At 36.5% G+C, this 1,153,433-nt stretch overlaps 1 protein-coding gene and 1 pseudogene across 3 annotated transcripts; both read right to left on the minus strand.

Annotated features, from left to right (window-relative positions):
- Positions 1 to 157,509: 157,509 nt before the first annotated feature.
- Positions 157,510 to 855,500, minus strand: CSMD3 (CUB and Sushi multiple domains 3). 3 transcript variants are annotated; one of them, XM_086465682.1, is made up of 71 exons: positions 855,323 to 855,500; positions 762,723 to 762,945; positions 733,191 to 733,303; positions 691,026 to 691,220; positions 656,808 to 657,015; positions 613,169 to 613,281; positions 584,771 to 585,079; positions 571,549 to 571,626; positions 566,474 to 566,561; positions 549,990 to 550,114; positions 536,810 to 536,931; positions 510,383 to 510,486; positions 505,039 to 505,151; positions 457,093 to 457,275; positions 455,628 to 455,954; positions 448,082 to 448,276; positions 437,822 to 437,960; positions 432,793 to 432,980; positions 430,155 to 430,343; positions 422,453 to 422,569; positions 416,213 to 416,428; positions 415,413 to 415,601; positions 399,892 to 400,061; positions 392,772 to 392,928; positions 388,373 to 388,564; positions 383,580 to 383,706; positions 382,550 to 382,752; positions 365,067 to 365,258; positions 356,426 to 356,564; positions 354,547 to 354,734; positions 348,244 to 348,438; positions 324,417 to 324,533; positions 295,679 to 295,792; positions 294,925 to 295,020; positions 293,854 to 294,057; positions 290,943 to 291,067; positions 286,299 to 286,395; positions 285,262 to 285,366; positions 278,734 to 278,852; positions 276,084 to 276,153; positions 274,240 to 274,356; positions 267,354 to 267,563; positions 263,320 to 263,508; positions 259,579 to 259,756; positions 255,511 to 255,656; positions 252,843 to 252,923; positions 251,585 to 251,698; positions 245,221 to 245,409; positions 244,685 to 244,831; positions 242,202 to 242,390; positions 235,078 to 235,263; positions 233,515 to 233,709; positions 231,597 to 231,770; positions 218,234 to 218,407; positions 215,822 to 215,995; positions 211,648 to 211,833; positions 206,330 to 206,503; positions 200,127 to 200,309; positions 198,252 to 198,428; positions 193,027 to 193,206; positions 189,036 to 189,209; positions 186,416 to 186,589; positions 186,088 to 186,161; positions 177,574 to 177,685; positions 176,039 to 176,218; positions 171,155 to 171,220; positions 168,857 to 169,015; positions 163,275 to 163,387; positions 161,328 to 161,415; positions 158,965 to 159,100; positions 157,510 to 157,669 (listed from the first exon to the last, which is right to left on the minus strand). In XM_086465682.1, the coding sequence occupies exons 1-71, from the start codon at positions 855,498 to 855,500 to the stop codon at positions 157,510 to 157,512; spliced, it is 11,121 nt and encodes a 3,706-aa protein (XP_086321808.1). The 3 variants fall into 3 exon arrangements, with proteins under 3 accessions (XP_086321808.1, XP_086321810.1, XP_086321811.1); XM_086465684.1 differs by lacking the exons at positions 233,515 to 233,709; positions 584,771 to 585,079; XM_086465685.1 differs by lacking the exons at positions 294,925 to 295,020; positions 295,679 to 295,792; positions 571,549 to 571,626; positions 584,771 to 585,079.
- LOC147415561 (uncharacterized) lies at positions 618,166 to 626,146 on the minus strand (annotated as a pseudogene).
- Positions 855,501 to 1,153,433: the final 297,933 nt, after the last annotated feature.

A 1,153,433-nucleotide genomic window follows, 5' to 3' on the forward strand; every position in this document is an offset into this window, starting at 1 on the left:
CATCAACGTGTTTTTTAAACGCCTCCAGGGATGGTGACTCCATCACTTCCCTGAGCAGCCTGTTCCAATGTTTGACAAACTTTTCGGTAAAGAAATTTTTCCTAATATCCAGTCTAAACTTTCGCTGGCACAACTTGAGGCCATTTCCTCTTGTCCTATCACTTGTTGCTTGGGAGAAGAGACTGACCCCCACCTCACTACAACCTCCTTCCAGGTAGTCGTAGAGAGCAATAAGGTCTCCCCTCAGCTTCCCCTTCCCCAGACTAAACAACCCCAGTTCCCTCAGCTGCTCCTCATAAAACCTGTTCTCCAGACCCTTCACCAGCTTCATTGCCTTTCTCTGGACACAGCCTGAGATAGGTGAGGCTGCTGCAGCTCTCTACGCCCAGGTCCAGCCAATAAAAAAGCTGAAAAACACACATACATAGCACGTATAGACGTATCTGTATGTGTGTATATATATATATATATATATATGGCTGGCCACACAGATCACAGCTACTCACAGGAATGCAGGCAACACCAGCAGCTTCGTCCTGCTTTCCTCACTGGACGAGTAGGATGGAGTCTCATTAGTGACAAAATATATTTTTATTAGTATTTTTATATTATTATTATTGTTATTAATGATATATAATGTATATTACGTGTACTTTCACACATGATGCTCCAAGACCACAGCCCTTCTCCAGTTACTGGAACAGACCATCTCACTCTGACATGCACACCCACAGAACTGGCCAGCCAGCAGGTCAGAGGAGCTGATTTCCCCCTCATCTGCTCCGCTCTCGTGAGATCCCACCTGCAGTACTTACTCCATCCAGCTCTGGGGCCCCCTGCACAAGACGGACATGGACCTACTCAAGCGGGTCCGGACAAGGGCTATGAAGATGATCAGGGGGCTGGAACACCTGTCCTATGTGGACAGACTGAGAGAGTTGGGGTTGTTTAGCCTAGAGAAGAGAAGGCTCCGGGGAGACTTTACAACAGCCTTCCAGTAATGGTTTGAAACTGAAAGAGGGTGGATTTAGGTTAGATATTAGGAAGAAACTCTTTACTGTGAGGGTGGTGAGACACTGGAACAAGTTGCCCAGAGAAGCTGTGGCTGCTCCCTCCCTGGCAGTGTTCAAGACCAAGTTGGATGGGGCTTTGAGCAACCTCGTCTAGTGGAAGGTGTCCCTGCCCATGGCAGGGGATTGGAACTAAATGATCTTTAAGGACCTTTCCAACCCTTCTATGATTCTATGATTCCATGATGATACCTTTCCCTAGGAATTGGCCTTATATGGCCATTGCTGGAAAGAGGATGCTAGGCTAGGTGTAAAATTATATGACAAAAAATTATCACATTGTTATATGTTATATTTTTATCCTTGTCTAAATGTTAACTGTCTGTAGACAGTCTTACCAATGCACTCTACTTAAATGATGTACTGGGAGACTACTACAGAAGTGGATCCTCAGTAATCAAGTCTCTGTGGGGCATGTCCAAGGAATATGAATGACACAACCTTTCCCCTTTTATTTTTCACTTTTGTTTTTGTCATTCTGTTATCTTTATCTATTTTTTTTTTCAATTTTGTTTTATTTATTTTTGTTTTAGTTTCAGGGATAACACATAGAGAAGCATCACATGAATCCCACAAAATGTGTCCCTGTTATTCACCAAAACATTACTATGACTAATAAGAATGACTGTCAGAGTTATTACAACTGAAAGTATCTTGAAACTGATTCAAAACTTGGAGTATTACAAGTTATTATGCACACTGCAGGATTTTTTTCCCTTTAAGAAAAAATCTTTAGAATTTATCAGGTTCAATTAACTGAATGAGTTTGAAAAATGCAAATGATTTAGCAACAAGTACTTCCCACACCCCCTTGATCACAGCACAGAATTCCATATAGATGGAAAACATATATTTACACCAGATTCTGTTTTTAATGAGTCCTACTAGAACAATTCAATGTAAGGCCTCCATAAATTTAATAGACTTTTATGAAAAACTTAATGTTTAGCCAAAAATTTGTTTTCCCATTTTATTCTATTATAGAAATTTTTGCACCTTTTACAACAGCAGTAAAGAATCCATCTTCACTTGTGTCTCTATAGAAATATTTTTAATAGTTTTCCTCTCTACTTAATCTAAATTTCTTCCAGCTTACCAGTGTCCTTCTTGTAATTTAATGCCAGACTTGCATGCCCATAGAAGTGATCTAACCCGGATCACACAGAAACCGTTATCTTGTTTGATCCAGACTATGATGCCTCTGGATATCTACTTGTATGCATCGACCAGTATCAGTTTCTCCACCTTCCAATATGTCTCAGCTTCACTTTGGGAATTGCAAAAAAAAAAAAAGGAAAAAGGATGTTTCGTTACAAAGGACAGAGACATTAAGTGCTAGACACAAAATTCTAGCAGAAGATGATAGGTCCTAAAGCCAGCATAGTATTTGGAAAAGAGAGCAAACAGACAGTAATCATCTTTGTGTTTGTAAGAAAACATACCAGTCTGCAAGATACTGAATTATTCCCTTGAGGTCAATGTAAGTTGAAGACCCTTCTTTGCAGGACTTGGTTTGTTATAAGCAGCAGCAACTATAATAGTAAAATTAACTATCACTCAGATCAAAAAAAGTCGCATAAACATCAGATAGTATACCATATCCACAGTGGATGTCTTATGAAGTTTTCATGGGCTATTATGAATAGTTCCAATATTATATGTTGCCCAGTGCATCCAAGACCCGCATCTGAGATGTCCACAGATACAGTACTGTTCTAATACTATTGCCCAGTATGGATTTGTATAAAATTAAAAACACTTGCATACACAAAGAACGGGAATTGTTTGCTATATTCTAGAAGTTATTAATATGACTGCTAGCTATTCATAGTCTACATAGTCTATGGTGCTTATTCTTAGATGTCAGATTTTACAGATCACAAGAATCAGAATGAGACCTAAAGATCCTCTTAAGACAACAATATAGGAGCATCTCCTCTCTGTATATTTTCAAAATGAGTTCATTTCCAGCAGATGCCCTTCCAACAATAATAAACTACCAGATATTAATATTATTTTTTAAAAAAGAGATAATTGTCTTATCTGTGTGTGTGTATGTATGTTTACTACTGTGAATATGTGCTATGTTTTAATGGAATGAAAGCAATTACGATATTTTTAAAGACCAACAGGAAGACATGTGCCATGTTAAGTAAGAAATATAGACCAAAGAAAAAAGTCTGTTTTAAAAATGCGATTTACAGCATAGAGTGGTTTTGGTCTTGTTTTCTCTTCTGGAAATCAGCTTCCTGATACTAATACAGTAATAACTAATGAACTTCTTGTAAATAGCATTTCCGTGTGTTACACAAATAAGCAAGGTTTTAGTTTCAAAACTGAGCTTTGAAAGCAAAAAAAATGACATTTTATAAAATCTATCTCACTGAAAAAGTAATGATTTATTTTGTTTTAATTTCTATGGTACTTTAATTGTTACATCATTTATCATAATGCAGGCTATTATAATTTGATTTACAAAAATTTTTTCAAAAAAGGAGCTATTTTGTGAAAAAAACCCCAAAAAACTGAAGAGATTGGTGGAAGCACACACATCCAGATGTATCTCTTTCAGGGATCATTAAATATAGAGAGAAAAACCTACTTAGTTATTTACATTATTTTTCAAAAAGTCCTGGACTTCACCAAACTTTACAATAAATGGAAGACCAGATTGAGTACAAGTGTTAGGCACCTAAATACATTTCAGAGAAAAATAAAAAATAAAATAAAATAAAATAAAACCAAACCAAACCAAACCAACAAAAAACCCCAATAAAGATGCAGTAAAAACAAAAAAGCAAACACATGAGAGACAAAGAGGGGATTTGTCATGTTCCTGAAGTTTTTTTATTTATATATTTTAAATACAGAAACCTTGCAGACAGAGACTATGAAAGTATTTTTTAAAATTTGAAATCTTCATGCAAACCTTTTCCAACTTCTAAATAAAATTTTAAAAAAGGCATTTCAAAATGTAAACATTCATGAAAGTTCTCAAAAACTTAAACACAATTAAACAATGATTGAAGGAATGATTCATATTCTTTAGGTTTAAGTCTCAGCACCTTTTTTGCAAAAAGTTTAGGAGGACAAGTGTATGAACAAAACCAGGCAAGTTCAGCTTGCAGAAATATAGAGCTAGGCAACAAAAAATGGGCAGCTCCAGACTGATTTGTCTAGCATTTAATTTAGTATTAAAGAAGGGTGCTTCAACACCAACTGAGAAAACAAGCCTGCAGTCCCACTTCTTAAGATAGATGCTTGTACCTCTTCCTTCCAAGTAGGAAACAGGATGTGCCAATATCCCTAATGCTTGTGGGACTGTAAGGTAAGGATGTGCAGGCTTTTGACAAGTAATTTAAGTACTGCCCCAGGGATCACATTAGTACACATTGCCAGGCTAAAGGGGGCATGTAGGACTTGATGGTACAAAGATAAATAATCTTATGCAGATCTTGAGATGTGCTACCAATGCTAATACAGGCTACTTTCAATTAACAGGGAGGAAACTCTTGAATAATAGTCTAATTGAAACACTGAACTTGATTCTCTGTGAAAGAGGCTTCTATTTACGTTTCTTTTTATATAAAACATTTTGGTATTTTGCAGGACAGCAAAGGATATTTGGGAACAAATAGAGTGAGTAAGTCTATATCCAGCAAGCATAAGAAATGTTGTAATTGAAAGGACTTTCATTTATGCCAATGTCCTGCTCTCCTCCATTGACTTGGAACCTGATTAAATATACATATGGTGGGTTGACCCTGGCCAGCAAGGAATCAACCCAGTTCCTCTCTCACTCTCACACTCAGTGGGAAGGGGGAGAGAGTCAGAAAAGCAAAAGCAAGAACGCTTGGATTGAGATAAAGACTATTTAACACGTGAAGCAAAGCTATGCATGCAAGCAAAGCAAAATAAGGAATTTTTTCACTGCTTTACATGAGCAGGCAGATATACAGCCACTTCCAGCTTAGGAGGTCCTGAGCATGTCTTCTTATCAGTTATTTAGGAAGAAAAATGCCATATCCACAAATGGTTCTCCCTTCCTCATACTTTCCCCAAGCTTTTACTGCTGAGCACAGTGTCCTATTGTGTGGAATATCCCTTTGGACAATTCCAGCCAGCTCTCCCCAATTTCTTGTGCACCTCCACTGAATTCATTGCAAGGTGCAGAATGGGAAAAAAGATAAAGTCTGTATGCTGTGCAAGGACTGCTCATTAACAGCTAGAACACCAGTGTGTTATCAACACTGCTTTAATCACAAAGCCAAAGTACAGCACCGTACAAGCTGCTGTGAGGAAAACTAACTTCAGCCCAGCCAGATCCAGTACACCACAATATTCCAGTCTCAAACTCACCTGTATGAATCTTTCTTTCAAAACAAGAGTGTAATAAAAATATGATCTATCATCAATGCAACACTTAAGAAAAAGTCTCTCCCTTTTTAGGTACAACTGATTTCGACAGTTCACTTTTTTTGTTCTTTAACTAAAGCACTTTATCAAGCCACATAGCCTTAAAGTCCAGCTGTGTTAGCTTTGTATCGACACATAGGAAAGTGCAATGAATGTCATAGGTGTCCTGCTGTCAATACAGGTGAGACAGACAGAAATAAGAAGAGTAAATTGGGTAATGTTGGTAGACAGGATCACACTGAAGATCACTTCAAGCAGAGAAGAGCTCCCAGATCTTTTGACTACTCCCACAATGATTTCATGCTATTGAAAAAAATTAGACCAAATAATTTTCTTTTAGAATAAAATGGAAACAAATGCAACAGAACTACACTAGTCTCATGACACATTAATGCTTTCTGTTGGACAGTGAAGTGGTAATTATATGTTCCCTATATATCTTTTGAGCTTATTCATTTGATGGAAGTTTTACCTGTGTAAGAGCTTCACTAGCATATCTGTAGTGCTGCATATATATAGTAGATATATGTTTAGATTTAAATGTAGTAGATAGATATATGAAGTATTTTAAAAATAACACTATTTATCATCTCTGAAAATTCTGTCTTTCATATCTAGAAGAATTTTAATATGGTTTAGCTGTAAAACTTTTTTTTAAAGAAATGCTCGTACATATATATATACATACATATAAAAATAAATTGAAAAAAGTAATCTAACAGATCTTCTTGTATAAAATTTATGGGTTAAAATATGTCAGAAGATTCAAGTAATATCTTCACTATGCAAGTAAAGAAGTAGGAAAGGTTTGGGATCTGACACTTCTCTAGTTATACTTTTTCCTTGCAAGAGAAACAAAAGTTTTATCCAAAAGGTAAGTGATAACTAAGACTTGCATTATGAATTTAAGCAAGCCTGCATTAATCCTAACATTTCCTATAAAGTAATATGTTTCAAAAACTAAGCTCCCATCTTTACTCCCACTTAAACTAGACTTCAACCACAATACAACATAAATATCCAAGACTGCCATTCCCTGTTCCTTTGTTCAAGTCAGAGAACCAAGCCATCAATTGCTCATAATTCCACACTTTTCACAGTTAGAATTTATGATGACAGATATTGTGTTACTGAGCTTAGGAATTTTTCAGACTTTTGAGGAGTAAGGCTTTGCTTTCAATGCTAATATTTGTTGTATATAACAATGATAACTATTTGCACTGGAAAAAAAGAGGAAAAAAATGGCAGACAAATTTTTCTAAATACATGAGGACAGACTAGATACAGAGATTCGAATATCTACCTTGCTCTGAACAAACAAGCAGGTAAAACTTTTAAACCCTTCATTTCATAACAGTCGTGGTATGAGGTGCCCATGTTTCTGATAGGCATATGCAACATCGGGAATGTTTCAGAGACATAATTTTTACTGCAGCTCTTTCAAAGAATAAATTGAGATTTCACTTAATATTTCTCTGGCTTGCAGCGTGGGCACTAAGTAAGCTCGCTGTAAAACAGGCATTAGTCATAGAATCATAGAAAGGTTTGGCTTGGAAGGGACCTTAAAGCTCATCTAGTTCCAGCCTCCCTGCCATGGGCAGGGACACCTTCCATAGGCAGGGACACCTCCTATCAACCTGGCCTTGAACACTGCCAGGGAGGGGGCAGCCACAGTTTCTCTGGGCAACCTGTTTCAGTGTCTCACTACCTTCACAGTAAAGAATTTCTTCCCCATAGCTTACCTAAATCTCCCCCCTTTCAGTTTGAAACTGTTATCCCTCATTCTATCACTACCCTCCCTAATCAAGAGTCCCTCCCCAACTTTCCTATAGGCCCCCTTGAAGTACTGGAAGGCCACTCTAAGGTCTCCTCAGAGCCTTCTCTTCTGCAAGCTGAACAACCCCAACTCTCTCAGCCTGTCCTCATAGGGCAGTTGTTCCAGCCCCCTTGATCATCTTCATGGCCCACCTCTGGACATTGAGCAGCTCCATGTCTTTCTGGTGCTGGGGGCCCCAAAGTTGGATGAAGTACTCCAGGTGGGAACTCACAAGAGCAGAGTAGATGAGGGGGAAATGACCTCCATTGACCTGCTGACCACACTTCTTTTGATGCAGCACAATATGCAATTGGCTTTCTGGGCTGTGAGTGCACTTTGCTGGCTCATATTCAGTTTTTCATCCACCAACACCCCCAAGTCTTTCTCTGCAGGGCCACTCTCGATTCACTCATTGCCCAGCTTGTATTTGTGTTTGGGATTGCCCCGACCCAGATGCAGGACCATGATTAATAATCATGCTAGTGTAAAATTATTGGTATAAATTAATACGATTTTTAGACTTTTTTCTATAAATCATAATAGAAGCATCGGTTAATTAATAACAATCAAAAACAACAAAGGAAACAATGCAGTCAGATTCATAATTACGCAGTAGAGGGAGATAAGAGAGCAGACGTGTTATACAGGCACAGCTCTCAAATTCTCCTACATTTCTAAGGCTGTTTTCATCTGGATTTATTTCTATTTTCTTTCATCACATGTGACTGAACCTGCTAAAAAGATGACTTGCTAAGACTAAGAAGCCAGCTTCTGTTATGCGATCAGGCTGGACTGGCAGGGCACTGGTGTATAATCAATCTGAACCCCCTGCTGTAAAAGAAAATCAGTCAGCAGAGGCCATAGAGGTCAAATTCACCTGTTAGTTGTGTACCCAGCCACTATAGAAGATATTTAAGACCTTGTGAAGGATACTGTTCCCTTCTGCCTGTGAACTCTCCCCAGGACTCATACTCTTTTCAGACCTTTGATCTCTATGACATCTGTCTTGCAGCTTTTTGACTGTATGAAGTGTTGACACAATTTATTCATCGTGCACTGCTGAGATAATCGTGTCTTTCCAATCTAACCTGTGAGCAACTGGAAGCCAAGAGGACCTCTTATATGTAAGACCAAAAAGCAGATTCCTGTCTTGTTCCATAAAGTACAGAGAAATGGACAGTTGTTTTATTCCCCGCCCCTGCACCCCCAAAGCAGCAATTCATGATTCCTCCAAACCAGCGGGTTTTAATTTTGTGGTTTTAATTTTGTGGACTGATCTTTCTCTGGTTTCAGCCAAAGATAGGTAAGAATAAGCTATCTGTAAAATTATTTAAAGAGGTTTTTATGTGTTTTTTCATCGTCTACTTTGCTTGTCAATGCTGTTCAACAAATTCCATTCCGTATCTGAGATTACCCACAGGATAGTTTTATATACATTAGATACTTGTTCCTTGCTGCTGTCCCTGAGAACATATTTGTCCATCTCCCAGGGTTGTATTCTTTTAGTAATCAGTAGCTGACCATAACTATTTATCACCCTGGATCCTCTGTTATTGTCTCATTCCAGCACTTCCAAGAAAGTTACTATCCTATTGTGCTTTTACTTTTAGGTGCCTCTATTTCACCTTCTGGTACCCTGTACCATTTCAGCAGAACTATCAATCAACCTTGAAGTGAATCACACATTTCAGTTACTATTTTGAGTATTTTAGTCTAAAAATGACTGTGACTTGAGAGAAAAGTGAAAAAAAATTAATCTCAAATTTCTGACAAAAATCATCAAATCAGGCAAAAACTGTCCAAAACTGACTGGAAGTGAAAAGGCTGGGGGGAGGGGAATGGGAGGTGAAGGAGGAGACACTGTGTGTCAAAACCAGAGTACACACTAAGTGTTATTTGGGCTAGATCAGCTAATGATATTCGTTGAGTTATAGATTTTTTGAAAAGGAAAAATGAAGGTCTTTATCATAGCTTGAACAAAGTATGCCTATTTTAAAAGACAGAAATATGGAGTTTTATGTCACTGACGTGACAGCAAAAGAGAAATTCTGTCTCTCTTCAGTTCTGAATACTGACCTGTTCAAGGAATCTTTTTGTATAAACAGTCTAACTGTTCGGCCTGAAGAACTTCACAGTCACAGAAGATCTGTTGCTATCCTCTGAAAAAGACATGATGACAGCCATGCTAAAAGAAAAAAGCTTGATCAGTCAGGTTCAGCCTTCCTTTAGTCAAGAGTATTGCAATACTGAAATATTTAAAAATATTGAAATATTGTAGTATGAAAATATTTCAAAATGTATCTTTTCCTAGAATCAAGAGCAGCTGCTGCTTTGCTTCAGAGCTAGATGAGTCCACAGACATTGCACTTTCTCACTGGATTATTCATACTTACAAAATACAAGCAAAATCAAAGCTGTTGAAATCTTTTTTGTTTTGTTTTGTCACCCCCCACCAACTTTAATACACACAGAGGAGATATTCAAATGTAGATTATGTGGTTTCCTACAACAAAATGCCATAGTCATATGGTAAAGGCATACGAGTGTATGTTCAATGATACGAACATGCTGGGCTGGTGTACACATAGCAGCTGCTGCAACGGTAAAATGACTGTCTTCTCCCAGCCAACTGGCTACTACTTTCTGAGGCTGTTAGGCTCCATTTACATGGTTCTGTGCAATCAAAGATGCAGATCACATTTTCTAATAAAACTATAAATCAGTACTGTTATGGGTTTGGGATTAAGCACCTTTTTATTTAATTAATTGTAAAAACACATTAGATTTTTTTGTATATCAGGTAGATGCAACCTACTACCGAGGTTTTTGATAATAAAGAGTGTCATATATGAAACAGCATAAGGAATTCTTCAAACACAGCTTGACTCAATAAGCAAAATTAATTTATTTAATCATAGACATTTTATTGACTATTGTTTGTTGAAATTTTCACATTTATGAAAGAGCCAGAGGACTAAGTTAAAAGGGAACAATAAACAGAAGCAAAGATATTAAAGACACAAAATTAATATGGTAAATACAACTACAACAAGCTGAGATAATTTTTGAACTCTGTTTCCTGAGTGGAACAGGAACTGAGTACACTGCCATTAGCACTGTCTCCTGCTGAAGCTGCAGAAAGAAGACATTCCAAATTCCTATTTAAATTAAGGGAAATGGGTTTTTAAAAAAGCCCCAAAATGATTACAGTATAAATTTATCTCTTCCCTCAAATGACAAACAAATGTCTAATGTTCAGGATCAGCTCAAAGTGGCAGGTCAAAGGGTGATCCCTGAAACTTGATTTGTGTCTTAAGTTCAATACGCGAAGGTGTGTTATTCCCAGCTTCATGTTTGAATTATTTTCAAATTCCTGCCTCTTTATTTCAGCCAAAGGACTATGATGAATCCTCTGTATAAAACTAAAAAGAAATATTTATAATTAAATATTAAAATTAATAATAATGTTACTTACCTTTGTAAGATAAGAATGTATTACTGGAAAAATGAGCGTAATAAAGCCCAAAGAATTATTTAATGAAAAGATTTCTTAGATTAAGGATAAGCATTATTCAAGCTGTTCTACTTGTAAAGTCTGTGGAGATCTTATTTAACATTTTCTTTTAGTGAAAGTACAAGCTAATTAACATATCAACATCCTACTGCAGACTGGGATTTTCTGTGATATTTAATACAATTCTCATACTTGAACTTTTCTAATTATTTTAATTAGCTTTGCCTTTTGTCCCACTTCATCTGACAGAGTGGAGGATGTTAAAAACAGCCTAACATCTGTACTTTATATTATGAATATAAGTCACAGTGAAAATGCTGATTTACTATTATTGCTGTTAGCAGTAGTAGTTCTGAGATTGAACTGAGAAAGTGGATGAAGAACTGTAGAACTACAGAAAGGTTTTCATAGGAATTAGTATTTGTAATGAATAAAAGTAAAAACAAGAAATGGACTGCAAGACACAAGTTCTCCAGGGTGCCAGACATAATTTAGAAAGGTAAAATGAGCTCTTACAGCATTCCACCAAATCACAGCCATTAAAGTAGTGGACTTATGAGCCAATATCCCAAGTAACGGAAACGTGCCAGAAAGCAGTCAACAAAGAAGCAGCAGATGAAATGAATGGTCTGTGGAAAGAAGATGTAAAGGCAATGAAAATCAGTGGTCCATGATGAAAATTAGGAAATGTATAAAAACAAGTGTTCTTGTAAGACTTCTGTTTGCACAGATGCTGAAACAGTCTGCTAGATAGGACAACTAACTGAGGCTGCATGAAACTACCAGTATGAAGTCTAAGCTGCCCTTTATGTAGGGAGAGTAATTTCTATATTTCTTCAAGTGAAGAGTCTCTGCAGACTCCAGAGACAGTTCTTGAGACCAGGTGCACCTTTTGACACAAAACATGAAGACTGACATAAGCAGAACTATAAAAAAAAACCTTAAAAAAATATTAAAGCATAATGTAGACAGTGTATGAAAAGAGACGCTATTTTTCCCACTTTTTTTCAGGTGCTACAGGCTTTCAGAGTTGGACATGTCTTTACAAGTATATAAGAGTTCATGCTGTAAATAGCCTCATATATTCTGAATTTTGCCTTCGGACAATACAAATCCTAGTTCAAAGGGCAATAAGAGGTTGGACTTGATGATCTAAAGGTTGGACTCAGTGATCTTGAAGGTCTCTTCCAACTGAAACTGTTCTATGTTTCTAAGATACTATGAATCTAAGAGTAAGCAACCAGATCTAGTTGAAGATGACCCTGCTCACTGCAGGGTGGTTGGACTAGGTGACCTTTAAAGGTCTCTTCCAACCAAAACTATTCTACAATTCTATGAAGGTAAACAAGAAAGGAATATGAAAGAAGGACAAGAGACTGATGAAACTTTGAACATTTTGAGAATGTATCTGTTGATCATCCTGTCTTCTTATGCACTCTCAGAGAAAATAAAAGCAAGAAGGAAGAAGGTAATAAATATTAGCCTACTCTTTTTTATCTAAGTCTTATAATAGTCCTTCTTTAACAGCATTTTGCATTTAGTGTGACTTTTCTGGCCCTTTGCACATTAAGAGATGCAAGATGCAGACATTTCTCTCTCTATTATGGAGGGCAACAAATAAGTAGAGACAAAAGGTTATGACAACCCTGTTATCATTATAAATGGTTATTCTTCATACTCCAAACTTGAACTTTAGTCTGCTCAGCCCTTCTGTGATGCCATTTATTTTACTGTAGCTCATACAATTTTGTTCATGTATAATTTTCCATAAATGTTTAGAAATCTACACAGTGTAAAAATAACCAAAAAGAGAAGAAAGGAGGGCATTCCAGGTCACCTGTTAATACTTAACATAAATGTTCAAAGGAATTTAAGTGTATGGAAAAGGCAAATGGATTTAAAATATTAAGCTATCTATCAGAAAAAAAGTTTGGGTTTGAGAATATGTTTACAAGAAAATTAGTAAAAAAGATGTTATGAAAATAACTCAATAAGAAACACATGTATATTTATGAAGGAATGTAAGAATAAACAAACAATCCAGATCCCTGAAATATGTCATATCTTTTCTTGAAAATCAGTACCACATATGGCTAGACTGTCCTTCTTTATAGTGAGAAACATCAGTTCTGAGGATGGCTATTCTGTAAGTCTAATAACTAATATTGGTTGATCTCTTTCCAATCAAGAGAGCATTTCTAAGATGGGACTTTAACCTAATTCTTTCTAAGTTGATAAATATTATATCACGTATATCTTTATGTCAAACTGTTAACTGACTGTTCGTGTTGTCTGAATAAAAGACTATTCAGTAATGATCTTTATGTGTCTTATGAGGCTCATGTTGCTAAACAAACAGCAATTTACAATATCTTTATCTGAAAAAGGAAAGTCCAGTTTCCTGCTCAGTCAGGGTCGTGTGCTACATTCATTATTTGAGTATCTTACTCTGCCCCAGAGGGTATAGCTATTTAACCAAAATTCAGTTTGGCTTTGTACAATAAGAATTCTCTACACCAGTGATGAATGACCGGAACATGCTGTTCTCTGAAATACATTTTTACAAAGCTAAAATCACTAATTAAAATATACAGATATGTGTATCTAAGTCACTGTGTTCTTAGAGAAACAAAAAATGTCAGTAGTTATCAATAATCTTGGAAAACAAATAAAAAATAGAAAATTAAGATAAATTGGATTTGTTTTACATTGCCTTAATAACATGAGTGATAGATTGAGAATAGCCACAAACAAAAAGGCTGTGGTTTGAATAATATTTCAGAACATAATATTTAGTTATATTGGGAAATTTTTTGGTCTGTCATTTACACTTTTTTCCCGTTTAATGAATGGAGACAGAGGCTTAGGAGACTCGTTAGGACATTCATAATAACAAAAAGCTGTCAAGGTATGTATAGCTGTAAATAGGTCAAGAGGAGGTCCTTTGCAAATTTTACATATCTTCTGGGATAATCCTTAGCTTTAATCCTGCTGTTGAATCTTCACAGAAAAACACATACACACAACTGAGAGGAATTCTGATTGGATATAAGATCCTCACAGCTGATTTAATTGCAGGATTGGTGTTTAAATGAGGTCACATTAAGGTGACATGATGAGACCACAGTATGACCATTAGTTCAGTAAGCTCAGAAGTCCCAATGATGTTTCCCTAATGATTTCTCTAAATATAATCCTATCGTCTTATCCATGTGCAAAATTTTTCTTACTAATCAATGGGAATGCTGAATTTCTGTTTTGTTTAGCAAGGTATTCCTTTGCTATGGTTTTCAAAGAAAAGTTACTGAAGTCTAAATTCATTCAATGTTATTTGTATTAAACTTTGGTAAAGGGCGGGCTCTTTGATTTTTATTTTATTATTTTGCAAGATATGTTCTTGTCACGGTTTGAGGCTGGGCCAGCCACTAACGAATGACAGACGCTCTCTACTAACCCCTCTCCCCTCCCAAAAGGGTAAAGGAGAGAGAACAAGGGAGAGAGACTTTACGGTTTGGAAAAGAAAACTAAAACAGCTTTAATGGAACAATAACATAAAAGAAAAGATAAATAATAGGAAAAAATGAAATATATACGATATGTACAAATATATACAAAACTAATACCGAACCCAACTCCCCCCACCCTGATGACAATACGTCACCACCACACTGCAGGACTGGCACTGGGGCAGTCCCAGGCTGGACTCGGCAGCAGACAGGGGTGGGATACGGGAGCTGGACTCAGGCACTGGATTCAGGGATGCACGGATCAGTCCTCCTCAGATGTCAGCCATCGAAGAAGAGAGGAAGAGACGAAGAGAGCGAGACCCTCGTGATCTCTCAGCTTTATACTGAATATGACATCTATGGGATGGAATACTCTGTTGGTCAGGTTTGGGTCACCTGTCCAGTTCGCTCCTCTCTGTAGGTGCGACCCTTTTCACTTCTGTCACCCCAACATGGAGTACAAGATTTAGCAGTGACCTTGGTTGCCATAAGAACAAGCATAAGCAAGGGCCTCTCTGCATCCCATTCCTTGGTACGGACTATAAACATCAGGCCTTATCACTGCTAGAAGCAGTCACTGTCTGGAAAAACAGGCTGCTGTTTCAGAAAGTGCCGTTAGTTAGAGGGGACTTAACTGAAAAGTTAAAGCACTAAAACAGAATTAGTTCTGATTTAGCCCAAACCAGGACAGTTCTATTTTACTTTGTTGCAACAATGGCCTTCCCTGAGAACTTTAGTTAAAAAATAAACAAGTTTTGACATATGCTGAGGTGAAAATTAAGACTTATTGACCGATGAGGTAAATACTGTCCAAGATTTACCTCTTAGTGAATAGCTTTTTCAGGGATGTGTTTCTTCAGACTTATGAATATTTTGTGTGTGCATATTTCTGAATACCTATAGATGTTGAATCTGTTTTATTTTTGCTATTTTAAAAAAGTGCAAAAATAAAATATGATACTTTTTTGAATAAATAGAAAAAATATTTTTTCTATCTGAATTAATTTTAATAGTCTTCATTAATCTTGACATTTTTTTCCCTTTTGAATCTCACTCGTCTCTTATAATGTTAAGAAGGACTGCCATTGTATTTCTATTATTGTATTTGGCTTAACAAAATAGAATCGTTGAATCATAGAATTGTTTTTGTTGGAAAAGACCTTTAAGATCATCAAGTCCAGCCATTAACGTAGCATAAATAAGTATAACAAGGAAACACTTGTTAATCTGCATGCTCCTATTATTATATACCTTTATATAATTCAGTGCTAAAGAGTGGCACATCTAATCACAGAGTTTTCACCTGTTGAAGAACCAGTATGTTTCTCACATATAACAAGCACTGATAGAAAAGCAACAACAGAAATTCAACTTCTGGTCAGCTATATACACCTACCAGAGATCTTTTATGTATCACTTAAAGTAGGAGGTTGCATTGCTTATTTTGCTAATATGGAAGTGATAATCAAGACTTGATTTTCCTTACTGATGCAAGTATATTTTTGGCACTGTATTTTGTGCACATTCTGTCAGAATATATAAAAAATAATCTTATGTATTCTGGAGAATGTTGAAGATGATGATACAAATTATTTGGGCCCAAATTAAACTTGTGGGGTTTTTCAGTGTTTTTATTTAACCTATATAGCTTCAAAGGCCTGAAGTGTCCAGAGGCTCTTACATTCTCACTCAGGTGGCAAAACGGCATTTCTAGAAACTGGAAAAGTTCTATAAAGCTTAATTTAACCTTAAATTATGGTGATAAACTTAAGGTTTCTAACTAAGGGATGGGGACAAATATCTAGAATTCACCCATGCCAGATGAGTGGCAGCTCAATCTTAAGAGTGTCCTGTATTGATGAATCACACTTACGTGATCACATTTCATTCTAGACACTGCACAAACAAGATGAGGGAGCATTTTATTGTTCTACAGGGTGAAAGTAAGTTGAAATGGATTTTCTGTATTTATCTTTTCCATGTAAAGTTAAGACTTCAAAATTCTAAACAAAAGGTAACCCAAAAAGAGATGAGTAAGGGTCCAGACAAATGACATGTATTCACCACAATTAGAGAATAATTTTGCCTTTATAAAATATTAGCTTTTTTTTTTCTGTTATATCTTGGCTACAAAAGCATTTTGGGATGAAGAGTACTGTGGGAGACTAATTGCTATGGAGAATACAAATACAGAAGGACGATTTTGTTAGTTCCGTGATGCCTGCTTTCCAAACCATTAATGTGGGTGGGAGCTACTGTGGAGAACTGAGAAGTTACAGATAGGAGAATAATAAGCTCAGAAAATAATAAGTGATAGAAAAGGCCAGCAAAAAAGAATGTTCCTTTCAATTTTAGTACAGAGTCTTCTGTATAAATTTTCTGTAAATCAGAGTTTGGTTTAATAGAAACTTATAAGCATTTATTAGATTGAAAAACCAAGGGGCTGAAGCTGTCTGCTCGTGCATAAAAGAGAAAAAAAGAGAGAAGATGGAAATAACAAGTTTTATTCGAAGTATTTTAATGCTGTTTTCTCATAAACAACTAATATATAGTGTTTCCCCTGTATATTTACAATTTTTGTTATTTTTAGCAATACTGAATAAAGGAAAGAACATAGCTATATACAGATCTCATTTTAAGGATGTCAAGCTTCAACAGAGTAAGAAACACAGCATAGCTGAAGTCACAAAGCTGCTGCTTCACAGACATTCTAGATCCACTTTAAACCTCAATGGTTTTTGGAGGCAAAGCAGAATCTCCAAAGCAAGGCAGACCTGGCATTACCGCTCTTCCAACCTCAATTTTTTCCAGCAGCTAAAAAGATGGAAACTCTGGTAAGAAAAATAAAACAACGCAGCTGAAAAAATGTTTCTTTTCATATTTAATAATTTTGGGTTTTGTTGTTTTGTATAATTTACCTGACGTCTTGTTTTAAGGGTCTTGATACTGACACAGCTGCAGACAGCCCTGCTGATACACTCAGTGTGCAGCTACAGCAGCTTCCAGCACATCATGCTAACAAGCATCTCAGCTACAGACATCTCATTGCAAGAAGACTTAGAGAAAATGGGGACTAACTTTGCTCTCCTTGATGGTTGGTTGGTCAGGCTAATCAAAACTTGCCACACTTGAGAAAAGCCCAGGAAACTTCTCAGACTCCTGCACTTCTCTGCTAAGCATCCAACCATGGAAGGAAAGTAGTTATGATATAGACTAAAAGGAAAGGACAGTGTCATAAATTTCTTCACTCATTCCTCCTGACAATACCCATATCATTTTCCTAACAATATTCAAATCATGAGTCCACTTTTTTTTTCTCCAGGCATGACTTACTTTAGCTACCAAAGAGAGTTTTAAAAGCGTGCTGAGGAATGCTATGAATATTCTTTGAGTTCACTGGATTCTCCTCAATTTATATCCCAGAAGATTTTGTTTAAATTAGCCATAAATAAAACATCATCTGTTTTTTCTGTGTCTGCTGCCCAGTTCTATGCTAATGCCATGCACAATAAGTTATAGTGTGACAAAAAGGACCATAAGAGCCTTCTGAGAAACTAAGGATTGTAGAAGTTTGTGCTTAGGTCCTTCATGCTCTCAGCTAAGTGCCTGGAGATAGTTGCTGGAGACTTGAGGAGTTGGACAAGCAGACAGAAAGAGAAAAAGACCTAGTTCTGACAGAAAGCTGCACAAAATGAAAGTAGAGCATGTGGCCAAAATTTCTTTAGTTTTAGCAAATCAGAACATTATGATGAAAGTAATACAAGAAAATACTGGACAGCAATAAATAATACTGCAAATTTTCTACCCAGGTCCTAGGAATTTTTATCCATCTCTCTTGCTCCTTCCTCTTACTGTTATCCAAAACTTCTCTGAAGGTCTCCAATAAATCAAAATTGATTTCAGCTTCCAAAACTACCAGTTCACTTAGGAGACAATACATTCAAAGTTAATAGATATGCAAATATGCAACACTGCATCAAATTAGTAAAGTTCAGAGCAATACCTTACAACTCCACTCCTGAGTGAAGGAAGCATGGGGATGAACACAGCATCTTTCTACACACAAGCAAATAAGTATCTTAATCCTGATATTTTTTATGAACATCTGACCTCTCAATTTTTGCTAAAAGGGGAGATGAAAGATAGGATGCAAAAACTGAAGAACTTTTCTGATAGAAATATGGATAATTAAGTCCTATTAGCCAATTCAGCAGAAAAAAAGATGATGCAAATCAAGTCAATACAGGCAGGTCTTTGAGTGGAGAATCAGACCTCTTGGTCCTTTTGTACCCAGAGCAAAACAGAATGTTGATGTCTCCTCTGCATCAAAGTAAAATATAGCATGGTTATAAACACATTTTCTCCCTTGATGTGTCTTTCACTTCAATGTTTCTCTGGAACATTATTTTTTACCAAAAACAGATGGCAAATTACGAGACCCACAAGCTGCATAAATTAAACATGCCTGGACCATCCTCTAGCACTGAAATGCGTGGCACAAAATTGTCCATACTCATACTGTGTAACTCTTTCACCTTCCAACACATTGGCCACACTCAAACTGCTACTGGAAATATTTTCTTCCCTGTGATAACTCTCAAACATTAGCACGGTCCAAATCTGTGCCATAGACCAGTCTGACCAATGTAATCATTTTAATAATACATATGACTGAATTTCTTTTTAATAATACAGATGACTGAATTCCTTAAAGAACTCATATTGAAGAGCTGTTAATGAAATTTGAATATGTAGAAGTTTTGATACTTACTATACATCTTTAGCTTGACATCATATTTTTAAAACAGATACTTTAAAGAGAAGACATTTTGTTAAGCAACATATTAAGGGAAAGTCAAGAATATGAAACATAATGAAGTTATTTACTGAGCAATAAACGTATTCAAAGGACTACAAAGCCAGAGAGAAAATTATTGTCAATCTAAGCACCTGTGCATTCTACCTCCAAGCTACCGAGAGTATTGGTTCTAGCTCCTGTGATCCACATAAATAAATTAAGCTAATGGGCATAAACTGAAACAAGAGACGTTCAGACTGAATATAAGGAGAAACTGTTTCACCATGAGGACAGTCAAGCATTAGAACAAGTTGTCCAGAGACATTGTGCAGTCTCCATCCATGGAGGTGATTAAGACTCAAATGGCAAACCTCATACCTGATTCTGCCTTGAGCAGATGGTTTGACTAGAAACTTCCTGAGGTCCCTTCCAACCTGAGTTGTCATGTGAGCCTATGATTTTAATAGTGGATAAGACTGTTTAAGTTTTAGAACATAACACTGAAGCAATACAGTTTTTATCTATTTATTTTAAGTGATTTCACTCGCTCATACTCTCATACCTCAATACTCATAAGCACCAAGAAACCTCTGCCTAAGCCAAGGGATCTCTCTGGCCTTCAGGCACTGTGATATATGTGCTTGGGTGGTCAGCGCAGATATCATTGCAATGAAATGAAGGACAGATGATGGCATCAATCAAGTTTTCATTGCATCTCCTTGTTTCTTCTTAAATTGATGATAATGTGCTGGTTTTCGATATATCTTTTTTGTAATCTTCAGCACATGGCAGTGTTCAGTCTTTCCATCCTGCCCCAGCAACTGCGGTCCTTTGTTTCCCAGCTTGTGTGTCCTGAGAAGCTGTCCATAGTTGCATTGTAATCTTGTTGACATTAGTCTATTCGGCATTGATACATGCTATTACTATGGGCTTCTGTCATTTGTTCTGGTGCTTCTACATCCAGATATTCACATTCATTCTCCATTCATAGAATTTTAAGGTCTATTACAATTCCCTACAAAATAATTCAAAACAACATTATATAAACAGTATTTGTTACTTTTGAGATTCGTCAGGTGTACCAGTATTTAATCAGATCTAGCATTGAGAATTGCCGAACTAGATAGGAGTGAAAGAACAGATCGAGAACAGTTTTTAAAAAAAGACTTAATAAAGTATTCAGAAAAGAAAGAGTAGTAGAACTCAGAAAATGAAAGTCAGTTTGAAAGGACCAGATGGAAGAATGATACCTCCATAATCCAAGCCATTTTCACAGCAATGTAAATTTACTTAATCATAGTATGACAAAATGTATCAGAATGATGGATAGAGCTGAGAATGTCCCTAATCTGGAACTAGAATTTGAAGAAAAAGCAAGTTTTGGTTTGTTCTGTATTCTTCTACCACACAATCTCAGTAATAACAACAAAAGAAGGGAATGTACACAAAAATAAAGTTTTCTGAAAGGAAAATTAACCTGTGATTAATGAAAATGAAATTCATTCAAAGCAGAAAGCCTAGTCAAATGATGCACTGAATAGAAGGATGCTAATATATATATTAATACATATATATAAAACTTATGTAGTATTTATAAATATATATATATATAACGTATATATAAGTATATATTATAACAAATATAAAAGTATACAAACTATGCAAGGTAACTACTGAGAACAAAAAAAACCTTTTTCAAGCAATTATAACAGGTTTCCTTAAAATGTATTGCAAAAGATAGTGGAAGTCTATAATATCTTTTACTAATGAACTCACTTGAGGTCAGTGAAAGACTGTGGCTATTTGGATTAGGTAAATTCTGCTGAAATGTTTTTAGATTTAATAGCTAGCAGAAGTGACAGAATGATTCCCCAACTTAAAGACTTAGGTTATGCTTCTTTTTAAAATTCTGCTAAACTAAGGGTTTCATTTAAGCAACGAAGTACAATGAAAATATGAAATACAACAAAAAAAGTTTGCCATTATATCTATGATGAAAATACAGATCTACAAACTAACTTCATCTGAAGTTCAGTCACATTCAGAGAGACTTTTTTTGGTCTGCATTTAGGAAACTTGCTGATGATCTACAATGACCTCTGAAATTTCAAAATTTTGATGTCTTGGCTTTCTATTTCCCTGTGTGGTCAGTTTCTGAATTATGATGAAATAAATTTTATATCCATGTATAGCTAAGTAGTTCAAATAACAAGGGAGAAATTTGGGGGTTTTGTTGTTTTTTTTTTCTTTTACCTGCATATACTATGCAGGTTCTGTGGGACCTTCACACCATATAGATAAAGTGACCAGTAGCAAGAAGGGAATTAGCATTTTATTCTTCATATATGTTTGAGCACTAGAGCCTGGGGAAATGTCAGTAATTTTCTGCTATGAAAGACAGCTGCAAAATATTCTGCTTCCAATTACACTGTAGAAAAGACTGAAGCAATTTTTTCCCTTTGGGCTACAACTTCGTCACCCTCTGCTTAGATGAAAACTTACCCTATAATATCACTTAGTAACTGATTTTATTTTGAAACAACCTTCAAACAATGGCAAATTCAAATAGCTGACACCATTTGTCTCAAATAGACGCCATTTTTAAATTATAAAATCTTTAATAAAATTATTAGCTTTATCTTTCTATCTCTTTTAGAAAACATGAATTATAGTGGTACATCTGTTCATGCAAGACAAGTTTGTGGTTAATAGGTTTGTTAGAAAAGACCAAATGGATTCTTTCACTTGCTTAAAATGCACAATGACCACAGTCAGAGGAACCATAATTTCTTGCCTGTAGAGAAGAAATGTTTCAGTAAAAATGTAGTTAGATGAGAGCCCTCTTTGAAGTACACTTCATCATCATCGTTGAATATTGAGCCAGCTACTGAACTTACTTTTCATTCATTACTGAAAACGTTATAGGATTTGGGGAGGGGGTACTTTGTGGGAGTGGTAGCAAAATTACTGTTGTTCTCAGTTTCTCTTTCTTTTTTTTTTTTTTTCTTATAAGAGATAAGCTTGTCTAACAGTCTGTCCTAAATCACTTAAATATATGTAACACGTATTTACGTATTCAACTTTATATACTGAATTCAGTGGGATTTAAACGTTGTAGTACTTTGTTAAATTCAGGGAGTTTTGTGGGGGTTTTTTATGCTTGGTGCATTTTTTTTTTACAATACCTATAAGAAACAAAGCCTATTCAAGCAAGCAATTGAATGGAATTATTAATCGCTACATAACTGTCATACCAATGAAAAAAAATCTTATTTTCTGTCAAAAGTATACCTTTTTACAACCCATTTCTTTAGTATACAAACATCATGCAGCACAATGGTGAAGTTTAGATTTCAAAAGTCATTGTTTATTTTGCACTTCAGCGTACTATTTCCTGTGAATCACTGTTTTAAGGTATGAAAAATATAACACAGTGTTGTTATAATGAAATCCCAGGGTCAAAACTTTTGATGGAGGAATTCCATTTTACAGCAAGCTACATAAGCTGGGCATTTGTTCTCAGAAAACTTGGTAATATGAATGAATGGTATGTGGAGCTAGTATGTTCAAATTAGTGGTACAGGTAAGGGCTGTGTTATCACACTGTCTGCTTGCCTTGCTCCCTGTTTCTCTCTATGGCCCTGATCCCTTAATCATCCCTGTGTGTACATGCCCATTCGCCCTTGGATCCCCCCTGGAGTGAGCCAGCTATTACCTTCCAAAACAAAATCATGTCAGATTTGACAGAATAGCTCCACAGTCTGTCCCAAACACATAGTATGAATGTCATGCATGACTTCTTCCACCTGGCATAGTCGTCTACTGCTATTTGAATGGGACTTGCACCTTCAAATATGTCAACATGCCTTCATGCTGTGCCCCAAGGCAACACATGCTGCTAGTGCCCTCTGATCAAAGTCATCACCCTTTCATTGTGCTAGGTGCTTTGAACTGTAAAAAAAAAAAAAACACATGAAAAGCATATCTCAGGAAAACTTGATTCAAATGCCACTGACTCTATACTAGCCACCAGTCCACTCCTGACAGCGCTAGAAGGGAAATGTAAGCTAACATCTGCAGCTGGCTGCCCAGCCAGCCTCTTCTCTCAGAATGATTTTCCTGTGTTGGAAAATAGCCACAGGCATCCAACCATATACTTATGTTTAAAATCTTCCTAACACAAACTTTTGGAACTGTCCCTTCCTCCAAAACAGAAGTTGTGACTTTGTTGTTTCTAAAAACAAAGAGAGAAAAGGGGGTTATCTTTAACATCTTAACCTAGTTGTGAAGGACTCTGCTTTGCATTAAATTCTCTCTTCTGTCTGAGAATATTCTAATGAATCTCTTTCACCTTCCAGGAGAGGACCCTACTAGTCAAAATATATGTATATGTATTAGTCTAGTCATTCTTTACTGTCCATGTTGACCCTACACTGCAGCCCAGACAAAAGCACCTATTCTGAAAAATACTAACTTTATGTAATATCTCATAGCTTGTATGTCATTATGACATATATTTTAAAAGGGAGGGTGGTCATAAACACTTACTTCAGATTTGCATCTGATCAAAATCAGTGTCATGCATATATATATAGTTAAAACTAAAAAATAAAAATCTTTTTGTATACTCATTTTAAAATCCAATGCTGACTGTTCGTTTTCCCTGTCAATGTTTTCCAAGCAAATTATGTACAGGATTCTAGCGGTAAGTAGAAAAATCTCCAAAAAAATATATTTTTTTAATAGTTTAATATTTATTTTCTATGCAGGAGAGATGTGAGCACAATGTGGATATGTGAGAGGAAAAAGGGGAAAAATGTCTGCTGAATAGTGAGAGCTTTTTTTCCCGAGCCTTGTTAGTGCATGTCCTGGTTTGGCTGGGGCAGAATCACACCCCAGCCATGCTAGGCAGGCCATTACCAGTTTTAAGTCAGCCAGTGCAGCCGACCTGAGTTAACTACAGGTGTAGCCCACACCATAATGTCATGGGCATTATAAAGGAGGAAGGTTTGCTGAGGAGAGAGAGCTTCTGTGGGGTTCCTGCTGAGGTTCCTCTGGCTCCTCCTAAGGACTGCTCTGTTTGATTGTGGTGACTGGGTATTCATTTGGCTAAGTATAACTCTGTATATCTCTGTTGGTATTGGTGATGTTTCATTAAATCTGTTTCACTTCTACCCATGGGTCTGCTCTCCTTTTCCTGATTCCCCTCCCTGACTGGTGAGGGGTCATTAGGTGATAGAGCGACTGCACTAGTTTAGTGCTGGGTACTAATTGGAAACAATACATTAGACAGAAAATAGGGGCTGTCACTTCCAGGCCTCCTAGTAACTCTCTGCCTTAAAAAGATAGATGTGAAAACTCCTGAAGAGGTTTTTATCACAAGAGATGCTGCTGCTGCAAGCTCTTCCATACCGCTTCTATAGTATGACTGCTTTTTATACATAGCAGCAGACAATTAAGATATCTGATACCCAGCAGGTTGTTCTGAGATGTGGGTGTAAGAGAACATTCATGTACAAAGGTTAAACTACTCACTCTGTCACTGATGCTGCTGCGGTTACAAATTTTCATGCCTGGTCTGAAGATGAACATCATAGCAAGGTTATAATTGGATGCAGTCTATCTTTTCCAAAAGACAATCATATACAAGCAGCACTGTAACCACTGCATTTTATATCAGCTCTTTCATGCTGAACAAACATGTTTAAAGGCACCTGCAGGCTCACTGCTGGTTTTCTTCCCTGTGACAATACACCACACAACAGACTAATTTATGCAGGACTTTGAGTCATTGTACACCTAGCACAAACTGCATGTAATTCCATAAAACCCAGTAATAAAACAGATGAATCAGTACAGTTGAGGAAGTCTTTGTACATCTCTCATTCAGTGTGTGCTTTTAAAATACTGTCAGGTTTCTCCATAGTTTTTTAACTTAATGTAAAGAACCTACCACTACAGGATTTTCTGTAAAGATACTTATTTTAACCACCTGAAGGAAATATGACTAAACTGCTGAGAGCAGTTTCCTCCCAATGCTAGAAAAATCTTATTCAAAAAAAAAAAGAGACCCTCACAAATTTGAAGTTTTGAAAAAATATTTCCAAATGTTCCACATGAACAAAATGTTGTCTAGAAGGAACAAAGTCCAAAACATACTTGCAGCTTGAATGCTTATAGAAACTGATGTTTAACTGTGTCTAAAAATTCTAATAAATATGTCTAACAAATATGAAATAAGGCAAAAATATCAGGAGGCCTGTGTGGCTGAACAAGCAGCTCCTCACCAAACTCAAACAGAAAAGGAAGCATTACAGGGATAAGAAGCAAACAGAGAGTGGTAATCTGGGAGAATACAGAAACATTGTCTGAGCATCCAGGGATGGAGTTAGGAAAGCTAAAGCCCAAATGGAACTGAATTGGGCCAGAGATGTCAAAGAAAATAGGAAAGACTTCTCTAAGTACATAGACGGCAAAAGAAAGACTAGGGAAAACGTGGGCCTGCTGCTCAACAAGACTAGGGACCTGGAAAAAGTTGAGGTACTAAATGCCTTTTTTTCCTCAGTCTTTACTAGCAAGACTAGCCTTCAGGAAACCCAAGTCCCAGAGGCCAGGGGGAAAGGCTGGAGCAAGGAAGATATACTCTTGGTGGAAGAGCATCAGGACAGGGAATACTTAAGCAAAATGGATATACATAAGTCCATGGGCCCTGATGGGATGCACCCGTAAGTGCTGAGGGAGCTGGTAGATGTAATAGCGAGGCCACTCTCAATAATCTTTGATCGATCATGGTGACTGGGAGAAGCGCTAGAAAATGGAAGGAACGCGAATGTCATGCCGATCTTCAAGAAGGGTGAGGAGGACTCAAGGAACTACAAGCCGGTCAGTTTCACCTCAGTCCCTGGGAAGGTGATGGAGCAGCCAATCCTGGAAAGCATTTCCAGGCCCATTAAGGATGAAAAAATAATCAAGAGTAGTTAGCATGGCTTCACCAAGCAGAAATCTGCTTGACTAACTTCATAAACTTCTGTGACGAACTGACTGGCCTGGCGGATGAGAGGAGAGCAGTAGATGCTGTATACTTGGACTTCAGTAAGCCCTTTGACACTGCCTCCCATAAGATCTTTACAGAGAATGTGTTGATGTATGGGCTGGATGAGCAGACACTGAGGTGAATTGAAAACTGGTGGAATGGTTGAGCCTAGATCATGGTGATCAGTGGTGCAAGGTCTAACTGGAAGCCAGTAGCTAGTGATGTACCCCAAGGATGACTACTGGGTTCAGATCTGTTTACCATCTTAATTAATGATCGGGATGATAGGGCAGAGTGTACGCTCAGCAAGCTTGCAGACAACACCGAACTGTGAGGAGTGGCTCATATGCCAAAAGGTTCTGCCATCATCCAGAAGGACCTCGACAGGTTGGAAAATTTGGCTTATAGGAACCTCAGGAAATTCAACAAGGGGAAGTGCAAAGTCCTCAGGTGGGGAGGAATAACCCCAATCCTGGTGGACACCCAGTCGAACATGAGCCAGCAATATGCCCTTGCTGCAAAGAAGGTTGAAGCATCCTGGGCTGCATTATGAGGAGTGTTACCAGCAGGTCAGTGGTCTTTCCCCTCTATTGAGCACTGGTGAGGCCACACCTGTAGTAATGTGTCCAGTTCTGGGCTCCTTAGTACAAAAGAGATGTAAGCATACTGGAGAGAGTCCGATGAAGCGCGGTGAAAATGTTTAAGGGACTGGAGCAGCTCTCATATGAGAAAAGGCTGAAAGAGATGGGATTGTTCAGCCCTGAGAAGAGAAGGCTCAAGGGGAAATCTTATCACTGTGTATAAGTACCTGAAAGGAAGCAGCAAAGGAGACAAAGCCAGACTCTTTTCAGTTGTGCCCAGTGACGGACAAACTGAAAGACAAGAGGTTCTGTCTGAACACCAGGAAACACTGTTTACTGTGAGGGTGACCAAGCACTGGCACAGGTTGCTCAGGGAGATTGTGAAGTCTCCCCCTTGAAGATATTCAAAAGCTGTCTGGACATGGTCCTGCTTGAGCAGCACGCTCGGACTGGATGACCTATGGAGGTTCCTTCCAGCCTCAACCATCCTGTGATTCTGCAATGGTTTATGATATCTAATAGTTCAGGCCTGTGGATCTTCATGTATCTTCAACTTCTGTATGGTCTCACTGTTATTCATACAACAAGTTACAAATGTATAAGTGAACAAATCCCACCCTCAAATTTACATTTTAAATGAAAGAAAACTGGATATCAATCTTTACTGATAGTTTTATTCATAAATCATTATGTTGATTATCATGTCATAATGGGTAAAAATTGAACAGATCAGGTTGTTCTAGGGAGGCCTTTTGCATTTTATATACTCTCCGAATTGGCCAAGACAATAGTATGGAAGAAAGCAATAATTCAAAATGTGGAGATCAAATGGTCTAAAGATGTCCAAGGCTGCATATCTTGTAGGTATTTTCAGAAGAAAATAAATAAAATAATTTGAGTTTAACGAAGTACTACAACAGTTAAATCCCACTGAATTCAGTGTGTATGGTTGAATATGTAAATATATGTTAAATATATTTAGATGATTTGTGACAGACTGTGAGCCAATCTTATATAAGATATATGAGAGTTGCTGTGAGAGATTGCTCATATATTCATGCAGGTCTATGATCTGTATGCGGGGAAAAATAAACCACCCAAAATCTGCTGAAGTACTCAGGCTTTGTAAAAACATTACTGGATTTCTTCCTAGCTATGTAATATGAAGCTGAGTGACCTACTAGATCTTCCCAAACTACTTTTCTGTTTGATAAGGAAAATATATAACCTAAGAATGGAATTTGCACTTAGCAAATCTTGCATTAGCATCCTCTGTTGATCCGTTAGACTGCACTAACAGTATAGCTGCAGGAAATATAATCACAGTGTGAAAAAGGTTAACATTTTAAATGTTGGGCTATCTATTTATTAGTATCAATCATATAAAACAAAAGCATCACTATTTCTAGATGTTTGTGAAAGACAAACACTCCAATGCAAATAACTTTCCACCTAAGAACTAAATACCGTGTGCAATTACAACCCTTTCATGTTGTATTTGCACTGGATGTAAAGTGTAAAATGTCATCCTAACCGTATAGAGCTAGAATCTTATACAAATATGGCTTATTTCAAGATTCTAAGCAGATGAATGAAAATCACAGCAATTCTAATTAGGACACCGTGGAATTAACTCTACCGTTCGGAGACCTGGACAGGCTAGAGAGTTGGGTGGAAGGAATCTAATGAAGTTCAAAAAGGGTAAGTATAGGGTGCTGCACCTAGGGAGGAATAACCCCATGCACCAGTACAGGTTAGTAATTAACCTCCTGGAAGGCAGCTTTGTGGAGAAGAACACGGGAGTCCTGGTGGACAACAAGTTGACCACGAGCCGCAATGTGTCCTTGGGGTCAAGAAGGCCAATTGTTTCCTGGGGTGCATTAAGAAGAGTGTGGCCAGCAGGTCGAGGGAGGTCATCCTCCCCCTCTACTCTGCCCTGATGAGGCCACATCTGGAGTACTGTGTCCAGTTTTGGGCTCCCCAATTCAAGAAAGACAAGGAACTACTGGAGAGAGTCCAGCAGAGGGCTACTAAAATGATTAGAGGACTGGAGTGTCTCTCTTATGAGGAAAGGCTGAGAGACATGGGGCTCTTTAGCCTGGAGAAGAGAAGACTGAGAGGGGATCTTACCAATGCTTATAAATATCTAAAGGGTGGGTGTCAAGAGGATGGAGCCAGACTCTTTTTCAGTGGTGCCCAGTGATAAGCCAAGGTGTAATGGGCACAAATTAGACAACAGGAAGTTCCATCTGATCATGAGCAAAAACTTCTTTCCTTTGAGGGTGGCAAAGAACTGGAAAAGACTGCCCAGAGAGGTTGTGTAGTCTTCTGCTCTGGAGGTATTCAAAACCTGCCCAGATGTGGTCCTGTGCAACGTTCTTTAAATGAACCTGCTTCAGCAGGGGTTTGGATTAGATGATTTCCAGAGGTTCTTTCCAACCCCAACCATTCTGTGATTCTGTGAAAAGCACAGGATAGGGCCCAAGACATAGCCTTTTATTCTAAATGACTGTCCCCTTTTTCCCATTTGCACACAGGAAGTTTTCATCCTCTGTGAGAGAGGAGCCAAAAGAAAGGATAAATTCCCCATGTTACTCTGGGTTTCCCAAAAATTCTGTTTTTCCTGGAATAATTAATAATTGGTCTTTGAATCTACAATATTGCCTTTTTATTGTACACAGATGCTCTAAAACTTAGAGACCATTTTGCCCAGCTCTACAAGAAACATTTAATATCTTTGCTCAAGATTTTTGCTTAGTGACTCAGTCATTTTGACTTTTGTCTTAGGACTGCAGGGTTTATTTTGGAATTAATACCTTTATAGGTCAAATTTCTCTTGCCTCTTAGTCTGAAGTTTGGGTATATTTAGTTTCACTTCAGAATAACAACTGATTTCCTCACTGGGCTTATTATTGGCTTCATACTTTTCCTTATTTGTGCTTACTTTTCTACCTTCAGGAAAATCAGTGTAACTCTATAAAGCATTATCCAAAGTCTCTGTTATTCCTTTATTTAAAGAGACTAATTCTAACAGATACTGAACTACCTGTGCTAGTGGTCTTCATTATAGAGTTGATATTTTCAGCTTTTCTGCATGCTTTTGTTGGCAGGAAAGTTATTAAGCTTGAATCTCAGGTGATATTTGTATTTCATTAGAAACTGCCAAAGGACAGCTGGGTTGTTCCCTGACCTTCCTGTCATTTGAGCTGCTAAACATCTACAGACGTATCATCAAAATAGACACAAAACCTGTCTGCTACATTAATGATTAGCCACTATAGAAGACAGATTGCATAGCCAGATAATGAGTTGTTCAGGTTACTTGTCATCATTCAAAGCTGGTTGATAGAGCAATTGAACTGCATAGATACATGTCAGATGCAAATTGACTGGCTGTGCAAGCAGAACATTTTTGAACCATAGCTAGTCTTAACATAAAACCACAAATATTGCATGTTACAAAAAGAGAATAGAAAGGTAAAACTTACTGCTTTATAAATGTGACAAGCAACCCAATGGTGTCAGCAAAGGTGTGGACCTCCTTTTATTTTTTTTTTTTTCACAGCAGTATAAGGGGAATACAAGAAAATGGATTTTTACGAGGTCAAAAGTGTAAGAACTCCCTTTCTTTATCAGACTTTCTTTTCTCGACACTGAGTGCTGGATGGGTGAAACCTTAATACATTCCTCTTTTTTTACTCCTTTTTTTCTGCTGGAGATTTCTCTTGGTGCTCACGTCACAACATTTTAGAAATCTTGATTCTCAGGAAAAAATCTGAAAAAATACATTAGTGTTGCTACCTCAGTTGTGAAGTTGAAATATAAATTCTTTTGAATGTTTATAATATGTAACTACCCAATAAAATCATTATCGAATAACAATACATTTTTAATATTTTTTGATTTCTGAGAATTATTTTTACCTTAAAAGTATCCATGTACAAAGGATGAAATGATGAGCCCATGATCTTTACAGCTCAGGTATTTAAAAGGGTGGAATCTCTTGCTTCCACTAGACCATAGAAAATTCACTGTGTACATTCTGTTGGATAAAATTTATTTTTTTTTAAGAATAGTTATAGTTATTCAGAACATTTGGATGCTTACCTTCTTCAGTGACCTCCCAAACTTAAAATTGCAAATCTTAAAACTTTTTTTCAGCTACCACTTAACCTGGAGGTGCCTAAACCAGCCAGAAAGCTTTCATCAATATTTTCCTAAGTCCCGAACTGGTCTGGCTTCATTCCCAGACAGTTTGAATTTTCTCAAATTATCAGAAAAGGAGAGAGTTTTATGTTTTTGGTCTCATGGAATACATTTATAGACCAAAAAAATGAAATCGTAACTGCCATTTTCTCTTAAAACATCTGCATAAGTGATCCACTCCATTTTTAAAAAGGCCAGTGATTAAAAATCTCCCCAAACCTGAAACTGTGGTTAAAACATTAACTTTTCCCACTCTTCCAAGGCCAATTAATCCCAAATAGTTTATAGCACATCATAGCAGGTGTGGCTAAGTATTGTCCCCACGTTCTAGCCAACACATCCTATGGGCAGGCGCTTACTCTGTATTACAACAAAACCCATGAAGTTGAGTCGTTGTAGGTAAAAAAGAAATTCATTACGTGTCTTTTATTTCTTGAACAAATATTTCTAGTCCTTAATTATCCTGGAAAACAAACAAAGATTGCCATCATTATGTGAAATTGAAGCACCTCCTATTTGTCATTGTGAAGAATAGAGTAGAAGCTTTGACTGCCAGAATGGTTGTTTCTGACTGCAGATCCCATGTAAATAGTCTTTCTTGCAGTTTGTCATTCACAGGGAAAAAAGCAATTTCAATCAAATTTTTTCATAAGCATTTTCTATTTGTTAGGTGTCAGCACTTGACTGTTCAGCTTAATGTCTCTTTTGGATGCTATTCCAAGATTCTTATTTCTTGTCACACACCAGAATTTACGCTGGGGTGTCTCATTTTGGGCTTCAAGGGTCTGTCACCAAGGCAAATCACTGCAGCAACTGAATGAGCAGTAAGAGGAAATGTGACGATATGCAGCACGTGACTGGATAGAAAGCAGTATCACTAAAATTCTGAGAACTTCCAAGATGACCTTGGAATTTAAGCCACTTCTCTTTGGGCTTCAGGGCAAATGTAAAATACCATGTTGTTTTGGATCAGATGTTCCCGAAGTATTAGGCCTCTGATGAGTGCTCTAATTTTGCATGAAAGGGATAGATCTGGTAATAAGACAGACTGTCTGAATTCTAATTTTTAAGGATATAAGAGGAGAGTATAGCATTGAAGTTGCAGATGAATGGTTAGAAAAAAAGAGTGGGTGGCTTTGTAATAGAAGGGTGAGGGAAGATGACCCAAGTCATGAATTTTTACTGTTGCCATCACATATGGCTGCAACTGTCTTTGACAGTGGTAGCTACGACCTCAATTTCTTCTGCCATTGATGGTGATGACTTTATCAGCCCTTGTCTGATTTTCTCCTTTCTTGTCATTATACCTTGCAATGCTGCTTCCATCTTTCTAAGTTCTTTAAAATGATACCTGATCTGTGGCAGCATAAAAATTGGCTTTTTTTTTTCTTCTCCACTCTCTCCGTGACCTTTGTGGCCAACTAGCTTTCTCTATTTTAACACAGCTCTGCTTCATACTACCCCAGGGCTTGTTCATCCACAGCAGTGAGTAACATCATATTTCACTCCCTGTTATACATCCCCATCCCCTTTAGCTTGAGTATTCAGCAAAAGAGAGGGAGATACCTGTTCACTTTAGCTGAGATGATTAAAAAAGTCTCTGCATAGTTCCCAAATGGCACAGCAGCTTATGTACAGCAAACATGGAACCATTTTTCAGGCGAGGCCAACAATTTGGTATCGAACTGCTACTAACATTGCATTGTCTTTTTCAAGTGTTTTTTTTAATCTCTAGCTATATGCTACTTCTGCCATCTTTGAAGTTGTTTGCTCTTTGTTCTGTTGTGTATGTAAAGGGTGACAGCTTTGTGGAAAATCTGATTTTGAGCTGGAATGGACCTCACGTTTCACCTGAGACCTGCTAGGACTTTGGGAATTGAACTGCTAGCAGTATCTTTTGAGTTTCCATCAGAAAGAACTGATTAGAAGAAAAACTTTTCTTAAACCCACCTTCTAGATGGCTCCTAGTTTGTGATGATATTGATGCTGAAATACATTAACATTTTATTTATCTGCTTTAGGGAGTGAAATTCCATGGGAGTCTGAGATTTGTGCTGAATGGGCTGGCTTCCCTCCAGATCAGGGGCATTTTGGAAATACCATAATTCAGAAGTGAAAGATTTTCTAGCTAGATTGACTGCTATGTGAGATACTGATATCAGCGAGAAAATGCTTACACATTGATCTCTCTAATGAAAAGCTGTAGGTCTTATATGGCTGTATTAAACTTCTTTTCAAGTTCAATTATGTGAAAACTAAAGGCTTGGTTTTTGCCTTTTCTCCCAGTTATTTTTTTATATGAATGTGAGCATCTATGTGATTAAATGGGTAAAAATTACATAAGTATCCTCTAAGATAAGAGATATAATAGACAAAGAAGGGTAAAATATAATTTCATCTTCATGCTTAGTCAGACTACAATGAGCACAGTTTCCCTTTAACATGAAGATGAAGTAAATTTTCTGTAAAAGAAAATGCCTGTAACTGTTTCCAAATACCTAGGGAAAAAATAAAATCCCTGCGTTAATATTTTTGAAGTATGTTTTTGCTAGCATGGGAAAGAAAGTTCACAATGTGCCAACAGCTAACTATATTTCTTTTGCACCTGCTCTTTTTTAATACCTATTTTTCACCATCTTTCTAAGCAAACTTATTTGTTTGCATATGTTAGGTATGTTATAGCCACTTGAGACATTTACATGACTCCTCTAGAGTGATATGTATGTTTGATTATTTCCTGTAATGGAAAGAGGCAGTGCAGACCTTTTTTAATTAGTAGAGTACAAGTATCAGGATTATTAACCTGCAAGTCTGCAAGAGGTCATGGAAGTAGCATAAACTATTTGACAGTAAGAGATTAGAGTGAGCTTCTGCACTTTCTGCCTGTGTGCTGCTAATGACTGTGAGGTCTTGTCTGTAAGATTAGATTTACACATAGCTTCACCTCCTGCTGACACCTAAAATATGACAGATAAGGGCTGAGCTGACCTCTAAAAAACATCTTTTTCTTTTCATTTTAGACAACGCATAAGGGGATATAAATGCCAATTTAACTGAGGTTGATTTGAAAGGAAATGAAGACTTCATTATAATTTTGTTCCTTCTTGGAATGGCTGTTTCAAGTTTACTGATAAAGGTTTCATATTCTAGTTACTTGTTCTGATCAGATCCTGACAAAGGAAGGATCCCAATATCCCTTTTATTGCAACTTCATTAATTACATCACAATATTATCTTTTTCTCTGTACTTTCATATGATAATTAAATATCTTCATTTCATGTCCCTAAACTAGTCTACTTTCTTGTCGGAATGCTTAGAACAGACACTAAATTCCAAGCCAATGTTGGTTATATCTCAACAGGTGAAAAGAGTAATCCCTTGATTTGAACAAGGTAGTAAATAAATTATCACAGCATATTTAGAAGAAAACTTGTAAGCAGCTTAAACTGCAAATACAAGATTACTGTTAACATAATTAACAGGACACTGACTATTAATAATTGGAATTACAACAGAAAGAGTGAAACAGCATTTTCATTGTCGTTGATATTACCAATATTCTAATTATTTTAAGTAGGATGGTAGAGAATATTTTGTACTTGCAAGCACTGGTTCAGACTATCAACTCAAAGGCACTAAATACCCTGAAGGTGAGATACTGCAGTTCTTGATTTATTGCCCAACATGCTGCACTTCATGGAAAGCAATGCTTTTCTGTTGACTTTATTCATGAAAAAAAGCAACAAGCAAAACTATAAAAAAATTGTGTCTGCCTTAATCTCCAAACTATTAGAAGTAAAAGGAAAAATCTATTTTTTTTAAAAGGAACAAACTAAAAGGGTGTCAATACCAAATACAAATTCTACAAATGTAATGTTAAAGAAAAAAAGGGGAATCTTCTAAAAATTTCCGGGTTTCTTTTTTTCTCATATTACTTTAAAATAAAATTACATTCATTTTGCTAAGAACAGCATTCAGAAACTTAAGGAGGAGGATAGAGAGGCATACATTAGTAAGAGAAATATAAAACATTAGCATATTTTTCTTGAGTATGTAGGACAGCAAAATCTCTGCTTTTTGCAGGTTTTTTTCTTTTAAGTATCTCAAGATGGCAGTGTTTCAGAATATTTCAAATTTCTCTGTTCTACATATTCTTAAAACTTGTTTGATTAGTGTATTCATCATAATGACCGCATCTCAGGGTTTGAACTAGGTTTGGGCAAAATGTCAGGTACTGGAGAGATCAACACCTCCTATAACGTTACAGAAAGTCCATTATAGCAAAGGTATGTAAAATATGGATCTTGCTTTCAAAGGCCACTAGTATGCCCTTTCTTACACCGAGTCTATAAATTTTTTGTGGAAAACAATTTTTACTTGTAACAACTGAATCATACTTAAATTTGTTAAGCAGAGCTTCCAGCTTGCACCCAAGTAATTCACTGACTCACAGAGATGCTGGCTGAAGAAGAAATTTGGATCTGAAGCTGCGAGGGTTAAATAGTAGGATTGGTCCACACATGCCTAAAGATGAGTTGGACAGGAGCTATTAGCAATAAAGAGAGTAAATGGGCTTAATTAGCAGTCAATCTCAAATGCTTTTGGATAAATTGGACGCTCTCCTATGCCAGTTCAAGGATTGCAATATCTGTAATGGACATGTGATGGGTATGCACGAGCAAGTAGTTCTCTGTCCAGGCATGTTAAGACAGTTTCCTTAGGTGGACAACTCCCAGTACATAGAGAGAACTAGGAAGGGCTGTTAGCTCTTGAGAGCTGCTAACTTCTGATAATCCTGATCTGGATGGAATTGCCAAAGTAGTCGTTGTCTGGAACCTCTTTTTTATTCCCAGGAGATGAAGCCATCTACCACTCCCTTGATTCAGTGCAGGATTAACAGAAATTTTTAATGTTCTGTTGGTAGCACTCCAAAAAGGCCTTCTAAATTTAGAGCACCTTTTGGATAACACATGTGAATCTAAAACTACTCCATAAGAATTGATGGAAGTTTTTCACATAAGTATGGGACTGGCATATAAAAAATAGGGGGCAGAGGGGAGCAAGAGAGAGAGAGGGAGAGAAAGGGGGAGAAAGCTTCCACAGTCCTTGATGCCCATTCTCCAGTCACATGACATTTGTTGACTTTTCCATGAACTTAAGTATCACCATCTGTCAGTTCCTTCACCTGTCATTCCTGTACTTTATTCACATGAAGACTTCTATTTATTTTCCCTGTCATATCCTTCTATCTGCAAGGTTAACTATTCCTTACCATTTTCATTCTTCTTTGATCTAGTTCCATCACCTCAGCTTTTTCCTCAACTCTTTTAATGCCTTCATTTTTTTCTTCCTCAGAAAGCAAGCTCTAGATGCTCTCTCCTAGGCTTTTCTTTTCTCTGCAGGTAGCTCTCTATCTTGATATTTTCTTTCACTTCCAGCTTACTGAAATGTCGATGGTTTAAGTGAGTGCCATGGCATGTTATTAGCATGTGTGCAGTTTCCATTTCCTTTAGGCTTTCAGGAAGTCTACTGTATCACCAAGAGATAAAACCAGCAGGATATAAATAAATTATATTTCTAGTGAGAGTCTACTTTAGATGGCAGTGTAATTATAGATGTAAATATACACAAAAAGAAAGAGGAATTAAGTAACAATCACAACTGATATTCTTCTAAGTAATTATCAGCTTGATCCTGGGCAAAGTTCTGTATTTTCTGTGCTATGCATAGTTCTTTCATTAGCAAAAAACCAGAACTTTTGCTAGTAGTCATTGTTGCTGTCTACACTTAGCCTGTATCCAGTTCTACACTATAACAGTTGCTCTATCACCCAGCAATCTGTCACCAGCCAGGAAGGGGCAGTTGGGAAAAGGAGAGCAGACCAATGGGTTGAAGTGAAAACAGATTTAATGAAACAGCACTAATACTAACAAAGGTATACAAAGTTGTACTCAGCCAAATGAATATACAGCAGTTACAATCAACAGGGGAGCAGTCCTCAGGAGCAGGGAGAAGCCAGAGGAGGGACAAGAAGAACCCTGGCAGGAACCTCACAGGAGCTCTTTCTCCACAGAGATGTTATGGTATGGGCTACACCTGTTGCTAACTCAGGTCAGCTGCCCTGGCTGACTCCAAGCTGCTAACAGCCTGCCCAGCATGGCTGGGCTGTAATTCTATTCCAGCCAAACCAGGACAGTTATACTCATAATCTTGTTAACAGGCTAAGGGAAAAAGCCGTGTACACGGTAAGCCAGGAATTTATTGTTAGACTAATTAAAATCTTAAGAGTTGAATCATAACACAAGAAACAGCTCTTCTTAGTCTAATTACAGTAATGCTAACACTTAGAGTTCAAATTAATATAAAAAGACTAATTAATAATAATAACCTCAAAATTCTTATAGAAAAAAATGCTTCCTAATAGCTACACTTTTCATCCAGTATTTATGCTCATCCTTCCAATGTTTCTCTGGATTTCGTGGTCAATGGCAACAGTCTTTCACAAGCAGAGAGGTGATGGGGTCTCAGAGGGAGTCTTCCGTGTCCTGTGTTCTTCACTTGGTAGAAGGGATTCTTCTGATGGGGGTCCCTTGCTCCTCAGTGTCAGAATCTGCTTGGAGCTCTTGTTATGGCCTTTCTTGTCACAGCCTGCTTTCTTTTCATTCGTCCTGAGTTACAGTTTGACTGTACAGTTTGTTGCACAATAGCCTCTACCAACTCCAATTAACATAAAAGTCTGTTACTTATTATGAAGTAACTATCTGGTTAGTCAGAACTTCATCATATTTGATAGTCAGAGAGAGTAACCTCTGATAAGCCAATCAAGAGTCACTTGGCCATTACGAAGTTTCTAAAAGAAGGAAAAAACATCTCTGGCCCAGGCAAGCCCAGACAGGCCCCGAGTCCCTGCACTGAAGGGTCAATTCAACACATGTGGTTTTCTACTAGTAATGTCAAAATCATATTTAGTGAACTACACTAATAAGTCTATTTTTACATCATTTAAAATGCTAATTTGGTCTGCTTATAAAAAGGGCCATCCATCGTTTGTCTCTGCAGAACCGCTCTATATGACATGTCCATTGAATAAATAAAAGGTATAGTCTGCAATTACGATGCAAACAGAACAAGATAGGATCCAGTGGTGCAAATGCAAATGACTGTGTGTGCTGATTATAGGGGTAATTTTAGATTTGAGTAAAGATGTGATGAGTCAATAATTAATGACTGCACTATTCACTTTATAACGGGTCATCATCTTTACATGGGGGCAGAATTTCAACTTATACTTTCACAGCGGCTCTCAGAAAAGCCACGTGAGTCACTGATACCTCCATTTTTACAAACCAGGCTATTAACCTAGGTTGTAAACTTTCCAGTTAAGAAGTTGATTTTACACCCCTCAGCTTGAAGATTTCCCTGGTTACCCAATGTCATCATCTCATACCTTTGCTCTTGATTCTTCATTCTAAAAGGCAAGATTGCCATACCTTCTTTGAAAAGGACAGATTTTACAACAAAGGTACTAACAATAGAATAGCTGAAAATTATTGTTAAATAACAAAGAAAATTAATAGCTTAATTTAATGAAAAGTTCTAGATATAACTATTTAAGTACTGGAATGTTTTAAGAAGAGATAGAAGTTTCTTTGCAACTTAGCCTGGCACAATGTTGATTGCTACCTTAAGCTTTGTCTTTTATATCTACAGAAAACAGTGAGGCTGGCATGCGTTCTTTTTTAAAGGAAAGTATTGTAGATGCAGGCAGGAAAAAAAATTAGCAGACTTAAATTACTGTGACACAAGACTTGAAATAAAATGGAAACTTATGAAAAAGAATGAAAAGGATGAATGTCATTGATCTAATTAAACTCTGTGGGTGAAAAAAAGACAAACAAACAAAGAGAAAACAAACCAAAAAAAGACAACACACAAAACAAAACAAGATAAAAGAATATAGAAGAATTGTGATATTGTAGAAGTAACAAATATTAGGAAAACTGTTATTCATATAGAAAATTGGAAAAAAACCCCAGTGATTCTAAGCTGATGGGCATATTCATTGTCAATGTAGAGAAAATAAAAATACACAGAATAGAAAGAAATGAAGGATTCCTGTATGATTACCATTCACAAGACATCTTAGTTAGTTTCTTCTCTCTACAGAATTCATGCGTGTTCTTTTGCAAGAAAGTTTCCTAGTTTTTATATAAGTTTATCTTCTACTTTCATATTTCCAATTAAATGATATGAATTTTTCTTTGTATCTACACCATGCTCAGACTTTTCAGTGCTACAGTCTTTGTAGGATACAGCTGTCATGTTAAAAATGTGTTAGGTCAGTTTTTAAAAGCTTGCTGTTCACTTGCATTACAGCCCAAAAAGCTTAGAGCTAATTGGAAAGGAACTATTTAGAACATAGTGAAGCAATTACACTGAGGATTGGGGGGGTTTTGTAATGTTTTCATTTTTTGTTATTTAAACAAGGTCAGACAAAACTGATCAATCAGAGTTAAAGTTTTCCTGTAATATGTTCTGCTGCAAGTCTTTGAGGTCAAAAAAAGGTATTAATGAGCCTTTGTTTCTTTCAGATGGCTGTACTGAGAAGTTAGTTTTGCCAAATATTTGGTGAAAAAACATAAGCATGGTTGATGGGAAAAACGAAAATCAGGAGAGAAGTATAAGAGGTCAAGAATCTCAACAGAGGCTCAAGTTTGCATTTTTTGATAAATGGCATGATTTTTAAAGCATGGTGTAACTATGTAGTTTAAGACCTGTTGTTGTCTGTGATATACACAGCAACTGACTACACTGTGTAGAAAGAATTGTCTATGATCCTAGAATAATAGAATCATAGAATCATTTAGGTTGGAAAAATAAGGTCATCAAGTCAAACCATTAATCTAACATTACCAAGTCCACCACTAAACCATGTCTCTAAGCACCCCACCTACACGTCTTTTAAATACCTTCAGGGATAGTAAGTCCATCACTTCCCTGGGCAGCCTGTTCCAGTGCTTACTAAACCTTTTGGCAAAGAGGTTTTTCCTAATGTCCAATCTAAACCTCTCCTGGTATAATTTGAGGTCGTTTCCTCCCATCCTGTCATTTGTTACTTGGGAAAAGAGACAGACACCCACCTCGCTACAACCTCCTTTTGGGTAGGTTTAGAGAGAGATAATGTCTCCCCTCAGCCTCAACAACCCCAGCTCCCTCAGCCACTCCTCATAAGACCTGTTCTGTAGACCCTTCACCAGCTTCGTTGCCCTTCTCTGGACACACTCCAGCACCTCAGTGTCTTTCTTGTAGTGAAGGGCCCAAAACTGTGCACAGTGTTTGAGATGTGGCCTCACCAATGCTGAGTACAGGAGCATGATCACCTCCCTACTCCTGCTGGCCACACTGTTTCTGATACAAGCCAGGATGGTGTTTGCCTTCTTGGCCACCTGGGCGCACTCCTGGCTCATGTTCAGCTGGCTGTCAACCAGCACCCCCAGGTCCGCCGGGCAGCTTTCCAGCCACTCTTCCCCAAGTCTGCAGTGTTGCATGCTGGTATTGTTATCGAAGTGCAGGACCCAGCACGTGGCCTTGTTGATGCTCACACAGTTGGCCTCAGAGCATCAATCCAGCCTGTCCAGATCCCTCTGCAGAGCCTTCCTACCCTCAAGCATATCAACACTCCCACCCAACTTGATGTCATCTGCAAATTTACTGAGGGTGCACTCAATCCCCTTGTCCAAATCATTGACAGATATATTAAACAGAACTGTCCCCAGTACTGAGCCCTGGGGAACACTCCTTGTGATTGGGTGCCAACTGGATTTAAGTTCTGTTCACTACAGGCAACATTGGTCTATTTCTGAGCACCTGAATGACTGCCAGAATCTTCTGGCTTTTAATATGTTGGGAGCCATGGAAAATTCTGGTGGTTAACTTGTAAAATTTAACAGTTCTTCTACTCCTCCTAATTTTTGCAACACCAACACTGGCATTGTTGTTAATCATCTAGTCATTGAAAGCCTATAATCAGGCAAATATATATTGAACATTTCATTCCAGTATTTTTTTAGACTTTTTTTTTAGTCGAAGAACATAAAATCTAATACCTTATGTTATGTGACATTGATATTAGAAAGTATACATTTGATTTTTCAATGAAATCCAGTCTTACAAATCCAATACTTTAGATGTTTTCTTCTGTATATCTTTAAAAACAGATATAAGGGCCTTTATGTTGGTATAGGAAAAAGGACAACAAGGCTTAACAGAAACTGTAGGAAGAACATGAGACACTGACAGTTTTAAAAGTTTTACAGTCTCAGCTTAGTAAAAGAGATCTCTTTTTAAACCCGGATTCCAAACACACAGACATAACAATAAACTGATCTGTTGCAACTACTCATAATTAATTCAGACTTCAGCAACTTTATGTTTAGGCATTTTTTTTGAAATTAATAATCTGATGGAAGTATCTGATTTTAAAATAGTTGGCCTAATCACTGTTGCATGCATGGCCTGAAAGTAGAATTGCATGCCCTTGGTGTTGATAGCTCTATTAAGCATAAAAATAGTGTACTTCAAATATTTACTCCTGTTCTAATAAACAATTTAAGAATTGCTCAGGCTTAGCCCTAGAAATGTACATCACAAGAATACAGGGGAGAACAATCCTCTATCTGCTTTGAGCAGGTGCTCGTTTTTAAATTATCAGTCTATTTCCCTGATTTAAGTATAACTTTTTGTCATGTTAGTGGACCTATTGTCACCATTTTGTGCTTTAACCATCACTTGACTTTTATTGCACCCATAGGACAGGGGAAGGATCTTGCTCATATTTCACAGTACTTTTATTAGGACCAGAACAACAACAACAACAAAAATAATGCTCACAGAATCACAGAATGAATGAGGTACCTGTGGATCAATCTAGTGAACTACAGTAATGCTTAGGGCTGTGTCCAGTGCGGTTTTGAATATGTCCAAAGCTGAACACTCCACATCCTCTCTGGGCAACCTGTTTGAGAGTTTGACCACCCACACAGTAAAAAACAAATGAACAAGCCAACAAAAACTTTCTTACGTTTAAGTGGAATTTCCTGTATTTTCTTTTGAGCCAATAGCCTCTTGTCTTGGGTGCCACTGACGAGTGTCTGGCACCATCCTCTTTACTCCCTTCCATCAGCTGTTTACACACAAGATTTCCCTGAGCCTTCTCTTCTCCAGGCTGAAGAGTTCCAGCCTTCTCAGTCCTCCAGAGTAACACTATTAACCGACATCCAACAGGACTTCGTGTTACTGATCATGATGCCTTCAGCCTGGCAGTTCAGCCGGTTTTCAATTCACCTCACTGTCCACTTGTCTATCAGAATATTGTGGGGCACAAAGTTAAAAGCCTTGCTAAAGTCAAGATAAACAACATCCACTGTTTTCCTCTCAGCATCAAGCTAGTCATCTCATTGCAGAAGGCTATCAGGTTGGTCAGGCAAGATTTCCGCTCTGTAAATCCATACTATCTACTGTCAGTTATCTTCTTGTCCTTAACATCCTTGGAAATGGTATCAAGGAGGATTTGCTCCATCACCTTTGCAGGGACTGAGGTAACGCTTACTAGCCTGTAGTTCCTCAGATCCTCCTGCTTGGTTTTTTTTGTAGATAGGAGTGATGTTTGCTTTCTTCCAGTGTGAGTTGTCACCTCCCTCCCACATCATTTGTAGTTTAAAGGTCTCCTTTCCAGGTTGGATGGCCTATCGGTAAAGGACGTTTTACCTCACTTTATCAGGTGGATTTGATCTCTTCCTATCAGTCCTCAGTGCTCAGAGCCTGTCCCATGGTTGTAAAGGCCAAATCCCTCTGTTAGAGGTGGTATGGGATCTGCTGAGTCCAATGCACTCCAGGGACAGAGCATTCTCCTTCCTGGCTGCTGAAGCCCAGACAGGTGCAGTCTGGGTCCCTAGGGTTCTTTCTATTCCAATCCCATGGATGTGTCTGACATTGTTCCTGCTTGCAGGTTCAGTCAGCAGCAAGGCTGAGGCTCTATCCCAGAGAAGCACATACACCCATACCTATATACGCATATGTGCACAGATGATGCTAACATATCTGGCCACACAGACTTCCACAGAGCACTGTTTTTAGCAGTATCCACATATAATAATATAGAAATCATATAAAACTTAAGTACAGATAGCAAATCCTCTTCCTCTCACTGATCAGGAATGAAGTTCACAAGTGAAAAGTCACATGTCCTCTCCTTCCAGTTTCACTACACGCTCACCTTCAAAGTTCCCTCAAATAACATCACAGCCTCTAATTTAATCTAATACCCATGCCCGGACCTTGGGCTTCCTTACCCAAGTCTTCTGCTTTCTGGATAGTCCAGCTTGATGCATGATGCATGCAGTAGCACACTCATCTCAGAAGCACCTCCATAATCACATATTAATACAGGCTTTCAGTCTGCCTACTATCCACTCCCAGAGTCTGAGCTCACCCAGCCACTGGCTCAGACATTGCATCTTTCCAGATATAGGTCTCTCCCACTCTTCAGTAGTCCACTTTGAAGTTTGGTAGTGAATGAAACATACACTGACATGCACACAGGATTAAATTCACTGGGGAAATGTAAAGACTTCCAGGTAATCCTAGTTGTGGGCATTTAGACCTCTCACACTTGCACATACATCATGGCCTCTCCAGTGATGACATACAAGCCTATGAGTGCTGTGGCCTGTGGTGTCCCCATTTGCTGTCACTTGTATCTTTCAACGCACATGTATATTGACATCCCAGTCCCTCCAGTTGCTGGCACTGAGTCTGTTTTGCGTTGTGGAAGTGCTAGTTCTTTCTGGATGCCAATAAGAAAGGCACAAAAACATGCAAGGCAGATAACTATTTATTAATAGCCCAGAAAAGGTGAGAGCTGGTTATAAAATCTTACATCCCTTCCGATGCTGGGAACCCTAAGATGATAAAGCTTTGAGTGTACCTCTGATCAGGACACAGCATGTTGCACAGATTCCATCTGTGGGGTGATTTGCCCGTCTCTAAGTTCACTAGTGTTTTGGTAGGTTCTTGCTCACAATACAGATTCGTCAGTCAAAGACAGCAATCAAATCTGGAATGTGGGCACAACTTTGAAGAGTTCCTTAGACAATACACTCTAACATTTTTTTCTCATTAAAAAGTTTGAGGTCATGAGCAGGTGCTTATAATAATTCAAGTGGACAACACAATACAATATACATATATTTATGATTAAATACACATTGTATGTACATTGACTAATTATGCATCAACTATACATACATCAATTAATTATACTCTTGATTAAATATACCTTGATCAAGTAGTGGTCAGATAGTATCCATCATACAGAGATATGAACCTGGATTAGCCTTTATGTGGATCACTAGCTGCTCATACAGTAGTCTTCTGAGTCTATCTGAGCTGGATACTACAAGATCTGCAGGACATGTAATGCGAGGCATCTCTTCCAGTTCCTGCTGCTCACACACCTTGCAGCTCTCACACATAAGGTAGAGTGAGATTACACAGAAAAAAAATAGTTAAGAAATAGTTAATAATTGTTCATAAGATAGGATAGACTGCTTCCATCAGGTGTAGGGCTCAATCAGTCATGTTTGTTGACTGGCTGCTGGCTTACAAATGACTAGTCCCTTTAAACCCCTTGTCCCCCTTTTCTCATGCTTGTTCTTCCTCATTCCCCCTGGGTTCCCTCCTTTCCCCATCTTTGACCCTTCACCTGAATACCTCACAAATCCACTCAAATTTTTACACAATATCCCATGATACTTGTCAGTCTTGTTTCCACCTTTGTATCAGCGACAAATTCAGGCCAACACTTTTCACGGCAGTGCCTGAGCTTCTTCTCTATGGCCCTTCCCTCAGTGGCTGATGGGTTCTGGTCTTCTCTGTTATCTCCATTGCTACACAATGCTTAATGTTTGTGGGTCTGTGTGCTTAATTAATGTTTCTTTCTTATTTATTGTTTCTATTGTACTGAATAGTCCTTAACCAGATAACTTAATGAAACAAATACTCTGACATTTCTCGTACCATTATGATCTCTAATCAACACTAGCTGTGCAAACAAGTGTTGACCTGAAGGATCCAGTCGCATCTCAAGCCTTTTCCCCTCATGGACATGATCAAGGAAAGAAACACCTGGGTATCTATGCCCTTCGCTCTCACCTCCAGAAACTTTCCCATGGCAGTGTCAGCACCCACATGGAAGAGGAGCAGTGAGTAATAGTCTGATGGCCGGACAAGAATTAGCAGTTTAGGTCATCAGTCTGAGCCCTGGAAAGCAGCAAACCTCCTGAACAGCCTCATTTAATTGCTTCTCTAGTAAGGGCTGCTTCAAGAGTCTTGCAGGATGACTGCAGAAGCTGCTTAAACAGTGGTCACCACTGTCAGCAGCAGATAGGTGGAAGGCAGGAGAAATCATCCTCATTTTTCATTTTTCCCAACCAGGGCATCAGGAATCACAGTAAATTATATAGTGCTTCACAAAGAGAAGTAAATTGTCTATATTAACCTCAATGAATTCACCTCAGTGAATGTCACTGTTAATTTCATGTTTCTTTTTGTTTCATAAAAGGTGATACAGTATCACCTAGTCCCATCCCCTGATTCCTCAGCACTTTCTGAAATTTCATCTTTCTGTCTCTTTCTTTTACATTTTTACATTAGTTTCCATGTTTTCTTTTCTTTTTTCTTTTTTCTTTTTTTTTTTTTCTGTTTTGAACATTTAAATCACCTCTGCATAGGCAGGATCTGCCTGCTAAACTTCAGATAAAGTACCCGAAATGTAGATCTTAGCATTAGTCATGACTAGTGAAAAAATGGAAGAGAGGAAAGACATGTTATTTATTCTAGGACAATAAAAATTTTAAGACTGTATATTACAAAAGTGTATAGGGTCAGACCACCTGCTTCCTCTTCAGTCTCCAGTGAGCGTTTTCTTTTCTTTCAGTCGCTGTAATTCCCAAAATGCTATCCAGAAATTAAAATTTTATATCATGATTGAATAAAACAGAATTAAACAAAATACTGCATTCTCACTGCAAAATGCCCACCTTGAATACTCTATTTTCTTATCATCTCACATTATAGTTCACTACTTTGTCTCTGACTCCAAGTGCTGTTTTCAGAGTAATTTCCGTAAGGATTATGCAAGGCAACAGAAACAATATCATGCCAGTAAAGTGACAAATATTGCAGTCCAAATAAAATTATGTGAAATCTCAGTTCTCTAACTAAAGCCATCAAAAACATTTTTTCCGTACTCCATTTGCTAAAATTTGTATAGGCTAAATAGTCACTTCAAAACTGGTACAGATGATTAAACAGGCAAATCCCAAAACCTTTGCTTATGCTTAATGAACATAAAATGCATGGATGCTATAAATAATTAATTCTAAGTGTTCTATTAAGTGCTAGTAAAAAATTTGGAACTTGGCTAAAAAAGCATTAGACAAGCTTCCAATAAAATCAAAGACAAAGAGATAGAGAGAAGTCGAACCATTTATTTTTTTTTAAATGTATTGTTATCTAGTGCCAGTTGGAAGTTATTACCAAGGTGTCAATATTCTGAAAGATTATTCAAAAGCCAAAAATTGTCTTTAGCATATGACGAGCCAAAGGAAAATATTCATTGTTATACATAGTTCATTATAAATGCTTCTAGTCATCTTATATTGCCGATCTATCACAGGAAAATACTATTATCTACTTAATTATTTCAAGCTCAGAGAAGTGACAGCACATCAAAATTTAGAACTGAGTGAAGGTAGCAAGTGAAATTTTGATGAGAAGTCCAGATCATGAATACTGCCTGACAGAACTAAAGATATATTCTTAATCATGTCCACAGCAGAAAGAAAATAAGAAAATAAATATTCAAGGAAAAATGTCCAGGCAAACACATCTGACCTTGATAAAAAAAAAAAAAAAGAACAGAGAGGGCCAAATCCAGCATTCCTTCTTAAGTTGTTAATTCTGCTGCAGTTAATTTGCCTCCCATGTTTTGTTTTGGTTTTTTGTTTGTTTGTTTGGGTTTTTTTGTGTTTTTTTTTTTTTCTTGATATACCCATTTAACTACTGGGTAAGAATATTTCTTACAAAGGTCAAAAAATCTTAGCTCCCTTTGAACATTCAGATAACAGTGTCTTCTGCAAGTAAAGAGAACAATATTGAGTTATTTCATTAATGGCTTATGGCTAAGGTTTACCTTTTAACATCTAAAATACTTTTATTAAGGATCCTAGCCTCTGTTCACCTGAAGTCAGTATAAACCATCTTGCTTCACATCAATCATGTATAGAAAGAAAAAGTTATATCTCCTAAAATTCCAGATAAAGCATACACTGTCTATTTAACTTGTTCAAGAAGGAATCACAAATTCAAATAAGAAATCATGAAGACAAATATTCATGCTTTACATTACTGATTCTCTTGCTAGCATACTTCCTTACATGTTTTTGTCTTTCGTCATATCATATGAATTACAATTTATATATATGTATATTTCATGTGTGCAGCTGCTATGAATTACTATAATATAAATAAGTAATGATAGCAGCAATAAAAAATACATATAAATGAGAGGCAATATTTTGTATGGGGGCTCTGACATTAATACCTGCTTAAGAAATCACTAAATCACTACACTCAGCTGCTTTTTCAAACCCTGTGAACGATTGCTCATGAGCTAGATTAACAAATGACATCAGTATATATGCATGTGTATATACATATACGTGCAAATAAAACCTGGGGGGAAAAAAGTTTGACTTGTGGGGTTTTTTTCATATTAAAACAATATAGGCAAAGCAGAACAGTGTCAATCTGTGTTACAGGGGCAAGAAAGAGCAACAGGGGCAGGAGAAGAAAAGGAATTTCCTAAATTAATATTGCTATAAGTTCAGAAATCTAATTATTCAGAAAGGACAAAGTTCCAATGTAGTTTTTCATGCTTTCATCTAACTGAAGATTCAGACATTTGGGGTTTTATTGAGGGATGTTTTATACTCAGTTTATGTGTATTTAGCCAAGATTCCTGGAAAAGCAGGATATACAGCTCAGTATCTCTCTGAGTCCAAATATTCTCCTGCCACTTTCCCCAGTAATATTTTAATTAGTTGAAATTTCCAGCCAACTGATAAGAAGTTTTGAAGACTTTCTGCAACTTTCATAAGAAATACGTGACTCAGAACCGCACAGATTTGGATTCCAATATTTTCTAGTTTATGTCTGACATCTTTGATCCTATCAATCCATTTCTTAATGCAGTAGCTTCCACATTGCTGCCAAATATGGTCATACTACCGGATGCAACTCACACTTAAATTAGTGTCACGGTTTAACCCTAGCCAGCAACTAAGCACCACGTAGCCACTCACTCACTCCTCCTCTCTCCCAGTGAGGTGGGAAGGAGAATTGAAAAAAAAGTAAAACTCATGGGTTGAGATAAGAACAGTTGAACGACTGAAATGAAATAAAATACAATAATAACAATAAAATAATAAAATATTATAATAATAATGATAACAACAACAATAATAATAACAAAAACATAAATAATTTTATTGAAGAGGAATATAACGAAAAGAGAGAAATAAAACCCAAGAAAAGACAAGTGCTGCATAATGCAGTTCCTCACCACCCACTGACCAGTGCCTGAGCAGCGATCCACCCCTCCCGGCCAGCTCCTCCCATTCTATGTACTGACCATGATGTCCCTTGTTATGGAATATCTCTTTGATTAGTTCAGATCAGCTGTCCTGTGCACCTGCTGGCTGGCATAGCAGGAGAAACTGAGACTTAGGATAAGCACTACTTAGCAACAACTAAAACATCCGTGTGTTACCAGCATTATGCTCACACTAAATCCAAAACAAAGCACCGTAACATCTACTAGGAAGAAAATTACCTCTGTCTCAGATGAAACCAGGACAATAAGTAATCCAGAAAATCAAATGCTAAGCAGTTAATCTTTAGACTGTAGTAAATTATAAGAGAACCATATATGTACCCTGACCATCAAATGACAGTGATGAATCTCCAGAGACACAAAGAACTACCTGAGGCCAAAAATATTAGCCTTTGGGCAGAAGTCAGATGATAACAATCACTGTGGTAATATTTGTGGTTCTTCCTTCTGTCCTAGCAGGGTTGCCACTGCACATGACTAAGTCATAGGATTAAATCGCAAGGAAAGAAATGCAAGATGATCAGAACAGGTATTGATAAAGGCTGTTGAACAGAATTCATGAGAAGGTAAATTAACTTGAGTATGCCATTGATGAAGAGAATGATGAACCTGTAATAGTCAGAGAGTTTAGAACTTGAAGTGACATCCCAAATCCTTGGCCATCAGTACTCCTGTTTTCAGCAAGTATTTGTAAACAAACAGGCAAAATTAACCTATTGATATAGCTCCACTTGAAGAGGAAAATTGTTTACTCTATTAAACCAAATGTCAGTGTACCAAAATCTTTCAAAATTTCAGCTGAGATACTCATTGAGACATAAATATAATAAAACCAATAGAACTTTTTACTTTTCAAATTGACTCAAAAACCTATCAGTTGTAGTCCCGTGTAATTTGCTACTAGAAGGCCACGGATTTTATATTGACGTGACAGCACGGGGCATGAGGTCTTGTCTAGGATTGTCATGGCCTGAGCTGACCTGAACTTCTTTAAGCTGTGATAATAATTGTGTGGCAGTCAGGAAGCTTCTGTCTTCATTTTTTTCAGTTTGGTTTAGTCTATAAGTATAGTAGTTATTCACTGTGGAATGAACTATCTGTGACAGCAGAACAAAAATGTGTCATGGATGAGCAGAGAAATGAGGTGATAACACAGGTCTTAGATGATTCCACATATCACTGTGATCAATTTCTGATCTCTGTAGCAGTGCAATTTTGAAAATCAGGTAAAACCAGTTTTATTGATAACAAACAGAAAAACTCAGTATTTAGGAAGCAAAGAAAGCCAACATGAACACACAGCATTAAGAAGCATAAAAATAGACCCAAGTGGCTCAAGACTGATGAGGAAGAAAGCCCCACCGTGAGCATCATACAATTCCTGTTTCAGGACTCATTACTTTGATGACTTTGAACTTTTAACGTGTATCGAAGAAAAGTATTTACTGTAAGAATTGACATTACTTTTTTGTGGTGAAATATGTAGTGAAGTAGGAATGAGGAATTACAAGCAAAAAAACCAGTCTCATAATTAAGCCAGTCAAAGGGGACAAGGAAGCCTAACCTTTATCAAAGGGATTTTATCACCTGCTGAAACACAAAAGCTACTTAAAAAGGCTTCAGTGGACAACCAGGCTTCAGGTTCTGTGTTTCTGTGATTACGTCCCTGAAGAACTGGATTAAATCCCTTCCTTGGAATTCCTAGCTGAATGCTGTGTAAGCCTTCTAAACTTTGAAGAGAAGGCTTCGAGGAGACCTTATTGTGGCCTTTCAGTACTTAAAGGGGGCCTATAAGAAAGATGGGGACATCTTTTTAGCAGGGCCTGTTGCAATAGGACGAGGAGTAATGGTTTTAAACTAAACCAGGGCAAAATTAACTAGATATAAGGAAGAAATTATTTACAATGAGGGTGGTGAAACACTGGAACAGGTTGCCCAGAGAGGTGGTAGAAGCCCCATCCCTGGAAACATTCAAGGTCAGATTGGACAGGGCTCTGGGCAACCTGTTCTAGTTGAAGATGTTCCTGGTTATTGTAGGGGGGTTGGACTAGATGACCTTTAAAGGTCTTTAAAACCGAAACCATTCTGTGATTCTTTGGTTCTATAAACTGACATTTCGAAATGATACTACAGTCAAGCATAAAAAAAACACACGTATATATGTAAGAAAACACTGACACATCAAACTTTTAGGAGGGTTTTGGAATACAGTAGCTAGACTGCAAAGTGGTATTGCTGGATAATTAGTAATAGAAATGATAGAGAAATTTCAGTAAGATGGACTGAAAATTTACAATATTTTTTATATTTCTGATGTCTGGGATTTTATTTTTTTTTAAAGATGACATTCTTTAAAAGAAAATAAAATATATTTTCAGTTCTTCAAATTTCCATTTCAACATAATCGATAAGAAAATAATCAAGATTAAATTCATATTCCTGGGCGTTCTCTTTTTCCTGAGGAACTTAATTTTGGTCAATCATCTCTATTTATTTAACCTGCAGGAAGAGATTTCTCGCATTTCAAGTTTAAATCACATACTTGATGTAGGGACTTCAGTTGTTTGTTTGCATTTACTATGTACAAATATTGTAGGCAAGTTAAAGATACCAATGACATATAGCATAGCTTAGAAATCCTTACTCTGCTCTGCTTTGTGCTAAAAATCAGATGAACTTCAGCTTTTTTTCAAAGCAGCAAAAGTACCAGAATGTATAATATTAAAATATTCTGATATATCTTATGCCATTGCTGATAGAATCATGCTGCTGGCATATTTAAAATGAGACATCAATCACACATAGAGGCAATAACAAGCCCTTTGCAGACAGTTTTCTGACCCAGATAACCTTAAAATGAAATACTAGAATACAGAGTGGGAAAAAAATAACATGATCTCATCTTTATATGCATTACCATGAAACCTTAGATATTGGCTAATGTGTGACAATAATAAATGTATGAACATGTTTTTATTCTTTGTATAAATAGTGAAATATTTGTGGCTTGAGGTTTTGTTTCTTCGCTTGCTTTTTCTCAAAAATATTTATTTAATTTTACCTATTTCTTATGGGTTTAGACTTCTTTTTGAGATATATTGTCAGAGATGGCCTAACTGTCAGAGATTAAATGTTGTGCTTAAACGGATATTGATTATTGTATTCCTCTTGTTCCTATGTTAGGGTGGGTACAAAAGCTATCTATTATCTGTTAAAGTCTTGGAACATTATTTTTTTTCCTCCTTGAATGGAGGAAAGTAATGTGTTCATCATAGAATTTAACATCTTCCACTTCAAATGTCGGAGTACCACACATAGAACATAACATTTCTGTGTTCTGCAGCCTAATGAAAAGGAAGTCTTTTTCATATTCATGTCCATAGAAAGCATACAGGAGTCCTTCGATATGTATGCAACAAAGACGAACCAAGGAAACAGACATAGCAGTGTCAGTTTGAGCTTGACAAAAAATTTCTCTGTGAGTTGTAAATCCGGGTCAGTTTCTTTACTTATCCAAATGAAAGATTTCATACTTTATCAAATCATGTAGGAAATGAGACTATGATTTAAAAGATTCATAAAGTCTTTCAAAATAGATATTACAAAGATTTAATTAAATCAAGAGAAGTAAGATTCTTCAAACCTTAAAAGTATTGAAATGTATGCCATTGTGCTGCGGAGAGAGCCTTGAGATTGCAGATAATCTAGGTATTATTTAAAAACTCCGTAAATTATTTATTTCAGATATCAACAAAAATTATAATTTTGAACACAGAGCAAAAGTAGAACGGCTAATGGAAATGAGAGTATGCTTATGGACTTAGTTCAGAGAGTGTAGCTTAATCTCCTTCCCATAACAATAAAATAAATATATTGCAAAACTACCGAGACTTTTAGCCAGAGATCATAATAGATCTATTGATTTAAGTATGGTATTATCACACTGGAGAATGAACAATGTGGTCAATTCCTAAAGAATCTGTCTTGGGAATGATCATATTAATATTAAAATTTTTGTTAGCCTTCTTGATGCAAGAAGTGTGGTAATGTGCTTAATTTGTAATATGAAACTAGAAGGCATGAGCAAGACATGAGAGAATTAGAGTATTATTCATAAAGGGATGGATAATCTTTAGGGATGGTAAAGGAAGAATGAAATTCAGTGGAACAATGCCTAGTCATTTACTTGATGTTAATAAGAAATGGGGACTGATTGGATAGAAGCAGAAGAGAAATAAGACCAGGATATATTAGCTGATAATATAAGGTGATTGTAAACTACCAATCCGATGAAGATATGAAAATCAACAGATGTAATGTCAAGATATAGCAAACACAGTATAGACATAAGGTAATATTACTGTCAATGTACAAAGCACTGATTGCAATCCATCTGTGTAGTATGGACGGTTGCTTAACCAGTATTTAAGAAACATGCTTTTGAGCCAGAGTAAATGGAGAAAATCCTGATAAAAAGAGCAGGATAAAGAAAAGTTTTCTTAGAAGAAGAAAAACGAAGCCTGGGACTTATTTCTTCTGTGAAAGAAAGGACTATAGTTTGTTTGGGTTGTGGTTTTTTTTTTTTCCTATGATTAAATTAGGGATGCAAATAGAAAAAAGAAGGAAATTTTTAAGTTAAAGGAAAATGAAGACAACAAAATAATATAAACTGAGAGTGGATAAAGACAATGAAACAGAGTAGTAGTGTTTAACATGGATTCTATGGAGCTGTCACTGAAGATGACCAAGTCAAATGCCATTGGCAGATACATCAAAGAACATTTCTATCCATACCTTGGTTGTGAAGTTTTGTACAGTAAGAGTTTTACCATTGTCTCTGTACACAATAAAATTTCCACATTTGGTATTTTGCCACTATGAAAAAATTTTAAATAATTTCTAAAAGATTCTCACCCATCTTTTGCATAAAAAAATATGTATTTCTACTTTCAACAAGATCCTTTCACATTCTTTGGAAATGAAGTTATCTTGTAAAAGGAAACAAAAAGATCTGTTGAGAGGAGACTTTGGTAATGAATTTTCAAGCAAAAACAGGATCCAAAGCACAGCCACATTCTGCTCCACGTTCAAACTCTGGAGATGGAGGTAGAACAAGATCTTCAAATTATGGCTTCAGAAACCGTCTTAATGCACTCTTTCCTGAAAAGCAACTGTTAATCCACAAACTAGAAAATTTCACTATAGTTTAATTTACTGCATGATCCTAGAAAAAGAGAGGCACACAAAGGTGGTTTATTTTTCTCCTTACTTTGAATCACTCAGACACAGCCAATAAAAATTATCTACAATAAAATCATTAATGAAAATGTAAGAATTTCCAAGTAGAGCTTTTCATTCACTAAACATATTTTATTCCTCACATCTAATTTGAGGTCTTGACAAAGAAGGGTCACTTTAGATAGAGCGTTTTAATTAAACTCTTTAGTTAGTGCTGGATGTATGCCATATTTGATAAATGAAGGGGGAACTGCAGACTATAGAGTGGTTACTGAAGTATAACAAGTTTAAATGAAAGGGTACATGACGGAACCCAAGAGTTGCATTGATTTACCTACATTGTATTATTTATGAGCAAGCTGATAAAGACAGCTGCATATTCCTTGTCTGCGTTGCTGGTTTTTTAATTCATTATGTCTGTTGATGCACTTTAACATTAAGCACCTCCATAAAAGCTTGAAAATACTTCGAAAGGGATTCATTTTGACACCTTACTTTTAGGTGGACTAATTAGGTGAAAATAATTTTTCCTCTCCTCCTACCTCCAAAGCATGTTGCTTGTGTGTCATTGTAAATTAAATTTGAATTCAACTGGGAACTGCTAGATTCTGTTTGTATTCCTTCGTTGTGTGTCATTTAGCATCTTTCAAGTACAAGGAAAAAAGAGTAATGACATTTTCACAGTTATAAGGTTCTTTGTTTGCTTGCTTTCCTAAATGAATTATTATTATATGAATAAAGACAATGTGTAGTTTAATGTAGTGAATTTTCATGTGACACACAAAGGAAACAGTTTTCAGCAGTATTTAGAATGGAGGTCTGCTAGAAAATTCTATGAGATTTGAATTTTAGAAAACTTCCAAAAAGAGTCTTAAGATGAGGCAGAATGCAAAAAAAAAAACCCACACCCACCCCAAAATCAAGCCTGACAATAATAAGTATTTCTCTTTTGAATTGTTTTCAATTATTGCTACAATTCTCTAGGTAATCCATTCTTCCTCAGGAATTCTCATCTGGAATAACTCTTTCTAGCTAATATGTGCTAATGTGTCGAGGTTTTCTGCTGTTCTAAGGATAGATAAGTACTTGTTCAAAGTACATGAGTAGAGTGCTCAGTGAAGAACAATCTTCTTTCCTGTCTTTGGCCCCAGGAAAATCTATGAACCACAGTATGATGATGTGAAATCACACTAGCTGGAGAGTAAATTTGATGTTTGATAAATACTCCTAAGCCCAGACGGCCATTGCATGTGTTTAGCTGAAACACTCTGACAAAAATCTGATTATTTAAGTCAATCAGTATATTATACTGTAAAATGAAATGTCTAAAGAAAGGACAAGTGGAAAGAAAGCTAATTATCTATAGAAAAAGTTCAGGACATTCCCCATTCCAACCAAATTGTTTATTTTCTTTAGTCAGAGAAGAATTGTGGTAACACCTTCTGCCATTTTTGGTCAGACCAAGCCATTTAATGTAAAAGAAGAAGGTTTCACTGCTCTTTTCCAAGTACAGTCCCAGAAGAGAAGAACTCACATAGCACTATCAGGAAGCAGGATTTGTGAACATGAAAAAAACACAGTATAAAATTTGAAAATGCTATAGCACATGACTTCTGTAGAAGAATAAAGTAGAAAAATGTTCTAGATATGAAAAAAAAAAAGGATTCATCTCTTTCGCATTTCTTTCTAATAGATTGAAAAAAGGTGTCTATGCTTGTAACAATAAAAAGAGAAATCTGCTTAGAGACAAGATTTAAACCCTCATACAGCCTAAGAAACACAAATTTATGTCTCCCCTGTTAGAAGAGACTATTCCTTACCTGGCAAAGTATGGACTTTTGGTAGAAGAACATAAATTACGTATTTATGACTGCAATGGCCAAGTCTACTTATAAGCATTATAAAGATCTCTGAAGTACTCTGGAATTGGACAATCCTACGTTCAAGGAAAGCAGCTGAGACTAATATTTTCACATGGGGAGATGTCTCAACATGAAAGTTTTGTAGTAGATTAGTGTATGTGCACATGTGTTTGTGTGTGTATGTATATGTGCATGTGTGCAAGTATTCTGGGCTGCATTAGGAGGAGTGTTGCCAAGAAGTCAAGGAAGGTGATCCTACCCCTCTACTCAGCAGTGGTGAGGCCACATTTGATGTAGTGTGCTCAGTTCTGGGCCCTCCAATACAAAAGAGACATGAACGTACTGGAGAGAGTCTAATGAAAGGCCATGAAGATGATTAAGAGACTGGAACACCTTTCGTAGGAGGAAAGGCTGAGAGAGTTGAGACAGTTCAGTCTGGAGAAGAGATGGCTCAGGGGGGATCTTATCAGTGTATATAAATATCTGAGGGAAGGATGCAAAGAGGACAGAAATAAGTTCCTTTGTGCTGTCAGGACCAGAGGCAATGGGCACAAACTAAAACACAGGAGGTTCCATCTGAACATCAGGAAACACTTTTTTACTGTGAGGGTGACTGAGCTGTGACACAGGTTGTCAAGGGAGGCATGGAGTATCCCTCCTTGGAGATATTCAAAAGCTGTCTAGACATGTTGCTCAGTGCCTGGCTCTAGATAGCTCTGCTTGAGCAAGGGGGTTGGACCAGATGACCTCCAGAGGCCCCTTCCAGCTTCAGCCATCCTATGATTCAATGATTTTATGTATAACACTCCAGCAGTTCATGAGAGCAATATGGTATGAAACAAAGCTAGTACAGGATGACAGTTATCAAGGTAATGCTAACAAGACATCAATATTTAGTTATTATTTGTTAGAAAAAGTAATAAAGGCTATTATGTAAATGACCTTGTAACCTTCATCTGTACATCTCATTCAACACAACCTGAGTTGCCCCATGTTTCTGTCTGAACTTGGGGATGGATAACCAGAAAAATCCTCATGAAGGGCTATTGCACAGGCACATGAATATACAAAAACTCTCTATTTGCATTTGCTAACCTTGCTTTTGTAAACAGAATGTAATTTACTTGATTCAGCCTCATTGTAAAAGCGAGGGTTGAAGACACAGTTATACAGTACTTCTCATCACTCATCTCATGAATCGAATCCTGAGCAATAACATGTCCATCTTTGTGACTTTGGGTATAGCCATGGAAATCTCCGCTGAGAGCTAATGTGCATGAGTAGTGTGCTTCCTATTCTCTTCCACTCTGTACTTCCTGTTCCTGTGTATTGTCTTGTTACGTGTCTTGCTAGCATGTATTACCTTCATGCTTTGTGCAAAAGGGAACTAAAACTCAGAAGTTTTACCAAGTGTTATAAAGTTCTAGTAGGGATGGTTCTCACTATCTACAGAGGTACCTCTAACTCAAGATATTGGAATGCTTAGAAAAAAATTAGGGCCGTGGGTCCAGTGTGAAGTTTAGAGCATTATAAACTTAATGCACAAATTTTCTCTTCAGGCAGTGAAAGATCTAAAGAATCCATGAAAACTGATTGAGTGATTGTACTTGATGAGTGGAGCTACCAAGCACTAGCCAAGAACTGTAGACAAGAAGGGCAAGTGCAACCTCCACCTCTATGTACAGTTAAAACACTGGACTCCAGACTTCCTGTACGATGCTGTCCTCCCTGAGTCTTTACACATCTATTGCAAGTAGATACCTTACAAGTAGGGTGTATGCCACTGAAGAAGAAAGTGGAGGAGGTTTTGGTGGTCATTTGTTGCAGGGTTGTTTGAACATCTTTACATCATTGCATGAAATAAATACATGGAGACAAATTGAAAGAGGTCTCTCTTCAGGGGTGCTTTGAATATGCCTGGTGGATGAGACACAGCTCAGAAATAAGACCAAAAAAAAAGGGAGTAAACATATCTAAAACTTAGTACAGGTAAGGAAGCATATCAAGAATTCTGTATCTGTACTTTTAGGCATTTCTGCAGACTTGCTTACATTGGAGTGCTTAGAAAACTCTTAAATTAAGTAAGAAAAACGTAAGTGTGTCTTTTACTAGTGAAAATTTCCCTTTCTGTTCTTTCTGGTTAAGCTTCTTAGAGAACACATTAGATCTAAATTTCAGACATTTGGATGAAAAAATTGTTTTGAAACCTAAGTAAATGTAGCATCAGTTAATTTCTTTAGGTGACTTTTTGAATCTGTCCTACAGCAAGACCCAGAATCTTTTCTCAAACCCTCAAGTGTGCTACCATGATGACCTTTAGGCCATGTTTGTAATAAAAATATATGTCCCACAGAGTTCAACAGATCTACTTTACCATCAAGGATTTTAGCAACTTTGGATCTTTCGCCAAGGAACAGTCTACCTGAAGTCAGAATGTTCTTATATGCAATATGTTATCTTGTCAAAATGACTTTTTATAGGTAAAGGCTATCCTCCTCTGGCTCTTACTAGGTCAAATACATTCTTTTTTTTCAGGTTTCAAAATATTTGCAAGAACTTTCTCAACCTTCTACATCACTGACTATTTCTAAGCCTGGAGAGCCTAGTGTCTGTAACCTAAACTGTTTCCCTTGATGTCTGGCATCTGAAAGCTCTGAGAATTCATGTTCTATTTGGAGTTCGGCTCATCCCTAAATCCCTGAGGAAAACTCGTCTGGAGCTATCACTGCCAAAATTACTAAGCCTTTCGCTGCAGATCAAACTCTCTGACTTTTTTTAAATTCACAGAATCAGACATAAATATGGGGACTGCCTATAAAGCTAAATGAAAATAATGTTCTCATCAGATCCACTAGTCCTTTTAGCAGCAACAACATTGACAAGAAGGTCAATTTTACTAAGCAGCTACTGGGAAGCTTCCTGTTCACAGAATTGTTTTTTAATGAATTTGATAAACTTTTGATCAAAGGCATATTGTGAAAAATGAAATTTTCCATAAAATTAATATCTTCCCTTATGTCTCTCAACAATCCTAAATGCTGAAGCCCTTGTGACATGATCTTTAGCTCCTGACATGGAAATTTCTGCCGTGCTCATCCCTTACAAACCACACACAAACACATATATATGTACACACACACTTTTGATGAAAATAAGCTTGATAAAAAGTTTCCAGTCATCTGTTTAGCACCACGTTTAATATAATGCAAAAATAATAAAATAGAGCACAGCAGCTCATTAAACAGAGACACCTGCACACACTGAAACAGATGGGTAAGATGAATTTAATATAACCATTTTGTCTCTTTAGCCAGAGAGATGCCATGTCCTTCACTCTGTCTTCATCAGCTTTCAATGTCTTTTTTAAATCACATGGAAAGTCCCAGGGAAACTCTTCTGTTCTTCTAAAGCTAAGCTGTGGATATGCCATTCACCACATGATCTTCCTCTCCCTATGTTGTTCTTTCAAACTGCTTAACTCTCTTACATTAACTATGCTTAGACAATAAGCTGTTTTGGGACAGGCATTGTCATTAGCTGACTTTTGTCATTTAGTTAGTGCTTAAGTCTTCAATGTGAATAAGGCAATTACAGATATAAAATGTTTCTCAACTTTTATGAACCTCACTGTAATATATCTGAGAAGGAGCTGTTACTCCATGGCAATACGTGTCACATTTTTGTACTGTCTGGCAGCAGCTTGCCATGATCTTCTTTTTCCAAATGAGTCCTGCTTCTTTGTGTCAGAAATGATAAAATAATACCTCTTGAGAAATACAAGTTATTGAAGAAAACCCTGTGAATAAATCCTTTTTCTTAAAGTGATGTAAATTAGGAGTAGCTCTACTGCAATGCTGTTACTTGAATAGGAAATTGTCACACCTTTATGTTCCTTTTACAGTTAGCAGAAGCAGGCAGGCTTTAGAGGCACCTAAGTTAGACTTCTGTTCCGAATTACCCTTTGACTGAACCTTTCCGTGGGCTATATGCTAACTTCATCTAAATTAAATGTCCAGGGAACATGGCTTGACTGAATGCTGCAGCTCTTTCCAAGGATTTGATAAAAAACGCTTCATTTAAACCTTTCCTATTGACTTTGTCAATAGAGCGTGTTTACCAGAAAGACAACCAAAATATGGCCAGGCAAGCAAATGACTACTTGAGCCATGAGGCACAACAAGGTAAAGTCTATTAAATGACAACTTTACACCACAGCATACAACCATGACTCAGAAATAAACACATATTGACAGAGTCAGAAATACTGTATGTAACACTGGTGGCAATTTTTCATTTGGAGGTTTTCAAATGTATTCAGGAGCTTGATTAGAGATAGTGTATTGTCCTTCATAAAGGCAATATCCTGAGGGCAAACAGTGAAGGCCTGGGAAGATTCTCCTACCTTTAGCAAGTCTATAGCACATTTATATTTCATCTTTTGTCTACACTCCTGTCCATCTTTCCAGTGGCATTCTGTCTGTAACAGATTTTTTTTTTTCATTTCAGTGCAAGATATCTGCACAGACAATGTGCATTTAGGTGGTTAGTGTGCAATTTAGTTGAAAACCTTCCCCCTCGTTCTGCAGAAGCTTCCTCCTTTGAGACTTCATTGCTTCATATTTCAAGTGCATCTCTTCTGGACAATAATTGATTTGCATGAGCCAAAAAGAAAAAACTTGAATAGAAGAGAGGCAAAAAGATGGATTTTACATATACATGTGGCTGCCAGTAAGGCAGAATGAATTCCATTGGGCACATGGGAAACCCATTAAGAACAGTTGTGATGTCAAAATACATGCAGCTCAAGAGTGTAGTCAAACATTTCACCTTAGGTTTGCAACTGGCAAACAGCAATATCAATAAAAATTGCCATATCAGGAGCCAGAACACACATATACGTGCACACACCAAATAGAATTATTAACGTACACCTAACCTTCAAATATACATTCATTTTAAGTCACGTCGATATGACACTTCATCCTAAAGCATTATTATGTTTACACTTTGGTTAATTATCTCTCTCTGGAAACAATATCGTCAATGAGCTTGATGCAGAATGATTTTCAGATCCCATTTTGATAATTTAACATAACTGTGGACTGATCAAATCCTATTCTAAGCACATTTTCTTTTGCTTTTATGTAACAACTATGCAACTGTTGTCAGTTTATCCATAACAGATTATCCACAGGCTTCTATTAGTTTCATTTCCAAATGTATATGACTTGCATTGATCTCAGTCTAGGTCAAATTCAAATAATAACTCTATGAGAAACCAAGCTGATATAAAAATAATCAGAATCATGTGTTTAATTGTAAAAGTATATTTTCTTATAACAAGGCCTATCCTTTAATCGCTGAACTGGTCAGTCAGGAAAAACTGCCTTAAGTGATAACTTCTGTATCTAAGAATGAGGAGGAAGAGTAAATTTTCCATTCTATTATGCAAGCAGAAATTTCCAGCAGCTACTATTTAAAGTGAAGAGGTGGAAAGATTTTTGTGAATCACATTTCACCTTCCATTGAAAAATTGTGTAGTCTTCATAATCAAAGTCATAGAACTCACTTTTTACTGATTATGTGCTCAGTTACTTAGTAGACTCAGAGCTTAGCTTTCCCTAATTCCTAGGGAATTCTGCCGATTTTAAGGGTGGAGGTGAAAAAAAAAAAAGTTATGCACATCTACATCATCTTAAAATATAACAAGCAGGAAAAAGGAATGTTGTGTTGGATTTTTTTAATATGAAAAAAATGTATAGATAGTACAACCATTTTGCAATGGTAGGGGCATAAGAGGTTTACAATTAATTCCCAGAATATTAAAAGTTAATTATAGAATTTTGATGCAGCTAAAATACCAGAATTTGAAAGGTCATCGTTGTTTGTCATAGGTCCACTTTTTCTATAGAACTAGGCATCTTATTTTGAAGGTAACTCTTGTTTCTCCTAATATTCCCTGTGCAGTCCTTAGAAAAACAGTTAAAACAAGAACTTGACTCAAGGTCATTTACTGCCTATTTCTATTAATAAAAAAACATGGTATTAACATTATTACATGTAGACTGTAACAACTGAACTGCTCTAGATGGTTTCATCAGCGACTGTGGTCAGTCAGTTTTTGGCAAGAGGACTGGATGTAGTGGTTTTGAGTGGTCTTGCACAGGATGTGAAGTCAGTTGCTATGAAGTTATTTTTAACATCTGAATATGCTAGCAAAATTTCTTGGAGGAGATTAGGAAATCAGCCCTGGGGAAAAAACATAAGCATGTTTTATATGTTTTAAAATATAAACTTTGTATTGAAGTTCTGTATTATGATATGCATCAGAAGAGTCATAGAATCATAGAATCATGCAATGGTTTGGGTTGGAAGGGACATGAAATATCATCTAGTTCCAACCTCCCTGCCATGGCAGGGACACCTCCCACTAGACCAGGTTGCTCAAGTCTCCATCCAACCTGGTCTTGAACACTTCCACGGATGGAGCATCCAGAACTTCCTTAGGCAACCTGTTCCAGTGGAAGGCTGGGTATTGTATAAAAGGAGTACTAAGAGACTTACTATTAATTAATTTCTACTTTAAAAGTTATCCACATTATTCTGTATGATACAAAACATCTTAAAAAGTACTAAAATATTTTCTATGTAGGTTATTTCTTTTTTTTCTTGACTGGGAAATTATACTTTGAAAGGCAGCAGGGAACTATTGTTGCATGCTTATAATTGCCCTGAGGTTTGATTCCTTTTTAATACATTCTGAAAAGTCAGAACTCTGATCTGTGCTTCAGTAAACTGATCTCATCCACATATAAATCTTGTCAAGGGAACAAAGTGGCTTCTTTTGCTGTATTCAATCTTCAGATCACACAGAGTATGCAAACTTTAGATTTCTTCATTCATAAAGGCTGACTGCACAGAAGCCATAAGCAGACTAATACCTATTTGAAAAGTACCATAAATAATATTCCAAAGAATGGCTGCAATGATGACCATTGAGGAATGTAATTTCTCTCACCATCTCAAATGTATAAACAAGGACCTCTTGTTGACAACATAATTCTGGGGATTTCTGTGCGCTGGGAAACTAGAGTCAGAACAGATCTTTTTTATCAATGATAATATTAACTACTCCTTACAATCATGTGTTGGTGCCATATTACCAAATAGAGATGCTGTCATAGAGGAATGGCTCACACCATTCCTCTCTACGGTTGAAGGTAGATGGATACTGCTTGCATGTGTTGAGAAGGGCTAAGGAGAAGTACCAATATTTTGCAAGTGAAGAGCAGATGGCAAATGCAGTCATTCAAAGGATTCATGTAGTATCACCCCATGCTGCTATAGCTAACTTGCTAAGAAGATAATTATGTGTCCTGATTTTGGCATCTGTTTTCCTCAGCTTTTTCTGTTAGGTCACTGTAATCCAGGTCACAGCATGACCCGGTGTGCACCATGCCTCAAGCATTAAAAGAAACATTTAGTACTTGTTCAGCAAAGCCTTCTGAAAATGTAAGACACTTGTCACTAGTTTGGTTGCAGTAGGTGGAAGGCATTGCCTTCCACAGTATATATCCTGTTAGAGTCCTGGGCATGGTGCCTCGGCCTGGGGCTTTGGCTGCTGGGCTCAGGATAAAGCATTTGGTCAGCTGGTAAGGGCTGCTGTGAAGAAAGAGCCAGAAGAGACCTCAATGAGGGCCTGTTCCTCCTTCCCACAGGAGCTGCTTTTAAGCCGAGGCTCTACTGTTTGTTCCCCCTGAGCTACAGCTCCTGCCACGTTGCAGCCTGGCGCTGCCCAGCCATGGGACTGCCTGGTCCTGATCCCCACCCACATGCTGACATCGTGGCCTGGTTTCAGCCCATCCCCGCAGCTCTGCCTGGTGATCTCAAGGCCATGTTTGACCCTCACACCTTTTATCAAGTCTGATCGGGACCCCAGAAGGCTGATGTCCAGGACTGGCCTTGGCTTGCCCTGTCTTGCCCCTAGGGATATGCCTGATGCCCGGGGCTAGGGCTGCCTCTGGCTGCCCCCAAGACTACCCTGCTCCCTGGCTAGAATGGTGGGCCTGGCTGTGATGCCCTGTCCTGCTGATACCTGTGGGGACTCCTGAGCATTTATACTGCTCAGTCGATTTTCAAATATTTTTTTCATTCCAAGAATCTATCTTTGTAATAGCTGAGGAGCAAACTTTGAAAGGCACAAACTATTTATCAAATCACCCTTGCTGTTAACACAGCTTAACAACTGTAGTTCTGCTTTGTGACTTGACTAGGGCATAAGGTATAATTCTGTTACCTCTATACTGAATCCCACAATAAAAGATTAATGAAAATGTTTTCCTGATGAAAGAATGTTTAAGAATGCATTTGTCTGTCTGCTAGTTTGTTATAATGACTAATAGCCTCTTGCATTGAAAATACATTCTTTATTTCTCACTTAAATTTGACTGGTTTAGTTTAGCTCTCCAGTCTATTTCAGTTACTTCTCAGACACACATTGGTGCGTGTGTAACTATGGCATTTGGCATCCATTTGATGTCTCTTATGGCCGGCGGCTGGTCACCATTTAAATAAAGCAAAATTGCATGTGGCCAATGTGTTTCTCACATGAAGCAGTTCAAGAGCATTTTACTACTTCACATTAGTGAAGAACAAATATTTTTGTCACAAGTTGCTTTGTGGAGAACCAAGAAGGAGAAGATAGCTATTTATGGATCAGGAAGAAAATAAAAGAGGAAGACACAGCCAAGCTGAGTCCAGGGTGGTGCAAAACCTCACATATCCAAAGACACTGCAGACTTTCATGAGGCCTATTGAGATTATGCTTCACCACTGAGCTAGGAAAAATCTACAGATGTTGGATCATGGGCAAAACAAAATCTGGTAATCAGAAAAGCAAGATATGGAACTTATCCTTGGTTCTTTTAAAAAAATGCACCTCTTATGCTATGAACTGTTCTGTTCAAATTAGTCTTGCTTCCAACATATGAATTCATGTATACCTTTTGTATGAGTAATGAAGAACATGTTTCTCAAAATAAGGATGCAAAATTTCCCCTGCTCTACTTCTGAAAATCTAATTTATTATAACATACTAAGTTTTTGTGTTAATAAATATGGTATGAAGGATTATGTAGATTTACACATATAATACCAGAGAATTCCAGGCAAAACTTAGTGAATTTTCTAATTTTAATATTTACGCCTAAGAAAAGCTAAAAACAAAATCAGAATTTAGCCTTTAATATTTTCCTTTATTTTTCAGGACAAACAAGACACAAAATGTAGCACTGTTTAAAGACAGACTAGGCTAAGAGGACGTAGGTTACAGCGTGTGAGAAGTCAATTTTCAGAAAGCAGTAATTCTACGGTGTTTTTCTTTCAGACATTTTATCTCTTGTGCCCAGAGACGACATCATGTTACAATTGTGTGTTATATCTGTTTTTTATGCGGAGTATGAGAAAGTAAACAAAACACCACATCAATAATCTAAGGTTTAGAACATGCAGTAATGCTTAGAAATGCAGAAGTATCATATGCATGAAGTAAGTTCTTTTATACAATTCTTTATTTTATAGAAATTATTTTTTTAAGGTTTTAAGGGGCTCCAATTTCCTCAGACATAATTGCTGGATATTTTTGGCCTTTTCAATGTAAGTAATAGGGAAAGTTTCCTGTCCCCAAAAGATGTTGACTAAAAAGCTCCACAAAACAAATAAAAAACCCTCAAAATTCCAAACAAAAGAACCCAAACCCCATAAACAGAAAACCAAACCAAACCAAACCAAATCAGAAATAAACTTCTAAATGATACAATGTGACAATGAAATTACATGTCTGAGGCCTATGAACCCTATGGTTACATCTGAGCACCTCCTGGGTAATAAAGTGTGTTCTCAATTTCTAATTTAAATAACATGTGACATCTTTACACTTTGCCGAAGATGACCATGCACTCATTTCTCATTGAAACACACACACATCTTTGGAGGTGCCTTACAGGGCTGATTATTTCCCGTGTAGGAAGAAACCAAGAGCTCTTTCAGATATATTTTTATGCGCCACTTAATTCTGAGCTATATATCTGTAGTTGGATGATTCCTCTTTTAGTCACAGTGAAATTGCTGCACCAGACACTGACAAAGAAAGAGAGTCTACCTTGTTCATTACAGCACAGAGGCATGAACTGAAATTTTTAGAACATCTGACTGAGCCTCTTGTTCTGGAGGCCAAAGACAGATGATGTTCAACCAAATTGAAGTCTGTTAGACTCCTTTGTAAAGCAGCAAATGAAAAGGATTTGGCGTAGATCTGGCAAACTGACACTTGAGAAAATAATTTAAATTACCAATATTTCAATAAGAATGCTAAGAATATGCATGATTCTTAAGTTAAACATAACATACACAAAAGTGGGTCAGGGTAAAGAATGCATTAAAATAGTGAAAAAGAATGGCAACTAACTGTGTTAGTAGGAACTCTTTTGGTTTGAAATGTAGCCCAGGCAGTACAGAATATAATTCTAAATAATCATCAGGGGAAAGGTTGCTTGCACTGTGGCAGTGAGTAACTGCTAGAATTTATAAAATATGAGAAATGAAAAATTCTTCAGAAAAAGAAATCTCTAATAGCATAATCAATGAAACATTTTGTAATATTTAAGTCTTAGCAGGAAATGTTACTCACACATAACTGAAAAGCAGTATTATTTGTAATGTTTACGTTGTCAAAGTCTCAACTTCATTAGAGCAGATTTACTGAGCTTTTTTGGAGAACCAAGAACCAGTCTGAGCTCAAGCCTCTGCCTCTTGATATTTTAGTGATGCCAACTGTGTTATGGTTAAACAGCCTGATGCTGATTATTGATTATGACGTAAAGGGCGTTCACAATTTGGGGCCAAATAAGACTGTTTATGTTGATATTGACTATTGATGACATTGCACTCTTTAAATGCAGGGGGACAGTTACTGCATTGAATTTGTGTTAAATATGTCCATGCGGTTACATTTTTCATTCAATAATTCAGGGCAGTCTGCTTTTGCACTGTATTTTAACTACAGGTTTTGGATTTTTGAGCCTCCTTCATGTCATATAGCTCCATTTTCACTTTTCAGGTGTTGGGCGTACCATTTACCAAAACCATTAATTTCTTTAGAATATTCACAGATCACTTGTAACCTTTTAATAACTCAATGTTTTTCAGGACATTGTGTTTGTTTGAGATCTCACGGCCTTCTCAGAGATATTTCTTTCTCTCTATCTACCTTTCTGTTCTTTGGTATGAACCAAATACAAGCAAATACTTGAAACTAGCTACCGCTGTAGTTCACTAGCTGGGTGAAAATTTGAATTTAAAATGTATATATGAGACTTTCTTTAAGAGTGCCTAGACTTTTAAAAGGTACATGGGTGTTTTTAAACAAATACAAGTTTATTTCAGGCACAAAAATCCTTCAGGCCGAGTGAAGGAGACATGTCACAATTAGCTTTTGTTTCTGTGCTGCTGCTGTTATCCGAATCACATTGAGGTGACTGGATTTTGAGCTTTACTCTTTCAAAATGTTTTCAACTTTGTCAAATGGCTTTGTCTCTAGCAGCAAGACATGCTTTCTTTTTTGGTCAGAGGGAAGGCACACACACATTTGTGGAGTCCATTCACAGTGTCAATGTAGGGTTTTTTGTTTTGATTTCATTTTTGCATACAGAACTGAACAACCAGGATCTTATTCTGCTTTTTCTGTCTTTGTTTTTCTTCCCCTCATGCATTCTTCATGCGTATACAAAACACATTAAAGAAGGCATTACTCATTATCTTGTTTCTCTTTAATGACTGCTCTTCTACTTGCTCAGTAAATTTGACTGTCTTCCAGAGACTGCAGTTAGAATCAAAGGATAATCATTCTAGAAATGTAGAAAAATCCTCAAATAAATGAGTGGAGAATGAATTTTAACATGGAAATTTGGACCTCCAGGAATATAAACTCAGAAGTACTTTCTAGATTAATTTGCAGTTTAACCTGTGCTCCATAAAACCTGATCAAAGCCAAAAAGTTATATACCTAAGATAATCAGACTTTATCCAGTGGTAAAAAAAAATTCAGATTAGTCTGCATCTTTTTTTTTTTTCCTTTTTTTTTTTTTTTTCTTAAAGTTTTAGTTTTAAATACCTTGGAAAAAACTTCTACTTGAACTTCAAGACCTTGTCTTCATTTTATGCTTATTGAAATTATAATAGCAGTAAGACTAATGTGCTGACTCTTGAGATCTCACATCATAAGATTTTAATGGCAGCTTGGTGTATAAATCCTGCTGCCAAACATAATAAATCATAGTTATATCCTAATCAGCCGTGGTGAAGGACAGTTCTTGTCCATGGTTAATTCAGATTTCTTCTTCCAATATTTTCAAACTGAGACTCATTATGTTATAACTGAGTGTTATGCTTATACTGTTTCAGGTAAAAACACATGAGCAAAGTATCTCAACTATCCAATGAGCTCTGTCAGTGAGAAGTAAAAAAAAAAAAAGAAGAACTGGAAAGGAAGGCAAGCAGAGTCCACCATGGAAGATGCTGTAGCCTTTTCATTATGACGATAAGAAAAGTTCTGTTCTTGACAATACAGAGCATTCGTCATACAATTTTTAGACAGAGTGAAAGCACATGCCACTGAGAGAAAGAAAAACTGTTAAAGTCATCTTACGTTTTCTGTTTTACCCTATTGGTCAATACAGTACTCTTAAAGGAGCTTCAGACTAATATCTGTGCTAGTGCTCCACAACTGCTTGGACCTGCTTTATCCAAACACTCTTTAGCAGAGTTTTGTTTAGTTTGGTATTGACAGTTCTCCAAATGATGCTCACTTCGATTATTTTAATCTCTTGGTTTTTATATCTCCCCAAAACCAAAAGTCAGTTCATAGCTTGTGATCTGATTTCAAAGGAATTTACCAGACATGAAACAGTTCTACTATGTGTACAAATTTTGGAACCTTCCATGGTCGTCTCTATGGTATTCTATTTTCTTCTATCCTTCAGGTCTTGAAGATCTGGCAATACCTTCCTGTACCTGAAAGACTGGAGTTCATTAGAGAAGTTGATGGAATGGAAAATGGAGGCAGGGAGAGCAAGTGGGCCTGTCAGCAAATCCAAGATCAGGAGAACTTATATTTTCCAGCATCATTTGTTTCATCTGTCTACTCTAAGTGAAGTCTGGAAATTGAAAATTCCATTTTACACAATGGAAAATCAAAGCCAGTGAAATTCTGAGAAATTGCTTGAATCTTGTTTTCTTAATTTTTCCACCATTGTATGAATCCAATTTGTGACTCCTCAGTGTCATTGAGTATCTTAGCTTACTGTTTCCAAAGTGAAACAGTTTTTTAGTTCGTTTTTTTTGGGGGCAGTGGAGAGGTTGTTGATTTTTCTTTTGTTTGGTTAGCTTTGGTTTTGCTTTGTTTTTTTTTGTCCCTGTACACCCCTATACACACACCCAAAGGGACATACTGCTTTTTTTCTATCCCGATTTTCAACCTTGCTGATGCTCTCTCTATTGACTCTTTTATTCTGTGAGATAATCAATGATTTTCAATAACTGTTTATTTACTTCCTCCTTCTAGATCATTGTGCTGTAAATTGCAACAGTAGCTATTATTTACCATAGTATTCTAACTTGTTGCTTCCTTTCCATTTCTTAGCGTTTGATTCTTTACCATACCAATAATCATTTGTTTGCATTATTCAGAGGGGTTTTTTCCACTCCAATAACTTCCAGTTTTCTCACAAATATTATTAAAATTTAAATATATTACCTGTATGCTATCTCTTACCTGCTTCTTTTAAAAGCTGTGGAAAAAAGAGTTGATTTTTTTTTTTTTTAAATATTTTCTGTAAATTTATGCTGCATGTTCCTGTTGCCTTTAACATTCAAACATTATTTTCTCTCTTAATACTTTGTTTTACTAGAGTTAGAATGTACATAATAATGTGCAGACCACTGAGCCCTTTATGAGTTCCTGACACAAGTTTGGTTTTTTATTGTATTGAAAGATAAGTAGCATATTTGCTTATCTTATGCCAAGATTTTTCTTAAGATTTTCAGTGTTCTCTTATGAACATAATTTGTTACTTAATTGGCTATTTCTAGCTAGACATGTTATTCATGTAAACTGAGCTGTGTTTGGCAACTTTTATTCTAGTGGTTTTTATAGGATTTATAGATAAATTATCATTCTTATTTCTGTTTCTTTTTAATTTTCAGTATTATTGAGAGATATTAAAAATGCATTTTAGAAAGATCAGTAAGTATACATATAGTAGGATATCTATATAAAAGTTTTATAGAATTATAGGACATCTCAAGTTCAAAGGGATCCGTAAGGACCATCGGGTCCACTCCCTGGTCCTCTCAGGAAAATAATAATTTTCAAAGTAAGTTATTACATATATTTTCCCCCACCTTTGATATTAAATGTTTCCTGTGTATTTCCCCTGAACCATTTTCATTAATATGGTTCGATATTTTCTTTTAATCTTTTTTGTTCTTTTCTGTTTATGACTTTAACAAGCAATGTGTGGCAAATTTGACATTCTGCATAATGGTATTTTCATAAAGATTTGTGTCCCTTGTAAACCCACTATAATTTCTTCTTTTCCTTTGTGTTTTCCTTTTTATATTCGCTTTCCAATGTCAGTCTTGTTCTACTGTATTCGTTGTGCCTCTGGCACCTTAGTTTAATGTGTCTTTTCACCTGTCGCCTTCCATTGATGCATGTTAATAATGTCTTCTATCATACATTCTTTAGTAGATGCCTGTGGTTCTTACTCAGGCAGAATTCCTGGTGTTAGTGTCATGATTCTCAACTTGCATTCAAATGTTCCTGAAATCACATATTTGCTTCCAGAATTATGACATGAACTGAATCTTTTTGTCAATGGCTCATAAGAGAAGGCTGAGGGGTGCTCTCATCATAGTCTACAGGTTCCTCAAGGGGGGCAGTGGAGGGGGAGGTGCTGTTCTCTTCTCTCTGGTGACCAGTGATAGGCCATGAAGAAATGGAATGAAGCTGCATCAGGGGAAGTTCAGACTGGACATTAGGAAAAGGTTCTTCACTGAGAGGATGGTCAGTCACGGGAACAGGCTCCCCAGAGAAGTGGCCAGGGTACTAAGAATGTCAGAGTTCAAGGAGCATTTGGACGATGATCTCAGTCATATGGTTTAGTTGCAGGTAGTCCTGCGAGGTGCAGGGAGTTGAACCTCATGACCATTATGGGTCCCTTCAAACTTGAGATAATCTATGATTCTATGATTCTATAACAGTCTGAAATCCTTCCTACATCAGAGAGAGCATTAAAGGAGATGTGCACACACAAAACTGTGAGTTACATTTGTCTTAGTAATGACCAAACATTAAAATCCTCTATATCTTCATTTCCTTAAATCTAATATCTACTACTAAGTTAACAAGAAAATATGTTTGAAAAACAAAAGATTACCTCTTTACATCTTCTCTTTTTTTAATCTTCTTTTATTTTCTCTTTCCTTGCTTAAATTTTAAACATGTTGGAACTTCAGAATTTACTGATAACTGCATGGGCTCTGTCACCACTGTGTAACTCTTAATTTTATGCCAGCATAACGCCATCAGTATACACTGATGTAGAGTACTACTGTGGTAGTCTGGCTAGCCAGAAACATGAACACCATGAAAGTGATCTAGGTGTAGAACTTGACTGTTAGCACTCAAAAAATCTGAAGTATCTAATTTTTAAAAGGCCATTGTAGTGGGTTTGACTTTGGCTGGATGTCAGGTGCCCACCAAGCTTCTCTATCATACCCCCTCCTGAGCTGGACAGGGGGAGAGAAAATATAACAGAAGGCTTGTGGGTCAAGATAAGGACAGGGAGAGATCAGCAATTACCAGCATAAGCAGTACAGACTTGACTTGAGGAAATTAATTTAATTTATTACCAATCAAATCAGAGTAGGGTAATGAGAAATAAAAACTACATCTTAAAACATCTCCCCCCACCAACCATCCATTCTTCCTAGGCTCAACTTCTCTCCCCATTTTATTTACCTTCTCCTTAGGGGCCCAGCGGGATGGGGAATGGGGGTTGTGGTCAGTTCATCATACATTGTCTCTGCCGCTCCTTCCTTCTCAGGGGGAGGACTCCTCACAGTCTTCCCCTGCGCCAGTGTGGGGTCCCTTAAAAATGAGACAGTTGTCCATGACCTTCTCCAATGTGAGTCCTTCCCATGGGCTGCAGTTCTTCATGAACTGCTCCAGCATGGGTCCCTTCCATACAGTGCAGTCCTTCACGAACAGACTGCTCCAGCTTGGGTCCCCCACGGGGTCACAAGTCCTGTCATCAAACCTGCTCCAGCATGGGCTCCTCCTTCCACAGGTTTAGAGGTCCTGCCAGGACCCTGCTCCAGCACAGGCTTCCCACTTCCCAGGGGTCACAGCCTCCTTTGGTGTCTGGCATGGGGTCTTCCACGAGCTGCAGTTGGGTATCTGCTCCACCATTAATCTCCATAGGCTGCACGGGAGCAACCTGCCTCACCATGGTCTCCACCATGGACTGCAGGGAAATCTCTGCTCTGGCACCTGGAACACCTCCTTCTCCTCTTTCTTTGCTAACCTTGGTGTCTGCAGAGTTGTTTCTTTCACATATTCTCACTCCTCTTTATGGCTGCTGTTGTTATGCCACAGTTTTGTTGTTTTGGGTTTTTTCCCCCTTCTTACATATGTTATTACATAGAGGCACTACCACCATCGCTGATTGGCTCAGCCTGGAACAGCAGCTCTATCAAACATAGGAGAAGCTTCTAGCAGCTTCTCACGGAGACCACCCCTGAGACTGTCCCAGTACCAAAACCTTACCACACAAGCCCAATACAGCTCTATACACAGAATAGGCTGTTTTTCATCACATTGAGAGGTATTAAATTCAGATTTTTCCCTATTCTTGCTGGGCTGAAATGACTGCTTGCCCTTGCTTTATTCTGCTTACCTAATGAGGGAAAGACAGAAACATGAGAATCCCATGCAAAAATCTAACAAATATAAAGTAGGATGAAACCCAGAGTAAAAGGCTGATCAGTGTTTCATAGATATAACAAGGAATAATGACAGAAACACAAGAAGGAAAAATGCCATGCCTGGAAACACTACTTAACTATAGTCAATGTAAATATATTTAGCAAGCAGAATGCTGGATAACCAGTTACTGAATCATTTAAAATTGAACTGGTCAAAATGCTTGAAAATATAGACCATCTGACAATTCTTCACTGGTAAGGGAGTAAATGACCTACCAGAATTTGATGGGGTTTTCCTCATCACTGATTTATACTGAAGAGTGATCTTTTACTGAAGCTGTTACCAGTATCACTAACAGAATGAATTTTGTAACCAAATGTGTGTGCTAGACAAAAAAAAAACCCAACAACTTAGTTGAGTTGCAGTCAACAGCTTGATGTCTGATAGGAGACCAGTAATCAATAACATTCCTCAGGGGTTGCTACTGAGACCAGTGCTGTTTAACAGCTATGTCAGTGAAATAGACAGTGGGGTTGAGTGCACCCTCAGCAAGTTTGCTGATGACACCAAGATGTGTGGTATGGTCAACGCGCTGGAGGGAAGGGACCTTAATAAGTTTCAGAGGTGCGGCCATGTGAATTTCATTAAATTCAATGAGGACAAGTGCAAGGTCCTGCACCTGGGTCAGAGTGATCCCAAGCACAGATACGGGCTGCATGTTGAGTGGGTTGAGAGTAGCCCTGCAGAAAAGGACTTGGAGGTGCTGGTGGATGAAAAACTGAATATGAGCCAGCAATGGACTCTCACAGCCTAGAAAGCCAATCACATCCTGGGCTGCATCAAAAGAAGTGTGGCCAGCAGGTCGAGGGGAGTGATTCTTCCCCTCTACTCTGCTTTGGTGAGACCCCATCTGCAGTGCTGCATCCAGCTCTGGGGCCCCCAGCACAAGAAAGACATGGACCTGCTTGAGCGGGTGCAGAGGACATCTATAAAGATGATCAGGGGGGTGGAGCACCTCCCCTATGAGGACAGACTGAGAGAGTATGGGTTGTTCAGCCTGGAGAAGAGAAGGCTCTGGGGAGACCTTACAACAACCCCCCTTAAAGGGAACTTACAGGAAAGTCAGGGAGTGTAGTGATAGGATGAGGGGTAATGGTTTCAGACTGAAAGAGGGTAGATTTAGATAAGATATTAGGGAGAAATTCTTTTCTGTGAGGGCGGTGAAACACTGGAAGAGGTTGCCCAGAGAAGCTATGGATGCCCCCTCCCTGGAAGTGTTCATGGCAAGGCTGGATGAGGCTTTGAGCAACCTGGTCTAGTGGAAGGTGTCCATGGCAGGGGGTTGGAACTAGATTATCTTTATGGTCCCTTCCAACCCAAACCATTCTGTGATTCTATGATTCACATTAAAGAATTCAGATAATACTACATATAAACAAATCAATCCTATGTTTTGTGTAATAATATTTTCTGGATGAGAAAGCTATTAATAAAAAAAACATTAGGTTTTAAACATAAGATTACATTATAGAATATTTCTCTGTCAAAATATGATTTCATTTCTCACTTTCAGTGAAAGTCAAATACATAAAAGAGTTACAAGGCATAATCAAATCTCTTCTATATTTTAGAGAAAGACAAATTGTTCAACCTAAAGTCCATATATAACCATTCTATTTTTTTTTGTAAAAGAAGGTTGTATTTTTTACTTCTTTTGAGACTCAGTGAAATAAATACATCAAATAAACAGAGAGTAAACTAAGATGCACACAGGCTTCCCTACGCCTGAGGAACTTTCTATCTACAGGGAAGGGAAGAAAAGGAAAACCAAAATTGGCTAGCTGGGCTAATCCAACAAGGCAATAAGAGAGTTTAGAGGATCAGAGAAGTGAATATTAAATATTTTTTCAGTTACCTCCTGTTCAAGGGTATTCCCAGATTAAAGCTTGATTAGCAGACATTAAAACCTGGGAAAGAACTTATTTCTATCAGAAGCATTTTTTGACAGACGATCTGTTACACTATAATTTTCTATTTCATTGATTGAAACCCTTTGAATTCAGCCTTCCCTTTGAGTCTAGCTGAGAAAACTCTTGTTCTTTTTTCTCTGTTAGTTGGCCAAAAACCACGAGAATATTGCTTAGAAGGAAATTACAGAGGATCAGAAATAAAAAGATACTTACTGCAATCCTTTGCTCTCATTTCTGATGTCTGTCCAGCTACCATACGGCATGTAGTTGGGAAAGAAGTAGTAAGTTGCCATGATACTACAGCGGTGTTATTGCTTGAACCTTTTTGTAGAAAGAGGCATCATTGTGCACTTGGGTCTACAAATACATCTATTTCTATGAAGACGAATTTTTTTAAAAAGGCAAAAAAATGTACTATATTAACCAATGGATAAAGGTAATGTCATCCACCTACATGGCATTGACAACAGCAATACTTGAAATGTGGATCCGGTTAAGCATTCAAAAGCGTAAGGGGCTACTAAGGTAACTGAGTTCAGAAGTTTACAATTCAACCTGTTGTCTAACTGAAATTTAGTCTTGGAGAGAAGATAAAATATCACAGTTTGCATACATTCACACAATATAAAATATAAAATATTCCCCAGCAATTTATCACAATGCTAAGATATTTTTTACTTGAGACACAAATACTGTAAAGTGCTAGAGAGAGGGAGCAGGAGACATCAAAGGCAACCTTATAAGAGGGATAAGAAAACTTTTTAAAGTATCAGAAAATTGTCTCTAGAGTATTTTGTGGTATGATTAACACACTTCCTAATAAGAAATGTAAGGAAATCATTATATAGCTTGTTGAAAAGAAGATTAAGAAGCAACTTGATCACAACCCCATGAGATCCTATTCTATAATTGACTTATTTAATTTAATAGACAAAAGCATAGCAAGATCCAATTACTAGGAATCAGAAAATTCTGACTTGAAATGAGCTTCATATTTTTAACATTGTATTAATCATGAACAGCTAGAAACAAAAATAAGTCTCCTAAAAGAAAAAAAGCCCAAAACCTTTATGTAATCCACATTTCAGCACATTGTTAAAGTTACAAACAAAACCACAGGACAGTTAATATAACAGCTCAACAAGATCAGTATGATTCTTCTGACCTTAAAATGCCAGAGGTAACCACAATGCTTGTGTGCAGAGCACATTGACCTAATCACTTCTAATCACTAATGGCTAATCACTTCTCTCCAAATCTACCACTGTCCCTACTAGACTTCCAACCCATCTCATATTCTGATTTGCAAATATAATTCTCTCAGTCTGAAATTGTAGCTTTAACAGGTCTGCCAGATGTTGAGTTAATTCAAGAGATTAAGTTACATAACTAAGGACCTTCATGAGTCTAGTATCAACAAATTGATCTTTACCCATTGACCGGGCATATATATAAACAACATTTTCTTACCAAAAAATAGGCTATGAAGTAATGAGAGCTTTAGAGAACAGAGGACATAAAACAGCTCTGTAGAGAAAAAACATTTTCATCAATTGCATATATGATAAGGAAATAACCATTTAAATTTCATTCCTCTTTTCCTTTTAACTGAATACGGCATTCACTTTTAACCGCTAAGGAAGGTGCAGCACACAAAACCCACGTTCTTTTCATATCAGTGCAAAGCACACTTAGTGTGGTATCTCAGGATGGGAAGAGGTGATTCTAGGATGAAACTATACCTATAATACATTACTATTGTCTGCCAGATTCCCAAAAATAGTGAGATTTATTAACTTGCTAAATTACTGTATATGAAGGCAGCTATTTTAGAATGTTTTAACAGCTTAAGAGTAACTACTGAGATAAAATATACTTTCAATAAAAACACACAACTAGCTAGCCCATGAACTGCACGACTGATATGGCTGATTCATCTAAATCAGGCATAGTCATAACTACTTGGTCATGCAGCTCAGCTGAGCTCAGCCTGGCTGAGTTCTATGTTGGCAAAATATGAACTAGCTTTGATCCAAATGCCGTACAGCCTTGTGAGCATGCTGTTGTCTCTAGGTCAATGTTCTCTTTTGAGAACGCCATTCTAGGTTCCCATAAACTGTGTTGAAAATGACTGACCTGACAATTGGAATATGCTCTAAAAAATACATCTGTGACATCTCAGTTATTTTCTAACTACTGGTTTTGTTATCTCTCTGTTTACCATCTTCTCTTCTCTTTCTTAAACCCTTTTCTTTCCAGGATGTCCAAAATATAAATGTTATACTTTTTTGACCAAAAAAGACCAAAAGTTTACAGTGATCATGTTGAAGATACTACCCTTTCTTAACCAAAGCATTCCCAAAAGCAGTTCTTTAATTGTTAGTTTTAAAGGCATAGTATTATGAGTCACTATTATATGAGTGAAAAAAAAAAAGTTTGCTTGGAGTTTCATTCTCTTTGAATTGTTTCTTGAAAGATACAGTGTATAGTACCTCAACTGTTATCAATGGAAGAGCAGCACCTAAACAATATATTACCCAGAGCCTATTCAAAATATGCCAGATATTTGTGTGCTATTTTTAAAACAAAAGCAGAACTTAAGCGATGTAACTCAGTTCAGTCTTTATGAAGATATATGCAATGTCTTACAAAACTGTTGTCCCGATGACTGTTTTTAAATAAAAACTTCTAATAACTGAAGACTCTCACAGGAAGTGAAAAAATCAAAGCAAAGACCTGTTGGAAGATACATGTGGTTTTAATATAAGCAGATTACCATGGTCTGCTATGAATGTATCTGGACATATACTTCAATGGCAGACCAGCAGAGATAAGCTAGCCTCATGTTGTAATCCTAGCTCACTATTGGACGATGGGTGGAACTGTTATCCATGCTGAGTCAAAGGAAAATGAACTGTGAACATAAGAGCTCAGCAGAGCTGTTCAAGATGAAAAGCAGAGACTACAAGGATAACAGAGGAATAAAATGAAATAATTTGGAGTAGAGGAATAGACCAGAATAGCGATTAAAAACAGAATGGAGACACACTGAGTCTTTGTTGTGAATAGTGAGGGAGGAGAGTGATTACCAGAGGGCAGAATAGACAGTACTGGATGGCAGAATATCTTTTACAGTATATTCAGGAGAACAGCACTGTTGGCAGGGCAGAAAAATAACACAATGGATTCCCACTGATTTTGGACAGAGTCACCTCATAGCCCAGATGAACTGTGGCTAAAGAACAGTAGGAATGGGGATAGCCATCAACCCTCAAAAGATATTTAAGGAGAAAATAACCTTAAGTTTCAGACTGGTAGAGAACTGTGTAAGACTTCAAAAGTTAATATCTCGAAGGAAGTTAAAACAACGGATTACAAAGAAAGACCATGATCTTTGGCTTTGTCAAATTTCAAATATTTCAGATGTCCTACTAAAATACATCAGCAGCCTGTGAATTGGTCCTTGAGGATCTCAATGAAAGTTCTGTGTCTGCAAAAATCAAATTCCCAGTTAAGTTATTTATTCCAGAAGAAGAAATAAATCACGTTTCTCAGAACTTTTTGTCTTTTTTTTTTTCTTCTTCCTTTTCACTTGTACTTTACTTCACAAAAGCTGAATCTTACTACTTAGTGAGGAAAAATATATTAAATGAGGTTTGAAGTGATTTTACATCATGTTATTGATGTGTGCTGGTCATGTCCATTTTCATTTTCCTTCTTTTACATGACTTCTAAATGCTAAGAAAAAAATCCTAACTTTAGCCTTATATTTCTGGTTTTTTGGTTTTTGTTTTTGGTTTTTTTTTAAAGAAAAAAGGATTAATTAGATGGCATTTTCTGGCCACTGCAGTCATTCTACAAGTGTTTATAAATGATCCTTACAGAAATAACTAATTTGTTACTATTTAAGTATTCATGGGTCCCTCTTTTCCTAGCTGTCACAATATGTCTATAACTTTCCATTGAGGGCCACATCAAATTCTATTGGGCGATTAGAGTATTTTTTCCCACTGTTTCTGAACAATTTTCTGAATAATTTTCTGTTGTTCCAGTTCTTGAAAAACTAAAAGATACGGTTTTATCAATTAATATATAGCTCAACACTTAGGAATTTAAATACTTACATTAATTGTCAAAATATTTAAACTGAAGCACACACATTTAAATAATTTATTCATCCTCTTAGTATTATCATTTTTTTAAAAGTGAGAAATATATTCACTGAAAAAAAAAAAGAGAAAAATGGAATTGTTTAAAATGAACATGAACCGAAAGCACTGGAAGGACTATGATAGGAATATTATTATTTCATTCTGCTGTTTACAAGGTCTCTGTTCTTCCATAATATTGTGGGTTTTTCTACAGGAATAAATATATCGCTACAGAAAAGTGGGGAAAATGTTCAGAACTCTGAACATCCTTGCACTATTACCAGCAAAAAGAGCTAATTTATATTTTGATTCCATCACTTCGTTCTGTTAAGTCTGACTTGAAACAGATTATGTGTCTTTACTTACTCTATGTTACTGAAGTATTATGATTACAGACTGGCCTAAAATTTTGTAGAATACCTATTCACCAAAAATGCAGTTTTATGTAATGTGATACTATTTACATATTCAGGAACAGATGTAATGAAATTTTGCCCTCCCCCCAAAATAAGAAGAGAGAAATTAAAATGCTATAATGGTTTATCTCCATCCTTTAAAAATTTTACAGATTTTCAAGATAAATTCACAACAGTAATTTAATTATTACTCACAAAATACAGAAACTGTAGGACTGTCAATCTTCATTACACTGTTTGTACTTAGGACATTGATATGGAATAGGAGATACAGTATCAAATCTCCTGGTTTACAAGGCTAACTTGAAATTTCATTTTCTATTTCTCTAATGATTACCCTAATCACTGCAAAGTAAGTTATATTAAGCATTTATCTTCTTTTTATATTTTTTTCCTGTTCTCCAAATAAACTTTGATTGTTTATCCAAATCAATATAGTTCAAGTAAGAGAAAAAGAAAGTAGCACACACCAGTGTATATTTTATACCTTCTGGTACCTGAATATGGGTTAATTTCTTTCACACAAGAAAATTGGCAGTATATTTTTGACCTCCTGAATAAGTGCTATGACACTTTGTCTTTGGAGTAACAATGTCCATGGCCTTGTAGGATTGTGGAGCTCTCGTTACTTATTCCAAGAAGATGCTTCTTTTTGAAGTTCAGAGTGAGGCAGGCACTGCAATAACAGATGTTGATTAGGTATAGTACCCTTTTCCTTGGTTGTTTCTTCTTGACTAGTTTAAGCAATGCTCAGTTTACTGGCTGGATTTTATGGATCCATTCTCAGCATATGCTATATAAAATGTCTATTGCTATACTAATAAATTAGACAGGGATGCATGTTTTAAACACCATTGCAAAATAGTTAATGTTATTTAATCGCTAGCGTGCTTACAGAAATGATTTTGTCCTTTATCAACTAGTGCTCTTCCAGATGATGTTCAGGCACTTTGGTGGACTTTTTTTTCCAGGGCTTGATCCTCCCAGGCAGCATGGATGACAGATCCCTCTTTGCAGCAGGGTGAGAATTTAGCTAAATGACTACAAGCCGTGCTGCAGCTCCTGCCCTCAGGTTCAGAGAATTATCCAAAGCCCATTTTATTTTCTAGCAGCAACCGTAGTATCTGTCTAAGGATTTTGGATTCTAGCATGCTATATGCCTGAGCACCATATTCTTTGCCTTTTTCCAGAGCTGTTCCTTAGTGAATTACAAGATGTTGTGAATATTTTTCAGGCCAAATACCCTCTAAAGAATTCTGGGCTAGAGTCCAGGAACAGTACAGAAGAGAAAGAAAGACATCCTCTTGTGTCCTCAGACTTCATATCAACACTTGAAATTTTACAGTCCTCAAATTCACCTGATTACATAGTCCTCTAATAATCAACAATGGATAATAAACAATTCCCTCCTGCCCAAATAGAGAAAATTGAAATAAAGAGATGAGTGATGAAATAATTAAAACTTAGAGAAAAGAAACAGATGTTTCTCTTTATGGGACAATTCAGAAAGACAATAATATACTTAATATTAAGCATGTATTTCAGTTTCACCAGAGTCAATTGGATTTATGCGTATGTTAAAATTGGATGAATGAAGATGGATCTGTAGACTGATTCAGACCCTGTGAATTCAAGTATTATAATTCCAGGTGACACTAAACAGATGCATCATATTAATGGCATCCTCAAGAAAAAACTTCTGGGTATTTAGTAAAAGTGTTACATATTTTGTTCCCAGGAAAATAAAAAAAATATGTATTTCCTTGGGAGACAAAATAAAGAAAAATAAGTAACCTATCTAGTTAGTGTAGCAGATATCTAAACTAGTATTTCATAGATTAATATTTCTAGAGTGAACTATCTAACTTTCAATGTATTCATGCAATTTTTTTTAATAAAGTACAATGTCACATTTTTTTTCTTCTCAGTATTATCTTGGGTATACTCTATTTTGAATAAATAACCTGTTTATATTTTTAGACTTTCAAAATAAATTATAAATATTTTTAAAATGTCTAAATACACTAGTTGTACTTTTTTTTTTAGTTTTGAAAATATGACCTATTTTTACCCTGACACATAGAAACCAAGAGATAATATATAATCAATAAAATAAACAAGAAAATAACAAAAAATCCCATGCTTTAAAAATAATGAAAAGTTGTCTCACATTCAGTTAGCTTCAAATCTCAAGATTTTGATGAGCAGAGTTCATTAACTCAACATTTTTAGCCCTTCAGAATAACAATTGCAGTGTTTTTCTTAAAATTACAGTTATCACTGTAAAATTACTGTTTAATACATTAAAACCAGAAGATTTAGAGAAAGTTTTTGCTATGATTGAGAGAAAAATTAACATTAAATACAGATAGAAATTACATATTTATAAAGCATAGCTTTGTTTTTTAACTGTTAAACTGCATAATCTAGCTGTTGAATCTGCCCTTTAAATTATACCAGCAAAGAAGTGACACTGTAGAAGAGACCAGTTGCAGAAGCAGGGTTAGAAATGAATTCTCTTCTTTCCCAGTTCAGCATCTTGCTGAACCATAGGACCATAAGGCTTTCCTTAAGGCCAAATTATGATACTGTTTATGTTGTAATCTGTTCAATCACTCTTGAGTGATTCTGGTGGCACTAGAGGGGGAGTTTGACTCTAAGGTTTTAATAAAATTCTAATTAACTTTAGGTCAAAGAACATATGCCTTTCGTTCATTTTATAAAAAAACAACAAACACCCACATTTGGCGTACTGGTATGCACATTATGTTATGTCAGGGTACTCAGTATTGGTCTATTTATACTGCCAAAGTATTCATTTTAATAGAAGGTCTGTCTTGGTGCTGCATTATTTTATTAGTCAGAGTGCAGATTAGCACCAGATGGTGTTTTGCTACTCCTATCAAGCTGGGGAAAAAAGAAAAAGGAAAAAAAACCCACCAAACAACAACAACAACAAAATAATCAACCTAAAGCCACAGTGTATTTTGTGGGCAGGTGTGAATATGTGTGTGCTTTCCCATTTGAAAGGTAAAGCAGCAAATGATGATACTGACATAATACACAGTGGCATAACAGTACAGCTATGATTATCTGAAGATTGTGAGAGACCTGAAACCTTTGGGTAATCAGAGGAAATGTGCTGCAGCTTCACTCATGCACTGCTATGACCTCCTCTTCCAAATACTTCACTTACACATTTAACTCTTCTCATTAGGTTGACACTGAAGATGACAAATCCTTGAGGATGTATCTGATCACTTGCAAATTATAGAGCTTCATTTTTGAAACTTTATATGTCACGGTAGGGACCAGCACCGACAAAAATATGTGTAAGAAGGCAGACTTTATTAAGTTACAAAAGCCAAGATGGCCGAGATGGCGCAGCAGAAAAAGCATACCCTTTTATAACCTTTCTTATCTATCCACTGATTCATGCACTAAGGCTGCTAAAATGATTCGCTCAATAGCTCTGTTGATTCACCTCTGTTCACATACTGATTGGCTGGAGCTCCTACTGTATTTCCCACTTCATCTACTGTTCTCTTGCCAAATTCCTGCTCTGTGGTATTCACTTGTTTAGTCTCTTCTTGCTCAGTCTCTTATCACTTCCTCAAACCTGTTTACAACATTCTTCATCCACTTCTTTCATCTTCTCATGGGTATACTGGGATGTTGTTGAGGCCAATTTCATCCTCCTCAGTCAGTCTATCCCTGACAATTATACACTTAAAACCTGCAGTCATTAGTATTTTGAATATACACAAAAGCAGACAATAAGTTCAAAAACATTAAAATAGATTGAAACAGAATAATATTGTGATAAAAGTTTTGTGAAGTAGTTAAGATAAACAGTGTCCAACAAGGAAGCACAAAATTCCACAACACAGTGTGTCAAATACTTTGGGCAGATGAAATCAGCCCATGTAGCTAATAGGAACACTTTTCTCTGATATGATCTGTTTAAAAGATTATTACATATTTTACTGTATTCTTTTGCCTAGAGGTAGATGATATATAGCTTAGTAAGGGTAGGAAATCATATTATTTAATTTCTAGTTGGTTCTCATAAATAGAAACAAATATGCCCTCAGCACTTGTCTCATTATCCTATTTTTTTATTTCATAGAATTATGTCATAACGCAGTAATTCATATCAGCATAATTATTTTTTTTAAAAATTAGTATTTTAAAGATGTATTTCTAAAGCTTTGGCAGTTCAGTAGAACCCATTAACTGGCTTCAGAAATTGTGCATAGTTCACATAATTGTTCTCCAGGACATTCTACCCATCAAAAAAAAAAAAAAAAAAGCCATTTGAAGAGGTAAGTAGTGAGATGCTTGAAGACAGAAAATCTGAACTTAAGCTATCACAGTATGTAAAACCTAAATATAAGCTGAAGAAATTTGGCTTTATCTCGTAAGAAACTCACACTATTTTTCAAAAATGTCTCATTTTACCCTTCAAACGACATGAAATTGGAGATGCTGAGTTTCACATCCAAAAGAAACAGTCTCTGTTTTTATTTTTCTTCATCTGATGCTCACATCGGTAGACCCTTTCTCCTACAGTCTGTGTAATGACAGTGTATTTTCACCCTCTGTGTCTTCATTTACCTCACAAACACACTTCATCTGAAAATGATATTCACTAGGACTGGGTACAGTTGCATGTCAAGTGTATACAGTTACATCAGAGTAAAATCTTTGTAAATTTCAGGCCCAGCCAATCAACTTATTAAGGCTATTTCTACACTACTAAATTAAATAGTGCCAGAAAACACTCTATGGAACCATTCAGTTTACAGATATAGTCTTATCCTAAATTTTACCCCAGGCATCATGTTGCGCTCCTCAAATAACCATTGCATTTGATTTTCTCAGAAATACTTGAGTCTTCAAAGCTGGTTATCATCAACATTGTAGACAACCTTCTTTTTACTGAGACATAGCGAAAGCTTCTGCATACATGAGCACTTAAACTGCTAGCTGAACTGCTCTTGCATTTCCCTGTCCCTCCAGTCATGGAGTGATCTTCACCCTAAAATGGAAACAGAGTCATAAGCCTGATTCTAGCAACATTTAATCCTTTTAGGAACTTCACAACATTATAAGAACCCAAACAACAGATGTAGAAGATTATACACAGTTACCAAAAATGACATGCATAATGGCATCATCATGTAGATGAAATAAATGCTTAGTTGCTAAGATAGTTGACCTATGAAAGTATTTAGTTTGTAAATGTGATTGATTATAAACCATATGAGATGATTCCTTAACAGGAAGTCAAAGAAGAAATCCAAGGGTGATCAAAAGAGCCTTCAGGGCCCTGAGACAACTGGTAAGGAATCAGGCATGCAGCAGTGTTTTCCTCTATCCTTCTAATTGCAAGGGATGATGAGAGAAGAAACAAGAAGGCACAGCTGAACAATGCCTGGCTCTGCGACTGGTGTCACTGGCAAAATTTTGGTTTTTTTGATCATGGGTCGGTCTACGTGACATCAGGCTTGTGGGCGACAGATAATGTACACCTTTCTCAAAGGAGGAAAAGGACTTTTGCACAAGAGTTAATGGGCTCATTGAAAGAGTTTTAAACTTGATTTGAAGGGAAAAGTGGAGAAGGTTATTCTGGGAGTTATTGAAAAACGCTTGAGAGGCAATGCAGCCATTGTCCATAGCCAGCAGAGGTTCATGAGGTTCCTTTTTTGACAAGCTCACCCATCTAGTTGACCAGAGGAAGCCAGTGAATGTGGGCTTTTTGATTTTACCTTTTGACATTGTCTATCTCAGTATCCTTCTGGATAAAATGTTAAGCATACAACTAGACAAGTCATAATATGTTGGGTGAATAATTGGCTGACAGGTTGGGCTTAAAGAGTTATAGTAAATGGAGTTATATCAGGCTGGTGGCCAGTCACCAGTGGGGTTCCCCAAGGCTCAACTTTAGGGCCAGTACTCTTTAAGGTTTTCATAAATTATCTGGACTCAGGAACTGAACGTACATTAAGTTTGCTGATCATATTAAACTACAAGGAGCTGTGGATTCCTTCAAGGGTAGAGAGGCCTTATAGAGAGATCTGGACAGACTAGGGAGCTGGGCAATCATGTCATATGAAATTTAGCAAGACCAAGTGGCGGATACAAACTGGGAGATGAGAGGCTGGAGGACAGCCCTGTGGAAAGAGATCTGGGGGTTTGGGTTGATGGCAAGTTGCATATGAGTCAACATTGTGCCCTGGCAGCCAAAAGGGGCAACTGTGTCCTGGGGTGCATCAAGCACAGCATAGTTAGATGGCCAAGGGAGGTGATTGTCCCATCTACATTGCACTGATGTGACCCCACCTTGAGTACTGTGTGCAGTTTTGGGCACCTCAATATAAGAAGGACATCAGGCTATTAGAGTGTGTCCGGAGGAGGGTGATCAAGATTATGAAAAGCCTCAAGGACAGGAATTACGAGGAGTGTCTGAGGTCACTGGGTTTGTCCAACTTGGAGAAGAGGAGGATGAGAGATGATCTCATCACAGCCTACAGCTTCCTCAAGGGGCGCAGCAGAGGGGGAGGTGCTGATCTCTTCTTTCTGGTGACCAGTGATAGGACACGAGGAAATGGAATGAAGCTGGATGAAGGGAAGTTCAGACTAGGCCTTAGGAAAAACATTCTTCACTGAGAGGGTGGTCAGTCACTTGGAACAGGCTACCCAGGAAAGTGGTCAGGGTACCAAGACTGTCAGAGTTCAAGGAAAATCAGGATGACACTCTCAGTCATATGGTTTAGTTTTAGGTAGTCTTGTGAGGAGCAGGGAGTTGGACTCGATGATTCTTATGGGTCCCTTCCACCTTGAGATATTCTATGATTCTAGCATTAGTTAATTCTTAGCAGCTCTACAATTGCATGGAATACATATATATATTAAAACAAACAAACAAACAAAGTTCAGCAGATTAAAATGAGTCCAGAAGTGAAGTATTCTTATACCAAAATCAGGAAGGAGCTATGCATTCATTTCCAAGAAGAATGATTTTGGGTGTAAGGATGCTGGTTATGATCAGGAAAGTAGAAAGCAAACAACCTCTGGGAATACTGGAATCTTTAATGTTAAATCAAATAATGATCCAGTCTCCCCAATAGAGACCATGTTTTATCCCTTGCAAAATATAGGAAAATACCTTTCCTAAAGATAGGCAGAAGCTGTTGTCAGTGGCCACGTGGAATACGCTGCAGTTTACATTAGAAGGTAAAAATCCTTTTAACAATACAGACCAGATATTCTAGACAATTCAAAGAGGTCAAGAAAAGACCTTGATACGGGTAACACCATGATCAAAATTGTTAAATCGCTCAGACACACACACCTTATTCCATTGGAAGAATAAACTCCATCTCATATCATGTTTCTTTTTATCGTCTCAACTTCAATGGGTTCATATTCCCTGCAGAAAACTTGGCAACATGTGAGCACAGAGCTGAAATCAGGAGGATTTAGGTGACAGTCATCATTTCAGGCTGCAGATAGGACATTCACCACCTATTCAATATTTGTTAAGAGAGTATACAGCAATATGAGCTTCATGAAGGAGCACCAGCTTCCTAAACATTAACAAGTAATAAGGACATAGAAATCCTCCCGGCTCACAATGACACACAAAGATGGGGTGATTGTGAATAAAGGAACTCTGATTGCATGACTACCAAATACAAACAACAGTATAGGAACAGCTCAGGGTAAGGATTATGAAACTCGATGTGATAACAAAAAACAGATTGTCTTGTACTTCAAGAACAGGACATTCTGTTAGAACACAGATAAACATAAAAATTTTATGTTTCCACAGAATGATCTGTAGTCTGATTTTGAAAATGTGTGTTGACAACTAAAACATTGAGAATTTCCAGAAAAGACAGATCATTTATTTGGTATATGTGGACGAAAATTTTAACCGAGTCAATGTCCAAATTCTATTCTAAGAAATTTAACACAGGAAAAGAAGGATCTGCTTTTTTGGATGTGACAACTCTCTCTATTATGAACAGAGAGCAGTAACACCAGGAAAAAACCTTTTAAAAAAAGTGGAGCATGTCAGATTTCTGCAGTTCAAAGGAAAACTTCATTGATGAATCTGAAAGACAGAGAAAATAGAATTTCTAAGATATTAAAACAAAACAAAAATAGAATAGGTAGAATTTTAAACCATGGTTCATTCTGAGGTCATTGGAGCCCAACATGTTGGCTGTCTTGATGATAAGCGATTCAGCATGACAGATAATTTTAGTAAGGCCCGTTGTGACGAGACAAAGGGTAATGGTTTTAAACTAAAAGAAGGTGGATGCAGACTAGATATAAGAAAGAAATTTTTACGATGGTAAAACATTGGAACAGGTTGCCCAGAAAGGTTGTAGATGCCCCATCCCTGGAAACATTCAAGGTTAGTTTTGACAGGGCTCTGAGCAACCTGCTCTAGTTGAAGATGTCCCTGATCATTGCAGGGGGGTTAGACTAGATGACTGTCCTGGTTTGGGCTAAATCAGAACTAATTCTGTTTTAGTGCTTTAACTTTTCAGTTAAGTCTCCTCTAACTACCAGCACTTTCTGAAACAGCAGCCTGTTTTTCCAGACAGTGACTGCTCCTAGCAGTGATAAGGCCTGATGTTTATAGTTCGTACCAAGGAACGGGATGCAGAGAGGCCCTTGCTTATACTTGTTCTTATGGCGACCAAGGTCACTGCTAAATCTTGTACTCCTTGTTGGGGTGCCGGGAGTGAAAAGGGTCGCACCTACAGGGAGGAGCGAACTGGACAGGTCACCCAAACCTGACCAACAGAGTATTCCATCCCATAGACGTCATATTCAGTATAAAGCTGAGAGATCACGAGGGTCTCGCCCCTTCGCTCTTCTTCGATGGCCGACATCTGAGGAGGACTGATCTGTGCATCCCTGAATCCAGTGCCTGATTCCAGCTCCTGCATCCCGTCCCTGTCTGCTGCCGAGTCCAGCCTGGGACTGCCCCAGTGCCAGCCCTGCGGTGTGGTGGTGACGTATTGTCATCAGGGTGGGGGGGAGTTGGGTTCGGTATTGGTTTTGTATATATTTGTACATACTGTATATATTTCATTTTTTTCCTTATTCTTATTATTATCTTTTCTTTTATTGTTATTGTTTCATTAAAGCTGTTTTAGTTTTCTTTTCCAAACCGTAAAGTCTCTCTCCCTTGTTCTCTCTCCTTTTCCCTTTTGGGAGGGGAGAGGGGTTAGTAGAGAGCGTCTGTCATTCGTTAGTGGCTGGCCCAGCCTCAAATCGTGACAATGACCTTTAAAGGTCCCTTCTGAGCCAAACTATTCTGTGAATCTGTGATTCTGTAATCAGTCACAGAGATAAACAAAAAGATTGAAAGATGGCAGAGAAGTGCCAAATATTTTAATTATATGAGAAGATATATTTTCAAATTTCCTAAGCATTTTTTCTGAAATTTTCGGTCAGTCTTTTCAACTTTCTAAGATGACAACTTTTAACAGTGGTAATATTACCCATTCAATATACTGTTGTATTTAAAACAGCTTAATCATGTGTAATAGGCAAAAAAATGTTTAACTTGCAATTGAGTAACTCGATTTTTTTCCAATGTTTTAATACATTTTAATTTCAAATGGCGGATGACATTTTTAGATCTGTGGAAGAAATTAAGTGGGTTTTTTTCAGAATATTTGTTGTATGAATTTCTAAAAAAGAATTTAAAAATACATATACATTGTAAACATAAAGAAGATACAGATTTACATTATATTTACTGAACTTCCACTCTGCATTACATTAAAACTGTATCTATCTTTACCTCATGAATTAACATTTGCCAGCAGACCAGCTGAAGAGCTTATTCCATTTCATATACTTTAAACAAAATAGGATAAATATTTAAGTAAGATAATCTAAATTAACACGCATAGTGGAGGAGAGATGCTGAGGATGAAACGTTATGTATCATTCTAATGGTCTGGCTTTAAGCCCTATTGTTTATGGGTTTTTTAATGAAAACAGTGGGGAAAAGGTTAGAAGTCATGGTTTTTTACTACATCTTTTTGCCTCTTACTCAGTTGTTCACTGCAGCAGACTGCTGGAAGCCAGAGATTTCTTGCCACATAAAAGAGAATATCTCAGTCATGGAAAAGAGGACACTGACTTCATGTCAGTTAATACACATCAAAAAGGAAAATTGCTGAGCAAGTAATGGACAACTGGAAGGTGATATTGGAAAAAGCAGAAGAAACTGGCTGATGTTTCACAATACTGCTTTTAACTTACACAGCAGTTAAAGATAGGATAAGTAAGATAATTCTGCTGGAAGTGACCTCAGGAGGTCTCTAGTCCAGCAAGGTCAGCTGTGAGATCAGTACAGGTTGATCAGGGCTTTACCCAGTTGGCTTATCCAGGTCTGGAAAAACTCCAGGGATGCGGACTACACAGCCTCTCTGGGCAGCCTCTTCTAATGGTGGGGAAAAAATTCAACTTATGTTCATTGCTCATCCATCCACCAGACACTGTTCTTATCAGATCCTGTCCTCAGCCAGTCTACCACCGCCTCAAAGCTCTCCCGTTCTGCAGACTGATCAAGCCTGTCAGCCTCTGCTCACAAGGCAGATGCTCCAGCCCCAGCCAGCTTGGTGGCCCTTCACTGAACTCACTCCAGTTTCTTCATGTCTTTTCATCTTTTCTACATTGGGAGCCCAAAACTGGATGTAGTGTTCTAGATGTGGTCTAATATGTGCTCAGTAATGGGGGATAATCACTTTCTCCCATCTATGAGCTGTGCTTCAAATTCTAATTCTCTGTGAACCCTGGCCATGTGCTGATACCAACCTTTTTGCTTCCAGTGTTTTAGCAGCTAATGTATACGGGAGATGTACAACTTAATATTTAAAAAAAAAAAAAAAAAAATCTTGAATTTTCACCCTGAAAATATATAGAGTTCACTATTGTTTCTTCCTTTTTCGTTATAACAATGCATTAGGTTTTACAACACATTACTGATTTGCTGTAACACTTTAAATTGCTCTGAACCTTCAGCTTTTATTTTATTTTTCTATTCCTTTCTTTTCCCCCCTCTGGGAATTTCCTGTTGCTGTTCCCTTTTTTTACACCATATCTTTACTTTTATTTATCCCCAGATGGTGATTTTCTTGGAATATGAATATTTCCCTCCTGAATATTTGGAAAGAACCTAGCACACACATTGAAATGAATATTTAATGCGGTATTTATCAGCATTTATTACCTTTTTATGGGAACGCGCAGAGGTGCAGAAACAAATACTAATTAAAAAAAAACAACCAAAACAAAACCCACAAAACCCCAAAACCCAACCAAAGCAGAAATAAGCAAGAATTTAATTTTGTTTAAATGAGAGTGGATACTTGCAGCCTTTCGGATGCTAACCTGCGTTGGCTGAGTTTTGAATCCAGTGCTGTCAGGGGGAGCTCTTCTGAAACAGCTGTACAGGTGGAGCTGCTTCCAAACCTGACTTTCCCACCATCTGAGAGCAGATGGATCTTTCAGGAAAAGAGCACTTCAGACATGTTACATTTTTTTACTTCTGAACCATCTTAATTGATTGGCCAGAGGGTGCTTGCTTTCAGTGTTGCCAGCTACCAGTATGGAATTGTCTGTTTTTCAGATATTTTGAATTTTTTGGTTTTCCCCAAATGGCCTAGCTTGTGGAAATAAGTGATTACAAAAGAGAGAAGGACTTCATGTTTATATTTCCAAGGGTTTTGTTGTTGTTGTTGTTGTTGTTGTTTTCAAAAAATCAGTTGAAAAAAACAGCCACTCATTCCTGTAAGTAAAAAGGCATGTCAAATGTGTGGATGAAAAAAGGTCATAACTAATATTCGTGTTGTAACACGAATTTAACTTAGTAATTTTTGAAATTTCAACAGAAATATTTTTAAAAAGTCATTTGGAGGGGGGGTATTTGATTATAAATAAAGAGATTAAAAGTCTTCTGCAAAATAGTTGAGCCTTTTAATTAAGAAAAACACAGGAGAGGGAGAAAAAAACAAGTAGATTTTTTCTCATTGATATAACAGTGCTCCATATTTATCAAATGAAAGGATGCAAGAGGATCAGTAGACCCCTGACATAACCATTTTATATCATCCTTATGTCCTTATTCAGCTAGGCATAACACTTTATGTTAGTGTTATTAGGCTTAAAATATGTGATTATCCTAAATGTATCACTACAGGTGCTCAAATACTGACAATAAAATTGAGACAGATTTCCTCAGCTAGTGCGCCAAAAGCAAGCAAACAGACACTGTGACGCTAATACATGAAATAAACCATGCTAGCAAAAGTAGATCATTCTCCCAAAATGGCTATAAGTTACTTGGAATACGAATAGCAGAAATGAAACTGAGTTGTATGTTCTGATTGCACAGGTGGATAATGCTAAAATGAATGCACACTTCTTTGTTTATATAAAATCATATTCATTTGAAGCCAGATTGAAAATATGAGAAAACTGATTTAGGAGGAACAAGGTCTTCTAAATTTCTGTGCCATCTATAGATATTCTGCAGCAATTCAAACACAAAAAAAAAGGCAAAACTTTCTACGTCTTCCATAATTATCCATTTTCTTCAGAAGAAACAGCAACCAAATTACTTAACATGAAAGTTCAATAAATTTTCAGGCATAGGTCCAGAATGAAAACTACTAGTTTGCATGTTTAGACACAAAGAATAAAACCTTTAAAACAAGGAGTCAGCTGTACAAAAAATATATCAAATTATTAAAAGCAAAGGTTTCCCTTTCTTGTTTAGGAGTAGATAATTACAAATTACGAAACTATTTCAACAGCATCTAAAATATCTTAATCAACACTGCAGTCAGAAACGGGGTTTGCACCTATCTGAAAAGACAGAAATCACTAGCTAAAGCGTGAGTTGCAAAGCCAACTATAAAATGACCTTTTGAATTTCAAGTGCGTTGTAAATTGCAATCCATCCCCCTGACTAGATATAAAGGCACAACTACTTTTAACATATGTATAGAAGCACCTGAATCGTCCTATGTGCTTTAGGCTCTCTGTATTCAATGCGTAAAACTGATGCTTACAAAGGCTTACAGAGGAAATTCAACTGTCCTAACTTATCTTTCTCCGATGTCTGTTTAAGGAATACAGAAATTTACTTACGTTGACTATTTCACTATTGTAAAATTTAACCACAAGTTTAGTAGAAACCCATCCTACTTGATTAAAATGTACACACATATATCTCAAAAAATGACAGAATCTATCTCCAATTTAGCATTGCAGAGTTTCTCAAATGGCTAGTACATTCATTCCTTCCTGCACCATAGAAAACAGACACCATTTAACATTACATAATTAACATTAAAAAGGTCATATCATCTTTTGAAGCATTTGGACAATTAAAAAGCCAGCCTAACTTGTCTGCAATTGGTGCTCCTGATCATTTCTGAAATGTTCAGATTATTTTTTCCTGTTTTCTGATATGTTTGCATACTCGTATTATTATTATACTTGTATTTGCAGTGTATGTGTGTCCTGGTTTTGGCTGGGACAGGGTTGATTTTCTTTCTAGTAGCTGGTACAGTGCTGAGTTTTGGATTTAGTGTGAGAATGATGTTGCTAACACACTGATGATGTTAACTAGCACTTATACTAAGTCAAGGATTTCTCAGTTTCCCCTGCTCTGCCAGCCAGCAGGTGCACAAGAAGCTGGGAGGGAGCACGGCCAGGACAGCTGACCCAAACTAACCAAAGGGATATTCCATACCATCGGACATCATGGTCAGTACATAAATTGAGGAGAGCTGGCCAGGAGGGGTGGATCACTGCTCAGCATTCATCAGCAGGTAGTGAGGAATTGCATTGTGCATCACATTTCTTGGGTTTATTTCTCTCTCCTTTTCTTATATTCTTTTTCATTACATTATTATTATTATTATTATTATTATTGTTGTTGTTGTTGTTGTTGTTGTTGTTGTTGTTGTTGTTGTTGTTGTTGCTGCTGCTGCTGTTGTTGTTGTTGTTGTTGTTATTAATTTCAATTATTAAACTGCTGTTATCTTAACCCATGAATTTTACTGCTTTTCAGGTCTCCTCTCCAGCCAGCCAGGGGCAGGGGAGAGGTCAGAGAGTGTCTGTGTGGTGCTTAGTTGCTGATTTGTTTAAATTTCAGATTAGTGGACATACTAAAGCTAGTTACTCAGCAGGTAGATTGGAAGATGAAAATGCAATTACAATTTTTTATCGAAATTAAATTTGTTGTCTAAATTCTAACCATCTTTTATATATGTGCATTACTTTTTAATTTCTGATATCACTAAAATTTCATTTCTTTTCCTCCCCATCTAAAAGAGTCTATAGTAATTTTAAGAGTTGGAAATAACATAAGCCTTTTAGATTCACACTACATATGACAACATTATAATAGTCAGACAAAGTAAAAAGTATGTATTATCAATCAGACAGGCTTGAGAGGTGTCAGATGATCAATTTGACAGTCTTGACAGGCTTAAAAGGTGGGCCTATGTGAAAATCATGAAGTTCAACAAGGCCAAGTGCAAGGTCCTAACCATGGGTCAAGGTAACCCCAAGAACAAACACAGACTGGGTGATGAGTGGATCGAGAGCAGTCCTGCCGAGAAGACTTGGGGGTGTCGGTGGATGGAAAACCGAATATGAGCCAGCAATGTACACTCACAGCCCAGAAAGCCAATTGCATCCCAGGCTGTATCAAGAGAAGCGTGGCCAGCAGGTCGAGGGAGGTGATTCTCCCCCTCTACTCTGCTTTGGTGAGACCCTACCTGGAGTACTGTGTCCAGTTCTGGGGCCTCCAGCATAAGAAGGACATGGCGCTGCTTGAGCAGGTCCAGAGTTGTGCCATGAAGATGATCAGGCAGCTGGAGCACCTCCTCCAGGTTGAGAGAGTTGGGGTTGTTCAGCCTGGAGAAGAGAAGGCTCCAGGGAGACCTTATAGCAGCCTTCCAGTACTTAAAAGAGGCCTAAAGGAAAGGTGGATAGGGACTCTTTATCAGGGAGGGTAGTGATAGGATGAGGGGTGGTGTTTTCAAACTGAAAGAGTGTAGATTTAGATTAGATATTAGGAAGAAGTTCTTCACTGTGAGGATGGTGAGACACTGGAGCAGGTTGCCCAGAGAAGCTGTGGCTGGCCCTCCCTGGCAGTGCTCAAGGCCAGGTTGGATGGGGCTTTGAGTAAGACACTAATGAAATCCCTTCCTGAAACCAATTATCTGTTTTGTTGTTTCATTTTTTAAAAATAAAATATAATTCTTCCATTACTTTACTAAGATACCAAGAAAGGAGTAGTATATCTACTTTCATTTGATTCCAAGACCCTAAATAATATGACAAGTGATAAATGTCACAATCTGCATTTATTTTGGGCACCAGGCTGACATGCACAATAGATTATTATACCTTGGAGAGATAGTTTCTGTGTGCTAACTATATTTCAATTTCTTTGATGTAGGAATGGCTCTAAGTTGCACTCCAGAACATGTCTCTTGAGACTCATTTTGAATTTTGAACTGCTTTGCCATCAATATGTGAAAAATGAGGACAAGATTCAAGCTCTTATGTTACGTTATTTTTGGACTTGTCCTACTCTGGAGCTATTCTTGGCACAAAACACATGCATGTATCTTCCAAAAATATTTAGTGTTCATAGCTTTTGGAGACCTCATATTTCTGCTTGGAGGTATGGCATAATTACATTTTTTCTGCCACACAGGCATAAGGTAATTTTGTTATCCTTTATACCTATTTTACTATTGATGTATTCTTAGTAAAGGAAGAGGCAAAGCCAAATTATCTCAGTTGATTGCTATGCATAGAAAATTGCTATGCAAATAAATTACACTACTTCTGGTTTTACCCAGTTGGGTCCTACATTAGCTACTGGTTCCCAAATGCCCCATACTGTGTATTCTACAGTTTCAGAAGCTGCTCATAGTTACCAGGGAGTTCCTTCCCTATTTTCAGTTCTTTCATACTAGGTAATTTGAATATTGCTGCCCTCAAGATGCTGTAGCAATATAGTAGCAAAGTATGAAAGTGGGACAATGTAGCATAGTAGAAGATTTGGGTTTGCTGTTCCCACTGCCACTATAGGATAGGCAGAGTGACAGACAAATAATGTCACCTTTCCATGATATCAGTGACATGAGCATGTAGGGGAATTTTTATTGTACCCCTTGAGGTGAATTAAACACGTTTGTTCTTAAATTTATGTTAAAAATTGAACAGTGCATTGGACAGTGTCCTGCCACCATAAGCAGTTCTACGAGTTCTGCTGATTTCTTATATACACTTGCACCAGCACCAATCCTGTGAATCTTGACATGGGGCACCCCAGCCCCAGCTTTGAGTTCAAACCCCAGCCCAGCTCTCTGCTCAAATGTGGCCCCTGAGTGCTCACATTCCAGGATGGCTACAAGACAGGTTAATGCTGGCTGTTTCTTGGAAAAAGTCAAGGGAAACTTGACTCCCTTAAAGGGAGTCCTTGTGTCTGTGGCATTCCTGATTCCAGCAATTTAAACCCTTCTGCAGGTGAGCCTTCTTGCCCTCTATGCCAGATCATTCCTTGGTCACAAATTGCCACTGCTGAGCAGTTAAAATTTTAATTTCCCCTTCAAGCAATAAGCAATCAGCACATTTGTTGTCACGGGGTGTCCTATTGCCAATTTTGTCTATGCCTAGAGACAAAATTGTCAGCTGATTTAAAGTACAAACTTTGCTGTATTAAAAAAAAAAAAAAAATAAGCTGCTGTTTGTGACATCTTCATTCCAAGTTACCTAGGTAGTTACACCACCACGCTCAGGCTTAGATGATGACAGGAGGTCAGAAAATTAACAGCAGACACACAATGCATATGCCACTTCTGATTAAATGTAGAGTATTAAGAGCAGATTTCCTGACTCCATAATTCAGGCATGGACCAGAAAGGGAGAAGTGACAAACTCACACACACTAGGGGTGCCACTGAGTAAGAAGGCAGAAATCTTCATCCTGACTCCTGGAACTCCAGTTCTGAGACAGATTTTGCTCTGTTATGATCCTTTTAAGACAAATTTAAGGTCCAGATCTCAGTCCCATGATTATTAAAAAAGCTTATGACAAAAAAAGAAATATAATTATGAAATTCTTTATGTCAGCAAAATAGTCTGGATTTTTTCCTCGGAAGATGGAAGAGGTAGTACAAGCTCTTGCCCTGAGATTCAGCCCTGGCCAAGAGATATCTTTAGTCTTGATTTTGATTTGATATTCCCTTGGCTTTTTACAGTTGCTCGCTATTCTTTCTGGCTGTTCTCTATTCAGGCTGATGCACACCATGCCATTCCCAACTCTGCTACACTGCTTTCCAAGGTCTAGCCTTGAGTCTCATTCCCTGGTAGCTCACCCAGACTGCGGGTCTTCAAAATTAGAAGGGATTCTTGATGAAAATAGAAGAGGAACTGTCACATTAAGCACAACATCACCATGCCATTGTCAGTACATAACAATATAACATATAAATGGTAGGCACATAAAATCTCAGTAATATTTTAGTATTTATTTCTGGTAAAAGAAGGCTATTTCTTCACATTTTTGCCACTGAAAATGAGTAAATTATCTTTGTGGCAGCGACAAGTATATTTTTCTGAATTTTCAGGAACTTTTTCTTCCATTCCTCTAGGAGCAAGTTCTTGAATTCCACACTGTAATTCTTTATGTCAGTTTCCCATCATGCTTATCATCACATAACTCAGTGGAATAGTGTACTTTCTTCTAAAATACAAAGCAAGCAAAAATATTACACTACAGAAACATTTTTTCAGCTTATTTAGTGAATTGAATCCAAAAAGTCAATATGTAATGTATAAAGTCCCAGACTCTTAAGTTTTTCTTCCTCTGCTAGCTAAGAATGTCTGAGTTTAACAATTACCTGTCAAAAATGCTAATTAGATTTAAAAGTACAGCTTAAAGGTGCTGAATTAATCAAAAACTTTCTGGAAAATTATGTGAAACAGTCAATGAAAAACATATTTAATTCTGATGACTGTGAAAAGACTCCGTGAAGTTAGCTTTCCACTCCAGATCTCAGGGAGATTTTTGTTTTTCAGAGGTAATTGCTGTTATCACACAGAACTTATTGCCAAGACAGACCAGGTGCTGTATGCTGGGTGGGGGGTGGGGGGGAAGACAAAACAGTCTCTCTGGTGAAGGCTTGCTGGATCATAAGTCAATGATCACAAATAAAGACCTAACTGACATTTTGTACTCCTCCAAATGTCTGGAGTGACAGACACTCTGTGTAAGTTTATCACTATTCACTGGCAAGAAAATCTAAAAGGTGATAGCACCATTCCGTTCGGTAAACTCAGCTCATTCGTGTCTGAAGTGCTGGAGAAGCATACGTGAAAAGATTTTAGTGCTTTCTCATGTAAGGATGAGCTGATTCTTGAAGGCTCTGTTATGTGCCGTGTCAAATGTGTCGTATGTGTACAAAAATCCGTAATTATGCTTGTATGCAAATGTCAGCACATTTCTACATGTAGCTGTCCAAGTTGAGCTTACAGGTTCAATGACTGACAAACTGTGGCATTTGAACAGTTCTCCTGATAGGTTTTCTGATCTGATTTTAATAGGAAGGAATCCAGAAAAATTATTCTTCTCATCTTTTCTTCATATTTTATTCTAGTATCTGGAAATATTGCTGAAGACAGAAGGTAAACTTGCAAACTCTAGGAAGTGACACCACTTTCCCAGCTGCTGCCTTCTGCTTTAAGCTTCCAATATAACTGGACTTGAATAATTTCTTCTTTTGGTATTCATCTGTTATGTGACTTTTTCTATATGTCTTAAAGTATTATTTCCAAATACAAATGCAGTTAAAGCTGTATTAGTATTCATGGCTATCACTTGATCTTTAGGTTGTTAAATATTGTTAGAAATCCACTACTGAGAGCAAAAAGCCTGCAGTGTCTTGGAAGATTGTATCCTAAACATATACTAATAACCCAAATTCAGTTGTAATAACCATCCTTCTCATGAGGCTAGATTTTCCTATGTCATTTATATAGGAAAGCCAAGGGTAGAAGAAAGAAGCATACAAACAGTTCTGTTCTCCTTTGGCAGAGTTTTAAGAAGCATCAAGCATCTTTCCCTATATTCTAGAAAGTGCAAAGGATGGTTCTTTCTTACTTTGTGTGTTTGTCGAGGGAAACTCAACACAGTTAGCCATCTAGGAAAATGCATACAAGGGCTTCACAAGGGCATATCTCTCATCTGAAGAAGGACTGTGTCTGGTCACACAACAGTTGTAGGACACCCTGTGGCCAACACCACACCACAAAGTGTGCATGCCAGGTAATAACAGGGTCTGTCAGAAAGCAAAATTCCATGAATAAATATAATCTCAGCAGCAGCACAATACTTCTAGCACATAATCCCACACTCCAATTACTGAAGCAGAACAAAAAAACCTGCAAATGCAGGCATCATTAAGGCACAGGAAATGGGAGCTGAGCAAGTCACATGCACAGAGCTGAAGACTGATCAAGTCCATAAAGAACTGCAATCCAAAGTGTGCCAGAAATCAAACTAAAGCTTAATGTTGTTTCCTCAGGAACTTTTGGCAATTCTTTTAGCTTTCCTGAAGCTTAACATTGCACACTCAGTGTCTCAAAATACGTGCATGTTATCGTACTCATACCTGTTCGTACAGGCTAATTTAGATATAGTAAATGTTTTATTTCAGGGTCAGGCTGACCAGTAACGAGGTCAAAGGTAGTCTAAAATGTTGCACATATGTAGTAAGACTATAAAATATCAATGGCTTTCCCAGGAATGTGGAAACATGGGGAAAAAAAATCCCATGGAAAGTCTGAGAACATATGCAGCACACTGTGGCATTGGTTACTGTACCTGCCACCGCTGCAGCTGGTGTTTTGGCCTTGAATTGTATAGTACCTCTCCGCCTTTCATTCTATGTAGTTTTTGGATTGAATTAATGATGATGGTGTGTGAGTGTCACATCATTTCCATAGTGTGTAACCTGCAAGTATTATGGAAAGCTAGAGCCAGACTATTGAGAGTAAGTCAACACTTTCAGATTCTCCTTGCAGCTTCTGGCTGCCAGGCTCACCTCCCCAGTGCTCCAACTCTGACCATGTAATTATAGTGTAGCACAACTGATGATTAAGCTTGCACCAGGCCAAATTATTGAAACAAAGTCTGAGATGACAAAACCTTCTATCCCAACCTTTAAAGGAAGCTAGCAAACAGGAAAGGCACATGTTTTGTTCTTAAAAGCAACCTCACTGAAGTAATGAAATACCTATCTCATTAGCAAGTTGCAATCCCATGATGAATCAGCTTTTTCAGGCCACTCATAGAAGAAGGAGTACTGACAAATGTAGTGCAAGTGCAGGAAAAGTTTGTGAACAGGAGACAATAAGATTAATTCAGTTTAGGGACTTAATCTTTCAAAAGGATTCAAGGCTGAGAACTGTAACTGGGAAAGCAGTCACCCTCCATCCCATCATTACATGTTGTCTGAGTTTATCCACGGGATGAGGCCCAAATTCTGAGATTCATCCACTTACCCCTAGAGTCCTCCTTTGGAGCATTTAGTGGTTTGACTTGAGTCAATGTTGATCTTTCTAATAGCTTCTGCTTTAGAACAGTATCAGAACTGAAACAGGATATCATGTGTTGTCAAATGTAAAAGTACAGAATTATGCTTAAGAACACAGAGCCTGGGAGCTATATTCTTAAAAATATGTAAGATCATAAAATCTAAACCTACATTTTACTAGTAGAATTTCAGTATCAGACTAAGAGTCACTCAGTCCAGGCACTCTACGCAGTACATTAGAAACTAAGAATATATCTGAAATAGTATAAGCGCTTTTTACAGCTCTGAGACTAATTTAAACAGAATGGTTCATGTCTGTATTTCTAAGTTCTCTTTCCCTCTGACATAAGTTAAGGAAGGACAAACTGTATTCCTGTAGCCTAGTAACGCTGTATTGCCATTGCTAGTAAAAGGCCACAGGCTTTGTAGTGAGTTTGTCCAGTCTCAGAACTGAAGCATGTCAGGCTTGCTCTGCCTGAACTTTCCTTGACCTGTGTGCAGCTTGTTTTTATTTGCTTACCCATAGCAGCATTTATTCTTCCAACTAAGTTGCTATGGCTAACTTGTTTTTACTTTAATTGTCTTTGTGTTTTACCACCATAGATTTATATTGATAGTATTAACAAGTATTTTTCTGTGTAGAAAAAAAAAAAAAGTTTATGAATCTAAGAATGAATGAAGAGATAGGATGTTGAGAAATACAGGCCTGGTATGACAATAAAGGTCTTGAGAATTGGGGACACAGGATGTGATGTTGAGCAGTACAGGCATAAGATGATAGCAGATGGGACAGAGGCTTGGCACTGGAGACCTCTTGTCTATAAAAAACTCATTCATGGTCAGTTAAAGAAATGAAGACATGGAGTTCTCATTTTTGAGAGAACAAGGAGAATAATAAAGTAGTATCCAACATACATAAAAGCCACCATATGTGGCTCAGCATCCGTGTGGAAACCAATAACAAGTGGTATCCCTCAAGTGTCCATATTGGGACAAATGCTGTTTAATGACATTTTCATCAGTGACATAGACAATGGTATTAAGTGCACCTTCAGCAATTTTGCATGTGACGCCAAGTTGAGTGGTGCAGTTGATACACTAGAAGGAACGGATGCCATCCAGAGGGACTTTGACAGCTTGAGGAGTGGGCCCATGTGAACTTCATGAAGTTCAACAAGGCCAAGTACAAGGTGTTGCACCCTGGTCAGGACATCCCCAGTATCAAGAGAAACTGGAGGATGAATGGATTGAGAGAAGTCCTGAGGAGAAGGACTTGGGGATATTGGTAGATGAAAAATTTGATATGAGATGACAATGCGTGCTTACAGCCCAGAAAGCCAGTTGTATCTTGGGCTGCATTAAAACAATCATGGCCAGCAGGTCAAGGGAGGCGATTCTCTCCCTCTACTCTTCTCTCATGAGACCCCACCTGGAGCACTGTGTCCAGTTCTGGGGTTCACAGCACAAGAAATACATGGACCTGTTAGACTGTGTCCAGAGGAGGGCCACAGAAATGATCAGAGGGCTAGAGAACCTCTCCAATGAAGAAAGGCTGAGAGAGTTGAGGTTGTTCAGCCTGCAGAAGGGAAGGCTCTGAGGAGACCTCATTGCAGCATTAGAATACTTAAAGAAGACTTATAAGAAAGAGGGAGACTTTTGACCAAGGCCTGTAGTGATAGAACAAGGGGCAATGGTCTTAAATCGAAAGACTACAGCAAATCAAGGAAGGTGTAAAAGTAAGCTGTAAAAACATGTTACCAAACAGAAAAACAACCTCAAGTGGATCCTAAAATGAAGAAGAGGAAACCATGATAGAACAAAGGGCAACGAGTGCAAGCTGGAGCATAGAAGGTTCCACATTAACATAAGGAAAAACTTTCCACTAAGAGGGTGACAGAGCACTGGAACAGGCTGTCCAGAGAGGTTGTGGAGTCTCCTTCCCTGGAGATATTCAAAACCCACCTGGATGCGTTCCTGTGTGATCTACTCTGGGTGGTCCTGCTCTGACGAGAGGGTTGGACTACATTATCTTTTGATGTCCCTTCCAACCCCTGACATTCTGTGATTCTGTGATTCTGTGATAAACATCATATTGCTCCTGAAAGGACTTGTGATACTGATGACTCACCATAATACTGTCAGGTCTAGTTTGATCCTTAGGACCCAGAGGAGCCATGGAAGTGTGGCCATAGTATTAGGCAAAGGAACAGAAAAAAGGAAGTGAGTGCATACAAATTTTATTTGCATTATTATTATTGAGACTTTATAGATAGATAGATAGATAGATAGATAGATAGATAGATATAGATATTAATTCCTTGATTTTATTTTATTTTTCTGATATTTATACCTGGACTAATAATGATTCTTTGATTAAGCTGCTATGATTTTAATTATAGTAACAATGAATTCGTGGGTTCAAGTATAAAGTGTTCCCTTTTTCTTCCATAACAAAATTTTGAGTGTAACGAAACTGCTTTTTGATAATGGATCCTGGACAAACTGTATCTGGGAAATTACTGCTGACAAGGCCGAGGATGATGGTTGTCCTCTACTCAAAAGCTGTCATTACATAGCTTTTGGATTCCTATCTGCCATATCTTTCAAAGAACAGAGCCTACTCTTTACTCCAGAATACCCACTACTTTCAGATAACATCCTTCCAATTGGATATGAAAGACCAAGATTCAAAACCTTTTTGCAAAAAATATGAACAATTTCTTTCATCCCTAAATTTCCTTAGTCCTTCGATTATTACGCAGAATGTGTCTGCCAGAGGCATACACTGAGGTATCTCAGAACAGGCAGAAGCCTGATAGTCACCCTTGATATTTGTGTTTGGCTTCAGCTCACACAGACCTGTGTATTTTTAATATCTCCTCAAACAGCCAAAGGACACACTAGATAGCTTCAGATGAAAGGGTCTTTAGCACCTGGGGAGGTCTTATCTTGAGATTTTCTTTCCAGAGAGGTCTCAGCTGAAATTTCTGTCATCTTGTTACCTTAAGTATCTTGGTACACATTCTCCAAACAGGCAGGTACCTATTGAGTTAGTGATAATTAACACATATTTTGAAAGTTGTCACAGGTGCTGGAGTCGTGGACTTAGGCACCTAATGAAGTGCAAAGACTAATTATCTTGCATGATCTGGGATGAAGGGACAAGGTTAATGCTGCTGTCTTTTAATGTCTGTCTGAAATATCAGTTGGTCAGCTACAGTACATTATTAAGTAACACAAATCACATAGCACTAAGTCACTATTTTTACATTTGCAAGCCTGGGGTGACAGGATTAAGTAAATACTATATATTTTCTAGGACATTTTTTCTCATATAAATGATTACATTACTGTAATGTTTATTCATGCTCTGGGGCCATTGTGCTTGCTTGCCAGGGCTATAAACATCTCCCTTGCTCTGTTTTGTTTTTTTTTCCTTCTCCCCCCCCATTGTGTAGCAAACAATCCCAGAGTAGATACCTATTTAATCAGAGTGTATTGACCCTATTGGGCCACTACTGATCACAATTAAATGTTTTCTCCCCACAAAGAAAATCTTGATTTAGTAATTTCCCCTAATTTTGCAAATAGCAGACACCATGAATTAGGAATCAAATAACAAAACAGTAATATAAAGAATTTTCTAGTCACAATGCAAATATTTTCCTTGTGATTTATATCTAAGTGATAAACATGTTTTTTAAAGAAATGAAATTCAATTTATATCTGAACAATGTGACTCGTCATCTGTGCTTTGAACCAAATCAAAACACCCGAGCTTAAGTAAATAAAATTCATTAATAAATTTCAGTCTGATAAATACTAGCTTGGAAAAAAATAGGCTAAGAATGCTCTCTGGTTGAACTTTTACCTTTCTGATTCTCTCCCACCAGGGAGGAGCAAGTGAGTGGCTCCATGGTGCTTAGTTGTCCACCTGGGTTAAAACACAACACTCGTTTTGTTGGTTTTTTTTTTTTTTAATTTCCATAGGTCTTATGAATCTAAGATTTCATTACTTTGTATTACAATGAAATTTTTATTCAGAATAATTAAGGTCTTATGAATCTAAGATTTCATTACTTTGTATTACAATGAAATTTTTATTCAGAATAATTATTATTTGATAGGCAATGTTTTTAGAAAAGAGATCCATAGTTCTAATTCTGTTGTTTTCTTTACAGATAATCTGCTAAATTTTACTTAAAGAGCTACAGACACCTGAACGGTGGCTTTAAAAACATCCTTGGATATGAATTAGTCATGGAAAATGGCCTGATACACGTGTTGTAAAATACTAGTGCACCTAATGAAAGTATTATCCAAGCCAATTTTTTTTTGTAAGAACCTTTTCCTGTAAGTTTTTTTTCTAGCAGCTGAGTTTGAAAATATATCTGCATTCTTGCCTTACAGCTAATGAAAGAATCAAAGACCAAAAAGTTCCTATAAACAGAATCCCCAACTAACCTTTCTGCTCTCCATCCCATCAACATAGTCAGTAGTTGCAAATTTGCTTTGAGCTTTGTCATGTTGTAGAGAATGTGGCAAAGTACAGCTGGGGAAGTGGAAAAAAGACAACCTAGTGGAGCTAATAGCACAGAAACTCACATATGGCAATTTTTACCAGTGACTCTAGTCACTGGCCTGGTAAAGATTTTCATTTGCTGTTGCATTACATTCTTGGCTAGAGAGAGCAGCCAGGAGTCCTGCTTCTATCCTCTCATTTGTCTGGAACAGCATTTCCTCTTGCTCATGAGACAGAAAGGTGGCCACACACCTCCATCCACACCACTGCTTCATTCAGACTTCATTCATTTGTACAGTGCCTAGAACAGTGATGCTTCCTTCTCATTTGTACTTCAATCACATGGGAATAAATAAATAAATAAATGTGGTCATATTCTTACATATGTATTTATCTACCTCAAGTAATTCTAACAATTGAATATAATTTTAGAATTATTATTTATTGTTTGTGTTATTGCAGCAGCAAAAAGTATCCCTCATGCAGTATGAGATGATTAGCACTCTGCAAATAACATGCAATGCTGGACTTGAGAAACTTTTTGGAGGATTCAGAATAAGTGGAAGAAAGATACATAAAGCAATAGAACAATGAGGTTATACAGTGGAAAAAATATTGTTATTGGTGACAAATTATGTCTTGTTAGGTATAGAAGCCGTTGTTAGAATGAGTGCCTATGGAGATTTTAAGCTTGTGCCCTGGATTTGCAGAAAGCAAATTTGAAATGGTATATTTTGATTATAATAATCAGATTTCCCATTGAGTTCATTAGTTACAAAGTTAGCTCCTCAGAGAACAGAAAAAATACATAGAAATACACAGAGCATGCATTTCAAAGTTTAAATAACAACAACTTTTTGTCAGAAATAATCCCCCCAAATTCTAGAAATTTCACCACTTTCTATTAAACAAAAACTGGTTACTTTTGATCAATAATTTTCTCATTTTCATTTATTTTTTCAAGCGATTAATGAATACAATTGAAAAGGTAAGGCTGAATTTGATTTTGCCGTATCAGATATTCTGTGGGGTTCATTTGCAGATTCATTCTCCCTTAAAAAACAACACATCAATTTATTACTTAGTTTAACTTTTCAATTATTCCCTGTGGAACTGAAAGAGACAGTTGTGCCTGTTGCAGAGCAGCCTCCATACAAATTGATAATGTACTATTCATTCAACCATTTATTTACTTGCATCTGTTTGGCATCCCCACCATCTTCCAATTTTGTGATCTAATTAATTTGTATGACTTTAATTTTCTCTGATTATGCATTTCCATTTCATGCAAACAAGGACATTTATCATTATTAATTTTAATGAATGTGATTTATATTTCATTTAGAATAATGTAAACATTAATCTGAATTTAAAAAAAAAAAAGTTTCTAAACAGAATTCTTAAAGCAGATTCTAGCGGCAAATCAGTGGAGTGCTGATGCAAACTAGCGGGAAGACACTGAACTGTATTTCCGGAAATACTGCATGGACAATTTGTTATTATTCTGAAATTATTTACAAGTTAAAGTGTTTCTGGCTTCCTGTTACTTCAAGTAGTCTACTCTGGAAATCTCTGGTGTGGTTTTCACTAAGACACTAAAGCAGTAGGATGTTCTAATGGGACTGATTCACATACAAATGTGAACTTTATTTTTAAAATGTAGAATCCTTGTCAGTTGGGAAATTCTCAATGAACACATAATTTGTCAGGCATTGAATATGACTAACAAATTTCTCTCCAAGTCACTATACTCACAAGAGAGTCCTTTAAGTGTAACACTGCCCTCATCACACTACAAAAATACAAGTTCAATGAAATTATTTTAACTTTATTAATTTATGACAGATAGATGAGCTGAGATTGACCTATTTTATCCTTGAAGTCTCCTGGTACCTGTAGTAACAGTTATGCTATATAGCCATTTAACTTGTCGGAAAATGTCATAAAACAAGCATTGTCAATATTTGTGACTATTTTAAAATACATAATTTATTATATTACAGTAGAGATGGGAACAAGGTTTCCAATATGCAGACAATCAGAATTTTCACTTATGACAAACATGTTTTGCAAGAATGGCTAAATACTGTAGAACACTGAAATAATTTATTTTTTCATTTAGAAATTGGAATAATGGGTGGGATAGCCTTGAAAATATTTCATCTCTGATGAATACAAAAAATCATTCTCCAAATATGAATTATTTATTTTAACTTTTATTTTTTTATTATTTTCTGCCCCAGCTATTGCTATTTATCTGTGGAAGGACACACAAATGCAAGCCAAACAGTCATAAAACACTACAAGACAATATTAGTTTCCTTGAAACATTCATCGGCTGCTATATTTTGTCTTTTTTGAGAAATTTCAACATAAAATCCTATCTTTACAAAGGAATTTGAGATCCTCATAAGAAAGCACTGTACCAGGACATGATTTACAGTCCCAGAGCCTTAGAAGTGCTATCTGTTCCACAGGTGGTTTCTTGTTAACAGAGTGAACTCTAGCAAATAATATTAGAATATGTCACCACACAAACTTTTAAGTAGAAGTCTCCACTGGAGTCAACTTCTGATACAAAAAATAGTGTATTATTTGAGCCATTAAATTCTCACTAAGCCAAATGAAATTTTCTAGGACTTTAAAGAGCAGATCCAGATCCTGATGTAATTATCGAGTGGAGGTCAGGCTGGATATATAGGCTAACAGGGTTAGTAGCAATCTTTTGTCAAACAGTGCGGTTCAAATGACTTCAATAGACTTGTGCTAATCTGCTACAGCTGGTCATCATTTGGAGAGGACAAGGGGCAATGAGTGCAAGTAGCCCAGGAAGAAGTTTGATCTTGATGAAAGAAAGAAATTTTTTACAGTGAGAACAATCAATCACTGGAAAAACTTCCCCAGGGATGTGGTACAGTCTCCATCGCTGGAGGTTTCCAAGATGTGATTGGACAGGGTGCTAATCTCATCAAGGCTCCATTCCCCATGAAAGGCTGGACCAGATGGTCTTTTGAGGGCTATTCTATAATTTTATGATCCTGTGCCCTCGTGCCAGGGTAGCTGTACGTCTCACCTGCTGTATATTATCCTGGAAGGTAGGATTTTTATTATATTTAGTATTAGCACTGATTTGTTGTGAAAGCAAAAAATTGTTTGCAAAGTAAAATTGTTGTATGTATGTTTTCAAAATGGAAAGAAAATGTTGTGTGACGTTTGCCTTAATGAATTTAGATTCACCCTTCCATGCTAGTGGGTTTCATTTTCTCCTATAGCCATTGTTGAAACACAGAAAAACCCTAAAAACACTGGAAGATCATCTAAATAATGGGTGGTCCCAGGGCAGCTCAGGCTGCCATGTCTCTTGCTGTCTTCTCTGTTTCTATATTTAACAAAAATGGGCAGGCTGGGAGAAGCACCATTAGGCCAAGGTATTGGCAATGCCCATTGATGAAATTGTTTATTTCAATTCCAGACTCTCTGTTGTTAAACAGACTACTCTAGCTTTACTAGCACTCCGCAGAAACTCAGTGTTGGGGAAATACAAAAAGGTAACCTCCTTTACGCTGAAACAGACAGACAAGCACACACATAGAGATGATGCACTCCAACTAAGGATGCAAGGCATTATTTCAAACAAACAAGCAAGCAAACAAACAAAACCCAAAAGAAACCCATGGTCAATTCTGCACTATGCAATTAATTTCTTAAACTTTCTTAGCTATGTAAGAACAATGGCATTTTTAAAAATTGACTGTATACTGTGCATTCACTTGTCACACTTAATCCAGCAGGAAAACCACTCTATCTGTTGCCTTTTTCACTTGCAATTTATCACTGGATCTTTTTTCAGTGAAAGAGCACAAAATATCAACTTAAATTTATCTGTACCAAGATTAAAAAGAAATAAATCTTATAGCAATTTAATATATCTCTAAACCACATTTTTGGCCATTTTGCATTCTTAATCCCTTGCTAATTCGTGAAGGCTCTGCTGAAGTCCAAAGAATTCCAGACCTGTCATATAGTCAGAAACAAAGCACTACCTGGATCATTGGTAATTCTGTTTTGAGGGTCTTTCAGTGGGAGAAAAGTTGAAAGGTGAAGTCTGATTGCTTCACACATTGTAAGAACGGGATTGGGATTCTCTGTCTGTATTTTTATGTATATCTGTCTGTATAGATTTATATGATCTGTCTATATACAGAGAGATACAAAAAATCTGTGAAGTATCCTTTCAGAATTATTCAACTACGAAAAAATGCTCTGAATAACAATGTCATTGACACCAGTTTAACTTCGTCTTTGTCCTGTATCAATTATTATTCTCATACAGTCTGAAAAAGTATGCATTGAAATGCTAAAAGTAAAAGGAGACTGCAGTTCTTTCCATGGATAAAATAGAAAACATTTTTCATTTGTGTTACCATTTATCTATCAGAGAATCAAATACTTTTCTTCTGATTGCTTAGACGAGGTACTTCTGTCACAAGTGAAATATGAAATCTAAAATCCACATACAAAATAGATTTCCAAAGACACTTAATAAAGATAACTGTACAGTGATGTAATAGTGCTATTTACTTCACCACATTATAATCACGAGTCGTTTTCTCCTTCAGATGACAAACACTACCCAGATGCCAGCTGAGAAATATATTTTCCCTAGAGCAGCATCTGGTTCATTGGCAGACTCTTCAGGCAATTGCACTGGCACCTTCTGCACTGCCTGTAGGTCTCTCATTTCATTATGTTGATCGTTTGTCTGGGCTCCTGCGCCCTTCTGTTTAAGCCTTCTTTTTGTCTGTTTTGTTCTAAATATTTTTTTTCAATATATCAATTTATTAATTAGCTAATTTTGTACACAAAAGACCATCTTTGTAATCACTCGCTAAAAATTAGTGATTACACATTTCGGCAGGGTTTCCAGTTTGCTTCTTGTGTGAACCAGCACTAGAATTACTTAAGTCTCAATAAATTCTTTAACAGGAGTGAGTTTTAAAAGAAGTTTAAAAACCACCTTTTCTGCTTTGTGTACTACTTAAAAAAATAGTTTTGACTGAAAGCTGCAACCACAAATCTGATCAATTCAAGTTTGTTACTATCAAACAATAATGCTTTTTCATCTTTAAAAAATAACTCAAATGTAACTACATGTCATGGGAAAACTATCTCCTTAAATTCATTACACTTTAAGGAAAAGATTACACCAAAAATATAATTATCACCAAGGCAATTGTGATTACAACACTGAACTACTATAGTACTGCCAGTAACCAGGAAGTAAAAACAAATAAAACCAAAAAAGACTAGTGTGAAGCAGAAATAAGTAAGAATATCAGAGCAAACTTATAGAGCTAGATAAAAGATCTATCATTCTTTTTATCCTGTCTCTAGAAGCAGCAAAATGTAGATGCCTGCAGTAGAGTATAAGAACAGCAGAAGGATATGTATTTCCCCCAAATACTTCCTAAGTTGCTCAGGAATTTCTAAAATTTAAAAATATTTCTAAGTGTTTAAGAATTCTCAACGAATTTCTTCTTCACAATTTTTTCTAATTTTCTCTGAAAAGGTGTCATCTTTTTCATCTGAATTACCCTGTGAGGAAGCCTCCACATTACTTCGTGCTTATGAATCCTATATAACATCCTAGGTATGCCTTCTGCATCACTCTGTTCAAATTGTCCCAAACATGACAGTTACTTCACTAGCTCTTAAGTGGAATGAAAGAACATGTTTTTCTTCTCAACTTTTTGATCATAGTCTGTCCATTTCCTCAGTTGCTCTATTGCTGATCAAAAAATGTTCTTGTGGCACTGCTACCAACAATTGCCTGTTTTCCTTAGCAAAGAAGTCTCAGTTTCCTTGAATTCTATTGAAGTGACCAGATTTCCTTTGGATTGGTCACCAATTTGCACAGTATAAACCACTATTATCTTCAGAAGACAAGGAAAGGTGTTTTAGAAAATCTAGATCAAGTTGCAGAAGTTATTTCCTTTCTTTCTATAATCATTAGCTGTATACAGTCTATCTAGGTCTCCGATATTTGCCTATTCTTTTTGACTGGCAAATAATTATTACTTCCACTTGCTTTCTTATGAAGAATACAACAGAAAGAATTAAAACAGAGGTGTGATCAAATATTCTACTATCTCTGCTACACAATCAATATGGTAGCCTCATATGAAAAGTAGCCACACAGCCTAATGAAGACAAAGAAATCAAATATACAAATTAACCAAGGGTTCTCTCTGCCCCTCACCAAGTACAAGGCTTTGTAGATAGTTGACTACACCAGTTACGACAACCTGCAGTGGGTAATAGATCATTGATTACTGGTCCTGTCTAGATGATTTAGAGGTTGCTTTAAAAAAGAATAAATATGCAAAACTTACTCTCTTACCCATTCAACACATGAAACATGAAACCAAGAAAATGAATCTATCCTTGTGCCCTCTGACAACCTCAAGATATTGAGAAATTAAAATACAATTAATTGACACAACACAATGGTCTCATATGTTCCTTATGACAGAAGACGTACCTGTACCTATTTGAAAAATTTTTATATACAAAGATTAAGATTATGAGGTTCGTCCTTCTCATCTGAAACTTACCTTGTGTGTGCAGTGTGATTTTAGTAAGACATTGACTTTTCTCAAGAAACATAACATTATCAATTTTTAACTTATGAAGAAGCTGGTAAAAGAAGAGTTTTGTGGTGCTGAATACTATCTCACTTTACGTTATGCACATTATGCACAACAGAAGGAAATGTTTGATAAATGGTATCCTAAATGCAGCTGAAAGCTTGTAGCTTCTATTAGATAGGAGGTCTATCCTTTCCCTACACTTTACATGTGTAGTACACTTTTCTTACGATACTCTTCAGTTGCTCTTGATCAAATAAAGTATGACCTAATATGAATATTATTGTACACCAAACCAAATATATTCCCTGCATGGAGCATTTTTATACAATGTTTGTTACCTTATATAAGTTCTGTGTGTGCATGATAGTTTCACAATTTCTTGAGGAATATTGCAGTGCAAGAGGACAAGTTCTACATTTTCTGTACAGTGACTAGCCCCACTGTTAGCTTTCCTCTCCAGTTTAAGTTTCTGGTTCATTCAGTCTCTCGTATGTTCCAAACCCCTAAGTACATCTTGGTGACCTACATTCTTTCATCTGTATTGATATTTCTTTTTAAACAGGGAGATCTAAAACTAGACACAAAATGCCAGATGCAGCTTCATGACGGCCAAGTATAGCAGAATAACTGCTTCCCTCAGTCACTGAGTATGCTCTTGCCAATGTAGCCCAATATGCCTAATCTGTGTTATCTGTGATTTTGCTAGAGGTGGTTTCTATCCCGTCATCTAGGTTGTTGGTAAGGATGTTAAAAACACAATTGCACCTGGTATAACCCCCTTAAAATACCACTCAGAACCAGTAACCAGTTTCACTTTGAACTACTACCTTATAATCCAGGAGTTCCAACTAGATTTTCAGTTTCCATGCAGTACACCTATCCACTCCATATCTCTCCAGTTTGACTACCAGATTGTGTAAAAGACCATGCTCCAGTCTTCAGGGACCTCCCTTGATCATCAGGACTTTTCAAACATGGTAGAGACTAGTCTCACAATTATATCTTGGAGATCTGTCAGCACTCTGAAATGCATCCAACCTGGTCCCATGAACTTGAAAATGACCAGGTCACCTGAGAAGTCCCAACTCATGTTCCTCTACTCCTCTCTCTCCCAAACCTTGGCACTGGGCACAGAGACCTGGAAAACCTGGGAGCCAAACTTGTTAACAAAAACTTAGGAAAAGGTATAAATACTTCAGTCTTTCTTGTAGTCTCTCACGAAAAGACTTGTGTCACTCAGTGGTAAGCCCATGATAGTCTAGAGACAATTCCATAATTTAGTCTAGAGACAGTTAAGTCCATAAATTCCTTCCTGAAGATTTTCAGGATCTGAAAGAATGTAATCAGTCCATGCATACCCCTTCTATATGGATAGAGTATAACGTTGCATATATACTTTGTTTCTTCTTCCAGCAATGCCCCTAATTCACTCTACAACTGTGGGAAAATGCTTTATTTTTTAGTAATAAAATTTAGTATGCAAAAATACAGATATTTTGTACATGGATTCTAAATTAATGAAGGTGTTAGTAACCAACAGTGGCGGTAACAATACAGTAAAATTTCTTTTCAAGGATTTTTTGAGATTTACAAAAAAAATTATATGTATAAATGCCATATGTTGTTTGTCTTCTAATATTTTTATAAAACCTTTGTCATTGCAGTTACCCATTTGGATTTCCCTGTTATGCACTTGTGTATTTGGAGATATTTGTAAGAATATATACAAAACGATCTAAATGATGAACTGAGAAACCACAGGACATTCAAGAACAAGATCCATATCAGGCAGACAAAGAAACAGTTGGTCCTTTTCTGTTTGACCACATTGCCTGATGTGGATGGACAAGTGGTCCACATTCCATAATGTGGTGTGCATTGTGGTCATGACTGTATAAGAAGGCAAAATTTGCTCATCTGTCCATTTTAATGTTATCTAATGAATTTGCAGTGCAGAAACCTTCAAAAGCACAGATGGGATCTTTTATCCACTTCTACTTGATAAAGAATAAAACAAAGCTCATAAATACTAGAGGCTCTCACATGAAGTATTATGAGTTCGTGAATTTCCTGGAACACTTACCTGGAAACGAAACTTTACATTATGTTTTTCTTTAATTTAGGAAGAGTAAATGTCAAGAGGAAAAGAAGAGAAAGAAAAAAAAAAAAAAGAGAAAAGGAAAAATCTAAGCGAGAATACAAACAGATAAAAAAGACTGTATTCAGTTATGTTCCTTCTCTTCTACATCGTTTTGACTCTTCCATAAAATATCCACTACAACAAAATGCAATACTTAATTTTGAATAAATTTGAGCAAAGAGAGGTGACAAAGAAATAATTTTTGCATAATTCTTGTGACCAAACATAATTTTTTCTGACAAATATCCATATAGAGTTCTTCATGAAGTTTGTATAAAACATCACAATTCGACAGACCTCTGCCAGCGTAACTCCAGTTGTGAAACAGGATCCATGTTTCCACATTTTGCTGAAGTGTTAAAAATATCCCATCTGTGAGGGTACTAGCCTAATCTCGGTGAAAGACTAGTACGAAAAAAAAAATCCACAAAGTAACTCAAACAAACACATTCACAAAAAAACCCCAGAGCAAGTAAGTATTTCAGGAGCAATTCGATACAGATAGAAATGAACATTATGCATTTCTTGCATTAATTAAAATATAGGAGGAAATTTAATCTTTAATAAGCAAAACCTTTCAGTACAATGTTATTCCACAACTTCATGACTTTAATCTTTCAGATACAGTGCAAGAATACGGAGTTCTGCACAGGAAAAAAAAAAAAAAAAAAAAAAAAAAAAAAAAGAAAGAAAAAAAAGGAGGGGATATTAGTGGTAGAAAACAGTTTTCTTGTTGATATGCAAATTCTCAGTCACTTGGTCTCTAATGACTGTGAGCTATGAGCATTATTAACCTTGTGTCAAGTACTGGGCCTCACATTAAGCTGGCTTTTCCTGCTAGAACCAAGGACAGAGAGCCATTGCTGGCAGAAAGTGTTCCTAGATAGGAGAACACAGTGACAGATAACTTTTAACTCAATGAGCATCAATGGTTTGCAAATAGGATACGTTTCACAACGTTTATAGCAGCTACTGCAAAGACTGTATAACACATTTTCTGAATATCACTCACAACAGTCATTGGCAATTCTACCTTTTAGATGATACAAGAAAATTTTGTATTAACACACTAAATAAGTTAATGTATTTGATGTTCATAAATGGACCACTAAGTTTAAGAAACCAAATTAAAAAAAAAAAAAAAATAAAATTACTCAGTATTTTATGGTTTCTGTCTTAAAGTTTAAATACAGATAGCAAAGTACAAAAACAAGCATAAGAAGTATAAAGTATAAAAGCAGGTATAAAAAAAGGCATATTCAGCATCTTCTATACACCTGTAAGGTATGTAGACCTATACCAGTATATGGATCATCTTTGTGTAAGTAAAAAGGAAGTCCAAACTGCTAGATCTGTAGCTTTTTATCCCCTTTTCTAAAATTCTATCTGTTCTACTGCGTGAATGTGATGGTCTGCATATTAAGGCTTTCATTTAAGTTCTTGCAGTCTCTTTCCTTGTATTTTACCTCTGATATAACCTCAACCGTCCTACAAGAATATTTCCTGAGAACTTCACTGTCTTAAAACTGTGACAAACTTAGATGGCATTATCTATGTTCTACCTTCTGGTGCTATGATGTAGGCAGATACCTTAAAAGGCTTTGGAGATTTTTGTTCTTGTCAAGAAGAATTTTCATGGCATTCTTTAGTTATGTTTTCAATATTTTTTTTTGTGGGGACAGGATAAAAATATAACTTTGTCTCAAACTGCTATGTGAGGTAGCTGCCAGTGACTCGGAGGAAACTGGAGACACTTGGAGGCAATCTTCAACTGCCCTGAATCCAGAATAAATTCCTACCAGTCTTTGGATGATGTCACTGTCTTAGTAAACTTAACCTCAAAAAGTTGTCTGCCTCTAGAATTGGGGCCCTGAACAATTAGTTTATGTAAGCAGGCAGAGTTCAAAGCAGGTTGTGGAGAGGAAAATGTGAAGTTATTCTAAGTAGATTGAACATAATTCTCTATCTAATCTATTACCTTTTACGTAGTAAAACTTGACAATCAATTTTCCATTTTTTTAATTTTGACAGCTGGTGATTTCATTTGTTTTATCTTAGCATGGCCTGTCATGTAGGTAACTTTAATATTGGGTGTTTTAGTGTAAATGAGGATGATGTTGTGGTCTGACAATAAGGAGTGTACATGATTAAAATTAGAATAGAATCATAGAATAGTTTGGGTTTGAAGGGGCCTTTAAAGATCATCTAGCCCAACCCCCTTGCAGTAAGCAGGGACACCTTCAACTAAGTGAGGTTGCTCAGAGCCCCGTGCAACCTGATCTTGAATGTTACCAGGGATGGGGCTTCTACGACCTCTCTGGGCAACCAGTGTTTCACCACCCTCACCATAAAAAAATTTCTTCTTTGTATCTGATCTAAATCTGCCCTCTTTTAATTTAAAACCTTTACTCCCTGTCCTATTGCAAGAGGCCCTGCTAAAAAGATTGCCCCCATCTTCCTTATAGGCCCCCTTTAAGTACTGGAAGGCCACAATGAGGTCTCCTTGGAACCTTCTCTTCTCCAGGCTGAACAACCCCAACTCTCTCTGCCGTTCTTCATAGGAGAGGCGCTCCAGGTCCCTAAACATTTTTGTGGCCCTCCTCTGGACTCACTCCAACAGGTCCACGTCTTTCTTTTACTGAAGACTAATACCAGACTACCTTTTCAGTAACTGCTACCACAATACATTTTGTTCAGTTTGTCCTACAGATAACAGAGAGTTTTACTGTATCTTCACAAGCAAGTCTGAAACCTGCTCTTTAGAGGGAAGTTATATCAGTATTTTCTGATTGGCAGAATTAATTAATAAAAGTCTTGGATATTCACTGGAGTTCACTGGAATATACTTGTATCTCAGCTGGATGGAAAATATTCATTCTTCATAACTATTTTTATTGAGGTACATGAAGAGAAAAAAAGAGGCAATAAGAGATTCTCAAATGTGTGGGCAGTTGTTAGAGATGGAATAAAAATAACTTGCAGTCTAACCGTAGCAATACAATAATATACTACAAAGATCATCATAATTTAAGTCCAAAAAACCACCATGACTACACTTATTTTAATACTTGGTATTTTTTTCCTATCTAGTTAAAAATATGTCAAAGTTGAGTAAAATCATAATTATTTCTGAAATATGCAGTTTATACTGCTATGAATTGAACTAATTGGAACAGATAATAAGCAAATTTAGCAAAGGTCATTTACAGTAAAATCATAAAAATCTTTTGTTCTTCTCTCCTGTTATTTGTCACAGTTCAGTTGGTTCTTTCTTCACAAACTTCCCTTAACCACCAACCTAACAACAGATTTTTTGTCAGTCCTGCCATCTTTCCTACACCTTTCATTTCTAAAGTTTCTTCATAAATTATTTCAACCCAGACTAAAACTGATCTTGTACATCAATTAAGCTGTAAATTACTACTTCTGTGTGTTGTAAACAGTAAGTATCAGTCACTACTAGTATACTAAAATCTGATTTTTCTACTATTCCTGATCATATTCTATTTCATAAATTTAGAAAGCAGCACATGAATTTCTAATCCCTAAGAATGCAAAATTCCCATAAAAGATAATAGCTGTTATGAACAACTACGATTTTCAAGACTGGGCCCACAATGTGTATATATATTACATTCAGTGTAATATACTACCACTTTTCCTCACTATTTTCACACAATATCTAGCATTATTCCCTATTAGAGTTAATATATAAAACTCTTCCTTTATTTGCTCTCTGTTCAGTGCCCTCTGGCTAATACGGAGAACATCACGCAGAGACTGATATTTGGATTCTAGTAGCAGTAGCACTGTGCTGCTGAATTGGTCCGGTTTAGAGGCAATTACAGGAGTGTTAGCAATGGTTGCTTTTTTAGAAAATGGTACAGTAGGCACATAGATAGTCTATAATTGCATTTTAGGAAAAATACTTTTTGCAATTTTATAAAATGAGACTAGTATTACCTGATGTTATAAGAGAATAAATGGAAAGATTTCTATTTAAAGGTAACATTTTGCTGTTTTTTAAGAACTTGTTCTATCCTCACTTTACTTATTCACATTGCTTTCTTCTGGAAAACTTTATACCGGCTGCAAAGAATCAAATGCAAAATTCTCCACTTGAACTTTATCTATATGCTGCTTGCTTTATTCCAGCTACTACTATTACTACTATTTGTTGTTATCTCTTTGCCTGAGTATATATCAGCTAATAATTTTCCCAATGAGTTCTTCAAACTGATGGTAAGTCCCTACTAGCTGCTTATGTATCTGTTTTCTAAGTTTCTTTTCCAAACTGTTGTTCAAAGGTGTTCTAACTCAACAACATCTGGATCCAAATTAGCTGTGTGGTTTAGGTGAACTTTTAAGTCTAGTATTCTTTCAGATAACTGGGGAAGACGCAGACCTTTCATGATCTACCTACTGTGAACCCTGTCTTACAAAGTGATACCCTGTCGTTTGTTTGTGTTAATGTTATAGAAGGACAACAGAATTTAAATTTCTCACTAGCAATTTCAGGAGAGGCTTCTTAATTAAGAAATGACACAACAGATGGATTAAGCAAATATATGAAGATGAATGATATTGAAAGGATGAGATAAAATTATGAGCATGGATTTTTCTTTTGGAAGTGTTTTAAGTATACTCTGCAGCAGCAAGCTACACTTTCACTATAATTGGGTGGGGAGGTATTGATAGTAGACTAAATAAACTTTTAATAAAGTAGGCTGTCTTTGCCCTTGTAGCATGATTATACAGTGGAAAAAGGAATTAAGGGCATGAAGGTACTATGTTTATAGCTTTGATGCATTGTTCTTGAAGTTATAAAAGACTAACACACAAAAATCTTCTATTCTTCTATGACCTTTTATTCAAGAAGTTATATTAAAATGAGTATTTTTCCAGCTTTGACAGCACACTGAAATCGTAAGGTTTTCTTGTAAGGATTTTTTGAAGCACATGTTAGAAAACAAAATATTTGATCCTCATTTCTTTCCTCCTGAGACATCATATTAACAAAGCATCAAATATACTTCAAGTAGCACTGAATTCAATTTACTACTGCTAGCTATGATACATATTGACATTTCATTAACTAGATCAATTGGTTTTTTTCTAAGGAAAGAAATAATGGAGAGAGGCAGTATTGAAGAATATTTTGGTAGAAGCATAAAGAATTACCCACTGACTTGTAATTTGCATAAACACAATAAAGGGCTACATGCATTTTATTTCCATATGATCCAAAGCTATTGAGTTACTATGTCTTAATGAATTATCACGCATCAGCTGGGTCCTGATAGCCCAAATTACACCACTTCAATTCTGAAGTAATTTTCTTTATCTTAAAGCGGTATTGTGTTCAGTCAATGAGCAATAGTTCGCTAGGATGTGTTAAAGAAATCACCTTTCGTCATATGACCAAATAGTTAATAATTTGCAACTGGCACAAGAAATCATTCTCTAGTCTTAATTTACATAAGACAGATGTGAAAAATTCTGTGTTCCTAACCATTTAGTAAATCTATAGACAAAGATTTGTAGTTGATTATATTTACAAAATAGCAGGACAGAAATTTGCTGAGAGAAAAATTTTGCGCACATCCAGTCATAAACTTTCTGTGCAAATAAAAATGTTTTTAAATTTAACAGAACTGAAAAAGTGAAAACTGATCAGTGTGGAGATGGCCCTATTAAATCAAGACATGCATTATAATTTTTCTACCAAGAGCAGTAATAATTAACAAATTTCTACAGTAGAATATCTTGGTCTAATTATCATGAAATAGGTCCATTGCTTTCTGTATTCTTTAAGAGGCACTTTCTTTAAAAATAGTTACTATTTCCAACCTCTATGCTTTCCTCTCCCTATCAAAGAAAAAATTACAATTGTATGATGTGTACCCATTACGCCCTCATTTCACATGGGTAGAAAATCTTTCTACTAGGCAACTATTTATTAAATGTAGGATTTCCAAAAACACAATGACATTTTACCTCAAGTATAATTTAAGAACACCAACACTTTTTGGAAAACTTCCTGAGTTCCATAGTTTATACTTTTTAATAATATCTGCACGATGCCACAATTTTTAAAAATGAGTGTTCCAGTAAGCTAATACAGAAAACTTTGAGTAAATATTTTCACTTTAAAATTATATAAAAAAATATATTTTAATAAATTTGGTAAAGTGTTTAGTAGTTATATTTGCTGAAAACTCAGTGTCAAAAGCAGCATTTTGTGGACTGTATGGGAAGAATAAACTAAAATGGAGACAGATAAGATGGAGGTGCTGAACACGTTCTTCCTCTCAGCAAAGGGAGGCAAAGGAAAATCTTCTGCCTACAAGGTGCCCCTGGCCCTTGTGCTAAAAGGCAGGATTCAGAGAAGAGACCTACCAGCAGTGAATGAATGGTGAGTCAAGGATCACTACAGAGAACTTGAGACATGTAAGTCCCTGGGATGGACAGCTTATATCCAAAGGTGCTGAGAGCTGGCCAGTGTCCTTGCAAGGCAACTCTATCATTTTGAAAAGTTATATACATAAGGGTAAATCTCCAGTTACTGGAGGAATGCAAATGTTGTACTCATCTTCTAAAAAGCTTCCAAAGACAATTTAGAGAACAAAAGCTTCACCCTAGTCCCTGGGAAAATAATGGAATGAGTCTTTTTGGAAGTAATTTCTGGGCACTTGGAAGAGAAAAAGCTGATTTAGAATAGCCAGCAGAGTTTATCAAGAACAAATCATTCCTGAAAAACTTGATGGCTTTCTGTGGTATGCCTGGATTTCTGGATAGAAGGAAAATCATAAAATCATAGAATGGTTTGGGTTGGAAGGGACCTTAAAGATCATCTAGTTCCAACCCCCCTGCCATGGGCAGGGGCACCTTCCACTAGACCAGGTTGCTCAAAGCCCCCTCCAACTTGGCCTTGAACTTTGCCAGGGAGGGGGCAGCCACAGCTTCGCTGGGTAACCTGTGCCAGTGTCTCGTCACCCCCACACAAAGAAATTTCTTCCTAATATCTGATCTAAATCTACACTCTTTCAGTTTGAAAACATCACCCCTCATCCTATCACTACCGTCCTTGATCAAGAGTCCCTACCCACCTTTCAAGCAGGCCCCTTTTAAGCACTGGAAGGCCTCTATAAGGTCTCCCTGGAGCGTTCTCTTCTCCAGGCTGAACAACCCCAGCTCTCTCAGCCTGTCCTCATAGGGGAGGTACTCCAGGACCCTGATCATCTTCATGACCCTCCTCCAGACCTCTTCAAGCAGCTCTATGTCTTCCTTGTGCTGGGGGCCCCAGAGCTGAACACAGTACTCCAGGCGGGGTCTCACAAGAGCAGAGGGGGAAAATCACCTTCCTCAACCTGCTGCCCACGCTTCCTTGATGCAGCCCAGGATGTGATTTGCTTTCTGCGATGCGAATGCACATTTCTGCCTCATATTCAGTTTTCCATCTACCAGCCGCCCCCAGTCCTCCGCGAGGCTGCTCTCAATCCACTCATCACCCAGCCTGTATTCGTGCTTGGGATTGCCCCTACCTATGTGTAGGACCTTGCACTTGGCCTTGTTGAACTTCATGAAGTTTGCACGGGCCCATCTCTCAAGGCTGTCAAGGTCCCTCTGGATGTCCTCCCTTCCCTCCAGCATGTCAACTGCACCACACAGCTTGGTGTCATCAGCAAATTTGCTGAGGGTACACTCGATATCACTGTCCATGTCGCCAACAAAGAAGTTAAATAGCACCAGTCCCAATACTGACCCTTGAAGAATGACACTTGTCACTGGTCTCCACTTGGACACTGAGCCATTGTCCGTGACTCTTTGAGTGCAACCATCTAGCCAATTCCTGATCCACCAAGCGGTCCATCCATCAAATCCATGTCTCTTTAGTTTAGATACAAGGATGTCACATGAGACAGTGTTGAATGCTTTGCATAAGTCCAGGTACATGACATCAGTTACTCTTCCCTTATCCACCAATGATGTAACCCCATTGTAGAAGGCTACTAAACTTGTCAGGCATGATTTGCCTTTAGTGAAGCAATGTTGGCTGTCACCAATCACCTCCTTATTTTCTGTGTGCCCTAGCATAGTTTCCAGAAGGATCTACTCCAAGATCTTGCCAAGCACAGAGGTGAGATTGACTGCTCTGCAATTCCCTAGGTCTTCCTTTTTTTCCCTTTTTAAATATGGAAGTTATATTTCCTCTTTTCCAGTCAGTAGGAACTTTGCCAGACTGCCACACCTAGATGTGAAGAACAACTCCATGACTGGAGCACTTCTTAGTCTTTAGGAAGGCTATTTACACTCTTTCCCAACAGCATTATTTGGTCCAGGTTGGTACGTTGTGGTTTGGATGCATGGGCAACCAGAGAGGAAAAAAATAATAATAAAAAAATTTGGACTACTAGACTCAGGGGCCAGTGGTTAATGGCTCACCTTCTACATAGATGCTGGTAACAAGCAGAGTGCCACAGAGGTCTGTCCTAGGACCAGTCCCATTTAACATCTTTACAAAAGACTGCCAGTACAAGTTTGCAGATGACACCAAGCTGAGAGGTGGAACAGTCACTGTGGTCAAGGACAAGGCTGCTGTTGAGGAGGATGTGGACAGGCTGGACAAATGGTTGAACAGGAGCCATGGAAGGTCCTCAGTGGGAGGTCCTGTGCCTGGCAAGAAAGAATCCCTGGCAGCAATACAGGGTAGGGTCTGATAGCCTGCGGAGAAGCTCTGCTTGAAAGGCCCTGGGGATCTTGCCAGACAGCAAGCTGATCATGATCCAACAGCATTCCCTGGTGGCAAAGACAGCCTAGAACTTCCTCTGCTGTATTAGCAGAAACACAGCAAATACATCAAAGGAAATTATTCTTTTTCTTTAGTCAGCTCACATTGGATTACATGTAGAATACTTTTTCTAACTTTTGGTCCCAAACGGAAAGTAATCTAGGGAGAGTATAGTGGAAAGCCACTATGCTGCTCAGGGCACTTACCAGTGAGGAGAAACTGGTTCAGCCTGGAGAAGGGATGACTATGGGTAAACCTCATATACACCAGTAAACACGTATGGAGAGGTCATCAAGATGGGATCAGGATCTTTGCAGGAGTTCCTGGTGCAACAGAGACAATAAGCGTAAGTTAACAAAAAAAACCAAAACAACAAAAAAAGAAAGGTTCAGACTGGATATGAAGGCGAGAAAACTCAATGACAACTAAGTGTCATTAAGTAGGTATTCTTTATTGCGGCACTGGGCAGCACAGGGGATAGCTCCTTCCATACGTACACGCTCAAGCGTTAGGATTCTTGCCTTATATTTACAACTTTTTTGTTTATTCATTACATTTCTAAGAAAAGGTTGGGTTATTCTAATTATTTCCAAGAATTCATTAACATAAGTTCCTCCCATAGTCCCGCCTCAGTCCGCCCAAGTTACGCACCCTGTTGGGGGTCCTTGGTGGTCGTTGGGGATGAAGATCTGAGCCTTCCTCATAGTTGAACTTTTGAACTTGTCTCGTGGTGCATGCCCTGTACCATTCTGGGTCCTTTCCAAACTGCAGAACCAGCTCTTGCTAGCTGCCCTCCCTATCTCTCCTGCTTAGTCTTCTTTGTTCATTGAGCCCCACAGTCTGATTGGAGGATTCCACCTGGTGTCCTTCACTTGGCGGATTCTGCTTCATTCTTATCTTTAAAGTGTTTGTTAGTTAGTCCTCAATGGATATATGCATAACGGTTAGTACAAATTGGCCTCCCTCCCTATCTCTAAAGGATGGTCAGGAGCACTTTTCTAAAAGCCAGTTTTCTAAAAACTAGTTAGCCATTCTTTATTATAGATATAAAAACTAAGTAATGAACTCAGTCAAGCATTAGTACAGCTTGCCCAGAGAGGCTACATAGTCTCCAGCCCTGGGCAACTCTGTCTGACTTCATGGCTGACTTGCTTTGAGCAAGAGGTAGGACTAACAGCTTCCTGTGATCCATCTCACCCCAAATTACTTTATGATTCCATAAATTTCCATAGAAAATGTTATAGAAAAATGCTATAAGTAATGCTCCATTTATTGTCGGGAATGAAAAACTGTTCTTCACTTGTAGTACTACATAAAAGTACACTTAGGTCTGGGAGTGCACCAACAGGCCTTAACTGTTCTGAACAGCCTCACATAGGACTCTCTCTGTAAGCACAGACATGAGCCTTCAGTCCTGCCTCATTTTTTTGTAGGTGAAATGTACAGATGCCTTATATATTGCCTTTTAACGTGAATTCCATGGGCTATGAAACAGCAGTACCTAACTATAATTTCAAATTCTCTTACAGTGATTACTACCTTCTTCAGTGGCTATGATGATCTCTCCTTTCAAATTCAGAGTAGCTTCATAAGTAGTGCAGAACAGAGATAAGGCTTAGCTTAATTTAAATACCTTATGTGTTATACAGATAGGTACATTCACTTTTCTTCTCATAATTACCTGTGTTACACTGTCAATCAGGTATACAAAGACAATGGCAGAATTAATGAGATTGCTCTTTGGCATATTAAAAAATCATCTGTCAAATGTGCATTATACTTGTCTAATGACTCAATTAAAAATTTAGTTTTTAAGCTGTACTGTCTTTCTTGATTTATCATACTCAACAGGTAACATTTTGATAGATGTCCGATGAAGTTGAAGCATATTATATTCTGATTATAAAACAGCTTGTATATCAGTTAGAAGACAACCAAGGGACAGTAACTGATACAAATAACTTGAAATTCTATGGCAGTAAAGAAGCCAGTCTACAGTACTCATGTGGGTGTCCAAATAGTGAGTAGAATGTGAGAAAAAAATACAGTATAATAAGTCTCTGCATAGGCTTGTTTGTACTGTGCTTGTGACAGCATGGTTCTTCTCTACATCTGCCACACTCAGATGTATCAAAAATAGTAATTTGAGGTTGGCTTTGAGTACACTGTCTTCAAAGAATCAAACTTTCAATGAGAATTCATTTGAAGATTCTACCTAGAGTCCAGCAGTGTAGGTGAGGATAACAAATTTAGAATTCGTTCACCCGTTTACACAGATTTTTCTAAAGCACTCAAGTTTTGCTGTTTAGCTATTCATGAGGTTTGTAATGGAACAGATGAATACCACGAGTTTTCAGGAAAATAGATCTTTCATTTACTGGTGTAATAAAGGAATCGCTGAGCACTCTGGTGGTCAACCTGGTACATATGTTAAGAGAAGCAAATGTTGATGATTGCATTTATTAGCTTAATCTATCATCATTGTGGTTTTGCCCTGTTCAACAAAAGAATGGCAAAAACAAAGGAGAAAAAAACCCAGGAATTTTAATGATTATATTCTAATATCTGAGATGTTAAAATATTTAAAATCCTTTTAAACCTGAGCAACAGTGTCCTCACACTTATACTGGTCCAGTAATTGTTCCTGTACACACTGAAAAGAAAAAGCAATGAAATTAGGCTTCAGAGCTGTGGTGAAATGTTTAATTCTCTTAGCCAACAACGTTACTACCCAGAAAGGTCTCAAATAAGAACACGCTCAAAGTCTCAGTAGAGAGGTTAGTGGACGTTTTTGGAAGCAGTGTAGAGAGTACTCTGACTAGATAATATTCTTTTCCTGAAAATTCATACAATGTCACTCTGGACTCTTTGATACTTTTGTTGAGAGTATGCCTGTTGGATGAGCCTGAAAAAAATAAATTATTATTGTCTGTTAGTGACACAGTTGGTAGGGGGAAATTAAAAAGCTATATAGAACATATTTCCCAATTGTATTATGTGCATTTAAAAAAAAACCACTTAAAATTATTAGTATTGTAGTTCTCATCTGAGAATAAAGGCTGCCAAATGTAATGCATGTGATGTACAGAACAGTAACTTCTAGCTGACAAAAGCTAAGTAAATTTCCTACTGTGATTAAAGCCAGCAAGGCACTCTTTTAGCTGGCTTTGTAGTGTTTCTGCCTGGGGAGAACTGGCATCCAGTTCAAGGATAGACAGCATATTCACTCCTTGACCCCAAACGCAGAGATATTTCAGCCTGGTCAGCAGGCAACATTATAATCATCTGATTGCTATTGTACCTGTTTCCAAGTTAGCATCACAGGTGCTTTCTTTTAAAATCAACAATTAGTTTTTCCAAGTGGCACAGCTCAGGAAAACACTTTTTCCCCTTTCTTTTTTCTACTTTGCATACAAATCTTCTTTACATACAGGTCACATAGTACCTTAAAGAAGGGCTGATCCTGACTCTTAACTACACTTCTACTGATTTTTTGGCTACTTATATCTTTGTCTTAAGGAAATAAAGTTTTAAAGTTGCTAGAAAGAAAAAAAAAAAATTTCTTAAATTATCTTTTTTCATTATTATAGTTTACTGTGTTTGAATTTCCAGACTCCTCCTACATCCTGTACCTTACCCTGTGTGACTGACTAGGCAAGGCTTCAGAATAAACTGCACAGCAGAGAAAGACAAGACATTCTTGCTTGACAGGTGTTGCAATGATAGACTCCCTCTACTCCTTCAAAATGGAGAAACTTAAAAGGATATTTTAAGCCAAACCGGCATTTTTTCTTGCAGTAGGTTAAGTTCTTGTGTATTCTTTTCTTCTGGCAGAACCAAAAATTGGGGAGCTTCCAGTATACAGCAGTAGCCAAGCAGCTAGAAAAGCTAAGTCTTGTCTTTGATCACTCCAACTGGAACCATGAGATACAAAGCCTAAATAAGTTACATAGGAATTAAGTTACTGTTAACACAAGGTAGAGGTGCTATATAACATTCTAACTGCCCAGCCATTTTCCAAGGTGGATAAGACCTTAGTCAGTGTCTCAACAAAGACTGTTAACCTGAATTCCCAGAATAGGAATATTATCAAATAAAGATTTATTACCAGTAAATGGTACTGGCAACTAGAAATCAACTCTAGGTACACAAAAAAAAACCCATTTGCTATTAGTAACAGACAAAAAAACTAAGGTGTAGAGAGCAATGAAATTGGCTAAGTTAAGAATAATGGGATATACACAGTGTTAGGAATTTTGAAGAGATGGTTATGTGGGAATGGAGAGAAAAAAAGTCTTTTGTACTCTTGCTGTATATTCAGTGTGTATTATTTTTCTTTAGGATATTTTATCCAGATATCATTTGAGATTGTCAGGGACTGCTGAATCCAGCAGACCAATGGAGGTGAGGCTGTGTCAACTCCATATCCCCAGGTCCAGCAAGGAACAAAGCAGAGAATGTAATATCAACAGACATACACAACCTGTCTACATTTAGCCTATACCCAGGGCTAAACTATAATGGTTGCTCTATCACCCAACAGCCCTTCACCAGCCAGGGAGGGGAATTGGGAAAAGAAGAGCAGACCCATGAAGTAAAAACAGGTTTAATGAAACAGCACTGAGACCAACAAAGGCATACAAAGTTATACTCAGCCAAATGAATATACATAGTCATAATCAACAGGAGAGCAGTCCTGGGAAACAGGAAGGAGCAGGAAGAATCCCACAGGAGCTCCACTTCTTCAGCAAACCTTCCCCCTTTAGAATGACCATGACATTATGGTATAGGCTGCAGCTGTAGCTAACTGAGGTCAGCTGCCCTGGCTGACTCAGAACTGCCAACAGCCCGCCTAGTATGGCTGTGCTGTGATCCTGTCCCAGCCAAACCAGGACACAACCATGCTGTGGAGAAATGTTGGTCTTGTAAGGTCATTATGCCCTGGACAGAGCAAGGACGAGAGCTGAGCAACTTGTTCATCTGGCAAAAACCAGCAAAAGGATAAGAGTGCTGGTATCTGCTTTTCCCTTCTAGAAACCTTGTGAGGGGAGATAACAGCTGAAAGAGGGAGCCTTGCGGAGGCAAGACAGCTCTGTTTCAGCTAAAGAGTGCAGAAAAACTGTTTCAGCACAAAATTCTGATGGCTACGCTGCCCTGGAGTCAAATTTTTGCTTAATTATCTAGGAAATGAATGTTACAGTTAACACCCCTGCTTAATTCTATACGTATATGACTATATCACTGAACTCTGCCTAAATCATGCTATACATAACCTGTGGGAGGGGAAACGAGAATTAGAGAACAAAAATAGGAGAATAAGGGGTAAAAATTGGGAGAAAGGGACTGAAGATCTAGAAGAGATGGTCGATGGGCTGTGCTTCTCTTCCTCCACCCAAGATAGGGACTCTTTCTTGGTAAGAATTGTGCCTTTGCCCCTGGCAAAGAATACTGGGAAAACTTGGCCAACGTTATTATAGTACATTAGTGCTATTGCAGTAAGTGCATTTATTAATGGCAATTCCACACCTGTTATATCTGTTGCTTTAGTAAATTATCTGTATTTGCAACTTTATGAAACTGCTTCAGTGAAAGTCCTCAAGAGGATCTGAGAGGCAAATGTCACATCCTTACTCTTAATGCGATACAAACATATACACTGTACAATACACATATATGGTATATGTGTGGCTGTTCACAAAGGTCAACATCAAAAAACCCACTATCACTCTTGCAAACAAAATCTGCATTGATGGTCTCATGCTGTTTCCCTTCTTAAATGAAAGTCTGTGAGTGGGAAATACATACACATGTACATACACATACGTGATATGGATCCCTCCAGTAGCTGGCCTTAGACAGTCAGTCCAGTAGCAGGTTCCAGGAAAGTTTCATCTCTAGTTGCCTCGTGCACAGAAACATGCATGTAAAAGGGTCGCTTAGTTGATGCCTAGTCCTCGTGGTGTCCCCAGCCAGACCAGAGATAGCCAGCTTACAAAGGCACACCCCTGTTCATCCCAGACTTCTTGCTACTTCAATACCTGTCTCCCAAGTCTCATATGTTTCTTGTGGGCTAATTTGGCTAGCTAGTGATCACATACTGGCATACATACCCACACAATAAGCATATACTCTGGTTTCTCCCATTGTTGCACCATGGACACATGGGCCATGATCTGACTGCAGTTTAGGCACTCAGACCCCAAACACACACATATGCACACAGAATAGAGAGTCCTTCATCCAGTAAAACAGTTACAAATGGAGTTTAATGAGAAGACAGGACAGACTGCACTGACCTGGCATAGAGTATAGTCAGGTAGATATACATGCTCATCATCAGCAAACTCTTTACAGGTTGACTGGTCTCCTTTTATCCCCTGCTTTCTCCATTTTCCCATGTTTATTCCTCTCCAAACCACCTGGATCTCTCCCTTTCCTTACCTTTTGTTGCTCCCTTAAGCCTCCCATAAGAAGTCTTGCACAGTCTCTACACGCTCTTCTCCCGCATCCCATAAAGAGTTCCATCCCACGGGGCAAGAACCCCACACCTGCCCCAGTCTGTGTGGTGTCTCAGACAGCGACTCCCTAGGGACTCATGGTACTGGATCTCAACCAGCCCGTGGTGCTGATGCTCTCCAGGACAGCCCTGGTGGGCTGGGGCAGGGGCTTGTGTCTCTGGGGCTCCTTTGCTGACCTCTGCCTCTGCGCTCTTCTGTGTGCGTGTGGATAAGTCTTTAGCACATACCATAACAAATACTACAATTACACATGGTACATTAAAAATGGTGTATATTCATGTTAATTTAGGCCCTTTTCATTTATAACTTGTTGTAAATATACAGTAGATGTATAGTAGAGAATAAGCATAGGATACTGCTTATCCACAGCTTTTCACAGTTTCTCTATGCAGAATTGTAAAAATAACCAGGACCAGTATTTTGGCAACCTCAGAACTGCCTATTCTTCAGATACAACAGTTATTAGTTTTTTAATAACACTTCGTTGACACAAATATACATTATAAAAATAACATTAGAGATCTAGTATTTGTCTCTAATTAAAACAGGTAAATATAAAGCCCTAATTTATCCTTCTCTGCATCAGAAGTTGTTACTTATATTTTCTTACAAGGAAGTTTTTAGTTAAATATATTGAGGGAAAGAACCATTTTTTTTCCTGTCTTTGTAGCTGTTGTCTGCCTGATAAAGAGCGAAATAACAACTTCCTTCTTCTTTTCAAGGCTTTCCAATTCGAAAGACATTCAACTCATCTGTGCTTTCCTAGAAATAGGGTTGCACAAATACACTTCCTCTGTACATAAGACATGCATAGATGTGCTCAGTTCGGCTTCCCAGTGGGTTTGCTTATGAAAATAAAAGAAAGAGGGTGGAAACTATTGCACATCGAAAGGATAATGGGTCCTAATAATCTCTTTGTTACAATAACGGTTTTCAACTTGATTCCAGTTGAAAACCTGATGGTGTGTGAAAACTACAGGGCTGTGAAAGGTGAAGAAGAGAAATAGGACCTTTCATGCCACTTGCAGTTTATATTTGTAAAAATTCTGCACTTTCTCTCAGTCTTCCAAGTGGCTTTCATGTGAGAAACGAGGAACAATTTAGCTATATTGTTCATACAGGCCTAAAGCTGAAATGTACTAAATATTAGTTTAAAATATTTAAAATATTGCAGTAGGACAGCATGATTATTGTAGATGTCTTACAACTGAACTATTCTATTCTATTCTGTTCTATTCTGTTCTATTCTTCATGAAGTCCTAAATATTTATCCTACCTGGAAATGAGTAATTTGAAAGTCATTGTGTTCCATTTTCCTATGGTAGGAGTAAACTGTCTATGATTTAACGACTGTTTGCCTCACAGAAATACTGGATGGCTATAGAATTTATTCTCAAATATGCTACAATATTTTACGTTCATCACATCTGCCTTCCACCTTCTTTCACACCTTTAAAGCATACTGTCAAAGCATCATTGAAGAAGTTCCTGAAGATTTTTCTGGTTAATGTTATTCTTGAATCTTTTAATGTTATGTTTCACAGAAAACTAAGCATATGCTATCCCCCCACTAAATAACTCTATTGAATCTAAATTATACTGAAGACAGAATCAGTATCACCTAATATAGAACAGGATAAACTAGAGGAAAATATATTTGAAATAGTTTCTATGAGGTGTTATTACTAGCTTGTAACAAAGTGCTTTTCTTCCACATCCACATATTAAAGAATGAGGCCATCTGAGAAATATTTGCTACAACCCACCCCCCATCCCCCGTCTGTCTAATTTTGACACTTTCAGGTCAATTACATTACATTTGGCTAGTATTGGATTCAACATACTGTGTAACTTTTCAGTCATACTTGCGGGGTGAGTAACTTCTAATAACAAAAATTAAGATGTTATTGTGTTTCCATCATTCAAATGAAGCCCCTATGTTGTAATAAACATTCTTGATGTATTTTCATTATGATGACTAGGTTTGCCTCCTTGCGAAAATAAAAGGCTATACAACAATTATCACACTGCCATTGAAATTTCTGGGATTAAGCTTAATTTAGTTGCCAGACTAAATAGATCCAAACCTGGATCTGTTCCTTAAATGTCAGACTCAGATCACTGTGAACATAGCCCATTGATTCCCCCGAGAACTGGACCTTACTCTAGTTTGTGTTCTTGTAGCAGGAAGTCTTGAAGTGCACTTAACCAAAAAATTTGATGCAGTCTGTTGCTTCTCTCTAAGTAGAAAAAAAACCCAATGAACATTGACTAGTACTAGAAGGACAGTTTATCTATATAGCTATTTTTCCCATCGATGTGTTATTATCACTCTGCAATATATACAGCCACATCAACATGTTACTGGACAGTTTTCCGATCACTAAGAACATTTACTGATAAAGTTTCCTGGAAGGTTTGAAAATACTAAACTGGAAATAATCCAAAGTTGTTCTTTTTTGAAGCTGTTATTTTTTAATTATTTTGTGAATATACATGCCTGATGTTACAGAACATATAGTAACCTTGCTCTCTAGACCCCATTGCTTTAAAAGATGGTCACAAGGACTTTTTCCCGCTGTTCTTTTATGAGTCTACTAGAAAACATAATTAAAATTAACAGAGGTGCATCAAATAAAAATAGAACTATGCATACTTTTCTGAGGAAAATTTTCTACCTTGATGTTATTGTTGAACAGGTTTTAGGCTTGTTTTCATTTTATTTTCCAAGTAAGGTTACTTGGGTATTTTATTGGATTACTATGCAGATCAGTGAGATAACAGAGATAGTATTTATAAAATATACTATTCAAGAACATTTAATTAGGAAGATAAAAATAAGAAGTGCTTACTCAAGCATGTGGGAAATTCCAGAAGATCACCGACATATACCTCTATGATATATATTTAAGTATGTTTCTTAGAAGAAATTCCTGCTATAACTTTAAAGAACATTTTATCATATTTTAAAATATAAAATAGAGCATTAAATGAAATATTTGTTCTTATCATTGTCCCAGAATACTTGATGTTAGTGCTTGAAAGTTGCATGCAAACTCTACAGAATTTGGCCAATTGAAGATACTCCTTTCTGTGAAAGTAAATCTTCCAGACTTCAGTTTGGAAAGTAATTTACATTATTTTAACCTTCACTTTAATGGAATAGCTTCAATATTTTCTCCAGGTAATTCTTTTGCAAGAGTCATTTGAAAAGCTGCTTAGTGAAATAAGTGCTTTTTTTCCACTGGGAAACAGATGTGCATCTTTTAAATTTCCGGTAGGAAATTAGTACGTAATTTTTCTGAAATAAGTAATTATATTGGGATTTGACACACCATGAAATACCACCTAGTAAAAATGTAAAAAGATACAGACATGATTTCCAATGGAAAAATTAAAATCATTGTTAGTTGAATGCAGCAATGTTCTGACAGAAGTGTACATTTGAAATGGCTGCTAACTGCTAGCATATAATCCCCCTTTGTGTGGATATCAAATGCAAATACATATAGTGACAGGTCAGCCCACCTTTCCTTGCTCCTGCTTTTTCTTTTTTATGATTCCCCTTTCAGTCATATATGTAGTAGAGCAACATTTCATAAGAGGAAATATACTCAAAGTAGTATAATTTTCTTACTATCAATTTTATTATAAAAATCAATACACTCATCAAAATTTACAGGAAAAAAAAAAAGAATAACAAACTATTATAGTAATGAAAACAGAAAGAAAGTAATTTTCTCTTTAGTGACTCAAGTAGAGAAACACTTCCATTATGTTTTCTTCACTGCCTTGCCTTCATCATGCCATAATCTCCTAACATATTTCATATTCTCCATTTTCTCTTCTCCAGCCTGAAGATCGTTCTGCTGATCAAACTTAGCAAGTATACTGCCTCTTTGCTTTTACACCCTCACCCCACAGTGACCCACACTAAATGCCCTGCAACAGAAGAAAGCTCAGCAACAAGCTAAGGCACTTAATAACAGCAATTAACAGCATTTATGTAGTCCAGTCTAAATGTAGTTAGATTGTGTAACTAGGTGTAGGACATCACGGGATGAGAGACAGAACGTGCAGTATTTTGAAGTTACAATGTGAAAAGTACTGCAGCCTTACAGCCACCACTAAAGCGTGCGTACAGGTTAGATTTCACTGAAAGGTATAATTTTCATTTCCTAAAGATTTTCATCCTTACCTTCCACCAAAAAAGACATGGCATATAACTGAATAATTATGTTCTATAGTTTCATACAGAACATCCATATAGGATTTAAGTATCCAATCCACCTATTGCTTCAGAGGAAATATGCTGTAACAAGGATAATTCAATACTTTTTCAAATAAATAAGAGTCTCAATACTTGTCACAAAAGACTTTAAATCAGGAATTATAGGAGAGTTATGAAGAAATATAATAAAAGCATAGATTCTCAGAGGTGTCTAATTTTTTTTTGTTGTGTGTGTAACTGATTTTTACAATTTCCTTTAAAGTTTGTATTTTTGAGATAAATAAAAAGTAGCAAATACCATATTTTAGCAGATTTGCAATCAATGCAGAAAAATTACAATAATTTTATCAGATAATTAACTTATTTTAAGAGATAACATGGAAGAAAAATATTGAACATCTACATCAATTTGTTCCATATATATTTTAAGAGATATCCTGAGTAGAGTTACAGAATAAAAAGGATGGAGAATGTAAAAGTAACCTAAACAATCTTGTTCACTGTTAATACTATCACTCAAAAACTTGAATCTTCTAGTCTGAACAACACTTATTTCAGTGTTTTACTACTGAGTTTGTTATGTCCTTTTTGGAATTATTTAAGAAAAGTTTATCCTACAAAAAGATTCTTCTGAAGACTCTTCTGAATCATGATCTTTACTTCTTAAAGAACTAAATTTATTGATTTTTTTTTACTCTTACAAGAAATTTATTTTCTTCCTAAATCATAGAATCAACCTTAAAGGTTTTTCTGTTCTCTTTTATAGATTTTTAGATCTTTGTTGAAGATCCAGGCATCAGAACTGATTGTACTGTTCCAGCAATAGTCTAATTAATTGTTTGTGTAGAAAATATCTGCTGTTTCTGCTTTGCAGTCATCTGCTAAAAACTTACACATTATGCTGATTCATAGAGCCACACCATTACAATAAAAAGGAACTTATGTTCATGTGGTTTTATATAGCAAGATCCAAAGTTATTTTTAGAATTACAAGATGTAGCTTCCCATCACTGTAGAACATTTACTCTACAATGGACATTATTGGTAGCAATATAAAATTTAATGTAATAGATATGATTCCAGGTTACAATCTTTTCCAAAGTATTTGCTATTTGTTTAATGTATGTGCATCGACAAGATTGTACTAGCACTGATTATACATTTTTTTCTGGAAAATTTGTAAGACTTACTGAACACCATTGGCTGACAACGGATTGCTACTGGACCACATTAAAAATTTTGTGTAGTGTCTAAGAGGCCTCATAACATAACTGTAGATGTGAAGGTATGAATGAAACATTTTTAATCCATCTGGCAAGAGTCACATTGATTTTGTGTCACAGCTGTTTTTCTAAACAGACTGCCATTTAAATGTTATATAGAAGCTTAGGTATGTCAAATTAGTTATTTTCACCAAGGTTTCATAAAACCAATGTCGACATCTAGTCATAAGACAATCTTTTTGGTAAATTTTTACTGACTACTATTATTATTATATTGTTATTAAATAGCTTTCTCATTGTTAACCTATGATCAGTGATGACCTACTCACCATACAGTTACCAAGTTCATTTGCTCAGCTCCTTTTGAATATCACCTTCTTCATTTTTCAATTTTCTGGTACTTTCCCAGAATTCCATACTTTTTAAAAAAGCACTTCCAATGATTAAAGAATATTGCCAGAAAGTTCATAAAATCCCGCATACAGCTTGTCTAACTTTTCAGATTTTAAATGTTTCTTCTGTATTCATGAAACATACTCTTTACTCACTGAAACTAGAAAAGTCTCTCTGAGCCATGTAAACATTATCCTGCTTCACTCTGAATATAGAACAGAAATAGTTAATGAACATTTCTGTCTTTCAGCAACCTTAATCAAACTTGGCTAGAATCAGATATACTGGAAGTTGGCAGCTTACTCATATCCTCATCTTTATCCATCATAACAGTCTTATACAGTACTGTGATATGACTACAATTATAAATTATCCTTAAATAAATTATCTCACAGCACTGAAACAGCTTAGTGCATCCCTTTAAAGACAGACATTTTCAAATGACAGTTACATGGAGGAAGCCCAGGAAGGACTGACTGAAGTCAAGTAAAACAATAATTGTTGCTTGTGACAACAAAAGCTAGATAGGTCTGCCCCATGGAAGAAATGAGACTTCCACTGCACAACAAGCATTTTAAAAAAAAAAAAAAAAAGCATCTACCAGTGGATTATTTAAACACAAATAATACATAGCTGAAATTCTGCTTTGGAAAATGAGGAGAAATCCTTCAAGCTACAAAGTCAGTGTCAAAATCTGAGAAACAGTAACTGAGAGATTCAGCACACAGCAAGTGAGAGTGATAAAATTGCTGATAAGTATTACTATCAGAATCCTTAACTCTTCAGTGTTAAATGACAGACAGTTTGTTTCTTAAATGCAATAGTATACTTTAACCACTTTTAATTCTTGGTATTTGAGATGAGTTTTTAATGATCACACCATCTAGTGATAGCTAATACAAAAAGGATTAACTATCCTTCCATGAACCACTTTCTCTTATAGAGCTACCCTCCTCTTATTCACATACACAGAAGTAAATTCAGGCCCTCTTAATCATACACAAATTTGAACTTGGTCACGCACCATCTACTTTACTCTTCAAAAAGCCCCATGAAATAAAAAACCACAATGAATCTGTGAAACATGTTGAAAGATTTATTAACATAAAATCCACCTCAATTTTGAGCAGGTCCCACCACTCAGATTCCCAGTCTATGAGAATATTTCTATTGACATCATGAGGGGCTGACTGCTGCCCTGAAACTGTGAAGGTAATTACTTTAAAAAGCCTTTGACCTCAGGACTCTAGTCATGAACAGATAGTTTGCATTCCCTCTTCTTTCCTGCTTCCACATATTTTCTCCGCAGAGAGCAGCCTATTTACATAGAAATTGCAAAAATAACCTTTTATGAATGTAGCACTTACTGCGTGTTTTATTTGTACCATTCTCCCTCTCAGGTCTTGTGAAGGATGAACATTACAATTATGCATACATATTCATAGAGCAATATTGTAGGCTAATTCTCACAAGGCTGTTATTATTCACAGCTTGTAAATTAATTATTGATAGGCTCTCAAATCTATAAATAATCATCACACAGTAGGCTTTGTTGGTCAGATTACATCATTTAACTGCAATACAATGAAGAATATGAAGAATTTGATATCAAGTGTACTTCCTTTTAACACAGAACTGAAAAAAAATATAACATCAGCCATACTTGATGTGGAACCATCTATCAGTATCTCACACATTAAATTTTGTCCACAAACTTGCTTCTTAGTACCACATTACGATGGGCATCTATATTGCTACAGAGCAGTCAAGTCTTCAGCTGACCAAACCCAGAAATCAAGCTTAAAACTACCATAATCACCAGAGTTAGTGTCCATTATGACCTCAGTAAGAAAGGCATTCAGACTTCTTATTCATTTAAATACCATTTATAGGAGGAAACACTATAAAGAAAAAGAGGACAGATAATCTTACATGTCTTCAGGTGCTGGGAATCCCGAGCTGTGCCACACTGAATGGACCTCCAGCCATGTCATGGCATGCTGCAAGGTCACCAGCATTATGGTCTTTAGATATCTTACAAGGTTTTCTTAGATGTGAACAATTGTATTCATCATTTCTATTGTCAAGTGAAAGGATATTTGCATAAGAACATGATTTGCTTTTGGATAGGAAAAAGGACTCATCAGTAAGGCAATTACTGGTGCCAAGGGGGAGCTGTCTATGTGCTGCTCTGTTACAATTAGCCAGCTAAGTTTATCATGTGGCCAAGATAGGACCACTATAGCTTTACATAGTGATTCTTTTTATTATGAATTTGATGTCTAAAATAGGTCAGATTAATTTCTCCTCAGAAATACTTAATTCTTTAATTACAAAGGGAGTCTGGAAGAAAAAAATCAGTGTAGATATTTACACTACAGATTCCTTAAATTGCTGAGGTAGTTAAATAATTTCTGGTTTATGTATGCATTACTAGAGGTGAGCTTCTGTAACTGATCCCAACGCTTCTAACTCACTTACTTCCATCAATCTGAGTAGAGTCGGTAAGTTTGTTAGACTGTAATTACTATGTAATTATGTAATTAAGGGAAAACTATATCTTTCGCTTTTCATCCAAAAAATGGTTTCTAGAGCTCATGGTTAAATAATTGAAAGTGTAAGGGCAAAACATGAAAAAAAAAATTAAAATAATCTAGTTATTATCATCAATACATTATGATTTTGGATTGGCAGGATCAAGCTCATTTTTAGGGCTACATCTGTATCAGTAAACTAAGAGGTATTGTGACCTATTCACAAGTTAAACTCTTCCCAATCAAGCTCATTTTTAGGGCTACAGCTGTATCAGTAAACTAAGAGGTATTGTGACCTATTCACAAGTTAAACACCTCCCAAGCAAATCAAGGCAATCTTTTCCATAATATATTTTAGCAATTCCTGACCAGTTTATCCCCTAAACAAGTCCTGGAATTTAGGAGAGTGCTTGCTGACCTGGGATGAAACTGTACAAGAGATTAAGCAATTAAAGAGTAAGCCTGATGGTACATTTGCTTCTTGATTCCATGAAACTTTATAATTCATACATAGCCTTGAATCCTTGTCATTATCATTGTCTCGGACAATGGGAGGGACATACATGTGCAAAATAAGGAAATATCTACTAAATTATTTTAAAGTATGATAAATCAATTCTGAACAGTATTTTGGTGTGTGTTTGTTCATATGTTATTAATGAGAATTTTGGGAAGATATTGTGCTCTCTGGAAGCTCATAAATAAAACTACACATCTGTGGAAGCTTTTCTGGTTAACAAAATGCGTAAGTATAGCCTACACAGTTTTTATCATCTACTGATTGAAAATGTATTGCCAACACAGAGCTAAAAGTGCCTTGAAACTGTGCAAAATTCCAGCCAGCTGCCTCACTTGTACATACTCATCATAACCATATGTACTTTTCCTTGAATTTACAGTCAAATCTTTATCAGCACTTTTAACTGCCCTAGAAAATTTTAAGCTGTATGTAATGTAACCTGTGGGAGTTTCAGTAGACTGTCAAGAGAGTCAGAGGCAAACTGTAAGATTTCCACTCCTTTGGGTGGCTTTGTGTACATGTCTATCCTGTGGTTTAAATAAAGAGTCAAACAAAAGGCTTCTAAGATGATGTAGGGACTGGAGCATCTCTCATATGATGAAAGTCTGAAAGAGCTGTAACTGTTCAGCCTGGAGAAGAGAAAGCTCAGGGAGGGTGTTATGAATGAGTATAAATACCTGAAGGAAGGATACAAAGAAGACAGAGCCAGGCTTTTTTCAGTGGTGTCCAGTGACAGGACAAGAGGCAGTGGGCACAAACTGAAGCACAGGAGATTCCCTCTGAACTTCAGGAAACACTTTTTTACTGTCAGAGTGACCGAGCCGTGGCATAGATTACCCAGGGAGGTTGTGGAATCTCCCTCCTTGGAAATATTCAAAACCTGTTTGGATGTGGTCCTGGGCAGCCTGCTCTTGGTGGCCCTGATTGAGCAGAGAGGTTGGATGTGATTCTGTGAAAAAGAGGTATTATAGCTCCACTGCACACCTCTTGTCAAAAAATGTGGGATCCTGCCCTACTCTCTTTCATGCCAGAGGAAAACCTTCACCTCAATGAGAAACAGGCTACATTTTCTGATTCCTACATCTGTCTTTGCAGATTGGCCTGAGGTACAAGTTTATTTCGGTTTACGAGCTCAGTGACCGGATTTGTGACTCTACTTTTGTAATATTGTTGAGATCACTTTAAATGCTTAGGAAGTCTTCAAATAAAAATAAGCCGCATTCTGGAAAAATAGTGTGTTATGTTTTCTCTTACAGAACTAGAAACAAACACTCCTGTCCCTGCCACACTGTCCCCTTTCAAATGAAGGAAACTTCAAATAAGACTAAAATATGTATCTTATCTTGTATCTTGTTCAGATTTTCTCCAAACATCTGTAAGCTGTGGTAGGTGATGGTCAGCAAAGAGTATCTCAGTTTATGTGCAAAGATTATCTCAGTTTATGTATCATCTTCAATGACAGACCCTGTCATGCATCACCCTTATCATCTGAAATCAATCTGCAAAATACTTCCTTTAAATTAGCTTTCCTCTCACTAATCAGTTGGAGAAAATAAATTGTATTAGCTGCTTTGACTGGCTGGTCTTCAGGATGTAAGTAAAACACAGCTCAAGCTTGTGTAGGGTTGGAATTATACAGTTAATTTAACTACATTGGTTTCCTGTCTAGGAAAAATATTGTAGTTGCTTACATATTATTTTTTAAAACTATGACTTGTACTTTTCTTTTTTCACAGCTCCTAATACCACATGTAATCTGAAACACAAGAAAGACCACACACAAGACAATAATAATTGGAATGGGACTAATTTGGACAGAGCTTATCCTTCATTTTTTCAAGATTTTCAAGATTTGGACTTTTATGAGAAATACGAAGTGACTAAAGAAGGCAAGCAGTGGAGGTATTTATTAATGAATTCTGGAGCTCTTAATGTTTAAAGCCAAATAAGTTTTGTGTTCTATATTTTTGTTCCTTATATCTCATATGTGGGTCCTGCAAAGAGAGCAATCTAGTTTATGGACTGAGGGCAATTTAGTTTAGGACTGAGGTTCAGAAAATTCTTTAAAATTTTCAGTGTTTAAACAACCCATCTATTATTTCAGTCTTTAATGTCACAGTTAACAATTACACTTTCCTCTGCTCAGTTTTGTAGGCAAGAAAAGCTTGATGACAGTTAATTTTGTAGTGGGTGCAATAACAGCTACAAAGAACTGACCTGGGCATGTCTGTTCCAAAACTTTTGTTGTTGCTGCAACAAACGGCATAATTTTTATGTATCACATGGAACGGTAGACCAGGTTCTGTCAACAGTTGAAAGCCATTGTTATGCAAATCTGACAACAGGAGACACAACTGCAAAAGTCTAAGACAAACTTGGCAAGCAATTATTACTGTTGCAGCACTCAGCATAAAGAAGGCTGAAGAGAATGGGGAAAAGAGGACCATATCCTAGGAGATGGGCATAATGATTATTAGAGGTGGTTGGTTGTCTCCTTAAATCATGTACATTATATGAAATTCACCAGAGGGCCAAGGCAAGGATCCAGCCAGGTCATATGCCCCCTAAAAGACACGATCACATTTAAGTCATCACAGTGTACAAAACTACCAAGTGTAGCAATGGGCAGGACTTTTTTGAAAGATTAATGTTAGGAGGAAAATGTGTATTGAAATTAGAGCCAAAGTTAGTCCTGAACCAGAAACTTTGAAAAAGGACTTTTTAAAATAGTTTTGGGTCTTTTTTTTTTTTTTTTTTTTTTTTTTTAAGGAGTACATACTAGTCAAAAAAATTATTAAAAGTAATACGACAGCAACACTTGGATTTGTCCCGAAAGATTTGCCCTCTGGCAAATTGTAGCATCAAAGAACGGGTGAATATCTCTGAAGTGCTGAGAGACTGTGGAGAAAGAGCAGGAAGGCAGACAGGACAGGTGAAAAAAACCTATATTCTCAAAGAAAATATCTAGTGTTGTTGTCATGCTGAAGTACATTATTAGAAAATGGAAATCCAACTTTATTGAATCCAATAGAAAACATCAAAAACCTTAGAGGAGAAAATGGATATTGGAAATTAGAAAACTGAAATGGACATTTGAAGTGCAAAGATGCTAACAGTAGAAGTAAGTGTCATGGGATACTCAATTTAAGAACTAGGAAAATTTGGTGAATATTGATTTAGCACTGTGACTCAATGCAATGAAATGCATTCCTGACCAACTCTCCCTGAGAATACCTTTATAGAGATAAGTTATAACTCTGATTAAGAACAGGAACATGACAAGAAACTAAATTATTTTTACAAAGACACAATCTGTCTTACCCTTCTTTTTAGGGGATTATCCGCAACTGAAGCATAAAAAAAAAAGAAGAGACTGAAATCCATATGAAGATTAAATGTGCCAACAAAAGTCATATAAACATGTAAGGGCGGGACGTACGAGATGGCTAAAATACTACCATAAACTCTTATGAACATATTTTTATTGTAAAGGACATGAGAGATACTGTATTTGATTTGAACTAGATAAAAGGAAGAAGACTAATAGAAATTGTTGCTGTAACTGCACTACTGCAGTGCTTATAACGGTGGATCCTGAGTAGAATTGATGTTAGAAATATTTTACATGTAAATACATTTAGTAAAATTTGGGAAGATGGTGAAGAGCTTTGCAGAACTTAATAAAGCTCTTCTGGCACAGGCAGTAGAATAGTAGATAAAATTCCCTGTTGAAAATGGCAAGGCCATTCACAAACTGTGCTAGAACAAAACTTTTAAAAACAAAGCAGTGTCTGGACAAAATCTGTTTGTAGTATAGTAATAATTGATTGTGGTTTTGGTTTTTTTTTAATTAGAAAAATGAAGGGATTATTGAGAAATTATTCCAAGAAAAAATTCCATTGTCCAGAAATGAATGGAATGGAAATGAAATTAAAGCCACATTGAATTAGTGGGAATGCCAATTATTACAGCCTTAGTTTTTCTTCTACCTTACTCTGAAAATAAATAGTGTTGGATACTGTTAAGTAAAGGAGGCTTAACCAGACATACCATTGATCTGAATCACAGTGACTCTCCATTCCCATATTTCTATGGTAACCTTTTCCCTAACTTGCACCAATGCTATGCCTCCCTAATCAACCTTCGTTGTCTCCTGTTTCTTTCTTCATTGCAAGTCTAGTAAATTAGAAAAAGAAAAATAATTGATAAATAAACTTTAAAAAAAATATGATTACGTAATACATCTTTTGCTAGTGCTCTTGCCATTCCAATTACTGCAGCTGACATTAATTCAAGGGAATAAAACAAAACCAAATACAAGCACTTCCTTCTACCAGTTTTGCAGGATAGTTGTGGTATGCATCTGTGAGTCCATATTTCTTTTTTATTGGTTACATGCTATGAACTCAAGGACATTGAAAAACCTGTAAATGTGTTTGAAAAAATGGTTATACAATACATACAGACAAAATGGCAGGTGTCACCCAAGTCATAGCTAATAGCTGTAAAACTACACAGTATATAAAAATGGCACTCAGTACAGGTAAACATGAATTATGTTGAAAACAAAACCATGAAATGTCACTGCAAAACAAGTATTTTGTACTTTTAAGTTTACTTAATAGTTAAGGTTACTTCCTAGGGAGAAACAGGTTGCACTAATACAATGAACAAAAGTACTATTACTAACCTTGTGAAAGGCATTTATCATTTTCAACCATCTGTAAAACGTTTTGCCATCTGCCTCTCCAGGGTCATGGATTTCCAAAATGGAAACATAGTAATGTAAACATTTAATGAAGTTTAATATCTTGAGGAAAAAATAGGCGTTACACATAGAGTGTATGCTAGTTTTAGTTCATTTTGGGTTTGTTTGTTTGTTTGTTTGTTTGGGTTTTTGTTTGTTTGTTTGTTTTTTTAAAAAAGAGAGCATTTCTAGAAGACACACAGTATAACTCCTGGAAAAACACTGTTAGACCTGACCCTGCTACAACAGAAGCAGTGCCTCAGGCTCTGCCTATGCTTAGGGTTAGGGTTTGGGTTGAGGGGAAAGCAGCACTACATGTGCTGTAGAACTGGCAAGGTACTACAAAAGAGAAGAGCAGGCTGAAAAGAGCCCTGGCCTGTGTGAGAGTCTTCCCTGGGGCCATGGCTGAGGGCCTTGTCTAAGGAGCAAGGGAAGTATTTGGCTTAGACTTAGGGTTGAAAGAAAGAGAAAACCTCTCCGTTTCCTGTTGCAAGTTCTCTTGGGTAACTTGGTGGCTTGTCCTTATTAATGCTAGTGGTGTACTATCTTCAGTTCTGTGACCTTTCATTTTACTTATTTCGGTAGTATTTTCCAGTATGGCAACATTTTTGCTTTTGAGTGCTCATGCTATTTGTCTCAGGTTGCTTTTTCTCATTCTCATACGCTTGTATACTTAGATTTTGTTGTTTTGAATTGTTTGCATGGGAAGTACACATCAGCAGTCTCAGTCACTTCTCTTCTCCCCCTTCTTTTCCGTGTCTTGTTTGTGAATTTTGGCTTATATTAAAGAAACTAAAGCATAATTCTTAACTGAGTGGGTAATAGTCATCTGAACACCTGACAAACATTATCTAATAATATTGTGAACAGAAACTTAACAGCCAATCCGTGTGCAAATTTACTCCTCATTAACATATTTCAATCAGTGCTAATACCATAAATAGTCACATCCAAAACAGAGTTTATGCTTCTCCTTATGGAAAGTCTGTAGAACTAGAGGTAAAACACAACAATAACAACAAAATTTCATCATCTTCATCATCTTTGTTACTGCCATCTGCTGCACTGGGGAGAGCTCCCAGTGGTGAATGCTCATCTGGGATCATGTTGCTCCTCTTCCAGGCAGGCTACCTGAGGACCTGAGAAGAGTTTTCCCTTTTCGGTTTCCTCTGTCTCCCTGCCTCTCTCTCTCTCCCCCTCTCTTTGTCAGACTTTTTTTCTTTTTTTTTTTTTTTTTTTTGGAGTAGCTTTCATCATTGAGTTGATGTATGCTGTCGGCTAGACTCTCCACTGACAGAGCTCTCTGCGTGCAAGCAGGCCTGTTGCAGTTTTCTTTGTGCAGCAGAAGCGAACTGGGCTGCGAGAACATTTTCCTCTAGGCAATAGTTGGGTATTTTCTAAAGGTCAGCATAAAAGTTAGAGTTAGGTTTGAGAGAAAGAGCGACAACAGAGTGAGCTGGAGTAGGGGTAAAATGGTGTTTTCAAAGGAAAGACTTTGTCCTAAAGCTTTTAGTATTATTTTCTCATGTATACAGACTTTTGCCCTTATTTTTTTTTCCATACTTTCAGCCAGCTTAAGGACTTATTTTTTTTTCCCGAGTTTTGTAGCATTCTTCATGCTCTTTAGATAACTGCTTTTTATACTCAGTGTCTCGTGTCTGGGAAACAAATACTATTAATTTTCTACAGTGGTTCCTTGAACCTATTTTCAGGTATTGTTATTTACTGTCTTCAACGTGAAATGCATATGGAAGAATAGAAATAGAATATTATTAATCTGAATTAAAGAAATTCTATCACAAGTACTGAAATAATCTAAGATATTATTAAGGTCAGCCTGCCTAAGTATATGCTAAGGCAAATACCAGAAAAAAAAATCTTACATGGTCTCTGTTGAGCAGAAGTGCAAACATACTGTCTTGCACAAACCCCTACCTCTTGGCTACTGTAAGGACTTTCTTTATACCAAACAGTTTGATCTTCTCATCTATTTTCAGAATAATCACAGTTTCCTGACTTACAATGCAATTTTCCTTTTATCTTTCTCTTTTATGGGAGTTTCGTCCGCCCATATTTGAGATTTTGTGGTTTTTTTCTTCTGAATAGAAGGCAAGAAACCCTATTGCAAAGTATAAAAACATGTGCCTGCGTCCCAGAGCTGTGTGCATACACACACACAGAGGATGCTAAGACAGCTAGCCACACAGATTACCACAGGCAGGGCACTGCCTTTACCAGAAGCCCCATGAACACCACTCATAAAGAAGCACAGTCCTGCTCCTCCTTTCCGGCTGGTCAGGACTGAAGTGAAAACTCACACACACCCTCACTCTGTACAGATTCACAAACACATATGCAGTCATGGATCGCTCAAATATCCACATGGCCTCTCAGTACATCTAATGCCCATGGCTAGACCCTGGGCCCCTTACCCAGTGTGCAGGTCTCTTCCTGCTTGCTAACTAGTCCAGTTTGATGTTCACTAGCAGATGCCTGCATTTACACGGTTATCTCACATAGATGTTGCACCCACAGAGTCACAGATCCTGAACCACCAGCACAAAACCCAAATCCACCTAAAATCCTTGCCCAGCCCCTGGCTCAGACCTTGTGCCTTTCCAGATGCTGGTCTCCTACTTGATGGCTAGCAACCAAATTAACTCAGGAAAGATAAATACAACCAGATCTCCCCAGTTGCTGGAACACAGAGCTATATGCCCTGTGACTCCCAGCTTCTGTTCGATTTGCTGACACTCACATATAGCAGCACCCACTTAGGATATTGAAGTTACATAGAAAAAAAATAATTAAGGATTTAATAAGAGAACAGGCTAAACTGCATGGATCTTATGCAGGATGCAGTCAGGCAAGAACAGTGACCCGCTCACATATGATGGGTCCCTTTTACCCACATCTCTGTTTTTGCATCCTTCTTCCTCCCTGATCCACCTGCTTCTTTCTTTTCCCTGACTTTGGCCCTTCTCCTGAACATACCATAGTAAGTTTTGCACAGTCCCACAAGCTCCCTCAAATATCCTAAAATACTTGTGTCAGTCTCATTTCCCCCTTTATATCAGGGACAAATTCAGGCCAAACCTCTCCAAGGCAGTGCCTGAGCTGCTCCTCTAAGAGCCCAGACCTCAGTGGCTGGCGGCTCCTGGTCTTCTCTGCTGTCTCCATTGCCGTTCAGTCCATAATGTCTGTGTGTGCTTAATTATTCAGCTTCCTTCGTATTTGTTAGTCTTTTCATACTGAATAGCCCTTGACCAGATAACTTAATGAAACAGATGCTCTTTTATTCCACATAACCTTGCAGCTTTGCTACAAGTTCTACTGAAAATAAATGCATCTGTGTGTACCACAAATGAAAAAAAGATTAAAATCTGAATTTAAAGCTAGTTTTATTTTTAACATCATGTATGCACTTGTGTTAAAACATTTAACTTACTTGGAGTTAATCACATTTCCATAAAGTGAGTTAAGAGGAAATGTTAAATTACTTTTCTTATAGGCTTCATCTTTCTGATCTATGATGGCCTGATCAACTGTCTATTGAAAATCATTCGAAATACTGTGTTGATTTGACAAGTGCATCTGTAATTTTCTACACAAACTTAATATCTTGGCCACACAACAGGAAGCCTGTATTAAAACGCCACCTTATAATTTTTTTTTTCATGTTGACAGAAATACAGGGTATACTGATTGCAATAGTCGTCACTAGTTCTATTTTCTTGTTTCTTTTTCTCTTGTAGGTTTGCAATTACAGTGTACTTCCTTAAACACCTTAGTAAATACTAACATGACATGTTTGTAGAATTTCCATGATGTATTCTCATTATGAAAAGATTTAATTGTGTTTATGTTCAGACCTTTGAATACTGTGGATCTGAAATCTTTTATTGCTATCATCATGGACAGACTGTTTTAGCTTTTTCTGTCTGTAACAGTAACGTTACAGGAGTTCTCTAAAGTGAAACAAACAGTAAATCAAAGATCATAATAATGTTCTTAATAGAAACTTTTAACATCCTGCACTTTTCTGTTTATATCAACAATGACTCAAGCTGTCTGATTATTTTTAGTGACAAGGTGACCTCTTTCACACAGCAGTATAGATCCCCACTGAAATAATTTAACTGAAGTCAGGACAATCACACCTATTTTAATCAAGAGGTATTTATAATCAGACTTAGGTTCTCCTGCATATAAAATAAAGATTAAGTAATGGAAAGTCAGTTTGGCAGCATGTAGGAGAAGAGTGACACCCTGAGAAATTTTTCAGACCTTTATCATAAATTTTTCAGAGCCTTCAGACCTTTGAATGACAAAATAGAGCCCAGGGTGAAAAATCTTCGTTCTGCAAACACTCTATAGAAATGTTTCATCAAAAGGTGATTTGGGTTGTACAAATGTATAAATGCCAAGTCTCAATGAAGAATTTTCAGGGTTTTTTGAATGCAAGTTTTGAATTCAGCTGCATTACAGTTCTTGTGGTTGCAATATATCATAATATAACCTATACAGGCTTTAAGTTAATTCCTCATTAACCCTTTCCAAAAGCTGATGAGAATCTTGCGCTTAAAAAAGCTCTAATTCATTTCACCTGTGTAAGAGTATAAGTACTTTCCAGAACTACTGTGTTCCTATTTCTTAGAAAAATAAGACGACTTTTAGCTTTTATTGTAATAATTTACAATTTACCTAAATGTTTTTGAGATTGACACCATCTGGGTTATTTTTGTGGTCATTTTTCCCCATTTTACTTATTTGGATCATCATTTTATTCTAAATTTAGTTAGCTATTTTGCTAAATGCTAGATTCTTTTAGAATTAATTTGTTTTATTTAGTTGCTAATATATTGTTTGGCTTACGTGTGTTTCAAGTTAGGTCTTTAGTAAGTAATAGAGCTATTATTAGTTGATTCATTCATTATGTGTGAGTAGAGAATAATGTTTCCAAGACCATTGCACATGAGTCCACAAAGTAAGATGCGGATAATTACTGGCCATTTTGCTGCAAGGTAAAGTATTTTCCTTTTAATTTACTTTTTAAAACACTCAAGGTATGTTTTCTAATAAAACATGCACTAGTTGGTGTACCTAAAAGAAGTACACTAATCTGCTTTCAAAAAATGTAGAATCATTTTGTTATGGTAGAGAAATTTAGTTTAGCAATGTGATGACTTTTCTGATGTACTGTTTTGGTGCTCTTAGTCATACAGATCAATTCAGTGAACAGCTCATACTGAGATTATTTATAGAGAGCAATCCTATTTAAAAGAGTATATGACTTTCTCATATAATAAGGTTTTGTGAGCTTTACAGTTTTTGCTCTCATTAAGTCTATCGTTTAAACAAGACAGTAGCTTGTATACAACATAAAATTACTTTTGCTTGTTCAGTCTTAAGTCACTAGGAAACTGCTTACTTTTTCTGTGATGATTCCAACTCACCGCTGTGCAGAATAAGATTTTCCGCTTTCTAGAGATGACCTACTTTTTTTCCCAAACCAGTTCTTCTTATTAGACTAGCTAAAACCTCATTTTGTTGGATTGATAGATTTGTAATAAGTAAGATCTGTATCACTCTGTTGGCAACCTGTCCACATTATTTATTACCCAAACCATCTGTGTTTTTTTGTTTGGATCCTTTATAATTCTTTACTTTCCCAGATTATTTCAGAAAAGAGCATAATTCTATGGATAAAGCCTAGAAATGACAGAGAATTTGTCCCTAGTATTAGGATATTCTGTATGAAGAAAGAAACTGAATTTACATGAAATTATTATCCACGTTGTATAATATAAAATTGTTCCTTCAGATTATTAACAACAAGGGTTCCTCTCCTTCACAATTCACTAGTAAAGAGTAAAACTAACAGAATTTAACTCAAAGAAGCATTTGTTTTAAAATGATCAGTGATTTTATAGTTTAAGGAAGGCCAGAAAAAAAGATAAATTATTATAATAAGAAGTAATGATAAAAATAATAAAAATAAACAAAAGCTACTCTTTCAAGACATTTTCTTCCTGAAACTTGTAAGTAATGCATGTGTAAACAGCAGATATCTCGGCATTGTTGTGTTTTGATAGTTATTCTGTACGAATTTCTGTGCTTTGCTCTAGGTATAAGCCACTCATCTAATCCTCAACATTCATTTACATAAAACTGGCTAATAACTTCCACATCTGTTTAAGAAAATGCAGTGATAATAATAGTAGTAAAAATAATAGTAATAATAATGATATAAAGCTGAAGGGATTTATCATTGTAACTGAACATTCTGAAATCTCCAAACAAAATATTCAAAACAGTCTATAATCCATTTCTTTTACTTTAGCACTCTAAGCATGCCTGATTATAGTCAGTCATTTCGGTATGAAAGATGGAAAAAATAAGGAACACTGACATTCTCTCTTTATTTTTCTTGATCAGCTGTTCAAATTTTCAGGGAATGGGAGAAGGATGAAGGAGAATTTGCAAAGATTTATTTGTGGTGGAAAAATTTATTTAGTGTGTCATCATTAGTGTTGCAATATGTATGGAACAGAAACAATCAAAATTTCAAATTTCCCTGAAGAAACAGGCAGTTGAGTCCTTTTGATACAGAAAGAATGCTTAGAACCATGCTACTTTCTGATCAACATAATTGATAAAGAATTAGTGAAGAAATATTTGTTATTTCAATGTAAATCTTTAATGCTGTATTTTACGAGCTCCTGTTTAATATACTCCCTTGTTTCACATATGTTCAAAATGATTTACAGTAAAAATTCTAATTATTTTATCCTCTTTCAATGTTTTCAGTCAAGAGCATGCAGTTGATCTGCAATAATATGTTTCTTTTTAACAGTCACAGTAAGCAAAGGTCTTCCTGATGATCTCTTAAACTATGAAATTGTTCAGATACCTCTCTGCACAGGGGGGGTCAAAAAATATGATCAGCAAAGCCACCAGCTACTTGTGTGTAATCAATTTTTTCCCTGATATATCTCCAGAACAATGTGGAACTGACTGCTTTGAATGTATATATTTGTTGAAATAAAAGTTATTTTGTGGTATCTTCAGTACAAATTAATGCTCTATATGCTATTTTATTAATTGTTTTGTAAAGTAACTTTTTTTTATATGAGGACATGAATCAAGTTACAAAGTTTAATGTTTCAGAGATAGAAACAATTTACATCCGTAGCCTTGCCAGTACAGAGCTTTTTCTTATGGTACTTTTTAGTGTAATTGTTTCGAAACATTGCAAATAATAATGTTTCCTAGTCATTAAACGAATCTCACTCTTGGACAGAGTTTAGTGGATGTTTAATTTTCAGCAATTTGAACTCTTATAACTTAGAGATATAACTCTTTATCACACTAATTATTCCTCTGTTTCAAAATAGAAACACTTGCAACAGCTATACATTTGTCAACCCATAACTACTTAATTTTTCTCCCTCAAGTTCTTTCCCTCTGCACTTAATCACATCCTTTGTTTTTCCCTCTGTCTTCTCCAGATTTCTAGTGTTTCAGGTGCAAGCCAGAAACAAACGCAGAATGTGCCAAAACAACATGAACAATTACAGTTCTGTTAACCAGGGCAGGACACTTGTTCATGCAACCAGAACTTTTTTTCTTCATGATTTTCTGCAACAGAAGTTTAATTTGTTTATCTTCTTTCTTTGTACAGGGAAAAAAAATGCATCTGTCTATGCTCTCTAAACTTTGTAGTTTTCCCACTAATCTTATAAAATACTCTGGGTGGTCAGCACTATTCTTTCAGTTCCCACTAAGGAAGAAGTCAAGAGGAGCTGAGATAGTGTCATGAAAGTTCAGAGCCTGCAGGGTGACACCTACATGAAGGAAAACAAAAGATCTGAGTTCCCAGAAAAGACTACTCAGTGAGGGAAGATTAAAAATAAAATAAAATAAAAAAAGCAAACCTAAAAAACTCACAAGAACTACACAGCCAAACTTCCTGTCATGTTTTTTGGACTTCTGACTCAGAATTTGCCACGGATCTTTTCCTTTTTTTCTATGCAAAAGCAATGCATATAATCTTTCTTTTTTATTATTTTTTTTTCTTTTCTAGAAGCAGAGTTTGTTGATTTCAAAATGTTGCAATTCTCCCTGCATTAAATGAAAAATTTAAGATAGAATATTGGACAAAACACAATGTAATTTTTGACCTGTGTTTTGTCTGGTCATTTCACTACTTAGAGATGACCAGCAAATCAATGCAGAATGCACACTTCCAAAATTCTGCATACCATATCTGCATTTGGTGCACACATACAGGGCCTTTCCAGTAAAGCCTTTGTCACCGTGCCTACTGCCCAGTGGGCCACGAGATTTGACTGCAAGGACTGATGAATGTGTTCCATACATATTGTAAGGTATGTGTGGGCTTTCCCCACTGAGGAATATCAGGGACTCATGGTTTCTACCTGCCGACTCTTCAGCTGTTTTTTCAGTGGCGAGATCTACCGAGAGGTGTGTTTGGCTCGGCATACAATCAAGCCATCTAAACCCAGCCTATATGTTTTCTAAACTGGTGTGTATGTAGACTGCTAGTCAAAGAGCAATTAGCGAAATGTCAGCTTTTTGTCAGGGACACAAGGAACTCAACTGTAAGATAACCTAAATAGAAAACAGGAAAAAGCAACATCTCTAGTAAATAATATGTGGGGTTTTTAATCTTTTAGACCTGTAAATGAGTACTTTGTGAGACAGTTTAATTGCATCTATTTTGTTTCTAATTTAACTTGGTGTAACTACTTCTGGTAAAAATCATACAGTTTAAATGTATTTCCTCAACACTCTTTCCTAATTTATATGCTCTAAAAAGCAGTAAAGTGAAAACTAAAGTTGCTGTATTATTCTTATGGTTGATTTATGTTCCTGATGACAACAGCAACCAAATCTGTTTAGTCTGCACTGACATCAAAGATGTACAATACTGTGTCATATCATCCTGATATTACTCATTTGGTTTCAGAACCAGTGATCAAATATAACACCATTTCACTTGTGAACATAGGACATCAATCTATTTATTCCTTTATGCTTTCCAGACTCCTTGTTTGGGTTTCTTTTTATCGACCTTTAGGGTTTTCTGACCACTTTTCTAGCATCAACCTATTTTGGAATGCACACGAGTGAAAATAAAATTAACCGTAGGGACTCATTACTCAAATTACACTACTGGGCATTCTCTTGGTGGGTTAACCAGAAATGTCATGATTCTCCATGGATTTGCAAATTCTTCAGTTGATATATAGGAGTAGAATCTTTCTGTATTATGTTTCATTTAGAGAAGAATCTATCCTTCACATTTTAAAGAGGTTGTTTAGTACCAGAAATTGTTGTACCAGAATTCTAGCACTTCACTGACTAAACTCTTATCACTGCAGAACGTGATAAAACACCAAGAAGAACGTCTCACAAGAATCACCAAAGAAGACTTAAGAGTGTTCAGATATAATGTCCTGTTATTTAAGCATCAGAAAAGAAATTGACTATATAATTAATTTGCCCCTACATAACACCTTTCATCTTTGGAATATAAATTATTTTATCAGTACCAGGTAATTGGGATCAAAGTTCACTCTGATAAACATTATGCATATTCTTAGAAATGTTGACATGCAGCTAGAGCATAAAATTCTGGACACTAGTTAATGTGGTTTAAGATGTTACCTTAACCTGGATGTGCACCTCTTTTGACAGAAGTTAGCTTCTCTTCAGTCCATTTGCTAGCTAGGGCACTTTCTACAAGTGTGCTCTCAATACATGTCAAGGAAAAAAGTATTTTGACCTAATCAGCCTAATCTGGCCTATTTGGCATGATTTTGTACGCAGCAAAATGTGGAGCACTGGCAGATATTCACTGGATACTTGACTAATTGCTAGAGAACGATATATGTCTTCAGCATTCATAATTCTTCGCAAAGTGATAGGACCTACTTTTCAGGAGTACTACTACACTTACCTCTGCTTGAGCAAATCAGGATATTACGCTGCCATATTTTCAGCATCAAAAAGACAATAAATGGGGAACACAGACACTTAACTGGAATATTTTTTACGTAATCAAATGTTAATTTAATATTGGTCCTGCTTGCTCTTTGACACTACAAAATCTTATTAAAAATTATTTACCTAAGCTATTACTCACTGTACTTATTTTACTACATAAGGAAGCCAAATTATGAATAATTTTTCATTGTCCTAGCTGTCACTTAGGACAGCAAGCATAAAGAGAATGAACAAAATGATCAAACAGTGGGAGACTTAGTCTGAAACTAAAGAGAAAAACAACTTAATGCAGAAATGACAGGCTTTCGTTTGTTTGAAAAACACCCTCTGGGATCACACAAAGGTTTTGGAAAATAAATAGATATACAGTGTGGAAATCTTAAACTCAAATGCATTCCTAAACATTATATCATGCTCCCCTCATGTGAATATTCTCTTCTGTAAGAATTAACTTTTTTGTAAAAGGAAGTAAAGAATAACATGTTTAATTGCTAAGCAGTAATACAAATTTTATTAACTTCTAGCTTTACCGGAAAACCAGCCAACCCTGTGCACCTTTCTCCATCATGTGGAGATGACCAAATCAAAATGGAATCACAGAAAGTAAAAAAAAATAAATAATAAAAAATTGGGGGGGTTGAGAGAGGCTAAGTAGATTTTCTGTAGTACTATGTAAGACTACGAACAAAACACGTATGAGAGGAGCTCTGGAACTTGGCTGCTCAGTTTACCATTGCTTGGGTCATCCTGCTGAAGTCACAGATACTTCATGTATCTATATCAATCCCTAATGACAATCTGAAATTGGAAAATATTTTCACAAATTAACAAAGATTGTGGGGTTTTAATATAACTAATTATGTGAGCCACACTTTCCTCCAACCCTGATCATCCTATAAAGAAGTATGTTTGAACACATACTGACTTTCTCATTGTGGAACAGATCATCTTTTATAGAAAGATTACAGGCAGAAGCATACACAGTAAAAAAATGGTATATTCCTGCACAAGAGATCTATGTTTTACTGAGATGTTGCAGTATCTAGGTAGTAGATATGTTATTACAAAATTAGACTTAGAACTGAATCTACACACTGGGATATAGATAGGCTGACATCTTTGTGCAGTGATATCCAAAATTTTTAATTCCCTACATTTAATTAATGTTAGAAAAAAAATGATTAATACTTCATAAGACTTCAGCCAACTGTACTAGTGGGTTGAGAAATAAGCTTTTAAGGCCTTGAAGAGAAAAGCTGTCTTTTACTTAGAGTAATAGTTTAATAACTTAGCTACAGACTCCCTTTACTTCCCATTAGGTCTCTATAAGAAGCTATAAGATTTGTAGTTATTAAATGATTTCCTTGACAAGAACAGCTTCTTTTATTGCGTCAAGGAATTCCTCCAGCATAAGATGCCTCATAATAATGCCAGCTCTGTTTCACAAAAAAAAGGAAAATCAGCTACCTCCATTTTAGAATGGTCTAGTTATTCTGCATAGTTCTATTAGAACTGCTGCTTTGGTCTGTTTAGGCGATACGGTGAGGTTTCTGGATTCCAGTAGTGAACCAGATTGCAGTATAACTTTAATGAGATGTATTGGACCAGATGGCTCTTGACATGCAGATAATGTAGAATTAAAAGAGCTTAATTCATCTAAGAGACGGCTAGTCTTAACGCCTTCAGAATTATCCAGTTTAGTGGCTACTGGTTTTAGAAACTTAAATGACATTTTAAATCTCAGTCTGTAGTATTGCAGAAGCTGCCTTAATCTTGTATTCTGACATTTTCTCTATGTAGTGTGTTTGCTTGAATAATGTAGCCGAAGTGCTTGGAGGTCAAAAGTCTAATTAATTTTAGCTATGTTCCTGAGAAAAACAAGAAACAGTGAGTAGACTGTGCTAACCAAGTTCAATCAAGCAAATGAAACTTGAAATTCCATATGCCATAGTGAAAATTAACCACTCTGCTACTACAAAATTGAACAGTTCACACACAAACAAATTATGATTCAAACAGCTCAGGAACTACAGTAAAAACAAACAAACAAACTGCAAAAAACCCTCCAAAACAAAATTAAAAAAACCCCAAACAAATCCAACCCAACAAAAAAAAAATCCATTATGAATAGTTCATGCTCCATTACAATGAAGTCGGTATAATCATTGAAAAGCACAAGGTGGATACTAACTTAAACATTAAGAGAGCTGTTGAACAAGTTCAATGTAAGTTTTATTTACTTTTATATGTTGAAACATATAATGTATAAACGAAAAATTGAATAGCTCAACTTCAGATTCTAGGTTGCATATGAAAGTTTGGCCACTGTGAAATAGGATTTTTTTTTCTTTTCAGAATTAACTAATTTGCTCTAGAACCCTCCAGAGAATCACTAGTGCATGATCCTCACAGTATCATTTTTACAGTGACTCCTTGCTTCTCTTTCCAATGTATTTAACAACTCAATCTTTAGTGATTTCAGTATGGGCCTGAATGGGCCTTTTCCTTTTATATACAGCATCAAATTCACAAAAGAATGTTAGATTTTTTTTCCTCCAGTTATCCTATGAATAGCATTTCAGATCAGGATTTGGCATTCACTTTTCATGCTTGCAAGAAAAAAGGGGTAGTTAAAAGACAGTTTTAATATTATAGTAAAATAATTAAGATCCCCTCTTCCAGTTCAATGCTATTAAAAGACAATACTGAATTTTTTAATGTCAGAAAATACTGTATGCAGTGGTACTACCTGTTAATATGTATGTCCTGTACATTTCTGCAGAAAGGTAGCAAAATTAATATGCAAAGCAGGCTGACTACAACCTTGAGGAATACTAAAGTTTTCTTAATTTTTTTTTCTTTTAAAGTAAAAAAGAAGATCTCTTTCTGTGCTTTTGGCAAGTATAGGCCTTTTTTTTGTTTTTTAAATCTGCTTTTTCCAAGTCAAACAGAAAATTCATTTTAGTAAACAGATAATTTTACACATTGTGCTCATGGGTTATTTGTGAACGTAATCTATATCTTGCTGCTTCTCCTAAAATTCCCAAGAAGATGCAGAAAAAATAACACGATTTTATAACTCACACAAATACCAAATTTGAATTATTAATTCGGTTATTTTCTCATCTTCACAACTGAAATGAGTTTAAAGCTCATCTTCCAAAGAAGAAACATAGTTAAAAAAGCAATTGTCCATTTTTATTTTGTTTACATTGCACTGAAAATTTACATCATACTTTTACAAATCCTTTTTCATAAAAATATACTTCTTTACAAAAGTGTATGCATTAATATAAGAGGAGTAGCCAGTTGCAGAAGAAACATTTTAAACGATCTCAAATGTATTAACCTTAACATTAATGAATGAATCATAGTTATTGCAGTCATTTGAATAAACAAGAATAAATAACAACCAATGGTATAAAGTATAAAACAGCATCCTTTTAGTAGAATACAGTTTGACAGAGTTGTATGAACATTCAAAACAAAGTGTTGTAAAATGGTTTATAAGAAATTCGTCAAACATTATAGAAATCCAAGCAGCAATCCTGGGTACAATGATTTTTGGTAGGCACTCTCTATTACGGTAATAAAAATTTTAGATTTTCACAGAATTATTAATGTCTGAAAGGGACAATAACAGATAATTCACACTGGCTTAACACACAGCATTTTTGAGTCATGCTATGAATGGAAGACAATGACCTACATCAAATAAATTACTGAGGTGCCACTGAATAATTCTGATATGAAATACCTGTAAAACTAAAAATTACATGTCCTTTGATGTGATTCTGGAATGTCTAAACCTCGTATCTGAGGGCTGTGGAATCTCAACTGTCCCCAAAATGAATGGATTGTCCCTAATAAAATCATGGCTTTATATATATATATATATTTAATTTTTTTTTTCCCTTGCACTATGGTAATATATTCAATTTTAAATCATTAGCCATAAGGATTTGTTTCCATAAAGTATGGAATATATATATAAAATAGATATGAAAGCACAGTATTTCCAAATTATAACTTCCTCTTGACTTGCAGGTCTAATCCAAAGTTCATTGAAGTCTGCTGGAACGCATCAACTTCAATGGGATTTCGCCAAGCTTTGTGCATGCATTTTGACAAAATGCTGAAGGAATAAACTGATGTGATATGGTCTAGATTTAACTAGCATAGATTGAAAAATGGAGTCTTAAATTTTTGATATATGGATTTGATTACTAATGTTACTGTAAACTGCACTTTTTAATTGGAAACATCATTAAATTATGTTTTCACATTTGAAAAAATTGTAAGATGGTGACTTTTTTGAACGGTCTTCAACACTAAGGAACATAGCCACATGACAAAGTTCAATTCATACTAGCTTCAGTTGCAAAATATGTCTAGTTTTATGATTGACAAAAGAAAAGTAGAAACATTACCATTTGTGGGTATTGTTAATGGAAACAGAGAAAAGGAGCTTGACATAGAACATGAAAGGGAAAGAAGATGCGACGCAGGGAAGGAAATTCTTTAAATAAGAACATGCCAATTTTTCTTCTGTGACATGAAAAGAGTAAGTTGTACTTGCCAATTTCTGAATACTACATCTGGGACTTAAAAAATAAACTGTTCTGAGAAAAATAAAATAGAAAACAGGCTGAATAAATGAAAAAAGTTACAAACTCATGAGAAAAATGTAGCATATGACTGTTAAAGAGAAGTCAGTGTCCTATCTTCTCCTGTAAGTATAGCTCTTATTTTCTACCTATATCTTTTTTTTTTTTTTTTTTAACCCAGTCCCTCTATTATAGTTTTTATAAAGCACAGGAATACTGATAGTGGATGCTCCTCCAATATATGCAAATATGTTTTATGTTTTAGAATAACCTCCTTTTTTAAAAAAGCAAATAAACTGTGAGTAGCACTCATGGAGTGCAGCAAATTTTTTTAACACTCTCCGTGGTATACACAAAGAAGAATTCTGATCCAGTTTATGAAAAACAAAATCAAAACAAAATAACCACAATCCATTCTTGTCTATCATCCTCAGGAAAAGGTGACCCACTATATCCTGAAAAGTGTGCTTTAATTTATTTTTTTTTAATTTCTTTTTTTTTTTTTTTTTTAATCAGTGAACTGTGTGTGCACCGTGTTGTGTGTCAATTTCCAGGCTTTGAAGACATATCATTACCACATTATACCATTGTGCAAACAGTGTTCAAGTTGGGGTCAAATCGTACCGCTTTCCCTTCCACAGACTTCGCATTTGTGTCATACATGGGGTTTTCAAAAGCAGCTTGTCCGTTATTATTTTCATGTACAGAGCATCCTGTATACTGTGTTTTAGGTGCAGTCCTGTAGAAGAAAGACAGAGTATTTGTAACTGCAATTTTCCTCACTGACTTGATGTGGTTTAAGAATCTGAACAGAATTTAGCTTCCAATTCCAACTATGGGAGCTAATATAACATCTCAATATTTTTACAGTATCTCTGCTAAGAATTAGAACTCTCTTTATGAAAGTTTAAGGGATTTATGATTCATTTAAAATGGTGTTCACTTAAAAACTTAGTAAACAACCTGAAAAGAAGTAGGTATTTCCACTTGGACAATCAGGTGATAAATAGCTAACACTACAACAAAATCTTGCAAAGATGCAGTAATTCTCCAGCCAGATGACTGAAATTTTCTTTTCCCCTCTGGAAACTCAGTAAGTTTATCAAGAATGAATTTATAGCTGAAACATTTTCTTTTTCAATAAATAGTAATAATATAAAATGTAAAGACAAGTGCTTACAGCATATAATTAAAAGCAAATGTATAAAAAAACCTACATGAGCATTTTTTCATCTTCTGAAGGATTCAAAAACAAGTGGTACCATTTAAAAATGATGGTATGTGTTTTAAACTAATGATATCCTTCAGGGTATATCACAATTAGGCTACCAGATGTAAATCACCATTTTGACATTTAGTAGGCAAATAATTGTCTTGTCATTAAAGTGTTTAAATTTTCTTTAGTCATCTCATGTTTTAAAGCTATAGGGAAAGATCACTTGACACTAAATCCAAAGAACTAATACTGGTCTCGATAACACAATCAAAACTGTTGAACTTAAGAGTAATGAAATTGTGAAGACTGGTGGCTATGTAACATAATTGCATATGAACTAATAATTTCAGATGCAGAAACAATTCCATAATGAAACCTCCCAATGACATAATACTTGCACATATTTGCAAGCCAATAAACAGAACAGGCATTAAAATAAATTACACAAGATATGACTCATAATTCTGTCACGTGTAAAAAAAAAAAAAAAAAGTCAATGTATATAAGTGCACATAAAGTCCACTAATTATATTGTTCCCATATCCCCATATGCCAATAATTTATAGCATCCATTTTGTATCATAAAAGAGAGAAATTTATAACATTTTAAATAAGTAGGAATGAAAGCATAGCATGGTACATTAAACTGATCTCTCAGTCATTATGCCAGACCTTGACGGACGCAGGAAGAACTGACTACGTGCATATTTTGCAACCATTTTGTGGTTTCACAGAAAACTTTATTTAAACTAATGAAGACTGAAGGCAATATAAACATGAAGTCACACAGGATTTCTATATATGTAATTTGTACTTACCTTTGTTTATAAAGATAAAAGCCAAAACCAGCAAATATAAGGGCAAAGAAAGGCACAAGGATAGCAATGGCCACTGAACTACTATTTGTACCATGTGGTTGATTAGAAGAATTTGAACCCTCAGACATGTTAAGACCTAAAAAGAATAATAAGAAAAAACAAGTAATATAATATATGTGTCTGTTACCCCTGGTACATATTACACCATACATTTCAGAATTCCATAGCACCTTGTGATTTGGTCATCATAATGTGTTCAGCTGTATGCATACAGCTGTATGCTGAGACCACCTGGAAAGTAAACTTACCGTGGTATACCATATTCTGATTAATATGTGAATGCAAAATGTTGGGGAAGCAATACATATACACTGGTACAGTAAATATCCTACTGCATAATTCTGTATAGGATTCAAGTTTTGGATACTACTAATACATGTTAATGCACTGTGTTACAAAAAGTCAAACTTATAAAACATATGTTAGACTGATTATATTAGTATTTTTCAGAAATTAACAAATACTGTATGTATAAAACGCAAACATGATTTCAAGGAAAGAGTAAATCATCTGAAAAGGCAAACTGAAAATTCATCATGTTGATTTCATTAGGCACTGCTAATTGATACATAGAGTGAAAGAGGTAAGAATAGTGAAGATCTAAAGCTAGATATTGATGAAAAAATAAGAATATGATCTGCTGCATGGTTGAGAAACATATTATCTAGATTATGTGCATAGACAAGATATACATCTTTTTCATGTGAGAAAAGGAATACCAATGCAGCTTCAAAGTTAATTTTTCAGCTTTGAACTGAACCTATTAAGAATTGCTTAGGTCATAATGTTTTCTGTCCTTCCTGATCTTACAAGGCAATATATAGAAATTAAAAAAAAAAAAACCAACAATACTAAAAACCCAACAATAACCAGATAATCAATATACTAAAATAAGAAAAATAAATTAAATGGTGAGAGCTGTGGTTTGGCTGGGACAGAATCCCAGCCCAGCCATGCTGGGCAGGCTGTTAGCAGTTCAGAGTCAGCCAGGGCAGCTGACCTCAGCTAGCTACAGGTGTAGCCCATACCATAATGTTTTGTTCATTATAAAGGAAGAAGGTTTGCTAAAGGAGGGGAGCTACTGTGGGATTCCTGCTCCTTCTCTGTTTTCTCCCTGTTCCTGAGAACTGCCCTGCTGTTGGTTGTGGCTGCTGCATGTTCATTTGGCTGACTATAACTTTGTATACCTTTTTTAGTATTAGTGCTGTTTCATTAAACGTGTTTTCACTTCAAGCTATGGGTCTCTTCTTTTCCTCTTTTCACCTTCCTGGCTGATGAGGGGTTGTTGGGTGATAGAGCAACTGTTAAAGTTTAGCCCTGGATATGGGCTAAATGTAGACAAGAGGAAAATTGCAGGGAAACAGCAATCAAAATATTTTCTTCTAGAGAATTCTTGTGTTTGTGTGCATGAAATAATGAAGGGTAAACATGCTAAACAAAATCTGTTCAATGAATGTAAATCTCTCCATAACTGTATTATTTGCTATATTAACTATAATTTCTGTATAAAACTTAAACATGAGTGAACCATTCTGTCCTAGAAGATTAAAACCACTAAAAAGTACTTTCAATACATTACAGAAAAGCATCTCGCAACTAAAAAAAAAGTAAAATCCTTCTGAAAATCAAACTAAGAAATACAATTTTCATAAGAATCTATCAAATGCTTTGCCAAAGAGGTATTGCATTTTAACTTTTGTTAGATGACTTTCAAATATTTCAACGCTAACAAAGGGAAACTGGTTACCAGAGCCATCTTCTCCAAGAAAGGATAAGAAAAGACTACTAGTTTGGTGTAGAACAGAATGTATAGAACCAAGAAGTCAGTTCTTGGGAAATAAATGCTTATCAAGTAATTAAGAATTTGTTCTTAAGAGTAACAAAGAATTACATGCAAATAATTAGCAGTTTTACTCTTCTAGCAAGCGTTTAGGTGAAATGTTGTTTCAGAACCATGAGCAAACGATCAGTTTATCAGAGCATTCTATAACATGGGCTTTCTAAATAGTTATTAAGATGTGAACCTAAATGCATTTTAAACATATTAATAGAAAAACATTGCTCAAAATATACAAATGTATAGCTATACTAAGCAGTACTTTGCAAGGCATCTATAACTCCTTACAACTTCTGACAAAACACTCTTTGTAAGTGCTACTTAAATAAGATTTTAAAGATATGAGTATCAATATTCTATAAGAAGCCAATACTGATAACATGCTGCAGATTCCCCTATACTACTTGACATTATAAAACAGAATATGGAACAATGAACTGGCAAAAACTTATAATTTGTTAAATACCTAATCTTTGAAGTCCAAATTGTCCATAATCTTTACCCTGGATGAATCCTTGAAAAACATACGTTGCTCCATCAGGTTCAGCAGAAACCTGTAAACAAAAAGCACTCTGAATTAAATGGGGAAAGTTTGTTACAAGTATCTATTTGGAAGAGAGATATCCTAATATGCTTGACTTGTAGCTGTTATTCCCCATTAAGAACACCCTATTTTTTTCTAGGAAATCGATAAAGTTCAAAAGAAAAGACAGAACTCTTTAGGCACAACTTAGGTAGCTTAGAGTCACATATACTACCTTATACTAAGTTGAACTGTACTATTTTTTAAAACCAACAAAACTTAAAGTTTCTGGCAATTCAAGATGACATTATTTCTGAGCATCTTACGTACTTCATAATTACCTCATTTGTTTAAGAAGCAGATGGCTAAAGTTACATTGTAGATAATCCTAAGGATGCAAGCATTGAGGTTTTAATAATTACTTAAAAAGTAACTAAAAAAGACCTCGCATTCAGTTGACAGATAGTTCCTTTGCTCTTTATCAGTGCTTACCCCAATTATTACTTAATTATACAGCTATAGACCAGAAAAATATTGAATGAGGCCTTGGTACAAAAGAGCACAATATGCTAGTATAAACTAAAAGACCTGTGGGAGAAAGGAAAGTGTTGTAATCCTATGAATATCTCCCTTATTGTGGTAAGTAAATTCTAAACTAACACATTGTATTCAAATTTACAGATACTTGCTTCCCAGGACAGTTATTAGGTTGAAATTCATAGTCCTGAGGCAACTTCCTCCAAGACTTTCCCTTAAGCTTCCCTTTCTCAAGGCAACAGTATGTCTTCAGCAATGTCATGAAGCTATGTTTTCGCTGAAGAAAGGGTGAATTTCTCAGGTGAATTTCTTACTTTAGGGTAAAACAAGCTGTTTAAGCTATTCCAAGGTTTACAAAAAAAAAAAAAAAAAAAAAAGTCAAATAAGAACAGTATGTGTATAGCATATGAATGTAGCGACTGTACTGTGTACTTCTGTACATTTAGAAGTCTCAAAGTAAATTTCTTGCTTGTACCATAATTTTTTCACCACAGGAGCATGCTCGTTAAGCCTAGAATTTGTACAAACCAAGGGAGTTAAGCCCTTTTATCAGTATTTTTATTAAGTGGCTTAGATTTTTTTGCTTTGGTTTTGCACCTTTTAAAAAATTATTATTGAAGTAGTGCCACAAATTATACAATATAAATTTACGTGTAATTCAATGTACACCACTTCTCTTCTTTTGGCATGTGCATCCATATTGGTGTCCCTGGAGTCCTTTATCAGTAGGTGAAACATAGGAAAACACAGATTCCTTGAAAAATGAGATGGTATAATATGGATGTATGACTGTTCATCCTCATCCAAATTATTTTTGGCCCTTTCTTTTCTGAAAAATCTACTTTCTTCTCTGGCAAATAAAGTGTCTCAGCACGCAAGACACTCAGCTTTTTCCAGCTTTAGCATTATCTTGGACAATGTTTGTTTTTCCTGTCTGTTCTCAGAAAGAATTTCCTTTTTATGGTTTAGACACATCCTAGCTACTGGGGCTGTTGCTTTTTCTTTTTATCCCTCTCCTTCACCTCTCCTCCTCACAGTTACGCGCTCTCTTCTTCTTTTTAAAGAATGCTCCATTATATATCATGATTATAAAATTTCTCAATATATTGGAATAAAACTCAAGAAGTAAGAGAAAGGCTTCTGTGTTAGCATGCTTTATAATTGTGACTACACAGTAGAACTACTCCCATATTTTCCCTCAGATTGGTCTCCTATATATTACATTAAAATTTTTATTTAATGAATCAACATTTTTTGATATATCTCAGGATTTTTTGGGTGTAGAAAACCAGCATAATTAAAAAAAAAAAATTAAATCTTTCTCCCTCTTTTTTGTAGTAGAAATATACTTACAAAACCATCCATAGCCCATTTTTCCTCTTTCAACTTGCTCACAGATGTATGGGAGGGTGCTTTAATGAGATATATGTGGAGCATTAGCCGAGCTTCCTGGCTTTTATACACTCCTGTAGAACATAGTTTTAAAAATTTATGTCTGTGTTGAGAAATAATTTCATCTTTAAGAATAAGCATATAGTGTCTGGTCTTGAAAAGGGAAAACAGGAAGAATAGGTAGCATTGTTACCAACATTTTAGTTAAGCAAGATGCATTCCTTTGTGGAACTATTTCAATTATCATAGGATTTCAATAGAAACTGGTTTTAGCTCAGCCTGTAGACAGGACAGAAGGGAAAACCTATACGCACAGCTGTTAATTAGTAGTTCTGGTAACAAGGTTTAGACGGAACAAAACTTGACAGTAATCTGATTTGAGATGGAAAATACTGTTCTGAATGAGGCAAAGTATATTTGAACCTCGCATCCCCACTTTCAATATCTGTAATTTAGTCATCAGGTAAAGAAGGTGATAATAATAATATCCACAACTAAACTCTTTGCCAAAAGGTGGTGCTAAATTAAAAATTTCTAAATTTGAAAATATCTCAAAAAATTGATTTGTTCTTCATCAGTCAATATTATGACATAGTTTGTTCCAGACAATAAGACTTGTATATAACCTTACTTACTTCGTAGGAATAATTATTTGACTCATTTTCATTCCTGGAGAAGTAATGTTTAGAATTCAAATAACCTTATTGATTAGTTTGGAGAATGAAAATAGTACTATATGCTTAGTGTTTTAATCTTTCATTACAAAGACAATGGTGAATAATGAAATTACAGACAAGATTTCTTTCCCCCACATTTTTAACCATTGTTATCAAATACTGGTTTTAAACTTCAGATTTTTAAATAGAAGACCTCTCTATTAAGATCACATCCTTCTGGCAGAGCACTGAAATTACTATTCATTTTATATAAAGTCTTCTATTTGTAGAATCACACAAGTTTATATTGCACTTTACATGAACAAAAGCTCATGATGGCTAAATTTAGACAGTAACAAAACTAAAACCCAAATCAAGAACAAACAAAAATCTACTTAAGCAATTATACTTCCACCTCCAGAAAATTCTACCAAACTGAACTTAAAATTCACTGATTTATTGACTCAATCACAGAACAGACTTCATACTGTAAATGAATTAGACTTAGACACTGGCTTTCATGCCTCGGGTTTTTTGGGTTTTTTTTTTGTTTTTTTTAATTTTACTGACTAACAAATGTGGATGATTTCAGAATAGATTTAGTTGGTATGTGCTAGCTACACATGAACTAAACTAGACCTCTCTTAATTAACTAAAGACTCCAGTAACATAGCAGTACCCTTAATTTCGATCATTTCCCATTTTTATGGGAATTTTCATCCAAATTCTGTGATATGAACAAGAACTGAAGACAGCACTGAGACATAGAAGATACTGGCTTTCTGTACTGGGTTTGCATAGCAAGGTTTTGGTAGCAGAGGGACTGCAGGGGTGGCTTCTGTGAGAAGCTGCTGGAAGCTTCCCCTGTGTCCAATAGAGCCAGTGCTGGCTGGTTCCAAGACAGACCCACTGCTGGGCAAAATTGACCCAATCAGTGACGGTGGTAGAGCCTCTGTGACAACATATTTAAGAAGGGTGAAAAAAACCAACCCTGCACAACAGCAGCAGAAGTCAGAATAGAGGAGTGAGAATATGTGAGAGAAACCAAGGTCAGTGAAGAAGGAGGGGGAGGAGGTGCTGCAAGCACGGGAGCAGAGCTACCCCTGCAGTCTGGGGTAAAGACCATGGTGAGGCAGGCTGTTCCCCTAGAGTCTCATGGAAGTTAATGGTGGAGCAGATACCCACCTGCAGACATTGATGGACCCCACATCAGAGCAGGTGGGTGCCTGAAGGAGGGTGTGACCTCACAGGAAGCCCACACTCGAGTAGGCTCCTAGCAGGTCCTGTGAATCCATAGGGAGAAAGGAGCCCATGCTGGAGCAGGTTTGCTGGCAGAACTTGTGACCCCATGGGGGACCCGTGCTAGAGCAATCTGTTCTGGAAGGACTGCATGCCGTGGAAAGAACACATGCAGTTCATGAGGAACTGCAGCCGGTGGGAAGGACCCACTTTGCAGAAGTTTGTGGAAGACTCTCTCATGTGGGTGGGACCCCATGCTGCAGCAGGGGAAGAGAGTGAGGAGGAAGGAGTGGCAGAGATGACATGTGATGAACTGTCTGCAACCCCCACTCCCCTGGGCTGCTTGGAGCAGAGGAGGTAGAGAATTCAGGAGTGAAGTTGAGCCTGGAAATGTGGGGGAGGTGCAGGGGGGACGTGTTTTAAGATTTGGTTTTATTTCTTATCACCCTATTCTCTTTTGACTGGCAATAAATTAAATGAATTTCCACAAGTTGAGTCTTTTGCCTGGACAGCAATTGGTGAGTGATCTCTCCCTGTCCTGAACTTGACCCATGAGCCTTTTATCATATTTTTCCTCCCTCGTCGAGCTGAGGAGAGGGAGTGGCAGAGCAGCTTTCGTGGGCATCTGGTGTCCAGCCAAGGTCAGCCCACCACACTCTCCAGTGAAAAAAAAATAAGGAAGGATGGAAGGAAGGATGGAAGGATGGAAGGACAGAAGAAAGGAAGGAAATACTCAGGTACTTAATGCTCTTTGCACCTTAAGTTAGAAAAGGAAGAAACGGTGGCACAACTAAATAGCTTAGTATTAGACTGCAGTGCCACAAAGACCTGAGAGGCAGCAGAGTTTTTTGGACTAATAGTGTTCTGTTATACATGATCAGAATAAAATTGCGGGTGATGTTATTGTGTTAAAACAAATTTCAGAGAAGAAAAAGCATGGTCACATCTGTCTTGCTGGCTGCCAATCTGAGAAAAACAAAACTTATAAATGGAAACAGAACACATGCACAGGTAGATCCTAGCTAAGTAAAGACTTTTTACTTTGTCCTCTCCATTAGTTTATTCACTCCAGGCTCTCACTACAGCAAGATGGGTATTCTCAAAAGTTCCATTCAGGTTAAAATGCAAACTTCCTAGACCTCTTCAGAAGCTGCAGGAAGAGACAGGGCAATGAGATTCCTAATTCAGGTTTCTCATTTACATGCCTAAATGCACAGAACAAAAGCCTTCTCCACATTAAGGATAGGTGATTGCCCTATAGGAGGTATCATTATATATAATTAATCTTTGAGCTAACAAGCAGACTTACTGTCATCTTAATGCTGCACTGAGTTCAAACGAACGTGCCTTGGTAAGACAGGGTTTATTCTCTTCTCTTTAGGACTCCATTAACATTATCACGCAGAATTTCATCACTTCAAGAGCTTGGACAGTGTGTCTAGAAATCATTTGGAACTTGGGAAAAAAAATCAATCATGTCTGCCATGAATGTCTTATAAATGTACATTAGGAAATACTTGCATGAGGCTGAGGGCTGTGGTGTGTGTACATGGCAATGAACGTTATGTACGCACACTCAAACAAGAGCATAGAGAAAAAAATATCTTGCAGACCAAGGCACCACTGTTCTCTGCTAATTTGCAATGGTGGATTTGCAAGCATTTCTTGGTGAAAGGCCGACATGCTTCTTCGGAGCTGGCAGCTGGTTTCCCAGTGTACAACAGAGTGTTTAATCTGAGCCAAATAAACAAGTAAAGGCTGTACCTTTCTCTTCTCTTAATCTCTATAATAGCATTGCTATTTTCATTCATGCTAACCTGATCAAAAGAACCTGCCCATTTCTAACCTGTGACAGACATATAGTATAATTACAGCAAGCACAGCTGTCAAAATAAAAAGAAGTTAAAAAAGATGCGGCAAATGATGGAATGCAAAACAGCAGGTGCTGCATGGGCAGAGAACTACTTTTCGTTTCAGAAACCTACAACTCGAGTATAGGAGAAATCAGCTTCCTGGCATCTAAATGTCTTTTTTGATCCATCCCTACTTCCCTGGCCCTAAGACACTCTTTCAACATACAGAATCTTAGTTTTCTATCTTCAAAATAGGGAAAGAAAATAATATTAATTACCTGATGACGTGTGTAATGCCTGTATGTTGAGCAAAAATAGGCATTTGTAATCACTTTTCTGTCCAATTGAGGGAACCTTTTTATTTGGAGGAGGAGGTAGTTTGGGTGAGAAAACACAGCTTGTACTTTTACTAATCCTAAAAATAAATACTATATCCACTGCACTTAATACCCTCATAGAAATTACATGACTGAAACTAAACAGACATCATATGATAGACTAATTACACACAGACAGTCAAGACAAATAGTTACCAGTCAGAAAATATTTTATGAAACAGTCCATCTATGGCCTTTCAAGTCTGACTTTTCAAAGGACACCTATAAAATACCTTCAACAGACAAACCTAGTGACAAAAATTCACCACACCACTAGATACAAGAAACTAAGAGCTCAACAGAAACGTAGATTCTTTGGCCAATTACATTCTTCCTGTAGACCACACCACTCAGTAACTTCCCTCCTTTTTTTTTTCCAACAGGGTAATGTTCTGACACTTCTGTCCTTGCTAACACCTCTGGGATAAAGAGTGATGTTAAACTACTTTGAGAAAAAGGGTCCCTAAGTGACAAACAAGATCAAAACAGCAGTGTCCAGCCTATACATAACTGTGATTTTTAGGATTCTTCAGTCCTTGCAAAAAGTGTTGTAGACAGAGGGTGAAGTTTCAAGAAACTAACTTTTGAGTAATAATGGTTTCAGGTGTTTCTTTTATGGTTATTCACACCCCTGTGCTATAGCCTGCCACTCCTGTGGCGTGACAGGCCCATTGTCTCTGCGGCTGAGATGTCTCAACCAAGGGAATGACGAGAGTTTGAAAAACAAACTTATAAACCCAAACATTTTTTACAGTACTTTTGTGTGCTTGCTTGTCAAGCTGTATCTGTAGCTTCTGCTGAGAGTTCACAGCACAGAGAATTGTGCATATTGTGCCAACATAACCATGGCAACAGTGCTCTGTGTGGCAGGGACTGTGGAATATCACAAACCAAGACTGCAATCAAGGGCTGCTTTTGAAACAACAACATGAAGGGTAGCTACTTTTTTTGACTATATCATCTAGTCTAAGAATTGTAATCTCTCCATGCTTTCCAAGTTCATGAAGTATACCTGCCTTGCTAGGTCAACACATATCAATCTAATTATATTGCTTATTAGTCATTAATAGGCTATTGTATGGAAATTGTATGATTAAGAATTAAGAAAATTTCAGGAACAGTAATTAAGTTTATTTACAATAGTTAAGGAAGAAGCACGAGCATTATGATGATTCTTTCACTCCTTATTGATATTAACTCCAAATATAACAAACCCCTGTGAAATTATAAAAGAGAGAAGGAAAAGGTGGAAAAATCCTCATGTTTGAAAAAGAACTGAACTAGAACGATATTATTTTTTTTAAAGCTAAGAAAGTTTCCAGATGTTAAAAGCTTAAATGTTATGGATAAAGTTACAGGGAACCAATGTATATAAGGCAGAAAAAATAAAATGGAAATGAATTTTTCTTATCCCATACCTGATAGCAGCAATTCCATATTGCTGTTTGTAAGTGTTGCATTTACTCTTCCTGAAGTTGCATTGAAACTGGTGACTGTCAAAGTCATGGGCTGTTTCTTGCTTTTGTAATTGTAAGATCCTTTCCATATATAATTTTGGGCAAATACATCATCAGGAACTATAGAGACATCAAACATGTTTCAATACGTTTTGCAATGCTTAATATTTATGAAGTCAAGCCTCCAACAAAATACATGAGAAACATTAACATTTTCTCTGCTTTACCCTCTCTATTTATGAGTCTGTTAGGCATAATCTTCACATATAAAGCATAGAAACCTGGAATGAACATTTATGAAAGAAATATATTTGTCTGAAGAACAGAACCACAACTGTACCTTCATTTGCTCCTTTCCTCAAACACGGACATGTCCTAAAATTAAACCAACTCCACAAAATCTAATTTAACAGCTGTAACAAAAAGACCAGATTTCTCTCACTGCAGAATCTTTTCTATGAAGCACAGATAAGCAGGAACATACAGCTAGGATTAAATTTTGCAGAACTTACTATTGATTTAGATATCAAGATTTTTATAAGCATATTGAAATTATATTAAAATATTATAAGCATTTCTTTATTACCTAGTAATTTTTTTCTGATGAAAAATGTATAAAGGAAGTTTTGTCTTGTCTTCAAATGCTTAAAAACATCATGAGCTTCACCAGGAAGAAAAAAACATCTCCTAATTTAAAATTAAAAAGGGATCATAGACTGCAGGGAGAATGAATATGCTAGATCTATATCTTTGTACTTAGTATTTATCATTATGCAACCGTAAAATGATTAATTTAAGTAATGCTATTCCAGCAATAGTATGGTTAAAAACCAGTAATGTTACCTATCTAACAAAAACAGGTACAGGTAAGTCTTTAAAATCTTAACATGAGATGCTATTTAAACAAATAAATTTAAGGTGACTTAGGATGGGTTTACTACACTTTCCAAAGGAAATGTATCCAACTTGGCCCTGTAACAAATAATTACTATTCAAGATCAGCACTTTCACATTATTTGGAGTCACTCACACTGAACTTAAAGCCTTGGGTTTGTGTGTGCACTGGCATCTAATTCCAGATAAATACAGTAGAATACTTGCCCCTTTCTATTTCAAGATATCCCAAAATTCAAGACTGGGGTACACTGGAATACCTGACAGTCTTCCTTCATCATTTATTGTATGGGTCACAGAGACAGGCTGTCTTCCCCATGGAGGGTAAAAGACCATTCCTAGTTTTTTTATTTGTGTATGTGTATGTATGTATGCATATATTTTTTGACAAGTAAACACATAGAAACAAAACACCTAGACACTGGGCTTGCAAACTGCAAGCAGGAAAACTGTATGGTGCAGACAGTCTGATGATGTTCATTTGTGATCTACCTGAAATTTATTTCCCTACTTTCAGGAGAACTGATCTTTACGTACTTTATTTGCAATTAATTAGGATTGTATAAAAAGCTTCTGAATGAAAAAAACTGATAATACTACTACCATGCATCATAGACAAACGCAGTTTTGTAATGTACAACCTGTTAAAAAACAAAAAAAAACCCACCAACAACAAAAAAGCCCTACAACCCCCCCAAAACCTCCTGACGCTAAGGAATTACTTTTAAATCTGTATTAATTTTTAGTACACATTTAACAGGGTTATAGTCAAAGGCTAATTTTAGTTAAGACGACTCCTCTCTTCAACAGACAGAGAAAGATTTCTTTTGGATCTAACCAGGACATCCAAAGATAGTCTTCTCTAGCAACTCAGGTAAAACTGGAATTGACTTTAACCAGAGTTAGCGATGACCTTCTCTAGGCTAAAACTGCTTTTTTGAAGGCTAAGTTGAAGGCTAATATAGAATTATTTAGGTAAAGCAATTTAAAAATTAACAATATGTAAAAGAAGTGCAAGACACTGAAAAAAATCTGTGAAACATGTCTTTAGATTATTTCTGGGTGAGTAATATAGTTCCTTAATAAGTAAATTGCATAAGATCTTACACAGAACACAGTGATTTCAGTGAAACCAGTAAAACTCTCATCACATAACAGTTACAAATTGTATGTGGATATAAATAATACCATATAGTCTAGACTTAAACACTGGAGAATAATTTAATTAATGATGGTTTTCTTCTATTAATGTAATGCCTAATCTAATACCCGTTATTCATTCTAAGCCATTTAGCGCAGTCTCATTAAATAGATTTTCTCTTCTACAGAAATTGTTTAAAACTATATATACCTCAAAGTACTTACCACTTAGTTTGGGACTTGGTGTTCCCAAAGCTGGTCTAGGATCCTTAACTAATATTTTGGAACCAGCTGTTAGAAAGAACGAACAACAAAAAGACAAATCAGTAGCAAATATGTTAATTGGAAGCTAAGAAAATAATGTTCATAATGGAATTTATTTGTTATAAAGGATGTAAGATGATGCTTCAAACTTAAACATGAACGAGATTTTCAAGCCTTAGAATCTCAGAGGCAAATGCTCGCTGATTTCTTCCATTGCCACATTTTCTCCTGTCAATCACCTGGATGTTACCAAGTCATTTGCAATACCCAAACAGTGTAGGTGTTCACTTCATAATCCACATTTCAGAATTCACAGTCCTGGACTATGCACCTAACATGTGAGATGTTTTCTAATATGTCATCTAAAGCAAGTTATGTCATTTAAGTTGGGATCCACACGAAACAGCACACAAAATGTGAATAATGCTTTGACTGGAAGCAATGTAGCACCAAACAGTGAAGAGACACAGAACAAGAGCTTTTTAAATCACGTTTCTTTCCAGGACTTAATTAGCTTCAACAATACTGAGTGAGACATCTTGTGTTCAAGACTGAAAACCCAAAGATGCATGATTAATGTCTTATACAATGGAGAAGGTCACTGTTTATTTAATGAATAGTAACAGAAATAAAGAAACAAATGAGACTGTCCACAGTATCTCCAACTGCTCAGGTGATTTGAGCACTGGAAGTTGGAGAACTACATTTCTTCTCTGTTAGAGCAGGAACTCTCCCACCACTGAAGATAACGAACTATATGCAATGGGACGGTGTCATTTCCTGCAGCTGAAGCTATTTTATCTTGCGAAACTCATTTGTATTCACTGGGCTATAGAGAAAACACATAATTCTGCCTCCTAATGTAGTACTAGGCTCTATTCCTTGCTCCGATGTTTATTTCAATATTTTGCATTTTGGATCTTGGCTTTGGTTCCAAGCCTTTTCTTTCTGATCAATACTCCAAAAAAAAAAAAAAAAAAAAAAAAAAAGACAAGAAAGGCAACATCTTTCTCCCTGATTGGAGTATTTTCTGCGTAAAAAGGAAACATTAGCAAGAAGCACTGAGAATATTTTTGTTGAGAAAAACTTTTAGCTTATTATAAAAGGCTTATTCTTCATATCTAGATTAACACTGGTAAGAAACAAGGGCAGAGGTTGGAATAAAACCTAAAGTTCTCATGTCCTGTTACTACTGATTCAGTAATCTCTATTGCCTCCCTGTTTTGAAAAAAACTTACTGAACTTCACTGAACGCGGTTGATGTGGAGGGCATGCTTCAACAGTATATGCTTTTTGACTACATCAACCTCAGGTTAGAAATATCTGTATCATACATTCCAAAGGGCATTAGTATAAAAAGCTGCTGAGTCAATCAGTCTTGTCAAAGTGAGTACATTTCTAGCCAAGTTCAGCTCTGAAATTTTAAATACAAAATAAAATTTAAATAAAAATTTTATATATAAACCCCAAACTAAAACAAGTTATCTATGGAGTTGAAGTTCTAGGTCCAGATACTTGCTCAGTAGGGCTTTCAAGATTGCAATTTTGTATTTAAAGGACCAAATTCTGGTTTAATTCCCCTACAGATCCTTTTAGAGCTCTCAACTCCAAATGTTTTATTCCTTTTCATTCATTTTGAAGTTATTTTTGTGAAGTGCACAATCACAAGAAAACAACCTGATCTGGTCCTCTTCTCCCTTCCATAGGAGAGAGATGTTTCACCCCTCTCTAACAGGTAAAATTGAAAATATTTAAGAGATATTTTATCTAATTAGAGTTAATACTTTACAATATGTTGCTCATTCTCAGCTTTTTCCACTACTAAAATGCAAGAAGCAAGACTTGTGATCCTAAAAACTTGCATTTCTGTAACATTTTTTCAGGATATTGGGAAACTGTTATATGACAACTTAGATAAACTCATAGTTACCACTTAATATTTAAAAAAAAAAAATCTTACAAAGATTCTTTACTATCAAATTAGACAGCTAATACTACTTGTTTCAACATCATTAGCAGAAAATTCTTGGATCAAAATACAACTGATGAATCACATTTGGCCTGCCATAACACTTCGTGAGTACTGAACAAGTCATAAGCTTCCTGGCAGCTTACTTTCTAACACTTTCCCAAAGCTCTGCTCCATTTTCCCCCAGCACTTGCCTGGCATGTAATGCTAAGACACCTGTTTTTTAGTGATACAAAATATTCATTTCCTATTTTTCTTCCAAGTAGCAGAGTTTGGCTACATAGCCTTTGAATGCCTCTGTAAGGGCCTTGGGGATAACCACATCTGAAACATTAGATATCAGCAATCTGAAAGGTGCTTTAATTATTCAGGAAACGGAATTCAAAAAAGCTGTTATACTTGATGATGTTTCTTATCTCTCATGAAAAACACCATTCTCACTATGACTTTGCTACGAGGTTTTTCATGCCCTGCCATGACAAAATATGTAGTAAAAAATAAGAAATACAATAAAATGTTGGGACACCAAGGGCAAAGTAGATACATTTTCTTTGCAAGTAGTATAGTGTCACTTACATACAAATATAAAACAATATTAAACTCTACGCATTAATTCCATGAAGTGACTCAGACATCTGCTTGGACTATAGGCACCCTTCTCCAATATCAGAATAGAAATTATAGAATCATTTAGGTTGGAAAAGACTCATAAGATCATCGAGTACAACCATTAACCTAACACTACCAAGTCCACCACTAAACCATTTCCCTACGAACCATATCTACACATCTTCTAAATGCCTCCAGGGATGGTGACTCAATCACTTCCCTGGGCAGGCTGTTCCAATGCTTGAAAACCCTTTTGGTGAATAAGTTTTTCTTAATGTCGAATCTAAACCTCTCCTGGTGCATTTTGAGGCCACTTCCTCTTGTCCTATCGCTTATTACTTGGGAGAAAAGATCGACACTCACCATGCCACAACATCCTTTCAGGTAGTTCTAGAGAGTGATAAGGTCTCCCCTCAGCCTCCTTTTCTCCAGACTGTTCTCCAAACAACCCCAGTTCCCTCAGCCACTCCTTGTAAGACTTGTGCTCTAGACCCTTCATCAGCTTCATTGCTCTTCTTTGGACATGCTCCAGCACCTCAATGTCTTTCTTGTAATGAGGGGCCCAAAACTGCACCCAGTACTTGAGGGGCAGCCTCACCAGTGCCGAGTATTGGGGACAATCACTCCCCTACTCCTGCTGGCCACACTGTTTCTGATACAAGCCAGGATACTGTTTGGCCTTCTTGGCCACCTGGGCACTGCTGCCTCATGTTCAGCCAGCTGTCAACCAACACTCCCAGACCCTTTTCCACCGGGCAGCTTTCCAGCCACTCTATCCCATCCATCCAGCCTGTCCCAGTCCCTCTGTAGAGTCATTCTACCCTCAAGCAGATCAACACTCCCACCCAACTTGGTGTTGTTTGCAAACTTACTGAGGCAGCACTCAAACTCCTCATCCAGATCATCAATAAAGATACTAAACAGACCTGGCCTCAATATTGAGCCCTGGGGAACATCACTTGAGACTGGCCACCAACTGAATTGAACTACATTCACCACCACTCTTTGGGCCTGGCCAGCCAGTCAGTTTCTTTACCCAGTGAAGAGTATGCCCGTCCAAGCCGTAAGAAGCCAGTTTCTCCAGGGAATGCTGTGGGAGACAGTGTCAAAGGCTTTACTGAAGTCCAGGTGAACAATATTCACAGCCTTTCCCTCGTCCGCTAAGTGGGTCACCTTGTCATAGAAGGACATCTGGTCAGTCAAGTAGGACCTGCCTCTCATAAACCCATGTTGACTGGGTCTGATCACCTGGTTGTCCTGTAGGTGACGTGTGATGGCACTCAAGATGATCTGCTCCATGACCTTCCCTTCCTCAGAGGTCAGGCTGACAGGCCTGTAGTCACTCTGTCAACCAGTCTCCTAAACAGGCCAAAGTCTTGAATTCCCTCTGTTCACAAACAACAGGTCCAGCAGGGCATCTTCCCCAGTTGGCTCACTCATTGACTGTGTCAGGAAGTTATCTTTCACAGACTCCAGGAACCTCCTAGACTGTTTCCACTGTATTGTATTTCCAGCAGATATCTGGTAAGTTGAAGGCCCACAGGAAAACAAGGGCTAGTGATTGTGAGACTTCTCCCAGCTGCTTATAGAATATTTGTCTGCTTCTTCTTCATCTTGGTTGGGTTGACTCCGATCATGGTATCTACAATTGTTGGCCCTTCTCCTGATTCTTACCCATAAACACTCAAACCTATCATCACCATCATCAAGCTCTAGACTGTCAAAACACTCCCTAACAAACAGTGCTACCCCACTGCTTCTCCTTCCTTTACTATTCCTTCTGAAGAGTTTATAGGCATCCATTGCAGCAGTACAGTTGTGCAAGTCATCCCACCATGTTTCCATGATAACTATATCATAGTAGCATTGCAATTGTGATAGCTACCTTGCAACTGATACAATCTCTGTAAATAGATTTATCCTCATCTAAGTTTAGTAAGTATGTGCAAAACATCAAGATTCTTACTCCACTGAGCTTATGAGAATGTAATTCACATCTGACAGTCAGAAATCTAAAAGCAGGTGTTACCCAATTATTTGGCCTCTAGAATTATATCTGGAATTGACACCTCTGAGCATGTAAATGAAAGACAAGTACCTGAAACCATATGTCCCACAAAACAGCTGGCAAAGGATGAGAGTTACTCTCTTAGATGGTATCCCTCTTAGTTCTCCTTGGCATTCTGCCTTATCTTATTAGACTGCAAGTAAATAAAATCGCTGAAATATGATAGGTGAGAGACGTGGTAGATAACAGAAGAGCCTACCTTCACAAACTGGAACTTTCCCAGACCATGTGCCATCAGACCTACAGGCTCTATGCTCTGATCCTCCCGCCAGGAAGAAGCCTGGCTGACAAGTATAAATCAATGTATAACCAAGTGAGGGAAGGTCCATTCCTGCAACATTAGCATGAGTTGGTGTTTCTGGTTGTTTACAGCTGTGAGCTACAGAGAAAAGACAAAATATCCTTCAGTCAAAATGGTGAAAATATTTCTGAAAAAATAATCTATACCTATTCTGACAGATAACTAACAAAGAAAAAAGCATCAATAAAAACAACATATTATTATATTTTTAATTCACATTAAAAATTACTACATAGTCTATAAATTACTGTCCTGTGTCTGTAAATATACTCTTGGAAATGGACCTTTTTAATTTCAAGGGACCAAGAACCAACTTAAACGCACCTGCTCAACCAAAATTAATTGTATCCATGTGCAATCGTAAACAAGACACATCTTACAATAGTTATAAGGAATCATAGCTTGTGACTTATATGACTTATGATATCTGTGTAGCATTAAATAACAGCAAATAAATGGGTCATTTGGAAAACACTATGAAAGGTCAAGGAGAAATTGTAGGTGAGGCAAGTTTTAAACATGAGACAGAAAAATTAATTACCATTCTTAATTACAGGCAAAGTGTGTTATATCTTTAACAACACCAGAATCTGAGAGTCTTGTGTTATCTCAAAAACAGCATACCTCTAAGAGCAGTGCTCATGTGAGCTACTGATTTGCTGTTTGCTTAGGGGGAATGCTAGTGCCAGATGAAACACTAATGCCATTCTCTTATGTGGATATGCTCTCCATACACTGAAGTTATTCCATAAGGTCAGACTTTATAAGTGAGACTATTACCAGAAAAATACAGCTGACTAGTTGAAAAAATAGAAAGATTAACCATGTTGTTATACTGTTATACAGTTATAAATTATAACTATTTACTGAAGTGTAAAAGATATAAGTAACAGAATGATATTTCCTGTACCCAGGTAAGAAGATTCTCTCCTTTCCAAATTCAAAAATTTCCAATGACAAACATTTTTTTCCCCCTTCTTAAAATACCCTGAGGTATTTTAGAATATAGCTGGGAAACAAACAGCTCAAACTCTTTACTAGAGCTGATTGTAACTATTTGCTCCAGTACAAGTTTGGGTTGTGCAGGGCTTTCCTATATTTCCTGTTCTCGACGCTTCCTCTATTCATTGGAAGGGTTACATCCTTTTAGATAAAAACTTAGTGTTTTCAGCATCTTTCTGGATCAATAGATGTCTGTTATTATTTTGTCTTGGTTTTGTTTTGGTTTTTTGGTTCTTGTTTTTTTTTTTTAATTCTATAGGTTGTTGTAGAAAAATTCACTCATAAAATCACATTTCTAGCTGCTGTAAGCTAGTAATGCAAATTTGTATTAGGTTAATAAAACTAAATAAATTAATTTAGCTTTATAAAAATGTTCTGTAACTAAAAAGCCTAGGTAAAATTTGATAGATCAAAATCTATAATTTACTTACGTATACATTCTGGTTGGATTCCACTCCATGTAAGATCAGGAAGGCAAGTTCTTGTTGTTGAACCATGGAGAAGGTGTCCCTTTTTACACTGAAATTGAACAACATTTCCCACCTTGAAAAGTAGAAAACACAATAATATTGTTATGAGGAAATAATCAGCTGGGTTTTTTTTTTTCCAAATTAGATAGCATACTCCTTCACATAACACAGACTTGATAAATTGTGATGCTTTTTCTGTAGAAAGTAAATTAATTTCACAGAGCATTTTGATATGAAATAAAAAAAATTGGTTCGTTCTTGTTAAAATTATTTTTCCCTCAAACTGAAATCCTCCATGGAAGAGAATTGAAACCTCATCTTCTGTGGTCTCTCTGGTATGATGCTTTGGGCCTGGAACAGTTGAGGCACTGTGAGTTTGGAAACCACGCTTACTGTGGCTTCCTAGCTCTGGACCAAGGAGAAGTCAGTTCGGCAATCTTTCAGCAAACCAGAGAAGCTGCAGAGCTGAACAGGTAGTAGATTCTGCTGCACCCTTGCTGAACTAGACCCCTCTTTGTGGAATGCTGGATGAATTCAGAAATTATAATGAGAAATATTTCATTAGAACATGCAAGGCCTGGTCAAGAGCACTGTCTTATGCTTCAGAAATTAAAATGTTCCTATATTATTTTAATTTTGTTTTTTGGTGACAAGAGGTAAAAACGAATCATTCTTTATACAATGCGGATAATAGAAACTGGAACACAAGTACATTACAATTTACAATAGCAATTCATTGAGATTAGTTTTTAACTATTATTCTTATTATGGGTATGTATTGCATAAAAAGGAAAACAGAATTCTTTAGTCAATAATAGTTTCTGCACAAACGTAACATAGAATAACTTGTTCAGCATGTCCAGTCATGGAGACATTGATGAAAGTGCAAATAATTCTCCATTTCCATCAAAAGTGGGGAAATTAAATTACAAGTATATCATTCAGAGAGTAGTTTATTACATGCTGTGAGTGGTTAACTCAAATATTAAGGTGCAAAGATCACGTCTACTGTTCTGCAGTGACCTGTATTAATATAGTTATGAACTTATGTTTAAAAGAAGAAGTTGAAAACTTTGAACTGTACGTGACAGCGTATTTATGGTTCTTTTTTGTTGGGTTGGTTTGGTTTTTTTTAGTTTCATAATTTTGTTTAAATGTAGAACACTTGATTGAAATTGATGTTCAAAGGTAAAATGTGGACTCTTTCACAATAATTCAGTCCTGGAAACAGCATTTCATTGCTACACATATTCATTTGAAACTTTATAGTACTATTCCATTTCAACTCAAGCTTCTCATTAGAATGAAATTTAATAATAATACATGAACTACAGATAGCAGCTCATCAACACCATATGTGATTTAAAACTCATCTCCCCTTTTTTTTTGCTCTTTATTGTGCTCACTGGACTATGTAATTACTTTTAAAAGATTTTGAAGAAAATATACTAAATCACTTTCACGATTAAGCATAAAGTGGGAAAACACTAAAAGTTTTAGAAATTATAGAAATAGAAGTACTTTTTTGTGTGATAAAGAACTTAGTTAAAACTACCACAATCAATATATTACAAGTATTAGTCATACAAAAGATTTGTTCATCTCTGTAATCTGCCTCTATCGAAGTCATCTCCATTCACAACTATGGAAAGAACATCTGCCCTATTTAATCTTTAGCTACCAGGAAGAAAATGTTCCACATTGTCTTCAAAACCAGGACCCTTTCACCATTCTTCACAGGAAAAAAAAAAAATCCAACCAAAACCAAACCTCAGTTAACTGTTAAATGTAGTTTTTTAATATGCATCTGAATAGGAAACTAATTTTATTTTCACTTCATTCTTTCAAAGTTGACTGTATGATCTTTCTGAAAAAAAGTATTTTAGAAATAATACAATTGTTTTGTAAGGTGGAGTAGCTGGACATCATGGAAGTCAATGAGGTAATGAGGTTAATTGGCTACTTATGCTCAGATATCTAATTCTAAACTGTAACTAAGTAAAATTCAGTATATTGTAATTCTACTCATTAAGAATGTCCTGAACGGAAAGGCCATACTTTGTGAGCTGAAAGGGCTGGAGAATCATGTTCATGAAGTCTTTAGACCTACAGGACTCAATGGATAACAATGAAAAAAGTGAAGCAGGTGTGTTTTTTCAATTTTCTGTAACTTCTCTCTCTTCTTTAGCTGCGTATTCATTAGTTCGGGTCAGTTTTCTATGAACTGAGTCTTCTGCTAGACAGATAGATTGAAGGAAAATTGTTCACCTGAAGAGCAGGAAATGCATAGAAATTTTTTCCACTGGCATGATCTTCACTGCAGCTCTGCCTACCTTATGGCTTCACTGAAGCATGTCTGCCTAAACATCTAACAAGTTCTTCAGTATTAGAAATGTATCAGTGAGATAAGGAGCAGGCTCAAGTCACCAAGTGAGTAGAAAGGTTGAGCTGCTAACATTCCACAACTTAAGAATAAATAAATAAATAAATAAATCCCACAGCAAACAGAAAAATCTCAAACCAAACCATTGTAGATATTGCAATGAGTTGTTGCAATGCCAACTTATCCTATCTAAAACAACAACTAGTACTGAAATGGCTTTCCTTATTTCCTAAAAAAAAAAATAAAAAAAAAAAATGTTGCCTGTATTATCATTGCTAGGGAAACACAACCTTTATACATATAAGCCCCAAAAGTAGCATAAAAAACACAACAGTGTTCCAAGTGATGAAGATGTTTTTAGAAGTGCTGCCATGCTGCTCAAGGTAATGAATACAGGAATGAGGCTCCCCGCTCCTAAAAAACCAACCAACCAACCAAAAACCACCTGACAAGCAATAAGTAATTGTTAAAAACAAGAAAACGAAAAGTGATTTAGAAGCGACTGGCGGGAGGTGTGCTGTGCGGTGCTGCCAGGCCAGGGGCAGCAGGTGGCGCTACGACACCGCCCGCCGCGGGCTCGGCCCCCCGCGGCAGCGGCGCCGGTCGGGAGGGCGGGCGGTGGAACGGCCGGGACCGCCGCGCCGGCGGGGAGGGCTGGGCGGGCTGGGCGACGGCCCCAGCACCGCTGATCGCCGTGAGCTCTGGTTTTAGGGAGGAACTGTTCTATGTGCAACGGTGTTTGCATCCAGTCCTGAAAAAGAAAGATTTCCTTGTATACCACTCGATCATCTCTGTTCCACAGCTGCTTTTGCCACACTGGCAGTCATGGTTTGGATGTTCCTAAAATCAACATCACTAACTTTCCCTTTTGCTAAGAACCAAAGACCTTATATTTACTATTCTCTAACATGAGAAATAGCAATTTCAGAAGAAAAGGCATAAATATCAACCAACATCTGTTTATAATGAATAGGATAGACTCTAGACACGTTTTTTTCACCAAAATAATGTATAATAATTATGAAAATAATAATAAATTATTATCCTTATTATTTCTTATATTCGTTGTAAGAACAGAAGATACTTCTAACTTTCATGAGTTCCTCTACAATAAATTTTTTTCAGACTTCAGTTTACCAAAGAATATGAAGATACTCTAACAAGCTTCTCCATACCCACCAATTCATGCCAAAGGACTGAGAGGCTAAGGGAACGTTGGCTATTTCTCTTTGCTATCTTTTAGCATCATATTTTAAGTGAATGAAAACACAACTCATTAAGTCTTTTCTGTATCTGTAGTTTGGCAGACCAGTAATACAGTATTGCCACTACTAGTAACAGGCTATTGAGTTTGCAAGACCTCTCGCTACACAGAAGCTTGCCAGGTTTCCTTTGTCCAAAACTGTCTCGAGGTGCCCAGAGGGGGGATTTTTTGTGTGGTGTTTTTTTTTGTTTGTTGTCTTGGTTGCTTCTTTTTAAACTTGGTTTAACTGTAACACCAAATTTTCTTGTGATCAGGTGGCTATGACTAATTTTTATGCCTGCCTTTATCTTTGTACAATCACAGCTTTATATCTATAGAAGTAACAAGAAGCTATTATGTGCAGAATGAGCTATTTAACACTAATGTGATGTGGTATAGAGAAATACAGACCTGGTACTGGAAAGACAGCAAAGGCCTTGAGAAATAGAGACACAGGATACCATGAACAAGACTACAGGTGTGGTATAACAAATGTGACACAGGCTTGGCACTGGAAACCCCGTTGCTGCGAACAGCTCACTCATTGTCACATAAATAAATGTAGACCTGGACAGAATCAGGTTTCAGGGGTAAAAAAGAACAACATGTGAAGTGCATCTTGTAAATTGATGTGTAATGTGGAGCTGCAGCGTGTGGTGTAAAAGTGGGTTAGAAACCTTATAAATAACCCCAGCTGAATCAAGAATGACAAAGACTAATAAAAAGAAGGAAAAAAAAAAAAAGTCAAAATCACATCCCTGCCAGTTAAGCACTCCAGATTCTGATATCCCCCACTGACACCATGCTGAAGTCACAGACCTCAGAATCCTGAGAAGCAGAAGGAACCAGGAAAATTATGTAGTATCTGATAAGGCTTAAATTATATTTTCACTGATGCCATGACGATGCTAACGGAGTCAGCTATACTGTGGTAGTACAACATTTCTCTTGGAATTTCATCCTACAATTCAATCAACACTAAAGTTTTTATAAGCATTACACTCACAGAAGGAGATTACATGCAAGGTTGCTCCGCATCTGCAGATCAAGTTTCATATGGCATTTCATAAAATAGAATCCAAGAGCTAACACAGGGCTACTACTACTGTAATGTGGCTATTTTCCATTCTAAATTCTGCCTGGCTCCCTTCAGGCTTTAATGTAGGGGAAAATAGCTGAATTTCTACAAAAATATATGTTGGAAAAGTATGAGAAGTAATAAATCTTATGTGTATGACTTATCGGTCTAAGCAATTCTAAACTGTTTCTTCAATTCGGTAGTATCTTGTGTTACAACAGCTTATGGCAAAAGTGCTATAAGCAATTTTCTATGTTACTAGCAATATATCTGAAGACATATTTCAAAACTACAGTTTCTTTCCGAAGAGCAATTTATTTTCCACATTACAGATGAAGTCAGCATTCACTAAGTTCTAAAGATATTTTGTCTTCATTGTAACACACTGCTAAGGTAGATCTGACAAATCAAAAATACTCAGGTGAAAGGTAAACATCCTAGAAGTACATATCCATAACAATCAAAGCAGGTCATGCTTCTCATTTACATGCCATGCCTGATATCCAAGTAGCACTAACTTGTATTTTGACATTATCTGAAAGCACAAGAATTGATCTGCTTCTGCCTGCTGAATTCAACACTGAACAATAAAATCCATGCAAAATTCTGTTACCTCGTTGTTACAAAGCTCCTATATAACAGTTGAAACACCATTCAAATATGAGGTGGTGATATTTGTGCTTTTGTTAGCGTAGGTTCCAGGAGGTCAGGTTTTGATATGCCTTTCAGTCAAGCCTGGAATTATGTTGTATATGCCTGAACTTTCAATACAGTCAATGAGACAGGAAAACAGATAATCAAGAGTAGGGGATACAAGAAGAACAAAAAACCAGTGCTGTGGAAGCCCATGACTCAACATTTGTGTTGTGAAAAGCAGGTAACAGTCAGTGATATAGTCAAGTAAAAGAGGAGGTACTGTCATTTGTTGAAAAGCACTTAAAACAGGACTCCACATATGAAGACTTGAATACTACTGTCAGCCTACAGCTTGTTTTTTTAATGAGAGACACATAAATTTAAAACTTAACAACTAAGTCACTTAAGTGACCCTATTAATATTAGTTTAAATGCGATATATTTAAGAGAGTTAAAAAAAAAAAAAAAAAAAAAAAACCAACACAAAAAAAACCCACAACAAAGAAACAAAACCCCCAAACCCCCTAATGAGAAAAAAAAAAACAACCTATTCTGGGTTAGAGTCAGAAAAATATCTTCAGCAGTAACAACTCCTTGTTATATGTTTGCCAACTGCAAAACATTTTGCTTAATTTTGCATAAGCTCTTTTGGTCTGTTGTTTAAAATGGTAGCCAACAGATTCACCAGACAAAAGAAAATCAAAGCCATCTCATCTTTAGTATTTTGGTATAACTGAGAATTATTTTTTACCTTTCTGCTATGGATGGAAGCAAATGTCATTATTATTCATTCATACACAAAGTTAATTATAGCATCATATAAATTTGTTTATAGTATATTTGTGGTTTAAAAGAGTCATAACATTATTGAATATACAGTAATGTAATACTTTTTTCCAGGATTAGCAGACAGTAACTTCTCTAGAGCAAATCATTTTGACTGTGGTTTCCACACAATAAGGAGCTAAACTCATCTTCATCTGTACAAGTGGTATTCCCAGCCTGTTCTGTATTAACTAAGCAATCATATTTAGAGTAACCAGAAAATATATGCAGATATTTAATTACTGTATAAAACCAAATTCACTATGTGAGTGTGAGGGTAAGTTGCTGCCTAGGTAAGGAGACTATAACTCGTGCAGTTTAAATCTGCTATGCACTGACCTTACAACTGTGGGAACAAGGTTGTAAATTCTCCCAGCAGCTACACATCTTTTAGAAATTATTTATCAGTTGACATTTTGCCTGTTATTTTGACAGTTTCATGCTAGCTGTGAGTGATGCTTTCATTCACAACTACAACTACTACACCACAAATGAGAAAGTCTGCATTAGCTTCTTCAGTGATAGAAAGCTCATTAATATGCCAGAGAAACTGTGACAATAAAATCGTAGATTCATTTCTTACACAGCTGAATAAAGAGTTGCTCTCTAGGATTACATTGTACTCAAAGGAAGTTAGCCCAAGGACTACCCCTGCATGTTTGATACTGTCACAAAACAGCACTCCGTTCCCTGGAGAAAACTGAGACAATTACATTACCACTCACAGATGATCATGATCTAACACAATCTGAAAACCCAAAGATTGCTAAAACAATCACTAAGCAGAAGGAATACTGTGTAAAGGCCACCAAAATGACAAACCAAAGAAACTTTTTGTCATGAAACTTTAAAAAGTATTTAGCTACATTTGCTTTTAAAAACTAATTTAATATTGTAAATCTGTTCAAATTTCAATCTGCCCTTTCTTGCATTTCTGGCAATCTTCAGGTTTTTATTTAACTCCTGCTACTAGACAGGCACCGCATCCAACTGGGGAGCTGCTAGCTTACTTTTCCGCCTAGTCCTCTTCACACGTCTGGAGCTTTCAGCCCTGACACCAAACACAGATGCAGCATGATAGTTTAGACTCTGTTGGCAGCTGCCTTATCAGATTCAAAGCAAATTGTAGCATATATTTTTGCATCTGTACACCATTCACCCATGAAAACGTCTCACTGACATCACTGTTTCGTGTGATTCAGAAAATCAGAGATTCAGAAGCATTTTCAATTTCACAATTCTGTTTCTAACAAACATATGCAAACACCATTTGCCACAACACACCCTTGTAAAAAAGGCGGCCAACAGCCTCCTGGTCTTATCAGGCAGAGCGTTGCCAGCAGGTTGAGGAAGGTGATTCTTCCCTTTTGCTCAGCACTGGTGAGACACAAGTGGGTGCTGGGTCCAGTGCTGGGCTCACCAGTGCAAGAGAGACAGGGACATACTGCATTGAGTCCAGTGATGGCCACAAAGGTGATTAAGAGACTAGAGCATCTGGAATACAAGTAGTGGCTGAAAGCTGGGCTTGTTCAGCCTGCAAAAGAAAAAGCTTAACAGGAATCTTGTCAGTACATATCAAAACTTACTGGGGCCAGGAAAGGCAGTAGAAACAGACTTTTTTTCAGTGGTGCCCAGTGACAGGACAAGAGGAAATAGGCACAAATGGAAACTTAGCAAACTGTTTAAAAATAAGAAAAAGCATTTTCACTGTAAGGATGATCAACTTGGAACAGGTTGCCCAGAGAGGCTGTGGAGTTTCCGTATCTGAAAATATTCAAAACCACGTGGACGTATACCTGATCAACCTGCTCTAGTTGATCGTCCTTTGAGAATGGTGGTTGGACTAGAAGCTCTCCACAGGTGCCTGCCAGCCTCCATAACTCTGTGATTAATTTGTGGTGAGATCATTTCCAAATGTAGTAAAAGAATTGCTCTCAGGAAAAAAAAAAAAATCCACTGGTTTTTACAGTGTGTCTACACTAGCAGTTTGGCACACAGTATACACACTTTCAAGGAGAAAAAGCTTACTTGATAAACAATAGAGAACACTTAAATATTGGCGGGGAGATACTGAACTCCTTCAAGGTGAAACCAAACAAACTCGATCACCAGTGTTTCACATAGCGCATTGCTAATAGGACACAAGTTCAATGTAATCCAACAGCTAGAAATAAGGAAACACAGCAACACTCCACCAACCAGCTCTTACAATGCGTGAGCGTTTTCCAGACCTCTACTCAGAAGTTTCTAGACATCGAGGTAGTATAAATATTTTTAATATGCCAGTTAGTAAAAAATAATATACTCCACCTGATAGCCAAATGTGTTGTTTTGTGATCCGTGCCTTGGGACTCCTGGATTTTCACATGCTGTGCGAGTAGGTTCTTAAAAAAAAATTGCAATAAATTAAAACCAAAACAAATTACAGTATTTTAATGAAATACACGAATGTATCACAAAATTGAGTTCAACAACATGAAATAGGCCAATGAGAGAAACAAAAATTAAGTGACTTTATTCTTAGTACAGAATAACACCAGGATAATTCAAAATAGCTGAAAACTCCCAGATTGACTTAGCAGGAAAAGGAGAATAATAAACATTTCAAGAAATTTCAATAATATGAGTGTAACCTTACCTATACATCGAGGAGATCCACCACTCCACGTGCCATCTGCCTGGCAAATCCTGGTGCTGGATCCAACCAAAATAAAAGGAGGATTGCAGCTGAAAGAGACTTCTGACTGATAAATGAAGCTTTTGCCTTCTCTTTTCCCTTGAGCAGGTACTCCAGGGTCACCACAAAACTTTGCTGTGAGAAAAGACATGATAGAAATGGAATGTGTTTTTTATTAAAATGCACAAAAATGACACTTACTTGAACTCAGGCAAGCAGTTACTCAGAATTTTATATTTATTTTATTAAACAGAGGTCGAAAAATACAGAAACATATAATAGGAATTCAGAGGCTAGATATCCCATCTTTATTCTGCTTCAGTTTTGCTAGCTGTTCAAAATCCTTACATAGTGGTCTTCATCAGTAGCTTGAAGTTGACACTCAAAGTTACACAACATACTTCATTAAGGCCCAAATTTCCACAATTCACCTCTGCCCCAAAACCACATCAACCTGCAAATCCTCCTATAGAGAGCAATCAAGAGAGTGTACCAAACCTTCATATCAATCTCCCGTCCTCTCCTGCTTTCTGCCACCTACTCAGTGCTCAACATTTTTGTATGATTAAATGATTTATCAGACAGGTTTTAGGAACTGTCAGTTCTTACTTCCTCATCTTTCACTTAAAGATAAGATTTACTATGTATGGAAGCACAACAGTTGAAAGTTAGTAAAGCTAACAAAAAAACATAGCAGCAATCTAAAAGTCAAACACTAATGAGCTTTTATTAGGCAGGATAAATTTGAATTCTAAGAACATATTCTTAAATTAATCTTTTGACTTTATACCTACTACCTAAAGATTCCTTGTCTCTAGCACCACATACCTAAGAAAATATACTGCTAGCAAATTTACTGGCCTTCTGCAGTATAAAGTACTGATTATTGTCAGAAGCTGGATTTTGAATAGTTGATTCAGGAAATGCAATCAGATATGGTAAACCCTGTGCCATCAGACTATATTATTCCCTGTCACACCATGAATTCAAATATAGTAGAGTCTAATTTCATATCAAACAGAAAATGCTGTAATACACACAAAAAAAATAAAACACTAACCCAGACATGTGCAATGACATATTTCTAAAAAAGCATGTTGTACAGACAGCGGAATTTTCTGCTCCTTTTTTTCTCTTCTACAAAAAAAATTTAAATTACATCTCTTAAACAACCACCTTCAAAACACACTTCTAATATCTCTTTGTCACCTATTCCTTAAGCTTTCCAAAGGACCTGATCAAATGAAATGCTTCTGCCCTCTACCTCTTACTGATGACTCTGTACGGGAAATCCATGCACACACACATCGCTGAAGAAAAAGGGCTTAAGTTGTAACATACCATAAATTTATACAATTTCACAGTTTTAAGTGGAATTGGACCGTCTGCAGAATTACAGGCTAAATTCTGAAAAGATTTATGAATTGTAGATAGTGCCACACAGTGAACCTCATTGTGTGATTGACAGATCATTATTGTGATTTATATTTTAATTAGAAAATTTTTGCAGAAGACTTAATTTGAAAATACATGAAACACTTGCAGATTTTTAACACAGACGTTTGATATCGTCTCCTGAACGTACCAACAAAGTAGCAATCACTGTCAAGGAAAAAAAACGGGGGGTTGGTAAATTTATTTCTTTTGTTACAAAACTAAGTAAACTCCACCACTTAGTTGTCAGTCAACTTTACCCAATCATTGAATAGCTACTGAACACCTGCCTTCCATACAGATTACCATGTAAACCAGCCACCATAGTAAAACCTGGCAGTTTTGCTCTGATACCGGAACAGGGGACTACAGAATAAACTAAAGTTGCAGTAAACTGGAAGCTCTGTGAGTGCTCCCACTCCCAATGGAAATATTTTCCTAAGGACTCCGAGAGCCTTTACCAGAGACAGGGCTGTGGCACTGAGACTGTGAGGCTAGTCCCATTCTTCAAAGAAATTTAATTGATTAACAGCAAGTTATATCTGTAGTTAGGAGTTTTCAGGCATAGGCCTATATAATTTTTTGCCATCTATTGCCAAGCTTATAAAAACAGCAGTCCTTTACTCAAATTACTATGTGAATAATTAAGCAGAAAAATGTAAGCAGTTCTTGACATCAGAAATTTAGTTCCCAGCATGGTTCCACCAAGCTGTACACAAGGTAAATTTATAACATTGAATAATTATTCAGAATGGAATATGGTCATGTGTTTGGTTGAGTATTAGTCATCTATGACCTAGACCCCTTTTATATATGGAGCGAGCTGGATCTGAAAACAAGAGCATCTGTTAATCTTATATTGCCTTGTATCATTTGGTACACATTGTCTGTAATATTTGTTTTGTGTTTGTGTTTAAGGCTTCCTATATGCTCACAAAGGGTTTACAGAGATTCCTATGTCTTTCTTAATCTAAAAATTATGTTACCATTTTGGAAAATATAGAAGGATTGTATTTGTCCCAGGTTTGAAATGAAGTCAGCCACTGTCGGGAGGGGAAGAAAAAAAAAAGAGCCAGTGAAAATTTTAAAGAGGAAAAGAACACTACATTTGAATAAAGAAATACAGGACTATAAAGTAAATACATACGCAAGCACTGAGGTACTTCACCACTCCATGTTCCATTCCCAACGCAAGTCAAAACAGCAGGAAAAGAAAGTTCATAACCTGGAGAGCAGACATAGCTAATGCTAAATCCCCAGTCCAAGTTTGTTCCTTCCAACCTTCCATTAGAGATCTGTGGAGGCGTTGGGCAGGTAACAGCTGCAATAATATTCAAAATAATTAGGCCCAGCTGCTGTAAATATCCCCAGTGTACATAATTACTAGAAGAACCATATGTGCTAATTTCACCTTTTTTAGAGGACAATACAGTTAGGACATGCTATCTTCCTCACTGTATTCTTGCCACATTTCCTGAAGTTAGTACTTCTGGTTTCCTCCATTTAGGAGACAGTGGCTGATTGATGGTGTCTTAAATAAAACAGGATGCTGCATCAAACTAAACAGGAAGACTACCAAAAAAATCAGTATGGAGACTATGAAGTGTACAACATTTAAGATATGTCTGGTAGTACACTACAAAATTTTTTTTGTTTGTTTGGTCAACATAAAGCACAATTATCTTTAGTTACTGTGGTGACAGTCAAATACTTTCTTCCTGTTAACCAGCTTAGACAGTTGCTAGATATCAATGCCCAGGGATGAAATTCCAGGATGATTGTTCCAAACTATGACTTGAAAGCATGTTTCTAAGTTCTAGTTTGGTTACTTTTTACTATATTAATAGTTCCACACCAAAAAGGATCTAGCTTCCAGCCAGAGGGAAAAAAATTAAGGATTTGCAATCTTGAAACTGTCAGTGTTGCTACCTCTAAGGTGGCCAACAGGAAGTATTTCAGCATAGTTCCTCATTTCCAGGACTCCCATGAAAAAAAAACAAAAACATCTTCTACGCAGTTGTAGGAAGGAGGACTGAAAAACACCACAGGAGGACAGTAGAAACAAACAGACATAACTGTAGTGATGAAGATAAAATTGTTATTCATTGGATAATGGGGTAGTAACAGACAATTGCTAAGAGCAATTGCTAAGAGCTGAAGGAAAAGGGTATAAAAGAAGATAAATGAAAAAAAAATCTGAATCAGAAAAAGAAAGGAGGAAATTTAGGACAAAGTTACTAGAATGAATGAGAAAGAGAGATAGGATAAAAAAAAGAGATAAAAAGAGTTGGGAGAAACTACTAGCAAAATAGAAAGAAAGCAAATGAAACTAGTGTGATTTAATGTAGTGGAGACAGTTGGGGTAAATAAGAAGAGGTGAAGACTAAAAAATATGAGAACACAAAGGTCACAAGAATGGAGGAAGTAAAATGCTGCACTAACAAACTTTAAACTTATGTTTAGACAGCTGTCATCTTGCAGGCTCAAAAGAAGTCAGAAGCACTAGCTCAGGAGTACTGCATATTTGGATGTGATCTGCAGAAGGTTCACCATATACTATTTCTCCATTCTTATTACACTCTTCAGTAAGAGAATCTCAACTATGTATACTGCAAAGATGCTCTGCAGCATTTTTCATAGCTGTTTGAGAATGATGGATTAAAGTAGTACTATTATCAAATAATCCTTTGCCAATCAGTAAACCAAATTAAATTTTAAGGCCCTATTTTTTATACTTTCTATTTCTATTGCTGTGGTTCGTAGTTTAAAACACCACAGCAAACAATCAATCCAGGAAAGGACATGATAGCTTTTGCCACACTTTCATGATGCTTTAATAAAAGTAAGGCACAATAAGCACTCCAATCAGCAAAAGTCTGTCCGCATTCTCCGAGAACTTCATGACTAGTCCTTTTAAAAAGACCTGTACGTTTTAACTGCTGAGCTGAATAATAAAGGAAGAAATACTGGTCAATAATTAGGAAAGGAGACAGAAAAAGTAGCATGAAAATAGGTGTAATATCAGAATTCTGGGGTGAAAAAAGCAAAACAAAACAACACCCAGCAACAAGGCAGAATGTGTCGCTAAATATTTTGGTCAGAGATTTAGCCATAAATATGAACAGCAACATTTCTCAGTTTAAGAGCCGAAAGGATATTACAAATGCAAGTCTGCAGAAAAGACAATGCTTGAATATTTAGTTGCAGATGAACATGCGTCCTTTTTCAACTAGGCAAAGCCAGAGAATTATTTATAACTTCTTTTTCCATGGCACAGCGATAATTACACATCCACTTTCTGCCCAGTTTATTTTCTAATTGTTTTAACTAAATGGTACCAGAGGACCCTGGCACTTCATCCTGACAGTAAGAACTAATTGTTACACATTTCAAACACACTACTGCATATTATATATTACTTTTAATTACACAGTCAAAGAAATTTGAGTTATTAACTTACCTAGTGTACTCACACAAACCTGTGTGGAGTAGAATGAAATTCAGAGAACACTAGAGATTCTGCATACGATTATTATTTACTGTTTATACAAGCCATAAACATGTATGACCTAAAATGAGAAAATCTCAAAAACTCAAAGCCAAAATTGACAGTCTAACTGTTACTTTCTATGGTTCTGTTTGAATCAAATCAGAGTTATATCTCTTGCTCCCAGTTAGGTGCCCTGCAGATCATAACAATTTGAGGCTGGGAGACCATGCCATAAATACTTGTTCTGTCTTATAATCTTCACGTACAGCCACTCTTGCAGACAGACAGAATCTTGGTCAATAGGAGCAGTATGGCCATTCTTCTGCTCTTAAAATCAGTTTTGTAACTGAAGCTGAGACTGACTAAGAGCAGAATACAAATAGGAAAAAAAAACCCAAAAATGTGAGTTGTTAAGAGGATCTAAAAGTCTGACATCCTCAGAATGTGTTGGGAAAATAAATTACTGAAATTTGCTTTATCAAAGGTGAATTAGAATTAAACTGGACTTCTTAAGATACTGAGATAATTGTTTACTATAGCAAGGAAAGTAATTGCAAATTGCAAATGGGTGGAGATTTGAAATTTATTTAATCTATTTTGATGAACAAATTTAGGGGAGGAAAATGGGAACTGCTGAGTAGGTATGTAACCGTACTTCCTGAAAACAAAACAGAAGGAAGATGGATGAGAAAAAAGTACAAACCCAGACGACTAAGTTCTAAAAGAATAGAGATCAGATACACTTAGTGTGAACCCAGAAAGAAAAGACCAAAACGGTAATGCTGCTTCTCTACAGCTGCGGTATCAGGCAAAGTAAGAAAAATTACTGTAGAGAGAAGGGTTTAGCAAGCGAGTTTCTCAGAGAAAATTGTTCTGATGACACAGATAAGGGGATCTTTCAGTAACATTCAGGTTTTTTGCTGTTTAAATTTCAACAGAGAGCATTAAAAATAATTCCAATAAAACAGAAAAATCAGGAATGCAATTACTAAAACAGATAAAAGGAAGATCTTGAGATTAATTCTTTCAGTTTTAACAGTAGAGAATATAACATAAAGCAGAAAAATGTTTATTACAAATTTGCTAGAGGGATTAAGTCTTTTTGCTGAGTATGTCAATACAGCACCGTGATGCTCAAAGGTGCACATTTAATGAAGGAGGGATCAGAGAAAAATCTTAATATTATGGGTAGGGTAATTCAAAACGATTTGCCTTTGACAAGTTTCAGTTGTATATATGCAGAACTATTACAAAGGTGTCCCATCACATGCTTGAGTGAGTGGTCTTTTTGTAAAGACAGGGACATGAATAAGGTCATTTTTGGTATGATATGCTAATCTTAACAAACAAACAAAGAAACAAATCTAAACCATCATTTCATATTGGCTAATTTGGTTTAGCAGCAAAGTAATAAAATGTTCTATAAAGCTACAAAAAAACAGTTCAACATACTGTGCTGGTATGAAACACAAAAAGGAAAAGAAGCAAAGGATTAAGTCGCTGCTCCTGCAGCCAAAATATTAATTCAGTGTATTCATACTAACAGTAAATTTTGATTTCTGGGGAAATATTTGGCTGACTCATTACAATAAACAGTGGATGTAAATGCCACAGAAGAAATAGCTGACAACCAAAATAAATGTTGTACCTTTGCATGTTGGGATTACTCCACTCCATGTGCCATTGCTAGTACAAGTGCGAATTAAGGAGCTATTTGATTCCATTGTATAACCAGGTTGGCACATATAAGTAACATTTTGTCCAACAACGTAATCGTCACCATATCTCATGCCATTGGCTGGGACTCCTGGATCTCCACAACTGATAACTGCAAGTAAATGGTTGAGGAACAGATTTAAAAACCTGAATGTGATTTATTAACATGTGAGGGTAAAAACAGAGCAAAAGTATGAATTTATTTGGGAAAAAAGAACGAAAAATTATCATAAATCTTATCTCCATCAAGATAAGTTAAACATATATGTCATCTGAATTAGCGGCCAAACATAACATGTGGAGCTGTGTAACAGTTGTATTTGGAGAACATCAATACATCTGTTCAACAGTAGAAGTTATGGACTGTACAATTATGATGAGTAAATTTTCAAGATTATAAAATGAGAAAAAAATCACAATAAATAATCCATATGTTACTCCACCCTTTGATACTTTCAGATTTTCCTATCAGTTTAGAGTTTCATTATTAAAGAAGTAGATATCTATTGCTTAGTTTACTTTTCTATGGGTAGATCTTGAAAGGAAACACAGTCTGGAAAATTTAAGATATATGTCTGCAAAAAGCTCCCACTCTGTAAATGCTCATGTGGTTACTATATATATAAACAGATGAGAATGTTCAGGCAATCCCCAAACATGGGCCATGGCTTATGCCTAAATTAGGCCTATAGTACTTCAATGAATGAGAGCGCTTTAAAACCTCTTGTGACTTCTAGTGTCAGGAGATAATTTAATCTCCTAATGAGATTAAGTATTCATAAGGAGTTAATAGAGTTATATTATCATAACCTGAGAATGATGTTAAAATAGGTAAGTTTCTCTCGGATCTAGTAAATTTGATCTATTAATTTCTAGAACACTTTTCAGAGTAAGAAATCTTGAGAACCCTAGTGGCAATGATAAATAGCTGTTGTTTTCAGGAAAAAAAACAAACACTGGGAAAAAAAAACTAGCTCATACAAAATACAGGACCCATGTGCTTTACACTTTATGTTATAGTAAACTTGACAATCCACCTACAGCATTGTTATTACTTCTGGAAAATTGTGGGAGGCAGTCGCCTGGCCAGAAAGCACATCCTGGCCATTTCTAACTCAACGCCAAAGCATGACCAGCGTGAATGGCACCCTTTCTGTATCCTGGTTTCCAAAATGAAAAAAACCACGATTATAAGTTTGTAGTGTATTCTGGCCAGGTCCCTCGATCTAAATAACTGTGGCACAGAGAACTTGAGAATCCAAAGTATATAGTATCATATGGTATAATACGTTACATATTATGTACAGTTTGTCACAGTATGAGTGAGCAGATACTGATTAAGCTGCATGTATCAGATCTTGAAAAAAAAAAAGAATTGTCCCACACAATCACTGCCTATGAATACATCAGAGACTATAAAACACACAACAGGGTTCTTCGGGTTAGTCTAAAGGTAGCTGGTGCAGTGATAAATAAAAGTGGATATCAGTCTTAAAAAGTTACATATTTTTCTTTATCATTCTTCAAAAAAATAGATCTGTGAAAGACCTGCAGTGTGCTGCGCAGATCCCTTGGCAGGGCACAACCTCAGTCAACTCATTGCAACAGAGGAGCAAGCAGCTCCCACTCACTACCAGCAATTACACCAGCTGCATGTCCTTGTGTTTTATCTAGCAGTGCAGCAAGAACTTCTCATGAGAACACTGTTTCTCTTTGACTGTAGAAATAACAGAGTTGTTTCCATGTAAGAAAATCCTGTAACAGCTTGAACAACTGAAAGGGGAGAATCTTTGCTGTGAACAAGGTCTAAATAGCATGCTGCATGTGTGTCAGAGTCTTGTTTGATGCTACACTGCCCAGGGCTCCCAGCATGAGAAGGGGTGTAAGATTATCTATGCTATTCTCTTCTCATAGTGTTAGCTCTAAAAAATAGCATTTTCAATGATACGCAAGAACCAGATCATTACTTGGTAGCTGTAATAGGTATGGTCTGGCGTAAATTTTAATAACACCTGGGCTAAACAAAAGTGGCATATCCTGAATCTTCCTATTAATAGAGACATGAGACAGAACAACCAATTAGGATACTACTGATACGTGTTATGTGTCTGCTTAGAGTGGTGTTGGAGGTCCGGAAAGAAGGTGAGGATCCTGTCTGGAGAGAAGATCCTGGAATTGGGGAAGATTCTAGAAAAGGAGATGTATGGAGACAAATGTAAGGGGATGATGCTGACTGATAACACCTGAGTTTCATACAAGCAGCAGCACAGCATGAACCAACGGGACTTTGAACCCAGGACAGTAGAGAACTCCCCAAATGTAACCCTGAGGGCGAGTGAGAAAGTGTGAGATCATCAGGCAGGTAAAAGCTCTAAACTGCATGTTTCTTAAACAGACACGACATCCACTCTGGGTCGCTGTTTACTTTGTGTCACCCGCGAAGCCACTCGGGAGAAGTGCTAGGCTAAGCTGTTCTGGAAATCTGCAATAGTTCCACGACTTGAACAGGCAATAAACGAAATGTGGGAAAAATCTTGTCATAGTGAAAAACGGAGAGCAGGTGTACTGGTTTTGGCTGGGATAGTTAATTTCTTCATAGTAGCTCACATGGTGTGGATTTGTGTTGAAAACAGTGATGATAACATAGGGATGTTTCAGTTATTGCCAAACAATGCTTGCACAGCACCAGGGCCTTCTCTGTTTCTCACACTGTCCTGCCAGTGAGGAGGCTGGGGGTGCTCAAGAGGTTGGGAGGGGACACAGTTGGGACAGCTGAACCCAACTGACAAAAGGGATATTCCATGCTATATAACCTCATGCTCAACAATAAAAGCTGCAGAAGTGGGGGGACATTTGGTGTTTATCTTCCCAAGAAACCACTACACGTGATGGAGCCCTGCTTTACTGGAGATCACTAAATATCTGCCTGCCGATGAGAAGTAGTGGATGAATCCCTTATTCCTTTGCTTGCATGCACAGCTTTCACTTCACGTATCAGATTCTCTTTAACTCAACTCACAAGAGGGGAGTGAGCGAGAGAGTGGCTGTGTGGTGCTTAGCTGCTTACTGGGGTTCAACCACAACAGCATGGTAGGAACAGTTAGGAAAACAGTTAAATAAAACCTGTCCTGTCAACAAATCTGTTGGCCCTGTCAATTCTACTGCTCTGGATACACTTCAAAATCATTATTAGTAAATTGTTGCCTTACAATAGATAATCTTCTTCAGGGTTATTTTATAGACTTGGAGATAAAGCTGGCAGGAGAAAGAGAGGGGATTGTTAACTCATGATTGTTAACCAGCTATTTAGCTAATATTGTCCATTAACTTTTGTCCATTAGTGATTTAAAATTGATACATTGACGTAAGAGAGAACATAGCAATCTAAGTATGACTAAGTTTAATATTTTTTTTTTTTTATTTTATATTTAGATGTGCTAGGGAACTGCAAAATTAAATGTTTGTAGAAAGAGACACAGGACATATCTCTGAGCAATCTGCTCTAGCTGATCCTGCCACAAGCAGAGGGGTTGGACTAGACAGTCTCCAAAGGTGACTACAAACCTCAGCCATTCTGCAGTGCTGTAAAATACCCCTCCATTTCTGGGTATTTTAGAGCTGCTGCTAATACCTGTATCAGTTTAGACACAAGTTTTATCACCTATAGTGCTTCTGCCCCCGTTTAGGAATTATTTAGCAGTCAGCAATGATCAAAAAAGCAGAAATGAGTCAGGCTGAGATTCCCAGACTCACCTTTACTGGTGAGTTTTTCATTCAATCACTCTTTTCATATTCTGACGACTCCAGGGGTTATGCATCAAACTAAAAATGCCTAAATAACATTATCACTGGAATAAACATATAAGGGGATATACTTTTCCAAAGTGTAATCATAACAGAGAACTGTGTGTTAGCAATGTCAATAGATTTATGGTATAACAAAGTTTAAATATTTATATATTAATTAAATCAAGAATATTTTTTCTATTACATATAATCTTCACAATGCCTCTCTGTTTTATTAGGATACTTCATCTATAAAGACCTTTTTCTATGTTTTAAGCAAAAATCCCAAGTTTCTACCTGAGTAGTATTTTTTGAGAAGACTGTTCTAGCATATACTTTATCTAAATATTCTAAAATACAGGAAAAAAATATAGATGCAGTTACCATCACAAAATACCTTTATGTTTGGTACAATTAATCTGATTCTCATTATAACTTGCAAAATAAACAAACAAAAACATTGGGCCATCTTCTAAGTTTGCTGACTGCAAAAGCAGCTGTTCACATGCTTACCGTTAAAGATAGATTTAAAAACAACACAAGGAGAAGTTTTCTTTCTCATCTTACTTTCCACCTCTGAGTTGCTGTAAGTGTGTAAAATAGCCAGCTCTTCGAAAACTAGTGTACTAGCTCAAAATTTAAGCAACAGTTTGCTATACCTCTGATAAGGATGCTTCCTCCAACCGATAGGCAGTCTCATGTGTCACATAACCGTAAAATTTTTGTAATTGTTACTGAAAGATGAACTAGCACATGTAATAAAGCAGGAACAGATGGGCTTGGAAGGAAACTGTTGCAGAATGCTTATTATGAATGTGGGAGAAGCAGAAATAGCTTCTGTTAGCTGAGTAACCAAAGCAAGTGTAAGGTTAATGAAGAGGCCAAACAGAAGTTGTTATGTGAGAGCAGGACAATAGTTTTAACCTCAGAGGCAATAAAAAAGAATTCTCAAGTGTGAATTTTAAGGGTTTTATTTTCTGCCCTCTGGAAGACCAGAATATTACACCGGCAAGTTTTCATGATGAAGAAAAGCGATTAAATGAATAATGTCTGAATATGGCATATCATAAAACATAAACAAGATTAAAAATATATTCTAGGAAACAATTAAAGTAAGTAGATCATGTAGCCACACAATTCCTTTAAACTGTAACAGCAGTTTATATATTTTACTATACTGTGTCTTTAAAAACCCCATATTCTTCATCTTCTCATAGCACTAAATTTTTAAAAAATATTTCATATACAAAATTATGTATGAAATGGTGCAAGAAAATGCTGAAGACTTAACTTATTTACATCCAAATTCTATATTTTATTGTCTTTCAGAAGAGAGAAAACCAAAGGATATTTATCAGAGATGCATCTTACTTGTGCAGTTTGGCAAGGATCCAGACCATGTTCCATTGGCAGTGCATTGTCTTACAGATGATCCAGAAAGTACATATCCTTCCATGCATGAATAAATTACTGAATTAGAGAACGTAGTTCCATCAATACGAAATACTTTTCCATTAGCAGTTGTTCCTGGATTACCACACTGCACAGCTATAAAGCAAAATGTTAAATATTTTTAAAATGTAGTAAAGATGATTTTTGAAATAATAATGTCTAACAGTCCTGCTGCCAGCAGTGTTATGTGGCAGAAATCCATGCTGTTGTCCTGAAAAATGTTTCACTACCTACTGATAAGGCATGTTCTACGGTAAATAGCAGTTTGCATGAATTATTTGTTTTTACCCTTTTGTATGCAAGAAAACACAGCCTATGAATTCAACTTTAAAATCTGCATTAAAGGAAAGCTAGTTTAGCTGCAAAGGCAAACTCCAATTTTAAGAAAATGCCCAATCTACAATTATCATTGTAGATCTAATTTGAATCTATGTGTATGTATATATAGCATCACCAAAGTACCTTTCCTAGGTAATTCAAAGCACAGGATAGAGTCAAACTACGATTTCACAGGCAAGTGTCAGCCTCATGTTTCCCAGTTCTTCAGCAACCACCTGTGGAATCTCAATGTGTCTTTCTTATGTGATTACATACATCTAATCTACATGACACTAGAACAATACACCTGTGTGTGCATTACATTCCCCCCGCCCACATACCTCCCGCCCCGCGAACCGCACACCCCCCACCCCCCCCTCCCCCCCGGCCTCTCTTTCAAGCACATTCACCATTTCAAGAGATGTTTAGGGGGAAGAAAACCACAAAAACTGTCTTAAAAGGTACAAGGGGTAATTCATTTCTGTAATAGATAAGATCAAAGAAGAACAGCAAAAAGTTCAGTTGGGCTAAACATGTCCCTTGAGATTCCAACATACACACACACATATATATATATTTACATTGTGTCCAGATGTCAATCATTCAGCAGAAAGGATATTACAAGACCACCTTGTGAAATAAGTTTTTGACATGAGATGACTATTTCATACAGATAACACAGTCAGCAGTAATAAAGTGGAAAATAAAAGTACATGCTCTCAAATTATTTTCTGCTTTTCAGGAAGCTTTTCTTTGAAGAAGGGTCTGTTGGGAATTATTTCTTATTTTTGAATCAAGTTAATTAAGGTAATAAATGATTTTCCATAAATATCCTGTAAAAGCTTTCTTTTATAATAACACGTGTCTTGAAATTTCTAGAATTATTTTTTCCAAATAAAGTTGTTTCAGCATTTCATTTTCTATTGAAAAATAATAATAATGTCAACAGTGTTAGCAAATAAAATTTTTAAGCCAATTATTTATGTCAAAGATGTATCAAATGGAATCCTGACATTGATATTTTCCTAAAACTCGGCTCTTTTCTCTGAAATTCATATGTATAATGGTTGTAGTTAAAGATCAGGTAATGGTGAGGGTTTTAAGAGAAAAAAAATTTTCAGCAAAAATTTAGTTTTAAAAGCCCTATCTGTGTCCTTTTCTGTTTAGTCTTTTATACAGGATAACACATATAGTTGACGCTGACACAAGATTGAGAAGAAATAAGCGGTTCAGTATACTTCTTTTTTTTCCTCAAAACTTTGAAAACATGCAGTTTCATGGATGCCAGGAACCGATTTCAAATTTGTCACCTGGTGCCAAGCTATGGCTAAGATATAATTACTTACTCAAAAAAATGTAATGGCCAGTCCAAAATCAGCTGTATACCATTCAAAAAACTGGCAATGTAAAATCTGTTTTCTGATTAGCATTTTTAACAAGAAAGTTTAAAAATACAGCGGATCTCCTGTGATTTACCTTTGCACTCAGGTTGTCTTCCTGTCCAACTTCCATTTGCCATACATGTCCTTTCTTCTGAGCCATGGAGGATATATCCAATATCACAGCTGAAATGTACCGTGCTTTTAATTTTAAAATTGTTTTCTTCTCTAGACCCATGACCTGGGATACCTGGATCACCACAAGAACCAGCTGTATCACCTAGAATTTAGAGTGAAAAGATTAGAATAAATACAAAATATTATTATGATACTGCATTTAAAATATGTATTTCTATGTATTTCTAATTTTTTTTTTTAAAGTAAAAACCTTATATCTAAGTGGGTACAAGTCCCTGTAATTACAAAAGTACTTGACTGTCAAATAATTTATTTTTACTTATTTTATATAAGTACAGAACAGAAATTATAAATAACTCAAGATTCGACTTAGACCATGCTGAACTTTTAGTAACAGAATCATCAAATAAGAACAGGGAAACAAAAATAAAGCCTTAAACCCTTGGTCATTTTTCATTTAAAATAAAGAATTCTGAGGAAAACAAAAGTCCTGATCATAAAGACAATTTTCTTGTTTGCCTATAACAAGTGCTCATAAAATGCTTCCTAGTTTTATGATGTCATTAGAGTTATAACAGTTTTACCATTGAATGAAAGCTTTAGTCAACAATTTTATGTACATCTGATATGAAGCATTTCCCCTATTTATAGAAATGTTGAAAATTCAATTCAAGACCACCTGATAACTAAAGTCTCTCTCAGCTAGAAATGTTTAAACAAATTCTAAGATAGAAGATTAATGTTTTCTACTATCTGTTGTATATCAACATTAATATAATCAACATAGTAATACCAATAATAATAACAACAACAACAATATCTAAGATTATACCTCTAAGGATTATACTTCTATGGCGAGAACTTTAGGTAACACTATTTGCACAGCAGGTCTGTTGCTTAAATCTTTTAATAAGTACTTAGGATCTGCTGTTTTATCTTTTTAAATCTCTTTAAGCTAGTTTTCCGTATAATAAGAAAGGAAGGTATTGTATTACTGAGTTTCAACACAAAAGAATTGAATTCTAGAATTATTCAAGCTGCACTGTTCAGGTTTTCATCTATAGATATTTAGCTTGTGATTTTCTGTGACAACTTGCAAATAAACTGAACTGTCTTCTATGCAAAAAATAATTCAAACATCATAATATTTTTGAAAGCGTATCTGCATTATTTTGTACTTAGTTACACTAACATAAATAAGGAAGAAATATTTTAAGAATCATCTAGAAAGCTTTAAATCAACTACTGAACAATGTCATATTATAGCTTCACATTAGAGCTAATCATATTAAAAAAATTGCACAAATTATGTAAAGAATGCATTCTGTAGAATAGTCATACTTTTCTGGTATTTATCTAAGCTTAAACAGCAGTAATAAGAGAGGTTCTTACACAGCAGTAATAAGAGTTCTTAAACAGAAGTAGTAAAACGAAGTTGTCTGCTCCAAGTACCCAGATAGACCAAAACTGACAAACTCACTATCTCGGGTTCTCTGGAAGTTAGGACCCCGGAGTTGTAGGTGCAGAATAAAACAGAGCTTTCCTTGCCTTGGCTGTCACTGTGTGTAAACTATATTGTTGGAGTGACTGGTTGGACACATTTCTCTATTAACAAAAGCATGTACAGAACTACATGATAGTGAAACGAAGAAGAGCAGAACTAGCTTGCTTTGAGAATTATGGTGTATGAGCAAATATTTGGTTTAGTCCAATACATCCAAGAAGCTGACTATATTTTTGTTACTTATGAAGGCAGTTCATGTTCCAACCCGCAGTTTTATAAGTCACGCTTACTACTTTTTATTTCCTTTCATAGAGGCCATTCTTTCTTCCTTCCACAGAAACTCACTGAAAAACAACACAACTAAGGACCTCCCAGGAGCTGATCTGCACAACTCCTATAGGTTTGTGGGAAAAGAGAATGCAGCTATGGAGCCTCAGTCTGAAGGCACATCTCAACAGTCAAAGAAAAGGGCAAAACTTTGCTTGGAAATGCAAAAGACAACAAAACTGGCAGCTCATACTACTTATCCAACCCCTTGCTGAAGCAGCTAATAAAGTAGGCTAATTGTGAACTACTCTCACTAATTTAGGAGCAAATTTTATCATTGCTTAACTTAACCAAGCTTAAACTGACACCTTTTATTTGAGAATAATCAAACAAACTAATGTAGTCATGCCTATTACATTGTGAACTTTTATAGCATGTTATGTGCAAAAAGTACATGGTCTTATATATTTTAATGATTTCAGAAATAACAAAATAACTCAAGTAAATATGAGAGTTAGGTGACAGGTTCAAAATCACAGACTCAAAAGTTTAGTCTTCTCTGTTTATCCATTTCATTACGTGACAGACATCAGTAAAGCAGCCTGCCAGCTCTGTTTAAAAAGAAATTGCAAACAGTTCCAAATTATAGTACATAAAAGCACTCTATAAGCTTTCAAAATACTTCATATTCAAGCTACTTAGGTGACTTAAGAACCCTCTACTTTGGAAATAGTCTGTTAGAAATTCTTATAATAATTTAAATATACCCTAGATCAAGATATTTTTGTTGTTGTTGTTGTTATTTTGGCAATCCAGATCTTATATTTTCCAGTATTATTTATTTAGACTATGAAGAATTTGGGACAAGGCCTATTAATCATTCTATACTTGTAAAGTCTCTACAATAACAGCTCAGTTTTCAGCAAGTTACTTGGCATTACGCTTAAAATAATTTTATGATGGAAAAATGAAAATAGACTTTTTTCTATGCCGAGTGTAAATTACATATTCTTCCTGTAAGTGAAATCATATGTTCTTCCCTAATGCCTAATTATTATTGTGAATTATTACTCTTTTAATGTTAGGGAGGTTAACCACCAGCTCTTTTGATTGAAAGTTACAGAAATAATTTTTCTAAATGACTAATCACATCAGGAAGTGACAATGATATCATCAATGATATCATGACAGAACATATTTTTATTACCTCATACAGTGATTCAACTAAGTGATTTTCATAATCAGTTACGAGCCATCCTTCACCCACATGTGTAGCATTCTCAGCTGACATGTAATCTTGATGAAAAGGAGGGTATTTAGACCACTTCAGTAAGTACACAACCATCGTTGCACTTATGAGGAATTCTAAGTTGCTGTGAATTTCTGACTCCAGCTGATAGGCATGTGATGACTGAAAACAGTATTTGTGAATGTCAACAGATGTCAACGTGACATGACAATTCCTTCTAGCTCTAGGATGGGAAACAAAGTGTCATGTGACAAAAAGGAAACTGTCTTAGGGATGACAAAATTTGGTTACCTTACATTTGCTGACCTAGCATTTTCTGTTTAAATTCTTCTCCATATATGAAAAGGACAGGTATGCTCTATCTTTTGTCAGTTGAACATTCTATGTTGTCTATTATTAAGATCATCAACAAAAAATACAAAGTTTAAGGTTTTAATATGTATTAAAAATGAAGACATCAAGTTATCAAGACTAATAATGAAAGCTAATGATTTTGCATATTTTTAGATATAAAATAAATTATTTTAAAATGAGAAAGTATTTAAGACATACACTTTAAAAACAAAGTTTCAAAGTTGTCCTAAACTAGAATTACAGTTTGGTAGAGTACATCTAAAAAAATAACAGTTTGTATTCTGTCACAATTTGATTTGCTATGTATAACTTTTGAATCTGTGTCAAAGAAATGTTTCTTCATGTATTGAGAAACATTCATTAGATCTGATTAGAATTGCCTATCTGTGGGTACAAAAATGGACATTAGAAAAAAAGGATTTTCATCTACCTCACTTACGAATGCTTATCCCAAGATATCTGAACGCTTATTTAACAGGAGGATGATTATACAATAGCCTTATTTTCAGTAAAGTCTCTTTGATTTTTTCATGTACATTTTCAGTCTTCCTATTTGTATTCCTTGATATTTTTGTCTACAAAAAATAGCCTCATATTTTATCTCAAGAAGATTTTTTCCCCCCGAAAAAATATGTATTAATACTAGCTGTAAAAACATATTTGCTTAACCTAGTTTGAATTTGCAATTCACATAAATATATCATCATCTTTAAGTAATATTTTTTTACATTAAGCTTTGATTTCCCGTGCATAGCTCTAAACATCACAGGTTATAAGAACTTGATTGTTGTTCCCATTGTGGCAAATTTTCCTCTGACTTTACTGATAGAAAGTTAAGGGATTAAATTAGATGATTACATTTTCTAGTTTCTGCCACATTTTAGGTTTTAATGGTACATTATTGAAAGAAAAGGGACTCATAGAGCAAGATAATAACATTTAGATTGCCCTTATCTGCAGCCACTTCCTAAAATTTTGCAGCGGAAGGTTCAGATACTGAAAAATTCTTCCAGCCCTTTGGAAGTTAGTGCAAGATTCTAACCAAGAAGCACTATTTTAGTATTTGTTACTAATTTTTAAACATTTCTGTGCTGTGACACATAAAAAAATGCATATACTGAAACTGTAGCTGACATAATCAGTTTATACCTGAAAACACTGAAGAGATGAAGGTAGAAAGAAAGAAAAAGGATTGGAATATGTGAGACTCCACCTGGAGTACTGTATCCAGTAGTGGGTTCCCCAGTACAGGACAGACATGGACCTTTGATCAGAGGGTTGGAACACCTCTCCTATGTAAAAAGGCTGAGAGAGTGGGCCTTGTTCAGCCCGGAGAAAGGAAGGCTCCAGGGAGACCTGATTGCAGCCTTTCAATATACAAAATATGTAAGAAAGATGAAGAGAAACTTTTTAACAAGGCCTGTAGGATAATGGCGTTAAACTGAAAGAGGGTAGGTTTGGATTAGATATTAATAAGAAGTTCTTCACTGTGAGGATGGTGAGACACTGAACAGGTTGCCCAGAGAAGTTGTGGATGCCCCTGGAAGTTTTCAAGGTTAGGATGACCAGCGCTTTGAGCAACCTGGTCTTAGTGGAAGATGTCCCTGCTCACTGCAACATGGTTGCAATAGAAAAATTTTGGAGGTCCCTTCCAACCCAAAACATTCTATGATTCTGTGATACTAGTGGAAGGTGTCCCTGCGCATGGCTGGGAGGTTGCACTAGAGGATTTTTAAATGTCCTCTCTGACCCAAATCATTCTATGATTCTATGATTTACTAATGCTGTAAAGAAACTTGGATTTTAATATGAAACTGATATACCAGTACTGTCAGATTTGCATAGTTATTTTTCACTTCTTGTTTTGGTATAGCTGTAACCCAAGAAAAGAATGTGTCACTTGTTTTCCTCCTATTTTCTGCCTTTGAAGACATCTAAGTACTCTGAATTACACAGGTCTGAATAAGGTCCAATACCCCACTCATTTCTTTAAACTAGATAATGGAAACATGAGGATGACAAGAAAGAACCTTCCCCCAGTTGAAAATTAAATGAGAATTAAAACCAATAACATGGCTAATCTCTATCGCAATCTGGTTTTTCATACTCCAAAATAAGAAATGGCCAATAAGAAATTTAGCCATTTCCCAAATTAGTGTGTGACTTGGATTCCTGTTTTTCACTTGATCACTGCTGTTAAAGTAAATCAAACTGAAGTTGTGAAACAGAACATTCCTAAGCATTAAGTTGTTCAGAAAACATATCTTGACTTCAGTGAGGGCTAACCTATTGCAAGGATTAGATGGTGTTGTCTCAAAACCAAGCATCCTATCTTGAAATTATGTGGAGCGCACCTGGCCTTATTATAAAGATCCATGTATTATGCCATTCAGATATACCTGAGGTGTCATCAAGTCAGTAGACATTTTGCAAGCTAAGAAAAAAAAATTAACTGACCATCTTGAAGAGATAATGATGCAAGTTTTCCCTGTGGAAATTAATACTCTTTCCAGAAGTCTCATAGAAAATATTTTCAAAACAAACTGGTTCTTGTAACAGTCTGTTGAATATGCAATTTCCTATTCATATTAAATGTCACTGAGAAGCCTACTTCTCCCAAATTATTTTTTTGCTAATAGTTGATACTTATTTTGGTTTTAGTTTTTTTACTTATACTGAGATAGTACTTCAGTTTTACACATGATTTTCCAGATTTTAAAATGGACTGATAAGCTCAAAATAAATTCAAAACAGGTTCAGGACACACTCAGTAATTCAAAAATATTACCTGAGCAATGAGGAAGAGATCCACTCCAGTGTCCATTTAACTGACATGTACGAGATGACTGCCCTAATAGTGATCGTCTGCCTGTGCAGGTGTAATGAACAGTAGATCCAAACGTATATTTATCTCCAGACAGTACTGCGTTAGGAGGAACGCCAGGATGGCCACAGTCAATCACTACAATGCATAATTATTGGAGATAAAAAAAGGTTATTATCACTGATCAAACAGTTTGTAGTTATCATTTTTATAACTCCACACATAAACTTTGTGAAAAGGATGACCTTTTTAGGGTTTGGGTGGTTTAGGGTTTGTAATTAGAAATGCAAAATATGTGACAGACCAAAAGCTGCGAAACAAATGTTTGGAGATGTCAAAAAGATATTTTAGATCTAGATAATTAATATCCAAAGACACTCATTCACTAAGTTGATTTTTATGGCACGAACACATACACACAAACATACACTCATGCATGTACTTTTCAGAGAAAAAAATACAGAAAGGCAGTATCTGTGAAAGTCACTGCTGATGCAGAGAATATGCAGACCTTCATCTGTCATCCACTGGTTCCAAGTCATTGGTCATGAAGTCTATTTGGTTTATAAAGATAATTTTTGCTAGATTTTGCCATGAATGTTAATGTTAATATACTGATTTCATATTCATGACCTTGGTTAATTAAAATATTTTACTGCACTACTTAAAATATTTTATTGCATAAATAAAATATTTTTATATATATTTTTAAAGTATTCCTAGGCATCATCCATTGATGTCAATTGCACAGAGACTAGAGGTAATTTCTGTAGGATCTCAATCTTAGAAATGGTCATGGATAAAATCCCTATCAGTTGTTTACTGAATACATTTTGATCAATAATTTCTAGTTATTTCCATACTGTGATTAATTTTCAGTACTCTTAATCTTGACATTTCTGTGATTTCCACTTACAGATAGCACATAAGGGCATCCAACAGTTAGCTTATACACACATGATTTTGCTGACTGGCTCAAATGTCATGAAGTACATAAACTCGGGAAAGAAAATGGGAAAATTTAGCATGATATCTTTTGTCCATTATTTGTCTCTTATACAGAAAATCAAGATAAGTGGCTCTTGTTATAAATGATCAAAAGCAGTATATTTTTAGGGATTAAAAAAACAGACTAAATGTCAGAAACCTGATCTAAAAATCAGGATAACACCACTGAAATAATTTCAGCAGCCTCCTGTCTACTGGAAAGTTGTATCAAGTAATAATGAAGCTACCTTGGCTTGATGAAGAGAAATCTAGCTACTCCATAAGACCAAAGTAAAATGTCAAAGGTCTTATGCATCGTTACGGAAAATATTATCTACATGGACAATGTATGTAATGGAAACAAAATTGTTTATTGAAAATAAATAGCAAGTCTGACTTTTTAAGATTAAGAGCACATATCAAAAATTTACAAAAGAATCCCCTCACATGAAAATAATATAGAGAAACCTTTTAAGAATTCAGAGCAAGGAGTTAATTTAAAAGCAAGCTAAACATATCAAGTTCAGGAAATGCACAGTCAAAATTCATAAACCACTTCTTCTGATACAGCCCAGGATGCAGTTGGCTTTCTGGGCTGTGAATGTACACTACTGGCTCATATTCAGTTTTTCAACCGCCAACACCCCCAAGTCCTTCTCCACAGGACTGCTCTCAATTCACTCATTGCACAGCCTGTATCTGTGCTTGAGATTGCCCCGACCCAGATGCAGGACCTTGCACTTGGCCTTGCTGAACTTCATGAGGTTTGCACGGGCCCACCTCTAAAGCTCATCAAGGTTCCTCTGGACGGCCTCCCTTCCCTCCAGCTTGTCAACTGCACCTCACAGCTTGGTGTCGTTGGCAAACTTGCTGAGCATGTACTCAATCCCACTGTCTATGTCATTGATGAAAATATTAAACAGCACTGGTCCCAGTATGGACCCCTGAGGGACACCCATTGTCACCGATCTCCACCTGGATGTGGAGCCATCGACCACTGTCCTCTGGATCTGACCATCCAACCAGTTCCTCATCCACTGAACAGTCCACCCACCGAACCTATATCTCTCCAACTTAGAGAGAAGAATGTTGTGGGGGACAGTGTCAAAGGCCTTACAGAAGTCCAGATAGATGACATCTGTAGCTCTTCCCTTGTCCACTGTTGCAGTCATGCCATCATAGAAGGCCACTAGGTTGGTCAGGCAGGACTGGCCTCTGGTGAAGCCATGTTGGCTGTCTCGAATCACTTCCCTGTCCTCCATGTGCCTTAGCATAGCTTCTGGGAGGATCTGTTCCATGATCTTCCCAGGCACAGAGGTGACCTACCAGGTTGATAGTTCCCAGGATCCTTCTTTCTACCATTTTTAAAAATGGGTGCAATGTTTCCATTTTTCCAGTCAGCAGGTTCTTCACCTGACTGCCATGACTTTTCAAATATCATGGAGAGTGTACTGGCAGCTGCATCAGCCAGTTCCCTCAGGACTCTGGGATTCATCTCATCAGGTAGCATAGACTTATGTAAGTTCAGGTTCCTCAGGTGGTCACGAACTTGATCTTCTTTTACAACGGGAAGGACTTTGCTTCCCCCGTTCCTGTCTTGTGGTCCATCCACTTAAGAAGTGTGGGAAGAGAGGCTGCCAGTGAAGACTGAGGCAAAAATGCTGTTGAATACCTCAGCCTTCTTCCTGTCCATTGTTACCACTTTCACAGTGGTGCTCATCATTGGAGGGTACACTTTCTTTGACCTTCCATTTCTGGCTGACATACCTACAGAAGCCCTTTTTATTATTATTTGTGTCCTTTGCCAAGTACAGCTCCTTCCATGCCTTGGCCTTCCTGACCCCATCCTTACACAATTGGACAGCATCCCTATACTCTTCCCAGGATACCTGTCCCTGCTTCTGCTGCCTGTACATTTCCTTCTTGCCCTTCAGTTTCACCAGCAGGTCTCGACTTATCCGTGCCAGTCCCTTGCCTTCCTTTCCTGGATTTTTTACATCTGCTGATCGAGAGCTTTTGCGGTCTATGAAAAGCATCCTTAAAGATCTGCCAGCTGATCTAGTCCTGTTCCATCACATACCTGCACAGTACCTTTTTATCGCTGCATAAATTTAATTTTTTATTAAGTTTGATTCAGATTTAAAGACAAATAATAAAGGAAGAGAAAAAAATTAAAAGATAATAACATTATTGAGCTTCTTCAAAGTATGTAAAAACATCAGGTCAAATTATATAACATTCTGTAAAAACAGAAAAAAGTATAAATTCACATCCTTTCCCGGTCAAATGTGACGACATATCAGTAAAATTGCAGCATTATTAGTTTAAAGCCTGATGAAATTTACAAATGTTCAATTGCATTTACAAATGTTATACTGAATTCTTGGGTACTGAATTAAAAAGTACACTTGAAGTTTCTTTAACCTGTATAGTTGTCAACAGTTCCTTAAAAGTCTTTAATTCAAAGGGAGAGTGAAAGGGATTCATGATCCCAGCCAATGCTGAACTCTGTTTCTTACAGGATTTATAGTAGCTAGAAGTACTCTAGCTAAAACACATTTCACAGGAATTAAGTCACTTTACAGGTGAACAACTTTTCCTTTGTTACCATGTCTCTTCTCCATTACTCTAGCAATATCTCAAAAAAAGCTATGTTCTTTGAGATATTGTTAGAGAGACACTGAAATCCAGCTAGGTCAAAAAAAATAATCCAGGCTGGGACAAACGAAAACATTCAGCAAGCTTTCCACTTCTTTTCCATTGCTCTTATAACGGAAAAATATGCAGACTACTAAATGGCTGCCCTGCATATGTCCAAAAGGGAAACAATTTGCAAAATGCTCCAGAAGCTGAAAGGTTCTTATAAAAATTATTCAGGAGCTGCATCAGAACAAATTTTGGTAAGCTTTATGATTACAGACTGTCATGGATAGTGCCTAGGCCAGAATTCATTGACTACTCTATACAAATGACAAAAATAAAGCTAAGGATCCCCTTTCAATTGTGTATATAACACTCTTACTCCCCAAGGTCTGCTTAAAAAAAAACCAGTAAAATCTACATTATTAAATTACTTTTGACAATTCTGAAAGAAGACTGAGAAATAACTATACAAAAGTAGAAAGAAGAAATCTTTGCACCTTTACCTCTAGAATTTCTTTCTCTTTGGAGATGTGTTACTATTAAGTAACATTTCTTTCTGAAATGGTAATGTTACCTTAAAATTTAACGTGAAACTGTTAGACACTTTGTTATAAGCTTAACTGTGACTTGCAATCAAACTACTTGTCCCATCAAAGAAAGGGACAACTTCCAGAACTAAAGGTTTTAACAGTAATAAGAAATAAAGTTTCAGAATTTTTATTTATTTTTATTTTTAGAAAGAGAATAGCAGAACTGGAGAACCCTCAATTAAAGAAGACTAATAAAGGTAAAACCGAGAACTAATATGTACAATATTACAAATATTGGTCCATTATTCTTGAATAAAGAACATTTAGGATGAAAGCTTTATTTTCTAGAGATTAAAAGGCAAACAGGCTTTCTTAGACAAATTTTGATCCTAAACCAAAAAACAAAAAAACTTTTTCATAGACTTATAGAGAAGTGAGTACACCAGCTGTCCCAGCCAATTAAAAACCTTTGAAATATCTGTGGCTACTTCTACATCATAATTAGAAAGTTGTTCATGACAAGCCAGAACAAAAATAACCTCCTTGTATTGATCCACTTGCCTTAGTGGACAGTTTGCATATGACTATGATGTTCAGACACATCTCATAGTGTGGGAAGCTCAGGACATGATCCAGAGGACGCTTTTGGTGCTCTACAGTGTCATTACTATTTGCTTACTTCTTCATAGATAGTCTGACCTTGCTGTTGTCCCAAGAGAAGTCCAGAAAGTACTACAGTGACATAAGTCAATAATGGAGTACTATAATTAAGTTTCGGTGTGATTACAGCTTTGTAGCCAATGGAGATCATATATTGGCAAATCCAAAGGATATGTTTTGAACTTCTAGCCCTGCTATCAGGGATCATTGTGCTGAAGCATTCAGAGGTGTTTGTTTCAGTTATTGCATCTCCCAAGGTTTCTATGTTATTTGCTAAACACAATAACAATATTACTGCACCACTTCAGCTGCTACTGAGACCTTCTGTCATTACTGCACATGCACAAATGCATATAAATATGATTATTCTAACTGCTGTCATGAGACTGATGGAAATGTTGTGTAAAGTAATACCTACTCCAGTCCACACACTTTGCAGAAGAATACACATTATCTACTTACTAATGCATTCAGGTAAAGGTTTGTCCCAGTGGCCATTTGGTTGACAAATTAAAACTGAAGAGCCAAATAAAAAATATCCAGGATTACAGTCATAAAATACCACAGTGCCGTATGTGAAATTTCCATGTTCGATTTTACTTTCTCTTATAGAATTTGCAGGAATTCCAGGATCAGAACAATTGACCACTAAAAAGAAAAAGAGCACAGACTTGAGTGTCATACAAATACAGTCTACTAAAATGGTCTTTTAACTGTCTCCTATCCTTTGTATAAGAAACTTGCAATGTGTTGCTACCCTGATTTTATATAACCTGATTTTATGTATAATGATATTGTATTAGGAACATGATATGAAACCAGATGATGCTAAAATCAGGAGACGCCAAACTCAGAACAAATAAAAGGAAATGTTTCATCATAGGGTGTGATAATGTTGTAAAACTTTGCCACTAAAAGTGACTGGACATACAAATATATTCAGTTTATACTCTTGCCTTGATATAAACTTTTACCCACAGCTGGAAACAGGTTATGGGGCTAGATGTGCCTTTGGTCTAACCCACACAGCCATGCAAATATACTTATGTTCCTATACGAATATTTTGATAATGAAGCACCTTTGAGGCAGATGTTTTGAGCTAAAGGGCACATGGTCAGTTAGGTAAGACTGTGGTGATTCTACTAGAACAGGGAAATATCCCAACAAATGGGTATATGCTTTTAACAATAGGGGCATACTTTGATGATTAAGAATACTGATGGATTTTTTGAGTCCTCAACTACTTTAGGATTTGTATGTTGGAAAATCACTGAGGATTGGTTTTGTTTTTTTTTTTTTCTTTTTTTGTAACTTACAGCTGTCTGGTGAGGGGAGTATAATATTTATTTGAGGGAGGTCATGGAGATTTTTTTAACAGTTTCCATAGAATAGATTCTCCTGGTCAAATAAACACATCATCACCTACTCAAAGTTACTTGAGTAAACTATAGTTCATGTAAAAATTACTACCCCTATATCCTTATAACCAATTGCACGTTTATATGCATACACATGTATGTATCTGTGCAAATATATATCTCTGCATGTGAATGTGCATAGATGTATATATAAAAGTATCAAAATATGCTAAAAAGCTCTGTAATTTAAAAAGAAAAAAAAAATTGCCAGATAAAATTTCAGAGCATTTTTCCTACTTACATTACTCAATGTAGTTATTTTATGGCTCACCTACTTCTCTCTAGTCACTATCTTTATAATGGATTTGCTTGGCAAGGTTTTGGTAGCAGGGGGGTTACAGGGGTAGCTTCTGTGAGAAGCTGCTAAAAGCTTCCCCTATGTCCAATACAGCCAACGGCAGCCAGCTCCAAGACAGACCTGCCACTGGCCAAGGCCAAGCCAAATGGCAACAGTGGTAGCGTCTCTGTAACAATGTGTTTAAGAAAGGGAAAAAAAAGCTGTTGTGCAGCAGCAACTGCAGCCAGAGAGAGAAGTGAGAATACACGAGAGAAACAATTTCGCAGACACCAAGGTCAGTGAAGAAGGAGGAGGTGCTCCAGGTGCCAGAGCAGAGATTTCCCTGCAGCCCATGGTGAAGACCATGGTGAGGCAGGCTCTGCCCCTGCAGCCCATGGGCAGTGGAGCAGATATCTGCCTACACTCCATAGAGGACCCCACACCGGAGTGGGTGGATGTTTGAAGGAGGTTGTGACTCCATGGGAAGCCTGCACCAGAGCAGGCTGCTGGCAGGACCTGAGGACACATGGGCAGAGAGAAGCCCACACTGGAGCAGGTTTGCTGGCAGGACTTGTGATCCCATGGAGGACCCACACTGGAGCAGTCAGTTCCTGAAGGACTGCATCCCACGGAGGAGACCCACGCTGAAGCAGTTCATGAAGAACTGCAGCCCATGGGAAGGACTCATGCTGGAGAAGTTCTGGAGGACTGTCTCCTGTGAAAGGGACCCCATGTTGAAGCAGGGGAAGATTGGGAGGAGTCCTCCCCCTGAGGAGGATGGAGAGGCAGAAAACAACCTGTGATGAACTGACCATAACCCCCGCTCCCTGTTCCCCTGTGCTGCTCAAGGGAGGAGGAGGTAGATAAATTGGGAATAAAGTTGAGCCCAGGAAGAAGGAATGGGTAGGGGGAAGGTGTTTTAAGATTTGGTTTTATTTCGCATTACTCCTCTCTGAGTTGATTGGTAATAAATTACATTTTTCCCCAAGTTAAGTTTGTTCTGCCCATGACAGTAATTGCTGAGCGATCACCCTGTCATTATCTCAACCCATAAGCCTTTCATTATATTTTCTCCCACCATCCAGCTGAGGAGGGAGGAGTGATAGAGCAGCTTTGGCGGGCACCTGGCATTCAGCAAGGGTCAACGCACCATAATCCTAAATGCTGGAGTCTGCTTGTGTGCTTCTTCTAGCAGTTCTCAAATATTGGTCCCACAAAACTAGAATACAAAGATTTTTCAAGGACAGAGATAACTTTATGGTTGGATTTGTCTTTTTTAACATTAAATGATAGATCAATTTTTTAGTTCAATTAATGAACACTGTTAAAAATGTGTTGGTTTTGTTTTCCTGGAGGAAAATTTTAACTGTATCTCTATCCATTTTCATTGTTGTAGACAAGCATTTTATAACAATTGTGTATTCATCTTCATGTTATTAAATATTTTTAATTAAAGTACATACTTATTAATAAATCTGGCATAGTGAACACTCGAAAGAAAATACAAGGAGCTTTTACCATTTCAATAGATTTTCAGTATTATTATAGTTGTCTAGGAAATTAGCTATTTAGCAAAGTTGTAGACAATATAACAGCAAATGCACTGCTGAATTTATATGACGACTGCAAATTCAACCTTCACAAAGGAGTGCATCTTTATCTACAATATTGCACTTTAGGCAGTTTACAAATATGGAAGGTAACATCTTTTTTTTTAAATTTGACTTCAATGCAAATAGAACAAAATCATATTAATTAGAATTGATTTCACTGAACATTACAGACACCACTAGTATAGTTCTACACAAAGTTGGTTCTTTTTATTCTTAAAGTCTGTTCTAAAACCAATAGAAGATTTCATGACTGTGTAAAATTTCAAAGAATAACCTGATCAACTTGTTTACTGATCCCTACAGGCCAATAACATATCAGACAGTTTGGCACATTAATCTGCAATACCAGAACATTGAGGTGATTTATAGTAACTGGACTGAAAATTAGATTAATTTGGTATCCTTAATACACAGTACATGTTTAGTATTGTAATTTAAAAAATAATAACGTCTCATCAACAAAAAGGTCCTTGGAAATTTTATTTCTGTAAACTATTTGTCAGTATCACTTAAGGCAAAGTGATCAAAGGAAAGTGAAGAACACCTATTGGAAGGAAAAAACAGTAAATAAAATTACTATAAACACCTAACATGACTTAGGCTGAATACAGATGAAAGTCCATAGAAGCTGCTGGGAAGATGCTGAAAAACAATCGATACAATTTCTGCATATGTGCAAGCAGGTTACAGCAAAAAGTACATTTTTCTAAATGAGAACAATTAAAACATTGGAAAAATACATAACAGACTTAAAAAGGACAATGGTGCTAAAACCTTTCTAAGAGTACATATGGAAACTCAAATAGAACTAATTTAATGATTTTTTTTTTTTTCAGTGAAAGCAATTTAAATATAGTATCCAGAAGTGTTGAGAACAAATCAAATGGATTATACTAACAAATTAGGAAAAAAAAAAAAAAAGTCAAGATAAGCAGTCAGGTCAATGGAAATGTAAAAGGAAAATAAAAGTATGTTTTCTTATGCACCTATTGAACTATGTTGGCTAAAAATGCAGAGAACATTATAATTTTAAGCTCCTAATTAAGTCTGCATAATTTTGCTAAGGAACTTGTAGAAACCATTTTTAAAAAATCCATACAAACTACCGACACATAAAAATGTTTCTCTGCAACAGTTATCCTGGCAACCTGAATGTAGAACAGATCTAACTGAAAAACCAGAATCATGAAACATCATCTTCAATAATTTGGTGCCTGTTAGTAAAATAGGCATCATTTTGTCTTGACAGCGTCCCCTTACCTTCAGTTTATTTTTCAACCTTAATTTTCCAACTAAGTTTGAAATCTGTAAATGCTTGCATTCTTACCTTTGCATATTGGAGGTGGGTGGCTCCACTGCCTATTAGCCTGACACTGTGCCTTGGTTGGTCCTTGCATAACATAGCCAGTATTACACGAGAATGTCACAACATCATTGAAGTTGAAACCGTTTCCACTTGTTCTTCCATAAATAGGACTTCCAGGGTGACCACAGCTAACAGCTAGCATAGCAGAAAGCAAAGAAACAAAAACCAAAGAGAGCATACTGTTGCCACTTTTCATGATTTATGTCAAAATAGATAATGATTATATAATAGTATTTGTAAGTTTTGATATTATAAGATACTGAGTACTTTCCATGAAAGATTCACATTTCTCTGAACAGAATAAGAACTAAGAACTGAATAAGAACTAAGACATAATTTAGTAAATGTTCAAGCACATATTTAAATATTTTTAAAAAACTGAATAGAGTTTGCCATGCACCAATCAAAGCAAATGTAAAAAACTTTTCTGAAGAATCAGGAAAAAAGCAAATGCTTGATTTTCATTACATATAGCCTGAAATTGAAAGGAAATATTTCAGTGCCTTAGTTCCTCAGGTATTATTTCTTACAAATATGTCTTAGTATTGACCCACTCTGGTTTATCTTTGAGGCCTAAGTACTTCATGAAACTGTAAATTTATGACTGGATATATGACACATTGTGGACATTGTGAAACTTTTCTGGTTTTTATACAAAAACTGATTACAGAAGGTAAAGTTCCTTTTCTGCACCCATAAAGACCATGTGCAAACATAGTAAGGAAAACAAAACACAAATTAATTTTCCCAAAATAAGTAAAAAAATGTATAATTATGTTTTCCTAAGCTTTATCAAACTCCAGTTGTTGGCAAGACAAATAAAATGTTCACCATTAATTTAAAAGGAAAAAAAGCCATAGAATAAATTATTTAATTAATTTTTATCACTTTATAAATGTCACTGTTTTTCTAAACTTGTTTGTTAGGTCTAACAAATACCCATCCATATAATCTAAATAAAGCTTTTAACAACATCAAAAAAGTGAAAATGGTCCTTAAGAACTAGTATAGCATACAGACAAGTCACAGTATATGCTATGAATAAAAGTTAAAATAAACTCTGTGTGTTCTACTAACATCACTATGTTAGTTATTTTAATCAAATATATTATCTTTATGTTATCTGAAATTTTTATATAAGGAATTGAATTTTTTCCCAAAAAGAGTAACTGGAATCATACACTAAACTGTTAACATTTGTAAAATTGTCAGGCAAAGATAGGCATTCGGCTCACAAAGATATTTTTCAAATGTACGTATAAGAACAATAAAAATTATTCTTGTGAAAACAGAAGTATGATATTTGCATAAAATTTAGAATAATACCCACGCATATACAGTAGCAATACACAACAGCTGTAACAAGTCTGCTCACTGTATACACAGGAATGGTGAATTCAAACGTGAAAAGCTCAGAATAACTAAACATATTATCTCAAAAATTCAATTAAAACAACTGAAACTGAATAAATAAAGGTATATGGGACTATTTTTCCAGACTTAATTTGAACCTCTGACCTGAAGTGGAGCTGTTCCTAAATATCTATCACAAAGTTAGAGGCAGCTGCTGTTTATAGCAGCCTTTTGCAAGTCTAAGCTTTTTCACAAGTCTTGTGTCCTTTTCTGGCACGCTTTATTGCACATCCTCCTGTATTCAAATAAACAGCTTCCATTTGATTAAAGAAGAAAATACGTCTATATTCTTTGCTGTTAGCACATCCAAAACAACTTTTGTTTTCAGTTCTAACACTGATATTAACATTTAAATTTAGAAATTCTTGATTAATGGTGCCTAATTTTATTGCCTTAACAGTTACCTATAAAGAAGTGTGTTGGTCTGAAATGTAATATAAATTAATGATCTATTACTATATTACAAAGCAGAAACAAAATTATTATAGTAGTGTTATATCTATAAAGTAAAACAAAAGAGTGAGCAGTAAGAATTATGAATTAACATAGTGTATTATGATTCATCATTCAGATAATTCCTGCTACAAAAATGTAGCTACAAAAATAGAAAATTTGAAGTGGATTAATACATTTTCAATACACTGATATTACTGAACCTGAATTATTGAAACATATTGTAATTTGATTGAGAATCTTCAAGAACTCTCAAATTTTCCTAAATGGAATACAGCTTAGACTGTTATTACTTAATGGTATTTCATGTGATATGTTGACACACTTACCACACAAAAGGAGCCTCATTAACAAAATACAAAATTCATGCTAAAAAAGCCAAAACCCAAACCAGAAAGCAAAGTAACAGTATCTCTGATCTCTGTGAGGAGACGGAAAAAACTCAAAAGCATGAGTTTATTTGTCATTCCTGTAACATTAATCAGTATGTGTTCCATGCTTACTTACGCACACAGGATGGAAGCTGACCAGACCAGTTGTGATCCTGTTGACAGATTCGTACAGAAGAACCAATCAACCGAAAACCAGGACTGCACTGGTATACAACTGTGTCTCTATATCCGTAATTTTCTCCAATTACTTGACCATTGACTATAAGATCTGGAACACCACAGTGACCAGCTAGATTTTTCAAAGTAAATTAAAAAAAATAAAGAAAAAATGATCAGTAACTATGCCAGAGAAATTTTAAATATACATCCTTAAAACAAAGAAATGCTGAACATCTTTCAATTTTTTTTACTTCATTCAAAGGTCTTTTTTTATTAACAAGGAAAATTGCAGTATTGCGTTTGTGTAGGTAGAACTGTACACAAAAAAGACAACTGTATTACAAAAAGACAGCGTAGCAAAGAGATTAAATCTCATACATGTTATCAAATTTATTTTAAAAAACATGAGTAACTCCTTTTTATTAAAAAACCTGTAAATTTCTATGTTATTTCTCTTAGTTTTAATTTGGTTAAGAATAAACTGAATAAAGTTAACATTACACCATTATAGATTTCAATAAATAAATATTAAAAATACATCTAAATACAAATAAAAATATAATAAATATCGATCAATGTGGATATTATAAATATAACCTTCTTAAAATTGAAACAAATTAACTTGGACAGTTTGTTGCTGAAATATGATGCTCTGGATTGTCTTCCATTCTTTCTCTCCTATCAATCCCAGAAGAATCCCAAAGAGATAAACATGTTTGGGTTAAAGATAGTCAGTGCAAATGCATCCAGATATCCTGCAACCAAAAACCTTTTTATGTCTTGGACTAATATGCTACCCTGTATTCTCAAAATCTAAGAAATATTTTATTTACACTATGGAAGTCACAAACAGACATTTAATCTAGACAGAAGCTGGGAAAAAGAATGAACCATGTGTCATTTGTTACTATTTGTCTTAATGAACTCTGGAAAATGGGCACTGCGACTCAGCAAATAATGTGGTAACAGAAAATCCTCTGAGAATGGTTGGCCTCATGGAGGCTGTGCCATATGGTAGAGAACTCACTGCAAAAACAAGTAAGGCAAGCAAGAAAAATGAGTAGTGTTTCAACTAGTACTTTATTGGAAAAAAAAAATAATATTATCAGCCACCCAAATTCCTCTGCTCTCCGTTTCTCTGGCAGTTCTCCTCCAAAAAAAAACTCCCACAAACAAACCCCCAAAACATGGGGCTGCTAATAAGCAAGGACATTTACAATCAATATAGTTTGGATTATTTTATCCTTTGAACTTTTAAGTGTTTATAATATTCTGACATAATTTTCAGCATTTTGCCTCACTCTTTCAGGGCTAGAAACTCCCTACAAAAAAAAAAAAAAAAAAAAAAAAAAAAATCTATAGTTTCTTATAACTTGCATCTGGCAACTTAAGCCTCATAAAATATTTTGTCATACGAATCATGATAAAACTATCAGAGTTTATAATATAGGCATTATGTAAACCTTCACACAGATTAAATTGTAAGTGCAATTCAACTTCTGTATAAGGAACAGGAGTCCAAATCTGGTACTGTTCAAGAGTATATTCCCCCCCTGTTTGTCCCCTCCCCATTTCCCTCAGTGTTACTTAAGGACCAGGTGTCTACATTTGGTCTGTACCCAGGGCTAAACTGTAACAGTCACTCTGTTGCCCAAAGACCCCTCACCAACCAGGGTGGGGAATCAGGAAAAGCAGAGAAGGCCCATGAGTAGAAGTGAAAGAGAATTAATGAAACACCACCAATACCAACAGAGATATATAGAGTTATCCTTTGCTAAACTAATATCCAGTCATCACAATCAACAGGACAGTAGTCCTTAGGAGAAGCCAGAGAACAGACAGAAGGAATCCCATGAGAAATCCCACAGGATCTCCCTCTCCATAGCAAACCTTCTCCCTTTATAATGACCATGATGTTACAGCATGGGCTGCCCCTGTAGCTCACTCAGGTCAGCTGCCCTGGCTGACTTGAAACTGCTGATGGCCTGCCTAGCATGGCTAGGCTGTGATTGCGTTCCAGCCAAATCAGGCCCCCAAGCGCACTTGAAATTTGTTTTATGTTTTCTGGGATAAGATGGCATAATACATGCTTACAAAATTTTTGTCAGAGTACTTCTCCAGGAAAGTCATAATCTGTTCAGCATGTAGTAGACTTTTTGTACGTACCACAAAGGGCCCAATTTCTCTATCCTATCATGTTTGTGATGATAAACAGGACTAACTGAATGAGGAGTAAAAACTGAGCTGGAAAAGATCAGTTTCTAGAAGAACTGCAGCCAGACAGTTTGCAGTGATTCAGACCATGTTCAAGGAAATAATTTTCTAATCATATTTAATTACAGTATTTGGCCAGGTTCTTAATTAAGATTTTAGTGTTGCTTTATGACAGTAGAGTGGAGGCAGAACACACCACCAGAAAGGTCAAGCTCTGTTTCCTGTGCAGAGGGAATAAAACTGAATTAATTCAACACATCAGGTGATTAAGATCACACTGCAGTTTCTGCAACTGTGCATGGAAATTACAAAAAAACACACAACTACAACAGGTGAAAAATTCATTGTAAATCACCTGTAAGTCTTGCATTAATGTCTCTGTCTAGCTTGAGAAAATTTAAAATTACTTAAAATTCTCATCCTCTTAGTCTACTTCCTCTCATTGTCATAAATTTCTCAGACCCTAGTTTTGACAACTTCTTTTGACTTTTGAGTTTCTTTTTTTTCTTTCTTCTTTTCTTTTGACTTTCTTTGACATCTTCTGTTGACAAGGGGAGAGCAGTGGATGTTGTTTACCTGGACCTCAGTAAAGCACTTAACACTGTTTTACACAGCCTTCTCCTGGACAAACTGGCAAGGTACAGATTGGGTGGGTGATCTGTGAGATGAGTAGGGAATTGTTGAACAGGCCACACTCAGTGGGTAGTGATCACTGGTTTTTACTCAGGCTAGCAGCCTGTCACAAGTGGGGTCACCCAGGGATCGATACTGGGCCTGACACTGTTCAACATCTTCATATACATGTTTATTATACATTAAGGATATGTTTATATTCGTTATTGCACATCACAGTAGCTTTTATGAACAATTCTGCTGTTATTTGGTTTTCCATTTAAACTTCCATTTGAACTCTCATGTTAAGGGATTTGTGACAAATAAAGATATGTATTTCCCCTTATTAACATTCTGAAATGAATTTTCGAAGTGCTGTTCAATAGCCTTTGATGCTTTTTATGTGTATTATGTGTTTACATCTACATATACAGGTGTATATATTTATAATAGTGAGTTTTGAGATTTTAAGGATTTTTTTTTTGTGGACGGTTTTCAAAGCTTTCACTTTACTACTGATTCTTTGATAGTCTGAGAAAAACAAATTCTACACATGTATAGTTTCTGAGAAACTGCCTTTGTTTCTGAATGAGACATACTTATTGTGCAATGGCATCAAAGATCAACTCTATTCCTTCATTTTATCTCACAGCTGTATCCCTAAAAGCTTTTTCCACTCACTTGCCAGTATTATACATATATATCATCTACTATATAATTGATGTCAGTTTTGTCACACTGTTATAAACAAGGAGTAACATATGATTTCACTGCAACAAAAAATAGTGCAAAGCCATAAAGCGACACAAATTTAAACCTGTTCTCATTTGAGAAATATGTCATACATACCTCAGTTGAATCATTATGGAAGAGGAACATTTTAGTTGTGAAATTAGTTATAATGAAAATTAATCAAAGGATAAAACTGAATGTTGTAATAACTAGCCTGCACTTAATATAACCATAAGGTGTGGCTAACGGTCTTTTGCAATGAGATAGCTTAATTATTCCTCCTAAATGCAATCCAGATACAAAACTGCTCAGGAGCTAAACTCTGCAGGTGGAGTGTTTTCATGGGGGACTGAATGCAAACACTGCAAACTGGGTATTATATTGTAAAAGTTCTCTGTAAATATGAACAAGACCTGCCAGAAAAACTATGGCAGAAAACTGAAAACAGGTGCAAAAAGATAAGGAAGTAGAAAGCAAAGGACTGCTGAGAAAAAAACTAAGAGTACTCTTGGGAAAACAAAGGTCCAAATAATGAGCAGCAATGTTGTCTCCTGATTTTTTTGTATTTTTCTTGTTTGCCAGTAAATTTATTTTGCAAATAAATGAGAAAACATTTAAGAAACACCAATTCTATTATCAATTTACGCTCTTGTTTAAACAATCATTACGTCATTGAATATTTACTTATCATGTACAAAATACTTAATAGTACTGTTATTATCTAACGGAATATCACTTCTGGGCAACCTGATCTAGCTAAAGAAGTCCCTGCTCACTGCAGGGGGGTTGGACAAGATGACCTTTGGGGGTCCCTTCCAGCCCAATGCGTTCTATGATTCTATGATAATATTCTGATTCTAAGACCAATTACAAGCAAATATAAAACTGTTGAAGTCACTCTAGAAGGCTATTGAAAACAAAAAAAAATAGAAAACAATCATATAAAATTTGTGGGAAATATGGGACAGAGGATGTGGTTCAAGCAGTAAGATCAACATTGTACTTCTGATATGCATTTATCAGAATGAATGAGGGAGGAAAAAAACACTCTTGCATGGTACATTGCAAAATACAAACACAGAACAAATAGAACATTTACTGCACTGCATTAATAACTGGGTTATGAACAGAAGAAAAGCTGAAATAAAATTAGCAAATGTTAAGCAAAATCTCCATTCAACAGTTTACAACAATTAGATTATCATAATTACTATTACTGGGGGGAAGAAAGTATTCTAAAACCCCAATAGTAAATAGCTGACTTCACACTAGGTTAGGATTCTAATTTTAGACTAGGCTATTATAGTCTTGTTTTCAGGATAGTCTTATTCATTGTCAATGTCTTTATTCTAGTGCTGTATCATAAGCCTGGGTGTAGTTCCATCTTTTCTGTGATCTGGATATAAAAGACCTATACAGCAGTTCTATGAATCCAGTTGAGACCCTTAGGTCTTAATGTAACCCATAATTTATAATACTGAATCAAAAAGTGTCACTTTTGTAAAGGCAATGAGTGAATGCTATAAAGAAGAGATTGAATGTGAAGTTTCTACTGAGAAGCAGATTTGAGGGGTGAAATAAAAAATTTTATAACATTCTCAATTTCCAGTCTAGCAAAGCTTGAGAAGAATAACTACATGAAACATTATTAAGAAACAAAATTAGTCAAAATGTAGGAATGAAGCACATTAATAACGTGTGAACACCAAATAAATTAATGGCACGAAATCCAACTCTAGGAACAAAGAATGAGCATATTAACTTAGTGTCAGAACCTTTGAAACCTCAGCTGCAAATGAGGTTTCTTTCCTGCTGGTCAATCTCTGAGATGCAAGACTAGGAATAAATGAATGCAAAATCTTTACATTAAATGGCAGAAACGTGCTTATGCTTATTTTAGCTGTCAGTAATGTCAAACATGAGCACAGTAGTGCAAGAAATCTACATATCACTATATTATTGAAAAAAGAGATTTAGGTTATTATTCAACAAAGTTAATTAACCTGTCAAGTAAGCTCAGCTGAAGAGGGAAGAATTATTTGCTGGAATTTCTTTCTTCTCTACAGGGCTTGCATTTCTTATAAGGATATATTTTCTTACATCCCTCTGTTCACAGACAAGATCTTCTATGGGAAATCACAGTATTGAAACAACACTGGCGCAGCCCTGGACAAAACAGGGTGTGGGGTCTTTCTCCAGCTAGTTTCAAAAGATCCTCACCTTGCCAGCTGTTCAAGTTGTACTAAAACTGTTCAGGATAAATGGTAAAGTTCTTTTAAATCTTTTTTAACCCATGGCCCACAGAGGGAGGTTCTCTGTCAAATTCCTTGAAACGTTGAATTTGTGAAAATTTAAAGATGAAACATCACATACTCCATTTGAAAGACTGGTTATTATTATGCAGTTGTATTGAAGAACAAAGATGTTCAAAAACAGTGAAGAGGAAGTCAGTTGCATGTATGTTTTTCCAAAAGTTTTAAGGATGAAAAATAGTGGCAGAAAGGCTACACTTCAGAGGATACAAAACCACAGAACCATTTCAGTGACTGAAAGCTGATTGGGAAAATGTAAATACTATGGTTCCTTTGTCCTAACCTGATAAAAATTTAAAGTTACACTCACTCCTGAGTATGCATACCTTCCTCTTAAATAAAAGAATTGAAAGATAACTTTCCAGCTCTACTGCTCTAACTTGCTCTTCCAAATACATAAATTGCATATAACATAAATACACATATATTTCAGTTCCTGATTTAATTTATATAAATCTAATATATTTTCATACCGTCTAATTTGATTATCTAACGTCCCCACTGGTGCTTTCATTCAGTAATGTACACACCTTATAAACTGGTCATATGAAAAGAAATTTTCATCGCTTATCACGTTACCTTTCAGTTATGAATTGACTGGAGCTGCTAAATGGCAGATCTTTACCTGTTCCTCACACCTCTCCACAGCACTGATTGATTCATGCACTGCATATTCTTGGCTGTCAGCTTACACGGTTGCTCTGCCTCAGCTGGTATGTCTGCTACTCTTTTTACCCCATTGGCAGCATTGCTCTGTACAGAACCTTTCAATAACTGTTTTCTCATGTGTCATCATGTTTTCTTTATGAGTAGCAGGCTGTTACCAATGACTTGTTAGTGTTTGGAATTGGTATTTTTGCATGAAAAAAGGAAGAGAGAGTTGAGTAAAACTGGGGTAAAAATTCCTCAGCTAAAAAGTCGCAGGTTGTGTCTACATTAGCATTTTGGTTCAGATCCTCCTAACTCTTAAGTGTGCTGAGTGGTTTTGCTATGAACAAATTAGCTTCCTTTCAGAGGAAGCACATAGAGAAGCTCAATTCTAGGTGCGCAAATCAAGGGTTCTATCTCCTTTTGGAGACAAAGGGGTCAAAATTATTTGACAGCTTAGAACCACATGAGTAATGACAACGTTTAGTCCTGAGGACTATACCAGCTACTGCCCAAGGAAAATATCTGAACCATATGTGATCTCAGAGGTTTATTCCAACCTAATGATTCTATGATTCTATAGAGAATTCAGAACAAATTATTTGTCTTACGATCTGTTCCTTCCTGCTGGACTATGTACTAAGGCAGACAAATACACAGTATGTGAGGTTTACTATTTCTCTTAAGTGAAGAGATGATAGATATTCCTGATTCTATTATATGGTGAATAAGAACTAATGCCAATATTTACCGCTTATTCTAACCCTATTAGCTTTTTCTGCTACTTTTCTGTCTTTATTGAATACTCCACTAATACTGGAAACACAGCTCCCTGTGCCTTATTGATCAAGTAAACTCAATTATTCCTTTTTGCATTTTAACTCATAAGGTTACTTAGCATTTTATAAAGGTGTATTTAGTTCTCCGAGCAAGCTAAATACAATATCATTTAATAATGTTGACATTAACAACAAAATATGAGATCTTATAGACCTTTATAAAATTTAATTTCATTGTTTATCTTGATTTCAGGTTTAATACTAGCTTGCAGAACTGAACACACCTATCATTCCAGCAGTTGCCAACTCTTCTTGGGACATATGTGGGAAATGACAGCAATGAATTTTGGTAAATAAGGGAGAGAATATCAACAGATCTGTTTTATCAATATGTTCAGGTGTTAGGAGGAATTGATAAAGAAGAAGGAATTAAGAAGCGAGGGTTAAGTGTAGTTCAGCTGATTTGAAGAGCATGTGAAAAGCTGGATTAAGCTCACCAATCAACAAAAAATAAGTTTGCATAAGGTATCTTTCCTCTAATGAGCTTGACAAGTGGTTGAAAATAAATCTTTTTTCTTAGTTTTTATATGGTTTTCATTGATGTGATGTCTAAGCATCTTCTAAAAGTACTTTCATTCATGTAACTAATACAACTGAGACTCAATAAAATTAGATACCCTCCAAAGAGAAGTATGAAACTTTGTACATCACATTAAAACTGAGCAAGGTCCTAGAAAGAATTCTTTGGAATAATATAAGAAAACAGCTGCTGCTTTTAAGTGTAAGAAGATTTGTATCCAACAGAAAGGCTTTCCAAAGCATGCTGGTTTTTTCTTTCTTAGCTTTACTTCGTTGGGTTTTGTTAGCTAAGTTTTCTGAAACGATAACCAAAATAATACATGAAAAATTTTAAAAAGACAACCAATACAAACCTCAAAAAAATGCATTTCAGCACATAACTGATCACCACATCAACTTCTATCCACAGTTCACTTCAAAAATTGTGCTGCTTTCCGGAAATGCCTATGTATTTCCTCCTGCCAAGCTACATTATCCTTGACCCACCCCTCCAAAACAGTCCTGACCCTTAAATCATGACATTGTAAAAATAATGATCTTCTGATAATGCTTCTCCTTTGAGTTAATAAAAAGTCTGAAAATAGTGCTAATGAAGAAAGGGAAGAAAATCTCAGTGTTAACAGAAACCTTAGGAAATGTTGGGAAGTTTTATTCATCATTCATATATTAATTAAAAAATATGAAAGTACTATGGAGTTAACGAAGTACACTCTATTTATTTCTCCTCTGGGAAATGCTCAGTTTAATAAACGGCTGATTACAGAAACTAAAATAAATAAATAAAAATATCTCAAAATTTTTTTATCAGTATGAAAATGTTTTACTGATCATTGCTACTCATGTCAGTAAATTAAAGCAAATAAAATTAATGTCATAAATAAATAAAATAATGCAAATATGCTAAGTTTTCATATAAACAGAGACAGAAAAATTAACTTCTTCATCAAATATTTAAATATTTTTCCCTGAGGAAAGTGTATAGCAAAATACACAGCTTTGTCAGTTTCTTTTTATGAACAGGATATTCAAAAGAAATCTGTTCTATGTTTCTGAATGTTTCTCCAGAATTTATTACATAGACTTTCCCATAGAAACTGATTTAATGTTTTCAGTATAGAAAAAGATCAAGCAGAATAGAATGTGACAGGCAGTCTGTAACTATGGAGACACAACAGTCATGTTTTTTTTCTTTGATTGTTACTTTATTTTAAAGGACTTTTTTTTTTTTCATAGTGTTTAACCACAAAGTCTTGTGAAGCACGTATTTGTTTTTAAGACTTGCACAACAGAATTACTTGACGAGCTCTCTGTTGATTCATTTATTTTTTCAAATTGAAAATTGTTTCTTGTCACCAGCTATGGAGAACAAGAATACTGATCCAGAAGTCAATTTCCCACTACATTAATTGAAAGATCAAACCAAGATTTTTACATTGATATTGTTACTCACACAGAACTACATTGTTATTTAGTGTTACTGTGAGAGTGGTGAGACACTGGAAGAGGTTGCCCAGGGAAGCTGTGGCTGCCCCCTCCCTGGCAGTGTTCAAGGTCAGGTTGGATGGGGTTTTGAGCAACATGTTTTCGTGGAAGGTGTCCCTGCCCATGGCAGAGGGGTTGGAACTAGGTGATCTTTGAGGTCCCTTCCAACCCAAACCATTCTATGATTCTATTCTGAAAAAAAAAAAAAAAAAAAAAAAAAAAAAAAGTGTTCAGCAAGGAGGGCAGTTGTGTTAAACGTTCTAATTCTCTTTGCCATCTACTGTCTCCTAATTCAATAGCCATAAAGTACTATCCTTCTTGTAATAAAAGAAGCAGGAACAGAAAGATAACAATGGGCTGTGAAAACTATCTACATATTCTGAGACTACTTTGTCATTAAAATCAGGCACTACTGTCCAAAATGTCGTGGAATTTTATTTGTGATGTAACAATTTTTATTTTAGTCAATATTTTTGGTGATTTACAGCTTACCTATGTTCTAGTTCTTTTCTCTATCTAATTAGGTTCGACACTAACTAGTTTTAGGTTCTATTGCTGATACCTATATTCTTAACTATTACACCTTTCATAAATTTTTCAAATTACACAGAACTGGAATGAAACTTAGGTTGTCTAACACAATGACTAAATGAAACAATTTGAGTAGCACTTTCAAAAAAATTGTAAACCAAATACTTGTAAAAGGATATTATTTTATCCTGTAGGGTTTCATTAATGTCATCTAAGTGTACTCGTAAGGGCCTCTTCAATGCTTAAAATAGAAACACACTGGAAGTCACTAGAGTCCAAGCATAATTACATTTTTCAGCAAGTAAAAGTGGGAAGGCTCTAAAACAAATGGTGAAAAAAGCCTATGGTTATGAGCAGGTAAGCTTTTGTCCTAGGTTACAGTGTAAGATGTGCCCCCCAAAAAAGTATTCTATTACCATCTTCATGAGCTGTTGAGACCAGGTGGGCGGTGCTCCCTGCCTTCCCCTTCTGGACTATCTTCTGTTAATGGGCACAACAATGCCTTATCGCATGACCCATCGATAACTCGCTCCTGGACTATCCCCTGTTAATGGCCCATCAAGGAACTGCCTCACGACTCCCCATCCCATTGTGAGATGCTCCGTCCGGGGGGAAGGAGCCAAGCAGTCCATGCTAAATAAAAACTGAGATCTCGAACACCCTAGCAGCCTTCTTCCACTGGATTCCCAGAGGAGTTTTTTCCCCCACTGGATTTCCAGAGGACAAGAGCTACCTACCTACCACTTCGGAGGAAGACCAGACCCTTTTACAAGATCTCTGCTTCAACAGAACTACATCCATCACTTCAGGAGGACTGCAGCCACCATCTTATCGGACTGCTACTGCCACCCTAACAGGGTGTCAGGTTGTATTTCTGACTCTGTCAGTGTAAACCAGTGGATTTTTTTTTTCCTTTCTGCCTTGTGTTATATATATATATATATATATATATATATATATATAAGTAAAGAACTGTTATTCCTATTCCCCATATCTTTGCCTGAAGGCTCGTTAATTTCAAAATTATAATAATTTGGAGGGAAGGGAGTTGCATTTTCCATTTCAAGGGAGGCTCCTGCCTTCCTCAGCAGACACCCGTCTTTCAAACCAAGACACCTTTAAAAGCAGAAAGTGAAAATTAAATTTTTTTCTTACTATTTTTCAGTGATTGAAAACAAACAACAGAATTGATTCATACTTGCACAAAAAATTATTTCTCAGATCATTACAATACCCGCTCTGTAGATCTTCCTGCTGTATATTCTCTCCTTTCTCCCACATTCTACCATTTATTTAATTTCCTCCATTTCCTCAACCTTCTGACAATTTTTTTTTCTCAGCCTTCTTAAACAAATTTCTGACTTCTGATTTGTTTAGCTGAACCCATCTCTCTATCTTAAGTCTCAAAATACTTGTTGAGGAAACAAGAATCAAACTGAGTTAGTCTGAGTCTTTCCAGAAGTTCATTCCTGCACAGTGATGTAGCGCAGCAGACAGTGTTGCTGCAAGAGCAGTTACGGTTCCCATTATCTCTCCCTTTTATAAATTTGCTCTGTCAGTAGCTCTTCTTTCTACACATGTTTTTTTTGTGTTTTTTTTTTTTTTTTATGCTATATATGATGTATACTACATTCTATTTCTGTAAGTAAAACTTTTATTCATGCTTTCTTAAGATTTACTATAGTCCTGTTAGTCTGATAAAAAAGATATCTTTTAGATTACTGTTTTCCCCTCTAGTCATATAGTCATTTTAACACATTTTCCTAAGTCTTTATTTTTATGGGACATGATAGTATATGAACTTGATAATAACAAACATGTTTTGAGAAGTTAAAAAAAAATAATAATCTGTTTAATCTGAAAACTGATTACTTCAGAGTCTTCTTTTAAGTTTCAAGTAAAGATTATGCAACCCCTATTACTATTATTAAGCTTATACTAAATTTTTATTTCTACAGGTAAATGTAGGAGAAATTAAATTCATTCTGTGTTGACCTTTACTTGGAATAAAGTTATTTTGGCAAAATTCTTAAATTCAAATATTTTTCCAAGGTCCTATAACAAATAGCAGATAATTTGGCTGGTTTTAGACGAATATTTCTTAGATGAAAATTTTTACATTTCCCCAAACTTCAATAGCTGTAACCTTTGAAGACAAACCAGTAAAAATGAAACAAAACAAAACAAAACATCCGAATATTTTCATTACACACATACTACGGTGCCCCAAAACTTTTAGATTTAAATCAGTCTGTTTTACCATTTCTGACAATTTAGAAAAAAAAAAAAAATCAAATATGAAGACCTTTTCTTTTTTCTTCCTCTACTAAATGGTTTTCATTGTAAAAGTGAAACATAAACAAAGGCAGTATGTTCCCCTCAGCTATACATCAGGAAACACTTCATCTTCAGACTTGTAGCTTGATAAGCAACACTTCTCCTCATTCATGAGTCATTCAGATTAAGCTTAAGTGAAGATTGGCACCAAATACTGCTGTATTATAGAGGGAAATTTATTTGGGGTGGAGAGTAGTCTAAAAAGATAAACAACAATCTTCATAAAGAGATATTCCCTATATTTAATGTAGATACTGGTTATAATTCTTCTGAAGGTCTCAGTTTATGGGTATTCTTTTATGTTCTCATGCCCCCACAAATTACATAGTACAATATGAATTTCATAGCGCATTCTAAAATCAGAACACTATCGTAGCTTTGATTTCAACTGAAACTAAAATATTAACTGCATATAGAGTTAAAATCAATGTCTCTAAGCCAGATCAAGGTACACATGATAATAACAAATCAAAAAGAAGTCCTGAAATTGTTTAATTGAGATCACATGTTCATTTTATTCATAAACAATTCAGGGACTCGTGTCTGAGTATTTTAACAAGTGAAGATGCCTAAACACATAAAACTAAAAGGAATCAAATTCTATAAAAAGTGTCCGAATAGCGATTTTCTCTCAGAAAGAAGGCTGCAATGCTTCTGTCAAAGTTTCAACAAACATCACAAGTTCACTTTTTTTTTTTTTTTTCTGTATCTTTCACAACTGTACAGATTAATTCTATAACATAACCTCTGAGTTCAGGCCTGCTATGCAGATATTTTACTGAGGACACGTACTAAAGCTGACACACCTAGAATCAATCAGTCTCGCTGTTTTATTTATAGGTCTACTTTAGAGACATATACAGCAATCCAGTGACACCAGTTTTGCATGTTGGTAAGATACTGAAAAAGGGATTCAATCTGTGGAGAGGTAACCACAGTAATAATTTGATAAGAAAAACAACCTAGCCACCCACATTTTTACAATGAAGAACTCTCTTCAATGTCTGTGCTAACAGGAAGAGACAAGTTGATTTACTGGGCTTAGTTTTGTCTCCTAGGCAAAATAGGCAAGCCATGACAGTAGTATCCATACCTAAACATCTGGTCTCAATTCCACTCCAGAGTCCAGAAGACAGACATTCCCTCACTGCAGAGCCAACCAGCATGTATCCTGAGTCACAAGTAAATATAGCTGTAGATCCGTATGTGATTTGTGTTCCAATCTTATTCCCATTTGGAGGTGTAGGAAGCTCTCCGCAAGAAATAACTTTATGGCAAACCCAAAACAAAACAGAAATGTACATCTGAATATCACTAACACACATACAATAATACTTATCAACCAGCAATACTTATCAACCAGTCAAGCAGATAAATAAAATTCACAGCTTGAAGTATTTTGCTCCATAGAAGAAGTATATGCAAAATCCACATACAAAGACTGTTACTTCCCCAGAAATAACACTTAAGAAAGAGGTGGGACACACCAATTAAAACTGTCTCTGTAAAGTTAAAAGAAACACCATTCAGAACAATATTGCTATTTAATTACCTTTGTCTTTTTTTTTTTAATTACCAATTAGTTTTTCTTAATATTAGAATATCAAAATTGTTGCCATTTTAAAATTGTCTTTATGTTTCTTTGGGGAGACGTCATTTTTATCTTCTAGTTCATGATGAAATGTTTGCCTTAGCATTCACAGAATATGTTGGTATGAGTGAACAACATGCATGGAATTCCTTGCTATTTATTTAGAATTCAAAGCAGTTTTTCATTCAAAATCATATATTTTCTTTTAAGAATTAGTAAAAAGAACTTTACTATTAGTAAACAAGATGGTAGATTATCAAAGGGTGAAAGCGGCTAGTGAACTTTATGCTAAAAATGTGTAAGTGGTAATACTGCAAACAAAACTTCCGAAAATACAGTGAAAAATGTTTGTCTTTAAAGAAGAAAGGGTTACAAATACATATATAGTATGCAAAATATATACATAGAGAGATATACAGACATATACACAAGATTTTTAACACTAGCAGAGGTGATATATTGCAATTAACTTTTTAAAATCCACTAAATTTTAAATTATATTTCCAGTAGGTTGTAAAGAACTCAAAATTAAGGTTAATTCAAATATAATTAATCTGGTTTTGGAATTCCAAATTTTTCAGCCTCTTCTTTTATTAGTTTCAAATATGTTTTCAATAAATTCTAAATATATTCCAACCCACAGTTATCTGGCTTATCTACACATCTTTTTTTTCTGCTTTTTAGATATGTGTGTATTAATACAAATACATGCAGATACATACAGTTTAGACACTTCCACCAAAACCACAGTCATATCCCATTCTATCAGAGCGTATGTCATGTGGTGTTTCACAAAGAGCGAATTGAAAGAAAAAGTAGAGAATTTGGGGGCTTCAATGTACCCCAAACCCCACATTTCTGAAAAAGAGATACCTAAATTTAAATACATAAACCCCCTGATTTTCATGGGGGGTGAGAGGAGCATAACTGTAGCCATATATTTATCTCATTTAAAGTATCTGAATACTCACTACTTTTTTTGAAAAGTAGCTATTGCAGGTTATCAGGATACCACCTAATGATAAGAATAATGTGGACTTGCACACTATATGGTAACCAGCTGAGTGGAGAGATTTTTTTATCAAGTATGCAGACAGGCTAAAGGTTTTCCATTTTTCTAGACTATACATCATTCCTGACTTAGAAAAATATATAGGAAAATGCTCTGTGTTACTTTTTTGTACTTTTATAGATTTAGGGACAGTTAAAAACCCGAAGTCTGCTTGCAGATAGTTCCTTGTCACTAAACCTAATGGATTGTATCTAAAAATAACAGCCTGTAGGATACTCAGGAATCTCAGCCAGGAAGCATTTTCTAATTAACTGATTCCAATATTTAATTAGTTAATTTCTAATTCAGCCAAGTAAAATATTTTTATTTGAAGTCTGTACAGCAGATTCAGATACAACATGTACTCACTTTGGCAGTAAGGCCGCTCATTTCTCCAACTCCAGGTGCCATTAGCAAGACACTCTATAGATGCTGGTCCCAAACCATAATATCCTGGATCACAGCTGAAAACTACTTTTGTTTTATACTCATAATGTGAACCATTCACTATTCTCCATCTTCCATGTTCCAATGCAAAAGAATTGATGCTGGGACATGTAACAACTTCCAAAATAAGAAAAACACATAGTTATTTGTGGCTCAGTATAGGAAAATTACGAAAATCTGTAGCACTATTAATTCAGAAATATATTTTAAATACAGTGACGTATCTGAAGAGTAAGGCTGTATTTGAAATTGCCTGTCATTAGCAGGTACAAGTTCTCTCATTTAACTAATAATGACCAATAACCCAGATAGAGAAGTGCCTCTATATGCAAAGCTATACAATTGGTGTAGATAGAATCTATACCACGGTTGAATTCACTGTAGAGTGATAGTCATGGAACTCCTCTGACATTTTATATCAGGCATCAGAATCTTTACTAAAATGTTAGCTATATTTCAATTTAGGAATTCATTTTCTACCCAGGTAAATTCTATGAGATCTTAAAGACCCATTTGGAGAGGCTGCACATTGGTGACAGATAAAATAATATTCATATCCAAGATGTTTTTTTCACATTTTATTTCATATCTTAATTCTATGTGTTCTTCCTGCAGAAGCCAAACAAAAACATTCTACAACCCTAATCTAATAGAAAAAGGTTAACAAGCATGACAATTTTTTCCATAATCAAAAGGCACAGAGGAAAATCTTTGCTGGATACTACTTTATTTCTCTCCATTTATACTGGTTCTTTAGACAGCGGAAAGGGCATGAGGGAATGCATTTTATAAGAGCAAGAAAAAGAAAAAAAAGGGAAAAAGGGAAAATCCTTAAAAAACATTCTAGGGTATGTTTTCTTTCTTTTCTAAAATTAATTTAGTGAGATAATCCAAATCTTAATGTGCATCAGACAGCCTGACATTTCTGTATCAGTTTTATGATCACCTGGGTTTTCATATCCTATTTATAACTGTTGCTATCCACTTCTCTTTGGGACTGAGCATGCATTTTCTCTTCAGTGATGTATCCCCAAGTTTAGATGGTGTAGCATTATAACGATGGGCTGAATATAAATAATAAGCAGCAGTTTCAAACAAGTATCATAGAGTATCAGAGACTTTGCAATTCTGGATACTAAATAGGGTTTGTTAACAATATATGAACTGTGCAACTCACTGAAGAGATGGCCTTTGCATAAACCTCTGCAGCCATTAACTTTAATTTAGCTGGAAATTAATTATCAGATTGAATGCATTCTATAAACTCTAGTGTATTTCTTCCTCTGTCACAGAATGCTTCTATATATATCTCAGATATATACATTTCAAGCGTGTATTTCACAATAATTTAATATCAGCAACTATTCATAGATTAAAGTAACCTGAAGATGAAATTTTAAGTAATGTGAAGATTTGTACCTTGGATAAATAAACAAAATGTACAGCCAGGCTCTTACTCACTGAAAAGTGTTATATGTTACTTACCTACACAGCGAGGGGTTTTATTGTGATTGCTCCAGGTACCATCCGGCTGGCAGACTGCGGTAGTAAGTTCTTTTGCTGATAGTCTATAGCCATCATTGCAAAAATAAGTAACGCGAGTGCCAACTAAATAATCTGTAGTTAATATCCCACCATTTAACGGAGATTTAGGAATTCCACAAGATATTGCTGAGTGAAGAGAAAGATATAGTTATTTTATATCTTCTTCACTACAAGTTTCCACTCATCTCAAACATTTACGTATTGTAACATCAACAATCTTAAATTCATTAAAATTACTTTTTAACTCATTAATGTGCGTTTTAAGCCTACAAATAAATTCCCTTAACTTTTTAGGGAATTAAATCTCAGGAAGCTTTTGTCTTTTGATGGAGGACATTAAAAATAAGAACACTGGTTCAGAACTGCAGCTATCCATTCAAAATGCAGAAGAATGTCAAAGAAAAGGGAATAGAGAAAAAGCATAGTTGAATGAGAAAGCACCAGCCTAAGACATTAGGAATCTAGCTTGTACTTCAGGTTTCTTCCATCAGATGTATTGTGTGACCTCTGGAAAAGCACTAAAATTAACTTTCGACATTCTATTTTTCTTCCTGCAAAGCAGAAAGAAAATACTCTTTTGAAAATATCGGCAAATGAAAGTGTAAGCCTTTTTTTTTCTAAATTATTCAGTAGAAAGAAAGTATCAAGTGAACATCTGACTCTAAATAATGCTCTGTCTGTTTGGGGAATAAAAACAAAACCAGGGCTTCTCCACATTTTAACACCATACATCTAATGCAGATCAGATCCACAAAAGAAAAAGGGCTTAGGCACTTAACTCTTTAGTACTTTACTTTGAAGTGGAATCTTGAACACTAAGAAAAGACCTATCCTGCCTACACAGAGATATGAAACATTAAGCTTCTCAGACTATGCATAAATACTTGATAAAAACGAGTAATCAATTTTTGCCCCTATTGTGAGCTGATCTGATGTAAGACAGATCTGCTTCATGAGCAATATAACGACAGTGTGGCACTGTACCAAAGCTAACAATCACAGCTGAGACACAAGTTAAGCACTAATGCTATGACAACTTGCAGAACAGAGATCAGATTACCAATGTTAAAACATGCTTGAATTGTCATAAAAAGAAACTGCATATGACATGGAATTTTTTTTTAAAAAGGACATGCTGCCCTGAAATGATCACACAAAACTATCATTAATTTGCTCATCACATGGTCTGGGCAACCATAAAAACATATATCTTATGGCTATCACAATATCCACTGGCAACTAGAGACAAACGCACGTTTAGAAGAAAATAAGAAAACAGTGCTCAGGAGATAGTGAAGGCCCCAAGCATGTCATTGAATTCCATCTTCCAGAGACTATGAGGACATGATTCCAGAAGGATAAAAAGTAACAAGTTGACAAAAACAAGAATGCTCATCTTCTACTTCTCACTAAACATCTAGCAAAGCTTTACTATTTCATCCGATACCGCTGAAGAAAGAAACTAAGCCTCCATGACACTAAAATGAAAACATATGACCAAGTTGTTTATTATATCTCAAATTCCTCATGTTCTGGTTTAGCCGGGACAGAATCACAAGCCAGCCATGCTAGGCAGGCTGTTAGCAGTTCTGAGTCAGCTAGGGCAGGTATAGTACATGCACATTATAAAGGAGGAAGGTTTGCTGAGGAAGGGGACCTTTTGTGTTATTCCTGTTCCTGAGGACTGCTCTCCTGTTGACTGTCACTGCTGTGTATTCATTTGCCTGAGTATGACTTTGTATGCCTTTGTGGATATTGGTGCCATTTCATTAAATCTGTTTTCACTTCAAGCCATGGGCCTCCTCTCTTTTTTCTGACTCCCATTCCTGGCTGGTGAGGGATCGCTGGATAATAGAGCAACTGTTACAGTTTACCCCTGGATACAGACTAAACATAGACATCTCAATAGCTTGGATTGCATTAGCAAACTTTAGGTAGACCTATCCATGCAGAGAGGAGGGTAACCAAGAGCTGGTATAACCAAGGTATTGTTCACATACTGCAAATTCTGTCTCTCTTAGAAATCAGCAAAAATATATATTAGATATTTTGTAGATACAGTCTGAGATGTTTTGTACCAACCATTAAGACTAATTATTCCTTCAGTATTCAAGAATCTCCATTAGTGACCTGATAAATTTTGAGTCATACTATCCATGTTAACAGAATCAATCTTGTGGCACAAGAAGAACATATCCTTCCCTTAACCTCAAATTTTTAAGACACAAGTTTTATCCCAGCACACCAAATGCTTAATAACAGCCTTTTATATAAAACAGAGCTCCCAAGGAATCATTCAATGACATTTTTAGTTTACAGCAGTTACGGTCTGAATTTTATGTATGCAGAAATTTGCACAGAAATTAAGTTTTCATTTAAAGAAAAAATGTTAAACATCAAGTTATTGACAAATCTGACAACTCGACAGCAAAAAAAGACAAATATGGAACATCCAAAGTGCCCAAAAACCAGGTCTATCACAGAAATGTTTGGTTCTTATATGTTGGCTTCAGTAGTATTGCAAATCAACATAATAATTAAAATCTATTCTTTGTTCATAAACTTCAGAACACAATTCCAATTCTGAATATGTATACATACAGTCCTTGGAAGACCTTAACTGTAGCAGATCTCAAAGACCACCAGCAAGTTCTAAAGACTTATCTGAAATTTCAGAAATCCGAAGAATCACAGAATGTTAGAGGTTGGAAGGGACCTCGAAAGATCATCTAGTCCAACCCCCCTGCCAGAGCAGGACCACCTAGAGTAGGTCACACAGGAACATATCCAGGTGGGTTTTAAATGTGTCCAGAGAAGGAGACTCCCCAGCCTCTCTGAGCAGCCTGTTCCAAGGCTCTGCCACCCTTAGAGTGAAAAAGTTTTTCCTTATGTTTATGTGGAAACTGAATTATTCTTAGACCAGGATGAAGTTCTTAAATACCTTTCATTAGTTGTTACAGCACTACGAAAAGTTTCTGTGATGACAATTTCCCAAACAGAAATCAGACTATTCACCGCATAAAGGACCTCTGATCCTCTGATTTGCTCTGCCTCACTTAAGAACAACACTTAGAAGATGTAGCTACCTTTCACATCTCAGAGACATGAGAAAAAAATTGAGTATCAATGCAGACATCAGTCTAGAACTGATAACATTGACCAGGAGCATTTCAGACATAAGTGAGACTACTGAAACTATTCAGTGACATACTTCTCTGAACTTAACTACTTGGACATTTAACTTAAGAAGAATTAAGAAATTTTGTGAAAACTAAATTACCTGTACATTGCCTTAGAAATCACTTTAAAGGCTGATGACTATTTCTTTGGCATTTAACAAGTTACTGAGTTTTCACACCTGTCCCAATACAGCTGTGCATTTGGAAATAAACAGAAATCTATTTTGAATAAATACAAGACTTATTTATCTTACACATAGCTATATTAATTGTTCTAGTGTATATGAATAAGACTATCTCAAATGTATAGCCACATCTAAAAAAATGTAAAGGTAGAAGGTATTATGCTCTACACATCAGATGTTTGTTCCAGACCACTACAAATGTACTTTAGCTTAATTTTTGAGAAAATCAATGAAAAAAACCCACTTTTTTTTCATGCTTTAGTATAATTTGCACAACAATTATCAGTTATGCAACACTTATATCTGCTGTTACAGACAATTTAGAGTACTGAGCTAGAGAATTCTTTTGGATATAGTGTTCTGTTCTAAACTTTATTCAACATTTCTACCTAGAATTCCTCTAAAAGCATTTGCCTGTTATCCATATATGATATTATAAAATATTAATACTGATTTCTGATGAGTCCTGTGTGATACAACAGTTATTTGCAAGAGAAATATTTCATAATTAAAACCAAGAATCATGTAATTCTAGGATAAAAAAATAAAAATGTAAAAAATAACTAGGAGAAAACCAAAAGTTTTAAAACACTTTGAATCTTCTGAAATCTATCAGTTCTAAATATTCAACAATTTATATTAATTCATGTTAATTCTTGCATTCAGATAGATCACTGCAAACCTATTCATTCTTTCAAAGTTTATCATAATCAGACCTCATAATTTATTTAACCAAGTGAATAACTTATTGATTTGTGATCAGAGGCTTAATATCATTAAAACCGAGATGGATACATGGATGACAACATTCACATTATGATTAATTTAATGCATGCCTTTATAAACAGAATAGTTAATATCTGAAAGTTAGAACAGTAAAAGTTTGTAATGAATTTGTATTATTGTTCCCATTATACTAATACAGTATTAGATTTTGAAGCAGTTTCCTTTACTACTTTTCATGATAGAGGAAGGGTGCTTTTGTATTAACTTTGAAACAGGTTTCAGGTAATTGCTGAAGTCTGGCATTTCTTTTTGATTCCTTACTACTGCATTGGAGTGTCTTTTACTAAGATATCTTTAGTTCTATGAATAATGTAAAAAATCTTTCATCCAAGGTTAAGTGTGTATCTGAATTTCTCAGGTTCTGTTAATCCAGTAGTGCAAGTGATTTTAAGAATGGCTGGTATTATCTATTTAGAGGTTCAGAGATTAAGATTTCTATTCATATAGGTATAAGAATGAGAACATTCAAAATTCTCAAACATTACTTGTGAATTTGGGAAAAAAAGCTGTCGTAGAAAAGTCTACTGGCATTCATTAGTTACAGGAAAGGATTCAGAAGTGATAATAATGGTATAGATACAAAATGAAAAATGTAAAGAGAAAGCATTAGTTTAAATATTCACGAAATATTATGCAGGCAGTAAAAAATGTTTGCCAAGAAATGGAGTTACGATTGCTAAAAAAACCCAAACAAACAAACCATCACAATCCACTAGCTGTGCTGATTGTAGAGGTATCATTAGATAATTCATAAATTTTGAGGCCTTAGATTTCTTATTTCCTACAGGATGATGCCTGTAACTACTACTGTGATTTGACTGTCAATCTTCACTTAGGAGACAGAAAACAAACAGATTAAAATGAGATGCATTGTTTTTAAAGAAATTGCAAATATTCTTTTTTAACTTGCATTGCTATGTAGAAAAAAAAAAAGCCTAATATATTTTTTTCTCTGTTAAATGGTCATCTGTGGCAATCTTACATTCAGATCTGTGAAGGAATAGGTTAAAATGGCTTTGCTAGTTATGCTATAAATGATAGAGAATGTGAAATAGAAGGTAAGACTGTGATATTTTCATCTGATACCACCAGGCAAAATAGTTAGTAAATTTTGACTGACAATTATAGTAGTTGTTAAAACAGCTCTTACCCTGTGCATCATGAAGTTCTAAAAAAACACTAGCCCATGCTTAAAAGGGTTAGAGCTACTTTGTGGTGAAGCTGTACTGCTCAGTAGTATGGGAAATGGCAAAGCCCTTGTATCTTGTAAATATCCTCTGTGAAAAGAACATGAGGGATATTTACTGATGGTGTTCTTAACCTTTTGATACAAGAGATTGTATCATAAATCATCTGTATTACCCAGGGATGGGGGATAATTTTCACCTCAGCAAAACAATGGGAAGCTTAGATGTATGACTCATGTACAGAAGCAACTTATTCCTGAGGGTTTTTGCAGTAATAATATGTGTTTAGGTTGAACCCGAGGAGTTTGCTATTGTGAGTTGTAGCTACATATCATGGCCACAAACCACTTTCCGTGCACAAGGCCTTACTGGAAGAATTGCATAAAGTTCATAGAATCTATCAAAGCTAGGGCTCATTAAATGCATAATTATAATTAACTGTTATTCAATTAATACATACATTAAATAATTTTCAATATGCTAACAGTTGGTACCAAGAGTCTTTGTACTTGATCAGACACAATAAGGTTACTAAGCACTTAACTTTACTTGTTCCTAAAGTGTTAGCTGAGTATTGCAACTATTTCCACTACTGAATTCTACTCAGTATATTGAGAATAATCATCTGCTATTTGAATTTGGTAAGTTGGTGTTGTCTGCGTTTTTTCATTCTACACTGTTTGCTACAACTAATTAACAGTCTGATTAAGTTCTAGAAATAACTCTTGAAAGCAGTCATTACATAACTTATGAGGAGAAAAAGCCAAAGAATTATATGTAGCAAATGCACTGCTTGCACTTTTTTTTTGTTTAGGACTTATTTTTAAAAAAAATATAGAACACTTTTTATGCAATAATAGAAATTTATCAAAAAGCTTTGAAACTGAGATTGTTTCACCTTTGACAAAGGTTAGGTAGTTTTGTTATAGAAACATACAGTTCAAAGACTTTTTGTCAAAAAATTTCATGGGAAATTAACATGGAACATTCCTGTAGCATTTACCACCACTGGTCAACAGGAAAAAAAATGTACATGTTTTGAATAAACACATCTTCAAATTTTTGTGAAAAAAAAAAAAAAAATAGTTCTAATAGTTCACTGAAGAATGATACATGTAACTTACCAGAACAATAGTACTCTTTTCAAGAAAGGAAGAATTAGAATATAAATATGATGAGTATTAAATAACCATTTCCTTTTCCTTGTTAAGTAGAATATGTTTTGCTTTTTATAAGGCAGAAGAAACTAAATATACAGTTCACCCAATGAATTCTCTTCTAAATTTCAATTAAAACCATGAAAGATTAGAATGGTATCATAGACAACACTTTTTTGGTCCAGTTTTCTGTTCTTGGAAAAGTAGCAAGTTTCAGGTCTTTCTGTTTGTTATGTAGTTCCTGGATCACAATAAATGAGCTTTACTAAATATTCAGTTTTAAATGAACTTTTTGAATAATTTCATATTTTAAATTTTGGGTATTTATTCCCTCACAATAATGTCAATTATTTTTAGTATCTGCGAGTCTTAGCAAATTCTGTTGATATACTGGTTCTTAAAAATACATTTGTTTTTGTAAGTTTGAATAGCTAGAAAAAATTTGGTACAGAGGCATGACTATTAGATGTTTACCTGCTATTCATTTTAAGTCAGAAAACTGATGGCTTACATTAGAAAAGGAAAAAGAAAATTTCTTAGAGTGTATTATTTTATAATGAAAGAATTTACCTTGGCAAGCTGGGACTGGAACATCCCATGAGTAATAACCATACGGAGACTTCTTGCATACAGCAGTACTTTTCCCAATGAGCCGAAAACCTCGATCGCAAGCCCAGCGAACCATACTGTTGAGCTGTCCACCTGTCTGACTGACAATGAAACCATGTGGAGGGGACTCTGGAGTACTACAGTAGAGAGCTTTAAACACAAATATTGAATAAATAAAAGATGCATTTAGAATCCAGATGACAATCCTTGACAAACTGTTGTTGAATTTAGTGGGCATCTGATAACAAGCTGAGAAAACATCAATGAAAGCTGTATTTTGTATCCTGATCGTGCATCCATCAAGCAATTTCACTAGGTATAGAGATGGTAGAACAGAATTTTATAAGGGCTTCAGGTTTTAGTAGCTTCAGAGGAAATATAGTGATAGCTCACCTCTCTAACTGCTGGGTTTTTTTCACCATCTTCTTTCTTAAACCATGTAAGCTACAGAATTTTAGTTCATGATTAAATTCATTGCAATCGTATAAATTTCAGTAGTACACAATTTGTTTTTAAGAAGGAAACATCAAGGCTATTCTGCACTTAAATATTTTCAAATAATTTTTTCCTTCTTGTCCTAAATAAGTTATTTCTTTCAACTTCTGTGACATAATGAGATGAACTAGCAAATCTAAAATAGATTTTAATCATGTTTATGTGTATCAGCACAAATCCATGGTAAAAACACTGAATCTGCTTATTGCTACCTTGCCAAAAGAGTTGATCAGAAAGGACTTAAAACCTTGTAGACATTTTAAGATAAATGTTGTTTGTTTAAGAGTTTAACTTGGTCTCTGACTGTTTTGGTTCAAGGACAAGCAAAGACTGGTTAGCAAAGATAGCCATTTTCCCATTTTGTAAGAAAGAAAATTAAGTTGGAAGTTTGTTTCCAAGTTCTTCCTTCATGCTTTGAAGAAATGTCAGTAACTATGGGTATCTATTTTCTTAGGCAAATAGAAAAGTGCTGCTTCACTTGCTCTTTAAACCTTTCCATGTCCTATGACTTACTTCAGGTCAATGGTTTTCTCAAGCAAAGGCTTCCTTGGATCAGGATGTTGTCATGTGGCTGTTTATTTAGTCTTTATTAAAGCAAGCAGCAGAATGAGAAGCACTGCCCTGTCTCTCAGAGTACATACTATGACAATACTTTCTTCCTTATATTAAATTGCTCCTGCCTTATGCTCTTGGAATAACCAGAGATACAGACACCTCTACTTCTTTAGTGTATAGAAAATATACTGGTATTTTCTGAGTGGTATAGATCACTAGTAAATATTTCCTGTCTACCTCTCAATAGTTCTTTTGCTGCCAGTAGGGAAAGAGTTTTAAGAACTTTCTCTTCTTTCTCTTTTACTAGATTTAACAGGTACTACAAGCAATGATAATAGGTATCATATAATATTTTGTGTCTAGCCAACAGTGAATTTTATCTAGCTATACAACAAACATTTTACCTCTGAGAAAACTGTCTTCTCCTAAAGGGAAAGATGACACTGATACTGTTTTACAGACTGTTGTGAGCCTAATTATTTTTCTGCGATAGTGAAGTAGCCAAAAATTGAGAAAGGAAAAACAAAAAAATCACAGCAGAAAGAAGAATTTTTTATTTATTCTCTACTGCTTTCTCCACTTCATAAAGTGAAATTATTTTATGCCAATAACTTCTCTAGTATCTATAGACACTATCCCCAGTACCTTTCTTTCTGTGTATTTCATGGTTTTGTTCATGATAAAATCAAATATAGATTTTGTCTAATTGCTATAAATTGCAACTGATCTACTTAAGCTTGATTAATTAATATTATTATCCTGTAAAAATGGATATTATATAATAACTCTATAATATCAATTATATAAAAATCAATCTTTGTTAAGTATCATCTTCACGCACTATTCATAACTAAGTTCATTTGAATTATAACACACACGGTGTTGGCTTATTTGACACACTAATTGATCTCATCTAATACGGTTTGCTGCTTCTGTTGAACCTTAAATTAAAAAAAGAGTTCAATCCTTCAGGGTCTCACATTTTTCCACCTTATGGCTGCTCACTCTTGTCTTGTTCCCACTTCTTTCTTCGTCCCACTAAAACTGTTAACGATGAATTGCATAAAGATCCAGTATGAAGAACAGAGCGCAAATAAATGATGGGAGGGAGAAGCAGAAAGCTGCTTCTTTCACCTTTAGTACTGGCTTATGCCATTTTAAAGTCGCATGAAACTTTTGTTTAAATCTCTTCAGAGCATGTGTTTCATATATCTTAGGATGTATAGGGGTTTTTTCCTCACAAGATCAGTATCATCAGGTTCATTTATAAAACAGACTGGGTTTCCCTTCAGTCTGGGCAAAGGAAAGGAAAACGTAATGTTTACGTTACCCTTTTCACATAAATAAATATGTTCCATATTGACATTTTATACACATTAAAGAAAGTCACATACCTATATATCTTATCCTGAAACCTTTCTTATTGGTGCCATGATCTGCTGACCACCGGAGAAATACTTCATGGCCATTGCTGGTTATGTTTAGAGAAGACGAATAGTCCCCACTGAGAGAAATGAGCAATGGGCTATGACTATTTGGTCCTTGATAAAAGGAAGAAAAAAAAGGAGTTACAAAATTAAAAACCCCCAATTCATTATATGCATACAATTAATATACATATAAAATATCTTCCAAGCAAATGGTAAATTAATCTGAATTAAAAATGGAAGTTGACATTGCATGTTATACACTAGAGAGTACGTATTTGTTCAGAAACAAAATTATTTCTAAACATAACTAATGCAGTACAATTTTGAAACACAGTAATGCAACAGGGTTTTTTAGCACAACAAATCCAAATAATTGCGTATTTAAGATTTTTTATGCTGACAAATTATGATATGCATAAACAATACTGACTACACAGATGCAAAGTAAAATACGAGTATAGAGAAAAAGTATCATCTGAAGTTGTGCATCCTATAGTTACCATCAAACACTTCAAGTATATCAAATTCCTTTTCTGTCTGGAAGAATTCGAAGAACATGCTGATATTATAACCCTTTTCCACAGTAATGGTCCATGCACACATCTGGAGATTTGGGTAGCTGTCAGGATATCCAGGGCTCAGTATCACTCCTGTTGAATCCAGACGCATTTCATTGGCTGGACAGAGCACTGTGATAAAGAAAGATTGGTAAAATATCTAAAGCCCACTGTTTCTGACATATGCGATTGGCAAGATTTTCCTGAGTTTAAAAGAAAGTCTGACATCATTTTAGAAACAAAGTCAGTTAGTAGAAAACAAATCTAAAGTAATATTTATCTTGAAAATAAGCCCTGCAACCCTCAGAAGTTATCAATTCATAACACTTTTCTTCTTTCATTCTCTAGAAGATAACCTATTCTTGTAGGCTGTCCTTAAGCACTAAAATGTTGCATTGTTCAAAAAGAGAACCATAGACTTTTTTTCCTCCCTCACATTACTAGCACTGTGAGCAATAATCACAGCATCACAGAATCACAGAATGTTAGGGGTTGGAAGGGACCTCGAAAGATCATCTAGTCCAACCCCGCTGCGAGCAGGACCACCAAGAGCAGATCACACAGGAATGCATCCAGGCAGGTTTTGAATGTCTCCAAAGAAGGAGACTCCACACCCCTCTGGGCAGCCTGTTCCAGTGCTCTGTCACCCTCACACTGAAAAAGTTTTTCCTTATGTTAATGTGGAACCTCCTATGCTCCAGCTTGGACCCATTGCCCCTTGTCCTATCATTGGACAACACAGAGAAGAGCCCGGCTCCATCCTCCTGACACTCTCCCTTTATGTATTTATAAACATTAATGAGGTCACCCCTCAGTCTCCTCCAAGCTAAAGAGACCCAGCTCCCTCAGCCTTTCATCATGAGGAAGATGTTCCACCCCCTTCATCATCTTTGTGGCTCTGCGCTGGACTCTTTCAAGCAATTCCAGGTAAAGTCTTGCACTGAAAGGAAAACTTGAAGACACTGTGATTTTTGATTGTCAGATTCTAAATAGAGAATAGTCAATCTCTCCCACAAACTGTGTGAAGCACCATCTAAATTTCGTGATCCCCAGTCAAGTTCCAAGAACATTGATGTACCTACAGACAATGTAAGCACTATTCAGACATGATGCCTTTGGTCTATAAATGACACACTTCAGGCTGACAGTTTGTTGCTCAATGAGACTAATTAGACAAGAAAATTACTCGTGCTTGTCCAACTACCCAGTTTTTAGATCCACAGAAACCTCAGAAAATTATAGGCTATTGCCTTTATATGCAACAAAAAACACTCAAAATTCTATTTTTTCCTTCACCACTCCTAATGCAGTCCTATTTATTTCCTATCTCTTACATAAAGAAGCAGCAAAGCAGAGTTCTTAAAATCAAAGCCTATGACTAGTAGTCAAGACGTTGGGTTATAATCCTGAATGAGCTAGAGAATCTCAGGGTGACTTTGGACAATTCATCTAATTGCTCCTCCTTTTAAAAACAGGTACAACAGTTCACCACATGACAAATATGTTCTGAGGAAATAAAGATCAAAATAGGAGGAAAAAATAGGCAATTTCTGCCCCACTTGAAAGTAAAAATCCAAACATCACCCTGAGAGAGGTATATATGTATATATATTTATTTTAATTCCATATTCCTCATCATCCTTCAGTACTTTGCTAAGCATAATGGACATGTAACTATGTCCTATATGTTATGTGCATATTGAATCTATATCTACAAACCACTTCCTTTTAATTAAATATGTTTATGAGAGATTTTTGGTTATACGTTCACATTTTTAATGAACTTTCAAGTTCAGACAACTGGATATTTTCCTCCTTCTAGTGTAGAGACAGACTATTTCATCGATGAGTAGATGTAAGCCAGTTGAAGAAGAAATAATAAAAATCTGAAGTTCTTAATTCCTGACAGTCTTTTTCCCAAATTTAACTCTAGGAAATAAGGAAAGGAACATGCTTTACCCTTTTCTCTAAAACATTGCTGGGTGAGGCTAGACCCCACAACATGAGAGGGTTTCCTGCAAGGATAAAAGATGACCCCTGCTCCATCCCTGCTGATTTCTTCAGCAGGTATTGCACACCATACATTCACTTTATTCTCAAGAATTATTTTTTCTTATACTCCACCTCATATTCTGAAGTTATTAGTCTTCCACTTACAGCTGTGCTGGAAAATACATAGCAGCTTTGGATATTCTTAATTGTTATAGTTTCAGGAGGGATAGAGGATGCTATCAGGATAAATGTTACTTTGTAAATAAGTTATCACCACTATTTAAAGCAGCTGCTGAAATTGAGCAGAATAGTGTTTGAAAGTATGATGAAGAGGATTGATTTTGAATTTATCTGGATTCAGTAGGTCTACACAGAATAACAATCTCATTAATTAAAAATATTTTATATTATTACATTATTGGAACTTTTTTCAAGAACTGGTTTTACTTCATGATATATGAAAATCTGCCTATAGTTTATTCAGAACTGAACATTTCTAAACAGGAGCCTTAAAATCTGTTTTTTTTATGTTCACAACTAACACTTACATAAAAATGAGTTAATACTGAGCCATTACAAGTCACCCAAGAACATAATAGCATCTTAGATTTCTCAAGTATGCTGAAAATAATGTTGGCTTATTAAATACAAAAATCAGATTTTTATGGGGAAAAAGTCATTGGACTATGAAGAGAGATAGAGAACACAGAAAAGCAAAGAAAGAGAGAGGAAAAGAATAATCATGTTCATAAACAAAAATCATAAGAATCATAGAATGCTTTGGGTTGGAAGGCATCTTTGAAGATTATCTAGTCCAACCACCTGCCAAGGGCAGGGACATCTTTCACTAGATCAGGTTGCTCAAAGCTCGATCCAACCAGACCTTGAAAAACAGAAAGGAATCTGTACATATATTTTAAAATATTCATCTCTCACTTTCAAAATTAATATCTAATTGCTAAATTTAAAGAGCTGTTTCCCATGATCTGTGTTTTTCTCAATTAATCAAGAAGAGATTGAATGTAACACCTCCACTCCACATGAGAAAACTCATACGGTTAGAATCTGGCCGCCAAACTAAAGTGCTGGGACAGTGCTTTATCTCAAGCAAGTGAAAGAACTGATCCTCTCAAGCTTTTTACGTATATACTTATATTTAAACACATAGAGAGGTGCAGCAGGAAGGCGGGAAGAGCATCATAGTAATTTGGCTGAACTAGTTTATTTATAGCTAGTTTTGCTGTCTCCATATGATTCTGCTTTGCAAACTGTCCTCAGTTTCAGGATCTCCAGGTAAACATCCCTCAGGAATCTTATAGAGAGCTTAAAGAATTATTTCTATATAATGTATTCTCTTGGGAATCGGGTAGCTAAGTTTGTTATGAATCTGAGCTAAAGTAGCTGAGATAAAGCTGAGAATCAGCATTAAAGAATTTTCCCAGCGTCCTCTAATTATGATGCAAAATATGGTTTTAATCTTCTTACTCTGAAGCTTTCATTTTATCCTGAAGGTAGAAGCTAATTTCAAGGAAAATTAAGGGCAAAGTTATATGCTGAATACGGAAAACACTCTATTTTAACAAAAGAAGATGATAGGCATTGGCATAAGCTTGTGGAAGTTAGCAATTATTTTCTCATCTACAGAAGGAAATCTTCCAGGATTTTAATAAACGCTTATCCAGCTGATACACATCAGAGAAAAATAGAAAAAAAGGCAACATAGTTTTGAATAGTACTAAATGTGGTGTAAACTAACCTGTAAAAATCAAAATCACCAAATAAAATCTTAAATAGATTTTGCTTCAATATTTTCTCCTAGGGATACCTCATTATCAACTACTATATCTTTGTCCCAATACATTAAATTACAAACTAAAACACTGTGGTTTAAGTTCTGTTCAGCAGCACTCTTCAGATACAATAAATAAACGAATGTTGAATAAATGGAATTAATAAATTAATGGGTATTAATTTATTTCAAGTTAAAAACTGAAGCAAAATTCAATCAAAACTCACTTAACACCAGCTAAAATGTGTAATGTATGCACAAAGTTAAGGCAACAGAAGTCAGCACTATGAAGTCTAACAATAAACATATGCTCTTCCTGAAAAGAATTAGTAAATTAATACAAGTATGAACCAACAGAAGAGTTGAGTTTTTTCCTTGGGAGTGACTCTTATGTAATGTGTTATAGACTGCACAGTTAATGTATGGTAGCTTTTACATAAACCAGTGTAGTATACTAAACCCACGAAAGATATAAATTTTAGGTATATACACTTGCTGCCTCCAGTTTATTCTAGGTGGCCAGTTTGAATGGTAATTTAAACGTGGTTTAAGTAATTTATTTGATTTTTTTTTTTTTAAGTTTGAGTCTACTAACTCTAAAGATTATGTTAATTTCCTTCAGCTTTAGACTGAACGATAAGAGTACTGATTTAATATTTAGTATTTGATCCAATATTTAGCATTTATATGGGACAGAGGAAAGATTAACTGTGGTAACTGAAGTCATCATTCCTGACGTTTTGTCTTGGCTCTTGCAATGAATATAAATATGCCTTCAGCAACATGTGCTGAGAGAGTGCCTCAGGATCAGCATGTATGTCTCTGTTTGTCCTATCTATTATCACATTATTTTAACATTTAAAGCAGTGCCTGGAGGTTACTAGGGTTTTCCATCCAGTAAATGCTATGAGCTTGCTAAGTTAGGATTTTAATTTAAACTGGGGTGTTTGAAGCTATTCCTAGACACAACTGTACCTAAAATAAATGCATGGATTTTCAGAAATTATCAGTGTTAAAGTTCTTATAAAACTCACAACTCAAGATCACTTTGCGTTTTTAGGAACTCGACTGCCACAAATTATTTTAACTTTTGTATAATTTTGTGCATAAAACCAGGGGAAAATATTTTATTCAGCAGTAGTAGTTGACCCTTCCAGTTTTCAGGAAAAGGGTATATTTATAAGACAGCAATTTTTCAACTCTCAGCTGAAAACTGAGTTGAACATTGTAATCATAATTAAGTTTTAAAAATTAGTATACTAATGTTTAAATTTGTAACAACTAAATTGTGCACCAGTTTGAAACTTCAGAAATTACTAAGAAACAGTCAAATATTAAAGCTTTACTTGTAAAAGTAGTAGATTTATTTGCAGTTACTTTACTGCTTCCAAATAAATCTTTCATCATGAGTGTTTTATAGCTACACTGATTAATTAAAATTACTGGGCAAAAAAAACAACCCACCAACATGTGATTGGTAGAAAACCCAGATGACAGTATATTTAATTTAATGCAAATGTAAATCAACGGCTTTTACTATGACTGTTTTGGGAAAGTATTTAAATCTCGCAGTAGATGTTAGAATATTAAACTCTAGAGTAGACAGATGATGAAGGAATAGCACAACTACTAGCAGGATTCAAAATGTCTTTTGTTTACGTAATTTGTACTTTTATAAGGCTGTGGTTTTCTCCTCAAAATGTCTTATCATACATGTTTATAACTGTATGTCTTTATTGATCTTTCTTGAAATAAATGGAAGAATTGGTTAAGAAACCATAAACATGTGCCCACTACTGAAACTTTAAGAGACTATATTTTTAAAAATAAGTCATGTGCAAGGTTTATCACCATTAGCTCCCTAATTGATTCAGTATGAAAGAAAATTCTCGCATTTTCTTCAAAAATGATGGAAAAAGTCTATTCTAGCATAACACATCAAATGTCAGCTTAATAAAGACTGGTTTAAACTGTAACGTTAATGTTTGGCAGGATTGTAATCTTGTTTCAACCTTAACAATGAGGTAGTGTGTATCTCTCTATTCACAGTGTTCAATAGAAGGAGGAAAACATGAACACACAGAGGTGCACACACACACACATACAGAAAACCTATTCTTTAGAATACACTGAATAAAAATGGAAGCACTTGTAGTGATATTGTTCACCGAAATTCGTGCTATGTTAATTTACCATTTTTAACAATTTCCATATAAATTCTCATCCTATTATGTTCTAGAAAAAATGAAATAATCTCATTATTTATTAAATTTAGAATCCCTCAAAAAAAAAAAGGTAAAATTATTTTCATGAAGTGCAACAGCAGTCCTTTAAACTCACCAACTTCATTAAAACATTACTAACTGTTTTGCATTAGTATTTGACACATTCACCAACAGTGATACTGGGAACAGCATAAAAAAGTCTGAAATATTTTCAGTGTGTCATCTTAAGAGCTGGTGGAGGTTATTTAAGGAACCAACATTCAGCTAGTCTGGCAGGAGGGAAAGAAAAAGGAGAAAAAACCTTGACAGGTAGGGGGTGCTCCATCCATCTGAAGCCTTTCACCTAGTCGGCATGTCAGAATCTCATTACCAACCAATGTAAAGCCTGGTTGACACTGGTATCTTATTATGTCTCCTGTTTGGAAAAATAAACAAGACAAAACACAAATACATAAAAGAAACATTAATCAGCAATTACCTGGGACTTTTAGCTTTGAAAACATTATTGATTAATGAAGTTTCTGGCCACCATATATAATGGGCTAAATGACCTTTGTCATAAACAACTTTGATTAGTCTAAGAAATGTGGAAATGAGCATTGTGTTGCACACTATACTGCATCTATCAATGTTTTCCACCACATTATTATTTGGATAGTTTGCTGAGTTGTCTGGGTTTGACTGATGCTGTGTGAACCATATGTCCGCAAAGCTTTAAGCAATATAATTTATTGGATAACCATTATGAAACTAAATACAGAGTTAAGATCAAGTCAGTAAATCATACAATCCTGAGGGGAAAAGAAATAAATAGGAATTGGATTTAGTTGATGATATCTAAATTTGGCATGGTGTGAATAACAAAATGTCATTTTTAATTAAGAAATTAAAAATTAATATAATTTTGTGTACCAATAAATGTAAAATTTTTACATCCCAGCATTTCTCATTGGTTCAGATTACAAAGCAGAAAAGAAAACAACAACAAAAAAATTCTCTTTCTTACCAATGTAGCTAATAAAATATTAGTATGTATTAAAAACAAATTTAAATTTTCTTTGTCATGGTATGAGCAAAACTAGCTTGTCAGACATCTGACATCTGATCATGTAAGTCATATTTTATTGAATGCTGCATAGCTGAGTAATATTATTAACATGTCTTAGAAGGTCTGAATGTCATCCTCTTCTCGGATCCTCCTCATTTTTACAAGTTTGATTTTACTCTTCAGGTCACAAAACTTTAATTCTAATATACCATTGTCTACACGTTTTTTTTGTGGGTTTTGTTTGTTTCAGTAGAATACAATGTTTTACATTAAACATTATGAAAAATGTATTTTAAAATTAAGTCAGTTAGAAAGCAGTTACTGTGTTACCTGTATGTGATCTCTGAAACACAGATGGATTCAGCAAGTACGGGGAAGAGGAGTAACTTAAAAAATTTATTTTCAAACAAAAATCTAACAGGCATGATTTTCATCCTGAAAAGCAAGAAATTTCCCTGCATAGCAGTCCTTTTTTTGAAAAAAATGTTGCTTTTATTTTCTCTTATATTACCTATTTCGAATTCATCATCCTCAGTTAGAATTTCAGCATTTGGTATATTTGTCGGAGGCTGGCAGACCCGGAGCTGGTATGCTATAAACAGGAAAAAAGCACAGCTGACATTTGTATACTTAGACAGCTAACACTACCATGCAAACATAACTGAGTTAATACCCATGTTAACAGGGTAAAAATAAACAGCTATTCATTTACTTGGAAATTTTCAAGAGAATCAAAGGAAAGGAAGCACATAAATATCAGAATTAATAAAAAATTGGAAGTTGCATCCGTGTTCTTATTTATTTAATTTCAGTGACAAAACCCTCTTCAACCTAAGAAGCTTTAGGTGGGTGCAAATTTTCTCACTTAAGTGATCTTATCTGAAAAACAAAGATTTTTTTGTATTGTCCAAATGTTTTGTTTGGTTTAGTTTTTTTACAATACATTATTACTGCTGAAACTCTTCCACTTTTGAAACTTTGCAATAAAAAAAAGTTTTAGAATCCAAAAGATTCTACAGAGATGCAGCACAACTGATGGACAGAAACATGTTTGAATGTGAAATTTCCTAGGAAATAAATAGTTGTGGAGCACATCTCACCTGCAGATAAGGTCAGAGAATAACTTTCAAACTTCTCATTTGAAGTCTCGCATGAAATAATTTTCTGAGTTTTAACACTTGTATGCAACAGCCATGCAAAATAATTAAGTGAAACAAATGATAGGAAAGACAAGTAGGAAGAGTATGTAGAAGCTATATAGCTTTATTTTTTTACAGAGAACCTATGAGAATAGGCCTGTGTTTGGGTACAGAAGAAATTCCCTTCAATCTGAATGCAATTAGGATGGAAATCTAACCAAAGAAATCACACTGAAGTATTTAAACTGACAGCGTAGTCTTCCATGTTTTAAGATGTACACTCAGGTCGACCAATGGGTCAGGTATTCCTGGCTTTCACTGCTATTACATTTTCATATAGCATTGGTTTATAGCATCACTTATTAACATGGAAACATCATCTACTTAAGGCAGATGAAGATTTAGCTTAAGTGGCACATATCTTTTTACTTCCTGATCCACTAGTAATCAAATTGGCAAACTTTTGTCAATCACAAAATTTATGATTTTATCCAGGTAAGATCTTTTGTTGCTGCTGTCATCCATATCTGGCATCTTCCTATTCCACTCCTTTCTGTTGATCATATAATGAAGAGCAAATTAAATCAGTGAGTCAGAAAGCTAACATCATGCCTTAAAATAAAATTATTTAAAATAAAACATACCAAACAAACATGGAAGAGCTGTGTTATTTGCATTTTTTTTAAAAGAAACAACAATACAAAATCACCAACATAGTTAAAAATTTGATTCATTAAAAAAATCATATCATTTATCTCAAGTCTCTCATTTAGAGGTATCATTCATTTTAATCCACAAATTATCTATTTTAAATAAATTTGACTACTCTTACTGCCTTGACTTTACTGCTATAAATTTTATGTAGCTGATGTGAAGGATCACAGATCTAAGGATACTGAGAGATCTATTTATCTTGACAACATCAATCCAAAAACTGGTTTAAGTTTCTTCATGAATAATCCTTTGTGCTGTTCAGTTTGCATCTTTATTACACATTAGAGCCCACACTTGTGGAATGACAATTTCCACAATAGCAAAAGTAACAAGTACAAGGAGATTACGTTATTCAGAGACAATTTATGACTAGGTATGAGCATTTATACATGTGTTTGGTCATATACTGATATATTCATATATGAAAATACATATCAATTCATATATTGATGAGCACAAAGGGTCAGTTTGTCCTTCACAAACTGCTACATGCAATTTAGATGTCTGGATTTGGAATGAAAATTCTGACTCCTCTTTGCCTAATCCTACTGGAGTCTATACTCCATAATCAATTCCAGTGCTGTTCCTGCTGTTTCTCTCATTGTGGAATTTAGGTCTTTTGTTTGTTTGTTTTGCTTTAAAGTTCCTTTAATCTCCCCACTTCTGTCTATCTCTATTCACCTTGGTCTTTACTAAATCAAAAAGAATGTTTTCTAGTCCCAAAATCTGACCAGGATCCAGAAAACAGACTGTAGTCTCCCCTTGTTTCCAGGAATAGTCAGTCCAACAGACATTCACAGAGCACCTAAAAACACCCTTGCTTCAGAATCCATTTCCTTGTAATGACAGGAAGGTAAGAGAATACTTAGCCACAGAAGGTTTGAATGACTACAAAAAGAGGTAGAATTTGGTGCATTAATACTTATACATTTACATTCAGTCAGTATTTCATTCAAGGAAGGTTAATGTAAATGACATAATATAGTTCACTATCGCTGAAATCTGTAGAACAAAATATTCAAGTATCTATGAGAAATTTAGTAACACCACCACCTTGAACTGTAGCTTCATGACGTTACCTTCTTTGCTCATGTCTCTACAGTGCATTGTTTTATTGCTTGACTACCAGTAAATTTAATATCTGGCCAAGAAAATTGCTTGTTTTCATCATTCATATTAGACTTTCATATGTTTGCATTACCCTAGTGATGGTCACTCGTACAAATAGCAACTTTTAGTAGAAAAAGTAATTGCAGTAATTTTTATGAGTTTTCTTCCTGCAGTAATCAGTACAGAGAGTGATAAAGTGCAATTGATCACACTTACCATGGTAACTAAGTACAAAGAAGCCACTGGTAGTAAAGTCACTGTGGAACTTGATCAGAATCTGATTGGAAGTGCTATATACTGATTCTAATGCAGTGTTGCCACTAAATTGTCCAATTTGAGGAGAAGTTTGGTCCGGTCCATCCCTAAGAAAAACAGATCAGAAATTTGGTTTTGCCCAAGCAAATAATTTAATTTCTCCAAATTTTAATATAATGTAGTAAAACTTCTCTAGATTACTCTAAAAGGCATGAGTCATCTAAAAATCAGATAAAACAGACATTAAGGGCTGAAAGCCTTTTGAAATTCTGTATGTGGACTGAAGTATAGCAGGTAGTAGCTTAGAGGACCATCAAAATTTATCAGAAAGCAAGATAATCCATTCAACCACCTTCTGGAAATAATATCCTTATTTTTAAACAAAAATTGCAGCAAGATCAAGATGATAGAATTTTGGTCGTACTTCATCTTCCTGCTACAAACTCTGCTCGTGTTTACTTACCTATGCTTTCAAATGTGGCATCAGAAAATAAATAAATCTAATACTGTTAATCTCCCCAGTCTTTTGAATTTGGTCATTTCTAGGAAATTAAGAGATGAATACTATTTAATGTTTAAAAGACAATGAGTCAATATTGGTTTCACTAAAAATAAAAGCAAAATGCTTATACTCTACTGAATACAAGATTCTACTTGAAATCTGCATGTGGGCATTTATAACTGTGGATTTTATTTATAATTATTATTTTAAGCATGCTACTTTTAGAAATTCTCTAATGTCAGAATTTTTTAACCTAGCTTCCCCCTGCCCCAAATTAAATGTTATAATACTATAATTTATAGTACATATGGACACATAAGAATTAATTTAAAGTTTGTCTTTATGACTAGTTTAGAGTTTTCTGAATCAGTTTCTTGCTGAGAGAGATGTGCCATGCATTTTGTATATACGGTTGTGTCTCTTTGGCTCAGGTAAACATTCATTAAAATGTTGGTAGTTTTAATCAAAACTAAGTATGACATCCAGTTGACTAATTTCTTAAATCTTTGTTCATGTACACTGATCAATATTATTTTATATTATTTATTATGATTTTGATAATACATGTACTGCTTGTAAGATCACTGCTACCTTACGGAAGAATGAAATACTCATTTCAATAGAAAAATTAAATCAAAGTTTATACTAAATAATAGTGGAACTGTACAGAGGACAAAATCATGATGCAAGGGCATTAAATTTTTGTACTCCCTTCCAGAACAGAACCGATGAACATCAAAAGTTTAAATTTCCTAATTTTTACCAGCATGAGATATTTTAACTGAAATTAATTTCAAAATAAAATTATAGATTTTTTTGTTTTAAAATTTTTCAGTAATACATTTGTCCAAATTCTTGTACATTGCCCCTTCCCCTTCTGTTTTATCAGGGAAATAGTATGATTTGAAGAAGGATTTGAATTGTCAAAAAAATGTACTTTTTCCATTGCAAATGGCTATCAAAATTTCTGATCAGTTCTGTAAATAAATATTATCCCAGAAAGGGCATAATCTATTTAATTATATAGCCATCATGTATATAATACAGCTTATACACATATATAAAACATATGTAAGTAACAACATGCATGTTACATACATGAATGGCCTAATAGATGCTTTAATTTCAGAACATTCTCCTAAAAGTGTTGTTAATCTATATAGGATACAAACCATCTAAAATAATCTGCAAAGAACATGTGATGAAATAAAACTGAACCTTGTAATGGTATATACAATTACTTTTACGCAAGGAGTACAACTGAAAGCACATTAAATCACTTGGTAGAAAGGAAGAACCCAATGGAAGAAGCACTAGAAATGGACAGTAGTGTTCTAGTTTGTGTGGGTTGAAATAGCAAAAAGATATCTGTATGCACAGAAAAGCATAATTTAATTCAGGAAAGATTCTGAAGTTCAGCCTAAATTTGGTACACAAAACAAGTGGTGAAGAGTTAAAGGGATTCAAAATTTTATGAGTTTTGTCAGGGCAGTAGTCTGCACACATATTCTGATCAAATTTTGGTTAGACTTTAAGGCAAAGCAATTGAATATGTGGCATTCAGGACAAGACAGTTTGTAGAACACGAGATAAAAAAAAAAAAACAAAAAACCACGAACTGCAGAAATTATCACAAAAGTGTTTAAAGAACTGTTTAATATTTAGGGAAGTAGGAATGAATTCCTAAGTTATTGTGGTGGGTTTGTGTCTGGTGGGGTTTTGGTAGCAGGGGAGGGTGCTGCAGAGGTGGCTCCTATAAGAGGCTTAGAGAAGCTCTCCTGGGTCAATTTTGGACCTGCCTCTGGCCAAGGCCAGACAAATCGATGCCTCTGAGAATAATTCTATTTAAGAGTGGGGAAACCTGTTATGGAGGTTCATTGGTTTTGAGTTTTTGTGTCTGCTTGAGAGCTGAAGAGAGTAGGATATGAGAGAGCCAGCCCTGCGGACACCCGGGTCAGTGAGGCAGGAGAGGGGGAGCTGTGCCGGGGCAGAGGTTCCCCTGCGGCCCGCGGTGGGGTGGCGGCTGAGCCCCTGCAGCCCCTGGAGCCCAGCGGTGGCCCAGAGGTCGCCCTGCAGCCCGCGGAGGAGCCCAGGCCGGAGGAGCAGGGACCGGGCCCGGAGCAGCCGCGACTGCGGCCGCGCTGGAGCCGCCCGTGGGTGGGAGGGCGGCAGCCCCGGGAGGGACCCGCGCTGGGGGGTTCTGGGGAGCTGCGGCCCCGCGGGAAGGACTCGCGTTGGGGCCGTTCCTGGAGGGCTGTCTGCCGGGAGAGGGACCCCGCGGTGGGGCAGGGGAGGGCTGCGAGGGCCTCTCTCCCTGAGGGGGAAGGAGCAGCGGAGACATCTTGTGCCGGACGGACTGTGACCCCCATTCCCTGCCCCCCTTACCCTGCCACGGGATAAGAGGTAGCAGAGCTGAGCCCGGGGGGACCGGAGGGGTGGGAGGAAGATGCTGGTATCCCCAAGTTGAGTCTGTCTTTTGCTCGTGACCATAACTGGTGTGTGAGCACTCCGTGTCCTGAGTCTCAACCCTTGACCCTTTTGGTTGTATTTTTCCCATCTCCACCCCACCGAGGATGGGGTAGGGGTGAGTGAGCGGCTGTGTGGTGCTACATTGCTGGCCAGGTGGGCTTAAACTACAACAATTGTATGAATTTACGTGAATCCAAATTAGATTTCTGTGCAACAGAAACATAAAATGACTAATTAATATTCCAAACTGCCTCTTATTATTTTAGACTACTCAGACTACAAGACTACTCTCTCAATTTGTGGATTTTCAATCTGCAGATTCAATAATCAGTGGATTATTGTTTTAGGCAAGCTTCCTTAAGGTCTTAGCCACTGTTGAAATGTCTAGGAGACTCACTGGTAACAGTTAAAGATCACTATTGGAACTGTTACACATAGTTACAGCCTCCTACCTTTACCAAATTTGCAAATAAGAAAAATTGGGGCTTCATTATCTGAAAAGATCCATGATAGATATGGATTCAGGTATATAGAGAATATAATTTGTTTACAGCTATCGTTACCACAATGGTTTTTGTCATAGCTGAATACAAGCAGAGTCTCTCCTGTTACATCCTCTTTAACAGTTTGAAAGAAGCCAACTTTTAAGAAAGGAAGAAAATGTTACTTTAGTTTCTTGTATTAACACTCTAAAACATTGTAATACACAGAGCTGCAACTGCTTATTATCACTATTTTCTCAAGTATTACTTCTCTTCGTTGTTGATAAGCTGTCATAGCATACTTCTGAATGCTTTTCTTCATTGAGAAACTGAGGGACACTATTATTGTCTTTGAATTCTTAAGACAAGGATTATCAAGCTTCATCTCCAGTGCTATCTGGAGAGAATGGTACTTTGGAAAACATCAATTAGTGCAAATCACTCATTTCCTTTAGACAACATTTCCTTTTGACACTCCAGTGACAAGGGAGAAATCACAAATACACTCTTTTTAATTCATACTTTGATGCATTGTGTCACATGAAGATTAAATAAATGCCAAAATTGGTTTCTTACCAGACAGTTATGAAATCATATATTGGCTCTGTTTGAAGAACTGTGAAATTGATGTAGATTCCATTCCCAGGTGGCACTCTTACAAGCCAGAAGCAGTCTTGAAAGTTTGGATATTCATCAGGGTATCCTGGAGAGTATATGGTGCCATTCATTGCAGTTATATTTCCTCCACAGAGGGCTGTAAAAAAGACATTGTTTTTAAAAAATGTTAGACGCTTCTTGCATTCTTCTTAGATCACATAAAATACATACTTTTAAACACAGTTGATATACTATAACTACATTTTGTAAAACCATTACTGTGCATAGAAAACAGATTTTATTGAGCTTTTTGCAGAGTCAGAAGTCTCTTTTGGCATTACTGGTCAAATCTCAAAGAAAAAAAAGTAATTCTGATGTCATAAATACTATCAGAACTGGAATTAAAGTAAATTTAGTTATTGGGTTAAAGTGTGTCCTGCACAATTGAAAACCACTTTGTTATGGCTTTGTGTAAATGCCAGCTACAAAGTAGCAGAAAAACACATTAATTGCCTTAATTTATTACACCTACAAGAAGGTAGCCAAACAAAATTATCAGGTGAGAGAAAAGATATGCTAACTTGATGGAGGATAGGTGGGGAACAATTAGAGGGGAATCTGAAAAAATGAAAATATTGTGTGCAACAGTATGAATGGCAATTTTGTATTTCCTGAGATAAATTCTGGTAGACAAAAAGTCCTTTCTGTAATTCTGGTTGAAGTGCATTAATTTTAGACATTATGCAGTGCAAGACTGACTATACAGCTTTTGGACTTTCATAACTATGCATTTGAGGAAAACGATTAGTCCAAACTATGTGATTTTCTACATAAATGTTGTAGATGCGTGTTGAATACAACACAACCCTCTTATTAAAGAAGAGAAATTGTGTTATGGAAGCCTAGTTCTGGAAAAGTGAGCAAAGCCTAAATTTTGCTTTATTTTGCATACATTCCTCCCCATTCTACCCCAAATGGGCATGGAATGGCAAACCAGATTTGCTAAAATATGCTTAAGAACCTCTAACCAGAGAACAGGTTGTTGGAAATATAGGTTTGACATACAGGAATTATGCATTGTTTGTATTTAGGTAAAGCACATGTCATGGTTTATGTAAATACTTTGATACTGAACTGCAGGATAAGGTGACTTTCATAGTCACACCTCATCCATTCAGACTGAACAGATAGTATACTGCTTTTCTTCAGCTTTAGCTTCAAAGTCTCAAGGGTTTTTGAGCAGTGCAGACAGAATTGGTTTCGCAGCAGCATCTCAGGGGAGTGTAGATATGTGATTTCTTGGAAAAGGAGAGGGAACAGATTCCAAAAGGATGAAAGTTAGGGAGATGAGTTAAGAAGGATTAGAGTGTTAGGTGGTGCTGAGCACAGGTTAGAGGGATTTTAGGTGCATGAGGATGCAAGGAGAAGAGAATGGAACTGTTTAAACAGGAACCATGTTTAGTGATATTTGATTCAGATTGCTACAAGAAGTCTGAGGCATTAAACAAGCCTTAGTATATGCTGCCTTCCAGTAAAGATATTAGAGAAAATACAAATTTAAAACACACTGTACATTTCTGGCACTAGCATATACAGAAAAGCCCACTTCATTTTAATGCTTTTGAACATAAGGCTTTTATCTCAAAACAAACCAAGTACAACTAGAAGATACCTAATTATCTTTTTCCTTCAACAATAAAGAAAAAAAACAAACAACCAAAACCTCAAAATATCAGTAGCATATGAAAATGTCAAAAACTTCACCAAAAATACCACAGTAAATACTTGCACAAAACCCCACGTAATTTAAGAAATTTCTCTGGGAGCTGGGTAATTTTCACCGTGTGTAATCATGCCGCACATCACATGTTTTAGTTCTCCATTATCAATTAGGTTGATTGGGTTTTTTTTTAATCTGCTTCTTTTCATATCACATTAAGCAGAAACAAAGAAATTCCAACAACTGTTCAGGAACTTCATCAAAATTGAAACTCAGAACAGCAACATTATTTGGGCATCTTAGAATTTACTAATTAATTTTTTGGTTCCAGTAAGGTAATTCAAAGAAATAGAATCACTTCACTCAGTAAATTATTTGTCTTGATTCTGAGGCATAGAAAATGTGGCTAGAACTAAGTAACAGGGAAAGCTAAGCTGTTTTGCAGTTGGAAACTGTTACTGTTCCCTCAGAATCCAGAAAGCGGGGGTTGAAACTTAAGTGTGATGAATTAACTTCTTCCCCTTTGAAAAGACAGACACTGTAGATGTCACCTCTCTTTAATATAAGGCTTCTCTGTCTGAATTCAATATCTGATATGTCTTAATTTAGTTGCCACACCCCCAGAAATACCTGTGGCTCACTGACTCCAGAAGGAATTTTGAGTCGTGAGGCATCTAATTTAAGTATTTAAAATTAGGTAGATGATTCAGAATACAATGCAAAAATCCAGAAAAAAAGGCAGGGTTTTTTTGTTTTGTTTTGTTTTGTTTTTTTCACCCAGGCAATCCTCTTCATCTTGCTCAGTATTAAGGATTCCAGTCTTAATGCTGAGCTTTTAACATTCAATATAGACAGAAGTTAGGCCATTAACTCAGGTCCTGAATACCTATCCTGAAACTATGGAGGGTCTACATGGCATATGAAGGTGGGCACTCAACAACTTGTACAGGTCCCATCTTTCTGGAAACCTACTTTTAGGCATATAGAGAACTTTAGAAATAATAATTTAATTGCTAAATGTGTTTGGATCTTGTGGCCCCAGGAGTGCAGGATTTTGGGATGACAGTTTTGAATATGAAGTATCTTCACTGTGTCTATGTTTTTCCAGGAACCTAACACTGGTCTCTGACTCTTGCCACAATTGTGACAAACCTGGAGGTCCCAGAATAATTATTTTATATGGAAGAAAATTCAGTCCTCAGTTCCACAAATAGATTTTGTGTTGCACAGCTGTTTCTCAAAGAGATTTCTGTGTTACCAAAACATCCATCCTTGTCTGTTTCAGAGCCTGGTGACTTTGAACGACTGACCTTTGGCCTGCTGCTTAGGTACAGGTTACTTTCAGCATAGCTAGGGATAAGATAAACACCTCTACAGAATCGTCATATACATTCATTCTATCTCCTTCAAATTTCAGCTATGTGAAAGCCACAGTTCCTTGAATCTGCTTACCTGCTGTAAGCATATTGATGTGAAAAAGCGCAAAATGTTAAAAAATATAATTTTTTAAAAATTGCCATTCACAAAAAATACATGGAGAAAGGACTTCAAGAAAGCTTCCTTAGAAAGGAAAGCATTGACTGGACGACAATTACATTTTATGCCACCTTTGACATTCTGACTGATAAGGCAGAACATAAGTGGCCAGAGTTGGGAAATTCAATATTTGAATCCTTTTTCCTCGGTTCAGTGTAGAGCTTTTACTCTGTAGCACCATCTAGATTAAAAAGCAGCACAGATGTCCACACTCCAGACCTTAAGCCTGATCTTCCAAAACCAAACTTGTTATCTCAGATAAGTTTTCAGAGACTTCGTATTTCCATAATACATATCAACTTCTCTGCAAAAATCTTCATGTGCCAAATTGAATATTTAGTCAGTAAAGACTACAACATAAAAAATACAGGTCTCTATAAAATGAAAATATGAAATTATTTCAGTTAACAGTCCTTAGGAAGACTTACAAATAATTAAGTGTTCATAGAGCACCCAGAACATACCTTCACATCTGGGGAGAGGATGATTCCAGTTACGGCTGATGCCATGAAGACAAGTCAGAGCTGAATTTCCAATTAATGTGTAGCCAGGAAAACACTCAAATGAAATAGTTTGTCCCACAGTAAAGTCATTCCCAACAACAAAACCATTACGAAATGGTCGAGGGTCAGGACAGCTTTGTAGCTGGTATGCTGAAATAATAATAATAATGAGTAAAAATAAGTAAAATACTAATTCTTATTACTCAAAAAATAAAAGCTTTTCATTAGAATAAAATTAAAAAATCATGGACATCCCATACATCTTAAGTTCCACCATGACGACAACCAAAATCATTGGTCCTACACCAGGAGAAACATAGTGAAACATTCCCACAGCAATTCTGGAAATATGCATCAAAATTAATTTCCAATTCCACATAATACTACAACAAAAGTTTAAGTGATTTTATGTTCTTTACACTTTCATAATGTGTGTGTGTGTGTGTGTGTGTGTGTGTGTGTGTGTGTGAACGAACAAACAAATTCCAAACACCCAACCCTAAAGGTTTTTGGAACAGAGTCCATGGAGGTAAATATGAGACTAGCCTCTTAACTTTATCTTTTAATTTTAGTAAGTAAAGGAGTATTACACTAGGGAAGAAAAGAGTAGAAAGGAATTTAAACTTCATGTTTTCCCCACTCAGATCTTCAAAAAGACAGGCCACTGACTGGCTCTTTAAGACTACAGATTACTTCCAAGTGCACCCTTAAGTACACTCTACTCAAAATTGATCCAAGCTGCTGACAATGAAAATTAAAAAGGCTGTAGAAGAGCATCTAAACTAGAAGCATGGGGGAAAACTAACAGGTTTAGAAGACTGATATAATGTCATAACAGGGAGGAGGCTAACAACCAACATAGCTCTAAAAAAAGTGCAGGAGAATGACAAACAGCAGAATTACAATAAATAGGAAAAGCAAATCAGGTAGCCTCCACTGCATGTTGAGTGATGTGGTGCTCTTAAGGAACAGAGCAAAGCCAGACTAAGAAGGCCTTTCACACCAATATAGGAGCCTAAACCACAGGAGGTGGGATCTAGAATGCTTGAACCAACCAAGAGCCCTGATATGAAAGGCATGGTATAGAGCAGCAGGATGCAGAGTTGCCAGGCAACCACCTTTCCAAGGCTGAAAGGGCAGACTTCTAGGTGGGAAAGCAGCACTGTTGTTCAGAAATTATGTGAAGTGCCACAGAAGTAAAATAGTACCAGAAAAAAAGAAGCACTATGGAATATTCACAGGTGGAAATTAAAACTCCAGAAATATAAGTGTAGTATTAAGCTGCATCTACAAATGTCTAAACAGGAATATGATACTGTACAGGAAATGTTATGTAAAATTAGGGAAGCTGAAAAAATACAACAGGTAGTAGTAATGGAGTACCCAAATATCCACCTCACCAGGATGACTTGACTAAATAAAATTTTGAATGGAGGAATCAATTGTTCCTTAGAACAAGCAGTTTAAGAGCCTAAACCAAAAGATGTTACTTTAGATTTGGACCATGTTGGCACTCAAGCCTTAGTTCAAGAAGTATTCATGGGAGAGCTGCTCCATAAAAGCAGTCATAATGAGGTTTGATTTTACTGGGAGGGAGCAAGTCAAACAAACCCAGCACAGGAATATTCAATTTTCTGGAAAGGAAATGATACAAAAAAAGAGGTAATGCAGATTGGAATCTGCTAATCGACACTACTTTAAAAGACCAGGTAAAACATGTTCTATAATTCAGAATAAAAACACACTAAAATGGTTCAGAAAAAAATTCCTGGGTGACACCATAGGAAAGTTAAAGAAGATACAACAGGGAAAAGTTTGGCATTTAAATAATGAAAGTCTGCCTTTCCAAAAAGTCATAAAACATAACAGGACAAATTTAAATAGAAAGTAAAGAGAACAAAAATAATTTGAAAAATGTCTTGCGGAATATGTCTCAGCTGATCATAAAAAAATTATTTGACAACATCAGAAGCAAGAAGTCAGCTAGGGAACTGGTGCGACAATTCATTATAAATGAGAAAATGGGGACTTTTATGGATTAGGATGCCATAGGGAGAAAAACTCAATAAATCCTTTGTATCCCTCTTCACTGCTGAAGATGGTGTCGAGATTTCCAAACAAGATACGATGTTTGTATTACATGGGTCTAAGGCACTAGATCAATTTGAAGTAAATACAAACGTACTAAACTAAATAGGTAAATCAAAGGACCAGGAGCAGGTGGCTTTCACCCAGAAGAGCTGTTGAACCAAGACACGTATCATATCATTTCAAGATCTAATCTAGAGGAGTGGTGATTTCCCAATCTAAATCACATCTGTCTTTCGAGCAGATCCTTGAAACTGCAGTTCAGTGACTTCTATACCTGGTAATACGATACAGCCTATAATAATGAATAGCATTACAAATCACATAGTTTCTTGGGAAAGAGGTTGGGGGTGATATGCCTGAAATTCACAAAAATCATGAACACAGTGGAAAGGCTGAAAACAAAAATGCCATCAAATCCCACAGTAATAGAATTAAGAGTCTGACAACTGTGGATGCCGTGAGAGTACAAAAGAAACTAGTTAGGTTTCCGTGCTGCTAAGTAGAATTTCTTTTTGCTGTTTGGAAATACCATACTGAGTTAGATGGAGCTTTTTTCTGATCCAATAGGGGTTTTCTGGGTTTACATTCTTTACATTACATAAACATTTTACATGTTCAAAGAAGAGTAGAAATAAACCTATCTATAATTTACTTATTTTTCTCAGAAGAATTAAAAGGCTCTATAATGAACTATGAATATCAAAGATTTCATAGCAAGCAAGTAAGATTTGAATAGCAAGCAAGTAAGATTTGAAAATAAGCCTCTCACATCTTCGTGATCTTTTCCAAGAAGATTTGAAACATTGACTTTCTAACACAGAACTGAGAACAAACACGCTACGCAGAATCTGCAAAATCAAAAGATCAGAGATTGTATGTGTTTGAAAAGAAACAGTTCTCTCTTGTGTGGTTAAAAACAAGAGACAGGAACCTTTTTTTCTAGTTATTTGACTAATAACAGCATCTCCAAAATGATTACTGGCTGTTACTATCAATAGCAGTAATACTATACACTCTTAAGTCTTTCACTGCCTTCTTAGCAGTAGAGTTTAAAGTTCCCTTATTCTTACAAATTGTATCACATTCAAAACAAGAAGTGAATAAAATCTTGCCAGGAAATTTAAGTCATAAATTGACTTTTTGTTTAAAAGTTAACACTTTTTACAGTCACTTGCCTCTAGAATGTTACATAGAGTTCAAGTCAATTTGGACTTTAGTGTTGAAAGAGCAATAGGAGATTGCTCTAAAGTAAAAACTCTTTAAATCATCCTTTGATGTTATTCATATCATGAAAACAGGTACAGTTCAAAATACACTTTTGACCTTTTTTTTGTGAACAGTGGTGATCTAATTCCTTTTAAATGAATCTGCAATTAAATAAATAGAATTATGATCTTGCAGTTTTCCCAGCTCAGCATGAGCTATTTGGGTACAACAGTACAAGAACCTTCCAATGATATTGCCAACTGGGAAATAAAATGGATTTGCAGATTTCTGAGCTGGTGTTATTCTGTACTAGCCTACAAGGATCCAGTACTCTAAAACAATATTTAGATCTTCCCCTTCCAGAACTCAAGACACAAAATTAAGATACCCATATGCTTATAAAGATTGAATAATAAAGGTGCATACTTTGTAAAGCCATGCAACGTAAATATGCCAACCAAATTTAGATATGGGAAATTACCTGTTTGCCTACATTTGAACTGCTTTTTAAAGGAATATGCAATTACTTTTCCTTTTTCATCTTCATTTTCTTCATTCTTTTGTTTGATCTCGATACGTAACACTTTGGTTTGAAGCACACAAAATCTTTTATTTCATGTTTATCTTTTAGGAATGCCGAAAAAAGAAATAAGATTCAACAGCCACCTTGTTCTCACATAAGAATGTCAAAATCTCACCTTGATATACAATATGAAACCCTTGTTTGTTCTGTGAGTAATCGCTGTGAAAGTATAGGCTGGTTTCATGAGTTGTGCTGAACAGTGAAGCTGGTAGCTGAGGGCCACTTAGTCTCCCAATAACAGTGCTAGTTTCTGTAGATCCACTCCTAACTTCTAAGTAATCATGTATGGTCTCCGTTGAGAAATTCACAAATTGCAAATGGACACCTGAAAAACATCATCAGTAAACAAAAGCCACCAGTATCAATACCAGGAGGGAAAATAAAGTATGTACATTTTACACTGATAATATCAGAAAACAATGTAACCAGTGGAAGTGCATGTGTTACACTCCCAGATGCAGTCCATGAAACTCAGTTTGAAGCATTCTTTCTCCTCATGCATTACTAATCTGGTAAAAAGTGCTAACCCTGAAATACTAATATGATCTAAGGTATTGAACTGTAGGCTACTTACATGCCACTTTTTGGCAAAGTTTGTTGTTTGTGCATTAGGGCAAATTTCAGTTCTGAACATTGAATACATTCAATTTAGTTAAATCTTTCCTGTTTTCAATTGCATAAAATAGTCTCTAGTTCCACTAAGAGAAAAAATGCTTTGTATTGCACACCTGGCAAAAAAGTGTCAGAATTTTACCCCAGAGATAGTTGCATTTCAGTTGTAAAGAAACTGATCTTTCTCGGCTTATATAGAGTTTATATATATATATATATATAAATGAAGCACAGTAAAAATTATGCATATTACATATATTATGTATATTGTAAAGGTATGTGTAAGGAGGGTGTCTGGTCCTTTAAGGGAATCTAGTCAAGGACATTTTTGAATGAAGCAAGGGAAAATAAGAAAAGGAGGAAGCCATAAGCAAGAGCACACAGGGACATAAACCCGAGGGAGGCAGCGATGAGAACCAAACCTGGTCAATCACACTAGTTGATGAAGTAGAGTGAAAGTGTGAGAATGTTTTTTCCAAAGAGGTTATCTGATCAGGGACTTTATCAATTGAGAAACCAACAGAAAAGGGGGAAAAAGGAATCAAAATACAGAAAGACACAGACCTGACAAAGCAAACATGGAGTCAATGACAAGAAACAAACCTTGACAGTCACACAAATTGACTGGTTGTCAAGAAACTACAGGCACAAATTCCAGGAAGATCAACCTGGACTTTGCAACTGATAAGACTGTATAAAAGGGGGACCCCATACTGGGAGGTGTGCAGAAATTGATAGACCTATACAAACCCCTGAGGGAACATGCAGGGGAATGGAGAGCAGTGAGGAAAGAAGATGTAGACACAAAAGGGGCTGATTGCATGTAGAATGGGGCGGATCAGTACACTTGGCTGAGCCCTGCACCTGATCACCAGTCTGTCCTATCATCTCATATTTTCTTATTAAATCTTTTCTTAACTATCTCTCTGTGTAATCTCACTCACTATCCCGTGTGTATGCATGCTGCAAGGACTAAGTGCCAGCTCCTGGAGACCCGTGTCTGTGAGCGGAATTTGTTGCCAGCTGCTGGAGTCAGACCAGGGGTGTGGGTACCCCTGGCTTGTGATGCTAGCTACTGGAGCTACTATGTGGGGTCTTGGTGGCAGTTACTGATGAGACCGGGGGGGGGGGGGGGGGGGGGGGCAGAAAGTTAGTGCGTGCTACTGGAGTCAGACAAGGGGTGTGGGCACCCAGCAGTCTGTGGTGTTAGGTGCTGGAGCGACTGAGTGGCCGTAGCACTCTGGGTCAAGGAAGGATCCTACAGGAGTTCTGAGCAACATGATCTGTTTAAAGATGTCCCTGCTTGTTGCAGGGTGGTTGGACTAGATAACTTTTAAAGGTCCATTCCAACCCAAAGTATTCTATGATGGTACGGATCTCGTGACCAGAATGCCAGCTAATGAGAGGACCAGTGCAAGTGGACTGGGTGCCAGCTACTGGAGTCAGAACAAGGGTCAAAGGGTCTTTACCTTTCAACCACAGGGGCAGCAAGGGTGTGCATTCTCAAAACCAAATACTAGGGAGACCAGCGTGAATAAGTTGAGTAATGAGCTCAGCGATTGTAGCTGGAGCTTGACCATGGGTCACAGCCTGTGTGCCTGGTGCTGGCTGCTAGGAGGGCAAGTGTCTGTATCTTCCCCAATCCCGGTGTGTGTGTGGGGTGTGCATGTGTCAAACTGGACTCCCCAGTGAGCAGGAAGACTTTCAGTCCAGGCCAGGATATCAGGCAAGAAGAAAGTCCATGCTGATACATCCAGTGGGACTTGTGAATGTGGAGTGCCTGAGGAACAAGTGTGAACACTGTGTTTGCAGTGGACCAGCCAGCAAATAGGAGACCTGTGAAGCAGGTAAGAGGGACTGAGATCCAGACAGGGGTGCCAGGCAGACCCTCAAGGGATCCACAAATGTGTGTGTGCTTGTGAACCTGGAAAATGGTGTGTGTGTGTGTGTCTGCCTGCACTAGTGACCTTCTGTCTCTGCTAGCCCAGGAAGAGGAGAGGACTTGGCTGCCTGTGCTTGTGTTTTATGTGAGGCCTCTACGTCAGTGTTGTTTGAAGGCAGCACCTTCTCTGTGGCAGTCTGTGTGGCCAGCTGTGTCAGTGTCCTCTGTGTGCCTGTGTCTGTGCTCAGCTTTGTTACTGTTTGAATCTGCAAATGGGAAAGTGGCAGCCATGTCCCTCAGCCTGGGCAGAGACCCTGCATCCTTGGGCACCAGACTGGGCTCCAGTGGCTGAGCAGCAGGGTCCTGGGCTGGAGTGGTTGGAGGAAGTGGCCACACTCCTTACACCACTTAATACATACATTATTTTTGAGTCACAAAAAAAGTAAATGCTATTATCAAACCATCATTCATCAGTACCTCTCCCACTAAACATGCAGTTCAATTATTTAATTATTATACACACACTGTGCCACGTGATGATCTTGCCCACAGAAATTTCTGACTATGTGATTCCAATTTGATTCAGTAAGGAACAGGAAGGTAACTTACTATCCATTAGCAAGTCATCTCTCCTAATCAGGTGATGTATTACAACGATTATGTGGCAGGACAAGAAGAAAATGCTCAGCAGCTGAGTAGTTACAGGGCTCTTTAAACATATTTCTGTATAAGTTACAACCAAGTATAATTTATAATTTGTCTGGTGTTAGTGCAATTATGGAATGATAGCAGAGTACTTTCATTAAGAAGATGATTGAGTCCCACTTTCTGGCAAAGCAAATCAACATGACTTCATATAAAGTTGAAAGGAAAAGATGTAATGTCAGATTAATTATTCAAAAGTCTTGAATAATTTTGTAACTCCTAAACTGTAATAGCTAAATAGTGTTTGTCACTGTATTTTAGAGCTTTCTCCCCAGACACCATGTAAAGTTTATGAATGGTTTTCTGAAGCATGTAACATTTTATATGCTACAGGAAAAAAGGTTGGTGCATAATTAAATTACTGTTACCTTGATCATTTCTGTCTCTCTTTATCTGAAGATAGTCTATATGTGACAAGAAAGCTTCTGCTTTAAGTGTCATTCTTTGACTTTGCCAGCCTTCCAAATATTTCCTACACAGAGAATTCAGTTATATCCAAACTTTACACTTTCTGTCTTGATAATATTTGTAAGCTTGGCCTTTTATTTGATCCTGTGAACCAAATACTTGTTCAAAGTTTAAGCTATCATTAATAACTGCCAACTCATGCTACCTTACTGTCATTTTTTTCTCATTCAATCAATTTGTTCAATACGAAAATGGCTCTAATATATATTTTTGCCCATCATTCTGCTCTCTGTCTCTACTGTCTTTCACTACAAGTTCCTGAACCATATCAGTCTTCCAAAGTTTTATTCCTTCGCTCAGCCTGTAGCACTGCCTCTACTTGTCTCAGGCTTCTGCTTGTCAGACCACTTTTTTCTTTGGCTTTTTGCCACCGAAAAGTTCGGACATCCCTCTTGAATGTGTATTTCATATATTTATATATAAAATCTAATTATAAATCTCAGAAAGAATAGCAAAAAATTTTATAAAGTAACCTTGTAAGTTGATTGAAATCAACAGAGTGTCATTGGTTTAGATTATAGCATTAGGTAACATAAAGTGGAAAACCTTATGATCCATAACTTCTAACTGGGAAAAAATCTTCTTAGATTAAACAAGTGGAAGCCTATAGGAAGTTTACATGATGATGTCTTTGAGTTTTCCTATTTACTGCTTTGAAGAGTTAGATATGTATGCCTCCACTGGACTAGAACCACAGCATCACTAAAACCAGTTTTAGCCATCACTTTTTCAAATGTCTTTTTTTTTTCATTTTTACAATGAAATTTTACTTTAATTTTCAATTCAGTTTTAATCATACCCTGTTTAGAAATGGTCAAAAATGTCAAGCACATTTCAATCTGTGCAGTTTTAGTTTTATTCTAGAAAAAGTTGCATTTAGTTTTCCTATACATGAACTGGAAAACTAGCAGGGATCTCCATAGGATTTGTAGACTCTAGACAGCATTATGACTCATGATGAAACACTAGAAGCTGTCACATCAAGCTGTCTAAAATTCAGGTAACTGCAGAATTAAAGTATTAATGCTATTTCTACAAAATGCTAATACAAAAAATCAATTACTAACTTGAATATTTGGAATTTTGAACTAAATGCAAACATAACAATTAGGTTCTGTATGGAAATCTATATCATTACATAATGTATTTCCACGGATAGATTTCTGTTAAAGTCAATGTTACTCAATGTTTAACATTATTCAGTTTAAACAAACCATGCACAATTGGCTTACATTTAAATGATAAATGAACCAGGCTTACAGAACTTATAATCAAAAAGATCACAGAAGTGATTTTAAAAAGAGGAGAGAAAGAATCTGAGCAGATGCAGAAAGGGAAAACTATTTGGAATGTCACATTCATTTACTGTGGAAGATCTAGAAATTCTGTATCATCAGGTGAAGATGATGACAGAAGATGGCAAGTATAAAACGGAAAACAATGAGGCATGTCTGAAAAAACAGCATGCCATTCAACTAGCATATAAAGAAAAAATCCAAGTGCACATGCTTCCACAAAAGTGCCATAAAAAATTAGATTGGACAACTGTATTGGCTAACTTTGAATAAAGATTTTACAATGATAGACATACAGGATCCCTCCAAAGTTGCTTAAGGGGTTAGGCAATGCAACCGAAATGCTGATATTACTTGTGCAAAATCATGGTGAATGAGAGAAATTCTGGTGACCAGAAAAAGTCTGAAGATATATCCACCTTTAAGACAAGAAAGAGGACCTGGGCAATGCCAACTGCAGGTTCACTGCAGTCCACGGAAAGATTATGAAACCTGTCTAACTGGAGGCAATTTCTAAATGCATAAAAGACAAAAAGGGACTCAGTAGCAGTCAACATGTATTTACTAATGGAAAATCACAGTTGATAAACCATTATTTCCTTCTATGATTAAACTGGCAAAGGGAGTACAGTGGATATAATATACTCTCACTCCGCAGTGACTTTTGACTCAGCCTTCTATAGCATTCTCATTTGGAAGCTGAACATACTCAAATTTGATGAATGGAGAGGAAGTAGGTTAAAAATGAATGGAACTTGAAGACTCCAGGGGTGGTAATCGGTCATTCAACATCCAGTTGGTAGCCAGTAACAAGTACAATATTCTATGGGTTACACTGGTTTACAATACTCAATGTCTTCATGAGACCCCTGGATAATGAGAATGCATCCTCAACAAATTTGCGGAGGATACTAAACTAGGGGACGCGGATGATATACCAAATGGCACAGCTTCTGTCCAGAGAAACACTGAAAAACTTGAGGGCTGAGTAAACAAATCCTTCTTAAAGTTTTGCACAATAAGTGCAAAGTTCTGCATCTGGACCACAACATACTTATCAGTTGCTACAAGCTGGGAATTAGTGAGGTGAGTAGCAGCCCTGCTGAGAAAGATCTGCCAGTCATAGTGGACTAGATCTAGTGTTACTGACAATCTCACTTTGAGTGGGAAGTTTGACAATTTTGAGTGCGAGGCTTCTAGAGGACCCTTCCAAGAACATTTCTATGCTGTTGCAATATTCATCTAGGATATGCAAAGAAGCTTAATGATACAATAATGAACTCAAATGTAGCTTTAACTTCTTCTAAACTGATACTGTGAAATATTCAGAATCACAGAATCACAGCATGGTAGGAGTTGGAAGGGAACTCTAGAGATCATCTGGTCCATTTGGGCCCCATAGTTCAAGAAGGACAAGGAGCTACGGAGAGAGTGCAGTGGAGGGCTACAAAGTTGATTAGGGGGTTGGAGCATCTCTGCTACAAGGAAAGGCTGAGAGACCTGGAGCTCTTTAGCCTGGACAAGAAAAGACTGACAGGGGATCTTATCAACACTTATAAATATGTAAAGCGTGGGTGTCAAGAGGTTGGAGCCAGGCTCTTCTCAGTGGTGCCCAGTGACAGGACAAGGGGCAATGGGCACAAGCTGGAACACAAGAATCTCCACTTGAACATGAGGAAGAACTTCTTCACTCTGAGGGTGGCAGAGCACTGGAACAGGCTGCCCAGGGAGGTTGTGGAGACTCCTTCTCTGGAGATAACTCACGATATCTATTTATTTTTGTAGGGTTCATTACCTCACAAAGAGAAATCAAGTCTTTTAGGTTAAAAGATTTTTTTAATTGTGAAAATTTTAGTATATGTTAAATGAAAAATAAATAACTTTGTAAATTTTCTATTCTACAGCTTTCTTTGAAGGCTTTGATAACTGAGTTATAATTATTCTTTTATCCAGGGTAAATATTCACAGTATTTTAAAATATGTTCAGTGTTTGAAACCATAAAAATCCTCTCAAATCTAATCCATGAAAGAACACATACCAAAACCAATAGGCAGCTTTATTGTCCATGTGCAATCCAAACTGCTAGGATAGTTGCCAGGAAACCCAGGGCTGAGGATCACTCCGCTGAAGTCTGACATGCCACCACCACATTGTGCTGCAAAAAAAAGCAAGGATATTTTTCAGAGGAAGAGAATGAGATAAAAATTAATCCAAAACATTGAAGATCCTTCCAACATTAGAAATGCAATAATAACTAGGTTTATATTTTTAAAAATAGACAAACATTCATTTACCACTAAATATCTGTAACAAAGTAATTTACAAATAGGTGCTTTAAACATATATATCTACTCTGAATTGACTAGGTTTTAATTTGGGGCACATATGCACCTGAAAAGGGTATAGATGTTTACTCTGCACTCTGTCTGTGTGAACCACCCTTGTGATCAAGGAAGCAGCACACATCAGTTCAGAGCAAGACTGACGCAATTCCACATTAGTTTGTAAAGCAGCACCTGAATAATATAATATGATAATGTATTTTTAAAGCATTCTATACTCAAAGCATTTCAAGAGGATGTTTAAAAACTGCATTTGTATCCTGTTGTGCTAAAAACGAGATAAAATAAACAGACCTAGAAAATGTACACATACACACACATATTTCCAGAAATTGTACTAAATCTGTATTTGAAATTAATTAATTTTAATTTTTTTCAGGCATGACATCAATGAGTAAAGTAACTTATACTTGAATATTAGATTTGACGATATTAATCATGGTAAATAAAATGTTAACTGTTTTGTCCAATTACCAGTTGCTACAACCTTTGAAACACAATTAGAAATCATCACTTGCAAAAAAAAATGGAAAAAAAAAAAAGGAAAATGAACCCCCCCTAACATTTCAGCAGAGCATCTTTGTCTTCAGAATTTGCCATGAGGCAGCACAATTATTGTATCAGACTTCCTAGACGTATGTTAATGCATAATGACAGAAACTGAAGACTAAATCCTGAAAAAAATCCTACAAATATCTGAATCTTGTTTAATATTTATAAATTCTAAGCTGAGGGACCTCAGTACCTCACAGGAGATTTTTAACACCTCACAGGATTAAGAACAGATCATGTGAAGCAGCTCAAGGGAATACATAATCTGTCTTGAAGAAAAGCAAAGTATAAAATCTTTAATGAGATCTGCAGCATCCTACTTTCCATACATTCAAGATTACAAGTACAGACAATTTTTACTGTTAGGGAACCCAAATAAAAAGGCATTTCTATTCAGTGAAAGAGAATGTAAAAGGAAAGAGTTTTATATTCCTCACATTTATTCACCGTATAAAAAGAATATATTTAAATGCACTTCAGATGTTTCATTTGGGCTTCTGTCAGGATTCCAGTGTTCTTCCAATATTAGTAAGATGGTCATGTATATAGTTGAATTTGAAAAATAACGTATCTTTTTACACTGGGCAGACACGCCTTATGTTGAACTTAGTCGACATGAAAATGTAATGTTATTTTTATCTTAGTATTTTCCATAATAGTCATCATTCTGCTGTGGAAATGATTCATAAATAAATTTACTATGTTTGCAAGTGTCTCTGGAGGTCTCATCACTGATACTGAATTGATAATAGATTCTGACTTTAACATATTTCATTCTTTCTTCTTCTGATTGGACGTTTCAGAAAAGCTTTGCCAAAATAAGTGTGAAGTATACTTTGAAAATCATCATCTTAATTTGATCATTTTCACTTTTAATTAAGTTCTTCCACATCTCCCTATTCTTTCCCCTATACGTATCTCTTATTTTTGAGTTCTCTGGATTTCTCATTCTGGCATATATAAGAAAGTTTATGTATGTTGAGCATACCTAAACATATTGGAATCGGGTAATTCCACCTTCTTACTGGTCCAGGCATACAGGTGATATGTGAATGTCCCTAAAATGACACAATATTTGCTAATTCATATAATAAAAAATATACAATGTATGGCATATCATTAGTATCTCAACAAAAAACATTACCATTTAAAACATCATCAAAATATACAAAACCAGTAAGGTATAACATTTATATTGTACACTGTGGATTGTATCATACCTTCAACATAACAGAGAAGACTTCAATCTTAACCATGTGTCTGTTAGCTCACTAAAGAATTGTGTCTATGCCCTTAGTGTTATCTATAACAGTATAGCAGTATCTAGCTGAATCCTATAATACCAGCTTTACTGTAAATCAAGGGTCTAGAAACTAAAGGTCTAATTGAATCAACATCTACATGGTATTGATTTGCTTCGTTTCTGGAACATGATTAAAAATTACAAACTATATAGATTATACAGTACTGACTTTACATCTTACATTCATAATACCTGTTCTAAATGCCACCCTTACCATCACCGCTGAAAGAGTTGGCTTAAGTTACCAAACGCTGAGATATTTAAGGAATCTCTACAACATCTGTCCCTTTACAACAGATGAGGTGCTATTATTTCAAGGCAATCTGTTACAGATAAATTCCAAGACCCACCAGAGTCACCCTCTGTGTGGTTCATCAGCCTCCTGTAATTGTAATTGTCTTCCAGAGACAGCAAAAGAAAATGAAAAATCTTAAGAGAAAACTGTACTTGGGATAACTTGGAAAACGATATAGTACACACTTTAAAGTGACCTAATAGAAAAAATTCAGTAGGTTGTAGCCTGTTTGTTCAACCTTCATACTAAGAGAAAAGTTAGCTTTCCATGTTAAATCTCCTTATCAATTCAGAGCCTGTAGTATTTGAGGGAAACAAGTATCTCTAAAGCATCTAGGGTAACTGTGAATAGTTTATTCAGCAATCTGCAACCCATTCTTTTTCTTTCCTAGTAGAAAAATAAACACACTTTCTCCATAGTGTAAGCAGGCATATCCGTTCACTGTTAGAAATTAAAAAAAAAGGAAGTGGCAAAGTCATACTGTGTTAGCCAGAAAAACTATATGGAAGGAAGGTGTTTTACATGTGTGTTTGCACAATGTTCTTTATATTTTCTTTATTTCAGCCATTTGTTGTGCCTTGTCTGCTCACACATTTGTTTTTAAGTATGAAAACAAAATAAATACCAAAAAAATGATTGACAGGTGTTCCCAAGAATGACCAGCTAAAATCAGGTAACAAATGAAGTAAACTTCAACAGTCATTGTCAGAGCTGTAATCACAGCAAATTTCAATTAATTCTTGAAATGCTAGAAAGCTGCAGACATGACTAGAAGGGAAAACTAGGATACAGTTCCCAAATCCAAATGGCATTTGAGATCTGGAAGCAGACAAATTTATTTAGTTTCTATCACAATACATAAACTGCAGCTTTTTCAGAAGTATCTTTTAGTCCAAAGAAGTAATTCAGTTTCTATTTTTGATGCAGTACATACAACCCCAGTATTCAGTCTTCACAGAATTATATAAAATAAATGCTTGAAATTATTAGCATTTTTAAAACGTCACTTCAGTTAGTAGGTCTGACACTTGTCGACATGTGTTACAGGCCATACTACTGTTAATGAAGAAAGAAAGGCAGATAAGTTATCCTTTTGCTGTTTTACTACAAAGATATCAATAACTCTATTAGCAGTTAATCATGTGCTGTTATATACAAACATTTTCTCCCTTTAAGACTTGTCTTTTTACTATGGCTAGGTAACGTGATTATTTTCTCCTTTTTCACTCTTTCAAAGAGTTAGATAAAATGGAGATTGTAGAGTTTGCAGAGTCACAAATAAGAAGAACCACAGATGTTGAAAACAGCAAGCTATCAGTTGTAACCGCAGTCCTTTCGGGGACTGTCTCAAGTGGAAATAATACTCAATTTTGTATTTGGTTCTGCAGTGTAACTGTACAAATTTTTGAAAATATTTTCAAGATCTTTCCTGTAGGCAGAGAGATTCCTACTGGTTATATATGCTAAGTAACTCAAAGAAGCAAATTACTCACTGTTTACAATCACTGAATTGCCCCTAGTTATACCTTTTGCTAACGCAAGAGCATAGGAAATTCGCTTGGCAAAAATATACTCATATTTGAAAACCTTTTTGGATAAAAAGCCTCAAGAAATTACTGAAAGAAAATAACTGACGCAATCTGATTTACTGAAAAACAATTATTTCCTTTCCTTTTGTTTGTTCTTATTCCACCTCTTCTTTTTCCTCTTGTACGTAAAGAACCATTGATAATTGCTCATCAAGTGATTTAATTTAATTTGCCAATACTGCATAGCTCAGCTATGAATACCAAAGATAGCATCAATAATAGATAACAATCAATAAACACTAATGCAGAGGAAGCACAGAGACATACACTTATGATGGAATATTTGTATAGTTGCTAATTTAATATTTGGCAGAAAAGCCTACCAGTCCTGCAAGCTTATTGCACGTTCACAACTCCTGAAGAGTTCAGTGTCTCTTTCATACTGATAGACTCAGACATAACCATGTTGAAGAATTAAAAGGCACCATCTGAAATTGGAAACTTTGCTCACCTGAAGAGAATAACCCTGATCACACTGGAAAGACACCACATCTCCAACCATGTATCTGTCTCCAATTTTGATCCCATTGCTGGGTGTCTGTGGTTCAGGACAAGAGTCCAAACCTATAGCTGTGAAAAAATGAGAAGTTTGGACATTCTAAGGAACATAAAATCTGGTTTTAGATTCACATAAAACCTCTGTATACACTGTGCATAGATACACCGTATTGATATGTTTTAGGAAGCTCTTGGGTACCAGCAGCTTGCCTGTAGACAAGCAGGCAGCGTATTACTTTGGAACAACTATTATATAAGGAGGAAAACCTTCTTTCCTTAGTAAAGAAAAAGGAAATAAATAATCACTGTGGCAGCAAACACTTCCCAGCAATCTGCAGTCTCAAGTCAGTCTCCTCTAAATTTCCACTGTCTCCAGGCTCAGACTCATTCATTTCCACCTCCAGTCTCACGCCCAACTATAGCCTACCTAATTCAAACTGGTAGCACCCCCACTTTCATTTCCCAGCATCTGTTCCGCGGGATGCTGACCAACACCACACCACGTGCTAAACACAGGAAAACCAATGCAAGGTGTAACTACTCACCTGCATTCAGTCCTTCACAGGTCTGACTCTACTATTCCATTTATGTGCACACACACACACACACACAGAGTAAATATATACATCAAATTTCACCTAATCTACTGTTTTTAATGAAGTATTTTAGAATTGTAAGACTAATATTTCGAATTTCTGATTGCAATAAAAATAGTTTGTCAAGAGACCTTTTTCAAGGTTTACCAGGCTTTTTTCATAGTCATCAAAAAGAGAAATAAACTCTTCTTCATTGCATCTACCCAGAAAGATCCAGGAATATAAGAATATGTGTAACATTAAGCATAAGCAGCTTAGTTACTCTCTTTGCCTACTGTAGGAAATACATCCTAACTAGTTGTGAAGCCAGGACCGTTAAGCAACTAAACATCAGCACACAGGGCACTAGGGAAATGTGGGATTCAATAATGGCACTTCTTCGATATATTATCAACCTCTGTATGTTTAAAAACTTATTAATGTAACTGATCACTTCATGTAAGAACTTTAATAAATAAAAATTACTATTTGAAGACTTACAATGGTGTATTTTTACACTATATGAAAGCTGAAAGCTAACACAAGTTCTAAGGAATTTATAAAGCATACATTTTATTTTTTCTCTATAAGGTATGTTTTGTAAATCAATAATAGTTTTCACTATCATAATTTTACAATAACACTGTATTGAAAAAATGAAAAAAAAATGTCTGGCTTTTAGAAAGTAGATATTAAACTGATAAACTAGTTTGTAATTCCTGTTCTTAGAAAAGTATTGGGCACATGAAATTTTATACAGAATTTTTTAATTTTATATTTTGGTGTGAAGGACCATACACAATTTAGCAACAAGATGTTTTCCATTATATTCAATACTGGTTTGCATCACTTTATGTGGAAAGGAATGTTGCTACTTTGAAAAATTTAGTATTTATTTCAGGGCTTTCCTCTGCAGGTTCACAGAAGAAGATGTAATGTTCCTTTCCTGTGACAATAATACTTTTGTATGTATTGATCCCATACATACTGATCCCTTAATGATCCCATTACAATGATTTGCCATGTAGATGCAAGCAAGTATTTTGTAAGTTTTTTCTACATAACAGATGATTTTTATCTTTCAAATTCTTATTTTATTTTCTCAAACTACAAACCAAAAGAACATCAAAGAATCTATTTTGAAAATGGCTGATGGGCTTAGATCTACTTTTTACATTTCAGAGATCTAGACCATGATCCAGCTCATGCACAAAATACAAACGCAAAAGAACAGCAGTACTTGTCTTACACAGAAGAGTGCTTATAATCTATTTTGAACAGTTAAAGAAAGAGTTTTCAGTTTCCAGCTACTGAAACTTCAGCTGAAATGTATAACCTAACTATGTGAATACTCTGGCCATGCAAAGTTAAATGAGTTCACTTAAATCCCTGTCTCAGAGTAGATACTTTAACAGTTCAAATCAGATCACAGGTATTCATCCTATTGTGCTCTCACTCAAACTAATAAAATACTGCTTGCAAAAAAATACAGGTTGAATGTCTACAATGTCTTTCAACAGACTGAAATATAAAAGGGTTTGCTGCCTTCCCAGCTGAGGGCTAGTTCAAAACTTGTGTCTCTAGAGTGTCATCTTAGTTATTTAGGTGAAATCATAAATGTTTTCATAAACCACACTCTGTTCATTATTGACTCATTTGTGGTGCATGACTAGTTCTTAAAACACATTGTACTACTATCTCAGTATAATGTGTTAGATTTTCAAACTTTCATATCCAATGGCATAAGAATGAAAAGGGATTTTAACAGGGGCATACATTGAAAACATAATTTCAGTATCTTCTAGTTTTTAGATAAGAAGAATTGTATATAAAGAAAAAGAAGCTATTCAATGCTGTCTTACCCTTTTCTAACGGCTCCTATGGCTCTAAATACAAAAACCTACCAATGAAATTTTGGATATTGCACTCTGGGACTACACAAGTCTTAATTTAATAGCCCTTTTAAAGTCCTTTTAAAAAGTTATTACTGTAATTTTATGGAAATGTTTTGGTATTTGTGATATTAGAATTATACATTATACAGTTTAAATACATAGATTTCTAGGGATTCTATTTTAGAATTAAAATTACTGTGTCATATTTTTCACTAATTTTAAATAGATAGAGTGTTACAGAAGTGATGTATGAGGCAATCTGACAAATTCAACTAATGTCAAAGAATATTACCTCTGCTTATACAGCATAATCAATTACTTAATAAGAAAAATTTTAGTTAGAGAAAATGAGGACTTAAGATTTATAGTGGCATAAACCATACAAACATTACATAAGTGTTCAACAAACCATTGGTGGTGCTCTTTGTTGACATATTTCAGTTGATGCAATATATTTTCAATGCAATATATCCTCATATTTAAGGTATCAATTAGAATACATAAACTGCATGTTATGAATATAATAAGAATTTAAGTATTCAACAAAAAAGTAAAAATCTGCTAGAAAAAAGATCATTGACCACCATTAAGTTTCATAATATGAATACTTAAGGATGCACTTCCCCTCAGACTTGTTTCTCCTAGAATACATAAAACAGACTTGGAAGAAGCACTACATATTGAACAAAAAATGTTTATGGCTAACTCAAAAATTGATTAATGTAAATATTTAGCTCTGATGTGATTTTCAATGAGAACTGTGCACTGATACTTCAAAGACTATGACTTTATTTCAGATGACTCCTCGTGATGACCTCTGTCAGTATAGGCTCCAGTGAAATGCAATAAGTACATGAAACATTGACATTAAAATGTGGCCATTACTTTCTATTTACTAACTATCTCTAAAAGCATAATCAACAACTTTTAGAGCAGGAAGTGTCTGGGAGTCAGAGATGACCGGGACAACTGAGGAGAGTGAACTCTGTTCTGGTCAATGCATTTCTGGAGACATTTCAGTAGAAATACAGCAGTATTGTGAGTTCTGGAATCCTGACAAAAATTCCTGCCTCTCTGTTGCAGAAACCTGCAAGAGACAAAAATCCAGAAGATACACAAGATACAGCTTCTGTTGTCTTCCTTCCTAGCAGTAATGAGACAGTATTGTCTCCTAGCTTAATCTCCTGTATCAAATCCATGATTCAGCCCAATGCAGAATTTTTCACAGTTTCTTCTTGAAAATGAATTAAGCTATAGATGAAAAAAAAAAAAAAAACAACCCAACAAACTTTCCCCCAGTCCACAGGTAGTAGAGACTATGTCTTTCTTAGTGAGTACTGGAGGGTAACATTCATGGATCTATGGACTAAAAGAGCTGGTGCCTAGGGCTCAAGATTCACGCTAAGTGCTAAACTAGAGGATCTTATTATTATTAGCTTTAGTTAGTCTGGTCCTATAGGCTGATTGTGCATTAGTGGTTGAAGGCATTAGCTGAGATGTTGAAGTACACACTCCTACTTAGTTTTGCATGACAGGAATCCCGACTGCATGCTCTGAAACCATATCTTAGTTCTGTGGTGTGTGCCAGAGAGTGGTAAACAAACAGCTATGCCTAATGCTTTATATTTTTCTGCATTTGTTCTACAAAAGCATGTCATTATTTTGCAATTTGCAGTATACAAATTTAGTTTACAATATAGCTCTATTTTAAACTTCAAAATAATCTTGCCAATATTTTCTATTTTATTTTTCATATTAACAATGTATAGATTGTGTATTCCACAGGTTTCATGGAGTTATTTTGGTCACTTAATCCTATTCTGTACTTTGAATACCACAGACTTTACTTCTATGATTCCCACTCATGCACAATAATTTATGTTTCTTTTAGAGCATATCTTTATAAAATATATCACATACCACAGAAAATCTTAATTCAGAAGTCAACATATTTTACTCTCCAACTGCAATTCTATCCTCACCACAAAATTTTTGCCCTTAAAGTTCACATTTGTTTCCAACAAAGATTACAGGTTTAAACATTGTTTTGCAATTTCCTCACTCCATCCCAAAGTCTATATGATGTTTTAATTACATATCTCTATCACCTGCAGATGAAAAGTTAATCATTAATCTTGTAAAATAGTGTATTTCATTGAGCTACTGGTTAATTGACTATCTACTGAGGGAAATCAATATTATTTCCTGAATCATAAATTTTCAGCATATACACTCACACAGAAAACATATTACATTCGTACAGATTCACATCTACACCCTTGTGTAAATCCATACACACATATACAGCTATTGTTTTTGGCATGGACAAATACTTTAAACAATATACTGTGAATTATTTCCTTATTTAGAGGTGCAAGTTGTATACTGGCAGCACACTAAACATTTAAGTTACTTAGACATGTAGAAATACCCAGATGCATTTTCACTTTTACTGGACTCAGTCTCATTTGACTTTGTTTTCATAACTACACGCAGTTTCTCACCTTTGAATTTGTAAACAGCTGAGAGAGAATCTGCGCTTCAAAGAAATGGCAGCGTAATTCTAACCTATAATTGATGTTCAGTTATAGACAAGCCATCAGGCAGCAATTTTACAACGCCGTGTTCTCCGATTGGCTAATCAGACAACCAGGGCATGGGATTTGCATACCATAAAACTGACAAGAAATAACCATGACACAGTTATGCAGATCAGACACCATAACCAGTATGAGAAGAGGGAACTGCACAGCTGGGAAGAAAAAAAATACTGCAATCAGCAACAAAATGTTAGTGATTGCCAGAATTCCTGTCAGTGAGGTAAGGCAATCTCATTCAGGCAGCAGGTATGTTTATAATTATGGCGTTTTCCTCTGGTGAGATACTCAGCAATAAAAAAAATTGCTTGAAATAATTCTGCTGTGCTCTCACCAACCTGTGAGCATTTGTCAGTTAGTTAAGAAGCACAGTTGCTATTTTCAGTTTATTCATTCTCTCATTTTCACTGAGAGTGACTAATTTTTGTATCCTACACATATACATAATATACATACTATATACTACACATATTGTATTGGGCATAATTTGCAGATTTTGGCAGGGGGTGGTAGGATGTGGGGCTGCAGGGGTGGTATCCATGGGAAGGGAGCAAGGGCTGTGCTGGACACAGCTGGTGCCAGCCAGCAGCAATGGCCCCACTGCAGGGCACAGCCGCACCTGCCAGAGGAGTCTGTGGTGCCCCCGAACCAATCTGATGTGCCTCTGTGAAAACATATTTAAGAAAAGGCAGTGAGCACCAAGCAACGGCACAGCAAGGCCGGGGCAAGAAGAGAGAGGACAGCGAGAAGGACACGGCTGAGCAGGGGCTGGGGCCTGAGTGTCCACCCCAGCAGGTGCTGACAGGTGAGACCCTAAAGGGTCCATGTGAACGGCAGGACACTGCCCCAACCTGCTGCACTGCCGTTGCCTCACCAAAGGGACAGAGGGTGGTGTTTGGCGAGAACAAAAAAGCGTGGCGGAGGAGGAGGGAGAAGGTCTCCAGAGGGAAGCAAGGGGAGTTTTTCCTAAGGGTTTGTTTGTTATTACTTTTCTTCAAGACTAGAATCAATAATTTGTTAATTGGCAAAGAAGTTAAATTGAAATCCCCCAAACCAGTGTGCTAGTTTTGACTGCAGCAATTATATAACTATGTTATATCTTGGGATTAACACTGTCACACTAGCACATCTGAATTTACTCTTGGCTGCTGTATGCTCAGAAAAGCTTTTCCAAAAGTAAAACAAATTAAAGGTGAAAGCAAGACAAGCTAAACTTCCCACTCCTTACAGTACAGGTTTCAGGCCTGATCTCGCTCACTTGGAATTAAATGAGGATTTCATCAATGACTTTGAAGTAATGGTACGTAGCTTGTTATGTGCAATAGGACTGAGTATTCCTTTTTCATACAGTTTACGTACACCTAATGTCTGGAATCAGCAAATGCTCTTAATCAATTGAACATTTCTGCTTTACCTGTATACTCAAGATGAAAACCAGCAGCTGAAACACTGATATCAGACTGAAAATTTAGGTACAGATTATTTGATGTGCTGTTGAGAAGAGGAGGTATGGTTGTTCCTGAAAAGAGAAATCAAAATATTATTGAAATGCACAGAAACTGAACTAAATACAGACATAAATCTGTCTGTGTGTTTGTATAAATAGAGAGAAGGAGAAAAAGAGAAAGGTGGAAGAGGAGAGAGAATGGGAGGGGGAGAGAGGCAGGTCGCATAACCAATTCCACCATATTTTGTCATCATGGATGCTATCAAATATCTGTCCCTATAAAAGTTTTATTACCTTTTCAGTGCACCACAATATCAGAGACACGAACTGCAGGCATTCAGGGAAGCAAGCTTTAATATAAATTTATACTACACATTTTTATCCACAGAAGGAGAAATATTCACTAGGGTTTTCATAAAAGCAAGAGCAAATCCTGTAACTGGAATAATTCCATACGTAATAGTCAAATATATCAAACAGCTCTGAATGTATTTTGTTGGGCTATTCTTAGAAATGTGATTGATAACTTATTTGTGTTTCAGCACAAGACAAGACAAGAATCTTATTGCCTGTGATCTCATTCTATACACATGAATGAAGTAGAATAAAGGAAAACGAAACAAACAAAAAAAAAAAAAGGTAAGGCAAACAGAACTGTTTTGTTTGTCTAAAATAAGGATAAAGAATGCATCCTGTAGGCATGTACAATTTCAAAAGGCATCTTTCTTAGAGGTCTGTGTTTCTGGACTGTGCTATAAGAGTGGGCAAAAAATTACATTAATAGATACCTAGTTTGGGAGCCTCTGAATGTTACTTAATTTCTAACTTTTTCAGTTATTCAGCTTTATGAAAGTTTGCTAACAGATGACTGATTAAAACAGGAAAAAATGCTACCGATTGTTAAATACAGGAGAAATATACTAACACGCACAAGAGAACTAGAAAGAGCTATGTGTTTACAACAAAGAGTTGAACCTGTGAAATACTTGAAAAGTCTCAGTTACCTGAATAACTTCCAAGCCTTGGAGCATTGTTGTCAGCACCATCATAAAAGTCTAAGGAATCCCAGTTGTGTTCTGTGGCAAAACTTACCACTTGCACCTATGAAGAAAAATGTGAGGTAAAGAACAGAAATATCTTCCTCTCTCTATTCAAGCACAAAAACTACTGTAAATTGTAGCCTCTGTTGCCTTCAATCATGAAAAGTTTTGTCTTGTTGTAATTGTCAAAGTGAATGAAAAATCATCATTAAGTGAATAAAATTGCATTGAAACTTTTTTTTAATTGCCAAAACAGACTTCTAAATCCTGTCACCTTTAGTGATGACCACATATTACCTTTGACAAGAGTAACACAACCGTGGAAATCATCTGGGTGTAGAATATGATTCCCTTGTTAGCAGGACATTAAGGGAAACACAAAACACGGTATCATCAATTACTGCAGTTTCTTTGTGAATCTCTCTAGTTTATCCAAGGCTAAAAACAGTCCCACAGTGATGTATGCTGCTTCATCTATCTTGCCATGTTCAATTCTGCCTCCAGGTAAGAGCAACCTCTTGTGTTTGATTACCTTCATCATTGACTCATGTCCTGAGGAGCAGCAGTTACTAGCATGCTACAAGCAAAAAGCAGAACATTCCCTTCACTCCTACCACTCATAAGGAGATGCAAAGTGGTAAGTAGATACACTGCAAGAGGGATGATTTATCTGTTCTCATATAGTGAAAACACTCCCCACAAAGTAGAGAAATGCCAGTTCCTTTTCCTGTTTTGGAGGGGAGAGAGCCTGGCATTTTTTTGTCTTAGTGAAATATCTGTTTAATGAAAAGCATTTAAACAGCAACAGAAGCACAGAAGAAACCCCAACCACCCTCACAAAGGGGTAGCTTACCCACTAAGTTAAAGAATTATGCTTCTTTTACTGTTCTTCTGCCTCAATTATTCTTCCTTTTTTTTTTTTTTTTTTTTTTTTCCAAAATGGAATAGCTTCAACAGAAGAAATAAGCACCGGTTCTAGTACACCTAGGTAATGAAGTTATTTTTCTAGGTGAAAATTATGACTTGGACCTTCTTCAAGGCAAAAGAAATTTTCCGTTTGGCTATCTGTTTCTTGGATGAGGGCCTTAAACACTGTACTTTTTTGTACGAATTGGTCAGATACTACAGCCAAAGAATGATTTTTTTTTTTTTTTTTTTTATAAAATGAAGCAATGGAGAGGCTCTGACTTAGCATGTTTTAGATACCTGGAGGAGGCCCACCGGATCTGGTCTTTCAGAAAACTTTAAGATTTGGCTTTTTATTTTTTGTTTAACATAGGATTTAGGTGAAACTTATGGGCATTACCTCTGTCAGGAATATTTCTGAAGACATATAGAATTGGAAGTGCAGACGTCTAGGAGACCTTCAGAACAAATTTCAAAATATCTAATGTCTTTTATGTGTTTTCAGGGCCAGACTGCTGCTGACTATAGTTTTTTTTATATATTCATCATAAAACATCTAATTTAAAACATCTATTTTAGTGCAACCAATGCTAGTTGCCCTAACCTCACCATGTAGTCAGTAAATACACAGATATAGCTCCAGGCAGTGATTCAGAGTCAGAGACTATACTAGATGTTTTGAATTATCTACCCAAGGTGCCTTTCTGCCCCAACTTTATAAGGAACTGTGGTAGATTGATTTCCTGATATAAGGTATTTAAGTTAGGTTCCTGAAGAAAGGCTTGTGGTGCGCATTTTGTATTTACCTAAATCTACTTTTAAATGTCTTTCAGTTTGATAGGAGACAGCTCAACATTTACCTCTGATCACACTGCTTCAACAAATTCAAATGTGTAATCATACACAGAGATAGCTATTATACCTAAATAGTTTAAAATTCCATCTCCACATTTCACAGAGAAATATGCATTGGTGATATGATTGGAAATATGATTGGTTTTCATCTCCCTTAAACCTGGGAAAGTGTCTTTGTAGCTTTCAGGGAATAAATATTGTTCAGGAAAAATGTCCAGATATTTTATGCATTTACATAAATACAGAAGCATTAGCTATCACAGTGTCTTGAATATGTGTACTTGCATGTGTTCTCAGGTTGGACAAAATCAGTCACCCAAGTTTTCAAATGTTGCCTCAAGTAGCTGATTTTCACAGTAATAATTACATTTTTATGTATGTATATTCAGTGTTTTTCTTTCCTATGAAGTGAAAAACCAAAACCAAAACAGTTCTGATGCCATTTTTTACGTCATTAGTCGATATAAATCTAAGCTCAGGTGTGAAAAATAACACAGTAAAAATGATAAGATGACATCTGATGTATACTCTGTCTTACTGATCCTGTATCAGCTGTATTCAGTTCACTATATCGAGACTTTATCTTCCTCAGACCTAGCCCTGAAATTCAGAGAGGATTCAAAGGATCAAGCATGAATATCACACTTCATGACTGTCCTGCTTCAGTGGCAATATTAAATGTTCTGCAGACCTAATTACAATCATACAAGTATGCCTATGAAACTGCCCTGTTGTCATTACATTTATACAGGTATAAATTAATAATTTATTCAGTAACTGATAACAGAAAGGAAGGATAGTATTCACTAGCTCAGAACAAAAACTCAGGAGAACTACAAAAAAGCAAACAGTAAATATGTCTTTTTTCTTATGACCCTGGAGTAATAGAATATAATGTGGCCATCAGGTCAAAGATAATTCTCCCCATCTGCTCCATTCTTGTGAGACCCCACCTGCAGTGCTGCATCCAGCTCTGGGGCCCCCAGCACAAGACAGACATGGACCTGCTTGAGTGAGTCCAGAGGAGGGTCACAAAGATGATCAGGGGGATGGAGCACCTCACCTATGACGACAGGCTGAGAGAGTTGGGGTTGTTCAGCCTGGAGAAGAGAAGGCTCTGGGGAGACCTTATAGTGGCCTTCCAGTACTTAAAGGGGGCCTACAGGAAAGGTGGGGAGGGACTCCTGATCAGGGAGGGTAGTGATAGGATGAGGGGTAATGGTTTCAAAGTGAAAGAGGGTAGATTTAGATTAGATACTAGGAAGAAGTTCTTCACTGTGAGGGTGATGAGACGCTGGCACAGGTTGCCCAGCGAAGCTGTGGCTGTCCCCTCCCTGGCAGTGGTCAAGGCCAGGTTGGATGGGGCTTTGAGCAACCTGGTCTAGTGGAAGGTGTCCCCGCCCATGGCAGGGAAGGGTTGGAACTAGATTATTTTTGAGGTCACTTACGACTCAAACCTTTCTATGAATATCATGCAGATTAGACACCTACTTGAAATCAAATTTGATCACCTAATGTGGTCTGTGATATGAGATAAACACTTCCAAAAAGCGACAGTGACTGCCTAAGTCAGGATGCTAATTAATGCCTAATTTAAATCCTCTGAACTATCCTCCTAGTGTTTAACTTCCGTTTCTGATTGTATAAGAAGTACACAGAACAAAGTATCCCAATGTAGTCAACCATTTAAATCAAGTAGTGTTCCTAAAAACAATTTCAAAACTGATTTAGGTTACTAAATACTGTTGCTAATGGACATTGGTAGCTTTGAAAATTGAACTCATAAATGTTATCATGTATGCACTTAGGTTGTATTTGTGATGATTTCTATGTTCTTCCATAAAGTTTTTACATTTTTCTGAAGTACTCTTAGTTATTTAAAACAAAAAATATATTTTTCTGAATACTGACAAAGCAGCAAAACATAAACTCATACTATTTTTAAATCTTTTATTGACACAGTAGAATACGATAAAAGCTCTGTGGTATAATTTTTTAAAAAGCTTTAATAAATTGTTCACAATGGTTTTCCTGTTTTTAATTATTGACTCTTTACCTACAGAAACTGGGCTCTTTATTTATTAATTTTCTATGTAGTTATATTTTGAAGCCAGGGTAGACATAGAAAACTTGCTACCATCATTTCTGGATATGCATTTTGCTAGGAATTTGAACGATATGGTGCTTAAAAGTCCTAATTTATTAGACTCAGCTGCCTTTCCAATCACCAGATTTCTGTTAGTTTCTTTACTGAACTCTAAAGAGTGAGATATACATGACTTAGCTTAATGGATAATTTTCTGCTATGTGTTCCATGAAGTTCTTAATCTAAATTTTAGTAAATGAGAATTCTGACAATATTTTAAATGACTGATTTCCATCTCATGTTGAAACATACTGAAGCATCTTTATATCACAATGAACTTTCATATCTCTAGAGTAAATAACAGAGTTTCTAGGAAAAAATATATAACTCGTTTATGGAAGCAACCTGCTTAATTTCACTCTGTTAGAGGAGAGGTATCCTTTTTGGGAAAAGAAAAAAAAAAATCACAGGAAAGCCTCTCTGTTTCCTCTGGCTTACAAGGAGTCACTCTCCTATTGAAATAACACATTTAATTATTGGGGATTTTCTTTTAAGTAAAAAGTTACAAGTGTATCTCTTAAGATTTTTGTAAGTCATATAACTTTTAACAACTGCATGAATAAAACGATATGCAATAAATTCCATTGTGAGAATCATTAGCGAGACAGAAAAATGTATGGGCAAATGATCTTTTCATGCTCTTTCATCAGGAAAAACAGTTTTAAACATGATGATAACAAGCAAATAGCAAGTATAGTTACTTGAATCCCAGCTCCCTCTGGTACTGTGATCTTCCACACACAATTCAGATTGTTGTCATAAGGCTCAGGGTAACCAGGAGACAGAATGGTCCCTTTGCGCTTTGTTAAAATTCCACCACAGGGCACTGAAAAAAAATATATAAGGCGAGAAAAGAAGTATGATGTTTCAGAAGTGAGAAAAGTTATAAAAGCTTACACAATGTTCAGCATACCATGTCTGAAAAGTTTTGTAAATTCATGCTACATTAAAAAATTTATATTTGCCTCAGAAAAATGAAACCCTGTATCTAAAAACCTTCTTTTAAATGCAAAAAAAAAAAAAAAGAAGAAAAAAGGAAAATTAGAATTATGTCAGTTAATTATGTCATTACCTGACAGAATCATGCTCATATTCCCCTTATTTATTTGACCTTTAACAAAGTGAAAGCCATTCTATTGTCTCCCAGTAATCATACAAAAACAAAGCATTATTTTTAGGTGTTAAGAATGAAGTTTGAACAGTTATGTATTGTTTTAGTATAAAAGATAAAAATGTAAAGATACATTCTTTCTTAATAGCACTACTTTGTTGTTGTCTAAATACTTAATAGCACCTGTCTCAACTCCTTCACTGCTCTCTGCTTGAGTGAGTTAACCCATTACAGACTATGGGTATATCACATTAGTATAGAAATCACTAAATGCTTGCAAGACTGGACTCATCATATCCAGGCCCACCGATTAATAAAAGTGTTATACATGAAATAGGACAGAGGCATGGAGAACCATCAAGTTTCTCTTCTGAATGTTCAACTTGAATGTATCTTGTCTAGATCATTAGATGCTCTAATAGGGACAAAGACTATTACAGCTTAATACAGATACAGGTATTTTGTTGGTATTTAAGAAGTTGAAGGAAAATATTGATGAGATGGTTTATCAAAACCATTAGAAGTTAACGTATCACTCCTACGCAACTCTACTAAGTTCTGAAAGGATTTCACTAGGTACACACATAAGGATTTAGAAAATAGATAGGAGAATGCAACTTATCTTAATAATGAATACTTAGCTACATTTTGTGTGGCGTATAATTGATAGAATCTGTTGGGAACTACACGTATAAACTAAAGATCAGTGTCACTTAAAGTGTTTAATCACTCATAAAAGGATGAAGAGACAGAACGATTGATGCCTACTATCTGTAAGGAAATAGTCAAGCGTTCACTAGAGTTAAGGCAATTTAATACGTTCATGTCTACCACTTCAATTATTAAACTGATTTATTCCAATGCAATTTTCACCGCATATATATTTTATCACCTTTATTGGCACAGTGATTTTCACACACAAAGTGGCCTGTAACCCCTTCTCAGTTCAACTTGCCTAGAGACAGACAGCTTTCTCTTCCACAGACTAAATTGTATATTAAAATATTAATAATATATAGTGATTAATGGCCAAAATAATTATTTCAACACTTTGTTGAGTTGTTATATCTGAAAAACAAAAGGAATACATTTCAAAGTGGTAAACAGTACAATTGTACTAATTAAAATATAATCACTGAGAACAAATGAGATACATTTATATAATTCACCTTCTTACTGATCTATAAATCGCGGTTATATTCTTATGCCTGAAACAGTCTAAATAAACATTATTTGTGTATAATAGCAGGTTAATTATATTTTATTAATGTCACCCCAGTGGTACTTAGTATTGATCTCTATCAATATTTTAGTATTTCGGAGAGAATCTTTTATTTTACTGAAAACCACTCAGACTCTACCATGTACCATCAGCTGATTAGCACAGAAGATTCAAAATCAACCTAATGAAAATATGTTCTTTGTTTTCTTTTCCTCCACTCATATAAAGCTCTGCTTATGTACATCTTAATGCTGGAGTCAACATCATAATGCAGTTTTTGCAATGGGTTAGAATAATCTTTATAAAAAACCTGTTCTCTGTCAAGAAAAGTAAAGTAACTTTAATCCATACATATATTTAATGTTTTGGTTGGGAATGGAGTTCTTCAGATGTCTTCATCCTCCAAATGAATAGTTTTCAATGTATTCAATTTGCATAAAATTAATATACAATGCAGTCAGTACTGCAACAGATGTTATAGGTGGAAAAGTTTGATGGCATTGCAAAAAACATCTGTGCAAATGATAACCGATTTTAATTCCTTTATAAACAATAAATGAATTTTTTCCATATAAAAAAATTAAGCCAAACTCTAACAAAACCTAATACGTAAACTTGTCATATTTGTTTTTGATATAAACCTATTGAAAAAGGCACCATTAGAATTTTATCTTATTACTGCGGGGCTTTTCAGCGCCATCACCAGACTTCTAGCTAGTGCAAATCACCTTTATAAATGCCGAGGGATGCATATTAATTTAAAAATTTAATTTTGATAATTTAATCTCATATGACTAGAAACAGACAAAGTATATTTTCTGATCTGAAAAAATACTGCTTTTTTCTGATGAGTAATAAAATAGTAGCATAACTATTTACAAATCTTTAACACAGCGGTGTTCTTTCTCATAATAGCTTGCAATATTTTGTTAGAGATCTGCAAGGTAAGAGCATCTTAGTCTTGCAAGCAGTCAGAGCACAAACTGGTATTTCTGAGTCTTGACTAAGGGACAGCCATGAACTGTCACTGATGTTAATGTAAAAGAAGTTAACATATAATTTATAGCAGCAGAGTAGGTTCATAAAACTCACAAAACGTCACAGAAAGGTTAGAATACAAAGGGGAATAAAATCTTAACCTTGAACGAAGAAGAAAGTGAATAAGAGTAAGCAAGAATAAAATATTGCACAGATGACAAAGAAGGAACACATTCAGCTAGAGAGAATGGTCTACACTTTAGGCAGTAATTAGTTTTATTAAAAAGCCTTAAGAACTCACCAACACATGTAGGGAGTGAATCATTCCACTGTGCCAATGCATTTGGTACTGTATCACATCTAATTGCTGTTGACCCATGGAGGATATAGCCTGGATTGCACTCAAAAAGAACCAATGACCCAACTGCAAATTCATTTCCAATCCTTTTTCCAAATCTCGGTTCAGGCACAGAGCTACACTGTGTTGCACTTGTTCTTGGAACAGCTGCAAATGTACAAACAATTGTGTATTCTTAATTTTAGATTTGGTGGAGGAATACAGATTTTGAACCACAAATATTCAAAGTGACTGGGAGAAACGTTATTTGCCAGTTAAGAACATTTTCATAATCCCTAAATGAATCTTCACACTATAGATTGCATACTTTTGATGCCCAAGTTACTGACTGGAAGAGCATAGCACTGATATCCTTGCCAAGATTAAACACAATGCTTAAAATCCACACTGAAACCTTTTCAAAACAGCACTGAAAAGAAATACTACTATGAAATATTCAGCTAATACATGATTTCAAACTAACATTTCTATGTCAGATAGATATTTACATTTATTCCTAAAGATTTCTAAATGTGTATTCTGATGGTCAGATCAGGATTTAAATGCAATGAAAGAATGAATTGCAGTTGCAAGTCCTGATGTATAACCATTTCTCCATTTGACCCATAAAAAGGCAAATAATGTAAACCAAGAGAAGTATCTTAATAACAGTAAGATCACTGATTCACTGACAGGTAATAACATTTATTCATATTTAAATTGAGAGATAAACCAATTTGAGCAGCCAGATGGATCTAACATTAGTCAACCAGATTAGCAAACAGTAACAGCTGCTTTGTATAACTGTCTTTTTAAATACGGAATCTCTCTTATGCTTCTTAAATATTTGATTTAAGCTTTAAAATACAGATAAAAGAATGGTCCTAAATATTTTTCAAACACGCAGACATAGCGAAATTTGCTATATTGTTAACAGGCTATTACTTTCCTCTACATTCTCAGTCTGTTCCTCTCTGACAATTCGCAATTTGTGATTAAAAGAAAAAATGCACACATTTTCCTGGTTTGTCTCACCTTGATAAACAAAATGAAATCCTTTAGCTGTTATTGGTCCAACTGAAGTAAATCTAACCGTAATCTGGTTACCTGAGCTCAATGGAAGGGATTCACCTACTCAAACAAAGCAAATACAAAGCTATCATAACCACTTTTTAGTAAAGAAGCATTCAAAATACCTGTCAACATCTTTGCAGATAGAAATAACCCTCCCAAAACTCTGTCTGCTTCATTAAACTTTGCAAGATATATGTCATTTCAATGTCTTATGTTGTCAGTATTATATTGTTCTAGAAAAGGGGGACTAAAACTCATCTCAGTACTTGGGAATACTTGTAGGTTTTTTCCTTTACAAAAAAAACACAACAAAAACCCACAAAACCCCATACCCCTTGTAATGAAGTCAACATGCACTTATCTATACAATCTACTCAATTTTACTTTGCTAGAAATATATGCTGCTTTCTCTTTAAAATATGTAATACATATTTCCAATTGCTTGCTAGATAAAATTTGTAAAGGTACAAAGTAAAAAGCCGAAAACTCTTGCTATAATAGCTAAATATCAGAAGAAAAAAAAAATATTTCATTTTATTTATTAATGCAAAGAGTTTTCAGTGATTAGGCTTTTATTTCAGAATCCCAATTCCGTGTATCTGCCTGAACTGAATCTATGAAGACATGACAATAATTTTTTTTTTCCTGACTACGCTGTCTTTTTAGGTTCATAAAAAATAAATAATAGTTTAATGACAGTTCTATTAAAGGATACCTGAATGAGATCCTGAGAGAGAGGATAACAAAGATGACTGCAGAGTCGGGCCATCGTATACTTCAACTACATCATGGAGTGATGTCTGGAAAAAAACAAACTGGCCAAAAACCACTAACCAAACAGGAAGGAGAAAAAGCAAGAGGCAACAATGGCCAAAAAAAGAGGGACAGAATGAGAAAGGAAAAACAAATAAACAAACAAAACCAACAAACAAACAATACATACATTAATACATTGTTTTAAAAATATTTAAATAAAAATTTACATTTACTATTTGCTTTCTTTGATCACTTAATTAGCTGTCCTGGTATTTAAAGTTAGTTATTTTTCACACCATTACAGCAGTAAATTGATAAAAATGTCATTCTGTATATATAAAAGAGACAACAAATGTACACAAACCATACATAAACTTGTTAAAAGAGTCTAGTAACAAGGAAACAAAACCATTTTTCTGCTGTTGTATATACTTTCAAATTCTCTGCTTTCCCCCACCCAACACAAATCTATATTCTCAGTACAATGTCCTCCTTTACAATTCTAGGTACAGTGCCATATATTGTGTTTTATTAACTAATTTTGTTGACAAGCCTCTGTAAGTTTTACTTACCTTGGAATCTTTTATTTTTCTTAAGAATGCTAACATTCAGTGCATCTTTACCTTTGTGAAATAAATTAGCAACTGATTTGAAGCAACAATACTTTTGGAATACATACACTGAATCACAAAAATTGTTATTTTTTAAAATCATGCTGGAGAACAACTCAATGCAAGAAATCTTTGCACTTAAGTTCAAAGGTCTGTGCAGCACATTCACATCACAGTTTGTACTTTCAATATAAGTAAACAGTGAAAAGAAAAAATAATTGTTTGGGTTAATTCTGGCCCTAGTACCTACAAACCATTTGCATTCTAATTTTATCACCACTACTAGCAATGGAGGGGAAAAGGTTATTGGATATTATACTCATAAAAAGTTCAAAGAAAAGTAATTTTACAAATGTCTATGAGACACTTCTGAAGATTTTTGTCCATTTTTAGGAAGAACCATGAGATGCCAAATTTTTCCTCCAATCTCCAGAAAATCAAACATTTATGTTTTTGCTACCTCAGCTTATTTTTAAAATAATATTTAGCTGTATTCAAGTCTTCTCTTTTCTGTTGCTAAAGTTAACTAACAAATTTAATCCAGCTAATTCTTTCTATCACATTTGTACTTTTATCAAATCTTATTTTCATACTCATTGAATGTCATTTTGCCATTGAGCCAAGTAAAGATCCTTGTGACTTCCACTGCTATTTCCCGTTTCAAATTAAGTTGCAAACTATGTCTGGAAAATTCAGGCAAGTGCTGAGGCATAACTTAACAAGCACACACATAGCTATTATCAAGAACTGTATCCTTGGAAAACTGCAAAAATAAAATTGATAAGCTATATTTGTGTTGTAATGGGTTATTATAAAACACTTACACAGCAATTATACCATAGAGTGAGCCAAAATCAAAGGTCTGTTTCTATAGTTCATAAGTATTTCAAGATTGTTGTTGCCTACAGCTTTGTCTTAAACACCTTCCTGTCTAAGAGTGTAACACTGAAGAAAGTGGACAAATATGTGACTTAAAGTTGATGATTCTGGAAAGAGAAAGGTCCACATATCATTCATGTTAACTGTTTTTTCACTATCAGTCGTGTATTTCTTAATAAAATACAGGTAAAATCTGAGAAGGTAACCAAAAGTTATCATTGCCTTAAAATCAAATATATTATGAAGAGATTTAAGGTGATTAGTATGGCTGAGACATTACAAATCACTGGCAAATAGGTCCTACTGGCAGAAAGTGGTTAATATGAAACAGCAGCAAGCTCAAGTACAGTTCATTATTCCTGTCATTGTCTATCCCATTTGGCATGTGATTATTCTGTCTATTTTCTTAAAAACAAACCATAGAAAACATAATTTGAAGACAATGACAAAAATATCTGCTTCAAAATTAACAACAAAAAAAGATAAAATACAAAATTAGTATCCAATATAATCTGCCTTTGGGAAACTCATCAAGAATTATTACCAAACAAAGATCAGATCACTTTAACTGAAGACTTTGGGGGCTGATATATGTTCTTTAAAATGACGGATGAATAAGTATTCTCTAAAGAATGACTCAACACTCAATCATTTGTTATCCCTTGTCAACCATCATGGAAGACTGAAAGTCACTTGCCCAAACTTAACGTCTAAAGTTGGGCTGCAAATTATTCCTGAATTTATGTTCATCTTGGCCTTCACTGCTTAGTGGCAATGCTATTTAAAAATAAATATCCTTTTACCCTGTATTTTGTGGCTTAACATTTTGTTTAGATATTTATGTGTCTTTTATTTTACAAGATCAACAATGCTAGGCTATCCAAAGAAGCTTTTCTCTTGGAATTTTCCTAGTTACAATGCTAATTTATGTATTTCCTCAAAAATAAACAGAATACATTTTTATGCTTTTTATACTTCTCTATTTGTGTGATTTATTTTTCTTCCCTCTCAAAATTCCAGGCAAACTGTAGTATTAATACTGTCATTAATTCAGGAAATTCAGCAAATCCATTAATTCAAAATACATCAGTACAAACAAGCTCCCTTTTAACCAGGCAAGAGCTAGACGGGAGAACATTCTGTGACTGTAAATGTCCAGGTGTTACTATAGCCTTCATCACTATAACATCTGGATAATTTTAATGAGTTTGGAAAGCATCTAACAACAGATGGAATTAACACAATATGGTTGACTGGTTAAAAATTTCATCAAAGAATTTTTGGTTTCATTTTTCAAGTGAGAAATAAACATGTATGGAGCTTACTTCAGTCTTTTAGTTGGTCTGTTTAAAAAATAAGTAAAAATACTAGTATAATTTAAATAGTATTAGATTAATGAACAATATAGTCTGTATGATTATGATTATAAAACCAAAGAATAGCTGAGACTAGAAGCCTCCAGAGATCATCTAGTCTAGCCTTCTTGCTCAGAGAACAATCATTTAGAGCAGATTGCTCAGGCCCGTGTCCAGTCAGATTTTGAATATCTCCAGAGATGGAGGCTCCACAGCCTTTCTGAGCAACATATTCCAGTGTCTCATCTCCCTTATAGCAATAGTTCTTCTCTTTAAAGGGAATTTCCTGTGTTTCATTTTATGCCCATTGCCCCTCATTCTGTCACTGGGCACCACTGAGAAGTCTGGCTCTACCTCCTTTGCTTCCTAGGTATTTATACACATTCATGAGATCCCCCTGTGCTTTCTCCAGGCTGAACAGTTCCAGCTATCTCAGCCTCTCCTTATACATCTGATGCTTCAGTCCCTTAATCATCTGCATTGCCCTTCACTGTATTCCAGTATGCCCACGTCTTTCTTGTGCTGGGGAGACCAGCACTGGGTACGCTACCCCAAATGCATCTCACCAGTGCTGAATAGGGGAGAAGGTTCACATCCTTGAAACTGCTGTCAGTGCTTTGCTGAATACGTCCCCAGGAGGTTGGTGGCACTCTTTGCCACAAGAGCTCATGTTCAGCTTGTCATTGATCAGGACCCTCAGAACCTTTTCTGCAAACCTGCTATTAGCTAGCTGGCCCCCAGTCTGTACTGGTGCACAGATTTATTCCTCAGCTGTTTATTTCCTTTTGTTGAACTTCATGAGCTTCCTGTCTCCCCATTTCTCTTAGCCTTTGAGGTCCCTCTGAATGGCAGCACAATCATATGGTGTATCAGACACCCTTCCAGTTTTGTATCATCTACAGACTTGCTGAGAGTGCACTCTGTCCCATCGTGTAGGTAATTTATGAAGATATTAAACAGTACTGGCTGCAGTATTTATCCCTGGGGTACACCATTACCGACTAACTGCCAGCTACCCTTCATGCTGCTGATTATAACCCTCCAAGCTTGCAAGTTCAACCAGTTTTCAATTCACTTTGCTTATCTAGTTGGTACTTCATCAGTTTGTCAACGAGGATGTTATACAAGGTTGTGCTGAAAAGCTTGCTAAAGTCAAGTTAGACAACATCCAGTGCTCTCCACTCAACCACCAAGCTAGTCATCTTATAGTAGAAGGTTATCAGGTCTGTCAGGACTGATTTACCTTTTGTAAATCCACAGTGACTGTTTTCAATCATCTTCCTGTCATTAATATGTTTGGAGAAGGTGACCAGGACTATTTGCTCTATCACCTTTCCAGGTATAGGGGCGAGGCCAACTGCCCTGTAGTTCCCTCAGTCCTTCTCCTTGCCCTTCTTGAAGATAGGAGTGACAGCTGTCTTCCTGCAGACCTTGGGAACCTCCCTCAACTGTCATGACCTTTTAAAGGTAGCACCACCCTCAGCACCCACATCTGTATCCCATCAGGTCCCATGAGTCTGTGTATGTCCAGTTTGTTTAAGTGGTCCCTCATCTGGTCCCCCTCCAAGCCATCCTTGCTCTAGACTTTTCGCCTGGTCTTAAGGGTCTGTGATTGCTCAAGGCTGATTTTCTGGTAAAGACTGAAGCAAAGAAAGCATTTAGTAATTCAGTCTTCTCTGCATTCTTTTCCACCAATGACCCCTCCCCATTCAAGAATGGACCCACATCTTTCCTACTCTTCCTTTTGTTGTTGATATATCTGTAGAAGTCTTTCATGTCCCTTTCCAGATTCAACACTAGATGGGCTTTGGCTTTCCTAACCCCATCTTTGCAGTGGGTTTGAAGTGCCTATTCCTTCCAGGACATCTGACCCTCCTTCAACCTCTTGTACACTTCTTTTTTTATATTAAAGTTTTATCAGTAGCTCCTTGTTCATCCATGCAGGCCTTTTGCCACCTTTCTTGATATCCTGATCACTGGGATTGACTATTGGAGGAGGCGATCCCTGAAAATTAACTGCATGTTCTGGATTTATCTCTCCAGGGTCATGAACCATCAGATTCTTCTGAACAGATCCCTGAATTGCTCTAATTTCTGTCCCAGTAAAGAATTAAACTCAACTCAAAAGTCAAACCTTTACAGACAGTATATAATTGCCATTAACACTGTAGTGATCAAGTTCTATCTACCTGGGCAAAATATGTGCTTATGCCAGGTATCAGAGCTAAAGAAATACTTTGAATAACTTACATGGATATCAGCAGAATAAGATGAGCTGTCTTCCCTCACTCTAGGTTTCCTATTCGTACCAACGGGATGTCTTATGTGTGCAATGATTTATTGAACAAAGAAAGCTCTAATGTAAGGTCAAGTCCATTACTGATGTAAGTCCCTTGTCTTTAAGATATTACCAAAGGGACTGACATGGTTTAAGCATTGTTAATACATAAACTGAAATGCATATTTCATATAAGCCTTCCTGATGAAGCTCATATGTTTGCATCAAGACTGAATCAGCATTTATAATGATAGGTCTTAGTAACTGACAAAGGAAAAGGAAAATTGACACTATTCACTAAATTAGGGCCCAATTACCTCTGCAATTCTTAATATCTGTACATGTCTCCAGTCAGGAACTATTTCAGAATAGGTGTAAAAAAATCTCTTTCAGTCTGGCAAAGATATACATGGGCTATATCACGGTTGTTATTTTCTACAGTAACATCACTGTTTCTCTTGTACCAAATTGGTTTTGAAGAACTGAAAAAAAAAGCTCAACAAACCAAAACCCAGATAAAGCAATCCATTTGTTATGAATTATAATTTTAAATTGTGCTTGAGCATGGTGTTTTAAATAAATCTTTTCTACCATGTTTAAAATAGGTTTCCTCTGATTGTGCATGAAATGTTAAGGTGTTCACATATCTAATAGTTATGGTACGTCTTATTACAGAGCTAGAGGACTTCCTCAGAATTTGAAGTTACTCTGCAGAAGCTAACTTCTCATAGTTTCAAACAGAATTTCTGACATCAGACTAAACAATCATTCCAAAAGAGAGTTTTGCTCACAACAGCACAGAAATTTTATTTCACAGTGAAAAAAGAACCTTCCACTGATGACATCATCTCTTTGCTTATGATTTAGCTGTGATGTTTTTCCTATCATGTCTTATAAAGGAATTATAATATCCTATTTAATTTTTTTTAATAGGAAAAAAAAGCGCACAACATTGTTTAGAAGCTACAACCTTCTTTAAAAGATGGAAAGAGAAATCTCTCACTAGAGAAATGGTCTCTATGGTGATCAAAGATAACAAGTACTCACTAAGAAACAAGAAACGCTAACTTCTCATGCATCTTAACTCACAATTCTGGAGACCCCATTCACTGTGCTAAGTGGTGGATCATGGTCAGTCAGCTAAATGATAAACAACAATGGAGAAAAGTCATGCTTTAAATAAGCAGGGTTCGATAGTAGCAGAGATGTAATTTTTTTGAATGTTTCTCCTCTTACATTTCCAAACATTTGGTTGTCTGATGGTTACTGTTAATACATTCAGTCTACTCTGTGTCTGCAGCAGTAATCTTTAGTGATATCTATTAGATTTCTCTGTAATGGTTGACACTTTTCAGCATATGCTATAACAGGAAAAATATTAATTGTTTCTAAACACAAAGTAGAGTCCCTACTAGTAGTAGCCTGTTGGGTACATCTCAATTAATTTCAAAGCAAATGCCAGAATAAAACAGCTGTCTAGTGCTCCTGAACTTGCAAGCAGTAAAAATTAATTCCAACATTATAAGCCTGCTGGGTGCATTGCAGACTAGACGTCGAAATAAGGCTAGTGATGGGTTTATGTGTAAACCACTAGAAGACAAATTCTTACTGAGATGAGTAAGGGTAGGGAATGCTTATTCACAACAGATAATTATTAATAAGAGTGACTGAGCAAATGAAACTGAATGGAGTTGATATAACAATGATACAAAAAAATTAGGTCTATAAATAAAGTGAAAACAAGAAATAACTAAAAATTAAAAAGATGTTAAAGCTGCCAAAATGTTAAAGAAATGCATATATATACAGAATACACATAAATGTATCATCATATATGTTTTCTATAGCTACTGAAGTTATAGATTGCCCTTACACAAGTTTCTCAATGTATAAAGATATGACTATACAACACAAACCTACAGAAGTCCTCAAATATAACGGAATTGTATTTCAATACCATTATATGTATAGCACAAGTTTACTGTTATTAGCAAATTAAATATACTTGAATAAGGTTACATTTAATATCAATGGTCAACATAAAAGTCGTGGAGATTTTCCAAACCACACACAGATGTGTCAGCTAACTATACATTAGGCAAATTGCCTACATTGTAGGATAGGCAAATTAATGTGAATTTATATTAGCTCTTCACAATGTGTGTGACATGCACTACCGCCTAGTTCTTAATCTCGGTCTGTGGAAAAAAGTCTTTGATGAACTATCTGCCTTTCACCATGAGCTATCTGTGTTCCATGGGTAGTCTCAGCTGTTGTTCTCTCAGGTGGAGTCCTCCCTTTCCTGGCAGGACATCCAGAAGATAGGGAGGAAAAAAAAGAATAAAGGATCCTCTCTGCAAACAATTAACGGGTAAGGAAGGACAGAAAGAGTTCTGCTTCTGAAAGGTCTCACGTGCTGATTTCCTCCCCTGCATGAAGGCAAAGAAAATACCTGTTCCATTCTATCATCTCAGAGACACAAAAAGCAGGAGTGCACAGATCTAGATCTGAGCTGTAAGCCATACTCTGTTGTTCTTCCTTTGTTTTCCTTTTGTGAAGAAAATTTGACTGAAAACATGCTGGCCTGTCCTCTTTCCTGTTACTCTGTTCCTGCATTCCCAGATTAGGAGAGGAAGAAGGACACTGGAAGTGCCACATCTCATGTTTGAGAAAAGAAATTGTTTATCTGAATGCATGAAAAGACAATTAGAATGTGTTTGGGGACAGGAGATGGCACAGTTAGAAATACTAGAAGCTCAGAATGAGGAAGTTAAGTGAAATTACACAGAAAAAGCTACATGCATATTTCCCCACAAAAGGGCATAATTCCACATAAACTGGGAGAAAAGTGAAACTCAGGCCTTCTCCTGGAGCTAGAACAGGAGTGAACTCACCTAATTAACACTTCTCTTGCTTGCTTCCTAAATCAGAGAAGTTGATTACATTACATAAATTATCGTTCTCCGGCTTCAAACCCCAGTCTCCCTCTCTGCTTCTCCCTTTCTGCAGCTCACATCCCTCTCTCCTAGCCTGACTCATTATGCATACATGCAAAACCCTTTCTGGATCTGCAACAGCACAATAATAGAGGAAAAGAAGTCAAAATGGTACATTTTTTTAAAAATTACTATAATATGTTATGTTTATTATATAGTCTATTCTATTCTATTCTATACTGTTTGCAATAATAATAAATAATACTAGTATGTGGAATCTGCTATGTAATACAGAACACTGAAAGAAACACCACACCATATCATGTTCTTTTCTCTATATTGGTTTGTTTCAATTTGATTAAACTGAAATACAAGCATCTATTATTATAGATGTAATTGGTTTATTTATTCCTACAAAGAAAACCCACACCTGACCACTTTGACTACCTTTAAAGCTCTTAAGATTGATTGTATATCTAAAATGTTGAATTTATCTCATTTTGCCTAAGCTACCTAAAAGTTAGATAGTTCTCTGGGGTTTATTTCTTGAAATTTTTCCTGATGCGGAATGAATCATGCCCTGGAGGGGCCTATCTTTCTTCATTAACAAGAGTGGGAACCTGGACAACTAGTGTAACTTAGATACTCAATTTTTAGGTGGCTGAAGAAAGCTGAGATGAACCTCATCCATAATGTTTTGACCTTACAGACACAATTTATTTTTATTCTTGTCTTACAAAACAGCCTTTTAAAAACTTGGCTGTAAACTGAAGACCTGAAATTATATCCCACTAATTAAAAAATAAATATGTGTTAAATAAACAAATGTGTTTTTACACAAGCACAAACTGACATGTTATAACACGTCACGTGTCCAGCAATAGAAAATATTTGTTTCCTCCAGACTATGCTGTTTTGTTCTTTTTTTTAAAAGAAGAAAACAAGGACATATGTTGTGAAAAGGACAAGGGCAGCGTTCTAGAAGAGAATATGTTGCTTTTTCATCCAACATCAATATCAAATTATTCAATTGTATACTGACAGAGAATTTGTCTTTGATATGCACCATATTTTCTTGTATGTAATCACTTTTGAAAGTGGAAGAATAAGACTTCTCCAAAATTTACTTTAAAATATATAAAATCAGTGAGCCATTCAAATACTAATTATCTACTTCAATTAATAAGATTCAAGAACTATAACGAACAGTAAGTATTCAAGACAAAATAAATTGGCACAACCAGTAAGACAAGAAGCGTTAGACTACGACAAGGTACTGGTACTACAAGCTTTTAGTGCATTAACTGGCATGGAGCAGGGGCACCTCTAGCCATCAAAGAACTTCCCAAATGGTTTGCTAATGCTTGCTTTGTTGTGTCTTATTGGTGTATGTTCTTATCACGTACAGATCACATTCAGCTGCTGCTTTAAGGACAAGATGTTGGATATGATTTCATTCAATCTTATAACGTACAATGTGTAAACCATTAATCATTATTGAAAATACACTTCACAAATATTGCCTATTTTGGTATTCTGTTCAATATGGAGAATATTGTCTATACTTCCAGTCAAAAATCTGACTGAATATCAAAAACACTGATACATCACAGATTAGGCTGTTCAATGCCAACGTGTATGTTCTGCCACTTAGTTTTATTTAGTTCCTATAAAATAAGGGTACCAGAAGAACACTTAGAAAACCAGAGAGAGTAATAATAGGGCCAAAAGAGGGAAAACAAAGTACTTGTGAAAGTTAGCAAAAAGTACAGAAGAAAAATAGGTGTACAGAAGAAAAATAAATTATGAACCAAGACACAAGCATATACGCTAAACAGAAAAAAAGTAACACGACTACATATATGATGAAGATGACATTTTTTCTAGTACCTGTGGCATGCTGGCAAGATTTTGAATTCTTTATGGCTTATATTTTTTCCAATTAGATTATAACACCACAGTTAAAAAGAAAAAGGTCTCTGTTCTTGTGACATTTGCTTAAGACTTACTATTTTTTTCTTATTTTATTTTTTGGCAGAATGTCAGTCTCAAATTTTGAGTGAAAAATATACCTTTTCCTCTCAAATATTGCCAATGGTATTTCTAAACCAGGGAAAGGAGGTTGAAAGAGAGAGGAGCCCCAGGAGAACAGTTTGTCAAAAAATAGAGACTGATGGTTATAAGCAATAACCATATTTTATTTAATAGACTGAGAGTGAGTGAACAGACCTAGACCACTGACTAGAGTGAAAATAAGAAATTTCGATAAGTTGGTACTATATCACTTGATGTAAAAGTACACCTTAATTTCAAAATACCCTGTTGAAACACTTTTATCATTAGATATGCAGACATTTTCCTATATTATTTCCATCCTACATGTAGTCTTTCTTAACAACTAAGGTAGGTCTTTAGTCACTAGTAAAGGGTTTTAATTGGGTATTTTTTCTGGTATCTAACACAACATATCTTAAATCTATGATAATGCCTCCCAGATCAATTAGTGATTAATGTTATAATCCTAACTAAAACCAGAATAATGACCAGAATTGTGTTTCTTATCTACTTTACACATGCTGTGTTTTCTGAGGTTGTTTTTCCAAGCCAATAGGTAAAGCTTGAGAACTTAAATGTCTATGACACAGGATAAATTATTGCTAGTCATACTAAGTGATCCTGCAAGATGACTAGTCAGGTCCTTCTCTAGCACAGGTTTAACTTTGGAACTATATTGGCCAAAATCACTACGATACGTTATCAATTAGAAAGCTTTTATCCCCTGTTGCCATGGAGTTACATTACACGACATTTCTATGCAATCATTTAGGACACAAGTTAGATTTTTTTATCTTAAGGAAATGCTGCATATGGTAACTATAAAAAGAATTTCATTTCACAATTTCCAGAAAGCACTCAACAAATTAATTCAGCAAGTGCTGTTTAAAAGAAAAATTTTACATGGTTTAGGAAATTTAGGAGAACAACAGTAGACATAAATTGTTTTCTTCATATGCAGAGCTGTGTGGGGATGTGTGTCAGGAATTACGATTTTCAATATGTTCTTAAATTATTTGAAAAAAATGCAAATAATAGTTACAAAATATGTTGATGTCATTGAGTTATCAAATAAGTAAAAGCAAGAACTAGATGAACAGTTACAAAAAGACATGGTAATGAATGACTAGTGATAAAATATCAAATGAAATTCATTGTAAAGTATTGCACATGAGGAAAAAACTAAACCTACTGTATATTCACAGTGATGGTCTTTGAATTAGCTGTTAACCACCTGGGACTGAAATCTTGAGGTTATAACAGTAATTCTTGTGAAACATCAGTTTAGTGCACAGTAGTGACAGAAAGGGAATAAAATATTAGCTGTTATCAAGAAAAGAGCAGAGAACATCAAGCAATTATAACACAAATCTGAAAATCCAGAGTACAGGAGATAGACATTTTGGTCTGCCCTCCGCAAAAAAAAGCAAGTGAAATTGGAAAATATACGGAGGATTAACAGGATAATAGCAATTATGTAATGGTCTTTTTTACATCATGAATAGATTTGAATTCTTCATTCTGAAAAGGAGATTATTAAGGGGCAAATATCATAAGAATCTATAACATCACGAGATGTATGGATAAATTGGACAGCAAATTATTTTTACAGTCCTTTCAAGTATAAGAATTGGAAAGAAAGCAAAAAAAAAACAATAGCACATTTAAAACTGGGAATGTTTCTTCACACAATAAACACTTAAGGAGTGGAAATGCTTGCTACAGGATGTCATAAATGCTAAACCTAAATGGACTAAAAAAGCAGTTTTCTAAATTAATGGAAGAAGAACTCTTGAGGGTCTACTAAGAACAAACGTACTGTGTATAAATCAACAGCTCCTTCAGTCACAGGTTAATGAAGACTGAGAAAGTACTTCTGAAAACCACCAGTAAGCATTGTGCTAAGATTATATTTTACCTGGATTGCCACATTTATTGCTGCTAAAATGATGCTGTGTTGGGCAGACCCTTTGATCTGGTATTATGATGACTTTTATGGTCCAGGTCTATGGCTTCAGAATTTGTAGCTATTAAGACTGGAAAATCTTGATTAAATACTTTAAGTGGTGGAACTGCAACACGTATTTAGTCAAATTATTCCATTGCCCAGTACTTTTATTGGTTTAATTTTTTTCCCCTCTGTGTATTCCTGATTTATTTAGGTCTAAATTTTAATCTGACTTCATCTGGGATAATACTTCTATTTCTACTTCTGATTTCTAATGTAGATAAGTATAAGCATATTTTTAAAAGAAATGTTATTTTATAAAGGTATCAAGTTTCAAAATCTGAAGTTATTTCAGTTCTATTATACATACCTTCTTTAAGCAGATAGGAGCATGTACTCAATCAAAAAAGAACAGCACCAAAGATGTTTATACTCCACTCCATAGTAATCATTATATATGCACATTACAATCACATATGTTGCAGGCACCATAAAATCACTCCATATTTGACTACACTATTAACAGCTGTAATTTTCTCAAATGGTATTAAAAAATCCAGAAGGCTTTTTAGTAACTGGCAATTTACAAACATTAAAGATGGAGACTTGATCGAATACATTAAAATATATTACATAGAATACATATAATTACACTTTGAACTCTCTTCTCAACCAGAAGGTTGAATCTCCTTCAACCATTTTTCTCTCAGCAAGAAATTAACCTTCACTGCTGAAAGATCGGATGATTATATATGTTTCAGAACTATTAGCTGAAAGTTTATTTGAACTGTGAAACTTTACAAAGAAGTAAAAAATGTTACTAGATGGTCATTGTAATTTAACTGTTTTCTTTCTCTGTCCCAGAGAAAATATCGCTATTTTTATAAGACAGTTTTCAGCTTTTTTCCCTCAGTTCTTACAGCATCTCTATTTAAACTTCTAGCTTCAAATCTACTCTGAGGGGAACAGCAAGGGAGAGAAAACATGTTCACTTCTCTGAAAATCCATCAGTGAGCAAGCTAAATGTAGTAGGTGAGAAAAAAATTTTGAAAAGTATTATTAATACAATTTTTTATTACTCAAATTAACCGTAAGATTTCAAAGAGCAAAACAATTTTTCTGTCTTAGTAAATTACATTAAGATTTACCAAATAATAGAGAAGTGCACCTACTGTCCATCTCTATATACTTGTTATTACTGAAATATTCATTTCAATATTCATACTAGCCTGCAAACCCAGTATCACATTGTGATACACCAGAGCTAACAACTCAGTGGTACATCAGTACTCTGCTATTCTCTTTTAAAAAACAGTTTTCAAAACAATAGCCTGGGCTCTGCCTAACTCATTATCTGTGTAACTATCTATGTTTGACCTCTTTACCTAGAAAAGGATATTTTGTTAATTTCTTCAACCCTTGGGCATACATTCACATTGCAAGGTGTGACTACATATCCACATTGCAGTTATTTATACTTTATCCTCCTATATCCTCCTTTATCAATTAAAGAGAGGCGGTGGGGTAGCCCTGTATGTTAGGGTGTGTTTTGATTGTCTAGAGCTTAATGGCAGTGATGACAGGGTGGAGTATGAATAGGAATCAAGGGGAAGGCCAACAAGGCAGGTATCATGGTAGGAGTCTGTTATAGACCACCCAACCAAAATTAAGAGGTAGACGAAATAGTCTATAAGCAGCTGGGAGAAGTCTCACAATCACTAGCCAATGTTCTTGTGGGGGACTTCAACCTACCAGCTGTTTGCTGGAAATAAAATACAGCAGAGAGGAAAGAGTCCAGGAGGTTCCTGGAGTGTGTGGAAGATAATGTCCTGACACAGCTGGTGAGTGAGTCAACTAGGGAAGATACCCCGCTGGACCTGTTATTTGTGAACAGAGAAGGACTTGTGGGAGATGTGATGGTTAGAGGCCGTCTTTGGCATAGCGATCACAGAATGATAGAGTTTCCAATTCTTGGAGAACTAAGGAGACGGGTCAGCAGAACTGCCACCTTGGACTTCCAGAGGGCAGACTTTGGCCTGTTTAGGAGCCTGATTGACAGAGTCCCTTGGTAGGCAGTCCCAAAGGGCAAAGGAGTTCAGGAAGACTGGACATACTTCAAGAAGGAAACTTTAAAGGCACAGAGGCAGGCCATCCCCATCTGTGGAAAGATGAGCTGGCACAGAGGAAGACCGGCCTGGCTGAACAGAGAGCTTTGACTGGAACTCAGTTAAAAAATGAGAGTTTATGACCTTTGGAAGAAGGAGGACTACAAGGATGTCATGAGGTTATGCAGCGAGAAAATCAGAAGAGAAAATCTCTTAGGCCCTGGAATTGTAGCCTACAGTTGATGTGGGTTTTTGCAGTCTTCTGCAGTGGGTGTGTGAACAGGATGGAGGAAAAAAGATCCAAGACTGGACAGCTAACGACTGATCTTTATTTTATGCTGAAAACACTACTACTCAAATAATAATATTCTGCAACCAGTTGTGTACATTGCGTGCTCTGTGGTCGCTTCTTTTGTTTATTTTATGAACAAAAATGAGTGGAAGAAATTAGAAGACACACAGCATAGGAGACAATTGCTCTGCTACTACAAAAGTGTTCTGAACTGTCTTGGAAATGTGACGATCTTGCTAATCTTGAGTACAGGAACGATTTTCTAGTCCTGCTACATTGCCTTCTTACAAAATTGCATATTTGTTTTTATAAAACAAATCTGAATCACTCTTTTATAGCATCTGACTGTCTAAGCAAGTTTTTACGGAAAGAAAGAGGAGTATAATGGTAAAAGTAAAACGTGAATTACATGAAAGATCAAGAACAAATATTTTAATTGATAGTTCTTGTGACTGTAATCACAAAACCATTCATAAGACTATTATCTCCAAAGACACAAACTTAGTTGCATTCTACAAATCTCTTCGCTATAGTTCTGTCAAGAACAGATTTTTTGAAAGAAAATTGTACAGAAAATATAGCAAGGGAACATGAAATTGGCTAGTGAGGTATTTAAACAAGGTGCCTAAATTTTAAGGCGGTCTCCCCTTAATAAATTTGTGGTTAAGTCTCTCTCTAATGCTTATGTAGGGACCACAGGGACACTAAACTCTTAAGTAATACACATAATGAAAGGAATGAACAATTTTAACTCTGGAATAATAATAATAATAATAATAATAATAATAATGATGACGATGACGATGATGTCACTTTGAGGCACAATTAAGAAAAAAATCTTATTAAGATACCAGGTTTAATTCAACCATCTTATTAAGTAATGAGGGTTCTAGATTTAATTGAAAAGTCACTTTGAAAAAACTGGTTCCTCAATCACCTCTCAGCTAATTTAGAGCTACTAATTACAAGTACAACAGCTTTCTGACTACAATAATTATCTTTTATTATCCTACTAGTAAATGTTACTGTTTAGATCAGATGATTCATCAGTTCATTCATCTGAAACAAACTATCACTTCAGTTTACTGAATCGTGTGGATGAAATTAATGCTTCAATAATTATCTTTTCATTAGTAGGCAAAACTAAAACAACTCCCAGTGGAAAACAAGAAAATAAAATTAGAAAACATTGAAAAATTCCTTCATGTCAATTATCAAAAGGTATATAAAGAAAATCTGTGAAAGAATAAAATGAAAATATTCCAGATGTTTGATAGCTGTAAATAGGAGAAACAGGGTTTCATCAATATGATCCGTAAATAAAGTAGATGTAATCATTTATCAGAGCTTCCACTCTGGCAACAGATGTGTTGCCAGTCTGCTTGAGTCTGTAACTGAAAGGTGAACTCAAAACTTAGGGAATGTTTCAAAGTGAAATATTTCAAGAGGTAATGAAAAATGGTTTTGTTTGTGGAGAAAGTAAATCTTGCACAACTATAAGCTTGTAATTTTATTGTTAGCAGAACATCAGCACAGAAGTGATAAAAAACGCATCCTAAATATGATGAGAATGTTATTATTGAGTTTTTTATTTTCTTATTGAAATTACCATATTTTTGTTATTTTAATTAATAAACATTATACTAAATAATTATAATAATAATCTATAAAGTTGTAGAAATTCATGACTCTCTTTTAATTCATGTTAGTTGCTCTGCATTTGTCAAGGTGGTATGAATGGAACTGCTTTATAATCCTGAGTGACTAGTCAAAATTCTCTTCATCTACAGTCAGCATATTAGAATGCATTGTCTTTCCTTTCAGCTAAGGATTTTACCACACATTTCATTACATATACCAATTAAAATGAATTTAAAATTAAATATTTAATTGGACATGGCATACAAAATGAAGACATGGCATTTTTCTTAAAATACTGTTTCTTGTAAATTACCAGGCATTGGTCAACAATACTTATACCAAATAACAACCAAAGTCTTATTATTACAAGTTAGCCTCTCTACACAACACAATACGAAGCCTCAACATTTTTAATAATTCTTAATAGTATATGCTAATATTTTGTGGATTTTTACTACCCTCTTGCCGCCACCACTGAAAGTATAGACAAGATGTGGCCGGAACAGTTTGCTTATGGATCCACAGTCCTTTATAAAGACTGGGAAAGGGAAAAAGGACGAAGAAAGCATGAGGAAGAAGTAATAGTTTTTTGACTTGGTGACTCAATCATGAAAAGAAACCTCACAAAACCCAGGTTTTTTAGAAAACTATTTCTGATTGACTAGATAACTTCTAATAGTGTGAGGGGATGTTCATCATTACATACACATTTAAAAATGACAGGTTTATGCAAGCATCAAGTATCAAAGCAAAAAGCAGAGTGTCCATCCAATGTTACACTGAAATTGGGGTGCAATAGGAGCAAGAGAACCACACCACTCAATAACATATAACCCCAAATATATTTACAAAGCAGGGTGGCTAATGTAGTGTATAGAAGTAGGCGGCGATAGTCTAAGATTTCTGTTCTATGACACATATATAAATTCACACTTGCACTGCTCAAGATACCAGCTCCTCTGGTCAAGCTGTGACCACTACCATACACGCAGGGAAACAGAATACTTGCAGTAAATGCTTAACATCTCTCAGTGTGGCCTGGCATCCTGATGCCTATACATACTATTTCCACCATAGGGTAACTCTTTTACAAGGTTCATCTGTGGGGATTTTTTCTTCTTTTCTGTACATAGTGGAACAATTTTATCTGTTAGATCTAGACAGATGTGGTACAGGAGTCTTTCATCCAAGAAGCATTCTTGGGTAGTCTTACCCCATGACAATAACAGTTTGTGTTTGTCTTTTTCTTCCCAGTGCATGTGACACCCGTATAATCAGTTAGAGCAAGGCAAGTCTCATTAGCTGACTGTTGTTTTCAGGGGGACATAACCCTTCAAAACCACACATGTATACATATATGTATATGTACATATGTATACACACTACTTTTCCCTTTCATCTTATTACTTCTGCTATTAATCTCTTGTAGTTATTTAATTATATGGTCTTCTTCCATTCTCCTGCCTAATTGAAATACCCCAGGAACCTATCAGAAACAACAGGACTATCATCCTTCACTCACTTTGCACACCTGCCCCCAAAACAGGAATTCAACATCTCCGAGTAGCAACTCAAAGCAATTTCCTCTCAGCAAACAGCTATATTTCAACTTTTAATGTCTTCTCAAAATAAATTTCAAATTCTAAACTCATAAAAAGGGTGGATTTTTTGCCACAAAATCTGTGCAAGAGCTGGCTTCCAAGTTTGGTTTGGTTATTTTTCTTTGCAGGATTTAATCACATTTTCATGAAATTTACTGATGTTAACAGAGTAGATGCAATTCAGCTCTATCCCAAGTTTAACTAGAATATTTCTTTTTAAATTACATTAAATAAATAACTGGATACAAACAGCAAGCAGCTAAAAACTTCAACCTTTCTTCACTAAAATAGAGTACTCAGAGCCTCTGTTTTAAGAGTGAGAAATAAACACCCACTTCTGCAGTCGGGACTGCAATTCAAAGAAACACAAAGCGAAGTTTAGCGAGGATTGCAAACATTTTTTATTTGTTTTCTAAACAAAGGTAATTACAGGAAGATCACTGAGAGAAATCATGAATCTTTGAAGATTGCATTGTGTTCACAGTAGTGAACACAAACATCTGAGTCAATACAGATAAGCTTGCTTGAGAGAGGAATGGTTTGTATTCATAAGAATATAACGAAGAGGAAAGATGAGAAGTATGGATTATAACTACATAAGCAGGGCCTAATACTGAAAAGTTTTTTAAGTAGAAGACTTTTGGAAAAGGATTTTTGCCCAGTTCCTTCATCTTAGCCTGACCCTAACAAACTCCTTCCCTGAAATATAGCAGAATACTTGAAGATAGAAACTTGGCAACAGTCACAATGACTCCTCACGGAATCCCTGGCCAGGTGTCTCTGTCTCTTACTTCCAACCAGTGAAACTTTTGTATCAGGGAGTAGGCACTTGGAGATTCCTCATTTGTTGTGTTAGGATGACTTTCTTATTGGTTTTTGCAGCTACATAGGTGGGAAAATGCAGGAGAAAAAAAAAAAAAAGCAAAACAAACAAACTAAATAATAAACAGAAAGAAGAGAAAGAAAGGCCTGGTCCAATGGCCTGTATCTACTGATTACTGAAAATACATTTAACTTCAAAAATTTACAGGTGATTTGAATGAAAGCTAATGATATTTATGAACAGCTAAGTAATGATGACTATTCGTTCCTTTTATGAAGGCAGGAAGAGTTATTTCCAGAACTTAGTATCTGAGTTGCAAGGCCAAACTACCCCCTAGTAGAACACCATTTGCTTAAATGAAGTCTAGACTGGTTTGTGAGGTTAGTGTGATTTGCATTGTTCATAGTTTTGTACAGCCCACTAGTTAAAGAACTGGCTGAGCAGGTAAATAAGAGTTTTAGACTTACTTTAGCTTGAGAAAAATTGAAACCTCATTCATTTCTATCATCTGAGAAGTGTACCCTATAAGCCAAACTGTATTTTGTTCTAAATAGAAGCACTGTTAACCCTGACAGTTGTCTGGGATTTTATTAGTCATATATGCAAAGCTAATGTTTCTAGAAGAATCACAAGGTGTAAGAGGTCTTTTTTCCATCAGGAAAGACTGATGTAACTGCATTCCCTTGATTGTTTTGTTATCTGTCATTCCTAGGAATGAAGAGCAGAATTATAAATTTCTACAGCATAGCTAATTTTTGGAGTCAAACTTTCCAGTGAAAGCTTATGTTTTCTCTTCCTAGCTTCATATGCAGCTACGTGAATGCTAAGGTGGACTGCGGCCTTGCTCCAGCGGGAGGACCGAGGATGGCCCCCATCTAGTGCAGATGTTTGCTGGTGGGGTGGGACCGGGGGCACGGGCCAGGATGCTACTGAATCTCAGAAGTCTGCTGGTCAGATGTAAGCAATGTTGCACCAGCTTATCAACCCCATGCCAGCCAGGCTTGAAGAGTGAGAAAGCAGTTTTTATCACTCATAGGGAGATTAAGAGTAAAATTAACAACTTCATTATTAATATGACTTTACATTAAAAGGATCTAATCAATGGTGATGCAAGCTTTTGTTATTGTGCTGCTGACATACTTCAATCCTGTCCTAAGAAGAGAACCTAACAAAAAACCAGAATTGCTTAGAAAATCACCACTCAGTCTTCTCCTCAGGATAGTAACGTGTATTGGAAAGCATGTAAGCAACAAATGCAATGTAGTCTGTCCTCTGTCATTTGGAATCAGGAACCCAGACTAATTTCAGCTATTTTAAAAACAGCCTTTTCTGTGAACAAGGTTTTATAAATATTTGGAGCAGCTGGAGTCACACTGCTCAGAAAAAAAGAAAAAATCTTTAGATATCTTTCATCAATTCATCAACACTATAGTCAAATTATTTTACGTATTGTGAAGCCATTAGTTTCTTTGAAGACCACAGATGCAATCTTATCATCATTCCACTTTGTTATTAGGCTATTAAAGAGACAGCTATACTGTTGCCATATCTTTATAGTAAAACTCAACAGCTTAAGCTATTTAGTAGTCTGTATTAAATTGGTCATTATTATATTCAAAAACATCATTAATATGAGCCAAAACTAATCATTTTTATTGAAAAAATCTAAAAGCAACATTGAAAAAAGTTACTTCAAGTCATATTAAGCAACTAAAATAGTAAATGTAATCAATTTTTCTTTCAAAAATACATTGAATAGTTTGATCTCCTTTAAAAGTCACCCTATGGTGACATTTTTATTGGCATCTGCTCACTTGGCAAGCACGGTAAGCACTGAACCAATGAATGAAATACTCCCCAGCTGTGAGTTTGCGTATATAAAACTGGCCAGTCCTTCCTCTCATAAACCTAGGAAATTCAGAGATAAGTGGAAAGTGATGTGAAACGACCTTTTGGTACTTCTTTAAATTATATAGCCAGCATCTAAATGACACAAACTTGGCCTTGAATTAGAAAAGCAAACCAGAAGTTAATAGCTATGCAACTAATGCTCACCTTTATTCTCCCAAAATCAGACCGCAGATATTTCATAGAGAGCAGATAGCACAGTAATTCATATGTACTTAACAGTATGATAAAAAATATATTCACTATCTACCAGATATCCTCAATATGAAATATATTGCTGCTAGCCTGTTAATATCTGAACTACACCATTAGTATTATTGCTCTGTGTTTGAAATATAATGAAAAATGAAAAACTTTGGCATGACCTTGTTTAAACTTGCAAAATAGTCTTCAAAGAAAGAAATTTTGACATCAATGGGAAAATAATTTCCTAGTTTGCATATGTATCCTAAATTCTTGCATTATAATTCATTTTATACCAAACTCGGAATATATTTATATTTTAAGTAGCACATTAAAGTACACTTATTACATATTGTGAAGAATTTACTTAATATTTGCTTAAAGAAAAATCTAAACCACAACAAAAATATTTCCAGTATTTAACTAATCCTGCCTTTCATTTTCTTTTTCCAGATGGCAACATAAAACCATTATGTATTCATTGTGCAGGCAGGCTATAGGCTACAGCTTCCTGTTCCTGTAGGATATCTCACACAATGCAGTCCATCACTTGAAATTCTTCTTGAGCGTGTGATCTAACAACATTTAAATGAGCAGGAATGTTATTGTCCAATACACAATAATAAGACACGGATTTTGTTCATCTCCAGTGTCAGATTTAAAACATTTGAGGATAAGGAATCACTAAACCATGCTTAAATTTGAATCATCCAAGCTTAAGCTCCTAAATGGCTGGTAACTGAAATGTATCTGAAATTGCCATCCTTACCAGATACTCACAAGATAAAATCATGAAGATACATGTGTGCAATTGGCCACTGGATGGATGTGGGTTACACTAGCAACACTCTCTAATTCATTTAATCCACAGTAGCTGCCAGAAGAAATATGACAAAATCAGGCTGTGCTGTTTCTTTTACATTTCAAAGAATTTGTCTCCTTCCAAAGCCTGCAGGTAGATGTTTTAGACATGATGAATCATGCCATGGGAATATGTACCTCTGTTGATTAAAACAAGCATCTGAATGACTTAGGTTAGATGTCTAACTTCCACAATTATGTACCTAACTAAAACTAGAGAAAATATATTCCACCAAAGGGTTAAAGTACATGTATACACACCGATCTGCTTTGAATCAAGCCTAAACCAGATATGCACAAAAGTCAGCATTGTTTAAGGGCAGCATTTCAGGACAAGATACATTCACAGATTCAGATCATTCCCACTTGGATTACACAGATTAAAACACGAATCATATCATTGCCTCTGACTCCAAAGGGCCAGATCTTACACTTATTGATGAAGATTTTTTTTCTGTTACGATTTTTATGTCCATTTATTATGTGGAAGATAGACTATTAAGTTTTCTTATGTTTCTGGCTCACCACATGTACATTCTTTTCTTGCTAAAATGCACACGATACAATGAGGCAGATTCTCCCCATTTTTATTGTATTTATTATATAGCTATATAATTTTCTTACTTTAAGGAAGAAAAGAACTGTGCCTTAAAAATGCATTGTACATTTAAAACAAACAGTTTACTTTTTTATATCTAATCAAAATAATAGTGGGAAATAAATTCATTTTTAGTCATTAAATGTGCATTGAATGCGTATTGAGAATATTCAATTTCCATTGCGGTGGGAAGGTGTATTATTTGTTTCTAGCACAATGTATACAACCTACATATTTTTTTGGCTTTAGGCAACTTGATTCCACTCTTACCCCACCTTCAGTGTTCTTTATTAATTATCAAAATTAACTTGACAAAAGTGTCAAATGATAAGACATGTACTTGTCACAGTTAAGTCCACTCAGAGAATTTTGAAATCAAAATAATATTCTGGCAATGAGCTAAATTAACATAAAGCAGCTTTTACACCAATGTTGCAAATGTTTCCTTTCCATATTGATAATACATCATAAAAAAAAAGAAAGAATACTCTGCCAATTATGTTTGATTATATATTACCTTAATTAAGTTTATCGTCCCTGGGATGAAAACCACTTCTGTGTCAGCCCAACTCCCTTTGCACACTGATGTCTTGCTTCTGGCCAGAGTTTCCAAATTCTAACAAAGATAATTCTGCTTTTTATGTACTTTTGAATGAAGCTTAGTTAGCTGACTGGAGAAAATTGCAGAAAAGGACTTCCTCACACTTTTTAACGCTGAGCTCTCAAAGCTCAGTTTTAAGAAATTATTAAACATCGTTCTAAAGGTTTTGGATGCTAGTACAAGATGCTTTGAAAATCTTGCATTAACAGTATGGTGTTAAAAAGAAACGATGACAGGGCAAGAGAGCTGAAAGAACGCCAAGAAAAAAGGAAGATAGCCATGAACTTTCTATCATCTATTGGTTTTACTCGTATAGCAAATACTTTTTCCTATTGTTAATAATAAATATTTGTATGTACATCCTCAATATTACGTGGTGTTCACTCTATACTTCAGAAAAGTGAGAAAATAAATCAGAAAAATGAAGTACCATATTACACATCTAACAAGTTGTTATGCCTAACTAAATTGAATTTCATTAAATTTCTGGATTAAGTGATTAAACTTTTAAAAATAGTTTTAGTTTTTATATGAAGTGTCCTGAGATACAGTCAGCTTTTCTGTCTTTATGCCAAATTCTTGTAAACACATACACAAAAAAGTAGAAGATTTTGTCTTTAAAAATACACTTTTATGATAACCTGGAAAAAAAGATTCAAAATGTACAAATAAATAATAATCACTTTTCTTGGAAATCATGTGGTTTTGAAGGCATTCTGTTCTTTGGAAGGAAAGGTGGGCTGACTTGTTTTTTTTTTTAAATACATGGTACAATCTGGATCCTTGTCCATTTCTCCTGCAATTAGCATTTTGAGTCTTTATACAGTTGGGCATACAAGCATTTGGAGCAGTCTTTGTCGTTTCCATCCATTTTCCTGACAAATAATCATTGTTTAGACAATGCAGTCCAACTGACTTTGAAGAGGTTGCTTGCGTGAAAAGAGGGTAGGAAATAGAGTAAGATTCCTGCCTATGGTAGCATTTTAATATTTCAGATCATCCTCCATCATCTCTACCTTCCATTCAGCGAAGTATTGTATAATTCAATAATTCTTTTGTTCATGGTTAAAAATATTAAAACTAGATATTCAGCCAGACATTTCCATCCATTTTAATTTAATTTAAGGAGAGTTAAATCCTCCACATTTAAAAAATGTTAGTCCATACATGTCTGCCGCATTTCTTAAATGAAAGAAAGATGTACACAGCAGTGATGATGGATTCAAGCAATTAAAAACAAATGTTTTACTTTAACAGAGCTATGTATTATCATAAATACCATTTGATTCTTATCCACTCTTGATGCAAGGTTGTCATTTGGGACATTCTGCTACTTATCATCTGTCCTTGCCTATCTCTTTTTCTTTCCAAATATAAAACGAGTTTGAAATCAAATCAAACAGTACTGAAATAACTCTAGTGTGACATGGCTTTTAAGCTGTCTAACAATTCTAGATGCAGTGATCTGTCTAATAGAAAACACATGTTGACAACACTGTTTGCTTAATGCGCGTCTTCACCAGCAAAATAAAAGTTGTATGTGTACCTCCCAGTATTTGAAAAATTACTCTTTGGAGGATCTAATTAATAATAATAATAATAATAATAACAACAACAAAACCAACAGCAATACCAAACCCCTGCTGTCTGGCTCTATTTGTTTCTTCTCTCTGTTGCTTACCTAGGTAATTCAGGGCTATCTCATAATATATAAATTCAAGAAAAGACAAAAGGAAAAGCTGAAAATGGTATAACTGAATGATAGAAATGTCAATGTGTCTGTGAATGCAAGCCAGTTATTCAGGAATTGAAGAGAATAGTGGATTTTAACTTCCCTGTTTCTAGTAAGCAAACTGGGTCTGCCTTCGTTGCCAAAATTCTAAAAAATCTTGTCCCAAGGTGTCATGTTATCAATAACGTGCTTGTCATTTTTTTAATATTATATCTTGCTGTAAATGTAAAGCAAATGTACAGTCTCCATGGAAACTAGACATTTTCTCAATTATATACATGTTTTTTAGCTTCTTTATAGGAAAAAAGATCTCTGATTTAAATTCCACATTTTTTGATTGCCACTCAGAATAGATACTTGATTTTCTGATAGCATAACTCATAAACCACACATACCTTACTGTGTATATTCAATTTATCTTTTTGCTCTACAGGAAGGGAAGCCATCTGCTGAGGTAAGTTGATATAAAATATAAAATTCATTTTACTGTTAAAAGTATTGATTTAAATAGAATTTAAAACATCACTCTTATGCAGAGCAGAGCATACAAATTAATTCCTGTGCATCAGGAAAACAAAACAAAAAATCTGAAACATCTGCATTTTAATTGTAACCAGTGCTGGATTTCAGTGTTGAACAATTAACAATCATTACACCATTTTAAAATATCAGTGGGAGAGTGTCAAAGAAGATGAGTCTTCCATGTTTACAAAAGATTTTGCCTGTGGCATACTGTGTGCTTTTGTGAATCATTTATCTTCTAGCTTAAACCTGTCATGGTATGAAATATTGCAACTCTGATTCTGCATGACAGAATAATGAAACACTGAAAACACTGAAAAAAGTCCACACTGCAATGACTTTTCCACAGAATTTTGGGCTTGAGAACCTGAAAAACTGCACATGAAATAGCTTTTCTTTTCACTCCATCAAAAACTAATCCAGGACAATGAGTTCCCTTATACTGAATATGTAATTCCATTGTTTGTTATTTTTTTTCTATATTGACCTGGGTTTAGCTTTTTCTTTTTTTTTTTTTAACTGTGCTCTATTATAAAATCTCATATACTGTATTGGTTGCCAAAATAGTTCCTGAAGAGGTTCAATTTAGCAAGTATTTGAATGCTGTATTTCACATTGAAAGTTGGAGATATAAAGAAGATTACGGAAGAGTTTTCTTTAGGAAAACTACTTTAAACTACCTTGTATCAGCAGCTTTGCTGGAGTATCAGTTCATTCTCCAAAAAGTTTGTTTTGACTCTTCATTGTTGTGACTAATCTCTGACAAATTTGCATGTCATGATGCACATTATGAGTGAATTAAAGATGAGATCCGGTGTCTTTATCCACAAAGCATTTTTGGGGACCATCTTGTCAGTGAGTGATCTCTACACAATCCAGATCAAGCACTGCAAGCAAAGACTCTTTTCTTAATGCAACATCTTCTATCAGGACTGAAAATAATAGAGTTACTGGTAATAATTTCCTAAAACTGATCTTAATGAGCCCAGCATTAAAAATCTATGGGTAACCTTCTCTGCAACTGTACTTGGATATATTGTTATGACACAGAGATAAAAGCTATTAGATAAAACGTATTCATTACGCAAATCTTTTAAGATTTCACACCAAGACAACTAATTATCTCAAGTGTAGAAAACTTAGGTTAAATCAATTATCACAGCATCACAGAATCACAGAATGTTAGGGATTGGAAGGGACCTCAAAAGATCATCTAGTCCAACCCCCCTGCCAGAGCAGGACCACCTACAGCAGGTCACACAGAAACGCGTCCAGGCAGGTTTTGAATGTCTCCATCTGTGGAGGAGACTCCACAACTCCCCTGGCTCTGCGCTGGACTCTTTCCAGCAGTTGCCTGTCCTTCCTGAACTGAGAGGCCAGAACTGGACATTGATGTGGTCCAGATGTGGTCTCACCAGAGCAGAATAAAGGGGGAAGAGAACCTCTCTCAGCCTACTGACCACACCCCTTCCAATACACCCTGGCATTCCATTGGCCTTCTTGGCCACAAGGGCACATTGCTGGCTCATGGTCATCCTGCTGTTCACCAGGACCCCCAGGTCCCTTTCCCCTACGCTACTGTCTAACAGCTCTGTCCCCAACCTGTACTGGTGCATGGGATTGTTCTTTCCCAGATGCAAGACTCCACACTTGCCCTTGTTGTATTTCATTAAATTTCTCTCCGCCCAACTCTCCAGCCTGTCCAGGTCTCCCTGAATGGCAGCACAGCCTTCTGGTGTGTCAGCCACTCCTCCCAGTTGTGTGTCATCAGCAAACTTGCTGACAGTGCATTCTGTTCCCTCATCTAGGTCATTGATGAGTATATTAAATAGTACTCATTCCAAAATTATGAAAATTACTTTGACTTTCTTAATGGTTATATTTATTTAAAATTTGAGCTTTTGGGTGCAAGGAATTCTGCTTCCTATTACAGAATAAGCATCACTGGAAAAAAAAAAAAAAAAGCAGCTAAAATGGAAATGTCTTTTTGGCCTATGAAATGTGTCATCCTCATTTTTGAATGACTACTGCCAGATATGTTTTTTAACTTTCAACACACAAGCATTCACGTTTTCCACCAAAAGTGGATTAAATACTTCCATGACATATTCTACAGGTTCCTGGCGTAAAGACTGAAGGTCAGTCACAAGGTAGGACAGCCAAAGAGCTTGAGAGATACGACACATACTCTATCATAATCATATCCACAATATGTCACCGAATCCTTGTATGGGTTATTCATATCTAAACCATGATTTTCCTTCTTCGTATCAACACTTTTGTTTTTTGATATAAGTACTGTGAAAGAGTCAAACACAATTCCTTAATACTGTTCTTAACATGCTTAAAGTGTAAAGAAGGTGTTTGTCAATTTATTCCAAGTAACTATGCAGAACAGTGGGATTTTTCCCAATTTCCATGTCTTGTTTTGGGAATCATCTTTTTTTTTCTAGAAATTACAAAATTACTTTTCCATTCAGAATGTCAAAGAGATGAAGCACAGAGCATTAAAATTTTAAACCCTTTATTGTAGTGATTTTAAATCTTTACATGTTGACATCTGTGTCATAAACTAAGATATATCAGATTTGATGGAAATGTGAGGACATCATCTTTCCATTAGCTAGATCAAAAGGATATGCTTCTAACAGCTGGAAATAAAGAATTGTGCAAATGTGTTATTTTTTTTCTGAGTATTCTAGAGGAATAAGTAGAGATTCCCATAGCTTAGGAGATAATACTTCTAAAACCCTGTTTATTTTGTAGTAGTCTATGCACTTCTATGCTACATATAAAAAAAAATCAATTGGATATTAAGAGAGTTAAGTCATCGTGAGTACGGCAGATGGATACACAGCAGTTCAAGCATTGTCTTCAATTTGTTTAAATGTTTGCAGAAGCAACATGAAGGCAGATTAATGAATCCCCGTCCCCAGACACCTGTTACTTGGTGAACCAAAATATGAACAGTGGGTCAGAATAAAGTCCTACTTATTCAAGTAGAAATCTGAAGCATGGATATTTAAAGAATAAATTATACTCAGTATGTGGCATACTGTTTTCCAAGGAGTCAAAGTGCACAACAAACTATCAGCTGTCATCATAAGCATTATTTAATAATAAAGTGAGATCAAATAATTCACAAATTCAGTGCTGTAAAAGCCCTGTCTTTTTGTGGGACAGAAGACATCTTCAAAAGATTCAGCTAGTCACCAGAAAAAATGTTAGGATGGGAGTGAAGTTTTGATGGAGGATCTGGGAATCTATAAAAACTAGACAGATACATGCTGCTCTAATTTCATTCCTCAGGAAAGACTATGACATAATTTATGATGCAGAGAAGCCAAGGATTATGAGAGCAGTATTACCAAACATTTAAGAAAAATGTTGCGTCCCCTGCTTATGTGGACTTACTGGAGCTGTGCTACACTTTCTAGATCCTTGGCTCCTGATCCTGGGTAAAAAGAAACCTCAGCTAGTACCACTAATCTATTTGACTAGCATCCCAGCAATATTCTAAGTTATATGTTGCTTGTCACAATGAGACAAAAATAAACGAACAACAGTAATTTCAAAAGATAATGGCAAATATAAGCATTTTGAGAAAATAGTGTACTATAAAAATCATAAAATGTATAAACAAAGTATCAGTTTAAAACAGCTTTTTCACGTTAATATGTTTAATATAAAAGCAATCATACAAATAATTCAGAATTGTTGAAAGCACCCAGGCAACAAAAAGCTATCAATGAGACCTGATCTACTTACCAAATTCCTTAGGAACGGTGATAGAGTAAACACAGTTGTGACCAACGCTATAATTCTTAGGGTAGTTTGGTGATAATACAGTGCCTTCAGAGCCTGTTGACCGGCTTCCACAGGGTGCTAGAAAGTGAAGATAATCACTTTTGAATAATATAGTATTAGAAAAAATCAGTTTAAAGTGATTTGTTATATGTCGGTATATGCTATTACAGTAAATTTTATTACACTTCTACACCAGATTAAATTTGTTTGTCCTGTGAAGTACTGAGTATGTGAAACTTTCCCATACATCAAAAGAGAACTGATGGCACTCTGCAACTTTCCAAATCCATTAATGTTTTTCTTTACCATTTATCAACCATCTTAATAAAATAATGATGTGCTTTATACACAGTATGCTATTATTAACAGCATAGAAAACTATCATTCATTTGTATGATGCTCTAGTCATATAAAAGCACAGATTATGCAGCCCTTCTGCACACCAGTAAATTCTTACTCACGCCAATAGACTCATAATTCAAAATAATGTGTTGAACTACTGAAATAAGAAAGTCAGGATTCCTTAACTGAACAAGATGTACCACTTATTTATATCTCAATTATTTATAACATTATATATATAAAGTTACAAGCAAACACTTTATCACACAAACACCATGTTATTCTACCATTAATAGCTATAATACTTGATAAATTGGCAGCTAAATAACAATGCTATTTAGTACAACAATGTATTTTTCTAAGGTTAACAACAGAAGTGAGCATTTGGCATTATCCAACACTGTCAAGCAAGAAACCGTGCTTTTTCTTCTTTTTCTTCAGATATTCAGGTGCCTTTATATGAAACAGTTTCAACTGTTGGTATTTTCCAGTCTCTATTACCTGCTTCTCTTACACACTTTGTAATTTAGTAGTTTAACCTATTGTCAAGATTATGACATATCTTTAGAACATTTCTTCTAACTTCAGCCTACAAAATATTTTTAATGTATTTCATGTTAACATATCTATTTGTTTCCTCTGTTACGATGTTAAGTGACTTTCTAAAATAAGTACTACTCAATGTTTCATTTGCTAAACAAAAAAATCCGGGTTTTGTGGTATGCTTTCAAAATATTAATATATTCTGAGTTATATTAAACAAGAAAAAATATTTTCTTGCTATTATTTGAGAAGACTCTACCTCATTGCATGTCATACTAAATACAAACTATTCATTAGTGTAGTTACAAATTATGTGTTTTAAGACTACTTTTAGGTAATTCACACAGAATATGTGGTACAGTAATCCATGAAAAGACCACGGCTTCTAATGCTAGCAACATAAAGCCCCATTGCTTTGAGCATGGATTTCTGCAATTTGCATTAACATGGGTTCCTTTTGGTATGGCCTAGCTGCAGAGTTTGACAGACTGTGTACCTGATACAGGAGCAGATGGTACCTATTGCTCCAATCTGCATACACAATTTGTAAATGATTTAATGGGCTAGTGTGAAAGTCATGGTATTTGAAATAGGTCAACAGAAGGATCTTGACTTTTGCTTGTGCATGTGCATGTGGTAGATGTGGCACATATATCAGAGATTAGCAAACCAGTCAGGACCAGAAGAGGACATAGTGTTGACGATGCTCAGTGCAGCTTTACTGTTAGGCACCCACTCTGAGGTGTGTATACCACGCATACACAGAATATTGTTCTTTATGGCTAAAAGATTAATCTCAGTGTCTTCCCTCAATCCATCATGTGAAATACAAGAAATTCATGCTTTCTTGTGAAAACATATTTAAACAGAATTATTGGTACTTTTTTCCAAAAAGCAATAGAGTCTTGCCTGAGCCTCACATCCAGGCGCTTACTTGCCTTGAATTATTTGAAAAACACAAACTAGAAAACCTTCACTAGCTGAATGTGGTCAATATTTTTGATGAAAACAGATCTGCTTACCAGCTTTTAAGTACTTCAGGTTTTCTATTCCAGATTTTGGATGAAACAGAAAAGAATATGGAAGAATGTAAGTAACAAAAGCACTAAAACTAGAGAAATAAGATTGCCAAATATCTTATTACTTCTCCCTAACCCCATTTCCCTCTTTACTATTTGTGAGTTGAATAAATGTGTTACTGCATCAAAGACCAATAATACTGTCCCACTTCAGCACTCATATCATTATCATACTTCCCTAATCAGAAGATAAACAATAATGTGCAAATTCAGGGCAAAATTATGATTCCACTGGCTTAAATGCCATTAAAAACCAAAAAGGGCAAAACTTCACCCTTTATTTTTAATAAAACTTGAAGCAATAGCACACAGCAGCAATACTTTATGTTAATAGCTACATATTTAGTACTCAGCATATAGTGGACCATTACCTACAAAGTCTAGATTTTTCATACCTATTCTTTTTTACTCCTGCAAGCTATGTTGTTAAGCAAGGTATTTGTGATTTTTATGAAACTACTAGTATGCTTAAAACAGAATAAAGCAAAAAATCCGCAATGGTTTATTTTAAATAAACATACATTTTTCCATATATTCATTTAACTTAACATGCATAATTTTTCAAACAAACAAAAATCAAATTTACTGCAAATTTTACAAGTTTTTATTCACTTTAGTGCAACATCTCACACTAGAAATTATTTATATTAATAGTTGTGTATCTAAAATCAACAGTGACTTTTGAGTTACACCTTTATTAAATATGTAACACTGTTGAGGTTATGTTGATTTTATAAGACTGTATATTATTGATAACATACTGTAATATCAAAGTGATGTCACGACATTTTTTTAAAGCTAGGAAAATAAAGAAACCAATTACGTTTGCATCATACACAAGACTTTAAGAAAGATAATACACTTCCAAAGCGTTCTTGATTCTCTGAGGTAAAATTATTATTTAACTATGCATACATCTAACCAAAATATTTCACAATATTTGAAAGGTAATATTGTCACAGCTGGTAGAAAAATAATCACACAAAATATTTTCATTTCAAATGCAGATGGATTGCTAAAAGTGATTAAACCCAGCAATTTTTGCAAATTAAAAAACAAAACAAAATTTAGTCTCTTAAAAAATCTGAGTGTTCTCATTAATATTAGAGCTTGATTAAAACAACTTCAATGTCTCTAAAAGGTGAAGATAATGCCATTTTCTTTCTATAACTAATATTCATTATAATGTTTATATAACACATTATCTGAAACATCTAAATGTTTCTCCCACACACTGAATCCCATGAAAACAACATACAACTGCACTGGTTGTACGGTGAGTACAAATCTGGTCACATAAGGGGACAAGTGAGACACTACAAGGCTGAAAGCCAGTTTTCCAGCAGGGATCCTTTGGGTGCAAAGTCTGTCGACAGAGTTACCTGCAGCCTATGCTACAACATGCTCAGTACAGATTGGGCTTAGAGGTGAACTATTTGTCACTGGCATATGGGAAGTTAAATTTGCAGCAATAACAAACTACTTGCATTGAGTATTTCACGGTAATTTCTTTCACTTGGTGTTCTCATTCCGGGCTTTTTCTCCCTTTCTGAGTTTACCTTTTCCATTACTGGTCTCTCCCATTGTTTTCCAACTGCTGCTATAATGACTTTATCCTCACAGGAATTCACATTCCTCAGTCTCAAAAACAAATAGTATAAAGGAAAGTTGAATCAAGATGCAAGCACACAGTGGACTCATAAATGATTAGCTGGTAATCATTTAGTTCTTGTAGCAGCAAGACTGTCCTCCAAGACCCTTCTGAATGGATCAGGAAGGAGAAAGAGGTTTATCTTATATTTTGGTAAAGCCATTGAATTCACTCGCTGTATTTCCTTCCTGACCTTTTGGGATAATGAAATACAACCAGGTCTTAAATACACACCTTCCCCCACGCCCCCTCCGATCCCCCCGGGCTCAGCTCTGCTCCCTCTTCCCCCCACCAGCGCAGGGGGGCAGGGAAAGGGGGTCACAGTCCGTCCGGCACAAGGTGTCCCCGCTGCTCCTTCCCCCTCAGGGAGAGAGGCCCTCGCAGCCCTCCCCTGCCCCACCGCGGGGTCTCTCTCACGGCAGACCCCCAGAGGCGGGTCTGAAATTGGAGCCGAGGGAGCTTCTCGAAGCCTCTTACAAGAGCCACTGCTGTAGGCCCCTCCCCCCCCCCCCCCCCCCCAAAAAAAAATCCCACCAGACACCAAATCACCACAAGGTCTACCTACAGTAAAAATTTTAACAGACCCATCACAACTACAGATGTAAACTATGTTATTTAACACAAAAAAGCAACAAATGTTAAGCACCATTTCCCTTGGAATAAAAAAAAATCCTGCAGAATAAAACAAACCAACAAATCAACCACCAGAAAAAAAGTCCAAAAGGCAAATGATACTGTCAAATGTAATTCTCCAATAGTATTCCAGTATTTTTAATAATATTTGATTAGACTCCGAAATTCTGTATTTATTTCTGCTTTAGTTTATTCTCTGACATACAGAAACTCTACTCTGTATGCTGTCCTTCTGGTTTCCAGGATCAGCAATGGAGCACTGATTGAAGAGAAAGAGACTAGATTGTGGTAAGAATGTGACATTAATCAGTATGGTGATGGATTGCTCACTGTTTCCTTGAACCATTATTAAGCATTAATGGCAGAAAGTTCCTTTTCTGTGTATGCTGAATTTACTGTAATGGTACCTTGTCTTATGCAATAGCACTCCCTGCAGCTTTTGAAAAAGCCCTATTGTAACAGCAACAAAGTGTGACTCATCCTGTATCTTAAATTGGTAAGCTTTTTTATCTGGAAGCTTACCCACCTTGATCATGAGTATTCATGCACCTTTATCAAAGAACTAAATTCTACCTCTTTATGGCAATGCATTAGTAAATAGAGAATACAATATAAAATGCATTAACATGAGCAGTGATACTTTTTCTCACATTTCAGCATACACTTCTAAAAGAAGTGTAGATGATCACTGCAGAGAGGCAAAATCACACAGCATAGCCACAGATCCCTGTAATCTACGCCTAACTACTGCTATAAAGTAAATTTTTCTATAGCTCGAGCAAAACATTACAGGGTTAAAAGCCCTTGCCATGTGCTTATTGCTCATATGTTTTTCTATCATGCCCTCACAGTTTAAACGAAAGAAAAAAACTTCAGTAAAAGGACTGTGAAGAATGGACTATATAAGTATGAGAATCAATCTCAAATCTCCTCATCTTTTGAAGAAATTAATATTTTTTCTGCCGTATATTTTAACTACATCTTGAAGCTTTTAATTCCTGCTACTGCTTTCATATTACATACGTTCTACTTACCTAAGTTCTAACATAATTTAATTGTAATTGCAGATTTGAATGCCATATTGCACCATCCATTTTTAAGCAGCATTTGTCAGTGGAATCAATGGGGAATACTGCTTAAAAGTGAATGGCACAATATGGCTTAATGTCATGCAGATAAGTGTGATTACATAGCTACAAATACAATAAAAAATAAGAAAAACTCTGCTAAAGAAGGAAAAATATGCCTTGAAGAAGGCTCTGCTATGATCTAGCAGGAAGTTTTGAAATAATTCGTTTTGTTAGTCTCAAAAAGAGAATAATGAGACATGGACAGACTGGACACTTTTTGAAGATGTGGTAGATTGAGACAGATTAGAGAAATCCTTTTTTCTCATTATCCATAAATGATAGGACAAGTAATAACTGTCAACAGTTTTAGTAAAATCAATTAATTTTAGATATTCTTATGACTGCTTTTGGGAAATTATTGAATTTTTTGGTGATTCCTGGAAGAACAAGACATATAAGTATATTTATAATAAAGTATTTCCAAGCAGGAAGAGACAGTACTTCACCTTTTTATAATTGGTTATGTATCTATCCATATTAATTTATTGTAACATGATAAATGGGTGCATTCTGTTTTCTGGTGCTGGTAAGGCTAAAACCACAAACTGAACTGTTACAGTGTGATGGGCTGTTTTGTTTTTTCTAGAAGAGGAACAACAGTGTTTCATGTTGAAAGGTAAAAATCATAAAGAAAAAAAGGTTATGTATAGAGAAGTACAAAATGGGAGAAATCCTAAAAGGCAATTTTTCCAAAATTAAAAAACTATCATAAACTTGAATAATCAAAAATTTGGAAGTTTTCTGACAGATGTATAATCAATAAAATATACCTGATAAGGAGAGAATCAAGGAAATCAAAATCTATGTAGTTTAGCAGAGAAAGATAATTTGATACAATTTAAGGATGATATTTCAAGAGGATAGTACCTCTTTCTTTTCAATTAAAAAAAAACCCCAAAATATAGCAGAAGCTAAAGCTGACTTTCAGTGTGTGCTTTTTTGTTATTTTATATATAAAATATATAAAAAGCAATTAATCACACAATCAGATTATTTCTATGTAGATTTATTTAACAGTTCATTAACTTTTACTTCTAAAAACAATAAAACCAAAACCAAATCCAAATAACTATTTGTCTCCAGTTTCCATTCCTTGAAATCTTTAAAACAAAACTGAATGTGTTTCTGCAGATTTTATACAGCTGAATATGACATATGCTTTTGCATTCAGGGAAAAAAAAAAATAAGGGAGAATTTTTTAGCCTAACTTTAGAAACAATTTTTGCTCTAAACTTAATGATTAATGACTAATAAATTTCAGTTATATTCCTTTTTTCTTTATGAATTGTGGTGCACACAATTAAAAAAAGTTCAATATCGTTTTCTTAGGTACTGAAATCATGTGTTTCTTAAAATTAGATTACTAAATTTATTCATTTTAGCCAAATGTATGGAAAGCCCGAAATGAATTTTCTGACACGAAGTGAGATGTGGCAGGATTAATATTTGATTACTAAGTAAGAATTGAAAGTTGTTGATATGATGGTGGGTTTTATGGTATTTAAAAAAAAAAAATAAAAAAAGAAGAAATTACAACAAAGGAAGGTTACCTCAAAGATCCCATACATATTTGTATTTGTAACTGTGCCATCCAATACAACTACTCACAAAACTGAAGTTACAAACTTCACAGATACCACAAAATTATATTTTGTAACCAAATCTGGAGCCAAATGCACAAAGATTAATCCTCAATATTGTGTGAATAGGGCATAAAATATGCATTGATTTCACTTTTGTTAAGCGCAGGATAAATGCTCATAGAAGAAATAACCCTAAGTACAGGCATGTGATGATAATTAGCTTTTAGTAGTCAAGTAAATTATCTTGAAAACATTGTGACTAGTCCTTTGCAGATTAGTAACATTCTAGCAGGATTATATTTAAAGGGTTGTTGGGGTTTTTTCCTCATAGAGTATCCTAGACCATGAGATATAACTCTGATGAGTCAGTGTTAACACTAGAACAAATAAATATTACATGAAAGTAGTGTGTACTTCCTGTCTTCAAATACAGGAGAGTTTATTTCTTGCAGGTCAGAGTTCAAGGAAAAATAAAATTTAAATTCTCAAATGTAACCTTTACTACAATGAAATAAAGCAGTCTTAGATTGCTGAGAAATGCAATTAAGAATACTTTTAAACAGCTGAATCAAAGTCCCTCGTATCTGACTTTCTGATGCTGAGAAAGAGATCTGTACCTTATTCCTTCTTCAATTCAGTGACTTGAAATGCAGCAAATAATGTTGTCTGGTTGTCTGATCACTAGAGAATCCCAGCGATTCAAGTGAAGAACATGTGAAGATCTTCCAGACACACAAAAATCATCATCCTTGCTTTATTATTTTTTATGGCATCCCTAGGGATTGAGATCTTCCTCAATTAACATGATGTGAAGACCATTAAAAATCTCAGCAATAAAATAGCTGCTATGATTCTTCTTCAGTGAGTAGATAATTGGTTTTTGTGTATCAATTCAATACTTGGTTTTAACAGAATTATCAAAGATACTTGTAATTAAATATTTATTTCTGGGCAGTTTAACTTCCATAGACTGGGCATGTTCAGAAGTGAAGGCTCTTAGCTAAAGATATGCACAAACTATTAAGAAGCTGTGTAATCAATAGAATATACCTGATAAGGAGAAAACCAACGAACTCAAAGTCTATGTAGTTTAGCAGAGAAAGATAATATGATACATTTTAAGGATGATATTTCAAGAGGATAGTACCTCTTTTCAATATTTTCTAATATGAATGTGATAGCACTTATGTATTGTGTACGGTTTTGGTTTTTTTCCTCTTTTTTTTTCTCTCATGTGTGCCTTTTTTAGTCTGATACTTCAACATCTAGCTGAGAAACAGAGTTCTCCAGATTGAGAATAATAGAACATGTTTTTCCCTCTGCTGGTCATAGAGCATGCCTGGATGACTAGACATCTGTATATTTGAAACCTAAAATTAAGAAACATGAATTTTTGACCTCATCTACAATAAACTTAAAAGACATTTCCCTCGCCATTTCAGAGAGACAGGCACTCGTACATTTCTATCCCGAATAGTACAGGGTGAGAAGAATCATCCTCTAGGGAAATCTATTTCTTTTTAACTTTCTTCCTTTACACATTTGTACCTAAAAGCAGCAATGCTTTGCTGCTGTTGTTTGCTTGGATTATTTGTGTTTCAGTATATTTCTTTTTCTTCTCAGTTGTATTATTGAATTGTCATATTTAATTTGCTACTACTTTGAGAATGACCTATGTAAACCTTGAATTTACTCAGGTATTTAAGCAGTTGAATTGAGATAGCTATTCTTACTGTTTGTGTTTTAATATATTTTTCCCTTTTAACCACAGAACTGTCTTTATTAGAGTTACTATTGGTTTGGGTGTACCATGGCATTTTATTTTCTAAGAAACCTAATAGTTCGACTTTATTCTCTTAAGAACAGTTTATTACAGCCAACTGATACTTACTTTCTAGGTATCAATCCACTAGAAAATTTAATTACTCACAAGTCCAGTTGAAAATTGAAAGGGGGATAATTTAAGGAAGAGAGTTTGAAAACTGGGGACTTCTATCTTCTTAAAATTAGTTTAGTCTGTGTTCCAAACATAAACAGCAATGATGGCAAAGAAAGCTGATTATTTTAACTTTTGTCCTCACATTTTCTAGGTTTCTTCTGTGTAATGAAAAGATGTTTTAAGTATCTCCTTCTCTACTAAGTTTATGAAACAAAAAAATATTCTCAATGAGACCTCAACTACATTATCTATCAAATGACATAAAAACAGTCATCACACTCCTCCTAACATAATAAGAATGATTGTTTCTTAAATCAAATAAGTACTGAAATATAATTTGTATATAGATAGTGCACAGATGAATAGGCAAATAACACAGAAGCTATATGGCCTCCAAAAGGAAAAAAAATTTCCATTTCTGATTGGATGGGATGATTATTTCTTTTAGAGAGATCTGTAACTCTTTATATATCATTCATTCATACTTTTTCATGAGTCAATGTCTCAATTCTGCTATTGTAGGTAAAAATGTATTAAGCTTTGTTTTACTTCTGTGCATCTGTCATGTGATGCTGTTTTTCTCTTGATAACTAAATAGACTTGAAAGACTCTGAAACAGTCTCCCCCAGAAGGCTCTATTACTGTAAATTTTCTTTTCTCTTATTTTTCATTAATTCATTATGTTGATAGGTAAATTGTTTTAAAATGATTGCTTGTTTTTGTCCAGAAGTTCCTTAAATATGTTGTCAAAGCTTTACTGCAGATGGTTGACTTGAAAAGCATTCTAAAATTTTTGTTTAGTTACTGTTTTTCAGCTGTGGAATGTCTAACTCTGGTTTGCTCTTTCAAAGAAATGAACTGTGCTGAGGCACAGGCTGACCGCGAAGACCTATTCCACCTCCATTTGTTGTGAGCAGAGACTGTTTCACTGCAAAAACTTTTATTTTAGCACAAAATACGTTAGACAACAATTTTTCTTATTGGATGGCTCCATTCGCAGAGTTTGCTACATTAACTACATTTTATTGGCAAAGACAAAGTAAAACATTACTTAAATGACAGAAGCATAACCTTATTCAGTGAGTATTTCTGAAGTGAGACAGACTCCTGGAAATGTATCACACAGAATTCTAGAGCATTTATCAACTGGAGCCAGAGATATCTGGTGCAGCGAAAAACATGAAGGAGTGAAGGCACCTCACCGTCCTCCAGCTTGCCTGGGAACACTAAACCAGAGAGACCTCAGATCCCATTTCTTGTTCCAGAGGCAAGCAACATTAAAAAATATCTTTGCCTATTGCAGAAAGCAATGTGATCACTCAGTGAGACCTTCATGAGTCACATACACCTCCAACAAAAATAAAGAAGAAAAAATGAGTGCACTAGACATTACTTAAGAGTCCAGAAGGAAATTACCACGTCAGAAATCAATTTATACCACTGTAACTGTTGAATTAATTTTCTTGCAGAAAGCTATCTATTGCCCTATTAGTAGAAAAATGAAGAATTAAGATTAATAATTATCTGCAATTTAGTGATTTTAGATTCTAAATTTGCTAGTGCATCTGTTAAACAGGGATTTAACAAGACACTTAATTTCAGCCTAATTTCAATCAAGTTATTTTTTTAGTTTTATCAATAAATTATTAATCTGATTATACTTAATTACAGAATCACAGAATGGTAGGGGTTGGAAGGGACCTCTGGAGATCGTCTAGTCCAACTCCCCTGCTAAAGCAGGTTCAGCTACAGCAGGTCACACCAAGACTGCATCCAGACATCTTTTGAATATCTCCAGAGAAGGAGACTCCACAACCTCTCTGGGCAGCCTGTTCCAGTGCTCTGCCACCCTCAAAGGAAAGGAGCTTTTCCTCATGATCAGATGGAAATTCCTGTGCTCCAGTTTGTGCCCATTGCCCCTTGTCCTCTCTCTGGGTACCGCTGAAAAGAATCTGGCCCCATCCTCTTGACACCCACCCTTTAGATATTTATAAGCATCGACAAGATCTCCTCTCAGCCTTCTCTTCTCCAGGCTAAAAGGTCTTTCAGCCTTTCCCGATAAAAGAGATGCTCCAGCCTCCTAATCATCTTTGTAGCCCTCCATTGGACTCTCTCCAGTAGCTCCCTGTCCCCCTTGAACTGAGGAGCCCAGAACTGGACACAGCACTCCAGATGTGGCCTCACCAGTGCTGAGTAGAGGGGTAGGAGAACCTCCCTCGACCTGCTGGCAATGCTCTTCTTAATGCACCCCAGGATACCATTGGCCTTCTTGGCCATGAGGGCACATTGCTGGCTCATGGTTAACTTGATGTCCACCAGGTCCTTCTCTGCAGAGCTGCTTTCCAGAAGGTCAGTCCCTAACCTGTACTGGTGCATGGGGTTTTTCCTCCCCAGGTGCAGGACACCCTACACATGCCCTTATTGAACCTCATTAGGTTCCTCTCCACCCAGGTCTCCAGCTTGTCCAGGTCTTGCTGAATGGCAGCACAGCCTTCCAGTGTATCAGCCACAACTCCCAGTTTTGTATCATCAGTTACTTAAGTACTTAACTACATAACTACTAGATATTTTGACATATACATGCCACAACTTTGATAATAAATAATTCCTGATGTGTAGCTCTACCCTGACATTTAGAAATGGAAACATTCTATAGAATAACATTTTGGGTTATAAAAAGTTTGACTCTCACATTTCAAATTTTCTCCCTAGTACTTTGACAATGTAAATAGAGCACAAGATTTTGTTTGCGTGCTTCTGCACTCTACTGCCTATCTAAAATCGACATGGATTAAGCCAGCCTGGACAGAAAGAGAAATATGTCTGGTTTCCAGCTAGTTGAAGTTGTTCAGAAAAATATAGGAAAAAAAATAAGAAAGAAAGAGTTTTGCAAATAGATGATATTTTGGCTATTTGGATAATAGCCAATATTATGAAGAAACCATAAGCTGTGATCACATTCTACAGCAGAATCAATCATGTGGTATCAACTGTTGTTAATTTCATTCATATGCTTGTTGAGCTCTCAGACTTCCAATTAAGCTTCACATTCCTCTTAAAAAGTTTTATTCTTTTTTCTTCAACATGTTTAACCATGCATCTCCTAGTTCTGTTCTTTTTTATAATTTCTAGCAATTTTCTAACTGTGGAAATTGGCCAGTTGCTCATCATGGAAGATTTTTGACATGTTCATCATCTTGCACTACTTCGATAGAAAGGCAAACTTAACCTTAAAGTCAGCATTTGTACTTCAAACACTTCATATCTAGGCTCTTTCAGAACTACGCATTTTCTTTCTTTAACATCTCTTCTATAACTGCTTCCATTTTGACAGTTCCTTAGAGCCAAAGCTATGGTTTTAAGCAGGACCTCACTGGTTACCTCAGTAATGTAATTAACATAGCATAGCATAGCATAGCATAGCATAACATAACATAACATAGCATAACGTAACGTAACGTAATGTAACGTACATATAATTTACTTAGCTTTTCTACTATAACATTGTCCTTGAATGTATTTTTGGCCTTGAACTTCTGGTGACAGTTTAACACGTTTCCTACTTTTCTCATAATTGAAAAAGTGTATTACTGGTTAGATCAGGTTCATGTGTTTTAAAGTAATTTCTCAAAACCCTGTTGGCCACACTTTCTACTGCCCTCTTCTGAACATAATTTCCCTTTCCTGGAATACATATTTTAATTCCTATTAGATTACTTGAGTGTTGTATGACAGGCTATTTTGGTGATCCTTGTAGGTTTTGCTTCTGATTGGTGAGACTCTAAAATTATATTTCTACATGATTTCCAGGTCACCAGTAAACACCTTTTTGCTGTTGTCTTCAAATTAATTTCAATGAGCTTCCTCAGTTTGATATAGCTCCCCATAGAAAACTAAAATTACTTTTAGTTTTTTCCTCTTCCCTTCCTCCCAGGGTGTCCAATTTGAGTGCATTGTATTGTTGCATTTACTCTCTTTGAGAATATCTGCTCTGCGTTAGGCCAGCTGTTTCACTATTCGTTTGATACTTTTATCATAATGCTGAAAAAAAAAAGATGTTAACTGCATCACTAATATTTGAACTGAGGATAATTAAAATATCACTGTAATGTTCTCTGAACTTCAGTTACTGATATGTGCTCTCATCTGTAACTCTAAATATAGCTTAATGTCTGAATATGTCTTTTATTAAAAATTCACTCATGAACCAGTCCAGTGTATTTCCTGGCATGCTACGTAAATAAAGCTTTACACTACCAACTTAGTCAGTAACTGATTATCAAAACAATAGAAAAATATAAAATGAAGTTCAGTACAACAGGGAAGGAAATGTAACCTTTTAAATTCATAACAACAAAACAACTTCTGCAGTAGTTGGAGTACAGAAATGTGTTTTAGATGGAGTTGTGATTCATTATATTAACTTCTGTTAACAGACAGCTACACTTTAGGATAGAAAAAAAAAAGAAATATATAATAAAAACGTTCCAGTGAATACCTAAAAAACAGAAGTAAAGCTTTGTGTGGGAAATAATGTTCCTTCAAGAGAGTGTGAGATCAAAAAAAAATTGTTATGCATGCAGCTTCATCAGGAAACATGGTATCTTAAAAGAAGCATCCTTTTTAAGCTGGACGATGATCTTGCTTACCATTCCTATAGTAGGTTGATTAAATGCTATATGTAGTCCAGTCAAGAAGGAAAAGAAAACTGAATTCAATTTTTAAAATGCAGGTTATTAATTGTGCATTTTTTTATTCCACAGAACCCTCCCCTAGTCCCTGCTGTGGCAGTCAACGTGAAGATGACAAAACTTGTGCGAAGAATGAAATATGAGTCTTATACATGCAACCACCAACATCATATCCCATCTAATAAATCTTCCTCCAGTTGAGTGGGTTACTGAAGTCTTACTAGAAAAGAGTGAGGACCTTCAGACTGCTGCCCAAGGTAAAGTTAGAAACATGCATATTTATCAGGTATAGCCAGTGCAGATGACGGGATTAGTTTCCTTAATTCCAGTTATTAATTAATTGACTTAACCTTGATTACTGACTGATACTACAAAATCCTATCCTACTTAAGTGTCTTACAGTCTTTGGAAAACAAATATTTGTTTATCTGTGTGAATATTTTTCCTTCTAGGAACAGAATACCCTGCAGCCACCTTGTCTGTTCTAAAAAATTTTCAAAGAAAAATATGTACCTATGAAGATACCTAATACAGAAACAAGCACATATTTACTTAAACTAGTGCTAAAAGGTGTTTTTCTCTCCACCTCAAAATACATGATGGAATAACCTTTTTTTTTTTTTTAAGGAATAACAATGTTTTTCAGTCTTGTATTGGAAAATTTACATATTCAAAGCAAGCAAATAAACGCCAGGGTTTAGTATTCTAAATCATAACGTCACATACTTTATTCTATATTTCATCTGTGCTTTCTGTATTTTTATTGCCAAATAAATTAGAAACTTTATGTCCGTTAATTTACATATTTTATCATTTACATGCCATTCCCAATAATACTAAAGCTCCCTGCTACATTTTCCTTGCTTATTCATGATGTTTATTCAATCTAACCATTGCATCTAAGCAGACCTATTTAAAATTATGGCTTGGAAATACATGTTTGATTTCAGATACATTTTTATAGTAAAGAATATAAAAAAATAAGGGTAAAAAAATCAAATTTTACGTAGCTTAAACTATTTCTCCTTTCTAGCATTTCCTTCATTAAACTATGCTTCTAAAAATTGGCAGCAGATTTAGTTCAACAGAAGATGAAGTACCCGATTTTATGGTACAAGCCATTTAACTAATCCCTTAAATACCTTGGAAATTAGTTCTCTGGCAGGTGATTTTAATGAGATCATTGTAATTAACTACTATTCCTTATTTCCTATGCTTTATTTACCATTATGTTACATTAGTACTTCTTAAATGAAAGCTTGGGATAATTACACACAGCATTTACTATTCAATGGACACAGTAAAGCCATATTGTGAATTCCAAATGTGTATGCAAAAGGTCAGGCACCCAAAGTAATGCTGGGTGTGTGTATATGTATATGTCTGTATTTATTTTCAATTGTTTTCTGAGCTTTCAGGAATTATTAACCTTCCTAGTTCATTCCAGTAACATTTTCAAACTTTCTCTGATATGAAGAGAAGAACAGCTTTAAGAAAAGCTGAAATTTTAACTTAATCACATTTTCCAAAAACTGTGGCATTTCTGGCAAATTGCCAGCTATCTGCATAGCCATATAGGAAGATCTTTTTTTTGTTCCCTGTTCCCCAAATCTTTTGTGAATTTACAGTAAACAGACAGTGGCTTCTCATAGGAAAAATGAGCCCACTATCTCTAAGAAGTCTATACGGATAAACAAATCTTTACTTAGTTTCTGCCAAATCCACTAGGTGGAAGATAGCTTTTCTCTTTTTGGCTTTTTGACTTGATAGTTCTTGGTGTATAGTGGTGTCCTTTCCATGGAGGACGAGTGATAAGTGTGTTCATACAGAAAAGTATCTGTAGTGTGAGGTTTATAGGTTAAAGTATACTCAGACCTAGATGCCTAGTCTTTTACTTTCTCAGGAATCTTCTAAGTGCTAAGTTTTTATGCACACACACAGAAAGTAACCCTACAATCCCTCTGACATAGTGTTTGTTGTATGTTTTAATCTCAAGCAGTACTGCTTCCATACAGTGTATTCAGATATTTCACTATATCTGGTATTTCCTATGTTGCTGCTCTACGTCATGCCCTGCAGAGCATGCAAGCACAATAAATCCTGTTTATGCAGTCCAGAGACAAAGGGGAAAATACACCTTCCTAACAAGCTCTGTGAATCCCCTTTGATGACCTTTTAACAAACCTGTCTTTCTCCACCGGCTGTACTGGGAGGAAAGCTTGGAATGGTAAAGCAATGGCCATGTATTTGTAAAAAAAGGGCAGTGGAAGCTTGGGAAGAATAATTTAGTATTCAGAAGATATTTCAGTCACAATAAAATAAATTCTTTTATGTTACCTTCAAAAGTCCTTCAACTGCCTTTTCAAGTCTATTAAAGACTAAGTTTTCAGAGTTAAAGTTAACTTTCAACTTTTGGGTAGCATTCTACATATTCAAAACACAATCCTGTTTGGTTTCAATTGTACTTCTAAGTACTCAGATCATGGTCTGTGTGATTCTATAAAACAGGCGTGTTATTCTGGGCAAAAAGAAAATGAGAAATGCTTTGTAAGCAGCAAACATATGACAATTTTAAGTAAAGCATGCTGCTTAAGTGGTTAAACTGAACATTACTTTGGGACTATAAAACACAGACAAGCACAGAGTCTCATTCACAGGAACATTCAGCTTCATTAGCTGTGAGAATACTCTGTGCCTTCTGCAATTGCCTGAGTCATTCTTTACACACTTTCAAACTCTGAAATAGATTGCATAGTGGCCCTTCATATGGTGACTTCAAACATAAGCAACTCTTTGTTATCACTGGATCAGAACAAAACAACTGATGCCTTATTTCAACCACAGCAGTATACAAGATCACTGTTGAAGATGTTCCCTCAGCTGTATGACAGTTTTAACTCTGTCAGTGACTAACTTCTTAATGTTAGGTTTTTCAACCTTAAATTATATACCACATCAGGTTATTACTTATAATGGTATAATACTTTTATACACATAAAATAATTATTAATAATGGTGTAGTAGTTTTATATACATGTATGCAATACTACGCTCTCTAATAACAAATAGGATTTTTATTCTTATAAAGGACAGATTTTCCCTCGCTACAAATTCATCTTGCCTTTCCTCATATTTCATTTAATTCTCCACAATATAAACACAAAGTTATGCAGAGTTAGCAGAGTAATTGGTGACATTACACTGTATCATAAATACAGACATTCCAAGGGGCTATGGCTAAGGGGCTATGGCTTTCCCCCCACTCCCACCCCATTACTAGTTTTACAGATTTTATTTATAAATATTTAAGGAAACTATTAAGTAGTTTTAAAATAAAAGCATCAGTCTTGTCTTCTTGTTTTATGGTGTAAATGTCATGGAGTTGAATTCTTTACCTACTCAAAGATGTTGTGCAAGCATGACAGTGAACGGTAAAAGTGCACAATATGAGAAAAATAACAGTTATACCTTGTATGGATGCTCATTTAAGAAAGGTTTCTGAAGTAGATAGTGAAGAAATCTAGTCAGAATGGCCCCTCGGTATTGAAAATCCAAGAGGAGGTAACACAACTTGTTCACATGCCTACAGCAATTAAAGAATTTCACTCTGCAATATCATTTAGCTAGTAATAATTCAAATACGAAATTAGTAGGGATAAATTTCTTTCAAATGAAAGTGTCATGCTTCAAGAGGAGGTAAATGGATGACTACAATTGCAGCATCACCTATGCCACCTCTTCCACGTGTTTTAGTACTTTTACTACCTTAACAGAATCCTAAGGTTGGTCTTTGCACTCCAGTGCATAGTAACTCTCTCAATGCCTTCGTTCCACTCTTTATACAATAAATACCAACCATTTAAACTCATGTCATTCTCAGAGTTTCTGTCCAAGGCCCTTTCCCAACATGAGAAAGACTTCCAAGAATCTCAGATTTTGCAAGAATTCTTCTTTAGTGATTATAAGCAACCCTGGCTTTGTACCCCCACTATGTTTCTACTTCCCTTCTACTATCTCATCCTCTACAACCTCCCAAGTGTGAAGACATTCTGTTCACTGCATATTTACTCCTCTGCCACAGATACATTATTTTAAAGCAAATTAATCACATTGAGGAACAAGTATCTTGCAGAGAACTGCAAAACCAAACATCACCCTGGCACCCTAAATTTATGAAATAATTAAAAGGACTGAAATATAAGTGTTTTTAGCAAAAAATAATTAATGAGCAGCAACTGTAGCCGACACAAAATACAGTTGTTACTATCCATCTACAATATCCCTGTAATAACATCTGATACTGATCTCAGTTACATGTTAGATATGCAATTGATCTGTTCTTTCTATTAATAATAACAAGCAGTTTTGCCTAGAAATATATTTTGTTTGGTTGCTTTTTTAATAGAGATGAAAATGTTAAATACCAGAGATCGAAGTTAATGAATGTTAGGCATCTAACAACAGTTTTGTGCCTTTCAAAATCTTCTTTTTAATTGCTTATATAAGATAGTTAAGGATTTGGGAATATAATCAAGCATTCTACATTTGTACATCAAAAATGCAGAATGAGACAAAAATGTTAATGAAAGTTCCAAATGCTTTGATCAAATCTTTACATCCAAAACATGATAAACACACAAAAAAAGCCTTGGTTCTTACATCTATAAAATAGACCATCACATGCCAGTTCTATCTAATTGTTCTCTTAACATACTTGAGCACTTTTAGGAAGTGTAAATTAGATTACATAGAAATTCAAGCTTGTCTTTAGCTACCTTTCCTAAACAAAAATCACCCAAGAAGATATTTTAGACTCATGTGCCTTAGTAGTTTATTTTCTTCTAGAGTTATATGTTTGCCTATGACAAGAACATTCTCAATTCTTTATAGTATTGTCAATAATAGTGAAAATGATGATTTTCATTTTCTTTTATTGCAATTTGTAATAGTAGCTGGTGTGACTATGATTTATCATGTAAAAAAAATGGCTGACTAAAGTCACGGTTTCAAAAGACCATACCAGTATGAAATAACCACATTAGAATCATAGCTTTACTATGTAAAAAGTGCATTAAAATGTGACCTACAAAGCCTCTAATTAAGTAATCAATATGGAATGATTGATTAAAAAGCTGTCAAAATTTAATATATTACAAAATAACAAATAGTAAGATTAAGCTTTTCTGTGCAGTCTTCCATCCTAAAAATTTTCAGATATAAACCTGATCTGAGCTACCTCAAGTAACTTTGACAAGGTAATACAGATAGAGAGAAACAAAAAAAATCATACAGAAAAGTATGACTTGCACCAAATTAAATGAAAAGCTACTGTCAAAGCCAAAACAAAGAACAGGTACATCTAACATTTCAGTTTTCAGGAAAATATTTCTTTGGGAGAAGATGAGGCTGCAGGCACCCCTTTTCCCAGCTTCTAATAATGTGAATTATTCCTCAGGTCATATGACAGAAGTAGACATGTAGTTCAAGGTCCTTTCTCCTTCCTCATAATGTATATGCATCTGGTTTTTAGCACAGTCTTTGATCACTAAGCCACCACAGCTATACTATGTAATTGTGTACATAAGATTGGGAATTAAAATTTCTTGTTCAATCATAATTAAGAACGTTTCTGCTGCTTCTAAATGTCATGGTATGGAATTGCTCTGTGACCAATCCCAGGTTTGGTAGGAACAATCACCTAGCATAGCTTCCAGGAGGATCATTAAAAGGGGTAATGGTTACAAACAGAAAGAAGGTATATTTAGATTATATATTAGGAAGAAATTCCTTCCTGAGAGGGTGGTGAGACACTGGAAGAGGTTGCCCAGAGAATTTGTGGCTGCCCCCTCCCTGGCAGTGTTCAAGGCCAGGTTGGATGGGGCTTTGAGCAACCTGGTCTTGTGGGAGATGTCCCCCTCCCCATGGCACGGCTGTTGGAACTAGATGATTTGCAAGGTCCCTTCCAACCCAAATCATTCTACAGTTCCATGATTCTATGACTTTTTTGGTTTTCTTTTAAACAAAAGACAAAGAATACATATGAATATCCAGAATACTGATGTTTTGTTACCAAAAAAAAACCCCAAATAAATCATATGCAGTTCATGACAATATTTGAGATTGATAGATACATCTTTGAGGTGGAGATATTTTGAAGCCTGGATTCAAATATTTCCAAGGATTAAACAACAGACTATAATGAAATGTAGCAATACTTTTCTGTGATCAACAGAAGATTTCTTCTGGTAGTAACAAAGTTTTTACACTCAGTCGTAAATGTGATTTCCCACTACAGGGCTTTTTGTTATTCTGTAAACAATTGTTTGCTACCAAAAATTTTAAATTGACTACAGTTGGTGAAACTAAGAGAAATCATTGATCATCTTCTCTGTCATAGTAATATGTCGTCTCCATACGTTAATTGCATCCTGTTCTTAACATCCACCGTGAAATGTCAAATAGCTTACCATATTAGCCTGGATAATCTTTGCATGTGTTCATAATAGAATGAAGCCAATGATTTGGTTCACTTCCCACTCTTATTAAAGGGGCTCAAGGTCATTTTAAATCCATTTAAACCAAATGCAAGTCATGCCTAATGCACATAGGACTAAAATTTGGTGCATAAAGGTAAAATTGCAAAAACATCAGCTTTATGCACTGAGTAACTTTTGGAAAACTAGTCCTTTATGATCCTGAAAGCTTCTGGTCAACTTATATCGAACTCTAAAATCATCAGTTATTGACTTTAAGGGTCTGTAGTCTGTAGACACCCATATTTTCTAGTTTTGCACATTCCCAGGAAAGCAAATTTTGACAGACTGAGCAATTCATCGACCATTTCATGCTGAAGCCTGACCACATCCAGAACATCAGTGTTGCTTAACAAAGCTTTCCATGGGGCTTGATGTACCAGACATTTTCAGAGAATGTTTCAAGCCATCACAAATGGTTGCCCTTTCAATATAATAGAGCCATGGTCTTAATTTTCTTTCTAATTCTAAATGAGGAATATATTTTTGCCCATATTTTATCTAAAAGGCTAGACTTTAGAACAAGTAAGACCCATAACTCCTTTCTCTATGTGGGCCATTCAAACTCATCTACCATCTCTCAGGAGTTTGTCTTAAGTTATGTCAAGTTACTCAGAATGGGTATAGAGATGGTAGTCTATCCTCCTCTATTGAGAGTCTACTATTCAGTTAAAATATCCGTACTAATTGCAACAAGAAGAGTTTTTACTTAATAGGGTCTGACTTTGGATCACTCTATAAGTTTCACCCTCATGCTATCCATGTTATTTATCTGATAATTTTCTTCATGGAAATGATCAAATATTACTGACACAAATTCTCTTAGAAGAGAAAAAGCTTTTCTATGTGCTTTGAATTATACTCTTTACAAGACCAATTCTATACATTGTAAAGCGTGTCCCTTGAGTCCAGAGAGCACTCAGGAGTTTTGAAAGTTCTCTCTTCCTCTCCTCTGAACTACTTAGCTCCAAACATGAGCAAAATGAGAATACTCATTTGTAATATCACTATTTTCCATATTCTGAGATGCCTCACTCCCCCTATAAGTTATATGGCTAAATATGATTCAAAGGAATTTAACAGAAGAACCTGGATTCTAAATTGAGATTAAAAATGTAAAAGTTTAGAGACAATGACAGTTAACTTTTAAAAAGCCTTTTTCTACTTCATACCTAAAACATTAGATCAAAATATTACAGATATGAAGGAGACTCAGGTTATCAATTTTTTTCTTAAAAATAAATAAGAAAATGTAAAAATACATATGTACTGGGGTGTATAGTAAACCACTTTTCATTATAACAGTTTCAGTGGAGTTTCAAAAATACAACGGGCAGAATGGAGGAATCTCATTTCTCTACTAAGCAAATTTTTTACATAGGTAAGACTGGTGGTCAGGAGGTAAAATTCAGCTCTCAAACTGTTTTTGCCAGCTCCCTGTAACTGACAGCTAATCAACTGATACTGTCTTTCTCACAAATGTATAAATCGTAGAATCATAGAATGGTTTGGGTTGGAAGATACCTAAAAGCTCATCTAGTTCCAACCCCACTGCCATGGACACGGACACCTTTCACTAAATTTTCCTTTTTTCTTGAGTTAAATCCCACAAATGTGGAAAGTATTGATTACATGGTGAAAATATACTATAACACAGCAACATATCTACATATCATCATCGACTCTGAACTGGAGGAAAAAGCAATATAAGAAAAACATGGAAATTGCAAATCTAAGGTATTTTTATGGAGCCTACTCTATAACATTGTATCCTAAAGAAGTGTGGGGTTTGCCATCTTTGAAATACAGCCTTGTTCATACAGGAAAGAAAATGGTCCAGTTAGGATCAGTGACAGATATCCACTACCCCTTTACTGTAAGATTTTTTTTTTTCTTTCATTAAAATGACAGTCCTTCCAAGGAAAACACTCTCCCTTTAGTGAATGTTAAAATAGATAGCACTGGAAGATTGCTGTGTGGTTTCTAAGTGGCATGAACAGACACAATTATTGCATCATTGATGAAGAAATTCTTTTTCTTTCATTACCCATGAAAAAGACCTTCCAAAAGAAGGAAAGCTTTCTCCTCTTACACACAACAATCTTCTTCACCAACTCCTCTCTAGAACACAACATTGATATCTCATTTAAAAAAAAAAAAAAGAAAGAAACTCGAATTCCATTGCACACAGTGTACAAGTTTGGACACATTTCCAAAAATTTGCTGGGGACAGTTCTGCAATTTGATGACATTGAAGTTTGGTGTTCAGCCCTATGTGGTTTTGGTGGATAATGAAAATATTAATGTTCTTCAAATGCTTATAATATTGATTATTCTTTATAGCTGACAAATTTTTTTTTCTTCTGGTTTGCTGGTAGTCCATGATCCACTTTGCAACAGAAATTTAAGTGCACAAGAAAGAAAACCCATATTCTATTTAAAATAAATATATTCAAATTAGAAATGAATTGGAAGCTTTCTTGTCTTCAAATTAGGAAAATAAATTGAAATTATCATGAAAATTATGAGATTTTATTTTAAGTTATAAAGCAAATATTAATTTTATAATTTGGCATTTTTGTGTTGTAAATTAGAATTATAGAATCATTAGGTTGGAATAGACATCTGAGATCATCAAGTCCAACCCTTGACCTAATACTACCATGCCCACTAAACAATGTCTACAAGCGCTACATCAACGTGTTTTTTGAACACCTCCAGGGATGGTGACTCCACCACTTCCCTGGGCAGCCTGTTCCAATGTTTGACCACTCTTTCAGTAAAGAAATTTTTCCCAATATCCAATCTAAACCTTCCCTGGCACAACTTGAGGCCATTTCCTCTTGTCCTATTGCTTGTTAATTGGGAGAAGAGACCGACCTACACCTCACTACAAACTCCTTTCAGGTAGATTAATCAATATGTGGATGCACAGGAGAGGTTTTGTGTTTAACCTTACAGAATGCGTGAGAAGAATATTGGTTTTTTTCCTGAAGTGGCTATCAATTGCTGGTAAGAATTATCACCAAATCAGTAAAATAAAAATGAAATCTTTTCTTAGACTTTAAATCTCAAAATGCATACACTTAAGATAGACTGTGGTAATATAATTAAAGTCAGGAGATTCCTGAAATTAGTGGAGTTCTTCACATCCATACAAGTTTGAATGACTGGATCTTAGGTGCATTTCAAGGTTGCATTTTTCTAGAGACCAAAGGTCCAACAGGCTAATTTATGTAACATTGTATGTAGAAAATATTTCATCTACATTTGAAAACCAGTGATAACAAAAAGAAACAAACCTGTATTGTGACACCCAGAGTATACTTAATGCTCTATTTAAATACATATGTATGATATATATCTCTATATTCTCCCATAAATTTGCTAATTCAAAAATACAGGTCAGCATAGAGATATTACTATTAAACTCTATTCACAGTAATAACTTGTAGCACTATTTATCCAGTATTATTAAAAACCTGAAACAATATTTATCTTGAGTTATTAAATGTTATTTTTATTAAATATATATTGAATAGGGCTTTCTCCTAAAAGTGAAGTTTATTAAAATTGCTGCTTCTAATTTTGTAGCTGTTTCTTCCATATGACAAAGCAAGAATAATAACAACAGCAACTACAATAAATGAAAAACTACTCTTACCATGACAACTAGGCAGCGCTCTGTTCCATCCAGGTCTTCCATCATCTCCCATGATACATGTTAGTGTAGAATATCCTTGAAGAACATAACCTGCATCGCAGTAATATGTGACAGTTGACCCCAGTTTATAGTCCATTCCAAGTCTTGTTCCATTCATTATATTTCCAGGATCAAAGCAAGACTCACGAAGCTTTGCTGTAGAGAAAACAAAGGCAAACATAATTTTGAATATAATCTAAAACACTCCAAATATTTTCTGTAGTTCTTTCAAGGTCTTCTTTGAGCATCCCATGTACCCTTTTTTTTTTTTTTTAAGAATCCTTCCATTCTACATCTAATGTTCTCTCTCCTTCAATTTAAAGACTGTACAAATTACTGTATAATGACCAAAACCATGTCTCCTGTAACTTTCCTAGATAATTCCTGTAGAGCTCCATTACAAGATTTGTTTTGCCAGAATACACTGTGATCAATGATGTAGTTAGGTAGTTAGATGAAGTTAGATCTATGGACTCTGTTTCAGTAGATAAGACACATCCTAGTTTTAAAATGTGTGATCTGAAAACTGGTAAGTGGAGGAAACCAATATAAGTAGTTTGTTACAAAATAAAAAGTATGCAAACAAGAATTTCTTGAAAATGAATAAACCCCAAATGAGTATCTATATCTGTGCATATGATATAATGACATATTTCCTTACAGCTTTTTTTCTCGCTGGAGGACAAAACATGAAAATATTCCTTAAATTTATATCCAAGGCATAACAAACAGGACAAAAATAGACTCTCAGCACTTCTAATTAAAAACATTGCTATGCAGAAGGGGAGAAAAGGTAAACGTTTTTGAAAAATTGCCAATGTTTTTCCATTAAAGAAAAAACTGTAGAGTATTGGAAAATGGTAGGAGCTGGAATGAATCAGATGATTTTGTACTATGCAGGATGGAGTTTGGAGTAAATTATTTTATCAAGAAGAAGATAGACATTTCGGATTTTCTTCTTTACCATTTAAGAGTGTTGTGAAGATCAATAGGGAACACCTATTCATTTTCTGCAACATCAGTGACAACTTTCTAATACTTCAAAAGAGGTGTTTTTTTACCAGGCATATTTGCACTGTGGAACTTTCTGCTACAGGTAGGTACAGTTGCCAATAGTCTATATGAGCTTTAAAATTCCTGGAAGGCAATTTAGGAGCTTTAAATACAAAGGCACTTTATTTGATTCCGGCAGAACCTAAGCTGAAGTTTCCAAGAACTTATCGATAATAGGGAGAAATTACTGTATATTTGACTTTTATATAGTTTATCTACATATCAGGTACTGGTTGCTACTAGAGACAAGCTAATGAACTAAATAGACTGTTGGCTTGATCTCCTAAGGCCATTTTTATGTTGCAGTATTTCTGAGAGGAGAAAAACAATTACCTTGCAAAACCATAAAAGAACATTTACATTCGAAGATGGAAACACAGAATTCTCCTGAAATTTCAACTTCACATCTTCCAAAAATGATGATATCTTAATGTGGCTAACAGTTCATTAAAATTTGCAAATCTAATCTACAGAGCATGATTCTGAATTAAAAACCAGTACAATAACAAGTAATAGTTACATCACATAGTTAATTATTAAAACCAGTTATTTGATATCCATATTGTTTCATTTAGGTAGTTGTAGTGTGGTGTCTGTAACATCTGTCCCCTTTTCTGAATGGTGAGGCTTCAAAATACAGCATCACATTATAAAAAGAAAGCCTATGACTTTTGTAACACTCGTATTCAAAAATTTGGTTGGACAACCAAAAATTGAAATATACAATTTACTAGAAAATCTGTAAGATATCACATAGATATTAATAATTATTATGACCACACTGTCACTTGAGAAGTCTGTCAGACCTTAGGGCAAACTGAAAATTATTTTAAGTCCAAATTTTCAAATTAAAAAAGAAAAAAACCCAAACAATCATTTACTTTATGACTATAACTAATATTTTGACACTAGCAGGAAAACATTATTTTTTTCTTCTTACTGAACTGATAATGATATATTTGTATTGATACACAACCGATATTGTGAGATCACCATTCCTGACTTTATGATAAGAAATCCATATTTCATAATTCTATCAGATCCTTGGATAAAACAGAGATTAGTACTACATGAGAAATCAAAGAGAGAAGAAAATAAATTAATCTATTATGTCTGGTGCATAAATCAGAAACTGAGGAAAGACATGATTTGTCACAGCACAAATTTTCTCTAGGGAAAATTACAGCCCTGTAATTTTCTTTTCCTCGAAGCTGCAGTTGTGACAGACTCCTGAAGCTGCTGACTAAACAGTAACAATGTCACTATGGAAATACAGTTGCTTAAAAACTATTCTGAAAAATAAAGCCTGAGATTCTTAGGACCTTCAAACTGCTTCTGCAAATCAGAAGCAACTGCTAAGTAAACTTGTAAAGAAAGTCAATATACTATGCTACAATATATGAAGAATGAAGTCAAATATGTCAAAAGGATTCATCAGGTCTAGCTGAGAAACAGTGGAAAAAAAAAGAGCAAATAAGAAGACTCTTAGCAAATTTATAAAAATAAAATAGAAGTGCTCCCAGGAGACAGGAGGAAGGTCCTTCACCATCAGTGTCATATTGCTCCAGTTGAAGAACTCAAGACGTTGATGACCCCTATCTCCCTTTGCCTTTCTTTCCCAAGAATACTAGTATCACTAAGCTGAAAACACAAAAGTGCGGTGGCAGGTTTAGCAGAACATCAGAGAAAATGCTGGAGAGTATGTGTGGTACAAGTTTAGCTGTATTATTATGAAGACATTTTTCTGCATTAATATATTTTAAATTATTTTCTATAATAATTAGGTATGGACTAAGAATAATTGTTTTGTTAGACAGTTAAGATTTGAATTACAGTAACATTATATTCTTGGCTGTGCATACTAGGTGTAAATTTTTTTTGCCTGTAACAAAATTTCGCAACAAGCTTCAAGAAAAACAGCAATTACTTCTCTGATAATGTTGGCATACCATTTGTTCAATTAAGGCTTCTGAAATACAGGCTGAAGGCAGGTACTGATACGTTCTGCTACAATCTCAAGTTCAACAAGGAAGTCACTGTTGGCTAACATATGGTAATGAAAACCCTCTAGAAAACTAGTAACTCAGTGCATGGAAAACAACGTTGAAAGCCAAGAGAAGCAGGTGCTTTGTCCAGAACTTGATAACTTCCTATATCCCTAAGTCTCAAAGAGAACAAAGCCACAATAAGCTTCTTAGAGAGAATATTGCAGACACACCTAATTATAGCAAACATTCCATAATTACCCTCCAGAGCACTTATTAGAACTAATAAGCTGCTCCTCTGTTATAAAATAGAAATGAAGACAGGGAGGAAGGGAAGAACAAAACCCAACCAGAAACATGGTTACAGACCAGACCTGAGATGTGGTTCAAGTCTGGGATTTGTATCTGGCCTGTCAATGAGTACAACGTAAGTACAACTGCCACATAAAATAGAATTAGTGTACATGCAGGACACAATTGCAGCTGCTACAATTTGTGAAAAAGTTAAGTTACTGAATCAGAACAGTTTAGGTTGGAAGAGATGTAGCACAGCCCGCATGCAAAGCAGGGTCAATTCCATTAGGTTGCTCAGGCCTTTGTCCAGTCCACTTATGATTTCAAAGGATTTAGATGACATGATAAGCAGTTCCAATGTTTGACTACCCTCAGAGTGATTTTTTTTTCCTTAATATCTAACTGAAATTTCTCTTGTTGCAACCTGTGCCCATTATCTCCCATCTTATAACTATGTGACCGTGAGAAGAGTCTGTCTCTGTCTTTTCTATACACTCTCATTAAGTAGTGGAAGCAAACTCAGTTCCCTCAGCCTCTCTTTGATTCCTACATGCTCCACCCTCCTAATCATCTTTGTGACTCTCCATGGGACTGGACTTTTTTCTATGTGTCAAGATAATTTCGACACTGGTGAGCCCTTAAATGTACTCCAGGTGTGATCTCAGAAGATCCAGAGGGAAGAATCACTTGCCTGTATCTACTGATTCCACTCTTACTTCCATTCTTCTGCTCTCAGCCCAGGAGGCTGTTTGCCTTTTTTACCACAGGGACATACTGCTGGGTTATGGACAATTCACACACAAGGCCCTCCAGATCTTTTTCTGCAGAGCTTTACCCTATCCGGTCAGCGACCAGCCTTTACTGCTGCACGGGGTTATTCCATTGAACATGCAGGACTTTGCATCCTGGTTTTGGCTGAGATAATTTTCTTCCTAGTAGCTTATATATTGTTGTGTTTTGGATCAATGATGAGAATAATGTTGATAACACACTGATGTTTTAGTTGTTGCTGAGCAGTACTTAACTAAGTCAAGGACTTTTCAGCTTCTCATGCTGCCCTGCCAGCGAGGAGGCTGGTAGGCCCAAGAAGCTGGGAGGGGACACAGCTGACCAAAAGTGGCCAAAGGGATATTCCACACCATATGATGTCATGCACAGCACACAAACTAGGTGGAAAACTGGCTTGGGGGGCTGCTGCTCAGAAACAGGCTGGACCTCAGTCGGTTGCTGGCGAGCAATTTTTTTTCATCATCTGTTTTCTTGGGTTTTATTTATCTCCCTTTTTCCAATTTTCCTTTTCATTAAAATTTATTATTATTACTGTTGTTATTATTACTAGTACTATTTTAGTTTAGTTTAGTTTATTTCAATTATTAAACTATTCTTACCTCAACCCATGAGTTTTCTTACTTTCACCCTTCTGATTCTCTCCCCTGTCCCATCAGTGGGGAGTGAGTGAGCAGCTGCATGGTGCTTAGTTGGGGGCTGGGGTTAAACTGCACCAGTCGTTTTCGGCACCCAACATGGGGCTCAAAGGGATAATAACATATCTGACCAGAGCATGTTAAAACAAATTTGTTGTAAACATTCATTATATTAGTTTAATAGTCACTGGTCACAATGTTGATATATTTGCTCTCAGAGTTGTTGTGTTTGTTCTCAGTGTTACGTTATGTAACACTTTACTTGCTGTACCTGCTCCCTGTTGTGATGTTTATCACCTCTTGGGGATGGATTAAGATTATCATTTTGATGTACTGTATAACACTTGCTTATGGTATGGTAAAATTCGTGGTCATTAAACTAATCTGGTACTTGTACACATTATTGCTGTTATCTCTGTACTTCAGGAACCATCTCTCAGAAACAAGAAACAACTTTCTTGTTCTTTAGAAGTTCTACATCCCTGAACTCCTTCCATCTGCATTTATCACTCTTCAATTTAATTGAGAAGTAAGAATAAATATTTTTAAGCGATGTGGAACAGAACATACATCTGTGCTCACCATCAACATATTTGTGACCTACTTTTAACTTCTTAGGAGTCGCTCATGCTGTGGAGACAACTTCCTTTATATCTGTAGAATCAAATGACTTTAGGAAAGTAAAAGGCGACTTTATGGGTTTGCCACAGCAGCAAATGCATCAGTCTTTCCGTTGTATAACTTTCCATTTACTAATTGCTTTCAGAATAAATGGAGAAGAAAATAAGTCCAAGAAGGTTAGTATGTATTGCCTCTATACCAGCAACATCCATATTTTCCCTTTGGTTGCCTTTACAGAGTATTGGATATTTTTGTATTCATTTAGTATCAACTATTTCTGCTTCTTGAGCCACACAGAAGCAGTTATGAAAGCTGATACTGATAATGAATTTTAAAAGCCTGTATTCTTGCTTAATGTGTTATGATCTTGGACAGATCTGCTTGAGACAGGTAGACAGATCTACCATGGCCTATCACACTAGCCAAAATGTTTTTTCATTTTCAATATTGGTCTTCTAGATTCTAGCACGTTGTTTCATCTCACAGGATCTTAAATGCACATATGCTGACATGCCCTACTATGTAAAGGAAAAATAAAAATAAATTACATTCTGGAAAAAAACATGTATATACGCTGTTAAGTTTTGTCACTACATCATTATTTTTGAAACGTATAAACTACTGTCTGATTTTTTTTTTCTTTGGAATCACAAATTTAACATTATCATGTACCATCATGTACCAGATAAATGAAATCATACTAGAAGTTTATCTTAAATTAGTACCATTATAACATTATATTTTGTATATATAGATAATACACATTTTCATACTCTTAGGCAAAATCAAAACATTACCAAGCAGAAAATGATGAGAAATTAAAACAGATTAAATTTGCACTCATGCATTGAACATTTTTAATAGAAAAGCAAACTAATTTTATTTACCTTTGTACTCTAGATGGAATCCAGTAAAACTAACAGATCCATCACTCCGAAAAGCCAGATGCATGGTATTTGAACTGCTTTCTATCCTCTCTGGCAGCTTGCTATCTTGAAAGCTTCCAATCAGTGGGCTATTACCATCTGGCCCATCATAGATATAAAGAAAATCATAATTTGGTTCTATACTGAAACTGTAGAAGAAAAAAGAGAAATATTAGATAGAATATTTGTTGCCTAAAATTTTCACTCTTATTAGCCTACAAAAAAGTTTACTGTCACTATTCTCCTAAAAGTAAAAAAAAACCCTCCACTGTCAGAATAATGGTTTGTAGAAGTTTTTTATTAGAAAACAACAGAAATACTATATTTATTGGTCCTCTGCTTAGAAACAGTATTTTGCTGATGGCCAGGGAAAAAAAAAAAAAAGTAAACTTTTTTAAATAGAAATAATTAATAACAATATTTCTAAAGCTTTAGAAAAATAAACAATGTAGCTCTACTGGAAATCTTGGCAGAAATGCTTTGTGATATAATGCAGTCAGCTGCAGAATAGAGCACACAGCTTCCAGTCAGACTGAACACTTTCACACAGCCTGGGGATGATCTTCAAGTAACCTTAAGAGCAAGAAACATTTTGCCTATTATCAATTTAAATTAAAAGGTGTAGTATTGGAACCTCATCTTTCTTTTTAACTTAATTTTATTTAATTTAAAAAATTTATTTAATTAATTATGCAACTATAGTTAATTAACAAATTATTTAAATTTGAACTGAATTTTAGTTAAGGGCAGAGAGTTAATCAAATTTACTTATAAGATTATCCTTACACAAAACGATTTTAAAAGAAATTGTTAGTAGAACAATGAAAATCCAACCACTAGAATTATTTTGTCTCTGCTTGACACTAGCTCCTGATTAAAATAAATTTAGGCATTGAACACTTGATACAGCTCCTTCAGAAAAAAATATTTCTTAACTTTTGGATTATTTCAAAAATATTTCTTTACAAAAGAAACGCAAAAGTCAACTGTCTGTCAACAGCTTCGATTTTTAAAGTACCATACTTTATCTTGAGTTTAAAAGGGTTAGCTGGATTATGTCCCACTCAAAAATGTATTTAACAGTACTCAGTGCAGTATCCAGAGTTTGGTTATACAGGAAGGTTTTTTTTTTTCTCACTCTGGAACAGTCTATGTGTTTAAGAGGTAAATGTCAGTAAGTATGCAAGACTAAGTCTTGTCAGCTTCTATCAAGAATCACAGCAATCGTCCAGATTTTAAGAACAACTTGGCAATATTTGGGATCTATAAACTGGTCCCATACTATTGTGAGTCACACTGCAAAATATTGTTTTTTTTCTAAGATGGAGGGTCTTATATCTAAATGTACAATATAAAGAGCAGAACATTCTTAAATATTTTAGGTTCATGATATTTCATCAAACAACAAAAAAAAAGTGCTACTGCACAGTAGAAAGTTTTTTAGAAACTTACAGCATTTTGAAATCACCAACAAAATAGTTAAATTGTTAATTATGTAAATATGTATATATAATTGAGTGATTAATTTGCTTGTAAGGAATTCTTTAGAACACATAGTGTATCACTGAGCACCAACGATAGACAACTATATGACCTACATCACTAAACAAGTCATCATATCATCACCAATCAGAAAAATAAAGCCACTCTTATAGAACATCCAGCATAAGAAGAACTTAAATTTGATGCAACATCATGAGTACAATTTTTATCTTTTCTGTGGCATCATCATATGCCCCAGCTGGGATGCACATTTCTCACACATGATCTGTATATTCATAACTGCCAGTTATAAAGTTACAAACATAACTTCAAAAATCATGAGCAAGTAGCAGTTTACCTGATAAATGCTAATGATATAACATAATCATTATTAACAGTGATAGTCCAGTCACAATCTCTGCTGTGGGGATAAGGATGAGGGAAGTTTGGCGAAAGTATAAAACCTGATGAGCCAGTCAAGTTTCCTCCACAGGGAGCTGTGAATAAAAATAAATTGGAATTGAGGAGAGAAGGTAAGAGAAAAAGAAGTACCAGCAATCTGTTCACTGACATTTAATGTGCTCCAAAAGTTAAACAAGAAACAAGTGAAGTATTTACAAAGCATTAACAGCAACAAAAAATGTATTCACATTTCTCCTTAGACAAATACTAATAATATTAAGTGAAGCACTTGTTTTTGAACTCTGTATCCCTTTATTTGCTTGCATAACATTACATCAACGCTTTTCTGAAAATACTGTGAACTTAAAAAAACTTGACTGGATAAGCTTTCCACTTTCTACTTCATGTTAAAGACATTCTAAAAGAATCTTCCTAGGTTATGAAATATGGTCTACTGATAATGCAACTACCTGCATTTTCACCAGAGAGCACTGATTAGTAATTCAGATCAAGACTGAAAAAATATAAATGAAATTCAATGAAAAAATTCTAGTAATTGCAGTTTTCAAACTCAAGGATAAAGAAAATACCTTCCAAGTAAACACAGAATAGAACAAACACATTTCTTTTTGTGATTTTATGGTTCCTAAATGTTGTGTATTTGTGGTCCAGAAATGTAAATATGTTAAAAAAAGAACGAAAAAATCACTACCCTCATGAAGGTTTGTATTTCAGCATTCTTTAACTGAGATTTCTTCTTAACTGAGAATAAGGACATTTTCTAAAGATATTTTTTGAAAGAACTTCTTAAATTCGATTCAAAAGGTTCTAGATAAGATTTATAAAGATTTATAATTTTGCAAAATTAAATTCTACAAAGTGATTTTCTGCAGTACCAGGGAAAGGAGTTGATCGCTCAGGTCTTCTGTAACAGAGATTATATAAGCTCAAAGATTACTTAAATCACTTACAGAATCATAGATTCATTTAGGTTGGAAAAGACTCATAAAATCATTGAGTCCAACCATTAACCTAACACTACCAAGTCCACCACTAAACCATGTCCCTAAGCGCCACATCTACATGTCTTTTAAATACCTCCAGGGATGGTGACTCCATCACTGCCCTGGGCAGCCTGTTCCAATGCTGCATAACCCCTTCTGGTGAAGAAATTTTTCCTAATATCTAATCTAAACCTCCCCTGGGTATCTTGAGGCCATTTCCTCTTGTCCTATCACTTGTTACTTGGGAGAAGAGACTGACCCCCACCTTGCTACAACCTCCTTTCAGGTAGTTGTAGAGAACGTTAAGGTCTCCCCTCAGTCTCCTCTTCTCCAGGCTAAAATCCCCAGTTCCCTCAGCAGGTCCTCATAAGATTTGTGCTCTAGACCCTTCACCAGCTTCGTTGCCCTTCTCTGGACACGCTCCAGCACCTCAATGTCTTTCTTGTAGTGAGGGGCCCAAAACTGCACACAGTATTTGAGGCGTGGTCTCACCAGTACCAAGTACAGGGACACGATCACCTCCCTACTCCTGCTGGCCACACTATTTCTGATACAGGCCAGGATGCTGTTGGCCTTCTTGGCCACCTGGACACAGTGCTGGCTCATGTTCAGCTGGCTGTCAACCAGCACTCCCAGGTCCTTTTCTGTCGAGCAGCTTTCTAGCCACTATAAGGCCAAGCCTATAATGTAGCAAACGTACTGACAGTGCACTCAATCCCCTTGTCCAGATCATTGATAAAGATATTAAATAGAACTGGCCCCAGTACTGAGCCCTGGGGGACACCAGTTGTGACTGACCGCCAATTGGATTTAATTGCATTCGCCACCACTTTTTGGGCTTGGCCATCCAGATAGTTATTTGATCCAACAAAGAGTACACCTATCCAAGCCATGAGCAGCCAGTTTCTCCAGCAGAATGCTGTGGGAAACAGTGTCAAAGGGTTTAATAAAGTCCAGGTAAACAATATCCACAGCTTTTCCTTCATCCACTAAGTAGGTCACCTTGTCATAGGAGGAGATCAGGTTAGTCAAGCAGGACCTGCCTTTCATAAACCCATGCTGACTTGGCCTCGTCACCCGCTTGTTCTGTACATGCCATGAAATGGCACTCAAGATGATCTGCACAGATCAAGATACGTATGGATGTAAATCAACTGAGTGGGAGATACACAAAATATTTTCTAATGTCACGAGAAATAACCACAAGTCATTTAAGAATTCATGTTGTGAAAGTAGAAAACTTAAGTAGATTAACATATACACAGTTACAACAGATATGAGTATGGTCTTTCTACATTTTACATATTTTTCTTATATTAAAAGGGAGCAATGGATAGCTTAATTATCTCGAAAACAAAAATAAATTTAGAATCTTCCATTGTATTTTGGTACTATAATCACAGAATCTCAGAATGGTAGGGTTCAGAAGGGACCTCTGGAGATCATGTAGTCCAACCCCCCTGCCAAAGCAGTTTCACCTAGAGCAGGTTGCCCAGGGTTGCATCCAGGCAGGTTTTGTATATCTCCACGGAAGGAGACTCCACAACCTCTATGGGTAGCCTATTCCAGTTCTCTGTCACCTATCACTGGGCACTGCTGAAAAGAGGCTGGCCTCACCCTCTTGTCATCCACCCTTTAGTTATTTATAAGTGTTGATAAGGTCAACTCTCAGTCTTCTCTTAAGTGGTGATGAATTCCAAAATCACCATTTTGCGTAAAAGCAGTTAGAAGTTGAAACCACCTTGTTCTAGGAACACATAAATAGTATAAATCAATGGTACTAGCAAATGCATATAATAATTTTTCCAAACCTAGCACAATTTTTTGGCTTCTTTTAACAATAACCAAATACAAATTTTATCATGATAGTATTTTCTTAGAGGTTTTCAGTTGCTAGAGGAAGTTCCATTGCCTATAAAGGAACAGGCTGGAGCAGTTTCATTAAGTACAAAACATTTACTTAAGTTTACAATGAGGGTAATAATGGCAATTTCTCTATCTTCACGAGATTAAAATTGGTATTGTTTCTAAACAGAGGCATCTTTTGTTTAATATTCTTTTGTTACAATTCTGAAACAAAATAGAATCACATTATTACAGAAATATATGCTTCCTTTAACTGTAAAAGAGGTCACTGTAACCTTCTATCTTGCTGAACTAAAAGTTTGTGCAAAATGGGAACTCTGAGGTTGTATGTAATGTAAAGCCTGGTCACTACCTGGAACTAGTGTTCTTCAGTATAACCCTGTACAATCATTCTCCTGAAGTACTTTAATGGTTCAGGCTGCGCTATCTGCGTATCTCTAGAATGTAAAGAGTACCAAAGAGGACATTAAGGTTATTCACTGTAACTAAATTTCACTGGAGTGTCCACTAAACTGTCTCAGTCTGGACAGCAAGTTAACCATGAGCCAGCAATGTGCCCTTGTAGTCAAGAAGGCCAATGGTGTCCTGGGGTGCATTAAGAAGAGTGTGGCCATCAGGTCGAGGGAGATTCTCCTCTCCCTCTACTCTGCCCCGGTGAGGCCACATCTGCAGTACTGTGTTCAGTTCTGGGCTCCACAGTTCAAGGCAAGGAACTACTGGAGAGAGTCCAGTGGAAGACTATGAGGATGATTAGGGGACTGCAGCATCTCTGTCCTGAGGAAGGGCTGAGAGACCTGGATCTGTTTAGCCTGGAGAAGAGAAGACTGAGAGGCGACCTTATCAACCAACACTTATAAATATCTAAAGGGTGAGTGTAAAGAAGATGGGGCCAGGCTCTTTTCAGTGGTGCTCAGTGACAGAACAGGAGGCAACAGGCACAAGCTGGAGCACAGGAAGTTCCTTCTGAACACGAGCAAAAACTTCTTTACATTAAGGGTGACAGAGCACTGGAACAGGCTGCCCAGGGAGGCTGTGGAGCCTCCTTCTCTGGAGGTATTCAAAACCTGCCTGGACGTGATCCTGTGCAACCTGGTGTAGGTGAACCTGCTTAAGCAGAGGGGTTGGACTAGATGATCTCCAGAGGTCCCTTCCCACCCCTACCATGCTGTGATTATGAGATGATATTTTCTGAGGTACCCTGAACTTAGATATGATGATACAAAGATGTTAACTCAAACTGTTATGTCCTTGTTCCGGACTACTTTCTGCCAATGTCTGCATTCATGATACTTTCCTGATGTGGTCTTGATGTAGTTTATTTCTCTGATAAGTTCACTGAGAGAATATTTGCATATTAGTAGCTTCTTTCTTATCTACTTAATCTTTCATTTACACACATTAGCAGTTACTTTTTATGTTTACAGTGGGACTGGTTCTTTCATTTAATCCTACCCACGGTCTATTTAAACCTTCCCAAAAAGACTCTCTAGGGAATAAATGGAAAGTACATGAAGTTGGACAGTCAAAAGGTATTTTATTTCAAGCTATACCATTAACAGCAATATAAAAAAAAAACCTAAAACATTAACCTTCAACTTCACAAAATATCTCCCAGGCAATATTTTCAGATTATATAATTTTTAATTCATTAGATAGTAAGTTGAGAAAGTCAACATCATCTAATGAAAAATGACATTAGATGATGTTGCCTTTTACATTTTGCTGTCTTCTCTAAAGTTGTTTAAAGACTTTCTTTCTCTGTGCGCTTGAATTAAATTCTTGTGTGTTTTGGAATCTATAATTTTCTGAATTTAATGTTTCCAACTTTATTATTAAGTGTCATAACTTTGTTTTTAACTGAGGGCAGATCAGCTCTGGAAACAATGTTTAAAGGACACCTGTCTTTTATAGTATTAGATTCAAGAACTAAGAATGAACAAATATAATAGCCCATCTAAATGAAAGGCAAATGTCAATACACTATGAAAAATGTATTTTTAATGTATTACACATTGAAAGCTAGGTGTAGGTTATGTCAACCTGTCTTTATAAACTTTTGTAGACACAGTGGTAAGCAAGCACTGTGCCAGACAGTCTATCTGTATGATGATCTTAGCATTCATTGTTTCTATGAGAGGAAGTACTTTATCTAAAACTTATTTAATTTTTCTAGAAGTCAACAAAGTACTATTCCAGAACTTCCTGGGTTTTTTTTTTATTATATATTTATTCACTGAACTACATCTTAACAAAAGAAAGAGAAGGTACGGTTTCATTAGTGGCTGTTTTTAAAATAAGAGATATTAAATAATCATAGAATCATAGAATCATTTGGCTTGGAATGGACCTTTAAAGATCATCTAGTCCAACCCCCCCCTGCAGGGAGCAGGACCATCAGCGACATCAGGTTGCTCATTGCCCTGTTCAATCTGACGTTGAATGTTTCCAGTGATGGGACATCTACAACTTCTCTGGGCAACCTGTTCCCGTGCTTCACTCCCCTCATTATAAAAAATTTCCTCCTTATATCTAGTTTGAAGATATATTTCAATAACCACAATTAAATATTAAATAACTGCTGAAATTTTCCTTTGCATTAGTATCGTATAGATCCCATTTTAAGGAAAGCACCACTGGAATTCACCATTTAGAAAATGTTTTCCATAGATACAAAAATGGAAACCAAGACCTTGCTTACAGCAAAACAATAAGAAAAAACCCAAACAAGCTGTAATTTAAAAAAAAAAATAAAAATTGAACTATGAATTTCTGAAGAAAGTCTGAAACTTCTGGGAGACAGTCCTTACTTCACCTAAATGTACAGTAAAACTGAATCTTAAAATGACATTTTGCATGCCAGTGATTTTTTTGTTATTTCTGAGCAAACTAAGCAAATACAATCATTTAAGATTTTGGTATTTAAATCAGAATGCATCTTGGAAGTCTTTGGAACAAAAACCACATAGCTATTTTGGGCACCACAGCCATAAGCCAAAGGACTCTCTTTTGGCAGAGATATATTCAAATTTATAATTTGTCAGAATGTCTTCAGTATAGAAGAATGTCTAATTTTCATCATGAATTCAAATAGTTGAATCAATATTTAGCTCTTTGTAATTTTCCTATTGCTATTACCTTTGAAATTAAGATGTTCTTAAAATTGTGTTACAGTAGAGACTGAAGGAATCTAAACAACCAAAGCAGTCCCACAGGTAAGAACAATTGACAACTACATAGTTTTGAGCATTAATAATCAGGGGATTCAAGAAAGTTTGGAGTGTGAAGAACTAATAAACCAAATCTAGAACATGCTATAACAATACACCCCTGGAATTATCCCTACCTTTTGTTCATCCATCAAAACTATATTTATTTTTATAAGACTTTGATAAACCATGATGATGTTGGAGTCATATGTAGAGTAAGCCTTGTACAGTTTTGATTTACAGGCACAGAAACAACATAAGTGAATATATTACAAGTTTGGAAAAAAAATAATGAAATTCAGAGTCTACTGAACTACAACAGACAATTTTGAAATCTTTGGACTCCAAGTCAAGGTTTGCACACTCTACTTTAGTCTATTAGCAGCTCATATTCCCCAAAAAATTATCATTATTGAAAATCAATACAAAATAAGTTCATGCCTGATACTTGGCCAATAAATAATTATAATAAGCAGTCTTGCTACTCTATGTACAGCAGGTGTTTGTTCATTAAGGGTGGAAATTTTAAGTATTAAGTAAATGGATGCAGGCAGTTAAGAAAACAAGTGCACGCATATTTACACATGTACTAAGGACAGAATGACAGGTGAGCACCTACATCTAATCTGTTCAATAATATCATTAACTCAGTATTGAGAATGATTAAAACTGCTAGCACTGCTTTATAATAAAGTAATTATTTTTCAGTTGAAAAAAATATTTTTAAACCATCAATATTAAATAAGGTCAGTATGATACAATATATTCACTATAAGGCCTATTCCTAGAGCTCTATCATTTCTTTTACTTTTTTCCTTAAAAAGGAAACACCTACAGATGTTCGATTACAATTATTATCAAATACACATTTAGACATATAAGAATCACAAGAGATGAGCAATAAAGCATTTCTTTTCTGTGGTCTTCCAGCAAATAGTGTAGACAGTTCTTGTCCTCAAGATCATGCACTCAAACAACACAGGAAGGCATAGTAAGGAGTAAGAAGAGAGAAAATAACAGTGATGTGGTAAGTAGAATAGCCACAGACACCAGGTCAGCACTGTAATGTGTTTTCAAATACCTGTCTGCAGACATGCTGGGGTGGGTGTGATGGTGGTGTATGCACGCATGTATATGAAAATAGGTTGCAGATTTTATTTCATAACAGCTAAGGTCAAGTTAAGTTGATTAAAGGCAAGACAGTATCTGAAAGATATACAAGTGCTTCTAGGAGTTGCAGTCTCTGGCTAGTTCATCCCTGCAACGTTTGCCCAAGACAAGACTACCACAGATAGCAAAGCAGGAAGAATGCCTTTGTGGAGCTGATGTTCTTACAGTTGCAGTGGCCACTCTACACCACTCTGGTCTCAAGAGCTCTTGTCTGATTATTTTAGGATACCTTGTTTTACCCCCCTCTCCTTTCAGACACTCCCTTCAGGCAGTTCTGCTTTGGAGAGAAACACAGTATCTCCTAATGATGTGACTCAGTGTAATACTACTCCAACTGGCCTATTCAATATTCTTCTGCTTGCACTTCCTTGGAGTGGTCCATTTTCCTGCTTTTCTGCACCATCAAACTTGAAGACCCTATTTAACAGGTTACCTACCACAACCATTAGTGAATTTCATGTCAGCAGCTGCTGTCCTCTGAGACAAAATCTTCCATGATTCTGCATTATCATATCACATTTGACTGCATTAAAGAACATCCTGGAAATAAGCATCATTACAGTATTTACTAAACTAGCCAGATGAGAAGCCCCATGATTATTTATAACTCTACCTCTACATCAGGTTTTAGAAGTGGTATTTTAGATATTTTCTAGATCAATAATAATAATTATTAGAGTTGCCCTAGAAAAGATAACTGGAAGGCTACTATCTACTAGAGACTTTTGTAATTTCTTATTACTTTTCATCATGATGCAGTTAACCAAGTTAAATGCTTTCAAAATCCATTTAATATGAGCTATTTTAAACAGAATAGCATTAGAGACAGTATTTCCAAAAAGAAATGGTATGTTATAATCTTTACTAATGAAAATTTTTTTCTAAAATAATGAAGACTGCCAAAGAAATTAGTCTACAAGCTTCTTACTCTTTCTTGTTGCACCCTACTTTAGCGATTGCATAATTTTACCTGATCTATAAATTTACTAGGTCATCTGCCTGATGTTTTGTACGAATGGGCATATGAACTTCAACCAAATCCTCCAAACTTACCAATTTTCAAATTTTATGGCAAAGCTAATAGTGTCATTTACATTGATTTTCTTGCTTTTTCTGTCGTGGATCATCAAATTGTAACTTATATGTCCTTGAGAGGAAAAGGATGAGAAGTATTATACTAACAACTACAGAGGTAAGATTTTGGTAATGTCCGTCGGAGCTTTATAAAGAATAATTTGGCAGATGTGCAGTACTTGTATGCATTTGATCTTCAAAGAAAGTTCCTAGAGCAGTGTGATTCTTTACATCAGAATTTCAACATTTAGGAAAACATTTGATTTTTTGTGCATACCTATACAGACTGGTGGATTGGGCTGCCAGAAGTACCGATTTTCTACCTGAATGCAAGTTATTCTCTCATCTCCTTGCAGTTCATAGCCAGGGTCACACTGAAAAATGACAGTGTCTCCAGGCTCTCTTCCATCCCCATTTCTAGTTCCATTCATGGGGACACCAGGATCACGGCAGGCGGTAGCTACAGAACCTAACAGAGAAGGGAAAAAATAAAATAATTGTTTTTAAAAGTCAGCTTTTCCATACATTTTTGCCCCATTACATTTTTCTAATCAGGAAGCTCTGCAAATCCAAAATTTCCTACTCACTTCTAAAATTTTGAGAAATAATTCAAAATTCTGCCGCTGTTATACCATTAATTTTTGCCACCTACTTTAATTATTGAAAGTGTTTAATTTGTCATTTGATCTTTTCTTGGGAAAAAAAATCTGTGGAGCATTGTGGTATGTAAAAAGGAAAGTAGGAGATTTCCTAGTACCCTGGACACTCAGCACTTCTAACATAGAGATATTTTTAATATGAATAACGGAAAGAATGGATTAAGAACCTCTGGTTGTCCAATAAGCTATGCTTGTACACATCTTCAGTTCTCCAAAATTCTATGGTTCTTAAACATATCTACGGTTTAACATTTAGTAATGAATTTGGAAGTGAATTTCATTAATCACTCATATCTATATCCTTGCACATGACATATCTACTATGCTAGGCTTTTGCAATAATATTAAAGAAATCATCTACACGGAAAATACACATGGACTTAGTATGAGAGAATATACATCTACACATAAAGCATAAGCACAGATTATTACTAAGACCGCACATCCAATCACAATGACTACAAGAGAAGTAGGAGACTAATAGATATTTTCCCCAGATTTGACATATTGAGATCAACATATTATTTAACATATTATGTACGAAAAAATGTAAGCTTATGTGAAAAGTGAGCACATCAGTGTTTATATAAGTAAATAGTACTTCCTACTTACATTATAGAACTGCAACATGTTATATGTATTACAAATAAATAAAGAATGTCAGAGTTGCCTGTGGAACTAGTCCCACTGACCTCAGCAATCTGTGTAACATAAACACAAAGTGGCAGTACTAAGATTTAATTCAGATGCCCTTTTACTGGGCAGCTAACACCAGCAGACACCAATGTATTCATCTGAAATATGCATGGTTTATATATTTACTATGTTTTTGAAGAAGAAAGCTTGGTCTAGATAGGTTATTTCCCTGAAAAAAAAAAAACAAGTATCTTGCTTTCTAAGACATACTTAAAAAAAAAATAAAAGAATTAGCTCCATAAAATAAGAGGCTTTTTGTGGGGTTGTTTTTCCACATAAGAAATCCTGAGCACAGGGGAAAAAAACACCCAACCCCCTCCCCCACCCCACCAAAAAAAATCAGGTATGACCAGAAGTTAGGGAAATTTTTCCTCCTTATTCCTCAAAGATCTAATAAATATTTCTTTAAAATATCAACTACTGCATAATAAACGTTTTAGACATAATGATCAGGACTCCTGTTTATATCTTTAAATAAGCTGCTCATTCTTAATTTAGAAAAAAACCCTACTAAATATGGAATTACTAAATTTCACTGTACTATACTAACAGATTTTGCAAATGCTGTGTGCAAGAGAATAAGATACTGGAGCTAGATCACACAGGAGTGAAATTTCATCAAATATGAAAAATTGATGCTGATCAGAAGTAAGAAAGAAATCCTTAAGGTAAACTTAGACTGAAGCAAGTAGTAAAACCAGTCATATATTAATCTCCATTCCTCCCTGCTGAAAACACAGAACGCACTGTATCTTTTGATTAGTGTTGGCCAGTCAGAGGATTCTGTATTGGAGAGAAACTGTTCTGCTCACCTAAATACTACCTGCCTCAAATCTTGCCATAAACAAGAGTAACACTCCTGTGCCTTATTTAAAGCATGCTGAAATCAGTTCTAGAAGAATGGGGGCTGATACTTACACAGAATTTGTAATCAGTCTTGAAGTGCTCAAGACAGAAATTTGTTGCTATAAAATTTATTAGCTGTACATCATATCGTTCTTATTAGATTGTATCGTTCTGCAAAAGAATTGCGTATGTCTGAAAAAGAAGGTAATGGGCCACCCAGATCTATTTGGAATTCCTGATACAAACTGTTTGGATTTTTTTAATCACTTAAGAATAATTATGCAAATTAATTTTATGATTTGAGATATATATGCCAAACCAATAATCTTTTCCTTATTTGCCATGTATGCCTTCTTGCATACTTGCGTGTTTGTTCAAACTTCTTGCTCTTTTGGCTCTGTAGCCAAATTGATGAAAAATGGATTAGATAAGTGGACTATGAAATGGATGGAAAACAGGCTGGTCTGCCAAGCTGAAAGACTGCCTGTGATCCAAAACCCAAGTGGCAGCTGATTATCAGCAGTGTCCCTCAGGGGTGGATGTCGACTTCAATATTGTTCAACACCTTCATTCAACATGAGACTGAGTAAACTCTTGGCAAGCTTACAGACACTGGAGGATCAGCTGAAATTCTCTAGTGCAGTGATGCTATTTAGGGAAATCTCAGTAGGCTGGAGAAAAGGCCTGAAAAAACTTTAGGAATTTCAAGAAAGTAAACGTAAAATCCTGCATCTGGGAGAAATCAATCTCAACAAACAACCTGTTAGAATGCAGCTTTGCAGAAAAGGAATAGAGAAGACCAAAACTCTTATTGGAAGTGTGCAGCAAAAGTACAAACACAGCATTTAGAAGTTGCAACAAGCAAAACTCCAACTGTATAAAAGAAAAAAAATTATTCACTACAAGGGTGTTGAAACACCAGAATTTTTTTTATGTTGTGTTATGTCCAACCTCAGAGGTATTCAATGCCCTAAGCAGCCTGATATGTTTGACTCTTTTGTGACCAGGGAATTGGACTAGAGGTCTCCAGAGGTTCTTCCCTACCTAAACTATTCTATGACCGTTTTTTAACCTTGTAAATTCATATTAAATACACACAGACTTCATATAAAAATAAAAAGACTGGTTTAAGACTGAGTTTTATGTTACAGTGCTAGAATGGAAGAGACAGGTTCTCTGCTCCCACAGTGGAAGTAGGTAAATCTGGACTATTAAATTTGGATTTTTTGCTTTTAAGTACCTAATCTCTAAAGGTTTAATCCTTATTTTTCAGAGTTTGTTCGGCAATTTGCAAGGCCTTACTAAGAGTATCAAATCTAATTGAAGGATTTATGAAACAGACTGACAGAAAATTCTACTATTTTAGAACCAACTATGAATGTCATATAGAAATTCTCAATAGGTTGATAAAAAAATAAATAATGTATTCTTCATGAATAAAATGTAAGAAAGGGAAAGAACCTAGCATGCTATTAAAAGCACTAGGATTCATGAAATGATATATTTATTTTTACTTTCTCATAATTAAATAATAATTTTTTTTTAATGTGTCTAAAATCTGTGGGAGAATTTTCTTCTAAATAAGTTCTCTGTTAAGGAGACATTTTAAGACAGAGAGAAAAAAACCTTCCATAGTATTGCTACTACATGATATGCAATTTATTTATTCACATAGTTGTGTGGCTTTATCTTTAATATCATCATCAGGATAACAAACCATTGATGATTTCTTAGTGCAAGTACACTTCGGAGCTACAAAGCTGCTATCTTAGAATAGTTACTATAATTTGTCCTACAGTCTTTGGGAATGTGATTGGTAAAAAATAGGTAAAAACCTTGGATAGGTATGCATACTGGACAAGTCAAACAGAGATAAGAGAACAGAGATTTTGACATCTTAGATCTCTTTCTCTAATTTTTTTAATTTATATCTATATAAAAATCTCCAATATTTTGTTGTTATTGTTGAGAGTGGGCACTCCAATCAGTTTTGTATCTCTCACCTTTTTTTTCAAAATATTCATATACCTCTAAAAAGCATTTTGACAAATGTAACTAACAGATTGAGATACAAAATTTCAGCTGTTATTTTAATTCAATTGTCATTCTAAGTGGTGTTAGAGGCTTAGATATATGAATGGTGGTAGAGGTTTAGATATTTATTTATTTACTTAATTAGTGACTTATTTATTTTTCACACCTGTTCCCATATTTTGTTGCGGAAATAACTGAACATTACAGAATTTAAAAAAAACCCCACCATTTTTATCTTCATTTTCTTCCTTCTAATTTATTTTATAAAAGAATACACTAGAAGAATGTATCAAAACACAGTTCCATACTTATAGTGAGTTTAAAACATAAATAAATTATTCTTTTACACTATTTCTGAAAAACACGTATGTTCCTTTGTAAGCATGTGTCTAAATTCAACTTGCTTAATTAGAAATGGGATTCATCTAACTTAATTTTGGCCATGTGAAAGTTAGGTGTCTTATTAATAGTTTTGTTTCCCAGATAGAGTCAATATCATAAGTGAGAAACATTTGCTTCTGTCTCAGACAATTAACATTCTCATGTTAGAATTGCCAAAGGATCCACAAGTGAGACTTAGTATCTCAGATGCCCATTCAACCTATTCTCTAATGTAGACTTTGAATATGAGACCACCAATTCTCCAGAAAACCTGTGCCAATGCACAGGCACAAGTAATACTTACTCTTGAGAGTTACTTATCTTATCCCATTCCTGCTATGTGACTTGAAGGAAGTAGGGCAGAATCTTGGCTTAGAGTTTAGGCAGCTAAGTCATGTAAAAAATTCCAGACACACACACACACACATGTTTGGATTTGTCCTAAGAGCACTCATATGAACAGATTTATATGTTCTGAGCAATTAAGATGAAAGGAGGGAGTATCTTAAACCATCACTTGACTAGCTGTAGGTGACTGCACAAATGCTCCTACAGACCTGCAGAAGCCGTTAAACCAGCATTCAACGACATCCAGAAAGAGTTTAAATACAGATCTGTCTACAAATGTCCTTGATGTGGGGTACAAAAAATTTTGATACATCTTTTTAATCATAAGGCATTGAAATACATTTAAACAGTAAATCAGATAATTAAATTATTGTAAATTGATCGTTCCTGCCTTAAAAATAGTAACTGACTGCCAGAGTCGAAGGTTTCTGATGGTTCGTAAGCCCAGGCAAATTGATATGTGGCTGTAATGTCCTAAGATGACAGCTCCATTTTCATGCAGGAAAGATACTCTGAAACATGGCATTAAAAGTGTGACAGGGCAGTAATTGACTCCACTGATGCTGAGATCAGTATAATAAATGTCTTGGGATTTCTTGCTGTTAACAGCGATTTCTAAATTTAGTTTTCTAATGCATGCCAAGTCTAATATCAGCACAGAGTCTGAATCCCAACCCTGAGACAAAATTACTTCTTCATTTTGATTAATTTGTGCATGTCTTCCAGACAGAAAAGAAAGGAGAATTTTATTTGTTTATTTAAGAATTAGGGGGGGGGGGGGGAAATAATTTCTTTTTTCCTTTTTTTTTCCCCCCAGAGCACAAAATCAGGCAGAAGCTCTAAATTTTCCAAATTTCAAGCTCTTCATAACACACATCATGTCAAAAAAAAATTATTCTTAATTTATTTAAATCAACATGTTGTTCTAAACTCCTATCACTTTAAATAAAGGCTTTCTATAGTTGTTGGTCATTCAAACTTGCATCAGCCTGAAACAATCCTGATAGACTGCACCTTCAAAATTCAAGCTGTCCCAGACTCCATGTAGCACCTTTACCCATATGGACACTGCAGTCTCCCTGCATCTCTAATACTGTCTGTTTGAGAATCAAGTCAGCCTGATATTTGCTATCTCAAATGCAACCTTCTATACAACTTTTTCAGAAAAAGAAAGAATAAAATAACCACAGTGTTTTTAATCAGTCTTCTACCAACAGAAGCACTGCTGAGATAATTGGTTTTTGTTGTCTATTTTTAATTTCAGTTTCTACTGTAGATCTAACAGAGATTGAGGAGCATAGCCATTAAATTTCTTAAGTAAATTCTAAACATAGACTCAGTTTGTTGATTTTGCATGACTTTCTAGATTCCATCTAAGTTTGTCAGTTATTGTTTGAAGATTAAAATGGGAAAATATTAAGAATAAAGCACAGAATCAGAATTTCAGCTGGGACAATGCACCCCTTCAACAAAAAGTTTAATATTTTGCACAATCAGGGTTTTCTAGGTTGTCTAGGCAAGTTCTCTGTTTACCTAACTCTTAGCTCATCATCTTAGGCACTTAACTTTGGGTTTCATTCCCCTCAGATTCTGCAACAGTAAATAAGTTATGTCGGGGTTGTTTTGCATGGGCAAAAAAACATCCAACCAATGAAACAATGCCCAAACACAGAAATCAGAGAACTGGGGCAGACCACAGTTCAAGTCTCTCCTGTCTAATTTGAAGCAGAAGATAGAATAAGTATTGATGTGACTTCTCACATAGACCTTCCTGAATAGTTCAAGAGTCAATAGCTCTGAATTCACAGGGACTGCAATGTGGGCAGAACACAAAAAGGGGTGTGTAACACAAAGTTTGAAAGTCCTGACAGCCCAGCTGTCCTGTGTACTCTTTGCATGCATGTAATTGTCAAACATAGGTTGTGTACACTGTACCGGTGCTGGTACTGCTGCACGCGTCATGCAGAAGGGGAAGAGGAGCCACGGCAGCAAGGACTGCTGGCTCCCTATGTTCCTGGTTGCCCAGGGCTGAGGAGAATGCAGGGAGGTGCAATTCCATGCCTGTAAGCCCCTCAATTTAGAAAATAACACAACACTACAACACTGCCCCCCCCTGCCCCCCCTCCAAAAAAAAAAAAAGGGGGAAAAATACCCAAGTCAAGGCTAACAAAATGGCAGGCTCTCCTGCCAGGCATTGCTCAGGCGGCCAGCTTCCCCTGCGCACCCAGAGCTGCTGTCCCCCTGGTTCCTATGCCTTCCCTGCTGCTCTCCCACCTGCCTGTGTGCCTCCTCCCCATCATGTAATGCATACTACAGGCACAGAAAGAATGAGCTCAAGGGACCTCCCATGAGAGACTGCTCGCTGCCAGGAGCTTCGGGCACCCTGCAGCACTGTGCAGAGCCCCACCAGTGTTCACAGGCTTTGTGGAGCTTGCCGGGTGGCAGGAGGACCAGCAGAATCTGCCATCCCACGCAGAGTTGTCCCCACACAGAGTTGTCCTAGACCCCTTCTGGGCAGAGGGTAAGTGCGTTCCCAGATGAGGCTGCTCAGGGCCAGTAGGGCCTGTTTAGTGCACTCAGGACCCTGACATAGGGAAAGATTGTTTTCTTTAAGAAACTTTGAAAGAAAACACAAGCAGATTAAGGGTTAAACCGCTGGAAAAAGATGAGTTTTAAAAACTGAATTTACTGCATTTGCTGCTCATAGAAAGACTTAAATAATTACTTAAATTTCTGTGCATGGAGTTGTCTTCAAAGATTTTACTCTTAGCTATCAAAACACTTTAATAATTTCATTTGATATGTAGGACAGGTATTAGTCATTTTAGGTGAAAAACCCAAAACAAAACAGTAAATTTGGTGAAGCCCTTGAAAAAAAAAAGAAAAAAATATCTATCTGGTTTGTGTTTGCATCTTTCTCCTGCCACATATTCATGGTTTTTTGGTTAAACTCTTGTATGTATTTGGTGTATATTTGACCTCACTAAGATATTCACTCCATACATAGTTTAATCAGTGTAGATTCACCTGTGAGATTTTCCAAGTAGGTTGAACAATAGAGGTAGTTCTGAAAGACATCACAAATTCTTGGTTACCATAGATGCCAAGTGCCATGTTATTAAAAATTCATCATTTTGGTTTTGCTTTGTATTGCACACGATTCTTTATGAAATCTGGAGATTTATCTGTGTTTCCAACAGTAACAGTTTATACGACCAATAATGATAAGTTTTAGAATGTTTATCTGATAACTCAAGATGGAAAACACAGACTACTTGGCCAACTGCATACTTAAATACTATGTCATTACATTATTGTACTAAATATTATTTCATTGTACAAGTCAGACAATTTGGATTATTTTATGAATTTACTGATTATCAATCAAAATTATTTAGTAGCAATTGTTAACTGAACATCTTTTTAAAGTGTTTACATTGTAACCTGGTGTAGTCTCACATCTTTGTTTTGTGCGGGGAACAGTGGAGATCAAGTTCTTTCCTAAAGAACTTTATTTGATTTTACTGTCAGATACATTTTAGTTCTTAGGGAGATAACAGACACACGTTTAATGAGACAACGTAATATTTTTTTTAATTATTGCTTTTGTTGTTGTCAAGGTACATTGGTTGTTAAAATGCATTTTGTTAAAATCATCTGAAGTACTGCACTGCTCTTACCATGTTTTATTGAACAATCATATGAGTTATTTTTTCCCAGGTCATAAGTAGACCTCTTTTTACAAACTCTTCTGTTCTGAACATCTCCTATCCCTTAAGCATTTGCTCATAGCTTTGTCACTAAGTACAAAACCCGGCCCCAAATAAATTAATTGACATATGGTTTCAGATAATTGCTGAAACTCAGCATAAAAAGGATACTGTGACAATATGTAATCATGCTGGCAATGCATTCCAGCTGGGGAGAAGTGTTTTGAAAAATCTTAATTTCATTTAGATTGCATGATTTGGGGTTTGGGCTTTTTTGGAACTATAGGGATTTTTAAGCTTTTTGTACCAAATCTATCCCTATTTTAGATGGCATATTTCTTTATGTGTGCATATGAATTTAAGAAGATAGAAATAGATTCTCAGAAAGAAGCAATCACAAGGATCTTGGACCACACACAAGGGCTACTCACTGAAAAATCTTACCAATGATCACCCATTTTTTAATACCATTTCTACTGAAAAGATCATTAAGATGATCTGAGTGAAAATACATCTGTTTAATTTGATTCTTTATAAAATAGTGTGCAACATGTTCTGTTGCAGCTCTTGAGGACACAGTGCAAGAGAGAACAGCACTGCTGGTTCGCCCTTGATTTTGCACTCTGGATGAACTGAAATCCTCTGAAGAGAGGAGGAGATTGCTCCTACCTTAAAAGTTAAATTTTCTGTTTTGTCTTTTAGTATCACAAATTGTATATATGCATTATAACCTTCAGTTTCAAAACCCTATTAATATTATGGGAGTTCTTAAAGATAGGGCCAAATTTGAGGCTCCTGACACCTGGTAAAGTAAAAAGGTGTTTAATCAGTCTGAAGTATTCAGCTTTTGTTGACTTTCCGCTTTAATTTTTTTGGTATTATAATTGAAGAGTTTGGCATTGATACAGAATTGGGCTCATTATTTGGTAACATTCTGTCCATATACTTGAAAGTTATTACTCTGATCTTTGTTAAGATAACTAAAATTTTTGATTTAGGAAAGCATTATACTATGGGCACTTGCAAAAAGTTACAGAACACTGTCAGAAACCTTCTGTTTTCTTTACTGATTATACCTTCCCAAACCAACAATGGGAATGTAAAGAATAAAGATCCGATTCTTATTTTCATCTTCTTGCAAGGTTTTAAAATTCCGCTATGTAAATTAATTATATCTCAGACTGCATGTCTGAATACACATCCAGCCAGTAACTGAAGCTACCAGTCCATAAATAATGTTTTCCACAGTCATATACAGAAGACTGAAAGATAAGCATTCCTTCAGTCAAATATCCTTGCTAGATCTGCCCTTTATGAAATCAGGCAGCCTACTGGAATGCTCTTAAGAAAAAAGCAATGTTTCTATGATAATAAAATAGCAGGAAAAATCTCCCTTTAATTTAACTGTGTTACGAAACACCCAACCCTAGCCAGGAATGGAGTAACACAGAAAGTAGGAACAGACAACGAGCTGACAAACTTGAAGAAACCTCCATGTTAAGAACTCTTCTCAAAACTGAAGTAAGATGTACATGGGATGCAAAAATCCATATATAGAATTTGAAAGAATTATGGCTTGAGAAAGGTGCTCTGGATTCCACTAGTGAAAGTTTCTCAAAAAGCAGCAAGATTAGTTATAGAATATGAAAAAGTTTCACTGATCAAGTGTAAATCTAGTCTGATATGACTCCAAGGAATTTTGCTTGTATATTTTGGCCATTGTCTCAAAAATATTATTTCTCTCTAAATACATTTTTCTAATACATTCATTACATTACCTTTCTTCCTTAAGGTATGGATTACATACAATAGAAAACACACTTCAATTACACTCATTGACTAGAAATGAATGATGCATAAGTGAGAGGAGGATAAGATCTTGGAGAAATAGAAGATAAATCTCAAAATATCTGTTCCTCCTGTACATTTATGCATTCTACTGTAATCTGAGTGTAGAAAAAGGATAACAGTCCTGAAGATGTATCTGTATGTGCAGGAAAGAGCCCCTTGTGTATGTGTGTGTGTGGGCACGCACTCATGCATGTGTGTGCCTGTATATATCTACAAGGGATGGCACATGAATCACAAATAAAGGAAACTACTGATGCTGAAAATGCTGAACAGAAAATCCATCTTCAAATTAGCATTAATACAATTTCAGAATTTGTCAATGAAAACAGAGAGCAGAATAACTGTGGCTTCTCATTTATTTACCATTGGAAAAAGGTTTCCCCAGTCATATCATTGAATGTCAATTCCATGCTGTTTTCTTCTGTGTTTTGTACCATATACTTGACAAGATACGGGTTTTTTTTGGAGAACACTGCAAAACCAGCTCAATACTACTCTCCTACATGCAAACCATGTTGTAAGAAGATATTTCAATGAGGTAGGGTAAACTTCACTTACATTTAAAGATGCAAAATGTTACCTTTCAGTGATTTCATCAAAATAATTCCTGTAATCCTCAGCTGATGAGTTTGCCAGTGACATTGTAGTTTGCCTATAGTTCTATGTAAGATTTTGCAAAAAAGGACTATTGAATAACCCATGTAGGATACAAATGCAGATGCTAATTTTCACAGTGAAATCTCCACAAGAGAAGGGGTTTGGCAGATGCTTCTTTATACACAGAAGACAAAAATTAGCAAGCCCTGGTCATGCGGCTTTGCTCACTTCTTGGTAGTAATGGAAATGCAAGGAAGGTAAAGCTTCATTGAGATTATACTCCTTATCCAGTAAATCCAGGCATATAATTTTGGTCCCAAAGGAGCCTAAAGAAGCAAACTGTATTATTAAGTATAGACTACTATTTGATGATCAGGCTTCCATATCCCTTCATTCTCTGATTGCTACTGTGACTAAAATCACAAAATTGCCTATATGGATACAGATCAAATCGTAATGCCCTTCTATTGATGCCACAGCTATCTGTTAGGAAGACAACTGTTATGCAAAACAGTGTAACCCATACACTTTTGACTATATTTTTAATTGACTAATACAAAATGGAAGATAACATACAAGATACTAGTTAAATCTTTGAATTATCTTAGCTGGAATAATTTCAAAGATTTCTACAAACTTACTACTATAGAAACACTTGACTGTCTTGTGCACTAATGTGATCCATAGTTAACTAAAGAATTTAATGAAAGAGATTGGATTAACTAAAGAGAAAAAACTTATGAGGAAGTTAAAGAGAAACTTCTCTGAAATTAAAAAGTAGTTTCATTTATAACATTACGATATCACATAAAGATATTTTTTGCACTTCCAAGTTTATTTTGTTTTTTAGACAGTTATAAAGATCTGCAATGGATTTTGTTTCAAGTAAAAATGACAGATCAGAATTACAAATTTTATCTGAGAAACCTAAAGTACAATGTTCAATTGTGTATTACTTTAACAGAAAACATACCAGCAGATTTCTAAGATTCAAAAAATAGATTTCATACATATGGAATTGAGATATGAACTTAAAACATTAATGGGACAAACACGACATTCCCCATTTGGAACAAAATCAGCTTGAACTCTCTGAAATGCCATGTCACAAGTCAGACAAAGTCTATTTTAAACTCTATATCTGTAAATTTAGGGCAAGTGAGTAGGCTTTACATTGATGTAAGTTACAAGGGTTTGGCCAAACCATGTTGCATGTGGTTTAAATGAAGGAAATTAAATCTTCAATATAATTAAAATAAGGGTTTTTTTATGATGACATGACCAAGAGGACTATTTATTTGTTTATCGTTTTGAAAGTACTTACAAATTAACCTGTTTCTTTCAATGCTTCCTTTACGTTTTCAGCTATTCATACCACAACTCCAGGTCTCTCTAACTACAAGTCATTACCAGGGCATTTTACATAGAAGCATTAACTCATAGTGTTTGCATGCATAAAATACACATATTCTATATGCTACTGAACTAAGAGATAATAGCTTATGAGCAGCTAATGCCATTTACAAACCTGTGACAGGTATGACATTTTTGCCATCGACAGATCCATAAACAGTTATTCTTTTTACTGATATCTGCTACTTAGAAGAAAGGCAACAGCTGATAGAAGGAAACAAATGTATTCAATGGCATCTTTCTTTTAAGCCTCTCGATGCTAAAAACAAAACAAAAACCCCACAAAAAAACCCACAGGAAAACAAACAAACAAACAAACAAAAACCAACAAGAAAACACATTCCAACACCACCCCCAGCAAAATTAAAACAAACAATCTGCTCTGAGTTTAGAAGTGTGAACATTCACAGTTATTTCTCATAGGAAAATGGTCATCCCGAAATCTCTAAATCCAAAGGACTCCTTTCAAAGTTGAAAGAAATGAGGAAATCAGAGTATGAGAACATTTAAGATGAACGTTAGTTCTGCTATGGAATAGACACAAGGAAGAATAAATCCTATCTTACTGATTTCACAAAAGTGATGAAGTTATGATAGGGACTGATCTCTATATAAGCAGTTCTGGTAAACAGCAGTGTGAGAAAGAAATCAGTTAAGTTCCCTAAATCCATTCTCAAATCACCTTCAGGTTACATATGTCAGCAGTAGAGATCCCTGTTACTAGAAAACGAGAAAAGAAAAAAATCAACGTGTTCAGTGTCAAAAAAATCTTCCTAAACGAGACTGTGGTGAATATGTCTTTGAACAAAAAAAATAACACAAAAAATCCCAAACCAAAGAACAACAAAAAAACCAGAAAAAAACCCCAACAACAAAAACAGCCAAACAAACAAAAAAAGCAAACACAGGGTGTTTAGAAGACAATGTGTCTATAAATCAGCACTAAACAACAACAACAAAAAGTTGACTTGTAAGCATTTAATAATTAAATTTAATCAGCGTAAGCAATATCATACATTATAATTCAGACTGGAAATTAACATTGTCAAACTTAGCCATCCAGGTAGATATCTGACACAACTTTTCTAGGCTTTTTCTGTAGTCTACAGAGACACATAACTCTGAAGGGCTGTTCATCCAATATTAAAATAAGGAGGGACAGCTGTAGTTTAATGGTAGAGTAAATCCAAGCATTTTATGGCATATCCTGTTATATAAGAAATTGCTGTCACATGATCACATGATACTGCTGGAGTATCTATTACAAAAAGCTCCTAAGTACTCAAAACATGCTTACAGGTTAGTTCTGCACTGGCTGCCTTATAATGCTCCATATTGTGGGCTGTTTAATTAGCCAGAAATGTAACTGCACACTTAAGCCTGAGCAGAATGCAGTCTGTGATGCTGAGTGACTCAGTAGCACAGCTATTAAAGGTGAAATAGTGGCCTATGAGAGATGAATGCAGATCCTTCCTTTCTGCATAAATGATAAATGGTATCTGAATTGTTAAAGCTAGCAGAGAGGAAACTTCCCTGTAATACCAGGCTCAAAAGCCCTTGAAATCTATGGAAATAATCTCATCAACTTCAGTAGGATCTGATCTGATATTACAGACTTTATGCATAATAAAGAACAGAAAAAGATTATTTTAAGTACACACGATTATTATCACCCAATTTTTTGCACTTTAATGTTCACACTCAACTTTTTTCAGCTGTCTGTCTCCATCTTTTCCACTTTCAGATACTACTTTCAGCTTGATCACCTGAAGCAATGTCAGCTGAAGAAAATGTTTCATTATGCTTAATACTTCTGTCTGACCCTGAGATATACAGCTCGTGTCTCTGGCAAATACATACTTGTTCCCTTCTCTTTCTCCTTCAGTTTTCTTGAAGGTCTAATTTTCTATTTTGTGCAGAATTTACTGACTAAATGAAGTCATTGTTGCTTTCACTGGTGTTTTTCCACTATGTTTTGGGATCTTTATGATTTGTCTCTGCAATTCAGAGAAAATATGCTTAACAGGTAATTCCTGCTTACACATTGCTTAAGGACTGTTGTAAACCTTTCACTCTTCTCCTAATTTAAGGGAAGAATACTGGCACCTGTTCTCTACCTACATTATTCAATCTGTTCATCCCATTTAGACTGTTCCAAAATCTTCATATTGCAATCCTACTGGTGAATCCCCAGAGGGTCTTGTTTTTCTTTTACAGGTGTATACTACTTTTTAAAATATTCTGCTTTATTACACATCTTTTTGTACTTTGTTTTTCAGGCTTTGTGTCCTCTGCTTTCTGTTGTGTGCCTTCACTGTCATCTCAAAGGAGACTGCAGAAACTGAGAAATTTTAAAGTTTATAGGAAAAGACTCAATAGTCATGGTTTGCAGATGTCCAACAAGAAAATTATATGCTACACATCAAAGGCAATATTAGACCAATGGTCTGCTCTGCCTAGTGGTGAGATGTGAAGTCATGAGCAGTGGCATTTATTTCTTTGCCTACATTAGATGTATAAAACAATCTGTATTTTCAGTAGTCCTAAATACATGATTGTAGTGGAAAGTACAGAAGCATGAGCAGGCTAAGCTCTCTTATTTCATCCCAAACCCATCATTTTCTCTTCTCCCTCTCAGAGTAATACACAACTGTACTAAATTAGAAAATTTATCCTTGTCAACCATAAAAATGTCTGCAGTATTCCTTACAAGTTCAGCATAAAATAAATAGTTTCCTTCATTTTACTTACTTATGGAAAGAGATTATGAATGTTAAAATAATGGAAATAGTTCTTCTATTTCAGATAATAAAACGCCATTTTTATTTTTTTTACTCCAAAAGGCAAACAAACAAACAAACAAAAAACCCACAAAGAAAACAGACTAATTGAGGCAATGGGCAAGAAAATATCATCCTGACCCTCTTCTTCTTCCAAACCCCTAAATATTACAAAATTATTAACAACTTTGATGCCGTGTAAAGGCTGTGTTGGGCAGCCCTAGGGAGAGACCATTCTAATAGTACCAGCTGTAATACATAACACTAATTAAATTGCAATTTTCTTTCTACTATTTATATAGTACTTCAACTTCTCTAGGTTTCCACTCCCACACCCCCCGGCCTTTAACTTGGTGAAGAATGCTATCTCACCAGTAATTTATATGACCAGATATAAATTAATTTTCTGTATATATCGGATGGTTTGGTAAAGAGTCAAATTGAAATTGTACCACATTATCAATGGTGAACATTTTTACTCATTAAATAAATGACATGCAGAATTGTGTATGAGCAGTTGATGAAAGATCAAAAACTTTAAGGAAGTGATAAGAATTTTAATCCACTTTTTAAAAACAGATTTTTAGTTTAAAGATTAAGAAAATAAAGAACAAAAAATAAAGCGTTCACAGTCTTAAAATATTTGAACATAATATATGTGTTGTCACTGAATAACATTCCTCTTGAGGTAAAAGGGCCAATAATCCAGTTAAATACTCATACTCAATTTCATGAAATGGCAAGAGGAAAGTAAAAGCAGATACCTCCCCTGTGTGAGCTTTCTGTTTGTTAATTACACTGTAGGTAAAGCACGCAGACACCATCTGTTTCACTCAGACAACATTATATGCTCAAAGAAAGTCTATGAAAGTTTGAAACAAAGTTGCACAGAATTATCTTTCTCTTTCTTCCATCTCCTCAAGTACATTTCTTTCCTCGTTAGTAATAATATGCCCATACAGTAACAGTGTAACTCAGGTTGTGTAACTATTTATACATTATTTTTTAAATCTTAGGGAAAAAAAAAATCTCTGAGATTCTAATAAGGAATATATATCCACACTGTGCAAAATCAAGTATTTGAGAGGATCACTGTGATTTTCTGAACCTGGACTGAAGAGTAAGAGAAATGCCGAGGCAGTAACACTTCATGGATCCTTTAAACTGTCATCATTAGATCTGAACAGACTGCAAGAGCATGGAGTATTAAATAAAAAAACCCCTCTCTTTTCAGCTGAAACTCTAAAACCTCTTTGCAGATAAAGCGTTGGAAGTACATCAGTAGCTGCTTTATGGCTTTACTCCCATGTCCCATCCATTTTTCCTTGCAACTCCATTCTCAGTCTACATCAATCTCTTTCCACTCACTAAATGACTACCTGAATAAGTTCAGTGCATAATGTTCTCCCCATCCCCCTTTTGGCCTCAACACTAAAGAAAGAAGCAGATATGTGAGATTCTCCCAAAGGCTGGAAGGGGGTAAGGTGGTAAATGGTAAAGATATCTTGGATATCTTCGAGATAAGGTATCTTGGAGCTAAGAAACTGAAAACTCTATTCATGGCTTCAAAAACCAGCAGATGGAGCAGAGGCACTCTTTCACTACACATTAAATATGTTTTACTTTGTCCTTTCATTTATGTACTTCATTCTTCCTTCAAATTACTGTGTGGGAACACATGTATTTGTCATACACACAGAAAGAATGAGGGTAGGGGAAAACAAGGGCTAATACAACTATCAAGCACACAAAGCATGAGTTAAATAATGTAATCATTAAGAATGTCTGTGTCAACCCATGTTGGAAACATTGCTACTGCTAAATAAAATGATGACGTTAGAACAGATCTTGCTAATCTTGAAAAGAATACATAAATTTCACTGACCGGAAAAAAAGGTCAAAATGGACCTCACCCAATGACTTCTTCTGTGTCAGCACTAAAAACGTCTAAAGGGATTTAACAGCAGTTAAATAACTGTTTAGATTTGTCACCATGTTGCCTGTAATAAGATGAAATAGTGCTAGGAGGCAAAAGGGAGAAGAATACTGCTGTTCCTGTAGTGCTATTTCCCGTTTCATCCTATACAAGCGCAGCAGGAATGAAAACTCTGCACAGATGTCTCTGAAAGCAGAAACTCTTATTGATTAGAAAAGGATGGAGCTTTTAACATTCCTACATCACCTCCTTTGTGAAAAATACTAGTCATAATTATGAGCATTCTGGCACTGCCAGAGCTGTCCTTGAGACAAAGCCAAATTAGCAAAGGACAAGATTTTTATTTATTTTTTTTTAAGATACAAAACCAACTTTACAACAAATTGTAAGTCTGGGCCAATTCTTTCCCTAACAAAATCAGAAGTGTTTTCACTGCTTTCAATTGTTTCCAGCACTACGATTATCTGTGAATGAACTACCTTATTAAAAAAATAAATTCATCAACTTACTTGAAAACTGTATGGCAAATCCAGATTTGCTGATATAAAAATCTGTGTCAAACTGGATAGTTACTATGTTGAGTGTACTGTGAATGCCTTCAGGAACAAGGGATCCACTAATTTCTTTGAGTAACATCTCATTCTCAGGTGGACCATCCCAAACTCGTAGAATGTCATGGGATGCCTCAGTATCAAAAGCAAGAAACTGGAGGCTGTAAGAATACCATGATTTTATTGTCAGCTTTCATATTACTCAACAATATATCTTTAGCAACAAAACTAAACCAAAAAAGCACATAAACCTTGATTTCCAAGGGTGATTTTCCATAATGTTTCATACCCTTCCCTTCAGATGCATAAAAGTCCAATACAGAAATGTATTTGAAAGGAGAAAAACCCTAATAATATCTGAATTTGTCTTTCACAAAATAATAGATTACTTCAGCCATTCAAATAATCTATAAGTATCCACAGAATCATTAAAAAAAATAGTTTTGCTTTTCTTAAGACAATATTATGTATTACCTTGTCATCAAAACAAATTGAACTCTAAACATTCTAAACATAGTGTGAATAAAGGTCTAATTAAAATAACTACTGAAATGCAGGATTTTTAAAAAAATGTAGAGTCTTCCACTAAATGGTTCTGCTGACACCAGCATTTTTTACTTTGTACATATTGAATCTTATAACTTTGGCATTAAATAATATTTATATTAGATATTTAAAAATCAGATTTCCAGTTAACTATTCTAGTCTGTATATATGTCTCTATATATAAAGTTATGAATTTTTTAAAAATTCATCAGCATTTCACAAAAATATAGCAAATTTTAGAGCTTGATCTTCATCAGATAATACTCATTGAAAAACAGACAGTTTCAACACAAACCTACATATTCAAGAGTGCCAAAAATATAGGCCTTGAGCTGCGTCTTAAATTTTCAAGCCTAAATTCCTTTTTTTTTTCTCCACTGTACAAGTAAGGTTTAGTTATCAAATAAGCAAAAAGATTTGTTGTAAATTTTATTTCCAGTACCTGACAATATTTCCTGGGTCTACTTCAATCACCCACATGCAACGCAGATTGTTGTCATAGGGAAAAGGGTAGCCAGGAGACAAGATTCTTCCTGATGATTCTCCTTTAAAACGACCTCCACATTCAGCTAATAAAAAACAGCATTACATAATGTGTTACTTTTAATTCATTACATATGGTCTTCCAGATAATCATCTGAGCAATCGATTTATACATCTACTATCTTGCTGAATAAGTAACACAACTAAACTGAATATGCCCCAAGTTGTAGGACAATGCACAAGGACTTGAAGTGCCATGGGAAAGGAACCTGTAAATGTGGTTTTATTTGAATATGTTTGTATTTTCTGTTGGCGCCTATGTTTTTCTAATAATTCTGAACACAGCAAAATAATTAGAAAACATACCATTATATAATGAAAGAAAAATGGATTGTTATTTAAAAAAAACAAAAAACAAACCAAGGACACTGTGTCACCCTAAAGCAGTTGAATTAAATTAAGAAATCTAGATAAATGAGTAAATACAAAATAAAATCTATATTTTTTTAAAAAAAAAAAAAAAGAGATGAACATACTAAATAAAGTCAGGTTATTCAGAGAGAAACTCAGCCTTTCAGCCTAGGAAAAAAAGTTGCAAAACTTCTTACGCAAAACTTGTCCTCATATTGAAGCTATAGTACTTCTAGAGGATAACAGATAGTAAGTAGCTCCCTCTTAGATGACCTCGGCCCGTTTTTAGGCAAAACTGAGTATTTCATAATCTTAATACTTAATCTTTGAGAAAACCTGACTTTTAAATTTAGGTCACTGAGGCCTTCAAAGACTTCCTATTTCACTTTTTTTCCTTTCTCTCTTGTGAAGTGCAAAGCCAAATAATACTTTGATTAGATCTCTTGATATACTTAAAATGCAGTTTTATTTTGATTTAACATCACCTAAAATATTTAGTTGAGAGATTTATTACCTGATGATCTGTGTGTTCTATGATAAAATATAATTGAAAAGCTACTCTTGATGGATTTTCTGACATAATAAAAGCAAACTTGCAGATACAGGTGGCCTTGCATATCTTTTCTAAGTACTTTGCCAATCTGTTAATTCCTAAATACTCTTTAAAATTTTTTTTTCAGAATTATTCAACTCAGAGGCTAGCATAATCTATTATTCTTCCAGCAGAGTAAGGATATAAATAGAGTACTCTATAAAGAAAAAATTACTCAGTGACAAACTGAATGAAATTTAAAATTAATTACATTTAATCCAGGACCAATGAACAACTACAAGTTTATAATTTCTAATTTTCAAGGATGATAACCAGTTTGCTTTTTTATTATGATATTTGAAGTCTCCTTCTCTCTTCCCAGTGGCTTATTTCTGCCTCTCCAGCAAGATTCCAGCTCCGTAGTTTTGCTGGTTGCCGAATCAGCTGTACAAGTGGTGACTTCTCAGAAAACAGTATCCTCTCAGGTTGCATTCAGGAGTAACAGAGCAAAACCCTTTTTATCTTACATCTCCATATTGCTTACTACGAAGACAATCCTAGTTAAGAATCATTATTTTGACTCTCAGTGTCAATGCTAAGGAATCTTCTAAGTATGTCAAGTTAAAGGAAATATTCTATATTTCTCTCTGCAAATTGCATGGATAGTATGTTTTATTGTAATATTTACTACACATTTAAGACTTACGATTACTACAACTGCTTGAAAACACTTTTGCTATTGTCTTGTCAATGTCACATTCTTCCATGAAATAATACTAAAACAACAGTAGCATTTTTAAGATCATTTCTGATTGTAGTAGCAAATTAGTGTCTGTTGACTTACGTTGCTCATAAACATCCAGGGAAATAATTTTATTTGTACATGCCAATGTAAAATGTTTCATGCAAATCATCACTGTTTTCACAGATTCTCGAGGTTTGCCTGAACAATTTGTAGACCCTAAAAGATTTTGTGGTGGGCTGAGACCAATTTCTTGTAAGGACGAAGCTTGAGTGCATATACCTACGTGATTCATAAACAAGTAATCTGGAAATAAAGGGCACCAGTGTTGCAAAAACAATCTTTTTTTTCAATTTCCTTTCATAGCAAAAAAGTTTAGTTTCAATCTGATTCTAACTAAAATAAATGTTGAAAGGAGGATTCTTATAAACCAAAAATGTTAGATCAGTTTTGCTGCTGATTCATCTTCACCTATTACTACTTAATCCACTACTGAATTTGAAGTCTCAATAACTAACTGGATCACGAATGAGTAAGAGATGTTCAGACTCAGACTTCTGTTTGGATTTATTAAAGAGGTCCCTGTAAGAGGTCTCAGTCCTGTACAAAAACCATTGTGATGCAATTTGTTGTTTTCTTTGAGGAATATTTCTAATCTAAGCATGCTTTTTTTTACTGATCTTCTTGTGCATTTCTTAACTGCCCTTCATCTTCCCAGTTCTCTTCTAGCCAATTTCCTCATGTTGTATCATTAATAAGACATTATTAATCTTTTACTATATATTTTTCAGCCCAAGAAGACATTTTATAGGATTCATACTGCATCCCTTCATGTGTATTTTAAAGCAGCTGTAGTGATCCTTAGTTAACATGAAAAACCAGAAGGTATGTGGAATTCAAGATCATTATTTACAATTGGCATTTAAAACCTTTTTGATTTCTTAAGCTTGTCTATTCAAAAAATTCTCTTGTTTTAATTAAAATTCTTCTAAAATCTATTTAGCCAAACCTATGCAATCCTCAGGTTTGGACAGATACTATTAATGATACAAACAACAGATTTACAGCTGTTTAACTCTTCTCAGGATGCAAATAACATGTTTTACTACTTGGCTATGGAGAAATACCTAATTGATATGAACAAAATAAATCATTTCCAAGCTCATTTAAATGACACCGTCTATGTACTTTTGTTTGCTTAATGGAGAGCAATACATACAAATAAGTTGTATCCTGAAACCTCCCTGTGAATAGCAGACTAATAGGTATGTTTTGAATAAGATTAATTTAAAACGCAGAAATTTTACCCAACAAATTAATTGACATCTTAAATTGATTCACCTATACAGAACATTTTGGAATAATTATAATGTAGCTTTCACAAAGAATCTGGTGGCAGTGCAAAACCTAGGTGCTTAATTCGTTGAATTTTTTGGAAGACAGGGATTTGAATTTACCAGTATTGAAACAAAAAAAGAATATAAAACCCTGAGTATATGCTGCATATCATCACTTTTAACAGAGGTCCAGATTCAGCTCTGGATTTAAGTTTGTCGAAATTTATTGCTAGTTTGTATCAGGTCTGAATCTGGCTCACTTCCTAATCCAAAAGTGGCCAACCTGTACTTTTTCATCTATGTCCATCTATTTTGGAGACAAACTGCTGAATGTTTAAATCCAGGGACCTTCCTCCAAACAGTTTCAGTCATGTAGGGGACACACGCCAGCTGTATTCAACTCCCATCTGTGAGCTGTTCTAGTGAACCCCTTCCAACAGACCTAGATTTGAACTATATGAGGTTTTGAATAGGACAAAGCTGAAGATCCCACAGGTAGTGTAAATAGCACACAATACATAATCTATATCATTAATAAAAAAAATGAAGGAATAATTTAGACATATTTGACTTGGTCTGTTTTAAAACTAGGCAAGAACCCACTCAGATATATATACCATATATATCTGATATTATAAAAATCATAGCATGCATCACTACGGTGATGCATGCTGTGATTTTTAACGCTCATAATGAAATCGAAAATGTAATTTATTGTTCAAACTTTTAATTTCAACTTTCTGTCACCTTCACATTTTATTTGATCTTGTTTCAAATTCCATCATATGTTCTTTGTACACCTCTTACTTGCTACTTGGATGTTCCAATGCCATGCTTTCCCCCTAATTCTTTCGTTTCATATATCCTAAATGATGTAGAAACTACTTAAGGCTTATCACAAATTTGAGATTTAGGCATTTATTCCCTAATTATTACTCTAAAGGAGCTGTTCAGTTGTCACTTGTTGCATATTTTTCCTAAATGGACTTTATGTCTTGGTGCTGATATGCCAAAGTACATACCTAAATCTAGGCATAAAGTGCATTTCACCCCTCGCTTCCACTACTCACTCAATCCAAATTTCCTCTAAGAGGAGATGAAAAAGGAAGGAAATTACGAGAATATATAAGTCTTGTCTTCTTTTTGCTCAGGAATTGAACCTGTAGATACTTGCAAAACTTACAAAGTTACAGTAATATTGTAATAAAGTGTATAATATTGTGTTACGCATCACAGCGACATAACAGAAACCAAGTGACAAAAATACAATATACAAGTCTATATATCTTTGTATCTTTAAGTTTTTCTTTTCTTCTGTAGTATTTATGAGTAAATATATGAAAAGTTTTCTAGCTTAATGTTATTTACATAAATTTAGAAAAAAACCTTAGTTTTACAACCCCTCATACAACATATATGATCCTGGCTTTCTGATTGAGCTGTCTTTTTATGTTGAATATTTTCTGACTATAACTAGATTTTCGTGTATTAGGAATTTCAGTGTACATGAATGTTTAATAATTACTATGGGTTTTTTTAACCTAAAAAAGCAACACCACTTACACAGACTTAGATGAGATCTGTGCAGACAGATCTGTAAATGTATGTGTAAATAGATCTTTATACATATAGATCAGATTTCACAAAGATCTAATAATCTTTACAATTTTTTTTTCCTTCTTATATTCAGGTAATAGTTTAAGTAAATAAAAAATAAAAGTATCTACTACCAATACATGATGGCAGAGGATAGTCCCATGCCCTTCTTTCTCCAGTCATACACTTTAGAAGGCTACTTCCATGGAGTGTGTAACCTGGATTGCATCCATAAATTATAGTGCTTCCAGCAAAATGGCCTTGGTCACTGATTTTATATCCAAACTGTGGCACACCAGGGTCCTCACAATGCGAAAGCTCAAAACCTGTGGTAGGAACAAAATGTAGTTGCAAAATCAGGCAGGTGCATACATTAATGAAATTAAGATCTTGTTTTCTAATGGAATAGGAAACATTTTCTGACTTCATGTAACAACATATTTAAGGTTTCTTCTCTGTTTTGAAACAGTCTAAGTAGGAAAACTGTCTATACTCTTCACTTAGAGCATGCAAACCAAACTCTGTCAAAACATTTTTCTTAAGACTCCAATTAAATACTGAGAAGGAAATTCATTATCATTATCAATCAGTTCTAAAATGGTATGATAAATTATAAAATGGCAGTTGAAGTGACTGACTGCCTGTTTACTTTGATGACAATCTAGTTTGTGAATAGGTATTTAAAGGCTCATAAACAAAGTTTGACAGCAGATTTGTTTGTTGTTACTGAGCGCAGTAAAACCAATGACAGAATAGCACCTATAGCACCAAAGAAATACGGTTATGTTCATGTTTCCCTACCGTAATCCTGGATTCAGTAGTTTGTCAATTTAAAAAGTACATGCAGGAAGCAATGATAATGATGATACAGAGAATTCAAGCCAAATAATTTGGATATTTTGGAGAACTAAGAGGTGTGGAGCAAGAAGGAAACAAAACGACTTCTGCATTATACAGAAACAGGAAAGCATATTAACATTCGGGGAAACAAACTGTAATTTGGTGGAAAGATTTTCTATTCCAAATAAGGTTTTCTGTTATTAACTGAGAAGCAGCTCGAAACCTCACTTTGTTCAAAACCAAACTTATTTTATCAATATCATGCAGTTTAAACTGTTTATAGGTAAAAAAGGCACTTTGTGTCAGATTGATTTTCCTATATGTAGGTGACATGGGAGCAAATGAAGGGGTTTTATGCCTACATTGTTCAATGAAGTCATTTACACAGTATTTGTCCATCTGGTCAACAATTGGTAGCCTTTCACAATCTCTCCTCAGGTACTGAATCATTACTATTGATTGATTGAAAAAATCAATATTATTTTATGGGTTTTATATTATTTTACAGACAAAATGCTTCAGGTTGGAAAAGGATGTTTGCTCACATAAGGAAAAAAAAAAAATAGGTTAAATGCTGTATCTTCCCAATTCTTTCTTCAGCTCATCTCACTGAAATGGCTCACCTCAAGAGCCTTCACAACATCTAAACTGAACTTTTCTTATTCCTAGCAAAGCTATTGTTTCCTGGCACAGACTGCACTGCAGAAGCTCTAAAAGAAGCTAAAGTGAGTCCCAAATGAAGCACGTTTTTTTGATATTGCCAGTCTGGTTACTTATTGGCCAATTAGAATTTCCTGTCGTCTAAGAAAATTGTTGATCATACTGTGTGAAAAGAAGTTAAAATGTGCCTTGATCCCTGAAATGTCCTTATCTCTGGATGGCCTGCTTATAGATCACTTCCCCCTTGAGGGTGAATGTGTAATTAAGTCTAGGTACTAGCAGCATCTTTGCCGCCCTAAGTGTATTTCAGCTATCCACAGAGTGCTGGCAGTTCTGACCACAGGACCGAAGGGAAAATTATATCGTTCTGGAGAAGCGCTGATAGCTAGGGACATAGTGAAGGGGATCTAGAATGGCGATAGTTGGGTATTTTAGGCGACTGAAAGAACATGAATCCTCACAATGTGTCCCTGAGGACACAGAATGTTTCATTATTTCTTGTGGGGATTTTGTTTACTGTTTAAAACATCACGCTAAGCCTATTGGAAAGTTTCATGGTCTACATCTATGCAAAACAAATATTAACTGTCTTTCCCAAAAAGGGAAATGGCCATTGGGTGATAATCAGTGGCACAAAGTCTAGTTGGAGACCAGTAACTAGCAGTGTGCCCTAGAGATTAATACTGGGTACAATCCTGTTTAACATCATCATTAATGATCTGGATGAAGGGTCAGGGTGTACCCTCAGCAAGTTGATAACACCAAACTGGGACAAGTGGCTGGTATGCTAGAGGATCATGCTGCCATCCAGAGCAACCTTGATAGGCTGGAGAAATGAGCTTACAACCTCAGGAAGTTCAACAAGAAGAAGTGCAAAGTACTGCACTGGGGGAGGAACAACCCCAGGCACCAGAATATGCTGGGGGCCACCCAGATGGAAAGCAGCTTTGTAGAAGTGTACTTGGGCGTCCTGGTGGATGCCAAGCTGAATGTGAGCCAGCAATGTTCCCCTGTAGCAAAGGTGACTAATCCTGGGATGCATTAGGAGGCGTGTTGCCAGCAGGTCAACAGAAATAATGCTTTCTCTCTACCCTAAGCACTATTGAGGCCACATCTGGAGTATTGTTTCCAGTTCTGGGCTCCCCAGTACAAGACATATGGAGCTAAAGAAGAAAGTCCAGCAAAAGGCCTCTAAGATGATTAAGGGATGAGAGCATCTTTCCTAGGGGAAAAGACTGAAAGAGCTGGGTCTGTTCATCCTGGAGAAGAGAAGGTTCAGGTGGGATCTCATCCATGCATACAAACCTGAAGGGAGAGTGTAATGGAGATCAGCTACACTCAGTCTGGCTGGGATGGAGTTAGCTTCTTAGCAGTCCACATGGTGTTGTTTTTTTAGATTGAATAAACCACTGCTGATAACACACCAGCGATTCTGCTGTTGTTGAGCAATACATGCACAGCATCAAGTCCTTCTGTTTCTCACTCTGCCTCCTAAAGCAAGTAGGCTGGGGGTGAGTAAGAGGCTGGAAGGGGACACTGCTGGGACAGCTGACCCCAACTGACTAAAGAGATATTCCATGCCACATGATGTCATGCTGAGCAACAAAACTGGGGAATAGTCTTTCCAAAGGGGCCATTACTCAGAGACTGTCTGGGCATTGGTCTGCTTGTGGAGGAGATAAGTGACTACCTTTGCATCACTTGGTTTTTCTTTTTCTCTTTCCTCCCTATCTTTATTTTGACCCATGAGTTTTTCCTCATTTTTTCTCTTCCAATTCTACAAATACCTACAAAAGAAGATTCAGCACAGTTCAGGCTAATAACTATTCAGGCTGGGAAATTGTATTCTACAAGAACGTCTGTCTCAAAAGACAGGAAATGTTAGTGATAAGGTTCAAGTCCTGGGATGGACGTACATATATAAATAAGAAAAATTAAATAGCTTGACACTTACATAGTAATACCACACTGGAAGGCCTAGCTTTTATCATAGGATATAGTCCTATGCTATCACAGTCTATTACATGGTATAATTATGCAACTTCCACCTGCAAAATAATTACATACTTTTGTAGTATCTTGGAATATTTTCCTTTCGTTCTGGTAGACTTACACTATTTTTATTAGAACTAATTTTAAAAATATGACAGAGAGTTTTTGAAACGTAAGAACATTTTTTGAACAAGTGAAAACAAATGATTTAAGCACAGGGAGAAAAAAAGGATGTAGATAGCTGCATTGCAGAATTACCTTATAATACTTTTCTGCTTGTTAAAAATTCAATTTTATGTAATAATTCAGTGATGATGAAATAATTCTACACTAAAGAAGTCGTATACACTACCTACCAGTAGACACACGTAACAATCACATACATTTTCAGAAGTTGGCACTTGATAAAACAGATATTTATCTCGGTTTCCTATATACACTCTAAGCCAGAGATCTGAAAAGATTTTTCTTCTTCTAATCTTTTTAGTATAATTTTGTCAGTCTACATATAGGTAAGAAGTTTTTGTTAGGAACCTTTCTCTATCATTTTGGTTCCAAATTGGATTATTCTAAACAATAATCCAAACTCAGAAACTGCTAGTTTAATGCAAAGTTAGTATGGGCCACACATCTTGAGATGGAGAATGTCTTTTACTTATGAGTTATCTTTATGAAGCAATGGGTTTGGTTGCACATTTTAAACTACTCACATGCTTAGATATTGTAATGTGCTAATACAATTAACTGAAAATTTTTTCTTATCCTTTCCAAGACTGAAAAAATCTCCAAAATAACCCTCTAGAAAAAAGTAGTTTAAGTATCAAACTACATAATTTATTGTCAAAGCAAGGTTTCAGTATGTTACATGTTTTGGTTTTTTTGAGGTACCATTATGAAACAATATTATTTTGATGAGCGATGAGAGATTTGCTGTTGATTTTATCATTATTTGTCTTTTGACTGCATTTTCACCGTATGAGCAAAGAATTTTCATTCCTTTAAAATCATAAATCTATTACTACTGTTTTCTCAAATACTTACTTGTATACACAAGCTGAAAACCTTCATCAGTGCCCTCCATGTCTGAGTTAAATTCTAACCACAAGTGATTTGAAGTACTGCTTAGCGTCAGGCCTCTTAGAGATGCCCCAGTATACGCACCCAGCAGGTGAGCAGTGTTGTCTTTGCCATCATAGATCTGTAAAACAAATGTGAGTTTTACAGTTATGAAGAAAAAAAATGGGATATATGATTTACAAAATAATTCTGTACATCTCCATTAAGAGGGTGGACAGCTCTGCCAAGGGAGATCTATTGTCAGTCAGCCCAAAGTACTGCTTGGATATGCTTTTTTGCCTCTCTTGAGTTGTTGACTTAATTGTGGTGATTTTTCAAATGCACAATTTAAAATACGTCAGTTCCTTTTTTGCAGAAAAACAGAAGTGGGCAGAAGTGCCATATCAGTTCAGTGTTTGTAAACCTCTGTGTTTTCGTTTTACTGCCAGTACTGTAATGCTGGTCACAACCTATCAGCAAACACTTATTTTCTGTAGCTGTGTCTGACTTAAGTCACTGAGGTGGCATAATAGAAAAGCTCACATTTCCCCAACTTTGGCTTGTTAAATAACCTTGTGATTTTTTTTTCTATGTAAAAAGAGGTTGAAATTAGCTATAAAGTAAAAGGATACTAGGAAATAAAATAAATAGAACAACTGCTTTTGTAAGTTGAAAGAGTAATGTAATCTATATGTAAATTGGAGTACAGCACTTTTATAATTTATTTTTCTTCAAGAGTTGTTCTTTTCCATATTTGAAACAGAAATTTCTATCAGACTACTAAATATTTAAAACAATCTTTTAATAATTCTTAGCAAATTTCCTTACAAGCTAGTTGCCGTAAAACATCACAGGTTGTTACATTCTTATCTTTCCTAAAAATAGTTAAACTATAACTTAACAATAATTAGTAACCCAACCACTATGTCCTGTAGGATTTATTTAGTGACTTCTATAATAACTAAAACTTTGATAAATGAGTTTTAAGAAAAATTTCACTTACAAATCAATAAATTGACCCCTGGATAATATCAAATTGCAATATAGGGAAATTCTAAAGTTTTAGTAAAAGAACAGGTAATTTTCTTGAGTTTTAAATAAGATATAATTGCATTATTTTGAAATGTAATTAAAGCTTCATTTGTGAACAGGACTCTAAACCACAATGAATTCAAAAGAAATACACCAGCAATAGTAGTAGGGCAACAAAGTGAATGTGAAATACTATGCCTGTTCCTCATCTGTGCATAGTACGTAAATCCTGTTTTGCAGAAATCCTTGTGTCTGTAGTAATAACAAAGACTTTACATTTAATGATATGCTGAAATAAAACAAATAAGCTATTTCTAGCCATCTCTAATGCATAAATAATTGTACAGTAGTTTAAGAAGCACAGTAAAATGACTTGGCTTCATTCCTTGTTTTTTACTGAAACAAGCAAATCGGCTTCAAGCAAACTTCACAGTTAAATGACAATGTCCTTAAATGGAGTAAAACTAAGAAAGTAAAGCGAAAAAAAAAAAGCTGCAATTAATGTTTATAAACTGAAAAGTAATTTCAAATACGTATGATAATATTAAAACTGATTTCTTAATTTTATTTAAAACTTCTTTAAAACTATACTGAGATCAGTAATCAAGCCAGAAAAAAACCCCAAACACCACCACCACCAAAAAAAGAAAAGAAACAACAGAAAATTAGTTCTCAAATGGACTTAGTTTTGTTTTGGTAACTGAAAGGAAAATGTCCATTCCAGGAGAATTACTGCTATCGTACAGAGATATTTACATCATGAAACACTTAAAGAAATCCCAGTTTAAATTTGATGCTCTTTCTCCTAATCTCTCCAAGCTACTTATGACTAATAACATGCAAGGATTCAGGATTTATTTTATTTTTAAACACTACATAACAGTAATCCATTTCTTGCTGTGTGTATATCACTAATAATTAACCAAAGGAAGCTATTAATAAATTATACCAACTATTCTCAATGTCTCACCAGAACTTTCCATAAGCTACTTCATGACATAAATTTTCTTCATGTTAGAATTTCCCCACAGACACTTTAGTGCCAATTTTGTTAACTATCCTACCATATTAAACCTTTCACATTGGCACACTGACATCTTTCCAGATTTGACACTAATTCTACTTCATTGGCTAACTTGCTGTCCCACTGTATAATACTTCTAAGCCTATATCATTTCTGTGAAGGAAGAAAATTTAAAGGACCCTAATGCTTCTGAAATTCTATCATTTTTTGAGTAGGAGAACTGCATTTGGATGAGGGAGGGATGTGATTTGTCTGAACATGAAATTGAAATTATGTTTTTCATTTGGTTGCTGACTTTCAAATATTCAAAGTATCGTACACCCTCTTCTTGAGACAGTGGGGGTCTCCCTTAGGACAATAAATGGATGTATATTTTGTAGTATAATTCTCAATGTAAGTTACATTGCCTTTTTTGTGCTTCATTCAAGTTAATAGGCACTAAATAGAAGTTTCTAGACGTAATTTAAATGATACAGTTTAAGTTGCAACAAAAGTGGTAACAGCCTACATTCTCTTGTGAGAGTTGCAGAACCAGCATTTTCTTTCTAATCTTCCTCAAGTATGTGGGAGTTTTGCTAAAGATTTGAATGAGTTAGTAATTCAGCTTCAGAAGTTGATCCAGAAGACAAGATCGCATGTGAATTAAGGTAGCACCATTACTTTATTTTTAGTATAGGAATATTATTTCTTATAGGCCTTGCCAGTACATCTGGACTTACATCACTTGGGTGCTAAATGTATGGCCAAGAGTAATCATTATGAAAATATTATTTTGCTGTATGCATTTTCCTTAAAGTGATCCTGTAGCATTAATACAAAGATAATTGATTCATAACTGTATAATGCCTGAATATGCCAGTGCCAAGCTATTGGGAAAACAGAGGTTCATCTTTATCAGTTATTTAAAGGCCTGATCTGTTACATGATTAATTCATAAAGAGGAGCAAAGGCACAGAAAATTGCGTTAATGTTCTTCATATCACAATGATATTTTGAAATGTTATAGGGAAGGATGCTAATATTGAATACTGCTTACATAATGATTTGAACTGAAAAATGTAAAGTTTGATTTGGGGAGAAGGGGTTATGTTTGCATTTACAGTTAGAGGATAAATAAAACTTCCTAAGATTTCAACGGGCTCCATAATCAATAAATTTTAAATGGAAATTAATGGTCTTTTACCTGCTAACTTATTTAACTTCATAAAATTTTAGCAAGGGAATAGCATAAAAAGAGTGTATTAAATTTCTGCATTTTAATCAAACTATTTTTGAGATTTGCCATTGAAACATAAAAGGCATATGGATATGAAGATCTGTGCCTTTATAAAAAGAAGAAATAACATAAAATCAGCAGTTCAGAGCTGAGGCTGTCAACACCCTGTCAAATGTATCATTTATATCACATGCAAGTAGAAGCACTAATATAAAGACAGAAAAGGGCCCATATGTTTGGGGTTTTTTTTTTGTTCCCTACGTTTCTTACCTATTTCTCACTCATGTTTTCAGGATGATATCCCTAAAAGGATTATGATAGCAAGTACGGAAACTCTTCAGAGAATTTAGCAAGAAGCTCCAAACATGATCTCCCTTCGAAGTCTTTGCACAATACCCTTAAAAACTGGATTATGTGCACGCATTTCAAAGCTGGCCCACAGATGAGATAGCAAACAAATGCAGTAAAACTGAATCCTCCATCTTTTGCAAGAGCACAGAGTGCCAAGCCAAGCAGAGGGGAAGGGGATACTTAATGCCTGTTCTCGTATTCGTTTTACTGACACACCGTTACCTGCCTGTTACTGCATTGAGTGTTTCAGTAGAAGGAAAAAGAAAGATTGCTTCAGTACAGTATCAAAAATAATTCTTAAAGCCATTTTTTTCCACATAGGTGCAATCTCATCTGGCACATCAGCTCTCACTCTGTATACTGCCAAGCATGTTCACCCCTAACAATGGACTATTCTGTCAAGGAGAAAAATGACAGCTGTTTTTTTTTTTTCCATGTGAATCTAAAGGGTTTGCTTACAGCTATCAGAGACTACAGAGTTTACAAACAGAACTGGTGGATAGAAAATAAAAGCAGGGAAAAAAAGCAGGTAGAAATGATCCCACACTTCAGAAACCATGTATTCTTTTTCCCTGCCTCCCACATAGGCAGTTTACTCTATAAATTTTGAAGTCTGAAAACAGTGCATAAACTCAGTTATCAGTACAATTACAAAAAGGAAACAATTGTTATACAGTTTCTGAGGTTAATATTAAATAGGTTGGCATATAGCGACTATACAGATCTTAAATTCTTCATAGGCCTTCATGAAGCTTTCAGGAATATTAAAACAAGATGTGGCAGTATCAAGAGCAGGGAGCCTTGATATCCCTACACACACAATAAATAAATTAAAAAAAAAAAAAAAAAAGTAAAGACACATATTTTTTATAATTTCCAACAAAAAGCAATTAGCCAAACAAAAAAAAAGCCACCCACAACACTAATGTAAGTAGCCAGAGCACTTACATGAAAAAGAGAAAAAAGAGAACTGCATACTAAATGAAGCAAATTATATGTTCTGAAACCTCTGTTCTATAGCAGTTCAGAATTGATAAATGGGAATTCCTCTCTGCCTGGGGAGTAAAAGTAAGGCAGTGATATATTTGTGTTAAATATGTTGTTTTCCTCTAATGTTTTATTCCTAGTCCAGCTGTTTCATTGTTGCAATCACAGTACTTGTCAGATATAAATTTGATCCACTGTCATTTAATTCATGTGGTAAACAGCAGACCCCATGACTTGATTAAACAATGTACAAAAAATTTAGTAGAATATTCAGTCTAATCAGACTTTGAGTGGAATTTTATCTGCATAGCTCTTAAAATCTAAAATATTAGCTGATAGAAAAAGTAACACAAAGTATATGATTAACTCCTTTGCAAGTATTTTTACCTGTTCTGAAAAACAGAGATGCATTATCCATTTCTTAATCAAAGTCTGTCAAAAAACTGATTTTAACTATGAAATATTATGGGGTTGCTTCAATTATGTTTGGGGAAAGGAAGCCCTGTCTGGAAGCTGTTAAGTATCTTGGTTTCCAAATGGTGAATTCCTTACCCTCCTTTGTTCATAGTTAAAAGGGAACTGTGTACTCATTGTAAGTCACTCGGCTGTTTGCTGTAAGGCTGGATGACAATTTTTTTCCTTTAACTTCCTTCCACTGCTATTTTTCATTCCAGAGGACTTCATTATTCTTTACTTACTACAGAGATTTTTTAGAGTTTGATCAAGGCATAAATGTTTATACACATTTACAAAGTAGTTATATATATTATACAGTTTTACAGGATTTGTTAACTATTATTAACTTAAAGCTAAAATATAACTCTGATGTCCTACTCCTGTAGCCAAAAGTGTATTTCTCACAGTCAGAAAAATGGGCAAATTAGACAGTATTTTCCCTTTTTTATTATAGTTACCAGTTCTGCAAAAATAAAATAAAGTTCCTGCAAGCTTATTTTCAAAGATGTTTTACTAGGATTAACATAAATCAGTCTAAGAGAATACAGGAAAAAAATGTGGATAATCAAGACTACTTTCCTGATCTGGAAAATATTAATGATAAATACTAGGCATATTCCCAAGCCAGTCACACACCAAATCTTCCACTGATTCTTTTTTTTGTTTGTTTTAATGGTAACTTGACTAACTGGGGGGTTTTGGTTGGTTGGTTTTTTTTCCATGCTATTTATATATTAATAAATACTAAACATCTTTCAAATTAAATCTTTCGGTATTAAATAATGTAAAATTAAAAGGTATTGACTTGGTTCTGAAGTAAGCAGTGAGGCCAAAATAAAACAAACGTACCTGTGCATGCTGGGTATCTAGTAGGCTTTGGTTTTTGCTTGTGTTTTTTTTTAAGAAGAACAAAGTATTTATTCATATTTTTATTTTTTTCTTCTTCTTGCTGCCTAATTTCATCTTACTTTTGTTGTTTAGGTTTGCTTGTGCCTCAAGTATAATTAACCCCGTGTTTTGAAGAGCTTATGTCTGACAACTAGTGACAGAAAACTGACTTAATGCTCAGATCGCTAAAGTTAGATAAGATATAATCCAGTCATAACCGTAGTTGTTTCTTAGAAATATATCTTTCTTTAATCCTTCTTATTTCAATAACTGCATGGGAGAAGATGTCAGAAAAAACTTTTTTTTTGAATCAAATATTATTTTCCTGGTACCGCTTGTTCCTTTGATTTCTGAAAGGCAAGTTTAATTGAGTATTCTGAAAAATTAGACAATTATTTAATCCCTTATACGGATATCATATTGCATTTAGATGGTATGTCCTAAAAGAGATTCACCCTGATCAGTATCAGCTTTAAATATGTAGTTGGCTAACCAAAAGATGCATCTGGAAATGTATATTTTGGGGACTATGGTAATAAAATCTAAGAAAAATCAAAGTAAATGCTACTGAATTTATAGGGCAAAATTGCTCTATAAAACTCTGGAAGGTTCTAGTATCCTGGTTGTCCCTTTATTGTTTCTCTGTTTAATGCAAAAATTCTCTTCACATGTAATTGCTGTGCAGGAGATGTTACATACCACACAAGAGTAGAATCATTTAAAGCATAAACCTCACGTACAAAATGTAGTATGTAGAGAATGTATTAAATTCAGTTTCTGGGCGTAATGTTTATTATGTTTAGATCACAGCTCAAGTTATGAAGATACTGAGGAAGAAAACGGAATTTACAAAAGATGTAACTGATTAATATTTAACACTAAGAATAGGATATAAGTACATATTAAGGCAACATTTGGTTTATAGTTCCAATCTCTCTTTAGTTATATGTGGTCAGAAAAATATATGTTTTAAGAGATGCATTATGGAAACACATCAGGTTGCTTAATTTTTAACTTGTTAGAAATGGAACAGGTTTCTAAGAGATGCTTAATATAAACTTACCTGATACTGTACTATTACAGACAGATAAACTTTACTGATACAGGAACTACAAGTCTAGAAATAACAAATAAGTTACATGGTTACATACCTTAAGAACATCTCCTTGGGCTAAGTGAAATGTTCTGGCAGAAATATTGATTCCTTTCCCTGCTTGTACCTGAATGCTATAAATACATTCATGGTTGTTTTCATAATTAAGAGGATAATTGGGGGACAATAAGATTCCTTCATTATTTGTCGTAGAGGCTCCACATTCAGCTGTAATGAAAAGAAAATGTCAAGGTATATTTTAATAGAAAACATAAATATTTTTAGTAATAGTGATAATGGGAATGTTAATGTAACCTAGTTCATCATTATTAATATTTATCAATATTGAAAATCTTGTTCTAAATATATATTTATGACAGTGATCAAAGGTTACAAGAATATTTCTAAATTTTAATACTTTAATAAAAGTTTGTTAAATAGTATGGAGAGTTATAATTATATTAAAGGCATTCCATAATTGTAATTTTTTAAAGGATCTTTCTTTAATTTTTTTTTGGAGGAAATATGCTTGTTTTTACTTCTTCAACATAGAAATTCATAAAGACTTGCAAATTAAACGAAAGTAAAAGTACTCTAGAAGTTTATGTGTGTATATATATATATATGTACATGCAGTTGTATAAATATGCATACATGGAGATACACACATTTTCACACACATTAATGAAAAAAGATAATTTTTCTCTAATATTAATTTACTAAAATATACAACATAATCAATGGTATAAATTACAGTAGAAAAAGAGTTATGCTATATCTACTAGGTAAACAATAGAAAAAAATAATTTCATTAATAGACAAGTAAAAAAGTAATAATTCCCAGTTGGGGGGGGGGGGGGGGGAAGGAAAGAAAAATAGAAAAATAAATGAAATGGGTTTAAGATTAAGAGTTAAAAATAAAAACAAGAAAGTGTTTCCGCTTAATACCATTATTATTCCACAAAAGAAAACTTATAATTGAGGACTTTGATAATTATGTTTAATCACAGAAAAAAACTTCAAAACATAAAAACTTGTGGCAATGTTAAATTAGGTATTAATAACTAACATTCATTTACTATCATATTTTCAAATACTTGCACAAACTTAATTAAGAAATTTTTAGCATTGAAGCAGCAAGTATTTTAAATTAACACTGACAAACTATTACCATTTTTACCCTCCCATTTTGTTTAGTCTTGATATGTGGTTATTATAGTGCAAGGACAAGAGTATTTCCTCTCTTTTTAACAGATTTAGGTTGATTTTATATTTAAATGTAACACTAAATTTTATGGGTTTATGTTTGTTTTCAGGATCACGTCAAAATTCTTGCCATTTATTTTACCTAGTCTCATGAGAATGCACCCCAATTATTTTTGCCTGGAAAAATAATTGATTTACAATTTCACAGGATAAGAAATTGTATTGTGTAAAACTATGTGGTAGTTTTAATGGCTTGAAAACATATTTAAACAATCTATAGTATCTATTTGAAGAGCTATTATTGTTTATTAGAGTTATTATAATTCCCTCACCAGACTTTTTTGAGTGAAATCCAGGACACTGAGATAGATATTTCATATATGAAATTTGTACAAAATGACAAAAAACCCTTTATTAAGCATTATTTCTGTACGCAGCTAAAACAAACTTTGTGCAGAAAGCCACATTAAGCACAGATCAAAGCAGAAGAAATGCTTGATGACTATGTTTAATTCAATAGTGCTACAGAACAACTACTCAAATAATTCAGGTGTCATCACTTTGTCTTAGAACAGTTGGATATGTATAACCTAGGCAGAAGAGGAAAACACTCTAGTCCACATGATCATGTCAATCCTTTTATTTCATTTTCAAATAAATGGTTATTTGTTACTCTGAAGATGCACAGGTCAGTTTGAATTACAACACATAGCAGTAAGATGATTGTAATTTCAAGTTTATTGGATATCCTTTCCCATTCCAAAGAGACAGAAAAGTCAAAAGGCACAAAGTAATTATGGTATTAAGTTGATCCAACAATTCCGGTTTTGTCAGAACTGTAATTCAAAGCAATTTTCAAAAATCTGAACGCAGCAGTAAGCCAACTGTTAGGACATTTTAAACTAATATTTGAGAACCATGCTACGTTTCCTGTTAAAAATAAGGAAATATTTCATGTCATAATATTTATCAACCTGACTGTGCTTTTCTTAATTTAGAGGAGGAACATTGTGTTCCAAGCTGTGGATGTCCTACCATTGGAAGTGTTCAAGGCCAGGTTGGATGGGGCTTTGAGCAACCAAGTCTAGTGGAAGGTGTCCTTGCTTATGGAAGGGGGGGTTGACCTAGATGATGTTTCAAGTCCCTTCCAACCCAAAATGTTCTGCGATTCTATGTATGATCTCAGCCCTTTTGTTAGCAGACAACAAATCCAGTTTAGTAACAGTAGTCTTGGAAAACACAGTATAAAAGAATTTCACCCATAGCATTCCGTTTTATCATTACATTTCCATGGAAAGCACACACTGCAGTCTACAGCAGTAGCTTCTTTTGTACACTTCTCAGAGGGATTCTTACAAAATCAAGTTTGTTCCTGGCTTCATTACTTGCCTCCTGCCAGTGCAAATTATGACTTAAAAAACCCAAACCCAACAAAAATCCGCAAAACACCAAACACACACACAAACCCTAGCAGTATAGTTCTGAATAAGTTCTGAATCAAAGAGCGAAGATATATGATCAATATCGTAAGACTTTCCAAAAAATATCATAGATAGTTCTGTCTGCCGATCTTCACTTCTATCTGTAAACATGAACAGACAGCTATGTTGCTTAAAATTACATGGGACTTCAGGTACCCTATGGTTGCCTCCTATTTCTTGACATTATTACTACAGCAAAAATAAAAATTACTATAATATTTCTATGTGCAGTTAAGCGCTGAGTAAAAAAAATGTCAAGGAAAAAAATGTTAACTGATTTCTTAACTTTAAAATAAATTCAAATATTAAACATATGTAATTTGATTAAAGAGTTTGGAAAAGAGTTTCAACAGGCATTACAGTGAGTGTTAGCAAAAAGCAACTGAAGAGGCAAACCAGGATAAAATTAAAGGAAAATGTGTAAAAAGGGAAATACAGAAGAGAGACAAGAAGGGACAAAACACTATTTCAGAAGTAAAGGAAAAAAATCACAGAGGAATAGAAAGCCTATGGTCATCCTTTAAAAACAAACTTAGAGATGCTATCAGAAATTACAAACATTTCTGCACTGCCTTAATGTTTCATTTTAGTAACATTCCCTGTTCAACAAAGATGAAATTCAGGTTGGTTTTTTTTTAAAAAATACATTTATTTCAGTTGAAAACTTAGAACCTACCCTACACAATTTACTTGTAGGAAAAAAAAAGAAATTGGGAAAAAATTTCAACATCCATCAATGTTTCCACAAAGACATTAATTCAGCCTTATATAAAGTACAAGGATGTAATACTAAGACTGAAGTAAATCAATGTCTCTGGACTTTAGCAGAAACATAGAATTGTTTCTGTATTAGTAAGGAAAATAAAAAAAATCCCTCAAAGAAAAATAGTGACAGGAAAATACTGATATAATAAACTATTTATATGAAATTACTGTTATGCTTTTGGTTATGAATGTGTGTTCATTGCACATTTCCATAACAAAAGAGTTGAGTTTAAACTACTGTTTATTAGTGTATTTAAATTTAAATGTAAAAGGCCATTGTTATTGTAACCAAGGGATGAAATGCATCTATTTGGGTAATTTAACCATTTGAAAACAATTCTTCAACAAATAGCTTTTTCTAAAAAGTATGGTCTATTAGGAGAATTTTGCAAGCTTTCTCACAATTAAGCTGCTGAAATTCTCATCATAAATAGTTATCAAATGAAAAAATGTGACTTGCTGCTACAGATTTAAATTCAGCCATTGCTTTCTTCAAGACAATCCCTTGGAATCAAAAGATAAAAGCTAGAAAGAGCAGTTTGCAGTTCTTTGTTTTTGAAAAGATTTTACTTCTTGGTTAGGAAACTAAGAGGATTGCAACAGCTTGACTGGGGAAGTAAGTGGAAGCACTCTAAAAAGGATTTTGTCATTAACCAACAGTGGTAGTAGACTGTAAATCAACAGTTATTTCTGAAAGTATATCTAAATTCAGTCCTCAACAAACTGTTTCACGTAAAACTGTTAATCTTCAGAAGTCCTGCCTCTTCAACTGATGGCAGACATAAGCATGAAAATAGACTCTTATCAAAACAAGACAACAAACCGGAGGATAACAAGACAATCCTGGAAGGATTAAGTTGTGACTGAAGCATTCTTTCCCTGAGTAACATGACTTATGAGGTCATCAAAAGTTTTCCAGGTGGTTTTGGTATCCTGACAGAGTTAAGTACAGGTAGTCCTATGCTGATAAAGAAAATGAAAGGAACATTGCCTTATTCAATCAGTAATAGTGTTTTTTACTTTTATTTTATATTGTTCCAAAAGACCAGTTTCCTTTCATAGAGACAAAAATGAATAACTGCAATTTCTTATTATGTTTCTGCAATACAGGCATCTACATCAGATTTGATCTGAACATCGAAAGATTCATGTGACTGTCTGTGTATTACATTTACTTTCAATATACTTTGCACATACTTTTGGCTGTTTTCTGGTTTCATTTGACTGCCTGGTTTCATTATGTTATAATAAAAGACACTATTGTCAGTTTTGGGAAGGTACTGTGTTTAAGACCTACACTTACTTTTACAGAGCTGACATTTCTACTAAAATGGCCAAATATGAAAGAAAACATTGTTAGAAACAATTATTTACATTGTTACTATTATTTTTCATAATTGATAGCTCCAGCTGACAAGAATGGGGAGGAGTTTCGTGTACTTTAAACAGTATGCTCCTGCACTGCAATTGACCAAAGAAGGGTGGAGAAATAGCATGACAAATGAGCTTCTGCGTTAGTATTAAAAAGGTAAAATGTATTAACAAATACATATTCTATATCAGGAGAATTTTAACAACCAATGTGCACAATTTGCCTTTACCTATAAAATTCTCATAGAAAAACAAACAAAACAACCCCAAAACACACATACAAAAAAACCCCAAAAAACACATAATACAAAGTAACTTGAGAACTGTTGGAACTTAGTGAAAATTTCCACACAGTGACCAGGAACACTGAAAACTTTACGTAAAATATTAAAATATATAAGAAATGTTAAGAAAGTGCTTATCACATTCTAATGCTATTATACTAACAGATGGTGAGCCCTCAATGGCTTATTTTGCTTTCTTCAAGATATCCTATCTCTGAAGAAAATAACAGAAATACAACAAATTCAGAAATTACAGGAGAAACATTTAGAGGAATGAATTTACTTTTGACAAACAAAAGAAAGATTAGCATTAATTTGTTCTGAGAGGAATCGATGACACGTTTACAAGTGAATATCACAGTCCTTAAACTGAGAAGTCATGCTGCCAAAACATTCCACATATTAAAAGATAACTCAAATAATACTAGGAAAAGGACATTTTTTTTCAAACTCAAAATACTAAAACCAACCTTTGCCTTAAATTTTGTGTATGCACAGAACTGTATAAATCTATGCAGCAAGACTCTAATGACGATATGGAATAAGATGTGCAGAGGGTAGCTAATGGCTTTCCTCCTAATTAAGGGACTTTGCAATTACTGCAAGTGTCTCTGTGGTAGAACCTACAATTCATTGGTTACGTAACTGTGCTTCAGTTCAACACTGAACTGACTTTTTCTCTCATACAATATAACCTTTCAGTCATTTCTATTTTTCACTCCCCAGGTATTCCCTGAAAAGCACCTTAACTCAAGCTTGGCAAAGAAGCTACATCGGTCAATAGGAAAAAAATTATCACCTTAGCAAAAATCTTTACCAGCAAAGATCCTTTTACAATATTATCTGAAAAGTATGCAATAAACATGACATAAATGAATTGATTTGTCTGTAGATTTTTATGTTTGTTTGTCTGTTTTTCATAATTGTAACGAGTAGAGTTCCTTGGAAATCTGTATGACCAGAACATCAGAGACTCTGTTTAGGACACTGTTCAGACACATTGACAGAAAGCATATGTCCTAGGTTACAGTGTAAATGTGCCAAAAGGAAAAAAAAAAAAAAAAAAAAAAAAAAGTATGCTATTACCATCTTCAGGAGCTGTTGAGACCAGGTGGGGCGGTGCTCCCTGCCTCCCCCCTCTGGACTATCTTCTGTTAATGGGCACAACAATGCCTTATCGCCTGACCCATCGATAACTCGCTCCTGGACTATCTCCTGTTAATGGCCCATCAAGGAACTGCCTCACGACTCCCCATCCCATTGTGAGATGCTCCGCCCGGGGGGAAGGAGCCAAGCAGTCCATGCTAAATAAAAACTGAGATCTCGAACACCCTAGCAGCCTTCTTCCACTGGATTCCCAGAGGAGCTTTTCCCGCCACTAGAGTTCCAGAGGACAAGAGCTACCTACCTACCACCGGACCTTCGGAGGAAGACCAGACTCTTTTACCTGATAGCTACTTCAACAGAACTACACCCATCGCTTCAGGAGGACTGCAGCCATCATCTTATCAGACTGCTACTGCCACCCTAACAGAGTGTCAGGTTGTATTTCTGACTCTGTCAGTGTAAACCAGTGGGTTGTTTGTTTTTTTTTCCCTGCCTTGTGTTATATATATATATATATATATATATATATATATTAGTAAGGACTGTTATTCCTATTCCCCATGTCTTTTCCTGAAGGCCCGTTAATTTCAAAATTATAATAATTTGGAGGGAAGGGGGTTGCACTTTCCATTTCAAGGGAGGCTCCTGCCTTCCTCCGCAGACACCTGTCTTTCAAACCAAGACAGCATAACAAGGAGAAATATGTAAGTGGAAGTAGCACAGGAGCACAAGCTTTTAAAGTCAGTGTCTTCCAGCTAAGGTTTAGCAGGGTGGATAGAGCTTGTATGGCCCTGAGAAAGCCAAAGGAAAAGACCCTACACCGTTGGGAAGCTATAAAAAGACTAGATTATTACATAGACACAGAAACAATTATGAGGTATAAATTCTGACATAACAGTTACAGTGAAAGGTAATACAATTTGGCTATTGGGCAGCCTTATAAGGGAAGCAAGAAAAAAAGAGAAGGAAAGCAAAAAGAAAAGGGAAGAGGTCAGGGGAGAGAAAAACAACATGAAATTCTCATGTAAAAGACATGACCTTCTACATTTCACTGTAAATAAAGGTAATTCCAAGTAAGCAGTGGATGTGCTGAATATGAACACTGCATTTGGTCATTAGTTTAATAAAGCATGAAATGAACGAATAACAGTATTCTTACAGATCTTTAATCATCTTCATTCCGTTGTTGACTATCAGAAAATTTTATCTATTTCTTTATTTTCCCTTTAAAGTAACAACAATTCCTCTTCTTTGTTCTTGTCTGTAACAGAGTTACAGGAAATTCAAACTGGTTTCTTGTAAGCTAATTATGGCATTGAAAATAAAGAGCACTAGGCAGAGACATCTGAACTCTGCATACATCAGAACTAGTTCAGAGGCACTACAATCCTATGAAAACAGCTGAACTACATATTCACAAACTGAAGATGATACCTGTGCTCTGCATCAGAAGCTGGAGACATACCCCTGATATATTGTTGAAAACATTGATTACTTGGGACTATCCAGAGCTTAGATTATACTTCTAGAAAAAGCTAAAAGTGAACAAGTATTCATACTTAAAGTATTTTTTAAAGAATCTATTACTCAGAGTCAAAAAAAAAAAAAAAAAGATTTTTTTTCACTGAACTTCAAAGCAAGCAATTTAAAGATTCTTGGCTTTTTAAAAATCATTAGTTACATCCATTTATTAACAGATTTTACTGGCTTCGGCTGGGATGGCGTTAATTCATAGTAGCCCATATAGTCTGTATTTCAGATTTGCAACTAAAGCAGTGCTGATAACACACATGTTTTAGCTACTGCTGAACAGTGCTTGCCCAGCATCAAGGCCGCCTTATTTTCTCACACCGTCCTCTTAGTGAGCAGGCAAAAGGCTTGAGGGGGACACAGCTGTGACAGCTGACCTGAATTGACCAAAGAGATACTTCATGCCATAGAGGGTCATGCTTAGAAATAAAGTTGGGGGATATTTTTCAAAGTAATCATTGCTTGGGGATCGACTGGGCATTAGTCTTCTGGTGGTGACTGCCTGCCTTTGCATCACTTTTTTCTTTTTTTGTTTCCCTTTTTTTTCCATCACTTATTAAAATGCCTTTATTTTGACCATCCTATCCTCTCCCTCATTCCACGGCAGGGACTGAGCAAGTATCTGCGTTGGGTACTCATCTGCCAGCTGGGGTCAACCAGTCACATAGATTAAGATCCTATAACATTCAGACTATTTCATAGTAAATTCATAGACTATTCAGACTGTTAAAAAATTGCATCACTAAATAAAGCAGTCTCAAAACAACTGTCTAGTGCAACGTTTCCTGCTACTATTTTTCGTTTCTTTGTTTTGATTTCACCTATAACATGCCCTTCTGAATGTACCCAAAAAAAAAATGTGGAATTTGCCTGAATAAGCAGAAAGAAACCTTAATAAAATAAAAGTTTTATAATTAGTAATTAGCTGTACAGAAAGATGTAAGGACTAACAGTAGATTAAAAACATTGAATAGCTCACCAGTGTGGCTGGTTTCCTTGAGGGGTGACCTCATCAATGTTTATAAATACATAAAGGGCAAGTGTCAGAAGGATGGAGCTGGGCTCTTCTTGGTGATGTCCAATGATAGGACAAGGGGCAACAGGTGCAAGCTGGAGCATAGAAGGTTCCACATTAACATAAGGAAAAACTTTTTCACTGTGAGGGTGACAGAGCACTGGAACAGGCTGCCCAGGGAGGTTGTGGAGTCTCCTTCTTTGGAGACATTCAAAACCCGCCTGGATGCGTTCCTGTGTGATCTACTCTAGGTGGTCCTGCTCTGGCAGGGGGGTTGGACTAGATGGTCTTTCAAGGTCCCTTTCAACCCCTAACATTCTGTGGTTCTGTGATTCTGTGATAATACCATGAGATTAAGATATATAAATGTGAGTACTGTCTGTATCTCTTCTATTTGATAGTGGTAAAGACTCAAATTTGAATAATGTATTGAGCTTTAGGAAGTTCATTTCAAAGGATAGGTAAGTAGATAAGTATAGAAATTCCAAAGGCAACAGGCAAGAATGACCATAAATCTGTAAAGACTAACAATAGGTATGTTTTGATAAAAAACAAGGCATCAGTCTTCAACTTGTGGAAGCAGCTCAAGAGAAGTGGAAAAACTTACCATATTAAATATACTTGATTTCAACAGCTACCTCTTTTCCCAAGAATAAAAGCTCGCCCCTCCCAATTTTTAGTTATTTGCTTAAAGAAGCATTAACTTTCACAGGATAAAGTATTTTATGTTACTTGCTAACCATGAGAGCATATATATAAATAAATATAAATGTTTTCAGAATTGAATTATGATGTGACTAATTTCTCAATTATTGTTAAGATTTTTTATAGTATTATTCATTATATGTCTCTAGATGTACTGAAGAATATTAGTTTAGATTCCAAAAAAAAAAAAAAAAAGCCAACAAAAGCTAAACCAAATCAAAACAAAACAAAACAATGACAGTAAGTTAACATTGTTTGTTAGTTAACCAAAATTAGCATACATACGCTGGAATCACAATTGATACAATTCATGAGTGACTACAGACATCTGCCCCGAAATGAGCTGAATCATATCATGGACTTTTTAAACTATATTGAGAATACACACTTTTATTATAAAGGTAACTTTAGGATATTAAGAATGCTGTACAGATACATAAACAAGGCATACACATGTATTTGTGTGAGTCTCTACCAAACATGTAATTAGTGAATGTGATTATTTGTAATTACCATGTTCAGCAGAATTTACAAATACGATTTTAAATTTGCAAATTAATTCTGTAAGAGTTTATCAATTTTAAAGCTATTAATCATTTAACAGAATCAGCTAAATAAAACAGAAAAATGGAAAATATTTCTACATTTGTAGAAAAGACTTGTTATAAAAATTGTTCAAGCACAACATCAAGCCTTATGGAATTCAGATAATGCCATCATTTGAGCAGTTCAGCTTTAAAAATTCAGTAGCAAAGAATATCTTAATAAATTTTTAAAAAAAATAATAATTAATGTATATAATTTATTTATACGACTTCTGAATAAGAAGAGGAAAGACAGCTTTCTGATTCACTGGCAAATTATTTGGTTTAACATTTATAATGATTGGCTACTCTGTTTCAGTATTCAGCACACTGGCCTTCTTTGTATCCAGAAAGGGGTGCTTGATAAATGTTCTTGCAAGAATTCAGAAAAATCTTGTTACCCACGTATATCTACAATTGCTTTTTTAATTTCTTTATGTCATTGACCAGAACTATTTCCATAATTTAATTAACATTGAAGAGAAAAATATTTATATCTATCAGTTTTACATTTTTAAAGTATTATTTTCATCTTAATGTTCGTCTTTTTCTTGCATTAATAGAAAGAAAACTGAATTTCATGAGCTAGTTTGGATTTGCCATTTATTATAGGAAAACATTTCCATCATCTCTCTTTTTATATTAAAATGTGCGCATTTCTTCCTAGCCGTTTTCTGAACTCCTATCAGCTCTACAGTATTTTTATGGAGATAGTTTTGGAAATATTTCAGGTGAAACTACAAGTTACTCCAAGCAGACTCTGTCCCCAGTCTTTTTATTTTGTTTTCAGTGATTCTTAAATCAATTTGTTAAGTTAATGCCATTAATTTAGAATTCCTGATAAGTATAACTGCAATGAGTCTTCTCCCCCCGCCCCCGGCATTTATTAACCTTACATTTATTTTATCATACAGTTTATCCGTTCATTCATTTAGCTTACTATCTCTCGGGTTCGTCAAAGTTTTCATCTAGTTGTATCTTTTCTAATCAACTGCTAGCATAGAGTTCACTTTCACATCAGTAATGAACATGTTAAAGCAAGATAGAACAAAAGCAAAATTGAAACACTAATTTAATTATATGATCAATTTTTAGCATGCATGTTCACTTTCCTGACAAACTTTTTCTTCTTACGGATTTTTTTAAACTAATAACAAATTCAAGAATTGCACATGAAAATGTCTAAAGTTTTACTGAAAAAAGTTAGCAAGCTTTTCTTTATCCATTAATTCTCTGTAATTTTCACAAAAAATCTAAATTATTTCTCTGTACGGGGCCTAGAGCACTGGATGAATGCTGACATGAAATTCTGATCCATAAAGATGACTGTTTTAACTGTTGTGTTAACACTTTGCCTGGGGTAGAAGAGAGAGATAAGAAAAGTGATAATTTACCTAGAGATTTGACTAGTTGAATGTCTCAGTGATGTACATGTGCTGTTTTCCTAACATGTAGATGAATGTACAGGAGAGCACAATCTGTTATTTCATCAGGTTGCAAAGGAAATAAAGCCGTACTGAGAATAAGTCAGAGAGTAACAATACAAACTGAGAATTTTCAAATGTTGACAGTATGGTTAGTAGTTTTGACCTTTAGTTGACCATTATTATATGCATGGCACAATGACGAAATAGGTGTAAAAGCTAGATTAGATTCAGAAATGTAGACAGTATTTTTTGGTTTTGTCAATACTGGATATTACAGAGAAAAAATTACTAATTCTTAAACATTCTCAGTCTACTGAAAATCCACTGTAGGAATACATTTCCAAGAATCTCTGTACCATGTCAAGCAGATCTATTTCATATCTGGTGAATGTGCTTTCTGTTGCTAGTCTTGTTCTTTTGATTCAGTATGTGGCTCCAGAAATACAGCAAAGGCAGTAGAAGATCGTCCTGGGATGGCTTACTGAGACTCTGAAATTGCTAGTTCATGGATTAGGTATATTGACATAGCTACCATATTATTGTTTATTTTCTGTCTGTAAATTAAAGGTTGCAACACATTTAAGTCACCTTTGCATTAAGCTTCTGGTAAAATCTGTTAAATTTAATTCTAAGAGAAATCAATGAGCTATGAATCTCGTCAAATTCTCAGGAAAACAAAATAACAGATAAGTGTAACTAAAATAAAGAACAAATACATAAACCTATAAACATGTATTAACAAAATGAGGATTATTTTATTTAACTGCATGGCAAATTTCAAGCAACCTAAGCAATCTGATAACCCAAATTACACTGAATTTTAAGCGTTGGAAAAAAAAATAATACTGTTAATCTATTTAATTCAGTCTCTTCCTGTTTAAGGAATTTCCACAAGATATTTATGATTCATTGACTTTTCAAATTTTGAATTTAGTCATGTTCAGGATTACTAGCAGACCAATAAACTGTAAAGTCTATTTACAGCTAATTAATGACACATGACCACCACCAGAAAAATTCATTCTTATTGGTCCTAACCTCTGTGCTTCTTAGAGTCTTAAACATCACTAGCATGTGAACTAGAAACCAGTTGTAGATATCTTGTTCTGACACCTTATTTATTCCCATATGCTTTCTGAAGGATGAAAATGCTAACACCCATCACATGACTGGAAGAATTGTGATCATCCCGTGAACAAAAACACTTTCATCATATGCCAAGTCAGCGTCCATCACTTTGGTCAAATTGTCTCTGTCTACACTGCTAAATGCACCCATTCCTGGAAGAGATCTGTTTCGCAGGCTAAATGGTGAAGTATGGTATCCACCTACCTTGCTCAGAGCTGGCTGTCTAGAGAAACGTGAGCATTTCTATAACAACTACATGGTTTTGGATGTCTATGTGGTGCCCTGTGGTCCAAAAGCATAACTATAACTTTTTCTGTGTCCAAAATATCCAAAATTATTTAAGAACAGTGCTACATCCAGAATACTATCTGTTTTTTGTTGCAGGAAGTTACACAAATGTGCATTTATGAAATGAAGATTAGCGTGATGGTATGACAGTGATTCAGGGTACAAAACAGGCTTTGATTATACATTTCAATAAATGTGCTGTTAGGAAGTCTCTATTGGCAAACGGGACCAAGACTAATGCTGTCTTACCCCTATCGCCTTCTGGAAAAGTATTCTGTACTAAATCATTTTTATATCAAAGAGGTTTTGTTTTAAATAAAACAAAATGGTTCACGTATGAAGAGACCACAGAACGAGTTAAAAATCATGAAACTTGTACTATCAAAGGACAAAGGCACAGGTGAAAGAAAAGAGCTAAGATATGTAACAATGCCCAGGTGTTCGTTATGAACAGTTGTTGAGACAACAGAAGACATATCATGACTCACAGGACTCAATTATGCCTATCAAGAGAATATATGATCAAGAACAGAGACAAATTCAAGTTGGAAGTGATCCTAGGAGGTGTCTAGTCCAGCCTCCTGCTCAATCCTGATGTCAGACCAGCTTGCTCAGGGCTTTAATCAGTTGGATCTTGAAAACCCCCAAGGATGGAGACTGCACATCCTCTTTGGGCAATATGTTTCACTATTCAACATTTTCTTTGCGAAAAGGTTTCACTTATTTCCAGTCTGAAACTCACATATTTCAATTTATGCCTTTTCCTTCCATTTTTCTATTGTAAACCACTGTGAAGAACCTTGTTCCATCCTCTTAATGATCTCACAGTTATTCAAAACTGCTATCAGGTTCTCATGAAGCTGTCTTTTCTTCAGGCCGGAAAGACATGTTTCTCTCACTTTGCACCACTGGATTAGTGCTCCAGCTTCCAACCATCTTGGTGGCCTGCCACCAAACTTCTTCCAGTTTATCTGTCTGTCTTGTATTGTATTCTTGTATTGACAAGCTGAACACAAATACTATGAACAATGGTTGGTTCCCAGTTGAGGTGGTATGTGAAAGTGTATGTGATATCAGAAGCATTAAGGCTTATGGATCAGTTTGGCAGAAAATGCCAAACATGAGCAACAGTAACAGCATGTATAATTTTGAATCCAACAGAAGTGGTCCACAGGAATTTCTACTCTCTGTTTTTTTGAATTTCATAATTATAGCACCTAAATTAAGCAGAAAATTGTCAAAGGCTCAATATTTATGGTGGGGAAATGGCTGATTAAGTAATTCTAGTAGAGACTATCTTTCATTTTCAAGGACAAGAAGAAAGTATGTTGACTGGAAAATAATTTACTCCTTGTGTTCCAGCTTTTCTCTCTCCCCCGCCCCAAACACATGAATGTAAACATTATTTTCTATGTCATGAAAATAAAATAGCAATTTTTTTCATTTATGCTCTGCACATGTTCTTCTTTACTGATAATTTACCAATTCATTGTCGGTATACTTACAGTTCCAGAAATTCATTAGTAAAATTTAACCTATCTTCACAACTGTGCATGCGTTCATTATTATTCTTATGGTTAAAATTTCATCAACTCCAACACAAAAATAACCTTTACTCGTGCATTGTACTGACTCAGCTTGTAAACCCTCTCTTCTGTAGATACATACATAAATGTCACCTATGCATATGCCAAATTCAGATTTTTTGTTATACTAAGGTAAACATAGGAATAGTATGTACATGAAAATTATGATACCGTAACCCACACTGGATAAGGGCAAGCACATAGTCAATCATTAGTTATTATACAATCGGATTCTGAAAGAAACTTATGTTTCACTATTGTACAATTTAGCATAAAAACATAAAATATTTCAAATGCACACTGATACAGATATTTTCATGTATAAACCTTTCTATATAGCTTATACTCTCAAATAAATTTAAAAAAATACAGACACTTAAGTAACTGTCCTACTTTTCGGAGATTTTGTGGTTGCTTTAACAGTTCTCAATAGAATTGAAAATCAAGACATTTAGGAAGAATTCAGCTCAGACAATATTAGCCACTAAAAGTTAAGTTTGTGGTCAAAGCTACCTATGTAGGCTACCTCTACAGTGAGTGGAGAGTGTTAGGAACCACCAGGAAGTATTTCCTCTCAGTCATCTTACCTACCATTTTACAATCAGAACAACTGTTCTGAGGATATTCTGAGGATATGGTTCTCTACTCTTAACTTACACAGGAAGCCCAGGTTGACTGCATTCCTATACACGGACCTAGCTTTATGAAATATCTCTGATCTAAGCGCTATAACCACATTTACACAATTTTGTAATACAGATATCACTTGGAAGCTTGCATTTACAAAAAAAGTGTCAATTATTAGGCATCTGAACTGGCAAACGCGGATTTAAATTTATACCCAGTTTTCCTAACTTATTAATGAAAATAAGAGGAGTAAGCATTGTGCCCTCAATTTGAAATGCTTTCAAGTATAGCCTATGGAGTTCTAATGCTAAATATATTAAGAAAAGATTAAATAAATTTGACTAAGGAGATATGGAGAATATGAAAGTACGTTAGAAAATACGAGGTGTATTACCATGCTTTTCCATGCTGTAAATCTGCAAATCCATGGACAATGACTACACATACAAGCAAATGAAAGCAGCTGACCACGTACCCACACACCTTGGCAGAGGTGCACTCCATACTCGTCGGCCACCACCAAGACAAATAATCTCTGAAGCTCCTTCTAAACGATATCCAGATGAACAGGAGAATGTCAGAATATCTCCCACTCCAAAACTAAATCCTATTCTGTTACCAAATTGTGGGATTCCGGGATCTTCACAAGGTTCAAGATTATACTCTGAGAACAAGAGAGCAAGTCAGATTGTATGAGTGAGAACAACAAGTTTTCTATCATTCATATTTGTAATCTTGATATCTAGTAATTTCTGTATATATCCACCTGATTATCAATACAGATTTCAGATTTAACAACAAAATGAATGCGTGAATGTTAAATTGGCAATTATACTACATTAAAAAAAAATAAGACTAATGAATACATTAACAATGTCATAACACAACATGCTTTATCACTCTTGTAAGAGCCATAAATGTCCCAGGTACATAAGACAAATGAAAACAATGGCACAGCATAAAAGACAGAATAATTGACATTTGAGCTTATCTGGAATTTCACTAACTGAAATTAAACCACTTCTGTTTCTTCCCCTCACTTGTAATGTGTCTTACAGTTTACGGCCATCTTATTTATCATGTAGCAGAAATGTCTCTACAGAGGCACAGAGGTTTGCTTGTTTTGAAATTGTTGTGCTTAGGAAAACACTTATATATATGATTCAGTATATGTATTCCTCAAAATCACTTAAATTGTAAACTTTTTTTTTCCTTTTTATATAAAATACTGAAAAAATCTTTTTCAGGAGCCAGGTATCACATATATTTCCTTACCAGAGAAAGAAATATTAAATCCTTCATACGATATTGAAAAATCTGAAATAAAGCGCAACTGAGCCCTGAAATTTCCATAGAGACCAGCATTGATTGGTGAAGGAAGCTCTGAGCCAGTTAGACGTGCTAATGGCTGTGTGAAACTGCCATTCTCTGTTATTAGTAAGTAGTCATGATGATCCTCCAAATGAAAGGTGTAGAAGGTGAACTGCACTCCTATTAGAAAAAGTAGAATTAGATTTACATATCACACTGTTAACATCGATGTAATTAAGCCAAGAATTAAATTCATGCATTTCATTATGAATCATGGTTCAGAAAATGAAGATATCCACTTTTTTCTAAAAATTAGTATCTTTCCTGATTTTAGTATTAATATATTGTTGCAGCAGGTTTTTTTGTTTGGACACTACCTTCCAGTTTTGCCTTTAGCTGCAAAATATGAATGCTTGATTTATTGAATTCAAAAGACATATGCTTTCATTTTTATGTAAAATCCAATGATGCACTATATATGTTCAAAATTACAAACTTTTTATGGCAGAATGGCAAAGGTAAACCTTATTTCTTAGAGTCACCAATGTCCTTGTATAGCAGCAGTGAAAGGAAAGGTCATAAAATACATGACATTATATTCTAATAGCATACATATTAACAGCAACACTTCCTCCCCAAAAAAAGGGAGGTCTCTTAATAAGATCCAGCATATGTCAATGGTGTGGTTTTTTGCAAACCATCAGATATAAATCACACATCTAGAAAGGAAGATATAACTTGGAACACAATAGCAATAAAAAGACTTAAAGGTCAAGACAGACAATTAAATTACTTTTTCTGCACTTCTATAACAAGATTTAGACTATGATCTTTGGGTAGAATGCACAGAAAAGCCAAGAAAAAGAAACAGAAGATGACATTAGCCAGCTTAAGTGATTATTGAGACCTGTAGTGTAATAGCATTTTCGGTTTTATCATGTAAGTTATAAACCAATGACTCAAGTTCTGTAAAATATATCTAATGATGTAATGCTTAGAGACATACATTCATGTGATTGAAGATTAAGGTAGTGTATGAAGATTAATGATCTTTGGGTTCTCTCATGGACAACAGATTTTTAATAGTAGACATAATTTAATCAAAAAGCAAACAAATACTTCCCCTTCCTACTTCCTCCTCCCCTCCCCCCTAGAACTTGCCAATCAGGGTAACAAAATCCAAGACTGAAGCTGGATATACTGTGCTTGACTCAGCTGTCTAAACATAGGAAGGAACCTCATTCCTCTTTAGGTGTTGGACCTTTTCTAGACTGCACATGCACCTTTAGAAGTTCTCGGTACAATTCTCACTCAGTGCTTTTACAATGTATTGGATCCCTGAGGTTGTCTTAAATTACATTAGACATTTATGTTAATGCAATTCAATCACACTTAGTAAATACAGCTGTAAGGCTATCAGGAATGTAAGGACACTTGGTTTCCGAGGTCATAGTCAAGCACATTTCACTATAGAAAGCAAAGACAAAAAATGAGGGAAGCAATAAATTATATACACACATACACAAGCTTTAATGAGTAGGATCTGGTATCTATTCTGGATTTTAAAAATTCTACACTTAATAATTACATGAGCAAAACCATTCATCTGCTTTGAGCATCGTATTTATTCTCCTAGAATTTGTGACAATAAATTGGAAAAAATCACAAACTGAATTTTGAAATCGAGGTTAAGTTACACATATTTTGAGTTAATGTATATAAATTTAGCTTTGGGATTTATAAACTCTTAAATGGTTTAACGTTTTATCATATTTTTACATAGGAGACTGTGGATCTGACATGAAAAGAGCTCTTAAGAGAAAAAAGTGATATAAGCAGAATGAGGCTGAAATTCAGGCTCTATTTATTGCATTTACTGTACTACCAATTAATTTTGACCCTTTTAATGCATGCATATAAACCTCAACAACAAAATCAGAAATGCCAAAGAAAATTTTATGGTGGTAACCCAAAATAATGGAATTCCTGTGAATCATAGCTGAGCTTCAGAGTATTGTTCAAACACCAAACTCAAGGTTTAACTCAAGGGAATGTTTCAATCAAATTTCCAGATTGCCATGACATTTCTAAGCAAAACCCCAAGGTATATCCCAGCAGTAACTGTACAATTTCATTTTTTTTCAGAAAATATTCTAATCATATTAATATATGCTGTGTGACAGATTGTGTCTTCTCCAGAGAAGAGTTTAAAAAGATATGTTCAGGTAAAATTTTTGTCATTCTGACTCACATGTCCCTTTCTTTATAAATGGAATATTTAAAATCTGAAATGAAGACAGGAAAACATAACACTTTAATGTCGCTTCTCAATATTACAATGCAGACTGTTGGGGGATGGGTAAATTAACTGTTCTATTAGTAAATGTCTTAAAATATACCATTGATATTCCACAAATTTCACTTCACTATATACTGAATTGCATGCTAACCACAGACAAAATATAATGATTATTGTCATAACAGATGCTTCCTTTCCTTTTCATAAACAAAACCAATTACTAGACATATTAAGTATATTTAAAGTGCAGGTTTCATTCTTTAGTTAACAAATTAAAAAAAAAAATAATACCAAGTTTTAATGGACATTTAAGAATCATAATGCTGGTCCACATGAACAGAAATGAAAAATCATTCCAGAGTTCTAGAAGTTTAGATACACTGGAACAATATTTTTTTATTTTTATATATATATATATATATATATATATATATATATATATATATATATATATTTATATTGAAGATTATAGAATCACAGAATCATTAATGTTGGAAAAGACCTCTAAGATCAAGTCCAGCCATCAACCCAACACCACCATGCCCACTAAACCATGTCTCAAAATGGTTCCTAGACTAGAAACGGTTCCTAGAAACAGTTCCTAAGACAGTATATGTGAACACAGAAACTGTTTTTCTCAGTAATACAACATATCCAGATGTAAAATACAAATCTTAACCAAACATATCCATTTAATCGCCTGGTATTATGTAATAGCAGTATGAAGTTGCAACATAAAGATATGTATTTAAAAAAAATACTCCACAGCATTCTGGAGCTACAAGTTATAGACATTTTCTTGGCAGTCTGATATTAACCTACCAAATTTTGACAAGGAAAAATAGGCTAAGAAAAATTTAATTATTTTTTTAAAATCATGTCACTAGTTAATGGCTAGTAGAAGATACTCTTTGAGATTCTGAAGTTGAAATTATATTAGACATGAAGCAGAACAGAAAATGAGATTTCTAGAACAAAGTTTTTCTCCCTCACTTTAAAATAACCCAAGTATGTGTATGGGATTAATTAACTACCTAAAACTTAGTCACTCAGTCTCCCCATGGACAATTCACCTGGGAACTCTATAAACGCCTTGGACATTAGATGATAGAGACAAATAGGCACTTTCAGAAAATGGTTCATTCCATCTTCTTTAGATACTTTTTCAGGGTGAGATGACTCATATCCTGAAGATATATATATTTGTTAATTAAATACAGAAGTGGTCTAATGAACTTGCTTACTTAGACATAAAACTTTACTGTTTTAAGTTTAAAGTTAAATTAGGTAAGCCTGTGATTTACTGTCATCAAAGGAGAGCTATCTTCCTCATGCAGTACTACAGGAAGAGCTTAAAGTATTAATAGCTTTGTGTCAACAAGAACAAAATATGAGAAGTTCATACAGTATTTTCTATTTCCTACTCACAGCAAATCCTCAGTCTTAATTGTTTCCAGAAGATCTTTGAGCAGCGTGAATCAAAATGCCCAAGTCAAATTACAACATTGCATTCATATTTGATGTTTTCCCATAATAACATTTCCATAAGATAATAGAAAACTTATTGACACAAAAAAGAATGTTCTTGTACCAATATATGTATGTGTGTATATATAAGCATCAGTGTATATGGTTTATAAATCTGTATGTTTATGCTATTACTTTCTTTCCCAGTATATTTTATTTCTTTTTTTTTTTTTTTTCCTCGGGAGTCTCATTATATGTGGTGTTTTTTTTCCCAATAGCCTCACATAAAATGTAATCACATTGAGAATATCAGCTTTTATTTATCCCAACTTGTAAGTAATTCTTTAGCTGAGGTTTCAAGAAAAAAGATAAATCACAAAAATTCTATTTAATTTTCTAAAAATAAAATAAATATTTTGCAAGTACTTTCTTCCAGAATTACATTTTTAATTTAAGAAAAATGAGTGTTAATAAAATGTCTTTCAAGAATCCTGAAAAATATAGCTTAATCCTGTTTACTGTAGAATTTACATAATTTTCAGTCACATATTACTGCACAAAGCTAAACTCTTATCCATCTCTGCTACTTCTCTTCAACACCCAGTTTATAAAGCTTGGGCTGGTTATCCAATGGCTTTTCGGATAGGGTGCAAACTAAATGACTAAAAGGCTAACAGTTTTCTTATACTTTCTATCTGTCTTTGTCACTTATCCAGAGGAACAGTTATATTCTTCCCACATCCTTTCTCCTTTGCAAAGGATCCACAGTACCTTATATTCCTGCAACTCTAAAAGCCATGTATCATACCTAGAGGTAACAAGGGCAAGTGTAGCATCAGAGGTAGGCTCAGTAGTTTCAGAATGCCTTTTCACTCTACATACAAGCAAATTATATTGACACAATGGCATCATTTAGTAGTAAAAAGTGACTATGAAATAGCTGGAGCAATAATTTTGAGAGATACACTGCCATTTTAACACTTTAAGGAGTTTTAAATGGGACATGCACTCAGAGTGATTTAAAATCTAGATAAGGAGCTATTGTACTATTTGAACAAAATAGAACAAGGGAATCACAGATCAGACAATTCTCTGTGAGGGAAGTCTTATTTTTATGTTATCATTAACTCTTTCTTAGAGGAATACATCATCAATGTACTTTGTCACATTTTTCATGCTCACAGAGAAAATTGATGAAATTCAGAATTGAACTTGCCTTCCTTCTCTCATTCTTTTTCTGTATTCTTTCTAGTGTTACAGATGCAATTCTCCTTTTTGTGTTCTTAACACAAAATAATATTCACTTTATATTCAATTTCTCTTACGACACCCATCTCTATTTCTCTCCTTCCCTTAACATTAAAATGTTATGCTTTTCTAGCTCTTCCCACTCATAATGCAAGTGTACTATGCAGTCACTCCCATATTTAAAATAAAATACCAACAAAATCTAGAAGTTTTACCCATCTCTTCTCATTCAGTCCCAAAACTTTTCACCTGAAAGTGACTAGGACAAACTATTTCAAGGAAATTTTGCTACCTGGAAATCCAAACTTCCATTTGTGTCCTAAGCATTTTCTAACTTCTCCTGCATGTCTTGTATTTCTTGGAAACAACTCCTACTAAGATACTTTCTCAGATAAAAGTTAAAACCAGTATTACAACTTTATCCTGAAATCTGCATTCAACAAATAACTTTTTCCTTAAAAGTCTCCGGTTTCTCAGCTACTGTGATCAATCATTATATAATATATATTATATAACATATTCTTTCTTATAATTTATTCTTTCTTACCTCTCTAAATGTTCTCTTATTGGGATCCATTATTTATTCTTTTTCCCTCTACATTTATTTCTAAACCATATTGTTTTTCTAATCCACAAATGTGTATTAAACTGCTACTTATATGCTGCCACCCTGAAAATGTGTCTTGGTAAGGTGAAAAAGTTTCTTTTCTTCAAAATAATAGGACTTTTCTTTCTGACATTTCCTTGTTGACAGCTAGTCATAATGTAAAATCTAGTATAATAAGCAATCTTTTAAACAACTTCCTTCTCATTAATTTAATTCCCTTTTCATGCCATATTATGAATAAGATCTTCACCTAAGTCTTCAGATTTTTCTGTTCATGTCAAGTCTAAATATCAATGACTACTTCCAGCTAATATCTCTCTCTAAGATACAGAAAAAGCATTCATCCTCTTTCACTTGTCAAATTAATGTTCACACATCCAACTATCTGTTACTTGGACTAACTTTTAGGGACTTTCTGTTCTGTGGAAAGCATTAGGGCCTAGTCCACTTCTGGAATTCTAGGAATTACTACAGTGAAAAAAAAAAAAAAATCAGCAGTCCAATTCATAGTTCATTGCTGCGAACCTAGATCTACATGTGTAGCACAGAATACTGGACTTATATATCAAAAGGATTTATTTACCTTTTCCATGGGTAACATCCACAGTCCATGTACAATTCAGTGAATTTGGATACAGATCAGGATAACCAGGGGATAAAATTGTTCCACTAGGTCCTCTAACATCTCCACCACATAATGCTAGAAATAACAAAGAAAATAATTAATATAAAGAGAGGAAATATAAGACAATTTAAAAAAAATATATACAAAAAACCAACAACCAACTTCTGGTTTAAAAACAACTTAAAAATATTTGGTGAAATGATTTAGCAATTCCATATATAACTACAGCCTATTTTGACACAATATACAACCAATGAAGAATTAACACGTGTTTTAATAGGTACTAAGAAAATTAAAAGCGAGTTTCCTTAGTTGTTTTTTCACATTGTCTTGAGACTCTGTGAAAGTCATAAGTTCAGCAGGAAGATGAAGGCAGAAGAAGATATGGAGACAAACAATATCGCTTTAGCCAGAAGCTAAGTCTGGAATGTTAAAATGGCATGGAGTGAATCTTGCTGTTGAAGGATTACTGACTGAAAATATTATTGCAGGGAAGCATGACATGCTTTCTTGTGTCTAATTATTGGACATGCATCTATAGCTGTAATGCAAGTGATAATGACAATTGCCAATATAAGTATCAATAGTGATTTTGTAAAACTAATCAGTAATGAAGTAATATAAAAATTAAATAACAGCTTGAATTAATACAAAATACAAAAATCAAATCATTACAACTCTGGGCATAAATATCTTCACAACTCACCATTACATTTTAATTGTGAATTTTCCATTCCAGAGCTTTTGAAATACTAAACTAATTGAGTAATTTTTACTAAAGAAGAGGCTCTTATACCTTAGAATTATCTTTTATCAATGACAGTGATTAAAACTCAGTAGCAAGTAAAGTTACTACATCATAGTTCTCTGAATATAGATTATCGCAGAAGACATGCATTATAAACCAAGTAAGTATGTCTACTGTTTTTTTTTTTTTCTTCAAGATTAAACACATTTATCCTTTTTATTTTTCTTACCTTAACTATATGCATTATCAGAATCATTTTGTAGAAATCTTCCAGGGTATAAAAAAAAACCCAACCCAGTAAACTGTTACTGTCACCAGATTTAAGTCAAATACAGACTGTTTTAGGACAGTTGATTTCAGTTCTTCATATGAGCAGCTCTTCCAAAGTAATTAACACAAACTCTCCCTTTTCAGCCTTAACTAGTCAAACTTTCAACCAGTGTCCTTTCAGAGTTCTTATTAGTGTCAACCATAGTTTCTTTGAGCCTGCACCGTAACCTAAGCCAGTATTCAGCACCTCGATTTTTAATATTAAGGTTTTCTCTTTAGCAGATGCTAAAGCTGTTGAAAGGCAGTTTGGGAGACAGGTAAATGGCAGTTTCTTGTCTGCAATTCCAGTTGATACAACTACCAATGCCTCTTCCTCTTGTTGTATAAGCTGTTGCTCACCTATTGCTCATGTCTGTGCTTCCCAGCCAGCTGCCACACCAGCAAGGGTGAGTTCTACTCTTTCTGTAGCATAGCACTTAACAGTATGGATTGTAAAGGTGGTACAAGTTTGGCCTTTCAGTATATGAACAGTGCTCAAACAATAGCTTCCTAATTCTTCAGGAGAATGGTGTGAGTAAATTGTTACATGTTGCCATTTATTCTACCATATCTTGATATTTATTCTACTTTTGACAATTTCTGCTAAACATTGATAGGGTAAATCAAGAATGTTATACCTGTCTTTGCTTTTGCTATTAATGCTGTATTTGAGAATGAGTATGTTGACCAGTCCTGATTTTCTGCTTATAGAAGTACATTCAAAACTCATTTGAGGACAAGTCATACAGAGAATTGAGGGCATATCCAGAATGTATCTTCTGTCTTACCCTGTACCTAAGCAGACTCAAGGAAATGCATGTATTTTTTTCAGACATTTCAGTAGCACTGTGAAATGTTTTCATAAAGATCAATAACTTCATGATTAGGTTTCTGCATTGCATGCCATCACTGTCTTTAGGGCACTGAATAAAAAAGTATACATTTAATTACAGTTCTCTTATAAAGCAGAAATGGAATTTCATCCTATATCCTAGGATGAAGATCATGCTATTTTGCTTAGCTAAATTTGTTTGATTGTTCTAACTAATCACCTTTCTGTTTTAAGTGTCTATATTTGTCCGGATAGTCTCATGATTTATTTGTGCGTGCAATTGCTCCTGCCAACTTTCTAGCCTTTTTTGGCTTAGTTGTAAGCTGGAAATTTGCAGATACATAGGCTGAAATAGGACATTCTAGGACCACAACTGCCCAATCTCATAATTGCTGCCACAGAGGAATAACCTCTCAGCATAATAATTTTCCTCCTCACTTCTCTGATGAAGAGACAACGAAGGTAGCCACTGTCCACTTATCAACTGAACTTGTTATATTTAGACATTAGTAAAACAGAATCAGGGCTACAACAGCATGTTATTGGAGCTTCTGGTGGTAACTAGCTACTTTGTCCATACCTTAGGACAGGCCTATTAAATAAGAAAATGCAATCAGTTTTTATAATCACGGGAAACAGCTCAAACAAATAACGTATTTTACAGTGGGTGTTTGTAAAACCTTTCAGGAATGCAAATAGTGTGAAAACATCTATGGCATGCCATCAGGCACTCAGTGTAACTCTGTGAAGGCTAGCAGATGGCAAAAAAAGGCATCAAGGGACCAACATTTTACAAAACAAAGCCAAGTTGACAGATCTGAAATATAAAATGTGCACTGGTCCTGATAAGATGGCAAACAGCCCAAGCATATAATATCACTACTAGTATCTGACATTTTTTCAGAGTGCGAAGGAAAACAGAAATACATGAAAATAAAACCAGCAAAAGATAAACTCCACACATTTTTCTAGATTCTACAAAGAACCTTTCTTTCACTTCATCTGATTGTACAAAGATGGAGGCTATGAGAGACAAAAAGTAGAATGAATACGTAAGCAAATAACTGAAACACTATCTGGGTGTTCTAATGTGGAAAATAGAATATTGTGTTGTTAACACATTAATTAATAATTTCTTTGTTATGCTAGCAGAGAAGCTGAGTCAAAACACGCCTAATATTTTCCTCCCCTCCATTACTATGTTTTCACAATAATGAGAAACAAAATAAAGAGAATGAAAAAATAGAGAACAGAAAATAAAGAGAACAAATTATAGAAGTGACTGTATGAAATACAGATAGGTACCTGGATGCATAGTATAAAGTACCTCTACAGCGCTGTGGTGATCAGAAATGATGTGACAATTTAAAAAGCAAGTTTTGGATAACTGTGAATGAAGATTAAAATTCAATAGTGGAGTACAGTAGGGAAGCCAGTTGTTTAAGACAAATTCTTACAGTGTTGGGTTGATTACTTACAGTCTTTTGTTTAAATGATCGAAACTGCATTTGTTTTGCTCAGTAACATGATCAGTCACAAGCAAGAGTGACAACAAGCAAACCTACCTTTGAAAATCGCCCTATATAGTTTGAAAATAATTTTTGGCCCAAACAGTTTTAGAAACTTTTTCCAGACTACTCATAAATATCTCAGTGAGAGACATATAGGCCATGCTTCATCCCTGAAATACATGAATGCTTATAACGAAGGCACTTGACGTGTGTCATTCATATAATTATCAAGTTCCATTTCAGGCCATATTTCAGGCTACTGTAAAACTGTTATAGAAAATCAGTCTTCCAATACTGGAAATAATCTCATCATTTCTAGCCTAAATTTATTCATGGACCATTTTTACTCCTTTGTTCTTCTATTAAACTGCCATTATGCTCTTTTCCCTCTTGGGGACTCACTTTGGAAGGCTGGTAACGCACATTAGTATCTCTGACTTTTTTTTTTTTTTTCTTTTTTTTTCCTTGTTGCTTATTAATTTTCTTAAGTAAATGAAGATCAAGTGGAATGACAATATTTATTTTTAATCCAAATAATGAATAAGATTATGTGTTAGCATTCAATTTCATGTTACGATGAAGAGAATAAAAAGCACTTTACATTCTTAATTATGTATCTAACTTTTACATTATTTTTCCTTTATTTTTATTTGGATTAATAAATACTTCATATATTGTGTAGAATAGGTTTTCTCATATATAATCAAAGCTTAAAAGCAAAATTCTATCATAATATTCATATGAAAAGGACATGATAAGACAATTTTTTTTCTTATTTGTTAAGCACTGGGAGATTACAGTTGTGAAATTCAGGGCTGTACAGATGGATAGGTAAGCAGTGAATCATATGTAGATGTTAGATAGAGAATGGCATAAATGTAATACAAGCAATATTTTCTAAGCAAAGCTCAAGCCCATCTATCTCTCTAAGTATGGCTGTATTCTGAAGGTGTGTACATACTCTCGTTTGAAAAGAATTGTTGTTATTTATTTGTATGACTATTTTCCTACGTAACGTGTCCCATGTTTATAGTATATAGACCAAACTACATCTTCAGATGAACTATTATTTCAAAATAACTAAATATACACAGTAATATCAATTGTTTTTCTCTTGTCTGCATAGATAAAAAAGCTGTTCGCCCATGAACCAAAGAAGGAAAAAAAAAATGGCATATGTCTAGGCCTTGATCAGTGCCACCTCTTTTGAAAGGAAATAAAAAAGTATTTTGCCAAGACAGCTATACAGAAATTGGTCATACTCAACAACACTACAATATTTCTAACAGTATCTTCAAATCAGTCTACAGACTAATTCATGTCTTGAAAAGAAACTGATGGTTTGATGAAGATCGTAGGTTTTACTCCTCATTCTTGGAAGAAGTCTTAATTTTATGGTTGTATAACTTATTTTAACATAGTGGAATTGCTGTCTTGAAAACTGTAAAGCAATTCAGGTACTGTATAAATTCAAGTAGCTTTCACCACAGTGAAAGGATGAGAGGTAATGGATGTAACCAGAAGATGTGAAATTCTCAGCAGATGTTAAGGTCATCTATTGTGTGGTCAAACAGTGGTACAGGTTTTTCAGAGAAGAAACGGAATCTCCCTTCTTGGAAATAAAACTCAGTTTTGTAGGATCCTGAGCAATCTGATCTAACATCCAGGTTGGACCCACTTTTAGGGGTACGGGTCTGGACTTAGCAACATTCTCAGGTTCCTTTCAACTATAACTGTTTTATGATTCTGGAAAAAAAAAAATCCTTAAATATTTATCTTTAGAGAGCAGAAATAAATTCTACTGTCCTCAAAGGTCAGAGAGCTCTGGTTTTTTTTTTTAAATGCTTTGCTGTACTTCTGTGTATATAAAACTGTGTTTGCATGTGTATGTATACACACACAGAACTGAGGAACAGTGTGCATGCCTTAGCTATATAGACACACATTAAAGTCAAAACTAAGCAAATCACCTATGACATCCTTCATGCATATCAATTATTCAAATATGAATGAATTATATAGCCTGTCATAATCACCTCCTCAGGACAGTCTTTAGGAAAGGAAACAATTTGCTTGTTCATTTTTAAACCATCGTTCTCAGTATTGTCTAAATGTTCCTGTAGATAATGAAGTGTGACTTTCCTGATAAGCTTTTTGTGTTGCTTATCTATTTAATATCCAAACACCTCATGAAAAAATTAGTTCATGCTCCTTCAAAGAATATAATTGCAGCCAACAGAATCTTCTACTTGGAGGAAGATCTGGTTCTAAGTCTCAATTTTTTCCTTTTCTACACATTTCTCCTCCTCCAAAACACACTCGTAACTTGTCATGATCTGTCTGCACAATTATCATGGTCTTTCTGCTACATATCATTACACGATGTAATTATCAAAAAGAGATGCAATTATAAAAAAAATAATCAAGAAAGAACTCAGCTTCTCAGAAAATGTCAGAGTAATATATTGAATGATCAGGAACAGTGACCAATGTGTTTATTAGTGGCACAATTAATACAAACACATACTCGCAGTTTATGCAAAGAACAGCCCATTTAGCAAACGCCCTTTTTCCCTGGGGGTGCAAGGATTCTGGATCCAATTTAAAAACATTCCACCAGAGAAGAAATTCAGCAATGAAATTAAAATGAGTTCAACCATGAATTGATTAAATTTACTAGAATAAATGTACTCAATCCTGCCTTTAGAGCATATTTATTCAATGGACAATTGCCATTTAGCAATGTGCTCTGGAAAAAACCCACCTCATTCACTTAATGAATTGCATGCTAGTTCAGCATCTTGAGGAAGAAATTTATCACAACCTGTAAGTTTATTTCTCAGCAGAGCACAGTATTCAAAAGGAGTGCGTTAATGCTGTTTGTTTGAGATGGTTACCGTCTAGTATCACTGTAAGAAAACACACCTTATGTTTATGGCCTATTCAGCAAAATATAGTCCCCTTGACTGTATGCTGTGGGAACCCTGCATTTCTTCATTCCAAGAATCTGACTGAGAAGTGAATCTTTTAGAAAACAGGCTTGCTGAACTACAGAGTGCCATTTTCAGGAAAGTGATTATTCACACCACTTTCTACCACCACAAATTCTGAGTATCATCATATACTGACATGTTCACACAGTGAAATATAAAAACCAAAGCATTTGCTAACTACATAAGCTGAAGGCCAAGAAAACCTCTACTATTTTTTAAAGAAATAAATACAGTGAAAATAAATATATTTCCATATGGCAAATCACATAGGATTTGGCGAGCTTTACGTTAATCTTCATTCAAATTCAGGTTTTTCTTTCTAACTGAGTGTCCTGAGACACTAAGAACTGTTTTAGAGAAATATGCTATCATGTGCATCATGTAGCTCATAAAAGTTTAGGGGTTTTTGTCAAATACTACTCTAGAATTAAGTGGGTACCTTATTCCTGATAACGTTTTTATAATCAGAAAAGTGTGTACCATGCTCAAAGGAAAAAAATATTTTCAGAGGGAAACGTCTCAAATACACATCTTAATAAAATCACAATATACATTCTTAATATTAAATATAGTTGATATCACTCTAACTGGGAAACGGAATTAAATGTATAATTGAGATAAAAAGACATGAGTGAAACTATTAGAAAATTTTTCAAGCAGACTTTTTACTGATATGGTTGAAACTCCAAAATGTATGACATGTTACTTGATACCATTTTTGTCTGGTTTAACAAACATATGCTTAAATCATCAAGTGTAATGTGGCCCTAATCAATTCCTACAGTGACTGAAGGTTGTCAAGTTCTGTTAATAAGCTAGCAACGCTGTGATCAACATGAAAGGAGGGAAAATGCAGGTTTTGTCAGGTATAAATAAACCGCATCTCATGTTTCATGTGTCAACGCACCTGCACCCCTAGATGGATACCCAGAGACAAATATTTGTAGCTTGTAATAAGTGCTTTACAAGCAGATATACATTCAGATTGCATGACTTGAGCTAATTGGCAGTTGGCTCACAGTAACATATATTCACATAGACATGTCTTCAACAATTTGCTGTTTTAAAGATTTATATACTATTCTTTACTTTTATGACTAAATATCTCATCGCACGGTGGTACATAACATTTATTTCATCTAACTATCTTTTTTTTCCCCCTAAAACCAGAGGTTTTACAAGCTCCAATTTTAAACCATTTTGACTAATAATAGTTCAGAAAACTGTATATTTTAAGGTACTCTGTATTTTATCCATTCATTCTTACCATCACAAGTTGGGAGGGGGTGACTCCACCAGTGATTTTTTTCACATAGCAAAGGCTCCTCGTGACTCAGCCTATAACCTGGATCACAACTGAATGAGACAGTGGACCCTATAGAGAAGTCATGTCCATAACGACGTCCATGCACTGGTATGCCAGGATCCAAGCAAGAGTAAGTATTAACAGTTACACCTAGATTAAAAAAAAAAAAAAAAAAAAAAAAAAAAAGAAAGGAAAGAATTGAATAAACAATCTATAGGTCTTTTTAAAAGTAATTTAATTAATTCACTGTGTTGTAATTGGGGGCGAAGGCTTCATTATCACACATTTTCAGTGAATTATACTTGCACTATGTTTCTTCCTCTTACTGTTATAAGATGTTATGGATAATGAATTGCGTGCTGCCACTGTTGCAGAGAAAAACATCATATAATTTACAGGATATTTAGTTTGGATATATCTCAGTAACAATGAGTGATTTTTATTCCTGCTGCTGATGTTTAAAAATCTTTGATGACCACTCAGAATTCTGATTTCCAACCTTTATTTTACTAATCAAACTTTGTTATCGTAGATAAAATGCTTTTTATTTAATTTTATATTTGTATCTGAAATATATACATAGATCAATTATTTACATAAACAATTCTCATACCTAATGTTATTTGTTATGTAAGATATTAAGAAGATAAAGAATAGAAGAAAAAGGAATAAAGAGAAGTTAGCTTGATAAAGAGAATTTTAATGTGTGATAAAAAAATAAATATTTTAGATTATTTCCCAGTGAGAAGTTTAACTTCATTATAAAAGAATCAGGGAAAAACAAAGGAAGAAACAAAAAATTCTGGGAATATGACTGAAGTTAGCAATTTAGAAGTATTAAGTGTGAGATCTTTTTATGAGTGTTGTTCCTTAAAATATCCTTCCTTACAATGAAATTCAGTGTGGAAAGAAATAATTAGCATAGAAACTAAGAACATATAAAAGATATCAGCTTTCAATATGATATTTGAAGAAAGAAATGCTGAATAGAGGACCATTAATCATTATTATTATCCAGAAAAGAGAAATGAGAATTGAGTTGTACTGGATAATACAAGACAATGAATCAGTAAAAATTAAACAAAAATAAAATTAATACTTGATGTCTGTATATAAACAGAGAATGTTAATCAGAAAAACAACTACTGAAAATGGTTTATTTTGTGTGAAAATAGTAAAGACATATATTTTCAATTTTCTTTGATAGCATAAATTTAACTTTCGTTCTTCACTAGTGTAAAGAGAACTGAGGGGTGGGAATCAATTTTAGAAAAAAGGGATTTTTGTAATGTTTTTGCAATGAAATCGAAGAATTAATTTATAATGAAATTTGAGATTTCCTTTTTAACTGTATTTAATTGAAACAGTTTGATATAAGGATAATTGTGATAAGCACAGCTTTCCTCTTCTTCTTGTTCACATTCCCAAAGTGTAATTTACACCACTTAACATTTAGCCAATCATTTTAAGAATTTAGTGGTCTCTGCTGACAATATTAATCTAGTTTTCCTAATGTGTAAGGACAGGCATACTTCAGGCTTCAGAATGGGTGAGAACTTAACAAAATCATCACTTCTTCACAATGCAGAAGATGATACAAAAGGAAGAATGTGAGTGAAGGCTAGGACAGTAAAGAATTTTGGAATAATAATAACACATTTTTTACGATAAACAGCCAGAACTTGACATTCACTGGAGTTCAAATCAGTCCAAATTTTATCTGGCAAAGTCACCTCCACATGTATTGCATTTAATACCCTTATCATTAGTGGTCAATAATAGTGAAAATGGCCAAAAATTTTAGAACATCTGAAAATTGCTTAGTGGTAGTTCCAACAAGTAGGAATGTGAAACAGAAATGGATATATAACAATGTGCTCATGACCTGTACTAAGCAAATTAGACAGTAATTAAAGAAAAATACTATTTCACATGAAAATATGACTTATTACTACAAAATATATTTAGAAACACAAGTAAATGACATGATAATATATCAGTTTATATTAATTTTAAGAATTCATAACATATGAAATCTTAGATACCTTTTGTAGTGTTGTTTATATGACTATAACAAGGGAAAAAGAATACTTCTATAAGTAAGAACTAGCAACATATGTAGGTTTTTAAATCCTTAAAAACCCATAATTAAGCATTTCCATAGCTTGATTTTCAGCTCATTAATGTAAACTGCATTTACCATTATCTTCAGTTAGAGCTGCAGGTACACCAATCAGGACAGTAACTCAGATATTTGCTTTGATTTTCATAATCTTCCTGATCTCATACAGTTTTATACACACAAAAAATGCATTGAAGAAAAGATAAGAATAACAAGACATAAAAGCAACATGCAGAATAAAGACATTAGCTTCCCATTCCTATCTTCTGATTCTTAAAGCATAAAGCAATACAGCAATTACAGTAAATTGTAAGTGAAATTACTGGTCATATCTTCTGCAGTTTAACATCACTAAGTCATTCTCAGTTTGAGAAATAACAGGAATTTACTAAAGATGACACCTGTGCACCTTTATATACTTATGACTACAATAAGCATTGATGGGGAAATCAAGTAACACAATTCAGAATGACTTACTTTCATAGTGAATCTTGAACCCATTGTTAGAACGACTGTTGTCAGTTGTAAAGAGAAGATAAATGAAATTGCTACTGCTAAACAGGAACTGTGGGACCTGTGTACCATTGTAAGATCCCAGAAGCGGAGATAATAAATTTGGTCCATCATGAACTTCCAAAACATCATAATTGAGTTCTGTCTGAAACCTGGAATTGAGGAAACACACAGAGGCACAAATATAAGAAAAATAAAAACAAAATCAATAAACCCATATAAAGTAAGCCATATTTTTTAAACTATGCTCCTTCCCTGATCATATTCTTATATTTTTTTCTCCACATATCTATTTTACAATATCAATATAATAGTATTAATTATACCATATAATTAATACAATGATCAAATTTCAGGTTAGTGGCTTGGAAAGATGAGAAATAAGTTTAAACTCCTTGGGCTGGTTTCTATTGCAGGAAACAAAAGCCAGAAATACATAGTTTGTTAGCAAAGATTAATATTGTTTGCATATACTATTTTATAGCACAAAATTACTTTTCTTTTTGGAAAAATTAAGCAAATTATATAAAGGACATGTTGATGCATTCTTTTGTTACGTCCATTTAATTTGGCACAAATATCATTAAGGTACTTTATATTATCAAAGAATCATACTTTGAGTGTCTATCCTTAAATCATCTATAAGCAGGGATAGAATTACTTAAGTCTGCTCTGAGGCTCCAGTGGCTTTGTGCCAGTTGAGGGTCAGTACGAAGTAGTGGCAGAAGTTATGGTAAAAAAATGTACAAATCCTATTCAGAAAGCACTATAAAGCAAAATGGCTGTTTAGAGACAGCATATGTGCTGTCTCTGTCAAGGAAAAGCCAAGTGTGATAGCGCCGCTAGGTATCTCCTTGTTTGTCTTGTTTTAGATGATTTCAGCAATCCCAAAAAGCTGTTTGGTATCTTGACAGTGGTTTCTCTCTTTCTTGCTATGACAGACCTTACATCAATCACACTGCTTTAATGGACTCTCTGATGGATATTGAAAAAGCCTTTCAGAATTAAAAAGAAACAATCAACAGCAGGATCCTACAAGGACCCTTCAGATATTCCTAATTCTCTCTCTGATTCGCTTAGATGCCTAATTCAGCTTTGTGAAATCCATTCAAGGAACTGCATGACTAATGCCAATGTACTGAGGAACTCTATATTTCAGTATTCATGCCCCATGAGTTTGAGCCTAAAGATCTGAAGAAGTCTGGTAAAAGACAAGAAGTGAAATTAAACCTCCAAAATGTGTTTTCTTTTATCCATGTCCTACTTCTATGAAATAACATAGAAAAGAGCACATTTAGTCTTGCTCTGCTTTCTTAGTTCCTTTATGAAAAGCATACTTGAGATAGAAAGTGTAAAAAGGCACTGACCCCGTAAATGCAAAGCCACTATCAGGCCAGTCAAGATACAGTGAAACTGAGCCTCCAAAGATGTAACAGAAATCCTCTCATAAGTACTTGTTTCTCAAAAACTGCATACAACACCATAAACAGCAAAACCATAAGAAGATAAAAAAAAAAATGAGTAAGCACTCAGGAAGAAAAGTGAGGACAGGTTTTTTAGTTAAATGAACCGAAAGAAATTTGAAGGGGGGATTATGTACAATGCCTTTGCTTGGTCGTTTGGTTCAGAAAAGTGATCAACTAAATTTAAACTTATAAGGGTGATGATTATTTTTGCCTTAAATACCTTTCCTCTTGGTGCTCAACATATCTGATACATTTACATATCACCTGGTTAGTCCCTGATGTGAGAAAACAGTAGAAATTTACAGGAAAATGAATATAAAATACTTTGTGCTCGTGTAAGACCACTCCAATGTTCTTTCCTACTTAACTACTCACTATTCTTAAATTAACCTGGATGTCTTTGTTGCTATGTGAGGTCTGTTCTTATGGAGGACTCACAAAAATTCATTCAAACAGACAGGAGTGAAACAAGCTGTAACACAGGCAGTGACACACACTTTTTTATCTTATTTGAACAGATAAAGCTGCTTTAATATTTACAACATGATCATTGTTCGTAAGGGACACCCTATCAACAAAATGCAGTGTCAGGATCTGAGTAGAGGATCCTGCTGCACAGTGTATACTCATTAGCCACATGTGACTAGTAGTCCAATCAGTAGTTTGCTGACTAACATTCCTATCATTTAAATAATAATTAAGGGTCATGATAAACACTTCATTACATTGAAGAATAGCACTTAACTTTCTCACTTCTATCATTTCAATTCAGCCTAAAAAGCTACTGATTTATTAAAAAATAACCAATAGATTATCTATCATAGCTATGCCTGTACAACAGGAGCAAACACTTTAAAGTGTACATGCATGATCATAGGACAAAATATGAAAAAAGTTGTTATGAAACCTCTGAAAGCACAAAAATTAACAGTTGTTATTATTTGTTTGTCTGTAGGTCTGTTTCATTTTTCACATTTGCCTCTGGCTCCATGGCACAGGAACACTTTAAGCATACAGTCATAGAATGCAGTACCTTGCACACATGCAATGTCATAAGAAAGAAGCCATAGGAAGATAGGAAGATGGGAGATTAAAAGGAAATAAACTACTGTGCAAGCAATAAACTGACCTAATCTTAAAGTGTCACTCTGCAGGAAATGTAAGTAAGTAAGAACTGTTCCCTTCCTTTTAGGAAATCTAAAAAGAAAGGATGTAAACATTCTAGACATGTACCACAAATTTTTCACTCTGAATGAGAAATTAAAATTATCTTTCAAATAACTACACTTATTGTGGAATTCTTAGTATTTGCACCAAGGAAGGCTAGAATAAGTATTTATCTTTGTTTTTCAGGACAAAGGTGAAATGTAAAGAACTGAGCAAAATAGGAGTTTATTTTTTTAATCATATAGGAAAGCCATTCAGCTATAGTTTTAAAAGTGTGTATTTCAACAAAATCAATTTTCTGTCTTAAAAAAGTCCCTCTGAAGATTTGCAAGCAGGAAGAGCAGAACAAGGACAGTCAGACTTGAATGAGTCTTTAAAAAGAAGCTAATACATGAATGCCTCAGAATATAAATTCAAATTATGTGAAAAGTAATAAAGTCTAAGTAAAAAACCTAAAAATAGTAGTTTACAAAATGTTTTCTTTCAGTACACTATAAAGATTTATTTCATTATTTGGTTTATTTAATAACTTTTTCTTTACATCACGACATGTAACTATATATCTAAACGTATTTCTGTGAACATATATAGATGCATTTTTACATGTAGTCCTCCACAAACACACAAGTGCACACACATCTTTATGTAAGTACGGCCTCTCTGGACTGCTGTATCTGAGCAATATGCATATCAGTCCAATTTATGGCAAGTGACAAGAGTGTCAAAAATGAACAGAAATGGCAAAAGAAGTGATATAATGAGATAAGGTTATAAAAATTGTAGGAGAGCTCTCTGTGATTTGAAGAGACCACATCTTGTTCTTATTGTTCTTACCTACAAGAGTAATAGAGGTTGTGCAATTTTATGACAAGCCATTAATGCATTACAAACAAAAAGCGTACACAAGAGACTGTGAGATTTAATGAGACTCAGGTGCAAGGGAAGAAAATCCAAATGGCATAGAATTTTGCATATAAAAAGGCAAATGAATGTCCACTCCAAATGTGTAGTTGAAACAAAATGCAAAATTAAAAATAAATTATTTGAAATTATATTTTCCAAAACTTGAGTAAATGAAGGTCCTACAATTTTTGTCATTTTGATTTATAAGATTATAAAGAAAGTTAATAATTTTCTTTTAATCTTGAACTAATAAGAGTTTGATTAATTTCTTCAAGACGGAGTTATTCACTTCTCTTTCACATTTTAATTAGCAAAAATTTGGTAAAACTTCATTTTAAGGTGATGCACAGCACTAGCGGTTTTGAAAACTACCTTTCATTTGATGTTAAGGGTAGGGAATACTTTGAAGTGTCTATATTACCTGTCCTCTGATTGTATATAATGTCATGTGAACACTTTATTATAGTGTAAGCTATAGTGACAAAAAAAAAAATAAATTAACCTTATCACAAGAAATTTTACTAAGAGAAGATGGTAATTTTCACACCCTACTAAAAACAACTTTTGAACTGTGTTAAAATGAAGCAGTATCTCTGAAGAGATTGTGACCAAGAGTAGTCAAAATATGCTGCATAAATAGCAACTGAAAAGTACCTGCATGATATCTGTGCACTATAACTTTTTTCCTGGCCCTTTTTTCCTGGATCATAATATAACTTTATTAATATTTGCAATTAAAAAGAATCTAAAACATCCTTGAAAATATGTAGAACAGGTAGCATTTTTTATTACATTTTTGGTTTTGTTTTGTCATAGTTAAATGAAATCCCCACGTTTTGCTACCCTTAGAAATTTAAGGTCCTAAACATGTCAGTCTTTGGAATCAGGAAGTGACCTAAGTAACAAGCAGTAATTTAGGAAAAGTGGAATGCTCCAGTAATCTGGGGAAACTGGAATTCCATCCTGAAAGCACACAGTCCTTTCACAAAAAAAAAGATCAGCTGATTTAATAATTAAATATTCATTTCTAAAAATACGAATGCATTTAATTCAGTTTTCACAGTTGATTCAGATTTTCAGAGATAAAGATTTCACGTGTTTCAGAGAAAAAAAGATACTTCATAAGTATAATTCATCATAGCAACATGGTTATGAGCAAATGAAACATGCTAATGTTTTTAAAGATTAAACAGACAAAAAATTTAACTGGGCCAGACAGGCTTAAATATATGCAAGAGGGTAGGAATTTGAAAAGCTTTTCAGTGCATCGAAGTAGAAATTACACTGAAGATAAAAGTTATGTTCTGAAGGCACTATGGAGTTTTGGAAAATCCTATCTGATAATACAATTGCTTGATTTTAGAGATAGTGTAAATTAATGTTATCACAGAGCTAATAAACTCCTGCTTCTGGGTAAAAACTGAAAAATATTAAATAAGAAAAACATTAGCCAAGACCTTTCAAACGTAATTTTGATAGAGTGTCCTGGTTCAGCTTCTATCACCCACTCACAATTCAAGGAATCTTTATAATACCCAGGCCAGCCTGGAGAGAGGATTACTCCACTGGGAGATGAAAAATGTCCACCACATGGAGCTAAAAATGAAACAAAGAGAAAGTATGATAACACAGACTTATTACATGCAATTCACAATTATCACTTTCAATATAGGACATCTATAATGAACAAATTAAAAAAATCCAGTTGCAGAACAATGCAGCAAGGCTTTGAAGTTGACAGACCTATGGGGTTCAGAATTAGGTGGAGACAACTGAATTAAAACCTTAAAAAGATAAAATAAAGTGTTCAATAAGTTCTGACAGCTTTTTATACTGTATTCCGACAGGTACAATCTATTTTCATGTAATAAAGGACATAAAAGAAAATTTAGTGGTTTTAAATCTGTGAGCAGGAAGATTTGAAATATTTGCAAAAGTTTCAATTGAGTGTCACGCTAGAAACTAGTGAATTGTTATCTAAACTTTGACATGAATCCACTGTCATAGCACACACATTTTGCTTCTCATGTTGGCAGTTCAAATTCCTCATTCATGAAACAGACATACTTACCATACTTACAAGATTAGTCGATATTTTTGAAGAATTTGGCAAATATATATTAAACACTTCTATATATACATATGCAAGCAAAATTATTAGAAATAACTTGTAGTTTTTCTCTCAGAGTATGTGAGTAAACATAATTGAAACCAAAGTTGTTGGAAATCATCTTTGAAGTCTTTCAATGGTTTAATGACACATAAATTAAAGGAATAATCTCCACAGCTGTAAATATTACAAAGATGAAGAGCATTTCTTTGATAACAATTCTTCTTAAATAGTTGAGGAGAATCTGTTACAGAATGAGGGAAGTTTCCATTAGCTGATCAGTGCTAAGGTGGTTAGTTATAGGGCAGAAGAGAGATTCTCAGAAGCAACAATCATGTTTGACTGATGCTGATTTTGGCTATGGAAAGTGCTAATCTATCCAAAGTTGGTATGATCTCACAGATGGGAAGAGCAAGAACTGTAAGACCAATAAAGGACTGATCTTTCAGGTTTGTGTTGCAAAGATCTGCAAAGGTTTTTAATTTCATGCATGAATGCAAATCCTTTACATCTGATGTATCTACATTTGTAGGTAAAGTCAAGCGCATGTGTCATCAGTCTTTCATGAGATCATGTTTTCCTCAGAGGTATGGATGGGCGAGGAAGACTATGGGAGTGCTTGGCATGTTTTTCTTTATTTGTTTTCGGTAGAAGACTGCTATTCCCTAAATAAAGAAAATAATTCACAGAATTATCTTAAACTCTAGACATATAAGAAATGCAGTAATTCTATCACTAGAAGTATGAAGATTTTTAAAATAGGTAACAAATCATAATGTTTTTATTGCAATTTAAAATATATAGGACATTTTATGAATTTAATGTATATTCAGTATGGTACATTGAACATACACTGTTCAGCACAAGTGTAAACATCATCAAAAGACAGTATCTGTATGTCTCTGTAAGTGTATTATGCACATATATGAATATACTAAACATACCTATACAGATAAACATACGAAACAAGTGTCTCCTTGATCTATAGGAGACAAGACATGAAAGTAACCGATCTCTGAATATAATTTCCTCTAGAAGAAGATTTATTTTCCTTGAGTCACGATGTTATATATCAAATAACTAATTTCAATTACTTATTCCTGGGAAAAAAATAATTTGTAAAATACTTGACTCTAAAATAAACATTTCACTTACAGAAGTGCTTGCAAATTGCTGTCTTTTAGTGAATCCAGCTACTTCAGTAAAAACTCTTGCAAGCAGGGACATTTAGTAAGCTGATTTTAAAAAATTATTATTATTATATTTATTATTTTAACTAAAATGGATTACGTAGAATCTTAAGTATAGAAGAGGGAGTTAGGAGTAATACTATGAAAAAAGCTTATTCACAGTTGCTCTGACTTGTGTAAGCTAGCATTTCTTTTGACCTTATGAAAAGATGTAATCAAGCTTTCCTAGATGAAAATACGAGGTGATAAGGACCTGATAAGGTGTTAAGCTCTATCTTAAGGAAAAAGAAAGTTAAGAAAGAAAAATATAACATTATGAGAGTTGATTTTCACTAGACTACCATAACAGCATAAACATGTAAAGCCTTATTTAGCATACTGGATTAAAATTTAGAACCTGTGAAATACGAGCTATATTTTATGTATTTTCTGCAACAGGTATGTTTCCATGATGGCCAACAGCATTTAAAAGAGGAAAACATTACATAGAGAATGCTTTTAAGCTGGTGACCACAGTCACAAATAATGAGCACTCTACAATTTCTGTATTTTCAGGAATTGCTGACTGTTTTATGGAAAATTAAATCTGCAGAATGGATTAGATATTCAATTCAAACTTTACATTAAAATTCATTTTTCTATCACAAAATCTTTTTGATCAGACCTATTTATATGTCCTCTATGTGAGGCAAAGAAGAAAACAAGCAGTATACATTTCAATGCCTTACACAAGCAGGCAGAATTAAAATTCATTGCTTCCCCAAAATGTCAGCCATAAAGAAGTAGGTAGCACCTTTTGCGGACATTCAAAAATCATTCAAAGCAGGCATTAAAACTGAACTATTTACATCATTCTCTTTTCCATTACCATCTGTTGTGTAGTACAGATGTGCATTGATGCAACCTGGATGAGAACAAAGATTTATTTGTCCAAGAGTTCTCAACAGCACAGCATCAAATACTGGATATCCCTTGTTCCAGAAAAGCTGTAATAAAACTAACTACTTTTCCTGTGTTATGTAAGTAAGAATTGTACTAACTGGATAAGTGGATTCTCCACATTCAGCTTAAGAAAGTTATCAAGCAATAGTGTTATAATTCTTTTTATCTCCTCATTGAGGAAGAAATGGTTTTCAAGGGACTCAAAACAAATATTTACTCTTTTATAGCTATATTTCCACAAAATATTCTGGCCATACCAATTCCACTCCTGGAGTGAAGGCACTGTGTGCTGCAGAGAAGAACTTTTTAACACTACTGAGATGTAAAAGGGATCAACAAGCAGATTTCAAACTGCAAACTGCAGTAGAAAGTGTTAGGATTGGGTGCCTTGGAGTTCAGTAAAGAGATACGAAGATTAAACTAAGAATCTTTGCCACCTAGACCTTCTCTTTTGCATATGACATGGATCTGTGCTGAGAGTGGGCTTTGTTCTTCTGTACAAATAATTAAAGAACATGAGCTTCAGTGAGTGTGTATATATACTTATAAAAATATATAAACTTTATTATACATAATAATCAAGTAGGCCACATGGTAACTTCTAGACACTAGGAAAAGACAATTTCTGCATTTAGAAGTACGCTTAAATACTTTTTTGATTCTGATGAATACTGGTAAAAATACATTAACCTATAGATTTTGTAATTATCTGAATGCAACAATTACTTGTCATCTATTTCTAAACATAAGCAAAAAGTTTTGGCCTGTTATTGAAACACTTAAATATTCACTTCCAAAGCAAATGAGATCTGTGAGGAGACCTTCTGAAGACAATGAGAGATGAACAGATTGAAAGCAGCCCTGCAGAGAAGGACTCGGGTGTATTGGTGGATGAAAAATTGGACATGAGCTGGCAAAGTGTTCTTGCAGCCCAGAAAGCCAACCATATTCTGGACTGTGCAAAAACAAGTATGGTCAGCAGTTCAAGGGAGGTGATTTTTCCCCTCTGTTCTGCTCTTGTGGGAGCCCATCTGAAGTACTGAATCCAGCTACAGGATCTCCAGCACAAGAAGGACACGGACGTGTTAGAGCAGGTAAGGAGGGCTGCAAAAATAATCAGAGGGATGAAACACTTTTCCTATGAAGAAAGGCTGAGAGAGCTGGGATTGTTCAGCCTGGAGAAAAGCAAGTTCCAGGGAAACCTTATTATGTCCTTTCAATATTTAAAGTGGGCTTACAAGACAGACAGAAAGACACTTTTCATCAAGGCCTGTAGGACAGGGACAAGGGACAACAGTTTTAAACTGAAAGAGCGTAGATTTACCTTAGATATAAGGAAGACATTCTTTACAATGAGGGTGGGGAGGCACTGGAAGAGGTTGCCCAGAGAAGTTGTGGCTGCCCCCTCCCTGGCAGTGTTCAAGGCCAGGTTGGGTGAGGCTTTGAGCAACTTGGTCTGGTGGAAGGTGTCCCTGCCGTGGCTGGGGGTTGGAACTAGATGACTTTTAAAGGTCCCTTCCAACACAAACCATTCTATGATTCTATGAGGATATAATGTTATTGCTCCAAAGATGGAGTCATGTAAATTACTGCTGCATGTAGATTTAACACAGACTTGATACAGTTTCCAGTGAAGACAAGGGATAGCCTTAAACTGATTTCATAATGAATTTGTCAGAGACTTTGGTTACTGGAGGGAAGAAAAAAAAAGAGGATAGGAAGTTAATTCTGCTCCAGTAGTAATTTATTTATGCATTTACCCAAACGAGCACATGATCTGGGCCGTGACCACATAGTTTTTGAACATCTCCAAGGAAGAACACTCCACAACCTCCCTGGGCAACCTGCACCAGTGCTTGATCACCCTCACAGTAAAAAAGCATTTCCTGATGTTGAGATGGAACCTCCTGTGTTTCAGTTTGTTCCCATTGCTTCTGGTCCTGTCACTGGGCACCACTGAAAAGAACCTGGCTCTGTCATCTTTGCACCCTCCCTTCACGTATTAATATGCATTTATAAGATCCCTCCCTGACCCTTCTTTCCTCCAAGCTAAGCATTCCCAGCTCTCTTAGCCTTTCCTCATAGAAGAGACGCTCCAATTCCTTAACCATTTTTGCGGCCCTTTGTTAGACCCTCCTCTGTATGTCCATGCCTCTCTTGTACTGAGGAGCCCAGGGCAGGACAGACACTCCAGGTGTGGCTTCACCAGTACTCAGGGTAGAGGAGAAGCATCACCTCCTCAATCTGCTGGCAATATTTTGCCTTATGGATCCCAGGATACCATTAGCTGCCTTTTCTGCAAAGCTGCTTTCCAGCTGGGTGGCTGGCTTATATCAGTGCATGGCCTTGCTTTTCCCCAGGCGCAGGACTTTACACTGCCCTTTGTTAAATCTTATGAGGTTCCTATAAGCCTATTTCTCCAGCTCGTTGAGGTGGAGACTGGATGGCAGCACAACCCTCTGGCGTGTCAGCCACTCCTCCTGGTTTGGTGTTGTGGGAAACTTACTGAGAGTACACTCTGCCTCATCACAGATACAACTATTTATGTATTCAGTTATCAGAATAAATTTTTCATTACTAGTATCATGTAAGTATCCATTTAGATAGAGAGCAGAAGCATCTTACTTTGCAGAAATAGAAAGCTGCACCATGAAGTTTCATAATACCACTGCTCCAGTGGCTATTATGCATACAAGGCTACATAATGAAAATAAATGAACTACATTGTCTATTACAAAGAAGTTGGAAAGGTCTTACTGTACTGTTGACAGGCATGTGTCTCTACTAAAAATAGTGTGAAATACACAGCATTTTTCTCCAAACACACGGATATTTCTTAAATTTCTGTATTTTTTTTTCACCTAATACAGTCTGCAAAGCATGATTGCTCATTTTGACAAAGCAGCCGAGTACATACATTTTTCTATATTATTCTGGGCCTCTCCATTACAAACATACTTTTTTTTTTTTTTCTCTTTTTGACACACCTTAAAAGTGAAGATCATGAATTATCATACATTTGTCTGATCTTCATTTTTCTCAGGAGATTATCAAGCTCCTATGTTAAAATAATGATCTGTTGTAAGGAGGTATTTTGGATTTTTAAGGACATGTTTCTCTCACTGTGCAGGAAAAAAAAGTTTCTGAAAGCTGTATGAAGTTCATAATTCAATACATTGCAAATATTTCTAAATATGCAGAATTAGACTTTTTTTTTTTTTCCCTCACTGATGGTTTTAAAATAGTGTTTCTCACCATTTACCTTAAAGTCCTTTTGTCATACTACCTTCAGCAAACAGTATCAGTCAGGCAAAAAGGTATTTAAACTCATATTCACCTCAGTAACCAGGAGGTTAACTCTCCAGCATTTTATTCTATATAACCACTTATACATATTCATAATACATATGGAGCCTATAAACTACAAAATATATCAACGAGAATAGAAGAATACCAGATGGATGCCTCCTGAGCCAGTGTACAGTATTGTTAAACTTGTACAAAACTCCATTTTCTCACAAAATTTACATGAGACTGCTAAAGATTATCTTTGGAATACAAAAAAATAACCGTCTTACAAAAATACTCCATTAAAAATAATTCCCATTATAAGATTGCCTAGATTTGAAGTAATTTCTCTTTGTATTTGGGGTCTGACAATAATAGAGTGTTTTGCTGGTTTGGGTTTGTTTGTTGTTTGTTTTTTTTAAGAAAATTTTTCTTACCTTTCCCCTGATTATGGTTCTTCCTGATGCCTTGTACTGCAGTGCAAGATTCAAGAGAATTTTTTATCTGACTTTCACCATCACATCTGATTTCCTAGACCCAGGAGTCCCTCCCTTCAGAATAGCTGGGTGACTGGGCTTACTTAAAGAGCACTGTTTTTTAGAAAATAAAACTCTCCAGTCATCTTGTCAAAGGATTGTTTCCCTGACCTTTTTTACATTGATTTTCAGCCCCTGTTCTTCCAGTTCTATTTGATGGTTGCCTGGCAGATTCATACCCACTGTCAGTGTGTTAAATACAAAAGACTAAAAATATAACATAACTAGAGGCTGTCATCAACCAGAATCTCTTTAACACAAGTCTATGCCAAATACCGAAGCCAAGCTTAGCCTGATCTAAGAATTCTCACAAAGTCATTTCTATTTATTTCTTTATACAGTAAGGTGCAGGGGTTGAGACAGGAAATTTCCATACGTGAGTATGGAGAAAGCTATGAGGATGACAGGCTAACCCTGAACATCTTGTAGGTTCATAGTTTTAGACCTTTTTTTTTCAATAGCTTATCATCCATGCTACAAAACAGCAGGATATTAAGCATTACAGCAGTTATGCAGGAAGACCAAGGTTAGAGCTGCAGCACAGGTACAATAGCATAATGTTACAAGAGATTATGGGAAAATCCTTCATATAACCCTCACACAGGAAGGATGAAAGGCACAAGGACAGGAATCTCAAATTCCAAAACATCAGGGAACAACAAAAGTAGGACTGCTTCCCTAGAGAAGAGACGCCAGGAGTCAAGGATGATCACATACAGAGAAGCAGAGTTAGTGCCTTCACAGACAGACCATCATTCAATTCCACCTGAGCAAGGTGAACAGGACTGGATTTGTGACAGGCAAAGGGTCTAGTGGCAGCCAGGTGACCACCAGATCAGTGCAATATGATGAGTTAGGTCTGAGGTCAAACCAGGAAGCCCCATGAGCATATTGAGATCAGCAGAGAATAGGGCTGGAGACTAGCACTCTTTGTGGCATTGCTGGGGCAGGGACAGACAGACTCAAGCTAAGCTGAAATGGGATCCTGAGCCATGGGCAGGGCTGGGAGGAAGCCCTAGCAGAGGCTGGTCAAGATTGCCCTGAAAAATGAGTATACTGACTCTATGCATCTGCATGACTATTATTATTAAATGGTTCTTTCCTATATATTGTAATAGCTGACATTTTTGCAGTGGAAGGAAAACTGCACAGCAGTCACATGTAGTGTCTCCTAGTCAGTATGTGGACTTCATGACTTTGACTTTATATATATGACAACGAAATTATGAGGTCTGTGTAGGACAAATCTCACCTTAGAAGAAATGTGTATGTGCTACAGGCAAATCCATAAACAGTCAACAAAAATTCTGAACATCCCAACAGACCAAATTATATTATTAGCTTAAACATGTTTTCATTTGTCTTCAAAATTTATCTTAAATTTAAAAAAAAAAAAATCTAATTCTACAATTAATAAATACATCTAATTCAAATATACCAGTGTCCTGACTTCTAGGATTCCAATGTATGTTCCACTTAGTGTCTCAGACTACCTATGGATCAGATTATCTTGTGCATGGATGCACATTTAAAAATTTTCCCATTAATTTAAGTTTTTAATGTAACATTGAAAATGCATTTGATTAGCAGTGTTGTACAGCTCTGTAAGCCTTATAATAATGCAAAGACATTATAGCCTATACTAATCTGGTTTAGGGAAACTGACTCTTGTTATTATCTGTGAAACAATAATAATTTATCTCAGAAAATAAACTGGATGCAGTGTATTATAAGCAGTTCCATTCATGTATTAAGAATTAGCAAATTTTGTTAGGAAGGCAGTTACATACTGAAAATAAGAGTTAAGCTTTTGTTTAAAATAAAAACTAACAAACTATAAAACAGATACATCATTCTTGATTAAATCATATATTAAAAAAAAAAATTGTTCCAAGCAACTGAATTAGTTTTTTTCCCTTTAGGTGAAGAGATCTTAAAATACAGACAATTAATGAAGTAAAGATTATATTTTTATGTCTATTAGTATAAACGAGTCCAAGGAAATATGTATATATGATATATAATATGATGTATGGATGTATTTAATTTCTATAAATAGGAAGATCAATTTCTTAGAGAAACTTCCCCAGCCAGGTGTCACTGTATATAGAAGAAATATAAGCACTGCAACAGACAGTTAAAATCTCTCAAATGGTTTTAATTACCATAGCTGAAGACCTGAAAAGAGATCAACATCTTCATTCAGGAACAGGCTGCCCAGGGTAGTGGTGGAGTCACCATCCCTGGAGGTGTTCAAAAAACGTGTAGATGTGGCACTTCGGGACATGGTTTAGTGGGCATGGTGGTGTCAGGTCAACGGTTGGATCTGATGATCTCAGAGGTCTGTTCCAACCTAATGATTCTATGATTCTAATCTCGTATTGTATCAGCAAATGTCACTGAGCACTCAAATGATTTTAAATTGCTCATCTGTCTGAAATAGGAAGTCAACAGCTGTATTTTGAAGAAAAATTTCTATATGAAACTGGTAAAAATAAACTTTAAAAGACAAAAAAAAACCAAACCAAAAAAGGCCCCAGACTTCCTGACTGAGAACCTTGAGTGACTAGTTGAACAAGAGATTTAAATATCAAAGTTGAGAAACAGCAGCCTTCAATATACTAAAATAATGTGCAGTGAAAACATGAGTATTTTCTTATTTTCTTCTTCCCTGCTACTTCTTTCTCCTAGGTATTAATGAGGCAAATCATGATACTGATTGGACTGCAGTTAAAAAATGCAGAAGTGAATCTCCCTTATGATGAAAAGCTGAGGGAGCTGGGTCTCTTTAGCTTGGAGGAGACTGAGGGGTGACCTCATCAGTGTTTATAAATATGTAAAGGGTGAGTGTCAGGAGGATGGAGCTGGGCTCTTCTTGGTGATGTCCAATGATACGATAAGGGGCAATGGGTACAAGCTGGAGCATAGGAGGTTCCACATTAACATAAGGAAAAGCTTTTTCACTGTGAGAGTGACAAAGCACTGGAACAGGCTGCCCAGAGAGGTTGTGGAGTTTCCTTCTCTGGAGACATTCAAAACCTGCCTGGACGTGTTCCTATGTGGCCTACTCTAGATGGTCCTGCTCTGGCAGAGGGGCTGGACTAGATGATTTTTTGAGGTCCCTTCCAACCCCTAACATTCTGTGATTCTGTGAATATTTTTGTTGTGTTGCTAGCACTGAAGCTCTAAACAGTTTCTCAATTGGACAAATATATGCTTTAAAAAGAAGGAAAAAAAGGCAGGAGTGATCCTTTCAAGTATAAAATGTCTTTGAGAAACTGTAGTTTCACCAGTGCCTAGTGAAAGCTATCTGAAAGTATGAACAGTGTAAACTATTTCCGTTCCAGTCATAATAAGTTTCTTAGGTGAACGTTCATTGTTACAGAGATTATACAGCAGTGCTCACATCAGTGATGTTTATGCCAATTTTTTCCCTGCTTTTCTACTGTCCTTATAACAGTTACGAGAAAAATTCACTCCTGCAGACAGGTTTATGATAAAAGCTCATGCCTCACTAGACTCCTATATTAAGGACTGGGTTTTACAGGAGCAATGTTCTACCCATTTGCAAAAAAAATGAACTTTATTTAGTGACAACTTAAAAGACGTTACATCAAGTTCTCCTGAAACAGAAAGAAATATTATACATACCTCCACACTTAGGAATAGGTCCACTCCACATTACTTTTCCATCCATTAGCATGCAAGTAATTGTTTCAGTTCCTTGTGTTTTAATAAATCCTTCCTCACATATAACAGAAATTGAGCTCCCCAGCTGAAAGTTGTCGCCAAAACGCCGAGCATTGATTGGCACTCCAGGATCAGGGCATTCGTTATGTCCAAATGCTTTTCAAAAGAAAAAAGAAAAGGGAGAGGGAAACAGTCTGCTAACTCTTGGCAGTAAAATGACATTTTTAGGGTTTTATTCTGCTAGTAAGAACAAACGATCTAAATTAGGAAACAACAAGAAACAAATGCTTGACCAACAGCAGAAAATGTATACTAGTACAAAAAAATGCTTAAAATATAATATCAGCAAGATTATTAGTTTGGACAGCTAGGTGCTGGCAGATTTCAGTGATGGCTAAGTTATCCTTTCCAACAGTCCATCCTATCCAACATTACAATGGGCCAGAAGCATCCATCAGAAAGGCAGGGCAACCATCTATGATATAACAACTTCAGTCATTTGTATTTTCAATCCACCATCACAACCATACAACAAAGATCATCTATGTCTTTTACTACAGAATACACCTTACACTAGGAGAACAAACAAGCTCATTTTCCTACCAGAAATGAGCAGTCATATTTATAGCAATATAAGTAAAGGTTATGCATTAGTTATTGTATTTTGATGTTTTATTTAAGAATACTGCACACAAACCTTAACTTAAAAAAAATGTTGACGCTTCAGTGAGAATAAATATCACAAGCACAATATCCACTTTCCTCACATGTGACGACTGCAAATTATATCTTCGTAAATATGCCCATATATGGAGACATTAGAAAGGACTATGTCCTAAAAAGATAATATTCACAATTTTTTCAATAGTTTTACTAATGTGTTTGCACATTAGTGAAAAATCATATCCAAGCTACCCCATGAAATTTTTAATAAAGCAATATTTTATTAACTTAGCAGAAAGATTTCTCAGATGTTGCATTACTGAAGTAGTAAGAATCATAAAAACAGACAAGAGAATGCATTCATCTATTTACATTTTGAATCCAGATATGGTATTTATATTGGAAATGAAAATAGTGCTTTCATTGGATAGTTACCTACCGCTTGAGGATGGCATTAAAAATGATGCAATTCCATACTTTTTCACAGTGGTTACAAATATTTTTCAACACTTTGTGCACAGTCGTCACTGTTAGTGAAGGGACTGATTGTCTGTTTTTCTTACGAGCAGACAACACAGAAATAGATTTTCAATATTATTATCTGTAAATGTAGATAAATGTTGACTCCAGGTATAGTGTGCTTGTGTATGACACCAGTTTATTAAGGCTGCAAAATCAGTTCATTGCTCTATATTTCAGCTCAGAAGCTGAGTTGTGGCTGCTACTGCTGCTCCTATGGAAGTGATTGTACTGTATAGGATGGTTATGGGAGGCAAGAGAGTGAAAGACAACCCTTCCCAACAACAGCAGTCACTCTCTTAGCCTAGCCTGGCTGCAGTTATGCTACTTGATGAGTAAAATTTGGTCTGCTTATACTTCTGAAAAGCTTCATGGTGGAGCTCTAATATTTTATATAAGTCTTAAACTGAAAACAAAAATGATACAGGGGTATATCCTTAATGTTAGTATTTTACCCATCAACAATAAATCAAGAAACCATAGAAAAGTTCCTCACACAATATTACATGTAAAGAGGAGATCAAGTTTTCCTGGCATTTACACTCATCAACTATCATGATTGCACTGATATTTTAAGTAGTACCTGGAAAAACGCCAGGCAGCCTAATCATAGCACAGGGTGATGATGAAGCACTTTCAGTTCTGATATTGACGGAGAAGGACATTAAAAAACTGCATTTTGCATTAAAAAAAAAAAGTGAAGGGGAGGCACTGCAGAGATCTCAAGAGATAAGACGGCAGGAATTAAGCTAACCATAAGTCATCTGGTCTGCTCTGAAAGGTCCTTGGAAATAGAGCCAGAAAGGAGTGGTCCACTGGGGCAATTAATTGCTTTGGTAGATTGCCTACAAAGAATTTTAGCTGATGTCTAGCAATGGCTTTGGAATAAATGTAACGCTTTCAGATGAAAATATCAAAGAAACAGAAGTTAGGAGAATATCAAATAACAAAGAGATACTTCATAAAAAGCAATTGTGAAAGGATGTTAAAAGTTATGCAAACAACTAGTAAGTTATCCGGTACCATTACACGTAAACTCATATTTCTGCACAGCACATAACAGTTAGAATTCTATCTTGGGAAGTACCAAGACTGAAAAAGTCTAGCAGGAGGGAGTGCCAGCAAAAACGTGCCATAGTGGACATACCCTACCACAGAAAATAAATAGACTAAAGCAGTCTTTGGATATAAAGCAGCATCTGGGATTGTTAGTGTCTTGGCCTACTGAGCTGAAATCATTTGAGTAATTAGGCTGATATCAGAGGTCCACTGTTTGACCTTTGGCGTGTTGCTCTGTAGTTCATAGGGTTGTAACTTTTGCTAGATAAAGCACAACTAAGCAGTTGCAATGAAAACAGCAACCAAAAAAATCTGCGTAACTGGCAGAAATGGCAAATCTAAACTCATACAAAAATATTTGCCCAGCACCTCCTACATCCCAATTGGTGAGCAACAGCTCAAAACAGTCCACCAACTAGCAAAAATCAAAAAATCTGGAAGATGCTCTCCACCTCAAAAAACTCATCCACCTCAGCCTGAAGGGAGGTTGGCATGACTCAGGCTTCTGGAATGCCTGCCCCTAGAGGACCTCCAGGGACACCTGGGAACAAACTCTCACAGCTGAAGCTGACACACTTCCTCCGAACTACAAACTCCTGCTTCTACCAGTGAGGAAAGGGGAGATAGAGATAATCGCTTGCGACTCTGTAGTCTTTGTGTTAATTCCTTTGTCACAGACAATAAATACCCATTCTCCTTCACATGGGTCCAATTGTTGCATAGTAATTAATGTGTGCATTTTGACTGTCCTGACCTAAACTAGGAAATCCAGACTCAAGTAGATAGAGTTCATTGCTTGTAATTTCTGTGGCTGTATTCAGAGGCTGTGTCTAGTTCTGAACTCCATAATTGAACAAAGATGTATATAAAGTGTGCAACATTCGTAAAGGAGTCACTAATAAGATAAAAGGCTCAGATTTTCCCTTGAATTGAGGACTTCAATATATCTTATTAGAAGGAAGATTAAGGGATGACTGAGATTATAAATACCTTCAGAGACCAGAAATATCACTAAGGGCTCCTGGGTTTGGGATATAAACTGAAAGCAAGGAGCAGGTGTGAACATGCAGCTCTGTAGCAACTTAAACCAGTGTAATTTCAGGTTGCTGTGTTCCTGTGTTCTGCTGTACCCAGCAAAATCACTCTTCTGCATCAATCTCCCTTTTGCACCAACAATAGTGCATAGACAGATAGAAGTAAACCAGTACAAGAATCTGACCAAGCTGAAAATCACAGCCTTTTGGGTTCGTATTCCTTTTATTATTGGAGCATTGTCTGCGTTGTCCATTTTCAAGTTATACATTTCTGTGGGGTTGTCCCAAAATTTAGCTCATTAGAAATCTTTGTCAGACTTCCTGAAGTAACTCAAAGACAAAAGACATTTGAAATATAATTTTTGCTTACTTCCAACAGTAGTTGGATTTATGTCAGTTTTACTAGAATGAGAATAATTATCTGAGACCACACATGTTGCTGTAGTAAAAATAAAGATGGACGAAAATAGTTTCTGAGAAATGCTATTTAAAAATCACATTATGTCCTAGTTAATTCAGTTTTATTCTTCTCCATCCTATATGTAAAAAACATTAATGAAGTTATTTACTTTATTCGCCTACATTCTTTTTAGAAAAGATTGATCATGTTGTACCTTTTCTGTGATATACTGTTTCTACTCTTGAAGGGGGAAAAAAAAGACTGATAGCTTTGAAATATTTAAGCAGGAGTGTCAGCAGAAAATTGATATTTTTAATTAACTTTGGGTTTACGAATGCCAAGACAGAGTGAAAATGGTATTAATTCCTTTTTTATCCTCTCTCTTGGCCTTAAACTATTTATTATGGAAAGATTACTTCTATAATTTATCAGATTGCAGCTGTCTTATTGAATAAAGATTAGACACATTTTCTGGAGTTATCTGCTTTTGTAAGTAGATTTTAACTAGAGTTTAACAAAAAAATCCCACACCTCCATTCTAGCATAAACACACCCATAAAAAGAAATAAAAATATATATGTGTTAAACTGCTCAAATACAGAAAGCACTTCTTTAAAATAATTATTTTCGGAGTGAGTGGGTTTCATTATACAGCTGGTAAAAGTTAATATTGCATTGTTACTTCTTTATAAAAAATTAAATTGTACCATTTGGTACTATCAGTGAGTACTTTAAGTGACTATTAATTGAGAGATATCATAATCAGACTACCACATGCCCAAGGAAGTCCGCAAATTTTTTAAAAGGCTAGAATTTATTCTGATAAGTATATTTATATGGCACTGAAATATTAAACCTGAAGTCTTTATAGTGTTTGATGAATTGATGTTATCTCCAAATAAAAACTATTAAGGATTATTCCATGGTGATCATCTGCATCTTTCATTTTTACTGTAAATCCTACTTTAACTGACCTATATTTAGTTCTAGTTCTGCAAAATGGGATGACTTGAGTATATCCATTTATACACAGACCTAATTTTTATCCAAGAAGACTGCCTTAGACTCTCCAATAATTTTTGTTTCTCATCATTATATTTAGGTTTGACACCCTTGAGCACACCACAGTGAAACCTTGAAGAAGTAAGCAGAAATCTTATAAATGTTAAAAGGACATGCAACAGAAGAAAACATAAAGCAAATGTTATAAATTCTGTTAAGAAACATGGATTCAATATCTCATTTTCATTATAACTATAATTCAGTAGTACTGAATAACCCCAGACTTTCCAATATTTAGTTAAGATACTAAGATACCTAACTACAACTCACAGATTAGTTCACTATGAAGACTTGTAGCTACAGAAACCTATAAGAAGACACCACATTTTCTTCATGCTTACATTCTACACTTATGAGAAATGACACAGGGATGAAGCAGCTAAGACAGAGGGCTGGGAGCTGAAATAAAAGACAATATCAGAAAATGAGTGTTTACACAGTAATCTGATGTCAGTTTATCTCTTTCCTATTCAGACAGCAATGTTCAAGGTGAGTCTTAAGAACTACTTCTCTGAAAGACTGACAACCTAAACCAAAACAAAACAAAAGAGAGAGAGGAAAAAAAGATGGAGAGGTGAAATATGGTGCAAGAAAAGAAGAGAGCCACAGGGGAATTCAGTCCTTGCAATACTATGAAAATAATATTAATTATTAACATTCCTTGGAGAAAAATGTGGAGTCTGGGTCTCTGAATTACCAAGCTCATTTAATCTCATTTACTCTTTGGTTTAATGGATCCTTTTTGTTTTATTCAGAGAAAAACATCTTCAACAATGAAGATTTTTTTTTTTTTTTCATATAGCCAAGCATGTAACACATTCTTCTGGGAAGGGGAAATCTGGGTATACAGGTCTCCTTCAAATCATGCAGTTGAAGATTCTCTTACATTCCAGGTAAGCCTCTGGAATTAGGGAGAAATACAGGAATGGTGTCAGTTGCTCATGACATCAGACTTTGGAGAATATCAAATCATCTTTTACCTATTTTGTCTACCTGTTGGCATGGAGAATGACCCTGCTACCTCTACTGTCAAAAAAACCTCCAACAACAAACCACCAAATGTGTGAGGTGGGGCAGCTCTGGGTGGTGGATATGATGATCCTCCAAACAGACAATCTGTTATCTCTGCCACCCTCTACACATAGTAGCAAGTCTGGTACTTCCGGCATTTCCTCGCCTTGCAATTTCCTTCCAACTCCCCAAAAGGAACAAGTTGACTAAACCCAGTCCTTCACTGCTGGGGTGGCAAACTTTAATTTTGCATATGCTCTCAGGAAGGCCTCGGGCTATATTTTACAGCGTTATTCATGCTGTGGACTTACATATTGCATCATCATGTCTGCCCTAGCTGGGAATATATCCTGTCTGGAATTTGGTGTGGGATAAATGCCAAATTATTTGATAGCAATACAACATAGACAGTTCTTCATATGTCCTTTAGAAAAAAATGTAATGATGAGCAAAAAGTAAGGTGAATAAATGCTAATTGTATCTAGTACTGGAGAAGATATTTAATGTCACCTTCAAATATTATACTATCAGAAAATGTAGTGCTAAGTAGTAAATGTGGAGCTATTTATGTTTTTGGTTAGTTTCAACCTTTTCACCTCCCTCAGGACAGAAGCAAGTGAAATATACAGAACCCCATTTTAATGGGAAACAATAGATAAACTAAATACAATAGGTGACAGAAGATGCTAGATTTCCTTCCAAAAGCTACAAATAGGCAGGGAAAATACAGAATGCTCAAGACAAAAGCCTAACTACTATATACTTCAGTTACTCTAGAAAGTTCTCTCCCTGTGGCTATTAAAGGTGTAAATTAAAAGTGCATTAATCATGATATAATTAATATGAACTTACCTCAAGCCTATATACAAGCACATCAAACCAGAGTAACTAACAACAGAATGTAAGTACTCTTGGTGTAGCCCGGCACAACACACAAGCTTTTTATATAAGCATGTGAGGAATTTGATCACCAAAAGGGCAAAGACAAGAGTAGTTGCACATAAAAGGCATACAAGTAAAAAAGAATTGCTAAACAAAAGACAAGATAAGCACAAAGGACTTTAAATAGGCCATACATCCTCCTGAATACACAAGGATGACTGTCAAGACAAAAAAGAAAAGGTAAGTAAGTAGTACCAGGAGGAGAGGAGTCCTCCCTTTCTGGGAGTGGGAAAAATGGCTTAAAATCGTCAGCCGTAAGGAAGGTAAAACAGAGAAAAAGAAGACAAGCTTCTTGTGGTTTGACTTCTGCTATCAAAGAGATCCTACGGCTGCCCACGTTGACCACAGTGACTAGGAGCTAGCATGGGTTGAAGCCATCAGCTCCAGGATATTATATACATTCACAGCTAAACTAGCATATGAGTGTTCAAGAGTACCAGTTTCGTCTTTGCAGCGATGGTGATTACATTACATAGGTTTTAACCAGCAGCACAAAGTGTGCTGCTAACAAACTTAATAAAGTTCTGTTTTGCAATTTGAAACTGGCCTGATTTGTCAGTCTTCTAAACACTCCCATCACAATGATCCCTAATGTTGTAAATGATAAATATACACATATTTTCAGCCCTAACACTGAATTTGAAAGACAATTTAAATACCTAAATTAGATATCTGTAGGTATACAGGATATGTTTGAAGGTGTATTACCATAACATTATTTTTATCCACTTATACATATCTCCTAAACTGTTTGTTGAAAAAAAACCCACACACATACAGAAAAAAACAAACAAACAAACAAAAACATGTTACTCACTGTTATAAGTGATGTTAAATCCACGTCCTGACATTGAATGGTCAGCTTGAAATTCCAGGCGCAAAATATGACCATTACTGGTAAGATGAGAAGGAACTTCAGCACCAGTAAATGTTCCTATTATAGGGGAATCTGGAGAGTCACCATCTTTAACTGCAAGGAAGTCAAACTGAGATTCCAAGTCAAAGTCATTAAAAGAGAGATGGATTCGGCTCCCAGGGTCTGAAATTATTGTCCAGATACAGTTTAAATTATTCCCATATCCCTCTGGATAATCAGGTGAAAGAACTGTTCCCATTGGTGCAGTAAAATTGGAAAGGCAAGGAACTGCCAAAAAAAGAAAGAAATAAATTAGATAACAGAATAAAACATTTCAATAAGGATTTATTTTATTACTAGTTTTTGGAAGAGATCCTTAAAAATGCTGATTACCTCAACTGAATAATTCAGTATTTGTTATGATGTGTGAAGCCAGAAAGAATGTTCTTTCTTTTTTATCTTCTTAGTCCCTTCCTCTCAATAAAACTACCCTCCAAGCAGAGCCCCCAGGTAATAAAGAACACCCTGTTGCACTGGAAGCCCACAGCTTCCTTACAATTCACCCATGTTCAATAATCCTTGATCACTTGGCACTACTTGTTTTCTCCTTTAGGGAACTGTTTAGATGAGCAGACCTCTCACTGAGCACATTAAAGAGGCAGAAAGTCAACAGCCCCCTTATCATTTGCTGTTCACACGGAAGCACAAGAAATTAATTAGTCTCAAAAAGACAACAGATTTGTTTTGTTGTTATCAGGGTAATATTTTATATTCAATCATTTCAGTTATGCCATATTAAATTGAGTTGCAACAATGAAAGCAACTGATTGCACTATGAATATATCTGAACTGTGTTATTTTAGTGGAAAAGTTAAGAAAGGTGTTGCCACAAGTGCGTATCACAACACTGGTTTTACTTATATTGTATAATGTAACTGGAAGAGAGTTATAAATGTCTATGATCATTTAACTTCTAAAAGATATTAATATATAATACATGGGGAAAAAATGTAAATAATTTAAACCCTTGATTACAATTCAGCAACTTCTAATCTAAGGAAATATATTAACTTATAAGAATAGATATATAAATATATATAGATATATAAGATATTAGAAGTGTATCATACATATAAAACCTACAGGATTCTATGAAAAAGCCAATAACAAATCATTATATCAAATCACACAAAGACAGCTGCTTTAATAGTTGCTAGTAAAATAAAAAAATATTTTAGCAGTTCTAGAACCTGCCTTGGGCATAATCATTAGACAAACCCACCACTGAACAAAAGTAAATTCATCCTGCCAGCAGAATTAGTTGTGTTGTGCTAACTCTGCAATCACACAAATTATTACATATAAGGAAAAACTTATTACAATGATATGTATTAAAAATAAAAATAGAAAAAGATTTGGTACATACAAATACAGATTGGTATGTTTGCAGACCACTGGTTGTTTTCTTGGCAAATGATAGATTTCTCTCCAATTAATTCAAATCCAAACTGACACTCAAACCTTAAAACATCACGGTTAGAAAATCCATCCCCTTCTCTGATACCATACAACGGTGTTCCAGGATCCCCACAGCTTTCCTTTTCAATTTCTGTTGAAATAAATAAACAATTTATTTCTAGAAGAATAAAACAAACTCCCTGTGGGTATATGTGCACATCTAGAAAATAACTATACATTATTATAGGCAAATAAAAATGATCTACATAACAACAGTTGCTGAAATGCACCACTGAATGATTCTATAATCCAGCTTTTAAGGAGGAAATTCTGTATGAGGCTCTTACAAAAATCAGAGCTCTTTGTGTTAATAGAGTACTTGAAATTAAAAGGATATGAGGAAAACTATTGCTACTTTATTTTATTTTGTAAAATTTTAGGCAAAAATAGTATTAAGTAAAATATCAATTGTAGTAGTTGAGTGCTTAAAACTAACAACAGAGATCAGCATAACATTGTGTAAACACAGTCCATTTTCCAATACAGCTTAAATTGATGAACTAATGACATGACAAAAAAAAAGGGAGTAGTGTCACAAAAAGAATTGCCCGAAGTCAAAAGGAGGTTATACATAAATATATAAATACATATATATGTATATACACACATTTATATACACATGCAAAAATAATCTCTATACACAAATAACATTTTATCTCAATAGACATAACTGCAAGGTATCTGAATGATTCTCTTTTATTTTTATAATTGTTACAGCTACGATATTCTCTCAAACTACCCACTGTCCTGAACTTTCACTGGTAGTTACAAGCATGGAGGGATCTTCTAGAAAGCATTTCTCACCCGTATGCATTTCACAAGCTTATAGGGCAATTTGAACTGGAATCATAAAATGGTTTGGGTTGGAAGGGACTTACAGATCACCTAGTTCCAGCCCCCCTGCCATGGGCAGGGACACCTTCCACTAGACCATGTTACTCAAAGCCCCATCCATCCTAGCCTGGAACACTTCCAGGGAGGGGACAGACACAGCTTCTCCGGGCAACTTTTTTCAGTGTCTTACTACCCTCACAGGAAACAATTTCTTCCTAATATCTAATTAATTCTACCTTCTTTGAGTTCAAACCCATTACCCCTCATCTTATCACTAGAATCCCTGGTAAAGAGTACCTCTCAACTTTTCTGCAGGCCCTCTTTAAGTATTGGAAAGCTACTAGAAGGTCTCCCTGGAGCCTTCTCTTCTCCAGACTGAAAAATTCCAACTCTCTCAGCCTGTCCTCATAGGTGAGGTGCTCCAGCCCTCTGATCATCTTTGTGGGCCTCCTCTAGACCTGCTTGAGTGAGTCCATGTCTGTTTAGTGCTGGGGGCCCCAGAGCTGAACACAGTACTGCAGGTGGGGTCTCAGCAAAGCAGAGGGGGAGAATTACAGTTACCTCCCTTGATCTGCTTGGCACACTTTTGATGCAGCACAGGATGTGTTTTGCTATCTTGGCTGCAAGCGCACATTGCTGGCTCATATTCAGTTTTTCATCCACCAGCACCCCCAGTCTTTCTCCGCACAGCTGCTTTTGATCCACTCATCGCCCAGCCTGTATTTGTGCTTTGGATTGCCCCGACCCAAGTCCAGGACCTTGCACTTGGCCTTGTTGAACCTCATGATGTTTGCATGGGCCCACTTCTCAAGCCTGTCAAGGTCCCCCTGGATGGCACCCCTTCCCACAAGAGTATCAGTCACACTACTCAACTTGGTGTCATCCATGGACCTCTGAGGGATGCCACTTGTCACTGGTCTCCATCTGGACATTAAGCTGTTAAAGGTAACTCTTTGAGCGTGACCATGTAGCTAATTCTTTATCCACTGAGTGGTCAAATCCATGTCTCTCCAATTTAGAGACAAAGATTTTGTGTATGACAGTATCAAATGCTTCACACAAGTCCAGGTAGATGACATCAGTTGCTCTTCTCTTATCCACCGATGATGTAACCCCATCATTGAAGGCCACTGAATTTGTCAGGCATGATTCGCCCTTAGTGAAGCCATGCTGGCTGTCACCAATCACCTCTGTTTTCCATGTGCCTTATAATCTTTCCATGTGCTCTATGATCTTGCTGGGTACAGAGGTGAGACTGACTGGCCTGTAGTTCCCTATATCTTCTTTTTTTCCCCTTTTTAAAAATGGGGGTTATGTTTCCCTTTTTCCAGTCGCTGGGAACTTCACAGGACTGCAACGACTTTTCAAATATAATGGATAGTAGCTTAGCCACTTCATCAGCCAGTTTCCTCAGGACCCACGTGTGTATCTCATTGGGTCCCATGGACTTGTGCATTTTCAGATTCTTTAGATGGTCTTGAACCTGCCTAATCTTCTCTTATGGTAGATAGTACTTCATTTTCCCAGTCTCTGCCTTTGGATTCTGTGAATTGGGCAATTTGGCTAGAGCACTTGCTGGTTAAGATCGAAGCAAAAACGTTGTTGAGTACCTCAGCCTTCTCCATGTCAGTTGTAGCCAGGTATCCCGTTTCGCTCATCAGGGAGGTTATAGTTTCTTTCATATTCTTTTATTGTCCTAGGTACCTGAAGAAACCCTTCATGTTATTTCTCACATCACTAGTCAAGTTCAGCTCCAGCTGTGACTTGGCTTTCATGATCCCCTCCCTGAGTTCCCCTGGAAAGGATCTCAGGTGGTCTCTAGGACAGGCTCCAGCTCAAAGCAGGCTCAGCTCTGAGGTCAGATCAGGTTTCTCAGGGCTTTATCCAGTTGGCTGTTGAAAACCTCCCAGGATGAAGACTGTTCTGGGCAATCTGTTACACTGTTTGACTGTCAGCGTGGAAAAAGGTTTTTCCTTATATCCAGTGTGAAGTTCTTTTGTTCTAACTTGCGCCTATCATCTCCCTATCCTCCTGTCATGTATCAGTGTAAAGAACCTGCCTCTATCTTCTCAATAACTTCCTCATAGCTACTGGTGGGCTTATATTAGACCCTACTTCTACAGGCTGAACAAGCCCAGCTCCCTCAGGCTTCCCTCACAGGATAAGTGCTCCAGTCCCTGATCATCTTGGCAGCCCTCCACTGAACTCGCTTCAGGTAATCAATCTCTCAAAACTGGATGAACTGTTCTAGGTGGAGTCTAAGGTGGGCCAAGTGAAGGAGAATAATCACTTCCATCAATTTTTGTTCCTGTTAATCCAGCCCAACATGCTTTTACCTTCTCCACTGACAAGGCATGCTGTTGGTTTACACTCAGCTTGCTGTCTGACAGGGCATCAAGGACTTTTCTGGAGAGCCACTCCCCAGCCTTTACTGTGTGCAGGAGTTACTCATTGCCAGGTGCAGGACCTAGCATTTGCCCTTGTTGTATTTCATAGAGTTTCTGTAGCCCCATTCTTCTGGCCTGTGTAGGTTCTTCTGGATAGAATCACTGTTCTTGAGCATATTCACCTCTTTCTTCCAATTTGATGTCATCTGCAAAAGTGATGAGGGTGCACTTCATAGCCTTTTCATAGTCGATGACAAAATGGAATATCCCAGTAGTACTCTTCTTTCTTCTGGCCTCCAATACCATATTAGCCATTAACCACTACTCCTCTATCCTATTATCCAATCTGGGTTTTATGTGGGTTTTTTATTTTTTGGTTGGTTGATTTGGTCAGGTTTTTGTTGTTGTTTTTCTTCTTTTCACCCATCCAGTTATCTCCTACAATATTCTTGCATCCAAGTCGAGACATTACATTCAATATTGAACACTGGATGAGTGGACAGAGTGAAAATCCTTGATAAGGGTGAGGTAGGCAACATCCACTCTTCTCCCCTTGTCCAGAGACCTAGTGGTTTATTATAAAAGAGCAATCAGCTTGGTCAGGTGTGATTTAACCTTGATAAATTCATGCTAGCTGTTCCAAATCACTTTCTTCATGTGCCAGGAAATAGCTTCCAAGAGGACTTGATCCATCATTTCCCCAGGAATTGAAATAAAGTTCAGCTTACAGTTGCACAGGTCAAGCTTTGGCTTTTGTTGAACTTCATACAACTTTTTTCCAGTCTTTGGGGATCTCTCCTAAGCTCAATAAACTGTCTAAGATGATAGAAAGTGGCCTTGCAAAGAGATTCACCAGCTCTCTCAGCACCCTTGGATGCAGTCTTAGAAACCTAGTCTGTTATGTCTTAGAAACTTGTAAAGAAGATGTGCTCAAGACACAAAACTTAGGAATGCATTCATCATCTACAAATACAGGAAATATGGTACATAGGTAATGGAACATCAGAACATTTTTTTTTTTCCCCTGTCTATCCCAACCATCACAATCTTCTTTCATGAGAGATTCTACTTATAAAAATGTTAGAAATCTTAAAATAAAAATAATTAGCAATAAATATCCCTAACTATAGTTTTAAAATTTCTCTTTAAGGGTCTCGCTGCCACTTTTTTATGTTTCCATATGTTTGGTAGTTTGACTATCAGGAAAAAAATCAAGCAAACAGCAAGTATTTTGTTTTTAACTCAGTTTTTCTAGGGTCATATTGTCAGCAGCATACCCCTAATTTCTCAAAGCTTTCAGCTATTAATGCTCAGAATACAACTGAAATGTGACAAAAAGCAATTAAAAAACATTTTGTTTCCACAAGGAAATGAAAAAAGAGAGTTGAAGATTATTTAAAAAAAAAAAAAAAAAAAAAAAAAGACTTCACAGAGATTTTAAAGGCTTTATTATTCTGTTTGATTAAAGAAAAATCGAAACCAACAAAAAAAAAATCTAAAAAAAGCACAATAAACATCAACATTTCTTATTGCTTTATTGTATTTGTTCAAACAGTTCTAGGAAAAGAAGAAAATAGTTAATAATTTAAAAAAGATAAAATACAGGTTGAAACTATCCGCAGAACACAGACCTCCAATAAAAGCTAAATCTGTCCTGAATAATGTGAGATATCTCAAAGAAGAGAAAAACTCACTCCTCCTGTCTTCAGTGATGATGAGACTGTTAGTGCCAGACCTACAGAACTACTCATTTTTTGACTGCTGGAGAAATACCAAGATCTCCTAGTCTGTGCTGGTAGATTAATAAGCCTAAGGCACTTCACATTGCATTTGGGAAAACAAATATATTCTATAAACTACTTGTCCAACAGGTGATTACATCAAGCAACTTAATGTAGTTTTCTTATAGAATACATGTTAGACAGTAAATGTATTCATACCTACTTATATATGTTCTCTTTGGGGATACTGTTCTGATGTAGCTGGTGGACCAATGGCTTTCTCTAATTAGTATTTTATCCTAAGTAGCAATAGTTTCCACGCTTTTTGTCAAATTTAAAAAGATACATAGCTGAGCAGATACAGTGAGCTTGCTCATCTTGTCTTCTATCAGATATCCGTATTATGAAGGATTAAAGGAACTGATTCTGCATTCAAAAAATTCTTAGGCAGGGTATAATTATTTAGAAAAGTTAGTTGGAAAAAAACCCACAAAACTATTTTCCTTTATGCTATGTGATTGCTGTATTTGAGATATTACATCCATAGACTTATATTTCACTTGCTTTCTTAAACAGAATTAAGTTTAACAAGTTGTTACTTGAATGACAGTTTTAAATTAAATAAACCGTCCCTACACCCCATTCATATCCATTTACATTTACAGTAAATCTTTCCTTTAGTACTTTAATCTTTCTTGCACATCTTGCTTACACCACTTTTATACTCTGAAAATTTCAAGTTAGGATCCGTTCATTTCTGAATTACAAACAGAACGTTTATTGTCATTACCTAGTTATCCTTAGAAGCAGAAATTATAGTTGAGTTGGTTTTTTATGTTTGTTTGTTTGTTTGTTTTTATTAAAGTGCAAATCGTTTTCAGATTTGTTTAGGAATGTCAACAAACTTCCTTTCACACAGACAAAAAAAAAAAAAAGTACCACTTACTGGGCTTTTGTCAGATAATCACATTTTAAATAACACAATTTTAGGAAAGATCACTATTTCATCTTTGAAATCACTAAGGGGGCAAATGATATTCATATTGATATTTTTTACTGCTAGCTCTAACACTCTTGTTCCTGCTTCCCTGCAACGCATATTTGTTTCAACAACACCTAAGAAGTTAGGTTCAGAGCCTGACAAAGTCTAATTTCTTGATAAAATTGCACTAGTCCCTCATTGTAAATAATTAATTTATAATAAATAGAAATTATTTTATGGTTGCTTAAGATTAGCAGAACAAACAGTAAATTTTCAAAGAGTTCAATTAGTAATGCCATAATTAAAACTGAAAAAAAAAAAAAAAAAAGAATTGGAAGCTTCAGTATGAGTCACCAAGTAACGAAGATAGCTTCAATTCCTCTCAACAAAGCTGCATGTAAGAGTCCACTAATCTGTTTTAGTTTGATTGATAATGTTACTAATTATAATACATTCTTTCCCCTAAGGCGCATGTACAACAAAGTTGCGATTCACAGCAGAAGTTGTTACAGAGTACATTTTAGTGGAAACACTATTTCTATAGGATATTGCATAGTATAAACATTTGTAAGAAGTTTGTTATATATAACGACTACCTTTGAAAAGTGAGATGTAATCTTATTGCTTAAGCACATTTTTGTATTTTATTTTATATTTTGGTTACTTTGTGTTTTTACATTTTGATTTATGTTATCTTTCATAATCTATTATTCTTGAGATTTGCATTTTGTGTTGGCTACAGCAAGAGAAGGCTAGGATGGATTTTTCTTTTCCTGTGGTCACTACCACTGACTTAGAAATTTGTGATCCAAAGGACAAGAATTGCAATTTTTGCCCAAGAGAAAAAAGCACTTCTGCTAATATTATTTCTGTTACACAGTCCTTTCTTTCTTTGTAATCTTATAAAAAAAGAGAAGCACCTGTAAGCACAAATAGTTTGTTGAATGCATTAATAACTAATGAGGCATGATCTTTTGAGGTTTAAGGCTTTTGAGAGGGAAAAAAATCTGTCTTTGTTTTCAGAAATGATTTCACAGAGAATGACATTAACAGTAAAAGGAGGCATGATTTCTAGTGATGTTAGAGATCTAACTTTTTTTAAAGACTGATTTCTTTTGAGATTGTTTAGGATACCGATTATTTTGAAAACAGAATTTAAAAGTTTGTGGTCACAGTGCACTGAACAGAGCTTTTAATTTCCAACATATTTTCTAACAAGAAATATCTAGAAAACATATCAAATAAAGGTAAAATTAAAGTAAAAATAGAAAGAAATTAAGGTAAGCATTAATTTTGTTTAAAATTATCTATTTTTTATTTTTGTGTATCTCACTGAAGGGTTCTGTATATTTCCAATCAGTGATGCACTGAAGGTAGAACCTGAAGCCACAGCATAGGGATGCCAAGATAGGAATATTCTTTTTCTCTTGTCCTCTGTCTTTGTGAAGGACAGGCACATTCTGACATGGGCCTTGGGGACAGGAAGTGGTCATTTAGTACAGAAATGCATTTTGACAGAGTGGCACTGGAGTTTTGGCTTGAAGAGGTAACTTGCCTATATATTCCCTCCTGTAACTCAAGGGAAAATAAAAGATAAGAGCGTGATTCTTGTAAGGCAAAACAATTTTGAAAGAAAAGAGATCACTGGTGCACAGTGGAAAAGTACAACACTGAAGACTTGCCTTCACTTCAGCAGAGATTAAAAATCTATAGTACTTCAGGGAAATACAAGGCAAAGACCAATCAGTCTTTACTTTAGCAGCATTTTAGAGTAATGCCCATTTTTTGTTTCACTGACCGTATCAATAGAAATATGACAGATAAGTAAATTTGTTTTGTCATTAGTAAAATTGCATTTGAGTTCATTACATCCTATGTCCTGCAACAAAGCATACTGTATCAACTAAATACTAGTATGTGTAAAGAAACAGAGTTTCAGTATGTAATTCAAAAAGAATGAAGCTGGCTCTTTGATATTTGAATTTGCTGTGTCAAAAGATACAAATATTCACTATCATGTATTGACACACTGATGTTTTGCAAGATTATAGGGAAAAATCTATATAATCCCACTTCAAAATATGAGGGTATGTACAATTTATATGTATACATCACTGAATACATGTTAACATATTTAATTGCCATGACAGTGTTTCCACTGCAGGACTTGCTTATTTAAAGAGCTAGGAAAAGATACTATTACATATTTGTTCAACTTTTGTTTGCAAAGCACAAGGAACCAGCAATAGTATAATCATCTATCTTACCTTGAACACTTTAACTTAAATCATAAGGAGAAAAAGTACTCAGAAAGCAGCAAGCAAGAAAATAAAAATGAATAACTTATGAAACAAGAACAAACATTTCTTAGTGTCAATTAGGACGATAAATACTACAAGCAATTGGTAAACTATGCCATATGTCTTCAGGTTATGTATATTCAAGAAAAAGAATCTTAAAGATACATAGCAGAAAAACACTTATGGACCAATTTGACTACACTTATCAGCTTGCATGGGAAAAGATTGGAGGTTTAGTCACATTTATATGTAATAAGGTTTAGGTATTGCTATGATCAGTAAACAAAACAGAAAACAATTTGAATGACCTAACAGATTATTCCTTCTTCTAAATATTACTGTATTTATAAGGATTTTCAAAATACAGACATTGCTTTGTCAATTAACTGTTACTGTTACAGCAAAAGTATTTTCATAAACAAAGCATGGAAGTTCATTTCCAAAAGAACAGAGTTCCCAGTGTAATGTGATTTTCAGTTATATTTTAAAGGTTACCAAAACCCTTTCTTCATTCTAGATATCGGATTTTAATCTACAGATTCCACATCTTGGGAAATACCAGTATATAAAAGAATTTCCAGCTTAACCACTATTCTTACCCAGAATCACAGAATGTTAGGGGTTGGAAGGGACCTTGAAAGATCATCTAGTCCAACTCCCCTGCCAGAGCAGGAACACCTAGAGTAGATCACACAGGAATGCATCCAGGTGGGTTTTGAATGTCTCCAGAGAAGGAGACTCCACAACCTCTCTGGGAAGCCTATTCCAGTGCTCTGCCACCCTCATAGTGAAAAAATTTTTCCTTATGTTAATGTGGAACCTCCTATGCTCCAGCTTGCACCTGTTGCCCCTTGTCCTGTTGTTGGATATCACCGAGAAGAGCCCGGCTCCATCCTCCTGACACTCGCCCTTTATGTATTTATAAACATTGATGAGGTCACCCCTCAGTCTCCTTTTCTCCAAGCTAAAGAGACCCAGCTCCCTCTGCCTTTCATCAGAAGGGAGATGTTCCACCCCCTTCATCATCTTTGTGGCTCTGCGCTGGACTCTTTCCAGCAGTTCCCTGTCCTTCTTGAACTAAGGGGCCCAGAACTGATCACACTATTCCAGATGTGGTCTCAGCAGGGCAGAGTAGAGGGGGAGGAGAACCTGTCTCAGCCTACTGACCACACTCCTAATACACCTCGGCATTCCATTGACCTTCTTGGCCACAAGAGCACATTGCTGGCTCCTGGTCATCCTGCTGTCCACCAGGACCCCCAGGTCCCTTTCCCCTATGATACTCTCTAACAGCTCAGTCCCCGACCTGTACTGGTACAAGGAGTTGTTCTTTCCCAGATGCAAGACCCTACACTTGCCCTTGTTGTATTTCATTAAATTTCTCCCCACCCAACTCTCCAGCCTGTCTAGGTCTCCCTGAATGGCAGCACAGCCTTCTGGTGTGTCAGCCACTCCTCCCAGTTGTGTGTCATTAGCAAACTTGCTGACAGTGCACTCTGTTCCTTCATCCAGATCATTGATGAATATGTTGAATAGTACTGGTCCCAGTACCGGCCCCTGAGGGACTCGACTAGATACAGGCCTGCAACTAGACTCTGTCCCATTGACCACAACTCTCTGACTTCTTTTCTTCAGCCAAATCACAATCCACCTCACTACCCGATCATCCAGACCACACTTCCTCAGTTTAGCTGCGAGGATGCTGTGGGAGATGGTGTCAAACGCTTTACTGAAATCAAGATAAACCACATTTACTGCAGTACCATCATCTCTCCACCTGGTTATGTCTTCATAAAAGGCTATCAGATTGGTCAAACATGACTTCCCCTTGGTGAAGCCATGTTGACTGCTCCTAGTGACCCTCTTATCCTTGATATGCCTAGAGATAGCACCAGGAAAGAAAGACTTGCCCTTACATGTGGTGTAGCTATTCTTCTTGCAAATAGCAAGTGTGAGACTAGGGAATGAATCTTGCATTGGGTTCAAATACAAACAGGCTGGAACAATGTCTGTATCAAAACTATGAGAAGGTTCATTCCACAGGATCTGAGGCTGTACCTGACTGCCCCAGGTGAGACCCATCAGAGTTTGTTGCAGCACATTCTTTGTGCTCCTGGGTTCCCTTACAGAAGAAACAGGTATGCAAAGTCAGGAAAGAAGGGGAGGAGGAGGATTTATGCAGACAGTCAGGTCTTGTCCCTGTATGAATTCACAAGACATTTAGTGTATAATGTGTTATACAGAACATCTGTCCAAGGGTATAGAGTCAGTCAGTGAAATTCTGTGGGGGGGGGGGAAAAAGAAATCTGTAAAAGAATCAGCTGTTCTTTCCCTGCTATGTAGGCAGTGTTAACCTTCCGTGCCCTTGTTGAATTGTGCCAGTTGTCAAGGTACTTTTCGTTTCCTGATCCCATAAAGTGATAGGCCAGAATGTGAGCATTTCACAAAGGAAAAATGCATAATTAATTGAGGGAGGGTAACGAGGCTGTGGTCACTTATGAGAAATTCAGATGAGGTTCCTCTGAGAATGCAGTGGGAAAACCCTGGCAGCCAGCATAGAAAGTGATATTTGATATATGTCGCAAGTGCTTGACATTTCTAGTACAAGGAAAAACTAGTTACAGCCATTCTCCATGACAACAGATTTTTTCAGAGGGACAACAGTTACATCTGCATGATTTTTATTGTATAATTTATCTAATGTTTTTTACTATAAGCATAAAATATTTCATGATTATGTTCTGTTGTATTTTGTGGGTACTTATAGACTTTATGGTTATACATACTATTTTCTTTTCCTATTCAGTGCTATGTTCTGTCTTTTAAAGTTGAGTTATTTACTAGTCAGACAGCAATAAGCTGGCCTAGCTAACAAATGAGCCCTGTGGGACTTTACATAATAACACCTCCAATAAAATAAGTTACTTTCTTAATTTAGGTTTAGAAAATGAACTGTTCTGTAGAACTCTATCCACACGAACAGTTTAATACCACCATGGGACTCAACATTCATATAAATGTTCACAAAAGCTGGGGTTCAAGTACATATATTTTGGAAAAAAAAAGAAAATGGTTGTACATACAAACTGAAATAGTGCAGCACTGGTTCAAAAAATAAATGAAAATGCTCAAATACCCTCAACTATAAGTTGGATCTTTCTTCTCTTTATGGAACTGTCTTTAGCATTTAATTCAGGATGAAATTTTTTTCACAACACTTTAAAAAACATATTAAATTTTACAGTCACTAGTCTTCAGGATAATTTAAAAATTCTGGTAGCACAATACTATGTGCTAAGTTTTAAATGTCTTTTCTATAACATTCTACCAGGTATTATGCTGCTGACATCTCTCATAATTCACTTTGGTTAAAAGCTATTTAGAATGTTCAAAAGTCCACTGATTTAAACAGCTGGGGCTTTAAGTCTAATCGCAGCCAAAAGCAGAAGTAGAAATATTTAAATTCTAAGAGAAAGACATGCTTAACACGTATTTAGAACCCACAGAAAAATACCTTGTTAACAATTTTGAGTCCTATTTTATAGGATCATGTAAGAACGCTTTGAGTACATGCTTTGGGACTGAAGTAAATTTCAAGTACCATCCATAATAAAAACACTTCTGATCTGGTGCCTGAACTAACAAGAAAATATAGTTTACTATGCAGAAAACCCTCAAGATGACTCATATCTACTTTATTTATTACCTTACACAATAGTCTGTCAAACATAGTTTAGCTAATCAACACTTAATACTTTCAAGCCCTTTGTATAAAATACAACCTTCTTTACTGCCTCAAAAAACAAAGCATGAAGAAGTCCTTAGTAGCTCCAGAAGAATGTTCATTTAGTAGAATATTTGATTTCATTAAAACACTTTAGTTTTAAAGCGTTGTGTAAGTTATGTAAACATACAGTAAACGTAAAATTTTATGTCTTATTTGGATTATTGACTTTGTTTATGCATTTTACAGATCACGATGCTTTCCACATTTCAAAAAAATTAATAAGCGTGTGGATTCAATTCAACAAATACTCCAGATACCTCACTCTGTCTTTATGTCCAAACCTTCCTCTGAAGATGAACATATTCATTTTTCTCAGGAGAGCATAGATTCCTACAATTTTTTTTTTTTTTACTTGTTTGCTTTTTTTCCTTATATTAGCCATTTTGTCCCATTCTTCATGTATTTGATCAGATAGTAGTGAACTCCACTGACAATATGCTAATAGCAGAAAAAAAAAAAGCATAATAAATTAAAATTGGGGCCAATTGTTGTCTGGGCCAAACTGGTGATGAAATTAGAGTAGCACAAGATGAATGAAACATCTATCCACTTCATTCCTGGGTCCTAGCTGACTTCTAAAAAAAAATCTAGTAATAAATAAATATCAGGAAGGTATTGGATAGGGGGGAGGGGAGAAGAGAAAATTATATGTCAGCTCCGTATCCAAATCCTCAAACAGTAACTCCTTTAAGAGATCTCTCCAACTTTGCACAGGGAGGAAAAAAAAAAAAAAGAAAAAAAAAAGTATTTTAGAGAATGCAAGAGATATAATACTCAAAGGCAATTAAAAGGGCTGTAAACGACCTTAAAGGCCAGACACTTTATATAAAGCTTATCAGAGGCTCAAATCTGACTAGCTAAAACATTTGTGATATCACAAATGCCATACAGAGGAGTAGACCATAAATTTCAGCAAGAAATTCTTAAAAAGTAGAGGGCAGCTGGAACATATAAACAAAGACATTTCAACGTATGATGCTTCTAAAGAAGAACATAAAGAACATTTTGCAGACTTAATACTTTAATCCTTTGAAGCCAATGACAAAATCATCATTGCCGTGGTAAGTTTTGAATTTCACTTCTTGATTTTATGTTACAAATAATTAATAGCATAACGGACGTTACAGAATGTAGTCATTCAAGTAAAAAATACAAGTATGTAGCCATTAAAATATGAACAGATATGAGTATTAAAATGAACACTAGTAATAGTATAAAATAGTATATTATATTTTTCATACTACACTAGAGGCATAAAAGAGATTCCCTGAATTATCTAAAAGCTAATTTCCATACCACAACTTTTTATGAAGTACTTTAATTTCTGTCAAACTTAACATCAAATTTATGTTTTGCTTTGACTTCAGATTCATTTAACATCAAATCTGAATTTTCTGAATTCTGAGTATGATGCTGACAGTATTCTGACTAATTTCAGGTAATTGCACTGAATAAATGAATCATTAAGCATGCCTTTATTGGTACGTGTTCGGTCACCAACATTTTAGCCTCTGGGTGGTTTGTTGTTTGTTTGTTTTGGGTTTGTGGTTTTTTGTTTTTCTTTCCCCCCCCCCCCCCCAAATACTTAAATAAAAAAATAAACATATACAAACCCTAAATATAAGTATAAATATTTTTAATCCAGTGATTATTCTGCCCTGTGAGTGTTACAGTGACTGAAGGAGAGCGGAATAGCCTGAAGCGATTAACCCAGTAACCATGTCCCAATATTAGAGTATTTATGCATATCAAAGCAGTTAGAGAAATGCGTAATCCCATTTTTCCTCTTTCAAATTCCACCTGTTTCTAGCATTTCCTGGATTTCTGTGGAAATATTGCTAAACCCCAGGATCTTGTTAATTCCAGATTTGCTTGCAAAAAACAGCTGGTATTTTATCATTTGATAAAATGTCACTTAATGTTGTGAGAATCAGCAGAAACGTTTGTCTTCCATCTATGTTGCGCTCAAGAGATTTCTGCTTCCTGCATAAATGTATTCCTCAAAACCCTATCAGTATGGCCGTCCTCCTTCAGCCTTATCACAGTAATACCTGGTTTGTTTCAGTATGACTTTGATGTGTAGAGAAGATGGATGTCAGGGAATGCACGTTTTTATCCTCCCACTATGCTTTTCTGAAGCTGCACTGTGTATCTACATCTTTATATTCCTGTTTGCCTATTCAATCCTCTTAGCTCCACAGGCACTACAGCTTTGAAACAACCACACCTTTCCTCTTCAACTAATTTCCCTCTATCAAGAATCTAGAGAATGGGCAGAAGGGAGGTATATCACATTTGCTCACATTAACACAGATACTTGAAGCCTGGAGGAACTGTATTTGGGCATAGCTAACTAATTCCTGGCAGCTTTTCCTGAATGTACCTGAATTTAGCTGAACTAAAGATGGATCACTGGATAATTTGAAGAAAGTTTCATGCAACTACCAACAATATTTTTATTTTAAAAATTGAAATAGAATACCACATTCTGGGGTGCTATATCACATAGTTACACCTCAAAAAAAATAAAGTAGTTTTGCTAAAGAGAGAAAACTTCTATCAATTTCAGCAGGTCTGCCTTAATATAACTTTTAATAGCAGACAACTACACTGTCAGCTTTCTTCATGGAACTAGAGAAACTAGGCACTAGCAAGAAAGACTAAATGGAAAAATAATACCAAGGAATCTTATCTAAGTCTGCAATCCTTTACATGAACAGTTCCAATGAGAATGCACAGAATCTTAGACAACCGGTTACTGCTTGGCCTGTCAAAAGGAAATAACAATGTGAATGGATAGTCACTATATGCATAAACAGCTGAAATAATTTTTAAGGTAGCATTAAGCCTAAGATCCATTTATTAGCAGTTACATAAATTCTGTAATTTCTGTGTCTGAATCCTCTTTATTTAAGTGGATGGTGTTTTTCTCATATTAGAGTAAGAACGGTTTTCTTCCACAGAATAAATTGTTTGATTTCAATGAGAAAAATGTAAGCATGTTGTTAACAACCATGAAGAGATTGAAGCGGTGGAGAATGTGGTCCTTTAATGTTTACAAAATACTCTTAAGTTATGGTAGAAACATGCAGTATACTGTTTTACTAATATGAGCAGCAGCAGGAAACTCATTTGTGTCATTGCTGATTTGACTAAGGCATTTCACTCTTATTTTTAGAAAATCTTCAGGTAAATACAATGTTTCAATAGATTCAGTAGCTTCATCTCCATCTGGCAGTATGCTTTTGAAGTTCATATAAATGAAAATGAACTATTTCAGAGGATTTTTTCTGGCACTATGGGAGTCAAGCAGACTTGTACATACATTGTTGACCCTTCTGTTCTGAATAGTGCTGTCCTCTTTCTTCTTATATGGTAAATGTGTGCAGATAGAAGTCCAAACACAAGACTATTGAAGCTATCATCTAGAATTTAACTCTTGACACATACAGAGTTTATCTGTTGACAACTGTGAATTTGTTTGTATCCAGTATATCATCAGTAGAGCCTTTCAAATCTGTTGATGTTACTCTTACTGACAATATCAAGGCAGACAGTGTTTTCAACCTGCACCAGCTCTTCAGCTCTATGTCAATCCATAACTCTTATCCTCCATAGCCTTGAATGATTCCATGATGGTTATCTGTGTCATATTCTGAAAGACATGTGTGACTATACCACCAAGGTTTTAATTTGGTAGTAACTTTGTAATCACTAAAAATTTCCAATTTTCTGAGCTAAACATGTAGTCAGGATGTAAGACTATTAGTTCCAGCTTGCTTTTGCCTTTGTTGAAGGTCACAGAACACAGCAAAAAAGAAAGTCTGAAAATAAACAGTTACCAATTCCTATTTAAAAGAAAAAACAAACAAAACATGCTGTTGATCCACTCACACAGGAGTAATAACATGAATGGTAAAAATAAATACTTATACAGCATTGAAAAAAACCCAATAGTTATGTGAAATGATGGAACACTCTGAACTCAGCTAGAATTAGACAATCTGAATTATGCAGCAAGAGACTGACAATTATCATTTATAGTGATATTTGTTCCTCAATATCCACTTTCATTTTAGCTGCATCTGTCTATTGTCTGTGACATTTTCTTAGAGAGTAAGCACACTACTGCAAAATATCTGTCTATTGGGGGCTCTATACCAGCAAATTCTTCCTGTATGTGATTTATGTTACTTACTGTAGCCACTATTACACTATGTTATGACAAATGCTATCATAATGTAGGGTATTACTATTACTACCCATGTCAAAATTATTTATTCATCACATATTCTTTATACAGGGTTTAACTTACGTATCTCACTTATCTAAGTGTTAAAACTCTTCCATTTCACCGCCGTTTCAGAGAGGTCTCTCTATTTCTACACAGAGCTTTGGCTTCAGATGGCTTTAAACTGTCTATGTGGCTTGCTTTCTTGTCCAGGGTTCTGGTCCCATGATCCTTCATCCTGCTACTTTCTCATTTGGTTAGTTATTCCCTTCTGGCACAAGGCAATAATATCTTTCCAGAAGGAAACTAGGACAGACTGAAAAGAAAACCAAAACCAGAAAAAAAAAAAAAAAAAAAAAAAACCCAAAACCTCAGAACAAATACCATCCTCCCGCAAACAAATGCAATAAAAAAGGCAATTCCCAGATTCACTCTAAAAAGACAAAGCAGGGTTTGCTTCTATAAAAATCATATATTGAATTTGTGTTAGGTTTAGATGGCAAGGTTATGGTAGCCAGAGGTCTGCAGAGCTGACCTGTGTGAAAAGAGGCTGCCCCCATGTTGGACACAGCCAGCTCCAAGAAGGGCCTCCTGCTGTCCAAAGCTGAGCCCATCAGCAATGCTGGTTGTGCCTCTGTGATAATATATTTAAGAAAGGGTAAAAAAATGCAGCAAAGCAGCTGTGAGAAAGGAGTGATAAAAATGTGAGAGAAACAGCCCTACAGACACAAAGGTCATAGAAGGAGTAGGAGGAGGTGTTCCAGGCACCAGAGCAGAGATTTTTCTGCAGCCCAGAGAGAAGACCATGGGGAAGCAGGTTGCTGCCCTGCAGCCCGTGGAGGTCTATGCTGGAGCAGATATCCACACTGCAGCCCATGGAGTACCCTACACAGCAGCAAGTGGATATGCCCTGAAAGAAGATTCAGCCTGTGGAGAGCCGACGCAGGAGCAGGCTCCTGGCAGAAACTGTGGACCTGTGAAAAGGAGCCCATGATGGAGCAGGCTTTCTCTCAGGATCTGTGTTCCGTAGGGCATCCATGCTGGAGCAGTCCATTCCTGAAGGACTGCACCCCATGGAATGGACCATGTTCTTGAAGAACAGTAGACTGTAGGAAGGACTCCACACTGGAGCAGGAGAAGAGCATCAGGAGGAAAGAGCATCAGAGACGAAGTGTTACAAACTGACCACAATCCCCATTCCCCATCCACCTGCGCTGCTTAAGGGAAGGAGAAGTTAGAAGAGTTGGGAATGAAGGAGTGAAGTTGAGCTTGGGAAAATCTGGAGGTGGAGGGGCATTTTTAGTTTTGTTTTTGTTTCTCACCATCCTACTTTATTTTTAATTGGCAATAAATCAAATTAATCTTCCCCTCGTTGAGTCTCTTTTGCCTGTGACAGTAACTGGTGAGTGATCTTCCTGTCCTTATCTCAACCCATGAGTTTTTTCATCTTATTTTCTTCCCCTGTCCTGCTGAGGAGGGGGAGTGAGAGCAGCTTGGTGGACTTATGGCAGCCAGCCAAGGTTATCCACTACAGAGTTGCAGCCAGATTTCATCTAAAAGTGGTTGTTGAATGTAGATTTTTTTCAAGTTGGAAATGGAGTGTTCTCACCCTCCCACCCTACCCCCCAATAAAAAGAAGAGAAAGAAGTACTGCTAGAAGCTGTGATTAGACTACAGCTTGGACTAAGCTCTCAGGGATCTTAGTTTCTATAACCTAAATCCTCTTAAAACAAGTGAGTAAGCCCCTGAAAACTGGAATTTTACAAATGGAATCTGGTTAGATATTCATCCCCTTGCCATATTTCAGGTCACTGATCCAATGTGCAAGAATGTTAGAACTCATCAAAAAGGTTGCCAGAGTATTTTTAATGGCTACAAAAGAATGTATTTTCCTGAAGCCATGTTCTTCAAAGCTGCTGCAGTGTTTTCCTTGAATTTGCCCTTAAGCACTTTAAGTGTGACAGCCATTTCAGACCCAACAGTCAAAGCTCAGAGTTTCTAAATGGTAAAAAAAAATGAATAATTAAACTAGGTCTTGGCTTACTTGGGAAATGGTGATTCGACCTCAAAGTAATGCATCAGCTTCACCAATAATATGCTGTATTTTTCACTCTCTATTATGGTTAAAATATACAAATTAAAGATTTGTTAGAGAAAATATTATTTGCATATGGATGGGAGAAGATTAAGTAAAATTAAAAATGATATTTCCCCACCATGTAAAATACCTTCAAGATCACTACTATGACTGTGTACCCAAGCTATTTGAAGGAATATTTAAATATTGGAGAGATGTCAATGTAAAGATGACAATAGTAAATTTTCCAATCCATATACTGAAGTAAATCTCAGCCTATGAAATGCGTAAGTGATCTGGAACAAAAAGCGTGGCTTCTAAATTATAAAGATATTTAGCCAATAATTGAATGCCTTTTTAAACTATATGTTCTAGACTTAACTGCTGAACATAACCATCTAATAAAGTATAGAAGCACATCAGTTATTCTTCCTGTCATTTTCCCCATCTCATGTTCTGTCTTACCCGCTCGCTGTACTGAACTTTACTGACAGCTTGTACAACTTATAAATTATAAGACGATCATTCAAAAATTACCAAAAAGTGTTACAAGAGATTTCAGTTTTGTTCTTATAAAATTCACTAACAAAAAACATGTCTACAAAAATAAAAATGCAATTTACTGTGATACTTATGAGACTGTTGCTGCACCATTTAACTTTACAGCTGTCATGTACCTTTAAAAAGCATTAGAGAACGCATTATTAAAACCCTTGAATCTTCTTAGAGCTGATCTCATCAATATCACAGACAAAGCTGGAGAACAGGAGTATTCACCTTTGTATGGAATCAGGTAAATCACTGACTGTATATAAGATTATTCCATAAATAATCTTATATACTGTATGGTTATTTACAGATGTAGTCTAGTTGTAGTACCATGGTTTAACCACGCAGATGCCTTGTGCCATGGAACTGCAGATCTGTCCTGATCAGATGAGTTATGTGTTATTTTTGAACCAGTGTAAAGTATTGATCCCGAATCAAACATTTACATTGTTAGATCCTGTATTACTATGGTGTGGATACTGCTAGCTCTGATTATGTGCCTGGACCAGTTCTTTATTGAATCCACAGTAACAAAACTGAGAAAAGCTGGCATATAGGGGAATTGAAGATGCAATACCTTTTATTCAAATTGGTCATACATTGCATGATGGCCCAGCTAAAAGGATTCAAGCAAATGACAACATGGATAGCCTGGTGGCCAGAAAAATTACTTTAATCTGGCTATTATAATTTACATTTACCTATGATATGAAATACAGATGATGAAGTGAAAAAATGAAGCCGAACACTATTTGGAAATCTGTGATCTTTCTCAGAAGCTCAGATGATGTAGAAGTACTGATAAAGATCATCAGTAGTTTCAGGAGAGCAACTATAGCTGCTTGCTTACTCTTTCTGATTAAAGAGAAATGGCATGACTTCCTGACTAGATGGCCTAACAATCTCAAACACCTTACCCCACTTCTGCTAGAACACTGAGAGTACAGCATGAGTTTTCCCAACGAAGTAGCTGGAGGTAATTATGGATTTATTATTCCAAGTAATATACCAGTAAACACAATACACCTGGGCCATGACAAATCAACAAACTCTTAGAACAAAACAGCAATTATGCAGCAATTACCTACATTGTCAGAGCTAGATGTTGAACCTGAAGCTGATAAAAATTGCTGTTTACTTTCCAGTCTCGTGCAAGACCTAGTGACTGCATTGCCTTTACAATCAGCTCCTTTACCTTATCTATAGGGAAAGATTTTAATCGGCATTGTAGCCACTTTGATTATGCAACACTTGATCATTGCCTTGCTATAAATGGTCAGAAGTAGTATTTCTGTCACTATCTTATCTGCTACTGTATAGTTCCACTCTTCCAAGGTTTGTTTTCAAATGATCCCATTATTAGATAGTTAAAAATGATTGAAAGGTCACCTACTTAGAACTGGAAAGTCTTCTGAAAAAGAGAGCTGTTCCAGCAGAATGTCACTATGCTACACTCAAGCTAATGCAGAAACTGAAAAATTCACAAGAAATTTGAAAGAAAGCTTACAAAACAAAGCTCAAGGGAACAGCTTGAAAGATGTTCACTACAAATTTTCTTTGGTGTTCTACATTGTCAGAGGCTTCTTGTTAAATTAAACCTAGGAATTTCTTCTGCCACTAGGAAAAATTGATAAGTCAAGAAATATTTCTAATTTAGCAGAGATCATTTCTAAAATGTACTAAATGATTAATAAAGATGAATAATATCTCTTTCCAACCTTAAAACTTAGTCACAATGGAGTTAGGCTGCTGAAGGCCAAGCATATCTATCTTCGGTAAAGTAGTAAAAGAATGCTAACACCAAGGTAAGATTAAAGATGTGCATGTCAGGATAAAATTTTTATGCAGCTACCTGCAGCACAATGTAAAATAAAAATAGCCAAATATTGTTCTAAAGTAATACAAAGGTTGTCAAGTAAGTTTTAGGATGTGCTTCTGTGATGTTCACTAAGTGGTACAAGACTGTAAAGGACATTTTAAAATCCTTTACTTTAAAAAAAAAAAAAAGAGTTATGTGATTTCACCTTCAGTGATTAATAACCAGCAGCAGTACACTTCATTTTTTTCTTCTGTAAGACAGGTATCAGAAAATTATTTTCTTCCCCCCTGAGTTTGCGTTTTTCAGAGTGATGAAAATTTTGCCTGTACACCTCTCTTCCCGGAAAAAAAATAAATCCTTTCTTCACTAGCACTTTGATGCACATACTCCAAAGAGAATTGGTTAAGAATGTAACTTGGGGACAACTCCTACTTTCTAGTGCAATCAAATAAACTACTCCCAGTTTTGAAATGGAAAAAACTCAGGAGAAAACAGTGCAACTCTGCAGAAACAAAAGGCAATGTAGTCAAGTGTATTGAGTCCATCTGGGATGGATTATTAAGATGTCTCTCTTCCAAAGCAACCACTGTGTGTACTGAAGCCCTACTTCCAAGGAAGTGGCTGGACATCACCTGCTGATGGGAAATAGAGAATAATTTTGTTTCTTTTGTTTCCATGTCTGGCCTTTGCTTTTCTTTATTAAACTGCCTTTATCTCAAGCCACAAGTTTTCATCTTATTTCCTCCCTGTCCTGCTCAGGAGGGGAGTGATAGAACAGCTTGGTGTGCACCTGGCATCCAGCCAAGGTCAAACTACCACATCAAGGAAAATGAAGACAGAGATAGTTAGCTAAGTAAAAAGAAGAGTAAAACTAATAAGAAAGAAAAATGAGTGAAAATGTGGAAAAAAGAGTGAAATATTTTATATTTGTCTTTTCCACTACCTCATATATCAGCCCATCTTCTTTATGTCATCTGTTATATTGTAGGTTATTTTTCCCTTATATAGCACCATATCTGTGTTGAACAGATTGCTTCCTCGATATTTTGATATGGGGAAAAAGTGTATCTTATTCTTATAATGTAAAAGGGAAGAAAAATATGTCTAGACGTTCATGTAATTCTTCCCACACCTTTCCTTAAGTATGCCTGTTCACCACAAGGACATGGACCCCATTATTTCCTCTCAAATCTGCTGCTTCTAAATCTGTATACTCTTAGGAGAAATTATCACTTTGTTGTCACATTTGGTTTTGCTCTTTTCTTTGTCTTTACCTCTCTTGTTCACCCCTTTGCAGGTCGACAAAAGATTTGCCATACTCTTTTTTCTTTTGCTAGCTATCCCTTTCTCTGACTGTCACCTGTCCATCTCTCAGCTCTGCAAAATAACAGAAAAGAAAAAACAGTTTAGGACTACTAAAAAACCAAACTTATAAACTGTCAACCTCTGAAAGAGTTTGTATTATGTCCTGTACTACACGTACTACAATTCTGTATTATTCATCTGGAGCAATCTAAATGAAGTGGGTTTTTATCCCATTGGCAACAAAGGAGCTATGAGATTATTCCAGCTAGTCTCAGTCCAACGAAAAAGAAATAATGGATTCAGTTAGAACTGGATTGGGGAGGGGTGGCTGGATAGCCGCCAGGCAGCGAGAGATCTGGGAGTACTGACTGACAGCTGGCTAAACATGAGCCAGCACTGTGCTCAGGTGACCAAGAAGGCCAATGGCATCCTGGCCTGTATCAGGAATAACATTGTCAGCAGGAGTAGGGAGGTGATCATGCCCCTGTACTCAGCACTGGCGGGGTCACATCTCGAGTACTGTGTTCAGTTTTGGGCCCCTCTCTACAAGAAGGACATTGAGGCGCTGGAGAGGGTACAGAGGTGGGCTACCAAGCTACTGAAGGATTTGGAGCATGTCTCGTATGAGGAACGGCTGAGGGATCTGGGGCTGTTTAGCCTGGAGAAGAGAAGGCTGAGGGGAGACCTTATCGCTCTCTACAACTACCTGAAAGGAGGTTGTAGCAAGGTGGCGGTCGGTCTGTTGTCCCTAGTAACAAACGACAGAATAAGGGGAAATGGCCTTAAGCTGCACCAGGGGAGGTTTGGGCTGGATATTAGGAAGAATTTCTTCACTGAAAGGGTTGTCAGGCATTAGAACAGGCTGCCCAGGGAGTTGGTGGAGTCACTATCCCTGGAGGTGTTTAAGAGACGGGTAGATGTTGTACTTAGGGACATGGTTTAGTGGTGTTGGTAGAGCTAGGACAAAAGTTGGACTCGATGATCTTGAAGGTCTCTTCCAGCCGAAACTGTTCTATGATTCTATGGATATCAAAAATACTATTAACTTACAACTCTTCTGATCTCCTCATAATTTTTTCTCAAAGGTGCAATAAGCAGTTAAAGCTAGTTTCCCCCAAAACTGAAGAACTACTTGAGTTTTAGAAGGAGCAAAGGAAAAAAAAAAAGAAAAAAAAAAAAAGAAAAAAGAAAATTGTATGTCTTATTATTTAAGTGAAAAGAACACAGGTATTCCCATACATATAAGAATTTATGAAGAAAATTAACGTCATTACACCAACCCCAAATATCCAACCAAAATCAAACACCGAAAGCATGCTGAAGCACATGGATAGAACTCGATTAACCCTTGTTTTGATGTTTCTGAACATTTTTTTTTTGTGGGTTTACTACAGTAGAAAGAGGAAGCAAAACTAAACATAAAATTGCATCAAAAGACTACTTCTTAAAGCAATTGTTCTGGCTTTCAAAACTTTGTTGGCTTCATAAAACAGCACAGCTAGTAAAAGATAAAGGCATAAAATATTAACGTCTTTTTTAAAATACAACCTTTTTATATTGTTTCATCCAATGTTTATTTCCTTTGATATTATAAAGTCTGTTCACAACTTTTTCATTAAATGATATTCCAATGATTTTTTTTTTTAACGTGTACATCATATCTACCTGAATTAACAAAATCACAGTAGCCTTTCAAGTATCTTATCAGAACCCCAAGTGATAGAACAGTCCAACTCACAAATGTCTTATCAATGCACCCCCATAACCAATGTAAAAATATTCCCATAGCCACATGGAAGCTTATGCTATTCCAAAAACTAATACATCATGTTAGAGCATCTTATCTACTGGTATAAATATGACTTAACAACAAAAAAATCTCATAAAAAATAAAAAAAAAAAGCAATCATCACCCAGAAATCTCCTGGTATGCAACTCTGAGATCTAGCAAATGGCTCAGAGATCTGCATTATTGTATCATATATATTATTGTATTGAAAATTTTCCCCAACAAAGAGTCGGGCAGAAGAGTATGGGTCAGTAAAATAAGCAGTAAGACAAAACTTTGTGGATATAAAGCTCATTAATGTGCTTAGGGATTTAAAACAACTAATAGAATTCTGTGTGTTTACAATGTACTGAGGAGAAGAGAATTTAATGTGCGTTTTCCATGTGAAATATCTGGGAGGGAAGGGCTTTTAATCTATAAAAAAAAATCATTTTTAGGGGTAAGGCAGATAACAGTGCCTTACCTGTGGTCTGGATGATAAGGTATTGAGGTGGATTGTGATTTGGCTGAAGGAAAGAAGTCAGAGAGTTGTGGTCAATGGGACAGAGTCTAGTTGCAGGCCTGTATCTAGTCGAGTCCCTCAGGGGCCGGTACTGGGACCAGTACTATTCAATATATTCATCAATGATCTGGATGAAGGAACAGAGTGCACTGTCAGCAAGTTTGCTAATGACACACAACTGGGAGGAGTGGCTGACACACCAGAAGGCTGTGCTGCCATTCAGGGAGACCTAGACAGGCTGGAGAGTTGGGTGGGGAGAAATTTAATGAAATACAACAAGGGCAAGTGTAGGGTCTTGCATCTGGGAAAGAACAACTCCTTGTACCAGTACAGGTCGGGGACTGAGCTGTTAGAGAGTATCATAGGGGAAAGGGACCTGGGGGTCCTGGTGGACAGCAGGATGACCAGGAGCCAGCAATGTGCTCTTGTGGCCAAGAAGGTCAATGGAATGCTGAGGTGTATTAGGAGTGTGGTCAGTAGGCTGAGACAGGTTCTCCTTCCCCTCTACTCTGCTCTGCTGAGACCACATCTGGAATAGTGTGATCAGTTCTGGGCCCCTCAGTTCAAGAAGGACAGGGAACTGCTGGAAAGAGTCCAGCGCAGAGCCACAAAGATGATGAAGGGGGTGGAACATCTCCCTTCTGATGAAAGGCAGAGGGAGCTGGGTCTCTTTAGCTTGGAGGAGACTGAGAGGTGATCTCATTAATGTTTATAAATATGTAAAGGGTGAGTGTCAGGAGGATGGAGCCGGGCTCTTCTCAGTGATGTCCAATGATAGGACAAGGGGCAGCGGGTACAAGCTGGAGCATAGGAGGTTCCACATTAACATAAGGAAAAACTTTTTCACTGTGAGGGTGGCAGAGCACTGGAACAGGCTGCTCAGAGAGGTTGTGGAGTCTCCTTCTCTGGAGACATTCAAAACCCACCTGGATGCGTTCCTGTGTGATCTACTCTAGGTGATCCTGCTCTGGCAGGGGGGTTGGACTAGATGGTCTTTCGAGGTCCCTTCCAACCCCTAACATTCTGTGATTCTGTGTGTGTAACAGCCTTGGGCAACTACTTTAGAATCAGTGATTTTTAAGAAGAAAGAAGTGTTAAATAATTATGCTATCCCATGAAGCACAGGGAAGTAAAAAAAGTTTTAAAATAACACTGAATAATGAGATTTCCTTAAGACTGCAGGTTGTAGTAATAGAACACTACATAATAAAATTATTCTTAACTTGAACAAGTTTTGAATAAGTTCAGGGTCTGCTGGGTGTTTGTCACCCCCTCACCCCGCCACCCCCAGTCACAGTCATCCAGCACACGACTCTGAGGGAGTCCCACAGCTCATCGCTGTTAAAGACAGAGGCAAAAAAGGCATTCAATGTCTCTGCTTTGTTGTCCCAAGTTGTGAGGTGACTGTCATGATATGACCTCATGAAGTAATGGACTAATGTTATCTCTGATCCTCCTTTTGTTGTTAACATATTTAAAAATTTTTTTTCTTTTTGTCCTTCACGGTGCTACCTGACTTGAACTCTAATCAAGCTTTGGCTGCACGAATTTTCTCCCTGCAGTGAAAAACAACATCTCTGTAGTCCTCCTGTGTCACCTGTTTTCCTTTTCCACCTAAGTTCTAGAAGATCACTGCTTGGCCAAGCCAGCCTTCTGCCACGCTTGCTTGGCTTCCGACACTTTGGAATTGCCTGTTCCTGTGCTTTTAAAAGATGGCTCTTAAAAATGAGCAGCTATCATAAAACTAGGTCTACAGTGGTCAGTAATCTCAGATAGTGCAAGAGATTTCCTTTTTCCAATGAGGACTAAGACATTAGATACATAAGGTGACAGTTAAAGAAGGAGTTGACATACGGTTGTTCACAGTCACAGCAAAACCTAACAGATAAGGAGGCCACTAAGAAAAAAGCAGACTTAAGGCCTTAATCAACCTTATTGTAATGGCACTGTATTATGATAGTCTAAGGCCATAGGCAAGGTAGGTTAGGAAAAGCAGCTGAAAGTTTCGGGAAAAATAAACAAAAAGAATAATCTTCAACAGTGGTCCAACTAGAAGGTTTATTAACCCTGAGATGGTATAATAATGGTAATGAAATATATATGGGCATTTCTTACTCTGAAGAGATGAACTTATTTACTTCAACCACACAGAGCTTAGAGAAGACCTAGATTTTAATGACAATATGCAGTCTAATATGCTGAGCAAGATTTTCTTCATGAAGGCTTTTTGTTTTCTTGATAAAATTGATTGAATACTAAATGCATTTTTCCCCTATTCTGTTTCCCCCCCAATCTGACATGTGGCCAATCAGCATGTTTTTAAGTGTATGGAAATAAGGTTAGGACAATGTGTTATTCCTTTCTTGTGTAGCCATAAGCCCAGTCTGAGAAATAATTATACAGATAAATTAACAGATACCTGTAATAAACATAAATGCAGAAAGTAGAATTGCTTTAGCCCTAAGGGATACTGCTAGGCAGGGAGACCAGTATATTGACAATTAGGTCTTAAATCTGTTAAAACAAAGAAGTCAGAAAGGGAAAAAAGTTGATGGAATAAATTTATTAACAGCCGTTGCTCAAATACTGGTTTTATGGGTGAACATAGTTTCATTTATGTCAGTTACTCTAGTATAAAAAGTTGGACTATGTTTATAAATCAGCTTGAGATGTCAATTTTTGAGATATTGTCAAAATATAAGAGAAAGTAACATGAATAAAATGTCAGCTGAGCTACCTGAAAATAAGAGCATGCTGTTGCAGTTAAAAATATGATAAGAAGAATCTAACAAGTTGCAGTTTGTCACTTGTTATATTTACTAGCCTCATTAGATGGAGTGTGGCCAGTAGATCGACAAAGGTGATTCTCCCTCTCTACCCCACTCTTGTGAGACCCCACATGCAGTACTATGTTCAGCTCTGGAGCCTCCAGCACAAGACAGACATGGAGCTGCTTGAGCTGGCCCAGAGGAGGGTCATGAAGATGATCAAGGGCTGGAGCACCTGCCTTATGAGGACAGGCTAAGACAGTTGGGGTTGTTCAGCTGGAGAAGAGAAGGCTCTGGGGAGACCTTATAGTAACCTTCCAGTACTTCAAGGGGGCCTACAGGAAAGGTGGGGAGGGTAATGATACGATGAGGGGTAATGGTTTCAAACCAAAAGAGGGTAGATTTAGATTAGATATAAGGAAGAACTTTTTTCCTGTGAGGGTGGTGAGACACCAGAACAGGTTGCCCAGAGAAGCTGTGGCTGCCCCCTCCCTGTCAGTGTTCAAGGCCAGGTTGGATGGGGCTTTGAGGAACATGGTCTTCTAGAAGGTGTCCCTGCCCATGGCAGGGGGGGTTAGAACTAGATGATCTTTAAGGTCCCTTCCAACCCAAACCATTCTGTGACTCTATGATAACAATTAATGTACATGCCTGGAGAGAATGAAAACCCACAATTTTAATATCTGGCCACTTCCCATACAAGTTTCGCTTCTGGAGTGTCTAGGTTGAGATACTGGTACCTGATAAGTAAAGAATGTGAGCAATCAGAGATATCAGGAAAGTAAATGAGAGACGCAACACATCAGCTCAACAATCACCTAAAATCACAGTCTGGTTAGCAGCAGTAAAGCCTGAGCTGTGTATCATGAAGTTAGAAGTTCCAACAGTAGTTTTGCCACTAATTCGTGAATAGGTTTTGATTTATCCTTATCCTTATCCTGTTTTGTCCACATAGAACACTAGGAAGATAGTGATTTTCTTTGGTTTTAACTTGAAGTGGTGAAAAAAGCACTACAATGTCTGTGATGATTAGAAAATAAGATCATGTATAGGCTAAAACCAAGATAGAAACATTGTGTATTTATTGCAAGTTTTAAAGAGTGTGTAGTAAATAAGGCAAAGGCCAACACTTGAATGATGATGTTAAAAATATTAAACAGCTGCTACATTTCCCAGGCACCATTCATCCAGTGCAATGAACGAGGCAGGGAGCCTAAGGGAAATACTGGGTGACTGCATGATTAAAGACTGTATGATAATGAACGTGTGCACAGAAGCTGAATTATGCTTTTACAGGTATCTTACATTTTGACACTTCCTAATTTTTGACCAATTGACTTTGCAAAAAGACTACACTCAAAAAAGAAAAAAAAAAACCACCCCATTGTTCTTGAATTCAATCCACTCCATACCTAGCTTAGGCAAAATGCAAAAATGAAACATTATTTAGATAAACTTTTCACCTCCATCATACTATGTTTCATTAATAGTTTTTGAAAAAGAACTACTGCAGCACAGACTGAACCACAGATCTAATGTGAAATAGCTTCGGGAGAAATCCTAATTCCAGGACAGTGGAAAAGGACCACTGGAATCTGTGCTAGTGCTTCTCTCAAACACCGTCCATCCAGGTGCCAAAATAAGATACAAGTCTGCAGAGACTAAACAGGTTTCTGATTCATGCTTTCCTTTCTACATAAACAACTCTGAGTTTTAAAATATTATTGCATGTATGTGAGTTAGCTCTTCACTAAAATGAAGAGGTCACTTCAAACACCTCAAAGCTGTAATTATGGACTCAGACAGAATTTAAAGTATTAATTACATTTGAGCTAAATTTTCTAGACAGAAATATTTTTTAAAAATCAGGAGAGAGGCACTCACTTTTCTTTTAGCTTTTAAGAGAATGAGCACACAGCCAAGCCCACTTACCTTTAAAAGTAGATGTCTTCTTTATGACAGTTATTTAATGAAGAAATTGTCTTGCTCTCAAAACATTATTATTCAGTTAAGTTTGTGTATACTCATGTTAGCATAACAGGTATTAGACAGTTATCTAATAAGAACTGCAAAGGAATGACTTTCAGATAAAATCAATATTTGGGGGTTTTATACAGTTTTTTACAGTCCAAACATATCCGTTTTTTTTTTTTTTTTCCAAAACTAACAATTAAAAATTATAAAGATCTGAGAGAAAGCTAAGTAGTTATCAAATAAGGTCCACTTAGATTTCATGTTAGAATTTTGTCATGTGGCAGCCTGTTAACAATGAAGACATTACTCTTTTTAATGGTTTATGGAGAGAAAGTAGGTATGAAAGCTACCGTCAGAATATTTTTTGCAACTTTAACTTGTGCTGTTGAGATTTTTTTAAATTAATGTGCTTTTTATTGATATGCATGATGTGGTAAATGCAGTCTCTTCAAACATGTACAAAAAGTTTGCTATGACAGGACAGAATCTCCCTTCATGGAGTACCTTTTGAATGCAGATTTATTAAAAATAAAGTAACTGTTGCTTTTTCAATGATAAGCAGAATTCAGTTATTCATTCTATTCAAAGCACCCCAATTTTGTAAAAAAAGGTAGACAGGCAAGCCTATCACCATGCCTAATGCCTATCAAAGAGCCACTACATTCTTTAATTTCTCCTTGTTTCCATGGAAGCTAAGTAGATTAACTGATCACTTTTTAAGAAGGACATGTGAAGTACTTCAAAGTTATGCAGCCTGCAAATCTTCTTCATTGTTAGAACTGCACAATCATGGATCATGCATTTTTCAAAACAAAACCTAAATCAAATTCATGTGCCTTATTTTTGAAAGACGAGACACCATATAACAGAAAAATCAGTCAGAACTATAGTGGGGATAATCAAAAAAAGAAAAAGATGCATAATTAGCTCTACATTATTCCTTCAATTTCAAGGTTGGACCATCAACATTAACCACAGTCATGGCAAAGAAAATAAAAGCAGAGAACTGCCTGAATGACAAAGTAGGGAAAAGCATATAAAACAACTACTTCCAAGAAATAGCATGTCTTCCTCTCCACCTTTCAAACAAAACTACTCCCCTTATGACCACCAAGAAAGACATTTAAACTCAGATAAGTTAGACTCCCTTGCATTCCTTGGAACTGTTTAAAATGCATTTACAGTTTCTAATGGATGCAAACACATGCACAGCACGACTATAAACCAAAATAACAGAATTAATACCAGATAGAAAATGTGAAAGTGATAAATACGAGCATTGCACTTAAGTTATGCTTTATAACTTTCTGTTATAATGAGTTTTATCTAGTGACAACTCCCTGCAGCTTCTAGGTATACAAGTTAAACTGGGATTCTTAAGTTTCATCGAATCAAATTCACTGATTCAAGAAACTGAATTCAAATTATTCTCGCTATGGGTTGGGAGACTAAAAAGATACCATGTATACATCCACTGTCATCTAAAGGAAGCCTGAAAATGAGCTAAAGAAATGTGAAATGGAAGAGTGATGGGAGGAAAGACATAATGTTATCATAAGTTGGGCCTCAATGTAACTCACAAATTGGGCGAAGATGTAATTCCACTCCCTATGTGAAGACAAAAAGAAAGAAGCGTGCCTAACGAGACTTGTATCTTAACAAAGTTGGCAAAAGAAATGCCCTTTGTTCAAGGGAACATCTGTAGATAATGAGGGATTGAAGTTGGGATTCTTTGAGTTCTACAGCTGGAAACTGTTTTGACTATTTAAAGTCTGATAGGTATTAGAGTAGATATTAGAGAAAACGTAAAAAATCAGATAAATTTTAGCAGATGCCAGTTACTCAAAAGCATGTTCAACAGACCTTGCTGATAAATGTTCCTACATCCTTATTTAAATTCATAAACGTAAGCGTTAAATGCAAACTCATGATGGCAGTATGGAAAAGGGTAAACTTTCACCTTAAAGATCTGATGAATGCAAATGACAACGGAATCTTCAACAAGATTTGTAACTACTTAGCAAGAAAAATAAACTCTCACTTCATCTATAATCAACTTACTACCCCTACTGAAAGTAATGGTGTAACTGGTGCTTAAAAGTAGGAAAGTAATAAAAATGAGATAATAGTAGAAAGCACGAAAAATGAGAAGTCTAAAGAATGACATTCATTCTTGGATCATTTCAGATGAGATCTCATGGGACATTACCCACACTTAATTTATTTCACTAAAAGCACTCAGTAAATTATTTCAGTTCTGCAAGGTAGCTGGACACGAAGCACTTCTCTGTGCAATGTGCTTTGTGATATGCCTTTCAATGATAATTCACTTTGTGTCTAATATTTTCCATTCCATGTCCACAATATGTTTTGGAGAGGCTGTTCTTTATCATGCAGTACCACCCATGCTTCTGAAAATGACAGTCCTATGAAACTGCTCAGTATCTAAATTTGGTTATTCACACCAATTCCACTACTTTAGGAGGAGTTTGACTTCCTTTTACATTGCCCCTCACTTGCCATCAATCATTTTAATGAAATTACAGTAACTTGAAATTAGATCTTAAGTCAAATGGTCATAATTTCTAGAAAATTTAATATCTGCCACTAGATATTTCCTTTCACGGAAAAATTCTTTAGACAAATAAGTTGCCATAAAAAGCTGAAAAGAAGCTAAAAAAAGAACAAGCCAGTTACCTGATTTTCTCCTTTAGTCAAGTGGCTGAAACTGTAAGGACTTATCCCTTACTGAAACTGTACGTATACGTATATTTCACTTAACAAAATAAATGGATACAAAGCAAAATTCTACTTGAAATACACTAAGCAATCTGCTCATTAAAAGCAGTTTCTGTAGCAAGAAAACCTATCACTTCTGAAACAATTTCTTAAGTACATCAAGTATATTACTAGTAGTTCACTAACGGTGGCAAAGGGACTGGAGTAACATGAAATTGCAGTTGCACTGGGCCCAGATCACCCTATGCTTGTATGGTTCATCCTGACTTTCAGGTTGGGTCACAGCACAGTACCAAAACCCCTTTAATCTTCTTTAGCTCCCCACAGTGAATCAGTCTAGAGTTCAACTCTACCACACACCAGAATTATGACAATTTTTTAAAAGGAGGAGTATTTCAGTCTTGCAATGATCCTTACTTGAAATGTTCCAGAAAAATAAATTAATAAATCAGAACTACTAAATGCATCAGCAACCACCATCAAACCTTCCATATTTACAATAAACAAGGCTTTTCAGAGGTATCATAACTATTAAGAGATTGGAAAAATGAACACTTCTTTGTAACCAGATGATCTGATTCACATCATAAATGATAATATGTAAATTCCTTGTCACAGAAGTAGTAGATCTAAATGCATTTATCTTGGCTGCATTAAAGATTGAAAACCAGGGATAGCAATGCTGACTATGTTATCATCCATGGTTATAAATCATCCGTGGGTATAAATCCAACCAGAATTAAACTGACACAGTATTTTCCTGGGTAACATTAAGTCATATCTCTCCATAGATCTTAGGAATAAATAGCCCAATTTGTGTTAAAAATAAGTTGTGGTTTTTTAAAGATGAAGTTGACAAATTTGGGACTTTTTTTCCCACTTGCTGAATTAAAAAATTATCTAAACTACCATATTATAAAATAAAGATGTCAATTTAAAACATTTTTCTTAACATGTTTAAACGTAGAAATCTCTGGATTTTTAGAACACCTCTGACTCCCTTGTGGGGAAAAGAATGAAAAATATTTATGAGGGGCGGAAGGACAAAAAAAAGACAAAATGCTTTTGTGATATTTCTGCTTCATTTCTACTGATTTTGAAGAAAATACAAAGTGAGAAGGTGTGGTGAGATGATAAGTTTCTTCAGTAGTATTGGGCTCACTGAAAATAGAAGGCTTACAGTCACTGAGGAAGACTATGGAATGATTCTTTTGCTCAGTTAGCTCTGGCTTGTTAACCACAAAGACAAAAAGAGTTATCTAGCCTTGTGTTGGCTCTCCATAGACCACCTGCAGACAGCATCACACTAACGGAATGCAATTCTTTGCACCTTTTCAGATTTTTAGTCTTATTAGGATAGTATTTTAAATGAAAATATTTACTCTAGAATTTACCTAACAGAGTGTTCTGCTTTAGCAGAAATACCTAACAAAAAAGTTCAGAAAAATTAACAAGAAGTCATCTGCAGGAAGAAAATGCTCTCCTGGCACAGAAGGTAATAACTAGGCACCACTTAGAGAACAGAGACAACAAAACTCTCAAAAATTTAGAACATGACACAAATTTACTGACTCAAATTATGGTTCACAAGTCCAGCTGGGTGTCCTAAATATAGCCATTGTTAGATTATTGCAATAGACCCTTAAAAGAACTAAAAAAACTGTAGACATCACGGAAAAAAACACTTCCAGGCACCAGTTAGCTGAGTAATACAGCCATGTAAAAGCCAATTAATTTTATAACCCTTAATAACTTGTTGAAGAGATCAAAACTGGCACACTTCCAATCTTTACTACACATCTTTATATGATTATTTCTAATCTACAACTACATTTTGGATAAGTAAAAAGAGAATAAATATATACATGTAGAAAACCCCCACAAAACAAACTCTAAACTCCACAGTTTTAAATACTCCTAAAAATAAGGGATGGGGAAGTGGGGGGAAGAAAAGTAAGCAGTTTGAAAAAGACTTTTTTAAACTCCCCACTGGGTAATATGAACATAACACCAATAGATGTGGGGTCTAAAAACGTTGAAAGTGAATAAAATTTGAACCACCATCTGTTTTTCTCAAAAGCAGACAATTAGTGATTTAATTGACTTGGCACGCTATATATTACAGTACACATTGCAAACTAGATAAAATTATTTGGTTTCTACAAAGTTGTAGAAAAGATGCCTTGAAGCTTTCAGGTTATTCTTCTTTCTTTGTGGTTGTATTTTAAAGAAATTTTTTATTTTGACAAAAATGATGCCCAGGGCTTAAATTCTCCCATGTGCAGCTTTTAGTGGTTTTAGATGCAGTGCTAGAGTAGGAAATAATGCACCATACCACTATGTCAAATGTTATTTATTATTTATTACTCTGTGTCCATGCTTTTATTTTACGAAGCCTGCAGCTGGACCGTCAGATTTCAGGTGTCCTTTAAGCTGATATAAAAAGTTAAGAGTAGAGATGGCCATGTTAACAGAATACACAATAACTTTTTGCCATCTGACTATGAGTCATTATCCCAGCTTATAGATTCACTAACACAGTGTACATTTTCAGCATTATTTTCCATTTAATTTTTCTGTTTTTTCCTACACATGGGGATTTAGAGTGTGGGTGAAAAATAAGCAATTTGAAGCAAAAATAATATTAGCACAGTAAGTTTTAACAAACAAGTTGCAACACAGTATCTTTAGATAGCCTTAGGGCTCAATGGTTTTTATCATGATATATGAAGGTATTTTGTGACTTAAATACAAATGTCATATAGAAAGCAACCATAACACTTATACTATAGTTTTTTTTTCTTACTTTTTATAGGTCAGCTTATTATAAGATTTATTATTGCAGCTATGTGTATAACCTATAGCTATTATTTTTATACCTGTTTTATGTAACTGCAAGGTAACTGTCTAAAAATAATGCATGGTTGTAGGAAATAAATAATAAATTGATGATAGCCCCTGGGACTTACCAACATGGAAGGATTGCATTATGCACTCCACTTTTGCAACTGTCAATGAAAGCCATCACTCGTTATTTTTCCTGAATTCAGCCAAAATTTTAAACTGAATTTCCTAAGCTGCCTTTTAACTTTTTTATTTCATTGCTGCTGACAACGCTATGACCAAAAAAGTCTTTTTATATAACACACTATTTTTTAGATACTCAAGCACAATTTTTCCCCTTTTGAGATTCCTTATCGTTAATGCTTCCATTTTCTGTATCATTTACTGTAAACTTAGTCTGTAAAAGTAGTAGTTTCTTTCTTCAATTATAGTGATGTTTACAACTTGTGTGGCTGTTCTCTTATTCCTAAACTCATGATATGTGAAACATTGACTTTTTTTAAACCCCCCTGAGAGTGAAGAAAGAATGGATTTAACATCATTTGTTTTTCACAGAACTAATACCGACACTTAGACATTATACAGCTTTTAATATATGAATATTACAAAAAAAAAAAAAAAAATAGATGGTCTAGTTATTAGCATCAACTAGGTAATAGCCTGGACAGAACTCTGGATTCTGGATCCAAAGTCTATGAAAATATTTGAAGTCTTGTTTTAGGCAATTTACGTAACATATGATTTCTAGCCCACTAATATTAAATGACCACAGGCATTGCACTGACCTGCCATGACAGGACTCTGTGTTTGGCTGGGTTTGCCTTGGTCAGAGCTGCTTTTAGCTGGTTTGAATAAAACCAGCAATTGTTTGGTAATGGAGTGACTGTTACTTACCCTGTCTGAACTTAAGTTCTGTGACAATCATATGTAGTGAATCTCTAACACAGGTAAACACAATGTAACATTCAATTGCCCTTGGTGTCCATGGGAATGAGGGAAGCTATTGTGCAAACTCAAAACAGTAACTGGGAATAAACAACAACAACAAACACCACCTGGCTCTTTGAACAACTGTGTAAGAATAATTGCCTAAGATGACCCAAAGGAGAAGGAAACACCACTTTGAACATCATATTCCTCAAAGGACTGGGTGCTCAGGTGCCAATAAATTGTAATACGTTCCTTCCCACTTCCCTCTGCATGAGGAAAGCAGATGTTAATGTTAGGACACAGAGACACTGGAAAGGTGAACATAACTCCAGGGAAAAGGAGCAGATACCAGGAAGCTTATGTACCACTTTATCTGTATTGTTAATAAGGTTTCTCTGTGTTAATTAGATAATCTGAACATTAGACTTAAAAAGTGGATTGGACAAAGAAGAAATTCTTAGTTCTTATTATATTTTGTTCCCTTTTGCTCGTAACTAGACTGAACATAAGATTTGTTCCACTGAAGTATGAGTTACACTTATATCACCTCCTTTGGTTAAGTCTGGATGGCCCAGAAATCATCCTCCTAGTTTCTTCAGATCATGTATCTGAAATGCCTTCTCAAGGAGGAAGAATTTCAAACCCCACTTTTTGGATTTGAAAAAGATTTTATGGATCAGGTGTTGAAAATTTCTCCAAGAACAAATTATCAAAGTTCTTACTTTAAATTTGGAACAAGCTCAGTTTGTATCCCTATTTCCAAGAATTCAGTTCAGTTTTAAGTAATGTCACCATCAGATCTTCTACTAATTTCTCTTTATTATTAAATGCCTACTAAAGTTCTTTTTAGAGTTTATTCTATTTGGCTTGTGAATGCATTTGTTTAATGACATCTAATTAATTCCATCAGGTTAACTTCTGTATTTGCTTGGTAATTTCCATTAATACTCAGAGAAAATTGTCATAATCTCTCTTTAATTATCATTTAATAAGATATTGCTATGGTACCTATTTAGTAAGTTCATTTTCTTCTCAAACTGGTCTCTGAAACAATCTGAACGTGTCAAGTGAAAATTCTGAAGTGACTATCAAAAGCAATAATCAAGATTAGTTAGTTTGCAGGCACATGCTTACATCTCTGTATTTTCCCAAGTCACTTAAAATGCAGACTAAATTGATATTCTACCCTGTGTTTTTGTAAGAAAATATTTTTCCATTTCTGTTAATCATTTAAAAAACCCAAAACCTGCTATCTAATGTCTCTCCAGTTCCATTTAAAAAGCAAAAAATTATAATTTGCAGAAATTAAAACAACAACCTTTCTGTAACACTGATGTTTCTTGAAACAATTTTAAAGTTCCAAGACACAGCAATCTCAAATGCTTCTTTCCTAAGTCTCAGTCTTAAAGTTAAAACAGTTTCTCCAGATTCAGCTTAGCTGAGAAGGCAGCTGTGGCCTTCTTTCACTAACTGTCTCCACCACCTGTCAATCATCATTATAAAGCATTCACCATAGAATAAGCAACTTCATGCAGTTGTACCTTCATGCAGGTACACTTCCAGGAACTGGCTTCCAAGCGCTCACTCTATCTACAAGCTCGTCAAAACATCATGTTTTTCAATCTGCCAAATAAGTGAAGCTGAGACATTTAATTGAGAATGTATATACATGTAATTCTTTCAGACTATTCAGCTGAAAAGTGTATGCATTTATTTATTTATTTATTAATATTGAAAGGTGTTCCAACTCGAGGGAGTCTAGTCTCTTATTCGACAGTAAAAGAAAAATATAATACTACAGTTCTTACAAACCATAAAGGAACAAGTAGTTTTATGATATTTCTCAATTTGTCAAAACTAAACCACAGAAAATTGTCTCCAAGGGATGCTGGATTGATATAAAAAGTTTTCGTTGCCAGTCATATGACAAGCAAGTTAGAATCAGAAGAGATATAAAATAATTTACAGAGGAATGACATAGACAAAAGAATAAGTGCGAATTTCCAGTTCAAAGTTCTCAAAAAAAAACCCATTTGTTTGCCATATAATTTTCAGAATGATATAATTTATAAATCTTGATAATTCTAGAGAAACTTTAGATGTTTTGTGAAACTTAAAGTTAGAGACAAAATAAAGCCAGAAATTTTTCATGGAAAGCATAGAGAGAGTTATTTACTCTCCCGTTATTTTTTTTCCTCACATTTAAAAGCAAGAAAGATATCTCTTGCTTTTCTTTTTCTCCCCCCTCCTCCCCCAGCATAGAAGCATAGATTCATAGAACTATTCTGGTTGGAAGGGACCTCTGGAGATCTTCTAGTCCAATCTTCCTGCTCAAACAGGGTCACCTACAGTGGGTTGCCCAGGACCATGTCTGGTCCAGCTTTGAATGATCTCCAAGGATGGGTACTCTGCAACTGTCTGGGCAACCTGTTTCAGTGTTTGACCTTCCTCACAGTATAACAGTACTTTCTTATATCCAAATGGAATTTCATATATTTTAATGTGTGGTAATTGCTACTTCTGGGTACTACTGAGAAGAGTCTGGCTCCCTCTTCTTCATTCATTCCTGTCAGGTATTTATACACACAGATAAGATCCCCCTTCTCCTCTCTTAGCTGAACAGCTCCAGTGATCTCATCCTCTTCTCATATGAAAGCTGCTCCAGCCCTTTATCCTTTTTGACCTTGCGACTTGCTCCAGTAAGCACATATTTCTCGTACTGGGTAGCCTAGAGCTGGACACAGTATTCCAGATGCAAGGAATATGGAGGTACAGAATTCCTTCCTATGGCAAATGTAAAAGTTCAAAAACCATACCATATTTCACAAGATTTGGATGGGCAGAGAAAGCTTCGACTGCTTCTGCATATATAAGTCAATAGAGATATATTATTCATATGGGTATACTTGATTAATTATTTTCATCAGAGGATAATGATTTTTTGGCTTATTTTTAATTATTAGAAAAAGTGATAATACATTAATTTGTCCTCTAATTCTCACAAGTGGCCTGTCTATTTAAAGCATGTGTCATAATTAACATGACAATACTTTAATTATTCTGTCAAGTGACGTCAAACTCTGACTTTATCATTGTCTCAATCTATTAATGTCAGTTTCTAAATCCACAAGTGTAGAAGTTTGCACTTTAACTGTAGAGATTTGAACAACAAAAAAAATAATTCTGAATAATCATTGTGTTTTTAGAGTGAATGTGACCAAAGACTGAAACAAAAGCGCTAAATTCCACAGCACGTTTTCTGGCAAATCATTAAGTTCACTCAGTCATATCAACTTGGACCTTCCCAGGGTTTCTTTGACACCCATTTTCTCAGTTATTCAATCAGATTTCATAAACGTTCCTGAAGCTAAAAGGAATTTTAGATCATCTACTCTCATTTTGTGTTACTTCAGCTGACCAGAAGTTCACTCTACAAGATCTGCAAGAGTTTTGATGTGTATAATATTTCAACCTAGAGGTAGGGAGGAGGAAAAAAGAGAGAGGAGAGAGAGGAGAGAGAGGAGAGAGAGGAGAGAGAGGAGCGAAAGAAGAGAAAGAAGAGAAAGAAGAGAAAGAAGAGAAAGAAGAGAAAGAAGAGACAGAGGGGGAGAGCAGAGGAGAATGCCCCTGGCAAACAGAGATTTTCATATAAATGGAAGGACTTTTCTATACCATCTGGAGAATCTATTAATTGCAAATAGAGAAGATATGACTAGATATGACCGGATATTAACACATAGAAAATTAAATAAATTTGGCAAGTATTTTGAGCTATTGCTTAGAGAAAATAAAGGAAAGACTCAGTGACTGAACACCTTAGCACCACCTTGGAGCCTTGGTCAGTCCACACAGTATTTTGTTTTCTGATAAAATTAAATCTTTTAGTGTTTTACACATGCTGCAAGTGGTTAAATAAACAAAAACCTGAAAGCTAAAGCCAAAGACAGATGTCATCCTCTCCCCATCCATACACAACAGAAAAAAGAAACTATAATACACCTCAGGTGAAACATTCCTTTCCATCAGCATCAACTGATGAGATGACATGTACATACAATACATAACTGCCTTGACTGTTGAAGAGCTGTAAATCAGTCTGTTTGGAATCCTTTCTTAATTTGCAGAATACATATAAAAAAAACAACTTAGATTTAGAATTCAAGGAGTGAAGATGATTGTCTATTTTTTGATGTGACAACACAGAGACAAAGGCACTGTCTGTCAAGATATCAGAGACTGGATTTTTCCCAAAGTTTTAAGGAATTCAAACTCACGTTATACATCTCACAAATACTTTAATAGCAAATTTACGTCTTTATGGGAATATTTGATTTGTCATTCTGGCACTTTTCATATATCATTAAATATTTTATGCACAGAAATACACCATGCAGGTGTGAAACAGAGAGGAAAGAAAAAAAGAAAGAATCCGTAACTTTGTGTCAGTCTTTCTGAGGGAGAGTGCAATGGCTAAATCAAAAGTATAAGCCATTATTTGAACATAACATGATTTTGGATATTAACTGAAGGATACAAGTTTTTATTTGCATTCCATGTGCATCCCTAATAGTTGTACTAAACCCCATGTATTCAGTGATTTATTTCATATGTATGATTTCTATAAGAATATGACAGCATGGTAAACAAAAATTCTTATTTTAGATATAATGATGAAAATTAATGTTCATTATATAATTCAGACATCCAGCATGATTCATCAGCATATATAAGCTTAAAGAGGTGTTGTAAGTTAAAAATTAAAACTTTCTAAAGATTTCCTATAAAAGCCAAAAAAAAAGGCACACCAAGCAGAAATTCATATAATGTTCCCTGTGCCATAGAAATTAGCTTTTAACATACTGTTACTTCAGCACCAGCAAAATACAACAAAGATTCAATCATACCAAAAAGTTGGCAACACCACCAATTAAAATGAAAGTATGGACTCAACAGTTCATTAAATGTGTTTAATGTAAGGGAATTTAATGTTTAATGCACTATCTGTGCACCATCTTTGGAAGTAAACATCATCATTTAGTGAGCTGGTGTACTAGTTTTGCCTGGGATAGGGTTAATTTTCTTCATAGTAGCTAGTATGGGGCTATGTTTTGGATTTGTGATGATAATAGTTTTGATAACACACCAATGTTTTACTTGTTGCTGAACAGTGCCTACACAGCATCAAGGCCTTTTCTACTTCTCACACTATGCCACCAGTAAGTACGCTGGGGCTGCACAAGAACTTGTGAGGGGACACAGCTGGGACATCTGACCCTGACTGACCAAAGGGATACCTGGTATCATATGATGTCATGCTCAGAACTAAAAGCTGGGGGAAGGAGGAGGGAGACAGAGACTTTCAGAGCTGTGGAGTTTTTCTTCCCAAGTCACCATTACACATGATGGAGTCCAGCTTTCCTGGAAATAGCTAAACATCTGCCTGCCAATAAGAAGTAGTGAATGAATTCCTTGGTTTGCTTTGCTTGCACGTGCAGCTTTTCCTCTACCTATTAAAATGTCTTTACATTTTTACCCTTTTGATTCTCTCCCCCATCCTGTTGCAGGGGGTGTGAGCACGCAGGTGTGTGGGGCTTAGCTGCTTGCTAGGTGTTAACCCACTGCAGCTGGGCAAATCTAAAGTCTTATAGCTCATAGGCATTTTCTCTGGAAATACGTTACAGAAAGTGCCAACCAACAGCAAACTGAAACAAAAAGCCATCAATAAATGTAAGATACAGTCTATTCTAATATAACATAATCAATTAATAGATGTCTCACGGAACACGAAAATACATGATAAAAGACTGCTGATGTAGTTGTTTACTAGCATAATAGCACTTACAGAAATTAATTATTGACTTGGGGAGAAAAGGAAAAAAATAAAGAACATGGCATAATGCTTGACTACAAAAACTCAGAAGTCCAAGTAAGAGAAGTGCAAAACCTCAACTGGTTCTGCTGATTCTTCTGAATATTTTCGCTGGAAACTTTTTGAAAAACATACATACATACACACATTTTAAATTTGAGTTCTGACTGTATTTTAAATACAGTGCCTATCTGCTTGTAGCTATCCGAAGTACACAAACCCAAACAAGTAGCTTCACTCTTCATCCAAACAAGTAAACTAAATTTCTAACCCTCTGTTCCAAGAAAATTTTCACTTAACTCCTGCAACTGGACTGCACAGCAGGCGACTCTCCCATTGAGCACAGACATCTCTCAAGGTTTGAGATCTCTTACCTGAGACTAAGGGATTCTTCCTTACCAAGGTGGAAAGACCGCTTACTTACAACAGATTCTCAGTAAGCGACTGGTAGTATGCTGAATTAATAGTAATGAAATCCACATAGCTAATTCCATTAGACATAAACTGTTGCCCAAGTCTGGGACTAAGTCTGGATCCAGCCACACCTAGACTCCTCTCTGAGAAGGAGTTTAGAAATTGTGACTCAACCGGATGATCTCCCTCAACCTTTTTCATCTCCAGTCTCTGTGTGAATCGTTCTAGTTAGATTTTGACTTTATTTTCCTTTTTACGTTTTTTCCATGTGGCAATCAGTAGAGTGAACTTTGCCACCAAACTTTGTTAAGTCGCACTTTTAAAAATTCACATTAAAATCACTTTTTACCAATGCTTTTGACAGTGATTCTTTAAGCGATCTAAATCACTCATCCATGACAATGTTTCATAGATAAGCTACTCTCACAACTTGTTGAGGTGAGACCTCCGTGAAGCTTGTATTATATGAAAATTTACAGTCCTGGTTTGGCTGGGACATAATCACAGCCCAGCCATGGTGGCAAGCCATCAGCAGTTTCAAGTCAGCCAGGGCAGCTGACCTAAGTGAGCTACAGGTGTAGCCCATGCTGTAACATCACGGTCATTATAAAGGGGGAAGGTGTACTGAGGAAGGGGAGCTCCTGTGGATTTCCTGCTGGGGTTCCTTCTACTCCCAAGGACTGCTCTACTGTTGATTGTGACTGCTGCGTATTTGTTTGAATGAGTATAACTTTGTATACCTGTGTTGGTGTTAGTGCTGTTTCATTAAATCTGTTTTCACTTCAATCCATGGGTTTGCTCTCCTTTTCCCAATTCCCCTCTCCTTTTCCCAATTCCCCTCTCCTTTTCCCAATTCCCCTCTCCTTTTCCCAATTCCCCTCCTTCGCTGGTGAGGGGTTGTTGGGTGATAGAGCAACTGTTGTAGTTTAGCCCTGCATATGGGCTAAACATAGACAATGGCAAACATATCTAACTTTGCACATACTTCCAAAATACATGTTTGCAGACATAGATGACTAACAGTGTATTAAACTGTCTACAGAATTTAGATCACTTGATGTTCTCTCACCAACAGACAAGCAAATGCTATTGAGCAATTAGTCATGGAAAAACATCTCTATGCTATCTGTGACAAAAAAAACCTCAAATGTGTCTGTAACACAGTGCTTACTGCTAGGAAAATTGGATGAAATGTGGATCACAAACTCCAGAAGGCTACCCGAGGCTGCAACAGTACCCCAAGCACTTGGGAACACAAGTTGCACTGGTTGAAGCCAGATGAAAGTTATGCTTTAAGCAAAAAGAAATCTTTTGAAATACTGAGTGTCAGAGTGTAAATCTCATATCCTAAAATTAGATCATTTTTGCAGAAAATTGAAGAAGCAATTCACTTTTTACATACACTCCTACCTAGCTTGGCATCTTAGACAAGCCTCTTCCAAAACTTATCATTGCACTCCAGTCAAAGTAACCTTTGTCAACTTTATTTTCTTATGAAATTAAAATTAAAGTATGTCTGATGTATTATTATAGTTAATGATAAAATCAAAGAGATTTTATCCTAATAGGAGGCAGAGCTATCAGGAGAACCTACAAATTTAAGAGGTTTTATTAGTGTGTAACCAGTTGGAGAAAAATAAAACAGACGCATTAAAAGAAAAAAATCCCTTAGATCTGGCCACTGCTCACAAACTGAGGGTGTAATATCAGGACCTGACAAACGAGATTGCCCTGAGGATAGTTTCCTCTCTTTCAGAGGACTCAAATCTGACCTAAACAGAAGTTCAGCTTGCCCATACTATGATAATACAGGATGGTTTTGTACTATGCGTTTACATTACTGATTTAATTCCTTAAAGTAATTTTTCCTATGAATTTACACCATGACTATTTACTTTACTCTTTAATCCCATGAATTCTGTGATAAAAAGTTTGTTTTAAAAGTGTTTAAGGCATATTTTTTATTTAATTTATTCTTTTCATATGTCCAAAGTTACAAAAAGAAGCTACTGTATATGAAAGATATTGCAGTTAGAGTTCTCATATATAATTTTCCAAGAACTGTAATATTCCATTGCTAGATTCTCAATCAGTTTTTGCAAAATGAAATAAAATCACAATTCTTCAATCTCTTATTTTACAAAAATGGGTTTCTAGTCTTTGAAGGCTATGCCAGTTTTATCAGTTTGTCTTGTATTTTGTGAAGCGTTTTGTTTTTTTTAGTTGTAGATGAAGGCCATTCCATTGCAGTGTATAAATATATTGGAGATTGTTTCTTCACAAGTGTTTAGCTAGACTCTTCTTTCCCCTTCACCATAGCTTTGGGAATAAATGTGCTACTGTGACAATACGGCACCATTTCCTGAAATACCGAATGATACAAAATATTCATGCAACTTGTCACCAGTAATAACTATTAATTTGTAGTTTCCTTTCATAGCACTGATGTGGGAAGCCTAAAAATAATCCATTATTTATTTTTTTTGTATTTGGTAATTAAATGAGCACCACAGTCTGATCTCATATCTAAAGGAAAAACTACATTTTTCAAATAATCCCTCAAATTATGACTTGGAAATAGTACATTTAAAATTTCAGATTGCTAAACATTCCATGTTTTCACATTAAAAAAACATACATATACATTTGAAGGATGAAAAGAAAGCAGCGTACATAACAATGAGATAACAGGCAAAATATCTGAGACTGTGCTTGTATTTCAGTCCTGTCCATTCCTGATATTTACTATTCTACCTTCCTAAGTAGTTTTATTGTACAGGATACTGGAAAAGGAATTTCAAAACAATAACAAAAACTTATTTACTTTAAAATATTCTTTCTACGTTAATGTTTAAATATCTATATTTAAATAATTATAACGGGATCTAGCTATTAAAACCATAAAAGAACTCTACATGCAACATCTTTAATCTAGAAAAAAATGAAAATATATTTTTTATTTCACAGAAACTTACTAGATTCTCTCAAATGGCAGATACATAAAGAGAATAAACTGTTAGTTTCTGTAGTAATATAAATTTAAAAGAATTCTTCAGCTGAAATCCTACTAATGCAGAGGTATTTAAAAATTCATTTGTCTATTTCTATCATTACAAATGATATGGCATATTCAATTCTATCCCAGTCAGAAAGGATATGACCTTCTAACTTGAGCAAGTATATCATTTTGGAGAACAATGGGTAAAGGCACTGGGTAATGATATCCCACAACCTACTGTTCCTCCCATCACATTCCGTGTAAGACTTTGAACAAACTATATTCCTGAAAACGCCTGGCAGACTCAGACCTAAACATCAACTAGACTGAATAATGTCTTTATGAATTTTCATGGGACCTCTGTAGATAGTTGAGTCTCAGGATGTACAGAAGCAGATATTTAGACATCAAACATTTTAGTGGGAAATTGTTTTAGCTATTAGCAATTACTGTTAACAAGTACATTATCAAGTAATTAACTCTGACATAAACAAGTCTATGATACAGTATCCATACTATCTATATGAAATTCATTGTATTTTGGTAGTTTTACTTTGGACAAGTTTTATCAGGTTCTGCTAAATGCACATTAGAAGCTGAAGCACATGAGGAATGTTATTCCCAATGCTATTCAAGTGCACCTTATGAATTACCTCAAAGGAATATAATTTGCGCCTTTCAAGATTGCTCCATGATGAAAACTAAAGCAAGGGGAGTGGGAATGATCAGAAGATTCAGTTCAGTAATCACTGCTGAATCAAATCTAAAATGCTAATGTAGTTGCACCTTTTTTGTAAGAAGAAACTTACAAGATCTAAATATATAACATACATAAATAGGTACAGCATTAGCCATAGTTAGGTGTCTAAGTAGATAGTGGAAATTGAGGTGGAAAGGGACAAAGTTATAGGATTACAATTTGATCTAGTCCCTTGAAGAGAAATATAAGCAAGTTGGGCATACATTCTTAGTAATTCCTTTAGTCGCTTAAACTGAAATGTCCTATGACCCTGATTCCCCAAAATCACAATTCTCTTAAGTTATTCTGGATATTTTTGAGAGAAAATTCTTTGCAATTTTTTGATTCTAGTAAAAAAGTCAGTGATATGTCATAGCCCTGAATGCACAGTTCTAACTTGCTCAGTTTGCCCCACTGGATTTTCTCTCAACTTCTAATTCATTAGCTCCAAAAGTTTAAGTGCAAAACAGATGCTTATCCAAAATACTACCTGTTTAGATGCCTCTTTTCAGAAACTACCATTGTTAACACAAGAGACTTAAACACAAACCAACACAAAAAATAGCAACCTCCCCAAACCTGCCTCACCCACTGCTTCCCATGTTATTTAAGGGAACATTGCCTGGTTTCTTGCATCTCTAATGAATACATCCTTTCAGGGATCCAAGCAAAGGCAACTTACATAAAAAAAATTATCCCATACTCTAGATTTGGAGAAAAAAAAAAAACAACCTTCCACACACTGCCTATCCTGATATGCATTCAAATATTATTTAGTGAGATAGTGTAGCTCAGTGTAGGGCAAGAGAGTAATACAGACTTATATCTAGGTGTGCAGTCATAAAGTTGATTATATGGAGATGAGACTGTGAAAGTTTACCCTTTCCGTCCCCTTCTACCTATTCATATTCAATTAATTTTATTCTTGCAGAAATATAGCTTCTAAGAATAAATGTAACTCATGCATAAAACAAGATATAGAGGTACATTGTAAGACACTAGACAATATTCCTTTGTCTTCTACAAACTAAAATTGTTGCAAGCAAAATTAATTTTACTTTAAAAGAATCCTACAAATAAAGGAAAAACTACTGGAGTTATGCGAATTATTTTGAGTTCAGATCTAAAAATCTTCCTTTTCCATACAGCTATGGTTCAAGTTTTCCTATATTAACACGTTCTTAAACTTGTTTATACTAACCACTTCTCTTCTCTTCCCTTTTTAAAGCTGGAATGTGAAAATCCTGGGTTTTAATAACTACCATACAACAAAGTAGTAAGATGTTTCTATCTTAGTCCACTAGATCTGAATATTAAGAATGCACAAGCACACTCATGCCATAATATTATAGAGCTTAATATACACGAACAGCTGAAGGAAAGATGGACAGAAAAAACCATCAAGTCACATTGTGCAGCTTTACTCTCAATGTGCTTATTCACTCCATCTGCCCATCCTCAACAACATCAGCTCCATTTCTAATACATACGCTTGTTGGTTTAGCTTTTGCCTTTCCCTTCTCCCCTTTGAATGAATAATTTTGATGAAGAATCATACTTTCTATGATCTGGTTTTAGTGGTAGGCAGGTACCATGCAATTTAAAAATTTGTCACAAGAAATGCATGCAGCTATGTTAAATCTAATATAAAAATAGTAAATGTAACTCATTCTGTTATAATACAGAAGTGCCTATGTGCATATATATGTTATTCTTAAGTTTTTGGTTGATTTTACTGTTCATGCTATATGTTCTCCCAGAAGCATCAAATAGCAACAGTTGTTTTGTATTATGCATTATAGATGCCTCCCATTTTAAGACCATAAAGAACAACATCATTAGGCAAGTTTTTCTTTCTCTTGGCCCAAAACTCATCCGTAGTTCAAATTCTTCACATGTGGTATTTTTTTTCTGTTGTAGTAGGCATGATTAATTTTCAAATAAATGTAGGAAGTATTAATTTCCTTTATGCGTTTAGCTTTAAATAATCACAGAATTATTTCATTTTAATCTTTTTCAACATGAAATAACAGAAAATAAATGTAAATTTATATGTCAAAAATCAATGGCTGTAAGAATGCACAAAATAAAAAGAGCGCAGTTTCATGTGACATAAGACCTTTAAGGAGAACAAATTTATTTTTTGTATTTTTTTAACTCAGCTTGCATTTTCTTGTTTTTAAGACTGACAGAACTAAAAATAGAATGCATACCCTAATATGAAAGAAAAACATTTCATAATATTAGCTTAAGTTTTGGTACACCATTACATTAGCTTCCAATAATGTATTGTTACCTTTGTAGTTAACCTTGAAACCGATTGAGCCCACACTTTCATCCGTTTGAAGGTGCAACCACATCTGATTGCTCATGCTCACAATTAAGTCTGGTACAAAGCTCCCAGTTAACCTATAGATAGAAATAAATAAATTGTAAAGCCATTAAGTAACTAGACTTTTTTTTTTTTTTTTTAAGGAATCTACATTAAGGAATCTACAAAGTATTTTTTATTTTTGTTTTGTTTTGTTTTATTTTTAAATTCTTTATATTCTGCCCACACCAAATTAGTTATTTACTGTCTGGTTAACCAATACAACTCTCAAGGTTCCAATGACTGCAGACTTGATCGCAGTCTATAAATACAAACAACTACTGCTTGTGTTGTACTGAAATAAATTATCTCACTTTTGGTTGCTGGTCCAGAAAGACATGCATCTCCCCTAACCCGGAACCTTGTCTAGCAGTCCTGTGTGCATGACTCAGATACGTGCAGGCATGACAAATGGCACTAGAAGCCCATAATGAAGCACTACATTTATTCTTCAAAAAAAGTACTAGTACACAGAATACCCGCTTTGGAATACACACATTGACATTAAAGAGGAATTTGTTATCCTTAAATAGCAATACTGTCGTGAAGGCCCATGCATTCCCTGCACTCTCTCACCTCCCCTCATCACTTCTACCACATCAATGGAAGGGCATGCCTGGCACTCAGCTGACATTCATTCTTTCATTAACAAATATACAAGATGTCACAATTTTAAAACCTCTTAGTGTTACAGAATGTTGATTAATTAGAAAGAACTAAGCTTGGTATTTCTCTTTTTTCTTTTTTTTTTTTTTCACTTTTCATATTGTTTGCAAAAATTTGCAAGTCAAAGCAATCCTAAATGTTCATTCTGTTTGCTGAATGAAATAGTGTGATAGCAAAAAGGAAATGTTGTGAAAGCTGCAGTTTTATGTTATATGGCATATTTTTCCCCAAAACTTTGTCTCAAATTTGGAAAGAGTTTATCAGCTAAAACAGAATGGTGGAAAGTGCCAAAACATTTTCCGTTCTTGTTAAATGGATCACAAGCACAAGCCTGTATGAGTGTGAAAACTGTTAGTTTTTTTTTCTTTTTCAGTTCTAACCATTCTTTAAAGCTAGCTTCAAATGGACTGTTTTAAATATATTTTGCAGTTAATTTTAGTTCTCCCCTCTGGTCTTTTTAGCTTATTTCTGTATGAAATACTCTGCTGTGGGAGAAATTCATGCCTATTTTCCACATCTGTGTTCACAGATGGAGCTACTACAAAGACTTGCCAGAATTGAACAAGTAAATGCCTGGCCAAAATAATGTACTAACTGCTCATTTCTGCACTAAGAGAAAGTCTCTTCAGTGAGTTCAGTCTTTGCCAAATTAATAGATTAACAGGATGTTCCTCAGAAACAACACTGATGTAATGGTTAACAGAGTTTTGTAATTGTCGCTGGTGACTGACAGTACATTTTGGGAATATTAAGGCCATTGGGAATATTAATCTCTTTATGGTGTCAGAAAGAATAATTCCTATGAGAAAGATCCATTAAAATTTTTATCACTTCTGTTTTCTGAAGTCAATTATAAATATATTTTTTATTGGATACAGTTTTCAGAAACAATATTTTTCAATTAAATAGTATATGGGGAAAATATAATTTGAAAATGCATTTTTGAAAATAAGAATCAATCAACAGAACGCAGAAATCACTCGTTGATCTTTTTTAAGTGCTTAGAGTATACTATTTGGGAAAAGTTTGGGGGCCACAGAGCAATAAGATCCAGAGAAAACAGGATTATGTGAAGGAAGCTATTTAAGATAATAACGAAATTCTGCAGTTATGAATTATCCTTTCTTTCCTCCTGGGGTTTATGTGACTTTCTCTACCCTGGATTCATTACTAAGGTTCCTCTGCTGGAAGCAGGTTCTTACACCTTCTCTGTCAAAAGGGAAACAGTGAACACTGTTAGCAGTAGAAATGGGAAGATGTGATTATGATGCCTCCTTTTTTATTAAACAGTTTAACAGTTACGACATTCAGCAGGTTGTTTTCCACCTCTTCCTCTAAGACTCCAGAACTACCCCTCCCACATTCTAGTGACATACAGTCCCCCTGAGAGAGTACACTGAAGACTAGGTTAGAGGATATTCAGAGAATTGCAACACTCTCCATTTGCTGCAGATCTGTAATATGAGAGATTAGATACATGCACACTCAACACAGCGAGCACACTGAAAGAGTAAGAATGAGTTTCATGCCTTGTGCACTGGATTTTCCAAATGTGTATTACAGGAATCGGTGCCCAGATGTGTATTACATTAAGGCTCACCTGCAGCAAGTGTAAGCCCAACCTGCTGAAAGGTTTCCAAACATCCTGAAAAAGTGCTGTGACTGATGTATGAAGGCGGACCTGCCATGTCTTTTCCTTCTTCCCTTCTATCCCCTGATAATAACACTGCTTCACCTTCTAAATATCTTAGTTCCATAAGAAAGGACTAAGAATGCCTTCATATTAGTCATCTTGTCCAACACACGAAAAATGTGTTCCATTCAGATTTAAGTTCACTTAGGTGCTAGGCTCACTAGGCTGGAGCAGTCTGGCATGTTGCTGGGTGCACAAGTATAGGCACAGGATTATATGCATCCAAGGAAACTTAATAGCAAGTACTGAAATGGCTTTGGAGTTTAGCTACTTCTGTGATTAGCACCAGCAGAGTAGGAATTATCAGGACTGCAATTCCCAGTTTAGGAAGCATAATTCTACCTAAATGCAACTTAAAATCAGTTGTTGATTCTGACCCTTCCTATCTACCAGTGCCCAGTAAAACTAGTGCATTAAACACTTGGATAGGCTTCCTGATTAACTTTGATAAATTGGAAGATAAATGTTTTCACATCATTTACATGTAAATCAGACATTCAAACCAATGTTCTTCAGCAATTTGCTGGAAGATAATTATTTTAAAATTTTAAATCCAAAAATTAAATTATACAATAGCCGATTCATTTGCTATGAATCCTATCTCAGATAAAGTGTGCATGGCTCACAGGAGACAAGATTGACAAGTTTTTTACAGTAGTCAATTATGTTCCACCTTCCATGCAATTTTTTAATACATTTTAATCCTAGTAACTTTGACATTGATACTTCTGATCACAGAATAGTCAGCCATCATTCCACTGGTAAACAAAAATAGTATGTGTGACTAATTATACAATGTTATTTAATATTAAAACCCCACAAACCAATTGGGTTTTGTTTTTGCCAGGATGTCCATAGTAATAATTCTTTAAAATAATTTACCTAGTTATTTACAGAACAGATTCTCTTATCATATGTTAACACTTGTCAATTCTAAGTAGCTCTTTTATTAAAGAAAATGACTCAGAATTCCTTTATATTCATGACAAGTTTAATCCTGTAATTTCATAATTTCTCCCATTCATAAGTCTTATCATCAGATATACTTTTATAAAATCCTAACATCTTTAATAAAATAAAATCTGGACAGAGTGCCACTCTACATTACTCATAATTTTAAATATCATTGTACTGTGCCTCAAAGTGTTACTCTAATTCATGTACCAATGAAAACCATACTTTAGTTAAATATTAATGAGACATGGTGAATCGGTACTTAGTAAACGCTCTTTCTACATGAGAGGATATTCATTATTGTTTAGGAATCTAAGAATATCTGAAATTTAATTCCACCATTATCAGCAATATATTTTGAAGGCTTGGTACTGTTTATAAAATAGAAATTACAGTACCTCAATCCTTCTCAAAATTATTATTAGTAACATTTAACACATCTACAATCCACTGAAGATCTTTGCATTATCCATTATCCTACATTTGAAACACCTGGCCAATTCCTAGTCTTCTCATTGATAAGAAAGGATAGAATGATTACAAAAACAATTAAAACCAGAAGGTCAGATAGTCTGTCCCCTGAAGGACAAATCTAAGGGAGAATTCATGATGAAAATCTTCAAATCCTGAAACAACTGTATTTTCTGCTCAAAGTTTTGCAATTAACAATATTAATGAGATGAAATTAGGAAAGAAAAGAAGGTAAACATTGGGTTTAGGGTACTCAAACCAAACAAATTCTTGATCTCATTCTCACAGTGAATAATGCAAAGTTAGAATATATAAAAATAGCATTAATATATTTCCATTAAATATACGGCAGGTAATATCATTCTAAGGAATACTAATTTTGCTATTCTTTTGGGTTTTTTGATTAAATATATATCAAACTAAAATTTTCACTTCTGCTTCTGTTCTGATCTGTGTTTTAAATTTTAAACTAATTTGAACTAATGATAACATAAGGTACTTACTGAGAGACCAATTATCTAAAAACAACAGATAAATATTATTTGTCCTTTTCCAAAAATCTTTCCTAAATATCAGACAAGCCCTTATGGGTAAAATATGGCTTCTAAGCAGTAAACAACATTTTGTCAATTTTTTCATAAAATTGAGTCAGATTTTTAAAAAAATAAATACAGTGTATTTTAAAGAGCATTCATTTCTCTTACAAAACATTGAATTATTTGCTCAGAATGGAATTGGAGCTACATAAAATGACAGACTACAAGTAATACTTAATTCTGCATATTTTCAAATGACTGGGAATGAACAGAATGACTGTATTATATATACTGCTGTCTTCAAAATTTTACAAATTAAGTAATAAGATTATGAATTTGTCTTCTTGATGCTGTTTTCATTATTGTAAGACCAGTTGTCATCACAAGTTAAGTATTTGAGAAACATGGACTGTGAGGTCAATCAATGGTTGCTGAGTATATATATATCCCTATATATCCAAGCTCACACATTCTAGAGGAATGCTAATGGATGATAAAAATCTTATCTAATACTCAGTATTGTCTGATTTCTAATCATATGTAATTTAGGTAATATCCTACTCAGATTATCTCTGTAGTAATTTTCTTCTCTATACTAACTCATTTTCTGAGTTATTTACAATAGTCAACAAGCACTTAAAGGTCAAGATCCCATAGTACATCTTTTGCCATACTAAGCTTGCTAGGAGATTGTAAAAGTTTATGTATAAGTCATCCATTTCTCTATTTTCAATTATGTTCTTATACACTTTTAATTTGAGAACACACTTATAAAGGGAGCACAATAACCCCTAAAAATTAACATGTCTACACACAAATGTACAGACTATGTCTTTTAAAAGGCCTGATTTTAGTTTTTCTTTTCTGATTCTAATCACTATCTACTCTCATCAAAAACAAATTAATAATATCCTGTAACGCATACAAATTGTAAATGTAAAAAACTTACACTTGAAGCACAGTTTTAGGATCACCCACTTCTCCTCCATCACCAATTGTCAGTGTGTCATAGCCAATCTCCAGATCAAATTCTTCAAAATTTATCTGAATAACCTAGGAAATAAAATAAGCAAATATATTTTAGAAATAAAGGAATATATCTGAGAGTTGAGTCTGTAAATAAGCTTTTCAGCAGTGAAAATAAAAGACACTTTCCAATTAATAATTACATGTAACTTTAGCATATTTTACAATAAAGTATTGCAGTTAATCCAACAGGTTTGGCTCATGAAATATGAATTATGATAACTTTAAGGTATCATCACTCTGCTGACCTCCTCAAAGCACCATCATTTCACTTATTTATGTAGTTGTTACATGTTTAATACAGTTCTGGATAATTGCATTACATTTCGATTAAGATACACTCAAAGGGCAATATAACTAATTGCAGTTCGTGCAATACAACTGTCTTCAAGTAACAACTGAATAACTGTACTTCACTGAGTAAATGCAGTGAAGGTGAAGAACATGATTTACTACTGACATCCATAATCTGACTCAAGTAAGATAAAGCTGGATCAAAGGTAAAAGTCATTTTCTTATTTCATGATTCTGAGTAAAACGCAACTATCAGAAGCATGTGCATTTTTTATATCCTGTAATTTAAACCACAGTATGCATATTTAATGCTGAAGGATAAAAATTTCAGCTCCATTTTAAGAACACAACGAATTTTTCACTTAGAGTAAAATTCAATTCTTTTATTAGAAAGGAAAATAAAGCATATTGTTTACACCCATGTATTAACCATGCTAACTCTGCCTTTGTGAAAGTAACAGAAGTTCCTCAAATTTTCATATAGATAAAAATGACAGAATACTTAGTGCAGGAATTTTTGTCTGTAATAAATGGTCTTTAATTATTGTTATAATTGAGAACTTAGACTGTGTTGAAAGCTTTGGATGTCATTCTGATGGATTAATATCATGTCCTTGAATGCTCATATTACTTTGCTACACTGCAGTTCTGGTAATTGTTTGAAGGACACACTTCTATGAACAAAAGTCAGTACAGGCAAGTTGGAGAAACTGATGTATGTTCTGAGGATTGTAATTTGTTCCAGAGGGATAAGAAACAATTTTCTTTAAAGGTGTAAGTGGGAACATAAGTACACTGAAGAACAGCCAGTTCGGCATAATCACATATACAAATGCGTGTGTGTGCGTGTGTGTGAATGTATGTGTGTGTCATACTCCAGAGAATAGTCAAGTACAGAGAGTTAAGAGGGCCCAGATGGAGAGGACCAGAAAAATTGTGTAGGCAAGTAGCTGATTGGCTCAATTTCTGTGAGTAAAGCAGACAAAACGACACATTAATCATCTTAGTGTAAAAAAAAAATAATAAAAATTCTGGATATTCTGTGTTGTTCTACATAAAATTTGTAAGCCTAGATATAAGAATTTAAATTGAAACCCTTAACTAGATTTAAGGCTGAGATATATTTCATATAATATTTAAAAAAAAAAAAAAGAGAATAAAAAAAAAAGAGTCTCCAGTTTTCATCCACATTTAAATTATGTGCAATTAGATGTGCAGTTACATCAGAACAGGACAAAGGTTCCACAATAAAACATAGGAGTTTCTGTGCAAATAGTATTAGTATTGAATTCAGGTTGAAAGTGTATTTCACTTATTAACAGTAAAATACATTTTGCAATAATATCAATACTTAAGTGCTAGAGCACAGAAAAGTAAAATTTATATTCATAATAACAAGGAATCAAAAAAATTTAAGAAAAACTGCATAATTAGTTCATCCACCTAAATTCTAATCCTGTTTTCCATAAAACACAAAAAGAAGTATCGTTCTCATATATTTCTTGGTAAGTGCAATGGTAATAATTTTTTTAAATTAATATCCTTCCAGATATTTTATATTCATTGAGTACCACCAAATTGGTACAAAGTGTTATCTTTCTGTAGTTGAAGTACTTGTCTTTATAAGCAGTGTCAGAAAGCTAAACCAACTTATTTTTAGCACAATCAACAATATTCCATGCTATGTGTATTTCATTGGAGGGAAGAATAGAGGTTAAGGAAAATATAAGTTCCTTTACAAGTGTTTCAAGATACATTTTTTTTAATTAGGGCTGACCAGAAAAAAAACCCACTTCACTCACATGATTAAGGTTCAAAATATTTTCTTCATTTCACCACAGAAATGTAAGATCTTATTGATTATTTTTTAACGATGCTCACAATTAAATAAGTAAGATAACTCTATGAAAAATATCTGATTCATTGAGGAATACTGCAGAACATGAAAAAATAACTAAATTTGATTTTTTTGTTCAAATCAGGCTCTGGCTAGAATCTTTCCACTAGTCTCTGTGGAATCCACAAATTATTGATAATTCTGTTGAGATCCAGCAGGTTATTGGCTGCTCTGATTATTCCCTCACTCTTCTTCAATCAGAAATCATTTTCTGAGATGTACATAAAAAAAAAAAAAAAAAAAAAAATTACTTGGGTTTGCTGCATTAACATTTTTCAGAGAAGCATATTTTATTAAAAGATTTCTGGCCCACTCTCTAAGTCACCTAAAACTTTGATAATGGGATAGGTATGACTTCGAAAAGTGTACTTGTATAAAGCCACACAAGCGTAATTAGTCTAGTTCTGTCTTGTGAAAGTTACATTTTTAAGACAATAAGTAGCAATGAATTAATTAATAACTTTCAAAATTTAAGAATATACATTTTAAAAATTATATTATAGTAACTAGCTATAAAAATCATAGAATCTTACAATGGTTTGGGTTGGAAGGGACCTTAAAGATCATCTGGTTCAAACCCCTCTGCCATGGGCAGGGACACCTTCCACCAGACCAGGTTGCTCAAAGCCCCATCCAACCTGGCCTTGAACACTGCCAAGGAGGGGCCAGCCACAGCCTCTCTGGGCAACCTTTTCCAGTGCCTCACCACCATCACAGGAAAGAACTTCTTCCTAATATCTAATCTAAATCTTCCCTCTTTTAGCTTGAAACCATTACCCTTCATCCTATCACTACACTCCCTGGTAAAGAGTCCCTCCCCACCTTTTCTGTAGGCCCTGTTGAAGTACTGGGAGGCTGCTAGAAGGTCTCCCCAGAGCCTTCTCTTCTCCAAGCTGAACAAGCCCAGCTCTCTCAGCCTGTCCTCATAGGGGAGTTGCTCCAGCCCCCTGATCATCTTCATGGCCCTCCTCTGGACCTGCTCGAGCAGCTTCATGTCTTTCTTGTGCTGGGGGCCCCAGAGCTGGATGCAGCACTGCAGGTTTGGTCTCATCAGAGTGGAGTCGAGGGGGAAAATCACCTGCCTTGACTGCTGGCCACGCTTCCCTTGATACAGCCCAGGATGTGATTGGTTTTCTGGGTTGTGAGCACACTTTGCTGGCTCATATTCAGTTTTTCACCCATCGATACCCCCAAGTCCTTCTCCACAGGGCTGCTTTCGATCTATTCATTGCCCAGCCTGTGTTTGTTCTGGGATTGCCCCAATTGAGGTGCAGGACCTTGCACTTGGCCTTGTTGAACTTCATGATGTTCAGACAGGGTCACCTCTCCAGCCTGTCAAAGTCCCCCTGGATGACATCATTTCCCTCCAGAGTGTCAACACCACACAGCTTGGTGTGAGTAAATTTGCTGAGGGTGCACTCAATCCCATTATGCATGTTGTCAACAAAGATGTTAAACAACTCTGGTCAAAATTTGAAATGTTAACATGTGATAATCTTATTCTTGCAGTTGTATCACTGTGATTTCATCTTAAATGTTTCAGGACTGCAACTTTGTACAAAACTGCTAGTAGTAAAAACCAAAACAAAACAGAACAACCCCCCAAACAAAACAAAAAGCAGAAATGGTAACCTTCTAATAGGATCAAGTTTCACATATAAGAAAAAAGTGAAATATTACTGCTTGAGCCAGCAAAACATTTTGTGTACCATGGATATCTCTGCTGAAAAAGGATTAGAAACAGCTACCAGTAACTACTCCAGACACATTATAGTACAAATTAAATATTTCATAACTCCAGATCATTAAAGGGTAAGCAAGCAACCATATGTAACTTACTAATAAACAACCCATTTCAACTCAGGTTCAACATACCAAACATGAGCTGATTTACAGTAGAAACTTTGGATTTGGCACAGTAAACTTGCCATTTATTTGGCAAATATTCTTGTTGATTGACAATTGAAGACATTTAATTTTAAGGAAATTTGCACAAATGGAGCAAGAGCAACAGCAGAGCTGTCAATATGCAACATGCAAGTGGCGGTAAACTAATTTAGCACAAATGTAATGCACAAGCATTTGTGTGTTGTAACTGAAAAACAACTGTGTATATTTTTTGGAAATTCATCCTCTGCCATTTATCTTTGACATGTGAAGTACCCAACGTACATTACAAACTGTACTTGAAATCATTGCAAATATGCCTGAACGGCAAGAAAATAAGTACTCTTAGTGATAAGATATATTTTCAGAGTCCTTGTTTTACAATGTCAGATATAATTTGATCAGAACCAAAGGCTGGATTTACCAATACTCATTTTATTGATTATTCCTTTTAGAATACTGAAAAAAGTGTTTTGATGATACCAGCATTTAAACTTGAGCCTGATGGAACCTTTAAAAATAAAAACTGAGATTTAGGTAAGGTGAGTAAATAACTGAAAAGTTTTTAATAAACCTGTCAAAACCTCTGCTTTTACCAGTCATCTAGAGTTTTCTTTTTTTTTTTTTTTGTTTTTCTGAAAAAGCTGTAAATGGCAGACCAAAGGTAGGTGGCATCCTTGAATCAGTTTAACACTAGAGCAAAACCTCAAGGTAATTCTACATTTTAGTCTGCTATTGTTTGTAAGAATAAACACTTTAGGGAAAACTGTGCTGGTTTATTACTTTTTACAGTTTTTAAACCAGATTAGCATTACTAAATTGTACTATTGCTCTGGTTAGTAGATGCACAGTAATCAGAAGCACAGGGACAGGCATTTTTCTTGCTCTATAAATTCAAGCAGTCTTTTTTACAGTTTCCCAGAGCAAGATATATGCATCATTAACATAAATGAGATACGATCCATTGTTTCTACTGATCCATGTAAACAGTGATCATGTATAAAATGTATTTATGTATTTACTGTATTTATGCCCTGCCCCACAATCTCATTTAAAACAGGAAAAAAAAAACGCAGAGGGACCACAAAATATTTTTAAACAGTCAGGTATACATTCAGGGAACAGTACTATGAACGAAAATATTTCACTAATGATTTGCCTGAACTACAAGACTCTGAATAAGAGGATGATACTACAAAAGTAGGTTCTGGAAGGCAGGCACGAGAGGGAAATTTCAAAGATGCAGAATTCCATCTGGGACAGTTTACTGCCATAGTCATTATCTGTAATTTCACACATTACAAGTCAACTAATGATAGCAGAAACATATCTATATGGCTTCAGAACTGAGAAGAACATGTTTACTTGAAATTAAGCAACACTATTATTATTATTCTCTTCTTTTTCAGAAAGAGCTATGCAGTAGTCCCTGAAATTTGTACCTTTATAGTAGCTTTTGTGATGTGTCCAGCAGGTAGCAGACTACTATAATTATCCTAATACAAACTAATCATATTTTGAATTTTGTTTCAGAGGATATTATTAAACATGTCCTTAGACACTACTATCAGGAAAAAGGAATCTTTACTTTTCCTCCATATACACATATACATAAACAATAAATTTATTTAAAATAAAATGTACTGAGCTGTGCACTCATTATTCAGTAAAATAAAAATGAAAGTAGCTAAATGGAAGACAGTAGTCTTTCTATGTCCTTGTCTGCTTTTGCTGCTTATAAACCCAGAAGCAATAAAAAAAAATATAATTGCAAAATTGTATTAAATTTATAAACCCAGAAGCAAATAAACCAAAAAAGATGGTAATATTAAGGATTAATGTCCAAGCTATATTAAAAAAAAAAATGTCCTATTTGAAAAATAACTTTCTGAAAATTATGATGGTGTACTTTGGTTTCTAATAATTTTGCAGGGACCTTTCCAAAGGAAGAAATGGGACCAGAGATCTAATTTCTAAAAGAATTGCTGTTGATGTAGCTCCTTTCTGTGCCTTGGAATATATCCTTTGGAATCCTCTACTTGAGCAAAACTAAGGCTGTTACCCAGCTCAGAAGTAATGGGAGAAGACTCTATTGAATAGTTAATGGCTAACTTAAGATCTTTGTACAACTCTTCAATGACAGAACATGCTTAGGAGGATGTGTTCCAGACAGCAACCTTTCCAGACAATTGCTTGATACGACTGTGTGTCCAGTTCTTGATGGAACTAGATCCCCAAAGATTTTTCAAGGAAAGTAGTGTTCCAGGTGAAATACTCAACTTTTTAAAATTTCAAAACATACCGTGCAGCATGGTGTGTAACAGAAGCAAGTATATGTGCTTCAGAACTATTTCTGAAGGGGAAGTGTAAAGATTTAAAGCTGTACGTATTTCCATATGTGCATCTGTTATCCTAAAGCTAAAAATATTTTCAGATGTATAGTAATGTTTTCACTCTAGAAAATTTGACATTTTACAAGTAAAATAACGATGAAGTTACTAAAGAGGTTATGAATCTTTGCTCCTCAGAAGTGTACTTAAAAATTAAGTATTAAAATAGGTTAAACAAGTTATATCTTATATAATATTAAGAAACAAATTTGAATTAAAACATCCTGCCAAGAATGCAGCAATATTACATACTATTTGGCTGCACATCGCATATAATTCAATAACTCCAAATACCCAAGAACTGCTGTGTAGCATAACAACTGTTTAATTGGCTCTTTGGTAGTCACCTATTACATGAAGAAAATGCAACCCAAAGTGAAACAGCCTAAATATTAAGCATTTCTGTCCTTTCAAATTTAATTTAATATTTGAGTATCAGAGGGGATGAGAAAATGGGGGGAGTGTGAAGAAAAGGAGAAAGGAAACTTGGAGATTTCTAGAACATTACAGGAAAAAAAGGTGACACAAAACTAAGACAATTCCAGGAGACAAATACTCTCTAGCTGAACAGGAAAGTTCCTTTCATATTGTTGAGTCCACTTGTTGGCAATAGAATTCATCATACTTAACTGTGGACTTCTACAGTACACACATTTTGATGTAGGCTTTTTCATGACCAGTGAAAAAAAACATGTCTAGAGTGTAATCTATTTCATCAAAAGGTAGATAACAAACATTACTAGATCAACCACAGCTTAGAAGTACCTATTTCTCTTCCTCGACTATAAAGTGAGACTAGGCATCTATAGATGGATTTCTACACTGTGGACGTCTAAAAATATTCACTCACATAAATATATTTAAATAGTACCACCTGAGATGCTGTAAAGCAATCAAAAGATCCACATAATCCTGGCAGTTACAGGATCTTCAGGAGAACTGTGCTCTTTTGGGAAGGCAACTGAAGACCAGGAAGGGTTATCTTGGAATATTATACGTCAATGGTTGCCAGTAATCTTAATCCTACAGACAGCAGATGAATTCTGCCTTGCAGAGTCATTGGTAAACACATCATGTAATTTCTTCCATACATTTCTTTAAAAGAGTTTTTTTGTTTTGTTCTGGTTTGGATTTTTTTAACTCCAGTACTAATGCTAAATATCACTTAATTTTCCATAGAGGCTAATCCTGTGATCAACTATTTACAAAGGTCATTTAGAATTATTTACTTTGGGGCCACAATAATTGAAAATAAAGGTATAGTCCTTCCCTATCCTGAAAACAAATACTACTGGAAAGTCTTAAAATGGAAGGATAGTACATTAAAATAACAACATGAAGAGATCGTATTTTTCTTTTTCATGTTGCAGTTTCCTGCTTACATAGAAGTATGATCTGTACTGTGTTGAACTGCATTCACAAGAAGAGTTTCTGAGATTGATTAAGCAGAGGAATGTAGTCTTTGTTTTATCAACCTCTGCAGTCCCAATAAAAAGAAATATTCTACAAAAAAAGGAAATTGTCTTGTAAATAAGGCCTTCTACAAAGAAACAAAAAGAAATAATAATTATACAATTTCATTCATCAATATAGCATTCACAGAAGTAAATAAAGGAGTGCAAAATAAATCATGAAACAAACACAGTGGGTTTTACTTAAGGCACTGTGTTTACCATGTTCCCAACAATACAAATAACTATATAACTTTTATCTTGTGAAACTGAATATTGTGTTGTGGCTTAAGGGCTTTTTTTACCTCTAAGTAATTATTTCAGATTGGATTTTGCCATATTTTCTCACATCAAATATCTTAAGCTTTGCAAATACTGGCTCATTATGTTTCTAAAAATTACTAATGGTTGTACATAAAATTAATTTCACTCATTACCAGAAAAGAAGATAAAATTTTTGATCTAGACGCTGAAGAAAATTACTAGTTCATAATTAACATGATGCAAGAATGACTTTTGTACCTAGAAGACAGCGAGAGAAGGAAAGGTTGGACCCTGAAATTCTGGTCACCTCTCTATTGACAGAATATCTATTACTGATCTACAAAGAAATGTATTTCTGCAAGCATTATTTTCAAAAAACCACACTATGAATGATCCAAACATACTAGCAACATCAAGAAATTCACCTCACTGAAAAATATCCACAAGATATCTACTTTCATCAGTTTTCAGTATTAACTCTAGAAAAAAAACACCCATAGACTGCTAATAATGTCATGCCCACCCTTTGCTCATCAATCAAAAGGAATTCTTTGGTTGCCTTCTTCACTGGTAGAAATGAAACCAGGCAAGAAAAAGAAAACATATTCTGTTTATATCTGTGTGTACTCATATGCCCTCAGGATGGTTAACTGCTTTTGTGATGAGGATATCTGACTACCTCCCAATAAGTAAATGATATGCACTTTATCTGATGGTATAAGCTAATGAAATGCTGCTGTCTGATTGATAGGCTTTACCTCCATAATCTTCCGTAGAATCACAGGTCCCTCTATCAAAATAATTGTGTTATTATATATTCAATTATAGAAGAATAGTTTCAGTAGAAAAGTATATTGAATCCATCATTTATTAGAAGACAAGTATAATTTTATTTTAATTATTTATACTGAGGTATAATTTTATTTAACATTAATACTACCATGGAGCAGCTAGTCCTGGAAACCATTTCCAGGAACACTAAGGACAAGAAAATCATCAGGAGTAGGCAGCACGCCTTTACTAAGGGGAAGTCCTGCTTGACCAACTTTAATAAAATTCTATGATGAAATGACTAGCCTGGTAGATGACAACAATGGATATTGTCCACCTGGACTTCATGTAGGCCTTTGACTTTGTCTCCCATAAGATATTCATAGACGAGCTGTTGATGTATGAGCTGAGTGAACAGGCAGTGAGGTAGACCGAAAACTGGATGAAAGTATGGACCCAGAGGGTGGTGATCAGCAGCTCAAAGTCTAGTTGAAGGCAAATAAAGGGTGGTGTATCCCAGCAGTCAATACTGGGACAAGTCCTGTTTAACATCTTCATGGGTGATCCAGATGATGGGGCAGAGCGTACCCTCAGCAAGTTTGCCACAACACCAAACTGGGAGCAGTGGCTAGTATGCCAGATGGTTATGCTTCCATCCAGAGCGACCAGGTGGACAGCAGATTGAACATGAGCTAGTGATGCGCCCTTGCTGCAAAGGCAGCAATTAGTATCCTCAGCTACATTAGAAAAAGTATTGCCATCAGATCGAGGGAGGTGATCCTTACCCTCTGCTCAGCTGTGGTGAGAGACATCTGGATGTGGTGTCCAGTACTCCCCGGTACAAGAGATACTTGGACATACTGGAGAAAATCGAATGAAGGGCTACAGAAATGATTAAGAGATTAAAGCATCTCTCCTATGAGGAAAGATTGAATGATCTGGGACTGTTCAGCCTAGAGAAGAGAAGGCTCACAGAGGATCTTATTAATTTATATAAATACCTGAAGGGACAATGCAAAGAGGACAGAGACAGGCTCTTTTCACTAACAGGGCAGAGGCAATGGGCACAAACTGAAACACAAGAAGCTCTGTCTGAACATCAGGAAACAGGTTTTTTACTGTGACAGTGACCGAGCAAATGGCACAGGTTGCCCAGAGCAGTTGTGGAGTCTCCTTCCTTGGAGATATCAAAAAGCCATCTGGAGACGGTCCTGGGCAACTGTCTCTAAGTGGCCCTTCTTGAGCAAGGGTGTAGGACAAGAGGTCCCTTCCAACCTCAACTATTCTGTGATTTTCTGAAAACTGAATCAATTAAAATTTAGGCATTTATTCAAAAATGGTCACTTACTACCCTCACAGCTAGTGCTTTTCTACAGATAAGCTATTTGGAGAGAAATTAATCTAATGTCCTATTTTGGACATTCCTCTTAGGATAGATAATTAATCAGTACATTAGGATTTGTACCTCTAGCGAATCTAATATCTCTTCGTTAACTGGAGAGAAAGTTTAAAATAAAAAGTCTACCACCTATGGCAATTAACCTTTTGTTGGCTAAAGGTAGATAACACTGATTGCATGAAGTTTCTCTCTTCCATATGTGCTAATTATTTCCTATTACCTCTAGCTGAACACAAATCCCTGCCTGGAAAGCATTTGATATAGTAGCACAAGGAATGAGTGAAAGGAATGGTAGACTTTAGAGAAAGGTGAGAGAAGATGCAATTGATTACAGCTTATGAGCTATAGAAACACACGGCTATGTGGTTAAAAAGAAATGTATATCCATATTAGGAAGCTGGACATAGCTAACCTAGGATCACATTTGTTTTCTTAGGCTGCCAAAATTCAGAATGGTAACAAGGCCAGCTGTAAACAAACAGGAGAAAACAGTTTTGAAGTACCTCTAAACATTAATATTCAACGAAAAGTTGTATACCAGAGCTCAAAATGCTAATAAATTAAAGTTTACAAAAGCCAGTAAAGCATGTTTGGTTTGTGATTTTTTTTTAAAGTCATGCATAAATACTAAATTAAGCATAAAATCTTTAAATATATATACACAAGCACTTTATAAATGTAAGTACTAATCATAGATTGGTTTGCATTGAAAGGAACTTCTAAAGATCATCTAGTCCAACCCTTCCTGCATGTGTAGGGACATCTTTCACTAGATCAGGTTTTCAAAGCCCTATCCAACCTGAACACTTCCAGGGATGGGGCATCCACAACTTCTCTGGGCAACCTGTCCTTATCACTCTCATAGTCAAAAATGTCTTCCTTATATCCAATCTAAATCTACCCTCTTTCAGTTTAAACCTGTTATCCTTTGTCCTCTCACTACATGCCCTGGCAAAAGGTCTTCCTCAATCTTTCTTGTAATCTCCCTTTATGTGATGAAAGGTCACAATAAGGTCTCCCTGGAGCCTTCTCCAGGCTGAACAATCTCAGCTCTCAGCCTTTCTTCATAGGAAAGGTATTCCAGCCCTCTGATCATTTTTGTGGCCCTTCTCTGGACCAATTCCAACAGGTCAATTGACATCTGTGGGTTTCCTCACAAAAACATATAAATCACTGATGAGGTTTAAGACTAGGTCCAAAACACAACATAAATGGATTTCTCAAATTTGAAGATGTGATCCATAAAATCATAGGTAGACATGACTTAATCACTAAGGCATTTAAACTCACAACATAGGTCTGTTTTTGACCTGTTCACCAGATGTACCAAGGCTACAACAGTGTTTGGAATTCTTTTTCTCAGTAACATCATTTTTACAGTGGCAATGCACAGTACTTGCCCATTCACCTGATCAGATAACTGTTAATATTCCAGAATCCCAACTCTGGTTCCTCCTGCCTAATCTAGTCTTTTGCATATGTTTCATAAGTCTTAGAAAAACATTCTCCAATGTTACTTTGAGAAAATTGTGGATGAATGGCACTCCCAGATAAATATAAGTGTGAAAAACAACAAGAGTTAGTAATGTTCTAGGCCATTTTTTTCTCCTAATAGAGGGATTTGTACTTTCTAGGAAGGTTTTCTTCAAGATTTATTGTATTTGGAATTCATTTCCTCACTGATTTTTAGTGGCATTTGAGCATTAATGCTATGTATCTTTGAAAACATAGATCTTAAGCTTAAAAGGTTTTATAGCAATTTAGTTAAGCTTCTGATGTTATGAAGGAGGTGAAATATATTTCATTAATAACGTCATCTCTGTAAATAACAAATAAAAAAAGCTGAGACTAAAAGATCATACAGCAGAGTTAGTAGCAAAAGCATATTAGAGTAAGGCTCAAATCTAAGAATATTTCTAAAGAAAACAAAAGTAATCTTAAACCATTGTATTTAAATTAACTTTAAATACATAATGTTCTATGAGTTCCATTTTCTACTTTTTGAAAGGCTATTTTTGTAGAAAAAAAAATCAGTCCATTTTATTACTTTCCAAGAAGATGTGTTAGGAAAACCTTGAAACTTTGTGTGCCCTTTTGCTCTAAAGACTTTTTTTTTTACTTCCTCAGACAGGGAGAAAACAGTGCTTCAAATAGCCTAAAAAAGTATGACTTGCCAAGACCATTATAAACAGATAATGATAGTTATAAGCAGAAAAAATCAACAAATACAGAAAACAAATAATGAAAAAATAATATTCATCCTTCCCTCATAAAACTAAGCTCTCTATCAGAGTTGAAAAAAAAAAAAAAAATCATTGTGCTTCAATAGCAAGATGACTGCAATCATAGGAAGTGGCTGAGGATTTCTAATTAACTTGCCCCTGCTTCTGTTCTTCCATTCAGCAGTTAGCCAAAAAGGATATCCTTTCATGCAGCATGGAAGTTTGCCCTTTTTCATCCCACTGAGGGTAGGTAGTCTGTTCCAGAGAAAACAGAAAGGTCACTAACTGATGTCAGCCTAACTTGACAAGCAGCTACACATCCTGAAGAAACACAGTAGCGATATTAGCAACTGAAGTCTCAGTGGATGTTCCTGCAATCACTACCTTGATTTTGCATTGTCAATGTGTATTAAGTTTACACGGCAAGGTTTTGGTAGCGGGGAGGGACTGCAGGGATGGTTTCTATGAGAACTGATCAGGAGCTGCCCCCAAGTCAGACATGGCCAGTTCCAGGTGGCTCAAAGACAGACCTGTCACAGGCCAAAGCTGAGCAAACCAGCAATGTTGGTAGTGCCTCTGTGACAAAATATTTAAGAAAGGGTAACAAATTCTGCACAACAGCAGCTGAAGGAGAGGAGAGAAGTGAGAAAACATGAGAGAAACAGCCCTGCAGACATCAAGGTTAGTAAAGAAGGAGAAGGAGGAGGTGCTCCAAGCACCAGAGCTAAGGTTATCCTGCACCCTGTGGAGAAGACCATGGTGATGCAGTTTGACCCCTGTAGCCCATGCAGGTCCATGCTGGAGCAGATATCCACCTTGTGGCCCATGGAAGACCCCATGCCAGAGCAGGTGGATATGCCCAGAAAGAAACTGACCCCATGAAGAGCCCACACTGGAGCAGGTTTGCTAGCAGGACATGTGACCCTGTGGGGGACCCACGCTGGAGCAGTCTGCTCCTGAAGGACTGCACCCCATGGAAGGGACCCATGCTGGAGCAGTTCATGAAGAACTGCAGCCCGTGGGAGGGACCCAATGCTGGAGCAGGGGAAGAGCATGAAGAGGAAAGAGTAGCAGAGACAAAGCATTATGGACTGACTGCAACCCCTATTCTCTGTCCTCCCTGCACTGCTCGGGGGGGGGAGGTATAGAAGTCAGGAGTGAAGTTGAGCCTGGGAAGAAGGGCGTGGTGGGGGTAAGTTGTTACTTTAAACTTGTTCTTATTTCTCATTATCCTACTCTAATTTGATTGGCAATAAAGTAGATTAATTTTCCCAAGTGGAGCCTGTTTTGCAAACAACGTTAACTAGGAGTGATCTCCCTGCCCTTATCTCGACCCATGAGATTTTTCATTGTATTTTCATTGTATATTCACTGAGGAGAGGGAGTGATAGAGCAGCCCTGCGGGCACCTGGAAGCCAGCCAAGGTTAACCTACCACAGAAAGGCACCATGAACCTTTAAAGGAGGCATTTCATAGAAAACAAACAAACAAACAAACTACCAGCAGCTCCATTTCTCAGTCAAACATGAGAAAAACGTATATATTGAGCAGAACAATTTACTATAAAGATCACTCACAAGAGCAACCAAGTGAACTCAGCTGTGGAAGAAACAGACAAGTCTCTGTGCTAAAAATGCATCAAACAAAAAAAGACTGAAACATATCAATTTCTCACAGTGCAAGCACTGGAAACTGCCTATAAAAGTCTCTGGGTCGTATGCATATATGTCTTTTAAAAGTTCTAGCTTAGGTGTGGATATTCATCATAACTACAAATAAGAAATTATGTTTGCATTTAAAGCATACGGGAGACAGACCAATTTTAGGAACTTACAGAAAGTCAAAACAGAACTAAAACTCAGATTTGGCCTTTAATTCTACCTAAGGTTTTAATCAAAGGTGGAGTTAATACCTGAAATTCCATGTAGGGCTGGAATCTAAAATTGCTGATGGCTGAAATAGAAGTAATTACTTCTGTTGTGGTTATTGCAACAGGCACGATCTCTCACCCATTCCCTATGGGTAGGTCATATTTTCAGTGTGTAAAGCATCACTCCTATAGTCACTGAAATAGCAGGAAAATATTTAGTGAGATAAAATTTACCATAATTAAGAAAATGGACCTGTCCTCCTTTCATAATGAAAGTGGAATTATAGTAAAATGACAGGATGGGAGGACAATTCATTTATCCCTCTGCGATTAAATTACTTTTTTTTTCTCCACATCTCTTTTATTATACCATTTTTCTCCAACACTTAACCTAAAGCACATGCACATACCTCCTTACTCCAAATTCTCTCATTTAACAATTACTTCAATTCCCTCACTGCTGAACCTCCTGACCTCCTATCTTAGAAACAGTTGGATTCCCTTCTATGCTCTCACTCTGCTGAGACAATCTCCTCTTCTTCCATATATATTTCTAAGAATTTTTTTTTAAACTGCAGTATATACGCTACTCAGACTTTTTTTTAACTTGATCAAAATGTTCATGAACAATATGAAAGAATAATGTAGCTAAGACTTACTAATGTTTCTACAAGGAGATTGAATGTGTTCTGAACAGAACTGAAATATTTTAAACTTTCTAGTTTCGTATAGAATAAAAGCACATTATCTCCTGTTGATAAATAAAGTACCAGCTTTTTTAATCTGCATGGATGAAAAACAGGATTACGGTTAAAATATATAGTTAAGAATGAGCTTAAGTATGCTTATATTTTCTAATCATTTCACTGACTGTAACACCTGCAGTACATCTTCACACTAGGCTTAGGAAAAGCCAACTTTGAGACATTTTCTTTTAAAAGCAGCTGCAGTGGTTTTTTTCCAACAGGCCTGACCAAAACAGGCTTCAGGAAATGAGTGCTCGAGTTTGTGCTAAAGCACCCAGCCTGATTGAGATTTATACTGTTAACATGAATAAATATGGATGGCAACTGGGTTTAGGCTTGACAGCAAACTTAAGAAATGTTCCACTGACAGTTTTGACATGGTCAACAAAATAACACTGTTGTGGTAAATTGAATATAAACACTCAGTTCTTTGCTGAATTTTTTGTTTTGCTTATTTTTGTCCTGGACTAAAAATCACAAAAACTCAGAAATGAAAAGATGAAATTTTTGCAGGAGGAAAATAGCGACAACATGACATAAGGAAAAAGAAAGGGAAGAATGTAATGTAAGACTATAAAAATGAATTAAGAATATCTTAATATGGTGTGATTAAATAAGAACCATATTTAATATTAATTCAGTAATAATTGCAAGTTATTCTCTCAGTAAACTTTTTCAGACTTGCAGAAAATACCATGTGAGGTGTTTCCCAGATACTTGAAATTATTTAAAGAGTTTCATAGAAAGTAAAGGATTACAGCAGTTGGAAACAGAGATCATATTTTCAGTAGGCTTTGCCATTATGATAAAATTTTGACAATGTATTTCCTAATAAATGACATCCACAAAAAACCCTAGCAAAAATAATAATTAAAACCCCCACAAATCTAAAACCAAAACTCAACTATCTCCCAACTCTCAGGCATAAATCATTATTGATTTCAAAATTATTTCAAAATACAATAGATAAAAAGATAATATTGTGGACATTAGCAAATTTTTGAAACCTATATTCTAAAGAATACATTTATGCAAGTAATAGGAATACTTTTATGCTTGAAATAGACTGAATTTAAAATTTAGAATATGATGGTGACAAACAAAAAATAGCGTGTAATCATGTAAAGTTTCTTTTTAAAAATTCCTGCTATGTAAAGTTAACAGAACAAGGACCTAATTTTCTGATCCATCTAGATATAACAATGACCTTGTATATTTAATTTCTTCTTCAATTTTGGAAAGTAGCTTGATCTTTTTTCTTTAAAGGAATCCTTTTGCTTATTTTTCTCCTTCTTAATGCATGGTGGTGAATGCTATCTAGTGTGAATATGGCTGAGATCTGTCAGAAAAGCTGTCATTCTAGCACTGATGTTTTCCACAGTGCTTCTGTCACTGGATTAGAAAAAAATCAGCAAGTGTAACTCGTAAGACTTGAACTCTGGTTAACTTTAGCCCTAATTCAGATTTCACTGATATTTTAGCCTGTTGTTAAATTTAAACAGATCATTTTGTAGCCCATCCTTTTGAAGGTCAAAATGAAGAGTCACAATTGCAATTTTTTAACCCACATGCTATTTAAGCAAACAACATGAACTAGGTTTTAATGCAGCCCAGGAGACAGCATTTATGCCATTACTAATAAAATCCCCACAGGATTTGTACTGAACCGACAATGGACACCTCAGCACTATTTGGTTTTCTCTTGGCCTACACTGATTTTTGCATGCTTATGCTATGACAGTTACCTAGCCTTCACTGCCTAATGGATCTGGTTTAGCTCTGTGAGTACTATATACAGAAAAAAAACCCTAACAAACCAGGGCATTCACTGTCTAACAAACAATAGGCCTTTATGTTAAGTGAAACTGAGAAAATTGTGCAAATTCCAAAATTTACCTAGAAATGAATGAAAAGGAAGCAGATGAAGATACAAAAAAAAATAATATTGTGTTTTGGTAGCATGCTGGAAACAGTCTTCCTACTTCATTAACAAAGAGGCTAATTCATTTTATTAAGCTAAAACGGAAAGATACAGCAAACTGACGTTATTGTATACGCTACAGAAAATTTGTATTTTTGTCGGTATTAGGTAAGAGCAAAAGAATTAAATCCACCATTCTTATATTGGCAAAATATCTAGAGCATTTGAAGCACTGTAATTTAAGAATGCCTATAATGAAGAACTGCCATAAGATTTCACTCAATCCTGTCAAACAGGTAATTTGCAGATTTATAATCTACAAATGTACATATGTCTTTTATTTCATTTGTTGTTTTTGTCTACGATATGCATATTAATAACGGATAACAGCTTTCTTTCCTCACTGTCTGCAATTTTATCATGTGTATCATTCATTCTGTGTTTTAAAATTGACAAAGATTTTCTGAAAAAGGTAAAGGAACAGCTGCAGAATTTGTGTCACTACAAGCGGTGGTAGGTATTTGAGTTATGGAAGCAATAAAACATACAAAACTAGGTTTTGTCTTTCTGAAAACACAATACAGAAAATCTTGCAATGTTTATAACAATATGAAAATGCTTTCAGGATGATAATTGTTTAAGTTCAAGAAATGACACTTAATGTTTTAGAACATCAAATTGTGATGGCTGCCAGCTTTAGCAAAAAATTCTAAATCAATCCACCCAGTGTTTACTGTCATAAAATGAGACATTGTAGGTATTTAGTGCAGGGAAATTTAAAGACACCTCCATTTTTTTTTTTAAAAAAAAGTAGATAAAGTTATCTTGGTTTGTGTTTAAGCAGCTTTCACAGAAAAATATTTTCTCTATTTTCTCTCTAGTTAATGTAACTGAATCAGTCTTCCAGTGTGAAAAAAAAAACCCACACTTTTTTCTGATGCTTAAAAAAAAACCCAAAACCATAAAAATTTCTGTTTTGGTTAAGCCCATCAGAAATCATCAGTTTTTTCTACCTATGGTTTTCCTACAGAAATTTCTAAATAAAATAACTCTTCTGCTCTGGGCTTCTCTTTCCCATCTCAGAGGTTGCAAACTGCATTCTCCCTTTAAGAACGGCTGTTAGTCTATGGATAAACCAACTCTATGTTACTAGTCCTATGAAGAATAGGTCATAACAGGACCTGAGAAAAAGACTGGTCTAGAGCAAGATGTAAGTAACTCAAATTCAGCCTGCAACCTGCTTTGTGTGCATACAGCTCATATCTGAGAAAGAATAATACAAATGTGATACCATAAACAGTTCTAAAAAATATTTTCAGCTGTTTATTGGTAAGAAATATTGCTCAAGCATCAGATCTGTTATAGAAATTATGAAAGGAAAACAGGTTTTAAATTTTTAGGAGAAAAGCAGTAGAAAAACACTGCTTCTGAGGAAGAGAATTAAGCCATGAAAATACAAAATTTTTTTTAGTATAATCAAAATGCAAACATAAAATTACAAGATCACATTACCTAATGTCAGAATAAATTACCAGAAGTTCATAGCATGGTCCAAAACCTAACTGATGAATTTGTACAACATCCCACAAAATATTCAAGTATCATTTCCTTTACTAGATGCAAGAGATGTAGTAAAGTAGAGTTCAAACTGAGAAATCCTTATTCTCATTTCTGTGTGGTTATTCACAAGACTGTTTCTTATGGATTTACAGGGTTAATAATATCAAAATCACAGTTCAGGCCAAAGCAAAGAACTTTAAATTCTGTTGCACCTTTAGAGTACCACAGAGAGGCACAATATTCTTGAATGTTCTTTCAGGCAGATCCCTGGAACTACAGTTTTTCTACTTTTTATCAACTAAGCTTTAGTTGATTCCAACGTAGCCATGGATAAAACAGTTGCAAAAAAACCCACTTGCCTGATATATGTAAAAAAATAGGTGGAAACCATGTAAATGCAGTGTAGAAGTGGGAGAATCGTCTATGAGTTTCCTCCATCATATACTGTTAGAGGAGCCTCACATACACAGGTAGTGATCCTCACAGGGAATTTCAACCACCTCAATATATCCTAGGAGGGCATCAAAGCAGGGCACATGCCATCAAGAAAGTTTAGGGAGTGTATTGATGACAACTTCCTAACACAGGTCATTGAGAGTATAAAAGAAGACATAAGACATATTCTGCTCAACCTCGTGCTTATAAGCAAGGAAGAGTTGGTCAAGAATGTAAAGTCTGGGGCAGCCTGGGCTTCAGTGACTATGGATTGATGGAGTACATGAGGGAGGCAAGGCAAAAGGCCAGAACACAACCCTAACAGGAGAACAGATTATATTCAGGGTTCTGTTTTGAAGAATCGCACACAGATGGTTCTGGAGAGAAGAACAGCCCAGAGACCTGATTGACTTTCAAGTATTGCTGTCTCCAAGCTCAATAATGGTTCATCCCAATGAACAGAAAAATAAGCAAAGGTACTAACAGGCCTGCATGAATGAGCTAGGAGCTCCTGAACAAACTCAAACGTAAAATGGAAGTGTAAGAGAAATGGAATCAGGGTCAGGACATGCAGGAGTATAGAGACACTCCTCTGAGCATGCAGAGAAATTTTTAGGAAAGCCAAAGTCCATCTGGGGTTAAGTCTGGCAAGGGACATGAATGGAACAAGGAGGGCTTCTACAGGTATGTCAGCAGCAAAAGACAGAAAACAAGGGCTGTCCACTGAATGGGGCAGGTTGCATGGTGACAAAGGACACTGTGTGTGACCAACGTAATAAATACCTTCTTCACTTCTGTGTTCACTGATAAGACCATTGAGATGAGAGGGAAAGTCTGGAGTAAGGAAGACTTATTCTTGCTAGAGGAGGAGCAGGTTAGGGAACATTTAAACAAATCGGATCTAGACAAGTCTGTGGGGCCTGAAGAGTTGTACAGATGGGTACAGCTGAGGGAGCTGACCAATGTCATTGTGAGGCCACTCTAGATCATATTTGAAAAATCAGAGAACTACAGACCAGTCAGCCTCACCTTGATTTGTGGTAAGGTGATGGAGAAAATCCTCCTAGACACCATTCCCAAACATATTAAGGACAGGAGGATGTCAGAAAGTAACAAGCATGGATTTATGAAAGGGAAATCATGCCTGATCAAACTTCTACAATGAGATGACTGGTTTGGTGGATAAGTGCAGAGCAACAGATGCTGATCTCGAACTTCAGTAAAGTTTTCAACACTTTCTTCCGTAACATTCTTATAGACAAAATGATGAAGTATGGGTAAATGAACGTACAGTGGGGTAAGAAACCTAGCTGGAAGACAGGCACAGGGGTTAATGCTATTCTCATTAATGACCTTGTTGATGGTACTGAGTGCATTCTCAGCAAGTTTTAAGATGGTACAGAACCATGAGGAATGGCTGATATATCAGAGGCTTGTGTGGCCATTCAGATGAACCTTGACAGGCTGGAGAAATGGGCCGAACAGGAACGTCACAAAGTTCTGCAAGTGGAAAAGGAAGTTTCTGCTTCTGGGGAGAAACAATCTCATGCATCAGTACACACTCAGGGCCAACTGGCTGAAAGGAGCTTTGCAGAAAAGGCTGCAGGCCTCCCCATAGGCAGCAAGTTGAACATAAGCCAGCAGCGTACTGTACAGGTTAGACTAAGTCATGGTTTGCTCCTTGATTTTCCACAACCACAGTAAAAGAAGTGTTAGCATTACTTCATTATTTACATTGTTGGAGGTTTTTTTAATATTTGGGTAAAGCATTCCCACAAAGTTAACTTTTTATAAATTGATTGCAAATGTCCTATATGAAAGTTGTTCAATCATTCTGAAGTATTTCAGATTTAAGCAGAATGTAGGAGTACGTCTTTCAATAAGCAGCAGTTAAAAAAGTTCAAAAGACTTTGCTTTTACAAAACAATACAAGCATTTTTATCTGGGTATGATACCATACAGGCAACCATAGATACTTCATTGTTACTAAGTTATGTACAAATTGCCCATATTTCTTTTTCCACTGGATCACTATTCAGAGCTTTGGCACATCATAGATTTATTTTTAACAATAGTTTCAATTATTTTCTCTCGAACAGATCAACACCACAGAGGAGCATCCTGATAAGAATGAGCACGCAAAAAATGTGCACAAGAACTATAAAAATATGTGAATCTCACTGATACCAGATGCATTGGTACACCTTCATCAACGAGTTTTATTATTGACTCCCATCCACATGACCTTCCTTTCATAACTGATTTTTATTTAATGTCTCTGCTTTTTGATAGTAAACTCACTTTCTCCTCTGGCTGTGTTTGAGGTATTTAGTCATGCTCCACTGCCAACAAGGCTTGGGGATGAACAGCATGTCCGGTTAACTGTGTGAGCCAAGAGACCAATCGTAATGCAGTACAAAGCTAAGGAGGCAGATGACTGCCTGGGACAATATTTCTTTCATCTATATTGAACTGATATCCAGTTCTGAAACCAGTCAGGGAAGAAAATGAGCCAGATTCAATCCTGAATAGGCATGTAGACATTGGAGGAACATCCATTTACACCACAGTTAAAGTGCATTCTCTCTTAGAAGATTCTTAATTTCTGAGCTACTTTGTTGCAAATGATGCAACAGAAGCTCTGAAATACCTGATCAATAAGTCCTGAAATACCAGGATCAATAAGTCCTTACGGTTCTCATGGCTGTGGTACAAAATATTGTAAATATTGCCATGTTATAATGAACACCATGAAATTATTTGTTGTAGTCATTATAAATAACTCTTAATGGCTAATCTTCATGATACATCAATGACGTTTTTGACTTCAGGGTAAACATCAAAAGTTATGCCTTTTAGCAGTCATGCAAGGCAAGCGCTCTGTTGAGAACAATAAGGCAATGTTAGCATGATCGAAACTGAACTATTAAACCACTGATTATGTAAGCAAAATCTTTATATGTAAAAATTCCTCAATATATGCTAAAAAGAAGTTGATCTAACTTGTAAAACAATCTCATTCTCTTTTAACCTCAACAAGTTTAGGTTCTTCTAATCAGTGCTAGACAATTTTTCTATTTATACTGAAAACTATAAACATACCTGAATGTTGTTTCGGTTAGCATTGCAAACCTTTTACCTACCTGCTACTTTAGAAACCCCATAATTATCTGTGAGTCTGCATTCCATTGCAATATCAAAGAGGTATAATTATGTCCAACCAATAACATGCAAAGAACAGTATTTTCTGGGTAATGTCGAAGCTATTATAAACATATCTATAATAAGCAGGATAACTCCTTGCGCTACAATCTGCCCATGGTGAATCTTAACACTTTTCAGTGTCTAGTAATTTCAGTGGTACATCACAGAAGTGCAGGAACAGTATTCCAACATTCATGTTTTGGAATAAAATATCTTGCTTAATCTAACATTACTTCTTTCCATTCTTATTACTAACATAACACTCTGATGTACCATCCACTAACAGGTATTCTTGATTATGGCCTTATTTAAAAGTTCATAATTTTAAATAAATGACCTCTTCTTAACTATAGTTTTCACTCTATTATATCCTCAACACTTTCACAGTATTTAAATACATGAGGAGACAGATAAATATGTAAGTTGTGGTCATTTAACCTTGTCTGGCTGTCAGGTGCCCATCAAGCCACTCTTATCACTCCCCCTCAGCAGGATAGAATGAGAAAATGGAATGAAAGTGCTTGTGGGTCAAGATAAGGACAGGGAGATCACTCATTAGTTACCGTCATGGGCAAGAGACTCAACATGGGGAAGATTGATTTAATTTATCGACAATTAAAAATAGAGTAGGAAAGTAAGAAATAAGAACTAAACTAAAACCACCTTCCCCCTACCCCTTTTCTTCCCAGGCTCCACTTCTTTGTTCCTGACTCTTCTGCCTCCTCCTCTCCCCCAAGCAGTGCAGGGGGACAGGGAATGCACATTGCAGCCAGTTTGTAACACTTGTCTCTGCTGCTCCTTCCTCCTCATGATCTTTCCCTGCTCCACCGTTGGGTCTCTGCCATAGGAGACAGTCCTTCATGACCTTTGCCAACACGGGACCTCTCACAGGCTGCAATTCTTTAGGAACTGCTCCCATGTGGGTCCTGCGTGGATAGTAAGACTAGAGGGAGAAATGCACCAATGTACTAAACGGCTTCTGAAATGTAATCAGGTTTTCACTGAGTCCTCTGATAAACTAAGGTGTAAAGAAGTAGGCCTTCTAGGCCTCTCTGATCAATTAATGGAGTGTAATGCAGATGGGAATGTAAGACAGAAATTGGGAGGTAGATTATACCCCTGTACCAGCAAACACAGATGTTGGTAATCCTTTATAAAACATTCCCGAGCTGTACAGATATTTTTTTGTTTTATTACATCTAAACATGTCCATTACACTCAGTTCAGATAAAATGATACATCTGGAAAGAGAATATAACCATTTCTGTCAGATGCCTATCTCTCGAATTTAAAGACAACTGATGTCAACTTCGCTTTACTGCTCTACTTTGACTTATCTGACATTATCAGAACTCCTAGTACTTTCGGTTTAAAGTGTAGGAATAAAGTACATGAGATTTTAATACAGCGGTTCAGACAATGAAATAAATAACACAGCTTTAGAACAGTACTTCACAAAGTGAAAGCAAATTCATGAACTTCAGTGATTTCTCACATAGTCTAAGGCCAAACACGATATAAACACTTACACACAAAACAGCTATACTGATGATAACATAATATTAGAGGACCCATGACATTGTTTCATACCAGTGGGTAGTTTCTTCTGAGAATTCGTTTAGAGAATCACATAAAAACATGATAGCATCCACTTGGCATACAAAAAGCAGAGCTCAGAGTGTTGTGATCAGTAGTGTTGAGTCCAGCTGAAGGCCTATAACTAGCAGTGTTCCCTAGGGGTCAGTATTAGAGCCTGTCCTATTTTAACGGGTTTGCATGGCAAGGTTTTGGTAGCGGGGGTGATTACAGGGGTGGCTTCTGTGAGAAGCTGCTAGAAGTTATCCTTATGTCAGATATAGCCAATGCCAACCGGCTTTAAGACAGACCCGCCGCTGGCCAAGGCCGAGCCAATCAGCAATGGTGATTGTGCCTCTGTGATAACGTATTTAAGAGAGGAACAAAAAAAAAAAGTTATTGCGCAGCATAATTGCAGCGAGTGAGAGGAATGAGAATGTGTGAGAGAAACATTCTGCAGACACCAAGGTCAGTGAAGGAGGAGGGGGAGGAGATGCTCCAGGCACCTGAGCAGTGATTCCCCTGCGGCCTGTGGTGAAGACCATGGTGAGGCAGGCTGTCCCCCTGCAGTCCATGGATGGTGGAGCAGATGACTGCCTACACCCCGTGGAGGACCTCACCTCAGAGCAGGTGGATGCCTGAAGGAAGCTGTGACCCCGTGGGAAGCCTGCACTGGAGCAGGCTCCTGGCAGGACCTGTGGCCCGTGGAGAGAGAGAAGCCCACATTGGAGCAGGTTTGCTGCTAGTGACGCCATGGGTGTGGCCCACACTGGACCGGTTTGTTCCTGAAGGACTGCACCCCATGAAGGAGACCCATACTGGAGCAGTTTGTGAAGAACTGTAGCCCATGGAAAGACTCACACTGGAGAAGTCACAGAGAACTCTCTGATGAGAGGGACCCCACATTGGAGCAGGGGAAGTGTGTGAGGAGTCCTCCCCATGAGGAGGAAAGAGCGGCAGGAACAACAGAGTAATGACCTGACCCCAACCCCCATTCCCTCTGTGTCTCCCCCCCCCCCCCCAAACCGCTCGAGGGGGAGGAGGGAGAGAAATTGGGAAAAAAAGTTAAGCCCGGGAAAGAAGGGAGGGGTGGGGGGAAGGTGTTTTATTTCTCATTATTCCTCTCTCAGTTAATTGGTAATAAATTACATTTTTCTGAAGTCAAGTCTGTTTTGCCCATGACGGTAAATGAGTGATCTACCTGTCCTTATCTCAACCCCACAAGCCTGTTGTTTTTTGTTTTTTTTTTTTTTTTTTCTCTCCCCTGTCCAGTTGAGGAGGTGGAGTGACAGAGTGACTTTGGTGGGCACCTGGCCAGGGTAAAACCTCCTCACCTATGCAATATATTCATCAACGACCTAGATAAAGGGACAGAGTATATCCTGAGAAAATTTGCTGACAATATGAAGCTGGGAGGAGTGGCAGATACAGTGGAAAGCTGTGCTGCCATTCAGCAAGATCTGGACAGATTGGAGAGCTGGCTGGAGCTGAAGAAAATGAAGTTTAACTGGGGCAAGAGTAGGGTCCTGCACCTGGGGAGGAATAATCCCATTCACCAGTACAGGTTGGGGGCCAACGTGCTGGAGAGTAGCTCTGCAGAGAAGGTTCTGGGAGTTTTGGTGGATAACAGGATGACTATGAGCCAGCAATGTGCCCTTGTGGCCAAGAAGGCCAAGGGCATCCTGGGGTGCATCAAGAAGAGTGTGGCCAGCAAGTCGAGGGAGGTCATCCTCCCTCTCTATTCTGCCCTGATGAGGCCACATCTGGAATACTGTGCCTAGTTCTTGGTCCCCCAGTTCAAGAGGGATAGGGAACTACTGGAGAGAGTCCAGCAGAGGGCTATGAAGATAATTAAGGGGCTGGAGCATCTCATATGAAGAAACGCTGAGAGACTGGGCCTGGAGAAGAGAAGACTGAGAGTGGACCCTATCAACACCTATAAATATCTAAAGGGTGAGTGTCAAGAGGATGGGGCAAGGCTTTTCTCAGTGGTGCCCAGTAACAGGACAAGGGGCAATGGGCACAAGCTGGAGCACAGGAAGTTCCTCTTGAACATTAGGAAGAACTTTACTTCAAGGGTGGCAGATCACTGGAACAGGCTGCCCAGGGAGGTTGTGGAGTCTCCCCTGGAAATATTCAGAACCCATCTGGACATGTTCCTGGGTGACCTGCTCTAGGCTAACCTGCTTTGGCAGAGGAGTTGGACTAGATGATCTCCAGAGGTGCCTTCCAACTCCTACCATTCTGTGATTCTGTGAAAAAACAAAACACTCCCAGGGGTAACAACAGTTTTTAACATCTGTCCATACCCATCTAATATCAGCCATTTCTTAGAAATGTCTTCAATGCACCAAGTAACAGAAGCTGGGCTTCAGGGATGATCATATTAGTGAAAAATGTCATAGTCTACATATGCTTTTGGTTCGTTTTCTTTTATTAAATAAATCCAGAATTTTAAACTTACCTTATTAGTATTGATAGCTGTGATGACCCACACACATTGAGCATTGCTGTCATACTGGAATGGAAAATTGGGTGATGTGAAAGTGCCTCCAGGTCCCTGAAGACTGGATCCACAAGTCTTGACTGCAATAAGATAGTTCACCTTTTAATTCACATACAAAATACATACAACAGATTCGTAAACCGAATTCTGACTTAGATTAATCTAGATGTGAAGGATTAAAACACCATTGATCAAAACCAGAACCACCTCATACAAGATAATAGAATACTCATGTTTAGTTATTCTGACAAAATAAAATAGACTTGCTCTTATCTATAAACTTAAAAAAAATTTGGAGAAACTAGAACAAATAATAAACAGGACTGAAGTAAGTAATGATGAAATCTGGATCTTCACATAGAGTGTACATACAGGTAAAACTTAACATACATTACTAGGCATGTAAAGGTAAACAAACACTAGAAAAAAAACTATTTTGTTACATTTACAAGCCCAACTGAGCAATGAGGAATATATTATATTGCCTTTACAAAGAATTACAGCCAATGCATATTCTAGATATTACTAATTTATAATATGACACAAAACTTTAATACATTTGAGTAAAAAATGTTTTCACATAGAATCGTAAAACAGTTTCAGTTGGAAGAGATCTTTGAGATCAGCGAGCCCAACCTTTGTCCCAACTCTACCAACACAACTCAACCATGTCCCTAAGTACAACATCTACCCATCTCTTAAACACCTCCAGGGATGGCGACTCCACCACCTCCCTGAGCAGGCTGTTCCAATGTCTGACATCTACCAAGACTTCTACTTAAAGATATAAAAATAACTTATAAAGACTAATTATTTCAGCTTCATAATACCTCTCTCTGAGGTGGAAAGGCATGTAACTTTTGCAGAAAGAACATCCCCACTTAAAAAAATTATTGACTGTTTACACATAATCTAAATTTTGGTTGAGTTCCCTTATCCGTTTTTGCTCTTTACAGCATATGTCTATAAGCCTAGCACTAGACAACAGAAAACGCCAGGATAGGTGCACTTTAAGACAACTGATAATGGCCCCAGGTCACACAATAATTCAATAGGCCCAGAATTCCTCATTTCAGGCTCTTGCTTTAATTGTCAGCTCACCCATCTTTTGGCACTGCTTGGGGATACCATATTTCCCAGGAAGATCTCTATTTAAAGCATCTTCATGTCTCTTTTTAAATAATCTCTAGATTTATGAAAATTATACACTAAATATCAAGTACCTATCCTAACCATTATCCAAATCCAGATTACTTCCTACAGTACATAACTTGTATTTTGGCTAGACTACTTTAAGTCTTTAAAGTTAATTATTTTAGCTTTTCTTCAAGGAGAAAGTATCCTCCTCCCACATACACAACTTTGCCATACCCAGGCATATCATACAATGGGATGTAGTTCCTGGAATAACTTGTTAAAATACTTTGAAGAACATCAACAAACAATCAATGACTAGCAGGGGGAAAAACAATACTGCCATTTAACATGCCAAATATTAAATTTTCATTTAATTTTTTCACTGGATTATACAGAGATGATAACATCTCACGTAAAGGAAATTTCCCAGCAAAGAGGAATGCATTAATTCCACTTTATGGGAAATCCAAACTCCTAATTTCAGATTTTTAAATTCTACCCTGTTTGTTATTTTCTTCAGCCTTATTTTTTTTTCACTTATAAACTTTTTTCTGAAAAAAAATTCAGTAAGAGACCAATTACACCACTTGAATGTGTCACTGTGTGCGTACATGTGGAACAAACCTGCTTAAAACAGTCATATGTCCATCTCAGAACCAGAATATTTTCTAACTTTGGAACAACCTTCCAGTATCTCCATTTATTCTCTGACACATTTGCTTATACCTTAAATGGTGATGATAACAATTTCTTGTTGCTTGATAAAAGTACAAAAATTTCTTGACTTTGTTAGCCATGCATGAGTTCTAAGAATAGATTACATTTGGCTAAAACGATGTTATTTTTTTCCAGTCAGTATTGACTATTGAATAGTAAAACATTTATGCGGGCATTACATAATAATATAATATATAGCCATAGCCTCTGACTCATAGTGGCAATTTGAGGTTTCCTGTAATATTCTGTCATTAACTATCTAGCTCTGTGTTAAAAACTAGTTCTTACATGGCACTTTTCAGATCTTACAGGCATTTGTAAAGAATTTTAACAACTCAATTCTCATTTTTTGTCATTGCCCAGATACACAAGGGGAAGTTGGGCATGAAAACCAGGCCTCCTAGATAACAAGTACTCTAACAGTCCATATTGTTTAGTAAAACCCTTGTTCCAATCTGGCTGCAGAAGTTATTAAACTTCATTGGACATATTTTTAACTTTGTACAACCACATATATATAGGACATATATTCTCACTGACTCATGGGGTTTTACTTCGATACCTATATCTTTACTAAAGTATTACAAAACCGTTTAAGTTATATTTTATATGTTCCCATTTATATATTTCCCATTTAAAATAGATTCCTCAAGTGATATTACAACACCAGATTGATTCACTCTTTAGCTTTGGGACATCATTTATGTGTTTCACCTCCTTGAGGTTTGCCGAACGTTAGGCTGAGATATGGCATTTACGTCAATATGCAGGAAGCAGCAGATACAGATTTTTTTACAGACAGCTTTCTCCAGTCATGTTTAAGTTAGTCACTCACAATTTACAAATCATAAAATACTATTAATGATTTTTTTGGTGACCATTGCTTTAAAGTGAATTCAAAATATGGAGGTTTCGAGAAATCTTCCCAAATTTTCCCTGTATGTAGCTACTACATCTATTCATAATTACTTATAATTTCAGTTAAAAGAGGGAATATTTTTCATGTTGAACCCTGTTAGTTAAGATATTGGATGATATTTAAGCTACTTGAATGTGAACCTTTCTTCAAAGTTCTTTTGCAGTATATAGTAGATTTCTTTAACTTCAGAAATCTGCAATGCATAACAGTAGAAATATCCAAGGGCAATTTTAAATAAAACTATCTTCTTATGCTTGAAGAGTCCAATTTCTCTGCCAATATAAACAGTAATATGTTTAGCTTGCTAATGGTGTTTCAGTTATGTTAGTTCTGCATTAGTAAGACTTTCACCACATAGTATGCAATGTAGTTTCAATTATTGACATGATCTCTAAACAAACTTAAAATCATAAATAACCAGGAAGTATAGACTTTTATTATTTAAGATGTAATCATGCTTTTTATTCTTCACTCTTTTTTTTGAGAAAAATACAACTCTTCTGTACTTCTGTATTGCAATACAGCTTATTCAATTTTGGTTTTCTTTCTGAAAAAGAATGTATGACTGCATGTCCTAATGTTTGTTTCATGTGAACTATACCTATGACTTTAATGTGCAAGTAGAAGAAACAGTAAAAAAAAAAAAAGAAAAAAGGAGAAATGCTTAAAGGAGGACAACACTGTGAAGAAACTGTCTAAGCAACTTGTCATGGCCAGTAATACGAAAATAAACTGTGGTGAAAACTTAGTATAGAATTGATAAATTTGGAGCCATTAAATAGATAGAAAATATCCAATACAGTCAATACTGTCTTGGCACTTTATGAGGCTTAGAGGGAAATGGTAAAGCCTTGGAGTACTAACTAGGGTGGGGGGTGGAAATCATGTCTCATTTTTTATGCAGATCTTTACTGAGGATGGAAGATGCTATAGCAGAGTTTCCCCGATGTTAACCATCTTTTAGTAATGGTAAGAGGATCAGCTAATATCAGAGAATTTACCAGTCTTCCAGTTCCTTTGTAATTCTTCCGCCAGATAACCAGTCTTACAGTATTGTAAACAAAACAATATATGGGTCCATAATGGAATTTTTTCCCCTTTAGCAAATGGCAAAATGTTGCCTTTCAGCCTCTCTTCATCTTTTGTTATAAGTTTTTCTCATGTTACTTTGGAGAATTAATAAACGCAAATGAATAGGGTAAAATAAAAATGCCAGTTAGTTGTGCCTGTGAACTGAGGACTGAATGATGAGATGGAGAGATGGGATGGAGCACCTATGAAGTCAAATGACTGTCACTGAGTCTAGACCATGAAGCAATACATCTCTTCACTAGATCTAATGGGTCTTCATTAGTTTAAAGAGATTTTTCTTCTTCTCACTCCACGTCAAATTTTAAAAAGTTAGAAAACAGTTCTTCACAAATAACCTAACACACACAAAAAATGAAATTATTCTACACCTATAATTCTTCTTCAGATTTTCCTTAGCCATCTTAATATGATTCACTGATAATTACCTGTACTTGGGAAGTAGTAGGCATCCTACATGTGCAAAAGTAAATTAATATTGAATAAATAATGAAATAATACTAAAGTTACATTTAATTTGTTAAAATGACAATAGCAGCTGCATATTTTATATCAATAAGCACTATCAAATTGTTTAACAACTTAAGTGGTGAATGTCAGATAATGTGATGAATATCTAATACCAAGCTATACAAAGGAATAGACTCCCTAAGACGGTGGCCAGATTTCACACCATAATCAAAGTTTCATAATGATATATTTTCTTTCCATTTTACACAACTAACAGAAAACATCACAACATATTTGATTCAGCTTTGAAAGCACTTACAATAGTCTGTAACATCAATACAACCTAAAATTTGCTGTCTGCTATTGGGACCCTGCATATTCCTTCTTTCTGCACTCCTAGGGGCTCAGCTGACTTTGTTTAAAGGAAGCTTTGATGTGGTACAGCTGTAAACTTGGATCAGCCTGCTGGAAAGTGTGTGTGACAAAGAGCTATAGTAAACCCTGTTAGTCCTCACTCCACTCAGGAGCTGCATTTGACAGCTCAGACACTTGGTCCTTCCCTGAGCTGCTTTGTAGTGTGCCAATGCATGCAGCCTGAGAAACAAGCAAGACCAGGACCGCATACTTAGTCAAAGAGCTAGGATCTCATTGGAATTATAGAAATGTGTGATAGCTCACATGACTGGAATACCCCAATGGATGGTTACAAGCTATCCAGGAAATGCAGAAAGGGTAGAAGAGTGGTTGGCCTCTACATAAAAGAAAGGGTTGAATGCATGGACTTTAACAAGACAATAGTTCCCTAGAGAGCCTTTGTTTCAAAACTGGCAAGCTCTCCATCAGAGAAGATCTCACGGTAGGTGTCTGCTACAGACCACCTGATCAGGACCAAGCCTTCCCCAAATAACTCACAGAAGCCTTGAGTCTGCAGGCCATAGTTCTCCTAAGGGACTTCAACTACCCTGACATTTGCTGTGAAAGCAACAAAGTGGTGCAAAAGCAATCTGAGAGATTTCTGTAAACTTTGGACAACTTCCTAACACATTTGCAGAATGCGCCAAACAGAACTGCTGCCTTTTAAGAACTGCTGTTCAAAAATAAGAAAGATTTGGATTCATGATCTTCGAAGTTGGCCTTTGCTGCAATGACCATAGCAGCATAGACTTTAAGACCCTAAAGGACATAAGAAAGAATAGTATAATAGAGACTGGGCTTCAGAAGTCCAGTCCAACTAGATCAACGTGGTTGCCTTCTATGATGAAAAAACAAACCCAGTGAATGAGAGGAGAGCTTGAGTTATAATTTACCTTGAATTTAGGAAGATGTGTGATAGCGTCCTTCAACACCTTCACAAACTCATAAAGCACGTTAGGGACAGACAGACCCATAAGATGTTTGAAAAACCAGCTATACTGCAGAGTTCAAAGACTCAAACTGGCAGACAGTTGTGACTGGAGTTCCTCATGGGTCAGTAATGGGTCTGATAGTATTCAATACCTTTAAAACTGACTTGAATGATGGGATTGAATGCACACTCACCGAGTCTGCAGAGGGAGAAGAGGTAGTTTCACCAGAAGAGCGAGCCACTATAGAGAGACCTCAGTGGGCTCAAAGGCTGGGCCAACAAGAATTACATGAGTTTTAGCAAGGATAAATGTAAAGTCCTACATATGGGATAAAATAAGCCCCAGAAACAGTGTAGATGAGGGCTGACTGTCTGGGGAGCAGTTCTGCTTAAAGACATCTGAAGCCTTGGATGACAGGAAGCTGAACAAAACTCAGCAATGTGGCTTGGTAGCAAAACAGACAAACTGTCCTGGGCTGTACCAGTAAGAATAGAGGCAGCAGATGAAGGGGTGTGATTATTCAGCCCTATACAGTATTTTTTATGCCACATATGGAATAATGTTCATTTGTGGTTCCTCCAGCTTAAGAAAGATATCAAGAAATTAGAAAGGGTCCAGTGGAAGACCACCAAGAAGACAGGGGAACTTGACAGATGAAGAAAGATTTAACTAGGTTTGATCGACCTAGAGATCAGAACCCTCAAGGAAGAATCTAATCACAATCTTCCACGATCTAAAAGGTAGTTATAGAAAACAGAGATAGTATCTTCACAGGGATGCATGGAAACAGAATAAAAGGTAACAGACACAAGTTTCTTCAGGAGGAATTCCATCTGGATAAGAAAAAAAAATCTCCCTCATAAGAAATATTAAACACTGGAATATGTTGCTGAAAGAAGCAGTCGAATCTCCCTCACTGGAATTAGTCAAGACTTGGCTTGAGACAGCCATGGATTACTTAATGTAAGGCCCTGCTTGCAACAGGAAATTAGGTGACTTCCCAATGTCCTTTCCAGCCTGGACTTCTCTGATTCTTGATCGGCATCTCAGTGTCAAAAGCAAAGCATAAATGAATGGGATTTCACAGAGGTTTGTCCTGGGTCAAGCTCATTCAGTATTTTCATTAACACCGTGGACAGCAGAATGAAGTACATACTTATTAAATCTGCATTTAACAAAGAGGTGGGAAGGACTGTGAATATATTAGCAAACATAATCAGAACTAAAAATGAGAAACTGAAGAAATGACATTAAAATAGGATGCAATTCAGTAAAGACAAGTATAGGACAAAGCACAAAAGCAGGAATAATCAATTTGCAAATACAGTATAAGGAGCAAGTCATTTGGCAGTAAGTCTTCAGGGGTTACAGCAGCTCAGAAACATAACCTGAATAAAAAGTACCCTGTTATGGAAAGACAATCAAACTGGAAGATATGCACATAGTTACAGGTAGAAAAATGTGGGAAAACACAAGAAATAATTCCTCCTCTCCACCGAGCATTGGGAAAGGCCCTTCTAAAATACTAAGCCCATTTTTAGACACATATTTAAGAAAGACATGGACCCATTGGGAAAATTATGAAAAGGGCTGGAGGTGTATGAATATGGCCTGTGACTGAACTAGTGTTAGTTTAAAGAATAGCAGGTATTCCTGAAGTATACAATAAGCCATTGAAAAAATTAATTAAATAACCTGTTCTTTATATAGAAGCACCTATTGAAATAAGTTATTTAAGTATAGTAACAAGGGTTCACATTTGAATTTGAAAAATTCTTCTACTTGCAAGGCTAATGGAGTGCTTGAGTACAATCTAAGAGCTCTTTCCTTGGAAATAAATAATGTTAGACAAACATCTGGGAATAAATACATCTGGAATAAGGAAGTAGTGCTGACCTATTAGGACCAATTTCAGCCCTATTTATCTACGATGTGTTACCTGCATATATGGGTGTTCGTATACATATACACACATTGTTAGTCAGCAACACATTTAAGAGGTCCAGATACATGTCTGCATTTCAGACAGAAGTGAGGCAAAGCTGGATTTTTCAAAAATATGCTATAGGTAAAGATGTTTACAAAGGCAAGATCCAAAATTCATAATGTATATTCTGCTTGCATATCCGTGTTAATTAAACTGATGTTCACAATCTATCAAATGAAAGAAAGTCCATGAATTTATTGTTCTTTTTTAAATCATTTTAGTCAGTGAAATGAACTGCCCAAAACAGCAATAAGAAGCAAAAGTGTTCTAAATTTGTCAGAACCCAATTCAAATACATAGTACTGTTTGTTCTTTTTTCTACTAATAATCCCAACTATTAATTGGATGATCATTATTTAAACCACAAATCATGTCTATCCTTTAGTTTTCTTTGATAAAAAGAATTATTTCAAAAACACTTTCTTTCTACAGATTAGATGAGCTTTTCCAAAATAGTGCACTTGTTGCAGAACTTGTTGCTGACTTGCCAGCACACTTATAAAAGGCAGCATTCATAAATGTTTCACAGGGTCTGAGAAACAAGCAAGCAGAAAACAGGAGCGGTAGGCTTGAAAATAAAAAGACTAATCGACCAACTGTGAATAGATCTATCTGGTTCATTTCCTGAAACGTAAATGAGAGGAAGAGATTTATCAACTGGCAAATAGTTTCATAAAGAAGATAATTGTCTCTGCTTAAGCAAGTTGGCTTTTTAATAATGGCATTGCCCTGTAGGGGAATACTGACTCCCATGACAGATAAATAAGGGTCTCAATCCTGAAGTGTTTAAACTTTCTCTCTTGAATGAAGTCACAGAGAAGTGGATGTAAGCAGTCATGTTATTACAGCGACATGTATTAAGCATTTCTTGGGATACAAAATAACTAACAACTGCAGAAATTCTCATCTTTCAAGTAGCAGACTTCAACTGTAACTCAATGTGCAAGGAATTGGAAAAAAATTCACATGTCATTTTTGGACCACTTTATTTTTTTTTTCCTTCTTTCTCAGGAAGGATGGGAAGGCATTGTTTGTTCTGCTATACTGTAACAATGGTATGCTACAAGATTTACATGAAGCCAATTAAAGTGGAAAAAAATTTAAAATTTCCAGCAGAATTTTAGGTTTGTATGATGCATTGTTCTTTAAAAATTCCAGCTAAAAAACCCAAATGTCTAAAGAATGAATCCACTTTCAAATTTCTATAAGATGCAGAAAGTGATCAGTTAATTTTCAGCTGCTGCTTTTCTTAATTTATCTTCTTGCCTACAACATAAAGCCATACTTTCCTCATAGCTCCAAATTCTAGCTTCTTTTCAATATACCTTGTCCATAAATCACAATGGGGCATATGTCTTGATTTTCTGCCATATTTCTTCAACAGATCCATCTACCAGAGAGTAACTGCTATTTTGCTAGGGTGACTAGTGACAGAAATTCTAAAATATATTTAAAAAATTAAGCAAAATATGAAAAAGAAAGGATAATTGTTAGCAAACTACAAGATAATCCAACTACAATTAAATCTAGTCAGGATATTTGCTATAGCTTTATGATTTTCTCATAGTCTCTGCTAGAAGTCAAAAGGTTCAGAAATCAGCCAAACCTCCAGAGCAGCATTTTCCTCGAAACTAGTCTTAGGGTCTAAAAGACACTGCTAATCTATAATATTTGCTTATATTTTGCAAGTTGATGTATCACTTTTCCTTCTGAAAGTCCTATGACATTTCCCCTTTACAACTTCTTTAGACTTATTACAGATTCACTTTCATGAATATGATCTTATGCAAGTGCTAGCTGGCGTTACATGATACTCCTAAAGAGAGTTAGTATTTCATTTTTGGCAGACAGTTATACTCAGCCACTCATGTGCTTTATGAGAACAAGTCCTGAGGATTTATGATGTCAAATCAAATGCATCTAACAGAATTGGAAAGTTCCTGTTTAAAACTCTGCCCAATGGCAGTATATGAATGCAACTGATTGTTGCTATTCACATGCCATTTTTAAAAAATGGATCATTATTGTGGGATTTTTAGTGTGTGCACTATATAATTTATGTAAGTGAATGAAAAAAATTGCAAGATGTACTGTTCAAATAGGAAACACCATGTGATAAAAAGCAGCACTTTAACTGACATTTTAAAGAGTAATAGGTATCTCTCTATAATATACCACCTGTGCCTGTTATCTGCAAAGCTGCATCAGTTCAAAAGAAAATATTAATTTCTTGCATAAAATAACATTTATGCATGATTTCCTAATTTGTTTGCCCAAATGGTTTGTATACAAAGTTAAACAAGCAGATGCACACGTATTTTTGCAGATACTTTCTTCATGTTACTACATGATATTTATGCTACTTATGCAAAATTCTTTCAAAATGTTTGTTGTATATTCTGTGCATAAAACTTAGAGAAGACATAATTAACATTCTAGAAGAAATGTTTATATTCCAGCTTTAGTATATCTAAGAGTCTAAATGAAACATCTTGTTAATCAAGAGAGTCAAAATTAGAGCACACCAAAGGTACTTAAATTAGTAATTTTAATGCAACTAATGACACTCTAAAGCATTTCATATGTGACAAACTATAACATCTACACCATCCCTCTGCCTTTTCATCATATGACATTGTATCTATTCTTAATATTGGCACTCTTAAAAAACCAGGTAGAATTAGCTAGTTCCATGAAGCTGGTGAGTGTAAACAAGTGAATCACTGTCCTTTTGATTGTGAATTAGATGTTCTACTTATGAATAATGGTAGTTTTGGATATTTACCTAACGCACATTCTGCAGTTTCACGTTTAGACAGAAGTTTATCAGAACTGCTAGCTTCCAATGGATTTATTGCTTTATTTTTCTTTCTAGTTCAGTATTAATGCTTACTTTATCATTACACACATGTTTACAAATGTGATTTGTAAATCATTATGCAATGTTCAAAATATAATCATACTGGGAAAAATAAAAAATGGACTGAAGAATGTGGTTACCCTTTTATACTTAAATACTTTGATACCTGCTGCTATTCAGAATTCAAAACTTACTCAAAAGTGAAAGCCAATATGTTTAATTACTATTTATGCTTGAAGGCCATAGTCCTCAAAAGCTACTGAGCTGTGCTTTTAAACTTACAAATAGCTATGCATACATCTCAGTCTTACCACAGTACTGATGATAATACTTTATTGTCTGTTAGGAGAGATACTTTTAAAAAAACCTGACAGTGTGATATTGATTTAAAAAAAAATGTTAATCGCACTATGCTTTCCTTTTAGAGCGTCTTTTCAATGACAGATTACTAAATCGTATTGTCAAATACATAATATGAAAAGGATAGCAAGATTTGTGGTACAGTTACCATTTCTGTGGGATATGAAAGCCAAGAATTTTTAGAATGTCATTTTATTGTGGTTATCATACAAGAAATATATAAATCCTGTTATGCAGCCACACTTACCTGTGGTCCTAATCATGATTATTTTTTTTCATTATTTAGTTTTGAAATATGGGTGTTCTTTAACTTATAAAACACAGAAAACAGGGATTGGAAGAACTTCGAAAAGATATTTAGTCCATTACCCCAGCTCAAGATGAGACTACTAGATTACATGTATTTAAACTCTCCTGGATATATGTATATCTCACATGATGTTGAAAACTTCTACTCACAAACCAAAATATTTTTTACTTCAGAAAGTTTTGCTAACCATAAACCTCCCTTTGCACAATTGTAGCCCATTGTATTTTATGTTTTCTTTCACTGAATTCTTCATTCTCTAGATCAAAGCAGCCCAGTTCTTTCCCACTTGTTCATATTTAGTTATATTTCAGAGAATTTTAATAGGTTTTAGTATTTTCTTCTGCCCTATTTTCACTGATCCACACCTTTCTTGAAACTTAATTTCCACAGCAGAGAAAATCAGTGGTACGCACATTGCAAAGCTTTAGACATCTAAGATGGGGGATGGGATCCTTGATTTAATCAGCCATGTCTGACAACCTCCTCCAGCAAGGGATCCACAGAAAAGACTAAAAGATCCTGTCACACTGTTTAACAGTTGGTATTAATACCCTTATACAACACCCCATTGGTTACATTGGAAGATTAGGAGACTACTATCCTAAAATAGGTATCTAATTTAGGGTATGTGAATATGCTGAAAAGCTCTAGTAGATAAAGCCTTGCTGTTTTACTGTGAATAAAGGTTTCATTTATGTGCATTACATTATTAATTCTGCTATGCATGCATGTTTGTGTGTTTCTCTTTAGCAATTATACAAACATATAGTAGACAGTAGCAGGATATAAAACATTAATATTATGTATATTTATACACATACAACTACACTTCTTACTTGCTTATGTGATATTCTATTATTGAAGCATATACTGTAATGATCCATTTTAAACCTATTTCTGCAGCTGTAACACCTATTATGTTTTTCTTCATCTCAGATTTAGATAGGTGATTATTCCAACTTAATCCAGCACTTCATTTTTATCCATAGTGAGTCCCATTTAGACTGTCCTGGTATTTTATTAGCCAAAAAAAAAAGCCACCCACGTAATTTTCCAGCTTTTTGTGGATTACTACTATACACAATCTGGATACCACCCTCAGATATTTTTGCCCTCTTCCACTGTTCAGAAATATCTCACAGTTCTCTCTGGATATTAGTATAAGTATCCATAGCCTTGAATTACAAGATAAATGTTCCTCCGGTTTCCTACACCCAAACATTCTTTGTGAACAAACTGTACTCTTCAGTATTAGGCTCTGCTGTTATGCAAATTTACATGTATATGTACACATTAATATTTTAATTATATATACTAATATATGTATATATATATATATCTCCAGTAACTTTCACTTTTAGTAGCAAAAGGCTGCAAGCTATGTACTAGCCTTTATATATATATAAAAGTATATATACACTAATGATTTCATTCCTTGATTCAGGTATTTACCATTCTACTCGCCATAGTATTTAGACACCAAATATATTCAGTAGAACAACTTTCTACTTTTCTTCTCTTACATTTTTCTGTATTTTTTGCCCTTCATCCACTTGATCGGGGTCAAAACCAAGTATAGACTTACTTCTCCAGTTCTTACCAATACTAAATTCAAGTCCTTCTCATCTGCTTGTGAGATGCTTCATGAACTGATTGCATATAGAATCACTACAATTTTGAAATCCATCTTGGTGAGTCTTAATATTGAGCATGTGATAGATTTTCATTAGTTCATTATCACGTGAACTTCATAATGTAAGCTCCCAAGTAAAATAAGCATACTGAAATACAAAGTTCTTATCAAACAAAACAGTATCGGTAGGACCTTTTTCACTGAGAAAGTGGGGACACTAGGATTAAAACTTCAAGTGCTCATAAAATAGTAATTTAATAAGATTGGCTATCAAATGATAGCTAGATGTGAAATTAACAAATCACTATAAGAGTAAGAATTCCTCTTTACCTTTACACACAGGTCTATGATCACTCCATGCAGCAAAAACTTCAGCTATCCTCTGACAGGTGATACTTTTTGAACCTTGTAGCACATAATCTTCATCACAAGAGAACTGTACTGTTGCTCCCAAGCTAAAATCAACGACATAAAAAAAAGAAGCCATTTTTTACAAATAGATTTCAGTCAATTTTTCCATTCTTTTAGGTATGATGGTCCTGACAAAAAATTCAAATATGTAATCCAGTAACTTTCACTTTTAGTAGCAAAAGGCTGCAAGCTATGTACTAGCCTGACAGTGCACAGCATTCAGACCTCTCTGGGCTCACTTTGTCCAGAGCTGGTTTACCTCTTATCTGGAGGTCAACTGACTATTTTCTGACCTAATTTCTGACTTCCATATAGTAAAGGTTTGACAAATCTGAGCACTGTGTAACAAACAGTAGCTATTTATGTTAATCGAAGCTAGGAAACAATGAGAAAGAGATATGAGGAAATCATGTAAAAGAGCCAAAAGATCAGCCACCAGACTGAGGAGGAAATCCCCACTATAAACACTATGTTCCTGCCAGTGAAGAACTCACAATATAGAAGGCTTGCTGTAAATGTCCCCTGCTCCTGATTCTTTTTCAGGAAGTCTGGTGCTTTTGACTGCACAACCAGAGTGGCTTTGGAAAGGAAAGCACACCATGCCAAAGAAAAGGGTTAAATATTAGTAAAGTTTCTTGTATAAAAAAAAGAAAAAAGTTGTTGTATTAATAAGACTTCCTTGTATTAATTTGGACTAGGAATGCATTTTTGTAAATAGACCAGTAATAGGTGGTTTTTATGTTTTGATTAGTAGGTTAAGATTTTAATCAGGCTAGCAGTGAAGTCTTGACTCTGTGTAAGTGGTGTTTTAGATCTTGCCAGTAACAAGATTTTGAGTGTAACAACTACCAAACAATGAAAGTTACTAGGTGAATATGAACACGTGCTCCTTTAACTGGCATATATTTTCAAATTAACAGAAGAAAATGAAAGAATTCTAAACACATCTTTCTAGGTATACAGCTGTGATTATTTATGAAGTGATAATGCTTGCTTCAAAAGATTTTGAACTTTTCCATATGGAACTGACATTTGATGTTACTAACTTGGTATAGAACAAAACAGTAAACAAGTTTTTATGGGCTTATTTCATGTTGTGTCTTTGAGGGAAGAACTTTGGGGGTATTTTCAGTTTGGGAAAGTTCAAAAACTCAATACATAAGTATGTATTATTGAGATAATTCTTATCTTCCTTTAATATCATTATTGTTTCAAGTCATGACTACAATTGAAAACAGTCAATATATCAGGCCTTTCTCTGACATCAGTATCTTATACTCCATAATTTGTATCCTCGACTCTAAAATCCTAGGGGTCAGCCTCAGATCTCCTCCAGTGCTTTGTGCCACAAACTCCAGGCAGGACCATTATCCCCAGCTTCAGTATAAAGTATATTTTTAATGTCCTGGCTTGTTTGAACTGGACCAAGGGATACTGCATGTGCAATCTCTTGTCCAATTTGTTTAAAGGCCTGTTGTTGTCAGAGTCCAAATCAAAACTGCTTCTCTTTCAGGTCACTTCATAGAGATATTTCACAATCTGACTGTAACCAGGAATATGCATTCACCAGAAACCCACAATGCCTAAGAAAATTTGTGCCTCCTTGTTCTTTGGTAAAGACGTGCCTGTTATTTTGTTAATCACATTCATTGGGACCTGGTGATGCCCATCCTGCCACTTGATTCCCAGAAACTGGATTTGCCTTACTGGTCCCTTGACCTTGCCTCTTTTGATGGCACAACTGGCTTCCAGAGGAATATGAATTATTTTCATCCCGCCCATACAATGTCATCATCAATACATTGCAAGTATTTAGGAGCTCCACTGTTTTCCAGTGCAGACTGTATTAGTTCATGGAAAATCATGGGACTGTGTTTCCACCCCTGGGGTAACTGATTCCAGGCGTACTGGACACCCCTCCAGGTGAAAGCAAACTGCAGCCTGCACTCCACCGCCAAAGGAATACAGAAAAACACATTAGCAACGGCAATAGTGTCGTACCACTTTGCTGTCTTCAACTCCAGTTCATACCGAAGTTCTAACATGTCTGTCAGGGCAGCACTCAGTGGTTGTGTTATTTCATTCAGGCCACAGTAGTCCACTGTCAGTCTCCACTCACCATTGGACTTCTGCACTGGCTATATGTGACTGTTAAAGGGTGAGCATGCCTTGCTGATCACCCCTTGGTTCTCCAGTTGACAGATCAGCTGGTGAACAGGGATCAGGGAGTCTCTATTCAAATTATACTGTTGTTAGTGCACTGTTGTAGTAGTGGTATACAACATCATCTCTAAAGGGACACTTGTTCCTTACACTTAACAGGAGTTGCCTCCAGATAGAGTGAGGATGTACCTTCCGTCCAAGACCTCTGTCAATGCCAGTTTCTCTTGCCAATGGTCCCAGCTGTTTGGCTTCTCTGATGCTAAATCCACACTATTGGCTTCATTTTCCCAGCATTGGAGTAGCCAGGTAACAAGTGGCTCTCCTTCATGCCAGCCATAATCCTTACTGGTATCTCGCCATTCGCCCAGGGTTACAGATCACGTTGTCACCTCTTCGCCTGCCTGAGATCTTCCTGCAGGACCTGCTGTTTTCTTGTATTTTGTCTTCTCTACCAGGGCAACTGGCACTGATTGAATCCCTAGGTCCACTACATCACCTGTCACTGGGGTCTGAGTAGTTGCAACACTTTCCGCAGGGCCTAACCTCAGTGTTTCCCACTGGGGCTGAGGTAGCTGCACAACACTCTCCTTTATAGTGTTACTTTTCTCTAAGCAGAAAGATACTCAAAAGGACTGATAACATAAGCATGGTGGCAGAAATATTCCATGGGTATTTCTGCTTGTCTTTACCCATTACCTTTCCATAGAAATCAGAAATTGTTGTAACTACAGAAGAATTTATACTATAACCAACAGCCAGAGTACCCAGCAAAGCAGCACCTCTACCCCTACACCCAAAAGTGATCAGCCTCAGAAAACCAATGACAAACAGCGGTAAAGCTGCTCATAGGTGAAAAGCAACTCTAAGATCCAATAGCCAAAAATTTCACCAAGTGCGAACATCATCATAGTGAACAACTCCATCCTAACCTGTTGAAACTTCAGCCCCTGGAGACTGTTAAATTAAAGGTCTACAACTCTCTCAGGTGAGCTATTCAAGTTGGGTCCCAAACAAGCACTAGCACCAAATAGACTGTCTACATTTAGACTGCACCCAGGGCTAAATTAGAACAGTTACTCTATCACCCAACAATCCCTCAGCAGCCAGGGAGGAGAATCAGGAAAAAGGAGAGGAGACTCATGGATAGAAGTGAGAACAGATTTTAATGAGACAACACCAACAGAGATAAACAGAGTTATACTCAGCCAAATGAACATCTAGTTCTCAGGAAGAGAAAGGAGTCAAAGAAGGAGCAGGAGAACCTCAGCAGGAATCCCACCAGAGCTCCCCTTCCTCAGTAAATCTTCCCCCTTTATAATGACCATGACATTATGGTGTGGGCTACCCCTGTAGCTAACTCAGGCCAGCTGCCCTGGCCGACTTGAAACTGCTAATGGCCTGCCTAGCATGGCTGGACTGTGATTCTGTCCTAGCCAAACCAGCACAGCAGTCCTTATTCATGGCGAAATAAGGGAAGTGCTGCCATAAAAGCAAACCGTATGGTGAAGTAAATTATTTTTAAATGACATTTGGCATTGTACTTTTGTTGTTATTTCCCAATGATTTTGTGTACATATATATCTGTATATGAGGCTTCTAAAAATCAATTTATAAATCCGAATAACTCAAAACTATGTAAGGTTTGATTTTCTCTACTAATTCTTCTATAACTGAACAGAAGAAAATACCGTCTTTAATTAATTACCTGTGCAGAAAAGGAATTAACTGAGGTTGTTTTTTATTTTGGTACAATTCCTTGAAATATCTTCCCTCTTAATTTGGTCATTGTGAAATTAGTATACCATCAATACTGAATAATAGCAGGGCATTTTATTGTAATTCAAATATATCACAGAATAGTTTGGGTTGGAAGTGACCTTAAAGACCATCTAGTTCCACCCCCCCTGCCATGGGTAGGGACACCTTCCACTAGACCAGGTTGCTTAAGGCCCCATCCAACCTGGTCTTGAACACTGTCAGGGAGAAGGCAGCCACAGCTTCTCTGGGAAACCTCTTCCAGTGTCTCAGCACCCTCACAAGAACATCTTCCTTACATCTAATCTAAATCTCCCCTCTTTCAGCTTGAAACCATTACCCCTTGTCCTATCGCTATCCTCCCTGATAAAGAGTCCCTCCCCATCTTTCCTGTAGGCCCCCTTTAAGTACTAGAAGGCTGCTATAAGGTCTACCCAGAGCCTTCACTCCTCCAGGCTGAACAACCCCTCTTTCAGCAAAATATCAGATCACAGACTTATTGATTTCTGCCTAATTTACACTTCCATTTAATCAGGACCTGAATTAACTCTTTTTCTGGTATAATGCTCAGTAAGTGCTTTTCAGTTCTATTCTAGTCAAAATACAAGGTGACTTTTGTTTCAAAACACACCTTTAGTATAGAGTATTACCTATTAGATCTTAGTATCAGGTCTTTACTTAAACTTTTTCTTAATGTATGACCCCTCAAAGGGGTTCCTAACTGCATTTACCTTCAAAAGCTTACAAGACTGGTCATACTGTGCATGCAGTTCTCTGGGTATTTTAAGACCAAACATGAAGTAACTCCCCAAAAGTCTATGTTATAGCAGCTTTTCTGTGTGACCATGTAAGTCATGGAACTATCTGACTCTCCTCAGATAGACGCCATAGATCTCTATCCCATTTTCCAGCCTTTTTTATGTTACCTGTTTTTTAAAAGTTTGGTTTGTAAACCTCTGTAAGCAAAGCCTCTGTGCTGGCATAGCTCTTCAATCATCTAAATAAATGATTTAATGCACCTTTATAACTCTAAAACTGGTACTTTTGCAAAGAGGTTGGAAGACGTCTGAGGAGATCACTATTGATTTGGCTATTGATCTGCCTTTGATCCCACAAAGTATACATTCCTTTTTGCTGGAACACATATTAAAACTCATTTTTCTCTGCAGGGTCTGGCTTGTACAGAATCAACCCTGTTTTTCTTTCCTTATAGATGGGGAATTTAGTGCTGTAATAATAATTTTGGCTTCAGTTCAATTTACAAAGGTAGACAAAAAATATTAGAAAGACTGAGCACTCATTCCAGAGACTAAATTTTGTTACATAGTCAATTCAAATACACATATGATGAAAATAGCTACTGAAGAAGATTGATACTAAACAGAACAAGAATAAATTTAAGAGAGTTAGAAATGTCAGGTATTTGAAAAGGAATGGATATCACAATGTAGCTGATGATTTGGGGAGTACATGGACTTTACAGAAAGGTAGGTAGTAAGTAATGAGGACATGAAAGATGATACAGTCACCTGAACCGACATCTCAGAAAAGGAGGATTTGATAGTGGATAACAGCTCTACAAACTATTCCAAAACCCGTTCCTGTTTGTATGAGAAATAAGACTGTTTGTGAAAGAAGGGAATAAAGAACAGCTGCAGAGTCCATTAAAAAGAAAAAAAAAAAAAAAAAAAAAAAAGGAAGCTATAAAACTGAAAAACTGAGAAAAATTAAAAAAATAAACATAACGTAAAGGCCCTTGCAAAGTATGGATGAATGTCTTCTATACAAGACTAAGAAAAAACGAGCCACAAGGCAAATCCCAGAGTTGGAAAAAATTTCAAAATTATTAAATAGAAAGATGATCTATCATCAATGTCAAAAAGTATACTCTGCTACTCCAGGGATTATATGGTTAGGAAGATTCAAAAGGTAGCAATAGGGAAGACAAGAACTACTTTCTCAAGATTAGATTTTCACAAGAATCTATCTGCTTTAATAAGTCATGTTGAGAAAATCTGAACCTTTTTGATTATTCAAGAAAAAAAAAAGGAGCACCTGAAAAAAAAAAAACTAACATGGAAGTATATTTTCTTTAACTAACCATGGAATAATTTAAAGAGGAAACATTCAGCAGGAAGTGCAACATTTACTAAAATAATTGAACTGATGATATCAAAACTGTAACTGGCAAAAATTCCAGAGGGTTGAGATTATTATGAAGACTTTACAACTCTGATAATTATTTTTATCATGTCCAAAATAATAAACAACACTCATATTACCTAGTCCACTTTACACGTCCAAATCACTTTTGTTATTAAAGTGGTATTTGATAGTATGTGATTGTAGGCATACTGGACTCATAAACACAGTGACATTGGAAAATTTACTGCCCTGGTTTGGCTGGGACAGAATCTAGGCATGAGTTTTAGCACAGCATTCAATCTGCCTGCTAGGCAGGCCATTAGCGGTTTTGAGACAGCCAGGGCAGGTGACCTGAGTTAGCTACAGGTGTAGCCCATACCATAATGTCATGGTCCTTATAAAGGGGGAAGGTTTACTAAGGATGTGGAATTTTTACTAGAGTTCTTGTGGATTCCCTGCTGGAGTTGTGGCTGAAGTTCCTCCTGCTCTTGGGGACTGTAAGGGCCAGACCATCTAGGCTGAGCATAACTTTGTATACTTTATTTGTTTTGCTATTTCATTAAATTTGTCCTTGCTTCAACCTTTAGATCTCCTCTCCTTTTCCTGATTTTTACTCTCAACTGGGAAGGCATTATTGGATGATAGAATCACTGATATAGTTTACCTCCAGGTATAGGCTAAATGTAGACACTTACAAAATCTGTAATGTGTGTAATGTGAATGAGACCTAATAAGGGCAGTTAGATAAGCAGATGATAAAACAACAGTCTAAGAAAGAAAATGGAAGAAACAAAGATCAATTCTGATAGCAGATCAACTCAAAAAGATAATACCAAAAATCAAACAAGCACTTAAAAAAAAAAAATTCCTGCAGGAAATCTGTATAATCCTTCTAGATTTGCAGTGTAAGAATGGCACTCATAAAGGGCACTATATTGACTCTCATGAATGTGTTAAGAAAATAGGTCTCTCAGGAACATAAGAGCCTAATGAAGATTAACATTTTTTAATGTTTTCCTGACATCATCCACCTATATACTCTTTCAAAAATAGAAAAGCATTAATTCTTTATAATTGTCCAATAGGAGAGGTCCTTCTTGTTATTTCTGATGATGATATCTTTTCTCCAATGCCTTTTATCTATGACATAAAAGAATTCCATTCAAAATCCATCTTTCTCTAAGAAAAGTTTGGTAACTGAGTACAGGAGGGTAAAGTGTCACTTCCCAAGTATAGTACATGAGATGAATAGGATGAAGAGTGAAAACAGCATTCCGATTACCAGGAAATAATCAGCTCCAAGCCAAAATGAAAAAAGATAGGCTTACGTCTGCACTCCTTAGCTTTCTCTAGAGCACTTGGCCATGGGTTTGTGGATGTGGGGTGCTGACATAGCAGGAATTTCAGTAGAGCCTTTTCTTTTTATTTTTTTAGTTGATAGAATCACAAATTATTTGTGAATAAAGGCCAAAGAGGGATTCCTAATAGGATGAAACTGATATCTATGATGGATGATGTCCAGAGGTACTGCATGAGGTCATGTGGGAGATCTGATCAAAGCCTATTGGCATGTTAGAACACTACAAATTGTGGAAAGAGAAAAATCAGATCATGGCAGCTGGTTTTGGGGGAACTCTTCCCTGGAGTAGTCTAACTCTGAAATGGGGCAGGTATTTTAGAGAAAGCTGGCAGAGTAGTCCAAAACAGAGTGTGCGAAAAAATAGCTAAAAATTGTGTGGACAATTAAGGCAGTTTGATTCCCTGACTTATATTTGATTGAAACTGCTTAACAGATGAAACCCCTTAGAAGTGTCTGTAGACTATACCAGTTTTGTAAATCTCAAGAGAACTGAAACATAATCACAGAATCTTGAAATTGTTCATTGTTGTATACAACATAGATGTGCATCATCACAAAAGGAAAATCTAAAGGACAGCTGGAAAATCTCCAACAAGTTCCAAAAGCAGAATATTTAGCAAAAAAAGTTCTGTCTGTGGATGTAGCCAAGGGCCAGGCTGTGTTCATTTAACCCAGCCTCAGCTAACACTGAGAGCGATAAAAAGCGAATGCTTAGAGAATAACTTTAGAACAAGGCTAACATCTATAGTTCATCTTTTTGATCGTTACCATATTTCAATCATTTATGGTTAAGGAACATTCTGAACTGGAGCTACTAATTTAGTAGCCCCTGGGTGACTAAATTAGACTCCCTGGGCCAGGCCCCAGCTAGAGCTAAGACTGGTAAAGCACCCTAGTAAGAAAAAGCTTCTGTGCGTTTATTAATCACAAAAGGAAGTTCACATACAATGTGAGTCCATTAATGGGTGATGCAACTTTGTGGTGCTGGAATACAACATGGAAAAGGCAGAAGTACTCAATGCCTTTTCTGCATCAATTTCTACAGCATGTCTGCTCCTAGATCTCTGCATGTACCAACATGATGTGGGAGGAAGAGGGACAGCCAATACTGGAGAGCAGTAGGTAAAAGAAGATGGCAGTATTCAAAGGCAGGGGGGCAGCTAGCTTTCACCAAAGGGGCTGAAAAATCTGGCTGATTCTTATGCACGGCTAGTATCATCTATGAAAAATTCTGGTAATAAGAAGTTCCTACTGACTTTAGAAAGGCTAACATTACATGAATTTTCAAGAAAGGCAGGAAGAAGCTAGGAACCTCACATGAATCCCTGAAAAGAATATGTCATCTAGGAAAGCACAAACAGAAAATCAGGATCACTTACACAGATTTACCAAAGGTGAATCATACATGATTAACAGTGTCTGGCTACACAGACCCGTGGTAGATGTAATTGTGCAATGTAACAGTGCTCAACATCAGCAAGATTTTTGACACTGTCTTCTGCAGCAATGTCCTTTGGGAGCTGACGAAAATATGCACTGATAGATTCAAAATTGGCCTGACAACTGTGCTCAAAGGGTAGGAATTAATGGCTTCATATTTAGCTGGTGGCCAGTAACAAGCTGAGCACTAGGAAGTCAATATTGAGTCTTATGCTGTTTAATATTTTCATCTTCACCGTTGATGGTGAGACAGAATGAACTGACACACCGAATAGCAGAGCTTCAATCCAGACACTTGACAAAGTTAAGCACTGGGCCAACAGAAACCTCACGAAACTCAACAAGTAGAGGTACAAAGTTCTGCACTGTTGATCAGTAATGTGTTCTCATCCCGAATAAAACAAACTATATACACAACTACTTATTAGAAGTGATGGCAGCAGATCAAGTGAAATTATTACTCAGCTGGTGAGGCTGATATTAAATGCAATATTAAACCCAGTGTTTTGTGTCCCACTTCAAGAAAGACAGTGATAAAAACTAAAGGGTTTGGAGGTTAGTTGTAGGCTTAGCACACATGACCTACAGTAAAAAGTTGAGGCAACTAGCCTTCATTAGTCTGACAAAGAGGAAGCTCAGGTACTATCTAATAGCAGATCATAACTACTTCAGGAACTGTTACAAAGATAATGAAGCCACTTTTTTCTTACTGTGGAAGACAATAAATAAGGGGCAGTTTAGGAAATTTGAGATTTACCTTACAAGAAACTTCTTCCAAGAAAGGCAGGGCAGAACTGGAACAGCATACCCAGACTGTTGTGAAATATCCATTCCTGGGAGTTTTCAGGATTGGCTAAACAAAGCCACAGCTGATCTGATTTAGTGTTAGCATTAGTCCTGGTTTGGTAGGAGGTTGGAGTAGATGCCTTCTCAAGGATATTCCAAATCAATATTTCTATGATTCACTCAAGCTCTTCAATTTACTTTGAACTTATATAAAGCTTTTGCATCTAAAACTCACTGTGCTAAAGCAGTTCATATCTTCAAAAATGCATGCGTGACCTGGGTCTCTCAGTAACTTTATCTGCCAGTTCTGTTTCTAATAGGACAAAAGATAATTGCCATTAGGTTTGCATTGTAGGAAAAAAATCCCTAAATTTTTTATAGATTTTCATATGGAGTATGAAAATTAATAAATCTTAGTGAGTAAATATTAAATAAGACACTTATACCAATTTGAGAAAATACTTTAATCTCATGTCTATTTTTGAAGTCTCCATCATCTGCTCCAAATTTAGGATCCCTCTTTAAAGAACACAAACTAAAAGCGGAAAGAAGTCATCCAAAATGAAGCTATATTTTGCATATATAAACAATGTGAAAAAGCAGTTTAAAATTTTGAACTTCTTATGTAGTTTATATTGAATAGTATTCTTTTAACAGTTGGCCTGTATAGTAAACTAACTTATTTTAGACTCTTTTCCTCCCTTATTTGATATATTCTTTAAATTACTATTGAACAAGAATTAATTATGCAAGGAATCAAAATCTCAAACTCAGCCGTAACAATAAGTTATATTATTCTGCATTTTGAACTTGCACTACTCTTGTAAATTTTGCGGTGGATAGGTGGGACAGACTAGAAGGAGATAACGTAGTTTGTATTTTTGCACTGATGCGCCAGGAATATATCTGAATATGTACATTGCTAGTACCATTCTCTTTCTGTGGAATCAACTGAAAAGTCATATATAAATTAAAGCATAGACAAAAGCATTCTCTGAGATTCATACCTTTCTGCCATATTAACCTATTCTGTCCACACCTGAGGCTAAACAAGTTTCAGTACACCATTTTTTGCCATAGATAAAAAAAACAAAACAACAACCAAAAATGCCTGAACATCAGCTCTTTGTCCATCCCTATCAAATAATTCACTTAATATTATAATACATTTTAATGATAATGTAAATAAATAAATAATCAGTATTGCAGCACATGTATTTTCTCCATCTGCAGCAAAAGAAGCTAAAGCTATATGTAACCTTTCAAGACTATGCACAGTGAATCAAATTTTCCTAACCTAGCAACTTTTTACATATCACTGATCCATAACTATTTATGTGCAAGCTACAGATAGAATCTACTGTAGTCTCTTTGAGCCATAGTAGGGGAATCGAGCTAAGCCACAGCATCTCTCCCAAGTTAAGAGCATGCACAGGAGTATTTTTGTAGATCAGTTGATACAGTACCCGGAAATATTACTGCAAAATGTTAGGATTCCAAGACACAGTGTTAGAATATCTAAATCTTCGAAGCTTCTGGTCAAGAAAAATCCTTACCATGTGCTGAATAAATTAAAGTGATGACTAAATTTCAGTTGCAGAGGATTTCCCAAAGCTCTGGAGATCACTGGTAATTCTGCTTAAACAGTTCTTATGGTGTCACCTTTTCCCACAAAGCTTATACTGTCAGAGGCTTCTGCTTGACAAAGGAACCAATTAACTGCTGGCAAATGAAACATACACTATTCCCCTTTAAACTAGCCTCACATCTCTTGCTACAAATCACCTGAGTTTTGTTCAGTTTGCAGGCTGTTTGGCTTAAATTTTCAGAGCCTAGAAGCTCACCTGCATATCTGCAGAGAAGGGTATGTGATTCAGAGAAGGCTTAAGGAAAATTAAGTGTGAAACTTGCAGTCAATCAATGTGGTTACACTTCAAAGTCATTCTTCCAAAGAAAATAACTATAAGTTAATTTATAATCTAAAATTAGTTCTACTGTAATTCAACTTATTGATATGATTAATTGAGTTTAATATAAACTTGATATGCGTCTTTCAACAGAATCTGTATTTTTAAGACCATATTAGCATCTTGATGGCTGTCAAATAGCATTTACTGCTTTGTTGTGATCCAAGTTTGAGCTGAATCTCATCTTTAGCTATCTAGTTGGACTACACTTCAGAGAGAGAGAGACAGAGATAGGGTCATTTATTTCATGAAGTCAGAACTTTGGGATGGTGGTGCAGGAACATGTTTGTTTTATAATAAAATACTTGTCCAAGTATAATTCAGTTTAGATATCACAGAATGGTAGGGGTTGGATGGTACCTCTGGAGATCATCTAGTCCAAGCACCCTGGTAGAGCAGATTAACCTAGAGCAGGTCGCACAGGATCGCGTCCAGGGGGGCGTTGAACATCTCCAGAGAAGGAGACTCCACAACTTCCCTGGGCAGCCTGTTCCAGTGCTTGGTCACCCTCAAAGTAAAGAAGTTTTTCCTCATGTTCAGGTGGATATGTTTATTCCACTGTAAAAAAAAGAAAAAAGCCTCCAAACCCCAACAGTTAAAAAAAAAAAGGAAAAAACACAACAAGACCCCAAGAAAATTCTTTCTCTCTTTCTATTACAGATTTCTTATATTTTCCATAGTGGCATTGATTCTAAAATTGGACACGCATGGAAAAGATGTGCATGTTACTGTATGATAGGTAATGTAAAATAAGCTGCTGGAAATTCCAGCAGAACAAACACAAGTACACCTAAAATTTTAAGAAGCTGCGAGAGAAGGGAATTTTTTTTTCTGAAGTAAAATATCTTTTTCAATATACAAAAAGCTGGCAGTTATTTGTAAGTCGTCTTGATTTTATTTCAGCCTGCAAAAGCCTGTTATGATCAAATAGGCATCTAGCATCAGAAACAAAGCCTTTAAAACTTCAAAATATAGCCATGGGGAATTTTCACATTAGAAAAAAATATCCAAAAGGGTGAACAAGCAGTGTCTGGTCCCAAAGAATGTCATTAAATGCTGAAGCTTCTCTTAGAGCTTGCATTACAGATTTTCTAAGCCTGTGTAAGAACATATGAATGTGCTGAGAAAGCAGGTAGCGTGTATAATCAGAACAGGAATAAAATCACAATAAAATGCTTCCAAACCTATACATTCACATTTGAAGAAAGCTAATGAGAAGTGACAAGAGCATGTTTTTCTCTAAAATAGATTAAATTGTACTGAAATTACATTTTGATTGATCTTGACAAAGATAGATCTAAACGCTTCTTCAAAATACTGTATTTTAAAATTAAGGTATTGTAATTGGGATTTTCAATTCCTTATGAGAAGTTTGGGAGGGGGGGGTGGTTGGGGCAGGAAAGGCAAGCTCAAAGTAAAGCTATTTCCTATGTTAGAGAGAGTGACTTCAGGAAGAGAAAAGGAAAAGTGTGTTATTTTTCTCTCTGTCATGTATAAGACAACCTGGAAAAGATTTTTTTAACTAAATGTAAGCATTTTCTTTCAATGGTTTTTTTTTAAAGAATTAGTAACGTTCTTACTTTTGAAGCTTATGAAGCAATTGAGCAACAATTATAATAATGGCAAGAATTGAAACCAGTTTAATTTAAAAAGGAACTTTATTCAGTCTGCTAACTTAGTTTGCTTTTGTTCTTGTAAGACCTCTTTTCAATGTATCAAGTGTTCAACTTGAAATAAAGTACATATGTATTACTAACATTCACCAGTCTTGTTCTTTACAAGTATAAATCTCACCATTCACATTCGTAAGACCTTTAACAAGCCTTAGATAGGAAACCACCTTATTTATTCCTAGTATGTGCAAGATTAATGCAACTAAAAGAGTAATTGTTGCCTTTATCAAGGCCTGTCAATAAATTGGCTAGAAATTGTGCACATGTGTGTGTATATATGTCCACCCACTATTTCCAAATACAATGTCTTTGTATTATAAAGAGAAGCTACCACAAAATAGTGGGAAGTATCTTTTGAAACGAAACTAGTCTTTTCTGGGTTGTTTGAGAGCTATGCTCAGAATAGACCTGCTTATTAAGAAGATGTTGTGCTAGATGGGATTTATTTGGAGAAGATTATCCAGGCCAAATTGTTTTTATCTTGAAAGAAACTGAACCATGAAAATTCAAATATTTAGTTGAAAGGAATTAGTTTGAAGACAGATTTTGAACTTAAATTTGAGGTGGTAGTGAAGCCATTGAGAAGCCTGTGCTTTTAGAAACTTACTGCTCTGCAGTCTAACCTGTTAGAGAAACCAGGAAGCAAGTAGGCTACCCTTAAGATCAGCAGGATTTTAGACTGTTCCTAGCATCTGCCTTCAACAGAAAGAGGATTTGTTAAGTGCTAGTTTGTTGGGATTTTGTGGGGTTTTTAAAAATTTTTCATGATTTGTAAAAAGTTTGGTTCCATACTAATGTCAAGAAGTGATCAAAACAAGGATCAATACAAAAAATTGAGTTCAGTTTGATCTGAAAACACGTTCTTTGGTGGAAGGTGAAAAATATTTCTTCACCAAAATAAACATCCCCGCCCCTAAAATTACGACCCATAAGACCAAAAGCATAATAATGTATCTGTTACATCTTCTGTCTATTTTGCTTTGAATAAAAACTTATTTACCTCTTTTGTTCTCCAAAAATGTCATTAAACTGAACATATCTTTTCACTTTCACTTTTTTTTACTTGCAGTGGGTACTCTATGTACAAGCCATATTCTTTCACATACATACATTTGAAGCGTCCTACTTATTTATTCCACTATGATGGGATTAGATTTGTCATTATGTTATAAGCATTAAATAGCACATTCATGGGAGTTGATAGAAAAGCTGTTCTTCCCTCAGATAATTTGGGCATCTTTTTTTCAGAAAGAAAAAAAAGATATTCACTGAGTTTAGTGAGAAATTGGGGGGGGGGGGAACACTTTAAAAGAAAACATATTACTTTTGATATCTTGTACATGCTGTATTCTGTTCAGTAATTTGAATGACTTATTTCATTTTCTCATAAATTTATTTGAAATAGGAAATCTTGATAGTCACATCATCACAGTGTATAGTAAAAAACAAAGTTAAATTGTATTCTAATAATTTGGCCTAAAAGAAAGATGAGGGCTTCATCATACCTCCTTCAAGGTAATGCCCCTGACATAAGTTTAACTAGAATGATCTTGCAGGTAGATCTTTCATTGGTCACTTGCAGAGACAACATTAGAAAAGGACTTGCAGATTCTGTCAAAGTCTGTTGCTACCAAGCCATATTTCTGAGGTTAAAATACAAAACACTGGCCTAAGCAGTGGTTCTAGAAAGCATGACAGTTAAGAAATAAAATTAATCTATTTTTAGTTCTCTGAAAATATCTAGAAATCATTTCTTTGCCAGGTAATGTCAGAAATGACATTCTATATAAAATTTGTTATAAAGCTTTCTCTGATGCACATTGAACATTTTCCCTCAAAATTAGAGAAACATAGAGACTATAATAGATAACTAACTGCCAGCTAGCACATTTACTTGGGATATCATTGTCAATTCTATGTTCTGCATGATTACAGGGAGAAAAGACAAAACAAAACAACAAAAAGTACAAGAAGTTATGTAAAAGAATGAAGTAACGTAATTTCATAAAATCTTTGCTCATCCCCCAGGTTACTCTAACATTATTTTCAAATGTTAGGAAGTGTGCTGTGTGATATGTAAAATACAAAATATATGAAAAACAAAACAATGTAATAAAACAAATTAATTTTAAAATTATCAATCTCCCTCCTACTTATGTCTTCCTTTTCTGTTTCCTCACTGAGGTGTTTTGAAGGGAGTTGTAAACATGATAATGTGAAATCAGCATATGATGTAAAGCAAAGAACATAGCTTTAGATTTATTAATAGTCTAAAATTTGTCTGTATATTCAAATACATAATAATATATTTGTTTAATCCTTACTAATATGTGATGAAATGAAAGTGGGCTAAAATTTGAGTTCCAGTTAAATAAAAAAAATGGTGGAATAGATCATTGGCACTGTATAATTCTTTGGTGTCTGCCTAGAAACATTCAAAAAAGCCAGCAAGTAATGAAATGTGAGCATAGAAACAAAGTACAGCTTTTTAGTTCTGGTTTTTTTTTTTTTTTTTTTTTTTTAATACAGTAATACTATACAGTATTATTTGGTATGTATCAAAATAAAGAAAAAAATAGTCTGCATTAAGAGTGCTAAACCAGTCTAAGGACTACTAGGGAAGTACATCTGCACATATCAAACTTCTGGATTCCTGAAAAACATACTGTACAAAATGACATATTCTCTATTAGATTCCAATTAATATATGTATAATAATATTTGGGACCTATTCTTTGAGGTTTTATTGTTCTTATTGTTCTTTTCAATTTTACTTTGTCCTTCACAAAAAACTCCAGTGCCACATGTATGCTTAGTATTTGTAAATCCAATACAGTCTTCAAATGAAAATTATTTTAACTTACCTTCAATCCAATTTATCCAATGCCAGATTATCAGAGATACATGCTTTCTTCCAAGTAGGTATTTTACCTTCTTTGCATACTAATTACAGGCTATATTGCACTACATAATTTTATACAGAATTCCATTTTGCTTTTTACTGAGAAGTTCAGTTTTGAAAGAGTAGCTCAATAACAGCAATACATTTTTAACATAGACATTTTTCAAGTTCAGTATTAGAGAAATGATACAATGGTAGGGTTTATATTTTACCTAAAATCTGAGCCTATCCGTTTTCCATTTTCTGGTTCTCCAGGATCTGGACACAAATTGGATGCCTGTTTAATACCTCCCTCATTTACTGCAAAAAAAAAAGAAACAAAAACAAAAATAAAATAAAACAAAATAATAATAAAAAAAAGATAAAATAATACAGTTTTTAGGAAATACAGATTTAAGCAATTAACAAATATGAAAAAGTACATTATCTGCATTTTAGGTCCTTTGAAACAAATTTTCTACAGAGTATGTTCACCCATATAATCTCTAGTTTCGACATGTAAGTTTCTCCTCTCTACAGTAAGCAAAGTATGTATTTTCTGGATTGGTTTTGTTTTGTTTTGAAAAAAAACCCCACAAGTTTTTATAAGTTGTACTAATCAGCTATTTTGTTTGCTTGTAATATTATTGAACCCTTATGGAAATGTTATTACTCTTCCTTTAAAAACATTAACATTTAAATAAGCGTTCATCAAGTTTAGGTTTGTAAGATTTTACTCTGAACATAATCCAATAAATGTCATCTCCACTAAGAGCTGACCTTTTCTCCTTGAATTATAATAAAACCTGAATGCATAGGCTCGTGCCGAGAGAACTGTCCTTAATCACAATTGAAAATGCAGATATCTCCAAAATATGGTGATCTGAAAGTAAACTCAAAATGCCAGTTTGATTTGCATACATTTATCTTGCAATAAACTTAAATGGATCTTCAGAATCTTCAGAGAGAAACTTCCTGTGAGCCTTTTCAGTGTGTTTTCCCAGAAATGTGCATGTAGGCACTTAGCCCTCAGCATATTCAGCTACTTCTTCACCCAGGTTTTTTTTTCAATGCATTATATACTTTATTGTAATTTTACAGCTTGCAAAAGTATATCTTATGAAAATAATTTTAGGCCAAAATAATTCTGTTAAGTTTATGTTTAGATTTTGAAGCTCATTGAACCAGAAGGTAGCAGTTCCCCCAAAAAACATTAGTAAAGAATTTTGGTCTGCTGTTACTTGGTAAACTCACAGCCCAATAGAAGAATATTTTTTTCATCAACAGAAGTTGACATAAAACTAAAACATTTACACTAAGCAGAAGAGATTTTCACATTTATTCATTTTTATTTCTGAGGAACTAGACCAATGGATTTGCAGTATTAGATTTTAACTTTCCTTTAAATAAAGTTTACATATAATTAGGCTAATCACATTGCACTGTAAATTGAATGTGCCCAAATAAAAAAATGTCGTTTCTCACTCTACTTCTAAACAGTGTTTATTAAATTTCAGCTTTTAATGAAGGACAATAACATTCAGAATACTTCAGGGTTTTCCCTTACTCGATATTTGTCTTACACACGAAGAAAGGGAAGAATTGGTTTGGTATCCCTGAGGAAGCCAAATGAAAATCTTGCAGAGTGTTAACAGGAAAGCATCTCAGCTTAGCACACTGCTTAAAAAAAACTATCAAGTGAACCCCGTGTCAACTGGAACCACAGCATTTACCCTCCTCTGCCCCAAAAGCACTGTACCATGTCCAAGGTTGTTCTAACAGTAAACCCAAGGCAATCTCCGTTCATCTGCACCTCTGTGCTTGGGGGAGTTTTAGGCTAGGATGGCTCTTCCTTAGGACTCATCCATATTACTGTGTTGCAGTCTCCTCCTCCCCCGATACTTGTAGGTGTGATGAAAGCATACTAGAAACCCAAGTTCCTGTTAGTGTTGAAATCCATATATCTCTGACAATTACAATTCCATAAACTGCATTACACAAGGCCATGTAGCAGGAACTTGTTGGATAAGCATTTAGAATTAACTCTCTCTTTGAAATATCTGGGTACTTCTCTATAGTTCCAAAGCCTGTATCAAAACAGTAGCCTGTATATACAGAAAAGACCTTAAAACTTTGGGTAGATAGTTAGGATTCACTGACCAGTGCAGGAAGGGAAAGGAAGTATACTTGAGAACAAGCAGGGTAAAAGACACCTCAACTTTGTGACAGTCTGCTAAATTTTCTGACATTAAACATAAGTTAAAATTATAGTTAGGAAATTATTCATGATGCCTGATAACAATATTAAAGAAATAACAATATTATGACTCTATTTTGGGGCTGTATCATATATCTACACACAGAGAATACATTATTTACTATAAAAAATAAAAATAATATTTAAACAGAACTATTTCTATTTATTGTAATTCATGGTTTAATATGTCAAATAATTATTTTATTTGTTATACACTGTATTTCCCCATACGCAGGCAAGAGAATGAATATTCATATTAAAAAAAAATTATTCTACTGGTTTTCAAAGCACAAGAACTACTGTATACATTAATTTTTACCAAAAATAAAAGCTTGAAAATCTTATTGTTGTCTGGCATCTTCTGTATAAAGTTCCATTCTTAAAAATACTCTATGAAATGGATTTTAAAACTATAAATTATGGATTTATTAATATTCATAAATAAAACCATAAAGAATTATGTAAAAGAAGATCAATAAAATTATTACAGTGACAGAATTAAAATAAGACATATACCACAGTAAAAATTCAGAAATAGTTATAAGTAGAAGTCATTAAACTGATTTCTGATTTGATCCCAAATCAGAAATGCATTTAAGCGCAAACTTAAGTCCATTCTGATTTCTTTTAAGTACTTAGCAAAAAATAAATGTACATTTTATTATTTGTGTATTGATGTTATTTTTCCAGACATAATGCTTGATTTTTCAGTCTACTGAAATACAGGTCTGTCATTCCCCAGATATCTGTCTATATATATTGTTTGTTTTACACCCCAGATAATCATATGACAATAAGTAATGAAAAGGTTTCCTATAGTAAATTAAAGGCTTCTTTAGGGAAAGCATTCATTTATGGTCTGGTCATGAAACCGGGAGCAAGAAATTCCAGAGTTCTAATCCAGATTGAATTAGGTCCCTAAATGATTTATTTTTTTTTGTTAATCACAACACTTGCGAAATGAAGTTGATGCATACTTCTTTCAAAGTGTATCATCATATCAAATATTACCACTCTGGCTTTAGTATGTGCAAATCACCTATGCATTAGTATTGAATGTTACATACCTGATATATTAAAAAAAAAAAAAAAAAAAATAAGGAAAAGACATACACATGATAAACATTAGATGATAATTTCTGGAGATATTGTTAATACAAGGCATAATGGAAAATAGATATTCACTTATCCTTATCTCATTTCCACTAACAGTGACACTAACAGGTCACTTTTTTTAAAAAGAACCCTATCTGTCATTTTAATGCAAGTACAGATCCAGCTGAGGCCACGCTGGGAATTTTACCTAAAGTCAACACCTAAATACATAGGCTTTTCATTAAATACTGCCTCTTCAATTTCCTCAGCTACCAAAATGACTAGCTAACAAATGCTAGATTACAATATGAAATCTTAGTTATCTACTTATGACAAGATTATGGTCACTAAAGGTACAAATCATCAAGGTTTTCATCTTCACTTATTATTGACTTATATAGGTAATTACTCTGCATAACCAATAAAACAAGATACAGAAGTTTTCAGCTTTACATAGAGTATCATAACATATTAAACTACATAAAGACTTTCAAAAATATACTGATAAATTTCATCACTAATTTCATAACAATCACCCTTGGATATTATGAGTGTCTGGTACTTCACTATCAATATGCAATTCCTATTAATGTTTATATAGTGGAATATTTAACAATTTGTGCAAAATAAATTTATGGAGAAACAATCCATTTTATCAGCCATTGTACTGTTCTCACTTGTAATTATAAAAGGACAGATGGAACATCAGACAGACTTCAGTAATAAATAACCTTACTGTTATTTCTTGTTGTATAATCACTATACTTTCAAGTCATCCAATATGCGTATAGAGAATACCTTTTTAAAAAAAATTTCTTGATACAAAGTTTTCAGATAAACCAGCAATGTTTTATGGAACTATCTAGGTGATGCAGTTTTCAGAAAAGTTGAATATGGCGATACGCTACACTATAAAACTGAACAGAAGTGTGTTTCGCTTTATTTTTCTGACTTGGCAAATGTTCAAGTCTTGCTGCTTGAAGACATCTTTTTATAAAAAATAAAAATTACATCTAATACGCTGAGAGTTTAAATTCTAAAACTGAAAAATGGCATAAAATTTATGTCAATGTGCCCTGCTAAATTCTGGAAACTGAATCCATCACTGACATGTTAAACAAAAATTAGTGCAAGTGTGTCCAACCTAAGGAGCTTCCTTTCGCTCCTATAAAGAATAATGAAATGTAGTATAAGCAGACATAGGCTAAGTATTTAGTCCATCTTTATTTTAACAAATTACTTCTAAATATTTAAAATGCGGTTCTAATCCAAAAAGGAACTCTATAAAAATGGCACCTTCTTTTGCAAAAGATATCCTCTTTAATGTATTTAGAGTCGTACCTGTTTAATTTATGTTAGAAAGTTGCCTGACTGCTCCTTATGAGTTAATCAGGGCTTGGTCCTCTAAGATGCTGAGCATTTTTGGTTTCTATTTTCTGTAATTAAAATTGAAGGCATTAAGCTTCTCCAGAATTTTTAAAATTACAATTAGTTAATCAGTTTAAAATGTCAACGTTAATGAAGAAAAAAATTTTCAGAAAGTGACCTCATGTGTGTCGCTGGAAAAAAATATGTGGTTGCACACTTATAAATGAGGATAGGCTTTGATTTGTACAGCCTTTTGCTGCTAGTACTAATTTTTAATTAACGGATTGCCTGCTCACAGCTGAGATCTCAGCTGACACCTGGGAGGCTGAATATTTCTCTGCAAATATTGCAAATTTAGTGTGAAGTCACTGACAAAATAACACGCCTTTCTAGAATGCCAGATTTATAGAAAGCCTGCCTTTAGAGTAGAACCATTTTTAAAAATTCACCATGCAGACTGAAGAAACAGATTTAAGTCAGTTATATTGTTGGAAATACATAAACAATTTTAAAAACACACAAACAACACAGACAGCACAAACTTCACTCTTGCACTAGAAAAAAGTAACAAAAAAGGAGTACACTCACAGATAGAAAACTTGTTGCTGTTGTCTTTCCCTGGAAACAATTTAAATCCTCTAGATTTAAAATCTATGGCCTTTTTCACTAGTTAAAAAAACAAACAAAAACACATATCAGGCAATACAGTCTAAAATATTTCATTTCATTTGACAATTTTTATCACGGAAGTATATACAAATTAGAGTACCAGCTACCTAACAAGCTCATATTGTGTACCTTTGGTGGAAAACAATTTACAAAAACAAGTGTTGAGACCAATTTGTACACCTGACAAAGGAAAAAAGTAACATTTGTAACAATTTTTCTCCAGCATAACCAAGGAAAAAAACTATGGCCAAAAGTATTTATTTCCGTGCACCATATAGTTGTGTAAAATATTGCCACACATTTATGGAACCTGGAAAATAAAACAAATTACATATGTTTGCTCTAAAACTGTTGAACTGTTGAATCTTATCTGGTGTTTCTTCTGTGTTAAGAAAGAGCAGTACTTATACCCCGCTCCATCCATTAAAAAAAAAAAAGAAAAAAAAAAAGAAAAAAAAAAAAAGAAAAAAACCTGCAGAATGCTATCATATCTGCCTACTGAAAATTCAGTAGCCTTTTAAAAAAAAGGTACTATGACATTTTTTTAAACAGCCGTTTTTTTGTGAAATTTTAATTCAATTATTCTTTCCAGTGATTATGAATTTCAAAGGAAAAAATAACTGTCCATGTTACTTAAAGCACACTGAAATCCAGTATCTATGCTCAGATCTGAATTCCATAAACATCCAAGAAATACTGGACATATATTAATCCACATATACTCTGACAAGGTTTATTCAGCAATAGAAAAGCCAGCATATTTTTTGTCAATATGTTTTGCCTGTTACTTCAGATTTTAAAATTTACATTAAAAGTCAGTATTACATTCGTGAAAAAGACAAAACAGGGGCAACACCTAAAAAAGTACAATGTTTTAGTAGAGAAAAAGCCCTTCTAAAAGTAAAACACTGGAATACATTCTTAAGATCTATAGGCACCTAGATTACCTCCTCATTCTGAAAGTATCTCCACTAGTTGTTTTCAAAATCTGCTTTAGCTATGTTCCTAGCTTTAGTACGGAAGAATCATTTTTATTCAGGAAATACTGAAATTTTATTATCTGTGTTTAGATTATGGCGTCAACATATTTTTGAGACAAAATAACTAATAAGAAGAGAGTAAAACCAAAATTTAACAGATACCAAAAGGCAAAAGAATAAAGAAAAAAAAGCACAAGAAACTTCTTTTGGTCGTTAAACTAAGTGCCTCGTTTCTCCAATACACTCTGCCAACAAGCAATGAACCATACATAAAATGAACCTTCTAAAAAAATTTAAGTGTAGGTTATTTTTAGGCACATTATACTCAAGTGACTTTATAGATTAGATATATTTTAAAACTGTATAGAAGAAGATGTTTTATGTTGGCTACAATCAAATACTGCTGATGAAGACAGCAGAGATTAAAGGAATTACATCTAAGAGAAGCTAATACGAGAAAATAGACAGTAAATCATCGAAGAATTTTTCAGCACCCATTAACTTCTTATATGAAATCAATGAATAGTCAAAGAAACCCTTACACAAGGCATAAATACTAAAGTAGCAAAATACTATTTATGGGGGTTTTTATAAATGAAAGTAATCATTACCATGCACAAGAAAAGAACAAGACTCAGGAGAAAATAGCATACTACTAAGAGGCAATTTATAGGATAGATATAGGACACGACGATAAAAATTTTTACACTTCTGACAGAAGAGACCATGCTTTTTTCTAAATACATAGAGGCTTTTATCTCAAGAGGCAAAAGGCAAATTTCCTTCTGTATCATCATAATGTAACCTATTAACGTTGCTAATGGTTCTGAGAAATATGTTATTTGCAGGATCACAATGGATCTTTTGCCACAAAATACTACATTTTTATTTTTTTAAAAAAACTTTTAATTCCAGAAGCCTTTCCCTTGCCCCAAAATAACTGAAGTCCATAAGCAATTATACCCTCAGTGGAAGTCATGGACTCAAGAACTGTACCTTCACATAGTAGAGCCATACTGGAATAACAGTAATGCTCTCTCATCATTGTGTGAGATTTCTAAGATCCTATTTCTATGTAAATACAAACGTAGGATATAGCTGCAAACTTCTTTCGGGTTTCTCTGAGTACCACTGTAAAATAACTCCTCATGAATCAGAAGATAGGCCTAGCTATTCTTCCAACACCTAAGTAAAATGGGAGTGGGCTTGAATACATAATCTCAGGTGCTCGGATGAGTTTAACGACTCACATTAGGGAGATATTTGTCCTTTTATAATGGGTCTGCCTCAGATGCAGCCCTCATGGTGCTGTGCAGTGGCAGCCTGATAACACACCAGTGTTTTGACTGCTGCTGAGCAGGGCTCACACAGCATCAAGGCTGTTTCCCCAACATTTCCCCAGTAGGCTGGGGGTGGGTAGAAACTTGGGAGGGGTTATAGCCAGGACAGCTGACCCAGACTGACCAAAGGGATATTCCATACCGCATGACGTCTGCTCAGCGATATAAGCTGGGGAAAACAGGAAGAAGGGGGGGACATTTGTTTTGTGTTTGTTGTCCAGAGCAACCGCTACGCGTACCGGAGCCCTGCTTCCCAGAAAGTGGCTGGACATCGCCTGCTGATGGGGAGTAGAGAATAAGATCTTTTGTTTTGCCTTTGCTTCCATGCGCAGCTATTTGCTTCATTAAACTGTCTTTATCTGACCCACGTGCCTGTTGTTATATTTTCTCTCCCCTGTCCAGCTGAGGGGGTGAGAGTGATAGAGTGGCTTTGGTGGGCACCTGGCATCCGGCCAAGGCCAAACCACCACACCTTTATTTTCAGAAATTATCATAAGACCACATTAAAGAAGGGAGACTGGTTTGGGATTTTTGTTTGTTTCTACTCAAACACCTGAAAGGTATATCCATAGTTCATATACACAAGAAACAGTTCACAGGATCTATGGTGGGACTGAAAATAGATACAAGAGTGTCTCGGTGAACACATTTAAAACAATCAAGAGATTTTTATAACTATTCGCATCACTTGGCCAAGGCTATTAAATACCACTAGGAAAGCAAGCAACTCAAGATCTTTGAAGCATCTTTACACTATAGGAGAAGAATTTTACTTTTAACTGGGTTTTGTATGTTGGTTTATTGAACAATAGTTTCTGAATATACTGTGAAGGAGTAGTTATAGAAATGTCTTTGGTCCAAACATGCCATCACTAAACTATGTGTCACACTGCATATGCATGTACATACAACCGCATCATCACCCAAACACAACAAATATATTCTTTAATACTTAGTAAACCAGACATTATTTTGCATATGTCAGTGTGGAAATCAGTGAGGAAAATAGCAACTGTTCAAAACCAGTTTTACCATACATGACAGTAAGTAGTGAAACTAGATTCCACTTTTCAGAAGTCTCAGGGGATGAATTCATGTCAGCAAACAACACAATTGTACACATCTAAGCTAGTCACAAAGAGAAGCAGACACTTTAAGGGCTCAATTAATCTGGCCTTAGATACCTACTTTCTTACAAGATGAGTTTAAACTTTGATATGCCCATTTCTCTCAAGACAAATAGTTCCAATGTGATAATACTACAAACAGCTAAATATGGTCATAGTATGTTCTCATATTTCTGAACAGCCAAGAACCAGGGAAATGAGCAACCTGGACTAGTGGGAGGTGTCCCTGCCATAGCAGCGGGGTTGAAATTATACGATCTTTGAGGTCCCTTGCAACCCAAACCATTCTATGAAAAAAGTAGGATACCCCTGAGAATGTATACTGGTATAGGTGGAAGCTAGTGATAATATTCTCCAATGCTTTGGAGAAAAATATTGCATAAATTCAACCAGATGTGAACCCAAAACTTCCTTTATGCCCTGTACTTCAATGCATTTCAGAATCAATTCAAAAATATAACTGAAAAGTTAGGTCAAGGAAATGAAACTGTTCAGAGACAAAACTTAATAAATTATATCTACAATAGTTTAAATCTTCGTTATCACTTTCATGGCGTTAATTATATAATTGCAAAACTATAAAAGTCTATTTTAAAGATAATCTGACATAACCACCTGTCCAGTGCTGTAATGCAAGGAGAGGCTAAAAATTTTCTTTAATACTACTTTAAATACATATGGCTTGTAGATTGGTTTGTTTATTTGTTTTAAATTTATAGATTTAAAAGTCAGCAAGTTTGTTTGGATTTTTTATTTTTTGGGGGGCAGGAATGCTGGCGCACCCCTATCAAAATAAGTCTCTAACAATCCTGAATGTATCGTGTTACATCAAATTAGAGATTGTCTCAAAACCCCCTGAAAACGTGAAAACAATATAGGCATCCATCTTGGAGTTTACGATCGACACTGCTCATGCTTTTTTTCCTGTTCAAATTGATTTCATATAGAATAGAAGATTATAATCGAAAGCTAGGAGGCCATTTCTGCAAATATGAAAGATAGAACTGAACACTTTATTGAGGGGGAAAGGATATGAACAGTCTTGGTAATGGAAGTAGTCCAGGTGAGAAGTTTTGCATGTCAGGTGGGTGCATTAATATTCAGCCAATAGACAGACCAGACACAGGTACATTTTAAGTTGTAAATTTATATGTGAACTGAAATATGTTCAGAATAATTTTGTTGACATTTTGGACCACAAGTGTCTGTCATATAAGGTAAGGAAGGATGAAACACCTACAGGCAAAGTTTTAGACAGACAGAAAAAATTAAAATATTGTCTTAATTATTTTTTATAAAAAGGTTGTGTAATTTGTGTATTTATGCATACTCATATTCATACAGCCCACATACAAACTTGTGAAAGAGGACTAATCTAGACAATTACTGCATTTTACTCTTCAGATTAGGTACTGCATTAAAAAAGGATCTCAGGTAAAAAAGAATGTAAGTACATATGTTTTAAACATTTATATTATAAAAGCAACACTTAGATGTATAATTTCCCTATCAACCTTGAATATAACAAGCTGTCAGACACTAGAAATGAAATTAATTTTGAATGAAGAAAAGATTGTTCAGTTGACACAACTCTGGCTTTATTGAAAAATATACCCTGAGAGCTACAGGAGAAATTTCCAAGATGCAAAATTTGCTTTTACAATATGGAAGCATCAAGGTATATAGGCATGTGAAGGTTATCTATTTAAAACACTGACAACCCACAAATAAATGTCTTTATTTTAGTTATGCAACAGCATTTATGTAAAGAAACAGTCCAGCTTGTCTTGTCTACATTTTGTAAACCTTTAAACCAAGTATGCGGTACACTTAAAATGCTGACAACTAAAACAACACCATTCTACACAAAACAGGTGCTGAGGCTGCATTACTACAAGTAACTATACAGAGTACTAACCATGGAAACTTGGGCCTCTTCTGATCTTACATACTTCTTTCCTTGGGTGTAGCTCAAAGTAGTTCCAGCACTGAAACAGACCCTCCCCTCTCCTGAACCTTCTTCACATTATATTCACTACCATTCAGCTACTGGAGATGGAGAACAATATCATAGTATCAAAGCTATTATTTCAAGATTGCACGTACAGCTCTTCTTAAGTGAGATCTACAGAAAAATAATACCATGTGAAGAAAGGCAGTAGATTGTTTATTCGACTATACCTAAATGTTTGTATTACATATACATAAATGCTCACATAATATGTTTTAGAAAATACGTAATATCTCTGGAAATAAAGGGAAGGTTTTGTGCCCCCTCACAATCCCTATATTCTTCTGTTTCTCATCTTCAACATTTAAAGTCAACTGCAAAGGATTCTCTTTGATTGTGTCTCGAACAAAAATAACTGTTAAAAGAAACTCTGGGGTGAAAGTCTTTGAGACTACATTGTCTCAGGATTATTTTTTTTTTCCTTTTTTTCTCACAAGACAGAAAAGTTAATCATTCCTTTGAATTTGAATTCCCAAAATTCCTTAGAAAACTGAAATTGATACTGTTTGTTTACTTTGCATTTGGGACCAGATGTTAGGGAACGTAAGCTGACACTAAAAAGACTTGTAGATTCAGAGTTACACAATCTTCTAAATAAGTATGTTTGCTTGATTTATGTTACCCTAGAAACAATGAGTAATTAACTAATAAGTGCTTTCTGAAGAGACAGAAGAAATTTGTTTAGAATACAGTCTAGAATTGATTCCGACTGGTGCAGAACCAGTAATTCACTGATTGTTCAAGAACTTCTATACCCAACAATGGCAGATTTTACTTGCAGAAGCTGATGTTTCTAGTGATAGAAACAGGAGTTTGATGTTCTCTGGACTTCCGCCATTTGGGGATCATGTGCAGATATGACAAATAAATCACGCATGATACTTCAAATTTATCTTAGGCATGTATCTAATTCATTGTATTTCCTCTAGAAGTTGAGCTACATGCACCACACATCCACAGCCTGAATGCATTGAATTTACTACTCATGTACAGGTCAGTTCCATTTTTTTTTTATGCATTCACTTCATGTTTGCTACGCATGTGATGCAATTAGTTATCCAGAATTTCCAAACTCTGACAACACAAGTGCTAGATGTCCAGATATCTTAGGGATCCCCACTTCAAGGGATGGCACAAATCGGGGGGGGTGGGGTGGTGGTGGTGTGTGTGGAAGGTATAGCAACCTGTTTAGATACTTAGTGATTACCCAAATACACTTCACTGTGACCCCAAATACACTGACTAATGTAGCACTATCTTCTACAGATTTTCCGCACCTCAAAAGCTGGTATTAGAGGACATGACTTTTCATTAGTTTTTGTAGTACAGAATCAACTCTGTTGGTTAATGATTTCTTAAATAAGAACCACCATTCAGAAGATGAACAATCAGACTATAAAGCAGTGAATCATCTACTTTTCATACTATTTAATATTTTTGCTTTTTACATGAGCTGATCTTAGTTTCTCTTTTACTATTCACCCCCACCCCTGCCCCTTTCAACCCGAAAGTGCCCTGGCCGAAGCAGATTTTATAGAAGATTTATACTTCAAATTACTACAGCATTACTGTATTACTGCACTAACATTCTGCATTAGTAAAATACCTAATAAATATTTGTTTCTTGACCTTACAAAATTTTAAACATGATTTGGTGGTGGATAATAAATAGAATGACTGAAATAGCAAAAACGACTTTGTCCCTCCTTGCTAAAAGTACGGATTTTTAAACAAAGTTACTCATTACGATCTATTAAACAGATAAAAATTGACTTTTTAGTTCCTTTTGGGCATCTCAGTTTTTCTGGCAAGAGGCTCTATTTTAGTCTTACCTCACAGTCAAAAAATTTTATTCAGAATGCAAGAAAATGCAAATGAGAATGAATGTAAAATTCTGTCCATAAAATTAAATGCTCTAATAATTTAATTAACATAATTGTATACTTTAATGAAACATGCCATAGGCATATGATTCTAACCTAATGTGTGCATTTCACTTTCATATTTAAATTTAATGTATTTTGATTTTATTTTAATATGATGAATTTCCATTTTAATTGTGCAGCTTCTCGGGTTCATTTTTTATCCATAGATGAAAACCTACGACAAGTTTCAGAAAACAGTATCATATATAGGCTATGTATGATTTAATATGCATTTGAAAATTTCTCCTTGGGTTCTTATCTCAGTTAAAAGCACACTGATGAGCCACATAATGGAAGAAACTCTCTTCTCTCAACTGAAAAGTATAACTAGCATGGAGCAAAACTAGAAGTTTAAGTGTTACTGTCTTACATCATCAAAATTGCATGTGGAACCCACCCACTTTACAGTATTTTCACTAAAATATATTAAAATATTTTACTTCCTCAGGTAAGTCCCAAATAATATAAAGAACAACTTTGTATAATAAAGTACTGCAATAAGATGACGAACTATAAAATCAGCCAGAAAAAGTACTGCTAAAATTATTTTTATACAAGCTACAGGTATGTATACATAGGTTATTCCATATATCAGTATTGAATTAAGAAGGATGAGGAAATATAGTTTACTCAGACGGTCTTCAAAGTGGACAAAAATTCAGTTTTTCTATTCTATTCTACATTATATGTATGTCAAATTTTTCTTTTAAATAATTCTTCCAAATTAGAGAACAACCATTGTTAATATATGTATTTTTCAAGTAATGTATAATTGCACTAATAATAAATTTGTTTTTATATTCTAACTACAATGTTAGAATAGGATGGCTAATATAAATTGTTTATACTGAGTTTCTCTCATGTGGCAATAGTTAGTTCTTATTTATTTCTGGGGTCAAAGTCCAGGTTCATTACATTGAAGAGCAAAACTCCAGTAACTTGATTTGAGATATTCCATTTTCAGTCCACTTCGTACTCCTTCAGTAGAATTAGGGAGTCTCTAAAAATATTTATTTTTTTTTTACTCTCACTTGTAAAATTATTTAAACTATCTTTCTGGTCCTTTTAAACCTCCCAGACATGTAATATGTCAGCAAAAGTGAGTATCAGACTTTATTACGTTTGGCACCAGTAGATCAAGGATTCTTCTCAAATATATAAGGGAATAGATACCTCTGCTATATCAACAGCATCAGCTTTCATGTTAAGATTTATTTCAAAATCCTTGTACTCCTTGTTCTCTATTACCACTGAAACCAGAAGTAAGGTTCCCATTATTCTCAAGGGTATTTACTCGGGATGCATGTGTACTTCCATATTAAAATGAACATGAATAAAATAGAACAGTTCAGTTGGAAGGGACCTGCAATGATCATCTAGTCCAACTGCCCGACCAATTCAGGGCTGACCAAAAGTTAAAGCACGTTAAGGGCATTGTCCAAATGCCACTTAACACATCTTTAGACAGTAAAAGCATGTTATAAAAATGCTCACAAGAAAAAAAGTTCTAAAATCTCTCATGTTTGCATATACTGAAATAAAAATTCTACAGCCTTAAGAACAGATGCAGCTGATATGAATTACAAAACAATTGAACAGCACTAACAGCATTACTAAAGTCTGAATCCTTAGTGTGTGAAACACAGATAGTAGAAAAGACCAAAATGTCAGATTATCCTCTACTAATGTAGTTATGATCAAAGTATCAGTACTTAAATACTTAAACATAAAATAAATAGGGGAAGAAAACCACATTTAATTTCCTTCCTCATTTCACACCTAAAGACAGAGTATACTAGAAACTGTGACTGTAGTATCCACATGAATTGCTACGGAATGCTTGGCATTTGAATCTTCTAGATTTAACTGAATGAAAGTGGTTAGGGATCTCTTTTTTTTTTTTCTTCCCCTACTTCTGAATAGAAGAAGAGATACACTTTCCTGCGTTTGAGCAATTGGTTTCATTATAACTCATGACCCAAAAGATGCTACGTTTACTCTTCCAGCTATCATATCTAAATATATTTTTCATTAGCCTATCAAGCTGCATCTTGAAAGTAAGTTTTTCACGCTTCATCTACTCCCTGCTCCTACCAGAAGGCTTCATCTTTCCAACAACAAGAACTCTTCTCACTCCGCTCCCCAATGTATCTATTTATATATTATATACTCATTTGTCCTTAAGTTCTCCACATACTGGCATTAACTTCCTGAAACATTTATCTTTTCATCCTATCTTACATTTTGATTTGCAAGGTGGGATGATCAGAACAATGTAACACCATTATAATTCTTTTATTCATCTGATTCAGTCTGAAATCTTTTTGATGAAGGAACTATAACCATGTACAGTAGTCCCCATTGGATCTCATTACTCAGTTTTAAAATGATACTTGTACTCCCTACCTCTAAGGGAAATATTTCAACAAATGTGTCTACAGTTCCTTTTCCTCTCCTAAATAGTCAGAACACAATGTCTTCTCTTCTGGGATTTCCACCTGATAAGCTTAGAAAAGTTCTTCAGCCAGCCTTTGACACAACCTACTATTATTTTTGAAATCCAGATAGCAAGCGTGGTAGACTAATTTACATCTAGCAGTTTAATTTATATAGACACCTTTAGTTCTCTCTATACAACTCTTTCATACATATACTTTGTAAAATCAGTTGTAAAAAAAACCCCCCAAAAAAACCCAAACTAAAAACACCCGGAGAATGTGCTGGCTTTGGCAGGGGAAGAGTATTGATACTGTTTACTCATTCTGAAAGATCTTATTCACAGAACAATCCTATAGAAGCCAACAGTATGATTCTTATTCTGTAGTTAATATTTCGCATCAATGCCAGTGTATCATAAACCAGCACTATTCTGATCTCACTAGCAACACTCTCAAAGCCTACAATGAAGACTATATGTACAGTATATTTTTACCATTTTAAATATACACATATGCAATATAGTAAGGTCTAGTAAAACTTTGTATTTTTTTTTCAAGTATTAATTTGTGTATATTTGGGGGCATAATTCTTAAATAAGCACAAGAAAAAAATATATTTCCAAAGTAAAAAGCAATTATTAATAACTATTAATTAGAGAAAGAATTAAAAAAGGAGTTTACATAAACTTCTTAAGTAGCTCTTGCGTATCGTTCCATACTAATTTAATATACAGGGCAAGACAAGCAGTTTTTATACTTTTGTACATATTTCATTGTCAAAGAGAGGTTAAAATACTTCAACAGAAACCTACAGGAAACTCCATAAAAACACCTGTGGAATCTCCCCATAATAGAAATTTCTTCAAGTCAGTCAATAATAGCCTCACATTCACAAGCATTCCTTCAAAATATGTCCATGTCTTTGTAATGAGGAATATTTTATGGAACACCATTACAGGTTTTTAAATAAGGGTCAGTTGATATGTTCTTATGGCTATTATACTATCAAATATTGGTGTTTGCCAAGAAAAATGGTAATTTTTTTACTCAAGATATGAATACGTACTTTAATAGCATACACACATATACTGTTCTGTGGGTATGATACAGTAAAAAATACTTAAGATTTTGTATAAAGAACGCTAGAAAAAATCAAGATTTTAAATGTGTCATAAGGGAATAAACTGCACACATAACTAGGTATGGACTTTCTTCTATGGCTACGGAGATGATCAGGTGGCTGGAGCACATCCCCTGTGAAGACAGGCTGAGAGAGTTGGGGTTGTTCAGCCTGGAGAAGAGAAAGCTCCATGAAGACCTCATTGCAGTATTTCAGTACTTAAAGGGGGGCTATAAGAAAGATGGGGCAATGTTTTTAGCAGGGCCTGTTGCACTAGGACAAGAAGTAACCATTTTAAACTAAAAGAGGATGGATTTAGACTAGATACAAGGAAGAAAATTTTACTGTGAGGGTGGTGAGACACTGGAACAGGTTGCTCAGAGCAATTGTGGCTGCCCCATTCCTGGAAACATTCCAGGCCAAGTTGGACCAGGCTCTGAGCAAGGTCCTTTTGAGCTCAAACTGTTCTGTGATTTTATGCTTCTCCAGTAAGGTCTACACAAGACTGGCTTCATCTGTATGTGGGCTTTTACTGTCTGTGGTACTACTTTAACATGTGACAAATAAGTACCATAAGATTATATTAGCAGTATCTTCTCCTCTAATTTTTTTTTTCATAATGTAAGGTTTAGCATTTCAATATGACAAAGTAATTCAGATGTGCCTTACCTATATCTTATATTAAAGGAGAAGTCACAGAAGAAAAGGTCAGTGAGAAAACAGTGGAGAGGACATTGCAGTATAATGATTATAAACAGTAGATATACAATTACAGCCAAATTTGTACACTCTCACATCTTTAAATTGGAAGAGACTACAACAGGCCCTCAGATACTCCCTGATAACTGAAAATAAGCCTGGTTTTTTAACATGACCAAAGATGAAGTGAATGCATAGCCACACAACCAGTACAAACCAAATTCTATTAGTTCATTTATACCAGTTGATAACCATGAAAATACTTCAGATTTGTACTGAAATTAATACAAATTAAACAAATAGCTGTTTAATGATTTGTTTCATATTCAAACCAAATAAAATGTTTGTTTTTCAGTTATCCTACTCAAATTACATGTTTTAAAATTCTGTAGAACTGCAGCCCTGCTGTTTCAATAGGTGTTTAGCAAATGAAGCTGCAATAACTTTGACTAGGTTACTCTCTGATCCAGCAGGACAATAGATTCCAATCTAAACCAGTCTTTACACAATATCAACCATATAATGAGACTTCTATAAATTATTTGTGTTACAAAAATGTTCCTCCTCCATTTATTTTTCTTTATAAATTCTTCATGCACAATAGATTAACATGTAACAACAGATTAGCATACAATAAAAATTAAAAATATGTAATAAATAGTTTTTAACAGAAGTAACCTGTAAAATTAAGCTATTCCTTCCCTGAACTTGTAAAAACATACCACATGCAATTTGTTTCTGAATGTCTGTGCTGGTTGAATTAAGGTATTCCAGCATCACTGCTTCTCAGCCTCATGTTTCAGATACTGACATTTACCTTTTAACACAACAAATAATGCTTTGTTTATACTCCAAGTGTTGTTCATCATTAGTACTTTAACATGTGGGTTAAACCTTCTGAATATAGGAACATAAACCTTTAGCTTTACTACTTTAATACTTTCAACCTAGTGTTCTAATCTTTGCTTCATTCATTGATTTCATGTTTGATAGAATAAAAATGTACAGATGTTTTAAAAAGCCAAAATTTTTCTGATGATTTAAGCATAAGGGAGACAATTATAACGGCATCATTGATTAGTTTAGAACAAAGCAGCTATTTATAAAGTACATTTTTAATGCTATAGTTGATTATGTCTAAGCACATATGCAGAATAGATTAATATTTTAGTCTCAGTTCTCTAAACCTTCATCAAATCTCACACTAGGCTTGATAGTGAAATATAATGATATAAGCTATAAAGTGGCATCAAAAGAAAATTCCTTCTTTCCCTTTTGCTTTTTTTTATAAATCAAATTGATTTAAATTACTATGTTGATATTATTATTATTTTAATTTTTCCATCTGGCTGCCACATTAGAACTCAATTTTAAGCATATTTAATCCCTTTCCCATTTGGTTCAGTTACATTTCCTGACTGGATACCTGACTTTTCACTTTTAATTTATACAAAATATTTGTCCATAACTACATGGGCACAAGTAAAATAATATCCAATACCTCTATGAGTAACAACTGCAAGTTCTTTAGCTCTTTCTATCTGCTCAGCATTTCTTGGTCGTCGTCTCGTGCTTTGTAAGTTTCCTTGATGAAAGGAGAGTGCTTCCTTGGAAGTGGCCGACTCCAGAATTGATTTTCTTATATTCATAGCTTGCACTTGCTGCTCTTCAGAAGGTTGTGTATAGGTGGTCACTGCACTGGATACAGCAACATCAGCAGATGTGCTAGCAACAGTAATAGCACCAGTAGTGGCCGCAATACGCTCCTCTAACTCACCAGTGGAGGCAGTTTTGATCAAAGTGGAAGAACCTGTGGGACACACAGTAGCACTGGATGCTAACTTTTTCTTTTGAATTGTGTTTTCCTGATCAACCTAACAGATTAAATTTCTCTCTGTTTAACATAGTAAAGACAACTGACATGAAAAGAGGAAAGTCAATATGCTTTATTTAAAAATTTGAAGTAATTGGAACATTTTAATGTTGGTGAACATTTTGTAATTATAGTGATATTACATGCTTAGTCTTAAATGTCCTCAAAAGCTTATAATATCAACTTTTGCATCATTCAGAATGACAGCACATAATTTCCACCCCTGCAAACTCAGTCCTGAAATCAGCACGGCTAGAGCAAAATATACAGCTATGTCATTAAAAGGGACCCCACATGTAGAAAAGTGATAACTGCCCTATCCAGAAGTGAAACAGCAGCATTATTTAGTAACCTAGGTAAGTAGGCGAAGCTTCCATACTACAATTGCTAATAAGGCTGTCAAATATGTTCATACATTTGATTATTTTCAAAGCTTAACAGGGTTATAAAAGTTCATTTAGACTTGATACAAGTCCAAGGGTAGATGGATAGTAAAAAGGTATACGTTTAAACAAAACATCTAAGCATAGTTATCTATAGTTGATATTGGACAATGGCTGCATCTGTAATTCTTTTTGCTCTCCAATTCCAGACTATTTTACTCAAAAATTCACCCATAAAATGTTTGATGAGTTAAAAAATTGTCCATGCACTGCTTGTGAAAATATCAAGTTAACACTTCTAACTTGCCTAGTAGCTAAAAATATATAAACCACACAGGAATTTTTAATATTTTATTAACCTTTGCATCCTTCCCCATTCCCCAGATTTGACTGCAAATGTTTGGAAGCTAAGTCTCTCACCTGTGAACATTTAGAATATCTAACACAGTAGCAACTCCATCTTGACTAGAACAAAAAAATGACTGGGCAATGCATAATAAAATTCATATTAACAAATTAGCATAAACAAAGTTGATGTATCATGAACTGTACTATGTTATGCTAGTAACTTTAAAATCTAGGGGGTTTATTCCATAATAACGATTAAGGGGTTCTTGAACAGTTATTCATACAATAATATTCCACACTTCTCTTTTTACTTCCAAGCTGTCCTCTGACACAGACTTTTGACACTTGTTCTTTAAGTGAAGTGGGTCATGACAGGATGGAAACAAACCAGAGTTTTTGCATTGTTAGAATAGTGTATACACTAGAAAATGGAAATAAGACTCCCAGAGGATCTGAGCAGTATATAGCACCTTTCATAAACAACATATATCAAATCTCTTGATAGAATTATCAAATGTAGTATATAAATAAATGGAACAGATCCTAATGTCAAAAATACTTCATCTTGACAATAACATCCCTTGTTTACTAAGGAAATTTTAGGCTGAAAATGTTTTATTTTGAGCTACTGTTAAAGAAAACTACTGCCATAATAGAATACTGAAGCATTATACATACAACTAATAAGGCTGCTGTGGGTACATATTTTTGCTATCTTACATTTAACGTCTTAATATCTGTCCTGCAGTACAGCACTTTGGCATCATACAGCGGTGGTTCCCCCTGCAAAACTAAACAACCTTAAAAGCACCAGGTAAGATCCCAGGTTTACATTTCAGACTGAACCAAAAACTACTTACTGTCCTATGATGACAGTGTAAGTAACTAAAATACATCTTGACATATTTTATTCTTTATTTCAGAAAAAGGAGAAAATTTCATAACAATGAATAATATCAAAAGACTAGACTAGTTATGATTCAGGATACAGTAAGTTTTGACAGACTGGTATCAAGATTAAAACACAGAAAATACAAATGCATGGTCAAGAGCTATTTTGGAACAGTGTAATGATTACAACAAAGAAAACTTGCATGTAACTTAACCGCTACTACTAAAGGAAAATCTATGTGGACGCACCTTTATTATGCAAGTAAATGCACAAGAACAGGCAGTTGCCTGCTCCCAGTATCAAGCTCAAAGTAAAATTATATTCAAAGTCTCAGTCAAATGGCATGCTATGTCCTAGTGCTATAAAGAGGCATGCCACTTTAAATGAAAACAAGTTAAGAGAAAGTTCACCTCAAAAGAAAAAAGCAAAATTATGCTTACTTAGAGCGTCAAAGCTTACACATTGAAAATATGGTACTACTTTGATACAGAGGCAACTTTTAAGCAAAATTCCTAACTTGTTAGGCTTCCACATCCACTTACACTGCAAAAAAAGAAGTCAGGCAGACGATCACTAAATGGTAAACAGCGTGGTGGATTTACACAGAAGATAACACATAATATTAATTTTGTCTTAAACAATCTGGTAAGTATCAGCTACTGCACAGAATAGACAGATTTATTTCTGCTTAAATATAATTTGTAATCTGTAGAGCATGAACTTTGGTGTCTTAGTATTCTATGAAAACAGGTTTAGACCAATTAAAACACCTATGTTGTATGGGCCATGCAACACTCTCCACTTCAGTCAATCTGACATTTCAATTTGTCAAAGAAACTATTTTAAACATTATAATTTCCTACATGATCCAAAAAAATACACCCCCATATTATTTTCCCTTGATATTCTGATTAAAAAAATAATTAAAAAACAACAACTTGCAATGAAAAACGGTACAAGAAGGAAGAAAGGAAGACCGATTTCTGCTTTTTCAATAACATTTAAACCACCAATTCTCAGTCAGCTGAAGTCAACTCAAAGGTCATCACTTCAAATTCACAATCAGCAACAAAGAAAATTTGAGGCTTGAGGAACTGCCAGGCCACACCTTGGGAGGAAGAAATATGGATGCGGAGACAGAAAAGAGTTGCTTGTGGCATGGGTTCACAAAGAAAGAGAAACTGACCAGCCCAGAATAAAGCAGTGTGAGACCTACTAGACTGGAGAACCATTCCTGTAAGTGAGTCTCTGGGGATGGAGAAAAATCTAAATCACTAACACTGAGGACCTTTCACTTGTCAAATGAGGCTGCTTAGGTGGGGAAAGACTTGAAGCAGTATTTACACAAAAATTCTCAACTATATAGAAGTGGAAGGAGATCAAGCTTATGATCTACAGAGCAATTCAGCTGAGAAAACTAGTCTGAATGATGACTACTCAAAAGTGTTGTAACTGCTAAAACTTGGGATAACGCAAACATATGGAAGACCCATAAGCCTTTCTATTTATATAGGAGTGGAGGTTGCTCCTGATTCCAGCATCATTTTTAGCAAAGGGAAGAGGCAAGAGCCTTTGACATTTGCCTGAGACAAAGCTCCAAAAATAGATTATGAAACTGTGCTAGATGCAAACACTTTGCATACGCAATATGCTACGAGTATACACAGGGTTCCTGTTGTAAACATAATAGCAAAGGATCTAATCTAAAGCATTAACTGTTTACAAGCAATCCCTGAGGGAATAAAATAATCTAGGGAGATAATGAATACTTTTGCTCACTCTGCAAATGCATCCACCAGCAAAAAATTTAAGGCAGAAAACTATGTAAGACAGTGAAAATGCTTTTTATTGATTTTTTTTTTTTCCCCTTTTCGAAGGCTAACTTGGGAAAGCTTTCCTTTAAAATGGGAAATACTAGAACAATGTATCTTCCCTCTCCAATCAGTACAGATATTTAAAATGTATTCATGTAAGTAGTGTACCAATACTAAATTAAAATTTAACAACTTTTAGAAACTCTAGGCACAAAAAAACTTGTCACAGTAGTTAGCATATGTGGAAAAGCAGAATCAGACAAATGCAATTCTTGTTATAGATCTTAATTTGAATCTCTCTCACCTTAGAAAAAAAGTTGTTTTCTTAACCAAAATCAATTAGTTTCAGACGAGACAACCTGAGGTTTATGCTGATTTTAGAAGCTGGAGCTCTGTGCTATGTTAACATGTTGTGCTCGATACCAGATTATAATGTAGATTTCAGCTGTGGCTGTTGTCTCCTACTGAACCAGAATTGTTTTTCTTTTCCAGCAACACAAGCTTTCACAAGGTAAAGTAACAGTGATTAGTCAACATGCACTAATGCATGATTTAAGATTGGGGCCTTTTTCCCCTTATAAACTTTATATAATTAACCACTAATATTTAATTACCATTCTATCTTACAAGATACAACTGAGAATTATGTTTTAGCAGGATTCAAACATAGGATTTTAAGGAAAAATCAACTAATTTACTAAATTAAAGTGTCTGTGAAATTACAAAATTACCATGCTTTCAGATATTAACCATCAACTGGACTGAAAGAAACTATTTCTGGCACAATGCCATTTTTAAATAAAGCTTTGACATGAAATATGTTACTGTAACTTCTGTTATTACAAGCCAAATATTTTAACTCCACAGATTGAAAGCACAGCAAATAAAACTTGACTAAATTGAAAGCCCACTATTAAACATCTGAAATGCAACTAAAGAAGTTGATTCATAAAGAAGTATTTCACAAAAGCTTAAGATTTTTCTAAATTTGCTTTTGTTTCAGAGACAACTAATGAACATTGTAATAAAGAATGGCTAACTAGCTTTTAGAAAACTGGCTTTTAGAAAAAACTGCTGACCAGCCTTTAGAGATAGGGAGTGAGGCCGATTTGTACTTGTGGTGGGTTGACCCTGGACAAAATGCCAGGTGCCCACCAAAGCCACTCTATCACTCCCCCTCCTTAACTGGACAGGAGAGAGGAGAGAAAAAAAAATAACAACAGGCTTGTGGGGGTTGAGATAAGGACAGGGAGATCACTCAGCATTTACCGTCACGAGCAAAACAGACTCAACTGAAAGGAAATGTAATTTATTACCAATTAACTCAGAGAGGAGTAATGAGAAATAAAAACAAATCTTAAAACACCTTCCCCCCACCCCTCCCTCCTTTCCCGGGCATAACTTTGATCCCGATTTTCCTCCCTTCTCCCGCCAGTGGCACAGGGGGAAAACAGGGAATGGGGGTTGGGGTCAGTTCATCACACTGTTGTTTTCTGCCGCTTCTTCCTCCTCAGGGGGAGGATTCCTCACACACTTCCCCTGCTCCAGTGTGGGGTCCCTCTCACAGACAGTCCTCCATGACTTTTCCAGTGTGAGTCCCTCCCACGGGCTACAGTTCTTCATGAACTGCTCCAGCGTGGGTCTCCTTCATGGGGTGCAGTCCTTCAGGAACCAACTGCTCCAGCTTGAGCCCCCCTCATGGGGTCTCTGGCAGCAAACCTGCTCCAGCGTGAGCTTCTCTCTCTCCACGGGCCACAGGTCCTGCCAGGAGCCTGCTCCAGTGCAGGCTTCCCATGGGGTCATAGCTTCTTCAGGTATCCACCTACTCCGGCTTGGGGGCCCTCCACGGGATGTAGGCAGTCATCTGCTCCACCGCCCATGGGCTGCAGGGAGACAGCCTGCCTCACCATGGTCTTCACCACAGGCCGCAGGGGAATTGCTGCTCCGGCGCTTGGAGCATCTCCTCCCTCTCCTTCTTCACTGACCTTGGTGTCTGCAGGATGTTTCTCTCACATATTCTCACTCCTCTCACTCGCTGCAATTACTGCTGCGCAAAAACTTTTTCACTCTCTTAAACACGTTATCACAGAGGCGAAAAACGCTGTCGCTGATGGGCTCGGCCTTGGCCAGCGGCGGGTCCATCTTAAAGCCGGCTGGCATTGGCTATATCTGACATAGGGGAAACTTCTAGCAGCTTCGTACAGAAGCCACACCTGTAACCCCCCCACTACCAAAACCTTGCCACACAGACCCGTTACAGTACTAACTGTTATGCATATATCCATAGCGGACTAACTAACTAACACTTTAAAGATAAGAATGAAGCAGAATCCACCAAGTGAAGGACACCAGGTGGAATCCTCCAATCAGACTGTGGAGTTCAGGGAACACAGAAGACTAAGCAGGAGAGACAGGGAGGGCAGCTAGCAAGAGCTGTTCCTGTAGTTTGGAAAAGACCCAGGATGGTACAGGGCATGCGCCACAGGACAAGTTCAAAAGTTTAACCATGAAGAAGACTCGGACCTTCATCTCCAACGACTACCAAGGACCCCCAACGGGGGGGTGTAACTTGGGCGGACTGAGGCAGGACTATGGGAGGAACTTATGTTAATGAATTTCTGGAAATAATTAGAATTACCAAACCTTTTCTTAGAAATGTAATGAATAAACACGAAAGCTGTAAATACAAGGCAAGAATCCTAATGCTTGGGCATGCACGTATGGAAGGAGCTATCCCCTGTGTTGCCCAGCGCCGCAATAAGGAATACCTGCTTAATAACACTTAGTTGTTATTGAGTTTTCTCGGCTTCAACAAGAAAATGTTCTATTTATTTTCCCAGTGGTTCATAATACCATGCCGATTAGGTGATCAGTCTAACTGATCAAAAAAGAGTGAACAGTCTGTATTGTGAGTTTGGTTTGTATAAAATTGGGATTAAACCAATTCTGATCCACAGGATCACAGAATAACTCAGGGTGAAATGGACCTCAGGAGGTCTCTTGCTGTCGCAACAACCTAATGCAGAATCAGCCATGAGGTCAGACCAGCCGTTCAGGACTTTATCCAGTTGTGTCTGGAGAAAATCTCCTAGGACAGAGACTGCACAATCTCCCCAAGCAGTTTGCTCAAATGTTTGACTTCCCTTACAGAAGAAAAGTTTCTCTTTGTATCTGTCCCAAAGATCTTGTTTAAACTTTATTCACTTGTCTCTCACCCTCACATCATGCTCCACCATGAAAATCTTGGCTCTGTCTTTTCAATAACCTCCTTGCAGGCATTTGGAAGTTGCTATCAGCTTTCCATTCTTCTCCAGGCTGAAAAAGCCCAACTCCTTCAGCCTATCCTCATAGGGTAAGTGCTCCAGCCCCCGACCACCTTGGTGGCCCTCCGCTGAACTTGCTCCAGTGAAGAACTCATCTTCCCTGTCATGGGGCCTAAAACTTGATGCACTATTCAAGCCGTGGTCACAAAAGTGTTGAGTAATAGACAATAACCCTTCCCTTTGATCTACTGGCTACATTTCTGTTCATATAACTCATTATGTTATTAACCCTCTTTGCTGCCAGGGCACACTTCTGGGTCACATTCAGCTTGCTGTCTGCCACAACCCACACAGCCTTTTGAGCAGAGCTCCTTACTATCAGTTAGTCCTATTGCCAAGGATTCTTCCTTCCCAGGTGCAGGGCTTCACATTTGCCCTTGCTGAGTTTCATAAGATTCCTGTTGGTCCATTCCTCCAGCTTGTCTGTGTCCCTATGGATGGCAACCCTGTCCTCAACTATATCGACTGTTGACTGACATTTTGGTGAGATTACACTCCTTCACTGATTCAAACATGTTAAACAGAACTTGCACGAGGACAGACCTCGTCAGTACTCCACTTGATACTGAAATCTAAGTAGAGTATGGCCCGCTTATGACTATCCTCTAAATTTACATTTTTAACGTGCACAATGGAAGAACAGCTGAAAAGTGGCAAATTGTTCAGAAGACAAATAAAAGGGAAATAAAGCTACTGTTTAGCAGCTATTTTAATCCATTAATTCCTAAGAAAAAGATTGAGTTCAAAATATGAGAGCAAATAGGGTTATTCACTACTTGTTTATTCAGGATTAATTCAAGATGCAGGACTTTATTAGTCCTTGTGATAAATGTGACCCAACCACAGACTTACCAAACAAAGCCAAAGGTCCTTAATACAGACAACTGTAAGTGGGACTCACTATACTAAATGGCTAATGAGGTCAGCCTGGGATTTTTTTCCTGTGGATCTTAATAGCAAGAAGTAAGCTAGTCTACCCTCTTGCAACAGGTAATTGAGGAAGAAGTGTTGGCAGTCTTAAGCAAAAATAAAATGCATATTTCATTAGAGAAAAAGAGGTGGTTACCATTATATACAGAATTTCAATAAAGAGTAATCACTGTATTCCATCTTCATTTTTCTTTCAGATGTTCAAGGACTTTCAGCCAAGACTTACTTAGTTACCTTACGTAAAACCTTCCCATAGTTATGTAATTTTACAGTGACCAGTGTATCCCATTAAGGCAGCAGGTTTTTTTACTAATAAAATATCTTAATTAACTGTTCTCTTTGATGTTCTCTGTCATCAAATATCTGCTGCCTGCAAGACATTCCAATAATGCTATAAACCTAATTAGAAGAATGTATTCTGGATCTGTTAATGGAATTTTCAAGTTACTGTAGATATAACAGCTTATTTGACTTCAGATTTTTTTAGATGTCATTCCAGCCTTATTTTCACAAATCTTTTTATTCATAAATTTCTAGTATTTTTCATCTGCTTTTAAGTTCAAATTACAGTTCTGTTTCTGTTGATTTACGACTAAATAATAGAAAAGAAAGGAATCCAAAATACAAATATACATTTGAGAATATAAAATCAGTTTAAATGGCTGACATAAAACCTTTTTCTGACCAAACTAATTTTCATTTCCCAGCTATTCAGGAAGAAAATAGAACTGTTGATTTAAAGAAATATATGACTGAAAAAACACAGTTAAAAACAAGTTTCTAGCCTTTAGTACAAACAGGCAATGATACCTGGATTTATTCAAATAGCAAAGACTCCAAAAGCTGTCTAGACAGAAGTTTAATATGTGTACTTTTTGCTTCCTTTTCTTTTTGTGTTGTCCACAATTTGTGTGAATCCATTCCGAATTTAATCTCTATTTCTTTTTGATACCAGAAGGCACTTCTTCGCATTACTGAATTCTCCTGTGATTTTTTTTTTTACTTGCATTTTTTTCCTCTTTTTTTCAAACTCTCTATTGTTATTTTTTTTCTTCTCTTTTGGTTAATCTTTAATATTAATTTTAAATGTTAATCAACTGCTGCAGTAAGACCTATACCAGAACAGTCTGAAAGTAACAATTCAGCATCAATAAGAAATTTTCAGGGATGCAGGATATAAAGGTATCTGTGATCCTTCAGTACATATAAATGCCTGTCTCTATGACTTTCTAGATGCTTCTCTCAGTGAAATTACAATAATTTGAAATTTTTTTTAAGTAGGTACTGAAAATACAGTAAACTTATTTTATCAAACATTATATCAGAAAATCTGAATTTCTATCCAGACAGAATCAACCTTCTACTTTTTGATAATACAGAAATGACAAAAACCTTAACAAGTGTCCCACCACTAAACTCTCGACGTACAGAGAACTACCCCTTTTTTTCTTTTACATATATCTATCAAAATTATAGACTTTATTCCAGTAAGATATGTTTGTTTAATACAAAAACAATATGAAAATGACCATAGGCACACATATAGATATTGTTCTCTCAGATGGTTTAACTTCAGTGAGAAAATATTTTTGAAAGGCCTCTTACTTTTAAGAAAAATAAAAAACAAACCCAAACTTTAACACAAATGAACGTGTGTAAATGAGAAAGCAGTAATTTGAAATACAAAATAGTTATTCTGATATGATCATTTGTTGCATAGATATAGTCGTATTTTGCTTTCTTCTCAAGAGGAGGTGCGGATCAATGCAAGATAAGTCCGTGGAATCCACCATAATTCTACAAGAAACTCTATAAATTCACTGAATCACAGAATGTTAGCGGTTAGAAGGGACCTTGAAAGATCATCTAGTCCAACACACCTGCCAGAGCAGGAACACCTAGAGTAGATCACACAAGAACGCATCCAGGAGGGTTTTGAATGTCTCCAGAGAAGGAGACTCCACAACCTCTCTGGGCAGCCTGTTCCAGTGCTCTGCCACCCTCACAGTGAAAAAGCTTTTCCTTATGCTAATGTGGAATCTCCTATGCTCCAGTTTGCACCCGTTGCCCCTTGTGCTATCATTGGCCACCACCGAGAAGAGCCTGGCTCCATCTTTCTGACACTCGCCCTTTACGTATTTATAAAAATTAATTAGGTCACCCCTCAGTCTCCTCTTCTCCAAGCTAAAGGGACTCATCTCCCTCAGCCTTTCATCATAAGGAAGATGTTCCACCTCCCTCAATCATCCTTGTGGCTCTCAGCTGGACTCTTTCCAGCAGTTCCCTGTCCTTCTTGAACTGAGGGGCCCAGAACTGGACACACTATTCCAGAGGCAGTCTCACTGGGGCAGGGGAACCTCTCTCGACCTACTGACCACACCCCTTCTAATACACCCCAGGATGCCATTGGCCTTCTTGGCCACAAGGGCACACTGCTGGCTCATGGTCACCCTGCTGTCCACCAGGTCTTCAGGACTCTTTCAACTATATCACAGGAATCTATGAAATGAATGATAAAATGCTGGGATGAGAACGTACTCACATCTATTGACCTTATTTACTAGTACTCATCTTACAAAACAGTAAGTTTACTGTACTTGTCAGATAAAAAGCCTTGCCAAAATTCTCTTATATACTTTTTTTTTTTTTTTCAGTTTGCTCTTGTGAATTATAGTGCAACAGAAAGATTCAGATCCCTTTTTAAGGATAGCATAACATCAAACAGGCAAATCTCCAAGACTTACTATATAGACTATGTACATCACAATGTATATAGCAAACGTAACAAAAATGTAAGCTTCTTTTGTCCCAGGAACTACTTAGGGCAAAAGGACACTGAATGCATTTTATACATGCTGCAGTGCAAAATATAACCCACTGTGCTTAGCTTGGACCCTAGACCAGAACAGAACCTGCTGCTCCACTCCTTCGTGAATGGGATTTTAATGACTGGATTTTTGACAGTTTTGGAAAGCACCTTGTTCTGAGATTTTTAAGCAGAAGAATCAAGAAATAATAGGGAAAATATTACAACTTTAATTAATTGCTGTTGTGTGTGCTATAACTTGCTTTAAAACCAAAACAAGTTTAAAGCAAGTTAAAAACTATCATAAAATTGTGCATGCACCTTTTAAAAAAATACTTTGATGTGAACATGTATCATGCGCATTTAATCAGAGGTTTCCATAAGTTTAAAACTTAAAGGTTCTGATTTCTAATTCTGTTTGTGTCACTATGGACATGTCTTTATATTGTAGAGGTCTCATTTTTTATCAACAAAATTCACATTTGCCTTTTACTGACAGAGGGATATTAGTATTAGTTGCCTAATATCCATTCAGTGCTATAAGCAAGTAAACTAGCATGCATAAAACAGAGTTCTTGATAGAACAATATTTGCTGAAGCTGGAATTACATATTGATATGAGTTTCACACTCCTACTTTTTCTATGAAGCTCAGATGCATGGAAAAATAATGAATGATAAAACCAGTAATAATAGTCTTCCATTTACTCTTAATATCAGAAAAAGCTTTGTATCATTGCTCTCAAGGATCTAGGTCAGGTATCTAATCTTTGCTCTAAGCAGGCTAAATGCCCCAATTTTCTATTCTAAATCCAGCATTAGGCATCAAGGAGCTATTTGACACAAATTTATTAAAGACTACTAAAGTAATTTTAGACTCCAAAAAAAATTATCCAATGTATTAATCTTCACTACAGGGAAGATATTTTAAGAGCTAACAATTTTTTTCTTTGTTTTGAAACAGATTAGTACTTGTTAGAAATAATGTGAGGTTTCTTGGAGATGCTGTTCATTTATTAGGCCAACGGCGAAGACAAGCTTGCAGAAACGGTATCTTGCTGGTTTACCTTAATATCAGTCTGTACATGTTCATTGCACAGGAAAGAATACAAATCTAAATACTAAAGCACATCTTTTGCATTGTTTACTCTACCTGTGTCTAGCAAAATTAACAGAGAATGATACAGAAATACTGAACACTGTAGCCGAATAAATATAATTTTGCCATTGGTAATACAAGGCCACAGAATTTGTGTTGACCCCATGCAGTCTTGTCTTGGCCTGAGGTTAGTTTCAGTATTTGTAGTGGTCAAGTGAATATTTCCCGACCTGTTTGTATTTTGTAAACATTGTGCTCTCAGAATACTGCAAACAGTGAAGCTCTGATAAAGTTACATATTCACTGCGTAACAAGCAACAACTTTTAGTAAAGAACAATGTGAAAGAAGCCTGTGTTAAGAAAACATGTTTTATATACGTATAGCAACTGTCCAACACCTAAAGGGGGCCTACAGGAAAGGTGGGGAGGGACTTTTTAAAAGGCCATTTAGTGATAGGACAAGGTATAATGGCTTCAAAGTGAAATAAAAGATGTAAGGAAGAAATTCTTTCCTGTGAGGGTGGTGAGACACTGGCACAGGTTGCCTGGAGAAGCTGTGGCTGCCCCCTCCCTGGCAGTGTTCAAGGCCAGGTTGGATGGGGCTTTGAGCAACCTGGTCTAATGGAAAGTGTCCTTGACCGTGGCAGGGGGGTTGGAACTAGATGGTCTAGAACTCACGGAATAGACCAGCTCCAGTGCAGGGAAGTCCGCACTGGGGAAGGGAAAATTGGAAAAAAAAAAAAAAAAAAAAAAAAAGGCCGACAAAGAGCTCTTTTGGAGGCTTTTTGAAGCCTGTGCTGGGGTTCGGCAGCTTGTGGGTGGGCTGCTGACAAGGTGCGGGTGGAACCAGCACCACCGGCGGCAGATTTAAAGGAGGCGTACGCACGCCATTCACTCGCCAAGACCACACCCCCTCATCAAAGAGGCCCTGAGGGAGCACAGCGACCAGGTCGCTGAGCACCGAGCAAACAAGCCATGAGGGGGTGCATCTGGGGCGTCACCCAGGGCATTGCAGTTTGCGCGGCAAGTCGCTAAGTGCAATAGTTAAGTTCAGTAGGTTTGGTTGGTGGTAACTGGTCCTTCGCTTCTGGCTTGAAAGACCCTGTTAGTGGTTGTCATCCTCTTGGGAAGATCTACCATGCCAGTTTGCTCAGGAACCTTAGGAAGTTCAACAGGGACAAGTGTAAGGTCTTGCACCTGGGAATACATAACCCAGGAGTGCAGCTCAGACTCTGATCCACCTGGCTGGAGAGCAGCCCTGTGGAAAGGGACCTGGGAGTCTTGGTGGATGACAAGCTCAGTGTTAGTGAACAGTGTGCTGCAGTGGCAAAGAAAGCCAACAGGATGCTGGGCTGCATTAACAAGGGCATCACCAGCAGAGATAAATAAGTCATTATCCCACTCTACTCAGCAGTGGTCAGACCACACTTTGAGTACTGTGTTCAGTTTTTGTCCTTGCTATACAAAAAAAGATGTGGACAAACCAGAACAGGTCCAAAAAAGGGCTATGAAGATGATCAGAGGACTGGAAGACCTGCCATATGAAGAAAGGCTGAGAAAACTGGGTTTGTTCAGCCTTGAGAAGAGAAGGCTTAGGGGAGACCTTATAACCACATACCAGTACATAAAAAGGGTGGCTACCAAGAAGATGGAGACTCCATTTTCATGAGGAGTCACATGGAAAAGACAACAGGTAATGGATGCAAGTTACTCCTGGGGAGATTCCAATTGGACTCCAGAAGAAACTTTTTCACCATGAGGACAATTAGACATCGGAATAATCTCCCAAGGGAAGTGGTGGATTCCCCTACATTGGACAGTTTTAAGACTCAGCTTGGCAGGGTGCTGGGCCATATCATTTATACCATAATTTTACTTTGAAAGGTTGGACTAGATGATGCTTGAGGTCCCTTCCAACCTGGTATTGTATCATTCTATGATCTTTAAGGTACCTTCCAACCCAAACCACTCTATGATTCCATGAAAAAGAAACAATTGAGCTACAAGACTGAAGAGTAAACCCACCCATACCCCATCACCACCATGAGTGTCAAACTCACCCCAGCATAGACCTTTGGATTCTGACAATTCATTGTAATCCCCACCCCAGGGCCACAGTGAAAAGGGGGAAAATAAGACAAGAGAAAAATAGTGGAGAGTCAGAGGGCAGTTCTTAACTTTTATAACTGTATTATTATTACTGAGGCTTTTCTATATTAGATAGTTTAGACTACCAGACCATTAAAACTTTAATTAGAATGACAATAAATTAACTCCATATAAATTGCATTCCCTTTGGCCATAAGAAGATTGTGTGTCTAACAGCAGACTATACAAGTACATTTTAATCCAACTAACTTTAGATTTGAAGTTTTGTATACCAAACACAATTTATGTTTCTATATATCTTATATCACTGAAGTACTTTTCAACGACTGTCAGGACCCTAATGGGCCTAAACAGCACTACCCAGCCTCCCCTGGGCATTCCCCTACCCAGGACCCCTAGCCTGGAGCAACCAGTCCCTGCTTCAGTGATGCTGCAGCAGTGCTGGCCCTCAGCTCCCCACAGCCCTGCCCTGCCTCGCCGTGGCCTGTACCTGTTCCCATGGAGGTGGCTGATGCCCAGGGCTGGGTCTGCCTCTGGCTGCCCCCCAGCTTGCTGTGCTCCCTGGCAGGGGGAAATGGGACCAGCAGTGGCTGCAATGCCCTGCACTGCCAGCCTCCACACAGATTCCCTGTGGTCCCCGGCTCACCAGCTCTCAGGGAGCCATCAGCCCTTGCTACACCTGGACAATTACTGTCTCAACCACTGTGAAAAATATAATGCCCATGAACAAAGCAAAGTATTACATTTAACAATAACAATTTACATTTAACAATTATTCTGCTCTTATTTCTCACTCAGAATAAATAAATGAAGCTAATCTCTAAACAGAGTAAATGTCAATTATAAAGTAATGTTAAGGTGAACCATTTGTAAATGAAATTGTACCATCTTTTATTTTTTGGTTTTGTCTCAGAGGTCAGGACAGGCTAAAAAATAATACCTTTTAAGAAAGTTAAGTCCTAAGTGAGGTGAAAACTATTCTCTGGGAAGGAAGTTCCTTCAGTATAGAAACTGAATCAAAATCAACTTAGACTTTACAGAGATAAAGCTATTCCTGCAGAATATTACATGCTGTCAGCATCAAGCAGGCAGTAAATGAACTTTTAAGCTATGAAGTGGACATCCAGCACAAAACAAAGAGCTCTGCCTCAAGAAAAGCTTCCCTGTAAGATGTCCCCTGTGATCCATTAGCCAACAATCTCAAGATGTCCTAAGATAAATGTTTACACATTAAAATAAATTTCAAAATATTCTTAAATGTGTTACATACCTATTGCCTTAATGAGCATTTCAGGCAATTTTGCACCACAAAAAAATGATAGTAACAAAAGAATTCTCTTCCAATAGCCAAAATGGTTATTAATATCCAAAATACCTACCTCAGTTACTGCAAGTATCTTTCCCCAGCAGTGTATTATGTTGTACAGAGAAATGCTTACAAAGAGACGTCTTCTACAGGAGAAAGATATATTGGCATGTCTAAAAACATGGCAATTTGATTTTCAGAAGTGGCAGCTGGTTTTGGACATTTGTTACTGTCCTGGGTTACAGTGTAAAATGTGCCAAAAGGAAAAAAAATATTCTATTACCACCTTCAGGAGCTGTTGAGACCAGGTGGGGCGGTGCTCCCTGCCTCCCCCCTCTGGACTACCTTCTGTTATTGGGCACAACAATGCCTTATCGCCTGACCCATCGGTAACTCGCTCCTGGGCTATCTCCTGTTAATGGCCCATCAAGGAACTGCCTCAGGACTCCCCATCCCACTGTGAGATGCTCCGCCCGGGGAAGGGGGGGAAGGAGCCAAGCAGTCCATGCCACATAAAAACGGAGATTTTGAACACCCTAGCAGCCTTTCTTCCACTGGATTCCCAGAGGAGCTTTTCCCCCCACTGGAGTTCCAGAGGACAAGAGCTATCTACCTACCACTGGACCTTCGGAGGAAGACCAGACTCTTTTCCCTGATAGCTACTTCAACAGAACTACACCCATCGCTTCAGGAGGACTGCAGCCACCATCTTATCGGACTGCTACTGCCACCCTAACAGGGTGTCAGGTTGTATTCCTGACTCTGTCAGTGTAAACCAGTGGGTTGTTTGTTTTTCCCTGCCTTGTGTTATATATATATATATATATTAGTAAAGAACTGTTATTCCTATTCCCCATATTTTTGCCTGAAGGCCCGTTAATTTCAAAATTATAATAATTTGGAGGGAAGGGGGTTGCACTTTCCATTTCAAGGGAGGCTCCTGCCTTCCTCCACAGACACCTGTCTTTTCAAACCAAGACAGTTACATTCCTTGCAAGACAGAACCTAAGGAGGTCAAATTTTGCGATGACTGTTGCTCAGCTTATCTGAACACTTCAGACTTTCACAGAATGGTTGAGGTTGGAAGACACCTCTGGAGATTGTCTAGGCCACCCCCACCTGATAAAAGCTGGGTCAACTAAAGCAAATTACTCAGAATAATGTCCAGTTTGTCCTACTACCTTCCTGGGAAACTTGTTCCCTTTTTCAATCACATTTACTGTAAAAGAGTTTCTTCTATTTAAATGGAATTTCCCATCTTTCAGTATGTGCCCATTACCATTTATCCTTTCATTGGACATTACTGATAATAGTATGGCTCCATCTTCATTACTCCCTCTCATCAGATGTTTATACATATATGCACTAACATCCCTACTGATTTTTAAAAATATTGATCTGTTGAATTGTCTTAAAAACTGATACTCTTTAAATTGGAATCACATTTTTGGAAGTGTGTATTTGAACTAGAAATTTAGAATAATACACATTCTATACATTCTTTCCACTGTTTTCCTTTTCTTAAAATACCCTACTCTCAAATCTAACCATCTCATGTGACAATCATTCTTGGATATATGTTCTGCAGGTCAGAAAATCAATTTTCCAGAAAAACTCAAAGCTGGAAAAAAAACCCCTAAGATCATTAATCATTTTCAGTCTAAGCTCTCAAAAAGAACAATTAAATTTGTATGAACTTATCAATATTTGTTAAGTTTGTTGAGACAGTGAAATATCTTTTCAAGCTGTTAAGCTTCTTTTCATAATCTAAAATCTCTCCTTTACCCAAATCAAGCACATACAGATTCCTGGACTCAATCACAAAGTCTATTCTATGCAAAAATGGAAATTCAGTATTTTTCACAGAATTTTCTGATTTTCTAGAGTCATGACAGAAAGCACAACTTTCTAGCTCCTTGCTTTGTGGGAGCCTGCTTTCAGCAATTTCTTTACCTCTATAATAAAAGCTGATTACATTAGAAGGCACATTCATATCATTTGACAGTGAAGACAACGAAAATGGTCCTGGTAAGCAGAACTAGAATTCAGGTTTTAAACAACAAAAGGAACAAAATCCAGAAATTAGGATAGGTTCTTGGAGAAAAGCACAAATAGCACCTCATAGATTCAGGGGGCTGAAATGCAGAAACTAGTGCAAGCTGTCTACTTCAGCATTGACCTTAATGTGTCATAACATATTATGGGATGCTTTCCATATAACAGATACTTCAAACAGTGAGTAGAAAAAGGCTTAAAGATTCGTTCACATATTTCCATTATTCTAGAAAGCTACAAATTAAAGGCTGAAACTGCACTGAATTTAGGCTGCTTCTGAATTTCACTTTTTTCTTTAAAGAGGAAGTTTATGCAAGAAAACTGCACATACAGAATAGATCATTTTTTTAATTCATGCTACCAGAGTAATGATACTTTTCAAATGAAGATACATCAAAACAATAATGAATGTTCTAGTATTTCCAATGTATTGATACTAATGCCAGGATTAGAGACTCAACAAGATGGTACTGTAGAGAATATGACATAGTTCCATGTGCTTTTTTTTCTGAATCCAAACGAGACTGAGATAGGAAAAAAGACTAAGAAAATACCTGAAGTATTCTAAGGTCCACCACTGACATAATATGTAAGAAAAGATAGAAAGCAGGAGGCACTATACAGAATTTAGATGCTCTTTGCACCGTCACGAATACTAGAATATGAATATTCTATAAACCTCTTGTGTGAAATGTAGCAATTCCCAATTTCACATCAATGGGTTATGCAATAATTCATGGGTTTCTGGGGTACAGAATTTTATTGGGGAGCTATGTTTGTCACTAACCTGATTCTTCTTCTGTTTGTATTTTGATTTATTTCCATCAGTTTATTTTTGTACCTTTTAAACGAGTAATATTCCACTCTCTCTGCACACACCATCTTATACTTTTCATGGCTTGTCCTGGCTACCTGTTCAAGTCAATTTTTCACAACTAGCAGACTGGATTCCAATCAGGCTATTCATTATACGAGAAGTTTTGTTATCCAGTATGTCATAATTATTCAACAGATCCCCTTCAGGATGAGTCTCATTACTGCTGGTTTTCTCACCTAAATCTTCTCCGCACAATCCCTCGCTCTCCACTCTAATCACTTGGATCTCTATCTTTCTCCTACATATTCCTTTCCATTAAGGACTCTCAGTTCACTTTTTGGGGGTTTCTGATTTCTCTTTATTTGTTTTCTCTCCTAATCCCAGTTCTCAACCTCCATACCTCAGTTAACATGTAAATTTCTTCTCACCACTCATGGACAAAGCTTTGTAAATTAGCTAAAAATAGACGACATTCAGAAAAAGTCATGGGTCATGTTAATAACCCAAACACATCAACTTTCTGAAAAAGTAACACTGGCTTTAAGAATGCATGAAACTATGTGATTTGGGCTAATTTTATTTTCTGAAAAGGTAAAACATTAATACTAATACAGGATTCAGACATAAAAAAAAATCAGTTGATATCTTTAAAGTGACACAAGTAAAGAAATGAAAAAAACCAACCAACCAAACAAGTCACTCTTAGGAGAGGCTACAAATACTTTAGTATGTGCACTGCTATTCTACTGTTCCAGCAATTTCAAACAGGCTTAGAAAAGGTATGACCAACATGGTTCTGAGGGCTTTTACCAAGTTTTCTTTTAAATATGAACGGTACTGAAATTTGACATAATGAAGATCTAAAGAAATTACATAACTGAGAATCCCTTTGGTACTAGTTAGTGATTTTACAGACTAACAAATTCTTTATAATCATAATCACTAGGATGTAAGGTGTATTGCCTCACTGCATTTAAGTGAAGACTTTGTTAAAAGGAGGTATATGTTTAATTTCCAGGTGCTTGAGAATGGGGAAAAAATTAAATTCTTTCAGCTTTCTGGTACCACTACTGATATAGTACACAAATAAAGCAGTCCATATCTTAAAGCAGAAAAAAATCCATTGACTGGAATGAAGGTGGAGAAAGTGTAGCTGGAAACCGAAAAGTAGTTCAGAAAATTATTTTACTTCTTACTTGGAGCAGAATTCATTAAAATATTAACTTTTCATTAAATAGATTTGACTCCTTATTTACTAAGGAGTTTGAGGGATACTTTGCAAAAGGTACTCTTAATTCTGGAGTTAGATAATCTTAGAGCTCGTTATGAAAAGTAAAGCCAAGTGTCCTCAACCTTACCTATACTGGGAATGAGTAAAAACCGTAGAATCTTATTTAATACTAAGAAATAACTTCTGACCTAACATATCACACGGGTCACATTGATATTCCAGAGCTGAATTTTGTATCTAATTTTTCTATTGGAAAAAGAAAAACTTTCCTATCTTTTGGCAGGAGACTATTAAGCATATTACTTAGTCTTCATGCATACAGTGTGATTAGAGTCTTCACAAATAATAAATGAGGGAGAGACATTTCAAGGAGTGCAACAGCTATATTTCACATACTTTATGCCTTTAACACACAACTATGCAGTTCATACAATTAAATTTAAATAACTACCTTTATTCTCAGGAACATGAGGGTATGATTTCTCTCAAAAGTGTGAGTGCTTTCAAGCAACTAAACAACAAATGACTCTGTCTTTAGGCCAAAGAGAAGAAACAGAGACAGAGAGGAGATAATTCTGCATAATAATTTTTGCAGTCTGATCAGAAAGTACATGGGAAACTCAAGCGAGACGCAAGACACAAAATAATCCTACAGTTACTCCATTATCTAGTTTTCTACATCTGGCTCTTATTTTCTTATCAAAACAATCTGTTATGTGTGTGTACCCTAACGGTACAATGCCCACCCCCCCACCCCACCCCCCACCCCCCCCACCCCCAATGAAAGATAACTTCCTAGAATTAAAAAAAAGTTGAAAATGATGGGTGGAGGAGGAGGGAGGGAAGGAAATGGGAGTAAATCATCAAGCAGAAATAATTCTAATACATCTGGTGCCACTAACAATATTCATTTTAACATATAAAATTTGTTTTCCAAAGTTACACCATTTCAGGTTTGTTTCCTTTGGTGTCCAGTAAACTTCATAATGGTCAAAGCTATTAAAAAACTAACTGGAATGGGTTATCACTTTCAATCATGGTGAAATAAGTCTCACTGCAGAAAAAATAAGTCACTCAATGAAAAAGCCCAAGCATATTATGGGAGCATTTGAATGTCAACATTCTCAAGAGGAAACAAAATGTTCCAACACTATCTCAATACCACTAAATATTTTGAATATAAACAAGTGTTTTATCCCAGGTTTTTCTCTCAGTTGTTTTATCTCAACATGAAAAGATCATCAGTGCAATATATTATGCTTTTTGGTGGCCACAAAGCATACAGATACACAGGTTAATGTATTAACATTTTGACCTTATCAAGATGAAATATTTTGAAGGTCCTATAAAATCTACAGTTTATGTACTATTATTACAAATGTTCCGCTGCCAGAAATATTAACTATTTCTAACTATTTTAGTTGACTTCATTAGAGGATTATATCTATCTATCTATCTATCTATCTGTAAAATTTATATATATATACACATTACATATAGCTAAATGTATTTAAAATATTTATGTATATATTAATAGGATCAGTAAAACCACATTGACTTTTAAATACTTTTTTTCCTTTCCATAAACCAATACTGTTCATATTACCTGTGGATTTTATAGTTTTAATATCCCATTTTTCTGGGTTTTTTATTGTTTGAAATGTTTTTCATTTCAATTTATAAATTCCTGAACCTCCAACAAGACCGACCTAAGTAAGGAAAATACTTGCTTTCTAAGTACTGCCTAAATTGAAATAAAGAGTAATTCAGGACTTTTTTCCTTCTCTTCTACAGAGGAGATGGAACTACTTACAGTCAGTGGTACATAAAACACTGTCATTTGCTCTTTTGTAAACAAACAGTGGTGCGTAAAATAACAAACGAGCCAGAAATATATTAAAAAGTTCAAATGCACCATTATAAGTTTTTCTATAGGGTAAGTATGAAATTAAGACACATCTGTTAAGCGATTAAAAAATGGAAGTGACTCTTTACTGCATCACTTAACATTTAGTTCAAAAGTAAATTACAATTCAACAATTTAAACATTAGCACCGACTGACATGTTTTCATGTTGAACAGTAGTTCTATTGACTTCTTTAATGAATTATGTTCTTATTTCAAGTAGAAAAAAGTGAATTAAAGTTTTAGAAACAGATCTTTCTGAATCTGTATTTAGTATCAGTACTAACTTAACTAACCACAAACAGTAGTTACTGAATTCTAAAAATAAGTACTTTAAAATGGAGGAGGGTCATCAAAATGCAGCAATTTTTCTCCTGACTTGACTACAGCAAAATCAATGTCATTCTGCACACTGTCTGTGTGGGTGTATAGTTGTGAATAAAAGACATCTCAGGAGTGCAAAGGTGAAAAATCATCTGTTCAGAAAGTATAACTCAGTATAAGATGAAGCAGAGCTAAAAGACCCACGAGTATGAATGTCTACTGAAAACATTTACTTGTGTGACATTGTATGCAATTTAAGTTCTTCTTATGCCCGGAGGAAAAAAAACAACCAAAAAACAACAACAAAAAAAAAAAAAAAAAAAAAAAAAAAACCACAAAAAAACAACAGCTGAGAATCTCTGGTAATTTCCTTTTGTTCTACGAAGAGAGGGTTCCTTTTTCCTCTGTCCATTGCAAAATCAGGTAGCCATCTGGGCTGTTTTGACAATAAGAGTTCAGGGACTGAAAAAGTCACATATTTACAACTCTGAGAACTACATATCTGTGTAAAAAATTTGCCATCTGTGCAACAATTTATCAACACAACCAGCAAGTTATTTACATTGCCCTAAGCAGAAGCAAGCACAGACCTTATTTAAGTAGCAGACTTCTACAGATGTGACCCAAGTGATGAAGCACTTCAATTTCTCCCAGGAAATCTCAAGCCCACAAGTGTGCTGGTAGTAAAAAGCCATTTCAGTAAGTGAGTAGTCACATTATGTGAAATTCAACCTGAGATTAAGACACCTACATCTGTATGTCTATACTTGCACTAGGTATATAAACTATTACAATAAATGGAAATATAGTCAGTGTATTCAGTATAATGTGCTATCTAAATTTATCTTAAAGTACACAACTTGGACAGAACACAACAGCTGTCTATATACTGTTTGTTAATTTAGTTTTTTTTCCCTGTCTTCTAGTTTCTGTGCCAGAAGGGCATGGTCCTCTGTAAATTCCCACTTGCCCTTACCATGGAGATGTGTCATTTACTTTAAAGCGTCTCTACCCAACCCCTACCATGCAGTCAGCTGAATCACTCCTGCAACCTGGACTGACAGGATTAGCTAGGTATGAGGGAGATTCAGTTGCCCATACGTAGTTTGGGTTGGTGCACTTTTGTTACTTCATAACATTCCGCTTTGCAACACCTTGATTTGTCTGCCAGAAGATCCTCTGCACTTCTGCCACTGCCATAAAAAATCTTGGATACCGAGACTATTTCATACATCAGTGCACATATATTCATGTACAGCTGAACTAGGCCCCACAGCTCCCCAATTTTAATGGGTATTTAGATACATAGAGGAGTCTAAACCTATAGATTACAATACAGGGACATCTACATTTTGTTGTCTTCGAGCTGACTCTCACCTGAGACTTCATTATGACTGCTGAGTTTTCCAACAGTAGTACTGTGTACTGTTTCTTGCAACAGCTTTTGAGATGAGGAATGAATGACAAATTCTGTTTCAGTTGTTAGATGTTCTGAAAAAAGTGATAAAGTCAGTTTTCCCCTTCAGGCAACTCTAGCCATGGCGTTCTGAGGCAGCTTACTACTACTTACTTTTGTTCTTCACCTGGTTGCCAGTTGCTTCAAATCCTCTCAAAGCAAGACAAAAAAACATAATCTAAGTCTAACTCCATAAATCATTTCTGAATGAAGACATATTTCTATTCACATACAAAATAACAGAAAGAAAAAGCACAAAGGAAAATCAGGAAAGAGAACACTTTTCAACATCTGTTTTCTCCATATTGCACCACATATTGAAATTTCTGGCATTTATCCAACTTCAGCTCTACCTAGTTGGCTGTCAAGTATTAAGCATAGTAACCATTTGCAGGCTTTTCAACATGAGCAGGACAGCTAAATTTTACTCTGTTCTGAAGAGCAATCAAACATTGGAACAGGCTGCCCAGGGAAGCAGTGGAGTCACCATCCCTGAGGTTTTCAAAAAACGTTGCATCGTTTAGTGGGCTCTGTGGTATTAGGTCAATGGTTGGACTTGATGATCTTAGAGGTCTATTCCAACCTAATGATTCTATGATATATTTAATCTCTTAATCTGCACTTTAAGCAAAAATTCTTAGTGAAAGGCAGATCAACATATTTGATACTGTCTTGTTCATAGCAGAAGCATTAGTTTGTACATGGCTTCAACAGAGGTAGAGGAAAGGTGGAAGGAAGAAAAAGCAGTTAAAAAATCGATTTCACAAGTGAAATAAATAGCAAGTATGGGGCTATTACCTAAATCTTCCAGAGCTTTAAAGGAGGAGAGAGGGAGAGAGAAAGGATAGCAAATATAGCAAAGCTATAGATTCTTAAAGTAATGTTTAACTATCAGAAAATGCAGATTTTTTTCCAAAAGCCCTTTCAGAATCTGGATGAGCTTCACAAAGAATATTGAAGTTGTGTATGCCAGCCTGTAAGACTGGAAGCTGTGAAGCTAACTTAATCCCTTCTGTCCACTTAGATAGTAATACGGATTCATACACAAGTGATGGAGTGCAAAGAGTGGCTAACAAAGCAGCAAGCAAAAGGAACATTTACAGGAACTGCAAGGGGATGGAGTAAAAAGGCACGACTAATTTTAGAAACAGCAAAAGAGGATTACCAAGAAACATTGAAGCAGCAGCTTCAGGAAGATCCAAAGAAGCTTTGGTTCTACTTCAGCCAACAGTTTCTAATTCAAAAGGAGTTTTAACAAAGCAATAAGGGCAGAAAACATCAAGACAAAAAACCCTCAGTGAACAGAAAGAAGTGCTGAAACATGGGTGATCAAAGAAGCAAGAATAAGCATGTCTTAGTTATGACACCATAACTTGGGTAGGGAAACATTTTGATTCTCTTCTAATTGACATATATAATTTTGATTATAGTTTCTCAACATCTTTTAAATATTATATAATTCAATATATTTTGTGAATCAAAATGCCTACTAAAAAAAAATAATACATATAGCTTGTATGAAAACATACTCATAAAGCTGAGAGTTTCCCATAGTTTCATGTACCTCAGTAAATTTCATTTGCTCTGTACAAGACAATTTAAACATCTTCATAGGTGCTTGCAAGGCCTCAAACAGAAAATTAGGCAAATTACGATAATTAATGAAATTAAGAGGATGTTTACAAAAGAGTATGTAATACCCTAGGTTTTCTGGTTTGTCTGGTTTTTTTCATACGCAGCTGGATTTTAAGACTTTGCATTGCAGCATTTTTAGTCTTCTTTTCAAATGTCTAGGCCACAGTAGCTTTAGATATTATACTGCAGCTAGGCCATGTGAGGCTGCCTTGTGAAAGAGACTCTTAAAAAAGCAATTTCCATAAATTCACGTATTTTTAAGAGAACAGAAGTGAATAAGATTATGTTATTTCATATCCTACCTAAAAAGTGACTATAAAACTTTTTTGCTTTCTTTTGAGTAAAACCACCAACTTTTTTTTTTTTTTTTTTTTTTTTTTTCCAGATTGTAGTTGGTATAAGTGACAGGGGTTTGGTAGCAGGGAGTTGTGGGGGAAGGGTGAGCTGCACATGTGACCTCTGTGACCAGAAGTCACAGGCTGCCCCATGCTCATCACAGCTGGTTCTGCTGTGGACCCACCACAAGACACAACTGAGACCACCAGCAGAATTTCTGGAATCTCTGAAAATGTATTTAAGATAAGGCAGTAAACAGAGAGAAAGGAACAAGGCCAGAGCAGGAGTGCTTCATTCCAGAGCTAGCAACATCCTCAAAAGGACTGGAGCCTATGGATAACCCACACTGTAGCAGGTTCTTCCCCTACGAGACTGTGACCCATGGTCAATGCACACCAGGGCAGAGGAAATGAATAAGGAGGAAGGGATGGCAGAAGAAATGAATGGGAAACAAGGAGTAGCCGAAAAACCTCCTACACCTTGACCGGAACCTCCTTCACTGTCCATCACATCACCAAAGTGACAAAGTATAATCTGTGGTGGAGCTGATAGAAGGAAAAAGAGGTGTCTGGAATGAAGGTAAGACTACAAAAGGGGAGGGGAAAAGTGTGTTCCCCAATTTTTAAACTATCCGTCTTGTTTCCCCAACACGCAGATCAGTGATTAAATGTTTTATAGTAAGACTGTTTTGCCCAGGACAGTAGCTGAGTGATTTTCCCCATCTCCATTTCAACCTAGAAGTTCTCAGTCTTGTTCTTTTTGTTTTCTGTCCTATTCCACCATGAGGTCAGAGTGAGCCCATAGCTGTGGCGGTGCTTTGCTGCTACTCAGGGTCAAACCACCACTCAAATGTAGTAGCACAAAACGTGCAGTTGTGCAAACAAAACCAGCATGCCAAGGGAGTGATTAGGTGAAAAGAGTACTGAAGCACCAAGCAGTAATGGACAAGAATTATACAGTGTTCTAAAGTTCAGAATTTGGATTCTGGCTCCTTTAAAAGATGTAACAATAGAATAAAGTTAAAAGTAGATGAAGCAGTAAAAAATTACTAATTCTAGTTACAGTGGTATTACATAGGAAAGATTAAGTTTCAAGGAGGGAAGTCTGAAAGAAGTTAGTCATATCCATATTAATTAAGCAAAGAAAAGAGCAAGTTTTTATAACGGTTATTACTGTCTAGTAGAACGATAACACAGGCTATTGAAAGATTAACAGACACCCTCCAAAAAGTGACGGAGAAAAACTCCTGAAAAGAAAAAATCACATGTATCTGTACTACATGGCTCTTTGGAATATTTTTTTTAAGTTTTTCAGTTATCTGCTTTTGTGACAACTTATGTCAGCACACCGGTGAAATTACTGTTTGAAAAGGGTCTTTAAAAAAAGGGTCTTTACAAAAAGGGTCTTTACAAAAAGGCTTAAAGTTATCCCTAAGTTAAAAAAATAAAGGTTTCAGTTCTTCATCTGAAATATTTTGTGGTGTACATTATTTGTTTTCTAATGTATGAAAGATTTTTAATATATTTAATTTCTTCACACTCTCTCCTTTAGCTTACCATTGACCCAGAAACTACTCCCTATTACCGGACAATGCATTTCCATTTTCTGCTATTAAGGTTAATTTTAATGATCATAGCTGCTTGAATATGCACATTTAATGCTTTTACATGCTGAAGTTATTTACTGCCTATGTTGTTGTGTTTTTTTTTTTTTCCCTCTCCAAAGAGTTTTAAAGGTATTTTCTTCATTTGAAGTATAGTGGACTACAGCAGCATTTCACAACATAGTATAGAGTATACTTTAACATACGTTCAGCAATACACCATTAAAGATTAGATGTGCAAACCAAAGTACTAGTAAAAAAACCCAAAAATATAATTCCTACAAACTTAGGTAGTAAAGAGAAATAGAAGATACACAGGATATTCAAATCTCCAACACCTACCAATTCACATTTTATGCAACTTGCAGAAGAACAAATTTTGAACCTAAACAAAAAGACTACTCTCATTATCTATTACCTCACACTTTGAGTAGGAATACAAGCATGCATGTCATCTGAGACATAGTTTGTTATCCTTTTCTTAGTAGTTCAAAACTAGCCCTCAACAATCCAAATTACTTCACACAAACCACCAAAATAGTTATCACATGTTTCTCAATTGTGGGGTAGGCTCCAATAGAGAAATTTCCTACTCTATATATTTTAGCAGTCCCGTAAGCCAGTGATTTCCCAGTGAAGAGTGTTGTTTATTATATTTAGTATGAAGGATACCATGCAAAATACAAGTCAGTGCTTTTCATAAACAGTTATAGCAGCCCTGGCGGTAAAGTAGGAAGGCTCCTTTTACCTAAATTCACTCAGAATATACATCACAGAATATCTATGAACTCAGGAAGTCCAAACAATATTTGCTGAAATAGTAATCAAATTTGTTCTGTTTTTGTATAGAAGACATTATCTGAGGACATCACACCTACTTGTAAAAAGTTTACTATTATAAAAGCTCGATTACATACAAAAATTAGTCCTAGTCTTTTGCTAGTTTAATTTTTTGCATTATTTGATTAATTTTATCAGATTCTGCAAAAATTTATGTAGCTAATGTCTGCCTATGACAAATATCCTATAAAGAAGTCTAAAAGAAATTCCTGAACTAATCTCATTGGAATGCTGTGATTTGGTTTTTTCCATCAGATAAATGGAAAAGCACAAAAGCAAAGAGGGTAACTGTTCCCTGAAGATCCATTGATACACTATAGATATTGAACAATACAATTTACAGCAGTGCCTGTGAAAAAGCAGATAGTATTACCATAGACTAATGAAGCTCAGTTTTGGTTAGTGCTTCATCATTAGAATGATCTTGACGATATTCCCAAGTTAATGCTTCAGATGATTTCACTCTTACTCAAAACAATGCGTGTTCATAAAAACAGTGGATAAGAATCTTACAGGTTAATTAAACCCTTAATAGCACAATGCATTCAGAAACAGGTAGTAAGAGATAATAGTGATTAAACGCTACATTAGTAAATAGAAACTTACTCACTGTTTTACAAGTGTGACCTACAAAACCATAGAGGTAAACATATGTTTTCATGATAAAAACATTATTTCTCTATCTTTATGAATTTTACCTTTATGAAGACTTTTTTAAATGGCCCTTCCCATTTCCTCTACAGCTTCAGGCACTTTTCTTTAAAAAACGAAAAACCACATAACCACAACAAAAAATTGTATTTCTTTAAATGTACCTTGGTAGTGAGCACTAAATCCACGGTATCGGTGATTGCTGTCTGTTACAAAATGTAGTCTGAGCCAGTTTTTGTTGCTGATAATTGGAGGAGGTATATTCATTCCAGAGAGCCTGAATCAAAACAAACAAATACAAATTACTATTAAAAGATTAAAAAGTTATCAGGTCTGAAGATCAGTAGATTTTCATAAAGTTTTCCATACAAGACCTTTATCAAACATTCTGTCTACATTTAGCCTGCTTCCAGGCTAAACTAGAACAGTCACTTATCACCTGACAACCCCTCACCATCCGGGGAGGGGAATCAGGAAAAGGAGAGCAGACCCATAGGTAGAAGAGAAACAGATTTAATGAAACACCACCAATACCAACAGAGATATACAGAGTTATATTTAGCCAAATGAAAGCCTAGTCACCCCAACTGACTGGCAAGCAGCCCCTGGGAGAAGCCAGAGGTGTACACCCTCTGTGGGATTTGTTATTTATCAATTAATAATATGTTATGACAAGTATGAACAGACAAGATTGTCCACTATGCATGACCAAGTGATGGGATAAAAATCAGTGCTAATCCAGAAATGACACAGTTACATTATTGCTTAGGCATAGCACTGTCATGATGCAAGTACCTGACACTTAGGCTAGAAAAAGTTTTTGTCTATCCAAGTCAGTTAACATGTTAGGTAGAACACTGGGCGCCAGGAAAAAGATTGTATCCTGTGACTTTCATGTTCAAGATATGGAACAAAAGAGCTTAGGCTATGCAGCCCACCAAGTAAAACTATAAAAATGACAGCTATTTTTCAAGAGTAAGTATTTTTCTAAATTCAGCGTGCAAAGAAATAAGAAATATTCCATCACTTCAATGAATCTGAAAATTAGTTATTAAAAGTACAAGAGTAGAGAATTGTGGTGGATTGATCCCAGCTAGCAGCTAAGCAGCACACAGCTGCTTATTCACTCCTATCCTGGCCCTGGCCAGCTGGACAGGGGAAAGAAAATACAACAACAGGCACGTGGGTCAGATAAAAAACAGTTTAATGAAGCAAAAGCCACGTGCAGAAGCAAAAGCAAAAGATCTTAGTCTCTACTTCTCATCAGCAGGCGATGTCCAGCCACTTCCTGGGAAGCAGGGCTCCAGTACGCGTAACGGTTGCTCCAGATGACAAACGTGAAACCAATGCCCTCCCCTCTTCCTGTTTTCCCCAGCTTATATCGCTGAGCAGACGTCATGCACTATGGAATATCCCTTTGGTCAGTATGGGTCAGCTGTCCTGGCTATATCCCCTCCCAAGTTTTTACCCACCCCCAGCCTACTGGGAAAATGTTGGGGAAACAGCCTTGATGCTGTGTGAGCCCTGCTCAGCAGCAGTCAAAACACTGGTGTGTTATCAGGCTGCCACTGCACAGCACCATGAGGGCTGCACCTCAGGCAGACCCATTACAATATCCACCCCTTATACCATACCATTAGTGGCATGCTCAGGTACCACATAATTTAATGCACATCCTTCTTACCAATACTTACAACTGAAGCTACATACTTAAACCATCTTTATCCCCAACATAGAGATTTATACATTCTCATTAACTACTATCCCTCATCCTTTAGCAGACAGATAGTCTTTTTTTCCCCAGGTCTACAACTTGGGTCACATCTGTCAACATGAGCATCCAGGACAGGAGAAGCAGTATGTTTGATTGTTGGGCATCAGCGCCAGCTTGGTTTTGGTCATCACTGCACTCTTCTGGTTCCTTGCAAAACTCTCTCTTTGTCACTCCAGGTCACTCCTGCTACATTATTACTTTCCTATAACATACAAATTACTTTCCGGCAAAGGTTAAGTCTACTTGGGGCACGCATTGGGTCTCCCCATCCTTCCGCATTATCCACCAAGTACACCCAGGGCCCTGAGCAATGACCACAAATGTGTTTGCCTTTTCCCATGGGAAGAGCAACCCACACTGCCTTTCCCAGCCACTTTCTTGTATGCACTACAGGGACCTTATCTCCTCCCACAGTATGCAGAGGTTTTGTTTGGGCAGAACCAGGACAGTTAGCAGATCCTCAGGTGTTAACTAGCCAAGCGGCTTCTGCTAAATTTGTGTCCCAGTGCTTCCATGCCCCATGGCCCAATGCTTTCAACATAGTCTTTAACAGTCCATTATATTGTTTAATCTTTCCAGAAGCTTATGGGTGATAGAGGATGTGATACACCCACTCAATGCCGCGTTTCTTTGCCCAGGAGTTTATTGGGTTATTTCGGAAATGTGTCCTGTTGTCTGATTCAATTCTTTCTGGGGTGCCGTGTCACCACAAAATTTGCCTTTCGAGGCCTAAGATGGTGTTTCAGGCAGTGGCATGGTTTACAGGGTATGTTTCTAGCCAACCAATAGTTGCTTCCACCATGATGAGTATGTAGCACTTGCATTGATGTGTTCATAGCAGTGGTCCAATATAGTCAATTTGCCAGGCCTCACCATATCGAAAACCCAGCCACCACCCTCTGTTCCAGGGAGATTTTGCTCGTGTGGCTCGCTTGATTGCAGCACATGTTTCATATTCATGAGTAACCTGCGTAATGACCTCCATGGTCAGGTCCACCCCTCAATCATGAGCCCATCTGTATGTTGCATCTCTTCCTAGATGTCCGGATGTTTCATGTGCCCATAGAGCTACAAATAGCTCACCCTTACACTCCTCACCCAGGTCCACCTGAGCTACTTCAATTTTGACAGCCTTGTCTACCTGTTCATAGTTTTGAAGTTCTTCTGTGGCACGGCTTTTGGGCATGTGAGCATCTACATGACCTACCTTTAGAGTCATGTTTTCTACCTGGGCAGCAATATCCTGCCACAGTGCAGCAGCCCAGACTACTTCACCCCTGTGCTGCCAATTAGTCTTCTTCCACTGCTGTAGCCAACCCCATAGGGCATTAGCCACCATCCAGGAATCAGTATAGAGATAGAGTGCTGGCCACTTTTCTCTCTCCGCAATCTCCAGGGCTAGTTGGATAGCTTTTACTTTTGTAAACTGACCTGACTCACCTTCTCCTTTAGCAGCCTCAATGACTTGTCGTGTGGGATTCCACACAGCAGCTTTCCACTTCCGATGGTTTCCTACCACACGACAGGATCCATCCGTAAATGAAGCATAACGCCTTTCATCTTCTGATAACTCATTATATGGTGGTGCCTCTTGAGCACAAGCCATCTCCTCAGGCAATGCTCAAAAATGTCTGCCTTCTGGCCAGTCCATGATTTCTTCCAGGATTCCTGGACAGTTGGGTTTTCCCAGTTGAGCTTGTTGGGTGACCAATGCTACCCACTTACTCCATGTAGCGCTGGTTGCATGATGCGTAGAAGGCATGTCTCCTTTGAACATCCAGTGTAACACAGGCAATCATGGTGCCAAGAGGAGAGATGCTTCTGTACCAACTTCTGAAGCAGCTCGAACCCCCTCATATGCTGCTAGTATCTCCTTTTCAATCTGGGTGTAGTGGGCTTCTGATCCTTGATATCCTTGGCTCCAAAACCCTAATGGTTGACCTCATGTTTCTCCTGATGTTTTCTGCCAGAGGCTCCAGGTGAGACCATGCTCCCCAGCTGCAGTGTAGAGTACATTTTGCACAGTTGGTCCTGTCCGGACAGGCCCAAGAGCTACTGCACGAGCTATTTCCTGTTTGATATGCTCAAAGGCTTGCTGTTGCTCAAAGCCCCACTCAAAACACTTCTTCTTTTTTGTTACTCGATAGAGAGGACTCACAAGCTGACTATAACCTGGAATATGCATTCCCCAGAACCCCACAATGCCTAGGAAAGCTTGTGTTTCCTTTTTGTTAGCTGGTGGAGACATAGTTGTTATCTTGTTGACCACATCCATAGGCACATGATGGCGTCCATCCTGCCATTTTATTCCTAAGAAATGAATCTCCTGTGCAGGTCCCTTAACTTTGTTTTTCTTTATGGAGAAGCTAGCTTTCAGAAGAATTTGAATTACTTTTTTTCCGTTCTCAAACACTTCTCCTGCCTTATTGACTCACACGATGATGTCATCAATGTATTGTAAATGTTCAGGGGCTTCACTCTTTTCCAGTGCAGTTTGTATTAGTCCATGGCAAATGGTAGGGCTGTGCTTCCACCCCTGGGGCAGTCGATTCAGGTATATTGGATACCCCTCCATGTGAAAGTAAACTGTGGCCTGCACTCTGCTGCCAAAGGAATTGAGAAAAATGCATTGACAATATCAGTCGTAGCATACCACTTTGCTGCCTTCAACTCCCGTTCATATTGGAGCTCTAGCATATCTGGTACAGCAGCATTCAATGGTGGTGTCACTTTGTTCAGGCCACGATAGTCTACTGTTAACCTCTACCCTCCGTCAGACTTTTGCACTGGCCATATGGGGCTACTAAAAGGCGAATGAGTCTTGCTGATGACTCCTTGTCTCTCCAGTTGATGAATCAACCCACGGATGGGAGCCAAGGAGTCTCAGTTGGTGTAATATTGCTGTCAGTGCAGCGTCCTGGTAGCAATTGACACCTGCTGTTCTTCAACTTGCAGCAATCCCACAATGAATGGATCCTCCGAGAGGCCAGGCCGGGTAGATAGATGTTTGATCTTCTCTGTGTTCACAGCGGCTACACCAAAAGCCCATCAATATCCCTTTGGGTCCTTGAAACACCCTCTCTTGAGGTAGTCTATGCCAAGGATACAAGGAGCCTCTGGGCCAGACACAATGGGGTGTTTTTCCCATTTGTCCCCTGTTAGGCTCACCTCAGCCTCCAATACAGATAATTCTTGGCATCGCCCTGTCACTCCTGAGATCCAGATGGATTCTGTGCCCCTGTACCCTGATGGCACCAGCGTACACTGTGCAGCAGTATCTACAAAAGCTTTATACTTCTGTGGGTCTGATGTGCCAGGCTGTTGGACCCACACAGTCCAATATACTCAGTCATCCCTTTCCTTCTCCTGGCCGAAGGCAGGGACCCTCTATTCCTGTTCCCCATCAGAATATTCGCTGTCTGACCTTTGCAGTGCCAGACCAGAAGTTCCCTCATCACCTCATCAGAATCAAGGGAGGTGATCTCAGTTCTTTTATGTCTGGGAGATCATTGCTTGCCTTCTTGTGTCTTTGCAGAAAATACACTGACAGCCTTCTTGGTGGACCCCTTCTTAACAACTGTCTTCCCTCTCAGCTCACGTACATGGGCTTCCAGCTTGGAGGTGGGTTCACCATCCCACTTCCTCATGTCCTCCCCCTGGTCACACAGGAAAAAATAGAGTTCACTACGTGGCATACGTCTGGGGCTTCCTTTCCCTCTGACTGGCGCAGGAGAGGACTGTCTTCTTGGGGCACCCCTGACAGCTAAGGTACTGTCCCATAAGAATGAGGTACACAGATTTTCTTCAAAGTTTCAGAGCCAAGCAGATACTCTTTCCACAGTTAGTGTATCCATATCTGGGTAATACATTGAAGCCAAGTTGCTAGAATATGACACAGGGACACTTTGAACCACCTTACTCCACATGGCCCATGTGCACAGGACATACTCTGGATCTTTGGGGACCTCATCTTTGTTCAGATCGCTGTAGATGATTTCCAGCACTGCTAGTTCTCTGAGGTACTGGATGCCTTCATCTGCAGTAGTCCACTTTCCTGGTGAGTTTGCAAGATCTTCCTTGAATGGATATCTTGCCTTTACACCTGAGAGCAGCCGTCTCCAGAGACTGCAAATTGCTGTGTCTTTTCCAATTCCTCTCTCAATTCCCCGGTCTCTAGCAAGGGATCCCAGCTGTTGGGCTTCCCTACTTTCCAGCTGCTGACTGTCGACCCTGTTGTCCCAGTGTCGGAGCATCCAGGCAGCAATACACTCACCCGGCTGGTGGCTGTAATCTTTCTGCTTGTCTCGAAGTTCTGATGAGGTTAAGGACCGAGTAGTTTCTGCTTGCTGTTTGATTTCTCTTACTTCTTCCTCCAGTTTCTTTGTTGAATGACCGGCTTCTTGGTCAGATACTTATTCCTCCCTTGTTAATCGAGGATATGGACCCGTTGATTTTCTTATCCACTGTTTCTTCTTCACTACTGGGGCAATTACTGTAATTGTTGTTGTTTGGGTTCCTGTCTCAGCCATGGTGAACTCAGATGCAGTTTGGATCCCTGCCTCAGCCACAGTCCTCTGAAAGTATTGAACTGTGACTCCATAGGCACAGGCCAGGCCCCAGTACAGAGCTAGAAGCTGCTGGTTTTCATTGGGGTAGGTAAGGCATCTTTCTATCAGGTGGTGCGTTAGTTTGCCAGGATCGCTCGCCTGTTCAGGTGTGAAGTCCCAGGTTATGGGAGGTGATAACCATTCTAAGAAACTGCCCAAATCCTTCCACACACCCTGCCACCCAGGGACTGGCTGCCTCAGGGCACTTTTCAGTGTTGCCTGACTCAAAAGCTGTCATCTCTTACACCAGGATGATGCCAGATTCCACAAAACCCATACCATGCCAAAAGTATTAATGACTAGCATAAAACAACTCACATAAGGGTGAACGAGGACCTTGGGAGCCTGTATAACAAAATCGTCCACATCAGTTTCAGGTAGGGAGAGGGAGATGGATTCTCTCATCTTCTCCTCAACACAACAAGGCCATCAATACCAGGGCAGAGCACATACCTACTGTTTGTGCTAGCATGTTCCCAAGCTCCTTCATCCTCCCCACAAAATAGCTTCCCCAGCACAATAAAGCCATCAATGTCAGACCAAACCACATAGCTACTGTTTGTACTAGCATGTTCCCAAGTAGAGCAAAATAAAGAGATAAGCAGTTCAGCTAACAAACTCCGTGACCTATACAGGAGTTTGCCACTTAATAGCTACTACAGCTACAGCACACTTAATACAAAAACTGCCATTATCGTGCCCCACATTGGATGCCAAAAAGACTGTGGTGGTTTGGCCATGGCCAGATGCCAGGTGCCCACCAAAGCCACTCTATCACTCTCAACCATTCAGCTGGACAGGGGAGAGAAAATATAGCAACAGGCACGTGGGTCAGATAAAGACAGTTTAATGAAGCAAATAGCCGCGCACGGAAGCAAAAGCAAAACAAAAGATCTTATTCTCTACTTCCCATCAGCAGGCGATGTCCAGCCACTTTCTGGGAAGTAGAGCTCTGGTATGCATAGCGGTTGCTCCAGATGACAAACGTGAAACCAATGCCCTCCCCTCTTCCTGTTTTCCCCAGCTTACATCGCTGAGCAGACGTCATGTGGTGTGGAATATCCCTTTGGTCAGTATGGGTCAGCTGTCCTGGCTATAGCCCCTCCCAAATTTTTACCCACCCCCAGCCTACTGAGGAAATGTTGGGGAAACAGCCTTGATGCTGTGTGAGCCCTGCTCAGCAGCAGTCAAAACACTGGTTTGTTATCTAGCTGCCACTGCACAGCACAATGAGGGCTGCATCTCATCTCTTATTAAAAAGAAGGTGAATAAGCTTTAGATAAACAATCCTTCCATCAAGCCAATAATCCAAGATATATTTCTCACCAAAACCAGAAAGTCACATCTTCAGGATATCAACATAATTATCTATATGTCCTTTCATTTATTTTTAAACAGAGCTCTTCCTGTACTTAGAATAAAACACTAGCCAATAAGTATACTATTTTCTGTTCAGACTTTGCGGATTCCTCTTCTATTTTGGAAAAATATAAAAAAATTAAAAAAAATAAAAGAAAAAGAAAAGAAAGAAAGTCTGTAATGAAACAGGTCTTAAAGCTATTGAGGTACTCCACAAATGAGAGAATGAACCGATTATGTTCTAGAAATTCCTTGCTTTTACAAAGGACTTTCCACCTAACCTTTGAAGTGGCTTTGCAAAATGCTATAATGTCATCATCAATATTGTTATCTCCATTTTACAGCCAGAGAAACTCACGCACAGAGAGGGAAAACAACTTCAATCACCTAGCAGTGCATCAGCTAAAAGAAAATTGTAAGAAAAAACCTGCAAGTTCAGAGCTCTGACTTTTACATCTAAAATCAGATCAGCATTGCCTGCCAAATGGCTGCACACAGCCTTTTGGAATGCACAGTTTATTCAATTAGAAACTTTTGCTTTGAGTTTTCTTTAAAAAGACATATTTTTCTTGTTTCAAGTAGAAAAAAATTTGACAATTTGAAATTCCTTATAAAATAAGTAGTCTGGAGCATTTTATATGGTGCTCTGTGCTGAAATAGTACTTCATTATATTTTTTTTAGTGTTAAGTGGTTTTTTTCCAGCTGTCCTATGAAACTCTGTGTAGTAGTTAGATGAATATGATAATTTTAACAAATACAAGTGATACATTCAGAACTAATAAAATTAAATAAACCCAAAATATTTCACCTTCTAAATAAAATATTTTTACTCTGTTCCACTTCAAGTTGTGTCAACATATTCTCATTAGACATATCAGTTTCTTTAACACTATTTCTGAAAACAAACTTATTACATTAAGTGTTTGGACTATCACCAGTAATAGAGTGAATGTACTTACAATCTTTCTAAACTTCTGTTCTTTGCATCCCTGTCAGTGTATATGCTTGTCCACAACAGCATTTGCCCATCTGAAGTTCAAACCACTTCTCAAGTGTTATTTTGTGGCTTAGTGTTTTTTTCAAGATTTGGAATAGTATTGTGGTAGCAGTTTGCAAGAACACAGCTAGCTAAAGTAGTAATGCAAATTAACAATAAATTCAAGAAAGTAATGGCAAGTCACTGGAGACCAAATTTTTGTTCTTTTTTTCTTTGTCTTTATACATTGCCTAGACCCAAATTTGAGCTCAGTCCTGTCTTGGAGCTAATAAGCTGGTCAGCTTAGTCAGTGAAAAGTACTGGGTTTTTAGATGCAGAAGCCTAGATTTAATTTCTGCTTATGACAATCAACCCAGGGAAACCACACGTTTCATTTGATAGCAATCCCTCCTCTAACATATATTTATGTTATTTTAATTTAAAGCATGTTTCCCTTTAAAACGCAATAGTGCCTTACTCACTGAATGCATTCTTAGCTCCCTCAAAGGGAAAGATCTCTCTTTCATTTTGTGACTCGAGGTAAACTGAGGAGTTAAGCTTCTGTACAACCCCCCCCTTCCCCAATTTCTCTAACACTTGCATTTGAGGGCTGGGGAGGTAGGGTTGGGGAGGGAGTGCAGTTGCAGACAGTGAAAGGTGTTGATCAGCTTAGTCTAAACTCAATTAATTCATTCCTTCAAAGGTAAAACTCGGGATATCTTATTCGGACTTTTTTAACTCCTGTGCAGCACTGACCAAAATATCAATCTTAGGGTAATATTTCTGTTGGGCTCAACAACCATTCTTAAAATACTGTGGCAAACAGAATAGCATTTTCTGTCTGTGCTTTAGATTACAGATGAGAAGGAAGCCTAAAGCTTAAAAACTCAACATGGAAAACATTAATCAGTGCTAAATGTCAGGGGTTCTTTTGCCTACTTAAAGGCTTGGAAGGCAGTTTTTTCCAGTTCATCCTGTACTCAGTACTCATTTTTCTCATTATTTCATTAGTGTGTAGACTATTCCTAAATCAGGAAGTACTTCTGATTTCCATGCATTCTTATAGCCTTACCTCAAAATTGTGCTACAGGTGGATGGGCAAGTGACCTTCATAACAATGAAAAAAATTGCTTCCATTCTCAGGGTAAACCAAATTTCTTCTGAGGGTCAGCCCTAAGGAATGTGCCTAGCTCCATCATTAATAATTTCCATATTTTCAGTTGATTCAGTGTTGTTAGAGACAATGATCGAGGTGAATTTAGAGTCAACTGTATTCACAATAAGGCAAGTAATTTAGAAATTATTTTTTAAGTGAAAAAACCTTAACTCCTTAAATAAATGACTAATAAGCTCACGTAGGTATTATTTTGTGAGGAAGACTTTTGAAAAAAATAACAGTTTAGTTATTCTATTAAAGTCGCGTTCTTTCCATATTTTCCCAACTGTGCTAGATAAAAACAGAATATGTTTAAGAACCCCTTCCAAATTTCTGAAACTGTGCTAGTACCCTTTCTCCCTCAGGGACTAATATAAATGACAAAACGTTTGACTGGCACCACAGGCTATTAAAGCTCCTTTAAATATTTGCTTTAGAATGTTTTTATATTGCAGAAACACACTAGCTGATCTTACTAATTTCAGTTGGAGAACATATAAAATCTAACTTCTTTAACCTTAAGAAATTTACTCAAAATCCTAGATCAAAGGAATTTGGATGATCATGTTGAAAAAAAAAAATAAGATCAGTGCTATGAGGTTGCAAAAGGATACAGTGAATGAATAAGGAAGTTCTTCTATTAGTATTAGTTAGTAATTTATTATAGAATCAGAGAATCATAGAACAGCTTCAGTTGGAAACGACCTTCAAGATCACCAAGTCCAACCTTTGTCCTAGCTCTACCAATACCACTAAACCATGTCCCTAAGTACAACATCTACTCATCTCTTAAACACCTCCAGGGATGGTGACTCCACCATCGCCCTGGGCAGGTCCAATGTCTGACACCACTTTCAGTAAAGAAATGCTTCCTAATATCCAGCCTGAACCTCCCCTGGTGCAGCTTAAGGCCATTTCCCCTTGTTCTATCGGTTGTTACTAGGGAGAACAGACTAAACCCCACCTCTCTACAACCTCCTTTCAAGTAGTTGTAGAGAGTAATAAGGTCTCCCATCAGCCTTCTCTTCTCCATTAGTTAGTATTAGTTTTAGGTTTTGTATTAATACCTCTTTTTTTGGTGTCCTGCCCTCACCTCTGCCCCACAGAATTGCCAGTCATTTCTGCATGAGCCTGTAAATGTGCCACTCCAATGAACAATGGTTTCATAGTAGTTGGTATGTAAAATTGAAGTATTCTGTGTAGTCCTCTGACAGGTTCAAGCCAGTAATACTATCCCTAATACAAAGTATGCAAAACATAATCAGAAACACTACTTATGATGTCTCTTGATTTTTTCTTTTCATTTTTTTTTAAATATGTATTGTCAATTAAGAAATTATAGCACTTATTCAGGAAATGGACCATATCAGTGTAATGCTTGTTCCAGACAAAGGGGTGGGAAATCCAAAAATGTCACTTCAGTTCATCATCCTCAACACAAGATGACATATACAGAGAGGCAGTTTCAATACAAATATGCATCTCTATGTATGTGCACTTTCTATCATTCATATTAGTAATGTGCCATTCTGTGAAAGGATCAAAGTATTCATCAAGCCAGAAGGAAAACGAAAAGTGCTCTGGCCTGCAAAGGTTAGAGTGTAGGCAGGAGATTCAAAAATCAAACCTCAGCTTTCCAACTCTCTTCCAAGATCATTTATGCTTTTTTGACACCCAAGTTCCCCCATGAATCTGGATTTTAGTGCTACACACAGACTCTTGCAGTTCTGAAGATCCATGCTAATCATTTGTCCAAGCAGAGCATCCTTCTTGGTTTGTGTTAATAGGGGAAAGACTCATTTTTATACCAATGAATTGTTCTCATTTATTTATCATTTGATGACCAAATAATTCCAATATCAAATTGGTATTTGTGATGTGAAATTCTGACAGTCAGTAAGATCTGTAGAAATTTTGATACCGGTGAAACCTTTAATTGAATCCAAAGAAGCAGCCTGCTTGTATCGCTTATTGGCCAGTCAGCTGCTTAGCTGTTTTTCCAGCTTCTTAGCCTCGTGCTGCTTTGCTGGATGGGCCACCTAACTGCCTGGATATTCAGCTGTTGGGCTTGGTGGGCCTTTTAGCTCTCTTTTTCTGATTTTCCACCCAGTCAGTATCAAAATATTTTCTTCCAAACCATGGGCAATTTCATAAAGTTATATACAATACTGACATCAAGAATTTAATGCAAAAAATCCCCCAAAACAGATTAATCTTCTTTTCTGGTTAGCTTTACTATATGCTGCATTGTTCTATCTAGCTATTAAATTGCATTTGCATATTGCTCTGTACTGATTAAAGTGAGAACTGCACTATAACATGTATTCAGCATAAGAGGCAGAAGCCTACACTTTTGACTAGAAAACATGAAATTGTTATGCATTATCACTACGAATTTCAGCATGAAACACACTTTCTAACAGCCATAAAGTGACTTAAGTTGTTACAAATATCTTGTAACAAATGTAAGAAGTATACTTTAGTTTGATGGTGGTTTTTGGAAGGTAGAGGTTTAATTAGCTACCCTTTTTCGTAGAGCTATTTCTCTGTATAATACATTTTTCTTAATGATGCAAGACAAAGTAGCTCTTTTATTTAAATTCTCACCCTGTGACTGTTTAGCAATATAGAAGGAACAACCTTTCACTGCTTACATATTTGAGAATAAACTTATTACTGCAAGGGGTCTACTGAACAATTGAAAAAAAAGTAAGGCTGTAACATTTCCTAGCATCTATTTTAACCGGTATATATTCTACCTATAATAGGGCTTCTTTTTAATAATCACAAAAAGATGTGAAAAAGAAACTGCAAGTTTATTGTCTAAGGCATCAGAAAACTTCACCCTAGCCATTTAAATATGCTTACGGTGAAAGATTACTTTTATTTTTAAAATAGCTAATATCTAGCTAAGTTTACCTATCAAATTAATTATTCCTTAGCACATCTATCCTTGACAGCTATAGGTTACACTTAAGATGATTCTAACTAAACACATGCTGATATCATCTGAGTTCTAACTAAATACATAGTTTCTGAAATCTGATCTTTACAGTTCCTGATTTCTACAGGATTGTTCTGAGAAAGCAGATTTGCAAGATGACAGAATTTATAATGGCAACTGGCAGAAAATGATTGCTTATTCTGCTCATATAACTCCCCCTTTTCTCACATCAATTTATCTTTTCAGCACATTATAAAGCTGTTCACCATTACCATAATGCACTGGCAGCCCAACCTACTTCTGTGCCAGCTACTATTCCAACCATAGCTACGCTGCATCATCTACAATATTTTCCTAAAATTCAAAGAGAAAAACCATATCTACCATAAAAGAAATTCATCTGTCTCATCTTTCTCTAGAATTTAAAAGATGTAGCTCCCCCGCAAACTGCACAGAATCCTGCATAGCAAATTTAAGCCAACAGAGAGTAGGCTTCCCTTCTGCAGTTGTCTTTCATAAGCTCTTAGAAATGTTCATGGAGAATCTTCAGATCATTGGTTGTGAACCAGAGACTTAAAGTATCTTACTCCTATGTGTAGTCAACAACATTTAATTAGATAGTCTGTTATCTAACGTCAAATGTATTAAAAAAAAAAAAAAAAGTGCTTACTGAAATAATGCACCTTTGTGGCTAATCAAGGAATTGGTAAAAGTGTAAGGCTATGCATACAGATGTGTCAGTGAAGTTCCTGTCTTCGCAATTTATTTGGTTTGAGACTGTGGGTAAATCACAGTTTACACAAGAAATAAAGCAGTAACATTTTTGGAAATCAAAATTTTACTTTTCTGGCACTTCATTACAACATAGTGCTTCCATCTCCTTTTTTTCTGCACTATTCAGGAGATAATTTTCAAAAATTACTCCGCTTTAGGCTAATTCTGGTCCAGTGAAGTCAATTACTATTTTATTCTCCCTCAAAAATCTAACACATAATTCCCACCTTATGTTACACAGTGGTTGGTTTGTTTGGGTTTTTTAATTGCATAGTGCAAGTCTTCCATTTCTGCCAGAGACAAACTGACATATAAAACACTATACGCTTACTTTAGCATTTGAAATGCACACTGCCAGCTAGCTATAATCTTGATAAGTAGTTTAAAAATCTCTGTCTTGTTCATGTACCAAACTAGCATTATTTACTAAAATCTTCTAAAACTATATTTCTTACAATAAGAAATTAGAACAGGAAGAACTGTCTTTTTCTTTAAAGCCAGGTGACAAATAAATGAGGATGAGTAGAAGACACAAACAATGACATAAAAATCCTTGATTTTGTATGAATTTCACAGATATGGTATTCCTAATTTTTACAGAAATGGTGGCCAAACTATTTAACAACTACTTTCATTCACACTGCTGCTTTCTTTTTCATCCGTTGCTTATGTACAATGATTATCTTTGTCATCTTGTTAAGTGGCTCAGAAGCTTGTTCTGAATTAGTCAGATAAAATACAATGTACAATATACAAACAACAGAAGTAATTTAGATATGATAAAAGAGTATGAAGAGAGACAAAAAAATGTCTGGATTGCAAAAGTCCAGTCAAAGCTCAAAATCAGATCAGCGAACAAATGTGTAAATACTTCAAGAAAGGATATAGACAGAACAAAATACACATATAAGGGGTAGGAGGTAAAAAAAAAGAGTGAAATAGGCACTCCTCACTCCATTTAAGTGCAGAATTCTATTTTATTACTTTTGAATCTGTATGGAATGGTAGCAGAACTTAAACTTTGTGTGTTATTTGTTTGCAGCAGAAATCAGTGACACAGAATTAGATACTCTTTTGGTAAAAGTGATTTATTTGCAAAACATGCATTTTAATTTTGAAGAAAGATTATTATCAAGTAACAAGCATGCATGCCCCGCTAATACAAGCCTTAGTTCAGGTATTAAATGTGTCCAAAAATATTCCAAATAAAGAAACTTTTTCATGAAGCATATAGTTCCTACATTTCCTCACAAGCCAGGAGATTCACAGAAATGTAATTGATCAGAAAAGGAATTTGAGGTCAATACTCCATCTATAAGCACTGCTGAAACACATTCTAATACTTCCAAACCCTTAGACTAACACAGACTTACATCTTGGCATGACTAGGTGCATATGTAGATCTCATTACGCTTATGTATGCACTGCGAAATCTTAAGTGTTTGTTTTGGTCCTAACTGCAGCTGTGTGAAATCTTACTCACTGGTGGCATTTGCTTGTTGAAATAAAACTGATACATAAAAAGCTTTGATTAAAAAAACCGGCCAAGTATCACATATTTTCATAAAGCTTATTGTGCATTATCCATGTACATGTACATGCTAGTGGGACTTAATACTTACATAGCACAATACAAACATTACAAAAGACAGTAGTCTTCTGCCCCCTTGAAAGGAGAGGAAAGACCTACCCAAAAGAACAGCACCTGACCAGTGACTTATCTGGTTTGGCTAAATTTTGGTTAAATCAGGGAGCAGGTGTACTAAACACAAATGTGAAGTATCAACCACTTACAGCTTATTGTGTCTCCTATACTCATATACAGCATATAATAATTAGGAAAGATTTCTAACATCCTTTCCTTTGGTCTCCACGATTGCCTTGATCCCATAAAACAACAATTCTTGTAACAAGCTTCATAATTAACATCTTTTGTAAAAAGATCGACCCCACAATTTAGATTTAAGGACACTTACTTGTGGATACAAGACTAAAAGTGAAGTCTCTGCTTTAATAAATCCAGATCTGTTTAGAAAGAATGATATTATCACTAAAGAAGTAAAGCTGAAACTAACTGAATATTTAACACATCGCTTGATTTGAAGAATCCCGAAGGATTTAATGATGAAGTTAACATATCCCTCTTGTTCCATCAACCCAGTTAGTAAGATGTTTACATCGAGGTTTAGACACTAACCTAACCATTAGCCTTTTGGTCAAGCTCTAAATAAGTTTTTTGTATGAATAGACCTATCAATACCTTTTATATCTCCAACTCCGGTGATGAGTTTAATGGGTCTTAATGGCAGTCATTATAAATGTGAATGTCAATTGCATGACAACTTTGAGTACTGCCCTTTTTTTTCCTGGAAAAGTTATATCCAAATTATATTAAATCATTTCAGAGCAAGGACACTATGACATATATTGTCAAACAGCCAAAAAAAAATAATCTTATATCTCTTACAAAATCTATTTCTGTCTAAACAGAGAACTCAAGATTTTAATTTTGAGGAAGGCATTAAATAAATATTATAAGCTAATAGATATTTTCAGTTATCTTTGGATAACAAGATAGGTCAACAAGATCGCCTGTAAGTTGTTCTTTTATGGAAGTATTTCCAACAAAAATATTCAAGTAACATAAAAAGTAAGTATGCTTAGAGCTGTGGATTTCCTAGCATTTTAGTTGCAGCTTGCATTTATGCAGCTTTAACATATATAATATTGGTATAAAAATATATAATATCGGTATATCTGTACTACAGAAAAAGACTTAATGAGATGTCTCTGTGACAGAAGCTATAGAACTTTTATGTAAATGGAACTTTTTGTTTAATTGTATGTGTGGTGTAGGTGGGTATCAAGGCTGCTCTTGCATGTGCATCCAGCACACTTGAGTCATAAATTCCCTGGATGATGCAGGAATTGACCATCTAGTGAGATAACAGACTGGCTTGAGAAAATAGAATAATTTGAAAGGTAATTACAGTATCAAAATATGCAAAGTTTCCCAGTTGAGTCTTCAAATGACGAAAACAAGAAACAACACAGTAAAAGAAAGATTAACTTGGAAATATAGCAAGCATATATTAAAGAAAAAGAAGAAGGAATTGAATTAATTTTCCGCGTTGCCATAATTCAATGTCCAGTCATAAGGAATGACAGAATACACCTTTCAGAGGAGAAAGCAAACAGTACTCATTCACTCTTGAAGGAGGAAAGAAGACAAAGACTTCTCTCCCTAAAGCCAGCTCTTTCTCAAAGTTAAATATGCAGCAGAAAAGTAAAGGAAAAGTGTTCAAAAGAAAAATGTCTAAAATACAACATTCTATTAGAAGATTGAGGGTAATATATCACTCAAGTTTTAAGTGGTTACGAAGGCACAAGTCAGTGAAAGACTTAGTTCCTAAGGTCAGTTCCTGTAAAATTGTCTGTAGTAGGACTAAGCATTTTATTTAACTGAGAAGCATGATATTGACAAGCTTGAAACTAAGCCTCGATTATTTTTTCTATATCTCGGAACTGCAGCCAAATGACTGTCAAAATGCTATTTTTATATTTTTAGAACACTAAATTACCACTCTTCAAATTTAACCTAATGAGCTATTTAGAACTAACCTAAGGTAGATAGAAACTCCACTGCAATCACTTATTTCTGATTTATAAAGCAAATAAATGAAAACTGAAGTAAGCCAATGTTTGGGAAAAAGGGGAAAAAAAGTTCTAGATTGTCACCTTGAAAAAAATACTTGTTCTGTAAAGTACTTTAACAATCTATTGATTAATTTTAGAATTATTCAGCAGAGGGATAAAAATAATTCACCCTATGACTCTTTTTGTCAAGTTCATTATGATTTCTTGAGGATTGAAAAAAAAAGTCTTTGTTTTAAAAATGTCAATGTTGAAATATATGAAAGCCCTGTCATGCCAATGTTGGAAAAAGTTCAATTTGAAGTAAAGTTACTGTCATATAAAGCAAGCCTACGAGAAACCACTGTATGATCATTAAGGACTGAATAAAGGTCCAACAGATGATTAATGAAAATCTGTAGTACTGTGGATATGAAATGTTGAAAAGTGCCAAGATTAAGAAATAATTTTTAACTTCAGAAATAGATAGCAGCTTATAAAGCCAGATGTTCATATGTCAAAGATATTCTGATTAATCTGTTGACTTGACAGAATAATAAAGTGTGATGAAAGGTAAAAGGGGACTTCCAAACACACATACTCTGAAATGTTAATCTATGATACAAGTAATGTGCTGTTTGTGACACAAGTAATAAACATAACACTGATGGACAGTGTTGCTGTCCCAATTGCCTGAAGGGCTAGTATCATAAGCTGCTGATTTTCAAATAGATGTCAGGGACTTGGAAGGTGTCATCATTTATAAATGTGATGCAAATACCTCATATACAAAAGTGACCTCACACTTACAACTCAATTTTCCTGAACAGATCATAGAATATAAACATAAATATAAAAATATATTAACTTTACCTGGGCTGCCCATGATGGTTAACATACAGCTCTTCCTATCACACAAACTGCGACAAGTTGCATAGCTCCTTGGTGTAACTGATGAGATCAAGCCATGGTCAGGGCAGTCAGCAGGTAGCAGAGGAAGACGAGTTTGAATGTACAACTAAGACGACACAGCCCTAGTTTCAGCAGGCTGTGCAGGTGAGGCCTCCCTCAAAGAGACTCATCCTGGTGGCCCAGAAGCTATGATAAGGTGGACACCAAGAGCTGCCACAGGATTAGTTTTCCTGCACATGATAAAGCAAACCTGTGGGACACTGTCTCTTTCAAGAACCTCAAATCTCTTAGGGCCCTGACAGGTAGAAGGATGAATGTGATTATCTGAGTGTTTTCCTTGGAATTCTGCACATTTCTTCCCTCTACTTTCACAACTACTCTAAATGAAACTGAATTGAATATAACTTGTACTTGACCAATTACTTCTTTGGTTAACAGTCAAATTGAATACCTGGGACCGTTATCTGAGAGAGGCTTACATAATTAATCTGAGAGAGGCTTACACAGTTTACCTCTCTTAAAATGTTGCCAACATCTTACTATTTCATAACCGGCTATTTTCTCAATTTTCTTTTTTTTTTTTTTAATTTTATATAGCAAATTATTATACTTACAAGTCTACTGCCTGAATAGGGGAAGGAAGCTTGTTCTTGAGCCTTTCTGATAAGTGTTAATAGATGAACCAAACAAAAAAACATTGCCCGTGGTGCTACAACTTGATGGTCAATGGACCATATATGAAATAGTATTGTACAGCTTGTTACACACGAAATCTTGTTGGGACAGAAGAGAACATCCTATATATGGAGCCAAAATATACTGTTAGTCCAATTAATGCTTTAACCAACTAATATTCTAAATATCAAAAACTCTCAATAATACTAATAACTTCTTAAATTAAGGAAGTCTTTCTAATATCTGTCCCTTTTCTCTGGTGTTATGCTTACTCTTTCAGTGTCCCTCTGTGTCCTGAGATAAACATTCTTTCCCACATAGAAGGGGAAAATGTTTATTGTGAGTCATCAGTATCCTGAGGTCATCCCTGGCAAGATGTTAATGATAAAATTCCCCTTTCTCAATCTTGAATCATCTTTGGCCTATTTAATGTTTTCTTAACAGAGCCTGCTTTTTTTCTCACTGGTTCCCAGCCTACCCCAGCTTCAATTAACATAGATGGCCAACATGTATTACGTAGCAACTGCCTAGTGTTGTCAGAGCTTTACTAAATGTGATAGTCACATAGGCATTTGACCAGTAGTCAGTTGTCAGAGTTCAAACAAACCAGCTCAGGTCAAGAGACCTCAGAAGAGTCCTAAGACAAACCCACTGTCAGATCAATACAAAGTCTGGCCACTACCCTGTAATAAGGCAAAAGCCATAATTACTGAGCTACCAGTTGATATTAGTATTGCCAGATTCACACTAAAGAAATTTGGAGTCATCAGAAATAGGAAGGAAAGAGAACCTCTCCCTGCAGCTAATTCTCATTTAACTTCTTTCCCTAATCCTTAGGACTTCGTGTAACTACAGTAGTTAAAATGAAAAGCACATATAGGTATGCAATATTCAAACTGGTAAAAGACTCTAATTATATTTTCTGTACAGCAAAAAGGGAAATTGGCATGCAACTCTGACTGGAGATAAAGTTTAAAATATAAGTCAAATTACTCCCACTCTGCAGCAAAATTAGGGACCCCATGGGTCTTATTAGAAAAAGTACTTTTAGAATCTGAAAGTTTTCCTGAGTATCTGCCACTCTAGTTACTCATAGTTAGATATTAAATCCAAATGCAAATCTATCTTAAAAGAGCTGTTCTTAACATTTGAATAAAAATTCAAAATGCTGTCATGTTAGGCCTGAGCCAGTTATGTTATTTCATCTTTTTTAAGGGTGATAATAAGACAGTGCAAGTCCTGAAATGCCTTTAAAGAATAACTTATCAATACAAAGTAAGGATAAAAATTAAGCAGCTCAATTCAAACTACAGATGATCTTTTTGTGAGAGTTCACTCCTTCCTGTTTCCTATTTTCTGCCTCTGAAAATGTATCAAGGTAGATACTGAAATCTGTCAGAAAAGGCTACTCTTATTGCACAATTTAAATATAAATGTTGTCAAGGAATCCATGCAGAGTACTCACAGAGTCATTCACCTCAGTTGGTTTTCACTTTATTTTTTGTAAAATAATGTTTTGCTGGTTACATTTTTGCGCAACAACTTTCTTCTATATCTCAATCAGCTGGTCTCCTAGTTCTACTGAATATATCACATAAGACATTTACATTTTTAAGTTGCTTCTATTTATCTCATGTTCATATTATCGGCTCCCAGTTGTCCCCAACTTACTCCTGCTACTCCCAGACAGAATCTCCCAATTAAACTGCTCTAATCATTAAAACTGAACTATTTTTCTGTTTAATTTTCTATCTCATTTAAACAACACTATGAATTTGCTGTTATTCTGTGTACTCGGTCGTACTTTTCTTTCTTACCCCATTTGTAACATTCATATTCAAATATTCTCTCACTGCAGTTAGGGAAACCTTTCTTGTATCTTTTGTATGGAGGTTTTTTTAAGATTTTATGATAAAATTAAGATGTGGATATCTTACATCTCCATCATTGTTACTCCATAGAGATATAAACAACAGAAAGTCTTCAAAACTAAGGACCAAATCTTTGAAATTATCCATGAGTAATAAGGGATAGGACAGCTCCCATTTAGCCTTATTACAGTTAAAAAGGGAGAAGGTAATTGAACAAGTAGTATCAGTACTCATGCAAAATGCCTCATTTTGAAATAAATTATTCTGACATTTTACAAGATGATTTTAGACTTTAATTCCCAGTTTGATGGTTCATAATATAAAAACCTCCAAAGCTAAAAGTTAAGAAAACACCACGTGTTTGTGTATATATGACTAGGTGATATTTAATAATCTAAATTGTGTTTCGTTGCCAGTGGTGGGGGTGTGGCTGTTTGGGTTTTTTCTTATTTTCCTAGCTTGGCAGCTCCTAAGAAAAAATTCTTAAAATATTTTATTTCTTTCCCACACAGGACTGCAGGAGTGGCTTCTGCAAGAAGAGACATGGGGCTGCCCTGTGCCAGACACAGCTGGTTCCAGTCTCAGATCCACAGTGAACCCACTACAGGATACAGCTGAGCCCATCAGCCAAGCTGGTGTCACCTTTGTGAAAATGTATTTAAGAAAGGTCAAAATGCTGCAGAGGCAGTAAGGAGTAAGGGGGGAAAAAAAAAAAAAAAAGTGAGAAACAATCCTGTGAATACCAAAGCCACAGAAGTAGGAGATGTTCCAGCTATTCCTCTGCAGCCCATGGAGAGGACCATGTCAAAGCAGGCTCTCCTGACAGGAACTGTGGCCCATGGAGGACTGTACTAGGTTTGTGCAGCAATGGTTTGGTAGCAGGGGGCTACAGAGGTGGCTTCTATGAGAAGCTGCTAGAGGCTTCCCCTATGTCCGATAGAGCCAATGCCAGCTGGCTCAAGACAGACCTGCTGCTAGCCAAGGTGAGCCAATCAGTGATGGTGGTAGCACCTCTGTGATAACATATTTAAGAAGAGGAAAAAAACCTGCACAATAACAATAGCAGCAGAGAGAAAGGAGAGAATATGTGAGAGCAAAATTTCTGCAGACGCCAAGGTCAGTGATGAAGGAGGGGGAGGAGGTGCTCTAGGTGCTACAGCCCATGGTGAAGACCACGGTGAGGCAGGCTGTCCCCCTGCAGCCCATGGAGGTTAACAGTTGAGCAGATATCCACCTGCAGCCACTGGAGAACCCACACTGGAACAGGCTCCTGGCAGGACCTGTGACCTCATGGAGAGAGGAGCCAATGCTGCAGTTGGTTTTCTGGCAGGACATGTGACCCTGTGGGGGACCCACGTTGGAGCAGTCTGTTCCTGAAGGATTGCACCCTGTGGAAAGGACTCATGCTTGAGCAGTTTGTGACGAACTGCAACCCGTGGGAAGGACCCATGTTGGAGAAGTTCATGGAGAACTGTCTCTTTTGGAAGGGACAGCGTGGCAGGGGAAGAGTGTGAGGAGGGAGGAGCAGCAGAGACAACATGTGATGAACTAACCTCAACCCCCACTCCCCATCCCCCTGTGCTGCTGGCATAGAGGAGGTAGAGAAAATTAGGAGTGAAGTTGAGCCCAGGAAGAAGGGAGGGGTGGGGGGAAGGTGTTTTAAGATTTATTTTTATTTCTCATTATCCCTAGCTTGTTTAATATCTTTATCAACTACCTGGATGAGAGGATCGAGTGCACCCTCAGAAAGTTTGCAGATGATGCAAAATTAAGTGGGAGTGTCTATCTGCTTGAGGGTAGAGAGGCTCTGCAAAGGGATCTGGACAGGCTGGATCGATGGGCTGAGGTCAATTGTATGAAGTTTAACAAGTCCAAGTGCCGGGTCCTGCAGTGCTACAGATTTGGGGATGGGTGGCTGGAAAGCTGCCCAGCAGAAAAGGACCTGGGGGTGCTGGTTGACAGCCAGCTGAACACGAGCCAGCAGTGTGCCCAGGTGGCCAAGAAGGCCAAAAGCATCCTGGCCTGTATCAGAAATAGTGTGGCCAGCAGGAGTAGGGAAGTGATCACGCCCCTGTACTCCGTAATGGTGAGACCACACCTTGAGTACTGTGTGCAGTTTTGGGCACCACAGTATAGGAAAGACATTGAGGTCATGGAGTGGGTCCAAAGAAGGCAATGAAACTGGTGAGGGGTCTGGAAAGCATTTCTTATGAGGAGCGCCTGAGGGAACTGGGATTGTTTAGCCTAGTGAAGAGGAGGCTGAGAGGAGATCTTGTTCTCTACAACGACCTAAAAGGAAGTTGTAGTGAGGCCGGTGTTGGTCTCTTCTCCCAAGTAACTAATGAGGGGACAAGAGAAAATGGCCTTAAGCTGCACCAGGGGAGGTTTAGGTTGAATATTAGGAAAAAATTTCTTTACTGAAAGTGCGGTTAGGCATTGCAACAGGCTGCCCAGAGAGGTAGTGAAGTCACCATCCCTTGAGGTGTTCAAATGACGTACAGATGTGGCGCTTAGGGACATGGTTTAGTGGTGGGCTTGGTAGTGTTAGTATAATGGTTGGACCTGATGATCTTAAAGGTCAGTTCCAACTAAAATGATTCTATGATTGTATGATTCTACGATTCTACTCTGATTCAACTGACAGTAAATTAAATTAATTTCCCTGAGTTAAGTCTGTTTTGCCCATGACAGTAATTGGTGAGTGATCTCTCCCTGTCCTCATCCTGAACCATGAGCCTTTTGTCATATTTTTCTCTCTCCTGTTCAGAAGAGGAGGGGGAGTGATAGGGTGGCTTGGTGGCATCCATCCAAGGCAACCCACCACACTCATGGACTGACAATAAGGTAATGGAAAGAATATGGCCATCATACCAGGTGACCTAAGCGACTTTCTTAGCTAGGCACTTTTCTTCTTTAAGATAGCTAAATGATGCAGCATAAAAGACTAAAGCAAACCTTAAACACTTAACCAAGGAAGACCTACATGGAAATACAGATATAAGTTTAGTTGTGGTTATGGTAGGCATGCAGTAATTAGTGGAATATTCAGCCTTCCTTTGTTGACCATTTTTTTTACAATATAAGAAATTACTGAAAACTTAAAAGGAATGTTGGTTTATGTCTTCAAAAAATGTCTCACTCAAAAATTGATGTACCAACTTCTCTTAGTGTTTCAAATTTTAAAAAAAGGAATGTAAAAACCGCTGAAGATCTCTTTCTCTAACCCAGAAAAAACATGAGAAAAGATAGCAGATGAAGTCAATGACAAACACATTCAAAGTGTGATTTTTTTTTCCTATTTTTGCAAATGATGGTGAGTAACTATTAGAACAAATTATAAAAAGAAAATATAGTTGTTTTTTTATCACTTAAGTGAAGACTGTAGAAGATTAGCTAGTTTTTTTAAATTAGGACAGAAAAACAAATGAAATACAGAAGTCTGTCATTTTCAGGAGGGGGCACCAAATTGTCCACTAGTTCTTTCTGGCACTAAACCTTGTATCTATAAAAAGAATATTGAATCTTAAAAAATTACAGGAGTTTCTTTTCTCATCCAAAACATTGTCTTTATTACTGCCCCCAGAGACTATTTCTTAAAAGTTCCTGAAATTATCTCTTCTGTTCTTTACTGAGAATCAATGACCTCTTCAGTTCTGTGTAGATTCTGTAGATAACTGTCATATCTAGACATTCAAGGGCAATATCTCTGAGATACTCAATTTAGCGCCAAGCACTTCATTAGATCTGAGTTCTGAACATCACACCTCTGCTTGTACACTCTGAACCACTGGAGAACACACAATGTGGATATCAGATACTGAATGAAAGAGGCTTGCACCGCAGAGCACAACAGTCCTTCCCCTTTGTGCCACATAAGTGGCTGGAGCTAACACACTCCTGTGTTTCAAAGTGAAACAACATACAGAGATATTCATGCACATGGAAGTAAGAATAATTGCCCTGAGCAAGGATTCCCATTGATGTAGCTGTACTGCTTCCAGTTCTAGACTTAGGTTGGTATGATTCTGAGCCTAACCTTGTAGATATACATGAAGTGATGTGTGTGTAAAGCAAGAGTCTGGGCCAAACCCTACTGACTTTCGAGGTAGCATGTTAAAATGGATGCACCAAAATATACTATTGATATACTATTAATTATTGAGTTTATATATGCTAAGATATCCAGAATAACACAGTTAAGTATTTTTTCAGTGTATTTTGTATTTTTTTTAGAAAAATAAATATTATAAAACCAATTTTAAAATGCAACATTTGTGGCAAATCTTACACGAAATGTGACAAGATGGATTTTTGTTTCTTAATTTGAAGTATGTATACAAGTAAAAATTATATTGATGTGAATTCTTCATACACGTGTGTGTAAAATCACAATTTATATAATTATTTTCTTTAAAAAAATAAATGCTGCTCTCGGAGATGAGCATACACTTCAGGGATACCACTGCATGGGTCTGGCTGCTAGCCACTTGTTTCCAGTAAATCAGACTGTGAAACAGTGATCCATGTCTCAGCATTTTAACCTCTCCATGTCTTGGAACCACTGCTCTGAGTTGAACATTTGTAGTTTAATTTGTCCAGTAGAAAACATCACACTTCCTGTTAACAGAGGCCATACTGAAGATTTAAAGAGCAATAAATGTCTAAAACCCACCACAATAGATTATGAACTAAGAAGAATGTATAAGATTCTTCTGAGTACTATAAAATCTCACAGTATATTTTTAATTGTGGACAAGGTGATTAGTAATTGGGAATATTTCAAATTGATTTTACTAGATTAATCTATGTTATTTATCCCTGTCTTCAAAAGTCTTCAATTTCCAGCTGTTAAAAACATACATATCTGAAAAGAATGTTTTTGTCTTAAAATGTAAATGTAACATCTTCATCGTGATATAAGCAAATGTAATTTGTCCTTAATTCTCACATCTTTGCCTTCTCCTCTCCCCAAAAAACTGTGAGCAAAGTAGGCCTGCTAAAGAATGCTGGTTTCTATACAGGACACAAAGAAAATATTTATTAAAACATTCCTTTATAATAAAATTCATGTAAACGTTTAATATATTGACTAATATGTATAAGGGCTTTGATAGAGAGCAAAACCAAAGTTTAGAAGATTTACTGGTATTCTGTGTTGTTAGAATGAAATATCTTACACTCTGGGAAAATCTTGTGCCTCATTTAAAAGGCCAGCTCATTATGTAGGTTTTCCAGAGCAAATTGTAAGTAAACACTCCTTAGAGTAATAATTTTGATTTACTTTACCATACAAATCAATCATTACTGCCAAAATTTCAGTTCCATTTCTCCAAAATAATTTTACCTTTGTGCATGACCTGATATAATGTAAATCATGCAGTAAAAAGCTAACTACATTAGCATTAAAATGTGTTCTATCAGAGTTTAGTATCTATTAACTTCTTATATGATGCCTTTTACTGATATTAGTGGCAATGATGATGAAGTTTTCTGAGCAGACTGAGAGCCTTCATTAGTCTGATACATCTGAATTGGAAAGTTTGCAAATATTCAGACATAATAACTGATAAATATAATTGGTCACTAATTCACTTGTTATAAATTAAGAAGAACCTTCAATATATTGCACTTCCAAGAATGTAATGACTAGGAAGACAACTGGAGGAGACTACACATAAGCATGGGCAAGTGAAAGAAAGCTTAGGTTCCACATCTGTGTCAGTGTACTTTAGTTCTAATCCTCACTAGCCATCCTAGCATGACACAGAGAACAAATTTTAGGCTTACCAAGCTATAGCACCAGCTAATGATATAAGACTGTTTCAATTATTTTTTAAATTATTTTTAGCAATATATACTGGGAAATACCTGATTAGGAAACATGAAAAGATTTGTCTAACTGCTAATGCAGTTTTAAAGGCTGTATAAAAATCAAATATAATTTCCATTTGCAAATTACTTCAATTTACAATTTTTTCAGCTATTTAAGAATACAACACTTTTCAGCGTCTTCATTCACCCTACTGCAACTTATGAAGGTTGTGCACCTGCATAAACGCAGAGGAAATTCTATAATAAGAATTTACTTTTGCACACAGAAAAGCATGTGCATGCACGTGCACACACACAATTATATGAGCAGTGCACACGAGGACATTCTGTTCACTAATGTTTGTTATGACTATTGACTTTTTATGTTTTCCAAATGTACATACCAGGTATTATTCCTCTGTCTGGGTATTTACTCTTAATTTTATATTTACATCTTTGTCTTCTTCACTTACACTACAGCATTTTTTACTTGCCTGAAGTAAATTTCACATTGATGATATATGAATGTTCACTTTAATTTATCAGCATAATTTTGAACTTCTATCCTCTAAAGAGCCTGCAAGTCCTCACAGCTCAGTGTCATTAATGATATTTATGCATAATTCTTGTTCTACTTACCAAGATATAGGAAAAATATTGAACATTACTAGGCCTAGAACTGAGCCATCTGAGATGCAACACAAAATGACTTACAGGGAGTAACTGGTAACTATTCTTTGTATACATTTTGCCAACTAAGTACACTACATATTTAAAGACAACACTGAGTATTTTTCCCACTAGTTTGTATAATAAAACAAAAAATGTAAGTATATGGAATTAGATTTTGTATTTAGAAAATTTTCATCAATTACTCCATTACCTCTTTCCAGGGTTCAGAGCTGACTGGCTTTCTTACAAAAAAGAGGTCTCCCTTCCTTTTTCCCTCTGTTATTCGCTTTGCACTGTTTCTTTGTTTTCTCTTTAATTCTAATGTATTTATAAAGTCCTTCCACGATCGTCTCTTATATCCTTTGGTAGTTGTAATTCAGCAACTGTGATGGTATTTCTTATTATATCCTCACAGCTTCCTATTACTTTATGGCTTTATTCATTAGTCATGTGGTTCTCTTCTCACCTTTTGCAGAATTTATTTCTGATCTGTATATCCTTATGACTGCACTAGGAGCTTTAATGGTCTCTTACTATGATTTATAGCTTTCTTTTGCATTAGGATAGTCTGTTATTACATACTTAATATATTTACTTCCACTTACTGCCAGATCTCCTGTGGATTATCTTAACCTTTTTTCGAAGTTTGTTTTGGTGGGGTTTTTAAGGTCTGTTGTCCTTGTATGTACACTTAAATTGCCTTAATCCCTCAGATTCTTAGACAGATTCTGTTTCTTGTAACTAAGGCTAAAGTAACTACCATTCTAATAATTTCTGCAACGAAAAACTGACCAAGCTTGTTTCTAAAAACTTAGTTGGCCCATATCCCACCACTCTGCTCCTTCAATAGATTTCCGACTAAATGAAAACCTGCTTTTCATCAAATAAAGTCCTTTACATATTTCTGATTCTTTTTCAGAATAGAAAGAATACCTTGCTCTTCTAATTTAACATTCCATAATGGCAGCACTACACTTTTATTTGCTTTTTTTCTGAATACCAGATACATATTAAAATATAATACCAACTGATGTATCATAAGAAATCCATCTTTTTTATTTCTTGATTGTCTTAATGTAAATAAATAAATTTACCAGATATTTGATACAGTACCTCTACCTCCTTTTTTTGTTTATTTGGTGCAATACCTTAAAAAATACAAATTTTTTAGCTGGCTGCCATATTATTCTCTCCATTGGCAGATACCAATAGCATCCTAATCCTAACTCTGATTTCTTTTAGGGTTAGTCGCAGACTTCAGTTGAGAGTGTATGCTCCTAGATCTTTTTTAATGGAAACTACATATACATATTCTCTTGAATAACCCAGTTTGTCTTCATTAACAGGTTTTCAGTCTGAACACCATTTCACATACTCCTGTCATGAATTACGAGCCACTAACATTTAAATTTATGTATGTATGTCTCATGTTTCAGGATGCAACTAAAGGAAAATTAGGGAGCAGAAATACAGGATATGTTGTAAACTACTATGGTCACCACTGTGTAAACTGCAATCACCAGTCCATTCTTACCTTTTTCCTGCATCAGTAACAAACTTTGCAAAAGGTAAGAGGAATAGTCATTCTAAATAGATCAAGCTTTAATTTAATTCAAGTTGCATTAGTTTTTAAACAGCAAGACACTGAAATCACAAGTTTGGGGTTTTAAGCTTTATTTCTGTGTATCGTTTTGTGTAGAAACTTTCTAGAACAGAATAGTACAGTGTGCTGCTGTGCTTCACAGCTAAAGGACCCTGGGGGTACTGGCTGACAGCTTGTTGAACACGAGCTGGCAGTGTGCCCAGGTGGCCAAGAAGGCCAACAGCATCCTGGCCTGTATCAGAAACAGTGTGGCCAGCGGGAGTAGGGAGGTGATCGTGACCCTGTATTCAGCACTGGTGAGGCCACACCTTGGATACTGTGTGCAGTGTTGGGCCCCTCACTGCAAGAAAGACATTGAGGTGCTGGAGCGTGTCCAGAGAAGGGCAATGAAGCTGGTGAAGGGTCTAGAGAAAAAGTCTCACGAGGAGTGGCTGAGGGAACTGAGGTTGTTTAGCCTGGAGAAGAGGAGGCTGAGGGGAGACCTTATCGCTCTCTATAACTACCTGAAAGGAGGTTGTAGTGAGGTGGAGGTTGGTCTCTTCTCCCGAGTAACTAGTGATAGGACAAGAGGAAATGGCTTCAAGTTGCCTAGAGGAAGTTTAGACTGGACATTGTGGAAAATTTCTTTACTGAAAGAGTGGTCAAACATTGGAACAGGTTGCCTAAGGAAATGGTAGAGTCACCATCCCTGGAGGTGTTCAAAAAACATGTAGATGTGGCACTTCGGGACGTGGTTTAGTGGGTATGGTGGTATTAGGTCAAAGGTTGGACTTGATGATCTCAGAGGTGTATTTCAACCTAATGATTCTATGATTCTATGATTTACAGTTTTGGGGATTCTGTGTCTAAAGTCACCAAAGCAAATGGAATGGCAGCATTCCAATGTAAGGTTACAAATGCCTAATGCACAGGCTACGGTAATAAAAGCCATTTCAAGAACATTTAGCAAAGCTATAGTTTCATGTTTAGCAAAATTTTCAGTATAAACATAACTTTCAGCTAGCTAGTTTAAATCCATTAACAGGTTTGTGGAAGGTCTTGCTAGCAGATTCATTTGTAATTCAAAACTGGATGAAAAATAATACTCTAAAGACTGTTAGTCTTTGCTGCTGTCATAATCATCTCTCATTTCTCTCCCACAGGAGCTGAACTCTGCTTTTAATTGCACTCAACACTGTAGCACTTCCTTAATTCCATCTTTTTAAGGAAATTCCCCTTTATTATAATTAACTCTCTGGAAAAAAAAAACAACTAAAACACACCCCACAAAAAAAAAAACAAAAAAAAAACCAAAACACAAAAGAGCAGATGCCTGTATTTTGGGATTGAATCTCAAATTCTGTAAGTTATATAGAACTGGAAATTTTTGTTAAGTTGTTAAGAAGTTGGAAGCTTCAGTTCAAGGTTGGTTGGGGTTTTTTTGAAAGACGTGGTGTCAAGACTAAACAGAAATTAAGCCTCAGTGCAACAGCCCTTCACTTACCCTTAACTTCACTTAGGACATGCAGACCAGTATGTTCTTGCTTAGCAAACAAACATAATGGAACAAGTTTATCCTCTGACACAAAAAACAATGGAGAAAAGAAGTTGTGTGGCAGCGCAATATATCCACATGAAAGATGTCAGAATCTGTATTATATGCTTCAAGGATGAGAGAATACATACTATGTGGTAGGCAGTTTTTCTGCTGATTCAAATATACCAGTCTAATGCTGCAAGTTTGGGTACAGAAAAGGCTGACCAACAGCTGTGAAGGTTCTAGCAACTTCCTTGCTGGATCTTACACAGAAAGTCTACTTAGTCAAGAAAGAAGACTAGGAGTTTGCTTAATAAAGATAGATAAATAACTTCATTAATAAGGATACTAGAGGGAATAATACTAGAGGGAAGAGAAGTCCAATAAGCATTCCTAATTGACTGGAAAAAGAAACCAGAAAAAAAATTACATTAAAAGTGTTGCATATATTTTAACACTGGTTATGATTAAACATTAGATAATGCCAAGTGAAATATTAGATTCCGTATTTGCTGAAGCCTGAAATAATGATTTGGCAGCTTTAGGTTTTCTTATCACAAGCCTTAAATGAAGGCAGAATACTTTTATAACATAAACCAAAAAGTTCTGAACTTCTCCCTGTCCTCTCTCCACTCAACCAAATGTGGTGATTTGGAGGATTTGGGGCAAAGGCAAAAAGTTCCTGCCCAGCGCAACAGGTGTAACAAGTGTGTCTGCCTAGTGACTACCCCCGCTTCCTAGATGCCCTTGCTTAATAGGTATGATCTTCTGCAAGTGGAACCAAATAATAAGAAAGAGGATAGTTCACCCAGCTTGGAGATGTCATCAAGGCTAAGACGAAGGTGAGGTGGGGGAGTTGCTCTTTATGTGAGAGAGCACCTGGAGTGTACTGAGCTCTGCCTAGGGGAGATGATGAGAGAGTTGAGAGCTTATGGATAAGAATTATGGGGCAGGCTAATATGGGAGACATTGTTGTGGGCGTTTACTATAGGCCACCGAATCAGGATGAGGAAGTAGATGAAGCCTTCTACAGACAGCTGGAAGCAGCCTCACAATCATAGGCCCTGGTCCTCATGGGTGACTTCATCCACCCTGATATTTGCTAGAAAAGTAACCACAGTCCAAGAGGTTCCTGAAAAACATTGATGATAACTTTTTGACTCAGATGGCGGAGGAACCAATTAGGAGAGGTGCGCTGCTGGACCTCATACTAACAAAGAAGGACTATTTGGGGATGTGAAGGTTGGGGGCAGCCTTGGCTGGAGTGACTGCAAGATGGTGGAGTTCAGGAAGAAGCAGGGCAATCAGTAGGATTGCAACCCTGGACTTCAAGAGAGCTAACTTTAGCAACTTCAAAGACTGGAGAACAGCCCTGCAGAGAAGGACCTGGGAGTTGTAGTAGACAAGTTGACTGTGAGCCATCAATGTGCCCTTGTGGCCAAGAAGGCCAATGGTATCCTGGGGTGCATTAAGAAGAGTGTGGCCAGCAGGTCGAGTGAGGTTATTTCTCCTCCTCTACTCTGCCCTGATGAGGCCACATCTGGAGTACTCTGTCAAATTCTGGGCCCTCCAGTTCAAAAGGGACAGGGAACTACTGGAGGGAGTCCAGTGGAGGGCTACGAAGATGATGAGGGACTGGAGCATATGTCTTATGAGGAAAGGCTGAGAGACCTGGGCTTCTCTAGCCTGGAGAAGAGAAGACTGAGAGGGGACCTTATCAACCAACTCTTATGAATATCTAAAGGGTAGGTGTGAAAAGGATGGGGCAAGATTGTTTTCAGTGGTCCCCAGAGACAATACAAGGGGCAATGGGAACAAACTGAAGCACAGGAAGTTCTGCCTCAACAGAAGCAAAAACTTCTTTACATTAAGGGTGACAGAGCACTGGAACAGGCTGCCCAGGGAGGTTGTGGAGACTCCTTCCCTGGAGATATTCAAAACCTGCCTGCATGCAGTCCCGTGTAACCTGCTGTAGGTGAACCTGCTTTAGCAGGGGGGTTGAACTAGATGATCTCCAGAGGTCCCTTCCCACCCCTACCATTCTGTGATTCTGCAATTCAGCCCCCAAAATGTTTTACAGATGCAAAACTATTACTCTTGATACATTTCAGTTATGATCATTTCTTCAGTTTATGCAAATCATGCAAAAATCTCTTCCTGGCATGACTGGAATTATAATACCCTGTATAGTACCCATCATATCCTTGATCGTATCTAAGAATGTATGTACTGATGTGTCAGATCAGAAATACACTGAGCCTAATATTTTGTTTCTGACAATGAACAGTAACAGATAATTCACCAGGAGTGTCAGAAACTGTGATTGTACAGAATGAGATTCATCGCTTCATACATCATCACAATTTCCAGCAATTGTGGACTGCAGGCTTCTTGAATGGAGCCCTTCAAGCAGGCCTTTATGTTTAACATACTTTCATAAATTTTCCTTTTATGAATTTCTGATGCAGTTGTCAATCTATTTATAATTGTTCTGTCTATAATATCACATGCCAATGTTTTCCACAACTTAATTATGTGTTCCACAGAAAATTTCTACCTTTTGTTTTAAATCTTCTGCCTGATAAATCAAGTGTCCCTATTTATTTTACTGTCAGAACTGAATGTTCCTTATATACCTGATATATAATACTCATTATTTTATGAATCCTTCATATCCTTTCTCACGTATTTCTTTTCAAGATTTAAAAGCTTTATCCTATTTTATTCTTCTCCTTATAGATGCTTTTCCATATGTGCTTCCACCCTTTTTCCCTTTTCTGTACTGTTTCTCACATTATTATACCTATCTTGACATAGGGTATCAGAATACTAATGTGCTTCAGGAATTAGGTCATAGAGAAATTGCGTTTAACTGTCAAATGTTTAAATTATATAAATATACTTAGATTAATTTACCCTTAGGTTTTCAAAATAATGAAAATTCATTGTATTTCATTTGGAAACACCTAAATAACTTTAAAAAGTTTAAAAGTTTATGGGATAAAAATATTCATTGAGATTGACACAATTCTTTGAATAGGCTTTTTAAAGTTCAGGGTGGGGAGGTAAGAAAAAGTAATTTCTTCAAGGTTCGTTTTCAAAGCTCTAGATTGCTGCATTTTGGTGGGTTTTTTCAGTTGCATGACCTACTGTATACAGAAGAAATAAACACACGGTAAGTATACAAGAATGGCTGCTTTTCTTTTTACTGACATGTCATGACCAGGAAGCTGTGCATTGGGACTGGTCACCTGTATATTGGATGGCATGTAATTATCAAAAATTGCTCTGACACCAGTTTGACATTGTGTCAATCTTTAATCTAAAGAAATTGCTTTAGCACGTTCATAGGATGGTTTGGTTTAGTTACTGGTTCATTTTGCAAGTGAATTTGTACCCTGAATCACCTGAAGTGATTTTCACAGGCAAAACAGATGGACAATGACAAAAAAACGGAGCAGCATCTGAAGTTCTGAGTAATCTGTAGTCCCTGTATAAGCTTTTTGTCTTGTTGTCAAGATTTAGTCATGAATGCAAAGAGTGTCATTTATGTATCCAAAATACACTTTTGGCTGTAATGGCCTGAGACATAAAAAATGGAACTATGAATGTATATAGTTTACACAATGTACAATACATACTAATGAATTTCATCCAGAATCTAGAAACAAGAGCGATTTGGGATTCTTTCTGCAGGAATTGCTGTTCTCCCACAGCCCGTCATTTACTTTGCTGAATAAAGTAAACAGAGACCATGGCAGAACATCTGACATGGAAGTGTGAAGTTTAATTACTTTGGAATGACAAATGCAACAATCACATGTTTTGGGTTTAGGTTGTTTTTGGATTTGTGGGTTGGTTGTGGAGGTTTTTCCGTGCCTTATTTTGAGATTTATGTTATCCTCTGCTTTACGTGTAATATCCTTTCCCCCACCATACAACTCATGCAGCACAAAATACAGCTGTTTCAGCCTTACTTGCAAGATTTGCCAGTTCAGTCAAGATAAGAGCAATCGGTCTCCCTCACTACTCCAGAAATTGCCATCCTGAGACAATAGTAAATGACCACATCCAAACAATACTGCATGTATTCTGCTGGAGTAAGCACAGTGAAAGTGTTCCCTGTTAAATTATGAAGTCATCTTCCTATCTGTACTTTTTCCAGACAGTGCTGAGTCAGAGACTCCAAATTTTTTTGCATTTGTTTGTTTTTATTACTGATCATGCTTTGTAAGTATTCATTAGTAAAATGCCCTAGGTCTAAACTATTATTTATCTGGTTTCTACAAAACAGAATTACAAATAAGCAAGATTTGTAAGCACTCTGGGCTGCTCAGTCCAAAGAGGATTAAAGGGAGCCATGGAAGCACAAACACAGTAGTCAGTAAATCTTTGCCCAAGGGGGATGGTGGAAAAACCTGAGTACTCTTCTAAAATATAAGGCTTCATGAGAAATATTTTTCAATTTGTTTCTGAATGTCGGTAAGACTTTGGGAAATAACATAATATAATCCTATCTCTGTTGAGAAGAAGGTATGTAAAAGCCCATCCAAATGTAAAACAGCTCATTCGAAAAGTGCTCATGGGTATCTGTTTGACTCCAGATGAGAATGACTTCATACATATTAAAAAGTATCATCAGAATAATGAAAACATGTATCTTCAGATACAGCTTACAAATTTTCACTTTTGCAGTACTCATGAGCATAGGAAAGGTAAGAAATTAGGAACAGCCTCAGAAATGTTTCTTCAAGAGAAGAGCACTTAACCACCAGAATATACTATTTTTTTGCAATAACAACAAAAATGAAATACTGTCTTCCTAACATTGTGCACCTTAATCAGAATAAAATCTTTTATACCATCACAGGAATACAATAAACTAAGGAGACAGTACAAAACTATAAAGGAAATCAACTAACTCTGTGAAATCCCTGTACATAAGATTAAAAAAATAAAATAAATCCTTGCATTGCATAGATGCTATCATTCAGTCTACAGTACCTGAGAGGAAAACAGTTCAGGATGCATTTTTACAATAAAATGGTCTTACTCCTTCAAGAACGAGTCTTCTACTCCCTATGTTCCCCACTGTTCTCTTCAACTCTTGTGTTACCTACTGACTAACACAGGAAGAAAAAAAGTTATTTTTTATTGTTATCACTTCCTGGTGCAGTTCTTTCGTGACTATGTAAAGGCCTGAGCTAACACGAGGTAGGGGATGAGCTGTAAATAAGAGTTGAAACATATTTCTTCAAAATCAGTATGACTTTGTGGCCATGTAAAATGTTCATTTGTATCATAATGAGCCAAGGTGATCCTGTGACTACATCGGACGCTATGCCTGATGCAAGCACACACTGCAACTTAACAAAGAGTTGTTTCACCTAGGCTTGACTCTATTATATGGCAATAAATCACAGGTACTAGATGAGCTTTAGCTTATTGTACTCTAGAGAAAGACAGGGTGATTCATAACTTTGGTCATGCACATACCCTATAAGATGAGTGGGACAACATGAGCCAGGGGATTGAAGGACTCCCAACATGTGTCTTCAACTCATTAGCTAGGACTGGCTAGATCAGCCAACTCATCCAGAGGACAGGTCATACCACTGCCTATCCATGAAGAAGAGACCACAAGAGATGTTTGGACCTCAAAGAGATGTTCGGAGATAATAAATTCTTGTGGGTTGATTCTGAATGTAAACAATGATTTCCAAATAAGGAAAAAAAAAATGGAAAAGCTTTTTCCCCCACGAGGACATTCAGGCATTGAAGAAGTTTGCCCCCACAAGTTGTGCACTCTGCATCTTTGGACGTTTCCAAGACCAGCTTGGATAAAGCCCTGAGCAACCTTGTCTAACCTCAGAGCTGAGCCCACTTTGAGCAGCAGGTTGGACTAGAGAGCTCCTGAGCTCCCTTCTACACTGAATTATCCTGATTATAAGGTTCTATCATTCTGTCTTGCTTTCCCTTACAACCTAGTTATGCAGACGCACACATAACATACTAATTCCAGGATTAAAGTCTTGATTTACAACTTTGGTTAATTTGTATTTCCATGGATGTGACAGTTTCTTAAAGTCAGATTCACCCTTTACTAAGGACCGAGTCTATTTATTGTAAATGTCACAAATTAACTAAATATGTCTTTTTAAAAAAAGCATAACTTCAGCCTATTGTTAAGTGACAGAATTAAGATTTTTGTCATGTAACTCATGCCTACGTGTGCCTGTTCTGCCTGGTTTGAAACATGTTTGTACACTACACTTCAAAGTACAAGCTGAGAAATGAATACAGAAAAAAATCACTAGAACAGGGTACCATGGAAAGGCTTTCTATTTCTTCAGAAATACATAAGAACAAATAGTACAAAATAAGACTGTAGAGAAGTAGTAGAAGAAGTAGTAGAAGTAGTAGTAGAGAAGCCTCCATCTCTACTGTTGAACATGTGATTTGATATTTTTTCCCTGTCTTAAATTCAGGTCTTTTTCATGTTTCAGTTTTTCATGTTTCCTTCAGAAAAAGAGGATGAAAATACAAAGCACAAAGCATGGATTATCAAAGACTCAAACCAGACAATATTTTTATCATTAGTATTCCTCCTATTCCTGACTTTCTGCTTACTCTGTTCTATAGGTAAGCATTATCCCTTCTACAGGGAAGCATTATCTTCTGTTCTCTGTTTTAGATGGGGAGCACTCCAAAACTTCGCTGCTTTTGCAGTTACATCAAATTTTTTTTTGCAGTTAAATCAAATAAAAAATTAATTCTGTCTACTATCAGTAAACAAATACTCTGCTAATCACTTTTCAGTAGGTTTTTATGACTGCACTTTGTTTGCCATACTAATCGAATAATTTTTTCAATCTATTTGGCTACAACCACAACATTTTTCTAAAGGCATTTTTCCTGTGTTAAGCAGTATCTTCTGTTCTTTAAGTTTGAACTCATCTGTGTCAGATTACAAACCATCTATCATCCAGAGCATTTAACATCCTTGTTAGGATCATATTACTCACAAACACTTTTTTCTGAGTCCTTCCTCTGAGCAGTAAGTACAGATTTTAAAACTTTGTATAATAACTAGTGAGAAAATCAGTGATGATATGAAAGGCAGTGTCAACAGCCTTCATTAATAAAAAAAACCCCAATTATTATACTTGTCAGTTTCTAATTTGAAGTGATTTTTTGAGAAAAAATTGCCGGGCGTGAGGAGGTTGGGTTTTTTTCCCCCATTTTAATCTCTGCTTACGAGCACCTCTGTTTCTTGTCTGTTTTGATTTTCCTCCAACACATTATTATTTTCATTGGTATCTGTACTACTGAGGTGTGATTATCTATCCCTGCGCTGCCACATTTATGTCAGGTAAAGGTTTTCCTCTGTAGCCTTACATATGAGCATCATTTGATCAAGTACGTTGACTGAAAATAAATCTAACCTATTCAGACACTGGATGGCTGCATAAATCAAGTCACTGCTTTGTTATAAAGATATGATTGAGAGCCTGTCATTTTAATGCATGTGTCTGTTGTAGGTTAATCATCAACAACTGTATACTTAATTTTTAAATGCCTCCCGAAGGCTGATTTCTACTGTAACTGAGCCGGCAATTAAAAAATACCATGTTGAAGTCTAACATGAATTTACTGCATCTTCCCCCCCAAAAAAGAAAATCCCTTTTCCGTAATAACTATCATCTGTCTGCTCATCCTCGCTTTGCTTTTAGTTAGCACTAGTTGATATGTTCTTCACTAATATAGCTTACAAGTTCTGCAAAGCACTGAATGTTTATAATTTTGTTCTTTCATATCACTGGTGAAATGGATTAAGAGTCAGGAAATACTAATTTTCACCATTATTAAATTGCAAATGACAGCAAAGACATGGAAAATGGCACATAAGGTGCCACGTTTATTTTAGAAAAATTATCGTTGAGGAATAAGAGAGTGACAGGCTTTGTATTCTAGATATTACAGGAGGCGTATAGTGCTAAAACCAGTCCCAGGGAATGATCCCCAGGCATCAGGCCATGAATGCAGAGTACACTACCTAAGGTTCCTCTAGAGTGAATGGGCAACATTCAGGTTGGGTAACACATGGACAAAATTTCCTCAGGGCCCTTCTTCACTGTTCTAAGATATATTTTTTTTCTGTTCTTACTGCTCAAAATCTTTGAGGAAATGCGTCATTGTCACGCGTATTGTAAACCTCCAGGGTGACGTTTTTACAATAAAATGCATAATGCCATCCTGGAATAGTGATCGAAGCCTACATTATGAATAACTGGAACAGGCTGCCCAGGGAAGTGGTGGAGTCACCATCCTTGGAGGTGTTCAAAAAAACATGTAGATGTGACACTTCAGAATATGGTTTAGTGGGCATGGTGGTGTTGGGTTGACAGTTGGACTTGATCTTAGAGGTCTTTTCCAACCTAATGATTCTATAATTCTATGAATAATGAAGACAAGCCAAACATATTCTTGTTCATACTGTCAACTGAGGTGGAACGTAGGACATATCGATCCCACAACTGTATCTCACTCAGTCTCAGGAAGAGAGGAAACCTGAGGAAAACAGATCCTTGCACAAAATTGATGACCAGGTGTCCGGGACTTGGCAGAAAAATTAGGTGCTAAGTTATTTCAAAGTGAAAAGAAAGCCACAGGCCAATACACTTCATTTATTCTCTATGAATGTTTATTTAAGCATATTGTTTCTCTATAAAACACTCTATATTATTTGTCTAACCACTATTTAAACATACTCCTAATATTTTAAAACTTCGTTAACAGAGTTTGTAAGCTTGGATTCAGAAAAAAGCCAGCAAGTGCAATATTATTTTTGAAGTTAAAATGTAAATATCGTCTTACAAAATCCACTCTGAAATTCAAGAATGCTGTGTTTAAAGCAACTGGTACACTGATATTATTTATCTAGGACTATATGTTTTTTCATATTTTTATTTGAGCTTCCAGCCTTCATAAATCATTTATTTATTTTTTTTTTAAATTAGAAATGGCTTCACAAAACTCTTACAGGGAAATTATGATTGCTGTAAATTTGTAACGAATAAAGTGTGCTCATTAAATTGTCCTTAGCTGTGCTATAAAGGAAAGTAAACAAGTTCACAATACAAAAAAAAAATTGATGGAAACATGTCATACCCACTGAAGTTTATCAGGAATGTTCCCAGGTCAAGGATAGACTCAAATTGATAAGAAACAAGTAACTAGTTATTAGGAATAAATTCTGATTTGGCAACCCAAACAAAGACCTACATTTTTGTGTTCTTATTCTTTCTCATCCACCCAGTCCATAAAGGAGTCTTAAGCTAACACGCTTTCTTGAAGAAGTTAATTATAAGGATCAAAAGAGTTTTAAGTATCTCAGACAGAATCTTTTAAAACTGTACTTTTTTTGTTGCAACTAAGCTAAGGGAAAGATTTTTTTCATGAAATGTAATTTTGTTCTCCAAAGACTATATAAAACAAATGCAAAGGGAGTGTTTCTGTTGGGAAAAAAAAACCCGCAAAATCACTGTTGCAAGGGAGAAATTAATTTTGTTAGCCATTGTTCTCTAATAGCTGTCTATTTTAATGAAATTGATATGATGCACAAAATATGCAGTATCAAACAATGAAATATTTCAATTTATTTCACAACAGAAATAAATTGCCTATGATTTCACCAACATAAATTTCATTCAGTATGTATAATGTTACATTGCATCTAGATTTATACCATAAAAATTATAATTTGGCTAAAATTAGAAACAGAGTGATGGTCTAGACAACACAATACTTCAATTTACTGTGGAAAATTCTAAGCCTCCTTTATGTTTTAGGAAAATTAAATAGGAAACATTCTGAAATAGCCAAGAATACACTATCAGTAAGAGAGAAGTGAAATGAATGATTTTGTTTTAAAAGGAGTAATTACATCATATTTTAAATTTTTCTTTGATTACAGAGTATCTAGGTGTCCCACTATTTTGTATGAACATGCCAGTGGTAGGTCAAATTTTAGAATGCTAGACAATGATTTTCTTAGGAGTACACTTTTACCCAGAGAGAACAGAGCTGAAAACTTTGGATTTTTTCTTTGTCATGGTAGAAGTAAAGTACTTTTTCCTTACAACATTTCACTGCTACATGATCAAACACTTCACATTAATGCACACCTTCATGCTAAAAAATAATAAAAAATTTGCATAATTATGAGTTCTTTGAAAAGAAATTGTGATCTTTATTCAGACTGCAGCAGTAGTTCTCTGAACTGAGAGCTCTGAGCACATGCTTTATGACAACCACTATTTTCTGCCACTTTCCAGTTCTATCCACCAAAAAGGTATTGGTTAATTCAAAACTAATCATCATTTCAAGTTCAATTAGTCCAATACCTTTGCTGGGTTGGTTTTTTTTGTTTGTTTGTTTGCTTTTGTAATAACTAAACACTCCAAACATGTAGCAGGAGAAATTGTCAACTCTTTTTCAACAATAGCTAAATTAAGCTGCTAATCAGGAATAGAAGATAGAGATTTAATGTCTTTGCCTAGGACAGTGGCAAATATATACTTTCCATCCTCACCCACTCTCATCAGGAGACTACTGTAAGGTCATCTTTCATAGAATTTTCTGGGAAGGAAGTTCTATCACTTTTTCCATACAATTTAAGTAAAGTCTTTGTCTTAATTCAGGCTAGAGTACCTGCCAGAATCCAGGACACCCATGTCAAAGCAGCCTAGAGAATCATTCCAGTTTTCTGCTGGGTGATCATTAAATATTCCATTAAAAGTGACCAACAGCAAAATGAGAGACTGAAACATGGCAACCAAAGTATCCTAGAGGCAAGCATTGTAACACTTACGTGTTCAGCTACTCTCAGAATATTTAACTCGTAACTTCCAAACACTGGATAAATTATTCCATAATGACATTGCTACTTCTTTCACCAATGAATGTCTCAAACCCTATCTTTTAACTCAGGCAAAAGGAAACATTTCACTAGAGCTCATTTATTTTCAGTTGTTTGTTTTGTTGAGAAAAAATGGGGAAAATAGTTTCCCCAAACTAATCATTTTCTCTCAGTTTCACTTCCAAAATGAAAACACCATCTTCATTCAATTCTAGTTATCAAACATCACAATCAGCCCTTGACATCAGACAACAAAAGCCAATTCTTTCCCACTACTTAAATGAAAATGGCCTATCAAGATTTTCTTAAAGAAAAGACTTGGCGTAACTGAAATATCATAATGACTGAAGGGAAGGCTATGGAAAGTTAGCACTTCATGAAGAATTCCAAGTCTCGTCTCATGGATAACCCCAGACTATCTACTTGTATATTCTAGCTCACTGTTTTACTCAGAACCAAAAGATAGGGGTATTTTGTTACACAGCAGATGTGCAGAAGAAAAGATTCATTTTTTTTCTAAATCAATTGCTGTAATAGTCACGTAAAGCAACAAAATGTCTAAGAAACAATTTTATACTACTACTTACTATTCAGATCAACCAGTATGTTTTTTTGTAATTTTACAACTTATGTACTATTTGTTTTCCAGAATGAAATATCAAGAGCCTGGTTTTAGTTTTAGAAATATACTTCTATGTAGACTTTGTAAGCTAAAATATCTTGAACTAAACATCAAGCTATAGTCTAAGGGGATATAAAGTATTACCACTGTAAATCTAATTAACAAATTGTCATTAATTAAGCCTTCCAAATCTATTTTTCCTAACATATGGGGGGATACTTTTACATAATTGAATAAATGAATCTAATTTAGGGAATATAAATGACAAGCTAAAAAAAGAATATGCTCTCAATCTGCTTCTCTACATGAGCAGTTATTAAATTAGCATTGTAATTTTTTATGTTTTGTAAACAGATGAGAATTTCCATATATAAAGTAATCTTATTAAATCATTTAAATATAGCCAAAGCCTTTTGCAGAAAAAAAATTAAATTATTGTTTGAAGCTCATGACTGAATACATAAAACACACTCAAGAGTAACACAATGTACATTTAGCTATTCAAGTGATTCATATTGTCTGTATGTCATTGGTGTTACCTCACCAATAATTATTATAAATTATTGTTTAAAAATTATTTTAGCTGACAGATAGTTCAAAAGATTTCAGTTTAACAGCTTGAAAAACTCAATGGCAATTAAGTAATATTCTAATACAGGTAATTAACTACGTAGGTGGCAGTATGAATTAACTCAAATTATGAAATACTACTTGCTGAAGCTGAGACTTATTTTATAGGCTTCTACCATACCCTGAAGTAGTAAGGAATGTTACCTATAGGCATCACTTGTAGAAACTGAGACTGATGTTTCCTAAACAATGTAATTATTTAATTAGGGATATTTTCTTATTATAAAATTAAAACCAATTTAGTTTATTTGGTCTATGCTATGTTTGGGGTTTTTTTGTATTGATAATAAGAAAACAAGGCTCTACTGACTTTAACATGGCTAACCAACCACCTGTTGTATCACCTCTTGTTCAAATGCCTCTGTTGTGCAGAACCCTCATAATGATTTATGAACCAGTTAAGAGCTTAAGGTCTGACTGGAGAACATCACTGTTATTTATGGGTTTATATACATCCGCTTTTTGTGAACCAATAGTATATTTAAACCAATATGACAAACAAGGATTTGTCATATTCACATGGTTCCTGAGTAGTGTGATGCTATGTTATCACAAAACTACCAGGCCAGAAAACCACAGAATGTATCATTTATTTTTTCTACTTATCTGAAACTGATCTTGAAAGAGGTTGTTTTTAATGTTTTTTTCTTCTAGTTGTTTTACACAATGCAACTACACTGAGACCAAGAACTGCAGATGCCAGCCTAATAAAAATATTGTTACTACTGCTAAGGCAACAAACAAATAAACAAATAGAAATCCTCTTTAAAGATAGCATATTTGGAATAAAATCCAAACCAAAAACTGCTGTAGCTACTCAGCTCACAGTATTGCATCTCACAGATCTGGATGGAAATTTCCAGATGAGTGTAACAGTAGCCATACTCCCAGCACATTATATAGTGAGACCACACATAGGGTTCTCTGTACAGAAAATCCTCCAGAGAGAATCTGTGACCAACAGGTGTCACCAATGCTACGTTCCCCATCTCTGTGTTGAACGGACTCCATGCCATTCACTTTATGACATTATGGAACTCCCTGAATGTTTCACCAAACCTTACCAGTACAACAGTCCATTCCATTCTGTTTCTAAATTTCTACATTTTTAATACAATAATGGTTAAAATGGTTAGACCTACAGACAATGAGGTGAATGAGCCTACAGTGTCATTTAGAAATTATTTTACAGCTGTAATTAGAATATCAACATTTATGCCATAGTAATAATCATGTTGTTGTTTTAAGCAAGACTATCTGTTGACAAAAGGAAAAGGAACAAAAGTTATCCTTCCACATCTCATCTTTTTTTTTTTACCACATTAAAATTGCAATAGTTGACTTACCATATTGTAGGTGGTTCAGAACCTTCTACTTCCAAATAATCATATTTTTCTTCCATTTGGAAGTCTGTAAATATGAGAGAGATAGTATCCCCAGGCTCTGCCACAACTGTCCAGGTGCAATCTGCATTATTATGATATTCATTGGGAAAGTTAGGGCTTGAGATGATACCACTGGATCCTCTCATAGTTCCTCCACATGCATCCTCCGCTGTTAAAAAAAAAAAAATATAGATGCCATTAAAATCATGCCTTAGAAATGCATACTTTCTTGCTGAGAAGTTTATTAACTTTTAGGTGAACAAGTGCTTAAGGTTTTTTAACACGAAGTTATGGTGTTAACAAATTGCTTCAGATTTCAATTATTTAAAAATTACTATACTAGTGTCTGTACATATTTTTATAATCTTCTATTTATTATTTTGATTAGTATGGTTTCACTCGCTTTACATGCAAAAATTTCATTATTTCCTCTTTTGCTTTAACCAAAAATGTTTTCATAAAGCAAGCCAAGTTTAATCCCTCTTACATGCAGTCTGACACATGATGTGCAGCAGAACATTACACTGAGAAAAGAAGCATGAGAATACTACCCATTTTATGCTAACTGTATTTTCATATTTTATTTTAGTGAACATCTAGTGATATTTAAGTTTGTTCTCCGAGAATCTTTTTCCAATTTTAAAACACCTGATTAGTTTTCAAACCAAAGCCATTCATGGGTGATTTCCCAAATGTCAGATGAAAGACACTTTTACAATTAAGATGTTTAAATCAGCATAATTTTAATGGGTATAAGTTTTAATAGATCAAGTATTTCAAATATGACCATAGGAATACATTTTTCATGATATGTGAATAACTGTGAAATTATTTGACCAATTATTACAAGCAATTATTTATTGGTTGTGAATACACCAAGAAAACTAAAATGGAAGAAGGCTCAGAGAAGATGGGCGAGGATGATGTGCCCATAAAGATCAGGGAATAATGCAGGGTGTGACTAAGCCCAGCTGTTGCAAAGAATCTGACTTCTATCTCAATACAAAGAGAACCAGACAATGGCCTTTGTATTGGATAAACAGCTATCAATCATTGAGTGGACTAACTGATGAAATGTTTCTCCTCAGTTCATTAAAAGTGTGAACATCTTCCCGAGTTAGCTGGACCAGCATATGGTGAGTGAATATGTGGCTCAGCCCAGTATAGAGTATAAAAACTAGACAACTAACAACTTCCAAGAGCAGTGGGCTTGAGCTGGCTTCAACCCATGTATTTCTTCCAGCAACTGGGGATGCACAGTGTTGTGATGGTGAGCATATTGTAGATATCTGTAACGGGAATCACATTGGTATTGTGATAAAACTGTATATTGAAATTACTATGTATTTTGCTAAGTGTAACCTACGTTTGCATTGTTATGCAATGTATTTTGTATCACTCTTCTAAATTAGAAGCTCTGTCTAACATCAGTTGTCTTTAAATAAGTAAATTTGTTATTAAACATGACATTCTCCACATGTGGCATATCTAAAAGCATCTGGTTAGAGAGTATTTGACACAAAAATGCTCTTTTTTTCTAACATACAATTTTATGCTGAATAAACTAGGTAAATATTGGAGATTTACAAAAGCAGTCCTAACACCAACAGAACTAATTCTATGAGAAAACAATTCTTAAATAGTGAATCACAGATTTCATTCAGTAAGGTAAGAGAACATGACTGATGTTGTGTATCTTCTATCTTAATGGTGCATATATGCCTAAAAACTTAAAAATTGGTTTTGAGGCTCTCATGTCTAAATTTTTTCTGTGAGCTAATAAAATTGGTTGTGAATGTAGTGTTATTACTTTCATTAATGGAAATATTATTCAAAAAATTTACACAGAAATACTATGTTACTAGATGGAAATACTCTATCACATTACTTAGTCAGTTTATTATCCAAATGTTTGAAGCATACCTGAAAAGCAATTCTTGTTTCTGATTAATTAGAGTACTAACATGAATAAAACTTGCCTTACAGCCTGAAAAAACAGTCAATATTGCTGAAAAACTGACAAGGATGAAGAAAAAAAATGTAAGCAGTATAGCATCACAGAAAAAAAAGCTTTAAAGAATTCTGACACACATAATGACTCACTTCTAATGGAAAGAAAAAAATTAATGACTGTAAGAAACCTCTCAATTATAGTACTTTAGAAATTTAAAATACTAGGTTTTGTCTTTTAAAAATTCTGTTAAATTATTATATGAGCAGATAGAAAAACTAAAGAAAAAATGTATCTTGGATTTAATCTTGCAAATTAGCCAGTGCATTTAGCATCCACTAAATACAACAAAGCAGAGGAACCTCATCCTCATTCGGATCCTTTACTGTGAAAGGTATAAAAAAATATAAAAAAGGAAAAGGTAATAATGAAGTTTTGTCTTCATGCATTAAGGACAATCAGGAGAATAATTTTTAATTGTTAGTTCACAGAAGTATCATACCCATTAAAACAATGGGTTTTAACTGAAACATACTGGTTCAATGATTTTGAAGGATCTGTATATTGATTTTTAAATATTGATTGATATATGTTTTATCAAGTACTGATTTGAAAAAGTTCTTATAGGTAAACTTTCATAGGTAAATTACCAAAGCCTATGCAAACTGTGGAAAGACAAATAGTAGAATGTGAAATAGCTTTTCAGCTCATGTAACAAGTTAAAAGCGGAAAACTAGGAGTATCATGCAAGGCTACAGACTTCAGAAAATCTTTCTCTGACTCAAAAATAAAAGTGCTTAGAAAAATACTGTACTACAGAACTCTTGTTTTTGCTATCCTAGTTCCTAGCAATATAAAAAGCTGTTCACTAAAATTGTTGCTATACTCTACAAATACTTTAAAGAATAGAGTCACTGCATTTAAAAAAACAAGCTGTGTCACTAAGCATGTTTGCTATTTCTAAGCCACATCTGTTTAGAGATTTTTGCCAAAATATAATTTTGCTACTATCAGCAAAATGGCCCAGACACATCATCATGTATTTTGTTTTGATTCGTGTAGCAAATTTGCTACAAGTAAAATTAATACTACTTTTAAGTACTGTAAATATATCCAAGAGCACACCAGATATCGTCTTAGCCTGTGTAATGCAAGCATTAGCTAAATAAATAATAGAATTACTGTGTTGTGTTCCTCTATTCCTCCACCTACAATATTATTCACTTGTGATTTATTTGGTTCTACTCTTGCAGTCAGATCCTCATAGGTAAAAGCTCACATCTGGGAGAAGGCTAACAAACATTAATCCCCATGAAAATGTTTGGTGCCTTAAGTTGTGATGCGACTGGAAAAGAAATTGGTCTTCAAGTGAATTGACAAACACTGGAGTTGACAGCAGTTCTACCACTGACTTCACAGTGCATAAGACCCTGACAAATAAAAGAAAATGTAATAATTGTTTCTTCTGTGCAATCCACTTTTAGCACCTGCATTTCTATCACATTGAAACAGCACAAATGCTTAGATGACAGCTATGAAACATTACAAACAAAAGAATAACTGGTAAGAGAACGTTTGTGAAAACTAACAGTGGCCCATCTTCATCAGTGCACAACAAGCCAAATAACAAGGAAGAAAAAGAAGATAACCTTTGCAGTGATTTCTGTACAGAGCCCTGAAAATCTCTCTTCCACTGCCTTTCCACAACTTTCTGAAATACCTCTGTCAATCTACCAAGATAGGAGTCTTCCAAGATACTTAAGCGCCTAACACTACAATCACTGCAATCAAAACGTAATACCTAAACAGCAGTTAAGCACCTAAATGCCTTGAAAGAATTGTGTATTGTCCCTGTTCTTTTAATTTCCAATTACCAAATATGGAAAAAAGCATTCACAGGAATGGTGAGAAGACAATACTTTGGTTAAGACTTGATAGAATCTGACATTATGCAGTTACAAATGCACAGCTAACATTGATGATACTAAAAAAAAAAATCTACTTTTAAATTTCCTACCCCATATTTTCAAATTGAATTTATTTTGTCATGTACTGGGAAAATTCATCTAACCTACAAACTTGCAAATGTGATACGAAGGCATAAATGCAGAAAATACGCATACTGTCAAGATGACTTTTTTTCCAAACGTCCTTCTCTGCTTCTCTGATCTTAACCATATGCTGAAAGGGAAAGATTTTTCAAAGTGATAAGCAAGTGAGGACTTGGCTTAAAAAAGCTTTTCAAGGTATTATGAATTCAAATTAAGATCTATATCTGAATATGCATAAGGGTTCTTATGCAGAGAGAGTATCACTGATATTATGATGTGAGTGATGATTATGAGAGTACAAAAGTTTTGAGGGTTTGGGTTCTTTTTGTAGGCATAGACTAGTTTTTATTTATACATATTGATACATGTAGCTTTTTACTTTTTTTTTTTTTTTTTTTTAATTACGGCTACATGCCCATTAAAAAAATCAGTGTGAAATAAGTATATATTTAAATAATTTCTGGTGAAAATTAATTTCATAAAATTTTATATTTTATTTTCTAACCATCTTCCTGGTTTGCTATTCACTGTTACTTTTTCATAATACATTTTGAAAGTATAGTTCTCTAGTTAGTCTTACTTAAATCTAATTTTCTGCTTATTCTTGTATATTTCAGTGATATTCACAATAACATTACATAAATATTGAACTGTAATTTTCAAGAAGATAGATGATCAAAGACAGGGAATCTTATCAGTGATTTATAGACCGTGTAAATTCATGGATTTCAATGAGAATTCAATGAGATTGTATGGTAGATCAAGCTTTAATTTGGCACACAATGTATCATCTCATCTTATCTATCTAGATATTTATAGTGTACCGAAAAGTTAATCTTAAGTGCATATCTCAACTCATCACAGAGTAACAGACATCTGTTATCTTTTCTTGAAAATAATGTGAGAAAAAAAAAAAACCAACAGTATAGCAACTTTCCAAGTTTAAACAATGATTTTTACTGTAGCAAATAAAAGTTCTGAGCAAGTTGAGACACTTTTGAAGAAATCCATCAAGAAAAATGGAGAGGACCTGCAGTAATACCTCTATACCTTGATTTCAGCTACACAGACTTTATGAAATTCATGGCATACTTTTCACAGCGTAGTTCAGGTACAACCCCAGACATACTGCTGTCTGCTCTTTCAAATTTTAGACAGTCTTATTTCAGACAAATTAGCTGAGCAGCCTAAAGGACTCAGCACCCTATCACCCCCTTTTAAAGCATTGTACAGTCATATTAATTATTGCTTTTAAATATACACATTAATAACTACCTTTCATCTGAAAATCATGAAAGATGTTTACATTAGAAATCAATCAACTCTTTCAGAAACTCCAGTGCTCTTCAAAAGTATTTAGTATAGGCAAACACATAACACTAACTACTGAATCCATTAGTGTGGTGCAAAACTACTTTACCTGTTTCTGCATAGCAAATACACACACATGCATGTATCTACACAAACTCTAATGATCTACAGAATTTTATTTGAGGCTCAACTGCTATGTTAAATATTGGTATCTAACTGTTAAGATTTCTGATGGGCAACTGAAGAAAACAGGGACCCTGAAAAATGTAGTTCTCTATCACCCTATATTTATCATACATTTAAAATAAATTAACCACTTATGCTTAATATAATTACGTGGAAAGTAAAGCATAATTCTAAGTATTTTCAGATGTTTCTGAATGAAAAGTATTTCTTTTCCATCCTTCTGAAACAGCTCATGATTATTTGATGCAATAAAGTAGAATGGAAATGGAAATTAATTATGCAAATAATACTTCTGATATTTTTCCAAAACCACAACTCTGGCTGTAATCTTGATTCTGATAGAAAAAAAAAAAAAAAGTTTTGTTATAAAATTCTTCCAGTGTTTTCTAAATAAAATTTTTAATCAATTACCTTCACATTCAAAGTAAAGGGTAAAGAAAATGAGATTATCTTCTCCAGGCAGTAACTTGGCATGAGAAAGCAAACAAAAAAGGTAGCACACTATCTTAGCTATAACCGAAGTTATACAAAGATTTCTGAACCAGAAGGTAGTTTCTTTCTCAAGGACCTTGTCTCCTTTTTTAATGACTTCTGGAAGTTAGAGGTTAGCTCTAAATAAAACATAAATAAATAAAAAAATCACCTAGATAGCAGCCCCACTGATCACTGTTTAGCAAGGTTTTTGTACGTTTTCAGTATGTCTATAAAGATTATATATAATTATTTACTGATTTTTTTGGATGAAGCTCAGAATTGACTTGAATATTGCTACTACACAAGTATCTTATGCTTAGTATTTTCCCCTTTATAGGTCAGTATGTTTATGCACTCAGATTGTTTTTACAGAGCACAGCATTAAGAAGCAGCTTCATAACACATTTTGAGCTTAATTTTCCACAAGTCTGAATTTGCTGATTTGTCCATCAGCAACTTTCACAAATTTCCAATGTCACACTTGGCCAGTGTTTAATCCAATGCTCTTATATACACTCCAGCTTCGCAATTTTCTGCACATCCTATACTGCTTTCATAAAAAAAATAATTTAGATTGTGTTTTTATTAAGTTTCTTCATTGGCTGTGTCACAGACAAGCACCAGAAATGGAACTATATAGGCTGCAATGGTAAGTCTTTTAAAAATTTAGGCTCAGTTTTAAAGTTCGTAGTATAATAATCTGACTATGAAATATGCAAATGAACACAGTGATACATTACATAGACAGTCACAAAAATATCTTTAAGAAGCTCCATAGGCAATGCCATTTTCTAGCAGAGTTCTTTCTGCTCCCTCTTTTGCACAAATTACACTTACTCCTTTTGTTCCCTACCCACCTTTCTTGGAGAGTCTGTATACATATAGCAGGACTGCAGTGGTGCCAGCTCTTCTGCTATGGCTCTGTGATTTTAATAATGTCATTGATCTGCGATTGCAAATGAGTATAGCACTTGAGATGTATCTCTGGTCACCCCACTTCCTCAAAAAGAGTGCAAGAATATCCCTCATCACCCTGCGCCATGCGTGCTTCCCCCCCCCAACCCCTGTTTCCCGACAAACCGGCAAGCTTTGGTCACCAATCCCAATAAATGTAGTTTAAAGACCTCCTCACTAGGATAGCAAGCCTTTTGGCAATTGTGCTCTTGCCCCACCAAATAAAAACTAGTTATCCAACTAGCCTAACCTAGTCTTGATAATCTAATACTCAGAGAATAAATGAATGGGTCTTTAAAGTATAGGGAACACCATATGCAATATAATGCATATTACATTTGTTTTCAATTAATATTCTGATATGTTCTAAAAAGTCCAAATATAATGAAAGATGTATATATATATGATTTCTGAGAAACATTTATATGTTGGCTTTTTCTACAAACCTGCAATAATTGAAAATGTCAGCCTTTCCTCATAATTTATCCACAGAATATCCTTATAGCTCTCAGAATTTTAAATGAAATGATTGCAAAACATTCATCAACTGAAAATCTTTAAGGATAGCCTTGCAGATTTGTCATTAATGACTTACATAAAATTCATCCAACTTTTGAGGAGGGGGACACAAAACATTTCTTGAGGATACATGGAAGTCTTATTTTCTGTGGCTTTGTGTTGTGATTTGTGACCTATGTGACCTACTGTAGGTAGTCCTGCTCTGGCAGGCGGGTTGGACTAGATGATATTTTGAGGTCCCTTCCAACCCCTGCCATTCTGTGATTCTGTGATTCTGCAAAACTCACAGATTTTAAATTCCAAATAAACCCAAGGATGATTATAAATGGACATGATTCACATCCACAGATCCTTCCCTTTGCACCTGTATGCTCAGTATAGCTGTAAAATTTATACGGATTTGACAGCCAGGAAACAAATCAAATAATAGCATGTGTAGCTAAAAAGGTAAGGAAGCTTGGGAGCTTAAATGGTGCTCTAGCAGAAGTTAAATGGAATAAATTGCCTCCTAACCTGCTTCTTTTGAGATAAACCCCAAAAAATTAGCTATGCCATGGGGGAACAGTACTGACACCCAAACAGCTTATGCCTACCTGGAGCCCTCTACTGGGCAAAACTGGCCGAGGATCTGCATGGGTGGCCTGTGTGGGAAGAGGCCGTGTGTTCCCCGCGCCGGCCACAGCCGGTTCCAGCTGGCTCTGCTACCAACGGCCTAGCCCAGCGCCTGGTGAATGGCAGGCACTGAGGGGCCGCCGGCGGGGGCGGGAGGTGGCATGGGGGAGGACGGAGGGGAACGCAGGAGGAAATGAGAAGGTGTTCATGGGGACTCACCGAGGAATGTACAAAAGGGAGGTCCGGGAGGGAGTGTGGCCTGGGAGGAGCCCATGCCAGAATGAAGGATGACAGCAGGAGGCTAGAATGAGGGGAAAGAGGAAGGCAGTAGGCCCTGTCACCTCGCACAGCTCCCCCACCGTGCCTGGCCCGCGGGGCTGGGCGTGAGGTGAGGCAGGAGCAAGGGGAAGAGGAGGAGAGGTCTGGAGTGAAGCTGAAGCAGGTGAAGGGGGAGCAAAGGTCTTTTCCCAAAGTTTTTGCTTTCTTTTGTTTCACAAATTGTGAATCAGTAATTAAATGTTTGTGTTAACTGGCAATAAATTAAAGTTCATCGATATTCTCAGAGTTGGCTGTTTCTCCCCCACGGAAGCATCATATTGTGGCTCTGATTTAGGTGAGCTGGGCTCTTTTGAAGGGTTACTGATACAAAAAGTAACTACTTTATAGTGAACACTGGACAGTGATCTCATTTATTATTCCGTCTATAAAGAAGGAAGGAAAAATGTTAATGTTGGAAAAATCTTGGCACATAAGGCCAATAGTTTGCGGGGTTTTTTACAAAAACACATGAAAAGTGTGCAGTCTGCTGAATTCTACGTGTATATTTGGAAAACATCAGAAGCTGCTTGGTTAAAAATGTACATAGGTGGTTCCTTTTCTTCACTTTTCTGTTTTTCTAGACTAAAACTTGAAATTTGATGGATTAACTCACAAGCGCGTTTAATAAAGTAAGATAACCCTCCAGTCTGTACATCAGCCACCTGTTCCTTTATTGCTGTTTGCCAGCAAGAGAATGAAATACATCATTTTCCCACATAAAAATGAACGTTGGGGAGGGATTAGTGCTTTTACTGCTTACAAACAGAAGAAGCAAATTTAAATGAAAATATTTGGAGAGGCCTTACTTGTATAAGTACAACAGAAGAAACTAGAAAGGAAAGATTTCTTGCTGATCAAACTATTTACAATTGCTTTGTGAAACAGTAAAACTTAGCAGTTCTCCAGTGTTAAATTGAGATATTAATTCAGATTTCATAGTTCTCAAGCCTTATATTTACTGTTTGAGTTGCTAAGCAGCAGAGGGTTTAAGAGTAAATTAATTAAAAATGGAATACAGAGGAAAACAGAAATTACTTTAGTTAATTTTTCAGGCAAAGAAAAGGGAAAAAAGACCTAAAAGTAAATATTTCAATTAATTTGAAATTAAATTCTTTTTCTTTCTAATTGTTTTTAATAACTGCAAACAATTTTTTTACTGTGGTTTTGGAATGTAATTTTGTCTTTAATATTTGTCTTGTCTTTAAACCAAACATGCCAAATATGAGATATAATCAAGAACATACTGTTTGAGATTTTAGAAATTATTAGAGATCTCCACCTATTTTGTCTTTCCCCCCCCCTCCAGTAAAGAAACTACATTAAAGTATGAGTTTAGCAGTGGCTGATTTTTACACCTGGTTCGGCAGTTTTGCTTCTGAGCCACAAAGAAATTATTCACGCACCTGTAATTGAGACACTGCTCTATCAAAAAGAGGATGATGCTAATGCGTAAAATAAGAATGTGACAAGTACCTAAGCATTTCAAGTCATTCTTGTTTTATTTATCTGTTGGTAGGTTACTGTATAAAACAAGTGTGATTCTGTTCTGTGAAAACAATGTGGTGGGGCAGTCAGGAGGAAGGTTGAGTGGCATATCCGAGCCATAGCACCCAGTGTCATCTGCCATTGCCTGCAGAGAGGAAGAGTTGGCACTTCCTTTGGGACCAGCTTGCAGCCCGTAGCTGGAAGGACCTTCTCAAATGAAGAGTGCAGCAGGTACAATGTGAAAAAGCCACCAAGAGAGAAGACTGCTCAAATGAAGATTGTATTGTATTTATGTGGCAAGGTTTTGGTAGCATGGGGGCTGCAGGGGTGGCCTCTATGAGAAGAGATCAGGGCTACACTCAAGTTGGATGGACCCAGTTCCAGACGGTTCCAAGACAGCCCCACCACTGACCAATGCCGGTGGCGCCTCTGTGATAACATTTTTAAGAAAGGGTAAAAAACTCTATGTAGCAGCTGAGAGAGAAAGGAGTGAGGAAAATGTGAGAGAAGCAACCCTGCAGTCACCAAGATCAGTGAAGAAGAAGGTGGAGGAGGTGCTACAGGCACTGAAGCAGAGGTTTCTCTGCAGCCTGTGAAGAACACCATGGTGATGCAAGTTGTTCCCCTGGAGCCCATGGTGGACCATGGCGGAGTAGATACCCACATTGCAACCTGTGCAGGACCCCACATGCCATAGAAGGTGGGTAAGACCTGAAGGAAGCTGCAACCTGTGGAGAGTCCACGCTGGAGCAAGTTCTCCAAACAGGAACCATAGCCCATAGAGAACAGCCCACACACGAGCAGCCTGTTCCTGAAGGACTGTACCCTATGGAAAGAACCCACACTGGAGCAGTTCTTGAAGACCTGCAGCCTGTGGGAAGGATCCATATTGAAGCAGTTCTTGAAGGACTGGGGTGGATCCCATGCTGGAGCAGGCAAAAAGTGTGAGAGGAGAGAGGGGGCAGAGAAGTGTTATGGACTGACCAAAACCCCTGTTCCTTGTCCCCCGGTGTCACTGCAGGGGGAGAAGGTAGAAGCGTCAGGATTGAAGGAGTGAAGTTGAGCCTGGGAAGAAGAGGGGGTGGGGGAAAGGTGTTTTAATTTTGTCTCTGTTTCTCACTATCATACCTTAATTTTAATTGACAGTAAGTTAAATTAATCTTCCCCAAGTTGAGTCTGTTTTGTCCGTTATGGTAATTGGTGAGTGATCTCCTTGTACTTATTTTGACCCATGAGCTTTTCCATCTATACTCTCTTGCTGTCCTGTTGAGGTGGGGGCTGAGAGGGGGCTTGGTGGGCACATGGCAGCCAGCCCAGGTCAACCCGCCACACAGGTGGAGATAATATAGGAATGCACAGCATAGAGATATACCAGAGGTGGAAAATAAAAACTTGTCTGAGTTCTGAAGAGTTTGTTTCAATCCAAGAAACTGCTAAAAGTTTCTGAAGTGGGAGCAGGCTGAAGAGAAGGATGCGGGTTTCAGAGTCATCTTGGAAGGGGGAGATTTATTTTCAAATTCTGTCTTAAATCCCATCATGGTTTTGGTTTTGATAGATTCTAGAATTCAGCACACAATTTTGCACAACCTTGTGTGTGTCCCCCACCCCCCCCAAAAAAAAAAGACAGGTAAGACATGGATAAACTGAAGTGAATCCAGCAAAGGCTTGGGACTGGAGTGCTGAGGAGACTGAGGGAACAGGGGTGGTTCAGTCCAGAGATGAGGCAGCTTCAGGGGGCCTAACAGCAGTTCCCAGTGCCTAGGGGAGGCTACTGAAGTGCCAGAGGCAAGTTATTTGCAGTGCTGCATGGAAAACAAGAGGCATTGGACCTGAAGAGAGATTCACAGTGGATATAAGGAGAAAGTTTTTCATGGTAAGAACAATCAAGAAGTGGAGCAGATTGCCCAGAGAGGTCTGTAAACAATTGATTTCAGAGATTTGAATGTCGCTCAAACTCCCTCTTTGAATTTCTTTACTATAAATCACTTCTGCTTTTAAAGACTGCTTCAAAATGTGTTATTGCATCATCCCCAGTTGAAGTTCCTCCTTGCCATCTCAAAAGCTATGCTTCTGAAAAGAACCCATGTATTTCAATAAATATTTAAGTATTTTGATTTCTGAATTCCATTTTGACAAATATTACCGAATTAGCTAGATTAGGAAAAAATCAGCCTTTTTTCATGAAACCAAACAAACCATGGATATTTTTGTTAGTGTTTTAATGAAACAGTAACATGAAATCAAAATTGAAATCGATATTTAAAGTTGTATTTTTTCTCAGAACAAGTGCATCGACTAAGTTTTATACCATCCAATGGAAAAAAGATTGTCATGCATACACCTTTGATCATTTTTTTCATTACTATAAAAACTGTGGAATGAGACCACCTGAATCTCTTTTTATGTAAACTACCATGCAATCAACTCTTACTAATTTTCAACATTACATTCAGTAGAGGACCTTAGTGAGATAAGAGTCTGTCATAATTTTCATTGTCTAGTCCTTTGAACTGTCTGGCCTCATCACAACTGGATTACAAAGGAGCATGCAGCTTAAAATAATTTACGTTTATGAACTGAAGAAAAATGCAAATGTTCATCAGAATATCTTTCTAAAATGTACAATTCCATATGCTCAGGTTTATAAAAGAGCTAAACAACAGCGTGTATTCTTACTGAGCACTGTGCAAAGCATTGAGCACAATTTCTGTGGCACATTTGTGATCTCTTTACTCCTGTAATGTTATGTATCTAGAAGAATTTGCCTTTTATCCCAGCACAAAATGCCTAAGGATGACAAAATGTTTTCATGATTTCAGAGTCAAGATTTCTGTAGTTGCTTAATTATGCTAAGACCTTAAAATTCAGCACTCCTGAATGTGATCTGTGACTAGTGCTTCACCAGAAGAGAGGAACAGGACTTAACCTGTTCTGAAGACATTTTCTCAGCCAATTTACAATGGCTGCTTTGGCAGCTCTGTTATCTTTTTTTGCCAAAATTTATCAAACTTAAATTAAGTCTGCTTGCATTTGAAAAGCTCACACATGTGTTAGATTTGGAAAACTAAAATCAGAACTTGATGGAAAAGATTTTTACACCACAGAAGCATTTAGAAATTAGAATTTCAGAGTTCTACTTGAGGGATGCACAAAGAAGTTTTTCAAGTAGAAGTTGAATATATCTCCTACCCTTATCCAAATGCCCCTGCCACTCATACCTCTTCCTACCACTGGATGGTTTTATTGTTACACTCAAAATCTTATGGGAGAAAAGGAATGCACAATGTATATGCAGAGAAGAAATTAATTTACATATGATTACTGATTTAATGGTAGATAATAGTCCAAATCATCTAATGAATGCAGAGAATCACAGAATCATAGAAACCTTATTAACTTTGCTGCTACCATTACCTTTTTAGTACCACAGGAAATGGAGACTCCATGATGATGAAGGGTGGAAGCTTGTGACTTCTGATACCTGGAAGATAGCTCCCACTCCTCCTGCATCTCTGCAGCTACAGAGTATCTCAGTGCCCTGGTAGCAGATGAGGGGCTGGGAACTGTGTCCAACAAAGCCCTCAAGCCAACTGAGCCTGAGCTCTGCAGCAGAATCAGGAGGAAGTAGCAAATGACAGTAGTAGGAGACTCCCTGTTGTGGGGGATGGAGACCTCCACCTGCTGACCTGTTATCTAGGGAGGTTTAGTGCTTGTCAGGGGCTCAGATCCCAGACACTGCTGAGACTTCTCTGGCCTGCCGACTGCAAGGGGAGACTTGGAAAATATCAAGCACAGCTACACAACGCTGGGGTGAGAGTCAAGGGCTGAGTGGGGGTTCAGGTGGGGTTTTTTTTCCCCCAGTCCTGCCAGTAAGGGGAAGGTGTGTGAGGGGGAGTGAACAGATCCTGTTGGTCTACAAGTGGTTGCACAGCAGATGCGGACAATGAGCATTCAGCTTTTATGGCAATGGGACCACCTCTGAGGACTGAGAATTGCTTGGAAGAGATGGGATCCAAGAGGTGAGGCAAAAGTATCTTTGCCAACAGGCTGGCCAGGCTGGTGAGGACAGCTTTAAAGTGGGAATGACAGAGGGGAGATGATGGGGGAAGAAGTAGATGAGGCCTTCTTCAACCAACTGGAAGAAGCCTCACATATGCAGGGCCTGGTCCACATAGGGACTTGCACCACCCTGACATGAGCTGGAGGGACAACACAGAGTTCACAAGCAATCCACAAGTTTGATGCAGTACACTAATGATAAATACCAAAAACAGGCGTGTTATGCTTTCTATAGGTCTATCAGCAGCAAAAGGAGGACTACAGAAAATGTGAGCCTTCTGCTAATGGAGCAGGGGGTCTTTGTGACAAAGGGCATGGAAAAGGCCCAAGTGCCTTTTTTGGCTCAGTAAGACTTGCTTTCAGGAATTCCAGACCAGTGAGAAAGTCTGGAGCAAGCAAGAATTCACCTCAGTGGTGGAGGATCAGTCTAGTGAACACTTAAACAAACTGGGCATATGTAAGTCCACAGGATCTGGTGGATGCCAATGCCACTGCGACACCACTGTCAATTATCACTGAAAGGTTGTGGTGACTGTAGGGAGCTTCCTGAGGACTGGAAGAAAGTGTAAGTCACTCCTATCTTCAAGAAGGTCAAGAGGGGGGATTCAGGGAGCTACAGGCTGTTTGGCCTCGCCTTCATCACTGGGAAGGAACCAACATTTCTGGAGACCATTTTGAAACATATGAAGAACAAAAAGGTGATTGGAAGTAGTCAGCCTTGATTTGCTAAGCTAAGGAGAAATAAGGAGCCAATGAGATAGCCATCTACAATGATTTTATTGACATGGTAGACGAGGGAAGAGCCATGGGTATTATCTTCACTTTAGCAAAGCTTTTAACAATGTCTCCCATAACAACCTCATAGATAAACTGATAAAGTATGGGGTAGATAAAGAGTCAGTGAGGTGTACTGAAAACTGAGTGAATAGCGGGGCTCAAAGTGTAGTGAAGTACATGAAGCAGCATAAAGTCCAGCTAGAGGCCAGTTACCTCGCACGGTGTCCAGTGCTGGGCTCCCCAGTGTAAGACGTATTGATAAACTGGAGATAGTCCATCAAAGAGCCACAAATATGATTAAGAGACTGGAGTGCCTGACATATGGGAAGAATCTGAGAGAGCTGGGACTGTTCATCCTGGGGTAGAGAAAGTTCAAGGGAGGGGGATCTTAATGTGCATAAATACTTCACGGCGGAGTAAAGAAGATAGAGACAAGCTTTTCTCAATGGTATCAAGTAAAAGGACAATAGAAAATTTGGCACAAGCTGAAATAGAAGAAATACAGTTTAAACATAAGAAATTATTTTTATTCTGACTATAAGGTTGATTGAACACTTGAGTATATGGAATCTCTATCCTTACAGATACTCAAAATGCACCTGGACATGTTCCTGAGCACCCCACTCCAGGTGGCCTTGCTTTGTGCAGAGGACTTGTACTAGATTATATCCAGAGGTACATTCCAGCCTCAGCCACTGTCTGTTTCTGTGAGTCTGTGACATGGGAATATTATGTCCTCACCTAGGTCAAGAGCTGAGTACAGTGCAGACTGTGGTGAGCTATGGCAAACAGGATAGCATAAAAAAGAATTGAGTGTAACAAGCCATGGTACTGGCCACAGATCAACAACTGTCAGGAGACCAACACCAGAAAACAGTGGAAAAGTGTATAGTGTGGGTCACTGTGGACTGATCTTATTCACTACAAAGACCCTTGTCTGTAGAGATCTAATGGAAACATTTGAACACAGCCGTACGAAGTCACATAGAAGGAAAGAACTCACAGTGGAGCTGTTCTGTGTCGAAGCTAAACCACTGCACACGAGCACCAGCACTGACATGGGCTGGAGCCAGCATTGCCTTCTCTGGGCTTAATGGACATCTCTCTGGAGCGGTGATCACAGTGTATATCAGTGTGAGTAAGATAAAAGCTACCCTGACCCATCTATCCCTCTGTTGCTCTGCTTGTAAGATTGAGTTCTGGCAAGTTATATTTTTTGGTGTTTCTTTCCCCCCATGACAAATTGCACAGCGAATACACACATACATACACACATGTCCTTTGTTATCTGCATGGATGTGCCTTCATCATAATCAAACAAGTTACACATAACAGTTCTTTTTAAGAGCCATTCCTTTAGAGTCATTAAGGCCTACAATATACATCCATCTTATTTCACATGTCATTTGCTCAACAGGTAGTAACAGCACCTTCAGAGCCCTTCTGGTTTATGATAGGAATCCAAAGCATTAGAGATAGGTGCCCAAAATCATTATAGATTTTTTCCTGGAAAATCAGAGTGCATATGTAATAGTCAACCTAAAATCCCAGCTTGGTGTCCATTTTACTACTTCAGACTTAGAAAGTGATTGGATCATGGTCCAAGTGTTTATCTTTTATTTTCAGTAGCATGTTATAAGTTACTAAAAATTACATCATTTCAATTACGAGGACTTAAATATATGCAAAAACATGGAATAATGAACTTGTGAAAAAAGCAATGATAGCAGAACTGAGCTAATCATAGACAAAAAATAACACATCTTTCCAATTCTGTTTTCAAATAAGGATATCATAATACTTTTATTGATATTGAGTGTCACAGCAGTCTGTATCTAATTGTATGACTACGGTTACAGGCACTTCCCAGACTGAAACAGAGCTGAGTTGAAGAGCAAATATCCAGAAAGGTATCAACCTCAGAATTAAAACTCTGAAGTCCCTGATGACAGACCTTATAGTAAAGCACCTTCCTGAAAGAACACAGAAAGGAATTCTTATTTCTGAAAAAACTTGTCTTTATTGCCATATTCATCCTTTATTCCCCTATTCATCCTCAAACAGGGTATGTGCTACACGTGCTGCTGATACATGTTCTGGCATTGATGCCTACATACATCTCAGACTTTATTTTGCATCTATTAAGTAAAAATGAACTGTACAGATTACTTCAACGAAAACATCAGATTCCAAACTTTCAATGCCCTAACCAGGTGCGGTGGGTTTACCCCAGCTGGCAGGTCAGCCTCACCCAGTCATCTGCTCACTGGCCCCCAGTGGGATAGGGGAGAGGACTGGAAGGGCAGGAGTGATAAAGCTTGTAAGTCGAAAGACAGTTTTAGTAAGTGCAGGTGGCAGGAGGAAAGGGAAGGAAAAAACCCCAACAAACAAACAAAAAACACGTGATGCAACTCATCGTCCAGTGCCAAGTCAGTCCTTGAGCAGTGGATACTTTGAAAAAACTTCACCATCTCCCCACAGTTTTATTGCTCAGCATGACATTATGTGGTATGGAATAGCACTTTGGTCAGCTGGGGTCAGCTGTCCCAGCTCTGTCTCCTCCCAGTCTCTCGTCCACTGAGTGAGGTAGGGGCAGTGAGAAACAGAGAAGGAGGCCTTGATGCTGTGTAAGCACTGTTCAGCAATAGCTAAAACATTGCTGTATTATCCACACGGATTTGGTCACAAATCTAAAACAGCCACCATACGGGCAGCTGTGAGGAGAATTAACTCCATGCCAGCTAAACACAGTACAGCAGGTAAGAAGTTTTATACCTTCAGCTCACATTGGTTTTCATTTGAACTGCAGAGATCCTATTGAAAGGATACAACTTTTCAAAATACAAGACACTAAACTATTCCATTTTATAAATCCTTGTGAAGTATCCTCTGTCTTAAGTTTAAAACCTTTTCAAGGTGTTCAAAAAGTTGAATACCTGTTGTTGCTACCAAAGTGCTCTCCTGATAAAAGTAATTAAAATCGGGTTTTACAGTATCCTGCTATCATATGCGATAATCCATCACTATTTATTGGTAGCATGTTGAAAATGGAATATCAGAATACAATGGAATCATGCTATTGAAGTGTCTGGGTGAAATAAATATCAAAGGGAATGAATATGGACATCTTAACTCAGTATCACCAACTTCATACCAGATGGGAAGTCAGTGGGAGAGCTAGAATTCCTTTTTTTTCCCCTCCAACTCCTGTAGTTAGAGCAGCGATCTAGGATATGTATAAATCAAAAGTGCATTAATTATTATAGTTATATTATAATAATAATTAGTATCTGCTTACCTTGAGCCCCAATATAAGTGCACTGAAACAGTGTAACTAATGTAACAGCATAACCAGCAGTCTATAAGCATTTTTGTGATGTTGTGTTGCCATAGAAAGGCACAACACACAAGCATTTTTGAGAAGTATGTGAGCAATGTGATCACCAAAGGGGCAAAGGTGTTTGTAGCTGCACATAGGAGGCATCCAAGTAAAAATGTGGACATATTTAAATATTCAGTTGCAATACTTCTCATCCAATATTTGCTAGATCATATTGCTTATGAAGATGATGGCATGCTATATGTGCTGATGGACAGATTTTGCAATTCCATCTGGACCAAAGGCATTACACAGGATTTATTAAACCAAGATTTTTGCTCGGTAAAGGTATTTAGAGGTACACGAGGAAAAAAAACTCCCAAAACCAGGTCAATATGCTACATTTCATACCAAAAGATTTTTAAAAGATTAGATCTAAAATAAATCTGTTTTTAATATCAATGCTGACACAATGTGAGTTCCAGTTATGTGTCTGAGCATCTTCAGCAGAGAAACAGCACAGAAAATTAACAATAAAAAACAAATTGTCTGAGTAAAGTCGTACAGTTCATTTGCTGCCAGAATATTTGCATTAAGTGACAATTTGCAACACACACAATGTAATAATATAGTAATAAAATGCATAACATGCTATTTTCATCATGATGTCAGTGTAACAGTTAGAATCAAAGAAAAACACATCCCTTACAATGCAGACTACCTGAAAGTTAAATAATTCAACAATGGCATAAATTATTGTCATATAAATTAAACATTATACTTAGGAGAACATACTGCATATGATTACTTGTATAGCAAAATGCAAGAGAAACCCAGGACGGCATTGTTGAAACTTGATGCTGAATTGGTTATACAAACACTAAGAATTTCAGCTTGCCTTCTTCCCACTCCAGCAGCTTTTGAATCTATAGACTAACTTCAATCAAATTTTGCAGTAAAGACACATTTTGAAAAACATTGCTAAGATTTTCATGAAAATAGGCAGCTTGTTAGATATAAATCACTGCTTCCATTGCAGAAAATACTGGAGTGTGAATACAATCATGCTATTAGGCACTGAAAACCCACAGAAGGGAAAGCACCAGAGAGACAAAATTTGTAAGTTCTAGTATTCAATATTTTTATTACTTTTTTGTGCAATGGTGAACCACTACCACAGAAATTAAAGATTTTTACCTTGTATTTATTTGCTTGCTTTTGAAGGACTAGAGCTGTGGCTGAATAGAACTAATAGTTTTATACTTTATATTTTAAATGTTGAAAAATCCTTGATACTTACAGCTCCATTCATTACTTTTTTCTCATTTTCTAAACCTAAGTTGTTTTTATAAGTGCTTGTATTTCTCTCAGTCTACAATAACCTCAGGTAGATGGGGATGACTACTGTTTTGGAACCATGTCCTACTTTCTTCCTACCCCATTCTCTGATGCAGGAATTTAATATACTTCTGCAGAAATAATTAAAAATTAAGATTAAAAGTTACACTTTTAAAATATTAGAACTTGTGAAAAATCAAAAGTGCAGTTCTCAGCCTGTGTAATACCACTTCAAAAATATGAGTGAACTGAATTACCTCAAAAAAACATATCACGAGATCACAGATACATATAGAAAGTAACTCCATTCTAATTTTTATATAAATATATATTTATGTATTTTATAAGTAAATATTATCTGTATTTAAATAATATTATACATATACTCAGCACTTTTATCTTTATGAATATTATTTGAAGAACACAGATGAAAAGTGTATAAGACTTGTTAGACTTTTCTAGCAAATATATAATACTTCATTAAAAATACAGCAGATTCATGAAGTTTATCTTGCTGTATTTTTTTACTTTCTTTTTATAAACATACTATGCTGTAATCAACAAATCTTTACAAGCCTCTCTGATGCAATTAGATTGCTTGCCATTCAGTCTGTTAGTTTGTGAACAAGATAATTTTCATGTTTTTCTTCTTGCCACACTGAAAATCTTTAACTGAATTCAGCAAACAGGAATGTACAATTTTTGGCAGAACACACTACAATGGTTATAGCAAATGAAAAGAAGCAGCCTCCCAATATAATCATATGTTGTCTGACAGGGAAAAAAGAGAAAAGAAAATGCAGACTTACACAGTTCATATTCAAAAGTTTGGGTTTTTTTCAAAATGGATTCATATACATGCAAGGAAACATAAAAGTAGCTGTTGCTCTGGAAAAATTTAAGATTGTTTCCAGTTGTATATATTTATATCCTTTTGTACACCTTCTCCATTCCCTCATTAGTGCCTCAGCTTCCACCTTCTCTTTTGTTCCTTTTATCAATACTCTGTGATTACTGTATTTTCTTACATATTATTTTATCTTCTGTCCCATCTTTGAGTTGTGCATTTTTTCCCATTAACAGTGTCAAAACTGTCTGTTCCATTTTTCAGAATCTTCTTGCCTACTATCTCTTGTCGTCTCTCATGCTTCTCCTTATTCATAGTCTGGTACTTTCAGATAGATTTTTCCAGCAGTTTCTTTCTCTTTCCATTTGTAGAATCCACTTAACACACGGAACTGGACATCTCCCCTAACTTTTGATATACATACATAGTAGACTTCTATATTTGAGCTAGTCACCTTAGCCTCTTTTCATAATCATTTATGAGAAACAGGCACTTTTAAGGTGCACCACATCTGATATAAAACACCAGTATGGGTGTATCTGGTTTGCATGGCAAGGTTTTGGTAGCAGGGGGGCTACAGAGGTGGCTTCTATGAGAAGCTGCTAGAAGCTTCCCCTATGTCCAACAGAGCCAATGCCAGCTGGCTCCCAGACAGACCTGCCGCTGGCCAAGACCAAGCCAATCAGCACTGGTGGTAGCGCCTGTGATGCTAACGTATTTAAGAAGGGGAAAAAAAATGTGTAATGGCGACTGCAACTGCAGCGACAGGAGAGAGAATAAGTGAGAGAAACAACTCTGCAGACACCAAGGTCAGTGAAGGAGGAGGGGGAGGAGGTGCTCCAGGTGCCAGAGGAGAGATTCTCTTGCAGCCCATGTGAAGACCGTAATGAGACAGGCTGTCCCCCTGCAGCCCATGGAGGTTAACGGTGAAGCAGATATCCACCTGCAGCCCCTGGAGGACCCCACACTGGAGCAGGTGGATGCCTGAAGGAGGCTGGGACCCCATGGAAAACCTGCACTGAAGCAGGCTCCTGGCAGGAACTGTGAACCCATGGAAAGAGGCGCTCACGCTGGAGCAGTCTGTTCCTGAAGGACTGAATCCTGTGGAAAGGACCCACGCTGGAGCAGTTCGTGAAAGAACTGCAGCCTGTGGAAAGGACTCACATTGAAGAAGTTCATGGAGAACTGTCTCCATGGAGAACTGTGGGAGGGACCCCATGCTGGAGCACAGGAATAGTGTGAGGAGTCCTCCCCCTGAGGAGGAAGGAGCGGCAGAGACAACGTGTGATGAACTGACCTCATCCCCTATTCCCTGTCCACCTGTGCCACTGGCAAGGAGGAGGCAGAGCAATTTTGGAGCGAATTTAAGCCCAGGAAGAAGGAAGGTGGGAGGAAGGTGTTTTTAAGATTTGGTTTTATTTTTCATTATCCTACTCTGATTTGATTGGTAATAAATCAAATAATTTCCCCAAGTTGAGTCTGTTTTGCCCATGACAGTAACTGGTAATTGGTAATTTATGAGTGATCACCCTGTCCTATTCTTCAGCCACGAACCTTTCCTTATATTTTCAGTCCCCTGTCCAGCTCAGAAGGGGGAGTGATAGAACAGCTTTGGTGGGAACCTGTCCAGCCAGGATCAACTCACAACAACAGGAAAGACATAGGCATACTGGACTGAGTGAAGTAGAGGACTGCCAAGGTGATTTGAGGTCTGGAGCATATGACATGAGGAGAAGCTGAAAGAACTGGGTCTGTTCAGGTTGGAGAAGAGAAGATTTGGGAGAGATCTTACTGTTGTCCTCAACTACATAATGGCAAAGTATAGAGACTATGAAGACAATTTCTTCTAAACGGTGCACGGTGAAAGGACAAGAGAGAATGAACGCAAGCTGGAATGTGGGAAATTCTGATTCAATATGAGGAAAAACAAATTTTCCATGAGTAAGGTCAGACTCTGGAACAGTCTGGAGTCTCCAACCTTAGAGATATTCAAAACTCAACTAGACACGGCCCTGAGCAACTTCTTGTAGTTGACCTTGCTCTGAGCAAAAGGTTGGACTAGAGGCCTCCAGAGGCATCTTCCAATCTATGTGATGTCATGATTCTATGATCTATTTTAACAGTGAACATTGGACAGACCATAAGTGCTTTATTCCCCCTTGTGGCCTTAAATGTAGTCCAGACAACTAATCAACATGTAGACTTCTATATCAAAAATGGTTGAAGGAATCCTTAACCTATCTGCCTATTCCAAATCCAGCTAAACACCACTCCAATTTGTAGCTTCACTTAAGTTGATCTTGCAGGAAGCTTTTTAACTCTTTGGTCATTAAACAGCCTTCCTAACATCTAAACATTTTGAGAACTATCATAAAATAAATTAAAAATATTAAGTTGTTGTTACGTGAATTAGTCACATAATATGAAAATGAATTATCATGAGAAGAAAGGCACATTTGAGAAATGCAAAAAGCCATGCAAAAAAACCAGCAGACTTCCTTAAACTTATTTTTCATAAATCCCATAGCAGAATATGATGCTTCGGTTACTAAGATAACACAGCTTCATTTCCATTACAAAGATAGATTTCACAATGTATTTACTGCTATCCTGTTGAATGAATCTTTCATTAAAATGTTTCCTCAGCTAAACAATCTTTTTTTGCAGGTACTATTTGTCTGCAGTTGCCATCAAACACCTTAATAATAACCCACATAGTTCAGAGCCCAGCAGAAATGTCTACATGCAAACATTTCAGTCCAAGGAAAAAACCCACACTCCGAGTGTTAGTACTCTTCAAGAACTACGGAAATTGAGAGATAGAGTAAATAAGTTAGTAAGCTGATGTAAGTCACAGGTCATAGAAGTAAACTTGATTTTTTAAATTTTTTTTTTTTAAAGTCACTAGAAAAATTATAACAGAAAAATAGCAGTCTTGGTCATTTTTCCTCCTTCACCCTCAGTAAATGAATAGCCATATTCCCCCTAATCAAAACTACCTAAAATTAGGACAGCAGCAGAAGGACAGAACATTTGGTCCACAGAATTTCAGAGCTTATTATGGAAAGCAATATATTCCATGTAATGAGGGGATGAAATTCTTCCATTTGTTGAACCATTTGAAATGACACACTTATGCACAACACAAAATAGCTACAACAGAGGTAGGGGGGAGAAGCTGGAGAAAGACAGGAATTCTTGGAGGCTTTAATAGGGTTGTTGTTTCCATGGAAACCGTGCCAGTGTGATGGGTAGAATCCTCTAGGGAGCTGGTAATCAAATAATGCAAGACTTCCTAATTGTCTAGCAACAACTTGTTTTATGCTTTTAAGTACAGCTCTTCACTTAATACCACACTTATATTGACAGAGAAGTACACAGGATACATTTCATACAGAAAAGGAAAACAATACAACAGAAGGACAAACTAATGTTTTAGGTTGTCTTCCACCTATTCTACAGTTGCACAAAAATTAAATATATAAATATATATATAAAAATATATAAAATATGTAAATAATAAATTAAATAATATAGACAGGAAGCAATCCAAATTTTAAGAAGCAATATAGTACACAATATTCCAAGTGACTCTCTAAAAACCCTCCTAAATCTACTCCAGCTGAATTGAACCCAGCCATCTAACACATTTGGTGTCAAGACAAGTCTACACAAGCAACGCAGCATTTCTTTTTGTATAGAAGCTCAGTGAGAATACTCTCTATTTTTATGCATTTATCTGCATATTTAGTAGAAGAAATAAACTGCATATACACATATGCATGTACAATATGTTAGGCTTGCTTCATGTATGAAAAACACCCCATCATACACAGTGAACCTAGAATTGCTGTCAGTGGAGTTGAGTCCTGAAACACAGCACATATCAGCTCTTCAGGCACTTGTAAATAGTTGCCTGATGCCTATGCCTTCAGACAGGACTGTCTTGAGTACCTTGCTTTCTTTGGGGTAGCCTATACTTCAGTCTTATTCTTAGATGGACTTTCACACTCAACCTCATTAGCCAGTTCTGCAAAACAGTTTTTATGCGCTCCTGATTTCCAGATTCTACAAAGGCTTCGGTTTGCGCAGTTCTGCTTTGCTTGTCAAATATTTATTCACATTAACTATTGTTGATTGTTTTCTGAATTTTTAATCTATAGTGTTACAAAATAAATTGCACCAAGATTTGCAGACCCTGGGGGGGCTGATACGAGACCTTGAAAATATGTGTTGACTGTTTACCTACCTGCTAGAAGTGTCTGTGACTTAATCAGTTCATTTATCTTCATTTGCTATTTTGGTTTGCTTTAGATCTTCATGTGAAGCTGAAATTGTAGTTTAACAACATGAAATCTTTGGAGGTAGCTATGACAAATGTTACACTTAGACATGAATAGTTTGTCTTCAGAACTCCCTAAATAAATAGATGATGGGGGGGGAATGCAACTCAAAAGAAAAATGTATTTTTGCTCCAGAATTCCAATTTCTTTCCTCAGTTTACACGTTATATGACAGGAATCATTAACCTAAGTAAGTTTGTTTGTTAATTTTTAATGCTTATATTTATACCTTCACTTTTTACATATTTTTCTACAAATGTCTGTAATATTGATCCACTAACTGAAAGCTCTTATCTAACAGGTACCTGAACACTGTCCAAAAATACACTTGTTCTGTTAACATTCCAGGAGCTGCTGATAAGTCTCAGGCTGTTGTTCATAATGTATCTAAATATTGATGGCAAAGCCCTTTACTAGCAGCTTCTTGATGTGGGGCATCAATCTTTAAGACTGTTATGCAAATGATGGTACAACGAAGAAGAAAGATTGGAAGAGTGAAATACTGGGGATGACAGAAAAGGGAGCTTTTAGTGTAATTATTTGTGCACATTTAGAAAATCTCTCAATTGGACTTTCTGTGTGCTACCCTAGCCAGGAAACAGCTGAAGTGCAACAGAGTCTACCAAGCCTGCCAACTCCTGAGCTGACAATGTGCAGATTATACATTAATTTATTCTGGGACTAGAGGGCTACAGAATCACTAATGTCTGTAAACCATCTCCATGGTGCTGGCACAAAGCAGATAATATGCAGTGTTGCAATTTATGTCTGAGAGAAAATTATTTGGCTAATAACAAGATCATTAGAGCATCCTTGTTCAAAATGGCAGGTAGTCTTGCAAATAGCAGGGTAGACATGAGACAAAAACAAATTTAATCCAAAGATAACTGAAATTAGGATGGTTGTAAATCTATATGCAATAGCATAAAACAAACAGAATTAACATACAGTGTAATGCTTAGCACTTCAGGATACATGACCCTTTTTGTCTGGCTCTTCTATGCACATATGAACCTTAGGCCAAGCAATATAGCTAAGATGCTAGTTGGTGAGTAGAAGGTAGTATTCATAATGGAGAAACAAGCCATGTAAACACCAATGTTTATCAGAGACTGAAGATGATACTGCAAAAACAGATTAACCTGCAGTTTTTCCAGTAAACAGAGCTTGGAAAAACTGTAAAATAATTTAACTTGCTGACCAAAATCAGAAATGGCATCTGGAATCTAAGAATTAGCTGCACTGTTGAAGAAATACTGTAATGTAAAGCAACATTAGCTTATGATACTTAAAGCAAAGGTTTTTTCTTGTGGATACCTCCAGAGTTAGGAGAGGCAGAAAATTTGATAGAACAAATGCCTGAAAACTACAGTTCTGAAAGACAGATTTATGTACAGATGCATATCATCCTGGATTTACATATGCTTTTCCAGAGTCATTTTAGGAGTTCTGTAAAAGGTAGGATGGGAAAAAGGGACTATGGATCCTATATACAAAATTAATTCAGATTTATACTTAAAGGGAAGTCAGATAGTGGGCTTCCTAGATAAAGTCTTCCCTTTCCAAAATTCTTACATTCTTATAAAATATTTTCCTTCTTATAGTATAGTATCTCTGTTGCAGCATCATCCTTCAAATCCTTAGTCTCGCCTGCTTCCCTATTATTTTCTTTTTTGACTGTTGCCATCACTATTAAGTTAATTGGAAGAATTCTCATTTAGCAATGCATATTATTTTTCAACATCCAAGTTCCCTGTCTTTTTTACTTCGTATAGCCTTTGCAGTTTTATAAGTATTGCCACCAGTTACCTGTATTTTAAATTAATCTCTTTCCTTTTTATCTAGCACTATTAAATTGTTTCATCCACATCTCTCTGTTCCCTCTCCTTATTCTTGAATATGGTTTCTGTACAGCCTTTCAGAAGGCATTACTGTGCCAGACAGGCCATCATATAGCTTCCATGGCTCTGTATTTGGTCCGTGACAAATTCCGATTCAAATCAACACATTTGCTCAATAGAAGTTGACTTCCTCCCCACTCAGCTACCCAGTATCTACAGCTGAATTTGACTTACCTGGAAGACAACCTGAGGTAACAACTGGGCATAGACAGCAAGGCTTTACACTACCTATGTACTAGCAGAAAAAGCTTCTTGCAGAATAAATCAGAAGGATAAATCTTTGCTCCAAATACTGTGTCAATTCACTGAGGCAAAGAAAAAGAAGTTCTCCTGAGTTATCTCTCCTTCCCATCTCAACACATCTGTTTATATGGTCATTTCACCTTAAGCTGTTTTTAAGTGGTGTAGATGCTGCAGGTTTTTACATTTTGATAAAGTCCTAGTAGCTTATGTATTATTTAAAATGTTTGATTAAAAAAAAAAAAAAAAAAAAAGTTTAGTTCTGAACAAAACTCAGTAGGCCATCATACAAGACAAATAAATTAAGAAAGCAGACCTGTGACCTACATGTTCATTACAGTTAGTCTGTAAGAGATTCAGTCTGTGCTATTGGGCCTTTCTTGGCCACCTTAAATACAACGGAATGTTTCATACACATGTAGTAAACCTCTGCTACAGCTTCTTAAATATTAGATTTAAAAGCCCTTTCAGTGTCAACACAGTTGTGATGGATTTGTTTCTGGCAGGGTTTTGGTAGCAGGGAAGGGGGCCACAGAGGTGGCTCCTGTAAGAGGCTTCGAGAAGCTCTCCTGGCTCAAATTTGGACCTGCCTCTGGTCAAGGCCAGACCAATTGGTGCCCGTGTGAGTAACTGTTTAAAAGTGGAAAAAAACTATGGGGGAAGGTTTTTTGTGTGTCTTTTTGTTTATAAGCAGAGGAGAGGAGGGGGATGGGAGAGACACAGCCCTGCGGACACCCGGGTCAGTGAGGAAGGAGAGGGGGAGCTGTGCCAGGGCAAGGAGAGGGGGAGCTGTGCCGGGGCAGAGGTTCCCCTGCGGCCCGCGGTGGGGTGGCGGCTGAGCCCCTGCAGCCCAGCGGTGGCCCAGAGGTCGCCCTGCAGCCCGCGGAGGAGCCCAGGCCGGAGGAGCAGGGCCCGGGCCCGGAGCAGCCGCGACTGCGGCCGCGCTGGAGCCGCCCGTGGGTGGGAGGGCGGCAGCCCCGGGAGGGACCCGCGCTGGGGGGTTCTGGGGAGCTGCGGCCCCGCGGGAAGGACTCGCGTTGGGGCCGTTCCTGGAGGGCTGTCTGCCGGGAGAGGGACCCCGCGGTGGGGCAGGGGAGGGCTGCGAGGGCCTCTGTCCCTGAGGGGGAAGGAGCAGCGGAGACATCTTGTGCCGGACGGACCGTGACCCCCATTCCCTGCCCCCTGCGCTGGTGGGGGGGAAGAGGGAGCAGAGCTGAGCCCGGGAAGAAGGGATCGGAGGGGGGGGGGGGGGGGGGGGAGGGGAGGCGTGTTGTTTTCAAGACCTGGTTGTATTTCTCATTATCCTTGGTGGTGGTGGTTGTTTAAATTAAATTAATGTTGTTTTCCCCAAGTTGAGTCTCACTTTTCCCGTGACCGTGACTGGTGAGTGAGTCCCCCCTGAGGAGGGCTCCTCCTGTATTTTCTCCTCCCCTTCCCACCGAGAAGTGGGTATAGGTGAGCGAGCGGCTGCGTGGTGCTTTGTTGCCAGCTGGGTGGGCTTAAATCACGGCAACAATTTATAGCAGTTTGTTTCTAACCTCTGAATTTGCAGAGCTGAATAAGAAGATGACTAAATTTTGTGAAATTCTAAATTTACTTTTGTAACACAGCTGAACCATCTTCGGATGACTTCATCAGTGGACAATTTTAAGTATTATCTACAGTTAAAAAGCAGACTACAGATTTGCAATCTATCTCACAAGACAGAGACAATGCTGTCTTAATAGACAGCAACACTCCTGCCAACGATGAGAACAAGATTAATTAATGCTGAAGACCAAGATTCATGTACCATAGGTGAATCAATAATCAGTCTTCAAAAATGCTAAAATGTCATGATGAAATCTTTTGCCTGCAAAAACACTACTGGCAATCAGTTGTTCTCTTGGAGTAATATTTGATAGGCTTTAAAGACTTCTCAGAAAAGTAGTTTGTTATGACTTCTGCCTTCCAGATGTAATTACAACTGAGTTATAAATCAGGGATTGCAAGCTGTTACTTAGATACTGAAAAATATTTTCAAAATTTCCATTTATACCCAGGTAGATTCTAATTTTAGGCAGAAATTGAGAGTTACAGAAAGTTTTATCAAGCCATAATTTCAATAATCTGAAGAAAATATACTAGTCTATTTAAAAGCACAGGGCAGCAAAAGCTTTTTGTATTAAGCAGTTTAGTAATTGATTTAATGAACCTGGGATTTATCAGTAATTCCTTTCAAAGTATCTCATATTATTCTACAAATATTATTTATGCTAATTGATCACTAGAAAGGATTTATCCAGGAATGCCACATAGAAAATTAACCTAAGAAGAATGTAAGATGTTATAGGGAAACAATTACCTAGCATAAGAATTTACTAGCCAAAACTGGACTTTAGTTAGAGTTGTACATTTAACATCTCTCCTCTTAAAATAGTCTTTAGGGGTTTCTAAGAAATAAACTTGATTAGAAATTAGTTTTAAATCACATGTGAAAGACTGGTGCTTTGCTGGAATTAACACCTCTAGTATTGTGCCTTGATGACTGCACTGTACATATTACCAAAACAAGCTATTAAAATTGTTGTCAATTATCAGCCTAAACCAGCATTTTACTTTTCCAAGTTCCTCCTTCCCATTTGCTTATCTTGATCCTTCAGAGTAATCTCACCTTTCAAGTGCGGGTATAATTCTCACTGTTATGTTGTCCTTAATGACGATTTTGCAATATAATTTCAGTAGTATATATGAATATGGGCAATACATCATTTAATTCTGTGTCCTTTGCCCTTGCTTAAGAAAATTCTTAAGAAAACAGGAGATATATACAGTGTTTCAAGCTTTTCATTAACAACTCCCACTAACTTCCACCTACTTGTAAGAAGTCCTAATTCCCAGCCTTGAACACAACTTTAGGCTCAAACATTTTGGGGTTCAAGAAGTTTTATTTTGTTCAGTACTGGATTAGTTTTCTTGAATTTAAAATCTGGTCTTTCTCTATTCCTCTTCATTGCCTGTATCAATTGTTATAACAATCTTTTGCTATCTTTTGATCTTATTGGTACTTTTTCCAAGAAAAATAGCAAGATAGTGCATTGTTATGTCTTGTCTTTTCCTTCCTTTTGTGTGAACTACAACGGTCTGCAAACGTTCCCTGTCTGGAATAATTACATATACTTTCTTTCTTCTTCTAAACATAATTTCATTTATTTATAAACAGTTCAGTTCTGTTGCTTTCCCCAGTCCTCTATACAGTCTTGGGAGATGTAATTTAAGAGGCCTGTTTTCCAAATTAAACAGTTACTGCGCTGATGAATGCTAATTACTTTGTAAACCAAATGAAAGTGTGATTCTGATGCTCTGATGAATATTCTGATCTGGATATATACATTTCTAATGAAAGGATAAGCAAGAAACACATTTTAAGATATTTTGTATTGCTTCATAAGCCCTTAACTATATCTTGATCTTTTGTATAATTTTGAACATTTAAAGACTGATTACAAAAAAAAAAAAAAACCCTAATAAAACTGAATTATCATTTGTCAAAAAAGTTTCCATACTAAGCTCGTTTTCTAAAAATTAGTAATTTTTTTTTTTTAAATTTACTACATTTACTACAGTAGCACTTCATTGCATATTGTAAGTTTTCACAGTTGAGCACCATGGGTACTTCCAGTTCTCCACTTGTTCATAAGAACTTAGTTATGCAGCCGTCATTACCATAAATAAACAAACGCAGGTTTTGGACATGAATCTAATGTATTAAAGCCTTTCAAACTCTCATGGAGAGTGGTGTTTGGTTAAGGAATGAGTATTATGTTAGATCATTATGATTGCTGGTATATTTTCAGTGTGTTCCACTTGACAGACACTATATATTTAGTAATGCTAATCTTATATACAAATACATAATTCTACAAAATATAGTTGTTGGTTTTATTTTCAACTTTGTTTAAATAATCCAACATGGTTTTTATCCAGTCTCTCACAGCTATACTGGGGCTTTTCCCAAGAAAAAGCAGTAACAACTGTTTGTATATAAGAACTAGCTTGAGAAAAAACCTGCTTGTTCCCCATGAGATACAATTTATTTTTGCTTTTCAGTTAGTGCACTTTATTTTCCTCTGTGTATATTGTCAGTTACACAAGTTAATGCACTGCATGGCATCAAGTGCAGTTCTCCGGCTTTGTTCTCTCCACAGCCTACAAAGCCCAGCTTACAACAAAGACACAAAGGCAGAGTCAGCTTCCTTGCTGTTTATGTTACTAGGTTCTATTTATTTGCCACAATGTCATAAAATCATTTTCCTACAAGCAACCAAATTTATCTGTCTGTGAAATGGCTACATTGTTATATGAATACTTCTTGGTGGTTATTTGAAGTTTGTTTTTTTTTTTTTTCAAAATTCTCTAGTATATAGGCCGTATATAAACAGATGTACCTTTTCATGAAAGTGTACAAGACTCTTGGGTATAATTTTATTTCATTTGAAGATGCCCTCTGTTTTATCTGACCTAAAACTTACCTCATGTAGTGGAAATTTGTATAGTCATATATCTATGTAGTCACAGAATTATACTAGTGACTTGCAATTAAATTGTCCTCTCCAATGGGTTCTGCACACAGGAAATAGCAAAATACTTCAATAGTGAGCTGAGTATTGTTTAATTTTGACACCTCTTAGATCACTTTTTAAAATATGAGTTTATAAATATCTTGATCCAGTTTATTTTGAATAAATCCACTGAGGAAGAAGAAATTAAGAATAGATCTATAAAGATGGGTAGGAATAAACATATCTTTATATGTACATATATATGTGTTGCAGGGGAATTACGGAATTCCCAGACTTGGAATTTAATGACAATCTCTTTAGTCTTTTACCTGTCATGACAAAATATGAAAAAGATAACTCAATGTCCTCCCAGATAAATAATCAAAAAACCAGAAATGCATTTTGTCAATGTAAAAAAAGTACGTACAGTCTTGTTCTGACCAAAATACATATCAATTCAAATGAGTGGAAAAACAAAGCATCTTGTTAAAAATATGAACAGAAGTTTTATAGTCACAAATATTATGTGGCTGTATGTACAGGAAATAGTGAAAATATTTTAATAGAACTTCTAGGAATACAAATAAAACTATATTCTGGTTTTGAAATTTCTAAAAATTTCTAAAAAAACCCCACAGTTTTAGAGCTAAGATTCTTACAACATCTATTTTACCCTGGAATAGGAAAAACTTTAAAAATACAAAAATCAGAATACTTCCTTGATTATGAAAGTGTCTAATTATTATAACCTTTATAGAATGACAATATTATATATAAATGTAATCTTATTTATTAGCCTCGGTAAATTATTCTTAGCTTAGTGCATTATGGAGAAACTGTGAGCTGAAACATTACCTCAGAAACAGATGATATGATAACGCTGCTGTCATGTTTCACAGTTGAAAACAACCTTATCAAAATTAATTTGTTAGGGAAGAAGACTTTATTTAAAAACTGGTCATGGGTTGTGCACAGTATAATTGACCACAATACAATAAATCCAATTTAGTTTTCTTTTAATTAAGTTATTTTTGCACTTCTAGTGAATCAAATGAAAATTACAGTATTTTAATGAATGTCAGAACATGCAAATGACAGGGGAAAACTTTGTGCATTTGAACTATGTTCACTGAGAAACAGGATGTGAAATAAAGCAATTGTTAGGTATGTGTGCTGATTTTGCGATACAATCCTATGGAGACTAGTAAAGAAAAAGGAAGCCATTTGAGGAATAATGCTTTTCTTAAAGAATAAAATTTGGCCCAAAAATATGTTTCTTAAAAAAATACAAATATCAGTGTTGATATCTGTTGTATCAGCAAATATGCACCAAATTTAAACCATGAGCATGTAAAAGGGTCTCATATATGGATGTTTCTGGCAACAAGAAGTACCATTCATTCCAATGCAATTCCCCTCATTGAGACATCAATCCATAAGAATTACATTGCTAAAACACAAGCATGACCTTCTGATTTCTTCATTCAAAGTGAAGCCAAAGTAAAAGGAATGATCCAAAAAAAAATATTGCTCCCCAAATTACTTGTTCTGAATTACAAAAGGCAGATGACAATGACTTTACACACAGATGATCTAAAGACATTTATGAGCTTAACTTTGCTGACATCTAAATATGCTGTAAGTTCAGAGCTTTGTTCAATTTCCCATAGGTAAAAACAGACAGACAAAAAAACCCCGAAGTAACATTCAATAAAGTATACTTTTGTGCTATTCCTGAGGGTTTTTTCCTAAGAAATCAGACTATGACATTTCCTATGTCATGGCACTGAAATACTCTGTATTTCCCCAATCCAACCAATTATACCAAAATGAACAACTAGTATATGCATGTCTGGAGGAGACCTGACCATCTACCAAAAACCAGTATTCCAGTTGTTTAGTGTTGGGAAAAAAAAAAAATCTTACAAATATCCTCTCAAAATTATATACTATTTTACTCGTTTGTCTCAGGATTCTCTGTTTTAGATGTAATGATCATTGGTAGGGAACAATAAGACATTTATCAAAGGAACTCTTTAAAGATGAGTGTTTAATCAGAAAGTCTCCATGGCAAACAGAGAGAAAGAGATAAGAAGCTCATTAGTGCGTAATCACCTTTAGCAACCTTCTGCAGAATTCTGTGTTGAGTAATTGCATTAGACAAAATTAGGACAAATTCATTAGAATAGAACCACAAAGGTCTCTGTATTAAATATAAAGTTAGATGTTTCTGATGTCAAACATAGACTTATAGCAGGAACTATTGAAAATAAATAGTTTTTATCGTCATAGACCAAAAATACTTTAACAGTAATTTGGTGCATCAAGCCTTTAAGCCATTATGCCTGGTGTTAAAACTTAAATCAAGAATCTGTCACATTCCTAGGATATGTTTCAGCATAACCCCCACTATTAAAATGCCAATTCATTTCAAAATTGGAAGGTCAAGAATTTGAACAATGGTCTGTTAGCCTTCTACTTTGTTAGAAATGTAACTTTTGTGCAGGTTAACATATTCTCATCAAATCTTTTTTATTATCATCTCCATTAACAAAATTTGGATTTATGCCTTGGTTGTGTATCTTCATTATTAGCTAGCTTTTTTCTGGGAACAGAACAGAAGATTTGGGAGTTATAAATAATTTTAATAGAAAACATTATTATTAGTAATAACTTTGTATTTTCTTCAAGATCATGGATATCATACTTATTACTAGGTTTCTAGGTCTTGTTATATATATTTTAAAATAAAAGAAATATAATTTTAATAGGATATTGACTTAAAAAGTTAGTAGGTATATATCATATATATGAGCAAGAGATCAAAATATTCAAAAGGCTTTTCTTTCTTTAATCACAGTCTAAAAGTTAATAGTTAAAACAGATTGAAAGTTGTTCATACTAATAAACACAATGTATATATTCAAGAGCTTTACTGCAGCATTTCTCTTACCTCTACAGATAGGAACAGGGAAGTCCCACGACGCCGTATTCACAGAGTTAGCTATGCAAGTAAGCTGAGGGTGGCCATCCAAAATATATCCAGTTACACAGCTGTATCGGATTTTGTCACCAACATCAAATCTTGTACCATACAAGATAGCCTTTGGTGGAACTCCTGGATTGCCACAGGAACTACTCTGTAATTCTGGAAAAGACATATTTTTATTACTTATAATATTTTTATAAATCAATACTGCATTTTGCTGAAGAATATAGAACACAAAAATTATGGCAACTTTGAGCAGATAGTGTGTTTTCATTAATATTATACAACTTTTAACACTGAAAAGCTGTTACTGACTTAGTCTATTAAGTATCTGCTACCACATATCCAAAGGTAGAATGCTATACAAAAATGAGCATAAGGTTTTCCTTAAGGTCCAGCTATAGACACATTCATACATTTTTCTTAATTGCTAGCAAAGAACTCATTACATAGGAAGAGGAAACAAAGGCACTTGGTATATCTCTGGCTCTTAAGTTACACAGATGCAAAACAATAAACAAAACTGTAATACAGACATGAAAGAACATCAGATTTGAATCAATCAAAATTTGGAAGAATAAATAAAAGTACTCAAGACAGAATACTAGGAGAAGGTTTTAACAAACATAAGCCTGAGCATGATCAGGAAGTTATCAGATTATTTAATAGATTTTAGATAATGAGGCAAAAGTGCTGAGATACTGTGAGTAACTGATTTCTGAGTGAAGGATTGGTTAATTTAAACAGGAAATACCAGAGATCTGGGTGACTTCTCCTCTAATGCAGAACTTTAAACCATTGAGAAGCCAAAATGGATTGTGGCTCTGCTGTTAGATTGATCTCTGAGGACATTAATTAGAGTTCAGTTTTACTAGGTGGTACTCACACTCCAACTGTGTACCCTTTTGAATAATGTTTCATCATCATAAATAGCTTGATTACACCACTTCCCATCATTTACTGCTGAAGTCCTTTAGTTAATGGACATAAAAAGGTAGATTTTATACAAGTGTGAGCAAAAGAGTTTTAATAATCTGATCCTGAGCTCTTCAAGGCTTGTACCAAGTATACTTATCAGCCTAATGCTAAGGGAAGAGGCGAATCAGATAAACCTGATTCATAGTAAATTTCCCTAATCTACAAGGTAAGGAAACGAGATGGAAGAACAGAAAAGTTATATATGGTTTGTCTTAATTTGTTTTCCTTACTTCTATGTAATTAAATTATTCTTCTGCATCCATGATGTGCTTAAGAGTGTGTGCACACAGGAACACACACACATATATATATAAAAATATATTTAAATACAGTATGGAAAAAAGAATTCAAACTGTTATATTAGGTTTCAATTAAAGAAAAAAAGGTATAAATGGTTATCAAAACAAGCAGTATGGCTCATGAGATACGTTACATGTCCAAACTTTCATGTCAAGAACTACGATATATTATTAGATTTCTGATACCAGCCATAAACCAAAATATGAAACAGTTATTAAAAGGAAGAATACAGTATAGTCATATATAAAGATATGCACTATATATGCTATACATGTCTATGCATATATATGCTATATATAAAATATATGCTAACGATTTGTTCATCTGCAAGACTTGCTATACCATGTTTTGATGTGAGCATGTTAAATACACAGATTAGTTGTTGATGTCATCATTGCTATTGCTTTCTTACACTTACATAAACTCTGTGGATCTGGATTTGACTTTCATGGCCTTGCACAAAGACACAACAGAGAAGTAAGGAGATAGCCTGTCTCATCTTGGCCGCTTCAAAGCTCACCTAAATGGTTGATATTCTTACTGCCGCTTTGTCAAGCTAAGCGTTCTGTCCTCCAACAAATCTCCCCTGTCCTCAGATCTGCTTGCAAGCTTTACAAAGAAGGCAACACTGCAGTTAACTCCTGCGTGTTTGTTCAAAGGAATTTCTCTTAAATCCTTTAAAGGCTTTCAAGGGCACTCCAGTTATTATTTATCATCATACATGTCAAAATAAAGGTAAGAATATCATACTGTGGATTTTGGTTATCTTAGGAGTCATGTTATGTTAACTTGAAAATTCTGCCTGTAAAGTGTTTTTATTTTTGGCTTCTCCAAGAAGATGAAATCTTTCAGAGACCTGTATTTCTTCGGGATTTGTAAAAAGGTCACAAAAAGATTCCCTGTCTTTGGATGAAGAATATAAAGATTAGCGATGCCTTTAACAGTCAATGCCCAAAATTGCTTGCTTTACTCTTACTGCCGCCTCATCAAGAATTACCCACATAAGGCAATATATTCTTATGAAATTATTTATACTTTAAAGCACTAATTAAAAATCACCCTCCTTCTAAAATAAAACTCATTTTCCACTTGCAATACTATATGACTTATCTAAAAGAATACTTGACATTTTCCATTAACTTTTTAATATTATGAAAGTGGCTTGTGAATATGTTAGTACTTCTAACCCTCTAAGTCATTTTGTTCCTGAGTTTAGATAACAAAGTAGAAAATAAATTGTAATATTTAAAATGTTATTTTCTTCTGTAAGTATTTTCATTGAACATATACAAGTGCATTATTTTGAGGGGGAGTGTGTAACTCACCAGATAACTGAATTAGTCTTCTTTGATAGGCAGTATCTATTTTCAAACTGAATGTGACACTCTAATGCCAACTCCCTGCCATTTAAAGCTGCCTTGAGATTGTCATCTATCAGGGAACACAGGAATTGCTAAACCAGATTGTAATTTCTGTTCAGCTCTGCACAGATTCTTGACTTCAGTGACATTCCGATATTCAGTAGTGATATTCATATCATTATGTGTGGAAAAGTAGTTCATTTTAAATTAGCCACATTTTAATTTGTAGTCTGGAAATAAGCATAACTGATTTTTTTACATCAGCATACTTTTTTACATTTTTATTGAGTATTGCTGCTCATCTCCTTTTCAAAGCAAGCTGTCCCAATTGTTTCAGTCTTTGAGTAAGAATTTTCTTTGTGCTAGATTTAATTGTCAGTTATCTCTGAAATCATGTGCATTGTTTGCTTGCACAAACCAAAATGCTTTTTAAAACCAAGGTTCCATCTGTAAGCAAGGTATGTATGAACTTAATTGTCCTCTTTTTTTTTACATGATGATAAAACACCAAGATCAAAATACCTTTCAATGCTTTTCATTGTTTCTATTTCATTAATTCTTATTAATGTCAATGGAAATTCTGTTCAAAGGCTGTGGGTAAAATATGCCTCAAAGAATTTGTCTTAGCAGCAATGGACATACTCCTTTGGAGAGTTTAATTAGCAGAAATTCATCCACTTATAAATACTAACTAATAAGCTATTCAAATTTAATCACATTAAATATAATTTGTTTGTGACAATACTTTCAAAAATAAGGCTGGCAAAAGTTCAGCCTCTCTTTTTCTCATCATCGACTCAATGAGAAACAAGTCATAACCAGATATGGAAATTTCAAATTTACTTTCTTTTTATTCAGATTTTTAGTCAGAGTTTTTTTTCTTTTATGCTATTTACAAAATCAAGAGCAGCACCTGTCCTCTATAAACTATTTGAGCATGAAATTTATAATATGATGTGCAAATATCCAGAACAAATATTTGCAAACATCCCAGTAAAAAATACATTAGTCCTATCATTGCATTGCATTCAGCTCAGTGGAAACTCTTTGTATTTTCTCTACTGAAGATTAATGTTCTCACACTAAATCTGATATTAGAAATTTAGGAACATAAAGAATTTTGTCTTTTTTTAAAGGGTTGATTCATATCTTTATCACAGTTGTTCACAGCTATTACAATTCATAATGATCCAGTTTTCCCCAGCCTACAGTGAGAAACATTGTCGATACCAAGTGTATATCTTCATAAGCTGAAAAACCCATGAAATATCCCAATGGAGGCTAATACTAGTTTCACTTATTACTTTTGAAATTGCATACTTCTGGTATCCCTATGTCAGTTTGGATACCTCCCTGTATTGCTGCATGGCTCTAGTCCTAGAATGCTTGTTCACTTGTGTCTGCTGTTCCAAACAGTAGTTCCTCTGCCAGACAAACCTGAGTAGGGTCCAGGGAACACACCATTCTAGGGACCACTCCAGCTGTCTCGTGGGACAGGACTTGGAGTAACTGGAAATACTAGAACACTGTTGTACACAGATATCCCTTGGACAAGGATGCATATGCAGTTTGTCTTATTGATAAGCAAGAATGCTTTGGTATTGAAGACTCAAGACTGATTTTAGAAGTGCTGCCTGTAGTATATGTGTGAATATAATGAGTGCTGTACATTCCAAGGGTCCCAAATACCAGGAAAGATGATATATTTTCAACGATATTAAGTAGCTTGAAATTCAGTTGTCCAAAGTTGACCTATATCAAATCTTGTAATGGTTTATTTTAGTTGCACACAGTTTTCCAAAGGTTTTGTAAACTAAAAAAATAAATTAGATGCATAGTTTCTATGTCATAATATTTTGCCTTCTTTCTCAAAATGTATGTTTTGCTTACTTTCTTTTCTATTCTGTCCTCATTCACTTTACTATGTAGACAGTTGAGGAGTGGTCTAGATTTAGATCTAAAAGGGACTAGAAAAATTAACTGATGAGTATAGAAATACCATTGTCTTCCTATATGCATATTGAAATATACATAGCTGTCTCACTTCAATTTACAGAGTGAGGGATACCACAAGAAAAAAATAGAGTAGGCAATATCAATGCAGTGAAGGAAAAAATTAAAATCTTAATATCTAAGTGGCAATGTAACTGCACAAGTATGTATGGCGCAGAAAGCAAAGAAAGAAACACTCTAAATAAATGCTTTGAAAGATCTACTATGAGCAATGCAGATTTATTAAAAGAGAGATTAAATGAAAAAATCCCCTCTCCTGAAATCCAGGTCTCTTCTTTGTAGTAATTCAACAAGAAAAGTGCTTATTCCTTGATTCCAACAGATCTCTCACCTCAAGATACAAGTGCAGAATGATGAGTCACTATACTGAAATACACATTTGTTTACAGCAGCAAAAGAAATATCAGTTTGTCTAACAACCAAAACTTCTCTGAAGTTTTTCTTTTGCTTTCTGCATTTTATGTGGGTCAATTGGAAGAGACTGACATATTCTTGTATCTATCTGTGAATAAGTGGGCAAGAGGGAGTGTGTGAAAGATTTACTTTTTTCCTAAAGAGAAAGAGGTAAAATGTTTTTTCTTTTCCTGTTCTCAGTTGCTCTTTCTTGATAGACAATATCTTTGTAATAGTAACCTCACTGAGGGTCTCTACTGTTCATTAAAGATAATACAGCTAATTACCTTGCATAGTTTCTTACCTATTTTTTTATATATGACATAATTTTGCTTTTTTCTTCCCTTTGAAGTTATTTTATGCCAAAAAAACCATCACAGAATCATAGAGTGATAGAATGCATTGAGCTGGAAGGGACCCCCAAAGGTCATCTAGTCCAACCCCCCTGCAGTGAGCTTGATTACCTGAAGTAAACCCCCTGATTTAGCCACCTGAAGTAAATCCACACAAGGGTGTCTTCTAAAACTGTGTCCTGAGGGAACATTAAATGTAGATTTTTATAATGAGTTTGATTTTGGTTCTAAGTACATTGAAACGGTCGCTGCACTGGCCACCTTTGCAAGTAACACAAGGATATTTCTATTTATAGCATTAAAGTCATACTCTTTTTTATAGGAACAAACCCATTTCAACATTAAGTAAATTAGAAGTGCATTAATAGAGTTCTTCTACAAGCAAGAGAGCAACAGCAACAAGGCATACAGCAAAAAACCCTCCAGGATAAGTGAAGGAAACAAGTGATAATTGTAGTACTGTAGTAATGTCGATACAGTGAGCATGACAAATGTAATACAAGAAAAGGTCCAGGATTTGCAATACATTCCCTTCACTTGCAATAGATTGTTCAGAATATGTTTAAATCAGATGAAGACACAGAACAGCACTAGAGAGCTGAAAGACCATGCAAAAAGACAAGGGTAGTCACCAATTTTATCATATGACAGCATAATCCAACACCAAGTGAAATCAACAGAAAGATGACCATAAACATCAGTAGATATGGCTATATCTGACACGTCCCCATCAGACACAATTCTAAAGTGTCACCTGAAGGGAATGAGAAACAGCTAAAGACCAAACAGTTAGCTAGGAGAGCTGTACAGTTAACAGCACCAGCCACGCTTATTTGCCTTTACCAAACCCCACTTGACTTTGATAAATTAAAGCTTTAGCTGCAATAAATTCCTGTACAGATGCTGAGGGCACCAGTTAAACACCAAGTATGGCTGGCAGGTAGATCCACATAGTGTATGGACTAAGAAAGAGCATTGGAGACTACAAGAATGTGTTTTAAAGGGTGTAAGTTGCTGGTGAAAAGACTATGTCACAGAGATTGCTCCATCCACACTGTTCTGAAAGTATGCAACCCTACCAGTACAGTCCAAAGCCTGAGGTACCATATCTGCCACATGTGGTAGTCCTTCAGCTTCCCAGGTGGATGAAGCCCAGACAGATGCACCCTGCCTGCCATGCAATAGCTGTGTAGATATGTCCATATATGAATCATAACAGGATTGTTCCATTTAGACTGCAGTGATTCTGAGCACTTTTTTGGCATAGCTGTGTTCTGTAGGCAGCTAGTAAGAGGCTGTTGTAATTACAGAGCAAAGATTACTTCAGAGACCAGGACAGTTTAAAATAAAAAATAATCCTAAACCCTAAAACTGTAGCACTGTTCCTTCTGCAATATGTATTTCTTACTATGCTTTTTAGAGTCACACAAAAGACTATCATCTTCAATTTCTGAATTGTTATGGTAAGAAATATCTCATAGTATTATCTATTTTCATTCCACTGTTGCCTCAATGCCTCACCTTATTTTGCCTTATGCTGCATTGTTCCTCACTGCTGTCTTTACCTGGAGAATTTACAGTAACCAAAGATATAAAAGCTAACTGAATTTAGGAAAAAGCAGTTTACCTACCAAAGGAGGATGTCAGAGCACACACGAGTTGTGTGGTATCATATAGACAGTGTCTCCATACAAATTTCACAGACAAGTGTAGATAAATATGTCAAATAAATGTCATTAATCCTATATATTTGATGTACTGTCATATCTAGATTCCTACTGAAATTAGGGTTCCATTTGGCAAGACACAACACAAATATTAGGAAGATGTATAGTTTTTATATTCAAGATGATAGGAATACTGAAAGCAGAGAACAGAATGAAATAAAACACATTTTGTGGAACAATACTGGGACTTTTAAGGAAACTTAAGAAGAAATGTTAGAGTTGACACTTGAGGACAGATAGGCATTGCTAATAAGTGAATTGACTCTTAAACTGTTATAAAGATTAACCTGAAAGATCTATGGTTTAAATGATTATGAACTAGACACTGGCTAGTCTTAAAAAGAAAGTACGCAACATAGCTTCCTGTTGGCAAAGGTCATCTGAACTGACCGGTATATAGTCTGAGGATACATACACATGCCCATGGCTAATCAGTCATGCCTTATGTCTGACTTATTAACCAAGGTTTCCCCGCCACGGTTCTTCACAAATTGTGTCTTAACATTGAAGGCAGAGAACTTCTGGTACGTTTTCAACTTGTTTTTTAAAAAAAAATGAGAAAAAATATTTCTACTACAGTGGATCACTCGGGGTTTAAAACTGGAATTTGAAGTGTAAGATGTGGATATGGGAGGTGTCATGGATATATCATTAGATAGCGGCATAAAAGGGCAAAAAAAAAGTTAGTTTTCTTCTCATGAAAGGGATTTCGACACATGAGAACTGCACTAGGTGGCACCTGAAACATTCAGAGCTGTTGTAGAATGACAAACATTTCCTTCCATATATAAACATAAAATTCCAATTTTTTGATATATATTATATATGTCTGGTATATGTATGTGTTGATATATATATGTATGTTTATATAAAGAATTACTATTAGGAGACACTGTAGTGCCCTGTTAGAATACAAATGTTTGATGCCATTGGATCACTTCATTAACTACTTGCTTCTTTTTCTCAAGGAATATGCTGTCTCTTGCAGTGAAATACCAGTCTGGTTTCCACCATTATTGCTGGTATGAAGGATTCCTTAACAACATCATTTACAGAAAACATATTTACAAAGTTAGAGCTGTATCCCTGTACTTATTTTCTAAATGTTTGGTTTACTGATTTTGGCAAAGGAAAGGTGGGCCTTAATTCTTGAATTTAGTTTTCATGTGGAAAGTTTCATGGTTTAGAATTTTCCTTTAGAAGATTGAGTCATTATTCCCTCAAAAATGTGTATCACAGTTGTCTTTCTGGCACCACCATTTCTTGACAGAATTAATGTTCTTACTGTATTTGATGGCAAAGGGTCATAATTAGCCTTCTGAGAATGTCATGAGGACACTACCAAACTCTTTAGATGTCGTGACTTTTTTTTATATTTCATAGTGAATCTCAACTGGCAGGTTGAGACTACTGCTCAATAGGTATGATATGTACTGGTTAGGCAATGTCTTTTTTTAGTCAAGAATAGATTTCTGTAATTACTTTCATCAATATTCTTATCCTTTCAACAGAACCTCTTTAGAAAACACAAACTATACATTTATGTGTCTCAAGGTCTCAGCACAACAGGTGAAATTTAAAATCCTTAATCCAAGCTTCCTTTTAAAGAATTTTCATTAGTGCTTCATGGTGTACCAGCACACCTTTCAGACTATGTATGGATATGATACAGCTTATTCAGTTAGCCATCTTTTATTATATTGCATATTGTCATTAATATGTATTCATACTCTGAAGAGTGTAAATTTGTGGTAATGTATAAATAAATGTAAAGTTAAAATATTACATTCTCAAATACAACATGTCTTATTGTAAATAAAAACATTTTAATCAAAATGCTAAAATAATCAGGATCAAACTGTACATCAAACTGTACTCCAAGATCCTGCATTCAGAATATAGCTGAAAACAGTGCTGATATATTAAGCAAGAGAAAGTTTATAATTAAAAGTGTGCAACTAATAGTATTAAAACTCTTTTGTTTTACTCATTTTTTCTCAGTGTTTATATGACTCAGAAATACATCAAAAATGCAGATCTTGCATAATAAAATGTTACTCCCAGAGTCATTTTTCTAACCACAATCACACTTTTAAGGTCTGAAGCAGATGGCTATGTAATAATGTCCTTTTTATTAGAAAAGGTCTCTTTGGTAGATGTTCATGTCAGGTATAATATGAATTTTTCATTAAAAGTGTTCAGACACGCGAACATTTAAAAATACTGGGTCAAGGATATATGCATGATTCTGCTTTTAATGGTACTTACCCTGATAATTTCACAGTGCTGAATCACATTATGGCCTAATGACTCTACTGCATAAGGTGAAATAATACAACATTACTGATCTTGTCCAAATTACTTACATGATGAGTCATTAACTAGGAAAGACATCAAATTAATGGATAATAATGTGAATAAATAAACATCTGCAACAGGCCCTTCATCAAGATGAATGCACAAAACCTTTGAATAACTTACATTCCACAAAACTTTGTCTTATAACTCAGCTCTGAGCTGTGCACCCACAATATTGTACCTTCCAAAACAGTCAGTTTTCCACATGGAAGGAAAACCATGTTCTACTCCACATACAAAAGCATTAAGTCTGCTTTTACCATCTACTCCGGTTTTCCTTTTCACTTTTAGTAAGAATTCCCAGATGTCCTTCACTTGGGAAGCAGATATCTGTAATTGTTATTTTATTCCAGCATTATGCTATCATTTTCCTTTTGCAAGAATTAATGTTAGTGTTGGTATGCAGCATTCTGTTATCACCTTCATTGCATGGGCTTGTGCATTTCTTACAGAACATCTCTCAAGCCTCAAAATGTGTCTGCTTTTCCTTATGCTGGAGGCAAGTTCAAGCTGAATATGTACCAACGTTATTCTATAAGCAAGTATCACTTGGCATAGGGGGAACTGCTTTATATAAGGTATCCTTTGTGGGGCTTGGTGAAAAGTGCTTAATAATTTTTTTTTTCTTTCTTTCTAATAGTGGAAAAGTAAGTAATATAGTAACACTCATGATTCAGTATGTTATTACCTCTAGGCTATGAAATATCATGAGCAACTTTTTTTTTCACAAGTTTTAGAATCAGTAAATGGCTATTTGTAATCTCTAGTCTGAGTCCTGCAAGAACAGAGATCAAACAGTTTCCTTTGCTAATCCTGCATCAAAATAATTGACTTTGAGACAGGAGCAGTAAAAGGCATTTGATCTTATAGATACAGTGATGGAGAGCATCTGCAAAGTAATTCATGTGACAGACATATTAACTTTCTTCCTTCAAAGTCCTTATTTTTTAAGCAATATAAGCTTGAACTCATATAGTTAGCCTTCCCTCAGACCATGTTAGCAGCCAGAATATCAGCTACTTTTATCCCCCATCCCCTCAGGCTGTCTGCTGTGGGTCATTCCTCTCTTGACTGATTTGTTATTGGAATGAGTAGAAATGGTCATAATTTGAGGGGAGAGAAAGATTTGTCATTAAAATAACTCAAGATTTGAATTAACTTCTCATTAAACATCTGTGTAGGCCACTGTTTCTCTGGCTATATCTACATGACAGGTTAATACTGAAACAGCAGTGCCAGCCATGTCTCAGAACTTACTGGTATTTCTATATTGAGAAACTGCTTGAACACACCCCACCTGGCTTCTAGTTTTAAATACTTTCAATATTCTCTTATTGAGAAAAAGAAAAATGTTGTAGGAAAAGATAAGTTTAATAGCCTGCTGCAGTCCTGCACAAATCACTGTTTGACAGAGCTTGTGAAGTGTTTGTTGCTGTGCTAACTCACTGAAAGATCATATATCTTACAGAGATCTTTGCAAAACTTCTTTAAAGAGTGACAGATTGATATGTTAGAAGAGCTAAACAGTGTCAAAGAAATATATGTTATACAAGTAGGCTGTTAGCACAGTGTGAAATGGTAAGGAATACTCAGAAATGCATCCTCAGGTCTATATCTGACATGTTCGATCATGTGATATACACTTTAATGTATAAGGAGAAAAAAAATTGTAAATGTTAACTGACAGACAAAAAATGTTTTCAGCATTAATTTCCCGTTTTTCAGCATTACAGTCCTCTGGCTCATAGCTGGAACTTGAATTCTGTGTATCAGCAGTGTCCAGAAATGCCAGTTGTTGTTTATAACTACAACTATTTCAAATTTGTACATGTCGGAGTACCAAATAACACTGAAGTGGTCTGTTTCACCTCAGAGTTGGACTAAAGGGCAAGTCTTTATCAAAGGGTTAGAAATGGATGTCAAGGCAACCTCAAATATGTAGCAAACCACAAGTGAAGTTCAAGAAATCAAACTACATCACTTCAATTCCAAGTAAAATCCTTTCCTGAATGCCACTCACTCCTGATTGATGGTGGATCCGTTCTATGAATTTTAGTCCTGGCTAATACTGAGTGTGTTTGAAAGACCTGTTGATAATTACATCATCTTCACATGTCAATGTAATTAGTATCTTTTTTGTGTGTGTATTTCTATAACCTGTAATTCTTCAATCCATAGGATCCTGTTTGCTCCCAGTTTATGAAAGAATGTTTTCATTTAAACATCTCCCTACCTTTAACATGGTGTTAACCCTGGAACATGCATACCCTTAACCCTGGAATATGCATACCCTTAACCCTGGAATATGCATACCCTTAACCCTGGAATATGCATATATAATATGTGGAGTATATAACGAACATGCTTCACAACACAAGCTTTCCTTTTGAACATTAACCAGCTGGAACTTTTTTCCAACAAGATATCATCTGTAAAAAGAATAATAAAAAAAGATCTAATTTATGAAACAAATCCATACCTTAATATGTTCATATCAGTTCTTTCTCATATTCTTCATTTTGTTTATCTATATTTCTGCTGTGAAAACCACACTAACTTCAGGTCATTTTAGATTATTTAAAATTATCTGAGTAAAAAGTCTCCAAGATACACAGTAGAGGATGGTGACACAATTACTAGCCTGTCTGGAGTGCTCGCAAAGTGGATTTTTTTCTAAAAGACCTTTGTTATCGTAATTTCTCAAGGAGGATGCTACTTATTTAATGGCTGTTTAAGATCTGTAGTGCTAATTGTACAGTGAGTAGATGACAAGCAGTATCTACTTGCCTTTGAAACTATGGCAGATATTTTAGTGTGTAATGATTTTATAGGTGGTAACTAAAATTACTGAGGGGAAAATAAAATTTTTATTCAGTTATAAATTTTACACATTAGGCATGAATTTCATAATTTTCAAGAAAATTAAAAACAGAATTATGAAAGGATATTCTTTTTAAGCTGCATGAAGCACAAAGATGTTATTATTAGCAGGGAAAAATTTAATTCTCAAAAAAATAATATCAAAAAAAGCTTATTCCATTCCTTCACATTTTACCAGTCATCTTCCAGCTTTTGCAAGAGACAAGAATATGTTTCTGTAACTGCATCCTCCTTTACTCCAGAATAGGTATAGTCCTTGCACTGTATTATGGCTACTCTGGAAAAATGTGTCCTTCCCTTGATGTCAGCAGCAGAATCCCTGGGACCAGAGGAGAGACAGGTCCCCTCATCTCAGTTCCAGCGCCTGGTCTAATTCAGCTCGGGGAAGCGGTGAGAAGCCTTTATCATAAAAGCACAGAAGTTTCACTCCAATAGTTTGAAAAATCACAGTCCTTGTCTGGTAACAGTAGGGGATCTCCATGGGCCTTTTCATAACCACAGTCTCTGTGAGGTTAAAGCATTTCCCTGTTTCCTAGATGGTGTCCCTAAGCCTGAGCTATTTAGTTTTTCAGTATGATAGCCATAGTTAGAAAAAGTAATAAAAGGACAAATATTACCTTGTCAAATCTTCAAGATCATCTCTGAAAGTGTATAAAGTGCATAAAAAATGTCATAGCTTTCAGATAGGAAGAAAAACATTTCTTATAAAAATCAAGAAAAAATGGAGACTGGAAAAAATTCAGTTTAAACTTACTTAAAGTTTAACATTATAAACAATGGAAAATGTCAGGCACCTTTATTAAATACACCTAAATAATGATAAGTAATCCACTATTCAATCTTTTTAAGGAAAGCTATTCCTCAAGTTAAATATTAAATACAAATACTACAAATAACCTGAACAATTTTTTTTTTAACAATCACCTGCAAAGGTACTTCTGAAGAAGCAATCCATGAAGTGAAAAGTGATGATGTAATCATGGCACACCATGGCAAGTAGATTCAATTAATTGTTTAAATATATCATATGCATGAAATGTATTCAGATAAGAGTGTGTATCATTAATTAAATTTATCAATATATGCTTCATGCACTGATATATGATTGTCTCAAACCTTTTCATTACATAAAACATTTATCTGTGATAGCCCATTTCTGAAAGAGATTATTATTTTGATTAAAATCAAACTATTTTAAGTTGATTTTCATTTAAAGAATGTTTACCTGGTAAAATTAATTAGCTTTTAATTTCTTAAAGGTGCTTTGGTATTTGTATTGATAATTATATCTTCCTAGAATTCAGAGTTACTTTTTACTCAATACAGAGTTTACTTGGGGTTTAGCTTCACTCTGCATTTAGGCTTTCAATAGTCTTGCTCTCAAAAACATTTATTTTGGTCAAAAACTATTGCTTTGTCACTCTAGAAATATCATTTAATTGTTCCTTTGAAAAAGAACTTTATACTGCGTGGTGCACTACTTACATACTCTTTCAGATTTAGTAATTAACTAAATGATTTTTTACGAAGCTGATATATCCCATTTTTTCCAGGTTTGTCTGTTTCCAACATGTTTTATAACCCACAGCAATGTCCTGAAATCACTAATAAAACATAGTATTTAAAATGAAGTAATCTTAGGTTAGGAAATCAATATCTTTTATTCCAAAATTAGTCAGCAGAATGAATCATTCATTCTGTAATTGGCCAGGATATTGGATTTAATATTGTTATTGGCATGAAGGTGTCATAAAATTTTTAAAGGTTTCTTTGGAATCTGTTTTCTACTTCTGTTTTTCTTATAAAAGTTTGTCATTTCTATATTATAACAATAATTTAGCAATATCATAATTCAGTGCTATTTCTAAGAAAAGAATACTACTAAGGAGAATTACATCAAATGTCTTCCAGCAGCAACTGGGAGACTATAGAGATTCTAAATATAAATCGAGACATAGAAGGCCTGACGGTAGCTGTCTCCCTATCATCAGGCCACTTCATTCACTGCAACTTGCTCTCCATCCTGTTGCCACAGACATGAAGGCTTCTACAGGCAACAGCAAGAGATTGTGAGGGCAGAGCGTACTCTTCTTGATGTAGGGACTCTTTCTACTATTGCATGCAAATACCTACATGTTCTAAGCATGTTTAATAGGATATAAAATAGCATCACAGCAGAACAGGGCCTGGTTGCAGGAGCAGCAGAACTGAATCTCTTTAGTATACTACTATAGTCCGTCTGTCTTTCCATCTTTTTCTTTGATGTCATTTAGTGTTAGTCCTTGTTTTTAATTAGCAGTTATTTCCACTAGGCAGAAAGTTCCTAAATTACTCTGAGATGCAGAAAAGGGGCAGCCAGGGTCTACTTTCTCTAAATGCAGGAGTGAAAGAATTGACAATGTCCTTTTTCCTGAAAGAAGCAGAGGAAGGATAAGTTGGTTACATTTGTCAGTATTTTCTGATGTTTTCATAATGAAAAGTAATTTTGGTGATGGGAGAAATAATGGTACCATGGTGTCCTAATGTGCAAAACTTCTCTTTCTTTAATTTTTTCCTTTATTTTCTGCAATGCCAGATATTTGCGATATTAGTGATCACTCATATCTTTATATACTTCAAGACACTGATTGCTGTGTGCTGCATAATATTCATATTATTCATAATGTTAAGCAATAAAGCAAAGAGCTCATCAATGCTGCAGTAAATTTGAAATAATGTAGATCTATTGATTTCAAATTGGGGCAATTGCTCCTGGGCATAGGTTAAATTAATATCAACAGCATCACTGACTCATGGAATATTTTTCATTTATATCAATTTCCAATTAAGCCAGATTTTGCCTGATATATTTCATAGATTAAAAGACAGTAGTAACTTAATATAATATTGTTATTTCTCTGCAGTTAGCATCTAATTTGCCCTCCTCCCATTCATTTGCCTCTCTGTTCTTACTTTGCTTCTTTTTATATGTCTGCCAGAACAGTCATATCTTGAATGAGTTGAGAAATCAGAGTCTAAGGTTAGAAGTGACATGTCACGAAAATCCTAAAACTTGTGTCTTTTAAACCTCGGATCAACAGAGTCAGATGTATTTTAAGATGCCATCTGGTAGCTTTATACATAACACCACAAATTTAAAATTAAAGAGATTAATTATTAAACAATTATGGTTATCTCAAAGCATTATTCATTCACTAGTAGCAGCATTTTGCATGAAATGAAGATCATTAAGCAGCTTTTGTGACACTACACCAGCAATTGTTTGTTCTTTTGTGCTTAATGGATATCATGTGAAACTTAACAGACAAAGCAGAGCTTTCTAATGACCTAGAAACATGTTAATTAACTTAAACTATGAATCAGAAAGTGCTTTAAAACTGCCATATGCTTAAAAATCTTTTTTTTAAAGGGCTTTTTTCTCAGCTGGACATGTATCCGCTTCTTTTTTCCAGGATAAATATGCACCTTTCCTAACTGCTTAAGGACTGTTCCTGAATCATTAAACTAATTCTTAAAATCCCTTCATCTTAAGATAAATGATACTTTATCTCCTGTCCAAGCCTCTGTGCCTTGAAATTATTTTTTTTTATAACACCACCAAATCATTGTAAAAGTGATTTGTCCTTTTTTCCTGCCATCATTTTGAACTTGTTAACTGGTTGTTTTCAGAATGGTTTTGAGGATAAAGCCAATGATGATCTAAGAGTTGAAAAGTTGCCAAATCCTGTGTAGCCTTACCTAAATTTTAAACACCTGTCTTCCAAGGTAAAATCCAAAAATCTACATTCCGTGTCTTAGCTCCACATATTATACAATGGAAAAGCTAAGTGTCAAAGAAAGACAGTTCATATATATGGATCTTCAGTGTGGGAACATACAGAACTAGCTAACTGGTAAAACTATGCACAAGATCTGCTTTTTATACATATGTCACCTGGGGGGTTGAGGCTACATATATGTTAGCAAAGAAATAGGTCAGCAACCATTCTCTACCCCTGAGAGCCAGTGGCAAGGCATGGCTAAAATGCTTATGTCCTGATATTTTTCACAAACCATGATGGCCTCATCCATGCATGCAATACCCCACATCATGCCTGGGAATCGTGTCAAGGCACTGATAGAAGCAGAAAACATGCCAGGTAATAAATATTCTAACAATTAAATGGCAGAAATTATCATCTGCTAGGGTCTGCACCCGTTCTATAGATGTATTTGGTTTACAAGTATATACAGAACTGAAGTTATTCAGTCAGTGCTGCATAAATGCCTTTTCATCTGCTCTAATCAGGATCCTTGTTAATTAAAAATCCTGGAACTATTCTCACAAAGCTCAAGCTGGGATCACTGTTTTATCTTTCATTTTGGTGCCCTTGCAAGAGGAAGATTTGATGTGGATGGAGGAAAGGCATTCTCTGAGAGAGGACTCCATGTAGGAGACTCTAGGAATCACTGTTAACAGCAATATAAGCAGAAGGCAGGCCTCTGCTTATTGTAATTGTAAACATTTGAAATTGAATTTCCAGAAAAATGGAAAATTTTTTGAGAAGCACTCGATGTGGAGGGAAGAGATACTTGTGTTTATTTGTATTGACACCATTTGGATAGAATGTAAAATCTGTGTGGCAGCAAGGCTGCTGATGGGGCTGATGAAAGATGCTGGGATAGGACTTTTCCTTCCTAATGTAAATAACTAACAGATGCCAGATAAATTGCATTCTTAAGGCATTCTTCTTTCCTCTACAACTAAAAAAGAAAGCTTACAATGTCTAGGTCACATAATAGATATATATACACTGTAGATGCCTAAAGTTAGCTGACATCAGTTCCAGATGATATACGATATAGATATGCTTATACTATTAGACATTTATCTGTTTTGGTAGTTTCTAACCAAACTAAGTTTCTACATTACTTTACAGACAACCAAAACAGAAAAAATTTGGGACTGGGAATTTTCTTTCTCACCTTAAGTAAACATTGTATTTTCTCACTTAGCATTTGGGGTTTTTTTTAATGTGAATTAAAATAGATTACTATTTTCCAACTATTTATTCAACAGATTACCATCTTCCAGTCACTTCCCTGAATTTTAATTTGCTAAATTACATTAACACTGATATCCATGCCCTCTATTTAGTAAAAAAATTATTTTAAAAGTGTTACAAAAAACCAGTTGTACCAATCAAAACTATAAGACTAAAATTTATTTTAATCTTATACCCATTCACATATAAATTCAGAACTTTAAAACCTGAGAGTATCCAGAATGCTTTGAGAACCAGCTTCCTGTGGACCAAGAAATAAAAATAACAGGGCTGTTAAGCAAGGTTTCCCATGACCAGTTTCACAAACAGCGACTAATCTAAAATTCATGAAGCTGTTGGTTTTGGTTTTTTTTTTCTCCAAGTACCATACTACGCACCCTTTGAAGTCTCACAAATTATCAGAGAGGAAAAACACTAAAGAATACACTGAGTTTGGAAAAAAGCACGATGTAGTAGACACTAATACACAGTACATACAATTTGCTGGACAAGTTTAACCCCTTTATAATGATTATCAACTGTGCTGGTAAACCAAAATGAACTTCCCTAGTTTAAAAGTTCAGGAACTCTTAGGTGAAATCTCTGCTAACAATTTTTATTTCTTTCATTGTGAAAATATTGGCCATCACCTGAAGAATGTTACTAGCCCCAAAGAACGCATTAGAAAGTTTGGCAAATATAATCCTTTTCTCATAGCCAAAGATCAACATGTCACAATAGTTCCTTTTAAGTAAAAATTGTTTCCCAGACCATGATTAATAAAGCTGATATAGTGCTGCTCAACAGACAGACACAGTAGCTGAAATTACTACCCCTACTCCACAGAAGTAGGTCATATGCTTCAGTCACTGTTTTGCTAGATCAATTAAATATTGCCTGCGTGCAAATGCAAAACAATATATATCACACAAAATACAGTACCAGGAAGCAAAAAACAGACTTTCCAGGTGATTATGATAAAAGCAGATATCTATAGTGTAGATATCTATGAACTGTTCATCTGCATTCCATTTATAATTAGTTGAAAGTAGTATTTAAAGAATAATTAATCAGCTTAATGAATTATATCAGCTTTAGAATCAGGCCATATAAACAAAGTTGGGTGGCTCATGGTTTATTTCCCTGCACCTACAGTAAAAGAAAAGGAATCAGCTCACCTTCAGACATCAATATTGTAAACAACTGTGATTAGAGATGAATCCAACCCATAATCAATTCTTTAATAATAGTTCTTAATATCATTTACCTAAACTAAAATACAAGAAGTCTTGCCCATGTTATTTTGTCTTTTATTTACACAAGACTTTTTTCTTACCACTTATTTTTCTGCATATAATGCAGGTTTTAAATTGTTCAAAGGTGAAATTGAAGAAACTGCTCTAGCTACAAACACAGTAGAATAGATTAGAAATCTTCCTCTTACAATAATGTCATCTATGAGAATAACTACTACAGATACTGCAGATACGATTTTCTATTTAATCTGCATTAAATTGAAAGTGGCTGTACTGTGTCCTATATAGTTAGAGATACAGTCTCAGTCTTCATCAGATATGCCTGTTGGAAGTTGATTTTATTACTTTGCCATGTATCAAAATTCATTTTAACCTCTATAATTTTTAACAGAGGGGTGAAGGCTGGACATCTAGAAATAAGAACGTGTTTAATGAATTTATAAACACCACAAGACATATGCACAAACATGACATGAGTAGGGACTTCAGAGGCCAAAATAAATGCAGTTCCTTGGGATAACTGACCTTTAATAAAGCTGGAACAGAACTTTCCGTTTCAGTGCATGAGCACTGAATTTTTAACATATATGTAAGAAATTATTTGTTCACTGTGTAAAAAATAATAAAGTAACAAAACAATGAAAAAATAAAACTAATAATGATAATATTAATGGAAAGATACAAAATGCAATAGACAATATTATAGTATTCTCCCATATCCACTATCTTAAAAAAAAAAAAAATTGAAGCTGAAGTCAGTAAAAAGCAAGAAATGTGACCTAAGTGTTTTTAGTCCCCTTTCCTGTAAAGAGCTGAATTACATGCAAACAATTGTTTCCACTTTACGTATACATTTATTATTATCAACATACATCTAACTTACTGTATTGTAGGTGTAGTTTCTGTGCAGGAGAAGTTATACACAGTGCAAATGTGAGGATAATTAGGCTATAATTATGCCTTCAATTCACCCATACAGTTCACATTAATGTAATTGGAAGATGTACAAATGAACCAATGGCAAGAAGTTACTTTAAGTCCTGTGGCACTCTGGAACACTATGAAGCTGCCAGTTTTCACTAGGGGATATTTCCTTGCTTTTGATATTCTGTGAAAGGACTAATAATTTGAGGTACAAAAGCAGAGCTTTGTTTCCATGCTATTGACTGCTGAATTTTCTGACATGCTTTTTCTGTCCAAAGGAAAGGTATCATTTGGTTATCCTAACTTGTGGTCAGTCATTTCAAATTAAAGGGTAGATTTACCCTTGCCCTCAGTTGAACTATGCAGGCAACTTACAGGCAGAATCTGAATGGTGTCTAGATACAGCAAAAAAAAAGAAAGATCCTGTAATCCAGAAGCAGTACAAACAGAAAATAGAACACATGCAGCATATCAGTTTATTTACTCTTAATTTTGTTTCCTTTTGTTTCAGCTTTATCTGGCAGATATTTCTACTAAAATATCAAATACCATTCCCCCGGTTTGCTTAAGGTTCCTTGTACTAATACCATTCTATCAAAGTGTCCATCATTGCCATTAAATAAGTCAAATTCTTCCCCATTCATCTATATAAAGAGGCTATTCCAGCCATGCATATCCTAAATAAACCACTTATCCTGGGTAGGAGATTGCTTTGCACACAGACTATATCTATATTTCTACCTTGCTACTGTATTAGAAAGCTTTATTTGATGTAACTCCATTACTACCCCAAGTTCTCCATGCAATCTAAACCACACTGTGCTAGTGGAAATGACAGGAAGGGCATACCAGCTCAAAGCCTGCTTTCCACAGAATTAGAGGTTGGGCAGAGGCAATCTTCTTATGAACAAACTGCTAAAAGTTGTGAGCATCATCATTAACTATCCATGTCGGTATTGGTATATTCATTTTTGTAGGTATGTCCAAATACAGGCTGGAGATAAAATGGTAAAGGAAAATGGTAATTAAAAAAGAAGTTGGAAGGTAAGATGAAGAAGATTTTAAAGTCTACTACTAGCTTACTATCCTATCTCTTTTACAAGTCTACTTCTATTGGAGCAAATGCTCCCAGATACCACATCTCCTCTGCCGTCCACATAAGCAGATTATAGAAAAGAAAATACAAGGTTCCAGTCTGCCCTGGAGCCAAAGGCCTGGGACTCTTGGCACTTGAAAACTGAAAGTTCCTCCTACACAATTTAAAAAGTGTCTTATCAGTTTTGCTGCTGTTATTTTGTTGTAGGCAGCAGAAATGCTGACAAGAAGCATTTTTAATTCAAAGCATCTGTTCCAAAGTTCACAGCAGAGAAGTGACCTAGAATCCTCTAGATTTTCTATGGCAGCCAAGCTGGCACTTACAGACCCTGTACAGACTATTTAAAAAATAGCACTGTTTCTGAAATGAAATACTACAGAGTCCTGGGTCCCACCTGGTCTATGCAGTCTTGGGATGAGGCTGTCTGCGTAGACATGGAGTCCTTTCATTCTAGTCTTGCCAACTTTTTAGCCTCAATAGTGAGTTTCTCATGAAGGCTTTAATGACTACTGCATTTTGTCATTTTTAACTTTTCATCTATCAGTATAGCCAAATGCTATTTGTCACTTTTGCTTTTCCTATTTATTCACTGAATTCCAGGAGAGGAAAATTAGACTAAAATAGACCTACTTTAAAGAGAACATATGAAGGGTTAATACAATTCAGTGAGAATTTAGTGAATGTAGTAAACATTTTTTTTGGAAAAAAAAGGTACTTTCTTAAAGTTTGCTTTCATTAGCTGATAAGAAAATAACTTCAACATTCTCAAGGCTTAATTAAATACTGACAAAGACAATAAAAATCTATCACCATGGTGAAATTCTCTAGCTAAAAATGATTGCTTTATTTAAAATAAAAGATATCTGAATATGGGTCTATTAATTAATATATTAGAATGTTATGCTACTTATTAAAATGCTTAAACACTGCATTGATAGCAGAATTAAAATGCAACTTTTTTATATTCTTAAAATAACTTAACATGGTATAAGTAGCATTTAGGAGAATTTTTTCCCAGTTTGCTGGCTCAAGACACCACACCAATGTTATGTTTGTGACAAAGTAGAGAAGGAAGTTACATTGCATTGGGTAAGAGCGCTGGCAGTTGTCACCATGCCTGTAACAGTTTATTACTCTCAGAGGAAAGTCAAATACTGAACAGTGAAAAGTGCTGATCTAATCCATGTCAAGCTGCTATTGAATTGCAACCTCCATTAACATATGGGTCTATGAGACCCTGGACTGGGCTGTGGAAGATTGACTAAGGTTGTTCTAGTTTAGCATTGCTTCCAAAATGCAACAAGTATCTTATGATGGCTAATTGGACTATGCCTTTTCTTTTTCTCTTTTACTTTCTGATAAAATTATATGAAGATTCTTTATCTGAATGAGTCATTCAGGAAAAAAAAACTCAGGTGCAGGTAGTATTCCCTAAGAGTTCTTCCTCAGCAAGGTGATGCTAGAGTTCTGGAGACAAGAATAACCTGCAAGTTCATTACTGGTTTGCTGCTGTTTAATAGAACACAAACAAGATTTAATGAAAACCACCACCAGCTCTCCTCAAAAACCATACCACCAATGCTGTATGGGAAATAAAACCCAGTGTAGTACTCTGATCTTTTTTTTTTTATAAGGCCTGGGACTCCACATAAACTCTGAATCTTGCCTTTGCTCCTGTTATGAGAAGCCAGGGTATTTCAGGTGGTATTGGTTTCTTTGGATGAAGGAAAAATACATGAGCATAAATATATACTAGTATGAAACTTGTATTTCAGTAGAGTAAACCATACAGGAAGGAACTGTAATCTATAGATCATAATAGTATGCAACAGAACAAAATTCTAAATGAAAGTATTTAATTATATTACTTTATCTTAATCTCTCTCTTACTATGATTCATCATCCTGTGCTTTCTATTTCTGTTTTCCTTTGTTGATCTGATCCCCAGTAGGTCCACATTGTTAAATATTGCTGTTTTAAAGAATTAAATTTAAGATGGGTGAAAAGATTTGTTTACAATGTAGTAGTATTTTTTACTGCTTTGAAAAAAAAAAAAGTTTTTTGTGTAACACAGTATATTTTTTTAAAAGATGATCTAAATATTGAAAGATAGAATTGATTTAATTCTCCAATTGTAACATTACTCAGATCCTATGGATTAATGCTTTTCTGTCATAGACTTTTAACTGCATATTTTAAAAATGCCTAGACTTCATTACAACAAACTCAGAGAAACAGACTCAAAAAACATGTTGCTGCAAAAAATAATATTCCTAATACCAAATTTGTGCATGAGAAACTAATTTTCTGCATTTTAAAGTAAAGCTGAAAAAAAGATGTGAAGAATAATACCTAACTGGCTGGTAAAAATTTGCTGAGAAAGGAAGTGAACTTCATAGCTTCTTTGAAGTAACGATTGAAATCCCTGATGAAATAAATACCTAATTGTCCATACAAGTGGAACAGCTGCAACAATCTAGACTGAGAGACACCCACTACAGAGTATCTGCGAGCAAGTTAATTAACAGGTTCACATAGTCCAGACCTTGAATAAGTGCCCAGTTTGAATTTAGGTAAATATGCAAGCAGGGTGGCAATTTAACTTTAGGTCTTTTCTTTATGAAGGAGTTTTCTAATCAATACAAGAAAGTCCCAACCTGCTGACAGGTATCCTTTGCAGATTGCAAAGCTATTCAGCTACTGCATCTAGTTCTTCTACATGAGAAATTATTTTTACATTTCCATACATTACTGTAAGATTGAGACTCATTTGGAATATGTTACACATCTAAGATTTAAATTCCCCTTTTCTATTTTAAAATTTAAACAAATCAACTGACGAGTTCTTTTTTTTTTCTACAATGTGTAGACTTCTTCCATTCCTCTTATCTTTTCAGGACTCTTTCAAGTTCACAATAATCCAATTATCTTTCTTGAACTGCATGAAGTTTCAGTTCAATGACAAATCTCTCACTAGTTGAAGTTCTTTGATAAGACTAGATATTGTTTCCTTTTGTCACCTTTCAGTCTTTCTGACAACCTTTTTACTTTCCTGGTTCAGATTGTGAAGCCATGCTCTCACAAATTAGATCTCTCCAATATTACAGTAGATTTTCCAGTGACAGTCCTATGAGCTTCAAAGACTTTCTCACTTGAAATATATCAGTAACAACATAAGTTTGACCATTACTAGATGAAAAAAAAAAAGAAAAAAAAAAGAAAAAGAAAAAGTTAAGATTAAAAACCAAATCCAATCTTTAAATTGAGGGATTGAGGGTTACTTTATATTATATGCTAGAATTGTTTTTTTTTTCTTTTTTTTTCACTTCTGTTTACCAAACAACAAGTTGCAGACAAGTAAGTTCTGCTAATAAGCTCCCAAATATTTATTGGAGTAAGTAGATGAACACTTACCAGAAAAGTTAAAAGAATGTGCCATCTATTTAAGGAGGTAACATGCCACAGGGTAAAGATAATAGTGTTTAAACAGAATAAGGCACAAGTCCTTTATTGATAGTAATAACCACTTAGTCACATTTATGTTTTTCAGAGTTGGTAGTTGGCCGTAAAATTTAGCAGAAAATATGCAAATAGCTCTCTGTATTGAGTTTATGCTGCTTTAACTAATGGAATTTAATTAATGTAATTGCTAATGCTGTTCCAGGAGGAATGAACATTCAAGAAGGTATTCTGTAGTGGCAATGCAATTTAGGTATTTAATCTGGGTTTATAAACTTGAAATAGAAATATACTCTCTTAGCCCTTTGTTTGTGCATGGTCTGTAACACATTCAACTTGCAAACCTTTCAGGAGCAGGAAATGTTTTACACACCTTTGAAAAACTACATGTAATTTGATGACATTTTTAAAACACCTGAAAAATAATTCACTTAATTTCACTTCACCAGTTGACAAAGTTGTACAATTACATTTTTAAAAAGAATATGAAAGTCGCTATCAATATCAATGATGAGTTTTGCTTGTGCTCGGTATCTATTGCATCAAATTTAGAAGGTACTTTAGCAATGAGAAATTTACCATAATGCAATTTTCATGGAATCATAGAATAGTTTGGGTTGGAAGGGACCTTAAAGCTCATCTAGTTCCACCCGCCCTGCCATGGGCAGGGACACCTTCCACTAGACCAGGTTGCTCAAAGCCCCATCCAACCTGGCCTTGAACACTGCCAGGAAGGGGGCAGCCACAGCTTCTCTGGGCAGCCTCTTCCAGTGCCTCACCACCCCCACAGGAAAGAATTTCTTCCCAGTGTCTAATCTAAATCTTCCCTATATTCTAATTGAAGTAAATGCTGCACAGCATCTATATATACTTTTCCCTGCTTAAGATTATGCCATGCATAAACTTTTAAGTCTCAGAGCTGAGCATGTGCAGACAAAGGTCTTTTTTGAATGATTTTCTGAAGACGACTCTGACAGTAAAGATATGCACTGAACTCTTTTGACAAATTTTCTACTAAAATGGAAACATGATCACGGTGTGCATAGTCAGGTTCCTATGTGGTTCTCAAAGTCAAGAGACAATGTTTTCCATAAAATCAACAGAAAAATATAGTTCCTTTTCAGAGGACAATTTAGAGTCCAATTTAAATGCTCTAAGACAAACTAAATGCCTTAATCTAGTGGTGTAAACACTCTTTCATCATGCTTTACAAGGTATTTTGAAGGTAGAGGTCACCTGGTTACAAATGTTAAAATTATATTCCTGTGGAACTCCACATGAAGGTATTTCTGACCTGTCAGTTCAGAAATACAAAGAATGAATCATGTAGTAAAGATTAACAGGGCACATCTGCTTGCTTAGATTTCATGAACAAGACACATAGTGAAAATACAGGGTCTGCACATTATCGCAGCTATCACAGTTCAAAAAAGGACTTAACATATGTACACAAAGTACAAATAACTTTCAATAACCTGAGACAGAATAAGTATCAAGGCCTTGAGAGCAGTAACAGTCTTTGACCATCCTCACCTGGGCCCCTCATCCCTGCCCATGGGCCCAGGAGTCCTGTTTCAGCTCAGCCCAGGGACATCAGTCCCCTGCTGCAGCAACTCCATAGGAGTGCCGGTCTTCAGCCAGTCTCCAGATGTCTGCTGAATGGACACCTTGGCCCTGCACTGTAGGGAGCTTAGCTCCTGCAAGGAATCTCAGCCCTATGCTGGCATGTTGCCTCCAGCCTTGCCCTGGCCCCATTTCTTTTTTTCTCCCTGGATGCACCCTGGCTGTGGTCCAGTTTGCCGTGTTGCCATGGGTATCAATGGACCCTGTTACCAGCCCCCGGCTCTGCCCTGCATATTCAGCCCCTGTGGGACTGTGACCCATTGAAGAGGGCACAGCCTGTGCAGAGTGACCCTCAGTTTCTTGTTCCTTGCCTTCCAGACCTCACTGCTCTCTGACAATAAAATTATGTTTAACTGAATGTACTTCAGGCCAACTCCAAAACGTGTCTGCATTTACAGGGAAATAAATCCTTCAGGAACAAACGTTGAATTTTCACATCAAACTAGGAAATTAAAATTATTGCTTTTGGTTACTTCTTATGGGTTACTTAGTATAGAATCATACAGTAATTCCGATTGGAGGGACCTCAGGAGGGCTGCAGTCCAACCTCCTGCTCAAAGCAGGATCAACTAGGAGACCAGAGCTCAGAGGGGAAATTCCACAACCACTCTGGGCAATCCCTTTGTTTTGGTTAGGATGTCTGTCTTGCTATTTGCCTCGATGGAAACCCTTCTTACTAGAGTCCTTACAGATATTTGAAGAATGCTCTGACACCTCCCTGCCCACAGCTATCTCTTCTCTAGGTTGAAGAAGCACACCTCCCTCAGCCTCTCCTCAGAGGGCAAGTACTCCATGGCGGCCGTTCCCTGAACTTCCTGCAACATATCAGCTTCTTTCTTCTACTGTGGATCCAATATTGGATGTCATATTCCAGATGTAAGAGCTGAGGAAAGGGAAATAATTGCTACCCTCAATTTACTGAGTACGTTTCTGTTGATGCAGCCCAGTATGCTATTAGCTACCATTGCTTCCAAGGTGCACTGTGGACTCTTTAACAAGTAGTTGAGGCTTTTGCCTTTATTCTATCACAAGAACAGAATATTTTATTCCATTAAAGACTAGTGTTTTCCCAAAATAACCCACTAAGAGAGAAGATGATTTTAGGGCCAAAGGAGTGACATGAAATGAAAAAGAGTTCCTGATACATCCATTTTCTTTTAAAAGACAGCATAGCATATCTATGAGAGTTTAAAAAAAGAAAAACTTTCAAGGGAGTCTGACTGGAATCATAGAAAAGCTATTGGTTTATATTTCCCCGATGACTTTCTCTGTGATGTGAAAAACAACGCTAGATGTATCTTACAATATTTAATGGAAAGACCAGAAGGGTCTGCAGCTCAGGCCTTGAAATAAAATCTTTGATTTGTTTCAAAACTCTAATGGTATTGCCCTTTAACAAACCTACTGTTTGAAGATCTGGATTTAGCAGCAAATGCCAAACAAACAGATTGAATTGTTACTGCAGAACAAAAACCAAGTGACTTTGAGTACATGACCAGTCTGTTGTAGCTAATTAGTTACTTTAGATTGCTCCTAAATGTAACATTTCTCCTGTGCTGAATTTCCTTTTTTTCTGAGAAAAAGAAGGAATGAAACCTATTCTATTGTCTAATTTGGGAGTAAAATCAATTGATAACCATCCTTAGAATTCTGTGTAATTTGTGTGGGAAATGCGAACTAATGTTTATGTTCTCCTGTGCTACACTTACACAGATTAAAACAGGAAGGAAACACATGTTAATCTTATTTTTTTATTCTTAAAATGGTGTGAACCTAATTAGCAATATTGATTACAAAAAAAATGAAGTAAATTGAGAAGTCACTTTGGCTTTGCACTTTACACCATGGAAAGAGATCTGGGGGTTTATGTTGATGGCAATTTGAATATGAGTCAACATTGTGTCCTGGCAGCAAAAAGGGCCAACTGTGTCCTGGGGTGCATCAAGCACAACATGGCTAGATGGCCAAGGGAGGTGTAGGTAGTCCCATCTACACTGCACTGGTGCAACCCCACCTTGAGTACTGTGTGCAGTTTTGGGCACCTCAATATAAGAAGGACATCAAATTATTAGTGTGTCCAGAGGAGGGTGACCAAGATGGTGAAAAGCCTCAAGGGCAAGACTTAGGAGGAGCAGTTGAGGTCACTTGGTTTGTTCAACTTGGAGAAGAGAAGGCTGAGGGGTGACCCCTTTACAGTCTACGGTTTCCTCAAGAGGGGCAGCAGAGGGAGAGGTGCTGAATACCTCTCTCTGGTGACCAGTGATAGGACACAACAAAATGAAATGAAGCTGCATTAGGGGAAGTTCAGATTGGAAAAAATTCTTCACTGAGAGCATGGTCAGTCACTGGAACGGGCTCCCCAGGTCATGGCACCAAACCTGTCAGAGTTCAAGGATGATGCTCTTAGTCATATGGTTTACTTTTAGTTAGTGCTGCAAGGAGCAGGGAGTTAGACCAAATGATCCTTATGGGTTTCTTCCAACTTGACTTATTCTATGATCTTATGACTCTTAAATACTATGGGAAAAAATTAATCACCAACTTACTGAATTTGTCATTTTTTTCTGCTTGCGAAAAAGCTATGAATGAAACAAATTTATATAATTTTTAATTAATTTAGTTATTCTCCAAGTAAAAAAAGAGGCAAGGGATCAGATGAACTGTAGTGAAGTCCTAATTTTGATCAGGAATGGAAACATACATACTCAGGTCAGATCTGTAGGACATATCATTAAATCTAAAACAAAACCAAGCAACTTCTGTGAATAATAAATTTCCTAGCTTCAGACTTTCAAACAAGTGGACAAATTCAAAAATATGCTAAAATCTAGTCTTGCTTTTGTTGCAAACAGGCTAAAATGTCCAAGCAAGTAACATGTGAAATGGGGTCAGACAAACTGTTTGTAGGTAGCAGTATGGAAGAGTCTGACTCAATCTAGCGCTCTGATGAGGAAAAGGTGAATACAATCAAAATACTGCTGTGGCCTTTCAGCAGTCCCACCAGTTTAAAGTCCCAGGTGCCCTATGGAGTCAATGTGATGTTCATCTGCTTGTAAGACAACAGATGTGACCTGAAGGCAGGAACAGCAATAATGCTACAAGTACTTATGTAATTCCACATCACCTGCACTTATGTGACAATAGGGGCCTTTAAACTGATGAAAATTCCTGGGGGACTGGGAGAAAAATGCTAATATTGTAATTTCTGTAGTAGTATGTCATATATTCTGTCAAAAAAGGGGGGAAAAAACAACTGTGTGTTAAAATTGTTGCTAGGTACAGCTTATCTATATGCCTACATGCAGTAGTAATTTATGCTTACTTTATAGTCAGTAGTGGGAAAAGAAATGGGATGGCACTCTGGAATTGTTTATCTCTCCCCTTTACTATACAGGAAGTCTGCAATGACAACACATGGTATTGACATCAGCACTGTAACGTGTATTGGAAGTCTTGTGAGGTGAATCCTGACCACTTAATCCCTCACATGTCATAGGGTTTATAAAGTGATGTAGCAGTCTTTAAAAATGTTACCTACAAGACAGTGCACATGGCTTAAAGGAATAAGCTAAGGAAAAAATGCAACAGAAATTAAAATGAAAATTAAAAAATCTCCCAAGAAAGAAAACCAATCCCAGAAAATAGGGCAGGGTCCCTTTACTTTCATTTGCAGTTATGCCACAGGTAGTACTGGAGGTGAAGACTAATGCATATCATGATCATCATAAATTCAGGAAATGCTGTCTATCAAATAAATGAACTGGAATGGAGTTCTAAAATATAGCGACAGAAGAAAAGAACTCCATCCCTTAGAAGGGAGCAGAGCAGTGAAAATATAGTCTGAAATACCTCACATGGGAAAGCCAACCTTAGAACTGAAGAGGTCCTGGGGCAGACATTGGAAAAAGGAGACCTAAATCTCAGCAGAAATTGAAGCAGCCCAGGAAAAAATTTAGTGCTATGTGTATGTTAAGATTGCAGCTCCTTAAATTTTCTCTTTTGTAACTATTTCCAGTCTGTAATACGTATTTAATCTTTAGGATTTTTTTTTTTCTTTTTTCAATCATCATTTCAAGTCTGTATAATGATCAAACTGGATTCAAGTAAACATAACAGACGCACTGTATAATACTTTCAAGAAAGAACCAAATGCAAACATGACAAACCTGGTCCTTGGAGTGGTGGTTTGGTGTCTGTCGGGGTTTTGGTAGCCGGGGAGATGGGCTACAGAGTTGGCTCCTGTAAGAGGTTTCGAGAAGCTCCCCCGGCTCAAATTTGGACCTGCCTCTGGTCAAGGCCAGACCAATTGGTGCCCGTGTGAATAACTATTTAAGAGTGAAAGAAGCGGTTGATTGCCCTCTTTGTTGTGTTTGTGCTGGTGAGCGAAGGGGGGTGGGAGAGAGCCAGCCCTGCGGACACCCCGGTCAGTGAGGCAGGAGAGGGGGAGCTGTGCCGGGGCAGAGGTTCCCCTGCGGCCCGCGGTGGGGTGGCGGCTGAGCCCCTGCAGCCCCTGGAGCCCAGCGGTGGCCCAGAGGTCGCCCTGCAGCCCGCGGAGGAGCCCAGGCCGGAGGAGCAGGGACCGGGCCCGGAGCAGCCGCGACTGCGGCCGCGCTGGAGCCGCCCGTGGGTGGGAGGGCGGCAGCCCCGGGAGGGACCCGCGCTGGGGGGTTCTGGGGAGCTGCGGCCCCGCGGGAAGGACTCGCGTTGGGGCCGTTCCTGGAGGGCTGTCTGCCGGGAGAGGGACCCCGCGGTGGGGCAGGGGAGGGCTGCGAGGGCCTCTCTCCCTGAGGGGGAAGGAGCAGCGGAGACATCTTGTGCCGGACGGACCGTGACCCCCATTCCCTGCCCCCTGCGCTGGTGGGGGGGAAGAGGGAGCAGAGCTGAGCCCGGGAGGATCGGGCGTGGAATATGTGTTGTTTTCAAGACCTAGTTGTATCTTATTCTCCTGAATCGTGGTGGTTGTTTTGTATTAAATGTATGTTGTTATCCCCAAGTTGAGTCTGTCTTTCGCCCGTGACCATGACTGGTGAGTGAGCCCTCCCTGTCCTCTGTCTCGACCCTCAAGCCCTTTTGGTTGCATTTTCTCCTCCCCATCCCTCAGGGGACAGGGTAGGGGTGAGCGGGCAACTGGGTGGTGCTTTTGGAGCCAGCTGGTTAGGCTCAAACCACGCCACAACCCAAAACAATCTTGGGAATCCAAGACATTGTGACACATTTTCTTCTAAGCAGCAAGAGTCAGGTTTGTGTACTTAATAAATCTGGTAGCAGGCTTAAGCAATAGAAATGCAGTCAAGTGTTGAGAAAATTTACAACTGTAAGACTGTTATAGTTGGCTACTGTTATTCTGCATTACATGTTTCATCAAGATGAAGTTTGATAAGTGTTTTAAATTAAGGTAAATGAGCTGTTGTCAAAGGAGTAATGTTTTTTCACACCATCAGCTGCATGTATCTCATTCAGGCCTTGGGTTGCTGTTAGCATTTGTGAACCATGCAGCAGGCTGGACCAGAGAAAAGGATGAGGGAATAATACAGAGGCAACAAAATGATGTTTTAACCCATACTAATTCCCTGATCTGGCTCCTTATATAGCCTTGTGAGTGCTGCAGCACGCAAACGGGGAGGAAGAAAGGAATATGAGCCTGGGGACAAGAATAAGTCCGTAGCATGTCAAAAGCAATAATGACATTTAGTACTAAAATTCAAGTAATATTCTCTCCACTACTGTTTCAATTCCTTTGCCTACTCTCTAGTTCTGGCTTGATTTCCACAAGTTGATGGTTACCCCTCTGAAAGCTTCTCTTATTTGTCTTGGTCCATTGGTCAAAATTGTGTTGCCCACCAACACCAATGTGAGAAACTCCTGTGCCATAAAAGTCTTTTTGCAGTTATAACCAAATCTGTTTTATCATTGCTTAATTCTGTCTCCTATTATTTTCCAAGAATTTTTTCTTTTGATTTATTTTGGCCAATTAACTCCTTGGCTTTCAGCAACTTTTCCTGGGTTTATTAAATATTATTTTATACTGTACTTTAGAATGTATTCTATGAATAATAAATAAATAAATGTATTTAACTCATAAAGAAGGCTTTAGGAAAAGACCCTTTCAAGTGACTGCAGACCCTTGGAAAAGGTTGAGGTATAAGGAGTCTGAATTTCATTATGCCTCAATAGGTGAAGTTGGAATGTATTTTAGATGTGACAGTAGCAGAATTGTGGATGGAAGTAGAAAATTTTTCGATATGGAGATGCTTCATGCCCAGAATAACACATTCTTATTGCTTTCAGTAAAAGCTCATGACAAGTACAGAATTGAGCAATTCTGCGCTGTAATTAAAGGTGACATAGCATGTTGTTATTGTACAACACTACTTGTCTATAAACATCTTGCACTTGTCAGCTGTCTACTTACTAATAACTAGTCAACTAGAGAGACAAGGTGCTGAAAGGAGTAAGAGAACAGCACAGGCTTTCATTTCTACGACACCAATTCAGACCCGGACACAAACACTCATGTTCAGAAGCCATAGGTTAGTAGCATTTTCTTAGCTTGTGGTTTCAAATAATTTCCCAAATGATGCATATCTTTATCACAAAATCAGCTCTACAACTGCCACTAAGTGCATCACAGTTGTTTATCTCTTTAGGGAGACTGGGAATTGAAAGCTACAAGTGGCAACGATATCTGGTCCTAACAGAACTAAGAACACATTCCTTAGAGGCCCACTGACAGAACAGTAAAGGAAAAGCAAATGCTAAATTCAATTAAAAAAAATAATTAAATCTTTGTGATCCTAATGCTTTAATTTCTTCTTTAATCATACAATAAATATGTAAAGAAGCCTCCTAGTCTTCTTTTTTTTAACATGGAAGCAGTAGGATTGCTTTCTAATATGACGTCTGTTCACTTCAGATGCAGTTTTTAGCAGGGAAACTGCAGAATGTGACATGAAAAAGCAAAGGAAGTAGGAGAATTCTGCACCAAAACTTGAGCTCATATTTTAATGAACTTTTTAATTATTACATTGCCATTATTTTCAGATTTTTTTTTAATCCTAAATGTAATGAACTGATGGTTTTGAAGTATGTAAACTTTTCAGTGTTTAGATCAAAAATTTATCAAGAATTTGTTATGATTTTTCCCTAGGATAAACTGCTTTGTTTAAAAGAAACAGGTTAGCTTTGGAGTTTTAAAGAATTTCTAAGGTAGAACTGCATTTAAAAAAGAAGCTTCAAAATTGTTTCAATATTTTGGGACAACTTTTCTAATAACATCTATAGTGTGAATCTTAGATAAATACCTTAACTAATTAATTTTTATCTGTAACACTCAACTTCTGGTCCATGGGATTTTAATGGCCTGCTGCCAACTATCTAACAAAGGAATGACTTTTTTTTTTTTTTCCCTTTATGTTGTTCAGGTAGGGATTCATCAACAGAAAAGCAGAATTACCAAAGGAGAATGGCTGCTCCAGCTAGAAGACTAATATTTTCTTGTAGATACAATTGCTTTCAATTATTTTTTCCCCGCAAATTGTAAGGCATTTATTTGACTAACCATCTAGTTTATGGCATTATTACCTACTCATTCTCAAAGCTGTCTAAATTTACACTGAGGTTTGCCTGGACGACCTCATTGGCTAATAAGCAATTGTCTGCTAAGGACTGCTCAAAAAAGCAAATATCCTCCAAAATAAGCTTCTAACAAATTTTATTTTTTTTTTTTAAAGGCAGAGAATTCCAGTGCTGGGTAAGCAATTATTCCACTCTTCCTGTCAAAATAAAATTGTCATTATCATCACAATTAAATGGTTATACGGGTATTCTTCTGGATAATGTCAGTAACTGACTGACTGACATAACTGGATGCTTAATTTACAATTCTAAAAAAAAGTTCACCTATTCCCAGGCATTTTACATATCACATAATTTGTCTGGAGCTTAGTAGGATGCTTAGTAAGTGTAAGTAACTTATTATGGATCTAAGTGTCCAAATATAAACTAAATTTATCTTGTGAAAAACTGGCAAACATTGAAAATTTGTTAAGATGACAAAATGAGTTTGTTCTTAGGATCACAGAATCGTAGAATGGTTTGGGTTGGAAGGGACTTTAAAGCTCATCTCGTTCCAGCCCCTCTGCCATGGGCAGGGACACCTTCCACTAGACCAGGTTGCTCAAAGCCCCATCCAACCTGGCCTTGAACACTGCCAAGGAGGGGGCAGCCACAGCCTCTCTGGGCAACTTCTTCCAGTGTCTCACCACCCTCACAGGAAAGAATTTCTTCCTCACATTCAATCTAAATCTTCCCTCTTTCAGTTTGAAGCCATTACCCCTCATCCTATCACTACACTCCCTAATCAGGAGTCCCTCCCCACCTCTCCTGTAGGCCCCCTTTAAGCACTGGGAGGCAGCTATAAGGTTTCCCCGGAGACTCCTCTTCTCCAGGCTGAACAACCCCACCTCTCTCAGCCTGTCCTCACAGGGGAGGTGCTCTAGCCCCTGATCATCTTCTTGGGTTACAGTTCTGTGTTACTGAGATGCATGTTCTCATCATGAATAAAATTCTCCACCTGTAGAGTTTCCTATTGACTTTTGAAGAGTTTTTAAGACTGGACATACTGAGCCTGTTTTTGCAGATCTGTGTATTTTGATATTATTGATACAGCAGTTCTATCAAAGCTAACACAAATCAAAGATTAAATTCTATCAAATACCATATGTGGGTTGAAGGATTCAGCCATGTGGTTCTAGAGGTCTACGTGCCACATATCAGTAGCTCCATTTTTATGAACTTCATGGGTATTTCAAGGTTTGCTATTGTGTATTACTACTTCAAAATTTTGTTGAGCTGTAACTTATAAAAACATGAAAGAAACAACTGCTTATAAACATGGAGCTGCATTTAATTTGTTACTTTAATGAGCAGTGTATTAGTTCCTATGGAATACTGTTTCAACTATACTGGATTACAGTTATCACTGCTTGTCTAGACATGGGATCAAAATGTGAATCTTAAATTAGATTGCCTTAAGATTTGCTTTTGTCAGGGTATTGTACTTATCTTAATAATATGACAGTCCAGTAGCTGCAGAATGTAAGTTCACAAAGAAAACCTCAGTCTCTTGGGAAATATCTTTCGAGACTTGTAGTGTATATTAAATTTTTTTCATTAAAAATTACATTGAAAAAATAATAAAAATACCAAAGTAAGGCTGACATGTAATTAAGATCTTAAATTAATCACTGTCTTAGTTAAACTTCAATATGAGACGTATCAAAATAACAAATTACAGTACCATAGGTTGACAAATATGGCTTATTTAACATTATTCTGAAAGAAATAAATTAATCAGGACATTGAAATAGTACAGGGATTTCTTCCAAACTAATGGAGAGACATTTTTTCTTCCAATAATTAAATATTTCTTAAGCCTGGAGAAATTATGTAACTCATTGGTTTTTAACTTTCAAAGAATGACTCTTTTGCAGATGTTAAAACAAATGAATATATTTTCATTCATTTTGCCTGGAACAAAATGCATGGTTCTGTGGCTCTCTAATCAATAAACTTTATTTATTTATTTATTTATTAAGATTTATGAAAGAAAATTTAGCACCCACAGACAACAACTAAAGTCCAACTGGCAGTTATGATAAAACAGTAGGTCTATAATCAAGCACATGTGCATGAGCTTTTTTCCTACAAATGATACATTATTTTACAAATGAAAGAACAAGGAAAAGGAGTCTATCTAAATGAATTTATCATTTATCGTTATATTCTCTGTAAAATAGGATGGCAAATTCTTTGCAGAAGGAACAGTCTTTAACTCTCTTTTTGCGTACTGTTGTGTATAGTGACACAGCCATCCATATTGAGACTTTGAGAGGTACTAGTGGTTAGATACGCCCTTATGGTACAGTCCCCTGCCTGCAAGCCAGACCTATAGTCTTGGAGAATGTGCTTTTACCTGGAGCCCAGGCCCAGGCTTATCATTTCACAGAGCAATTGCTGTTCATTCAGCTTTACAACTGCTACCTCATGCTGTTCACCCATGTGAGTGGTAATAACATGGCCAAAGGAAACCCTAAGCAGATCGAAGGTTGGTATGGGATTCTGAGGGCTTCAAGTAGGTTCCGCCCAGTAGCTGTTTTTTGGGGCACACACTGTTCCTACCCCAGTGAGTGGCAGCTGAGACCCTCACCCACTCCAGTAGCTGGCACCGAGATCCCACTTGCTCCAGTAGCTGACACCACAGGCCAGGGGCATGCACCCCCAGTCTGACTCCAGTAGCCGGCACTCAAGCCTTTGAAGCCCTCACATACACAGAGGATAGAGAGTGAATTTGCATTGAGAGTTAAATAAGGATTTAATAAGAAGTTAGAACAGATTGTGGCGACCAGGTGCAGGGCTCAGCCAGACGAGTGTACTGACCACACCTGTTATTCACACATACATCACAACACTCACAAAATGATGAAAATGCAGGACAGCGCAAAATAATTTGTGATTTGGAACAAAATACGTTAAGACTTCAAAAGTTCATATTAAAGAGACAGAATACTCTGAAGTCTGTGATTTTATTATAGTACTTAAGAACCTAGCATAAGAGCTAACAGATGCTAATACTAGGGGCTCTGTAATTTAGCAGATAAAAGCAGAACAAAAGCCACTGACTGAAAGTTTAAAAATCAGAGTTAAATGTCTTATTTCTAAGTGAGGCAGAGTGATCAGTGGAATCAAAGAAAGTCATGGTTTTCTTTAAATCTTGATGTCTTCAAGAGCTGAATTTGTTTCCAGAGTTTATTCTTTAGCCAAATCAAAATTAATAATTGCAGTATCAAGAAAATAGTGTGAAATGCAATAAAAATAATCAGATTAAGTCCACAGGCCTATTTTTCTTTACTCTCTGAATCTGTAGAGGAATGGTGGGTACAATACAACATATATGTAAAATATTTAAAATTAAATGAGCACCAAGGCAACCTGGTATTGATTTCATAAAGACTAATTCCCTTCTGTGCTAAAGCATTACAAGTACTCCTGGCATTAGGATTAGCATGGTAGTCCTGAGGCAATGACATATTGTGACACACAGGCTACACTGATCAACCAGAAAAAAAAAAAAAAAAAAAAAAAAAATCCCAGTCAATACTTATTGTATTTAGTGACAATGTTAAGTATTAACTGACAGAGTGTGTTTTGGAAATTAGGATTTTAAAAAACATTGGCTAGGAAGATGTCATGTGGCTGTGCAACTCTGTATGATACGTGAGGAAGAATATTGATTTATAGTTTTATCAGGTAAAATATCTGAGGCATTTTGAAACTTTTAATAAGGTGGACTTCTTGTTTTGTTTTTTTTGTTGTCTAGATTGACACTGAAGTATCAATAATATGATCAAAAGCAAGATAATATTCTGCTGCTGTTAGTCACAGAACAAAATTTGTGCAACTTCACTGCTTTTAATGGAGTTACACTACAAATACAGCAACATAAAACATGTCTTTGCAACATGACCTAGCACCATATTTTATAGCTTAGATATTTATTTATTCTTTATCTAAACTTTCCTTATGATTTGATAGCTCCCCTTCATTTACTAACTTAATTTTAAAATATTGCAAATTGTAACTTTCCCTTTGCCTTCCCTATACCAAGGGAGTTCAGAACTACCTACCACGTTCATGACTATCTTGAAGTCATTAAAGTACAATAAATTTGAAGCCTGATAAGCATCTTTCATGTTTTCTATTTATACAGCCATTTTATTTTTGCATGACATGCTGTGTATAGTAGACACAGATCTATGAATAGGCATTGCTGAGATGTTTTCTGTCCACAGTTAGTATTCCAAGACCAGAAGGATAGGCTAGATAATTTTATGTGACTTACTAGACAATGTGGGAGATACTCATACATTCAGCAATCAGTAAACTTATGACAGAGACAAAAAAAAAAAAAAAAAAAAAAAAAGCCTGTAGTATCTGTCAGGTAGTAAGCAGTAAGCCTGGTGACAATTTTACAACTTAAATTCTGTGGCTGTTACAGCTCCAGTCTGGTAAACACTTTTTGAGTGGACCTTTCGTAGGACGTTTCTCTCAAAATTAAATAATGCTTTAGTACTCCTTTAAATATTTATATGAAGTTAGTAGTGATATTATTAGCTCAATACAGCTACTACTTCATGAATCTTACCTAAATCCAAGATTTAGATTATGTGTAGCAGATTTCTGAATTCTGATATGCAGGAGAACTAAAACCAGATTATCCTATTTGTTCACGTTCTCTAGCTCTATACCAACTGCCAAAATTATTTTTAGCATCCACATCCAGGCACATTTAAATCCTACTAGTATTTCTGATCTACATGCTTCAATAATCCTGTACATCAGCTACCAATTTTTCTTAATATTGCTGAAAGAAATTCATGATATGTCCCTAGAAGTCACTAGATGAAAATCCTCTTCTGTTAATAAACACCATCTGCTCCCTTCTTTCCAGCCCCCCTCCCATTACCCGTAATGATGAGATGAGTCTTGAAATTTTAACGTTGCTTTCAAACCCCTCTCAAAAGCATTTCAGCAGAATTGCTATATTTCTATAGCACTAGTCCAATACAAACATGAGGACCATTTCATTATTTATACAGCGTCTAATAATTCAGTTTTATAATTCAGCTTTGAAAAGATGTGTAGCAGTACAAAACAGATAAAAATATATTTTGTAACACTATTATAAATAATTGTGATTCATCTGCAGGACTTTCAGAGCTCCTGCTATAAGAGTAATCTCTATTTCAAGTTTTTTTCTTTCCCATCATCAACAGTACTGCACGAATATGTCTATCATATTTACCTCGAATAAATATTGCCAGAAATTCTAGCACTAAATTTGTTAATGAAGTCAATGATTTTAACAATGTTTGCTACCTGTTTAATAGCTGTAAATTAACCCAGTGAGAATAAAAGGAAGCACTGTTCAAAGCAGGACTAGGTTCACCGAAGCCCCTTGCTGTGTGGGCCAAGCTGCTATGTTCCTTTCTTTCTTGGCAGCTGTATTTCCCCTCCCATCCTCTCAATGAATAAAGCTGCTTATGTATCTCAGGACAACAGGAAATGGAAAACTGCATTACATTCTTCTATTCTGAAACCAAAATAATCTTATGAGAAATAAAGTAAAAGGACACAGCTACACTGTGACTTGGCCTAAATAATCAAATAAGAGATTAAGTATACCATTTCTCCTCCAAACTTTAATACCCATACATGTTACACAGACCCTGAAAGCTACTAAAAAAAGGAAAAGCTGCCAGAAACCTCTCCAGAAAAAAAACAGGCACAGAATCAGCAGACTTGTATCGTCCTTGTTGCTCACTCTGTCCAGGAAAGCTGTGTCACTAGGCAGTGATGAAATGACAAATTGCTGCTGGTAATACTGTAGCTCAAGGTTTTTTCTTAAAATTCCTCCTTAATTTTCAATGCATCTCAACATTTTTTGTTGTCACTGTAAGTGGAGTATTTTTCTTTCGAGTAATCTGTTTCAGTTTTCTCTCATGAAACCTTTTTTCTCCAGGGGTATTGTGTTATATAGAGAGGTGTATATGTCTCTTGGATATGTTTTTTCCCAAATAATAGAGAAACTGAACATAAAGGAGTATGTGAACAACAGTACTAAAGCTAACCCAAATATGCCACTTGACATTGAGGAAACAAAGAAGGTGAGAAGGAGAGAAAGAGAGAGAGAACGAAAGAAGGAGAGAAGGATGGAAGCATACAGACTGAGGCTTATGCTATTAATGGTAGGAGGCCAGAGTGGGCATTTCTGTGGTCTATTGCGTACTTAGTTTGACTGCATGCAATTGCAAGGGCTCACATATGATGGTCCAGCACAGTAGTTCTATTGATGATATAATTTTATATCTTTTCATAGACATTTTTATTCTCAGGAGACCAGAAAATTACTATGTTCCCCTGTGTTATGATCAAGAAAATCCACAGTATATTCATAGTTCCCACAGATTCTGTCAGGTATTCTGGAGTTTCTTGTCAACTTTCAGCTCAACTGCGAAGATGTCAAGAAGGATGGGATGTCAAAGAAAGAGATCATAGAGTCATAGAATCATAGAATCACAGAAGGGTTTGGGTTGGAAGGCACCTTAAAGATCGACTAGTTCCAACCTCCCTGCCATGGGCAAGGACACCTTCCACTAGAGCAGGTTATGTTGGTGGGCTTTGCTTATTTGGGGTGGGGGTGGGGCTGAGTTTTTTAAAGATAGTGAACAGTAATGCATAACTGTCTGTCTATGTCCTCTATTTCCAAACATTTCAAAGGAAATATATTTTAAATTATCACTGATTATAAAAGGTATGTTCCTTCTTTTTCAAATCACACCTGAATGTAATTCTTTCAGATATGTGTCTCTACTGCTTATCCTGCCCTCTCGTGCTGTCTCTGTCTATTATTTTTCTTCATTGCAATGATAGGTTTCTAATCATTTCTATCTTAGCTTTCAAATTACAAATCCATAATGAAGCACTTAAGTATGTGGTCTGATATTTAGGGTATTAAGTATGCAGATGTTTCATCAGGAAGCTAAAAAGGAGTTACTGGGCAATCAAAATTTTTGAAAATTGGATACTGGGTAGAATCCGATCTGAAAATGTTGATTGCAGGGTTATACACATTCACAAAGAATACATGAACAGAAATGGAGATTGCCCTGAGGTGATTATCATTCAAACATATTTATTCTCTCACATCAAGGAATGGTGCATGAAATGAATGTAACATAATGAGTTTTCATTTCTTTGCTAGCTGGGTATAAAGACAGGTGTCTTCATAGGAAAAGAGAAAAACAGGAATTGAAAGAAAAATTTCCTCACTGAATAAAGCAACCTTCATGCAGCTCTTAAAAAAGTAGATCTGGCTGTGGGAAGGGAGACTCCAGTGAACTAAAACTCTGGGGTCTAGCCTAACTTCTTTCAATATTCCTGTTTTCACAAAATAAAGCCTCAGATTCAAAAAAAGGTGAGTATCAAATTCAGGGTAACAAGTTTATGTTTTGTTCTAAAATGCTGATTTCTGTGGTTGAAGGTGAAATTTCCCCACATTTGTCAGTGATTCAGGAGCCTGAGTTCTATTAATCGGCATGTTAGTTTAGCCTAGAAAGGAGCTATGTGAGGAGTCAGTCATATGTGCAAACTGAACACTATTAGTGATCTTCCACTTTAGGTGTAATCATTCTCTATCATAACTGAAATGCATAGTACACCATCTGTTACCATTAGTAGTGCAAAACCTTTTGGCATTGTATAAGAACTGTAGCTGATACCATAAATAGCGAATTTAAATTTCCCTAGTTATGGCACAAAATCTATGATTAAAAATGCTACATATTTTTCCTAATACGCATAAGAGAAGTATATACTATATTTCACAGAGTTAAAGATCCTTGGGAATTTCTATATAACATTTTTGTAATAAGGCTGTTGCTAAACAAAGCTACTGAACACTTGAAAAAACAACAGACTACAGAGTAGCTATAATCTAGCCAAAACCAATTGTCATACTTAGTTTAAATTAACGGGCTACAAAGTAGCTATAATCCTGCCAAAACCAGTTACACATAGCTTAAATTCCTATTTTGTAAATTACCTCTTGCTTGTGTGCAAGCCAGAAAAAAGAGTGTGAGTCATTGCCTCATTTATTTTCTGTAGTAAAGCAAGGGACAAGAAAGGCCTGAAAATTCTTTTATGTTTTTCATTTCGTATCATTACATAAGTACATATAGGAGGTAATTTCTGTATGAAGTAGCATTTCTGTTGCACCATACCTGAAGATAAACTATGTCAATGGCTGAATACATTTTAGTACAGAGTGATTCTGGGCTGTATTTCTATGGCAGCCCTTCATTGCATTACCAGTTTTTGGATATTTTCCTAGCTATCAAAAGTGTTACTCAGCTAGTTAGCTTCTCAGAGATTAGTTTCTTTTGCAGATGGGACTGAGCACGGTACAACAATGGCCTCAGAGCTTCTCCAGGCAGTTTACTATAGCTCCTGGCTTGCCGACAGAGACACGTAATGGAAGCAGAAAGATCAAGTGTCTTTCCATCCAGAAAGATTATGATTATCTTTTTCAGAATTTAAAGAATTTGGCATTATTAAAAGGTCATAAAACATTCATGTATGGATGGGACTATAGATGGTAGAGCTTTAAATATTTTGGTTTCAGATATAGGTCTATGAAAAAACAAACATTGTAACTTGGATACAGTTGTAACTGTGTATTTGTATACATTTTTGTGGGACAGTTAGTTTTATTATGTATAGAGATCAGAGAAAAAATATCCATAATCTTTTGTTAAGAATGTCTTACCTTCATAGTACACTTTAAACCCATGAGCACTAACTGCAAAGTCACTTGTCAAGCGCAGTGAAAATACAGATTTTGTACTTGTCACAGGTGGAGGAAGATGAAATCCTGTTAACCTAAGAAACAAAAAAGCACAACTTGTGGTTAATTGTCTGAAAAATAAAACTTTGTGTAACAGGCTGCTGTTCCAAACAATATTTCATCATGGAAATGGCGACTGACTTAAAAGTATATAGTTTATATTACTTGAGAAAATGACTTTTATACAATAGTTCAAGGAATCAATATAAAATTTTAGTGGCTTTCATGGACACTGAACCAGGTAAGGTACATCGATTTGAGAAAACTGTACTTAGTAGAGATGATAGTAAAATCTAGAAACTGGACTTTAAAAATGGTCCAGATTATCAGTAGATGAAAAAAAAAACCCCACAAACCACCAGCCTATTCACACTCTTTATATTCAAATGTCTATTGTGTTATATATTTTACACAGACTTCTGTTAAAATTTGTAATGGATGAATTTCCTGCAGTAATATGAAGAAAGAAAGGGGACTGCGATTCACTTTAATGAGGGAATTTAAGATTATTTAAACTAAACAGAGAGCGATGAGAAGCCCAGAATTGAAAAGGTCAGGAAATTATTTCCTGAAAAAATCTTGTAATTGCAATATTAGCATTTATTTTAATGTTTTATTTATTTTTAATGTTAATAACTTTAGACGAGTTCTATATAGTGTACTGGTAATTTACCATGAGACTCATTTCCTGTGGGGATCAGAAAAAGTTTTACGTTGGTCTTGTATTAATGGGTGTTATATTGTTTTTTCTTAAGCAATCTTTGGGGAAAAAAAAAAACAAACCAAACCAAAACAAAAAAAAAAACCAACCAAAAATCCACACAATAGCCTGTCTCTTTTTTTCTAGGGAATATTGATTCATTACCCTATGCCTTTACTGAAACCATTGTTAAAGACATTGCAGTAGCCAATGTATGCTGTTGGTTGCAATCATGACAGGTATGTAAGCCGAATAATAAGATAATACTACTCACAGCATAATAACCAGAAAATTGAAAATACATGAACAAAAGTAGCAATGACACTTAAAGAGGTCTGTATACAGATATATATATGCAGCAAATCATCAGTGTGTGTATCCAGAAACCTATTCTTTGTATGTACGTAGATCTGATTGTCAGTTATTCAGACCAGTCACAAGTAAATGGCTAGCTTAAGGAGAGTACCCCGGTAAAAGAAAAACTTTAGGTGGAGCCCTTGTGGAAAACAAGCAGTTATCTCCTTAAGCTGGTATCATCTGCATATTAAACACATTTAAAATTCAATTTTCCTGTAGTAGTTGAGGTGTTTTTTTAATCTACAGCGATTTTCTGTCTTACATTCTGTTTGCATATTTCATTCCATTTGCATAATTTTTTTTTCAAATTATAATACCTAATGGAGTGATTCAGAGGTGTCTCTACTGCTATTTTAGACTGTGTAGTATTCAAGACATCAGCACAGAGCTGGTAGATATGACACCAGACCAACATGAGACCCATGGTCTTCTGGAGACCAAGCAGGATTCCTTAGGGATTCTAAATGTGCCTGCCTGTTACATTAGGCACTTCAATCACCCCTTTATAGCCTACCACTTCGGCAGAAGAAATTTATACTAGGATAGGTTGACTTTTGCTTTTTTTGTTTTCGAGGCGGGTGTGTGTTTGTGTGTATTTTCATTCATCCAGTCCTTTTGCTGTTACATTTTTTGGTTTTGGGTTTGGCTCATTTAGTGTCCCCTGAAATACATCAAAGAGGTCCTATAAACAACTGATACTGGATCCAGTGATGAGAAACCATGAGAACCAAAAGACAATATCTACAAAAATCTGAGACTGAAATACACTTCTTTCTGTCTCAACTCTTCAAAAGGAGGAATTTTGAATTGTAATGTTCTCCTGGAGTATTTGATTGAGACACTGCATTTCAGCTGCAGAGTGCTATCCAACATATAACAGTGATACAAATTCGTAAATTAGTACAGTGCATATTAATGCATATGTTTGGTCTGTTCTTGCTGGTGTCTTAGCAAGCTTGTCAGGTACCTTACACCCGGAGGAAATGGACACATTATGTGTTCACCTAGTAGACTTTGAAGTTGTAACATGAATCTGGAAATGTTTTCATAATCACTTCACTTTATAAGAATGGAGAACAGAAACACTTGGTAAGTGGGAGCCAGAGAAAAGGGCATACGAGATATGATTAAAGATATGTTTATAAATAACCCCAAGTAGACCCAAGACTGATGAGAAGAAAATCTCCATCATCACTGTCATACCCTTTGGCAAAGAATTCATCCTGTTGGTCGTTTGCTGTAACTACCCCCCTGGTGCCATCTCCATCCTCCTCAGGAAAAACAAAGCTGTTGAGGATCCAGAGGGACATCAGAAGTTTGAGAACACAACCAGAGAAAAGACATGTATTCTAAGAAGTTGCTAAAAGTACAATTTTAAATATATTATCAACAAGATTTTTCTGTCATAATTAGTTACTTGGAGTATGAGTGTTAGCAATATTGTAAGTGGATTAGTAATAACAACTGGTGTATTCACTGTTACATTTTTATTTGTTAAGACTTCTTGGCAAAGTAAGACAGATTTTATCTGAGTCCTCAGATGTCTCTAAGTACTTAGGATGCAAATGCAGAAAATTTCCTGATGTACAAATGAAGTACAAATAAAGGATGTCTGTTTCCAACTGAGAGATTTGTTTTAAAGAAAATTGTGTCATATGTAGGGAAGCTCTCTGACTCCATCCTTATACGATTTTTGTCTTATGTCTGCAGGAATTTCTAAATACTCTGTCACCATTAATTAAAATATAGTAGATAAATTCTAAGAAATGTTGATTATGTTTGAATTGATATGAAAATATGTAGTAATATTTTTTGGTTTATAAGTGATCGAAAATCACATAAGTATTTTCTTTCAAACGTGCCATTTACAGTGTGTCCCTGTGTCTTTTCTTCCTATGAGTTACTATATTTCAGCACATGCTGTAGATTCACAAAAAAAAATGTGCATACAACAGTAAGCAGTTGAATCTGTCTTTTTTTTTTTTTTAATGGATTTTCAAAGACTCCAAGAGTAATTATAATATCTCTCACTCTTTTTTTTTTTTAATCAACTGTATCGTCATCTTAAAATGACGAATCATCTTAGATTTATGGTTTCCAAGCTTTTAAGCATTCTGACTGGCAATTTCTGAAGTTTTTATCAATCATTTGTTTTCTGCTTTTACTGTGATCCTTGGGATAAACCTTTAATCATATATCAAGAGAACTTTTAGCTTCATGCTGGACTTTAAACTCACAAGCCTTAAGGAGAGGCAAGCTCCCAACTGCAGGATCAAATTAGAGCAATCTTTTCATAATTACAAAGTTAAAGTGATGGAAAGAAGTTTTGATTAGTCATACAAAAATGCTTTGGGATAGATTGTTTACTTGAGATTGTAGTCTGATAAATAAGATTACAGAATTTCCTCATTGTCTATGTATTTTAGATAATTGCTGTTTGACAAAGCAATGGTTAGACTTTTAAGTACGTCATTTAAATTTTTTTTTTTTTTTTTTTTTTTTCCCCCAGGTTCACAAAATTCTAGCTTTTCTACGGTCTCTTACTGTTTTCCAAAGAAAATACAGTTCCTCCAGAATATTTCAGTTTGGGTTAGATAGTATGCAAGTACATTCACCAAAAGATCTTTTAAGTTAATAGTAGTCTTTCATTTGATCTAAATAAAATCTTGTTTGGCTCATAGGAGTTTTACAACAGGAAAAGTTCTAGGCTAATCTGAAAGGTGCAAGAAATGTTTTTCCCTAATTTATATAAAATAATGAAGAAATGTAAAACATGTCAACTTATAACTTTGACTGTAAAATTAGAAAGAGTGTCAAAGTCCATCTATTCTCACTTTCAGTTTGACCTCCAAAGAACTGTTTACTCTTAGTGTCAAATGGACAAGGTGGATTCTGAAAAAGAATAGGCAAAATAAGCAAAAGGCCAAGTATAAAAGTAAGTAAAATGAACTTTTTTATATCTTTGCTGAGACTCTTCCCCACAGATAAAGCCAAACTTTCTGCAAATGGTAGAAATGTTATTCCATATTTAGCTTTTTTCAGGAAATTGAAATAGATGATATATTCAAAGCACAGAAAAATATATCTAATTATAGCTTTTACTTTTATAATATTATAATATTAATGTAATTTGGGGGGGGGGTTTCCTATGAAATTCTGGTCTCAGTAATACATATGCAACGTGATAATCTTCAGAGAATATTATCCTTCAAATCTATGGTACATAAACAGATGAAGCTGCATAATCAGTGGATTTCTCCCATAAAACTAAATACAATCTTCCTATCAATTGTGTGATTTGCTGCTATGTCTGATAACATTACATATTATTTATGCAGACTTATTAATTTAACACTTACCAAATAAATAAATAAAACTTAATTTCAGTAAGATACTGCTGGGTCTTGGTCTTGTTGGACTACATGCTGATGAACTCATTATTAGCTGTTGGGTCCTGTCTGTATGTTTGTGTATTCAAATACACTTCTATTCATTTTCTAAGTAGCAGATGATTAGATTTAACATCTGACTAGCCTGATGTTGCACTGATTCAATTTCAAATTTAATGAAATCAGATCTTTTACCTGCCAAATTCTTCTTTAACATTTTCTCACTAGCTCTGATTATGGAAAAAAAAAAAAAAAACAAAAAAAAACCCACAAAACCACCAAAAAAACACAAAACACAACAACAATAAAAAAAACCCAAACCCAAACCATAGATGCCCTCAGCAGATAATTATTTGCAGTTTCTGAGATAAAAGCATGCTCTTCTCACCCAATTTGCTACTGCATTTGTTGTGATCAGCATCTGGTTGAGTGACATAAAGGGTTTCTTGACTATTTTTACTAGGCATAGTTATATTTTTGTCTTCTAATACTCATCAAATATTTGTTTCTGAGGACTTTATTCCTTTACTTGTACATGTCATGCATTTTCTTATTTTGACTACCTAGATATTGAAAAGAAGATATGATTACTTAATAAAGTACAAATTTTAAATGTTCAGTGTATCCAATTTGCCATCCGAGATTCTAAGTGTCGTATTAAAATTACATATTTCCCTATTGGCATTCTTCTGCTTGCCCTCTTTCATGACAGTGCAAAATCTAGGATCTGTTTCCCTTTCAGTCTTTTTTGTGGTCTTTTTTTCTTGTGTCTCTTCCATAATAATTCATCAGACGTGAACATCTCTGATGTCTGAACAGCAAACTAAGCATCTACCAGTAGACTGTTCCAAAAGCACTAAAACCCAGTTAAGAAGCAATAGCAATCAGTCATAAAAGGCAGTCAACAGAAAAGCTAGGGAAGGCAATACACATTTCACTACCAAGATCTTTGATGACATCTGTGATATTAAGTACACTCTTTAAACATCAGTGATGCTTTTATGTTTATGAAGGAATTAAGAAATTAAATTACTTAAAAAAATAAAGTTACCTACAACTGTTATCTACATATATCTTTGCTTTTGAATAAGACCATGCACCTTTAAAGTAGCCCAGAATACATTAACCCAATGCTTCTTCTCCTTCCCTGAAACTGAATAGTCCATATTCCACACACAAAGTCATACAGGTCATTCAGTCTGAAGTATATCTCATGCTATTGGATTACTGTATCAAATTCCATAGCCTAATGCTTGAGATTCAGCTCTAATTGTTTTATCATCTTTTACTCTCTGTCGACTGCAAACTAGGGTGAATGCCACAAGAGAAAGAAGGAGATTGTTTTTTCACTCTTATTTTGGCTTACCCATGCAGTTTGCCGAAAATTACATTAATCTTCCCAAAGAAATAAATACAAAACTTGTCTGATTTAAAATATGAAAAATGCACAGGAAAAATACTGTAAAATGATTGCCTGGATATCCCAAAATGTTCATTCCACAGCACAAGATAAGAGAATAATTCAGGTTGGAAGAGACCTCAGGAGATCTCTTTTGCAGCCTCTTGCTCAAAGCAGGGTCAAGTCTGAGGTCAGACGAGGTTGCTCAGGGCTTTATACAAGTAAGTCTTGAAAATCTACAAGGCTGGAGATGGCCCAGCCTCTCTGGGCAGTCAGATCCAATCCTTAATTGTCCATGAGACGTACTATGTCAGATGCAAATTATTCTGCATGTTAATAGTCTCTTTCACCTCTTCTGGTAACATACCTAAGTGATCACAAATACCACAGGCGAGAGAACCTTAAAATTCTAATAAGTTTATTCCACAACACACACTGAAGTCAGAAAGTGCTGTTCTCTGAGTGAAGGAACAGGTTCAAAGAACAAGAGACAGGATTCAGACTTGTTTTAAAAGCCCTAATCTCTGTAGAGAGAGAGTTCTTTCTCACAGTCAATTTAAATAAAATCATAGAAGCATAGAATGGTTTGGGTTGGAAGAGACCTTTAAAGGTCCTCTAGTCCAAACCTCCTGCAGTGAGCAGGGACCTCTTTCAATAGATCAGGTTGCTCAGAGCCCCTTCCAGCCTGACCTTGAATGTTTCCAGGGGGTGGGGCTTCCACCACCTCTCTGGGCAACATGTTCCAGTGTTTCACCACCCTCATTGTAAAAAGTTTCTTTGTTATATCTAATCTAAATCTACTTTCTTTTGGTTTAAAACCATTATCCATTTTCCTATTGCTACAGGCCCTACTAAAAAGTCTGTCCCCATCTTTCTTATAAGCCCCTTTCAGTATTGAAAGGCTGCAATAAGGTATCCCCAGAGCCTCTAGCTGAGGGGAAGAGGAACAAAACAAAGATCAGAGGACAATACTAATGAAGTGTAGACGTTGCTAAAGTTGAGAAACAAAATATCTAATGTGTCAACCTACAAAACTGTCTGATGGTGAAAGATAAATTTCACTGGAGAAGTCCTAGAACAAATGAATGAATTTTATGCTTTACCATTACTCCAGGAAAAAAAACCTGATTCCCGCGTAAAACAGCTATAAACCTTCGTTAGTGCATATTACTATTTGTTTCTTGTACAGAGCTTACAGGGGTATTTCTGCATTTGCACAAAGACACCCTATTAGTTTCCAATATCCATTTGGAGTGCGTTTTCAGAGTTATTTTTTTAAATTTTTATTTCTTGTTTAGATAGAAGAATGATAAAAATTAAGTTTCACACACACACACACAAAAGTGAATATTTTAAAATGAACACACCAGAATATTTCTGAGAATAAAAACCTACTATTTACATTGTACATGTGAATTTAAATTTTTGAAGATCTGAGGGTGCTCTATCTAATCTGATGGATCACATCAACAATATTTCCATGATTATATATTTCTGACTGCTCTAGCAGCTCTTTTCCTTTAACTCTTCAATGTTGTGGCCTTTCCTCACATCCATATTCTATGCACCCGCTTATGCATCCATGCCTTTCTGACTTTTGAGTAGAACAGGCCGTGTCCGAACAGCAAGTTCCAAGAACACCAAAAGCTAAAAAGCCAAGAAGCAATAGTAGCTAATCCAAGACAGGATCAAATATGCTCCAAAAGAATTCTGATAAATTGGATTGCACAATCACTCATGATAGCTATCAAGTCACTACTCACACTTATTAATGAACTTTGGAGGGAGAAATAATGACTTACACTTTGCATTTCTGTCTTTTTGCAGACATGTTCTAACTGTTTTTTCCAGAAAGTAAAATAGTCCAGAATAATTTAAATTGTAATAGATTCCTTTTCAGCCCTTCCTACTTCAAAATTTTTCCATTGACTGAGTATATATTTTCCTATAGTACTTGAATAATCAAGCATCGTGCTCCTTTTGCTAGTGTTCTGCTTTATTAGAAAATTAACTATTTTAATTTAAAGAAAAGCTATTAATTCTTTCATAAGAACAGAAAGAATTCTATGAAATTTAGAAGTGGCAAATTAAAACTGATAAAATGAAGTTCAGTTACCTTGCTGAACTAGTTCTTTTATTAATCCAAGAGTTTAGAAGAATTTGGAAAGGGATTAGATATATAACTAATAAGTAATTTCAGATTTTAGCAGTATATCACCGAAAGAATTGCTAGAATTTTATAAGGGATATGAAAAACTCACAATTCAAGAAATCAATCAATTTCTAGGCAGTGAGTTAAACTGAGGCTCTGTAATGTGTACATTTCATGTGTGCATTGGGTGCAGGTGTCAAGGTGTTGGTCGTGCGGGAGGAGCTGTGAAGAGAGGACAGGGGCTGCCCTGTGATGGACAGAGCTGGTTCCAGCCAGCTTCACGAAAGACCCACTGCAGGACAGAGCTGAGCCCACCAGCACAGCTGGTGGTGACTCTGTGAAAACGTATTTAACAAGGTGCAAAATGCTGCACAAGCAGTGAGGAGTGAGGAAAAATGTGTGAAAAACAGACGTGTGCACATCAAGGTGTAATGGGTCTCCCTGAGATGCAGCCCTCACCGTGCTGTGCAGCGGCAGCTAGATAACACACCAGTGTTTTGACTGCTGCTGAGCAGGGCTCACACAGCATCAAGGCTGTTTCCCCAACATTTCCCCAGTAGGCTGGGGGTGGGTAAAAACTTGGGAGGAGATATAGCCAGGACAGCTGACCCAAACTGTCCAAAGGGATATTCTGTACTGCATGACGTCTGCTCAGCAATATAAGCTGGGGAAAACAGGAAGAACGGGGGGACATTCGTTTCACGTTTGTCATCCGGAGCAACCACTATGCGTACCGGAGCCCTGCTTCCCAGAAAGTGGCTGGACATCGCCTGCTGATGGGAAGTAGAGAATAAGATCTTTTGTTTTGCTTTTGCTTCCGTGCGTGGCTTTTGCTTTATTAAACTGTTTTTATCTGACCACGTGCCTGTTGTTACATTTTCTCTCCCCTGTCCAGCTGAGGGGGTGAGAGTGATAGAGTGGCTTTGGTGGGTACCCGGCATTTGGCCAGGGTCAAATCACCACACAAGGTCAGAGAAGGAGGAGGAGCAGTTGCTCCAGGTAATGTAATACAGATTGCCCTGCAGCCCACAAAGGACCATGCTAGAGCACTGTACGTGTGGAGGACCCCACACAAGAGCCGACGGATATTCCCTGCAGTAATTGCAGCCTATGGAGAGGACCCAGGCTGGAGTAAGGAAAAGTGTGAGGAGAAAGGAGCATCAGAGAACTGTTATGGACCAACCACAACCCCACATTCCCCATCTCCCCTGTGCTTCTCAGGGAGGGGGAAGGTAGAGGAGGTAATGGAGTGAAGTTGAGCCTAGGAAGATAAGGGTGGAGATGGGGGGGAAGGTGTTTTAGTTTTTGACTTTGTTTCTCACTGTCCAACTCTCGTTTTAATTGGCAATTAATTAAATTAGTTTACCCCAAGTTGAGTCTGTTTTGCCTGTGACAGTAATTGGTAAGTGAACTCCCAGTCTTTATCTTGACCCAGGAGTATTTTCATCGTATTTTGTCTTGCTGTCCTGTTGTTGAGGGGGAGTGATGGAGTGGCTGGGTGGGCATCCGGCAGCCAGCCAGGGTCAACCCACCACAATCTCTAATGTTCTTTCATACACACCAGTTCAGAACAAACATTTTTGAAATCTCAAAAATGTATTGAAAGGGGAAACACTTCCCTGATGAGTAATAAACAAGTAAGTCTGAATCTAATTAGTGTTTAAGTTTTTGGATGTGCATGTGTGCATGCACTTGTACGTGTTGAGAAGTTCTTAAAGGTGCTGAATTGCAGCTGAGGGTTTGCAAGGCTGATCTGCAGCATCCTTGTAAAATTCAATTGATGTTTGGTCTTCCAGTTTTCCTTCCAAGGAAGCAGTTACTTACCCATTAAATTAGGAAGAAAGTACTGAATGTAAAGGCTTCTTTAAAAGAATTCCTATTCAAATATGAATAGGAGTAACTCCTACATTTTTTATATGTCTACTCAATCAGTTTAAAATAAGTAAATAGCATTTGTCTTAATAGCCTATAAAGCAAAGCAAACAAGATTGAGCACAAGTGGCTGACTGGGCTCAAGTTTTACTCTAACTGAAAATGATAATAAAAATATCTTATATTTTATTCAACAATTCATTAACAAATCGACATATGATTTATGAACTAATTTATTTTTGTCAAATGATAATTTTTCCCTGGCAAAATGCAAAACTGCTCATGCAATCTATTATTCTAAAATAATGATCATAGGTCAAGGCTGAACATTTTTAATTGAACAGCTGCTTTGAACTAAATAATAAATTACTCATCAGGTTCTGGCATGATCATTATATTCTTTACAAAGCATGTTTCTAAAAACTGCCACCATCTATTATCAGTGTAAAACTTTTATTATACAACTCTCCACTTCTTTTTAACATCAGAAATGAAACAGACTTTATAAATAATTATCTTTCCTATAACAGTCACTTTATTTTAATACATAAAAAATAGCAAGAGCTTCAAACAGTAAGTAGGAAGAACCAGATATCTCCCTACCATACAAATAGTCTTTAAAAATCTCTAGGATGAGGATTTACCTGCTTCTTGAGTAGAAAAACTGATCAGAGCAAAATTACTTTTAAAGCACTCAAAAATTCTAGTTCCTTAAATTAACAAGAATTAAAAAATTATGAAGTAAGTACGTATTTTAGCCTCTAGCAGCTAGAACATTATAATGACATCGTTTATTTTCCTCATTTTCTTAAAGCAGGGTAAAGATGTACACTAGATTTTAGCACATCTTGGAGCTTTCTAAACACCAAAGAAGGGAGCCTGCCCCTTCCCTTTTTCCCATGGTTCTGACACTGATTTCACACTGGTTCAAGTGATTTGCACACTCCTCTGTGAATTGGTTCGTTTAACCACCCTGATGAAGAACTAATCCCTCAAAAATAAACCCAAGTCAATTCAGTTCGCAAAGGGAAGCGGGTTCACAAAGGAATATGGCTGGTGAGTGCCAGAGCCAATGAAAGTGAAGGGAAGGATCACACAGTCAAAGTCAGAAGAATAAGGAGCTGGATTTGTTCTAAGTGACAACAAGCTTTTAGATAAGCTCAACTATCTTTTGTGACTTTGCCTTAACGTGTGAGAATGGCACAATATGGAAAGAAGAGGTGCCATATTTTGCTTATCACCGTTGTAGGTGCCAGAAACTTCCAGAACAGCTTCAACTTATACTAAATATTCTGTGGAGTTTTGGAATTCATCCATGAGCAAAATGCTTATGACATTATCACCATACATGTTATTTCTGTTCTGGTACAGAGACAAAGTAGTAGTAGCAGGGCATGTGAAGGAGAAAGAGCTATCTGAATATACTTCAGAATCTATGCTTTTAATACTAAGAACTCGCTGTCTTAGAACATAAAGTCATCACTAAGTAACAGCAACACACAGAATAAATCCTGTAAATTGATCAGGTAAACAGACCGCAATAGCTCAGAAAAAAAAAAAAAAAAAATCCATGGTCTTTATTGGGTTCTTTTTCTTCCAGAAAACTTGCACTCTGAGTCAAATGCAATCTACTTTTCTCACAGGCCCCTGTTCCCTTTAAAGGAGAAAATAAGCAGAGTATGCAGCAGAGAGCAAGAGAGGGAAGCCCAGAGGATGCTAGAGGAAGGTGTCCCTTCTCCAACATTGGGTGTTGCTGTCTTGTTACAGAGAGGCCTGGAGCATCTGGTGCTTTAAGGCAGAGCCTGAATCCAATGCAGTGGAGAAAGAAATATGTATAAAGATTTGATTTTTGACCACTGCAGTGAGAAATTAAGCTCTCCATTTCCCATATCCATTCTGGAATACCCTTGTGGGGGCAGGAGAAGAACAGCAAAACTTTATAATTGCATGGGAGGGCAAGCGGTTCAGGAAAAAATTGGAAAAACATAGGGCAACAGAGACAACTAAATAAAACACGAAGTGGAGAAGAAGAAACAAGTATATAATGGAAAAGATTTTTCATTTGCAGATCTAAAATTCTGAGACAGACAGATCTGGGAAAAAAGCTGTGTCACTCGAAATACTATTTAACACATCAAGCCATAAATGAGACCATATAATGATATTTACAAAACCAGAAAAATGTTGTAAATTAATGTATCTGTTACATAAACACAACGTATATACTGCATAAGCATAAAGAATATAAAAAAGTCATTTATCAGTATCATAGCAGGTAGTATTTAATTTCATATTGATTATTATGTCTAAAATGCCATAGCAAAATTTCTACCAGGAAAATGAAAAACATTTTTAAGAAAGTCATATTTGAGTTTAAAATAGAAATTAAAAATTTGGACCTAGATAATGCAGATTTTCCTTTTTAATTTTTCTTCTTCCCCTATAGGCAATCAATGCTTGTGGAGTATTTTCCCTTTCCACACCCACAAAACAAAAAGGAGAAGACTTTCTAGGAAGCAAAAAACCTCTCCATATTATAATTTAAGTTTCAGTTTTGTTAAAAAAATTTCAATAATTAAGTATAATTTTTCAAATTAATTGGCTGCCCTCTTCAAACATCTCCTATGATATGAAACGAAAAGAATAACAATTATGAGAGGAATTGTTTGTTACGTGAAAGATAGCGAAACATTTTAAATCCAGTGTAAGATAACAAAAGGGTGTCAGCTGCTTTATTCTAACCTCTTTAAGGGAAATCTTCCCATAACTGTTCTAACAAAGGAGAAATCTTTCCAAAATTAACAAAGATGTAAAATTAATTAAAAAATAAGTGTATCATTCCCATCACCACTTTTTATACACATTTATCACCCCTACACTAGGGATTCTTAGTGCCCATTGGGCAGTGGATTTAATATGAAGCCCATTGTAACCAATCAGCATCTTCCCACCAATCTGAATCACACCTTCAGTTCCTCTACAAGCCAGAATATTCCTATTAAAATAAACAGGTTCTACATTTGTCCAGTAATTGAAAACTAAGTTTTTACTTGGTTTTTCACACACGGACCACAAAAAGGACCACTGACAAAGACTAGTTAGCATGCGAAGGTACAGAGCTCTTCAGTTTCAAGGGTACCTTTTTCCCCTAATAGTTATAATAAACATAGATAAGCATTCCAAAGCTCATCAGGGTATGAACAGAAGGCAGCCTACAGATGACAACAATAAATGCACAACTAGAATATTCTTCTCTTTTTTCTGTATGCCTTGACAATGTAGTTTGCTGCACGTCATTCTGCTACACATGAAAGCATGTAGTATTGTACTATTTGTAAAAAAATTATAATGTTTTTCTAATATTTTTAAATATTAAGGAATAATTAGAACTATTATTGCAGCAAGGACCAAATAATTACATTTACAGTTTTAAGAACACACTGCTGTGTATCTGTACTGCTCCGCTTTTGAGACAGTGATTTCAAAATATATTACTTTTCCTTACAAAGTAACAATTTTACTAAACATTACTAAGAAAAGTCCAAAATTACAAGGTCTTTTTGATTATGTACTGAGAATCCACTATTTTAGCAAACAGATAAACTTATCTTAATGCTTGTACTACGACCATTGTTTCGGGAAAGACATTTTCAAAACTTCTGTTACTTTTGCTGAAAACAGGTAAGAAAATGCAGCTGTTTGTATTTGTGACAGAATAATAGCTATGCATGTATAAAGTGCACATCTGTAAATAGTTACAGGTCTGCCAGGTCTACATCTAGCATGTACCTTTTGATAAATAGAGTTACCTTTAAATAAAAATAAATGTATAATAGAAATATGAGTCCATTTACCTAATCTGTTTTGTAAGATCAAAGAATAGGTTAGGTTGTGCTATCTTAATTCCGTATACAAGTAATTTTGATTGACAAACAGTAACAGAATCAGATAGTGGAGTAAACAAGAGTGTAAAGGGAAATAATCATTACTGCAAACAGGATATCTCACAGTGAGCTACCCACATTTCATACCAACATAAGCCGTTACAGTTGCTACTTTTTACTGCTCTAACTGATAAAGACAGTCAAACAAAAAGACTATGCAGGAACCTTCAAACATATTTCATTGTCCCTGCATTGTTTAGGTATATGTTTTATAAAAATCTAAATATAACTTTTTCAAACCACTAAGACACATACTGCAAAGTGTGAAATCAATACAACATTTTTCTTAGGAAACAATCCATTTAACGGCATACACAGCAAACATTGAAGGTTGGTTCTACTCTTTATTTTTCTTGAAATTTTACCCTTGAATTCAGTACCAGGAATAACTGACTACTACTCTAAATACTGATCTGAAAAAGTACTTTGTTTAAGTAAACACATTTTTTACTAAAAAAAACCAAACAAACCAACACACAAAAAGCACAATAAAAAAAATTGTTTGTGTTGAGGGTTGTAATTATTTTGAAAAAACAGTAACTCCTCTGTTTTTGAAATGTCTGCTTCGTGGCTTAATATCAATTAAAAAACTCCTTTACAGCTGCACCGCATAAATCAGTGTTAAGAACCACTGCCATATAAGTCTGGATCATATTAGCATAATAATGAAACCTGGTATTACAGCATGTAGATCAACAACCTAAAGTGGTTCTAAACAAGAAAACGGTGTCCAATAATACTCTGAGAAAAAAGCAGATTTAATTACCCTAGACAACCATCAAGAAAGATTAAACTGACTTCACCCAAAACAGGGATGGAGAAGTTTTTAAATCCTCCACATAAAACTGAACAGTCATGTCAAAAGTAACTCCAAGGCTCAATATAGCCAAAGCTGAAAACAGGTGCAAATGCTACAAACAAAGAAACTCATCCAGATTTTTTAGTTAAGGGCTTTTTGTAATTTTAGTTAAGGCCACTGTAAGATCTTAAAAAAAAAGATCTTCAAAAGTGGTAATTTCACAGATAGTAACTACAAATAGGAAATGATAAAGTCAAAAAATAAAAATTATGAGAGGATTAATTAATTGAGTGGGTTTAGAAAGGTAGGACAGAGACAGATAAAACAATTGTACTAAGGAATGTGGAATGGAATGGGATGGAATAAGAGATAAATTATAAACAATAGATTGATAGTGAAAATTATTGTGAAAAGAGGAAGGTAAAATGAGCTTATTTTTCATCTGAAAACCTAGTAAAATCCATTGTTTTCCACTTTAAAAAAGAGAGATATCTCAGTTTTAATTTTTTGTCCTACCTGTAACCATAATTACAGAATTTATAATACACCCGCTGAGACACGTACGTAATATTTATATGTGGAAATATAGTACCTTTTTATAACACTTTTTATAGCATTTAATTTGGAAAATAACTTACTTGAACTTGTTTACATAATGAATAGTATTAGTTTTCATACCTCTGATTTCTGTATTTGGCCAGGGGTTTATATGGTTTTTCTATTTTTTTGCTTGACGTAGAAGACTTTGTGATGATCGTAAATTTTTAACATTTTTTTAAATTCTGTATTTAAATATACTTTCGCTTCCTGTAATCACTTGAAATGATGGAGGAAATAAAAATTTAATAGAAACTATGACACCCATCATTCATTTTCACTTGGTCTGCTATAACATGTTTACAATGGCACTGGGACTAGGGAAAGAATATTTTTGCAATTATTAATAAACAAATGGCTATGAGAGGTAATTAACTAGATTAGTATCTTACTGTGATGCGGGAGCTGCGTGAGGACACTGACACGATCAATGTGATCTAACAAGTGAACCTTTATTTCCGTGTTTCCAGTGTAATTTATAACCCTCGACCACACCCAATAAATACTGATTGGCTTCATCGCAAATAACAGCCCATAGTCCAACCCGATTGGCCACATTGCGAGTCATGTTCAAGTCACCCATCTTCTTCAGGAATTAAAACTGCGTCATTAATGGCGGCTGTCTCTTCTCCTGCGTCTGTCTCTTCTCCTGCACCTGCAAGATGTCCATGCCCCCTGCACCGGAAGTTGTTTATGCTTTCAGCAGTTCCGGTACGGCCCAGCTCAGATTCTCTGGAGAGGCTGGATTGTTCACATGTCCCTTATTTCATAAATGTCCTCCCACACTGTGACTTTTTCATCCAAGTTTTATTTACAGAGTTGGATTGTCAAGTACCATACTACATACTTCTTATGAAGGCAGTAACCTAAGAAATGATTTTGTTTCAAATTTAAAAAAAAATATACTTTGACTTAATTCCAGATTTTACCATGCAAGAAAACTTGTGTCAGTGGTTACAATTTGAAAAATGTGTCCTTTAATGTTGCCTTCAAACTGTACAAATTATTTTGCAATTTACCAACAGCTACTTTCTAAATTAAACTTAAATACTACTAGTATATGCACATTTGCAGTACAGAAATACTCTAGAAATACAGCTGTTTTCACTCAGGACTTTGCCACTTTTGTGAACATAGAGTTCCATTTGGCAATATCCTGGTTTGGCTGGGACAGAATCACAGCCCAGCCATGCTAGGCAGGCTGTTAGCAGTTTTGAGTCAGCCAGGGCAGCTGATAGGTATTATCAAGCTAAGTTTCCTATACACCTTGAAAAGTACATGTGTAGTATATGTGTTTTACAGTACAAAACTGGAAGCACATTAGAGTCATGTAATTTGGTCAAGACCATATAAGAAAATTGTATAAATTCATGACTCAATTTGTAAATTCTAATGAAAAAGACATTTTTGCATAACTATCTGTGTTGCTACATTTAGGTCCTGAAGACCTGCACTAACTGCAGAAGAACTCATAGCAGATTTGGAGATAACTTTTTTGATATTACTAACACTTAGAAAGAATCTTTGGGGGTTTTTTGTTGGATTTGGTTTTTTTGCGAAAAGCTCTCTTCCATGTCAGCAGATTCAGGAATTTCTAGTATACTGTTGACATTAACTTATACTTAGGTAAAATAAAATATATGTTTTATATTTACATAAATAATTTGGATGATAAAATATTCACTTCAAACTGTGAGATGCAATGTAATCTATAAGATCCCCTTTTCAGTAATAAGCTGTCACATTCACAATTTAAGACAAATATTAGAGGATAGAGAGAAAAGTTTTCCAGCTCAAGCCTTATGCCTAAACATTATTAGAATGGTGTAAGTGTATATGTAAACACACACACATACATGTATATTTGTACAAACATTCATGTTTCTTTTGGCTTTCTGCAGACATATCAGTTAAAATAGAATGATCGTGCCTTTCTTCAAAACCAATAGAAATAGTCTATTCATGTAGGAACTAAACATTCAGTGCCTAGTTTAGTGGTAATATGTGGTTGGTCTAGATAACTTCAGTTATCAACTTTATGAGGTATGTTTATTGATATTGTCAACTGCAACAATACAAGGTGAATTTAACAACCAGTTTGAGTTACCTTTCTGCCATGTAAGCATGTAACTGTTAAGACACCTCTGCAACAAAACGAGTCTTTCCCATCGACTATAACTTTCAGGGACAGGATTATTATTGTGAACTATCATTCTTCCCCCTTTTATATCTGAAACATTGGTAGAAGAGTAATGGCCACAGAAAGTGTGTGCTGGCATGCTGTGATATGATGTCGTATATGTGTGTCATATATAAGTAGTGTCCACAACAAAAATCAAATTTACTTCCTAGACTGTTTCAAATCCCATAAAACAATTTAGCAATGCAAAGAAAAATTAATAACTAATATTTAGCATAGCTGGTGAGATGACAACACTCATGTCCCCATAAAACTGGTTTATGCACTCTTTATCTGTATAACACTAGTTACCAGCTTTTCCAAAGAAGGTAACACTTCTCAGAGGCTGTAAAAGAGGGGTTTTTTTGTATCACATGGGAAATCAGGTAAACAAGCTAGTTCAACATCCATCAGCTACTTCAAAGTAGCCAAACTGGCCACCCCAGTTATTTCAGAGAAAGATCTCCCATCGAAGGCTGACAATGGGAAAGTCTCTTCCTAAGGTCCATTAGCAGGAAGTTACCCTCACCTTCAAATAATGACCAAATTTTTCTGTTTGGATGATTTGGTTTTTGTTTATATCCTTACCATTTAATTTCAGACTACCTTGCCGACTAAATGAATGTCTAATCTTTTTTTCCTAACCTGCTAAAATCTTGGCTTTTTCACAATAATGTGCGCATAAGTGCAAAAGACCAGTCACACCTTGCCTGAGCAAGCACTTTCTTTTATTAATTTTAATTTTCTACCTTTCATTCTCAATAGGTATCTAGAAATTTAACATCATATCAAAAATTCCCAAGAATATAGAACAATTGATGTGAGCTACTGTTCTTTCAGCTTTGCATGTATAATCACAATGCTAAGCATTTTATTGTTTCATTGTATTTTCTTCATAAATCAAACTTTTCAGATTGAAAAAAGGAAATGGGCTTTTAAATGTCTTGCCTGCTCAGAACCCATAGCTCAGTATCTATTTATCGTTACATTCTGCTACATTTTTTTTCACTTATCTTTGCTTCTCTTGTCTAGAAGCTTTGCTGTATTTATTGCTGTGTTTACCTACCCATGTTTGGTCATTTTCAACATTCTGTGTATCTTTTGTTTACACCTTTGACAGATTTAGTTTTTTGTTCACGCAGTGGAAATTTTCTTGTTTAGATTCATTCAATTCTGTTATCTGTCTCATCATTTTCTGCTTTGATTGCTGGTTCATTGTGCCTTTATTTTTATTTTTTTTTTTTAATTGCCATTGTTCTCTCCTTCAGTCTGCATTGGTCTTTGTTCTTTTTTCCTTCTGTTTCTTTATCTCTTCATTGGTTTTTGACTAGCACTTATACCTTTTTATTTTCACTTTCTTTTAAGGGGAGAGTGTCATTCCATTTAGCTTTGTTCACTGGTCCCTTAACTCTCCAGTGAAATTCCTTCCTTTTCTTTCCTTGCAAATAGTGGAGAAAGCTAGAGAACTGTGCATCAGCTGAAAGAAAAATCAATGGCTTGGTGATCAGCGGTTTGAAGGTGTTTCCAAAGTGCTGAATCCTTAATTTGATTGTAATCAGCTCACAGTTTCAGCTATGGCTGCCAGTTTGGACAGAAAGTGAACAGCCAGTGACAAGAGAAGAAAAGCACATGTGCTTAAGGCATAATAAACAGTCTGAGTGGAAAAAACTTAAAGAGCTATGGTCGCCCCCAGTGGCGATGGAAACTTTTTGAGGTTCATTAAATGGTCCATTGCCTTCCTATCAACAATTCTTAGTCTACATCGTTGTCCAAAAAGAATTAAACAAGAGAGTAAAAAAGGAAGCTTTGTGTGTTTCCAGTTGTCAAAGTTAGTTGGGAATGAAGACCTGAATGACTGCAAATATTGCACTCTGACATATCTTAAAGGTTTAATAACCAAATAGTCAAAGAGATTTTGTCTCTGTCAGATTTAATCTAGAACCTCACAGAGTTACCAGGTTTTTTACTGTATTTTATTAGTACTGAGACTGCTAACTTTAGCAACTGTTATGATAGTAGATGGAAGATACAGAACTAACTTGGAAGATAACTCTTAATCCTCTTAACAGGATTTGAAATGGCAATAATATGAGCCAAATGGTAACAATACTCAGAAAGGACCTTCGTGTGGTTTAAGTAAAAGAGACATTGTACATATAGGAAAGAACTTACAAAGAAGAAAAGCATACGCATACATGAAGTAAAATTGAGCTACATAAAAACAAAGCTTGGATTCAGAAAGAATCAACACACCATCGTGGCATTTTGCCCAGATAAGACATTGACACTAGTTCTGGGAAACCTGTCTATGTCTTCTAGCATTGCAGATCACCTAAAGAAAAAGGAAATGGGAAAAGAAAGAGCAAGTAAAACAAGTCTTAAAGTCGGGAAATTCTGTAAGTGGAAACCCTGACATAGCAGAAGTGGAGGAAGAAGGAGGCAAAAGCAAGGAAAAAATATGGGTCTTTTTTTGTCTTCTAGTTTCGATGAGAGTTAATGTGAGAAATATTGGAGCACTTGCTACCAAATAATAGCGTAATAGATTCCTGAGAAAAGTAAAGTAATGAGTTTGCCTGGGATATAGCGAAGGATATAAGGTAGATATAAATCTCCACAAAGAATTAAGGTTGAAGTTCTAAGGACCAGAAGAAGGAAAGAGACAAAGTCAGAAGAAAAAAATTACTGTAGCTACTAGGGTGGCATTAGATGACATGTAACAAGCTGGAGGTTGCATAACGTTAGCAACATAGCCTAACTGCTACCCGTTTGACCCAGACTTCTATTTGTCAAAAGGAGAAACACATATTCGTCATAGTTAGAATAAGAAATGGAAAAACAAACAGAGGGATTAAATGAGGGCACTAGAAGTTTCTGCTATTTCCAACATTCATTCTTTTGCTAGCCTTCCTTCTTCTAAAATTTATGTAAGATAATTTTGCCAATTTAGCACAAGGAGGATGTAAATTATAATTCTTCCACTTTAAAACCAGAAAGTTTTATGGGCAAAGTCTTGTCTTCCAGAAATATGTTTTTTTCCCCTTTTAAAACTGGAATTGTTAGTATTTTACTTAGTGTTATTTATTTTTTAAGTAAGAAAATAAAATTAGTAAAGTATCCTTGATTTTACTATGGGGTCTTTTTATTGTTTGTTTTGCTTTGTTTTATTTATCCCATATCCTGAACATTTTTCAATAAAATTTTAGGTGTAGAAAAGAAGATGGATGATGCTACCATTTCAACACTGTAAAATCAAAAGAATGCAAATAGTTCAGAGAAAACATACCTTAAATTTGTGACTTGTTTTGAGTGAAAACACAATGTTTGATTATGTTGTTGGTGATACCTGGCGTATTTATGACGGAGAGACAGGTATCTGACAATGCTATTGACCAGGGGTAACAGCAACTCATCCGTGTGGTTGTTCCTTTACCAGCTGGGGAAAGCACTCATCCTGCTCCTACTGTGGTCCTCCAGACCACTGAATCAGCTTCAACATGGTCAGAGCAGCCAGTTTGGCTTCTTATCCTGGCATGTCTGGTAGTTTTCCATGCCGTTTTCAGTTAGCATCACCTCAGCCCAAGGCCAAGTAAGCAGCCAATTCACCTACCTGCAACTCTAACAATTTTTAACATGAATTAATATTAAGGATTCATTGTAATTTTTCATATTTCTACTCCCAGGTTTTTTCTCTGCTCTTAGTTAGTTGGACCAAAGAAATTAATTGTAATTTTATAGTCAGTAGCACTCATTTTATGTGGGGCAATATCATAACATATGGAATATGCTATGGAATTAAAAACCTATTTTATTTTTATTTAAGTTTGGTTTTGAGCTTATTCTTCTATTATGTGATAATGATTTCTTTTTTGAGTATTTTTCAGTAGCATTATCAAAGTATGAGTCTGTCTGTTTAGTATCAAATTCAAACCTTTGGAAGTTCTAGGGTGAAGAGGGCATACCCAGTGACATTTAACAATAGGAGCATGCTGGAATTTTAAAGATCTATTTATTAATCTTCTGAAAACTTTTTTCTTTTCAAGTGATTGAGGAGTAAACATTAAAAATGTAGGCCTACTCAGGGAGTCAGATATTTTAGGAAAAAGCAATTAATTGATAGAGAAAAGTCAGTGGATATCTCCAGTAATTTCAGTGAATTTCTCCTATGCACCTCAGAAGCATTGATTGTGTAACCTGTGCATTTGATTCTTGTTTGCCTCAGCAGGGAATGTAGATGAAAGGAGGATTTATCTTGCTTAAAAACAAGAAATTAGAAAAGACGAGGTTTAGCCCACCTTTTAAACACTGGAAATGTTAAAGCTTCCTTCCATTCAAAATTCCTAAGGGGAAATTAACCATGAGCAAGCAGAGAAAAGTTTTTAACTCGTCCAATTAAATCTTTGGACACAGTGATCATATAGACATTTAAAAATATCTTTACAGATACATGCTGGTCTTGCAGGCTCTCAAACACAAGCAAAATATATATTTATTAAGCATTCAAAAATTCCAGTTTGTCACACCTCCACTTCTCATGATTTTTAGGTAAACATATCCATACTTCTTTTCACTGATGCAAACAAATGAATAGCTGTCACAAAATGATTATACCTTTTTGATAACAGTGGAGCTTTCCAGACTCCCATACCATGTCTGTCCTTTTGAAGACCACACAGTGAAATTTTCTGATTTTTTTTACCTGAACATTCTGGTAGACTTGTCATTTTCTAAATAATTTTATTTTTAACTTTAGAAAATATGTAATTTTGGCTACTTTGCTTTCTGAACATAAATGTGTGAAAGATTCTTTTAGTTAACACGATAAGACAGAAATATACTGAATCGAATTATTCAGTTTATCCCAGTACAATTGCAGCAGGTATGCATATTTTTTTCTCTGTTTAAAATAGATCTGAATTTGTTTCGTTGATTTCAATGTAATGTTAATTTTATGATGAATATTTAAATGTCAAATCGATTAACTGGTTAGGTACTTGTAATTTTGGAAAATATATTCCCTTGGAACTGTAAACAGAGTTTGGGTATATCATCAAAAGTTACTATTCAATTATTTAAAGCTATGTCTTATATCACACTGCAAGTTGGGGTACCTAGAGAAAAAAAATTAGAAGATTATTGAGTATATCTCTCTTTAAAGTAGTGTTCAATGCTAGGCACCTTACTCCTTAAAATAAAAAAGACAAACACTTTTTGGTATTTACTGATAGTATATTACATGTTATGCTCAGAGATTTCTTAAAGAAAAAAAAGAAGAAAACAAATATTATCAAAGTTGCAAAGTAAAATACTTACAAGGAAATGTCAGAACTGAGGTTGCCATTGTCTCTTCTGACTAGGTATGCACCGTATCACTCCCATAAATAGCACGATTTAAAGTTAAGTGTAGTTTCCAAACAACTGTATCCCTGTCCCTGCCTCCTCTATGAGCCCCTGAGCCCTGCTCTGTGGGGAGCTTAGCTCTATCCCTGGCCCCGTTACTTTTTGCTCTCATTTGGACTCCGTGGAGGGACCCTGGGCCTGGTTCATTGCTTGGCACGAAGGGTGCTGTCAACGGACCCTGTTACCAGTTCCCTGCTCTGCCCATGTTCAGCCCCTGCAGGATTGTGCCCAGTTGGTGGGAGCACCTGAGCCGGGTCACCCTTGGCTCCTGGCTTGTGCCCCTTGTAGTGCAGCCCTGCTCTGCCACACACTAATATATGTAGTAGATACTACAGTGAATTATTTACAAGTTACACTAAAAAATAGTTTCATAACACCCAAGAGGTATCATCAGATGACTCAAACTGGCTTTTGCAAAGCATTTGATTTCTGTGATGTTTTATCAGTTCAAATCCTACCTTCTGTTAAATTCATTTAAAAGTGGGATTTCTTATCACTAGTGCAAACAAAACTGTTGTTTCTCAAGCTAGGTGCTCAGAAAATTGAAAACATTTTATAGATATGCATCTTTTAAAAGCTTGGCTGAAATAATTCATCTAGTAACACACAAAAATTATGTGAAAGGCAGAAATTTTGAAAAGATGGAACAGGAGTTCTATGCAATACTTTCACTCAGAATAGCAGTCAGAAGTATCAGCTACTTTCAAAATAAGGTGAATACAGAGTTGCAATTTAAAAGTAATCACATGAAACAAAATCCTGATTATTTTTTTACTTTTTTTTTTCTTTAATTTTAATTTTAGGAGGGTGCTAGATGTATAAATGTGAAGGAAAGTGTACACAAAAGTCACAAAGATGCACATGGAGGGCAACAAGAAAGCCCTAAAAATAGATAGTGTCTATGACATGACACAGAAAGACTCCAAAGTATGAAATCTTGCTGAAAGCTTAGTTCAAATACAGCAAGTAATACTATATTTCTGCAAACAGATTTTTTTTTTTTAAGTGATTACAAATATGATTTATGGAAAAATACTATTTTTTTTTACATTTGGTTGAGAGCTTTAAACTATTCTTTTTTCTCTATTGATAGTTTGAGGCAGAGATTTGGCATATTAAATATGCTAAGTCAAGCATATACAGTAACACTAAGATGAAAGTGTAATATTGTCTGTACACTTTCTGTAATGGCCATATCTGATGTGTTTCTCTTCCATTTATTACTGTTTAGCTGTCATTTAAGTGCCATCTAAACCAGTCAAGGCTGTTAGGCGTTCACTGAAGACAGTCAATGACTGCAAATTTCAACAAGATTCAACTCTGAGAACAATTAAACAAAATACAAAACTGCATGAGGATGAAGTCAGAGGTCATGAGCTTCACAAATAGCCTAACTGCATAATCTTTTTGTCATACAGAACTTCTTTGTATCAAAATATTGAAGTAGGAAAAGAAATAGTGGTGTTGTCTATCTGAGACAATACTTTAGCAGTTCAGTTAAATATATCTTTGTAGTCATAGAGTCATAGAATAGTTTGGGTTGGAAGGGACCTTTAAAGCTCGTGTAGTCCAATCCCCCTGCAGTGAGCAGGGACATCTTTAGCTAGATCAGGTTGCTCAGAGCCCTGACCAGCCTGACCTTGAATGTTTCCAGGGATGGGGCTTCTACCACCTCTCTGGGCAACCTGTTGCAGTGTCTCACCACTCTCCATTGTAAAAAATTTCTTCCTTACATCTAGCCTAAATCTGCCCTCTTTCAGTTTAAAACCATTACTTCTTGTCCTATCACAGCAGGCTCTGCTAAAAAGATTGCCTCCATCTTTCTTACAGGCCCCCTTTTAGTACTGAAAGGCCCTTGAAAACAGTTTTGTCTGTTACAAAATTAAGCGGAGGGTTATTAGTGTAATCTTTATACACTTCCATTAATGTCACTAAATGAAAGGATAAAATCCACTGTCATGCTAGAAAGAAAGATTCTACAAGAAACTATACCTCAGTAAAACTTTACTTGTTTAAGTAAAAACCTTTTGTGAAAAGAAAACTCTAGGAAGCATCACCCTGCTACTTCCTACAGCAACCTGAGAAAATAAACGTCACCATGAAAAACTTAGTAAAGTTTGCATAATTTCATTATCACACTTTCTTAATTTAAAATCCAATCCTCCACTCACACAAATGTGTGCTATTTTTCTACTGCACCCACACACTTGGAAGATTTTGTAAAAGTCTTGCAAAAGTAGTCTATTTCAAGACCTATATAAAAGCTTAATTGTCTTTTCCTCTTCAAGTGCTGACTTATTCTATTCTCTTCTACATCTCGCCTTATCCTGTTCTTCACTATAGTGTCATCCTAAATACACAATATGAAAACTTTTGAGCATGCCAGGCTTCCTTGAGTTTCTTCTCAATATAGTAATATTTAAAAAAAAATGTATCCCAAAGCTCCAGCTTTGAAGGTTTAGTTTAATATAAAAATAATCCTGCGCACATTCATATATATACATAGATAGGTACCTAGATATTTATGTGTACAGATTGATATACATAGATATGAACATACATGGTCACACAAGTAATTATAAACCTTCTTGGCAGCTTTAACAAAACATACAAAGAAAAAATTTCTGCCTTTCCAAGATATTATTTTCCACTTCCTGCCATCCTCCTAGCTTCCTTGACCTGTTTTTTCTGGATCTCATTAAAAGTGTAACTCAATAAAGACCATAAGCTCATAATAGTAATGATGGCTTTATTCTTTTGTACTTGTGCAGGATGTTGTTCACATACTCTTTGAGATTACGATTTAGAGTGGATTCACCAATAGAAGTGTTTGACAGTGAGGGCCTTCTTGTGCTCCTATATGTCATCAAATCTCCATGTAAATTTTATCTTTTGATGAGTGGACAGAAAGGAAGAAATATACATGTACTTGGTTTTTCTTGTGGAAGACAACCTTAAAATCTTTTAGTTATGGGTTTCCTCTTTCCTGAAGCTGGTATCAGAATTGCATACAAACACTCATAGAACGGGAAATACAAATGGAAACAGAGACATACAAAGAAATAAAATTGTGGCCCTCCTTTGGACCCTCTCTAACAGGTCCATGTCTTTCTTGTGCTGGAGACCCCAGACCTGGATGCAGTACTCCAGGTGGAGTCTCACCAGAGCAGAGTAGAGGGGAAGAATCAGCTGCCTCAACCTACTGGCTGTGTTTCTTTTGATGCAGCCCAGGATATGGTTGGCTTTCTGGGCTGCAAGTGCATATTGCTGGCTCATGTCCAATTTTTCATCTACCAATATCCCCAAGTCCTTCTACACAAAACTGCTCTCAGTCCATTCATCTCCCAGTCTGTGCTGCTACTGAGGATTGCCCCAACCCAGCTGCATGATGTTGGACTTGACCTCATTGAACTTTACAGGGTTCTCACAGGCCCTCTCCTTGAGCCTGCCAACGTCCTTCTGGATGGCATCCCTTCCCTCAAGCGAAGCAACTGTAGCACTCAAATTGGTGTCATCCACATACTTGTTGAGGGCGCACTGAATCCCACTATCCATGTCGTTAACAAAGATACTGAATAGTATTGGTACCGATACTGACCCCTGAGGGACACCACTTGTCACTGATCTCCATATGGACATTAAGTTGTTGACTGCAACTCTCACAGAATCGCAGAATGTTAGGGGTTGGAAGGGACCTCGAAAGATCATCTAGTCCAACCCCCCTTCCAAAGCAGGACCACCTAGAGTAGGTCACACAGGAATGCGTCCAGGCGGGTTTTGAATGTCTCCAGAGAAGGAGACTCCACAACCTCTCTGGGCAGCCTGTTCCAGTGCTCTGCCACCCTCACAGTGAAAAAGTTTTTCCTTATGTTGATGTGGAACCTCCTATGCTCCAGCTTGCACCTGTTGCGCCCTGTCCTATCATTTGCGATCACCAAGAAGAGCCCGGCTCCATCCTCCTGACACTCGCCCTTTACGTATTTATAAACATTAATGAGGTCACACCCCAGTCTCCTCTTCTCCAAGCTAAAGAGACCCAGCTCCCTCAGCCTTTCATCATAAGGAAGATGTTCCACCTCCCTCAATCATCCTTGTGGCTCTCAGCTGGACTCTTTCCAGCAGTTCCCTGTCCTTCTTGAGCTGAGGGGCCCAGAACTGATCACACTATTCCAGCTGTCTCAGCAGAGCAGAGTAGAGGGGGAGGAGAACCTCTCTCGACCTACTGACCACACTCCTTCTAATACACCCCAGGCTGCCATTGGCCTTCTTGGCCACAAGGACACATTGCTGGCTCATGGTCATCCTGCTGTCCACCAGGACCCCCAGGTTCCTTTCCCCTACACTGCTCTCTAACAGCTCAGTTTCCAGCCTGTTCTGGTGCATGGGATTATTCTTTCCCAGAGGCAAGATTCTACATTTGCCCTTGTTGTATTTCATTAAATTTCTCCCCACCCAGTTCTCCAGCCTGTCCAGGTCTTGCTGAATGGCAGCACAGCCTCCTGGTGTGTCAGGCACTCCTCCCAGTTTTGTGTCATCAGCAAACTTGTTGACAGTGCACTGTATTCCCTCATCCATGACATTGATGAATATATTGAATAGTATTGGTCCCAGTACCAACCCCTGAGGGACTCGACTAGATACAGGCCTCCAGCTAGACTCTGTCCCATTGGCCACAACTCTCTGACTTTTTTCCTTCAACCAATTCACAATCCACCTCACTACCCGATCATCCAGAACGCACTTCCTCAGTTTAGCTGTGAGGATGCTGTGGTAGATGGTGTCAAATGCTTTACTGAAATCAAGATAAACCACATTCACTGCAGTACCATCATCTCTCCACCTGGTTATGTCTTCATAAAAGGCTATCATGTTGGTCAAACAAGACTTCCCCTTGGTGAAGCCATGTCGACTGCTCCTAGTGACCCTCTTATCCTTGATATGCCTAGAAACAGCACTGAGGATAAGTTGTTACATTACTTTTCCAGGGATGGAGGTGAGGCTGACTGGTCTGTAGTTACCCAGGTCCTCTTTCTTGCCCTTTTTGAAGACCGCAGTGATATTTGCTTTCCTCCAGTCCTCAGGCTCCTCACCTGTTCCCCGCAACTTACCAAAGACGATGGAGAGTGGTCTAGCAATGACTTCTGCCAGTTTCCTCAGCACCCACGGGTGCATCCCATCAGGGCCCATGGATTTATGTATGTCTAGCTTGCTTAATTGATCCCTAACCTAATCCTCATCAACCAAGTCAAACTCCTCCTTTATCATGACTTCCTCTGGGGCCTCAGGGGTCTGGAACTCCTGAGGATAGTCTCCAGCAGTATAGACAGAGGCAAAGAAGGTATTCAGTAATTCTGCCTTCATTCTAACCTCTGTCACCAGGGCACCTGCCTCATTCAACAGTGGGCCTCCATTGCCTATAGTGTTGGTTTTCTCTGCAATGTATTTGAAGAAGCCCTTTCTGTTGTACTTGACCTCCCTTGCAAGGCTTAACTCCAAGAAGGCCTTAGCTTTCCTAGTTGCCTCCCTGCATCCTCTGACAACAGACTTATACTCCTCCCATGTGGCCATCTCCTCCTTCCAAGATCTATAGACTCTCTTCTTCCACTTGGATTTCCCAGTAGTTCCCTGTTTAACCATGGAGGTCTCTTGGCTCCCCTTCTTGATTTCCTACCCTCTGGGATGCTCTGATCTTGAGCTTGGAAAAAGTGGTCCTTGAATATAAACCAACTATCTTGGGCCCCTTTACGTTCCAGTGCCCTGTCCCATGGGATTTCCCCTAGCAATTGCTTGAAAAGGCCAAAGTTGGCCCTGCTGAAGTCCAGGGTTGTGATCCTGCTTGATATTCTATTCCTACCACACAAGATCCTGAGCTCCACTTTTTGGATGTGGTCATCCAGCCAACGCCTTATCCATTGAATAGTCCATCCATCAAATCCATGTCTCTTCAATTTAGCAAGAAGGATGTTGTATGGGACCGTGTCAAAGGCCTTACAGAAGTCTAGGTAGATGACAACTTGACTTACAGAAGTCAAGATAGATGATAATATGGATAATTAGCAAATGTGTGGATAATATATCTGTTGCTATTGCAGAATTATTATGTATCCCTCAAGCAACAGCCTTCCAGAAGTGGACATCTGGGCCATGACTCCGAAGTAGACACTGATAAAAAATGTTCTGTGACTCATCACATTCTTGATTTTTCAAAGTGTTTTTTTCACTCTTGTAATCCGTTTGTGTTAGAAGATACTCAAACACAATTGCAAAAAAATTACCTGTTTTTTTCTACCTTAAATACGTTATCTTTTTCTGATCTGTCTCAAAAGCTTCCTGTTGCAAAGAACACAAAAATTCCATAGCTATCAGATCACACAAACTGAGAACTCCACAATCTCATATTCACTTTACATTCATTTATCCATGTTTATATGCTTCTTAATTAATTATGTTTTGCTGAGACAAATTTTATGAGGGATAGATTATTTTTAACATTTTAACTAGAATTAAAGCACATCATATAGATTTTAAAACATCTATGATTAATTAGGAAAAGTGCACCTTAAAGTCTAAATAAAGATTTCATCATTTTAAAATATTAGCTTTAACTTTTTTCTCAGATATTTTTAAGATATGAATACAAATTCTGTTTCAATAATGTTTATTCTTTACCTTGTCCTGAAGTTTGCAGGATGAGGATGCCCATCATATAATGACAAATAATCATACTCTTCTTCTAGAGCAAAAGACTGAAAGACGATCTGTATTCTGTTTCTTTCTTCTGCTATTATAACCCATGTACAGTTTGCACCATTTGGATATCCATATGGGAAGCCAGGGCTTTCTATAGTGCCATTAAGTCCTTTTAAAGTTCCACCACAGGTATAAATAAATCCTAAAAAACCCAAGGAAATAAAAGTTAGCAATCCATTTTTATATCAACCTTCAATAAAATATGTCATTGGAATTAATGGTTTCAAAAAAATTATCAAAATACTTCTTTGCAAGTAGTGCATTTAGAAAGGTAAAGCCTATGTTTTAATACAAATCCTGGCCCCTTGATGCAGAACAACCCCACCCACCTAACAAATGTGTTTTCCATACTGTTTATGTAAAGACATATGGTAGCATCTTTGCAAATAAATACATATAAACAACATCTATGACTAAATTTGGTTGCCTATGAGGCAAAGTATTTGCATCAATTCCCTTCTTTTGTAAAAAGGAAGAGAAACAGACAAAGATAAGTAAATGAGTCTTTTTTGGTGCAGGTCTGATACAGATTAGATCTATTAAACTCCTGCTACTCCTTCCCAGATTTTAGGACTGGAAGAGGCTGAAAAGCTATTTGTTATGAACAAGATTTTTTCAACCAATAATTCTGATTTATGGAAGTGGTGTTCTTAAAGACTCAATGTGAAATAGCCATCTGTTCTTCATTATATTACCTCATGTAAATAACTGCATTGTATATTTGCAACCAGAAAGAATTTAGTAAGCTTTTCTATATCTAAATAAACTATTAAAATGAACACACTAAGTGGGTGTTGTTGTTTAACCCCAATAAGCAGCTAAGCACCACACGGCTGCTTGCTCCCTTCCCCCGGTGGGATGGGGGAGAGAATAGGAAAGGTCAAAAGTTGGAAAATTTGTGGGTTGAGAAAAAGACAGTTTAACAGGTAGAGCAAAAGCTGTGCACATAAAAGCAAAGAATAAGGAATTCATTTGCTACTTTGGCAGGCAGGTGTTTAGCCATTTCCAGGAAAGCTGGACTCCATCACACCTACCAGTTACATAGGAAGACAAATGCCATAACCCTGGACATCCTCCCTTACTACTTCTTTCCCTCAGCTTTTATCACTGAGGGTGACATCATATGGTATGGAATATCCCTTTGATCAGTTGGGGTCAGCTGTCCCAGCTGTGTCCCCTTCCAACTTCTTGATCACCCACAGCCTATTTGCTGGTAGGGGCAGCATGAGAAACAGAGAAGGCCTTGATGCTGTGTAGCACTGTTCAGCAATAATGAAAACATCCTTTTGTTTTCAACACTGTTTTTGTTACAAATACAAAACATAACACCGTAAGATCTGCTATGAAGAAAATTAACTCTATCCCAGCCAAGATCAGTAGAGTGGGTCAAAGCTGCAAAGTGGATCAGCCAATAGATCCTTTGTAACATGAATATCCCCAAATGTCAGAAATGGCCCCTACATTCAAAAGCCAAATTTTCTTGAAATATAAGCAATTTTCTTTTTATACAGAAAATCCACTTTCTGAGAAAAAATAGAAAACAAGAATAATTATAAAAAGATCTCCCTCAAGTGACTGTGGCCTGGCGTGGCGTGTCCTTTTCTATACTGTTGCTGTCAGTTCTAATGCTCAGTTACAGTGGTTCCTAACTCCTCTTTGTCCTTAGGATATTTTTTTCTCTCCACTAGCTTTGCAGTCTGGCTGTAGGTCTACATCTCCTTTCCAGGCTTTCTGCTCTCTTATCCAATCAATATTACATCAGTTTTCCTGCTTTGCACCCCCAAAGGTTCTCTTCCCCAAATGTGCTCAGAACAAGTTCCCTCTGCTAGCAGGAGGGATTTCATCAACAGAGAAACACAAAGCACTCAGCTACTCAGCATGCTCTTTCAGAGAAAGATGGTATACATTTCATAACAAGCTACAAACAAACAAAGCAGATGCCGTCTCCTTAATTAAATACACGTATATATTTGAGCTCATTAAATCATCTTCTTTATGGCATATTCACAAGCTTGTCTTCATGTTGAGCATTTAAATGTGCAGAGACCCCTTTCTCTGAAGTACTAAGCAGAAATCTCTTAATATTTTACACTTTGTATTGCTACACTGTAAAGTAACCTTTCTTGACAACAGAAAAGGGACACATCTAATATTTTTATCTTTGCTTTTTCATGTTTATCTCCAATGGTGAGAAAAGATGCCTCTTACAAAGTGTTATTACTCTTTTACTACAAATATCAGTAGATCATAGACATATAGGACAGAGAGGGAATGGAAGATATTCAGAAAGTAATTAGGGCTTTGTTTGCCTCATCTGGCATGTATAGCAAATTTTACCTTCTACTGCAAATTAGCTTAGAGAATTCATTCTCGTATCTGTGCCTACACACTTTCATTTGTTAGTAACCTTCATTGCTAGGAGCTGTTTTATTTATGTCTTTCTGCATCTCCCTCATATACTCAAACTATTTTTAAATCTCCTTTATGTGTTATTATTTATTATTTAAGCTCAGCTGTTTTATTTAGCACGTTAAAAATTTTTTTGAATACAGTTTGTGTGCAAGCCACTTTACAAAACTAAACTATTTACTCATCATAAGATCTTCGTCATAGAAATCTAGCACCTCCCACCAAATATAGTCACTGGAATAAAATAAGACTTTTTAAATAGCTAAATGCATATATATTTATCAATTTAGTTTTTCCTAGAAAACTCTTGCTGGGGCCTACTTCAGAGAGAAAAAAAATACAGGGAGAGACTTGAAAATTAAATAGTTCGCACTGTTAATTTCTGTGCATCTCTCCAGACCAAGTGTGGAAAATATGGTATGAACTTTGACTCAACGTCAAAATACAGCTCCATAATCAAGACCCTGTGTCACTGTTAATGTATCTAAGTCAGGGTAGCTATCAACTACATATGCACTATTCTGTTAATTCAATGCAAGCTATAAAGAAAAACTCAAATAATAGGTCTTCTATGACCAAAATAAAATTATGTTTTCCAAAAAAGGAACAGAGACAAAACAATGAGAAAGTGCTTCTGAGATAACGGACTACTTATTAAGGAATGCAATGCTTCATATTGGAACCAGTAATTGTTCCTATCCATACATATATATGAAATGTAAACTTCCATGATATATAAAAGTTCCACTTACTCCTTTTACTCAATATCCAAACTGTAACAAAAGAGAATTATTTGTAGCCTGCAAGATGATATAATTTGGATATTTTTCAATGATTCCTAGCAAAATGTAACACAGCTATGCACATGTCAGAAGATACATTCTTAATTCCAAGAATGGAAAAAACAAACAATGAAGTCTGATTTTGACAGGTCTATTCTTTTAGAATGTAAAATAAAAAATCGTGCCAATAGAATCTGCAAAACATGCACTTTAATCTCTACTTTCATATCTTAATCCATTCTCTAATCCATTCTTCACCTTGGCAGACCAACTTGGTTACATTCAAAATAAATAATATGCATTAACTGACTGATCTGATCAAATGTTGAAAACATGGCATTTATTTTCACAAGGCAAAATTCATGCTGAAATATCTGGTAACACATACTGTGATCTTTTTCCTCTAGATTTCAGAAGTAGCATTCAAAACAGAGTTTACTTGCAAACTGTTTTCCATTAAAGAGAAGGTTTGATTCAAAGCATGAGATAAAGAATTTTGAAAAGCTTGAAAATAGTCTAGAAAAGAAAAATATTTGTTGAAGAATTGTGAAGATGAACAACACCACTGATGATACTCTCTTAATAGCTAGTATGATTCGAAGTTTCTGTTGAATTGTTTTCTGCCAGATTTTAAAATTCAGATGTTTAATTCTCCTCCTTTTACATGGATAGATAGTTCTTGAAATCAGAAAATGCTTCCACCCTTCGTGATTTCAGTCATCCTTTGATTCATAGTGGGATTACAGTAAGCATCAGTAACATGTTATTAATCTATGTATTCAACTTTCATAGCCTTCTAAGAAAGAAATACTGAGACCATAACCATACCCCTTTCCCTTGGATGTCCCATAACTATACTCACTTAGTACACTATAAGATTGTATTTTGCTTTTTGTTTTCCTCCTGACCATCCAATTGTATTGTTTAATGAATATTTACACACCACTCACCTTCCAAGTACTGCACATCATCTGTTATTCTCCTTTGTTTAAATGTAATCTTTAATAGTAACCATCACCATAAAATAATTATACTGTCTGCATTGATTAACACACACATTTCTAAGTTGCTTGTGTATTTCCTTTTAAAGAGGTATTTGATACTCGCTGTCATTTACTTTAAAAGCAAACTGAGAAAATGGAAGATGAGTTGTTCACATGCTGCTTTACATGCTGTATCTTTTCTGATGTCCCAATCTTCTTTCATCTCTTTCACTTGCACCCACATTAAAGCACAGTCAATCATATTTTAAAGTGTTCTTTTGCCATGTCACCCATGTTCATCTCACTTTTCTTATGCAATCTAACTATTTGCAAAATTGTTCTTTTGCCCCTGTATGGTGGTCCTCCTCCATTCAGAATCCATCGACTTTACTGATCTCTCCTGATGTTTGCATTTTTCTGCAACAACTTTTTCTATTTGTGATCTTTGACCACCTGGCTTTTGGCAGCAAAGAGAAGTTAATTTTCATGATGACCATAAATCAGGAAGGACTGTAGTCCTAATTCTCTTCTGTTATGCTAGATTCTCTTTCTGTTGACTTGCATTATCATCACATTAGGTTTTATGGTGCCTGTGTGTTCATTCTTCTTGTTCCCTTACTCTCACTTATAGTCCTGATTGTGAAACCTTTTGCTTTGTAGTTTCATTTTATACTCTTACATGTGTTTCTTAGCACATCAGAGAACCTATTGGAATGCTACAGCAACAGATTGCACAGTGGTGTGAACCCTTCCCTATTTCATGAACACTTTTTTACCTCCTATCAATCCTTCCTGGTTTTGGAAAATATACACACAATCTCTCTTTCTAAACCATCTCAGCTTCTCTGTCATTTTAATTGGTCTGACATGCCTTACACCAAGATCTTTGAGCCCATTTACAAAATGGAGAAGAGGAAGATCACATCAGATGTAATAACTGTATTTTACTTTGGACTAGGTTTGAAATCTGAAATTTACCTTTTTATATCTTCTGCTCATGTCTTAGTTCTCTTTAATTTATTCTTTTCCATTTCCCAATAAGCCTATTTTCTGCATAAAACAAGCCTCCTTTCTCTAACCTTAACTTCCAAAACAAAAGTTTTATTGACTTTTTTCACTTCAGTGCAAAAATGCAAGATAATTGCTTCCTTTAATGTATGGGATTTGGTTCCTTCCTGTTCTTCACTTTTTTCTCTGCCTTCAAATATCCAGCAGCTTGCATGCTTATTTCTTTCTCCACTGTGCTTTCATAACAGGTGTTACGAACTGGTGACTTTTATGCTAAGGACGGTCACTGGTCTCCATTCCTACCAGAACAGTCTAATCCCCTTGTTTTTTTCCTAAGTCTTATTTTCCTCCTGTGCTAGGCATGGAAAGTGCATAGACCAGCAGCAACGATGCACCACAGCACAGCAGAACAAAAGTACACTGCACCTGTGTAGTAATTTGCAGTGGGGTATGTATCCATACCAGCTACAAGGCACTAGAGCTGCTGCTGTTTCAGAAATATCTATCTTGTATTCATATAGATGCCTGTTTAACCCAATACACTGTACTTCAAAGATTCTTTCTCACTTCTATTTCAGCTCCAATAGCAGCTTTTACATTAATCTTTCTACCAGCTGAGCAAAGTCTACATTTAATATTTCACCTGACCATTAAAAAAAAAATAATCACCCCACAGATTAATTATGTGATTTTCTCCTTTTTATTTTAAGTTCCCAGAGTAATAATAACTACTTCTGTTGTGGTTATGTCCATCTCTGTGGATTGGGTTTTTTTTTCTTTCTATTTTTGTCAGTCGTTCTTTTTTTACATATCGTGCTTATTTCCTTGATTTACACTGTGTTCTTTAGTCTAGAGAAATTCCAGATGTGCCTAATAAAGCCTCATAAAACCCACAAAAATCTTGTGTCTGTGAAGTGCACAATGTAAGAACACCATTGTAGCGCCTCTATGAAAATCAGCTCATGAGTTCCAAGCAATTCAGGATTTTTTAACTAAATTGACATTTCATTTCAGTTTGCTCTTAAAAGCATTTACTTCCACAAACAAGATAGTTGAATGCGTATTCTCTGCACAACTTACTGGAAATTGTGCCAATTATAAAGTGTTCAAAATAAGCTTGTTTTAAGGCTCGCTCTTTATCTATGATTTGCATCATTTTAAAGTTATTAGAAAAGACAGTTATACTTCTTTGCAAATAATTGTGTAAAATAGATTGTCTTGCCGTTGCATAAGCTATAACAAGGTGCCAGAATGACTTCTCCAATCATTTGGTAGGGTTGGCTAGAAACCCTGTAACAAGCTCACTGGAACTGGTATAGAATACCAGCCAAAAAGAGGCTATCACTGTAAAATTAATTATCACTGCATTTGAAGAATGTTATGGAAGTATTCTTTTTCCTACAAAAAGTAATTTCTTATCTGTGTTTCAGCCACCTTTTCTGAAAGAGCTTCAGAAATGTTTTAGTGTTGTCTTCCACTTGTTTTATCTGTGAAACCTGGAAGACGGACAGAAGATTCTGCACTCTAATGTCCACATTGAGCATGTTTCTTCTTTTAAGAAACATAAAATCTAAAAACCAGCAGGACTGCTCATGTCCACATGGAATCCATCCTGAGGAGCAGAAAGTTTAAAATGTCAAGGTCACAAAATAAACAACTGTGTCTCATTTAACAAAAGCATCCGTAACTTTTTTGTTACATACATTGAAATAAATATTTATTGTCAAAGTGTGTATTTCTTGTTCTACAACAGAAAACTGATTATAACTGAAAACAAAAAGGCTGTAACTTCAATAGTGTCACCAGTCTTTGAGGAACTTTCTAAAGAAGATGTAACATAAAACTATCACCCTGTAAGTCATTCAGAAGATCAGCAGTTTCACAGGAAAATACAGGGTTTTTTCCCTTCCCCTTAGACACTTAATTACTTTGGATTTTACATAACTCTTTGATAGGGAATAGACTTCTGCTTCTATTTTAAAAGCATTGCTACCATGGACACATTTGAAAGTCTGGTTTCAATAAAGTCAGCTGAAATACACTTAAGTTTTTAACCCCAGTATGTAATTAAATTTCCTTCTAAGGATTTTTCTCTCCTGTTCCTCGTGTAATATCTCAAATGCCTTATAGACAAGGGACCATCTGCTCCAAAATAACTGCCTCCTTGCTCATGCAGCCAGAAAAGAGTAATCTCTCAGATGTGACAAACATCTGGGCAATTGAACTAGGCATAAAAACAATAGAGGACATTTAGAATTTCATCACAGAACAAATTAAAAATCTTCTCTGGCATTGAAAGCCTGCCCTATTTAATAACCTCACACATGCTAACACTGCCAAACTTGCAGGGGAATCAGATTTCTTATGTTTCAGGAGATTGTAGATCGATACTAAAGATGTTTGGATTGTTCTAAGAGAATTTGGATTTCAAATAATAGAATTTCTGGTCTCAGTGTCATTTGGTCACCCTGCTACCCTCTACTATGTTTAAGAATAAACATTTTGAGCTATGACTTCCTCATTTTAGGAGAACTAATTGTGAAAAGTGCTTTCATTAGTACTCTAACCTTGCGTTCTTTTTTGTTCTTCTACCTACTCTTCCTGCAGTTCTTCCACTTGAAAAGTGGAAAGTAACCAGCATACAACCAGAAATTCATTCAGGAACCTTCCCAGCAGCCTTAAAGAGACACCATATCAAAAGCATGGCTGAAAATGAATTCATGCAGATTTCACGTTTGATTATATGGGAAATTTACTCTGGGGAAAAGATATGAACAGAGATTTTCCACTGTAAAGACCAGTTGTTGAAAAAGTTATATTTATTTTACATTTCCTTTTCACTGTTCCCTTTTCTGCAAAACTAACCACATGTCCAAAGGTTTTGTACAGTGTTTCAATTGTCTTTTTTTTAATGTGTGATCTGAGAAAGTGTTAACTTCATAATTAAATAGGGATATTTTCAAATTTAGCTTAGAACCACCACTTAACAAGTCAAAATGAGAAAGAAGACCATTCCTAGAATACTATGAACTGCCAATAGCATTTTGAAGCTTTTCTGTTCTTTCAGAAATAGCAAGGCTTAATTTGCACAGACTTCCTAACTGATTTTCAAATAACATACCTTAGAAAAAAATTCTTTGTTCATTAAAATGTGTTTGTAAGTAGTTAGCCATTTCCATGTGAACTACATGAAAGACAGTGGCGAGATACACACACTGCAGTAGCAGGTCAAACTGAAACTTCTGAAGTAGTTTATCATTTAGCTGAATCTGTGCAATATGTTGCTTCTAAACTTTCATTACTGTTGTGTTTATTTCTTACTATAGTTTAAATGTTGACAGAGAAAAGATTTTGCTGCAAATCACAAGTCTTTGGGTCTGTAGGATATCAGTAGATAACAAGGCTTGAAAAAGTTGAATTTGGATAAAAATGAAGAATAAATTAAGTTGTCCACAGCAAAATAATTAATTAACAATATAATGTGAAATTGGTGAATATCAGAATCCTTAAATAAGGGAAACAGTCACACAATAAGATGTTTCAAGAGTCTTCACTCTTGACACCACTAATGGAATATAAGCAAATATCTTCTTTAAAAAAGAAAGGTTAAGACAAAAGTAACTTTTGAAGAAACTAAGATACATTTAGTACTACGATTTTAAAGTTCAAATGTCCAAAAACCTTAATTACCGTTTTCACACTCGTTGTCATGTAGCAGCAGAACAGTCAATATAATATGGACTTGAATTCCTTAAATTTAAAGCCCATTGGCAGTAAACCTCTATCCTTACATAGCTAGTTCATTAGAATCTAGCATCTGGGATATGGACCTCTCTAATGATATTTACACCAAGGCTTAATCTGGTGAAGAAAAGAAAAAAAAGTAAAGAAAACCACAATTGCAGTATGCTACATGTGGTACTTTTAAATCTTGCAGCAATTTCAGGTAAGTGACAGTGAACAGTTTATTGCAAATCTAAGTAATCTGTTGAAATTAGCATATAGCTTTAGAGAAAGAAAAAACTAGTTTCTGTAATCCTTCTAAAACATCATAGATCTAGTGAAACTAGAAAGGGGAGGGAGGAGAAGGAGGAAGAATACTCAGAATGATGAAAAAAAGTTCCAGTAAGCATTCAAATTGGAAATAAACATTATCAAATAAATATGATGCTGGTTTGAAGTGACTTCAACAAGATTAGAAAAGACTTTGAAGACTCAGTGCTTGGAAAATCAGGACAAAATGAAGGCTGTGTTTTAAGTTTCTGCCAATAGAAATTGAACATAGAAATAGCTCAGCATTTACTATACACTACTGCAGACGGTCTTCCTATATTGTTTCCTTCTTTCAAAAAATAACAGACAACCTTCTATGGCAGCGTAAATTGCTTCAGATATAAGCAACTTAGAAAGCCTTTTCATTCACTCACAGGGTTTATTTTCAGAAAAGATGTATTTTTTTTAAAAAAAAAAGCAAGCAAAAACCTTCTTTCTTTAGACCACATAGAAATTCAGACTTTTGAAACTGCTGTAAACTTGGGAAGAAAAAAATGAATGTTCTAACTGATGTTTCACTTCAGCAACATTACCTTTCTCAGTGAAATATCAGCTTTCTCAGTTAAACGTCTGTAAGAACTTTGTGTCAATAGCTACCCTGTGATGCCATTACTATGGGGTTTGGACCGTTGTACTGAATGCACTCCATGCACTCTACAACAGCCTAAACTATATAAGGGCAGCAAAATTAAAGATGTGTTCAAAATTAAAGGAAGCAGCAGTCAGAAAAAACAACCATAGCCTTCGATGTACTCCAGTGACAAAATTATTCAGTTAAATAGGAGACAGATTTGAATTAAATAAGCAGGATCTCAACCTCTTTAGTGAAGGTATTATCAAATAAAGCTTTTCTAAACACGGGCAAGCAAAACAGGAATTAAAAAGAGAAAATACAGTGAAGATCACTATAAAGAAAAAAATGTCCTTCCATAAGTAGACACATAGACAAACACAAAGTTGTGATGATACGTCACACTGGGGTGTGTTTTCTGTTTTTCATTTTCTACATCATATAAGATTGAAAAAATGCCACCACTTCAAAAATCAAAGAGCCACAAACTATAAAGGTCAAGTGAACACAGTGAGGTCAGATCTTATGAAGGATTTGACACTGTGGAACAGTTTCTGACACAGTTCTTAAAGATGAAGGGAAAACAAATCAAACATCTTGGAAATAAATGATTTCCAATAGTAGATATTCAAGCATTTATATATTTTTCTGTTTGAAGTCCAATTTTATGAGTTAGAAATCTCATATCAAGCTATAGAGTTTAAACAAATTTTATTTTTGCATCACTTTCTTTATTTTTTGAACTTTTAACAGGTATTACCACAGTGTTTGTGGTAAATCTGTTTGTCATTTAATGATGAATTATTAAACTGAAGTGTCTGTACTGAGGTATCCAGGGTGTTTCTAAAATAAATCACAGCAAAACCTCCAGACATAAAGAACACTAGACCAACCAGAAAGTTCCATCAGTAAAAGTATTTGAAGAACAATGTTTTATGTCCACTTCTTAAAATAATGTATATTGTAATAGCATTTCCTCAAGAAATAACTCAAATCTTTTTTAAAAACAAAAATGAATTGTCTTCATTTACTCATAAACTTTCTAAAAAAAGTAATAATTTTTGATTGAAGAAGACTTTTACTATACAAAAAAAAAGTCCTTCTCATCTATAAATCTACAGACTTATGATTTTTTCAATGCTTTCATGTGTCTGAGAGCAAAGGTAGTTTTTCAGTCATTTGAGGCAGTGTAGGCTGAGACAAGATCAAAAATAAGTTAAAAAGAAGAGCATCTTTAGTCACTGAGATATCTTAGTTTGTAAGTTTTTTTAATGAGACCTCATTTATTGATATCACTAAACCATAAAACTTTAGTATTATCAATATTTTTTGTATTACGTTCATTCCCAATAATTATTTCCATATAAAAAGCAAACAATACCACTGGAAGTTTTGACTCTAAAATATGTAGTATTTAACAAATAAAATAATTGGTTAGAAAGAAAAACAGATAAGATTTACTTCTCTGTACACTTGAAAACACTGCAAAGTCATGACAAATTTTCTAGAAAAGGTGATAAAACTGCTGATAATACTACTCTACAACAGGAGAAGTATAAATGTTCAAGTCTCTGGCATTGATAGCTTCTTGAATTGGCCTCCTTTTTTAGAATATTTAATAGAAATAACAAAGCTAAAAAGTTACAGAGCCAAGCAGCATAATCAAGTGTTATTTTAGACTTTATTTCAGTTCCAGTGGTCCCAGGACCATTGGAGTTGTTGCTATTACTCTATGTATTTATTCTTATTTATTCTAGTCCTTTCCAGAGACAAACTGCTTCATTGTAGAGGGAGCCAGATAAACTGCATACCCCAAGCTATCAAGGAGGACCCCAGCATATTATAGTAAAATGTTGGGAGCGTATGTGAATAACTGGGTTTTAAATTTCAGGTGATGAGCAGTTTCCCTGGGCAGCTGTCCTTACTATGACAGTGAATTACAGAGAGAGGGGCAAGAGGGGGTACATTAACTGATTCTTCCACCCCAGCTGATTTTACCAGTCTACCAAGTGAGATAAAAATCCCAATGTAGACTCATCACTATCAAGAAAAGCCAAGTTTTCTCTCTGCCTGGCTAGTTAAATCCCAGAGCAACACTGTGACCATCTGCAAAAGGGGAAAGAGAAATAAATATTTAATGGTATCACTGGTGTCTTCCCTCCTTGAAAATAAAAAATAGAGAAACAAACAAAACCCAACCACTCCATTCCAGTGTCAAAGAAAATACCATTTGTTCTCCAGAACTGACCAGTTACCCTTTCCCATATTCATAGAATCATAGAATCATTAAGGTTGGAAAAGACCTTTAAGATCATTGAGTCCAACTGTCAATCCAACACCACTTTGCCCACTAAACCCATGTCCCAAAGTGCCACATCTACATGTTTTTTGAACACCTTCAGGGATGGTCATTCTACCATTTCCCTGGGCAGCCCTTCCAATGCTTGGCCACTCTTTCAGTAAACAAATTTTTCCTAATGTCCAATCTAAACCTCCCCTGGTGCAACTTGAGGCCATTTCCTCTCGTCCTATCACTTGTTACTTGGGAGAACAGACCGACACCCACCTCACTGCAGCCTCCTTTCAGGTAGTTGTGGAGAGCGATAAGGACTCCCCTCAGCCTCCTCTTCTCCAGACTAAACAATCCCAGTTGCCTCAGCAGCTCTTCGGAAGACTTGTTCTCCAGACCCTTCACCAGCTTCGTTGCCCTTCTCTGGACACACTCCAGCACTTTCTTGTAGTGAGGGGCCCAAAACTGCACACAGTACTCAAGGTGTGGTCTCACCAGTGCTGAGTACAGGGGCACAATCAGCTGCCTACTCCTGCTTGTTACAGTATTTCTGACACAAGCCAGTATGCTGTTGGCCTTCTTGACCACCTGGGCACAATGTCCTTTTCCACCAGGCAGATTTCCAGCCCCTCATCCCCAAGCCTGTAGCACTGCGTGGTGTTGTTGTGACCCAAGTTCAGGACCCGGCACTTGGCCTTGTTGAATCTCATACAATTAACCTTGGCCCACTGATCCAGCCTGAAGAGCCTTCCTACCCTTGAGCAGATCAATACTCCCACCCAATTTGATGTTGTCTTGCTAACAACGTCTTCTAACCAAAAATGCTGGATAACCCAAACTTGGGGTGCAGAACAAAGTTAGATGAAAAGGTTATGTGAAAAGCCAGAACTGGAGAATTTCTATGGAAAAGGAATATGTAAAAATGTTTAATGCAGAAAGAAAGCTGATAAAGGCTAACAGTGCAGCACTGAAATAAAAAAACACAGGAAGCAAAAATATTTAGGTAAATAGTTCTGACTTGGATGATGTAGTTTAACTTGGCACGTAAAACTGTTTGAGAGAACAGTTATATCATTGTATTTTAGTAGATTATTCTTGTAAATACCGAGATTTTATTGTTGGTTAGACGTCTTCATGTTCATTTGAATGGGACAAAAGTATTTGGTATATTACTTACTTTTTGCAGTATCTACTGATTGTAATTTGGACCGATGTTAGCTAATGTGCTAGATATTAAGCATTCACAAATGCCTCTTACATACTATTACACTATTACTAGTTCCGTGCAAACACTTTATGTGTGGGAAAAATGTAGATGTCTGGTCTGAGTCTTCCTGGGTTTCATCTTATATCAGCACCAAAAAATTGATGCTAATTATTTCCTGAGACTCAATGATGGTTTGTTATATAATAGACCAAGGCACAGCCTTGGACGTTCAATTCCTCCCTCCTAGCCAATAATACTCAGCAAGGCCTGTGTCTTTTATTATCAGGCAAGCAAAACACGTAATTTTCTATTAAATTATGTGACTTTGTATCTTTAATTGATGTGCTCCATGGTTTTAGCTTATTTCACCTTTTGACAACTGTTACTCCAACTGTCTCATCCATACTGCAGTACTGGTGTCTGCTTTCGATAAGTAATATTTCTGAAATTAATCAGTATCCCCTATTCCTAAAAAATTGCTGGTAATAGTGCCACTGGCTTGTCATGAATAATCATCCCCTCTGACAGGACAAACTAGCTCTAACAGGAAAGCTATTACTTTGAAACAAATTCTACTGCATTGAAACATTCTCAGTATTACAGAATCTCAGTAGAGTATTAAAGATTATTTAATTCCAAACAAGGAGAAGAGACACTTCTTTGTCTTTCTGAGGCCGATTCAGTCATATACTCTTTATTAAATATTAGATAATAGCAGTGTCTTACCTAACAAAATTTTCAGGTGGCAGGTGGGGTTTTTTTGATAAGTCTTTAAAAGCTCTGTACTTTGACTTTTATTTTAACATTAAAAAAATAAGCATTTGATCCTCTTGGCACCTTAGTAAATATTAAGGAGCTCATTTTTTTATTTTTTTTTTTTCCTAAACCAAAGACATATTATTTTGTTGTTCGTTACTGATTCCCTGCTTCTTTGGAGTAATCAAAAATGTTTGAAAGATTTAAATTTCTACAATTCTTCAATTGAAAGAGCAAAGACTAATAGAGAGACAGCCTTTTTCATGGGAAACATTATGAAAACAGTTGATTTCGGTATACATGCATGTGTATGAATGCCTCAAGACAGAAAGACTGTTCAATAGATACTAAGGCAGGTAAAGCACATACCTATAATACTTCTCTAGGGAACTAGAATATTATTTCTAATACTCCATACTGATCACTGTGATAAGGAAATGCTCAGTCTCTCCCGCATAAGGTGTAGGATTTGTTCATAAGAAGGAAGACTCTTCTACTAGTTTAGGATGTCAGAGAGTGGCTTTGCATTGTTTTGTATCAAGATTAATATATTTACTTCTTGCAGAAAGTGCACTTCAGGGAATCCAAAAAAAAGACTGCATTAAAAGTCCTTCCACAAGAACCTGGAGACACATACTTCAAAGACTGTGAATATTTTCTCACAGCAGTTTTGAGAAAGATCTGGGTATGTTAAGCACACCAGCCACAATATCAGTAGAAAACTTAGGGACACATGGAGCAACTTTGTTCGCTACCATGGGATTATATTTTAGGATCTGTGTTTAGTCCCTAGATTACAACAGAAACAGCATTGTTTGATCCCTCTAGCTGACAAGCAGAATCATCCTACAATGCATAGTATATTGTTTCATCATGCTCAGTCTGAGGCAAAAACATGGAATTTGGATTGAGTTTTGGTGAAAAAAAAACACCAGAAGAGTGGGGCATGGTAGAAGACTGAACCACAGCCAAAAAGCTTTGACTGTATTGAAGAACCTGTCTTAGAGGAGGTGTGACTACCATGTGTGGCACTGTCTGTTCAGTGATGGTTGGTGAAGTTGGAAGCAGAATTGATTGGAATGTTTGGACATAACTTTCCATTTTTGTTTTTACTGTATAATAAAAATGTGTTAAATCAAATCTTCTTTGAATATATATCTAAACACATTTTTATTGTTTCTTAGTGCCAACATGAACTTCTAGTCTAACTAAAAGTGACATCCCAGGTAATAGCTAGCTGTTCACAATAATTACTAGGGTATACAAAACTTGGTTTCAAGTCCTCGTTCTCTGTGTTCTCCCAGTTTATGTGTCCTGCAGAGTACTGGACATAGCTTCTTGCAAGTCAGCTTCCTGCTCATATCTTCTAGGGTGTCTTAGTTCAACTTTTAAGTTATTGCTTAGGATCAAAGCCAAATTAAAAAACCTTTATATTTTGTTTCTGTAAAAGCACATTTTTCTTCCAGTCTTAATTGTATGTCCAGTGATGCCTCTGCCAGCATATCCAGAATCCTCGAACTGCTGAATGCAGTCCAGGGGCTTAAGTCATCTTTATGTTCCAGCACTGACATTTATTCGTCTTTCATCTGCTTACAAATGAGGTACAAAAAGAAGAATTTGATTAAATGTGGGTGGTTACAATGTCCTAATAGCATGGCTCCTGTTATTATCAGTGGAGTGCTGGACAATAGATTTAGTGGTTCTTTGTCATGTACATCAGACTGCAATCAAATAAAGTGACTCCATATAGTCTCTGTTGCTATAACAAAGATTTAAATACCTAGATCCACTTAGACACCTGCTCTGCAGGTGCCTAATGTCAAGTGAAGGAATCCTGCCTAAGGTACATCTGCAGTTTAGTCCTTTCCAGTGAGTGTATTAATGTCTTTTTTCTTCCCAAGCAAGACAAGGACAGGAGTAAAATCAGGCAAAAGTGGGCAATTGCTTAGAATCCTCAGCATTTACTTGTAATTATACCTGTAAGATTCACAGTACTTTCTTTTCCTCTACCTTTCCTGAAGGTACCTGAGCAGAGCATACTCACTTAACATTTCCTACTTGCACATTGCAACACAGAGTTGCCACCGTTGCTGCCATCACTGTAGTATGCACAGAAGAATGCAAGATGGCCAGCGTTGCAAGGAGAAATATGTCAGCATTTTCCATCAGTACTAACTGAAGCCATCACATCTCGTCGGGAGCATCAAGCTGATTTTTTCACCTGCCTCTCCCTGTAACAGGCTACTCCCAGATCCAAGGGATGTAGAAGGTAAGTAGGTTGCTCAGCTGCTCTCCCTCTGTAGGAGAGGGAGATACAGGCAGTGAAGAGGGAGAGAACAGTGTGCAACAGCAATACTGCTTAACCAGCTCTTTGAGAAACACATTGAAAATTGTATCAGATCTGGAGCTGGTGCAAATGAATGCTCTGCACTGGGTTTCTTTTTAGAGTGCCCCAGTTCACATTACACCAGTGAGCAACAGCTTTAAGGAAAAAACTGTAAACATTGGAGCAAGGGCTAGAGAGTGCTTGCTGAAAAACATCTTAACAGTAACCCTCTGTCTTCCTTCTGCCCACACAAAATATCTTATCTTTTGTTTTTTTTGTTACAAAACTTCTGTATCTATGCAAAATGTGATGCAATAAAGAATTTTGATTGATGCTCAGTGTGCCAACAGAAGTTTCTACAGGAGTGAGGAGTGGTATATTCTGTCTTATTTACTGTCCCTGTAATTAGGACTGTGATTATGCTATCAGTTCAGTGAAATGAAAGTGGAATCCACACCTAGTATGAATAATTTACCCAGTCTGCATGGAAATTACAGAATTTTCAAACAAAAAGTAATTATATTTTTTTTGTTTCTCTTAATTACATTGAGGGATGTGACCAAGTTATTAATGCAGTGTAATAAGCTGAAATCAATGCACAGTGAACCTAACAACTTCTAAAAAATAGCACTTACTTCTTGGATATAAAGGATATGTTGACTTTGTTGAATTACTGCGGCAAACTGTGTATGATTTATATTGCAGGGAGGGAATATAACTGCTGCTCAGTGTAATCAAAAATCCAGATTGCTAGGCTATAATTGTGTGCTACTAAGACAGTGTAATTGTTAATATTGGAAAGGCTCTTTGAATATGTAATATGAAGTGGTATATCAATGCTAAACATTGTTATTATAATTTGGGTTAATTAACACAGTAACTCTCTGAACTCACCAACTCACCAGAAAGCTTAAAGATAGCAGATCTTCATTTTAAAAAGCTGAATACCTCTATGCCTGGATTCTGTGACTACTTTCAAAGCTTAAAAGTTCATTACAGTTCTCTGAAAGTTCAGCATATGTGCAATAAGAAAATTCAGAGAGGACTTCTCTGTACTTCAAAGACAAAACAAATCATGGGGACCACTCCAAGAGGTTACGTTCTAAAAGAATCATGCTAAAGTACACTGTATTTGTACCTGTCTGAAAAATGTTTATAAGAACTTAAAAGAGGAAATAAGAATTAATTTTGTGATTTTTTTTTGTGACACTCAACTTAATGTATTAAACACCAAATGAAACCCATCCATTAGCCATATTTTGAAATATGACATTAGATACGCAAGGATGTGTCCTAATATTCGGAAATGCTGAGTATAAGGCAGCTCCCAATAAGAATCAGACTGTTGATTTATGTTAATAATCAATATAGTTTTAAATTTCATTTAGAAAATGTGTGACACTTTCTCCAGGTCTTATATGTTTTTTTCCCTTTAGGATTCTTTTTACAAAACAACTTCACAAAAATTGTTCTATTATTCACAAAAAGACCCTGTGATAGTCCAACAGAAATTATAAAATAATGAAAAAATACCCAACCCCATCCATCTAATGAAATGTATAATTTAATAAAATTGAGATATATTTCAAAATTATATTCAGAATGGAGAAAATCACATTTAACTTTCTTCCTTTCTTTTTACTTTATTCTCTTATCAACACTTCATAAAAATCTGTATGTTTTTCTTCTTGACAATGTTTTGTCAAAGAAGACCAGTCGTGGGTAACATCTTCCTAGATGATCCTATTCAGAAAAGCAATTAAACACATGTTTAACATGGGACATTCTGTTCAGCTTTGTGTCTAGATTTGATTAATATTTTGCTTATGTAAATCTGTAATCCTAAATGTTTGTAGGGTTAATGACCCCATGTGGAGTAATAAACAGCAAGAATAATTGAAATAATCTATTTAAAGTGTTGTTCATGCCTCTATGAAATTATGAATTGATTTTTTTTTCTGTAAGCAGTAGTAAATCAAGACAACTTGTTTCCTGCAATTCACAAGCAATTAAAGCTTCTGTTTTTATAAAGATGACTTTTCATTTAAAAACTATAAACACTGAAGGCCCCAATATTATATTAAACCCATACTTTGGAAAAAAGTATCCGGTAACTCCAGCCTGCTTAACAGATTTCCTTCTGAGTTTTCAGCACTGTACTTAAAACTAAATATATCTCAGTTTTTGAAATAACACAGCACCCAATTTAAGCCATCATTAAAATATGTTCATTTTACAAGTATTTTTGCACAAATATTCTCTTTGAATAATCTTAATGTACTATGTAACAATACGAAAAATTAAAATAAAATTATATTACTTATTGAAAGCTTCTATATAGCCTTACCTTTGATAATTAATTTTATTTAAAACACCAAATACTAAAATTCCTATGTAAGGGGAAAGTTGTAAACATTATTATATTTGTATCATTGTATGATGGATGATATTTTAATACCTTGGTAAGCTTATCTGTTTTCCTTTTTTGCTACTTTATTTTGTTTCATTAGATATTTGGTTCATTCACTGACTCAGTTTTTTTCACTTTTTCAGTATTTGTCTCTAGGTTCTACATGCATTCTTTTCTTACTTAAGTCTTCATTGCAATAAATTATATACTGCTTTTTTCTGCTTCAAGTTTTTTTCCACATTTTTTGACAATTTGTTTAAATACTACTTCTCTAATCTTCAGATTACTGTGTAAAATGAAAAAAAGTGGATATAAGTAGTTTTAGGAATAAGATAAAAGCAAATATTAATTGTCAACAGTAATTGCTTTTAAAACGTATCATCGGAGGAAACGTCTCTTGATCTGTCTTCTAAACTTCACGTTATGGGAATTTATTGCCTACTTAAGCTAGTAACCTTTCTGTGGCTTGTGTCACCTGCTACAGGGGAAGATGACATTGAGATATCGTAAAGAAACACGCTAGAATATTCCATCTGGCTGAGTTGCAAAATTTGCAAAATGCCTAAGGAATAATGCAGAAACATTAGCTACAGTTACCCTTCTCATCAGTCCCTAGATGTCAAAAAAAATTAAGTCTTAACAACAGGTAAATATAATCATATCCCTGTGAGTTTTACACTTCAATGAATGACCCAGAATCAAGAAGAGTATTACAGCTAATGAGCTCAAGAAAGATGAAAGAACACTTACGGATTTACACTGAGCTGTTACTGGGCTCACAAATTATGACATTCCTGGCCACTTTTCTCTTTAATTTTCTTTAACTTAATGTTTCTTGGGATTCATTATGCAAAACAATTATATATAAAGTTAGAGAAAGGAGTTCATACATGAAATCATTAATTCATGAGGATCAGACCTAAATGATTACAGAATGACATAGCTACATTGACTTTCAGCTAAGATAAACATAGCACCTGAAGATCTAGACTTGGGAAAAAAAGAGAAGGAAAGCCACTACAGCTCTACACAATGGTATCTATAAAATGCATTGCCCTTCAAACATCTGTAAATGTCTCGTTAAAAATATATATATAATAATTACCCAAGGTAAAGGACAGGAAGGTGCTAACTCCAAGATCAGCAGAAAACTTCTGAACAAAATGTATTCTCCTTTTCTGCCAGCAGTATTTTTTCTCCTTTATTACAGTACAAAATGCACTGTAAAATATTTGTTTCTTTATTGTAAATAATATATATTTAGAATGAGACAGAACATGGAGGGGACCGTGTCTCGCAGTTTTTACAGGTTCTGGATGTAACCACTTTAAAAGTAATTAGAACACTTACATTAGATTTGGAAGACCTCCTTTCAAAACAGGCTCACTGGGTAACTTCCATGCCCCTCACCCCACCCTCCCCACCTTCAGAAAAAGATAGCAACAAAAATAGTCATATATCCAGTTTATTTGTTTTGCAGGTAGATTGGTATACAATTGTCTGTTAATTTCAAATTTCAAATGAAATTTACAGATAAGATGCAATGAGTTAGATACTGTTATAACTTCAGCAAGACTACTAAGGAAAATCAGTAACTAAAGGGCTACTCATAATTCAGTTTTTGGAAAACTGATGAAATTATTAAAGTCACGTCACTCAGAAGAGCACAGCCCAGACAGTGTCAATGGAGCAAGTTAACACAACCTGGACTATAAGAAAAACAAGGGAAAATTGTGTCAGAAGAATACAGATTCATCAAAATAGCATCACAAAGCAAAACCAGTAGATATGACTTATCTGAATGTCTAAAAGTCTTTGGATAAAGTCCTTCACAGAAATATTTTAAAAACAGTAAATTGAGAAGCAAATCAGGGTGAAAGATAGCATATTGGTACAGATGGTAGTAAGGAGGTGAGTAAAAGACATTATTAATCATGTTTATTATGGCAACATCTAGAATCATAGCATCATGGAATCATTTAGGTTGGAAAAGATGCTTGAAATCATTGGGATCAACCATTAACCTAGCACTGCCAAGTCCACCACTAAACCATGTCACTAAGTGCCACATCTACATGTCTTTTAAATACCTCCAGGGATTGTGGCTCAACCACTTCCCTGGGCAGCCTGTTCCAATGCTTGACAACCCTGTCAGTAAAGAAATTTTTCCTAATATCCAATCTAAACCTCCCCTGGAACAACCTGAAACCATTTTCTCTTGTTACTTAGGAGAAGAGACCGACACCCACCTCACTACAACCTCCTCTCAGGTAGTTGCAGAGAGCGATAAGGTCTCTCCTCAGCCTCCTTTTCTTCAGGCTAAACAACCCCAGTTCCCTCAGCCACTCTTCATAAGACGTGTTCTCCAGATCCTTCATCAGTTCATTGCCGTCCTCTGGACACGCTCCAGCACCTCAATGTCTTCCTTGTAGTGAGGGGCCCAAAACTGAACACAGCATTTGAGGTGCGGCCTCACCAGTACTGCGTACAAGGGCACGATCACCTCTCTACTCCTGCTGGCCACACTATTTCTGATACAGGCCAGGATGCTGTTGGCCTTCTTGGCCACCTGGGCACACTGCTTGCTCAGGTTCAGCCAGCTGTCGACCAGCACATTCAGTTCCTTTTCTGCCACGCAGATTTCCAGCCACTCTTCCCCGAGCTTGTAGTGTTGCATGGGGTTGTTGTGACCCAAGTTCAGGACCCTGCACTTGGCCTTGTTAAACCTCGTGCAATTTGCCTTGTCCAATCAATCTAGCCTATCCAGATCTCTCAGTAGGGCCTTCCTACCCTCAAGCAGATCACCACTCCCACCCAACTTGGTGTCATCTGCAAACTTACTGAGGGAGCACTTGATCCTTTCATCCAGATGAGTGACATTCTCCAGGGGTCAGTATTGGGAGCGGTGCTGTTTAACATCTTTGTTGGTGACATGGACAGTGGGATTAAGTGCACCCTCAGGATGTTTGACAACACCACCAAGTTATGTGGTGTGGTTTACACACTGGAGGGAAGGGATGCCATCTAGAGGGACCTTGAGAGGCATAAGAGATGGACCCACACAAACCTCATGAAGTTTAACAAGACCAAGTGCAAGACCCTGCACATGGGTCAGGGCAATCACAAGCACAAATACTGGCTGGGCGATGAGTGGGTAGAAATCAGCCCTGCGGAGAAGGACTTGGGGTTGTTGGTGGATGAAAAACATAATATGAGCCAGCAACGTGCACTCACAGACCAGAAAACCAGTCGCATCCTTGGCTGCATCAAAAGAAGCATGGGTAGCAGGTCAAGGGAGGTGATTCTTCCCCTCTGCTCTGCTCTGGTGAGACCCCACCTGGAGTACTGTGTTCAGCTCTGGGGCCCCCAGAGTGAAAAAGACGTGGAGCTGCTCAAGCAGGTCCAGAGGAGGCCATAAAGATGATCAGGGGGCTAGAGCACCTTCCCTATGAGGACAGGCTGAGAGAGTTGGGGTTGTTCAGCCTGCAGAAGAGAAGTCTCTGAGGAGACCTTATAGAGGCCTTCCAGTACTTAAAGAGGGCCTGCAGGAAAGATGGGGAGGGACTCTTTAATCAGGGAATGTAAAGGGAGGACGAGGGTTAACAGTTTCAAACTGAAAGAAGGTAGATTTAGATTAGATATTAGGAAGTAATCAGATATTAGGTAGAGAGTGGTGAGACACTGGAACAGGTTGCCCATAGAAGTGTTCAGGGCCAGGCTGGATGGGGCTTTGAGCAACCTTGTCTAGTGGAAGGTGTCCCTGCCCACAGCAGGGGTGTTAGAACTAAATGATCTTTAAGGTCCCCTCCAACCCAAACCGTTCTGTGATTCTATGATTCTATAATCATCCATAAAGATATTAAACAAAACTGGACCCAATATTGAGCCCTAGGGAACACCATCTGTGACTGGCCTACAACTGGATAGAATTCCATTCACCACCATTCTTTGGGCCTGCCATCCAGACAGTTTTTTACCCAGCAAAGAGTATGCCCCTACAAGCCATGAGCAGCTAGGTTCTCTAGGAGAATCCTGTGGGAAATGGAGTCAAAGGCTTTACTAAAGTCCAGGTAAACAACATCCATAGCCTTTCCCTGAGTGGATCACCTGGTTATAAGGAGATCATGTTAGTCAAGCAGGACCTGCCTTTCATAAACCCATGGTAACTGGGCCTTATCACCTGGTTGTCCTGTACATGCCACGTGATGGCACTCAAGATGATCTGCTCCAAATCCTTCCCCAGCACCAAGGTCAGACTGACTGGCCTGCAGTTCCCCTGGTCCTCCTTCCGGCCCTTCCTGTAGATGGGCATCACATTTGCTAACTTCCAGTCAACTGGAACATCCCTGATTAGCCACGCCTGCTGGTAAATGGTGGAAAGTGGCTTGGTGAGCACTTCCACCAGCTTCCTTAGTACCCTTGGGTGGGTCCCATCCAGCCTCATAGACCTGTGTGTGTCTAAGGGGTGTAACAGGTCTCTAACCATTTCCCCTTGGATTATGGGGGCTTCATTCTCCTCCCCAACCCTGTCTTCCAGCTCAGGGGGCTGGGTACCCCAAGAATAACTGGTCTTACTATTAAAGACTGAGGCAAAGAAGGCATTAAGTACCTCATCTTTTTACTCATCCTTTTTCACTATGTTTTCCTCCACATCCAATAAAGGATGGTGTCCTAGGTTACAGTGTAAGTTGTGCCCAAAAAAAAGTATTCTATTACCATCTTCAGGAGCTGTTGAGACCAGGTGGGGCGGTGCTCCCTGCCTTCCCCCTCTGGACTATCTCCTGTTAATGGCCCATCAAAGAACTGCCTCACAACTCCCCATCCCATTGTGAGATGCTCCGCCCAGGGGGAAGGAGCCAAGCAGTCCATGCTAAATAAAAACTGAGATTTCGAACACCCTAGCAGCCTTCTTCCACTGGATTCCCAGAGGAGTTTTTTCCCTCACTGGAGTTCCAGAGGACAAGAGCTACCTACCTACCACTAGACCTTTGGAGGAAGACCAGACCCTTTTACAAGATCGCTGCTTCAACAGAACTATATCCATCACTTCAGGAGGACTGCAGCCACCATCTTATCGGACTGCTACTGCCACTCTAACAGGCTGTCAGGTTGTATTTCTGACTCTGTCCGTCTAAACCAGTGGGTTGTTTGGTTTTTTTCCTGCCTTATATTATAAATATATATATATATATATTAGTAAAGAACTGTTATTCCTATTCCCCATATCTTTACCTGAAGGCCCCTTAATTTCAAAATTATAATAATTTGGAGGGAAGGGGGTTGCATTTTCCATTTCAAGGGAGGCTCTTGCCTTCCTCCGCAGACACCTGTCTTTCAAACCAAGACAGATGGAGATTCTGCTTAGGCCTCCTTTTGTTGCTAATGTATTTATAGAAACATTTTTTTATTGTCTTTTAGGGCAGTAGCCAGATTAAGTTCTAGTTGGGCTTTGGCCCTTCTGATTTTCTCTGTGCATAACCTCACGACATCCTTATAGTCCTCCTGAGTGGCCAGCCCCTTCTTCCAAAGGTCATAAACTCCTTTTTTTCCTGAGTTCCAGCCAAAGCTCTCTGTTCAGCCAGGCTGGTCTTCTTCCCCACTGACTCTTTCAGCACACAGGGACAGTCTACTCCTGTGCCTTTAAGAATTCCTTCTTGAAGCGTGTCCAGCCTTCCTGGACTCCTTTGCCCTTGGGACTGCCTCCCAAGGGACTCTGTCAACCAGGCTTTTAAACAGGCCAAAGTCTTCCCTCTGGAAGTTCAAGGTGGCAGTTATGCTAACCCATCTCCTTACTTCTCAAGAACTGGAAACTATCGTGATCGCTATGCCCAAGATGGCCTCTAACCATCATATCTCCCGCAAGTCCTTCTCTCTTCACAAACAACAGGTCCAGCTGGGCATCTTCCCTAGTTGGCTCATGCATCAGCCATGTCAGGATGTTATCTTCCACACACTCCAGGAACCTCCTCTCTGCTGTATTGTATTTCCAGCAGACATCTATTAAGTTGAAGTCCTCCACAAGAACAAGGGCTAGTGATTCTCTCAGCTGCTTATAGAATACTTTTTCTGTCTCTTAATCTTGGTTGGGTGGTTTATAAGAGATTCTCTCCGTGATATTTGACTTGTTTGCCTTCCCTCTGATTCTGACCCATAAACACGCCACCCTATCATCACTGTCATTAAGCTCTAGATAGTCGAAACACACCCTAATATTCAGGGCTACCCCATCACCTCTCCCTCCTTGCCTGTCCCTTCTGAAGAGTTTATAGCCATCTATGAACAAAACAAAAATTGAATTTCATTGTTCTAACTTCCTATGAACACAGAATACCTTAGTAAATTTACCTGCTTGTATTAGACTGCAAGCTGTGTGGAGTGAAGAATGGAGAGACAGAACTGTACTGCAAATCTTTTATTTTATTTTATTTTATTTTATTTTATTTTATTTTATTTTATTTTATTTTATGTTTATTCAAAGGACTGATGATTTTAGAAAAGGGTGAAAGAATAGATACCAGAATTTTACAGTGATGAAATCATTTAAGAGACTCAAAGATGAAAAAAGACAGGAGGATATTCATAAGGACCATAAAAAAACATTTGAGAAAACAACAGCAGGTGAAACAGAACATGGCTCGATTTGATGTAACACACTTCTAAATGAAAATTAGCTAGTTTAAAATTAATGGAAAAAAAAAATAGAAGGCAACCTGGATATCTCTTTGTTTATCTGAATAAAATCTCAACTATACTGAAGCAATGATCTAAAATTTAAAAAAAAAAAAAAAAAGAAAAAAAAAGAGTGATCTCACAAGATTAATGTAATGCTGGTATTTTGAGTCAATATACCTGAAATTTCTTCCCTTGAAGCACTAAATCACATCCTCCTCTGGCATGCATTAGAATAAATCCAATGGGGAAAAGCAAGTTACAATGGTATAAGACAGCTAATATCTCTTCAACTGTATTCATAAACAGAAAGAATACAGCAACAACCAGAAAAAAAAAATGCATAGAGAGAATGTGAGACTGAATGAAAGGAGGCAATTGAGAAAAGTGAGAATGGGATACATAAAATGATGGAGTGATTAAATGATAGGTCAGACAGTTCAGATAAGATGCCCTGGCATGATTATTTTGCCGAATGCTTGAATATTAAAAGAGAACTATACATGTGGAGTTCCAAAAGCACGTTCATTTTAACCAGTGTATTCTGTAGAAGTTGTTCACACAAGAAAATACTTAACACATGAATTTTCTAAAAATGCAAGATAAGTTATCTCAATGGAAAGAAAATAATTCCCACAATTACAATACGTAGGTATACAAGCAGTCGTGTTCTAGATGCCGATACCTATAACTACATTATGCAATTATGAAATTACAGCCACTGCATTTTCTCCACTGGTATAATTTCTCTAGTTCTATTATTAAAATAGACACCAAACCCCTTTCTTCATAAATCTCTTCCTTTCTTAAACCTACAGCATCCTACAAAAACCTTTTGGATGAACTACTAACTGAAACAGCTGTTGAACAGGCAAAATTTACCTCCATCACAAAGTCCTTTAGAGACAACTTTTCCATGTTTTATTCTTTCCTTTCCCAACAACACAATGATAAGGAGTATGAAATTATACAATCCAAATAATAAATGGAACATACATATTGTGACTACGTCAAACTCTCTGAATCTCTGTATGTTTTCTTGTAACTCAACTTAGAGAAAAATGATGGAATAAACTACTGGTTTATGTACCTTTCTCCTGTATTTCTCCTATATTTCTTTGCTATGTTAGAGCAACACCACATCACTATGCCAGATTGCAGACTCACTTTGGTGACTGTCACTGTCATTTTGAGATCTGCAGCATTTATTTCTCTCAGATTTAATTTTTCTTAGTAAATATTGTATTGGGTCTTGGGGTTGTGCTTTCTTTTTTATTAACCAAATACGTTGATCTATATTTTTCTAGATGACTTTTCTGTATACACACAGAGGCACCTTCTCTTTTCCTTACTGTTGCATACAGTGCCTCCCAACCAAACAGTACATACTCCCGCTGATGGCCTCTCATGCAAGGAAGGAAATAGAGAATAGGGGAAAGAACTTCTGGTATTTGCTGAAATAATAGGAAAACTTGTACCTCTGATTGCATCCAGATTCTCATGAACACATGTGCGAAAATAAAATGTAATGCTATCACATTTGCCCTTCCTATAAAATCTTAATACACTTTTTTTCAAAACACATATTTTCAAAAATGGGTAAGATTTGACCTTTTCAGTATGAATAACTTTGAACTTGATTGTCAACTTGCTATCAGTATTATCTCTCTACAATTCCTTCTCCTGTTTGAAACAGAGAGAGAAAAACAATTTTTTTGAAGCTACTGTACAAAAGGAATATTTCTGTTTTGCTTTTTCTCCAGGTAATAATTTCACCAATGAACCATGATAAAGACATCCAGCTCAGATCTTCTCACACAAAACCAATAAACATCAACATTGTTATTCATCATATTTTTTTGTGTGCTATTACTGTTTAGATTTATTTTTACTCAAGAGGAAATGCAGCATTTTAATCCAAAACTGACTGTGAAAATCTTTTCAGAGAACTTAATGGTGTTAAGCTGGACATGTTGCTTACATTAATTTGTTATCACTGCTAGTTTTCAAAATAGTTATTGAGATGAAACAGCACAGTTTTGGTTTTATGAATTAAAATTTTGAATGCAGCAAATACAGTAAATTATACAAAAAACGTCAGTAGCAAAATATTTACTAGAGAAATAAAAATATCTGACATGTTAGAAATTGTATTGCAAACCTATCTCTGCTCAGCATTGCAGGCAAGATTTATTCACGGAAATATTACTCCAGATAAAATTAGTGTTACTTAGGTAAGGAAAATAGCATATTAACGTAATTCTTTCTGTCAGTACAAACTTCAAGATTGGTAGGGGCTTTTTGCCTTTATAGACTGACTTCTCTAAAAAAATTTAGTCTTTATTTGTTTGGAAAGGATTTTTTTTTGTGGAGTGGTGAGGGGTTAATGTCATCAAGCACTTGCATTTTTTCTGCTAAGTTCAAATGTCTAAACAGTCCTAGCAGCTCAAAAAGAAAGCGCTATGTTTCTAATTTGGAAGAATATTTTCCTCTCAAATAAAAATCACACTCACACACCCCAACAACACCAACAAAAACCCCACTCCTTTAGGATAGGTTTTCAACCTTTCTTTCAATTTTAAGGTAGATGGTAGCCTTTGCGTTCCTACAATATTTAATAGTAGTTATTCTTCAGAAAAATTCACGCACATATCAAGATAAAGTAACATCAGAACTTTATTTTTATATGAGTCTATGACCTGCAAGTTAGAGATGTAAATCCCCTACACAGGAAGTTTTATTTTGTAAGAAGCACAATGAACAGAAAACTGAGGGGTTTTTAATATTAACCAAATATCTCTTTTTAAAGTCAATCTTTCTCCCCATTCCACACCATTTAGTTTGGCATTAGCAGTCTCACCTAAATAATATAAAAGGATTTTTAATTAAAGTATCAATTCCTTGATGCTGTTACACTTTTTTTTTTTCCTAAATCAGCAAATTATTAAAACATTTCAATTATGATGATGTTCCTCAAAGAAAATGGTAGGGTCATCTTTGAACATCTAGAATTCATTGATGTCATCCCAAAAATGTTTTTTCCTTGTGTTGATAGTGCTTTATCAATTATAAGTCAAAGGAATTGTGGAAATAACCTAGATTTCAATTTTAACTGTTCATGGAAGAGATATATTAAGTAGCTAAAGGAAATAATCCTATATTTTCAAATTTCAAGAATAATTTACATGTTATAATATACAAAGTCTTGAAAAATTTCTGCTAGTTCTGAGAAACTTCTTTCTTCAATGGTTCTAAAAATGTTAACTTACACAAGTTTGCAAGAGTGACTTCAGTCTGGGCAAGACTCCTTTTTAACTATATATTCATAAAGAAAATTTCCGCTCATACTATGTTTCTTTAAAAACTCCACTCCATGTTTCTTTCCAATCTAGCAGTAGTTCATTACACTGAATGTCTGCTTTGGAAACACAGAGCTACCTCATGTGGCTCTGTTGGTTTCCCATGTAGCTTCTCTGCTATTGTTTCTTCTGAACTTTATAAAGCATTTTATGGGATGTTTAGAGCTTTTGCTCTTATACCAAATTTTACTGAAAAATCTAGCAGAAATGCAAAATTAAAATGTTAGTCCTGTGATTTTGGTTATTTCTCTTTCCATCCAACTCCATTCTTATTTTGAACACCCTCCAGAAACAACTAAATATGCCTTTAAGATGTGCCCCACTCCTAATAGGGAAGTAATTTCTGAGTTACGGCTAATATGATTTCATTGGTTATTTATCAGTCTTTCTAGACTTTCTTACTTTAACCTGTGAAAAGTTCTCAATGTTCCACTTAAGAACAAAATGTCATTTCAAAATTTTGCACCTTTTTTTGGGAAAAAAAAAAAAAAAGTGTTTCGTGAATAGATTTGCTTACTTCTGAGCTGATTTTCTAAGCATAGTGTTAGCTCATATGATAACTGCCTTGTCTCCACACACACAAAAGAGCAGAAACCCCACTACCCCAGTCAGAGACTTGAGTCTGCATTCCCCTAGGAAAACATTCTGGAATTGTGCAAGACTTGTTATTGGATGTTTAGGAGAGGAATCAAAGGTGTGGAAAGGATGGATCAAGGTCATTTGGGGAGGAACAAATGTGTAAAACTGGAGAGATAAGAAGATAAAGGGGACCAGTCACCTGTCAGCAGTTTGCTGGTCAGTATGGTGGTCTGGCCATGCCCTGTGCCTGGTCAGTGTGGTCTGCTCCATCTTCTCATTAAAGTCTGCCTCTAACTCTTTCCTGGATGAGAATTTCTCTATAACCCTTGCATGTGTGTGTTTGGGGTCTGAGTGCAGCAACTGGGATGGGACTAGGGATGAGACATCCATGTGTCCGCGGTGACAGTGACTGGACAGACTAGAGTGCGTGTATAGTGTGTGGGAACATCAGCGTGTGGTGGGCAGTGACCAAGGACTAAGTGCTGAGTAGGGTAAGAGGTTGGGATCCAGGTGTGGAAGCTGGATCCAGGACAGACTAGAGGGTCTGTAGGCTGGCTACTGGAGGGGCCAGGATGTCCCATCCTGTTCCTGTGCAGTGAGAGATCAGAGTGGGAAGCGGAAATGGGGGTGGGGACAAGGGGTTGTTGGGGCTTCTAGGACCAGCTCCAGATGTCTGAGTGTCTAAGATTAATTACTGGAGGGATCCATAGTGTGATGCATTTTTTATGTAGAAACTATTTTTTAAATGCAGGTGGGACAAATAGAAGGATAAAGATTAAATTTTGCTCATTGTACTGTTTTACTGTATTTCTATATTTTACTATATGCTATACTTTAAGGTAAAGCACATTGTACTCTCCAGAAATTAAATAAATCATAATTTCCATTGACACATGGAAGATCTTTCCTAAAATAATCAAGTGTACAAAAGGCTATGAACAGAGCACACTGAATATGATGTAAGTTGAAAAAATTCATATGACAAACAAAAAGATGATAGTCCATTACAGAAAGGATGCAGTAGAATTGAAAGGAAACATATTTGCAGGGACGAGATTGTCCGCATCATATTTACATAAATCAGCTTAAATCTTGGGAATGTGTAGAAAGTATACTTGATAGAGAACGGCATTCAGAGTTAATAGTAATAATGTAGAAATAATGTTCGTAAAAGTAAAATAGTTTGCATCACAGCTGCTTTGCATCTCAAAGCTTTTAAGCATTTGGTTGCCTGAAAGGCAAAGCGTAACTGCTGTGATGCAAGGGTTAGTTATCAGCTGTTCTCAAGAAATTTGGAGTAACTGTATTCATCATCGTAACTGAAACACTCCATCTGCTGGCTTTCAGATGAATTGCAAAAATGCAGTGCCGTATTAATTCTCGTTGGAGTGTTCTCAGATTTCCCTCAGCCAGCATAAACTAAGCAATAGCATCAGTAATATTTTTCACAGCTCACAGACACACTGTCTGAGATGACATCAATAACGTATCATCCACATGATCACGTACTAGCCAAATAATTTGTAATTAACCATTCATAATCGGATAATCTGTAAGCATCGTGGAAATTAAAATATTATGGAATTCTGGGTGTCACAGGTCTTGCTCAGTCATATGAAAAAGTTAGCAGGGTCCAAAATACCAGAATTAGTTTTAGTGTCCCTTCTGTCCTGCTCCTATCACAGGATCTTTCCTGATCAGGACTTAATAAATTCTCCCAGCTTTAAAACTACAACAACCCCCACTGTGTAATACATAGTGTTTGAGAACAGATCTGTTCCTTAGAGCCTTCTACCAATGACAGCCATCATCTTATTCCTTCTCTGTTATATCTGCTAAGAAAAATAAATGTTATTGAATGACCTTGTACACAGTTCTGGAAAAAATCATTTTGGTAGCAATAAGGAGCTGCATTTGTCAGCCAAGCAACAGTCTGCATCATAACATCAAAGGTCAGGATACCTCCAGACATGTGTAGATTCTGCTTTCAAGGTCTAGGCAAGTGCAGAGGACAAACTCTCATGTCATGTAGCAAGGGACAAGAGGAAAAGAGCACTTCAGAGATAAGAAGAAGTTAAGTACCAAAGAAGGATGTTGTTGCTGCAGACTTGCAAGTATCATTATCTATACTGCACTCTTGCCTTAATTTAAAGGAAAGATTCTGAGGAAGATGCCTGTGTAATTTCAACTAAAATCCTATAATGAGTTTAAATTTCAGTAGTTTATAATAGGAAACAAATTAGTGTTTTTCTTCTAATTTTCCTTTGCAGACAAAGTGTCATGAACTTAATTCCAAAGCTTATTGAAAAACAGTATATGAAAATTACGCGCAGCTATCCTGTGCTACATATGATTTCCTCTATTACATTTTTTAAACCAAAAAACAAACCAAAATTGATCTGGAAATGCATATAGATGTTTAGAAATTGTTCTGGTACTATAGGTTCTTTAACTTACAGATTTAGATATATTGAAATCATATAAACTAAGCCATCATACTTATTTATCTGTATACATCAAGTGCTAGAAGATAATAAACAAGGACTGTATGAAAAGGAATTTCTGTAAGGACCTCAGATTCTTCTATTCCTAACCATATTGAGTAGTCCCATTGAAAAAAAATTGCAGATTTGGTTTTACATGGACAGACTGTAAAGATTTCAAGGCTTTTTAAGACAATTCATATTTTTTACACATGTTTGAGATATAAAATAACACGAAAAATCAAAAGGAAAACAAAAAGTGTAATTTACTCCTTCATTTTACCTAAAATATTAATGATGGCTGGCCAAAAATACTGTATTATTTTTACAGTTATTCTGGTTGTTAAAGTGCTAAGAAATGTGAGTAGTAAATCACACACTACATGCTATATGTATACTCCTCACATGCCAAGTACATACTTTCCTCTATGTGTGTGCAGTAATAGAATTGTCAGCAATTACAGAAGTGGAAACCAAGGACAACAAATATGAAAACAAGTTAAGAAAGAATAAGTAAGTGCTATGACTTGAAGCAAGGGTTAGAAAAATAGAGCACTAAGTATAGAAGAAAATATTTATGAATGGAAAATTTAGTAATACAGGAATCACAAAGAATTCTTTAAGGTTTACTTTCAGTTCTTATTCCATCACTTTTTATGCAATGTTATGATCTCAATTAAATTTTTGTGACTCTATCACATCTATTTTACAGAAATAGAATAATAATAATTTTTCTTTCCTTCAGGCTTACATATTCAAATTGTTAGTTCCACAAAGCACAAACTAAGTATTTTTTCTTGTCTTTCATTTCTTGCCACTATTTGGAAAAAAGATACCACTGACAAATTTTAAAGGTCACTGCTGCTAAACTATGTGATGCTAGAAAAGGTAATACTGGAAACTTTTAAAAACCTGCATCCATAAACTTGTATGTAACTTAATTTCTATGGATAAATTTTTGTGGGCTCAACTTTCATATTGAAAATTCAACAGGTTTCAAGACTGACATTAAAATTTTAAGAAATCTTGTCTTTTATTTAGTGGCAAGAAAGGCGTGAATTTATTTACCACCAGATACATACTGTGAGAGGTCTTTTTTTTTAAGTCTGAAGAGGTTCCTGTCATTAGGCATTAGCAAAGCTAATATACATCATGTCTTTTAGGACAATCTGTTGTCACATACGGGAAGTTCCTTGCTATAGAAGTTAATTTTATTCTTCTTTTATATTTTATGTGATGTGGTAAAACATTGGCAATAAAAATGTTTCAACAAAGATCAATTGTTCAGCTTTAGCAAACATTTTTGTATTTAAAATAGTATAGCTACTTTTATATTCAATGCAATAGGTGAATATGAGCTGCGTTTTAAAATTTTCAAACAGACAAAATTCAAGTTATTTTGGTTTATTCAATGGATTTTATGAAAACTGGAGATTCCAAATTTGTACTCCTTTCCAAAACGGAAGTGCGTTATGAAATCGCAGTATTTACTCTAAAACAATTTTTGAATGGCAATGCTAATGTGTTTGGCAGAACGACCCTCCCTTAATTAGCTTTTTATGTATGCTATTTAATATAGTTCTTTAAAAACATATAACAAAATTTTATGGGAAAGAATGTTAGTAATGTATTACACTCCTTCTATTTAGCAGACTACTTTCATACAGTTAATATAATTCATCCTGGGCTTTGTTTACCTGTCTAAGCATGCCTTGGAGTCTTTGCACCTTGGGGTACTTCTAGCGCTTGGCACTATTTTTTCTTACAGGCATGGAAATTAATTTTCTCATCTTGGAATACAAGGATCCTAATTGTGTCTGCTCAGAAGCAGCTCAAAACCAGTCTTTTCCAACCACTGAGATATCATTCCCAGTTGAGTCAGCTTTTGTTTTACAGGAATTGCCCACCTCTTGAATTACATGTTATTCTTCTTAAGCAAAGATCAGACATGGACATTCAGAATTACTATTTTATTTTATACTACTGTAAAACAACACAAAAGTAACAAAAACAAAGCCTGTATATGAAATGGCAGAGACAATTTCACCATTGAAATAAAGTGTATGTGCCTCAGATAGACTAACTCCTCTGCAAGTATACAATTACCAAAAATCTAAACTTGGTTTCACCAAAAAATATCCATGTTAGATTAGGCAGTATAGTTTACAAGAGAGGAATTGAAGCACATAGTCTTCAAATCCAAAAGTCATTACAAAGTTTGCATTTAGAGTCATCTAATTTTTCAAACTACTTAGCACTATGTAACCTTTTGTGAGTTCGTACAAGTTCAAAAGCAGGGTACTGCTGGCCTCCGCTGGAACTGTAAATCTTAATACTCTTGAAAACTCAGCCTCTGGGACCTTGGACTGTTTACTGACAAATGTAGAACTATCGACCAACTTAAAAGTTTGTTTTAAGCCACTTATGTAGCATCATTAAAGACTCTGGATCACAGAGACTGTATGTGGATTTTAGGCACCTAAATCCAGACTTCTGATCCTGAAAATCCTTGCTTAGCTTAAAGCAGGTGTCTGAATTTCATGGACAAATTAATTTATCACTTCAAGCTCTTTAGAGCCTTAAAAAGGCAATCTTATTCCATGATAATCTCCAATCTAAATAGTGTGCCAGTTTGTCCTAATTACTTCTCTGTGGAGCCATACTTGGTTTTTGTTTATGTCTGGGAATAACTTGTCCCAAAGCTCTGTTGCTTAGTGTTGTTAAAGGGCTTTATAATCTTCTAAAGGAACAGCTATAGAAATGTGAAATGTTATTGGAATTCACATGTTTTCTTTGTAAAGAAATAAACATCCTTTGTAAAGTCCCACTTCTATTTTGTAATGTATGAAAATCCTGAAATTAAAATGTTAGAAATTTTAACAATGGGAAGTGCTGCCCACTTAGTGTCTGGTGTTATCTAGCCCAACTGCAACTTTGTTCGCTGTCACCTTTAACTGCCAATCCTACTGACTTCCGATCCTTTCTTTATTCCCTATGTATCATGCATCTCTTACTGCCCTCATTGCACAACAAAGGATCCACTGATGCAGAAAAATACAGCAAATGGTGTTGGTCTATCATTGACAAAAATAATTGTAGCACAATGTTGTAAATGGACAGTATAATATGATATTTTCTATTCATATTTTTGTCCTATACTTAGCTTTATTCTCTGACAGTGCAAGGAATAAGAAAAAGTTTTTAATATAACGTTGTATTAATATCCCTGTTCAACTCTCCTTGTCTTGGTGGCACCTCAGAAGACATGTATGCTTATCCAGTGCTGTTTAAAAATAATTTTTTCTTTTAAACAGAAAAGGTTAAAGACTCTAAAAGATTTGGAGTTGCAACCCCCGAAATACTTCTTCTGCTGTCCTGGGAGTCTGACAGTCAGCAGAGATGAGATGCTTCTTGCATCCGTTGCTACGCAACCTCTGTGGCATCCCACAAGCTCAAATGTCTCAGTCCTATACTTCATGCACAAAATGGGGAGAGGAGCTGTCAGCCTTGGGGGGGTTCTATCAGTATTTTCTGCTTACTGTTTAGTCAAGAGAAGTTGTATAGAAAGATCAAGAATATCTGAAAATAAAGATTGAAAGAAAATTTAACAGTGGGCAGGCATTATGATATTAAAAATTGTCTATATCAATAACTTACTTGAATAACTAAATAATATTTTGTTCTGAGTACTCCTGAATCCTTAGTGCTTTTTTTCTTGACTTGTTACAAGACCTGGCCAGGAATTGTTTTTTCTGAAAGTCTTGTAAAATCTACATTTCCAACAATATTGCCATTTGGAAGAGAATAAGCTTGAGCTGAAAACAGGAACACAAGAACAAGAACAAGACAAAGAAAAGGAAAACAGGAACTTTTATTTGGATCACCTGCACCCTGATCTGCATTTCATTGACTGTTCCATTCCTAATTAAAGTGGAAATGAAACACACCTTTTCTGTTTAAAAAAATGCAGAATTATGAACTGAAAGCTTTTTTCTTTCTATTATGCCTGGGCTAGTCTGCTTGCAGTGCTAACATTTATTCCAGCTTCTTTTGGTGTTTTTATAGACAATTTTACAAGCAGCTTAACATTTTAGTAGTATATGCAGCTTAAGTTCCTTCAGTTCACCTGCATTCGTAACGATGAAAGAAGTGCTTCAGTGTAATATAACCTACTTGGCAACAAACTATTTTGTAGGAAATTATATGACATCATCTAATGTTATCAAGAACTGGCACCCAAGATAGTAACTCCATGTGTAGTTAAACCTGAGCATTTTGTGGCATCATAACTCAGACGATAGTGGAGAAATTTGGTTTTATTATGCCCTAATTAAATGCATAAAACTTATTGAAAAAAAAATCAAAAATTAACTTCAGATATATTACACTGGTATGCAGAGAAAAAAAAAAAAGCCATTTAACTTTGTGTTTCCCTACTTATGACAACATAGTAGATTAAACCTCAAACCTAGCAGCCTGTATAATCATTAACTTTGTGATACCTGCCAACACACTTTGCTTTGGTTTCCTCCTCCATTAAAAAAGGTTTCATACTGTTTCGAATGTTTCACTGAAAGACTGTGCACTGAGTCCAGTCAGAAGCAGGTTTTGGTTCATTAAAGTCCATAAGATTCTTAAAACAAGGACTGCAGAAACAACAGCTGTGCTAATAGAGGAGTAAAACAGACATGGATTTCACATGGTAAATAACAAAGGAAATGGAAGCTGAAGGAAAGACATTCATCATCCCTAAATGGAATTACAGGTATCATCTTTATAAGGTATTTATTCCCAAATGACTGGTCTGATTTCCTCTGTACGTAGTTAATTTACAAAGTAAGAAACATTAGACAGCTCCTACTGAATTTTTAAAAATGTATAGAGAAAAATTAGACACTTTTCGAAGCTTGTCTGCAAGTTTATCTGCAAATTCGGTGTGAAGCTCTGAGTGTTCCCAAATAGGAAAATTAAGTCATATATTCAGATTTTAACCAGGTATTTGTAAGACAGTCTTATTTAGATCTTATTCACGTTTCCAAAACTTGATCATCTGAAATTGAGTTCTAGAAAGATATTTCTCCTACATTCCCGTTAAATTAAATAAAACAAAGAATGACCTATGAGATATAGTTTTACTGGGCTAATCTTTTTGCAGATACTGTATCTTTCTGAATACTCATTTTGCTGTGTTTTATAATAGATTAGTGAATTAACCTGACATTCAGGTTAATACATTCTAGTCTTTCCCATATATCTTTCCTCTTTCAGTTTGTGTGGTGAGTTACAGCATTTTAAAGGAGGTTTTTCTGAGTTGGGGTTCTTTTACATTTATTTTCCTCCCAATTCAGTGTCATCTAGAAATTTGGTGAGAATGCACCCCACAGCCTTCTCTCAGCCATTGATAAAGATATTAAATAAGACAGACCCAGGACCCTCCACTCGTTACCAGCCTCCAGACAGAGTCCAGCCAATTAACCTCTGTTCTCTGAGCCAAATCATCCAGTTTTTACCCATCTGTTTTTCCACACATCCAGATCATGAAGTTTAATTGTGAGCAATAGTGTCACAAGTCTTGCTGAAGTCAAGGTAAATGACATTCACTGCTCTCTCCTCATCTACAGACCCATCATCTTATCATAGAAGACAATCACCTTGGTCAGGTGTGATTTACCTCTGGTAATCATAGCTCAGACTCTCTGCTGAGATGCACATTGGTTTTTGCCTCTTTGAAATTACCTTGGGTTGACTTCTAGCAGTCCTGACATCTTCCTTTTTCCAACTTCCCCTCAAATGTTTCCCAGACCATTTAAAGTCAAAATTTGGTATATAGTTGCTGAATTTACTTTAATCTCATAGAAAAAAAATAAATTATTTAATGTTACATTCCTTGCTTTCAAAACTATATCTGCACCTTAGGCTATGGCTATATCCACGTATATTTAAAAATAAGTTTCATACATTTTCCACAGCAAGAAAAGACTCCTTATTGCAGATTTTGGTGTAAACAAAATAAAAACAAAATTAGGAACCAATTACAATTTCTCTAACATAGTGTAAATCCTGGTATAACAATGCTCAGTTCACTTAATTGCAAGGTAGATTTGCAACGTGGTTTTTTTTTACAATCTTCATGAAAAAAAAATCACATTTAATTAGCTTCATTATTTAGAAAGTGATATGACAACAAAAAAAAAAAGAAATAGACTTTCAAAGACAAAGTCAGCATTTGGGAGGAGCTTTGTGCTACACAGATGAGATTTAGAATATTCTGACTTGATATTGAAGTATAGTTTATAAGTTTACAAGTGTACAAATTTAAATAATTTTCCACACATATACACAGACATACTATTCACAATAGAGTTGGAGTTCCATTTTTAGCATTGCAATTCGTTTTTCTTCAAGTGCTTTAATATTATTTCACATTTTGAAAGCTTTAGAATATGTATTCTGACAGCTGTTACAGCTCCAGCTCCTGTGCTTTCAGGACTGTAAAGACAATGTGCATGTAACAGATATGTCAGAATTACAGACCAATGTATTTAAATGCAAATAAGAGAATCCATAACTTATCCAACTGTACAGGTAAACTGTTCTTAAACAAAATTATTATAATTTTAGGTTATTTGAAAGGGATTCCAGCAGTTCTGGTCAAAACCCTTGTATAAGAAATATGCAAGCCAGGGACAAGGCATTAAATGACCCTGACCAGATTACTTCACCACTTCAATTCTACTAAAACAGAGCCTTGCTATGACATAATTTATAACAAGAGGGAAGTGTTTTGGTTCCTCCAGAAAGAATAAGGTACAGGTTGTCTAACCAAAACATCTTCATATCCTAAAATCACCAAGTGAGTGATACCTTCTAGGCAGTAAAGTATCTGTTTTCCTTTGTATAGCCACTGCCTTAATAAAAAGATATAGTTCCCTTAGTAAGTCACTGGAGGAAATGGAGGAATGGAGAAAGAAGAGTTAGGTTTCAGATGTTTTTGTCACAAGTGGTCACAGCTGAAAACATGCTTTTCTTAACCACAATTCTCATTTCCCTACCTTTAATTTTAGTCAAATTTTTAATGTTTAGATTTAAACATTTTTGAGAATCAAGACTGGAGTTCCAGAAGAGTTAATTTAAAAAATAAAGTTTTAATTGTTTGTGCAGATCAAATGCTTATAACGAGCAATCTCAAAAGACTAGTAAATGTGTATAATGCAAAGAAAAAATATGTGAATTCTCACCCTTATGCTTAGTGGAATATCCAAAGGGACAATTAACACCACACTCAGAATCAGATTTTTCAAGGGAACAATTTCACAATTTCCTTTTAAATATGTATATATGTATCACACCTTCACTTTCTTCAAAACCATTATTTAGAACTTTCCACAGAGCAGTACTGTTTCACAAGTTTAGAATGTCAGTGTTTGAGAAATTATTGTTCAAACAAATAAATTAAATGACACATGTCAAGAATGTCAGGTATTACTTGTAACACTATTTATGTTTACACATATTTGATGTTACTCTAGGCAATTACAAAGTCTGAAAACTTTCTAAAGAATCAATATCATATTAATAATAAATTAAAAAATTATTATAAAAAAATTGTGAAATCAAAGAGATACAAATTTTAGGAAAGTAGGAAAAAATAATGAAGTCTTTAAACAGATCACAATAAAACATATAAGAAAGTATATATTTAAATATATATATCTCCAATCCTAAATGTGCAAATTTGCACTTCTACGTATTCCTGTAACCTGCTTCCCCAAACTGCTCAGTTTCCTTCTCTGCTGTCTAATTAGACCGTCAAGTGTTACGTACTTAGTCCTACTCTTCCTCTTTATTAGAATTATACTTACCAAATGCAAACCCTGCAGATTTAGGTAGATCAAATTCAATTTTCACACAGTTCCCTACATGTTTTAATATATAAAATGGGAGGTGATTCTCCTCCTCTACTTTGCTCTCATAAGACCCCACCTGCAGTGCTGTGTCCAGCTCTGGGGCCCCCAGCACAAGAAAGACATGGAGCTGCTTGAGTGGGTCCAGAGAAGGGCCACGAAGATGATCAGGGGGCTGGAGCATCTCCCCTACGAGTACAGGCTGAGAGAGTTGGAATAGTTCAGCCTGCAGAAGAGAAGGCTCCAGGAAGACCTTATAGTGGCCTTCCAGTGCATAAAGAGGGCCTACAGGAAAGGTGGGGAGTGGGGAGGGACTCCTGACCAGGGCGTGTAGTGATAGGATGAGGGGTAAAAAAGGGAGATTTAGATTAGATATAAGGAATAAATTCTTTCCTGTGAGGGTGGTGAGACACTGGAAGAGGTTGCCCAGAGAAGCTGTGGCTGCCCCCTCCCTGGCAGTGTTTAAGTCCAGGTTTGATGGGGCTTGGAGCAACCCGGTCTAGTGGAAGGTGTCCCTGCCCATGACAGAGGGATTTGAACTAGATGATCTCTAAGGTGCCTTCCAACCCATACCATTCTATAATTACACTTACACATACATTCCTTACCCATACTTTGAGGCTTAGCCATCTCTGAGTTGCTACTATTGCTATCATTCGGAACACACAGGATACAGAGTTGCTTACATGAGAATCCTTTCTCTTCATTCTCATCACACTTTCTGCCTTAGGAGATAGAATGTGTAGTTTCCTGGGCCTTCAGTACACAAAAAATTAGTGACCAAAAATCCATTTTCCTTCTTTCATCTGGAGACTGAGCTTCAGGAATTTCTTCAGAGAAATAATCCTGAAGAATGGCTGCCTGAGAAACTGTCTGCTGCTTCCTCTCTACATGCTGCCCCAGCCACTGCTTATTCTCTGCCCTGCTCTGGTTTAGTCAGGCTTCAAGGAAACTCTCACAGACAAACACTTTTGTAAAGAAGTATTCAGATCTAGACTGTAATTTGATCTTTTCAAATAGATTCACAAATGTTGTACTCACAGACTTTAACACATATTACATTTAATCACTTTGCAAAAACTGACAACCTCATGCAGAAGGCCAGGAGCACATTCTCCATTATCTTGAAGTTTGAGAGAATAACATTTCTGAACATCGAGTAAGTTCTGAGAATAACTCAAAACAAATGCACGACTACATAGAAGGACACGAAAACACAACATCATTATTAATAGTTATATAGATATGTAGAGCATTGTCGTTGTATAGCCCTCAAGCAGGAATATTACCAAACATATTATTAAAATAACCACCTGAACTTGGAGCCACATGTAGGTACAAACTGCATCTGATATAAGGTACCTGATATGTGTTATTACTTACTGATATGTGGTAACAGTAGTTCTGAATTTTTCTACTACTCTTCCTTTAATCACTTATGTTACTCATTTTCTGAAACTGAATTATGATCAAGATTTTGCATGAGTAGAGAAATTATAATGACAAATAATGAAGGAAAATTAAAGCTGTCTTGACTGAACTGAAGAAAGAAAAAAAGAGAGTAATGTTTTAAGAGGATCCTTAATAAGTGACAAAAACAAACAATCAGAGACTGCAGGGCATACTCGAATCTTTTGCTTTCTCAAAGTAGGAATGAATGTCTATCTGGAAGATATGCTTAAGACAAACACCGCATTGTCCTTATGTGCAAAGATAATGAAATAATTTTATTATGATCCTATTATAAAAGAAAACAAACTACATTATTTAATTGTAGCTTTGGCCTTCAAAGCAGCGTAATTCTAACAGTGTTGCATTATAATTCCTAAATTAAATAGTAGTACAGACACTGAAAATAGTAAGTCAACATTTTCTCTTTCACATAATTTTTAAAAATAAATTTTTCACATACAGATCTCAAATCAGTAATTTGAGTCAGATTTGTAGCTGTCATAAATCTTAACAATATTCTAAATTTAAGAACATCTTATTAGGACCTAAAAAAATTAAAAAAAAAAAAAAGAAGAAACTGCAGAAAGCTCACATCCTTACTGCCAAATTCTGAAACGTGCTGTGATATTTAAAGCTTCTAGTTCTTTAGAGAAAAGAGATGAGAGTTCAGTAAACATATTCTACCATCTGCTTGGGATTCCATAAATTAAAGATGTCTGGGTATTTTTAACTGCATTCATACAGACTTGGATATCTTTTCTCTGTTTTGCATCTGTCGTGTTTAGCTTCTTGGTATAAAACTAACAGAGTCTAAAAGATATGGAACATGCTCTTCTGGATTGTGATAAAGTGTAAAAAGATACTTACAACTCTGTTGAAGATGTTAATATTTACTACAAGATTTTTACTATCTTTCTATTAAACCATAAAATTCCTTTATGATCTATTATCTTTCTATTTGTTGATAAATTCTAGGAACATTTGTGGGAAATATAAATGTACAAAGAAATAAAAAGCAATCTGGAAAACATTTCCCTTAAAAAACAAGATGCCATTAACTGACTATGTTACTGGTTTTAGAAAAATAAATGATCACTAACATTTTTCATCTTGTGGTAATAGATTATTTTTTGTCATTTCACTACATTGAAAAATATTTTTTTATTTTCTAAATGCTTTCCTGAAAAACTGTGGAAATTAGATAATTTTTAGTACAGTTATCAAGAATTTTCAAGAAGAAACTAGTAAAAGAAAGAGCACATCTGGAAATGAATGGCATGGGGAAAGTTCCTATTATAGTTCTTAAACAGGCCTCCATTAGAGATAAAGGAAAGGTTCAGATTTGTTCTATTTTATAGTTGATGGGTGGTAGCAGCAATAACTATTTATTTTGGTAATTAATGATAGAATAAGAGGGAAGAGATTCAAGCTGCAGCAGGGTAGGTTTAGGCTTGACATTAGGAAAATTTTTTCACTGAAAGTGTTGTCAGATATTGGAATAGGCTGCCCAGGGAGGTGGTTGAGTCACCATCCCTTAATGTGTTTAAAGGTTGTTTAGATGTGGTGCTTGGTGACATGGTTTCAGGGTGTACTTGGTAGAGTAGGGTTGATGGTTGGACTCGATGATCTCAAAGCTCTTTCCCAATCTGAATGATTCTATGATTCTATTTTCTTCTTTATGCAATATAGAAAGAATTACAAGGTAGCGACTGTATTTTCTACAGTACAGTCTTCCCACTGCAGGGTACTCCTGAAACACTTGTCTCCCATACAATCCTCATAGAGAACATGATGAAGTATGGGATAGATGAGCAGACAGTGAGGTAAACTGAAAACTGGCTGAACAGCTGGGCCCAGAGGGTGGTGACCTGTGGCATGAAGTTGGAGGCCAGTAAATAGTGATGCACTCCAGTGGTCAATACTGGGTCCAATCCTCTTTAACATCTTCATTAATGATCTAGATGATGGCACAGAATATACTCTCAGCGTATTTGCAGATGGCACAAAATTGGGTGGAGCAGCTGACATATCAGAGAGTCATACTGCCATCCTGACGGACCTTGACAGGCTGAAGAAATAAGCCAACAGGAATCTCATAAAATTCAACAAAAGGAACTGCAAAGCCCAGTCTCTGCGAAAAAAACTCCACCCGCCAGTACATGCTAGGGGTGACCCAGGTGGAATACATAGTGGCAGAAAAGGCCCTGAGGTCCTGGTGAACACAAAGCTGAATATGAGCCAACAATCTGCCCTTCCTGCAAAGGCTAATGGTGTCCTGGGAAGCATTAGGAGCATAGCCAGCAAATTGAGGCAGGTGATCCTTCCCCTCTACTCGGCCTTGGTGAGGACACACCTGAAGTACTCTGTCCAATTCTGGACTTCCAAGTGCAAGAGAGAGATTGACACAGTAGAGAGAGCCCAACGAAGGGCCACAAAGATGACTAAGGGACTTGAGCATCTCTCCTATGAGGAAAGGTTGAAAGAGCTTGGACTGTTTAGGCTGGAGATGAGGAGGCTCAGCTGGGACCTTATCAGTGTATATAAATACCTGAAAGGAGGGTGCAAAGAGGATGGAGCCAGGCTCTTTTCAGTGGTGTCCAGTGACAGGACAAGACACAATGGGCACAAACTAAAATGCAGGAGGTTTTGTCTGAACATCAGGAAGCATTTTGTTTAATTTAAGGATGGCCAAGCAGTGGCACAGGTTGCCCAGGGAGGTTGTAGATTCTTTATCCTTGGAGACATTCAAAAGCTCTCTGGAGCAAGGAGGTTGTAGTAGATGCGTTCCAGAGGTCCTCTCCAAATTCAACTGTTCTGTAATTTGGTATTTCCGTGAAATACAATACAGTATGAACTATAAAACTTCTGCCAACTAAGGCATCATTTAAATTACCTACTTTGCTAAAATTTTCTATGGATTGAGGTGACTGAAATAGAATTTTTTTGGTTTTGTTTTTGTACATGAACTACTACTGTATGATCATAGATTTGTAATCACATATTACATTTCATGGATGACTTGGCGAGCTTTAAGATTGTAAAGGGTTGAAAAGGCATGAAAACGAGAAATAATGTATTAACAAAGTGTGAATTACAGCACTGAAACAGAAGTGCAAAAAGGTTTTAGAATATCATCAAGGCATTTTTTCCCATATAATTATCAAAGTATCAAATTAGAAATTTCAAGGAAAGCACTGAAATGGCTTCTAGAAGTCAGAGAAGACTATTGATGGTGTATCTTGGAAAACAGAAAGTGAAAGAAGTGAATAAGTTTTTTTCTTATTTTGTTTTAATACTAGCTATGGACATAAGCAGTAAATTGTACTTTAATATATTCACGAAGTTTTTCCTGCTATATTTGCAAATGCAGCTGGATTAATCCAGTATTGTCTTCCATTTTGTGTGATAGATATGTATCCAATTCTGCATTTACACTTTATTTTTCCCAGAATATAATAAATAATAATATTAATATGGCAATCCTTCCCATAATGATATAGTATCATGATTAACTAAAAATTATATTTACATATTCAAATACATGTAACCCATTCTTGAGCAACTCTTAATTAGAAACTATAAAAATGTCCATATTTGTCCAGGTGACACAAGTGTCCTTGTCCTATTCTCAAAAATGAAGAAAGCATTAGCAGCTTATAAGAAAATGTTTGGCTTATATTTTTCATCTTTAGGTTAATTCTCGAAAATCTAAATTAACAGTAGCATTTGATAGCTCTATGAGCTGGTCAGATGTGAACACTATCTCACATGGCTTTAAAATACACTGCCATCCTGACTTTACTGGGACATATGTTCAAATATAAATGCACAATGTACTAGCATCAGACTGACATCCAAAATCTTAAGGATCAGATGGCCTCTACAGAGAGTCACACAGTGGAGATAGAGATAATATCTATCATTTCCCTTATGCAAGCAACCACAACATGATAATACAATACACTCTCTTCAGTATTTTGAAGTCCTAAAGGAAACAAAACATTCAGATAATTGGAGTCTCATGTAACCAAAGGAATTCTCGGTTTAATCATGACAAACTTTTTAGAAAAGAGAGTTTTTATGTAACTGAAAATATGTGATCGCATGAGGAAGAGGCTTGTGGGAAGTAGTCATATTTTTGTGGCAGTGGCGAATGTACATTTATAAATGTATGTTATTTTCCCAGATGGACACGTTCTTTTGGGCCATAAACCTGAAGTTAGCGTATTAGAATCCACTGCCTTCATCAATATTGTTTATGGTTGCATATCACTCAAGTAAGGCAAACAGGTATCCAGCCAAAAGTCCTTTCACCTGCTGAAACCTATATTGAACCAGATGCTTGCCATAATGGTTCCAGAAGCAAGTATTAACATCATCAGATAGGCTGAGCTTCTGCACCATAAATTAAAATGATACCTCGGGTCATAAAGTCTTACATCTCTAGGAAGTCTGGATCTGACTCTTTCCTCCCAGAGTAAGAAGACATACCTCCACTCAATGGGAAAATAATTACAAGCTACAGTGAAATTTAAAACTAGACAGTAATGATTCAGGCACATCACATAATACATATACTATACTGTATTTGCTACCACTTCCTTTGAGATCACGTTTTGCTGACACTACTGAGGTTTTTAAAAACTATAGTTTTGTCATTCGTTTTTTGGGTTTGTTTTATTTTACTTTTGGGTTGTTTTTTAGTGACGCCTGTGATAATTAGGTTCAATAATCTATCTGAATGCACCCTTACTGTCCTGCTTTTCAGACAGGGCAGTATGACCACGTGTTTGAGCCCAATAACATTTCAATCCATTCTAGGAGAAGAAATAATTGAGAACAGTCCCCTATCCTGAAATACCACACTGTGACTAGACATACCTCCTTTTCCTGTTTAATAATTGTTAACCTTCTTCATGCATTTAGGGTTTAGAAAACACAGTTGCTTTATCAAATGCTGACAAAAGCTTTGCTAGGTCTAGGTCTTTGTAAGCTTTATTTGTTAAGCAGTGTAGACATTATAGAAAATCTTACAAAGCTGTCATTAAGACATCAAATTATTTTGATACTGCTTCACTAGGCACTTGAGAATTAAATTCAGATATACAGGCCCAGAACAGATTTTAAGTGCAAGTGAGTTTATTATCTGGGAAACTTTGCTTTTCATGGAAAACATATTTCTTTGCCTCTCTGTGTGCTAAAACACACTAAAGATCCCATTATGATCAGGTTTTTCAGGACAGTAGCCAAAACGCCTGGAGATGGGGGCTTTCTGGACATTGGAAACTTTGTTACCTTGCCTTCTCCTGCTGGAACCAACTTAATTACGAATGACCACAGGCCAGATTCGACTTGGGTATAAATGGGGTCCCACCCGAGAGCTGATTTGAGTCAATCCTCCTCGGAGCAGCAGGTCTGCAGTCAGGGACTCTCCCCTCGGGTCGAGAGAGACGCCACCTGAGGAAACTCCCCGGGGTTGAGTGCCCTCACTCCCCATCTTGGGTGAGTGATTTCTGCTGGATATATCCTTGAGTGAGCCCTTGCCCTTTTGGGTGAGTGATTATAGCCTCTGGGTACCACATCCTTGAGTGAGAGATTTTCCCCCTTTTGTGGGTGAACAAGTGCACATTTTCCACTCTTTTCCTAACAGGCCTGTTTGAAAAACTTGGAAATTCTTGAGACAGCTGTGTAGTAATATATTCCCGACTGACATCCAAACCTTACTTTTGTTTTTTGGAGTGCTATCTAACTTTAGTTGGAATAAATCTCCATTTTTGGAGTCGTCGCTCTGTCTGTTTTGTGAGTGCCTCGGCCTGGCATCCACACTTGCAGTTTGCTCAGGGCTGTAGGAGTGTTCTAAGTGACTGCTCTGCTTGTTGTCTGAGTGCCTCTATAACACTCTGTCCAACTAACTATTTGTGAGACAAAAGCTTACATTTTGTACCACTTTGTTTCTCTAAAGATATTGGAAGGACAAAATCTATTCTAAGAGGGGTGGAAGTGTGATTAGCTTGTGATATACAATGTCACTTCTTTTTTCATTGGTGATACATTATCTAGAAATATGCTTTATCAATATTGATTTTCAACATTCCATAAATGTTTTGCTGTTGTTCTGTTTTGTTTTTCCTAAATTTAACGTTTCCCAAAGCTACATGAAGTCAGAATATGCTAGGAAAAGTTTAGTAGCTTATCATCTGATATAAAATAAATAGTTTTCTTAACCTGCATTCACGATAAGGAAAGCTCCAACTGGCTTCTCTGTTGAGTGTGAATCATTTCCACGGATTTCAGTGAAAATTTTAAGCAGTTTTGAAAAAAGTCAACACCATTTTTTTTTTTTTTCCAGTTAAAATTATTGAATTATTGTAGTAATGTCCCTGGTCTTCCTACCAAGGTAGCTCTAGTGATGACTCAATAGTGTATTAAAGTACTTAATTCATAGCTGATATACAATTGTACTGTGAAAAAGATATAATCAAGTTATATAATCAGCTTTCCTCTTTTTTTAAAAAAAGAAATATATCACATACTCTGTATGAAAGCTCTTACATCTGCGCTGTTGCCCATTAACCATGATAAAAAATATACTTCTAAATTCAGACAGGAGTTGTTTTAAATTAATACATTACTCAGAATCTCACTGCTGCATAAACAGCATAGGCCACTATTTTATACGTATTAATGTTTTGGAAACTTTTCATTTTGACATCTTACACAAGGAACCTTCTTATCTATATATCAGGTCCCTATAGTTCATTTCAATGAGTTTTCCATAATCATTAGACGGACTGAAGACTTCCATGATAAATAAAACCTGTTCTTCCAAAAGCATTTTAAACAGAGACCTTTATTCCATTTTTTTTTTCTTCCATAAAAGTTTTTGCATACCATGAAAGTAGTGGATTTTCTCCAAACTTAAATAACTACAGAAGCTATGGGGCATGATCAAGCAGTAGTTGGGCAGTGGTAGTGAACTGTAGCAGATGAAGAAAATATAAAGAGGATAAACATAGAAACCAGAAACCAGTCCAGCAAGGAAGCTTTATTCCTTGAGGAGAAAAACCAAATGAAACTGCTGAACTACAGATCCCACAGTGCAGTGCGATGGTATTTTTAAGACCAGTTTTCTCCATACTACAAAATCCAAAGACATTCTGAGATCTGTGGAATTTAAACAAAAGCGAACATAGATTTTAATGTTTCTAGGGGACAGGGGGAAGGAAGAGTAATTTCCAGCAAAACAGCTGCCTTCATACTAATTCCTCTATCTCCCTGCTGAGACTTACATGACAGGTCATAGCAGTCATTTAACTATATGTAGGTTCATATGCATTCTATCATATGTATTTTACAAAGTGGTCTAACAGTTAATCTTATTTGACTCACAGGCCATTGAATAGCCAAAAATTAAAACCGATCTGATCTGAAACTTAAGTTTGTGTCCTAAATGTTGAAGTCCTTTTGTCTCATCACCAACTTCAACCTATTTGATGTTTTAAATTCAGTGCTCTGTAAGACCTGTTTTCTTACGAGGAGATTTTTTTCGTATTTGTTTATATTTTAAAAAGGAAAAAACCCAACAACTCAGAAAGGATCAGAAATTTCTACTGCGAAAAATTAAACTAAGTACCAGCATGTGTTTTCTACTCATTATGTTGGATGACACTTTTCTGACCTGATTTAGGCATCTAAAAGTTCTGCTTCTAAGCCTGAGCTAGTCATTCTATGTTTCCTTTAAACACAAAAGGGCACCTCGTAAGTATTTCTTTGTCTCGTCTTCAGATTAGGAGGACCATGTGAACTGTCCTCTACTACTATTTGTTTCTATATGAATATCAAAAGATCTTTGGCTGACTGGTTAAGGTTTAGACACAACTTTTAAGCATCTAAACTAGATCTAATGACTTACTATGGTTTTTCACCTTAAATTACAATTTTATTACACTTCTAGTTGGGAATTGTTTTGTACATGGTAATTCAGCTTCAGCCTTCTTCTGCCCACACTGAGTTGATGTCCAATCCTTATCTTAGGATAAATAGGATCCTGCACTTGGGCCACAACAAGCCCATGGAGCACTACAGCCTTGGGCAAGAGTGGCTGGAAAGCTGCCCTGCAGAAAAGGACCTGGTGACAAGCAGCTGAATATGAGTCAACAGTGTGGCCACCCAGGAATATTAGGAATAGCATGGCCAGCAGGAGTATGGAGGTGATTGTCCCCCTGTGCTCGGCACTGATGAGGCCACACCTCGAGTAGTTCAGTTTTGGGCACCTCAATACAAGAAAGACTTTGAGGTGCTGGAGAGAGTGCAGAGAAGGACAACAAGAAGGTGAAAGGCCTAGAGAATAAGTGTTATGAAGAGAGGCTGAGGGAACTGGGGCTATTTTTCTCTTAAGAAAAGGAGGCTGAGGGGAGACCTTATTGCTCTCTACAACTACCTGAGAGGACATTGTAGAGAGGTAGGTGCTGGTCTCTTCTCACAGGTAGTTAGTGATAGAACAAGAGCGAACAGATTCAAGCTGCACCAGAGTAGGTTTAGGCTAGATATTAGGAAGAAATTTTTTCACTGCAAGGGTTGTCAGACATTGGAATAGGCTGCCCGGGGCGGTGGTTGTGTCACATCCCTTAATGTATTTAAATGTCGTTTAGATGTGGTGCTTGGTGATATGGTTTAGCGGTGTACTTAGTAGAGTAGGGTTGATGGTTGGACTCTATGATCTCAAAGGTCTTTCCCAACCTGAATAATTCTATGAATCTATGAAATATGTGTAAAACATTACATAGCCTAAACTTTCCAGAGAACTTTATGCATTTCCTTATGCTTTTTAGAATTATAAAAAACAGTTGATTTTGCTAATAGCTTATGTTAGGAAAGAAGTTACGTATCTCCACAAGCGTTGCTTGAAATCTTTATTGTATCTCAATGTTTTAAAAGAGAGAAAATCCACTTTCACAGATTTCTGACTTATGCTTTAATTCCTACCATTACACCATCTCATAAAACACAAAGACACAAAACAAAGAAAAAAGCCTTTCGAAAATTATTTATCAGTATGTAAGCTCAAACCAAACTCAACATAAAAGTGAAGAACTAGAGAGCAGTGTGTATATCTCAGCAGATATAGAAATATATTTTTTTCTCTTTTTTTGTTCATGCTACTAGCAGTGTTACTTGTTATCTTCCTTCCTGTGTAACTCACCAAAACTGTGAACAGGAAAGTGTAAGAACAAATGGGTACCTTACTAACAAAATAAAGAATATGAAGGAAACAACACTGTGTACATAGTATTTCCAATGGCATCCTAATGCAAAGACCATGATAAGCTGCAAATGGGTTTAAAAAGCCCCACCACATGCAGAGCTGTTGAATGAAACTATTTGTCTTCATTAGCTCTGTCAAGTTATAGTACCAAAGAACACAAAAGAAGTGTCTGCACATCAGCTCACATATATTCACCTCTTCTCATAAAGAAACATAAGAAAACACACACACTTTTATTTTATCGATATGTTTGTACATCAGAATCTTTACTGAAGAACAGAAGGAAAAGAAGGACTAAAAGCAGTAATATCAGGCTCTCACCAATTTCAGCACAGAAAACAAAATGGCTACCAACTAACCTTCCTAGATTTATGAATCCTCTGGAGCTAGCGATTTAATAACAACACATTGTTCAAAAGCAAATGTTTTGCATAACAAGTTCATATAAATGTATTCATCCTCTCAGGTGTACATTGGGCAAACATGAGTTAGTTCCTTTAATGGTCTTGCATGAATTCCTTTACAACAATTTTTATGTTTTTACAGTAATTATTTTCTTAGGAAGTGGTAATTTATGGTCTCACCTCATTTTTATTTTTTATCATGCAAAAATAATGCAGGTTTTCTTACCACCATAAATATTGTTCAGGGCATGAATTGCATTACACCTATGGTTTTTGCTGCTTGGAAATCATACACATTTGTTAAGAAGTGTTATTTTCCTCATATTGCTATTACAGCCCTAATAATGAAGCATAGTAAAAGTTAGACTGGTCTACCTCCTGCATGCTATGTTATTAAACTAAATTCCTGGAGAAGAATATGGAACAAGGTAATCATGCCGTAAACCTTCCTTGTTATACTCTGCAGTCAAATTTCTTGGAAATTTATGAAGTTAAGACAAAACCCTTTCTGTTCAATAGTTCTGCTTAATATCTTCATAAGAGGTCTGGATGATGGAATTGAGTGTACCCTGGTGAATTTTGCTGATGATACCAAACTGAGCGGGGAAGTGAACACTTCGGAAGGGAGAGCCACCCTGCAGGAAGACCTGGATAGGCTGGAAGAGCGGGACAACAAGAACTTTGTGAAGATCAACAAGTATAAGGTCTTGCATCTCAGAAAACAATCCAGGAGTGCAGCACAGGCTGGGATCTACCTGGCTGGAGAGCAGCTCTCTGGAGAGGGACCTGGGGGTTCTGGTGGACTGCAAGCTCGATATGAGTGAACAGGGTGCTGCTGCAGCAACAAAAGCCAACAGGATGTTGGGTTGCATCAACAGGAGCACCACCAGCAGAGACAAAGAAGTCATTATCCCACTCTGCTCAGCTCTAGTTAGGCCACACCTGGAATACTGTGTTCAGTTTTGGTCCCCGCTGTACAAAAAAGACATGGACAGGCTGGAGAGGGTCCAGAGAAGTGCCACAAAGATGATTAAAGAACTGAGAAGCCTGCCGTATGAAGAAGTGCTGAGAGAATTGGGTTTGTTCAGTCTTGGGGAGAAGAAAGCTTAGGGGAGACCTTGTCACCATGTTCCAGTGGTTAAAAGATGGCTACAAAGAAGATGGAGGCTCCCTTTTTACAAGGAGTCACATGAAAAAGACAAGGGGTGAAGGGTACAAGTTACTGCTGGCGAGATTCCGATTGGACACAAGAGGACAATTTTTCACAATGAGAATGATCAGCCATCAGAATAATCTCCCCAGGGAAGTGGTGGATTCCCCAACATTGAAACTTTTAAGATTCAGCTGGACAGGGTGCTGGGCCATCTTGTCTAGACCATGCTTTTGCCAAGAAAGGTTGGATCAAATGATCCTTGAGGTCCCTTCCAACTTGATAGTCTATGATTCCATGATTCGCAGTGGGTTTTATTTCCCATTATGCTGGGATGGGGGGCAGGGAAGGCCGGATTTAAGCCTAAGACAAACATTCGGTAACGATGCAATATATATGAACTTGCTGGCTTTAACATTATGAAAAGCTAGTTTTAAAAATCTCTTAAGAGAAAAGAACCTCTGTTGGTTGGAAAAAAAAAAGTATTAAACAACGTCTTAAAGGTATAGGAACAAAATACATTACGTATAATAGTAATAGCTCGCTGTATGTGTAAACCATTTTTTTTGCAAAATGTTTCAGTTCTTTTCGTGGATCACCATGATCACTGTCCCTAATAACCACTTCTGTTGCTAGTTACCACTGAATTGATAAGATTTCTTTTAAGTATACCTGTGATAAACCGAAATGATTAAAAGTGCAAATTTGCTCCTACTTTTCTATGTTCATTCTGATTTTCTGTCTTCGATAGTCCAAATTATTTTGGGTGAGATTATTGCTTTATGTTGAAAACATCTATTTCATTGCAACCAATCAAGAAGAAATACAAAAAAATGTAATTTTGTCCAGGTCAAGGAAGAAATTCTAAAAGACCAAGGGGGCTTATTGATACATGAACTACACAGATATTTTCCCCTTCATTTCATTAATAAATGATGATATGATATTGTATTTTTCTTACCTAATTTTGCTTTGAAAAGATTCACATAATTTACAGTTAAAGCTGGTGGCAGTAAGCATACAGTAGTTTTTTTAATTCTTCATCTAACTAAGATTAATTTTCCTTGCCTATACCAAACATACGCTGTCAGGACACTGAAGTTTAAGCAGTGGAACCTCTGTATCCCACAGTTCCTGACTACATACGTTAGAGATGCACTATTTTCCATAGTTTATAATCCAGTTCTTCCTTCCATGTAATTACAGTAAGTACTTGATGAGTGTGGACATTAAAATCGGTCAGGGAAATATCTCAGCAGTGGCATGTTGTTCTGAGGTCTTATCACACTGAGCCATAAATTGTCACAGCAGCTGAAAAATTTAACTGACAAATTCTATGGTTATGAAAGAGAAGTAAAGGTGTCTTGCAGGGCAGTTCTTTTGAACATCATATTCCTTCTCCACTGACATCTTTCTATTTTAACTCTCTAGTTATTAAATGCCTAAGTTGTAGATTGATTCAAGACTTTGTGTGCAATAGATCTATCCCACATATATTTAGTAGATACCCATGGGAAAATTCTTTATAATGGTATCTGCAGATTGAGCAGTAGTGTGAAGGCTACTTATCTCTGATCATTGTCCTTGTGGATGAATAATGAAACAGTTGCTTAGTTTATAACCTTGCTGTGCAACACTGAAGAGAAATCTTTTCCACCGTACCAGTACGTGCCTCCAGGATTGTTCTCAGGTTTCCTCTCAGGGTTTTGTTACTTCACAGGTTCAATAGTGGTACAAAAGTCTGCTCTGTTCTAATATGTTGATTTTTCATGTCCCGTTAAAATTCAGTTAGTTTTGAGGACTAGTGAGCACATCCAGAATTAATTTTCTTGCTGATTTGCATTGGAACCCGTGACTGACATTGGAGTTCTGATATTGTGTTAGTTCACGTAGAGGAATGCATTATAAGACAGTCCTGTATTTCATCCCCAAGTTTGTCTGGTATAACTTACAAAGTAAATTATTGTGAAGTTAATACATATATGTATATGGTACCAGCTAATTGTTATCAACATATCACCTATAAACTAGAACTAGAAAAGTAATTAAGTCTTCTGATTATCTTCATTCAGCCCTAAAAACAACATCCTACTAGTAGGATTATCCATATAAGAAAGAAACCTAGTTTTCTCTGAAGCCCTGTACCAATTTTTTGTTCTGAATCTTCCTGATTCAAGAAGCCATGCAAAAAATTAGGAATTCTGTTGACTGTATCTTGATCACCACAGGCATACAGAGGTGGTAAAATCTGAGGGAGGCAATTACCTTAAGCTTCTAAGGGACTGGATAAATATAAAAGCACAAATTTCATTGATCTTAATTTGACATCCTTTTATAAGATCAAAATTCACAACATAAGGATATACAGAATGTATTTCTTCAAAATTAAGTACATGGCTTTAAAACTGGAAACACTTCAGTGTCCGTGTTACAGGGACTGTAACACTAATACGAGTGAAAATGCTTATCAGAACCACATGAAGAGCATCAAAAGAGCTCAATGATTTTGACAGCATGATGCCTGAATTAAAAAAAAAAAAAAAAAAAAGACATTCAGCCTGAAACTAAGAATTAAATGTGAGTTTTCTACTTGTTTCTTATGTACTACATAAAATTTAGAGACCATTGAATTGAGGGCTAGGTATCTACTGATGTAGATATAGCTGTAACTGAATTATTTATGCACTGTTGAAATGATTACTAGACACACACTCGTATCTTTTGACACCTCTCAATCTTTAAAAATTTACACTGTTTTTACTTTAAAGAGGATTATTACTAAGCTAAATACCTTAGTGGTTGAAATAATCAATCAGTCATAGGCTTATATTAGGAAGAGGTTATTCCTCTGTGCATGAGGGAGAAGCAAAAGAGAATCCAAATCTGTCCAGCACAAGCTCATATTTCCTGATCAGAAGGATGTATGTGCATGTAAGTGTGGTCTCAATGTCAGAGAAGGAAATAACTTTCCATGCTGAGGTTTTCATCATGAATATGACAGTTGCAATACTTGCTTTTGCAAAATGTATTTACTGTACAAAAATATTTTTATTCTGGGACATAGTTTCAGCACGGTGTCTGGTTTTAAAGATTAAAGATGCCCATCCTTAGGAAACCCTGGAGGAACAAGTCTCTGCAGAGAAAAGGAACCAATTCTCTTTTAAGTTTTCTTTTATCTATTTCTATACAATTTAATTGTGATGACCTAGATAGGTACTTCATGCTATCATTTTTTCTTATTTTCTGGACAGGGAATACAGTTTAATGGCAACTACAGAAAATAGGAAAATATTTACCACCCATAGGAAATTTTTACAAACATCATTATATCCATATCACAAGGAGCTGTTATTTATGGAAGAGAGAATAAAATGTGTCTTTCAAGCAAGAGGCATAAAAATAATTTCTATAGAGAATGTTGTAGACTTTAAAATAAACTTTCAGTTTTAGGTATCGGAAACAGTCAAGGTTGAGACTCAAGGAACACCCAATATCATTATTTATAGAGTACCGTGAAATACATGGTTCTTTGCAGGCATAAGCAAAGATGTGGATTTTTTTCCTGGAAAAAGCCTAATATTTTATAAGACTAGTTATTGCAGTCTCATTAGATAGAAAAAACTGATAAAGATTTATTTTCATTCCACATAACTGGGTAAAACACAGCATCAGTTGAGTTTCCCACACTATACATCACATATAACCCTGAAGCTGCATTTTAACCATCTCTTCATAATCCCATTTTTCTAGATATTATTTAAGGCTTATATTAACCACTGTTCACTGTAAATACCAAACCCACATGTTACGAGTAACTGCTTTCTGGCTTAGATGAACTTTCAGTCCCTCCTAAGAGACTAGAGGTCTGACTCTTCTGTTTTCATGGAATCAAGTAGCAGAAACTGGACTCACAAATCCATAATTTAGAATAGTTCTTCACTGAGACAAAATTTAGGGTAATCCATATTGCACCACAGTCACCCAAAAGGGTGAATGTAAATACAGCTACTTCTGGTAAGAGATGAGGAAAGTGAAAGCAGAAGATTTTGGGGGGGGGGGCGGCAGGGAAGAGGAAATTTTGATTTCTCTGATGGAAAATGTCCACTCAGACATTTTTTCTAACTTTTACTGTTTCAGCATGTCACTGTTCTCCACTTACCAATATGATCTTTGAATTGCCTAACCACTTCATTCAAGTAAATAAACACTGCACATGTATGTGTCAAGGTTAAATTTAGATGTACAGGGAAAATTACTTTCTCAGTTTCATCTCACTGTAAATACTGAGTAATTGAAATCAATGGACCTACTCCTGATTTATATCAGTGTCACTAAAGGCAGAATTCGATGTCTCTGAGTTCAATACCAAGGGTCTTGTACACAAACAGTTACTTTAACTTATATCAGCTCTGCAGCTATGTCAAGGATACTGCTATGTGTAAAGCTGCAACATTTTATTCAGACTGAGAATTAATTGAATCCATAACAAAGTCCTCTTAATGGCATTAATGAATTTCCATAATGGAGGTGAAATAAGTTGCAGCAGTAGTAACGTATATTCCAAAATATATATCCTGGTCACTTTCATGCTGATATAGTATACATTGGCAATCAGAAACATAAACACCACCTGCATGAATATGAAGCCATTCCCACACAGAAAGGAACCATTGTTTCCCTTTAATGACTTCAAAATTTTAGGAAGTTTCAAGGAAAAAAATCATCATGAATCAGTAACCAAAAAGACTGTAAAGATTAGACACAACTGGTTATTTTTAGTTTATATTCAAAACCTTATTGTCAAGTAAATATTACTTAAAATTATTATATGTACAAGTAAATTTTATAGATGTAATGATTTGCCATCGGTTTTAAAAATTGAATTTTAGTGTTTAATATGTTACTCAGTTAAGCCATTGAAATTTTTCTCTTAAAAGTAATTACATGGGCAATATTTTGAAATGGAACAGATGAAAAAAACAAGTGCTTGAATAAGTGCCTAATTTTCAGAAACACTTAGATTGTTTTTGATTTTTAAGCATAAATGAGATGAGTGCTGGAAACAATTATACAGTTCTATACTGCAAACAAGAATATTTCAAAACTAAACAAAATTTAACCAGTGAAAAATTAAATAAGATCTAACAATTCCATGAGCAGCATATTTATAAAGACTGGTCCGTGAAGACTGTTTTGTAGTTACATTATTTGGCAAATTCTAAGGCCTGATTGCATTTATTTTTTTTCTCCAAAATCAATTTATTCACTCATCTGGGTGAGTTTTCTATTGTCTGGTAGTCTAGCTGATTCTTCTTGAAACTTACTGCTGGCATAGGATGGAAACCCACTATTTAGGTTTTCTTCTCCTTACTTATTTTCACAAGGCCCATAGAGATGAAAACCTCTGTCATATCCAACCATATGTCGAAGTTAGTTAAAATGGTGCAAGAAGTGCAAAACTGATTAGAGTGGGACAGAGGAAAGAAATGCAACTGTTCAGAGCTCATTTTCAGAGAAAACCAGCTTCAAATGTAAGTCTCTGCTGTTTGAATAAGAGTGCAGGGAATCTGGCACACGTCCCTGCTGGTGCTTTCATATAGCTGGCAAGCAAATCAAGGCATAGACTATCTTCCATCTCAACTCTTATTAAGGAATGTGAACCCTACTGGAGGCATGGTAGAGCATCGTCCTTTACCACTCTTTGGCAGATCCCATTTATTGAGAACAACTAAGGTTTGAAATTGTAGTTATGTGTAGGTAGCAAAACCTACCTAAAAAAAGCTGGTATAGAAGGCATTCAGCTATGGAGAAGCCCTAATACATAGCCTTGAACAATTAAATTCAGCCTAGTAGATGGATTTCATCTTCCTATAGCATACTTGATTACACCCTGAAGGCTTAGGTTGAAGCAAGTGTATTGAAAGCCATCTTAAGCACAGCAATTTTGTTCAGCTATACTCCCTTTGATTTAAACTTCAGTCTTAGCTACCTTTGTCTGGAAATAAAATACTAATCAAGCAAACCAAAAATAAAATCTATATTTAAAATAAAGAAATAGGCCACTGAAGTTGTGCTTCATGTGTCTTGAATAGCCCTGGGACAATTCCTATCTTTACTTACTGAAACATCTCACCCAACTTTGTTACCAGAGGCAGAGAGAGCAAAATGGCACATACAGCTTTTAGCAGATTATTTGTCTTCTTTCTCTTGCTATAGTTTGTATAATCTATCATCAGTGTTTGCATAGGAGTAGAATCCAACTTGTACTTAATTAAGCTGGTCACTGATGGGTTCCCTAAGTAAGAAGAAATCAGCAATGTCATTGACCTTAGCAAGTAATTTGTGTGTTGCTTGCAGCACCGCTGCATACATGACAAACTAGTAGGACAAACATCTGGCTCATAAAGCAGAGCTGGGGGATTATTGGAATGTGAAGAACCTTTTTATGCCCCAGACAGAAAGATTAATAACCAGTTCCATCAGGGAAAAGCATGAATTTAACGCAGGTGCCACTGTATTTGATTTCTTCCTTCTTGCTTCTTCTTTCCTTGTTGTCACACCATAACTGGCCCAGATTTTACCTATCTTTTTGGTTTCGATTTGTCTAATAAAAATTCTACAAATTATTTTCAAAGAATCACAAAAAGAAGAGGAACAAGATTCTCCTAGTTTTTCGTTCTTGTTACCTAGACTTCCCACTTGATAGTGGTAACCAGAATAATTTTTTTTATATTGTTCTACCCAAATGACATTTATGAGTGTATTCTCTTCTTTTTTATTTAATTTTCAAATAAGAATAAATAAATAAATAACAGAGCTAAATTAGAAGAGGTAACGATTTCTCACGTAGAGCAAATCTGAAAGCTCCATTTTAAGCAATGCCAAGATTTCTCTCCTCATTTCCTGCAGCTTTCCCTTTCTTCCCTTGACAGTTTGCCCTGGCATACACACAACCAACTCTGCTTGGAGTTGCTCCGCAGCAGTCTTTGGCAGGGTCATTTTTACAACATAGATTTAAGCCAAAGCTAAGTATCTTCACCTTTGAAAGTCTGTATAAACACTCTGAAATAAATTAGCCTGCTGTGGATGGAACTTGTCTAAGAAAGGTGAGAAAAACACTCACTACCTTTTGGGAAAAGGGGATAAGGAGAAGCACAAAGAGAAAGCATCAAAAAAAAAGGAGAGAAATAAAGAAAACCAGGAATATTTAAAAAGTGAATGCTACAGTTTTAAAGAGATTGACTTTTCTGGAACCTACATGCTTCTCTTTTTCTGCACAAAAGCAGCAATTCAAACTTCTCCACCCTATCCACATTAGCGTGACCTGGAGCAGCCATTTCCCAAGCCCATCCCTCCTCATGCCGGACCTCTCAGCAGTAGCAATATGGGCTCTGTTAATGCATTTAGTGCAGTGGATACTCTCAAAGTTTTAGCATATCAAAAATAAGACACAAATGGTAAAAATCTTAAACACGATAGGTATTAACTACTAAGAAGCGTAAGAACAAAAGATAAGCTGGAATTAATTCTAAAAGGGCCTTTTCCATAAAGAATCCTGCTTACAATACTCAGGAACAGTGAAAATGTAGCAGAACCACACACAGGCAGTTCACCATCATTACTTCCTCTCTGTGTTCGCTGTCATGCTCAGTATTCCCTGACCACTTGAACTCTCAAGACTTACTTTCAGGCTCTCTGGAGTTCATTATTTTAAAATGTTTCAAAACACTGAAATGGGTACAGAAAATTAATCTAAAGCTCCCACACACTCAAATTTCTGTAATAATTCAAATGATCTTTTTATGAAAGACCAAGTTACCTGTCATTTATGTAGTTCAAGTAGTTTCACTGAAAAGAGGAAGAGGGAAGTAAATCTGCTTGACAGGCCAGTGGAGAGTGGTATGAAATTTAAGTTAGAGAGATAAATCCAGGCACTCTCTAATTAGCATGGTAGCTATATTTTTATCCAGTTAAAGGTTTTTCAGATTGAAATTGCATAACATACTTTTTTTATGAACTCATTCAAAATGCAGATTTTAGGACACAACACAAGAATACATCAGGGAAATGTGGTGGCCTAGGTCTGATTAAGCGATTTAAAAGTTTTATACCTTTTACTTAATTTACTGAAATTATGTCATAAAAGGTTTACTTAAAAAACAAAATTTATCTGCAGAAGTTACTGTTTATAAAAACAGTGATCAGAATAAACTTGTATTTATGACAATCAAGCATCTTTTCTCTTTGTCCTTCTCAAAGCCATGTTAACTTATTCATCCTCATTCGGTATAGGCAATTTCAATTTAAATGGATATGCATCACTTTGGGGACTATAAGGGTTTCTCTGAAGCTGCAGTTTCTTATGTCATGCACTGTTGGCACTAATGAAATGCTTAACATTGGTACTCGGAAGTCAGGTCTTTTTCCCTCAAGTTGTTTGTATGAGACTGTATTCATAAAACAATATGAGACTTTATATTCATAAAACAATACAAGGTGATAAGTACTACTAAACAGGTTGGATAGGCTTTTCGACAGCACTCAGCCCTGACAGAAATCCCTTCTTTTGCAGTCACTAGAAGTATCTGAAATGAGAACAAGATTAGGTCAGTACTAAGGGCTTTCAAAATCTCACTCATTCATTTTGCCAAGTGAAAATACATACACCTTAAAAAGGCAGCACACTATCTACATATTCATTTTGCATCCTTTATTAAGCAAATACAACTTTTTTAAAAAAAAGAAAACCCCCTAATCTGTAGTCTATAAACTAGCTTGCTCCCATAAGCAAGTAGACTGCTTTTTGAAGTCATGCTTTTTGGCTCAGTTTTAAGTGAAATGAATGGTTAGGTTTTGCTCTGATTACTCAGTTTGATTTCCAGCAATGGAAGACACTGAGAGGCTATGAAAGCCAAAGGCATATTTAAATAAAGTATGAGTCACACAGGAGCCAGTCATGAGCAAAAGAGAGAAAAAATCTAATACACTAGGCTTGAAAATGCACTCTGATTTTCAAAATAACTTGGAAGGGTCAATTCTGAGTAATGATAAACAGTTTTGGAGAATTAATGAATTCATTATGGCCTATAGAATGGCAGCGTACAACTAAAAGGTAATGGACCTTCTCGGAAACAAGTGGAGCTTTGAGAGGTTGTAGAAAATGCTGGCAATCCTGATGCATTAATCACAAATTTACTAATAAAAAATAACAGGTTGGATATTTAAAATGATTGCAATGAAACCAGGGTGGGAAAACCTTGTCACTGACAGATCCCAAATCACACAAAGAAGGCTTGCAAAAGCACACTAATTTTCCAGCAATGTAGGAAAAAAAAAATGCAAACAAACAAACAAACAAAAAAACCCACACAATCCACACACTTTAGTTTCAAACCATTCAAAAGTTTCTTTGCTTCAGATTAAAAAAGATAATACAGGAAAGATCTTTTGCCTGGTAGTTCAATCAGAAAGTGAGTGTCTGTTGTAAAGATTCATTTCACGTTAGTTATCATCCAAATCCCGACTATAGTAAAAATTTTCAATTTCTTTGACTGTTTTTCTATCATGTGAGTAAAAAAAAAGCAGTAACAGCTACCTTTTGCCCAGGGCTGTTTCACATGATAATATCTGAGAAAATTCTGGAAAAACAAGAAATAAATACCTGTAATTCAAGGAAGTACTTTAATTACTTGATTTTAATTATGTGCAGAACAATCGTTTATTTTAACGTAACTTCAGCTTTATGTATAATGCTATTGAAGACACTTCCTGCCACCAAATGGGAGCAAGGTTATATATATATTAACCCTATAAAGTGTTAATATTTGTTTGCTCTCTATTCACTTCTTTGTACTTTCAAGTGTTTTTATATCTCCAATTTACCTAACAAGCTTGGAAAATAATCTAAAAAAACAACAAGAAGATAAATTGGATTTATTTTTTTTTTTTAGTTGGAATTGGTTTTGCTCTAAAATATTCTGGGAAATGGTTTCTGGAAATATGCTACAGCATGTAACATTGAAGTGTTCTGTGGTATAATTATTACAACATCAATTCAAATGTATAATTGCATAATTGATGGATATACAAAAAAATTCTAAATCAATGTTTATTACATGAGCACTTCTGCTTATTATATCAGTTAATTTCTCAAGGCAAAAACAATCCTTCTATACATATGTATTCATCACATGCACATTTTCCCTGCTTTTTATAAGTGCTTTGTAAAAATGGATGTGCAGGCTGCAAGTTACTCTCTGTGAAATCTATAAAATCTGGCTGAAATGACTTCAGAGTTGCTGAAAAAATAAATGCGCTGGAGGCAATCTAAGCTTTTACTTAAGTTAAACACAGAGACAGGAGTAGAACAGCTCTACCTTAGCTTACAACATGCTTATTTTAGATGGCCTCTAGAAAGGAGAGAGTAAAGCCAACAGTACTAAGGGAGCAAGTAAATGCTGTTTGTTCTGTGATACCCATATAAATGAATCTAGCCACACAATTAACTTTACATATTAAGAAATTTGTCTTGTTCTTCAAGTCCTATGGGAGTTTTGCCTTTCAGTTCAACAGGAAAAGAACAGGAAAGAGTTAACAGGATTATTTCACTGTAAATGAAATTGAACTTGTGTGTACAGGATCAGATATAGAAGTAAGAACATACAGATAGGTATTATGCAGCATGAAGTATAGATCTTTCATAATTTTCCCTAGTATTTCAGCTCAGAATGATAGAATCCTTTGCAAAAATTAATTCATCCCTATTATACGTCTTTAGGGAACAAAAAGGAATCTTGTCTGCCTAAAAAATATTTTTTTTTTCAGTAAAGATGAGTCTGTAGCAATAAATTCTTGGGTTTTACATGAATTGTTAAGCATTTATTTTACAATATACTATGCATTACAAGTATTACACAAGCAGAAAAATCTACGTGTAGCTTGTGAAAAGAATATTTTGTACATGATGAAATTGATGCAATTCAGAATTCACATGCTGTATTCAGCTCATACAGTTTAGATCCACAAACATTTTTAGAGTTGTCAACTTTATGAGAATGAATTAGTAAATGTAGGATAAATAATGTCTGAAGTCTGCCAGGAGTAGCAGATTAAAGAGGTGAGAGACTGACTTTCCATTATCAAAATGCACTAACAATAAAGAAAGTAACTATATCCACTACTTCTTGAATACTGAAATATTATTTCAGTATTGTGAGCATTTCTTCTTAAAAAAACCCAAAACAAATCAAAAAACAAACACCAAACCAAGGTCCAGCTGGTTTAGTTTCAGCAGTCATGTACAGTAAATGAAAGCAGCTCTCTTCCCAGCAATATAGATGATCCATGTGCATGCCAAGTTTTTCTGCAGACGTTGTAGCACAAAATAGAGAAGGTTTAATCCCTAATAGCACAAAGAGTAGCATTGGCTTGAACTCAGCTACAAGAAACAAAGCAGTTACTGTTTTTCATGCGTAGCCGTTTCAAGCACAGCCAGTGAATTACTTCTGATGCATCCATATTTTTGGAATTTACAAAACCAGGGGGAAGGAAGGAGTAGACACCCATAAGAAAATAAAATCCACATGCTTCTTTAAATACCCATCCAGTGAATTACGTCATAAGCAAATGTAATTCCTGGAACACATCAAGTATTATCCAGCAATAGCTGTGTAATTCTGTTTTTCAAACAATTCCCAATGTAAGAAATTTAAGCCAAAGTATTTTAATTCAAGTATTTTTCATAATTATTAAGATGTATCTTTAGTACATGCTCTTTTGACTTAGGAAAAAACACAAATAAAACTTTTTCTAGTTCTCCAACCTGCAGATTACCCCAAATATACAATGATGGATCATAAACATATGTAACAAATCACATGTCCATGATGTGTTCTGTCTATTGGATAATTGTTGATGTTATCCATCTATTCCTTTCACCTACAGTTGTTTTTGGAAAGTATTGGGCAGTATGGAAGTGTTACACTAAGTTGGAGATTAAATAAATTACTTGTAAAGCCACTGAAGCAACTGGAATTGGAGTCAAAGTACCTCTGAAGATTTGAGCATCTTAAATGTGAAACTTCCTAAGTCTGGTAGGCCACCATAAAAAACAAACAAACAAACAAAAAAACCCCACATTGTCTGAAACAACCTTAAAAGCCTGAGTTCCCTTAGCCAAAAAGAATAAAGACTAAACATTGAGAAGAAGATTTTTATAGAGCTCCAAAACAAATTAACATTTGGCATGAATCAACATCAGTCATGACACTGCTCTGTGCTTGGTTTTGTTATTCCTGCTTATCACTTTTGAAGTTGCCAGATGAAGTTATTTATGTAAATCAGAACAAGTCATATAAATAACACTCTGCAAGATAGGACAGTATTAGGAAGAGATGGATTGAGCATCTGAGCTACCCATTCACACTAAATTGTGTGGATTTATGTTATACAATATTGCCTTATCTTCCAGTGTATTCCTCACTGCTGGGTAAAGTGGGATTTGGGTACCTAAATTTTATCTCTATGAAAATTATGATCCAGAAATCTTCTCTTCCACTGGTATCTTATTTAGGGAAGAAAATACACTTAAAATCACTCAGTGTCTTATGTAAAAATCCCTTGGATGCCTAAAATCCACTCTGAACATGCCTTGCTGTGCTTCAATATGGATGGATTGATACACTAAGCAGCTATCTGATACTTAGACTGGACTTGACTCAGACAGGATCAAGGCCATCCCTTTGCTCACAACTTCAGAACTAGTAGACATTCTGAAAATATACCTAATACATTAGGTCTCATAAAATGGTATGAGGGTCACAACTTTACGCTAAATACACCAAGTGCACATAACACTCTGTTCCTCTTTCTGTCCTTAAAAACCTCCCAGAGACCAAAAAACAAGCAGAAACACTACAATGAAGCTTATAATTAATAGTATTCTTCCTGGTTCAGAAATTCTCTATTTTGCCTGAGGGAATAATAAGTTGTCTTCTAGATTTCCCTAAACACCACACTACGGTTCTTGGACATTCTCCAGTCCTCCATTTGTAGTCATTCCATTGCTGTCTAGCAAAAAGAAGAGAAAAAAAGAAGAAAAAGAAATATTTAATGGGACAGAAGGGAAAATCAAGAATACAAGCCATACAGTGGCCTTGATTCAGGCACTAACAAATACTTAAATAATTTTTCTTTCTGTGTCTCTTGAGTTATACATCAAAACAAAAGATGGCTGTAGAGTTGTAAATAGAATTCCTTGCCTTGAGTATTGTGATAGCTGTTGGCCAATACACCTATAGCAAACATGGACAAAACTTCCAAACCTCAGAAAAAAGGTAATTTAAAGTTTATGTTGGTTTGAAATTGTGATGGGTATAGAAAAAAATCCTTCAAGAAAACACCAAACTTTTCTTCATTACAGATTGATAATTGAACAAAATATGAGGAAATTCCAGTTAAAGTACGAAGTTGTTTGTGACATTCAAGAGAAATATTTTCCACTTTGGAAATATTTCAATATAAAGAAAACCAAGAAAAACCCAAACAACTTTGAAGTTAATTAGGTAGGTTATTGTTGCATGCATTTTGATTAATCATTAGCCAGTTTACTGAAACATGCTTAAGAGATTAAAAACTTTTGAAGACCAGTTTGTTTCCAGGCCAAGAACTCCACAGAGATGATGTTTGATTCTTCATCTCTGTCAATCTCCTTTTGTCAGGAATGTCTTTGAAAAATGGACATAAATTGCTATGGCCATTCAAAATGCAAAATTATGATTTGTTATCATTTATAGCAAGTGTGCTTTACAAAAGCACCAAGCAGTAGATAATTAGACCCACTGAACTAACTACATGCCTAGCTTCAACCATTATTATGTGACAGTACTCCTGAAATATTGACATATACAAGGTGTGTGTTGTGGTACACGCTGCATAGAGACAGGAAAGGCACAGATTTTTATTTGAAAAGACTGCAGGCTACACAAAAAACAGGATAACACAGGTGCATGCAGACTAGGGAGCACAAGGAAATAATGAGATAGTGCTAATCACCATAATGTGCTGCGGTCTCAGCTCACCAGCTGCCTGACAGGTATCAGGTTTGGAGAAATTGTAGCAAAGAAGCATCTAAAGAAGGGATCATTCATAGGCCATGTTTAAAAAGCAATAGGAATTCCTTTTTTTACTAGACTCATTTCTCAGATCTTGCACATATGTTATGGAAGTACAGTTATTTCTGTATTTTAGACAATACTAATGATTCTTCTTAGTATTCTGACGACGTATTCATTGCATCCTTTTCCAATGGTTTTGACTGCATGTACATGTATGTCACTGGCAACTAGCTTCATTCAATGCTTAACATAGTAAAGGAGATGATTTAAAAGTTCGTCAGAAAAAGTAACACGCAAAAATTAGAGGTTTGTGTCACTTCCATTTTAAGAATTACTGCAGTATTCTGATTATTTTAGATGGTTGGCAGATCAGTACTGAAAAGTGGTATGCAACCTAATATCAGAAAAAAAAATAGTAATTTACAATAATATAAAAATCCTCTTGGAGATTCTTTCCTTGTACATAATAAGACAGGTAAGGTAACATGGTTAGTATTTCACTTTTACTTATATAAAATGAGAGGTTTTGTCGTGGATCCAATGTTAACCTCCAATTCTAGGTGTCCTGCAATCAGGAGACATGGCTTCGGCTTTCTGCTTGACCAAAGACTTCTGTAACTTTGGGAAGTCACTCGGGATGTTTCAAAAATTCTTTAGGATTTTTAAAAGGTATTTAAGGTCTGGAAATCCGGATAGGCCACAGCAGTATTTTAAAAAATATGGTACCTAATACCTATTGAAATAATGAGACTTGGGTGTTTAAGCTTCTGTCAGTTCTGCTAGGAACTTTCCTGGGTCATTAGGTAACTAAGTACCCTTAAAAAATCTGGCTCATAACTGACTTGCAGAAAAACTTTCTATCTGCAAGCAAGGTGATAGGTAATAGTATTCCCTCATGACATTGGTATAAGGAAACACGCAATAAAGATTCTAGCACTGCTAAATACTAAAGCATCGGGTGGTATATCAATATGTAAGATATATCATTAAGAAATACCATTACATAATATTAATGGCAGTTGTATCTAGAAACCTGCTTACAGTAGTGCCCAGCTTGTACCAGAGATGACACTGCACACTTCAAGGTGGTTTAAAGACTGCAACAAAAAGGACTAAGTGTATTGGAAAAAAGGTTTAAACATAGGTTGAAAGGAGTTGAAAGAATCCCAAAGACTGGAAAAAAAAAATAGAGAAACCAATCTTGTCAACAAGACCTTATATTAAATGAACTGGTCTGCTCACTGTACTAGGTCCCTGGTACTTTTAATCAATTCATATGCATTCACACATTAGATTAACACGTCTTAGCTCTAGATAAGCTCCTTTCTTTCTGATGCATTATTATTATACTTACTATTTTGTAAGTAACAAAGGTATTTTATATTAAAAAGTCGATATCTGTACGTGTTTAATTTCTACAAAGCAATGTATAGCTTTGTCTCTGCTTTTTTTTTTTTTTTTTGGTCCTGAATTGGCTACCCTCTTTTCTCTCTACCAACTGAGCACATCAAAGCAACACTTTGCATGCCCAAAAAATAGTAAAAAACGTATTATACCTGTTCATAGAAGTAGGAAGTATCTTAAGTATGATACTGATGAACAGCAGGTTACAGCTTGATAAGCAGAATATCCATCATGTAACCAAACATTAGCTGACTTTATCCAAAACACCTAGGACTGGCAGGCCAAAAGGTATATATAAGTGACGTTGAAAGACGTGTGAATTTAATGTGTGGTGCTGCTAATGACCGAAGATTTTGCATGAACATAATATACTGATGAAATAACAACTGTTAAAAAATGTAATGATGAAAGGTAGTCCAAAGTGCAACACATGATAGAATGAAAAAATTGTAAGTAGTCAGAATCACATAATCACAGACTATATCGAATCAATCTGTTCGGGATCAGCTGCCTCTAGAATTTGTTCTGGGAACATTTTTCCTCTCCTTTTTTCTTCCTACCAGTTCTGCTTCGCATATACTACATTTGTATTTTACTATCACTTCGTATTCTCCTAGTGGACTTTTGGACCAGGAGTTTCTACAACAGCATCTTTGTATCATTGCTGCATTGTCTGTACTTGAAAGTAAGGCTGTTATCCCAAAATAGAGAAAACCACATTTGACATGTAAGTGAAACAATTCAGTTAGAAATGGGTAAAGTAAGGCAGCTGTTATTAGGAAAGAGAGTGAATCTAACAAATAATCCCAGTTTCTAATATATCACTTTGAAACAGAGAATATGACGAAGAGAAACCACTGAGAAAACTGGGCCTGAGTCTTAATTACTACAAAACGTTTTATATCCCACTAATATTATAAATGTATGTGAAAGCTAACATACAGACAGAGGCTGAAAAGTCAAGACCAATTAAAATCCTCATAGTCAGCATGAAAGCTAATAGTTCTAATAATAAACATAATTCAACATCCACTAACTAGAAAGGACTACCACATTGTCTAAGCAGCATTACGGAAATCCTTTAAGAAAAATTTAGCTATGACACAGATTATTAGAAAACTAGTATTCTGTGAAAGATGCTATTTCTTCACTAACACCTCAAAACAGTGCCAGTTTTTACTAGCTGACATCGCATGAAGTGCAACTTTTAAACATGCTGCTCCTGATTAGTGGTAGAGAGAGCTGAATGGCATTTTTAAATAAAAACAAACCATATCACTGGGCAGATCAGCAGCCTGGGTGTCACCTTCTTTCCTACACACCTATCTATTTCCCTTTTTCCCTTTCCACTAGTTCAAACATAGAACATTTGTGGCTTATATTGAATGTCAAATCATGATTATATGTTCATATATAGTAATTTCTTTCTAGCAACGAAAAGGAAATATTTCTATGTATTACTATTCTAAACGATTAGTGCTGGATTTACCTGTGTTTCACTACCCATATCTTTGAAGTCTGTTTTGCATGTTTTTAGCTGCTGCTGTGGACCTGAAGCCCTGTGAAGTCTACAATGGGCCCAATGAACTTGGATTCGTATTTAGCACAAAGCTGAATTATAGTGCTGTTTGTTTCAGCATTTGACAGTGCAAGGAACGGCATGCAATCCAGAAACAGTGTGGTATGTATGCTAATATTTGTGATTAACCTTACTGCCAAAATATCTTTTATTTCATTAACTATTTTCTTCTCTGTTTCCTCCCTATTGAAATGGATGAGCAAACGGTAACTAAAGGTGATTGTTATACTAATGTCTTTAATGACTCATGTTAGACTACTTACCTCATGTAGGATGTGTGAGGCAAATAACACTTTAATTAAAAACTATTTCATTTTTTTCCTGCATAAATTTTAGGCCCTTGCTAATCTGACACGTATAGGTATGAAACAATAGACAAAAGAGTCTGCTTCAAAGAGTGTTTTAACTTTTTCTCACTGATAACAGTAAGATTCTGACACTTTCCGTTATAAATACTATTATCACCGGCTACTGGGGATATTTTTGAGGTAGTAAACTCAATAATATAAGTTAAGAAATGTCATAATTACATATTTCCCAATTTTCAAAAGCTGCAGTCAAAGTGTCCTTCAGGAAATACATTAGCATTTTCTCTATCTGAGGTATAAAGTCAGTGTTATATACTGCATGAAATCTGGCTCACTGCCTAAAGAAGGTTGGTCAAGATAAGGAAGAACTTAGGTAGAATGGAAATCTATTTATTCTGCTGTAAACTACCTTATAAAGTCTTTTTACAGCTGAAAAGAAGTTAAAATAGACCTCCTTCTGGTTTAACTTCGCTGGGTTGAATGATTTTGCATTGAGATCTACAGATGGCTCCCTGAAGCTGCGATTCCCCATTACGTCTCAGCATGTCTGCAGTTCAGATATTGTCAATAATGAAGGCACTTGTAACTGTACATAGTTTAGCTTTCTTTCATGATGTTCCTCTTAGAAAAATCACCTCCCATTCCCTTATCATTCACATGTCCCTCAAAGTACAAGTGATTTCATACAACACAAGTACAATATAGTAATGGGCATAAGCCAAAAACATACTAGAGTAAGGAATCTGGCTGCTAGGGAAACTGGCCTTCATCATGACTGCATTTTCTTGTTCTTCTCTAGTGGAGGGGAAAGCATAGGGGCTGTTGCCAAAGACATTATAAGCCTGAGAAATTTGCTATAAATTTTAGGCAAAGTGACAATGATAGGAATATTGAAGCCATCCACAAACATTTTCTATGCAGTAAGAAAGTGAAGAGTGGCACTTTTGCTGAAAGTTGGTCTTAACTTTTCTGACTAGCTTGGTATAAATTGGTTAAACTTAATAGTAAAGTCTTTCTGATGTTCCTACCATTGTGTAATTTAGCTCTTATACTCAGCGAGAGAATAAAAGTAGAAAAAAAAAAATCTGTTTTGTTATGCAACAAAACATTAATAGGAGAATACATGTAGAATGGGCAAACTTCATACAGGCTGAAGAAAACATCCTAGGAAAATGAGAAGCATAAAGAGGATAATTTGAAAATAATATTATGTTTGTATGCAAATAAGATGCTGATGATCTTCTTTTTCTTACAGTATATTCCACTAATTTGCCACAAGGCAATGTAAAAAGCAATAACAATGAGCTAGTATAGTAGGAAACCTTTGAATGTTCAAAGGGGACATTCAATCATTTAAGGCTCACAATATAATGTAGTGTGAAATTGTTATAATATGGTGGGAAATGGCCTACTTAGCACAGAGGATGCTCCACTCTGCATAACTGCTTTGTTGCTCTGTGGAGGAGCATCCTGCATTCCCTGCAGGTCTGCTTGCTCTGTAAGGGTGAGCGGCTAGGCTGGCTCACCAACAGATAAACTTCACAGCTGAGGGGAGAAAACAACAGGAGGATACATAAAAGAATTGTATAGCTTGCTATTGAAGCAATGTTTGCATGGAAGTAGCAACTTTTAACCCAAAGGATCACAAAGTGTATTGTGAACTGAAATTCAAAGTGTCCTTTATCTGTCTCTACAGAGCAGCATCTCTGGAGTAAGGCCAGAACATGTTGCCCTAAATGCACACACAAGGATCATTTGGCTCTTTTTTCCTCCTTTCTCACTCGCAACAGAGAAAGTCATCCATTGCTTGTGAGAGCTCAGAATTATGCTGAGGTATAAAGAATCCTCAAACCTCTTCTCGAATACGAACAAAAAAACCAATCAAGCAAAACCTACCACAAGGATTATAACGGAAACAGTAACACAAATTTATTTTGGTGAGGTTGCATATGCAGTTTCAATATGCAGGTGTTTAAATTGCATTGGGGAGAAGTAATATTTCAAAGGCAAAACTAAGATCCTTAATTTAGTTACAGTTAACTAGTAACCTATAGTACATTTTTCTTGAAGTGCAGAAACAAGTAACAGTTACTTTTCTTACTATTTTTGCAAATATAGAACTTATTTTCTCAAATTTGTATCTGAGTCTTTTAAATTTGTAGAATGAGAGGCACTTGGGTAATCCTCCCTTTTTTCCTTCCATTTTCTGAAACAGAAACTTTTTCTAGGAATTGGCATAAATAAGAAAAAAGGAAAAATACACTATTACAAAGGACTGAGTTCATAGCCAAGAGTAAGTGAAAGAGGAAACACACATGCTCATGTGTTTATTTTGTAGTTACACAACAGCAATTTAGGAACCTTTTGCCTCTCAGCTGAAATGTGCTGATAGATTGCAGGAAGTAAATTATTTCACCATTTGTAACTGTGTAAGTTTGGTCATATTGTCATATTCCATGAATTGCGTGGAATTCACAGAGAAAGTTTCAGAAGCTAACATAGATGGTCAGCAAGCTTAGAAGGATGAGACACTGAGCAGAAACATAGGTCTAATGGCAATGTGGATACAGTTGTTTCAGTTATGGTTTTAATTTTCTGTATATTTCAGCATTTTTAATAAGATTATTCACTCCACTAGACAGCAGGGAAATATTTAGTTTCAGATGCAAGATATGATATATTAATGAGCTAAAACTCAGAAATAACCCATATATAAATGCAAAATAGGAAGTAATACAATTGTGAAAATCAGATAATTCTCAGAAAATTTATCTCTTCCAGGAATGAAAAAACTCTTATTCTGGTAATTTTGAAAATATTGGACAGTCATATTCCCAAACTGTGCAGGAACAGGTTTATAGCCCAAATACTGAAAAATCAGTAAAATGTACACTTAAATCTCATTGAAGCTGGTAGAAATCAAGCCTTACCTGAGAGTTTATTTGCTGAGAGTTATTTTTTTTTTCCTAGTGAAAAATCTAATTCCCAGAAACTTAGTCACTCCTCTTAATAGCATGTATTAGTGAAACACTATGATAAAAATGAAGAAATAGTTGGAAGTTTGGGAATAAATCCTTCAATACAGTTTGATCTTAAACATTAAACTTTTTTATGCTGTCTGCACTTGATTTGGACCCATCCAGCTTCTCAGAACAGTTATAAAACAAACCACTGATGTTTTTTAATGTGCAGATATGAGATCATATTACTTGCTGATTTTTACTTTGCTATTCATGTAACTGAAAGAAATCTTGCAATAATAACCCCTAGAAAGGGCATATAAATAGGTTTTCATGAACAATTATTCATGATTTCCATCTGTTTAAAATAGTTGAAGCAGGCGATATTTGACCCACTAACTTCAAGATTTTATTTTTGGTTTTTTTTCTAGCAAAGGACAGTACCAATTCCATTGAAGCTAGTTTCTTATACAACTGTAAAGACCTGAAGACTTCAAACTGCATTTTGAACTACAAGGTATATCCTGATTTTTTTTTTTTTTGCAATCTAGAGGTAAACTGCAAACCAAAGCACCTGAGGTTTTACTAACTCACACAAAATAAAGCTGTTTAACAGAGAAATTAACTTATTATTTTTCTCCTCATCACTACTTGCAAGAATTCAGTTATTTGGCTTGGAACTGTGCATATTGTATTGCAGTCATATTCATTTTGTATCCAAATAAGAAACTAAGCTAATGAAAATTCTCTGTGGAGGAAACTCCAAAATAGCAGTTAATGCAGTTTTTGGCAACGGTAAACCATAATGATAGCCAGTCCAAAAAGGTCTCTGTGCTTCTGTAATGTCAGAAAAATATAAAAACCCTCAAGCTTTGAGTTCACAACCAAGACGAACATCTGCTCTGTAACAACACTGTTTTCTTAAATCAGATTTAAATGATTTCTCAAAGGGCTATAAACAAAAACTCTGTTCCCATTCAATCCAGACATGCATCAACCTTATGAATACCTAATTTACACATAACATTATGTAAAATGCTCTTGGTATCATGCTTTTTTAAGCAGATAGGACTGAGCTTAGATGCAGTTTAAGACATGAGTGAGTATGTGAATATTATTATGATGTTTTTGTCTTGAACTGAAATAATGCCAAACAGTACGAGCAGCCATAGAATTGTTACAAGCTTGCATTAAGTATGTTGAATTGTACTGTGTGAAACCCACAGAAACAGTTTTCCTGTGAGCCTTACAGAGTCTGCAAAATACATGGTAGAACAATCATGAGCAAAAATGTCAACACTGCTGTCCTTTCTTCATGGAGGGCAAAAATCTTCTGGCTTGATAGAGGGCATTCTGTAGGAAGTATATAAGATTGGAAGAAATTATATGGGAGAAGGTTTCTTCTAGTTAAATACATCTGTGTCAACAGGTACAGAGAAAAGATGGAGATACTGAACGTTAGAGCATCTTTTGAGACAGGACACTTGTGTGGATAGACGCTTCTTTGCTTCGTATCTCTTTCTTACTTGGGTGAATGTTGCTACTTACCATGGAGCAGAGAGGGAGGAGCAAACATGAGTTTTTGAGGGAGTGATGCACTGAAGCTCAACAAATTATCCTTAAACTAGTCCAATAATTAGGTATGCTCAAAACCACTTTGAACAATAGTGTGGTTAATATTGAACCTGAACCCTTCCCTTCCCTTTTCCTTTTCCTTTTCCCTTCCCTCTCCTTCCCTCTCCTTCCCTCTCCTCTCTCCTTTTTTCCTTTTCACATTGAAACAAAGGACTGAATTGTATGTGCTTAGCAAAATATCCTGTATCTGAAATGTTTTGTTTGCATCCATTTATTGCAAAACTGACTCTTGGCTTAATGACTGGTCCAACTGACCAATTTTGCCCCGTGATTTTTTTCATATCTATCTGAGACAAGTTCACAGTTTTGCACAGCTTCACACTTTTCTACGTTCTTCTGTGTACTACAGTTTTGTGTATTTATCCCTTATCTTGCATAAGAAATCTTTGGTTAGACCTTCAAAATCCTGTAACTTTTCCAAAACTTTATATGTAGATTTATTTCTCCAGGCTCATATTCGTCTTCTTGTATAGAACATATTGTATTGTTTGGCTAAAATGTTTCCACCACCTCTAAACTAAATGGCAACTGTCTTGATAAGGAGGTAATTTCCTTTTGGTTTTGTACAGTGCTAAGGAACTTTTCCTACATGGCAAGCACCACCAATGCCACTGTGTAATTTATCACTGAGCACTGAGTAGTAAACACCTTCTAAAACAGTCACCTTCCCCTACTATTTAGAAACAGTTGTCTTTTAGATTAGGCAGAACTATTATTTAATAGATCACAGAAATGCCCCTCAGAAGATTAGGAAGGCAAGTATAGAAGGTTATTTGACACATTCTGCTTGGAGAATTTAGATAGCAAACTGTAATTATCTAAATTGGAATTTAGCCAGAAGATGAAGGCTAATAACGATATTCTGTGAACAATACCATGCAATCTTTCAGGACCAGACATGGTAGAAACATCTCATCTGAAACATGGCAACTGCAATAGCTCAGTGTCTCTAAGACTTTGCTTGGAATAGCAGTTCAGTTCAAATTCCAGAAAGAAAAGTCCAACAGAAACAGCACATTTCCTGCAACTCCAGAATTAAGTTTTTTGAGTCTCCTGTTAAAACACTAAACAATCTCATTGTACCTCAGAAGTACCATGAAGAGCATTCTGATTCAGCCCACGAAACATTTATGGCTCTTCTGCGTAATTCAGAAGGCAACATATACAGGCAACCCTCTTCTCCGGTAGTTTTTGGTGCTTGACCTAGTGAGTTTGGGTGCTTATAAGTCAGATGTTGCAGAGCTGAGATGGATCCTCACCCTTCTTTCAATGGCTGAACCATGAGATAAGAGGTCCAAGGCCGCAGTTCAGAAATGTAGGTTAGGTCTTATCTTCCACATACTTCATGTTTGAGAAAATTTAACTGCACTAGCATTAACAGCAGCCAGTGTGCTAAAGGCTGGGATTTCTGTGGGCTGCCGGTAGGGAGCTCTCAAGAAAAAGGCACACTGGAAACTCTGTTCGTAGGCTTGCACTGTTTTAGGCACCTCTGTGAAACTGTGACTACAAGCCTGAGTCTTTATATTGGGCTGTCATGCTTGGGCCTTCAACAGCTCTCCCAAACACTTTAAGTAGTTGAACTAGTCTTTTCCATATTGCATAGTGGCTACAGCTCTTGTCCACTGTCTTCTTCTGGATCTGTAGTTTTGTATTCAAGCTTATGAAAGTAGGTGTGAAACAGGCAGAATATTACTCCCACTGAATGTCTTTGGTTAAGGTTGTCATCCAGGAAAGGGAAATTCTGGGTACAGATCCATTAGTCAGGATAGCTAATATTTTTAAATTCTGTCCCTGTCAACATACAAGAACCTTTTGACAAGGCTACCCACCAAAGGTTATTAAAGAAAACAAGTTATGACAGGATAGGTGAAAAGATCCTTTTATGATCTTAAGCTGGTTAAAGTATAAGAAGCAGAGTAAAGCTTAACGATAACTTGCTTGGATAAGGAACAAACAAAAAAGGATCAGTGACAGGATCAGTGTTCCTCCACATCTCCATCCTCAATGGATGCAGTGAAATTTGCAAGACTGGACAAGATGTTAAGATCCTTTGGGTAACCAAATGGTGCACCAGAATGTCCTCACAAAATTAATGGATGTGCAAATGCATAAGTAGATGAGTTTTTTAATCATAGAATCATAAACAATTTAGATTGGAAAAGACCTTTAAGATCATTGAGTCCAACTGTAAACCTAACACTGTGAAGTCCATCACTAAACCATGTCTCTAATCACCACATCTACACATCTTTTAAATACCTCAGGAGTTGATGATTCAAACACTTCCCTGGGCAGCCTGTTCCAGTGCTTGACAACCCTGTCAGTGAAGAAATTTTTCCTAATGTCTGATCTAAACCTCCCCTGATACAACTTGAGGCCATTTCCTTTTGTCCTATCACTTGTTAGTTGGGAGAAGAGACCAATCCCCACCTCACTACAGCCTCCTTTCAGGTAGCTGTAGAGAGCCATAAGGTCTCCCCTCAGCCTCCTCTTCTCCAGGCTGAACAACCCCAGTTCCCTCAGCTGCTCCTCATCAGACCTGATAGTTCTCCAGATCGTTCACCAGCTTCATTGCCCTTCTCTGCCATGCACCAGCACCTCAATGTCCTTGTAGTGAGGGGCCCAAAACTGCACACAGTATTTGAAGTGCGGCCTCACTAGTGTTGATACAAAGAGACAACCACTTCAGGTATTTCTAATACAAGCCAGGATGCTGTTGGCCTTCTTGGCCACCTGAGCACAGTGCTAGATCATATTCAGCTGGCTGTCGACCACCATCCACAGGTCCTTTTCTACTGAGCAGCTTTCCAGCCATTCATCCACGAGCCTGTAATGTGGCATGGGGTTGTTGTGACCCGAGTGCAGGACCTGGCACGTGGCCTTGTGAATCTCATACAATTGGCCTTAGCCCACCAATCCAGCCTGTCCAGATCCCTCTGTCGAGCCTTCCTACCCTCAAACAGATCAACACTCCTGCCCAACTTGGTGTTATCTGCAAACTTACTGAGGGTGCACTTGATCCCCTCATCCAGATCATTGCTGAAGATACTAAACAGAGATTAATATGCATCTAGGAAAATATATCTAGATTATTCCTGCATCATGCTGAACTTGGAACCTAAAGTTTCTATCTCGGAATTGTCACTGATATTTCTCTGAAATCATCAGCTTCATGTTCCATGGCAATTAGGATCCCCTTTCCAAATGTCAGGCGTGATCAGGAAGAGTACTAAGAGTATGACAAAGTGTAACCTATCCCCTCTACAGAAAACCCTGATGTACTCATATCTTGAACACTGCCTGGAGTCTTAATCTCCACATCTCAAGGAGGGCAGAGTGATGTTAAAGAAGATACAGATATGTGTCAATAGCTGATCTTGGAACCGAAGCAGTTGCTTTGTGAGCAGAAATTAGAAGCCCAGGACTCCTTCTGGAGAAGGTGATAGTTTGGAAAGAAGGTATCAGAGGTATGTTCTTCTGTTTTCCCTCAGGATATCTTATTTGAGCTTTGTCAGTCCTTGCTGTGGGAGCCTTGGAGAAACAGATTTCATCTTCACAGCAAACCAGAGGCCAAAAATGCTACAGGATGTTATATTTCAATGAAGGGCTACTGTGATGTGCGACAGGTGTTCTGCAGGGACAGATGTGTGCCCTGGCTGGCACACAGACACCGTGTGTAGACTGAGTAAGGCTTGTATGTCTGAATCATCCATCCTGAGCAGTCTCTGCATGCAAATGATGTGTAGTTTTTGAGGTGGTTATAACCTGGAGAAACTGAGGAAGATTTTCATGGGGAGGAATGAAAAAGTCACTGAGAAAAAGCTCTTCCAAAGAAACTTCAAGACTCGACTCTAAAGTTGGCAGATAATGGAGTTTCTAAATTAGGGATTTTCTAAATTACAAAGTCCAGAAAACTACCTGTCTCTCATTGTTATTATTATTATTCCACTTCATTTTCTGCAGGAGTTTTCTAAGCATATCATCCTCTATTTTCTTCTCCCCCCAGTGCAGAAGATTTTAGCACAGACAGCTAGTATTAGAGCAGTGAAATGTTAATTTCTGTATTTGTTTTTGGTTGGAATATTTTTGCCATGTCAAGACAATGACAAATTTCTTCTATGATAATTCCTCATTGCCATAATAAACACGGTTGATTGGATCTGTTTACTCATACCTTAACAGAAAGCTGACTCAAAAAGATTGAAAAATGAAGGTTAAGTTAAACTTTTAAGCATCACTGGCTGCTTTTACAGTTTCACAGAAAATGCTACATCTTTTTTAAAATAATTTTCTTGTCACTGCTACATCCATAAGTAGATGTCTGGAAGAAAACATAGCATTGCTACAGTTTAGCATTTCCAACATAAAGTTCCTTTTTTTCCTCCTTTCAAGAATTTATATATTTAACTCCATTGTGAAAGATTAGACAGATAAAGAAGCTTTCAACAGAATCACAATACAGGTAATTATGGGTCTGTCAGCATTTCCATTATGAACTCCATTTAGCATTAAGGGCTTAGCATTTTTCCATCATTTCAGAAAATGTCAAACCGAAAGATGGCATGCAGATTAGCAGCCTGGATGCAAATTTGTTTACACAAAATATTTAAATCTGCTCAGCTGTTTTTGATTTAGAGATCAGCCAGAAACTTTAAACTCTCAGGATTTCTTATGTGTTTCTGCCAACTTCTAGACCAAATCACAACTAAAAAAATGTGATTGCTTAATAAACTGTTGACTCATTGTCTTCTAAAGTTTTGAAATTATTTACTTCAGGCTTTAAAATGGATTTTAGAATTTCTGCTCATCTTGCAACTCTAGCCTTTCTCCTGCCATTTTTATAAATGAATGATAGGTTAGAATAAGATTTGAAAACTATCCTAAAACCTGATATTAATCTTAAAGTCTGATACATTTTTTAGGACTCACTTAACTACCATCATAAGACAGTGGATCAGAAATGCACCAAAGCCTGTAAGGTTTTTGAGAGTATCAATTACTTAACCCACTAGCTCTAGTATCTTTTTAGGATATTGGCCAAAAAAAATCTGACGGAGTTCAACTGTTAAGAGTTTTTCAGCTTCATCAGTTTAGTCCCATGCATAGTATCATCCTAAATAAACTCCTCTGTGTTGAAAGGAAGTATTTTGTTTGATATAACAGTCTGCTCTGTTCTGCTAAAAGTCAATGACAAATCTGCTTTTCATTTCAGTGGGGACAAGCCTTAAAATAATCTACTTGTAAATATTTCAGTAAGGTTATAGTTGAATGGGTGGTCACTCTTGTTCAAAAATACACTTCTCACTCAAGAAGTAAGAAGCTTTGAATGGAATGACTTACAGCCACCAAGCAACATGCAATAGAAACAGTTAGAAACATTAATTGAGCCATCAGTAGAAATGACATAGAAAAACAGTATTCATTCAGAAATAAAAAAAAAAAAAGACACTGAGATTGTAAAATATAGATATTCAAGTAGATAATTGGCATATTTAAAATCCTGATAAGAGATAGGCGAACAGGAAAAATCAATGATAAATCTCAAAAAAGCACAGCCATCTAAGTTTGCCAGACAAAGAATAGGAACCTAGGCCCAAGCAGTCTGTGACTTAAAAACATGAAAAAGTATGGTACAAAAGAGATGGTGCAAATAAACTTTGTGCAAATAAACATGGAGGAAGAAGATGAGGAGAAAATACTGATCAACTAAACATATCCAAATCAGCTTGGCCAGAGGACACTGTGCACTGGCTTAATAATGAAAAAAAGCCAAACTTTCAAGAACGAAGAAAATTTTCTTCATAAAAAGTCTCAAATAGCATTAAAGTACAGCTATATCTTCAGAAGTATTTTCAAATTACATAATAATGATTCAATGCTCATTGAATTGTGTACTACATTTTTTAATAAATGACCCATTTTCCTTATAGTTACCTCAGACTTACTCTAAATTCTAGCAGGCAATTAATTCATGACTTCTTAATAATTATAGAGACTGCTGAGCAGATTCTCTCCTTAGCTGATATCTGTGGCGTGCTCTGACTCTTTAGATCAGACATTTGTGTTAGCTCAGCTGTCAATGGATTTCAAAGAGGTGACCATTACAAGAAGCCCCAAAGGGAGCAATTTGGAACAGTAGCTTTCACAAGTCAGATACATAGCAAACTCTCCTGATTTCACTGAAATGCTCAAAGTCAATCTTGGAACAAGCGAGTAACAGAATCCCTACAAATCTATCCCTGTTTTACCCTATGTGGAGGGTTTTTTGCCTTTTCTATTTCTCTTTTTTTTCTTTTTTTTTTTAAATTAATCTTTGTTCTGGTCATCCTAGAATGATGACATCAGTAAAGGATACAGCAGTAATACTAGATCTGTAAAATTTCTCGTACCATACCAAATGGACAGTTTCATTGCATACATTGGAGTTTGAAAAACAGAGAAGATACGTCTTGGATTTCCAAAATATACCAAGTATCCAAATTTTAACCATCTGATTCTATAGTGTTTGTTTGTATGCAACTAAGGATTTTATCTTTAAGTCACTATTAAGTTTTGACCTTTTTTAATTATGTGTTTTGAAGTTTCTTTGTTTGGGGCAAAGGAATTTTATTTTGCTTACCAAAAAATAATCAGGTAGACAGGCATAATAGACTGAAAAATGAAAACGACTATATCTGAAACTTCACTCTTACAATCTTGCTTCTTGCAGATGATTTAAAATCTAAAGAATATTGTGGAAAAGTTCGTAGGTCTAATCTATGACTGCAAGGCTGGGAGGATATTTGATTTCCTAAAAGATTACCCTTACATGGTTATTATTTTAGGCCACAAAAAGACTTTACAAATGACATAGAAACTGAAGGGAACTTTCTATATTTTACAGCAGGCTTTATGTTTTTGGGACTTCTCCAGTGGTACTTGTAGAGTGGGAAGAGAGTTTGGGAAGGGAGCCCAGAAGTGCCGAGGAGGCTGGATAAACTGGGAAAAATTACAGGAGCTAGCTGATAAGCTAGAATTTGAGTGTAGTAAAAATATATAGATAGAACTTAGGAGAGTGGGTTTTTTTACAGGTAGCTTAATTTAAGACTAACTGAAATTAGTGTAGAAACTCATACAAATCTCAATGACCTGTGATTGTGGTGCTAGTAAGATTTAAGAATTTTGGAAGCATATCCTTAGGAAAGTTACAAGGGCAGGCATGCAGAAGTCACCAAGGCTGTTGAACTCATTTCTATATTAAACAGTGACTCTGTTGCTCATTTCTCTTTCAGATAAATAGCTTTGAGAAGCATAAGTTTGTTAGGATGTTTTTTTTTTTAAAAAAAAAACAGTCTTATACGGTTGATGGGTGCAACTTTCCAGTGCTGACAACGAAAACGCCGATAAAATCTGTCTCACCTATTTGTCAGGGGAAACTTGTTATCCTTGCATAAGAAGACATGGGAGTTTCTGTTGGCATTGTATCATCTATGAAAAATGCAGAAATGCTATTACTAGTATAATATCTATATTATTTTTCTTTCCACATAAGGGGATTGAAAATTAAACTTTCTCAAGAATGCTAAAGTACTTGAGTAGAAAACTGAAACACTGAAGAAGTATAATAACATTCACATTCTTACAAGATGTCTATAATTGCTATAAGGAGAATATGGTTGAATTTATGATATACGAAAGTTCATTAAATAGAATCTATAAAAAAATATAAAGAAATGTTCTCCCAAATGTCGCAGGTATTTTATTTTCCCAGGAAGGAGTTGTCAAGATTGAAATAAAGGGTAAAGAGGTGATAGTAGTGAAATCTGTGAAGCTAATAATTATGTGAGTTGTGTAAAGGAAATGATTGGCCTCTTTCAAAAGAGCTCACCGAAAGGAGCTGTTATTGAAAAAAAGAATTCTGAATGAAGGTGGAAGATATGCTGAATAGCAATGTGGAAAGGAGCAGGTAATGATATTCCTATTTGGTTTTAAGTTGAAAATCACACCAAGAAACTGAGGACTGAGCAGTGAGTTCCCCTCTTTCGGTTGTTAGTGGACATTTTTGAAGCCCATCAAATGTAAAATATTTTTTCTTTTTTTCTCAGTTCTGAGTCCTTTTATTGGAGGGTCTGGTTGAAGAGGAAATCATTTAGCACTTTCATATGAAAGGATTTTATATTCGGTAAATAATGTGAATGCTGTAAAAATATTAGCCCTTTAGTAATAGTCCTAAGAGGGAAGTATTGTTGTCATGAGCGTTGCTAAAAATGTCACTTGATAAAGTACAATTTGTATCATGTTACTTCAATACATCAGACTGATGAAAATTTTCTGATCAGATAAGCACTTTTGTGGGCACTATATTGATGTAAGGATTTTGGAGAAAACGTCTTGCCCTTTCAGTTGTACGTTATGAATTATATGTATTTCTTCTCCTGTGATCGTTAAAACTGCCATGTCCTGCAACAAGCATTGCTAAAGTCAGTCATATGATTAAAGCAGTAGTCATGTGATTAAAGTATAAATGTCAGTTACTATATATTCAAGGGAAAATACTCAAGATTAGTATAGTCATGAACTAAGCACAGGTTCTTCTTGACAGAGCACACAGCTATAGATGCCTGCTACCAGAGGTGCTGGTGTGCACACACACACTTGCATGTGCATCTGTGCATGTCTATGTTCCCACGTGCACCTGGAGATGCATAAAAAAAGCATCTTTTACTGCAGAGCTGATTGACTTCACTGTATGAAGTGGCCAAAGACCTATTCTCCACCTTTGGTTAGAGAGGAAGGCTTTCCAACAGTCAAGATTTGGGCCCTTGTTTTCCAGTATATTTTAGTTCTTGTGATTTTGGCTCAGTATATTACATGCTTTAGACTCTGAGATGGTGGCAAGTACAAAGAACATGCAAGCAGAAAATACATTTTAAAATTTATTGTGGAAACTTCTATATTTTTGTGCTTTGCTTTTGCTAGCTAATTCAGCATTTTCAAATGTAACTACATATCTGGAATATATGATAATCCAATAAAAGTAAAACCAAATTGTGTTAATAATAAAATCTGAAAGCATTCTAAACTGAAATCTATTTTCTCAGTTCCTCCCAGTTCCTCTGCAGCTATTAGCAGCTTTCCATAAATTCCAAAATGTTTTACTGAGGAACAAAAATTTAATAAGGAATGTTGGAACCAGGTTGTAAATTTGCTGTAATTCAGCATAAATCCTGACAAAGCATGATACTCTGTGGTTTTAAGGACTACAGCTGACATTGTGTTAGCATACTACCATTACATTGAAACTAGTGGCCTGATCCCCAGAAGTGCTGACATGATCATCAATAAAATGTAGAAAGACAGAGCATTTTCTGACTGTATCCAAATACATAATTTATTTTGCTTAAACAGAATCATAAAAAATTTACTTTTGTAATTTTTTTAGGTTTATAATGCAATGTGAATTTTCCAAAGAGTACTTCTATTGAAAATTTCTAGTGTATCATGTAATGTATGGCTTCTGTTATAACTTGTACTTCTGAGTCAGATTAAATGTACATACAGAAAACTGTAATTCAAAAATCAATATGAAAATAAGCAGAGGAAAATCTACTCTCAAAGGTCCTATTCTGGACTCTCCTGTTGCTTTCAGTGGGCTTAATAACAGACTGTATAGAAGCTCATTTCATATTCTGTTTTACAATTTCCATTCACTTTTGAATCAAAGCTGATACACAGAAGCAAATATTCAAATTTTAGTATAGACTTTTAAAAGATTAGTTTTAATTAGGCTAAGCTTCAATTCCCAAAGAATATTACACAGCAATCAAGAAAGCTAACTATAGTAGAATGTGAAGGTTTTCTTCTGGGTCAGATTAAATGGTGGAGGAAAGTTTTTGTAATTCAAGTAGTTCCATCTCAACACTATGTTGAAACAAGAATATCCATACTCTGCATTTTAGCTGAGGACTCCAAAATACACTTGCAGATATCCGCTTGCTGGGTCTGAAAACAGTTCTATAAGAAGATAACGATAGCAGAGGGACCATTTTAACTGCCACTGAAATACAGCCACTGCTGAGATGTGATATGTCAGCCTCTTTAAATGATACCACCAGTATTAAAATAAACCAGTAAAATAGCACAGAAATATTTTTTTTCTGTATTTGAAAGGTGACTAGAGGTTTTCATCTACTAAAACCAGTTTTATAGAACAGTATTTGGTAAAAATTCCCTAAACCAGTGGGAATAAATAATTATGTCAGTTAATTCTTAATGTGCTAGAATCAGTTTTTATTAGTGTTTTAGTAACTGGGTTTTTTTTCTTTTCTTCAAGCAAGAAAGCATTTGCTAGCTAACACTACTGGTACTCTTGTTTTGTTAGTGAAATCAGTTATGTGCTATAGAACTTCCTTCTGAGACTGGGAACAGACAATAAATTAAGATGTAATGGATATCTTCGGATGCACATACATCTCAAGTTGTTACCTGAGCCTTTGTAAGATAACAATGCAGTCTGATGAGTTTCTTTATAACATAACCACATATATGAATATAACTGCTATATGTGCATATTACGTATGTATGTGTACACATATGTGCATACACAATTCCATGAGAATGAAGTAAAACAAGTTACAATGCATAAAGTTATAAAGCTAGTAAGATACATAAATATGGGAAACAGACAAAACAGAATCCAAAGTCAGAAGTAGTGATTCATCATCTGTATAATCCAAGTAACTATTCTGTCATTTCTGCCTCAAGCCTCCAGATTCCTTTAGTCCTATTGCAAAGACGATCTGTGTTACTTACGGGCCTCGGGAAGTGAGAATTCATCACCCTGTAAGTCCTTCTGTGGTTAAGTTACTTACTGCTATTCACCTTATTTCCATGATACTGTGTGAATATGATACACAACGCTATGATGCACAGAATCTAGGGGAAAACAGGCAGTCTGTCTCTCTGTACCTGTGCTAGTTGCATCCCATCTTGTTCTTTGACGATACAGTTCTATGAGAGGATCAGTCCTGGTGGAATCCCTTGTACGCCATTCGTTCCCCAATACTTTGCGGCTTGCTCTCTGTGAGTAAGTGTTCCTAAATCTATAAACATATCCATCTAACATTTCAGATGCTGGGAAGCAAATGATGAATTTCCACCATTTCCTCCTTTGACACTTATAATAGTATTCAGCACTTGTAATGGCGGAATTATGAAGCCATAGTAAATCTTACATGATCCGTAAGAACAAGGCAGTGAGACCATGAATGCAAATCTACCCAGGAAAAGTAAATAACTAAATGTGAACATAGACAAAACCCTGGCATATCTCTGTGTGTGTGCATGTTTATTTTAAAAAATCTTCCTCATAGTCTGATATCCTTGTCCATTACATTTCCCAGAAGAAAAGCTGGTTGTTGGGAAGCAGATATTCAACATTTCCTGATACTACCAGGCTTTTCATTTAAGAGGTATGTGACACGCTGTACATTACATACCATGCATCCTTCTATTTAGGTCCAAGATAACTGCCAAATATTGTCCCTTGAACTTTTTATAAATGCAAAGATTCCCTCCTTTTTGTGGAGAAATTGCACAATTTCATTGAGCAGGAAACGTTCTTCCGTGAAGTTGTTTGAAAGGCACGCGTTTAAAGTTCATAGGAGTTCCGGAATTTTGCAATAAACCTTAGCATGAAAATTGTTCAATCAAAATGGTGGGGTAAGTTTTACAGCCTTGTAATAACTACTTTTATCATATGACTCTCTGATTTGTTACTTAAATATTGCTTCTTCAAGTGTCTCCTGTAGTAAGAACTGCCTTAAAATTAGACCAAATAATCTGTTCTCTGACTGTTCTTTCCTGGGAGATTACTTTGGAGTAACTGGTAAACTAATTTCCCACAAAGGCTTTGTTCTATTGTTTCAACCTTAACCATTCTCTCTGGAAATACGAGCCAGATGACACTGAGCGAGAAGCTGAGTCTGAGATGTCACAACACTGTTGAATTAGAACTGAAGTTTTCTATTAGTGGAGAAGGAATAAAACAATTTTTGCAGCAGATCGTAAAGCCTTTCCTAGTCCTACCAGTTCCAATTTATCAGATTCTGTAGAATTAACATTTTACATATAATTGTAAGTTATTTTACAGATGTTTTCCTTTGACTTGGGGTGTCTCTCTCTGTCCCAGCATTACAGCAATGGACTCACTTGGCCTTGCTTCAGAGATGCTAACTAGTTCCTCAGGCTCTTACTGGAGCCAGCTAAAATCAGAAATGCTCAATACCTCTGAAAATCAGATAGTATCCAAGACACTTGTTTTTGAAAAAGGAGGCATACAAGGCTACATTATTCTTTATAATTTTTTCTCTGAAAGGGTGTTACAAAAAATGCAAATTGATCCATTCCCACAGGATGTTTCAAAATTTGTCTAAACAATTCTGTGTTTTTCTTTCTCTTTACTAGATCCATGCGCCTTCTGTAGTTACAAATCTCAAATTTTGGAGGTTGGCCTATGTAGCACATCAACAATACTGAGTACGATAAAGTCAATTTTATTACAAGATTTCATATTATTCAGTGCTTTCAGGCAGATGCAGGGTGTAAAGGATGGATGATGTATATGAATGCAGGTGTACGGAAGAAGGAAGGGAAGGGAAGGGAAGGGAAGGGAAGGGAAGGGAAGGGAAGGGAAGGGAAGGGAAGGGAAGGGAAGGGAAGGGAAGGGAAGGGAAGGGAAGGGAAGGGAAGGGAAGGGAAGGGAAGGGAAGGGAAGGGAAGGGAAGGGAAGGGAAGGGAAGGGAAGGGAAGGGAAGGGAAGGGAAGGGAAGGGAAGGGAAGGGAAGGGAAGGGAAGGGAAGGGAAGGGAAGGGAAGGGAAGGGAAGGGAAGGGAAGGGAAGGGAAGGGAAGGGAAGGGAAGGGAAGGGAAGGGAAGGGAAGGGAAGGGAAGGGAAGGGAAGGGAAGGGAAGGGAAGGGAAGGGAAGGGAAGGGAAGGGAAGGGAAGGGAAGGGAAGGGAAGGGAAGGGAAGGGAAGGGAAGGGAAGGGCAGCAGAAGGAGAGATAATAGACAAATGAGTGGAGCACAGGTTAGTCCCTATGTCTTAAAATATGATGTTCCAAAAGCATCCTCTACGTCGAGAGACCCAAACCCGCTGGCTGCTGAAATCCAGGAAAATGTGCTAGTCACTCTGTACTTGCTGTGTTTCTCATGTCTTTCCCTAGACTGATGCTAATATTCACCGTTGGAGATAAAGGGCACTAAGCTAGACGGGCAAATGATCCTACCCGACTTGTTCCTCAAAATCAGACAAAAAATCCCACAAACAAACAAGCAAAAAAACAGGTAGACTACAAGTTTCTGCTATGTTTATTGCACAGGAGTTTTGGAAAAGGAGGGGTTTGAGAGCACATCCACGGAATTCCTTAGGTCTCGTGGACTGGTGCTTGCAAGTCGAGATGTTGATAACGGAGTTGAAGATACCACCTCTCCCTCTTCAGCCTGGGTGGTTGCCTGGAGCAGCCAGCCCGCTCCCGGGAGGAACAGGTTCCAGGCGCTCGGGGAGCTAGGGGCTATTTTTGTACGTTAAACGGCGAAACCCATCAATCACCCTAACGCTGTCTCGGACTTGCAAACAAAAGACTTGCAGGAGCCGCCTAGCTAAAGACAGCAAAGCCAAAGGACGGAAGGGGACTCCCTGGAGGTGCGGCCGCCTCGGGCGGCTGCGGAGGCCGGCGCCGGTACGCTGCCGGTACGCTGCCGGTACCGCTGCCGGTGCCGGGCGCAGGTGGAGCCTGTCAACGGGTTGCCGCCGCTCCGGGTCGGCTCCGCCTTGCGATCGCTGCAAGAAAAAAGCGGAGACTGCAGGCGACGTTCGTCTGTGCCCTTTGCGGGTCCCTAATGCCACCGGGCAGGGGAGGAAGAGTCGGTCCCTAGTGATGCTACTAAGGGGGCTGCGTGTTTCTTCACTCCCGCCCTGCAGAAGAGGAGGAGGAGGAGCCGTGCGCTAGGCGGAAGGCATAGCGGAGCCTTGTGTTAGCCCTGCACTGAGGGAGAAGGGCGGCGGTGAGAGAGGGTAACTTTGTCTGCAACCCTGCAGAACTGGGTAGCTTGAGAAAATCGCCTAGTGCTGTGCGCAGGCCACGGAGCGGGAGCCCTGTGTGATCTGCGGGAGCGGGTGGGAAAGAGGCGCCGTAGCGGAGCTGAGCGTGGGCGGAGGAGTTGAAAAGAAAGGGCGACGTGGTTCCTTCTCTAGTCAGTGTGTCCCTGCACCCCTGCGGGGATACGCACACACAAACGCACACATGCACAAACACACGCGCACACAAACAGCCGCGCACACACAAAGATGCAGCAGCGACAGTGACCGTCTGGAAATGAGGAAACCTGAACCTACTGTTACTCGCCCGACCGATTCCGCTTCGGGGACAGGGCAAGCACCTCGCTGCGCACACCCGCGCCCCACCGAGGAAAGCCATCCGCCAGTAACCCCCTAAGTCAAGTGACTGGGAAGGAAGAGGTGGGGAGGGGCTGGCGGAGCCTGAAAGGAGCGGGGTTGAGGTGGGAATGGGGAAGAAGGGAGACTGCAGAGGTGGCTGAAAGAAGCAGAGCACGCTTTGTCCGTGCGAAATTTTCCCACATGCAGGGTGTCCATCACTGGAAATGGAAATCCTTTCCATTTTCTCATCACTTCTGTCAATGAGCTGTTTAAAATCTCACTGCTTCATCTCTCTTTTATTTTGAAAGCTGCCCTTGTTCCGCTTGTCACAACTACAACAGGGGAACAGAGGAACAGCAGCAGAGGCAAAGCTTCATTTTAGCCAGGCAGACAAAAGAGCAGACCTTGATGCTCTCTGTTCTCTGACTTGGAGCAACAGCTAAACAGAAGAGATGGAGGAGTCCTGTGGTCTCTGGTCATTTCGCCTGATTTCCTCTCTGGTTTGCTCCCACAAAGAGATCACAGGCATCTTCTTTTTTTTCTTTTTTTTTTTTTCTTTTTTTTTTTTTTTTTTTTTTTGGGTGGAGGGAGGTGCCAAACCGAAGGGGTGCAGATAGCAGTGCTTTCTCTCCTAAAACCCAGGAGGCAAAGCTCACTGATGCCGCTTCATTCTTACTTCCCCCCCCCTTTCCTCCGCTTTCTGTAAGGGAGTTGGACAGTGGTTTCAACTCCCTGCTCGTGCCACCTTGGTTTCTATCTCCCATGCCTAAATGGTGTTTCTCATTTCTCCCATGGAGGGGGAGAGGCAGAAGGTGAAGGAGCTTTCCTAGATGTCCTGCATATCTAAAGGTAAACACACAGGATCCATCATCCCCTGCAGCTGGCCAGGAATCACCCTGCTTGCCATTTTATAAGTTGAGTTGTTTGTTGTTTGCCTGCTGTTTTTTTGTTTTAACATTTTCTGTGCCTTCTCTCACTTTTAAATGGTGCCATTTCTTTGCTTTTTTACTCCATGTCTACCCAAGGAAGATTTGGTGGAGATTGATCCATGGTGTAATGGGATATTCTGTAAGCAGGTAAAGATTTTAATTGAAGAAAGTACAAGTCCTCTTTAGTTCAGCTCTTCCTATCATCCCTTCCCCAGCAGTTCTGACAATTTCCTTCTTCCCATTTTCTCCTTCTTTCTTCTCCCTTTTCTAAACCCCTCCCAAGTATTGTTGCAAGGTTCCAAAGATGCAAGAATTTATAGATAAATGTGAAGAATTTTCTTGTCTGTATGAATATATACAAGGAGCGCATAATTAATCAGATATGAACATGAATCCCTAAGCACCCTGGGATAGTTTGATGCCTGTAACAGTGGGATAGCTGCGGATCTAGACTGCAGAAATGGCGACTGGACGATGGCAAAAATAGGAAAGGCCTAGGAGGCAGGTATCAAGCAAAGCTGTGGAAGTGGTCTAGGTGACATGAACCTCAGCAACAGTTTGGGTGTTATGATGTGGTGCTGGACTATTCAGTACAGGTGATTAAGCAAGGGAGGGTATGGGTTAGAGCTTGCAGAGGTGGGGTGTGGTGAAAAGGCCTTCCCAAGCAATGAATGGTAGAGCAGATGCAGGATCTGGCGAGTCACCTTGCTCTCAACATCTGGAATGTTTTTAATTGGGCGGGTATTCATCCATTGTTTGCCTCTGCCACGGTTTCTGGGAGCAAAAGTGTGTGCTGACACAATGGGCATGTAAATCAAGGTAAAATGTATTCATTCACGTGAGTGGGGAGAGAACTAAATATACAGGCCCAGAATAGATGCAGTGCTGCAGTGAGTCTAAGCCAGCTCTATGGAGCTTGGCTGCCTAAGAGTCTGCATCCAGGATGTAAAATCTGACCTATGGGATTTGCAGTTGCTGGGAGGACCCCCCAGTCCAAGGGAAGTCTATGAATATGGCCAGTGTCAGCATCTGGGAAGCTCAGGCCCTGACAAGAGAGAGGAAACCACTTCACAGCATCTCTCTGGGACTGTACGTGGGCAGGGAGAGAAAGGGACGTTCTTGCAATGCCCATTCCCTCCCCCCCCCCCCCCCCTTTTTTCTTGGGCTGTTTTAGGAGCTTCATCCCAGCTTTTGCACTCAGTAGCCAGTGTTTCCCGCGCCCCCCAAGAGCAAGCGAAGCAGCTTCTCAACAGGTGCTGTGGGAACTTGCTCTACTCCCACCGCCGTCGCGACGCGGGGATAACCGCCCGGCTCCTTCATTTTGTAGGATGCTGCCGCCCCGCGACTCGGTCTCACAAAGCAGCTACTTCGGCGGCAGCTCCGGAGCCACCCATCAGCCCAGCGCCTCCGCACCGCACCGCACCGCGCCGCGCCCGCCGTGCGACGCGGGGCGGGCAGCGAGCCCATGACTTGCAAACGATCGCACCCGGCACAGAGAAGGCGTTAATGACAGGGGGCCGAACCGGGGAAAAGAAATGTCCCCAAAGCCCCGGCTTGGTCTCAGTCACAGCCCTGCTCCAGAGCGGGGCAAAGCGCAGGGAGCAGCCCGCTTCGAAAGACGCAAACGGAGAGGAGCCGCCTGCAATTAAAATGTGCGTTAACATCATAGGCAAGCACCTTCCCCGCGGATCCCCCGTGTCAGGATAACGTGGGGTGAGGTAAAAGCCCTCGACACTCCCTCCGTGCAACACGACTTATCTATTTCACACGATGCAAATGGGGGGACAAGCAGCTGCAAAGCTCTACAATAAACTGTTTCATCCAAGGCAGAGCCAGTTTGGGAAGGCACGCCTTTGCATGCGCCCCCCCCCAACACACCTCCTTCCCACCCGTGCAGGCAACCTCTGTAGGCGATAATCAAGTCTAAAAACTCGGAGAGGATCGATAATGTCTACTAAATATTCTGGGAGTGTGTGAGTGTGGCGAGGAGGAGGGATGAGGATGAGGAGGGGATAAAAGGGTGATTAATCAGATATTAATCACTAGCCACAAACAAGGGGAGATTATTTCGGGTAGGCAGCCAACTGTGGGGAGTTGCAGAATAGATCCTTTTACTGAAGGCACGCGTGATGGGATCGGCACTTCACCTTTCAGCGTTGCCTGTGTGATTATGAAGGTGCACATTATTCAAGCCACATATTTCTTTTCTCTGCGTGTAGCATATTCCCTTAACTGTCTGCAAGCACAGGCTCAGTGGAGATATTTATGCCGCTAACTAGAGGTTTCCTTTTTGCTCCCCTTTCATGAACACAGAAGCAGGAAGAAAGCAAAATAGCCCCTGCCCCGGAAAAAAAAAAAAAAAAAAAAAAAGACAATAAAACCCCAACCTACACCCCCACCCCCACCCCCCACCACCCCCCCATGCATCAGGGAAAAGGGATCAAAGGAAGGAAGAGTAAAAGGTGTCGATCTTTGCACCCAGCTGCAGACCATGCCTTGAAGGCTGAATTGCTAACGTACCTTTCGAGAGCCGGGGAGCCCTGCATGCACACAAACAGCTGAGTGCGAAGCGCATTTTGGGCTGTGAGACGGCTACGCACACGCTGGGCTCCTCCGTAACTTTCCCCACGCAACGGGTTAAACTAATAAGTGCATCGATACAGGCAATTCCGCAAAACCCCTTGCTCGACCGAAAATCAGCAATGTAGGTAACCCCCCACACGCTACCACCACCATCATCATCACCTTAAAAAAGTCACCCGGTAGGATTTGCTTGAACATACACTAGTTAGAGGCTATAGGAACCAACTCACGTCTCCGTTTGAGCATACTGCAAGAATATTTATTGAGCCCCGGCTCAGTCACTGCATTGAACGCCAAGCCTGGCAAGCAAATACGTTTCCTATTTCCGAAGAGAGCTCTGAATCAACTCCTTCTCTCTTCTCCGCTTTAGCGATCATTTATATCTTTCCATTGCAAAGTACCCAGGGTAAAAATATACAATAAGAGAGAAATACATTTTTAAATACGCCTTGGTGTAAGGCGAGAGCTTGCAACGCCCTGAACCGAAAGCAAACGGACCCCTAAAAATATACCCCTCGAATACTACCCTACCTTTCACACACGAAACCATCAATAAAAAGACGAGGTTCCAAAATGTAAATCCACTTTTAATCTCCATTTTCTTCACCAGGATGAAGTCCAGCCGGCCACATTTAGTACATCCCCTTTCCCAAAAGTCTGCTAATTTCGATTCCTTTGCACGGATTTCCCCTCTGCAGATCCCTTTCATATTATTCTTGAGAGCTCCTAATTCCTATTCCTTGGCCAGGCGCAGCGGAGTTGTTGCTGTTGATGGTGCGCGGTCACAGCTCGGAGTGAATGGTGTTTCTGGGATACCACAGCAACCTTGACGAGGACTCAACCATCTCTCCAACGGGGGCACAAAGTCTCAGCTACTCTCGATCGTGTCTTTTCCTTCCCCCCACCCCCCCGCTACCCCAACTCCCTGCACAGCCGAAACCCACCACAATCCTGGCTCGTTAGAGCACCCACCAGGAGCCACGGAAGAGCATCTTAAAGCTCAGACACTCTCTCCAATAAACTCCAAACAGTGTTAGCAACTGAGATTCTCCCCCCTCCCCTCCCCTTCCCCCCCCCCCCATCCCCCGGTCCCCCAAGAGGATCAATTCTGCCTGGGAAAACGGCTCGGGAAATAACACCATGGCAGGGTCCCCGCAGCTCCCCGGAGGAGCCTGGGGCAGCCCAGCGGCGGGGCTCGCCCATCCCGCCGCCACTCGCCCGAGCCGCCGCTGCCGCGGTGTTCACGGTTCACGTGCGGTGCCGGGGGGCTGCCGTCGCCACCACCGGGACACACACACACGCCGACCTTCGGGCACACACCTCGCGCGGCAGCACGCGCGTCTCCGGGAGATTTGCGAGCTAATTGCTAATTACAGGCCGGTCTCTGCGGGCGCGGGGAGGCGGCGGGCAGGAGCGCGGCGGGCACAGCCCCGCTCCCCGAAGAGCGCCGGCACGGCCGTGCTCGCAGCTGGGGGGGCTCCTTGCCGCGGCGGGCGGGGGGAGGCGGCCCCGAGCAGCGGGCGGGCTGGCAGCTCCCGCCGGGCCGGGCCGGGCCGGGCCGGGCCGAGCCGAGCCGAGCCGAGCCGGGCCGGGCCGGGCCGAGCCGAGCCGAACCGAGCGGGGCTGGGGGGGAGGGTTGGGGGGGCGGGGCGGCCGCGGCTCCGCCAGGAAGAGCGCTGGCGCCACCTAGCGGCCATACTGCCGCGCCACCGGGGCGCCCTGCACTGCTCCGCGGGGGCGGGTTTGGCAGCGCGATGCTGTGCGGGGGGACCCCCGGCTGTAGGGGAAGGGGGCTACCGGCCGGGGCTGCGGGAAGCGGCACCGACTCCGCCTTGCGGGGCTCGGGACCCGCACCTTCGGTTTCCCTCCCCTGCTCGGCGGAACTACCGCGCAAGGTGCGCGGAGCAGCTGTTCCCTCCACTATGGGCAGCGTGCGGAGGGGAGCGGGGGCAAGCAACGCCTGCGGTGCGGGGGCGTGCGTGTGAGTGGGTGTGCGGAGGTGTTTGTTCCAGGTGCGTGGGAGGCGGTGGCGCATTTCTGTGCGTAAAGGCGGTGGGGCGGCAGTGTGTGTACGTGTGTGTGTGCGTGCGTGAAACGGCCCCGTGGTGCGAGGGCGTCGGGGGGGCCGCTCGTGTTCGTGTGCGCTTGTGTGTCTCTTGTGTCGGTGAGTGTCTGCGTGGGTGCTTGTGGCTGTGAGCGTTTGCACATGTGCCTGTGTGTGTATATGTGTCTGTGTGTGCATGTGCTGTTGAGTGTGGGTGCACGTGTGTGTGCATGTCTGCACATGTATGGAGTGTGTGTGTGAGCATGTGCATGTGTATTTGTGTGTGTGGGTGCATGCGTTTGTGTGTGTGTGTCTTGTGTGATTCTGAGCATGTGAGTACACGTGTGTGTGGGCATGTGTATTTTGTGTTTGTGTGCTTACATCTGTTTGTGTGAGTGTGTGTGGGTCCGTTTCTGAGCGTTTGTGTGTACGTGTATTTTGTGTGTGTGCGCATCTGTGTGCATGTGTTCTTACACATGTCAACGTGCATGCCTCTGTGCATGCTTTTGCCTTGCACATGTGTGTGTATGTGTTTCTCCATACAGGTTTGCACATGTATGTTTTTACTTGGATGTGCATGTGGTGCCCATGCACATGTGTGAGTGTGTGGGTATAACCCGAAATGAAGTGCCAATGTACGCAAGTGCATGAGCTGGGCCGTTCTGGCAGGTGGTCAAGACATGCGGATCTTTGCATGTGTGTCTGCACAGGGGTTTTCATTTCCCCTCCTTGAAGGTGTGTGTGGTCTTTGGATGTGCATGGAGTGTGCTTGTGGAAAGGTGTGTCCTGGTTAGGAGCTGTTCTCAGCAGGGGTGTGGACGAGATGTGAGGCTTTATACATATGTGTTGGTGCATATGTGAATTTGTATGAACATGTATTTTTCATATATGAACTATATATGCGCAATAGTGCCACAATATCATAGAAAATAGTGTTGAAGAAATCTGGAGAGATGATGATTCATCCGTTACTACCAAAGCACAAAGCAAAGGAGGAAGCGTGCATGGCCGAGGATCAGCTCCCGTGGGGGTGCAGGGGTGAGCGGTGTGCGCCTGCCTCTCGCCCTTACCGACACCTCCTGCCGTTACCGACAGCCGTGCCCTGTTTGAGTGAGGCCAACAGCATTTAGCAGAGTCTGGCCCTGCCTGTGGCTGGCTGAACTCATCTCCGTTGCTGTAAGACTGCTTGTAGCTGGTGTGAGGAAAGAATAGCTGCGAGTGCTGACACTAACCGGCCCCATCGGATTCATACAGGTTTGTTTACTGGGGAGAAGCAAAGCTATATATTTCACGGCCTCATGTACTGTCTACAGCCCTCTCTTGCAGACTCGTAAGTCTTGGAATGTGACTGTTGTAATTGAAACTTGGTGGGCTCATTTGCTTCCTCTGCAGGAGCTCAGGAATGCGATCTCATAAGGGATATGAGCCCTGTGCTGGTGCGAAGGGCAGTGCCACTTTAGGATCAACTATTTGACAAAATTTCAGTGGTCCCTCTCTTAGGTAATGTGGAATGGCTGAAAATCACTGTTCAGAACCTGTCTACTGTATTCATTAAAAGAATTCCAATCTATTTTTCTTTACTATGTACGTGTATTTACATTTATACATGTATGTACGCATGTAACTGGAATCCATTTTTGAAGAGCGATTCAAAACTGAAGGCAGGCTTGTGCTTTATAGAATAGTGCAGATGGCCTCACTTCTAGTATTCAGCTTTTTTATGTGCTTGGAATAAAGTTCTGCCCTTATTCCCCCAAGAACACTTTCCAGCTCTGGAACTCAAATCTCCTTGGAGTAAATACTTTATCACTTATAGAGGATAAGAAATAGATAATGAAGACCTGAACTTATTTGTAATTCATGCATTGCATTGCTCAGTACTTCAATACCTAACTTATTTAGGAGGCTTATTTTAATGCTGTTAGAAGTCACGTCTGTTTGACATCGGTAAGATTTACGCTGTGACTTATCTGTATTATTTCTGAAAATTTTGGCTCATCAGTTAGACGTTAAACGTGAATGAAGAAATGCTTACAGTTAAAAACGGGATGCCCAAGAAATTTTTGCAGCCAAATTACTACTAGTTTTCAAAGACCCTTAGGGTTCCAAGTAATTTAGGTGCATTTTAAAAATAGCACTTCAGCTACTAAGGCAAGCTTTAGGCACATTTGATAGTATTAATGCTAGGGATTGATTTGAATTCCTTTAGGGAACACCCCCTACCCCAACCCTCAAACATTGTGATATTGCATTTTTATTGTGGTTGTTTTCCTGTTAAATACTAGCATCCATAACTTTTTGAGTGATTCTGGGTTCAAGCTGTAGGTAATGCTGTCTGTTTCATATTCATACAGTGTCGTCCTCCTCCCTCTCAATTTTTCCTCCTTCCCTCCCCTCCTTCTCTCTTTCCCCTTCTTCCCTTCTTTCTCTCTTCTCCTCCTTCCCTTCCCTTCTTTCTCTCTTTCCTTCTCGTGCTCTCTCTGTTTTTTCTCCTTCCCTTTGTGTTTTCTTTCTCTCTCTCTTTTTTCTCTTTCTTGCCCTCTTTTTTTCTCTTTCTTGCCCTCTTTTTTTCTCTTTCTTGCCCTCTTTTTTTCTCTTTCTCTCTCTCTTTTTCTCTTTCTCTCTCTCTTTTTCTCTTTCTCTCTCTCTTTTTTTCTCTCTCTCTTTTTTTCTCTCTCTCTTTTTTTTCTCTTTCTCTCTCTTTTTTTTCTCTTTCTCTCTCTTTTTTTTTTCTCTTTCTCTCTCTTTTTTTTTCTCTTTCTCTCTCTTTTTTTTTCTCTTTCTCTCTCTTTTTTTTTCTCTTTCTCTCTCTTTTTTTTCTCTTTCTCTTTTTTTTCTCTTTCTCTTTTTTTTTCTCTTTCTCTCTCTTTTTTTTCTCTTTCTCTCTCCTTTTTTTCTCTTTCTCTCTCTTTTTTTTTTCTCTTTCTCTCTCTTTTTTTTTCTCTTTCTCTCTCTTTTTTTTTTTTTCTCTTTCTCTCTCTTTTTTTTTTTTCTCTTTCTCTCTCTTTTTTTTTTCTCTTTCTCTCTCTTTTTTTTTTCTCTTTCTCTCTCTCTTTTTTTTTTCTCTTTCTCTCTCTCTTTTTTTCTCTTTCTTGCCCTCTTTTTTTCTCTTTCTCCTCTCTCTTCTGTCTTTCCCCCCCCTCTTTTGGCATGGTCAAGATTATTGATCATTTGGGTACCAGTCAAGGATGAAAGTGACTTGGCAAGGACCATTAAGTCGATCACTATGATTAAATACTCCCAAGAATTTTAAAATGTGCTGAAATTAGAAATGGGCAGATACTTAAATGTCTGACCTGTCAGGCACGCGAATATCAGCATTGCTAGTGAAAAACATGTTTCAGAGACCTGACAGTGATGGTACTCCTTCATGGTATTATCGTTGGATGCTTCATAAGGTAAACTGCACTGTGATGCCTTAGTTATAGTATCTGTAAGCAGGCACTCCTGCCTCAGAATTGCCAAGAAATAAATACACCAAAATAGTTCTAAGGAATAATGTATTACTATTGGTATTCACATTCCACCCTTTCACAGTTCCCTGTTCACTTTGCCAAGGCAGATCAAATTTAAGTTTTGATAATTGCATTACAGATTCCTCCTACATTTTCAACTGCATTTGTTATTCTTCATTCGCTGTCATATACTTTTGTGTAAGGTAGCTGTATTTTGTTAAATAACTCCTACATTTCACCCACGGGTAACTTCACTCTAATTGTAGATAGACTGATTGCTTTGCTTTAAAAAAATGCAGTGGGGTCTTCCGTGCAAATAACGCTGTGAATAATATGATACACAATGCTTGCAAGCGCAGACAGCGTATGTAGGCATGTGTAAAGCATACAGGCAGTGATATTTAAAAATTTGTATTTGACTTAGGATACAAATCTCATTCGCTCATATCACATAATTATGTTGAACATCCTGACCTAACGTAGAATGCAGAATTTTCTGAATTCCCATAACTTAGTCCATCTGGTTACAAATCCAAGTATGAGTGTTAGAGCTAACTATGACCCTGAACTGCCTGCTCATCTGTCACTGAGCCTTAATATACTTCTCTTATCTTGAAAACAGTAGGAAAGCATTACAAATATACTCCCAAACTTCCATTTTCTCACTTACACTTTTCAACATGTGTTGGAGCCCTTCAGGGGAGGTCACAAAGAGGAAGACACTGTTGCGCCATCCCCAGGTAGGTGGCACTTCACTTCTTACCTCTGTTTACTTGGAGGAAAATAATTTTGATGGTGTGAAACAGGTAATGAAGTTTGGATGGGAAAGAGTGAGGTGGGGATTTGTTCCAGAAATGTTGGGGTGCTGCCATGTGCTGATGTTACTGCCACATATTCACACTACGGGATACAGCCATAGTATGAAGATCAAGGATAATACAACCCAAACATAGATGCAATAATGTAAGTAGATGGATGGAAATAGCTGAAGGGGAACGGTACCATACTACTTGCGTTCTCTTGACTACTTTTTAACTGAAGTTTGCATATCAGGTTCTAAGCTGCCTCTAGCACAAAATATCTGTGTTCAGGAAAACTGGATAGCAGCCATATTCAAGAGTACCCACTTACATCCTGAATAAAGAAGCAAAGGAGTAATTCTTTCAGATGCACTCTTCATAGGAAGACAGAGATCATATGTTTCATTATCACAATTAGCTATGATTTTGTTATCTCGCTATTAAATGTTCCTTACATTCTGCTAGATGCTACATCTGAAATCTGTTTGGAAACAAGAGAGAGAATGCAATTCTATTTTATGCAACATTTCCTGATTTAGATACTGTAATATAAATACTTAGTTTTCAAGTGGAATTCAAGGAAACAGTTTTGGTCTACTGCTACCAGATTTTGCATATCTTACTGGCTAAATTTATTTTTATTGTATCAGTCATGATAAGTTAGGATGATCTTGGTGTGTAGTTGTGTTAGTCTGTGATTTCGACAACTGACATTCACAGCAAAAGCTGTTGCCCCTGTAATGTTCCCCTTGGTCCACAGAGTTTGATGATGCTATTTAACATCTTTGTCAGCAACATGGACAGTAGGATTGAGTGCACCCTCAGCAAGTTTGCCGACGACACCGAGCTCTGTGGTGCAGTCAACGCACTGGAGGGAAGGGATGACATCCAGAGGGACCTCGACAGGCTGGAGAGGTGGGCCTAGGCCAACCTCATGAAGTTCAACAAGGCCAAGTGCAAGGTCCTGCACATGGGTCAGGGCAATCCCAAGCACAGACACAGGATGGACAATGAGTGGGTAGAGAGCAGCCCTGCGGACAAGGACTTGGTGAATGAAAAACTGAATATGAGCCAGTCACATCCTGGCCTTCATCGAAAGCATGGCCAGCAGGTTGAGGGAGGTGATTCTCCCCCTCTGCTCTGGTAGGGCCCCACCTGCAGTGCTGTGTCCAGCTCTGGGGCCTCCAGCACAAGAAAGATATGGAGCTGCTCGAGCAGGTCCAGAGGAGGGCCATGAAGATGATCAGGGGACTGGAGCACCTTCCCTATGAGGACAGGCTGAGAGAGTTGGGGTTGTTCAGCCTGGAGAAGGCTCCAGGGAGACCTTATAGTGGCCTTCCAGTGCTTAAAGGGGGCCTACAGGAAAGGTGGGGAGGGACTCTTGATCAGGGAGGGTAGTGATAGGACAAGGGGTAACAGTTTCAAACCAAAAGGGTAGATTTAGGTTCGACATAAGGAAGAAGTCCTTTCCTGTGAGGGTGGTGACACTGGCACAGGTTGCCCAGAGAAGCTGTGGCTGCCCCCTCCCTGGTAGCATTCAAGGCCAGGTTGGATGGGGCTTGGAGCAACCTGGTCTAGTGGAAGGTGTATGTGCCCATGGCAGGGGGGTTGGAACTACATGAGCTTTAAGGTTCCTTCCAACCCAAACTATTCTGTGATTCTATGATTTGGAAATCCTATAGGATGTGTGAAAGTTAGAAGTGTCTGACTTCTTTACGCAGGCAGAATGACTTTTTACAGGGTAAGTGCAGTGAGGCCAGGCTCACTAAGCTGTGCTATGCAGTCAGCTTGGGCAGAATTTATATTTTGATTCCCCTGTCCTTGGTAATTGAGTGGCATATGTTCAAATAGGTATTTGAATACTAGCTGTATTACCCCTTAGATCTGGCAGTTTAAGACCTTTGATCCATGACCAAAGATGTCATTGTTTATTTTGCTCAATGCACTGCTATGTTGAGATACGTAAGTAGCTCCCAAGAAGCTCATGGATGTGATACAGTACAACATTGTGCAGTGAAAGCTTGCCAAAGGGATGCTTGCTGGTGAAAGTTTAGAAAACATGTTTAATGTAATCCTTGCACCAAATACAATGATTTAATATACACTTAAAATTACCATCTAGAGTTCTGGATACCATGGACATAAAAAAGTGAAATTCCATAATGGATTCATGTAGTGCAGTAGAACAAAAGCGAAGAAGAAGGAAATATTGGTGGGGGGGGAGCGTGGTAGGAAATTGCTATGCTTTATCACTGAAGTAATAAACAAAAGAGAATTGTCCAGAATTGTATCAAATGTTATCCTTCTGTCATAATCATATTACTGCAGTTGTAAAGAAATCAGGAAAGGGTCATGAGCTGCTGAAATAGAAGGAAAAAAGGTTTGTTTGTTTGGTTTTTTTTTAGTGGATTGTGCAGGTAGGAAAGTGGGTGAGCTGGGGTGGGGGGAGATTGAAACATCCTTCCAAATTCCACTTTCCTGTTTGCATTAGATTGAGACATAATGAAGGTATATTTAATGTGTTGGCTATTTAACTGTCACTCGGTGATAACCGGATGCAGTGTATATACGATCATTCTTCATTGAACAAATCTGAAATGCGTTCTCACTGGTGACTGTAGATTTTCCTGGTAAAACTTCTATTTGTTAGCCAGGGGGGAAAGAATACTTCATAGAAAAAAGGTTTCTACTGCATCTCAGATTTTGTTTTAATTATTTATGTGGCTGTTTTTTATCCATATTATCTGTTGCATTGTTTAATGTTTAATGTTTTTAATGTCTTTCTGTGGTTCTTGGAATGTTAGGGAAGATAAGCACTGTAGATATAAAATTAATAATTAATTATTCTTGATGATACAGGAGTTACATATATAAATCCTCTGGCATTTGCAGGAGAACAAATCTAGAAGGCCTCTGTTTTGCTCTTATTCTGCATGAAGAATTCTCCTTGTCTTGAACAGGAATTCTGTGCATGGAGGTGTAGAAAAACTAAGCCTGTAAAATATTGGTAATCATTACTCTAATTTCAAATTGAAAATTATATAATGAACATTTATAAGTAATTTACACCTAGAAAGAAGACTGGCTTTCCATCTGCCTCCTGTATATTCTTTAATAAACGCTTAAGACTGTAGAGACTGTTGACATTGCAGACTACATTGATAACCTGATTTAGAGACATATTTCTGAATACACAACTGTAGTGTACTGACAGCTTTTAGATGCCATATGCTGAAGTTCTAAAGGCACAAATAGGTTAGGAAATTTTGGTGGCAAGTGTCTGCAATGCTTAATCTTGAAGAAAAGTCATGCAAAAATGGAACTTAAATGTATCTGATGAACACAGATATCACAGCTGAGACATTTAATTTCGATTTGTGACTGCATTATTAATTTGTCTCAGAGTGTTCAAGGTAGCCTAGTAAAATATTTCAGACTTTTAATGTTAGACATTGATCAGAAGCTGGGGGGTGGTTAAAGAAAGTGGGTGGAAAAGATTATTGGACTAGTTCCAGGCTATTTTGTTTCAGCTAGATATTTGGTATGCATGAACATAGCTAGACCCTTTTGCTATCTATTTCGCTCTGTACTCCACTCTCAAATGATTTATAATGTTTGAATTCCTTCACCTGTTGAGCCCAGTGAGGTATTACAGCAAAGAGTATATCGGTGCTGATTTTGAATAGCATTTCACAACCAGCTCTGTCACTTTTTTCTTTTTCTATATGGGTAATGTGTGTCACGTGGATAATGATGAGCTAAAAGTAGTGAGTGGAGATGTGGTGATGCTATAATTTTGTGTGCAGCTTGAAATTCAGATCTGAGTTGACCTGTGTTAGTGTATGTGATTAAAAAGCTCACCCACTCACCCACTCACCCATGGAGGAGCATGGAGATATGAGCCCCTGCCCCGACCACCCCAGGGCTGTCCCAGGAGAGCATCAGCCCCATAGGCCATGGGATACCTAGTGCTATGGGTCCCGGGGGGCAGTTCTCTAGGGCACCACACAGACTTGGGGGGGGAGGGTGTCCCTGCCCTGGTGGACAGCGTTTGTTATGGGATGCAGGAGAAGAGCATTCTGGAATTGCGAGAGACTTATCATGAGATGTTTAGGGGAGGAACAAAAGGTAGGGAAATGAAAGGATCAGGGTGGTTTGGGGATGAACAAATGTGCAAAAATGGAGAGATAAGATAAAGAGGACCAATCACCTGTTGACTGTTAGCTGGTTGCTATCCTTGTCTGCATTTCAGAAGGTGAACTACATTTTTCAGCACTATACATCTATAGTTTACTTAGATGTATGCTCTTGAATGTGTGGCTTCTTACCTATTGTTGTTTTGATGGGTAGCAAAATTTGTTGGCATGGTATGTACACTACTTTTGATTCTAGAACTGTTCCGTGATTATTTTTTTTTTACATGAAAATATAGAATGTATAACATCACCCATTCTCATGAATGGACTAGATGAATTATTCTTTTAAGTCCTCCAATTTAATTTATTAAGAATAAAGAACTTCAATAAATAGAAAGTATATTATTAATATCCAGAGGCACTAAGTTGTTATTTTTCATAGTGTGCCAATTTATCACATATAAACAATTTCTATCATCAAGTTCCTCTGATTTTTTTTTCTTCTGATGCATTTTTACTGCTTTAGGATTTCAAGTTTCCTGTGAAGGTGTTAGCTACCTTTCTGAAACAGTAATCAGTTGCATTTTTTATTTCAGTCGTACTGTCTGTCCATATATGTGTCTGTCATGATAGAAACAAAGAAAAATGGACTGTAGTGTGTTGTCTTACTGAATGTATGACTCTATGCATCTTAGTCTATTTGTCTTTTTAAGAAAATTGTTCCATTTATAAGCGAGCAGTTTCTTGTCTGAAATCCTAATAGCCTCTGGCAAAAGTATTTTAGATACAATAAGTAGCATCAAAATATTTTATACTAACTAAGAAATAAGATTTGCACTAGAAACATTGAAGGGATACAAGTAAAGAAAATAATGAGATCCTTAAATATTGAATATGTTGAAAAATTGACCATGAACTCAAGTGTGAAAGAATCTTTAGTAGCTCTGCAATCATTAAATGGAGCAACTTCAATTTAATTGTAGATATTTCAGAGATATTTAAAAAAAAATGTTGGAAATAATGTAAAATATTTGAAAAGCTACTCAAAATAATTAATTTGGTTTCATCACAGTAGAATGTTGGAATATATCTAGAATAAGATGGAAAATAAATAACAAAATACAGTATATTCTATATAACTATAATTTTCAATATAATTAATGCATAATATAATAAAGCAAGCAGGTGAAGACCACCAGCTTGGCTGAACAGGGAACTCCTCTTGAAGCTCAAGAGGAAGAGGAAATTGTATGATCTCTGGAAGCAAGGTCAGGCTTTGCAGGAAGATTACAGAGCTGTGGTTCACATATGCAGGGAGAAAACACAAAATGCCAAAGCTCAATTAGAGTTGAAATTGTCCAGTGTTGTCAGACAACAAGAAAGGCTTTTTAAAGAATGCTAATTGCAAGAGGAGGTCTAAAGAGAATGAATATTGATGGTTACCTAACAAATAGGAATGAAGAAAAGGCAGAGGCATTAATTAATTAATTTATTAATTTTGCCTCAGTCTTTAATAATACTGATAGACCTTAGGCTGCCGGATCCTCTGAGTTGGTGGACAACAACTGCAGGAACAGCGACTTTCTGTTGGTGGACACTGAAATTGTAAGGGACGAGCTGTATCATCTGAATGTCCCTAGGTCCATGGGGCCTGATGGGGTTCATCCCAAAGTTCTGAAGAAGCTAGCAGATGTTCCAGCAGCACCCCTCTCAATTACCTACCAAAGCTCTTGTGAGTCGGGGGAGGTCCCTGCGGACTGGAAGCTAACCAATGTTATTCCAATTTATAACAAAGGTATGAAGGAAGACCCAGCAAACTACAGACCTGTTAGTCTGACCTCATCTTCTCGAAAAATTATGAAGATTATACTTGGTGCTATTGAAAGGCATTTAGAGAGCAATGCAATCATCAGGCAGGGTCTATTTGGGTTCATGAAGGGAAAGTACTGTCTAATTAAATGTCGTCTACGATAAGGTCACTTACGTAGTAGATAAAGGGAAGGCTGTGGATCTAATTTTTTCTGGATTTTAGTAAGGTTTTTGATACTCTCCATCACAGCATCCTTCTGGACAAGTTGTCCAGCTGTGAGATGAGCAGGTTCGTGGTGTGTGGGGTGAAGAACTGGCTGAAAGGCAGGTCTTGAAGGGTTGTAGTGAATGGGGCTGTCTGGCTGGCAACTGGTCACCAGCAGCGTTCAGGGTTCAGTTCTAGGGCCATTTCTGTTCAATATGTTTATCAGTGATCTGAATGCAGGAGTTGAATGAATGCACCGTTAGTAATTTTGCTGATGATACTAAACTGGGAGGTGCTATTGACTCGCTTAAGGGACGAGAGGCCTTGCAGAGGGATCAGGATAGGGAGTATTGGGCGATCACCAGTGGCATGAAGTTTAACAATAACAAATGGTGTATTCTGTACCTGGGATGGAGTAATGCTGGGCACAAGCACCAACGGGGAGAGCTGGAGAGCTGTCCTGGCTGGAGAGCAGCCCTGCAGAAAGGGATCTGGGGGTGCTGGTTGACATCAGGCTCAGTATGAGTCAGCAGTGTGCCCTGGCAGCCAAGAAGGCAAACTGCATCCTGGGGTGCCTCAAACACAGCATAACCAGCCGGTCAAAAGACGTGATTATCCTGCTGTATTCGGTGTTGGTGCAGCCTCACCTTGAGTACTGTGTGCAAGGGCCCTGCAATTTAAGAAGGATGTGAATGTCCTCAAATGCATCTAGAGGAGGGCAAAAAAGCCGGTGAAAGGGCTGGAAGGCATGTCCTATAAGGAGTGGCTGAGGGCTTTGGGCTTGTCTAGTTTGGAGAGAAGGAGGCTGAAGGGTGACCTAATTGCTCTCTACAGCTTCTTGAGGAGGGAAAGAGGGAAGGGAGATGCTGATGTCTTCTCCCTGGTATCCAGTGACAGGATGAGTGGGAATGGTTCAAAGCTGTGTCAGAGGAGGTTCAGACTTGACATTAAGAAGCATTTCTTTACCAAGAGGGTGGTCAAACAGGGGAATGGGCTTCCTAGAGAGGTGATGTATGCACTATGGCTGTCACTGTTTAAGAAGCACTTGGACAATACACTTAATGATATACTTTAACTTTTGGTTAGCCCTGAAGTGGTCAGGTAATTAGACTAGATGATCTTTGTAGGTCCCTTCCAGCTGAACTGTTCTGTTCTATTCTATTCTATTCCATTCTATTCTAAATATTTACTTAGCATGAAAATATCATCAAAATTGATTACATATGGAGGAAAATACACTTTAAAAAAAATTTTCCTCAGGTGCTGTATATTGTTTAAATGACATAAGTAAAATGATGCCATTTCACAATAACAGTTTATAATGGCACTTACACTCATCTCTTCTCACATCATTACATGTAGAATTTAGAGGAAACATGGTGAATACAGACTGGAAGAAGTATTTGAGATGAGAAAACACTTCTGAATAAAACAAAGTTGGAACTTACTGAATTTTACTTTCTGTTATGGCTATTTAGTAAGGATTTTATGTCATACTTACTAGGAACAGACACATGTTTCTATTCTCTTAAGAGAATGTATTAATCATTGAATGCTTATTCATGAGCCTTTCTCAAGGGGATGAAGCATCTTTTTCTCCTTTGATCAGTGTCCATACTTTCCAGATAGTATGTCTCCTGTACTAAGCATCCAGTCTGACTCCCAAATCCTGGCAAGCTGTCTGCTCCTGAGATTTTTGCTAAGCACAGTTCCTTCTGGGCATGCTTTGGAATAAATGACTCAGCTGTGTTTCTTAAAGATATTATTTAAGAACCAAGGTCCAGGAGAGAATTTTAGGCTGATAATCCTCATATAATAAAATAATTTCCCTTTAGCTGAGATTCAGGTATGTGAACTCCTGACACATTTCTTTCTCATTCTTTGTTTGCTAATTTAGGAAACTGTACTCAAAGGACTGGCTGTTTTCCATCTGATTACTGAATGCCCAAATCTTTTTATGCATTTTGCCTAGAGCTAAGACTGAACTCAGGGCTTAAATAACTTCTCTTGGTGCCATATACCTTGTAGCCAAAGCAGAGGCCTATGCCAACTAGAAAATACAAGTGCCCTAATCAGTATTAAGGGCATATATATAAGGGTACTATATATAGTACCCCATATATAAGGGTACTAAAATAAGGTACCCAGCATCAATACTGACCTGTATCTTAATGCTATGATGGCAGAACTAGACACAATGCATAAACACTTCACGAAGTATGTGATGAACGGGATCATCAAAGGGATAAAGGTGTATGTAAACTGCATGCAGGGCAATTTGGGGAACACACAAGAAGCATGACTTTCAAGACAAGAAAAAAAAGCTTCCTTTTGGGAGGACAGCATAATAACTAAATAGTATAATAGCATAAAAACATCAAACATAGAAATACAAAGAAGAAAGAAGACAAAACCCCCTTCAGTTCTAAATTATCTCATAAAAATATCTTGGGCTTGATCACCTTAACCTCAGCAACTGAGAACCACCAAGGACCATATCCAGTGGTGTCGTCATGAGCTCTGGGGTGTTGTATACTTGTAATCAATGTAGCATATTAGTGTTACTGACTGACAGTTTTGTACATGTAGTGATGATGATCAGTAACATGTAAGAACTAATTATTAGCACAAAATGTGGTGTTAATGAATAAATTTAGTGAAGTTTGGTTTTAAAGCTTACGACTGGCGTGATTTGTCAATCTTCTAAACACTTTATCACAGCACTTTCTTAATTAACTGATACATACATACATGTATGTATATAGACGCATACATATTCAATTGCAATAACCTAAAAGTTGAATGTTAAAGCACTGACTGGGAAGGAGCACTATATTTTGTCCCTTCAGCCACATCATCTTCTGCACATACTGCTTCCATCTCTGGATCATTTCAGGTCTGAGGGTATCCCCTTCTCTTGCTTTCTCTTCCAGACTAGCAGACTCCTCATTGCTGCAATCACCTCTTCCCCATTCTGTCAGCAAGGACCTGGAAACTCTCTTTTTCGCTGGCAACCGTCATTGAAGCAGCAGCTGTTCAACTTGTGGATGCTTACTTACTCAGAAGGACACTCTTCTTGTCCCATGCTTGATGCTGAGTTCTCCTCACCAGTCCTCAGAGAATCCTAGATCCATAATTTAATAATTTCTAAAATGAGGATTTTGTTAACAGGACCATTCAACATGACAACTTTCATAGCATCTCACTGAAACACCTAGCATTGCACAAAGTGTTTGAAAATTAGATTAAATGGATCTCTGATCTTGTACATCAGATGCTGTATTCCTGTGAAAAAGCTATGAGCCAAACAGCTGAAAATAATGTTGGGTTGTGTTTTTAATGGATATGTGCAAAAGCTGTTCAAAGCAAATAAAATCAAAATTAACATACCTGATTCAGAGGTAGTAAAAGTTAAAATGTTGAGGAAATTATGAGTTGCTGAAGCCTGTGGATTCCAGGACCAGGGTTTCTTGCAGCTACTGATGCCCAGCCAGGTGCAGCCTGGGAAGCTAGGGGTCTCTCCAGCCTACTCCCATGGATGCCACTGCTGCTTTTCCTGCTTTTAGGTTTGGCGGATAGTGAGGCTGTCTGTGTCCCAGAGAGGTCACCACCCACCCCCAACTCTGACATGGCTGGCAATACAGCCTACAACAGACAGAGCGCTGTCTTTAGCAGCAGCCCCATGAACACCAACAGAACTCCCATAAAGCAGCCCTCCTCTCTGGTTGTTCAGGACTGAGGTAGAAACACCCACATGGTCACACTGTAGATTCACAAAACACCCACACGGTCACAGGTCCCCCAAATATCAGTGTGGCCTCTCAGTCCATCTAATACCTGTGGCTGGACCCTGGGCTCCTTATCCAGTGTGCACGTCTACTACTCACCAGTTAGTCCAGCTTGATGTTCGCTAGCAAGCAGATGCATGAACTTGCACACTTATCTCACACTGGTGTTGCACCCACACAGTGACATACCCCTTATATATTAGCACAAGCCCTAAGTTTACCTAATATCTGTTCTTGAATGGTGGAGCCTTCACACACCCCCTGGCTCAGACCTTGTGCCTTTCCATGCAGGACTCCTGCTTGGTGGCTAGTCCAGTTTGAAGTTTGCTAAGGAATAACACATGCACACACATTCAGGATTAGATTCACTAGGGAAAGTTAAACACTGCCAGTTGTTCTCTCCAGTTGCTGGGACACATGCCTATAGGCATTCTGACCCATAGCCTCTTCTCCAGTTGCTGCCACTCACTTGGTGTGCAGCACTCACACACTTGATAGAGAATCAGAGAACACAAACAAAATAGATAAGAAAAGGATAATAAATTAATGTGGTGAAAATAAGAGAACCGAATCAAAGAAAAATTAAAATAACTTTTTACAGTCCTCACTGAAGAATACATATGCTTCTGGCTACCTACTATTTTCCAGAAGAGGCTGAAGGTGAGATTTAATTCCAGAGGAGGGGTTTGGTTTGTTAATGGATTATCAATTTGATTTGATCCTTATTTGCCTCTGAGCAGCGAATTAACTCTTGCTGTGATTATGGGGACAGCATTGAAGAGGTTATGTTAGCGATGCAGTTTATGGTATATCGATCCTCTGTTTCAACTTTAGGGCAACAGCTAGTAATCATGGACTGGCTCTGTATCACTCTGTAGAATTAAGAATGATTGTTTCACTCCTCTTGTATCTTTCCACAATGGTTTCTGGCCCTCCAATTTGGAACTGGAACACCTTTTTGCTCTTTAAGGAATCCATATAAAGCCTTTTGTGTCTGATTGTGATGCTCAATGAAAAGTAAAAAGACTGCAGCAAGAAAATTGCAGAGTTTGCTCTTCTGGGTTAGGATGGGAAAGAAGAACCAAAGAAATATATTTTCATGAAGTTTTGGATTGGTTGCAGATATCGTCAGTCTTTCTGAAGGTTCTACTGGTGTGAATATAGCAAGTATGATGATTGGTTTAGCAAAAAATTGAAAGGAAATGTCAAATTCAAAGGGACCATAAATTTCTCAGTGGATTTGAAGTAGAAGCCGTTAAATGCATAAGTGGTAGGACCTGTGGAGTCTAATTAATGAGGGATCTTTTTACTTCCATACTTGGGAAAAAAGCAAGAAGAAAAGGGAAACTTTAAATGAGCATCATTTAAGTCATTAGACACTGACATATGAAATGAGTTAATTGGGTTAATTCATTGCTTTAAAATTTACATTCTTTTTAGTGTCTTTGTGTACTTGCTCTAAGCACAGAAGAAGCTTACTTTCCATGACTATCACAATGCATCTTTTCATCAGTGCTAAACTCTTTTCAAATGGTTTAAAGCAAAAGAAGAAAAAAAAGAAGAGCTTCCACAAGGGACATAAGAAAAAAATCTTCTGCTTTAAATGCCTGAATCCAACATTGTAAAGCTTAGAGTTATAGGTCTTTTGTCCCTGAGTGTGAGATTGATGCTCATTAGGGAGAGCTTTCTAAAATAGCAAAATAATAAAAACATTTATATGTAATAAAAAAAAAAATCAAATTATCCAGTACTTGCAGTTCCTGAATGTAGATTTTAATAAGAGATGGTTATTACTGAATAATTTACCAGAGCATATGTGTAAGAAATAAAAGCCACAGAAACAATTATTTCCATGACAGTAGTGTTCACTCAAATATATTATAAACACAGACTCAGAATTCAGCTAGCATTTCTGGATCGAGTCATGATATTAAGGGTCTTAAAACACAGGTGAAAATTTCATACATTTTTGTGTACCATAACTCAGTTATGGCTAAAAAGGAAAGGAAAATGACCTTTTTGTGAAAAATTTTTGAAATGAAAATGTATTACACATCTGAAAATAATTCAACAGGGCAAAATGTGTACAGAAAGTAAAAAAAAAGCATCCTAAGGACTAGTAAGTTATGCTCAAACCTTCTTTGATATCATAGAATTTCTATGGTATGGGTTGCATAGATAAGTATTTTTTATATAAAGAATTCACTTGCTATTTGCAAGTGTGATTTCACTGGTCAGTCCTTCAATACAAAGTTATTCTTCAATAACTAATAGAAAGTGCTAGTACCCTGTGGTTTTTTATTCTCTTTCGTAATTGACAATCTGAGATGACACTCGTAAGATCTCTTTTACCATAAGTACATATGTTTGTCCTGTAGTATCCTCATATTGAGTATATAAAAAACTAGATTCTCAGTATTCAACTGTTAGTTACTACTTACTGCAAGGTTTCAAAACAAACAAAGAAATGTACATCCTTAAACTGAGATGGTATCATACTAATTTAGTTAAGATACTTAACTTTACTAGGTAACAAGTGTAAATCAGTATGCTCCCAGCAGAGTCAAAGAAGCTAGACCCTAACTATCTGGTCTTTTCCATATTATATGTAATCATGTTTTTTTTTAAAAAAAAAAGTTGAAAAAGTGTTTTCTATATTTTAAAGGACTTTTAAAATGATTCATACTCTGTCGTTCTAACTGATGATAGTATTAATGTAATACATAAAACATAAATAAATTGAAAATATATTGTATGTGCTAAATGAATTAATCCTGATGTACAAGCACAAAATTAATTTCTCGTGTTATACACATTCTTGCATAAAGCAATAGTGAAGCATGTGCTAATATACTTGCATACTAATATATAAATGCTAGTTAGAGGCCTAACTACTGCATTTAAGTTAAGCAGAATGTATACTGTTATGGCTAAATACACATCTAATGAAAAATGTAGCAGGACTCTGCCAACCTTACTGCTATAATCTTAGTCTGAACAATGTTTATAAACTCATTGAACCTTTTAATGTGTTATTCTGTTTACCAAAGAAAACATCCATCATAAACTCATTTTGCCAGAGGGGGTACAATGATTTGCAGCTCTTGAAGATGTTGTATCTAACACATCAGAAAGATGAACACTTCATTGAAACTCTTCTGTTTCTCGTGTTACACTGATACAACTTGATCATGGAAATCCATTTTCTTAATTGCTTTCTGCAATGATTTTTTAGACGTATATATTAAAGAAGTAGTTGTACGTCCATATTAGATAACAAACTTACTTATCTGTAATGAAGGTCATTTAATTCTCACTTTAAATTGAAGAAGAACAAATGAGACTGATTTTCAGCAGAAAATGATGGTAAACAGTAGCTAAAGTTTTATGTGTAATGTTCAGCTTTCAACAAAAATTTGTTTGGGAATGAATTCATAAATAGTTCTAACGAATATCAGAGGAAAAAAAAAAAGTCCAATGGTGAATAATTGTTTTGCTAACTTTCTGAGAGAAGATGTGAGGTTTGAGTGTTTGCTGTCTTTCACGCTGGGCTGGCTTTTGAACCTGTGTATCCCACCAGCTTCTTAATCACCGAACTACTGGATGCCACAGAGTTCATTTCATACTGTAGTTTTTCATTGCCACAGACAATTTTGAACGATGAGAGTTTTGTTTCACTGTGGAGTGTGAATTTTTAGAAAATCTCCTGTCTAACACCTCTGTTCAGTACAAAGACAGCATGTGCCAAAAAAGAGCAACTGTTGCTGAATCATTAAGTTTTCTATATATTGAGCTCCAAAGGGGACAGTGAATGTGTATTTTTCCTTCCCCAACAACACAAAGGCAGAACTAAAATTCAAGTAAAATGGTGGAAAAGTGTGTTTTCACCCTCTGCTTCTCTGACTTGATGATAGGTCTGTTTCTCACCGGTTTTTGTCCTCAGAGATTGCCACAGACAACAGAATTTCAGCATGATTTATAATGGCTTGACAAAACACTGAAAAATTGATGAAGGAAGACACAAATACAAATACAATTTGTGTCTCAAATAAAGTTCTCACTATAAATACTGTTAATGCTAGCAGAAATAGAATTCATTAGAGAAAGTATTTGGAACACTTTCAGTACAACATGAAAGTAATATTAAGTTGTATTTTCAAGGGAATATTATTAACAAGCAGCCATTTCATTCCCCATTGTGCTGGTTTTGTCTGGAATAGAGTTAATTTTCTTTGTAGTAGCTTGTATGAGGCTATGTTTTGGATTTGTGGTGAAAACATGTTGATAATACAGAGATGTTTCCGTCTCTGCCTAAGCTATGTTGTAGGTGTGCCTGTCTCTGACCCTGTCTCCTGGATGGGGCTGATACCTGCACTGCAGATAGCTGCTCACCTCAATGGACCCCTCCGACCTAAGTCATAGCTTGTTATGCATAACTATAGGCATATCTCTCCTCTCCTCTCCTCTCCTCTCCTCTCCTCTCCTCTCCTCTCCTCTCCTCTCCTCTCCTCTCCTCTCCTCTCCTCTCCTCTCCTCTCCTCTCCTCTCCTCTCCTCTCCTCTCCTCTCCTCTCCTCTCCTCTCCTCTCCTCTCCTCTCCTCTCCTCTCCTCTCCCCTGCACTCACCATGAGTTGAATAACAATGAAACTGTTATTTGCCTGAAATGCCAGGGGGTTTTCAGCTCCAAAAACAATTTCAAGGACACATATCACAAAGGTTACAAGTGGAAACTTGTATTTATTTTATTTTATTTTATTTTAATTTAATTTTATTTTATTTTTGTGATTCTGTTTCAGAGACAATGCTCATAGGCATTAACATAATGCATATGTGTAGCCAGGAGCAGGTTGATGCGTTCTTCAGTTTAGCTTGAAAAAATATCACTTGCAAAGGCGAGTCACAAGCTACAGAAAGCAGCAGCGGCAATACAGGCCAAGGAGTCCCTGTTTCCTGAAAAGTGAGAACTTGAAGAATGAAGATCAAGACCGACCACACATGAAAGAACAAGTGTGTAGTACCGTGGGATATTTTTGAAAATATGACACATATTGATGACAACCATATTTTTTGCCTTCAGAAACTTGCTCCATTGTGCTTCTTGGCCAGTGATGCATAAGAAATGCTCTCTTGCCTGCCCTGTGTTTGTCCTGCATGCAGAGAGAGCTGAAAAGTGGCAGCTCCTGATGGTACAGCAAGCCTGGACCCTGTCCAAGCACAGGCTGTTTTGCACAGGCAAGAACACCTGGGGAAATGGAGCCATGGGAAGACCAGAGCGCTCTCCCACTACAAACTTGCAACGGGAAAGAACGAGAGAGCCAGAGCATGAGTGGTGCTTTAGTAGTGCAAGAACAGCAGGTGAGGATCTAGCCAAAATGGGCCAGAGGAGCCCTGACAAGCGTCTGTGCTCAATGATGTAGAGGAAGGCAAAAAAACCCCAGAGATCTGTACCAGTCTAACTCAGGGGGGAAATTCCTTCCTGACCCCAAACCTGACAATCAGCTATTCCCTGAGCACATGAGCAAGACCTGCTTCCTTGTCCCACAGGACAAGGCTGGTCATGCCTTCCAGAAGATGCCTAACCCCTATTCTCCATCAACCTGGAGACATCTCAGGAACTTCCAAGAGTGGCCAAATGAGCCCCCTAGCCTGATCGACCTTGGGGACAAGAATCCTTCCTGCTCCTGACAGGACACCAGTGGGTGCTCTAAAGCACTGGGACCCTTGCAACATCTCTGCATCCCACTTCTTGTGGCTGCTGCCCTGGCTCCACAGGGGATGATGGCAAGCTCTGCAGTGCTCCTCAAATGCTCTTCAAGAAGGTATTCCCTTGATCTTGCCACTGCTGTCCAGCTGGAAAGGCCTGATAGCCTCAGGCATTTCCAGGTGTTGGTGGTTCTTCTAATCTCCTGAGGAGCTAGCACCTGTTCCCCAAAGGCTAAGGCAAGATTTCAGTCAATCAGATGAGCTTTGAATGTGGCCCCTGCAGGAGCTGGCCTTGCAGTGGAGAGCCTCCAGCAGCCCTGTCCTGCCTCCAGTCTTCCTCCCACAGCCCCTCCCTAGTAATTCCACTGGCTCCTCGAGGCATTCCTCTTCCTCTCAGATGTCTTTGGGCTGCCCTGGGGCCAGCTCTCTCCCAACAGCAAAGCCAGGCAGGCTGGCAGTGGGACAAGAGGGGATGCTCCGTTTGTCCTGCCCTGGGGCCTTGTGAGTGCTGTATTGCTGGGTGGTGGCACTGTGTGTGACATGGGGGTGATGGGATCCCCTGCAGCCCCTCCCACTGCAGCCTGGCCCACTACTTTTCTGCCCAGCATCCTTCAGAGCAAAACCCTTGGGATGCTGGCCTTGAGGCAGTCGCTGTTCCCAGAACACCCAAGGACCTGTCCCTGCCCTTCGTGGCCATGCACTAGTCACAGCTTCTGGGTGTCCCTGCCACATCCTCTGCCACTTGGCTCCCAAGAACAAATATAGTGCTGTTATTTTTCTCTCAGGCCATGGCAGAAACCAACATCCTCTGTCTGTGCCACAGCTAACATCTATGAGGCCACATAGTGAGGAGGACCAGGTACTTGATTTGTCTGGACACAAACCCTTTTCCAGGGAAGTGAGTGGGAAGTGGGAGGTGGCTGCAGCCTGGAAGGAAGCCAAAGTGTAACCAAAGCCATAGGCTGGGATGGACAGTGGCAATAGACTGCCGTGGAAATAACTCAGGCTTTGAAAAACAAGTGAGCGACTGATGTGGTGGAAAGGTTGGTCATTTTCAAACCTTGAACATTTGGATCCATGCCCAAAGCACAGCAAGGCAAATGATGACTCCTCCAAACTATAAAAATAGCCCATTGCTGCTATCACTGTCACATCCCCTTTTCCCACTGAAACCAAGCTGCACAGCTCCTCTATTAAACACACCAATTGGTTGTGTTTATGCGTGATACAGATGTGTTTCAGCCACGGGGTAAAACTTTCACAGCTCATTTGTGACTAACCTTTCTGAGAGTTACTAAGAAAGAGAAGAGAAGAGAAGAGAAGAAAGAGAAGAGAAGAGAAGAGAAGAGAAGAGAAGAGAAGAGAAGAGAAGAGAAGAGAAGAGAAGAGAAGAGAAGAGAAGAGAAGAGAAGAGAGAAGAGTTTGAGTTTAGTTGGAAGGGACCTACAATTATCATCTGGTCCACTTCAGGGCTGACCAAAAGTTGAAGCATGGTATTAAGGAATGCTTCCTAAACACTGACAGGCACAGGGCACTGACCACCTCTAATCTTCCTGTGAAGCCTGACATATCTTCCAGAGATCATACAATTTCTTTTTCCTGAGTTCCAAGAAGAGTTCCCTGTTCAGCCAAGCTGGTCTTCTGCCCTGCTTGCTTGACTTAGGGCATAATGGGATTGCCTGCTCCTGTGCTTTTAAAAACTGACCAGCATTCATGTACCCCTAAGTCCTCAAAAGCAGATTCCAGGGGGCACTGCTAAGTAGCTCCCTGATTATCTTAAAGTTTGCTTTCAGGAAATCCAGGGTAGCAACTCTTTCTAGTACATTTCTATTTCTTGAATCGAAATTGCTTGATATGTTACTTTTACAGAAGTAATGACTGAGAATTCAGACAAATTTACTAGTTTCCAAAGTGCATAGCAGATTGTGGTTCCTATTGATTCGTAATTAAAAATAAACATAATATTGTATGAGGTAATGAATGTCAGCTGAGTGTGAGCTTTTGCAGAAATTAGAAAACAATAGCTAAATTACAGAAGATGCTTGAATCCACTGATCATAAGAATTGTGTAATTATCTTTTTAAGATTAAACTAGGGAACAATGTAACACTAACAGAATAAAGGCATATTAGTTGCTGAGACCTAACTGAGGAGCGATTAAGAAATGTTACAGGGGTGAAAGGTAAAATATTACTGAGCTAAAGGTGAAATATTTGTTCTTTGCAATAGCTGAGATTTTTAGTGGGATTGCAGTTATAGCAATAATCTAATGAAATGTGTGAATTTCTATGCAGAAATGGAACAACGTTGAAAAACTCTCAGAACATCCCAGAGAACCACATAAGTAAATTAACACTTTTTGTTCTTTTTATCTAAGTGGGATGGATTCTACCTGCTGATGCTACAGTGATAACTAGGCATTTTAGAACTCTTTTCATCAGTAATACCCTGAGGGAAGCCCCATCCTCACTCCTTTCCTAAAAATAGCACTCACTAAACAGACCAGTGTTGCTAGAATGTAACCAGAATTCTATTCCGAAGCCTTCAGAATACCAGTGTGGCCTTTTAAGTAAGATTTAACAGCTAATTACCTAAATGCATTGAAATATGCCTACAGAACTTTACAGTCTGGAATATCAAGAATGCTGCTACCACGAGTGTGTAGGTATAGGTTGACCTATTAATGTTTCTGTGTATGTACACACATAAATACCTAGCTGTAAATACACATATACTTGAGAGAAGTCATTTATTCAGGATCCATTCAATCATTCATAATAAATTACTGTTTGAGTTCAAGAGTTCTATTTTTTTTATTATTTATACCTACTTCATTTAAGCACAGTGCAGCAAGAATGCAAGACATCTATTTATTTTTTTAGAATACATGGTACACCATACCATAGCATGCCATCTAAAATCCAGAGCAATAACTCTTTTATCATCAGCTCTTCTTTTGACTGAAGTAGTTTACTTTGCCATCATCTCATTCATGTAAGTAAATGAGTTGTCTTTGTCTTGCAGAATACAGTATAAATTTCCCTTCACAAAATATATGAAGCTCATAAACTGAAAGCAGAGGAAAATGCATAAAGATTATTTAATGTCTTATTCTTAATATCTTTCTGTTATTGTGAATTATATTATTTATCATCTCATGATTGTACCTAAAGGCCTCATCAAAATCATACAAATGTTCTTTGTCATAAAACAGATGGGGAAAAAACCTGTTTCTCTTTAAAAATTTACTGTGCAATTGGAGAAGATAAACCAAAGAAATGGGTGCAGGAAACTCAAAAAGTAATCAAGGTGTAGTCTGATAAATACTTAGTTTAACTTTTTAATGTTCAGTGAGGAGGTGGAGATGTCATAGAACTCTTCAGGGTTAATTAATAGGATCAAAATATAATGAAGACTAAGGACAGTGAAATTGGATAATGAAAACTCAGAAAAGACCACCCAAAAGGCAGAAAATGGAAAGATAAGAAACAATGCTTAGTAAAAAACAATATTCACTTTCCTTTTTAGGATGGATTTACCCCATGTTACGCATGTGAAGTGAATTAATTTCGGGTCCTTATGCTGGTAAGTACATTGTCAGTTCTGAGCTAATAAGCAACATTATCATGTTCAGTTATACTTACAGTTTTTCAGGTTTTATTTGAAGACTCAAGAATTGTATTTCTCTTGTAAAACATCTGTATCTTCCTTAACACTCTGTGGCTTGCCAAATGCAGGAGATTTATAAGATTTTTTTTGTGCAGCCAACATATTTTCTTTGATTTGATAAATTTCTCACATGAAATTTTTTTTTCACATAAGTAGGTGCTGAAAAGCCCCTACTTTCATCTTTGGAAACTATTTAAAAAGGAGAACATCTAAGTTCCCAAGTTCTTTAACTGCAAAATATTTCTTCAATGAGAAATTTCAGCTAGGAACTCAAAGACTTCCTGTTGCAAAGATGATGGATTTTTGTTGCTCAGCTTAAAATTATGAATCACTCATCAAAAATCTGGAATATAAAACGGTCCTTTTAAATGGTTTGATGATGCCTTTTGAATAATTCTGTCATCCACTTGGTTTATTTTTCTGACTCAGATCAAATGCTAACCGACCTTTTTTCCTTACCTGGAGAATACCAACACAGAGGTTCACAAAGTTAAAAGAAAGAGAATATTAATTAGCATACTGAATATGTCCAGATCAGTCAACTATGTGTTTTCCAGGAGCAAATCTTTGATGGATCAATATGTTTTATATGAAAATAATTCTAGATGGGTAACTAATAATGTTAAACTGTGGGCTATAATATTGTTAGCTAAAGCATAACAGAATAATTCTAAGGAAAACACAGATTCTATTCTTTAATGTTATCAGACATAAATCATAGAACTACTCATATGATGACTTTTTATCAAATTGATGTTTCTTTTTATTAAGGTTTGTTTAAATGAAGAAGTTTACCTTATACCTTGTGTTTTTTTCAAATATTAGTGAATATGATACAAATTTCAAAATAAATATTTTCAGTCTTTAGATGAAACTGAGATACATGTGATTTCCTTGCAGACATTACATGTGTGAAACTAACTGATTGATTGCTTATTTTTCTTGCATCTGTATTTCATATAGGTGAAGTATTGTTTGATATCAGATACTCTAAATTATACACAAGTATATGCCTACATGCACTCTAGCAAAAAGAGACAACCACTTCATAAAAAGTCAAGAGGAAGATTAACTTTTCTTTCTTGAGAACCAAGAAACTCCTTGAATGGGGATCTCTGTTCAACCATTACTTGATCTACTTCTTTACTGCTGGAAAACGTTTAATTCAACATCTTTCTTAAAGGCTCTGTGGAATCATGCCTCCTTCCTCCTTTCCTGAAGTCTTGCTTAGCCAGGTCTTAGAAACTAGTTCATGAAATCAATAGACCAACTTGCTTAAAAAAGGGTATAATAAATTATTATTTGTTTAAAGGACTTTCAAACTAGCCGGTAAGTTTTAAATTAAAAGGAGGCCTTTTACTGCATGAGGAAATGATCCATACAGCTAATAAGTCTGGTGCAAAACAGTATAGTTATACGGACAACCTTTAAATAAAACTTTCTGCTTTTCCAGAAATCCAGGCAGAAGTACTGTTATTAAAGGTCACAGCTTGTAACTTCCAGTAGCTCTAAGGACTTTAAAAATATAAGCATGGAACCAGCTACCTTTGGAGTGTCTGTTTGCTAGCAGCATGTTCTGAGAACTGAATCAATATACAGTCTCTGCATAAAGACTTTTCAGTATGTTTATTATTTTCTCTTTTAGTTCTGTTAAAAAAGTTTGTAAGTAAAAGAGGATGAATTTTTAATTGCAGAGAAAAATGTGTCCTGTAATCCGTGTTTGTGGGTTGTTTGCTTAAATAGCCTGATGTCTGAACAGCTCAGATGAACAAACTGATACTTCATATACCCGTTGATGAACTATACCTTGCTCATTTTTATTACTTCATCCCTGGGTAGTTTGGCTAATTAGTTTGTTATGTGTGTAAGGACTGTGAGAATGGCTGACTGAAACTTTTAAGAAAAGTTATTAATTCATACAAATAATAAATAATATAGTGTACAGTTCTTATGCAAAAGAACCAAATACCACTTTCTTATGGCCATTCGTATCAGGAAGTTGTTTTTTCTTTACTAGGACCCACTTAACTGATAAAATCTTGAAGTACTAAAAAATGACAGGACCTCTAAATACACAGAAATTTATAAAATATTTGAGACGGCTCTTTTTGCTTTTTTTAGCAAATATTGTCTTTGATGTTTCATTTTATTTTTTATTTCTGAGCAATTTCTTCCAAACATAAAACTTGATATTGTTGCAGGGTTTATTGTGCTATTGATTCTACTTTGCTTACATTTAATGATCTTTTTTCAGAGGCATGTTTCTTTTGCAGAAACCTAGAGCAAGATCTCTTATGTAACTTGCATAAGATATTCCTCAAAGTATCCGTAAATTGTTTTCAGTTAACATGACTGTCAATGCTCCAATATTATAGTTATCCTCTGTGTTACAAAAAGACGAATTCTGTGATGTGCTGAGTATCATTTGTGTTTCAGTGATTAGTCTTGTTCAACTCAATCGGACACTTGAGTATGTGCTTAGCTTTCAGCTGAAACGGGTGAGTGTCATGAATGTAATTTGATTTGAATGGCATTAGGGACAGACCATTCACTACTTTCCAAGCTCAATTTCATTAATGATTTTAACCCACAACTCTCAATTTCTGAAAAACAAAACAAACAAACAAAAAAGAAATCTCTATAATATCATACAGCTCATGCCTACTTGTAAGTCATCAGTCTCTCTGTGGAATCTTTAGAGGTCTGTTATCTTAGTATTTCATACAAAGGTGTGTGATGACATATTTAGGTATCCAGGTGTTTTGTATAATCACACAATTATGTATTTTCTCACAGTTCTTGAGAATACCACAGGATTTTGTAAGGGGGAGAGATAACATTGATTTTTTTGTTTGATTTATTCTGTGTGATGCCTGAATTTTTTTTTTTTTTTTTTTTTTAAATGATGATTTACTAGATTCTTTCTCTAGTGACACTTATTTTTATGTAAGTCTCTTGACCCTAGAAGGCAAGGCTGTTTTCAAAAATGTCGATATGTTTTCAAAACTCTAGATACTCTGCTAAATAATTTACTTTGTTTATTATAAAGCAATTCACGTATACATCAAGTATCTAAAGTATAAAATAATCTACATTTTAAATATTCAGTAGAGCTCTGAAAGCTCGTAAGTCAATAAAATGTCACTCTGATGCTACAGTTTTATTCATTGGTCATTGTCCGGTGTGTTCAGCAATGAAAAAATGTAAGTCATAATTAGTGAAATAGTGAAGATATCTTGAAGCAATTGATGTTAGAATTCATTGTATCTCAGAAGAGCAAGAAAAGGTTGTTATCTACATGATGCACACTTGTTCTTTTGCTGTAGGAACAGGTCTCGTCTCATAGCATGCTTTTTCTTAGGTATGTGCCAGAGTACACTTTTATTAAGTATGTGTATATTTATTGAGCTTAATGTAAGTATACATGGTACAGTGGAAGAAAAGTAACATGGCGTTTATGCATACACGGTCCATTGCTGTCATCCTGAGAGGAGGCACGGTCACGATAAACACAGGAGATTAAGCAAGGATTAACAAGACTTTTAACTGCCTGGAAGAGCCGGCTGTAGGAGAGAAAAGCAGTTATTCTTTGGTTACAGTCCTCAGACAGACAGTCTGAACTCACACATAATTCAGTTATAATTAGAACCATATTTGTATGTGCTATGTGCATTCTTACCGTCTTCAATTTACAGTAGAAACTTGTATTTTAGGCAGTGGAGTATCACAAAGAAATTAAGCTTGTCTTGTTCAATTTGGAAGGAATTTCATGGTACTTCATCCAGGAAGAATGCAATATTGCTTACAAGTCCATATTCTGATTCCTTTTTCTGTATTAGTAATTTACCAATAAAATTCTGCTTATTCTGATTAATTGTAAGATCCTGGCCTGAGAATAAGAGTAGGCTAGAAAATTATAATATTTTAAGAGAAATCTGACAAGGTGAAAAATCTTAAGTTATTTAGTGATTATATATCTGCTGATATTTGTATTATTATGCAATCTGAAAGCTCATATTGCGTGTAGCAGGTGTAACAGGTAAAAGTAACAGAAGATATAGTTTTAGCACTAGCTGTGTTCATAATCTGCTTTGAAGCAGCATATAACAAGATCCAGTTAATTCCAAAAGCAGGAAAACAGCAAAAGTGAGGCCACAAAGAAAAGGGAATTTTGTGTCAGGGAATTGTGTGTCTATGTTCCTTATTTGTTGAAAAGCTTGAAAGTTACAAATATGTTGTAAAAACAATTCATCGATGTCTGTCTTCACTGTTGTACTGCGAAGATGTGTTTAGAATGATATTACAGCAGGTTGATGTTTATAGCCAGTATTTCGTAACCTATCAAAAAAAACTTGATGAAGAGAGCTAAAGATTTATATCACAAACACAGATGTGAAGGATGAATTAAAAAACATTTCAGATGATAGTTATTTCCTTCACTGAGGCTGATACTATTGTAGATATTACAAGTTTCACAAGGCAGTCTTCAAAGAAACTAAAAATGATGTGTAAGTGTCTTAATGTACACAAAATTCCAGTGAGTTACTGTGATTTTTATCTGATAAAGAAAGGTATAAGAAGAATCATAGCTAGAAATTATAAAATCCAGTGAAATTAGAAAGAAAAGGCACATTTTTGATAAAGGAAGAATACAATTAAATCAATGAAATGAGCAGAAAATGATAAAGCTTCCTCTTGCTGACTCTTTGAATAACGACTGGATATTTTTTGAAATATATGATTTATCATTTTTAGTCACTGAGATCAATAAAAATTACCTTTTACAGAATTCAAACCTGATAGTCTAAGAGCTTTATCTGGATCGATCCAGACTGAGTTACAGCCTTCCAACAAGACAGCAGGCAGCTGCTGTATCACTGCAGTGGGCTACATGTTACTTTAGCCTTGCCAAAAGGTAAGGTAAAATTTACACACCCATGAAATTGGTTTAAACTAATGCATTTTACCTCACAAGTTAGGGTGAGCTAAATGTGTGCATATGGTCTGTTGTAACTCACTTGATGAATAGTGACTTGTAAAGCTGCCATAAATTGATTGCTTTTGATTGTTTGCCCATATGCTTCTATGAACAGGAAATATTCCATACATTAGGCTTTTACAGTTTGGCCCTCCATGGATAGTAGCACTTTTATGAACATGGCGGATTTGTAATTCTGATGTGAATAAGTACTTTTTTAAATTGGAGTACAAATGAACAAGTACAAATGAATGTAGGTCCTTATTTAATTAGTTACAGTATCTGTTCTTGTGAAATCATTATACGATTCATAGATGATAATAATGCTAGGCTTTTGATGCAGTATAATATACTTTGAGATCTTTGCTAACATAAGTAATTTAAATCCACTGTCCTACTCCTTGGGAGCTTCTGGAAATATCTTTGTCTTACAAGATGACCTGAAGGATAAAAAAAATTAATCAGAAAGTTTGATCGAAAAGGGTTCAAGAGCTCAGAATCTAAGTACTGCAGTGAAAGTATCTTTCAATAGTACAAAATACATGTTAGTTCAAAACTGCAAGCTATAGCAACAATTTATATTACCACAGACAGATGATTACAAATTCAGGCTGAACAGATGAGCTGTTAAAAAATAAGGATACCATTTACATCTAAGGTATTTGATAACAGTGTGTGAAGGAAGATGAAAAGGTTTTTTAAAAAAGAAATCAAATAAAATGTTTATATTGTTTATAAACAAAGCATTCTGTAAAGAGTGCTGAGATGCGTCTGTACATTTAGTACTAAAGAGTACTAAGATTGCTGTTCTACAGCAAATTAAAATATCTAAATAAAAGTGTTTTGATATATCTCTCCCAATAAATTATATTAGCTTTTCTTTTCTCAAGCTATACAATGATTCATCAAGTGTTTTTCAGAAGAAAATTGTCCTACAATAACTAGCCTCTCTGTCACCCTTTCTTGGTGAACAAAGAAAATCAACAACCTTCTCACTCTTTCTCAGATGTGTTTCTTCCAAAGCAAGGCTGACACACCTACCAGTGTGTCTGTGTGTGAATAGCAAAGAGCAATGACACTTGCTCTGCAGATAAACATCAGTCTTTAGCGCTCTCAATGCAGTATCTATTGGTGCTGTGCAGTTTTATATAACCCATTTTCTTATTTTCCATATGGCCAAGAAACCTGAATAAAATCAGGATCTTAATGGCTCATCATCTCTACTTGAATTAATAATCTTCTGTTTGTGATATCACAAATTATTGCTATGAAAATGATTATGATTTCACAGAAGGCTGTGGTAAAAAATAAGCTGTAAATGCTTCTAATCAAAGATACTCTTTTCATGCAAATGAAAATCTAATTAGAAGAGGAAACAATCTGTTTCTACAGACCACCATGAAAAGAGCTGCTCTGCATTAAATATAGTCTGATAAAGACATTAGCTTGAAAAAAGCTACTGGAGTAAGTAAAAGTTATTGAATATTTAATCTGGCTTTTATGACATAATCCCAAAATATTCAATCTATGGAACTTGTGCTGAAATCAGAGTAATTTTTGCTGTTGGAGTCTTTGCAAATGTAACCCTTTCAATTTCTTCAAAAGTGTTGAAATCTGCTTCAACAGGAATGGGGAATTCATGTTAGATAGATTATCAGAGTTTAGTCTATTTGCACACAGAATTCTATCATATAGTCTAATAAGACTGTCTTGAAGTGCTGAAGGCTTACACCAAGTTCCAAGAATAACTGTCACATTCTATATAAAACAGTATTTTAGATTTGGTTTTAATTTTAATTTTTTTTTTTGTTTTCCTTTAGAAGTCTCTTCTGTTGTCTGAACAATTGTGGTGGGTTGACCCTGGCTGGATGCCAGGTGCCCACCAAAGCTGCTCTATCACTCCCCCTCCTCCTCAGCTGGACAGAGAGAAAAATATAACAAGCTCGTGGGTTGAAATAAGGACAGGGAGATCACTCAGCAATTATCATCATGGGAAAACAGACTCAACTTGGGAAAACCCATAATTTAATACCAATCAACTGAAAGAGGAGTAATGAGAATTAAAACTAAATCTTAGAACACCTCCCCTCCACCCCTCCCTTCTTCCTGGGCTTAACTTCACTTCTGAATTTCTCTACCTCCTCCCCTTCCTGAGAAGTGCATGAGGACAGGGAATGAGGGTTGCAGTCTGTTTATCACACATTGTCTCTGCCGCTCCTTCCTCCTCAGGGGGAGGACTCCTCACACACTTCAGCTGCTCCAATGTGGGGTCCCTCTCACAGGAAACAGTCCTCCATGAACTCTCCATTGTGAGTCCTTCCCACGGGCTAAAGCTCTTCACGAACTACTCCAGCGTGGGTCCCCAATGAGGTCACAAGTCCTGCCATCAAACCTGCTCTGATGTGGGCTCCTCTGTCTTCATGGGTCCACAGGTCCTGCCAGGAGCCTGCTCCGGTGCAGGCTTTCCACAGGATCAGAGCCTCCTTCAGGCATCTACCTACTCCAGCGTGGGGTCCTCCATGGGGTGTAGGCAGATATCTGCTCCACCGTTAACTTCCATGGGCTGGAGGGGGACAGCCTGCCTCACCATGGTCCTCACAACATGTTGCAGGGGAATCACTGCTCCGGTGCCTGCAGCACTTCCTCCTCCTCCTTCTTCACTGATCTTGGTGTCTGCAGAGTTGTTTCTCTCATATATTCTCACTCCTCTGGCTGCAACTGCTGCTGTGCAGTAAGTTTTTCCCTTTATTAAATAGTTATCACAGAGGCACTACCACTGTCGGTGATTGGCTCAGCCTTGGCCAGTGGTGGGTCTGTCTTAGAGCTGGCTGGCTTTGGCTGTATTGGACATAGGGGACACTTCCTGCAGCTTCTCACAGAGGCCACCACTGTAAACACCTGCTATCAAAACCTTGCCATGCAAACCCATTACAACAGTTAATATTTTACAGTAGAGACTCTTTATTGATGTTTTTAACACTAAAAGGTGGTTATTTCTTTCAGCTCTTCCTTCAGGACTCTGCTCCCTGATCGGCAATCAGTCACAAGTGGGGTCACCCAGGGATCAATATTGGGCCCAATGCTGTTTAATATCTTCATAAGCGACTTGGATGTCGGCATCAGAAGCACCCTGATTAAGTTTGCAGATGACACCAAAATGGGTGGGGTAGTTGACACTCCAGAAGGGAGAGCCATCCTCCAGGAAGACCTGGACAGGCTGGAGGAGTGGGTTAGCAGAAACCTTAAGATGTTCAATGGAGACAAATGTAAGGTCTTGCACCTGGGAATACATGTCCCAGGAATGCAGCTCAGACTGCGAAAGGGACCTGGTGGACAACAAGCTCAACATGAGTGAACAGTGTGCTGCAGTGGCACAGAAAGCCAACAGGATGCTGGATTTTATTAACAAGGGCATCACTAGCAAAGATAAATAAGTCATTATCCCACTCTGCTCAGCAGTGGTCAGACCACACCTTGAGTACTGTGTTCAGTTTTTGTCCCTGCTATACAAAAAAGATGCGGACAAGCTGGAAAGGGTCCAGAGGAGGGCCAGGAAGACGATCAGAGGACTGGAAGACCTGCCATATGAAGAAAGGCTGAGAAAACTGAGTTTGTTCAGCCTTGAGAAGAGAAGGCTTAGGGGAGACCTTATAACCACGTGCCAGTACTTAAAAAGGTTGGCTACCAACAAGATGGAGACTCCATTTTTACGAGGAGTCACATGGAAAAGACGACAGGTAATGGATACAAGTTACTCCTGGGGAGATTCCGATTGGACTCCAGAAGAAACTTTTTCACCATGAGGACAATTAGACATTGGAATAATCTCCCAAGGGAAGTGGTGGATTCCCCTACATTGGAAAGTTTTAAGACTCAACTTGACAGGGTGCTGGGCCATATCTTTTATACCATATTTTTACCTTGAAAGGTTGGACTAGATGATGCTTGAGGTCCCTTCCAACCTGGTATTTTATCATTCTATGATCATCCTAATAAAGAAGATGTGTCAAGCAGAAGCTTGCAGAAGCTTGCAGGCATGCATTTAGAATTAGAGTTAGTAGACATAAGTATCATAAGCAGACACTAATATAATAAGGAAATGTATTTTGATAGAAAATACAAGTTTGTCAAGATAAAAGCTCTACAGAAAAGCAGACTGATTTTGAGTAAAATGTAATTAAGAGAAATTTTTAATTTCAGAATGAAAAATTTCAAGCTCATGAAACAGTGAAGCTGAAGAAAAACTTGGAATGAGGTTCTGAATGATTTCTTTGCCTCAGTCTTAACCAGTGAGGTCTCTAGCCACACTGTCTAAGTTGCAGAAGCTGAAGGCGGGAACTGGGAGAAGGAAGATCCACTCACTGTAAGTGAAAATCAGGTTCATGACTATCTAAAGAATCTGAAGGTGTACAAGTCCATGGGACCTGATGAGATCCATCCACAGGTCCTGAGAGAACTAGCAGACCAAGTTGCTAAGCCACTTTCAATCAAATTTGAGAAGTAATGGCAGCCTGGTAAAGTGCCCACTGACTGTAAAGAGGGACACATCACCCCCATTTTCAAAGAGGGGAAAAAAGGAAGACCTGGGCAACTGCAAGCCAGTCAGTCTCACCTCTGTGCCTGGCAAGATCACGGAGCAGATCCTCCTGAAGGCTCTGCTATGGCACATGGAAAATGTGCCGGTGATTGGTGGCAACGAGCATAGCTTCACCAAGTGAAAATCCTCCCTGATGATATCTACTGATGGTCTTTTATGATGGAGTTACAGCATCAATTGACAAGGAAGGAGCAACTGATGTCATCTATCTGGATTTGTGCAAAGCCTTCAACACTGTCCCGCATGACATCCTGGTCTTCAAATTGGAAAGACATGGATTTGACAGATGGACCACTCAGTGGATAAGAAATTGGCTAGAAGGTTGCACTCAAAAAGTTGCAATCAATGGCTCAGTGTCTGAGTGGAGACCAGTGACAAGTGGTGTTCCTCAGGGATTGGTACTGGGACTGGTGCTGTTTAACACCTTTGTTGATGACATAGACAGTGGCATCGAGTGCACCCTCAGCAAGTTTGCCCATGACACCAAGTTGAGTGGTGAGGTTGACACACTCGAGGGAAGGGATGCCATCCAGAGGGATCTTGACAGGCTGGAGAGGTAGGCCCAGGCCAACCGCATGACGTTTAACAAGACCAAGTGTAAGGTGCCTTCCAAACCCTAACATTCTGTGATTCCATGATTCTGTGTGCTGCACCTGGGTCGAGGCAATCCCAAGCACAGATAAAGGCTGGGCAATGAGTGGATTGAGACCAGTCCTGGGGAGGAGGACTCGGGCGTGCTGGTGGATGATAGGATGAACATGAGCCAACAGTGTACGCTTGCAGCCCAAGAAGCCAACTGTTTCCTGGGCTGCATCAAAAGATGTGAAACTTGTGAATTTAGGATAAATTCAATGAACAGCATCAGCTGGAAAAAAAATCCTGGAATGGGCTACTCTTAATTTGCTATTGATTGTGCTATTCTTTTTTTTAATTATTATATCTAGGATTTAATATTTACATGCAAGTAGTTATTTAACTGATTAAGACCAGAAAACTTGATTTTGCGCTTCCTAAATGCCTCAGTGAGCTGCAGTGTCACTTAACAAGTTGGGTGAGGAGATGGGAGGGACTGCAAGTCGGAACTCTACGTCAGACTATATATGCATTTTACATTTAAAGGTAATTGGATAAAATGTATGATTGCCATTGGGAATGTTGACCAGAAATGAAGGATCTTAAATCTCAGCAGAGACCTTGTTATACAGCAATTTGACTTATTTTTGCTTATTTCATGTATGACTTCTGTAATGCTGCAGTTGGTTACTAAAAAAGTATCCCCTTTTCATCAGGAAGGCTATGAGCTCAGCCCATGCTACTCTACAGTTTGGAAGTTCAGACGCTTTCCCAGAAGGAAGAGCTATGGGTTTAAGTCTTCTCAGGATGGGCAAAACTTTAGGTCTCAATTCTGATACTTTAAGTACTTAATACACTATTACTTAATAGTGAAAGAATTCACTAGTTAGTTCACGAAAGAATTTTACATTTGCTCCACTGGTCCTGTCTGCTCAGAAAAGTACTTGGCATCTATTCCTCATAAAATATTTTGATGTGACTCATGTTTTCTGTTGCCTAGTTCTGTTAGTTGATACATCATTCGGAAATGCAGGTGGAGATGTGCGTCACCAGAGAAAAGTAACTTCTCCAAAAGGTCTTGTTGATCAGCCCTGGAAGGAGTGAGGCTGCCTCACTTAGGAGATCCTGCTGGAGCTAGGAGACTACTTTTACGTGTTGTTCATGTTGTTCTATCTCAGATAATATAGGTAGGCTGAATCTGGCCTGGTATTGTTCTACAGTTCGTAGTCAGACTCAGCTGATAAAAAGCTGACGTAAGACTCAATGATGTCAGGCCTGAGCCTTTAATATTCATTGGTAACACCTTGAATCCTTTTAGTGGTATCTTGTCTTCATTAACTTTGTCTTCTGATGGCACATCAATTTCAGTGTTTGGACCTACATTTGACTCTTCATATTGATTTTTCAGATTAAGTTAGAAAAGGTTGTGAAGTTCTTCCGAGTAGATATGAAATGATTTCTCACTACAAAGAAATCTATGTCTCTTCAGTGGAATAATAAAGAAGAGCTCAGCTCCTACTGTTAGCTAGGAGCTCTTCTATATATTGAGCTACACTTAAAAAGCACAGGAAATGTAGCATTTATTTAGGTAGATTTTAACTATAGAAAAGAATGAAGCAGGATAGAATAGAATAGAATAGGATAGGATAGAATAGAATAGAATAGAATAGAATAGAATAGAATAGAATAGAATAGTTCAGCTGGAAGGGACATGAAATGATCATTTGCTCCACCTACCTGGCCAAGTCAGGGCTGATCAAAAATTAAAGCATATTACTAAGAGCATTTTCAGAATGCTTCTTAAACACTGACAGGCATTCACCACCTCTCTAGGAAGCCTGTCCCAGTGTTTGACCACCCTCTCTGTAAAGAAATATTTCTTAATGTCCAGTCTAAAACTCCCCTGATACAGCTTTAAGCCATTCCCATCTGTCCTCTCACTGAATCCCAGGGAGAACAGTACCTCCCTCTCCACTTCCCATCCTTAGGAAGCTGTAGAGAGCAATGAGGTCGCCCCTCCACCTCCTTCCCTCCAAACTAGACAAGCCCAAAATCCTTAGCCATTACTCACAGGACATTCCTTCTGGTCCTTTCACCAGCTTTGTTGGCCTTCTCTAGATGCATTTGAGGACCTTCACATCTATCCCAGTTTGAGCTGAAACTGAACTAATTCTGTTCACTGATTTTCAGTTAAATCTCTTCTAAGTAACTGTAGTCTCTGAAATCAACATCATGTTTTTCCAGGCAGTGTCTGCTTCTAGTAGTGGTAGTGCTTGACTGCCAAGGAATGGTATGCAGAAAAGCTCTTGCTTATACTTGCTTCTGTAGCAACCAAGGTCACTGCTAAATCTTGTACTTAATGTTGGGGTCCCAGAAGTGAAAACGGTTGCAAGTAGGTAAAAAGGTCACAGCTGCAGGGAGGAGCAAACCACACAGGTGACCCAAAACTGACCAACAGAGTATTCCAATCCACATACGTCATATTCGGTATAAAGCTGAGGGATCACAAGGGTTAAGCTCTCTTCTTCAGTGGCCAACATCCAAGGAGGACTCCATCTGTTCCTCTGTCTTCAATCCTGAGCTGTGCATTCCTTAATTCAGTTCCTGAATCCAGCCTCCTCTATCCTGTTCCTGTTTGCTGAGGATTCCTTTCTGGGACATCCCCCATTCCAGCTCTGCAGCATCAGTGGTGACGTATCGTCATCAGGAGGTTGGGTTCAGAATTGGATTTCTGTATATTTGTATATATTTTGTAATTTTCTTGTTAGTATTATTATATTTTCTTTTTATTGTTATTGTTTTATTAAAGCTGCTTCAGTTTTCCTCTCCAAACTCATAAGTCTCTCTCCCTTATCCTCTCTCCCTTCCCCTTCTGGGAGGAGAGAGGAGTTAATAGAGAGTATCTGTCATCTGTTAGAGGCCAGTCCAGCCTCAACCCTTGACAATATCCTTCTTAAATTGCAGGGCCCAGAACTGCACACAGTACTCAAGGTGAGGCTGCACCAACACCGAATACAGCAGGATAATCACGTCTTTTGACCGGCTGGTTATGCTGTGTTTGAGGCACCCCAGGATGCAGTTTGCCTTCTTGGCTGCCAGGGCACACTGCTGACTCATACTGAGCCTGATGTCAACCAGCACCCCCAGATCCCTTTCTGCAGGGCTGCTCTCCAGCCAAGACAGCTCTCCAGCTTTCCCCATTTATACCTGTGGCCAGCATTACTCCATCCCACGTGCAGAATCCATCATTTGTTATTATTAAACTTCATGCCACTGGTGATTACCCAATGGTCCCTAACCTAATCCCTCTGCAAGGCCTCTCGTCCCTTGAGTGAGTCACATCCCAGTTTAGTATCAACAGCAAAAGTACTAAGGATACATTCAACTCCTGCATCCAGTTCACTGATAAACATATTGAACAGAACGGGCCCTAGAACTGAACTCTGAACACCGCTGGTGACCAGTCACCAGCCAGATGTAGCCCCATTCAGTATAAGACTTTGAGCCCTGCCGTTCAGCCAGTTCTTCATCCAGCACACCAGGAACCCACTCATCTCACAGCTGGACAACTTGTCCAGAGGGATGCTGTGAAAAGTGCGAATATGATGCGAATATGGTGCATATATGATGAAAATTTGCTTTTAACACATAGATTGGAATAAATCTACACATTTTTCATAGCCTTTGGCGAATCAGTGTGCTTCATATGGCTAAGAATTAATCAGTCACCTTGCCATTTAATTATTGCAGTTTGCTTACCTTGAATTCCTTCTTCTTTGGAGAGATGCAAGGAAATCAGCTGAACCAAAACCTCAGTCCAAGATACCTTACACATTGTGAGGATAAAATAATTAAACTCCCACTCTCACTTCAGTTGTGACTAGCTCATATTTCAAGAAATACACCTTTTATATAAAACAATGGTAAGTAGGCTAGTAAATGGTAAGTTTTCCTAAAGTGGCAAAGGCGACAGTTATGAAGACAGCAACTTGGTGACACCTTCACTTGAAGACTGCAAGTTCAGAAAGAAAATGGTACCTTCTTCTTCAGCGACTTCTCTGATAGTGTTTTGAACTAATGGTGGGGTTTAGTGCACTAAACCCAGTCTTTCCTGTATCATAGCTACTTCCAGGCCTTGTCACTGTTTCTTCTTCTCACTGTCACAGTACATCTATCCCTCACACCCTTCATCCCTGCTCTCCCATTTCTCCTTATCAATTACTTTTACTAATCCAACTCTCCTTCTGAGCCTTTTTCACTTTATCCAACCATCTTCTGTAGCCTGGTAATTATGATTGTTGCCATTACAAGTAGAGGGTCCCGTGTTTAGTAGACTCGGGACTTGTTTGTACTTGTCTTGACCTGAGTTATTTTATCTTGTTTTAAATATGTTAGCAGTTATATAATAATCCGGTAACTTTTAGAAATTTTGCTTTAGATGATAGTGATAACAAGTAGTTATTCTGTGCAGATTAAATTGTTTCTGAATAAAAAGTGGTATGGATGAGTGGACACAGAATGATACCAGAGGCTATTCCTTAGTAAATCTTATTATAGGCAGACACTTTATATACGCAGCCAAAAATTTATTGTTCATACAGTCAAAATCTCAAGTCTAATCATGAATTTTTATTAGTCCAGACTTAGTTATTACAGAAAAAGAAAACAATATGTACTACCATTATGGAAGAGAGATCTCTGTTATAATAGTTTAAATTGTTATGCACATATCTTAGTACCTAGCACTTTTTCTGAGTTATTTCCTTCTTTCCACTGGTCCTCTCTATCTTGAGGTAAATGGCTTCACTCTGGAGTGGGATATGGCAAGTCATCAGCATCCTAAGTCTGTCATCTGGAGGAGTATGGTGTAAATGACGGTGGTTTCTTCCTCCTCCTCTCTCCAGGATTTACCTAGGGATATTTTTATGTCTTTGTTAAACCTACTTTGCAGCTTGATTTTTCTTCATTGATCTGCAAACATATTATACATATGGTGTGGTTTATGTATATTCTTTTGCTTTTCCTTGTTCTCCTTATGGACAAACCCTAAAATCAGCTCTCATGTCTGCATTTCTCTGAGTTGTTTATAGCCCTGAGGTCTGGAGCTTGTGTTCTATTTTTTATCATCCCATGCTTGCTCTCCTGTCTATGTAAAAACTACAGGTATACTATACCAAAGTAAGTAAAAGTGAAAGAAATTTGCCATAGCCCCAGTCATTGGAAATGTTGCTGTTACAGACAAATCAAATAAAAGAAAGTTCCAGGCAGGTTGAAGGAAATTCAGACAAAGTAAACTTTGCAAGCCTCAGTCTTGAGGCACCACAAAGTCAGTATATGGCCTGTTACTAACAATGGCAATCATGTATTTACTGGGCTACAGGGCTAAAAAGTCCTAGGCTGCAAACAGAAATGACAAACCGCAAAACACACCTGGAAGTGTTCAAGGTAAAACCGGTTTTAAAGTTAATAAAGGGGATAGAAAACCTGAATAAATGGGAATCGCAGAACAAAAGAACATATAGACTACCCTAGAGGATCACCACTGACAAAGTCAAGCTGCTGGCAGACAGGTTTGGACTCTGATGACTTGTTGTGATGCTCTGCTGTATTGTTATAACTGTTGTATTTTGCTTAGACTGTTAGAATTATTTTAATTGACTAAGAAATTCTTGACTTCTCAAATACAATGTGTTCTTTTCTGCCCATAACAAGATTTTGAATGCAACATATATTTTTTTCAAACAAGAAAAATAAAATATTGACCAATTATTTGACTAGAACTTTTAAGTGATTATTCTGTTTTTTTCAATGCTTAACACATCAAAAAGCTTTATCAGTGTCTTTCTAAAATCTACAGTAATAAGGAAGATTTAGTCTTAATTTACTACTTCCCAATGAAGAAATTAGCATTCATCCGCTATTGGGACCTAGTTTTTGATACTTTGAATTCAAACATCTAGAGATGTCCAAATTCTGCTCTGGATTCGTGTTCTGCCTTATTCTGAAGTAAAGCTGAATTGTCTTATTTCTATTGTACTGTAAGTTCTGAAAGTCATAAATGTCATCTTTTTAAGGCATTCTTATCAGTTGGTTTTGTCATATTTTCCTTCATAAGAAGAAACGTCATCAGAAAATTAGGTGGGAAGAGCCCCAACTAATACTAAAAGATCTTATAAGTTCCCTCCCAAAAGTTGGGGGAGGAAAAACTAGCTCCTCAGCTGAGAGCTTGTGGTTGGATAATGTGGATAAAACAAGCAAAACAGACGCAAAATTTTCAGAGCAGCACAAACCTGAAAATCTGGATAATTTTTTTTTTTTTTTTTCTGTGTGTGTTTGGTGTCTGTCTTTTAGCCTGTCCTTGATATATGAATTCACTTTCTGAACTCTTTGAAGCCTGGATTGTCTGCCTGTCGATATTTATGTATCTCCTAGTTTGATTGTTCTAATCTGTAGGGACTATTGTAAGCAATATGGTTAATGCAATTTACACTGTGTGGTATAGCTTAAACGACTACTAAGTAATTAATTACATGTCCAGTTAAGGCATTTAAGTAAGATGTAAATCCCAGCATCTCAAGATCCATTTCTTTTATGGATGAAGAAGGAAGTAATTACTCCAGTAAGAAAATCAGAGCTCCCTAAGGAGTAGGACTAAAATATGGCATCTCTGAAGACTCCAAAACTTCAGAAATCAGAAAAAAAGTTCAACGTCATGCTGAGACAAAGCTATAAAAATTTATGTAACCAGGGAGCTCTACTAGGAACAGGATAAATAATGTTGTTATGGCTGCACAGGATTTTATTTTCTGAATCGTTGTGTGTGTGGGGGGGGAGTTGTTGTTTGTTGTGTGTTCTTTTTTTAGTGATCTTTTTTCTCAGTTCAGCTATCATGCTGAGTGCCAGATAGACAGCTCTCATATACCATGTTTACTTATCTACAAAGAGGTTACAGAATGTACAACAGTCTGAATGCTGATTAAGGTAGGTCTGTCTGCATATCTGAGTTTATCTATGCCCTGTCTATAATGGTCTAGCATTCCAAACTTGGACTTTGAAATATTATGATCTATAAAGGAAAAAAGAGAAAGGGAAGTGAGATTCAAAACTTGAACTGGACTAAGTCTTGTTGATATAACTATCTACAGCTATTGTTGATGTGTTTTATAAGCCATGTTGTAGTGTAACACATACAAACTTTCTCTCTTTCATTTTGGAAATACTCCTTTTTTTCTTTGACCCTTGCTCCTGGAATGGTTTTGTATATTCTGCAGTGTTTCATTGTTATCAAAACCTCCGGACTGCCTTATCTCTCATTTCTATCTCTTGACACTTTTATATTTCTTTTCTTTCTATCTGCAGGGCTGTAATAGTTCTTGATGATGGTATTACAACAGGTTATTTGATGTTTAGCAAGTAGCTTGTATTTCAGATTGTATTTTCACATTCACATTTCAATGGTTATTCAATGCTAAATGAAACCGAATAAAACTCAGTTTGTATCTTACAGTAATTTTCATGATGGCAAATTCCACCAAGTGAAATCCTTTTAAAACATCCACATTCTCATCTCTATATTTGTTGAAGTGTCATCTTCTTTTTGATAGGTGATATCTTGGCTGTTTTGTAACTTAAAAAATTTATCTCTTCTTTAGTTTGCTTTACTCCATGTAGCAGTGTTTATTTTTCTTTTTTGTTTTCTTAGTGTAGTTTCAATTCTTATTTGCCAGTTTCAAACAAACAGATTTTTATGTCTTTCTCAAAGCATGAAAAATTGAGGAAGTTTTACAGTCATATTCCTCAAGCAACCTGTGAAAACTCTTCAATTGGTAATGAAAAAATATTAAAAATATTTATATTTTAAAAGTATAAAGGAAGAACTAGAAATAGTTCTTCCTTTAAATTTAAAATACTGGTCTTGATACATTTACTTCATAGGTCAATAAGCAAATTAAACTCTGGTATAATTTCCATGTTTCTGAGCATACCATTGAATTGAAAAGACATTCTCATTTTAGACAGAATCACAGAACCACAGAATAGTGGGGGCTGGAAGGGACCTCTAGAGACCATCTATTCCAACTTGCCTGCCAAAACAGGTTCATGTACAGCAGGTTGCACAGGATCGTGTCCAGGCAGGTTTTGAATATCTCCAGAGAAGGAGACTGCACAGCCTCTGTGGGAAGCCTGCTCCAATGCTCTGTCACCCTTAATGTAAAGAAGATTTTCCTCACGTTCAGGTGGAACTTTCTGTGCTCCAGTTTGTGCCCGTTGCTTCTTGTCCTGTCACTGAGCACCACTGAAAAAAGCCTGACCCCATCTTCTTGACTCCCACCCTTTATATATTTATAAGCATTGATAAAATCTCCTCTCAGTCTTCTCTTTGCTTTCAATTTATAACATCTTACCTAATAGAAGTGTAGCCTTTAGGACACCAAATTTCAAAATCTTACTTGTTGCAGACCTCTTTTCTGACTTTCAATTAATCATTTATCTCTTTATCTCTTTGTCTGCAGACAGAATATAATGATATTGACCACTATATCGTACCGCTGTGATGATACACGGAATATTGTGAAAGCTGAAAGACCCTGTTAGTGAGTTGCATCTAAAGGAAGTGAAGTATGTAGAATTATGTATTTGGAGATGAAAAAGGGTGTGGAGATGATTGGAATTTTCTATGTAATGGATTTTCACTTAATTTACCTGATTACAGTCTCTTCTCGTTGGTGGATCTTGAATGAAGGTATTTTTGTTTTTAAGACTTTAATAACTTTCTAAAACACAGTGCTAGCATGTTACACAATCATTGAAGAGTTTTAGGATGCAAACACTGCTGTTGGTGCCATGTAATTAATTACTTCAAACATACACCAGTAGCAAAATAAAAACTTTAAGCCCTATATTGTATATTTCTTGTTTGCATATGATCAAGAAGATCAAGATTAATATTGAACCAAAATCCATCTTACTCATTTACTCAGTTGATCCACTTAAAAATCTAATTAAGTATTTTTCCTAATTTTGAATGTCTGAAAGTCTTTGCACAGAAATAAACTTAATTCATTAAAAAAGAAATTAAGAAAAAGACACAAGTGTATAGTCAGTGTAGAGGAACTAACACAGGTGATAAAACTCTGATCAGAAATACAGTGTTTAGATTTTCAGGTTTAAACAATGGATTTGTATAGTGGCAGCAATAACTGCAAGCAGTTTTAATCAACAAAGGATACTAAGTAAATAACTAAGTAAATAATCTTAGCACTGCAGGTAAATTGTGTTCACTTTATAAAAGTACAACCAATCACTATATAGTAGCCCACCAGAAACTTCATATCTTCTGTTCCCATCAAGGTTTGATTTTCTGGTGTTAAGCACCAAGAAAATCTATACTGAAAATGGCATTGCTTCTTAACTGATTCATATGGTCTTTAATATGAAATTTAAGTATATTAATAATAATAAATATATCAATAAATTCTAACAGATGTTCCATCTTAAACAGTAAAACAAAAATGGTGTGAAGTGATGAGTTATTTGGATAAACCAACTCATTTTATCGGTTCCATAATTTTATTGTAGTATATTCAAACAGAGAACTCTTTAAAGATCAGAAAGGATGTCTGTCTCACCACACTTGTCTTTTTCAGTTACACAGTAATCATAGTTTTCTATTTTATTACTTGTTGCCCATAAGCACAGTAAAATATCTCGTGAAGTCCCTTTGATTCTTTATTTTAACCTCTTTCTAAGGAAATTTATTTATGACTGTTAGAAACATATTGTTTCCATTTCTGAAGCCTTGTCTTGATTTACCTGGTGACCACTGATAATTTACTTAATTTCAGCTGTCAGTTTTTGTCCATGGTGCTTTAGAGAAAGAAAGGTCTCCTGTATTGATTGTCATTGTTTTTTGATTTATGTCTCTCCTCAATTCAGCTAAGAGTTAATTTCTGAAGAGCTGAAAGTCACCCAGATCCTAACCTTATTTCTGAATATAACAAGTTTTGCTCTGACAAACATTTCACTGTTTTTAGTAGTGTTCATCTGGAATAAAACCAAAACCTGTAGGTAAGAAGGAGCTGCACTGAATTTTGAGTATTGGTCTCCTCAGCACTGTAGCAAACTCCCAGAGAAGTGAGGAGACTGCAAGTGAAAAAGGGAAATAAATTAATTATAGATGACTATACTTTGCATCCTGTGATGAAGAACAGATAGAGACTGCATCTTAGTGAAGAATTAAGTAGGAGCACTGCTGAGAGGGCTTCATGAGGCACTACTGGCAATACAGCACATGCTAAGAAGGAGCAGCAAAATACCCTCCCCTCTGCCTGTCCTGGAGGTTTCCTGTGCTGGAGTCTCAGGTTGCTCCGGCTCAAATGCAAGGCTTCAGTGAAATCTTAGCACTTCGTTAATTAACTAATGCCTCTGTGATCCAGCCGTGTTTTGTTTTTCTGCTTCCCTCATACCTGTTTTTCATCTCTGCAGTTTAGCTCGCTTCCCATGCTATTCTGTAACAGTGCACTTGTCCTCAGAAGAAGATGGATCAGACTCAGGTTAGAGGATGAGCCTGGTTGTTATGTCCCAGAATAAATAGAAACTGTGAGTAGGCTCTTAAGAAACTCAACTGTTCCTGGCATCTGGTGTTTAGAAAAAGAAAGCAAAAGAAATTGTATTATTTTCCTAATGGATTGAATGCAGCAGTTGAATCTGTTCTGTTGGTGATACTTTTATGAGACGGATGTAACTTACACGTATATCAGAAGGAGCCAGAGACTTTTCTCACCATCCTCAAAAAAAAAAAAAGAGAGAAAAAAAAATTTAAATTTCATTTTAAAAGCAAAATTGTTCTAAATTGAAGTGAAAGAAATGGGTTCTATGGAAATGAGCAACAAACATTAAGAGTTGCATCCTTGCCCTCAAACTCATGAACACATGTTTTAAACAGCAAGTACACTTGATCTCTTACATGTACGGGCTTTGCAAGTAATGTAAACATCCATGCTATTTAAAAACATTACAGGAGTATTATGCATCCTCTGATGACCGAAAAAGAAAATGATAAAAGCTTATTCCAAATGCGACAGAAAATCTAACATTTTTCAAAATATTATTAAAAAACATATAAAATTCAGTATAATTTTCCTTCCTATTCTTTTGGAACTGTATTGATTCCCATAATTATTTAGATCGTATTTAAAGGAATATATTCTCCTCAATGACAACTTGAACTGTAATTTAGCCTTTTTTTGTGTCATTGAAGTTGCATTAAAGTAGCTAAAGAAGTGACAATGTTCTCTTTCATTTAATCTAATAGTTTTCATGTTTGTGCAGATACAGAAGGTCTGGTGCAATGAGATTACTTGCCTAATCACACACATAAACCAGTTTCAAAGCTGGTCATAGGACCTTTGTTTTTCTGATAATATGTTGTTCCATGTTCCCTTTCTTCTGTACTCATCACATCGGAGCATTTAACTGTGAAATATCTCCTGCTTCTTGAGTCATCTGCTGTGATAGATAACCCAGTCATACAAGTTATCTTGTGAACAAATTGAAGTTTATAATTAAAGTAACTTTTGCATCTGCTTCCTTCCTTCCTTCCTTCCCAGTTAAATCTTTCCACCACGTCATTGTCATGGAGATATTGCTAGAATATTTTCACTACTCTTTAATTTCTAGGCTAAATAATAAGCTTAATAATAGCTCTATTAAAAATATTAATTTATGTGATGATAGTCAGTTTCTAATAATATTTTTCTTTTACCAACATTGCCCTTTTATTCCTAGTTTTTGTTTCTCATTATTGCATCCCTTTATCTTCTTTCTTTTTTTGCCCTTTTATGCTTGCCAAAATTTGTTTCCTGCCCTTCCCCTCCTCCTCTCCTAGTGTCTCTAATGTATACCAGGTTCATTTTCCAGGATTACATTAATCTGATTAATAACTGATCAGGTCTTCAGGAAGCACAATTCAGATTAAATCAACAGGGATCTACATCTAATAATGGTCCCTTCACTATAAATTTTCAACAATATCCAGCATAAGTAAGTCTGAATGGGCCAGCTCTAAGGATGTGGCCAGTATATTTTTTTTTTTTTTAACCTGTAAGAACAACATAGAATCCTTGAAAAAATGTTCTCCTTGTTAACCTTTATGGGATAAAATAAGATAGAGTGAAAAAGTGAATCAATTCTATGAGGCTGTGGAGTAAAGCTAAGCTATTGGCTATGGAAAATGTTTTGAAATCTTCCACCAAGCCCTATTAAATAACCAGCAACTGCAAGAGGTAAGCATTCAGCATCCCAGTGTTAGGTCAATAAAATTAGTCATCTGTTTAAATTCGTCTGTCCTGTGGTCATGGAGGCAAAATAATCTAAAACACTATGAAAATTTGAAAAGTTTCCTTATTTTATGATAAAAACCTTTGAATTCATTAAGATTCTACCATCCATATCTTAAAAAGTCTTATTCTTAAAAGGTCTTATTCAGAGTAAACCTTACTTTGTCTCTTTTCTTGTGTGATTCTGGAGGAGCCCTTCTCAAGCATTCCCCTGCACTCTAATGATGATGCATTATTTAAACTAAGTAGATAGATGTCTTATACTACTTGATGGTTTCTAGTGCTATTGCCTTTTAATACTAATGTTTATTATTTCTGGTGCTGCTGGCTGGGTAAGGTGAATGACTCACTGTCTTTTTCACATTTGGTTTTGTTTGTCTTACATGTGTTCTACTCCAATGTGTTTAGTAAATGAAAATAAATCAAAATCCTGAGATTCAGAGGCATTTATATGCCAGAAATGTCAGCTGAGTGAGCAGCTTATGAACAAATGGAAGAGTCCAGTGCCATAATACTTAACACACCCATGTGGTGTTTACTGATGTAAATATTCTTACTGACTTCAATGGCACTTCAGTATGAAAGCTTGAGTTAATAACTACGACTTAGCCCAAGAAAAGGTTATAGTATAGAGTCCTCTGTTAGAAGAATGAAATATCAAGAGAAATAAGCAATCAATTGGCTTCCAGCAAGGGCTGAGTCTTTTACAGTCAGGTATAAGTATTCCCCCTATAAGAAAGCCTGGACATACAATCTCTGACTGTAACAAGAAAAAGATGAAAAAAAGAGAAACAAATCTGAGGATATTATCAGTATATATCACATTTTGGAAGTTTGTAAGCCATCACATATATCAATTATATTTGATGCAATTACTCTTTAAAAACTGGAATCCCAGAATTCCGTGTTTATTGTGTACCTTTGTCAAGCAAGTTTGTTTTGCAAAACAGAAGCTGTTAAGTTACATTTCAACCTGACAGAAAGAATAGTAAACTTAATGAAATAGATACTCTGTGATTAGAGTACATTCATATCTATATTGTACGTGACAAGATTCTGAATTCATAATGTGCTAAAAGTTTTTAAAGTTACATTGTAAATGTTAAAGTACCCTAAATATAATTGGAGATAAATCAAACAGTGTTTTATGCAATAAACAATCCTTCATTTAAGTGCTAGTCTATTAAATGTCAAGAGACAGCTTGCTTCAGAATTGTAGTCAGCTGGAAAATAAAATACTTCCATCACCCAGTTGCTTCTTATTATTTGATCATTCAATAAGGAGGTATTCACAAAATACGTGTCTGGAAGAAGTGTAGCTTAAAAATAAATCTAAAATACTTGGGTTATGAAGTGTCTAATAAGAAAACAGCAAGATCTTAAACTTTTATAAGTAACCATGCACAGATACTAGAATCAGATATTACGTAAATGGATTTTGACTCAACCTAAAGTTTGTTACAGAATCTTTTTATCGAGTCATGAGAATACAGTAGTACTACCAGCATTATATGTTGAAGCCTTTTAACATCGATGTCCATCTGCCACTCTTATTTTCAATGTTGTCCAGGACTTCCCCCAGTTAACTAACTTCATCCTCAAATTGAAAATCTAATTACTGTGAGAGAAAGTAATTATGGAGGAAATATTGCAAACTTAAATTCAAAATACAAGAGTCAGTTTAAGTCAAATACACAGAACTGTAGTTATTTTCTTCAAAACAAAAAAGGCTGGGGGTCGACCTGCTGGACAGCAGCTCTGTGGAGAAGGACCTGGGAGCTGTGGTAGATGGCAAGTTGACCTTGTGGCCAAGAAGGCCAATGGTATCCTGGGCTGAATTAAGAAAAGTGTGGCCAGCAGGTCGAGGGAGGTTATTCTCCCCCTCTGCCCTGGTGAGGTCATATCTGGAGGGCTGTGTCCAGTTCTGGGCACCCCGGTTCAAGAGGGACAGGGAACTACTGGAGAGAGTCCAGCAGAGGGCTACTAAAATGTTTAGGGGCTGGAGCATCTGTCCCACGAGGAAAGGCTGGGAGACGTGGGGCTCTTTAACCTGGAGAAGAGAAGACTGAGAGGGGACCTTATCAACACTTATAAATATCTAGAGGGTGGGTGTCAGGAGGATGGGACCAGGCTCTTTTCAGTGGTGCCCAGCAACAGGACAAGGGGCAATGGACACAAACTGGAGCACAGGAAGTTCCGCCTCAACATGAGGAAAAAATTCTTTACACTAAGGTTGATAGAGCACTGGAACAGGCTGCCCAGGGGATAGATGATCTCCAGAGGTCCCTTCCAACCCCTACCATCTGTGATTCTATGATTTTGTGATTCAGATAAAAAAGTTTTCAACAGCAAAAAATCCATGATTTGATAGTACAGTAAGTCTAGTACAAAGTCTTACTAAGAATTTTGAAATAGAGAAATGAAGAAAACACATTGTACATCCACACAGGAGACACCAATTCCCAAGTTTACCTCTGATAAGCTTACGTGTTGGGTTTGCTTGGCAAGGTTTTGGTAGCAGGGGGAATTACAGGGGTGGCTTCTGTGGGAAGTTGCTGGAAACTTCCCCTGTGTCCGATAGACCCAATGCCAGCCAGCTCCAGGACAGACCCACTGCTGGCCAATGTCAAGCCAATCAGTGATGGTGGTAATGCCTCTAGGATAATGTATTTAAGAAGAGGAAAAAAAAAAAAATCTTCGCAATAGCAACAGCAGTCAGAAGAGAGGAATGAAAATATGTGAGAGAAACAGACACCAAAATTAGTGAAGAAGGAGGGGGAGGAGGTGCTCCAAGCATCAAAGAAGTGATTCCCCTGCAGCCTGTGGTGAAGACCATGGTAAGGCAGGCTGTCCCCCTGCAGTCCATGAAGGTTAATGATGGAGCAGATATCCACCTGCAGTCATTGGAGGACACGACGCTGGAGCAGGTGGATGCCTGAAGGAGGCTGTAACCCTGTGGAGAGCCCATGCCGGAGCAGGCTCCTGGCAGGATCCATGGAATCATGGAGAGAGAGTACCCTACCCTGGAGCAGGTTTGTTTGAAAGACTTGTGACCCCATGGGGGACCTACACTGGAGCAGTCTCTTCCTGAAGGACTGCACCCCGTGGGAGGGACCCAAGTTGGAGCAGTTCGTGAAGAACTACAGCTCATGGGAAGGACAGACTCACACTGGAGAAGTTTGTGGAGGGCTGTCTCCTGTGGGATGGACCCCACGCTGGAACAGGGGAAGAGTGTGAGGAGTCCTCCTGCTGAGGATGAAGGAGTGACAGAGACAACAAATGATGAACTGACCACAACCCCCATTCCCTGTCCCCATGTGCTTCTCAGGGAGGGGAGGAGGTAGAGAAATTTAGAAGTGAAGTTGAGCCCAGGAAGAAGAGAGGGATGGGGGGAAGGTGTTTTAAGATTTAATTTTTATTTTCTTATTATCCTGCTCTGATTCAACTGATAGTAAATTAAACTCATTTCACCAAGTCTGTTTTGCTTATGGTGTTAATTAGTGAATGATCTCTCCCTGTCCTTATCCTGACCCATGATCCTTTTGCTACATTTTCTCTCACCCTGTCTTGCTGAGGAGGAGGAGCAATAGAACAGCTTTGGTAGACACCTGGCATCCAGCCAAAGTCTACTCACCACAGCTCACTTTTTTTATGTATCTCACACAGGTGAGGTACGTATCTAGTTTCCATTATGGCAACGAAAATCTAGTCAAGGCAGTCAAAAGATCTTACAGAGCAATTTGGTTGAGCAAATATAGGTGTCTAATCTAAGGTGAGTATTTCTGTAGTTTCTGTTGGTAGCTCTGTATTGAGTCTCATGGGAGTCCGGACATATAATCTACATTTAGATAGCAAAATATAATTTGGAACTGAATTTCACGTAATCTGCCATAGAATAATGATATCAGTAAAACACTCATGGGAGAAATGTACCAACATATATATATATGACATTGAAAAGTACAGTAAAATTAATTTTTCTAAAAGAAAAATCTGTGTCTTGAAAAAAAAAGTAATCAGTATAACCACATAAACCTGTCTACAGCATTACAACCTCAGATATTATCTTGTACCCACACTTTCAAGGCCTCTGACTTGTACTTTTCTACATTGCATTTTTATTCCAGGGTTGTAAAAAACCTACTTGCTATTAAGATCTATTAGTTACAGAAATTTATCAAAATTATTATAACAATAAGTGTAATAGTTGCAGAAAATTCAGTTAGAGCTAGATTGAGTTGGGTAGTATTCAACTGATGGTTAGACAGTTGTTACAGTGAAACAAGCTAACCCAAAGCTCTAGGTGGGCCAAGATCAGTCTGGACAATTTTTAATGAGGCCCTGAAGAGTTAACTTAGACTCTGTGTCCAGCAATACTATATTTACAAGGTTACATTAGTTCTATGTCAAATGGTTTACAATCCATCTACATGTGCAGATAACAAGTATTTTATGAGGGAGAATTTAAGACAATCTGGGAAACAAATCAAGACTTCCTGATTATTACTCAAGATTACTCTATGTGTTTGGAGCCCAATCAAATTACACTGAATCCAACAATAGCCCTTATTGAATGTATCTACTTTATTGACAGATGTAATGCAAAGAAGGAAGGACAAACATTTGATTTAATGTAACTTGTTATGGTTCCATGTCTGTATATCCTGTTCCATCATGTAACTACTAGCAATGGAGTTTACATGAGATCCTGGTCCTAACACAAGCTATGTACATATAGAACAAGCTGCTGGAGAACCTTGCATCCACATGGCAAGTGTGGTTCTTTAAATTACTCCCCACTCTATGACTTGAGTGCTGGTTGCACCAGGAGGGAAATTGTTCTGAATATACCAGTGGTGCACTCAGGTGCATGCTGCAGTACTCCAAGCACGGATACAAGCAAATTCTCACCAAGTAAACCCCTCCGACACACTAAATGTATAATGTAGATGTACTTATTTATGGCCCTGGATTTTGTGTTGGGCCATTACTCTATCAGAATAAAATAATTTTTATTTCTTTTTTCCTCATGCTGCGAAAGCTCCAAAATTTTCAGAACAGCTCTTCCCCCATAAATACCGGGTCCAGTACTATTCAAAATGTATTGTAAATGATCTGAACGACAGGGCTGAATGCCTTCTCATCAAGCCTGAAGACAACATCAGGTTGGGAGGAGATGTAGATACACTGGAAAGAAGAGCCACTATATGGAGACACCTCAATAGGCTTGAAGATCAGGCTAGCAAGAATTTTATGAGGTTTAACAAAGTGGAAAGTACTGCACAGGGGATGGAATAATCCCCAGTGGCAGTACAGGCTGAGGTATCATTCTGCTGAAATTCTTCTTGGGGTCGTGGTGGACAGGACGGTGAACATCAGTTAGTAGTGTGGTAGGGCAACAAGGAAGGCAAATCATGTCCTGGGCTGCATCTGTAAGAGCAAATCCAACAGAGAATGTGTGTGATCGGTTCACTCTACTCAGAATCTCATAGGCCACACCTGGAATAATGTGTCCAGCTGCGGTTCCCCCAGTTAAAGTAAGGGGAAAAAAATGAAAAATTGGAAAGAGCCCAGTGGAGGACTACCACTCTGATAATTAGAAGACTGGAGAAATGAAAGTATTGAAGAAACTGATTTCATCCATGTTAGAGAGGAGACGGCTGGGGGAGCATGTGAGTCTAATCACAGTCTTCCAGCACCTAAAATGTCATTACTACAAAGATGGAGATACTTCCTTTGCAAGAATGCATGGTGGCAGGATAATACACACAAGTCTCTTCAGGGGAAATTTGGATATAAGAAACATAATCTCTCCTGTGGAATAATGAAATCTTGCAATGAGTTGTACAGAGGAGTGGTAAAATATCCTTCACTGGAAATATTCAAGACTGTTTTGACAGAGCCATGGATAACCTAATTTAATGCCTTCTTTCAACAGAAAGGTGAATATGTGATCCCAGAGTTCGCTTCTAACCTAGACTTTTCTGTGATTTTTTCTATAAAATTCCTTGTTTATGTATTTCAAGTATATGCAGGTGATTTGAAATATATGGTCAAAGGAAACACTGGCACTAGAGATGTATGACTGCAAGGAGCTTTAAAGATTCAAAAAAAGAAATATGGTGGAAGACATAAAAAAAACACTCCTTCAAAGAAGCCATCTAGAATCACTACGTCCAAAGTCTACAGAAGTTAATAAGAGTCTTTCAGTGACTACAAACACTTTAGTTGTTCCTTTAAGTGTTCTGGATTATTTTAAGGTTTTTCTTCCTTCTCTTTTTTCCTCCTTTTTTTTTTTTTTTTTTTTTTTTTTCTTCTTAATGTTGTGGAGATCTTGTCTAAGAATGTCTAGTATTGTCCATAGTCTGTCTGCACACTGGATTGGGATTTTTTCATTTCATACATCATTTGCAACTTGCTGTTGTGATTCCAGGAAAAAAGTTATTAATCTTTATGGCTCTGAAAAAAAGAAAAAAAAGACATACATTGTTACAGAATTGAGATACATTAACTATGTGTTTTAATAATGGAAAATATATTGTATAAAATAAGAGGTTTATTCTAATTCTGATGATTAAGCATATAGATTTGTAATGGGTCTGCCTGAGATGCAGCCCTCACCTTGCTGTGCAGCGGCAGCTAGATAACACCCCAGCGTTTTGACTGCTGCTGAGCAGGGCTCACACAGCACCAAGGCTGTTTCCCCAACATTTCCCCAGTAGGCTGGGGGTGGGTAAAAACTTGGGAGGGGGATATAGCCAGGACAGCTGACCCAGACTGACCAAAGAGATATTCCATACAACATGACGTCTGCTCAGCAATATAAGCCGGGGAAAACAGGAAGAAGGGGAGGACATTTGTTTTGCGTTTGTTGTCCAGAGCAACCGCTACACGTACCGGAGCCCTAGTTCCCAGGCAGTGGCTGGACATCGCCTGCTGATGGGGAGTAAAGAATAAGATCTTTTGTTTTGCTTTTGCTTCCGCGCACGGCTTTTGCTTCGTTAAACTGTCTTTATCTGACCCGTGTGCCCGTTGTTATATTTTCTCTCCCCTGTCCAACTGAGGGGGTGAGAGTGATAAAGTGGCTTTGGTGGGTACCTGGCATCTGGCCAGGGCCGAACCACCACAAGATTTTAACATAATTTTGAAATTATATCTGGAAAAAACACAGAACATGTCAATACAACTATTCAGGATAATATATTAGCAATGTGATCAGTTCTAATTTAATAGGCACTAATACAAATGCCACAAGCCAAGAGCTTTGAATTTGTAAGGAGCTTTATGTTAAAAGAAATGGAAAGAGGGAAGGAAAATTCTTTTAAAACATTCTGCTTTAAAACCAGAAGACCAGGAAAAGATTCTTCCTGTTCAGTGGAGCTGTCTGTGAATGTAAGGATAGCTTGAACCTCTGTCTAGCATGTCAATCAAGGACCTCCTTAGAAATAAGAAGGTACTTTTTTAGCACAAACAGCAGATCACCCATTCTATAATCCAGTGCTATCATCGATGTACAATTTACTAAGGATATCCAAAATTTGGATGCATGTTTAGGGGATCTGGATTTGTAATTTCTAAATATGGTGAAGACCTTAGAATGGACAGATTTGGATTCACTTAACACATTTTTACTTGTCACGAATCTGGCAACATATACCTATCTAGGCTTCATCAGTATTTAGGGGTGAGAGAAAAGCACCTCTAATCATTCTGCGATACATATCCCAGACAAATGTCTTAATTGACTGCAGAGGCATCCTAAATACCTAACACTTTTAAAGGCTAATGCTACCTGAAATCAATCATGTTTTGAAGTTAAACTGGCTGTGCAAAATGGGAGAAAAAAAGAAATGGTAGAAATAAATGGTTTTGAGCCTGATCCAAAGTCCTTAAAGAAAATGAGAGTCCTTTCGTTGACTTCAAGTTATTTCAGTGTATCTATTAAAGATACAGCAAGGTGATGGTTCAGTGCTACTAGAGTGTAGAATATTTTATTTTAAAATGTACCTCCGATAACTGGAGAGTAGGATGTTAGGTTCCCATTCTGCAGACTGCTGTGGGAAAAATATTCATCTTTTGGTATGAAAATTATTGTCATTTTTATTTCCTCAAACTATAAAATAAAAAAAAAAAAAATGTTGCTGACATTGGACAGTTTTCCATAAGACTGATTTGCTTAGTAAAAGCTCTGTAGTTTTTGTAGTTAACATAGAATTGGCCTTTAGTGTAGAGGATATACAAGTATTTGAATAAAGATGCAAAAAAGTTTATCATACACACAGAAAATCAAGTAAAAAATGTGCAAATTTGGACATTTGGTGGTTTTCTTTAAGACATCACATAAATACTGGAATTATCAAACATTACATTTAAATACAACTATCTATATTACATCTGAATGATAGTTGTTGAAAAACCTAAAAATCCATATGTTCTTTATATTCTGTTTTCATAAAATAAAAATGTAAAAAGACATCTGATATCAACTTAATTTTCTGTTTAAGAATAATAATTTGCAACAAGGTAACATTGAGGAATCTCTCTGTATTCTAAAAGACACTACACGGAACAAGAATAACTTTATTCTTCTATTGTTTCCCTCTGCAATATGCGGAGAAGAGATCGAGAATGACTGTAAAATTTGAAGAACAGAATTACAGTCTAGCCTGTTTCCTATTAAATTTATGCCTGATGCCTATTACATGATCATGTAACTCCTACAAAATAGAAAGGAGAACAGTTATATAATTGTTGGGGTTTTTTACAGGATACACCAGTGTAAAAAAGAAAACAAAAAAATTTGATGATTAATATTACATTGACAGGTGGATCCCTCCATAGTCCACCAGTTCAGTATGCTAAGTCCAGAAGACTGCATTTCATTACTTGATGTTATTGTTGATAGCGTACTAATGTCTGGAACTCACTGGACCAGCTCCCAGACATGGGTCATTTCAACTAGTGATAGATTGCAATACACAAACGAACAACTGTGTTGAATTTAAAATATTTTTCTATGCAATATTTGCTGTATATTCTATTGCAGCCATGCCATGTTGGAAACGACATTTGCCATTTTTTACTTCAGCTGGATGGGATCATCTTTCTTCTGAATATTTATACATACTTATTTGCACTTTTCCAAGTGGTTTGTGATAGTGTTTTGGTTTTGCCAAAATGTCTTTAAACTTTCTTTACCCTCTTTTTTTTTTTCCTCTCACTGAGTTTCAAAAAACTTTACATCTGTACATTAGAAACTTCCTGCTAATATGATCTGTTATTGCAAGGATTTGATTACTTTTCAGTCAGTTTTCAGATGTTCTTGAAGTATCCATATAAAAACCCCAATGCATAATATTTTATCTTAATTTCTATAACAATTACTGTTTTGCAAATTTTGGCTTTGGCAAAGGAGTGGTTTGTAATCCCAAAAGAACACTGACTCTGTTTTCCAGCTGAGATATAGCTCAGCTATTTGCAGCATTATTCCTTTTCTCATTTTTCTTTGCAATAGGGGAACCTTTCTGGAGAACTATTTGACCTCTGAATTTGTCAGACTTCCAGTTATAAGGTGCTATTAATGTTCACTGGGATTGAGAACAGATGGGGCATCTATGTAGCATTAAATGTTGTAAAATTATATATGAGTGTAAAGACAAATCTATAAGCATCTTTGTGAATTAGATAGATGAAGCAGTTGTGCAGTCTCCTCAAGGTGGACTTGTGTTGGTTCATGATAGTCTTTGACTTTAAAAAATAATAGTAAATGAAAATGTAAAGAGGGCAGCAGCAATACCTCCTAACCAAATGAACTTATCTTTAAACATCTAGAGGTCCCAGCTGTGTACGATTTCACCCTCAGATTTTCTGAATTCAGAAAACATTTATTAATCATGCCTTAAAGAGCTGCACCAGTAGCCTTCTTGGATTAGCATAGTTAGCATTGCAGATCACATCCTAAAGGGAATAGTGAATTCTTCTGGCTTGAAGCAGGGGTAATTAAACAATATGCAGAAGAGAATCCTTACATTTTCTTCCATTCAGTCTTCCATATTTTATTCTGAAGGGATTTTTTAATATAAAATATTTCTGTCAGGAATAAAAAACTCTCACAGTTACTGTGTTTCTATGTTCGGTGTTCTGAGGATGATTTCTGCTGGTTTTTTTTAAAGCAATGATACGACCAAGCCACAAAGACAGGTCCTGAATTTAGAGGCTGTTCAGATTTATGTTTGCAGTTTAGTTGTGAAAACTGAATCAGGATCCTGCTCCAACTTCAAGCAGAGTAAATTAAGTCCAAATGAACAGGTTTAGAACTAGTGAAAATCTACACCTCAAATTTAATCTGTTATTATTTTGTACATACATACACAAAACTTTCATGTAGAACACAGCTTAAAAATATCCATATCAGACCCTATCAAAACTAAATGTCTTTACCTTGTGCGGAATTTGGTAATTTATTTCAATTTTTTGGAGAAATTAATCCTTTTTCCTTTGTTCAGTGCTAGTAAGTGCAGTGTGATTTTCTCAAGCCTGTCTGAAAAAACATGGTTTTTATCTTCATAGAATTATTGCAAACAGGGCTTTATAAATACATTGTGTTTCAGACTCAGATTCTGTGAATTGGATATGACTAATTGTAGAAGTGTCATGTCATTATAGCTATTTATTGATTTGACTATTTCTGGTATGGGTATTTGAGTGTATGTGTTTGTGAATTAACCAAATTATATTCTCCAGTTTTCTCAGAAGAAAGACTATTCCCATCTGTGCATCCACTGGAATAATGGCCGAGGTGGTTTTGTTTGTCTAATTAATTTAGCGAAGAACAGAGATGGACAGAGATTCAGAGAGAGAGAAACTCCTGTCCTCTGTTTATGTGAGAGGAACACAAATTAGGACTATCAAGCAAGTTTCATTTGTGCAAGTTTTTGACCAGGAATTCCTCTCATTTTCCAAAGCACTATTGCTTTTTGCAAACTCAGATTTTTTCAATGTAGGCAGCCTGATGGGAAAAAAATATGGAGTGTAAAGGGCTGGTAGAGATAACCTTGATAACAATGATACAGCTAATGTATCGCAGAAATTTGGGATCTTAGACAGTGAAATTAAGCAACCTCTCATTATACCTTTTCTTTCAAGCATTACATGAAATTGAAATTGTAACACATTGAAGACAGAGAATGATGACGGCACTAGGTAACATTTCCAAAAGACCTGAGACAGGTTGGCTGAATACACTCCTCATTTGGAAATTTCGCACCAAACTGTGATATGAGAACAATTTTCTGGATGGGAGAGAGGTAAATGGTCTGGTACTAGCCTGTTTATCTAATAGATATTCACGCCAGCTGAAACCAAGGTAACGGTTTCCTAATCTTCTCCCTCTCTAAGATACTACAACTGTTCTGTTTAATATGGATCCATATGCAATAATGATGTGTTTTATTTTCTAATAATGAAGTTTTCTTTGTTTCATATACAGAATCAGAATTTATCTTATCTGGCTTTAACAACAAAGTTAAGAATCTAACAAAATATTCCCAAAGGCTAGCTGTAGCCTAGTGGTTTTAATCTTCCTCCACTTCCTCTGTAATTGATGGAGACAATTAAGCATTCATCCCCAGGGAAAGAGGTGGGGAGGGTTAACTACAAAGGGTACCAAGAGAATGTAGCTTGTGATTTGAAAAATTCTGGCTGGAGATTCAAGTCAATAATGTTAGTTCTAAGAGGAAAATATACCTATTTGAAGTTAGTTCTTGATTGCACCGACCATCTGGCAAAACTGTGGAGTAATATTGCAGGATAATGGACTTAGAAAGAATACAAAACAATCAATTTATCAAATAAAAATTGATGAAAGTGTTTTGGTTTGGTTTGGTTTTCTCCTGTAGCCACAGTTTAGAATATTTTTATTTTTAAATAAGAACTAATAAACAGACAACCTTTACTGGAAACAGATCATCCAAAGAACCAAAGAATTTCATTCAGGGTGTGTTTATTGTATTGCTCTCTCATTTTGTCATGGTTTCTGTAGTCAATTTTACATTGTTTTTACTGCTTTTTTTTTTCTTTTGTTTCTTGTTCCTTCTCTTCCTCTGTATGAAGGGAAATGGAATATAGGAAAACACGGTTTTGGAGCACATTTTTGGGGGTCATTTTGAAATCATATGCATTTAGTTAGTACTCTTACTTTCGTTACTTCCCAGCAAATGTCACTTGTCATTTTAAGATTTGCTTCCAGAAGAAATCACAGGGTATTTACTTATAAAAACAAAAATATATTGACAAATGACTGGTGGAAACACTAAGGAGTACTCTTAGCAAACGAACTAATAAATAAAAATGATCTATGGGTTCATCATAATATGAATATTATTTGTCACAATAAGAGACATAATGGGTGAGATTTTATGAGAATATAAAAGGGGTAATGTTGGATTACTGCCATTATAAACCTACTCTGGTATTCTGCTTCCATAAGCTGCTGTGTATACTTGATGCTTCAAATAACAGCAAAAGCCACCATAAAGTACCTGTCTATTGTTTAATGTAATGATAAGAGAAGAAAAGTTCTTACCTGACTCTCACAGATTATCATTTTACGCCCTGAAGCATACGATTTTATTGTAATTATGTTAGCTTCATAGTTGTAACTGTTATTAATGATCATAAAGTTGTAGCTTTGCCATATATTGGAGAAAGAAATAGGACAATGTGAAATGTAACTAACCTTGACTTCAGTAGGAGCTGTAGTAGCCCAGCAACCAGGTCATTTACTGAGGTGTTGAAAATACAGTTTTGGTACTAAGAAATATGTACCTAGTGTGAGGAGGAGGAGAAAGGAGTCCACATTCTTGAGTCATTATAGTTTCATGGATTGTGAGTAAGTCATCTAAAAGTTTGCACAAAAAATGTGCAATGGCTGATGTAATTTCAGATTGCAGAAGGTTTAGAGGATGGCAATCTAAATAAAGAGGGATATTTTAGCTGGGAAAAAAAAGGTCTTCAAGCTGATTTTGGTTTTGGTTTTGGGTTTTGGTTTTGTGTGTGGTGTTGTTGGGGTTCTTTTGTTTTGTTTTCTTCTTTCTAGCATTTTGTTTACTTTAGTTGTAGTTTTGGATCAAGAGGCAAGAAACAGTACTCTGTGGCCTCTAAAGATAATTCTGGAAGAAAAATGGGTAGTGATATGCAGAAAAATTTAGAAATTAAAAGCCGAAAATTATATTGGAACATTGAGAGACTGGGAAAAGGGCTAAATGGAAATGCCTGTCCAAAAGTGCCAACAAAATGCAATCAGAGGGTGAATGGAGGCTTAGCATTATAAATTTTTGAGACTAATCGAGACATGTCTAAATGCCTACTGAAATCTATGTAGCTAAAAAGGTTGTCACCAGCAAAAGATTTTATCTGCAAGCTACATCCTGAAGGGATTAAAAGAATAAAGGAGTTTGAACATTTTTTCTCCTTATTTTTTATATTCAGATTTGCCAGCATGGTTTGTTATTCTTGTTTTCCATCTATTTCAATATGCAAATGTGCCATGTTGCAAAGACTAAGCATATTATATAATTTAGGAATTAAAGATTTTGCATTTAACATTGTGGGAAAAAACCCAGCAACTGCTGATCCTTAATAGGTGGAAATGTGTGATGCTCTATGTTTTTTCCATTCTAAGTTATGTTAGCACAGTTACAATTTTGCTGCAGTATAATTGTGACTAAGTGAATAAAATGTCAGTTGGGATAATGAAATAAATGTAGCAAGATGATGCCTAAAACTAATTGCAGAACTATTGACTGCATTAGCATATTTATGTTTGCTTCAGTCTTTGACTTTAACAGGTTTGAAAAATACCAAAGAAAAGCACTCCCTAAATTTTGTTCCCGGGTAGACCATTCAGAAGTTGTCTACCAGTGCCTGCTTGGAGTAGGCATTTATGATCAAGGTAACAAGTTTCTGAATATATGTAATTTCAAGAAGATCAGACATTTTGCCTGGGAAGCTATCCTCTAGTCAATCAAGAACAAGCATGTTTTTGTACCAAGGAAACAGAATCATCTTGTTTGTTCTCTGAGGATGCTTACCTCACTGCTCAAGACTATCAGTAAACAAATAATGCAAAATTATTTTCCACTGCGTCTCCATTAACTGAATATATGACACTATAGCCACATAAAGTGTGCTTTTCTTTTAAAACCAGTGGCTGTTACTACCACTAAGTCTTCATGGAATAGGGATTTGTTTTTGCAAAATATTTGCAACACTTACACTTGGAAAACAACTAAGTTGTAACTCGTATCAATACATGGTTATAAATTATATAGATATCAATATCACAGTTACAAAATTGCTATACATATATTGTACTATAGTACTATATTATAGTGCTATACTATATATTTGGTATACATACATATGTACACACAGATGTTTCTGAGCTCTGTTGTGCAGAGAAAATTATCAATAAATTTGGAAAAAAAATGTATGTAATCGAATTATCACAGGACTGTAGTGGTCACATATGACCTTGCTTGGACTTCTCCCATGCCAAAAGTATTAGCAGAGAGGATGAAAGTTCAGGAGGCTCTAAGGCTGTTCTTGCAAATGAGTTTTTACTGATACAGAGTTGTGTTGCACCCTAATGAAGGAATCTATACACAACAGTATAGGCAGAGTTGTCTGTAAATTCCGTAGAAGACTAAAAGAAACTACAACAGAAAATAGACTGGTGATTCGCAACATACTTGAGAAACTCGTATGCAGATTGATCACTCATGTCTCATACTGTACTCCTGCCTGTGTAAGCACTGCCATTAAATGGAACTGTAGCTTAGCATTTGCTCTACAGTTTTGTTGACTGTGTTTATCTAGCCAGGCTATTTGCCTCTAAAGACTGGTTGTTAAATAAGAATGCAAACACTGACCACAGCTTTGTAACAGGTTTACTTCTGCCCATGCCTTTGCAGCAGAAAGTGTCAAAGATAAGACAAATGAGGGAGGGAAGGAAGAGATGTTTATGTCATCTTCCATTACTATCACTCTGTTCACATTCATTCTACTCAGCACCCTTGTTTTGTGGTTCTCCAAGAAGAGAAATGTTACTTTTTCATTTGTTCCAGTTTTTCCTGCTCTCCCACTGGAAATGTAATGCCATAACAGATACTACATTTTCCTAAGGAAGATCAAAAAACAAGAGGGTCTTTTTGGTGATCTCTGATAACTTCCTTCTCCAAGTGATAGAGGAACCGAGGAGAGGTGTTATGCTGGACCTTGTTCTCACCAACAAGGAGGGCCTGTTGGAGAATGTGAAGCTCAAGGGCAGCCTTGGTTGCAGTGACCATGAAACAGTGGAGTTCAAGATCCTTAGGGCAGCAAGCAGGGCGTACAGCAAGCTTGCTACCCTGGACTTCAGGAGAGCAGGCTTTGGCCTCTTCAGAGATCTGCTTGGTAGAGTACCACGGGATGAAGCCCTGGAGGGAAGAGGCCCAAGAAAGCTGATTAATATTCAAGGATCACGTCCTCCAAGCTCAGGAGCAATGCATTCCAACAAAGATGAAGTCAGGCAAAAACAGCAGAAGGGCTGTGTAGAAGAACAAGGAGCTCCTGAACAAACTTGAACACAAAAAAGAAAGCCTATAGAGGGTAGAAGCAAGGACAGGTAGCCTGGGAGGAATACAAATAATCTTTCCAAGCAGCCAGGGATCAGGTTAGGAAAGCCAAAGCCCTTACAGAATTAAATCTGGCCAGGGACATCAAGGGCAGCAAGAAAAGCTTCTATAGATATGTCAGTGAAAAAAGGAAGATTAGGGAAAATAAGACCCCTCTCCAGAAGGAAACAGAAGACATGGTTACTCAGGATATGGAGAAGGCTGAGACACTGAATGGCTTTTTTGCCTCGGTCTTCACTGGCAAATGCTCCAGCCACACCGCCCACATCACAAGAGGCAGCGACTGTCAGAATGAAGAACCACCCACTGTGGAGGAAGATAAGGTTCAAGACAATCTGAGGAACCTGAAGGTGCACAAGTCCATGGGACCTGATGAGATGCATCCACGGGTCTTAAGGGAACTGGTGGATGAAATTGCTAAGCCACTATCCATCATATTTGAGAAGTCATGACAGGCCAGTGAAGTTCCCACTGACTGGAAAAGTGGAAACATAACCACCATTTTCAATAAGGGTTAAAAAAGAAGACGAGGAGAACTACAGGCCAATCAGTCTCACCTCTGGGCCCAGCGAGATCATGGAGCAGATCCTCCTGGAAACTGTACTAGGGTACATGAAAAATAAGGTGATTGGTGACAGCCAGCATGACTTCACTAAGGGCAAATTGTGCCTGTCAGATTTGGTGGCCTTCTATGATGGGGTTACAGCATTAGTAGATAAGGGAAGAGATACTGATGTCATCTACCTGGACTTACGTAAGGCATTTGACACTGTCCTGCATTACATCCTTGTCTCTAAATTGGAGAGACATGGATTTGATGGATACGCCACTCAGTGGATAAGGAATTGGCTGGATGGTCTCACTCAAAGAGTTGTGGTCAATGGCTCGATATTCAAGTGGAGACCTGCGGGAGCTAAATGAGGACACTGACACAATCAATGTGATCTAACAAGTGAACCTTTATTTCCGTGTTTCCAGTGCAATTTATAACCCTCGACCACACCCAATAAATACTGATTGGCTTCATCGCAACTAACGACCCATAGTCCAACATGATTGGCCACATTGAGAGTCATGTTCAAGTCATGTTCACAAATGTTCATACCCATCTTCTTCAAGAAATTAAAACTGCGTCATTAATGGCGGCTGTCTCTTGTCCTGCACCTGAAAGATGTTCATGCCCCCTGCACCGGAAGTTGTTTATGCTTTCAGCAGTTCAGGTATGTCCCAGCTCAGGTTCTCTGGAAAGGCTGGATTGTTCACATGTCCCTTATTTCATAGATACCCTTCCACACAGACCAGTAATGAGTGGTGTTCCTCAGCAGTTGGTATTGGGATTGGCGCTATTTAACATCTTTGTCGGCAACATGGACAGTGGGATTGAGTGCACTGTCAGCAAGTTTGCCGATGACAACAAGCTGTGTCGTGTGGTCAACGCCCTGGAGGGATGCCATCCAGAGGGATCTTGACAGGCTGGGGAGGTGGGCCTGTGTGAACCTTATGAAGTTCAAGACCAAGTGCAAGGTCCTGCACATGGGTCCAGGAAATCTGAAGAATAGATACAGGCTGAGTAATGATTGAGAGCAACCAGGCAGAAAAGGACTTGGGGGTGTTGGTGAATGAAAAGCTGAATATGAGCCAGCAATGTGCGCTCACAGCCACAGCCCAGAAAACCAATTGCACCCTGGCCTGCATCAAAAGAAATACGGTCAGCAGGTCAAGGGAGGCAATTCTCCCCATCTACTCTGCTCTGGTGAGACCCCACCTGCAGTACTGCATCCAGCTCTCGGGCCCCCAGAACAAGAAAGACATGGAGGTGCTTGAGCAGGTCCAGAGGAGGGCCACGAAAATGATCAGGGGGCTGGACAACCTCCCCTGGGAGGACAGGTTGAGAGAATTGGGGTTGTTCAGCCTGGAGAAGAGAAGGCTCTAGGGAGACCATATAGTGGCCTTCCAGTACTTAAAGGGGGCCTACAGGAAAGGTGGGGAGGGACTCTTGATGAGGGAGGGTAGTGATAGAACAAGGGATAACAGTTTCAAACTGAAAGAGGGTAGATTTAGGTTAGGTACAAGAAAGGAATTATTTTTTTAAGGGTGGTGAGACACTGGAACAGGTTGCCAAGAGAAGTTATGGATGTCCCCTCCCTGGAATTGCTCAAGTTCAGGTTGGATGGAGCTTTGAGCAACCTGGTCTAGTGGAAGGTGTCTGTGCCCATGGCAGGGGCTTGGAACTAGATGAGCTTTAATGTCCCTTCCAACCCAAACCGTTCTATGATTATATGACCATTATTTCCTTCATTCTAAGTTACCAGGGTGAATTAGAGATTTTAAGCATTAGAAAATGTGAATGTCTAGGTAATTTTGCAGTAGAAATTGAATCTTTTTATACCCTTTGCTTTTTGTGTGTAGAGAACTGTTCTACACACTAGAGAGGAGAAGATTTATCAAAAGAATTTAATAAACAGTGACATTTGCAATGCATCAAGACGCTTAGCTACTTTGACTCGCATGATACGCTTGTACTGGGGAGATGTTAAAATAATGCAAAAATGTTATCAAATTATATGAAAAATCTCATCTCTTATCAGAAAGAATAATCTGTTGTAAAAATTGAAACATTTTTGTGTAAGGTCCTTGTATAAAAGTTCTTGTATAAGTTTCTTGTATAAACATATTAAACACATGTGCAATGATCATTTTAGGTTGAAATGTGAGGAATTTTTCAGCAGTTGTCTCTTGAGCCCTATTAGGTTTACACTACTAGCAGATGTCCCAAACAGTTTGTTAAAAGATATTTGGAAATGAGTCATGAACATTTATCTCCCTGTAGAAATCCAACACAGTATACCAAACACAATAGAGAGAAATGTATATATTCATGTATTTGACACTGACTGAAGCAATGTATACAATGAAGATTTTCATTGGGAATTGTTAGCAACAGAACATTTCAAAAGGAAATGCTGCGTCTGCAAATGCTTTTTGAAGTTATATTTTAAAGACAGTTCAGGATAGAACAAAAATATGAGTTTTTTGTTATTTTACAGAATTTTGAACTCTGTGTCTAATTACTTTCCAGATGCGTCATCACAGTTATTTAATCTTACTTTAGTCTTTTATTTCATTTATTTAACTCTAGTATGAATGTGAGTGGAAGAAATTCTTTGTGTAAATTTGGGTTGACTGGAAAAGGACAAGATCTATGGTTAGCACTCACCCGTGCCAGTGCAAACATTATTTATGCTAGTTAGAATTCATGGATTTTAGGTACAGAACATATAAAATTATCTGTGCAATTTGAATAAAGAGAAATGTGGTACTTAATGTACCATGAATAATGAATTCATTAGAAGCAAACCTTCAGCCATGCACTCTTTGGTACTTGAATGCATATGAAAGAAAGTATATGCGCTAGTGGAAGGAATTTAGAACACTTACTTTCTTGGGACAGCAGACTAATTTGTACCAAGACTTTTCATAGGGACTCCATTTGTACCTTTTTTTTTAGTGGAATAAAGGAATTAATACTTTGACTTCATTATCCAAATTAGGTATTATAGAAGCTCTTCACCAAAGTCACAAGCAAGAGAAATAGGTACAAATAAATCTTAAAAAAACCCTGTTTTTCCAAGCAGCTTTAAGAATAAAACAAGTAAGATTTTGTGCAGACACTGAAAAATTACTTAAAATATTGGTTTTGTAAGAAATAAAAAAATAAAGCTTTTTTTTTCACAGCTTCAATTTTCTGTAGCAAATTTTCTGTTACGTATCTATGACAACTAACCACTGACAATCATTTTACGACACTAACCATTTAGTAACAATTTACTAATCATGAATGAGAAGTATCAGAGGGCAAACAGTAGGGGAGAATAAAATGTGGAAGGGATACTTGTTTAGAAAACATTTATAGTATCAGTGGAGAATTCAAGGTAAAAAACACCAAGATGCTGTAGAGTATTTGCTTACTATTCCTTTCAATATATAGTTGAGTTAACATTGTTATTGGGGTTGGGGTTGGGTGTTGGTTTCTTTTATTAATTATAGTAATAAAAAAAAGAATACTTTCCTTCCTTCCTTCCTTCCTTCCTTCCTTCCTTCCTTCCTTCCTTCCTTCCTTCCTTCCTTCCTTCCTTCCTTCCTTCCTTCCTTCCTTCCTTCCTTCCTTCCTTCCTTCCTTCCTTCCTTCCTTCCTTCCTTCCTTCCTTCCTTCCTTCCTTCCTTCCTTCCTTCCTTCCTTCCTTCCTTCCTTCCTTCCTTCCTTCCTTCCTTCCTTCCTTCCTGCCTGCCTTCCTTCCTTCCTGCCTTCCTGCCTTCCTTCCTTCCTTCCTTCCTGCCTTCCTGCCTTCCTGCCTTCCTGCCTTCCTGCCTTCCTGCCTTCCTGCCTTCCTGCCTGCCTTCCTTCCTGCCTTCCTTCCTGCCTTCCTGCCTTCCTTCCTGCCTTCCTTCCTTCCTGCCTTCCTTCCTGCCTTCCTTCCTGCCTTCCTTCCCGCCTTCCTTCCCGCCTTCCTCCCTCCCTTCCTTCCCACCTTCGTCCCTTCCTTCTTTCCTGCCTTCCTTCCTGCCTGCCTGCCTGCCCGCCTGCCTTCCTGCCTGCCTTCCGTCCGTCTGTCCGTCCGTCCTTCCTCACCAATGAAGCCAGGGAGTCTTAGATTCAGTTGTGATTGCTGTTAGGAACAATTAATCTATGAAGACCTAGATTACTTCTCAAAGCCCACATTCTCTTTGAGAATGTTTTTACACTTTGCTTGTATTTGATTTATTCAGATAAAATTTAATAGTAGCGTGCTGTATGTAAATCATTTCATAAATTGCTTTTGAATTGTTTGAGGTTTTGGTTTTTGTGTTTGTTTGGGGAGTTGGGTTTTGCTTTTTTTTAAGAATAAGACTGTCATGCTTCCTGAGTATTATTTGTGTTTTTAATTCATGCACATTTTGTGGGAATATAATTTAGAGACAAGAGATTGGAATATTGTCAGACTTGAATATTTCATAACTGGAATAGTCATGGCATTCACTTAACAATCATGAGGTGAAGGTTTTTCTGTTTGCCTCTTCTTTTGAGTGTTTAGATTTCATCATCTCAATTTTTTTCTGTGCATTCATCAATAATATTTTACTATTAATTTAAATGCATACTGAGATTTTATAATCATATTTTTCCCCAAGCTGGATTTTAAAGATAAAAACCAAACAAGCAACCACAAGACATCATAAATCTCATGCTTAAAAAAGAAGGTCTGGCAATCTGTATGTCAGAGGTGACAAACCAAATTAGAACCAGGAATAACACAACTAATATTCTATGGTGTCAGTACTGAAACCAAGTAGAAATAGTCAAACCTGCAAAGCAGGGAGGTATTTGCATTCAAGTTCATCTCTGTCCCAGTCTAAGTTATCTTTGTTTTTCCTTCTAATATAGCAGAGAATATGTATGGTGTGCTGTGATTGCAAGGTGGAAGAACATCTTTTTTTCTTACAGAAGTTATGTAGGAAAAGAATATAAAAGATGGCAAAACCCTTTAGAGGATAGTGATGACTTACATATAATCAATTGACACCACACACTTCAGAGACATTTGGAATGACAAAGAACTAGAAAATAACACTCAAGAGTAGGACATTTGGAAATCTTCTATTACTTTTTAACATATTAATTTGCATAGAAGAAAGCCAAATAAATTAATTTTTCTGCGTACTTCATAAGGAAACTCAAATGAGATGAAGCTGATATATTGAACAGTAAATTAAAACTGCTATATTTTAAAATGTTAACATTTCTTTGAGGAACTATGGTTTCTGGATTTCTACCTTCGTAACGTCATGCAAATACTATGGCTTTGAAGCAATGTCATTCATGGATGTCCTGTTCAATGATTTTCCATTCTGAGATTCTTTTTGTCAGGCTGAAAAATGATCAGTATGGGGTGTTTTATCCCTTCAAGATTTCTCTACAAAAAGTAATCTAAGAGTAAGAATGATGAGGCAGCTGGGTAGTTTGACTCTGGACATGACAGGATAGCTATATTTTGTAGCCCCCTGCAGGACTGGGACCATCTGTGCAAGTCAGAATGAGTATAGATCATTAATATGTATTTCATTTTTAAACAGGAATGTCACAGACTGGTTAAAATAATTCACCTGACTGGGATACAAATATAATTTGGTATAGTTTGTAAGAAAAGAAAGGTAACAGAAGAGAGACTAGCTCAGCCATCTAATGTAAAGAACAAGTTCTGACACTGAAACTGTAAATGGAGCTTTCTGAAAGGGTCTGGGTAATGATTCAAGGGTGAAAGGAATAGGATTGTTAGTGTTATAGGAGTCCATATAGACCAGTAAACCTGGAGGATCATATGAATCATGCTTTTTATAGGCAGCCTCACATAACTACAGATACACACAATAGAGACTGTTGCATGTGAGCTGGTAATTCTAAGCTCTCTCCCTAGGTGTAGAAGAAAACTGGTACTCATTCAGGATGTGCTGAATTATATTGTAGGAGTATCTCTTTCACTGCATTAACTGTATAGCAAAGTATGGTCATACTAGACATTTGGTGGTCAAATGAATTAAACTCTACCAAAATATATTGACGGATCACTGGGCTGACTTTTAACTGATCATAAAAAAAAAGAAGGCATACAGAGAGCAAAAAAGTTGGTTTGCTAATAATGGGTCCACTATTATCAGAGTGGGAAACCATAGGCAGATGATGCTAAGAAGGTGAACATGCTTAGTAATTTTTTTTTATATAATTCTTGACTAAAACAGCAGTGGCAACCTAGAAGCAAATACAGTTAAAACCAACAGTAAAATAAGATTTCAGCCTTAAATAAATCAAGAATAGGCTAAAGGCTACTTAGATAAGTTAGGTGTTTTCGTATTGTAAGACTGATGTTTTTCATTCTATATAGTTAAAGAATTGACTGGTGAAATCAGAACACAAATAATAGTTATTTTGAGAATTTATAGATCAAAGATGAAAAAGGTAATTGTTGTGCCACACTTCAAAAAAATGTGGAAAAGGAGGAGCCATGGAATTATGTATCCATCAGCTTTACTTTAATTTCTAAATAGCGACTGGAACAAATAATCTAGCAAACCTGGATCACCTGAAAATGAAAAAGAGGAGAGTAATAGCCAAAATTAATTTATCAAAACAACATAATTTACTTCTGAAATAGGATAATAAGTCTTGTAGGCAGAATAGAAGTAGTAAAGTCATACAACTTGACTTTTCCCGTCTTTTGACATTGTGCCTCACGATTGTACTAAGAAAGCTGAGGGAAAATGTTAGAATGAAAAAGCTTAAAGGTGGAATTCCAGCAAATCTGGCAAGGAAATTGTGCCTGTGTTGTAGTTCTGAATTTACTGCCAAAATAATGGGGTTTTGCAGCAAGCAGTAAGTACAACAAAGCACTAAAAATCCTGCTTAGGAATGAGTTGGATTCTTCTCACAGGATCTTCAAGAGTGGATAAAAAAGTGTGTCACAAGTTCTAAATCTGTGTAGTCTATATACAATAGAATAGAATGTACAGTTGAAGGGTGGTTAAAAGTCTGGATAGTCTCATGAAATTCCTGTCAGATCTGTGATTCTTTGTTTCTTTGCACATGTAAATTTGTGGGACAATATGTGGTCATATTTGACTTCCAGGTTTTATTTGTCTATTCATTTATGTAGTTAATAGTTTTAGCATCAGTGGGATTTGCAGTTAAGTACATCCAGAATTACATTGCTGGAATTTTGGTAAATATATCTAATTGTTGGTGAAAGACAATGTGTCATTAAGTACTTGCAGGCAACTCCTATGTCAAAAGCAAAAGTAGATACTTAGTTATATGGTTAGTTAATCACTCAGATGTAAATTAAGAAGCAGCAGTCTACTGTTTCACAAACAATGTTATTTATAGAGATCAGAAAGAGATGGACTTTTTAATGGATAATTTGAAGCTTTAATGCTGGATTGCATTGTGAAGAGCTTTTAGGATTGCATGTATGTTATATAGCATTTACTAAATTCAAAGGTTAGGTTTTAATTTTAACACTACAAAGAGTTTGAAGTCTAATTCTAGGGAAGGTTCAAATGGTTCTCTGTGCCTCTAACTGCACCATATGGTCTAAATGCTGAGTATTTTATAAACATGCCTGAGACAGCTCTAAATTAGGTCATGGCTAAAACAGCAAAATCAAAGTCAAATTTGGGTCAACAGGACCTGTTTGTCCTTTCTGTGTTACACAGAAATAATTCAATGCAGTAAATAATGTACATCTGCATAGATGTCTAATTTGTGAATCATGTTTTTGTCATTAAAATTTCATATGTTCAGTAAAGCCATAGTGTTCCATTAGTATAAAGTTATGCTTTACACAGAAAAAAAAAATGTCCTACTTAGAAAAATACATTATGTAGGCATAAGTATTAAATCCATAGTTAATAGGTACTTAAGGTTTTTTGAGATCTTTCAGCTGAAGCTGGATTAAAATTCCCATGTTCTGCAGTTCAGTGACTAAATTCATTCTCTGCATCTGTTGTTACTTCTCACTGGGTACTAGAGTTTTCTGCAATATTGTATATTAATTCAGAATAGTCATATATTACATTATACATATGCAACAGCTGTCAGCATTGTAAAACATGTTAATTTCTTTCCTCAGAGCCTCATCTTTTGATGAATATCATGAGTATGATACAATATTGGTGGGTCTCTGCAGACCCAGAAGCTGGGGACAGTCAACTGCAGAGGACTCCTAACATCTCAAGAGTATATCTGTATAAAGCTTAGATTCTTAAGAAAGCTTGTCTTAACATGTTTTGGATTGGCTTTGCTTAAAGATGGTGTTCAGCTCCCCTAAAAGTTACATTACATACAAGTTACATATCTAATTAAACATATGCCTACGATTGATGGAAGGAGAGAGATGCCATGGGGGAGATAAGCTTTTGTTCCTGAAATGTATATCTAAAACTGAGTCAACACAGAGCAGCGCACTATCCAGTATGCCTAGCTGTGTTGGTTCCCTAACACTTCTCTTGGGCCATATACTGCCTCCTTTACTGTCCACATACCCAGATACGCAGTTTTACATTTTCAGGGGAAGGGCAACCCAGACTGACCATGATATGACCAGGGAGCTCTGAGGTGCTAACTAAACACTGTTCAAGAAAACTGAGGCATACTTGGATAGCTATATGAAGCTGGTCTCTGTAGGTTCCCAGCTCTTTCCAGTGCCTGTAGATCTAGGCTTAAACTGTACAGCTAATCATAGAAGAAATACTTTTCGTTATTGAATGCTTTGTATTTTTTTCCACATCCTAAATATATTTCCCAATCTGTTCATATCCTAACAATTCATTGGGCTAAAACATTGAGGAAAATAAGTGTATCAGGATATCAAGCACTTAGTTCAGTTTTAGTTTTAATTTCACTGACAGTTCTTTATAAGGAAGGGAAAACATTGTATTTGTGATTTGCCCCAATTTTTATTAGCAGCAAATGAAGCCTTTGATGGCTTGGAATGGTGATCGGGAAGATTCCCATGCTTTTGCTGTACATTAATGTTAAGTCGCTTTTGTTAGTTCTCGGAAAGTTGTTTCATAAAGCCATGGCTCATGAATATTGAGTGCACTCAGTGATTTCAGTAAGAAGTTGATACAGTATTTATTTCACATTTATACCAAAATACAGTGCCACTCAAACTGGTTAAAGGAGTATATTTGAATCTGTAAGCAACTCTTCATAAATCTACAGTAGTTTTAATACATAGCATTTTTTTCTGCTATGAGTAAACTAAACTCAGAATGATAATTAAAAAAATTAAAATGTAATCTGACGTGATGCAATATATGCTAATGAATAAATGTAATTAAAATACAGATATGATGAAAAAGAATGTAAAACAAATATAATACAAGTATTTTTTAAAATATGTTTTCACAGAAAAATATTAACATTGCAAACTTTCTTACACATTTCACTATTGCTTTTCAAGGCATTCTTAATGAAATTTTTGAGAAAATTATCTGACATTCCTGTATTAAAATTTTTTATTACGTAATTTTTAGCAAATAACAATTCAGTAAAATACTTTTCAGAAATAAATTAACGGTTGTGGAGAACAATAGAACAAACTTTATATAGCTTTCAAAAATAAAATGTAGTCTTCAAATATTATGAATATTTTTGCTACTTTCATTAAATTCTTACCAAAACTATTTAATCATACTTGTAGACATTGGATCAAAATCCAATATTCTTTCTTGCTCCAATATTATGCCTTATTGCTGATGTAGTGGGGTGTGCAATGCATGCATTATATTCTAGAACTGATGTTCCTGAAATTTTAAACTTAAATTTCTGTGAATAAAGAGAGCAAAGTACACAAATCTTGACTAAAGCTGATTCAGATCATCAGCAGATCTGTCCCACAGTAGAGGCAGGAATATGTGAGAGAGGCTAACCACTGGATTATGTGGGCAGATATATATTTTTTAAAAAACTAAGACAATAAGGTTTTGATAGTTTATGTCAAACATTAATATACATGGTGATCTGTGCACAGTATAATTGTACTAAGACTGAATCTTTGTTTTGCCAAAAAAAATCACAGTATAATTTTGAGTTTGGATGAGCCCAAACAAATTTCTTTTCATATAAATAATAAAAAAAAATCAACCCTTATATATATAAACTTCTAATTTTAATATACTAAATTATTTTAGCAGAAATCAAAGTTTTACCAATGAATTCAACATCATAGAATCATAGAACAGACCAGGTTGGAATGGACCTCGAAAGATCACCTGGTCCAAACTTCTGTGGGAAAGGGAGCCTGGATGAGATTATCTATTATCCTTCCCAGCTGTGTTTTGAAAACCTCCAGTGATGGGGACTCAATTATGCCCCTGGCGAGGTTGCTTTACTCATTGATTGTTCTCACTGTAAAAATATTCTTCTGTATATCAAGGATTTATAAACCTCTCCAGGTGCAACTTGTACCCATTGCCTCTGGTCTTCTTCTTGCGGCTTCTTGTGAAGAGAGAGACTCGTCTTTGTAATCTTTACATAGTATTATGAGGTTGCCCCTTAGCCTTCTCTTCTCCAGGGAGAAAAGATGTAACATCTTGAGTGGTTCCTCATATGGCAGGTTCTCTAGCCCTTTGATCATCTTCATGACCTTCCTTAGGACTTTCCCCAATCTGTCCACATCTTTTTTGAATTGTGGGGACCAGAAATGGACACAATACTTCAGGTACAGCCTGGCAAGTTCTGAGTAAAGTGGGATGATCACATCTTTGTGTCTCCTAGTAATGCTGTTGCAGATGCAGCCAAAGATCCATTTTGCCTTCATTGTTCAGCTTGTTGTTCACCAGGACCCCCAGGTCCCTTTCAACAAGGCTGCTTCACAGCCACACAGATCCTAGCCTGTACTGAGCTCTTTGGTTTTTCCTTCCCAGGTACAGGACCTTGCACTCGTCTTTGTTAAACTTTGCACAGTTCTTGCTAGTCCACACTTCCAGCCTGTCCAGGTGTCTCTGTAAGATGCCTCTCTCTTGTGACATGTCTACCTCATCACTTAGTTTAGTGTCAGTAAATGTGGTGGAGGTGCTTTCAATCCCATCATCCAGATCATTTATGAAGATGTTGAACAGCGTCAGACCCCATATCGATCCTTGGAGAACCCCACCTGTGACAAGCTGCCAGCCTGAGTAAAAACCATTGAACACCACCCTCTGAGTGTGACCTGTTATACAATTCCCCACCCATCTTCCAGATCACCCATCCAAGCTATATCTTGCCAGTTTCTCCAAGAGGAAGCTGTGGGAAATGGTGTCAAATGCTTTACTGAAGTCCAGGTGAACAACATCCACTACTCTCCTCATGTTGACGTGATGGATTCTGTCCAGATCCACAGATGTATAGGGGTTGAGATCTTGCAAGAGGCTGCAGACCCACTACTGGTGGGTCAACAATTGCATTGTCTTGGCTACTGGGTCCTGTGATCTGGGGTCCAGATATGTCAGTAAAGAGGCAAAGAAGGTAATGAGATCATCTGTCCTTTCAGCATTATTAGTAACTAGTTTCCCTGCCATGTTTAGCAATGGTCCCATGTCTTCTCTGTGTGTCTGCTTACTGCTCACTTATCTGATGAACCATTTCTTGTTTTCCTGACATCTTTGGAAAATTTCAGTTCTAGATGAGCCTTTGCCTTCCTGACTGCAACTCTGCATGCCCCAGCCAGCGGGCTTCTTGTTTGCCTCAGTGTATTTGGCTGCCTTTCTGTAGCCAGAATGATTTTTTTTTTCCTTTTAAGTACACTAAAAAGTTCATTGCTAAGCTAAGATGGTCTCTTGTTCTACCTTCTCCCTTTTCCTTCATAGGGGATGGACTGGTTTTGTGCTTTCAGGAGGTTGTTCTTGAATAACTCCCAGTATCAAAAGTTCCTTTTTCCTCCTTGGATGCTTCTTATAGAAGCCCTCATGGTTGGGCTCTAAGAGTACTGAAGCTGGCTCTTCTAAAAGCCAGGTTCTTTGTCCTGTTACTGGTCTTCAGTGTACTCAGCAGGATCTTAAAATCCACAATGTTATGATTGCTGTATCCAAGGCTACCATTAGTAGCTATGTTGTCAACTAAGTCTTCTCAGTTTGTGAGCAGTAAATCTAGCAATACACTGTTCCTAGTCAGTGTGTCCAGCATGTGCAGCAGGATGCAGTCCTCAATGCATTCTAGGAACCTGATGGACAACCTGTGCACTGCTGTGTTGTTTTCCCAACAAATGTCTGGGTAATTGAAGTTACCCATAAGGATCAGGTTCTGCTGGTCCAAGACTTCCCCAAGTAGCCAAAGTAAAGTCTCATTGGCCTTGTCATCCTGACTGGGACATTCATAACAGGTATCTAACATAAGATTCCCTTTGATAACAATCCCTCTAATCTTAATCCAAAGGCATTCAATAGAACTTTTGTGGTTTCCATAGCTCACCTCCATACACTCAGATTCCTCTTTTCCACACAGGGCAAATCCACCTCCTCTTCTTCCCTTTCCTATTTTTCTGAAAGAGTTTGTAGTCACCCTTTGTAGTCTTCCAGTCATGTAAATTTTCCCACCAAATTTCTGTGATTCCTGTAACATCATAACTCTCAGACTGGGCACAGAGCTCCATTTTCTCCTGTATGTTGCCCAGACCACGTGCATTGGTATACATGCACTTGAGGTTCTACGTTGGGGAGCATTCCTTACTACTCTGGAAGATGCACACACAGAGAACAAAATTCTCAAACATTAATTAAAAGGAGATGCTGCTTAGAAATGAAACATAAACATCTGTAAAAGGCCCCAGTTTGACTCAGCTATCAGACAAAGGTTCAGGTGACGCATATGATGTGGAGAAGAGAGCAATTCTCTGATCAAGACAAAAAGACCCAGCTATGATGGGGATCCATAGTGCATGTACACATACATCCTACTGTCAGAATTTCCTGAACCCTGCTTTTGTGGAGGAACATGTTCAAACCATCTGTGTTGCTCATGTTTTTGTAAATGCTGTGTGTTTACGTAGGTGCTAGTAAAGCACTGCTCCCTTGCTGTGTTACCAGACATGTGCATGAAGGCTGTGTGTGTACATGTGGCTGCATGTGTAGCAGGGTGTGCATACATTGTGTGTGTGTGTTCCTATTGGGGAGCACGTGCTCAGCCTTGCTACTGGCTGGGCTCTGGGAACATGGAGCCACAGCAGCCTTGCCTCTATCAAGTTGCCCAATCCCACAACTTCTAACATGGGATATATGAGTCTTCAGATTGATCTCATGCATAATACCGGTTAAAAAAAATGTATTTTTCTACTGCAGGTGAAACTAATATGAAGCAGGGGTGGATGTGTCCTTGAGGACTGAATAAGTGCTCTGGCTGAGCTTTCTGCTTTTCTTCCTGTTTACTTTTTTGCCTAGTTACTATTTTCATTCACTTAGAGGCAAAATACTTTGTTTATAGCTGATTGGACTGGCTTATCTTACCATGGAGATAAAACTATTTAAAGTAAAGTGGGGATCAAAGCTTGTTTTCTTTATACAGACACTACTTCAGCAGAATAATGTAAGAAGTTCTAGTTTTCACTGTGGTCTCATAACAGGAAAATAGATTTTCAACAATCAATCTTTTTTCCTGTTACACCCTAAAATACTCAGAATCATTAAACAATAAAGATTACTGCTGGAATAAATACAGCACATCTTTACATTTATCACAGAGGGCAATTCTGTGTGGCTAGACTACAACAATCAAATTGCTCTGATATGACTACATATTATATATAGTAATTACCAAAAACCAAACAAATAAAGAAAGAAAATTGTTTGCTTTCAGGAGGCCTAAAGAGTTTGAGAATGCTGCTGTTGTTATTGTTGTTATTACGTCAATAGGAAAAGATGTTATTTTGGGGTTGGCCTAAACTCTTTTCTCCAGAGGTAAACAATCTCCTTTTTTAGAGTTAGGGTTTTAGTAAACAAAACAAAGCAAACAGAGAAAAATCATTTAGAAAGAAGCTTCTGAGAGGAATTCATACCTGTCATCACACACTCTATGAAGGAAAAGAGTATTTAGCTGGAACATGGAGGATATAAACTCAAATCCTTTATTCGTCTGAGGAAACATGAGCTCATGTTACACATAAACCTTCTCTAATGCCCATACTGCAAGGTATTTGGGGATTTCTCAGGCTTTATGGCACAGAACTGACTATAAATTGCACAAACTAAAAAGCAGAAAAAATTCTATGGAGGCTAATTGTATTTTGCTGTGTTATTTTTCAAGGCAACTCCCTATCCCAGTTCATTTTGTGAAGTTGTTCACACACTCATGTGGGCGTAGTACAAAAGTATCACAGAGGAAATATAAAGATGAGAAATGGCTAACGACTAGATGAAATGGGGGTGCTTAAGTTATATTGAAGCCCTGAGGAATGAAATGTGTAACTACATTCTTCTATATCTAAATATTGAAGCTGTGGCTATTGGTGTCAGTGGCTTCTTATTCAGCATTCTAGATTTTGTTAATTTTTTTTTTTTTTTTTTTTTTTTTTTTTTTTTTTTTACTACTCCTAGACACAAAATAGCAAGGGCAATGGGAATTAAAATAAGTTTTAAGGTCATTAAAGGTTAGTAGCTGCCATGGTCATTGCAAGACACTGTGAATTCAACCCATCAATGGTGTTAGTTGGATACAGTGAAAGATCATAATGTTAGATTAGTCCAACAATCAAAGATCCAGATTGCTTTCAGAATTAATTCACTTTCTTGAGTATAAGACTAGCCAGCCAATAAACTATATTGTACAAATAAACCTTTCAGAAAGCCTCGTACATAACTGCACAGAATGGACTCTACTCAGGAACGAATGAACAATTTAAGAAAGACAGACTATTGGGAAATCTTCCTACATTGGATTTAATATTTATCTGAACATTGAAAGCATGGTGTGTATCTGTTGTAACAGAACTGGGACTTGCCTATACTGTAAATTGTCAGTGTGTTTGAGAATATTTAAATAAAACTAAATTTACAGTATGTCACTTATGCAAATAATGACATGCACATTATATTATCCACATAAACAGAGTGGATAAAATTGTATATATTATCCCAGACAATATTTTTGTTTGAAAAACAAAGTTTTACCATATTTTAATCCCCATTCTAATTTTGACTCATATCTCTTTAGTTAGCGTGTCTGATTTCATTGTACTGTGACTCAGTTTTCAGTTTTTCTAACTGTTTTCCATCTTTAAAATTGTAAAGATAAAATATTGACCTATATATAATTTCTACTCTAAGATTCATGTACAAATTATGATAAGAAGTATTATTTTTGTCAAAATAGGATTTCAGTTACCATGAACATTTGCCTGACAGCTCAAAGAAGGAAAGTTCTGTTACTATTTTTTACCATAGCATTCAGGAAAGAAAAAGAGTAATGCTTTGTGGAGGGTACTGAGTCACTGAGTGAGGTTTTACTTGAGGACTTTGTGAAAATTAGTCAGAAAAAGTTCATTGAGAAGATTTTATCTGGAGTTATCAACAGATGGTTAGAGAAAAATGACATAAAAGAATTTTAAAAATAATTAATATTGGGCTGCTCAATTCCAAAAAAAGAAGCTCATTTTTATTAGTTTTGCAAGGTAGTCTTGTTCTCTTTTATGTGACAAATTGTTGTCTAGCTGTTGTAGTAAGTTAAAAAATATGTACAAGTTTTGTTCCATTTTCTCGTATCATTTTTTTTTGTATGATTCAGTAAGGCAATTATTATGTAAGTATGAAATAATGCCTTTTTCCATAAATTTTAACTGTTCTGGAGCCATCAAATTTATGGTTTATATTTCTCCTACTGTATTACAAAATATATAAAGCCATGCTTTAAAATATGGCCTAGTTCCATTGACATTACAGTGAACTATATTAATAAAAATATTGTTGCAGGAAATGTCTTCCTAATCCAAATTTATCTAAGAGGTGAACTGAATGGGAAATGCTATTGCCCCATAGCCAAAGAAGTTTCTCCTAAATATAAGAAAAAATATCAATAATATGGAAAGGACAGTAGCTGCAAATGTAGCCTCAAATTCTGTCTTAAAATAGACAGCATCAGCTTCCCTTCCTAGTGGTTTTATCCAGAACAGTTTTTCAAGATCTCCCAGAGACCTGGATGTACCATGTTATGGTTTCTTCTTGGGCCTCATTCCTGCATTCTCTTCCCTTGTCTGTATATTTTTTTTTTGCACAAATTGCACAAATATAAGCAAAATAGTAAAATCTACTGTTAGATTTTAATACTCCCTTGGATTATTAACTTTGCTTTTACACTAACTTCTAAATTGTTTCCTGTTTGATACTACTTTTTCCATTCGTTTTTCTTCTGTCTCAATATTTTACCATTTTTTATATTCTTTACTGGAAGATCATGAATTTCTTCTCAGAAGAGCAAATATTGCTGTATCACGAAGGAAATACTACAATCCTGTCCTCTTTCCTGTGACTGTTTCCAAGTTGTAGAGGTCTGACTCATAACTTCCATCAGTTTTTCTCTTAAATTCGTATAATTTTATTTAACTTTTCATTCTTGTTTGCCCATATATATTCCACGTCTCGTTTCTTGCCAGATATTTACATTTGGACTCTTAGCCCCCTTTCTGAGGATGTGACTCCAAAACAATAACAAAACTCTGTCAGAATCCTTACAGAGTAAATCAGCAAATTTTTCAGACACCTCATGCTGTCCAATTGCACAAACTTGTCTTATTATCTAAAGTCTATTTTTGGTTATAAAAAAGATGAGTGAAACTATTTCTAGTAAGAGGGAAATAAATTACTTATACTGCGGTACTTTATTTTTTCGAGAAGTAACTAACTTCATGATGATAATTTGTGTTTGAGGAAATGAGGAAATTTTTAGGAATCTATTGTTGTCTCTACCATTTACTGGGACCACAGTGTCATCAGGAATTGCCATCATGCTGATCAGTGTACAAATGGACAGTAAAAAAAGTCTCTGTCCAAAGTAGCCTGGAGTCTAACTACCTAGGAAACCTTATTTCTCTCTATATAGAACCCCAGCCTATTTCCAAGCCTGTCCATATATGCAACCACTTGTTGTTAACAGAATTTCACAATATAACTTTAAATATTTATATTTATACATAAGTATTCATATATTTCCATACAGATATTTAGGAAAGTCATTTATAACTGTGGTCCTAGAATAGGGTTCATTATAGCATATTTAAAAATTGAAGACAAAAGATCATAGCTCAGTTAGAAAGTATCACTAATCAAACAATTCCTAGCTATTGCCAAGACAGGAAGTAATGTAGCTTGATGCTAGAAGGACAGCCCCTGAAAATTAGAGTATCTTAGTGCTTGATATTAAAAGTGCTATATAAACGAGTAAGATGTAATGTAATATAATTAGGTCAAAGCTGAGGTCAAGTATCCTTTAAATTGAGATTAAGTGTATTATTCATGACAGTGTAGACATCATTAGACATGTATAATGTCTATGAAGAGCAATCTATGTGAGAGGATATCAGTAATTGAGCTTGACATCACCAGCCAGCCAATTCAGACTTCTTTTGTGATGCATAAGCTACATAAATATTCAGAAACATTATTTTGTTCTAGAACTGGAAACATAAACCTGTGCAATAGCAATTCAGACACACAAATCTCTATACTAACACAAAAATACATTTGTTATTATTTTGCAATTGATAAATGACACACAAAACATGAACAGAAAAGTGTGAGGGAAAAGTTGGAAGGTAAAGAAATAAAGGTCAGAAAGAAAGAGGTGGGAGGAAAGAAAATAAAGATGAATGCCTCTCCCAGTTACTATAAAACCCAAGTCAACAATTCCAGGATGAAAGATGAGAGAAGCAAGTTTAATGAGAATAAAGGTGAAAAATACGATGAAATTCAGTACAGTTAAGTTATGTAAATTATGCAGTCAGTTTCTGTTACAGTATTATCACCAGATGCTATGAAAGTTTAATATTTTGTATAAAAAGGTAAATATATCTCTGAGAATAGATGATGTCTGAGGTTTTTGTCCAAAAGGAACTTGATTCAATCTTTTTTTACCTTGATAGTGTCACCTTGCTCATAATAAGTTTTGTCATAGAAGCCTTGTTAATTTGTTGACAGGGTGCTTACAAAGGGGCAAAGGAGCATATACCTGTTGAGAAATATATTTTTGAAAAAATATTAATGGAAGGTATTAGAACCACACAGGAGTTAGATTTAAAATGTCAGAAATAATACTAAACACTTTCTTTAAATTTCAGCATACATTCATTATTTTTCCTCTTCTGTTCCTTCTCTCTCTCTGTTCTCTTAATTAATATCTAAGTGAATAATTGAAATTGAGTCAGTTTTCAAGTAGCTTTTGAAATACAAAGATGAGTTTGCCTGAAACATCATCAACACAATCTGATGGAATTGAGTAAATACCATCTATCTGCATCTAACTTATGGATGTTGCATATTTCTGTAACTGTTTACTCATATTTCCACGCTGTAAATGTATTGCATCAGCTGGATACAATATGATAGAGTGCGCAACAAAATCAGGGAATGGATGCACTAGAAAAATCTATGCCGTTACATGGCTCTGTTCATGATAGCTTGCAGATCAAGGATGAGATAGAGGGCTACTCTTGCAGAACTGTGGGTAGGCTGTGTAGCAAACCACGTGTTTCTCACTGAGTAGGTGAAGAATGTTTACATGACTGTCTTCTAGCCAAGATGACCAATAGCTGCAGAACTGCTCACCATTTGTTATCATAAAATGATAGGCCTGACTAATTTGGTGGCCTTCTACCATGGAGTGACCGCATTGGTGGATAAGGCAAGAGCAACTGATGTCGTCTATCTTGACTGCTGTAAGGCCTTTGCCATGGTCCCACACAACATCCTTGTTGCTAAATTGGAGAGATAAGGAATTGATGGGTGCACTATTTGATGGAAAAAGGATTGGCTGGATGGTTACACCCAAACTGTTCTAGTCAATGGCTCAATATCCAAATACAGATCAGTAACAAGTGATGTCTCACAGGGGTCCATATTGGGCTCAATACTTTTCAATATCCTCATTCATGCCATAGTACACTTGAGTGCATCTTCAGCAAGTTTACAGATGACAGCAAGTTGAGTGATGCAGTTGATTCACTTTAGGTAAAGGATGTCACCCAGAAGGACCTTGACAGGCTGGAGGAATAGGCTCATGTGAACCTCATGAAGCTTAACGAGGTCAAGTGCAAGGTCCTACACCTGAGTTGGGGGTAATCCCCAGTATCAATATAGATTGGGGCATGAATGCATTTAGAAAAGCCCTACAAAGAAGGATTTGAGTGTACTGATGGATGAAAAACTGGATATGAGCCTGCAATGTGCTCTTGCAGCCCAGAAAGCTAATTGCATCCTCACCTGCATAAAAATAAGCGTGCTCAGCAGGTTGAAGGAGGTGATTATGTTCCTCTGCTTTGCTCTCATGAGACTCCACCTGGAGTACTGCATCTGGCTCTGAGGTCCCCAGCACAAGAAACACATGGACCTGTTGAAGCAGGTCCAGAGGAGGGCCACAAGAATGATCAGGGGGGTGAAACACCTGTCCTATGAAGATAGGCTGAGAGAGTTGGGGTTGTTCAGCCTGGAGGAGAGAAGGTTATGGGGAGAGTTTATTGTGGCCTTAATTTAAGAGACCATATAAGAAAGACGGAGAGAGACTTTTTACCAAAGCCTCTAGTGACAGGACAAGGGATAATGGTTTTAAACTAAAAGAGGGTAGATTTAGATTGGCCATAATGAAGAAATTCTTCACTGTGAGGGTCGTGAGACACTGGAAGAGTTGCCCAGAGAAGCTGTGGCTGTCCCCTCCCTGGCAGTGTTCAAGACCAGGTTGGATGGGGCTTTGAACAACGTGGTCTAGTAGAAGGTGTCCCTGCTCATGGCAGGGGGGTTGGAACTAGGTGATCTTTAAAGGTCTCTTCCAACCCAAAACATTCTATAATTCTACAATCATTAGTTGCAGATGTGCTTGTTTTTCATTTCACATTTTCTAGGTTTTTGGAAATAGCTCTTCTTTCAGAAGCTAAGAATACAATGTATGTAGCGTGTGGAAAGCATTTTTTTTATATGGTTTGTTTTTTTTTTTTACTGGGAGGTGGGAAGTTCCCTTCAGATTACTATTCCTTTGTTGAACAGTTAACTGCAAAATGTATACATATTAAAATAACCGTATAATATACTGCTCTGTTTATTAGGTAGAATATGTATAAATATTTGATAACATTTATAAACGTATGCATTTATTTACATTTACATTTACATTTATTTACAAAATGTTTTTAATGAAGTATTTTTGCATGGTCACTGAGATAATTTCTAATACGTAAACTATTTTTTAATAATTTAAATCTATCTGTTTTTTGAATCTTTCATCCTGGATGCTGAATGTGATATTAATCAAATAGATTTTTGAGAGGTGAAAGAATTAGCACAATGTCTTATCCAAAACCAAAATGAGAATAATGATAAATAAAAAACAAAACCAAAAACAGAACAATGAGAATAATGAGAACAAAGCCTGTAAAAATGGCATTTAAATTCATTAATTTAACCTAGCTTGTGAGTATAAAAGTAATGAACCATAGATGAAAACATTTTGTGAGTAAACAAAAGAAAGAAAAGTACCAGCTGCCTTGTTGTATGACCTGAGCAAGTCAGATCAGGTTGTGTCTTTATTACCAAATATCAGCTCAATGTACTTCTAGATGCAAATGACTTTGTTCTTATTTCTGTACATTCATACTTGCACTACATAGTAGCACAGAATACTTCAGAAAATTAATGTTAAATTGGAAGAATATGGTGATAAGGACATGTCTTCTGAGCTGAGTCAATAAATACACAAACACACATACTTATACACATATGTATAATACATATATACACTGGATATGTGCATTATTATTTGTAAACTCATGCTAGCAACTTCTGTTTAGGAGTAAACCATCCTCTGTGGTGTATTAGCTAATAGACAGACATCAATAGGAAGTAGAGGAACATCAATAGGAAGTAGAGGAAATCTTTAGCTTTCATTATAGTATCTTGTTTATAGGTCTTATAATTTAGACGCTTGTGTTAAGAAGGAGATGCATTAATCCTTGCACTGAAAAGAATAAAGTAACAGTGGGGTTCAGCTAGTGTAAGCAGATGAATTAGGTCAATTCTGTAGACTGTAGTTTTGATACCTGGCTATTGAACACAATGCTTACCCTGCATCTCTGAAATGCTTATCACTACTCCATAACACTTGTAAGTCTTCTCAGTCTTTTCAGAAATGTTAAGTACAGTAATATTTATCTCAGGCATTTGAATTGATGGTATTTACTCAATTATCTTGAGAAATAATGGGGATACTATTTCTAATTAATTTATTCCAAACATACCGTTAATGCTTTTAGAGTTGCAATACTTCCTGAATTTCCTTTCTAGATTATTTCTTTGGGGTTTGATATCTTGGCTATTAAAATTTAATACGCAAGTAACTTTATACACAAGATATCTGTGCAGATGTGACTTTGCAGAGCTTCTTATAAAGTTTTATTTATAATTTCTGTTCATAAGGACTTGGTAGTTAGTTTTGAAAACCTTCCATATGGTTTTCAATGCTCCTCTGTCATTTCTTTGCTAAGAAAAAGGCAGTAGGTGGGGCATACATTCAACAATGCAAGAAATTGTTTCATTTCTTCTTGTGTTAAAAAAATAAAGCTATTGATAGATATTATACAGTATAGTGAAGAGGAATTGCAACAAGCAAGTAGGGCATCATTCTTCTCCGGGACATTTAGCTGTTTTCTGATAATTATGGCATATGCAAAATCCCTTTCACGGCTAAGGAATGACTGGTACATTTTGTAGCTGATTTGTGTTGGTAGACTGTTCTCTTAAATAATTGAAGAAACCTGAGAATCTGTTCCTCAAAGAGACTGAACAGCAAGGTGTTAATTAAACCCAGTAGATTCTTAAACTGCTTACCAGAAACTAATACCACAAAGATAACATAGAAGACAAATATGCTATTCAAGTATTACAATGCACAGATAATCTTGCCTCTGCCAATTGGAAATGATTGGTCATTAAGTTGGATAAGAAGCAGTAGCTACATAGCAAAAAAAAAAAACCCTACATCATTTTGATATTGTACTAATAAAGTCCATAATTTGTAAAACAAAATGAATGTTCTATCAACAATGTTCAAAATAATAATTTGTATAATGTTTACAATGAGAAATATTGAAATTTGTTCTATTTTTTGATTGATTTTGTTCCTCTGATGTTCAATATTTTTCAGTAGTTAACACCTACAAATTGGCTTCATTTGTGTCTTCTAAAACATGATGTAAGTTGTTAGTATATTTTAAAGAAAAAAATGTTATCTTGGATAAATGAAACATCCTGGAGTCTTTATTGTGTACTTTAAATATAATTCTAAGTCTTGTTTCTTCAAAATTTATACATATAAATCTGGTTCAGCATGAACAGAAACAGATAAAACTGCTAAAGTGAAAACAACAAATAAGTGCAGACAGGAAAACACAAAACTAAAATACTATCTAATGGTTCAAGTCCCAAATATAGCCACTTTCAAGAACCTTGTCCTTAGTCCTAGTACATGTAATATGACTTATTCCAACTCCATAAAACTTAAAAATTTTCCAAGTAAGAAGTCTATCAGAAGCAATGTACAGCTTTACTTTTTTGTCTGACAAAGATATGAAGATTAAGCAATCATATTCATAAAATTTGAAGAAGAGCACTACCACTGCTTGTGTTGTTCAGTTAAACAATCAAAACTAGCACAAAGCTATTTTTGCTGCCTTGGCTGAGTAAAGAATTAGTGTCTGTAAGAACAGGTCCTGAAAATACTGTTCAGGGGGTCCATCCTGAATTTCTGTTGAAGCTACCACCAGCAAAATTGCAATGAGAGTCCAAGTTTCAGCTACACTCTGTATAGTAGCAACAGTTACCTTGGGCTGCCGGTTGCCCCTGATACAGCAGGTTGTGAAGTGGTGCAGCTGAGACATGGACTGAGACATGGACTGCCCTCGCAGATTGGAGACCTGTTCATCTGCTGCTTGTGTCCCCAGTACCACTCATGTCCTCAGTGGCACGACAGTTGCACATATTGGCCTAAGTACTTTCCAGATCACAGCTTTCAAACTATACATAGTATGCAAAATTGTACAATGAATGCCAAATTCTGGTGCGAATAGCTTAGAGTTAACAAAACAAATAACTTAAGAATTAATAAAACATCCAAAAGACTGAAAGAGGGAATGAGTCTTTTCAAGTTAACACAATGTGAAAAAAATTAAATTCTAAATTGATAGATTCTTGGACATTATGACTAAGATTGCTCTATTAGAGTAGAGTAGGGCCAACAGACTTCTTGAGACTCACCTTGTATGGTACTTCTCTCACCATTTTCCTTGGGAATCAAGTTAATCAGACATAAATTCTATCAGCTTAAAACAAAGTATGAGTATGAAGACATTCTGTGCTCTGTATGTAACGCTGGTAGTTGGTGTGTCTTGCAGCCTAAGGATACTTTTCTGTTATGTTCTGGTTTTCTTTGTTCGTTCTTTCCCATCTTTTCTCCTGGCGAAAAAAAAAAAAAAAAAAGAAAAAAGAAATTGTAATTTTATCTTTTTTTTTTAAATTTGATTTTTCAGCTACCCACCTTCTGTCCGTTGTGGAGAACTCTGATTCAACTGGTTTTGATCTTACAGACTGACTTTCCTATGTTTATCTGACCCACATTTTCTCTTTCACAGCAATGATATACCTATTAATTTCTGATGTGTAAGCCTTCTGTATTTATGTGCAAGTGGAGGACAACGGAGGATAGTAAGAATCAAAACAGTAAGCCTGGAACCAGATCTCTGCAAAACTGCGATGTGAAATTATTATCCACTGTGAACCAGACTAGGTGTTACATTAACCAGCAAAACCTGTTTTGCATTAATATTTATGTTCCATCTCTCTATATAAATCCATCTCTATATATAAATATGATATATTTCTTGAATATATAAAGTGGGTTTATAAGGAAAGCCTCTAGCAACAAGATAAGGGACAACGGGTTCAAACTGAAACAGGATAGTTTTAAATTGTACATAAGGAAGAAATTTTTTATGGTGAGGGTGGTGAGATACTGGACCGGATTGCTCAGAGAAGTTGTGGATGCTGGCTCCCTGGAAGTGTTCAAGGTCAGGTTGGACAGGGCCTTTGAGCAACCTGATCTAGTGGAAGACGTTCCTGCTTACAGCAGGCGGGTTGGACTAGATGATCTTTAAAGGTCCCTTTCAACCAAACCATTCTATGATTCTATTAAGAAATGCAAGTTACAGGCATGTTTTACCACTATTTTATTTACCACTATAAATTATGACCACCTTTATACAAATGGCAACTTCTTCCATCTTCCTGCTGATACAAAATAACCACATAAAAAAATCACACAGTTCTTGGCACAGACTAAGTGAGAATGACTCTCTGACCTCAGGCAAGATGAATAGGGGAAACATCGGGGCAATGAGGGATCTGGGCTCCATTTCTGTTTTGGCAGATATTTACATATTTTTCTGAAATGGAGCGTTCAATGGGAAAGAAGAGGCTCCCCATACCAAAATACCTCCAGCTTCATGGAGTAATTCTCTGTGAGGAGTTAATGAGTTTCAAAGCTACTGATGCCAAACCTGTACTGCCTGCATTGAGCTTCTATGTAAGAAAGCAATATTACTACTGGCTGTATGAGGCAATTTCTGACAAAAATCTTTCTAATTGACATTATTGGACAAAATATAGGTCAAATTCAGGAATAGGTTTGGAAGAGTGGAATGTTACCCCAACCTCATCAGCAAATCTATTAGACACTAGTTTTTTTCATTCTCTTACAATGGCACTGCTCTTGCTGGTAATACGGATATCCACCTCACTTTATTCAGCTTTGTAGATTTTATTTTGAAAAATAATGGGACTTCCCTAAATAAGATGCTGGGAAAATTTGTCACCATAGAAAATAAAAGCTGTAACAGAATCAATTTGTAAGTCACTCCATTGCATATCACTCATATAAACTTAACTTTTACTCACACAAATGAATTAATTTTTATTAGTAAAGTTATACTTAAACCAATCAAAAGCCATGAAGATAAAGAGTGTTTATTTCAATTTAATCAAAGCATAATCTCACATACAAATATGGCATAAACCAAGTTGTCTTTATTGAGGCTATTCAAATGTCACTGTCATGTTTTACTGCTCACAAATAGCCTTTTCTTTATACACGGTACATGTATCAGTGGCCATATTCAGCCAATGCTGCTTTTTTCATTATTGAAGTCCATGTAAAAACTGACAGGTAAAAAGGCAATAAGTGATTGGTATGTGCTCGTAGTTCCAGTTATGGATCAGTTTCTATCATTAATTTAGTGTAAATGTGCTGAATGTCACTAGATGTCAGAAATGCAAAATCTCGAGATGTAAATTGTGACATCAAGGTTCATAGTGTTGGCCTCTGAGGGGTATGTTTGATGTTCCAAAACATAAACCTTGGCTTCAGTTTTAATTGAAGTAGGTAGTGTTTTCATGGTTTTTACACCCCTAAAAAAGGTATTTCTTTAGGAATGAAGGGAAAGGAAATTCCATAGTGAAAACTGTAACTAAGAGTAAAATGACCACATGAGGATCCGGATCAAGAATTTATTTTTCTTCTTAAAATATATGTGAGGCATCTGTACCCTAATCTCACTTTACATAAATGTTCTCCATGGATAAACTTATGTGTGTGTGAAGCCTCATCCTCAAAAACCTGTACGTTATGATAGAACTTACCAGAATGACATTAGTTGACCACTCATTATTTCTCTTTAATGAAGCAATTAATTTCTTCTGCTAAAGTCCACTCAGTGCTGAGGACAGTAAAGGATTATATTCCTCTTATCTAAATAACATTACATTTTATGTTTGGAATCAAATCCTTTGTACTGTGTTCAATGGAAAATATCCACAATATTAGTGGGACATTCCTCTACAATTTTTTGGCTAAATATAATTTTTTTACTTATTTATTTTCTCCTTTACAATACATGAAATTTTGCTTGATTTTTTCAGTCTTTTTAATATCTTCTATCTGAATCTTTAAATACATCTCCCTACTTATTTACACTGGTAATTTTGGTTCTTTTTCTCTTTTTATAATTACAGTCAAGTTATGACACTAATAAAACAAAAAAAAAGGTGAAGCCATATTAATAGATATAATTAGTTTTCACTTATCATTACATCGTTTACAGGGAGTGTATAACATCCACAGTATCAGCAGTAAATCAAGAATTCTTGAATTATTTCTCCAGAAATAATATAAGGAATATATTGGAGAATGGATTTATGACACACATTTTTAATACAGCTTGATGATTATCTTTCCCGCACCTGAAATATTTTCTTTCTCCATGGAAATAATTAACAAAGTGAAATCATATTGAAAGTTCCAAATTTTTAAAAGTTTGTTTCTGGAATAATTATTATTTTAAAGACATAAACTGTACATGCATTGGAAGAAAAAAATGCAGGCAAAAATGTGTAATGGTTTGATCAGCAGGGTAGTATTATCTCTGACAAATATACTCTGTTTTTTCACCTGATCTGCAAAAGGTAGTCATGTAACCAATATTCTAATTTTAGATACTGCTTTTGTAAAAGCCGTGAAGTTCTATGGATAAAAGTGAGATGGTTTGTAGAAGGAGGTAATAGTTTTTATATAAATAATACAGCTTGAGGGGGGAAAAGGGAGAAAAAAAAAGATTGAGCAAAAAAACCTTTCCTGTTCTCTAAGGTTGGAGAAACTTCAAGCCAAAAATCACTGTAAGTTAACTTAATTATGTTAATGAATTATATAATGTAAAGAAAAAAGTGACTGGCACTTAGAATATAAAGAAGATTGTTAGAAAGGGAAGAAATGAACAAATATTCTGTATCTTTATCAGGTTATGGAGAATTTTTCAGAGAAAAAAAAAAGAGCTTTATGTCAACTAACACCAACTTTCAGCTGAAGTATGACTTACGTTTTGGAAAATTCTACTAAGGAGGGTCTGCCTGATAACTTCTAAACACCTAAGCCAGATGATTTCAGCAAAAATGTGCCAAATAACATCGCATATAAGTCTTTGTCTTGTAACTAACAGAGGCTGACAGTTCAGAGTTTTCATCCAATTCTTATTTAAATTAATGAGATTCTTTCTATTGACTTTACAGAGTTGTGGATCTGAACAATGTCTCTGGTTAAAATGAACAGAGCAATTTCTGTTCCTGCCATTAGTAGTTACAAATAGAGAAGAATTCTGTCCTTATTGACATATTTAAACAATTTTTTAGAAATTGTTTCATAAAATGATTTCCCCAAATTCTTTTAAATTAAACTGATAATGCAATGTAAATTGTCAGAAAGGTCAGGGCCCATGAAGACACCCAACAGCACACAATGGTGAACATTAGATTTGTTAGTATGCTGCTACAGTATCTGTTTGCTATCAGTTCACTGTTCCCTTTCACTTGCCTTTTTTCAGTAATGATGATCATGATGGTGACAGTTATACATAGCAGAAGTCTTAGTTACAGATAATGACAGTGAAGAACACTGATTTTTTCTTTTCCATTTTTTAATTTCATGTGAAACTATTATTTCTCACCAGCTTTCTTCTTTATCCTGTCACCACTTCTGCGCTGTCTGAGCTGCTGACAAGACTCCGGCATAATTGTTCCTAATGTGCCCTTCTTCCCCTCTTAAATTTGTCACCTAAGCTGATGATTTACAGTATGACGAATTGGTCCACCTCACTCTCCACCCCCGCTGCAAAAACTCAAGTGCTACTTCTGCCAGGTGTAGAATGCCTGCTAGGCACTGCCAAGTCCCTCGGTGCCTTGGTCTGTAATGACTCCCCACAGTTCTTCATGTGTTCAGTGGGGCAGAATATTTTCTACAGAAAAGGTTTATAATGTACATCATTTGATTAAATAAAGGACCCACGTAAGGGCTAAAGGTCTCACATGAGTGAGGAGCATGCTTTACTGATGCACTGCAGAGAAAACCTTTGGTATGAATAAGCAGCACAACCTTTACCCCTGCATTGGTCAATTATGAGAGGTTCCTTATCTCTGAACTGAACATATGTGCTTGATTTTGGGTTGTAACGAGAGACACCTGTAAGCCAATCTTAATTAATGATCTTAAATAAGATTAGAATTTCAGTTAATAAAGATGTCATCTAAACATTCCAGGATTCCAGAAACCTAGCAAAAAGATGGAAATGGATATTTCCAATATAAGAAGTTAAAACATATTGCAAAAATTTTTTAAAAGCTGTTCATGACAACACAAATCTGAGACTTTTACAATCATAGGTCTGATGTTTTATGCCTCATGCAAAATATGATTTTAGCAAGTTCTGCCTTCTATCATCATACTTTTGCTGCTAGATTAGTACAGATTCAAAAGTGTTAGTAACAATTAATGCATCAACAAATCCCCGTGTCTGTGGTAGTAGCAGAAACAACAGTGGTTTTCATTCTTACAATGTCATTGGAAAATTGTTTTCAGAGGTTTTTTGTAGTAAAGTCCTCCAACAATCCTGCTCACACATCTATAGACATAGGAAAAATTTATACCTTAGCAACACCCTTATTATTTTATATCAGGTTCTACCACAAAAACTGTAGCATGGAACATTTTTTCAATTAAAAAAAAAAAATAAGAGAAAAAAACCCACAAACCTATCTTTATTAATCTACCTCTACTTTATTACTTAAAGGAACCATTAAAAACAAACACTGGAGCAGGTTTCCCAGAGTGGTTGTGGAGTTTCTGTCCTTGGAGACATTTAAAATCCAACAACACAGCCCAAAACAACCCAACAAAGCTGATCCTACCTGCTCTGAGCAGGGGAATTGACTAGACAAAATCCAGAGCTGTCTTCCCACCTCAACGATTTTGTTAAGGTGTATGACTGGTAATTAACTTGTTAAGCAAGCCAGTGAAGTGATACGAAGTATGTTTTAGCCAGATCATCAATGCAGTGTTTGAGATAATATGACCTTTGTGTACCCTTCTCCCCCTTGTTTGCTATTGGTATTTCTATATGAAATAACAGCCATATGGTTGCATCTGACCATGTTTTCCTTGATTACCTTCACATTCCCTTATTTCTTTCTCTGTTTGAGGTTACTAACCTTTAAGACTGTCTATTATTTTTATGAGTATGATACTAAAATATGTTTTATATTTTACAGGTGTGTAGATAGTTAGGGTCTGGCGGCTGGAAGATATCGTGCTGTACGGAAACATAGGGCCCCCCCTCCCGACAGCCAATAGTGCCTAGTTTATGATGTAAGCAGACGGAAATGAGGTCATAAACCTAAGCTATATAACGCCACATCACCCAGCAATAAATGCCATTTGCCGTCCACCACATTGGTGTCAGTGAGCTAATGGCCCGAGCGGCCCGGGGAAGGCCTCCATGCCGTTCCTGAGCCAGGTCGCCACGCCATCAAAGGCAAAACAGGGGGAGAAGAGAGACAGAGAATTAATTTCTCCATTTTTTGGTTCAGACTATTAATGCCAGGTAAAGAACATAAAGTCCTGATCAGAGAGCAATGCTGTATTTGTGAAATTTGCTGGGTGAAGCAGGCCTATGGAAAGCAGACAGGGGAACTGCAGTGTATGTACTGCTCACGGTGCTTAGGAAGACTGTTTGTCAGGAGTGCAATCGTTATAACCCATGTTTCTGGAAGATGCCTATGTCTATTTAATATACATTTAAAGTTTGCTCAGACTCTGAATGGTCTGGAATTATAAACATAAAACAAAATAAAAGAGGTTAATTTATAAGAGAAAAGTACAGTTACAGAAATTATATTACTTTACACAGTGTTTATATAAAATGATGTCAGGGTGATAAATAGGCTTCAGGAAACTGCTAGAAAAAGTAATTGAAGTTCCAGGAACCATGCTAACATTTTATCCAAAAGAAGTTTAAGCAGTAACTTGATCATGATATGTAGTTGCTTATAACAGGAAAAAAAAAAAAAAAAAGATAGCTCAGCTGTCTGTAACACAACTAAATTTGCTATCAAAAATCTGACACTAGAGGAATTCAGACTGCATATAAGGTAAACACTTTTAGGAGTGGAATGCCAGGGAACCATGAGGGCCAGCTGCTCCCAAAGGGACAGGAATCCAGGAGTCAAGGCTGACACTCCACAGGGTGCGCCCCTTGCAGGACAGGGAAGAGTGCTGCGAGGACTGAACACAGGGACAGAGCTGAGGACAGGTAACAGGGTCCGTCAACATGATGGGCAACGAACCAGGTCCAGAGTTCTTCCAAGACCTCACCTGGGAGCAAAAGAAGAAGGGATCATGGACAGATGGAGTCAAGACAAATCGTTGGGCTGAGGCGTATATTCAGGAGACAAGGACAGGGCTGCAGACTAGCACTTCTACAGTGTCGCTTGGGCAGGGACTGATGTCCCTGGAGCTGGGATGAAATGAGGGCCTAGGTCCATGTGCAGGTGGAGTGAGGGTCCCAAGTAATGCTGTTAATGCCCTTATGGCTATGACAAGGTCTTATGAATTCTCCACCACTTCAAGATCTTTCAAGTGATATTGGTATTGTTGTAACTTAGCCAGGATGCGTCACGAACTGTTTTTTCTAACACATTGAGCACCATTCCTTTGCTGACACAGCCTTCTATGTGCTTACAATTCTGCTTCACTGGCATTAGTATATATAATTAGACTAACACTTCTAGCATTAAATATACTGTAAATGGATACCTTTGCACCACTTTCAGATGAGAATTAGACTAATTTTTAATGCAATATAAGCAATCAATTCAGTTTAGAAATGGTAATGTCTTTTGTTTCCTGTCTTATTGATCATGCAATAGATAAATTCAAAAGTTTTTGCTGAGATGCAGAGATGAAACCATTGCATTGGGAAAACAATTTTCTCAGCCAAGTGAAGTTCCTTGCTAATTCAGGTGAGACAATACAGATGTTTCCTGTTTTCTTTGACTTTAAAAAAAAAAAATAAAAATAAAACCAATGCAGAACACCATTCCGACAATATCAAAAGACATAGGGCCATTGCAATCATGCTTGGTTTTGCCCTAGTGTTTGTTTTTCATAAACCTTTATTATGACATTGTAACTTTCTTATTTGCAATTACTTGTTGCATAAGACGTTCTATTAATGTTTACAATATATAGTGATCTTTTACTTTCTTTATTTTCTTTTTTTGATGAGCTTAGTATAATGGTTTATGGTGGCTCACGGCTTAGACAGGTGTACACTTAGCTGGGTTAGAAACTGCCTGGAAGGCCGAGCCCAGATTAAATGGAGGTAAATTCAGATGGCAACCAGTCAGTAGTGGTGTTCTCCAGGGCTCAGTATTGGGGCCAGTGCTGTTTAATATCTTTATCAATGACCTGGATGAGGCAACAGAGTGCACCCTCAGCAAGTTTACAGATGACATGAAATTAAGTGGGAGTGTCTATCTGTTTTACAGTACAGAGGCTCTGCGGAAGGACGTGGACAGGCTGGATTGATTGGCCGAGGTCAATTTTATGAAGTTTAACAAGGCAAATTGCTGGGTCCTGCACTTTGGTCACAACAACCCCATGCAATGCTATAGAATTTGGGATGGGTGGCTGGAAAGCTGCCCAGCAGAAAAGGACCTGGGGGTGCTGGTTGACAGCCAGCGGAACATGAGGCAGCAGTGTGCCCAGATGGCCAAGAAGGCCAACAGCATCCTGGCCTGTATCAGAAATAGTGTGGCCAGCAGGAGTAGGGAGGGGATCGTGCTCCTGTACTCAGGACCGGTGAGACCGCACCTTGAGCACTGTGTGCAGTTTTGGGTGTCACAGTATAGGAAAGACATTGAGGTCCTGGAGCAGATCCAGAGAAGGGCAATGAAGCTGGTGAGGGGTCTGGAAAGCATTTCTTATGAGAAGTGCCTGAGGGAACTGGGATTGTTTAGCCTAGTGAAGAGAAGGCTGAGAGGAGACCTATTGCTCTCTACAACTACCTAGAAGGAAGCTGTAGTGAGGCCAGTGCTGGTCTCTTCTCCTGAGTAACTAATGACAGGACAAGAGGTAATGGCTTCAAGCTGTGCCAGAAGAGATTTAGACTGGATATTAGGAAAAATTTCTTTGCTGAAAGAATGGTTAGGCATTGGATCAGGCTGCCCAGGTAGGTGGTGGTGTCAACATCCTTGGAGGTGTTCAAAAGACATACAGATGTGGTGTTTAGGGACATGGTTTAGTGGTGGGCTTGGTAGTGTTAGGATAATGGTTGGACCTGATGATCTTAAAGGTCTTTTCCAACCAAAATAATTCTATGATTGTACAATTTTATAATTAGAAAGAATGAGGATGAGTGAGATATTCTTAGTCAATGCTTTTACTGACACCTCCTAACGCAAGCTTCAAATAGCTATATTTATTTTATTTTAAGCAAAGTTTAATCAAAATCCAGATCATACTTGGTTCACATTGGATGTGAAATCAGATGCCTGTAATTCTCTATGCTAGAATTTCAAATATTCCTTCAACATTTTTTTTTATTTTTTAGGTATCCAAATGCATATTTTACCTAGTCAGTGCTAATTTATGACCAACACATATGGTTGATTAAATGTACAGTTAAATTACATTTAGGAATCTGTGTTTGAAAACTGAGCCTGGACATTCTTTCATACTACTTGTATGACATTAATTCTATTTCATGTTATATTAACACTTCACAGGGATTAATGAGCACATAATATAGTGTGTATGTATGTGTATGTACATTTCTACATTTACTTAGTGTATTTCCTTCACACTATCATATCTCTTTAGTATTTCCTTGTAATCTCCTTCCACTCTGTAAGTTTTTTCTTGTTCTATTCATTCTATCAGGAGTAGTTCAGGAACTTCTTCCAAATGCTAAATGATCATAATGCACCTCTAAGCACAGGTCTTTGAAAGGTGCCTGTCACTGCTTTATCTGATAAGTTTCTGCTTAGCCTTCAAATATCGATTCAGATTTTTATACTGTTTTGATCTTTGATAGTGTCTGAATTTTCTTGAAATGTTATGCTCAGCTTTATCCATACAATCTCATTTAAACATTTGGTTGTAACTGCTTCTGAAGTGAATCTGTTACTGTCAATGCTGTTGCTATGTAAGGAATACCAATTTAAGCATTTCTATAATGCATCTACTTACCTAAAACAGGGTGCTTATGTTAGCTGTTTAGATTATAACAGCAGTTGAAGGATGGAGAGAAGTATCTTGGAAAAGTGATTCAGTGAGCTTGCACAAGTTACTCATCAGAAATGTTAGCTATGAGTCTGATTTCCCACTCTATCTGAAATTCTTGCCAAAACAAATGCCTTTTCCAAACAAAAAGCTCTGTTGGGTTTTGCCTGGGACAGCTAATACCTAAAGATGTGATAGTCGAAGGCAATAAGCCTAGTAGAGTAGCAAAGAAGTAGCAGCCCAGGGATATATAACAATATTTATGGCACTTTTCTAGCACTGTGTATTTACATTCTGGTCCTGAACCCAGAACTAAGCATGCATTTGAGTCAGTAAAGGGACAGAAGAAAAACCAATTATGTACTAAGCCACACCAGAAGGAATTGAGGGATAGTCATTCAGCTGAAGAGCTAGTCTTTCCTTTGCTAGTCTTTCCTTTGCTTATTTCTTCATTGTTCCTTGCCCAGGAAAAGGAATAGGAAGCACTATATGGTTAGAAGACTCATGTGATAGGGAGGAAAACTGAAGTCCAGTCTCCAACTTTTTGCAGTGCTTTATGTTCATACAGGTAGCAGTGTTATTCTAGCCAGTAATGTTAATGGAAGAAGACATATCTATTGTGCTTTTTTTGTTGAATTTTATATACTTTAGGTAGGTTCAGATCATATCAGAACTCTCGTGGGACTTTGAAATTTTCTCTAAGCTCTGTGTGAAGGTAACAGCAGAACTGAAACACCTAAATGTTTAGTGCCTCTATTCACGAAAAAAATTTAAAAAGTTTAAAAGTAGGCACCTAGGTGCCTACAACTGTTGCTTGTCTGAAATCTTAATGCTGACTGAATTATAACCCCCCTGGCTAACACATAAATGTAAAATTGGTATTCTTTTTTCCAGGGATCTAACTGCATACATTCCATGGATTTGTTTCAGAGGCCTTAATCAGATGCTCGGAACTTCAACCATCAAACAAAAATCAGAATGTGATGTCATATTTGATATCAAATAAGTGTTACTACTTCAAATCTCTACTTAGTGCCTGACTTGTGTGCCAGGCTACAAGAATTTTCAGCTTATCAGAACTCGTACTGCATAAAATGCTGAACTGCATGACATTTTCTACTAATTTCCAGCACAGTACACCCTACTTCTATGCAGTCTCTTATTACACAAATTTAAGAGTTGTTTTTTCAATTATTGAAAGGACATCTGTGCAAACTAAGAATATGCTTAAAAGAAAGAGTACTGTCTTCCAGTTTGACGGAGTGCTGCAGTCTAAAGAGCTTATCTTGCTAAGGTCATCGGTTACCTTCAGTTGCCTCCATGATCTCCCACCTTCCTGTACAGTCAGAAACGTGTCACGTAACTCTTCTGTGCTTCATTGTCAGAGAAAAAAAAGAGAAAGAGACACTCTCACTGTTATATATACAGTAAGTTTTAAAGCTTGCATGAAACTCCATAACAGTTCTATGCTGTCTTTGTGATTAGATGCTACCTAGTAACCCAATGAAGAATGTGAATGAAAAATTAGTGTCTCTACTATCTTTGCCTTCTAGCCATTTGCTAAGTGTTTTTGTCAGCAAAAGCAGCTTTCTAGATCTAACTTACTATTTACATGATTCATCAAGGAAGACTAGAAGTATATAATATAGAGAGAGATGCATATAAAAGTGAACTGGATTGGGGATAACTGGTCAGACAAGAGGCTGATACAACTAAGCCTCCCCTACTTCTGGTGGGGATATGTGTGAATGTACTTTACATTTGTTCTCCACGTGATCAGTGGATCTGATGTTTCTGGGAAGAGTCAGACTTAACACTATCCACAAACTGCTGGATAATGCATATGTAGAAATTCCATTGAGCATTTCTGGGAAACGATGGATTTACTGTGACACCAGGCAATGACTGCTTGGTTTAAAGACTAAGTAAATAACTCTTTTGAGTTCTCTGTATTTATGTTAACACCTTATAAGAACTTTGGTCATCCCAGCATGATACATGAGTAAAACACATTTAGTAAGATTTCCAAGTTTTACTGCAGTCATCACCAGAATTTCTGATATATGAAGCTTTACTGGGGACAACTGACCTCTTCTGGTCATCTGACTAAGAAAATCTCATTGCAAGACAGCTCTATATATAGCAGAGTGATGAATGTATCAAGGGACATTTAGAGAACTTAAATTTAGGAAAAGTATTTATCTGGTTAGGCAAGAGCTTATTGCATTTTTCAGTTTGCTCTTCTGTGATATCATTCTTTTCTCTCATTCTTCAGAACTGATGCATTTTTTTGACTGGAAAATGGCCAGTCAAAAATGTTTTGAGTGCCAAAGTATTCAATATTTGTGTCAGGATAAATATTAGTAATGACAGGTAAGAATAAAGTGTAACAGTGGTCATTAGACTCTCATGTCAGGGGAAAACCAAGAAATGTGATTGAGTTAATACCGTAAGGTAGAACTAAGAACTTCCCTGCATGACATGTCCACAGTCATAGCAATGACACTCATTTATCTGGGATCTCTTTGGAACAAAAAGTGCTGTATTCTGCATATAATTTTAAATCATATACATTGCTTGCTATAAACGAAGATTGGCTTGATTTCTTTTGAGAATAATGCAGTATAAACCAGCTTTAAACTATAGATGAGACTATGTTGAGAATGGCTGAATTCACAGAAAAACAAGCTTGTGGGGTTTTTCTCTTTTTTTTTTTTAGTCTGTAGAACTACATGTATTACAATATCCAATCATTCCTTTAAAACTTTTGTAAATCTTGAAATAAAATGCCTGTTTAAAAGAACTTGCAGAAAAGTAGATGGATTGCAGAGTCATAAGAGGTGTGCATTTAAATGTTGACTTAATCAGCTGATAAATATTAGAAACTTTGAAGGTTGTTTTAATCTATTAAATATGCAGTATCAACAGTTTGGGAAAAGGCTTTTTTCAATGTTTAAGCTATAACTGGTTGGAGCTGTACAACATCAGCCTTGTACCTAGCATAATGTCTGATTTGATTCCAGCTGATTTTTATGAAGGCTCACAGGTTATCTCTTCCAGTATATAAAGGGACCAGGCCCTGTTTGCTTGTTAGAGAGCAAGTGATCCTGTCTAATTTACCTCCATATTGTTATATTCCCTTCCACGGTAAAACAAGGTAGCTTCATTCATGCTGCCTACCCTTTGGCCCATTATTCTCCTGAGTCACACTCAGGCACTGACTGGGAAACAGAGATTTGACATGGGTAAATTATGTAAATGAGAGCCTTAACAATTAAACTGTAAGAGTGGTTGTTCACCCGTCTTTGAGCTAGTGTAGCACCTTGCTCTGTTTATCTCATTAGTATAAATGTCAGCTTGAAAATCCCTTTGAATCAACGAGCAAATTAGTGATTAAATGTGTTTGACATGGTCCTTGTAATATACATAAAAAGCACAAAATTCAGTTCTTGAGAACGTGTAGCATAAAGGAAACCAAAATCATCTTCCTGTAGATGCAAACCAAATCTGTCTTTTTTTTTCCCCAGAACACTGGACTTTCTCATTTTATTTTTCTTCTCTTCTTGCCTCTGTACTTCTCTTGCTTCTTTTTGCATTGCACCCACATTCAGACATATACATCTCCATTATTTTTAATGTTATATTCTACTGAAACCTCTTTTTCTTCCATATACTTAGTTTCTAACCAGCTTCGCACTCTGTTCACTTTTTGTGTGGTTGCAGCCATTGTTTCATCTATCTTTGTATAAAAGAAAGCATAATCACTTCTTAAATATATCTTCGGCAAAGGATAGATTGCATATTCTCCGGTTTCAAAAAGCCTTGTGATTGCTTATAGCTCAGAGACATTCCTGCTGCTAGAAACCAAATTCTTTGTCATAATACATAGTTGAATGTAGGCATCTCCTATGCTTGATGTCTTTGAAAATTGCATTTCCTGCTGAGAGAAGTCGCTCTTTTTACTTTTTTTTTTTTTTTTAATGTGAAGAAATTTGCTTAAAAGCATCCAAGCATTTCCCAGAAGCAAGTATTTAAAAGCAGAATGCAGTAAAAAATGAGAATTTCAGCTGGCAACTTCCACTACTGAAAAAAACCCAAACCTAAGCTGTGGGGCCACACATCCTAGAATATTAAAAAGACTTAATCAAGGCAAACCAGCTGTAGATCAAGGCCATAATTCTGCAGGAACATATAGGGAGACAGTAAAAAACAAACCAAAGCAATAAACAAATCATAAACAAAATACTGTTTTTTGTTTGAAAACTTGGCTCAGAGTAGCTATGTATAAAACTAGATTATACAGGAATATTCACTAAAGCACTTTCTTTAAATCTGTAAGAGCCTTGTCTTTAATAAAAAGAAGAAAATCAAAACATTATAATTGCTTCTAGAGTAGTAGAAAATTTTATCAACAGACTAATCTACTTTAGATAATTCCTACTGCAACAGTTGTATAAAGAACAAAGGATCATCACTAAGAAGAATTTCTTAATGTCATAGAAAATGCGAACAATCCTGTTGAGAGGAACCATTAAGGAACACAGTCACTGTGATGCAGCCCAGCGATCAAATGCACAGGATGGAAGGGCATTGTGATCTAATAAATCTTGATCCATCAAATTCCAGACAGCAACATTGGACAAGTGTTTGAAGAATATTTGGCTGTATAACAGTCTTTTTAAGAAAACTTATGTTGCCTGGGAAGATTATTTGGTAACTTGTAGGTGCCACAATAACACATGCCTCCCCGTGTGGATCCTACCATATGCCAGAAGGTGCACAACTGATGAATTAAGACATGTCGAACACTTCAGTCAGAAACTAGTGATTCAACCCAAAACTAGGCATTTTCGCCTAAAATTCAGGGAAAGAATATGCATTTGGTGTTCCGAAAGGATACTTTAAAACTATTTTCGAGGCCAAATTTAGAACATCATGAATCAAGCCTCTAAATTTATGAAAAGGCTTAAAATAATAGAGTGAATGAATTGATAACAATTTTTATGACTTCTGGTTTTGGACCTTCAAGCTTATATCTGAGTAATCATTTCAGACCTTTTCTGAAGCTAAGAGAACTGCACATTTATCGCAAAAGAAAGAAGAGAAGAGAAGAGAAGAGAAGAGAAGAGAAGAGAAGAGAAGAGAAGAGAAGAGAAGAGAAGAGAAGAGAAGAGAAGAGAAGAGAAGAGATGCAATTGGAAGTAACCTACAATAAACTACTAGTCCTACTGTCTGACAACTTTGGGGCTGACAAAAAGTTAAAGCATGTTATTAAGGGCATTGTCCAAATGCCTGTTAAACACTGACAGGCTTGGAGCATTGACAAACTCTCTAGGAAGCCTGTTCCAGTGTTTGACCACCTTATCAGTAATAAAATGTTTTCTCATGTCAAGTCTGAACCTCCCTTGACACAGCTTTGAGCCATTCTCACATGTCCTCTCACTGGATCCCAGGGAGAAGAGAATACCACCTCCCTCTCCACTTCTCCTCAGGAAGCTGTAGAGAGCAATGAGGTCACCCCTCAGCTTCCTTTTCTCCAAACTAGGCAAGCCCAAAGTCCTTAGTCACTCCTGAGGATATTTCGTCAGGCACTTTCACCAACTGGTTGCCCTCCTCTGGATGCGCTGAAGTTCCTTAAAGTCCTTTTTAAATATGGTTCAAACAATGGAAAGGTAAATTATTAAAAAAAGACAGCACTGTTGTCTAAAGACTTGTTGTCCCAAATGAAAAAGCAACACACGGCCTCTGTATAGTACATCCAATACGAAAATATATGCCTATTCAGTCTTATTAATATTCACTGTATAATCTACAGGAGCTGGTAGACTCCTTTGGAGTCTAAAAATATTTTTTAGACAAAAATATGGAAAGACACCTGATTTTTCATAGTACATCTCTCTTCATTAATTTTCTGGTTTGACTAGAGTACCAGTAGGCTTATAATTCTACCAACAGTTGTGGAATATTGAGTCTTAAACTCAACCAGCAAGAGATCTGAAATAAGAAATGAGTAGATTTCCACTACATCGTTTTCCCCTTACAAACTCATTTCATTCCTCTGAAATCTCTCTGTTAAAAATGGGTTGATAGTTTTGTCTGGCCTGTTCTTATGTGCAGTGTAAGATCAGTAAACTCAAAGCTTGGATATTTATCCATAGAATCAGAATTGCAGTTTGCTTTATGGGGTTGACTGCAATTAATCACCAACAATATTTCTCAGACATAGCCTAACTGGAACTTACTCTTAGAAGACTATGTAGCTCGTCTTGTATGACAACACTTTCTCAACTGTGTTGTAAAGTAAATGAAGGTTTTCATTGATGTATAGTGTTGGCATACATACATGACAGGTTTATTTTAATATTTGCACTAAAAAAAAAATGTTATAGAAATAGGACATATTGCTTAAGAACAGAGATTTACTGCAAAATATTGTTGGGCAGGGTATTTTCTACTCTTTCAGCCTTTTCCAGGTATGGTTGACAACACCTTTTCCCTAGCAAAGCAGCACTCCAGCAATGCAGCAGCAGCAGCCGGTGGAACTTGGACACATTTGCTATCATGTGGCATTTCCCTCCAAGAGGCATCCAGGTGCCTATTTTCCAAGTGCTTGCTCGCCCGTTCTTAATGTGCATCAACATTCTGGTACAGGTGTTAAAAAGACATGAGTTTTAAAAAAAACAAAAACCAAACAGTTTTGTATCTTCACAGATTAAAAATAAGTGACACCTCACACATGCAAAACCTAACCCATTTTGCTTTAAAACAACAGTGAAGATGATTATTACAATTTACTCTGTATACATGTTATTATTTAACATTATTATACTTTGAAATAAACCTCAAGTTTTAAGATAGTAATTGATATGTCACACGTTAGTTACTAGTTGCCTTTCTTCATTTGAACAAAACCGTTAAAAATTATGACATTTTAACTCACTGAGAGTTAGAAAATGTATAGTAGTTAACACAAAGTAGGACTGGAAATGTAGAAAGATGCGTTAACTACATATTTAATGGAAATTCATTACTTTTTGTATATTTAACAAAATATAATTTAAATTAATATTTAAAATTATTCAACATCTAAGGAGTTAATTAAAGTTGTATAAAACCTACATTTTTGTAGGGCAATCTAGTCACACTCCATGTCTAAGTGACAATGATAAAAGTAAGTTATCACTTTAGAAATATATGAACTTTTTTTTTAACCTATTAAAGTTTAGTTGAAGTTTTACAACTTAAATTTTGTCATTGTGTTTGAACATATATCATCTTTAGTTGAATGACAGCCTTATTCAGCATGTTTTTGAGTGTATAGCTAGAGAGTATTTGGATCGGAAGTCCAATTAGCTGTAAATTAGAATTCATGAATCAACTACTTAGAAAAAAGATGACATCTCATTACGTTTTTGGCCCAACAAAGGGATTTCATACGATAATCAGTTTTACCGAAATTTCTCTTCTTCTAACTGAAAATATGGCCCAAACTTGAAAGGGTGCAACCTAAATTCAGGGAAAGTGAATTATTTCTTACTTAGGTTTAACAGTGTTGTTTTCAGAGATACGATCATCCTTTAGATGCAAGTTGAAATGGCATTCAGGAAAGCAGTAACTGAAATGTGTGCGTCATTTTTCCTGTCAGACACAACTTCAGCTCCATGAGTTCTGGTACTGTTGTTATTTTCCTTCGTAAATGTCTGGGAGGTAATGGTATTTATTACTTTCCAGTTAATATGAATATTCGGGTTTTGTTATATGTATAATTATTGAATGAACTGATTAAACTGCCCCTAATCTGTCTTTCTCACTTTTTTCTTATTTTATTAAATAAGTTCTTAGCCTGGAAGACCTCAGAGAATGAATCCCAAGGATGGAAAGGCTGCCAGACATGAAGCTAACGGGAGAGAAGTGAGAGAGGTAGCTGGGATAGGGCCAGGGCAGGGCATGGGATGATGAACAGGTTATCACCTGCCCATGGGTGGACTGGCACAAGGAACAGACCCAGTTTGAGAATCAACATCTTAAAATAATTAAGAAATGCCAGAACTAGCTAACAAGTTTATATTAGTCTTGCTAGAGCAATCTGGAGCCCAGGGCAGAGTATTTTGCTTCCACCACACGAACCATCTCACTTAAAGCTAACTAAATTATCTGCATAATATGACAATGGTACATTTATTTCTATGTATTTTTGCTTGTGTTTCACTGTGGTCAATTAATTTCTAGGTATTTTTGTCTTTGCTTCACTGTTTCTTTTTGAAGTGTTTATAGAGTTAACCACGAAATTTATGGATGGACCTTTCACTTTTTTAAAAAATTACTTTGTCTACCACCATGTATAGAGCACCTGCAGAGATTCTCCATGAGTGGAAGAGCGAGGATTATGTAAAGCTGACCCAGACATCCAAGAATCAAAGATAAAAAAAAAAAAACTCTCGAGGATTAACTCGCTAGCATGAATTTTTAAGGTAAATTAAATAGGAGTCTGTCAGCTATTCTCTCACAAATTTATTAAGCTTATTTGGTGTCTCAACTAAAATTTGTACACGACTATAATTGTCATAAAGAGATTTTGTATATATTAGAAAACATTTAAAGTTGTTAATGAAACTTTTCATATAATCATATTTCATATTAATACACATAAACTCTAGCATTTTCATTCACATTTTTTTAGGTCCTTCCAATGATCTTCTGCTGAACATCCATGCTTAAATTGCATATTTAAAATTAAGTTGTATTTTTTAAACACGTCTATGCTTACGATTTTTTTGTGATATTTTCATTTTTCTGTTACATCATTTCCATAGTCTGTGCATTCTTGCATTTTTGTACTTGAATCCTGTCAGTAGCTTAAGTTCTTTTAAACAGGGATGAAATTCCTCACTCTTGCTACATTCAAATACAGGAATATGGATGAAATTATGCAAATAATCATTTTCAGTTTTGAGTGGCTTAATTTTTAAAATAGAACATTTTATTTTTGAGATTATGATTTTTTTTTTACATTTGTTTGAAAGTACTTATATAAAGTAATGCTTTAGAAAATCACATTTTTTGGATTTATTTCCTTCTCTTGGGTTTGCTATAAATGTGCATATGCTTTGAAGAAGAAAAGAAATAATTTATTCCAAATCTTGCTTCTGAATCCTGTATACCTTTATAAAGAAAACATGGAACCCAAAAGATGCATATGTGTAAATCATGTTAATCTTTTCAAAGCAGCTACTGCATATAGTTCTAATACAATATTTGAACTCTTTAGCTCATTGATAAATACGACATGCTTTTATACAGTTTTGCAAACAAGGACCTTAGAACAGCATGTGCTAATACAGCGTTTTCGTGTGAGGTTGTTCAGAACTTTACGTATGGCACAACTTAACATATTTCTTTCCAAAGAAACAAGGTGCCTCAGAATAGGAAAGTGAGCGAGTATTTTAGTTTCAGTGAGAGAGACTCAACTTTTGTACCTTGAAAAATAATATTTATAACCCTCTGGTCCCCTGACTTTCTCAGCTGAGCAAAAGCTTTAACATTCATGAAATAATCGAAGTGTGCTCAGAGAAAAAGAGAGCTTGGTATGTCAAAGGATTTCCAGAAGATGTTATGCCATGAAAAAACATGTTGAAATAATTTCACATAACAAACTAAGCTTGGAAAACATTGTGGAAAAGACTGTATATTAATTATTTTGTCTGTCCAGTGAGACAGCTGGGAAATCTGTGGTAAAGGGAATTTAAAGTCAAATGTTTAATTTAGGTGACAGACTTTAAAAACCCCTTAATATATAAATAAATAAATAAATACATAAACAAAACCTAACAAATAGTCAGAACAGTGTACATTTAAGAAAAAAATATCACTAAGGTAACCAAGCTGAAATATTAAGCAAAAATGTGTTTTTGAACTTCCCCACTCATGTGGATCTTAAGCACCTATTTCTCTGCTAGATCTAGGTCCTGGAACACTCATCTAGAGGTAGGGGCTCGATTTACATATTCTCATCCATCAAGAATAGTGGTACTGTCACCTACCTCTGCACAGCTCTCTGTTGATTATAGTGGGATACTGGAGTATATTAATCTGCATGTCTTTACTCTAGAACCAGTTCCATGATATTCCTATCCTTCTCCTATTCAAAAATGTTGAAAATTAAATGAGGAAAGGGATGCAAAAAGTGTAAGCTGAAACAAAGAAAATCTCAGCTTTCAAAGGCTTTCTAGAATTCAGAGGCGACAGAACAGTATAGTGTCCATCTCTACATCATTCTCTTTTCACAGCTGAATACGTTGAAAGTAATTTTAAGAGAAAGTCTTAGTATATTTTTAATAATTTTTTTTTCTTTCCTATTTTTTTGTTGCTTTCTCCCATCCTCCCACTATGGACTGATGTATTTGCTTGCTACAGGTTTGGATATCTGGACAAATAAGAATTTGTAGCAAAGTGGTTCTGTGGCATCTGTAAAGGCAAATGCTGATTGAAGAGAGTGTCAGGAAATGTTTTATTCTTCTGTAGTTAATCTGCAGACAAATGATCAAGTTTCTTATCTTTGCAAAACAAGTGGTGATAGACTACTAAAAGTTATTGTCCTCTAGTTATAAGCCTCAGATGTATATGCTATGTTCATGAAAGCTTTTTTTTTCAATCTTCTCATAATCCTGTAGAACTATCAGACTCACATTTCTCATTGGTTTCATAAACAGCATTTGAAATTCCTCCAACAAGGATTCCTTGTCACTTTACTATATCAACCAGCATATTTAAAAAAGCCCTAGGAAAAATATAAAAGTAGCTACGAAGTCAGACAGAACTTGAGGTTAAGTGACTCTGCATGTGCTCCTCGGTAGGAAAATGCCTAACATTTTTTTTTTTTTTTTTTTTTTTTTAAATGAGTGTCCTAGGTTACAGAATAAAATGTGCCCCCAAAAAGTATTCTATTACCATCTTCAGGAGCTGTTGAGACCAGGTGGGGCGGTGCTCCCTGCCTTCCCCTTCTGGACTATCTTCTGTTAATGGGCACAACAATGCCTTATCGCATGACCCATAGATAAGTCGCTCCTGGACTATCTCCTGTTAATGGCCCATCAAGGAACTGCCTCACGACTCCCCATCCCATTGTGAGATGCTCCGCCCGGGGGGAAGGAGCCAAGCAGTCCATGCTAAATAAAAACTGAGATCTCGAACACCCTAGCAGCCTTCTTCCACTGGATTCCCAGAGGAGATTTTTCCCCCACTGGATTTCCAGAGGACAAGAGCTACCTACCTACCACTGGACCTTCGGAGGAAGACCAGACCCTTTTACAAGATCGCTGCTTCAACAGAACTACATCCATCACTTCAGGAGGACTGCAGCCACCATCTTATCGGACTGCTACTGCCACCCTAACAGAGTGTCAGGTTGTATTTCTGACTCTGTCAGTGTAAACCAGTGAGTTGTGTTTTTCCTGCCTTGTGTTATATATATATATATATATATTAGTAAAGGACTGAAGGACTTTTATTCCTATTCCCCATATCTTTGCCTGAAGGCCCCTTAATTTCAAAATTACAATAATTTGGAGGGAAAAGGGGTTGCATTTTCCATTTCAAAGGAGGCTCCTGCCTTCCTCAGCAGACACCTGTCTTTCAAACCAAGACAATGAGAATAATTGTCTTTTAGAATAGCTAAAAAAGAAATTTCTCACAGTAGAGTCACCTTCATTCCACCTTAGGGGACAGAGAGCAAGACATATAAAATATGATGGTACAGCTGAATTGTGAAGACTATTGAATATTGGAAAAGGTAATTTCTCCTAAACTGTCTTCATGATTCTTTCCCATGAGACTTCTCTCAGCTCAGAGAGACATAGCACAAAGAAGATCTGGAGGCTTTAGATTACTAGGAAAAGCCCTGCATCTCATTTTGAACAGAAACAAAATCTCAAGATTCTTAGAAATATACACTCACTGTTGACACAGTTGGATTGATCATACTGTCTGAGGAATTACTTTGACTTACATATGGGCAGGAAGAAGTAGTCCTCAGAACCAAAACAAGTTTTTAGCAGTGCTGACAGTTGAGTCCTCATTAATGGCCTCTTTTGGCCTTGACAAGAATGTGTCTCCTTTGTAGTCCTTTTATAATTCTCATTTCTGTTCTTGACAAAGTGAAGTTCATCACAGAAGCCATGTCTATCTTTTCACTTGCTCTTGTATATGGGAGAGGGGTAGGAGAGAAGGATCTCACTATACCAAATCCCACAATGTATGACAGACCCTCCATGGTGTGAATGTCAACTTTTTTCTGGAAGTCACAGAAATGGAAATTTTAGAAGGGAAAGGGGTGTTTGAAATAACGTAAGATTGCAGAATATACTGAAAATTAAACTAAAAACCATGATCATAATATGTCATACAAAACAGTAACCAAAGCAGTAAGGAAAAGATAGCCACATCCTAAAACTGCGGAACAATGAGCGACAACTAAGCATGTCCTGGTAATTTCAATCTATGAGCTGTGGAGAGGGAAAAAAACCAACCAGTACCGATGTCGTTGAATATCAACACACCAACTTTTATGGAGGAGGAAATTTATATATAGCAGGTATAACTAATTTTCCATAAAGGTAAGAATCTGTTATGTCAAGGATGAAAATGTCTTAATGACAGGTGACGGCAGAAAAAATTTATTAAAAGAAAACACTTACATTGAAATAGCTTGTTATAATTCAGGTGAAAACTTGAAAGATATTTCTGAACTGATTCTACTACTGTCCTTTATTTTCTTTTACTCAGGTTCAACCAGTTCTTTATGCCAGAATGATAAAAACTGGGTTTAGTTTGTTCCTTTGCTTAACATAGAGGTAAATATGTCCTCACTGTTTTCAAGCATATACCTAAAATCAACACGCAGTCTTCTATGTTATACCTGTAACTCACGTAACTCACCGAGTAACAAAGACACTTTTGTTGATAAGAGGGATAAAGGAAAAAAAGAGTGATTTTCACAATGTGAAAGGATATCAGATGTAATAGACATAATAAAACTTGTTGTTCCTAGAGCAAAAGAAGAAGAAGAATGAGAAATATGATGGACTTTGACTAACACCTTAATGGTAATGCTATATAATTGCTTTCCATCCATTCCATCAGCAGTGAAGCTTCAAAACATTGATCAAAGATGATGACTAACACATAATGCTTGGGTTGCAGCACACTGTTACAACATCTCGCCCTCAGAATAATTGTAGCATGAGCCAGCATAAAGATGGATATTTTTTCTTAAATGTTTTTTCAATCCAGACAGATTGGATTGAAAGAGTCTGACACGAATGAGCGGCATTAGAACATCAGTGTCAATAGATGTATCATGGGCATTTGCCTGAAAATGGATAAAAATACCGTGAACATTTTACACTGCTACACAATGTAAAAGTATTCTTCACTGACAAACCCCTGCTCCACAGAGAAGGTATGTAAAGCCTCAGTTGACAAATTGCAAACTGAAGCTATTTGAAATTAAAAGTATTAGCTGATGAGATAATGTTCTTATTACGTTACCTACTGTGATTTAATAAGATTTTTCATTAATGATGTTAAATTTGAATGGTGCTATTGAATAAAAGTTAGCTAAGAATTTCCAAAGGTTTTGTAGAGATGCTGATTCATCAGAAGCAAAATTATCATGGGAATGTGTGATATAATTAATGAATTATGTATATGGAAACAAATAGGAGAAATTTGATTAAAGAGTAAAGATGATGATTTTTCATATGGGTTGATATTTTGCCTCTGTAAACATGAGTTTACTTGTTTTAAAAAAGCATTAACACAAAAAAAAATCAAAATAAAAACTGAGCTAAAATTTTTGGACAATGGAAAATAATTCTTTGGAGGGTGATAGCTTGGAAATTTTAAAACAATCTATCGACATAATTTACAAAAAACTATTTCTGGTTATGGCTATTTAAACTTCACAATGATTTTTAATTCATTTACAGATCAGATTAGTTTCATTTAAACCTGTGAAATTATTTTTTTTTTCCTTCAGGTTCAATTATTAACAGCTAATTATAATGCAGTATGTTATTAAGAGATTCTCATTATAGTTCTGGGGGATGATATTAATTCAATTTGTAGCTATAATGTGGATATATGACTTGCAAGAAATTCAAAATCTGAGTCAATAAATCATAGAACACACCACAGAAATTATTTTCTAAAGCATCTAGAATGTACAGGAGTATATAGACTCAAATTTTTTTGGTAAAGCAGTGAATCTGGAGGAAAAAATTGAATAACCCATAAAGACTGTATTTTAACATAACCATATTAGTTGCCTTCCAGAATTCAGAAAAAAATATTGGGAGGTTTTTAAGAAAGTATACTTCAGCAGCTTAACTAACAATTTTAATGAAGGAAATAAAGCATAAACTGAACCCTAGAAAAAGAACTAGTCAGAAGTTTAATTACTTGAGTTTAAACAGAGACTTTTTATTTCTTCGCAGTGTGATTTTCCTGCAATATTTTTTTTTTGCAAAAATGAACTGAGAGAATTCTAGTACTGCTTTCCGTAAATTAGAGAATGAACAACATGCTTTCATTTTCTTCAATTAATATTTTTCCTGAAAGCTGGAATAAGTTTTGAATATTTTGTACACAGTTTGAATGATTAATGTAGTATTCTTTCCTCAGTGCTAAAGGAATAAAATGGTGACACGAGTTTGCTTCTGAAGCACTGTGGCAAAGAAGAAATCTCCTTTTGACACAGAGCCGCACAAAGGTGTTCTGGACTCTTTCAGTTCATATCTGCATCAGGTCAGATAACAAACATTACAAAATGAGTTAGATAAATTCATAGTGCATAGATATTTCTGCCATAAAAAACCAAGTTCACAGCGTTGCTCGTATTGTCAAGTAAAAGGTCAAGGAATCACTGACTGTGGCTTCTGGATTCATATTTAGAGATGATCCTGTGCGTAATGTTGATGTCTACTGCCAGAGTGATAAAGACATCCTTCGCTGCTGAAGATTCCTCCAGTCCAGTGAATCAAAAAGCCAGGGACTACAAGTCTGACATTTTTCATAAATAATTACCTTATGTTATATTTAGTGTTATGCAGTGTGACAGTGCTTTACAGTCTTTTTTTGCTAATTCAAATTACTTGAACTCGGTCCTGCTCAGAAAACAATGATTAATATAAAATGGAATTCTTAGTCCCACTCTATTTAAGGTTTTTCTAAATTGTTTGATGGGCATCTCCTATTCCTAATCTTTGATTAGGACTTCAGGATGCAAAATGTGTCTTAAACTTCCTAAGTTTTAAATAAACTATGATTTTGTATGTTATGTTTTGGAAAACTACTTTTTCTTGCTTTAACTTTCAATATCAAAATACTGTTAAAACGATAAAGTTAATAGATTTTCAGGATAGGCAGGTCATTTCCTTTTTGTTCAGTTCTGATTCTATACTTTTTGCAGGATGACGGGATGACTAAGCATACACTTATTGCTTTTTCTACCCCAGAAGTTGTGTTTGGTCAGTTCCTGAGGAGTTCACACTTCCGTACAGATTTTTGGGCAAAGTAATATGTCAATCTGCTGTGACCTAGCTGCACCATACCTGAAAATGCAAACACTGAACATGTTGTGATCAAATCTAGCTCTTCTAGATATAAACCAGCCTGTTTATATTGAATATACATGACTACTTTGTTCTCTAACCACATTCAGAATGTCTAACTCTGGAAGATCTAAGAAATCTCTCAAGAGCCCAGTCTCAGACAAGGGTCCTGACACTTATGTTCTCTTTTTCCTCCTCTTTCAGTCACACAATAGCATAGAATGTAGTCAAGAATACGAGAAAAAAAAATCTGAAGTTTACTCATAGGTAACTTTCTTGGGAGCAAATTTTTTTTTATACAATAGCAGTGATAAAGTCCAAAGTTTTATCTGAAAATCATGCGTGGTCTAAGGCAACTCCACCTATACACAGGATATGTATAGCCTATGAAACAGTAGAAAAAAAGATTCAATGTGCCAAGAAGTGTGGTTTTATATTTATGACACGCATTTTAGCTTTCCTTCATTTGCCTGTGTTCCTAAACAAATAAAGCTAACATTTCACTTCAGCCTCCAGGCTGAATCACATTGACAAAGAACAGAAGGCTGCTGCCCTTACTTTGGCCATCCACAAATATCTGTCTCAAAATATTAGCACCATTCACAGTAGTTAGTTAGGGTCATTTGTCAAGTTCAATTTTATATCAAGGTACAGCAAAGATGGATGGAATGTTGTGCTGCTAATAAAGGAAGCTGACTTGAATGGCTGTCTGGAATGCTGTATCATGGGAAGTCTTTAGCTTTAATTGGTAGCCCATAGTGTCTCAAGAAAGTTGTTTAAGGTTACAAGAAATATAGCTTACCCAATCAAAGTAGAATGAAAAAGCGTATGAAACTCTTTTAAAGTAGGTTATAGACATTGTACTTGCTACCTGTGGACGGAATTCTTATTTTGAAATGATTAATAGAGTTACAAGTTCCTATTCCTTATGTCACTGTATTAAGCTGAGCATAAATTACCTACAAAATTTCTTTAGTCCTAGTCATGCTTCCTAGTAGGAGTGAAATTCACCTACTGGGATAACTATAAACCCTCATAAAATTTGAAAATTTACAATCAATAGCACAACTGTATCACATAATATTAGACATATATATGTGAATTGCACATCTTTCTGCAGAATGAATGGATTGAATTTGCTATGTTGATTACAAAGTGATTTAGGGGTAAGTCAGTTTCTCCAAAAAAACTGGATAGTGAAAAATAATAAATAAATACTGGCAATATTTTTGGTTATAGCTCTATGGAGCTGTTTGCTGTTTGACAATTATGATCAATTAAATCTAACTATTTGGTGGGAATGTATCAGTTTTGACAAAACTTGCTGTTGGGAGGTGTGTCATGGATTCAGGGGAGAATCTTTGGTCAAAGCAGAAAACATCTGTGCAAATTGTGTGATAAGTGCACTCAATTGGTTTTCCCCAAAGTAACACGTATTTAATTTGTTCCAATAAAGAGATTACTTATATAAGGCAGAGCAGATGTAGCAGAGAGAAATCTAACCTGGAAACTTGCATTAGCACAGTCATGAAGGAATTTTATTTGGAGAATGGCAAAACAGTGAATGATGCCTAACTTCTTCATATCTGAATACCACAAACAATAAACTGTGACCATCAATGACTGCGTGATAGAAAGTCCTTCTTTTTCCTCTTCTCTTTCATTAAAGGAATGAAAAAGATTTTGGAAGATCCTGTTTTTTTCCTGGTGTGGAATAGGGAACTTTTATTTTATGTTAGAAAATAGTTTTGCACCTATTCCAGTTATTGTAGTTCAGAGTATTACAGCTTCTCATTCAGCTGAAGTCAGTTGGTGTCACGGTTTGAGGCTGGGCCGGCCACTAACGAATGACAGATGCTCTCTACTAACCCCTCTCCCCTCCCAAAAGGGAAAAGGAGAGAGAACAAGGGAGAGAGACTTTACGGTTTGGAAAAGAAAACTAAAACAGCTTTAATGGAACAATAACAATAAAAGAAAAGATAATAATAAGGAAAAAAATGAAATATATACAGTATGTACAAATATATACAAAACCAATACCGAACCCAACTCCCCCCCACCCTGATGACAATACGTCACCACCACACCGCAGGGCTGGCACTGGGGCAGTCCCAGGCTGGACTCGGCAGCAGACAGGGACGGGATGCAGGAGCTGGACTCAGGTACTGGATTCAGGGATGCACTGATCAGTCCTCCTCAGATGTCGGCCATCGAAGAAGAGCGAAGGGGTGAGACCCTCGTGATCTCTCAGCTTTATACTGAATATGACGTCTATGGGATGGAATACTCTGTTGGTCAGGTTTGGGTCACCTGTCCAGTTCGCTCCTCCCTGTAGGTGCGACTCTTTTCACTCCTGTCACCCCAACAAGGAGTACAAGATTTAGCAGTGACCTTGGTCGCCATAAGAACAAGCATAAGCAAGGGCCTCTCTGCACACCATTCCTTGGTACGAACTATAAACATCAGGCCTTATCACTGCTAGGAGCAGTCACTGTCTGGAAAAACATGTTGCTGTTTCAGAAAGTGCTGGTAGTTAGAGGAGACTTAACTGAAAAGTTAAAGCAGTAAAACAGAATTAGTTCTGATTTAGACCAAACCAGGACAGTTGGTTTGACAGAAATATGTAGAAGTGGAAAGAAAAGGTGTGTGGAGAAAATGGTAAGAAGAAGAACTCCAAACTGAAACTTGGTTAAGGAGAACTGCTGCAGCACAAAAGCTTAAGTTCTAAATTGAGGACTAACATAAATTAAGCAGAACTACACTAAATTGGGGATACTCAGCTGCTAGTCTTGTTGCCCTGAAATAAATTTGAACTGTGCAGGTTTGGTTATAAAGCCAAATAAACACTATTTTGCATGTCAGTTCCCACATATCCAAGCGACAAGCCAAGTAGGATTTTGTGAGCGCACAGTACTTTCCATAACTAAAATCTTTTTCCTGTTGAATTGCTTCAGAATACCAAAGTGGAACTGTTGAATTATAGATATCTTTTTTACTAATTTTCTATCTGCAGACCAGTGCACAAAGAAAAATATCAGTGTGTGATTACTAAATACCAAAAAAGCCTGTTTCCCACAGTAATATCCCTAATATTTTCACTGTGGATGGTAGACTGAACCTTGGGAAATCACTCCTGTTACTTTAGAAAGATTTCAGTAGTTACTGAGTCCCTTTAGTTGTAGTCTTATGCCTAAAAAGAGATTGTTGTGGCACTCAAGATCTAGGTAAGAAAACAACAAAACATAAGCTACCTTAAAACTCATTTGTGCTTTGACAAGCACCTCTATAAATAGCATCTACTCAGCTCCTTTATTATCACCTATTGTGTTTCCAATTAAAGGTAATCAATCATTCTGTGAAAATCAAAGACGATTTTTTGTAAGTATTACCTTTGCAAAATCCGCATCTCAATAACATGAATAGGCAGAATAATCTGACATTTTTGATTACATGGAATGAAAAGCAATTCAGTGAAACAAACAGCAACAGCCCAAACACTGTAGTGTCCATTTTTTCTTGTATTTGACCTCATAATATTATTTAAATGAAAATGAATAATGGGTTGATCATCAAACTAAATGATAATAAAAGAAAATAGAAGAAGACAAAATAGGTAAAGCTGATACTGAAGCAGATACTCCCTTTTCTGTTCTTTGGAAAATGTAAAAAAAAAAAAAAAAAAAAAATTCTTCTTAAAGTTAGGTCAATTCAATTTGAAAATCTTAATTTTTATTTTAAAAATGTTAAATACCCTTTCTTTTCTTTCCATTTAGGGAATTTCAATTCATTAGATAAACTCAGTCCAGGTAAATTTGGCAATGAAGACTTCAGTTTGAAATGAAGATGTGACATATTGCACTTCAAAACACTGGAAAGGAATTGTTCTAGAAGGTCATTTACCTTCCATTACAGTACTGCTTTAATAATTTGTTGTGTGGGCGTATGAACAGTTTGATACTTTCCAAAAGGGTCTCTTTGTGCAAGTTAACTAACGTTCTGTTATATCTCTATATATTTGAACACAAGTGGTATGAAAACCTGTCCTGAAACAATCATATTTTATACTAGCTTTACACAACTAAGATGGCTAAACAGCTGCCTGTCAGTAGGGAGTCAGACTGAATATTCCAAAGACAAAACATTATTTTCATTTCCTGATAGCTAAAAACCATGCTGGCCTTCTTAGCCACAGTGGTGTTTTCAAAGTCACATCCAATCTGCCATTCCCTTTTAGTACCTCTGTAACTCGGTTCCAAGTCAGTCAAGGTTCTTAGCCAGAGCTTCTTTCACTGGTTCTTTAACATCAGCACCCAAAACAAACAAACAAACAAAATTCTAAATTTTAAAATTCTATGTGTTATTTGAAGGTAAAGTAGAACATTTTTCTATTATTTTCTGTTGTTTGGTTTTTGTTTGTTTTTTTTTTTTTAATTAATATAGAGAAATCCCACAGGTTAGGGAATATTTTGTAAATGGCTCTCCCCTTCAAGATACGTGCCTCAGGCCTCACTGTCAGACCAACAAATTTTCAGCAAATTCATAGACAGAAATGTCAGTCCCAACAATTCCCAAATACAGATATATCTGTCTATGACACTAAAAAACTGTCTGGCTGGCCAGGCCTGAAGAGTGTTGGTGAATGGAGGTCAACCCAGTTGGCGGCTGGTCACAAATGCAGTTCCCCAGAGCTCAGTGTTGGGTCCAGTGCTGTTTAATATATTTATCAATGATCTGGATGAGGGGATTGGGTGCTCCCTCAGTAAGTTTGCAGATCACACCAAGTTGGGTGAAAGTGTTGATTTGCTCGAGGGTAGGAAGGCTTTGCAGAGGGATCTGGACAGGCTGGATTGATGGGCTGAGGCCAACTGTATGAGGTTCAACAAGGCCAAATGCCGGGTCCTGCGTTTGGGTCACAACAACTCCACGCAGCGCTACAGGCTGGGGGTGAGTGGCTGGAGAGCTGCTCGGCAGAAAAGGACCTGGGGGTGCTGGTCGACAGCTGGGTTAACGTGAGCCAGCAGTGTGCCCAGGTGGCCAAGAAGGCCAACAGCATCCTGGCCTGTATCAGAAACAGTGTGGCCAGCAGGAGTAGGGAGGTGATCGTGCCCCTGTACTCAGCACTGGTGAGGCTACATCTCGAACACTATGTTCAGTTTTGGGCCCATCATTATAAGAAGGACATTGAGGTGCTGGAACATGTCCAGAGAAAGTCAGCGAAGATGGTGAAGGGTCTAGAGCACAAGTCTTGTGAGGGAACTGGCGCTGTTTGGCCTGGAGAAAGGAGGCTGTAGTACACTGTTTCTACTTAAGCCATGAACATTGCAGTATTTTTAATGAAATTTCGACAGTATTTCTGTAGTATTTTTTCCAAAATATCTTTATTTAGTGTAAGTATATTTTGGTATATTACTCTTCAATATGAAAATTTTTCAAATTGTAATTAATTCTGTTCCATTTGGAGGAAGGTTACCTACCCATCAAAGAGCCAGAAGTGTTAATTGTCTTGTGATCAGCCCCCTACAGGGTTAGGTGGGTTTTTCTGGTTATAGAGTACGCTATCAATAGGGAAACCTCATTTTTCCATATTTCCTAATCTTTTTCAGATGTAAGATGAAGTTTCAAGCATCCGTGTTCAACCAAGTTTCTCATGTGTATTTTTTAACTAAAAAAGCATTTTCTTCATTCACAAACAGTTGTTCAATATATGGGTTATAAAGCCACGTATGAAAAGGATCACATGTAGACAGTGACATTCTTGACAAAAACACTGTTTCTTCTCTTAGAATAATACTACTGTCATGTGACTGGGTTGTGAATTTGGGGTTTGTTGGTTTTTTTTTTTTTTTTATTTTCCGCAGATATGTTGGTGATAACAAATGTAATTCTGCTTTTCTAGGAGCTTTAGCAGTAACCAAAAAGAACTGTGTTTTCTTAACACTTCTGAGAATCATTCTGTTAATTTGTCTGTAGAAATGTCTGGGCAAAGGTTTATTAGAATGCAGTGCAGACATTTTCGATATTGTGAACCTAGGAGCACTGTCTTTCTTTGAATTATAGCTAGTGAAAAGTTGCAAATGATTTCCTTAGTGATAAAATGTTATTTTTCTAAATGAACACTGTAGGTGCTATGCACATCTATGATGCTATCAAGTGCTAGGAACAGTGATGACTCATCTGAGAACTGGTGACATAATTTTTTAAGACTGCTGAATAATTTCAGTAGTCAGGTATGACTAACACAATCAATGTTTCTTTTCTCTCTCCATTGCACCAGCCATTACCCTCACCTGGACTGTCTGTCATATTTGAGATATAAAAATGAAAATAAAGTGATGATGCATAGTTAATCTGCAATGATTTGGATAACGTAATTGTTGAAACAGCACGGTTGTATTTATTTACTCCTTTCTGTAAAGCTTCATTACTAAATTATATTGTCTGGATTGAGTCGAGAAAGAACTCTCATTTGAATGGTGATACTCGTTATTGAAACACTATACACTTTTTCTTTCCAAAATTTGCCAAGTTTCCCTCTCCTTAACAGATTTTTTATGAAATCCCTAAAAAGACCATGCCCAGCTATCAATATCAACACTTGATAATACTAAACACTAGCTTTTGTATTTTGGTAACTTTGATAGAAATTACCATGTCGCAGTTTAATAGCTTTCTTGGGACAGTTCTCACTATTATACTGTACTCTGACAGATTCTCTCTCACACCTCCAAACTACACAATAAACAGGCAGAATTTTTTTAACATGGTCCCTCAATATTGTCAAAATGCTTCATACCGGCATCTTCACTTTTACTATTGTGTATTATATTCTGAATGATACTACGGAAGTGAAACGTTTTAATCTTATTTACACAAAATGTTTTGACCTTATCAAGCAAATATGTTTTTACAGTACAAAACGTAATAGTTCAATAGTATTTTGTTTCAAAAATGTTGACATTTCATATTTTGGTTCCAATTTATGATGCAAAAAATACTAAATTTCATCCAGCTCCACTAATATCTTGGTTTAATATTTATTTGTATTAATATGCCTTCTTGAGTAATATTTTTAATAAGCTTTTTGACGTCTTTGATCCATATGAATGTGTTGTTTAACAGAAAACTCATAAATCACTTTCTTAACTTGCTAACATTCTCCCTTACTTGTATTTCTAACTTCAGTGGTTATGGAGAGAAGTTGCTATGTATGTTTTACATAAACTCTCAACTGTAGATGTTTCATTAGGAAAAAATTACGCACTAGCATCACTGTCACTGCACAGTCTGAGCAATAACTCAGGCTTTTCTTATAGTCACAATTCCTCACTTATTTGTCCTCCAGAAAGAGTTTATAATATCCCACATAAGCAGCCTCCTCAAAAGATGAAACCTAAGTACTTCTCCCTGGAGTTTCAGTTACCTCTCAGCTTTTGTCTGACCTACTGTTCCAATATTATTTCACTGCTAATATGCAGTGATTTTTCTAAACTCACTGTCAAACTCCTGAAAGCTGATTTTTCAGGTATCTTCTTTCTCACACATATCTGGCCCTGCTTTTCACTACAAAGTTCTGCTGTCTCTCAGGAGTCAGTCAGAGTAATTAGCCTCTGTCCTATCCAGCTAATTGCTACATCAACTTTGCAAATGTATGTGAAGAAAAAAAAAAGAGACATAAAATGCTGGAACATAAACCAAATATGAAATAAAGAAACTCAACAAGTAATTTTTCACCTTCCAACTTTACTCAAACTCTCAACATATCTAATATTTCTCACTCTGAATCGCAGATGACCTTTTTGTCATTGCTAAAGGTGAACACTTTTCAGAAGTCATCTAAGGAGACACTGTTTATATTGTTATTTGTGGGAGGACATTTATGAAATAAGGGACATGTGAACAATCCAGCCTTTCCAGAGAATCCGAGCTGGGACGTACCGGAACTGCTGAAAGCATAAACAACTTCCGGTGCAGGGGGCATGGACATCTTACAGGTGCAGGAGAAGAGACAGCCGCCATTAATGACGCAGTTTTAATTCCTGAAGAAGATGGGTGTGAACATTTGTGAACGTGACTTGAACATGACTCGCAATGTGGCCAATCGGGTTGGACTATGGGCTGTTATTTGCGATGAAGCCAATCAGTATTTATTGGGTGTGGTCGAGGGTTATAAATTGCACTGGAAACACGGAAATAAAGGTTCACTTGTTAGATCACATTGATCGTGTCAGTGTCCTCACGCAGCTCCCACAGTTATTAATGAACAGTGGAATTCTGATTTGATGTTTTAACTAATAATCACTACAAATACAAATAGAATAAATTTAAACCTGCAAAATGTGAAAATTTCAAGCCTTTGATGCCATATACTCTGAACGGTTACTTTACACTAATGTGAAGCAATTTCAAAGTGATAGCAGGTATTTCCTGTTTAGTAGGTCATCTAGTTAAAATAAAAATCACTGTGTAAGGAGCTAGACATAGGAGACTTTGGGAATGTACTAAAAGTTTGGGAAATGCTGTCTGAGGATGCCTGCCAGCCTCATGCAAAGCACACCTAGAAGCTCACTGTTCTACTTGCTATAAAAGCACATAAAAGCAGTCACAAAAAATGTAGGAGACCTAGGTTAAACTCCTTTGCAGTGGGATTTAGTTGTCATCCACCCTTTCCTGGAGAGTTCTCCAACTCTGAGCTTACAGTGCTTGAGGAGACTTAAGAAGGATTTGTTAAATGTTTCTTGTTAAAGATGACACAACTTAAGTGGAATAAAAACCCCCAACACAAAACAAAGCAAAAAAACCCACAACTGGGTTAGAAGGAGAAAGACAGAAACTGTATGGACTTCAGCTTGTTGTTTCAGCTAGAGAAAGGGAGAGGTAGGTTCGGATTGCTAATGACTGTGGCACTGTTTTGCATAAAGTAGAAAATATTCAGCTATTAAAATAGAAAGAACTGCAACCAGTAATACTTCCTAGTCTGTAGGCTGCAGTACTTTGAAGGGAGGTAAATGAAACTGTTCACATTCTGTGATACATGAAACTATGTTGGTTTGGATGAAATGAAAGTTAGGCTTTCTGTATTGTGTGTTATTTCTCTTCTGCTTAGGGAGGAACTGCTATCAGCACTATGCCACGAAAACTGTGTATTTAGTACTAGTTGTGATAGGTGAATCTCATTTTTAGAGACCATATCCAATTATGCAGTGTCTAACAGCTAGTTTCCAGACACAGCCTTATTGAGGCTTTATAAATAGACCACAGTAATGTCCTGGGAAAATCTGTAGCAGACTTTTATGAGCTTTAGATATTGTATGTAATATTTAGATAATGGATGTTATTTTTTTTTTTTCTCTTTTTTCACTAATGAAGCCTGGAACTTGTCTAAGCTCATATGTGGAGATGGTTTGCCGATGTCCTACTGAAAATTTCTGAAGTTACTTCACTTTTATATAAGTGAGTGCAGAATTTAGTTTAATGTCTTTCACCAGAAATAAAATAACTGCCCATAAAACATATAGAAAACAAAGTTTCTCCAGTATTCATGCTTTATTTCACCTTATAGTCAGGTTTTCCCCCTGTTTCCTCCTGGATAAATATTTCTCGCCCATCAACCTTTTCCTCCATTTACTCATTTTATATCCTTGCTTTTCAATTTTGGCCTTAGACATCAACACCTTGATGAACCGGTGGCACTTTTTTCACTATTTTTTGAAATATTTTGCTTAGATTCAGCACCTGACACCCCCCCTATCACAACTTCTGTAGTTTCTGCCTTTCTTGTCTTAGTAACTTAGGCCCAGGTCAGGTGGGAGCTGTTTGGAGGTCCCTGGTGAGCAACCCTGACCTGAGCAGCAAAGCCCAGAGCAGAACAACAGATCTGTTCTGATCGTAACACAGGTGTCTGATTTGATTTTGCAGTCAGGGGACCTGGAGTTTTTTCGTTAATATTGGTGAGGGAACACCACACTTCACACTCTTTTAATGAATTCGGGGAGAAACATTTACACCATCAGCTGAAACTCTAAACTGTTGGTAGCTATTTATCTAGAACAAAGGCCATCCTCCATTCCTCTTTGTATTGAGATAAAGTGTGTTTCTTTATCTTATTCTCTGAACTTCATGGGCCCATCACCCTTACCCATCTCCACTAAGCCTTCTTCCATCACAGGGGTCACATTCCACCCCTAGGGATTTAGTCCCTCAGCCTGTGGCATCAAACATAGGACTGGCGGACAAACACCCCTGGACAGCACCAATGAAATGTTATGTGTATATTGTTATCACTTTTTCTCGTTCTTGACCCTCTTTTTACTACCCTTGTCCCCTCAGATAAAGAACCTGCCCTTATTTATTTTTTCACCCTTGGTCTCAGCATTGCTACATCCATACCCAGTTTGGTGGTTTTGCTATCACTACTTGGCTGACAGCAGTGCACAGCGTTACTGGTACAGCTACTCCAGCACTGGTGGCCATGGGCAAACACACACCAAGGGGACCAAGTGCTCCCTGCAGGGATCTGTGAGGCTCACCCCTTTCCTGTTGCTCCCTTTACATACCCTTGATATCCAGCCCTCCTTCCTGGCACTGTCTTTAACTCCTGGCAGCTTCTCAGACTGGTATTTGTCATGTCCAGCCATTTCTCATGTCATGTTCTGTAGTTTCTCACGTCCCGTTCAGTTAAATTAACTCCAGCCCAGGTACAGGTCAGCAGTCTACTCACCTGCCTGCAACCCTGACAAACACCTAAAGAGTTGTATTGGGTTGACCTCAGGAAGCAGCTAAGCACCCATGCAGCCACTCACTTGCTCCCCACCAGTACTGGACTGGTAATTAAATCAGAAAATAGGAAGACCAAGATCAAGAAAACTTACGGGTTGAGATAAAGTCAAGGAAAGATGGACTGCTCCCCCTCCCCCCCCCCCAAAAAAAAAAAAAGAACAAAACACAAAAGAAGTGATGCAAAGGCAGTAACTGACTACCTCCCACAAGCAGACTGATACACAGTCAACCTCCAAACAGCAACTACCTTGAATGACCTCCCTCCCATTTTTGTTATTGCCAAGCATGATATCATATGGCCTGGAATATGCCTTTGGCTGTTTTGGGCCAGCTGTCCCTTCTGTGTCCCCTCCCAGCTTCTTGTGCACTTCTGACCTATTCACTTCGTGGAGGGGCAGAGTGAGAAACAGAGAAAGTCTTGACATTGCAAGTAGTGCTCAGCAACAGTGAAAAAATAGATGTGTTATCAACACTGTTTTAGTCACAAATCCAAAACACAGCACCATACGGGCTGCTATGAAGAAAATTAGCTCCATCGCAGCCAGACTCAGTATAAGAGTGTTGTTCAAGCATAACACAAACTACAGAGGTCATATGAGCACACAGGATAAATAATAAAATTAAAGTTGTGTTTAATTTTTCAGGCCTTTATGAACTTGCTTAGGAGACTTCATAGACTTAGGAGAAAATTGAGCCTTTAGGAAAGGAGGACTCTTTCGAGACCTACGGACCATGAAGTTTAGCAATGTTTGAGGGTTAAGACTAACCTGTTCAAAGGCTGTTGTCTGGCTGTCAGTATGAAGTTACGATTTATATTTTTTTGTCTACAACTATTGAATTGGGACTGAAATACTCGGACTGATATAAAGGAACTTAAAAAAACCCATTATTATTATTATCATTATTTGTAATTCCTTATTTTAAAACAATTCTGTTTTGAAGCTGATAGGTTCACCTATACTGGTAACAGTATAAGAACGTCAAGTGGATGAAAATAAAATCTCCAAATGTTCTTTAATTATTGGTATTACATCATTTTGTGGCACTTGAAAAATTTTTAAGCTGACGCGTCTTTGACGTTACAGTTGCAATGAAAAAGGAAACTGTATTCCTCTGAAGTCTGCTGCCACAGGTGCTTGTCTGTGGAAGTTCTGCGCAATATACCCTGATGCACAGACATATGCTTAGCATGGCTCAAAGAAACATCTTTCACAACTAGCATATAGTTCTCCTGTTTGTATAAAAGACTTCCAAGAGCTTTTTTCCTCTGTAACTCACAGCCATTATTCAGTCGCAGCTTGGATCTTTTAATATATTACAGTAATGATAGTTCTCTGAATGCATATAACTGAATCAGGAATCTTACAGCGCACACTTCACTGCATTAATCATAAAGAAGACTATGTTTCCATGCAGCGCTGTTTTAGAAGGAGGGTATTTTGTAAAGGTTTAATCACTTGCCACTAAAGCCTGTAGTATAAATTGTCAGTGCTATTCCCCTGAAATATTTCTGAGATCTAAAGCACAGCCCTGTTCTTATACACCATCCTTAGAATAATCTAATGATTTTGCACGCTTTTTGTAGAAGAGGAAGACTGGACTTAAAAGATGTTGCTCTTCCTGAAACAGTTAGTGTGGTAACTATTTGGATCTGCTCCTACATAACATATTTAAGAAGAAAGTGGATTAACTAGGCTGATTGGAAAAACACCAATGGCAAATCCTCCCCTATAGTCTGATCCTCTTGTGTGTTCAGCTTCATATCTACCAGCTTAGCGATCAACATCAAATCACCATCCTTCTTGCTGTGTCAGTGCTGTGGCATTGATACATGTGTAGAAAAGTGAATTGGATTCTATTCTGGTCATACAATCATCAGGACTGTTGACTAAATTCTTACTGGAGTATTTATTGTCGGGAGAGGCATTGAACAAAGTTCAGCTTGACTTTCAGTCTCCAGTTTACACTCATCACACAGACTTTTAACAGGCATCGGATAGATCTACTGCTTTGCACAGGCCAATTCTGAGCCTTTGCTTCAGTCCATTTTGGCATTATTCAACTGTTCTGGGAGGGATTTTCTAGATATTTGACTGACTAGGTTCAAGACTGCAGGATCACTAGAATGTCTTAATGCCATTTTCCATCCATCTCTTTATTTATTTCAATGTGCACTGAACCCAGCTCAACCAAAGCTTACAGTCTAGGCCTACATTTATTGCAATATGAACAGACTGGTTCCGGGAATCATTGTGAGGCAATAAATATGCCTCACATATACACACAATGTCAATAAACACAATGTCATTTTTGTAGTCACTTTCAGGCAATGTCTATACTTTAAGTTCAGAAAATCTTAGGTGCAATGAGCAAACAAATCCCTGAAGCAGTTCCACTTAGTTCTGAAGGGTTGTGCCAGGTATGAATTTGTTGAGCATCTTTCAAGAAAAAGGAATATTTGAAACTATCAAGGTGTGCAATATAGAATAAGAGAACAGAATGGTACTGACTAACGGGAAGCTTCATTGACATCTACTAGCATCTCAGTCATGAAAACACCATTCTATGAATTAAAAGAAACATTTATGTATAAAAAATGGAAATCAATATCCTGCAATGTATTCTGATAACATGTCATTGAAGCAATACTAAAAGCATCAGCCCATTCAACACATTTATTTTTCTAAATATTACCTCATAAAAACTTTTCTGTATTTAAGGTTACTTTAATTGAAATTCTTGGTGTCTCTTTCTGGTCTCTCATTATAAAAAGAAATAACCTTAAAATTTAATCATAAAGTGTAATCATAAATTAGATTAAAATATAGTTATATACCACACCTAACAGTTATTTGAAATGTTACCTTAAAAAAAGACTGAGTCACACATCTACTATAGGAGAAAATAAATATAATTAAGAAAAGCTGTCATAGTCCCCAAACAAGAATAAGTGACTGCAAGTAGAAATTTTATTTGTAATTCCAAATTAGAAAATTTCAAATTAAGGTAGAAGTAATATGAATAAAGGTACGAGGATTCTGGGGAACAGGATTTATGTCACACGTACAAAACTATTAATTCAGTGTGTACAAATGGATAACAACTCTGGGTCTCGGTCTATTACCCTTTATTTATGTTGACATTTCAAACTGTCCTCTTAACCTCGTTGCTGCAACAACTAATCTTGACAGAGCAAGGGCAGAGTTAGAACTTGCTTAATCATTGCATCCAGGAGAAAACTGGACAAAAGGAAAACTGGAACCACAATTTTTCCCTTCTCCTTTCCTGAAAGTCCCATGCAGTGTTCTGTGCTGCTGAGACAGCATTTGACATTGTTCACAGCTAGTAGCAAATTGCTAACCTCTGGAAATAATGAGAGAACAGGGAGGAAATCATGCCTTTGTGATAGAATAACATCTTTTCTTGGTGCTTCCTGAGGCAATACAGCTATATGTTTCTTTTTAAATAGGACTACAGAGAAAGAGACATGCTACCTTAGAAGAAACAAAATGCTGGTTTTGTTCAGGCTTTTCCAGTCTTCTTTCTTGGTAGTAGACAAATTTGTCAAAGCTTGCCTTAATATCTGAATGCATAATGATCTGATGATTGTGCTGTAAACTTCTGAATCAATTAAACTGATGATAATAACGTTGTCACTAACACTACTATAGTACTAAACCTTAATACGATGGAAACCTGTAAGTATAACTTTGATTATAAAGCAGATAAATCAGATTTTGCTTATGATTTGCATATGAACTGCATGAAATTTGGATGTGCCTTCCAGTTCATCGTCATGTCCTATTGGCATCAGAAAGCACGTGCTTGCTTATGTGTTGTTGGGTAATGAAGTTTTCAGAAACCAAGTGATCAGCAAGGACTGCCTCTTGATGTCTTCAGCATTAAATTGTTCCAGGACACAGTGATATACTGTGTCCCAACCTGTTCCTTCCTATAAGTAGAAGAACTTCAGTTATTTACATCTATGAACTACTTTCCTTATCTATGGCTATCTGAAAGATTTCTCCTGTGGCTTTGTTTAAGCAGCACTGGTTACTAGCACATGTGAGCAATTTGACTTCTCTGCCTTAGACACACCTTATGACACAACAGCAAGCTCGACAGAAGTGCTCATATTCAACAAATCCCTCATGCTACCTTTTACACTCACAGCTTGGAAGTGCCACCCAGTATCTCTTAGGAGGGTCACATAATAGGCCACTGCCTTACTGCATATGGGATGAGGAAAGCAGGTCCACAATGTCCTGAGCCATTTTGGAATCTCTTTCTCAATTTCAGTGTTTCAAGGAAAAATTAGCAGAATTTCCCATTGTATGACAGTGTCCTTTATTCTTCTTCCCTGTCATCTCAGACACTGACTAGTGTCATGGCTGTTGTTTCATCTAGTCTATTCGGCATTCAAAATACTCTTGGTGAATGGGGTAAGTAGCTGCTGTGGGACCATGATATCCCCTACATCTTGAATGGCTTGTGATAGGTTCAGCAGACTGAGAAAGTCACATCTATTAATAACTTATGTCTCTCAACTTCATGTCCAAGATGGACACTATCATACTTGGGAGCCTGGGGTATTCTAACACATGGTGATCATGGGAAAACTATCTTCTGACAAGAAAATTCACTGTCAACTTCATTGTATATGAGGCCATCCTCCAAATCTTCGCTTCCTTGCTATCTCAAAACTCATCAGCAGAATGTGGGGAAGAAAAGGCAAATGAAAGGAGCAGGAGATGTTGCCTGGCACGAATCTTGAAACCGTGAATCATTGATTTATGGTATATATACTCCTATACACTATTTGCTGCAGAAATCTTATGACTACATTATTTAGAAAGAGTATACTTCACACTCTGTAGAAGCCTGTCAATCAGAGGTAGAGTGGTAGTTGTAATAGTGCTTGTTGAATTATAAATTTTCCTTTGTTCTCTCTCTTGCAGGAGCCCGTATCTAGCCGATGGTGAATAAAATGTCCTGCCTGAATTCCTGGGAATGCTGAGGAAAGGCACTTCCTCAAAATGTTATTCATTAAATTGTTTCTGGCAGGAGGGAGAGCAGTGTGCTCCAGGTATCATCTTGTTGGAACATAGGATACCATTTTCACCTTGCTACTTTCAAAGATATGTGAAGAGGGCCAGATGACGTGCATGATGGCCTAACCCTCTGAACATATCTGATGACCAGTAGTCATACTGCCGCACCATAAAACCACAGAAGATGCAACTGCCTGAGCTAACTTCAGCCCTAGACCATGAGGCACTGCAGATTCCACTGCAGATCCAAACCATTTCTTTGGAGTCTGCAGTGCTATGATGCTCTTTACAGTAACAGGTAGTCAGTGACAGAGGCTGCAGTGTAGTAACTCCAAGATACTGCTTTGTGTAGGACAAACCGCCTCTGTGAGAACAGAGCAGGGAAGTGTGCAGTGCTTCTGGCAGATACCCCGTGCCTTTAAGGGGATGGAGAATTAGGTCTTGTTCACATCCTATCAACGTAGATTTCTAGGTGTTGGCCACTATAAAGACAGACCATGTGATTTCCCTTTTCCATCGGCCCTGTGCCCAGATGGGATGCCTACATAAGACACTGAATTAGTTTCATGGCATATGCCTGAAGTCAGCTCAGGCGATTGCTCTGAGCATCTTCTGAGATCATATGATCATATTCACCTGGGTGGACTCAGCGTAGTAGGAATACTATAATTTTATTCTGTTTTCCTCCCTAGCTAGGATAAGAAGAAAACTGTAGCCAAACATATTTGAATGTTACTAAGTATGGTTCAAAAAGCACAAGAATGACGAAAAGTTTGAATCACCTTTTAGCTTAACCAGAAGAGTTCACTCATCTCTAACAGAAATTCTTTCCAGAACTGATTAATACAAAAGGCTAGGAGATGGATAATATTTGGAAGAAAAGTACTATATATTCATGTACTCAAATAATTTTTTCCTTCCTTGAGTGTTCTTATGACTTCAATTAATTCTAAGAACTCAAACCAAGCACCTTGCATTTGGACTTTTCCTACATTATAATGGCTCTTGAACTTTTCTTTCTGATGTATGACAGAGCAGTGCTTTAGTATGCAGTTACAATAAATGGAGACATGCATTTAGCATTTTAAGCCTCTAGCAGGTCTTTCTTTCTACACAGCAGCTCACCAACTGAATATTAATATCATGCTTGGTAATTCAGAAACACATGGTGAATTTCCTTTGTCTGTAAATGTCTCTTTAACAAGTATTTAATATTCAGGCAAAGAGCTTGGATTCTATACCTACACTTACCCTTAGAGTCTGAATGACTTATTAGCAAAGTGCAGTGGCATTCAATACCTTTACATCCATTTTTGAAGAACGTTGTAAGCAACTGCTATGAGATTTTCCATTATTTATAATGTGTTATATTTCAAAACAGTAAAACAGCCTGTAGCTCATACATTTATATGAATCTTCTATTGAAACCTAAAACATATTAAAGAAAAAGAAAATAATTTCAGTTCTTGTTTTGCACTGGAATTACCAACTATTTTTCAGTATTTCTGTATGCAGTTTTAGCAACTGCATAGTTTCTACATTTACCTTTCCTTAAATCAGAACTCCTATCATGTAAATATATTAAAATCAGTGATAGATCGTACCCACAATTAAATAGTTCTTGAAAGCTGTGCTAAACTTATGATTCTGTATTTTTATACTCTTCTCTCTTGTCCATTCTTGTCCTTCCTTTTTCTCTTCTTCCTTAAAATTCCAAATGGAATTAGGGGGTGATATTTACACCGGTCAAAATTAGAACAGTCACAGAGTTATTTGCAACTATGTTTATTAAAATTTTTTCTCCTCTGTTTAAATACTTATTCCCAGTCCTTTTGACTAGATTTGCCTTTTAGTCAAAGACAACGTCTTTACAACTTTGAGAATGCAATGGGTATAGTACCTGATCACCATTGCTAATACAGTATCTTCACTTCAGCCTGATCCTTCTGAAGTTGCACATCTTCTTCTTCCTCCACTTCTCCTTGGCCTTTATTACAGTATATTTCTTTCTTACCTCATGCATCTAGCATGTAACTGAATCATATACTCATCTTCATTAAAAAAACAAACAAACAAACAAACAAACAGAAAAAAAACAATAAGAGAAACATCATAGCAGTTCCCTTGCTGGTAATTCTTTCTGTTGTATAAATCATCCTCTGCTTTATGTTTCTGGTCCATCAGGGTGAAAAACATTGCAGAGATAGTTAAATATTTTCCATGGTGTGTTTGTATGACCTGTTGTACAGTTACTCAGTGGACTTGTGATGCTGATGCCTACAGGCAGTTTGGTGATGACATTGCGGAGGGGAGTACCACATCAAATTTTCTGTCCTGTGTTTGTTTTCATTAGAGCTTACCTACTGCAAACCATCATTAAATGGCAATTGGTCAATGATTCCTTTTGGTACAGATGAGGAAGAATAAGGGTGAATCTAATAACTTATGCTATATTTTAACTCCGAACATAACTTGCCTGTGTAACTTAGAGTTAACTTTAAAATGAGTGTGTGGTGTTGGCAGAACTGTTGGAAAGGTATGGTAAGAGAGTCCATTATATTAATGATTTTCCATATTTACTGCTATTTAAAAAAAAAAATAATTTTTTTTTTTCCTCTGTAAACTGAATTTGCATTTTGACAACATTTGGTTTTGCTCTTTGGTGCAAAATATTGCAATGAAGACAAAAAATATATTTTAAATAAGAGGGATAATTTGTACCATATTATCTATGATGTCTTATATTTTTGGACAATATTAAAAATTTGAGAAGTTTTTAAAAGGAGAGAGTTCATAGGCATACTTTCATTAAGATCTTTGTTTCAAACATTTGAAAAAGATTGGAAACCCTGCCTTTAATTTTTAAACTTTCTGATGAATGCTCCTCCTCGGGGGATGTATTCCGTCTCTTTTCCAAAATGTGTGTTACGTTTTGATAAAGTTTGAACAAGATTTTTCTGAAACTTGCATTCAGATGAATGGCATTTAAAGTATAGAATAAGGAAAAAGGATAAAGGAAATAAAATTGAACTGAATGTAACCTTACACAACTGTAGTTACACTTTATGATGACAGAAACGCATTGAACATGATTTTAGCATCCTAAAGACCCCCCTCATGACAAAAATTGAACTGAAATATACTTTTTCTTTAACCTATTTCTGTTCAAAGTGAAATTTCAAGGGGTAAGATTGTTTTTCTATCAGGTTACTGTGCAGACAACTCTTTTTCTCTCAGAAATAACCACGACATAAGCAATCTTTTAATAATTCAAAAAGTAGCAGACAGAAGCTACCTGGTACTCTGCAAGTGAGCTGGACAATTTATCAGTTCTACTATTGATGTCCAATTCAGTAAAAACTGTCAAAGAAAACTTTCCACGTCTCCTTCTTTAAATAGTTAAAAGGTATTCCAGGGAAAGCAATGTTTGTGTGAGAATACACTGGAACAGTCTGGTTCTGATGTCTATATTTGGCAAGACTTTTAATACTGTTGTATGTATAGAAAACTGCAACACCGAGAATTTGGGTTGTGGAAAAATTATTTCTAATACAAATATAAGTAATCAATCCTTTTATTTTGTTGAACAGAAATTTATGCAGTAACCTGAGCAGCTAATACATATGTAGCAAGGAGATACCTCGTTCTAAATTCTCAGTTTAATCTAGCAAAACATCCCAAGTTTAAAGTTAGAAAAATCAAAAGTAGAAATACAGAAATATTTGTAGCCCTGATAATGGTTAACAACTGGAATGCTAAAGGTAGTGCAGAAGAGTAAATGACTATCTACATGGAATGGCCAACCTGTTCCAGTGCAGTGCGCATCTTTCACTCCTTTTAGTGTTATTGTGTAAAAAGAGATTTTTGCTAACTTTTGAGGTGAAGATCCTAATTCCTTGGTTTACAATTGTGTCTCATGCTTTTACGTTCTTGGGCCATAGTTGGTTCTCGATGAGCTAGTAATGCTATTAGTGTGTTAAAAAACAAAAATGAGGACTTGAGGGATACTGTGCCCTCTGCATGAGTGGTCCTATAGGGTGTTCTGCTGTAGGGAGGTGTCAGACCTTCATCTGCTCTTGGACTGTGGCAGTGTCTTGGCTTCAGCTAGGATAGGGTTAATTTTCACAAGAAGCTGGGAAGGGGCACAGCTGGGACAACTTAACCAAACTAGGCATGCTAGCCAGGGGGATATGGATGCCATACTGACTTCACGCTCAGTATATAATGTGGAGCGCATTTGGCATGGGAAGGATGCAGGAGTCAGGGTGTGGGTGGTAAACCATGTGTCACTCACTTATTACTTCATTACTATTATTGTTATTGCTGATGTCTCTTCTGTTCTTGTGTTGTCCTGTTAAACTGTCCTTATCTAAACCCATGAGGTTTTACCTTTTCTGATTCTCCTCCCTATCCCACTAGCAGGGAGGAGAAGGAGTGAGCCAGGGGTGCGTGGTGCTTTGTTGCTGGCTGGGCCTAAACTGACAGGCAGTTTCAGCTCTGACTGCTTTTTTGCTTTTTTCCATCTTTCTCTGGCATAAGGAATGTAGAATGCTATTTCATATGTGAACCTTGATGTAATTATGCCTTTTTTTTTTATCTGAAACTGCATTTCTGCAATCGCTGCAAGACAACTGAGGAGCCAAAACTAAATTGGAGTGTAGCTGCCCCTTATAAAACCTCTCAGACAGAATTTAACAGTGGCACCATGTATCCTACTTTGACACCATACAGATTGGTGGGTAGTATGCAGAATGGTTCCATTTCCTACCGTAGTTTTGTAAGTTCAGAATGAGGCTATTCAAGAGTCTGCCTCCATATAAATTAAAATACAAGGGCACAGTCAAAATACTGGTTCTCATAAAAAGTAAGAAATGGCCCCCAAATTCATTGATGAGTGTTACATATAATTTTGGGGTCTCATCCTTCCTTCTTCAGGTTGCAACTGAGAAAATGTTTAGTTTCTGCTCATCAAGCTTATGCACATTTTCAAGATACACAGTAAAACACTTTATCCTCCAATTTTCCTTATCTGAATCTACAGCAGAATATAAGCTCCTTGTATTACACTACATCATTAATCATCAGACATGTTCATGAATGAATAGTATTAGCCTCTGTAATTGGAAATATTTATGTATTTAATATGTCCACTTCATTTTTTTCTTGGAAATGCTAAGAGAAAAATTAAAGCTCCTCACAATTCACTATAAGCTAGAAAGCCATTTAAAGAAAGATATATCTAGTTATTATGCCAATACCATTAGGGCTAGCATAACTGTTTGTCAGCAGTTCTACTGTAACTCATTGCCTTTCCTTAGACCTAGAACATGGCAGTAAATTTATGTCTGTTTCAAAACTTGGTGCACCTCATTTTACAGAAAAACACTTAGGTGTTCACATTATGGAAAGAAACATCTTTTTTTTGGAACTTCTACAGAAGTTCATACAATTTTAACTACTTCAGGTGAAATTGGAAAAAATATTCTGTCACTAAAAACTGCGCAGAAGGAACCTCAATTTTACAAAGAAATACTTACAATGTAGAGTTTGGATAGTACTCAGTTAAACATTCTTTTGCTTTTGTCATTCCAGAGCAATTGGCAAAATGATATATTACTGCCCTACAGTGCATATGTACAAGTCTAATTGATATACAGGTATTAAACCTGATATTAATTGCTGCTTAAAATAAATAAACTGTGTAAAAGAGCTATTATACCTAACTTAAATACTGTGCTACTCAGAGTGTTGCACTATAGGAAATAATTGATTTGGAAATATCATTTATCACTCCTAGTTTCATAGAATCATAGAATGGTTTGAGTTGGAAGGGACCTTTAAAGGTCATCTAGTCCAGCTGCCCTGCAAAGTGCAAGGACACCTTCCACTCGATCAGGTTGCTCAGAGGCCTGTTAAACCTGACCTTGAATGTTTCCAGGAATGGGGCATCTACCATCAATCTAGGCAATCTGTTGCAGTGTTTCACCACTCTCATTATAAAAAAGTTACTCCTTATATCTAGTCTAAATCCAGCCTCCTTTATTTTAAAACCATTATTCCCTGTCCTATTGCAACAGGCCTTGCTAAAAATTTGTCTCCATCTTTCTTACAAGCCCCCTTTAAGTACTAGAAGGCTGCTATAAGGTCTCACCAGAGCCTTCTCTTCTCCAGGCTGAACAACCTCAACTCTCAGCCTGTCCTCATAGGGGAGGTGTTCCATCCCCCTGATCGCTTTTGTGGCCCTCCTCTGGACCCACTCCAACAAGTCCTTGTGTTGTACTGAGGGCTTCAGAGCTGAATGCAGTACTCCAGGTGGGGTCTCACCAGAGCAGAGTAGAGGGGGAGAATCACCTCCCTTGATCTGCTGGCCATGCTGCTTTTGATTCAGCCCGGGATGCACTTGGTTGGTTTTCTGGGCTGCAAGCGCACATTGCTGGCTCATGCACAGACTTTCACCCACCAGTAACCCCAAGTCCTTCTCAGCAGGGCTGCTCTCAATCCCTTCATCCCCCAGCCTATACTGATATCGAGGGTTGTCCCAACCCAGGTGTGGGACCTTGGACTTGGCCTTGTTGAATGTAATGATCACACAGGCCCACTTCTCGAGCTTCTCCAGGTCCCTCTGGATGGCATCCCATCCTTCAGGTGTGTCAACCACACCATACAGCTTGATGTTATATGCAAATTTGCTGAGGGTGCACTCAATCCCACTGTATTTGTTATAGTTTATGTAATCGATTCTGTGGAGGAGGCTTACATCAGCCATTAGACCTTTTCAGAGCCCTTCAGAAGGTTTACCTAAGGCCTGAGTTTTATTCGCTTTCACTGGATACAGATGCAAGTCCTTCTGTTGTATATTAAAAGCTGTTAGATGTTAACTTCTGCTGAGAGCAACGCAGTTTGGAACTGCCCAGAGAAGTTATGGGTTTAACAGGTTTGATATTAGGACCAATAAATTTATAAAAGCTCTATCAAAAAGGCTAGTGTATACATGTAAGTGTGGGAGCCATATTCTCTATTCTATATATGTTAATTTTGGTAATACTAAGTATTTGACAAATATTAATTTATTGTATTTTGACAAGGAAGCTAAGGGTCCTTAACAGTCTAGAGTTTGTCAGGTAACTACAATAGCATCAGCCGCACTCTGGCCACTGTGTTGAGAAAGGATGTTATTCAGCTGAAAGACTGAAATTTTGACATCTTGTGACCTGGCAGGAACAAACATGCAAGTCAGATACTCTTCCAAAGCAAAGAATTTCCAATTAGAAGAGAGAACAAGCAGTTTTAGCTTTGCTGAGTCTAAGACAAGAGACAGCAGATCAATTTATTCCCCCCCCCCAAGTATACTAAAACTGGACTTTTTTTCCTAAGGGATCTTGTTTTCAAAAGAGGTACACCATCTATTTATATTTATATAGTAGTACTTTGTGGATTTGGGAAATATTTATAAGTTTGGTTCCCTATGAAAAATATTGAGTATTAATTATGTATACGAAAGGCAGCACACACTATAAAACAGAACCCATATTACTTCCGCTTATTTGCAGTAATCAATACTTCCGTATGTGGTCTATCTCCATATATTTGTTCTCTGTTTGCTGTAACTCTCAAGTCAGACTGTAAACTTGATGTTATTGATTATAAAATAGGAACTATCTTCCAAATAAAGACAATGTGTTTGAGTATTTTTACCAACTACTGTGAACAGAACCTTGAACTAAAGGAACTAACTTGGTCTGATTTAACAGTGAAAAACACAGAGAAACATAAAAGGGATCTCACAGGGACAAAGCTTGTCCTGAAGGACTATCAAAAGTATGTTACGGGCAAATTAAAATCATTAACAGAAACCTTTCAAATCCCCTAGTTATAGACAGACAAGTTATAGGTTGATTATGAAAGTTACCAGTGATCTGTGCATCAAACCCACATTGATTATCCTATGTAACAGATCTGAGCAAAACAGGGAAAATTACACATTTCATATGATTGTCTAGATCATGTGCAACGGTATATTCAATAATTCATCATTGAATATTAAGCAGATACTGACTTTTGATGAAAGGAGCAGACATACTAATTTTTTACTAGATTATCATTAAATCCTCATTAACTTAGCATACAAAAACATTACCCCAGATACAATAATTCTAAAAATGGCATCATAGTGGTAAGTATCTGTCATGGTTTAACCCCAGACAGTAGCTAAGCCCCACCCAGCCACTCACTCACTTTCCCTGGGTGGGATGGGGGAGAAAATAGGAAAAGTGAGAAAACTTGTGGGTTGAGATGAAGACAGTTTAATAATAAAGGAAAAGCTATGCATGCAAGCAAAGCAGAACAAGGAATTCATTCAGCACTTCCCATGGGCAGGCAGGTGTTCAGCCAGCTCCAGGAGAGCAGGGTTCCATCATGCCTAACGGGTACTTGGGAAGACAAACGCCACCGCTCTGAACATTTCCTCCTTCCCCTTCAGCTTTATATTCTGAGCATGACATCACATGGTATGGACTATCCCTTTGGTCACTGGGGTCAGCTGTCCCAGCTGTGTCCCCTCCCAACTTCTTGATCATCCTCAGCCTCTTTGCTGGTGAGGTGGTGTGAAAGGCAGAAAAGGCCTTGACTCTGTGTAAGCACTGCTCAGCAGTAACTAAAACATCCCTGTGTTATTAACAGTTTCCGACACAAATCCAAAACATAGCCCCATACCAGCTGTGAAGTAAATTACCTCTATCCCAGCCAAAACCAGCACAGTACCTCCTGAATTTATTTTAAAATATTAAAATAAAAATAAAAATAAATAGGAAAGAAAGTGAGAAAACTTAGAAAGAAAGCAAGGTGGTGAAAGAATGATACCATGTGTGGTGGGTGATACTTTGGAAGCTGCTACCTGCCGCCTCAGCTGCTCGCTCATTCTCCCTCCTCAACAGGACAGGGGGAAGTAATAAGATGAATAGTTTGTGGGTTAAGACAATGACATGGAGATTACTTACCACCACAGGCAAAACAGATTCAACTTGTAGAAATTAAATTTAATAATTAACGGTTAAAAATAGAGTAGTATGGTAAGAAACAAAGACAAAAACTGTAACACCTTCCCTGGCTTATCCTCTTTTCCCCAGTCTCAGCTTTACTTCTTCATTCCCAACTTCTCTACATCCTCCCCCCTACTAAGTTGTGCAGGGGGATGGGGAATGGGGGTTAGGGTCAGTTTGTAATAGTTTGTCTCTGCCATTCCTTCCTCCTCACATTGTTCCTCTGCTCCAGCGTGGGCTTTCCACAGGCTGCAGCTTCCTTCAGGACATACCCACCTTCTCCAGCATGGGATCCTCCATGAAGCAGAGATGGGAATTTGGGTCCTGGAGCACCTTCTCCCCCTCTACCCTTTCTGAACTTGGTGCTTGCAGGGTTTTTTCTGACAATTTTTTCTCTCCTCACTGCCTATGCGGTATTTTGCCCTTTCTTAAATAAATTATCACAGAGGCGACAACAGCGTGGCTGACGGGCTCAACTGTGCCTTGCCATGGGACCATTGGAGCTGTCTGGGACCAGCCATGTCCAGCATGGGGCAGCCCCTGGCCTCTCCTCACAGAGACCACCCTTGCAATCCCCTGCTGTCAACACCTTGGCCAGGACACCCAACACATCATGTTTAAAACAGCAGGAGTCAGGTACTCTACATGAAATATTGTAGTATTAGAGAAGGACAAGACTGCTCTTACAAACATGTAATGTGATCTTCACCTGCAAAACCAGCATTACATTTTTATGATTTCAGCAAAAATCAAATGGCCAAAGGGGCAAGCACTGAAATATTCCTTTATAGCCTTTAAAGGACTTCATATCGTCTACTGGAAGTCACCAGAGGACATGATTTAGGCTGTAAGTTGTCAGGCGCACATATAAGGACTGTGCTAGATTCAAGCCTTGTGGTCAGTGCAAATTATCGTTAAGACCACAGAAACCACAAGATGATATCAAGGCACAGCGCTTTCCTCAGACATAGAAGAAAACATTGTTAAAACGTATCATCTTGACCCCACTAATATAGAGTAGAGCCCTCTGTGCAGCTCAGCATCATGCGGCTTGGTAAGAACTGTGGCTGCAGTTTGCTGGGCCTTATGGAAGCAAACAGATGCTGAAGGTTGTTTGATGCAGCATCGGTGCCAGAAGGAACTGCTCTGCTCCCCCTTGCAGCTGTGGGAAGGCTGAAAGTAATGTGGTAACAGGAATGTGGTAGCTAATGTATGAGGAACAACACAACGTGGAGTGCAGAAAGTTTCATTTGGAACACATGGATGACCAACTTCAGGTTTCTACTCACACCCCCATACTCCCCCAGAAGAATGCTGCAGAAGATATTCCACTGCAACACATTCCTCCCCTTTCAAACTCAGCAGCCCTGAGTTTGAAAAAGACTATTGTCTGGTCTGGGGCCTAAGGCAAATTTGGTCTACACAGATGCAGTATGGCTAAAAGGACCCATGATTTGGGTCTCGCTCTGGACAGTAATTAGGAATAGTCTGATGAATATTTTATTAAGACACAAATGTCAAAGTTAATAATGGGAAAGACTCAAGAAGAATGTGATTTGTTGTACTGGAAAATGGTCTTCCAAATAAAAATCTGAAAGACAACCCACGGTTGTTTGTTAAAAACAAACTGGAAAAAAATCTATAGGAAATGGCAAGAGTGAGGAATGTACACTGAAAACATGACAGACTGGATGATCTTTCTGATCTTTAACATCCCTACTTTCATCAATCCTGGATAGTGTTTTTGCTTTATTTTGCATCACTTCTGTAAAGATAAGTTCTGCTTCTCCTTATGCACTGAGTACTACCTACAGAGCACAGATGTACTATTTTAAGTACATAAATATAAGCAAGTCCATAGTTTTTTCCATACAATTAGAACTTAGGTCTCTATCCTGAAGCATGAACTGAGTTTGATGGTTAAACAATGTACAAATGAACTCAGAGACAGTCTGAAGAAGGGTAAGGGATCGTCTGCATAAAGAAAAATGTTTGGAAAATTTGAATAGTAACTGGAAATCATGCAACTGGTTTAATCCATGTCATATTCTTATAGGTTGCTCAGTGTGGAATGCCTGTAAAACTACAAATTTACAGGAAGTTGTTGTCACATCTAATTGGTTACTGGATGAGTTTATTTTAATAATTTTTTTTTTGTATATTTTTACCCTTTAAAATGGTTCCTCGCTAATGAAAGAAATATAATTCTGCCAGTCTTGAAATAATTCACACATCACACCATTATGATTAGTTTCACTTTCACACCAAGTCTGCCAATTTTTTAAAACAGTCTTTTCATCAATAATACTGCCTAGTATGAGCTGCCAAAAACTATTTAACATGTGATATGAAAAATCTGGCATTATGTAGGTGCTTAGTGAGAGCCAGTAGTGTAAGATTTTTGTATTTCCTCCAATGGATTTGTCTGAAATGAACCCTGTATATTCTCCCTGTGTATTCTTTGGTAAAATAAAATTGCTATTTTTCATCATTCAATTTGCACATTTATGAAGTCAGAGTGATACAATTAGTATTCTCTTAATCCTATTTTTATGGATGCTATTCACATGCAAAGAGTAATTTGCTTGATTTCAGTGCCAACACCTGAAAATACATTAATTTTTTATTCTTATTGAGCCTTAGCCAGTATACCTTTTCATCACAAGGAGATTCATGTTGTCATTTTCCTAGACTATATATGTGTTCCTGGTTTTATCCCTTTCCCCTTATCCTGCTGTCTCTGTCAGATATTTCTGTCTGAATCTGTGTTCCTCCTTCTGATGCCAGCTCCATGCTCCACACCAGCTTACCTCTTTTTGCTGCTGGACACCTTTCCTGATGACTCATCCAGCTGTATGGCTTATTTTGTTACTCCTGCTCTCTCTTCTCTAAAATTAGATGGTGAGCTCTTCATTTCATGGACTGTGTCTTTTTATCTGTCCCATAAAGCTTACACAGCATTTATGGGAGCAATGTAAATTAATAATAATAAACATTTTATACTCTACTGATATATGTTTAGGTATTTGAACTGTGAAATACTGCCTTCAGTCTAAGCAGATGTCAATGTGTGATTGTGTCAGGGCACAGCATGGACTGGGGACTCCCTGGGACTTGGTGGTGGAGGGGGCTCCTCTAGGGCAGCAGGGCTGGGTCTGGCAGCCAGGGCTGTACCACTGTCCCAGGCAGAGCAGGACAGACTGGAGGTGCAGCCAGGGCAGCTCCAGCCCTGGACAGCGGGCACCTCCCTGGGGCAGGAACAGGCAAGGCTGGGCTGGATTGGTCTGCAGGTGGGCCTGGCTTGGTGGGGCCTGTGGCTGGACATGGCAGGGCTGTGGTGGGCTGGAGGCTGGCCCTGCTGTGACATCACTGGGACAGGGGCTGACGGTCCTGGGGGGTTGAAATGGTGTCCTGAGTCCAGGTCCAGCTCACGAGATGCCTGAGGGAGGCAGAGCAGGGACAGTCAAGGCTGCCAGTGCCCTCATTGTTCTGCCAGATGGACTGTCTAGGACAACCATTTATTTATTAAAATTACATGTAAAAAATTTTTTGGTTTTATGTGTCATGAAAATGTAAAAGTTAAGCCAGCTCTGGAAAAAAGGAAATAGACTTTACAATTATGGTCTCCCTTCTGGTTCTCAGAATAAATGAGCATGGGCAGACACACCAAACTATTTGCAGCTGGAAGTTGCTTGGTTTAGACATCTACATTCACACGACTGTGTTAACTGTGTTGCCCAGAATGAAAAATATAAGGCCTTGTAAACCAGGGAATTTATTCCCATTCTTGCTATCATGTATCTTACTCACTGTCAAATGATGCTAAGCCACACTGAGATACAAAGTGTAATATCACGTTTAATTTTGCCTTTCTGCTCGTTCCTAGAAATGTATTCAGCAAAGCACGGAATCTGTGTTTACCCCAAAAATTAGGTAGAGTACTATTAAAGCAAGACTGGGTGTTTGATTGCTAAATGCATTAATAACAATGACAGGACTTACGGTCAAGTCAAGTAAGTCAAGTAACCTGCTCATTTTTACAGAGTCATGAGTCACAGAATCACAGAATAGATTATGTTGGAAGGGAACTTTAAAGGTTGTCTAGTCCAATCCCCCTGCAGTGAGCAAAGAGATCTTTAGCTAGATCAGGTTGCTCAGAGCCCTGTGCAACCTGACCTTGAATGATTCCAGGGGTGGGGCTTCTACCACCTCTCTGGGCAACCTGTTCCAGTGTTTCACTACACTCATTGTAAAAAATTTTTCTTATATCTAGTCTAAATCTGCCCTCAAATGTGTAATATGAATTCACAGCACATAAGGATTTGTTACCCAGTATCAAATTTTAATTATAATTTGAATTACAGCTGCAATAAAAATAAATTCTTTAGGCCTGGAAGATATTTTACATTTAGTCTTTGTATAAATGCACACATGTACACAGGCATACACATCCACAGGCACACGCTGGGAAAGCAACAGTTGTGGTAATGAGTGATCCTCCTGATGTGCAGTGCAGGGCAGTACATACATCAGTACATGCAATCAGTACATGCAGCACACCTTCACACTCACACTCAAATGATGGCAGTGTGACTGTCTGTGCTTTGGGGAACCAGCATGTGCTACAGGAGCATGCATTGATGGAGTAGTGAAGAGCAAAGAACCTGTGTATTTTTAAACATACATGCAGACGAAGGAACGTAAGTATTACTCTTATTTAGTATGATTATATTTGGTCTCATAAATGCACTTACCTTATGTATAAAAGGTATGAATTATGTCTAGATGAACCTTGTACTAAAGCAAATTCATTTCATATTTAAAACCCAAACTGAATTTGGGCACAAGCCAAATTCTAAAGAGCAGACACAAAAAGTTATTGAAATAGCTGAAGTTCAGATTTACATTTGAAGTTTTTAGTTTGCATCTAGACAGTGAGATAACCACCCTGGTTTTATTTGCCTTAATGTACATCAGGATTTTATTCTGTCAGCATACACTTGTGCAATTCTGCCTTAAAGAATCTTGTCTTTAATTTAAGGCTCAATTTCATATGCCACACTAAGTATTCAGCATTTTCTTAGGTACTATATGGACATAAGAAACGCGGTGGCAGAATTCCAGAGCTTGCTCTCACAGGCAGCAAATAGACAGGAAAGAGCAAATGTTCTTTTTTTCATGTATGTGTGTATCAGTAATCTCAAGATTTTGTCCTTAGTGCTATGTCAGTGGTTGGATGAGTTTTAAGGCTTGAAGGATAGTTTTGACTATTTTTATTGCTACATTCAAACCACTTTTGGCAAAACACAAACTGTACCAGCTTCTACCAGCTACAGAAAGCAGTTCAAAACTTGTTTTTATGAGGATATCCATTAAGTTAAACTATTTCAACTTGAGCGTTACTTATCACATTTTGCCATTCAGTGCTAACAATGCTCAGGAATGGATGAAACTATTTACAAAGTTTCCCAAATAATTTCTTTTTATTTTTATTACATCATTAGTATCTCCAGATTCTCCGATGTTAATTACAAACATGTTATATAGATGTCTGCTTGAAAATGTGTGAGAAGTAACACCCGCTTGTTCCATTTTAAATCATAGAACATGAAAAGTTAACAAGGATGAGGTTTGATTGCCTGAACAGAAACGGACAGATCTTTTAACTCCAGGTATGTAATGTACACTGCCTGACCTCAAGCAAACTGGCCCCAAGACTATCAAGGAGGGTAGGTCTTCGGTGATGACTCCCAGGCTCACAAAGATGGTTTGAATGTCTCAAACGTCATCTGTTACCTCCAATTAGGGAAATAAATCCCAGTTTAACTTTTAAATTCATCACACAATTTTAGATATTTACAATGTAGACACCAACATACGAGAAAATCACTAGGCTCCATTTATAGTCAAAGGAAGCATCCTTACATAAGGATTCAAATAACTTATTTTATATGGGTATTTTAGGATAAGAGTAACTTTGCAGTGAGTACCTATTTTTCCTCCTCAGCTATAAGATAGTACTGCACTAATCCACTAAGATGAGAACGTAACGTTGTCAATGTCCACAGTGGATCAGGAGGAGTCCCTTCAAAGTGCTGTTACGCTGGGTCTCTGCATGTCTTAGCCACACAATAATCCGTCCTCAACATCTTTTTCCCTTTTCCCCTATTTTTAATAATTGAACACTGCATGTCTTTCATTCCATTGGTATAGTAACGGTTTTTTACCCCCAAGATCTGTTGTGCAGACAAATGATTCTTGCAACAGAATGAATACTCAGACGATTTAAGGTTTACAATAAAAACCTCGTAAATCATATGGAGACATATTTATGTTGAAGAAACATACTTTTGATGCCAAATTATAAGAATAAACTCTATGAACTTTTAAGAAAAATATATATGAAAAACTTATGTAAGTTTTTTCTGTATTATAACAAGAAAGAGTCCTAATCTCATAGAAATCATAGAATGGTTTGGGTTGGAAGGGACCTTAAAGGTCATCTAGTTCCAACCTCCCTGCCATGGGCAGGGAAACCTTCCACTAGACCAGGTTGCTCAAAGCCCCATCCAACCTGGCCTTGAACACTGCCAGGGAGGGGGCAGCCGCAACTTCTCTGGGCAACCTGTGCCAGTGTCTCACGACCCTCACAGGAAAGAATTTCTTTCTTACATCTAACCTAAATCTCCCTTATTTCAGTTTAAAGCCATTACCCCTCACCCTACCACTACATTCTCTGATCAAGAGACCCTTCCCACCTTTCCTGTAGGCCCCCTTCAGGTACTGGAAAGCTGCTAGAAGGTCTCACTGGAGACTTCTCTTCTCCAGACTTAACAACCCCAACTCTCTCAGTCTGTCCTCACAGGGGAGGTGCTCCAGCCCCCTGATTGTCTTCATGGCCCTGCTCTGGACACACTTGAGCAGGTCCATGTCCTTACGCTGGGGGCCCCAGAGCTGGATGCAGTACTCTGGGTGGCATCTCATAAGAGCGAAGTAGAGGGGGAGAATCACCTTCCTCGACCTTCTGGCCACGCTTCTCTTGATGCAGCCCAGGATGCAACTTGCTTTCTGGTCTGCAAGTGCACATTGCTGACTCATATTCAGCTTTTCATCCACCAACACCCCCAAGTCCTTTTCTGCCTGGCTGCTCTCAATCCACTCAACACCCAGCCTGTATCTATGCTTGGTATTGCCTTGACCCATGTGCAGGACCTTGCACTTGGCCTTGTTGAACTTCATGAGGTTGGCCTGTGCCCACCTCTCCAGACTGTCAAGGTCCCTCTGGATGGCCTCCCTTCCCTCCAGTGTGTCGACCACACCACACAGCTTGGTGTTTTCAGGAAACTTTCTGAGGGTGCACTGCATCCTCCTGTCCATGTCACTGACAGAGATGTTACACAGCACCAGTCCCAGTACCAACCCCTGAGGAATGCCCCTTGTCACTGATAGCCACTCAGACATTGAGCATTTGACCGTAACTCTTTGAGTACAACCATCAAGCTATATTTTTCTCTGTGAATAACTCCTACAGAACTGAAGTTAAAAGCCTTTTGGCTTGAGCCTAAAAATTAAATAAATGTTTATGTCAGATGAAATTCTTATCCCATTTAGTAACAAGGTAACAGTTAGAGCTTTGCAAAAGAGAAAATAAAACTGCAGTCTTTGTAATTTCGTAACATATTTGTAGCCTGTATTGTGACAACGGTAAAAATCTCATTCTCCTCCTGCCTAACTGGTATGAATACATTCCAGTCTAATGACATCAGTTATCGGTGATTGAAGTGTATAGGATGATGGCTGTACACAGGTATAGGTATTTAATTTGAACCCATATTTCTACTTAAAGGGAAAGGCTGTAATTTATTTTGCCACAAGAAAGACACTAATGAAAGTGTGAAATTTTTAACATTCACCAACTATTTGAATATTTACCAAATAGTTAAAATTCTCCAACTTAACAGAAGATTAATTGAAAAAATAAAACATTTTGTGTGCCATATAATTTTGTCATTAATTAGATAATTCGTTCTAAAAGAAACACTTCTAAGTGTTTAAATATTTAAAATGTACCTCTGTTTCTAAAAAAAAGTAATTCTATAGAAATGGCACCATTTTATATCAGAAGATTGGCCCTGTGGTGTATTTAGAATCATAATTACAGACTTTAGTAATGAAAATAAGTTTAATATTTTATTACTTACTGTTAGCACAGTTTTGCCAATAAAGTTAAAAAGAAAGTTAATTGGAATCTGCTGCTGAATTTTGTTCTTCAAGTGCATCACTACAGCTACTCACTGAGAGCAATAACATCTCTCAGAAGTGCTCCCTAAAAGCACAGCCTAAATGAAATGGGTAGCACAGTTATAGCTATTAATGCAGAACATGAGTAGAAATATTAATAATTATAATATATAAGTAGAAAAGAAACTGAATTTTCAGAGCCTAGATTTGAAAGTTTTGCTTTAAAAGCAGCACACTTTTTAATGTTTTAGTGAGGTGTACTTTTTCTGTAAATCACTGGAATAACGGAAACACTAAGTTTCCAACGTCATTCATGGAAAACCATTTGATTTGACCAGAATCACATACTGATTTCTTCCTTCAGGCAGAGCTGCCACTTCATTTTATTTTTCAACCGTCAAATATCGTTAGGTGTAAAAATCACTATTATTGTAACCTCAAAGTGGTGTGTATTTGTCTCCCACCTGCACCCAGAACTGAACCAGTAAGTGATACTCATTGGAAGAGATGTTCTCAGGAAGGTGTGGAGTTACCATTGAAGAAACTCCTACATAAAATATGAATGTGAGAGCATTTGGGATGGGAATAAACTTCTCAAACTTTAGTGTCCAAAAGATAAGCTTCCAGGTGAAATTACTTGTCCAGGTTCCCTCAGCAGTAGTCTTTACAGAGAGACAGATCTCTATAAACACAGTCATCCCACCAATCTTCCACTGTTATTACAGGATGATCTGCTCCTTAGAGATGCCTGTCTATTCCTGATAATTCTAAAATGGACCTGGATTATCACCATAGTTGACTCTGTGAAAATTAGATTACATGACTCGTGATTTCACAGACTTTCTAAGAAATATTGTCTAGCTCCTATACAGACTAAGGTATTTCAGACTAATTCAGTATCAAGTGCTCCTCTGTATCTTTGTAACAGGTAATGGTTGTTCCATTTTAGGGACTGCTTCATTAAAAACGTTATTGCATAGCTAAGGCACTTGGATCAACAGCAAAACCCGAGGACTCTAAATGGCTTATTTCCAGGTTTTTGCCTTTTAAAATGTTTTCCCTGAATTTTGTATGTTGCTTATGTTAGACTATGTGATAAAAGCTTATCTGCAAACTCAGAGAGGAGCATGGAAACCCAAATAATACCCTGACGGGCTATTGCCAGGCCCACAAAAGGAGCCATCAGCCCATCACAGGCTTGTCTTCACAAGTCCAGAAAAGCACAGAGGCACATTGGCAGGAGGGACCCTGACTCAAAGTCTTGGAGAAAAGGACACCCTGTTTTGGTGCTTCCCAGGGCAGCCCCAGTAGTACCTCAGTCCCAGTGACCAGATGTGAAATCCACGATGAGTCAATGCCAGAGCACCTTTAGGACAGAGGTGGGTTGCTGCCTGTGGGTATGAGACACATTATGGGACGCAGGGGAAGAGCATTTTGGAAGTACATAGGACTTGTTATAAGAATGTTTAGGAGGGGAACCAAAGGTGGGGAAAGGGACAGATCCAGATGATTTGGGGAGGAACAAGTGTGGGAAAATAGAGGATAAGGGGGTAAAAAGGGCTAGTCATTTATAAAGAATATAGTGGTCAGTACACTTGTGTGGCAATGAGCCATGTCTGATCTGCACAATCTATCCTGTCTTCTCTTTGAATTATTTGCTAACTCCTTCTTGGGTGAAGGACTCTATTCTGTGTGCATGTGTGTGTATAGGGCTGTGAGTGCAGCAGCTGGAGTCAGGTCGTGGATCAGGTGGCCTGTGTATTTTCAGTGCCAGTGTCTGGAGAGACTGATGTGAGTGGATGTGAGTGGCAGCAGAGGTACGATGAGTCATAGGGGCCCATGAGTCTATGGTGCCAGGAACTGGAGCGAGGGAGGCCTGGGTACCAGCAACTGGGCTGGGACCACGGGCTGGAGGACCAGTGAATGGGGAGACCTGATCGAGTGAAACCAAGTGCCAGCCCCTGGGGTGGGACTGGGGATTGGAGGGATGTGGGTCCATAATGCTCACCAAATTGAGTGTGAGTCTGCGAGTGAACGTGTGAGCACTACAGTGTAGGTCAAGCAGGGCTAGCCAGTGAGCATGTGATGTGTCCTGGGAGCCAGGTGAGGGAGTCTCTCTATAGGTGAGACCACAGGGGAGCTGGTTGCTGGGGGACCAGGGGAGTCTTGGCCCCTTGCTGGAGAGACTGTAGGGTTTGGGGTCAATTGGGAAACCTCCTTGTGTGTGTGTATGTGTGTATGTGTGTATGTGTGTGTGTACGTGTGTGTGTGAGTGAAACAGTCTGTACCAGCAACTAGAGTGGAGATGTGGCCTTGGACACTTATATGTCCAGGTGCCAGCAACTAGGGAGGCTGAGATCCACAAACAGATACTGCACAGACTTAGTGAGCCCAGCTGCTGGAAGAGTCCAAATTGTACTTATCTCTATATGTATTCTCACTAGTGGACCTCCACCTGCTCAGCAAGAGAGGGAAGCAGGATGAGGTCATTTGTGCATGTTCTTGCGAATGCTCTGTGTATCTGTTCATGATATGTGTGGCCAGCCATGTGCGTAGGTACATATGTGGTATGTACATGTACTCTGTGTGCATGTGCCTTCTGGCAATACATCTTCAGCCTTGCCACTGACTGAACCTGGACTGATGGAACTGAGGCAGCCGACACCTCTCTTGGGCTGTTGTGTCTGGCCTGATACTTTTTCCCCCCCAAGAACTTACTTTTGAAATGTTACTCAATGGTAGCAATTAATGTCCAGTTAATGTTATACTACATTACTAATGTAGGTTTGGATAGCATGCAGGACATGGGTACGTACTCGTGGTGATTTGGTGTCTGTCAGGGTTTTGGAGCAGTTTTGGTAGTAGGGGAGGGGGCTACAGAGGTGGCTCCTGTAAGAGGCTTCGAGAAGCTCCCTGGCTCCAATTTCGGGCCCGCCTCTGGCCAAGGCCAGACTAATGGTGCCTCTGCAAATAACTCTGTTTAAGAGTGAAAGAACCTGTTAACTGAGGTCTTTGCTCACCTGTCTGTGTTGGTGAGCGAAGGGAGGAGGGGGATGGGAGAGAGCCAGTCCTGCGGACAGCCGGGGCAGTGAGGCAGGAGAGGGGGAGCTGTGCCGGGGCAGAGGTTCCCCTGCGGCCCGCGGTGGGGTGGCGGCTGAGCCCCTGCAGCCCCTGGAGCCCAGCGGTGGCCCAGAGGTCGCCCTGCAGCCCGCGGAGGAGCCCAGGCCGGAGGAGCAGGGACCGGGCCCGGAGCAGCCGCGACTGCGGCCGCGCTGGAGCCGCCCGTGGGTGGGAGGGCGGCAGCCCCGGGAGGGACTCGCGCTGGGGGGTTCTGGGGAGCTGCGGCCCCGCGGGAAGGACTCGCGTTGGGGCGGTTGGAGGGGGAATGTCTGCCGGGAGAGGGACCCCGCGGTGGGGCAGGGGAGGGCTGCGAGGGCCTCTCTCCCTGAGGGTGAAGGAGCAGAGGAGACATCTTGTGCCGGACGGACTGTGACCCCCATTCCCTGCCCCCTGCGCTGGTGGGGGGGAAGAGGGAGCAGAGCTGAGCTCGGGGGGATCGGGGGCGGGGTGGCGGGGGAGGGTGTGTTGTATTTCAGACTTGGGTGTATCTCTTATTCTCCTTGGTGGTTCGTCGTTTGTATTAAATGTATGTTGTTATCCCCAAGTTGAGTCTGTCTTTTACCAGTGACTGTGACTGGTGAGTGAGCCCTCCCTGTTCTTTGTCTTGACCCTGAAGCCCTTTTGGTTGCATTTTCTCCTCCCAGTCACTCAGGGGACGGGGTAGGGGTGAGCGAGAGGCTGCGTGGTGCTTTTGGAGCCATCTGGGTGGGTTCAAACCATGACAACTTAGGAAAGACATAGCTTAGCCGTGAACTTGCACGTTCATAGATACGCACAGGACAGAGTATGGTTTAGTGAATGAGGTGGTTTGGCCCTGGCCAGATGCCAGGTGCCCACCAAAGCCACTCTATCACTCTCACCCACTCAGCTGGACAGGGGAGAGAAAATACAACAACAGGCACATGGGTCAGATAAAGACAGTTTATTGAAGCAAATAGCCACCTGTGGAAGCAAAGGGAAAACAAAAGTTCTTATTCTCTACTTCCCATCAGCAGGCGATGTCCAGCCACTTTCTGGGAAGCAGGGCTCCGGTACGCGTAGCGTTTTCTCTGGATGACAAATGCAAAACGAATGTCCTCCCCTTCTTCCTGTTTTCCCCAGCTTATATCGCTGAGCAGACGTCATGCACTATGGAATATCCCTTTGGTCAGTTTGGGTCAGCTGTCCTGGCTATATCCCCTCCCAAGTTTTTACCCACCCCCAGCCTACTGGGGAAATGTTGGGGAAACAGCCTTGATGCTGTGTGAGCCCTGCTCAGCAGCAGTCAAAACACTGGTGTGTTATCTAGGCGCCACTGCACAGCACAGTGAGGGCTGCATCTCAGGCAGATGCATTTTGTTATATAAACTGCTGAACGCTTTGATTGAGAAGCAGCTTTGGGAGCAACATAACAATCATAGGTAGCATTAAGACTCATTCAGAAAATTATGACTTAACTCCTTATTTGGAAGCGAGATAAAGAATAAAACACAAATATATTTGTACAGCAGACTACTCTTCCTAATAATTTAGGATGAACTTCATTGCTGAATTCTAAATTGTATGTGTTTAACCAATGGACTTTTAAAAATTGTGTATATTTTTTAAAAAATAGCAGATGACTACATTGTTCCCTTTGCTATGTTTTTTTCACAGGTTCATAGTGACTTACACAACATCACCTTTGTTAGCTCTGATCATTTTATGACCTTCTCATAGCGCTCAAGGAAGCAGGTGAGTGAAGCATTGGCTCTGTGAGCAATAGTTAGTTCTCTGCTTCTGACTGTGACACTAGACAGTCATGACGGGCAATATATTACCTTGAAAAGAGATTTCATTATTCTGTAGAGTGTGGTAGGAACATGAACTGTGTTTCAAAATTACCTTGAATGCACAAGCTAGATTCCAGCTACAGTGAAAGATTTAAGTATCTTGTGATTTATAACATATGACTCAGGTCTATTTGCATGAAGAAGTATCTTGTTTCTTAAGAAGCTTACTCACTTTTGTGCAGTCCACTTTTACAGTAATCTTTCATTCTTTATATTAAGCTTTGGAGTTTATAATCATTGATAATTACCTCAAGACAACGAAGATGACAAACATTATCTTTTCTAGATTTTAAGTGGCCACCAGCAACTATTTTTCTTTTTCAAAACTGTATCCTCTGATGAATAGTCCCCTTGTCTGTCCCGCCCCCCCCCCCCCCCCCCATATTGATCTGTCACCTATTTCCTATTTCACTGGTCCATAAATTTACAATTAATAAATTTTACCTTTTTTTGGTCATTATAATGAGAGGAAAACAAGGATCAACAAAATGTGGACACTGTAGTGATAAAACTCTCATTAAACCATTGTTTTGCCCCAAAATTTCCTTTTTGGAATGGTACTGGTTTCACATATATACAAATTTTATTAGATTCTGCCATCTCAGAATGTTACCTCCATTGAAAGATTGATACTGAGTCAGTCCATTTACTTCAGGCTGAGTAAAAGATTCATAGATGTGCATCAGGCATTTTCTATCGACATTTTGGTGCCTGAATAACAACAGGAGCCTTTGCAATTTTACAGTAGGTGACTCACATTAAATATCTTATTTTGTTCCAATTAGTACAATATTGTTTGTGTCATCTAGAGGAAAACAAACACTCCAACAGTGAATAAGAATGAAAACCTTTTAAGATATTGAATTAATATTTGAAAACAACAGACAATTGTTGATCTCTCCGTTGGCTTGTGATTTTGGACAGTTTATGCCAGTCTTTTTAAAGGAGAACTCAATTGCCAGGTGAACTTGGTAAGCCCTCACAATTGCAAACCAGCCTTCCATGCTTCTGACAGATTAAATGCCTGCTTGATGTTAATGTACTCAGTTTTTACTTTACATTTGACACTGAATAATTCCCAAAGTTCACTTTTTAGAAGAGTTTCAGTCAAAGAATGAATGTAAAAATAATGAAGTAGATGAGGCTTTATGGTTTTGAGTTTTTTGCATTTTTAAATTTATTTTATTGATTCAGAAATTTAAAAACATAATAATTAACCAGTGCAGATCTGCAAAAAGAAGAACTGATCATATGGTGCAATTTCTCAGTCAGCTGACAGTGATAATGTACGTAGTCACACAGTAATCACAATAAAGAAGTTTAAAAATTGAAGGAATATAAATGCCTGCAATTCTTACTGCTGTTTGAATTTCACATGCAGCAAAAACCCCACTTTTTTTTTTTTTTTAAATTGTAATGAGTTTTAAATAACGAAATCCAAAAAGTTCTATGAGATCAAATTGAACAGTTCAGATAATATGGGTTTTAGGATTAGTTTTTTGAAGGAATGAGGAAAGCTATTTATTAGGAGCAACTTAGAGATCTTGATTGTATCAGTTTTTTACCACTCCAAACTTCTACATGCAGGGTAAAAATAAAACCACAAAACATGCCAGCAATATAAAATGGAAAACTTTGGTCATTAAAGTCTGTATTGTGCCCAGTTGATGAACATAAGTCATTTATAGTTCTTTACACTGCAAAAAGCTAGTTATTATAACTGTGACATCTATTTTCTAAACATTTGTTGTACTACAGCCTGAATTTATTCCACTGCTTATTCTTCTATATTTAAAACAGTTTCTTCTATGTGTTAATTACTGCATGATATTTTAATTCTGGATTTCTGTTTATAATTTTTTGTTTAAATTAATAGCTTTTTAAAAAATGTGGGTAGCATTAGTAATTTTCTTTCTAAGACTGTATACAGTTTTCTGGAAACATTCTTACTTTTCTTTCTTCCTATGATATTGACACAAGTTTCATTAACTACTTATATTCATAAAACTGTGGCTTACTGTACTTGTATGACCAGTCACAGGTACCAAACATTTCAAGCATCAGCAGCTTTTGAAGAGTTACTCTAGGTTTCATTTATAATAGCAAGAACAAAATTCTCCAGAATTCTTCTACCCATGCAATAGAGCTTACGGAATAGGTCAAAAACCATGGTACATACATAGCACTGGAAACTTTCTATTTAACCTGCTGGAAAGATGTCCTTTTTACTCCTTCTAAAGGTTTAAAGAAAGAAGTTTTCATCTGCCAAAAATAAGCTAGGTAGGGCAGGATAAAATATAAATCTATTACCTGCTTTCCTCCCTCACCCAAATAATCAGTTAGTTGACAGAGAATATTTACTTTCCCTTTATTAGTCAGGCCTAGCAAATCAAACAAACCTCCAAGTGAATTAGTTTCAGTCCACATCAAATTTCTTTATAATGAAATATTAATTATTCAACAAACCCATATTCACCATACCTCCTCAAGTTTATTTAATGTATCTGTAGATTTAGGTGTGTGATACCATTTAAAAGATTTACCTGTCATCCGCTAACCAGGGCCTAGCAACTTTACTTAGACTACTTATTCAGCAAACTAGCTTTTCAGTCTAATGGCAGCCAACTGTGAAGAGAAAATCAGAATGCATAGACTAGTCTTTGATCTGTTGCACTGGGAAATGTTATGGATTCTTTTAATATTCAGTGAACACACGGAGAAAACTCAACATGTGCTTGCGTTTCACTGAATGTTCCCTCATCACTGCCTGCTTGTTTAGTCCTTGATTTAAGAATAATACTTCCTTGTCTCTTGTGCTGCTATTAAAAATAAACAAGTGTTAAGTTATTCTAAAACTTTGAATAACCTGACTTTAAAAGCCAGTTTTCAGTTGAAAGATTATCAGAATATTCCTACAGCATAGGATTTTGGTATATTAAGTTCTTAGCATAATACACTACAAGCAAGCAATGGAAAAATGCATTTAGCTCACCAGTATGCTCACTTTTAGAGTTCCAGAAGGTTGCTTACCAATGAAGAGTGAGCTCTGCAACTGTAAGCCTCTTCATGGTAACAAGCTATCTGTTATTTAAAAGGGATGTTTGACCTTTGTTTATTTAGGCCCTCATGATTAAAAATTGGCATAAAGATCCTTAGAGATGTTGTGGCCCATTTGCGGACCAAACCGTTGAGTATCTGGAGTCACTCTTTCTCTGTCCCTTAGCTATTTAATTATGTAACGGAAGGCGGATCATCTTCCCAAGCAGTAGTCTAGGGTAATCTGCACCACTGTAGTTAGGTCAGGCTTCCGTGAGATAGTGGATGTGACTTTCATTTCATCAGGGAGTTGTTGGCACCTGAATCCAGTTCTTGAGTGAGCGTTCAGATACTGGATATAAGGGCACAGCAAAGCACATAGTGCCAATTTTGCCATCTGTCTGTTGTAAAATAAGGTCTTCTGCACCTGTTTCCAGAAAGGCATAAACCAAAATGGGAGAAGGGCTATTTCTGTAGCATACACTCTGAAAATCAGTGAAATTTAAGCTATGGCTCTGACTTCAGCAATTTTTCTGGCAATTTTCAGACATCTTCCATTCTGTTTGTGCCTTTCTGGGAATTAGATTTTTCTAATACATTTCTGTACTTCTGGGTTTTCTGTGTAGAGCTAGTGTGTATACTAGGTAGTGAATTCCATTTAAGAGGAAAGTATCTAAAGGTTTGTTGCAGCAAAATGCAAAGTAAGAGTATGTAAACCTCTTTCCAGAGTCCAGAAGACCTTGTCATGGTTAACTCCACCTTTTAACCCTACACTGGAAATGGCGGTAGAACATGAGAGGTTGATCTCCTCACTACTTTGCTGTGCTTGCAATTGGAAATTATGGTGTGGTGGGTTGACCCTGACTGCACGTCAGGTGCCCACCAAAGCCACTCTATCACTCCCTCCCCTCAGCTGGGAGAGCAAATATGATGAAAGGCTCATGGCTTGAGATAAGGACAGGGAGAGATCATTCACTAATTAACATCATGGGCAAAAAAGACTGGACTTGGGGAAAATTAATTTAATTTATTACCAATTAAGTCAGAGTAGGATAATGAGAAAATAAAACCTAAATCTTAAAACACCTTACCCCCACCTATCCCTTTTTCCCACGCTTCATTTTACTCCTGATTTCTCTACTTCTTCCCATGCAGGGGCACATGGGGATGGGGAATGAGGGTTGCGATCAGTTCATCACACTGTTGTTTCTGCTGCTCCTTCCTCCTCAGGGGGAAGACTCCTCATGCTCATCCCCTGCTCCAGTGTGGGGTCCCTCCCACAGGAGACAGTCCTCCACAAACTTCTCCAATGTGAGTCCTTCCCACGGGCTGCAGTTCTTTGTGAACTGCTTCAGCTCGGGTCCCTTACACAGAGTCACAAGTCCTGCCAGCAAACCTTCTCCAATGTGGGCTTTCCATGGGGTCACAGCCTCCCTTGGGTGCATCTACCTGCTCCAGCGTGGGGTCTTCCACAGTCTGGAGGGGGATATCTGCTCCACTGTTAACCTCCATGGGCTGCAGACGGACAGCCTACCTCACCGTGGTCTTCACCATGGGCTGCAGGGAAATATCTGCTCCAGTGCCTGGAGCACCTCCTCCCCCTCCTTCTTCACTGACCTTGGTGTCTGCAGAGTTGTTTCTTTCACATATTCTCACTCCTTCCTCTCCGCTTCTATTGTTATTGTGCAGGTTTTTTCCCCTTTCTTAAATATGTTACTACAGAGGCACAACCACCGTCGCTGATTGGCTTGGCCTTGGTCAGAGGAGGGTCCGTCTTGGAACCAGCTGGCATTAGCTCTGTTGGATGTAGGGGAAGCTTCTAGCAGCTTCTCACAGAAGCCAACCCTGTTGCTTCCTGGTACCAAACCCTTGCCACTCAAACACAATACATATGGTAATGTTTTCTAAGTTAATCAGGTTTCATAATTATTACGTCAACTCTTGACATCATTCTTCAAGGAAATACTTACATAGTTCAGGTGTCTGTCCCCACCCCCCCAGGAAATCAAAAAACAGAGAATAGGTTTGAACTGGGCTCAATTTAGTTTTACTGAGGGCGTATTTAATGATGTTGCAAAGGCCATATGATACTGCAGATTTTGGCCTTGGATGAGAATATTTCTACTAGAAATATAATTTTAATCAGGAAAGAAGCAAAAATTTATCAGAAGAATAGAAAATGGGAAGTCGTAGAATAAAGTGATAACAGGACATTTTAATCTATCGTAAAAAAGACTTTCTGGATTTCTGTTAAACTGTTAAAAAATTCTTTTGCATATAGCTATTTAGTTTTCAATTTGACCATTTTATAGAATGATTTTAAATGAATGGTGCTATACAAATTTGATAACTGTATTGATCTACCAAATGATGGGCAATCACCTAGATTCAGGAGTTGTTTGTGTTTTTACAGCACATGGGTATAAATAAGAAAGGACCACAACTATTATAATAGAACACATAAAGCTAAGTCAGGTAAAAAGGGCTAGGAAGGAATTCAGAACTGACTTGTATTTTCTCCCAGTGTAACTGACACTGTGGCAGGATCAAGAATCAACAGTCATTTGTACTCAGTTGTACAGGATTTGCAACCAACACATACAGTGCAGAATCAGAGTCAGTTGCAGAAAATGGGAATCTACACTGGAAAATCTATTTTCTGTTTTTTGGTTCCTTTTTTTTTTTTTCCCCTGCATATATTTATTCTGATTATTTTTTTGAGCTCAGGAATTAAGTATTACAGTAGTTCAGGTGAATTAGGCTTATATTATTTTATAGTTTATTAATAAGATGTAGAAAGGAATTTAGGTGTGCACTAGTTTAGAAATCTATTCCAAGACTATAAAGTACCATGGAAAAATGAAAAAAAAAAGGAATAAAAATAAATTTTACACACTAAACCAGTACATTTCTCACTAATCGAACTCTTCTGTCTGATATTTACCTCTCCAGTACTGCAAGTAAATGAATGGATACGCACATGAATATACATCTATATATCAGTTAAGAAATTAGAGATTCTTGTGGTGGGAATGTTTAGAAGACTGACAAATCAGGCCAGTTTATAAATAAACTTTACTAAATTAATTCCTTAGTAGCATGATTTGTGCTAATACTTAGTTCTTGCATGTTATTGATCATCGTCACTACCTGTAGAGAACTATTACTCTTTAGCACTCACGTGCCGTTTTAACTGTGATTATGCAACACCCCACACCTGATGCCGTTCACTGAGCACTGATGACTGTAGCCCTTGGTGGCTCTTAGTCACCAGTTAAGGTGGTCGTGTGTGGCAGTTGTTTGATGAGAGAAATCAGAACTGAAGCAGCATTGTATTCTCTGTCTTTCTTCCTAATGGTTGGTGGGTTTATGCCATTTGCTTCTTTTCTAATGATCCTCTTGATACTGCTTTTTCTTGTTTTGGGTAGTATTTTTTGGGTCTGGACAGTCATTTCTGTTGTGCATTAGATATGAAGACTGTAGTCCATTGTACGTATCTTACCCTTTTTCTTTGCAACTTTGTTATTTGGTTGCATCTTTTGTGCAATGATACATATTTTAGTTAACCACTTTGATGGCTGCATTACTTGCATACTCGTGTAAAATGTTTGCATATTATGTATTGTTGTGCCATGATAGTATATGCTGTTATGTATGTTGTATATGTTTGCCACAGATGGAGTGATGCACTTCACTTGTGAGTGAGAAGTAGCAATGTGTTTTTTGATATAAACCAGTGGTTTAACAGAGTTTGATAGTAAATGAGACATTGGTTTACCAAGATTCAATGGCAAGGTACACTTGATTATTTACTGCATAGAGGACAGGGTGTCAAAAAGACAAAAGTGTCAGGGAGACCCTCATGAGTCATGAGGTTTAGAGAGGACCCCCTTGCTTTCTAAACTTCTTCCAGAGAGGAGTCTAGGTGCAGCTGGAGCCACTCCTAGTCCCAGACTTGGTCAATGGTTTGTATCTAAAGGACTATATATGCATAATCAATCCTTTATATCTTTTAGCTAAGATTTCAAAATTTAGCATGCTGTTAATCACTTACCGAGAATCTGTTGTGGCAAGGAATTTATCAACCTCTAGGAGTAACATTGAGAGGCATCCCTACTCAAGGGAAGATCCTGGCATGCAGCCCACTGCTATGCAGGAGTGCTCAACAGGCCCTGGGCTGTCCATTATTTATGGAGTAAGACATTGACTTGTATTCACAAACTGACTACAGATGTTAATTTCTTCCAAATTTAACTTGAGTCAGACATTGACCAGCATGGTGGTTAGGTGGATGCTTTGCTCAAATTAGCCCTCAGCTATTGTGTTGTTATCTATCTGCCCCGGATCCACACAACCAGATGCATACATTATGACTGCTAGTGTGAGCAGGGTTATGGGAAATACGGGTCAGATTGGGGGAGGGGGCAGAACACCATCACAGTGTTATGTGTTACTGGTTACAATATTTAAGTAAACTTATATTTGAGTTCAAGACAAATTAATATTACTTATGTTCTTATATACACTTACTGTTTCTAGGTGTCACAGGTTTCTGCCATGGCTACAGCAACCTGATGATTTTTACAATGGAATAATTTCAGATCACAGTGAGAAAAATTCTCTCTCCTGTATCAGGACACTAATTCAATTTCACAGCAGCTCCAGTATCTTACTGCTTACTTGCCTTACATAGAAGAAACCCAAATGTTCTGTGTGAATATCTGACCAAAACCAAGCTGATGAAGTCTCAAAGGCCAGAGCTGAGTAGGAGTGTCCTCATTCAGAGGATCCTGATTGTGATTATAGTATCAGGTAAAGTCAGGGCTTGCACTCATACTTGAGGCCCAACTCCCTTGGTATCCCTCTGGCTACCCTGCCTACAGTCTGACAGTTTCAGTAGGGAAGTCCAGAGATGACGGGGTAACTCACAGTCTCTGCACCAGCTGTCAGTTGGAAGCACAAGTGTCTGAAGTCACCGCAGACTCAAACCCAGAACTGCTACTGAAGACCATCCATTCTAGCCACAAATTGTCAACTGATTTCCACTGTGGATTTTGGCAGACTGTCTGAATCAAGATCCTCTATTAAATCTAACAATTTTAGTCTCTTTCTTGGCAATCAAGTTTGAGACAATTAGCATTGACCCAAGATATCTGCAATTATTTTGGATTTAACTGTGCTTTGTTTTGCTATCCAAATCTTATGAAAGAGACTCAGGTAAACTACAGTGTCATTTGGAAAGACACAGAACTCAAACTCAATATCTAAACAGAGAAAAAACCCCATTATTTTGTTAAATCTCCAATTATTTAATCAAAGACATTCTAATCATATTAAATAACATTTTTGTCTAATTTTGGTGAGTATCTTCAATATTGCTCATCTCAAAATGTCCTAAAAGATCACACATGCTTGACATTTACATTGAAAAAGTTGTACAACATTGTGAATGAAATATCAAAACCGATTGAGGAAAAACAGTCAGGAAAAAACAGGGGAAAGAATTACATCTTTTGTAAGAATTATAAGCTTTGATTCTTGGAAACATTGCAAATGCATTTTTCTTATTTTCAGTACACTCTGAGAATATCCAGGCCAGCTAGTAATTATTCAAGAGAAGGCTTTTGTATTTAGTTTCCAATTTCTTCAAGGCTATTATGCCATCAGTGTTCCAAGTCACAATGTCACCAAATTTTGTAACCTTTCCAAAAGCTTGTGAACTATGGGTTTGTGAGCATTATCATTCAAATTCAAATGACTATGGAACTAATAATGAATTTCCTTCTGTTGGCTTTATCCTGATTTCTGCTAAAAAGAAGGGAGGTCTGCCATAAGGAAAAATAATAACCCCTCTCAAGTATACTCTGATTTATTTTTGTTTTTTCCTTTCTACATTATTTTGGGCAATTACGAGTTCTGACATGAAGTTAGGAAAGCTAGTCTTAGTAAATTAAACTAATATGATATATCCATAATATATGATAAACCAAAAGAGTCTCTCACTAAGAATAGATTGTGATACTGCATAAATATGTTGTATTACTTATCTGAGGTGAAAAGTTATGTGAAAAAAACCCATAAAGCAATACAGTTTTCCATGTGGAAATTTACACAAATGTTTGGTGTAATGAGTAGAAATTAATATAAGTAATCTCAGATGGTCTTTGGACCAACTGAAAAAATTTTCAACTACATAAGTCACCACAAATGTTGCTTTTGACTTATAAGTGTAGCTGATATTTTTGGCAAATAACTAGGATTATTCTTCCAAAAGAAATGTGTAAATGCAAACAACTCATGGGAACAATAGACCCTCTCTGGGATTGCTTTTGGGCTCAGGAAAAATACTGATGGATTGAAACATGTGACACAGGTAGAACTGTAATTTTAAGTATTTAAGAGCATCCCCACTACTTAGATAATTTGACAGTGGATGACTATGAGAAAGAAAGAAAGAAAAACTGAGCAAGTGTACTAATAGCTCTTAGCACATTCTCCCAGTGAGACATGGCTGATAGTTTTCCTGAGCAGATTTTACATCTTTTGAGTTGATTACCTTTAAACCATTTATATTTAGTTTCAGCTGAGCTCCATGGAAGTGAAAGGGTATTTGGTGAAGTTCAAAACTGAAATTTACACACACTCAGAGTTGCCAGTGTCCTGGTTTCGGCCAGGTAGAGTCAATTTTCTTCCTAGTAGCTGGTTCAGTGCTGTGTTTTGAGTTTAGTATGAGAACAATGTTGATAACACACTGATGTTTTTAGTTGTTGCTAAGTAGCACTTATCCTGAGTTAAGGATTTCAGAGTTTCCCGTCCTCTTCCAGTGAACAGGTACACAAGAAGCTAGGAGGGAGCATGGCCAGGACAGCTGACCCAAACTAACCAAAGGGATATTCCACAGCGTTGGACATCATGGTCAGCATATACACTGGGGGCAGTTGGCTGGGAGGGGCCAATCACTGCTCAGGGACTGGCTGAGCGTTGCCCAGTGGGTGGTGAGCAATTGTACTGTTATCCCTTGTCTTTCTTGGCTTTTATTTCAATCTCTTTTTGTTATCTTCCTTTTAATTACTATTGTTATTATTTTATATTTTTTTTCCAATTATTAAACTGTTCTCATCTCAGCCCATGAGTTTTTACTTGGTTTTGGTTCTCCTCCCCATCCCCCTGGAGGCGGGGGATGAGTGAGCAAGCACTGCGTGGTGCTTAGTTGCTGGCTGGGGTTAAAGCATGACAGCCAGTTAAAGAAATTCCAAGACAATAGACTTTGGAAACCATAGCAAACATAGTAAACTGTAAGAAGGTTTATGTATTTGTGATATTCTCCTATTCAAAGAGATAAACAACTATTAGCCTAAGAAAACTTTGGTAAAATATCCACTGTTAATTCTGTCTGAATTAACATATACATGCATATGCATAGACAATATGAGGTGAATGGGCAGTCATTTATGACTTTACTAAAATTACAAATGGGAATGTCTATTTCATGGGAAATTAAACAATTTCATAAATCAGATTTCATTCTAAATGAAATGAAACTATATGTTTTGAAAATTTCTATTCAACTATTTTAAAAAACTTTTTCACTCAAATAAAGCACATCAGCAGAGTTTTAATATTTTAAGTTAGTGACTTCTACTTTTTAATTTTATCTTGGAACATACTATGCAAAATAAGCCACTATAATCCAAGGGGAAAGGGTTAGTGACCTGCTACACCACTTAGACACACACAAGTCTATGGGGCCAGATAGGATCAACCCAAGGGTGCTGAAAGAGCTGGCATAAGTGCTCACCAAAGCACTTTCATCATTTACCAGCAGTCCTGGCTAATCAAGGAGGTCCTAGTTGACCAGAGGTTAGCAAATGTGATGCCCATCTACAAGAAGGTCAGGGAGGAGCATCCAGGAAAATATAGGCCAAGTGGTCAGGCCCAGCCAGCATGAGTTTATGAAAGGCAGGTTCTGCTTGACTGAATCTGACCTCCTACTATGACAGGGTGACTGCTTAGTGGATGAGGGAGAGGCTGAGGATGGTGTCTACCTAGACTTTAGTAAAGCCTTTGACACTGTCTCTCACAGCATACTCCTGGAGAAACTGGCTGCTCATGGCTTGGATGGGCACACTCTTTGATGGGTAAAAAAACTGGCTGAATGGCCGGGTGCAAAGAATGGTGGTGAATGGAGTTCAATCCAATTGGCAGCCAGTCACAAATGGTGTTCCCCAGGGCTCAGTATTGGGACCAGTTCTGTTTAATATCTGTATCAATGATCTATATGAGGGAATTGAGTGCTCCCTCAGTAATTTTGTGGATGACACCAAAGTGGGTGGGTGTATTGATCTGCTTGAGGCTCTACAGAGGGACCTGGACAGGCTGGATTGATGGGCTGTGGCCAATGTTATGAGGTTCAACAAGGCCAAGTGCTAGGTCCTGCACTTGAGTCACAACAACCCCATGCAGCGCTACAGGCTTGGGAAAGAGTGGCTGGAAAGGCAGAAAAAGACCTGGGTGTGTTGGTCAACAGCCTGCTGAATAAGAGGCAGCAGTGTGCCCAGGTGGCCAAGAAGGCAAACAGCATCCAGGCTTGTATCAGAAATAGTGTAACCAGCAGAGGTAGGGAAGTGGTTGTCCCCCTATACTCGGTACTGATGAGGCTGCACCTCAAATACTGTGTGCAGTTTTGGGCCCCTCATTACAAGAAAGACACTGAGGTGCTGGAGCTTGTCCAGAGAAGGGCAACAAAGCTGGTGAAGGGTCTGGAGAACAGGTCTGATGAGGAGCAGCTGAGGGAACTGGGCTTGTTTAGCCTGGAGAAGAGAAGGCTGAGTGGAGAACTTATGGCTCTCTACAACTTCCTGAAAGGAGGTTGTAGTGAGGTGGGGGTTGGTCTCTTTTCCCAAGTAACAAGTGATAGGAAAAAAGGAAATGACCTCAAGTTGTTCCAGGGGAGGTTTAGATTGGACATTAGGAAAAATTTCTTCACCGAAAGGGTTGTGAAGCACTGGAACAGGCTGCCCAGGGAAGTGGTGGAGTCACCATCCCTGGAGGCATTTAAAAAGCAGGTAGATGTGGTAGTTAGGGACGTGGTTTAATGGTGAACTTGGCAGCACTAGGTTAACAGTTGGACTCAATGATCTTACGGGTCTCTTCCCACCTAAATGATTCTATGATAAATACATTTCAGAAAAAAATTTGTCCTGTAATGAAATTTTGTTAGATTCGTTCTAGTAATGTTGAAATAGATAATACTTTTTTTTTAAATTATCAATGTGAATGTATATATATCTATACACATACACATATGTATCTATGTCTCTTTTGTTATGTAATTTTTCTTCATCTACACAGCATTCCATGACTTGACCTTTTCAAGTAGAGTAATGTTCTACTGCAGACTTTGTCATTAATCCCGGTATAAACCATTGCTCAAAAAGAAATCGTTTTAGATGTACTTTCAGAGGTACTTCTTTTATCTACATTAACAGGAAAAGGAAATGTTTTTCCAGATATTGTCTTTGACTCTGGTTTTTCTTTCTACTTTGAAGACTAGTAAGAGAGGAAGACTGAATTCCTCTAAGCTAACAGTGGTGACTTGGACCAAAAACTAGAAATGGAGATCAAAGAACTTCTTTAGATTTTTCTGATCAATACAGTTGTTACTAGAGATAATGCTTCTTCCAAGTGTTTCAAAAGAATGGTGAAAAAATGAGTTTACTATATGATTTTAATTTTAGAGAAGCAGCTGCCTTTATAAACTCCCTGTAAGTAGGCTGTAGACAATTAAAATAATTGTCCAAATATTTATTCTGCAACTTTATGCATGATTTCTTTTTTTTAATTGGAAAAAGAAACAATGTTGATGCACAATGTGGGAATAAACTTTGAATTTTTTTGCTAGTAAATGAAAAGCATTAACATTATACTGCCAGTATTCCAGATTCCACTATTTTCAGACTAAGGGTGAATTGAGATTTCCACACCATTTTTATAGAATTGGTGGAGGTGTTTATAAGTGCTGCATCTCAAGCTCAGATCACCGTATATTTCTCATATATTACTAGGAAGATTTTTTAAAATAAGCTTTTTGTATAAGAATTCGTGACGGGAAGTCTGATTTGTCAAATATTTTTCTATCTTACTTCCACTTCCCACTTAAAAAAAAGGTCTGTTAGATATTTTGATTTGGAAATGCAAGCGATCCACAGATAAGTTGTTGACCTGTGGTCACTGTGCTACATGCTATTACCCATGACACACCACAATCTGCCCTTGAACCAAAGTCGTATATTATAATGAGATGAATGTATATTATAATGAGATGAATGGCCAGTGCTACCTGTGGAGAAGCCCAGGAACAAAAGATGTATTGATTTCAACAATCTTTCTTTAAAGAGCAAGACAACTTTTGTATTTGAAGTGAATTACTTTCATCTATCTATTTGCATGTATTTCTAAGACTTTACTGTGATAGCAGGTAAATTGTTAGCAAATAGCTATGTCACTCACAGAGTAGCATTTGGATAGCCCATGGATCAGAAGATGAATAAATGTGGAATACTAGGTTCACCATGTAAAAACATTTCAGTCTTTGGGCTGGAGAGATAGGAGAGAGAGGGTTTTTTTTTTTATCTGATCTGTGTTAGCATATAACGTTATAATAACAATCCATCTAAATAATGTTATTTGGGATTCTAGTACTGTAACTCATCGAGACAATGCAAAAGTATGACAAAATTTTTCAGGAATATTTAGAGTGATTTGATTTTTGCATGTTTTTTAGAAATCTCAAGCAATTTTTTTTTGGGGGAGGGGGGGGGCTGGACAGTAATTGATACATGCCAACTTAGAGGAAAAAGCTCTATTCAAATTTTTAAATTTGTCCTTTCTGAAAACTTCAGTTAATATTATCACAAGAATTATTACAATGATTCTTTAGAAAGTTCATTTTATCTTGAATGAACTTCTAAAACAATTATCTACAGCCTTGTGATCATTTGACTTGCTTTTTTGTTGAACTTTTCTACATCTTTTTTTTCCTCCAGAAGGCCATCCTTTTTCTCTCACTCATTTTTTCCTGTTAACAGTCAGACTTGAGTCATATCCCTGCTTCCTGCCAGTGTTTTCTTTGTGAAATCCTATCAAGTTTGTATTAAACCAGTGGGATTTGTGCTCCTAAATTAATTAGGCACCAGTTGCTAGGTATCAAATAGTTTGGCCATAAGACTAAAATCTGCTTGCTTGCTAGATTTCTGTAGCTTTATTTGATGGACAGTAGATCTTGTCTAAAAGGGACGTAAGTCATATGTGTTACCTGTACTTAGACCTTAGAAATACACAAACTCGTATGTACATATATATACATATGTGTGTATGTGTGTATAAATAAATACATATACTAGGAAATGGATAACATAGAGGAAGTTATTTGGCTTCCAGCTATCACAAACGTTACACACTATGTATAATTTTACTATATCCATGTTTCAAGATTTTTCTCTTCTCTATCACATGCAGTGAGAAGGCTAGCCAAGCTTTTTGACATTTAACATGATTCTTACTGTCACTTTACTTAATTTACGCATTAATGAATCAAGACCTAATTGTTCCCAACAAGACTCTGTGAGCATTCAGCCTTTCTGCAGAATGTCTCAATACCCTGCAGCTGGCTGGTATCTTTAAACAGCAAGCATTCAAGGATTTCACTGGATATGGTCATGTCAGGGACAGTGTCCTCTATGTGGCACATGAGATTTTTGTTTCTTTCAATAATGACTTAAAAATGGAAGAAAAGCATTTTTTCTGTCATTTCATTGTTATTTAGAAAATATGTCTGCTTTATATTATCTAATTATATAAGCATATGTGGTAAACTGTAAATGTCACAGACTTTTCTCACAGGTAGCCTCTTTTCTATAATAATTTACTTTTTCTGTTGATCAGTTAGGACACCCTGTTCAAACATTTCTATAGAAAAGAAATTGGTTTCTTTTAGGCACAGGAAATGTTGAATCCAATTGTGTTGCAGTCTACATATGTATTCTGAGTTTGGACCTACTAGATTGGAGAAGAATGGAGACATGGGTAAAGATGAAAGTAGCTGCCCCTGTGCAGTTTCCAGAGACAGGTCTGTGAACCCTTCTCTTTGTGCTGGCAATCTGACTTTTTTTTTTTTTTCAGCTGACAAACTATTGATTTCTGGCACCAATAAGTAAGTGGCTGTTCCATGCATACAGATCAGCATATGAGCAGTGGATCCAACAGCAATTGATTTTCATATCAACAGTGAATCTAATGTATCCTACATGTGTTAGATTTGCTGTGCGCGAGTTGCAACTTGCTTGTAATGATGGTCTCTGTAAAAAACAGAGTATGAACAACCACTTTTAGGGAAGAGTCTCATATATGGATCTCACACTTGGGCAACTGCCTTCAAGAGCTGCTGAGGCAGACATTGAGCTGCAGACAGAAACAGAATTTAAGATCCAGTCCTGTCTGCAGAAGTTCCTTATATAGATCCTAGGAAATGAATATATTGATATAGTTATAAAAATCCAGGCAGGTTTAGAAAGAGTTTATAGGTCGACTAAATTACTGGAAATGTAGCGTGGAGACTGTCATAAATTGCATATGCATTGCTTTGTTGTGAGTAAACAGTACTTTCATCTGGTGGGAATGACTATTTGGAGATAGATAATGGTGAATAGGATTTTGACATAACAAAGACTGGTTGACCTCTTTGAGGAAAGAGTTCACAAAGACATCAGGAAATTATCTTAAGTGGAGTCTTTCTGTGAAGGATAAAAGGAACAGGAAGTGAGGCTTTTATAAGTTGAGGCTCTCGGTAGGTACTTCTGAGACTTTAACCAAAGTTAGTAAGCAATGATTGTTATGAAAATCATCTTTACTATGTGAACAGTTTTTCCACTGACACAGCATAAATATATATAATCCAAACAATGTTCACAACAGTTTCAAATTTTAAAGCCAAAGTAAAACCTTTACTAATGGGCAGAGTGGATAGCATCCAGATATGCATCTATTATGTTCTTCTAGAATCATCACTGAATAAGCATTACACAGAAAATATGTTCATAAACACCTTCTTTACCCTGCAAGAGTCGCTTCTGCAGTTTTTAATAATAGCCTGTATTTATACAACACCTATAGACCCTTTGAAGAGGAAGACTTCTACTGCAGTCATGTAGTTGGAAGTGAACAATATGATGCAGTGAAAGTTGCAAAATGCTTCCATTTTAATGAACTGTTTCACTTGTTCTTTGTACATCTCAGCCGAAATTTGGAATTCTTTAAGCTGTTCTTAATGCCAGTTTCCTTAGGAAATTTGGTTCTTTGTCTCCTGATTTACCCCACATCAGTTCTCTTTTTGCTTCCCAGGCCTGGGGAAATAGAGATAGATTCAATAGAACTAGAAGCTCTGTGAACTCTTGACACACTAGGAGGTTAATGGCATTTAGCTATTTACTTCACTGGCAAATCTGTGACCTCAAAGAAATATATTTAATAATTGTGTTATAAATTCCCTTTTCCAGAGTGTAGTTCTTTGCACATGAAGGGTACATGAAGAGAAGCTACCATAAAGAATTACTGTCTAATTTGAAATGTACCGTTTGAATATAGCATATAGGAAGGAAAGAGAGCAGATGACAGTGTCTATAGTACTAGCATTTATTTACACTGATTTGCTAGGTTTACAATTTAATTGTTTTGAATAATTTGTAAACATTTTTCATGTTTATAAATAAATAACATCATAAGCCCAGCCCAGCTTGCTTCATTATTAGAAGTTGATAGCTTTTATGTGAGCATTGCAGTGGAAGGAGTGCAGGTCAAGATGCAGTAATTCTTGGTATAAGCAAACCTAATTCTGGTAGGTTATTCCGTGTATCAGGATGTGCAGGAGAAAAGCCCTCAGAAATGGATGATAACAAAGAACATCTACTGAAATACAATTTCTGGCTAAAGTTTACTCTTATAAATTGTTGATTTACCCACTGTAAGTGTTTGCCAGCTTTTACAACTAGGCAATATAGAACAAAACAAAAGGTTTGCACACAATGTCTCCTGCCTACCTATGTCCTTCCAGGTGTGTATGCCGTCTCTGAATCAGCTCAGATTTAGTAATCTTTCTGAGTAACATCAAACTCTGTTAAGGCCTCGTAGGTTGGTAAGATCTTCTGTCATTTCAGATATCTGCTTCAGCACTAGGCCAGGACCCTCCTTTGCCTAGCCACATTCTGAAGTCTCCAGAACTTTCTCAGTCCTTGGTAGCTTTCTAAGGCAAGGACATACTTTCCCATACTTTTAATGTACATCTTAAAGGAGTATGAACACGACTGGATGCACGTATAAATACAGCCTTGTCACAGTGACCAAGCACAGATCCAAAACCATTCTGCAGCACTTCAGATTGAATTTATATTTGAATATACTCGCAGTGTTGCTGCTGCAGGACTAGTACCTATTCCTGAGTGTGCATGTTTGTGAAGAGAAGATCTGGCTGCTTACATATATTCATATCACAGAGTTACAGATTTTACATTTATCTTTTAAACTTTCCATTATTTCCCTCAATGTTCTTTGATATCTGTTTTCATTTGGTTGCTTTAAACTAATAGTGAACTTAAAATAAATCATCATGGGAAAAAACAGACACAAAGTTTGACACTGTGAAAGTTCTGGTTACAAAAATAATAGTGATATGAAATTAGCTTGAGAAAGATCAAAACTATGAAGTAAGTACTTCATGGCTAAGTTCTGAATCAGAAAAAAAAATATTTTAGTATTCTGGTCATTTTTCATTTACTTGTTTTGCAATATATATAATGATTATTTTTTCTCATTACACACAAAAGTAATGTTGAATATTAACAATGGACTATTTCCAAAGGCAGTAAAGAAAAGAGCTGCATCTGATAAATGCAGACTTCAGGTGAGATCCACAGAGGCTAATTCAACATTCTTATCTGAGTAATGCCCCAAAAAAGTCAGGGTGAGACCTCTATGCTCCCCACACAATCAATTAGAAGCATCTGTCGCTTCCAAAGTACAATTCAAAAAGATGAATATACTGTGAAAGGGCTGACATAGCATTAATCAATAGGAAAGGCCAAGTGCAAGACTATCTATATCAATACTGTTGAATCCAATTTTGGAACTTAAAGGTTGGCTTCTTTGAAAGCTTATGTTGCGTTCAGGATGAATATGCTCATCCCTTGGAACATACTGTTGAAGTAATTCTCCGCACGTGCATCCATTGAGCAGGACTTAACTATGGTTTCCAGAAGGTATCACTTCTGTAGTACTCAACTGTCATTTAATGAAGACTTAGTTATAGGCTTGTCTCAATTTGAAAAGAACCAAACCATTTTTCTAGAGTGTTCCCTAAATAATAGGTTATCAAGTAGGACTGAGAGTTCATTTATCATGGAGACAGAAGAGAAATATCTAGACAGAAGCTGAAATCTGTTAAAAAATAAAACAAGGACAGACCTGAGCTCTGATCTCAAGTTTCTTTCCGGATTTCAATTTTTTTATTTAGTCAGTGTTTTATTGGAAAACACGAGACTGTCTGAGGAAGGAGAAATGCTAGTATAAATCACTTCGGGTTGAAAAGGTCCAGAGACCAGATCTCCTTATTTCCTGGGTGATTACCGTAATCCTCAGACTGTGATACATAAGTCAGCTCTTTTCCTGGCAGGCTTGTTCTTACCCTCCTCAATGTCTTGGAATACAGCTGAAGCTCTGCTTTATGCTAGGCTCAGTACTGTTGGTTTATGCAGAGAGAGCTCAGTGCTTCTGCATACACAGAGGGATGTGGAATAGAAAGAAAACAGTACCATTTTCACCACTGGAACATAGATTTTATTTATTATCTTGGATTCAGTGTCCTAAAACTTGGCTATATTCCAGATTAGGCAAATACTAATGCCTCAGAGATGTCTCCCTTAAATCCTAGAGATCTAGTTAGTGAGATCAGCTGTATGTATGGTGACTGATACACCAGAGGGTTGCGCTGCCATTCAGAGGGTCTAGACAGGCTGGAGAAACAGGAACCTCACAAAATTCAGCAAAGAGAAAAGTAAAATCCTGCACCTGGGAAGGAATAACCCCATGCACCAGTACACACTGGGGGATGACTGCCTGGAAAGCAGCTTTGTAGAGAAGAAACTTGGGGTCCTGGTGGACAACGAGGTTACCATGAGCCAGCAATGTTCCCTTGCAGCAAAGAAGGCTGACAGCCTCCTGGGCTGTTGCTAGCAGGTTGAGGAGGGTCATCCTTCCCATCTGCTCAGCCCTGGTGAGACACATCTGGAGTACTGTGCCACTTTTGGACTCCCCAGTACAAGAAAGATATGGACTTACTGGAGCACATCCAGTGAAGGGCCACAAGGATGACTAAGGTACTGGAGTGAACAGGCTGAGGGACGTGGGACTCTTCGGCCTGGTTATTACCCATGTGTATAATCATCTGATGGGGGGATTGAAGATGTGGTAGGCAGCCTCTTCTCAGCAGTGCACAGTGACAGGAGAGACACTGAGCACAAGTTAAAAAATAGGAAGTTCAATGTGAATTCAAGAAAACACTTTTTTTACTGTGAGATTGCTAAAACACTGACACAGATTGCCCAGGGCAGTTGTGGAGTCTCCATCTGTGGAGGTACGCAAAACCTGACTGAACATGGTCTGGAGCAACTTGCTCTAGCTGATCCTGCTTGAGTAGGCAGGCTGGACTTGGTGATCTCAGGAGGTCGCTTCCAACACAAGTGATTCTGTGATTCCATAGTTATTTCTACAACTGTCAGTAATTTAGTAAATCAGCACTGGTTTCTCAATTTTAAATAGCTTTCTGAAGACATGCACCCACGTATATCGCATCAGAGATTAAATCCACACATCTGATTCACAATACAGTGGCACTAACTAAACTCAGCTTCAGAATGCTCTTTTAGTAAGCACAGGTTTATTAAAACTTCATGTATTGCTTTAGTAAAAAAATTAGAATAAAAAACTTTGAATCTCCTTTGAGCACAGTGCAGTTATCTTTATTTGTTTAAATAATTTCTCCCCAAGTCCCAAAGTAGCAATTCCTTTTGATTTAAATGGACATTCATTAAATAGGAAGTCTTATGAATTACTGAAATGCTTTGTAGAGTTTATATCAGAAAAATGATAAATGGAATTCTTAGAAAATGAACTTTATTACTGCTTTGGGATTCCAAGAATTGGTACAAAACATCCAATATGTAATTCTTTAACAAATTCAATGAAAAAAACCTATGATCTATGCACAGCTATTTTTTATAGTCTTTGATTCATTTCCTATAAGGCTTATTTGTAATTAAAATCTTGAATAATTTTATATGGTGGATGATACTGTGGATAATATTTCTTGTTCATTTAATCAGTGATCCTTTTAAATTAGTGATCTGTGGTCCCTGGTATTTCTTATCTTGTTTCTCAGTGGTTTGTCATAAATCACTAAGAAAAACAAAGTCATATATGCTCTTTGATAAGCCACATTTAAAATTCCTTGAGTTGTTTTTCCATCTCTGTTGAAACTTATTAAGGACCCAGACTGAAAGCACTGGCTTAAATAATTGCTGTGACAGTGTTTGCAATGTACCTGATACTGAAAGAAGCTGGACATGCTGACATGGTTCCAGTACAGTAGCTAAACACCTGGATAGGTTTAAATGTGTGAATATTCCCATGAGAAATTGTTTTTATTGTCTGTTAAGAAAGGTCAGCATGTTTTCTAGTGATTTATTCTACAACAAAAAGTAAGTTATGTGCTAGCAACTGCAAGGTAGAGCATTTGTGATAAGAACAAGTATCTGCAGTATGCTGCTTGATTCCATTTTATGTGACAGATTAACATGTGAGGTACCCTGCAGCTTGGTATTTTCGTATCTTTGCACATGTGCTGCTTTACCTGTATACATTGCTGTTTGCAGAACTGAGAAAACAGTTTTGTGCTTTATATGTTGAATGCCTTGTATTTTGACTGGAAAGAATGTCTATTTTATTTCCTCATACAACAGAAGCAAAGTAGTCTGCTTCAATGATGTCCTCTGTGTGTAAACAATATATATGCAATTGTATTCTTAATTCTGTTTTTATGCAAGTAAATCTGCAGAATCTAGGAAGGCACAGAAGAATGGAAACTCAGGGAAAAAAGCTCTTAATTGGCACTCTTCTAGGTACTGTTGAAGTAGCAGATTATAGAAGTTTCTAGTTACTGTTCATGTTTCGGGATGTGTCTTTTTTTTTTTCTGTCTTTTTTCAAAATTTATTGAAAACCTACTGAAAATTTATCTAGAAATTGGAAGATCCTGGAATCAAAGAGCACAGTAAGCCAAAAAATGTATCTAGGATGACTGATGTAATGAAAAGTCCTTCAAATCTTTGAGCAGTACTGAACTACTAAAACAGAAGTTGCTAGATAATGCTGTTGCAGATTGGTAAGCAGCAGTAACTGCTGATGTTTTTCTTTAAACAACAGCTCTAGACTGGCTTAATCTTATAATGGCTTAGGGGATGTTTTACACAGTAGGGGATATATGCTACAGCAGAAATCTCCATTGTTCCAGCTGCGTTTGGAATTCCAGCAATCCGTATCAGTTTCACTAATAAACCTATTGTCAAGTAAAATAATGGCTGAATTAATTTACTGGATGCTTTCATGAGTTCAAATTTAGAAACACTCTGACATGAATTATTACTCTTATGATGATTTTTCTTTTGTATTTTGATAGCAAGAAAAAGGCTCAGGCCAGAAACGCTGAACACTAGAGAATGTATAGGAAGAGGCAACTCCCCCAAGATACTTGCAATCAGTGTTTGTATTCTCAAACACAGAGAGAATTTAGCAAATAAACTCCATTGAAAACTGGATTTCCAATAGCCAGGATATTCAACCAGACAAACCAGCAGTTGAAACTGAATTTGCAGAACAATTGTGGAAATGTAATTCTTAGTACTGAGAATTCACCAGATTGTCCAAGTGCTGGATGAGTACGCTCAAATGGCTTTGAATATTTATTGTGGTGGTTACAGTTGCAGTGATTTTCATCAGAGGAAACTATGTTTCTCAAAAATATACATTTAAAGAATTTTCAGATCTTCCTGGAAATGTGAGACATGGAGTGCTATTGACACAGGTGTCTGTTACTTTAGGTGTCCAATACAGGGGTCTTCAGAGCATCAGCTTAATATATTTCAGCTGTCCAGGGATTCCTGCTCTTCAGGATTTCTGGAAGGAGAGGTGCAACTGGATTGGAATAGGCATGTGTAAGAGACACTGTGTATGCTGGCCAAGTAACTAATTTTGAGTGTAAAGGAAGCCCTGGAGATAGGAGAAACACTGAAATGGATGAAAATCACAGTTATCCTAGTACTCCACTTCTCGTCTGGGCTATGTTAAAACAGGATGCAGCTGAGTGTTTACAACTACTTTTGAATACTTCACACAATGAAAATAATAGCTTCCAGAGGGACATAGTTTTTTGCTCAATTATTTGTATATCATTGTGACAGAAACAAAAGGAAAGTGTGAACGAATTTTAGTTCTGCCATAATGCTGAATAAAAGATAGTGTGTTCTTTTAGAAGAGGTCCCCCCTCTGGCCTCACTCTCAAAAAAAAAAAAAAAGAACAAAGCTTTCATTCAAAGCATTTGATTAAAAATATCACTTGAAAAAAACAGGTTTAGAAATGAGAATGTTGCTATGAATACCACCCAATAAAAGAGCATGGCTAATCTTCTTTACATTATTTTCATTTCACTGCTGAATTATTAAACAGCAATTTTTCTACTGCTTTGAACTCTGAAATAGCATTTTCTGCAATACTTATGCTCTCTGGTACACTGCATCAATCAAATCTAGCTGCCACAGATTTCAAATAGCTTACTGGAACACCGTGGTCATTTAACATGCTGCCTGTACTGAACCACTTGACAAGCTGTAAAGTAGTGAGAACATTTTCATTAAAAATAATTGTCCATTATTGGCTTCTTAATGGAGTTTTGGTTAATTGACAATTATTTACAAGTGAAATATTAAGGCAGTTTAAACCAGTCCTTAACACTCTCCCGTTCTTCATTTACTTTACTATAAAGTCAAATGAAAACCTATAAATGCAGCTATTGCTGAATTGAGGATTTTAGTGATGTCTCTGCAGGGTAACAAGAGCTAGTTGTAGAAGTGATCGGTGCAGTTACACTGGTATCAGATCACATACAGAAGAACGCCTCAAGGTACCATCAATCAGGCTCAGATTTATCAAGTTGCAGATGGGCTCCCCATCCTTTAGCCAGGTTAATATGTGCGCTTCTGCATCATATGACACAGTTGCAGGCATGTGGCTGATGTCCATGTCTTTATAATCAACCTCCTCCTTCACAAAAATAGAAAAAAAAAATCACTTATAGGTAGACTACTTGGTATTTGTTCACTGGGAATAAGTTTTGCTTCTTAATTCTGTATCACCATGGAGAACTGATTGCTAACAGCTTAAATGTAGTTCCCGTTGTCCTACAATACAGTGAAAGAATGATTTCTCCTGCTATTAAATAGAAAATAGTTTGGATTGCACATTATCTGAGAATCTCAGTTAAAGAATCAGGGTTAGACACCTAGAAATCAGAAATCAAGTAAATGCAAAACCTCTGTGTTCAGAAGCATTGTCATACGAATGAAAAATAATGGACTGACAGTAAATTGCTGTTGACAGCCCACTAGGAACCGAAGCTGTTATGCAGCTCTTTTTGGAGAATAAAACTTGTGACTGAGGTGAACCTGACAACAGGGCTGAGCATCTTGTGCATACGCTGCAATTTCAGCATGTGCACTCTTTGGATCAGGTGAACTGGAAGCTGTGGGGAAAACAAAGGGCTGGTAAGAAAAAAAAAAAAAAGGGCTTGATAGAGCTCCTGTGAGGCTGGCTAGTTGATACCTAACCTGCTGCCTGGGAAGCAAGTTGGTGGCAGTGGGATCAGGAGCTTGGACAGCCTTAAACCTACTCTAAGCCTGCATGGGGATTGCAGGAGGGGATTGGGGGATGGTGGGAAAGGAGGTCAGATGGCTGGAGGCTGAGCAGGTGCCACCGAGGCCCCTGGCAATCAGCGGCCGCAATTGCTGTTTTGCTAGCAGGACATGTGATACCTCGGCTGGGCAGAAGGATGCACAACAGAGCTGCCAGATGAATGAGGCTTGGCAGGCCTGAAGGTGGGGATGGAAATCTGGAGCCTCCAGCCAAAAGCGAGGAATTAGTCAGGTCCAGTCTGGATGCAGAACACTGCAAACAGAATTGCAGTTCATTCAGTTTTCCTACTTAATCTTGTCTTTATAGCGATTTCATAAGTGCACATTGCAGTTTTATGTGCTTTATTATTTTTAATTAGATAAAACATGATAATTTTAACTAGCTGTGAAGATGGTTTAAGATAATGTTAGAAATGTGTAGAAGAAAACACAACTGTAAATCTCCTAAATATTCTTTTGCACAGGAAACAAACTTGTAGTTTTTATATAAGAAAAGCATACAGTTTTCCTATATGAGCATCCACACAAAGGAGTGAAAATGAGAGACTCAACTTTTTAAAAAAAGTATGCATAGAATTAAATTTCTAATTGCTTACTAATGTTAATGTGAGTTGGATTAAACGGCACCTGAAAACAGATATCTAAGCAAAACCTTAGGCAGCTTGCTTTGGAAATCTTGGCTTAAGAAGAACATAACATGTGCATTCATCCACCATCAGTGATTCTGGCTTACTGAATTGGCTGGACACAGTGACAGATTCCTGCCTTGTCAGCACTTGAATTTGGAGGAGACATTGCCAGAGATGTGGTTATACATAGCCAGGAAACAAAAAGACACTTGAAGAGGACTTCATATCCTGTTTGTTGTTTCATTCAAAATGAATTTTCAAACTTTTACTTGATTAGTGATAATTAGTGTGTTGGACTATTTTATCTGACTGAACTTTGCTCTGACAACCATATAAATATAAAGTTTTGCAGAACATTAGAGGGTTTTGTATTTAATTCTCAAAGTTTGAATTTCATGCACAGTGATTCATCAGTATTTTTATGAAGGTATGATCTACTACATTGATACAATATAGGAAGTTAGCTACAGAGATATGTTTTATGAGCTCTCTTCAGACTTAAATTTTCAAAAATGTAAAAAAATATAATAAATGTTGTACAGTAAATTTAAAGGTGGAGCTGTTCATTGAATGGCCAGACTACTCTGAATATAGGGAGAGCTGTTGGATGTAGCATTTTCCTTTTTTTTTTTTTCCTTTTTTTTTTTTTTCAGGAAAATGTATTAAATACTTCATGTAGTCGCACCTATCTTCAGATTCCGGTTGGTTTGCATTCTTAAACACATTGCAATAAAAAAAAAATAGTCTGAGGTTTTCTTTAAAATTTAATATCCACACAATGTTGTTCGTTTTTACTTTATTAAACAGTGGCTTCTCTAAGAGCTAGTGTATGTGGGATATTTGGGAGATTACAGCTCATGTCAGCTACGAACTTTTCTGTGCGTCAGGCAAATCAGTTAACCTACCCCGTACTTGGTTTTCCTTTTCTGTGAAATGGAGATAATACTTTTCAATCTCAGAGGTTTTTTTCCAAGAATAATTGTTAACCACACTAAAGAACTTAAATACGATAATGTTGAGAGCACTGTAAGTAAATTATTAGTGTGTATGAAGGGGTCATGATATTATGACTTTTTGCAACAGACTGTTGTCTATTGGACAGTGGTCACCTCATGAAGTACTTTGAATACTGACAGTGCGTACTCCATAGATGTACATGTGAATAATCTAAATATGAATAGTTTGAACTGCATAACTAGTCAAGTAGGAAGAACATAAGGAAAAAAAAAGAAAAAAAAAGGGAGAATTATTTACGAAATAACCCCCCCTATAGATTATGAGGATATGGTAGAAATCTCATTGACTGTGATAAGTAAAATTTTTTTAATAAATAGATCTATTAAACAGCTTGAAGTAGAATGCAAGACTAGCAGAAGTAAGGAAAGCAAGTGTTAGTGAAATGTGCAAAGGCTCAAATAAATGAGAAAAGAATCCCAATGCATGAAAATGTAAAAAAGATTTTAAAATCGGAAAAAAAAATTAAAGACTTGGAACAGTCTGAGAAAAGCTTTAACAAACAAATAAGAAAACATCTGGAGCATGAGTGTGTCATCTTTATAGAAACTGACAAGTTTTAGTTCATATTACTGCTGATATTTTCACTTTTCTTATTTTGTGGCTAAATAAAGATTTTTCTGAGTTTTAGGATTTTTCCAGGTTTTGTTTCAATTTTTTTCTTGAACTTGAAAAAGATTAACTCTTTTTTTTTTTTTTTTAAGCCAAAAAGCAGTGCTGTGAAAAATGCAGAGTAGATTGGTCAAAATATTTTGACTACTTTCTTTTAATTTAAACCTTCCACAAGTTTCAAAATTTCAAAAGTAAATAAAAGTACAATTTCAAAATAAAATGATAATTCAAAAATCAAAAAAGAAAAAAATTTCCTTTAAAAATAATTCAAAATTTAAGATTCAAGAAAACCAATAATTTTCATAGTAGTACTTCAATGTCTAAAAGTTTTCTGATGCGAATGTATTATCAGAAAATACTTTGCCAGCAGTAAGAACTGGTTTTTACGATGTTTTAGAAACAGATTGCGTATTTTCAAAAATGGCCTTTATCTCACTATATGTTTTGTAAAAATTCCAGCCCAGCAACCTGATTAGTGCCTCTGGATGCTGTTGTAATAATAAGTTCTGAAAAGAAATCATGATATAGTACCGGTTCCAGGAGATTTTTTTATTACACATCAGTATCTGGAGCCAAACGTGTAGCCCATTAAACAATAGCACATGTTCATAGATAGGAAGCAAATAAATTTGAATTTATATGTAAACATAGAGGTCACAAACTCAGAAATCCTATGCTGTATCCATGTAGGAGGCCTAACTAGGTTGCTTTTTAAATTTCATTGTCTCATCTTCCTTTATCTTTCATTGAAAGGTTGTACAAGAAGTTTGCATACTTATGTGATTTGGTAATAATTTACAGGTTTTTGAAGCTTCATTTTGCAAAAGTGAAGTTTCTCTACTTGGCGTATGAGAAGGAGAAAAAGACAGGGACAAAAGTAATTTATGAAAAGTGTTAAAAGAAGGGAGAATGCAAAGCATCATGTTATTTCTTTCTAGGTTCCACCAAGATCGCGTTTTGGAGATGACTGGTATGTCATTTCCTCTCAAATGAGGAATTTACTCAGCATGTCATTTTGGTTGAGAAAATAAATCACTTTCTCTATTTTCGAATTATAATATATTCTCTTGAATACCCTCCTGAAATCTCACACTTTCCTTCTCTTCATTGGACAGCTAATTTATCAGCTAATCCATTTTCTATATGAGAGAGGATAAAGAATCACAGATTTTCTTTGTTTACATTTTACTCTCACAGGTTTGTGATAAGTCCAGTCAAGGAGTTGTTAATTGTTCATTATTAGTTAGTTATTACTTATTAGCAAGTTATTAGTTATTAATGTGGCCAGCAGGAGTAGGGAAGTGGTTGTCCCCTGTACTCTGCACGGGTGAGGCCGTATCTCGAACACTGTGTGCAGTTTTGGGCCCGTCACTACAAGAAGGACATTGAAGTGCTGGAGTGTGTCCAGAGAAGGGCGAGGAAGCTGGTGAAGGGTCTGGAGAACAGGTCTGATGAGGAGTGGCTAAGGGACCTGGAGTTGTTTAGCCTGGAGAATAGGAGGCTGAGTGGAGACCTTATGGCTGTCCACAAATACCTGAAAGGAGGCTGTAGCAAGATGGGTGTTAGTCTCTTCTCCCAAGTAACAAGCAATAGGACAAGATGAAATGACCTCAAGTTGTTCCAGGGGAGGTTTAGATTGGACATTAGGAAAAATTTCTTCACCAAAAGGGTTATGAAGCACTGGAACAGACTGCCCAGGGAAGTGGTGGAGTCACCATCCCTGGAGGTATTTAAAAGGCAGGTAGATGTGGCGGTTAGGGACGTGGTTTAATGGTGAACTTGGCAGCACTAGGTTAACAGCTGGACTCAATGGTCTTATGGTTCTTTTCCCATCTAAATGATTCTATGATTCTATGATTTTTTCCCACAAATAGAAGGAACAAACTTTGAAGACCTCTGAAGTACTTATAAGGGTCCTTGCTGGGATCCCAGCCTCGTGACATTTATCTCTGCCTATGGCAGGGAAGGGTGGAATTACATGATTTTTAAGGTCCCTTCCAGCCCAAACCATTCTATGATTCTATGATTCTATAGTAAAATCTTTTTAAGTAGACATCATATTTGCTGTGAGTGGCAATCCTCATGGAGTTTACCTTGCCGGTAGATCCTGCAAAAGCACCCCACTTCTCTTTTCTTGCCTTTGTCACTGCAGCTCCTTATCAAGAAACATGTCAGGAAATAAAAATAATGAAAAATAGGAGACACAATGTATTCTTATTGTTAATTACTAAGCATACAGATTTTTTTTCTTAATTTACAGTAATACTTTCCTCTTTGAATACTATGTTTTCTGTCTCTTTAATAACTTCTAAAATAAAAGTCAAGAAAGGTTACATAAGCTATATACGGTGACCATTCATATTCACCGGCTTAAAACACAGGAGTTCCTTTAGCAGTGACTTTAAAAAGAGAGTAGGAAAACCTGCTGGAATACTGTACTGATCAAACAGACATTCTTTCTTCCAGAAACTGAACTTCTGAAAGGTTCAGTTCTCTTTTCTGTGACATCCAGTGGGCTAAATCTGCTCTTGCTTTGCCATCCAGGCTTAAGATCTCTCAGACTCTGTCTCCAGATTCTTACTCTATTTCTGACTTCTTTTATTCCTTTCTGAAAAAGCTTCATGATCTAAAGTTACCACATGTTGTAAGTGCTGTGTAGATAAAGCTCAATACCTTTGAACATGGCAAACTGTTTAGTTGAAGTGTTAAAGTAACCAGATAAGCATGTGTTAAACACAGTTTAACCTTGCTGTGCTAGGCTTTTAAAACAAACTTGCTAAAATGTTTTATCATGCCTCTCATATCTAAATCCTATACAATACCTTGTATCCTGCTGGTACCTATTTCGTTTTTCTCTTCTGAAATTATATGTAAAAGCCCCAGCCGTATATTTTTCATCCCTTTCTCTTTCCTTCTCTCCTTCCTGCTTGTTTTCCCTTCTCACCCTCCCTTTTTTTGTTCTGCTTCCTTTCCCTTCCCCTTTTCCTCACCACCCTTTCCCAGTTACATTTTTTCCTGGTGGGCAAATATACACAGGTTCCACCTTGATACCTAGTTTTTTCAAGAGACCTTCAATGGGAATTCTCCCCAGCTTTGTGTGGCGTAGGTCACGGTGTACCCCTCTTCAGATGACTGGTTTATCACAGCTCTTTGGGTGAGTTTTTTGTGCGAGTCACTTGATTGTGATGTAGTCACTGGAATTCTTTTAGAGCCTTGCTGATAATTCTGCAGTGATTTATTCACCAATTCATGTTCAAGGATACTTAAAAGGTGAGAGAAAGACCAAGTCATGAACTGTGATTAGAGTTAGATGTGAAATAACCACTGGATTACTCAGAAGTGACAAAGACTGTTGGGGAATATGTGTACTCAATATTTATCTGGAGAACTGTGGAATATAAGGGTAGTAGCAGTAGGTCAAGTCACACCTGTTTATTTCCCTTCCCACACAAGCTTTGCTGGCAGAAACATGCTCTGCTTACATCATTCTTGGTAATCAAACTCCTGGTTTAAAGCCAAGATAGGTATGTTGGAAAAAGCTGTAACACACTCAGACAACCTCTTTTGCCATAGTCCTTGAAATGGACTGACTAGACTTTTTTTCACAGATGGTAGTATAGAACATGTGCAAGTGTTATCCATCCTGACTTTCTCAGCCCTTCTGTTTTGTATTGACAGTATCTATTTGACAGTTTCTATGTGAAATAATAATGAGGAAAGTATAGCCACTAACACTAGAAATGTGATTGAGTCACATTTTCTGATTTTTATTTTCACAAGTAATCTAAAACTTAGAGCTAGAAGCTACACTTTATTTTTTTTTTAATTTTGCTGTTAAGTATGATTTATAATGCACTAAATCACTTTACTTTCCTCTCTCCTTTTTAAATGGGAGAATACCCTAGGGCTCACATGTTCAGCAATATCTTCCCCATTCTAACAGTCACATCTGTATTCATTGTATTTATCTCCGTTCTCACCATCTCTTCTAGTGGGAACACTGCATTGTCTGCTGGATGGAAATAAAAGATAAGAAAATAACAAAAACTCTCAGTCAGGAAATAAAAACAGATATTTAGGGCTCAATATTTCAAGGGGATTGCTTGTGGTTCCATAGGAGCTTGTGTCTGACAAGTTTGAATTTTGCATTACAAAACATTTGCTAAGGGAAGAAAGCTTTTCAGCTTTGTACTAGGGAGGAGTGCAATGGACGTTACAAATCCTGGCATAGCTCTTTCTCACACTCATATGGACACACCACAAACTTAACCTTGCACAATTCTCTTCCTAATGCTTCATCTGTAGGAATCCAGGTTTTTCAGCAGTTGGTTTTTATGAATCGGTCTAGGAATTTGGCTAACAGTCTCAGATCTGTGTAGTGTAATAACAGAGTTGTTTGAGAGCTTCTAAGAGAAATGCTGAGATTTAAGAACACAGAAATGATTGCTGTAGGAAAGACTTCTATGGGTCCTTCGGGAGTAGGGTCGACATCATTTTGTTCCACTTTCCCCACGTGGATCCACTTATTCAATGTCTCCTACAGGCTGCTTGCCCTGCTAAGAATTCACCAACACATCTAAGACAAATTGAGATAACTGATGTTGTGTTAGTGAGTAAAGTTAAATGGGAGCTATGATACAGTAAATAGGGATATTTGGGGAGAGATGAGTTATTTTTTACAGAAGTGGAATAAGGATACATGTGTGGGGTCCCAGTGTACAGATGGGTGGCAAAGCCAGGAAACATGTAAGACATAGGTCTGTCATCACAGATGGGGAGGCAATCCACAATTTCTGCTTCCTCCGTGTGTGTAGGAGAGCTACTGCTGGCAATGGCACCTGTGGATATCGAGTGTTGTACCCCTTTTCATTCCTGAAGCTGCAGAGTGGAATAACCATGGGATAACTTATATATGTTTGTGAGACACTCAGTTGTGATATAGAAGTGATTTACCTGGATGGTCAAGGGGTCCTTCAGTTAGCACCAGCTTGTGCAGTGCTTCCACTTGCTGGGCCAATGATACTGTCATTGCTGTATAGTCTCAATATTGTTAGTGTAACTGCATCTGGCCCTGCCTTGATTATGTGTGTGACACGACTCGTGAATCAAACTGTGATATCTCTTTCTGTTGGTTTATAGCTATAATTCTGTTCCATGTGTTTATTTTAATTTACATGCTGTCAAGCTGGGAAGAACACTTTACAGAATTATTGTTGTAGTTCTTTTCAGTTGTAGCAAATGATCTAATCTGTATTGCCTTCCACTATCTGTGAAATTGATTCTTTCTTCATACTTATTTTCCTTTTTTTTTTTTTTTTTTAATTCAGTTTAACTAAAGGGAGCATCTTTGTATTTGTAGTAATGAAACAAAAATTGCATGATAAATCAAAACGTGAAGTGGGGTCCAATCTTGCTCAACTGTTGTAAAATAAAGTTTACATTACTTTATAAATCAATCACTGGATACAGATAACTTCTTAAAAATACAGAACTGTGTTGAAACAGGTTTATATGCCAGTCACTACATCATGTTGCCATAAAAACCACTGTAAGACATAATCAGTTCAAAAATGAAAGGTGAAATTATCATAACCAGTTTTTTATCAGTGTTTGCGCAGTTTTTAAAATGAAGTTGTTTCAGTTACACATTCATTGCTTTGATGATATTTGTACAACCAAGCTTATTGAGTTTCTCTAAAACAAATTATGAGGTTACATATGTGCAAATTAACTTATATCATGTATTATGTTGATTGATGCAACCAAAGGGGTGAGGAGTTTGAAACCTTTTATAAATGCCTTCTCTTAGAGACTATAGTCTAGTAAAACCTTACACAGTCAGAGTTAGTCATGCATAGAGAACAACTCTACCATGAACTTCAGTCTCAGGCAAAATATTTTGGATGCAGGATGCTCTGAGAAGAAAACTTGTGATCCACAGTTCACAGTTTACTTTTGGTCATTCCCAGTTCTGGAGATGCCCTTTTGCAGCCGTACTCACAGGGTGAACAACAAAGACTTTATGTGCGTTACCACCACCGAGTTCTAAGGTACAGGGTGAGGAACCAGGATGCAAAGTCTATGTGTGATATTCACAGTGAGGATGATATTGCAAAGGAATATTTTATTTAAGTATTTTGCCTTAATGGGACTTCTTAGGATTTTACCAAAATGTCTGGGAATCTGTAAGCCACAGTTTCCAAATGATAATCTCATCTTTTCTCTAAGAAACCTCGACTAGAAGATTAAAATCTTTCCTGCAGTTTCCAGTAATTATGATTCAAAAACATGATGCAATGTACCAATGTAGTGGTTTGACCCTGGCCAGATGCCAGGTGTGCACCAAAGCCGCTCTATCACTCTCCCCCTCCTCAACTGGACAGGGGAGAGAAAAATATAACATCAGGCTTGTGGGGTTGAGATAAGGACAGAGAGATCACTCAGCATTTAGTGTCAGAGACAAAACAGACTCAACTTGGGAAAAATGTAATTTATTACCAATTAACTCGGAGAGGAGTAATGACAAATAAAACCAAATCTTAAAACGCCTTCCCCCCCATCCCTCCCTTCTTTCCTGGACTTAACTTTGTTTCCGATTTCTCTCCCTCCTCCCCCCGAGCGACGCAGGGGGACAGGGCGTGGGGGTTGGGGTCAGTTTATCACAGTGTTGTTCCTGCCGCTTGTTCCTCCTCAGGGGGAGGATTCCTCACACACTTCCCCTGCTCCAGTGTGGGGTCCCTCTCACAGACAGTCCTCCATGACTTTTCCAGTGTGAGTCCCTCCCACGGGCTACAGTTCTTCATGAACTGCTCCAGCGTGGGTCTCCTTCATGGGGTGCAGTCCTTCAGGAACCGACTGCTCCAGCTTGAGCCCCCCTCATGGGGTCTCTGGCAGCAAACCTGCTCCAGCGTGAGCTTCTCTCTCTCCACGGGCCACAGGTCCTGCCAGGAGCCTGCTCCCGTGCAGGCTTCCCACAGGGTCACAGCTTCCTTCATGTATCCACCTACTCCGGCATGGGGGCCCTCCACGGGGTGTAGGCAGTCATCTGCTTCACCGCCCATGGGCTGCAGGGGCACAGCCTGCCTCACCGTGGTCTTCACCACAGGCCGCGGGGGAATCACTGCTCCGGCGCCTGGAGCATCTCCTCCCCCTCCTTCTTCAGTGATCTTGGTGTCTGCAGGATGTTTCTCTCACATATTCTCACTCTTACTTGCTGCAATTACTGCTGAACAGTATTTTGTTTTCCTTTCTTAAACATGTTATCACAGAGGAACTACCGTCATCGCTGATGGGCTCGACCTTGGCCAGTGGCAGGTCTGTCTTAGAGCCGGCTGGCATTGGCTGTGTCGGACATAGGGGAAACTTCCAGCAGCTTCTCACAGAAGCCACCCCTGTAACACCCCCACCCCCCCACCCACCACCCCCGCTATCAAAAGTTTGCCACACAAACCCATTGCAACCAAATAAAAGAAAACAGAAAAATCACAACTCAGAAAATAATATATTAAAAGCTGATGGCATGTAAGCATTCAATAAGTTCTGGAGACTTGGCTTATGATTTTTGAAGCCTTGTGTTTGGTGAGACAATAATTGTGAGTTTCCCCAAACCTACTGCTACTGCATGTCTGGTGCAGCCAGAGCTGGCTGAAGGATCAATGCTATTCTGAACAAGTTTTTAGGCTTTGAAATGTATTAATGTTTTTCTGTAGTAGAACAATGAGAAAGCCTTCCTGATGTTGTCAGAAAAATGGAATTTTGTGAAAAATTTTGACTGAAACGTGAGCTGTATTTGGAAACTGTAAGCAGCCTGGTCTCTGGGTTCAGGCCTGGGGACACTTCTCCTGGTACAGAATTGTTGTATAATCCTATTTGAATATCTGTCCTGATTTATCTAGGGCAGACCTTCTCATCCCAGATCAGTCTGAATGGGTCAAAGAAATGTCTTTGACAGTTCTTTGCCCCAGTGGCATCCCACCTACCAGGTCATCTAATTTTTTATGCACTTTCTCAAAACCTTCCCAAAAAAAACGTTTTGAAACCTATTGCATTTTATGGAAATTTTTGAACTTAAAAAAAAAAAAAAAGGGAAACAAGTTGCTGGATCTACATGGAAGTGCAGATTTTGAGTTTTTTGAGGCTGTGTTGTCACATTAAACTCTTCTCACTTTCCAATATATGTGGCTTTCTCGAGTGAGCAAATCCGTCTGTGACTTAGGGGCCAATCATGGCACATCAGCAAGCTTAAAAGTTTGAGTAATGTCATTTTTTTAAGGTGAATTTACAGGGTCAGCTGCCAGTAATCTTCTAATCATAAGTAACAAAACCAGCAACAAACATCTTGGTATAATAATGGCATAAATGTAAATAAATGCAATTATGTGAATTAAGAATGTTTTGCAACTATTGCAAAAAATGGGAATGATTATATTTTTTGTGGGCTTTGTTTCCTGTAACTCATTGCCTCAGCTCTGGTTTCTACTGCTTATTCCAGCTATATATATGTAATATCTTCTTGGACTGTTACAATGAAAAAGTTAAATGTTAAGACAAAGAAAAATGAAAATCATTGCCAGTTCTGATCATAGGATTCTTCACTGGAGGATAGGGGAAAAACTTTCCAGTGTTTGAAGAATATAAGGTAGTATTTGTACTTCTTGTTGCTATTAATACAAAGGCAGCCAAAGAACATTTTTGAGATAAGGGAGACAAACCATATCTATAAACACATCTCTGCTGAATGCTTATCCTTTTTGTTCCTTACTAGTCTAACTCCCAAAACTAGTGTAGAAAAATCAGTACAACCTGACAAAGAAGAAAGTAGGAAACTGAAGAGGGTGGGAATGAGTCTACCAATACAAGCACAGACACCCCTATAGTAAAAGAAAATATTCTCAGTAGTAAAAACTTGAGAGAGTTTGCTTTGTGTTTGAAACTTTTCCCTGTAGCTCCTTTTGAATATCCAACTGCAATACAGATCTTTCTGACTGCACTGGAAAACTTCATGGGTTTCCATCAGTCACACAGCAAAAGCATTCAACTGCAGGACCCTGTCTTCAATGTTATTTTTCATAAGGCTACCAAAACCGTGCGGGAATAAGGAGGCAGAAGAAGCAAAATCACAATGTAATAAAGAAAAAAAAAATCTTTATTTATTTGAGAAACAAAAAAAAATCAGCATGTTTAAATTACACTTGAGAGTTTACACTAATCTGCAGATATAAAATAACACATAGGCTTTTTCATTATACTTACTGTTTAATGAAGTAATTTTACAGGAAGATGTGTTTCAAATGGACAATGTCAATTATGTGTGCTCTAGTTGCTGTACGAGTTTGACATTTTAGTAATATAAAAATTCATTTGGAACTCAGAAAATCTGTATTAATATCCTGGTTTGCCATTGGCTTGCTGCACAATCCTGTGAAGTTTCCTTTCCCTGTCTGTGCCTCTATTGCTAATAGCAAACATTTCTGTGGTAAAGATTTTCTTAAGACCAACGGAGGAAAAGCATGAAGTATAGATATTGTATTAAATCCTACTCTTCTGCCATATCCAAAACAGTTTGTACAAGTTTTGTCTGACTAGTGCTTAGAAATAACAAACTCTATTTATGATGACCATATTTACCTCAGTCATAGAAATTACATCTGTGAACAGTTCTGCTGGACTTCATAAGAGTTTCCTGTACTAATCCGTGCTCATCGGTAAGTATTTGCTGAATTCAATCATTGAAGTCAAAACAGCTAATCCAATTTACACTAGTTTCTGTTCTTAATATTTTAGCTATGAGGTTTCACTTGCCCCACAGCAGTTTTGATGATTAATGCATCATTCTTGGGCTGAACAATTTATTTTTATGGCACATCTTTCTGATTTATTTTTTTACACTCCACACTTATTAAAACTCCTACCTAAAGTGCTAAATGCTAATAGTTAAGCATATGTACATATACTTCCACATATGCATAATATTTTTTAATATTAGATTCATGCATTAAATATTTTTAAAGTATTCTTCCAGTGGTTAAGAAATACATTGTGCATTTATCTTTTCAGTCTCATCCCTCTGAAGCCTCAAATAAAACATTTCTATTAACATCTCTAGCAAACCTTGAGGGGAAAATTTTTAAACATTACATTAGAAATGCAAGAGTGTTTTTTGATTGATTTTACATGCTTTTCTCTGGTATTATATGTTAAACATCTGTGCAACAGAATTTATTTGCTAAATAAATGTCACGTAGCAGAACACATATGTTGAGCTGATATTAATATTTGCAACATGATAATATTACTGTAACATAAAAGACAAAAAAGGCAGCAGAATTTCCATTATAGGCTTTTGTTTCTGTTTTAACTCTCTCATTAGCCCACAGCTTTTGAAGCATCGGAGTACATGTGTCTTGGATGCAGAAGGAACTGATTCAGCCTAAACTAACTCTGAGCTGGGAGCTGATCTCTCCCAATATGAGAGATCCCCAAAGTAGAAAGCTACTTGCAGAATATGCGTGACCTGTTGTATTAAGGCAATTAGGTGATAGAATTTCTTCAGGTGATCATTTACTTGGCAGAGAAGTAGGAATAGTAGTGGCAGTGGAGATGAAAAAGTGTGTGCTGTATCCAATAGCCCACAGGGGCCACACTTCTCTACTACAGAACAGGCAGTTATGGAATGCAGCATAACATTTTGAGTGTTTCACATGATCTTCAATTTCTCCTGCCACTTAGATAGGAATCATTTTAACCGTCAGTCTCTGGCATGTGATACTGGAAAACCATATACTTTCCACGGTTCTGAACAACATTTAAATCACATGGGTTTTTTTCTCAGGAAGAAGTGATTTTAATATCCCAGAGAAAATGCCCAGTAATCATGTTCACATTGAAATGGACCATATTAGCTCTGAAGAACAACTAGATACAGCAGGATTTGAAATATATGAATCACATTTTGGACAAAACTGAGACTCATTCTGAAATAAAGTAGATGGTTCATCTTCCAAATATTACTATCTCAAATTTCTACAGTTCCTGTTGTTATTTTATACCCTATTTTGAATTCAAAATTCTACTAGGTTTGTTCCACAGTCAGTAGTTGAAATCACTTGTCAAGAAAATCGCTAGTGGAATTTCAGGATTTTCTATCTGCTTTGCGTGTCACATTTAAGTTGCTCTGTAAGAAGATCTGAACATATCTGAGCTGAATCATAAATCGTTTAAGAGTTAAACACTCCTATCTATTTTCATTCCTCTTCTGTTGGCCATTTTCCTAGAGGATGAAGCTGAAATGATGAATTCACTTGGAGAGCACCTGGACACTTATGACTTGTGTGATAAATTCAGTTGATCTTCATGTGAACAAAAATCAATAAGAGTTCTGTCTAAAGTGTTCTGGAAGAAAAACGGATTGTTAACCAAATTTCTGATAAAATGTGCATCATTAACTTGCTAAAATCAACAAGAATGGAAATAAACTGGTATGCTCTGTTTATTACAGACTTTAAAAAGGTTATGTATATTATTCTTGCTAGTCAATGACTCTTGCTAGTCAATGACACTTGCATGCTTCATGGACACTACGCTGCAGTAATATTAAATCCCATTATGAAAACCAATAAAGTACTTTACTGAAATCAATAGAATTTTGCATTATCTATTGTCATGAAAAGGGTTACTGCAGTAAATAAATGATAAAATGTGTCTGCTTCTGAATAAAATAATACCTCAAAAAGTCTACTTAAAGCTTTATTTCTTTTTTGAAAACAAAAAAAATCTTTTTAGCATATGTAGAGTGTTAGTCAGAAGAGACATAAAGTATGTTTTGACAAAGAAATTACTAAGAAAAATATGGCAAATAAGTAAATTAATTAATAAATTAACTTTCATAGCAGTTATCATCGACTCCCCAAATAATCGTTTTCCTTTTAATAACTAAATATTATCAGTGTCCTACAAAAAAGCAAAGGAGAAATTCAACAGCACAATCTTCAGCATGTAGGCAGGCTTCATTCCACCTACCCTCGGACCTCGACAATGTCTACAGCTAAGGTATTCTTCCTAGAGTTCCTGTAAAATCAGTGGAGAGAAATATACACACTTTTTAGAGTACATTTATCTGTTTTAAAATGAGAATTGCCTATGTCTTCCATGGACTATGAAGGTATCTTAGGCTGACTAACCTACTGTGATACACGCAGATATATATGTTGTAGAGAGTACAAAAGACACAATTTTGTTTCTGAAATTCCATGAGATAAAAGCATTCCTATGACAAGCAGTAAGCATAAAGAAAGATATGTAACATTAAACAGCAACTGCAACACTATGCTTTACAACACTTCAGAAATTAATCAAAGAAATTAGCATTTACATGACATTTGCAAACTTGTATCTAAAGATCTGATAACATAGGTGTAAGGACCGAAACAGGTGATGGAGAAGAACAGAGAGACAATGAGGCAATATCAGCCAGTTAGGCTGACGCTAGACTTAGTGTATCAGCAGTTGTAATGCTGTGCAAGTGTGTAAAAATCACAGCTGTTCACACCATATTTTAGCTAATCCCAGAATTATTTTTTTGACTAACAAAGAGTGGAACACCAATAACACTCACTCCAAACTTGTGCAAAGGCAAGATCTCACAAAGAAACAGGGCAAGCTTGTGGACTCTCTAAATTTTTATCATCTTTGGTAGCTCTATAGGTCTGGTGAGTTAGGAACAGGTGTTGTTTTTCCCAGGAGAGTGAATTCTTGAGTCTTCTGTCTTCTTACTTACCCAGACTAGTGTCTCCAGTTGATTTCTGCTTATTTTGAGAGAGGTAGGGAAAAGAGAGGAACACTGCTTTTCCTTCCTTCCTGTAGCCTTCAAGCACTGATAGCACTATGCAAGCAGCTTACCTATTGAGATACCCTTTGAAACCATAGGTGCTTTGTATCTCTCTTTTCTAAGGGAAGAACACAACAGAATTGTTCTTTCTCACTCTGTGGAGAGTAACTCTTGTATACCAAAGCTTCACATCTCCTTTTCTAAATCAAAATGGTCTGTTCTGAGCAGAGTCAATAGGTCAAGTGATTACCGTGAAACACCTTCTGTGGTCAGTCTGATGAGTTATCCATATCTGTTGCCTAACTCCATAATATAAAGTCCGTGATCCAGGACTAGAGCAGACATTATGTAGAGAGTCATAGTTATTTCTTTACTCTTTGCCACTTTGGCTGTTTATGTGAGTCACATGCCAAGATATTTCCCTCATAATTTTCAACATACTATATTTCCATGTATTTCGGTTTGCTTTTCAGATACATTCTAATTCCCTTTAAATGGAGTTTCATGACTATATAGTCGGAAAGCCAGCATCTTCACACAGCTTGTAGCATGGAAGAAGACTTCCATGTGATTTGTGTCAGACGAAAGAAAAATAAAAGAAGTCCAGATGTACGGAGATGGATAGTGACAACCTTTTGTTAAAATTCAGTCAAAAGGAATTTCGTACCAAAATACTTTTGTGATGATTATGAGACTTCACCTAATCATATCACTGAAGGGGGTTTGGACTAGACGACCTTTAGAGGTCCCTTCCAACCCAAACTATTGTATAATTCTATGATTCTATGATTCTAATCACCTTAATTTTCCAAAAAAAAAGGTTTTGGGAACCAACCATTTGACCATCTCAGACTGCAGATGCCAGAAAGGAAATAGGTAACATTCCATAAACCAGAAAAATATTTCAATTTTTTCAAAGTTATTGATGGGTTTTTTTTGTTTGTTCAAGTTTGGGAGGTTTTTGTGTTTTTTTTTTTTCTTTTTTCTTTTTTTTTTTTACTTATTGACTCTTAAGTTGCTTATCTATATTTCCAAGGAAGTTCAAGCTTGTCTTGATTTCTGCTGAAATGTAAAGATAGTTAATCACAATTTTGTAGGTTCATTATTTCTAAAATGAGGGATCGATATCCCAAAGTCACAAGTATATATGAGAGTACTGAGATCTCAATGGATGCCTGTCACTTTCTCTATGAACTTATTCATGCAAAGCTCTTTAATCAAATTTAAATAAAGAGAATAATAGAAACAATATATGCCAGTCCAGATCTCTTTTAAAGGCCAAGAACACAACTGGATTTATCATTTGGAAAGTAACGAGTGCTTTAAAATTAAAATTAATAATGTGTGAAGTAAGTCGTTTTGGCAAATATATAACATTTAAAAACTTTTGTTTGGTTTAGGACACAAAGAGCTTTGTTAGCTCAGAACAAATACCTCTATAAATTCTGAAGATGCATTTGAAATTTGTTAGCGATATACTGAGAATAAATAATTTGAAACTGAAGATTAAACTATAGAAAATTTCCTTGGCACACTTACACTTAAATGAGGGTCTATAATGTATACAAAGCATAACTACAAGTACATTTTTAATAGGTAAAAGGCACATTAATCATTCAAGTGCTAGAGCATCCTTAGAAGAGTCACATTGCTATGCATCTATATAAGGACTATTTATAGGCACACTGATTGTTTTAATTTCAGAGTGAACACCAGTTTAACTAAGTATTTAATAATTTAGACAATCACACCCCAATGAAAAATAATATGTTTTTATTTCCCTGACAAACAGGCTGACCTTTAAAATGAGAAGCACTTTCTTTTTCATAGCAATGGAAGGGGAGATTGTAGCGTTTGATTCTGTCTCAAGCATTTTCATTTAATTCTTTTTCCTGCCTTCTTGAAGAACCCTGCTGTGTTCCTGCTACCCAACATTTGACACAGACAACACATTCTAATTTAACACATATGTTTCTTAAAAGGATGTTTCTTAAAAAGATAGTAGTGCTGAACTAATTATAATATGTTTAAAGTAACATGTCAGCTTGTAACTAAACCAGGCTGCAAAGGAGACAGTTTCATTTAAGAAAGCTATGCATGTTCTCTTGTACCATCAAGGGATACTGAAATGTGTGCACTTAGAGGCATGCTTTTGGGATTGCTGCAGAATCTTTGTTTTTGTTAGTTGGTGCATAATGCAAATACCTCAGTTTGTGTATCCCATGGGGGAAATTAGGGCTGAGGTAACCTCGAGAACAGAAGCACAGTAATCATTAACAAAGAAAATCCAAAATTTGCTTCATGAATGGAATGCGTTATGATATCTGTCCTATGAAACACCTGCATGTGTGGCACACACACATACACACAGTTACACTTACTGTACAGAACAAACGTCAGTCAAATCTTCTGGTCCAGCTGTGACCAGTAACATAGACTCAAGGGAACAGGACACTCCCTGCATCTGGTCAAGGTGCTTGAGGCCCAGCTGGTGGTCTGCCTTTATACACAGTAGCTCCACCCTGAGCTCAGCTTATGGCATTGCTTTGAATGTGTTCCCCCAAGGGAAGGGGAACAAAAGAGGTTATTATTTTCACTTTTTCTTTTTAATTCAGGTGGTACAGAATTTGCCAGTGGCCTTGCTGCTCATATTACCTCCAGGCTTGTTACCTGGATTTTTATAAGCTTCTGGCTTCCTGCTATAAATGAGTTATAAGTATGTAAAGTTGCTCAGAGTCCCTCTTTGGTTCTTTCTCGTGAAAACCTAAACCACTTCAGCAAAGCAGATATACTCCAGAGCTTTTGACCAAGATTCCCCATAACTATTTTCTGTGCTTTGTTTAGTTTTCCAACAAATAACTGAACATATGAATGAGTCAGGGCTGGGCAGATAGAGCCAAAGTATCACCAGTTTGATTTTAGGTAGTCTTCACCGAATGCTACATGTTTTAAGTTAAAAGCTATCCAAAATTGAGACCAGCCAACAGGAACTTATTAAAAGATGTTCACATGTGCTTTTAGGTTGTGTATTCTAACAAAAATTCAAAGATATTCTGCATTTCAAAGCTGAAAATGAACATGCAAAGATACAATGTCATCAAGCTCTCTACGACATTCTGTAACTGTATGTGTCTTTGAATCAACATCCTATGTTTGAAATATCTGTAGTGAAAGGCAGTGAAATTTCTCTCAGCTATGACATCAATGCAATCAATCTTTACACCCCAAATTCCACCTCTGTGTTTAAAAGCAGGAGATAGCTTCTTTTGCTGTAAGACTGAAGAAAAAGTTAGTGAAGAGACCGTAAAACGCAACCTTCTTCACTCCATGTCCTGCCATAATATTTACTCTTTTTTTTGTTGCTCTGTTTATCATAATTCTGGGTGGGGGTGTTTAAGATTTACAGGTCTTTGTGGATGAGCTTTCAAGCTCTGTTCATTTTAGCTTAAAGTTGAGCTTACCTAAGTGTGAGACTTCAGTGTGGACCAAAGCTGTCGTGTGCCAGTCTGGAATTCAGTTTTCCGCTATAGTAGATCAATTTAAATACACTATTTTAATCATGGTTTAAATGTCTTATTTTAATTATGATTAAGATAATTATAGTTGTAAGTTTCATTTGTTTTCTTCCTAAAGGTAGTTTTAGTCTCATTCATTTTTATAAATATTAAAACAAATACACCCTTTTCAGTAAACTTAGAATTTCTGCTTTAGTAACGTAAAAAATACCACACAATAACTTGCTTAAAAAAAGAATAAAAAAGGAAATGTGCAGAAGGTACATACATTGGGTCAGATTCTTAGTATATACTTTAGAAATTACTGTAACAATATCCAGACTACTACCCCTTTTGAAAGTCATCTTGTTACTTGCCTAAAACTGGGAAGGAATTAGGTGTTTCCTGTTAACAGTTTAGACATTAGCAGGAAGGAAATTATGGAAAGAAGATGCAGTTTTGCAGTAAGATCCAAACCAGATGTGTTGTGTTGTATGCTCATTTTCTGCTGTAGAGATGTAAAGAGGAAACCTTCCAGAACCCTAGTCAATGGTGTGCTAGCGAAAGGATTTGAGTTGACATTTGTGCTCCTGTTAATGAATCACACTTCAGGGAAAAGACCTAAAAAGATTCAGTTAGAGTTTTTTGAATTTTTTGAAAGCTTCTGTGAAAACTCTGAGCATACAGTTAAGAAATGGAAAGTATTTGTTCTCTAGCAGGAAATAATTACGTCTTTAGTCATTGTTTGTGTCAAGTCTCATTAGCATGAAAATTGAAATTCATTTAGGATACAGGAAAGATGTGTTTTTAATTTTTTTATTAGTTGAATAAAACTACAAGTTTTATGGTGTTCTTAGTTGTTGAAAGTTCTACTTATTATTTTAGAGACGTATGCTTCAGAGCATTGCTGTTACAAATGCTGTATGATTGACGAGTAGGTTGCAGAAGTACAACCACAGTATCTCAGCTAAAGTAAATTGAAACATTAGCATTTAAAAAGAATTTAAGTATTAACAATAAAAGTAGGCAAGAATTTTACATTTAAATAAAAATTAATTTTCTATAAAATGAAGATAATTTATTAAAATTCAATTTTATTTTCTCTTTTTTTTTTTTTTCCCTTTTAAGCAGTTCAAACTCAGTAGAAATACTGCTGAATGAAATGTTTAATTCTTTTCTTATGTGTGTCCTAGGAATAATGGCAAAGGTCTTAATTTATTTTTAAGTCAAATTTTTGTATAAAAAAGGAAATGCATATATCTGATTTTTTTTTTTTCTGATATGAATTTGATAGGCTACATGATACTTGGTCTAGGCATAGATTGAGATGTACTCAAAGTTATTTTGAAATGTTTATTTTTAGACATTTTAATGAAAAAAGTCTTTTAAAAAGATAAAACATTTTCTGGATATACCCCATTGCCCTTCTCTACTGTTTTCTGGAAGCATCTGTCTGTTAGTGCCAATATTGTGTTCCTCACTAACTGCTGTTTTTTTTCATTTGGCAGTGGCAATTGCAAAATTGCTTTTCTTTCTCTGGACATCAAGCTCAGACTGATGTATCCAGCCAACACCTCCACATCAGTCATGCATTCTTCTTAGCCACCATTTCACTTATTAGTGAAATATATAACTATTCTTTTGGAAGGGATGAAAAGATGTATGTAAAGAGAAAGGAAGGGATGGAAAACAGAGTAATCCTAGTAATGCTACCAAGAAGTAGCAAATTTGTTACAGCCTTTTTTATTGCTGTGTTAAGTGTTAACAGGCCTGAGAATGGAATGATCCTTTATACAATGGGACATAAAATTAAAATATTAAAAATTTGTAAATATTTCTAATACTTTGAAAGAAAATGTGCAAAAATAAAAGATATATTCTGGAGTAGAGGGTAATACATCTTCTGACCTACAAGACTCTTCCCAGAACAGTGGATATCATTACGTTTTCTCAGTATGTGTTGAAAACATTCATTTTTCCATAGGAGGGCTACCTCTTGTCAATTGGTTTCAATATTTTTCCATTCAAGATAAGTTCAAGCTTTTTCCTAAGAATAGAGAGGAAGGATTATTACTAGCTTTTGCCTTTTTTAAAAAATAAAAGCTACAAAAATAATTCCACAGTTCAGATCCACAGTTTTAGTTTGCTAATTGAAAGGAATCCACTAACCTGCAAAATAGTTGTTTATTTAGGAGTTATATGATGCATTCTGATACACTCATGCAGAGTCAAAGGAAAAAGTTTTGTAGTCATAACCATATCGTATTTCAACAGATTTACAAAAAAAGGATGAGTGAGGGAATAATTTCATCTTTTTATATTGTAACTTTGTGACTGCTAGGATAAGAAAATATTATTCTTTATACCCCAAAAAATTAGTAGACTGTTTCTTAATTAAAAATGTGGCATCTTTGATGCTGTAACCAACCAGAAGTTCTCAACCTCGTGTTTCAGATGATGCCATCAAATATAGTCATCGGTACATATACATGATACAAACAAAATGCAAAATACAAAAGTGATGCAGAAAATAAACTGAATATTAATGTGTCTTTTGATATATATGACAGCATAATGAGATAAATGAATAGAAATGGAAGAGATATTCAGTTGAAAAATACAGTGTATACTTATTACAAAGTATATAATTAACCTTTGGGAAATGTACTCGTAGAGCTAGATGACTTTTCATTATGTGAAATTTTAAAACTGAAATTGGTTGAAGATTAGTTGTGTTCTTAAGTACCATACTATAGCTGTGCCAGAAATTAGGGTCACAGTGCAAGAATTAATGAAATTATTTTGTCTGGTTTATGCAGTAGATCAGAATACAGAGTATTGCTGTCTGATTTTAACTAAACATTTAGGTAGCCGATGATTATTTCTTATGTATCTCTAACTCCACTTTTCTGAGCTCTCTTTGCAAGCTTTTTAACTTGAATTCGAATTGTTCAGGTTCTACAGAAATATGTCAGTACCCTATAGCATCAAACATACCATGGGTTGAGATTGGCGGTTATTAATAACATTCTTTTAATAAAGTGGATCTACATTTTGATGTAAACTCAACCTAAGAAATCTAGTAGTCTTTCAGTGCATGGCATATTTGTCAAGGAGTTGTATTCTGTTGGTGAGAGGGCCCTTGGTCCCAACCTGAGATTTTCTTCAGTTGCTTTTTTTAACCTTAAAAAAATTCCAAGGCTTTAACTACTGCATTGATAGCACTGCCATACATGAGACTGTAATAAGAACAGCTAGAATACCATCATCTTCTGCTCAGTATTTTGAACACCAAACCCTTGACTACCTAATGTTTTACCATTGCCTAAGATCCTTTTCCAAGATATGATGCTTTATTCATTAGTTTTCTCTAAACCAAAGAGAAATTCAAGATGCTGACTTTAATTTTACTTTTCAAAATGCCGATCAAAACAAGAACTACCAAGATCCATCTCATACCAAGTGAATAGCTGGCTATATAAACCCAAACATCATTAAGTAGGAAGACAAGAATTTAAAACAGAACTACTCGAGAATACTAATTGCAAGAATGATATATTGTGGGGATCAATAGTAGCAAGGTACAAGAAGAATGATAACGGAAAATATCAATACAGAGATGTTAGATTCTCTTTAAAGTCTGTGAGGAGAGACAATTGTACTTGATGTCAGACAAGTACTTTTGGCAGTTTTTCTTTTTTAGTTGGGGGGAGGGTGTAAGGGATGAAAACCAGCATACTTTAACATCATCTGCATCAAAAAAGAATGCACACAGCTTTTCCTGATGTAGTAATTTACTTGTTTAGTAAGTATTCCCTAACTGTTGTCCTAGTGTACATAAAAAAGGCACCATATTTTAGATGCCTTATTAAGCAAATTATACTCACCAGCAAACAGGTAAAGAATTTGTTATAAGATTACATGTGTGAAGTTATTAGCTGAAAATGACAAGGAAATATTTTATTTATTATTTATTTGTGTCTAGAATAGCAAACTAGAATCAGTACTGGATTCTTAAGGCTCATTTGTTGACTTGCACGTTGATGCTGCTCATATGCTGGTCAGGACTGTTACAGGTCAGTAATTGCAATGTTATCAGGTAAACCAGCCTTTTCTCAATGTAGCTATTTCTCACCTTTTTCTCAATGTACTAACCCATTGTAGTTGGACTCTTCCTAGGCTTAGACTTAAAAGAATAGTAATCTGTTGACCAAGATAAAAAGGAAAAGTTATTATACAACAACACACGATGAACTCTTTTTAAATATTTCTAGAGAATGGAAGAAAATACATTTGAAGTGGTGTGACAACATACAATTGCAATTGTGCAAATTGAAAAAAAGGAAGTAATATTGCTAAAGTGCTCCTTTCAAGATCAACAGTGCCAACTTTGCAGCTACTCTTTTTAATTATGTCTCAGGTTAATACGGACAATAGTCACACTTAACCAACAGCAATGATAAAAACCAGACAACATTATTTACTAATAATTCCTAAGTATTAGGCTAAAAGACTTTGTTCTTTTCAATGGGTAGAAAAATGTAATTTTTCATCACTTTTGGTTTAGAAGCTAATTTGAATATATATTCACTCTTGCTTTTATGTTCAAGTGTATCTTTTTTTCATGGGTAAAAATATGCTAGAGTTTATATTTTTGTATTTGTTTGCCTCAGAAGCAGGCTAAAGCTAGGGAGTTCAAAAAGGTCAACAGAATATTTCTATTGTAATTTAATCCCTTGGATGCTTTAGCATTTGGTGCTGAAGGACCTAGAAAAAACCTTCGTTTCACTACCATTCTAGCACATTTAAAAAATCTTGATTTTCCACTGTATTCTATGAAAAAACTTTATTTAACATATTGTTTAATATTTGCTATAGTGGTTTCAGGATGCAAAATGTGATGAACTACAGTTTACAGGAACAAACTTCTGGAAATTCTTTAGTGGTTATCCTTTCCTTTCCTTTCCTTTCCTTTCCTTTCCTTTCCTTTCCTTTCCTTTCCTTTCCTTTCCTTTCCTTTCCTTTCCTTTCCCTTTCCCTTTCCCTTTCCCTTTTCCCTTTCCCTTTCCCTTTCCCTTTCCCTTTCCCTTTCCCTTTCCCTTTCCCTTTCCCTTTCCCTTTCCCTTTCCCTTTCCCTTTCCCTAAGCCAAACAAACTAAGATTGGATCCCTGTTTTTAATCAAGACACAGCTTGTATCAGAGAAATATGTCAAGCATAATGACTTTGTATCTAGGCTGAGAAGAAAGAAAGGTCAGTTTTTGTAAAAAAAATGTCAGTCGGCATGGTGACGTAGGGAACAAATATCACTGAAGAATTTGTTTGCTTGCTTTCAAGAGGATGAGAAAAGAACTGCTGCAGAAATTAGCTAAACCTGTTTTATTTTTCTGTTATCTTTTCTTCTTGCCTCTACATTGAATCAAAAAAACCCTGTAAACTCTGTTTTGAGTTAGGAATTCCATCACACAGTGTTCAGTGACTGGAATTTGAACTAGAACTAACTCAGCCATTGTGTTCAAAGCAGGGAGGTTTTCTTTGGTTGGTTGGTTGGTTGGTTGGTTTGTTGTGTTTTGTTGTGTTTTTTTTTTTTTTTAAAAAAAAAACTTTTGATAGTGATGGAGGTATTTATACAGTTTTTTCAGCTTTTGTTCCAGGATAAAACATGTACCTCGATAGAATTTACCAGTATCTTCACATGTAGTTAAACACTCAATAAACAACCAATAGCCTTGTTTGAGGACCAGTACACAGCTAGTTCTGATTATGTATTTCTCCTGGGTGGCACATCTGTGCAAATTATTTAGATTTACTGTACTCTCCCATTGTCACAAGGGCTTACTGCCTACTCAGGTTCAACATGTTGTCTACCAGGACCCTCAGGCCTGCTCGATGCAAAACTCCTTCCTAACCAGTTGTTCCTCACCAGGTACTGTCACATGGGATTGTTTTGTCTCAGATCTTAGCATTTGTCTTTGCAGGAATTTATTAATCTTTTGCCAGCAACTTTTTCCAGCCTGTTAAGATCACTGTAAGCAGTAGTCTTACCCTCCAGCATATCAAATGTTGCTCAGTTTAGTATCAGCTATGAGCTTTCAAAAGGTGCCTTCTGTCCCATCACCTAGGTCATTATTGAAGATTAACAGCATCAGCACCCTAAGGAATGATAATTGGACATCAGTTGATCTTCCTACTGCTGATCACAACCTTTTCAGCTAAGATGTACAGACAGCTACCCACACACCATTCTTAGTTTTCTTATCAAAACCACATCTCTATAGTTTGATTGCAAGGATACTCTGAGACACTAGGTGGAAAGCCTTGCTAGCATCAAGATATATAGTATCCACAGTACTTCCCTCTTCCATTGAGGCAATTGTCTCATCAGAGAAGGCAAAGCACTTGATCAGTCCTGGAGATGTAATTTACTAGAAAGGAAGCAAAATCGATGTACATTACATATGGCAAATCTAATTATATATTAAGACTTCAAAGTTTCCCTTAAATAACCAGAAAAGGAAAGTATTCTAATTCAAGTTTGTCCTATAATTACGGTGTCATTCAGTATGAAGGCATCATGGATATCAGACTGTGTGCACACACAGTGCACTTAAGTTATTGATTCCCTGGGTGGTCTAGGAACTCCTAACCTTGTTTCTAAATAGATGAGACAATGAACTGATTTGGGACAAGAGATTCAACACAAACACTATTACATAGTGATCTAGAGAATGCATTTAATTTTGGATCCATGATGTTTAATTTTATAGTACATTCTCTGGTGTGGTTTTGACTACTATTAATTAGCATTTTCAGTGCTGGTGCCAAGGCAGTGTTTGGGGCATCCTACCACAGACAATTTCCAGAAGGTTATAGGGAGAAGACTGGATTTGGTTTGGCTATTCAGTGTCCAATGCTGTCCTAACAAACCTTATACACTTCCTATCATGCTCTATTGTTTGACTCTGGATCGTGCAACACTGTTATTTCCATTCTGTGAAAATATCCTTTACTTTACTTAAAACTTTTTGAACCAAGAGATTTTCATCTTAGAGTTAGAGTGGTGTCACTCATGGCACTGTGGTGGCCAAGGGCAAAACAATGTTGTAGTGTGGATGCCACTCAGCCTCAGACACAGACAGCTGTCCCAACCTCTGTTTTATTTTGTAGCAGAGGCATAGAAAGCAGTTGCAGGTCCTTCACTTTTGGAGGGCCAGTCTTTTGGTTACTGATAGGGTGGCTCAGAAATACCTTAAGTTTTTCAGTGAATTGCAGTAAAAGAGACTGCCAAGGAACTGTTATCCTCCAAATCCTATCATGCATTTGCTGTGCAAATACATCTTTGTACCTTATATGACAAAATTATATGTGTTGTTCTGATTTCTTCTTTATTGGTGAATTGTTGCATTATATTACTACGAGTCAGATGTTTTGAGCTTTCAACCTGTATTCAGTCGAGAATCTCAATTTTTAGTTATTCTTCAAAAACAGTGGATAAAAGCTTCAGGAATCTTTTGAATGAAAAGTGCTATATAAATATGAGATCATACTTATGCTTTTTAAAGAATGTTAGAAATTATAAGAAATAGTAATTTCCTCTCTGCATTTCATTACTAATTTACTTGGGTGACTATATTTTTATAAAAGTTAAGTACTGAGCAGTAATGTAAAACCAATATTAAAATCAAGGGTGGTAGTAGTTTGCTTTGTTATATCATGTCCTTCTGTTGTTCCCTGAGTCTGTTGTTGAATGTTGTGAAAATTCAGTGTTATTTTTCTACCGTAAAAAGTAATGTTTTCCTACCAAACTACCACATGAAGTTTATCATGTTTCGTAAATGGCCTATGTGATTATATGCCTTATTTACCAAGAGAGCAATCTGAAGTGTTCTTGATGACACCCTGAATTAACTGAAGCGGAACTGTTCCTCACAACAATTGTCCTCAAGACTTCTCAGAGGGTTTGTTTTTTTTTTTTTAGTTTCTGACTGTGTTGCTAACTTGGTAGAAAATGGAGAAATTTCTCTATCAAATACTGCAAGATTCTAAATGGCTTCTGAAAACCAGTGACTTGAACAAAATGATTTGCAAACAGTATCAAATAGTACTGTGATCAAAAAATTTTGAACTGTTGTCTTCTCAAGGGCAAGTCCTCTGAAGACAAGCATTCAAAGTTGAAAGTAGCTGTTAATGCATTTGTCCCTTTACCTGTAGTATAGATGTAGCAAATTCAGAAATAAAGGTTTATACAGTTTCCCTGTGCTCATCAATTATTTCATGAACATACAGTTTTTATATCTACAGTCATTGCCTAGTAGCTAAACATTCATTCAAGAGAGGTTTTATACATTCTGAGAACAGATTTGAAGCTGCTGGTGATTATGCTGATAGCCAGGGTATTTAGAATGGAAGATGTTTATCTGGCTTAGCACCTCTCACACAGTAATAGACTCAATCTTCTGTATAACTCAGATAAGATTCCCATATCAAGATTTTAAAAAGTGACTAATTATTTTGGATGCCTCCATTTTTAGATGGGCAGCTGCAGTAAATCCTCCCCCCTGCCTTTTTTTTTTTTTTCTTTCTTTTTTTTTTTGCTTGTTTGTTTTTCGGGAACTGCTGAGCAATCTTTCTCTGAAGGTCAAGTGAGCTCTTCAGAGCTTCAGATCAGAGTCTGGAAACTCTCAGAATGCTAGTTTAAAATAGTTATAACTGATTTTAGTGTTAAAAGAACAAGTGAGAAAAAGAAATCTTAAGGCCCTAGAGGGAATCAGCAGTTTAATACATAGAATAAAAAGTAAAAGGAAGTTAAAATAAAAACTGTACTTAAATGAGAAAAATATAATGCAAACTAGATGGTAAATTACAGACCTACTGATAGCTTGGGCAAACATATAGGTAAACTAGTGCAGGCAGGGAGCGGGATCAAACTATATTGGTAAAAATTTTAAGAAATGAGTGATTGTGATTATCTTGAATTTCAATATTCAGATGGGAATTTACCATGGTGTATACCAATGGTGAAGGAATGGCTGGATCCCGATATTGTTCTAGCTATGAGTGAACCTCTGAATAAAGAAACTAGCACTGAAACATTTTTAATCCAGGAAGAGAAGAGGAAACAACTCAACAGATAAATCAGTATTCCTCATACTTTGATTAATACTGTGGGGAAAATGAAGGAAAGGTAATAATAAAAATATTGAGGGATTAGTGATTTTTTTTTTAAATAATGAAACTTTTTTGGTTTAAATATTGCTGGAAGTTTTCTGTAGTTCAGTTTTGCATGAATGGCAATTTCTTACAAAGTTTCTTGTTTTCGAAAAGTTCCCCAAATGTGGATCAATCCCAGTACTCAAAAAATTTTAGGAGGAAAAATATTCCATTTCCACCTGTATTCCAGGTCATTTGTCCACTTTGCAAGGGGGGAAAACTAAACAAGCAAGTAAAAAAAACTTGTTCAAACAAACCTTTTTTTAGTCAGACTGTACAAAGAGTTTTACCATTGCGCATTCTATTTAGTAATATTTTAATGTATTACAGTGTTTACATAGTGCAGTCCAGACTCTTAGGGTCTGAACCTAAGCCATGGGACACGGAGGGAAACAGAGATCTTCAGGGAGAAAATAACTTGCAGAAGTGCCTGACTCTGGTCCAGTCTTCTCCTCCTAAGTACTTTGGCTAGTTGTAGAGGAAAAGGGGAAAAAAAATTACTTTATTACATTTGGTCTCCCATCCAGTAAAAATCCAACAGGAAAAGAAAGTGCATGCAAAAGTGTTTCAGCAGTTGCAAAATTTAGTAATTTTCTCATAGAGCTGGGGTCAGCGTGTCGAGAAACTATTTTCAGCCTAAAAGAGTTGAAATGGTAGACAATACAGACAGAAAGAATTTGTTATTTAAGAGAGTGATTCAGAATGCAAAACCAATGTGAGTGCCTTGAGTTTTTCCCTGGGGGAATGTGTCTCTAAGGACTATAGAAAGCCTTGGAAGACTTATCACCCTAAACTAAATTTAGTCTTTGATTTCATCCACTGGGAATTTTCTTCCTGTCAACAACAGTATGAATTACTAATTAAACTTCCATCATTATCAGTATAGTCCAATACCTGTCCTCCAACCTTCAACACTCTGAGAGATAATTTGCTGAGAACATTGTCTTTGAAGGCATTAGGGCTTTATTTTAGTGCAGCACATCACATAAACATGAACCGTATTTTAAGTATTTAAGACAGCATTACTCATGTATGAGGATTAGCAGAACATTGAATTGTGCATCACACACTTCCTTGAATTAAGGGGGAAGGCATTTAGAACCTCCTAGAAAGGAGTCTTATAAAATGATATCAAAGAAATATACATATTTAAATGTTTACTTAAGAAATATATTTTTGCTGCAGCAAGGAACTCAATTTTGAACCGACTTGATTATCGTCTTGTTCAATAAAGCTTTGAAATTTGTTAAAATGTAAGAAGCAAGTACAATTTCATATGCTATAACATTTATCCAGATGACATACAAAAAAAGACACAAATGTTTGAAATAATGTGCATGTTTGTAATAATCACTTTTAATCCAGCTTGATAAAGTCAAGTCTGGATATTATCTATTTTAGCTGGGTAAGAAATTTTAAATTGGGGAAAAAATCTTTTCTTATGTGTATGACTTTTATTAAATCACTCACATTATCCTGTAAATGTAAATATCTGAAGGCAGAGAGAAGTGACAGTAACTTCAGATCTACAGTAGCAATGTAATCACACACAGGCTGAGAACATCTTATTAAATACCTTATGGTAGATGAACATTTAGTGAAATGAATTTTGTTGTTCGCTTTCCACAAAATTCACATTAATGCAGCTACAGCTGATACCTTAGGAAATCTGTTTTAAAAGGTATCACTTAGAGCAATTGAAGGACTTTCCAACTTTCCTGAGATTCTACTGAAAACAGCCAGAATAAGATCAATTGTTTGTCCAAAACCAAATAATTTTGATTTTTTTCTTAATAATGATATTTCAGATAGGAAAGGGAAGTAAAGGTACAGTTTGGAGTTTGGGTATTGCAAAGAGCAGAACCTGTAGAAGGCATTGGAAAGCAGTAAAGAAAAGATAAAACACACAACTAAAACACTAAAAAACCCCAACCATACAACTCAATAAAGTACAGTGTTTCTGAAGAGTTCAGACTTCAAGTGACTCAATACTGAAAACAATGTTGAGAAGTCTTGCTTTTCCCCATACTTAATGATTTGGGGGGGTGGGGGTTAGGTGGGGTAGTTAGAGTTTACACAGAATTTTAAATTTCTTGCATTGTTCTGTGTTTCGATGTGTGATGAGAATCTTAAATAATTGTTTTATTAATATTTGGTACTCATTACCATGATATGCTTCAAAGGTCATGTGTGTTATCTTCATTCCTACATTTATCACGTGTGATCTTTGGGGAATGTAATTTTTTTTAAATTTTTTTTTCTGTTGCAAGTTTGATACTGTTTTCAGTGAGCTGAGAAAAATCTTTTTTTTTTTTTTTTTTTTTTTTTTTCTAATTGGCTCCAGTTACAGAAGACTGAAGCTTGGTAGTTTATCTTTTGTGAAATTTCATGAATCTGTTTCATTTCCCGAATACCCTTTTTTAAAGACATTCGTTATGCTTACTCTTTTTCTAGTCCTCTGGAAATTCATCGTTCCTACATAAGTTTGCAAAGATAATCAGTGGTAAACTGAGATTCATAGAATTAAAGAATTATAGAATCAAAGAACAGCCCAGGTTGGAAGGGACCTTGAAAGATTATCTGGTCAAACATTTCATGGGAAAGGAAGCCTAGATGAGATTATCTAGCACCCTGTCGAATCACATCTGGAAAACCTCCAGTGGTAGGGACTCTACCCTGCCCGCAGGGAGCTTGTTCCACTGAATGATTGTTCCTACCATAAAAAATTTATTTCTTATGTAGAGATGAAACCTCTCCCGGTGCAACTTCTACCTGTTGTCCCTTGTCTTCTCCATGTGACTCTTGGGGAAGATACAGCCTTCATCCTCTTTGTAGCTGCTCTTTAAGTACTGGGATACTGTGATGAAGTCCCCCTTGAGGCTTCTCTTCTCCAAGGAGAAAAGACCTAACACTTTCAGTGATTCCTCACAGGGCACATTCTCCAGATGTTCGATCATCTTTGTGATCCTCCTTTGGACCTCCTCTAGTCTGGCCATGCCTATCTCAGATTTCATCAGCCAGATGCTTAAATGTCCTACAATGAAATTGCTAGACAACTTAAATACATCAAATCTCTCTAACTAGCCTCTCTAACCCATTCTGGTTTTATCAGACTGAGGTTTTCTCCTTCTGCCACTGATAATAATTGTCATAAATGTCTGAGTTCAGTTAACTTTTAAAATAAAAAATTATGTGAAAAAATGAGTTCATATCTTTGGCATCAACTTTCCTTTGCCACTGAGTGGCACTTCAGCCCGTTTCTAGCTTTCCCTCCTCCTACTAATTAGCTTCTGGTTGTTGTTGCATCTTTGTGCCTCATTTGACTTTTTCTCTCAGAGCTTGTAGTAAACTTCTACGTTCATCTTTTTGATCTTTGTCATTGAGTTGTACACTGAGCTTATCTTTTGGCCTGGATAGTCTTTTATTATACTTTTAAAATTTCTTCCAGATCTGTTTTCTTAGACTAAGCCATTATTACAATTCGCAAATAAATGAACTAAGTTTATTGACGTATATAGTGTGATTTTTAAAAATTTTGATATACTTTTCATTCTGTATTAAGTTCCATGAAAGTTCTCATTTCATTTTCACCATCATCCAAGTTACCATTTACTCTGAAATTCTCATCTATGTCCTCCCCATTAGTACATTTGCTTTGTAGAAGCCATGTCTCCACCTAGTTGTGGTGGAAAATAACCACAGTGAAGATCAAAAAGTATTTTAAAAGTGCATTCCCAAAGCTTGCTGGACAGTCTGTTCTCTTCACAGTATATACTTAGGTAAAGTTTTTTCTCCTCCTGTTGCCCTCTGCCTTCAATGACTTCTGCCTTCAAGTTTAGAACTCATAAAGCTGGACATCATACAGTACTTTGGCTGACTGCCTTTTTTAGAGAGATTTGATATATGACATACTAGATGTTTGGAATAAGATGTATGTTATATTTCTATCAAAGTTGTCAGATCTCGTCCTTCAGATGTATGGATCTGTAATATACAAGGCATGCCAACGAAAGACTGAAATGCCTAGACAGTCAGGCTGGAAAATTGGAAAGTTTTGTATTTCAGGGTAGCTTATCCGTGGTTTAACTCCAGTATAATCACTTTCATATATTTTTACAAAAGTATTTAAAATGAAAGGTCTTTGGTGCTTTAAATTTTGTACATTTTTTAAACTATGTCAGCTGGTCTAACAAAGGGCATTTATTTTATGTGTATATATATATATATATATATAAATGTTAAGGCTTTTTATTGTTATTATTATTATTATTATCCCATTAATTATTAATTAGATGCTATGTATAGGTGAAAAACTGCAATCTGCTGTAGGTGAGCCTGCTTTAGCAGAGGGGTTGGACTAGATGATCTCCTGAGGTCCCTTCCAACCCCTACCATGCTGTGATTCTGTGATTCTGTGAAAAACATGTTGCATGTTAATATGTACTTTATGCTAACATCATTTTGGCTAGCTCAGAATTCTGTAGTGCGCATTCTTCTTGAGGAGCAATGAACCCAGTCATAGTAACAGCAAAGCCTAAGAAGCAGAAAAGGAAAAGAATATGAGGACAGTCACTTAACTGTATGGGTATCCTAAGGGATTATAAGACTTCAGGTTGATCTTCACTATAGCTGGTAGGAATCTGCAGATAATATCTGTCATCATATGTTAACCATGTTAACCCACAACAACAACAATAATATGTTTCTGGTTAAGATCTGAATAAAATTGCGAATACAGAGTTAGTGCCAAGGGAATAGAAAAAAGTGCCAGCAAAGCTGTGACAAATATATTTCCTATGGAGACAAAAGCTAGTTTCTCAGGGCCAGCTAATTTATGTGCCAGACAAAATGTTCGCAAAAATAGGCTTAGCTTTTCCTAGCTTCTGAATTTCCTGGCTTAGAGATGGATAGTGGGTTCCTGGTGTAATATCCTATGTCTAAGTGTTCCCAAACCAAATGGCTATTCTGGCAGTGGGGTATGACCTTATTTGATAGTGTATTTGCCATGCAAATTTATCTGTTGTCATGCATCCTGTGCCTTGGCAGAAGGAGTTCATAAAGCAGCTAAAACTAAAGCAGACCCAGTGTTTCTTTTTATAGCTGAAGGAGACAAACCCATTATATTGGGAAACCGAACCTAGTGCAGGGTTTGTGGCTCAATTCTCCTTCTGTAGGGAGAGACATAGGTAACTGATGACCATTCCACTGCTCAATATTCCTTCTCATAAAAGACTAAGAAAAAGCACTTCACTGAGAGGTAAGAGATCCAAATTCAAATCTTTATCACAGTTTAATTCATACATCAAAATGAAGTTGCAGAAACAACTGGCCTTCTTGGTATACCAGTTTGAGATCTGATGTGCTGGTGTGTACTCTTTGCACCTTAGTTTTTCTTTTTTTTTCCCTGGAGAAAAAGGATAAATGTCTCGGTTTTATTCCAAGTGACATAAAAACAAATTGCAAAACTTTGGAATTGTTTATGAAATGGGATTCTTATCCTCTGATCAACTGGGTAGGTTTCTCAAGTTGATTGTTGTATTTGTTAGCCTCTTGGTTCTCTTAACATATTTTAGAAAAGGTTTATTTTCTACATTATTTTCCTAGGATAAAAATAACAGGAAATTTAAACAAAGAAAATCGAGATAAGGGCATGGACTGCTCCCTGGCAAATTGATCTGGCACTAAATTTTTTCAAGAAGGCTTGACAAGAGGCATTCTTTACTACAGCACCTAGTGCCAAGTTCTATCTGTTCTCAGGTCTGTGGCTGCAGTAAGAGGTAAGCTTTGGCAAGCTGACAAATAAAAATTAAAGTAGTAGGAGAACAAATTCCTTTTTTAGACCCTTATCACTTCCAACTGGCAAGGACCCGTAGTCCTAATGAGAAAACGGGATTTAAAAGTAATGAAGCTTCTTGGTTTCAGTTGTTTACTTTAAAAAGGTCTCATTCTGCAGAGTGCTTGTTGTCAGTTCCAAGTTTTAACAAGAATTGTATGTGTCATCGTTGGGCCAGTATCATTATTTAAAAAGATAAACTTTAAATGGTATTAGCTTTATAGAGGAAGATTATCTCAGTTCCTAAATTATCTCCATTCATAAATCTTTATATTGAGATAGATAACAGTATGAAGGTGGCTTCAAACCCACCCTTTTCTATCTTTAAAGGAAAATAGGTATTTACTTCTGTGGAAATGTTAACATATTGACATTAATAGAAGCTAACGTATAATTAATATCATGTACAAAAACTAGTAAAGGAGTGTATTTAAATACTCAAAATTATTTGTTTTGATTTGAGCAGCGATATTTAAAGTTTGTTGACATTTTGTCTTCCTTAATAAGGAAATGAGTGAAAATTTCAAAATCAAAAAAGTTTGGCTTTGTCTTTTTTTTCTGCTTCCTCCTGTCTTTAACCAACCAATCTTTTCCAAATCTTAAAGTTTCAGTGGTAACATACTGAAAAACAAACACAAAACCCCAGCTGAGGATATGATTTTTAAATACATTTCTCACTATGTTAACTTAAACAGATGTTATCTTTAGCAAGGCTTTTGACACTGCCTCCCATATTGTCCTCATAGACCTACCAACGAAATACAGACAAGATAAATGAACAGTATGGTAGAATTGAAACTGGCTGAACTGCTAGACGCAAAAGGTTGTGATCAGCAGCATGAAGTCTGGCCGGAAGCTAGACACTAGTGGGGTATACCAGAGATCAGTACTGGGGCCAGTACTGTTTAACATCTTCATTAATGACCCCCATGATGCAACCAAGTGGATCCTCAGTAAATTTGCAGTTAAGACGAAACTGGGAGAAGTGGCTGATATACACTGGAGGGTTGTGCTGCCTTTCAGAGGGACCTGGACAGCCTGGAACAATGGGCCATCAGGAACCTCATGAAATTGGGAAGAATAACCCCATGCACTCATTCATACATGTTGTGGCTAATCATCTGGAAAACAACTTAGCAGAGAACAGCCTTGGAGTACTGGTGGACAAGAAGTTGACCACAAGCCAGCAAAGTGCACTAGCAGCATAGACCAGCAGCCTCCTGGGCTGCATTCTGCATTAGGCAGAGCGTTGCCAGCAGGTTGGCTAAGGTGATCCTTCCCATCTGCTCAGCCCTGGTTACACACATCTGGGTGCGGTGTCCAGTGCTGAGCTCCCCAGTATAAGAGAGACGAAGACATATAGGAGTTCATCCAGTGAAGGGATACTAAAATGATTAAGGGACTGCAGCTTCTGCCTTATAAGGAGAGGCCAAGAGCACTGAGGAAGAGAAGGCTCAGAGGAGATATTATCCATGTGTATAAATACCTGATGGTTTAGCAAATAAGATGGAGCCAGAGTCTTTTTAATGGTGCCCAATGACAGGATCAGAGGCAATGGGCATAAACTGAAATAGTGGAACTTAAACACTTGAAAACCTAAACTTTGAAAAATGTTTACAGCCCAGAGAGGCTGTGGAGTCTCCATCCTTGCAGAAATTGAAAACTCGATTTGATACGGTCGTGGGCAATGTCCTCCAACTGACCCTGCTTTAAGCAGGAGGGTTGGACTAGACAATTTCTAGAGCTTCTTTCAGCCTCAACGATTCCATGATTCTGAGAGTCACAAGAATTAGAACAGTTTGTTTTATCTGTTTCAAGTAAATTTATACATTTACAGATTTACAAGAATTCTACTAACAGGGAAATAATTATGTTAAATATCTTTTAAATTTTTTTCTCATTAACTATTTCTCTGTGTTAATTGAAGCTACATAGCGCAATTTACTCATATACATGTAAATAAAGGATAACATTTACAGCAACTATTCCAATCCATTCATATCTGTTCTAAACTATTAATAAAAAAGCACTGATTTCTTTCATGGATCTGCCATGAGCTAATACATACTGAGAAAGATATGTTTCAAAAAAAAAAAAAATTCTGTCTATCCAGCATATCTAACATTATGAGTAAATATATAGCATATGTGATTGTAGAACTGATTATGACATAATTGTGAATGTGATTTTAGAGTTCATATCAAAGAAATGGATCAAATAACTGCATGTCAGAATGGGCCTTTTCTGATATGCAGGCTTCTGTAGAGTGATGCCTTCTGGCTGCTCAGACATTTGTAGATGGAATCAAAGAGGCTGAAGAGAGCTGCGTAGAAAATCTTGCTGGGTCTATACATTTGAAACTGGGATTGCAAATGGGTGGGGATTTGTTGAGTGATAGCTGAGGAAAAATGACTGTTTTTAAAAGGCTATGTTTGGATATTGCTTGAGATTTCTTTTTATTGTGGAGCAGATGAATATATGTGAATGATTACCACATTTTTTGTGTTTGTTTTTTCCCCTTTCCCAAATATTTCTGGGTCTTTGTCTCCTAAAGCTTCTCAAATGCAAGTGAGACCAAAGCAAATTAAATGCAACCTGGGTTATGTTTTAATTTTATGAATAAAATAAAATAAGCCCAGTGCTGACTGACAGCCTCCGACCTTTCTTTTGCTTATGCTCTAAAGTGAAACTCTTACTGCTACCATTTGCAGTTAGTTGCATGTGTATGCAATAGGTAGAAGAAAACTTGTTGTTTTCTGTATGTTTAGAATGTAATGGGAAGGAGAGAGGAAGGAAACATTAACAACAAAATTACTTTTATTTCCCAAATGTTACACCTATGATAATGTTTTGTTTCAGTCTTATCCCTTTGGGGTAGATACATATGCAAGTGAAAGACAATACGTTTTATTTTGATTTTTTTCATTTAAGTGTTACGGAGGCTAATTAAAATGGTAATTGTCGGTCACTAAAATAAGTTAGTTACAGAAACTTGTTTGAGTAGACTGATGAGCAAGCTAAAAAAAGTTACTTTTCAGAAACTAGCTGCTGCCGACTTTCTCTTGGTAGGTTGAAAGTGAGTAAGGATGGAAACTTCATCAGAAAATTTGGTCTCTGAATTTCTCTGATTAGAAACCAAAACATATCATGCTTAAATCCCAAACCAAAGAACTAAAAAACCCCACACCATAGTTTTTTAATGCTAGCTTTTTAAAAATACTTACAGACATAGTTTAAGGTATTTAATTGTGCATAATAATAGAATAACACCTCCTGGCATCTTAAAAAATACTCTCTCTCCTACTTAAATAATTAGAATTAGGCATTATACTAATAGGAAATATATAAGATCATGAGAAATAGGGAAAGAATCTTACATTTTATCAGTCTTTCTCTCTAAGTATCTTGCCGATACACTATTAGGTTTTCTTTTCCTTATATTTTCACTAGTTTCTTTCTTACACTTAATTCGTATATGTATTCTTCAGTTTGTAAACTGGATAAAAATTCAGTTGTATGAGATACTCTTTATAGGCATTATAAAGCTAATAAATATTTTATTGCACTTAGAGGATTTCTTAGTGAACAAAATTATTAAACTGAAAACAAAGAAATGCTTAAAAGCTTTGAGTATCTGAGTGCAATTGTATACTGCTGGAATTAATCATACCTGTGAAATCAAGTTTAGTATTCATACTCAGTTTACTTAATTTAGGCAGCCATTTAGGCAGCCAATTTAGATAGCCAGACTACTGAACATCCTTTGCTGAACAAATGTTTATCTATTTTCACTGAAAGATGAAAATTAATACTGAAATATCACGGAATCATAGGATGGTTTGGGTTGGAAGGGACCTTAAAGATCATCTAGTTCCAATCCCCCTGCCATGGGCAGGGACACCTTCCACTAGACCAGGTTGCTCAAAGCCTCATCCAACCTGGCCTTGAACACTGCCAGGGAGGGGGCAGCCACAGCTTCTCTGGGCAACCTGCTCCAGTGTCTCACCACCCTCAAAGGAAAGAATTTCTTCCCAATATCTAATCTAATTTGACACTCTTTCAGCTTGAAACCATCACCCTTCGTCCTATCACTACCCTCCCTGATAAAGAGTCCCTCCCCACCCTTCCTGTAGGCCCCCTTTAAGTACTGGAAGGCCACTATATGGTCTCCCCAGAGCCTTCTCTTCTGCAGGCTGAACACCCCAACTCTCTCAGCCTGTCCTCATAGGGGAGGTGCTCCAGCCGCCTGATCATCTCCGTGACCCTGCTCTGGACCTGCTCGAGCAGGTCCTTGTCTTTCTTACGCGGGGGGCCGCAGACCTGAACACAGTACTCCAGGTGGGGTCTCACCATAAAAGAGCAGAGAGGATGAATCACCTCCCGCCACACTTCTTTTGATACAGCCCGGGATGCGACTGGCTTTCTGATTGGCTTTTGAAGTTGTCTTTTTGCTCCTGTCAGAAACGCTGTGAGAGATATAATAACTTAACAGATTTAATAAGTCAATAGTTTCCTGCTGTTTATCCTAGAATCACAAACTTATCTTTAATAATAGCTACTTAAAATAAAGAAAATCACAAATATGATTTCTTCTATAATGTTTATAAATGAGATTTCAGAATTCTATGTCAACACAAATGTTCAGTTTCTGAGTCAACGCTTCAGTATTTGTGCTGGTTATATGCAGTCCTCAGGAAAATGTTTTTTATCAGAAAAAGGAAAAAGCTTTCAAAATTTTCTTTTATCTGTCTTGGGAATATGGAAGATTTTACTGAAGTATTTTATTACTAATTAATTCCTAATAGAAATCTGAGTTGAAAAGTTATTAAATTATTTTTCAAAGCCATATACAGCTTATGTTCCATAGTTACAGACAAGAGATGAAGTGGAAAAACCTGTCAGATACCATGAGTGCTATTGAGAAATCATTGCTATGCCTAGTTGAGGGTTGCTCACATGCTTTAATTTGGAATAAGAGGATAAAACTTGTGTTCATTGTTCTGGGTTACCAGGAGACATTATTTTGTTGGTAAGTTTATTCTCCTCTTCCATAGCATCTTTCTTCCAGGCCATTTGGACTTTTTACCTAAAACATGCTCTGCTACTGCAAGGATGTTAGGCTTTGTAAATGTGTACTCTGGACTCTGCTTGTAGCATTCTGGATTTCTTGAACTTTTTGGTCTAGGCTTAAAATTCACTTAAAAACTCTTTATTTGAATTGGTATTACAGTGTGATTACGGAGAATAAAATTGGTTTTATACTTCTGGATATAATATGTACTGGATGACTAGATTTCTGATGAACTTGAATTGATAGTCTGAGTGATTTCTCCTTTTCTGACATTCTATAGGGAAAAAAAATTGTCAAAGCTTAAAATTTATTTGGTCCTTCAGGAAGTGAGGTTAATTCAGTTTTTAATTATTTTTCTTTTAAACTGAAATGTGGAAATCCTTTTCAGGAACAGGAAAGTACATGTTTCAGGAACATGAAAGACTTTATTCTAAGTCTAAGTGTTACTGTTCTATTATATGGATGCATGTGTGTATGTTTATAGATGGAAGTGTATCTATCTGCATTTAGAGCATTTATATGGAATCTTGAACTCCTGCCTGTGTAAAAGATTAGAATTTCTGTGCAAGGTTCAGACACACTATGAAGATGAGGATTATATCAATGAGACCACCGTAGTATACAGCAGATTTCAATTATCTAATAGATAAATGCACATGTTTTAATATCATTCTGGTACATAGTAAATAGGAAGAGTTCTTTGTACAATACCACAACAAAAATGATTAAGGTGGCAAACAAATGACTAACCTCTTAGACATCATAAAAATTGTAGGATTAAGTATGTATCCATCTGCATGTGTACATAAAATTGGGGTTGCTCCTGTATATTCCAGGGCTGGGTTTGCCTTCCTGCAGAAGGAGAAAATGATAGGCTCCACTCTAGCATGCAGAGACCTGCCCTGTAACTTTGTGTTTGCATATATGTGGTGCATAACACAATCCATTACAATTTCACTTAATGTTTAGTGCACTGTAATGTAAATATTTTAAGCATCTGTGTTCTTGGCTGTCTGGAATGAAATACATAGCAGACCTTAGGCATCGTAGAAGATAAATTTGTAAATAATTGCAACAGTTGAATCTCTTTCATCATCATACTGATACTTGAATGAGAATCAGTGTGAGAGAGAATGATGGCAACAGTTACTTATGTACATGTCCCAGACTGAGCAGTTAGAAATGTTCTGAGAAGGGTCAAAGGTCATGGTGACACCTTGCTCCTTCATACCCCAGAATTTTTGGACTCCCTCGTGCTCTAGGTCTGCAAACACCTCAATCCTACTATACAAAGTCCCTCACAGTCTCAGGACTGTAGGAGAGGACCAAGCCTCCAACCCTTTCAGGCCTTCAATCTCCCTAAGACTTCTGGACCCTAGAGATCTCAGTCATTCCCACTGCAGGTCTTGTGATATTCTCTGTTTTTTCCACACTGCCAGCTGTCAGCCTCTCACTATCTGCTTTCCACCTTTCCCATATGTGTTTCCACACCTAAACCTCACATGTGTTCCTTACAAACCACAGCAGTCTTTTCTGTGTCAGGGATAAGATAAAATAAAATAAAATAAAATAAAATAAAATAAAATAATAAAATAAAATTACACATTACAATCATTGAAATAAAAAATTCTAGCTGGGTAGGACTCTGGGGCAGAAGTGTCTGAACTTCTAAAGAGATAGGACCATTAAAGACCCCTTGATTTACTACATACGCTTAAAGGCAGCCTCATAGAGGACCCTCATAATAACATGAGAGCTCTTCTAAAGCAAGATTTTTCAGAAAACTACTTCCATCCACTAAGATGCCCCTTTGGAGTGATCAAGTAAATTAGTTGGTCGTATTATTATTGAAAACTGACGCTTTAATAGTTTTACACAACATTTTAAGTTATCCAATTAAATTGCCTCTTTTCAACTCCCAATGCATCTTTTTGCAGGTATGCGTTCAGAGCAAAAGCACAATATAAGTTAGTGCTTAGAAAAGTTACAAAGCAGTTTTAGCTATAAATGAATTTTAGCTATTACTGAAAATTGGTGCTTTAATAGTTTTACAGAACATTTTAAGTTATCTGATCAAATTGCCTCAACTCCCAATACATCTTTTTGCAGGTATGTTTTCAGAGGAAAAGCACAATGTGAGTTAGTCTTAGAAAAGTTACCAAGTAATTTTAGCTATAAACAAAAAAACCCACATCATAAAAATTATAGTGATCTGAATGTGTTATCACACAATCACTGTGAAGGTTTTTAACCCAAAATATTTCACTGATGAGGTTTTCAGAGGCACGTGACAAACTGGATCAGAATATCTGAAAGAAATAAGGAACTGCAGAATGAAACTAGAAAGGAAAGCTAGGAGAGAAGAGGTCCAGAAATTCACACATGGTTTAGCCATCCAAGAACTGTATCCTAAAGCTGTAAAAACCTGCTTTGTATGGAAGGATTAAGGTTGGTCTTAAAATCAGGTACCTCAACAGACTTGTGGGTGTAGTAACCAACAGTAATAAAGAGGTTGCATCTTAAGCCAATTATCCTGCTGTTCAAAGTGATCACAAATTCACCTAAACACTGTGGAAACAAATATCATGCACATTAGTGAGAGATTTCAAAAGAACTTGTAAGCTCTAGAAATCCTTTTAAGAAATTCAGTTCTGCTAAAAATGAGACTGATGCTGCTGTGTAAGTCTTTTAAAACACTTAGATGCAGATGTCTAGAGCAACTGCTAACTGTTTCTTGTATTTGCTGGCTGATATAGGTCGTTGCAGAAATATTATATAGACAAACTGGTGACAAATCCACTGAAACCTGAAACGCTAACTGACAGCTTATTTCAGTAGTGGGTGGAGGACACTGGAAATGTGGAAGGGGACATCATGGAGGATTTGCTATCCTTCTGCTAATTTATAACTGCTTGTTTATACATTCATTAGTTGCTTAGTCTTCTAAGAAATCTATTTTCCTTGTATTTCCAATTTATAGATCAACCAGATTTTTTTCACTACAGTTGTAGCATATAAAATTATTTTAGAGTTTCCAAGGAAGACAGACTTGTTATCAAATGGGATGTAGGAAAGCCAGATTTTCTTTGCTGATTAAGAATCTGATCTAAAGCCTATTTTGCATGGGATGTTGAACTATTGACTTCAATGCCCTCTAGATCTGACTTTGTCGTTCTTCCACTTGTCATCTACTCATTTTGTATTCGACTCCATTTTAAAAAATTCCTGCCTCATTCACTTAGACATCAAGCTGTTTAGAGATCTTGTTTTATCAGGGTGTAAAGTCTCATTATCTGTCTATATAGTGCCTGAGACAACAAAATGAGAACTCTAATAACAAACAGTTGCAACAGTCAATTAAAAAATTATTTTATTTGGCTAAAGATTTCAGGTAATGCAGTGACATAAATGAGAGCCTGTTGCCACAGGACATAATTCTATTGTATTACATTTTCCCAATGGCCTGAGCCTGTGTAAATCTTGTAAAATATCTGAGATTGTGATATTCTTATTGTTTGTTAATTTTCATTACAGCATTATTTAGATGTTCCAACTGCAGAAGCTCTGTTATACTAGGAACAACACAAACAGGCAAGAATACAGTGCCTCTGTTCAGAACACTATATAGTTGACCAAGGTAAGATGACCAAAATGTGAAAAAATCAAGTGTGCGGAGAAAAACCTAAGCAAGACAATTTACACTTCAACATATTGTGAAAGCCAGAAATAAAGCCTTGTCTGCTGGAACATACTCCATCTCATTTGCTACTTTTGTTTTCAGGCCAAATATTATTGATATTAAATATATTACTGTAAACTTCGATTTTCTTTTTGTGAAGTTCAGCAGAACAGTAATAATTTTTAAGTTACTCAGATACGAAAAATGCTTTTACTGTAGAAACTTGCGTGTAGATAATGGAAAAATTATTGTAGCAAGAAAATTTTACTTGTCTCAGTTTGTGAGTCTCCTTAAGAAGATAGTCTTCAGATTCAAAAGATTAACCCAGACATTTTCAAGCGATCATGAGAAACTTTTAATATTGCCAATTTCCCACCTGTGCAGTAAGATCTTTAATCATGCTTTCTAGTTTGAGGTGCAGTTTTGGATTTCAGAGCTTAGAACTGTAACACTGGACTCTACAAACTTTATTCTCACTTTTGGCTGATTATTAAGAGTTCAGCTCAAGAGAGGAACTTGACTGAATCTTCCCTGACACAGGTTTCAGAATTGACATGCAACCTAGTCAGGTATTCTAAACATCTGAAAATCCCTTGTGGATCCAATGGGACACATTTTTTTGAAATCTCTCTTGGCACATCTCAGATCCAATATGAATCATGTGGTACTCTGTTACATATTGTCCACTTTCACTACAGAAAGCTATCAGTCTGTATTTGGTAAGGTGATAAGCTTCTTTGTCTATGCTTGGCACGATTACCAATATAGAGTTTACCAAGACATTCTGTCTGGTACAGCACTGAGTGTTGTCGGACACAATTGTTCGTGTGTCTGTTTAGTGAAATTCCTCAAACTATCTTTCAAGAGACTGAAAGGTAAAGGAAATATTGATGTACAATAAACTGACCACTTTCAACAAACCCTTTTCTCAGTTTCAGGAAGTTGTAGAAAAACACAAGTTGAAAGGAATCTCTAAAAGTCATCTAGTCCAAATCTCTGCTCAGAGTAGGATCAAATCAGAGGAGGTTGCACATGGCCTTGGGCAGTCGAGTTTTGAGTATCTCCAAACAGCAGGATTCCACAGCCTCACTAGGCAACCTGCTACAGGCTTTGACCAACTTCACAGTGAAGAATTTTTCCTAACTAGAATATCTGTTTTTGCAATTTTTGACATTGTATTGTGGCCTTTCATGATATACATCCAAGAAGGGGTTGATTAGAGTGGGTCCAGAGGAGTGCCACAAAAAGGCACCTACAAAGAAAGGCTGAGAAGGTTGGGGTTTTCAGCCTGGAGAAGAGAAGGCTCCATGGGGACCTTGTTGTGACATTTCAATACTTAAAGGGGACTTCTAAGAAAGATGGAGGAAGACTTTTTACCAGAGCCTGAAGTGACAGGACAAGGGGCAATGATTTTAAACTAAAACAAGGTGAATTTAAATTGAACATAAAGAAGGATTTTTTTATTATAATGGTGGTGAGACACTGGACCAGGTTCCCCAGAGAAGCTATGGTTGCCCCTACATCATTGGAAGAGTTAAAAGTCAGGTTGGATGAGGCTTTAAGCAACCTAATCTAGTGGAAGTTTTACCTGCCCATGGCAGGGGGGGTTGGACTAGATGATCTTTAAAGGTCCCTTCCAACCCAAACCGTTCCATAATTCTATAATATGTGCACTAAATCCACCATTAGATAGCTGTCTGCAGTAAGATCCCACTTTAGCTGCCTCCTTGAAGTTAAGGATAAAGCCTACTTTCTCCAGTCTTTTCAAACATTTTTAGTTTCCAGTGTATTTCACACTGCCCTTTCCTGTGGCTTCCCTATTTCTATGATACCCTTTTGAAAATAAACGGCCAGAACTTCTCAAGGCATGCTCTGCGTCACTTCACCTTGCACATCATTTGAATGTTACAGTATTTTCCGTAATTTGCATTCACTGTATGATCTATATTCTTTTTATTTAATATTTGAAACCTTTTAGGTTTTTCCACCTTGGACTATTTTCTTCTATTGAGTGTTTTAAAGCAGCTGATTATCAAACTGTGCTTTTTCACTTTGTCAGTTCCTACAGTCTATTTTATCTTCCGAACATTAAATCTGATGAACCATTTTTTATTTCATTGCTCATTTAGTACTTCACTGTCCTTTATAATATTGGCTGTTCCCACTTTGAGGCATATTTACTTCATATTCCTTCTTTCAGTTATTTTTTCTTGGCTAGTATCCTCCTTTCTGCCATTCTGATGAGAAAATAAAGGTCTGCGTTAACAAAAATGCAACGATTCTAGATTTGCATAGTGTGAGAGAGCAGACTATGTCACCCTTTATTCTAATACTTCCTTATGGCTGTATACTAATTATCATCTGATCCTAAGGCACAACAGTATGCTTTCAGTCTGGTTCATCTTAGCGCTTTCCTAATTACTAACATCTGAGCTGATACTACTGCCCATTACAAATTCAATTAGTATTTTCAGTCACCTTTGAAAATGTGAATAATAGCTGAAAAAGTTGCGTACCAAGTTGAGACACTTGAAACCTTGCAACCTTCCTAGTGTTTGATTTTGTATGCTACAATTACTCAAACGTAGACATTTAGATTGACCCAAACGGAAAATTATGCCCTTTTACGCTTTGACTAATGTATCATCTTTATATGCAAATTTGAAAGACATTAACTGGTATTTTAAGGATTGTTTAGAGAACCTTGAGGTGTTTGTTCCTAAAGCTATTTATGTGAGTTATGTGACAACAGTTATTGTTGTATATTTTATAAATCATCCCAATAGCTATCCGTAATAACATCAGATCTGATTTGGACCTCGAATGACTTGACGTCTGAGATTTAAGATGCTTATGTGCCTCTCACTGATAATCTAGAAATTAAACTAGTGTCTCTACTGTTGGTGAGTCATTTTGTGGGTTTTTTTTTCAGGACTAATGATAGAAAAGTAAAATTTTGTTATCTAGGTAAGAAGTCTGAGATAGGAAACTCTTCCATCCAAGAAACACATGATGAAAAAGCATAGACAGATCTGAATAGAATTTTCAAAGAAAACTATTAATTTTCTTTTCTTTTTTTTAAAATTGCATTTTCATGGCTAAATTTCAGTCTTGTCTCATTTTATTTGCATTCATCATCACTACAGTGAATTTGCTCTTGTCTGTAGACTTATTTATTGTATTAGACTTTCATTACACTGCTATTTTAAATTATCTTTTAGCAAAGAGGACACATGTCAAATTTAGTGAACCTAGCCTTTTTTTACTATCAAGTACAAAATAAATTCATAAGAACAAGACGACACAAAACCAAAGTCTACTGTACAGTAAACATGCTCCCACTGCCCAGACTGAATTTGATAAAATACCACTTTTTCATCAACCCAAACAATCGAAACCCTATTAAGCTCTAGTGTTTGTCCTTCCTGTGGCTGGCTTTTGTTAATCAGAAATATTTCTGTTGAGCCACTTCCCCTTATTATTTTTTCAGAGCTTTAATCAAAAGAAATATGTACGGTTAAAACTGGTCAAATACTTAAAAGTAACGTGAATCATGGTCAGTAATGAGTGACTCATGCATTCTCAATATTAATTAGAAATTTTGGTAGGACAAAGTAGATGTGCTTGATGGTACACCAGTAGAAACTAATAGTGGAAAATAGTTATATTAAAAAAGAAAAAGTGAATTTGCATTTGGAAGAAGGGTTGTCTTTAAGTCTACTGCAAACACAGAGTGGTAAATTAAACTCCCTGTCTCACATCCTTCTCACACTCTTGTGCACGTGAAAAGCATTACTGAACAAATTGTCTGAGAGGATATTAACTACTTGGAAAGACGAGAAAGAAAAGAAGGGAAACAGGACTGAACAATTGCGGTGGATCTAAGGGTAATAATCTGTTAACATGGACAGGCAGCAACCGTTCACTCTGCTTTGTTAGTGAACAGGTGTGTTCATGCATATTTAAGACTTCAGAAGGGTAAAGATGTGGGCAGCACAACGGATCATTAGTTGCAGTGCCATAGCTAGCAAAGGTGACATGGCTAAAGTTGCTCAGACAGGATATGGGACCTCACCTTGGCAACATTTGGCAGTGATGAAAGAAGGCAGCAGCTACAGCATTCTCTGATTTGTCTTTATGGGTTGACATAGTATTATGCAGTAGACACACATGAATCTAACTTGAACTGAATGTTTCTCAACTGCACTTTGTAAATTGAATCGTCGTCAACATCACCAACATCACAGAAAAAAAAAATGCAGCCAACTTAAAAAAATTAAACAAGGCAAATCATACTATTTTCCAGCCTGTCTTCCTATTGGACATCATGTTGCAGCAATTGACTAGAAATCCCATTCTTGCATAGAGTTCTTGCAGTTGTTAAGGAAACGAAGAGAATTTGAATGTATATGCACTTGATCCTAGTGTACAAAGATAGTAAGTGTCAGGAAAGGATAAAAATCCACAGTCACAAATAATTACCAGGAAAAAAAAAAAAGGTATTAACATTCTATATGATTATAAGCCAGATTTAAAAAAAAAAAAAAATCATTTTCACAGTACCAACTGCATAGGTTACTTCAGTCTTGTGCTCTGCAGATTCTAGTTCTATTCTACAACACAGGTTGCATACTTCAGAGAATGTTCTGGTAATTCACACAGCCCTTTCCACCTGTCGTATGAATTTCAATGCAGATTCAAAAATTCAATATGCATGTTGCAAAAGACTGTTTCCTCCTGTCCCAGCTTTACTCCTGGGAGGGCCTAGAGATCAGCAGAGAGCTACTCTGTAGGTTCCACCCGAACTTGCAATTGTGTGATTTTTTCCTGGGAGGTATAGTATGTCAGGGGGATTTCTATGCTACAGGAGAAGAACTGAACATCAACATGAGGGGGTGGAATGTGTGCATAACTTCACTTGATACATGCTAGTGTTGCTTACCACATATGCATCAAGAAAATTTTTCATCTGAGGAGGTGATAATTTCTACTTTGGACTAAGTATGTAACAAAACTTTGCCTGAAATAATGATTATCTCCGATTGCTTACACCATATAGTAATGTGCAAAGACAACGAAAGATAGAAAGTATTCTTTCTGAACAACGGACATGAGAGAAAATATTTAAAGTATTGTTTCATAATCTTATTTATAATTGACTTTTCTCTGTGTTTTGCTTTGATATTAATACTGTTGCCATTGCCACATACAAAAGAATATATATTAAAGGCAGTGAAAACCACATCACACGCAATATAATACGTTGTTTCCTGTTCTTCATTTATCACACAAATTCTTGTGAGGATTGTATACCTCCAACAGGTTGTAAAAACAAAGTGTTGGGTGTTGACAGTGGTATGGATTTCTTTCAACTTCCTTTTAGCTTGATGAGAGAAAAACTGTTTTGGGAATATTTCTCATTCAATATTCAGAAACTACCTTCTTGAAACAGCAATATTGTGCCTACCTGTGAAAAGCGAAGTGAAAATTGTGATCTGTGATGACTGATTACAGCAAATAAATCCTCAGAAGTGGCAGGGCAACTTGAAACCTGCAGTGTAATTGCTGCCTTGTTCAGTTATTGACCTGCTTTAGAGTTGAGGACAGAGAGTCCTCCTTGGCTAAAATGCTACATTGCAGGAACTCTCCAGTCCCTGCAATGAAGTATAAGCACAGCTGGAGAGCATTACATATGTGAAATAAATAACTATCCTCTAGAAGACACCTTCCAAGGGAAATTTAATGTGGCATCCACCACCCACCTTTAACTTCGATGTTATGCTAAGTACTATAGTTCTATTGGTTGCTAGCAGTTGGCTAAATACAGAATTTAAATATTAACTGAAGGTCATTTTTTCATGTAACTCTAATAAACTGTATGTTTTGGGCAAAACCACTGGAAAAGTGATAATCCTTCTGAGTGCTATACTACCATTTACATCACTCTGTAGCTTACCTCTGCAATTTTGGGAAGAATGTATGCTGGTAGAGGCGCCATCTTTAAAGAATAAGTTTCTTCTCTTTGGTAACAGATAACGGAGTACAGTTACATTTTATTCAGTAGCTGCTGGGAATATGCTGACTTCTTTGATTTTTAAGAATTTATTGAATAAAACCATGAAAACTCTAGAACAAGGATGACTTTGAATGGTATTCTGGTATTGCTTTATACAGACTGGTCAATCTTTATCTTAAAAGTAGTCAGCCTTTTTTTGGTCCTATTATGTTGAAGGACTGTTTCAAAATGCCACTGATTTGAAATCTCTTTTCTTTATTTTCTACCTAAAGGTACTCATTGCCAGTTTGCATATATTTTTGGTTACAGCAACACAGTCCTGTAGCTTATTACTTGCTTAGATATCACTCAATTACTGACCAGCTAAATAAGTGAACCTGTGATGAAATTGACTCATTTATTATGTGATTTATTAAGTAGCAAGGAGACTGTTCAGATGATCCAACTGACCTTACTAGCATAGCACTAATAATTCAGTGCTTTTTACAGAAAGAGAGGAACATTATGAAATATAAGGCATAAATTCTGGTTTCTTAACAATGTTCTTTCCTTTTCCTATGTTGTCATGAACAGAGTTCAGCAGATCTGTCTCTTTCCAACTGGATGTTTTAGATTTAATCTTACTTAGAAACTGCTTCTAGGCAAAGAAGTCTGCATTTAGCAATTTTTTTCCAGAGAATGAGACTACAGTTTTCCTTTTTTTTTTTTTTTTTTTTTTTTTTTTTTAATTTGGAGTTACTTTGAACAAATATTTAGTGGTCTAGACACCACTGAAGATAATAGATCCAGTCCTTTTATTGAGGCTAGCATTTGAAAGCTCTATGCAATTAACTTAATCAAAGTTCAATCAAATTTCATTAGACTTTGGCACTCATGCCTGCATCAAGGACAGAACAAAAGATATATTTGGAAAAAGTTTGATCAAGCGGTCTAAATGTATCAGTATACTGCATAAAATTTCATGAAATGTGATACGCTAAAAAAAGTCTTTCTTAGAAAATGGCATTGTCTTGGTCTTCTATCAATAAGTTTGAATAGCTCTTTTCTTTCACAGGTGTACATCCATGATGTATTTTCTTAGCTTTGTACAACTGTCAGAAGTCCACAGAGAATTCACAGAAGCAAAGCACAATATATGTAATCAATTTTTTTTTTTTTTTTTTGTACTTAAATTAACAACATTAATTCTTTCAACAAGACTGAGTAAACTATTCCCAGCAAAATCTGTCCATCAGGTTTTCTAGTTCCTGAGAATCTATTTCAGCTCCTCAAGATAGCTTGTAGGTTTCATCAGTTTTGCTGCTGGTCTCCTAAAAATGCTTTCTGTTTGAGAATACAGTAGACGTAGCAAAAGATCTATCAGCCCTAGAGATTTCCTTCATGCTTGGTTATGGAAGTGGGATGAGGGAGACAATTCTCAGTGATTCAGACTTACTTGGTCCGAGCTACCTTTGCCATACCAGGATAATGCATAAAAACCATGTTAAGCAGATTGGGAGAACTCAAGCTCTAAATCCAAAATTCAATCCTGCTCACAAAAATCTGTGAATAGCAGAAGTGAGGACATATGTGAACAAGTTTTTATAAAATATATTTCTTGGATAGTATTGTACAGGATTGTTCACATGGTGATTTAGAAATACACATTTTGAACCTTAAAAGTGAAATCACAGAGATGAGGAATGGAATTGTAGTTACTGGCAATGTACTCGGATGTGTCTTCTCTGACTCCATAATTCATAATTCTGATAGACTGATAGATTTTATTACTAAAACATGGGATGTTAAAATACTGCATGCTCCCTGTGGATGACTCTATGTAAAACTGGGCTGCTTTTATCAGAAAAGCTGAATGCATCTCATAATTGCTATTAACACTATTCAGTGCAGAGAAACTGTTACGCTGTAACAGAATGTTAAATTGGAGTAAAGTATTAGTAAATGGTATAAAACTAAAGATGACACTGAGTTTCAGTTTTTATTCTAGTTTAGCTTATTCTTTCTTTTACATATTTCTTAATTCCATTAACTCTCTCACTATCAGTAGCTACTGAGTCACTACCAGTTTATGCTGCTGTAAGTGAGAACTGTGTCCACATGTGAAAATGTTATGTGCTTTGGTATATACAAATCCTACATAACTCTCACCAAATGTTTTAATTGCATTTTCTCGTTTCTGTCTAGATATCTATCATTCACAGTTTTTTTCGTATGACACTACAATAATTTCTGAAAAATATTTTCCTGTTGAGTTCATCAAGTAAAGATTTTTTTTTTTCAATAAAAATGCTTAGAATATATTTCCTTAGTCTTTGATAAATGAAATGAAGAATGCTTGTGGCTTTATGAGAGTATCCACAATGGACATATGATTCTACTTGTGGCAAAGTATGTCTAAGTAACCTTACTGACCCTACAAACAGAAAGACTTATTTGATGTTGCTAAAAGATTTAACAAGATTTTTTTTTCTTTCCAGGTAAGACAATCAAGGAACTTTTAGGTGAAAACTTGGTAAAGCTATGCCAAGAAGTAATACTCTTCAGTTCAGATACTATATTTAAAAGTTAGTCTCTACTATGGCTACCTATTACAGTTCTTTTTTTTTTTTTTTTTTTTTACCTCTTAATTATATCGGAGTTAAAACTTGTAAAATAGAATTTTAGAAACTTAACTATAATAAAATACGTGTTTACAGTGGGCTATTTATAAAATCTGAATTATGAAGCTTTTTTAATTGTCTGTAAAATATTCAAAGAAAAAGAACCTGATCTCCATTTCAACTCTCTCTCTGATATATAGTACTATGGAGTTAGACAGTTCAGTGTCATGCCGTGGGAAAATGCTGGTCCAGTAATTACCACACCATGTAAGAAAATTTGCAGTTAGGTCCTGCTTTGGCACAGACTTCCACTGTAACCCAGTGAGAACTTTCACAAATGTCTGAATAGAAAAGAATTAAAATACTTTTTCATCTGATCTTCCCATAGTTGAAAAACAAATCAGTATCTTGCCAAAACTTCAATGACTGAAGCAGAAAGAGTCCTTGCTTGATGATTCCTTGTTCTTTGCATTTATCAGCAATTCATATTGCTTTCCATTTTCCTGTTTATTTGACATTTCCATTAAATTCAACACTACTGGAGCTGACCTATACATTTTATTCTGGACTGTTCTGAGTGTTTACTCTCTTGTTATTGAAAGTTCTAGTTTTAAAACAATGACAGCCATCCAAGGGATAACATTAATATTCCTGCTTTTAATACAGGAAAGCAATCTATAATACTTCCAATTTCAAAGGATACCAGCTGGTTTATAATAGATGTTTGATGGGGTTTGTGTCATCCTGCCCAATGTGCTTCTCGTCAATCCATCATCATAACTAGCTTTTCAACTAGCAGTTCTGTGTTTGTACAAGATTAGCAGCAGCTGAATCAAATTTACTTTGCTCATGATGGCAACCTTTGCAATGACTGTTGCTGTTAAATAACACTATGTATGAACAGGGAAGCTGTCACAGCTTTGTATGTGAGCATAGTTCTGTATATCGAAAATCTTTCATGGAAAATAAAAAGTAGTATTCAAGTGAGTATTAGCACCAATTATGTTTGTGTGGCTACCTAGATATGGTTATTTACTATCATTTTTTCACTGGCAATTTAAATTCCTTGCTGGGATACTGAGAATGAAGTCGTATATCATCTTATCTAAAATATGAATGTAGATGACTTTTTATATAACCAGGATTGAAAGTGGGTAAAGAACAGATTTATTTCAATAGTCAGATTCTGTCTGTGATTGATCTTGGACATCCTTGCCAGGAAAAAAGTCTGTGTCTCTGGTCTGGGACTTTAGTGCTATGTTCAGATGGTAATCTGCAGTGTACTATAGAGATGCTGGGGTTAAAGATAAAGCAGTTAATTTGGTTGTTTTGTTTTGTTTTGTTTTTTTTAAAAAAGCCATATTTGGTTGCGATACTGTTTTCAGTTCACACCTACTGCACTGGTAAGTCCAGAATGATTCTTATACTGAGTTAACTTGTTTACAGTTATTTCAAGTATGCTTGACTTAAAGTGTACAGTGTTGCCTATACTTACGCCATTAACTTAAGATCCTTAATTAGAATTTTCAGCTGAGGAGAATGACTAGAGAATGTGCAGAGCTGGTGCTGGAGACTGAAACTGAGAGGGAAAATTAGGAACTCAAATCTGCCTGACAAAGTTAGGAGAAAGGGAAATAAGGGATAAGGCTAACAAAGATTTTTATACACAATTCATCTGCAACCTGAACATCCTATACTCTTTTCCTTTTTTTTCTACTGATCCTCTGTACTCTGTTTTCTGCCTGATTCATTCTCCTGAAAATGTTCTTCTTACCTCTGTGTGCTTCTCTTGGTAAAAATCTATCATGTGTTCAGATGTGGTAGACCCTCTTGGAGCTTTCCATCACTCATCTTGCAAACTATTGCAAGGAATTACAGTCTCACAGTACTGAGCCAACTTTTGACACTTATGTCAGAGGTGATTCAGTGAAAGTTTCAAACATGCTGACATAAATTTGTTTTATTTAATAAGGTAAAATGAAATCATGTTTCTGCCATTATAAAACATGGTTGGCTGACAATTCTCACCATATCCACCTGCTTAATTCTGAACTGTTACAGTATTTCAAGGGATTTAGGATTGAACACTTCAGATCATGTCAGGCAACCAATAAAGTGACCGCATTTTGTGAATGCCTGACTTAGCTAGCAAAACTTAGTCTTTATGGGAGGGAATGCCCACACTGAAAAAATACAGCAAGTTTAGGGGATATCTAGACATCCTTCACATTACTCCATGCATCATGAGGAAACAAATGGTGATGATGCTAAATGAACATTTCGATCACTCTTTTCACAACCTGGAACTTTAAAGCAAGAACCAGAGTTTTATCACTTACAGGTTTCTTAGTAATTATTTTTTTCATCCTATTACTAAGTGCATTCTTAATGAATTTACCTTAAAATAAGATATTTCCATCAGTTACTGCTAATATCCTAAATACGCATTGATATTCAGTGCACTGTATATATACAGCCTACAAGAACTGGACAAAATGGAGAAAACAGAATAAGCAGTCCCTAATGGCTAAGGGTGTGTCTACAATCTGTTTACATTAAGAGCAAAACAAATCTACTTATTGTTCCCAGTCATTGGATCTTAGGTTGCATCACAACACAGGCTTGGAGCTTACAAACTAGATTCCTCTTAGATGAAACTAAACCAGATGATGCACCCCAGAAGGACACCTAATGCATTCCTGACATCAGTGAACATTCATCGCTTACAATTGGACAACAGCTGAAGAATCCCCCTGAAAAGCAGATGTTAACTATTGCATCTTCAGCACCATCTGTTTTGCTCTATAGATCTTTTTCTCAAGGGCTGAACTAAATTCTAATATAGACGTATCCTAAGATTTTTGTTTTCTTCTCTCTCTGTTCCTTTGGCCCAGTCCCTTAACATCTGTTTCCATCATTCCACATATTAGATAGAGGAACAGTATCTGTGTTATATAACTTGTAAATTGTATCCATGCATAATGTAATTTCTGGGCCCACTGATGGCTAAGAGACCGTGTGCGCTGTTCATACTATTTAGCAGCTTGGATGCAGCTCAGACCTCTAGCCCACTAACCCATATATTCCTGCTGGTCTTTCAGTCAAGGTGTATGTAAGTCTTTGTTGATTAACCAAACATAATCAATATTCCTCTCAGCTGGCTGGATAATCAACATACTGAAACTATTTTGAGGAGAGTTAGAAGTAGAAAGCTACACCTGTACTCTTTTCCAATAATGCCATTATTAAACTCATGTCACAGTCACCATTTCCACAACTTTTCCCATTTGTGGCACTGTAGGAAAAAAAAGGGAGCAAGATGCGTTGCAGGAGTTAGATGGGAATCTCTCTCATATGGTAAGCAACACCAGCACTAGCCTGGTTGCTTATGTGAGTGGGTATTAATTCCTTAAACTGTTTTGTTATTTTGGGGCTCTTTTTGTATGCCTCTTGTGTTTTATTTTGTAGAGGGTTTTTGATTGGTTGGTTGGTTTGGGGTTTTGTTTTTTGTTTTTGTTTGTTTGTTTGTTTGTAGGATTTTTTGTTATGTTTTCCTGGTACAAAATGAAAATTCATTCAAAACTTTGACTTTTTGGTACGGAATAAAATTCTTGCTTTTGAGGAAGTCTATTCACAGGTACTACAGAAATACTGTTTATTACATAATCATAGGTATTATTATGTAATAATAACCGATATTTAGTAATAATAATGATGATGTTTATGCTACCTGCCTAAGAAAGAATTGTTAAACAGTAAATGTCTATCAGATCTTGACAATTGTCTTATAGTTTCATTGAAGATTATGAGAAAGACAATGAAATATGTTTACTTTAACAAGTGCTGATAACTCATTGCTATATTCACTGGTTTTAGAAGTACACAGTAAAAAGCTACAGTATTTGAATTCCTGTGCAGTGTAGGTGTAAAGATTTGTGACATCCCCAGTTTGTCAGTTTGCAGTTCACTCCATATAATTAGATATAATAAAATGTTGCCTTTTTTTTGAAGATACTAGAGGGCATTCTTTAGTATATTAATGACTTCCTCTAATATGTCCGTCATCATGGAAAAAAGGAGTAAATAAATTTGAAGTAAAGGAAGGAGAAGAAAAGCAGACTTTTTTTTTGAAGCTTCAGTCAGTGGTTATAAGTGTATACACTACAAACTACTGTGCTGTGCATTGTAAACTGTAGACAAACTCCAGCTGTATACCCTAAACACAAAGACAGGATACCCAACTGATTCCTGTTGGCCATTTTTAACTCTTCTTAGTCTAGAGTTAGCTAGTGTCTCTGCATTTTCATTTATGTAAGGTATTAAGAGCATCCAATTGGCCTTTGTACCAATACACATCTACGGTTTTGTAGAAAAACATTCCTGATATCATTGCTATGGTCTCAGTGGGTTACACAAGGTGATGCAGAAGGGCTAAGGGCACTGGAAGGCTTGTTGTTACACCTCTTCCAGATCTTCTTGCATGGCCATATCAGTCTACTGTGAGCACAAGGATGAGGATAAGGGAAAGATATGAATGTAATGACACCACAGTATTATTTGGACTATAAAGACAGATGGCTCTGCAGGTGTATCAAATGCATGAAAAAGGTAGGCACCAGCTGAAAGAGTTAGGAGAATTTCATAGTTAAGGAGGCCTTTGACTGACAATGATAGCTACTTTTCTGCCATAGTCAGTATACTCCATGAAAGCCAGCATCTCTTTCTGTTATACTTTCATGGAAATGTGTAATGTAGCTGACTTTCTACTGTTCACCTTCTTCTGGGTTCTTCTGTAACAGATACTTGGCTCATAGTGTTCTAGTGCAATGGAAAACAACTGCAAATTTTCGATCTGAAACTAAGTATAACATGCATTTCGTGTCCTCATACAGAGATAAAAGCCTCTTTTTCTCCATTTTCTCTATCTTTGTATTTGTGTTTCTCCTGCACCACAAAAGGTGGTTTTGAAAACAAACCAACCAAACAAAAACTGTTGTGTTATTTTTTATTTTATCTTTAAAACCACCGATATTTCAGAGTTGAATTTTGCAGCCAAGCAACGGATTTACACTGATAACAGTTTAATTAGATCATTCACCTCCTGATGAAATCCTGAAGCATCAAGAAAATAAATATATTTGGAGACTACCATTCCCATTGCAAAGGAAGCTCTGAAATTTCATATAAAAATTTAAATCAAAAGATCTTTATGGATCCAGTTGCGGAAATATCTACTGAATTGGCTACATTGGTTTAGTTTAATTGATTGGTTGAATAAACAATAAAAAAGAAACAAATAGCTGAAGAAAAACTACCTCTAAGCAAATCTTTCAGTGCTGATAACAGTCAAGGGCAAGATAAGAAGAGGTGTGCATGAAAGACAACAAAAGGACTATTGCAAAGGAAGAAGGAAGAACAAGTGTCTGAGAAGATATCTTTTACTAGATTATAACCAAGAGGTAGAAAAGAATTCCATGCGGTGAATGAAAATTCTCCAATTTTAAATGCCTTCCTCTTGAAATATTTATTCCTTTTTTGCTTAATTGCTTTACTATCTAGCTTTCTAACACAGGCTTACAAAGTGAATAGCAGCACTATCAGAGCTCAGCTGGATCATCTGGGAATGACTGAAGGCTTGGCTCTAGCCTATAGTGCCTTAGTGGTGGTGAAATAATTAAGTTATCCCCAGTACAGGTAATTGAGTGGAGCATAATTTGTGAAGGCCTCACAGAGAAGGAAAGGCAGCTTCAAACTTCTGGCTGAATATCAAACAAGATCATAATTTCTGGAGAATGGGAGTTCTTGTGGCAGTGTACCTATGGGTAGGAAGGAGAAGAAATTGATGTTTACCAACAGTGATAATAGGAACAAGGTATAAAATGCAGGGACCTGTTTTGAAATATCAATTCATCTTTTGGTACTATTAACTGGTAGTGTTATATGTCGTGTTGTGAGTGGATACTAATACTATATTCAAGCTAAATTTTTCCTTATCTTATATTTTGGAGTCAGTGTTGCTCTCCCATCACCGATTACCGAAGATTTTCTAAGGAACTCCTCAGCGCACAAAAGTCCACGTGACAAATTATTTGACAACTTGACCCTAAAAGTTTGGAGAAGCTTCAAAGTATGATTTTCTATTAACTTAGGTTCACATGGCTGAAGCAGTAGAAGAATACTGAGAATATTTTACTCCTCAGATGCATATTGGAGGACATTTCCAGCTCTTTTAACTTTCATTTGCTCTTTTTCACACCATAGAGCAGAGTGAAGCATATTAGCTAGTGATCATGATAAAAAGCCTAATTTGGAATTCACAGCATTCACTTACAATATGTTTGATGCTTTAGTCAGGATAGAGGTGTCTAGAGATTAAATCTACAGCTGTTGGAACACTTTGGTATACTGGGTGAAAACAAGTTATTAAGTACAGCTTGAAAGTAGAATTAAACCTCTGAAGTGTAAGGTTTTCTTACTGTGACAATATAAATTTGCATACAAACCAAGTCAGGTAATAATTTAATTATTGAGACTATCACCCAGCTCTGCATCAGTATATCTTTGCAACTGCACAGGTTTCCACCATCTTCATGGTTGCTTGAGTTTACCTGAGCATCATTCTGGAGTTAAAGGACTCAAAAAAAATTTTTTTGAGAGATTTATTTTGTGTGTCATTACTTAAACATTCTATGGGGTTTGTGTCCGCCAGGATGGAGGATGATTGTAGTGGTAGACGCAGATGAAAAGATGGACTGGCCTAGAAGTTCTAGGAATAGAATTCTTTCCTTAAATAATTAACTTCTTTGAGTTTCAGAATTTTTGCTTGCATGTTTTTCACATGAAGACTTCCTCTGTCAAGAAAAAAAAAGCATCTTGGAACATCATTTCAAAACCATGTTTTTCTTGCGCTCTAATACTTAGACATACAAATTAAAGCCAAGTTTTATATTAGTCAAAATTGTTTCAGGCTTTCAGTTTCAGACAAAATATATATGAGGTGGTCACACATGCCTAAGAGGTAACTCACTTTTTCAAACAGTGAATAATACCGTCAAAAGTTCATGTTGTAAGATACTTGTCTTGCATCATTAGATGTTGACATTCTTTGCTTTGCCTTTAATATCTCCTATAGAAAACTGAGAACAAGATTAAAAAAGAACGTATTAGTATATCTTCTTTATAGGGAACATTCATTACCTCTCATCTAAAAAATATAAATATGTGGTGCAAAATGTTGCTCTGAAATGCAATATCTAAATAATTCTTTGACAGCCATTATAGACTGTTGAAAGTATAATGAATATTAATATCTTTTCATTTGACTACACATTTGCTATTTTATCTTTTACTATGCTTTGACTAAATACTTGAGTTGCAACAGCCTTATAAAGTAATTTTTCAACTTTACCCAGAGTGCCATCTAATGGTACTGTTGTCTCAAATGAGAGGGGAAAAAAAAAAAAGTGTGGGTCATATTGAAGAATTCATTTTAAGATACAAATGAATCACATCACTGTATGTTGGAATGCAGCCATCAATTTGTTCAGCTAGTAGAGCAGGGTAGAACAGAAGTGATGCAATCTTTGTATTGTTTTCTCATTGGATTAATTCATCATCAACAGAAGTTCTGCTATTTTAGTGAAATAGTAAGACCACAATATTTTGGAAGGGATGAAAATGAAATAAGTACAGTGGTAGGATAGTCTTATTGTTTTTCCCTCCTTTTCTCTTTTAGGTAGCTATCAATTTCTGCAATTCTGAACGTTACTTGATTGTAATGTGTTTAATATGAAGCACAATCTTAAATTTCAACTCCAATGATCTATATTACTGAAGCCACACAATAATCTTAAAATTTAAACTTCCCTGGCTTAATTTGTCCTGTGAAACATCTTGTGTATATGTGGCACCTTTAAAACCTACCATTAATGATGACTCCAGCTCGTGCCTACAAGAGATATCTAATGAATTACTTCAATGAATAATTCAATTTTGCACAGATTCTCTTCGTGTGACCTCCAATCTCTTGTTAGGGCTTGCATTGACTGTAAATCTCACATATACTAATGCCCATGGTAACATGTAATGTTCACTTGACTGTGAGACAAAATCTAGCTTGAAAAGCCTTCTATTGTATAACACCTTGGCCCATTGTACTCCATTTACTTTTATAGCAGTCAGGGAGACCTGAATTCATCTCACAACTGATGCTGGCTTCAAAGAGAAAAATGCACTGCTAATAATGCACTTTATGTTGGTCCCCAGATAATGGTTAAAAATTGAACTGATTTATTTTATCACATGCAATTTTATTCTTCACAATATAAGTACATTGTTAAGATTGAAAAGGTACAGCACAGGACAAACAAAATTATTCAGGTTCTGCAAGTCTGAATACAAAGAAAGATTTGCCTGTATAGTTTAGGAAATATAAGTCTAAGCAAAGACCCTGTAGACAGGGAAATAAGATTTTGAAAGAAAGGAGAACACTAACATACATGAAGCATTTAATAAAAAAATATTTAAAAGGGAGTAACTGGCCTGAATGACAGAAGATGGCAAAGAAATTATGTAATCCACATATTCTACCAAATGCTTACACCCATTCAGTAAAATAAATCAATTCAGTGAAGTAATAGATACACACAAAGAATAAAAACGAAAAGATACCTTGTTGATGGAGTAATACAGAAATACACCAAGCTTTTGCATACCAAGCTGTCATGAGGATGATCACCTAGGTGCCAGGAGGAGCCAGACAACAAATTGTAAATATGCGATAACCATAAACTCCTTTGACTAGCATATCATGTCGTTCATAGGTGCTTAGAGAGCAAAATAGAGGATGAACAGTTCAAGAATGAATTATTAACTTAAGTCCAAATGTGACTCTAAGTTTCTATTTGTCACCTGTGTGACATATTGGAACATATTTCATCCCTGAAGCATTCACATTCATTTTATGATCAGGATATTGAACTGGAACACCCCCTGCTCCCCATGTCTCATTTTTTAAATCAGTAAATTATTTTGAATCTCAATAGCTTTCATTCTCTTGCTCTCTCTCTCATTTTGATATAAAGACAAAACCATTATAAACCACAAAAGTTTTGGGTCCTCTTTGCCCACAGCTGCACTCACAAAATGGAAAGTAATTTTCAAATTCAACACAGAAATTTTAGGATAAAAGGCTTGACAGCTGTAAGCTTTTTCCTTAGGATATATTGTACCAAAGCAAAAAAATTCCAGCCATCCTGCAAGAGCAAAATAATCTAAGCTTTATTATTTTGGACTGTTCTTCAGACTGAAAATTTCTTTCAGGAAAAGAGAAATCTTACAGCTCTTGGACTGCATATCTGAAACTATCACCTATGATAGATAAAGGCATGCTATAAACTTACTGTATCCATTCAAATCCATTAGTTTTATTGGGATTTTCTCAGTACAAGAAATTACAATCTAACATACAATATTAAATAAAAAATCTGAAGTCTCTAATACTACTTTTCATTCATTTTTATTTACCATAAGGTTTTACAAATGAAGACCAGAAAGAATAATAAATAGATGCACTGAATTTACCAGTAGATAATTTTGTGACACAGTGATTTTATCAGACTATTTCTTGAAGAATGATATTTTGCTGCATAAGACCGTGGTGTGATTTTTCAACTTCACATTGAAGCGTGACTAGATCTTGAATAAAGTTCGTAACTTCTTCCAAAAATTTATGGAGAGTTCTCCTGGACTACTGCTTGTTATTTTACTGATCTTTTGTTTGAAGTAGCTCCTAGAAAAGACTTTACCAATTACCTTATCTTGATATCTGCTGAGTTTTTAATCTATGTTATGTTTCTAAAGGAATCATCACAAAGATCTTGATAGTGCTAACTAACTATTTATATATAGTTCACTGTAAAAAATTTGCTAATTCCAATACACAGATTGTCATTAATTTTTCCCTCATAAAAGTAAGGAATAAAAGAGAAGTACAGCTCTTTTTTTTTTTTTCTTAAGATGATATTGAGCCTTATACTTTAAGGATGGCTGAGCCTAATTTACACTTTCTTCATCTGCTGTCCGCTGTTTGCTGTTTACTAGTAACACTAGTTACTCCTTTGAGCACAGGTGGGAAACGAAGTGAGAAATGTGCTGACATAAGAAAAGGTTGTACCAGAATTTCCATGCCTATGCTGTTTGTGTGTGTACTGCATTTCTGTTCTCTTTTTTGCGTTTTCCACACACATACATAATTGAATTCTGTTGCAGTCATGGTCAGAATGTCTATTAAAAAAACCCCAACAAACAAAGAAAAAGCTAATTTATTGGGATCTTTTGAACATTGTAGTGTGTCCTTAGGGAATCAAATCTCAGTGACAGGATGGTTGGTCACAGTCCAAAGGGTGATAGGAGTTTTTGTTGCAAGAGTCCTTGCAACAACATCCAGCTGGAATGGGTCTCCTCAAACCACTGATCTGCTCAGTTCTTGTATTCAGCTGAGCCTTGGTCCCATATGACAACCTCAGCACATGCATAATTCATTTCTATTAATTGTATTAAAACATGTACAAACATGTCTAAACTATCTCATTTATTTGCAAAAGATTGTCTTATGTGGACATTTTTGTATCTGCATGAACAATTTCTACCGACTATTTACATAATTCTTATGTATCACAGAATCAGAGAATGTTAGGGGTTGGAAGGGACCTTGAAAGATCACCTAGTCCAACCCCCCTGCCAAAGCAGGACCACCTAGAGTAGATCACACAGGAATGCATCTAGGTGGGTTTTGAATGTCTCCAGAGGAGACTCCACAACCTCTCTGGGCAGCCTGTTCCAGTGCTCTGTCACCCTCACAGTGAAAAAGTTTTTCCTTATGTTAATGTGGAACCTCCTATGCTCCAGCTTGGTCCCATTGCCCCTTGTCCTGTCATCGGCCATCACCGAGAAGAGCCCAGCTCCATACTCCTGACACTCGCCTTTTACGTATTTATAAGCGTTGATGAGGTCACCCCTCAGTCTCCTCTTCTCCAAGCTAAAGAGACCCAGCTCCCTCAGCCTTTCATCAGAAGGGAGATGTTCCACCCCCTTCATCATCTTTGTGGCTCTGTGTTGGACTCTTTCCAGCAGTTCCCTGTCCTTCTTGAACTGAGGGGCCCAGAACTGGACACACTATTCCAGATGCGGTCTCAGCAGTGCAGAGCAGAGAGGGAGGAGAACCTCTCTCGACCTACTGAGCACAATTTCCATCAGTTTTACAGCAGGAAGGGCCTGTGGTAGCCTGGCCACATTCTCCACCCGGAGGGTCGGGGGAGGTTAATCTGCATATCAAACACACAAATAGTGTCTGTCGTCCCAGGTGCAGAAGAAGCTTTCTGGGGAGTCTCTGGAACTGTCTAAATTTCATGCTGTTGCAGGTGACTCCCTTCTCTCAGACCAGTTTGTTCGCTCTTCTGTGCAAAGATGGGAGCTCCTAGGTCATACAGGGAATTAATAACTAGGTGCACTGAGTGTACATACAGGAACAACCCTGATACCCTGCCACACCACAGTTGTAGCTTAAATTCTGTCACAAGACCACAAGACTGCTCAGTAAGAGAAAGATGACTTCTTCAGTGTAAATAGTTTGAAACTTGATTCAATGGCAAAGTTTCAACATAAAAAAAAAAAAAAAAAATCACATTCTGTATAACATAAAGGGATCTATTTATAATTTTATACTGTAACAGAGAAGACTGAGTGATGAGATGCATCTCTAGAAAATCTCTTCCACTACTAATATCTGTACAGGAGTAAAAGAAAAGATTTAAATATATGTCTTTGAACATATATAACTTGAGCATTCTCTTCTTTAACAGCAAGCAACAGAGATGCTTGGCTACAAATCCCATTAATAATAAGCTTCAGAAAGCTTCAAATAAGCTTCAAGGATACTTGTATGTACATGTATTTATTCATCTGAGTTACAAAAACAGGCATGCACAGAAATAAATAAATTAATAAATTGAAAAAGGATTGAAACGCTATAAATACCAATACCTTTTATGCTTGCAGGCTGACTCACGCTGATGCCATAAGCAGCTTTATTTCATATTTTGTAGCTCCTCTAAATCATGATGTGCTGTAAATGCATATTCAAGGGACTCGGAAGTGAAATCTCAAAAGAAATCTTAAGTGTGTTGAAAAAACCCTGAAAATGTACTTGATTCCCGAATTCTATTTAAGTTCAGAAAAATAGCCAAAGTGCTCACAGCTTTGAGCTGTGGTGTCAGGGCCTGAGATGAAATTTGTGACCTCTGGGCAACTATGAACTCTGTTGTGGAGATTGACTCAAAATAAATGTATGAAGCTGCTTGTAAGCATGAGCATAATGCTTATTTCTACATGCTGTACTGGAAGGTTGGTAATATTTTTTTGTCCAGGTTCTCCATTCTATGAATTCTCTGTACTTTTACGGTGTAAATTTAAGAATGTGTTCAATAAGAAAAACATGAATATGCTGTTCTGGCTGAATGACTCACAGAAATTTCCATCATCAATTATTTGAGTTATTGAATGCAGTGGGGAAAATTTATCCATGATGTAATAATTTTCATGTAATACGCTAACTTTACACCAACCATAGGCTTTGTCATGTGTGTTTATCTAATCAATCAGTACAATATTATTCCATTTTCATCTTATTATAGATGTTACATTAGAGACAAACACAAGTGTCCGGAGATTATTAAATTTAGAGTGGACTGAAGAACAAAATATGAACGTCATTCTCCACTGTTAGGCACTAAAGCTGCAAGGGACTCAGGGATCATATTTTCATCAAAGAAATAAGACCCTCATGAGGATCTAACATCCAGCTATCACTTTCATCTGTTTCAGTCTTTAATTTTGAATGTATTTGACTTCTCTCCAAACATTGTTTATTTTTCCTGCCTTCTTGTTAATTTCTTCATTCTAATATCTTAATTTCTAATGTAATTTTTTGATTTCTCATTTCTACAAAGATGCACACTGATATAAAAAATGAGAACACCACCTCCCCCATATATTTAACAAACTGTAATGTTGATCACTACACTTGTGTATCTTTCACATTATGATTACAACATACATGACAGCAGATGAAGCACTAAGTAAGAGCAGATTAAAAAATGTTATCGTGGGACGTAAGATGATGATTCTGTGAACAGAATATGATGATTTCCAGATGCACTTATATGTCACAGGTGCACACTATGCTGGGTTAAAAACTGGCTGGATGGCCAAGCACAGAGAGTTGTGGTGAATGGAGTTAAATCCACCTGGCAACCAGTCGCAAGCGATGTCCCTTAGAGCTCACTATTGGTATTGGACTTGTTAAACATCTTTAACGATGATCTGGATGAGAGGATGGAGTGCTCCCTCAGTAAATTTGCAGATGACACTAAATTGGGTGGGAGTGTTGATCTGCTCGAGGGTAGGAAGGCTCTGCAGGTCTTTTGAGGAGCAGCTGAGGGAACTGTGTTTGTTTAGCCTGGAGAAGGGGAGGCTGAGGGGAGACCTTATGAGTCTCTACAACTGCCTGAAAGGAGGCTGTAGTGAGGTGGGTGTCAGTCTCTTCTCCCAAGTAACTAGTGACTAAATGGCCTCAAGTTGTTCCAGGGGAGGTTTAGATTGGACGTTAGGAAAAATTTCTTTACTGAAAGAGTGGTCAAACATTGGAACTGGCTGCCCAGGGAAGTGCTGGAGTCACTATGCCTGGAGGTGTTCAAAAATGTATTGATGTAGCACTTCGGGACATGGTTTATGGGCATGGTGGTGTTGGGCTGAAAGTTCGACTTGATGATCTTAGAGGTTTATTTCAACCTAATGATTCTATGATTCTATGGTCTGTTATTTACTCAAGTTGGACACCTTTCTAGTTTGTGCATTTAGAATTATGAAGTAGGTAAGAGTGAACATTTTTCTTGAGATGCTCACAAAGATTATTTTGTTCACTGGATTTTACTTTTTTCCTCTGCATATAAATATCCTGCAAATAGGGTAGAACTTTGCTATGTAGTTCGCCTGACTTCCTCTTGTAAATATCTTCTTGACGACATTCTTTTTCCATGTTTTCCTCTCCATTGTGACCCTCCCTTATAGATTCAGTTCCCAAATCTTCTTTCATTATTTTCACCATGTTCTTTGAATGCTCTTATTTAATTGTTCCTCATGATTCTTCCCATATATGTTTTGGGTTTTTTTTAAAAAAAAAAGACTTCACTGATATCAAAAGCTTTTTGGCTGCTCATCTGTCCAGGTCAGATCAGTTCAGATGTCCTATTCATGTTTGTTATCACATTGCTTCTACCTGTCTCTCTGGTAATGGCTATTAATCATTTACAGGTTGGATCAAAAGGCAGGTATTGTTTATTCATTAGTCCAGGCTTAATGTTCATATCTTTTGTAGGTGGATTTTTTTTTTTTGTCTTTCTTAAATATTTAGTTGTCATATCCCACCCACACTCAGAATAATGCTCTGCATCTGAGATAACTAAAACAGTGTAAAATGTGAGTTGCATGATTTCTTAACATCTCTCTGAAAATGTTTTCTGCTAAACTGTGACCAAATGCCCAATTACATGAGACACATTCCAGCATCCTTTCATTGAATAGTATTTAGCCCTCAAGATTCCCAGCTCAACGCCAGTAAAGTACACATGGAAAATATATCCAGTAACTGCAAATAAAAGAGCCAGAATATGGCCTCAGTAGAACACGCTGCCAGTCATCAAAGAAAATATTTGATAAATATTTGTTCAAGTAGCTAAAAACTGAAAATAATGAAAATGAGTGATGATATAATTTACATTTGCAGATGGATCTAAAAAAACTAAAGATTTTTTTCTCATAAAGTATTTGGACATCTGTGTTTAATGCCAAGAACATTTATCTTGTTGCAGTTGTCTGGGTAAAACTGATTCGTATTTTATTATTATTAATTCATGAATGGTGAAGTCTTTCACTGTTCATTCATATAACTACCATATCAAAATTAGTGTTCTCCTTCCTGTTTTATATTAACATAGCCCAAGTGATTTAAATGCTAAATTAGCCATTTATGTCTAAGGAGACTGCTGTCTCCGGTAAAGTGAATCATATATGGTGCAATGTTTGCAATACCAACTAAAAACCTTAAAAAAGGTGATGAATACTATGATTAGAAAGGTAAGTATAACTTCTTAGAAAATCCTGCATTTTTTGAGTTGAGATTTAAAAAAAAAAAAAAAAAAAAATAACCTAAATCACATATAAGCCTTCAGAACAGAATATATGACAGAATTTTAGTTCTGCATAAACTTTGTGTTGGCCTCCTTCAGAGAGGTGTATGTCATACTCTGTCCTGACACAGGCAAAATTACCATTGAGTTCATTGGGAATTTGTACTGATGAAGGGCTTTAGTTCTCTGTCTATTGAATATTTAAGTTTATTATAGTAGTTTAAACTGCAAGATAATGGTAAAGCATATTTTTATTTCTGTCCAAGTACTTCTAGGTATGCTTTCTTAAGCTGTAATGAACTGGTCGATTCCCTTCCTCCATGAGCTTCTCTTTCTTGCCCCTCCTCCCAACCAAGGGAACAAAACCCCAAACCCAAACCACCCAGCTCAGCCCTTCTCCCTCCCAGAAGAATCCAAACAAAAAGTTCATTATAGCTTCTCAATTTGACTGGCTCATTTGTAAAATGTACTGCTAACAGTCTTCATTTTCAACTCATTATCAGTTCTACACAGCCCAGCATGTTGAAAAATATGATGCATTTTGTAAAAAATCCTCTTTCCTCTTAAGGAAGAATCATAATTACACATTCTTACAATGTAAAGGGCTCTGTAACCACTCCATCCCTGGTGTAACATTGATAGAGTGTGTTTAATAAATCAGGTTTATAGCTCATTCTGGAATGACACTACTTGGGCTGTGTTATATTTTCAGCTGTATCTGCATGGTGCAGAGTTCTGTTCTGTACTTCAGTGTTTGCCAGTTGTAAGATATATATAAGGGTTGCATAACAATGGCACTTAAATTATATACTTTAAAATGTGGTGGCATCATAGCATTTAAATCACCAGTCTCTGGCAAGATGCCTCATAGCAGTATGCTGTCTTCTGCTGTCTTAAATGTGTAAGACTAATCACAGAATCCCAGCATCATAGGAGTTGGAAGGAACCTCTGGAGATCATCTAGCCCAACTCCCCCGCCAAAGCAGGTCAATCTAGAACACATCCAGACGGGTTTTGAATATCTCCAGAGACGGAGACTCCACAACCTCTCTGGACAGCCTGTAATAATTCTTCGATAAACTGTTCATGGTTATGTTTATTGCTATGAAGCAGGTTGAGATAAAAGGCAAGTGTATTGCTTGGCTTCAGTTACTCCAAAACTGGCTCTGAACACGAACATTTTGTGGTTGTGGCACAGTCCCAGAATTACACTGTTAGCACCCACGGCAGTGAAAACAAATTAAGGATTGATCTAGGGACCAAGCTGAAGTATAGCTATCCTGACAGTTGGGACCTCATTGGTGACTAAGCTAAAGACTAAGAGAAGCATGAAATCTCTGAACATTTGCAAAGCATACTATGAGAGAGACTGCCTACTGCCTTTCATTCATGGGGACCTTATGGTTGTCCTCTTTACTAAACAAACCCACCATGGACTGGGAAATAAACTATACTAGGTAAAACACAAAAACCCCACCCCAGATTTCTTAATTTTTGTAACAATTTTAGAGTTTTTGCTTTCCCTTAGAGCAATGCAACAGCGCTGTGTATTATTAACCACTTGTTCAGACACCTAATTTTAGACACTTACCTCTAAATCTATTTATTTGCTCGAAGTCATATGTATTTACAAAATCTGCGGCAGCAAGCTACACTTCTTCCTCATTCTCCACAAACCCCAGAATAGATGGTATTAATTCCATTGCCAAACACGCAAGCTATCACTGTTCATGAGCCCAGTCTGATGATGAATACATTATCAAAGTTGAAATGGTGTCTCTTATAAAAGGGGTATCAGCAGTTCTGTGCTTTCCACACTGCTGTGCCAGTATGACTCAATCCTGACATTGCTCTGTGATGGAGCACTGAAACTCCTCTTGCTCACAGTGTTTAAATCCATTCTGATTAGAGAGACAGTGGGAACTTTAGCAAGATTTTACGTTGTTACAGATTTTTACTGCGCATAGCTCATTGACTACTCATAGGCTGACTAGCACTAGCAGTGTTTAACGTTGCCCTGATACAGTTTTAAATAAAACACATTTATTATCATAAGCAGAAAACAGAAAGCAGAGAAAGTAGAATCCAAGTGCCAGGTATCAAGTAGTGCTTTGTCACTTTACAAGAAAATGTCAGCAACAGTGTTTTTTCTTGAGATTAAAAACCTTTTCAACAAGAAAAATCTTGGTGATGCCCACTAAAGACTTTCAGATTTTGCACATTATTTAGACACTTCTTTGCTACCTGTAATTGCCTGTTTTGAAATGGTAGGTGGTTTAGTGTGTTCTGATCTCTCCCTATTCCTTTTCAATTTATTTCCCCAGAGAGTAGGGGTTAGGCATAGCAGCTGGCTGTCACTGTGACTTGCTTTTTACTCAGCTGTGCAGCTGAGCTGAATAAGGAACAAGGAGAAAAAGTGAGCAAAGTTGTCCAAAGTCAGTCAGTGCCATGGCTGAAACTGGAACAGGGAATCATTTTGGGTCCCAGCCTAAATGCTTCAGGAGTTGCCTGCTTTTAATTAGTTACTGTACATTCTGGAAACTTTCTTGCTATTCTGTTACGTTTTACTTAAGCAATTCCTTGGAAAAAAGTGGTGGTACTTGTGAGGATACAAAAACCCAAAGGCTCCATATTGTGAGCTAGATATTTTGAGTTACTGTACAGCAATTTCTATGTATACATGAGTTTAATACAGCAATTTCTGTGTATACATGACTGCTTACTCTTTCAATTCAATATTCAAGATTTGTGAATTCATTGGAAAACAGTAAAATAGGTTTAACATGGGAATGAAGGCATACAATAGGGGACAGAATGGAGCATATTTTACAATGCTTTTCTCATTGAATAGTGATTCATTTTAATATATTTTAATTAATGTGATTTAAATAATATGATTTTTAAAAATTCCAGCCATATGTCTAATGAAAGCTTATGTTCAAATAAGGACAAATAGGTCCATTCTTTTTGGCCCCAAGTGATATGCTTACATTTTTTTTACAATGAGTGAAAGCGTATGATCATTTTACCTCTTCCTTTACTTTTCTAAAACTATCTATGCCATCTACTGTGGCTTGGATGTTATTTGCATGATTTACACTCTCACCTTAAGGTTTTGTTGTTGTGGTGGTTTTAAATAAAACCTACTTAGTTTTAGAAATGTAGGTAATATCTGATTCAGGTAATATAGTGTTATTCAGAGACAATTAAAGGAGTTATACATGAGCTAGTTCCATAACTGTAGGTTACAGCCAAGTCAGTGCAGTGCTTTCAGTACTCTTGCTGAGAAACCAGGGAACTGGCTTGGGATAACAGATAATCTGAACTACTACTTCCACAGCTGCTACATTATCTCATGTAGGGTTAACTGAATATTTGGAGCTAGTTTGTCTTGTGGATGTATCCATGGAATCTCATGTGATTAATGAGAATTAGTTGTAGCACTGAGGCTACCAGGACCCACAGAAAGGAAAAGAATGTGTTTAGAAGGTGGAAGGAAAAAAAGGAACATCTGTTAATGGAGCAAAAAGATACAGGTGGGGAGCTAAACCTAAAGGTATGATCATGAGCAATTACTGAAGTAGAATAGAGGCTCTAAACATAGATTATGTGAAGGCAACACAGAGAAAGTCATTCAACTTGTAAAGAAAGGAAAGATTCAGATAATTGTTACTACTGCAGCAGTATATGCAGGTTTAGGCCAAACAGAACCAGAGAAAGGACAAAGAACATGAGCTTTGTGGTCTAGCGTCTACAGTGTAAGGGTAAGTACAACAGACTGAGAAAAAGCAATAGTCCAATCACTGGGCAAGATGAAACTAAACAATTTCATGCCTTAGTGTTGCAACTATTCAATGAGTTTTATAGGATCATAGGAAAATTCAGATTGGAGGGGACCTCAGAAGGTTAACTGTCTTCCTGATGACCTCCTCATTAATATAGGAAGGCTCCCCTGAAGCCAAGTCTTTCCCAGGTTGAACAATTCCCAGTCCCTCAGCCTTTCCTCACAGAGCACGAGCTGTACCTCCCCACCATCTCACTGCCTCTGCCGAATTTGCTGCAGTCTTTCCTACATGGTGGGTCCAGAACTGGATGAAGTATTCCACCCTTGGTATAATGCTGAGTAGAGGGGCATAATCTATCAAGAATGTGCCTATCAATACAGCCCAAGATGCACTGGCCACCTTTGCTGTCAAGGCACATGGCTGATTCATGCTTCTCCTGCTGTAAGCCAAGACTACCAAGTCATTTAGCAGAGCTGCTCTTCAGCCAATTAGCACCCAAACTTTGTTGCAAGGGCTTGTTTTTTCTGAGGTGAAGAACTTCACATTAGTCTATGTTGAATTTCATGTGATTCCTGTTGGCCTGTTCCTCCAGGTCCCTCTGGATGACAAACCTGCCTTGAGTGGTATTAAATGTTCCCCCCGGTTTGGTGTTGTCTGCAAAACTGATGACAGTTTCTCCTCCTGGTCACTGATAATAATGTCAAACATGATCCAGTATAGGCCCTTGTGTTAGTCTACATGTTACCTACCTTGAGGCAACGTATGACCCACTAACCATTAACTTCTGAGTCTGAACATGCAACCATTATTTACGCATCTAGTTATCCACACATCCAGACCATAATGTCCCTACCTGGATTCAAGAATATTGTGGGAAACACCGTTGAAAGCCTTACTTGTCAAAGTAGATGACATCCAATGCCCTCTCTCCATCTGTAGACTTGGGTATTTTATCATAGAAGGCAATCAGGTTGGTCAAGTATGATTTAGCCTTTATAAGTACATGCTGACTAGTCCTGGTCATCTTCTTTATATGGCCATAAATTTGTTCCAACATGACTTGCTCTATAATTTCCACAGTGAGTAAACTGAGGCTGACTTTCCTGTAATTCCCTAGATCGTTTTTGGCCTTTTTGGAAGATGGGTGCAACATTTTCATTTCTCCAGTTATTGGGAATTCTTGCTCCATCTCCATGACTTGTCAAAGATGAGAGCAGCCAGATCTTCCATCACTACTGGATGCAGCCTGTTGATTTCCAGGTACTTGTATAGGTTGAGGTCTCTCAAGTAATCCTGGACTCAGCCCTTATCCTCTGCTGGTAGTTCTCAACCTTGAACCCTTTCACTGATCTCAGAGGCCTCAGAGACCCTGTTGGTGAAGACTGAGGCAAAGGTATTTAGTGGCCTCAGCTTTATCTGCGTCCACAGTCACTACATCATCTGCAGTCCAGGTGCTGCCTGAATAGATTCAGAGCTCCAGTGGAGAACAGATTATAGCCTATAAAAAGCGTATCCACAGATCCTTAATGAACACGTATCGTAAAGACCACTCAAATGCCCTATTTGCAGATAGGTTATCAGATTGGTGCCTAATACAGTTATACTTCTAATCCAAGCAATGCTGCAAAATAACAGTATTAATTTGAACCAAACAGAGGAAAAATATTTCTGATGTCTCATAATGACTCTAATAGAGAGGACAGTGGGTAAATAAAAGATGTCCAGTAGGAAACACACACAAGAATGTTTTACTCTGAGATACAATTGCTGGGCAACAAAGCAGTCCGATATATAGATATGACTAGAGGATAATTTAAAGGTATCCTTAGGGTGGCAAATGGAAAACACTCAGAGTTTGTAGACAGAATTATAGCAAAATATGAAGTATCCTCATGCATAATGGCATAATCAAAATGAAGATTTTTATCATGCAAAAGGAACTGAAAAACCTGCAGAATTTAAAATACTTCAATATCCCTACAGCAACTAGCATACAAAAAAAGAGAAATTCAGTACTGTGAGAAAATGTTCAGGTTAATTCATACAAAACCATTCAACAAAGCAATGGAAAAGAATTACTAATCTTTGCCAACTTTTGAGGACACTCTACATGATTTACCAGATTAAACTGCTGACTGTATGTATTTTCACATGGAAAGTATCAGTGTCATTGGAACAACCTGGCAATGTTTCACATGCCTCTTGGCAAGTATTGTTGGGTACAAAGGGCTTTGGGTATGAACAAAGCCTGATCACTGATATAAAGTAAACTAGGCTTTGAAGTGACGCACAAGTATCTTGATTATAACAGATGATATTCTTTCTTAACGAAATTAAGGCAAGCCATAACAATGGTACAGAGATGCACCTGTATTAAGCAGCTTCTCAGAAAGCTTTTTAGGTCAAACTGTAGCTGAAAAGACCTACTGAATTCTTCTTCAGCTCTCTTTTGATTCTGAAAAACTCTGAAGATACTGAGAGCCAGAAAGCCGTTACAAATACATCCAGGCCACAGAATATGAGAGGAGGCCAGCGATTTACTTTACAAAAATCAATTAAAAGCCCAAAAATATTCAAGTAACACAAAAAGAATGCAACACAGAAAAAAATGGAAATCAAGAACCAGTATCTAATGAAGTGGTTATGTGAGTCACTGATGCTGAAGTACTATACTCTGGTTCAGTAGCCTACAATGTATTCATACTACACTGTTTTTTAAGGACTTTGAAGAGCAGCAAAATAGAGATGATAGCATTTTCTAGATACAAACAAGCACAGATAACATTGAGGAAAGTAGCTCCTGGTTGCATTCTTCAAAATGGAATAATTCTACTTTCTTCACCTTTGGGCACAGGATATTTGTGCAGGCAAATCACAGGTCGTTAAAAAGCATCATGAAAAAACACAGCTGAGTGCACCCAAGTGTGTACAGCAGATGTTACTGGGACTTGAGTGTTATGATGTGAGAATAAGTTGCTATTCTGGAAAGCTACTCATGTTTTAGATATTCCGTGCAATACGGACTTTCCTGAGTGCCGCAGAAATGGCATGACTCTTTCAAAAAGGAGATAAAGTCTGTCAACACCTGAAAAAACAGATAAGCTAAGAAATATTAGAATAGAAATGAAAACAAACCAGAAAATATAATTAGGCCAGTACATAAATCCATGGTGTCACTTGAACATTGTTAATAGTCCAGGTCAAATTGTCTCAAGAAGATGAAGCAATAGTGGAAGTAAAAACTATTCTGGGATAGGCTACAAGAGATTGAAGGCACAGAAGACCAAATAAGATTTTGAAAAAATGAATAACATGCAGATGCAAGTAGGGAATTTTCTCTTTTCTTATGAAAAAATAAGCGGCCCAAATTGAATTACCAAATATAAACTTATAAGAAAATTAGTAGGTTTTTTTCACATAATCAAGGTAACTTTGTAGAACTTATTTGTACAGGTTTTGAATAGAAAATAGATCAAGAATTTGAATAAGAGAAACAGTGTTTTACTGAAAGTGAAATCTCATTTATTGTGTTCTGGAAACTGTTAGCCCAGGATGGACTCATTTTCATACTCTTACTATCTCTGTTATTTTTCTGTTCAATTTTTGCTACTAAAGACTTCTAGCCACTTTGGATGCAAGTGGCTCTCTTTACCATACATACACTTACTGTAAGATGTAGGTACTCCAAAACAGCCTGAATTAAGATACAATAGAGTGCATTTATTTATATTTTAGTGTTGATTGAAGTGAAAGAAATTAATGCCATAGGAGCTTATCCCTATTATCATGGGAAAAATAAACGATGTATAAGAAGCATAAGTGGGACCTCAGTGTGTCAGAAGATTGACCTGAAGCTGCCCCTAAGTAAGCATAACAAAAGATAAATATTTTCCAATCCTTAAAGCTTGTAACACAATATAAAAATATAAACTACTAGATGGCACTGTTAAAAAATAGAGACAACTCAATGTGCAGAGTGAAATGAACTTTTTTTCAAAGTATGCTCTATCATAAAACACAGTACTGCGTAAGTTTTTCTCATTTGCATCTTTACAAATCAAAAATTACTCTGACTGTAGTATTTGCATGTTTCTAAACCAGGGATAGCTATGTGAACAAGAACAGGATGCAGAACCTCATTTTACATGACTATTGTTGCTAGGGAGAGTGCTCCACTGGGATCCCTCACTAAGCTTGTTTGTCTCACTCTGCCTGGGATTTTCAAAGTGACAGCTCAGTGACACAGTGGAAACTCAGAGTGATTCAGGTTTTTCTGTTTGTTTTTCCATCATCTTTAATTCTGTAACTGTAGAATTTCTAAACAATAGGTCAAATCCTCAGAGGATAGTAAGTAGTTTTGAGGTTTTTGAAATATACGGAGCTACAGCAATTTCCCAGCCCAAGGTTGGTAGCCTGTTAGTGCCCACAGAGAGCGAAAAAATCCCAGTGAACTCAGAACAAGTCAACTACCTGATTTAGGGTCTGATGTGTTTCCTGCTAAATTCGTTTTCAGGTTTATGGCTGACTTGAGTAAATTAGAATCAGTCCCAAAAAGTATTAATAATTTTTCTTCTTCCTAATTTTCTTGCCTTTAATGTTTTATATTCTGCCCTTGATCCTTTTCTCCTCCTCTGTCTTTTTTTTTTTAGTATTCCTTTCTGTTTCTCATCCAGTTATACAATTAAAAATAATTTAATGTTATCCAAGCACTATGTGGGAAACTGTGTAAAACAATCTACATATTTTAAAACTGGATATGTTAGCCTGAAAATTGTAAAGTGCTAGAGTGTGTGACTACATAATATTACGACTTTTTTTCCATTTGACAGGACCTCCAAGTCCAACACAGTTTCTATGGAGGATAAAAACCACAGGGAGCATCCAGCATGTTTCATGCTTTGTCTTGTCTTGTGATTTACTTATTTTTTAATTTCACTGATTTGTCTATATAGTTGAGTTGTATTGCAAAATGGCAAAGCAGAAGCGAGAAAGAAAAATATTAAGTAACATGGAAACAGAGAACACAGTTCCTTGAAAAAACATGAAATAACTCAGTTCCCCAAAAGGTTTTTGGGGCCAGTGTTGTTCAATATGTTTATCAATTATCTAGATGAAGGGATTGAGTGCTCCCTCAGTAAGTTTGCAGATGACACTAAATTGGGTGGGAGTGTTGATCTGCTCGAGGGTAGGAAGGCTCTGCAGAGGGACCTGAACAGGCTGGATCGATGGGCTGAGGCCAATTGTATGGGGTTTAACAAGGCCAAGTGCCGGGTCCTGCACTTCCATCGCAACAACCTTCCTGACACAACTAGTAAGGTAACCAACCAGGGAAGGTGCCCTCCTGGACCTGCTCCTTGCGAGCAGGGAAGATCTTGTGGGGGAAGTAAAGGTTGGAGACCGTCTAGGGCATAGCGATCATGAAATGATCATTTTCAGTCCTTGTGGAAGTAAGGAGGGGGGTCAGTAAAACTGCCGTCTCAGACTTCCAGAGGGCAGACTTTGGCCTGTTCAGGAGACTGATTGACAAAGTCCCTTGGGAGGCAGCCCTGAAGGGTAAAGTTGTCCAGGAAGGCTGGACATACTTCAAGAAGGAAGTATTAAAGGCACAGGAGCAGGCTGTCCCTGTGTGCCAAAAAACCAAGTCAGCGAGAAAGAAGACTGGCCTGGCTGAATAGGGACCTTTGACATGACCTCAGGAACAAAAAGAGAATTTATGACCTTTGGAAGAGGGGGCAAGTCTCTCATGAGAACTATAAAGAAGTAGTGAGGTTATACAGGGAGGAAATTAGGAGAGCCAAAGCCCAATTAGAATTTAAACTAGCTACAGCTGTTAAGGACAATAAAAATGTTTCTACAAATACATCAACTACAAAAGGAGGGCTAGGGAGAATCTTCCTCCTTTACTAGATAGAGGGGGAAACATAATGACAAAGGATGAAGAAAAGGCTGAGGTGCTCAATGCCTTCTCTGCCTTAGTCTTTAGTAATAGAACTAGTTGTTCCCTAGACATCCAGCCCCTTCTGCTGGAAAACGGGGGCGGGGGGGGGTGGGGAGGGTGGGGGTGGGATGGGCAGAATGTGGTCTTCACAATTAAAGAGGAAGTGGTCAGTGACCTACTACACCACTTACATGCGCACAGGTCTGTGGGACCGGATGGGTTACATCCAAGAGTAGTGAAAGAGCTGGCAGATGTGCTCACCAACCCTCTTTCCATCATCTATCAGAAGTCCTGGCTAACTGGGGAGGTCCCAGTGGACTGGAGAGTAGCAAATGTGACACCCATCTACAAGAAAGGACAAAAGGGGGATGCAGGAAACTACAGACCTGTCAGTCTGACCTTGGTGCCAAGGGACATCATGGAGCAGATCATCCTGAGTGCCATCATGAGTCATTTACAGGACAACCAGGTGATCAGGCCCAGTCAGCATGGGTTTATGAAAGGCAGGTCCTTCCTAACAAACCTGATGTCCTTCTATGACAAGATGACCTGCCTGATGGATGAGGGAAAGGCTGTGGATATAGTTTACCTCGACTTCCATAAAGCCTTTGACACTGTTTCCTATGGAATTCTGGTGAAGAAGCTGGCTGCTCATGGCTTGGATGAGCATACACTCTGCTGGGTAAAACACTGGCTGGATGGCTGGACCTAGAGAGTGGTGATCAATGGAGTTAAGTCCAGCTGGCGGCCAGTGGTGTTCCTCAGGGGTCAGTACTAGGGCCACTTCTGTTTAACATATTTATCAATGATCTTGACGAAGGGATAGAATGCACCCTTAGTAAGTTTGCAGACTACACCAAGTTGGACAGGAATTTTGATCTGCTTGAGGGTAGGGAGGTTATACAGAGAGACTTGGACAGGCTGGATCAATGGGCCAAGGCCAACTGTATGAGCTTTAACAAGGCAAAATGCCAGGTCCTACACTTGGGCCACAACAACCCCATGTAATGCTACAGGCTTGGGGAAGAGTGGCTGGAAAGTTGCCTGGCAGAAAAGAACCTGGAGGTACTGATTGACAAGTGTCTGAATATGAGTCAGCAGTGTGCCCAGATGACCAAAAAAGCCAATGGCATCCTGGCTTGTATTAAAAATAGCGTGGCCAGCAGGAATAGGGAGGTGATCGTCCCCTTGTGCTCGGCATTGGTGAGGCAACACCTTGAGTACTGTGTTCAGTTCTGGGCACCTCAATACAAGAAAGTCATTGAGGTGCTGGAGAAAGTCCAGAGAAGGGCAACAAAGATGGAGAAAGGCCTAGAGAATAAGTCTTATGAAGAGCAGCTGAGGGAACTGGGGCTATTTAGTCTCCAGAAAAGGAGGCTGAAGGAAGACCTTATTGCTCTCTACAGCTACCTGAGAGGACATTGTAGAAAGGTAGGGGCTGGCCTCTTCTCACAAGTAATTAATGATAGAACAAGAGGGAATGGACTCAGGCTGCACCAGGGTAGATATTGGCTTGACATTAGGAAATATTTTTTCACTGAAAGGGTTATCAGATATTGGAATAGGGGAGGTAGTTGAGTCACCATCCCTTAATGTGTTTAAAGGTCATTTAAATGTGGTGCTTGGAGATATGGTTTAGGAGTGTACTTGGCAAAGTAGGGTTGTTAGTTGGACTTGATGATCTCAAAGGTCTTTCCCAACCTGAATGATTCTGTGATTCTATGATTCTATGAGTGGCTGGAAAGCTGCCCGGCAGAAAAGGACCTGGGGGTGCTGGTCAACAGCTGGATGAACATGAGCCAGCAGTGTGCCCAGGTGGCCAAGAAGACCAACAGTGTCCTGGCTTGTATCAGAAACAGTGTGGCCAGCAGGGGTAGGGAGGTAATCGGGCCCCTGTACTCGGTACTGGTGAGGCTGCACCTCAAATCCTGTGTGCAGTTTTGGGCCCTTCAGTATAAGAAGGACATTGAGGTGCTGGAGCTTGTCCAGAGAAGGGCAACGAAGCTGGTGAAGGGTCTGGAGAACAAGTCATATGAGGAGCAGTTGGGGAAACTGGGGTTGTTTAGCCTGGAGAAGAGGAGGCTGAGGGGACACCTTATCGCTCTCTACAACTACCTGAGAGGAGGTTGTAGTGAGGTGGGGGTTGGTCTCTTCTTCCAAGTAATAAGTGATAGGACAAGAGGAAATGGCCTCAAGTTGTTCCAGGGGAGGTTTAGATTGGACATTAGGAAAAATTTCTTTACTGAAAGAGTGGTCAAACATTGGAACAGGCTGCCCAGGGAAGTGGTGGAGTCACCATCCCTGAAGGTGTTCAAAAAACGTGTTGATCTAGCACTTGTAGACATGGTTTAGTGGACATGGTGGTGTTGGGTTGACAGTTGGACTTCATGACTTTAGAGGTCTTTTCCAGCCTAATGATTCTATGTTCCTATGATTCTGTGGTCCAAACAGCCTTGTGTGATGATGAGCTCCTTCATTCCATGTGAATGCCTGATTTCCTGAAGCATTTTCTGCATTTGTCAGGGTATCTCAAGAAAAGCCACATCCTCACAGGTACAAATCATTTAAAGTGTACTCTGCTCGACCTCTTTCTTAAGTTCAGTTTCTATCCCTCACTTTCTTCAGGTTTCTTCAGTTAAATGTAGCTTGATTGGCCACCCTTCATATTGGCATTAAATTTCAGGACTAATATTGTATGCTGTAACATCCTTGATAAAACACATAAAATTCTAACTTTTATGGGCTTTCTTATTCCTAGATGAACCCATGAGACTTATAAACTTAAAATACTTGGAAAAGAGATGAGATGCATGATAAATATTTTCCAAAATACTGTAACATGAGGAGTTTATCACTGTATGAAAGTATCCCAGAAACTTTTGGAACCCTTTTTTTCTTTTTCAAATCAACTGTTGATTTGACAATTGTTGACATCTATGCAGAATTTGCAAATATGAAGGGTTTTTTCTTCCTACAAAATACTTTCCCATTTGACTCACACCTTAAAAGGTGATCTGAACCCCTTCGAAGAAGGTTACATTTAGATTACAGAATTTTTTCCTAATCTCTGTATTTCCAGTAATAACTCTTTTTTAAAAAATATAAACCAAACACAAACAACAAAACAAAACTCTGTCTAATGCTATCTGTAGAAAATTACAGAATACAGATCATTTTACTCTTGTCTCTAGACCAATGTCATAATCCTTTTTATTTTTGCAAACTAAAGGTTTTGTTTGTGACATTCTCCTGGAGCCAGAATAGCATTAATATGTCAAACACTGAGTTTTTTCAAGGATCGAAGAATGAATTCAAATGGCTTCAGTAAGTAAAAGGCCCTCAGCTAATGGAGAGATCTTTGTGTCAGTGAAGAGTGCAGATGTTCTGACATGAAGATGTATGACGACACCATTCATACAACTATGCCTCCATTATTAAAATTTTTTCAGGTTCTTTTATAGTCTTCTACAGCAGTGTGATCTTTCAGGCATTTCCCTCTATAAACTGATGAAGAAGATGTTTTCTTGCTCTTGGTATTGAAATACGTAGATAGCACAGAAGAAATATAGACAACTCTTAAATCAATGTGACTATACCAGCTTAAGTAAAACCCAACAAGTGTATTTAACTGGTAACCTAATAGGCGTCTCCTGTGTAATTGGGACACAGGCCAAGAACATAAGATAGTCTAAATTATTTAATGACTGAAAAACAGATAAGTACAAGGTGGTATTTAATGGCTATCAGACACCTCATATAACATGGTTTTCCCCATGCTTCAGTCTCAAACACCTTGTCCCTTGTTAATGAATAAAAAAGAAAATTTTTCCCCCTGATTTGCTGACTCAAAGCCCATAGCAGTGAGAGCAGTGAAAAGAAAGTATCAGACAAAGGAAGAAAAGAAACATCTCCTATGCTTTTAATAAGGGCCATCGTACTTTAAATGGAAATAAGAAAAATCCTAAACCCCAGATTCTGGGACAGATTTGTTGATCTGTCTTCTCTTCAACAAGTTGAGAGCTGCTACTGACTGTTTCCTTTCCTAGTCCTTAAAGTCTCCTCTGGTTGAATATTTTTAATTTAGGAAATGTCAAGGGTGTATTATCCAGATTGTTAATTCCTGATTATATAATTATATATTTTCATGTTTGATAACATTTACCTCTGTTTTGAAAGTCCACAGAGCCCTTGAGCACAGACACACACTGTCATGTTCCTGTTGTACTCCGTGGTTTCACTAACACAGAAGTTGCAGGAGCCATGAGTAAGAGCTACCGCATGACATACAGAAAAATACGGAGGTGAAGAAGTTGAAAGTGTTAAAAGTGAGGAGATTCTTTACATGGTCTTTCCACACTAGATATGAAAAGCAAACTTAATGCAGCAAGGCAGAGCAAAAGAAAAAATGGTCAAAAGCAGAAGCACAAAGCTACAATTTCTAAATTGGTTAAATTTGCATTTGTATATTTTTTTTTCCTGCTATGACATGTCATTGATTAGTTGTGATTTTTGTTCTCATTGTAGTAGAAGAAACACAGTTACAGCATTGTGGTCTTTCAGCCAATTCCCAATAAGTACAATTTAACAATATTTTATAAATCCAGTAGGTGAAGAAGTTCTCCTTTGTGTGAGGAATGACTGTTAGGCTGTTAGTATCACTCAAAAGGAGGTATTTGCAGATTCTCAATGCTTCAGAAATATTTCTGATTTCTGTTTTGTATGTTGGAGAGAACAATAAAGTGTTTTCTAGCTACCTGAAATGATGAAACGAATTCAACCAAATCAGGATTAAGTTAGTCTCATTATAATGTTAATTTCAAAGTCAGATTAATTATTTTAGTTTTTTGAGCTATTTTTGTTTAGAAACAGCCTCTTCCCCTATCAGACTGTCACCAAGGCAAATGTTCTTTGAACATATGTCTGAAAGATTTTTTTTTTTCCTAGCTCGTAACAGACAGTTTTGTAGGTTGGAGGGGAGGAAAGGGAATATAGAAACAATGACTGCTGTAGAATGAAATTCCTACCAATGGAGAAAGCAGCATTTTGAAGAAAGTGTACAGCTTCTTATATTTACAAGACATATTCAAAATAATTTTGAGGAAGGACGTAATATACTTTTTTTTTCTTTTTAATATCCTGAATAGACTTGTGGGGTTTTGGTTTGATTGCTTTTCTTGGAGATTTTTCTCTTTTTTTTTTTTTTTTTTTTTCCTTAAGCAGGCAGCAAGTAGCCAAGTGCAAGGTCCTAAATCTGGGTTGGGGCAATCCCAAGCACAGATAAAGGCTGGTTGATGAGTGGGTAGAGAGCAGCCCTGCAGAGAAAGACTTGGGGGTGCTGGTGGATGAAAAACTGAGTATGAGCCAGCAATGTGCACTCACAGCCCGGAAAGCAAATTGCACCCCGGGCTGCATCAAGAGAAGTTTGGCCAGCAGGTCGAGGGAGGTGATTCTCCCTGTCTACTCTGCTCTGATGAGACCCCACCTGCAGTGCTTCCTACAGCTCTGGGGCCCGAGCACAAGAAAGACATGGACCTGCTCAAGTGGGTCCAGAGGAGGGCTGGAGCACCTCTCCTGTGAGGACAGGCTGAGAGAGTTGGTGTTGTTCAGCCTAGAGTACAGAAGGCTCCAGGGAGACCTTGTAGTACCCTTCTAGTACCTAAAGGAGGCCTACAGAAAAGGTGAGAAGGGTCTCTTGATCATGGAGTGTAGTGGTAGGGTGAGGCGTAATGGCTTTAAACTGAAAGAGGGTAGATTTAGGTTAAATATTAGGAAGAAATTCTTTCCTGTGAGGGTGGTGAGACACTGGAAGAGGTTGCCCAGAGAAGCTGTGGCTGCCCCCTCCCTCGCAGTTTTCAAGGCCAGGTTGGATGGGGCTTGGAGCAACCTGGTCTAGTGGAAGGTGTCTCTGCCCTTGTCAGGGGGGTTGGAACTAGAAGATCTTTAAGGTCCCTTCCAACGCATTCTTTGATTCTATGATTCTGTGATTCAGTGATTCGATGATTATGGGTCTTACAGGTTGTTTCCATTGCTAAGAAAGTTAGTTATTTTGGGTTCAGTCCTGATTTCCATGAGCGAGTCAAAAATGGCCTTGTCAAGCCAGAGGAAAGAATTTGCACCTTCTCAGTTTTCTAACCAGCCTTTTCAGTTAATACAAGCACTAGTCTACAGTTGTTTTGGTCTTTTATTTATTCTGACTTTCATTTATTCTGTTGCCTTTTGTGTCCTTTCATGTACAAGCATGCACCATTGCATGGGTAGAATTCAAGTAATACAGCCCCCACAGATTTTTTAAAGCTCCAAGGGAACTTATTCTGAATTTATTCTCAGATGTTTCATTGAACTCCTGTTTGGGAGAGTGAGTTCATTTTTTTTTCAGCCACATTCCACCTCTATGCTGTTTTAAATGCTTCCTCCATTCAACCAGGCTGAAGAATGGATCCACTGATATTGGTGAGATAAGTCATTGCCCGCTTAGGTAAGAGGACAGGAAGCTTTCAGCTTTTCCAGCATTACCATTGTCAAATTCTACTACTATAAAAAGTAACATGTAGGCACTGGAGCTACGCTCATTAATACTGCTCAAGGATGTACAGCATGTATGCTTATTGGGGGACAGAAGAATAGAGCCTTGTGCTCCTTTCTTGTCATTGACGTTTGGAGCGAGTGTCTTGTAGTTGTATTCAGGGAACTATCCTTCAGTGAAACATGGTACAAATATAATGGAAAAGTGGGAAGAAGAGGAGAAAGGGAATATTTACCATCTTCTAACATTTCTTCATGAGCAAAGCAAATCTGCCTTCCAGCTTTTTGTATCTAAGAACCCTGGAAGGATCTTTATCTTTACTGTAGGTACAACTAGTTGCTTAAAAGATTAATGTGATTCTTCCACAGCTGAAAAGCACAATTTATATTGATAAAAGAACACATTAAAATCACGTATGCTGGTGGAGCTATATATCTTATTAGAAAAGCAATATTTTAAGTTGATAACTTATCATAACACATCCACAGTCTGAAGTCATCCTGCAGATGAGTGGACAACCCACAGCTTATGCTTTAAAACACAGATACAGATACAAATTCTGAGTGTCCAGAGCTCACGGCCATTTCTTTCTGGAGTCTGAGGTGGTATACCTATGCTATTTTGTACTGGCATCCTGTCCCACTCGGTGGGTTTCAGGGTAGGTGAATCTTTTGTAACCTCCCTTTTAAAAGGGGGTTTCCTCTGCATGGCAAAGGTAGTGAGTTAATAACCCTCTTTGGTCAGTAGCTTAGCAGCAATAACACACTTTTTTAGTAATATTTCACAGTTCAGATAATAGTAATATTTCACAGATGGGATAAAGGTGTGGCTTTGCCTAACTTTATCTAATAATGTGGAGAGATTAAAAAAAAAGAGTGAAAATAGAGAAAGAAATATCATTGCTCCTGGGGTCCAGCGACGTCTCGCACATCTGGTCTGATCTTTGGTTCTTCGGTGGTAGGTGCACACCTGTGTCTTGATTATTGTTATTTTTATTGTCCCTTTCATAAATATTCATGAGTCTTGTTCATGTTATCCCCTCCTCGCTTTTCATGCTAATTAGGAGGCAGGTGCAGTATATGAAATTTTGGGGTCTCCAAGGGGGTTTTGTTCATCATAGGTAAGGGAGTGGACTTCTTCAAGCCCAAGGTTCACTTGTAGGTAAGGGAGTGGGCCTCCCCAAGTCTGGAAACACACCTCTTCTGCAGGGTTTGTCAGTTTGGATAAGGGAGGTTGGGTAGCTGCTCCAACTGAAGCTCCCTTATTGATCATCCCAACTAAAGTTTCTGAAGGGGGGAACACTGCTCCACCTCCATAGGGCTTGTTTCCTCCTTGGAGCAGGCTGTACTGCAAAGCAGGCTGTTTTTAGGGCTAAGACACGAAACTTGCACTGTAAAACAGGTTTGTTCAAGACACATACATAAAATCTGCAAAACAGCTTGCTTAATGCAAAAAATCAGACCGTCCTTCACAACTGGGTGTCCATGCTAACGTTTTGGCAGTGGGGGGGCTTCAAGAGTGGCCTCTGTGAGAAGGGACCAGGGGCTGACCATGCTGGATGCAGCCAGTTCCAACCAGTTCCAGCTATCTGTGCAACAAATCCACCACAGGACAAAACTGAGCCCATCAGCAAACAAACACAGGGCAAAACACTACACAAAGTGTGAGAGAGCGGAATGGGGCGGGGCGGTATGTGTGAGAAACTCCTGCGGACATCAAGGTCAGAGTAGAAGGAGAGGCAGAGGTGCTCCAGGTGCCAGAGCAGAGATTCCTCTGCAGACCATGAGGGACTGTGCTGGAGCAGTTTCTCCTGATAGGAGCTGCAGCTGCTGGAGAGCCCATGCTGGATCAGGTTTATCCTGAAGGACTGCAGTCTGTGGAAAGCACCCGGGCAGGAGCAGTTCTTGAATGGTGGCAGCCAATGGGAAAGACTCATGTTGGAGCAGGGAAAAAGTGTGAGGAGGAAGAAGCAACAGAGAAGAACTGTCATGGACTGACTGCTACCACCTACTCCCTATCCCCTTTGCACTGCTCAGGGTGCAGGGAGATGGAGGAGTGTCATAGAGGCACCCGCACAACAAGCAGAGCAGTCACTCGGAACACCCCTACAGCCCTGAGCAAACCGCAAGTGCGGACACCAGGCAGAGGCACTCACAAAACAAATAGAGCGACTACTCCAAAAATGGAGATTTATTCCAACTAAAGTTAAGTAGCACTCTGATAGACAAAAGTAAGGTTTGGATGTCAGTCAGGAATATATTACTACACAGCTGTCTCAAGAATTTCCAAGTTTTTCAAACAGGCTTGTAAGGAAAATAATGCAAAATGTGCATTTGTTCACCCATGAAAGGGGGGAAATCTCTCGCTCAAGGATATGGTACCCAGAAGCTATAATCACTCACCCAAAAGGGTGAGGGCTCACTCAAGTATATATGCAGCAGAAATCACTCACCCAAGATGGGGGATGAGGGCACTCAACCCGGGGGAGTTTCCTCAGGTGGCATCTCTCTCGACCCAAGGGAGGAGTCCCTGACTGCAGAGCAGACCTGATGCTCCAAGGAGGACCCACTCAAATTGGCTCTCTGGGAGAGCCCCATTTATATCCAAGTCGAGTCTGGCCTGTGGTCATTTGTAATTAAGTTGGCACCAGCAGGAGAAGGCAAGGTAGCAAAGTTTCCAATGGCCAGAAAACCCCCATCTCCAGGCTTTTTGTCTAGACTCCTGAAAGACGTGATCGTAATCGAGTAATTGGTAAGCGATCTCGCCATCTTTATCTCGACCCACAAGCTTTTTCATCTGATTTTCTCCCCATGTCCTGTTGAGGAGGAGGGTGAGAGAGAAGCTGGGTGGGCATCTGGCAGCCAGACAAGGTCAACCCATCTTGCTGAAAGTGTTTTCTAACCACCTTGCCTAGAAAATATCTAAGCTCTTGCTACTCACTCTAGGCTTCGTTTTGTAATCAGTGGATAGAAATAGGCACCTTTAGAAGGAAATGCATCTGACCTGTCTAAGGACATACTGAAGTGAATGTTACTTTGATTGTGAAGAGACATGAGAGTGACTAGCTCAAGCTTAGGTTTCAAGCTTTTAGACGTCTAGATTTCTGTCTGTGTTTCATTCTTTTAAATTCTGGATACCAACTTTGATGTGCTGTCAGAGAACATAAAGTCTTTAGACTTTACTAGCTTTGTTTTCTGTAATAATCATTAGCAAGAGAATAGTTACTTTTCTTTCTTTTGCATTTCATTTTCACACAACTTTTTTTTTTTTTTCTTTTTTTTTCTCTTACTTTTCTTCCATATGGACATTGCTCATTGATCCTTGTAACACCATCCTTTTCATCAGTATCCAAAGGAAAAATGCATTTTTGACCCCTTTTTTAGAAAAGTGAACTGTTTCATTCTTTTGGCTGTTTATCAACACTGTTATCATACAGTAATTGACTGGTGACAAGAATTTCATTTCTCAGTGGTGTCTAATGTAATCTGTAAATTATATTACCAAGGCTTACTCATTGCATCTGACATACTTTGCAATTTGACTAGCTGGCCATACAGCCTCTCTTTTGAGATTTAGATTGCCAGAAATGCAACAGAGAACAAGAATGGCTTCCTGCCAATCAAATTATAGAACACTGAAAAGGTCAGGGTTACACAGTATATTACTGTCTTTCAGAGATTGTACTGGGTATTAAAATTCTCTGATGTCTCATTTCACTGACAAAGATTGTAATGAGAACAGGAAACAGCACAGGATGAATCAGGCTTTGTGACCACAATTTTTATGAGGATGATAAATGGAAAAAAAAAAAACAAAAACAAAAACAAAACAACAACCAAAAAAAACCCCCACCAAAAAGCCAAGCTCTTCTCATTATATCTAGACTTCTAATATATGGGATTCTTCATTTCAGAAAATCTAAAGAAAAATTCCTTAGATCAGAACTGTCCAGGCAGCTCTGGGTTAGAGACAGAATATAGTAATTCTGTCTCAGGAGTAGAATGTGAAATGAATTGTGAGAGAAAATGAACAGATCTAAATGGTAGATAAATTGCAGCAGACAGTTTCCTGCTGTAATTTAGTGTGTACTCTACAAAATTCAAAGTAGATGTTCTAGCTACCACTTCAGGGTAGAGTGAAATGAAAGCTCAAAATCCTTCCTGGATAAATAACAAAGTAGCATCTGTCAGGAAAGTTGGCATTCCTGGACTTAGGGACCCTTGGTGAAATCAATCTTTAAGCTTATTATTATCTTACCATTTGGGGCTTGGTCCAAGTGTGCTGTAGCTTATGCCTCAATTATCACACACAAATAGTACCACAGCTTGATATTCTAACTCCAGAGTATTTTATTACCTCTTTTCCCTGCTGAAAATGGCTACATAAATGAAAGGTAAGTTGTTTTTAATTTCTTTTGGGTCATATGTTTGTATCTATATTATGGGACAGTTTGTCTCCAACTCTTTCTCATCTCAGCCAAGTGGGAGTAACTGGAAAAAGGTAATAGAGGTTTAGGTTGTCCTTACTCACAGCCATCTTTTTCTATAGTAAAAAGTTGCTTAGATGCAGCAGATAGTCTAGGGTTAAGATAGGACCACAATAGTAAAAAAAAAAAAAAAAAGAAAACACAGAGAGAAAAAAATAAAGACCAGTAACATAAAAGATTAGGATAAATGTGTACCAGAAATGCCAAGCAGAGAGTATGAATTCTGAGGAGTTAAATATCACAACTTTCCTTGCAGAAAGTGATTCTTCAGAGTAAATACCTAAATGCCCTTTCTCAGAAAATATGTTTTCAAAATGAAGTAGCAGTTATATCTTTTATGAAACTTATTTATTTATTTATTTTCATTATTGTAATATAGGTCCTGCAGAAATACATTTCTACAATATCATCATCCTTCATCTGGTGTCTCACTGTATTGTGAATACATTTTAGTAGTACCTTCATTTAAACAAAAATGTACCAAATACAGGAACTGCATAGAATTGTCCCTAGATCCGCCAAAGTGCAGTGAATGCCATAATACAGCAAAGGCCAACACACATATATCTAAAGCTGTGTGGCAGAGATTAGGAGACCTAGGTCCGATTTTTTTTTTTCTTTTTCTTGAAATTTCTTGTATTTCTGTGAAATTCGGTTTCTAAGCGGAGTATGCAATGGGCTTGGTAGCTTTTACTTGGCAACAATTGTATGCATGTTTTTTAGTTCCACAGGCATTTTTGTGATGGCAGTCGTGAATTTGCATATATTTGAAGCTGTTAATAAGTGCCATGAAAATCTGTACTACTTCCTCTAGTATGCACATGAGTGGTAGAGTCTGGGCTCTCTTTACTGTCCCTAATAATTTGTTAGTAAATACCACATCTTAAAATATTAATAGAAGGTATTTTTCTCCCTCCTGACTGCAGCCAAATTTACGCCCTTCATATGATTGGTAACATTGAACTAGAACTGATATTTTCAGATGGATATAAAAAAAAAATTACCGAGGGGGGAGGGGAGGGGGCAATAAAGCAGTTTTTGGCCTAATTTTGCTTTTGGAACCCATTTCATTACATGAACATCAAGTTTTGTGCAATAGATTTGAGAATTCAGACCAGATCCTTTAAGTTCATTACTTCAGTAAATAAATAATGTGATTATATTTTAAACTAAACAGACAAGTTCTAACAAGTTGCAAATTTTATAATCTATCTTCACTGTGCTAGCATTCATTGGCATTAAAACTGACATTACCCCGATCCTTGACTTAATTTTTAAATTAATTTTATTCCATTACAGCTAAACTTTTCAATGTTTAGTACATAAAGATTAATGGCAATATATAGGTAAAGTGTTGGCCACACAGACTAGTTTCTACTACAAAATAATATTTCTTAAACTTTTCTGTATCATAAATTCCCTCCCTCCCTCCCTCCCTCCCTCTCTTACAGAAATTATTACAACATACTCAAATTACAGAAGCTTCTATATATTTGTCTTTTAGAACAGTTTGAGAACAGAAAGTATCATGTTGATTAAGTATGAAAACAGTAGTCATCATTAGACAGTATTTTCCTCTAAGAGTTTTCAGTAGTAAAAAGGAGATAGAAAGCCAACTAAATATTATCTTGTGTGACTCCTTCTCTAAACCATGAATAAAGCCTATGCCAGTATGTTAATAAGGTATGAATTCTGAGTGTGTAGGAAAGGTGATGTATACAACTCTTGCAAAAATATACAGCGTTAAAACAGGACCTAATTCCATCTAGCAGGAAAGGACAGTTTGTAGTAGGATTTGATGGCAGTGAAAATCATATTCTGGTGTACGCATGTGAGCCAAACTATTAATGCATTTTGTAATGCTCCATGTTTGGTTTCTTTTAGTTCTCAGCCAGGTAACCAAATTCTGGATATGGACAGTTATTCATTGTCCATATCTGACCTGATGGCCCTAGTAAGCTTTTCATATGAAATGTCTCTGTAGATCACTGTAGAGCATGAGGGCTCATGCTAGTGCATGACAGGGCATCGGCCTGACAGATTAAAAGGAGAGGGTGGAAGAACAAGTTTTCAGTGATATCATCACATGCTGAACTTAATTGATCACTTCCCCAAAATAATTTGTGTTTCCTCACTTGGCTGTAGCTAGGGGATATGAAGACTTTGTTATCCTTTTTTATAGCACCTTTGAAGCAGTAGGTGGAATATGTTGAAAGACTGGAATTCGTTAAGTGGGGGACCATCAAAATGATTATGCAGCTTGAGCACATGCCACAAAGGAAAGTCTGAGAGAACTGAGTTTATTCACTTTCAAGAAGGGAAGGCTGGTGGAGATTTACATTGTCTCCAACTATGCTAATGAGAGGTTGTAGAGAAGAATTAGACATTTCTGAAAGTATAAAGTAAAATGATAGTAAGCAACAGGAACAAGTCTCAACAAGGAAAGTTCTGATTAGGTATTGGGGGAAAAAATTATAGTGAGGAAGGTGAAAAACTTGGACATGTCATCCAGACAGGATGCAAAATTTCAGTCTTTCAAGATACTCAAAACCAAACTCTACAAGGCTCTGAGGAACCTTGTGACCTTGTGTAATTTGATCCTGTTCTACCCAAGGATTTGAAGCAAATGAGATCCAGTGACCCTTTCCAATCCACATTGTTTTATGATTCTATAGGTTCTCACCTAATTTGCTGGCCATTTTGCAACATTTATTTGTCAATAGAGAAACACAAGCTATTTCTCAGCACAATGTCAGAGTCAAGAATACGACCATTCCTGTTTCTCAAGGTCAGAGAAAGCCAGTAGTGATCTGCTGTGATCACTATTTGCATAAGAATATGGAAAAAAGATTGTTGTGGAAAGTGAAAAAGCATGAACGCATACAAGCTTGGAAAAAAATCTGTACTTATTGGGTGGGATTCACGAAAAATTGTACACAGGTATGTGGTTTACCTTCCTTAGCATAGGCTGTTCTATTTAGGTTGTGCTATTTATTGTTCTTGACACAATCATTAGGAAAAGAAGAGAGAGACTATTATATTTCCATATAATCTGGAAATGATTGGTACAAACTATGCAACTCTTCGACCTTTCTAATGTTCTGACAGTTAGTTTGATAGCCTTTCTCAGTTCTCCTTCTTCAGAGCATCAATCACCTCTGAAAAGTGGAAGAAAAGAAAAAAGAGGCCGCTACCCAGCTGAACAAAATATACAGGGACAGAGTTGATTTTGACTGCTTGGATTATTATACAACTGCTAGAAGCTTGCACAATTGCTTGCTCATTTAACAACATTAAGTCCTGTCTTGGGACTGCACTAATGGCTCTGATATACACTTAAAATTAAAGTCCTATTGTCACAAATGCTGTGAGAGAGCACTTGGATTGCTTAAAATAGATACTTGTAGTTTGCCTGAGTTGTTCTTTACAAGGCAATAAGAATTTTAAAGCTTACAGTGTAAATCTAATATATTTAAAAAATAAAACCAGAACAAAATAAAACAAGCAACACCATTTTACAAACTGGGTTTTAATAGGTCATCAAGAATCAGTGCTGGTCTCCAAATTCTGCTGAGACAAATCTGTGAATCCTGTGATAGATCAAATATCATAGATTATAATGCCAGAAAGGATAGCAAATATGACCTACAGTAAAAGCTAGGATTAGCATTCCCAATTGATAGGGCGAACTAGAGAAACAATCAATCTACTTTTTAATATAAACTCTGATGCACAGTCAGAACCCTCTGTAAGATGGTCTAGTAGCTAATTATCTCACAATGTAAATAAAAACTCTTATTACTGGACTGAATTTCCTTAGCTTCAATTTCTAGACACCATAAATTTTTAAACTTCCATGGGCAGTGTATTACTGAGTTTTACGTTTATATGCAGAGATTGAGAGTGAGATTCATCTCAGCTAAATTTGAAGGCAAAACTTACTTTGAGATGAAGAACCTTAAATTTATGTGTGCACATATAAGGGTCTGTAAGTGAGCCACATTTCCAAAAATCCTGTTTTTAGACAATGAAGTCAATAGCACTTGGATGTCTACACAGCTGGACAGCCAATAGCTTAAGCAAAATTGCTCTTCAAGCTCTTTCAACTGTACTGTCAAGATCTTCATTTGCCACAACAGGATTTTAGACATTCTCTACACAGGTACTCACCTGTTTTAGGTATATTAATTTGTGCTTGAATCACAATTTTGCTGAATATCTTGCTTTCCACTGAACACTGATAGTTCAAATAATTTGCCAAAATCTGAAAAAATGGTATGTCTACCCTCTTTCATAAAACATGTCCAAGGAGGACATGTAGACCCCTAAAAAGGAGCAGTAAGATGGGGGAGTATTTCCACAGTCAATAAGTGCTAGCCAATGAAGTCCTCTGGCTGAACACAATACACCAAAAAAATGTAATTTTTTTTTTTTGGTGGGATGTAGTGCATGTCAAAATCCATTTTCTAAGAGAAAGTCAGTTCAAGTCTCAACCACACAGAAATTATGAAATCTTAAAAACACCACAGAACTCATCCACAAAGTACTCAAGCATCTGTTTAAGTTTAAGAACTTTATTATTTTCTTTAAAGTCAATGCTCCAATTTGAGTGCTGAAAGTGAAGCAGATGGTTAAAGTTCTGTGCTGGACTGGGGTCATCGCTTGTACTTCAGAGCATATGTGGACTTGTGGTAAAATGGACTGAAAATTGAATGACTGCAATTAAACTTCTGTGTATATGTTGTCTCCTGCTTTTGTTTAATCTACCTTTGTACTTTTCAGATCTCAAGGGTTGTCCATAGCATCTGTTTCACCGTCTGCGTCTTGCATAGAGATCTGAAACATGCCTGCTAATAAGCTTCCACAAGTTAACTGATTAACACATAGAGGTTCAGGAACCTTTTAAAAGAGGCACAAAATAGCTGTGAAGTTCAAAGCTACCACTGACGAATGACCTTAAACTCTAATCCTGTTGTTTTCTGTCTCCTAAATGTTTTTATAAGAGTAGCTTTTACTTTCCTGGTTGAGGAAAGGAAGTAGGGGTTGGAGGTACAAGGTCAGGAAGGAGAACGAGAAAGATTTATTAGCTAGTTTAACTGAGTGGATTTTTTTTTTGAAGGTTGTGATGCAATCAAATTGCATTTATGAGAGGAAAGAGCTGGTGCCAAAGTCCTGCTTTGTTGCAACTTGTATTAGAAATATGGATGAAAGCCAGACTATGCTTACACAAGAAAGGGTGCCAAGGATAGTGGTAGAACTGATTCTCTTCTTTCTGTTCATTCTTGAGGTAGAGGAAACAAGTGTTTCACATTTCTTTCAGTAATTGCTATATATGAAAAATTAGACAAGAAACTACTCATGTTACCCTAACTAGTTTGTCCAGATTTAAGTGGAGGTAGATGATCTTATATTTCAGTACTGATGCAGCAATAGGATTATCTCCAAAGCTCCAATATATTTATAAAATTAATTATGAAACCAAAACAATACAAAAATAATATGACGGATTTGTTAAATTCTCAAAAATAATTGTAAACAGGAAATTATCGCTTACTGAATGTTATTCTTGGTGGGATCCCAGAATTTCTTTTGATTTCAGTGATTCCTTTTATACAACTGTTATAATCACTGGTGAAATGTTCAGATGGTATGAAGTGTGGGCACTGATAAATCGTAAACATTAGATTTAACCAACATGGTGTCATGCACTGATTTGTAAAACAACAAATGATGCATGTTTTACTGTGGGCACATATGATTCACTTATCTAAGAACAAATGGTATGGGACATTTCACAAGGTGAAGATTTTCAGAGGATGTGGGGATACTGATGGATAATCAACTGAACATTGTCTTCTAAAACCTCTTCTTCAGCTGAAAGAGGTAGATATCTTCCTCCAGTGAATGGAAACCGGAGTCTCACAGGATTAGGAACAGAGGTTTTTTAAAGGCAGAAGTAAGAGGGGTGCCAGATGTGTCCAGTCATCAGTAGCAGTGCTGCCATTGCTGCAGCTTCTGAACAAGAGGACTTACTATTGCTGGTCTGAGGAAAAAGCTGGTAAGAAGATTGAACCATGGTAGGAGGAAATGCTAGATGGAAAAGAGCTCCAAAAAGTATCTGAGGCCTCAAATGATCTTGCTTCAGGTGTGAGCAACAGGTTTTATGATCTATGAACTCTTAATTTTATTAAATTTTCTCACCTAATGTTGCTTAAATTGCTCAGGATGTCTTGAGTTCCTCTTATGGCAAGATCTTCAAATTGTACATGATGAAGTACCTTCTCTGGAACTACTCAGATTTCTGAAACGCAGGAAATTACACATAAACATAACTTTTTTACTGTTAGGGCGATTCAACATTGGAACAGGTTGCCCAGAAAGGCTGTGCAGTCTCTATTCTTGGAGGTAGTAAAAATCCATGTGGACATAGCCCTGAGCAACCTGCTTTAGTCACTCCTGCTTTGAGCAGGGGACTGGACTGTGTGATCTCCACAGCTACCTGCCAGCCTCAATTATTCTATGGTAGGAGAAGATCTACCCTCTGTTCTCCAACTAAACACAAGTTTAGTTATATCATCAGTGAGTAAAAGTGGAGACTCTTCCATGCAGTTCTTTGAAGTAGCCAAAGTCTGCTCTCATGAAGTCCAGCACTGTGGTCCTGTTTTTTGCCCTGTTCCCTAGGCATCTCAGGATTCTGAGCTCCTGACTATTGTGGTCACTACAGCCAAGGCTGCCTTCAGTCTTCACATGCCCAACGAGCACTTCCTTGTTTGTGAGTATAAGGTCCAGCCGAGCACCTTTCCTTGTTAGCTCCTCTGTCACCTAGATCAGGAAGTTGTCATCAATGCTTTCCAGAATGTCCTAGTTACTTATGCTCTCCAGCAGATATTGAAGTGGTTGAAGTCCCCCATGAGGACCAGAGCTTGCAAATATATGACTAATTCTAACTGTTTGTAGCAATCTACCAGAAACAGGAAGTGATGGGGATTTTCAAATATCCTGACTTTCAGGTACTCTTTGTATACTTTTGACTTTCTAATTTTGCCTTGAATTAATTTAGATGTATTTACTATGAACTCTAACTTAATGAAGTGTTTCCGACCAGGATGGGAAAAAAATAAAAAAAGCCAGCACTCGTTGAAAATGATGGATGTCAACAAAGAGAAATTTTTAATGTTCATATTTAACATTGCACTGAGCCTGAATATTTCCACCTGGGCTTATTCATCTCATTTACAACAGTGACAGCGGATGCATATTTGAATAAGTTTAATAAAAGCCTTGTTTCATTAATGTGCCACTTTTCTTTTACACTCTTGTGCCGGAAAATGTCAGTAAGTAATTGTAGCATGTACTGGGGAATGTATACCAGGAATACATTTTAGGCCCGTATCATGAAATGTGATTTCTCCTACGTGCCAGAGGTACTCACAGAGCAGGAACAAGCAATGTGTAATGCTGTGTCAGAGCTTCAGAGCAAAGTATTACTATCAGCGTACTTTGTTTTCCAGCATGTTAACTATTCCCGAGGTTGCACCACTAGTGTGTCCCATCCATATGTGCCTTCAACACTAGAAGCAGAATCTCTCCTTTTGCCTTTTCTTACAGCCATTTGAATTTATTACCCACTAAGATGATCTTAAATCTTAAGAAATACTGTCCTTGGTACTGATCAAGGTAAACGTCTTGTGAACAAGTGCCTGTGTATTTCAATCACTCTATTGCCTTTTAATTCGTAGTGACCTAGCAGAGAAAATAAAAGTTATGCTGAACAGGAGTTCACAGACAGCAGTAAAGATTCTTATAATGAAATTATCATAATGAATAACTGTTGGAAATGTATCTCAGGCACAGAGGACTTTCAATCAATTACTCTTTGTTTAAGTACTTAAATTGACAGAATGTCTTTTAATGGTTCAAAACAAGCAAAGAAAAGAGGAATTGGCAACTGACTGACTTCTATGCCTTCCCATGTTAGGAGTCCTAGCCCATATTCAGAAGCAATTGGGTTTTTTGTTCAGGCGTATAAACCCTAGAGACCATAGTGTTTCAAATCCACCAGTGATCCCAGGAAATGCTTCTCTGAATATATTTATCATATCTTTTTTCTCAAAATTAAAATAAAAAAAAAAAGAAAAAAGAAAAAAAGAGCAAAATCTTATATTTGACTAAAAATTAAATCTGTTTCTCTCACGGAGTTGACCGTTAATCTAGCTGTAGAAAACATATTTTTCCATCATTGGTTTTAGGAGATTGCAATTTGAAGTTCCCAGTTGGGCAGGTAACTGCGTATACTACAGGCTTTGGTTTCCGTACTTTTACTTGCTGCGTAAATATTTATATACTACAGACCAAAGTAATTTGTCTATCAGGAGGAATTGAGAGAATCACTTCTCAAAAGAGCAATAGCCAGATGCATAACACTCTTCCAAGAAGTATCATGCATTGCTTCAAATCCCTTCAGACCTAAGAGAAGAGCAACAGTTTCCCACAACCTAGATATGGATGCAAACCATTTTGCTGATGAATCAAGAGGAAACCGTGATGTTCTCACTATGTTTTTTTTTCTAGATTAATGAAACTGCTTTTCTGCTACCACCATTTTCATTAAAACAACTATTTCCTGGAAAGAAAGAAAAAAAATCATTATTTGCAGTTATATAATATATCTAAATGGGAAATTTGAAGAGATCTTTTGCCAAATATTAATGCTTTTAATACTAAAATTATTAATATTTTAATATTGTGATTCTAAATGTAATGAAAACTATTTAGAAACAGCTCAAAAAGGAGAGAAGATGAGAACACAAAAAAGAAATCATCTGGAGTTGAGAATTCTGTGGTTTTGAGTTTTTCTGGCAGCAGAAGTCATGATCAGCTGAACAACAAAACAATGAAACTACTTCAACTTATGTTATCTATTGCTGAATTTTTGGAGATGAAGGTTGACTCATGTACATCCAAGACTTTCATGAATTTGAAAACAGATAAAACACAGCAATTCATTAATCAGTATTTTAAGGTTATGGTTAAAGTGCAGTTTGGATAGCCATATTTGGCGTGTTTCTAACACTCTCAATATTGTCAGATAGATTTTTCTGTTCTCACTTCCTGCCCTACATTCCAGTTTAGAATTATTCTATCTCACGGGTTTTTTTAATTTTTTTCATTAATAGGGGCATATAAAATCTATGAAAGTTATTTCTTTTCTGCTAGATTTCCTTTTTTTTTTTTTGGGGGGGGGTGGTTTGGGGGGATGCTGGATATAATTTTTCATTAAAAAAAAAACCATGGTCCTAAATTGAATGTAATGAATTAGAAGATAACAACATCTCCTAAATTTCTGATCTACTGACGATTGCCTGACATTAGGTGTGATATAGGTCTTAAGCATCTCATAAGTCATGAATAAACAGGATTCTTTTTCCATTACTACTTTGGGATTTGGGGTTTTGTTGTGGTTTTTTATACCTTTACACTGGATTATACACTTTAATAAAGAAAGAGTGAGAATATAAGTACAACTGAAATACATAAATTACTTATAAGCCTGGTAATTAGGAAATGCATATAAATCACATCAGAATAATGATAACAGAAAGAATAGTAAAAGATATAAAATGTTCTTACAGAATCTAGACTACACTTACTTCTGCTACATGCAACTTAACTGTCAGAATTTGAGTGTTCTATTTTATTGCAGCTGAATTAGAATGATTTGGATATTTTTACTCATTCCCTTACAAAAAAAAAAAAAAAAAAAGTATGTTTTTCTTTTTCTCAGAGTTAAAAAAAAGTCAAAACTTTAAGGCAAGAAGCAAATTCTCAAGATTGCAATCGTTGAATGAAAAAAGTGGGAACAAATTAGAAAAGAATATGGTTAAAGAGGGTAAAAATTCTGTTCTTTGGAAAAGGATGTGGAGAATAATATTTAATTCCCTTCCAAATGAGTTGTGAGGATAGAACTTAATACCGTGAAAAAGAAGCAGGAAATTGCTTGAGTATTGATTCATTTGAGTGTCGAAGAATGAAGTCCAGTGATACAGTCAGTCTGATTATAGTGGAGGTCAACATGTATGTTGTCTTCTTGATTTATTATGTAATTTTAACCTTATTCAACTGCCAAATAAATCACTGTGAGTCCTTTGGTTGATTGCAATGGGAGTAGGACACGAATCCAAATAATTTGGTTTTTCAGATCCACTTTTCTAAATCTAATAGCACATTATTTCTGAAACTATGGCACAGGGCCTGGGGAAACCAAAACCAAACAGAAAAAATAAACTGCAATCTATATAATATCTTAAGGAATATTATTAATTCATTGTCTGAATCATTGTTTAAAATGTCTTCTTTTTTATTACATTGCCATGTTTCTGTGCTTTCTATCAACTCAAATTGGTTCTATAGTAATACTAACATTTCCCTATGTGCTCTCAGTACACAGATAAAAATTCCATTCACTACAGGAACAGTAAGACCTACAGGAAGAAGCCAATAAGTACAGTAAATTTTACAATGGCCTTTTAAAATAGATCATCTACTTGCTGTTTTATGTGGATCGAGACTGCTTCTTTCAGCATGCTCTTGCATGATTTGTCTAGGTTAAGAAAATGAAACCTTTATTATACAGCTTCCTGAAATTTCCTACAGAAGGACTAATTTTTATTGCTAATACAATTCTGTATCACAAAAGAAATTGGATATTTTTGCTGATAATAAATAGTAAATACATTTCAGGCTAACGGTTTGTAAACACAGACTGATAATTGCAATGCACCTACAGTTGCCCCAAAATAATTATTATTTTGGGATATCAGTATAAGTGTAATTTTCTATCAGCAAAAGCTAAGACTTGATGAGAAGACAAATAAATTTTGTTTTTCTTTTCTCTATTACTATCAAAACGGAGTTACTGTTGCTATATTCAAGTTAACATGCCCAGAATAAGCAAAGCCCTCTTCCTGGCAATGTTTTGCTGAAGTATGAACCTTGAAATATACTTTCTTAGTCTGTAAAGAGTCATATGTCAATTGTTATTAAATTTGCCAGCATAAGGTGAGTGTTTGGTACCCACAAAATATTTACAAGATATGTAATATATTTTAGGTCCCATGGAGTCATTAGACAATATAGTCAGCATTACCTCAATTTATTTTTACCTAATAATATTGCATTTATAAACTCTGATTCTGAATTTTCTTTTATTCTATGCTGAAATATCAACAATAGCAACCTGAAGAGCCCATTTATAATTTGTGTTGCAATTAATAAGAAATTTATTTTTTTCAGTGGGAAGGAGTCTCAAACGCTTTGTTATTTTCCATTGACATGTATTTTTTTCCCCTGGTGCTTCTGAAAAGAATGCTGTAGAGAATGTCACCATCCTATGGCTGAGGCAGCAGCTGTCATCACCTGTTGGTTTACATCACTGCAAATTAAGTAGTGTTGGCAGTATGTGCTTATAAGCTCTTACTTGATTCATAGATTATTCTGTCACTAATGCCCAACCTGACCATTCTGTTATTGCAATTTAGGACAACGATGACTTTCCTCATCAAATCAAATAGTTATAGGGACAGTCGCAGGCCAGGTCTGAGTGGAAACCAACAATAAAAATGAATATTACTTTATAATTTTTGCAAGGTCACAACATTTTTCCTTTCTTCATCCCTCCCAATAGCTTTTTCTATCTTGCCACGTAGCTGTGTTTGCGTAGGCAGATGTATCTCTCCTTGTGGAAGCACTCAAGGTATCTCCTGATATACGAATGTCTTAACAACCCTAGGGTACATTAATGTTTTGTAAAACTTATTAGCCATCATGTAATATTATTCCTTTATTAATCTACTAGCACCAAGCACATCAGTCTCATAGTATAAGAATTTCTCTTCTGCTAATGGTAAAATGCATATATATGTTTTATCTTGAGCTACTGTTATGCCATGCCATGCCATTCAGGTTTGTAAGCTGAATTATTTTTCTTCCTGACTGTAACACTGTGAATTAAATACATGATAACAGATGACTCTACAGTGAATACATCATAGTCTGGTACAGCTACACTAAACGATATAAGATTAATTGCAACAGAGTCTCAGAAATACTCAGTTGTTGCACCTCATCTCTTGAAAATGCAGAAAAAGTTAGCACGTACTTTGTTTTAGTCCTCAAGCTTCTTCAGGTGCTTTAAAAATAACAAGACTAAATAATTGTTCCATGCATGAGGATCCATCATGGTGGTGGTATCTGGAGTGGGGAGTAGGAGTGAGAGATCTTTTTCATTGGGAGATAAGAATTTTCTCATGAGAAGGCTTTAAAATGGGAAACTTTCATGGTGTTTTCCCGCTGTATTTTTTCTTTTTATTCTGTTACACACAAAACATGAAAACATGGATGCAGGTCAGTTGCTGAATTAAATTTTGTCAGCATTTGTACTTTATTGTTTTATTAGAAAGACAAAAAAATCACATCATAAAGAGTTTTTTCTTAATTCTCTTCATAATAAACAGATATAAAGCATATTAGTATGTCACCAGGCTACCATAATACTAACTATAGTAGAACTACATACAATAATTACATTTAACATCATCCAAATTCCCATCAGGATGGGGAGACCAGTTTCTTTCAATAGTTACTTGTATGATAAGTTAACTCTGTCTCCATAATTTACAGTAAAAATTATTCTTAGAGCCGCTTGAAAAATCTTTAAGGGCACAATCCTGTTTTGTTGGTGGTGCTTTTTCAGAATTGCTTCATAGTCATATTAAAAGAAAGATGTTATGAATTTACACCGATGCATTTTCCTACTTTGTGAACAGCATATTGTGGAAGATAAGAGTGTTTGAAGTGAGAAAACAGTACAAGTAGCAGTGAGCATTTGAACCTTGTGCTATTTTTTTCAGGAGGGATTTTGGTTTGTTTTTCTGTACATGGGTTTTAAGGTCATGATTAATCAATGTAGTTTAATCAATTTGAGCGAAGGTATATTGTTACACAGCACTAAGATGAGTTCAAACTGTTAAAAAGACAAATGAACAATGAACAACAAAACCGAGTCTTCTGTGCTACTACCGAAATCAATTTCAATAGCAATCACTTACGTTACAACAGTCTGCTTGTAATACAGTGAAAAGGTCAGTACAATTTCCTGCCTAGTTAGCAATGTAACTTTCAAGCTTCCCTGGGCAGGAGTTGTGATCACAGTGTCTGGCAAAGCCATTTTTCCACAGACCTTGTGTTTGTCACATTATTCTCTAAAGCTCAACAGTTTTTCTTCAGTATTCCTAACTTCACAGACTGCTTTCTCTCATGATTTCTTTTAGCAAAATTGATGATTGCACACTTCTTGTCATTAAGAACCAACCAATAAATAATGGCTGGTTTGAATGTTAGTATTCTTAAACTTTTCATCCTTAAACTCTCTGCGGGTTTGTCACTGCAAGTGGAAAATGCTATTGCTCTGTGGTTGCGCTGTCCCAGAAAAACAGGACGTGATTTGAGCAGTCAGAAGAAAGAATTCTGGAATGTAATTAGGTAACATGTTAGTTGCTTACGAACTGATAGCTCTGTTGTGCTACAAAAGTCTGGGTAGAATTGGAATAATTAACACCCAAATAATCACTTCCTCTACAAATTGACAGAATTGTTGGTATGATTCAGAACACTTGCTAATGCAAGTATATTCTTCCTTTTTGCTCTCAGATAAATGAGTAAGAGCAGCTTTTAATCAACTATACAAAAGCATTTTATTTTTTTCATATTCATTTAGGATAAACTGTGAATTTTCTTCTGATTTAATTTTTGTTATTGTTACAGATGTTTACCCAGTTAACAAAATTTTCATTCAAGCACAGGAAAAGTGTCTGATTTCTGAGAGGTTTTTTTGTTACGGATTAAAATAATTTTTCCACTGATTCCAAAGAAAACAGATCAGGTCTCTGATTCATTAATATAATAGCTAGAATTAGTGTCAAAGAAACTGGAAATTTATTTGGAAAATGCTGCTTTTAAAAATCAAATTTCATATTTTTATGAAGACATTTCAGAAATAAGAATTGGAGAGAATGTTGACACACTCTGGCTATTGAACTTGTGACTCATTCTTATTTTAGAGTAGTTTGTATCAAGATATATTAAATTCTTTCATATTCTTTGCCATACTTTGTGTCTAAAATCTGTATTCTTTCTGAAGGGTAGCCTCCACTTGGTACCTACTAGCCACACTACTCAATGTTTTGGTAAGAAACTGACACACAGAATGTGAAAATCAGCATTGTACATCAAAATTGCTATCCTGAAAGAACCTAAAATATTCAAAAAGAGCTCCCAAAATAAATATTCTTTCTTTTTGCTAAATACATTCAAAGTCTATGAAGAAAGGTAAAAGGAAAAAAAAAAGAATTAAAAGGAATGAAAGGAAAACAAGACATGAGGGAAAAGGAACATTATGTAAGCAATGGCCCATAAACTTGAGTATTAAAAGTACTTGAATTTCAAACATTCTTAACCAATTTGGCAATTTGCAACAGAAACTATTGTCCTGAATGAGTTATACAACTCAAAAAAAAATCACTCAGTTTCATTTCCTTCTTCTTATTTTACTTCTATAAAAGAATATTGCAAAATCACAAAACATTTATAAAAGGAAAAACAGTTTCATCTTTTTGTTTCTGGAAAATTGGTCCTTGATTTTTTCCCACTGGTCTATGATTTTCAATTACAACCTATGTCACTGGATTCAGTACTTTTTATTACACCTCTATTTCACTTCTTTTTCTTCCTTTCTTGTAATCTTTTACCATCTCCTGCTGTTTTAGAGAGAAAACTGTCAGTTCTCTTGCCTATTTTCCTTTACATTACATCTATTTGGTTGTGTTATTTTTCCTTCAATTCCTTTGCCACTTGGGGTCTTAAGAGAGGAAAACTGTCTCCAAGACAATATTTCAAAAACAATTTAGCCAGCCTTAATGCATTGTTTTCTGAAGTAGCAGCACAATCAGTAGATGATACAATAACACCAAAGGGTTCTCAGACATGATTTGTCCCATGCCAACAATACTTCTTACTTAAAACCATGCTGTCTCCCTTAAATATATCACTGTCTTCGACTTTTCTGATGCTTTGTAACCTGAAAAGAAAAATTAGTTTTAATTTTTTTTTCCATAGTAAATTCATTCTACCCAGTGATCAGTTCCTGTCTATACTTCTACAATGCTTGTACAGTGAGTCCCCAATCTGAGCAAGTCTAGAGCTGTTACAATATTCATAACAGAGAATACAATGCTGGCTATAGACAAACTTAGTGGCCCTCAGCTGCACAATTTTTTTAGGTACAGTTTTCCTGGGCATTTTCTCTAGAAATTATGCTCCATTTTGCATAAAAATTCATTCTGTGTCATTTATGTAAGTAAATGAGGTAGGTTTTTCTACCCCACAAACTAAAAAAAAATGTCAGACTTTCTGACCAAACCCCAGATCTCTGAAAAAGCCCCAGGCTGCATGTGCCGTGTGCTCAGGCAGCAGAGCTGGCTTAGCCAAGAAGCTGTCTTAATGTCCTTAAGATGGGTTCAGAAGGGAAAAGTTTGTACACACCTGTAATGAGCAGGAGCAGAGCCCCACGCACCTAAGTGACCTAAGGGCTAGTTTTTTAGCTCCACCTAGTGGAATCTTGAAAGGTCTTCTCTGCAAGTTTAGGTCACCTCAGTACGTTTGCATGTAAACCTTCGGGCTCTCTAGCGCCGGTCGTCATTCAACTAGTTCAGCTGACTCGGTCTTGCTATATTTGTGTTGTTGGTGTCTGCCTCTCTCTCTGGGACAGTGGCATACCACTCTCCCACATTGGGGGCTCAGTACTTTCATTGTGAGACTTGGCTGGTGCTCAAAAATATTTATTTGGACTGTTTTGGAAATTAAGGTTGCATAGATTCAATACTATAAATCTAGGTAAAAGGTTCCTGAAATACAGGAACTTGGGAAGAGAAAAATTAGCATCTTTCTTAGAGGTCAATAGATTCTTCCTCAAACCTTAGGGTAATAGTGTTTGAGATCAGATCCCCAGTGGCTTTTGCATAGCACCACTATTTTACTGAGAAAATGGAATTTAAAATTATAGCCTTGAACAAGCTAGACACAGCTCCTGCTGTGTGCACATGTAGTCTTACAAATCAGATGGATTACACTGTGCATGGAGGGATTGAATTGCAGAAATATTTTTTAATGACCAAAAATCCTATCATTTGAAAATATTAGGGACCTTAAGAGTTATATGGTGACCCTTTTGTTTTCTTTGTGTAAAGTGTAAACTAAAGCTAGCCCTTTTCAAGAATTCAAGGGATGCATTTTTCCTTCAATCTCTTTCCAGAACACTCTTCTTCCTACAGATAAGGGTGGAGAATGCAGCAGGGCAAGGGAAACTGGAAGATACATAAGCCCTTTGTAAAGTGGGTTTCTTTCCAATATTTATGGATGTTAAGGGTTTGAACGTCTCTCTATGTACCTTGGAAGTTCTGTACTTTTGCATGATAAACAAGTGGATGTGCTCAGAGTATGCAGGCAGCACACAGACTAGCATGGACGTCGTCACACTGCTCAGACCTATGCTTTTGGAAAGATTTCATTGATCTGAAAATCTTATTAAGAATTCTACTGTAGTAATAGAGAATTTTTTATTTGAATTCCATTGAAATTTTATGTATTTCATGAGCAAGATAAAATTAAGTATCCAAAACAGATCATTTGACACAGGCCTCTGAATATACAGTGCTTCTGAAGGACAGCAGTGATTGATGCTTCACATTTAGTCCATGTCACTGACTGGCCCACAAATCCTTGTCACAACACAGTTATCTTGATGTGTTCTGGTCATTCTTTATTCCTTTGAGAAAATTTTTAACGTGGAACTGAACAACCGATTTAGACTGTTTAGATAAGCACAAGCCTAAATATTTGGGTTTGTGGGAGCAAATGGACTCCCTGGCCACAGCTAAACTCTTTTTCCTTCATCACACATGCTGGATTTCCTCATGGGTTCTAGGGAGTCCCAGAGAGTAGGCCTTTTCCTCTTTTCCCAAACTGTGGAGGTCAAACAAGGATTGTAGAGGGCTACCATTTGGAGTGGGGCTGAGATACCCTCTGCCTCTGAAAAGTCAACAACTAAGTCCAGAATAATAGGAAATCTGAAACATCTAAATGTTCAGATGCAAAGCTGAGGTACATATGATTCATAAAAGTAGTGGAGGAACTGGTAGTAGGCAGGGGACCAACACAGAGACTGAGTGAATAAGACCTAGGCCTAGCTGGGAAGGACCAGCTGCAGCAAAGGCAGGGAGTCCACCTAGGTTAAGTTCATAACAGAAAGTCTAGATGGCTACTGTAGCATCTAAGACCTATGCTAACTTGTAACATGCTTGTGTCTGTAATAAAACTACACAGCAGCAGACGGTGTCATGCATTAAAGAGCAACTCTTCATAGAGTAGTATTATTTTTATGGTGTTGACCTGCTGGGTCACTAGAATAAAAAAAAATTAGAATAAATTAAAACCATTAACAAACACAGTTTGATTTTCAGGAAGGGACAAATGGAGAAAGAAATAAACAGGTGTGTCTTTGCTCATATTCATAATTTACTTTAACCACTGCCATTATTTTGGGATACAGATTAAGCTGTATGGGTGCTCTACATTAGCAAATTAGTGGGAGGGGTCCTTTTTGATGTGAATTTGCCTTTTGTCTATATTTGAGAGTCCTGCAGTACACTCAGGAGCACTAGCAGCGCATTCAATGTCCTGGTCAAAAGTCACTCATTGAGGCATCATCCAGAGCACCCCCTGGCAAAGCAGACCCAAAGCCTTCCAGCAACTGACTGTCTGCATAAGTTGTGGATGCCCAGAAGCAGCACCTGGTCCAAGCTCCATTGCATCTAAACACACAGTGTGGAAATAAAGTCTTGGAGAGATAATGGTTCATAGCAAACACAACCGTGATCATTTCCTCTTTGCACTCTCTCAGTAATCAACAGAAATAGAACCAGAGATTTCACAGGATCATGGGATGGTTGAGATTTGAAGGGACCTCTAGAAGTCATCTGCTCAGACACAGCCACCTAAAGCCAGTTGCCCAGGACCATGTCCAAACAGCTTTTGAATATCTTCAAGGTGAGAATCTCCACAACCTCTCTGGGTGACCTGTGCTGCTGCTTGGTCGCCCTCACAGTGAAAAAGTGTTTCTTCATGTTCAGATGGAACCTCCTGTGTTTGAGTTTGTGCCTGTTGCCTCTTGTCCTGTCACAGGACACCACTGAAAAGAGTCTGGCTTTGTCCTCTTTGCACCCTTCCTTTGGGTATTTACATATGTTAGTAAGATACCACTGAGACTTCTCTCCTCCAGGCTCAACAGTTCCAGATCTCTCAGCCTTTCCTCATAGGAGAGATTCTCCAGATCTTTAATCATCCTCATAGCCCTTTGCTGGACTGTCCCCAGTGTGCCCATGTCTCTCTTGTGTTGAAGAGCCCAGAACTGGAAACAGTACTCCAAGTGTGGCCTCACCAGTGCTGGGTAAAGGGGAAGGATCACTTCCCTCAACCTGCTGGCAATACTTTGTCTAATGCAGCCGTTATCCTTCTTTGAGGCAAGGGCCCATTGCTGGCTCATTTCTATCATAAACATAACATATTCTTTTGTACCTACATATTCAAGTTAGGGCAAAAATACTTAAGAGTCATATTACATCCAGAATCTTTACCTAGCTATGACTGTATCTCATCTTCAACTTAGCTAATAATGTTAACTATGTAAACAACTATCATCTCCTACAAGAAAAATGTCTCAATTCAATAAAAAACAAATTAAACAAAATCCCTAAAGAAATTAACTGGAAATGAAAAATACCTGTCTTTCGTTAATACAAAGTTGCAGTTTCTAGGTGATACCTTGCAGTGTGCCACAAAAGTTCAGTTCATTAACATTCATGTTTCTGAATATAAGCACAGTCAGATCTGAAAAGTACTGCTGCCTTATTTTGACCTTTTCAGTAAATGCCCCTAACACAATATGCGGTATACACATAACTTCTGTCTTTGAAGTGCACTGAAAGCGAAGGCACCTACAATCGCCCTGTAGTCAAACACTTAGGGTAAATTTAGACCATACAGTGCAGCACAGTGCAGACTTTTCAAGGCTTGCCAATATAGCTGCATAACCACTGCAGTCTGGAGAGGAAAGATTTATTGTTTTGGTAAAGGGTTGCGTGAATTAAGCCATATTTCTTCCAGACTGAATTTGGCTTGTATTCAGCCGTTTTGAGCCCACTGTACCCTCCAGAACTTTGTACAGCCACATCAGTGAGTGTACAGCCACATCAGTGAGTGTAAAGCCCCTCAGACATCCCCTTAGTTTAGTCCACATAGATACGGAAACTCTTCCCTGTCCAAAGTACTTTTATTTCTTAATTCTGCTTACCCTTATACTCTGCAACTTTTCTTTCAGCTGAACTAGGCATAATGGAGAGGCTCAAGATACCAACTACTAAACTTAATCTGAACTAAAGATATTTTTTGGTCTTTGAAATTATAACAAATTCATCATGCAGAAATACCTCAATGTGTTATGTTTTATATGTCAACTTCTTGCATAGAACCAACATAACACTGTCTTGATCAAATTCATTGTACAGCCATCAAAATAGGAGGTTGAATTTCCTGAAATAATGAATTCTGACTTAACTGAAAACATCAGAAGTGGAGGGTACAGGTCTAACAGTAATTAATTCATATATTCTGCAGTTATCACTGGGTATAGTTCTCTTCCTATGAAACTGTGAGGTTAATAAAATAAAAAATAGTATCTTAATTTTATTTCATAACCATTTATATAAACGTGTAGAACTGTGGAGTTTTTTTCCTGTGTGATACTGTGAGCAAACTAGCAAGGGCCTGCTACAAAGCCAGTCTAAAACCTGCGTATTTATAGAAACTGCTGACATATTTTAAAAATAATCAAGAATTCAATATTATGCATGTTGATATTTCAGTTCAATTATGTTTACGACAGTTTTGAACATTGAATGTAACTTCAGTAATCTATTATATTTTTATAATGAAGGATACTCACTTAGGATTTGAACCATTGCTAATGCAGGATATAGTAATATTTTTTTTCAAAACAAAAGAATCACTTATGAATATATATATATAACATTTGATTATATACTTTGTCTATAACAAAGAAATGGTAAGAAAACATTCCCTCAAGAAACACAGTGAAATAAGAAAAAAAAGTCCCATTCAAAGTTCAGATACAAAGTTAAGGCACATGATGAATAGGTAAGGGACAAACACAGGGGAATGACTGAGCAAACCACAGGCATAGCTGGGAAGGTCTGGCTGAAGCAGGGACATCTGGAGACTGACTACAATCTTCTCAATTTGGTAGATAGGTTGCTTCTTGCTGCAAGGAAAAAAAAGTCTTGTGTTACATTCCCTAAGGCTAGGGACGTTATTTTCAGAGCTTCTGATTTATTAATTCTAAATGTTGCCTGAGACTTTCCTTCAGGCAGTTCCTTCAGCAGGGACTGCTCAAGGAGTATGCACTTCTCAGGCTTCTGCAGAGGGACTGGCAGTAGATCCATTTTCCTTCCTACCTCTGGCCAAATCCTTATAATGCACGGTGCATACATTCAAGAGAACAATCAGTGATGTCCCCTTTCCCTCCACAGACTGCAGCTGGCTGACATATCATTATCTGTCTCTGCATGTTCAGCATATCTCCAGCTACTGTATCTTATTTACTTTCAAGAATAAATTACAAAGGGCAGTTCAGCACTGTCACATCCCTGTTTCATATTAAGTGTTCTGAAGGAGCCTGGGGAGCTCAGTCACTTCACTGGAAGAGATATTATTAGCAATGAATCCCCAAATGTGATATCAGTTTTGATTCTTAAAGGCTAAGGAGCAAGGTCATGATAACCTGTGACTGGTCTTGCCTATTTGTTAGCCCTCTGTGGTTCATACAGTTTTCTCATCTAATAAATTTAATTTCAGTGAGACAATTGGTATTTCTTTCTGTCACAGATATTCTCAGATCTAAGACAGATAGAATTCATATTTGAGTCTTGAATTGTTCACATATGTTGTATATATAAGGTCTGTACAGTTCTCCATTGAATTAATTACCATGCTGAAAAGCTGGGAAGCACAGGACTTAACAGAAATCTCTGGAGATTCTTATTAATTTTCTGTGAAAATTAGACAAATTGCATGACCTACACTTCATTACTTATTCAACTAAAAAAATAAAATGAATAGAAAAAAACCCCAGTACTTTGTATATTTTTTTTTCACTTTGAATTGTTTTTTCTGCTGATTTTATGATTTTAATTTGTAAGAAGTTGCAACTTAAATACAGTTCTCGAGATTCCTTTCCTGGAACTAAAATCACAGATACAGAGAATCATAGAATCACAGAATGGTTTGGGTTGGAAGAGGCCTTAAAGATCTTCTAGTTCCAACCCCCCCTGCCATGGGCAGGGACACCTTCCACTAAACCAGGTTGTTCCAAGTCCCATCCAACCTGGCCTTGAACACTGCGAGGGAGGGGGCAGCCGCAGCTTCTCTGGGCAGCCTCTTCCAGTGTCCCACCACCTCACAGGAAAGAAATTCTTTCTAATCTAAATATCTAATCTAAATCTCCCCTCTTTCAGCTTGGAACCATTACCCCCCCATCCTATCACTACCCTCCCTGGTCAAGAGTCCCCTCCCTACCTTTCCTGTAGGCCTCCTTTAAGTACTGAAAGGCCACTATAAGGTCTCCCTGGAGCCTCCTCTTTTGCAGGCTGAACAGCCCCAACTCTCTCAGCCTGTCCTCATAGGGGAGGTGCTCCAGACCCCTGATCATCTTCGTGGCCCTTCTCTGCTAGCCTCTCCTTTGGACTCCATTGTTCAGCATCTAGAAAACATCAACATTTTCAAAATTACCACTTGGTTGCAGCCTAACCTCATGGGCTCTACAAATCTCTCAGATGCCTAAGATCCTCACTGCTGTCTTTCATAAAGCTACCTAAATTGAGAGGCTTCCTGTAGCAAAAAGGGTACTATTAGCTCATGGCAAAGACCTGGGAGCCCATACAGTTCTCAAGACGAATTACCAACAACTCCAAATTAGGCTGGGATAATCAAGGTTTGATTAACTTGTCTGAACTATCAATCTCTGCAACAGAAGGGCTGAAAGAAGGTTACCAAATTGTGGAAAAGCAAGAAGTGTTTAAAAATGGGGGTGGAGTGGAGGTGGCAGTCATAAACAAAACACAAAGGTCAAACGAAAAGTAAGTTATGTACCAGATGTAGGAGAGGGAAGCAAATTTTGTTTTGCAAGATTGATTGTCTGGTTGTCTGATTTAGACTCTTAAATCCAAAAGGGGGTTCACAGCTGAGGAACTGAGTTATACCAATTCAAGGGAAGGGGAAATAAATAGAGGAAAGTAGTAATGGCCTGAAATAAGTTTTTCTTTTAATTTAATCTCAGAAAATTAAAGTATTTTCTACTTTGTCTTTTGTCTACATTAGCAGCACAGCAAAAACCTTTAAATATTTCAGAAAAGAACATAGTGTATTCTAATGTTGTTTCAAAATTTCAAATATCTTTATTGTGTTAAATGAAGTGTAGTATAAATCACAAAACTGGAAAATAAATTGCTGTGAAAAGTTCTAATAACATTGGAGCAAAATATTTTTATTTTGATTATATGATCTATGAAGTATACATCATGTAATTTTCTCCTGTAAATCATGTTGTCAAAATTTGACATATGCCTGCAAAAAAGTAATTTTTAGATAAAGCAATATTTCTTGATGAACATCTGCTTCATTAAAAAGAAAATACAATTTGCTTTACCTGTAGGAGATGTACACCCAGATTACCGCAGAACTAGGAATAAGGAAATGTTATATATGCTTAAATACTGATGGGATCAGAGCAAACACCTATTTCAAAATAAGCAGAAAATCATTATGGGAGAATATCAGGTACTATTGCTTGTGGTTTAGGTTGTAAGTACTTTCCTACTGTCGCTGTTCTTTTAAATCTGATGTTTAGTGATTAGAAGTGGTTGCTGTGTGCAAGTTCTGTGGTAACTGGAATTAAGAATTTTATCATATGGAATATCAGCAGCTGTGATTTACTCCATGCCTCTTCCTCTTAAGACTTTTTCTAAGGGTTTCTTTCTCACCCCTCACCCACAGTAACTGCCACTTAACCCAGATATTTTGAGCCAAGACCGGGTAAGGTTTGTGTTTTTCTTACTCTGTGTAGTCCACAAAAAAAAATACTTTTTATAGGCTTCTTTGAGTTGTATCATTGTAGATATATAGAAGAAGAAGCCCAAGGAAGTGTAATTCATATTCATAAGGCAGAACGTACTTTGGGGCACTGTTCTTGTGTTACTTTCTACACCCAGCATATCCTAGCTTGATAAGGATAGTAAAGAAAAGCAGTTTATATTTTGATTTTCTTAATTAAAAACTTGATAGTTCCTGTAATATCTTTCACAGTGGCTAAATTATCTCTAATGGAAGGACACAGAATAACATTACTTTTTTAAGCCTGAAATGTACCCTGAATGTTTTTAAAGGTATTTATTTATTAACCTCCTGATTGATACATGCCCAAATAATTTAAATATAATTTTAGTTTTAAAATTATATTTTATAAAGAAAGGATTATCAGCTTGTTGTTAAATTTATATTTCATGAGGTCTGCAAATCCTACAGATCTTCATATTGCACAATATTGGGGTATCCAGAATCTGTTTTGATTGTTGTTAGTAGAAAGATGCATTAACAGTTTGGATAAAATAAAATCCGTTCTGAATTTTCACCCACCAGTGAATATAACCCATCTGGTAAAGGAAACCATGCAACAAAATGTAGTGGCGAATCACCTGCTCAGTGGAAAATCAATAGCTCCTTGAAAATTGCAGCTGCTTCATTCGTTTTGTGTTCCAGTCTGTTTTTCAGTATTGTAGCATATTAGGACCTCACTACTTGACCCTCCAAACATGGCACACTATATCTTGGAAACTTCAGAGAATGCAAGACCTGAATTTAGGAGTAGAGAAGCACTGAGGAATCTGTGCTGATTGTCAGAGAACCACCATTCTCAAATACAGGTTGTGAACTAGCCTTCCCAAAGAAATCTTTCCAGGAGTAAATCATTTTACAAGAAGGCCAAAAAGTAGAGTGGAGGAGAGAATAAGACAACTTTAAAGAGGAGGTACTGATTTCTTTGTGAAGTTTTAGGTAAGATTGTCAAGACAATTCCTAGATTAAGGAAAAATTAAAACAAACTTTAGAAAAGAATTATGAATCTAATCTTTTTTCATTGTCTGAGGACTAATTCTATGTTTAGCTAAATCAGACAAATGACACATTTAGTCAGTCGGTGGGTCTGCTGATAAATGTGGATATAATAAATTTATGTTATCTGATTTACATAATTTAAAATGTAGGCATTTGTGCTCCCAGTAGGTATACAGATAAAGCTGATTAAATGCTATGTTGGGCTAGGCCAACAGAGCCTGCTTCATGTCATATCCCTAGGCTTAAATAGTTTATTTTATTGAGTTATGATACAACTCATTCATCTCTAACATTCCACATCAGTGGAACTTAGCAACTGAACAATTTCCCTTCCTTTTCTGTTTTATTATTCTGTTTTAGGAAAAAACTCCACTGCTGTCATGCCAGCTAAGAGGCCACATGTTATCTGTCTGTACACATTTAATCTCTGTCCGTACACATTTACTCAGGATAGTTGCTGGAGGCTGTACATCAGAATGCCACACTACAGATCAGTGGAGGTTACAGGCCGCACATATCAACACTTTGTGGCTAAATGCAAACGTGATTGCAACTGAAGGAAAATAAAAGGTGCTGTGCAAATTTTCCTTTACCTCAAGCTCTGAAAAACTTAGATTGCCATGAAGATTTTAAAGAGCTAAGGTTTCAGTGTCTTTCCCTGTTGTTCATTTATCTGTTGTTTCCCCTTCCCAGCTAGTTTTTAAGTACTCAGACTTTACAGTGTATGCTTTTGGCGTTATTTTTACTGCTGTATTTCTTCTTGTCTGCCTGTACTCTATTTCAATTAAATATGGGAAAACAAGCTTTTGGCTTTTCTGTCTCTAAATTGTTCTTGTGCTCTTGTTAATTCATGATTACATCTTAGGTTTCAAAAACTTCTTTAGTTAAGTTAGGAACATCATTGGCAAAAAACAAAGAAACGGTTACCATGCACTAGCTTGAACGGTTATTATTTTCTTTAGCTTTAGATAATTACACTGCAGAAGTACAATACCTGACTCTGCTGCAGAAGGCGGCATTGCTAGAGGTAAAAAGTTGAGCCATACAGTTGTATTTTATAAAATAAAATAATTATATTTCACAAAATAATGAAAATATTTGGTTTGTGGGTATGTTTTTTCATAACTTCTGGAATTTTATTTAGTTTGTAAGTGAGCAGATGGGAAGTGTAAACTTTCCATTCATTCTCCAGCAATTATGGCAGTACAACAGTATTTTGCCAGTCCATGTACTCTACATAATTGCTCAGGTCAAGACATAGAAATATATTATTTCTAAAACTGTCAGGGAAAGAAGCCTGATAGTGGAGTAAGCAGGTTGGAAGATGAAGGATAGCCTGCATCAGCATCTTTCCTGCTTGTACAAGCGAAAGACGAATATCACATGTGAATTTACCTTTTGCTGCCATAAATAAGAAACAAATACACCGAAATTGAAAGCACTGCATTAGTATAACTGAAGGAAATGAAATCTAGAGACAGTAGACCATACCAAGCTCAATTCTCTGCTATGGCAGCAAATATTTACATGTCATGTCTTTTATAGATCAGACCTGCTCCTGCAGTCTTTTCATTCCTTCTGTTCCTGTCAGAATGCCATCCTATAGTTTCACCTTAGTGGTGAAACATCTTCCAAATTCCATCTTAAATTTCATCCTGATCAGTTTATACATATTTAATTAATGAGATTTGTTGTTCTTTGTGTTTTTCTTCCTGGAGAATTCCTAAGGAATTGAACTGTATCCACCCTTGACTTCTTTTCCTAAGCTAGATAAATCAATTTCTTTTAGTGTCCTTCAAAAAAATAAGTTTTCTATTTTCCCAATATTCTGGTAGTGATGCTTTCACTGCAATCCAGCCTAAATTAGGTTTTGATCAATACAGAAGAATGACACATCAGTCTCTCTTACCTGCTTCATTTACAGTGGCCAAAACCACTGGAAAGCTGAAGCATGAAGAAAACCACAAGAAGTAATACGAAATTCAGAAGCAAATATCCACCCTGAGCTCACAGAAGGTGACAAAAACCACCTGCTTTTACTGTTAGATAAATTCAGAGCACAAGTCTTGAGGAAGTGCACAAGATAGCCCCCAAAAACTTTAAATTTCTCCAGTAACTAGTAACTAGGAGTCACAAGCATTAGAAACTGTTTGGAATAATTAATAAATCCTCCAACATTACATTGTCCTCCCATTTCTGAAAACTATGTAATACATTCTTTATCATGAAAAAGCATGCTTAAATATTTAATTATTTTCTTCTGTTATATATATAGCTGTATGTTTTAATTCTGACATAAATCTTCTTATTAAGGTGCTAAAGATAAATGTTGCTATATTAAACTAAATTCTTCTAAATTCCTCTGAGCAACATCAGCTATGCTTAGTAATATAATTAAAGTAATTGACAATAATGTAATAAAATAATATAATAATATAGTGATAACTGGCATGGATGTTCTGAATTACTAAGTTGATGCTTCTATCAGTAATTATCACTAACATTAATTTTCCATATACTCAAGGAATTTGAAATATCAGTCAGGTTATGAAGAACTGAAATTTAGACTAGTTTGACTCTAGCTAATTCAAATATATAATTTATATGTATTTTTATATATACGTACTTGGAAATGTAAATATATTTTCAACTATTGGGATAGCATTTCAATGTACATATATATATATACATGCACACATATGTATTTTTTCCCAAATGAAGTGTTCCCATAGATGTCCCTAGTATCACCACAATGCTCAGTTGCTGTAGATCTGCCAGAGACTTTACTCTTTCTGTGTTTCCTTCTAACAACAAAAAGCAAAACTTGTGAGTTTAATTTACAATTAACAGTACTGTTGTAGTTACACAGGAATTAATTTCCTTAATATTGTTACAGCTGTAATTGTAAGGTACAGCACAAGGAAATACCTGGGCTACCAGAAAAACACACAGCTTTGTCAGACCTTCTTACAAAATTGAAGTGGTTGTTGAAGAAATATCCATCCCAGTAATATGTTTGCTTACAATGAATAAAATAAAATTTCTGATATTTATTCTGAGGGAGGGGACAATGTCCTTTTACATAAGAAAGGAGAATTGATTCCCATACCAGATTTCTCTTGCTGTATGAGGAGGCCATGCTACATAGTCATGGAAATCTAAAAAAAAAAAAAAAAAAAAAAAAAAAGAAAAGGCATAACAGCCCTGGACAGGAAGATAAGAAGATGCAGCCTTCTTATGGATGTAGAACAGCATTCTGGATTTCCTGATGGTGTAAGGAAACTGCCCATTAGCAACCCCAAGTATTAAATCTGTGAAAAAGTAATGTCGGTGGGAAAAGAGTGAAAAGAGTGTTGGTTTTGGCTTGACCGGGGATGGTGTTCTTCTGGTTTTCAATCAGGCACTTGCAAATTATATTCTCCAGTGTGTCTACTGCTTAGTCATTAAAATAACACAGACAAGTCAAGGAATGTCAGTGTCTCTGACAAGGTGGTTTCCAGACTGCTGTGTAGCTGCCAATTGTGTGCTCTCCTATTAACATTGTATTTTATTTCAGTCTGTTGTGACCCAAATCAGCTGATCCTCTGCCAGCCCGTCGAAGATATTTATGGTGACAATTTGCAGGTGCTTATGGTGGAACTACAGTTATAAAAACCTGCACAGGTAAAAAGTCCTTTCTAAAAATTATTCTAATTATCTTTTTTTTTTTCTGTCTCAAGTCAAACTTCCTAGATTTAGTCCTATCAAATTTGATCCAAGGTTCAGTTTGTCAGTATTCTTCCTCAGTCTCATGGAATCATGTGGGATTTGATCTGACCCTCCAGAAAGCTGTCTAAAATTGAGGCATCTATCTAAGGTTAAGGGTCTAGGTTCCTATTATTAACAGCAACATGTATCTGCATAGAATTTACCCACCTACTGCAGATTGAGAAAGTTAATGTTGGTAAAATTCACCTTATGAAGATGTTTATTTGTCCTGATTAACTATTTACAGACAGCCTATTAGCTTAAAGTATTCTTATATCTGTAAGTAGCTGAATCCCACTGTAGCTCTTAAGGCTTGGTGATACAAATTTTCTCAGCAAAAAAGCTAGAATACAGTCAGAAAAAAAGAGGGAGTGAAAGAATAAAACAGAAGAAAAAGGTGGGGGAGTGTGGGTGTGGGTAGAGAAAAAGGAAGTGCCCCAAGGGACCCTCCAGTGGTTACTGCCCAGATTGAGACTGAAGAGACAAAAGCAGTCAATGGTACACTCAAAACTGGAATGAATGCAGCAAGACCTAGAGGAAAGGTCCTTTTTTGAAAAAGAAGAAAGAAAATAAGAAGTACAGTAAGAAATGACTGAAAGGAAGACAGTCAGATTCTTGTGAGACAGAATGAGTGGGAGATAAAGAGGTTAATAGAAATTTCCTGGACAGAAATGGGTTTTCCAGAGATGGAATACAAAAGAAATTGGTATTATCCTGTTTAACTCATACAGGATAAATTCTTCTTAATCTTTGTACTACTAATACATAGTCTGACAGATAGTACGATAGGATAAGATTCATCTCATCCAATCTTATCCATATAAAATATAGTCTTCTAGTTTAGGCAAGTGTCATCTACCATGGTGCTGTGGGAAACCCCAAAGAGTGATCTACCCTGGTTTTGTTCAGCTAATCTTTGGTAAGATTATTCCTATTCCCTATGAAGAGATTTCAGATACACATTGTACTCCTTGGAGTATATGTGACGAACTAAGAAGAATTGTCTCCTATTCTTAGACAATATGTAAATTTGTGACACCTTCTAAAGTTGAGGTGATACAACTCATTTGTAAAAAATATAAAAAACTGATTTATTAAATTCCTTATTTGGGTATGTATCCAATACCGATTCTTTCAAGCAAAAATATGTCAGTGCTATTTCACATCTAGAAAACTCTTGCCATCTTTTTTCCAAAGTGGACAGTTTATATCCACTTCTGTCTTCATGTCTTTTCTAGTCTGACTGCATTGTCACACTCACAGCATACCAGCTACACTGCAGATTAGGTCCAGCGATGTCCATATTAAAAGAACCAATTTGTAGAAATTAGGGTTCAAACAATTTACAATGAGGATATAAAAGACAGAAAGAGAAAAGAATAAGAAAATCTGTGTGTTCTCACTGTTATAGTTAAGGAACAGAGCGAATAATTCTGTCTACATCTTGCAGTACAGTGCTCTGTCAATGACAGGTTAATTAAAAGGTAGCTACAAATCAGCTGATGAGGAAGGATGCTACTTAACCTTATGGGAAAAGCAGAGGACAAATAGAAAGAAGATACATAGTGATGTGACTGCTACTGTAAAAGTGGTGCAGGAACACACATATGGAGAACGGCCTTAGTCATGGTAAATTCATTGCTGGATGCATTCACATAATGCCAAGTACTGCTGTGCAGACGTGTTAGCTAATACAGCTATTGAGTGCAACACTGTGTTACAGCTAATTAGCAATGTGTCCCTGACAGTTATGTTAATTCCGATTTTCAAGTTTGCTCAGTTATGACTGGGTGAACACGTACCTTAAATGACTTATTCAAGATCATATCAGAAGCCTGTGGCAGAGGTTACAGCTGATCCCATTTCTGCATCTCAGTGTGATCTCTCAGTCACAAATCCTTTGTGATCTTCCAAAGGTTCTGGCATATTAAGATGCTAGTCAATCTCAGGAATGCCTTTCCTTTTTTAATGACCACACAGAAAATATAGTCTACCTTCTGCACAGAACTGCTTCTAAACTCTTGTTTGCACTCAGGAAAAGCACTATTTTAAGCTATCCATGAAAACACTAATTCAGGAATGTCTATCTAGATGAAAACTTTTCCAAATTAATAACCAAAAAAATTCAAAACTACTAAAAAGTTTCTGAATTTTTTTGTTGATATTAACCATTTCAATTTGCCAGCAGCCTTCCTCATCAATGTGAAGTAAGTTAAGTTCACATTTTTTCGTTTTACTTCCTTTAAAAAAAACCCCAAAACAATAAATTATCAATTGTTCAGTTTTCTTCTTTCTTAGTATTTTTTAATCTATTTAATATTCGTAAGACTCAGGTACATTTTAGTAGAGAGATTGACTTTTTTCACACAATTAAAGACATAACTAGTGTTAATTTACTTGCATAAAGCATTTTCTACAATGGCATACAGGTATGATTATTAATATTAATTTTTGTAAAGATTCTCAGTTTCTATGGTAAATGTCAGACTGAGAACTCTCCATTTTCTCTCTTTTATCTGTTCCTTCTTTCTCAAACAACATTCTCAAAAAAAATGAAACCTGGACATGGAAATGTAAATCAGCTATATTGAATTTCTTAATCTTATTAAAGCCATGATATGGTAAATAATTTTATGAAAGATAACATTAGCTAAGTCAAGTCTTTATTTGTCACAATGCCAAATTGCTCATCAGAGGACCATTTATCAACTCAGGAACAGCTTAGGCAGAAAACCACTACAATAAATTTAAGAACAGTCAGAATAAATATTAAAGACCAAGTAATGCACTGAAAACATCTAAAGTTAATGGAAAAGTTTTGAAAAAGCTGTTTTTCTGTTCACAAGTACTGATAAAACATCTTAATTGTCTATGATCTGATTAGTAAATTGATCTTACAATGTCTTTCATTTTCTTGTTTTGATTTTTCCACTATTAATTTGACAACATTTGTCAATTACATGATGTGGGAAGCCTAAAAATAGCTGTGAACAGGGTCCTGTAATTATGTTATATATTTATGTATATATAAATTTACACATGCACATAAACCAATATGCTAATTAAAAAAAACTGTCTCCCAGGTAGAACACGTACAAGTGTCATCTTAAATTATTTATTGTAATACTAATAGATTATATTTAAGCAAGTTACTGAGCAACTTCAGTGTTATGTCAGAGCAGCATAGAGAAAGCGGAAGTATGGATGTGTGTTTTTTTCTTTCTCTAGCAACAAACCAAATCAATGAGTTGTACAGGGGCATCTTCATACTTAGTAAAATAATTAGTGGAACATGCTGCAAGAAAACTTGAAGGGACAAGTCACCGACTGACCAGTATTATGCTCCCTAGAGAGATTATAGAGAGTGTCAAAGGGTGGTTTATAGGGTTGATCCAGTGGGGCTACTGAGTAAAACTGCAACTGAATGAACAGGAGAATGGACTACAATACCTCTTGTCTTCTTCAGCAGCCACAACCTACCATCTATCATATCCTCCTCCATGGTCAGTTCAAGTAGTTTAGCAAAGAGAAATTCTGAGAGGTGTGTATTTTATCTATCTGGGATGGAGCTAATTTTCTTAATAACAGCCCATATGCTCTGTGGTTTAGATTTGTGACTTGTTTCTCACTCTGCCCCTATAGTCAGTAGGCCGTGAGTGTGCAAAACATTGGGAGGGGATCCAGCGAGGACAGCTGACCCAAACTGATCAAAGAGAGATTACATGCTATATAACACCATGCTGAACAATAAAACTGTGTCAAGTTTAGGGTTAGGGGGGGGGGGGAGTTTTTCCAAAGTATCTGTTGCGCAGGGACTGACTGGACACTGGCTTGCTGGTAAAAGATGGTGAGTGATTGCCTTTCCACCATTTGGGATTTTCTCTTTTTCTTTTAATTTCTCTTTCCCTTCAGTTATCAACCTGTCTTTAGCTCAACTTTATCTCAACTGGAGGAGAGTGAGCAAGGGACTGGATGGTGGCTTAGCTGCCAGCTACAGTCAGTACACCGCAGGCAACAAGGAGAAATTACTCTTCTTTAATATTCTGATGAAAAAAAAAAAAGTTTTGAAAACTAGCTGGAAGGTGATGTTAGGGTGGAAAAAAAAAAAAAAAGAAATAAAAGAAGACATGCCTCATGAGAAGTGAGACAATGAGGTTTGTGTTTTCCACATCAGTGTTGTTAACTAATGAAACAATTTTGCTAGGGATATACTCGATTTTCATAATATTCATTTACTGAATCCAGATTTGATGTCTTCGTAATGCAGTACCTATTTTTCTACCAGAGTCATGTAACTGATATTAGAATCACTTGTCAAAATTATGCAGCCTGTACTAAGCAGGAAATTAAAATAAAATCTTTCTCTTGTTAATAATCACTGATCCTATGCTTTCTCAAATGTATCTCAAGACTAGGTGTGGAATGGTATTGAGATGATCCAGGTCACTCAGACAGTTATCCTCTTAATCAGTATGACATATATTGAGTATTTCTGCAGCTGCTCACAAAACATTATTTACCTTTTGGCAGAATTTTATTAGAGTGGGCTGAAACACAACAATTTGTATTTCACCTTCTCTGATTATAGAGGGTTCTGACAAGCCTTTGTTTGTCATCATTTAGTGTGAACCACAGTATTTATGAATCCTACAAATTTTATGTATTGTACAAATTTGTTTCCTCAGCAGATAAAGAGAATGCTATTGCTCTAGTACATCCAGCAGTGCCTCTAATGCTGTTTCACTGGGGACGATCACAGCATGACATATGCATGCACAAGTGTGTTTGATGCAATGGAGGTTTAAAAGAACAGTAACATACATAAAAAGATATCAGTCATTATCCGTTATTCAATATCAAGACAATACTAACAAGAAAAGAATATTTAGTAGTTACACATTGGAAAATAGAAAAAAGGTTAAAAAAATTGTGGAATCTTTGACATTTGCTCCTGTGTGAATGTTTTTACACTCAACACAAGATGCCAAAGCTTATCTGTGTAAGCCTGGGGACAGCCTGCAAAATATTCGCTGAGGGCTACTCATAGATACGTGAATGTACGAGAACTCTAATATATTTCCTGAACTTGCTTTTCAACTCAAAAAGCCTACTTCACTAATGTCATGAAATGGAGCACACAACGACACCATAACTTCTCACCATTCTCCTCGCAAATGAAATCGTGAGACAGGCAGGGTGCTACAGCTTTCCAAACTCCTCTAACCACAACCCTTATACCTCATTTCCCCTGTGCTGTTCAGGGTGGGAGTTGGGAATGAAGGAGTGAAGTTGAGCCTGGGAAAAGAGGGGAGTGAGGGGAAAGGGTTTTAGTTTTCATCCTTGTTTCTTACCATACTACTCAATTTTCAGTGTGCAATAAATTAAATTAATTTTCCCCAAGCTGAGTCAGTTTTACCCAGAGCAGTAACTGGTAAGCGATCTCCCTGTCTTTATCTTGACCCATGAGCTTTTTATCTCATTTTTTCCTCCTGTTATGTTGAGAAGGTGAGTCAGAGAGTAGCTGGGTACCTGCCTAACAGCTAGCTGAGGTCAATCCACCACAACGAGTGAAGTGAAGAGAAGCTAAGTCAAACTTAAACTGAAATGATAGAAATTCAAAGAGGAATAGAAGTAACCTGAGGAAATATTTAGTAGTATCTTCTCCCTCAAAAGCGTCACCATTTCATTCATGGAACATTTTCATATTGATTGCAAACATGGTACCAGAAGGTAGTATGAAATTCATCACAAGAAATAAAAATAAAGCTATATATGGTATTTTTTCTATTAAAAAATCGATTCAGCTTTCTTTTAAAAAATTCAATTTTTCTCCTTTTCAGAACAGGGATACAAAATGAATATAAAAGACAATGTAGGTCATTATATAAAAAGAAAATTAATAATCCCTTTGGCTTTACCCTTTCATCATCCTCATTATCTCACTGGATGACACACAGGTTCCCAATGAATTAATATTATGAAAATTTTATCCCATAACCTTTCCTAAATATCAAGCGATTCCACTAAATTTCTTAATATTATAACTTCTCTTTTCACATCCCTACCAGAAGTGGTAGATTCAAAAGTTTAATCAGTCAACTTTTGGGAAAGATACGATTTTCTTCCTTTCCACAGTTCCTCATCCAAAAACAGTTAGTGAGAAACACACGCAGATTTCTTATCCTAACAATATATAAGAGCATAATATTTGGCATAGGTCAGTGAGCTTCCTTTATAAGAAGCATCTATAAGGCATCAAGCACATTTTGATACGATATAAATGACAGAACAATGTTTTCTTTGCTAATGTCGTATTAGTCATTTAAATCTTCTGCAATTTAATCACTTAATGCTAATACAGTACTTCCCTCTCCCTACCAGCTGTGATCTTATGGTCTTTTTACTGTGTATCAGCCCTCCCACACATTCCAACTAGGGTTCATTTTTCTCACAAAATTTTTTCTGCCCTGTAATTGTTAAGAAACATAGAATTAGATGCTGGTGTACTAAGAATACTAACCTAGAGGAATCATCTAGCATGTCATTCAACATGCACAAAACAAGTGTGCTGAGAAAGAGTACCACAGTGGAACAGAAGTTCCCCTACAAAATAAAAAAATACCCTTTGCCCTGAAGAGAACAAACGTTGCATATAAGGGATTTATACGAAAAGTGTTAGTAGGAGATAAATAAAACATATGACTATATATGAATAAGAGATTTATACAATTTATATGAAAATAACAGTTACATTTAAGAAATCATGAGAATTTATCTAAACTGTGCTTTGTGGCCTTTCCACTATGTGAGTAGGAATATTTTTAACATGAGTAAGAAGTCAGTAGACTGTTCATCTTGCGTGTAGGCAGAAATATACATATGTTTAAACAGCTGCTTTTTCTTGTGAATAATTCCAGTTACTTTGTCTTTGGTCAGTCAGTTAGACAGCCTGAATTTTTCTAGAAACTCAATTATTATATTGGTCAATAAGTTTTGTTTTATTTAATCTGCATCTTCCAATGCTAGAAGCGGTCCTCTCCAGTAAGCTAGTTTCTCACTTCTAAGCAAGCAGTATTTTCACTTCCTAAGAAAACTCTACCCCTAGTTTGATTAATTTCCTACCATAACATTGAATATACTCATTGGAATATTGAATATTCATGTCATATGAATATAATATTCATATATGAATATAACATATTCAGTCAGCCTCTGTCAGAATTCTTTGTTGCTTTTCTTCCTTTTCTTTTCCCTTTCTCTCTTTCTTTATTCACCATTAAAAAGCTGGTGATTAACATAAAAACAATGTTCTGTTTTTTGTAAGAAAGAAACAAAAGCTGTCTGTAAGGTACAATGTTTCTTTTTATTTTAAATTTATACTATCGAAAAAAGAAATCTTCAAAACATGTGATTAGTGAAAATAAAAGATTCATCTATTCCTTCTTTTCTTAATGGAAAAATACTGAAACTTTCAGTAAAGGTCAAGTTCCTCATAGGTTTTACATATAGCTTGCAACTGTATAGCTCCAGAAAATACAGAAGGAAACATCATTACCAAGCAGAATGAATTTTATTTTTTTGTTTGTCCTGTCTCCAAGACAGAGAATCTCTAAATTGCAATTAACATTAATTCACATCAAATCCTTAGTATGGTTGGCTGCTCGTTCCCTCTTCCATGACCATTTTGGCTGCTGTCAGTCTGAAGTCTGGTTTAAGCTCCTAACATGTCCTCATAGGTAGCTTTATAAAAATGTTGTTAGGAGTTTACTCCTGGCAAAACACAAGCTACTGCTATCCAGTATCAGCTGTGATAATCACATCAGTTTCTCACACATCTTTATACAGTGGACATGCTATATCAGGGAAGGTAATGTTAAATTTACAGTATGTTGTGTCATATGACAAGACATTTGCAAAACCATGTTTTTTCAAAGCTATAGTTATATTTTACAGACAGTAAAATGTCTGATGCCCAGTATTAAGCCCTGTCATTTTATCTGAAAAAAGTATAGAAATATAAAGATATATTGTACATCTGAAACTTTCTTATTCCTTTGATAATTGGAGAAAGACTAACATGATTTTTCTCATTTATCCCCATCTACTGTGTATTTGATATACATTCAACAATTTAGTCATATACAACAATTGA

Source organism: Leptosomus discolor, chromosome 5, assembly GCF_034619465.1.
Source record: "Leptosomus discolor isolate bLepDis1 chromosome 5, bLepDis1.hap2, whole genome shotgun sequence".
NCBI lineage: Eukaryota > Metazoa > Chordata > Aves > Leptosomiformes > Leptosomidae > Leptosomus > Leptosomus discolor.

Bases quoted from the DNA above. Each gene is read 5' to 3' on its own strand.
- CSMD3 (XM_086465682.1), bottom strand. From the start codon at position 855,500: ATGAAAGGGATCTGCAGAGGGGAAATCCGTGCAAAGGAATCGAAATTA. The intron at 733,304-762,722 runs GTAAAGAATAAA...TTTGTTTCTTAG, and splicing joins CCTGCAAACTTCAGGACAAG to GTTAACAGGATTTCATCTTC. The intron at 157,670-158,964 runs GTAAGTACAAAT...TTTCTTCTACAG, and splicing joins TTTTATCTTTATAAACAAAG to GACTGCACCTAAAACACAGT.